Consider the following 1,151,077-nt stretch of genomic DNA (forward strand, 5'->3'; position numbering starts at 1 on the left):
ATGCACTTTGAGCTGGGCATTATACTATGAACCTAACACGTTGTCATTTACTCCTTAAAACCACCCTGTGAGAGAAGTGCTATTGTTGTTCCATTGTATAGTGGAGTACCCTGAGGGATAAAATAACATGCCCACGGTCGAATTTAGGAGACAGAGTAGAAATTCTAACTTGGCACATGACTTCAGAAACTGAACTCTTAACCACGGCCTCCACCATGTCTCAAATATGAAAGTTCTGGAAGTCCAGAGGAACAAGAAGCTTAGTGAGTGGATGGGAGTTTGGGCTGGTCTCATAAGGCAAGATGGCTTTGGCCAGAGAGGTAATTAGGAGGGTAGGTGCATAGGAACATTGCTAACATAAAGGCACCTCTCAGTGAGGCCCCCCTTCTGGATAGGTGATTAAAAAACAACAGCCCATCGTCCTGCAGATGCAGCCCCAAACCAGGACACGCAGGTTGATGAGCCAAGTACTGACTCAATTTCAGGTCCCATTTTCCTCCTCACCTGGGCACATTTTGAAGTGCACAAACCACACAGCCATACCCAGCACCCTGCAGGAATGAGGGTTTAAACTTCAAGCAGGGGTGGTGAACGTCCGGCTCAAGGGCAATGTCCGGCCCGCGGAGTCATTTGGTCTGGCTCTGCCATGGCATTAGGGGTGAGTTAATGAAATGTTTGACCAAATAGAGCAGGCTAATTTTTAAGTTGGTAATTTTGTATGTCCCACGAATGATGTTACAAATATCCAGATGGCCCTTGGCAGAAGAAAGGTTCCCCATCCTTGCTTTAAAGGCACGAAAGCAAGAGGTGAAAAGATCCATTTGGCTAGAGTGGATGCCTTTTGAGGGGCATGCAGAACTCTAACACTTGCTTTGTCTAATATAAAAGCCAATAGCCACATGTGACTATTTAAATTAAAATGAATTAAAATTAAATAAAATTTAAAATTCTGTTTCTTAGTCACAGTACCACTTTTCAAGTGTTCAAAGGCTACCTGTAGCCAATGGCTGCCATACTGGGCAGCGCAGACAGAGACCACTCCCTTACTGCAGAGAGTTCTACTGCACAGAACTGGTCCACAAGCAAGCTGGAGCCATGGGTTGTGAAAAGGAGCTCGGCCTTTATACCAGAGGCATGGGGGCCATGAAAGGGCTGTACGTGGGGCAGTGATGAGACTAGGAAAAGTAATAACTACTTATTGAAGGATTCTGATGTGTCAGGTGGTATACCAAGTACGTCTCAAGCATGCTCTCATTTAAACTTTATAAGAGCCCTACAAGGCACATATTATTATTATCCTCATTTAATAGGTGATAAAATTGAGGCCCAGTGAGGTAAATAACTCTTAGAGCTCCAGGTCTCTCTGACTCCACAAAGCTCCACTTTATATCATGGTCCTGGTCTGTATCCAAATTAGCCTGATGTTGGGAGTAGATAATTCAGCAAAGCAGATACTGAGGTCAAAAGGCCCGATCAGCGACCCCATAGAAGTATTCTAGGCATGAGCTGGTAATGGCTTCAATGGGTGGTCACGAGCTGCCTTTGTAGAAAGTGTCAGATGTTTCTTGATCTGTTTCCAGCCTAGAGTTTGCTGAGGTCTTCCTCTCTTCCTCCCTAATCATCCATCGCAACAGGCAAATGCTCATTGGAATCATCTTTGCTTATCCTTTTGCTCCTGGTGATGGTGTTTCCAGAGAAAGCTGTGTTTTCATTAGGTTTTAACCCAATAAATTTTTATCCCTGGGAGGACATCTCTTGCCTCCTCCTGCTGTTTGGCCTCCCCCCTAGAGATCCCAGGACACAGCTGGAGAGCTTGTGTGGGCCCCACCAATGAGCCAAGCCAAGATCCCATCTGCCAGTGTATGTGGCAGAAGGCTTCCCTGTTCCCTGGTAAATAGAAACGCATCAATGGATCCTACTTCCTGCTGGAATGTGGGGTCTTTTTGCCTCTTTGGCCTGCTGGCGTTAAAGGTAAGCTTTCCCATGGAGTGGTTCTCTCTGCATTGTAGCTCCAGCAGTCCCGTGAAGGTTTCAGCTTTAGGTGAGGCCTGTCGAGCAGTGGAAATGGATTGGCCCTCCTTCAGTCTTATAAAGAGAACTCGTTTCTAGTATTTGGTTTCATGAATTATGGGCAAGCCCACTTTGGAAATCTGTGAGAGAAACCGTTAAATACTGACCTATGTGTGACAGCTGGGGAAACAGAGGCACCGGAGGACAGAGTGAATTTCACGTGTGTCAGAATTAAAGAGCTAGAAAGAAAGCCATGACATCCAGGTTGCCTGGTTTTGCTTTAACCGCAACCCACACTTGCCTATTTAGTTACAACAAACACAAAAGAGATAAACATAGATGTAAGTTAGTCTAAACACCAAATTTCAGAAGTTTTTCCTCTGATGTCTACTCAGCCATCCTGACCTTTATTGGAGGATAAACCAACTCACAACAGCTGCGAACAATTATTTACTGTAAGTCAGAGACTAAAGAGCTAGGGTAATGAAGCGAATTCAGCATCAGGAGGAGAGCCATTTGCTTGGTGCCAGAAAGTTACCTTTTAAGTCTATTTTTTAATTCCAAAGACTGAGGTAGCAAATTCATGACCGAAGAGGTGCTAGCAAAGGCCAGGATGTGTGGGGCAGTGGGCTTTGCTCCTATGTGAGGGGTGTTATAAAAACACCCAGCCACACCTGGACCTTCCTCAGCTGGAGTTGTCCAGGAAGATACTCCAGGCAGATGCGACTGAGAAGACATGTCCCTCGCTGTCCATAAAAGTGATCTACAGTTGGTCAGGTGGAGTTACCCTGCCGCTGTGACTATGCAATAAAAAACAGATTTGGATTCCCTCACTCTGGCTGTCAGATTTTACAGCTGCCCAATGGTCTCAGGCAGTGTGGCCACTCAGTAAGAAGCTGCTGAAGGGGCCCCAGGAACATTTGGCAGTGAAGAGAGGGACAAAAGCTTTGCATAATTCAGGGGAGAGTTGAAAGCCAATAACATTCACACTCCATGCCAAGAAAGCATTGTAAAGCCAGTGAGGTGCCTCTAAGCCAATAAGGTGTTATTACCTTCCATCATATCCTTTTTGCCCTTTGATAATAAGCACTGCTTAAAGTATATGAAATTTCCATCCACAATTTAAAACAGGATATGTCACCTCTGCACTTTGAACTTCCAAGAGAAAAGGAAGCCTTGCTTTAAGTTGATGCCCATCATTACAGGCAGATGATCACACACACACACACACACACACACAAACACACACACACACACACACACACTCACTCACTCACTCATACACACATGCACACACACTCAACCTCACCAGTGCTGTAAAGTAATGGAATCTGGCCACCCTGACTGTGGCAAAAGGAGTGACGAGGCTAATAAATTTCCTCCCCAGAGCCTCTTGCTTAGAGGCCAGCCCACAGTCCAGGAAAAAATTTGCTGTAAACACTCCCATCTTTTGAGTGGGGTTTAGCCCCATGATGCCATTCATAGCCATCACTTGGCCTGAAGGAAAAGAAGCTCAGGACTTCATGTTCTAGACTTTTAATTAAACAGACCACAAAACCCACTTGCTCCCAAATTGAATTCTAAGTCTGAATTTGAGAACAATTGAAGTCCTTAAATTACAAATGACAACAGACAGAGAATGTCTTCATTGTCCTGGGCAAGATAATTGAATATAATAGTAGAGAGCCAGAGAGTATAAGGTAAATCAAAAAACAAAACAACCAAAAAAAAAACAACTAAGAGCAGAGTCTAGATCTAAATGACTTCGATTCAAATGCTGGCTCTGCAATTTGCTAACTGTGAACTTGGGTCTATTTATTACTTAATTAAGGTGGTTGGTGAACCCTTGTAACTTGGAATCTTGATTCAGAACTGGGAAGTAACCTTGGAGGTCATCTTGTTTAACCATTATCCCATTAGGCTTACCCATAATGGTTTAAGAAGGAGACTGCAGTTTCCTAGTTCTAAGCTCTTCATTACTTCTATCAGAGAAGACCATGATAGGAGGGCTTCTGAATCTTTTGCTAAACACATTAGCCTAAACTAGAAAATATCTGAGAGTCTCTGATATTGTGAGGGTAGACAACAAAGCTTAAAGCTTTGGACCTTAGGAAGCTAATTGACAACTAAGAAACTGCTGCTTATCCTTCTCCCTCCTTCCAGATTCAGTCTCCTTGTTTCTGGATTAAATAGGATCATTCTACAATCCATTGTTCACTATATAAAGCATGATATTTACTGTGGAATACAATGTCCTTTTCCAAATGTCCCATCCTATTTGTCCAGTCACAAATTTCACCACACATAAACTCTCTGTCTGATCACACTGACCATCTTCTGGCACCTAACATGTCACATACATTAATTACTCCATGGTATTTCCCCTACTTGAAATGTTCTGTCCCCTTTTCAACCTGGCAAATTCCTACTCATTATTCAAGATCAAAGCCAATGTTAACTATTCTGTAAGATTTTCCCAAACATTATCACTAATTCTAATAATAGAAAGGTTCAATACCTACTAAGTATTGAACACTGCGTTGATGCTTTTCATGATTATTTCATTTTATTCACAAATCTTTGCTACAAGTCTATGAAGTATTATGATCCCCATTTTGAGACAAGGAAAACAAGTCTTAGCAGAGTTAAATAACGTGCCAAGGTCACAGAGCTAGTTAGTGGTAGAGTTAGTCTCAAATCCAGATCTGTCTGACTCTGTAAGTGTGTTGTTCCCCATCTGTTCATACAGACTCTCCCAATGAACTTTATTCATGCTTTGGTTACATCATCTTCCCGGTTTAACTTTACATCTTTTCTTCCCTTCTAGATCAAAAGTCAGGTTATGTTTTATTCTGTTTTATATCTCTAATACTTAGCTCACTGCTTGGCCCACAATAGATGCTTAACATAAATATGTATAAATATGTTGAATGAAGAAATGAATAGATGGTTGGATGAATAGATGGAAGGAAGGAAGGAATCAAGGAAAAAATATTAGGCTTCCTCAAGGTGCATATTCTAAACAAGCTAACAACTTCCAAGTACACCAGAAAATTATGTTCCATAAAGGAGAATGCTAATGCCTAGAACATATTCAATGCCTTTTTATATTGACTCTGAGCCTTATTAATGGCAGGAAATTTGTAATGAAAGTCAAGTATACATTGTGTACACCTATGGCCACAGAACAGGAGCTTAAAAATGTTGGGACAGCCCAGCCAGCATGGCTCAGTGGTTGAGCGTGGACCTATGAACCAGGAGGTCACAGTTCTATTCCTGGTCAGGGCACATGCTCAGGTTGTGCTCAATCCCCAGTAGGGGATGTGCAGGAGGCAGCCAATCAATGATTATCTCTCATCATTGGTGTTCTCTCTCTACCTCTCTCTCTCTCACCCCCCTCCCTCTCCCCTCCCTCTCCCCTCCCTCCTCTCTCCCTCCCCCTCCCTTCCCTTCTCTCCCCCTCCCTCTCTGAAATCAATAAAAATATATTTTAAAAAATGTTGGACAAAGTAGAAAACATCTGGACCAGGTCATAATCTTGAAGAATAAAGATACATGCTCTCTGAGCTTAGTCTTTTTGCTTAAAAATGTTTTTATGTACTTTTCATGACTTGAGTACCTTGCCTTTTGATATGTCCTCCAAGGAAGAATTTTCATCCACAGATGTCAAATAGGTAAGCTTACAGCTGCTACAAATTCAAATGTTTAGACTACACCAACTTGCTTTTATTAGAGATGCATAAAACGATCTAGAGAAAATGATAACAGATTTTAGCCTTGGGCATAAATATATAAGGCACCAAGCAGACACATTAGGGGAGGTTTAGAAGTAAGTCCCTGTGACTCAGTGTTCAAATTAGCCAGGCCAGAATGCAAGCCTCTCCTCAAAGCATCTGAGCCAGCGTGGTTATCATTCAGTGTTTTCCAAGCTACATGAAAGGCAAACCTGTGAATTTCCAGGTAGAGATAGAGGTAGAATCAAAATTCTGAGCATCATATTAAAATACAGTCTCATGTTCTGAAAGACCTACTGTGTGAAGTAGCATCCATTTGGAACCTCTGTGGGGTGGTCATGTCAGGTATGAAATCACTGCAGGTCAGTCTGTGATGGGACACTGCCTTGGTGTACTCTTAATATGGGGAGGATGAATGGTCATCTGAGTGGAGGCAGATGGGAGGTTTGGAAGCTGAATTAAGTAGAAGCTTTCTGCCATCTGTCTTTGACCCCAAAGGGATAAGTTCAGACCACGTCTTACAAAGATGCGAGTATTTAAGCTTGGTAACCCTCATAGATACTAGTATCTCAGCAAAGACTTTGCTTTAGCATAAGCCATATGCCCTTGCTTTGGGTGGATGCCTGAAGCTGCTTTCTACCTTGATTTTTGTCCAGTTTCATTTTGAAAGAAGAGGCTTTTATAAATTAGTCTAATGTCCTGTGCATACTTCCACATCCTAAATATGACAAGTAATAATTGCTTCCAGTTTGGGGGTAGTAGTTAAGTGTGAGACACTCTGCAAATTGCTTGATAGATCATTCTCTCATTTAATCCCCCAAGCAACCCTGCGAGAGAGGTGCACATCCCACTATTTTATGGATGAGGATACTGGGATTTGTCGAATAATTCCACAGCAGATACATGACTCACGTGTAAGCTTGCTTCAGCACCAACTCCACACTCGCTTTTACCATAATGTAATACTACCCAACTTTTCACATATTGATTCACAACTCCCCCAGGTTCTTGATGACTTGGACTGTCTTTCTCCCTCTTGTGAGCATCATACAGCACAGTGTATATATAATTCGGACAGCTAAATAAGTTGATGGAACACGTTTTTAATGAAAAAGACAGAAATTGAATTTTTCAGAAGATGAATGTGACCTGTGTACTGAGTCCAACAGTAATGAAGTAAGAGAGGAGTTATGTCAGCTCGAGAGTGGAGGAATCCTGGGTGGGGCTGAGGTTGAAGGCACCAGCTTATATCAAGATACAGTGAACCTGGAGGACAAACAAAGGGTATTTGTTGCTGGTGTGTAAATGTTCTGTTCACTCAGGAACCAAGACCACTTCAAAGACCAGGCGCTGGCTTGGTGAGAAGCTGCTGCCACGGTGAAGAGTCCCTGTGTCCCAACTGCCCATAAACCTGTCTTCAAACAGCAGGAAGGAGCAGCCAGAGCGGGGAGTGGAGGCTCAGGAAGTGGATGTGTCTCCCTGAGTAGCACCGACTGAGCCAGGAAGGTTTCCATGTGCCGGCTGGCCAAGACAAACACAGCCCAACGCTGATGGGGAGGCAGCCATCGGGGAACAGCTGAACCACTACACTCATGCAGCCTCTCTAAAGATTGTCACCGCAAGAGCGAAAGCAGGGCCTGTGGTTTCCTGTCATCCTCTCTGGTACATAGCTCCGGCTCTCAGTGACTCATGGCCAATACTGTGCCAAGACTTCACGTCCCGTCTCCCATGGAGCCCGACCTGCACTGAGCCAGGGCCATCCCCCCTGCTCCCTCCTCCCGAGGCACTTGAGGAGGGGATTAATGATGACCAGGATGTGAGTGGACATCTTCACAGGAGCGGCCTGGCTGGCTGTAAACTGGCCGTGCACAGGCACGCAAGGACAAAGCGGGGGGTCAAGGCTGCTGTGACTGAGCTCTGCTGGCTGTGTGGGGAGGAGGAAAAGAAACTAACATTTATTAAGTCAGGCCTCTGGAGAGGTGGTGTGGTTCCGTGGTTAAGCGTGTGGGCGTCAGATTGCATCTGGCTTGCAGCTTACTAGCTGAGTGATCCTGGGAAGTCGCTTAGCCCTCTGAACCTCAATAGTCTCTTCCAGCAAAAAGGAATCATAGTAGTATCTACTCCATCTGATGGTTCTGAAAACCAAATGGAGATTTCAACTGTGAAGTTTGATAAATAATAGCATTTGTCGCCATTATTACTGCCACTGACAACCGCGTTTGGTTGGGGGTGGAGCTGAAGAACAGAAGGAATTAATATACATTATTGAATAAAATGCTTTATGGACATTGAACACTAAACTCCAGTTATAGGTTAGAAGAGAGCCTTGACCTACCAGTTCAGGGTATGTTCTATGGACAATTAGTCTGGAGACCCTTTGGGATCTGTGTAACTCAGAAGTAGATGGTCCAGAGTTATCATCTCACTCACCTAGTACCATCATTACTGACCCAAATCCCAATCACATACAAGCCTGCTATTCAATTCTACCAAAACATATTGAAGGCTTGTCATATGCCCGCACTGCACTAGGCACTGGTTTGGGGGCTCAGGAATATATCAGAGAGGAGTGTAACATTACTGTTTTTGAAACACTAATGGAAGGGATGGACCTATGTACTGTACACTCAACTAACACTAAGCAGGAAAATCATTGCTCCATTGATGAGACTAACTATATGCAGGATGCATGGGGGAGAGATTGATTTTGAGTGGAGATACCTGTGAAATCTTGAAAGGTGTATACTTTGAGAAGGGTCTCAAAGGTCAATACGAGAGGGATGAAAGCTGTGAAAATAAAGGGATCATCTTTTGCAAAGCAGTAGCCTAGAGTAGAAGAAAAGGACCACATTTTGTCAAGTTTTTAACTATCAGGTTGAACGACTTTGGTTCTGTTGTTAATGCTAGGAAGCAATATGCTTTGGGAATAAAAGCTCAGGCATTGACGCTGAAATAAAGTTGAATCATGAGCATGGTGTGACCATGGGAGAATACTTCCCCTCTGGACTTCAGTCTACCCACTATAAAGCAGGAATCACAGCAGTGGCTAGCTCACAGGGTTGAGGATGTCCAGAGGACGCTCAGCACAGTGCCTCAACATAGTAAACTCCTATTTAAAAAGGATCTGTTGGCTATAACTGTTAGCAATCAAGAAGCTATTACAACACTATTTATTGAAGAAACTGTCTTTACCCAGCTGTATATTCTTGCCTCCTTTGTCATAGATTAATTGATCATATATGAGTAGGTTTATTTATGAGCTCTCTATTCTATTCTATTGATCTATGTGTCTTTTTTATGCCAGTACCATGCTGTTCTGATTACTATAGCTGGATAGTATAGTTTTGTTATCAGAGAATTGCATGGATTGCCTTTTCTCCATTCCTAGTGGAAGTGGGGTTCTTAGGGCACCACTGGAATAAGAATTTCTGAAGGTACCCATGGGAGGATAAGATGTGATAGGAAGCTTTATTTGAGTGAAATTATACCCCTCAGGTTATAAAGTTCCAATTCCCTTAAGTCAATCCTGGAAGAGGTTCAGCTGGGGATTCAACAGAACTAAAAGCAAAGCCAGTGTCAAGAGTTTCTAGTCCATGATGGAACTGAGTCTGGTAGAGCATCAGGCTAGTTGTAATCCATTAGTCCATTATATGTGAGAGCACACCCCCTGCAACAGGAGTCCCAAGAGAGCAAGAGAAGGGATTCCCTTGTTCTGGAGCTCATGTATTTCAGATTTCATGCACTTGCAGAGGCCACATCCATTTGGCCAATGACCTGCTCCCAGGTGTAACCTATAGGCAAGTATCTTTATGTTATCCATACTTCACTGGCCATGTCTATAATATCCAGCCTTTCCTTTGTTCCTTTCCAGTTAATTAATAACTGGATGAAATACAATGATATCAGTTTGATATCAGGTAATTTGATACCTCCAACTTTGTTCTTTCTCAAGATTGCTTTGGCTACTGAGGACTCAGGGTCTTTTGTGGTTTCATATACATTTTAGGATTATTTGTTCTAGTTCTGTGAAGAATGCCATTGGTATTTTGATAGAAATTCCATTGACTCTATAGACTTGTTTGAAACTAATATAATATTAAATGTCAACTATAATTTAAACATCAAACAATTAAAGATGCTATAAAAGGAAGGAATGTATGCACCTTTCAGAGGCAGAATGGAAAAGTTAACAGCTTGGGTGTGAGAAATGAGCAAGGAGGAGTTAATAATGTCTCAAGGATTCAAGCCCAAGAGACAAGGAGTTTGAAATGATGTTACCAAGGTGGGGTCATGGACAATAATCTCAGTTTTAGGTGTAGTGAATCAAAAGTGCCTGCCAAGGCCTGGCTGGTGTGTCTCAGTGGTTGAGTGTCAACCCATAAACCAGGAAGTCATGGTTCGATTCCAGTCAGGGCACATGCCCAGATTGTAGGCTCAATTTCCAGGGGGCAGGCAATTCATGATTCTCTCTCATCGTTGATGTTTCTCTCTCTCTCCCTATCCCTTCCTCTCTCTGAAATCATTAAAAATTTTTTTTTAAAAAAAAGTGGCTGGCAAATCTTTTTGTGTGTCTTTTCTATAGGAATTTCAAATGCAAAGGTCTGAATTTCAGTAGAAGTGTTAGCATAAAATGCCTTGATTTAGGGGAACATGCAAGTAGCAGTAAAAGTCAAGTCCTGGGAATTATAAGATGGTCCTTTAAACGGCTTTAAGATCAGTAAACTTGCTGGGAAATAGACATTCTAAAATGTGTCTTTATAAGAGAGGATAAAATTAGGGAAACAGAAGATGAACCAGGCAATTACTGTGTTCCAGAAACCAAATGACAGGGGTTTCAAAAAGGCGTGGTGGTCATCTCTGCAGATGGAGATGAGGTCACACATACCTTCCATGAGCATCTAAAGAGAGTATACGGGGAAAGCTAGTCTGTAGGCCTTATGGAGAAAATAAAGGTATATGTGCGGGAGGGACATGGTGTGTGATTAATTTGTAAAGAAGTTCAGAAATTAAAGAAATGTGAGAGGCAGGAGTGAGTTTTGGGTGGTAGCTACTTGAAGAGGTTTTAGGTAGAGGGAACATTCACTAGAGAAAACTTGAGGGTGCACAAATGGAAAGAGGTCATTGATGACCAAAGGTGAGGTAGAAAAGCATGAATTCAGGACTCAGGAGGGATGTTAATTTTGGAGCAAACCAGGACCACATCTTTTATGGATTCCAGAGCAAGGCAAAAAGACTGTTTTATTATTGTTTTTTAATAAAATTTTAATTGATTTTTTTTTCAGAGAGAGAGAGAGGAAGGAAGAGGAAGAGAAAGAAACATTGATTTGAAAGTGAAGTATTGATCAGGTGCCTCCCACATGCCCCCCACTAGGAATTGAGCAGGCAACATAGCATTGACTGGGAATTGAACCGCGACCTTTAGGTGCACAGGAGATACCCACCCAACTGAAACAAGCTGACCAGGGCAAGACTGTGTTTTAAGGCAAAAAAGTTTTTATTTTTATTTGGGTAGTTGTCTGATATCAGTTTGGTATACCTTTATCTTCTAGTAAACTGTCGATTTTCCATTAATAATTTGACCACCTTCCATAAGATATTAAAAAAAAAAACAAACACAATGAGAAGTGGGATTTTGTTCTCTTAATTCTCTTGAGAGGCAGAGTACGGGATCAGGAATCAATAAGAATTAATTTGAAAGTCTAAAGTCCAGACGAGTCATAACCTGTCACACCTTGTAATCTGGTGTATGAAAGGAGAAAGGCCACCCAGAAGACAGACTGGGATTTGAATGGGGTAATATATGTGTCTGACTTTGTAAACTTGATCTGCACTTAACTAGAGTTGGTTATTTTTCTTTATCATATTTGTCACATTTTGTTCCTGAAGCTGTTTGGGGAACTTTGTCCATTACTTGTAGAGAAAATGACAGCTGGGACATGAGCAAAATGGAAAGTTTGCCCGGTGCTTTATTCGTAGTGTGTGATGCAGAGGAAAACAAAGCAGCATCCCTGTCAAGGACTCTGAAAAATGTGCCACTAACATTAGGGGGACTTCATAGACTTTCCACTAAGGAAGGCCGCTCTCCCCCAACTTTTTTCCAGCGATGTCTCCAACGCGGTTCTGAGTGACTCAAGCTTTGGGACTTCTACCACTTCCTTGTTATGCACATTTGCCATTTCCCAGATTTCATCATTAGGGCATTTCCTGAAATTCAGCCGATGTCTTCCTTTTTTTTTCTGATTTCAAAAAGGATTCTGTTTCCAGCCTCAGCTGTCAAATGGGGACCCCAGCTGTGAACAGTAGCAAATTTGACTGTGACATCAGAGTTTCCAATGGGAACCCGACTTTCCACCCTGATATCCAATTCCCCCCCTTGACTCAGAATTTAAGAATAACGCGCAGGCTTCCAGACCTCACCGAGGTGCCACTGTGGCAGCCAAGAGCAGCAAGACCCCAAGTTGCCTTTGCAGTTGGCAGCCTGCAAGGACTGTCTGCCAAGAACCCCTTAGAACCTGCTCACCTTTCCAAGACCCTGTTTTTTAAGCAGATTAAAGTACTTTCCTCATGCTGGTGGAAGCCAGAGGTCCAGGTCAAGGTGAATGAGTGTGGCATTCTGAAAGAAGCTGGCAGAACATCAAAGGATTGGGTGGGACCTGAGTCCTTTCTTTGAAAACTCTTTTCTATTGTTTCCCAGGATTTTTCATCCTGACAAACTATTGAACTTGCCTCTCTGTTCCCACCCTGGTCTCTGTAACCCCTATTCAGCTGTTCATTACTTCAGTCAGCTGATGCTTAGATCCTTAGGTTTCTACATGTTCCAAAAGCCAATGAACATACCTATGTACTGATCTGTACATGTGAATAAATGCCCATGCTCACCCATACCTACCAACCACCTTATCTTAAGCCCTGGACACATGATTAAACGTTCTTTCTCTTTATTCTGAAATTACTTTGCTTGATCCCCCATAGCATTTAATACACAGTTCTGGGCCTCCTCCACCGGCTTACACACACGCTGAGGACAGCAACTGTGTCCTTCTAGTCACCTATGTACCCTTCCTCAGGCCTAGCACAGGCTACACTTCAAACATGTGTTCAATGGTTAGTGATCACTGCAGGCAGTCTTAACCTTCCTCCTAATTTAAACAAGTGTCCTTCTGTACCACAACAAGAACTTTTGGGGCACTGGATTCTCACTATTGAAGGGCAGGAAAAAATATATCTGAGTCATCACTTTGTAACTTAGATCAATACAGAAATAATCAGGTGCAATGGATACAATAAATATAATAAAAAGTATAGCCATTATGGGTAACATTCATCAAACATGTACTACGTGTCACACATGTGTAATGTGTGCTCTGCTATGTGTGACCTCATTTGGCTCTTAACGTTGGACTGTCCTAGGCTCAGGCTTTGGTCTTCACCTCGTCTCTGTTTGTACTCCCCTTGGTGATCCCACATATCAGCTGTCTGCCACCAACTCCCAACTTCTCCAAATCTGACTTTTCTCACAACTCCAAAGCCAGGGTCTCCTCTTGGATGTCTAATAGACATCATAAATTCCATATGTCCAAAACTCCTCTTCTCTGCAGAAACTGCTCTACCTTCTGCCTTCCTCAGTTGATGGTAACTGCTACCTTCTAGCTGTTCAGGTCCAAATCCTTGGCACCGTCTAAATGCTACCCTGTCTCTTGCATCCCACATCCAATGCTCTGGAAAGGAAATCCTGCTATCTCTATCTTCAAGATACATTCAGCCACTTCTATCACTTTCCTTCTACTGCTGCAGACCACGCCACGACCACCTCGTTTTTATTTAGAGCTCTAGTCTCCCACACTTTGCCCTATCATATGGCACCAACAAAACTACCAAATTATACATTTTCTCAGATCTTGACCATCCAATGTTTCCAAGTTTGACTCAGAAAAAGCCAGAGTCTTCCCAAGGTCTGTGATGATTTGGGGTCCATTTGCTCTTTGACCTCATGTCTTAACACACGCACCCCCATTGTTCTCCTGGGTCCTGCTACGTTGTGCTCCTTGCTCTTCCACTAATGGGCCAGGCAGGCTCCTGCCTCTGCGTCTTTGCTCCAGCACTCCCTCCGTCTGCAGAGGGCTCCCTGCAGGTACCGCTGGGCTAATTCTCCACCTTTTCAAGTCTCAGTGAGGTTTGCCCAAACCACTCTCTGAAGGCCATCACTTGCTCACCGCCCCCCCCCCGCCCCTTCCTCAACACTCTCAATTCTCCTCACCTTGCTCAACTTTTTCTTTTTTCCCCTAGTGTTTCTCACCTTTTAACACACCATCTAAAGTTGTGTGTATATTATATTATTTGGTTACCTTTCTTTCCCTTGTATAATGCAAGATATGTGATGGTACAATTTTAATCTCTTTTGTTTGCCAAACTCTGAATCATTGAAGTAGGCACTCAGTGTTGAATGAATGGGTGAGAAATAATGGATGTCCTTGAAATCAGGATACTTAGGCTCCCAGCTTCACAGCTCCAAGTGGCTTTAATGCCCCAAGTACAACACATTCTTTCACCCCCTCATGCTCCATCTCAGACTCCAGAGCCCTCCCTACCACCCCTAGTCCTCTAATTCCCCTTTCTACAGCCAGAATCTCTGCCTTGAGAAACCACTTCTGTCTGCAGAAAGTGTCAAGGCACCAGTTCATTTGCTTGAAACCAAATCCAATTAAGGATGGGAGACTTCTTTGTCACAAATAGCTGCTTGGTGAGTGGAAGCTAATAAAATGCGACCAACATGGGCAGCTCTCCTGGCAAACTATTTTTTGAAGAGAGAATTACAGCCTGTCACAGTTTCTGGCGTGTGATTATCCTCTTCTGCTTCTGAAGCCCACTGAGGAGGATGCTGGGAGTGTGCTTTCAAACATCCAAGGGCAATAATGGGAACAGGGTACTTATTGGGGGGAAACAAAAAAGTGTTCTTTCCACTTGAGAGGGGGTACTATCTCCTGTTTTAGTGACTACAGTTCTATGTATTGGCTATAGTCTTTTATAGGGATCTAGATTAAGTAGTAGCAACTCAACTCTCAAGTCAAAGACTAAATTCATTCAAGATGAGAGTCTTCTTGTAAGCTCCCCCTTAGCATCACAGACACTCAGCAGTCAAGTGTCAAAATGAGGAAGTGCCAAGCCTCAGATGGAAAACTTCCATGTCATCTTCTTTTTCTTCTTCTGCTCCTCCTCCTCCGCCTCCTTCCCGCCCCCCTTTTTTTTAATATACCTGAACATTGGGTGTTATCATACCAATATCTTTTCTGAGTTTTGATCAAAGAGAATTGCTTAGGCTCAGTTTAGCATTCATAGGGAGAAATAACATAGAATCTCTGATTTATAACATTTCTATCAGAAACCCCAGAGAAGAAGTAAAGTGAATTTATGGAGCAACAGGACCCTAAGCTGAGCCCCATTTCCCATATAAACACACCCAATGTTCATCTTTTCTTCATATTCACTAATTATGTGCTCTACCCAGCAGGCCCACTCTATAAAACATAGGCTAAGAATTGCTTCGATTAAATTATTAAATTATTTCTACCAAAAATTGTTCATTGCAATCCTGTTATTATTTTGTATGTCCCCCTTATGTGCCATGCATAGAGTGCCAGCAATAGATTCAGGTCTATTTTGTAAAAAATTTTGTCTCTTCCTTGACTTTCTTCTCTTTATTATCATCTCATTTTTATTATTTTTGGAGGATGGGAAGTGTTTGGGAGAGGGGCAGCTTTCTCTCTGTATTTATGGAACCCCTGAATTTCAGGTGCTTGCAATCTGCACACATCCCTTACATCTGTTCTCCACACAATAACCAGAGTGATATTTTAAAAGCTCAGATATGCTCATGTGACTACCAGTGATAAAACCTTTCAGAGATCCCCACTACTTTGACCTTCAAGATCTCCATCTCTGAAGAGGCCTCTGGGATCCTAGGCATTCTGGTCTCATCTTAGACTTCTTTGACACATATTCTCACTACTCTAACCACCTTCGCGTTTCAATTCATGAATTACCAAGTCTCTGTGGCACCAAAAGGTTTTTACCAGGCTATCTCCCTGGCTAGGATGTCCTCTGTCTCCACCCTTCATGCTTGCCTCATTTCCTAGTTAACTCATTTTAAGATTTCAGCTGGAACAGTATTTTCTCGGGGAACTCTACCCACTCAAATCCTCTCTTCCCATCCCTGGCTACGTAAGTGCCCTGCTTTGGTACTGTCATACCATTAGGTGCCACTACTTCATAGCACTGTTTTCCTTGTCTATGTCTATTGTCTACTTTTCACAATAGACACTGAGCTCCAACGAAAGTGCTTTTCCCAGTATTGTATTCTCCACACCCAACATGTTCCTGAGAATAGCGTGTGCCTAGCAAATAGCTATTGAATAAAGGAATTAGTAAATGAATACTTGAATAAAATAAATATCTCATTGTCACCTCTTAGTACATAATTGAGGGTAAATTTGATTCCATGATGACCTTGCAAATGAGAAAATAATTTACTTATATATTAATCAGGGTAGGTTAGACTACAATAACAAATAACCCCAAAATTTCATGGCTCAAACAATAAATGTTTTGTTGGGAATATTAAATGGTATTTCAAGGCCATTTCTTACAACACTGAACAGGTGCTTACTATGTGACACAGTAACTTTACTCTTGAGCATTTATCCAGAGAAATGAAAATTTATTCACACAAAAGTGTATACACAAATGTTTCACCTTTAATCCTAATAGTGAAAATCAGAAACCACTCTAATGTCTGTCAGTGGGTGAATGGGTGAACAAAGAGTGGTGCATTTATATCATGAAATAAAAAGGAATGAACTGTTGATATACACAACAGCTTGAATAGAACCTCAGGGGATCATGACGAAGGAGGAAAAAAGCCAGTCTCAAAAGGTTATGTAGTTGGTTGCACGACATTGTGAATGTAATTACTGCCACTGATTTGTAGACTTAAAAATGGTTAACATGTCAAATTTTAGGTTATATATATTTTACCACAATAAAAAGTTTTAAAGGTTATGTATTGTTTGATTGCATTTATATAGTCTTGAAATGTCAAATTTGTAGATAAGGAGAACAGATTAGTGGTTACCAGGGCTTAGGAAGAGGGAAGAAGGGAGGGAGGTGCTGTGGCAATAAAAGGGCAGCACCAGGGAGCCTTAGGCCAGGAGCTGTCCTGCATCTTACTGGGGTGATGGCCCTACAAACCACACAGGTGATAAAGTTTCACAGAACTAAATACAGACAAGCATACACTCATGAGTGAGTGTAAATCTGATAGAATTTTAATCAAACCAGTGGGTTTTATCAACATCTATTTCCTGGCTGTGGTCTTGCATTATAGTTATGCAAGATTTACCACTGGAGGCAACTGAATGGAAAGTATTTGGGATCTCTTTGTATTGTCTCTTACAACTTCATGTGCATATACAATTATTTCACAATAAAAAGTTAAATGACAACAACAAAGGGTTATTTCCCACTCATGCCACATGTCTTACTTGGCATGGCTGGGGATTCTAGTCCATGTGGGTGGCAAGGCTATTAGCGCCTCCACCATCTGGAACATCACTAGTCACCTCATCAAGGGAAGGAAACAGAGCAAGTTACTCCCTGGGTCTTAAAGGCTTCCACCTGGAAGTGACACACTCATGTTTCATTGGCCGAAGCAAGTTCCTTTGGTTCTCCTAACTTCCAGGAAACAGGGACATTCAGTCTTGCCATATGTCTGGCAAGAAGAGAATCAAAGAATTGGTGACAACGCTAATGATCACAGCTGTTGTTTCAGATTATATAAATGGCTAAAATATTCATAAAGCATTTGGCATTTACCTCATCATCAGGTGGCCAATAGAATAAGTGACTTCCACTTAACGATAACTCAGATAATGGGGAAACACAAATATGAAGAGTACACTGGTCACTGAGGACAAAACTTTGCATTGGGCCCGAGTTTTACCTTTAAGGAAAAGTGAAAACTTTCGGAAAAAGATAATGAAAATGCTAAAATAGAATGGTAAATGCACCCATGTAACCAACAGCATTTCCCCTCGTCTTCTGCTCTTACTTCCAAATGTATGTGGAAAAAAAATGACCAGTAAATGTTCATGAAATTGGTGCTTACAAATGACCTTCAGCTTTTCAATCTGAAGGCACATAGGGCCAATTTAAAATATAATTCAGGTGTGCATGAAAGTTTCTACATGTTCAGGGAGGCTATGTGGAGGGCATCAGGGAGAGTGGGCATCAGGGAGGGTGGGCATGGGTCATACTGATATATTTCAAGAGCCACAGTGAAGGACAAATAACAATAAGGCCAGGAATTTGCTAAGAAAAGAAACATAATATCATTAATTGACAAATATCCAGATTGCTCCGGAAATGATTGACTAAATGTTGTGGTTATTAAAAATTAAATAAAATATGTTTCTACTTGGAAATATATGTAAGATATGGTCTTTAACTTGTACTTTGTCAAAAGACAATTATATTGGTCAGCATTGCTCAGGAGTAGGGACAAAGGGAAAGCTGCCTTTTTTGAGCATGTATTACATGTTGGTCATTGTCTATGCCAGCCACGTTTAACTTGCACTGTGCTCTTGCACCATCGTTACCACCCTATTCCACAAATGCATGAAGAGCGAGAAAATGGAAGTCATGTGTGCAGAGCTGCCTTTGCACCCAGGACTGCCTGACTGCAGAAGCTTGTACTTTCTGGGGGACTATACTGTACCCCTTATTCATCTCCAATCCCCTGGGGGCAGGACTATGAACAAGAGCCTCACGACTGTACTGAGGCTCCTTTTTTAGATTCTGTTCAACTGCTTCTTTCCATGACCCCTAAGCTCCAGCCAGAGGACACCTCCCTCACCTCCCCAAACCCAGCCTTCAAAGTCCAGCCTTTGTACCTTTACTAATACTATCCTCTGCCCTTTCTTCCTTCTGTACCCCATATCTTACCTGTGCTACAGGTCCTAGCTCATGCATTATATCCTTCAAGTTTTCCTACATCATTGTCATAAGATTTTTCAGATAGAAGACAGGAAAGGAATAAATGAGTGACTGAATGGACAAATGGTACTTTCCCCTAAAAGAAATGCTTCATCCCTTCTTTCTTTCCATTGCATTTGTTGTTGTTAGAGTCTACTGGAGGTTAGTAGCTATTTCAGTTCACTTCAGAAAACATTAATTGGCTTCTTCCTATTACAAAGCTCAGTGCCAAGTAGGGTGGGGAATACAACAGTAAGACCCAGCCCAGGCCCTGCCCTTTAGGTGTTCAGTCACACAAGTAACAGGAACCTTTTGTGAAATGAACTTGGATGCACTTGATTGCTCCTGCCTGACACTCAGCTCCTTGAAGGAGGAAGTACATGTTCAGAGTGGGAGACACAGTTTCATGCCTTTTCTAAGAGAAGTCTGACTCACATCAACATCCTTCATCAAGAGCAAAGCCCGGTGCAGAATGACCCCATTCCCAGCCAAGTCAAGACCGGCCAGGCCCCATGATAGATGGCCTCATCGCCCAGGACTGCAAATAGCCCCTTGTGGCTTCAGCTGGTCTGAAATGATAAGGTTAGAAAACCAAACAATATCATCCCAAGTGTTCATAAAAATAAGCAGAATTTAGAGAAGCCTTAACATGCTTAAGAGTTATCATTTATTATTATAACTTTGCTCATTTCAAGAGTAATCCCAGAACCTTTTTTAAAAATTATAATAAAGTAAGATGGCAACGTAATACTACTATTTAAAGTAAAATCACAGATTAATACCAGAAAACTTCAGACTATTCCATTTAACTTCATGTAGGGGAGACTTTGAAATTAGGTTAAGTGACTCCAGCCTTTTTATTTATAGAAACTACTTGGATATTGGTCTGAGAAGTGAGATATCTAAGTTTTCAAATAAACTCAAGTCACAGAGAATTGTAAATAATGAAGAACCATGTAGATGAAAATAATTATTTTAAATACCCTGTCTAATTGATAGGAAAAGCATTCCATATTAGATAAAATCCAATAAAATTAGTTAAAGATAAGATGTAAAAATTATATATATATACACAAAATCGTAAAACCTGCACCAGCAGTCTGTATCCCGAGGGAACCATGAAAAGAAGCAGAAGGCCCAGCCTGGCCTAGAGCCCAGCTAGCCAGTAGCCGTCCTTTGTTTGAGTTAGCAAAAGGCGCCCCCTCTGGGTGGATACAGAACTTTGAACACAAGGCTTGGCATCCAAAGAGCCATTATGCTAATAAAAGGTGCCTTGGCCTCCCAGGGAAGACAATCTCACCCGGGTACTGGGTACTGGACCTCAGCCTCTGGCCCCCTTGTAGTACATCAATTTCATCATCGACCCTACCTGCCGGGCAGCAGGGCAGCATTCTCCATAAAAGGTCTGAAGAAAGGGCATTGGGTTGTAGTCCCCATTCTAGTTTAGGGACTAATCTTTAGGGTTCTGAGCTCAGTGTCTTCTGCCAGTGAGAAGGCAATGCCCACTCAGACCTACTGTGTGGTGATCAAGTAAGCTTACTCCTGGGAAAAGGTGGGGTTAGTTGCCAGTCATCACGCTGGAGCTGTGTGCCATCTCCCTCTCAGGGAATGAAATGTCTTTCTCCTTTACCTCCTAATGCATTGTTAATGTATTCTTACCTGACATTGTAAAATGTATTCATTTTTATATTTGCCTTCATATATGCTTGTTGCTTCAAGTAAAAATCCTATATAATAAAAGCCTAATATGCTAAGTGTCTGGTCATCTGTTCAACCAATCAAAGCATAATATGCTAATGATATGCTAAGGTCGTTCAATGCTCGCTATGACGTGCACAGACCACCAGGGGGCAGATGCTCAGCACAGGAGCCAGAAGCCAGGCTCACAGCTGGCCCAGTGCAGCGGAGGTGGTGGAAGACTCACCCGCCTCTGTGGCAGCACTAAGGATGTCCGACTGAAGGCTTAGGCCCGCCCCCCAGGGAGCAGGCCTAAGCCTTCAGTCAGACATCCCCCAAGGGCTCCTTGACTGCGAGAGGGCGCAGGCCAGGCTAAGTGACCGCCCCCCTCAAGTGCACGAATTTCGTGCACTGGGCCTCTAGTTAATAATAATAGTAAACCAAAACATGATAATGATTATCATCCACTGACCATTTCCCATGTGCCTGGCATTGTTCCAAGCACTCCCTATATCTTTATGGTCTCATCTAATTCTCACAGCACGCGGGTGCCATTTCCTTCATTGTACAGATGCAAAAACTGAGACCCACAGGGTATGTAACAAAAATAAGCACAGCCAGTGTTTAAATCCACATCTTTGTCAGCCAGCGTTTCAGCTGCAGATCTGTTTATTGTAGATCATCTGAAAAAAGATAAACAAGGAAATAGTAATGACCCTTACTATCACCTCACTGCTAACGCTGAATGCTGTTCATCCTCGAGGTGTTGCTCTGACATTGGAGGATGATCCCTTCAATTACAGGCAGTAGAACAGAGAGGGGATTTTTTAAACAGGTAAGGAAGCAGCTATCATTAGCTAGCCTCCACCACCAGTTTAGGAAGAAGGGAGAAAGACTAACATTGTCTGTATTGTAATTGCCTTCTCTAAGCCTTTGCAAGTGCCATCATTATAATGCCTAACATCATTCCTAGAGTCATTTATTCTTGTTAATAATTGCAGCAATAACCATTTGCAGCTTTGGCAGAGGCAGTCAAGGAAATACACATTGTATTTAATTAAGTCTCTATTGAGAGTAAGTGGAAGGTGCTTAATCATATTCATGAGCCTGTAACTACTCTCTCTTATCAGAGACCCCACTTGGGAGGCCGTGCAGCTTCTTAGTTCTGACAGGCTGCAGATCATGCCTGGCACTGCACGGCGCCTGCCTCGGAGAAACAGCACCAGCAGCGTGTGCACACCAGGCCTCCACATGCTGAACTCTGTTCACAGAACCCGTCAGGTACAGTTCCTCCTGATTTCAGAAAATCTTCTCAGTGTCAGACCATGAGCACCCACCTAGGGTTTAAAACATCTGATTCAGACAGGTGTGAACAATGCAAAGAGTTGCTCCTTCAAAAGCCCATTTGTTTTTCCAGTGTTTTGGTCTGGTAATGACCAAGAAAAGTTTTGAGAAATTACTATGTGGAAGGTAATGGATTGAGCAGTTAGGAGTTATCTCTTTTAATGCTGAGAACAATTCTGTGAGGTAGTTAATGCCTTAATTTTATAAATAGAAAATCAATCTTAGAATGATTAAGTATTTTTCCAAGGTTCTATTTCTCCTAATCAAGCATTCTAGTTGGCTTGACTCTGGCAATTTTTTAACTACTAAATATACCACCTCCCAAGGTAAGCATCAGCCTCAAAGGGAATAGGATGGCCCCTCTATCAAGCTCCTCTCTCTGGTGAGCCCTCTGGCTCCAATAATTAAGCAGCACTTTCCAATAGCATTTTTCAAAGAAAAAAATAAACAATCGTAAAATTTGTATGGGGGCAAAAAAAAAGAACCTGGAAAGCCAAAGCAGTCAGGAGAAAAAAAAACAAAAAAACGAGTTATTTCACTTCCTGGTTTGAAACTATACTACAAAGCTATAGTAATGAAAACAGTATGGTATTGACATGAAAACAGACACATAGATCAAAGGAACAGAATAAAAAGCCACAAAATATAGGCAGTCCTTGGGTTATGTCAGACTAAACTTAACGTCATTTCGTGGTTATATCGCCATCTCCCATTTATTTATAAAAAAAATAAAAGTTCCGTCATTTTGATGTATGTATGTATGTGCTTTATGTTTTTTATTATTTATTTACCACAAGTAAAGATCAGGAATTGTTATCTTTCTTTTAATTTTTTTTTTTACTGTTTCACGTCATTACTGCTGTGTATGTGCTCCATGTGAGTGACGTAGGTGGGTTCCAAATTACGGCGAAAATCGCATTATGTAGCGCCGTAGGAATGGATCTCCAACGTAACCCGAGCACTGCCTGTAAACCCACGCATATATGGTCAATTAATTTGCAACTAAGGAGCCAAGAATATGTAATGGGGGAAGGATAGTCTCTTTAATAAATGGTTCTGGCGAAACTGGAGAGCCACATGCAAAAGAATGAAACTGGACCCTATCTAAAACAATATACAAAAGTCAACTCAAAAGGTATTAGACTTTAATGTAAGGCAAGAAATCACAAAACTTCTCGAAGAAAACATAAGGGTAAGCTTCTTGACATTTGTATTGGCAATGATTTTTTGGATTTGACACCAAAAGCAAAAATAAACAAGTGAAACTGCATCAAACTAAAAAGCCTCTGTACAGCAAAGGAAACCATCAACAAAATGAAAAGACAACCCACAAAATGGAAAAATATTTGAAAACTAGAGGCCCGGTGCACAACATTCATGCACTGGGGGAGAGTGTGTAGGGGGGATCCCTCAGCCCAGCCTGTGCCCTCTGTAGTCTGGGACCCCTTGTGGGATGTCCGCCTGCCACGGAGGCAGGAGAGGCTCCCGCCACCACCGCTGGGCGCACCAGCCATGAGCCCAGCTTCTGGCTGAGTGTTGCTCCCACTGTGGGAGCGCACTGACCACCAGGGGGCAGCTCCTGTGTTGAGTGTCTGCCCCTGGTGGTCAGTGAGCATCATAGCGACTGGTCATTTTGCTGTTCAGTCAATTTGTATATTAGGCTTTTATTATATAGGATTATATCTGATTGATAAGGGATTAATATCCAAAATATAGAACTTATACAACCTAATAGTAAAAAAAAAAATTATTAAAAAATGGGCAGGGGAGCTAAAAAGACATTTTTCCAAAGAAGACATACAAATGACCAACATCACAGATACTCAACATCACCAATCATTGGGGAATTGCAAACCAAAACCACAATAAGATATCACTTCACACCTGTTAAAATGACTGTTTTAAAAAAGACGAGGAATAATAGGTATTGGTAAGGATGTGGAGAAAAGGTTACTCTTGGTAGGAATATAAATTAGTGTAGCCACTATGGAAAACAGGTTTCTCAAAAAATTAAAAATAGGATTACCACATGACCCAGCAATTCCACTTCTGTGTATTTATTCAAAGGAACAGGAATCAGTAACTCAAGAAAATATCTGCACTCCCATGTTTATTGTATCATTATAATTTTACAATAGCCAAGACATGGAAACAACATAGGTGTCCATGGATAAATTAATTAATAAAATGTTATATCTGCCCTAACCAGCTTGGCTCAGTAGAGTGTTAGCCCACAGACTGAAGGGTCCCGGGTTCTATTCCAGTCAAGGGCACATACCTTGGCTGTAGGCTCGATACCTGGCCCTGATTGGAGTGTATGTGGGAGGCAACCAATCAATGTGACTCTCTCACATTGATATTTTTCTCTCTGCCTCTTCCTTCGACTCTCTAAAAATCAATGGAAAAATGTCCTCGGGTGAGCATTAACAACAAAAAAAGAGAAAATGTGGTTTCTATACAATGGCATATTATTCATCCCTAAAATAGAAGGAAATTCTGTCATTTGTGATAACATGGATGAAATTTGGTGGTATTATGCTAGGTGAAATAAGGCACACAGAGAAAGACAAATTCTGTATAATATCACATACATGGAATCTAAAACAAAACAAAAATAACATAGATACAGAGAACAGATTGGTGGTTCCCAAAGGCTGAGTATGGGGGTTGGGCAAAATGGGTGAAGGTGGTCAAAAGGTACAAACTTCCAGTTATATAAGGTAAATAAATCCCGGTGATTAATGTACACTGTGTGGTGACTATAGTATATTTAAAAGTTGCTGAGAGAGTGGGTCTCAAAAGTTCTCATCACACACAAATTTTTTTTCTTGATGGATGTTAACAAAACAATTTGGTAATCATTTTGCAATGTACATATATAAAAAATCATTATGTCATGGACCAAAAACTAATACAATGTTATATGTCAAGTATATCTCAATGAAAAAAAAAATCTCTCTCTTTAGTAGAACCAGAATTAATCTAGTGGTTGAGTTCATTTTCTTGATATTTCACCATTCCAGATCTGAGCCATAATGACTCCTCTGCGATGCTCTGGGGGAATTTCAAGAAATAAGAGAGGATTCACAGAGCAATTACAATAAACTCAACAAGGCTGGCTGAACAATTGAAGGACCTGGAAATTATAGTTGATTTGCTTCCCCTCTTCTACAGTTATGTGCTATTCAGGAACAACACCAGAGATGAGGTATGACTGCGAGGGGAAAGTGGACCCCACACCATTTTCACTCACACATCAGGGTAAGTTTCTTTGCATCCTCACTTGAGCTAATCTCAAAGGGGGCAATTGGGAAGGGGCTGGGGTTGATCATGCGTGCCTAGTGTCACAGCTCTCCCAGAGGCAAGCAACACGTGGGTCCTTGTGGGAAATTCTAGTGCTTGCAATTCCAGCTGTGCAATGGATGTCATTCTCACTTTGTCTCTCACTGGTGTGGGATAGCTGAGAAAATGCTACACTTGTCATCCTAACTTTCAAGGGGAAAAAAATGTCTCTATTACAAGGCACTCCATAGTTTTTCAATGTTTTCTCAAGGAAGGAAAAAGAGGACGTGTTGAAAGACATGGCTGCCCGTGGACATTGCTGAGTAAATTTTGGCCAGCTTAGCATTGTCATAAAGCTCCAAAAATACATTTTTCCCTGATTCAAGGGAGAAGGAAACAGTTCTACCGCTCTCCTAAAGATATGCTGGACTTGACAGACAAATAAGAAACCTACTCTTGCTGCTTTGCTCTAAAGTGTTTCCATAAGTCTAAACTTCTGGGTGGTTACAAGGAACTTGCTTCAACTTAATTTCTTTCATTCAAATTTATGGAAATAATGCCTGCCATAGGCAATGGAAAATAATTAAGTCACTAGCCTCGTGTTGGATAGTCAGACAGCAAAAACCCATTAGCTTACATATCAATGTTGAGTTGCAGTATTATTGAACTTACATGAACAACAGAAATTCTAGGCATGAGATGACCAAATGAGCCCCTGTCATATTCCACTCTTTAAGCTCCTTGCCTTTCTGCTCTGATCTTCAGCTTCTCCAGGACTCTGCTTCTATCTCTTGAATGAATTGATTTTGCCAACTTTGAGGATCCTCCTTAGTAATCTGTTCAATATGTTGCATTCCCTTTGGAAGAAATACAGTAGTCTTGTATGCATTTCCTATCTGCTCCTAATTTCCTATTCTGTGAATTATGTCATCTAGTTTTTGTGCGGTTGCCAGTGGGAAAAGGCTGTCTAGATCCATTTGGTCAGACCGCCCCATCCCCCCAGAAATACCAATTAGATCACCACGAAGTTGACTCACACCCAGGAAGACCAACCCCAATTTCCTGTGCTGTTTCTTATTGCTAAAATATTTAGCCTTAGGATGGCTCTTGGATAAGTCATTTGACCCACAATGCTTTGCCCAGGATCTAATACCGTGGTGAGTCAGATTTGTACATATCTTGCAAACATAACAGAAATGTGCTGAGACACTAAATCTAGGAAGAGATCTATTCTGGTTATGGAGCGTGGGTTTTGATCCAGGAGGTAAAGTGTTTTGGTTCCCAAACTTATGAATTTCATCAGAGCAGCTCCAGATGACATAGGAAACTTGTGATTTACAGACTTATTAGGTTAGAGAGTAAGGGGTCATATAATGCCCACATCCTCACAAGCAGTGAAGAGTAAAACAAAAAACCTTCATGTCAAATTATCTGGATAATTGCCTCTAGTATTCCATTTTATGTCCATAATTTGAAGAATTGGAAAAGTATTTTCATTCAACCCTGTCCTCTTGGCAGAATTCAGTTGAGAGGACAGAAAATTAATTTCTAAGGCTCCCTCTGAACCTAAGATCTTAGGAAGTCATACCTGTAATCTGGACACACCTTCATGAATGCACATTAAATGTTCAAACACACTTTGTAGATGATGGCGTTTTCTCCTCTTTATCTACCCTACTCAGTATTAATCATTTGATTAATGGACACAGGTCCAATAAAAATCGGACTTGTATTTAGAATTTGTTGAAGGGGATGGAGGAGACATTTTTTTGGCTGTCCAGCAGGACTTCTTGGGAGATTGTGCCTGTCACTCCAGCCTGGGAAGGGGAGGCAGGAACAGGGCCTCTGTGTAGAACATGGATTTTCAGCATTCCTTATGCTTCTGGCTCCCAGTACCCCAAGACTGAAAACCTATAATTTCTGTGCCTGGACACTGATCACAGAAGCTCTTGCCAGTGTTCTGGCTTCTGAAACCAAATCTAACTAGTGATGAGCAAGGATGGCCCGATTAATTCAAGGATAGAATCTGCTTTCATCTAGACCAATCAGAGAGAATTTTAGTTGCACCCGTGAGAAGAGAGGAATTTGCTCCTAGACTCTATTCTTGCGCTATGGTGAATGAGGCCAAAGGATGTTGTTATTTTACCTGATTGTCCCAAATACCTAACTCTATATATCCCTGCTCTGGCTTTCATAGTCTCTTGCTACCATCAGAACTGAAGATACTCACTGGTTAAAATAGAATTAATTCCAGACCAATCAGAGACAGCTACCTTCATACTCCCGATGCCCCAGTGCTCCTGGGCTGGGAGGTGCCCTCGTTCAGACATGCCATTGTCACAGTTCTGTTTGTCCCATTTACATAAATGAGAAGCTGATTTTTTCAGTTCTCTCCACCAAACTTAATATCCACATGGAAACATTTTTACAGATCAGAGAAGTAATAATTGTCTAGAAGCCCCTAAGTTGGTATAACATTCTTTTTAGAGCAGGACATGATATGATATTATTTTACTATAATGATACTACATGAATATATTACTTTTTCAAGTGATATAGGCATATAAAAATATATTAGAAAAATGTATTGTTCCTCATATATACAAACATGCCCCCCCCCAGCCCCCCACTCCCAACCTTCTCATGAAGTGATGGCTGGTAACAGTTTGGATATATCCTTCCAGAATGTTTAAAGCTATACTAAATATTTGTTTTTATTTTTATGTTTTGTATAGTTTTAACTTAGATATGTCAGGTTAACTTTTTAAAAAATTAGTAAGTCTTTGAGCTTTTTCCCCATCAGCACATATACATTTTACCTCCTTCATTTTAATAAAAAAATCTATCTCCCTCTCTTCCAATATCAGGGGAAATGTTTCCAGTTTCTCACTATTTACTATGATGCTTACAATAAGCTTTTTTTAGATTTTATAATCCAATTAAGGAAATTTCTTCTAATGTTGACTTGCAAAAAGTTTTTAGCATGATAGTTGTTAAACTTTATCAAAATTTTTTTCATGCTTCTACTGAAATGATTTAATTAGTTCTTTGTTTTCTGTTTATGTGCAGAATTACATTGATTTATTTTTCAAATGTAAAAACACTCTCATATATGTGGAAAAACTCTTCTTGGATATATGATGCTATCCTTTTAATGCACTAGTGGATTTTTAAAAATAGTTTACTGATTTTTTTTTTAGAGAGAGAGGAAGGAAAAGGGAGCTAGAAACATCTATGTAAGAGCACAACATTGATCAGCTGGCTTCTACATGTCCCTACCAGAGATCAAGCCTAAAACCAGGCATGTGCCCTTGACAGGGAATGGAACCAACAGCCTCCTGGTGCATGGGACAACACCCAATCAACTGAGCCATAGGGGTTGGGGCCCAAATAATGGATTTTATTTGCTAACATTTTGTAACATTTTTGTTAATGAGTTTGTTCTGTAATTATCGTTTTAAATACTTAGGTTCTGGGATCAGTTTATGCTGACCTAATAAACAGAATTAGACAGGATTTTTTTTTCTATTTTCTAGAAGCATCTGTATAAGATTGGTTTACCTTTTGCTGAAATTTTTGGAAACATTCCCCAGTGAAATCAACTGCGCCTGAAGTTTTGTTAGTGAGAAAGTTTAAATAATGAATTCCATTTCTTTAATAAATATCAAGCCATTCAGATTTCTCTCCCTTCTTTCATCAGCTTCCATAATTTGTATACATTATAGCATTTGTTCATTTTATCTAAGTTTTCAAATCTATTATTGGTCTAAAGCAGTTTGCTATATTATACTCTTTGATTTTCAATGTCTGTAGAATTTGTTGTGATACTGCCTCTTTCCTATCAGTTTCTCTTTTCTTTCTTCTTTCCTTTATTTTAAAAAAACCACTATTCTTAGTACAGGTTTATCAACTTTATTAATTTTCTCTAGGAATTATTGCAAGGTTTACTTATTTCTTCTATTACACTTACATTTTGTATTTTGTGGATTTATCATATAGTTTGTAAGATAGAATTTTTATCAATTTTTTAAAGACAAAGATAAGGTAAAATTAAATAATTTAATAAAAGAATATATGAAATCTCTATACTGAAATGGACCTTGACCAATTTTACGATAAAGTGATATATGCAGTCTTTCCCAAGCAGTACAGAAAGATACACACTGAAATGCGAGAGCCTCTTTCCCAACCCCACCCAAATGCTTCTCCCCACATGCAACCATATTTTTTCAGCTTCTTGTAATTACACTTAGAAATATAACAATGTTCAGCATAAGAAATATAACAATGTTCAGCATATATCTGTTTAACCACATATGGATATGTGTTATATATATTTTTAACTAACAGGATTGTACTCAACACAACATTTTTACTTTTTTTGTTCTCTTAACATAGAGATATTTTTAAAAGAGTATATATATTTATTAATTTTTTTAATCATTGTCAAAGTATTGCACGCACGTGGCTAACGTGTACAAAATTATGGAAAAGCTCATAAGGAAAATTATGCCTCCCCTATTTCATATCTCCCCTATTTCAATCCTCAGATCAAACACTTTTAATCCTTTTAGCCATTTCTTCTCTACAATTCTAAATTATATAACAACATAACTACTCCTTCATGTTTGAACTTTAGATATTTTTCTCTAGAATTCCTGGGAACTCAGCTTGCTTTTGAATCCCAACCTTATACCATTCATGGATTTACCCCTTTCTTTGGTGGTCTCTAATAACTCTCTCCTGAATGTCACCTGCATTTCCATCTTACCTCATAGTGTGAGATGGAATAAGATCTGACAATATTAGTAGAGATCTGCCAAAAAATAAAACAAAAAAGACAAATAATGAAAGCACCTGAACTTAACTTGCTGGATCATAATAACAGTAATGCAGAATAATAACAATAGTATCAAAAGCATTTCATACCATAAACAAGAAAATCTTGGTTTCTGCCTGTGGTAAGCAGAATAATGGCCCTCAAAGATGTCTACCTTCCTAATCCCTGAAACGTGTATGTTACCTTGCATGGCAAAATGTATTACCTGTGGTTAAGGTTATGGACCTTCAGATAGGGAAACTACCCTGAGTTCTTCAGGGGAGTCAACCTAATCTCATGGGTCCTTAAAAGTGGAGAACCTTTCCCAGCTTCAGACAAAGAGATGAGGCATGAGAAGGACTCAACCTACTGCCATTGGCATTTAAATGGAGGAAGAAGGCCACTAGCCAAGGAATTTGAACATCTCTAGAAGCTGAGAATGGCCCTCAATTTATAGCTACCAACTAGTCATGCAATCTCCAGGAGAAAACTCTTCCCTGGAGCCTCCAGAGAGTGAGGCAGCCCTGCCTCTACCTTGATGTTAGACTGGTGAGACCCATACCACACTTCTGACCTACAGACCTGTAAGACAGTAAGATGTATGTTGTTTTAAGCCACTGAGTTTGTGGTAATTTGTTACAACAGCAATAGAAAACTAACATACCACCCTCATGTAGCTTACAGACCAAAGTGGGGACAAGAAAATAGGTTGGCGGTGACAGTACAGCAGGGTATGTCTTATGGGTGTCGATGACTTTGTTGTCAAATGATGATGCATATACAGCAAGCCCTCACATAATGTCATAGATAGGTTCTGCAACTTTAAGTGAAATGACGTATAAAAGAAACAATTTTACTATAGGCAAATTTACATAGACAAAAGCTAAGTTCCTAGGGTATCTCATCAACTTTATAACAAAACAGTGTTGAATAAACAACATTGTTTGAGGACCTGCTGTAGCGTGAGTACGTATGTGTGCATTAAATAAACTAATTTGTTAAGTGTAAACATTTAAAGAATACAATTTCGTTACCCTTTTGAAGCACTTCTTCATGTTCTGATATTCTGCAGATCTCAGAAGAATTGGTCTGTGTCTCTCACCTGCCTGTGCTGAAGTGAACAGGGATGAGGCACGTGCAAGGAGCCAGGGTTGAGCAGAGCTGGTGGAGGTGCGAGTTGTGCTCTACAAGGAAAGAAGGACATGTGCAAAGGCTAGTGGTAAAGACAGAAATCCTAGGCCCAGAGGACCTGAGAGGAGACCACAGTGTCTGGGCCAGTGACAGGGTAAGGGAGGCACCGGTGATGCTGGGGAAGCAGGTAAGCAGGTAGGGCCTGTTGGTGTAGGTCCCTGAAGGCTGTTCTGGAGTTTGGATTTTACCCTAAGGGCAGTGGGAAGCCATGAAAGTTTCATGCAGTGAAGGGAGGGGAGAGGAAGGTTGTGTCATGAGAGCCACATGGTTCATTGTTTCCTCTGGCGTTCCTTCCCCAGTTGTAATAGGATGTCCCTATTAGCTGCCCTCTCTACATCTTGACTGTCTTTAGGGAAATTCTCTTGTTTCCTTTCCCCACTTTCCTTTTTTTTTTTTTTTTTTTTTTTTGCTTTTGATTATAAAATTTTTCAGACAAACAGAAAAAAAAGTAGAGTATGATATAATTAACGTCTACAAACTCATATCCTATATTTAGCAATGTTAACATTTTGCCATTTTGAGTCATCTATTTTTTTTCTGATGTTGAAGTAAATTATAGGCATTGAGATATTTTATCCTAAAATAGTTCAGTATGAATCCCAAAGAAAGACATTATTCTACATAACTTCATATCAGTATCATTCCTAACAGTATTAACAATTGCCTCATATCATCTGAGCCCAGTCTACGATCCTATTTCCCACATTGTCCCCAAATGTCTTTACAACTGTTTTGTTCATTCTAAGAGTCCATCAAAGCCATGTATTTTATTTGATTGTTAATTCTCTTAAGTTTCTTTTAATCAGACCAGACCTTACCACTACCCTTTCTTTATTTTCCCCAAGACATTTAAACTTGTTAAAGAGATCAAGCCACTTGTCCTATAGAATGTTCCACTTTCTGGATTTAATTGGTTCAAAGTGTTGATAAACTTGTTCCTCTATCTCCTCTTTCCTGGTTCTAGACTCCTTTAGCACTTTTGGAATGAATACTTTGTTAGAGATTCTAGGGGCACCTCATGTCTGGCGCCCCCACCATGATATAGGTCAAGATCAACCTCTACTTACAGCAATGGCAGTGAGAGGTTTCACAGTTATGAGCTGCAAGTATCTGTAGGATAATATGTTGACACCATGTGTATACCTAGTTCTCCATAATGGTTTGCCTAAAGATTTTATTTGAATAGGGTTATTCCATAAGGGTTGCAAAATGTTCATATGCTTTTTGATCCAGTGATAGGCTAAACCATGAAGTGATCAAATTATTTTGTTTGGAAGGACCAAATAATTTTAATTTGGAAAATCTCTAGTGCCCCACTTATTTTATTTTATTTTATTTTATTTTATTTTATTTTATTTTATTTTATTTTATTTTTTTACAGTTCTGACTGTCTGGGTGTTGTCTGAAGGGGCATGTTGAAGGTTGTCAGCCCTGATGTCCCTCCTTGTGGCCCCTGCATGCATACACACATACCTAGCCAGCAACTGAGGTTGTCTTTCAATTATTGACAGAATGGCCCCCTTCCAAGAGCAGAAGGTGTCCGAGGCAGCAGGAAGCATGGGGCCCTCACGGGGCCTCCTCCTGCAAGCATGGCTCTATCACGAGGGCAGTCAATTGCCCATCTACTGTTTGTTTTATGAGGTCACCCAGCCGAGGAGGAACAGTGGGGTAGGAGATTCATTCAGCCCTAAGGTTACAACAAGGAAGGAGGCCCTCATGTGTGATTCTAGAGATTTCTCATGACCATTAGAAATATTTCCAGCAAAAGGCACAGAAAGCTAAACTCACAGATGGGTTGTCTTCTTAGTGGACTCCTGGTCCAGTCAGTGTCCCCGCCTTCTCCTCCATGACACAGGCACTTGGCAGAGCCGCCCAGTACTTTGCTTGTGAATGGGGATTCTGTTAATTAAATACCCCTGGGCTTCCGGGAGACGTTTTCTAGGCAATTATTGATTCCAATTCAACCCAGTGGAAAAGTTCTCCACATTCTTGGGAGACCTCCCTGAGACAGCGACCTTTTCCCCCCCGATCTTTTTTTTTTTTTTTTTTTTTTTTTTGCTTTTACTATTTTGTTAACCTTCCTTGTACATTTGGAAATTATACAATCCTCCAATAAAACCTGAAATGAAAATAACCGGGTTCCTCGGCAGATTCAAGTATTTGTTCTTTTCCAAAAGTGGAGGTGTTGTATCTTTGGGTCGCTTTTATCTCCTTTGTAAATTTAGAGTGTCTACCTATTGGCTGTTATTTTTCTCCAGTCTCCTGACCACTAAACAGTGACAAATACAGGGACGCAGCTCGGGGGGGCTTTCATGTGGCTCCTGTCTCTGGAAAACCACCAGCTTGGCATCCATGGGCTCAGCATGTTGGTCTAATATTCTGTCTGCTAAGGTAACATTGTGGTTTAGCAAGGGGAAGGAAAGAAAATACAGGGGAAGTGGAATGCCGCACTATGGTGTAAAAGTCTCGTTTGGAAAATCATTAAGAAATACCCAGGTTCAGAAGGTTTTTGATTTCAGATCCAGGAACGGGGGTCAGATGGCTGGTAACCCTTAGACATCATCAGCACCATTTCGTGGGTTTTTGCACTTGAGTATGTTCCCCGGGGAGAAGGGTCATGACTTTCACCAGATCCTCAGGGGGGTGGTTCATGCTCCAACAAACGAATGTGATTTTCTGTGCTCAGGAAGGCAGAAAAACACACCCCATGGAAAGAAACCAAAGAACAAGATAAACAGCCCCATATGACCCCCTTAGACAACAGCCCTGGTTGAGCCTGCTCTCCTGGTGTCATGAATAATTACCACGTTTCAGTTTCGGAAGGGTCCTCCCTTGGATGATCTCCCTGGTTATATCCCTGGTCCCCACTCTGTTGGCCTGAGGTTCCTACTCCCCTTGGCAAATCGCTGACACCGTGCTTTTCCCAGTACATCTGTTTAATGGAACTTTCAACCAAACCCAGATCATATCTGTTTGGCTAAAACTATCCTATAAATGGTGATAGTGCTCTAGACTCTCCTAATCAAATCCTGCAGGGTAAGTTGGGCTCAGGACCTGGGGCACAGAGAGGGCTGTGGGACCATTGCTCAATAATGTTGTCCTGCCCGGAAACCCCCTTGGGTGGGTGCAAGTCAGGCCTGTGATGGGCAGGTAAGGTGCAGGGGAGAACACAGGGAAATGAGGACTCGGGTGAGACCTACTACTCATGCAGGTAGCACATTTAGATCTTCGCGTCTGCATCCAAATACAGGGAGGGGGACGCAGGAGACTACATAGAAAGTTCTTAGGTATTATGGCACATTTTTCAACATTTTCAATATACAAGGAATCAAAAAAAAATTTAAATAGCCCTGGTCACTCTCAAACTCTGGGAAGCCCTAGGCTCAAGGTATTTATTCACTCAATCTTTCAACAAATATTATTGCACACCTATGATGTGCTAGACACTGGAAAAACATTGAGGGCACAGTAGGTACGGTCCTGCCCTCCCAGAACTCCAGCTTGTGCTTGTGTGGAGTGGAGAGAGGGGACTCAGAAGTGCGGCCAGATGCCGAGCTCCCAGCCCATGGTAGGCATTCAATAACTCATATTTGTTTCTGAATTTAGCACTGACTGGGTCTTTACTTTGAATACACAGGGTAATATGGTGTCTTTTTTATGACCAGTAAGTAATTGATATTTAATTGCTGATGCCCTACTTATAAAATGAGAATCATCTGAGAATTACAAGGAATTGGTTTTGTTGTTGCCACAATGACACATTTAACAGGCTAATTTCAATTACTATGAATATTTAGACAAAGAAATTAGGAATTAAATACTTTACTTGAAATACATAAATGTGCATTTTAATATATACATACATACATACATTTATATGTCTTTCCAAAATGTTAACTACAAATGTGTGCACATGCACGTGCGCACACGCGCGCGCGCGCACACACACACACACACACACAGAAAAGAAGGAAAGACGGACACCTACACATCTATTTCAAAATATTGACCACGGGTTGGTTTCTCTTAGAGAACATTACAGTTCCTTAAAGAACTTGACAATTATCACCATCAAAGTCATTCAATGATTTTCATTTGATTTTGTTGGTAGTAACTGAGGCTGCTTCATTAACCCTTACCTGTGAAACCTGAAGTGTCATTCTGGAAAATGGGTGGAAGAGGTTTTTGTGAGGGTTACTCTGCAGTTTATCTTTCCCTTTGGAAACAGTCACTTCAGTAATAAACCCGACCTGAAATGCATTGTCCGCCCTCGGTGAAGGCACTTCGGGAGGTCAGGGATTTCACAACTCTCGAATCTCTACAAACTGCAAGATCTTTCCCAGCCCCGTGTGATAAATCAAATTAATGTCTTCAATTACAGCCCGGGAAAACGAGAGACAATTGGTTCAGAATGAGCTGGCCCCCTCGCCAATTATGACCTTTTTATTTATCGTACATATCACGCTTGCCTCCTAGGCGTTTTTATTGGAAGTGTCTGTAATTAATGACATGGTTCATTAGTTAGAGGACGGCTCAGGCAGCTCGGCAACACAGTAGTTCCCAGCGCTGTGGGGCTTAACTAATTCCACATGGCCCCAAACATTTCCCTGAGAGGGCTTTCACGGGAATATTTTGATGTGTACATAGCAAATGACATATTTCCAACCGAGAGAACACAGTGGAGGTGTGGTGTGCTGGGCCGTGTTATTTTTGGCTGAGACATAATTATTATCACAAGCTGCTTCTATTACTTAGGCTCTCCCCACCCTTGATGTCCATCAAACTCAGGTGACAGCATTGAGGCGTTTGACCAGCATGTTACTGTGCTTGACTTACTGAGAGTAAAGGGAACACCTGCATCAGGTGAGAGGTCTAAGCTCATTGGTTTCCTCTGTATTAAATGCAGCCCAGCCAGGAGGGAGAGCAGTCTCACCAGGTCCCATCCCACGCGGTGCACTTTCCTCAATTGGACCCCAGCTCCGGCTACACGGGCCTCACCTGCAGTGCCCTCAGACACGCTGACCCTATCACAGACCTCGACTCGGGTGGTAGAGTCCAGACATCAGCAATTTAAAAAACCTCCCCAGGGTTAAGAGTCTCTGATATACTTTGACCCATGAGCCATCCTTTTAAATCAGTAGTTGGATTCAGCCTTGGTGGCTTCCCACTGTATTCACACATCACATAAGCCTCTTGTGCCCTGGAGACCCTGAGTGACCCAGCCCCTGACCTCATCTTCTGCCACACCCTGCCCCCACGACCCTGGCTGTGCCATGAATGTTCCTTCTACTCTGGCCTCTGCTCATGCTAGCCCCTCTGCCTCGTGTGCTCTTCCTCCCTCCTTGTGCCCAACTCAGTCTTGCTCATTGTTCAGGTTCCAGCCTGAATATCACTTGGCAAGGACAAGCTCTCCTCCCAGTTTAAAGTACTTCCCGGTGATTTTGGCAGCCTGTGACCTTCCTCCTCAATTCAGCGTCACTTGTGCTCAGTAACTCTTTGTATAGCATCCTCTCTTTTTCAGGAATGTAGTCCCCAGGGCTGGGGCAGCCTGCCGGGCTCAGGGCTGGACACTCGCTAATCAGTCCTTCATGTGACAAAGAGGGGGATCCTAAGTATTGACACATTGATGATGAAAGAATGCCTAGATAAATGGCCATGAAACCTCATAAAATGACACAGGATTCAAAGAAATTGAACCCACATGAACAAAACCTACAAAACCACGGACAGTGAGCATATGGGTGAGATGGTGACTCATTTATAAGCAATCTGCTTTCTGCTTTTGTAGAATAAAATTCGCTCTCAGAAAGCTGAATGGAAAGAAAATACTAGCAGTTTAGAAACTTTGGTTGACTTCTAACAAATGTTTGAATTTTAAGAAATTTTAATACAGTTTTTAGTGCCTCCACATTTCAAATATGGAAATAGAAAAACAAAAGTTTTGAGAAACTTTGTTTTCACTGTATCATCTCTTAGAAACCTCATGTCATAAACATGTAATATTAATTTCAAACATCTATATGAGCAGTTATTTGTCCCTCGCAGTGACACTTCTGAGCACTTTAATTTCACGTCTAACAGCCTTCTGTTCTCCACTGGGAATATAATGATAAAGCACCAATAAGAAGAATGAAGAATTAATTTAATACAAAAATAAGATATCTCTAACTCTGAGGTTTGGCACTTCCTGAGAATATATTCTTTACAAAAGAATGGATGCTTGCATTTGTTACAGTAAGATATGATGGCTGTACCCTTCATCTGAATATTGGAGAAGATTGCCTAATTTTGCAGAAGTGCCATGGATCAGGAGCGGGGGAAGCTCTATTCTAACCTTGAATCTTCCCAAGCTCTGTGACCTCAGACGTGTGCTGTTTGTCCCACAGCAGAGTGTAGGGGGTGAACATAGTGATTATCAAACCCACACCTGCATCCTATCTTTTGTGTTAATCTTTGAGATACTGGGTCCATCAGGAGGAAAGAGGAAATCTCAGCAATTCTGTTTCTAGTAAACATCAAGCATGGGTTAGGAATGGGGTGAGCAGAGGGAGGCAATTGCCCTAGAATGTGGAACCCTTCAAGTGTTAGGTTTAGCCCTTGGTTGGGATGAACTGAATCTTCCATCTGCTGAGAGTACTTGGGGACAAGCCTTCAAGGAAAAGCCCTATGTCACTTGGTGGCAAATGATTTCAAGAGCTAGTCCTACCTTTTTCCTCGGCCTCAGAGAATCCAAAGGAAGCTCTGGAATTAGTTTGTTGAAGTCCAAAGCAAACATTTCCCACATGATGGGAACGTTTGCATGTCATGCTTTACCCACATGTCTGGATGGATTGAATAGACCTTCTAACATTTTGGAAAAATAAAATGATATCAGCTATTCCAGTGATTTCAAACTTGATTCCTTATTATTATTGCAACTATTTAGGTAATTTTCTTGATCTCCACAAAGAAGTGTAAGAAGCGATAGATGTCATTTCTCTTCTAATTTAGACTTGGGAAAACAGATTTCAGCAGTCACTGTGTCAGGAAGGCCAGCTCCTCCACAGCACTTCTCTTCATGCTCAACAATGTTCTCCTTCCCAGACCTTTGCTTTCCGTGAGTGGCACCAATCACTCTGTGTAATTATTGTATGCGTTAGTTTCCTTCCTCTTTGCTCCATATCCTGCCTAGACTTATGTGGTCCAATATGACAGCAATCAGACACATGTGGCCATTGAGCACTTGAAATGCAGCTGATCCAAATTGGGATGTGCTGTTAGTGTGAAACACCCACTGGATTTCAGAGTTGGTAGCAAAATATGCCTAATTAAAATTTTCTTATATTGATTACATATTGAAATAAGATTGTAGTATATCAGGTAAATAAAAGATACTGTTACAATAATTTTTTTCTATTTCTTTTTAAATGTGGCTATTAGAACATTTAAAAATTAGATACATTTTAATTGCATATGTGGCTAGCATGAATGGCCTGCCAGACAGTGCTGGTCTAGCAGGCACATGCTTTGGGCTCAGGGACAATTCTGTCTTGTTTACACCAGCCCTTGGACATCAGTTCTTGCACACTTGTGCAAGCACAGGGCCTGATACACATCTGATACCCCTACAAACCCCAAATGGAAGCACTGTTGATTAAATGAAGCAAAACTTTATAGAAATTCCTATACAAATCCAAATCTAAAAGATGCAAGCTATTAATTTTAAAGCTTGAAACTATTTATTTTTAGAGTTGGGGCTGCATCTGTCAGATCACCACTTCCTTGAGGCCTCTTCCATGGCATCGCAGAGCATCCATGGTGATGTTCAAGCAACACATCCAGGAAACCAGCAGTTTCCCGGCTCCCTGTGTACTTCCCTGTGTTTCTGAGAGTAGCCAAAGCAGACTGAGAAAGGTAAAGTCCTTACTGTAAACTGACTATATTTTTGGAACCTTGATAGGTCATTACCTGGTCAGTATCATAAGCTACTCGCCAGGAGATCTAATTCTTTTACAAATTGTTCATTCCTCTGGCTTGAGACTTTGGCAAGCCACTGACCCTTGCTATGCCCCCATTTCCTCCTCCCTAAAGGACACGTAGCAGTATACAAGATGGGTCCTTTACTGGGTTGTTGTAAAGCTCTAGTGAAATGATGACCAGTATAAGGGTGCTTGGAATAAACACCATTTCTTGTATAGCAATGAAAAAGCCAAGAAAATAAAAGTCCCTCATTTTGTCACTAGTAAATTGAAACCTGTTTGCAAACACAGAGGATATGCAGAAACTCCTTTTCAGGGATAAAAACAAAATTTGTTTCTTTAAGGGAATCACACTTGCTGCAATTTCTTTCCCTATATTTCTGAGAAAATGTCTCTGAAGTTAATAAAGAAAATGTCAACAATACTCACCAGACAATGGATGGACACTAGCTGGGAAAGGAGTTGGTGTTGATGTAGAAGAGACTGTGGAAGAACTATCCATATCAGCCCCTTCACCAACCCAGCGAGTTGAACTGTGAGTTATTATATATATTTTAGCCAATTTTATATGTATATATGCATTATATATGTAATATATATAATATTTGTATTATATATATGTTATATCCAGCAATGTTTAACAAATAAGGAGGTTCATTGCCTTGAAGTTTATTCTTTACAATTCATTTTAGACATGTCAATAAGAATTCATGACATAATACTGGGTATAAATTTAAGTGCCCAACTTTTCAAATGGAATTGCAAACAAAGGCTGGTGTGCTTTGCCTATGTCCACATGTTAAATCTGGCAATAGATGCTGTTTCCCAAATCTTCAACATGTGTGGCAAATTTTTAGGACCAAAGCCAAATAAAAAACCAGGGAGAGGTGATAGATGAATATATATAAATTCCTTCCATCATGTAGATACTTTGTGGTGCAAATTATTGCTTGTTAATGAAGATCTAATTTTCCCAGCTCTTCCATGAGAGAAAATGCTTAATTTGTATCTCTATAGCTTTGGGGAATTTTTGCCCCCTGCCCCCAGGTAGCTGTGCAGTCTTAAGTTTACCTCAATAGTTCAGTGAGAGTAAAAATTATTTTTCCTAAGAATCTATGGCTCAATTAGGAACGTAATCTAGACACTTGTCCTTTGAGGATGTCAGATGTTTTGGGTTGATTTGTTTGTCCCGGTAGAATTTCACCTGAAGTCCTTGAGCAACTAACAAAGTTATCTTTGTCAACTGATCATGTGGGGGCAGCATGGATATTATGTTCATGCATCTCAGGCTTCAGCTGAGGCAACTAAAACATCCAACAATGACTGTTCCAAAGATTCAGCCTGGACCCTTTCTTTGGCAAAGGTTCTTACGAGAATATAACTGATTCTAAAATAATTTAGATGACTCAAATGGTGCCTTTCAAATCAGATGAGCAAGCATCTGGATTAGAGCTGGGATTCTCCAAGTCTCGGTGGCAAAGAGATGGTAACTAAATGTTTTATAATCCAAACATTATTTTTTCCCTTTTTCTTATTTATTTTATATATATAATTGATTTCAGAGAGGAAGGGAGAGGGAGAGAGAGAGAGAAACATCAATGAGAGAGAATCATGATCGGCTGCCTCCTACACACTGCACACTGGGGATCAAGCCCACAACCCAGGCATGTGCCCTGACCAGGAATCGAATCATTACCTCCTGGTTCATAGGTCGATGCTTACGCACTGAGCCACACTGACTGGGCTGATCCAAACATTATTGCTTACCAAGTGATATAGCAATAATGTACACTAGGCAAATACATATAATGGGAATGAATGGGGTGATATAAAGCTCAAATAAAACTGCCTTCAGATTTTTGGTCCTTTATTTCTACATTTGCCTCGTTTTCTATATAAATGCATGCTATGGCTTAGTAAATATTTATTCCATGGATGAATATAAATGCATCCTCCTTCCTCAGAGCTGGTACCCAGACCCCAGTACAACAACTGGCCTCACAGTGGATATTCACTGTTTTCTAGTCATATCTTGAACAAGTGATGAGTAAAGGTTGGTCTTCTCCATCTGGGAAGAAATCAGTGCCCCTGAACCCAGTCTTTTCTCCCAGGCAGCTGGTTCGACCATTAGTTCTCATGGAGTATTTACTTTTCAGACTGAAATCTAGTTGCCTCAGACCCTTGTCCTTACACAGTAAATAAAGCTATTTTCTCACACCCCCAGTTTTTGTGCTGTCCCCAAACCTGGACCTGAGCAGTGTTCTCTATTCCAGGTCTCCTCTCTGCTTGTCTCCCATCATCCCAGGGCTGCTTCTCCAGGCATGTGAATAGCAATGAACCGCCACAACCTCCTGTGTCATTTTTGACCCGTTGGCCCAAGCTGAGTGTCTCATTAATTCTGGGCCCTCTATTTTCAGAGGACAGTGTTGCCCTCATTGTCCTTCTGGGCATGGCTTTATAAACCTGTGAGAAAGCTAGTTTTCTCCCAACCTTTATTTTGGAGGCTTTTTCTCTGGGTGACGGTAATTCTATGATGAATATCTTTCTCATGCTGGCTTCTGAGCATGTAGCATTCATCTCTGTTTCGAGGTTTCACACCCCTTTGCAGTGGTCTTTTCCAACTGAATTGGCAACGCTCTTATCGTCAATGAAAATAATAAAGATTAATCATCGGTGGCTGCATGGTCTTTGGTAGATCATTAATCACCGAGCTTCTGCATTGTGCAGCATTATTGGACCCACCCTGCCTATTTCCACGGCACAGATCCATCATCGCTGCCTGGTGAGGACACTCACTCTCCCCAGCAACGTGGCTGCTCGCAGCGTCTGCTCTGGGCCTGCCTCTCATCCGAACCATTTCTCTCATACGAACTTTTACTTGCTACTTGATACAGAAAGAGCCTGCTTTAGGGGTGTGTGAATGAGACACCGTCAGTCATGTCTGGCACATGCTGATCTAATCTTGAGCTGATTAGGGTGTGTGTTACCTAGGCTTTCAGCCTTCTTAAATTTTAGACCATTTTTTTATTATTTCCAATAAGCAGTGTAAAAAAAAGCTCCCATTAAGTGGAATTGCCCTTCCTATGTGTATGCGTGTTACGTTCAGCTTTCTGTCTCTAGTTCACAGCAGGCCCATGAGGTGTGTGTACTACTGTGGTGACTATTTTGCATATTAGGAAGTGAAAGTGATGAAGAAGTAAAGAAAGTGATGTGATTCAAGGTCACAGAACCAGTAGTGTTGTAGTTAGGTGTTATTGAAACAATAGGAATTCGCAAGGCATTGCAACTGAACCCAGGCCCTCCGCGGATTAACCTATATGAAAAAGGCAATCATGTTGTTCTCATATATTCCCTCCTTTCTCTCTGAAACTCATAAAAATGGCTCCTTATTCTCCCATTAGTCTTGCTGGCTCTCACCCTTCTCAGCTAGAAATACTAAGCCAACTGACTCTGAGCCATTGGCTCACAAAATTGTGTGTTGTGTTGGGCAGAGAACTTTCACACAACCGTTTCTCAGCACTCTGAATTTCATAGACTGGAATGAGCTCTGAGGCCCCTTTAGAGCAGCGTGGATCCAATCATTCACATACAATTAACATTCGAAATGGGCACCGGCCAGTGAGTGCCGAAAAGTTACCAAGATGCCTGTGTTGGTTTCTTTAACCCTTTTCCACTAATGAAAGTTTTCATCTGTGATCAGTTTAACATTGTATTTCTTCAAAGTAAAAGTGGTAATGAAAAGCTGAAATGTCATCCGGACAATAAACTCTTTGGCCAGTGTTCACAATCACCCAATAAGTTAAGGAAACAGTTAATGAATTAAACAGAGTGTAGGAAGTGGACATAAATTAACTAAGCTTCTGTATATTGTTTTAACTTTAAGCGATATTATGAAGGCTGTAAGCACCCAGGAAAGAAAACAGCCCAGCCAGGTCCATTCCTCTTCGCCGACTCCCAGACGCCCCCATCCCAGGAGAACTTAATTAAAGTCTCTTGTGTTACTCTCACCTTTGCTGCCTCCACACTGACTCTATTGAAAGGAGTTCTGCCCCAACGATGGGTCAAGGTGTGAGCGAGCATACATTAACTGGTGAGCCAGCAGCTCCAGGTCAGAATGGGGGACCTCAGCTCAGGCATGCCTTTCACCCCTGGGAATCCCAGGGGCACCCTAAGCCTCTCCTCCTCTGGTCCAGGAACTGAAGCCCAGCTCTGAAAGAAGAGCATGACAAGTGATGTGCAAAGTTGGGAGCCTGTGGCTCAGGTGGTCACGTCCAGTAGGGGACTTAGGACACACGCGGGAGAAGAGAGATGTCCTTCCTGGTGAACCCCTCTACAAAAACTGGCTGCAAGCTACCACTGAGGCTGGCTTTTTTTCATTTACTATTTTCTCTATTTCACAAATAATACATGTTCCTTGTTGAAACATTAGAAAATTTAAATGAGCAAAAATTAAGTACTTAGCATCACTGAAATCCTGCCACCCTCCCATTCCACCTGTCAGCATCGTGCTGAATGCCTTACATGTCTTTTGGCTTTTAAAAGAGTGTACAGATGTTCACTCTTACACCCCTCTTCACACACAAATCGAATCAAATGTTTGAGACCCTGTCCTCTTAGTACAGCTTAAAACATCTTTCCATGTCAATTAGTATGACTTGCTTCTAGTTTCTATGTCAAAATGAGACTGAAATGGGCAGCCTCCCCTTAACACTTGTGCATCTGCAGTCTGGTCCATCCAAGAGAATCATGAAGGCTGACACAGTGTGTGGCTAAATGTTTTAAAGTTGTGAAGCCAGCCTATAAGGTGCTCAATAAAAAAGATGTTTTATCCTCCAATCTAGATAAATATGACTTTGTAAGAACCTGGAGGGTCAGGTTCAAATTTAGACTCCTTGGACCTTTTTGGGTTCCATGCTGGAACACAGTGAAGCAAGGTGAGGTCCTGTACCCTTGGACCCCTTCCCAAACACAGCTAATCTTATACAAGAAGAGGCCTCCTGGGTCCACGTGTTCAAATTCTGTCTACACTGCCTGCAAACAGCCACCCCTTAAGCCTAGGGGAGAGCACACGGGTGGCCCGGGTGGCCCTTGGGAGATGGACCTGGGAGCTCAGGGCCTTTCCCAGGTCCTGAGCATCTGGGGTGTGGCCTAGAGGGAGGAGCACAGGATAGGCATGACCCCTTAGTTCAAGGCTCCCTCATTCTGAAAGGAAGGGCAGGGCTGGCTGGAGGTGGGCCAGAGGAGTTCACTCACAGTAGGACTCAATTCAGGGTAGAACTGGTGGTCAGCATCCTTGTGCACTCATGTTTGTACACTTCTCCAATTCTTTCCACAGGTTAGAAGTACATTAGTTGAATCAAAATATGACCATTTTAAGGCATTTGTAATGGATGACATTTCTGAAAGCTGGTTCCACTTCACAATCCTAGTGATTGAATAGGAAAGTGCCTGTAAGTACATGCCATGAGCACATCAACCTGGAGTAACAATTCTTTTCCACTGTTACAAGTTTGATAGGTCAACATGGCATATTACTGACTTAGTTCACCTTTCGTTACTTAATGTGTGATCGATCCTTTTTCACATCAGTATTTCATTTTCTGTAAATTAATAAATCACATCTTTTAGCTTTGTTTTGGGTGGTTTAATTTGTTCTATTTGGGTTCTTGATACATTAAAGATATTAGTCCTTTGGCATATCCATGAACAAAATTTATTCTTGAACAAGATACATTATGTTTGTTCTTACTACCCCTTTTCTGATTCCATGTTCTCTCAAGGTTGAGTTCCAAAAATGAGCCATTTTGAAATATCAATAATGCCAGACTCAATGACCTGGTTATGTAAGTCAATTCAACTTAACAAATACTTGTTCATCATCACCTGTATGTGCTTGGCAGAGTGACAGATAGGATTAGACAATTACATTAAAAATTATTGCAGCTCATTATTGAAACAGAATGGAGTCAATGTTATAGGAACATGAGAACATTTTTGAATTCTCCACTATTCTCTACTTACTACTAGGGTTGAATGCCTAGATATACAGACATGTGAATTACAAAATAATTATAGTTTTTGTTTGATATCCGAATTCATGCGTGCTGTACTTTCTTGTGGCTCTATAACATTTTCAAGGATTATTTCAATTACCTACAATTTTCACCTTATACAATGAGGTTAGCCCTGTAATGATGAGACACCTCTGTACACAAATTATTTTGAGAAAATAAATAATAATAATAATAATAATAATGTCAACATCAACACATTGATGGACATGGAAGAGGAAAATACTGAATCTTCTTAACAGGGAAATATTAAGCCCCCATGAGAAACTCTATCTTGAGAGAAAGGTATTTGGTGAGTTAGAAAATATTGAATGTCTATTTATTTATTTTTAATATGTCTTTTTTCATTGGTTTCAGAGAGAGGAAGAGAGAGGGAGAGATAGAAACAGATCAGCAGAAACACTGATCGGCTGCCTCCTGCATGCTCCCTACTGGGGAGAGAGCCTGCAACCTGGGCATGTGCCCTGACAGAAATCAAATGGTGACCTCCTGGTTCATGGGTTGACACTCAACCACTGAGCCACACTGGCCGGGCATGAATGTTTACTACGTATAGCTGGGATGGCATTCACTGTGCTAAGTGAATTGCATTGTCTCACTTAATCATCAAGAAACTCCTTCTATGAGATGGGTCCCCTAAAATGATTTTGCATTCCCCTTTCTGCACGTGAGGAAACAGGCAGTGAGAGATTGAATAAACTGTAAGAGGTGGCACAGGTAGCAAGAGGCCAACAGTGGATTGTTCTGCTGGACTCTGGAACCTGTATTCTTCTCTCTTTCTCTGAAATCTCTACTGCCCTCTGTGACATTCAGGGCAAATTCTGGAAGGAAGATGTAGAGAAGCGGGGTGGGGGGGGGGGATAAAAATATATGTTTGTGAAATGGAGCTGTAAACCTAGAAGACAATGGCAAATACCTGGTATTGGGCTGCCACAACCCCCTCCAGGGCACATGGTTTTCTTCCTTCCAAAAGTGCATTAACCTTAGACTCCCTTTCAGAACTTCCCTCCAGGTAGTCAGTGCCAATCAGGAGAAGTTATGCTATTTCAGGACTACCACAGAAGTGCTTTACCTGAGGCTTAAGGATTTTCTGGGTCCATGTTTAGAGAATATAATAAAAGTGTATATTTGTACAAATGTGTTTATTCTCTGGAGAGGCAATCCATAGCTTTTAGAAGATTTTAGCAGTAGGATCCCTGACCCAAGAAAGATTAAAAACTACTAATTAGGACTGAAGAAAATTCTGGGGTATATTAAGAGATAGCTGCAACCAAAATAGGGGAACAAACTCTGAGGATCTTTAGTTCAACAAATATTTATTGAGCTTATGACATGTGATGATCTCTACCCTTTTTTATTTGTAAATTGAAGGGAGCTGGTGGTACAGAGATTTGGAAGCCACTTAAGTGGATGAGAAACTAGAGGGTGTTAAGAATTTCGGCTTTATTCATATGCAAAGAAAAGGAATGGTTTTATTCTATGGGTTTCATATATTACATGATGTTATAAGTTTATGTTGTATGGTCTTTATCTATATATGCCCATAGAATGGAACTAGCAATGGCCCATTCCCAGAAAGACATTACCCAGAAGTTCAGGATGTAGTTTTGATTCATACTTGGGACAGGGCAGTGATTTCTTCAAATAGGAACTACACCACCCAGAACCAGTCAGGATTTCGGAGACAGAGAGCTTCTGCCTTCTGAGCCAGAATAATCTTATACTTATCTTCATTGAAGCATTAGAACACATGTTCATTCAGGCTTATGAAAAAAATAAAGTCAAAAGTATATGAAAATAAACCAATTGTTGTCTAACTACCTCATTATAAACATTGCAAAACTGAGGGGAAAAGGGCAAGAGAAGGGCCATATAGCATCAACATTAGAGCTGGGCAACATCCTATATAATAAAGAGGTAATATACAAATTAACCCTCATGCCATCACAAGATGGCTGTGCCCACAGCAGAGGCAAGGTTCCCATAACACAAGATGACTGCGCCCACAGCGGAAGCAGGGTTCCTGTAATGAGTGATCAGCAGGGACCTGAGGCTGCATGGTGCTGGGCCAGGGTGGGGGAACTGAGGCTGTGCCCCCCGCCCAGTGGGGCTTGATGGGGGTGGGGCCAGCCAGGTCTGGATCTCACCTAATGGGGGCGGGGCCAGCCGGGTCTGGGTCTCGCACAATTTTGAGGCGTGCATGGGTGTGCAGGGACTTGACTCTGGGTCCCGTGGTGCACCCCATACTCTGACAGGAGGAAGATTTTCATATACATTTTACTAATTTTCTTTAATCTCTGACACTTCTATTATAGAGAAAGGGCAAATAGCAATATTAAAATGTTTCCTCTAATTAATTCCCTTTTAGTGTGCACAAATTTTGTGCACTGGGCCACTAGTTAGACTATAATCTAGACCCCAGGATTCCCATTCCAGTGTCTAAATAAGAATCCTCTTTACAATTTATGAAGTATGTTCATATCCTCAGTGTCCATTAATCCTGATGCTGTCTTCTTACAAAGGCTTATGATCAGTCCCTCCAAAGCACAAGAGAATGAAATTGCCTACTTACCTAAAGCCACGACTCTCTGTGGCTTCCAACATGGCTCTGTGCACCCCTAAGGTACACGAGTGCATCCCAAGGGGTATGTATGCACGGGGAGTTTTAGAAGAATATGTTCCCACACCCTCTACTATAACCTCTGCTAAAATTGAGTTAATTGAGGATACACCAGGAGTTGAGGCAGGTTTAGTCTGAGTTATTCCAGCAGCGGGCACAGTAACAAATCGTTAGTTTGGAAGGCGATCCCAGGAAACACCTGTGGGAGAGTGGGGGCAGGAGACGGGGAAGGAAAGGCAGCCTATGAAACGTGTGTTTGTCAAGCCTCAATCCTGCAGGGGGAACTCTGAGAGCCACGGTAGGACGTGCGCTGGGAAGGGATGGAGATGTGGGCTGTGTGGACTGAGCAGGCTCCGGGTTCCCGGTAAAGACATGGAGGGCATGGACATGTGTGGAGCATTGGCAGCTCTCAGGAAAGGCATCGTGCAGGTCTCTTTCCCACCTGCCCTTTTACAGTCACTCTTCTGCTCCATTACAGAAGAAGAGCCGGCCTCTCACACACCCTGTTCCTAGCAGGGTGTGCTGCCGAGGTGTACTGTGTCTCAGGGTGCCAAACAAAGGGACAACTTAGCGTGCTCAGACTTCACTCATGAATGCACCATAAGCCTACCGCTACTCGGTTTATTAAGAGATGCATTACCAATAAAAGCGTACATTTTATCTGTCTAATAATATTTTATAAAAATTTATAATATACTTATCTTTTAATCAATTATGTATTAGTACTACATAATGAAAATTTCACCCAGATGATTTTTTTTATTTATAAATTGAAGGTCACAGGAAATTCTAAATTCTAGGTTTTATACATATTTGTGTCACCGGGTAGTGTGATAGGTAATCAGTAAGAGACTTGTAAACATAAAAACAACATTGCATTAGTATTAAATTCCATAGAAAAGAGAAGGGAAAAACATTTCAAGAAAAATACAAAATTTCTTGGTCAGAAACCTTGTTCATTTATATTTTAAATGGTGGGTTTCAAATCACCAATGTATTTATATTTCATTGGATATATTTTAGAATAGTAAAACATTTCTATTATAAAATTTTAATAGTTTCAATATGCTGTAACTATTTAAACATGTTGAGAAATGTTAGTTGTTGGATTAAAAAGGCAAAAGATCATATATAAGTTTTTAAAGTTTTTTTAGGGAGGGGTATAGGAGCAAGAAAGTTTAGAAATGTCCTGATCTCGAATACTTTTTGCCTTCTTTGTCTCCATGAGGCTAATCAGTGGTTCTCACCCATCCTATTATTGCTGGCATATTTGTAACATTTGCATGGCAGAATGTAGTACATAAGGAACAGTGTAGCCCAGCCAGTGTCACTCAGTGGTTGAGCATTGGCCCATGAACCAAGAGGTCACACTTCCATTCCTGTCAGGGCACATGCCTGGGTTGCAGGATCCATCCCCAGGAGGGGGCAGGCACGAGGCAACCTATTGATTATTCTCTCTCATCATTGATGTTTCTCTCTCTATCCCTCTCCCTTCCTCTCTCTGAAATCAGTAACAATAATAAAAAAGACATTGTGTACTTTGGAAATGTACAGATCAGTGATTTATCACTAAGTGAAACCTCAGGTAATGATCATCATATCAACAGAACATTCCAAGCCCCCAGAGGCCCAGCTTGTGCCTGATCCGTTCTCCCCACCCCAGGAGAGAGACCCTGATCTGATCTTTGTGGAACTCATTTCCTTGCCTTCCTTTATGGTTCTATCAGCTAAGCATGCATTCTTAAACCTTCTAGTTTTGCCTGCCCCCCTCCCCCCGCCCCGCTTCTCCCTGTGTTTTATATAAGAAGATCCATACCACATAGACTCGACGTCATTCAGCAGTTTGGGCTATCCATCCAGGTTGATTCATTGTCCTTGCTATAGTAAGGACATTATCGTGGTTCTAAGCCAGATATTCCATTTTATAAATATAACACCACTTATTTATTCATCTTGATGCTGATAGACTTCTATCTCTGGGCTTATATGGGTAACAGGTATATGAGCATTCCTGTGCATGTCTCTGGTGCATACTTGCTCATGCTTCTGTTGACGATATGTCTAGGGCTGCAATTATTGGGTCATATAATAAGTATAAGTTCAGGTTCAGTAATCAGTGCCAAGAAGCTTTTTTTAAATTGCTGCATTAATTTTTACTCCAATTGGCAGCATCTGAATGTCCTCATTAGTTCTCATTCATTCTCACACTTGCTATTATAAAACTCCTTAATTTAAGCCATTCTGATTGATGTGCCCCAGTACCTTATTGTGGTTATAACTTATAGTTTCTTGTTTATGAAAAACGTTGAGCATCTTTTTGTATGCTTATTAACCTTTTGGATATCCTCTTTGATGAAGTAGAGCCTCTTGCCCATTTTTTCTGTTGGGTGATCTTATTTATATATTAATGTATACTAGTATATATTTATTTATAGGATTGGCAGACTTTGTCAATTATATGTTGTCAATATCTTCTCCCAGTCTTTATGCTACATTTTCATTCTTGTAAGGATGTCTTTTGATGGAGGGCAGTCTATCACTCTTTGTAGGGTTGTGCTTTTTTGCACCCATCTAAATACCCTTTCCCTACTCCAAGGTCATGAAGAGACTCCTATATGGGTTCCAGAAGCTTTATTGTCTTATTATCACTTTTACTTCTCCAATCCACCTAAAATTGATTTTTCTGTGTGCATGATATAGAGGTAAAGGTCTTTATTAATATAAAGAGCAAATGGATGCAGCCCAGCTTATTGAAACTGTCCTTTCTGTTCCTATTTGTGTTGCAAGTTTGGCCTCAACCAAGTGTCTACAGATGGTGGAGGTCTGTTTCTGGGCTCTTTTCTTTCTGCGCCATTGTTCTATTGGATGATTCTTGTGTCATTACTACCCTGTCTTATTAACCATACAATGAATGTTGTTGTTGAACTATTCTTTCCACTTTTTTTCCCATCATCATTGCATTAGACTAATTTTGCCCTTGGTATTTTCATAGACATTTTAGACTCAGCTTGTCAATTCCTACAAAGATGGCTGGGATTTTGAGAGCATTCCATTAACTATATAGATTAGAACTAACCTCTGTAAAGACTGAGGCTTCTGATCTGTAAACATGTGTATTCCTCAAGTTATTTAGACCTTCTTTAACTTCAGTAACATTGTATGATTTTCTGTGTGGGTATCTTACACATTGTTTGGCAGCCCCCATCCCCAGGTATTGGATGTTTCTCAATGCCATTATAAACCATAAAGTTCTAAATTATTTTTGCAATTTTAAGAATTATTTTTGTAAAACTTTAAATTATTTTGTAAGCTTTTTTAAAGTTTTTAAGTTTTTTGTGTTTCAATAAATTTAGATAGAAAAACAACATATTTCTTTCATATTGTCCTTATATCTAGCAATCTTAATAAATTTGTTCTAATAGTTTGTAGATTCTTTTAGATTCTATAACTGTTATAATTATTTTATCTGGAAATAATAGTAGCTTTGTTCTTTCATTCATTATGCATCTTGATTATTTGTCTTGCCTCTTTGCACTACCAGGATGTGTGACAATTAGAGCAGAACCGTGCTAATGGGCATCACTGTCTCCTTCCCCAGCCCAGAAAAAAAGTTCTTAACATCTCACTATTGATGGGAATATATGTATATGTCTTTTGTAGATATTTTTATTAGATGACAGAATTCCCATCTTATTTAAAGCTTGCTATGAGTTCTGAATCGTAAGTGGGTGTTGAATTTTATTAAACACATTTCTACATGTATTGAGACACTCATTTTCCCCCATTTATTCTATTAATATAATGGCTTACATTGCCTGATTTTCAAATGGTAAAGCAACCTTGAATTCCTGGAACAAACCCAAGTTGGCTGTGATGTGTTATCCTTTCCATAATTAGTAGGTCAGTCTTGTTAATATTTTGCTTAGGATTTTTGCCTCTATGTTCATGAGAGAGACCGGCCTGTAATTTTCCTTTCTGTAATGTCCTTGCTAGGTGTTGCTATCAGGTTACTCTTGCCTCATAAAAGGGGTTAGGAAGCATTCCCTCTTTCTATTCTGCCAAAGAGCTTGCATTTCATTTTTCTGTCTCTCCGGGCGTCCCTCTGGTTTTCTCACGGGTCCTGTTTTCCACTTCACTTTTCAGTTGTGTTTAATATGCTGTTAAACTGTTCATTTCAGTGACTCTACAGTTCAATTTTGTTCCTATTTATTTTATTCCATAATTTCCTGTTGCCTGCTGTCATTTTAACTATTATCTTTTTGAACAAAGCTCATCTTTGAGAACCTCGTTATCTAACGCTCTCTCTCTCTCTTTTTTTTTTTTTTGCAAAAAACTTTATTGTTTTATTTGGTGCAATGCATGGGAGAGGGCTTCAGGGTGGTTAAAAGGATGGCTAGTAGTTTTGGGGAGAGGCTCAGGTAAAAGCCAGACACCAGGGGGATGCAGAGGGGCCTCTCAAAGGCCTCTGGGCTCCAAAGGCTCCTAGCGGTGCTTGAGGGTGAACCTTTCAAAGAGATACTCAGCCAGCCCAGCATGGGAGTGGGCCAGCCTTCGGAGCTGAGCCAGATATAGCCCATCTTCTTGATGAGTATCACCTCTTCACCCCGGAAGTGGTTCTCCAGGAAGTTACATAGCTGAGGGTCTTGGTCAGTAGAACCCGGGCCTGCAGCTCCAAAAGGGCCTGGTTCAGGTTCCTCTCCAAGGCCAGGGCGGCTTCCATGGCATCCTATGTTTTGCCCCACTCCTCTTGGGAAGGCTTCAGCGCCTCCTACAAGAGAATGCGGCCACCGAGCTTGTTTTGCAACTTTAAGAGCCACGCAGTGCCCTGCCACTTCTTCTCAGCCAACTCGCTGAAGTGCCCCGCCCCCTTCTCGAGAGCCACATCATCCAGAGAGAGGTAGGTGTGGGAGGCCCACAGATGCAGGTTGGCCAGGTGGTTGACCACAACCTCCACCTTGGGGGAATAATTCTGACAAATTTGGGAGCTTATGGTTTTTGGACAATTAGGAGTTAAGGTAGAAAAGAAACCGGTGTGTTGGCTGGTCTCAGAGGTGGTTCTGAAGGTGGTGAGTGAATAAGAGCAGGAGAGTGGTAGGAGGCTGGAAGAAGGGGCGTCCCTGGTTCTGTTCCTTCCAAACACTGTTGAAGCAAGATATAGATCCAGGGCCGCAGAGGGCACTCCCTCTCTTGGTTTTTTATTCCATTGCCCTGTCTCCTTGCCTAGAAAGGAGAATCAGACCAAGTCGCAAGACCAGCCCAGATTCCTGATGTGGAAAAACAGACTCCCGGCTTGATGGGACAAGCAGCAGGCACACTGCAAAGGGCAAGGGCCAGGAAAGGCACAATCCATCTGCATTTCGATGGATTAATTCCTGGTTCCTACAGTGAGTGGGGATTCATCTTCTTGGCAATTCCCACTCATCTTAGAACTGAGTCACATTTCCTAATTACCCATTTTCATGTCACCACTCATATCTCATTTGTAACACATCATAGTAAATTTCAGATTTATAGGGGAGTTTCATTGGTTAATATGAATTTTCAGTACCACCTTTATGCTTAACAGCATCTTATTTTTGTTATTTTTAAATTCCTTATTGTTTAAAGTATTACATATGTCTCCTTTTTCCCCCATTGACCTTTCCCGGCCATTCCCACACCCCCTCCAGCACATGCCCTCACCCCCTAGTGTCTGTGTCCATTGGTTATGCGTATATGCATGCATATAAGTCCTTTGGTTAATCTCTTACCACCCACCCTCCCCTGCCTTCCCTCTGAGGTTTGATGGTCTGTTCAATGTTTCTCTGTCTCTGGATCTATTTTTGTTTATCAGTTTATGTTGTTGATTATATTCCACAAATGAGTGAGATCATGTGATATTTATCTTTCTCTGACTGGCTTACAGGTGTACCAGTTAATAATGTGGATTTTGTAATCAAAGAAAACAAGATAATTTCAAGAGAAACATCAAAAGTGCTTTATTCAAAGTAATGTCCATCGCTAGCTACATATTTCCCCCCTCTTTCAGGTAATTTGTGGATACCGTCCCAATAGAACTTTTCCTGTTTTGAGACAAACCATTCAGAGACCCAATTTTCCACTTCTTCGTATGTTTTGAAGTGCTGCTCAGAAAGTGCGTGTGCCATCGATGGGAACAAGTGGTAATCTGAAGGAGCAAGGTCTGGTGAATACAGTGGGTGGGTTAATACTTCCCAGGCAAGATCTTTTAACGTGTCTTTAATTTGTTTTGAAGTGTGTGATGGTGCGTTATCATGAAGCAAAATTACTTTGCCATGTCTTCTGGCCCATTCTGGTTGTTTTACGATCAAAGCGTGGTTCAAATTGATTATTTGTGTCGGTAACGATCAGTATTAACTGTTTCACCTGGTTTTAGAAGCTTATAATACACCACACCTTCCTGATCCCACCAAGTGCAGAGCATTGTCTTCTTTCCAAAGCAATTTGGCCTTGCAGTCGATGTTGATGGTTGACCTGGATCAACCCATGGTTTTGTGCATTTGGGATTCTCAAAATAAATCCACTTTTCATTGCCAGTCACAATTAGATGCAAAAAAGACTTTCTTTCATGCCGGTGAAGCAACATTTTACTGATGACTTTTCGGTTTTCCATCTGTCTTTCGTTCAGTTGATGTGGCACCCATTTTCCTTCCTTTAAAATCTTTCCCATTGCTTGTAAATGATCGGAAATTGTTTGCTGAGCAACATTCAACATTTTATCTTTTTTCAAGTTGTTTTTGAGTTTGACACTTTTTCGGTTGATCTGGACATTCTTTGTCTCTCACATTGAAATCATCACTTTCAAAGCATTTAAACCAGTGTTCACAAGTATCTTGAGATGGAACATGTTCACCATAAGCTTCCCAAAGTATATGATAACTTTCAGCAGCACTTTTCTTCAAAATAAAGTAATGAATTAAAACTTCCCGCAAATGCTCTTTTTTTGGCACAAAATTCGACATTTTTAAGTGTAAAAATATCTATGATGTTAATACCTTTAGAAAATTTGACATATGAAGTTTTGAAGCTTGTTGTTAATACAACAAAATAGCATACATATCAAATCACATATATATGAACATATGTGTAACACCATCTATTAAAAAAATCCATATTATTAACCGGTACCCCTGGTTTTTCACTTAGCATAATGCTCTCCATGTCCATCCATGCTGTTGTGAATGGTAAGAGTTCCTTCTTTTTTTACAGCAGTGTAGTATTCCATTGTGTAGATGTACCACAGTTTTTAAATCTACTTATCTGCTGACTGGCACTTAGGCTGTTTCCAAATCTTTGCTATGGTAAATTGTGCTGCTATGAACATAGGGGTGCATATATCCTTTCTGATTGGTGTTTCTGATTTTTTGAGATATATTCCTTGAAGTGGGATTACTGGGTCAAATGGGAGTTGATTTTTAATTTTTTGAGGAAACTCCACACTGTTCTCCACAGTGGCTGAACCAGTCTGCATTCCCACTAGCAGTGCATGAGGGTTCCTTTTTCTCCACATCCTCGCCAGCATTTGTCATTTGTTGAGTTGTTGATGATAGCCATTCTGACAGGTGTGAGATGGTACCTCATTGTTATTTTGATTTGCATCTCTTGGATGATTAGTGACTTTGAGCATGTTTTCATATGTCTCTTGGCCTTCTGTATGTCTACTTTAGAAAGGTGTCTATTTAGGTCCTTTGCCCATTTTTTTGATTGGATTGTTTATCTTCCTTTTGTTAAGATGTATGAGTTCCTATAAATTTTGGAGATTAAACCCTTATGGGAGCTGTATCAATAAAGATATTGTTTCGGCATATGTCTGATATTTTGCTGACTATGGATTCTTCTAAGATTTTTATGGTTTCCTGTCTTACATTTAAGTCCTTTATCCATTTTGAGTTTATTTTTGTGTATGGTGTAATACTAACAGCATTTTAAATAAGCCACACCTGTAAAAAGGCAGCAACTAAACTATGTTACCTACTCTGTATCCCCTCCTAAGTCAGTACATGACATGCGTTGGGTGCATAATAAGTATCAATAGAGTGAAAAAAAAAATGTGGTTGTACAGCCAACCATGTGAGAAAGATACCACTACATAGTCCCATTTTTCAGATGACAACATTTAGGTCCAGGGAGATTACAGAGCTGGTCAGTGGTAGCTCTGCAGCCTGTCTGTAAACTCTGCTGTTGGCAACTGCACCCTGAGACCATAACAGCACCTCACAGCTTGTGTCCTTGGCAAAAGAAGGCCCCACAGTCCAGGGCAGTATTTTCATATTAGGTTTGCTTGTGTATTAGAATTGGATCCTTAGGAAAGATAAGAGATTTGACCTGTTGTGGGCCTAACAACCACTACACATTGAAATGTGTCATTGAAATGCTTTATTTTTTTATTAGGCAATATCAACAGAGAGGTAAACCAGATTTATTACCTTTGTGGCACAGGGGGCAGAAAATGGCCAATTTGTCATCTTCCTTCTTTTTGATTCACGGATGATTGCATGTGGCAGAAGGCAGTTTACATTCAGAAATTTTCCTTTCACACCTGTCAGGTCAGTTTCTCAGGGTCATTAATCCCTACTGACCCATGTAAGGCAACAGAGCTGCCCGCTCTTTCAATCTGTTCTCAGGATAAAGCCAGTGGGGACGAGGTGAAGATGGCCATGGGTGGCCCGGTCAGCCGATCAAAAGTCAACGGAGAGCTGCCTGGCCCAGGCTGGATCCTAAAACGTCCTTTTGTGGAATGAAGCCTTGACTGAAATATTCTCTCACGGAGGCTTGGCTTTGGTATCAAAAGCACAAGTGTGAGTTTTAGTTGTGTTTCTTACTAGCTGGGAGACTTTGTGGAAAGTTACTGAATCCCTCTGAACTTCTATTGTCACCTGTAATATGGGATGGATGATACCTAATCCATCAACCACTGAAGATTAATCTGTAGTATCATAAAATATTCTTGATCCAAAGGAGTGTTGTTTTAGCCTGGCCAGCAAAGATGCCCCCTTCCCCAGGGAGCAGTGCACCTCACTTCCTCTGGGGAAACATGCTCCATGACCGTTGGGCTCTGGGTTTCTGGTTGGAGGTTGGCTTCCACTCCTGGCTCCAAGGATAGAGCACCTAATTCAGGCCTGGCCAATCAGGAAATTCTATCACTCTGACCACACTCAAAAGTGATTGCTTCATAGCTAGGCATGTGACCCATTGTAATCAGAGTGAATCCTGGACTTGAACCCAACAGGATGTGGGTGGGGAGCTGTGTCTGTCATCCTGCCATCATGTGGAGCCTGGACACGAAGCCAGCAGAGATGACAGAGAACCTGAAGATGGATAGTATCAGGTCCTATTGACATCATTTAAGTTCCTGGATTAAGTCACACCTGAAGGCTGTAAACATATACTCTCCTATTACTTAAGTCCTACTTGGATTTTTTAAAAGTGAATTCTTCATATTGTTCCCCATTTCACAGGTGAGGAAACCTAGGTTCAGAGATGAGAAAGAGTAACATGTATCCAAGCACATGGTGAAATATGAGCCACCAGCAAATGAAATGGACTTTGTCATTGCCAGGCCCTCTTCTCTTCACCTTTCCTAACTGGTCCCCTGCCTTGCTTTCCTTCTCCCTCAGTTCTATCTGGTTCACTCCACCCAATCTTCCAAGTGCAGCTCAAGTCCTCTTCTCTCAGGATGTCCTCACTAGGTTGCCGCAGGTGTCTCAGGCAGGTCAGTGTATTCCACAAATGCACCGCTTTCTCTCTGACCTGCTCCTCTTTTGACGTCTGAGTGTCTTGAGAAGATTGCCTAAATTGCTCAGATGGATGAAAGGGGCCTAAACACTGTAATTCTTAGCTCCTCATGTTCACATTGGACACCTTTTCTTGCTGATAGATTAAAATGTATCAGTCACCAATGTTAAAGTGGTTTTTGTCAAAAAGAGTTGATTAAAAGTTAATTATGAAGAGCACAAAATCTTAGTACTGGAGGAAGCCATAGTCAGTCTGGTCTTTTCCCCATTTTCATCATGCCGTTTTCTTTTTCTGCTGCCAAAGAAAGAGATGGTAGGACTCTGTCTTGACTTTTTGACGAATACTTCTATGGAATTTCAAGGTATGTTGCCATTTTTCACTTAAAAAATATGAATGAACTATAAAAGGAAACTATAAAAAAATAGAAGCAATAAGGATGACCCTCTTACTTTGGGGTGGAGAAGGCTTTCCTCGGCAGAGGGACAAATACAGAAACCATAAAGAAATATAGTTATAAAAAGATATGCATGTATACTTGACACATAAAAATCCACTATTAGCAGAAGTAAATGATGACAAACATATGTGAAAGATGAAGATTACAACTTGACAAATTCTTTAACCAATAAAGAAAATTTGCAATAAAAAGGGGGCGGGGGGCTATTCACAGTCAATTCACAGAGTCAAAACAGGTTCATCGTTATTTAAGCCATTTAGAAAGAAACAAGATATAGTCCTCTATTGCCTCTAAAATTGATGAAAAATGTGTTAAAATGATATGTTGTATGGATCAGAATACAAAGGATGAGCACCCAAACATATTCCCTTTTCAAACTGTGACGCGGTGATTTAATAATAGTAAATGTCAAATCTGAAATGTGCACTGCCTTGGCCCCTGTAATCCTGCAGGAATTTATACTGAGAAAATCATCAGAAAAGATTCCTGCACAGAGAGTTTAGTTTTTATTTCTCCCTTTATAATACTGAAAAGTTGAAAATAACTTAAAAGTCCACCAACTTCACAATGCTTAAATGATGATAAATGGTACATCTATGTAATAGGTACAATTATCAATGGTGATGAAATAGGTGTATATTTGTTAATTTAGAACGATGTTCACAATATCTGAAGTGAAAAAAAGAAAACCATGAAATCTGTAGGATCTCAATTTTTTTTTAAGTGCTTCTATTAAATAACGATGAGAATAATGGGAACATACAACAAGGAGATAGTAGTGTTGATTTCTGGGTTGCAAGATCATGGATGATTTTTCTTGTTCTTGCTTTTCTGAACTTTCCAAATTTCTATAACTGAGCACGTTACTATTAAAAATTAGAAATATTTTAAAAACTAAGGAGCATGCCTTTATACTTATTTTTACCAATGCATCCGATGTCTGTATCTGATGGCATTCAAAAAGGTTTATATATTATCAGGCTTGCATCATATGCCAGCATATGGACCACTTGGGCCTCTTCTTTTACTGCAACTGGTATTTTGGGTCACAGTGATCTGCTTAATACCTGCTCCATCCGTCGACCAATTGGGCACAGGCACCATAAACATTGTCATTTCCCAAATGGAAGAAGGTGTGGCTTTGAAGAGCGGATGGAACCTTTAATCAGACAAACATCTCACTTTGCCTGAGTCATTAAACTGACTTCAGAAACAATGGCCCAAGGCCCTCCATCTGCTCAGTCTGTATAAAGACAGTCAAGTGATGCTGAACACAGGGAATACCGAGTGTTTATATTAGAAGTAATGAACTGAAAGCAGGGCATCTAATCCCTTCCCTCGCCAGGAGGTACTTCCAACATTTTAAAAGTCTTTTTTAAAGAGTAATAGAACTTTATAAGCATATTGGTCCTTTCATCTCCCAAAAAGTATACGCAAGGCATAATTCAGACCTTTGCATTAGATCATATTAAGCCTAATTTGGTTCTTCAGCTCAACAAAGAGCCTGGGGGTCTTTAGGAAGTTGTAAGACTTATAGAAGCTAAAGAACCTGACTTTTTAAACAAACAGGCATCTTTCCCTTATGATAATGAATGTGTTGAGTGTACTGCCTGGGGGGTCTTGCCAACATATTGAAGGGTAGGTAATTCCATGAACAAAGGAATGTCTGGGGAAGAAAACACCCAGCCAGTATCTCCCCCTGGGACTTCCAGTTTACTGAAAGAGCTCCTCCTTTTCAGTTTCTAGGCCATGGCCATGCTGAGGCTGCTTTTTGGTGAGCCAAGAGTATATTGGCCCTGAAATTCCCATCTGGCTTGCCCCAGGGACCTGCCATTTGACTCTTAAACCACGATGACTTTCATCATTTTTTTTCCAGCCACATCTGAGATCTCAGACAATAGTCATTTGATTCTTTAAAAAATATTTGAAGCTGGCCGGTGTTGCTCAGTGGTTGAACATCGACCTGTGGACCAGGAGGCCATGGTTCATTCCCTGGCAAGGGCACATACCTGGGTTGCAGGTTCAATCCCTGTCTGGGGTCAGGGTGGTGAGTGTGGGAGGCAACCAATTGACTGATGTGTCTCTCTTACATCAATATTTCTCTCTGTCTCTCTCTCTGTGTGTCTCTGTCTGTCTCCCTCCTTGTACTGTCTCTAAAAATCAATGGAAAAAATATCCTCGGGTGAGGATTAAATAAATAAATAAATAAATACAGTGATGAGCAAAAGTAGGTTTATTATTGTTAGTATGGAAAACAATACAATAATTAATAAATAATACAAGAATAAATTTGTGTACACAAAACTGTAAGCCTACTTGTGCCAGCCCTGTATATTGATAGCATAAACCTCACCAACAGGTGTATCACTCCTGGATTAGCAGAGAGGGCATGGGCTCTGGTCATAGGCCTGGGTTCCAATCGCAGCACTCCCATCACCTTGCTGTGGTCCTAGGACAAGTCGCTTAGCCTCTCTGAGCCTCAATTTCCTAATCTCTGAGGGGAGAGGTGATGGTAATACTTTCTCAGCCTACCTCACAGAGTGGGAACAAATGAGATCATGAATGTGGAAACACTTTGCGAACTGTAAAAAACTACATATTCCGACTATCTTGCCAAGTGTTGTTGTTTTGCCAGCTCCTTGTGCAGTCAGTATCAAGTATCAGAGATGGGAAGAGTGGCCATGAATCAGGCACAGAGGTGCTCAGCGCTGAGACTGGGGGCCCTCAACTCAGAGTCGATTGTAAACCTAAATCCCACCTGCTGTTTGGAGTCATCAGTCACTTTCTTGGACAGCAACTCCTAGGACGATGTGCCTTGTGTGATAACTGAGAGTTTTGTTGCAAAGACTATTGCTCAAGTTCACAAAAGCTGAATGATCTGCTGGGACAGGAAAATCTTTACAGAGAGATTCCCTTGGCTAATGGGATCTTCTGAAGGGGAACTGGCCAGCAGCCACCCTCATCCGCCTCCCCTCCCCACGCAGTGACTCTGCATCTATTAGCATGAAAAATGGGGGATTGATTGGGTTTATATCATCCGTAAGTTAGCTTAGCTGAATGGAGATCATTTGTCTAGCACACATATTCTCGAATCCTAGGGAGGCCCGCCATTCTCTTTTCCAGTGAGGTCATCCTCCCTGTCTGCAGCTTTGACATCCAGCTACCCAGGGCTCTCACCACGGGCTGCATGCTAACAGATAGAATGGCCTTTCATCCCGAGTGACAGCCCAGCTTGGGCTTTCTTTCCCTTTCTCTGTTCTGTTCTCCTGTGCAATGATCTCTGCCTTGGCCGGGTCGCTAAGACCCTGAAACCTCAAACAGAGATACCTCTCTTAGCCCTGAAATGTACTTCATGAGGACCAGGGAACACGGATTCCTTTGTAACTCATTTTGAAGCTTTCTTTTTCATGCGGTGTGGCTCATAGAGAGCTTTTCTTTCGTTGATGGGGCTGCTGGTGACTCGCAGATGAAAACACAGCATAAGATCAAAAGGGATAGTCAGCCATGGGACCTCTGGGGGCACTGGGTTCAGAAACCCAAATGTGCCTGAACTAAGACGGTAAAGTTCAGGATGCCAGGACCTGCAAAGCCCCGTGCTGATCTCACTGTTCCAGGCCCCTTGGTGGAGAAGAGATTTATTGCCTTTCTACTATGTGTCAAGCTATGCTGATGCTCAGTCCCACTTTTGAGTGAAGGAACCTAAAGCCCAGAAAAGTTAAGCAAGTTGCCTAAGGACACACAGCCAGGCAATCAAAGCCAGTGCGCAGTGCCTCACTGCCCACTCTCCTTGCACTGCTCTCATATGTTGTTGGGTTGTTCATGCAGTCACTTAATTCACACCTTTCAGGGGATAATCCAGATTCCTGCAGGAATGAATAAGAAAATGACACACAGAAACAATTTCAGCTGTTGGTAAGGACTTCAAAGCCCCCACAACGAAGTGATTCAATTGAAAGAATGGTGGGGTGGATCAGTTCCTTCAGCCAAGATCAAAGTCACCTAGGAGAGGGAATGTAGATTGGCAACTGAAAAGTGAGAAGTCAGCTTTGCCAACGTCTGCAGACAAAAGCAGCAAGCACAGAGGCTCTGAGGATGGGATGGGACAGAAAGGTCTGCAGGCTGGCCATGAGGAGCAGGGCCTGTGGGAAGAGTTGGACTTGGAAAGGCAAACAGGGGCCTGGCCACGGTCTTGCGGTCTGCAATCTGGTGCCTGCATTTTATTCTGAGAGGATGGGACACCATCACCAGGTTCTCAGTGGGGGACTTCCTCCTTTTCTAAAGAGATCGCCCTAATCTCTAGGCAGACAAGAGGGGATTAGGAAGGCCAGTAAGGGATTTGGCAAACACCGGTGACCAGAGATTTTATACCTAATTTATAATGTTGCATCTGTAAAATGTGTTCCTTCAAACATATAGATATTCTCTACTTTGGCTTAGTATTTGAAATTGATATCAATTACTTCATTTAACACACAAGGAAAATGCATTCCCTCACTGCAAACATTCTCCTGGACATGCAGAGGCAGCGTCAGAGCTGGGTGGTGTCCCTCTGCTGGGGCTTCCCCCAGAGAAATGCCAGCGTGACAGTCCATAGAGGAGGGCATTCACATGGAGGCTGGCATGGTGTGATGGCAGAGACCACACAGAGTGAGGGGGCATTCTCGTGGGTCAGCCTGGTGCAGGGTGTCAGAGCCCAGGTGGAGAGGGAGGCCTGAATGATAGGAGGCAGTGGCTATAGTGAGAGGTTGGTTACATATGAGAATAGATTAAATAAGGAAATCTATTATGATAATCTCTGTCAAAGGGAGTTACAAATATAAAAGGGGAGAAAATTAGTTTTCTGGAGACATAAAGCCTGAGATGGTGGGTTGAAACTGCAGATACTGGATGTGTGAACGCATAGATTTCAATACATATAGATATGAAAGTATATATAGATGTGTTCACATGCATGTGCATGTTCATACTTATGTATATATTGCACATGTATACATGTGTGTTCATGTGTGTGTACATATTAGACAAGTGCATGTTCCCACATATGTGGGTGTATTATATGTGTATGTGCATGTGTCTACATAAATACATTCATGTACATTTATATACTGCACATACATTTATTCCCTAGCTCGGTCCACTGACAGGACTTGGTCACAACAACATCCCAGTGAGCACACCGTGCTCTCGGATCTTTGCTTTTATATATTCTACTCCTCTAAGAGAAATAAGGCTCCTTGAGAAAGGACTGATTCCTGCGATGGGGCCAAGAAAGGGCAAGGTGAACCTGGAGCACCTCATGCCTAAAATTAAGTGCTTGAAGAATGATGGGAGCCCTAGCTGGTTTGGCTCAGTGGATAGAGCTTCAGCCTGCGGACTGAAAGGTCCCGGGTTCGATTCCAGTCAAAGGCACATGCCCAGGTTGTGGGCTTGGTCCCCAGTAGGGGGCATGCAGGAGGCAGCTGATCAATGATTCTCATCATTAATGTTTCTATTTCTCTCCCTCCCTTCCTCTCTGAAATGAATAAAAAATACCTTTTTTTAAAAAAAAGAATGATGGGAAAGGCCAGATGGACACTGGCAATAAGTGGCACTGACCAATTTGAGGGCGATTTGAATATTAAAATAAATAACAATAACTTACTATAAACCCTTTGTATTAAATAAGAGACTATTCATTCATACTGATGAAAATAAATAAATAAATTGAAAGGTTAATGAGAAATAAGCTGCTTACACAGTTTCAACATACCTCCTTAGAAAGTGTTTATTAATTACAAACGGAAACTTATTATTTTCAGTGGATAAGATACTACCTTAATCAAGTAATCAAAATAAACAGTATTGATAGTAGGACAAATTGAAAGTGTGTGCTCCCTGAAGGAAGATAATGAGGATGCAGTATCACTTCCATACTCCTGCCAAAGATGCATGACCCGAATCTGAGGAAACACCAGATAAACCCAAACTGAGGTCATTCTCCAGCACAACTGGCCAGCAAGCTGCAAAAGTACCAGGTGCAGGGAAGTCAAGGAAAGATCAAGCCACTTTTCCAGACTAAAGAACCAGCTAAATCCAATGTGTGGTTCTGAAGTGGATGTTTGCCATGAATGATATTACTACAACATTGGAGACACTCACATGAGGCCTGAGGCTGAGGTGATGGTGGTGTGTCTTTGTTAATGTCCTGATTTGGGTGGTTTTACTGTGGTTATATAGAGAACATCCTGCATCCTAGGAAAGCCACTACTGAGTCATGGGACATCAGGTTGACAATTTACTCTCAAATGGTTCAGGGAAATGTTCTTTGTATCCTACATCCAATTCTTCTGGAAATTGTGATTGTTTCAACTTTTTTTTTTTTAAGTTAAGGAAAAACATACATTTTAAAAATGTAAGTTTTCTTTTCTTAGATCCAGAATCAAGCTGAATCTTTAACTCTGATAGATTGGAGAGTTTCAAATGCCTTTTCTCTTGTAGGCTCTTGTAGTTTTTTTGTTTTTGTTTTGTTTTATGGAAAAATGTCACTGTAAGAGTAATTTTTTTAATCTTTAATCTTTCTAAGATTTTTGCCTTATCCCATCAAATGAAATTCACTTAACCTCCAAAGTAAGCTGAAACTTAAAAAGAAATGAAGTCAGGATGAGGATTACATGCCATGGATAAAGGCTGAGAAACATGGCAAATCTTAACATCCGGACAATCATCTCATGAAAACAAAAAGAGACTTAAATTTTCTAGACCAATTATAACTCACTCCAGGACTGGGAATGAAGTCCCTGGAGAAATAGGTTTTGATTTTGTAGACATGTAGAGGATTTCCTCTGTGAAGAAAAATAGTCAAATAAAAACCATCCATAAATGCATGTTTCTCTAACATTTTCATCTTCAGCATCCTGATAATTATTGTTAACTTTAAGCATTTTAGAAATACTTGAATCATGTTCAATTATTTAAATTTGTTGAGTACATATTTTTGTAAAATAGGAAACTTGTTGAATGTGTATAGGTTTTTCCTTAAAAGATTATTGGTGTAGTAATCTCCATATTTGAGGATTTCATAGGTAAAAAATTATAACAATTTAAATTGGAAACACTACTCTCAAAGACTGTATTGCATTAAAAATGCTTTTATGCAAAAAGTCACAGACTGTATGCAGCTTATTAATACCTGTATCTCTGGCACCTAGAGTGGTATAGCACATGGAAGGACTTCAATGAAAATTATGAAAAAATAGAAAACTACGAAAGTACAAAAAAATTTTATATAAAAAAATGTGTTCATAATCTCATAGTCCAAAAAATATTGGGCTAATTCCTTCTTTTTTCTCCCTATGCATATAGTTAGTCATACTTGTAAAATAATGTTTAATTTTACCTTGTTTTTATTTTTCCACTTAATATTGTACCAAGTACATATTCAAAGTCATGAAAAATCACTTAAAAACACAATTTTAACAACTGTGTAACTTTCAATCATAAGGATGTAGTAGAATTTATTTAAATAATCCTTGATTAAGAGATACTTTGTTTCTAAATTTTTACTAGAAATAATGCTACAAAGAACATATACATACTCAATCTTTATATTTTTAAGAATTGATGAGCGACGAGAATGGATTTTTTGTGAGCATTCACAGCCTTTACCCCTTGCATTCTAAAAGTTTTACTGCTTGATTTATTGTGCTAATGAGGATAATTGACAGAGAAAAGAATTGGAAGAAGAAAATGAGCTAAGTCAATTTTTTAAATTTAACTTTTCAAAAATTAACTTTTTAAAAAGTGACAAGTAATTACTCAAGAGAGAAAACCAGGGAAAGTTTGGAGGAGGTTGCTGAAGAATGGAGGTGAAGGACTTATAGGCATGCATATAAGTGTAACCAATGGATGCAAAACATTGGGGGGTGAGGGCATGTATGGGAGTGGGGTGGGGGGGCAATAGTAAGATATGTACACATATAATACCTTAATTAAAAGAAGAAGAAGAAGAAGGAGAAGGAGAAGAAACAGAAACAAAATAGCTGTAGATCTGAGTTTTATTCTCACCTTCCCCATTCGCCAGCCCAAACCCATGGCCATTACACTCGGCGCATCTGAGCCTCGGTTTACTAATCTATGTGCTGGGTGTAGGTAACACGCTTGCCAAGCTCAGAAGGACCTTGAACAACAAATAAAACAATGAAGCCTTAAAAAAAAAAAAAAAGAAAGAATGGAGGTGCTTCTGGAGAGGGAGAGTTGGGTGTAATCACCTAACGCAGTGGTGGGCAAACTGCGGTTCGCGAACCACATGTGACTCGCCAGCAGCGGTTTGCCGCTCTGTTGACTAATGAGTTTGCCGACCACTGGGATAGGGGCTTAATCACAAGGAACAACAACAGCCTGTAATTATTGGAATCGAGAGTCTAGGTCAGTGGTCGGCAAACTCATTAGTCAACAGAGCGGCAAACCGCGGCTCGCGAGCTGCAGTTTGCCGACCACTGACCTAACGTGATGCATGTTACCAGAGGTGGATGCCTAAAGAGGATTCATCTTTTTGCTGCCCATTGCACAGTACAGTTCCCCCCTTCCTATTGCTCCTGGAATCTTCACAAAAGCACCAAGCTATATTACAGTTTTTTTCGGAGTTGCATTTATTTTTCTTCTGGAGTCTGAATTTGACAGAAGATGAGAAAAAGATTAGAAAATCACCGTCTCTGGCCCCACCATTTTTGTTGTTGTTGTTATAACCTTAGGAAGAGCTGTAGGAAGTAGAATTAACTGAATCAAAAAAGCATGCATTTTAATAGGCTGCGGTGATACCCAGAACAGTGCAGAAATGTACACTCCCAGCAGCAGAGAACGAAAGCGTGTCGTGTGTGCGCTCTCAACAGGCGCTCTCAACATTTTGGGAAAGCAACTGTTTCGTGTGAATTTGTTTCCAGGCATTTTGGTATGGAGGAGGGCTTTTATGGACAGATGGCAAATTCTAAAATGGGGCATCATATGTTTCTTGTAGGTCTCGCCCATCCTGGTTTGGGCCAAGATCCAGAAGGAATGTAGAGAACATATTATGTCCTCCATAGTTGAACTAAGCCTGGACTACATTTCCTTATATACTTGGTCTCTGCTATTTTTATTCCCTGGGGACATTTTGGGTGATTTTCCTGAGAAGAACCACATCAAAACAGACTGGGGAGGTTTTCCCAAGAATACGGTATGGCTATGTCATACCAACTGTTCCCACAGGAAGAGCAGAGGAGAGGGCTTTGGGGAAAGGGACCACCTGCTCCTCCAAGAGCTCAGCTCTCCTGAATGTGCCAGGACTCAGAAATACAGCAAAGCCTCTGAAGCAGAGGGGAGCCACAAAGGCATGCTGAAAAAGCCCACCTTGATGTAGTGTTTTTTTTGTTTTGTTTTTTTTTTTTTAAATCATTTCATCACCTGATCTTTGAGAAATCCGGACACATCCCAACAAGTCAACGAGACCCAGGTATTCTCCTGTTTTTGGAAAAGGCCAAGCAAGACAATATGTTTCATGTTGCTGCGTTGGACATCTGAGTCATTAAACCTTTTTCTAAAGAAAAACCCCAACCAGGAATGCATGCCCCCTTTTAATCTGAAACAGCTTCGCCTCGAGGCTTCCATCTTGAGACAAAATGCTCTGGTGCTCCTGGAGTTCTTAGCCAGGTCTGTTCTTCCCGAGACTGCTTCTGAGTCTCACTCAGTGCTAAGTGCTTCTTGTAAAATATGGTAAATGGAGGGCCTCAGAAACGCTTTCCTTGGGGGAGGGAAGAAGAAAGCTTTGTGCAAGATAGACAGCTGAGCACACATAATGATTGCCATATGTCAAAGGATTTCGAGCCTTTAAAATGGACTTGGGCAATACTTCGCTAAGTGTTCCCATAAAACAACTGCTTTTATAGGTTTCTGAGGTCTTAGCAATGGAAAGCGTGGATTCCTGATCTTTCTGTATCTTGTTTAGTTTTATCATTCCTTTGTTCCAAGGACTTGGGGACTGTCTCCCTTTGGCACCAACCAGAATCTGGATCATCCAGTTATGGCCCATGAGTTACAATGAAACATTTTTCTCATGATATTCCCAATTTTATTCAGCCTTTAAAATTTTGGGAAAATTGCCCTTTAAGTAAACCTGAGAACCCTTGGAAAAGAAGTTTATGAAAATCATGTCCAAATGAACCGTTTACCTGGCTTCCCAAGTCCCTCTTCCTCTTCAGTGGGAAAATGAGTGATTAATTTGATAATGAGGCAAAAGCCTTAGGTGGGCGGAGTGTATATAAATTAATAACTTCCTTTGTATATAATCCCTAGCCCTGAGAAATTTCCTGTGAAGTCCTCCCTACAATCTAAAATATTTCAGTTGGCTTCGGCATCTCAGGAAAAAAAAAAAAAAAAAAAAAAAGCAAAGATCCTTTCAATGGACCCAAGGGAGAGCTTTGATTAAATTTTTCAAATCAGAGAAATTGAGTGATCTCACTTCAAGCTCTCCCCATGTACCAATTTCGAAGTGCAGCTTTCCACCCAACAAAGACTAAGACAGGCTCTGTGCGTGTTAAAGAGAATTCAGCAAAAGTCCTGTTCTCCCGGAACTTACGTCCTGGCTTCAGAGACAGAAATAAAAGAGGAAACAAATAAGATTGCTATTTAATTTACTAAGTGCTACCAAGGAGAGAAACAGGAGGGTTGCAAAAGGGCGGTTGAAGAGAAAGCTTTCTCTGGAGGTGGAGTGGTCAGTGGAGGTCTCTTCAAGAAGCTGACATGGAACTGACATCTGAAGCACAAGTTGGCCATGGGAAGGTCATTCGAGATTGAATGAACAAAAGGCTTGGCAAAGAATAAAGAGGGCTAATGTGGCTGGAGCAGAGTGAGCAAGGGGGGAAAGCATGACCTGAGGATAAAGATGTAGAATGGTGGGGCTGCTACTGAGACTCTGCTGGGCCACAGGGGCCATGAAAAGGAGTCTGGATTTTAGCAAACTCTAGGTAATATTAACTCCTCCAAGTCCAGAGTGAATCTTGTGCCTGGTATTTGGAAAGCCATATGCCAATAGGGAAATCAGTATCGGAGAGGTGCCAAAATTATGAATTTGCATAAGGAAACAAAGGCATAGCACATAAATACCACTAAAATCTTCCCCTCTCCGTTTAGCATCAGCTGCTGGACCAAGCCATCCAGTCACCATCTTTGTTGGTCTGTCTCATGTTGACTGGGCAATGTAAATACCAGACAACACAAAGCAAATGCAAGGCAAATGACTGAAAAAATGAAATTGCAAATTTTCCAAAGGATGCAAAATTTCTTGGAGTCCCTGAAAATTGAAGAACCAAATTAGCCATACTCAAAGCCATGGACCAAGGAGGACTAGGCAGACTTAAAAGAGGAAATCAACCACATTGAGGTTATAATTGGAACTTTGAAAGAGAATGATTTGAAAAACAAAAATTAAGAAAGATACTCACACCCTGGCCTGTGTGGCTCAGTTGGTTGAAGTGTGTGTCCCATTCACCAAAAGGCCGCGGGTTCGATTCCAGGTCAGAGCACATACCTAGGTTGCAGGTTCAATCCCCGGGAGGGAGGCAGCTGCTCAATGTTTCTTCTCTCTCTCTCTCTCCCCCCCTCCCTCCCTCCTTCTTTTCCTTCCTCTCCCTCTCTTCCTTCCCATCCCCCTCTCTAAAATCAATGAACATATTCTTGGGTGAGGATTAAAAAGAAGACATTCAGGAAATGTGAAGTCCTTAAATAATTTTGAAAAAGAGTTTATGATAATGCAAAGTTCAAGGCAAGTTGAATTTTTCTGTTATACAACTTTGTCAGAACAACTGGAAAAAACATACACACTCAATTCATATTGTATATTTTCTAAGAGGGCAGAATTTTAATTTATCCCTCTATTATGATCTGTTTTGTTAAACATTAAATCAATTAAGCTTGTTTTCATTATTGCTAGCTTTGTTTTTATATTAAAGTCTCAAGTAACTTTTTTACAGTTTATTTTGAAAATTTAGTTCCTATTTTTTGATGGATTCATTTTAAGTAGCATTTTTCCAGAACTAATTATCCTCGGATAATGAAGACCTCCTGTGCATGCAGTTAGGAATGCGCTGCCTCTGCTTATTACGATGACAGCCGGAGGCACTCGCCAATGCCCAAGTACCTTGAGTTACTTCTTGGAGAGGAGGAGGATTCTCCTGAGTACTCATACTCTCCTTGATCCTTCTCCATGTGTGAGGAGCAGTCTGGGAAAGGAGAAAGCTGGGTCTAAGACCCGCTTGCTTCCACCAAATGAGTTAATCAGCAATAGTCCAGCCAGCAAAGGAAGATACTTAGCCCCCAAGGAGAAATACTTCTGTTTAGCAAGAGCTTTCAGAAACTACATTTAAAATTTCTTTGTCTCAGGAATTTTCAGATGTCTGGATAACAGTGTATAGACTTCCCAGCTGGAAGATGTGCTCTATTCAAAAATTACAAATATGAAATAAGTACTTGAAATTCCTTCGCACACTGCCTTTGAGAATGTCTGTCTAAGGACATCCCTTCAGAAACTCTGAGGCGGAGCCAGGAGTTTAGGATGTGGTGTCCAAGAGACTTGGGACTGTATCCAGGTTTTTCAACTTTCTAATTGTGTGATCTTGGACAATAGACTTACCCCTTCATTTATCTCTGCTATGAAGTTGGGCATAGCAATACTAACTGCCTTATAAGGCAGTTGTGAGAATTAAGGCATATAGTGTATAGTGCATAGAAAGTGCTAAGCATTCTGCCAGGTCAGGAGTAAGCTCTTTGTACATGTTCTGCAGTAGTAGCAAAGCAACAACACCTGGAAAGAAGTTACACCTGATAATTCTAAATTCCATAGCACATTTTGAAAAACAAAGATATAAAACCGCTGCAAGGATTTTGTGGTCATAGTACTTTTTTCTCAGCTCACATTGCAGATCATGGAGTGTCTCATGTACTAAAGCAACACATTTCAACTTTATTCCATAGGTTAGCAAAGCCTTGGGAAATATTTAATTGCAAAAGAGGAACTAATTCTAATAACAACATTAGCTAACATTTACTGAATGCTTGTTATATACCAGGCACTTTTTATAGCACTTTTTATTTTATTTATTTATTTAGCATTTTATTTTTTTCCTTTTTTTTAATTGTTTGAAGTATTACATATGTCTCCTTTTTCCCTCATTGACCTCTCCAAATCTTAGCTATTGTAAATTGTGCTGCTATGAACATAGGGGTGCATATGTCCTTTCAGATTGGTGTTTCTGATTTCTTGGGATATATTACTAGAAGTGGGATTACTGGGTCAAATGGGAGTTCTTTTTTTTTTTTTTTTTGAGGAAACTTCATACTTTTTTCCACAGTGGTTGAACCAGTCTGTATTCCCACCAGCAGTGTACGCGGGATCCCTTTTCTCCACATCCTCACCAGCACTTGTCATTTGTTGAGTTGTTGATGATAGCCATTCTGACAGGTGTGAGATGGTACCGCATTGTTGTTTTGATTTGCATCTCTCAGATGATTAGTGACTTTGAGCATATTTTCATATGTCTCTTGGCCTGTATGTCCACTTTCGAAAGGTGTCTATTTAGCCTTTGCCCATTTTTTTGATTGGATTGTTTATCTTCCTTTTGTTAAGATGTATGAGTTCCCTATAAATTTTGGAGATTAAACCCTTATTGGAGATAAGATTGGCAAATATGTTCTCCTATGCAGTGGGCTTTCTTGTTGTTTTGTTGATGGTTTCTTTTGCTATGCAAAAGCTTTTTATTTTGATGTAGTCCCATTTGTTTGTTTTATTTTCCACTAGAGGCCCGGTGCACGAAATTTGTGCACGGGGATGGGGTATGTCCCTTAGCCCAGCCTGCACCCTCTCCAATCTGGGACCCCTCCAGCAACCCGGGCATTCAGACATCCCTCTCACAATCCAGGACTGCTTGCTCCCAACTGCTTGCCTGCCTGCCTGCCTTCCTGATTGTCCCTAACTGCTTCTGCCTGCCAGCCTGATCACCCCCTAACCACTCCCCTGCCAGCCTGATTGATGCCTAACTGCCCTCCCCTGCAGGCCTGGTCACCCCTAACTGCCCTCCCCTGCAGGCCTGGTCCCCCCCAACTGCTCTCCCCTGCAGGCCTGGGTCCTCCCAACTGCCCTTCCCTGCAGGCCCAGTCGCCTCCAACTTCCTTCCTCTGCCGGCCTGGTCACCCCTACTGCCCTCCCTTGCAGGCTGATCGCCCCCAACTGAACTCCCTTGCAGGCCTGGTCCCTACCAACTGCCTTCCCCTGCAGGCCTGATCCCTCTCAACTGCCCTTCCCTGCTAGCCGTCTTGTGGTGGCCATCTTGTGTCCACATGGGGGCAGCCATCTTTGACCACATGGTGGCAGCCATCTTGTGTGTTGGAGTGATGGTCAATTTGCATATTACTCTTTTATTAGATAGGATAGAGGCCTGGTGCACGGGTGGGGGCCAGCTGGTTTGCCCTGAAGGGTGTCCCGGATCAGGGTGGGGGTTCCCTTGGGGCGTGGGGTGGCCTCGGCGAGGAGCCTGTGGTGGTTTGCAGGCTGGCCACGGCCCCCCATGAACCAACTATTCTGTTCCATTGGTCTATATGTCTGTTCTTGTGCTAGCACCAGGCAGTTTTGAGAACAGTGGCTTTGTAATATAGCTTGATATCTGGTATTATGATCCCTCCAACTTTGTTGTTCTTCCACAGGATTGGTACAACTACTCAAGGTCTCTTTATTCCAAATAAATTTTTGGAGAGTTGGTTCTAGGTTTGTGAAATATGCCATTGGTATTTTAATGGTGATTGCACTGAATCTATAGATTGCTTTGGGTAGTATGGACATTTTAATGATGTTGATTCTACCAATCCATGAACATGGTATGTTCTTCCATTTGTTTATATCTTCCTCTATCTCTTTTTTCAATGTCCTGTAGTTTTCCAAGTACAGGACTTTTACCTCCTTAGTTAAGTTTATTCCTAGGTATCTTAATTTTTTGTTGCAATGGTAAATGGGATTTATTTATTTTTTTTAGTTTCTCTTTCTCTGAGTTTGTTATTAGTGTATAAAAAAGCCATAGATTTCTAGGTGTTAATTATGTATCTTGCTACATTGCCAAATTCATTTATTAAGTCTAGTAGACTCCTAGATGGAGTCTTTAGGGTTTTCTATGTACAATATCCTTTCATCTGTGAATAATGACAGTTTTACTTCTTCTTTTCCAATTTGGATGCCTTTTATTTCTTCTTCTTGTCTGATCGCTATGGCTAGCACTTCCAGTACTATGTTGAACAGGATTAGTGAAAGTGGGCATCCCTGTCTTGTTCCTGTTCTTATGGGAAATGATTTTAGTTTTTGGGATATTGGCCTGTAATTCTCTTTCTTTGTAGTGTCTTTATCTGGTTTTGGGATTAGGGTAATGCTGGCTTCATAGAAAGATCTTGGAAGTGTCCCTTCATCTTGAACTTTTTGGAATAGTATGAGGAAGGTATGTTTTAGTGCTTCTTTGAATGTTTGGTAAACTACCATTCAAAGCCATCCAGCCCATGACTTTTGTTTGCTGGAAGTTTTTTGATTACTGCTTCAATTTCCTCCATAGTTATTGGCCTATTTAGATTTTTTATTCTTCATGATTCAGTTTTGGAAGATTATATTTTTCTAGAAATATGTCCATTTCTCTTCTAGGTTGTCCAGTATGTTGGAATAGAGTTGGTATAGTATTTTTTTTTTACAATCCTTTGTATTTCTGTGGGGTCGGTTGTTACTTTGCCTCTTTCATTTCTGATTTTGATTGTTTGGGTCTTCTCTCTTTGCTTCATGGTGACCTGGCTTGAGGTTCATCAATCTTGTTTATCCTTTCTAAGAACCAGCTCTTGGTTTTATTGGTCTTTTGTATTGATTTTTTGGTCTCCATGTCATTTATTTCTGCTCTGATCTTTATTATTTCCTTCCTTCTGATCACTTTGGGCTTTTCATGTTGCTCTCTTCCTAATTCTTTAAGTTGTAGGGTTTTATAATTTATTACCAGTTTTTCTTGGTTTGTTTGTTCGTTTGTTTTTTGAGGTAAGCCTGTAAGGCTATGTACTTCCCTCTCAGGACTGTTTCCACTGTGTCCCGTAGATTTTGGATTGTTGTGTTTTCATTGTCATTTGTTTCCAGGATGTTTTTTATTTCTTCTTTGATCTCTTTGGTAACCCAATCATTGTTTAATAACATGCTATTTATCCTCCAAGTGTTTGAATTTTTTATTGTTTTTATTGTAGTTAATTTCTAATATCATGCCATTGTGATCTGAAAAAGATGCTTGATATTATTTCAGTCTTCTTGAATTTGTAGAGACTTAGACTGTGTCCTAATATGTGATCTATCTTTGAAAATGTCCCATATGCACTTGAGAAGAATATATATCCTGTAGCTTTGGGGTGAAATGTTCTTTTTTTAAAAAATATATATATATTATTGATATTTCACAGAGAGGAAGGGAGAGGGATAGAGAGCTAGAAACATCGATGAGAGAGAAACATCAATCAGCTGCCTCCTGCACACCTCCCACTGAGGATGTGCCCGCAACCAAGGTACATGCCCTTGACCGGAATCGAACCCGGGGCCTTTCAGTCCGCAGGCCGACGCTCTATCCACTGAGCCAAACCGGTTTTGGCGAGGGGTGAAATGTTCTGATGATGTCAATTAAGTCCATCTGATCTAGTGAGTTATTTAGAATTGCTGTTTCTTTGTTGACTTTTTTGTTGACGATTTATCCAGTGATGTCAATGGGGTATTAAAGTCCCCTACTAAAATTGTGTTGCTGTTTGTCTCTCCCTTGATCTTCCAGAAGTTTTTTTTTTTTTTTTTTTTTTTTTATGTATTTGGGTGCTCCTACATTGGGTACATATATGTTTACCAGAGTTATACCTCTTGTTTTATTGATTCTTTTAGTATTATGAAGTGGCCTTCTTATCTCTTATTATGGCCTTCTCTTTGAGGTCTATTTTGTCAGATATAAGTATTGCTATCCCAGCTTTTTTCATTTCTGTTTGCCTGAAAAATATTTTTCCATCCCTTCACTTTTAGTTTGTATGATTCCCTTGTTCTGAGGTGTGTCTCTTGTAGACATCATATATATGGGTCATGTTTTCTTATCCATTTAGCCACCTGATGTCTTTTGATTTGAGCATTTAACACATTTACATTTAAAGTTATTATTGATAAGTACTTGCTTGTAGTCATTTTTATTCTTTATGCCTGTGTTCCTTCTTCCCTTACTAATTCTTCTTTTTGCAACAGTCCCTTTAGTTTTTCTTGCATTGCTGGCATGGTAATGATAAACTCCCTTAGCCTTTTTTTGTCTGTGAAGCTCCTGATTTCCCCTTCAATTTTGAATGATAGCCTTGCTGGATAGAATATTCTTGGATTCAGTCCCTTGTGTTGCATCACTTTGTGTACTTCATTCCATTCCCTTCTGGCCTGATCTGTTTCTGCTGAGAAATCATTTGATAATCTAATGGGATATCCCTTGTAGATAACTCTCTGTCTCTTTCTTGCAGCCCTTAAGATTCTGTCTTTATCATTAACGTTTGCTATTATGACATGTCTTGGTGGGTTCATCTTGTTTGGGACTCTGTGCTTGTGTGACTTTTTTCTTCCCCAAATCAGGGAATTTTCTGCCATTATTTCTTCAAATAGGTTTTCTAATCCTTGCTCCTCTTCTTGTCCTTCTGGCACCCCTATTATATGGATTTTACTTCATTACATGTTGTCCCAAAATTCCCTTAAGCTCTCCTCCTACTTTCTAAATTTTTTCTCCAATTGCTGTTCAGATTGGGTGTGTTTTCTATCCTGTCTTCTAACTCACTAATTCTGTCCTCTGCTTCTTCTAGTCTATTGTTGAAACCTTCTATTGTTTTTATTATTTTAGCTATATCATTCTTCATTTCCTCTTAATTCTGATACACGTTGGTAATTTTCTGAACTAACCAGTTTAGGAACTCTATGACCCTTACTCTGAATTCTTTCTCCGACATATTGCTTGCCTCCATGTCATTTAGTTTCTTTTCTGGTGATTCTTCCTTTTCTTTCTTTTGAGGGTTGTTTCTTTGTCTCCCTATTGTTTCCTGTCTCTTTCTGGCCCTGGGCTCCCTGCTTGGGGTCCGAGGGGTTGAAGCCCCTAGCAGTTCAATGACCTGGGAATTGCTAGATGGGAGGTTGGGTCTGCCTTTAGTTTCACACCTTTATTGTCGCTGCTCTGAGTTGTACTCCCTTCTACCCTTGGTTCTGGTCCCTCCATTGTCCACTTCAGATTCTCAGGATCAGTGGGAGTGCATGCAGTTTCTCTTGTGTGCAATTCCCTCTGAGGGCCCAGAACCCTCTGGCATCCAATTCACTGTGTGGCCCTGGAACCCAAGGAAGTGCACATTCAGCATGGTTCTGTGACCTGTGACTGTGCACACCAGGTTGCACCAGCAGCTCTGACCTGGGCCAAGGGTAGGGCATGCACCAGCTTGAAGACTCTGACTGTGTGGGCGGGTGAGAGCCCATGCTGGCCTGAAGGCTCTTTCCATACCAGGGGGCAGAGCCTCTGCCAGCTGAAGGCTATGTCTGTGCCTGGGGCAGAGCGAGCACTGGTCTGTGGCTCTGTACTGGGACAGGGGATTGGGCAGGAGTGGGGTATAGTGCTTTTTATATAACAATTTAATCCTCACATAGCTCTATGAAATAGGGACTATTATCATTCCTCATTTTACAGATGCAAAATTTAGGAACAGAGCTTAAATGGAAGAGCCAGGATTTAAACTAGGAAAGTTGGGTTCAGAACTAGCACTTGTTACCATTAGTCTGTAGTGTCTCATGGGAGTGCCATCATTCTGTTAGCATTTTGAAAGGCTGGACTGGAGGCAAGGGTATGAATTATGCTGTTGAAAGAGTCCAAAAGATTCAGGATTAAAACATGACCTAGGCTTTGATAGTGGATGGGTCAGGATTTCAAAGATCTGGATGCAGGCAGAAATGAAACATTGCTTAGTTTTTTACAGAACCTGAGGTGGATGATGAGAAGAGATAAGATTTTAGAAGAGTTGGTGTCTGCCTTGGTTGACCACTTGGCTGACTTGACAATACTATAAAGTGAATCTGGTATAGAGTAAAAGTGGATACAAAATTCAGTTTTGGACCTAAGAGGTTTAAAATTCTTGGAAACATCCACAGAGAAATGTGAAAAAATTTTGTTAGCTAGATAGATGCCAGGAATTCTAGGGAGGAAACAACATAGTTTACCATTTAACAAACAAACAAAATAGACAACCCACAGAATGTGCAAAAATATTTGCAAATTATGTATCTGAGAAGGCACTTATAACTATATAAAGTACTGCTACAATCCTATCTAATAAAGAGGGAATATGCTAATTAACCATCACAAAGATGGCTGCACCCACAGCTGAGGCCAAGTTCCCATAAGGAGCCTTAACAAGCAATCAGCAGGGACCTGAGGCTATGCCCTCCCCCACCCCAGTGCTAGGCCAGGGGACCTCAGGCCACGCCCCCCCCCACCAGGTGGGGCTTGACAGGGGACTTCAGGCCACACCCCACACCCAGCAGGACTTGACGGGGGACCTCAAGGTTAACTTCCTGTCCTGGTGCTGGGCTAGGGGACCTCGGGCTGCTCCCCCTGCCGCAGTGCCAGGCTGGGGGACCTCAGGCCGCTCTCCCCACCCCAGCACCGAGCCAGGGGACCTGAGGCTGCACCCCCCTGCCTGGCGGGGCTTGACAGGGGACCTCAAGGTGCACCCCCAGTGCTGGGTTGGGGGAACTCAGGCCGTGCCCCCCGCCCAGGGGGACCTGAGGCTGCACCCCCCTGCTGATGGGGCTTGACGGGGGACCTCAGGCCATGCCCCCTACCCAGCGGGGCTTGACAGGGGATCTCAGGCCATGTCCCACACCTGGCGGGGCTTGACGGGGGACCTCAAGGCATGCCCCCCCCATCCTGGTCTGGGCTGGGGGACCTCAGGCCATGCCCCCCATCCTGGTGCCGGGCCAGGGGACCTGAGGCTATGTTCCCTGCCCGGCAGGGCTTGACAAGGGTGGGACTAGCCAGGTCTGGATCTATCCCAATGAGGGGTGGGGGGGCGGCCAGGTCTGGGTCTCACACGATTTTGAGGTGCATGTGGGTGGGCGGGGACTTGATTCTGGGTCCCATGGTGTGCCCCAGACTCTGACAGGGGGAAGGTTTTCATATACATTTTACTAATTTTCTTTTATCTCTGACACTTCTATTGTAGAGAAAGGGCAAATAGCAATATTAAATTATTTCCTCTAATTAATCCCCTTTTAATGTGCATGAATTTCGTGCACTGGGCCACTAGTCCAACAATAAAAAGACAAGTAGCCCAATTTTTAAAAATTGGCAAAGGATCCAAATAGACATTTCTCCAAAGAAAATATACCAACAGCCAATAAGCACATGAAAAGATGCTCAACATTATTAGCCATCAGGGAAATGCTAATCAAAGCCACAATGAGATCCTACTTCACACCCACTAGGATGGCTATAATAAAAAGAGCATAATAATAAGTATTCGCAAGGCATTGGAGAAATGGAAATACTCATAACAATGGAGACACCAAGTTCCACCCTATGATTTTTCCAAATGAATTGTTTAAAAAACTCATGAATGATATCTAGAATTACAGAAAAAGCTCCAACTCTCATAAATTGCTGGCAACCAGCAAGCAAATGAGTCAAATTAATTTTAAACTGGCAATTTCAAATATTTACAAAGTCTGTCTAATTCCCATCGTGTTTGAAAGTGGTATGCTGAAGGACTTACTGAGTCATGATTGCATAATGGATTCAAGTGGTAGGTTAATGGTAACTGGAAAGGACTCAACTCAAATTAATCTAAACCCATAATTGTAGGAGTTTACAAACAAAGGTTGCACTGTAATTCTGGCGGGTTTAAACGTTTTATTCCAAAGACCTGTCCTTTCATGAATAACAGCATCTTCCCCTTCCCCACACCAACCTAATTTTCTACCATCAGCTCTTAGAATAATTTCCTTCTTTCTGAAACCAAAAAAACAGTCTCATGTCCAAACTGCAATTCATTAGGAGAGGTTTCGTGGTGTTTGTCAGGCCTCCTGCCACGTGCTTTCACTGAAATGGGTTTCATAAGCTTCCAAGGGGTAATGGTCTGCATTCACTTAAGATGCCCACCATGTGGCTAGGAATTTTTATTTGAGATTTGGAAAGGGAGAAATGTGAGGTTCAGACAAGGACCTCTGTGCTCATACTGTGTCTGTGGGCAGCATGGATGGAATGCCCAAGAGCTGGTTCTCGTGTGAATCCTGGGAAGATATGGTGAGTCAGAGCATGATCACAAGCTAAGGTCTTTGAGTTGTTTTTTTTTTGTGGACATGAGGGAGCCCCCTGAGACTTTTAAACAGAAAAATGGAATAATCCAAGATGACTGTTATTTTGATTGTATAAAATCTATACCACGAATTTGAATAATGGATTATTTTAGTGAGCACTTCCAGGCACCACCTTTACACTTGACCTACATGACATTTTCTCACTATACTTGTCCTATAAGGATGCCTTTTATTATACCTGTTTCCAGGTGAGAAGTCCACATTTCAGATAGGTTAAGAAAATAACCTAAAACTATGGAGTTTACTCAGTAAACAGCAAAGCCAGGACTCAAATTCACACCAATATAACTCAAAGATTTACTTTGCACATCCTTGCTCCTCCAGAGATGGAACTGAGGCAGCTTGGCTGGGAGGCTGTCCCTTCAGTGAGGAGTGAAGCAGATGGTAAGGGAGAGACCAGGTATGTAGGACATAAAGAGAGGAGGATGTGATTATGTGATTAACTGAAGGGATCTTGCAGTCTTTCACTCTGCCCCCAGCCACTGTGTGAGCAATGGGACATAGAACCACGGGTCTCTCCTCCCCTCAAGGGACTTCCTCTCTAGTCCTGGGATGGGACCCACACAGTCAGACCTCAGGGCTGGCTTGCTGCAATGGTGGGCACAAATGCCTAAGAGAGATGGCAAAAGCTGGAAGGAAGGTCAGGGTTCCTCCTGTCAAGTTGGTGTCAAAGGTGGGTAGGTTGGAGGGTTTTGAAACCAGATCAAGTACTTCTACCCTACACTTGCCACTACATCAGCCGTTGTGAACCAAGTGCTAGTGACATGCTGAGGACATTATAAGCACATAACAAATGTTGCTTCCTATTTTCTTCTTATTGCTCCCATCACTATTATCACTCCTTGGTCTGGGCAGGTTGACTTCTGGTTGGCTTTAACTGAGAGCTGTCCTTCAAATCTTCTGGATTCACTGAATACTGAACCCTACTAAGAAAGAACTTTCGTTTAAGACAAAACCTTGGAGAGTTGGGCATCCCACATCTTCTTTATCCATTCATAAGTAGACTTATACTTAGGTTATTTCCTTGTTGTGACTATTGTAGAAATGTTGCAATAAAGATGAAGTACAGATAGCTCTTTGAGGTAGTGATTTCAAAAAAGCTATTTTGAATGCGAGCCCTGGAATTGCTCAACAATGATGTAGGTATTGATATACCTGCTTTAGAAATAAGGTGACGGAGTCCTTGGAAGTTAAGCTCCATGTGTATAATGAGGATATGTTTCTATCTACTTCACAGTGGTTGTTGTAACAATTAATCACAAGCAGACATTTAATGAGTACTGGGGCATGAGAGTTGAGACATCAAATTCCTGTTTTTATTTTATTTTATTTTATTTTATTTTATTTTATTATTTATTTTATTTTATTTTATTTTATTTTATTATTTATTTTATTTTATTTTATTTTATTTTATTTATTTATTTTATTTTTATTTTATTTATTATTTTATTTTATTATTTTATTTTATTTTATTTTATTTTATTTTATTTTACTTATTGTTAATCTTCACCCGAGGATATTTTTCCATTGATTTTTAGGGAGAGTGGAAGAGAGAGGGAAAGACAGAGAGAAACATCGATGTTTGCCTCCTACATGCACCCTGACCAGGGCCCGGGCTGGGAGGAGCCTGCAACCAAGGTGCGTGCTCTTGACCAGAATCAAACCCAGGACCCTTTGGTCTGCAGGCCGACGCTCTATCCACTGAGCCAAATTGGCCAGGGCCAAATTCCTGTTTTTAATAGAACGTGTTTTGATCAGTGAAGATAGACAATGAAGGAAACAGAACAGTGTAGGTGATGATAAGGGCTCCAATGAAAATAAAATAGAGTTACATGATAGGCACTTACTGGATGAATATTTGGTTTCAATGGCCAAGAAAGGCCTCCCTTAGGAGGTAACACATCAACTAAGACCTGAATGATAAAAAAGGTGCCAGCTACAAGAAGACCCTAGGGAAGAGCATTCCAGGCAGAAGAACAGCCAGTGCCAAGGCCCTGAGGCAGAAACAAGGCTGGTGTTGAAAGTTAATGAAGGAGGAAGGAAAGAAGCATTTTTAAAGTAGAAGCAAGGGTGGCTGGGCGGTTGGATCGGAATGCAGGCAAAAAGCTTATAGAATTTCAGAGCTTGGATTTTTTGCCCTTGAATACATATAAGACTTATTTTAAACTTTGTTTTCCCAGAATTTTATTATAAAATTTTTAAATACACAAAACAGTTGAAAGAATTTTACATTTGAACTCCCATCTATCATCTAAATTCATAATGAATATTTTACTGTATTTTTAAAATCAGATCTAGCTATAGCCATATTTCTATTCACCCATCAAGCCATCTTATATTTTTATGCATTTTGAAATAACTTGGGGACATAACTGAGTCTCCGATGAAAGATAAGCAAAGTTACACAACTTGATGTGTCTTCTATGAGGAAAATAAATCCAGAGGTAGGCGGTGCGGAACAGCACACACAGAGACGGCTGAGTAGGCTACTTCTGTTGCTCTGTGGTGAGATTCTCATGGCTTGTACTAAGGTTAGTGGTAGAGATGGAACATAGTGGGAAAATTTGAATGTTTTGTGGCAGGGGGGCAGGTAGTCAGCGGGACTTTCTGGGGGATTGGGTGTGGGGTGAGGAAGATAGAAGAAAGGGGCATTCAAGCATTTGAGTTATGCCACTGGGTAGTGGGGCTGGGGCTGGTGAGTCTGTGTATTGAGATGAGAAAATGGGAAGTTGCAGGGTTGAAGGGGAAAGCACAGAAATCTATCTGGGACACATCAAAATTGAGATGCCTCTAACACATCCAGTGGGTAGGTGAAGTGGCAGGTGGATATATGAGTCTGGAGCTTTGTGGAGGAGTCATGGCTGGAGAGGTGAACCTGGGAGCCATCTGCTCTAAAACTGGGGGACTTAATGAGATGACCTAGGGAGGGAGGGAGATGGAGAAGAGAAGGGGCCCCTGGACCAAGAGCTAGAGCTAAGACATGCCAACATGAAAGGTAGAGAGAGGAGGAACAGCAAAGAGAGAAGGAGCACCTGAGGAGGAAGGAGGAAAACCCAGAGAGGAGGGTGCCAAGGGCCACAAGAAGAAAGGGCTTCAAGAACTGGGGGCTGAGAGGACAGTTATGATCAGGACAGGAATGTAAACACTGGACTTAGTGTGCAATACCTGACAATCTAAGGGAAAAACTATGCATGATTCTCTCCAAATTGAATAGCAATATTATTACTGTTAGATTATTTTATGCTGTAGCACATCTTACTATGTTCCTTCTTCTATATCATCCAGTACTATCTACATTTTGCCATTAACAGCACATATGACATCATTTTCAATGCTAACAATAATACTAATTAGAATACTGGTATTTTATATTCTGCCATTAGCTGCTAGTTTAGTAATTGTAGATTCTGCCCTATATTCTTCTACCAATGGATGCAATCTATGTTAGTAACAATATTTCCCGCAGTACCACTGAATACTATATATAATGCTTCCTAAAATTACAGTGACATTCAGAGAACCTTTCTTTTATCATTGAAATATGTATCAGGAGGGCAGCCAGGATGGTCTAAGTTTTAAGCAGAGTGAAGAAAGTTTGAAACATTTGTTGGGGGTTGTGCGATAGAGGCTGACTCAGGGAAGAATATGTTTCTGGATTGGGCTGAAGACCAATGGCTGACATTTTTATGGGTCTCCCACTGGTCTACCCAATTGGGCTCAGCAGTGGAGGTAACCATAATACTGCAGTTGTGGATTTCGGGCTGTTAGCTAGGTTAAGGGAGAAGTGAAGACGGAGCAGTGCAATGGACAGCAGAGTGGCCTGAGGGTGGGAGGACAGGAATAGTAGCAGGGAGGTGAGCTGACACGCTTGAATGTCCGTGGATGGGACATGCTGAGGTGTAGCAATACAAGATTGTTGCTCATTCTTCATTCATTCGATTGGCTGAGTACCCAGACTTTGAAGCCAAATAGCCTGGGCTCAAATTCCAGTTCTGCCATTTTGACCTTGGGAAAGTGACTTTCTCTCCTTATGCCTTTGTTGCCCTTGTTTCTTCACCCGCAATCACAGGGGTTAACCAGACAAGCACATATTCTATCTATCTATCTATCTATCTATCTATCTATCTATCTATCTATCTATCTATCTATCTTAATGGAAGACAAATGTGTTTATCTTTACAATTTCATTGTTATCCATTTAAATGAGAATTGTGAGCATGAAGAACATTTTGAGAGCACTTTCCACTCAGTTTTGTTGTGTTCCTAAACTGCTCTAAAAAATAAAGCTTGTTAATTAAAGAAACGAAGAAACAAAATATAGTTAAACCAATATTAGCCTAAGCCCCTTGAGAAATAATTACATTATTAGGTAAAATAATTCGTTGTAATCTATATTTAAGTTAAGGCTATCCATGCAACATAAAAGGCAATATAGCCTGGCCATCTTTTTTTTTTCCCCAATAATTCTTTATTGTTGGAAGTATTACATATGTCCCCCTTTTTCCCCCATTCCCATGCCGCCTCCCCACCCCAGGCTTTCAGCAACCTATTGTCTGTGTCCATGGGTTATGCATTCAAAGTGTTTGGTTGATTTATCTCCTACCCACCCACCCTCCCCGCCTTCCCTCTGAGATTCTGCACTCTGTTCCATGCTTCCATGTCTCTGGGTCCATTCCATTCATCAATTTATTTTGTTACTTAGATTCCACATATGACTGTGATCATGTAATACTTGTCATTCTCTGACTGATTTATTTCACTTAGCATGATACTCTACAGGTGCTTCCATGCTGTCTCAAAGGCTAAGAGATTCTTCTTTTTTACTGCTGCATAGTATTCCATGGTATAATGTACACAGCTTTTTTTATCCCCACATCTACTGATGGGCACTTGGGCTGTTTCCAGATCTTAGCTATTGTAAATTGTGCTGCTATGAACATAGGGGTGCATATATTTTTTCTGATTGGAGCTTTGGGTTTCTTAGGATATATTCCTAGAAGTGGGATCTCTGGGTCAAATGGCAGATTCATATTTAATATTTTGAGGAAACTCCATACTGTTTTCCATAATAGTTGCACCAGTCTGCATTCCCACCAGCAGTGTACTAGGGTTCCCTTTTCTCCAGATCCAGCACTTGTCATTTGGTGATTTATTGATGGTAGCCATTCTGACAGGTGTGAGATGATACCTAATTGTTTTGATTTGCATCTCTCAGATGATTATTGACTCTGAGCATTTTTTCATCTGTCTCTTGGTCATCTGTATGTCCTCTTTGGAGAAGTGTCTATTTAGATTCTTTTCCCATTTTAAAATTGGATTGTCTTCCTTTTAAGTTGTATAACTTCCTTATATATTTTGGATATTAACCTTTTATCAGATGTATCATTGCCAAATATGTTCTCCCATACAGTGGGCTCTCTTTTTGTTTTGTTGATGGTTTCTTTTGCTGTGCAGAAACTTTTTATTTGGATGTAGTCCCATTTGTTTATTTTCTCCTTAGTTTCCTTTGCCTTAGGAGATGTATCTGTAAACATATTGCTATAAGAGATGTCTTAGATTTTGCTGCCTTTGGTTTCTTCCAGGATTTTTATGGGTTCACGACTAACATTTAAGTCTTTTATCCATTTTGAGTTTATTCTTATGTATGGTGTAAGTTGGTGGTCTGGTTTCATTTTTTTGCAAGTATCTGTCCAATTTTTTCAACACGATTTATTGAAGAGACTCTCTTGACTTCATTGTATGCTCTTGCCTCTTTTGTCAAATATTAATTGAGCATAATGGCTTGGGTCAATTTCTGGGTTCTCTGTTCTATTCCATTGATCTATATGCCTATTCTTGTGCCAGTACCAGGCTGTTTTGATTTCCGTGGCTTTGTAGTATAACTTGAAATCTGGTATTTTTATTCCTCCAACTTTTTCTCCTCAAAATTGCTGCAGCAATTCGAGGTCTTTTTTGATTACATATAAATTTTTGGACTATTTGTTCTAGCTCTGTGAAATATGCCATTGGTATTTTAATAGGGATTGCATTGAATCTGTAGATTTCCTTTGGTAGTATGGACATTTTAATGATTTGATTCTACCAAGCTATGAACACAGTATATTCTTCCACTTGTTTATATCTTCTTCTATCACTTTTTTCCAGGTCCTGTAGTTTTCTGAGTACAGGTCTTTTGCCTCCTTGGTTAAGTTTATTCCTAAGTATCTTATTTTTTTTGTTGTTGTTGCAATGGTAAATGGGATTGTTTGTTTAGTGTCTCTTTCTGAGAATTCATTATTGGTGTATAATAAAGCCATCAATTTTTGAGTGTTGATTTTGTATCCTGCTACATTTCCAAATTCATTTATTAAATCTGGTAGTTTTTTGGTGGAGTCTTTAGGGTTTTCTATGTACAATACCATGTCATCTGTGAATAATTATACTTTTACTTCCTCCTTTCCAACTTGGATGCCTTTTATTTCTTCTTGTCTGATCGCTGTGGCTAGGACTTCCAGTACTATGTTGAATAAGAGTGGTGAAAACGGACATCCCTGTCTTGTTCCTGTTCTTAGGGGAAATGCTTTTAGTTTTTGCCCATTGAGTATGATGTTGGCTATAGGTTTGTCATATATGGCCTTTATCATGTTGAGATATGCTCCCTCTATTCCCACTTTGCTGAGAGTTTTTATCAAAAATTGGCATGGGATTTTGTCAAATGCTTTTTCTGTATCGATATGATCATGTGATTTTTGTCTTTTAATTTATGTGATGTATCATGTTTATTGATTTGTGAATATTGTACCAGCCTTGCATCCTTGGAATAAATTCCACTTGGTCATGGTGTATGATCTTTTTAATATATTGCTGGATGTGATTTGCTAACATTTCTTGAGGATTTTAGCATCTCTGTTCATCAGAGATATTGGCCTGTAATTATCTTTCTTTGTAGTGTCTTTATCTGATTTAGGAATTAGGATAATGCTGGCCTCATAAAAAGAGTTTGGAAGTGTTCCTTCCTCTTGGATTTTCTGAAATAGTTTGAGGAGTATAGGTGTTAGTTCTTTTTTGAATGTTTGGTAAAACTCCCCTGTGAAGCCATCTGGACCTGGGCTTTTGTTTTCTGGGAGTTTTTTTTTTTTTTTTGATTACTGCTTCTATTTCATCAGTTGTTATTTGGCCTATTCAGGTTTTATGATTTCTCCTGATTCAGTTTTGGGAGATTATATTTCTCTAGGAATTTGTCCATTTCATCCACATTGTCCAGCTTGTTGGCATATAATTGTTCATAGTATTTTCTTACTATCCTTTGTATTTCTGGTGGTGGTGGTTACTTCTCCACTTTCATTTCTGATTTTATTTATTTGGGTCCTCTTTCTTTGTTTCTTGATGAGTCTAGCTAATGGTTTATCAATTTTGTTTCTCCTTTCAAAGAATCAGCTCTTGGTTTCATTTAATTTTTTGTGTTATTTCTTTAGTCTCTATGTTTTTATTTCTGCTCTAGTTTTTATTATTTCCTTCCTTCTACTTAGGGCTTTTCTTGTTCTCTTTGTAGTTCTTTAAGTTGTAGGGTTAAATAGTTTATTGCTGATTTTTCTTGTTTTCTGAGATATATCTGTAGTGCTATGAGCTTCCCTCTTGGGACTGCTTTTGCTATGTCCAAGAGATTTTGGGTTATTTTGTGTGCATTTTCATTCATTTCCAGGAAGTTTTTGATTTCTTTCTTGATCTCATTGGTAACCCATTTATTGTTTAATAACATTATTTAGCCTCCATATGTTTGAATGTTTTGGGGTGGTTTTACTGTAGTTGATTTCTGTCATCTGAAAAGATGCTTGATATGATTTCAATCTTCTTGAACTTGTAGAGACTTGTTTTGTGTCCTAACATGTGGTCTATCTTTGTGAATGATCCATGTGCACTTGAGAAGAATGTATATTCTGCTACTTTGGGGTCAAATGTACTATAAATGTCAGTTAAATCCACCTGATCCAGTGTGTCCTTTAAGAGTTTCTGTTTCCTTGTTAAGTTTTTGTTTGAAAGATCTATCCAGTGAAGTCAGTGAGGTGTTAAAGTCCCCTAGAAGATTTTTGTATATATTTAGGTGTTCTATATTGGGTGCATATATGTTTACCAGGGTTATATCCTCTTGTTGGATCGATCCCTTTAGTATTATGTAGTGACCTTTGTTGTCTCTTGTGATGGCCTTCATTTTAAAGTCTATTTTTTCAGACACGAATATTGTTACTCCAGCTTTTTTTTCTTTTCCATTTGCATGGAAAATATTTTTCCACCCTTTCTCTTTCATCCTGTGTGTATCTCTTGTTCTGAGGCGGGTCTCTTGTAAACAGCATATAGTTGGGTCATGTTTTTATATTCATTCAGCTCATAAGACTGCCTGTACAGTGGGCTGAGGGGAAAACTCAGAGGAGGGCAGCTTCAGGGTTTTGGTTTGAGGAGCTGAGTCAGTCAGAAGAAAAGAGTATGGTAGAGAGGGATCAAGGTTTCTGCTTTTGACACAATTCATTGGAGAAAAGTATTAGCTATTTAAGTAGATCAATAGAGTGGCCAGTTGTTTGAAGTCATTGAGGAAACATTGAGGTACTGGGCAGGGGAGTTACTTGCATGATGGTAATGCTTGACAATGTCCTGGTCAATAGCATGGCTCAACTATGCTGTCTTTATGTCACAAACATTGTACTCAAAATGATGCCATTCCACTCTTTAGAATGTGATAGGGAGTGAAATTATAAATATTCATGTTGCACATATTTTACATCATTAACATGAAATTATGGGCATTATAATGTAATATACTTGACTTATTGTTGCCAGTCCTTTGGAATTTTAATGGAGAATGATTGGTCATGAAATGTTATTTTTGTAAAAACATTACATTATAATTGGTTAGTGGTGTAGTGGTCAGCAAACTCATTAGTCAATAGAGCCAAATATCAACAGTACAACGATTGAAATTTCTTTTGAGAGCCAAATTTTTTAAACTTAAACTTCTAATGACACTTCTTCAAAATAGACTCGCCCAAGCTGTGGTATTTTGTGGAAGAGCCACACTCAAAGGGGCCAAAGAGCTGCATGTGGCTCGCGAGCCAGTTTGCCAACCACGGGGTTAGTGCAAATATTGTGCATTTTAAAATTTTGTGAGCAACATGAATTCATTCATTTATTTAGTGCACAGAAGTGAACAGTATCAATGACCATAGTGGTCACAATATCAGGACCCCATTGTTAAATTTTGGCAGCTTGGCAAGTTATAGCATTGTCATATTGTTAATTTAAAGAAGTACCACAATGTAGTATTGGTATTCCTATAAATATTGGAATCATTTTAGTATAAAGTAGTATGATCACATCAATTTTTCTAAAATATCAAAGGCATAATGTGTTTTTTAAAAAGGGGTTAAGGGGTGTTTTCCACATGGCTTTTAGATGTCTGTCCTACAAAGCAAGGCATCTCGATCCTACCTAGGCACGGAAATTATTTCACTTTATTTGGTAACCGTGATACAATGGAATCTGTTTTCTTTGGTCCAGGATGCAGGGTTTTAGGAATGCTTACAGGTCTGGGTAGTTTCACATCTTGTAATATTTGAGATCTAATTTCATCTCTTGTTTATGGGAAAAGCCAGAAGCCAAATGCTCAAGCAATAAGCTTGGGAGTCATTTGTAGTCATTGTTCCTTTCCTTCTTCAAGCCTTCTCACAATGAATTCCTAGGATTTATGACTTCTTTATTCCCAATGCCAAATAGTTCAAAACTTGCATATTATGAGAGCATGTGTTCTCATCCATATTATGATTTCTATTGAAGTTCAGTTCAATAAAATTCAGGATTCTTTGTCATAAATTTTCCCGTGTAGATGATATTTTTATTTCCTTCTGTAAATATTTTTATAACCGAGATTGGAGCATCAAAACAATTGTTAAATATTTGCCTAGAATCTGCTTTAGAGCAAAATCTCTGCCAACAACCACCCTTTCCTGGTGTCTGGAATGGGTAACTTTTTCACGCACCATGTCTGTATCCTCGGCGATAGAGTGCTGATAAAACCCAAGCAAGGAGGTTATGATTTTAATATACTTTATTTAAAAAGTACACAGTTTTAAATTGGTTTCAATGGGTCTCAAGCAGAAGGGATACTGCCTACTGGCAGCCCCGTTTCTGATGAAGGGTGGTTATCATGTAGCAAACTCACATTTACATGACTGGCAAAGTAAAAAGATAACATTTTTGTCAACATGTCTTTAAGAGTTTATATCACGCACAGTTTAAAATCATGAGATGCTGATGGTTGGACTATATTTCATGTCTCCTATGTCGCACCATATTTTGGTTCACAGTTTATCCATTATTTAGCATGCCAGGAGAACATCTCTGTCAGTGTCACCTTAAGAAGAGCAGCAGAAGCAGAGGGGACAGGATAAGGACCATCTTGGCCTGGAGGCTGGGTGCACCCCCACATTCCCTCGCATTTTCCTGCAGGGAAAGGCAGGGTTGGTCAGAGCAGAGACAGAGTCCAAGATGCCTTAAATTGGGCAAGCTATTTTGAGTCCCCAGCCTTCTCCCCACTCTTCAATTGTTTGAACAAAGTCTCTTGGGACCTAAATAATTCAGGGAAATTCACTTGTCTAAATTTCATCAAGTTAGCAATGGGAATCTCTGATTATAGCTGTAAATGTGTAACATATTCAAAATTACTCTTTGCATACTATTATGTAGAATATTCGAGTGGTAAAGGACTATTTATTGGTACAGATGTCCGTTGGGATCATATTATTAAGGCAAAATATTGGCTTTCTAATTCCGCCCCCCCCCCACCAGAATGTAAGTTAAAAAAAAAAAATCACATCTAAGGGGGCTGATCATCTTTGGCTATGAAAGGTTTTGTTTCTTCTTTTTATTTGGGGGAAGGAAGGCTCCGTTTTACAAAAATGAAATAATATTACTTTCTGCAGCGTGCTTTTTATCCAGTGACTGATGGAAGTTTCTTCATCTCCGTTATGCTAACTCTATTTCATTCAGCTATTTTCTTATTGATGGGCACTCATTTTCTCGTCTGTTCTTACTGCTACAAAGAATGCTGAATGTAGGTCCTCAACAGACAGTGATATTTGCCCCTGCCTGTGGTAGAGATGCCCAATCTTGGAACTGCAGACCTAACAGGTATTTTTGCCTTTCATGGCTATAGCTAGATATTTCATTGTTACCTGTATATTCAAATCACCCACTGACTTGTATCTTTCATGTTCATGGTTTATTTTTATATGTAGTTGTTTGACTTATCAATTTAAAAGTTCTCTTTATAATTTGCTTTCTAAGTATATTTTTCAAGTTCTATAAATTGGCTACTGACTTTAAGTAATCTTTTTCCATAGAAAAGTTATAATTGTTACATAGTTAAATAAATCTGATTTTCTTCCATTGCTTTCTTATCTCAGATAGGAAGTTCTCTGCAATCCCTAGGATTTCTTGTGAGACTGTTATTTCACTACTTAAGTCTAATTTATATTCTTCCTTTTGAATTGAACCTTTGTCATATATAAGAGTTTCTATCCTGTTCTATTGACCTCATCTTACTACATCCAGAAACTTACAGAAAAAATACTGATTTTTTTAAATGTCTTGTATCAAGTAACCAAAGCAAATTATCTTATTAACTCTAGAAGATTTTACTCTCACGACTCTAATTGTCTAAGTATAAAGTTCTGGTTTTGACTGAAGTTATTTTAGTGTTTGGGGAACTATTGTTTGTGTTTGCATTTTACATAGAGCTTTTATCATGAGTGATCACTGAATTTTATCAAAGGCCTTTCCAGCATATGTATGTATAATATGTTGCTATTGAACTTGAACTCCCATTTGAATATAGAAGCAAACATTCTCAATAAATCCCAAGTTCTTAGTGGTGCTATACTTAAAATCTATGCCACATGTTAAAATCTTTTCTAGGCTTTAGATAGTTTAATAACATTAAAATCACTTGCTATTTAAAGTTGAGATTAACACTCAGCTGGCTCTGGTGGCATTTAAAAAAACTAGTTTCCCAGTTTCCATATACTAATTTGTCTAGGCACGCTTTTCATTTTTTTCAGGGGGTGTGTGAACTTAATTTAAAAAAAATTTTTTGTTCAAGTTTTTGCTCACAGTATTGCAGGAGGTATTCTCTTACAATTTGCCTAATTGATTGGAAGCCCCCCTTTCTCAGCACTAAGCTTAGTTTTGCTCTGATCATGGCTTTCAGTGTAAAAGGAGCGCCTTTATAGTCGTGCCTCCACATGGCTAGGGGTTTAGAGGCTTGTCATCCCCCTCCATACACTGGGACCCTCTGTCTGGTATAAACATTGCCACTTTTGCTTTGCGTAAAGTTTTTATAAATAAATGTAAGCAGGGGGAATAATTCTCACCACAATTTGAAATAAGTGAACTAAGATGACCAGAGCCACTTCGTGTGTAATAACAGGTGATAAAATGACAGCCCTTCCATGGCAGAAAAGATGGGAAGGAGGCTTCTGAAGTATATCATAGACATGAGAACAGGCTATTAGCCCAGACTGAGAAGGCACCGAGGGCTGGGAGCCAGCAGCCTTCCTGTAGATGCTTCTTTGATTCACCTGAAAGGGATGGTTTTCTCACGGGTAAACTTTTTAGCTATAATGAAATTCTCGTGGCAAATCTGAGGGGGAAAGAGAACAGGAAGGGTTATCAGACCGACCTCAGGATGGAAGCCATGGCAAGATTCCGGACGCCTTCTGATCTTCTGGGCCTTTAAACGCTCACACTTAAGAGATTCGTTATGTTGACTGTAGTTAAGGCAAATTTCCAAAATGGTACTTCCCCCTACTCTGTGTCAGCACTGCACATTGGCACTAAAATCCCTTGACAATTTCTTTCTCTCCAACAGTGGGAAGATATCATTTACTCCTCCCCCAGGTTTCCCGACTATTGATCCCCTTACCAGCGTCAGCAGCAGTAGCTGGGCCAACACACGGAAGGATATACCTGATTTCGATGGGCGCCATGGTGATGGGGGCCACGGACTCGCAGAGGCAGCTGCTGTCCACCACCACCATGAACAGGTTGCTGCTTGGGATTTGCTGGATGACAAAGGACCTGGGGGAACAAGAGGCACAGACATGGTGGGGTCACTTACCTTTCCTCTTGTAAAGAGCCACGAGGAAAACTTTTCCTGGGGGTAACTACTATATTTTAGAAAACAAGTTTCCTAAAGTTGCCTTTTCCATTGGCTCTTCACTTTCAAACACCAAGTTTCACTAAGAAGACAATAGCCTATTCCAGTGGTCGGCAAACTCATTAGTCAACAGAGCTGCAATTGGCCGACCACTGGCCTATTCTATAGCCGTACACAGCTCATAAGACTCACCTTGGGAAGACTGAATTTTATGTATACAAAACATTAGGGTCAGAGTTGGCTAATTTACCTCAATTTCCAAGGTCTAAGAGGTTAGGCTTTTCCAAGCCTGCTTTCCTTCCTAAACATTATCAAAAGTTGCATTTGATGTTCTTCTAAGTTGTTTTTCTCTCCTTTCCTCAGAGACAGACTGAAGCTGTGTCACATGGATGACAAAAGATGAAGTGAACTTCCTAAACCCTTTGAGATACAGCTCTGCATGATGTTTGCCCATAACAGAGGCATGGTGTTTGGAGGAAATGAATGCTGCCCCCCAGTGCCTAAGCCACCTTTAACAAGTCCCACTCTTCTCAAGTCCACACTGTGCTGGCCCCCACAGCAGCCTTGACATTCTGGGTCCATCAGTACAGCTTACTGACACCTGCTTCTTCATTGCCCCACGCAGTGGAATGACAAAGCAACACCGCCGTAAAAACACTCCTTTCACAAGAAATACTGATTCTTTGGAGGAACAACTTAGAGACCCAAATCCCACATTCTTTCAGAGCCAACAGAGTAGGTAAGTATTTAACCCCAGGCCTAGAATCCTGATCACTTAACTATTCATGATATTTCATCCAATTCAATTTAGCAGGATGAAAGAGACTATAACCTAACAAAATGTTCAATTCCTCTGTAAGTTTTACTTTTGTTCTGTTTTCTAGAGCAGCAGTCACCAACCGGTGGTCCGCTGAGGGTCTGTGAGGTCCGAAAGGTTGGCGACCGCTGTTCTAGAGTGTATCACGATGCTTTACAAAAATCATCCAATGAAGAAGCATCCTGCTGTTTTGTGGGAAATTAGAAAGAAGGGGATGGATCCCTGTTACCATCTCATATGTTGTAATATCCCAAATGCCTCTGAGATTACAACACAACCGGCTTCCTTTCTACAAATGCCCAGTGCCTGTTCAGTGAACATGACACAGTTGTTTATTTTTTCCCACCCATGGCAGGGAACAGGGCATGCCACTGTTCAGCAATGTTACCCCAATACCTAACCACCATCCACTCTCTGGGATAATTGCTCTCTGCCCTTCCTGCCCTTCTCCACCTGGCTTGAGCAAAAAAATTAAACCTTGCTAACTATCTCAATAAAACTTTAAAAATATCTGTTTTACATCCCCTGTTTAGCACTAGGTGTCTTCTCACCTATGCAAAGACATCGCTTTAGCAGCTGGCCTCTGTAATGGACTGTGCCTATCAGAATTAAACTAGCCTACCTGAGGTGACTCCCATCAGAGAACCAATGATTTCCATGTTGGAGGAAAGTTAACAGAGTCTCAGAATAATGCAAAACCAAGATCACACAATTCTTTAAAGGACAAATGGTTGACTTAAAAATTAAGCCAAATGAATCGACCAGATGTGCAATAAAGGAGAAAGAGATATAAACATGAAATAGAAGTTCCAAAGGGAGAGAATGTTTTCCAGTTGATGAAAAAAAAAATTTTTTTTCATAGAAAGGGCCCATTCTATCATGAATGAAACTTCAAATCATTAAAGCTATAGACCAATCCTAATATCTTCTCTAGAAACAAATTACTCAAAGAGGAATGAGGATGACAGCAACTTCTCCCTGGGAATACTTAAGATGAAGAAAACAGAGTAACATGAAGTAAAATGTATGTCAGGTCCAGGGGAAAATTGATTCTAGGTAACTGTAGATAATGATAGAAAATTATATTTTAGAATTTAGGGATAATAGCTAAAAATAGCATGGTAAGTAATATACATATATAAGAAAAATTTGACATATTAGTCTAAAATTATTACCAATCAACAAATGTGAGGTGATTAGATTCACAAAGTGAAAGGCAGAAACTCTTTAAATTGCAATGACAAAATACCAGCATTATGATGTTTGCAACAGACACTCCTAAAATAGAATGACGTGGAAAAGACGTCAAATGACAGGAAAAGTTTTACCAGAAACATGCTAACAACACAAGAGAGGAACAGGTTAATATTATGCAAACATTCAAAGGCAAATGATTAAAATGCAATAAATAGTTTATACAATCTGAGTAATTTTTCATATTAAAATAGTGAAATAGTATAGCAAGGAATGACATGAACTTTTATGATCATAGTGCTCAAACTGATTAGAAATACCAAAGTGATCGATGAATGCATGATTTATTAAAATGTGGAACAAAACCTCTTGAGATCTAAATGTAGAATTTTTGTTATTTTCTTTTTATTTATTGGGGTGACATTGGTTAATATTATTTGGGTTTCAAGTGTACGGTTTCTATGATGCATGATCTGTATATTGCATTGTGTGCTGATCACCCAAAGTCAAATCATCTTCCGTCGCCATATTGGGCCCCCTAAGTTATTTTCAAACATTGGAAACCTCAACACATTCCAACGAGCAGAACGCATCACTTGCATATCCTTCTTCATGGTTTGGTAAAATTAGAATGAATAGCAAAAAGATATAAGGAGTGGAAATTAAGGTTAAAAAACACATTCAATTAATGCTTGAGAATTTGAGAGCAACCCAGACTGAAATCTGTGCAGTATAATCTTAAATTCTATGGGAAAAATAAATTTACAAATAAATGAACTCCATTTTTCAATTGAGAAGCTGGCAAAATAAAGACCCAAGCTGGTCTTCCCTCTGTAACCTGGGCTAAGTATTGATGCCCTTCTCCAAGGTTGGTCCCCGGATACGCAAGGAGGTGACTGATAGGAGGCGATAAAGGCGATAATTGTACAGATAGTCCCCCTTTGTCTACTAGCCATGCCCTTCAGTTACAAACATGCCGTCATATCTTCCGTCTCAGGAAAAACAAAACTTCCTCTTAACCTTACCTCTAGCTACTGCCCTGTCCCCCTTTGTTGTAAAACTCCTAAAAAGAATAATCCACCATCTCCCTCTCTCTAATAAGACTGGAGTCCTTACCACGCCACTGAGTCAGTTTTCAACCTCTTTTCCCTCTGCCTGCTCCTTCCTTGCTGACTGCCCCTCACAACAGACTGGTTTCCGGAGGTGGAAGGCTGCAGCTGTCTGCCCGTGGTTATCCATTATCCCCAGCACCTACAGTTGTGCCTGGGACACGGAGACTCTCAGTAAATACTTACAGAGTTAAAGACAGAATAAACTTATAAAGATAAAAGCAGGAGAATAAAATGCATATTAAAATGTGAAGATAGCTGAAAGAACTAGACTCTGGTTTAAAAGAACATCGACATAAACCAACTTTTGGTGTTCCTGACCAAGAAGTCACAACGTCATATTAAAACTCGGAAGATAGACATTTAAAACATTTTAAGTGACTATTATGTATATTATTGCAAACAATTTGAAAACTAGAGCAAACACACTTTTGGGGGTAAAATATAAACTGTCAACATTTGGCCAAGCTGTAAAAAACACAAGCAGACCCATAGCCATAAAAAAAAATGAAATGCTCATTGAAAATCTGCCCACAAGTGAATCCTACCAAATCAACCAAATAACAGACATTACCATGTTCAAAGAAAACCCCTGTGAACTCAATGACCAACTGTTAGAACTAATAACTCAGCAAGCTGACCAGTTACATAATCAGAGTATAGAACCACAGCCTTTCCCTGACACTGGCAATGCCCAATGAAAAAATATGAGATAAAGAACCAATGACAATATCAATAATCACTAGGAAATGCACAAAATTAATTCTAGTAAAAGACATCTCTTTTTTGAAGAAAATGACCAAACTTTACTGCTTTACTGAACATAAAAAACGAACTAATAATTGGAGGGAAGTACAATGGTTGTGAAAATACACAAATATATATATAAAATCACTAAAAATTAGATAAATATAAAATAAAATGCACTTTTCACAAGCAGATTGGCTAAATTTTAAGTCTGTCCTATTATTACATGGAGGAGAGTCTGAAGAAGTGATTATTCGACACTGCTGGTGGGTATGTGACTTTTCACAGCCATTTGTATTATTATAATGGAAATTATTTAGATCTTATTTTTTCAGTAGTTTTATGTCTAAGAGAAACTCTTGCTCATGACCCCAAAAAGCCATGTGGAAAGATGGTCTTGATAGCATTGTTCATTGAAAGGAGAAAAAATACAAAACCCGCCTGCAAGTCCATCAATAGGGGAATGATTGAATAAGCAACACTGTGTGGCTCTGGTCTACTTAGCACCAGATAAAGGGTCAAGGGTAAAGCAGATTGCTACTTACTATCAAGAAGGATATCCGAAACACAGTAAATAGAAAAAAGTATGTTGTAAAATTAATAAGGTATGGCTATCTAAGCATATGTAATTCTGTTCCAGAGAAGGAGAAAAAGAAACGGGATGGGTAAGACTTGTCAGATGTTTTGGGACTAGAAAACAAACCAGTAAGCATTCCATGACCTATGTTACACATAGAATAAATGGACTAAAAAATAGGAGTGAGTTGAACACAAATATAAAGGAACATAAGAAGCATCTTCCAAAAGGTAAGAAGGAATTGAAGTACTGAGTGACACTAAATATTTATAAAGCACAGACCATGTCATCTCCAGACTGATAGATCTCACCTACGTCATCCTTAAATCCAGCACTGGCAACCACCCTTCTCTGCCCGAGACACACAGATGAAAGTCATGGCTGCTCGGAGGGCGAGAGGCAAGCTACAAACTGGCCCCAGCATCTTTCAGCAAAGCCAGCCCGCATGGGCTCCAGACACCTTCTGCCTCCTGAGCCCCATTCCCACCCTCAAGTCTGATCCTTCCACAACATCATCAGTGGAAGAGCAAGGGAGAGGGGTGGGGTAGAGGAGAGGGGGGCAGTGGAGGGGAGAGAAGCAGGCAGAATAATTGTCAAGGGACACTTGAACTGAATCTGTAATGCTGAGGTTCTTTATACGGAGAACTAGAGGCCCGATGCACAAAATTTGGGCAAGGGGCTCACTCCCCCCTCCCACGGCTTCATCGGGGAGGATATCTTGTCTAATTATCATATTACGCTTTCATTATTATAGATATGTTCATGTATTCTTAGAACACTTAGAAATGGAACATTATGCTAAAGGCAAAAAGTATCAATGTTCTCATGTTACTAACGAGAACACTGGGGCTCCCAGAGGATAAGTGCTCCTAACAGAAGCTATATGAATAAGACATGGTTGTGCCCATTGTAGAGATGGGGAAAAGAGAGGCTGAGTAACTTCCTAGAGTAACAGGGGCAGAGCTCAAGCCCCCGGCACCCAGGTCTGTTGTGGGTCCACATCATGGGCAGCAGACCTCTGTCTGTCCTGGAGGGCAGATCCAAGGAGATGCTGAGCCACAGGGGTGCTCGATAACCACCGTTTTGCAGCACATGCACCCTCTGGGTGGAAGGTTCCCCAAGTGTTGTCAGTGAAGCCCCACAGCAAACTTCTCTTTATTTCCCTAAATCCTCAGAGATGAAAAGCCCTGCCTGCAGCGATACTGAAGCAAAGGAAAACAACCCCCTACAAAGGATTTGCCAGCGGAAAGATTAACTGCTTTTCCATATTTTAAAGACTTACTGTCTGCTTATTAACATGGTGCTGCGGAGGGGTCTGGGCAATGTTAGCTGTACATTTATGTGCACAACGTGTATTTATGGCCCAGGGTGCAGGGTTGAACTTCATAAAACACACCTCCATCCAGCTGGGCCCCGCAGCCAGGCTGACGTCACCTGGGGAAGAACCGTGGCCTGGAGGGTTTGCCTGGGGGGCCAGAACTGGCCAGAGGGAAATGCTTCCAGGCAGCACCTCAGTGGTCACTGCTAAGCAGCAATGGGTCAAAATGCGTGAAATAAATTAGGCCCTCCAGGGAAAGAGGAGGGGCGAGGGAAGCAATTGTGATGAGTCCATTGCCAGAACTGAAATAACCCAGTCCTCCTTTCCCCATTCACTGCAGACTGAGAAAGACTGCAGGGGAAATGATGGGATTTCAAGACAGCCTCCCTGGCGAGAGAGAGTAGTTGCCTCCTGCTATCTACCGAGAGGGACTTGGCAGTCCAGAAGAGGAAAGCAACCATGCCGCTCCCCTAATGCTTCCCCAGAAAAGCACGTGCGACGGGAGAGACCCACAGACAAGATTCCCAGAGGACCCCAGGACACACATTTGGGGGACTCGGTTGGCTGGCTTTTCATTGATTGGGTACAAAACTGTGGCTTGAAAACATTGTCAGGGCAGGACAGAACCTTAAAACATTTGGAAATCTTTGGCCCTTTATAGATTTTCACCATTTATAAATTGTCCAGGTGTTACCCCAAGATAAAATAAAGGACAATGAGGAAGCCGTGGGGGCTTATTTAAATTTGGCACTGATCCTGTTCTAGGTGCTACTGGATTCTAGGGTGGGCAGGACGGGTACCTCACCATCACTTATGATCTCCAACAGGATCTGATTCTCTTTGAAGGTGGGGAGAGCCTGTCCTCCCCCAACATGCCCCGAAATGCACTTCACTGACCCAGGCCCCAAAGTTGTAAAGAGCAAACATTTGGTGACGGGATGTTTAAATTCAAACTAGAAATTAAATATTGAGGATGTCTCCTAGCACAATTCTATAGCCATGCCATGGACCAGCATGAGGGAGCGAGGGGGAACAGCAGCTCAGACCAAACCAGGTGAAGGATGCAGAGCAGGGCCTCACCTGCTCACCATGAAGGTTGGCAGGCCCAGGGATTTCACAGGTGAATCACGTTAGCATGTAGTTCTAAAACATTGAAACTGTTTCAGAGCACAGGGAAAGAAGAAAATATTTCAAATGTCTTTTATGAAGGACCCTGATCGAAAACCAAGATTATATATATATATATATAAAAGCTATGGAATAATATTTTTATGAATATTGAAGCACAGATATGGAATAATCCCTTTTTTATGAATATTGGCGCATAGATCTTAAATGAAAGGCAATAAATAGACTTCACCAGGATATTACAATAGTAACACAACGGGCCCCAGTGAGGAATGACCTAGGAATTCAAATGAACAAGCTTACTGAGCTGTCTCAGCTTAATAGAAATAGAAATACGAAACAATTCTCCTTTTTTCAAGTCTCTGTTTTCCACTCTCCTGTGTTGAATCCTGCTTTCTCATCTCTAAATGGTATCTCTTTAGAGATTCCATAACTTTCTGACAACTTTAGGTTAATAAAACCTGTCAGGTCTAGTTTAATACTCTAATCTCATATCTACTTCAAAGCTCTGTGCTCACTCTTCTTCCTTTTGGCTCCCGGGTTCTCGCTTCTTCAGTAGTTTGGGAAGTGGAGCAGCAAAGAGGCAGGTTTTCTGTGTACCAGGCCACAGTAGTATTCTTGGCCACGTTTTCTATGTATGGGGGGGGGGGACAGTGGAATTCTTAGCCACATTTCCCATGTATGGGGGGAGGGCCACAGTGGAATTCTTGGCCATGCTTGTTTCCTTACAACACAGATTGGCCTGTGGTAACCTGCATGTGGCCCAGCATCCCTGAGGTTTCCTTGTGAGGTTATCACGGATTCTTCAGAGGACATAATACTCCTCAACACGGCCCCGCCTCCACGACCCACGCAGCTCCCGCCCTCAGCAGTCACCCTCCACAGCCCCTTGCCCTCGGGGTGGACCTCCCCTGGAGAGCCGCCCTCTTGTCAGGGTTACGCAAGATGACCACCATCTTCCCTTTTGTCCACCTGACCCTGAGAAACATGCACGTTTGCTGGCCCAGCCACAGGCCACTTGAGTGCGGCCCCTTCTCCAAACCCTGACCTCTCCTTCCAGGTCCCTTTGTCCCACTGAGAGAGGCCAGGAATAGACTGCTGCCTAGCAGATTTTCCACCAGAGCTGGGCTTCCCTTCTTTCAAAAAGGATTTTTATCAGTTCTGTTCTTTATAGGAAAGAATCTCTAGGAGCATCCTCCACCGCCCAGCAGGCTCCCAGCAGGAAACACCACCCCTGGAGGGATGAACCTCTTTCCATAAACCCCCATCTCTTCTTGGTTAGGCCCCTCACCAGTCTTCACATGGCAGACTAAAGGTGGGCCAGCTGTCTACCCTGAAATAAGCTTGGGGCGGGGGGAAGGGGGGTGTTGCAGGGAGGGTTTCCAACTCTAAATTGGTGCCTGCTAAAAGGCTGTTCTCTTTAGAACCTGTGGTGCCTAGTGTCACTTTGTCCTCGCCTATATCTGGGACTACACGGGAACCCCCACTTGACAACTGTTCTGTCCTCCCAGTAAATGGATTCATGTAAGATGCCTTATAGCTGGCTGGGATCTGTTCAATAGGGGCCTAAATGACAAAAAATCCCATCCCTGAAAACAGTCCTGAAGAGAAGAGAAATGGGCTCTTGATTCTGAACCCAGTTTAGCATCAGGCTTCAGAATGAGACACAGAGTTAGAGTCAGAAGTGGAGGCTCACGCCCCCTCTATTATTCCTCATTGTTCAGAAAGTGCCAGCCTGTGCAATTAAACCAGAGAAAAGAGGGGTGATTAAGTATTGGAACAAAGGAAGTATTCACAGGTACCTAAACTGTGCCCTGCCCCCACTCCCAGTAATCATTTCCTCTTTCCCTGTACCTCTTAGCGGTGCCACCATCTATTGAGTGACACAAGTAGAGAGCTTGAAGTCATTATCGACACTCCTCTTTGACATCACCGTGTGCTGATGTTACCATCTCCTCAACCCCTCTCCCGTCCATCCCTCCATCTCCCTTTCATTGGGGCAGCTGTGTGGGCCAGGCACTAATGCAGTCACAGGGGACCTACGCTCAAAAGGCTTGTACTTGGCATTTACAGCTCTGCAGGCTGGATCGGCTTGAAATTTTTAATTTTATCTTTGATTTTGTGTTTTTAAGTGAAGTCCAAGGGATAATAGAGCATGTGTGGGGGAAGGTGGAGGGAAGAGGTTCTGAACTGCATGGCTCCTGCCCCAGCCCAGAAAACCCATGACCCTCCATCCCTGGCAGAGGCCTGGCTGCAGGCATGGGATGGGCTGAGGCATAGCAGCAGTGAATCCGAGGGTCCTATGACTTTGATTAAATTTAGTTTTAAACCCTAGCTCTAGAAATCATCTCACTCTTTATATATCTCTATCTATATCTGTCTGTCTATCTATCTATCTATCTATCTATCTATCTATCTATCTATCTATGTCTATATCTTTATGTCTCTATCTCTGTGTCTAGATCTCTATTTATGTCTATATCTCTATGTCTGTATATCTCTATGTCTATCTCCCTCTCCATTTCCCTATCTCCCCTTCTATCTCCACTTCTATCTCCACCTCTATCCCTCAGATATCCAGCCTTTCCCCTGGATAACCAGATACCCCCAAGGCAGCAGAAGACAGTAGCCCAGACCTGGCTAATGGTCACAGGCTAGGACCTCTGGCACAATAAAGATGACATCCTGACCTAAGCTCTGGTTCACCTCCTGAGTCCTAAGGTGGAATGACCTCTGGCTACTTTCCCCTGGGATCAGACAGAGGGACAAGAGGACAGACCTCAGAACTGTCCTCAACACCCTAAGAAATGTTTCATCACCCTCACCTGCAACCAATCTGCTCCCAGCACCACCTGAACCCCTAACCCATGATGCCTTGTGATTCTGCCCTCTACAATCTGTAACCCACACACATCGGGAGTCGGGTCTTTAGAGCCTACACTCCCATCTCCATATTGGCCAATTCAAAATTAAACTATTTTCCTCTATCCTGCTAACTCCTGTTCGGGCACTTCTTTGGGCCAGTGCACCCAGGCAAGTGAACTCAGAAAAAACATCAGGGTTCAAGTAACAGCAGCTGGAAGCACCCCAACACATGCAGCCTGTGACCCAGCAGGTACCGAGTGTGTCCTGGTGCTAAGATGGAAATTCTTTGTCGAGTGGCTGTCCACCATGAGCTGGGGTGGTGAGCCTGTGGGAAGGGGAGATTGAGTCCACCCCTCTAAGCAGGACATGGCACCTCAGCACCGTGGTAGAAGAAGCTGCACAGCCCACTGAGTAATGGGGGCAGGACCCAGGGGTGTCTGTGAGGGTCTGTATTGACCCAGTGAGTGTCCCTGCAGTGGAGGAGCACAGTGTTAAATAGCAAAAGTATATAGACATAGATTAATACATGTACAGCGGGTCAGGAGACACCACGGAGGCCATCTTGAAGGGGAGAGAGGCTGTTATTGGAAGCCTAAAAATCCCAGGAATCTATAATAACAACACCCAGTGAACAGCTGTGAACCCAGGAACACCGGTCCCCAAGCAGCATGAACACGCGAATTCGATGGAGTTCTGCACCTTCTCTCGGAAAAGTCAGATTTCGCCTAGGATAAGGTGAGGTCTGTGATCCAGGCAGGAGAGAGAAACGCGCACAACAGGAGCTAGAGGATCCGGGGAAGTCTGTGCACCACAAAACCTGCAGCCGTTGCCCAAACCGGTTTGGCTCAGTGGATAGAGCATTGGCCTGCGGACTGAAAGGTCCCAGGTTCGATTCTGGTCAAGGGCATGTACCTTGGTTGCAGGCACATCCCCAGTAGGGGGTGTGCAGGAGGCAGCTGATCGGTGTTTCTCTCTCATTGATGTTTCTAACTCTCTATCCTCTCCCTTCCTCTCTGTAAAAAATAAATAAATAAAATATATTAAAAACAAAAAAAATAAAAACAAAAAAACCCACAGCCGTTGGGGCTAGCAAGATCTGCGAATGTGGAAGGGGATCCTCAGGGCTGCTAACAGAAGGGAACTCTAAAAAGCAACCCATAGCTGAACTGGGCACAAAAGGGCAGCCTAAAAATTTTAACAGTGTGTCAGCTGATTAGAGCCAAGGGGAAAAAAGACTGCACAGACTTGCGAGCAGCGCTGGACTTCGCGCACTTACTCTGGCTTCTTTTTTTTTTTTGTCTCTTTAAATCCTTGCTTTTGATTACTAAGCCCAATACATAGGATCATCCAATTGGGGACACTCTAAGAGACTGCAGGGGAAAGTTGTTTTTGTGGAACCTGGGGATCAGAGCGGGAATAATGATCAGAGAACCAGCTCTGGGGCAGCCCATTCCCCCAAACCAATATTAAGTGCCACAGGGAAAAGAAAATCTAAGCACTAGCTAGAGAGGACCTATAGACCCAGAGGTCAATCCAGAAACACTGCCACCCCGGGGTTGAATCACAAATTGACTCTTGTGTAAACACAAATAAAGGAGTATAAGAAGCAAAGAAGTACTGCCTGCTTGAAAATCAGGATTGTGGCTTACAACACTGAGGAGCAGTGGAACAGAGGGAACTTCAATATTGTCCTAACTAGGAAACAGGTGTGCCAAACAGAACAGTAGAGAAAGTGAATGACCTTCACTACTGCACATTTTAATTTATTTTTTTCATCTTTTCCTTAAGAAACTAAATTTTTTTCTTTTTACCTCACTTGATTTTTTCTTTTTAATTATTACATTTTTATTTTTAATCAGTATTATTACTACTATTTTACCTTTTTAAAAAAAGTGTCATTTTATTTTCTCTTTATTTTGGGATTACTGTTCTACATTCTATTTTCATCTTCCTTTAGCATCATTTTACTATCTCAACTTTACCTTTATGCCAACACTCTCTTCCTCACTTTTCCCCTTTTGTTGTCCTGTTTCTCTTACCCTATTCCTGCTTTAGATTTTCCCTATTCCTTCTTTTTACCCTGTTAAAATTTCACCCTACTTATATATCTAATTTCCAATCCTCTGCTCTAAGTCCATATACACCTCTCTCTTCTCCTTCTTCACCATCCAAATTTTTTTCTATCTGTCCTTTTGTTGTTATTTTCTTGATTCTTGATTATATTGTTTTTTTTATGCTTTGTGAGATTGTTTTGCTTTTTCTTTTTGTCTTTTTATTTTGTTTTTGTTTTTTGCTTCTATTTTCCCTCGCCTTGTTTGATATTAGTTGTTGTTTGTAGTTTGCATTCATCTCTAGGTATTTATTGCTTGCATTTGTTGAGATTAGTGGCTGTTCTATTGGAGTTTTCTCCCCATATAGTTTTTTCCCCCTCTTCTTTTTTATTCTCTTTCTTTTCTCTATTACTTTTTTTTTCCTTTTCCCAATTTTATTTTTGCACTCATTTTTTTTCTTCTTCTTTCATTCTTATCCCCTAATTCTCTTTTCCCTGGTGGTCACCTTTAGTTGGTGTTATTAGTATCACGAATACATTTGTGTTCAGTGCCTTGTGCGTTGTGCCTTGTTGTGTTGTATTTTGTGCCTTTAAATCAACGCAGGAGAGAGAGAACTACATAACCAGACACCCGGAGAAGAGAGATCATGGTAGACAAAGAAATAGCCCACATCTGAAAGAAAAGGAGGCATCACCAGAAAAGGAAGTAAATGAAATGGAGGCAAGCAACCTGTCAGAGAAAGAATTCAGAGAAATGGTCATAAGGTGGCTGGAAAGAATGGAAGCAAATTCAACAATATGTGTAAGAACCAACAGGAAATGAAGAAGAACCAAGGATAAATGAAAAATGACATCACTACTATAAAGAACTCAATAGAAAGCATCAACAGTAGACTAGAAGAAGCAGAGGACCACATCAGTGAGCTAGAAGACAAGGTAGGGAAAAATACCCAAGCAGGGCAGCTTCTAGAAAAAAAAAAAATTAAAAAGCAGGAGGAGAGCCTAAGGGAACTTTGGGACAACACGAAACAAAACAACAACCGCATAATAGGGGTGCCCGAAGGAGAGGAAATTGAGTAAGGAATAGAAAACCTGTTTGAAGAAATAATGACAGAAAACTTCCCTGATATAGGGAAGAAAAAACCCACACAAATCCAAGAAGCTCACAGAGTCCCAAGCAAAATGAACCACAAAAGACCGACACCAAGGTACATTATAATTAAATTGGCAAACACCAACGACAAAGTAAGAATCTTAAAAGTGGCCAGAGAGACAGAAAGTTACCTACAAAAGATCCCCCATAAGAATAGCGACTGATTTTTCAACAGAAACACATCAGGCCAGAAGGGAATGGAATGAAATATACAAAGTCATGCAAAGGAAGAGTCTGAATCCAAGAATACTTTACCCAGCAAGGCTATCAATCAAAATTGAAGGTGAAATCAGTAGCTTCACAGACAAAAAAGGACTTAGGGAATTTATTACAACCAAACCAGCAATGCAAGAAATGCTAAAGGGTCTGCTGAAAAAGAAGAAATAGGAAGTGAAGAAGGAACACAGGGGTAAAGAATAAAAATGGCGACAAACAAGTAACTATCAATAATAACTTTAAATGTAAATGGATTAAATGCCCCAATCAAAAGACGTGCAGTAACTGATTGGATAAGAAAACATGACCCATATATCTGCTGTCTACAGAAAACCCACCTCAGAAAAAAAGACCCACACAGACTGAGGGTGAAGGGATGGAAAAAGGTTTTGCAGGCGAATGGAAATGAAAAAAAAAAGCTTGGGTAGCAATACTTATATCTGACAAATTAGATCTCAAAGTGAAGGACATAAAGAGAGATAAGGAAGGCCACTTCGTAATACTAAAGGGAGCAATCCAACAAGAAGAAATAACTCTGGTAAACATATAGGCACCCACTACAGGAGCACCCAAATACATAAAAAACTTCTGGAGGATATCAAGGGAAAGATTGACAGCAATACAATCATACTAGGAGACTTTAATACTCCACTATCACCATTGGACAAATCCTCTAAACAAAAAATCAGCAAAGAAACATCAATCCTAAATAACTTACTAGATCAGATGGAATTAATTGACATCGTCAGAACATTTCACCCCAAAGCCACAGAATATACATTCTTCTCACGTGCACATGGGTCATTTTCAAAGATAGACCATATATTGAGACACAGGCAAAGTCTCTTCAAATTCAAGAAGAGAGAAATCATATCAAGCATCTTCTCAGATCACAGTGGCATAAAACTGGAAATCTACTACAATAAAAACAATCCAAAAAATCAAACACACTGAGACTAAATAGCATGCTATTAAACAATGACTGGGTTACCAGAGAGATCAAAGAAGCAGTAAAAAACATCATGGCAACAAATGACAATGAAAACACAACAATCCAAAATCAATGGGACACAGCGAAAGCAGTCTTGAGAGGGAAGTTCATAGCTCTACAAGCCTACTGCAAAAAAAAAAAAAAAAAAAAAACAACAAAAACAAAACAAAACAAAAAAAAAAAACAAGAAACAATAGTAATAAATTACCTAAGCCTACAACTCAAAGAGTTAGAAAAAGAGCAACAAGAAAGGCCCAGTGTAAGCAGAAGGAAGGAAGTAATAAAGATCAGAGGGGAGATAAATGACAGAGACAAAAAAAATTTCAAAAGATCAACAAAACCAAGAGCTGGTTCTTTGAAAGGATAAACAAGATTGATGACCCCTTAGCCAGGCTCACCAAGAAGCAAAGAGAGAGGACCCAAATAAACAAAATCAGAAATGAAAGAGGAGAAATAACAACAGACCCCACAGAAATACAAATTATTGTTAAAAAATACTATGAACAAACTCTATTCCAACAAACTGGACAACCTGGGAGAAATGGACATATTCCTCGAAAACTACAACCTTTCAAAACTCAATTAGGAAGAATCTAAACATATCAGTAGGCCAATAACTATGGAAGAAATTGAAGCAGTCATCAAAAAGCCTCCAGCAAACAAAAGCCCATGGCCAGACAGCTGCACAGGGGAGTTTAACTAAACATTCAAAAAAGAACTAAAACCTATCCTCCTCAGACTATTCCAAAAAATTCAAGAGGAAGGAACACTTCCAAGCTCCATCTATGAAGCCAGCATCACCCTAATACCAAAACCAGATATAGACAACACAATGAAAGAGAATTACAGGCCAATTTCCCTCATGAACATAGATGCCAAAATCCTCAACAAAATTTTAGCAAATCAGATCCAGCAGTACATCAGAAAGATGGTACACCATGAACAAGTAGGATTTATCCCAGGAATGCAAGTATGGTACAATATCCGCAAATCAATAAATGTGATACATCACATAAACAAATTGAGAGATAAAAATCACATAGTCATATCAATTGATGCAGAAAAAGCATTCGACAAAATCCAACACCCTTTCTTGATAAAAACTCTCAACAAGGTGGGAATAGAAGGATCATACCTCAACATCATAAAAGCTATATATGATAAACCCACAGCTAACATCATACTCAATGGGCAAAAACTAAAATGATTTCCCCTAAGAACAGGAACAAGACAGGGATGCCCACTCTCACCACTCCTGTGTGACATAGTACTGGAAGTATTAGCCATTGCAATTAGACAAGAAGAAGAAATAAAAGGCATCCAAATTGGAAAAGAAGAAGTAAAGCTGTCCTTATTTGCAGATGACATGATATTGTACATAAAAAACCCGAAAGACTCCATCAAAAAACTAACAGACTTAATAAATGAATTCGGCAATGTAGCAGGATACAAAATTAATGCCAAGTAATCTATGGCATTTCTATACACCAACAGTGAACTTACAGAAAGAGAGACTAAAAAAGCAATCCCATTTTCCATCACACAAAAAAAATTAAGATACTCAGGAATAAACCTAACCAAGGAGGTAAAAGACCTATACGCAGAAAACTACAGGACACTGAAAAAAGAGATAGAGGAAGATGTAAACAGATGGAAGAACATACCATGTTCATGGATTGGTAGAATCAACATCATTAAAATGTCCATACTACCCAAAGCAATCTATAGATTCAATGAACTCCCCATTAAAATACATATGGCATATTTCACAGACCTAGAAAGAACTCTCCAAAAATTCATCTGGAATAAAAAAAGACCCCGAATAGCCACAGCAATCCTGAGAAAGAAGAATATAGTAGGAGGGATCTCAATACCAGATTTCAAGCTGTATTACAAAGCCACTGTCCTCAAAACAGCCTGGTACTGGCACAAGAACAGACATATAGATCAATGGAATAGAATAGAGAATCCAGATATCAACCCAAACCAATATGCGCAATTAATATTTGACAAAGGAGGCATAAGCATACAGTGGAGTCAAGACAGTCTCTTCAATAAATGGTGTTGGGAATATTGGACAGATACATTAAAAAAAATGAAACTAGATCACCAACTTACACCATACACAAAAATAAACTCAAAATGGATACAGGACTTAAATATAAGATGAGAAACCATAAAAATACTAGAGGAATCCACAGGCAGCAAAATCTCAGACATATGCCAAAAGAACTTCTTCACTGATACTGCCCCTAGGGCAATGGAAGCCAAAGAGAAAATAAACAAATGGGACTACATCAAAATAAAAAGCTTTTGCACAACAAAAGAAACCATCAACAAAACAACAAGAAACCCCACTGTATGGGAGAACATATTTGCAAATGTTATCACTAATAAAGGTTTAATCTCCAACATCTACAGGCAGCTTATACAACTTAATAAAAGGAAGATAAATGATCCAATAAAAAAATGGGCAACGGACCTAAATAGAATCTTTTCAAAAGAAGACAGAAGGAAGGCCAAGAGACACGTGAAAACATGCTCAAAGTCACTAATTATCCGAGAGATGCAAATCAAAACGACAATGCGATACCATCTCACACCTGTCAGAATGGCTATCATCAACAAATCAACAAACGACAAGTGTTGGCGAGGATGCGGAGAAAAAGGAACCCTCGTGCACTGCTGGTGGGAATGCAGACTGGTGCAGCCACTGTGGAGAACAGTATGGAGTTTCCTCAAAAAACTGAAAATGGAACTCCCATTTGACCCAGTAATCCCACTCCTAGGAATATATCCTAAGAAACTAGAAACACCAATCAGAAAGGATACATGCACCCCTATGTTCATAGCAGCACAATTTACAATAGGTAAGATTTGGAAACAGCCTAGGTGCCCGTCAGCAGATGACTGGATCAGAAAACTATGGTACAGCTACACAATGGAATACTATGCTGCCATAAAAAAGAAGGAATTACTACCATTTGTAGGCACCTGGATGGAATTAGAGAACATTATGCTAAGTGAAATAAGCCAGTCAATGAAAGAAAAATACCACATGATCTCACTCATTTGGGGTTAATGAAAAACATTATAAACTGATGAACAAAAAGATAGATACAGAGGCAGTAAAGCATCAAACAGACTGTCAAATTACAGCGGTAAGGTTAGGGAGAGGTGGGGGAAATAAGAGATCAACTGAAGGACTTATATGCATGCATATAAGTGTAACCAACGGATGCAAAACATTGGGGGGTGAGGGCATATATGGGAGTGGGGTGGGGGGGCAATGGTAAGATATGTACACATATAATACCTTAATAAAAAAAATGGAAAAAAAAACAGGCCTAAATAGATACTTTTTTAAAGAAGACAGAAGGCCAAGAGACATATGAAAACATGCTCAAAATCACTAATTATCCAAGAGATGCAAATCAAAATGACAATGCAGTATCATCTCACAGCTGTCAGAATGGCAATCATCAACAAATCAACAAACGACAAGTGCTGGCCAGATGCGGAGAAAAAGGAACCCTCGTGCACTGCTGGTGGGAATGCAGACTGGTGCAGCCACTGTGGAGAACAGTATGGAGTTTCCTCAAAAAACTAAAAATGGAACTCCCATTTGACCCAGTAATCCCACTCCTAGGAATATATCCCAAGAAACTAGAAACACAAATCAGAAATGATATATGCACCCCTATGTTCATAGCAGCACAATTCACCATAGCTAAGATTTGGAAACAGTGTATTAGAAAACTATGGTTTATCTACACAATGGAATACTACACTGCTATAAAAAAGAAGGAATTCTTACCATTTGCAGCAGCATGGATGGAACTGGAGAGCATTATGCTAAGTCAGTGGTCAGCAAACTGCGGCTTGCGAGCTGTCGAGGTTTGCCGCTCTGTTGCCTAATGAGTTTGCTGACCACTGGGATAGGGGCTTAATCACAAGGAACAACACCAGCCTATAATTATTGGAATCGAGATTTGTGAAATAAGCCAGGCAATGAAAGAAAAATACCACATGATCTCACTCATTTATGGAAAATAAAGAACATTATAACCTGATGAACAAAAAGATAGATACAGAGGCAGTAAAGCATCGAACAGACTGTCAAATTATAGCAGGAAAGCTGGGGAGAGTAGGGGAGGGTGGGAAAGAGATCCACCTAAGGACTTGTATGCATGCATATAAGCACAACCAATGGACATGACACTGGGGGTGGGGTGGGATGAGGGCATGCGACGGGGTAGGGAAGGCTGGGGGAAGGTCTATGGGAGAAAAAGATATATGTACTACTATTTGTAATGCTTTAAACAATAAAATTAAAAAAAAAAGAGGCACGGAAAGGAAAAGAGTGTTTTACCTATCATTACCCTTAATGACACTTTTCCCTGCTTTTTAAATCAGCAGCCCACATGTTCATTTTGCACTGGGCCCGCAAATTGCTTAGCTGGCCGTGCCATCCTGCTTCATGTCTGGCATATCTTCCAACTGGTTTCCCTACCGTGGCCCAATCTCTATTCCCGAGGTGGTCTAGTTCTTCCCAAGTTCAAGGTTGATCATTCCAGCTTCCTCTTCACACATTTAGACGACCTCCTTAGCCTCTATCAGGGGCTGCACCTGAGGGCGCATACCAGGCCCTGTGTGACCAGCCGGCTCTCTTCCCCGCCGATGCCTTCACCCGTCCACACACTAAGCCACCTTCCTCCCTGAGGACCAGGCATACGGGCCTACCTTGGGCTCCTGAATGCTTCATGCTGCTTCTCCTTCCATGCCGAGACCCAGACTGAGCTCCGTTTCTTAGCCTGGACTGCTCATTGGAATCACCTGGGGAGCTTTTTTGTTATTTTATTCACCTGTGTGCTTGGGCCACACCTAAAACCCATCATTAGAATCCCTGGAGGTAGGGCCAAGGCTTCTGCAGTTAGTGCTTTGTGATGGATTCCAACGTGCTGCCAAGGTGGAGACCTACTGGTCCAGGGAGCGTTCCTCAAATGTAAGGCACTTACAAATGACCGAGGGTCTTGTTGGCATGTACTTCTGTTCAGGGGGTCTAGAGTGGGGCCAGTGAGTCTGCCTTTCTCACCTGCTCCCAGGTAATTCTCATGCTGCTGGTGCCAAGATCACCTCTTCCCCAACCCTTTGAGAGTCCCAATTCGATTCTAAAAGGCTTGTTGAATGTTCCTTTCTCCAGGAAGCACACTCTCACTAAGGAAGAGTGTGGCATGTTGCAGGTAACTATGTAACCCACTTAAAACACGTTCACTTCTAAAGGTGTGTGGCTAAAATGCTGATAGCTGTTCCTGCCCTGGTACTATCTACTGCAGTGGTTCTCAACCTTTCTAATGCCGTGAACCTTTAATACAGTTCCTCATGTTGTGGTGACCCCCAACCATAAAATTATTTTCGTTGCTACTTCATAACTGTAATTTTGCTACTGTTAATGAATCATAATGTAAATATCTGTGTTTTCCGATGGTCTTAGGCTCTACAGCAGTGGCTCCCCACAGGCTGAGAACAGGTAGCAGGGTTGCCTAAGACCATGCGGGTCACCACAACATGAGGAGCTGTATTAAAGGGTCACGGCATTAGAAAGGTTGAGAACCACTGATCTACTGGCTAAGGACTGAAGAATAGTCACCCACACTCCAGGCCTCACGTGGAATGGTCTGAGAATTGTGAGCTATGCAGCCTGTAGAAGTTCCCCATGGCCCCCCAGGGGAGCACCTGCAACAGTTATCCTCTAAAGCAGTAAACACGAGGCTCAACAAGTGACCCCTTTGGATGTCAGCGAGGAGGCGCAGGTCACACATGAAGAGACCATGAACAGAACAAAGAAAACAAATCTTGAGCTCAACACAGAAGTCAAGAGGGCAGATGCTTCACATTTCAGTTGATTGGACACTAAGCTGCTGTTCTCACAGGAGGCGCTTGTTCTAAGGTTGGTGGTGATAGAGGCTGTTTACTCAACAAAACAGTACAATACAGTGAGTAAGCTAGCTAGTGTCTTCTCTCCTCTTCCTCCCTTCTTTCCTCCTTTGCTTTCACCATACCCCCACCCTTCTCTAGATAACCAGACAGAGAGCTATTTTGTTTTTAAATTTGAGTAATTTTGTCTCCTACCAGGCTTCTGAGAGCAAGGCACAGGCCTTTCATATATATCAGCTCAGAACTTAAGCTTCTTGAATAACAGTGGGAAAGGAGTGAAAGATAAAATTATAATTCAGAGAAGCAGAAGCTCCCTGGCAAATAAATTGTACAGAATATAGTACAAAGTTGAAGCAGCCCAGAACCGTTTACCCTGACAACTCTTCAAGATCTAAACCTCTTTGCTGCTGGTTGAATTCAGAAAAAAGAGGGCCCTGCCCTCTACATCGGTTTCCTTTGATAACCCATCTCCCTTCTCTTGCTCCCAATAACCTACTCTTTGTTCAGGAATCCACCCTTCCTCCAGGCAGCCCAGGTGCTTCTAAAGGCCTGGCCCTGCACAGGCATGTCACCTGGGCTTAAGTGATTGGTATAATTCCTTCCACCAAAGAAAGCAACTGTTTCAGAGATGGGCATTGGACCTGTTATTCCAATCAGACTGAAACCCAGAACTCTTTTTCCTACTGCCAACATATAAAATCAAGGACACTTTCAGCCTTTCAAGCCACTGGAAGCTTTTCTGTGCTCATGCATGGAAATGCTGTTGAAAAGTGCAAGTAGGCTCCCCCACCCCCCGCCGCCCCCGTCTTGGTCCTAATCTTTGGGACACGAGACTAAGCCTTCCCTGAGACCTGCATTTTGCCTTTTCTCTTTATTGCTCACACTTGCTTGAGATGAGCCTTCTGTTTACTGCTTTAGAGGATAACTGTTGCAGGTGCTCCCCTGGGGGGCCATGGGGAACTTCTACAGGTTGCATAGCTCACAATTCTCAGACCATTCCACGTGAGGCCTGGAGTGTGGGTGATGCGCTCCTAGATTCCTTATGCCAGCCACCACATTACCTGATCAAAGTGCAGCAGGAAAATGTAGGCTCTCGGGAGCTGAGCCCTAGAAGCCAGCAGCACTGTGCCTACTGGGTACACCTCGGCAGGACTGCCAGGCACCAGGCGGGTGCGGGCCTCTCCTGCCCTACTTCTCCAGCGTGGGAAATGTGCCATGTTTTCACAGTTAAGAGCTGAGATTAAATGGGATGAGCATGTTTTCTTTGTTATACTTACTTATTCAAAAATGTATACAATGGACACATTATGGTGTTCCATTTGTGGCTCCATTTGTGCCTTGCTGATGGGGAGAGGACACAAAAAGCTCAAACGATGCTTTGTCTGCGGGGCCCAGTGTCCCGCAGTGGAATTTATTATACTGCAGACAGAGAGTGGAAATGAGCCATAATAATGACTTCCACTCATCCTCAGCCCCACCAAGGATTTGCTGAGATTGATGGTGTGAACCCAGAGCTTGAAAACAACTTGGGCAGGAAGTTCTTTGGCATATTAGCCCAAGGCAGGTGGCAACAAATGTTATGTTATTTTGTGTTTGAAATATGGGGCCGGGGCGGCGGGGAGGTGTGGGGGAGCCCTATAGAATGAAAAGCAAGAGGGACCTAGTTTTCTTTCTCATCTCAGAAAAAAAAAATCTCCAAAGAGCTGAGAACAAAAGATATTTTCAAAACTTGGCTATTATTTTAGCTTTTCAAAGTTGTTGGTTTTTTTTTTTTTTTTTGTACTAGGGTTTTCAATAAATCCTCTTAATTATGACATGAACCATTTTCTTCTAAGCCCTTAAGAAAAGTAAGGAATTTGTTAAATAGTTTCACTGGAACTATTAGTATCTTTTCTTATAAATAATGAGAAGAAGAGCTAACATTTATGGAGTGTTTACTCAGCGCCAAGCACTTTTCTAAGCAGTTCCCCTTTAATCTTCACACCAACTCAGAGAATTATCATCTTCATTGTACAGATGAAAACATTCAAGTTTTGAGAAGTTAAACAAGTTTTCCAAATCCTAACACCCATCAAGTATCAAAACTCTATAAAACCAGGCATATTTCATCCTAAGCTTTTCTTTTTAACCATTATGTTATAACTAATCACCATCATCATCATCACCACCCTCATCATCCGCATCATCACAGTCATTTACCTGAGCACTTACCACATGCAGTCATTGTATGAGGTCTTTTTCCTAAAACTTGACTCATTTCACAATTCTAGAAGTAGATAGCATCATTCCTAAATTATAGAAGAAACACCTGAGGCTTAGAGAACTTGAGTTATTTGGTCCCATCTTGATTTGAGATAGCACAGGTGATAGATATCAGAACCACGGTCTGGATTTCAGCTGTCAGACTTTACAGCCTGCCATCTTATCCATTAAACAATAAAATTCCATGTGGAAAAGTGTTTGGGCAGTAGTAATGCAACAATTCACTGATAAACTGAGACCAGAGAATTTGTTCCTGGATTGAAGGGGGGAAATTGACATAGCCTTGGACTTAGTTGCAATCTCCCTCTTTCTAGTGTTACACTTTCTTCCACAATCCCCTTGTGAATTGTTAGGTTTATTCAGCAAAATAGAACAGCATTGTAACAAACCATCAGGCGTCCTGAACAGACATCAACATATAAAGAATTCACTGTGGAATTAAAAATCTTATTTTAGCCCTGGCCTGGGTGGCTCAATTGGATGAGTGTCATTCCATGCATCAAAGGTCACTAGTTCAGGGCACATGCCTAGGTTCTGGGCTTGATCCCCAGTAGGGGTCCTGCAGGACGAAGCCCATCAATGTTTCTCTCTCACATCGATGTTTCTCTCTCTCTCTCCTCCCTTCCTCTCTTTCTACAATCAATAAAAACATATTTTTAAAAATTTTATTTAAATGACCTGGACAAGTCAGATTCTGACCATCAATAATTGCTTTCTGAAAGGTTGCACATCTTTCATTACATGAAAAAAATATTTTATCCACCCTACTATGCTAAGGGGAAGAAAACAGGCTAAGCCTGAGGCCAGTTTTGCATAGAAAAAAAAAAAAAAGGACTGAAAGGAAATAGTCATTTAAATACTTCTACTTATCACCCATTTTGCAGATGAGGAAACTATATAACTTGCAGGAAGTTATTAAGCTAATGAGACCTGGAGCTGGGCTTCAAACACAGGCCACCTGGCTCATGCATGCAAACTCCCTGCCTCAGTCCCGAGACTGCATGTGATTTTCACTTCTTTCTTTGTACATTTTTCTATTAAATTTTCTACAATGACTAGGAATTAAATTTTAGTAAGGGCCAAAAACCATGGAATAACTTTCTATTCTTAGACTATAGGCATACATTATTTGTAAAACTAAATCTAAGCGACCATATTTTAAAAAAATAAACTTTTATTGATTTTAGAGACATAATACTATAGAAAACCCTAAAGACTCCACCAAAATACTATTAGAACTGACTAAAATTGCAGGATTTAAAATTAATATACAGAAATAAATTATGGCATTTCTATATATTAATAATAAAGTATTAGGTCAAGATATCATTAACCTCAACTACAGTTACATCAAAAAGAATAAAATACCCAGGAATAAATGCCATCCTTATGGATTGGAAGAATTAAATTTTTTAAAATGTACATATTACTCAAATAGACCTACAGATTCAACGCAATCCCTATCAAAATACCAATGGCATTTTTTCACAGAACTAGAACAAATAATCCTAAAACTTACATAGAACCACAAAAGTCCCAATTGCCAAAGCAATCTTGCAAAAGAAGAACAAAGCTGGTGTTGGGAAAACTGGACAGACATACCCCCCAAAAAAAAGAAAGAAAGAAAGAAACTGGACTACTTTATTATATCATATACAGAAATAAACTCAAATGGATGCAAGACTTAAATGTAAAGCCTGAAATCACTAAACTTCTTGAAGAAAACATAGGCAATAAACTTTTGGATATTTCTTAGCAATATTTTTCTGAATATGTCTCCTCAGGCAAGGGCAACAAAAGCAAAATAAACAAATGGGACTACAACAAGCTAAAAAGCCTTTGCACAGTGAAGAAAAGCATCAACCAAAATGAAAAGAAAACCTCCTAATGGAAAAAGATATTTGCAAATGATATATTCCATAAGTAGTTAATATCCAAAGTGGTTAATATATAAAAAACTTGTACAACTCAACAACAAAATAACAACCCAATGCAAAATATCATCTCACATTGTTCAGAATGGCTATCCTACCTAATAAAAGAGTAATATGCAAATTGACCATCACTCCAAGACACAAGATGGCTGTCCCATGTGGTCAAAGATGGCTGCCCCCATGTGGACACAGGATGGCCGCCACAAGATGGCCTGCAGGGGAGGGCAGTTAGGGGTGACCAGGCCAGCAGGGGAAGGCAGTTAGGGGCAATCAGGCCGGCCGGGGAGCAGTTAGGCAACGATCAGGCTGGCAGGGGAGTGGTTAGGGGGTGATCAGGCTGGCAGGCAGAAGTGGTTAGGGGCAATCAGGCAGAGGCAGGTGAGCGGTTGTGAGCCAGCAGTCCTGGATTGTGAGAGGGATGTTCAACCGCCCATTTAGGCCCAATCACGGTGGGATCCAGCCTAAACGGGCGGTTGAACATCCCTCTAGGGGTCCCAGATTGGAGAGTGTGCAGGCTGGGCTGAGGGACAACCCCCCGACCCCGTGCATGAATTTCATGCACCGGGCCTCTAGTTATAAAAGAAGTCAACAAATAACAAGTGTTCAGGAGGATATGGAGAAATGGGAACTCTTGTTGGGATTGCAAATTGGTTCAGCCACTATGAAAACCAGTATAAGATTCCTCAAAAAAATAAAAATGGAACTACCATACAACCAAGCAATTCCACTTCTGTATATTTATCAAAAGAATACAAAATCACTAATTTGCAAAGATATATGCACCCCTATGTTCATTGCAGCATTATGTACAATAGTCAAGACATGGAAGTAACCTAGGTGTCCATCGGTAGATGAATGGGTAAAGAACATGTGGTAGCTATATAATGGAATATTGCTTAGCCATAAAAAGAATAAAATATTGCCATTTGAGACAACATGGATGGACCTGGAGGGTGTTATCCTAAGTGAAATAAATCAGAGAAAGGCAAATAGTGTGATTTCATTTATATATAGAACATGTAAAAAGAAAACAGACTCATAGATACGGAGAACTAACTGATGGATACCAGCGGGGAGGGAAGTTGGAAGATGTGTGAAAAAAGTGAAGGAAATTAAAAGGTACAAACCTCCAGTTATAAAAATAACAGTAAATCATGGATTTGTGATGCAAATCACAGGAAAATAGTCAATGTTATCATATTAACTTTGTATGGTGACAGATGGTTACTAGACTTATTGTGGTAATCACATAATAAAGAATATAGCCCTGGATGGTTTGGCTAAGTAGATAGTCTGTGGACTGAAGAGTCCTGGGTTCAATTCCAGTCAAGGGCACGTACCAGGGTTGTGGGCTCGATCCCCAGTAGGGGGTGTGCAGGAGGCAGCCGATCAATGATTCTTTCTCATCATTGATGTTTCTAACTCTCTCTCCCTCTTCTTTCCTCTCTTAAATCAATAAGTGTATTTTGAAAAAAAAAAAGAATATAAATACCTCTATATTTAGTGACCCTGAAACTATATTGTATGTCAACTACACTTTATTTTTAAAATTCCTAATGTTAAATTAACCTAGGTTGACACCTGTATACCCCTTCCAACTAGTGCATAGAAATTCTATACATAATTAGTGTAAACATTTTTTAGGTATAAATACTATATCCCTGGTCTAGAGGCAGAAGTGAAGCACTCATCTACTAAAGCCTAAAACCAAGCCACCAAATGAGCAAGAAAATTTACTTGTAATTTAAATGCATGGTACAATAAAACTTAATATTCCTCAGGGGAAGATAACATTCCGGGCATCTACACTGTACCATTCACAACAAAATATATACAAAAATTACTATGTGTGTGAAGAAATAGTAAAATGTGATAGTCAGAATAAAAATGTCACCAAAAACAGACCAATATGTGACCCAGATAATAGATTCTGTAAGTGGTTAATAGATGCTATTTTGAATTGGGTTGTTATTTTATTGTTGAGTTGTACCAATTTTTTATATATTAACCACTTTGGGTATTAGAATTATTAGATGAGATTTATTTATGTGTGTGTGTGTGTCTGTGGGTGTTATTAATAAGCCTAATAAGCCTAACCCATGTATATATTGAACAAACAGATGTAGTAATTTCAGCAGAAATATGAAAACTAAATAAAAGAAGCAAATGCAAATCCTAAAAAGAGAAAGTATAAAATACCTGAAATCTAAAATTCATTGAATGGTATTAAAAGCAGATTATATACAATAGAAGAAATGACCAATAAACTTGAAGCCAAATCAATAGCTACCATCCAAACTGAACAGAAAAATAGAAAAAAAAAAGATTGAAATGAAAATAAACAAAACTCCAATAAGCAATGACACAGTATCAAGCAGTCAAACATGTATTTGGAATCTCAGAGTTGAGTAAAGAGAGACTGGGCCAGAAAACAACAGAAGAAATACTGATTGCCCTAAAATGGAAGAGGAATTGGGACCATATAATCATAAGATATGCAAACTACACATGAAATAATACAATATTATTTTAAAGTAAACCATGAGAAAATAAAGATGTATGTTGTAAACCTTATTATAACCATTTACAAAATCTTTTTAAAAAAGTATTAAAAATATACCTGTAGCAGAAAAAAATGGAATTGCAAAACACTCAATATACAAGAAGGTAGTAGAAAAAGAGGGAAAAATAAACAAAGAAGCAACAGAAAACAACCACACAAAAAAATGGTTGACTTTAAGCCAAATATAGCAATGACTATTTTAAAATATATGGCCTAAACATGCCAATTATAAGATAGAGATTGACATCCTGGATAAGACGAAGTCTGCTCCAACTCCATCCTGCCTAGGAGGAACCCTATAATTATGAACACAGAGATAAGCTCAAGGTAAAAAGACTGAAAGAAAATATACCATAAAAATATAATTCAAAAGGAAGCTTGGGTGAGCAAAAATAGGTTTACAGTTGTGCGTACACAGAACACAGTTTATTCTTGTATTACTATTTATTAATTATTATTGTATTTTTTCCATACAAACAACTATAAGCCTACTTTGCCTATCCCTGTATTAATATCAGACAAAGTACACTTCAGAACAAAGAATATTACAAGTATAAAGAGGGATGTCACAAAACTTTAAGGAGTCAATTCACCAAAAAGTCTTAACAATACTAAATATGTATGTACCTAACAACCAAATATCTAAATAATGAAGCAAAAACTAATACACAATTAAAGAAAAAAATAGGCAAATCAACAATTGTACCCCACACCATATATAAATTATAGTTGAAAACTGCAACAGTCTATTTTTGGTCATCAATAAACAGAACAAGTAGAAAATTGTTAAGGATTTAGAAACAAGTTTGCTTAATTGATATGTATAGAACACTCTAATCAACAACAGCACAATAGACATTTTCTTCAAGTGCATGTGAAACATTCATCAAATTAGATCTTGTTAAAGGACCTAAAGCAAATCTTTGTAAATTAAAAAAAAAAAATTATACAAAGAATGTTCCCAAACAATAATGAAATTAAACCTAAAATCAATGACAGAAAGATTTCTGGAAACTCCCCAAATATTTTGAAATTGAACAACATGCTTCTAAATAACCCTAAAGTCAAAGAGGAAATTGTGAGGAAAATGAGAAAATATTTTGAAAATACTATTTATTAAAAAAAATAAAACACACAATTCAGATCAAAATTTATGGGATGCAGTTAAAGAGTGCTTCAAGAAAGATTTCTTTTTTTTTTCTTTTCTCTCTTTTTTTATTTCTTTATTGATTAAGGTATTACATATGTGTCCTTATTCCCCCAATACCCCCCACCTCCCATTCATGCCCCCACCCCACTGTGGTCTGTGTCCATTGATTAGGCTTACATGCATGCATATAAGTCCTTTGGTTGATCTCTCCCCTTTACCCCCACCCTCCCCTACCTTCCCTGAGGTTTGACGTTCTGACTGATGTTTCTCTGTCTCTAGATTTATTTTTGTTCATCAGTTTATGTTGTTCATTATATTCCACAAATGAGTGAGATCATGTGATATTTATCTTTCTCTGCTTGGCTTATTTCACTTAGCATAATGCTCTCCATCTCCATCCATGTTGTTGCAAATGGTAAGAACTCCTTCTTTTTACGGCAGCGTAGTATTCCATTGTGTAGATGTACCACTGTTTTTTAATCCACTCATCTGCTGATGGGCACTTAGGCTGTTTCCAAATCTTAGCTATGGTGAATTGTGCTGCTATGAACATAGGGGTGCATATATCCTTTCTGATTCGTGTTTCTAGTTTCTTGGGATATAGTCCTAGTAGTGGGATCACTGGGTCAAATGGGAGTTCCATTTTTAGTTTTTTGAGGAAACTCCATACTGTTGTCCACAGTGGCTGCACCAGTCTGCATTCCCACCAGCAGTGCAATAGAGTTCCTTTTTCTCCGCATCCTCGCCAGCACTTGTCATTTGTTGATTTGTTGATAATAGCCATTCTGACAGGTGTGAGATGGTACCACATTGTTGTTTTGATTTGCATCTCTCTGATGATTAGTGACTTTGAGCAGGTTTTCATATGTCTCTTGGCCTTCCTTTTGTCTTCTTTTGAAAAGTGTCTATTTAGATCAGTTGCCCATTTTTTGATTGGGTTGTTTATCTTCTTTTTGTTAAGCTGCATGAGTTCCCTGTAAATGTTGGAGATTAAACCCTTATTGTTGATATCATTGGCAAATATGTTCTCCCATGCAGTGGGCTTTCTTGTTGTTTTATTGATGGTCTCCTTTGCTGTGCAAAAGCTTTTTATTTTGATGTAGTCCCATTTGTTTATTTTCTCTTTAGTTTCCCTTGCCCTAGGAGCAGTATCATTGAAGAAATTGCTTCGGCATATGTCTGAGATTTTTCTGCCTGTGGATTCCTCTAGTATTTTTATGGTTTCTCATCGTATGTTTAAGTCCTTGGTCCATTTTGAGTTTATTTTTGTGTATGGTGTAAGTTGGTGGTCTAGTTTCATTTTTTTTGCATGTATCTGTCCAATTTCCCCAACACCATTTATTGAAGAGACTGTCTTGACTCCATTGTATGTTCATGCCTCCTTTGTCAAATATTAATTGTGCATAGTGATTTGGGTCGATTTCTGGGTTCTCTATTCTATTCCATTGATCTATATGTCTGTTCTTGTGCCAGTACCAGGCAGTTTTGAGAACAGTGGCTTTGTAATACAGCTTGAAATCTGGTATTGAGATCCCACTTACTTTGTTCTTCTTTCTCAGGATTGCTGTGGCTATTTGGGGTCTTTTTTTATTCCAGATGAATTTTTGGAGAGTTCTTTCTAGGTCTGTGAAATATACCATTGGTATTTTAATGGGGAGTGCATTGAATCTATAGATTGCTTTGGGTAGTATGGACATTTTAATGATGTTGATTCTACCAATCCATGAACATGGTATGTTCTTCCATCTGTTTACGTCTTCCTCTATCTCTTTTTTTCAGTGTCCTGTATTTTCCGCGTATAGGTCTTTTACCTCCTTAGTTAAGTTTATTCCTAGGTATCTTAATTTTTTTGGTGCGATGGTAAATGGGATGGATTTTTTAGTCTCTCTTTCTGTAAGTTCACTATTGGTGTATAGAAATGCCATAGATTACTTGGCGTTAATTTTGTATCCTGCTACATTGCCGAATTCATTTATTAAGTCTGTTAGTTTTTTGATGGAGTCTTTCGGGTTTTTTATGTACAATATCATGTCATCTGCAAATAAGGACAGCTTTAATTCTTCTTTTCCAATTTGGATGCCTTTTATTTCTTCTTCTTGTCTAATTGCAATGGCTAATACTTCCAGTACTATGTCTGCACCTAGAAAAATCTGTGGCTGTTGGGGCTGGCGTGATAGTACAAGGAAGATTTCTAGTATTAAATTCTTAGATTACAAAAGAAAAAAATGTTGCAAATCAACAATATAAGTTTTCACCATTAAAAAAAAAAACTAGAAAAAGAAGAGGAAAATTCAAACAAGGATAACAAAGGAAGTAATAAAGCTAAGAGAAAAACAATAAACTTGAGAATAAAAATCAATAGAGAAGTCAATAAAAGTTGGCTCTTTAAAATGATCAACAAAACCAATAAACTTCTAGTCTGTTTTTCCTATTACCAAGTATAAAAGATAGATGACTCAAACTATTGCTCATAGATATGAAAATGATAATGGGGAATAAAAAACAAAAACCAGTATGTCTATAAATGTGACAACTCAGATGAACTGGACAAATTCCTTGAGAGAGGCAATCTACCAAAGCTTACCCAAGAAGAACTAGGTTAACCTCAATAGTCTTATATCGATTAAGGACCTTAAATTAGTAGTTAAAATTTTTTCCACAAAGAAATCTCCTAGCCCAGAAGTCTCCACTGGGGAATTCTACTAACAGATTTAAGGAAGAAATAATAGTTTCTACACAAAAGCTTCTAGAATATAAGAGAAAAGATTTCGTATATCTTTTTAGAAGGCCAGATTATCTTGATACCCAAATGAGACAACAATACTACAAGAAAAGAACATATTACATATCATATAGACCATGTTAACACAGAGCAAAAATGCCACAACATAATATTAGCAATCTGAATACAGCAATATATGACAACTCCAGGAATGCAAGGGAGTTCAACTTTTAAAAACCAATGTAATACACTATGTCAAGAGTAGTGTAAGAAAACCATATGATTAACAAAAAGATTAAAAAAAATGTTTGACAAACTTTTGTATCCTTCCATGAGAAATACATATATAAATAAATAACTAGAGCTCAATAAGTTAGGAAAAATAAGAAAAGTCCTTAACCGAATAAAGGACATGTAAAAAAACTTAATAGCTAACACTAGACATAATAATAATTCCAAGTGCTTTCTCTCTATGATTGAGAACATGACAAAGCTGTCTGCTCAAGCTCTCCTAGTAAACATCTCCCTGGAGATACCAGTAAGTGCAATAAGGCCAGAAAAGAAATAAAGATTGTTTAATAGAAAGAAAGAAGTATAATAACTGTCTCTGTGCACATATGACATTATTTGTCTATGTGGAACATCTTTGAGTAGCTACAGGAAAAAATAAGTAAGATTAATAAGTCAGAGTCATAGGTGACAGACTGTAAGATCAATATGGAAAAAGTCAATCACATTTCTATATACTAGCAATGAACAGTTGGAAATCAAAATGAAAAAGTATCATTTAAAGTAGGAGCAAAGAAATAACAAATAGTTAGGAATAACTCTACTGAAACATTTGAAAAACCTGTAAGCTGAAAACTATGAAACACTGATGAAAGAAATCAAAGAAGACCAAAATAACTGGAAAGACATAGCTTGTCTACACATTGAAAGACTCAGTAGTCTTACGATGTTTATTCTCCAAAGTGAGCTATACAGTCATTCCCATTTCAAGCAAAATCCCAGCACAAATTTTTATAGAAATTTACAAGCTTATTCCAAAATTTACATGGAAAGTTAAATTTACTAGGATAGACAAAGTAATTTTGAAGAATAAAAAAGTTACAGATTTTTAATGCCCAATTTCCAAACATAATATAATGCTACAATAATAAAGATGGCATGATATTAGAGAAAAGATACATAAATCCACTGAATAATATAGGGTCTTCTAGACACAGATAGACACACATATGGTCATGTGATTGTCAACAAAGGTACAAAGGCAACTCAGTGGAGAAAGACTAGTCTTTACAACAAATGATAGTAAAATAACGAAATATCTGTATGCCAAAAAAATCAATTTGCACTCCACATCATATACGAAAAATAATTCAAAATGAATCATAAATGTTAATATAAAAGTGAAAAGTAAAGATTTTTTAACACAAAGTATAGAAAAATCTTTGCCTTGGGATAGGCAAAGATTTCTTAGAAATTAAGCAAAAGCATGTTCCATTAAAAAAAAAATCAATGAATGGGATTTCAACAAAATTAACTGATTTCTGCTCTGTGAAAGATACTGCTAAGAGAATAAAAAGACAAGCCACAAGCTTGAAGAATATATTTTCAAATCACAAATACTTATAAAAGACATGTACCTAGATATGCAAAAAATATTAACCCTCAAAATACTCAATTAAAAAACAATTTTTATAAAATGGGCAAAACAGCACAAAACTAAACAACCTGTTTTTACAAAAATAGGCAAAGGAACTAAATACACACTTTTTGAAAGAATACATACAGATATATGGCTAATAGGTACATGAAAAGGCACTCGATATCACTAATCATCAGGGAAATGTAGAAAATAGGGCATTCTATAGAACAAATAACCTCCTAGTTAAAGGTAATGTGTATAATTCATTTTGTTCTGCTTCAAACAAACCACAAATGAAAACACTTGGAGACATTTGGGGAATTTTGAATATACTAGTAGATAGGGTATAAGAGAATATGCAGAAATTTCTGTTAATCTTGCAGGGTGTGATGATGGTGATTAAAATTTTTTTTAAGTCCTTATCAGTTAGAGATGGACTCTAAACTATTTACAGATTGAAAAATATGGCCCAGCCGGTGTGGCTCAGCGGTTGAGCATTGACCCATGACATGAACCAGGAGGGCAGGGTTTGATTCCTGGTCAGCACACATGCCCAGGTTTCATGTTCAATCCTCAGTGGCGGGTGGTGGAGGGGTGGGTGAGGGGGTGCAGGTGGCAGCTGATAATGATTCTTATCATTGATGTTTCTATCTCTCTCCCTCTCCTTTGCTCTCTCTAAAATCAATCAATCAATCAGTCAAAATATATGCTGTCAGGGATCTGCATTAAAATGCTCTAGGAAAATAATAATAGTACTACTACTAATGATTTCATAATTATAAGAAGAATGTAGATGGGGTTAATATGAGACAAGTTTGGTAAAATGTTGACAATTGTGGAAGATGTGTCATAGGCACATGAGTCCATTATACTATTTGTTCTTCATTTTGTATGTTTATTGCATTACCATAAAAAATGAATCTTTTACAGTGTCTATTAAAAGATCGAAAAGAAATTTATGTGTCAAGTTTTTCTCTGAATTCTGACCCTTTTTATATATTTTCCCTTCAGTCGATTTCCAAATGATCACCTGTGATAGATAAAAGAATACCACAGTAGAGCAGGCTCAGGCGTGTTCTGAGAACAAACATTATTGCAAAGGTCTGACCACTGTTCTTTGGATCCTAATGAAGAAGAAATGAGCCCTTATACTTCTTTTAAGTTTCTCTGTGGTTCTATTTTTAAGAAATGTATTGGGAAGGTGCTAGAACAATCTTCTGTATAGCCAATATGTCCTTCCTGTTTGTTTGTTTTTAAATGAACAGATTAGGGTAGCAACTCTACTTCACATACCCAGTCAGACAGTTGATGACTCCCTTCTCTACAGCACAAGGCTCTAGTCTAGTCTGTCCAACTAAACTTCCTAGCTAAATAAATGCACCTATAGATTAATATTTACATACTTAGAATATCTATGCCTATGCAGATAGACATAGGTATAGGTATAGATATAGGTATAGATATAGATATAGATGTAGTATAGATATAGATATAGAGATAGGTATAGAGATATAGATATATAGATGATTATGGATATACCCAGCATCCTGGCTCCTTCATTTATCTTAGCATTATGTCCAAGGCATTTAATAGCTTATAAATATCTCAAGAGTCATGACTGACTTCTCATTCAATCTGTAATTGAAATTATTAGCCTAACAGAGTGATTCTCAAGACGGGTATTAGGAAACTATTCTGCCAAATATTGATAAATGTTTGGTGAATTTCTGGTTAAAATGAGCTCAACAGGCTTGTTTATCACAGGACTTCCCAGAAACTAACAGGTTAAAATGAATTCTAACTTTCTAGGAGGAATGAGGAATAAAAGCCTTTTCTATTTGTGAATTCATATTAGTCTATTCATATACCACATTTCATATCTGTGAATATTCTCAAACACAAGCAGCACTTAATTTTATGCCTATAGATGTATATTCATATATCCACACATAACATTTTATTGAATTCTTGTTGATGGATATTCACATGTGCATATATAGCATCTTATGCCATACCTGTGACTACATCTTCATGCGGCACTTCTCAAACTCATTGGACAGACATGGCCTCAAGAAACCCAAGCTATGTCTCCAGCATGAAAATTTTATGATGAAAAGTGGTAACTGGTATGTTCACCTTAATAACTTAAGGGGGACAAAAATAAAAGTTTTAAAATAAAATGAACACACTCAAGGACCTTCCCATGCATTTTACTCTGTTTCTTCTAGGTAGCATGACCAAATTTTCCAACCTGAACGGCATTGGGTTGCTTGAGGTTTTCATGTCTATTTGGACAAAACAGCCTGACTTTGAGAAGCAACTACCTCATTATGAATGTTAGTGAGAGGGAAGGAGAGTCTTCGAAATTAGGCAAAACAGGTTGTTATGGGGATGCAATGACTCCTCAGGAAATTCATACAACTAGATTACAAGCTTAAAGGCAAGAGCCCAATTTATATGATTTTTAATGCCTGGTGCTTACCACTGTGTCTGTCACCACGTGTGTGTACAGGGAACACATTATTTCATAAATAAATGCATTCAATAAAATATATTTACTTTTTAAAAAATATGTTTTTATTGATTTCAGAGAGAGAAAGTGAGAGGGAGAGAGAAACAGAAACATCAATGATGAGAATCATCAATCGGCTGCCTCCTGCACGTCCCTACAGGGGATCAAGCCTGAAACCCAGGCATGTGCGCTGACTGGTATCAAACAGTGATCTCCTGGTTCATGGGTCAAAGCTCAACCACTGAGCCATACCAGGTGGGCAAAATATATTTACTTTGATTGAAAAACAGTACGGTGGTAACTTATAGTGGTTTTTTTTTTAATGTTTAATGCTAGAATAAAAAAGACTACTTCAGAGGGGGAAAGTGACATTGCAAAGGACAATTTATAAAAAGAAAGGAAGCACACTGAACTGAGAGGGGAAATGTCTCCCAGAATGCACTGAGCAGTTCATTTGTCTCCTCCTTCAAAAATCAAGGTAGGTAACCTGGAGAAATCCCCTGTTTACTTTCTCCCTTTCTAAATTAAAGGTGATGACTGACTTCCTGCATCCTGGCTTTGGTTTGTAGTGGGCACATCCTCCTGCAGGGAGGTATTACCTGTTTTCTCCAAGATCCTAGGACACCAGTTCTGAAATGCTTCCTCCCCAAAGAGCCACTAACAGATTCTGTCCAGGTCTTCCCGAAGCCCTGCGTCACAGCTCATTTAAGATTACTCATCCCTTTTTAACTGTCACTCATTTTCCATAAACTCAACTTTAAACACGAGGTTGGCCATCTTTCTCCGAGCCGGGTGCATTTATAACAACACCTTCAACACACTATGGTGGGACATCATTACAATCATCTTCAGAACCTTTGGGGAGGCTGAGTTGCCGATGAAACTTTTGGCATTACTTTACCCTTGGTTAGTTTTAATTTTTTTCCCCTTAGTTATTTCTGGCTTCTTCCTAGTTTATGCCAATAAGAAAAAAAATGAGAGAATCAAGCTTTTGGCAATGAAGTCCAGGAAAGTAATGTCACTTCCTATTGTATTATATCCTTGGAGATCCTGCATAAGTCTCCCAGCCTGGCTGTTCATCAGAAACACCTGGGGAACTTGGCCAAAATACAGATTCCCAGACCAACCCCTGGAGACCAGGAATCAGTTGGTCCAGGGCGAGGCCCAGGAACATACATTTCTATAAGGACCCCAGATGATGCTGATGAGTGTCCTCCTGTGTTTGAGAACTACTGATAAATATTCTAAAAGAGAAAAAAAATGTAGAAAATGACATCACTTTAAAAAGTGAAAAGTAAAATCCCTTTGCTCCTGGTGACCATCTTAAAAATAAATCACAAGGGGATATTCTAATAATATCAAGATAGGAGATAATCACAGGATGGCTAAGTGGCTTATTATGTGCTTAATAGTCTAAACAAATGGTCTCATGAAACTTCCCACAGGTACAGATGCCCCCAGAAGAACAGCCATCATTTTGATCTTGTCCAATTCTACTTTTTAAAGCAACTTGAGAGCACTGTTGAGGAAACAGCTGATGGAATTGTTGTATTTACAACAGCCAAGTTAAATGGAGAATTGGAGCTAATGTACATTCAATGCCTTTCCCTTGACTCATCTCCATCACTGGGGTCAGTATATTTTAATCTCTACTCTAGCCCATGGATTATTAGGTGCTTATCTGAATTTATCTATTCACATAACATGCAGAGACAAAGTTTAAAAGCATTTCTAGAATTATCCTAAATACTAACCATTCAACTCTTCTTTTCTAGTCTGCAATTTCCAAACACAGAAAACAAGGTTGCATATTATGTGTTTTGCCTCCTTTCCCAAAAACCAATTCTGTTTTTAAAGCGTGATAGGCATGCATTTGAAGCCAGAGCTTTTTATAATGGAGCAATGACATAAGAATAGATGAATAGGCCAGTCAGGAAATGGCTGGAATCAATAGCATTAGCATAATTCATTTGAGAGATTTACTGTAGACTTGAAGTAAGCATTCTGGAACCCACAGGCCTGCTCTGAGAACTGTGTGACTTTTTATATATGCTGAGCACTTCATCCTGTTTTAATCAGGGTTCATTAATCCCAACAATTTTTCATGTTGCTTTAATTTTCCTGATTAGTTGTACTTAGAGCCATGCTCACACATTCAAAAACTGTTTCTGAAGCTCATTTTTCTGTGACCCCTCAACACGCCTGTGTAATGTCATTTTAATGTTGCTTATTATTAACTTGAAATAATTAACTTGGCACCCTGCTAGAAGTCAATACCTTTTCTTAAAACTGGACTTAAGAACAATAATGTAAGGAGGTTTATAAATAATTACTAACAAAAGCATTAAATGTATAAACCTGTCTATCACTGCTGAATTTCCTATTTTTCTTACATCATAGGCTAAATTACAAACAGGCATCTCCCATCACCTTAACATGAGAAATAGCAGCTCACACCACTTGCACTTCCACTCAGTCGGCACTGTATTTTCCTGGGGAAGCTGTTCAGGAAAACAACTTCTACCTACTCTCTTCTGTACCTGTAAGTCATTTCTTATGCCCACAAATGAGCAACATAGAAAGGAATCAAAAGAAAAATCAATATTTAATATCTATCTATTCTGTGTAACTAACCCTTATCGAGATTCATCTTAATAAAGAATAGTTCCCAACTATTTTACTTATCAGAACAGATACTAAAAATATCATTGCATGGATACACAGCTTTAGGAGTATGACGGCATTACTTATATAGCAAATATTACAAACAGCTTAATTGAGGTTAAAGAAACAAGAAAATATGCATACTGTGTGGTTATTTTTTTTTTAATTTTTATTTGTTGATTAGAGAGAGAGAGAAACATTGATGTGAGAGAGAATAGAAAACACTGATTGGTCACCTTCTATACATGCCTGACTAGGGATTGAACCTGCCACCTTTGGGTGTATAGGACAGCACTCCAACCAACTGAGCCACGCTGGCCAGCGCTATTGTTCCAGTTATTTATGCATCCACTTGTCGATTCTGAGCTACCTGGCCAGGGCCCTGTGTGGTTATTTTTAAAAATTATGTTGTGGAAATATTTAAGGGCAATGAAATATGACATTTCAAGTTAAAAGAGGGCATATTATAAAACAACATTTATAATATTGTGCCAAATTTGAAAAACAAAACAGAAAACAAGAATGGAAGCAAATACACTGAATTTCATCAGTTTTACTTCCAGATATAAATGGTAGAGACTGTAGATAATCATCTACCATTTTCATAATAACCATTTATTATCTTTATAATGAAAAAACTAGTTATAATAAACTATGCTTCTAATGCAGTAAATAGGAAAATAGTTTTCTTATTACATTAGGTCAATATAAAAGTCTAAATCCTTAAAAAAGAGACTAACAACAGAAGAGAAAAATGGACAAAGCTATAATTAGAGAGTACACCAAAAGAGAAATAAATATCAAACATAATATATTTAACCTCAGTCATGAAAAGAAAAGTTAAGACAACAATGATTTTCCATTTTTCATCTACCAGATTGGCGAAGGGCAAAACATTCTGGTAAGACATTGTATTTGTAAGAGTAGAACTATCATATATTCTCATAAATTTGTAGAAGATCAAATCAATTTAATATCTCCAGAACGTATATTGGTAGCCTCTGTCAATATTAAAAACATGCATACCTTTTGGCCCATCAATTCTTCCAGCAATTTATCATATGCATAAATTACACATTACACAAGGATATTAACTTCTATTTTGTTTCAAGTAGCCAACATTTTGGAACAACAAAAGTCCAATTTGTGTTAAATGAAAACATCCTCCAAAAATGGGATTGCAGGTAAAATAAATAAATAAATAAGTAAATAAAGGCAAACCTATATAATGATGTGAAGATAGTTTCAGATATATCAAGTGTGTATAGTATGCTATCATTTCTGTAAAAAAAAAAGTGGTGAGACATTCAATGGACCTGTGTGTTTATATTTGCATAAGGCATCCCTGGGGACTCGACTAGGACTGGATACAAGCTCTGTCCCTTGGAGAAGTTGCAAGATCATGGATGGGGGGAGAATAAATTCTCATTATATATTCTTATGTACTATGCATTCAAATTATTAACCATGTTTGTGTATCAGTATATAATACAGGGTGGGGCAAAAGTAGGTTTACAGCTGTTCCTAGGAAAATAATACAATAATTAATAGATAATAATCTAAGACTAAGCTCTGTGTTTCGTGTACTCACAACTGTAAGTCTCTTTTTGTCCCATCCTGTATTTATTTATGTATTGCTTTCCTTAGCTGATAGTTATTTAAAAATTATCGGCTATGCCGGAGAAGCAGTGATGCAGAGACAGATTCCTGAATGGCAGGCTGCCTGCTGGGCCTGGAGTCTGGCATCAGTGGCTCCTTCCCTCTGGGGCCTCAGACAAGTCCCCCACTTCCCAGGACCACCTTCTCTTTTCCTAAGGAAAATCACAAAGTTCTCTTTTGGCTCTTGTGAATCGGAGCTTCTAGTTGTTTTCAAAACAGATACTTGTTTTCAAATATCACACTAAATAGCAGGTGTCTCAGCTACTAGAATTACACACACACACCCTCCCCTGTGGCTCACACTTTACAAGGTTATGATTCTCTTGGGAAACTTTGCCTCAATCAACAATTTCCTGACCACTATTTTATATACAAGGCCCTATGTTAAGCGCTAGGAATATAGGAATTAAACATGACATGTCTCCATCTACAAAGAATCCAATATCTGACTCTGACTCCCCCCACCCCCCACCCCGCCCCCAGTTATTGAGTAACAGCTAAATGCGAGATGTTGGAAGAAGCCTTTTTTTATAATTGTACCTTGTGATGTGCACATCAACCCAACCCCCTGCAGGTACTATTAGCATCTTGTTTTTACAGTCAAGCAGTTGACAACCAGGAGGAGTAAGTCACTTGCAGGCAAAGATGGCCCAATGAGGAAGTGATGGCATTGAGAACGCAAACCCAGGTTTATATGACACCAGAGCCAGAACTGCTTTTAGCCACTGTTCCAGCCTATTTCACCTGTTTCAGTGAGGGAAGAAGACAAATAAACAGATGCTTAATCTGAGGAGGTAAGTGCTGCCAGAGAACCCCCTAGCAGGTCTGATAGACATTTGCACGAAACTGACAATCAGGAAGTGCATGGCTCTTGCCAAACTGGATGTTTGTAGATTTCTTCCCATAGGTCAAGTGAATGGCGGAATTGTCAGTTTCCAAAGCAAACCCTGATGGTGAGATGAACCCAGTCTGATGTGTAGCTACATAGGTGACTTGGTATCATGACAGAGAATCATTTAACTGATGCCACAGGAATTCGACCAGGTTTCAGTGTCAGGCAGACTTTGACCCAATTCAGATCATGCACTTAGTAGCTCTGCTCAAGGGACTGAACTCCTTCGAGCCTCAGGTTCCTACGTGGTGAATGCAGATGAAATGAAAAACATGGAAAGAAAAATAAATGTGGAGATAGACATGAAGTTCTTGGTAAAAAGTAGGCATTCAATAAATGGATATCACAGATGAATTCTCACATAAGCTTGGAGCCACCAAAATAACCCAAGGTTGCAAGGGCAAGCTACTTCAATAGAAATGGAATCACTCATGAAATATATAATTTGTTTTCTAAAAGTCAGTGTGGCCTCTGATACGATGATTCGAGCCTGAGAATTTCTCCCACATCCTTCTCACTTTGATCATGCACACCTCTAATTACTGTGGATCATGGGTGACTCTGATCCTCATTTCCTACCCTCTCCACCCATTTTTCTTCCAAATGCACAAAGACCTTGGTCATTAGCCAGTAGCTGATGTGTTTGTTAAGGTTCCTGGGCTACGTCTTCCTAGGCATGAAAACTATATTGAGATTTAATGCCTGCCTCTACCCTAGGTTGCCAAGGGGATTCTTGTCAAGATCATGAGTTATCCTAAAAAGGTGGGAGTGGAGGTCACCTGAAGAAAAAGAGAAACTCCAGATCCCAAAGAAATGCTGATCATTAAAAAATGAATTTCCTTCTTGAGTATACAAAATGCCCCATGAAAAAGTGGTCTGTGCCTAGAGATTTTATGTCTATATTCAATATGCTGCATTTTAAGCAGCATTCTGCTTTGATCCTTTGAGCTCCTTTAATACATCAGATGGGTTTTTAATACCCATAGGAATACAGGAACTCTTTCCAAGCTAAACAAATGGAGGGCAAGCTGGAGAGTTAATAAACACACATCTATAGGGTTTTGGCAACTTGCTAAGCCACTTCAGGTGCAGCCCAGGGCAACCCAAGGGAGGAACACAGACTGCTCTTTGAGGTAGGGATGGTGGGCGTTGCAGCACAAACAGCCATTGGGATGAAGACAATACACTGCAGAAATGCAGCTAGCAAACGTCAATAGTGTGGGTACAGCTCTGCACCCCTTCACTCCACATGCAAATAAACATTCTAAAAATAGTCTTGGGCTCTGCTGGTCCCTTACCCTCCAGCATGGAAGAGGAAAGCCTCCCTGGGTTGTGAACCCAGCCAAACTCACTTGTGCTCCCACCCCACTTTCCCACACATTAAGAAATGTACAAATGGGAAATTGTTTGTGAGACTAATTCATGGCAGGTAGAGACCTGCCTAGTCATTATAGACATGCGCCCCTCTCATTTTGCATCATGGACTTGTGAGGGAAAACAGTAATTTACAACATTTCCTGTACTAAAACCTCTCCAAACACTGCTTATCAAAGGGCCCATAAAGATAGCAACACTCACACAACAACGGCCATTCTATGTGGAACCTCAAAGTGGTAATCATCCTTGCGTCTAGAAATAAGGGCACTGTTTCCCCCTGAGCATCTAAAAAAGAGAATCAGGGAAGTCCCATCTCCCGTAAAGCGCTCCATTGATCCACTGGATTGAGATTGAGAATTGGTCCAAAAGTCAAAAGGTTTTAATCCCAATTATTCTCACACTTTCGGACTATATTTTCGCCTCTGACACTATTTCAACAGCTCAAAATAAATTCCTAAGATAAGTGTTTACCTTTCCTTGCCCTTTTTAGCCACCACAAGCATACAGTCCTAACTAGGTTGTTCACTGTTAAGAGCATAGAATTATTCAAACCTGGTTCCAGATCCATAATATAAAAAGGATGTAACCTGGATGAGTGGCATGTCCTGAATGTTACAGGACACAGTAGTTGAAAAACTTTTAAATTTGATAGTCCTATTTTAAACGTTTTGTTATGGAAAGAAATCACTTTTAGCATCCAGTTGTTATTCCTACCACCTTCCGAGATGCAGGACAGGAAGCAACAACATAGAGGAAGAAGGAGGCTGTTTCTCCCACTGCATGGGCATGACACAGTGTAATTTGATTTGGGTGATCCACTGCTCTGCCATCACCAGCCACCATCACAAGGTGCAAGTGAGTGAACGACACCAATGGGAACTCCGGAGGAGAATAAATGCACAGCCCTCAATCTCCAAAAGGAAGAATTTGAACCTTGGTGTTAATCTTATCGGAGAGTGGAAAGTCCAGTTGTTTAAAAGTGAACTAAGCCCATTTGAAAGGGCCAATGATTATTTCATGGGAAATTGAATCATATTTATTTACATTTTTTAAACAAGATTGAGTACAGTAGTTTGGCAAGAATCTATGGAGCAGGAGATACAAAAATATTTCAACAAATTAGCGTATACTTGCAAATTAAGTGGTTAAAAACTGTTACATTTTAACGCCTACAAATTATATTATTCATGACATGAATGTACACCCACTGGCAAACTCTGTATGTAATTTGCGTAATGAAGTATCTGATCACTGTTAAATGTGCAGTCCCTAATTTAGAATTCCATTTTTTTTTTTTTATGAACCAAGAGCTCAAGTAGATCCATGAAGTGGTAAAAATCGAGATCTACTTTATCTAGGACAGTTTCCTTGGAGCAGAAAACCTCACCAACTACTTTTCCTGATTGAAACCATTAGTTTTACCTTCCAGGCTAAGAAATCTTGCAGAGGGGACTGAATGGAGTCCTGTGGTTTTCTTACATCCCAGTCAACATAGATGGGCTTGTGAATTGTGCTCTATAAAAATAACTCCCATTTCTCAAGCATTTACTCTGTGCTGGGCACTGTGCTAAGTACGAGAATTATACTTTTTTTTTTTAACCCACATATAGATCTTATGAGACAGGTATTATGTCCCTTACAGAGATCAGACTCAAACCCAAAATGTTGGAATAGCTGGTTAAAATCTTTGCACTGTCACACTAGCCAGTTTGGCTCAGTGGATAGAGCCTCGGCCTGTGGACCGAAGGGTCCCAGGTTCTATTCCGGTCAAGGGCATGTAACTCGGTTATAGGCTCCTCCCCAGTTTGGGGCTCAGTGGATAGAGCCTCGGCCTGTGGACTGAAGGGTCCCAGGTTCGATTCCGGTCAAGGGCATGCAATTCAGTTACAGGCTTCTCCCCGGTTTGTGCCCTGGTCTGGGCACATGTGTGAGGCAACCAATGGATGTGTTTCTCTCACATCAATATTACTCTCTTTCTCTCTGTCTTTGCCTCTCTCTTCCACTCTCCCTAAAACAACCAATGGAAAAATATCCTCAGGTGAGGATTTAAAAAAAAAAAAAAATCTTTGCACTGTCAAGTGTGGTAATCCAGAGCCAACCCTCTCAGCCTTTACTCAAGGAAGACACCGTGTCCCCACTGCTCAGTGGGTCCATTTTCCAGGTCGTTTCCAGAAGGCCCTCTTGGTAAGAACACCTGCAGGGCATTGCCGAGAACAGTCTGAAGACTTGTGGTAAATGGCCCACCCAGCGTGAGACCTCAACAGGAAACTGGAGTAGTTTGTAGGAAAATGGAATCCCTGAACTATGGTTCTCTGAACTGGAGCCCACGAAATATGTCAACACAGCTTCGAGACCAATTACTTTCTTTCCGCTTAGCGGGTAAATGAAAGGCGCGTGGGGAGAAGTGATGAGAGAAGAGAAGTGGAGCCACAGCTTTGGGGGCTTCCAGAAAGATGAGCAAAACTTGTGTTCAGATCCCAAAGTGAAACTGATGGCAACATAATTCATATGAAAAGTGTTGAGTGATACTACCAAAAAAAGAGACACACTAAAAAACCCCACAGATTTGTCTTAGAAATTAATATCTTGTCAGCATTGAAATGTGACAAGATTTTTAAAGCTCTGGCATTGCACATGTTATACATTTGATTGATTGGTTAAAATATTTTTTCTTAATTGGCTATAAGTATTTAAATCAGTAATTGATTTTCATTCCAAAGAAACGTTTGTAGCCCCTTTTCTCAGCCAAGGTTGAAGGGGTATCAAGAAGAAGAGTAATGTACTGGAAAATAGTAAAACATTAAATTACATTCTTTTTAGATATCCAGTTTTGGTAACTTGTTGACAGTCACAAATGCCCAGAAAATATGGGCTGAGTTGTTTTCGATTGCTGTTTGAGTAACAGATTAATTTAATAATCAGTGGGATATTGAATGACGAAAATGATTGGTTAAAGCAGCCAAGCCACCAACCCTAATGACATTCTTATGTAAATTCTTATTTTCTTTTAGGCTCCTGCATTCTTAATGAACCCTATATTTTTGAAAATCCTTTTTTAAACATTGCATACTGTCCCTCTGTTATAATATATCTTTCCATAATATAAACAGATAAATGTCCACTTTTGGAGTTGCCAATTTGAAGGTTTCTATTTAGAGCCCCTGAGTCACCTCTTGATGTATTTTCCACAGAAAACCATCAAGGAATTCTGGGAATAGGACACAGAAATGGATTTGGGAGCAGATAGTCTTCAAAGATCATTGGAGACCAAGACGACTTTGACTATACGCTAGAACCATATGACATGGTTTCCTGAATTCTAGCCAGGTGTTCAGGCACCCAGGCCATCAGACTCCTCTAGGAGATGGGAAGACTGTTAAAGGCTGTCCAAGAGCACAGAGACTGTTCCCATGGAAAGCAGTTCTTTGGGACAGTTGCTCTCTGGTTGGCTATCGCTTGTGGAGGAAAGTAATCGCTGCCTTGACGATGGTTTGTAATGGCCATCGCTTTGTATGTTCCATTGCGGGAGGCGAGATGTTTTTCTTTGAAAGAGATCTTAGTGCATAATTTCTGAAATACTATAATTTTCACCAAAATCAGTTTCCAACTCACTCCTAGCCAAATGCTGTAGAACTGTGTTATTTTTGAATGTCACTGCCCCTGGCCTGAAGTTACCTACAAAGTTAGTCAGAAATTAGTAATTGTCTTAGAGAACTAGTTCTGCAATGGTTGACAAATTTCTACCAGATTCAGATGTAAAGGATGCAAATTTGGATTTCTGGTTTCTATCAAACATAATGGCTGTTATATTGAAAAATCAACTGGCCGTTGAGAAGAGAGAGATGACAAAGTCAGTTTTTTCTCCTTACTATATTATGTTCTAAGAATACAAAGATCACACAGAATGCAAAATGTTATCTTCATAAATACTTTGCCAAATAGTCAGATATATTTTCTAATAAATTTATTTCATAAAATGGAGCAAAGAAAAAACAGAAAGGGATATGCAAATGACAAGAAGCAGAGGGCTCCATCCTTCTCAAACCTCCAAAGAGACTATTTGTTATATACTAGTGTCCAGTATCTGATAGGCAATCGAGAAATATTCACTGAAGGCTTCCAATCAAGATGTTGGAGTAGGTATATACTGTGCTTTCCTCCTCTCAAGACCACAACAAACTTACAACTAAACTACTGAACAAGCATCATTGAAAATCACCTGAAGTCTAGCTGAACAGAAGTCCTATAATTAAGAATATACAGAAGAAACCATATTAAGATTGGTAGGAAGGGCAGAGATATGGAACAAGCTAGTCCCAAACCCACATATGGTGATTAAAAATCAGGAGGGAGCCTAACAGCAGTGGTTTAGTGGTTAAGCAGTGAGCTATGAACCAGGAGGTAGAGGTTAAATTCCCAGTCAGGACATATGCCTGGGTTGGGAGCTCGATCCCCAGTGTGGGGTGTGCAGGAGGCAGCCGATCAATGATTCTCTCTCATCATTGGTGTTTCTATCTCTGTCTCCCTCTTCTTTCCTCTCTAACATCAATAAAAATATATATTTTTTAAAAATAAAGTGGGATATCTCAGCTCTAGAGGTCCCCCTTGAGGAGTTCGGGGTCCCAGCCCCACACCAGCTACTCCAGCATAGGGGTCCAGTGTTGGGAAGAGAAGTCTTCATAACTTCTGGCCATGAAAACCAGTGGGGATTGTGACTGAGATGTAGAACTGCTGGAGTCAAAAGCATTCCTTTTAAAGGGCCAGTGACAAACTTACTTGGACTCACTTGCTCTGAGTTCCAGCACTGGGACAGCAGGTCTAAAAATGCCAAGGACAACCAGGAGAAACTGAATTGTCTGACATCAGGGAAAGGACTGGAGAGGCAGCTTTCTCCCAGACAGAAGTACAGATAGCTGCCATTGCTCCTTTGCTGAGCCCTCTCTCCACCCAGCCTGCACAGGTGTGCACCATATCTGAGTCTCTATCAACCTGGCTAACACCATTCACCCCACCCTACTGATTCCCTGAGGCCCTCCCCCACCCAACTTGCAGATGAACCCAAGCCACTGCCAGTAACTTTGCCATACAAATGGCTTATCTGGCTCATGCTTCAGAATTTCCTAAACTCTCTCAAAGGCTCACAAACCCCAAACAAGCAGCATCTTGCCTTGGGGTGCCCTGTACCTCTTGCAAAGCAGTCCCAAACCCAGCACAAGTAGAAAAATCTGCAGGTCACTTTGAAGCTCAAAGTGGCTGCAGGTGGGGAACAGGCAGTGGCTGACCTTAACCTGCACCAGTGCTCCTCCCAAGAGGCCCCAGAACCAACATATCCAGTGGCCAGCTACAGACCACACCAGAACACCACCCAACCTCCTCCACAAACGATACACCCAAACGGCAGACTTGGTTGGTACAGAGCCCCACCAAAGTGAATCCTGCTCCATAGAGTGAGCTCTATATAACAACTTCTCCACTACAGTCACAGCTAGTCCTTACACCCAATCAGCCTGAGGGTCAGTCCCTCCCATTGACATACCAAGAGAAATCAAGGCTCTTACAATAGGAAGGCACACACAACTCATACAAGAGACACACCTGGAGTACCTGGCTCATGTGACCATGGAGACTATATCACTGGGTCCCACATAACACCTACTATATAAGGCCACTTTAACAAGAGCAGGAGATGTAGTAGCTCTACTTAATACATAGAAACAAATACAAGGAGGCAGTTAAAATGAGGAAACAAAGATACATTTCCCAAATAAAAGAACAGAATTAAACTTCAGAAAAAGAACTAAACACCATGGAGACAATCTACCAGATTCATAGTTCAAAACACTGGTTATAAGGATGCTCAGTGAACTCAGTGAGAACCTCATGAGAGATAGGAAACATAAAAATGAACATATAAAACATAAAAAAGAACCAGTTAAAAATGTAGAATAATTAAAATGAAGATACATTAGAAGGAATCATCAATAGATTAGATAAAGCAGAGAATCAAATCAGCACTCAGAAAACAAGGTAGCAGAAAACATCCAGTCCCAACAGTAAAAAGAGAAGAAAAAAAAATGGCATCGGAATAGACAGACGTGTTCTGAGTCTTGTCCCGGAGCAGAAAGAAAGAACAGCAGAGGGTCACACGAGTAGTGTTTATTGGCAAGTTAAGGGACAGATAAACTCCAGGAGAAGGTGGGGGACTGCTAGATGGGGTACCCCTGACTGGGCAGCCCCCACTGCGGCTGGGTCCCCTCCCGGAGCTACGGGCTTGGACGTGGAGACTGTGCCATCTTGAAAGGGAAAGTGGAGCTTATCGGAAGCCTGAAAATCCACAACTGCGGCATGCACCGAACAGCTGCGAGCCCCAGAACACCGATCCCCAATTGGCACAAACACGTGGATTCAGAGGAGCTCTACACTCCACCATGGAAAGGTCAGATTTTGCCTGGGATAAGGAGAGAGAGAACTACATAACCAGACATCCAGAGAAGAGAGACCATGGGGAGAAAAAGAAACAGCCCGCATATGAAAGAAAAGCAGGCATCACCAGAAAAGGAAGTAAACGAAATGGAGGCAAGCAACCTTCTGGAGAAAGAATTCAGAGAAATGGTCATAAGGTGGCTGAAAAGAATAGAAGACAAATTTGACAATATGAGTAAGAACCAAGAGGAAATGAAGAAGAACCAAGAAGAAATGAAAAATGACATCGCTGCTGTAAAGAACTCAATAGAAAGCATCAAGAGTAGACTAGAAGAAGCAGAGGACCGCATCAGTGAGCTAGAAGACAAGATGGGGAAAAATACCCAAGTAGAGCAGCTTCTAGAAAAAAAAAAATTAAAAAGCAGGAGGAGAGCCTAAGGGAACTTTGGGACAACACGAAACAAAACAACATCTGCATAACAGGGGTTCCAGAAGGAAAGGAAACTGAGCAAGGAATAGAAAACCTGTTTGAAGAAATAATGACAGAAAACTTCCCTGATATAGGGAAGAAAAAACCCACACAAATCCAAGAAGCTCACAGAGTCCCAAGCAAAATGAACCCCAAAAGACCGACGCCAAGGCACATTATAATTACATTGGCAAACACCAACGACAAAGTAAGAATCTGAAAAGTGGCCAGAGAGACAGAAAGTTACATACAAAGGAACCCCCATCAGACTAGCAACTGATTTCTCAACAGAAACTCATCAGGCCAGAAGGGAATGGAATGAAATATACAAAGACATGCAAAGGAAGGGTCTGAATCCAAGAATACTGTACCCAGTAAGGCTATCAATCAAAATTGAAGGTGAAATCAGGAGCTTCACAGACAAAAAAGGACTAAGGGAATTTATTACCACCAAAACAGAAATGCAAGAAATGCTAAAGGGTCTGCTGTAAAAAAAAAAAAAAAAAAGAAATAGGAAGCGAAGAAGGAACACAGGGGTAAAGAATAAAAATGGTGACAAATAAGTACCTATCAATAATAACTTGAAATGTAAATGGATTAAATGCCCCAATCAAAAGACATAGGGTAACGGATTGGATAAGAAAACAAGACCCTGCCGAAACCGGTTTGGCTCAGTGGATAGAGCGTCGGCCTACGGACTGAAGGGTCCCGGGTTCGATTCCGGTCAAGGGCATGTACCTTGGTTGTGGGCACATCCCCAGTGGGGGGTGTGCAGGAGGCAGCTGATCGATGTTTCTCTCTCATCGATGTTTCTAGCTCTCTATCCCTCTCCCTTCCTCTCTGTAAAATGTCAATAAAATATATTTATAAAAAAAAAAAGAAAAAAAAAGAAAACAAGACCCATATATCTGCTGTCTACAAGAAACCCACTTTAGAAAAAAAGACGCACACAGACTGAGGGTGAAGGGATGGAAAAAGGTCTTCCAGGAGAATGGAAATGGAAAAAAAGCTGGGGTAGCAATACTTATATCTGACAAATTAGATCTCAAAGTGAAGGACATAACAAGAGATAAGGAAGGCCACTTCATAATACTAAAGGGAGCAATCCAACAAGAAGAAATAACTCTGGTAAACATATACGCACCCACTACAGGAACACCCAAATACATAAAAAATCTCCTGGAGGATATCAAGGGAGAGATTGACAGCAATACAATCATAGTAGGAGACTTTAATACCCCACTATCACCACTGGACAAATCCTCTAAACAAAAAATCAGCAAAGAAACATCAATCCTAAATGACTCACTAGATCAGATGGAATTAATTGACATCTTCAGAACATTTCACCCCAAAGCCACAGAATATACATTCTTCTCAAGTGCACATGGGTCATTTTCAAAGATAGACCATATGTTGAGACATAGGCAAAGTCTCTTCAAATTCAAGAAGATAGAAATCATATCAAGCATCTTCTCAGACCACAGTGGCATAAAACTGGAAATCAATTACAATAAAAACAATCCAAAGAAATCAAACACACTGAGACTAAACAGCATGCTGTTAAACAATGACTGGGTTACCAGAGAGATCAAGAAAGAAATAAAAAACATCATGGCAACAAATGACAATGAAAACACAACAATGAAAAATCAATGGGACACAGCGAAAGCAGTCTTGAGAGGGAAGTTCATAGCTCTACAAGCATACTGCAAAAAAACAAGAAACAATGGTAATAAATTACCTAACCCTACAACTCAAAGAGTTAGAAAAAGAGCAACAAGAAAAACCCAGTGTAAGCAGAAGGAAGGAAAAAATAAAGATTAGAGCAAAGATAAACGACATAGAGACCAAAGAAACAATACAAAAGATAAACAAAACCAAGAGCTGGTTCTTTTAAAGGATAAACAATTGATGAACCTCTAGCCAGGCTCACCAAGAAGCAAAGTGAGAGGACCCAAATAAACAAAATCAGAAATGAAAGAGGTGAAATAACAACAGATCCCGCCGAAATACCAAGGTTTGTTAAAAAAAAAAAAAATACTACAAACATCTCTATTCCGACAAACTGGACAACCTGGAAGAAATGGACATATTCTAGAAAAATATAACCTACCAAAACTCAATCAGGAAAAATCTAAACAGCTCAATATGCCAGTAACTATGGAAGAAATTGAAGCAGTCATCCAAAAGCTTCTGGCAAACAAAAGCCTGGGGACAGACGGCTTCACAGGAGAGTTTTTCCAAACATTCAAGGAAGAACTAAAACCTATCGTCCTCAGACTATTCCCAAAAATTCAAGAGGAAGGAACACTTCCAAGCTCCTTCTATGAAGCCAGCATCACCCTAATACCAAAACCAGAGAAAGACAACACAATGAAAGAGAATTACAGGCCAATATCCCTCATGAACATAGATGCCAAAATCCTCAACAAAATTCTAGCAAATCGGATCCAGCACTACATCAGGAAGATCATACACCATGACCAAGTAGGATTTGTCCCAGGAATGCAAGGACGGTACAATACCTGCAAATCAATAAACGTGATACATCACATAAACAAATTGAGAGATAAAAATCACATAGTCATATCAATAAATGCAGAAACAGCATTCGACAAAACCCAACACCCTTTCTTGATAAAAACTCTCAACAAGGTGGGAATAGAAGGATCATACCTCAACATCATAAAAGTTATATATGATAAATCCACAGTTAACATCATACTCAGTGGACAAAAACTAAAACCATTTCCCCTAAGAACAGGAACAAGACAGGGATGCCCACTCTCACCACTCCTGTTTGACATAGTACTGGAAGTATTAGCCATTGCAATTAGACAAGAAGAAGAAATAAAAGGCATCCAAATTGGAAAAGAAGAAGTAAAGCTGTCCTTATTTGCAGATGACATGATATTGTACATAAAAAAACCCAAAAGACCCCATCAAAAAACTAACAGACTTAATGAATTTGGCAATGTAGCAGGATACAAAATTAACGCCAAGGAATCTATGGCACTGCTATACACACATAGTGAACTTACAGAAAGAGAAACTAAAAGAGCAATCCCATTTACCATCACACCAAAAAAATTAAGATACTTAGGAATAAACTTAACTAAGGAGGTAAAAGACCTATACACGGAAAACTACAGGACCCTGAAAAAAGAGATAGAGGAAGATGTAAACAGATGGAAGAACATACCATGTTCATGGATTGGTAGAATCAACATCGTTAAAATGTCCACACTACCCAAAGCAATCTATAGATTCAATGCACTCCCCATTAAAATACCTATGGCATATTTCACAGACCTAGAAAAACTCTCCAAAAATTCATCTGGAATAAAAAAAGACCCCGAAGAGCCACAGCAATCCTGAGAAAGAAGAATAAAGTAGGAGGGATCTCAATACCAGATTTCAAGCTATATTACATAGCCACTGTTCTCAAAACAGCCTGGTACTGGCACAAGAACAGACACATAGATCAATGGAATAGAATAGAGAATCCAGATATCGACCCAAACCAATATGCGCAATTAATATTTGACAAAGGAGGCATGAACATACAATGGAGTCAAGACAGTCTCTTCAGTAAATGGTGTTGGGAAAATTGGACAGATACATGCAAAAAAATGAAACTAGATCACCAACTTACACCATACACAAAAATAAACTCAAAATGGATACAGGACTTAAACATAAGACGGGAAACCATAAAAATACTAGAGGAATCCACAGGCAGCAAAATCTCAGACATATGCCGAAAGAATTTCTTCACTGATACTGCCCCTAGGGCAATCAGAGCCAAAGAGAAACTAAACAAATGGGACTACATCAAAATAAAAAGCTTTTTCACAGCAAAAGAAACCATCAACAAAACAACAAGAAACCCCACTGTATGGGAGAACATATTTGCAAATGTTATCACTGATAAAGGTTTAATCTCCAACATCTACAGGCAGCCTATACAACTTAATAAAAGGAAGATAAATGATCCAATAAAAAAATGGGCAACGGACCTAAATAGAATCTTTTCAAAAGAAGACAGAAGGAAGGCCAAGAGACACATGAAAACATGCTCAAAGTCACTAATTATCCGAGAGATGCAAATCAAAACGACAATGCGATACCATCTCACACCTGTCAGAATGGCTATCATCAACAAATCAACAAACGACAAGTGTTGGCGAGGATGCGGAGAAAAAGGAACCCTCGTGCACTGCTGGTGGGAATGCAGACTGGTGCAGCCACTGTGGAGAACAGTATGGAGTTTCCTCAAAAAAACTGAAAATGGAACTCCCATTTGACCCAGTAATCCCACTCCTAGGAATATATCCTAAGAAACTGGAAACACCAATCAGAAAGGATATATGCACCCCTATGTTCATAGCAGCACAATTTACAATAGGTAAGATTTGGAAACAGCCTAGGTGCCCGTCAGCAGATGACTGGATCAGAAAACTATGGTACATCTACACAATGGAATACTATGCTGCCATAAAAAAGAAGGAATTCTTACCACTTGTAGCAACCTGGATGGAATTGGAGAACATTATGCTAAATGAAATAATCCAGTCAATTAAAGAAAAATACCACATGATCTCACTCATTTGTGGATAATAAAAAACATTATAAACTTATGAACAAAAAGATAGATACAGAGGCAGTAAAGCATCAAACAGACTGTCAAATTACAGCGGGAAGTTTGCGGGGGGAGGGGGGAATAAGAGATCAACCGAAGGACTTATATGCATGCATATAAGAATAACCAATGGATGCAAAACATTGGGGGGTGAGGGCATGTATGGGAGTGGGGTGGGGAGGGGCAATGGTAAGATATGTACACATATAACACCTTAATAAAAAAAAAGAATACAAAAAAATGAGAATAGTTTAAGGGGTCTCTGGGGCAACTTCAAATATAACAACATTCACATCATAGGGTACCAGAAGGAGAAAAAAGACAGCAAGAAATGACAAATTTTTTGAAGAAGTAATGATGGAAAACTTCCCTAACCTGATGAAGAATATAGCCATATAAATCCAGGAAGCACAGAAAGTCCCCAACAAATGAACCCAAAGAGGCCCACACCAGTACATGGTTAAAATGCAAAGGGCTAAAGACAGAGAATCTTAAAAGCAGCAAGAGTAAAGCAGTTAGTTATCTACAAGGGAGCGCCCATAAGACTGTCAGCTGATTGCTCAGCATAAACTTTCCAGGCCAGAGGGAGTGGCCAGAAATACTCAAAGTGATAAAAAGCAAAGCTGTCATTCAGAATTAAAGGTCAGATAAAGAGCTTCCAGACAGCAAAAAGCTAAAGGATTTCATCACCACCCAACCAGCATTATGAGAAATGTTAAACGGACTTCTTTAAGAAAAAGAAAAAGAAAGATTCAAAAAAAACCCATGAATAATTGCCTGGCCATATAGCTCAGGCAGTTAAAGCGGTGTCCAGATACACCATAGTTGTGGGTTTAATCTCTGGTCAGGTCACATACAGGAAGAAACTAATGTATGCATGGGTTAATGGTACAATAAATCAATGTTTCTCACTCCCTTCCTCTCTCTAAAATCAATAAATGAAAATTAAAAAAAAATATGTGGGTAAATGGGGATAACTATATATCTATCAATAACTACTTTAAATGTAAGTGCTTTAAATGCTCCAATCAAAAGACACAAGGAGGCTGAATGGATAAGGAAATAAAACCCTTACATATCTGTCTACAAGAGACTCACTGTAGATAGAAAGACACACACAGACTGAAAGGGACAAAAAAGATAATTCATGAAAATGAAACAAAAAAAAATAAGCTAGGGTAGCAATACTTATATCAGACAAAATAGACTTTAACACAAAAGCTATAAGAAGATATAAGAGGACTCAGTAATACCCCTTCTGGGCATTTATCTTATTAAACCCAAAACACTAATTCAAACAGACATATGAATCCACATGTTCCTTGCAGCATTATTTACAATAGCCAAGATGTGGAAGCAACCTGAGTGTCCATCAACAGATGAATTTGTGCATATATACAATGGAATATTACTCAGCCATAAAAAAATCTTTCCATCTGCAATAGCATGGGTGGATCCTTGCTAAGTGAAATAAGTCAGACGGACAAAGACAAATACCACATGTTTCACTTATATATAGAATCTCTAACACAAAATAAATAAAACAGAATCAAACTCATAGACACAGAGAACATTTTGATGGTTGCCAGATGGGAGGGAATTGGAGGATTGGTGAAAAGGGGGAAGGGATCAAAAAATACAAACTGAGAGTTACAAAATAGTCACGGGGATGTAAAGTATAGCATTGAATATAGTCAATGATATTGTAATAACTATGTGAAGTGCCAGGTGGGTGTTAAACTTATTGAGGTGATCACTTTGTAAGCTATATAACTATCTAATTATATGTTGTACACCTGAAGCTAATATTATATTGTATGTCAACTGTAAATGAAAAATAAAAAATCATTAAAAAAAACCCAGTAATGTTCACCGAAGTCCTAAAGCATGTTTAATTTTTTTCCTACGGCCCTATCTTGTTTTCCAAGTGAACATCTTAGAAACCTCCCTCAGTCAATCATATATCAGCTCTCATATCTTATTAACTAAATTGCCATCTCACAAGTTGACATTAGAAACAGATAAAACCAACTGTGATGTAAGAAATCAAGAGAGTGGTTATCTTATGGCAGGTGGGGCTATACCTAGAAGGGGACAGGTCGGGGGGGGGGTTCAGAGGGGCTTGACTGTTCTTTCAGTTCTTAACCTGAGTGAGTGTACGTTATATAGACGTGTCCACCTTGTGAAAGTTCATCAAGCTGCAAACATATGGTTTATACACTTTTCTGTATGTGCTAAATGTCAATAAAGAGCTTATTTAAAAAGAAAGAGAAAGCATAGTCCCTCTCCTCTCCCCACTCAGACCCCTGAGCCTTTGTTGTTTTGCTTCTGTAGTGTCTGACTGAGCTGCTGGGTGGTGGTCTGGAGATAAAGCTTGGAAAGGACAATCCTTCAAAGCCTGCAGTGCCTTTTCCCTGGGGCCAGCAGCATGCGATAGCAGGCCTCACTCAACTCCCCAGCCTCCTGGAAGTCTTCAAGCCAGCATGGAATTCAAGGTCTGAAACAGGCTGGTCATGGTGGTGCAAACACCTTCAACATCACCTTTCTATCATGGTCATCCTTGCATTGCCCAAGGCTCCAGCGGTTTCTGGCCACAGCAGTTAATGCAGCAACCTCCCACTGAATGACAGGTAGTCTTCTCATTAGTATGAAATCATTAGGTCACTTCTTTTAATTAAACTGCACCCATGTCAGTTTCTAATTACAAGTCAACAAGGAAACCTGTGACTTGCCCTAATAGTTATCTATCTCGGTTTATTTGTTTTCTCATTTAGAATGGAAATAAGAAACCTAACATTCCACTCAATATGATCACCTATCATTCACTAAGAGATACTGGCCACATGATGGAGTTTGTAGCTGTGATGACTGGGGATATAATATCCATCTTACAACAAGCCTATTCTATGCTTACTATTATTATGGCCCAAGTTTCCCAGGAGAAGCTGAGATTCAGAGCAGTTAGATTCTTGCTGGAGGTCACACAGTCAGCAAGGCTAGAGTTGGATTCACACTCTGATCCCACCGCTCCTGCACTAAAAAACTCTACCTCGGTGCTTGCTGTGGCTGCTCTCGGAAGTCCATGATCAGAAGTAAACTGTGACATGGCGGTTTGGCAAGTGTGGAAGCCATTCTGCTCTAAACACTTCGACATGCAGGATGAAATAATAAAACTAAAAATGCATGTTTAAATACAAAAAAAAAATGCTTATAAGAGAAGATACTAAAAGCCAACTTGTACATTTATAGCTAAGTGGTGTTGTCTGGGGCTCTGATATTAGCATGAGAAATCAAACGTTATGCCTAAAGTACATGCTGCCTAGGAAAAATATTTACTGTAATTATATGATGCACAAACTCCTAAATACAGAAGCTTACATAACAATGATTCCCAGGCGCAGTCAATACCAATAGGATACATGATTGAAGCCCAGATATAAACCTCTCATGAAGAGAAACTCAAGCTCTATTACAACAATAATAATTAATAGTAAAGATCAGTTTACAGTAAAAAATGACAAAACACATGGACAAAAATCTGCCATTAAAGAAAGCAGACACAAGAAGCAAGAGACTGGTGCCCTAAAAGTTTAAACTGCTAAAATAACCTTAAAAGTTCTTTATAATTAAGTATAGGAAATTTAATAATAAGACTCTAGATAAAAGAATACACAGATTTTTAAAAGAAGCAAATAAACCCTCTAGAATAAAAGGAAAGACATCTATATTAAAAACTCAATGCATTCTCTAAGCAGCAGACTAGACACAATCAAAAAGAAATTAATGAACTCTAATATAAGTTGAAGGACATTATCCAGGATAAAGTACACAAAAGACAGAAATGAATTTATATCTAGGCATACTTCAATGTAACTTTAGAACATTAAAAGCCAATAAAAACTTTAAAAGCCATCAGAGAGCGGAAAACCAGCCTATTTATAAAGGTGCAAAACTAAAAGTCAGAAGACAATGGAATAGTATCTTTAAAAATTTCAATTTAGATAATATGAAGTTAAATTATTTCTGCAGAGTATTTATGAAATAAGGTGTTTTAGACAAAGAATGAGAGAATGTATCACTCCCAGAAGATTCCTGGAAAAACTTCCAAAATACTGTAAAACAAAAAAAGCAATGGAAAAAAAAAAAAAAAGCAATGGTGAGTAAACAAATTGGTCAACATTCTATTGGAAGAAGAAAGAGGAGGAGGAGGAGGGGAGCAAAGATAAAGAATGAAGAATAGAGAGCATATAAAATGGAAATAAATACAGACTTAAATCTACCAACAATAGACAGGTATTTGAAATCCAGCTATATTCTATTTATAAGACAAAGCCAAATGCAAAATGACAAAAAAAATAATAATTGAAAATGGAGGGAAGGGGGTGGGAAATATGCCTAGGAAATGTTACCAAAAGAAAAACTACTATGCCTATGCTATTAGCAAATGAAATAGACATTAAAGCATAAAGCACTTTCATATAGAAGGTTTTACATAATGATAAAAGGAATGATTTATTAGAAAGCTGTACCAATCCTGAACAGAGATGTCCATGGTAACACTGCTTCAAAATATAGAAAGCAAAATGAATTGAATGACAAGAATGAGTTGAAAAATCCCTAAGTCTGACAAGAGATTGCCATCTAAAACAGACACTCCCTAAATATTGAATGTAAACTCTAATTGAAAACAATTAAAATATAAAATAAAATAGACACCATTTAAAAAACTTTGAAATAAAGTAATACATTTGAGCCAATAGTTAGTTATTAATATATTAATCCCTGTACCCAGCTATTAGAGAATGAAACTTACTTTCAAAAATACATGGATAAGTACTAGAATACAAAGCAAGTCTCCACACATACTAAAAAACATGTGTTATACAGATCACAATGCCATTTAATTAGACATCAATAATGATAAAAAGCCTCAAATCCCACATATTAGGAAATCTTAAAAACTATTTAAAAATTTATAGATAAAAAATTGTGAAAATTAAACCAAGATGGCGGCATAGGTAAACACCTAAACTGCTGCCTCGCACAACAATTTCAAAACTACAACTAAAAGACAGAACGGACACCATCCAGAACCGCAGGAAAGCTGACTGAGTGAAAATTCTACAACTAGAAGGAAGGAGAAAAGCTCACAGAGAATTGGAGGTACGGCAAAGGGTCTTTGTGCGCGCAGAGAGGAAGGGCGGCGGAGTGCCTGGCTGGCTTTCTCTGGCGGAAGGGGGAAGGGAGCCCCCGACCGCATTGAACCCCAGTTCTGACTGCACTGAACCCCAGTTCCGGGCGAACCCCTGGGGACCCACGCTCTTGTGGGGGGAGTCTGGACTCTCGGGCGGAGACTCGGGAGCCGGGGAAGGCGGAAGACTGAAAGTCCGCTCGCGCCAGTGCGCACAAAGACTGCGGGGGCTGCCACAGGCTTTCCCTAGCAGAAGGGAGTCAGAGGCTCCTGACGGCACTGAACACCAGTTCTGACTGAAGTGAGCCCCAGTTCTGACTGCAGTGAACCCCAGTTCCAGGCGAGCCCCCGGAGACCCACGCTCTTGTGGGGGGAGTCTGGACTCTCGGGCGGAGAATCGGGAGCCGGGAAGGCAGAGGACTGAAGGCACACACGTGCTAGCAAGGGCAAGGCTGACGGGAAGCCAAGACTGAGACTCCACCCCATCCAAGCTGAGCACAGAGGCTATTGCAATTTGGCAAGTCTAATCCTATAAGGCTGTCTCCAGCACCGAACTTCTCCCAGCATAGACACAGCTGATCCTTACAGCCAACTGGCCTGGAGGTCAATTCTTCCCAGTGATACCAACAACAATCAAGACTTAATTACAACAAGGCTGTACACACAGTCCACAAAGGTGTGCACCAAGAGTGTCCACCTCAAGTTAACTGGGGAGGCAGACCCACTGGGCCAAATTGGAAACCTAGCACACAAATCTACCAACTCAGGGAAGCAGTGAAAATGCGGCATCTAAGAATCAGATCACAAACGAAAGAAATGGAGGAAAACAAACGACTGGATATAGAATTCAAAACCACGGTTATAAGGCTTTTTAAGAATATCCTAGAAAAGGCCGATAAATATAACGAGACCCTCGAAGAGATGAAAAAGGACCAACTAGAAATTAAACATACACTGACTGAAATAAAAAATATTATACAGAGACCCAAAAACAGACAAGAGGAACACAAAAATCAAGTCAAAGAATTGAATTACAAAGAAGCAAAAAACACTCAACCGAAAAAGCAAAAAGCAAAAAAAAAAATCCAAAAAGTTGAAGATAATGTAAGAAGACTCTGGGACAACTTCAAGCGTACCAACATCAGAATTATGGGGGTGCCAGAAGAAGAGAGAGAGCAAAATACTGAAAACCTATTTGAAGAAATAATGACCGAAAACTTCCCCCACCTGGTGAAAGAAATAGACTTACAAGTCCAGGAAGCCCACAGAACCCCAAACAAAAGGAATCCAAAGAGGACTACACCAAGACACATCATAATTAAAATGCCAAGAGCAAAAGACAAAGAGAGAATATTAAAAGCAGCAAGAGAAAAACAGTTAGTTACCTACAAGGGAGCACCCATACGACTGTCAGCTGACTTTTCAACAGAAACTATGCAGGCCAGACGGGAGTGGCAAGAAATTTTCAATGTGATGAATAGCAAGAACCTACAACCAAGATTACTCTACCCAGCAAAGCTATCATTCAGAATTGAAGGGCAGATAAAGAGTTTCACAGACAAGAAAAAGCTAAAGGAGTTCATCACCACCAAACCAGTATTATATGAAATGCTGAAAGGTATTCTTAAAGAAGAGGAAGAAGAAAAAAGGAAAGATAAAAATTATGAACAACAAATACATATCTATCAACAAGTGAACCTAAAAATCAAGTGAATTAAAAACCTGAGGAACAGAATAATCTAGTGAATACAATAGAATCAGGGGCATAGAAAGGGAGTGGACTGATAATTCTCAGGGGGAAAGGGGTATGGGGGGGTTCATAAAGAGACTGGACAAAAATCATACACCTATGGATGAGGACAGTGGGGGGTAGATAAGGGCAGAAGGTGGGGTGGGAAATGGCTGGAGGGGAGCTATGGGGGAAAAAAGGAGAAATAATTGTAATAATCTGAATAAAGATTTATTTAAAAAAAAATTGTGAAAATTATAACATTGCTAGAGTTAAATAATAATGAAAGCCTTATATTAAATTTATGGAGATAAACTGGAATGCAGAAAGAAATTATATATATTTGGATGAAGCTGATAAAGGTAGGCAGGAAACACAAAATGTCAGAAGAAAGAAAAAACAGAGTAAACTCCCAAAATACAGAAGAAAGGTAATAATACAGATAAGAAGCAAAATAAATAAAATAAAAATTCAAAGAAACAACAGAAAGAATCAAACAATCTAAATGATTGTTCTTTGAAAAGAGAAACAAAACAAACATGAAACATGGGGGGCAGATTTTAGCAAGAGAGAGAGAGAGAGAGGAGAAGAGGAGAAAAGTGGGAAGGGGAGAGAGAAGAAAGAGAAGGAGGGAGAGAGAAAGAGATTGATTTAAAAGGGGTCAAAATCAGCAATAATATAGCATTTTTAATCAAACAATAATACTATGACCAAATGCATGCATTAACCTTGGAAAGTGAGATGAAATAGGCAATTTTCTAAGAAATATAATCACCAAAGTCATTTAAAAAAGAAACAGAAATTCCAGAGATAGCTAACCACTAAAGAAACGAATGCAGTTGAAAATGTACTCACACAAAACCAGACGAACAAACAAAAACCCATCAGTCACTGATAGTTTCATGAGTTTTACTAAACTTACCAGAAAATAACTTGGTCTTACACAAAATGTTAAGATATTCGAGAGGTAAAATTCTCCAAGTAATTTTGTGACGATAAAATGAAGGTAAGAGCAAAGCCAAATGACAGTACAAGGAAGGAAAAGTGTAGCCTGCTCTCCTTTTCGAGCACAGATGCAAAAGCTCACCATCTAATATGAGCAGATGAATCTTAAAATATGGTGTTGGTTTTTGTAATCCTGACAATGAAAGTCCATCATGGGAAAGCAAGTACATTTTCACATTTGACAACCCATCTACTATTAAAGATATTTATGGTATATATGTGTCATGATTGAAAAAATTTTAATTATATCCATGTAACTCAACATATTAAAAATTAAAATTATTTTAGTAATGTATGTAGAATTTTTTAAAATAAAATTCAACATCCATTCAAGTTTCAAGTAATAATACCAGCAGCACCAAACACTCTTGAAGAGGTCTTTTTTAACTTAATAAGTTGTTAACTACCAAAAATCTACAGTAATTTGGGGATAACAGATGTGGGTGCACAACATTGTGAGTTACTTATGCACGTGAATTGTACACTTAAAAATAGCTACAATGGTAAACTTTATATTTATATTTTACTACAACTTTAAAAACCCTATAGCAAACATTATACTTAACATGGATTATTAGGAGCAATTCCTTTAAATTAGGAATAAGACATGGTCACCTACTCGCATTGCTTCTATGTATCAGAATTCCACTGTAATAAAACAAATAATTAAGTATGATGATTAGGAAGAAAAATTTTCACAAGTGATATCTATGCAGAGAGCCCAAGAAAATCTATACACAAACAGTCAGATCTTAAACAGCATCTAGTAATTTGTGGGATATAAGATACTTAATGTGCAGAAATCAGTGATATCCTCATATGCTAGCAATTATTAATTAGAAAATGTAGTTTCAAATATGTACTATTTATGTTAGCAAGAAAAACTATATGCTCTCTAAGTATAAATCTAACATAAAATTATAAAACTGTATTGGAAAGGCATAAAAAGAGACATATAAATTAGTAGATATATTTAGTTTATAAGGGGAAAGGAAGCTCCAATATAAAAGACAGCAATTATCTTCAAATTAACATATAACATAGCAAATTTAGTTGAAAGCCCAGCATAAGTCATGGAAATTAACGAGCTGGTTCAAAAATTAATATGAAAAAGAGGGAAGAATAGCCAAGTCGACTATGAAGAAGAAGAATAAAATGATATTTGTTCTAAATAACAAGTCATATTATAAAGCCATAATAATTAAAGAGACAGGGTGCTGACAGAAGTATTGACAAACCATAAAACCTGGACCAGATCTGCATATAGATGGGAACTCAGCCCATGGCACAGGTGTTATAATAAATCTAATGGAAAATAAAGACTATTCAATATAAAGTGCTGGTTACAAAGCCAAGTACATAGAACAGACCAAGAACAGACCAAACTAGACTCTACCTCATGCTCATATTCATATTCTCTCTCTCTCTCTCTCTCTCTCTCTCTCTCTCTCTCTCTCTCTCTCTCTCTCTCTCTCTCTCTCTCAGGATTAAAGTCCTAAATGTGAAAGGCAGCCCTTTACAAGCATGCAGAATAAAAATACGTGAGAACAGCATTATAACATTAGGGTAGAGACTAATTTTTGAAACAAGGTACAAAATAGAGAAATCATAGAAGAAAGAATAAATTAGACTACAATAAAATAAAAGTGAAAGAAAATTTCTGTTCATCTAAGGGCATCCATAAATGTGAAGAGCCAGACCCAGGAATAGGAAGACATATACAAACCATATTACTGCAAAAAAAAAAAAAAAAGGGTGTCCAAAACATAGAAAGAAAACCCAAATCAGTATGAATACATTCACCACCCAACAGAGAACTGCCAGTAGAAATACAGGAATGAAGAGGTAAGGAACCCCCAAATGACCAATAAAGCTGTTTCAAGAACAAGCCCACCGTATTAGTAATCAGAAAAACCCGTAGTAAACCACCAAGTATCACTTTCAATCCATCAGACTTCAGTGAATCTGAAGACTCTGTGCTTTCAGTAAAGACACCTGAAACAGGTCGCCGAAATTGCCAGCTGTCAATTGGGGAAACACCAGTTAGGACTTCTTCCAACCATCAACAAACAGAACTAAAACCTCCCATATTCCAGGATGCATTCTGAATGCTTTCAAACTCTCAGCGATCTTTCTAATAAAACCAACGATGTTTCTCCCAAGCTGATGAAAATACTTCCTCACACAAGGGGGCAGCCATGTTTCCCTCTCTCTCTGGGGAATCCTGGGCATGCCCCTCGCATCAGCCCATCTGGGGAAGTTCTCACTGAGCAGAGGTGGGGGGGGGGGGGGCTTACTTGGAGCAGTCTTCACAAGCAATGTTCCCTGAGGTCTCCTTGATGGTGCGCTCAGAGACAAATGCTGGGTACTCAGTATCACAAGGCTCCAGGGTCTGTTTCAATTTCTGTGCTGCAGGGATAAGGAAAAAAAGGGGGGGAAAAGATAAGGAACACAAGGCACAGGCTTTATTGTGACTGGCATCCCATAGGAACTCAGAGTGCTGCTCTGCTCCCACTGCTCTGCGAGTTTTCTAGGCACAGCATAATGCATTATTTTCTAATTAGTCCAGTGATTTCATCTGCCAAGCAACTCTATAAGCTATAATTCTTCAAGCAGTTGCATTGGCCTGATCAGCTATCATTTATGCATCATAAGAATTCTACTTTCTGGGACAACATCAGTCAACTGAACTCAGCCTTACTTGAACTTAGCAACAAACACATATGCATATCTAAATAAAGGTCTAAAATATAAGTTACACCATATTATTTGGGGTGAGACCAAGGTCATGATACAATTGCATGGTTTTATTACAGAAACAAAATTGAAATATGGACTAGTAAAATACGTAATGCCTTTGAACCAAAGCCATGAGCCTAATCCTACTATTATGAAGTTCCTTGTCCAGTAATACAGCACTAAATAACCCTGTACGTAAATGAGTACATAGTAGGCACTTGATGAAGGCCTTGTGGTTGATGAAATTATCTAAGAAAGTTATGTCCAGTGGGCAAGTGCCCAAACCTCTCTAAGTCTCAATTTTTTAAATATGTTAGTTGGGGATAATATAGGTTTCTATCAGAGGTTAATGTGAGAAGTGAATAAATAATATGTGTGGAATATTTAGTGCAGTACCTGGAACATCATGAATGCTAGGTAAGTATCAGTTAATTATAATAGTAGTAACAGTGAATAATAATAACAAAACAATGCTAGCATTCAAGTAAGGCCATTGTGATATTAAGGATGACAGCCAAGATATGGAAGCAACTAGCAACTGAAGTGTCCATCAATATATGAATGGATAAAGAAGTGGTGCATATATACAATGGAATATGATTCAGCTATAAAAAAGAATGAAATCTTGCCATCTGCAACAACAGGGATAGACCTCGAGGGTATTATGCTGAGTGAAATAAGTCAGACAGACAAATGCCAGATGACTTCACTTAGGTGGAATCCACAAAACAAAATAAACGAATAAGCAGAACAGAAACAGACTCCTAGATACAGAGAACATTTTGACACTTGCCAGAGAGGGGAAGAGATTTGGGAGGATGGCAAAAATGGTGAAGGAATTTGGAAGTACAAATTGATAGCTACAGAATAATCATGGGATGTAGAATATGGCATAAGGAATCCTATCTAATAAAAGAGAAACATGCAAATTGACCATACCTCTGCTACGGCCCACAAGCCACGACCACCACCAGCCAATCAGGAGCAAATATGCAAATTAACCCATCCAAGATGGCGGTTAATTTGCATATCCAGGCGCAGAGAGAAGACTGAAGACAGCATAGAAGGAAGCCAAGCACTACAGAAGGGACCGAAGCTGCAGAGAAGCAAGTGGGGTGGCGGAGACTGGAGGGAAGCAGGCGGGGCAATGGAGACTAGGGAAGCATGCAGGGCAGGGGAGAAGGGAAGGAAGTAGGTGGGGCGGGGAAGAAGGGAGGAAAGCAGGTGGGGCGGCAGAGAAGGGAGGGGAGCAGGCGGGGCAGGGGAAAAGGGAGGGAAGCAGGCGGGGCAGCGGAGACCACCACAGGAAGCCCTATTGCAGGAATCTTCCTGCAACAGGCCTCTAGTATAGTCAATAATATTGTAATGACTATGTATGGTGTCCAATGGGTACTAGATTTATCAGGGTGATGACTTCATCTATATATATAAAACCCTAATATGCAAATAGACCAAACGGTGGAACAACTGAACAACTGGTCGCCATGACGTGCACTGACCACCTGACGGTGTGTGCAGAACATGGAGGGTGTCAGCAGCAGAGCACGGAACATGGCGGGCATCGGCTGCTGCAGGATGGTGGAGTAGGTGCATGGGGGTACCAAACCAAGGCGGGGCTCCAGAGCCACTGCTTGCACCTGCTGCTAGTGCTGGCCCCACTCACACCCGCAGCCAGTGCCAGAGCTGCCACTTGTACCTGTTGCCAGTGCCCGTGCCGGTCCCGATTTCTTGGCACCATCAGTGGGTGTGAGCAGCAGCTGCTGGCCCCGATCACCCCTGAGGGCTTCTCCACCTCCCCCTGCTCCTGAGGGGTGATGGGGGCAGCAGTTGCCACTCACACCTATTGATGGTGCCGGCCCTGCTCGCACCCGCTGCTGGCGCCAGCCCCAATCACTTGGTGCCATCAGCAGGTGTGAGTGGGGTGACGCCATCAGTGCATGGGAGCAGATGCAGCGGGAGCAGGGCTGCTGACAGAGAGGGGATCAGAGGCCACAGCGGGAGGGGTGGGCAGGGGCGCAGAAGATGGGCCGAGACCCACCCCTGTGCCCACCACAGGCTCATGGCCCACGATTCCTTTTGCGGTGCATGAATTCGTGCACTGGGCCCCTAGTAAATTATATAAATGTCTAATCATGGGTTGTACACCTGAAGCTAATATAATATTGTATATCAACTGTAATTGAAAAGTTAAGTTATCTATATATTTAAAAGCCTAAGCGATAGGCTGACCGGCCAGTAGCTATGATGCGCACTGACCACCAGGGGGCAGACGCTCAACGTAGGAGTGGAAACCACAGGCATGGAAACATAGAACAGACTGATGAATCTCAGAGGGAACAGGGAGGAGGGAGGAAGAGATTAACCAAAGATCTTATATGCATACTAGAGGCCCAGTGCATGGATTCATGCACCAGTGGGGTCCCTTGGCCTGGCCTGTGGGGATTGGGCTGAAACTGGCTCTCTGACATCCCCTGAGGGGTCCCAGATTGCAAGAGGGTGCAGGCCATGCCGAGGGACCCTACTGGTGCACGAATTCATGCACCGGGCCTCTAGTATATATATATATATATATATATATATATATATATATATACATATATATATATGTATATATCATTTATATTTACAATTGCAAAACTCAGTAGGATTTAAAAAAAATGAAGTGTGAACATAGTCTCATGTTATATTTGAAACACAACAAATTGGTTGGCTGTCAGAGCCACGGGGAGATGTTCTGTGGAATGCCATCTGGGAGGCTCTGGCACAAGTGAGCCATCATGGGGTTACTGAATGCAGAACAATTGCTTGGTAGCAATAAGATAACTGTTGGGTGATCAGGAAGCCATGCTCTAAGCATTTATATCCTGATGTGATGGTGTTTTATAATATAGCCTTTTCACTGAGCTTTAATTATTCTGAGGAAATAAATTTGGTGTTTGTGATTGAAGTGCTGTGCACTGTAATTGTTTCCTATTGAAAACAAAAGGAAGTAGAATCCTAATCAGCTTTTTTTTGTTATTAATCCTCATCTGAGGATATTTTTTTTCCATCGATTTTTAGAGAGAATGGAAGGGAGGGTGGGAGAGAGATATATGTTGACTGCCTCCCACACGTGTCCGACCGGCTGGGGATCGAACCTGCAACCATGTACATGCCCTTCACTGGGAATCGAACCCATGACCCTTTGGTGCATAGGTCTACTCTACACTATAACCACTGAACAACACCGGCCAGAGCCATAATCAGCATTTTAAAATACAGAGCATGTGATTTGCAGGAACTGGTCACTGACATACAGAGGAGATGCCCAGGCTAACTCGCAGGGTCGTTCTGAGGAATACATAAACTATAGTTCTCAGCAGGGAGACATACATGCACACTTCACATACTTGCGTGGGCACACACATAACCGTTATGAAATGCTAGCCTGTATAGAGTGTTATATCCACGTGCCAGGTGTTGGGCTAACTGCGTAGTAGCTAAGAACACAAACTCTGGGGTTGTGTATTCTGCCACTGCTGAGTGATCTCAGATGAGTTTTTAATCTCTCTACACATTTCATCTGAAAAATGGGTATAACAGTATCAACCTCACATGGTTGTTTGAGGATCAAATGAATTAATAATGGAAAGTGGCTGGCACACTGGGAATGCTATTTAAATGCCCATGCTTACTGCCACCGTGACTTCTGCGCCTGTTGTTTTGTTGAATCCTTTGGTGAGAAAAGGCAAGCAGCTGGCTACCTCCCTGAGTCCTGACTCCACTAAAGGTACAGTGCTGGTAGCTGTCATGGTCCCGAAGGGCCAGGACCCCGACAGCTGCCCCCCTGTGCCCTCAGTGCCAGCTCACAGAGACTGTCATGGCATGCTTCCTGAATAGTGAATACTTCTTCTGAGTAAAATTGACAAAAGAAAAGTGAGAATCTCAATCCCGATGGCAAATTGTCTGCTTCCAGGTAGAAGGCCTGGTGAGTTTAGGTGGCCCATGCCCCACAGACACACACAGAGGGGCCCTCCATGGGGAGGTCGTTCCCTCCCCGTTCTGTTCCAATGCCTCTGGTCTGGTCAGGAGGGCCTCCTTGTTTGATGCTCAGGAGCTTTTATCATCTTTCTCTCATTTGCTTTTTTCTCTTTTGACCCTGGGAGGTCAAACATAAGGCTCAGAGTATCTGGCTACAATTTGGTGACACCTCTTTTATTTCCATGGTTCTCATTTTCACAATTATTTTCTCTGTATGGCAAGTGATACTGACTTTCTATTTTAATAATCACATTATCTAAATGTAAAAATAATGAGTCCAATAAAATGAAATAAGATTAAGTGAACAATAGCACAGATGATAAGTGGAGTTGGTACAAGCAGGCAGATGGCATATAATAACCTATTGATGGTAATGGCTAAGTTTATTAAGAAATTACTATGTGCCAGGTGATGTTCTGCTTTACATGGATTAACTTATTTAACAGTAAGACAAGACAAACAACAACAATACAACAACTATGAGGTAGACGCAATTGTCATCTCTGTTTTGCAGATTAGTGAATAGAGGAGAGGACTGAGAAAACTGCCCAAATTTACCCAGTGCAGTGTGTAGCTGAGCCAAACTTTGAACTTGGCATTCTGGTTCCAGCATGTATATACTTAACTGCTCTATGAAGTTTGAAAGGGAGAAAGGTCTTTGGGGCAGGCTGAGATAGGCAGCGCATGTGATTGAAATATGCCCAATAATTGCACCATCTCTAATTCTTACTGTCTGGGCCCAGTTATAGTGGAGTGAGTCCAGCAAGTTAAGTGGCGAGACTCAGTGGGCTCTGGTCCTTTCTGGGGATGAAATGTTTGTTCCTTTGACAACTGTAGGGCACCCAAACTGATGTGGTGATAAACCGTTGAGTCTATTTGCAACATGGCTATGGATTGGCAGAGGCTACTTGATGTGCTTTTGGGAAACACACGAATCCTATGTAATAAAAGGCTAATATGCAAATCAACCGAAGGGCGGAACCACCGGTCGCTATGATGCGTGCTAACCACCAGGGGGCAGATGCTCAACACAGGAGCAGGCCTAAGCCATCAGTCCGACATCCCCAGAGGGCTCCTGAATTGTGAGAGGGTGCAGGCCAGGCTGAGGGACCACCCCGAGTGCACGGATTTTGTGCACTGGGCCTCTAGTTACCATATAAAACCACAGCCACATTTAATCTAAATAGCGTGGCTTGTTGTAGAGACCTTTGTCTGGAATACTTTGGAAAACACCACATGTATTTGCCAGTCTTTCCTATTTATCTATGAAATTGCAAAGCAACAACTTGGGCCTCCAGCAACCTAGTGAGTACTATTTTAACTATCAGGCATTTAAACTCCTTATCTTACACAGGTGTAGGCACACAAGGACCATGGAGCTAAGCCAGGCTGATTCTTTTTCCAGAAGGGAAAACTGGGGTTCAGAAAGCAAACATAGCCTGCCTTGATCCCACAGAGAGTGACTGCTCACCTTGATCATTATATACTTAAACAGCAAAATCACTGCCACCTTCACAGCCAACACTCATTAGGTGCTCACTACATGCCGAACACCACACTGGGCCCTGAGCCTGGACGGGACCCTCACCATCACGCAGTGAGCAATGCTTGCTGCTCTCCTGTTTACAGACCAAGAACCTGGAGCTCAGAGAAATGCGGACGCTTGCCCCAGTCACACTGCTGGAAGCGGTGGTGCCCAGATACCCACTCTGCCACATCCTGGAGCCTGCTACACTCTTTGCCATCACACCACTCTCCCTCCTACCCCACTTACACTGGACGTCTATAGCCGAGGCCGCCATGACCCATCACTCGCTCACAATGAAGCCCCCACACAATTGAATATCTTTAATTTCCCCTTAGCAACAAGTGTCACTGATGAGAATAACCGACTCAAGTTCACAGTAATTACGTGCAGACAATTGGGAATGAATAGAGTTGCCATTTGAAAAGCTTTCCTCTCCCTTTGTCTCTGCGGGTGCACCCCCATTCATAACCGGGTACTGGCAAGCCCCTTCTCTTTGTGCAACTTTGCCCAAATGATACCTTTGTGATACTCAGCAGAAATGGCTTCCACAGCCCCCTCATTAAGGAAACGAAGCAGATGAACAGTGTAATTATGGATTCCATTTTTAGCGGAACAAAGAGGTACGTCTCTCAGCTCAGGGTCTTTAGCTAAGGAGGGAATGGTACATTCCGAACGAAGAGACCTTGCCAGTCAATGTAGTATGTGCTCGACACTTTTTTCTCCTTACACTGAGTCTAAAAATTACATTTAACAAAGATATCCATATGATAGCAGTTCCACAGAGGAGTTTATTCACCCTCATTTGATTCTGTTTCTTCAACTCTAAAATGGAAGTCACAGCCATGCCCAGCAGAGGGCTTTAGGCCTGAATGAAACAGTTCATGAGCTGCAGCTGAGGTGGCCAGGGGGCTCGTTCCGCTGTCTGGAAGAGGTGGCAGGTCTTGGGTGAGGTCTGAACCCATTCTCTCTTAGCTGTCTGACTTGGGTGCCTCAGAAAGGCTCAGTGACAGATCTAGCAGCCCCCACCTCTCAGGTATGTTGAAGGGTCTGAAGATAATCCGATGCCAGCATTCTGCAAATGAAGCAGCACTATACATGAGCCCAACATGCATCCACAATGTGATTACTGGACAAGGTCTTTATCTCGAGTTTGTGGGGAAAGGTCTCATGGTGTGGCAATGGAGTGAGGTAACTTGGAATTATTTATTAAGGACCTTTTTTATAAAGCTTCCTGAAACAGAAGCAGAGAGCTGAAGCATCGCTGTATTCCTCTGAGCGGAAATGCTGCCCACTGTTGGTCCTGGTACACAGGGAAGCAGGGGAGCGGGGAGGTGAAATTTCACACAGGGAACGTGCACACATTTCTGTAAGCATCATGAGTGCAACACCCGCCATCCCCTACCCTACACCCCTTGTTCTACACTAGGGTTTCTCAACAGTGACAGCATAGTGATCCCCCCTTATCTGCAATTTCAGTTACCCACGGTCAACCACAGTCCGAAAATATTAAATGAAAATTCCAGAAATAAACAATTCGTGAGTTTTAACTTGCACAGCATTCTGCACAGTGTGATGGAATCGCACACCGCCCATTTCATCTCACCTGAGACACGAATCACCCCTTTGTCAGGTGTGTCCATGCTGTATATGCTACAGCCCATCAGCCATTTAGTAGCCATTTTGGTTATCAGGGAGAGAGACCACATTCACATAACTTTTGTTATAGTATATTGTTATAATTATTCTCTCGTATTTGTTAGCTATTGTTAATCTCTTGATGTGCCTAATTTATGAATTAAACTTTATCATAGGTACGTATGTATAGGAAAAACATAGTATTATATAGGGTTTGGAACTCTCCATGGTTTCAGGAATCCATTGCGGGGCGGGGGTGTCTCAGAATATATCCCTTACAGATAAGGGGGGACTGCTGTATTGACATGTTCAGCAGTTGTGTGTTGTAGGAGAATGCTTAGCGGCATCCCTGACCTCTACCCACTAGATGTCAGTAGCACCCCCATCCCCAGTTGCCACAACCAAAAATGTCTCCAGATGTTGCAATGACCCGTGGGAGGAGAAATCCCTCCCAAATGACTGGTACTCAACAGAGACTCAAAAACTAATTGTCAGATTTAAAGGACCAGACCGGAGCCTGGGCTGGTGCCTGTGCTGGCAGGTGTGGGGCAGGAAATCGGGCCAGGGGAGGATGGGGAAGTGGGAATGGAGACTAGCATGAGGAAGGAGCACATCATCCTCCTCACCTTGAAGCCCCACAGCCGGGGAGAAGGCAGGCACACGGTGTGAGGAGGCACGCCAAAAATAAATCACAGAAGACAACAGCCCATTGCCCTCAGCACTGAGCACACTCCTTAGCCAGGCCCCTTGGCCAAAACGCTCACCACCCCCCAAAACATGAGCACCACCCATCGCCCACGCCCACCTGCCATTCTTGCACACACCACCGTTTCATTCATCTCCCACAACCACGTTATGTCTCCTGTTGTCTGTTGGCCAACGGGGAAATCAAAGCCTAAAGAGACCAAGTGATTCACCCAGAACCTGGCAGCCAGCGAGTGGCAGAGGAAGGTGCCTGACTCGGAAGCCACAGCACCTGCACTCAGGGGAAGCAGCTTCCAGAGCATGGTCTGGTGGGGAGGGCTGGTGTCTGTCTCCGGGCTCCGGTGCTCCAGAGACTGCAGCCCTTCAACTAACTTGCGCCTGTTCTCTGAGCCACCATTGATCTTCCTTTTCTCTCTTTTAATCTCATTTAACTTTATTTTTACCACAAGTAGTAAAATTGTGGAAAAGCTAGTCAAATGCGAAAATAAAATTTAAAAAAAGATAACAAGCACCCATTTAGTAGGTTTCTTCTCATCTCTCTTTCCCGAATCATATGCCATAGTCTTTAAGAAAAATGTAGGTACATTTTTCTTTGGGCGTGCAAGAGTCTCCTCCTTTTAATTCATATCTTGGTCTCTGCTCATTGGCTCGCCATTGGCATACTGATTGTTGGTCCTATTTAACACTACATTCTCCTCTCCCACCACTGAATGCTTTGGGGGGTATGAACAGTTTTTGTATATTATTTTTGTTATATTAATTAATTTCATGAGCATTTTCAAACCTGGTAAACATTTTCAGGAGCAGGATCTTTTAAAAAGTTTTTTATACCTTCCTGTGAACGAGTTGTAATTTAGCTTAAAATGTCCCATAGCTCTAGCCGGTTTGGCTCAGTGGATAGTGTCCACCCTAGGATTGAAGAATCCCGGGTACGATTCCAGTCAAAGGCACATGACTTGGTTTCAGGCTCAATCCCTGACCTTGGTCAGGGCCTGTGCAGGAGGCAACCAATTGATATGTCTCTCTCCATCCCTTTCATTCTCTCTAAAAACCAATGGAAAAATAGCCTCGGGTGAGGATTAACAACAACAAAAAAATGTCCCTATTGTTCATCATTTAAAGAGTTGCTGGTATTTGCAGTCCAAATTCCCTGCTGATGATCATCCTACATAGAATCCTTTGTTCCCATCTCAGTTTATTTCCTTAAGGCTAGGTTTGTAGAAATGGGACTATGGGCACTCGCTGTCATTCGAAGATGGTACCAACCCAGCAGGAAGGGGCAAGGACCAAGCCCATGCCCAAAGTGTCATCAGACGGTGTGTGTGGATGAAGGCAGAGCATCTGGGCCTGGTCCATGGGCTGTCAGCTTCCCAGGACAGAGCCGACCCGAACACACTTGGGTCACGTTCACTGTTATCCATGCTGGTATATCCATGCATCAAACTCTGCATATATTGCTGCATCTCATACTCTAACAAGAACTTGGTGAGTTTCTGAATTTAGGAAAAATGGGCTAAGTGTAATGTACAAAGCTATGATGACAGTGACTATAATGGTCATACCTGGCCAAAAAAATAAAATAAAATAAATAGGGTATGTAGTAAGCAAAGATTGAGCACCAACTATTTTTCTTACTGTGAGGAAACTGAGCCTTACCCAGATCAGCCAGCTTGTCAAATGCCAACCTTGGAGCCAGGACTCAAGTGTATACTGACCTAACTCCACAACTCATGCCTGTAAGAGCTTCTACTAATTACCACTCAAATCATTAAAGGTTTGGAGACAGGGGAAGTAATATGATTAGATTTATATTTTATGAAGGTAATTAAAACAAAACAGAGCAGTTATCTCTCCATTCAGCCTGAGAAGGCACTGTGTCTGTCTCCCTCAGATTTCAGCACTGCCCAGCAGCTTCTTGATGATGTCACCTGTGCAATGTATGGCCTCTAAGCCTTAGTAAAGGACACGGGTCAAAGTGCATATTCAACATGGGCTGAATGAGGGCTGAGGAATTTTTGTCAGACTGGATGGCGCTGCACTTAGCACAAAGGGTGCCTTTGCTGCCAGAGCCGAAAACTTGTCACTTTGTCCTGAGCAGTTTCATGCGAGCGCATCCCTGATGAGAAGCAGCCAGTGAACCCAGGGTTCACCACTCTGAGCTGGGAAGCAGACGCCAGTGGCTGCTTACCTTTAGCTGTCAGATCCGAGTGCCACCAGCTGCAGAGGTTAAACTCCACCAGGAACCTAAAAGTGACAGAGAAGCCCAATGTTACTTGGCCATCCACACCCTGAATGGAGAGTGACATGTGTTTCCCAGCACTGCTCACCTGCTTGGAAAGAAGGCATCGCAATCTGGAGATAGCGACATGGCTGGTTCCGTGACCGCCCCACTTTCACCGACTTTACCTCGTATGTGAAAGACTATTTTATCACCAATGCCAACCAGACCCTGGGATCAGGTTTTCCTAGACTCGAGGACTCTGCTGAGAAATACTCTGCTTTCTAGGTGAAATAGTTTCTGGTTGTAGTCTGAGTCCATAGTAAAAAGTCAACTTCTAAAGGGCTCCCCCTGCCCAGGTTCAGAAATACAAATAAAATATTCTATAACAGACTATGATCTGCAGCAATAAAGGAAGCTTTCAAAATTTATACTGCAATGCAAGCTTGTTCAGCCACGTGTGTTTGTGTGTGTGTGTGTGTGTGTGCACGCACGTGTGTGTGTGTGTGTGTAGGGACAGATGAGACAAATTTCTCTTTATGAAATTAGACCACAATGCAAATTTTAAAAAATGGAAATTTCTCAAATGTTCATAAAGAATGCAAAAGTAATATAAATCCTCCTCCGAAATGAATGGACACAGACCATTTCTTTTTCAGGCACATAGCTAGTATCTCCAGCAACTTACTCTCAATAAAAATCCCACTGTTACCTGTTATGGCATTTTCTGTCTCCTATGTACATGCAGAGCTTACTCCCCACTTGAATTTATAAATTGTTAAATTAATGTAGGTTACATGAAAGCAATAGAGAAGAGAATGTCTGTTCACCAAATGGCAAGAAGTTTCCCTAAACTGACAGAACTGGAACCTTAATGAGGAAAATAAGAATGAGAGAGTTTGGTGCAGCTTTGAGGATCTGGCCTCCATGCCATCCATGGAATTCCTCTTCTTGTGAGAGGCAGTGTTTCTGTAATGTATCCATCATCTCATCTGGAAGTCAAGCCTTTCACCCCTGTGCCATTTCACTCTGACCTGGGTCACGGAAGCATCCTCCAAACAGGATGGCAATTTGACAGGGTCAACAATTAAATCACACCTGAGAAAAGCCCCCAGCCCGTGGCCCCTGACGGCTCTGGCCCCACCCCTATACATGGCTATCCATGGCAAGACATCCGAGTAGCACAGTGGACAGCCCTGGCAATTTATTCTTCAGACCACAGCCCACCCAGGCTGCGTTAACAGCAGCCAGACATCTATGTTAAATTTAACAGTGACCACAATAAATAAATTTGGTTTGTGCATTGCAAGCTGTTAGTCTGCTAAACAATGATATAAGGGCATAAGCAGTGACCATGAATAACTTAATAAAAGATAATTTTTGGTCTCAGCTTTCGGTTTTGGTACTTTGAGGTTTTCAATGAGATTATCTCAAAGTATTATGAATCTAATGGTTATTGAAAGCATGAAGTGGAGTCTCCCAATTCACTTAATAATACACAAGAAAAGCAGTCATATTCTTTTAAATGTAGCAATTGTACTTACAAGACAAGTTCTGTCATTATCCATTTTACTGCAGCAAGGAAAGCATTATAAGGCTAAAGAGAAGAATTCAGGTCATTCCAAAAAAAAAAAAAAGTGTATCACACATAAAATTTGTAGTTTAACCTAAGGCTTTACATCAAGACAATGCTATTCTTTGAGCGAGATTGATATTGATATCAGGTGAAGAACCAGTGGTGCTCTAGCTAAAAAAAGAAAATAGTATCCCAAAACTAACATGTTAAAACTTTGAACTCCCCTGTAGTGAGAGGTGATTTACAAGTAAAATAAACATGATCTAATACAGGGGTTATCTCTGGGAGGAAGAAGGAAGTTCAGCAAAGGATGCTTCAATCTTTACCCTCTAGGGACTAATATTGCATAGCCTAATGCTGAGGCGCTGGAATCACAGGACTAATTTCAAATTTACACGGCTGCTTCTCAGAAAGGTGATTCCTCGCTCACCATCACTGTATCTCATTCATGGAAACAAGCAAAAATTGCATATACTTGACTTTAATGCTGCCCATGAATTATGTAGGATTTAAGCTGCCTTTTCTCACACTTACATATTTGGACTTGGAAAAAAAAAAGATAACCATATAAACATGTGATTTTATCCTTGCAGAAAATCCCTTTCACTCTATAAAAGAAGGCATTGACAGCCTAATCTTTATTTCAGAATATTTTAATTAAAAAAAAAGCAGTTGGGTTGTTTACTCTGTGAAATTTCCTATGTGGATAATTCAATTTCCTGGATTCTGGAAAGTACCACATCTCCCCGTCAGTCAGTTCTTTGTACCCAGGTATGTCAGATATGTGAGTGGTGGGCAGATTTGAAAGACAGGCAAAGACACTGGCAAAGCCTGGGCTCCAGATGGCAGGTCCGGAAAAATCTCAGAATCCTTTGTGGTTGCATTTAGATATCAGCAAATTGAAATTCCAAATCCTGCTTTCCTAAGTGAGGTCTGTTTAATCCTACCTTCTGAGCATTTTGATGATAAAAACTAGAACTAGGCATGGGGGATTATCTGGTTTTACATAAAGCAAGAACCAATTTATATACCCGAACCATTCTCAAAACTGCCCTATTTCAAACCAACCAGGAAATAAACAGAACAAGGAAAACCTACTGGGGTCGCCTCCCAGCCCACTCAGATTTCAGACAGCATCTCTGGCTCTGATTTGACAGTGTCTCACCATCATTTCCTGAATCACAGGGCCCTCAGGATAAGGGTCAGATAAGGATAAGAACTATTAACTAGTTCCTAAAACCAAATGCAACCCTGCAGTCCTGTGGTATTGCCATTACAATTCTTCGAGCTTGAAAAAATAATCATCTTTCTTTCAAAAGACCCAGGTTACCTGACCATGGGTCAGTTCTGTCTTTGTACATGCTGGGATGGATAGTGACCTTTCAGTGGTACTTGGTAGTTTGGCCCAGGAGGAGAGAAGGAAGAAAAGGATTAAGGAGGCTTTGGAGGAGGGGAGGGGCAGGCACAGGGGCAGCTCACCCTGAGGCCAGGGGGAGGAACACTCAAGCATTTCCTGCCAGACACTGGTTCAATGTAGGGGGAAAGGGATGGATTATGTAAATACGGGATTAAAACATTAAAATGCACATTATCATTCAGAAGGGTAAAGCCATTGAGCTTTTAAGCCTAATGATGAAAACATATCTTGGGAACTTTCTAAGTCTGGAAATAGTCATGCCAAGGTTAGGAAAGTTGAGTTTGGAAAGAAAGGTTGATTCTCACTGAAAAGCAGTGTTTTCAAAATGTCCAAAGCTTAGTTCCTAGTGGCCTCTTGAAAACTTTCTAGCTTCGAATCATTTCCTGTGCCCTCAGTGTTTGAGAACCATGTTAAATATTTAGTTTTTAAATAATCCCCTGGCAAGATTGTACATCTGCAAATGAGAAGGCGTGTATTTATATTTTAAAACCAAAATGACTCTTAAATTTTGTGCTTCAAACAAAATTTTAGGTTAATTTCTGGAATTTACAAAATAATAACATACAAGGGTTATGTTTATATACATATGCTAGACTATATTGAAGTATCTATATCTGGGTGTTGGGGTTTTTTTGTATGTGTGTTTTCAAGTTATTGGTGGCCAAACTTACATTGCTTGCACATTATAAATTATATTTTAAAACTGGGAGTAGCCCTGGCCTGGGTGGCTCGGTTGGTTGGAGTGTCGTCCTGTGCACCAAAAGGTCACAGGTTCGATTCCTGGTCAGAACACATGCCTGGGTTTAGAGTTTGATCTCTGGTGGGAGTGTATATGGGAAGCAACTGATCGATGTTCCTCTCTCACACTGATGTTTCTCTCTCTCTCTCTCTCTCTCTCCCCCTTCCCTCTTCCTCTCTCTCTAAAGTCAATAAAAACATATTCTCTGGTGAGGATTAAAAAAAAAATGAAAAAAAACAACAACTGGGAGTAAATTATAGCGGTTAATTTCCGACAGTCAGAAAGCCATTTTCTAACGCTACAATAGCTATGGTGATTGATCCTCAACATTAGCCATGGAAACAGCACCAGGGAAATGATGGTGAAGGTCAGTGGCAGCATGATTAGGGGTGAGGATCTATTTTCAAAATGTGAATTTGGCCCTGGCTACAGTGGCTCAGTGGTCAGAGTATTAGTCTACAGTTCGATTCCCAGTCAAGGGCACTTACCTGGGTTCGATCCTCACCCCCCCACCCCCACCCCCAAGTTGGGGTGCCTGTGGAAGGCAACTGATCTATGTGTCTCTCCCACATTGATGTTTTTTTCTCTCTCTCTCCCTCCCTTCTACTCTTTCTAAAAATCAATGGAAAAAAATGTCTTCTGGTGAGGATTAAAAGGGACAAAAAGTGAATTTGTTCGTAGGCTAATAGCTCTATTACAAACCAAAAGAAAGATTTCCATTGAACCAAACCAAATTCTCTTTTATATCATAATAAGAAAATCCTCCAAACTTCTTCCCTTTCCTACCCATCAAAAGGGGGCTGCTGCAGTCATCCATCAAAGCCTTTAGATGTGTTTGTCATTCGTATAATCACTGAATTTGGCTTTAAAAAGAAGTGACTTTGCTCAACCAGGAAAACCAGCAAATACTTTCAAATATTGCTGGTTTGGAAAAGATGGCTTGATTACCCCAACGGAAAAGGTATGCTCGGAGGGAGGCAGCCGGGTGCAGATGCTTGCTGGGTGACTGGCTGTACTTACATCCAGGAGGCCCCGGGCGGCGTCGCTGCTCTCCTTGTTGGCCCTGCACATGGCCTGGTAGTCATAGAGGGTAATTCTGCAGGAGAGAATGGAAAGGAACTTCAGGAAGTGGGAAAACACAGGAACCACGTGATGCTGTGCTCGGCAAGGTGAACTGTCACTCACACTACATCAGGGTAGCAGTGACGAACACCAATCAGTGCAGGCCTAGCAAGGACGACAGGCCAGCGAAGGGGACCCGAGTTTTGCCACCCCACCATGTGCTTTTGGGGATATTGATTTTAAGCTGTTTCTTAAGGAACAAAAGACTCAGAAAGAACCTTTGACCTTCCTTTTTCCTGCCCAAGGGAATTCAGATGGAAAGGCTGGCTTCAGGAAGGGCATCAGCATTCTCGCCTTAGCCTGTGTGCATTGAGTAACAAAGACGGGAAGGATCCGGGCAACAGCCATTCTGCAGGGGAGACCTCTGTCCCCTTGTTTCTGGGTTGCCTAGCAGGAATTTGTTTGCCCTGTGTCCTCCCTTTCCCCTCTTCCTGTCCATTACCCACCTCCCCTTGGAATTCACAGACCCCTGCCCCCTTCTTCACTGTCAAGAATGGCACATAAACCTCAACTGTCCAATGCGCTTCGGGTCACATTCTTATAGACCTCCGAATGTCCATGTGTAGAATAAACTTTGGACATTTCTCCTGTGAATCTTCTTCTGTTCATTGGATTATTAGCCCAGCTAGAAGAACTTAGCAGGTGGAAGAACATTTTATTTTTCAGCCCTCACACCAGAAACGTGGCAACTTCTAAGACTGGAGACACAGGTGTGTTGCTCTTGTATAACCACAGAACCAGCTCAAGATGCTCCTCTCCTATTTAATGAGATGCTGAGTTGCTTTTCAGAGAAAACAGACCAAAAAAAGCACATCATGCAGCCGAAGCAAGCATAGAGGAGAGAACATTGGCCTCCAGCTGCACTGGAACCAAAGCCCCACCCCCTCTACCCCAGCCCCCAACTCCCAAAAAACCAAAGGGCCAGGACATAACCACAACTTGCACACCAGAACTCTTTCAGAAGCAGAGGGTCCATTGTCTAGGAACGTCCCCTACTGATGCCCCTCACTAGAAGTGGCCAAGCTTCAAGGTCCTCCAATTGAAACTTGCCCTCATACCATTAAAAACCCACTCCGAACCCTGGAGTTTGTGCTTCTGTTTTCTTGGGTGGCACCATTCATAATAAAACCGCCCATATTTCTCCACTGCAATTCTCAGTGTTTAGTGTTTGCCCCTCCTAGAGCTGGGTGGACAAACTCATTTTGGTCTGTGACACTTGGAAATTGAAGAACACAGGGAATAAAGGTATTAGGGTGGTGAGGGGATAGGAGAACCCCCATACTGATGGGATAGTCATTCTGGTTTGTCAAAGATGCTGTGTGTAAACCAGGATACCCCCCAGGAAATAGGCTGCTCTGAACTGCATTCTGAGCCCCGGACGGAATCCCCTTTGGCCATGTCGCCAAGTGGAGTGGAGCTGGGAAGGGCCAGCTTGGATTAAGGAACATTGGGATTCTCTGTTGCTCTCAATCACTAGGAGACATGCCTGGACCAACACCAGCCCAGCACTTTGACAATATGTTGGGAACCATCTGGCTCATTGGTTGTAATTCCCACCCCCTACCAGCACCATAACAGTGAGGATATTCTTACTTTTGAAATCAGTGCTGTTTATGACATAAGAAAATGGACATTTTTTTTTCTCCGTTGATGATAAAAGTATAGCTTTTGTCCCAATTATGACCTGTACTCAGAAGTTCTACTTTATAATTGTCTCAGATATTTTAATTTCCCACCAACAATTCTACAAAGTATAGGATAATGACAGTTCCTAGTAGCAAGTTAACTGCTATTAGATGGAGCAAATTACCCTCTCCCCAAGGAGACATGCAGCCCATCCTCCCCGCAGGTCCCCTCCCCCATGCTGGGCACCTCTCAGGAGCGACACTTGAAGTCCAGCGTGGGTTACGCAGCAGCTGCCTGATGACACATTAGCACCACAATGCTACATGAACCTCTACATGACTGCAAGGAATGTGGCCCACAGGAATCCCCTTCCAAAATAATGCAATGCTTTACGTGGAGCATAGTCAGTGCTGTGCTGGCAGCGAGCCACCAGCCTAGTCTCTGGCTTGGGGAAGTCCCCAGACAAACTTCTCACAGCCATCACCAGCAGCCCTGAGGGTAACCCAGCCACAGAATTGACTGTAGACCACAGTGGACTACTCTAATTGGTCCCTGCCTGGCCTACCGTGCCACAGTCAGCAGACTCGCCCATGGGATTCCTACAGGATTTCACAAGAATTACCACTGGCTTCATCCTTCTCCTTGGCCCAACTCTGTCTGTAAGACGGAGACTTGGGCCGGAGCTGGGGTGAGAGGCAGCAGAGGTTGAGTGGAGCGTGCGAGGGCCTGGGCCTTGGTTTTAGAGGTTGCTTCTGCCATTTTTCCAGGGTGGGATCTTGAGCAGGTTGCTTACCCTCTTCTGGGGCTTCATTTTCTTTTATGAAATGACTCGTGGAGATATTCCAGGATTTAAATGCTCAGGCATGAGGAAGTATACTGAAATGTGGTGACCTGGGACTGTGATGATCCTTGTGACAGAAGGCCTTTTATTTTTCTTTGTTAGCATTTGGACTCTTAAAACTCGTTTTAGATGGAGCAAACAACTTTTAATTTCCAAAGTCCCAAGTGACAGCAGTGTGGCCTAATTGTTAAAATGCCAGCTTTGAAGTCAGTGACACCAGCGTTTGAATCCTAACTCATCTACTTATCACAATGTTTTGTGTGTGTGTGATTTTTATAGCTTTTTGGTGCCTCAATTTCCTCATCTGTAAAGGCTGAGAATCACGGCTGCCTTCAGGGTGCTCGCGATGATTCACTGAGGTTACACGTGATGCAGAGGAATCGCCTGGCAGAAGGCAGGGCTGCTGTCATGTACGTGTATGGTGTTCACTGCCATTATTAATTATGGAGGCTGGTGTTTAATGCGATGGGAATTGACTCAGACTTTTTCCAGTTGGTGGGAGGATGGACAGTCCTCATTTTCTTAGCTCAGTGGTCGGCAAACTGCGGCTACATGTGGCTCGCGAGCCACGGTTTGCCGCTCTGTTGACTAATGAGTTTGCCGACCACTGTCTTAGCTCATTGGCACACATGACAGCGTAAAATTCACACGTCACTGCAGTGCCAGGCACCCCAAGAAGCTGTGTGGGGTCATTAAGAGGTGACACAGGAACTTCTGCTCCTGGGCTTCTTAGTTGAGGGCTAGGAGAACAACAGCCAGTATCTTTTGAGCCTCTTTTGAGCAACCACGAGCGAGGTACTCTTCTAAACCCTGCAAGATAGATTCCTAACGAGCCCATTTCTCAGAGGTGCAAGCCAAACCTCAGCCAGCCTAGCACATACCTCACCTGTGGCAGGGCCAGGATCAGATGGGGGCCAAGTGTACCCATCTTGCTCTGCTCAGCAGCAGGTTCTGACAGGTTCCAGGAAATGCTTGGAATTCGGTCCTGTGCCCCATCCCAGAGTCTCTTTGGAATGTCACAGGAAGTGCTGCCCAAGATAAGGTCTCCTTATCAATGTCCAGAGTCAACTTTCAAAGCCCAGCTGAGGGGCTGTGGTAGGGTCACTGGGCCAGGCCAGACCAGCTGGCCTGCCGGTGAGAGCCCTTGCCATGGCAACCGCCCTGACAGCCAGATGGCAGGAAGCTCAGGGTTCTCCAGGGATCACTTTCAAAGGCCGTAGTTTACATGTCAGGGCCAAGAGCAATTGCTCTGGGGCAGCCTCCCGGCCAGGGTTCCCGCCTTTCATTTCTCCAGGCAGCTCTCCGGATCCCAGACCCTGTGGCCATCGAGGAGGTCACAAAACCAGCCTCCCCTGCCTTCTCCACACTTAGCCAGCTTTAACTAGATGTTACAGAAAGAGAGACTTCCAGATTATTACCCTTTTTGAAGTGATTTTGTTACTGTTTTAAATAACTCCATTTTGTGGCTACCTGTATCCTGTTCGGCTGATTATAGTTAAAGAACATGATAATTGCCTGCTTTCATTTGGCTCTAAAATAAGCCTGGAGCATTGGGCCCAGCCCAAGCTTGGTGCTGCTTTGCTGCCCTCAGCAGGGGGAGTTTATCCTCAGACAGATAACATGCCTGAATCCCCATGACCTCACCGGCAGCCCCTGCAGCCTTAGCCTGCAGCCCCAGACCTTATCACCAGCATTGCTGGGCTCCCCAGCCGGGTTGCTTTGAAACTTTGACGGAAGGCAGATATGGGCTGTGAAGAAGCCAGGCAAACAGCCTGGGCACCCAGTGCTCCGGAACCAGGTGAGTCTCAGATGACGGTCCACGGCCTTAGGACTTGTTTTAAACTCCTTTGCTGATTCTGCTCTTTTCCAACTAGACAAACACCACGACCAAGAAAAATATTTCTTCTAAGAATTAGAAGGTTGAGTTCCAAAGGCATGAGCTGAGCTACTGTAGGCTTGATAGTAACTGTGGGAACTGGCATTTATGAAACACCTACTATGTGCCCAGGAGGCCAGGTACTTTACCTGTAATGACTCAGGGAGTTAGCTTACTTTGGCTAACTGGTTACCTAAACACCAATCTGGAATTAGCTTAATGTTTGCAAATACAGCCCTAAAAGCAGGACAGGGAGGCATTTGACATAGAGAACCGCCGTGGGGCGAATTTAAGCCATTCGGAATCTAAAGTTATGAGAAGCAAAGTGACTCACTAGGGTAGCATGTGAAACTACGTATTCTTTGTTGAGCTGTGAAATGTGTTCTCTGGGGCTGCTTTCGACTTACCAGTGGTGGGCATGGAGCAGGAACAGGGCGTTGTTAACGAAGGGGCTGGGGCCACGGAAGCCTTCTTGCTCTTGACCTCTCTGAAAGCCAGGGGACTGGGAAGCCCAGTCTTGTGATTCGAGGGCCAAACAGGTGCTCTCCCTGCTCCCCTTCTGGCAGCAGTCACCACGTCCTCAGAGCTCGCCCTGTCCTTGAGGACCAGCAGAGCACGGCTGACAGCAGAGGTGCTGAGTGTGCACAGCCGGCCCCGCTGCCGTGAACGCTGAGACTGGAAATCACTAAAACAAATCTGGTGTGAGCACCTGTCATTAGCAGCGAATTAGTGTCACGTGGCTGCATGGCCAGGTGCCCACGCACAGGGTGCTGGGGTCACTCAGGGTCCAGTGCAGAACCCCTGAGAGGGGGGCCCTGAGAAAAACCTCACTTGTTCTACAGATTAAGCAGAGGGTCTATCAGCACCACGTGTTTTTCATCGGCAGGTGCTGATAATATTAAAAAAAAATAGTTGCAGATACTGATCACGTCAGCGACTCACTCAGGGAATAAAAGCAGCAACACTAAGATATGAGCAATTACTTTCTGCATTCGCTCTGATGTCAGGGGCATGGTTATGTTTCATAGGCGAGGACGCGAGGCTCAGGAGGTGAGGTCACTGCTCCAAGGTTATTACAGCACTGCTAAGTGGGGCGGCTGGGATTTCGCTGTAGGTCTCTTGTTCTTTAAAGCTGTGCATTTAAACTGCTTCTCAAGCAAGGATCCTCACAGGATAACCTAAAAGTCTCATGTGAACAGGTCTCAGCTGAAGTGTCTAGAAAATGGGATGTACACTTACTCCCCATTTCCAAGGCCACTTGTAAACCTACTGGTTGCCATTTGTTTACAATAGCAACTCTCAACCCTGCCTGCCCTTTAGAATCACCTGGAAAGGTATTAAAAAAAAAAAAAGTATATACATGCTGATGCCCAGGCATCAGCCTTCCCCCAAGATTTCATTGGTCAGGGTTAGGGACCTGGTATCAATTTTTTGTTTGTTTGTTCGTTTGTTTTTTAAATTTCCCAAAGAGTTTTGATATTGTACAGCCAGGGTTGACAGCTGTAACTTTTAGAATGGGATGCACCCACTTGCTAATTATTTCTCCTGGGTTTGTTTTTTCTCTTCTTACAGGCAGGAACTGGAACTCATACAAACCGGCAACTCCTCCCAGGGCCAGGTACCAGTCTGGACATAGTTAGGGGTGTGTTATGAGCTGAACTGTGTCCCTCAGAAAGTATAAGTTGAAGTTCTAACCCCCACTACCTGAGAATGAGGCTGCATTTGGAGACAAGGTCTTAATAGATGTGATTACATTAAAAGGAGGCCTTTAGGGTAGATTCTACTCTGATTTGACTGGAATCCTTCTAAGAAGAGGACATTTCGATATAAAGACCATCTTGTCCCGGACAGAGGCCTCAGGGGAAACCAGACCTGTTGACAAATTAATATTGGACTTCCAGCCTCTGGAACTGTGAGAAAATAAATAGGCCACCCAATATTTTGTTATGGCAGCCCTAGCAGACTAATACAGGTACATGCTTCACTCACCAACTAGATAGGTGCCACCTGCAGACCTCAAGGGTGAACAGAATTTCTAATCACCCTTGAGGGCAGCAGTGATTTGATAAACAAATGTGAGTCCCCCAGAGCCAAGACCAGAGTGTCCTCTGAAGTAACATGGCCCTGGAGAGCCCACGAAGCCTCCAGAACCCTGGGTCAAAGGACAACATGCATGGGGGCCCTGGAGGTGCACCCAGCCAGCAGCTCATTTGCCCATTCACCTGCCTCTTCCATGACAATTAGCTTTGCTTGTGAAAGAGAGGGGAAAATGGAATCATGATTAATCCCACAAAGAAAAGATTAAATTTCTTTTGCTTCTTTGTTTAAGAAATAGAAAGAAACAGCTGAAGTCTGCTTGGGGAATGAGTTAATGCAAAGCCCATTTGAGGCTATAAACTTGGGTGCTGGGGGAGCTTCCTTGGGCTCTTCCAAGTTCATGAAGCCATGTCTACATTTCACAGCAACTACACCACAGTAATGCCTGCACTGCACTTAGCACAGTGTATTGCTCATACCTGAGGCTCAGTATCTCAGTACCTAGGAGTGTTGGTGTTGCCATTAATATTATGAGTGAAACCCAATAGGCATTATTGAATGATTCTGCTTTCATTGTCTGGGATCGAGCATCATGGACAGAAGAGCTAGATGGTGGCTATGACCATTTGTGTTCAGGACTATGCTGGGCATGTGGGGTGTGGGGGAAACTAGAAGTTGTGAACACAGCCTCAACTCTGGAAGCTTTTCAGAGTGGATATCACACGAGGCCAGATGCAATATGTAAAGGACTTGTGTGGTCTGGAGCAAATTGGGGCAGGCTGACTATGGCAGAGATGATCATAGTTTGTCAATATCCATTCATTTCTCTGTCAAGCTGAACTCTGACTTTTTGATATGCACATGTTCCAGGTTCCTGTGTAGCTAGGTGAGGCCATGAGATCAAGCAGATATATTGTATGGGAGTAAATATTTTAATAAATACACCTTTAATTAATAAACAAAATATATTTATTAAAATCGATTTTAATAACAAATTTTACTTGGCCTTTTGGACCTCCCTAAATCCTCCTTCTGCCAACCTAGAGTGCAGATGTGATGGCTGGTTCTCAGCAGCTATCTTGGACCATGAAGTAATCTTGAAATGAAAAGCCAACTTGGAGGAAAGTAGAGAAAAAAGATGTAATCATACATCCATGATGACTACATGAGGCCCCCAAATTAGTATTTTCAGACTATCTATCTATCTATCTATCTATCTATCTATCTATCTATATAAAAGGCTAATATGCTAAGTGTCCATGGGTAATCACATCACATAGCAACGCCTGGCTTCCTCTCCCTAGCGACTAGCCTCCTTGGAGTTTCTTCAGCCCAGGAACATGACTTGCTTTATAGCCAGGTGGAAACATTTTACACTGTAACCAAATGTCTGTGTAGCGTTTTCCCATGCCTCATCTCATTTGGCCCTCACAGAAGTCCTGGAGTAGGTAGATAGGAGACTCGGTGGGAATCCTATTTTCTTTTCATTAGCCAGAAAACAGATTTAGAAAGCTTAGAAACTTGACTCGACTGAAAAGAAGTAAGAAATGGCCTTGAAAATGACTTCAGGTTTTCTCACTTCGCAGAATATAGTCAAACACTGCTTCAGTTAAATATTTTACCCTTTGTTCTCCCTGTGTGATCTACAATAATAATCTGCTTCATGTTGATATTTACTGCTGTGCTGCTGACAATTACCTCTAAGAGAAGTTGGGGTGCTTTACTGGGCTGGAAAAAGTTTAGCTAAATTAGAAAGCAGGTCTAAGTAAGCAAGTTTATTCTATATCTATAAAAGGCTAAGTTGACTCGTGCATGCATTATACATATAAAGCTCTCACTGGTGCTAATCGCATGTGTGTTTCCACCTGTCATTATCGATCATGAATTTGGTTGACACTTCTATTATAGAGAAAGGGAGAATAGTGATATTAAAATATTCTAATTAATTTCCTTTCAATGTACACAAATCCGTGCACCAGGCCACTAGTCTTCAGATAAAAGAGAAAAAGACTCCTATGTTTTTTAACTCCTTGGTATTTTGTAATTTCCTATCATTTCTAGTAGAACCAGCTACTAATTGATCCATTGGACTCCACGTTTTGTTGAGAAACTTTCTTTCACTATCTCTTGAAGCCAAACAAGCCTGAATGTGAATAACTATCTCTGCAGAAGATACTTAGTCTGCTCCAATGATGGAAAGGATAAGTAGTGATGAACCAACCATGGTCTAGAATCTGGAATCCAAGAGACACGAGTTCAAACTCCATCTCCCTCCCTCACTGCTGTACGTGAACTTGGACAAGTTACTAAAATGCTTGGAGCCTCTACCAGTTCCTCTTTTGTCAAGTGGATATAATGGTAGCAGCTATTTCATGGAGTTGTTATGGGATTAATTGAGGCAATGCTTGGAAATGCTGGAATACTGCTTTGCCTGTAGATAGTATTCAATGCATCAGACATGCTGTCATTATGAGGAAGATGAGGGCAGCTATTGTTTTGCTGTAATCGGGCATCCTCAAGCAGCAGCGTTAGGATGTTAAAGAGCGGTGCATGGAAATCTCAGAGTCTCTGCACTCCAGAAGGCTTGGCCCAGAAAAATAGTTGTCCAAGCCAATCTGTCTTCTTGTCCCTTCGACACCACCTTTGACAGAGCATACTTCTGTGGCCACGGTCAGGTCAACAGGAAGCCAAAAAGCCATTACATTCATTACATGAGTTGTTGAGTATTAGACATCAGCAGGGCAGTCGGCATTAAAGGAAAGCAGACATCCAAACATAACAGACTTTTCTTTTAACACTCTCTAGACTCCAAGGCCAGGGCATTTGCTGAATTGTAATGTAATTACCAAGGACAGGGAAAGCTCCCAAGTCACCATCTGTCACTGAGCCGGGGCAGCTCCATCATATAGAGACAGGGTAGACATGGTCCAAACTTTGAATTCTACCTGATGGGTCACCTTTCTAGAAAGGCAATGGAAATAGCAGAAGGAGCCACCCCAGGGAATTCTATACAAGCCAACTCCATTAATGAAAGTGTGGAGGGCAAGGTGAGAAGGACATTCCCCAGACCCACAGGGAACGTATGAATGTCTCATGAGGGTGAAAGCCTAGGCATGATGCACCAAGGACATAAAACAAAATAGAAAGACACAGCCGAGAGAGAGATAGGAACCACCAGTAGATCCCAAGGCAAAAACAAAGTATTAGCAAGCAGTTCGTTTCTCCTCAAGCCAAAGACCAGGTGTGCCCAATTGGCCTTTCCTTCCTCAAGCTCAATTAGATACACAAAGAACAAGGGAAGACCCCTTGGCAGAAACCATAAGAATGTTTGTTAAATGCATGCATTATTACATTTCAGTTCCATGTTGCTACAGAGAACACTGAAATGTAGTGAGTTAAAGTTGCCCAAATTCAGGCAGCACTGAACTGGCCAGCATCTAATAACCAGGTATCTTCAACTTAGTATTTCTTGACCATGCCTGCACATGGGAATCACGTGGGTGCTTTTAAAAAGCATCGACACCTGGGCTTTATCCCCTGAACTGAACATGAATTTCCTGGGTGCAGCCCGGCATAGGTGTGTTTGAAAACCTTCTAGAAGAGCTTGGCAGAGGCCAGGGCCATACGCCCACCCTGAATGCTGTGCTGTGGAGGAAACTGTTGTGCAGTAACCACCTTTGGGGGGTCATTAGTGACTAAAATAAAGAGAAAAAAAGAAGTTCTCAGATTTTGGGAACTCTTACCCAGGAGCTGATCTTACCTCCTGTTTGCAAAGCTTTCTAATTTGCACGGCATTTTCAGGTCTTGTTTTGGTTGACAAAACCACCCACCCCCAGGTCCATATGTTGGTGACAAAAAAACCAGAGGCTCAAAGAGACTGAGGAGTCTGTTCTAGGCCACATGGTGGTGATTCTGGTGCTCAACCCGAGTCTTATTTCAAGTCCAGGTATCACCAAGGCCCGGTCAGGAGCCTTGGATACTCTCCTGCGACTGGCTCTGTCCATTTCCCCACTTTTCCTGCATATCTCACATTGAATTTGCATCACTCGGAGCAAGGAAACGAGGAGGGGTAAATGAATTACAATAATAATATTTTGAAGCGTGATAACTAGATTTTCTCTCAGCAGTTGTCAGAGGGGAGATGTCACTGCCAATGACATGAAGGGAACCACAGAGTGTGGATTCTGAGAAACATAAACGTAAGGCACTCGCTAGACATGAACATGTGTGAAAAAACAAAACAGCTAAAATGAAAAGCCCTAAATGAGTCACCTCTCAGGGAGTTCACTTACTTTCTGTGATAAGGAGGAAGGAGTATTTGAAGCTCTCTGTTTGAAATACAAAAAGCTGACCAGGCATATGGTATCTTATGAGAAAATGCGTGAAGCCTGGGAACATGGCTTGGGTCAATGGTTTGTCAGCTTCATCTAGAAGAAATCTGGGGGATCATATCACTCAGCGGGCCCCCCATCCTGAGAGCCCTGCTTGCCCAGATAAGACACTGCTGAAACAGCATTCTCCTAGGCCAGTGGTCGGCAAACCGCGGCTCATGAGCCACATGCGGCTCGCGAGCCGCGGTTTGCTGCTCTGTTGACTAATGAGTTTGCCGACCACTGTCATATACTACCCTTTACCTCTTTGCACACAATATGCCACAAATGCCTAATCCTCACAGCTTCCAACTACACGGTAACTTTTAGTCTAGTCCAGTGGTCGGCAAACTCATTAGTCAACAGAGCCGCAAACCATGGCTTGCAAGCCGCATGTGGCTCGCGAGCCGCGGTTTGCCAACCACTGTGCTAGACCATCCTCCACTTCCCAGAGGAACTCAAGGAAGCTACAGGTGCTAATTTTACGTAGTTCCAGGACAAGGACGGAAGCTAGAAAATTCTCTCTGTGCTCAGACCACAGAATGTTTGAATCCAGCTCTGATAAACAGAGACTTGGACCAGTTCTTAACCTGTCCAAACCTCATTATTTCCATCTATAAAATGGGTATATTTATACCCAGGGCTGGCTAAATGGGCACACTGGCCTGTGTCACTGCATAGAACCCTCACTTAGAAGGGCCCTGTGCTTGGTTCAATGCTCTGCTGTCACTGTCTTGAAATTCTTAACACTTTAGGAACAAAGGGCCCCACGTGGTCATTTTGCATTGTGTCCCTTTGATTGTGCAGCCGGTCCTATCTAGACTGGTCCCACAGGGTTATTGGAAAGGACTGCAAGTGGTAAGATCTCTCAGGTGCCACCCAGGCCTGGTGTGTGGAAGGTGCTCAGGGAAGGTCACCGTGGTGGTCATTATTGTCACACTGCTGAAGCGCCTGGCATATTATTTGGCCCTTGGATGCTATGTCATATGCCAGCTGGGGGCAGCCAGAGTCATGTCAGAGACTCAGCTAAATGACCAAGAGTGACCATTCTGTCTCCTAGATTGTTTGCACACACTTCCTCAAGTTGATCATTTGCTCATACAAGTCAGTGGGCTTCCCTTCCTTCTACACGGTCCTGCAGACACAGAAGTGGGTGCCCTCCCCCGCCAATGGCACTGCTAGACAGAATGGCCACCAGGTCACCAGGCAAGTGGCCAAACATTCCAGGAAAGAGTCCACTGCCACACGGGCAAGCATCAGGGAGAGGCAGCACATAGGGGCCAGAGGAGGTCACAGATGGCAGGTTGGTAAAGGGAAAGGGTGCTCTTCTCTTTGAGCACTCTTTCTGAAAAAGATGGTTTGTAGGGTTCTTGTATATGGAACTCATTTGTTTAGGACTGGGCATGAGCAGATCAAAGAAAAAACTTAGTGCTATCCAGGCACTGCTCATGATGCTAAGATCAAAGGTCATCTCAGAGACCTATTCCTGAGCTTTATCTGGGCCCAGCCACATCGCCAGAGCAACCCGGCCTCCATGTGTCCTAGTTTGGGGTGGGGGTGGGTCTCAGATTAACATGTGCACGACCTCTGTCCCAGACCACTGACGGTTACTTGCAGCTACATCCTGTAAGTTGGTTTGTTGGTGTTGCTTCTGAAACACAGGTCTCCGAATGCAGGGGCTGTCCACCTGTGCTGTGTGTAAGCACTGAGTGCTGCAAAAGGCCAGGGCAGGGATGTCTGATTTCAAGAACTGCAGGGCACTGACACTGGAGACGCCATCCCAGGTGTGGTGGGAAGCCTGTTGTGAGACGTGTGGATGCAGAGGAAGCATCACCTGGGGCCAAGGCTGAGCCAAGATCCATAGTGACCAAGGTCACAGCAGCAGCCAGCAATTACAGAGCCCTGATATATGCCAGGCACCGTGTCAGAACCTTATGCTTATCATTATCTTATTAACTCGGACAGCAACCCATGGAAGTAATTAGCATTATCATCTCCATTTTCCCCGTAAGGAAACCAAAGCTTGGAGGGGTAACATGTTCTAAGTCATGCAGCTAGTCAAAGCCTGGATTCAAACCCAATCCATCGACTCCGAATCCCAAACTCTCCTGGTCCCAGGGAGGGGCCCCTTCCAATAGGCTCAGGAGGTCTGTCAGCTAACTCCCAGATGATAGCAGTTGCTGTTAACATTGAAAAAAAAGTCCACAGCCCTTCCCTTTTCACAAATACATTAGGTACTCTCTCATAGTGAGAGAATGTTCTAGCTTCATGTCAACCACACCTCACCCACATTAAGGAGAAGACTAGGAATTTAGAATTCCACTCTACAACCGTTCTTTCTCCCACCAAACTGTGTGAAAGAAATATCCAAGAGGGAAAAGAAAAAAATAGATTTTGTTGAAGAAGTTGAAAAAAATCTGCTTTCAGATGAGAAACAGGTGTGTGATTACTCTTCCTCTTTGGTCTCCCCGAACTCCCAAGCTGAAAACATGCTGACACGATACAAATGTACACACCCACATAAAGATAGCAACACCAGCGGTGCCCTGGGCAGCAAACACTCCAGGAGGGCCCTGGACGCTTTAAGACATCCAGAGAAACTCCATAGCAACCCCAGCCCGGCTCCCAGCAGTTTTCACGCATGTGCACCATGACTCCTGGCACCCAAGTTAAAGCCTGTTCTTGAATTCCAGAGAAAGCATGAGCAGGAGTGAGCAGTCTGCTCCAGGCAGGCCTGGGAACAAGTGTGTCAGAGATTGCAGAAGGGCTGGACTTTGGCCAATTTCTGTATCATTTCTTTTTTCCCTCCTTCTGGCACAAACAAGCTATGGAATCTCAAAAACTGGGTCATCATTTTTGAATTCCCTGCTTTCAGCACAGTGCTCAGATGGTCCTATTGACTGGCTTCAAAGTCTGATTTCCTGAGCTAACACTTCCTGGCCATTCAGCTGCAGGAGAGTGATCCACGGGGAGACTGCCCTCTCCACCAGCAGTCACTGGTGCATTGAGGCCCATCCTGTATTTCCTGCAATTATATATTCAACAGCATCAAATATGCCCATGAAAGCATCCCTCCAGAGGCCTGGGAGGCCAAGGGAAGGGAGACAGGTTGACTCCTGGGGGACATTCCTGGCACCCTGATCTCTTGGGGGTGATGGCTTTTCCCATAGGCTTTGGTGCCCCAAGAGCAGGGCTGGCCATCCCGGGACGGACTGTGAGGAAGCTTCACTCAGGGTCCGTGAGAGCTCTCCGGACCCAGTGGAGTAGTATATGCCACCAGTGGAGTAGTATATGCCGCCAGTGGAATGTGGCACCATCTGGGTTTGCTTCTAGCAGCAGATTTAAACTTACCTCCAGCTGGGAGCAAGTGTTGAGACCTTTCACTTGATTTCATAATATTATATCATCAAGTCTCTAAATATCACTTTCCATCCCTGAGGTCCAGATCTCTCTGGCTTGTCAATTGGAGACAAAATGCACCCCTTTTTGACCAGGTGAAAACGTTTCCTACTTTTTTTTTTTTTTTTTTTTTTGCAACTGCTTGTTTGAGACTGATATACTTGTGTCCCAGTGCAGGCTCCAACTTCAATACTGGCCTCCAATAAACTCTGGGCTGGGTGAACAGGAAACTCATTGTGAGCTGAGTTTCTAAGACTCTTAACACTCGCGAAGAGGCATCGGGTTTCAGCGAGATCTTCTGGAGCATGAACACAAGTGCAAACCAGCCACGGGGTCAAGTCCAGGCTTGCTTTATTTGACCTTGGTTTGTTTTATTTTATTTAGGCAAACTTTCTCCGGGGGGCGCAAGGGGCCATAAAAATCTTACCTTTTAAAGGAGCCCATTGTTAACAATTTGTGCATCACAGCTCCCTCGATCTCACCAAAAAAGTCCCCAGTCTGCGAGGAAGAAAAGAAGACCTGTGAGGAAGTGTAGAGAAATAATGGGCCCACGCACCAGAGAAGAAAGAAAAATGGACACAGTCTGTGTCCTGGAGTTGGCAGGAGCAAAAGGCAGGTTTTCAGGGTTTTACATAAAAGTGGGAAAGGTCTTCATAGTCACTAGATGGTGTGAGCAAACTAGTAAAGCAGATGTGAATGGTCTGCAATGCGTGGCAGGGGTGGGGTGGGGTGTGTTGCATTGCATAGCACATGATGAGTGCTGGAATTACACACAATACACGCACACACACACCAACTACCCTGGATAGAGGAAGCATTAATCTGCACTCAATCCCTTGTGATTAAAACACTACTTCATACAGATAGAAACAGGCTGTGAAAGGGCTTCCTAAGCATTAATAAAAGAATTGTTTATAATTCCTGGATGACCTGTTTAGGGAAATATAGCAGCTCTCTTCATCGGCCCTCTACCATTTCCTATAGCTGAGAGCATGCCCTTTCTCAAAATAACTTTCTGAGAAACTCTCTTTCTGTCCGTGGGCAGGCAGTGCATATGTCGATGAAATAGGACAGTCAGCCCCTTGAGGAGACAGCTTGACAGTCAGATTCCAATGGCCTACCCTTCCCCTACCTGGGGCTGTCTTCAGGGCCTCTGAGGCCTAGCAGTCCTTCCCACCCCAAGTTGACGCTTTCAAAAATCTAGTTGTTGGTCGAGATTTGCCAACTCTGAATGAAAGGTCAATGTCCTCCTGCAGCCCTCATCCTTCCAGCGTCCCACAGGGGAGGGGCATGCAGTATGGCAGACCAGCCTTTCCCAGCCAAAGCCCTGGCACCAGCCAGTGTCCACCAGGAGAGAACCCTTCTCTTTACTGTGGCTGCTCCGAGGATTTATAGCTTATGTGTGGTTAGGTGGAGGGCATTACTCTAGGAGCCTGAATTAATACGGTCCATAGGCTTTGTGTTAACTTAATCCCGATTCCATTCGCAACTGAGTGACCTCAATCATACTCCTCGGAGTTTTCAGACAGAAAAGCCTACATGCACTTTGCCAAAAAGTCAGGAGAGGAGGAGACAGAAATAGGAAACATTTCTCTGACTGAATATTGAGCACTGCCTTTTCACTAAGGGACACTGGAGCGAGAGGACATTGGTATGACATGTGTGTAAGTGGGCCAGTGCCAATGGGACTGGTTCCTAGATGAAGAAGAATTATCCTAATTGGGGTGCAGGAAACCAGACAACATCCAACAAGCCTGGGCAGAGGCAGGCTCCCAGGACAGGGCTGCGGGCCTCCTCCCCAGAGAGGTCCAGCTGGGAGCAGAGCCCATGTATAAGGCCATGGCTTTGCTAGTCACTATTTCATGGTTCACATTGTTGACTGGTCCAGGACTCACACTGGAAGACACCCCACACCCTCCATCCCCCAGGATCAGGCTCCTGTCCTGGCCCTTCGTGATTCTGGCAGAAGGACAGAGCTCCTCCTCACTGGTTATTAATTTGGGTTCTTGTTCCACCAATGATTCTTCTTTTTTTTAAAAAAAAATGTGCTAACATTGGTTCATAACATGTAAGTTTCAGGTGTACACCTGTTGGTGAGCACAGAGACTTGGTTGGAAAGTTGTAAGGAGGACATTCTGAGAAAAGGGAAGTGTGTGGAAGGCCGCCTGCCCTGTTTATCAGAATTCCGACTTAGGGGAGACTTAGGGGAGTGTCGAAGGCTGCACCCCTAATTATTCCTTGACCTTTTCAAACAAGTCTGTGCTTGTGCAGACCCCCAGGTGTCTACTGGAATCCTTCATCTTCATCTTTGGGTGCCCTTGCTTAAAGGACACTGCAAACACATGTGTCCTCCCAAGATTATTTCCCCTACTGATTGTATCTTAAAGATAAACTTTATCTCAAACTGCTGTTACAATAAAAGGCAGGCAATCAAGGCTGCTTGGATCCTTGAGCCAGGCAACCCCTTAGCCGTCTCTTTCACAGTGAAACTGTGAGGGGGTAATCTGTTCATCTGTTATTCAGGGGCTGCTGGTCAGCCCTGGCATACACCATTATAATTTAGTATCTGTAACTAGAGGCCTGGTGCACGAAATTTGTGCATGGGGGGGGGGTTGTCCCTCAGCCCAGCCTGCACCCTCTCCAATCTGGGACCCCTCGAGGGATGTCCGACTGCCCGTTTAGGCCTGATCCCGGTAGGACATCCTTCTCACAATCCAGGACTGCTGGCTCTTAACTGCTCGCCTGTCTGCCTTCCTGATTGCCCCTAACCGCTTCTGCCTGCCAGCCTGATCACCCCCTAACCACTCCCCTGCCAGCCTGATTGATGCCTAACTGTTCCCCTGCCAGCCTGTTTTCCCCTAACTGCCCTCCCCTGCAGGCCTTGTCATCCCTAACTGCTCTCCCCTGCAGGCCTCGGTCCCTCCCAACTGCCTTTCCCTGCAGGCCTGGTTGCCCCCAACTTCCCTCCTCTGCCGGCTTGGTCACCCCTAACTGCCCTCCTGCAGGCTTGATCGCCCCCAACTGCCCTCCCTTGAGGCCTGGTCCCTCCCAACTGCCCTCCCCTGCTGGCCTGATCACCCACAACTGCCCTCCCTTGCAGGCCTGGTCCCTCCCAACTGCCCTCCCTTACTGGCCATCTTGTGGTGGCCATCTTGTGTCCACATGGGGGCAGGATCTTTGACCACATGAGGGTAGCCATCTTGTGTGTTGGAGTGATAGTCAATCTGCATATTACTCTTTTATTAGATAGGATAGAGGCCTGGTGCATGGGTGGGGGCCAGCTGGTTTGCCCTGAAGGGTGTCCTGGATCAGGGTGGGGGTTCCCTTGGGGTGTGGGGTGGCCTGGGCAAGGGGCCTGTGGTGATTTGCAGGCCAGCCACGCCCCCTGGCGACACAAGCGGAGGCCCTGGTATCTGGGGTTTATTTATCTTCTACAATTGAAACTTTATAGCCTGGAGCGGAGCCAAGCCTTCTGCTTGCTCCGTGGCAGCAGCCATTTCTGTTGGGATTTATTTATCTTCTATAATTGAAACTTTGTAGCCTTAAGTGGAGGCCTGGGCTGGCCAGGGTGTGTGGAAAGCTTGGCTTCCTCCATCACCAGGGGCAACCCTAGCCTCCTGCTCTTTCTAGCTCCGTGGCTGCCACCATTTCTGTTTGGATTTATGTATCTTCTATCATTGAAACTTTGTAGCCTTGAGTGGAGGCCTAGGCCTGCAAGGGCAGGCGGAAAGCTTGGCTTTCCTCCATTGCCCCACCCGTGCCCAAGCCTCCCTCCTGCTCTCTGTGGCTGTAACCATCTTGGTTGGGTTTATTTGCATATTTTCTCCTGATTGGCTGGTGGGTGTGGCTGGTGGGCATGGCTTGTGGGTATAGCAGAGTGATGGTTAATTTGCATATTATTCTTTTATTAGATAGGATAGATGCCTGGTGCATGGGTGGGGACCAGCTGGTTTGTCCTAAAGGATGTCCCAGATTAGGGTGGGGGTTCCTTTGGGGTGTGGGGCGGCCTGGGCGAGGGGCCTGTGGTGGTTTGCAGGCTGGCCATGTCCCCCGGCGACCCAAGTGGAGGCCCTGGTATCTGGGATTTATTTATCTTCTATAATTGATACTTTGTAGCCTTGAGTGGAGACCAAGGCAGTCCAGGGCTGCAGAAGCTTGGCTTCCTCCATTGCTGGGAGCAACTCAAGCCTCCTGCTCTCTCCAGCTCTGTGGCTGCCGCCATTTTTGTTGGGATTTATTTATCTTCTATAATTGAAACTTTGTTGCCTTGAATGGAGGCCTCGGCCTGCCAGGGTGTGCAGAAAGCTTTGCTTCCTCCATTGCCTGGGAAACCCAAGCCTCCTGCTCTCTCCATGGCTGTAGCCATCTTGGTTGGGTTAATTTGCATACTTGCTCCTGATTGGCTGGTGGGCGTGGCTTGTGGGTATAGTGGAGTGATGGTTAATTTGCATATTACTCTTTTATTAGATAGGATACTATAGCATGCTTACCACCAAAAGTCTAGTTTCTGTGCATGACCATACCTTGAATATCTTACTGTTTCTCCTCCCAGCATAACGGGTGTATTACCACAGGCCTATGGACTTCCTGGCTCTGAGACTGGCCTTGTTTTGTGGGCTTATTCCTCTTATCTAATAGCCATTAACTAGCCAATGTCCAATGATGTTCAGCCTCTGAGGAGATGGGGTGTGGGCAGTTTGAGTGTCAACAGTATGAGTTTTCACCCATCAAAGGTGCATTTAAAAATCCCACAGCAATCTCATGGATGGAAAAGAAGCAAGCACAATTCTACACACTACCTCCGGCCTGTATTTATACATTAATAAGCATTAAGCTCGGACCTTACGAAGCCACACTTAAGGACAATTAATTAATTTATTAAGCAATAATGGCTCTTCTGTATTGTTGGCTACTAAAGAATTTCAAATTATTTAAATGGGACTTCATTATAAAATGTCAGTATCCTCAAATATTAGAGTTAAAAGAAACCAGATGTAGTCAACCATTCTCCTTTCACAGAGCCCGCCAGGAGGCCGAGGCAGATTCGGTGATGTGCACAAGTTCCCAAAACCAGTTAAGAAAGAGAGGTCTCACCAGGTCCTTTACCTGTACATTGCACAGCACTGCTACCCCTGCCTGCATTGTACCTTCTTTTAATATGTTAATTTGACTTCTAATTGCAAAAAAAAAAAAAAATTAATGCACAAAGTTTTAATGCCATGAATTTTAACTCTTATTTTGATTTCTGAATACACTGGAGACTTCTGTGCTCAGCCCCATAGCTTGTTTGTTTGTTTTTTCTATCTCTTTCCCTCCTGCCCCTGCACTGCACACGGCTCCCTCAAATGAAGAACATTCTTTGTCTATCTCTGGATCCTTGTCCCTCAGTGTTGAGAGTCCAAGTTAATCCTTGAACTCAGATTACTGATTTTTAAAAAGCAAAAACCAGAAAGAAAGCTATAAAGAATAATTATGTTGGAATGTGTGTGTGTGTGTGTGTGTGTGTGTGTGTGTGTGTATGTGTATGTGTATATATATATATATATATATATATATATATATATATATACATATATATATATATATCAGTGTCTGTGTATATATATATAAATTATATATATATATGAAGATAAAATATCAAAAGGAGGAAACCTCCTTAAAATTGCCCAAACTCTTTAATGCACCTCTACCCTTGAGGCATAGAGTTCTATAAATTGAACATTTTATGAGTGAGTGAGCAGACCTTGGGCTCTGTACCGTGCCTCCCCCGCCCACCACCCCCAGACCCCCACTGGGAGGTAAAAACTCTTTGGGGCCTGCTGAGAAGTGGGCTGTGACATTCTTAGAGGGATGGAAATAGGGTTTATAATCTCCTGCTATTACCTCTTAAATATAGATCATTGTCTCAAAGTTTTAACACCATAATTTGCATTCCCTTACTCAAGCACATCCGAGCTCCTTACTCTCAGCTGATAGGAATTTCTCACCTGTGTGTAGTCTTCAGACACAAGAATAAATCCATTATTGTCTATGAGGTAACAGTTCACAGTCTAGAAAATAAAAATACCACAGTTTCAACTCTGTATCCTTGGACTGCGTTCGCACAAAAGGACGCACTTCCAATGGGAGAGAAACCTGTTTTGGGTTGTGGTGGGCAAGTTGGAAAGGCCTGCTGACTCTAGGAGTTAAGGCCATGGTTCATCTAACCCCGGTGTTTACTTTGCAAAACCAACAAACAAAAATTAAACACCAAGCAAGCCTGAACATCCCAGATTAGGAGAAAAAGAAGACGCATTAAAAATTTATGAATTACAGCTTGTCTTCCTTTTTTTTTTCTTTATGTGGATAATACTTCCCAGGAACAAAGTGTGCAGAGGCCCCGAGCCTGTACTCATAGTGGTTGAAGTACAGGCTGGTTTGAAAGCAAAACACCAGCACAATGTCATTACTCTAATGATGTATTAATGAAAACACCGTGTCAGCTCAGAAGAGCATCAGGGGACCAGGCAATATTTTTTAATTTGTTCATAGACTTGGGCAGGGGTGGGGGAAGGGGCAGACTTCTGTTAAAGGGGCCCCTCAGGCCTCCTAAAGGTTTTCAAACTGTGTTTTTAATTGGGAGCTGGATTTGGGGGTAGGGTTGTTAGCTTTTGGTAGCTCAGACTTATAAATTGTGGAAAGCAAGGTAAGCCCAAACCTCTGCTTCCCCCACACTACTTTAATCTCAAGTGAATGATTTGCTACAGGCTAAGTTTTAATTACAGTGCTGTGGAGTTTAAACTTAAGGTTTAATTCCGTCCTTGATGTAACTCAGTTTCTATTTATTGCAGCTTTACATACCAACTGCAGCATTTAATTTGTAACATGTCTTTACCCTGAGCTGAGCTCCCCCTCACTGCAGGCCACCGCAGGGCTGGTGTTTTCAGGGACATTTACCTATCCATGGAGTTGGTTTTTATCAGGCACAAAAGGTGCAGCACTGAGCTGCTCAGAGAGACTCATCCCTGATGACTAGGCAGTAGTGGGGAATTAGCAGAAAATGAGAAGCTTGTGAGCACCTTCTATGAAAGAATGGTGGCTCTGGTGAGCAGTGGGGTTTCTCTCCGTTACTCAGAGGGGCCAGATGAATGGCTTGGGTAACCTGGTCACACTCCTGATATTTGAAGAAGCTCTTAGCTGCATGGATATTACTCTCGCCCTGGTGGGAAGCTTGACCAACTTAGTCCATTTTTTTTTGGAGACAACATTATGGAAGTAACCTCATAGAGCTGTGCTGTCCAATATGGCAGCCATGAGCTACATGCAGATTTAAATCTAATTGTAAGTTAATGAATTAAAATGAAAAATAGAGTTCCTCGGTTGCACTGGTCACATTTTAAATGTTTCATACCAGCTGTAGCTAATGAGCCTACTTTTGGACATTTCCATCACTGTAGAAAGTTTTTTAGACAGCAATGTGTTTTTTTAGATTACACTAGTACTCCAATGAGTTTTAATCCAGTTTACATTGGGTCATATTAGACAACTCCAAATCTTTGCTGATTTGAATGTCATGGCCCTCATTTTGCAGATCTAGACACTGAGTCAAAGAGAGGTTAACTTCCATCCAATCAGTAAATATACACTGTGTATAGGCGCATTCTCCATATTCAGATATTGACTCTCCAAATCGTTCCAGATGTGTAAAGAATTAAAAGTCATCATGAACCATCCCCCATCCCTAATTATAAAATTAGTTCCTCCTCAAACATCCCTAGCCAATTAGTGTTCTTGCTATTAGACCTATACCTTTGGTCAATATCTCTCTGTTTGTCTAATGTTGTAAATATTGGACAACACAAGGCAGGTACAAGGAAAATAGAGTATAAAGTCAATTAAAAATCCTGAGAAAAAGCCAAGATTTTGTGAAGTCCATGAAAGGTCAGTTGGAGATCAGCTCCTATCACACAGGAAGCCATCGGCCCATTAGGATCTGTCAGAGGTAACATATGCAGAAAGAAAAAGTCACCACAGATAATACGAAAGATGCTTCCAAAGAGAATGATTTCAATAGCAAGGGATAAAGAGAAGCTCCTGGGAAAATTGATCAAACTCTACCTCTTTGAGCCTCCTTGTGATCATCCTCAGAAATTCAAATGTAAATGGAAGGATTCTATATTGTGATATTTTATAATTTCATCAGAAACATTATACAGTTGCTTCTTGAACAACATGGGTTGCATAGTGCCAGTGCACTTTTATGTAGATTTTTTTCAATAAATAAATGTATTTTCTTTTTTAAATATTTTTATTAATTTCAGAGAGGAGGGGAGAGGAGAGAGAGATAGAAACATCAATGATGAGATAGAATCATCGATTGGCTGCCTTCTACACACTCCATCCTGGGGATTGAGCCTGCAACCAGGGCATATGCCCTGACCAGGGATTAAATTGTGACCTCCTGGTTCAGTGATCAACACTCAACCACTGAACCACACTGGGCGTGTGTGTTCATCAATGGTTTATGTTATTGGGAAGGCTTCTGGTCAACAGTAGGTTGGGGATCGAACCCGAAATCCAGGCATATGCCCTGACCTAGAATCGAACTGGTGATTCCTTGGTTCATGGGTTGTTGCTCAACCACTGAACCACACCGTCCAGGCAACACACGCTTTTTTAGTTAATATCTGAAATCAAGAGACTTTTTCCAAACAGAGCTGAGGGGGATTTTCTGTATGTCTCTACCACTTGCTAAGGAACAATCTAGGAGAGAAAAAGAGCCCATTATAGGCTAGAGTTTAAAAATACACTTGATGATTCACCCAATTTGGTTCAATTGGTATGCATCCTACTAGTTGGTGATGGTAAGAGGAACAAGAGGAGGGCTGGCTCCGGAGGATGATATGCCTAAGCTTCCCCGTGCTCCAAAGGACCTCACGCTTGGCTCCAGCATAGCAGGCACGCTCTCCTTGGTAAGGGCTGGGGCATCGCATTAGCTCTACACTGACTACCAATTGGCACTTACTTCTTGGACCATACTTCCATTTAACATTATTTTTAAATTCATATACACCCTCCTTAAATTAGGGTTCCATGACAGGAAGTAATGGCAGGGAAGAAACCATACTGTTTATGAGTAAGTTTGTATTTCAAGGTTATACCAATTATTAATAGACTTGGCCACACTATTAACCAAGAAACAGATACTGCCAATGTTTCAATTTACAAATCACTCAGAAAATCACAGGTCAAAAGTAAGGATGCTGTGTCATTGATGCAGACCTGGGTCGCTGACCTTGACAGGTGCTATTACATTTCATAAGCAACACTTTCATGTTAGGTAAATTGAGTCACCACGATGACTTCCTGAACAGATCTCCCTGCCAACAACCACTTGGATTAAATTGTTATTGGGAAGTGCGGTGGAGTGAAATAAGCTCACTGGAATCAGGGGAGCAGGATGCTGGGTTATGGAATAGTTGGTACAGAATCAGCCAGATTCCAGTCTGACCAATTGCTTCCTCTATGTCTCTTTACAATAAATAATATTCAATGGACTTTTCCATGTCCCTCCCCAACAAAAGGAATTAGAGGAGACATTTTCTTAGCTTTCCCTCACTAGGCTACTTTCCCCCCAGATTAAGCCAAATATCTTGGAAGGTGTCTGCCAATCTCCCTGTCCAAGCTGAAATTGGAGAAATTTAGCTCTAAGTTTTGACAGATATTGTGAGCACCTACTCCAGGGGTGAGGTTGTTTGGAAAATGCAAAGATAAAGAGAGAGAGGGAGAGAGGCAAAGAGAAGTTTTTTATTCTTTGTGGTTTTTTTTTTAAGGACATCTTTCTTCAATTATTTGGTGACTCAGTATTGCTCAGAGAAATCCGATTCCAGGGCACAAAGGCAGATGAGTCAGAACCTGAGGATAAAGCCCAGAACCAGGTCATGTTCATTGGGTAAAATCACAGACAGCGAGGAAAGCTGGTGAGGAAGGGGGCCTGGGCTGAGAAGCAGCACTGAGCTTGTGTTAACAGAAAGGTGGGATTAGCCCCAGGAGTCTGCGGTACTAGCTCGAGAATCAGAGACTCTGACATTTGGTTATCAGTGTGACCTTGAGCAAAATCTGTTAACACTGAGTCTTAGTTTTCTTATCTGAAAGATGGAGATAGCAACACCTATTTCCTGGGGTTGTTGAGAAGATTAAGTGGGAGGGGAGTGCCCAGTGCTGTGAAGTACAGAGTGGATAGGAAGCCCTCAAAGAACTTGTGCCCACATTCATTCAGCAAATGATGTTTATTGGTCACCTACTATGAGCCATCAAGTATCTTAATGCTATACATTTAGAAAGGGAATTTGCTCCATAGTTCATAGCAAGATGCTGTGGAGGCTGGTTGGTTGAGCTTGGTTGCTTTTTGTTCTGTCTTTTGTTTGGGGGGTGGGTTAGGGGGTTGACTTCTGTTTGCTTTGATTGGTGCAGGCTGAGCAATGATTGCTTAGAAGCCCAGCATTATACCAGCTGTTGTTTTCATTTGTGAAGAGAGAGAAGGAGGGGAGAGGGAAGGGAAGGGGAAGAGAGGGGAGGGGAGGGGAGGGGAGAAAAAAGGAAAAGGGAAAGGGAAAGAGAGCGGGTTGGGCTCTTACATCTGAGGGTGGGACCTGAGTCTTTGCATCTCAGACACCTAAGGTGACACTTCTTACTACCTTTTCTCCAGGTCTCACAACCTGACCGCTAATATATTGAGTATGGAACAGACTGACCCTTACTTCATATCACTTGAGGTATCTTTTCATCATAGGTCAACTATCATATCAAAATACTGTCTTTTAAAAATAATTAAAAATGTTTTTCAATTACAGTTGACATACAATATTATATCTGTTCCAGGTGTACAGTATACTGGTTAGACATTTATATAATTTATGAAGTGATCAACCCGATAAGTCTAGTACCCATCTGACACCATGCATAGTTATCACAACATTATTGACTATATTCCCTATGCTGTACTTTACATCCCTGTGACTATTATGTAACTACCAATTTGTACTTCTTCATCCCTTCACCTCTTTCACCCAGCCCTCCAACTCCCCTCCCATCTGGCAACCATGAATTAGTTCTCTGTATCCATGAGTTTCTTTTTTGTTTGTTCACTTATCAAAATACTGTCTTTTGAAAAATTTATTGCAAAGGGGTCCCTTTGAACAGAAGTGCCTGGCAGGAGTTACTGGTGCCCTTGCCCTCAATAGCTATTCCACTGGCTGGGCTGGGTGGGTGCAGAGATGTAGGCACCTGGCTACTTGATTTAGCTCTTCCCCCAGCTTGTCATACATCAAGGAGGTCTTTCAGATTTCAGAGGAAATGTCTAAAAGGCCTTACAAAGTCTAGTCATGACTATTCATCTCTATTCCTTTGGAACAAGAGAAGGTGGCAGCTGATTTTTAATATGAAATCTTCTACCTTCTTGCTGCCCTCACACCTTCTTCAAATGCCTCAGTAGGAAAGAAACTTCTCATCTTCCAATGTCTTTGCAAAATACTGTGCCTTCATCAGGAGATAGTGGAAAGGAGTGGGAGAAGAGAATGAGAAGAGTGAGGAGACAATGGTTTCCATGAATGAAACACACAGGTGGGCATGGCCCTCCTTCTTCCCTTCTGTCTGAATGCCAACCTTATTTCCACAGACCGCACTAACCTTTGCTCCCTCAGCGCCCTGCATGTGGTGATCTCTGCCTGTAAATGGCTTCTCATGCTTTGAGATGTAATCTCTGCCTTCATCTTCAGGTGACTTAAATGTTGCTTCTCAGAGAAGTCTTCCCTGACCACCCACATTAGTTGAATTCCCAGCACTTGACACAGTTGATAACCACACATGCTGTCTCCCTGCTAACCAGTGAGCTTCCATGGGGATGAGGTTCCATTTCTGATTCTGCTTTCCATTGACTCCGAGGGGTTAGAGGTAGCAGGCACATATGCAGGCTCAGTAAACAAGTCTTGAAGGAATGAGTGTGTATATGAATATTGCTTCTGTGCTCTCTCTGAAGCTAATGTTCACCCTCAGTGGAATGGAGCTCCTTAAAAGTCTCCAGTCAGGCTCAGAGGCAGTCCCTCCAAGGCACATGGCTCAAGCACTGCCTGGACCAACCAAAGATGTATTTCTACAAGACATGGTGACATCTGGCCATCCCGACCCCACCCACCAGCCCAGGGCACTCAGCGAAGGCCCATGGAATGCACTGATGGGTGAGACAGAGGGGCAGGAGTGGGTCCAAGGCAAAGCATAGCTATAAGTCCAGGGGTTGGGCCAGATCTTCAGTGCAGAGAAGAAGCCATAAGCATGTGAACTTAATGGGCCCCCACAGCTGATTTTATGGGACCTGATCACTTGAGGGCAGGTGAGAGAGAAGAGGGACACAGTCTTGAAGGCTTAATCAAAAGTTATGAAAGGAGAAGGACACATGGGAAGAGTCATCAGAAAGGTTGGAAAGGGGCCTCACTGGCTTTTCCATTTAAAACTAAGTCAACTGGTCTCCTGAAGCCAAAAATCAGAGTCAAAATGGGAAATGGATGATAGTTTCAAAGCCAAATGAGGACATTTGAGCATCAGACCAAGTTCAGAAATCAGAGAAAATGCAATGCTTAATTTTCAAGCTATGTGAAACTTTAAATGACATTTGAATGGGCGTTTATCCTGATGCCTGCTAAAGATGATCATCAGTGAGGAGGGCATCTTACCTGTGTTTACTGTGCCCAGGAGAAACGTTCAGTTGCCTAAAGTGCATGTGCCACTGCTGCCTGAGGTTTTAGAATCAGGTGACCGGTACTCCCGGGTAAGAAGGAAATCGTGGACATTTTTGGTTTATAGTTTACATTTACGGAGTGCTTAGAATTTTGCCAGGAGCTGTACCATGCATTTTTTATATATCATCTCATTCACTCCTCACCATTACTCTGTGAGGTAGCTATTTCTATCCCCAATGCAGAGCTGAGGCAACTGTGGCACAGAGGTTCAAAAATGTGCCCAAGTTCTTGTAGCTTATTACTGTTAAGAGTCACAGTTTGAATCTATCCGAACTTCATAGCCTGCTCCTTTAACTGCCACACTGTGCCACCTGTGAAATCAGTCATTGGACAACAAACATATATTGGATGTTTCTAAGTGGAAATCCATTTCCACTTTTTAAAAAATATGCTATTTTGCCTGCCCGGTGTGGCTCACTGATTGAGCATTGACACATGGACCAGGAGGTTACAGTTTGATTCCTGTCAGGGCACATGCCCAGGTTACAGGCTCATACCCCAGTGGGAGGCATTCAGGAGGCAGACAATTGATGATTCTCTCTCATCATTGATGTTTCTATCTCTCTCTTCCTCTCCCTTCCTCTCTTTGAAATCAATAAAAGCATTTAAAAAATAAAAAATATGCTATTTTAATTGTGGATTTGATGACTATTCTAGTTGTTATTTCCACTTGTTTTCATATGTGAGGCTGCACAGAGGCAAAGTGGGTTGTAAGAAAATTACTGTCTTAGGCTTTATTATTCAAATTGTTTAACCAACTTTCCATGTACCATCAAAACAACCAACTAGTAACCAACTAATCAACCAACCAACCAGCAACCCACCCAATGAGCTAATGAACCAATCAATGAACCAAACAACTATGGCCAACCAACCATCCATACAGTCACCCAACTAACCAACCAACTGTCCTCAGTTTTCTTTCAGCAAACTGAAATTAGTAATTGTACCTACTGTACAAGTTAACAGTTTAATTAATATGATTATTTAGCTGTGTTATTTTGAGCTGAGAACTCCAATATGGCACTAAATGTTCCAAAGGAGGGAAGAGGTTTGAGGCCACGTGTTTATCCTATGACTGGGAGTCCCAAACGTACTGAAAGGGTATTGGTCATAAAACATCATGGGAAGCTCTTTGCTATCTGCTATGGGAAAATTATATTTTTATCTGACAGAAAAAGTTGGGCTTCTTCTGAAAAGCTGATTGTTTGGCTTTTAGTCTTTGAATATTGACTCACTCAGACAATTATGATTCTTTTTTTTAAACTGGCAGCCAGATCTCTGGGGACTGAGCATTGTATGTTTTAACTTCCTCCCTTCTACAGTTCTATACTTGTTTTTCCTTTGCCTACGTTTTTTGAAATATACTTCTATGTTTTCTGTTTGAAATTATGTTTGGCTAGGATTTCTTTAATCCTTGTGGTAACCGGCAGGAATATAAATATATGATTATTTATAAGTCCCAGTTTATGTATTGACTAATGTTTAGCTAACACAGGAGACAAAGGCTACCAGAGCCAAAGGGAGAGGCCACTACACATCTGCTTGCTCTAAAGCATGAGGCAGAGGGTGTGTGGGGTTGAATGCTGTAAAAACATAAGTATGACAGCAGACTTATGGCAGTGATATACTTTTTTCTTCTATTGCTCATGCGTGGGATTTAAATTCCTCTTAGAGAGAGAGAGAGAGAGAGAGAGAGAGAGAGAGAGAGAGAGAGAGAGAAGGGGGCAGGGGGAAGAGTTATAGGAGGGAAGCACTATGCTAGAGTAAAAACTTTGAATTTTCACTTCCTAGGTTTTCAGCTCATTTAGTACATGAAATTAAGCAAATCATTTAATTTCTCTGCTCCTCAGTTTCTCCCTCTGCAAAACAGGATAACCATTCCTACCCCTTTCACTGGGTTGTTAGGAAGATAAAAAGAGATGGCACATAGGGGAAAAGGTTTGAGAATTGTAACGTGAGTTTCAAATGGCAGTAATTTGTAGTTTTTCCTATAAAATGCCAGAATTCCAATAGTGCTGCCATGAGACATTTAAAGCACATTTCTCAGGCTCTCATAAATTATCTGATTGGGGGAAGAAAGAAAAAAAAGGAACAAAGCAAGTATCCCTGGGTGTTTTAGAGACTAGCTCAGATCAACCTGTCAGTCAGGCTGTTTGAGCATCATTTCCTCTGTGAGAAGGGACCCTCCATCACCTCCCTAGGAGGCCTTCTTACCTCATCATCACAGCTTATGGAGCATTTGCCATCCAGAGAGGCGCACTGTGGGAGGGGAAAGCAAGGGAAATGTGTTACTGAGACATCGCAGGTCTGTTATGGCCACTTCGTTACTTAAGGACAAGCCACCAAAGTCCTTGCCTATTATACAAATTCCAAATTCCATCTAAACAGAATTCTCCGCACTGAGTCTTACCTGCCCTCTCTTGGATCAATACCAACATACCAACTCCAAATGGTAATATAAAAGATAATTGCGGGGAGAGGGGGCTGGCTCTTTTTCATTTTAATCTATGTTGTTATTTAACATGGGTATCATCTTAAGAATTCAAACATCTTTGAGTAACAAGAAATATAATTATGTAATTATTTATTTTTCAATGAATGAATCACCAGTGACTTCTTTACAAACTCCCATCTGTGTTCTTAGTCTATAGTTTTCTAAAGTGTCTTCATCTAAGAAAGGACCTATCATCCAACATTTAGCACGGAGGCCACTTATGTGTTGCTATTTCTGCCAGATGACTGGACAAATACCACTGAAGTTAGTACCTAGAGCATAGGCCCAGGAGAGAACACCCCTAGATTCTCCAAGATGGAGAAGCCCTCTGACGCAAGAGGGTAGATGGGTGCCTCACCAAACCCAGCTATACAGAGTCCTTCCAAAGTGCAATAAGGAGTTCACAGGTAAACAGCCAGGTGTGACAAGATTCGAAGAGAGACACTGACACTGACAATTCACCAAAGTCCCTGATAGTAAAAGAAAACATGTATCCTCTTGAAGGTCACTGTCCTGCTCTCAGGATCATAACTGTCTATAGGAGCTAAGTCCCTGCTTCCCAGCACGGGGCGTCTGACATGCGGACAGCCTTTGCTCCGCAGTGAAATGAACAGTAATCTGAGCAGCTGGCGGTTCATTTTACAAATATTCATCGGAAACCTGGCACCGTTCGGCTCCAGGGACCAAGTGTGAGCACCTGTATCATAGCAGCGCCCCCGAGGCTTCCGTGCCAACCGTAACTCACCTGTCTGCTGGCGGTCCAGAACTTCCTCTGGAAAAAATCGAGTTTCATCTGAATGCCGACAGCTGGGAGCAATTAGAAAGAAAACAGGGCATTAGAGATCCCTTTCCACAACTCTGCAACATTATCACTGAGGGTTACCTGTGAGGGAAGAAGCTGATAAAGCACACCAGATAAAACCGAGCACAGACTAGATTTACACTATTTCTCTCCACGAAGCCAAGACCAAGTACCTACTGAACCATTCCAGAAAGTGCTCAAGTCAGGGCAAAAAGTCTCTTCGGCTGGTGAGAAAGCTTCAGAGGAGTTTGAAAAGAAAGATGTGCACAGCAATGGCATGTCATCTTTCAGGTAAGGGATTCCCAAGGGGACCTGCACTCACAGAACTCCTGATGCAGAGCAAACTGATCAGGGGCAGGTGGTTCTTTAGAGGCAGGTGACTTGAGTATTTCTAAAATTCATCATTTCTTGGTTACCTCTTCCCCAACACAAGCTAAATACAGAAACGGGGGAAAAATGATATTCAGAAGATCACTGTTTCTCCAAGAGTTCCCGTTTTAGAAACTGGCATTTCTAAAATGTGCACTATCCGTGTGTTAGTGAGATATGAAGCTTAAAAGCCTTTGTCATAAGGCTGGTCTCCGGAAGTGAGTCACTGCTACGTGACTTAGTTTAACTGCCCGCCCCCCCACTCCCTCCCCACTCCCATTCACATCTCAATGATCTCTCCCCAGGAACTCTGAGGGAGTCACACATTCTGTTTGTCTGTGCAAAGCTCCCTAAAGCAACAGGGATTGCCAAGCCTAGGGAGAGGAACAGAAAGGGAAGAAGTGATATGAAAGTTTGGGAAGTAGAATTGGGTAGAACCTCAGAACTATGAAAGAAGCAAGCTCACACTATTTCTCTCCACGAAGCCAAGACCAAGTACCTACTGAACCGTTCCAGAAAGTGCTCAAGTCAGAGCAAAAAGTCTCTTCGGGTGGTGAGAAAGCTTCAGAGGAGTTTGAAAAGAAAGAATGAGACTCGCTGGGAATACTGGACTCCCTGTGGGACACCATTTATTCCAGGGCAGTTTTGCAAACTTCAGTCCATTGCAAACAATCCCACCCTCTCCCCTCACCAACACTTTTTGCCATGTCTAAATACTACCAGTATTGTTATCTTTCCATGCTTTTTCCTTTTATTTAAATATATGAAGTAACCTCAACCTAAGTAATAATATCTATCTAAAGAAATACGCAATTACCAAAAAAAAAAAGAAAGAAAGAAAAAGAAAAGAAAAAAAAGAGTTCATTTGATACTTCTAAAACCTGTTGGACTCCCCACTTGGGTAATCAGGGCTGTGTTGGCTGTGGGAACTGGAAGATTCATGGAGGTCTTGGGCTGTTACCCTTATAACTATCAAGTACATTGCTATTTTCTAAAGACATCGTTGAAGGAAGCCCTGAGAGTCAAGGATGGGAGAGACTCGTCCTCTATCTTTGCACCCAGAATGTCAGGGCTGGGAATGAGAGGTGAACCCTAGGATCACACCCACGCATGGCTGCAGCATGCAGAATGAAAAGTCTCTGAGAGGAGCCATTTCAGACTCTGGCTCCATCCTGCTTTGCCCTAGGTGGCATCTGCCCTCTGGACCAGAAGCTCCCTGAGGTCCTGCAGGGTCTCAGGCCTGCCTTGGGGCTGACCTCGGCCCTGGGAGGCGGCCTCAGAAGTACCCGCCTGCCAGGCTGGGAGGGCACCAAAGCAGGCCTGAGACCCTGCAGGTAGTTTAAGAAAAGCACCCCAGGTGATCCGAATGTCACCCAGCGTCCAGCACGCCTCTCTACTACAGGCCTTGGTGAACTGGTTATTAACAGCCTACGGTGATGTCAGACGACACCAGCTGCTCTGCCCAGCCCTGGAGAAAATGCCAGAGAATACCCGAGGGCAGCTGATGCTGGAGCCCGGGGGCTGTTTAATGCTGTTTCAAGTAAATCTTGCCTCCCAAAATGTCTGCCAGGCCCATCCCTGTTGGGAGGAGCCCTCTGAGGAAGCTGTGGGCCAGGGTGCCGGCTGGGCTTGCTGCAGGCAGAGGGGAGGGTGGCCCTGTGCTCTCAGGAGGGGGTTTGGAATGAGTGTCTGGGGTTCAACCCAAAACTGGGAGGGCAGAAGCAACCTGGCTTCGGAGCAAAGGGCCTCCACACTGCCCTGGCATCCACTCACTGGTATCTAAGAAGAGGGAGGGACATGGGTCTGTCTCTCTCTGTCTGTCCCAGAGGCACCGCTCCCTGTAGCTGCCCTCCTGCACCCTCTCCAGTCAGTCCTCCCAGCCTGGCAGGCGGGCACTTCTGAGGCTGCCTCCCAGGGCTAAGGGCAGCACCAAGGCAGACCTGAGACCCTGCAGGATGAGAGTAGAGGGTTCTCTGAAAGAGTCACCCCATGGTACTTCCAGCTCCAGCAGCCCCACTGCCCCCGGCCCACCCCACATCTGAGTTCCTCCATGGCCAGGAGTTCCTCCTTCTGGGATGGAGCCCTGTTTTCACCTCCCTAATGAAGCCAGTGGCTCCCTCCTGGGTGTTTATCCATCTCATACTTGCAGCCTGCTATCATCTGCCCCTTTCAGTCTGTACCCTAGCTCCGAGGAGCGCTTTAATCTTTCCTCATGAGTCAGTCCCTCCGTCCCATTAATCATGCGGGCTGCTTCCTCTGATCTCACTCCAGCAGGCTGCATCCTCTCCCTGGTCCCGATGCCCTAAACTAGACACGGCTTCCCTCGCTCCTGAACTCCCTTGTCTGGGCTGTGAGGTGGATGCCAGCGGGCTCCCAGACGGTCCTGGTGCAACGGGTCCTCTAGGTTCTGACCTGGCTCTGTTTTCGCTCCCTGATCCTCATACCCCCTCAGCCATGCTGGCCCATGGCTTCCCACCACCTGGCTGGGTTTGCAAATTCTCACCTGCATGTCACTATACTTCCCTATGGTTCTGAGACTCATGACCATTTGTTCAGGGGCCTCTCCAAGCCAAACTCCAGGCTGGGTACTAGGGGGATGAAAGCACACGCTCCCTCAGCATCTCACTGGGAAGTAGCCACATGGGAAAGGGGACATCAGAGGCCTAGACAGAGAATGTGGAGCACAGAGGGGGGCGGCCTTGACCTTGGGCAGTGGGTGAGAGCTTTCTGCAAGGTAATGCACCGAGATCCAACCCATATGAAAAGTAAGAACAGAGAAAAGATGGTAATTCATGTGCAGAAGCAGCACAGGCAAAAGGGTGAAACCTTTTAAAAGACCCCGTGTCTTCTGAGGTTTTAAAGGGTGAAGTGAGGGGTCGGGGGTGAGGCCATGGTTGTGCAGACTGAGGTCAAATGGCAAGAGGTCTAGAATGCCAGGCCAAGGCATCTGAAGGGATCCCGGAGGCCAGGGGTCAGCTCCAGGGCCACCCTAGCCTCTTTCTGCAATTGGACTTCTATGGGAACCCAGTGACTCTCACCGGGTCACACTGTCTGCGACAAGGCAGAGACCCAATGGCCACAAAGCCTAACACCCTTGCTCTGTGGCCCTTTACAGAAAAGGGTGCTGCCTGCTGCGGTGGGGTCTGAGGAGCCACTCGGGCCCTTTAAATGGAGAAGTGGCAGGACCTCAGACTCTGTTTCAGAAAGTCCACGAGGGAAGCCTGGGAAGGATGCACTTGAGACATGGCCCAGATGGCAGGGGACCAGGAGAATGCGATGAGTTTTCGGCAGCCACAGCCACTTGGGCATTTGGTTAATTATATCAGCATGCAAACGATGTAAAGTAAAAATCAACAACAACAGAAAAACACACACTAAAAAAGCCGGAATAAAAATACCCCCCTCCCAAACAAACATCCTGGGCTCTATTCCAAAAAATATAGGTGAACTTCAAGAAACAGACATGTATCTTCCTTTCACTGCTTTCCTCCATGTTTTTTTCTTGTCTCGTTTTTTTATTGGGCAAACAATCATTATGATTCCGGTAAGTCCCACTCTCTTCCTCCTCCCCACTCCAAATGGAACCTGAGGTATTCGTCATGTCCGTCCATTTTGTTCTTTCAACAACATTTCAAGCCATAACAGTACATTCTGGTTCAAGTCAATCTTGCTAATTGAATAAAGAAAACAAAGACAGAAAATGCTTTAGTGAAACCCAAGTCCCAAAGAGAAAGAAGAAAATAAAAACACCATCCCTGGGTCTGAAATGTCTCAGACAGTCCAGCAAATCATCACCATATTACCCCTGGAGTTGGTGGCACGCCCCACTTCCGTCTCATTGGGACCCTCCCAGGCTCCCTGCTGGGGACCCTCCACAGGAGGGCAGGGGCAGAGCCCCATTCCCACAACAGCGCCTGGTGGTACCTCACTCACCTCCCAGGAGCAGAATAGACCCTGGAGATCTTTGCCCATGTGCCAATACATTTGGGTGATTCTCTTAGGACAGTGACCCCGAAACACAGCGATGGTCTTTGAACCCAGCGAAACAGCAGGATCAATGTTAGGAGAACTGCCTTCCCCAAAACCCCAGAGCCTTGCACATGGAATACTCAGGCACCTGGAGCACCAATGTCTCGTCTGGTTATTCACGTGCCTGTTCCTGTGACTCACCGCAATACTCTAAGATTTTCATCTCTGCAGTACAGACCACAGCAACCCCTGCCCCCGCCGCCCTGCCGCATGAGGTATCTAACTCCCAGACTTCATCTTTCTCCAACTTCCTAACTTCCTTCCTACCTACTTTGATTCTCCTTCTCCTTCCTCCCAAGTTTATCAGAAGCCCAATATGTGCGGGGTGGTGAGGACATGAGATGAAGACACAAGGGATGCAGCAGCCAGGATGGGGGCTGGGGAGGGCAGTCCGATGACCGAGGAGAGGGTTGCACTCCAGCTCTCAGAGCTGATGGGGGGGAGCACAGAGCATCACCCAGGCACCAAAGCAGAGAGGCCAGTCCATTAGCAGAATGTACTGATCACTGCGCTGGAACTGGTACAGACAGCTGGCCTCAATCACATGCTCTGGTCCTGCGCGGCCCAAACTGGTAGCCACTAGCTGCATGTGACTACTTAAATGAACAGGAAATAACATGAATAATTTAGTTCCTGGGTTGCAGGAGTGACATTTTAAGTGCTCAGTAGCCACAGGGGGCTAGTGGCTACTGCACTGGGCCACACAGATCTAGAACATTTGTACTGCAGCAGGGAGTTGTCCTGGACAGTGAGCCCTGGTAACAAGAGGGATGAGAGAGAAGGCCTGGCGCTTTTCAAGGATGGAAGGTAACGTCTGCATGTTACCCACTCCCCGAAGGTGAGAAAAAGGAGGATGACTTAGGTCTGAGGACATAGGCCAGTTAGAACTGCCCATGTGAGAAGACCTGGATTTGCAAGGGGAAGTGAGTGATTAGCTTGAGAGAAACCCAAAGAAATCAATGCAATATGCTCAATGTGGCTACCACCCCCAAGATTTATTTATTTTGCCTTAGAAAATTTAAGAATACAAATTACATTTCCAGTGCTATTATATTCAAATGCATTCAAGATGAAATCATGCATGCATCTCATATCAGGTTAATAGACATGCATTCGAGTGTAATCCGAGACTCACCAAAGAACAATGTTACATGCAAAATTAGAAATAAAATAACTTTTTCATATTGTATTCATTTAGAAATAATTTTCTGTGAGCTTGGTCCCCAGTTGCAACATACCCCCAGGAGCACAAATCCGGTTTATAAAATAGCACTTACCATGCCTGGTACCCAAGCTCACACAAACACCCCCACTTCCATTCGCCCAGCCCCCCAGCCATCCCAGGTATTCACATGCCTGTGGAACGCTCAGGTCGGAGACTGCCACCATCCACAGGTTATAACCAGGAACGTGTTGCTACCAGGAGAACTGGTTCCAAACCCTTTTTCTAAGGCTCCTGCTCTGTGCTCTTGGATATGTCAACTCACCTATCTGTCTGTACAAAGAGAGTCACGCTGGCTTTCCTTTTAAACAGAACTTTTGTGGGATGTGGATAATTGATACAGAATAAAATGATGTGTATTAGGACACTCTAAAGACTTGATAGGGCTGTCAACATCCAAGTTATGATTTGTTCCTAGAATGTGTATCCTTTTTTTCTCGTATTTCATCACCAAGTCAACCTTTCATGCCAATGTATGGAGACCGAACAGTAATTCATCCATGAAAAAGCCATACCGTCGGCTGTTGGCCACATCCCTCAGGGGGTAACATCGGTGGGTAAACACTCCACAAAATTATGATAATGAAGAAAGGGAAAGGATGACATGAACGCCGGCAAAATGAGGCAGAAAATGGAAGATGGTTATTGTCCCAGTGCGGGCACCATCAGCTCTGCGTGCTCAGCAGCCAGGCTGCCTGGCCACAAAGCTTCTCACCCAGCTGGCTAGTGCTCGCAGCATGTGTACAATTATTTCACTCCATGCACAGGCAGAGAAACAGGTCCCAGAGCTGCCCTGGGCTGGTGGCCCATAAGCAGGAGAGTTTTCTTCCAATAGAGTCCAATCCATGGGTAGGGATATGGTAGAGACAATAATACTATAATAAGGTAATAAATAAAATACCTGCTAAGGATTTCGCATATAATTCATCACTTAGGCGTGGAGTCAGTTTTCCTAAAACCCCAATTCTATAAGTAAATGCTGGCCATACATGATCTCATGCAGAAAATGAGCTCAAGCAGGGTAGGGGCTATTTTCTAGGACGGGGTTAATACCTCCTACCCTGTCCTCAGGCCCCCTTTGACAGAGCCCCCAGATTTTCCTTCCTTCGTGTACCATGGCAAGGCCCGCTAGCGGTGATAGTAACAAGGCCTGGCATATTTAGATTCCAACTTGCCTTAATTAACGGTCAACTGCAATAGCTGTTAGCCAAGCCACATTTGTTTAAATGTTTCTTCTGTTTGTTTTCAAAACAGTTAATTGCGAGTAGAACTAACAATGCATCTGAATGTCACTCTTTTGGGATATTTCACGATTAGCTGGGGGTTTGGAAGAAGGCCACCGTTCTGGAGCCTTGAGGAAAAGAACTCTAACCGTCCTTACATCAAATGGGATGCCATTCCAGAGGTCTGCTAATGTCCAGGATAAATGACTTACCACATGAATAACCATTTAAAACTGTAATGTGAATTATGACATAGCTCATCTGTTAAATATTTCATGTGAAGATTTTAATGAATTGCATGATGGAATGTTGGACAAAAAAAGACAACTGAAATCCTGGGACTAATTTGAGCAAAATTGAGAACAGAGCATCCTCGCAAAGATGAGGGGGAAGCAAAGGCAGCTGGGCCCATGTCCTCCTGGGTGTCAGACTGGCGAGGCCAGAGGCTTTCTTAAAAGATTATAGGGGAGGGAGAATGATCACCAACCACCTTTTGAAAAATATTTAGATCAAAGCAATATCCGTTTGTTATAATCTTGGTATCTTGGTAAAGCCTGAAGATTAATCTCCAAGGTATGGTATTATTTCAAAAATTAGGTGCGGGTGGGGGGGGGGGCAGCACAGAGAAACATTCTCACAGCAGCAGACTCACCTCATATGTTTGCCTCTGCTGGGTGAAGAAATACAATTACAAGAGGGGAGGAGGTATTTTAAATATAACCCCCTAACCAATTGCATAGTTCACTTCTGAAGTATTCCCTGTGGTATGGGGGGTGGTAATCTTTCTTTTACATGCTTTTAAGTCACAAAAAGCTACATGATCTATGTCTGTGCTGAGAGGAGGGAGGGGAAACAGGGCTCATTATCACTTGATTGACAATGCGATAGCAGAAGATTTTCTTTGAAGAGTCACAGCTTCGGAGGCCCATTTTAATCTGAAACCATCCCACCCTCTGTCTGGCTTGGGCTTCTGGGAACGTGTGGAGGAAGGCCTGGTCCCGCTGCCTACACATTTCTTTCATAATCACTTTGTTTTTGCCCTGCCAGAGCTCTCGGGAGCAGCCATCTTCGGTAAAGTATCATAAATGACAATTATGAATGCTTCCTCTGTTTGGGTTCTAATTATTTGACAGAATCAACGTTGAAAAGAATTACCAGGGCCGTGGGATGGAATAATAATTTTCTTTTCACCCCTGAGGTAATCTGGAAGCATTTTCCAGGCTTCTCATCTGCAGAAACCTATATTCCCTCCGCTTTCCGAGGCCCGTGGAGCTGGCATTGAAACGTTTTTGTCAGATCATTTTATGCTCACAAAACTCTTCAAATAATATTATTTTAATAGGGTTTTCAGAGCCAATACATTTTTAGAGTCAACTCCCTCGTCCTTTCAGCCTTTCAGAGTAAAACATGTAAGCCTCAGGCTTTATTGTATTTTAATCAGGGTTACACCAATCAATGTCCATTAAGAAAATTATAAGCTTCCAAATTATAGCTCCCCAGTTAACAATTTCTTATTAGGTCGCCACCTAATAACAATTACCGAAGAGATTATAACCAAATCAAGGTTCAGGTTTCCAAACATTTCAAAACCCATAATGGAATGGTCACATGTATTTGCCAACACCTCCATGCTGGATGTGACAGTCCTGAAGGCCAAGCAGCACTAAAACACCCACGTGGGTGGCTCCCGGAGCTGGAGGCACGTGTCCAGCACCTCTGACTCTACAGCTCATTATGTCCCAGGGCACAGAGAAGGAAAGGGACGCATCCACGCAAACTCAGCTCACCCGAGGGAGCCGGGCTCCCAGACGCAGGTCCTCCAGTGGCGAATGAGAAACTGCTCTGGGCTGCTGTGAAGGGAGCAGCTCAGCTCAGCTCAGCTGATGCTTCGAGGGAACGTGATCTGGATATTGTGAGATATTTTGACACCTCAGGAAAGGCTGAAAATGTTGATTTAATATATAGACAAGTTATTGTAAAATCCAAAGCACTCCGAGAGGGTCGCCAGATAAAAATGTTCTAATTTGCTAAATCTGGCAACCCTACATGGAGGGCTACACAGCACACCCCAGGCAATGACCTGGGGTGACCTCTGTTGCACACTTAACCCTGAGAGCATGGAGATAATTTGGGTCTGCAGCTCCATGTCAGGACTGGTAACCAAGGCTGCCTCTATCAATATGACTGTACTATTTGTTCCAGAAAACTCTTACCTAGAAAGATAAGACTATAAAGTAAAAATACTTCATGATTTACTTGAGCAACATCCCCCAAACATATTTATTTGAACAACAGACTACTTAGGACAACTGATGGCTCAACTAGGAAAATTGGCCACTTAACCAAGCAACTGCTGATTTATTAAGACTTGAGAGCTCCACTATTCTTAAAGTAGCCAGATGTCCATCAGATTCCCACACCGGGGAGAGCGACCCAGACCCCAGGACCCTTTCCGTATCTGTCTGACCTTTCCTTTCTGGGACACTCCTTAGACCCTGACAAGGTAGAGTTCTCCCTCACAGCAGTAGGGAATAAACATGATTTTGCTAGGGCTACAGAATATTCTGATGACCTTTTTTTTTTTTTTTTTAAGTGTCTTTTAAAAAAAAAATATATATATATTAATATATTTTAAATATATTTTAAAATATATTTTTATTGATTTCAGAGAGGAAGGGAGAGGGAGAGATAGAAACATCAATGGTGAGAGAGAATCATTGATTGGCTGCCTCCTGCATGCCCCCTACTGGGGATCGAGCCCACAACCCAGACATGTGCCCTTGACCAGAATTGAACTGGGGACCCTTCAGTCTGCAGGCCTACGCTCTATCCACTGAGCAAAACTGGCTAGGGGTGATGACCTTCTTGTCATTAGTCAAACCTGCTTTATTTTTCTTCAAAGCATTTGTTGATATTAGGCATTAAATTATATTATGGATTATTCATCGTGTTTCATTCCCACCTGACTAGAGGTAAGTTCCTTGATGTCAGAGGCTTTTCAGGTACCTGTATACCTGTACCTAGAAAAGTGCCCAGCTCAGGCAGGTCCTTGTGAACACATGTGGAATGAATGATGGGATGGTTGGGTACTGGGCTGATGGGGATGTCAGCTGTTCTCAAACAGTTTTCTCTCTCAGGAGACCTATCTTTGCTATGCAGGTGGCGTGGGCTCAGTCCGGTGCAAAATGGAAAGCCACAAAAAGGTTCTCAGCAAGGAACAGATGTGAGACGTGAACAGATCTGCAGGGAAAGGTGGGGGTCTGCATGCTTCCCATGAGGGGTACTAGTTAGGAATTGGGGGTGTTCATACAATCAGACTTTTCACTGAACAAGGGGAGGGGGGATGGCATGGAGAGGTGTGGTCTTACTTCTAATCCCTCCTACGTGAAGCCTGGACCCTGAGTTTTGCCATCAGCACATCAATCCCGTCTACACCATGCCAGGTACTGCCCATCCCCAACCTCAGGGCTCTGTCATTTTAGCTTGGTCAATTTCAACATTTTGATGTTGCTTGCAAATGAATTGTTTCATGAAACAGGTTTGTCTACTCACTAGACACATATCAGAATTACATAAGATGTATTCCATGAAGAAAATTGTTTTATAAATAGGTTTATAGGAATTATCCTATATAATAAAGAGGTAATATGCAAATTGACCATCACACCCTCATAATATGGCTGCCTACAACCAGGCTGGCAGGGGGGTTAGTGAGGGACGACTGAACAAGCAGGCTGCTTGGGGATACCAGGCTGGCAGGGGGGACAGTTGGAGGCAACCAGGTCAGCCGGGGGTGGTTGGGGGGGCAGTAAGAGGCAACCAGGCTGGCAGGGGGAGCAGTTAGGGGCGACCAAACTGGTGGGGGGTGCGGTGCAGTTGGGGGCAACCAGGCCAGCAGGGGGAGAAGTTGGGGGCAATTAGGCTGGCGGGGGGGTGGGGGGCAGTGAGGGGCAACTAGGCTGGTGGGGGGCAGTTGGGGGCGACCAGGCCAGCAGGGGGGGCAGTAAGGGGTAACCAGGCCCACGGGGGGGGGGGGGATAGTTAGGAGTGACCAGGCCAGCAAGAAGGGGGCAGTTGGGGGCGACCTGGGCGGCAGTGGGGGGGCAGTTAGGAGCAACCAGGATGGCAGGGGGGCAGTTAGGGGCGATCAGGCTGGTGGGGGGGCAGTTAGAAGCGAACAAGCAGGCAGGCAGGTGAGCGATTAGGAGCCAGCGGTCCAGGATTGTGAGAGGGATGTCTGACTGCCAGGGATTGGGCCTAAACCAGCAGTCAGACATCCCCAAGGGGTCCCAGATTGGAGAGGGTGCAGGCTAGGCTGAGGGGACCCCCCCTCCCCCGTGCATGAATTTCGTGCACTGGGCCTCTAGTATCACTTAATAACAATGGTAGTATTGATAATTACATTTGTTAATACCATTTATTAAGCCCCCTACTATGTGCCAGGCATCTGCTAGAAGCTTTAGATACTTTATAGCCAACCTTTACAACCCTGTGCAAAGTGGGCAGTAATCCCAGCCACACTGTATATAAGAAGACCAAGGATGAGAGAAGTTAGTGACAGGCCTAAACTCTCCCTACTAGGCAGTGATCTTCACCCTTGCTTTTACCTCACAGAGTGAAGCTGAGGAGGTTTCCACAGCCGTGAGTTCTAGCAAGCTCTCTGTGGGGTTTTTTTTTCTTCTGTCAGACAAAAATGCAGACTGAAGGCTCCAGGATAAGTCATACCTCGTTCTCTATTTAAAGGATCCAGAATATTTGCACCACTTATAAGAATATTCAAATTGCTGCTGTCTTTTCCTGATTCTGATGACTGATCTGTTTAGGTGATTGGACCATCACCTTAAGGTGACTCTGAGGACACATTGCTTTTCCTACAGGTAGAGTTAGGGACTTATTCAATAAAGAGTCAGGACCTGTAGGATGAGAAAGAACTCATGAGGAGCTAGGGACCAGGTGAACAGGGAGCGTGAGGAGAATTTTAGGTCACATGCAAAACCCCCAGCTGGGAATGAACTTGGTGAGAGTGAGAACTCTCAGGCTGATAAAAGTGAAGCAGCTGCCCCTGCCTAGTCTTTACAGACAATGGCCAGGACCTAACAAGGAGGTGCAAACAGACACTGCTGACTATTTGGGGAATAGCTCATCACAAGCAGAACTGCCCTTCTGATGGTGAGTCAACAAGACCACCAGTCCCAACCTCCATCCAGTGTCCCATTTCAGATGCCCGTAGAAAGGACAGCAGAAGCCAGAGCCGGCGAGGGCGACCACGTGCTGAATGCACTGAGGTAGCAAGGCAGACTGCTAGGGCCAGTCCAACATGCCCCGGGCCTGGTCCCCTCTGGCCACCTAGAGACCCGTCTCTAAGTCAAACACCTTGGGGGCAGACGTGGCCCAAGGCAGATCCTCCTTGAACAGCTGCGCACAAGGCGATTGTCAGTGGGGACCCGGGAGAGGGGAGTGGGGGAGCATTAATGAGAGGGGCAGACAGCATTTTGGAGTAATCAAGCACTTTTTTTTTCTCTACCTCTTGGAATTTCAGGAGCTTAGAATATTTGGGAATCAGTTTTGGAGTGAAGGATACCAGTTTTGTCCCATAAATTAATCAGGCAGATGTCAAGGATGGGAAAGCCATCTTCTGTCATTAAATGATTGCTCCCAAACACGTGCTTGGCAACACCGGACCTCTCATCTGGGCTCCTGAACAGGCTTTCAAACAGGCTGCACTGGTCAGGTTCCCGTGCGTGTGGAGGGTGGGCTGTCAGGGTGGGGCAGGAGCTTCCTTGGCTAATTTGGAAGGGAAGTCCAAATCCTTCTCTCAAGGCCCACCCCCAGGAGACCTCTCTGTCGACAGAGGCCTCTGTGGTGAGCCAGGCTGCCTGGCCTCAATGTCTCTCACTTCAGACCCTTATCCTTTACAAAGGCTCTTGGGTGCCCAGCAGGCTTTTAAACAAAACTGAATGAATGAATGAATGAATGAATGAGCAAATGCACTGCACTCCAGTCATTAGGCAGTTAATCAGTTGCCTCTCATGCTTTCTGAGAGATAACAATTTGAAACGCAATTGTTACCAACATCCCTGCCAGACTTCACTGGCACCCCCTGGCTCTTCTCCATTCCCTCAGCTAAAGCATTCCATGCTTAGGGCCTCAGGGAAGGGAGGCACACAGGAACTCGGAGAACAAAGGAGTCAGTGCTGGATTTTGGAGTCTCAAAAGCTGAGGCCCCTGGGAATCTCAGGACTGGAGGGAGGACTGGGGAACTGCCTGGGTCAGTTCTTACCCTCTTCACCTGACCGCCAGCCCCCGAAGGAGACTGCCTAGGAAAGAAGGCCTGGTTGGAAAAACAGGGAGCCCAGGGAAGCCAAAGTGATGGGGGCTGCCGGAGAGACTCCCGTGCCCATCTTCCTGCTCCTACCCGGGCTCTAAACCCCAGATCAGGTGGGTGGGGGGGGGAGAGGGGACACCCAGAGCAGAGGGGAGTACCCCCCAATACACCACTCTCGCCAGCAGGCCTGGGAAGCTGCAGGGCCCTGGAGCTTGGCTCCTAATAGCCCTGCCAGTGCTGGGAATAGACAGCCTGGTGGAGGCCACAGTCAGACACAGTGAAGCTCCCTGCAGGCTTGTCAGAGTGAGGCCCAGGGATTGGCCAAGAGACCGTGGACTGATGACAGAGAGCTAGATAGGGCTGCATAACTCAGGGACTGCCACGTCATTGGACTGAATGCCTCCTCCCATCCTTTGGCCTCAGGTGGGCCCTGGGGGAGAAGAGAGACACTAGATTCAGGGAACGCTTCCACCAGGACCATGGAGGCTCATGAGAGGAATTCATTGTAGTTCAAATAAAGCTTCGTTGATTGCCCACTTTGAGATGTGAGGACTGAGGTTTGTAGCCCTTTCTCATTTGTGACCCCCCTAACAAAGGTGGGCGACCTCGGGAGTCCAATCCAATGCCTGCTTTAGGCCTCTCCCACATCCACTCAGGGCCAGTCCTGGCACAGAACCTGGGCACTGGGCTCCATCACCTCCTCTCCCGTGATGCAAACAGCCTTGGGAGCCCTCTCAGAACATGCTGTGGCTCCGGGGTGTCCCAGCAGCTTTCTCCATAGGCCAAGGGGAGCTGTGAACTCATCAGCTTTAATTCCGCCCCTGCTCGGGGAATCGGGCCTTCAGCATGCACCAAAGTCTCCAAATGGAAAAGATGGAGGGCTCCTCTGAGGCCCCCACTGTAATGACCAGTCTCTCTTCTCTACCCATGTCATGAGCCATCTGCCCACCTGTGAGGGGCCTCCATGGTGCCCATGACCTTGGCCCGATCCTGTCTGGACCAGGGGTAGGGGATTTCAGGAGTCCCACCTCTATAGGGGAGGGCTCAGCAATTTTATGAGGCCCCACTATGTTAGCAGTTTCTTAGTCGCCATCTGTGTCTGTTTCCTTATACCTAGGTCCCGATTGAAAAAAATGTCCAGTGAACTTGGGTCTGGGTCCTGCCTGTCTCAATACAGGCCGTGTGCATCCCAGTCAGTGTCCTCATCTGTGCAACAGGGAAGGGGTCACATACACCGTAGAGGACCATAGTGCAACTTAAATGAGCTCATGCGTGTTCTGGGCCTAGTGTAGTGTCAGGCATGTACTGAAGAGTCAAGAAATGTCACATGTGCACACACACGGGAACAGCAATGTACATTACAGACATGCTTTGAGTAAACTATATGTCCTGTAGCTGAGTCTCCACCCAGTTTTTCTGAGACTGAGACACTGTGTCACCCACCCATCTGTCTGCTAGGATGCTGAGGTCCCTCTGCAGAGGCCTTCAAACCGCCATGGAAGGCTTCATCATCTTTTTTTTTTTTTTACTAAAAGGTAAGGAAGCTAGACCTGATATAATCCCAACTGCCCAGAATATTCCCAACTCTGTGGGGAGTTTCTGAATTGGGACATTGGCAAAATCCTCCCAGGTGGAGATTGTCACTGCCACCTCTGTCTCATAGCCGAGGACACGAAGGTTTCTGAGTGGCCAAGCTGGAAGACTCGTGACAGAAATTTCCGATTTGGAAGCCAGGAGGGACGCTGCGGGAACCAGACCTTTCTGACTTCAAAGTACAAGCTAAAAAACAAATGCCTAAAATGAATGGACAAAGGGAGGTCACCTGAAAATTACTAAAAAAAAAAAAAAGACTCTTGTATTTAATGAGACCATCCCTGTAGAAAAGGCTAATATCTGCTTAATATGAGATGAATAAGCCCACATACTGTTTCTCACACATTTTGCTTTATGTTAAATTTTTTCTTTCCAACTTTTGTGAACTGATCAGTTTCCTGGAGGCCAAAAGGAGTGCCAAGGGCGGACTGGCACCTCACAAAGCCTCCAGGCCGTGCTTGCTGCCTCTCTCTGAAGGAAGGAGCCAGAAGAGGGTCCTTGGAAACAAGGTGGCAGAGCAAAGGAAGCGGGTGCCCCAGCAGGCGCTGCAGAGCAGAGGCCACACCTTTGTCTCTATGGAGGCAGGTGACACCCAGGAGACATGGCCCTAGGCACACAGGGCTGCAGGCGCTGGTCCTAATCACAGGCGGCCCACGGGGGCACAGTGGGCCAGGCACTGCTTATATATCTCCCACCGAAGCTGTCAGCAATCTCTGGAAGAAAGAAGTTCTCTCCATTTTCAAGATAACATGCAGGTAGTTAAGTAACTTAACTGGGGCCACACAGCTGCTAGGACTTGGTGGAACTGGGATTTGAGCCCACAGCCTGACTCAGAAGTTTGCTGCCCATTTCCCGTTGTTCTCAGTGGGGCTGCATCACCCCCTAGGGGGCTGTTTGGGAAGTCTGTAGTTTGTCACAGTAACTGGAAGGTCTCCGACTCAGGAGATGGACTCAGGAGATGGAGATGGCCCCCAGCGAAGAGTGGCCCCTTGCCCTCTGTGCTTCAAGGGCTCTGCCTTGGAAAGCATGCGCCCCGTCTAGGCCTCTGTTTACATCTCAATACGAAGTACGTCTTGCCCATGGGATTTTCGAGAAATGTAACCACAGGCCTGTGAAAGAGAGATGAGCACATTTTGTTTTGCCTGCAACTCGACTATTTCAGAGAATCCCCTCAGCCAGGAGGCCTGGTGTGTGGCTGAGATGTCCAAACAGCATCTGGCTACTGCCTTCTGTCTCTCTCGTGGTTGTGCCCAAGCGCTCACACACTAAAATATATATTATCCTGTTATAAACGACTCTCCTTTGATTTCTTGCTATTTTAGTTGGAGCAGTCTATAGATCTTTCTTTCGTTTTGTGTTTGGCAGCCTGTAGAGAAATAGGTTATATTTTCCACGGATTTCATTTTGGGATAGTAAAGGGGATATTACACACTATTATAAAGAGGGGCCTGGAGTGGGATGGGGACGAGAACTGTCCCGGCTCCAGTTTCTCTTCTGCCCCTGAGTCTGGTGATTGTTCCCCCTTTTCTCCAACACCCCCCGCCCCCGACTTTGTCTGTGGCTGCCCTGCTCTCATCTTGCCTTGAAAGCATAGATTTGGCTGGGCCAAGCCTCACATGTGGCCATGGCTTCCTCTGTGCTTCCTTTCCCGTTTATTTTGGCTTCAATCAAGGTGCAAGATATTGGTATCTGAGGCTCAGCCCCACTGATGGATTTCCCATCTCGGAGGTGAACAATCCCTGAGCAGCACCCTCCGCACCCAGAGCACCGAGGTCCTCGATCAGGAGCTGTGCCCCTTAGGGCTGCTCTGCTGAGCCAGGCGCTGGGCGAGTTAGTTTCCTGTTGGTGCCTTTTCTTTTATCAAGCCATACGGTTCTGAATTCCAGGGAAAGGGAAGGGACCCTTGCAAACTGCTTTTCCCTGCACAAAGCGTCTTAATTTTAATTATTGTCAGCACTCCTGTCACTGCCCTGGGAGACGGAGAGGGAAGGGGGATACTCTACAATGTCACAGCGTACACCAGCTCCCCAGACTGAGGAGGGGGCTTGTAGAGACTCAAAGAGCCAGGAACAGAGCCCCCAGTCGACTAAAAGGGCCTTTGTAGTGGCTGCATCTGTACATTAAAATAAATCTCTCCTAGCACTAAAATAACATCTACATTCATTTGGGCCAGTGCCATGTTCAGCATTTAAGAAATCTGACAAAACGCTGCTTGAGCATGTTGAGGTTTGCCAGCTCACAGCAAAACAAGAAAGCTGCCTCGGCCGCATGGAAACACTTCTCCCGCTCCCTTCACTCCCATGTTCCGGCTGCACTTAAAAGAGAAAGGCTGCCCTTTTTTCAGGTGCCAACCACTTAACGTGGCCCTGGAATGGGCAGCAATTGCCCCTGGAGGTGGTAAACTTCAAGAGGAATCTTTTTCGTTTCCCCTAAAGGAAACTGCTCGAGACGCTGCGTGCCTGATAAAGCCTTTAATAGCTAGAGAAGCATTATTTGGGGTGGCCCTCAGGTAGACTAGACATGAATAATGCCTCATAAAAATAATTACTTCTGCCCAGAGCGCGGTATACCAGATGAGTTAGGCGGGGCCCTGTTTCCAAAAGAATTTTAGGCAAAAGCAGCCTTCCGTCTGGGCTCCCGCAGGCTCTGCCTGTCTGTGGCAGAGACCATGGTCACTTCTGGGGAGTGTGTCTCTTCAAAACCAGTTTTGAATATTTCTGAGTCCTTAACCGACAATGTTGGGAGATTTTTCAGGCTGTTTTTATTTGTTTGTTTTGTTTTGTGTTGTGTTGCTGCTTTCTGACACAACTTGGCCTGAAATAACTAACTGATCTACCCCCGTTTGGCTGTGGTGTAGACAAGTCAATGTGCACAAGTGTAGAGGTGGAAAGGTGGAGTGGATCTAAAACCCACCCTATTTATTATACAAATGAGCGACTGGAAGTCCAAAAAGGTGGGCAATTTGACTGGGTTGATGCAGAGATGGCCTGCACTTATTCTAACTCCGGCTGTGCTAGCGTAACGGACAGCTTTTGCTTTAGCCAGCTGGGCATGCATGCTTTTTTGGGGGGAGGGGGGATAGCAGAGCCTTGCCCTCCCTTACCCATACCTACTAGTACACCCTTTCCTTTAGGGGGCTGTCCTGCCTTCAATTTCTCTCCATGTGGTTTGTGTGGAGTTTGCCCCCTACGCAGCAGGCACAGGAATGCGTCCCTTCCTCTGCCATATGGGCACCTACCGAGCTTTGCCAATGAGAGCCAGGCCCAGGACTTTGAACTGAGACTTTCAGGAAGTAAGAGGATTCTTTCCACTGAGTTTACCAAGCTGGTGGGTGAGAGCTGGGGACACTGCCGGGAACAGCCAGCCTGAGAACAGGGCTGACACAGACAAGTGAAGCAAGAGACTAAGAACCTGGTGACCTCAGCTGAGCCCTGATTCCAACTGTACCTGCAGCTTTGGACTTTTTAGTTACAAAACAGTGAATTTCCACCCACCCCAACCATTTTGATCATGAGACTTCATTTAATTTGCCTGTTTTGCTTAAGCCACATTAAGTTTGGTTTTTGTTGCTTGCAATGGATGGCGTCCTGATAAATGCAACTGATGGCTCCTTCCAATAGGGGCTGGGCAACTTAGCTGCATGCCCAGAGACCCATCCTTTAAGCAACTCCTCACACGCAGTCCAACACAATAGCTGAGGCCAGCACTGCATGGAGAAATCTGGGGTGTGCGTGGCCACCTTCCTGACTTCATGTCAAGCATCACTAAGGAAGCCTGGTGCTCCTTCCTGGGGAGCCTCGTCATGGCCCAGGGCAGCTCCCCAGGCGACCATGGCCACCGTCCAGGGGCAGGTTAGCAGGACCATGCTGCTGCTCATGGTAGGAGATTACAGGGAGCATGGTACCTTTTCCCAGACCGGTTGAACACACAGAGGCCCTTTAACTGCTCTCAGAAACCACAATGTGGATAATGAAGAAGGCCAGCACAGGCATACACAGGAAGGTTCAGGAGTATTTTCATTTCTTGCCATTAACCATTATCAAGAAGTTTTCAGTGTTTACTGCAGCAGCATGTGAGTGGATACAGTGAGAGAACTACTCGGCTTGGTGGGCTCTTGGGCGGTCACCTGGAGTGGACCTGAGGCTCACACCATACCTAAACTTTCCCAGGTAAAAAGCTTCTGTCTCCCCTCTCACCAAGACAAGCAGGGGAAATGGGGTGGCAGTGGGGCAAACAGAAGGCCATGGTAACTGGAGGTCACAGGAAGTTCCAGGGTATTTCTGAGTGATATTCGAGTGGACATCACCACCTCCTCCTTAGGAGGCCTGTCTTGCCTTAGGGAAGAGAAGCTAGGACTGTATTTCCCAGAGTCCCCCACCCATGGATGGTTCTAGATTAGAATTTGCCAAATGAGAGAGCTAGTGCTGGATTGAGACAGAGGTCATGCTAGTCTGGAGGCAGTTACAGGCAGATGTGCTGGCAGATGTGAAGTCTGGAGAGCTTTCAAGCAAGTTCTTGAGAACCATCTGCATTCATGCTTCCCAGCCCACATTCTCCACCCGTCAGTAATTATAAAAGCTTTTGCTTCCCTGTATTCAGGGTCTTACTACTTGGAATACCTAGAGTAGCTTCTGTTCCTAGGTCAAGTTCTGGTCCATAGAGGGTCCTCACATGGTGGAAGGAGCTAGGGATCTTTCTCTCTCTATCTATCTCTCTCTCCCCCGCCCCTTCTGGTTAATCCTCACCTGAGGATATTTTTCTATTGATTTTTAGAGAGAGTGGAAGGGAAGGGGAGAGACAGAGGAGAGAAATATCTGTGTGAGAGAGAGACACATTGATTGTTTGCCTCGTACACACATCCTGACCAGGGCCAGGGATTGAGCCTGCAACCTAGGTACATACTCTTGACTGGAATCGAACCCAGGACCCTTCAGTCTGCAGGCCAACACTCTATCCACTGAGACAAACTGGCTAAGCCCCTAGGTCAAGTTCTGATTGATGGGGCAGGATCCCCTGTTTCATTGGGTACAGCCAGAGCAAAACCCCCCTCTGCACAATGCTAGGTCTCCACCATCTCCATACTGTACATGGGTCCTTCCCCAGGGCACCTGGCACCTTGGGGACACCTGGCACTCAGGATGCTGTGGATCCATGCTGCTACCCCATGGACATGATAGTCTCCTGTAGATCTTTGACAAAATGGTCCAGTGATTCCTGCAGAGTCCTACCCTGCATTGGGAGCCCAGACTGGCTCCAAGACTACATTCCTTTCTCCCTGTCCAGCAGGTCCTAGCTACAGCCTTTTGTATTCCTTGTTTTCTGTGTTTCTTTTAGGTTTGTCCTAGCACTTCTTGAAAGATTGCTCCACCCTTTTTCTGTTCCTTAGTCTACTGAAAAAACCCAAGTGGTAGCATGGAGTAATGATGGACTCAGAATTAGAATTCAGGCTTAACCTCCCTCTGCTTGTTTGTAAAAGCTTGATGATAAAGTTAGATCTAGCACAACGCCTGGCATATAGTAAGAGTTCAATAATTGATAACTTTGGTATAATAATATTCTTCTAGGATGGACAATCACTCTCCTTATGGAGTTCCAGAAAGGATTAATGGTGACCCTTCTGTTGACCAGATCCACCAAGTACTCTTGGAGAGCGCCTCTCTGCCTCTCTCTCTCTCTCTCTCTCTCTCTCTCTCTCTCTTTCTCCATCACCCCACCTGCTCCTATAGCAAAACATCAAAATCCTCCTTGAATGGTTGTTGCTATGAGCAGGCAAAAGCAAAGAGCTGCTGATTTCCTCATCTTAAGTGCACTATGGTACAGGGAGATTAATGTCTCACAATGCTTAACTATTTTTATCAACAGAGTATTGCAACTACAGCTCAAGATCATCCACACTTGAGTTCATGCCTTAAGAGTAATCTCAGTTGGGGACTAAATGGTCCCAGGGATTTTTAAAATAAACTGTTTCTCCTCTCAAAGTTGCATTTCTTACTCTTCCTTTTATCTCTTCTTTATTTCAAGTGTTTAATAAAGGACTGGATTATTTTCATTCAAGGGAGGAGAGAGCAAAGCAGCCTATTTATCCAGTGTTGGGCAGAATACTCACTCCTCCTGGGTTTGGAGCCAACTCTTTAAGCTCCATGGCCACTGTTGGTGTTTGGTATTCTGGAACAAGGCATGGAGCAGGTGAGCTTGCTTTTCTTCTTTGTTAAATCAAACATTTCATTTTTCTTATCCACTGAAGGGTTATTTCTAGGAGGCTTCGTCTTCTCTCCTGCTGTTAATGCATCCTCACGTTGCCTCTACCCTTCACGGATTTCCCTTATCTGTGCTTCTCTTCATTCAGCAGATGCCAACTGAGCATCTTCTGTGCTAGGACATGTGAGGAGTACAGCCCATGTGCTCTCATGCTTAAAATCTCTTCAGGTGCACAGATATCACACAACCAATGGCCACTGTGAGCGCTTTGAAAGACATGTATGTGCAGGATGACATGGGAGTTTAAAAGGGGGGCCCACCCAAGCCCAGGGACTCCTGGGTAAAATGATATTTGAGGCTAATACTCTGAGGTGGAAGTCTGAAGAACTGGGGGCCTTTCAGTGCGTGCACATCAATGCGGATTACTTTTTATTTGAGTAGAAGTGTCTACTTGTGGCCCTTTAGAATCAAGGGAATGAGATAATGAGGCAGGTACAAATCTCCCTGCTATTGAAAAACAGCTGGGAGGATGGAGTGGTAAAGGACTTCTGTGTGGAGAAGGAGCTGGAACAGTGGATAAAGCCCCTCCATCACTCCAGCAAGGAGGACTACCCACCACCAAAGAGCACCCTTGCCCTCCCCCAGCTCGGTTGCCTTGCCCATTGAAGGCTCAGAGGGAGTAACTTCTCTATACGTGGCAAACCTTGCCTCATCCTGTCTGATTCCCCACAATCCTCATCACACACCAGGAGGCCTATAATATTGAGAAAGGGTAGGGTGGCTGTAGACATTAATACAGTTGTGAGAGGGAAGCATTTCACACTTACACTTGTTGGGGAGGGAGTGACAGACTGGACAAGCTTGAGACTCCCTTGGGCTTGGCTAAGAGTTAGTGATAGGACAGTTTGGAGATGTTAACTAACTGGCCCAGGTCACAGAGCTGATGGATGGGAAAGCCCGGAGTAGACTCCAGGCCTCTTCAGAGACTCTCTCTATCCCTTACTCCTATGAGGCACTGTCCATGCTCTGTTGCCATTCACAGGCTCCTCAGAGAGAGATACATGCCTGGACTGAGGTCAAATGAAAGATGTTTTCTGGGGACAGGGAATACTGGCCCACATAGCTACTTTCAAGACCAACACACTGTAAAATAATGCTTAAACGGACAAATCCCCTAGCAATTCTAATCACTGCCATGGTTGGCTGGAAAGCACAGATTAGCAGTTCCCCACAAATGTATTCTGCTGCATATGCCACAACTATCATCTATATATATAAAAGCCTAAGTGACCGTTACTATAGAATGGCAGAATGACGAGAATGACCAGTCAACCAGTTGACCAGTCGCTATGATGCGCACTGACCACCAGGGGGTGGACGCTCAATGCAGCAGCTGCCCACTTGTGGTCAGTGCACTCCCACAGCCAACCTCATGTGGCCCCTCCCCTCAGCCAGCCAGGCCCCCCTTCCCCATGGATGGCCAACCTCCCGTGGTCCTTCCCCCACGCCATGGGCCTTGATAACCGGCCAGGCTGAGGGACCCCACCCATGCACCGGGCCTCTAGTCTTATATATTCCTGAAAAATGCTGATGTCCAGATGAAGTAGGGATGAGGGGATGAACTGAGAAAATGAAAACCTGCATACTCTCTGATGAGACTGCCTGGTCTCCATTCCCCTGTCCAGATCCCAGATCCTGAGATCTGGGATTATATCCCCCAAGTAAGCTTTAGAGCTATTAACATTTTATAGGCCATGCCTTTAAATTGACTGGGTTGCATTGATTTACCAATAGTAAGGTCCATTTGTAGAGAAATCTTTAATCAGCATTTTAGTGCCTCAGTCTTAAATAAGAACTAAGGCTATACATATTTGTAGAGATCCTTCAACATGACAAAGAAGGGCAAAACTCACACACACACAAAAATGATCTAGAGTTATCAGCACAGACAAGAAGAAAAAACAGTCAATATATTCAGAGAGATCAAAGAAGGTATTGTGTCCTCCGAACAAGAACAAGCTGCTCTAAAAAAGGACTCTTGGGAACTTAAAAGACTAGAGTCATCATAAACAAATAAATTTAAGAGTAGAAACAGTTGGAAAAAGAAAATTCCCCCAGAAAATAAAACAAAAATATTCTGGAAAATGACATAAGGAAATTTCCTGTAACTGAAGGACATACATTTGCAAATCAAAGGAGCTTATAAAATGCCCAACAAAATAAACAAGGGGACCCTTGGCATCAGAAAATTTCAGGACACTAGGAATAAGGAGTCCATTCTAAAAGCTTCTGAGATGGAGGTTGGGAAAACCTGGTCATATCAAAAAATGTGCTATCAGATTGTTTAACAATAACACTGGAATTCCAAAGACAATAGAATAATGCCTTCACGATTCTGAGAGACAATATCTCCAGCCTAGAATTCTATACCCAGCCACATGATTTCATGTGTAAGAGTGGAATTAAGACATTGTCAGAGCTACAAGGACAAAAAAGATTTTACCTCCCTTTTTTAGAAATCCAAAATGAGGAATTAGGCAGGAAAAGGAAGATAGGGTCTAGGGCAGTGGTTCTCAACCTTCCTAATGCCGCGACCCTTTAATACAGTTCCTCATGTTGTGGTGAGCCCCAACCATAAAATTATTATTTTTTAAAATTTATTTATTTTTTAATTGTTTGAAGTATTACAAATAGTAGTACATATGTCTCTTTTGTTTTTTTTTCCCCATTGACCTCTCCCCGGCATAAAATTATTTTTGTTGCTACTTCATAACTGTAATTTTGCTACTGTTATGAATCGTAATGTAAATATCTGTGTTTTCCGATGGTCTTAGGCTCTACAGCAGCGGTTCTCAACCTGTGGGTCACGACCCACAGGTTGAGAACCGCTAGCAGGGTTGCGACCCACAGGTTGAGAACCGATAGCAGGGTCATCTAAGACCATCGGAAAACACAGATATTTACATTACGATTCATAACAGTAGCAAAATTACAGTTATGAAGTAGCAACGAAAATAATTTTATGGTTGGGGGTCACCACAACATGAGGAACTGTATTAAAGGGTCGCGGCGTTAGAAAGGTTGAGAACCACTGGTCTGGGGGAAAGAGGGTTATGACCATGGAAAGAGGGAGTGAAGGGGAGTCTCAGGAACTCAGCTGCCCAGCAGGCCTGGAGAGCAATTGTCCAGATGGATAGGATGAGAGAGGGAGCAGGGAGCAAGGTCTCGCCAAGAAATGATGAAATAGGCAGAAATACTGAATATTTAGAAAATAATAGTAACAGGCATTTTAGATATTTGATGAAACATATAGAGAAAAGTAGTGGTGAGTAGAAGGGAAACTGAACAAATAAAAGGACATGGGGAATTTTCACTGCAGGAGAAAATATAAAAAACATACACACACAATAGCACTCTATGTAACATAGTAGAGAATATACATAGATGGTCTGAATAATATAGTCATTGTCTAATTAATCAAAAACTATAACATAGGTATATAGCTATGTTGGTGAAATAGAGAGAGAGTGAGAAGGGCTGGTGTAAAAAGTCTAAAGCACTCAGGTCTTAAAGAAAGTAAATAAGTAATATCTGAAAACAAATAAAACCCGGTAACCTCAACTTGCTCGTGAAAAAGAGATGCTAAGAATGGTATAAGTGGTTGCCTTTAGGTTGCCTATAGGAAGCTTTGTAAGCTTTGTAAGTGCTATTTAATTTTGAAAAACCATATTCATGTTACTTTGCTATAAAATTGAGTTAATTAGAAAAAAAACGAATCATTAAGGGGAGCAAATTATCAGCAGATTCAAGCTTCTGATACCAGATTCTGGCCTGAACCTATTTCTCTCCTTGTCTTTTTCTCTCTGTACCCAAATCAGAAGGTGTGCACACCTGGAAGATGCAGCCACTCTGGGAGGAGGATGAGAGAGCTCAGGGAGGAGTCAGTTTCTGCTCCTTGGGGCAGGGTCTGAATCGTTGAGCTCTGTCTTACTCTATTCAGCATGTCTCTGTCCAGAAGGTGAACCTCAGACATGCTGTGACCTTAGGACCCATGCCCCAAGCACCAGGGCACCTGGGTGATATGAGATATGCAGACACACCTGTGCAGGGGGGCATTCACTGCCAGCTGTCACACAAGTCTTTCTGCACATGCTCTGGGACGCCATGGCTAAGGCACCAATGATTGCCAAGCTCTTGCTAACAATCATGCAGTAACCATTCTATTTTAAGTTCTTAGGTGACCAAGGACATATTTTTGTGATACCGAAACTGGTCCCACAAATGCCACCTGTGATCTTTTCAAGGTGGATCAGAATTTCAAATAAATCAAGTTGGTTTACCAAAAGACAGCGGCCTTTGCCATTCCACAGGCTGAGGTTTATCACATGGTGAGCAGTTTCCATTTTTACTGCACTCAAACAGGTGCAAACAGCCACCGACCTGGGTGGCGGGGAAGCCAGGGCACGGCCTTGAGCCTCTGCTCGGGGTTCCAGGGACACTCACCCCAGCTCCTGTTCAGTATCCTTCCCTCCAGGGGGCAAAGGAATCCACTTGAAACTGCATAGTTAGAATTCTACCAAGATCCCATTAGCAGGGAGAAATTATTATATTCATAAAACTTAATCTTGTAACGTCCCACAAGCCGTTAAATATTATGGGTTATCTTCTCTTGTCACAAAAGACAATGAAAACAATGTGGGTGTTTAGGGGGAGCAATGATACACACTGAAAACTCCAAATGCCATCAAGACTTTATTTACTGCTCACCCACATATTCCCAGCATTATAAAGACGATGAACAATGAAGGGAAGGGGGGAAAACAACACACAGAAACTGGAATCTTAAAGCTCCATCCCCACACCAGTAAGCAGTTTGAAAAGAGTGCCCATCAGGACCCATATGTTTTCTGCATGTGTAAGAAAACTCTTACACAGGGGGCTTACTTCATAACCAAGATTCTTTTTCATTTAATTCAGTCATATTAGATTATAGGGCTGATTATGATCATATCCACAAATCAGTATTTTAACAGAGTTTCCATGGAAACACTATATGCCCCTGTTTTTTAACTTTTTGGACAAGGCTTTGCCTGTTTAACAACTTGAACAAGTTTGACGAGGACAACATGTTTTGTTTAAGTTACATTAACTGGGGCCAATATTTCCTAATTGCATTACCAGGAGAAACATTCACAGCATTACTTGTACCATGGAAAACCTCCCCTAGCCCAGCCCTCACTTTGCTTTAATCACCAGAGAACAGGAAACATACCAGGATTGCCTTGTCTTATCAGGTTTTAAATGTGTTAACTGGTTTTAAATCTATGAAATAATCTCCCTTATTAAATGACAAAGTTAGTCTTGTTAAGAGGATCGGCGTTTATGGCTACATCCATTTCTTTCTTAAAATGCAAACATACCTTTGGCTCCCTGCTACAGGGGTGAACTCATTGTGCATAAAGGCATATCCTTTTTTTGCATATGGATTTCAAAAATAAATATTCTACTCCCTTAAGTCCCCACCCCCCAAAAATGGCGGAAAATGTATCAAGCACAATACTATCAAGCACAGAATAAATGCAAAAGTGATATTCGGGAAACATTCTTGTGTATCATTCTTTGCATAAAACCACTTTTTTGGATTCACACCCACACAACCAGAGAGGTTTACTTCCAACAGTCCACAATGTGGGAGCAGCCTGTAGCAAAGTTTTTGAAAATGCTGTGCTTAAAAAAAAAATGTGGGGGTGGGGCTTTAGGGACCGAAGTCAGAGTTCACCCCGACAGCATATAAAACATATGGCCTGAAGCTCTGTAAGATGTCTGCGTCTGAAACCCTGGTGGAGCTTCATAAAACATCAGCGAGGAATAGTTTAATTTTACAGCATCAGGCACCGAGGCGGTAATTGGAGGGGGCAAACTATTTTAATACATCAAAGTATACTGCACAACAGGGAAGCTGACTATATTTTTAAAAGCCAAGCACCCCCTATTCAGAATTACTTGATGCAGAAACTTTCCTTTCTGAAGGAGGATCAGTAGAAAAGTCAGTCTCCCAAGAGCTCCCTGTCTTACTTACTAAACTGTGACTGTATCTCAAAAGCTGGCTGATTTGTTTCTGGGCCGATGTCTTTTATTCAGGTGTACAGTTGTGGACGGAGACTGAAAACCCACATGGTGACTGTGTGGTTCTTTTGTTTTTTGTGTGTTTTTTTAAATCCTCACTTGAGGATATTTTTTCCAAAGGGAGAGGGAGAGATATAGAGAAACACTGAAGTAAGAGAGACACACTGATTGGTTGCCTCCCATATGCCCCCAACCAGGGCCGGGAGCCTGCAACCTAGGTACGTGCCCTTGACCAGATTCGAACCTGGGACCCTTCAGTCCTCAGGCCAACACTCTATCCACTGAGCTAAACTGGCCAGGGCCTGTGTGGTTCTTTCCTGCACAGAAGTCCAGCTGTCCGGTGGGATGGCCGTCAGGTGGGCTCAGCCTGTCCACCTCCTGCCCTCTCTTTGAGTGGCTTATCATCTGCTGAGACCTGAGTCCTGGCATCCTCTTCGCACTGAGAATTCTTCAGTGTGAAGGGGCTGCCCTTCTACATGGATTCCTTCCAGGGCTTGCTGTCCTGAGCCAGGAGATTCTAAAGCAAAGGTGGCCAAGGGGCTTTGTTCGTGTGGCTGTCCAAACACTCACCCGGCTGCAGGGCAGGAGCAGGGCCACAAAACGCCATGCTTCTCTTGCTACCAGCCCTGAGATCAAAGGGAGCTCCGCCCTTCCTGCCCAGCTAGGAGGAGAGGGTGGGCCTGCGGGGGCAGCTTCTGAACAGGGGAGCAGCCATGACAAATATGTCCCAGATCTGACTGATAGCGCGTTCCAGGGATGGACCAGATTAGTGCTAGCTCCATGCACAAAGTGCCCGCTTCCCTCACCTCCGCCCAGAACCCTTTCCACCTGTAGGCACAGCAGCCAGGCCCCAGGCCCTCCTCTTCTCTAGGTGGCCCTTGGCATGGAGATGCACTGAGCACGAAGACCTAAGGTCAGCAGTTGCATGGGTAGGGGTGGTAAGGTCATTTCTATCAAGTCTGTTTGTCTGGGCTAAGTCTCTTTTAGGCCCTTCCTTTGTTTTCCCCTGATGAAGGGGAAGGGGCTGGGAAGAATAAGATGAAATGAAAGAACATAGGAGTTAAAAGGCTTCAAGATCAGACAGATGCAGGGTCAAGTTCCCATCCTATTACTTACAAACTGATCTCTGGTTAGTGACTCACTCTCACCCCAAATCAGGTTTTTTTTTTTTTTTTTTCTTCTGTAAGATGTAAGAAGTTATAGTTCCCCTCCTGGAATGGCGGAGGACTTCCTGATTGCCTCCGGGTAAAGCACCTGTGTCTGAGATTTTCTGAGTGTTCCATGAGTTTGAGATGTTTTGATTCACCTTGAGAATTTAGGGACTCTGTCAGTCAGAGCAATCTTATTTCTAGACAGAGAAACTAAACAGAACAAGCTGCTAATTCGCAGTGCCAGGTCACTTCAATGTGACAGATGCATAGAGAAATTAATGGGGAGCTAGAACAAGCTGCTAATTCAGTGCCAGGTCACCCCAAATGTGACAGATGGGTGGAGAAATCAATGGGGAGCTAGTTCACAGTTTCCTCTTGGTCCTAGTTTGCCGTCCAACATTTATTACCCTTTCAGACACTTCCGGTTCTTAAGCCCATGACCATGCTCTGCTGGGCGAGTTTCAGGGAGAAATTACATGAGGCTCAGGGCTAACCCACCCAACCAGCAAACCCTGGCGATCATGGGAGCTCTGCCTGGTGTGGCCAATTTCAAAAACAAGAGATGCCTGTGCCACCCTCCGGCCTTTCTGGAACCACATCTCTAGTGGGAGCCATGGGCATCCTGTGCAAGTGCACAGGCCACAACTTAACCCCTTTCAACATGTCCTGCAATTTTGTTTCTTGTTTTGGAAGACCATTTTTAGAAATAAAGAATTAACTTATTTTATAACAGGAGGAAAACGACTGTCTTCACGAGGACAAGGAGAAACACCAAGTTTACATCAAGATGTAGATGTTGGGGGGTGGGGTGCGGGGCTCGGTAGTAGCTTCCTAGCACATCATTTCAATTCTCCCAAGATGGTCCAGACTTCTCAGATAAATTTACAAATGACGAGGATCTACTTCAGGAACAGCAACTAGGATTATGCTAGCAGGAGGCCAGCAGTTGTCTGCTATTGTCTGCCTGGTGCAACGGGCTGGAAAGGATTCCGAGGCCATACTGGGCTCCCTGGGGCTATTGGGTGGGGCCACTAGGCCCCCCGCAAAGCAGGTAACTGCAGCACCCAAGCACTTATTTGCTACCCTTGGCCTGCTGGCTGTGGTATCCACACTAACACACACCTGAACACTCAAGAGGGAACGTTCTGTCCTAGCAACAGAGCCTCTGGGCCCAGCAGGGCTGGCTCTTCCTGCATGGCACTGGACCACTCACTGTGGGGAGGACAACTCCCTCCTGCCGCTCCCCAGGCATGTGCGGAGTGGACTCGCTCACAACCGCAAACTGTAGGAAGAGCTCAGGATTTGATACACATGTACTGAGATTTTGTAATGCTTGCTACATTGCAATCCTCTCTACACCATTATGGAGGGCAGCAAGATGCATCTCCCCAGTTATGGAGAGATGGTGGAGCCGCCAAAGGACACTGTAATATTAATGATACAGTTACAGTGGGAGGTGGGGTGGGAGGCTCAACAACCGGCTTCCTCACCTCTTCTCCAGCATCTTCTCACCGAGCTCTCATCACTTTCTGTGTTAGCCACACTGGACTCCCTGTGGCTCCCAGGGCACTGTGCCATCCCTCTGCCCTCTCAGCCTTACACATGCCATGTCTTTACCTAGATAGCCCTTGTCCCTCCCTCTCCCTGCAGTAAATTCTTGCCCATTTTTCCACTGCAGCCAGGTGATAACATCCACCGGACGGCTGCCCCAGGCTCCCAAGTCAGATTCCCTGCTTGTCTTCTCTCATGGCACCAGGGGCCTCCTCTTCCCAGCACTCCCACAGCTTGAGTTTTTCTTACTTGTGAGCGGCCACATCATAAATGTCGGTCTCCTTGCTAGATTGTAGGGGCCATTTGGATTGTAGGTCCATTTATTTTGCTGTCTTATTTTCATGCCTATAATACCCTCAAACACAGAGCTTAACAGTTAAGGAACATTCAGTAGGTGCCTTCTTTTTTTTTTTAAATATATTCTATTGATTTTTTACAGAGAGGAAGGGAGAGGGATAGAGAGTTAGAAACATCGATGAGAGAGAAACATCGACCAGCTGCCTCCTGCACACCCCCTACTGGGGATATGCCCGCAACCAAGGTACATGCCCTTGACCGGAATCAAACCCGGGACCTCTCAGTCCGCAGGCTGACGCTCTATCCACTGAGCCAAACCAGTCAGGGCAGTAGGTGCCTTCTTAATAAAGAAACACACAGTGGAATCTCTGGTAGACTTTCAGAGGAGGCCAGATGAGATAGGGGTCAGGAATGGGAGTCCCTCTAATATACCCTATTTTTATATAAGGGTGTTTCCACCTTCAGGGGACATTTAAGACACCAACAAGTACACATCGGCACCTACATTGCCCATTCTTGGGGATGCCTCGGTAGATCTAACCATCCTGGCTCCTGATCACACAGCAGCAGCGCACAGCTGCCTTCCCAAATGTCTTCATGGGAAGCTCATCGGAGCCATGGATCGGAACTTATAAACATCAGCTGTGGCCGTGGAGAGCCGTGCACTGAGTTTATTTTCTCCTCGGCTCTCATTAGAATCACAAATGAAATGTTGACAACACATGAAGGAGCCTGCTTGTTGAACACAAATGTTTCCACTCCTATCAACCTCGAAACCCTGATAGTCATGCTTCATGATGAAAGCTAAACAGCCCTGGGGAGATGACTACATGCTTTCTCTAATTAGGCGAGGATGGGGAAAGGGCCTCCTACCAGGGAGGGACTGCCGTGGAAAGATCGGTAGGTAAACCTTTAAAATGAACAGTACAAGCACACAGAAGACAGCCAAAGATGGGATTCTTGGATTAAATGAAATGATGAGAATGTTCCCAATTGCACCAAAATGGGAGGCTGCCCTTCTAAACTGGGGTGGAGGCTGCATGGAAGTCAACGCAGGGCCTTTATTTTGCTAACAAAAGTCCCTCATGAAGGTTCAGTCACATGACACCAAAGGCAAACTTTCTTTTGTTTGTGGAACTGTTTTGATGACAAGCAGAGATATGTAGAGCACAAATTCACTTAGATTGCAGCTGATGCTAGGAAAATACACATTCCCATGCATGTTTTATAACCCAAAAACCTGGTGAACTCTGTTACACAAGCAAAATGCTCCTTTGCATTTAACTAGCTTGTTTTTCTTCCAAACAGATCAGTGCAAATAGATACAGCCTAAGTGCCTAGTTGATATATGTCATACAGACACAATAATAGAAATAGACCAGCTAATGTATATTGCTATGTGCAGGGGCATTTTTTTTTTTTTTTGCTAAGGTTTTTGCATAAAAATATTTTTTAACCCTCCCTACAAATCTGACAGTTTTGCCAGGGTTCCTTTGTACAGATGATTAATTGAAGATCAGAGGGGTTAAGTAACTTATTCAAGGTCACAGAGCCAGTAAAAATTGGATGCAGCATTGAACCTAGATTGTTTCACTTCATATTCCATGCTTTCATATCAGGGACACTGTTCTAACATGAAACAGTGGGTCAGATGAAGGCTGGAATAACAAAAAGGATTCCTAAAGTTCAGGGTTGGTACTTGGTGGGACAGAATGTAAGTCCTGCTTGAGATAATTGTGTTGTCCAGAACATTTTTAAGCTAGACATATCAAAGAGCTAACATAGAGCAAACTTTAAAGAGAAAAAGGCAAAACCCAGATTTATTATTGCACCACAATATACATTCTCTAAGTTATAATTTGAAAATATGAAAAACACATTGTCATTTATTTCAGAAACTGAACTATCATGTTATAATAAAAGTACAAAAGCAAATAAAGATTCACCAAGAAGAACTGCACAAAACATTCATTTTATGTATAACATGAGTAAACAATCAAACATGAATTTGATTCCAATTTATATTTTGGGGCAGGGACAAAAGTAGTCAATCAAAAGATCTAAGTAAAATGAGTCAGGGTAAGGCCTTGGCCAGGCTTCCTAAGCTGCCATGTTTCTTGATCCTTTTGTTTCTTTCATTAGCTTAATATCAACCAGCATCTGTCTATGTTTATTCCACCAGCTGCATGAGCTCACTAATTACCTTTAATCATACTTATCTGAATGCATCTTTATCTTCACATGCATCCTGTATGCACACAAGCTAAGTGCTGGAAGGCTGAGGTTGGGGAGAACTTGGAATAGGAAGTCTGTACTTCCTCTAACCTGAACCAAAACAACCAAAAAAAAGAAAAAACAAAACAAAAACAAAAACAAAAAAACCCCCACAAATCTGCCTCTAAGTCTGCCTCTGCTACCAGCCAAAAGACTTCCGAGACTTAGTTCCAGAGAGTTGGACAGTGTCAGTGTCCAACAAAGTCATATGCAGTCTTTCAGGTTCAAGGTGATGAGATGATCATCATAGAATCTGATACAATAAATAAGAATTGCTAAATAGCACTCTACAAACTGGTAAGTTCTTTGAAGACCAAGAGCCAGCATGCTGTGTCTTTACTAGTTCCCAAAGCACCACGCTCAGCCCTGGGCTCCATGGACAAGTATCATACATTTTGGCCACTGTCTTCCTTAGTTTTAAGGAGGTTGAAGGCACACATTTCATAACTACTACTCCACTAATTTTATTTTAAATCCACTGCTCTGATAAGTTTTTCAGACACCTTGAAGCCAGGTAAAGAGAGTTTAAACTCTACAGATAGTCATGTAAAGTAAATTTAATGACCACAGGTAGCCCTTGAACTTGAATTTTTACCTTAGCAACAAGGATAGAAAGAATAGAGAGATGCACATACCCTTCCCACCTTCTCTCTAGAGACTTGATTCTCCACTGAACTTCTCAAAAGAAAATGGTGTTCTTCTCAGTTAGCTAGAGCTTCCGGATAATTAAATTTGCATCTTACTGTCAAAAAGAATGTATTGTATATAAAAAGAAGAACTCAAGACATCAAATTTATTAAACTATAAGTTCCCTGAATATTGTACCTAACATGGATACTCACAATCCATGTGTTTGTAATAAATACGCTGGAGACTTTGGGTAAGTTACTTAAATTTTTTGTGTCTCAGTTTTGTCATTCAAACATTCAGCATTTGTTTTATGAACCTACTACAATGGGAAGAAATATAAGAAATCACCCTAAGCTTTGAGCCTACTGAGCTGCTGTCACCTTTGAGTGAGGTAACACTAATAAAATGTGGAGGCAGAGACTGCTAATGCTTTGCAACAAGTATGACTCCTCTTCTTCCAAGGCACACAGCTAGACTACATTTCCCAGACTCCCTAGCTGTTAGATATGGTCACGTGATTTCATTTTGGCCAATGAAATATAAGCAAAAGTAATAAGTACCATTACTAGGATTGGCCCCAACAGCCAGCTGATGGAGAGAAATCTGAGAACTAAGAGGAAGACATAGTGACAAGATGGAAAGAGTCTGGGTTCATGAATGATGGCATGGAGTCTGGCCCCTGTCCATCTGAAGTACACTGTATTAAGGGCAATGAATAAGCTGTTGTTAAGTTAAGCCACTGATATTTGGGGTTTGTTACAGCAGTTACATTACTTTAATACAAATCCTTAGCAATATTGACACACTGCAAGCACTAAATCAATGATATGTTTATGTTTTAAAATAAATTCTTAGTTCTCTTGCTATATGTTTTATAAAACCAAAGAGGGAGGGAGGGAGGGAGGGAGGGAGAGAGGGAGGGAGGAAGGGCTCTTCTTGTAAATAGCTCTTTATAAATTTTATACCTGGTGCCATTTGATCATCCACAATTCCTAGGAAAATATTTTCCAAATTCCCTATTTCCACAACCAAATGAAATTTCTGTGTGGATTTGTGGTGCCAGGGCCTCTTTCCTACTATCCCGGGCTGCAGCTGTCCCTCAGCTTGACAACCTCCCTCGCATCAGATCCTCACAGCACCTGCTTTGGATGGGGGCCCAGTGACAGGGATGGGGAAGCACTTTGCCATGATTTCACCAAAGCAGATGACAACACAGGATGACATGCTCGTGTGCACTATATGGTCTGCTCGCAGGCCGAGATCACTGGGCAGAGAAAGACACACCATCAAGCTCTGGGTATGCTCTATTTACACATATAACTCAGCCAGTCCCTGGAAAATAAGCGATCTCAAATATTCTAGTAAACAAAATGCACCTTTACTTGCTACTTAACAAAAGTCAGCTTTTCTTTTTTATGCTTTTAAGATTATAGATATAATACATGTTTGTTGTAGCAAGTTGAATATGCTGAGGTAGAAAGAGAACATTTTCCTTTTCCTTTCTTCTTCTAAATTATCCCTGCCTCCTGGGTAATCAGGGTATTTCATCTTCAGACAAACCAATGCACATTTTTTAGGGTTAACCCCTCCACTCTGACATGTTTTTCCCAACATAAATGGGATTATACAATATGCATTTCCATTCAAATTGCTTTATTTAAGCTAACAATTTATTATGAGTATCCTCCCAGGTGAGTATAGTTAACTCCAATATATTCTTTGAAGATAACTGAATAACATTACCTGGAAGAAAAAACTATTTGCTGAATTTTAAGACATCAACAATTTTAAGAGTTAATAATTGTTGCTTTTGTGTGTGTGTGTGTGTGTGTGTGTGTGTGTGTGTGAAGTGAAGTGAAATGTTAAATAGACCGATTTATAGTAGGAAACATTCTGACTTAACATGGGCAAAAGTGTACAGGAAATATATGTCTCTATATTATACACATATTGGAAATATACAGAAGCTATGAAATTGTTGCAATCTCAGTGTCTTGGTAACCACAATCTCTGAGGGTATGTCTGAAGCAAGTTTCTGTGTGGGAAACAAGGTTCTTGACTAAGTCTTGGTACCAGGAGCACCTCACCCCTCACCGTGGCATCCTCCCTCTGGGGAATGGCTTGGCCTGACCTGACATTTGGCATTTCTCCTACTTTTTTGCATGCAGAGTTGACTTGATACTTCTGGGATCTGGCTGATGGAGGGAAGTAGGGAGGAAGGGAGGGAGAGGAGGAGAGAGAGAGAGAAGATGCTGCAGGCATTAACATGCATATCACAACCCTCCCTTTGTTCTCTGGGCTGAGGTCAGATGGAATTAATCACTCAGCCTCTGCATGCAAAGTTCTTCTCTGTCCAAGTGTGCACTGCCCACTTCAAAATCAACAGTTAGAGTCAGCAGGAGCAAAAGAGAACCAAAGGACCCCTTTGAGCATTAAGTCACTGCTCCAAAGAACCTGTAGCTGTGGGGGTTCTCTGCGTGTTCTCAAGGTATTCACATTTTATGTGGGAGCAGCCAGTCTAGAGTTCCAAGAATACAACCTGCTACTAGAAATTGCCACTTTTGATCATCTGCTGCATAGGTCTCTTCCAGACCTAAGTGCATGACCTAAGCTGTGCACTTAATATATATCTCTCCATCCTTCCTGGATCCATTATTATTACTATTATTATTATTATTATTATTATTATTATTATTATTGATTTCAGAGAGGAAGGGAGAGGGGTGAGAGATTTAAAAACATCAATGATGAGAGAGAATCATTGATTGGCTGCCTCCTGCACGCCCCCTACTGGGGATCGAGCCCGCAACCCAGGCATGTGCCCCTGACTGGAATTGAACCTGGGACCTTTCAGTACAACGCTCTGTCTACTGAGCCAAACCAGCTAGGGCCTTCCTGGATCCTTTGAGGAAGGTATTATCTGCATGCTACAGATGAGGAAGCCAAGGCTCAGAGAGATTCTGTGGTTTGTCTAAGACCACACAGTTTTAGGGTATAAGCAGCATGGAAGTGTGCTTCCTCATTTAGCCACCAGCCAGGCATTAACTGCAGGTGTTTCCAGATGTCTGAAGTTACCCTGCAGGTGCCTTGGCCTCCTGCACCAGCTGTACCATCCATGTATTCATCTTTCAAGATGTGGACCCTAGTTGGGCCCTGCAGAACACAGCTAAATAACTCTGCTATAATCCAAAGAGACACTCAAAGTCTTTGTTTGTTCAAACTCCCTCAAGTCTGTAAATACAGGGCCTTTCAAGTCCACTCAGGCATTCTGACCATAATGAGAAGCTTTTACACATAACAGAACCCTAAAGATCATCCTACTCAGACCCTCATTCTATAGATGAGGAGACAGGGAGACACATCCAGCTGGTGGTAGAAGTTGGGGTGGGTGACAGGTGATGATGGTGGAGCAGACAGCAGGGGCTACATAAAGGACTAGAGCAGGGTTCCCAAATCATGGCCTGTGAGGTGACCAAGCCCTCCACCTGACTTGGTAAATATGGTTTTATGGGAACTGAGACATGCTCTTTTTTATGGATTGTCTATCGTTGGCTTCTCCCTATTTCAGAGTGAAGTAGTTGCCACAAAGACCATAATGTACTCTAAATATTTAACATCTAAATATTTATTATTTGGCCCTTTAAAAATATGTTTGCTAACCCCTGGAAAAGACAGCAACACACAGGCTGATTTGAGTTATTGGTAACTTTCTAGTTCTTAGAGTGAGTGTTAGGTTCACAGGTGTTTGTTATGTTGTGATGAATTAATGACCGAAGGCTATATATGGACCGTCGATAGTCATGTAATACCAAGGAATGATGATTATCAAATTCTCTGCCCCTGAAAATAGACCAGATGGTGGGAAAGAAGGGAGGAAGGATGGGGTCATTTATCCCGTATTAAGATTTTAATGGCTCCTTGTCGCCTACGCCTGACTTTCCCCCATTGTATCTCCCATGCTCCAAGGTGTAGGAGGACAAAAGGTGGCGGATGAGTAAAGCAGGTTTTTCAGGAAGGGTCACAGTGAGCACGTTGGGTTCTCTGAGACAGGAGGGGGATTGGCTGAAGACGAGGCTATTAAGGACAGTCACAGTCCAATTTTTCCACTTCATTCACAAGGGACCTCTTCCCTGGGTACCACAGGAGTGGCCTGAGGGGGCAGGGCTTCGGGTCTGTTGTCAGGACCTCCCTCTACCTGTCAAGTCAAGGTTGGCCTTTGAAAGGCAGCAGCATGACGGTCCTGGCAGACATCCTCTTGGGTAATTGTGAACATGTATGAAGGCACTCTGGGCCATGACACGTATTGCTTTAACTCTGAAACAATCTTGTGAAGCGAGGACCACTGCTCTCCCCATGTTACAGATGAGGCTACAGGGATCCTGGTGCACAAGTCACTTGCCCAGAGACAGAGCTGATGAATGATGAAACCAAATTCAAATCCAGACTCATCTGACTCCAAATCCCACACTTGGCAGCCCCATGACACCGGCTGAGGCCAGGGAGTCCATGCCACCTCAAGAAGAGCACGTTTTCACCATTCCAACTAGTCGCCGTGCCTCACGGAGCATTTCAGCATGTTGAAGGGCAGCTTGGGCCATCCCCACCCCAGCAAATGTCAGGGGATTTGCACATTCAAAGAAATGTTCCGGTTCCCGGTGGGAAAGTTCCCAACAGCTTCCATTAGACAACAGTCACAGTTCATTGACCCCCCTGAAGCTCACAGGGGCAGTTTTATTGTTTTATAGGTGAAAAATCAGGGAAACGTTGAAAGATTGAGAAGTATTTCCAAAGTCATGTGAACCAAAAGGTCAATTGAATAGGGGTGGAGGCGGTAGGAGGGGGAGGTGGGGAGCAGGCAGAGAAGCAGCTGAGAAGTATTTGTGGCACCAGGGAGAATAGACTGTGATGTGCACGAAAGGAAACCGTGGCTATGAATTTCAGGGCATCAAGGCCCTGTCAACACAGCTAATCCCCACGGATGTTGGCTGAATAAGCCTCCGATGACCAAACAAGTGCACTGTGGAAACCGTGTCAGCCTCCAGCAGGCCAATTTGTCCTCATATTACACACTCTGCTGGCTCCGTTGCCAGACCCCCAGCTCGAGGATCCACGGTGAGCGTCCCCCAACCCGCCAAAGGTTGACACAGCACAGTTACTAAGTCAACAGAATTCAGAAACCACGACCGGATTAAGCAGGCGGTTTTATTTTGGTGCCCTGGACTTCAAGCAGATTAACTAATCAAAAAGCCCCAGCCATTGGGGTCATGTTTGAATGCTACAGCTGTTCACCGAGTTGACAAATGTTCTTTCTGTGGCTTGTCATTTGAATGGGACAGGCAGGGATGATCCTGGGGAGGTTGACACTTTCAGAAAGAAGAGGGGCACAGTCAAAAGACCCTGTAATGGAAAACAATCCCATCCAGATGGAGACAGGCAGAGGACTGCTTGAATAAGGATCTCCTGAAAGCCACAACTGTCTCTGCATTGAAGAAAGCACAAGCAGGCAGCAGGAAAAGCGAATGAAAAGCTGGACTGCGAGTTGGCCATGCTCTCAGCATGTTGATCTGCTAATTAATAGAAGGGCTGCAGGTTCAACATGGACGCTGAAGTCATGAAAGGTGAGCCACGCTGTGTCCATCCTCTCGCCCCTTAGAGAAGTCCCCTAGGGAGGAATGGGATCCCCTCCCAAAGGCGACTGTGGGAAACCTAGTTTCACGTTGTCTGTCTCTAAAGACCAAACAGATCAAACAAATGTCTCTGAGGGAGAATGTATGTGTGCCACGTTGGGTCAGAGGCAGGCATGGGTACGAATGTGCCTAGCCATGATCAGACGTGCAGTTGCCATGTCATTGGCCATTTCATACAAAACACCATGCTTCAAGCTGGAGTCCATAGGTCATCCCCTTTGGAGGAGGGTAGAGTGGGACAAAAGAAAGAATGAACTAACTGGCTGCAATCTTGGAAATATAAGCCTTTCATTAATAGATTAGTGGATTCTGGGGAAAACGTGTTCTCTTGCTGAAGATTTGGTTTCCTACAACCAATTAATGCCTGAGACCCACAGCTAACATGCAGATTGTTGACTAATCTCGGATGGAAAGATGTTTGGCTTTGAAAGGAATCATTTAGATTATTTGCAAAATTTAGAAAGGAAAATGAGGATTTTTCTCTTTTCTATTTTTGGAAGAGGGAAGGGGCTGTGATGTCCTGCATCCCCTGAGCTCAACTACACTGAGCAGAACCTCCCCAGATACCTTTCCTTTGCCCCAAAGCACTGCTCACATCCGAAGAGAAGGGACAGGCTGCAGCACATTTGACAGCCAGGCTTTATTTTCCATAGTTAAGGCCCAAAACAAACAAACAAACCTCCTTCAAGATCACTTTTTATGAGTAAGTTATTATTTTGAGTTTTCAATATTATTGTGTGGCCTTGTGAATTCCTGTACCAATGGAACAAAATGTCCTTGTCAGATATTTACCCTATTTTGAAATTCAAATCTCAGCAGAAAAGAAGGAATGATACAGCTACTCTGGAGAAGAGTCCAGCAGTACTTAGAAAACTCCCATCCTCTGAACCTTCCAGTTGATTCCAGAGACCCTCTTCCACATTTCTTCAAGGCCACATTCCTCACAGCCAGGGAGCTCTGTGCATAAATGCTCTTTGCAGCATCATTTCTAATGAGGAAAAACTTCAATGTCTCAAATGCTCATCAGTAAGGGAGGAGCTAAATGGTAAATGACATGGCCCCACTATGGAATATTGTACAGCAGTTAAAAGAAATGAATTAGCGCTCTGTGTATCCATATGAATAGATAAGTTTTGAGTGATTAGAGTAAAATGCAGAATGAAACATGCTGCTGATTATATTTATGTAGGTTATTATAAAGCACTATAAAAAACAGTAGCATGCATGTGCTTGTTCGGGTGCTTGTGTGTAAAAGTATTTGACAGGCAGCAAAGCACAGCAGGTAAGAACCCTGACAGGCTCTGGGTTCAAATCATGACTCTACTACTTATATGTGTGACCTTCGGCAGTGATTCAAAGCTATTCTTGAAGCTATTGTCTGTGCCTCAGGTGCCTCACCTTCAAAATGGGGATAACAGTAGAACCAGATTTACAAGGCTAAGAGAAATATATATATATATTCTGGCTGGGTGGGGTCCAGCCAGCCCACCCCGATTGGGGCCAATTGGGGCCAGGCTGGCTGGTGGGAGGGGCTGTAGGAGATTGGGCTGTGGGGGGCGATCAGGGCCGCAGTTCCAGTCAAAGCAACCCATCATTTCGGTTGTTCTGTCGTTATGGTAGCTTGTCTTTTATATATATAGATGCTATGGCTATTATTATTTTTTCAATTTTTTTTTTTTTTTTTTTTTTTACCTTAGAGAGGAAAGGAGAGGGAGAGAGAAATAGAAACATCAATGATGGAGAGAATCATTGATCAGCTGCCTCCTGCACACCTGCTACTGGAAATCAAATCATAACCTCCTGGTTCCTAGGTCGCCACTCGATCACTGAGCCACACCAGCCAGTCTGTAGGAACGTGTTAGACCCGTCCTATCCGATGTGCTACCCACTGACACCATGTGGCTAGTTACATTTAGATTAATTAAAATTAAATGCAAATAAGAATTCAGTTCCTGGGCTACCGTTGTCACCTTTCAGAGCTCAGTAGCCACACACAGCCAGTGGCTACAGATGTAGGGTGTTTCCATCCCCACAGAAAGTTCTCACAGCTCACACTGATGTGGCACACTTTTTTAGAAATGTGACTACCTGAACTTCCTATCACCTGTCATACTCTGGCCCGGGTGATTGTGCTGTTCCCTACCAGGGCACGAGCCTCAGAAAGATGTTTTCACCTTTCTATTCAACATCTTAAAAAAGTCTCCCATGTTCTGATTTCTGAGCCACTGAGAAAGTGTCTTTTCCAAGGCTTCTGACAATGTTAACACAGAAGGTGCAGAAGGTATTGGCACTGGGGATGCACCAAGTCTATGAAAAGGGGTGCAAGGTGTTAGCTGGCTCAGAATCACATTGCCTGTGTTCCACAGGGGAGGAAATGATGGCACCACTGACAAGCTGGTTCCTATCCCATTTCCTTTCTGTTTGTCCTAGGTGAGCTGCTCCTGCTCTCGAGTGTGGTTTTCCTGCTCCCGGTGGCTGGTGGCTGCCCTGTGGAGTGCCGTTGTCAAGCGTTCTTGAATTCTGTAGACTGCAGCCGCCAGGGTCTGGCTGAAATCCCTCCCAATTTGCCTCCTCAGACTCTAACACTGCATTTACAAGATAACCAGATACACCAGCTTTCTGCTTCTGCATTTAGGTCAGTGCCACAGCTCACGACCTTGAACTTGGGCAACAATTCGCTTTCCATTCTGGACCCCGGAGCTTTCCATGGACTTCAGCACTTACGGGTCTTAAACCTGACCCAGAACTCCCTACATTCCTTGGAAAGCAGACTTTTCCATTCCCTCCCTCAGCTGAGGGAGCTTGATGTGTCATCCAACAACATCAGCCACCTTCCAACCTCCTTGGGTGAGCGCTGGGAGAACCTAACCCTATTTGCGGTCCAACAAAACCAGCTTCAGCAGCTGGATCGGGTGCTCCTAGAATCCATGTCCAGCGTGAAGCTTCTTTTTCTCAAGGACAACCTCTGGAAATGCAATTGCCACTTGCTGGGTCTCAAACTCTGGCTGGAGAAATTTATCTATAAAGGTGAGTAACGTCTGTTTGGAAAGCCTGTCTGTGTGTTACTTGCCTGTGATAAACCTCATCTGTTCTCTGTATTAGAGAGGACCTTGAGGGGTGCACGAGAGGCTATAGAAGCTTTCTCCTCATTGGTGTCATGTCACAGTGTGGCAGAGACATGAGTCATTAAAAGATATTTACATTCAGGTTCTTAAAGCCATTTTACAAATCCAGTTCATGGAGATAACTTTTCACTTTTTAAGTGACAACAGTATTAAATTATTTATCAGGAAACTGTGGACCCTTAAAAGGAGGAAAATTTGGTCTCCATCTGAATAACTGCTGAACTCCAAACTGGAATCATATTCAATTTTCAAATGTGATCCACCAGTGGCCTGGTATCTGTCCCTGGGACATTCCCCTCTGTGTCTGCCTCCACCCACCGACAGCTACACATCCTCCCTAAGGGGATCCCTCTGAGTTAGCAAATACCAGCTACTGAAGTTGGGTGCAACAGGGCCCCCTCTCTAAAGTGACTATTTCTTTAACCAGATGTCAAAATCAAAGCAAGAGATCCTAGAATATTAAAGACTAGAGGCCCGGTGCACAAAATTCATGCATGGGGGTGTGTGTCCCACAGCCCAGCCTGCACCCTCTCCAATCTGGGACCCCTTGAGGGATGTCCGACTGCCTGTTTAGGCCTGATCCCACCAGGATTGGGCCTAAACAGGCAGTCGGACATCCCTCCCACAATCCAGGGCTGCTGGCTACCAACCACTCACCTGCCTGCCTGATTGCCCCTAACCTCTTCTGCCTGCCAGTCTGATCACCCCCTAACCACTCCCCTGCCAGCCTGATCAACACCTAACTGCCCTCCCCTACCAGCCCAATTGCCCCTAACTGCCCTCTCCTGCCAGCCTGGTCGCCCCTAACTGTCCTCCCCTGCATGCCTGATTGCCCCAACTGCCCTCCCCTGCTGGCCCGGTCACCCCTAACTGACCTCCCCTGCCAGCCTGGTCACCCCCAACTACCCTCCCCTGCAGGCCTGATCCCCCCCCCAACTGCCCTCCCCTGCAGGCCTGGTCCCCCCCAACTGCCCTCCCCTGCAGGCCTGGTCCCCCCCAACTGCCCTCCTCTGCAGGCCTGGTCCCTCCCAACTGCCCTCCCCTGCTGGCCATCTTGTGGAGGCCATCTTGTGTCCACATGGGGCGGCCATCTTGTATGTTGGAGTGATGGTCAATTTGCATATTATCTCTTTATTATATAGGATTATATAGGATTATATAGGATGAGGGGATCTGGAAATCCCCCAGGGGTCAGCAAGCAACAGCCCGAGGGCCAAATCCAGCCCACCCCCATTTTGGTAAAGAAAGACTTAATAGAACACACCCATGCCCATTTGTTATTTATTCTTTGTGGCTGTTTTGTACTCTAAGGGTAAACTTGAATAGTTTTGACAGGATATATACAGCAAAGCTTACCATATTTGCTATTGGCCCTTTATAGAAAAGTTTGTCAATACTAGCTTGTAACCAATGAGAAACAGAGGCCCAGAGAGGATCAGCAACTTGCCCAAGATGAAAGACTGGAAGCTCAGAAGAGAATAGAGTGAATGGCATTGAGTCTTGGCCCTAGGTCCTCCCTCTACATCCCAGCGGTTCATTTATTCATCCCTATATTTGAGTGCCTCTTATATGCCAGGCACTTTTCTAGGCACCAAGAAAAGGCAATTGAACAAGAAAATCCCTATCATCACGGAGTTTATGACCTGGTGGTAGGAACAGACGGTAAATAAGATAACAAATATCCATGTTCAGAAAGCAGTTAGTGCTAGGGAAACTGAGGCAGGAGAAGGGGAGGGAGGGATGGGATGGGGGTCTACTTTAGATAGGAAGGCCAGGGAAGGCCTCTCCAAGGAGGAGACAAGGGCCAGCAGAACCTGCTCAAAAGGCACAAGCCGTGAGCTAAGTGGAGCTGAGGAAGCAGTGCAGAGGGCCTGACCGGGAGTGAGCGTGGTTTGACTAAGGACAAAAGAGTGCCTGGAGCAGAGGAAGGGAGTGAGAGAGACGACAGAGATAAGATAACACAAGTACTCTGGGCCCCATCACATAGGAACCAGAAGAGCAGGCGGAGGCCTTTGGATTTTATTTTAGGTGAGATAAAAATCTCCTGAATTTTACTTAGAGGAACAATGTGATCTGATTACAGTTTAAAAGGTCACTCTGTGGACTCTAGGGAGAGCTGACCGAAGGCTACCCGAGAAGAAGCAGGGGAATGAGGGAGAAGTAATTAGTCATCCAGGAAAGAGGTGGAGGTGGCCCAGACCAGGCTGGTGAGAAGTAATCAACATCGGGAGATATTTGAAATACTGAACTGATAGAAATTGCTAACAGGTTGGACTGGAAGATGAAGGAGAGTAATCATGGAAAATTCAAATTTTTGTCCTGCAGGAATAACCAGATAAAGGATGCCAATAGCTGATAAGGGGCACACTGGGGAATGGGGAAGGAGGAAGTGGGTGAGTGTGTGTGAGAGAGAATAAATAACACCTCAGTTGGGGGAAGATCAAGTTTGAGATGCACATTTCATATCCAGGGAAGCTGTTGCATTGGTGGATGTATGTTTGAGCCTCTCTGATACAGGGAGACAGCAGAGCTACAGATGTGAATTAGGGAGTCAGCAGAGTTGGATGGTATAGCAGCTTAGAGCACAGAAGGAAGCAGGTTAGAGCTCACCCTGAGTTCAAGTACACAATGTCGAGTTGAGAATCCCTCTCAACAATGTAGAAGCAAACAGCTTATCACTAAGCAGCTAATCTTAGATTTGACCTACAACAGGGACTACATATGGTGGTAAAAATCTTTCTTACATCAAGAGGTGAAGTGGCTTCAGCTATTGTGTTTTAGACTAAATGGTAAACATGAGCCAAACCTCCATAAAAAGATAGTTTTTATCAAAGAAGAATATTTCTTGACAAAGAAAGAAGATACTTCCTAGGTTCAGGACACTAGAAGGAACATGGGAGGGAGTGATGCTCTGCCACAAACTTGCTGGTGATCGTTGGACAGCCGTGCCCCTCACCAGCTCAGGGTCACCAGGTGGAAACTGACAGTGCTGAGACAGGAGCTCCTGAGACCTATTCTGGTCCTCTGATTCCATGACTCAGATCAACACCCCCTCACGGCAGAGCTGCCTGGCATAGACAACAGCCCTTCTGTAGAAGGTGAAATGGATTTGGGGGTCACAAGGTCTGGGGGACCCAAAATAACTAGGAAACTGCCTCCCCACTCCAAATAGATGCTAGATGTAGAAGACAATCTGACTATTGATTTATTGAATAAAGGTAAAACGAAGGGCTAGGTACACTGGTCAAGACCTCCTTTACAAAAGAAGCAGAAATAGATACAAACCCTAGCAGTGTTAGTTAGGACAGGCTGATTGACAGCCATCTCAGTGATGCACACAATAGAAGGCACTCCTGTCAGAGTCCAAGGGAGTTGGGGGAGGGGCTGGGATTGGTGCAGTCCTTCAGGGACTTAAGCCCCTTCCAGCTTTTGACATTGCCAACTTGACCACGCAGCCGCTAAGGTTAACACCAAATGGGAACAAAGTGCTTGGAGGATTAAGCAGGGGTTTTTGGGCCTAGAAGTGACATTCGCTGGTTCCAGTGGCCAGAACTCAGTCACACGGCCCCAACCTGACCACAGATGGTGGGGAAACTTCATCTTCCTGTGGGCCCCAGCCAAAATACATGCTGTGATGAATACTTAATAATGTCTTCCCCACAAAAACATGTGCATAGATTTTGTCATTAGTATTCCTCCCTCTCCATTCATAAGTAACAAATCACTTTTATGCTAACAGCTGTCTGTATTAAACATTTATTCTGGGCTAGGTATTGTGCTAAACACTTGATATATGTTATCCAACTTGATATATGTTAGTCCTCAGAGCAGTCTTATGGGGTGAATTTCATTATTTCCCCCTCCCACTTCCCAGATGAGCAGGCAGAGCACAGAATGGTCAAATAATTTTCTTAGAATTGCACAGCTAAAGGATGGTCAGACTCAAGATTTAAATCAAATTTCTTCCACGACAGTGGTTAAGAGCTACCAGTGGCCAGATGGGGAATAATGAGTGCTTGGAAAGCTGGAGCTTCTTGCCTTGTCAGCTTCCATGAGTCTAGAGCAGTGGTTCTCAACCTTCCTAATGCCGCGACCCTTTAATACAGTTCCGCATGTTGTGGTGACCCCCAACCATAAAATTATTTTCGTTGCTACTTCATAACTGTAATTTTGCTACTGTTATGAATCGTAATGTAAATATCTGTGTTTTCCGATGGTCTCAGGCTCTACAGCAGTGGCTCTCAACCTGTGGGTCTACCCACAGGTTGAGAACTGCTAGCAGACTCTAGAGCAGGGGTCCTCAAACTTTTTAAACAGGGGGCCAGTTCACTGTCCCTCAGACCGTTGGAGGGCCAGACTATAGTTAAAAAAAAAAACTATGAACAAATTCCTATGCGCACTGTGGGCCCAGGACGAGTTGGCTGCTAAGCAGGACAGGCAGTGGCACCCGGCGGGCCGGATAAATGTCCTCGGCGGGCCGCATGTGGCCTGCGGGCCGAAGTTTGAGGACGCCTGCTCTAGAGGGTGTGGGACCCTTAAGCTGTCAGCAGACATGCCTCCTGGGTGGAAGGGCTGGGACATGAATCTGGGCTGAGGACAAAGGTGCACAGGAGGCCATGGAGCTCTTGGTGGCCACAACCCCTGCCTTCCAGCCACGTCCTGGGCTCTAGTGTGTGTATTTCCTCGCCCCCATTCCCAAGCCCATGCCCCACACTCTAATATTGAGCAGCAGGAAGCCTGGAACCAGGGAAAGACAGAGCTTAAGCCTGGAGTGACTGGGTGACCATCTGGGTCTCGGAGAAGCCAGCTGCTGGGCTGCTGGTCCCATGGCAGGCAGGCCTTTGTCCCCTGGTGGAAGTCTCAGTGCTCTTTGGCCAGGTTACATGTCATTATTTCTTCTCAAAGCCCCACACCCCATTTCTCTCTCTCTGGCCTTCTGCCTTACAACAAACCCCAGGGCACGGCATAAAATGGTGTATGAGGCAGGGATCCTTAATCGCAGCGTAGCCTGGCTGCACCCTGGGCTCCTCTGGAGCAGCCACCCTGCACCCCTGGCCACCTGCACATCCGTCAGAAAGGAGGACATTCCTCTGACACCTGTTTACTTTAGAGTTGGGGCTCTTGGCTCAGGGGGTTACTGATGAAGCCAGGGAGGCCCAGGGGGCTAGCAGTTTCAGATTCAGTTTCAAGCAGCGGTAGCAAAAGAGGTGTGGGGTGAATTTTGTCAAAGCCTCTAACCCCGATGTGACCTGGGCTAGATAACCCTTGCATTTCAGAATGGCCCCATCTACTAACGGGGCCATGTAGGACTCGGCTTATAAGGCTCAGGTAGAATGGATATTGAGAGAAGGCGTTCCCCAATCACTGCAGTGGCATGAAAAGGAGGGTTCGACTCCTACTGAAGTGACCGCCTCCCTCGTGTGACTTTCCCGAGTTATTTCACAGTTCACCTGTGGTATGCACAAAGAACCTGCCGTCTCCCTTGGCTGAGAGTGGTGTCCGGCTTCACAGGCATCCTTGGGGGTGGAGCAGGAGAGTTCAGGGCAGCCAGGGGGAACCGAGCCACTGGTCATGGGGGTGGGTCTAGGCCCCGGCAAAGAAAGGCTTTACTGAGGGTCACTGTGTAACTCTGCTGACCTTGGGACATGCCAGGAAGGAGGAAATAGAGAGAGGGGAGGAAGCAGAAACAGACACCAAGTACAGTGCGGAAATCTGGGATCAAGGGAGTGAACTGGGTTTGTATGTTCTGTCCTTTTGGACAAGAATGACCATTGTAGCAGAGTTGTGAGGACTAATCTAACAGTGCTTCATAAACTATCAAGTTGGATACAAATAGATATTTTCATGGCAAAAGTTGCAGTCAGAGAAGTTTATTCGCCTGAGGTCACATAGTAAATTGGTGGTCAAGCTTGGCTGGAAGGAACCTGCTAGCCCATTGCTCTTTCTAGAAAAGAATTACTAGGCACGTGGTCTACATATCTCAGGAAATCAGTCACCTTACAGAGAATAGAAACTGAGTCTAAAAGCCACTGGAAAGTTCATACTCCAAGTTCTAAATGTTTCAAAGCTCGAAGAGACATGTTAATTACACTTAATCCCATGATTACATTTAACTAATGTAACTACCATATCTTCAGATATGCAAAACACTCAAAGACCACGACTTCCCATTTGGCAACAATGAAGAGTGTTGCCAGACACATAGGGTCTTTGTAATTAACACATAGCATCACAACAAAGGAGGTTTGTTTTATTTTTATTGTTTGTTTTTTTCTAAGATGTCCAATGGGAGCTTGCACAATAGGTTTGTTTGTGTAGAGGGGTCATTAGGGGCGTGAGTGCCCTCAGGTTGGCCTCCAGTGCCCCTTCTTGTCAGCTTCTGCATTGCTTTGCCCTTGGCGTTTTATAAGGCAAAGGTGGCCAGGCTTCTAATGAATTCGTGGTCAGACATAATTGCCAATTTAGTGTGGCGTTTTCAGCATTTGGCCAATTTAGAAATCCTAAAATCGTAAAATGTAGTTGTTAAGTTCTTTGACTTCAGGGTGGGAGAAAAGGTGCTTTATAAATTCCATCTGCCTAACTTTTCGCAGGTTGAGGCTTTGAAATTCAATTGTGTCAGGCTCTGTTATCATCCTTTGCTTTTTTTTTTTTTTTTTTTTTTTATAAGGGGGAGTCATGGACAGTGTCATCTGTGCGTCACCGGACACCTGGAAGGGAAAGGACCTCCTTAAAATCCCTCATGAGCTGTACCAGCCCTGCCTTTCACCCTCTCCAGATCTGGAGTCCTGGCAAGGGCAGCTGCTGGGTCCTGCCCAGCAGGCTATCCTGAGGCCTCCTAAGAGCCACAGTGTGGAGGAGCAAGACCAGTCAGAGTGTGAGCTCAAACCCAAGCCCAGGCCCGCCAATCTGCGTCGCGCCTTGGTCACGGTCATCATCGCCGGGGTTTTGTGCGGGATCCTGTGTCTCATGATGCTGGTGGCCACCATCTATGGCTGCACCTATGCAGCTATTGCAGCCCATTACCGGGAGGCACCCTTGGCTCAAACCATTGAGCCTGCGAAGACAGAAGGAAAAGAGCTGCTTGACAGCCCACCAGCTTGAGTGCTTTCGTCTCAAATAGGAATAGTCACTTTAGGCCAGAAGATAGTCTCTGAGGAGAGCTGATATGTCCACTGTTCCTGCCTCATTTTGCTTTTTCCAAAAGAAAACAAAAAGGATGTTTCTTTAAAAAATATTTCGGAAAAGAAATTTATGTTGAGATTTTTTTTTTTTTAATACTGTAGATGAACTAGAGATGATACCTGTGTTCTGTGCCTGAGACGTTTATTAGACTTATTCTATGTGGGAGAAGGCCGTGCACAGAGGAAGGGGGGCTACCATCTCTTTAAGGTCCTCTTCCCTGCATGAAGTTGCTTTTACAGAGCACAGAAAGGCAAACACGTGTGCCAGTCAGCATTCCTAGGAGCTTTACGGTCCATTGGAAAACTGCCCAATTGTGAGCGCCTGGGAAGAGGCTGGTGATCTTACCCAAGGGGCACCGAATGCCTCTATAATTCAAGTTCATGCTAGATTGGTGATACTTTTAGATGTTGTGTATGTTACATATTTAATGGGAGCGTCTGTTGGTCCGGAATTTTGTAGCCTGCCACAAGAGTCAGATTATATTTAATTTTCTAAATTAGAAAACCATTTGGGGCTTTCTAGGCCACAGAGGAAGAAGAGGGTTTCATGTCTGCATAATGGGACTCGGGCCCAGGGCCTGGGGAAGGTTTTAGATGCGAGGGTAAATAACATATAAACAAACACAAAGTAGATGGGGAGCTGGAATCCGGGGCACATCTCATTGAAAGGCCATATCCACCAGGCGAGTGGAACCTTGCATTTGTAACTCACAGCAGGAATGAATTTAGGGTGGGCTGAGAGCGAGGGAAGGGCTTGTGTGTATCTGCATCCACACCAGAGTGCACGAGTGCGCAGACTTGGACTGCCACACCCACGCGTAAACACACGCGGAGCAATCAGTTTACCCACTAATGAAACACAGCCGCGGTGGGGTGGGAGCCAGCAGCTATTGACCACCACCCAGACTGTCTACTCAACACTCTGGAAGAGGAAGGAAAAAGGAAGTCTGAAGAGAGTGGGAATTATCAGGAGACTGGAGATATGTGGCAGCAGCCACCCTGAAAAGCATGTAGGCCGTGGTTTAAAACAATCAGGTGGGGCTTGCTTTACTGCACAGACATGGTCCTGAAGAGTTGCATGCAAAGTGAATTTCTGTAAATTGAATCATCATTTTAATGCAGTAGGGGAGCTCGCTATTTAAAGGAACCTTTCATGGAATCTTTCTGTAATGACAATAATGAGCTCCAGATTTATGCATTTTGTAAATTTGCATTTTCTCATGCCAGGTTTTCTTAAAGTGGAATCTACCTGCTCTCTCTCATGATGGCCCGTCTCATACTTAATCACCTGTTAGTATTAAAAAATCACTTTACACAGAAGAGTGAAAGACACATCAAAAGCACACAATGGCAACTAGAGAGCAAGTTATCCCTCCAGAGACCTTGACAGACATTGCTAATCAATCCCAGCACTCTTCCCAGCTGAGCCTCTATGCACCACAGATGCCTTCTTAAGACAGCACTGTAGGCAACCAGAACTAATCAATTGACGTTGGTTCAAAGGATAAAATACATTTGCCATTCAGGATACTGGCTCTACATTCACTCCTTCAGGCCATGGAAAAATTGGTTCGAGTCCTAAATCAGTAGTCCACTCCCTGACCTGAAATGTGAATGGGAGGTTGGAACATGCAGGCGTGGTGACTTGTCTGATGTGGCCAGAGCTCTACCCAGCAGTATAAGGAGCTGAGGAAAGCAGACGATGAACCTACCACAGCCTACCCTGCAGGACACACACCAACCTGCCCCTAATCATCACAGAGGCCATCTACCTACCCTGGCCCACAGTGCTTCACAGCTAGTGTGGGCTTCATGCACACCCACAAGCTAATGATGGACCATCTTTTCGAAGCAGCAATTTTGCTAAATGATTTTTCTGGGGGGAAAGTATAAACTTTGATGTTAATTTTCCTGAATATTAAAATAAACCTGGATATGTTAAAGAGTGGATTGAAAAATTAGCATGGATTTTAAGGTCAAAAAGAGACCCCAGAGAAAGCCAGCTGTTCCACCCCAGTCCTGGTGCCTCCTTCCGGCTCAGCTGGCAAGGCTGAACATCCGGTTGAAGGATGCAGTGAAAAAAAATCTTCCTTTCTCTTGCCCTGGACTTTGAGTCCTTGGACAAGAAAGCAATATGAGAAAGGAAATTTAGATGATCCTTTTTCATGTCATCCCCATTTCACCAAATGTTTCCAGAGCTTGCACTATGTACCAGGCATAGTGTGAGGCGTTCTCGTGAGCATCTGTCATGTAATCCTGGCAACCACCCTGGGAGATACTTGAACAGATATTACATAAGCTGGGATCTACTGAGGCCAATAATCCATTTCCTCTCATGCTGTGATTTCAGACTGTCAGCGCCCAGGGCTCTGCCAGAGGTTTGGTGACACTGCAGGCAGCCCTGTCCCCTGTCCACAGCGATCACATGGAGAGCATCCAATACACCACCGAAAACCCTGAACGTGGCTAGAACCCTCACTCATCAACACCCGTGTCCTATTAGATTTCTAAGTACAGATGATAACTCAGGCAAACAGATCCCTGCTTTATAAACAGTCTTTAAGAAAAATGATTAAAATGGTGCATACGTACATTCCGATTTCTATCTTTTGCCTACAATCACCACAAACGGCAGTTGGCAATGAAAATAATTACTTACCCTGAAATGTCAACAGCTTCTCAGCACAGAAAAATATAAATCAAATTGTTTAGATTAACAAATGCAGAGTTATCATTTGTTAATATGAGAAATGAAACGTTTTAACCGTAAAAAACATCGCAGATGAAAGACCCAATTTGCAGGGTATTCTGCGAGAACCACAAATTATCTTTTGCAACCACTACAGCGCATGAGGGGTAATTTGCAAACGCCTCACAGATTACTTTCAGCTGTTTATTGCCGTGTCTTGTCATATTCATAGATTCCCCTATAACAGCGGTAGGCAAACTGCGGCTCTCTTTGGCTCCTTGAGGGTGGCTCTTCCACAAAATACCACGGCCTGGGAGAGTCTATTTTGAAGAGGTGGCGTTAGAAGAAGTTTAAGTTTAAAAAATTTGGCTCTCAAAAGAAATTTCAATCATTGTACCGTTGATATTTGGCTCTGTTGACTAATGAGTTTGCCGACCATTGCCCTATAAAAATGGCCTTCCATCAAGAGTCTTGCTGAGGGTACACTGTGAACAAAAAGCATGTTGAGTGTTGACTGTTTCTGAGAAAACCATCTACAATAGAATTTTTTCACCATATTTCGTGGAACAGTGTGATTATAGACTGGCGATTTTTGCTTTGCCAGAAATCACAGATTCATAAGAGCAGGACCCAAGGATGCTTGTAGCTCTCTGAAGTGAGGCCAACAGGAGGGAGTATGAAGAATGCACCCTGCCATGGAGATTGTGGAGAAAGGAGACCAAGTATCAAATCTATATTGAAAAAGCTTTCAAAATTAAGGCAAAGGTCCCTGTCCCTGCAGGCAGAATCTTGTGCTTACAATGATAAAATGCCAATGGACAAATGGAGGTTTTCTCTTTCCTTACAAAAATGGAAGACTGAAAAGTGATTCACAGCATCTTCTAAAGATTCATGAAGATCAAATCTCATTACTTGAGTTAACCAAGTTACCCCAGAAATGACACTCTTGTCTTAACTCCTAAATATCAAAGAAAGTGGCTAAATCCACATAAAAGAATTGATCTGGAGCACACATTAATACAATTATACAACAGTTAGAAAGCTATAACATTCTGTTGCAGATCAGGAAATAAATATTTCCAATCTGGTCAAACCCACCAGTGTGTCCATTGCTTAATGCTATCAGACAGAAACCTACCAGCAAATGATATTTCAACCCCACATGGCATGACTGGGTTGTGATGTGCAACTTCAGGGAACTAGCCTGTTTTCCCTTCTAATGAAATGCTTTATTTTTTTAATGCTCAAATTGCAATGAGGTCTCAAAGAAACCTCCATCCCATTCAAAGAAGCAGCTTCATAATCCACCAGTCTCCTTCAGTGTCCATACCTATTCTTCACTCTGACAACACTGAATATTCTTTTCGATGAATAAGATGTCACCCAATTACAAAGGCCCATAAATCAGACCCAGAAAAAAGACCAGAGGATTGGGAATTAGGAAGGTCTGTTGAAAGCATTTAGTCTACATCTGGCAAATTTCGGGATAGCTGTGACTAACCTCCCTACCCATTTCAGACATTGCTAGTAGATGATAAAATGTGTATCTACTGAGCCCAGCCAAGGCCTCAGATTCCTTTTAAAACTGTTTTATAGGTACCCTCTACTGATTAATTGAAGTTGACATATCAGATTAAACTTACTTGCTACCCCCCATGTTCTTATTTTATAAACTAGAGGCCTGGTGCACAAAATTTGTGCACGAGTAGGGTCCCTAGGCCTGGCCAGCAATCAGGGTCGATCTGTGAGGAGACTGGAAGGGCAATCGGGGTCCCCGCTGGCACCCGCCTTGGCCAGCCTGGTGCTGCCTACTTGCTGGCCCCGTCCCCTGCCGCTGCTGCCGGTAGCCTCCCTCTGCGGGCAACCAGCGGGGTGGTCCAGGGGGAGGGAGGGCCTCCACTGGCACCTGTCTTGGCTGGCCTGGGGCCTGCTGGCTGGGGGCAGCTCCTGCATTGAGCGTCTGCCCCCTGGTGGTCAGTGTGCGTCACAGTGACTGGTCGTTCCACCATTTGGTTGATTTGCATATTAGGCTTTTATTATATAGGATGGGAAATAGAAGCATGGAAAAGGAAAGGAACTTTCCCCAAGTCACACAGATAATTAATCACAGGCCTGGTAAATGCAGTTGCAGGAGCATGGCGTTAGTATGGATGGTTCAACTCAGTCCCCACCATTTTTTATTCATTCTGTGTGAACCACAATGTCAAGACTATGACGTTATTATATTAATTGTTTAGATGAAGACAATTATAGTACCACCATAAAAATTGACTGAGCACACAATTTTGTGCTGGTTGGTTTCCAAGTGTATTACTGTTATTTTTTCTAACCCTCATATTGACCAGAACATGCGGGCACTTTGCTGCCACATAATAGATGAAGAAACACAACCACTGGGTTTGGGTCACTTGTTCAAGGCACTAGTAAGTAATAAGTAGTGGAGTAGGCATTCAGATGCAGATCTTCCTAAGGCCAAACTCTGGGCACTTTGTGGAATGTAACAAGTTTGAGGAAGTCAGAGCTGGACTCCTTCCCTGGCACTGCCAGCTCTTAAAACATGGAAGAGAAAATAAACCCAACCGCCAACCAGCATGTCCCTGCCAGAGCTCTGGTCCCACCAACACCCAGAAAGCCAGCCTAAGAAGCCAAGGCAAAATGGGAAAATGAGGGTTTTCCTAGCACATAGACTCTGCTGGGCTGGAAAAGATGTTCTGGGATGGAAGGGGAAGAAACTTAGCTGCACCATCTTGTATTATTTGAGAAAATAATAAAATAGACACTGGCTGATAAGTAGTGTTTCCCATTGAAATCTTCATGAACATACAGAAGAAAAGTTGTGGGGTTACTAGAAATTAGAAATACTGGTCAATGATATCCAAGTCTCCAGGAGAAATGCCCGCTATGCAAAGCAAAGATGTGACCTTCCGACAGATAAGTGGGATATAAAGGAAGAGAGGAATAGTCTAAAGTCCTCATTCTTATGCTGCTATTCCTTCCTCTAAGACATGGCTTCAAAACCAGAGGGAGACCATTCCTTCTACATGTAGAGCATGCAAGGACATTTAACTGCCACCACACCTGCCACCAAGACCTTACTGTCTTCATCCACTAGAGATTCATGTCTCTACAATGTAGCATGTAATAATATGAAAAAAAGAAGGGAGGACAATAAGATATGTACAAACTAGGGACTGTAGTTTTTATCTACTGTTGCTTACAAGGAATGAAAACTATAGACTACTTTGGTTTATCTAGGTTAAGTAGTCAGACCACCAAGGGGTGGCATCCCTTACCAATCCTGCAATTCCACACTAAATGGAAGACTTGTAGACACTGGGCATTTGTATAGGGGCTGTGTATATCAATTAGCCTTCCATCTGAGTCTCCAAGGAGGACTCTAAAGCCAACAAGAAGGACTCTTGAGGGAAAGCCGTTTACCCTGTTCATTGGAAAACACCCATATTTTAATGATGGTTAAAATTAGGATACTTAAGGTACTTAAGTATACTAAAAGATACTTAAGAAAAAATACAGGAAGAAAGGCAACATTGCCCTTAACATGCAGAAGAAACATGAAAGATCTATTTTAAAATATATTCCAATGCAAATTTTAAAGTGTCTGGTTGGATTTGGTGTACATTATACTTACTCACATTCCATTGACAAAATCATGTCATATGGCTAAGTTCAGAGGTGATGAGGCACAGAGCATACAGCTCCAGTAAGAAGGTACTGCAAGGGATGGGGCAATGGGGCAAGTATATGCAACCCCCTATAGGGAATGAAGGAGTAAATAATTTCAAACAACCATAAAATAATAATAAATAATAAAATAATGATAACTAATGACAGTAAATAATGCACAAATACAAATATAAAAATAAATAAGTGATAAATCAATAACATGTACCACAGTCATCATCAGAGGTATGAAAGAAACCCTGCAACATATTGAATCAGTGACGCAGAATACATACTGTGGAATACCCACTCCCAGAATACAGAAAAAAAGAAAGAGATGAAAACAATAGATGATAGAAACAAAGGGGCAATCATAAAGAACCAATATATGAATAACTGGTTTTATGAATAAACAGATTAGAACATGTGTAACAGAAGGAAAAGAAATCTGTGAAGGTATTTTCATGAGCTAAAGAAAAACTCAAGTTACAGAGATCAATGAAAGCTTCACATAAGAAAGACTAATGAAAAAATATTAAAAGTTAGTCTAGGTTAGTGTGTGGTGCTCATAAGTCTCAATCAGAGAAAAAAGAAATAAATGAACCAAATAGATTCTGGTAAAACTTTCAAATTTAAAGAACAAAATAAAAACTCTAAAGTCTAGGAACTAAACTAATAAAAATGAAACAGGCACCAAACTGAGATTGCAATTCTCAGATATGCAAGGGCTCAGGAAGCACAATATCTACACATTGCTTTTGAAGAAAAATAAATCAAGATATACTTTAATTAATCAAGAAATGAATTATAGAAATTAAGAGGAAATGGTAGAGGAGGAAGAGAATGAGAAGATCTTAAAAAGGTGGAAGTCATGCCATTAACATGCCAGTGATGATCACAAAAAACCAGTTAAAGTCAGAGTGAAGTCTCAATGGCTTTTGGCTACCAAACAATGCAAAGTTGATACTTTAACAAATTTCAGAGCACCTGTTGCATGCCAGGCCATTTTCTAGTACCAATGATGAAGAAGAGAACAAGAAATATAAAGTATATTCCCCATGGAACTTAGCATCTTGCAGAGGAAGAACTTTAATAAATTAAAAATATATCAGGTGCTGAAAAAACAGGTGTGAAGGGTAGCGAGTTCTGGAGATATGTGAAAGGAAATGTTTCCACTTTATTTATGGAGAAAAATATTAGAGCAGATACCTGGGGAAAATGATGAAGCCAGTAAGGAAGATATCTGGAGGAAAATTGTCCCAGGGAGAAGGCATAGCAGGTGCAAAGGCCCTGAGATAGAAGCAAGCTTAGTGTTTGAAAAGCTATGGCTGTGGTTGAATGGACAAGGGCAGAAGTGGAAGGAGCTGAGGTTAGAGATGACATTCAATGATTCCCATTTCCTGGTATCCATGTCCTGGTTTAATCACCTCTTCTTTTTTTCTTTTGCCAAAGAAATATAAATGAAGTGATTTGTGTCATTTCAGGGTAGAAGCATTTAATTGCTAGAATAAGGAGCCTAGAATATAGAGTTAACATCTGTAGGTATAGGCTAACTACCTATGAGAGTCACATATACCTGTAAGTGTGCTTTTTGAAAGCAAGAGATAAGTTTTCATTGTATTAAGCTCCAGATTTTAGGAATCTTTGTTACTGCATGCTAATGTTTTCCATCCTGATTAATACACCATCTAGTGAACTTGAGGGAAAAATGCCTCTACTAATAAAATTTTGTTCATGGTCCATTTCATCAGTAAGTATTTTGTTATCAAAATTAAAGTAAAAGACCTTTATTGAAAGTGAATCTATAATTGATCCAGTATATTATAATCTTTGAATTATCTGTGATTCCTCAATCTTGATATTCACATTTAAAGATTTTCTAAGTTCTATTGATGTAAGAAATGGATAGCGGAAAAATTGGAAAACAAAAGTTTATGGTTCTAATTCTTGTTCTTTAAGTTGCTAATAGATATTTTGGGGCAAGAGACTTATCATCTATGTGTCTCTGTTTCTTTCTTTTTTTTTTAATGAAGTTAAGCTATGATATCTTAAAACAGAATATAGCAAACATGATAGGATATTACTTTCAAGATTATATTACAAAATATTCTGGCTTCCATCTTGCTCACACTCTCTTGTTTGCTCTTATGGAAGTCAACTAACACACTGTGAACTTCCCTGTGGAGACATCCATGTGGCAGAGCAGTAAGGAAGGCCTCTGGTCAACAACAGCAAGGAAATAAGACCCTCAGTTTAACAACCCAGGAGGAACTGAATCCTGCTGATGATCTCATAAGTGAATGTGGAAGCATTTTCTCTGCTTGTTAAGCCTTCAGATGAGACCACAGTCTCCAGCAACACTTCTATTGCAGCCTTTGTGAGAGACCCTGAGCTGTAGGATACAGCTTCCCTGACCTCATGCTTCACCTAGATTCCTGACTCACAATAACTGTAAGACAGCAAGTGTTTGTAGTTGTAAGGTTCTAAAGTGTTGAAATAATTTGTTTGACAGCAACAATTAACTAATACAGTGGTTGGCAAACTGCGGCTCGCGAGCCACATGCTGCTCGCGAGCCGTGGTTTGCCGCTCTGTTGACTAATGAGTTTGCCAACCACTGAACTAATACATGGACCATTGTGAGAATTTTGGCTTTTAACTCTGGGTAAATTGGGAAGTCAATAGAGTTTTGAACAGAGGAATAACATATTATTTATCTTGTAATACAATAGCCACAGCAATTATATTAAAAGATAAGTAATGAAGAATAGACTGAGGGGGCAGAGGTGGGATAAGGAAGGGGAACAAGTTGGAAGGACACTGAAACAATTCAGGGGAGAGTTAAGGATGAACTAGCCCAGCAGGGTAGTATGAGATGTACCGAGAAATGGTCAGATTCTGCACAAAATTTGAAGAAAGGAACAACGGGATTTATAGATTGGTTGTGGGTAGGAGCAAAAGGGAAGAGTCAAGAATGACTTTAAGATACTTATGTAAACAAAGAGTAAAACACTGAAAATGAGATTTTTGGGACAATTATAAATTTAAACACTGACTAAATAATAGGTAATTAGAAATTATTATTTTAGGTGTGGTAATGGTATTGCTATATTAAAACACAAAGAAGTTCTTATTCTTTAAATATGTATACTGGGATGTTTATGGATGAATGATTTAATGACCAAGATTTGATTTAAACTAATATGGGGGATGTGGAAGTATACTGGGGTTTGAAGGGCACAATGGCCATAAGGTTGATAGCTCCTGGAACTGGGTAAAGACACATGGAGTTTCTTTTTACATTTCTGTCTACTTTTGAGCATATTCAATGTTACCCAAATAAATGTTAAAAAATGACTCCAAGGTCTGTGGACTTATGAATGACTAGATAACTAGAATTACCTAGACCAGCAAGACTGCAGAGGAAGAGCAGAGGTGAGGGTACAAGTGGAACTGGGACTTCAGCTTGGACTCTATTGCATTTGATAGGCCTATCTGAGAAGGAGTGAAGCTGTTGAGTAGTCAAAAAAGAGTCATGATCTCACTCATCTAGGGGAAATAATGAACAACATAAACTGATGAATAAAAACAGACCCGGAGACAGGGAAGCATCGATCAGACTGTCAAACCTCAGAGGAAAGGTAGGGGAGGGTGGGGGTAAGGGGGAGAGATCAACCAAAGGACTTGTATGCATGCATATAAGCCTAACCAGTGATCACGGACAACAGGGGGGTGGGGGCATGCGTGGGGAAGGGTTTGGGATGGGAATGGGGGGATGAGGACAAATATGTGATACCTTAATCAATAAAGAAATTAATAAAAATAAAAAAAGAGTCAAGTGAGAGAGCTCTGGCTTGTCATTTAAATGCCACGAATGGGCCCTCAAGCATTAACAATTAGGGAGATGAGGAACCAGCAAAGGAGACGTAGGAGAGGTAAGCAGCCAGGTAGGCAATACCTCAAAGAGAACATGGCCAACATGGCCAAGAGCTGCTGGCAGGCCAAGAAAAACAAACATATGAAGTTCAATTTTGGATTCGGTTATGTGGAAGCTATTGTTACCCTTGATGAGAAACGTTTCACTGTGGATGAAACCTGATTGGAGCGGGTTCCAGAGAGAATGGGAGACAGGATGGGGAAAAGGCATTTAGCATAAACGAGTGACAAATACATAATACAAATAAACTAACATGATAAAAAATAATTCTGGCTTAAAAACCTGGATATATCTGCAAAACATCTAGAAGATGGAGGAAGAAGGCTAATAAAGTAAAAGCATATAAAATGACCATGCACTACATTTTCATTCTGAAATTTCTTTTAATTTTCAAAGACAACTGTACACTCCAATCTGCCTGAGCCTGGTCACATTTAATTTGACCTTGAAGTAGGAATGACATGCAGACACTAATCCTGACCTCATGCAGATCATTTCACCCAGAGGAGAACCCAGGGGTTCTCGGTGAATGCAAACTTTGGGAGGCCATGGAAATAGAAAGCCTTTGATCAGCTGTCCCTCTCCCAGCACAGACTGGCCAGAGCATTTCTGTGAGCAAGCGAATCTACGCACAGACTGTCGACGCGTTTATGTTCCTGGTGCAGACTCTGCTCATGCTGTCCCTCCTTCCCAGGAGGGAAATGCACGCCAGCTCACTTATCCTTTATGGCCTTTCACTTAGCATGAGCCACATATACTCCAATCATAACTGAGATCAAAATCCCAACAAGGTCACTAGGAGATTTGCTTAGATAGAGGCTGCTAAATCAGCCCCCAAATCTCTCATGAGCCATGTTAGAAAAAAAAAAAAAAAAGGAAAATCTCAGAAGCTGTTTTCCACTAAAGCATGTGAGGGCATTTCCAATGTTCTACCAAGCATTATGCTGATTACACTGTTCAAAGGTTTATAAACTGGAGCGAAGATTAAGTAAATCACTGTCTTGACTGACAATGAGAGCATGTATTTTTAGAAAGCTCAGGATCTTAGGTTGGGATTTCTGTGTAACCACATATACAAAAACAGTAGGCACCACTGATGGACAGCATCTGATACATGAAGCTCTGTCTTCAACATCTACTTATACGGCCTCTGATTAAAACATCCACTTCACTTTGTAAGAGAAAAAGATGGTGAAAGAAGCGAACACGTCGGTGTTTTATATTTTTATGGACTGTTATGTATTTTCATCTAAAGCAGGATTGGCAAACTCTTTGCTGTAAAGGGCCGGGTACTAAATACTTTTGGCTTTGGAGTCCACACAGTCTCTATCCAACTACCTAGCTCTGCCATTTCAGCAGGAAGGTGTCTATAGAAAATGCAGGCATGACTTTCTTTCAATAAAATGTTATTTACAAAATCAACTAACCATTACTGAGCACTCAACTAAGAGCATTTACCAAGTACTTCATATGTACAAAAATTTTATTTATATAATGATCATTTATATCTCTCAACAGGAACCGCAGGGGCTCCCTAAATCCAGACCAAATCTGAGTGTAAGAAATATCCCATTATTGGTTAATCATGAAACAAATATCCATCTTTAATACCAGGCTGTTAGAAATCCAAACAAAGCACAATCAACCTCATTTTTCAAACTTGAACTCAGGCCCAGAACAAGAGGGAGCAATGGCCCTGTGGTCACTTCTAAATCCTTGGTTCCCAGTGGTTTTAATGTTCAAATATCACCATGACCTCAATAAGAGGCGTCTTCACTTGCCCATACAGAACATACAAGGCAGGTATGAGGAACTGTTACCCTAAAATTCTGCTGCTGATTTTTCAGGGAAGGGCTTGTTGGGGCTTTGACTCACGATTATAAAAGGATGGTGACTCTTGGGAGTGAGTGCCCTGGAGAGGGTGCATGGAGGATCCAGTTTCTCAGCACTCTGGACTATTTCTATTCCTGGAGCAGTAATCCTCACCGTGCTCCTGTCACTGGCTACAGTGGTGTGCAGAGCAGCAGATCTACATGGTCAACTCGAACTCAAATTCTAGCTAGACTTGTAATACAGCATAATTGGGAGCTGCATCACTCATCCAGGTCTATGAAGATTGCTGTGTCAGTCCTACTGGCTTAGAACTCCTTCTGTCCCTGCATTGCACCCATTTGTTAGCTTAATAAAACAAATGCCAAGTACATAAAAACCCATCTCATAGTGGACATTTAGAGCAAAGATTTGCCTTGTGTTCCCCACCTACCCAGGTCACCTGCCATCTGCCCATCAGTCCTGCTTTTAGATCCTAGTAAGTAGCCCCCAAACCTGAGAGACTCATTTGTGTCTCAGAGTACCCACCTGGAACACAGACACGACATGTATGAAGAATCTTGTTCAAGATTCTTAGAGAAGTCTGTTCCCTTTGCCTGGAATGCTCTTCCCACAGATCTTTGCATAAAGGCTGCATCTCATCATTTCAGGTCTCTGTTCATGTCACCTCCTTACGGATGCCTTCCCTGAGCCCCTACCCATAATCTGGAGGGACATTGTCTCTGCCACACACCCAGACACGGGTATGCATAAATGTGAGCTTGCATCCTGCCTTTGCCACTGCCGACCACACTTCATCTCTTTACCTTGATCTGTTTTATATAGAGGTTTTACCATTATCAGGAATTCCCTTTCTCTCTCTTCCTCCATTCATGCAATATTTATCCATATCCCACACAAATGGAAGCTCTCCATTGGCAGCCCTGGGTCTCCCTCAGTGTTGCAGCATTTGGGTGGCATAGTTCTTGGGACATCTGTCACCCCAGCCTCTGGAAATGGGATGGCAATAGTGCCCTCTCATTGTGTAACCAACAGTCCCCCCACAGTCCACAGTGTTCCCTGGGGTGCTTGTTCATAGGTGTATCCCCAACACTAGGTTCACAGTAGGTGCTAGATGTGTATTCACTGAATGATTGAATTACAAAATGAAGAAATGAAACAAGATCTTTCTGTAAATGAGCCTATAAAGGAAACCACTGAATATGAAGGCAAGAATTGGAGTTTGCCTGTCCATCTCTACAGCATTCCTCAATCTTGCACCTCCTGACACTTTGGATGAGATACTTCTGTGTTGTGGGTGGCTGTCCTGTGCCTTGTAGGATGCTCAGCAGCACTCATGACCTCTACCCACTAGATGCCAGTAGCATCCTTCCTAACCAGTTGGAACAATCAAAAATGTGTCTAGATGTTGTCAAATGTCTCCCACAGGGCAAAATTGCTCCTGGTTAAGAACTACTGGTTTCATCAGTAAGTATTAAATTCTGCCAAGACAAAAGACTCCCTTTGCTCAGATCTAACAAAGTACTAAAAGAGGTTTATCCATGCAGACTGGATACATGATCCTAACGTACTAATTAACTTGTATATACCAAATATGTAAAACCCCACCAAAGAAATGGTGTCAAGCTGAATGTTTGCCTATACCAGTGGTTGGCAAACTCATTAGTCAACAGAGCCAAATATTAAGAGTACAACGATTGAAATTTCTTTTGAGAGCCAAATTTTTTAAACTTAAACTTCTCCTAACGCCACTTCTTCAAAATAGACTTGCCCAGGCCGCGGTATTTTGTGGAAGAGCCACACTCAAGGGGCCAAAGAGCCACATGTGGCTCGTGAGCCGCAGTTTGCCGACCACTGGCCTATACCATTTTGCCAGTATTATTCATCCAGTTCTAAATAAGGGTCCATATTAGTACAGTCAATTTAAATAAGTCATAGCTGACAATAGCTAATTGTCAGTGATATTAATCAATCTCTTTCCTATTTAGCTGGTTAAAATGGAATCTTTTGTCCTATCACCAAGCATTTCTCTTTATCACACTGCCTAGAATTATGCAAATGAGACCACATAACTCACTTTTTCAAATTTCCCCCAATAAATGAATTAGTATATCTAATGTTGTCTGCATTCCTTGCAAAGGAACAGACTGGCAGGTCAGAAACATTACCCTCACTCCATTGAATTTTATACTTAAAACAGGTAAAGCAGTGCCATGCAAATTACATCTCAATAAATCTGTTTTTAAAATTTTCAGTATAAAACGAATGCCTCTAATACTATGATATCTTTCTGATGCTAATGAGATAAGCTGTTTTAAGCATCATGTTTTATGCTTGTACCTCAGAAAAGACATCTGCTAATGCAGAGGTAACTACTGGGTTAACACAATTGCCATTAATAATAAACAGTTTTGTGTTTTTTTAGTCCTTAAAATACCCAGGTTGGTCTGTATCATATCACCATGATGAGGATTGGTGTTTGAATGCTGAGTGCCTTTCTTAGTTATTATGACTTGAGTTCCATAAATTACCCAGATAATGGTATTAATTCTCCATTCTCAATGGAAAGACTGGGCCCCAGTGATTAATAGTCCTGGGCTCTGCTCCATTGGCTGGAGAGTAAATGTCACAAGCTTATGTGCCTACATACAGCAGGTAAAAATGAGTCCGCTCTTCCAGAGTCATTTTTTCAGCCAATGTTTCTGACAAATCCACCACACATGAGTCCTTGTACTTAGCACTGTGAGTTACAAGTTGATGGGGTCAGTCCTTACCTTTGGAGAGTTTACAATTTGTTTAAGAAATCAAACTGGAACATTTTTAGAAGAGATTTGAGGTTTTGATATGTTAAAATTTACATTGTAAAGCAACTGCGAATAATTAGACATTTATTATCTATTATTTTAAAAATCCAGCAATTTGATAACAAAGACTAAGATTGGGTATGTTGCATTTGTCAGAAGGAAGGTCTAGAAGGAGAATAGCGAGGTCAGACAAGCACTTCAGGAAGGAGAGGCGGTTCCCTGCACAGTCAGACCTCCAACCTGGCTCAGTTCCCCCCCACACACACATTTCCTTTTTTCTCCAGGTCATTTCCATCTGAGCATGGAGGAAGCAGAGCCTAGACTATTAGTCACTAGGGCCCAGTCTCTCCATTGAGAGTGAAGTGGAGAATTAACGCCATTATCTAGGTAATTTATGGAACTCAAGTCGTAATAACTAAGTAAGAGCAGAACACATGCTACAGGCTCAATTCAGTTTATAGACTTCCTACCAACGATTGGTCTGCTATGCTTCAGATACCATTGGGTTATGCAGCGAGGGCCACATGATGAAAAGAACAAAGTCTTTGACCTCTACGACCTTCTAGGTCATTGGTTAGCTTTTCAATTCATTTGCCGTGTGTAGACATGGCTTAAAAAGATAACGTATTTTAGTCTCTGAGGCAAAGAAGGGTATATCATTTACAGGGCCTGGTTATTATTTATTTATATCAAGAGTGCCTGGTAAAAGCAAGAATTCCAAAAATATTTATTGAATAAATCAATGAATCAATAGATATGCTAGAGAGTGGGAATTTTTGAGCATGCTTACTACTACCATTTCAGAGAGGTCATGGACTATGCCCCAGATAAAATTGTCAGTGCTGACACCAGGCCAGGTCTTGAGATACGGTCTCATGGCCCCTTCCCAGCACGTAGGCCTTCTTTCATAGAACACTGTCAGCTTTCTGAAGAACAGGATGACCCTGTGAATAACATGGTCGTCAATGGCATGATCCTGACGTTGCTTGGGAAAAACTGTTTTGTCTTAAATTGCCTGCTCTGCAAAAACAGGATGTGGTTAATGTGCTTAAAAGTGGTCCTGCACAAAGGGTCAGGGCTGCTCTCTGGACTCCCTGCGTGGAGAAAGGCAGAGCAGTCGCCAGCTGGCTGGCCGGCCGGCCGGCCGGCTAATAAAGGCTTCCTAAATTTTAATTTGGTCTGGACTCCAGTGGTCGTTCACTCGTGTTCGCTCCACAACAGATATGCTGTGGATGTATAGATAAAAATGGGTTACCCCAAATCCTTACATTTGTATACATCTTCATAGTCAGGTATTTTCTTGTTCAGTTTCTCATTTTATCCCCAAGTCAACCCAGAGTAAGGTGAGCAAGGTAATGATCTCAATCTTATTTTAGATTGAACTTCAGAGACCCAAGACCACACATTTATTAAGTTATAGAGTGAATAACAAATCCATGTGGACCTTATAGGAATTATAAGCTCTATCCAGCTTATAATCATTCAGGAACAATAGAAAAATGGGTTAGGGGCCTGACACACACCAAAGGTTCCCGGGCCAGAGAGACTTGATAGGTCAAAGCAAAAGTCCGACCACATCTCCCTTTGCAGTGGGAAAGTAATTAAGAGAATTCAACATACTAGTGGCAGCTGGGGAGCTGGCAGATTCCTCAAGAGAAGGACTGTAAGCAATGTCATAGGCCAAGAAGATGGATGGAGCCCATTTATGCACCGGGGCTGACATAGAAATGGAATCCTGCCCGGTTTGACTGCCTTTTCTTCAAAGATGTCATTGACAGATGAGTATCTAAATGTTTTTGTTTAAAAATGAAAACAAGAAAAAAAGAAAAAAGAGAATAAAACAAAACAAAACAAGAATCTCTTTCTACTCCAAATAGACACACGTAGCCGGCGTGCATGAGAATGCCCAATGGGGCATGGGAGCTATGCAGGCCTTTCAAAGGAGTCCTTGATAATTATTTGCAAAATTGTTCACCTTTCTTTTCAGATAAATTTCAATTTAACACAAGGGTTTCATGGAAACCCCAGATTACTGCCAGTTGGCTGTATCCCATCTGCTGGTGGGGGACAAGCCTGCTCACAGATGCCACGCTCACCTGCCAAAACAAGGCTTCTTCCCCAATTAAAATGGCCCTTTTTATTTTTAGAGTTGTAAACAATGTCTACTTAATTTGAGGAAAACACGCAGAAGAAAGTTACGGAACCTAATCACACAGTGACATGATGGGTGAGTCAGAGTCCGTGAAACTTGGGGGAGTGCTGGAGGGGCCACTCTGCCTGTGGAGACGGAAGGGTCCTCCTGAGGTCATTGCCTTCATGGTGCTGCATCCGTGGCAGCCTTCAAGATCAAACCGAGCAAATCTGTTTTATCTTATGTTTACCAAACACACTATAAGAAGGAAGATTAATAATCACCAGTTTTAAAAGTTAAGAACTAAACAGAGTTCCTCAGATAACCTTGTGTCTTTATCTTGTTCTGGAATTATCTTTTGAAAATGGGGACACTTATCTTTTGCTCAGTTGACACTTACTGCGTAGCAATAAGCAGGTGGATGTCTTTTCCACCCACTCAAGGTGGGCCAACCCTGCCTGTGGCCTCTAGCCAGGTGTGTATCTCAACAGCATATCAGCAAACCCTCTGGAGAAGTCACATACTTCTCCAGACTGGAGGTGAAATGCCCAGGCTGAGTCCATGTTTCATCCTTACTCAGCCAAACAGACATTTAGAAAATGCAAGATATTTAGAAACTTTTGGGCATAGTTTATGAATTTGGACAGAAGTGTCTTGGATGGGTATAGTCACCTTAGCGTCAACACAGAGCATTCTTTGTGATGACTGAGTGAGAAACCCAAGGAAATGATTTTTAAAAGAAATTTCAGACAGATAGACAGACAACCTAGGTTAGACCATGTCACCGACAGGTGTTGTATGTGGCACCGGCTGTGGGAGATAATGCACCTTAGCTGGATGGGTCGGCCTGGAGGGTGGCAAGTCTGACCTCCTTTAAGCACAAATAAATCTTGCTGAGTTAAAATAATGATCCTGTCTCCTACTTTCCTCAAGGAACATGAGACACTAAGTGACAAATTTTGAAGACAGCAGCCGTGAATCCTCAGAGTCCTTATCTTCTGGCTGATTAGTTACAGGTCTGCCTTGTTTGAGATGAGCTACAGGTCAGATACATAAGACTGTCTTCCTTGCTATGCCCAACAACCCATAAACATCCAGGGCAACTGTCCCCAAATCTTTCAATGCCTGCTAATATAATCATGATGCATAGGCTAAGTCGGAAATACAGTGCGGGGAGAAAACCCAGTGTTTCCCAGCCAAAGAACAACCACTTCAAACATGCCTGCTCTATTTGCAGTCCTTCCCACAACCCTTTGGGAAGACACAGAAGTTGATGTTCAAAGTCACCCTCCATACAAACTATTGACTCCCTTTGGTATATCTAGACAATGTCAGGATGATGCTTGGAAGGTCTCACCCATCCATCAACCGATGGATTCAACAATGATTTATCAAAAATAGATGACGTGCCATTTTTCTCAGCAGCTGTCCTCCAAGGAGGGCTTGTGGAAAGCCCCCAGCCAGCCACAGATACCTACTGACACTCCTGAGAGTGAGAGAGATGGGAAAAGCCAGAGATAGGCTTTTTCTTTTTCTTTCCTTTCTTTCCTTCCTTCCTTCCTTCCTTCCTTCCTTTTCCTTCCTTCCTTCCTTTCTTCTTTCCTCCCTCCCCCCACACCTCTCTCTCTCTCTCTCTTTCTTTCTCTCTCTTTTTTTTTTTTTTTTTTTGACAATTTAAGACTCTCAATCATAAAATGTTTGGCTTTTTCAAACCTGGCACCTGCAGACACATTTAACTCTAATTCCTCCAGGGGATTAGGATGATGAAATCTCAGGCTTACTGGAGAAGGGCACATTTTGGCTTGTATTTGCCAAAAACAAATCCACAATCTCCTCGTATGCCCACTGTGATACTAAGGATGTGGAAGTGCGCTTACTTTAAATGCACATGCGACCTACTGCCGGGAAAGCCTCCGCACAGCCAACAATGTCTTGGGGTTTATGATTACAAGTCCTGTGTTCACATCAAATATAACCAGCTTTCAGAACCCTGGGTTGGAAGAGATGACACCAGGCTGAAAGCAGAGTGATTTAAAATTGTTTTTCCTTTGAAAACCAACTTTCTGTCACACAGAAGTAGTTGAGTGGCCAGGTAAGTGGATGCTTCACTTGCTTTATATTCATTCATTAAAATCCACTGCTTACCTGCCACCACAGGGGACTTCCGCTCATCCAGGAGCTGGATGGAGGTACTCGCTGTCACCACATTACTTTTGTTAACTGTTCCTGCAAGAAGAAAAACCAGAAATGGAGGGAGTTATAGTGCACATGTTAAGCAAGTCATCGTACTGGCTCACAGTCACCGATTCTACCGATGGTGCTGGGGGGGTGTCCCAGAGCCCAGAGCTGGCCTGCTCCCTGCACAGTTGCTGGGCAGCCAGTCTGCCCCATAGGAGGCATCAACGCCAAGTGAGTCCTGACCACCTGCACTGGGATGACTGACCACCGTGGAGGGGCCACATTTTCTCTAATTTGTGGTTACTAATTGCAGTGTTTCCTTGCATCGGTAATCATATTTATACTGTGTTTCTGAATATAGCCACGGAGAGCTGCATGAGATGAAGTTTTAAAATTATTTTTCGAGTTGAGGACTTTAAGTCTGATTTATTGGTTGCAACCTGACTGACTTATAACATTCTAACTTTAAGTCCAACTTTTTCTGAGCAAAACCATTCTACACAGGGATAGAGCTGGAATACAATCCTGACTCCAAAGTCTTCTGACTGTGGTAACAGTAAGGCATCGGTATGAAGAGATTTTCAGTCACTCACAACGGTTCAAGCCCATGGAGTAAAAGATGCTGAACCCACATTCCTCACCAGTTCCTGCCGTATAAAAGGTGTTCAATGAATGTCAGCTAAATGGAATCAACTGACTCAGGAAACAGGGAGAAGGCAGACCTGAATTTGAACACCCCTGTGACCAAAGCAATGGAGAATTTCTCCTGGCCCAAGTCTCAGCTGTAATGAGATCCAGCTTCCTCCCCAGTGTCCGCAGGTCTTCAGCACACAGTCAGAACACGAGAGGAGCTCCACTGCAACGCTGGTCATGCTAAACATTTTCCCGGATCTAAAGGGGCCGCGACATCTCCGCGGATATTATGTCATCCAGAACTTCACCAGGAGAAAGGTAAACCCCTTTCCATTTATGAATTCACTGAAGTTCAGTGAAAACCCCACTTGCCAAAAGCCAACTAAGCAACAGCCTTCATTAATCAGAATTCTTTGTAGGAATAATAACCAAGCAAACTGAAATGAGAGGCTCTCTCTCTCTCTCTCTCTCTCTCTCTCTCTCTCTCTCTCTCTCAATCTCTCACACATACATACACACTCTCGGGGGATGCTCACATCTCCCACAGCTCCTCTCTGTCCAGCTTTGGGCAAAAGCTACTTTGTCACAAAGAATAACTTTGAGATTCCAGTCCAGATTATCTAGGAAGCTAAATTCTGTGTTTGTTTTTTTTCTTGATAGGACCATAAAAAAGAAAGTTTTATGAGACTGCATGATAAAAGGAGACATTATTGGTAGGTGTGCAGCAGAATGAGAGCATCCACGGTCTTAGTTGATATTTTCAGCAATAAAGTGTGATGCTGATAACAAAAAGAGAGAGCTCTAGTCATCTGGAAGCATATGTTTGAGAACACACATGTGCATGGGTGTGGCTAACACAGGCCTGTCAGCAAAGGAGCCCAGACTCCAAGAATCTCAGTTCAGATGGAACCTAATGGATAGTCTTGTTGCGTATCCCACACAACAAGGGAGTTTCTGTAATAAAATGTCACCTTTTCTTAAATATCTTCATTAATGAGGGACCCTCTTTTTACTGAGTCCATTCAACTAATTATTAGACAACTCCTGTCAACATGTCTTATGCAGGCTTTGAGAGAACTTTTCCTGAGGTGTTTTCAATTGGGGAAATGAGGGGCTTTGACACTAAGCATTACAGAGCCTCCATTGGGGCTGACTTAGGCACACTTGTATGAGGTTCATACAGAGGCCCTGATATAAAACATAAGTACCGACTGAATGTTCAGAAACGTCCAAGTTCATGGAGCTGGCTCATATTCATCTCTGACGTTTCTACGATGCACAGAGCCTCACACTCACACTACTGCACGCATGAGACAAGAACACGCCAAGGACAATTGAAGAGATTTCTAGATTGGCTTGCTTCTAAGCTGGTTGAAATAAGACAGTGTGCAGTCCTTTTTGGGTGACCTTATCTTTTTTTTTATCGCATCATTAAATCTCAGGACTGGAAAAATCATTGGCTATATGCCCGCAATGGCCACTGCAGCCTCTGTCAGGAGGGTTGAGGCTGTGCTAAGTCTGCATCCTTACTCCTGCACGTCCACTTAAATCAGGGCCCTTCTCTTGGGGAACATGGGCCTCCAGAGTGATGTGATTTGCTGAAGGTTTTGACAAAGGATGCTATGCCTGCCTGAACTTCTCGAAGTAGGGCCATGACTGCATTAAACAAAATCTACTGAGAAGTTTGCATTCAAATTCCACATGGTACAAAATAATAACCCTGCTTTTGAAACCTGGTTAAGCAAAAAAAAAAAAAAAAAAAAAAAAAGCTTCATTTTTATTTTATTTTATTTGGGGCTGTTGCACATATAGAATAGGTCACTGCTTCAGCACTGGTCTGACAGCGTTGGCTCCCAAGGCTGACCTTGGCTCTGCTCAGCATGCAGGCTGATCCCCCATACTCTGCAGGCAATGCCCAGGCCTCCCATGAGGACACCCACCTGTGCTGAAGGGGATGGAGTAGACGAAGCTCCCCGGAATCTGCTCGGCAGCTCTTCGGTACCAGAGAGGGAAATGGTCTGCATTAAAGATGTTCTCCTTGTCTCCAGCTTTCAGGAAGTCCCTTGAAATGGAAAGGAGTAAGAAGAGCATGACCACTCAGCAAGGAGAAGCCAGACACGGGTGCATCCCAACAGCCTTTGTTGGATAAGAACAGCGCTGGTCACTGAGAACAGAACTCATAATTGTAGGTATTTCTAGCTTCCCAAAGCAGCTTAAATCTATAACTTTTTGGCCCTCATGATAACTCAGGGATATCATTACCCCCATTTTTCAGATACACAAAGTGAAGGGAATGAGTGAGACAGCCAGCTGCTCATCCCAGCAGGTCCTGAACTCACGTGGTCGTCTTTCAACTGTCGTGATAGCAGAGGTAACAGACTGGTAAGGTGCCACATTTGGTGGTTGTTATTTTCTTGTTTGTTTGTTTTCATCTCAAAACAAACATCAGCCTTCCTCTTTGAGCATTAGACAATCTACCCTATGTCTCTCTGGGTCCTAAAGGGTGTACATCTGGACACTCATATTTCTTCCTAAGAACTTGCCCTCTGCAAAAATACTGTTCAAGGGTAAAGGGCGAAAGAGGGTTTGGAAAAAATCAAGTCACAACTATAGTCAACTTCCTAAGTGACAAACTTGAGATGCTGGGGATGAGTCCTTGAACAGGAATGAGAAGCAGGTCCAAAAAACGTCTACAAATCGATGGACCTGCCACACAGCAGACTTGGTTTCACGAGGTCATCAGCGGTGTGAGGTTCTCCGGGAACCTCTGAACTCCCACACATGCACTTTGCAAACTTTCTGAATCACAGGCTCTGTTTGTCTCTGGCCTAATAAGGTCTCTTGCTTCAGAGAAAAGAAATGGAGCAAACGTATTAATGGGCTCAGGAATACCATCTCAGGTCCACACCAGCTCTGGACAAACACTAGTTTGAAGAGTTAAGGGCCCATGGCTCTCTGGAGACACAGGACTGAGCAGCGATGTTAGGGAATCTGGGTCCTGGGTTCGGCAAGCCCTACACACTGTCCATCTGGGTCTCTTTGGAAGAGCAAGGAAACATGGTACAACCAAGTGACACCAGGCTGCCTACTCCTGGCATGGGGCTCAGTGCAGACACACAGAGGTCTCTCAAAATGCACACAAACAAATGGGCACTGATTCCCGGACAGACAGGGACGGACAGGTATTCCTCTTCAGAGCTGCGTGCGGAATAGCTGAACTCCCCAAAGCCTCTTGTCAGGGACGAGCAGTCCTCCTCTGGCTGCCCCCCAGCAGCCCCACCACGTCCAGAGTTCCTAAATGACTCACCAGGGTGGGAGAGGGCGCTAGGATGGTGGACAGAAGCCAAGAAGCCTGAGGAACAAAGGGTTATGGAAGGGCCAACGGGCAGGTGAACACACACGCTGGGGCCTCCGGGTGGAACAGAGAGGCAAGTATCAATAGGCTTGGGATGGCCTGAATTTCACTTCAACCAGTGGTGCGATCAAGAAATTAAATAAGCTTCCCTTTGAATTTAGTGCCTCAGTTTCTCTCTGGGCTCCACAGAGGACCACCCCCCTCACACTTACTGATTGGTGAGCTGCTCAGCCCCAACAAACAGGTTGATCCTCGAGAGGCCAGTGCGAGTACCAAGGAAGGCGACCTCCACGCCCTTGTCAGAATTCCTGAAAAAGAGCAGCAGGGGTCAGGGGTCCTTCTGGATTGTAAACAGATAATCGCCTTTGCATTTTAAGACTCATGGAACCTTTTATGAAATAGCACTTTCGCAACCTGAAATTGGAAAAGAAATTATAGAAACGCACATACCAGCACAGGATGCAAACTCTAATCACTTATAAAAGTTTTCATCCTAATTCTTGCAAGAAATCTAGGAACTCCATGAAAACAAAAGTGTCATTAGAAAAGGCATCCCCAAAGCTAAATCAGCACACCTTTACCTCAAGTTCCTAGTTGCAAGTTCAGAGACAGCGGGCTCAGAATGGGAGCAACTCTAAGGAGAGGAAGGCAAGTCCTGAATGCAAGCTTTCTGCATTGATGCTACAAAGTCTGTTTTTGGTCCTGAGACCATTAGTGGGATCTGTCATTGGCAAAAATAAGCAAGTGAGGCACTGAACCAAATCTGCAGCATCCCACAGCCTGGAAATGTCTAGGACTTGAATTCAACACCATCTGGGGGCACCAGCTTGTAACTTCTACCAGAGCAGGGGGCCTTATCCTCACCTCCAGCACCAGAGAGATGAGTAAAGAAATGGCTTCTTCAAACAGCCCTGCAGATGCCATTCATAGGAACCCGAAGAATGGCCTTAGCAAGAGAAGTCATTTGAAAAGTCACTGAACATTTATTTTTCAACTTTCAAGTTTATTTTTATGTTTGAACAAGTTCTTTAGGGTATTTGCAATGCATACTCCTTTTAAAAAAATCAAATGGTTTTCTCAGCGAAGGCATACATTTATTTTCAATAAAAGTAAAAGTAGAATACTGATTATTGGTTTTATTTCCCTGCCCTAGATGCTAGTAACAATTGGATTGGAAGCCTTACCCATGTCATCTGCAGTATATGATCATTTGGTTACTTGATCTTCGATGGTAGCCAAAGTGATCAATACTACTTTTAAGTATTTAAGGGGTGAATAAAAACCAACACAATGCATTTGTTTCTGCTTGTAGCCAATACGGAATTGGAGAGCCAGGCTGCCCAATCAGTTACAGATGTGGACTGCAAAGCAAACTACCATTTTGGAAATCTTTAGCATGTGTTAGGAGTGAATCAGCAGTCTCTGCACAGGATTTTGAGTTTCAGGAAAGCCTAAAGAAACATTTCCACATCCACTAGAGAATGCAATCCCAGGAGGGGCTTTGACTGTCTCCCGACGTTTCTGGGAACAACCCATGTAGCTAATCATTCCAAAAATGCCCCAAATCTAATGAGAATGGCCATCTTTCTTTGTGCCTTCAGGCTCATGTAAAACACCTCCACTCAAGAGACTTCTAGTCAGTGCAATCTTAAAATGTCTAGAAATGAACTCTGGCCAATCCAGTCCCAAACCTGCTCTGAATTGTTTCCTGTCCTAGGAAGTGGCACTGAGTTACTTATGTCATAAACCTTGACAGTTCAGCTACCCTCCCCTCAAGTGCTGGGGGTCTTAGCTCTGAAGCATGCCACCTGGATACTTCTTCTCCCTGTGCCCTCTGCCACTGTCTTGTCTGAGGGGCAAATCCCTGGGAATACTGTGGAATCTCTATTGTTCTTATTCCATTACCATCTGTTCTCCACACAGCAGTAAAGGGATATTTAAAAATATAAATCTAGCCCTAACTGGTTTGGCTCAGTGGATAGAGCGTCAGCCTGCAGACTCAAGGGTCCCAGGTTCAATTCCAGTCAAGGGCATGTACCCAGTAGAGGGTGTGCAGAAGGCAGCTGATCGATGTTTCTCTCTCATAGATGTTTCTAACTCTCTATCCTTCTCCCTTCCTCTCTGTAAAAAAATCAATAAAATATATTAAAAAAAAACTCTCCAGCCTCTAATAATGACCAATTATTTTAAAAAATACAAATCTAATCATGCCCTTATTAAAACCCTTCAATGATTTTCCAGTACTCTGAGGATAAAATCCAAAACCTTTAACTTGACTCCCAAGGTCCTGAACCACCTGAACCCTCTGCAGCCTCATCTCCAGGTATGTTCCAACTGACCTTCTATTGGCCTTCTTTAAATCCCTCAAATGCATCAAGTGCTTTCTTACCTCAGGGCCTGTGCACATACTGTTCTAATTCCCTCGAATGCTCCCCAACCCTTGAGCTAGTACCTGCTCAGAAAAGCCTTTCCTGTCTTCCATCTCTACTCTAGGTCTTATTACAATCTACATGTCTTTATTTTTTCTTCAACAGTTATCACAATTCTTAATAATATAGCACACTATATACCACAGGTATCATGATGGCAAGGACCGTGTTTAATGGAGTAACCTCCATTCACCAGCAACTGGCCTCATCCCTGACATATAACAAACATAGTCATCAATATTTGATGAATGAATGAATGACTGGAAATGAGAGCAGAATGAATAATGGACACAATAGAAGAGAATATATAGAAAAAAAGACAAAAGAAAGGAAGAAAAAAAAAAGGAAGAGCAGAAAAGGAGAACTGAATAATGTCTGATGTGAAGATATCAGAAAAAAAATTATTTTCTTATTATTTTTAATCTTTAAATACCTACTTAAAATAGTAGCAATAATAATAATAAGAAGAAGAAGAAGAAGAAGAAGCTGCTGAGGCAGTTCTCACCATAGTCTTTGATAACAATTCCCCTTGCCGGCTCCCGTCCCCTGACATCCTCCACTTCAGGAGTAGAGCCACAGGGTTACATCTGACACCCTAATGAAGCAGAGCTCCTACTTCCTATCCTGCTCACCAGCAAACCTGGCCTGAATCCCAACTTCCCAGCCTGCGAAGTAGAGGCAGCCACAGCAGGGCAGGAAGCACAATGCTCCTTCTGCCCCCCACCCCCTCGGAAGTGTCACCCTACCTCCGCATACTGAATTTCATGTAATGTTAAAACTCAAACAAATTACATGTCAAACCCAGTAGCTTGCCATCCAAGCCCCAGCCGCTAATCTGCTCTAGCTCTTGTGGTTTGGAGCTTTGGGGAAAATTAAAGAACTTTAACACCAAGCTCCTCAAACAGTTTAGTTCTTAAACTATAACCATATTTCGGACTGTTTGTGGGGAAATGGCCATGAAAGGGGGACACGTGCAACCACTTACTCAGATTTGTTGAGGGCAAGGCTGGTCCAATAGGCTTCAATGGGAGCGCTCACCACAGCATCGAAAAGGACCTCCTGGATCAGTTCTTTATCACCTGTCGGGAGGGGCAGGCCTGAGAAGATGGCTCTGGCTGGGCCCCAAATTGGGGCGCGAGAAGGACCCAGGAGCTCATTTTGCAGTATCTGCAGGCCACTTTCTCACACAGTGTGTTGCTTTATATACTAACCTCCCATCAGCTGAAAATATGAAACAGTCTGACACCTGACTTGCCAGCAATCCAGGAGCCCCCTAAGTGTTTGGGTGAGACAATAGTAAATGGAGAGTCTTGGGAACCTCACACTTCTGTGTTCTGCTCTCTCTCTCTCCTCCCATCTAGTAGTTCATGCCATAGACCCCAGGCCAACCATGGGGTGTGGAGACCAGAAGCCAGCAGTCCTTGGAGAGTTTATTCTTTTCATCCCATTTCTGTCCCCTGTCAAACCTGTGGGTCTTCATGGCCATGATTTCAGTCAGTTGCAAGAAGGGAGAGGGATATGACTCTATTTTGTGATTCCTTTCATTAACCCCCCCCCCCCCGCTTCATTTTAGAGAGGGAGATAAGTCCCTATGAAAAGGGACTCTTGGCAGAGTTCCAGGGAAGAGGCTAAGGAATCAGGGGATATCCCAAGTCCAGCAGAGGCATCCTAGAGCCCTCCAATCACCTCACAACAGGGACAACTCATTATCGCATAAAGCAGGTGAGTCTCATGTAGGCTGGGGGAAGAACAAGGTGGAGCTTGGGGCGTGGTCTGGCTAGAAGGGGTCAATGGGGGCAGGGGAAGGGGACATATATACTACTTTCAACAATAAAGATTTTAAAAAATTTAAAAAGTAAAATAAATAAATAAATAAATAACCCATCACCAAAGAAGGATAGAAAAAAAAAAACAAAAAAACCCCCAAAAAACAGATAAACTGAAAAATTGTCATGCAGTGGAATATTATATAGTAATTCAAACAAATCAATCAGAGCTAAATAAGCAACACAAATGCATCTCAAAATTGCAATGAGTGACAACTCAAGTTGTAGAATAATGCATATAATATTATACAATGTATAATATGTATAGTATACCATCTACATAAATTTTATAGAAAAGAAACATGGAAAAATATATAGGGTGTCCCAAAAATGTATATGAAAACTTTGAATAATTATAAAGCCAGTGTTTATTAAAATATTAGAGGCCCGGTGCATGAAATTCATGCATGGGGACGGGGGGGGGGGGGCGGTCCTTCAGCCCTGCTTGCACCCTCTCACAATCCGGGAAGCTTCCTGATTGCCCCTAACCACCTCTGCCTCGGCCCCGCCACCACAGCTTTGTCTGGAAGGATGTCTGGAATGATGTCCGGAAGGTCGTTTGGCTATCTGGCCTAATTAGCATATTATACTTTTATTATTATAGATATTTCATTTTCAAAATTGAGCTATCAGCTGTTAAAGTGTGTACACAGTTTTGCAGACATCTTATATTTTAATATAGAAAATAATGTTACATATTTTTAATGGATACCTATATACTGGGTGGGCAAAGGTGGGTTTACAGTTCGGAGTACTTGAAACAATTTATTTTTGTATTATTATTTATTAGTTATTGCATTATTTTCCATTCAAACAACTGTAAACCTAGTCCTGCCCCACCCTGTATATAGTTATGGCATAAAATGTATGGGAATGATGAACAAATACAGGATGGCAATTCTCTCTGGGAAAGAAATAGGACAGGACAAGGGTACTCAGGCTTCAACATTATCTGTTATGTTTTATTCCTTAAAAATGTTCAGGAAGCAAGTATGGCAAAATATTAAGACTTGATGGTAAATGTAAGTGGTTTTAAAATCTAATTTCTATACTTTTAAAAATATGTCCTACAAAAAGTCAAAGTAAAAAAAAAAAAATGGGCTCCTAGGATGTCCATCTGACCCTTTCTCTATCAGAGCATATCTAGAAAAGTTAATCCATTCCATGAAGATGTGGTTTAGGTTCTGGATAATCTCCTTACACCTCCCAGGGCTGTGTGCTTATTCTATAAGACAACACATATAAGGAACATTTCACATCACTGAGTAAGTGATATCTGTAAGTGTCAGGGCAGGGGCCATGCTCAACTTGGATGAGTCTCCCTCTGCCCAGTCTGTAGCCACTGCAACTAACAGTCCAAGAAACATTGATCAGATGGTCAAATCTCAGAGGGAAGGTAGGGGAGGGTAGGGGTAAGGGAAAGAGATAAACCAAAGGACTTGTATGCATGCATATAGGCCTAACCAATGGATACAGACAACAGGGGGCTGAGGGCCTGAGTTGGGGGGATGAGAGGGTAATGGGGGGATAAGGACACATATGTAATAACTTAATCAATAAAGAAATTTTAAAAAAGGATCTGATCTTGTACTTGGTGAGCGCCAGGCCTGCTGCTGCTCTCCCTGCCCTCCCTCTGCACACGTTGTCTGCCATTTCTGACTCACTGAACTCCCTTTGAGGGCACTTGGTGGGAGGAGAGGAGCAGCGTGTACCCCATAAGAGGCGACATGTCAGTGTGGCAATCCCACCTTGGAGAGAATCAGGAGACCTAGATTATGACCTTGAATAAGACAAGTCCTATTTCCAGCCCTGCTTTACCATTTATAAAATAAAAGAGCTGGATGAGCAGATATATACAGTCCCTTCCCAGTTGTAACATTTTCCTCCTATTCAGTTATTTGACTAAATGGTTATTTGACTAAATGTTTTGGTATGGGGATAAATCCGGTGTAAGGGTTAATCTGGGATTGGGAATTCTACATGACTTTCCATAACCCACATTCTTTCTCTTGTTTCTACAGGAAGCAGACATTTGGCTGGATTTAATGTGACTGATAGTCTCTGCCAAAGCAAAGTTCCCCTGGAAAACTGAAGCGACCGACGGTTTTGCGTTCATTCCCCACCACCACCACATGCACACACCGCATTTGGAAGCACACTCACATTGGAGCAGAGGTTCTTTGCCTTTGAGGTAGAGCTTAATCGCTTCTAACTGAGACAGATGGCGGTGCTCTGGGTGCAGGTCCGTGTTGCAGTAGGACCTACGAACATGACATGGCCCAGACAAGAGCATGTAAATAGTCACAGCATCACCGTCCTTTGCCTTTGAAACAGGAGAACTGAGTACGAGAGTATAAAAAACTTGAGAACAAAGCAGGCACCAAATACCAGTACTGATGAAGGATTTTAATTCTTACCATTCATCTGCCAAGGACACATCGGGGTGTTCTAAGTCATGCAGGCCTGGAGGTCAAGGAGAAGACGTTAATGAGTAAATGCTATCTGTGTGGGGCACTGATCCTCCTCATCCTCTCATGTGCTTCAAATGTCCTTGGGCAGGACCCTGGGGTGATTAAGGGTAGACATCAACCCCAAAGATATCTGCCTCGGAAAAGGGACTCTCATCAAAGGAAACAAGTTATTTTCCAGGCAGAACTTCTTCCTCACTCAGTCACCACCTTGCATGGCTGTGTATCCCAGGAAAGCCTCAACTCCTTGCAGAGAAATGATGCACCAGTGAGTCGTGGGAGAGGAGCTTAGCGTGATGGTGGAAACACTGCCTTTGGATCCCCATGCAGCCTGAGCTGGGGACTGAGGTAGGCCACCTAACACCTGTGCGACATTAGCAGGTTACCTTTTCTAAATGTTGTCTCTTCATGTGCAAAACAGGACGAATGATAACAGTCTCTAACTGATGGGTGGTTGTGAGGGTGAAATTACAAGTTGAATGATATGAAATTGCCAATACTCAACTGACCAACAAACATGGCTAGTTGTTACAGAATCCTAAGTAAAAATGAGTCATCGATCTGGAAAGGTAGCTAAGAGAAGAGGGGCTAACAGAGAATTTGGGAGTTTTCACAGAATGGTCCAGAACACCCCAACTCTGGGAAATCAGTCTCTTTCCTTGTGCGTTCATGAGACTTCAGTGGGTTATCAGCAGCCATACTTCTGAGTGATAACCTCAAGGACTCCAATGGTGCTGATAGCCTGTTTTAGGATGTCAGAGTTTCCCAAATGACCAGCACTGTCTCACTGCACCCAGGATTCCAATTTTCTCCTCTAACACAAATGTGTAAAATACAGAAAAATACTAGACCAATCAACACACACTCCTGCTTGATTTTACAGGAAGTAGGGGATACATTTGATAGAATATCATCATATATATTATCCAAGTGACCAAATCCTGGCTCCAGCACCTATTGGTTGAATGATCTTGGGAATGTCACTTCAACTCTGAGTTTTATCAGCCAGAAGACACAGGTGAACATGCCTAACAGATAGACTCCAAGAGAGGATTAAATGGGATAGTAATTGGTCCCTAGGCCAATTCTTCCCTTCATTTCATATGTTCACCGAGTGAAGTGCTATTCCAGGCCCTAAGAATATAGCAGTGAACAAAACAAAAATCACTACTCTCCTGATATTTACCTTCCAGTGGCAGGAAAGAGATAAGTAAATAAAATTAAAATACATAGAGTATCAGTTAGTGGTGAGGTCTATGAAGAAAAAGAGAATGTAACAAGGGTAGGGAGAGACAAGAGCTAGTAAGGGTTGAGAAAGTTTCAGTTTTGGCCATGGACTGTCAGGGAAGTCTTCACTGAGAAAATGACTTTTAAGCAAAATCCTGAAGGAGGTGAGGGAAAGCCATGTAGATACCTAGAGAGAGTGCTCCTGGCAGAAGGAATTATGAGTGTGAAGGACCTCATGTGGGAACTTGCCTTCCTGGAATATGGGGTTAATGATGCCAATTCTATCTATTTTTTCTAGTATTTTTTTTTTAATCATCGGCTTTGATCCACAAAGCCCTCTCTGGCTATATTTCATAGGACCTATACATGAGACCCTGAAAGAAAGATCTTTTTTTACTGCTTCCTCTCGGAGTTCCTAGGGCACCAAATAAATTGAACCATTTTCTAATTCTTCCACCTCTTATTTTGGTCCTTCAGACAAAATTATGCCTACTGGTGATTGTTAATGCTGACAATAATGAGATAGTCTCTAATTTACTGAACAATCATTATGTACAATAAATATTAAAGATGCAGAGAAAGTGTCATGGAGATTCAGAAGAGGAGCAATTTCAGCAGGTAGTACTACAGTCCATGACTTCAACCTCAGTAGCGACTCCTTACATTTGGAGCAAATTCTATGTGTTCACCATCTTTTTAATATCTGGCATTTGCAAAGCACATTAAAAATGCCTACATTCTCTGGGGCAGCATTCCTTATGGAGGATCCTACAGAAGTGAGGTTGTCCGTCCCAGGGTTCTCCTTCCTTCTTTGAGAACGGAACAGCACACCAATCATGCCTTGGCCCTTAGTAATGACAAGAGCCTCTCCTAGTTAGCCCGAGGGGAAGCAGCTTTCTCAGGCTCTGTGACTCAGCACAGGTGGTAGGACTGCAAGCCCTCTTATTCATAGAGGACCAACAGAGAGAGAGGAAGATCTGACCTCATTTTTGTGGATAACCAGACACTCTCCCCCTTGCTGAGGATTCAAACTAATTTCTTGCATGGTGGTTACAGTTAGCTCTGAAATTATCTCTACCTGACTCTCAGCCTAACAGCTGTGGGACATACAGGGAGAAGATAGTGACTAAAAAAATGATCCAAAAGACCATGCAAAACAACTTGCAGACCACGTATTGAGGATTGACTAAGGGAATGGATACATGAGAGGCCAATAATCTATTCATAATCTTCGATTTTTCTGACCATGGGCTATTTCCTCAGCTTGACTTCAGATGGCTTAGACATATATTTTCTGGCTTCATAGGCAGTGATATCCACAGAGCTACACATGGCTCCTGGAGCCAGAAATTTATAGAATTAAAAAATAATAATTTTGGAGAATACATCCTATTGAGTATTTTGTCCATGTCACAAAGTAGCCTGTTTTCTCTTGCATGTCTCTGGGAAGAGGCCACATAATTGATTGGCTCTTCAATGGGCACGCTCTGAGTTCTGACCAGGCCACTATGATCTCCCTTCCCTCTCCTTCTTATTCCTTGAGATGACACCATTGCTTGGGAGACAAAAACCAGCACCTGTGAAACAGCATGGAGAATCAGCGGTAAACCAGAAGACTGTCTATAACTGGCATCTCAGGGACAACCGATCTCATGCTTCATTCTCAGCTACATCTGAGCCACAAGGTGGTCCAGCTGCTGGAAGTTCTTCTCATTCATTAGTAACCAGCTTTAATTAAAATCTGACTTGAAACAGACCTTCTGCCCTTGGCCATACCCCCTGGGGACACCCAGACAGAGCACTGATCTAGCCCAACTCCTTCTTTGTGGAGACACAAAGCTGAACACCCAGGTTGGGCAAGGGATGCACTCAAGGCCGCCACTTTGGGAGTGAAGCCCTTCAGAGGCCACCCCTCCCTGTGAGCTGCTGAAACAGAAAGATAACTTTCCTGAGCTACCAGGTTGTGGGGAGATGAAAAGGACAGTAAGGGTGTGACAACTATTATAGTCTTAAAGAACTATAACAACTGCTACCCGTTACTAGGAGTTTACAGTGCTTTCTGAAGACCAGAGGGTCTGGGAATCTGAAGGGGCCACTTACACCTTCTGACCTATGGAAATCATTGAAATGAGCACAGTTCCCTTTGGACCCTTTGGACCCGGGCTGCCATGAAACTCAAGTGAAATTTGTGGCTCAAATGTGTAGGAGACCAAGGCTTGCATATTTTTGTTTTCATTTTTTTTCCTTGGCTTGAGTTTTTACACTAATTTATATTTTTCTTGGGACTGATTTTTATGGGTGAGAAGCATATAGAGGATGATTCCTCTGAGTGGCCTCCACCACTCTGTGGATTAAAGTAGAATATAAATAAATGAAATCATAAAGAAGGCCCCACTGGTTGGGGTTCCCACCATTCGGAATCAGTGTAGGAAAGCAGGTGACATCAAGTGACAATTAGTTGAGTCAAATGTCCAGGGATTGGCCAGAGTGTTGGACAGACGCCCAAGTTCTTCAGTGAACCCACGGTAGGTGCCCGGGCTTCCTTCCCACAGTAAGGATAAGACTGAGCATGGCGGCATCTTACCTTCTTCAATGGTTACATTCCCTCGGAAGAAATACTTCCCATGGCCCCTGGAGAGCGCCACACCTAGACTGTGCAGAGAAACAAAGCAGACCTTGAGACCCATGGCATCGACTGGAATAGACTTGTGGGCTAACTTCTTATTTTCCATTTTCACATTGCCATTTCATGTTCTGTAAACAATTTTTCCAACAGTTTATTTTCAAAACCCCACTGATTATAGTTGGTGTTGGTTTTTCTTAGGTTCAATCAGCTGCTTCAAAGTACATTTTTTGATTGGAAGTGCCCGCAGCAATTGGCGGCTCTCGCGTGTTTACAAAGAGGTGTGGCAAGCTGTGCAGCCCCCTCGCAAGCCCTTTTCTTGGACTCCCTCAAAAGGGTCACTTGCCTTGCTCTTCGCTACCACCTTACGCACCCCTGCACCGCTGCCCTACATTCAGCCAGAGGCGGGTCTTAGAGTTTGGGACTAGGACAAATTAACCCCTTCCCAAGGGCAAAAAGGAAAACTTCTACCATCGCTTGAGTGTCATCACATGACTGTTCTGTGGGCTTCTTTGCTCCACTTTCTCCCTAGCCTAACAGCGTTCTCACACCCTCACGGGCCTGATGTAAGCCACTTTCTCTATTTGTCTAAAGTAAGAGACCATGCTTTGAAAACACCGTCTCTTCATTTGGCAAATACCCTTAGCAGTCTAGTGTTCCCTGCGTTGCTCTGGTTCCAATGGAACCTACTCATGATGCCTGGCCATATGTGACAGCAATCCATCACTTAGTTTTCAGATTAATCTAAAGCCAGTAAATTCTTTCTCTCCTTAGCTCTGTGAGGCAACCGTTTGGGAACAGGAAGCAGCCCCACTGAAATCACTTTTGACCACAGGTGTCCCAACGCTGCGGGAACAGCAGCGGGAGACGTCAGAATGCCACGTACGCATCTGTAAGCAGGCAGGAGGCAAAGCCATTTTCCAGGACTGTTACAAAGAGAAATAACAGGATTCAAAGGTGGACAAGCACAGAGGACAATTCAGAGAAATTAAAATGGAAGTACAGCATGTGGTGATGGGTATGCTCCCTCCAGGTTTGAAGGATTCTTTTTTTTTTTTTTTTAATTTTGGGTCATGGAAATAAAAGGTGAAATGAAACTCACTAGGCAGCAAGTTAGATGGTTAAGGACCCTGGTAACCCTCTGAAATTGTCTCTCCCCAACTTTGTTGGAACCCCCAAAACTTATTTGCTGGATAATGAGATGCAAAAGCCAAGACACTTGAGTGAGTTGCCCTGCATGAGCCTGAACCATCTTCCCCCTCCTGGAAACCAAAAACCAAAGCAGCCTGGGCAGAGGCCCTTCCTCACTCGCTCCAGCCTTTGGGCAGGGTGCCTGGTTATCTTCAGATGATGAGCTCTGAGAGTGTCAGCAGGTTTTGTACAAACACAACTGATGGGTCTGATGGAATGTCCATGTATATGGTCAGCTCTACCTGAAAGGAGTACCCTTGATGTCTGTATAATAGTAGTCATTTGTCATCACCAAAACCCGTTTCTAGATTGAAAAAAAAAAAGGTCGTAGAGAAAAGAAAACATGGTTAGTCTGCTAGGTGACGTTTTCAGAAATAAATAAAAATAAATGGACACACTATGATCAGGTTAACAGTACTACATGAATCTTGTTTGAGATAAGTAAAGACAAGAGAAAAATGATCTCAGCGAAAGATATTTATTCCAGATAGAGCTTTCAAAAGCTAATTTTTCACAGTGGTTTGTTTTAAATTAAGCGGCAAGAATGTTTGAGAAAAATGTACCCCTTTGTCCACTGTCTTCTTCACCTCCATGGAAAACTTCCCTGTCTTTCGATTCACCATGGCATTTCGTAACTAAAATGATAAAAGAGAACAGTGTTAGCTCTCCCCTGGGTTACCAAACCATAGGGACACCTTGCACCCTCCGGCTCGGTGGCACAATGGAGGCCTGTGCAATGCAGAGGTAAGACGGATCTGGGCTGCTTCCTGCCGCATCGTGGCTGCTTTCATGGTGAGTCTGCATGTGGCACTCAGACCTCGGAAACAGGGCTTCTGCACAATCAGCACCCAATGGCTGTTGGACAAGGGGAGAGAGGCTAACTGCAATAAATAAATAAATGACTCTCAACTTCAATTTGGGGTGCTGGGGTAAACCTCAGGCAACACCGGCAGAAAAGCCTATGCAATGTTGAGGAGTCCAAGGACAAACCCCCAACATACTCAAGCAGTAAGAATATCTCCGGGGATAAGTTACATTCCCAAAAAGGGCAATGGTTTGTTATGGAGAAATAAATTTTCCAAATGTGGGTTAAAGGCGTTTTCCTACACAGTAGTTTCAAACACCCGTCCCCCCCCTCCCACCCACCCCCCTCCACACACACACACACACGAGACCAACAACTTGGAAGCCAGGGATTAGCTTTTCATAGCATGAATCATCACCAAATGCTCTCAGAGAAATCAGGGCCAATTAATGGCTTCGCTGACACTGACAGGCAGGGAACAGGGTGACCTTCTATCTGATTTCTGGAGGTCCCCTCGGAGCAGGGAGCCTGGCTCCCTCCCCCACCCCTGGCTGACCTCTCCTAATTATGTGTGGCCCTTCCATGAGTTCAGAGAAGGACAGCAGACACAGTGATGAAAGATGTGCCGTCATGGGCACCAATGGGAGACGACAGGGAAGGCCATTTAATGGAACAGGAGCAGATGCTGACGTGCCACAGCCTGTCAGGAAAGGCTCCTTCCCAGCCCTGTGCTGGGTTTTCTTTCTTTTTTGCTTTTTTCATCCTTGCCCCTCTTTTCTTCGTTGAGGAGCTTGAATAAGATCTAGGTGATAGAAAACTGCAACGCTTGCAGGCAACCTCAGTTTGATTCAGGGTGTCTAGAACTGGGTTCGCATTCCCATCCTCTGTGAGACAGGGTAAAAGCATAATTTTTATCTGGAGGCATGCATAAAATAAAACATATTTTTTTTTACTCTAGATATTTTTGAACAATATATAATGGGCATTTCTGGAAATATTTTCCCATTTTAACTTTTGTGGTTTTGGATGGGGAGGGCTGGTCCTAATTAAGTCTACTTTCTAACTTTTAAGAACGGCTCCATTTATCTTTAACATGGTTTTCATTTTTCCTCTTTCTGGTGCCTGCCTAAAGCCATTTGGGACCTTCCCCTCTCACATTCCCCAGGCAAGACAGAGATTAGGTAAGCCTCCCCACCCTCTGTGCCTCCCCACCCCACCTCCCTGTAGCACAGAGCAGTCAGCAGGGGTCTGGGAATATCCTGGGTTAGGGTCATGGACGCTTTCTGGAGGCAAATGCTTAGACGATCAGTCTGGTCTTCCCCTTTTCTTCAATATGAATGAAAGTAGGTTACACTTACTGAACACTGACCTGTGGGGCAGGATAGCACTGTAGTGAAGGGATGGACCCTGGAACTGGCTTTGTGATCCTAGACCCATCAATTAACCCCTCTGTGCCTCAGTTTCCTTTCTGCAAAATGGAATTAATGACAGTACCCATCTCACAGAGACTTAGGGAGGATTAGAGGAGCTAATATTCACGAGAGTACTTGGTACCCCCTTGGCACTCAGTCAACGTTGGCTGCCCTCCATCGACATCAGCAGCAGCAGCAGCATCTTCCTTATCACCCCCCTCACTTTCTTTACCGTCAGACCCCTCTCAGTCGCATCATAAATTAGGATTCAAACTCTAGTGTGCTTGGCACCGATGCCCGTGCTGTGAACCAGTGTTTTTCAGACTTTCTTGATGGTGAGCCACGTGAGAACTACAGCTTCTCTGATGCAGCCTGGTGTCTCCTGGTCTTACAGATCCCCCATAGCCTTTCCCTGCTGCTCAGGAACAACTGAATGAATTTGGGGACTACCCCCTCATTCCTCAGGTTGAGAACTGCTGTTCATAGCCACCTCCAGGTTGGCACCGACCGAAAAGAGCCAGCCACGGGACAGAGAGGTAACGCAGGACATCACGGCTCACGCGCCAGGCTTTACCATGACACACACCACTGTCCCCTGACCTCACTGTGGCTCAGTTTCCTCGACTTCATTCATCCCGCCGGAAGTGTTCATGAGTGAGGACTTCCATACCCCGGGGTTCCGCCAGGTGCTATCTAAACTGTGTAGCAGGCTTAGGAGGCTTGGGTAATATGACAGACACTGAGCTCTTACTATGTGCCAGGCCCAGGTTTTAAGAGTCTCAGAACCAACTCTTAAGGGATCATTATTATCCCTGCTTTCCAGGAAGGGAAACTGAGGCACAGTGTTACGACACTCACCCATGGCCACACAGGCTCTCTGCCCCCTGAATCCACCCTGTTACTTCTGCTTTTCAAATCAGGAGAGAAAGCATTTGGACAAATTTAAAGCATTAATAGAAAAGTTGTGTAGTATTAATAGAAAAATAATTTACTGCTATTTCTGGCCATTTTTTTTTTAAATCAAAGGAAATGTTTTACACATTGACCACGCAGTAGACTTAGGTCTGACATCCCAGCAGGCTCTCCCACAGGCTGAAGCCCTGTGGCCTGGGGCTGGCGGGAAGCTGGTTTTCCGTCTTCACTGCCAGAGGACGGAGGAGGTTGGTGATTTTTCAATAGGCTGAACAGTGACGGTACAGCCCTGTGGGGCTGGAGCACAGCAATGTCACTTTTCCATCCTAGGGGAGTGAGGCTGCAGAAGGGGACAGCTCGCCCGAGTGCTATGGTAAGTCAGGGGTACCACCAGCCCCAGGGTCTGGGTTCCGTGGCGGTACCCAGAGAGGAGGCGAAAGAGGAGGGGAGTGACAATGCTATCAGCCCCCACCCAGCAGGAAGGGTGTCGTCAGCGGTGCTGCCCGAGTGTCTGATTTCCCTGGACCCACCGCCACCTGGATTACAGCAGGAGCAACTGGAGCAACGAAGATGGCCTGGCGAGGGAAGCCTCCAAAGGAGTTGGGGTGTGCTCGTGTCAGAGTGTTATGTAGCCGTCAAAAAGTAATCTGTGCAGCCCTGCCAGCATGGCTCAGTGGTTAAGCATTGACCTCTGAACCAGGAGATCATGGTTCGATTCTTGGTCAGGGCACATGCTCGGGTTGCAGGCTCGATCCTCAGTGGGAGGCAGCCTACCAATGATTCTCTCTCACCATTGATGTTCTATCTCTCTCTTCCTTTCCCTTCCTCTCTGAAATCAGTAAAAATATATTTTAAAAAGTCACATGTGCAGATGTTCAACTTGACATACAGTCAAAGAAAGGCAAATGAAAACGTCAATGATATTCCTTTATGTTTCCCTATCAGAGAGCCAGCATTTGCTAGTGAGCCCATGCAGTGGGCATTAGAGCAGCTCTCACCCCAGTGTGGTCCATAAGATACAGGACAAACCTCTGCAGGCTGAAAACAAGAATCTGAAACCACCCCCTTCCCTGGCCCTGCCTTATCCAGATCAGATGTGCTTCCGGAACCCCAGAGGGTCTGTCTCTCACCTGCACCCCGAAGCTGAGGCAACTTTGCTGACCACTCAAAGCACCCACTTGACTAACAATGACTGGTGGCCATACTTCCAGTTCCACTGTGGGCCTGCAGCTCTCCTCTCGTGTCAGAGCTCATTAAGGAAGCTTCCCCCAGAGTCCCTGATCACCTTAGGTTTTGTGTATAATTCTAAAAAAGAGAACTTATTCTCCTAATCGGAGGTTCATCATCCGCATCAGAACAGGAGCCTCACCTTTGCGGGTGCACAGGCGGCATACGCTTCTGGCCCCAATGGGTGTGACCCTGGCCAAGCCAACAGCTTCAAGGGGAAGGGAGGTCAGTGGATAAACAGGTCTGTTATTCCTGAGCCAGCCTTCAACCGGAAGGTGAATACAGACTCAGACACAGAGCACGTATACAACAAAATCCTCTCTCTCTCCCTGCTTCAGCCTGGGCTCTCAGGCATGCTGTGCTGGTTTGGGTTCCCAAGGCTCAATCATAAGCTGAAGAGGTACAGGAACGGGTGTAAAGAACAAACTAAACAGCCAAAGGTCTCAGAAATACATTGCAGGAGAAGAGGTCGCTAGGGCTTTGGAAAGAAAGGACTCAGAGGAATCTTTCTATCAGCGTCATCCCAAGTAAGAAGAAGTGAGTTGCGGGGGTGGGGGATGAGGGTAGGGCTTACACTGCAACACAAGGGATTTCAGCTGGACTCAAGGCAGAACCAGATGGGGCCATACTCACACCACGACCACAGCATTTGTTCAGCAGCTATGTGCCAGGTACACCCCGTTTTTTCTGCACCCCTTAGGGGAGGATGACACATATAAGGCACTGATACAGGGTGTCTCCATGGACTCTTGGATTCAGGGGCTCCTTCTAAGTCATACCAACATGGTCAAGAGCATTGGGGCCAGATGCCTGGCGTGGAATCCACACTCAGTGCTCTTGGGCCATTACAGCAACTCTGCCTCAGTTTCTTTAGCTGTAAAATGAGGACAGCAATCACATCAACATCTCAGGATTGTTATGGGGAATAAACAAGTTGGTCCACACACAGCACTTAGCACAGCACTGGCCTGTAGGGAGAATTCAGTGTGTGGGAGTTCCTACTGATATCAGCTTTCTTCTGTTTATAGAAATAATCCTGCTCATGGTGGAAAGTTTGGGAACGACTAAAAGATAATAAGAATAAGACAAAAATCACCCTCAATTCCTTTCAGCATCCCTGGGGATTTAAAGATGCCTCTTCCTCTAAGAGGTGATCAGGACCGGGATTTAGTCTGAGCTGCATGTGTCAGGCTCACTTCCTGGCTCACTGTGCCCACCAGAGCTGTCCTACTCATCGTATTGTTGACATGAGGCCTGGCTAACCCTGGAGCCAGAAGGCTCACTCATTCTCCTGTAAATGATTTCTGATCTTAAAAATTTTAAAAATTTTATCCAGTCCTATTTTGCATGTGTTTTAATAATATATGTGAACAATAAAGAAGTATAATAATAATAATAATAATAATAATAAATAGTATATGTGACCTCACACCTGCTTTGGAAGTACATAGGATCTGTGTTATAAACATGGTCATTACATTCAACGAAAGCCTAGTTGCCCAGAGAAGGAGGGTGCCTCTTCCAAGAAGTTCTCTGCAGCCAGGCAGCCTTGCACTGCTTCTTCCTAAATGGCGTCTGATTGCCTGGTCTTTCCCAGGTCTTAACCTAAAGCCCGCCTTTTGCTACTTCATGCAAACACCGATGGTAGGCACATGGGCATATGGGACTTTGTGTAGATTTCACAAAGATGCTTGGTGCAGATTCCAGAATTCTCCAATCAGTGGAGTGCAATTCCCTGGGGGAGAAATGGCGACTTGGACTTTTCCACTTGAGCATGTTGATAGTGAAGAAACTCACATTTCAAATGTACTGTCTCCCAAGGTGACAAGACAAGACAGGAGACCCAAACCCAAGAGACAACCAAAGACCCATCTGTGCAGAGCAAGAGCATTGGACTTGCTGGGGATGCAGGACCTCTTCGGGTGAACGCCCAGACCCAGCTGTGAGTCGGGTAAAGGTGAAGGACACACACAGGGATGGGAACCCGACACTCTGCAGCTCCCGTGAGAAAGGAGGATGAGGCAAGGAAATAAGAGCATATTCCAAACCATCCTTAGTAAAAGGAGATAGCACCTCACTGAAAACTAACTGGGGCACAGGTGATGACTAGGGTTTGCCATGTAATAAATGTCCTCAAGTCACAGACCCAGGAGAAGTGAGTGTCAGCCGAGCGGTGACTAGTGACCAGCAGAGGGATGCTTCCTGGACATGGGGCTCTGGAGGAAGAATCAGCATTATTAATTCCACCCTCCACATTCATTAAAGTGGGAATGAGGAAGGGATGGGGAAGCATGTTGACAAGTTCATGCCTTCTGGGAGAGAAAACGTAAAGGTCCAGTGAAGGCACAATAAACAACAGATAAAGTGAAGGTGGAAGAGAAAGGAAACAATGGGAGGCACCCTTTGGAGATTCCTGAGACAGTTTAGCAACTGTCAGTCCACAGGACAATGGCTGATGAGAAGGTCTCCTGAGGACCGATGATGATGACAATAACAGTGGCTGCCACTCATAGCGCTCCCCATGCCCACACCTGGGCACTTTCATTTATATTGTTCAACATATCAACACATTTAATATTCAAAACAGCTCTATGAAGTAGTTACTATTATCATTAGACTCATTTAATGGGACAAAACTAAAGAACAAGAAACAAAATTGAGGTGCAGACAGGATCATAGCTGACCCGGGGCCAGCAGCCAGCAAGCAGCAGATCTGAACCCAGGCTGCGCTCCTCAGGGCTGGGCTAGTCTGATTCTTGGGATCGCAGGTTGAAAAGAAATGACATGTACATTAGGTGCAGCACAATCCAAAGAACCTGACATGAATCCTGATGACAATGTGTAAGAACGAGAAAATGTAAAACTCTACCAGGCCACTGACCCCCTGCGTGTGTGCTAAAGAGTGCAGATGAGGAAGTTGCTTCTTATCAAACAGCAAAATCATTTTGTCTGAACCTGGGTTTACAAAGACTTAGGACAAATGTAGAAGAAAATAGGTTACATTATGAAACAGAAATGGTTCTGGCATTTTGTAAGCAAGAAAGAAAATCAGCGATTTATGCTGGATGAGAGTCCAGGGAGCGAGGATGAGAGAAGAAAGCTACAGCGAGAGAACTACCAGGCCGGCCACATTTCTGGAAGCATGAGAACCCAGCCTGGGAACTTCAATGGCTCCCCTAATACCTCTCTCGAGAGCAGGACAGAGTGAGGGATGGGCACAATGCCGACCCAGTGGTGACACTTAAGTGAGGACACCGACAAATCGGGGAGGATGAGGGCAGAAGAACACAGCCTTGGTAGAGAGGCAATAGGAGACAATGGGAAGAAGGTGAAGGGCAAGTATGTGGACAGAAACACCTGGGTACTTATGATTTAAATAAGGAGCATCCGCCTGCATTCACACAAAGGCAGCCATGTCTAACAAGTCTGACTTAATGAGGACGTATCACAAAGGCTGACGGGGTTAAGCTGTGGGCCTAGGGAAGTTCTGGATGCAGTACCAGCGTCTGAATCGGTGTGGGAAATGGGCATGTGGCTTTGGTAATGGCCTGCAAAGGAGGAAAGGCTGTTCCTGCCTAGGAAAGGGGGTGGCCCACCAAGCAGAAACATGAAATCCTGACAGGTGAACTCTGACCCTGACTTTGCCCAGGGCAGAGTCCCCCACCCAGGCTCCCTGACAGGGATGGTCCCACCAAGTGCACTGAAGAGGCGTATGTATTCATCAGCTGCAGAAGGGACCAGAGCCCACCAGGGGGTGGTTTTGCAGATTGTGCAAAGCAGGCTGGTGGCTGGCCTGTCAGCACCAGTCTGACCAGCGGGAGAGTTATAAACTCCAAACTCAGTACAAGGGCCCATTGTGTCCGCGTCCCTCTGGTGGCCAGGTGTCCCCCTGGTAGGCCTCTTGCTGGCTCCTGGGGCAGCCTTCAAGTACAGAAGTGGGTACAATGGAGCTCCCTCCTCACCAGACTTGAAAACAAATCACTTACCACATCGTCTCTGTCTTCCCACTCGACCTCGGAGAGGTCCACGCTACTGTAGTTAGGTTTCCTTCGCTTTTTCCCTTCTTCGTACTAGCAAGGGGAAGAGACAGAAAGAGAAAACACTTCCATGAGATGACCAGCAGGGCAACCTTTATCCTCCTGAGTCCTGTTCTGAGGATGGGGACCATGAATGGAGGGACATCAATGAGAGGCCCAGCCGGGTACCAGGCCTAGAGGTTTGAAAGGCAGGAAAGCTGAGGCCAGATGTCTACAAACATTGGCTGGGAGAATATACAAGTCCATTCTTTGCTTGCTATGAATTTACCTAGTGAACCTCATGGCTCTAAATCACCAGATGCAAATGAGAGTTTCCCCTCCTCAGAGGGCTTGTACGTGAGATGTGGGGAGCCTTTCCTCCACAACAAAGCTCTAAAACCACCCGTTTAAAACACAGGAAAGGGCGTCTTACATATGGTACCAAACACCGAGTGGCATCCTTCTATGTTTTATGCTTCTCCACTCTACCGCCTATCTCAATGTACTCCACACCCTTGGCTAGGCTACAAAAGCACCACTCTCCACAGGTGGGTTCAACATCCTAGTAACATTGTGCAGACACACAGAAACGTCTTCCTGCCACCCCAGTGGCCCCGGCAGTCCTGAGCTCAGCACGCTGCCTCCCCCGGGCTGGATGTGGGTGTTGGGAATCGCTGCCAGATCTAAAGGCCATTTGGGCATTTCTCTGGAAAAGTGGGTGAGTGCATTCATAACTGGGCATGTGGTTTCAGGATTTCCTCCCTAAATCACTGGCATTAGTCACTTGCAAGCCCACCCTTTTATCAACCGGATGTTCCTGGTCTGGACACTCCTGTCTCTGGTCTTCATTGTTGGCTGGTGGGCGCTTATAATGTGGGAAAGTCTGCCCTCTACTGCAGGCTGAGGAGAAGCGACCCCTATACAGTAAGATATGGCTAACGTCAGACTGGGGAAAATATATGTATGTAGTCTGTTGTTGTTTGCTTTTCTCTCTAAATTGGCCGTCTTTGGATTTAATTGGTAAGATTCTAAGATTCTGAAACCACAAGTTACCATTTTGAACACTGGCTACTATGGAGACTGGTGCTGAGGGCACATAAGACATGATGGAGAAAATCACTGTCCACAGGTGAAACCAGACAGGTCCAACCTGGTCCCAGTGATGTCTAAGGGAGAGAGACCAGACCGAGAGCCCCTGTGGGGCCAAGCAGGGTCAGGTGGTCCCCTATCCTCTTGCCTTCTTCATTTTGACTGCATTTCTGGAACCCCAAGACATCTCTGGAGACTGCCCACCCCCAACATCCAGGAAGGCCATCTCGCCTCCAAGGGGCAGGGCCCTGAGGAGCCCTGCTCCCGGCCTTCCCTTCCTGCCCCCAGGTTTCCGATTAACAGCGTTCACAGTGAGTGCTATGACATCAGACCCGCTCCAGATGAAGAGGAGGGGCAGTGGTTCCCTCAGAAGCCGCTGTAAATGATAGCAGACTCTCGGTTGGATCCTGTTATGGAAAGTCCGTGTATGCAGGGCAGCTCTGTGCTCAGGAGAGCCAGGCCAGCTGAGTGGGAGGAAGAGGACAAGGTCAGGGGGCTGTTGCCTGAGTCTCAGTGAGGAGGTGTGATGGGGGATTCAGACATTCTTGGACCATTGTAACCTGTGCTAATGGTCCAAGTCCCATTTTAGTAAGAGCCATCACAGAGCCACCAGGCACTGCAGAAGTTCATGCAGCCCAGATTCCGACTGTTAAAGGGGGACCTTCACAATTTCTTGGGTAGCCTAATGCTAGGTCTAAACTATCTTTTTGGTGGAAGTACTTCCATTGGTTGCTTCAAAATGCCCCTTTAATCATTTATTCAACCTCCATTTATTGGACATTCTTCCCCAAGGACTTGCTGACAGTTTATCACCTTCTGCCTCTGGAAGGTCAAGTCCTTGCCCATCATGCATATAGGAAAATGGGCTCTAACACGTTAAATAACACATCAAATAACAAGATAGATTAGATCATATAGCCAGTATGGGGGAGGATACCCCCACCTACCACAGCCCCTGACCAAAATGTCATGGCTAAACCTCCTGTTATTTCAACCACTGTTAAAGAAACTTAAAAAAAATCCCACGGTCCAGAGCACCAAATGCCCCCCTCAGCCTCAGAAAAAGTATCCACCTGTCTTCGTTAGAAGAGGGGAGCACAATGGTCCTGCCCCTTATCAGGCATGTGACTGAGCAAGGTGTCCAGCTGCTCCAAGCTCCCTTTTTCTCAGTTGCCAATGGGAAACATACGAGCACCTCCACAGCCAAGGGAGGTTGAGAGGATTAAATAGATGCTACATGTGAAGTGGGGAACACATTTCCAGGCACAAAATAAACCCTTAATATGTAGCTAGCATGATTCCTGAGAGCCCTGGCCTTCTTGGTGAAGACATAGGCTCACTGTATGCAACTGGCTAATATTTCATTTCCATGAAATGAAGGGGACCCATGCAATAATTTTGCAGGTCACCGTTCTGCAAACCATAGACAGGTTCGAAAGATTTGTTGAAAAGGATAATGTCAGACAATCACACACATATGTCTTCACCTGGTGTGTATCTTTTAAAAAATATAATTTATTGATTTTTTTTTCACAGAGAGGAAGGGGGAGGGATAGAGAATCAGAAACATTGATGAGAGAGAAACATCAATCAGCTGCCTCCTGCACACCCCCTACTGGGGATGTGCCCACAACCAAGGTATATGCCCTTGACTGGAATCGAACCTAGGACACTTCAGTCTGCAGGCTAACGCTCTATCCACTGAGCCAAACCGCTTAGGGCCTGGTGTGTATGTTATACACCAAGTGTTGTATACTCAACACCAAGTTGGGACTCAAACACTCCTGGTAGAAAAATGTGTACTTGTGCTAAAGAACCCAAGTCCTTTTAGATGGCACCTGGCACAAGTGGAACTGCAGCGAACCCTGGATTTCTGACCATTCCTAACATGGCTTTTCTTCATTGTTTAAATAATCACTCAAGAAATGAAGTACATTATATTCCTGGCATTCATGAAACTTGAAGAGGTTAGAGAGTCAGGGGAAGTAAGACTTCCCAGCATATAGATCAATGAGCCACCATAGTCCAGCAAATCTCTGTAATTGAATTTCACTGAGAAACAGACAGGGCTGGGGTCTTTCCTCCGGAACCCCATTGTAGGAATGGCCCTCTGCAATGTGTCCTTAACCCGGCACGTGTAACAGGTCTGAACCACTTTCCATGTGGGTCTTTAGTAATGCGTGAGCTCCTTAGAATATAGTATGTAACCAGATGATTAATATGGGTGAGAAAAGGAAAAGCCAGTGGTCTGATGCATATATGAAACAGGTTGGGAATGATGAGTAAGCGCTAGCATAATTTGTCATGTCCCCCATTAAAAAACATATTAAATGGCCAGAGATTGGACCTTCTTTAGGAATACACCTGTCCTATAGATTGTCACCATCCATTCCCCTCTCCCCCACTTACGTGGTAATCTTTCATTTTTTCCTATAGGGAACTCCTTGACCCTACTCTCAATAAATGTAGTTCTAGTGGAGGTAAGACCTCCTTGGTTCAGAGGTAGGCAAGTGACCTGAGCATGGGAGGAAGACCCAGATCCCTCCAGGACACAGAGATTGGTTCAGAGGCCAACCCAACTGAGACTCTATCTGGGATGCTTTCCTGGATTTGCCCAGAAAAAGAGGCTCTCCATCCATCAGCATCACTAAGGTGGGAGGATGTGAACTTGAGCTCCTCGTGGCCACCGCGGCCACTACTTCCTGGGAATGATGTTGGGGCAGAGAAAGCAGAGAATAGATATGAAGCAAGTCCTGAAACCAGGTATGCACACCAGAATCAAGCTGTGCCTGGAATCCGTATTCTTTCAGATGTTTCATTCTCTCCACATGACCCTTTTTACCTTTTTAAAGATTTGTAAAAGCTGGCTTGAATTTCAAGCACAGGTAGTCAACAGGGTTCCAACTTGTATAGAGTATTTCTTTATTTTTTTCTTCTAAAATGAACTACTTTAAAAGTATGCTTTAACTGAACTGTTCACAAACTTTGGTACTTTAATGACAATTTAGGAACATGTGATTTGGTGTTCCTATAGGGAATCCCTCGATTACATTAATGCTAATCGAGACAAATTACATGTTGAGACAGGCTGATCCTCTGTATCTATTTTCCCCTTGAGAGGACATATGTGTGTGGCTACAGACAGAGACAGAAAAAGAACCAAATTCTCAAATCTCCCAGGCCAGCTCTCCCCTCTCCCATGGGACTGGGCCTGGGACAAACCCCAGGTCCACCAGCCCCTCTCCCTTTTCCCTGCGTGAGGATCTTGTTACTGGGGCTGAGGCACCGTATGTGGCATTTGTTAGTGTATCTGTAATCTGTAACTTCCTTTGAAAATGTGATTAACGAATTGCAAACGGTTTCCAAAGGTTTATAAACAGATACTTTGAGAGCCACAGGTAGGTTTGTAGTTTTTGGTGCCTGTTTTATGAAAAAAATATGTGAGGGAGAATTTAATAAGGAAAGATATTCTGTGCTATGAAATACTTTGAGGTGGAGTTTTAAATAAAGGCCAGATGTGGTGAACACACAAGCCAGCCTGTGGCCTAGGAGGATGGGACCAGAGGGGCACCCATCTGAGGAGGAAGCTGGAACCATCTGGGGGTGTGTGACGGGCCAGACCTTCCTGCAGTGGTGACTGTCTGGATATGAGTGCCTGTGTTACCTGCAGACCCACTTTGTAATCATAATGGGATGGGCTACAGTGGTGGCCATGTTCATGTTGGTTTGAAAAACCCGAAAATGCCTTTGGTTTTTCTGTGTTCTTTTGGGAAGGGCCAGAGGAAATCAGCCACACACATCCATGCAGCCTCTGTGAAACAAATATTGTGTGTGTTAATAATTGATACACGGTACGTGCTGCTCCGTGCTGCCAACAGGAAGGAAGGAGATGGGGTGGGAGGCCCACAACTGGAGAGGAAGAAGCTTTGCCCAAAGCTAATGCCATCTGCAGAAAGGGTATGGCCGTGGGCTGGGAGCCAGCCATTGTCTGGGCAGATGTTTCTCCTCCAGGGCAGCCACGGTCGTCAGCTGGTGAACACCTTGGCCACATCGCCTGAGGTCCTGGCCTCCTCTCATCTCAGAGGCCTAACAGCCACTTCAGAGAAGGAAAGAAGGCATGGCCTCTCCCCTCCATGAAAAGAGAGTGGGGTCTGATGGTCACTGGGCACTTCATTCCTTCATCCCTTCATGCCCTCACTTGCTCATTTGTTCACCCATATACCCCAAGGTACTGTTGGACACTGAATATTTATCAGGCACTGAGCTAGGCCCAGGTGAGCCTTGGGAAGGCATGGAGAAGCTGTCAGAGAAGGATAATCTCACGCCCTCGAGTAGCACATCATGATTCACCACAGTGAATCAGGCCAGTTAAGAGAGCAGTTAAAAACCAGGGCCCAGAGTGAGAGTCCCATTTCCATCAGGTTTTCATCTACAGGCATGTACTCTTCGGGCCAGTGAGCAGTTGTCTGAGCTCCTCTGGGCTGGTGTGCACTTATCTGAGCTCCTCTGGGCTAGTGTGCACGTGTCTGAGCTCCTCTGGGCTAGTGTGCATGTGTCTGAGCTCCTCTGGGCTAGTGAGCACGTGTCCAAGCTCCTCTGGGCTGGTGTGCACTTGTCTGAGCTCCTCTGGGCTAGTGTGCAGTTGTTTGAGCTCCTCTGGGCTGGTGTGCACTTGTCTGAGCTCCTCTGGGTTAGTGTGCAGTTGTTTGAGCTCCTCTGGGCTAGTGTGCAGTTGTCTGAACTCCCCTGGGGCTAGTGTACAATTGCCTGGGCTCCTCTGGGCTGGTGTGCACTTGTCTGAGCTCCCCGGGGGCTAGTGCGCACCTGCTAGCCTCTTAGATGAAGGTAACAGCATCCAGCTCACAGGGCTGTGGAGAAGCAAATGGGTACAAGCATGGCTGAGCACACAGTATGTCCTAGCACATAGGGCTTGAGAACATGCCCGCTGGGCCAGCACTCTTAACTGCTAATGTCATTGCTGAGATATGGCAGCCCCTACATCACTGAGCTCATCCAAAGAGAGTGCATTCACAGAATAAAATAGGTCTTAACAGTACAGTTGTTTATTACTATTTTTATTCCTTTAAAGAGACAGTTCAGCCTGGCAAGGTGGCCAATTCTTCTCAAGGTCAAAGGGAAAGTTCTCATATAAGGACATGGTGTCCTGACCAGGTGGCCAGACAGGCCTTGTCTCCTACAGTCTGCAAATCAAGGTTTGTGTCTGTCACAGTATGTCCAGCTTCAGTGGAGGGGACCCCAGAAAGGGGGCTCCCAGTAGCTGGTATCAGTCACTATTCTCCTGGCTACAATTTAAGCAGTTTGCGTATTGCTGTGTGTTTTTTTTATCTTCTGGAAAAAAAAAATGAAAATATTTTTTCAAGAAAATTTGAAAAAAAATAAAAAGTGCAAGTAATGAAAAAAAAAATTTGCCCTCACTCCCGCAATGCAGGGATCATCACTCGATATTCTGCTCTCTTTCCCAAGGATAAGTCACTGTTTTTAGTTTTCTAAATTAATTGTTTCTCTAACAAGAAATTTATAAAATGTAGCAACAATCTGACACTCTGTTCTGCTTTCTAAGTCACTGCCTTTAGCAACAAACAAACAAACAAACAAAAGCAACCATTTTTGCTGGCCAGATTTCCCCTCGTAACCTCTCATTGTCATGAAGAGTGACTGTTTCTTGTGCCAGGCACTGAGCTTGGACATACCTCATCTCATTCTCCAGCTCCAATGGAGGGACCATTGCTTCCCAGCTGGGAAAATGCTGAGCCCAGGGATGTAGGTCCCTTGGTGACAGGCTAATAGGCAGTGGGACTCGGATTCAAAACCGACTGCCTGGTTTCTGAGCCTCCGGTCTTCACCTCCCTCCGCACTGCCACCTGGATGTGGTCTCCTTGCCAACGCATGTCCTCAGCCCCGATGGCAGCTACTGATGGATGGACTGCGCTTAGCAGGCACACGGATGGTTGCAGAACCACTCTGGACGCCAACTCTCACCAGCCAGTCCTGTCTCTGTTAACAGCGGACTCATTCAGGCTGCCCTGAAACCGGCCTTGATGGCCACGGATGCAAGCATCCATTTTATTTATGTCAAGAAGAATTACAACATACTGAGTGAGTGCAGTGAGCTAAGTATTATGCGAGTCACACGCCCAATGTACGATGTCTTATTTTTATGACACCCAATGACCAAAACCCAACACTTGGCTCAGAGAAGCCGTGCAGGGCCCGGTGACACCACTGCGGCTCGGGTGTCCATGAAAGTCGTGCTGCCCCTCGTGCGTGACCCCCCAATGGGCTCCACTGGAGAATATGCGTGCCTGGGTGACACAGATGCTAGGCCAGGAGAGAAATGCTGACGATTCTGAGTTTGCAGATGAAGTCCTTCCTGCTCAAGGGGAGATGAGAAGCCTAGATACGTCGGAGGGAAAGCTGGCCACGAGGGTGTGTCCGGAAGCACCCGGAAGGTGGGGGAGAGGCAATGGGGCATGTCGAGACAAGGAGCCTTTTCCTTTTTCTAAAAGGTACCACACTCTTATTAATTAGTGTTTTTAAGTGTCTCAAAGATGAAACGTCCTTCGTGCTCTTACTGTGATTACAAAACTCTTTTGATCGCTGTAAATCTAAAACAGCTTTGGTATTTTTTAAAGAAACAACAATTAACAGGCCGCTTTGAAAACCCAAATGACCTTTATCTTAAATCAGTGTCCTCTGAGTCTCCGTGAGTCATAGGCACTGTGTGTGGGGAGGAGGTGGCCAGCCCCGCCACCACTTTTGTCGGTCAGACTGGGCTTACTGCTCGGCGGCTGGGTTTCAATCCCCCTTCTCCAAAAGCCAGTCTGTCCTAGGAGAGCAAGTGAGCCATAAAAATAAAAATCATGCTGAAGGGCCAGGTGGGAGGGACTTGTTGTGCCAGCAAAGGGACGGGACAGGGGACCCTGACGCAGGGAGGAGAGGGGCCTCTGCTGACTGGGGCGAAGGGGCGATGAGCTCTCAGCAGAGAAGGGAAAAGCACGTGGATGCTACATACAAAGTAAAGGTGTCTGCGGGCACCTGGGAGCCAGCTCATCCGATACGTTAGAACACTTTGAGACAAAACCCGCTCTAAAGTTTCCTGAGCAAAAGTGGATGCAAGAAAGACAGCCTTCAGAGGAATGTCAAAGTTTCAAACAGACTTGCACCCAGTCCTTGAGCACAGACATGTGCCATGTGCCAATTACATTCCTTGTTTCATATAAAGATTTCAAATACCACTGCCCTTAGGAGATTACATCTAGGATTTGAGAGTTTGTCTCTGACATTTGACAAGCAACTTTTTGTGTGCATTTATAGAACTTTATTTGGCACGATTCCTTTGAGAAACTATGTATCAAAAAACAAACAAAAAAAAACCAACCTTGAGTATGTGGAAACCGTCAGACAAGTTCTAGTTTAGAAACTGTGAAGACAATGGATTTCCTTTTCGCGTAAGTGAAATCAGAAAATATTATCAACCAACACTGAAGCGCCATGTGTCAGCCTTGGAACTTGCTGTAGAGGGAGCCCTCCTGTGGGTGGCTTTCCCCAGCAGTAACCTTCCTCGTGCGCCTCCCCAGCCCATCGCTGGGGAAATGACTCCAGTCTCGCCATCCCAGCTTGTAGGGATGGTGGTCAGAAGAGAGCGGGAAGATCTCTCAACTTCAAGGGTTTTTTTTTTTTAAATATATTTTATTGATTTTTTACAGAGAGGAAGGGAGACGGATAGTGAGTTAGAAACATCGATGAGAGAGAAACATTGATCAGCTGCCTCCTGCATACCTCCTACTGGGGATGTGCCCGCAACCAAGGTACATGCCCTTGACCGGAATTGAACCTAGGACCTTTCAGTCCGCAGGCCAACGCTCTATCCACTGAGCCAAACCGGTTAGGGCAACTTCAAGGTTTTTGTGCTAAATGACAGGAAGGGCAGGAAGCTGGCAATGAATTTGCAAGTGAAGTAAGAAGAGAGATGCAGAAAAGAGGGAAAGGGATCCTTCTTTCCAATCCTTGATGGGTGGATGCCTATGACAATATCACCCTATGTCCGACTGCTATGCCTTCATCAAATGTGCACGTGGGAGGGAGTGTGTGCAGCTTTTTAGGGAGCTGCTTGGCACAATAGCTTTATTTTGTTCCTCCATTTTCTGCTATTTTTTTCCTAGTACTTGTGAAGAAGAGAAGACAGGCAGTGATCCATCGTTGTGGCCAGGTCCTCCGTGACAGTTTCTCTGATTCTTCCAACTAGAGTCTCTCTCCCTTCCTCCTGGGGTGGCCCTCACTCTGCACCTCCCCCAGGACACAGGGCTTTGCAGCATACACACGCATGTGACATCCCTTCAAGCCTCCTGCTCTCTGCCCTACCCATTCCTGACCACCAAACTCAGTAGGCTCTCATCCATCCTGGGTCCATCCAGACCTCTGGACTGGTGACCAAGCAAAATGTTTCCTTTTGATATTTTTTAATGTGATCCTCAGTTCTACTGATATATCTTAAAATACATACATACACACACACATACACACACACACACACAAACATTTCTAGATGCATGCTAGTCTGACTAAGCCCAAGAGACCTCTGGCATCACTCATGACTCAGAGGAAAACCAAAGGCCCCTGGTAAGGCTGACTGAGTCCTCTGGGTCTTATATTTGTCTGTGATCACAGATATGTGGGCAGAGGCTGGAACAGGCCAGTATAATCAGAGATAAAGGCCAGTAGGCCTGGCAAAGCAGACGGGACGCAGCAAACTGCCACATCTATTGCTTCTAAGTAAGTGTCTCTTGAAAGTGAATCACATCTCTCCATCCCTCTAGCCACCAGGTAGTGTCAGCCCCCATGATACCTCTCTCCTTGATGGGGGAGTGCTTGCTGCTCTGGCCTCTCTCCCACCACTTCCTTCCTCTCACCATGCTCCCTAGCTACACTGAGCCAGCTGCAAAAAGGTCATTACCATTCTTGCCTTCAGGCCTCTGCACACACTGCTCCATCTATTTCCAACCTCTTCATCTAAACTCAGAAGTCAAGTGGCCCCTCAGGACTCAGCGGAGACATCAGCTCCCCGAGGAAGCCCGCACTGGCCTGTCCTCCATCAGTTCAGGTCCCCCTGCATCCTCCTTCGCCTCCACACCCACCACACTGCCCTGCTAATTAGGTGCTGACTCACAGTGCCCAGGAGCGTGCTGGCAAAGAGTAGGTTCTCCACAATATCTGATGGATGAGCGAACAGAGTAAATGAACAAATGAGGGTGTGTATTCCCCTAACAAACACAGGTATGACACTTACTCTGTGCCTGGCCTGTTCTAGGCATTTTGTGAACATGAACTGATTTAATCCTTATAACAACCCCATGTAGTTCATACTATTTTTGTCCCCATTTTTTCAGTGAAGGAAATTGAGTCCAGGGAGGTTAATGTGTCCAAGGTCACACAGCTGACAGTGGTAGAGCTGATGTAGACCCCAGACACCTATCCTCAGAGATGCTCTGCTCTGTGGAGACCCTGGTACCTGTGTACCTGAGGTTGCCCCTGGCGCCTGCCTGAGATGTCTCTTGCCAGGGCACGAGAAGGGGGTGACGGCAAGCTGACCTGTGGTGTCATCAACAGGTGTCCTATAATTCCACACTGAGCAGAGCTGAGTTTCAAATTACCTCTCAAAGGAATCTTTCCATTAAAAATTATATATATATATATATATATATATATATATATATATATATATACATATATATATATATACACACACACACACACACACATACACACACACACATACACACACACACACACACACACACACACACACACTAGAGGCCTGGTGCATGAAATTCATGCATGGGGGGGGAGGGTCCCCTCAGCCCAGCCTGCACCCTCTCCAATCTGGGACCCTTTGGTGACATCCCTCTCACAATCCTGGACCACTGGCTCCTAATCGCTCACCTGCCTACCTGCCTGGTCACCCCTAACTGCCCCCCACCTCTGCCAGCCTGATCACCCCCAACTCCCCCCGCCCCCCGCCGGGCTGTTTGCTCCTAACTGCCCCCCCCACCAGCCTGGTCACCCCTTACTGCCCCCTCTGCCGGCTTGGTAGCCCCCAACTGCCCCCCTCTGCTGGCCTGCTTGCCTCAAATGCCCTCCCTGCTGGCCTGCTTGCCCCCAACTGCCCCCCCGCTGGCCTGGTCACCCCACGCAGCCTGCTTGTTCTGTCATTTGGTCATCCCTCACTAATCCCCCTGCCAGCCTGGTCGCCCCATGCAGCCTGCTTGTTCAGTCAGTCGTTCGGTCATCCCTCAATAACTCCCCTCCTGGCCTGGTCATAGGCAGCCATCTTGTGGGGGTGTGAGGGTCAATTTGCATATTACCTCTTTATTATATAGGATATGTGTGTATATATATACACACACACATACATAAAGGAGGGAAAAAAGTAGGTTTACAGTTCATATGGAAAATAATACAATAATTAATAAATAATAACATAATAATAAACTGTCTTTCCCATACTCACCACTGTAACCCTACTTTTGTCCTTCCCTGTGTGTGTGTGTGTGTGTGTGTGTGTGTGTGTGTAGACTTTGGTTTCATAGTCTCTGGCCCCAAAGGGAGAAGTCGTGTGCCTATGGCCAATGCCCTCTTGACTCATTCCTCAGGAGATCTCCACCCATCCAGGGAGCGACAGGTACAAAAAGCATTGAATTTCAGACTTGACCCCAGAGCTACCTGGGTGGGGCTGGCAGGGCAGCCTGTCCTTTGAGATTTCTGACCCTGGCCAGCTGGTGCACAAAAGCATTCAGTCCTGTGAAATCCGCTGCCCCAGGCCAAAGGAATGCCAGCTACGAAATGACCTATCATGCGATCTATTGTGTGTATGTGTGTGTAGGGGGGAGGGTGTCATTAGGTCAAGGGCAGGGGTAGAGCCCCTCCCAAGGAGAAAGAGGCAAGTGAGATCCAGAACTTCCAGCTAAAAACCTGACTGGCTTAGCCAAACTACTTTCTTGTGTCAATATTCCAAATGTGTGAGTGCCTCCTTTACCCTAAGGATGCCACCGAGGATGTGGAAGTGGCACCTGGGAGGGTGTTCCCAAGCACACGTGCCTGTGGCAGCTGCTGAAGAGCTCATGGCCAGGCACCTCCTCAGTGAAGTGCAGTGGTCAGTTCAGGGTGTAGCAGGCATTCAATTATTGGGCCAAAAAGCCATGGTCTCAACCTTTTTATTTGCATTCTTTGGGTCTTATCATTTAGGATTATGTAAAAAATGACAGCTGCTTATAATTATTTGGAGGTTTGAGCTGCAATAATTAAAAACAGCTGCCTTTATCTTCCCACTACCAGACTTAACCCCGCGAGGTTGGGTCTACTGAACTTCAAAGGAGGAAGCAAGAAATAAAAGAAAACTCCACACATTACTAACAAATTTCTAGTGATTCATTTAAATGTATAACTAGTTATTCCAACAGCCTTCAAACCTTTAATTATCTTTTAAATATATATAATTTGGGGCTGCTAATTAGATAGCAATTTAATGCTCTCATGGGGATTCAGATGCACTGTCTTTCTGAAATGTAAACTCCCCGAGGAACACACATTGGCATTCAAATGATTGAATTCTTCAGATATTCAAATGAGCTTGGGCATTCACGGTTGGGATCATTGAGATATTCGCAGTCAGCCCAGCTGTAGGTTTTACAGGACTCCCCCTGATAGACTGAGGGTAAAGCTAGCCTTTCTCCCAGTCCTAGTCCAACCCTCTGGAGAGAACCAAGTCAGGGCCGGGAGGCCTAACCTCACGCTACAGCTCCGTGGAGCCTCCTCTTAGGTGCAGGTGGCTCTGTTTTCTGGTTTTAAGGAGGAACCCTCTTTCCTGGAGTTTAAAGTTAAGGAAGCTTTAAAGCTCCCATCCCAGGAGTCCTCCATACTGCTACCCTCTGGGCAGTTACCATTTTAATTAATAACTCTCTGTCCCCACAGGCTGCTGCAGATGGAGGAGGTGAGGGCTTCACTCTGCCTTGAGCTTCCATTTCCTGCTTATTCCTGCCTGTTGAGATGGTCCTTTAAATTATATAAAGATGTGTATTGTATCACATGGAAAAAAAGTAATTGATCAATTAGATGACATTGGGCAATGACAGAAGCCAGCTCTCCAGTCTCAGTCCAGTGGCATGGCGAGGGTCTGCATTCCTGAGCCTGGGGGTGGGGGCAGGAGCTAGCAGCTGAGCCTCATTTCCCCCACCAGGGGAAGGAGGTGCAGACAAATCTATAGGAATTTTTAAGAGATCATTATTCAACACATTGCATGTAATTACATTTTGATGAGCTTTTTATTGCTAATTCATCATCCAAGATGGGGCACTCTAGATATGAAATTAATCTAGTGAAACAAAGGTCAGAGTGTGTCCAGTGCAAAGAGGAGTTTTGTCCTCATCAAATTCCTTTGCCAAACAACAAAATAGCAGAAAATCCTATCTCTAAACTAAATTTCCTTAAAGTGCCTTCTCAGTGATGAATGGCATAAAGATGTGCATTCTCCAAGCAGGCTGGGATGAGGTGGAAACCTGTGCAGGGGCCTGGAACAGAGTGGAACATGTGCCTAATGCCACCAGGTTAATGAGAAGGTCCGAGTGGGTGCACGGAGGCCTGGAGTCGAGGCTCTAGGCCAGAGCAAATCAATTTCTGCAGAGAAATATGGACACACTAGTGTCTTAGCTTGACTTCTCTCTGAAGTAGACCCTAACCCAAGAATTCAACAGCAAGGACTTTACCTGAGATGGGATCCCAGGAAATGCCTGCAGGCACATGGCAAAGTGACTCAGAGACAGAGAAGGGCAGGCACCCAACACAAGAAGCAGCCCGAGCACCTTAGCACTGGGGGCTCTGGCAGCCAGTGTGGAGCAGGCACCTGGAGCTATCCCACCTGTGTGGTGCCAGTGCTCACCAGTCTTGATGGAGGGAAGCTGATCCCAGCACATATGGCCTGCTGCACGCCTGAGAGAAGCGGGCCCCAGGAGCCAGAGAATGTCTTCGCCCAGGTGCTGGCAGCTGCAGGCAGGCTGGCATGGATGGAAATGGTCAGGACTGAGGGCAGACAGGCAGGCATGGGGCAGGCAGCAGCAGCAGCTGCTTCACTAAGCATGTTTCCAAATAGAAACTTATCAATAAAACCTCAAGCCGCTCTCCCTCGTGCTTTGGAAGTCTGTTCTAAGTCTACCAGCAGATTCCAGATAGGACACATTGAGCATCCCCATGCCTCGGGGTTTGCAGACACGGTTCCCTCCGCCCGGACCAGTCTCACAGCCTTGGCACAGCATATTCTCTTTCTTCCCTCGGGATTTTAGGGGTCAGCTTAATATGTCTCCTAAAGAAGGGTTCTCCCTCACTATCCGACTAAGGGGGTACCTCTTCCTACTTTTTAGTTTTCTCAGATCCTGTTTCCTCTGAAGAATTTATCCAAAATGTATACAACTATTTGTTTACTGATCAGCTGTAAAAAAACAAACAAACAAAAAATGAACCAAAACAACCCACATATCTTCTCTAAGAGATTGCAAACATCAAATACAGGGGGAATTATGCCTGTCTTGTTTTATCATGAGATCCTCAGCATCTAATAGAATGCCTGGTATATGAGAGGTGTTCAATAAATACATGCCAGATGAGGAAAGGAAGTGAGGTGGGAGGGGGTTGAGGGAGGACAGTAAAGGAAAGAGGGAGGGAGCCAGGAGGCAGGAGGAGGGAGGGCTCCAGAGGCACATTCTGGTGCATCCTGGTGTCTGCAGGGCCCTTTGCAGCTCCTGGTTGTGCTGGACTGCGACACCCACTGTGACCTCCAGCTTACAGGCTGCAAACCAGCTCCCTGCAGCCTTCTCAGCCACCCCTTCCACAGCCAGACACCATGTCCTTTTATAAATGCTACATTTCTACCCTAGTGCTTAATAACATACTGTCATTATGTGATCAGTCTCCTATATGCGGGTGTTCTCTCCCCATTTATTTGTTATTCCACTTCCTCTGCTAGGCACCTTACCAGGCCTGTGTGCACAGGGTGAACAGACTAACCTGCCCGGTGTCTTCAGATTGCTTGCCATGAGTGATGGAATGCCTGTGTCAAGATATTTCTATGAGGTAGCGGAGCTCAAACTCTAAGGCCTGGGCAAGAGGCCTGGTGGGAGGAAGAGAGACCTCTGGGGGTATTGGGGTGGGTGAGATAGAGAGGAAAGTTTTGTGGGGAGGGAGAGGGAAGAGGTGCAGACTGTGAGCTCCTTTGGAGCAGGGGTCAGAGCCACACCCAGCAGTGGTTTCCAGACCTGCGGATCCTGAAGGTATATCAGCTGGCTGCTCTGGTTGTAAGCAACAGAGACCAATTCTTTATCTCTTGAACAAATGGGGATCCTATATAATAAAGTGTCCTATATAATAAAAGGCTAATATGCAAATAGACCAAACAGCAGAATGACCGTTTGCTATGATGTGTAGGGAGCCTCTCCCGTGTCTGTGGCAGCGTTAAGGATGTCTGACTGCCAGCTTAGGCCTGCTCCCCATGGGCTTAAGCTGCCAGTCAGACATCCCCTGAGGGCTCCCGGACTGTGAGAGGGCACAGGCCGGGCTGAGGGACCCTCCCGAGTGCACGTATTCCATGCACCAGGCTTTTAGTAAATAAATAAAGGAACTGATAGAGGGTCTTTTCCTCTTGCCTTTTCTCTTCCTCCTTCTCTTTCTTCCTCCTTCCCTTCCCCCCTCTCTCTCTCATTTCCTCTCTTACTACCCTTGCCTTTCCATTCTTTCTCTTTCCTCCCATTCATCCTGTTTTCCCTCCTTCTCTCTGGACGGAGTAAAGATTTAAGAAAAACCAGCCTTCCATCTACTCATACCTTTGTATCAGCCAGGGCCCAGCAGGAAGCACATGGCATAGTCAAGCTGGCTAATTAAGGAAAGTTTAATAAAGGAGCTATTGTAATGGTGTAGGTAGGGCGTGGAAAACTACAAGAAAATGGGGCAGTAACCTGGAACTAGAAGCATGGGGACCTTTTTCTCCCATCTGCACGAAGGGACAAAGGAAGGAGCAGTCCCAGGAGTCCACAGAGAGCAAGGGAGGCTTTGTGGCTTTAGATTGTGTGCAGCCAGTCTCAGGGGAAACAGGGCTGAATAGACAGAGACCCTACCTCTCCCCTTTCCACTTCTTTTGGGTGGCCCCCAGGAGCAGGCCCTACCCACAGCCCAAGGCCAAGGATCCACTGCTGTGCTCCACACAGGTCTGCGTGTGGGTGGGCCAGAGCAAGGGGAGAACTGTGGGCTGCAGCCAGGAGGCTCTCCAGACCAGCTTTCCTCTTATAAAAGAGCCTCGCACATCCCAGCTTCCGAACTGAGGGAAGTTCTCCCAATTGCATAGGTTTAATCTTATGGAGAATGACAGTGCCCACAGTCATCTTTTTCCCCCCTGATGATTGACCCCATTGTACTTTCTAACTGACACCATCTTGGGCTCAGCATCAGTTACCATCTCTGAGATAAAACACTAACACTCAGGATGTTGTCAGGACGTAGGAGGCAAAGCACACAGGGTGTTCAGCATCGCATCTGGCCCCTAACACCCGTAGGCATTACTGCTAGCCCCTTACTTGCTAACCCCATCTTTGCCCTGAGTGCCTAAGTACACACCCAGCCACAGAATTTGGGGACTAAGAGGCTGTTGAGGTTCACAGCCTGGAAAGAAATCCAGGCGCCCACTCCTCTGCTTAATCCCCAAACGCAGGAGGGGTAAGCGTCCCCAGCTCCAGGCAGCAATGCTTCCACTCAAGTGTCCAGACCCGGGCAGTGCAAACAGTGCCCTCAACAATGTCATCAAGAGGAAGGCATGTGAGGCTCTGTGTTCTCTTTTGCCAAATGATGTATTTCAAAAGGAACAGGCTCGCTATGTGGGGGTCACGCAGTCTTGTTTATTTTCTCTCCGGGAACACGCTCCTCTGAGCAGATACATTTACTAAGCATCCGTTAATTCTTTCTTTTAAACTAAATGGGGTGGATTCAGACCAGGCCTGTTCAGAGAATGTGTGCTGGCAGGCACCGCAGCCTCCGCAGGAGCACATGGCGGTGCCCGGGCGCCACCTACTGGGCATCCTCCTTCAGTTCAGCAGCCTGAGTGAAGGGCCTGGAGTCTGGGAAGGGATTCCAGCATTTAGAGCCCCTGAAAGGTTTGTAAAGCATACCATCCCCACCCCACACACCCTGACAGGCTGGGGCCAGCAGAATGCCTGGTTCTGAGACCAGAGGCAGAAATCATGTCCGGTCTGGTTGGAGGACAGCCGCCCTGGGGACAGTGTGGAGCCCCTGCTGGGTGGGAAGAAGTGTCTACCAGAGTGGAAAAAGGATGCAGTTGGTGTGCTTGCCACCTCCTCTGGGAAGTCCTCCTGTATCACAGGGTGTCCTTCCTTGAGCAAAGTAGACAATTCCTTCCCCTGTGAGCCCCAGACCTTCCTGGCCCCTCTGACTGTCGGGGTCTCTGGCTTAGTGCAGTAAGCTTCTTATGGGCAAACATCCTTCCACCTGTTTCTATGTCTCCATTGGCCAGCACAGTGCTCGACCCTAGGAACAGCTGATGAATACTTTCAGGCCAGCAGGGCAGAGGGAGAAGCCGAAAGAAAGGTGCACTGTCCATGTAGTATTGACTGAACAAATGCCTTGTTTCTGCACCTGATGTAGCAAGGACTCAAGAAATGTTTCCTGGGCAAACATGTGGCACCTGCACTTCTAATTTACAGTAGGGAATTGGTACCCAGACATCTAGTCATCAGCATCCTTCAAACATCATCAGGATCATGCCACAGATATTTACTGAGTATCTCTTCTGTGCAGAGCCAACTCCCAGGAATCCACAGGGGACAGCAGGGGGTAGTTGAGCATATAGACCTTTCCCAGGAGAGATAAGTGAACCAAGGAAACTAAAGCAGGGACATGACGGGGAATGATAGAGGAGGAGTGTGGTTCCTCTGGTCAGGGAGCAAGGACACCTCTGTAGAGGGGTGACCTCTGAGATGAGACGTGGGGGTGAGAACAAGCCAGTCACGGTATATCTGGGATGAGATTATAGGCAGAGGGAAGAGCAGGCACAAGGATTCCATTGGGGAATGGAAAAGGGCCAGAGCTGGCTGGAGCATAGGGGAGCATGGGGGACAGCCACACAGGCCCGGCAGATCAGGTCATGGAGCCAGATCTAGTGCGGAGCTGGGGTCATGCCAGGAGTTTGTGTTTTACTCTAAATACCAAGGGAAGCACAGCATCGGAGTGATGTCGGCGAAGACCCCTCTGACTGCTGAGTATGTGGTGCTGGGGTGGGGTGGGGCAGGTGCCCAGAGAGGACCTGAAAGGGGACTGAAGTCATCTAGGAGAGATGGCAGGTGGCCTTGAGCAGGGGGTAGTGACAGAGAGAGAAAAGTGGGCTTGGAGCACTTGGGAGCCAGATTCCAAGTGGACATGAGGGTGGAGGACTTGGGGGAGAGGTCCAGGAAAGCCACTGGTGGGGCCACACACACACACCTGTTGAACTCAAAAGAACCCTTAGCCTTTGCATTGAGAGCTGTGGACGGGCAGAAGAAATGAAGGAAGGTTAATTGAAGCATTGTGGGTTCAAGAATTATACAGCAAAAGAAAACTATTAGGTGTGGGATGGAAGAAGCCCCTTACATAATTGAGGATCTGCATGATGATACAAAAATCACATTTAACCTCACCTGGCCCATTGCTTGAGCCAAGTCAGTGGGTTTTGACAAGGATTTTAATAGTGCCCCTATCTTTTAAGCTTCTATTTAAACTGGTGTTTGATATGCACTGTCCATGTAGCATTTAACATACATTTACATGTGTCCATAGGAATATCCACTTAATCCATATGAGAGGACAGTGGTGTAGGAATGTTTATTAGCATGTCCACATGTCATTTGTGTAGTGGACCTTGTGCCAGGGTCCATCTGTAACCCAGTGCAGTTACAAGAGGACATGAAAACACAACTGCCTGGTGTTTGAAAGGACCAAGCAGTGGGATCAGCGTCCCGAGTGGGGCAGGGACAGTCAGGGAGCAACACAAGCGAAAGGCAGTGACCCTAGACCAGTGGTCGGCAAACTCATTAGTCAACAGAGCCAAATATCAACAGTACAACGACAGAAATTTCTTTTGAGAGCCAAATTTTTTAAACTTAAACTTCTTCTAACGCCACTTCTTCAAAATAGACTCGCCCAGGCCATGGTATTTTGTGGAAGAGCCACACTCAAGGGGCCAAAGAGCCGTATGTGGCTCGCGAGCCGCAGTTTGCCGACCACGGCCCTAGACAAAGCTCAGGCTGTGGAGCGCCCAGGGCTAGACTGCCAACAATGCTGACTTCAGGGAAAGAGGAAGGCTCTGGAATAGGTAAGGAAGACAGATGACCCAGTTATCTGCGGAATGTGAGCTCCTTAAAGAGCTAACCTGAGTTTTACAGAACAAGAGAAGTGGTGTGTGTCTCAACATTCCGACTGGACAACCTGAAGGCCCAGGCTCACCCCCGTGGCTGGGGCTTCCTGGCCCTGGCCTGTGTAGCACAGTTTGGTTAAGGAGGCTGACACGGCTTAGGACTGAAACAGTCAGAGAAGCACGGCCACCCCCGGAGAGCACCTCCCATCTGCCCTGGCACTGACTCGATACCCTAAGTTCTGGACTACTCTCTGCTTTCACTCCCAGGAGGCCACAGCCGGGAGCAAGGGGGGGGGGGGGGCGGGATTGTGGCGGGTGAGGTCACAGTGGAGGAGGCTAAGAAGCCACCAACGTTTTGCACAGACTCCCCAGATGAAACAGTGACGGGTGGCAGTGCTAACGTTTGTTCTCATTCACTTTCAGGAAAGAGGAGCGCCTATAATCCAGCATCTTATTCAGAAGGGTCCAAAATAGCTGGCCACACCCTAGATCTGTGCTGTCACCTGTGGCTTCCAAGCACCTGACATGAGGCTGGTCAGAACTGAGACGTGGCGTGGGTGTAAAATACATACCGGAGCTCAAAGATTAGTATGAAAAAAGGATGTAAACGATCTCATCAATCATTTTCATATTCATTGTATGTTGAAACAACGTGATTTTGAATTTATTGGGTTAAATAAAATATATTCTTCATTTCACCTATTTTTTTTCTTTTACTTTTAGCTGTGGCTACTAGAAAATTTTAAAATACCCAGCAGCTCAGCAGCTCATGTTTGTGTTTCCCATTATATTCTCACCAACAGCGCCAGTGTAGACAGATTTTAACTATAATAATCTAGTGATTACCCTGTTGTTCATCCACATGGCTGCAGAGACCAGGCCTCTCCATCACTCCCACCCTCCAGCCACTGTGCCTCCCGTCTCCTGAAGCACCAACCCACATAGTGGGTGAATGGAGCACATCCTAACTGAGCGTGTTCAGGGCTCTGGGTCCCGGCACTTTCTAGTCACCTGACCATCTTCTCGTTTATTTAGTGCCTTGCTTCCTGCAGGGAGCCTGGGGTACCTGCCTTTCGCACAGAGAAGCCCAGCTCCTCAGCCCGGCCCTCACAGGTGTCTACAGTCTGACTCCAGGTGCCTCCTAGACCCATCTTCCTCCCAGGCCTGACTCACACACACCCTTCCCAGGAGCCCTGGGCCTTTCCACCCACCCCCATCCTAAGCTTGCTATGAAATGAATCATTGATAAAAAGCTTTAACACATGCAAGACACTTCAAGCAGTGTCTGTCACATAACAAGGAATCAATACATGTTAAAAAGAAAATACTAAGATCAACAATACAAACATACCAAAAATGTTGGTAGTGTCTATAGTTACTCATTCTCCCCAAGTCTTAAATCTTATCTGTCTGTTAGATTTGGGTTCTTTGAGGCAGGGCACATCTCTGTAGCCACTCTGAGCAGCTTGCTCAGGCCTGGACCTCCAGCAAATGTTGAAGGAATGAATGAAGATTTCTCTCCCCAATTCCCACCTCCCATGTCGTCCACCAGCACACCCAGTGGTCCATGCGGTTGGCAAATTTTCAACCAGAACAGAAACCTGCCAGCATCCTTCCCCACCTCCCAGGCTTGCAGACACACAACATCCTTTGGCAGATGTCCACGTGGGCCTCCTGGAAGCAGGTCTTAGGTTGTGCCCGCTCCAGGCTCCTCTGTGGGCCCTGCCGGTCCTGGGGCCCCTTTTGTTCTCTCTGGGTGGTGTGACCAGGCCCACATCCCAGGCCTCCTTGAGGAAGGAAATCAACTCGAATGTCCTTTCTTCTAAAGGGGGAAGGAAGAGCGGGAGGGGGAATCACCAAAATCTCAAAACAAAACAACAGGTCATGCTAAAGGTGGCACCTTCTTGGTCTTATCTCCCTCGATGCCCTGTTGGGCAAAAGAAAGACATATTCAGGGTTCCACATTTAAAAAAAAATCTATTAAGCTCTCAAAGACATGAGAAAAAGGAAGTGCACAGCAAATCAACCTAGACAGTAACTATATGTAACTATACTTTGAAATATTTTTAATCTGAATGTTAGAGTGGTTGAGACCAAGAAAAAATTTTCAGATGCTTAATAACTACTCAAAACACTCCCTAAGTTCTAACTTGAATCTCTCTTGCTATGCTGTTGTCCTGTTCCCCACCCAGAGAATAGGTAGGGCCCCCACCCGTGGAACGGCCCCCAGCCCACCCGATGCCACATCAGCCCCTAGTCCAACAGGACCCCGCACCCCAGGCACCAGGCAAACGTCTGTGGAATCCATGTCAGTCAGCTTACCAGCAGTGACAAGCTGGTGGCAGGACAGAGTGGCTGAGAAATAACTGAGGACAGACTAAGGGTGGCCCAGTTATCAACGGGAAAGTGTTACTTTAGCAGTTTTGCCAATTAAACCAAAGCGAGTCGGCTGAGTAAGGCCCCTACATCTAAGCTGTTTTTGGAGATACTTCATGATTCACACCCAAATCATACAAGATTAAAGCAAACACTGGATAAAATCAAGCCAAACATTAAGTTCAGGGGAAAAATCTTATTGGACAAATTAGAAAAATATTGGTATTGTGCTTCAGAGAAACCCACTTCTTTCCTCCAGCTGCAGGGGTGGAAACAGCCTCAGTGGCAGAGGGAGAGAGAATATGAGTTGTTTTAAGTGCGTTTGCTCCACCCTCTCACTCTGGCCACAGCTCCACACTCACAGCCAATGTGCTAATCGGTGGCCTAGACCAGAACTGAGGGGAACATGCATCTATAATAAGGATTCTATTATATGGCTGGGCTCTGGAGAAGGCGCATTAGGTTGGAATGAGGCTTTCTTGCCTGAATCCTCAGCTACTCAAGGGAGCTGCTGGCCACTGGTTGTCCCCAGCCATGTGTGAGGATTCTGACCAGGGTGGATCACGTCTGGTGCAGACCCCAGTTTCCAGGGAAAGCTCACAAATTACATCATCTGGACGACCAAAAGTGAGAAACAGTGAAAACAGTGGGTTTGAAGGATGCTTCATTTATTCACTTCCTGAGACCCTACTGTGTGCTGGGAGGGAGAGAGCAAGGAAACACTTCCAGCTTTTGTTGTTCAGATGAACAAAAAACAGAGATGAACCAATGACTTGTACATGCCAAAGCCGGGAGTAGTCCATCCTTGTAGCTTGACTCTTACCATCATCTCCTCTTACTGTAGCCTCTAGTACTATCCTTATTGCTACTTTAAAAACAAACCATAGCAACCCACACTTTCACTTCCTCACAAGATAGGGCTCAAATAGAACCTTATACTAGTGGTATAGTTGTTGTCTGTCTTCAAGACAAGAGTTGGCCAAGAAAACTGAGAATGTGTGTGTGTGTGTGTGTGCATGTGTGTGTACCTATGTGAGAGAGAGACACAAAAGACAGAGAGCGACTGAGAGGGGATCGACGGACAGACAGGCACAGACAGGCTTAGCTGAGGTTTCCCAGAGTTGATGGCAGGCAGAAATGAGGATTGAATCATTGCATGATTCCAGGACTCTGTATCTGTCTGGGTGTGTGTGTATCTGTGTCCACAATCCCTCACCAATCTATAATAATAAAAGCACAATATGCAAATTGACCAAACGGCTGAACAGCAGAATGACTGCCCAGACAACCGTCCAGAAGACTACGCTATGACACGCACTGGCGCCAGGCCAGCCAAGGCAGATGGGATGCAATTGGTCAGGGGGGCCCTGCCATCGCTCTGGCAGAGGGAGGCCCAGGCTACCTAGCCCACAGCACTGCAGCGGGTGGGCGGGGCCTCCATCTGGGGGGCAATCAGTTGCAGGGCTCCGGACTGTGAGAGGGCACAGGCCGGGCTGAGTGGACCCCCCCATTACTGAGTGCACAAATTTTGTGCACCGGGACTCTAGTGTTTATCATAATAATCTGAACCAAATGAATAATCAAAAAGTTTTCTTTAGATCCCCCTTAAGCATCCACCACCACCATGTCCTCCCAAACTATTTTATAGCACCTGAGCTCAGATCCATAGAGCCAATAAAACACACACAGTTGCCAGGTTAACCACCACTGTCCCCACAATGTCCTGGGTCTGCTTTGTCACACAGAGCTCTTGGCCACCATTATCTCATTTACTCTGACAACCAAGCTGAGATACATACACTATGGTCATGGCAGGAGTGTAAGAGAAATGAATGCTGCCCTAACTGGTTTGGCTCAGTAGCTAGAGTGTCGGCCTGTGGACTAAAGGGTCCCAGGTTTGATTCTGGTTAAGGACATGTACCTTGGTTGCGGGCACATCCCCAGTAGGGGGTGTACATGAGGCAGCTGATTGATGTTTCTCTCTTATTGATGTTTCTAACTCTCTATCCCTCTCCCTTCCTCTCTGTAAAAAATCAATAAAATACAATAAAAAAAATTTAAAAAAGTTCCAACATCAAGAATCAAAGGTATCCCTTTAAGAGAGAGAGAGAGAGAGAGAGAGAGAGAGAGAGAGAGAGAGAGAGAGAGAGAAATGGATGCTTAGAGAGGCGTGTGACTTGCCCAAAGTCGCACAGCTGGGATGTGGCAGGACTAGGAGTCAAGGGCAAGGTCTGTGTTGCTGAAGTTGAGTTCCTTCCACTTCCCTTCTCTCTCCTTCCCGGAGGAAGATGCAAACCTTGAGGCACTGTCAACATTCACGTATCAATCCCATTCAGATGAGCATGCTCATGTAATCCTCTAAACCTCCTCTAAAGAGCTCATGGCCTCGGGGTCAGAGGCAGATAAGCTGCCTGGCCATTCCTTAGGTCCTTATCACAGGTCAACTGCAATATGGCTCATCGGGTTTAGATGTTCACACGTGAGATTGGGGCATTTGGGTGGGCCACCCCATCGATGGAAACTTGACCCTGGTTACCACTTTTGGTAAAACCATTCAGTACACTGTTTCAACAGCAAGGAGAACAGAAATAGTCTGTATTTGCACTGTTAGGATGAGATTGGCCCTGGCTGGTTGGCCTGATTTCTGAGAGCCCTTCTACTAACCTCTCAGAGGCCACAGCTCTCAAAAGAGCATCACTGGACTGTTTGCAAACAGACCCTACGCTGCACGACCAGAGGATGTAAACCAGCAGAAAGACCTGTGGCTGACTGTGCAGATGGGAGCCGCTCATCCCTGTTGCCGCAAAGAGCGCGAAAGTGCCTCAGTGACTTCTGACATCTGGTTCCATTCCGTCCCTTCTTTAAAAGCTGATAAATAGGAAGCTAATTCACTCACTGGCAGAAGATCCAGGTTTGATTGTTTCATTTACTCGGTTCCACTCCCACTTGGAATAAATAAGCACTAGGAGCCAGACTGATCAGCACCAAACACACAACTCATCCTGCTCCCCACAGACAATCCCAACTGGGCGGCTCGGAAATGGGAAACGTGCTAAGCTTTTAGGCCTAAATGTTTCCAGACTTAAATATACTTAGAAAATTAGTATCTTTTTCAATCAAACTTTTCAATAATTCGGAGTTACATTTGGAACTAGCTAACCAGTTAGCCCAATCTTTTTCTGATAAAAAGATTGTGGAAATCAACTGTTACTGTAATTCCCGTCTTAACACATGCATATGGGGTCCACATGATGTGGCCATGACTCCATTAATACCGGGGCGATTAGAGCGAAGCCAGATGATAATGGAGCTCAAACGTGAACTTTTCTAAACAACGAGTCAAGCGAGGAGCAGACTGGTCCCCACAAGGCTTCGCCAACAAACATTTGCGTAGCAGGCACTGCCACTCTTTGCTGATTTTGATGAAAGAGAATGAGAAGTCTGGGGAGAATGAGAAGTCCAGGTACGTGTGAATATGTGGGTGTGTATGCGTGGATTGCTACAGGAAACAACCTACACTTTCTTAACTTCCAAAAGCAGCATTTACTGTTTTACTCTTTATACCTTTATAACTTCTGTAAAACGAACTAAACACACAAACCAAAAGGGCTGCCCTTTTTTCAACACATTACAACTAGTCCAGAGATGGCAAAGACATGGCCCCCTCGCTATCTTCGCCGCTGTGGCACCCACAGGAGATGCCGCCAGGAGACCAGGGCCTCCTATCTAGCAGTCTGGCTGCCCTTCAGAATCCTCCTCAACACGGAGCTCCAGGCAGCCTCCCCCCAGGATCACGTGAACCCGTGATCTGTCCTGGATTTGGCCTAACCCCACTCACTGCAGAGAAAGTGAAAATGTTGCTGAAAGAAAATGGTCTACAGGTTGGGTCACCAACAGTGCTACCATATATGGCTTCGGCAGGAAATGGAGAAAATCTCAACTGTTTTATGGAAATGAAAAAGGTGTTGTTGAATCCCTTCAACACAGGAGGCACTGGGCTTAGGCAATGTAATTTGGGGGCAAGTCTTATGGTAATGAATTTCCAGGGATCCTGGGTCTACTTTGTTGTAGCAAATGCAACTTGCAATAAGTCAGTCTCGGGTTGGAGAGTCAGACCATTTGTTGTATAAAGGTACCCATTGTGATGTGTTTCAAACAGTCCAGAGTTTTAAAAATCTCCATATATTCACAGCAGTGAAATAAATAAATAAATGCACATAGATGTGTATGGATCCTATATAATAAAAGGCTACTATACAAATGGACCGAACCATGGAACAACCAGTCACTATGACACATGCTGACCACCAGGGGGCAGATGCTCAGCGCAGGAGCTGCCCCCGGTGGTCAGTGCACTCCCACAGGGGGAGCGCTGCTCAGCCAGAAGCCAGGCTCATGGCTGGCAAGCACAGCGACGGTGGGAGCCTCTCCCACCTCTGCTGCAGGCGGGCGGTAAGAAGCAAGGGGTCCTGGACTGCAAGAGGGCACAGGCCAGGCTGAGGGACCCTTCCCCTCCCCCCACCAATGTATGATTTTCATGCACCGGGCCTCTAGTTTATATATACAAGCATGATAGTAACTGTATCTACCCAACATTATTTATTTACTAACTGTGAAAACCACCTTTAGGAGATAATATTATCAATTGAACTTTTAATGTGAACACCGCTGCCAAGGGTCAACCCTGCAACACTGAAGAAAACCTTTTAAAATCATAAAAGGAGAAACAAAGAAAGAAGCCTTTCTCTTACCAGTGGTCTGAGTTCTGGATGCGTCAGGATATATCCATTATTTGTGATTGCAAAGGCATAACCGTGAATCCCTAACTGTAAAAGGAAGCGAGAGAGAGAAACCTTCATTAGCTTGCTCCCCGGTGCATTCACAAAGCATAAAGCAGCCTGGCGTTCAGTAATTTACAGCTTAAACTTGGCATTCATAACCCTTATCAGCACAATATTTCATTAAAATGAATGCGAGGCGCTGATCCTTGACATTTTGTGGAAATGAGGACCTGTCACAGGAGAAGCTCAGCAAATAGCACAATTTAAAATGTCACACCCCCACGTTGGCATCAAAGGCTTTACTTTGATTTATTTAAAACAAAAACAATTACATTTTTTTAAAAAAGTGGCTAATGTTGGTGGAAAGACCTTTTGTCCAAGTGCATGAAATTTTATCACCCTGGGTGTCTTCTCTCTTCTGTGATAAGGAAAGAGGTGACCTCATTCTGATGCACATGTAGGCTGCCTGCAATTCCACACCCACAGGGGCCACCTCAAGCACGCACTCTCTGAGGCAGTCATTTTTTATAATTCTTCAAGGATAAAAGTGTCCCCCCACCCCCAGCCTGTAGAGGAGCCTGCCAACCCCTTTTATGTCCCTTTGTCTTTAAATTGTGAGGCTGCCAAGCTTTTCCATGCATTCTTCAATCGACACAAAGCCTGGGTAATTTTCTATGCAGAGCCTCACTTAATTTATGTTTTCTGACTAAATGGGACTATGGGAAATAGTTTGAGAGCAATGAAATGTTTTATTAGCTTTAAAAAGTATGTAATCAAATTTAACACTGCACTTATTTAAATAATAATCCTGGCTTTTTGACAATATTTCTATTACACAGTTGACTGCACCCATTGGCTACAATAAATTTACCTACAAATCATTCATGTATTAAAATGGCCTCTGGCATAAAACCCATACTGATCTCTCTCTCTCTCTCTCTCTCTCTCTCTCTCTCTCTCTCTCTCTCTATCTCTCTCTCTCTCTCTCTCTGTCTCTCTCTCGCAAAGAAAATGTAACCCACTTTTGCCAGAGCAGTAAAAGGGGAAAAGAAAAAAATCGTACATTTTTTTTCCGACAAGTTATTTCATAGTTCTGAGCTCTATTACTTTTCTTTAAAATCCTCTGCTGATCACATTATTGAATATGATACTATTAAACGATCCAGACAACAGAGTTTACAAACCAAGAATGATCCAGTCTGCTTCTTAGCTTATTGTCAAGGTAATGTGAAATTGACTTCGGAGAATTTAACACTGGCAATTAAAAGTTTCCTTTGCATTAATTACATAAAGCAAATATGCATGTGGTAGTCAAGGGCAACAGGCATTTTTCTCCTGGAGTTACCTTGCACAGCAAGTTTTAATTAGATTCTACTTGAGTCTAATGATAAAAGTATACTTCATTATGCTGAGAAAGATAAACCAGAGATTTCCTATCCTTTGAGATGTATATTGTCTCTTTCATCTTGTCTCTTGGAAAAATGTCAGATACAGTCAACACTGCATTAATTACCATTATTATGCCCCAGTTTAATACGGACCGGAGGGGTCAAAAAGGACTAGGGGAATCTGACTTTTCCCATTAAAAGCAAAAGTGGTATTTCGTTGGAAATTCAAACTCCAAATTAGGCCCAACAAATGATATTTTATAGTCAGCTAATATAGTTAGTGCCTTCTAATGTACATTCCTTCAGGTCTTGGCTTGCTTGTCGGAACTAATACTAAAAAGAAGATAGAACTCTTTGCATATGCTCCCTTAATGCCCTCTACTTTTCCTGTATTGCACTTACCAAAATGACAAAAATCAATTATTGGTGAGTTTGATTATACGTTATCAAGGCATCAGTCAGGGGCTTTGATGATTAATACCTGTCTCCCTATGGGTTCTATAATGGACAAGGTCATGCCATGTGGGTCAAAATATGTGGAGGGGTGGTTGGGACGGAGGGAAATGGAGCAGGGACACCAGGAAGAGTAAAAGGAGGAAGTGGGAGAACAATAAAACATTGAATTGAGCACAGATCCTACAAAGCTACCCTAAACTCCCTGCTCTCTCCCCTGGGATGAGGGGCTGAGCTGACCTCCCCACCCAACATACTACACTCACTGTGCCATGGCCACCTCTTCCTTGTTGCCCATTTATGCCCTGGCCGACTAGGATCTGCCTCACCCACCAAGATGCCACCAGAACGCCTTTCCCCACAGTTGCCAATGGTGTCCTAATTACCAAACCTAGAGACAGCTCTCTCTTGAATCTTTCTGGTTGTGTTAGCTGAATGCCCCCTCTTCCTTCACACTATTCCCTCAGCTCCCAGGGCCCAGGCTCCCGGGTTTCCTCCTTCTCATCCTCCACCCACTGTTCAAGCACTCATTTTCCCTAGTTTCTCTCCCAGTGTCCTGGTCTGCCGTTAGCTCTCCCTTCCCAATCAGCTCCAGAAACCACCTGGATGCTGTTATCTCCAGATCTGTGCTCCAGCCTCAGCCCCTCCCCTCAGTGGCAGATCCACGTACCCAACTGTGTGTCGGTCATTTCTACCTGGATATCCCTCAGGCACTGCATAGATACCACACCCAGAGCATCTCAGCGCTCTCCCACTTTGTGTGGCTCTTCCTGCCCTTCTCTCTCCGATGGTGGCACCACCACCCACCCCGATGCCCACATTAGACATTAGAGCATCATCCTTAGGTTTGTTTCTCTCTTGCATCCCCAACTTCTTGATCCAAGTAATCACTAATTTTTATTCCAGAAACTACCCACATTCAACTCTGCTTCCCCACCCTTCCATCCATGTAGATTTAATGTAACAGATTTCCACACTTGTCCTAACTGTTCTCCTGCCTCAAAGCTTGGCCTCAACCAAGTCCCCTCAAGACTGATCAAAGGTAACTCTGGCCCTGTTGCTCCCCTTTGTAAAACCCACTAAAGACCTCTTCTTATGTAAGATGAAACCCATGGGAGTGTCCATCAGGTCTCCCTGGGGTCTGGTCCCTAACTACCCACCCAGCCCTGCCTCCTTCTTCATTGCCTCTCAGGGCACATGGCAGTGACAACAACCCCCTGTGGTTTTCTCTCCCTCCCAGACCTTTACTCACACATTGCTAGCGGCCTCGAGCACCACTCCACCCCATCTCCCGCAGCTAATTCTCATCCATGCTGTAAACTCAGCCTCAGGATCATCATGGCCTATTAAAAGTCTCTCCTTCCCAGCCAGTATAGCTCAGTGGTTGAACATCAACCCATGGACCAGGAGGTCACCGGTTCGATTCCCGGTCAGGGCACATGCCCGGGTTGCAGGCTCCATCCCCAGTGGGGGGGGCATACAGGAGGCAGCCAATAGGTTCTTTCTCATCATTGATGTTTCTGTCTCTCTCCTTCTCCCTTCCTCTCTGAAATCAATGATAAATAAATAATAATAAAATAAAAGTCTCTCCTGACCTTCCCCATTGTTCCCTCCTTCCCATACCATGTTTCCATAAAACTCTGAGAATTTCTCTATTGCTACCTTCACCCTTATGCATGAAACTACACCCTTAATGCCCTCTACTTTTCCTATATTGCACTTATCAAAATGACAATAATCAATTATTTGTGAGTTTAATTATATATTACCAAGGCATCAGTCAAGGGCTTTGATGACTTAATACCTGTCTCCCAATGCTAGCAGGTTCCCTTTCCTTTATCTGCCCTATTCCAGATAAGACAGCACCTCCCCATCAGAATGGGATCTTGTTGGGGAAGGAGCCATCCCACTCATCTTTGACTTCTGCAACCCCTGACATTATGTCCTGCATATAGCAGGTACTCCGGTTAAGGTCTGTGTGTACTTAAGATGTTCTTCACTTTTTACGCAAATATTATCTAATTCATCCTCAAAGTCTAAACAAAAGTTAATGTTAGAAATGAGCTGAAAAGGTGAGGCTGATTTGCGACGGCAGGTGTATACTCCGCCCTTCTCAAGGCTGTTCCTGAGAAGGTCTTCCTGACATTCAGAAACGATCTGGTGAAAATCCTTCCCAGGAGTACAGCCTGGGAAAATAACATCAGAATGCTTTGCTGGTTGGTGGGTGACACATGGATATAACCTAATGTAGATGTACAAAGACAAACTCGGAGCCAAAACCCAAAGACATTCTGCGGGTGAATCTCTCAAAAAACTGAAAGCTTATAATGTCACAATGTCCAACATTTGTTTTTGGCCACAAATCAATATCCTGATGAAATATCTCATTTTTATTTCATCTGAAATAGAACCAGTGTTCCTGTGCAGTCCCGCGGAGTAACAGAACACAGATAGGACACAGGCGGCCCAGCACTCGGGGCTGCTCAGGGGGCCTAGGTCCTGAAGCTGCTCTCCTGAAGGCCAGGAGCCTCTGTCCCGCAGTGGGGATGGAGGTGCCTCCCTCCACGTGCAGGGCTTTGGGCTAATGAAGTGAACCCGATTATAAAATGGCTCGTTACCTTAACAGAGGCTGTGGTGTCTGGAAACTTTTGCCGGGGGGTCTGGAATTCTTAATAAAAATTACAGGAAGTCTGATTGCCTTGTGGGAAAATCTATGCAGCGAAGGGAAAAGAAAGAATTCTATCTTCGGGGAAAACCCCACAAGCCAAGCGCTGACTCATCTTTACTAGTACAAGGTGTGGATCAGGACAGAGGGTGTGATCCGCATTCTGCTCCCCAGAGAGGCCTGTTCCACCCTGGCTGGGCCTGGCTGACATGCACAGTCTCCCAAGGTGTTTTGTGGGAATCAGAGGAGGAATGACTTAGGTTTAAATATGTCCTACCCGTGCCTCCTGTTCCCAGCCTACCCCTTGGGAAAGCTAAAAACAGAAGTGCCTGTATGTCAGGCACCACTGGTTAATTCCTGGAGCTGACCTTCCTCTATTGTCCTGCTACACTTTGCTTCATTCATCGTTTACTAGATGAGTTATGTTGAGAAAGTTATTTCAAGTTTCCTCAACTAAAAATGGGGCCAAGGTGTACCCACTCCATGGGAGCCTAATAAGGATTCAGTGGGAATCATGCATGTAAAGAATTTTTACCATGCCACACAGTCGTAAGTTCAATAAACCTTACATTGTTTTATTTTATTTTAGCCATTCTTGTTAATATTATCAACTATTATTTAAACTATGATTACTATTATTGTCATTTATTGTTCTTAATGGCTTTAGGGTACTAAATAGTGGGTTACACCATGGCTCACTAGCCCTGAAACTTGGCGAGATATTTCCATTTTCTGTGCCTCAAATTTCTTGAGTTGTAACATGAGGGTAACAGCAGTGTCTGCCTCTTATTAAATGAGAACTTGTGACAAAGAGTGTAGCACCTTCCCCGGTAGAGGAAGCTTTGAGAAATAAACTCACAGGGTAATTGTTATCAGTTTCATATTATGTTCATAGTTTCTTGATTTGTTGGGCATGTATCAAGTCGTGGCCCTGAACTTGGGTTTCTACATCTTGTCATCCTATATAATAAAAGCTTAATATGCTAAGTGCCTGGTTGTCCAGTTGGCTGTTCAAGCAATCAAAGTGTAGTATGCTAATGACATGCTAAGGCCACTCAACTGTTGGTTATGACATGTACTGACCACCAGGTGTATACAGTCGACCAGTAGGTTAGCTTGCTGCTAACAGCTGTTAGCAGGCTGATTGGGACTGATAGAGATGGGCCGGACACGCCCTGGAGCCCTCCCGCATCCATCCCTGGCCCCTATCGTGCACCGGTGGGGTCCCTCGGCCTGGCCTGCGCCCTCTCGCAATCTGGGACCCCTTGGGTGATACCAGAGAGTCAGTTTCAGCCCAATGGTGGAATGACTGGTTGCTATGATGTGCACTGAGCACCAGGGGGCAGACGCTCAATGCAGGAGCTGCCCCCTGGTGGTCAGTGTGCTCTCACAGGGAGAGTACCGCTCATCCAGAAGCTGGGCTTACGGCTGGTGAGCACAGTGGCGATGGCGGGAATGGGCCTAAGCCATCAGTTGGACATCTTCTGAGGGCTCCTGGACTGCGAGAGGGTGCAGGCCTGGCTGAGGGACCCCCCTTCCAGTGCACAAATTTCGTGCACTGGGCCTCTAGTATGAAATACGAGGCTTGAGAATTGCTTGGAAACATTCTCTCAGGGTGGGATGCCCTTCCTTAAACAGTGAGCCAGAGATTCTGGGCATCTTTAGGGAAGTCAAATTTCTCCCTCATCCTTTAGCTTTCAGTCTCTGGGGAGCTCCACAGTTTCCAACACTTGATGTGGGTTTGGATCACCCAGATCCCCTAACCCAGTGGTCGGCAAACTCATTAGTCAACAGAGCCAAATATCAACAGTACAACGACTGAAATTTCTTTTGAGAGCCAAATTTTTTAAACTTAAACTTCTTCTAATGCCACTTCTTCAAAATAGACTGGCCCAGGCCGTGGTATTTTGTGGAAGATCTGCACTCAAGGGGCCAAAGAGCCACATGTGGCTTGCGAGCCACAGTTTGCCGACCACTGCCCTAACCCCAACTGTAAGAGCTTTGATGGGGGTGAGGCTGGTTGTCAGGAACCCCGGAGGCAGTAGGAAGAAGGCCTCTGTCATCTCAGTAAGCCCAAGCAGGAGAATTCTTTGGCTAAGGAGGCCACGTTTTGTGAGCCTGGACCCCTGATTCTAGCTTAGAGTTTATTTCCTCTTTCCTGTGCAGGTGGCTCTCTAATTTGATAATCGAAATGGCATCAGCATATGGGAACAGAGCTGCCTTGTTTGTTCAAAGGAGCTTCCTTTTCTTGGGGTGGAGCAGGTGCTAAGGGCCCACCAGGAAGTGCTGAGAGAGCCAAACCCTCTGGGTACTCTGGGAAGCCCTGGCTGATAGGTGGGGGTGCAGCATGGGCTTCTGGATGGTGGTGATGGCACCGATGCCCAGAGCTGAGGGAAGCCTCAGGGGTGGGGATACCCACCAATCCAGGATGAACAACCCCCTTGGATCTCACTTCTCAGCCCTCCATCATGTTCTCATGGACTGTTTTGCTTTCTTAGGAAAAACAGAATGTAAGCAAGATAATTTAGGTGGCATATGGGCCCAGGATTAAACTTACTAGCCAGAACCACTTAGTGAGTGTGAGCCCTTTTCCAATTCCTCTCTTCCTTTCAAAGATAGAAAAAAAAAGTTTCATTTAGTACAGCTTTAGCACTTGCCTTGACTACTACCTTAAAAAAGGAGAGATCAGACCTCAAGTTCAGAACCTTGGATTACCAAGCAATCACTTAATACTATTATTTTGTTTTCATGATTTTTTTTTACAATTGTCCTCTATAATTGGCTTTACTTTTTAAAGCGATTTCCCTATTAAAACTGAGTTAAGTGAAGAAAGTTCTGAGTTGATTTACAAGTGATGGTTAAGTAAAGAATGGTACAGATGGTCATCTATGAGAGTGGCAACACATCACGAAGTGGTATGTGAATGGTAGCGATCTCCTTTCAGCACCGCGGTTGAGGTCACACAGACCTGGCTAAGATCACACCTACCACTTCCTGGCTCTGCACTCTGTGAACATTCCCCCTGTGAACCTGGGTCTCTTATGAGTAGAATGCATCCAGGAGCACAGCCCTTATCTGAGGAGGATTTGCTAAGGTGATGTGGGGAATGCATTTTGCACAGCATCGAGTTCTCAGCCACTGTTACCTGCTAATACTGTACCACTAGAGGCCCAGTGCACGAAATTCATGCACGAGGATGTGTGTCCCTCAGCCCAGCCTGCACCCTCTTCAATCTGGGACCCCTTGAGGGATGTCCGACTGCCTAAACGGGCAATCGGACATCCCTCTCACAATCCAGGACTGCTGGCTCCCAACTGCTCGCCTGCCTGCCTTCCTGATTGCCCCTAACCACTTCTGCCTGCCAGCCTGATCACCTCCTAACCACTCCCCTGCCAGCCTGATTGATGCCTAACTGCTCCCCTGTCAGCCTGTTTGCCCCTAACTGCCCTCCCCTGCAGGCCTGGTCCCCCCCAACTGCTCTCCACTGCAGGCCTAGGTCTCCCGCAACTGCCCTTCCCTACAGGCCTGGTCGCGCCCAACTTCCCTCCTCTGCTGGCCTGGTCACCCCTAACTGCCCTCCCCTGCAGGCTTGATCACCTCCAACTGCCCTCCCTTGCAGACCTGGTCCCTCCCAACTGCCCTCCCTTGCTGGCAATCTTGTGGTGGCCATCTTGTGTCCACATGGGGGCAGTCATCTTTGACCACAAGGGGGCAGCCATCTTGTGTGTTGAAGTGATGGTCAATTTGCATATTATTCTTTTATTAGATAGGATAGAGGCCTGGTGCATGGGTGGGGGCCAGCTGGTTTGCCCTGAAGGGTGTCCCAGATCCAGGTGGGTGTTCCCTTGGGGCATGGGGCAGCCTGGGTGAGGGGCCTGTGGTGGTTTGCAGGCCGGCCATGCCCCCTGGCAACCCAAGCGGAGGCCCTGGTATCTGGGATTTATTTATCTTCTATAATTGAAACTTTTTAGCCTTGAGCGGAGCCAAGCCTCCTGCTGGCTCTGTGGCCACAGCCATTTTTGTTGGGATTTATTTATCTTCTATAATTGAAACTTTGTAGCCTTAAGCAGAGGCCAAGGCAGGCCAGGGCTGGGGAAACTTGGCTTACTCCATTGCTGGGGGCAACTCAAGCCTCCTGCTCTCTCCAGCTCTGTGGCCGCAGCCATTTTTGTTGGGATTTATTTATCTTCTATAATTGAAACTTTGTAGCCTTAAGTGGAGGCCAAGGCAGGCCAGGCTGTGCAGAAAGCTTGGCTTCCTCCATTGCCGGGAAAACCCAAGCCTCCTGCTCTCTCCATGGCCACAGCCATCTTGGTTGGGTTAATTTGCATACTCGCTCCTGATTGGCTGGCGGGCATGGCTTGTGGGTGTAGTGGAGGTATGGTCAATTTGCATATTACTCTTTTATTAGATAGGATGAGGCACCCTGTCTTGGACCACAAAACAATGATTTTTTTAACAGCCATTTTCTGCACTGCTCATTTTATATCCAATGCTCTGAAATGTGACCTGATCATTCTGGCTGCATCCATCCATGCAGTTGACTTGTTTAAACAAGAGTTTGCTGTGATGCCTAGTAACTGGCTGATCCATTCTCTTGCTCTTACCCCAACCCTCTGTCAAAAGCTGGGGCTGTGCTTGTCATCAGACTTAAGAATCCTGCCTGACACACATGACCTTGGATCAAAGCCTTTCCCATGCCTTTCAAAATTCTCAGAAAAACTCATTTTTAAAGGTGGCCAAGGATCCCAGACTGTGGTTGGGCTTTCTCTAGGGCATTCTAAGTTAGCAAAGGTTCAGTGGACACGAATCCCACAGGTACCTGAATCTGGGGTGGGAAAGCTGTGAGCAGCTCCATGCAGGCAGCATCCCATGTGGAGAGGGCTGTGTGTACCAGGAGGCTGCCTGTCACAACGGTCCCCATGACCAGTGTGCTAGTGGTCAATGCTTCACGCAAGTCTACGAACAGGTTCTATTGTTATCACATTGGACAGAGAGGAGTTGAAGACCTTTCTACACGCAGCTCCGCAGCAATGGAGGCAGGGCCCTGTGTGTGGCTACTCCAGAGCTCTACGCTGAGCACATGGAAGGCCCAGGGGCCCCTCACAGCTGTGATGAATTAGGTTCAGCAGGAAAGAGGTAGTAAGGAAAGGGGCCCTGCCAGCCAGCCAACTAGCCAACATTCCTGGCTAAGAAAGCTTGCCTCTGTCCACACGGGGGGCACAGGAGCCCCTGTCAGTCTATGAGAGGGCCTGAAATGAAGACGGGGGAGTCAGTCTGCTGGGTGCTGGGGAAGAGGACGCAGGTATGGTCTCAACCCTGTGTAGTCAGGGAACCATGTCAGCTCAGTGAACACCCCTCGTAGGACCAGGAGCAGGTTCCTGTCTGCCCCGCCCCACCCTCCATGCTTACATGTAGTCCTGAATGGCTATGAAGGGGCTGAGGACCTTGCCTCTTCCCACCCTTTGCCTTGCTTTTCTGAGGAGCCCCCACTAGGCACTAGGTGAGAGTTTTCTGTGTGGGGCTCAAGGATCTGGGCCATCTTTTCAAAGATGAGCCCAGCCATGTCACTCCCCTGGCTAACCTGTGTTTCAGAGACTAGAATGAGCACATCTCCACTTGTGCTTCACATGTGATTGCCAGGCGGAGGTTAGAAGAGATAAGCAAGAGAAACAGTGAGTCTGTTTACATTTAAAAGGACCTGCCCAATGGCTGTGCGGGCAGCATGAAGACAGGCAGAGTGTATGGTGGTGAGTGCAGGGCTGCAGTCTGGACAGCACTGCTCTAAAGAAAGGGGGGAAACCAGGCTCCTGGTGTGGCCATTGCTCTGATTTCATTAGCGTGTTTATTTCACCACGGCAGCAGACCTCACATAGCAGAGAACATAAATACCAATTAAAGTTATCCCCATGGACCCCAGCATGACTACTGGCACCACATCACCTCCATAGGAACTGGATGCCCTCTGAAGCCAGCCCCGGAGGCAGTGCAGTTTGTCAGCTTCGGGTGGGTTCCTGTGTTGGGCCTACCTGACCCAGACAGAGCAGACACCAATCCACAGACCACTGGGGAGTCGTGTGGAAGTCAGGATGCTTGTTCTCATGGGAACTGGAGTAGGTCTGGCTGAGGGTGGCACTGGGACTCATGAGAACCCTGCTTCTCCCCAAATGTAGTGATGGGAACAGGACGCTGGGCATGCAGTATGGCCAGGTAAGGGGAAAGCATGACTCCTCTCCCTGATGAAGGCTGGCCTCACACACAAAGCTAGGTTCCAGCCTTTCCACCTCCCCTCTCGGAGTCCCTTCCATCTAGTGCCCCTTCTCCATGGCCCCTGCCTTTCAATGCCCCTCATATTGTTCTAAACTCCCAAAGCAGTGGGCTACCAAGGCCTGTTCAATCTCTGTTTCAAAATTACCTATGTCACCCTCCCCAGTTATGTACACCCTCCCCAGTTAGTTACAAAGTTAAAGAAAGCCTTACAATTCTTTGGGGCACGTATTTTAATTTAGCATTAGGAGATGAATATTAATGTATATCCCATTGCCTTCTGAGACAGAGGAAATACTCATTCAATATGGTCAGTGACCATTTTTCCCTGTGCCTCACTGGGTTTCTATTAAGAAGTAACAGATCTTAGAGGGTCCTCAGACTGGGTGAGTCAGGACTGGCTTAGGAGATGCCCAGAGAAGTTAGATCTGCAGAGACCTGCATAGAGTTGTGTAGATTTCTAAGGCCCACACAAGTCTGGGTGGGCATGCATAGACCTCCTCAGATCTTCCCCTGCAAAACAGAGCCTTCCAGAAAGAGAAAAGAAGGGCCTCTTTACTTTGTGTTTTAATAGTTACTATGTGAAACTGTCTTGAACATTTGGCCCTTGACTCTTAAATAAGTGACGTGTTACCTTGTATTTGGGGATGGTCTTCAGCAGTTCTTTCACTGGGACATCTGTGCCAACCACGCCTAGAAGAATGCCCTTCGATCTCTGTTGAAAAAACATTAAACAATAACAACAGTAGGTTAATTTGGCAGAAGAACTAGAACCTTCTGAGAAGCCACATGCCATAGGTCACTGTCTGATGCCTTCTCCAAAATGATAGAAATTGAGGATTAACCCAGGGGTCCAAGTGGAACCCTCTTCTATTCCCCATCCCCCACCCAAAATGTTACTAGATAAGCCTGGTAGCTTCTCAGGCCAAACATTAACAGCTATAACTCTCAACACACACTCATACCAAGACAACCTCATTCTCTTCTCTCTCCTAAAAATGAAGAATTGATGTGCAGAAGCACTAAAGTTTCAGCAGCTAAGGCCTGTGATCATTAATCAGTTTCTCTTATGGAAGCTTTCTACAGGAAAGACTTATAGTGTGTTAACTGCTTTCTCAATTTACACTACCATCTGGTGCCCAGGAGAGAGAGACTCAATAGCCAGAGAAAGAAGAAATAACCCAAAGATTGTTAAGCAGCCAGTTGAAATCAAGAACTAAAGTGAAGAAAGAGGCCTTTGGGGTCCCAGTTTCCAAGGTCACTGTGATGTGCTGAAACTTTCCAGTGTCAGAAATGCTTTCCGGAAGAAGATACAAATGGCTACTGCCTGTTGTTTTTCCTTGAATCCAAATCCACGCAGAACCTCACACTGTGATCACATTTGGAAACAGGGTCTTAGCAGGTATAATCAGTTCAGGATCTCGAGGTGAAATCATCCTGGATTTAGGATGGGCCCTATATCCAATGACTGGTGTCTTTATAAGAAGAGGAAAGGACATGAGAGAAGAAGGCCATGTGAAGACTGAGGCAAAGGTTGGACTTGTGCTACTGCAAAGCAAGGAAAGTCTGGGCTCAAGGAAGGATTCTTCCCTAGAGCCTTCGGAAAAAGCCTGGCCCTGCTGACACCTTGATTTTGGACTTCTAGCCTCCTAAATTGTAAGAATAAACTTCTTTGCTTTGAGCCACCCAATTTGTGGGACTTTGTTATTTCAGGCCTAGGAAGCTAATACGAGTTTGGCAACTTCAAATTGGAGACTAGCCATCCACCATAATCAAGGAGTCTCTCTGGGGTTTTCCTTCCTCTGGTCATTTAACACTTAAATGTTGTAAAAGTGCTGCACCTTGTAACATGTGTCCTGCTTGAATTCCTCCTATCTCTGCTTGATTTCATGATTGTAACAGCAGGATTAAATGTGAGGGAAAATGATAAAGCCTCTGTCCTTAAAATAAATCAATAAATGAAGACCACCAGAGCTCGAGCCAGAGAGGTCTCAGAAACCAACCCTCCTGGCATCAAGCAGCTGTACTCACGGTTTCATTCTGCTTACTAAACACGGGCATGGCGACTGTGGTCATCAGGACAAGGCCCTGATCATCGGCAAGCTGGATGGAGAGAGAAAAGCCAGTTACCTGAGACTGACCTGGAAGCGCAGGGCCGGAGCCATCTCCGTGGCTGACCCTCCTTCACAGGCCAGGGGCGTTGGAAATGGACCTGCACCCACTCAAGCCCTCAGCCCTGGAGGAAATGCAGAGCCAGGATTTGGATGAGGATCTGGGCCCCTGGCTAAGGAAACAAAGTTAGTCATTCCAGCTGATCAGTTCACTGCATTAGGCCATTTGGGTTCAAATAAAGCCTTGTTGAGTCTTAGTGATTCATTTTATTGTATTAACGCAGATTGATTTTACAATTTTACTTGGTAGACATTTATGTTCAATATGTGCAATGTTAATGCTTCTTGTATTCTGGAAATTGAGGATCAGATAGCATGAAGGTAAAAGGTTCTATACTTGGCCCTGTTGAAAAAAGTGGAATCTGGAAGCATTTACTCTCCCCAAGGTAGTTGAGTCAAGACCTTTTTGGACTTCTACAGATCTTTGCATGCCAGTTGAAAAGCACACACAAAAAACAAACAAAAACATAGCCCTCGCTGGTTTGCCTCAGTGAATAGAGCGTCGGCCTGCAGACTGAAGGGTCCCAGGTTCGATTCTGGTCAAGGGCACATGCCTGGGTTGTGGGCTCCATTCCCAGTGTGGCGCATGCAGGAGGCAGCCAACCAATGATTCTCTCTCATCATTGATGTTTCTTTCTCTCTCTCCCTTTCCCTTCCTCTCTGAAATCAATAAAAATATATTTTAACCCCCCCCCAAAAAAAACACACACATAACTTGATCATCTGATCCCTGAAATCACTGCTAAGAAGCTAAGCATTTCTGCTGAAAGAACAACCTTTGAAATGTGGCACAGAACACGCTCTGTGACCCTCTGACTTGCACACAAATGCAGAGACACAACGCACATCTGCTTCTCACACAGCTGGGAAATAGGCCGGACCACAACACAAATGGAGAAACAGAGTCCTGGACCATAGGAGGCTTTGGTTCAAGACAGACCTGTTCTAATTCTCAACTTGAGTCTTTATTAACTGCATTAGCCAAGCCTCCATGTCCTCAGATAAAATAATGCCAATTATGCCCCAGTATTGTTGCCATGAAGATAAAATGTGAAACAGCCCAGCATGGTACCTGGCATATGAAGGGGCTCGAAGGATGCCAGTTCCTTCCCCTGCCTTCTAGGCCACATGGCTAGTAAGTAGCAGAGTCCAAAATGAGATCGGGGCATGTGGCACTGCTGATAGGAAGCAAAACTGGCATGGCAAGTCTGATAGGAGAATGATGTTTTCTGGTTTTATAGCCCATTCAAGCCTCAAGTCAGGCAATTTGTGAAGGAGACTCCACTATTTTCATTCTAGAGAATTTTCTGATATTTGGGCACCTCTCCATAGCTTTAATTCCATAGCAAAATCAGGTACGGCTTCCTCAGTCTTCTCGGGAAGAAGTGTTATAAAGAGAATATCCTAAAATCTAGAGGCTCCCATGGACTGATGTCCCCATAGACTGGCTGTTCTCTTGAGAAAGGGTCATTGAACCCAGTCCATCTTCCATCAGCCCTGTTCTTCCAGTAGATTCTTTGAGCTACAAGACCCCACAACACCTACTGTGACACAAAGACTAGCAGTGTCTGAGTGGTTAGAAATGCAAAGCACCACTTCAGACCTGCTGAATCTGAACCTTTATTTTAGTAATTAGTATGCATATTATCATTCAAGAAGCACTATGATACAGCAATCCTTTCCATCATCAATAATCATGATGCCAAAGAGACACTTGTGTCATTGGGACAAACTCCTAATAGGAATCGAGGGGGCCATGTTTTTATTACGTTTACATCCATATTAAAGTGGGCCTTTATTCCCCCATAATAAGCAAGATGAGACAAAAGTCTCATGGTCCCTCAAAGACTGGAGATTCATGGTGTGATGGATAATTTTATGTGTCAACTTGGCTAGGCCACAGTGCCGAGTTGTTTGATCAAACACCAGTCTAGAGGTGGCTGTGAACAATCTTTTAGACGTGATTAACATTTAAATCAGTAGACTTTAAGAAAGCAGATTACCCTTCATAATATGGGGATGTTTTCTTCAATCAGTTCAGAGTCTTAAGAGAAAAAACAGATCCTTCAAGGAAGAAGGAATCCTGCTTCCAGACTGGCTTCGGACTTTGCAATACAAACCCTTCCTGGACTCCCAGCCTGAGAACCTGCCCTGCAGGCTTCAGAAGTGTCAGCCCACAGTTGTGTGAGGCAGTTCCTTAAAAGAAATCTCTCTCTCTAAATACATACAGAAAAAAAATATATAGAACAATATACATACAGAGTATCCCAAAAATGTATACACGCTTTTTTCTGATACGCAATAGATGTTTCTTTCTTTTCAGATGTGACCCATTAAAATGCATTTTTGGGACACCCTATATGTATCTGCTATGCTTCTGTTTCTCTGGAGAACCCTTACTAATACACACGGTAATCATGTAGTCTATTATTTGGGGCAGCCTAATTTGGTTGTTAGAATAAATAAATAAAACATTATAATAATTAATAACTAAATCGAATGAACTATAAGATGATGTTGACAGTTATTATTGCCAGGAACCAGGTCAAACAGTTTGTGAAAACTGGGTTCCAACCTCTTGCTAAAAGTAGGGTATAATATTGCTGTCATTGAGGACACGCAAGGCCATTTTCAAAGGCAGAACCAACCCACAGTAAACATCTCTCTCAGAATCAGAAATCTTCCCATATTTCGACTCCTTAAGTAATTCTTAATGCTGTTAAAAATTGACTTGAGTTGATTCATAATCCTGGGGAACTTCCACTTTGCAACTCAAATAAAAATTTCAAGCAATGCTAACATATACCATGAATGAAATAAAAACATAACATTGGCAATAATGAGAAATGAAGCTTTTCCCCCCTGCAACCAGTAAAAATCAACTCTAAATTACTGGTCACTGTTCTGTTACAAACACAAGATCATGAGAACCTAACTTCCCAATATGAAGCCGGAAAACAGTGTGAACTTCACTCAGGGGTTAATTCCCAAGGTAATGACTGAATCATCATTACCTAGAAAGAAATGCCCATATTTTATCTGTACTGAAACCACTCATTTGTAACCAGCCCCAGGTAAACAGAGGAAATGCAGTGAGCTCAGTCTAGCCACTCTGCTATGAGCTCACCTACTCCTCTCCTAGGGGCAGCTCTGGCCCAGGCTGGGACGGGGTTGGCAAGAGCCCTAACTTGGACCTCCCTAGTTTGTAAGCTCATCAGTATGGCCACGACGGCTGGCTGGGCCCTGGAAATATCACTTGCATGCTCTTCATGTTATTCTGAACCCACCAGCTCCTTCCTCCCCAGCCTCTACAGGTCTGGATTTTATGAATCTTAAACATTTCATAGAGCAGGAACATCAATTTGAAAATTAATTTGCACTGTAAATATTTTATGATCGAAAGGCATTCAGTACTCATGCCATAGGAAATAGAAGCCAGTGGCAAAAGTTTTTTTACAGACCACCAAGCAGAAGTTATGCAGCCAACCACAGCCAGACACCCTCTGTCCCCCAACGCTAGGGGGTCCCTGCTTTTCTCTGGCCCCTTAACCTGTAGCAGCTGCTGAGGCAAGAGCTGCTTATGATTCATACGCGTGGCTTCCAAGAAAAACGCAGACGTAGAGTCAACATTCATTTTCCAAAGTGTAGGAATGGGAGAGGGGGGTCACCATGGTCCATCTCGGCAAAATCCCATTAACTCAAGTCCAAGTGGGAACCCTAAAATGAACTACCATTCAATTACACTTGCCCAGGCTTTGAACAGGCCTCCAGAATGCTTGGTTGTGGGGCTCCGTTGTATAATACGTGTATATTATTCCATAGCCTTCATTTCCTGTGCTGCATAATGGGGACTGTTCTAATATCAAAGGAAATGATGAATAATAATACCGAACACCTGGTTTATAAAACACAAGCTTGCTCAACAGATTGACTGCTTCCTGCTAGCTTCCCAAGTTAATCATGCATGTGGCCCATATGAATATGCATTTGGATTCATGTGCGAGGTACAGGCAGCAATGCCAGGCCTCTACTCCTCATGATTTGCTTTCCATGGATGACACTGCAGACAACTTTGGGTGTGGCCCCAGATAAAACAATGGCACCACAGTTGTCTGTCAGTTTTGCTGCTGGCCCAATTATTATTATTCATTGATTCCCTTGAGAAACATTCCCTGAGCATCAGCTATGTGCCAAGTTCCATGCCTGTGCTAGAAGTCAGCTAGGAATGAGACATAGGTCTTATCTTCAAGGAACCCAAGTCTGCCAGGGGAGACAAAGGCTAAGGAGACAGAGGGCGAGGAGCTGGCCGGGGCAGGCACACAGGCTCTCACTGCATGAGCAGGGGAGCGAAAGTAAAATTGTCTGGCCTTTAGTGATACCTGTCAGGGAGTAAGTGACAGATTCATCCAGTTGTTTTATACTTAAGATTATTTATGAATGAAAGAATATATGAAGACATTTTTTAAAAACCATCCAGCCCCTTTTTTCTCATCTTTTGTAAATATCACCCCCTTCCTTTAGAGAACTCCTCTTCACCCCTTCCACCCACAAGTTTCTCTTGGCAGCTAAGCTCTCCCATCATGCTCGTGACCGGGCATCAGACCCAGGCTGAGCCAACCAGAGCACTACACACACACACACAAGCACACACACGTATGCACACATATGCACACACATGCACATCCTCTCTAGGCCACATTGATTGGTTTATTATTAGGCAATGATTCAAGGCGGGCTACCTGGGCTTTTTTCTTTTTTCCTACCTGGACTAATAGGAAAAAATCTCTACTTCTCTTTGTGGACAGTTATAAGGATGTGAGACTGACAGCCATGCCACCTCCCTCCCCCACAGAGCAGCCACTGAGAACACAAAGTCATCCCAGAGAGAGGAGGAGAGATGAGAGGGGTGTGTGTGTGTGTGTGTGTGTGTGTGTGTGTGTTATGGGGAAAAAGGAAAGGGACAGAGAATAAGATAGGAGAGAGAGTCCCAGTCCCTGGATGCCCTCCTTCCTAAGGTCAGCTCCCCCCATGCTTTTTGCCATGATTGGATCATTTGAAGCAGTACGTTTTTTTGTTTTGTTTTGTTTTGCCCAAATGAGCATGGATTGGATTTGTGACTCATGACAGAAGAGCCCTGAGTTGTGCAAGTGCCATTATTGGCCATAAATGACCCAGATAGCTCTAGCTACCCATGGAAGTGGTCCTTCCCATGAGGCCGAAATGTAAGCATCCAGGGGACCCAGACACTGAATGGCAATAGATAGTCATTTGGAGAAATAATGAATTTCTATGATGGTATGCAAAACTATTGTCATTAGGGTTTTGTGTAAAACAATCATAATTAATGGAATTGTGCCTGTTTTGAGAAAAAGCCTTAGCGAGAGGTTGCAGAACTGGTCTGCTTCGGGCTGCACCAGGACAGAGATGCGAGAACACGCGGCGAAAGGACAGACGGAGACGGGCGCAGCATCACCGGTGCCCAGCAGGCGCTTTAGATCAGGGCATCTGCTGTGGTGCCCTCCTCACCTCTCCCCTCAGAGAAAGCTTGCCAGGGTCAGTGGCACAGCCCTCGGTTTGTCCTGCAGCTAGAGCCTCCTGAGGGTGAGTGCCAAGTCACAGAGAAAGAGGGCGAGCTGGGTGCCAGGCCCTGAGAAGGCATTTGAGCGAGTTAAGAGCTGCCAGGTGGTTTTCAGCAGAGCCTTCTGCCAGGTCTGCTCAGCCCTGGAGGCCTGGGCTCAAAGAGAAGGTTGTGCACAAATGGGGAAGCAGCTCAGGAAGGGGTGGGCGCTAAGCCAAGAACAAAGGCCAACTCAGTCACTCTCCTCAAATATCACATTCCTCCTGTACTTTGCTCCTCTTATGTTTCTATGTTTTCCTTTTCTTATTAAAATTGATCAATGTATTGACCATTTTAAGAGTACATCATGTAAGAGTGTAACATAATACATACATATTTTATAGACGTATGCATGTAGCTGTATTTCTGCAGTGCCTTCCTTCCAACACCTGAGAGGAACACCAACTTGCACTCCAGGAAAAGACACCGCCTCCGTCTAGTGGCAGGTGGGGGGAATTGCAGGCACAAGGGCCTGAGAGATAAACCCTTTTCAGAGTATGGCCTTCCCAATAAAAATGTATTTAAATGGCAGCCAATGTCACTTAGTTCCTCTCCAGCAGAAGAAAAGATAGACTGTATCAACTCTTAGTTCTGCCAATAACCTTTGTCTTGATAGGAAAATAAGAGTACTAGGAGCTGGAAAAACACAGCTGTGTACATCTTTCATTAGCAAATGAAACGTTTAGAAAGGAGTAGCACTGATTCTTCAGGTAAGCAGGACCTAAGAAGGTGACATGGGAGTACTGGAAAGGGGAGATTCTTTTTTTTTTTTTTTCACTTTCTCAAATGCAGCTTGAATGGAAGGAAGCCAGTTCCTTGGCATTCTCTCCTCTCCTCTCTCCATGAGCTTAAGTCTACCAATGACCTGGGAATCCCCAAGGGCCATTCTCTGGGCATCACATGCCAAAGGAGGGGCAGTGGGACAGGATGGAAACAGATGGCACCTGTGTCCTCCAGTTTTCACACTCCAGGGCAACTAAGTAGAAAGTCATGGGAATGACAGTCTGTGCAGATTAGTTGGTGGGAGCATCTGGGAGAAGAGCAGGGACACATGAACAGAAGATGTGGCTATGAAGAAACCCTCTACACACGCAACATTTCCCTGGGCCTTCCCTCCTATTCCTGGACCAAAAAAGTCCCCTGTACCTATCCCTTCAATGCCTGCCTACGTCTCCTCCCCCAAATCTCCCACCCCTGCCTTCATCACAGTAGCCCTGATCCTCAATACTGGGAAGAGATGTCAGGGGGGAATCTAATAAGAACCATATTCAATGACCTGTCCTAACTTGTACTTCCTGTTTTTGGGTATATGCAGAAGTGCCTTGGCTCCGGAGACACCCCCTGGTGGGGAAACAGGCAAGCTCCAGAGAAGAACATAGGTGAAACCCACTGAAACCTAGAAACAAAATCCGATCGGCACATCTTACGTGTGAAAAGGGAGCTCAGGGTAATTAATATCACCTGCTTGGCTAATGGTAACATTTTCTGACTCTGAATGTTACTCTCCTTTAGATTTCCCCAGCTGATCATGAAACCTGCTGGTCTGTTTTAAAGGAGAGGCTTTATACATGTCTGCAAATGTCAAAATTAGTTTACTCAGTAGCCTAAGAAACCATTTTAAAATGAGAAGGGTAAGAAATAATAGGTTTTTTTTTCTATAATAAGACCAAAAGACTTCTAAATTGTGTGTATCTCTGATTAAGTGTTTTATACTTATCTGTTTTCTGTATGATTGAAGTTTTTAATAAGAAGAAAATCCCCATAAATTCTTATCTACAGAAAGCATTTTATAAATAAAACCACCCAATAGCATATGCTTGCAATGAATATTAATGCCAAAAATAAATAATGATGATAATAGTTCTTTTTTAAAAAACTCCCTTTTGCATAAAGATCAAAATAGCCCTTTAAAAGAACAACTGTAACATTTTCACATGAAAAAGCTATCAGAATAAAGTTTTGTATTCTTGGTTCAACATATTACATATGACTATCAGTATTTTGGATGTTCTTTATAGCAAGAGGTTTAGAAAAAGCAGGCATTATTATTTTTAATTGAAGAGCTGGTTCTTTCCATGTAAGCAGTATGAAGCGTCTGTCTTTTCTAACACTACTCAGATGAACTGTTTCTCTTTTAAAATCTAGATAAATTATGGACAACAGACATTATTTAGATTCTCAGTTTGCACTGGCATTTTTCATCATTTTTGCAAAATGCCTGAATCCTCAATAGCAGTGGAGCATAAGCATGAACTTGGAATAAGTAAACCTTCAAGTGACATGCTCCCTGCTCTGCGTGTGATTGTCTTGGTAAAGTGTAGTCACTGGGTCCCAGAGAGTGTACATAAATGTCATCTTTTTAAAAAATATATTTTATTAATTTTTTACAGAGAGAAAGGGAGAGGGATAGAGAGTTAGAAACATCGGTCAGCTGCCTCCTGCACACTCCCTACTGGGTATGTGCCCACAACCAAGGTACATGCCCTTGACCAGAATCGAACCTGGGACCCTTAAGTCCGCAGGCCAACGCTCTATCCACTGAGCCAAACTGGTGAGGGCCATAAATGTCATCTTGCTTCAGCCAAGGCATCTCCTTGTCTTACTGAGTCACTGTTACTTGCACCTGAGATCTGGAGAGCCTGCATTCTTTTTAAGTCTTGAAATTTTTAATAGATTTAATCACTGAAGCTTCAAAACAGTTATATCATTCTTAAACCTACATCCTCATCAAAAGCCTCAATTCCCTTTTCTTAAACACTTTTTGGGGAAAGGTCTTTAGAAGCAGATTTTTATATGGTCTCTTCATTTCTAATCCAGTTCCTTCTAATCTATTTTTAATTCATCAGACAGAATATATATTTTTTAATTTATCTTTATTGTTGAAAGTATTACAAATGTCCCCTTTGTTTTTGTTTCCCCCCCCATTGTTGCCCTCCACCCAGCACCCGCCCCTTCCAGGCCTTCACCACGCTATTGTCTGTGTCCATGGGCTATGCATATATGTACCTAAGTTCTCCAGTGGTTACTCTCTACCCATCTCCCACCCCCACATTCCCTCTGAAATCCGTCAGTCTGTTCCATGCTCTTATCTCTCCATGGAGATCCTTAATTCTTATGAGATTCACTATATTTTAAGTTGTCTAAATACAAAAATAAACAGATTTCCCTTTTTGAACTTTACCTGCATCTTGCATGAACTAAGTCGCTGAATTTGTCTGTTCTCTCATTCCCATTTTAACAACCTGAAGATAACATGGTGGATGATAATGCTGATGTTGGAACATCTGTATGAGAATCTCCAAATAACTGTCTTCTAATAAAGTTGTTATTGTTCGGGAAAATGTTTCCTCCCCCCGCTCCCCCCACAGTTTCTAAGATGTAAGTCATTAGGCAGGAAATGTGCTTATGAGTAAACATCTACATAGAGGAGGATGCTGCCTTTGACACATATAAGTAAAGCCCTGGCAGGAGGATATGACAGATGAGCATATCTGAAAGCTTGTCTTGGGAAACGGCTGTGTTTGTTTATTAGGGTAGAACATGCTTATTTCAAGAATTCCCCAAAATAATGAACATGAGAATTATCGTGGGACATTAGGCTTTGGCCAGTGTTCATGATGAGCTAGGACACATAACTGACCCCCACCCCCATAGCAGACGAACATTTATATGTTCACAAACGTGGTTTAGCCACCTCTCCACAATAGATGCCTGAAAACCCAGCCAAGTGTGGAGCTTCAGGGCTGAGACAAAGCCTTCCCCTTGTTTAAAGACCCCCTGAAATGCCGCTTCCTCCATAAACCTTCCCTAACGAAGTGGAAATGGGAACCAGATGTTCTCCAACCTCACTACAAAGATAATCACATTTACTCTACAGCCTAAGATACCATCTAGGACCAGGTCTGTGCAAACTGTTAATGCAGCAAAGTCACTGAACATGCAGCTGGAAGGAAAGCTGGGATTCGGTGGAGCCTAAGGACCCCAGGGGCAGAAGCTGGGATGCTTTCTCTTTTCACCCATAGCATTCAGCGTGGAGTTGTTACATAAGAAGCGCTCAGGAGATACTCTTGGAAGGAATTTACTCCAATCCCATCCTTTTATTTAGCTTAAAAATGAGGCCAGGAGAGGATGAGGAGTCACAGAGGATTGGAACCAGCATTCTGAGACTCTAAGGCTACTGCTGCAGCTTTCATGGTGGGCGGCCTCTGTTCTCTCCTTCACCTTGTATCTTTGCTTAGTAGGTTCTGGGAAGCTGATGCCCACAGGCAGCTGCCACCCATAGGGCAGAAGGCTCATGATGTCCCGCTGATGTCACAGAGATTTTTTTCAAACAGCTTAGTTAAACACTGTGACCTCCTTGGAGAGTAGTACAAAAGGAGAAATGATCTACCATAGCACATAGACTGTATAACATCCCAGAGCAGGCTGTTCAAACTGGGGTCATTTTCATCTCTCCATCCTTTTATTCACCCATTCTTCCTTCCATCTATCTATCCTTCCTTCCTTCCTTCCTTCCTTCCTTCCTTCCTTCCTTCCTTCCTTCCTTCCTTCCTTCCCTCCTTCCTTCCTTCCTTCCTTCCATCCATCCTTCCATCCATCCATCCACGCACCTATCCATATCTATTGCTAAGCACAGCTTGCTATAACCAAACATTGCTTCAAATGTCTTATATTTACATAGCCTTATTTAACCCTGACACAGACCTTGCAAAGGCCTTTCAGGTGAAGATTTTGAAGATAAAAGGGCAAAGTACCTTGCTCCTGGTCACAGAAGTTGGCCGGGTCAGGATTTGAGCCTTGGGCCACCTGATTCTAGAGCCCCTGTCCTAATCACACTGTCCTCAGCTTCCTGAGTTGGGGGGAATGACAAATGTCATGTTGTGACAAATGTCATGTGATGAAAAAGGCAACCAAGCAAATCATCCTAAAACAGAAAAGACTCCCCAGAGTTCTTGGGAGGATAAAGTAGAATTATAGATATGAAATGCCCTAGTACAGTGCCTGGCACATCTGTCAAGTGCAATTAATCTCACAAGGAACATTCTAGGCTTGGGGAGAGAAGTTCACCTCTCCACTCATATTACATACACAATATAGAATAATATTCTCCTTTATCCCATGATAGAACATCATGGCTTTAGAAAGCAGCTGGGGAGGTGAGAGTTGTAATTGCCAAGAGTAAAGGTGGTGGGAAGAATGCACATTGGGAAGGACATTGCTGGGGAGGGAGAGGGTCACGGAAGAAGGGACAGATGCTTCAGAAGCAGCAGCTCCGAATTATCTCCTGTGTCCCAGGTCTGGGAAAATGTGTATGGGTCCCATCCACACACAAAGGGCTCGTGATTCAGCAAGTGGTTCGATTTAGTGAGTCATTTCTGGAAAAAGAAAATCCATACCATGGCATTAATCCCTTGCCTGACATTTTTCTACCTTGTGAAACTAGGGTTGGGTTTTTTTTCAAAATTCTTCTAGTTAATTTGAAGGGATAAACATTGAACTCTCTGTTTTTGAACTTCTTAGTAGTGTTGCTATGCATGATTGCTCAACTGCTTCAATTTACCCAGAGGGTCATTTCAGTTGAATCCTTTGGCATGAGATGTCTGGAGGCTCACACAGAGCCATCCCTCCAATCCTCATGGCACTCGGCTACATTTGTGTTTGTAATGAAGATATATCCATTAATTAGGGGTCTGACCAACAAATAATGTGACTGGAAAAAGGATCAGGCACTGAACCAGACGAAGAAATATGTGGATGAGTTTAGGAAGAAAAACTGAAAAGGCAATTGCTTCATTAAAATGACCAATTTCCCAGTTAAAATGTGCAGAGACGATACAGGTAGACAAATTCTGCTGATGAAAATAAAAATTGTTCCTATCCAAAAAATTATGTCAAAAAAAGTGAAGAAATGAGAAGCTGCACCTGAGTCACTAGTACTATTTACCTACTCCATCTGCCACACAGAAAATCCCCTCCTGTGAGGACCTATACATTCTGACGAAAATTACTGGTAGTGATTTGACATTGATTTGATACAGACTTGAGTTAGATTTCCATTTTGACATCGATTTGATTGTCAAGCTAGTCTTGGACTTGTATTGACTCTGATTGGTGGTAATGCTATTCTGTTTCTTCGGAACTAATGCAAAAATAGTAATGAAGTCAGAAAAAAATGCATTCTTGACTCAGGATCACATGTTCTGGGTTGCATAGCTCTTTACTTCATTGAGGTATTCCATGCAGTTGTCCTTTAAATGATGTTTTCCTCCAGTGTCTTGACCAATAAAGTGTAGATGCGTATACTATTTTTTTCTGGAAGTGTATCTAGGATGTCATGTGATGGATACTGGTGCTCTAAATCTATCAGTAAATACAGAGGAGACCCCAAAATGGCAACACAAGTTTGAGTTCAAGGTCACCTTGGGGTCAATAAGAATGACCTATAGGACTACATCCAGAAGCAAGGGAATCAAAATGTGGCCTGTCCTGGGCTATCTTCCTCAAGATTTCCCCAAAACTTAACATGGGTTATGCTGACATTTGATGTCACACAAGTCATCTGGACTTCTTTGAAATATCTTCTTTCAATCCTCTGTCTTCCTTCCCTTATAAAAGGAAGAAGGATGTATATATTTATTTTGAGATGTAAGAACAATTGTAAATAAACATTTTTTAAAAAAATTTCACTGCTTTTATTCAGATATTTCTTTGACTTTCTAAAGAAAAGGCAGTTTCATTTTAGCAATGTTATGAGTAGCTTCAATTGCTTTAACTTCTGAAGAGAGTCATATTTCTTGGTTTTGCTTGATTTAAAGAAATAGTAGAAAACATTCACATATTTTTAACCAATGAGAATTTTTGAAAAAAGACTTTGAATTCCTAAGACACTAAAAATTAAGCCTGGGACTACAAAGCGCTGGCTTTTTTGTCTTTACAAATAACTAGTTATTTTTTTTAAGAACACCAGGCTATATCAGTGTTTTCAAACAATTTCTGCTTGATTTTTATCCATTTCTCTCTAGTAAGCAAGGCATAAGCCTATTAGCATCACTGCCTGCCACAGCCAGCACAGCCTCGAGCTGAACATTGGGTGTGGATGGCCCTGGCTGCCTGCTCACGTGCTTCCCTCTCAGGAGAGGCCTGGAAGAGGGATGTTTTCACCCCATTATGAACATGAGAACACCAGGGCTAATCGTGATAGCATCTGGGCCAGGCTACCAGGGACAGCTGGCAGGGCTGGGCCTCTCCTCCACCTCCAGCCGACCCTGGCGTTGGCCTCAGACTGCTGGGCTCTCCTGACTACGCCACAAGGGTGGACTAGCCCATTTTGTCATGTAAGCACAGCACAGAGGGCTATACCATGCAGTATACCATGCAGTGACCACACTCCCCAAATAGCATTGTGGGCAATGCTGTTCTCACAGGCTCCATTTTCCTCAGTTTTAAGCCCAAGGTTGCCTTTACTTCCAGCCAGCTCTCCAATGAGGTGTGAGTGGGACAGGCATATTATTAAATCTCCTCTAGGCCCATAATTTTGTAGTCGCTTCCTAATATACTATCTCTCGGAACTGCGGTAACTTTTGCCACCACTTTCCTACTGCTGGGTATGTTGGCTCTTCTTTTCCTCATAATAAATAAATTTGTAAATCACTGACCAATTTAGGTAAGATTCTCCAAAAGAGAATCATTGGGTCAAAGCATGTAAGTATGAACATTCTTCATATGTACTAGCAATGTTTTCTTAAAGACTTTTTAAAAACTAATTTTCATTCTTAAGAGTGTAAAACCTAAAAAAAATATATTTTTTTCATATTGAAATTGAATCTCTGTTATTTCCTTGCTATTTTCCCTATTACAAAATAGTATATAAGTGTAACAAAAGGTCAAATATATATAAAAATAGGGTAAAACTTGGATATTTTTCATACATACAAGTAGACATACATTATGAGGTTGTTTAAAATTAACAAATTCTTTCTTTTAAATAAGGAATGCAAACAGCACCCCACCTCCACAGAGAGCTCATGTTCCCTTCGGCCCACGGGCTTCAGCTGGCCTCTGCGTACTGTCTGCCGGCCATCCCACCATCAGGAAGCCATGCATCTGAGCCAGAGGGTCTTGCATTCATTTATTTATGGTCTCAGACACAGAGCTGGACAGGGCTATGTGGCCCACACTCACATGGGTAAGAAACTTGCAAAGCTCGCTTACTACCTCAAGAGCAGAGCAGCTTGTCTGGACTATCACAGACACACTCATACAGAACCATAGCTGAGGACAAAGTACTTGGCTCTGTGATCATCGTATGGTTGAGCACTGTGCTGTAACTCCAACTTCCAGCGTCCATCCCACTGGCCATGGGAAGAGCTGAGGACTGGACTTGCCCTGGTTTCCAGTTCCCATGCCCATCCACAGAATGGATCTTCTAAATTAAGCTGCAGCCCACCGCTGCCTATGTATTTGGTGAAAACATTTAACATTGATCAGGTGTGTCAATATTTGGGTTATATAAAGGGTTGAAATTCATAGTCCATAAATGATCTTAGACATGCTTAAGAATCACAGGAAAAAGCATCTTCCAGACTCGGAGTCTCGTCAAGCTTAGCAGCCCCAGCTTGAGACCGCGTATAAAACATGCCTATATGTGTTCCTATAAAATGGTGCATGATAAGGGGAAAACAGTGTTCTCACAACAAGATGTAATAGTTTACACATAAGTGAAGGTTAAAAACAAATGAATCCTAAAGCAGAACCAAATGTAAACAGTTATCACCTTAGTCTTGCACTTCATTTAGATCGACTTTGCTGGGTCTCTAACTGCAGGGAAATGCTAACATCACTAGACCTTCAGTTCTATGAAAACAACAGTGTTGCACTTTCAATGTCCTATTTTCAATGATGGTTAATTCAACATTTCAAAGTACAGAAGTTAAATGAGGCCAAGAATGATAAATAACGCCCCACAATTGCTAAAATCTGATTACACTGAGATAAGGGCAGGCCAAATTCTGCTCATACAAGTTTACACCTAAAGAACAAGGGAAGGAGAGGGAGAGAGAGAGAATAAAAAGGGAAGAAAACTTTAGATTAATGAATGCTTCCAGTTACTCCTCTAGATTTAATATAAACAAGGAAACAAAGAAATGGATTCAGGATCCCATTTGCACTGAGGGGTGGAAATTAATAAAACAGTTCCATCCTGAAAGAAAAACTAAAAATTGACTTCCATTTAGGAAGCTAATTTATGCACTCCGGAGTCCTCCTACAAGCTAAGCAGCACAGACTATCCCAGCAGGCGCAGAACAACAGATCTTGAACCCTGCTGTGTTTGTTCAAGAAGCAAGTTAAGCTATTCCTAACAGGAAACAAAACAGGCAGCTGGGCTATTAAGCAGGATCCTTGGCCACACTGTGAGGCCCTGGATGCATCAATTGCTTTTCCGAACAGGATTAGAGGTGTGGTTGTCTTTAACTCTGGTTTTGAGAAGACTGCTGTGCCTGCCCGGAATTCTCAGGCTGATATTAACTAATACCAGGCCAGCAACACATAAAGCACCTTCAAAACCTCCAAGAAACTGTCTTTGACAAACTCCAAAAGCATGGGAAAGCAGCACAAAATGAAGGCAAGGGATACCAGTGTGTACAAAAATTAACCCACATAAACAGCCAATGAGTATTTTTGCCTTTCAGTATGCAAGGCCCCACTGGACAGTGATTAAGTTCACCACTGAGCGAATAGCTGTTGTTTAGTTACTACAGACAGAATCTACTCGAATGAATAGGCAGCTTGAAAAATGGGCCTCCCTGCCCCCCATCCAGCTATGACTATTGAATGTGCATTTGCAATGGCACTGGGTAATTCTGCTATATTATTATAATAAAATGGCATCGCCCAGATACTTTTGTTGATGTCAAGAAGTACCATGTAAAGAAAAAAGGGCAAATCTTTCTCACATATGGATGTTTTTTCATTATTGAATTCAAGGGCAATCAATACACTGGAGAAAGCTGTTCGATTTCCACCAAAAAGGAGGGATCTGTGATGGCCTGAAGGCATTGGGTCTGCACACTACATGATTTTTAACCAACATTTCAGGATGCTGCCTATGTATTTAGTGAAAACATTTAACATTGATCAGGTGTGTCAACATTTGGGTTATAGAAAGGGTTGAAATTCATGGTCCATAAATGATCTTAGAGGTGCTTAGGAAAAAGCAAAACAAAACCATTTGTTTGCAAACTATTGTTCCAGAAAATAGTCATAAAGGGCTAGGAGATAAGTTTTGAAAATATTAGACTCATAAAAACCATAACTTATAGACAATATTCATTAGTGGCTGCTACATGAAAGAAGGACACCCAAATAGGACATTTTTAGTTGTAGATCAGCAAAGAGATGAAAATAAGCAAGTTTATAGCGACATAACAATTTAAAATATTTATAAACAGTTGCAGATGATATAAGATGGCACAAATACAGACACCATATGGTCCAATGTACGCACTCATGACCTCGTGTGAGAAGTAGGCCAAAGACGAAGCAGCTGGCCTCCCTCTTATCCCAGAACAACAAACTCCTGAGTTTGGAAGGGGCTCATTATAATCATGTCCACGGATGGGTTAAATCTACAGGTAATGTCAAAAAAGTTAGGAAGAAATCTCTCAAAAACAATTGTCTCTTGAAGCATTTGCTTTGTGGAGTGTCAAACCCAATCAGAATGTCTTTCTGACTCATGTAAAGGGAGCAGTCAGGTAATACAGAGTTTCTAATGAACTAGGAGGAGTCCAACATATCTTCTGGACTCTTTTCTCATCTCCTGATTATCATCAGGCTTGAGTCAGAACCACAGAACACTGCAGAGGTCCCAGACTCCTTCATCATATAACACTGTTCTCTTGACCTGCTCTAGAGCATCCTTTGACAAGCAAATAGTCACAGGAACTCTGAATTTTGCGAATGTCCAGCATATGTCAAGCTCTGTGCTGGGCAAAAGTGAGAGAAATAACTCTCAAAACCGAACAGCAAAGTTAGTCCCTCATTCATGTTAAATAAACAAGAATCCTAAGGCTTAGAGAGCTTAAGTTACTTGCTCATGGTCACAAGTGAATAAAGGTGGGACTGGAGCCCACCATAGTTCTTTGCTGGGTAAGTGCAAGACAACCTATTTGAGGGGAATTAATGCTTGTAAGAACCTCACATTTCTAGTAAAGGACTCTGCAAGTGTCACTGTGGTAACCCTGGGGAGGGCAAGGAAGGGTGTGAAGGGCAAGGATGCTCAAACATGACCAATGGATACTGGTGGTCCTGAAGGAGGATGTCTTCCATCCGCAGTGGGCCTCCAATCAAGAGCCCTCTCCTTCCAGCCCAGATACCCAGAGGTTTATATTCAATCTCCTCCAAAGAGCTGAATTGCTCAGAAACTACCCCCAAAGAGTTCTGAAACCATTTCATGCAGGGTTCTTAATAATTTCTAATATTATTTGAACAGAGAAGACAGTTTATAGGTGAGGAATGGGAGGAAAAGCTATTTCATGTTATACAGGGCTGCAGAACAAGGCCCTTGCGTGGCCCAGCATGTTTTGGAGGCAGGGAAGCCAGTGGGAATCTTCCTTGATTCTGAACTTTCTATGATCACAATAACGTGCTTCCCTTCAGAGGGCATTGGATGTGAGTCAACACATGACGACAGAAGAAAGAGTTCAGTGGACTAAGTGCTGTTGAAGAATCAGATGTCCCAGCAACAATTGTTCTTACCATATCCTGCATTGGTTTGTTTTACACTTTGTTTAAACTTCCATGGCTGATGGCAATTCAAATTCACGAGGAATCTTCTACAATAGAATCCTTTTGTATATGGATCAGTGGAAAGTTGATGAACAAATGCCAGTAAGTTGGGGCCAGTCCATTTTTAGGCACTGAATTTATTAAATCTCTTTACAAAGAAATTTCAAATGTGGGCAATTAGGAAAGCGTGACCTATCAAAGATGCTAAGCCTTCCAGATACTCTGGAATTCTGACCATATATTTATCCTGGAAGTGGTTGCTCTACTCAAATACTTTTAACTTTTAATGAAGTGTTCAGTCCTTTTGTGATGGCACTGGAGTGTAATCAAACATCACCACAAGCCAAGTCACACACTAGCATGTCTCGCCTTGTTTAAATACTCAAATACATTGGAGCAATTGTGTAATGATTTCTAGGCCTCTGGTTGTCCATATGGTCTGAACAGACTGTCTTTTGTAGAGCAGTTGTGCCATCTCTCTCAACGAGAAGAAAGCAAATTATCTCTGCTCCAAACTGGAGAGTCGGGGAGGTTCTGCTGAAATTTCGGACTGGCACCCTTCCTCAACTCCTGAAATAAAACCATCCTTCATTTGACCCCCAGAAATCACTGTGTCTCCTGGAAATCTTTCTCAGGTTTGTGAAATAGACAAGAACAAGGCAGCAGGCATCACGTGATATGTTTTCTGCCATAACTGTCCTTAGGATACAATGACATGCCATGGGGACAACACAGCAAAGCCAGCACTGCAACCACATGGAGTCTTTCTGGACAGAGAACATTCTAGATGGTGGATCCAGGTCATCTCAGACAGACAATGAGGACCAGTGAAAGGGTCTGTCCATTGGTAAGAACTCTGTTCTAATGTTCTCTGGGTGGCATGGGTGACAAGACAAGAGAAGGAGCTGTTGGTTTTGCAGCTAGCAAAACCCAAGGGGAGTTAGCAGAGATTTGGCTTCATAGCCCAGAATCTAAACTTGGTCACTGGGCCTTACTAATTATTCACATAATCTGTCTCTCTAGGAAAGTACCCCAGGGAAGATCTGGAATGCGATGTTTGAAGGAATGTGCCAAACTTTACCCTTGACCTATTATTTGAGAATTCATAGCAAAATGGTTGGGCAGAGATTTGCCCCCAAACCACTGTCCACTATAGGGTTCTTTGGTGGGACTAACTTGGCAGGGTCACAGGGGACAGCTGACTCAGTTGGCCTTTTTGCTCCTGTCCAACTCCAGGCTGCTGAAGTTGTAAGAGGAAAACCATTTCACTGGTCACGAACAGTGCTGAGCGCACAAGACCATGGAGGCATGCACAGCTCGTGAGCTCTGGGGATGACTGGAATGTGATGGAAAAGAGTTTACCTTTTGTGCCTGAGGGAGCTGAAAAATAAGGGGAAAACAAAACAAGAAGAAAAAAGCAATCATTATATAAGAAGTGAAGATTAACTGTAAAACTTTGTTCAGCTGCATTGGCAAATGAAAGACCATAATTGGGAGAAAAAGAGGAAAATAAAACTAAAGCCAAGTCATTTCCCAAAATAAAGCTTCGGTGCTGATTACTGCATCTGCTGTCTGAATCTGTAGTGTCAACAGATCGTTGTGAGCAGGCATCTTGGGAATCTCCATGCCCAGGCAGTTTGGTAACCTCCCTGCAAAGCTGGACATGAGGTTCTGTCCAGTAGCCCAAAACACACACACTTCCAAGACCCAATCCCTTCTTCCTGTAGCCATCAGTTCCCACTGGAGGAGGGCTCACCAGACACATTGGTGGTTGGGAGAGGGGAGGAAGCAAGAGTTATTGGTCTCTAGTGGTTACAGATCAGGGCTTAGAATTATCTGGGACACATGTTGATTGTACCAAAGTTGAGAAACCCTGTTGTACATAAAGGTAAGACCATTAGAAGTAGGTTATGCTTTTAAAGCCCATTTCCTTGCTTTGTGGCACATTAACCGTTCCCTTTATTGGTGGTTAAGGAAGCATGCACAAGAATTTGTGCTTTTGAAGTAAAGCTGATATTCTTAGAACAACAAAAAGGCAGTCAGTCAATGCACAATATCTGGCATAATCGCTTTCCCAGTGGCATAGGCAAGGAACTGAAGTCATAGACGTGCAAAAAGATGAACATTTATAAGACGTATTTGTCTATTTTTCTACATTGAGACTATCAGGCTTAATGCCACAGTATTTGTGACATTATAGTACACAGTGTTTTAGAAAGCATTTTTCTAATCTGGAGTGGAATTAGTGTTATCTGCATATAAATACCAAATCTAAGAATTCATTTTTAAGACAAACTTCTTTCTTAGAGATTAACATTTATTAACTGTGAACTCGTCATCAGGCACTGTATTAAACCCTTTCTTTGTATCATCAAATAAAATCACAGCAACCCAATACTAGGTACTCATATTATCCCCATTTTACAAATGACAAATAAAATGAAAATTAGAAGTTATGTAATTGTACCATGTCCCATAGATAATAAATTACAAAGCTAGATTGCCTGTCTTTAAAACACACAAATTCAACGCAACTCACACATTAACAAAGGCCACAAACACTTGAAAATTGTGACTACAGACTTCCTGTCTCTAGAGTTCAATATGTTTGTGTTTTTTTTTATTATTATTGATTTTGAGAGAGAGAGGAAGGGAGAGGAATAGAAAGATAGAAACATTAATGATGAGAGAGAATCATTGATCAGCTGCCTCCTGCACGCCTCCTTTTGGGGATCCAGCCTGAAACCTAGGCATGTGCCCTTACCAGAAATTGAACCATGATCTCTTGGTTCCTGGGTCAACAGCCAATTACTGAGCCACACCAGTAGGGCCTCTAATGTTTATAACATCAGAAATACTAGAAGATGCAAGACAACTAAACCAGACATCCTAGGGCCCCCATTTGGATCTTCTTTCCCCCATTCTTTTTACCTTTGGAAGAATGCTCTCTCTTCCCATGCACCAAGATCAGGGCTTTCTTGAACCCACCCTATACCCCTGACCCTGTATAGGAGCCCAGCAAAGGGCAGAAGGATAAATCCAGACCAACAAGATGTCTCAGGTCTCAGAGACTTCTCCAGGATGCGGAAGAATGTCCATGAAGGGCAGACCTCAACCTCTCCAACACATATTTTTCAAGCAACTTTATCCTGAAAGGTCTTCCAATTTAAGAAGACGGGAATACAAGCATGCTTTTTGGATTCTTTCCTCCCAGTTATGGCTGTGACTATGCAAAAGGAAGTTCATGAGTTCTTCCAGTGCTTCTCAAGAGGTCGGGAAAAAAAATGTATGGAGAGGTGAGAAATCGAGTTTAAAATGAGGAATCATTTAAAGAAAAGTCTCTTAAATATTAAACATCTTTTCACACAACGGAAAAGAAACCTTGGAGACGCGAACATTAGGGGAATGATGAATGTGTGTTTCCTTAGGAAAGCATTTGCGCTGAATCACAGCTATGTCATATGAAATGCACGGGGGGCCATGAGAATTACAAATGTTTGACTAACTATAAAATAAATACCAAAGTTAAGCCCTGTACAAACCGCTGGACTTGACAGGCCTCTCTGGAAGAAGACTTCCCTCTCTCTCTCTTGCTCTCTTTCTGGAAGTTTGATCTTCATGGAGCAGAAAACACTACTTTTTGCCTCACCCGGTTGAGCATATGGGAAGAAATCCTGGGAAGGAAAATGAGAGACCAGGCCTCTGTGTTGATGTCCTCTGCTACATCTGCCCTCAAACTTTCCACAAAACATATATTTTCCTCAAGAAATAGCTCATGAGAACAAAGAGCAGCTTTCCTATCGGAGCTTTTAAATAACATAAATTACAGTTTGCAATGCCCTAAACAGGTTAGACCACTGAGAAGGAGCCTTGGAATAGAACATAACAAATTCACATCAGATCACTGGCAGCCACAGATGCTACTGCTTAGGAGTCAGCCCTGGAGGACATACCATTCACTCAACATGCGCAAGCAGTATGCAGGGCCCCCAGCTGGGAGCCAGGCCCCGACACTGGGACTGCCTTTGCCTCTGGCTGGAGTCTTGTGGCCCATGCCTTCCAGCCATTGACCAAGGTGCTGTTCTGTAAAAAGGAATGGTGGAGGGAGGGCTGGGGAATGGGCCAGATCTTGGATGGCCCCTAGGTATTGCCTTGAGGACCAAGTCTGACTGATTAGTAATGGCTGTCTGGAGGAGATCAACCTTCTCACATGTTGAGAAGGATTCTGAAGTTATGTCTGAGTTTTGTTAGAAAGAATGTAACAACCAATTAGCAATGTCTGTTGTGGGCTAAAAAATGAGGAAGAGCAAAACATATTCCTGGACATGATGATTTCGGAACGTCTGAGCACATCTATAACTTTTATGTAATTATTTGTTTCATGTCTCTCTCCCACGAGGTCACGAGCTCCATGAGGGCATGAGGAGGATATCTGCCTTATATGTAAGTCTCCATGAAGTTCTCTAATCTGTGCCTGTGACTGGTGTTCACCTGTTAAAGAAGGCGCCTTATTACTAGGGTATACCCAGGGTGGATGCCAGAGAAAGATAACTGAGGTAACTGCCTGGATGCCACAGCCCACTGCACCCCCACACACCATGTTGATAACCCAAGTAGATGGCTTTCAAGAAGAAAACAAATATCTCTGCCACAAGAATAGGTACGAAACGCTTGGACTCCCATATGCCTGGCACAGGCTTCTGTATATGTTCAGATTGTCTCACCAACCCATGGATGTGCATAAAACCAACATGGGAAATTCCCCATCACCATGGGGTCTGAGGGAAGGCAACTTCTCTTCCACAAAGACCTCTCCTTCTTCAAGGCCACCTTGTCAGGCACTGCCTACCCAAGTTTCACCTCTCTGGGTCTGTTTCCTCACTACAAAACAGTCTGCACAGGTAACTTCAGGTTCCTTCCAAGTCAAATGTCCCCAGATGGGATGATTCCATACCCAACTGTGTACACCCTCTAGTCACTTTTTCAAAGGAAGGGTGAGGAAAGAAAGAAGTCGTGGTGTGCTGCCAGCTTGCACATCCCTAGAGGAAAGCTGGGTGCAGGATGCATTCATGTGGCACTTCATGTTTGAACACAGAAAGACTTATAATGTGTCATTCAAGAGAGAATGAAGGAGAGGAAAGTGATGAAGATGAAGATGATAGGAATAATAGAAACAGCCACTCTTCAGTGAATATTCTCAATGGACCAGGCACTTGGCTAAGTGCTTTACTATTTTGAGCAATGCTCGTACTCACAGCGGACCTCTGGGTTAAATATTAGCATCATCCTCAGTTTATAAATGATGAAATGGATAATACATTTGACCTTTGAACAACATGGGTTTGAACTGCATGGGTCCACTTATTCGTGCTTTTTAATAAACACAGAAAATGTTACTTTTTCTTCTTTATGATTTATTAATAACATTTTTCTCACTTACTTCATTGTAAAAATACAATATGTAATAATATAACATATACAAAATAAAATGTGTGTTACTTGAAATTTTATGTTATCAGTAAGGCTCTGGTTGACAGGAGGCTAATAGGAGAATCAAAAGTTATATGCAGATTGTTGACTATGCAGGGGTGGGCACTTTGGGGTTAACACTCAGGGCCCCTGCCTTGTTCAATGGTCAAATGTATTTAGAATGGCTAAGTCCAAGTTCACCCAGCCAGGAGATGCTTGTGCTAAGGGGCCAAAGTCAAGTCTGTCTGCAGTCTACCTCTGCTTTAACCGTCAGGATCAAGATGCTGCTTCTCATGTAGACTAAAGGTGCTAGCAGCAGGCTATGCCCCTGAAGCCTTGGGGAACCTCTCAGGCCATTGCATCTGGGCACCTCCCATGTGAGCAAGGTGCAACAAGTAATCCTGGCACCACCTCTTATGGGACAGTCTGGATGGAGGACAGAGAATCCAGCTTATCAGTTCTCTCAGCATGTAGCATAGGATGTACGGTGTAGCCTAAATATTCACCATGCCCTCTCCTGTCACAGACAGGGACACATGCTCTCTTCTCCTCCTGGGACCCTCCCTCCCCCATCTCCCTTGCCTAGCAAACACCTCAACTTCTCTGGTCAGTTGTCATTGTCACAGAGAAGCCTTGTCTGACCCCACATATCATATGCCCTCATCCTATGCCCTATAATACCATGCTCATCCTGTTCACAGTTACTGCCAATTGCAATAACTGCCATTCTGTCCCCCCCCCCTTTTTTTTTTGTAACAGAAACCCAACTTTTAGCCAGGCTCAGCTAAATGACTCTATTAGAGCTTGGTATGGCTAAGTGATTCAGACATGGCCAATGAGATATCCATGGATATGGCTTTTCCAAATGGTATAAATAAAAGGATTTCTTCCAGCCTAGTGCCAGGAAGGGAGTTATGATGGCTGGCATCCTAGTAGCCACTCTGAACTATAAGGTTATGTTGAGGATGGAAACCACACACTAGGATGTTGCGTATAGTAGAAATGACAGCCAATTATAATAGCCATCACATGCTATGCAACATCCTAAGTCCTTTACCTATATTAATTTATTGAAAACCCAAAGAAACCTTATTAGGCAAGTTCTATTATTACCACAGTTTTGCAGAAGTTAAAAATGTAAGGTCACAGAGCCAGAGAGCAGCAAAGACAGGATTTGAGAAGGCAGAATAGTGAAAAGGCTATTAAATAATCTAGATGAGTGATAATGGACCAAGGTGCTGGTGGTGGAAGTGGCAGGCAGTGGTTTCTATCTATTTGAGCATAGAGAAGATGGACTGGATGATAACTGAGAGAAGGAGAGACATCAAGGATGTGTCCAAGGTATGTGGGCCAGGTAAATGCAGAAATGAAACAGCCATTTACTGAGAAGAGAAAAACTATGGGACAAGCATATTTGAGGAAAAATATACAAAGTTCAGTTCTGTATAAAATTGGCAATTTTAAGATGTTTCTGAGATTTGCAGGCAGAGGTGTATGGTAGGCAGTGTAAGCCCTGTCAGTGAAAGGGCGGGGAGAGACGACTCCATGTTCCCTTTGTTCCATATCTTCCACCTCGTGGAGTCAGGTTCCCCGCCCTAGAACCTCTCCAAGAGCCCAACCCACACTTTTGAATTAGCCAATAGAAATGCAAGGGGAAGGTAAGCCGCGCCCTGCCCCCATGTGCAACCTGATCCCGACCAATCAGCGGAGGCCACACTACCTCACCCCTCCTACCTCTCCCAGGCCCCCTATAAATCAGCGCGTTTGGGGGCTGACTCTCTCTCTCTCTCCACCTCGCCGCTGCGCTGGTGTGTGTGTGTGTTGTGTGTGTGTGTGTGTGTGTGTGTGTGTGTGTGTGTGTGTGTGTGTGTGTCTGAGCTCGAGCTAGCTAGATTAAAGGCTCTTTGCTTTTGCATCGGACTCGGCTCCCTGGTGGTCTTTGGGGATCACGAAATCTGGGCATAACAGTCAGGAGGCAGACAAGGCCACCAAGGGCGGGCAGTGAGAGCCCACATCCAGGAACCGCATTGTGGGGGACTCTTCCAGCTCCAGGTCTGTATGCTGAGGCGGCCAGAAAGGAGCTGTGGGGGGCTGCAGGTGAGTAGAAGGAGATTGGAGCACTCTCTGAGTCCCCGAAACTATACAAAGGTGTCTCAAAAAGAGAGCGCTTCCACGAGGGAAGGGCGTGCTTTTTTTAACTTTCCTCATATACTTCATTTCTATCTCAGAGTTGTACCCAGAGCCATGGGGACAACTGAGAGGATACACATTGCTCTTTTGCTCAACCAAGTTGTGGAACTGAGTGGACTCCTTTTTAAAAACAAACTCCAATTAAAGATCTATTGATCAAAACAACACATTTCACTATAAAATATGTAAAGACCAAATGGGAAACAAAGTATTTTCCTGCCAACTATGTAAAACAAAAAAAGCCTGGCCTACATATGTTTATCCTATTTGTAAAGCTGGCCCTTTGCCTCAGGCCTTATGAATGAGCAAAACATCCCTGCTTGCTGCAAAGGTTCTTTGTGTTCATTTTTTTCTTGTACATGTTTGCATTTATAATCTTCCATTCTTCTTCATTAAGCAATGTGGATAAAATCCCTACTTCTCTATATATCAGAGGAAGTTCTATTAATTGGCTCCAACTCCAAAAACTACGCCAAGCAGGGGAAAGTCTCCAATGAGCTGAGATTTGGCAGCGTAGGTTCTGTCCCACATCCATCCACTCCCACCATCGCACAGCAAGCCACCATTGTTGCCCACCTGCCTCCTCACTTTTATTCCTCCCTCCAGTCCTTTCTCTTTATTGCATCCAGAATGATCTGACAGTATAAGCCTGTTACTTTCCCAGCCCTGTTGCCCAAGCCTCCTTTGCTTGCCTCAAAGCCTTTGTGTGGCTTTCTGTGATTGGCTGATGCTCTGTCCCCTGGCCATGTCAATTCCCTGACGCCCCTTCCCCCCACAACCCCACCTCACTGATTCCTACCTATCTATCAGATTTTAGCTCTGATGGCACCTCCTCTAACAGGAGCCCCTATATCAACACCAAGTATTTTTCTATGACATTGTCTTGTTTATTCCTGTCTTAGCATTTATTATATTCTGTAATCTTATTTGTTACTTCCCCACCTGAAAACTTAAGATCCATCCAAGGGCCATATCTGTCTTATTCATAGTTTTATCACCAGGGGCTAGACATGTGCTGTATCTGGCCCTTGGTAAGAATTTAGTACAAAGGAAAGAGGAAAAAAAAGAAAAGGAAAGGAAATGTGGATGAAGGAAGAATGGATGGGGAGAGAAAGAAAGGAAACTAAAAAAAGAGAGAAGACCAAAAAAAAAAAAAAAAAGGAGGTAGGAAGAAAAGAAGGAAGGAAAAGGAAGGGAGGAAAAAAGGAAAGGAAGCAGGAAGGAAGGGATGAAAGAGGGAAGGCCTTGAAGTTTGGTAGGCTAGGTTTCAAATCCCACCCTACCACTTCCCAGCTGTGAGGACTTGGGCAGCAACATATCTCTGAGCTCTGAATGTCTCACCTGTAGGATAACAGTAACAACACCATTTCATGGGATTGTGAGGACTAAATGAGATAAATACATGCCCAAGTCTCCTGACTTCCATTAATCCCTTGTCATGGTGCTGCCAATGACTGAGGGAAGAATGGAAGCAGTGGCAGAGACAGACAACTTTCAGAGTGCAAGATGAGAACAAAACAGGGTCAATAAAAGAAAATAAATTTAACTGACTTTTCTATTTTAAAATTATTCAATTCCCCATTTAAATTTTTGTTCCATACTCCCTAAGTCCTTCAAGCCTTGTTAGAAAAACTCGGGAGAGAATGATATCTATGCATTCCAAATTGTCTTGCTTTTGTCAGTTTGGGTGTTATCTTACCTGACCATAGACCAGTGATTTTCAACCGGTGTGCTACAAGAATATTTAACGCATGCAATACTTGACTATTTAGTCAGGGGCACTGACCTCTTTTCACTTAGATTGCCAAATAAAAAAAATGACAATAGCCAACATAACAATAGCCATCCAGTGTGAATGAATCAAAATTACACTTTTTTTGTCAGATGGGCAGAAAATATAATTTTTGGTGTGCCACAGAATTTTTGTAATTAGTTTATGTGTGCCATGAGATGAAAAAGTTTGAAAAACACTTCTGCAGACAATTTATTAGTGATTTATCAACATCTAGTTTGGGGTATAGATGAAACTTTAACTCATTTTCCAACAATATGTTTAAAAAACAATATATATCTTTGCAACACACAGATATTTTAAAGTGTTCCTTTAAAAAAAAATCTCATAAGCAATGCATGTTCCTTGTAGAAAATTATATATAAAAGACAGGCAAAGAAGACATTTAATGCCACCTATAATGCTAATATCCATTGTTGACCTCAGGTAACATCATGTTAAATGACTGTACAGTATTCAATTATTTAAATATATAATAAATTACTTATTGAATTCCTTGTTATTAGCTATCTGAATTGTATTCACCTTGTCACTAACATGAATGACACTGCAATAAACATTCTTGCAAAAAATGTCCTTATAGTGAAACTAGAGGCCCGGTGCATGAAAATTCATGCACTGGAAGGGGGCGTCCCTCAGTCCGGCTTGCCCCTTCTCACAGTCTGGGAGCCCTCAGGGGTGGGAGGTGACCCAGCAATCAGGAGAAGGCAACGCCCCATCACATCTCTGCTGCTGCCATTGTCAGCAGTGCAAGCCTTGGCCGGCCCTGGTTACCTGAGCCTCAGGCAGCCCTGGGCGGCTGGGCAGCCACCATTCGAGGCTTGCCTGTGCCTCGGGCTGGCCCTGGAGGGCTGGGGGGTTGAGGGGACTGGGGGACTCTGGAGGCAGGTGCACAGAGTGGCTGGGCCCGCTCAGGTGGGCCCAGCCTTGCCGCACGCCTGCTGCCCTGGTGGGGCTGAGAGGACTGGGCGCTGCCATCTTGTGGCTGTGGGTGCCACCATTTTTGAGGGCGTGGCAGTCAATTACCATATTCCCTCCTTATTGGCTGCAGGTGCCACCATCTTTGTGATGGCATGAGGGTCAATTAGCATATTCCCACTTTATTAGATAAGATTGTTGTATATATTCTCAACTTTTCAAGAAGTTGAATTACTAGTTAAAGGACTTCTATATTTTAGTCAAATGCCTCAAGAAAAGCTTTCTTAATTTACACTCTGACCAGGATTCTGTCTTTCTAATACTGATCTCCCCACCCCTAAGTCAACACTATGCATTATTATTTTAAAAATTCTTCCAGTAATTTTAAAAAATAGATTATATGGATAGGCCTTTTCCATGGTCCAAATAAGTTACAGACAGAGAGAATACTCAAATTCAAAATTCCTGAACAGCTAGTTCTACTGCTTGGCCCACTGCAGAGTAGCTACCTCGTGTCATTTAGTAGAAAAGAAGTGGACTGATAACTAAAGGTCAGATTTGTCAAACTTAACTTTGGATGAAAAAAATCTGTTTTTGGGGTGTTTTTTGTTTTTGTTTTTTGCAGCAGGAGAGCCATGCCTGGATGAAAGGCAAGGCTGCATAAATTACTCACTTGATGGCAGACATTTTTGGGGACGCTGGAAAATGTGGATTATTAATGGGCAGACCATTAGCTATATGTAACAATTCTCACATTACATATAGTTAAGCCAATCGGCTGGAGGAAAACCCCAGACATTTTGCTCACTATAATATTCTGAATATTCTCACAATAAGAAGTCATTTCTCATCAGACTTGAACTCTGCATTGTATTGGAAAAGTAAGTTTCCAATTAAAATTGTCATTCTTCACCCTTACTTTGGGTGGTCATCTTGCAGAAAAATTATCTGGAGTTGGGGAGCCCATGGTCCTGCTTGTTCCCTGTGAGAACACAGGTTGGTAGAATCAAAGGAAATTTGGCAAAGTCCAGATAAAACCCCGGCGATGCATTTGTATTTCCTGCTTGGAAATCACATTGGTTCACTTGGCAGTCCAGGGATCAGTTTACATTAAGGAGAATCTGATAGGGAAGGAAGTTCTTTGCTGCAGGATTCATTTTGGAAATATCTGAACAGGATACAAAACCATTCAGACCTTCTCCTGAACTCCCACCCTACCAGTGTCACTTTTCAACATTGTGACTACTTCCAGTTGGATGCTCTAAGCTTCTGGTTTTAATTAAAACTTAATTTGCAAAAATGTTTCATAATTTATGCATGTCATGTAATTCCTCTGAGACTATGAACTTGGAGCCAACACGGGGACATATAAGGAGACATTTTACTGAGAAGGTTGGGGGAGGAAAGGAAGGTAGTAAGAGAAGTACCAATAGGGGTGCAACAAAGGAAGGTACTAGTACTTTCTTTCAGCCTCCCACTACCTGGATCTGAAGCCACTTGGGAGAGAAATGGGCCTTGATGTCTAAAAGCAGAGAGCACATATGGCATGTCATAGTCTCAGAGAAACAGAAAATTCAGGAATGACCAGAAGGCCCTCCAAGGAAGACCTACCATGGGATATGGTAAGCCAAAGAATTTGAAACCCTTCAAAATAGATGAATGAGTTCCCTCTCCCACAAAAGAGGCATAAAAAAATCTCAGAGGAGGTACAGGGATCAGCGGAAACTCTCTCTGTAGACAGAAGTATTAGCTGGCACCATTATTTCTTTTGTTGTGATCTCCTTCTACTTGGCTGGCCCAGTGTGGGCAGGCACCAAATCTGTCCTTCTCCATTAACCTGGGTAACACCATTCACCTTGCCCTGCCATTTCTCTGAGATCCAGCCCCACCCAACCCACTTGCACTGGTCATAGCCTCTTTCAAGTGACTCCAGACCCACCACACATAGCGGCTGGCCTTGATTCCCACCACAGGCTTTCTCAAGTAGTACCAAGCTCAGCATGAGCATCATATAGTCTCAGCTCACACTACAGCTTTTTCCAAGCTCAGCATAAGTAGGAGTCTTCCTTAGTTTACAATGTAGCCTTTCTAAAGCTGCTCCAAGCCCAGAACAAGTGGCAGCCAGCACTGGCCCATACTGGAGCCCCTCCCAAGAAGCTCCAGACCAGAAACACCTCCCAGCTAGCTTTGACTCACACCAGAACCCCACCTAAGAAGCTCCACAACCAACATACCTGATAGGGGACCTGAATGGCACCAAAACAGCTCCCTCTCTGTAAAGCCAACCCTACACACCAGATCATCTAGGGTCAGCCCCACCCACTGGAATACTAATAGTGATTGCAGTTCTACTATAATAGGAGGACACACACAATCCACAAAAGGGACATGCCTGGGGCACCTGGCTCTAGGGAGCCTGGGGCATTGTGCTACTGAGACGCACAAGATGCCTCCTACAAAAGGCCATTTTTTTCAAGACTGAGAGATATAGCAGATCTACCTAATACATAGAAACAAACACAGAGTGACAGCCAAAATGAAGAGACAAAGGAATAAGGACAGGACAAAACTCCCGAGAAATAACTAAACAAAAATGAATATAAGTAATCTACCAGAAAATAATACAAAGAAATGGTTATAGAAATGCTCAATGAATTCAGAAGAATACATGAATTTAGTGAGAACTTCAACAGAGATAGAAAATGTAAAAAAGAAACAATCAGAACTAAAGAACAAAATAACTGGAAAAAATGATTATAGGAAATCAGCAGCATATGAGATGATGCAGAAGAATGAATGGATCAGCAATCTTTAAGACAATGTAGTAGTAATCACCCAATCAGAACAGCAAAAATAAAAAGAATAAAAATAAATGAGGATAGTCTAATGGAACTCTGTAACAACATCAAATGTAACAAAATTCACATTATAAAGGTACCAGAGGATATTGTACCATCCTTGCATTCCTGGGATAAATCCTACTTGGTCATGGTGTATGATCTTTCTGATGTAGTGCTGGATCCGATTTGCTGGATCAAGGACTTAAACATACAACGAAAAACCATAAAAATACTAGAGGAATCCACAACTAGAAAAATATCTGACATATGCCGAAGCAATTTCTTCACTGATACTGCTCCTAGGGCAATGGAAACTAAAGAGAAAATAAACAAATGGGACTACATCAAAATAAAAAGCTTTTGCACAGCAAAGGAGACCATCAATAAAACAACAAGAAAGCCCAATGCATGGGAGAACATATTTGCCAATGATATCAATGATAAGGGTTTAATCTCCAACATTTACAGGGAACTCAGGCAGCTCAACAAAAAGAAGATAAACAACCCAATCAAAAAATGGGCAACTGATCTAAATAGACACTTTTCGAAAGAAGACAGAAGGAAGGCCAAGAGACATATGAAAACCTGCTCAAAGTCACTAATCATCAGAGAGATGCAAATCAAAACAACAATGCGGTACCATCTCACACCTGTCAGAATGGCTATTATCAACAAGTCAACAAATGATAAGTGCTGGTGAGGATGCAGAGAAAAAGGAACCCTTGTGCACTGCTGGTGGGAATGCAGACTGGTGCAGCCACTGTGGACAACAGTATGGAGTTTCCTCAAAAAACTAAAAATGAAACTCCCATTTGACCCAGTAATCCCACTTCTAGGAATATATCCCAGGAAACTAGAAACACCAATCAGAAAGGATATATGCACCACTATGTTCATAGCAGCACAATTCACCATAGCTAAGATTTGGAAACAGCCTAAGTGCCCATCAGCAGATGAGTAGATTAAAAAACAGTGGTACATCTACACAATGGAATACTACACTGCAGTAAAAAAAGGAGTTCTTACCATTTGCAACAACATGGATGGAGATGGAGAGCATTATGCTAAGTGAAATAAGCCAGGCAGAGAAAGAAAAATATCACATGATCTTACTCATTTGTGGAATATAATGAACAACATAAACTGATGAACAAAAATAGATCCAGAGACAGAGAAACATCAATCAGAACGTGAAACCTCAGGGAAGGTAGGGGAGGGTGGGGGACAGGGGGAGAGATCAACCAAACGACTTATACGCATGCATATAAACCTAATCAATGGACACAGACAACAGGGGGGTGGGGGCATGAATGGGAGGTAGGGGGTAATGGGGGAATAAGGACACATATGTAATACCTTAATCAATAAAGAAATTAAAAAAAAAGGTACCAGAGGAAAAGAAAGAGAGAAAGGGACAAAAATCCTATTTGAAAAATTCCCTAACTTGGTGAAGAAAACAGCCATCCAAATCCAGGAAGCACAGAGAGTCTAAACAGAGCAAATCCAAAGAGTTCCATACCAAGACACATCATAATTAAAATGCCAAAAGTTGAAGACAAAAGGAGAAACTTAAAAGCAGCAAGAGAAAAAGCAGCTAGTTTAAAATAAGGGAACCCCTTCCCCCCATAAGACCATCAGGTGATAAAAGAATAAAATCTACAGCCAAGAATGCTCTAACCAGAAGGGCTATAATTCAGAATTGAGGGAAGGATAAAGAATTTCTCAGTTCTAGCTGGTTTGGCTCAGTGGATAGAGCATTGGTCAAGGACACATGCTGGGGTTGTGGGCTTGAAACTTAGTAGGGGGGTGTACAGGAGGCAGCTAATCAATGATTCTCTCTCATCATTGGTGTTTCTATCTATCTCCCTTCCTCTGAAATCAATAAAAATATATTAAAAAGAGAAAAGAAATTTCTCAGAGAAGTAAAAGCTAAAAGAGTTCATTACCACCAAACTAGTATTATAATAAATGTTAAAGGGACTCCTTTTTAAGCATAAAAAAAGGCCACCACTAAAAATAATAAAATATAGAGAAAAAAAAACAATCCCATTAGTAAAGGCAAACTTTATTAAAAATAGTAGATCAATCAATTAAAAAGCTAGCATGAAGGTTAAAATAGTAGGTTCATGTGTGTAACTACAATAATAAAGAATACACACACACAAGCTGTAAAATACATTGTCAAAAACATCCAACATGGTGTGGGGGTGTGAGTAAAAATATGTATTGCTTTTGGAATACATTCAAACATAAGCAACCATCAACTTAAAAATAGACTACTATAAACATAGGTTATAATATATGATTCTCATGGTAACCACAAACCTATAACCTATAATAGATACACACACAAAAAAATAGAGAGAAAGAAATCCAGGCATATCACTAAAGAGTCATCAATGTACAAGAGAATAGAGCAAGAGAAAAAGAAAGGCACAGAAGAGACCAAGAGAATAAAAGAACAGAGAAAACCTATAAAATCCACCAGAAAACAATTAATAAAATGGCAAAGTATATACCTATCAATAATTACTTTAGCTGTAAATTGACTAAATGTTCCCATCAAAAGATATAGGGGGAATTGATGCATAAAAAAACATGATTGGTGCATATGCTGTCTAAAAGAGACTCACTTTTAACTGAAAGACACACAGACTGAAAAGGAAGAGATGGGAAAAGATATTTCATACAAATGGAAACAAAAAGAAAGCTGGGGTAGAAATACTTATATCAGACAAAATAGACTTTAAAACAAAGACTATAATAAGAGACAAAAAAGGGTATTACATAATGATTAAAAGATAAATTCTATAAGAGGGTATAACATTTGTAAACATCTACATACCCAACATAGGAGTATTTAAATACATAAAGTAAATATTAACAGACATAAAGGGAGAAATTTATAGTACAAATATTAATGGTACTTACATAGATGGATAGATCACCCAGGTAGAAAATCAATAAGGAAATATTGTCCTTAAATGATACATTAGATCAGATTAACTTAATCCATGTCTATAGAACACTCCAACTAAAAAAAACCCAGAAAACACATTCTTATTAAGTGCACAAGGAATATTCTCCAGGGTAGACACACGTAGGCCACAAAACAAATCTCAATAAATTTAATAAGATTCAAATAATATCAAACATCTTTTCTGATCACAACAGTATGATGCTAGAAATCAATTACAAGAAAAGTGGGGGAAAAAAAGAAACACCCACAAACATGCAGAAAGCTAATCATGATGCTAAACAACCTATGGGCTAACTATGAAATCAAGGAGGATATAGAAATATCTTAAGACAAATGAAAATGGAAACACAATGATCCAAAAATCAATAGTTGAATGGACACATACACGCACTAAAATATTACTTAGCCATAAAATAGAATGAAATCTTGCCATATGCAACCACATAGATCACTGGTTCTCAACCTTTCTAATGCCGCGACCCTTTAATACAGTTCCTCATGTTGTGGTGATCTCCAACCATAAAATTATTTTCACTGCTACTTCATAACTGTAATTTTGCTACTGTTATGAATCATAATGTAAATATCTGTGTTTTCCGATGATCTTAGGTGACCCTGCTAGCAGTTCTCAACCTAAGACCATCGGAAAACACAGATATTTACATTACAATTCATTAACAGTAGCAAAATTACAGTTATGAAGTAGCAACGAAAATAATTTTATGGTTGGGGGTCACCACAACAGAGGAACTGTATTAAAGGGTCGCGGCATTAGAAAGGTTGAGAACCACTGACATAGATGAACTTAGAGGGTATTGTGCTAAGTGAAATAAGTCAGACAGAGAAATACAAATACCATATGATATCACTTATAATATGAAACCTAAATAAAACAAACAGAGGCAGACTCATAGATACAGAGAACAAAGTAATGGTTGCCAGACAGAAGGGAGGAGAAGGGATGGGTGAAAAAGGTGAAGGGAAATAAGAGGTAGAGACCTCCAGTTTAAGAAAAATAGGTCATGGGTATGTAATGTACAGCTAAGGAAGAATAGTATTATCATAATAACTTTGTATGGTGACAGATGGTACTAGACTTACTGTGGTGATCACATGGTAGGGAATATAAATGTCAGATCACTGTGTTGTACACCTGAAACTAATATAATATTGTATGTCAACTTTACTTTAATAAAAAAAAAACCCTCAGAGGAAAATTATAATGAAAACTCAAGAGTCTGCAATGAAACCATTACTTCACTCAACAGATGTCTTCAAGAGAAAATTTTCAGATCTGCCAAACTGTTGAGACACAAAGAAATCTGTATAGCAACTTAACTAGAAATATTTGATCCCCAAGAAAGATGACCAGAAAGACCCTCCCCTCAACACACATCTTTTGTTAATTGTAAAATGAATGAATCTCAAGTCACCCTGTAAATCTGCAATGGAAAGAGTATATACATAGACACCATATAACATGGGAAAAATTTGGAGGGGCCAGAAATGAAGGCAAAACACACTCCACACACTCATGATGTCAGAGCTATATTTTTTAGTGGCCAACCTGGTAAATTAGATATTTCAGTGTAGATAATCTCTATCTTTACTTTATCTCTGTTTCTATAACTCAGAGTCAATTTGGTCCTTTCATTTTTCTGTCTCCTACAACAGACTTAATAAGCTATGAAATAAAAGCAGAAGGCTACATAGTTCTTTCATTCATTACACCTGTATCTCACAGGAGTGAACACATCATATAGATAGTCAAGGGTAAAGGTGTGGGCTGTAACATACAATCCTCTGTTAGTGTTTTCAATTAGGGGATCCTTCAGGAAACTTCCAGTTCTGTGATTCTAGTCTTAGAGGAATTCTTTTCTATGAAAAACTCTATGAACATTTCCTTCTCTTACATATTGTTTCACCTTGGCCCATCAGCAAATCTACTTTATGTTCACCTGAACAGAGAAAAAAATGCCAAAGCCATGTGTTGAATATTAGTTCTCTTTTTTGCATCTAAGAACTGTTCAAGTCAAGACAGGAGCCTATTTACTAACAATGAGAGCTTTCACACGTTGAGTGTTCACTGTAAGCCAGGCCAGGATCTAAGGGATCTAATGCATCCTTATGAGAAATTCTTATGACAATCAAGGGGTCAAATGCAATCACCTGCATATACTATAAAAATGGAAAAACTGAGACTGACTCCAAACCTTGTCTTCTGACCCAACAGTATAAACAACTCAAATAATCCAATTGGTCCTTTACTAAAAACATAGAATAATCTATTCATGGATAATGAAGAGAACACAGAGTAAAAATAAAGTTGCCAGCAGAGGAGGAGAGGACTTTATCCTCCTCTTAAGCCTGCTGACACAGTGATTTCCCTACTACTTCAGACTTGTTTTGGTCATGTCTAGAGAAGAGAAGGTCTATTAATATGCTGGGACTGCTGATCTCTCAAACTACATTTTGCACCCCAACCCCCAAATCTGGGGTTTGGCAATCCTTAAAGCACATTTTGCCAAACACATGTTCCTATAATTTTGAAGTCCATGTGTATTTCCATTGGAATTTTTCTTATGGTCTTGATTAATTTACAATTAAGTCATAAAACAGAGTAACTTTTTTTTCTCTTTGTTAAGAAAGTCAGGTCTTAACAGTGACACTTGCGTCCAAATCTCAAAGAGGTCAATATGCTTCTGCAGTTCTCACTTAAAAACTAGAGGAATCCAAATGCCAAGACTTGAGTATAAAAGTATAAGACCACTTAATAATGAATACATAAGTTAGGTATCATGGTTAAACATTTTTTTAAAGAGCATAAGAAGAGGGCTATCTCACAGTAAAATTTGACTTAATATAGTATCATATTTAAGTAAAAATTATCTCAATGTCATATCCAATAAATTGTCACTGTCTTTAAAAGTTTATTTTTTAAGATAAGCATACTTACCTGGTAAAATTAATTCAAACCCAATGTATTTTTAAATGTTGAATATAAATAAACAAATAGAACAATTTCATTAGATAATCTTGAAGATAAACAAACTAATCATCATCATCATTATTTTATATTTTAAATTTTCAACTATGGTCACAGTGGAATAACTAGTATTGGAATAGCCCTTCTGACACAAACAACTTGATATCTGGACACAAAAAAAAAAATCCTTTGATATTGGTCAACAATTAGCACAGATTTTGCTTTATAAAAGAAGGCAAAAAGTGAGGTTAGACTCAAGATCATTGCAATGCTCTCTCTGGAGTTGTTTATAAGACCCTAGAGAAGGGCTGGTGAGCCCAAGCAGAGCCTGGTGGTTGTGCTGAACTGAAAAGGAATGAATCAAAGTTGAAGCCTGAGGTGGTTTTAATTGGCAAGGTGGAACACCAGAGAGGAAAAGCTATACAGATAAAGAGATCCATAAATCTACTGAGAGGTCCTCTTGAATCTTTAATTTAATATTAAAATGAGCATATACAGGGTGAGACTCCATGAGGCTGGGCAAAGCGCAATTATAGGAGGGAGGAGAGAACTGTTGTAAAGCTGTAAGTGAAAAATAAATATCTATTGGGCCTCAAACATGGCTGGGAACTTACAAGTTTCAACCAGCCAGTATAGATCACTTTGTTAAACACCTGGGGCATTCAACAGAAACCCCTAAAAGTTCATGTCTAGGATTAGAACTAAACTTGCCCTCAAGTAAAAGATATACCATAAATGTTTAACAAAGCCTAAAAACAAGTATTGCAAGGGTTAATCAGATACATAAGTTAATTGACAGTAAGACTCAACACTTTTTAAAGAAAAACAATAAAATCCATACACAAAACAACATAATGCCCACTATCACTATAGAAAGAGAAAACTATAACTCATAAAAAGAAAAACAGTCAGTAGAAATATATCCAAGAATAATATAATTGGAAAACCTGGACTATAACTCAGCTATTAGAAATGTAATCAATAATATACATGAAAACTGAACATTATAAAGAGAGAAATAAAAACTAAAATCAATGTAAAAATCAAAACCAAATAGGACTCTTAGAATTGAAAAGTATATATTTAAAATGTCACTGGATGATGCTTAACAGCAAGTTAGACATTTGAGAGGAAAATATCAGTGAACCTGAAGACAGCAATAAAAGTTATTGAAACTGAAATGTAGAGAGGAAAAAGAAAGGTGAAGAATTTCAGTAACCATTAGGAAAATATCAAGGAGATAAATATATGTGCAATTAAAAGTCCAGAACTGTGTGGTATTGGGAAAGGAAAGAAGAATAATTGAAGAAATAATGGCTACATATCTTAAATATGATAAAATTTACAAACATGCCAATCTGATAAGTTTAATGAATCTCAAGCAAGATAAACACACACAAAAACAATATCTATTATTTTTTATAATACATTATAAAATGTTAGGTACATTATAATAAAATTGCTGAAAACCACCATAATAACAAAATCTTAAGGACAAGCAATAAAATAACAGCAGATAGATATAGGGAATGAAAGTTAATTATCACTGATTTCTCATCAGAAACAATGCAAGAAATATGATAATAGAGCAATTGTTTTTAAGTACTATAATAAAAATATAAATGTAGAATTCTGTATCCAGTGAAAGTATCCCACCAAAACAAAGTAAAATAAAATGTTTTCAGATAAAACAAAATTCTGAGAAAGTATTTTGAACCACATATAGAGTAGCACTTTAGAAAAGATTAAAAAAAAAAAGTTCTTCAGGCCAAAGGAAAATGATTCCAGATGGAAACTTGAATCTATACAAAAGAATAAATAACACCAGAAATGAAAAAAAAAATTGGAGTAAATATGATATTTCTTCTCACTTTTTAATTGTTTTAAGCAAAATGAAAAAAGTACATTGTGTTGGGATGATAATATATATGAAGTAAAAAGTATAATAACAGCACAGACGATGGAAGGAGGCATGGCATATATTATTGTGAATTGCTTCCATTATAAAGAAGGTAGACTGTGAGAAATTGTAGATACAAATTGTTACATCAGAGCCACAACTTAAAAGTCACAACTAAGAAGTATAGCTAATAGGCCAATAGTGAATACAAATCACAAGCAATATTAGAAAATATTTTGAACCAAATGAAAATGAAAACACAACATATCAAAAGATGTGAGATGTGGCTAAAAAAGTTGTTAGGAAGCAACATATACCTTTGAATGCTTACATGGAAAAAGAGAAAAGTTTACTATCAATGGTAAAAGCTTCACCTTAAGAAGTTAGGGGAAAAAGGTAAAATTAAACACAATATAATCAGAGGGGGTAAAATACTAAAAAAAAATAAGAGCAAAATTAATGCAACAGAAAAACAAACAAACAGAAGAGTAAAAACTAAAGGCTGGTTCTTTAAAAATATTTTCTAAAAAATACCTGATGCTGGCCAGCGTGTCTCAGTGGTTGAGCATCAACCTATGAACCAGGAGATCATGGTTCAATTCCTGGTCAGGGCACATGCCTGGGTTCCAGGCTAGATCCCCAGTGTGGGGCATGCAGGAGGCAGCCAACCAATGATTCTCTCTCATCATTGATGTTTCTCTCTCTCTCTCCATCCCTCTCCCTTCCCTATCTGAAATGAATAAAAATATTTAAAAAAAAAACACCTGAAAAAGTGTACATCTAGACTGATAACAAATTGCCAATATCATCAATAAAACAGGAGATATCACCATATATCCTAAATACATTAAAAGAATAAGAGAGGATTATGAACATCCTTATACCAATAAATTCAACAACTTAGATAAAATAGACAAATTCCTTAAAAGACAAATGAGAAAAAGTGATATAAGAAGAATAAAATCTAAAAAGCCCCATATCTACAAAAGAAAAATAATTTGGAATTAAAATCTACTCCCTCAAGAAAGCTCCAGGCCCAATGTTTTCATTAATAAATTATAACAATATTCAAGGATAAAATCAGCAACCTTACAGAAACTTTGTCATAAGATAAAGATGGAAATACTTAACACATTTTATTAGATTAGTATTATCAAACTGACAAATTAAAAGAAAAACAGAAAAACCACTACACTCTGAAATTCCTTGTGAATATAGAAACAAAAATCCTTAACAAAATGTTAGCAAACTGAATTTAGCAATATATAAAAAGAAAAACAACATGATCAAATAGTGTTTATCATAAGAATGTAAGATTATAATTTATATATATAAAAGCCTAAGCAACCAAATGACCAAATGACCAAATGACCAGTCGACCAGTTGCTATGATGCACCCTGACCACCAGCGGGCAGACGCTCAACACAGGAGCTGCCCCCGGGTGGTCAGTGCACTCCCACAGCCAGCCTCCCAGGGCCAGCCAACCTCCTGCTGTCCCTCCCCCCCTGGCTGGCCAACCTCCAACAGTCCCTCCTCTCAGCCAGCCAGCCCCCCCCAAATCAGCCCTGATCACCAGTCAGGCTGAGGGACCCCACCTGTGCACGAATTCATGCACCAGGCCTCTGGTATTCTTATAATTGATATTAATTGGCATAATTTACCAGATATGGAAGATTGCATATTCCAGGGTGAGCCATAGCAATATCTCCCAGGCCATGCTCTATTTTCAATGTAATGTTGTCACTCCTATGAAGTACCAGGATCTGTGCCCCTACCTCTTGAAATTGGTAAGAACTTTGTGATTGCCTCAATCTAGAGAGTGTGGAGGAAATGGCACCATGTAACTTCTAGAGATAGATTATAAACATGTTATGCACTTCTGCCTTGCTCTGGAGACCCAGCCACCATGCTGTGAGGAAGCTTGAATCAGCCCATGCAAAGCAACCACATAGAAAGATGATGTAGGTGTGGTGGGTGTAAGTATACAGCTGATAGCTCACCTGATGCCCTAGCCATCAGCCAGTATTAACCACCTGATGTGTGCATAAAGGTGCCTCTGGGTGATACTAGTACCCAGCGATCAATGCACCCTGAGCTTTGAGTCTTCTCAGCTAGGACCCCAGATGTCTTGGAGTGGAGCTTAGTTAACCTTAATGTCCCCTGTCCAGATTCCTGCCACAGCATTTGTGAATGTCTGAAAGTGGTTGTTTCACACCACTCTGTTTTGAGGTGTTCATTAAGCAGCAATAGTAATAGAAAGTAAATGCCATGATTTCCATTTTATAAAGGAAACTGTACCTAAGTTAGTGTGGGGGGCAAGTATCAGAGCCAAGGTTTCAACTTAGCTTTCTTTGCAAGGTCACCACACTCTACAGGCCTAGACAATAGGCTCCTGAGTGTGATACCAAGTCATTTATTCAGTTCTATCTCAGGGCTCATAGACACTTAGTCCTATCATTACCAAGATTATGATCTAGCCCCCTAATAACCCTGCTTTTCTCAGGAAGACACTTGAAATCATGGTCTTGTATATATGGGTCACACAGCGAAAACCACCTCACTATTAAACCTTAGCAAAGACATATCATCAATGTCTACATTTGCAAAGCTCAAGTAGCTCAATCAGCCATGAATTCTGGGCATTTATACAAAAGTTGGTTGAAACATGAGCTTAGGGAACTCTTGCCAAACAGCTGCAAAGAGCATAGGAAGCAGAGGAATAAAACCTGTTACAGTCTTGGCTCCCACTTCAGTGCTGCTCAGGAGATATCAGAGGGGGACCAGCAAGTTTTTATGGTAACAGGACAAAAATAATTGATTCATTTCCTTCCTAGAAAGATGACTGCATTCAGAAGAGATGAAATGGGTCAGCATTTACTATTTCCTATCGTTTTTTCCTCTGTCCGCCCCCGCCCCCCCCCCCCCCCCCCCCGACCTCACATGTCCTTTTTCCCTTTATATAAGCATCAGTTTATTCTCCACAGAGGAACAAGTCCTCTACCACCAAACTTGAACAAAATCTCCACAGATGCGGAAGGAAAGTAGTAGGATGTGATTAGACTCTGAGGTTGTCAGATGTGAAAGGAAACTAGAGGGAACAGCTGCTTTTTGCCTGAACAGAACCTGCCCCTTCTTTCGGTAGGAGCACTTTGATTCACATGTGAGTCAAAACCTAGCACCTACTCTCAGGTCTTGTGGTGGGACTGGGGCTGACTCCATTCTCCCCCAAACCCAAGGGTGACATGTGACCTGCCCATGGCCAATCAGAACCCTCCATCCTGCAGATCACTGTGATTAGTTCAGGCAGAGATAAGCTTGTAGCCGAAGCCATGAGAGTCAGCACCAGGGCCTTAGCTAGTACCATAAGGAGAGAGATTTCTTCTTCTGGGGCAAAGAGCTCCACTAGTAGGAAATGAGCCTGGAGCTGTTGGGCAGCCTTGACCTAGCAAAGGGAGAAGAGTTTTACTTGAGAATAAGTCCACACAGAGGAAAATAGAGCTGAGAGATGGCAAGAAGCAGGCTCCTGACAACATCTGGGCACCTGGATCTAGTCATGCCTACACAAAGGGATATGCACTCTGACACTTCAGTTTTAGATTCAATAGGTTCTCCTTAAGCACACAAGTCTGGCTGAGCTGGATTTCCTGCACAACCAAAGAGATCTGATTCACTAAGACCGTGGTCGGCAAACTGCGGCTCGCGAGCCACATGCGGCTCTTTGGCCCCTTGAGTGTGGCTCTTCCACAAAATACCACAGCCTGGGTGAGTCTATTTTGAAGAAGTAGTGTTAGAAGAAGTTTAAGTTTAAAAAATTTGGCTCTCAAAAGAAATTTCAATCGTTGTACTGTTGATATTTGGCTCTGTTGACTAATGAGTTTGCCGACCACTGCACTAAGACAACAGGTTGTCACCTATCTGTACCAGTGGTCCAGGAAATTTGCTTCATGAGCCCCAAATTCTGTGAACCCGAGAGACTGAGCAACATGGGCCCAATTTAATCAGAGCTGCTCTTTATTTTACATATGATGACTGTTAGGATTTCATTTAATAAAAGAGCTTTGTTAATTAAGAAGGGGAAAAAAAGGCAGCTATTCAGTTTAGCCACGTTATTTTAGAGGTCCAGGAAAACTGAGCAGCTTTTACAAAGCAAGCTCTGGACAGGAGTATGCCTGGTCTCTCCTGATCCATCCATCACCCCTTGCCCCCCGGCCCCCACCCCCAGCCCCCGCCAGCTTATCTTCTGGTGCCAAGCTACCCAGGCTGCTCAGGTCAGCTTCAGGTCCTGCTTCTGGGATGGAATCAGGTCTGTGACTTCCAGGCACTTCACCCCAGCATGTAGGAGGGCCCAACATGGACCTTGGCATTGGTTACCTACACACCCATGAATGCATGCTCTGGGAAAATATCACAGGTGCATTCTTCCCAGAGAGTGTCATGTATCGAAGACACCCAGGGAACCAGCCAGTAAGTAGAAGACAGTGACATCCATGATCATGGTAGGCTTCAGTGGGAGAGCCCAATTGCAGTGAATGGTGAAACCTTCAAAGCACCAAGGAGATGCAGTTTTTGTCTTTGACTCATGCTGGCAGGGAGCAAACATTCTCTGTACCCACTGCCTGTCAGAGGAAAGGGTAGGACTCCTCTTCAGTATTTTCAAATACTGGTTTGGCTTTTGAAAGGCTATTGGAATCTACCATCTTTAAATTTTTAAGGAAAGCAAAATCTGGTCAGTTTTTGAGACAAGTTAATTAAGTTCCATCTGTCTCGATGTGGCTGCCCTCTATTTTGAAGTGGGGAAAAAAGAGAGAGAATCCAAACATGCAATAATGTCCTTGTAATTGAATAAACCAACAGTTTTCTCATCCTAATGAGCATAAACTGTTTGCAGAAAAGATTTTAAATTACCCAGAGTGATTACTTTAAATGCACAGTTTGGTTAAAAGCTACAGTCATAAATAATTAATTTTTCTTTTTAAAAGAATTATGCAAATTTAAGCCATGAGGCTAAAAATGGAAAATGTCTAATCACATGTGAATTGAGCTTGCATTTCTCTTCCTCGCTACTTCATCTCCATTTTTCTGTCCTTGCAACTGTTCTGAATACAATTAATAGCTGTCCTCCATCACCTGGTCCAGGATGATTCCTATGCCTTCTGACAATTCTTTATATTCCTATTGAAAACTGAGTGAGACCAAGAGATGGGCCTGAACAGCTTTGTGTCCTGCCCCAAATAATGCCATTAGCAATGTCTTATTGTTGGAGGGAAGGCAGCATCAATTGATCAGGACCTGTTTCCTCATCATCTACACTGCACAGCCTTTCTGCTGAGGGAGCAGACCTCAGAGGAACACACTCCTCTCTTTGGTTTTGTTATGTTAATCCTCACCTGAGTATATTTTTTCCACTGATTTTTAGAGCGGGGGGGAGAGAAAAAGAAACATTGATGTAAAAGAGACACATCGATTGGTTGCCTCCCACATGTGCCCTGACTGGGGCTGGTGATTGAACCTGCAACCCATGTATGTGCACTTGACTGGGAATTGAACCCTGAGACCCTGTGGTGCATGGGCCAATGCTCTAACCACTGTGCACACCAGCCAGAGCAGAACAAACTTCTCTTTAAGGAACTTCATAGACTATCCATAATAGAAAGGTTGATAAAAACATAAGAATAAAGATTAGACAGTGAAATCTCCAAGTCCCTGGAGGTAGTGGCTGGTTAACAGTACACAGTGGGAGACACCATAGAATCCAGGGTTCTGAGTTTGGGGTCAGACAACCAGAGATGCCACAATCCCTCTCATTCTGCATGGCACTGCCTTGCAAGAGACACCCCTGAGCATAGCCAAGAAGCAGAAGCCCTTTCTAGATGGGACTGCTGCCACAGGACCACAGGACACACGGCAGGGCCAACTCCACGTGGAGCTCTGTACAGTGGTAGCAAGACCAGGCCCCAGCGGTAGGAGCGCTGACAGAGGGGTGAGCTCGAAGTGCAGAGATGCTGAGATTTGTCCCACTGCTATTCTAGCTGCCAGAGACCTTGTGTACAGGAAGGGAGGTACGAGGGATTCAATCACTGAGGAAGACAGAGGTGGACACTCAAAGCAGAAGGAGAAGGGGTCAAAGGAAAAGGTGTGAATGATAGAGTCAGACATAAGGAGCTTCCAGCCCCAGCAGATTATGTCTGTGGTTTCATTTGGCCATCAGCTGTTTTTAAAGGAAAATGAATACCTTTAAATGGTGTGTGCGTGCTGTAGGTCACCACAGCCCCCCAACCTCAGGCCCTATTTTCTTATACTCAGTTCTCCATGTACTCATTTGGGAACATTCACATTTGCAACCCTGAAATGGATGATAAACAACACGTGGATGCGAACATGTTGACTTGCAGCAGCAGCAGGCAGCCCTGCTACAAGGGCTGCCACAAAACCTGCCAGTGACAGGGGCAAAGGCAGGTCCCTGGGAGAGGACAGGACATCAGTTTTCCCTACAATGTCCCAGCAGGGCGAGTCTATCATCACCCCCTTTTATATGTGATGAAACTGTGAGGGCTGAGCCAACAATTCCAGGGGGACATCTGCTAAGTGGCAGAGCTTTGGAACCCAGGCCCTCCGGCTCCAGGGCTGTTTCCTTAACCAGCATGGCATACCCCTCCCCCCCGCCCCATCAGGGACACAAATGCCTTATTAGAAAGGAAAGTGAAAACATTCCTCATTATATGAGAAGTTTATTTGACTCTCCCAAAACTCCATCATGCAATCCTTTGGGAGAAGAGAGGAGTGGATCTCAAAACAGAGGAATGGTGCTGGTGCCCGCCAGGTCTGCCTGCCTTCACTCACTCAGCCTGACCTGCAGGGCCCTCTGGCCCCAGCTCGGGTTCGCTTAGATGTGACTCAAATTGGCCTCACTGAATGTGTCCATAATTCACTTTGGTTTAGGGGAGCTTTAGAGAAAGCTCTGGCAGCTCATATAGCTAGAACTAAATAGCAGTTTAATGAGTAAATGAATCAGAGGCTCAGATTAAATTTCCATCCAAATAACCATAGGTTTCCCAATTAAGGGCCGGGGCGGGGGTGGGGGGGGGGGGGCGGGAGCCTGCTTGGCAAAACAGTGTGATTTGGCCATTGCCACGTGGAGTTCCCAGCCTGCTGACTGAACACGCAGGGCACACAGATCTGGGAGGTCTCGGTCACGGATGTGCTCGCAGCCTGATTCGGACCCAAGCCCGCAATGACGATCCAGTGTCAGTGTTTCCACTTGGTTATCACAGGGGGTTTAGCATCCTCACTCAGTGTTTGTCTGAGAGCCACCCGGGGTGTTCAGCAACCGATGAGTGCCCTAACACTCATACCTGGCTGGTTTTATGTTAAAAAACATTTACATTCTACTGCGGAGAGGACAGTTGTTTTAAAGACCAAATGAGAATGGAATGGATACTTGGGAAAGTTGCTCAGCCTTTCATGCCTCAGTTTCATCACCTGCAAATGGAGATAACAATAGCACCTATTTGAAGGCTGTTGTATATTTACAGTTAATGCTGTATTTAATTTTATATTTAACTATATTAATGTTACATTATTTAGAGATAGTTTGACCTATAGTTATGTGTCAAGCTCTTTGAACTGTGCCTGGCCAATAGTGAGTATTCAATAAATGTGGGTGGTATTATTATTATTATTATTATCATTATTATTATTGATTGCTTAATCAGTTATTCCATGCACCTAGGGAATGATATGTATTTTTTCACTCAACAAAAGCTTATTAAATGTCTCCTACATACCAGACACTGAGAACTGATGGAGAAACCTTTTAGAACTAAGCATCTGGGAATACTTGCTGGGGGCAAATTCAGTCCCCTATTCCTTACTGTAATGGCTACCATAATGTTAATGTTTAAAAAAATCCACAGTGTCACCACCTCAACTTTGTGTTACACATTACAGTTCATGGGGCATCTGACTCTATGGGTAGGAAACTGATGCCCAGAAAAAGGAAGTGATTTATGTTGGGGTACATGGCCATGAGGAGCAGAGCAGACTTGAACCTCTGTTTTCAAACTCCAGTGACTCTCTTCCCAATGTCCATTCAGTTGTCGAGAGCTCAGAAATCTGGGGCGGTCGGGGGGGGTAGTCACAGATAGTACAGAGAGACAATGGTCAGTGCCTCAGTATCCCCAGGCTTCCCCCTCCTCAAGATTGAGGGAATTTCAAAAGTGACTTTTTGGAGACACCTCTGACTGATCCCCCCGCAATGGCTACTAAGAGGGAGGCAGTCACTACAGAGACACAGGGAGCCTTGAGGGCACTGAGGTGCCAGTGTAGCCTGCAGGTCTTGCCCACACTTAGACACAGTTGTACTTTGGTGGTAGTGGGACTTTCCTGAACAATCAGAAAAGAGATGTCCGGGCAAAGCTCATAGTGGGGATCAGCCCAGACTGAGGCATGGTAGACGGTGATTCACCATTGAGGTGATTGAACAACCTTCCTTAGATCATGAATGCCCAACACTGGCACAAAGATAAAAAGGACTTTCAAAGCCCATATGCCACAGCTATGTCATGATTGACACAAGAGATCAGATGTCTAAAAAATTACAGAAGACTTGGAGTCACAGAAGGCAGCAGGATGCCAGTGAATAAGGAAACTTACGGCAACTGCAGCAACTGTGCTGGGGACAGGACAGTCGGCGATCAGAGCCAACAATGAGGCATAGGACTTGCTAAAGAAAAAGAGGACTGTTAATAGCTACCTTCCAGTTTCATAGATAGAAACTATTTGTATTTCTGATCTATTTTTTAAGAGAAAATGAAAATTCGTGGTGATTTAATTAAAAAAAAAAAATCCTAATGGTGCCCTAAGTCAATTAATGATAGGTCCTAGAAAGATTTTATGAGGCAATGGATTTGGGCTGATGAGTGGTGTAACCCAAGAGATTCAGGTCATATTGTTACTTTGATAGCTCATTACCCATAACTAACTCAAATGAGCTATTCCAGGATCCAATTCCTCTGAAACTCAAGGCAATTGTCATTAATGTGTTGTGAGTTTTGTAAACTCATTCAAATATGTGTGCATGAAACACCCACAAGAAGAGACAGGCTCTGAAACAAGTATGTGGCAATGGTAAGTTGGGTTGTTTTCATCTTCCTTTTTGTTAATGGAAATTAAAACCACAGAGTGTCTTCAAATAACAATGCTTCCACATCTCCAAATGGGAAAATCTAATATAATCTAATATAATAAAAGATAAGTTTAAGTCATAGATTCATCAATGCATTCACTCAGTCACACAATGAGCATTCATATGAGTATTGGGGATGCCGGCCACATGCAAAGATAAATAAGATACATGCTCTTTGAGGTGTCACTGTATGTGTCCCCAGTTTAATATTCCATATGTAAAATTAGTCGTGTTTCTTTTTGAACACGAATGGATGAGATGGATGTGAAATTGCTAAGTGTTTATCCACTGGGTTATAATTGAGTGACAAACATCACATTCATACCTTTTTTTTTTTTTTTTTTTTTAGTTTTGAACATATCATAACTCAGAGGTCGGCAACCCGTGGCTCACGAGCCACATGCGGCTCACGAGCTGTGGTTTGCTGCTCTGTTGACTAATGAGTTTGCCGACCACTGGACTAGACTAAATGTTACCATGTAGTTGGAAGCAGTGAGGATTAGGCAATTGTGGCATATTGTGTGCAAAGAGGTAAAGGGTAGTATATGACAGTGGTCAGCAAACTCATTAGTCAACAGAGCAGCAAACCACCGAGCCACGGTTTGCCGACCACTGTTATAACTAATAATATAGTTCTTTGCTAATTACTTACCCACTAAATATCTATTAAGCATCAGCCCCGGGGCCAGAGAAAATCAGTGGACATAAGCCTTAAGGTACTACTCTGTGCTTTAGTGCTACAAACTGGGAAGACCAAGGGGTAAACTAAAGATAACCACAGTGTATAACTGGGCAATGAAACCAGAGCAGGGAAGGGATGCAGAGACTTGAAGAATGAATGTGCTAGGCAAGTAGATTCAACTACAGTAAGAATTAAATCAGGTTCCCCCAAGGGGAGGCTATTTTACCAGGAGGGGGTCAGAGTATGCGGCTGTAAAATATGCCACTTTGGCATAGGATTGTTTTGACCCTGAAAATAATTGAGAAACAGTAGACTGGGGAAAAGCTCTCTACCCCCCTCCCTTAATGCCTAAAGACTGGGTATAAATTTCCCTTTTGGAAGGTGCCCCCTTCCTCTCCCATCACAGGAATAGGAAAATGAGTCCTAATTGTGGGAAATATACTTATCACCCTGGATTCTGCATGAAGTTGAGTCTGCATAACAAACCTTACTAAAATAACCCTCATCTTCCATTAGTGGTCCCCATATATTTACCTTCATTCTGTCTGGGAACTACATCTTTCCCCCCTACATGCACACCTCTGTTGACCTTCCTAAGGGGGTAGAGATACAGAAAATTGGAACTTTTCACCCCCAAACCCCTTCTCTGATGCCTTGGAGAAAATGTGATGGACTTTTATAAGGTGTAGGGGGTTACACTGCAGCTGAAAAAATAACATAAAATCCCTAGTAAATAAGAGTTACTCCTGCCCTTAAGAAGACCAAGTCACCTTGCCCATCTGGAGTCAGTCCCTTCCGCCCCTCCCCCCCGCCCACCTTGCTGAGCCTGCTGTGCCCTCTCTTATCTCAGAAGGCAAAACTGTTTTTCTCACTTGTCCTCTTTTCTTATACAGGCAATTGTGTTATCCCCCTCTTTCATTCTAGGCACTGCCATGGGGCCTCTCTTTCATACTTTAATGGCCCCAAATCTCTCTGGAGGAATTCTGATTTGGAAGTGAACATTGGCAGTGATTGGGCATGGAGGGAAGAAGGTAAATTTGACCATCTCTTCTTAAAAAAGAAAACCACATCCAATGGAACACTACTCAGCCACAAGAAAAGATGAAACTGCCATTTGCAACAACATGGATATATCTTGAGAATATCATGCTAAGTGAAATAAGTCAGAAGGAAAAAGTCAAGAATCATGTGATCTCGCTTATATGTGGGCTATAAAACTGAAAATAACAAATGAACGAACAAGACAAGCAAACACTCACAGACACATCAGTATGGTGGTTACCATAGGGATGGGGCAGGGGGTAGAAATGGGTAAAGAGGGTCAAATATATGGTGACAGGAGGAGATTTGACTTTGGGTGGCAAACACACAATGCAATATACAGAAACCTATATAATTTTATCAACCAATGTCACCCCAATAAATTTAATTAAAGACAAGAAAAACAACTAAAAGTTGATTATTGGGGGTTGGGGAGGGCAGTAAAATTCGTTTATAAAACTCCTGATGACATCACTGCTCCCCTCCTGGTCCTTCCACAGCAGTCTTGGAGCAGAGGCTCTGAGGAGAGGCAGAGTTTCTGAGACATGTCAACTCTTAGCCCTAAGGTTAGTTGGACAGCCTCTTGGAAGGATTGAGCATGAGCACAATCCTGCAATGTGAGGGTTCACCTTCCTTTCCTAAGTTCAAACACCTTGTTGTGGTTGCCTTCAGAACACCTTGGCTTGTTTGATTGCGCATCTGAAGTTTTGATCTACCTTTTAACCTACTGCCTCACTCACCTGATTACCCTTGAAGGTGGCCAGACTTTCTAAGTCATTCCCAGTGTCCCCAGGAGTTTGATTCAGGACATTCAATTTCCCCCAGGAGAAAAGCTCTGTGTACAGCATATCATGATTCTGACAGAGTGACAGCAGTTGGAGCTACATAAATGATAGGATGTGATTACAGTGTGAGCTGGGATACCACCAACAAAATCCTGTTTGTGATGTATAACACATTCAAAATGCAAATTCCAGGCTTTTTAAAAGCCCATTAAATAGAATTGTTTTGCCTCCAGATTTAAACCCAGGAATGCTGCGGCTTCTTTTACAAGTACGATGAGCTGCGTTTTCCTTCTGTCATTTAATACAGCACAGAGAACTCTCCATGGGAGAGGTACATGCTGCAAAATTTAAAGTTTCCTATCTTGGGTTGCCAACACCATGGGAAACATAATTTGGGACAAGTCAAGCTCCAGTGTCTTCACAACTCAAAGCAGGCACCATGGTCTTTTCAGAATTCAGTGGAAGCAACAGAACTCAGGCTTGTGGGAATGGCAAGGACATTTCTAATCGCATACCAGGCATTTTAAAGGCTTTGGCCCTCCATCATGCAGTCTGGTGGGCTTGCTCCTCATCAGAGCACAGACATATGTGTCGGGAGACCTTCCCAAGAGCAGCATCGCATCAGAGAGCACAGACCGCACACCAGGCAGGCAACCTAGGACTGAATCCTATTTGTTCTACTAATTATCCCATCTCCTTGGGCAAACTCCTCTATAACCCTGGGCCTCGGCTTCTGTGTCTGGAAAATGGAGATAAGAGAAGCTACTTGACAGGGATACAGACACACCTGGCACAAGATCTGGGTGCATTCTAGTGCCTGGCCTACTGCCCTGGTGGGAAGGATGCTTCTGAAGATCACGGTTAGTTTTCCTAGCTCAGCCTTTCCCCACAAGCTTCTTGGTTCACATCAGCTGGTCATCAAGATTAGGAAGGCGGCGGAGTCCAGCACAGTGATGACTCCTTACTCTAGTTGTTTCTATAGGATGCAGCCATAAAGACTTCTGAGATAATGGGAGGCAATGACATTGGTAGCTTTTTTTCTTTTTCTTTTTCACTCCTAAGCATGGAATGGAGATTCCAGGTAGGACACACCATGCATTGTAGGGAGCACAGCTGCAAAGAGTGAAGGCGACTCAGGGATGCCTCTCTGCTGGGAAGGAAAATACACACATGGCCCTCTCTATCCCCCTACTGAGGGTGTCAGTAATAAAAGAGAAAGATGCAAATTGACTGTACCTTCACGACAACCACCAGCCAATCGGGAGTATGCAAATTAATCCAACAAAGATGGCGGGTTAATTTGCATACACAGGTGCCCAGCGGCCGGGGGGCGGGACACTTGCTTTGTCGCCATGGCAGCAACACAGGTGTTCGGTACCGCCCCAGCCGCCCCGGGCCACTGGGCAGCATGGGAAGGCGGAAAGGCGGCTCAAGGCCGGAGCAAAGGCAGAAAGGCCCCTCTGGCCCGGGCCAAGGTGGTGCAGACAGCCAAGGGAAGGAAGGCCCATTCTTGCAAGAATCCTCATGCATCGGGCCTCTAGTATGTAATAATGTTATTTTGAATTTCTAGGTAATAAGGATTAGCCTTTATGGAGGACCATGTGCCTGGCATGGTGCTAAGCAATAGTGTTTTTTTAAATCTTCACAACTCTATGAGATCAGCAATATTATTATTTCCACTTTACAAAGAAGATGCCTTCATTGTAAACAGTTTAATGCTGTTATGTGGCATGTGGTTTACTGTAGACTTCAACATAAATGTGTGATATACATAATTTTAATCTGTATCTCAGAAGTGGTTAATTGCCCTGATTGGGAATATACCTTTCAACTAGTATTCAAGCAAAAGGTAACATACCGTATACTATTTACCTGTGACCAACAAAGAGGTTTTGTCAGTTACCCTATTGGACATAAGACATGATTTTTTATCGGTAAATTGGAGGTTCCCACTCTGTGTGGATTGATTGAATAGATTGCAGAGTCCCTGCCTTTCTCTGTTTGAACCCACATAAGGACTTTGGACTTTGGGAGCTCACTGGCCTTTATCCTTAGAAACAGTGCCCTAGACCAGTGGTCGGCAAACTCATTAGTCAACAGAGCCAAATATCAACAGCACAACGATTGAAATTTCTTTTGAGAGCCAAATTTTTTAAACTTAAACTTCTTCTAATGCCACTTCTTCAAAATAGACTCGCCCAGGCCGTGGTATTTTGTGGAAGAGCCGCACTCAAGGGGCCAAAGAGTCGCATGTGGCTCGCGAGCTGCAGTTTGCCGACCACTGCCCTAGACCTAAACAGTCTTAAGCTGCTGACTCAGGCTTCCCAGTCACCTGACTCCAAATAGAAGGTAAACTGACTCCTGCAAATAATGCATTTGTTCTGATGCAAGACAAAGAGCTTGGGCTTCCTTAAGCTCGCACAACACTTGGCTGGCCTTTGTGAATGCTACTAATAAATGTTTGCATGAATGGCAGGATTTGTTTGAGACTTCTTTCTACCACATCCTGGTAATAAGACTGTGAGGAAGAGGACATGTAGTTTTCACCACACAATGTTGAAGGCCACTGATATCTACCAAAAATAATATAATTTAAAATTATATGATTGGCTTGGATTGTTCACTACAAATTTCCTGAAATTGGAAGCTATGACACCTTAGTGCCCAATGTAAGGACTGGCCCTCAGCTTAGTAGGTGTCTGGCCAATAAACTCAGTGACTATACATCTGGTTCCACATGTGTTCCTAGAACAATGACGGCCAACGAGTCAACCCTCATGTTTGCTGACAACTAGAGAAGAAGCAATCCAGATGGACAGGAGGGCCTTGAAGTCCATACACTCTGAGTGCTCTCATTCAGCCTTAGGCTGGATTGTCATAGCAAGAGAAATGGAAGATTGACAAACCTGATCTAGATTTCATGAAGTCTGGGGAAATCAACAGACCTTACAAAAATGTGTGGCTCTGCCAATACAGCGAGAGGCTGCTGTGAAGCTTTGTACTGTGGCCAAGACAGCCCTCACGGCCTTTCGGCATTCCCAGGCACTGATTCGCTTTTCCAAGTTTGTTCCTGTTTGCATTCAGTTGTACTGGCTTGCAAATCTGTTCTTAATAATATTAATAGTTAAAATTAAGATTATTTTAACCTCTAAATAACTTATGTTTAAGAAAACCACATTATTTTCTAAGTAAAATGACCCACACATTTCAATAACAAAATCGAGAGTCAGTAATCTCACTTTTTCAAATCGAGAGTCAGTAATCTCACTTTTTCAACACAATACAGTTTCGTTACATGTGTATTGTCATGCAGTGATCAATATTTCTTAACTTGAGAATTCCATGCTTTTACATAACAGAAAACTAAATAAGAAGCAGATTGTCAAGAGTTCTGATGGAGAACAGCTGCCAAAAAATCTCTTGTTCCCCCCCCTCACCCCCTTATTCCCTTAGTATTCTGTTGCAAAAGTTATCCTGAAACACTAACTCATTAAGGACTTCTCAGTATCTTCTTCAGAAAACACACTCCCATTCTATCATATCAGACTTTCTGGGAATATTCCTTTCCAGTCTGGTTCAGAGTAATTAACTTGGCTTGAATAAGGATGGTAATTAAAAGCAGAAAGCATCTATATTTTGATGGAGAATTGAGTGCTAATTCTAAAGAAGCTCCATGGACCTGAATATTTTCCCTGGCCTCTCCCAATATCAAGTTTCTCTGGAGTCCACCTAAATTATGCTGATGCTCTACCAAAAAAAATTACATTCCACTCTTCATCCATAAACCATATCTTTAGCAAGAAAACCACTGTTAGGAACTTTTCCATCAGACCTAAGTAATGTAGCATAAACAATGTGCCTTAAGCAATAAACCCTTTCCCAAACATATTGCTTTTAACAACATGCATAGAAAGGGAACATTGCAAAAATCTGGTTCACCCCTGAAAGTTCCCTGTTCTTCCATCTAACATCAGTGACTGCCACTGAGTAGATGAGGTTGGCATTCAAGAAAACCAGTTGCTTCAGACCTGAACTTGACCATTCAGCTGGATTTAAAAAAGGAAAGACAGATGAGACAGTTGCATTTCAGGGAAAATATTTCATACTCTATCTTGGTGCCACCATCTAATTTGTAGCCAATATTCTTTATTATTTCTTCCCTAATTCTTGGTGTCTTATTGTACCTTTTTCAGAGAAGTATAGTTTAGAGTGGGGAAAACAAACTCTAGTGAGTAGTAAAAAGAAATTGCTGGTGTCACTAAGAACAAGCCACTTAGCCTCCCTATGTTAATAATGAATGTGTGGTTCTAGGGACCCAATACAGACTTTGCCTCAGTCCTTACATTATTGTTGGGGAGGCAGACAATAAAGAATTTTTAAAGAGAAAAAATCAAAGTGCTTAATTGAAATAATTATAAACGACTCATAGGGATCTGAGATGGAAAGTCATTGGCACATGAGGGTGACACTTTAGCTGAGAAATGGAAAATGGGAAGGATTCTCTTCCTTGGTAGGGAAGAGTGGGAGAGCCATGTTTCCAGTTCAGAAGGAGAAGCATCTTCAAAAGCCTAGAGAAGGGAGAAATGTTGGGGTGTTAAAGCAACAGGATGCTGACCAGCATGGCTGAGAGGTAAATAGGAGTCAGGTTATCAAGTGATTCAAATGCTTAGAATTTAGGTTCCCCTGGAGGGTTCTGAGCCAGTGGGGATCACACTCACACTTTAGATCCTCTAACTTATTGGTTGATAGTTAAAATAGCTCGATCATTTGTGAAGCCCTTTCAAACTGGGCCTTAGAATGTTTTTCAGAAGCAGACAGAAAAGTCATCTAATTTGGTCTAGTGATGGCCCTGCCCCTGTAAGGTGGGACTGCAGTCCTGCCCATGGGTCCCTTCTATTGGGATACCATGGGGAGATCAATAGATGAACAAACAGTGCGTGTAAATCCTGTCTTCTCTAAGGAAGGACTCTCCACATGGAAACAAATGCTCCTTAACAGTGGGCTGAGTAAAGGAGAAACAGAGAGAGGAAGTGAGAGGGGAAGAGATAGAAACATCAGTGATGAGAGAGAACCACTGATAGGCTGGATGGGTACTCAGCTCTTGCTTCATCTCAGCCATCTTTAATTTGATCTCCTCAGATGGTACCATAATGAATACCATCTCAGAAGAGAGATAAAATACAAGAGTGTTTAATAGTTGTTTCCATCAATTGGCAAAGATGATGATGTTCCACATTTTTTGATAAAACATAATGTAAATTGATTTGAAAACCTGTTCCCTTTGCCTGAATAAATGATTGTCTTTGCTTTTCCTTTCATTGTTCAGAACAAGAGAGAATTTCCCCCCTGAGGAACTGGTATTGGGCATCTTCAGCAGAATAAGGCTGAAGGAGATTTTGATTGCCTATCTCTGATACACAGGTGTGAAAGGCCTTCAAGGAATAATCTTTCCATGTAAGACAGGCAGAGAGTGCTCCTTGCTATTTTCTTTTTATTTTTTAAATATATTTTTATTGATTTCAGAGAGGAAGGGAGAGGGAGAGAAAGATAGGGAGAGAGAGATAGAAACATCAATGATGGGAATCATTAATTGGCTGTCTCCTGCACACCCACCACTGGGAATTGAGCCCACAACCCTGGCACTTGCCTTTGACCGAAATCGAATCAGGGGCCCTTTAGTCTCTAGGCCTATGCTCTATCCACTGAGCCAAACTATCCAGGGCACTATTTTCAAATAGAAGCAGTTTAAGAGCACAAATCAGATGAAATGTTCTTATCTATGGTATCTTTGAACCATGGCCCTATGGACAATACATTTATAATTGCCACAGTAATCCTTATGGAATAAGAGTAAAATAATTAACTCTTCTACGTGGAAGAAATTCTTTATACAGCAAGAGAAGAGAAACTGGCAGCTGATATCAAACCACAGCTTGATTCTCTGGGATTATTTTAATTATTCTCCATGCTGGTAGTAAGAGGAATGTGTTCATTTTAGTTTAAACCATGTCAAAGCATGAGAATCAGCTCTAAGAATCTAAGTTGCCCAAATATCTGGGCTTTGAAGGGGGAACAGCAGTACAGCTTTGGCTTTGATGGTCAAAATACCTCCCTTTGTTCTCAGAAGACACAAGAGAAGGATTCCCACCACCCATGTAGCAGGAAGGTGGATGGAGGTCAAAGATGTGGGAGGCAGGGCTAAAAAGAAGCCATGAGCCTAGGTCTCAAAGAAGAGGAAAGAAGACATGCTCCTAAGAGTTATTAGTATTAGAGTCCACTTGGAATATAACTTAGAGAAGCCATAGGTGGAAAGACAGAGGTCTAAAAATGCCAACTCCTACAAACTCCAATTTACCCATTTCCTTCTACCATACCTCTTTCTTACAGATTCTACTATCCACAACCCTGGCTGAGCTGCTTCTATCATATGACCTATGTCACATAACCTTTCCCTAGCCACAGCTGATTGGTTGAGTGGCAGGCATCTGACCTCAATGGAACCATGGGCTAGGAGTAAGTTATGTAATTTGCTGGTAAATGAGCTCAGATACCAAAACACTGAGTTCATCTCTACTGGGTTTGAACTAGGACATCATGTAAAGTAAACTTGGGGGAGAACATGTGTTCCCCATGACAAGAGAACTGGGCTACAGAGAATTAAAAAAAAATACAGCTGCCTGCCTGATATGGCATCAATAAACCAGGTAGTCACGGTTTCATTCCCAGTCAGGGCACATGCCCAGGTTGTGGGCTTGATTCCTAATAGGGGGCATGCAAGAGGCAGCCAATCAATGATTCTCTCTCATCATTTATATTGCTATGTCTCTCTCCCTCTCACTCACTCGCTCTGAAATCAATAAAAATGTATTTAAAGAAATACAACTGACATGTTAGAGGACAGGCAGGAGGCTGTGTGGCTCCAGAAAGAAAGAATAGAGAGCAGTTATTTGCTCATGATGGTTTCCTACTCTCTTGATGATTCTTGTCCCTGCTGAGGCTGTTCCTATATCCATCTAATAAATTTCTCCTAAAAATAAATTCTCCTAGTTTAAGTGTGTTCTCTCCCTACAGCCAGTGTGTCCTAAGAGGTGATATAAGTATGGTGATAATAAACTTTTGATTATCTTCAGTAATGAAGATAAATAAGGCAGAAATATTTTAAAATATTATTCTTATAATAACTTTTTCAATTTGGTTTTCTACTATAACCAAGGACACATCCTACCAATCCTTCTACCATCTTTCCTAATTGGACCCAGACCAGTACCTTGCTGTAAACTTAGGGGCACAGAAGGTAACCTACACCAGAGAATACCACCCTGAGATTCAACAATTACCCAGAATACTACCTAGACTCCGCTGTGCCAGGAAAAAGCAATACAAGTGCTTCAGAGCCTCCCTCAGTACTCCATACTCCCTTTCCAATGCCTACCAGAGCAGCTCTGCCTCTATAGGTTTTATACATGAAGGGGCCATGGAAACATTTGACTAGATAAAGGGCTCTGCTGGTTGAAAACATGGTATCATAATGACTACCATACTGATGGGATACATGATCTTTGGCTTGGATTAGTTTTGAGTTCTACAAACAAGTTCTATGCAGGATTCTGTTGCCTCTCAGTCCTCCCAGGATCAATTTTCTTTGGGACTGGTTTCTTCCCCACTCTGAGATTTGGGCCATCAATTAGTAGCTCCATCTAACATCTCAGTATGTTTTTTTGACCCAAACAGGTCTATCATAGGCTTGATATAGATGCTATAAGAGTAAGGTGACTATAAAGATAATGAAAGTTAGTGGATGGTAGAGGCCTTCATTGCCACCCTTTAGGGAGAACATGCCTAAGAAGCTAGTAATAGTCAAAGGAGAAGTCTAAATAACATGGGATTGAACCCTAAATCTAGCCATACCTCAAGACAAAACTACATATGTGTCTTGGTTCTAAGAGTCAACAAATTCCCTTTTTGACCTTGGCTACTTTGAGTAGGGTGCTGTCGCTTATAAAAAAAGAGTGATAAATGATCTATCATACTAAATTATTATTTAGACTTAATGGTCTTATCCATTTCTATAAGGTCTTAAGTCTATCTCTAGAAGCTGTCCTTTCATTATAGACAACTGCAAATTATTATACCATAACTAGGGGTCCAGTGCACGAAGATTCATGCACGGGGGGTGGGTCCCTCAGCCCGACCTGCACCTTCTCCAATCCGGGAGTTTCTGTCTGTCTTTGCAATCATATGAGTGAATTGTCTGAGACCCCAACCCAGTTTGGTTTGTTGCTCACATAATAATAGAGGCATTTTTTTTCCTTTGCTTCATTGTTGGAGATTTCCTGGAATTTTTAGGATATCTTCCCTTTAATTTTTCCTAGACACTCTGATTTATGTCTCTCACCTTTGTTTTCCCTCCATCCCCCACCGCAACAATAACTTGCTCCAGGCTCACTTTGCTCTAGTGTCTAGGAGATCCCTCTGCCACCAGAACTACAATTCTCAGAATTCCTGGTGCTCCCTGTGCTCTTGGTTTTCCCTTCCTGCTCTGTCTCTGTCCCATGGCCTTCCACTCTGCCAAGTCCCCCAAGCCGCCAGCTCTCCCTCTCTGCTCTCTGTCTGGCGACTTGGGGAGCCAAGCTCCACTCTCTGCCGGCTCTCCTGCTCTGCTCTCCTCTGGCGCCTGTGTATGCAAATTAACCCTCCATATTTGTCAGGTTAATTTGCATACTCACTCCTGATTGGCTGGTGAGTGTAGCGGAGGTGTGGTCAATTTACATGTTTCTCTTTTATTATATAGGATAGCAAAGACAACAATAAATCTAAAAATCTGAGGGGAAAAAAACCCACCCACTTGAAATATATTCTTTTTCATTTTCAGCTCGAAGTTTTTGGATTAGTTGACTGTCATCTATACAGGGTGTTAGGACATCTTCCCTGAAGTTAATAATTTTATGCTTTCGATGCATGTTTTATAACACTAACTCATAGAAAAAAAGGATAATCTTAGAAAAAAAAACTAATATAAAAATATAGAACCAAATGGAAGAGGAAAATAATTAGATGAATATAAATGGTACCAGAAAACAGGGATGCACTTATTTTTAACATCATCATCTCCTGGCAAAAAAATAAAATAAAATTATAATAGTAATCTGTTTCAATGGAAATAAAGTACTGTAATATTTATAGTCTGTGCCAGTTATAATGACTGCAGGGCCAGAAGTGAAGTGTCACAGCATGCTCCACATGTTTTTAACACGGTTTCTAAAGGCTCTGGAGGCTATTAAATTTAATGAACCCATCTGCTATGAAATAGAGGTCCCAGCGTAATCAGCTTCCTCCATGCCATGTGATGCAGATGGCACTCTCTGTTCCACAGCCCAGCAGGACGGTTTATGTTTCTCTTTACGTGTGTCTTTTTATTTTGACAATTTGAACTTCTTTGATATGCAGCGGTGTCTTGGGAAAATACTGTAAATTCAGTTTCCAAGCCCCAACAACTTATTTATGATGCCTTTGACCCCCTGAGTAATTGCTTCTAGGCAGTAAGATGTAGCTTAAAGCAATCACCCAAATGGCCTAGGTGCTGCTCTTCCTAGATGGGAAACCCGAAACAAATGTGCAATTTATAAAATGCAAAGCATTTTCTCCAACTTGGACTTAGTGGGGGGTGAGGAGGAGGGACACAGGTCCAATTTGCAAATGCAACTCAATTGGTTTGAAAGTTCCTACAAATTGCAGACTGAATTGCATTACCAGCAACGGGGAGGGGCAGGAGGGCTCAGTAATGAATTCTCATTATTTTAAATGGTCACATTCCCACTGTTTCTAAAAGATTTCTTTGCTCCTCTTCTGTGTGTCACTGTGGTCTATGCAAACTCCCTGGAAGGGTTGATTGGGATATGACACGTCCTCAGTTTAACGCAGGCTCTGCCCTGCACAGCAAGGTGCGAGGTGTTCCCAAGGTGATTAGGACCAAGCTGGAAAGTACAAGCCATTTGCCTGCAAAATGGAACAAATTCCTTTGTTAGCGATTGTTTTGCTCTGCACCTAAGAGATGATGACTGTGTGTGACTTGTATTCAGATAAGAAGCCCATGAATTTCAGAATTCCAGTGTTTGCTGTTTTGTCAATGAATACATGAGCTTTGATGAGATGAAACATAATTAATGTTGTGAACATTAATTCATTTATTTGGGCTTCACCAGGAAAGCAAATTGAATAGAGCAGCCAGGCAGGAAACAGGATATCTAATCAGACTGGTAGTAGCAGGGAGGGCAGAGAGAGGGGTGCTGAAGGAAGTCTCCATTCTAGGTCAGGCTTGGGTAAACGCAGCCCCTGACTCTTCATATGCAAGAGTCCAAACTCAGCTTCTGTTCACAAACGTTTATCTTGAGCTTGTTCAGACCCAGAACTGTTTGAATCAATGCATAATTAATAAAAAGGGAAAGCTCTGTACTGGTAGGTCGTCTTAAGCTATTCATTTAAGCATTAAATCACTTACATAATTATATTTGTTGCTGCTGGGGTTTAAGCCATAATCACTGATGAGTCAAGCAAACAGAATTCTTTTTGCCTTAACCACCAAACAAGGAGAAAGAAGACTTGTAAGACCATATTAAGCAAACTTGAGGGATCAAGTGTCCAAATTCATTAGATAGTCAATGAAGACCCATTTTCTTAGAATTTGGTAGGAATTACATAAATCAGAGGTCTTCTGGTTCCTGGAGGAATCAAAGCCAATTTCAGATGACACTGCCCCTGAGAGCCAGGCCCCTGAGACCAATGGTGAGCAGAGATGTTCTGACGGAGAGCGCCATGGCCACCCACGTTCCCAGGAGGAGGCGGTGATGACATTTCCTTCTGGATTTTCTTTCCCTCTCAGACCACAGCACAGAACAGAGGCTATTGCAGTAGGCAGAACTCTAAAACGCTCCCTGGATTTCTGCCTCTATGTCTCTTAAATCCCCTCCCTTGGGATGTCTGATGGGATATCACTCCCATGATCAGGTTACTATCATTGGCCTCTGAGTTAATTAAAAGAGAGTTTATCCTGGGTCAGCCCGACCTAGTCAGTGATGCCTTTAAAGGAAGGGGAAGGTTCAATGAGGTGGGTTCTTGGTGGCCTGGAAGAAAGTCAACAGCATTGTGTGAACTGTATGGTGGCCACGTGGCCAGGAACTGTGGGTTATAGGAGCTGAGAACACACCCCAGGGGACAGTAACAGGAAAAAGGGAACCATGGTCCTGTGACTGAAGGGGCTGAATCCTGCCAGCAATCCGAAGGGGCCCTGAGGGCAGATGAGATCTGCAGTGCAGCCAACACTTAATGGCAGCCTGTGAGATCCGGAGCTGAGGGCCCAGCTAGCTTGTGCCCAGATTCCCGACCCATGGGAACCATGAGATAATACGCTTGTGTTGTTTTAAGCAGATAAGTTTGTGGTAATCCGTTTTTGCAACAGAAAACTAACATAGCTGTCCCTCGATGCTGACCCACATGCAGTGTGTTGGCAGTTCCAGCTGGGAGTCCCAGCTGCTCTCACACCAGGTGGTGGTCCTCCTCTCGGCGTCTGGGAGTCTCTCTCCTTCACGGAGCACAGAGCCTCTGTGGGCTACCAACGGCAACAAGACACTGAGCAGAGGCTTCCTTAGCCACCAGGTCTACCCTAGCAACCTAGGATGAAACAGACTAAGCAAGGTAAACTACTCTATAGGAAGAAAGAGAGAAAGGAAGAAACAGAGGAAGGGAGGGAAGGAGGCAGGGAGGAAGGAAGGAAGGAAGGAAGGAAGGAAGGAAGGAAGGAAGGAAGGAAGGAAGGAAGGAAGGTTAAGTGTCAGTATCCTTGAGTGCAGGGAAGACTTTTTCTCCCATCTTTCATGATTGCTTTGTCCATACTTAGCACCACCGGTAATTTTTCTCTTAAAGTCTTTCCAAGGCATTCATGTACACAGCACAGAAGTAACAACTTCCTTTTTACAGCAGTAATTACAGGGTAATGAGCAGAATTCAATGGTTTAAGTAACACTTAGCTGATGTATACAGCTATGGCAAAATGACATCTGCCATCAATAGGTCAGGGATGAAGAGGATTGGCTTCCCCTGAGCATGCAGCTCGGCTGGGGGCACAGCTGTGTAGGCATCTGTGCAAGCGTGGCTTCCAGACCGAATGCCCGTGTGCTGTGGGCCACAGACTGCTCCAGAGCAGAGAGGGCACTGAACCGGTTGAGGGGCGGCCAGTTAAGAGGGCTCTTGCCATGTTTCCCTTTCCTTGGGCAAGGCAGCCAGCTTTCACCTCTCTAAGGCTTAGGGACTCTCCTAGGCTGGTGCAGCACAACAAGCAGCCTCCCTTAGGGACACTGACCCTGGGCACCAACGCCACACATTCATGCCTGACCACAACATGTAATGGCAGCAACAGGAACTCCAGAGGATTCAAGTTTATCTCTAGAAGAACAGTGCTTTCAAGGTGCTCATCATACGTAAGTCCCAAATTCTATTATCTAAACCAAGCATGTCAAACTCAATGGGCCAAACAAACAAGGTTAAGTTTATGTGGCTGCAAAAAAAACAAATGCTTCAATTTTCATAGAAACGTAGGTTTATTTAGAGTGAGACATGCGGAATACAAAGGGCTGAAATAAATGAGTAATCGTTAACATAAAATAATAGAACACTTTAAAAAAATTTAGTATTTTTTCTTGAACATTAACTTACCAGACGCTGAATAACTGCACAAATTAATAAGCATAACGCAAATAAACTTATTTTCTTTGTTCTCCAAAACTGAAATATTTCCTGTTGCGCACACCAAACAAGTCAGTACAAGACTAATGACGTGACATCGGCTGCTAAAATATTCGCTGCTAGTATCAGTGGAGAGAAATGGTGCGCCTGCAAGTAAGGTGAGTAAGGGAAATAAATGCAACACGATTATTGTAATCAGTCATTAGCGAACATTGTAGTTCGTTATTAATAATTATGTATAGCAGAATATTGTAAAAATTAAGTTATGAAATTTTTATTAAAACGTTTCTTACATACCGTTTTATTGCCTGGGCCCCACAAATATTCATTGTGGGCCGTATGCAGCCCGTGGGCCTCGAGTTTGACATGTTTGATCTAAACGGTAGAAGCCATATTGTAACTACCCTGAAGTTTCTTTGAAAGAAGAAAGAAGAGTATTTTTTTAATAACTTCCCACAACCAAGGAGAAACATTCCCACTGGATTTCCTGAGATTGGGAATGATGATAGGCAGTATTTATTGCATTTTCTCCATACACAGACATTTAATCCTTAGTCAACCCTAAGGCAGGTTTTAGGGTTGCAAATGAGGAAAGCAATACACAACAAAGCTAAGCCACTTCCTTACAGTCACAAGGCTGGTATGGCATGGAATTCAAACTGAGGTGTAGACTTCAAACTGAGGCGATTCTTACTCTAAATGCATGCCTTTAGCTACGATACTAAGGTAGATTTTAACTATGTTGAAATATAAAAAAATCCATAGGTGCCGATCCCACCAGGACATCAAATATTAAAATGGGGTCTCCAGTGCCAATGCTGAGTGCTCCTGCACCTGGTCTCGTGATTGCAAGCTGGCTGGACTGTCCTGGCTATGACAGGGCAGGCAGGATCTTGCAATTGCTGACCTCCACATCCCACCCCCATAGTTTTCTGAGTGGTTCCAAAGTTGGTGGGTTCATCTTAGAATTTAGACTTTGCAGACAAGTTCAGCATACAAATCCTATTTTGAACCCACATCAATGACAAAGGGCGTTTGCCCTCGTCCTGGAAGAATCCAGGCTCAGATGAGGTTAAAGAGATTGTTGCCTCCCAGCCCAGAAGCATCTGTGGGAGCAGCAGCTGCCTCTGTTCACTGAGCAGGCTTATGAAAGAGGGAGGCTGACTCCCCATGTCCTCACCGACCCAACAGGCTTCTCAAGACCACCAGGCTCAGAAGGAGCCCTCAAAGCACTCTACAAGGGAGGTATTTATCAGGCTGTCTGCAAAGGTACACAGAAGCTTGGAAAGCACGGAGGTGATGCCGATTTGTCATTTCAGGGACAAGCATGGTCTGGGGGTTAGTTTTATATATGGCAAAGGGTCTGGAAGAGGTGAAATAATGAGCTTTGTAACCCTGACTTTCCATTTTACTCAATAATGAGCCACTTAAACCATTATTTTATCTTAAAGTAAGTAAAGGTGATTATGGCACAGAAAGCAAATTTCATGTAAATGTTTAAGATAAAGGACAGGCCTTCAAAAACATTGCCATTGCAGCTGCGCATTTAGAGCTGCTTCCCATTTCCTTTGCCTCTGCTGTCAGAGTTCATACATGAACATATGTATGTTTGTACGTATGTAATTAATAAATCTAAAACAATTGATTTAAGTGATTATCATTAACTATAGCAAGACATCATATTAAAACAAAGCCCACCACAGTGGATCAGTGGTTGAGCATTGACCTATGAACCAGGAAGTCAGGGTTGATTCCTGGTCAGGGGACATGCCCGGATTGTGGGCTTGATCCTCAGTAAGGGGTGTGCAGGAGGCAGCTGATCAATGATTCTCTCTCATCATTGATGTTTCTATCTCTCTCTCCCTCACCCTTCCTTTCTGAAATCAATTATATATATAAAATAAAGTGTATTAAAATAAAAAACACAACAACAAAACATAGCTTAATCCGCTTCCTCCAGGAGCTCCAGGTGACACATCCCCAGCCAGAATAATCTAAGTGATGTGTCCTTTTCCGAAAGCATGCTCCTCATGGGTGACACTAATTTTGATGACCCACTCAAGATTTTGTTGATATTTGCCGATACTATTTTGCCCCCTCACAACTTGTCAAAAACCTATGGGAAGGCTCTTTGAGACAACAAAAAGATTCTGTCCAAAATTTTCCCCTAGATTTAGCATCTACTGATGACCTTTGCCCTAACTACTCTTTACAAAAATGGTTGCAAAGTGGTACTTCAATGCTGATACCTTCAATCCAGTCTCATCCCACAGGTCTGCCTTGTCTCCCCCCATTTACACATGTGCTCAATCAACCACACTCACAAAATAAATTCAGAATGGCTATACCTACATTACTACAAATGACACCAAAAGTTTAAAATTTACTTGCAGTTCTTTTTTCCCCCTTAGCCTGAAGGTAGTCAAAGTACTGTTCAAAATTTAATAAAGTGTGCAACTACTATATTCAAAAGGTTGCTTCTTTCCCCTACTTTTTGGGATATATATATATTTTTTCTCATTTGAAATGTAGTTAAATTCATTTGCTTTTGTTTTCATTCACTATTGGTTTTGCCCCATTTTGTTTACTTTTCAATTTTTGGAAACAGGCTTTGTCAAAACTATACAAGAAGATAACTCAGAGATGTCTGTCCCCCTCCACTGTCCCTTCTTCTCGGCACTCCTCCCACTTCTTGAGGTAAACAGTTCTATTGGTTTCTGATTTTTCTTTCTGTGTTGTTGTTTTTTTAATAAGCAGATACACATGTCTTCTTATTCCCTCTTCTTTCTTATGTAAAAGATAGCACCTTATTCATACTCTTGCATTTTGCTCATTCTGCTTAGCAATATATCCTAGAAGTCATTCCATATCAACCAATAGAAACTGTCCTCATTCTTGTTTCTAGCATGAAGACTCCATTGTGTGGAAGTACCACAGTTTATCCATCCATCTCTTATGTTTAGGTATTTAGGTAACTTACAGTGTTTTGCAATTATGAGCAATTCTGCAATGAACAGAATGTATGTGTTTTTATGTTTCTGGGGTTCATCTTCAGGTTTAATTTCTATAATTGGGATTGCTGGGTCATAGTGGGATTGCCCATTCTGTCTTCCCATAGCAATGTGTGAATGTCCCTTCGCCTCAACCTCGCCAACACAGTGTACATACAGTTACGCTTTTAGGTTTTGCCTGAGAGCTGAGAAATGGCATCTCACTACATCTCAATGTGCATTTTTCTTATTATGAGTGAAGTTATACATCTTCCATATGTTTAAAAGTCATATTTATTATTTTTTATTAATTTCATTACGCGCATGTCTTTTGCTCATTTTTTCTATTGGAATTTTGGGATTTTCCCTTCCATTTAAAAAAGTTCTTTACATATTACGCTTATTAGTTCTGTGTGTGTCCTGTATGCTGCAAATATTCCCTCCTATTTTTATCATTTGCCTTTTGACTTCGCTTATAATAGTTTTCAACTTACTAAAAGTTGGTTTTTGCTTTATTTTTATTTTAAGTAGTCAAACTTACTTATCTTTCTTTTTATTGCATCTGGATTTTGGAGTCATTGTTAGAAAGCCTTTCTCTGAACTCAGGTCACAGAGGAAGCAACCCATGTTTTGTTCTACTGCTTGTATGATTTTATTTTTTACACGTTAAGTCTCTGATCCTTTGGCATTATTTTTTTTTTTGGGGGGGGGTATGATGTTTAGAATAGAACTACTTTTTTTCTAAATGGCTATCTAGTTTTCTCAAAGGCATTCAGTGCAAAGCCTATTCTAGCCCCACTGATCTGCAATGCCACATTTATCACACACTATATTTCTATATGTAGGTGCGGCTACTTTTGGATCTTCTATTCCACTGCTGTCTGTCTATCCAGGTGCTGGTACTGTAATGTTTTAATTATAGAGACTTTGTTTTATATTTTTTAAATTGGTGAACAAATAATGTGACCGATCAAACTGGCTGTTTAGGGTTTATACACAAAACCACTGGGTGACTTGATGGCTTCGATCCCGGCTAGCCACACTCCTCTTCATGCTCTTTTCCCGCCTTCCTCAGCCACATGGAAGAAGAAGGGATGAAACTATTACTGTTGTTGCTATTGTTATTTTTATTGTTACTATGGTGCCAACATAAATGAGCGGCTTAGTTATGTCATCCAGGATTCTAAATCAAGCTGGTGTCGGACCCTGACAGTGATTCAGGCCCAAGATCAACTTGTCAACCAGAGAGGGTTTTCACCTTAACACCCTCCTCTGCTCAGCGTGATTCTCCTCCGGAAGGGACACCCCTTCAGCACCAGTTCATATTTCCATGGTCCCACTGTGACGTGGAGACCGAGGTGGGACAGGCTGCTGCAGTGCCCCCCAAGCTGGGTTCCCACGTGCCGTCCCCTGCCTGCATCTGCCTGTTGCTGCCAGAAACGCCACAGGAATGAGACTCCTGGAGAGAAGAGCCGGCCCACAGCAGCCATTGAGACCACTCTGGAGAACAGCTATGTCTGGGTTACAGTGATTAATGTGATGTTAATCCCAACAAAAGCGATGGGAGAGAAGCCCTGTGCGAACATTTACAATCAATTAATGAAAAACGCCACTCCCATCAGACCCATTATCACTATGAAAAATCACCCTGAAAATACACAAGCAACCAGGCCACAGAGCCATTGTTTGGTGATTGGCAAAGTTCCTCCTTTTAAACTAATTCAGCATCAGAATCCTGTGCTTAGAATTCAGCGTTAGAATGAGCCTTGGCTAGAGTTCCAAAAGCAATCCCTGGCCTATATCACCGCCACCGAAGCAGATTCTCACTCATCTACAGGAAGAAAACACAGCTGTGGCCTCTGCTGTGGCTCCGATTCACTGTGAGAGCCAAACTCAGCCACCTTCCCAAGTTCAGACCCAAAGATTGATCCCCAGGACTGGGCCTCTCAGATGGGGGACTGAATCTAACACGCCCATCGTCACTGCTCCAATGACAGCATTTGTACACATGTGGGAGGAAACAAGTAGCTAGAGAAGACACTAAAAAAGAGATTTCTGTGCTGATCAGATACCTTCCAGAATGCTGGTTACATTTTCACCAATTTTGTTTGCAAACTGTACAACGAAGGAAAATGTCACTGAACCCCATTATAGAAGATGAGTGACCCAATTGCTGTCTTCTGAAATGAACACAGGGATGAACCCTCAGGCTCCCTGGGGCCTGTGACTCACAGTGCTGTCGATGTAAGCTTCAGTCCACACCACGTCGTGCTCCTGGTCGATCACCTTGGGCCGGCTCAGCACGTGGAGGTATTCCATGACATTTTCCTGCACATCTGCCAACGTGGAGATCTGGGTAAAGAATCCTGCCAAGGGAGAACCAGGTCAGGAACAGACAGGAAGACCGGCAACTGGGGAGCCCACACCTGCCACGCCTTCTCGGCCTCTTAGCTAATTTCTTCCTCTTCTTTCCTTTGTAAACCTTAGATCTCCCCTCTGCCATCACCCACTTCATTAGTCATATGTTCATACTAGAAAATATCAGCAAACAAAGGAATACAATTAAGATCAACTATAAACCCACCCCCCAGAGGAAGCCCCTGTTGGCCCTATAGAGCAGCAATCACCAACCAGTGGTCCGTGAGGGTCAAAAGGTTGGCGACCGCTGCTTGAGAGCATGTCTCCCCAGACTTTTTTCTATGCATGCACATGCAGACCTTCCCTGGCAGGAATGCAGAAGGGTCCTTTTACATGCCATTTTGTAACCTTTTGTCTTTTACTTTGGTGGATTTATTTCCAATGGGAAAATTATACACCTCAAAATTGAAAGGCTATCCATTTTTATCACTATAACAATAATAGTTATAATTAATTTTTGAGTGCTTACTAAAGGACACAACGTTTGCTACTAAACACTTGAAAGACTTTGTCCCATTTATTCTTAACAACACGATGAGGTGGGGAAAACTGTGCTCACTGTAAAGAGAAGACCGAGGCAGACCGTGGGTATGTGTCTCCCCCACGTTACCACAGGTTTCCAGCAGCAAATACAGGAGGTGAGCCAAGGACTGGGAGTCTCTTCATCTGTGCCTTTTGCTTTTACAGAATTTTGCCCTTTATGAGTTTGAGGCTGACATGCCAGCTCATACCCCCGTGTGGTTACCAGACCTGCCTTTTAAATATGCTGGGTGGACCTGGATTCTAAGCAACAGATAAGTTCTAACCATGCGATTGTCTCCGGATGGGGATGCCGTTTCGATCTCGAGTTCAGGGCATTGCTATGTTCCTCTTCAGTGTGGGCTCCTGTTGGCCTTGCTGTGGGTGGGTTGGGAGATGTTGGAAGGGAAGGGGTGAACTGGGGCCCTTCATCCAAACCTTTATGGAAGGCTTTCTTGGTACTTAGCCCTGGAGAAGCAGAGATTAACAGAATGGGCAGGACCCCTGCCTCCTGGGCCTTCGGAGTCTGAGTAGAACAACCACAGAATAGCACAATCAGTGTTGCCCTAAAGCAGCGGTCACGAACCTTTCGGACCTCACGGACCACCGGTTGGCGACTGCTGCCCTAAAGCAAAGCAGGGACAGCCAGGCACTTGGCAGCCCCAAGGAAGGGTCAGCACCACTAATCCTGAAGGATGAGGACCAGTAGCTGGAGGAAGAGGGGTTAAAGAGTGTACAATAAAGCAAGGAGTGTAAATAATGGCGAAGGGCAGACTCAGGCTCCTGCTGGGAACTGAAAATAGCTGGAGTGACTGGGGTAAGGAGCTGGGCGGGAGGGCACTGTGGGTGGTATAAGATCAGAGGAATGTACAGGGCACCCTCACACAGGACCTTGGGAAGAGCTTAGGCTTCATCCCACAGGCAGGTTGTCATGGAGGATCTTAAGCAGGGACACTGGATGGACATGCCATGTTTCCTCCCCGTCCTTTAAATGAGGACCCTTATAATGAGGCTCATGCCAGCTCCTGGTGCCAACACATCAGAGAGGGTGTGTGTGCCTCTGGAGCCAGGTCTGTCGCAGCACTGGCTACAGTGTTTACAGAACCTCCCAGTGCCTAACAGGGCTCGGATAAGGAAATGCCAGCCCTTCTGTTGTCCAGAGAGGGCCAGACCCTTCCAGGGCATTTCCAAACAAAGCCCAGCTGGTTTGAATTTGGTGTGCCAACCCCAAAGCAGGTCGGGACCATGTGGCTTCTGGCTTCCTGGTGACAGCTCTGCACAGTGTAATTAACATGCATTGTCACTCCTGTTCACCCCTACCCTCCCTGCCAGAGCCAGAGCCTCACCCATCCCAGGGGAAACAGGGCCCTGAAGGAGCAGGCACTGAGCTCCTGTTTTAGGGTGCAGCCCAAAAGTGGGGCCCATAAGCACCTTCACCTCCATCAGAGGTCAGGCACCAAAGTCAGGGGATCCACTGGGACACTCCCAGGCAGCCCCTCTTGCAGAATTGGTGGGAAAGACAAGTTTTAAAGAGGGTCGCTGGATGAAAGGGGACATCCAAAGTTACCTCTCCAGGCACAGTGGCTGCAATCAGTGTTTGAATAAGAAAGAAAATATTTCATCTTTACTTTAGTGGACAAACGGTGGTTCTGAGGGAAAGGTCTTAGACAATCAAGGCAAAGAGGACAGTTAAGGGAGGGGTTGCCATGGTGTTAAGAGGAGGGAGAGCTCCACGATTCTGGACTATTAGGGAACATGGGTGCATGATTCTCAGAGAAGAATAATTCCTATTTGGGGGTTCCTGTGCAAAATGTGCATAAAGACAGCAACTCTCAGGAGGAGTTCTTTTTAGTTGTCTGTATTTTCTTGATCCTCAAAACCAACAGTAAAAATCCTTGATTTGGATTTTCCAAAATAGGGCCAAGAGAAGAAGGGGAATGAATATGAGGAGAAGGATGGGAGAGACAGGTCATTAGCATAGAGGGAGTGGAAAGGAAAAACCACCACACACTTGGACGGGGATGGAGCTGAGATCATCCTCACTTGGCACTGCTGGTCACAGTCAACATTCTAAGAAGCTACAAAAAGCTGGCTGCTCCCCAGAGCTCCAGACCCACAGCCAATGGTATACCTGACACTTCCACAGGATGACTAACAGGATTCTCAGACTGAACTCGTCCCAAGCCAACTCCCGGTTCCCTCACCAAACGCGTTCCTCCCCCAACTGCCTCTTCCCCATATCAGCAAATGGCGCCACTCCCCAGATTAGGCCAAAAACATAAGTGCTATCCTTGACAGTCACCCCTTGCTCACCCCAGCCCATGGCTAATCCACGAGCAAGATCTTCTGGCCCTATCTCTATAACATATCGGAAACCCACTTCCCCCTCTCCTCTGTCCCAGCCCACTCCCGACTCCAGAGTTTCTCCCCCAGAGTATGGCAACTGCCTCCCCACAGACCCCTCCTCGTTATCCTGCAGCCGGAGGGATCATCTGAAAGTATAAAGCAGATCCTCATCTCTCTGCTAAAGATCCTAAAACTGGTTCTATTTAGAGTTAGAATAAAATCAAAATGTCTTAGCCACAATGCCAAGACTCCTTCAGCTGCCTGCCCCCCACCTGGATGACCTCACTCCCTTTGTTTCCTCACCATTGCTCATTGTTTGGGCTCCCTGGCCTTCCTCCTCCTCTGACAGGCCAACTTCATTCCCCTCTCAGGCTTTGGCTCCTGCTGTCCCCTCTGCCTGGCACAACTTTCATCCAGTTTCTCCATGGCTGGGTCTTGTTTATCATGCAGGGTTCAGCTGTCTAAACGCACTTCCTCTCACTTCGCCCTGCCTTCACTTTCTTCAGAAGATTAATCTGGTGCTGAACTCTGACTTGCTTGTTTACAATGTTCTCTTTCACTGGAATATTAGCTCCATGAAATATTACAAAAAACGGGCGCCCGTCTTGTCAGGAGCAGAATTCCCAGAGCCTGCATAAGGTTAGCAATGCAGGACACCCACTGGGGTCTTAGTGGCATCCACCTTGTCCCTGTGTGCCTGGGCAACTCATGGACTCACTGTATCAGGAGGAACCAGAGTAGAGAACTCAGTGATTTGTCCCAGATCAATTCCAACCCAGGTTCATCTGATTCCAGAACCTTTGCCCTTAACCACTGAGGACACTGCTTCTTCCTGTTTCAGAAAAGAACAGACACACGTGACTGCTCAAAGGTCCTCCCCAGAAGGTCGCCCCTAATGGGCTGTCTGCATCTCTGTGGCCAGGACAAGTTGAGGATGGGGTGGGGAAATGCATGGTTCTCCTTGAGTTTCCTGGGAAATGCTCAATAATTAGCACCAAAGGTCTACTCAAAACCCAGGCCATAGTTCTAATTTATATTTCAAAATATAGACCAGGCATGCAGATGTATAGAAGGTAAGAAAAGCTGAGATTATAAAAATAATATTAATAACATGTACTGCAAAGCTTCATGCAAATTTAATCATCTAACTCCAACCCATTAAAATCCCCAACCTTTCTGAAAGACTCTTTCTTGCTTTCAAATGTTTTCATCTAAGTTTTAGTTAACAAATGTACTTTTGATGGATAACAGGAAGTCGCTGAGGGCTGGACGCTTTGGCTGTAACCATAGACGCTTCCCTTGTTTTCCCTCTGCATTCTCTGAACTGGCTCCTTTCCCTCCTCCCCGCTCCCCCCTTTTTTCTTTTAAATTCTAGCTCTTGAATGTTTATTCTCTTCTTTAATGAGCCCTTTTGGACGTCATATATCATGTAGGAAAACAGAATCAGCAATCATTCGGTAATTACCAAGGAGTAATTAATGCTGTAATTAGCCACCTATTACAAATGGTCTTCTCATTTTTCTACGTAACATCTATTTATGTACTTTATTCCCTCGCAGAGCCTCCTGTGAACTCCAGGTTACAACTACTCCCTGTGATCAACCACACGCAGCCTGGTGCTTTGTATTTCTGAGATTCTACCACCCTCACCTCTAGATTTCTTAGGAGTCCCTTGTCTAAAAGGTGCCTTTAGATGAGATGCTTCATCATTCATTACTCCGCTTTGCAATGACGTCAGAGCTGAGGGCCCCAGTTGGCTCCTCAGTGGGAGACCCTGGCCATCTATCTCCCACGCCAAGTTCCCGTTCACCTTTGCTGTGAGGCACCACTCCCTTTACAACACTCCCCTCTGAATGCGACAAAGCTCAGATTTCAGTCTCCTCAGGACAGTGGAGTGGGCAGTGAAGTCGATGGTGTGACTTCATCTTCCTTCTCCCCATCAACATCACATGCTACTGACAAAGCACTTATTTCTGTAAAAAGATATGCAATTTATAAACAACTTCCTACCTCCACCTCCCCTCAGACCTTCACAGACATCCAGCAAGAGGTCTGGTGGGCCCTGTAGCCAAAGGGCACATGTCCAATGAGTTGGAAAAAACTGACCAGGAGGGAATGACCATGAGGCCAGGGCCCTACCCACTGCCTCAGTGGGCACGTGCCCACCAGAGAGTGGGGGTCTCCAGTGTGATGCCATCAGAATCAGCCAGACTCTCAAATTCAGAAACAAGCCTTTTCCTTTGTGAATAATGTTACATTTTAAATTTCATGTTAGAAAAAATCATTTAAAGGATCACATGACGGAGCTAGGAATGCTGGCCCGCCTATAGCTCTGTTGCAGCACCCACACCCCAAACTGCCTCATCTCCTCTCAGAGCCTTCATGTCCCGCTTTGTAAAACGTCAGAAACTGAACCACATGCCCACACAAGTGGATGCAGGGCCGTTTCTGGAACACACACGCTGGGTAGAAATCCCACTTGGTCTTTATTAGCTGACAAAGTCTTTCCTCCACCTCTACATTCCTTTTTCTAGAGTCTCAAACTCTGCAAGAGATGCAGGAGTCCTCCATGAAACATCACTGACTTCTCCCCAAAAAGAGGTAACCTCACAACCTGGTGAAGTGAGGCTCAGGCTTCGGATCCACTGGACCAGCCAGCTTCCTGGCTCTGCCACCTGCTAGCTGGTAACCTGGGGCAAGGAAACTAGATCTTGCGCAGCCGGTATGGCTCAGTGTTTGAGCATCCACCTATGAATTAGGAGGTCATGGTTCGAGTCCCTGTCAGGGCATGTATGGGAGGTGCAGGAGACAGCCAATCAATTATTCTCTCTCATCATTGATGTTTCTATCTCTCTCTCCCCCTCCCTTCTTCTCTGAAATCAATAAAAATATTTTTTTAGGCCAAAACTGGTTTGGCTCAGTGGAAGAGCGTCGGCCTGCGGACTGAAAGGTCCCAGGTTCGATTCCGGTCAAGGGCATGTAACTTGGTTGCGGGCACATCCCCAGTGGGAGGTGTGCAAGAGGCAGCTGATCGATGTTTCTCTCTCATCGATGTTTCTGACTATCTATCACTCTTCCTTCCTCTCTGTAAAAAATCAATAAAATATATTTAAAAAAAAATATTTTTTTAGGAAAAGAAAACTAGATCTCAGTTTTCCTCCCAAGCACCTAATAGAGCTTTAGTGAGGGTCAAGAGAGATAAGTCACAAAAATACTGTTGCACTCTACCTGTACAGTTCATCCTTATTACCACTAAGGATGACACTTAGTTGGTCATCCTTAGTTGTTATAAACAACAGGGGCAGCATCTTCATGTTCTATGGCATGTACACAACTTAAGTGTCCGTCATACACACACACACAGTGGCGTATCATTCAGCTATGAGAAAGAAGGAAAGCGTACCATTTGAGACAACATGGATGGATCTGCAGGGTATTATGCTATGTGAGGTTAGGCAGACACAGACTAATGCTGAATTATATCCCTTATATGTGGAATCCAAATGGAACCTAAAATAGCTGAGCTTGTAGACACAGAGAATGAAATGGTAGTTACCAGGGGCTGAGGGTTAGGGGAATTGGGGAGATATTGGTCAAAGGGTACACAAAATATTACACAAACTTATCTGAATAACCGCCATTCGTGTCTTCTTCCACTTGTTCCAAAATAGTGAAAGTTTGATTGCCACTTTCTCCTACCCTCACCTGCCACCATATTCTGGCCTCATAAATGTGAAGCTATCGTTTAGGAGCCCTTGGAAACAAATGTAGCGTGAGGGTAAGAAATTTTTCATGGAAAAAGGGCTGTGGGTCTGAACTTCTGAGGAGGGCTCAGGCCACTAGCTCATTTTCAAATAAGGACAGAATGACCATTAACCTATCAGAAAGGGACAAGCGGAGCAGGCAACCAAGAGAGAATCCTGTGGCATTTCCATTCGTCCTAACGATGACTGATGGGTTGAGAGCCCAAACAGTGAGGCCCCCTCTGTTTGCACAGCTGGAAAGCACTCCCTTCGCTGATTTCCGAAGGAGACGTGGGCGGTGCTTGTTTAAAATCCTGGCACACTGAGCATTAGAGAAGGTCATCATGGCTTTATGGCATATCAGGGCGCGTCGGCCCCTCTCTTCAGTTTTCCCAGTTCACTTATTTACCCAATAGTATGAACTCAGAACTGCGTATTCCACCAGCCACTGTACAGTGGCAATGATCACTTTAATGGATTTTAAATGGTTTGCTGCTTTGCCTCATTAGGGCCATTTCCCTCAAGATAGGACCTAGTTGTGCATAAAATGAGACAAACCAATGAACTCCAGGCCTCTGGTTTTGCTAGTAGATCGGAGGAGGCAGCGAACTCCTGCAAAGGGCATACACGTCCCCAGATACCCATTTCCAGGGGACATGTCTGAGGTCCAATGGCTGAGAACAGTCTCCATGGCTACCAGACTTGCAAGCAAGAAATTCTGTAAGGAGAGTGGCTCCTCGCCCCCTGACTGGGGAAGGTGTGTGGGCCCAGCTCCCGCTCCTCCCCAGGGCCACCATGGCCAGGCCCGGCCCGGCCGCCGACAAGCTTCTCCCTGGGCTCTCCCCGAGTCTGCTCTGGCCCCTGAATGTTAATGACTCATTTTACTGAAGCACTTGTCTGAGTCAGGATGAAAATATGTAAGGGGGCCCCTCTGGACCTCATGTCACTTGAGATGAAAAATGTTATGCTGCCTCCATACTATAACAATCTGAGACTATAAACAATGATTTAATTAATGACCATAGAAGAATACTTGCTCACTGATGTTACGTGGTCTAAAACCCCATAACTGAGGCAATGCGAAGCCACTGTTTATATGGGCACAGATGACTGGAACCTAACGTTTTGATGGCAGCTGCTACTTTGAAGAGTGGTAAACAATGACATTTTATTCCCGAGGCCCTTCAGGAGAGAAGCTGAGTAAGGGGGTGAAACTTCTGAGAGGGCCTGGCCCTGGAAGGGAAGGAAATGACTGGATTTAGACAGGAAGGGAAGGAGAATCACTGTGGAATCCAAGGCCCGGCCAGCTCAGCGGCTACTATTACCTCCTTGGATTTTCCAAGTGTCTGTACTCAGAACTTTTAAATCTAAAGGGCTGTATGCTATAGCCAGGCCCTGAAATACTCCAAGTTGACTAAACTATCTTCAAAAGGATGCTTCAGAGATTCTTATAAACAATGACTAAAACTAAATTATGGTGTAATATTAGTTGATTAAGACAAGACTTCAATTCGAGTAATTTTCATCAGCTGGACACAGACAGTGGTAAAAACAATAACCCATGACTAACTGCATCCTAGCCGATGGGAGAACTGCAATTCAACGTGGCAAGAATAACAGCAACATTTAAAAAAAAAAAAAATGGAAAAGAACTTTTTTTTTTTCAAGACCGCAGAATAAAGGGGAAAAGAAAAACAGGAAAAGTGGAGCTCACTCAAGATTTGCAAATGTCAACAAAGGTCCAAAAATTGTTTCAAGAATGGACCCTTTCCCCAGAGGAAACAGGATGCATCAGCTTCCACCCGCTCATGCCCACGGTCCTCCCATGTGCCCCTGAAATGGAGCCAAATGCATTAGCTCTGAGATAATCATATTACTGATACCTATAGTGAGGGGAGCCAGCCAATAAACTAAAATAATCATAGAATATGTTATTAATAGCTTCAAGGAAATGTTGACTTCCATGCAGGTCTCCACTTGTTCAATGAGGAAAATGAGACTTGCTTAAAATATTGTTGCAAGTAGAAGCAGATAATTGAAGACAATGCCAAGCTATGGGAAATATAGGTTGAGGTTTATTTGCCTGGCCATGCCCCTATTCTCTGGGAACTTCCCACCCCCACCCAGTGCTGGGCCCCTCAGAGTGCATATGTTTTTCTCTGTGGGCTTATCTCTGCCCATACCCAAATCAGCAGGCGGTGAGGGTCCTGGACCAAGCTGGGGTCATAATACTTTTTGGTGGAAAGGTAGGGGACTTAAAAATCAGAACTTAAGTTGTGGACCATTCTGAGATGAAGAAGATATATTCCTAATATCATATCCTGCTGTGTGGATAGATGGGTGTACATGGCATGGGATGGGAATTTCTGAATATGCCAATGCCATAGCAGAGAAGGTCTACCATAGCAGAGAAGGTCTACCATAGCAGAGAAGGTCTACCTACAGAGAGGAAGAATGCACAGACTATAGAAGGAAACCAAGAAGGAGAAAAAAACACAAAAAACAAAACACAGCTCCCTGGTCCTCCTGGGACACAAGCTTCCCTCCCCTGTCTAGATTCTGAGTCACTCCCCTCTCTCTCCAAAACACTCCTCTTTTTAATTTCAGGGAACAACTTTGGTTGCTTGCAACTAAAATAACTTTGTTTTAACTCAAACTAGACTTAATTGGTTGTGTAGGCTAAGTCACGCTATGGGAACACTGGAAACCGGAAACCCCAGTGGCTTAACACTGAGGTTCATCACACACACTATGTATGCAGTGTGGGTTGGCCTATGGCAGGGGACAAGGGGAGTGGAAAGGCATTCGCTCCATGTGGTGACTCAGGGCCCCACGCTGATGAAGGTTGTTCATTTCATGACTATTCCATTATGTAGTTTCAGAGTTCACATGAGCCAGAGCATAGACACCAACGCACCAGCTCTTAAACGCATTATCCCAAAAATGACCAGGCTGGTTTTGCTTACAGACTATTGGCCAGAACCAGTGTTGAGGCCCCACTGGGGCTCAAGGGACCAGGAATGCTAAGCAAGCACGTGGATATTTGGTGCACAGTAAACGGCTCTTCCATAGTAACTCTCCCAAGGCCCCTCAGCTACTGAGCAGTAAAGTGGAGAGGCTCAGCCACTCCGCTTGACTATGTCCTCAAACTTTATAAGCATATTTTGGGAAGAAGCTGTTACAAGTTTATAAAAAATAATTTAGAAACACCCAGACCTTATCTTAGGATTCACAGCCTTCTCCTGGAATTCTCCACTTCCTCGTGACTATCTTGATTTCTGTGCATCCAAGGAGAAGGCATTGGGAGCCGGGCCCATCAAAGGGACCTACCTTTGTTGGCACAGGCCATCCACTTGAGATTGTCTGCAAAAGCCGCCTCCCGTCCAATGAGGTACGTGAAGATGCGGACCTGAGGGGAAGGCAAACACACGGATCAGCGATGTTCCCTTTTCACTGTCCTGCACAGACCACATCCCGGCTCACGCACATGTGGTTTACCTCGTTAATGCCCCATGCTTCCCATCTGGAGGAACATGTTTAAAACATTTGAAGTACAGTTAGCTTGAAATATATTCAGAACTGGGGCCTTTGATCTTTGAAACCATGTGGCACTGGCGGTGGTTGTTTTTCAGTGTGGAGCTCGCGACAGAGGAGAACAATGTGAAATGGGAGACTGGCAACATTACCGGCCGGGTTTGCTGCACACATATGGACAAGGAGTATCCAGGTCTGGCCCAGATCCGCACAGGAAACACAGAGTGTGCTCTTCCTGGGAATAAAAATGCCACTGAAAGACCCTCAACATTTCCCTTCCAGCGGCGAGGACAGGCTGCAGACACTCTCTTGCCATCTGTGGTCCCTGGCTTGATTTAGGAGGCAAATAACTGGGTACAGCCTGCAGCCAGGAGACCAATGGGGACCCTCTCAAGCCTTCCTAAGGTTTTGGCTCCAATGCATGTAAAACCCCTGCTCTATTCTTTTCTATTGTTTTCCTAACTCTCATGAGGGCAAAATACTTTGTTTTTATTATAGTTTGCATACATTATATATTAGTTTCAGGTGTACAACAGTGACTCAACACTATATTTCTCATGATGTGATCATCACAATACTAGTGACCATCGGTCACCATGCAAAGTTTATTACAATAATATTGACTATTTTGCCTAAGCTGTACATGTCATCTCCATGACGTTTATCTTTAAACTGGAGCTTTGTACCTCTCATTCCCTCTCACCCTTCTCACCCATTCTCCCGTTCTCCTCCCCTCTGGCAACCATCAGTTTGTTCTATGTATCTAAGAGTCTGTTTCTATTTTGTTTTGTTTGTTTTTTTGTTTTGTGTTTTAGATTTGACACATAAGGAAATCATATAGTATTTGGAGAAGATGGAGAGAAAAGGGAACCCTTTGGCATTATTGGTGGGATTGTAAATTGGTGCAGCCACTATGGAAAACAGTATGGAGGTCCCTCAAAAAATTAAGAATACAACTACTATACAATCCAGAAATTCCACATCTGGGTATCTATCTGAAATAAACAAAAACATTAATTTGAAAAGATATACAGGGTGGGGCAAAAGTAGGTTTACAGTTGTGAGTACTCAAAACACAGAGTTTATTCTAGTATTTTATGTATTAAGTATTGTATTATTTTCCAGATGAACAATTGTTAATCTACTTTTGTCCCACCCTTTATGTACCCATATATCACTGCAGCATTATTTACAATAGCCAAGACGTAGAAGCAACCTAGGTGTCCATCGATAAGTGAATAGATAAAGAAGATATGATATGAACAAAGAGAGATAAGATATAGAGAGGAAGGGGGAGAGAGAGAGAGAGAGAGAGAGAAGGGAATATTACTCATCCATAAAAAGAATGAAATCTTGCCATTTGCACATAGATGCACTTAGAGAATACTGTGCTAAGTGAAATAATCAGAGAGAATTATTTTAAATAAACCACAACCCACCTCCCAAAGTGGTACTTGAGGGTTAGATAGAAGAAAGATAAAGAATTAAAAGTGTTAAAGCCCTTTCATTCAAATTGAAAGTGAGATGTGGGTCAACACTACACAGTCCAAATAAAACTCCTGGCAGGCCAAGTTCAGTCTTTCAGTCACAACCAGACCAGGTTAGGCATGCGCGCTGCTCCTTCAGAGTCTTTTTTCCACTGTGGTTGACTAATAGCTGTGTGGTTACCTCTGTGAGATTGATCTCCACTAGACTATCCACTTGATGAGGGAAAAAAGGGGCTAGGTCTCTTGCCCCTGGCCATGGCCCCATGGAGCACAGTGCTCGTACATCACAGATCAAGACATGAGTGAATAAAAATATATGAGTGCCAAAAATGAAGATATTATTGTAATTAGGAGTATGTGCTTAACTGGAAATTACAACTTGAAGACTAGTTTTTAAGTGATGGTTTATTTCCAACAAAAAAAAGGTGTTTAAAAATATACATTATTGTTATGTAGCCATAGTCTATCCTCATTTTCCTTTGGTGAGGCAGTCATTTCACCCAGCACAGCTCCTTCGAGGGGGCTTCCTGGTGGAGGCCGGGAAGCGTGGCCTCTCTTCACTCCCCTCCCTCCTTCCCCACTATTCCCACTGGGGATCTGTGTAGCCAAGGTGGTTACCACTGACCCTCCAACACAGAGCTGTCCCCTGTTCACTTTGCCTGTCTGCCCACTGCTGGCATTTAGCTGATGTCTGATTTAGTGGAAACCGAGGCCCAGTGAAATAAAGGGATTTGATTAGTTTCAAGTCCTGATCTAATCAGAGTTATCTCTGAGTCCCGAGACCTCAAGTAACACTGGGGTCTCCTCTCATCCCCCTGTAGAAATCCCCACCCAGCTCCGAGGTCCAGAGCCAGCTCCCACAGGAGACCAACTGGACTCCAGGGCCTTAAGACCCGACCCAGCCTGCTTTCATAACACTTTGCCATCCATTTCCCACTTAAGCTATTTAAAGGGGAAACTCTAGATTGATAAAAACTTGCATGCCCACTGGCTCTTAATCAAGCAGCAAGTATAATAGATTGCTCTTAGGAAATGCAGCTATGAGTCTGTCTTGTAGGCAAAGCGGAAAAGACCCGACACAAAGCAACCCATTTGGTCTTGGGTAAAGGTGCCTGTATGTGCCAAACCTCCTCTGCTCTCCAGTTGAAGAGCCACAGGATAAACTGAGTTCTCTCAGAGGCATAATTAAAACTCCAGAACAATGCCGTGAATCATTCCATAATTCCTGATTTTAAAAGATGGCAACCCATTTGGAAAACTAGTAGGATTGTGCCAAACTTCAGACCAGACATGATTGCATTGCTCAAGAGTAATTGTGCTAACAATCATCACAATAATGAAAACCAGCCCCCAACCCCCACCACCACCACCATTGTGGCTTCTCCTGTCAGCACCGTCCCCTGGGTCAGGTATGTGCTAAGGGATTTATGGCAGTATATTTGTTTTGTTGGTTTGTGAAAGAAAATCAGAATCATTTTTAATATTTCCATTGATGTGTGTTCCTTGGCTCCCAGGGGACTGGTCTCCTTATCTGAGTAGAAATGGCGTGGAAACGACTTGTTGCATCTCTGCCTATAAAATAAACATAATCAAATGATCCTGGGCTCACACCCTGGACTTCTCACAATTCTGCCTTTCAACTGGCAACAAAAAGAAAAGAGATTTCATCCAAAATAAATATTTTGAAGAGCAATTTAACAATAGCAATCGCATTTTATAGCTGTAATTTTTTAAAACCAGTAATTCTACCTCTAGGCATTTATCTGATAGCCTGGATAACAAATACAATGCCTCTGGGGGCCAAGGTGGTAACAAAGATGACAGGAAGGGGTAGGAGAACTGTAGAGTGCATGACCTCTTAAAGCCCTGTAACTCCGTTTTATACATTTTCACAAATATACTAAAATGACAAAACACAAGAATGTTCAGTGTCATTATTTGTAATGGTCAAAAACTGTTAAATCTTAAGTGTCTCATGATAGCTGATTGGCTAAAAACATATAGTCTATTCATGCAGGGGAACACCATGCAGCTATGTATTCATGTAGAAAGACATCCATCAGAAATTGGTAAGGGAAAAAAGCAGGTTGTGGCATATTGTGTAACATGGAATCCTATTTTTTCTAAAAAGAGACTTACACTTATTACTTCAGAAATTTCAATTGCATTTGAATGTTTTCACAAATGAATAAGTATTGCTTTAATAATTAGAGATCCCGCCTGACTGGTGTGGCTTAGTGGTTGAGAGTCAACACATGAACCAGGGGTCGAATTTCAACTCCTGGTCAGGGCACATGTCCAGGATTTGTGCTCAATCCCAAGTAGGGGGCATGCAGGTGGCAGCTGATCAATGATTGTCTGTCATCATTAATGTTTCTATCGCTCTCTCCCTCTCTCTCTTCCTCTCTCTAAAATCAACAAAAACATATTAAAAAATAATTGGAAACCCCTTAAAATAAAAAGAAAGTAAGGACACCCCTGTTTCAGGAACCATTCTGTAAGGACATAGGAAGCATAAACGTGGCAGCGAACATCAAACACAGAAGAGATGATACGTGGAAATTAAACGTGACCTCGCACCTTCCCAGGTGGGCCGCTTTATTCCACTGCTCAATTAACTGAGTGTGAAACCTCTGTGTAACAGACTTAAATTGTTCCTCATTTCCATCACTGACCGATCCTGTTGCCTGATGGATTTTATTTCCAAGGGTTGGAGACTTTTTCCCTAGGAAGTACCATCAAACAAACTTTCACAAGTCTGCCTTGAGTCCAACCACTTTTCTTATGTGGCAAGTTGCCTGCTTAGCAGATTGAGGGTGGTCCTGAGGGCCAGGTGCGTACCATGAAAAGGCATCACGGCACAGTTCAGCCAGGGCCGTTGTCAGGACACACCAGAGTTCCCCGTAGAGTCAGGCCTCTGTGCTCATCGTCCGCAGGCAAGAAGGCACCACTTTCATTAACCAGCACAAAGGCAGGGTGGAAAAATGTCTGCATCAACCTATTAGTTCATTTTGATCTTCCATTTAAGTTTGGATGTCTTTAAATGTTCTTTAAACCCAGTTAGGCTTCATAAAATGTTAAGATGTGGACATTTCAAAGTCACTTAACTTAACCTACTTAGTATAAAAGTTCCCAAATGAAACAAACAAAAAACAACCCAGTTTTTCCAAAAAATAGATTTATGCTTCTTTCTCATATAGATGCAATTTCCAGCAAAAACTTGAGGGGGCGTCATTCCTTTCAACTTTTGGTGAACAGAGGTAGTCTTATTAGCAGGGGTCATGGGTCAAATTCTCTCCTTTCTACAACCATTAAAATAGGGGAGGGGAAGCAGCTGACAGTAAAGCTATCGGGGCATTGCACAGCCAGAACACAGGCTGCTGCCACTCACAGGTCCCAAGTAACGAGTGGCAGTTCAGCAACGCCCATGTTTTTGAGACAGTCTAAGAGCAGCAATTCACTACCCATCACAAGTAACTTCAAGCGCCTACTATGTGTTGGGGATCCGATGAATAAATAAAACAAACTCTATGTCCTCAGGGAGTTTAGATTTTTGTGAGAGTGAAACAGATAATAAATGGCAAATTCACATAGAATGTTTATTTGTTGGATTAAATGCTTATGAAGAAAATAAAACAAGGTAAGGCAATGGAGAGCAATGGGGGTGGCTGTTTTAGGAAGGAAGGGAGGGAAGGCTTCCCTGATAAGGTGATATTTGAGCAGGAATCCAGACCAAATGGGATGGCAGAGCAAGACATATGGCTACTGGGGAAGAATGTTCCAGGCGAAGGGACCAGATGGTACAAAGTCCTTGAGATAGCGATGCTCAAGGATATGGAAGAGACCAGCAGGGATGTCTGGAGTCAGCTAGAAGAGGCCATTGGGGATGAACTTAGACAGACAACAGAGGCCAAATCATGTGAGTCTTTGTGGTAACTGTTAGACAGTGGGGCTTTTTTTTTTTTTTTCCCAGCAAAAACAGAAACCACAGGGGGATTAGGCAGAAGCCTGACATGAGCAACATATAAAATTGTAAAAGGCCCTTCTGTCTGCACGTGGAGAATAGCCATGGACCATTGTGATCATCCTGGCTGCCCTGATTTTCCTGTGATGATATAACTCTGAATGCTCAGGTCCTATCTCAGATCAATTAAATCAGGCAGGGCCCGACATTTAATCTCCTTATGGAGTTGCAATGTGCAGCCTAGTTTGAGAACCACAGCCACAGGGAGATAAGGGTAGAAACAGAGACACTAAGTAGGAAGCCACTGGAATGTTTCACGTGAGAGGTGAATGTGGCTCTCGCCAGGGTGGAGAGAGCTGTCAGACTTCTCTGGGCATCAGAATCACTAGGAGCTTTCAATCAAATGTGAAAGGTGGTGCCCCCAGCACCCACCCTCCAGAGATTCAGATTAAGCCCAGGCATCGAGATTTTTCAAAAGTGCTCATGGTGGGTCTGACACAGGTGGTCTAAGTCCAACACCTAAGAAAAAATAGCACAAAGAAAAGGAGGCCTGAGCAAAGGAAAGTGGAACTGGGAATTAGAAATCACTGAAATGTTGACCAATGTCATGTAATTGATTTAATCAATCAATCAACCAATCAATCAATAAGAAAATAAAGGAAACACTGGAGCCATTCCCAATAAAGACGCTTCTATTGAGTGTCAGGGTCGAGGCTGAACAGTACAGTGGGTGGTTAAAAACAAAAAGAGAGGCACTGGCTCAGGATGGCATTTTGAAAGAAGCTTGTGTCAATCCAACAAGGCAGGACTATCAGACATTGACCAGCCTGAGCAAGCAGGAAAGGGCAGACCTGTGCCCGATGCCTGTGGCTGCTGAGCTGGTGTTCACATGCAAGATGCAAAGCACTGCTTCTTAGGATTACAATAAGCCCACTCTTCCCCTCAGATGCTGGGGAAAGGGCCTGGGCCGGGGCACTTAGCAGCCTCTGGAATTACAATCTTTCCTGTTATAGAAGAGAGAAAGCAAGCTTCTATTTTAAAATAATGTTTAACTATAGACCCAGTATTTCTACCTTTAAAAACCTACAAGTTATATGGGTTATAGATATAAAGATATAAATGAAATTTGCTAAAAAGAGTCCTCCAGTATCTACAGGTGCCCACACCCATGGGTTCTGAGTTTTAATTCAGTTAAGTGGCAGCTCTGCCAGTGAGCCGGAGGACTCACCTGCACGTCTTCGCACTGGCTCCTGACCCTTCCAACTCACTGCCCAACTCAATAATTTCCTAAAATACCTCCAGGATTTCTCAAAAATGGTGCATGACTTCAGCTTTAGGGAGATGTCTCCTGATGTCGTTAGCTTTTAAAGTCAATTTGATGTTGCTCAATACATTCTTCATCTGTATCTTCATAAAAGATATTCCTAACCCACTTCTAGTATTATTTGCTCATTTCTATGATTGCTGGTGCAGGGAAACATTTCTGAATATGATCTTTAATCTCTAAGCAGAAGATGGGGGTCAGGCCTTGATTATTCTCCAAAATGCTTGATAAATCACCAGGTGTCTTCCTGAAAATGCTGCACAAGCAGAGGTGGGCTCAGGGAAGGTTGACACCATTGGAAACAGTTCTATTGAGCAGGCGGATTTAATCTGGATGCCATCGTGCTCATAATAAAAGGAGAAACATCCTCAGCTGGAGAATGAGAGAGGCAAATAAGATAACGCTGCCCCGAGCAGCAATGAAATGGGGAAAATTGAATTAAATTACAAAAGTAATAAAATTTCAACAAATGAATATCATAGATCATTATGAAAAATGAACTGTCATTTGTGGATGCTCTGAGAATCTGTATAATCTCTGCCCTCTCGAGCACAGTCCCTGATACCTCGTGTGTGGTATTGAAAAGACCCCAAATCAGAAAAAAAATCCCAGCGAGGGGATGGGAGTTCAGTTTCATGGTCACGTGTTTGGTCAAAGTGAAGGAGATGGGGGTCCCTGGGTCACAGAGACTGTGGCCTGGTTTAGCATAGGGAAACAGAGGAGATTACACACCACGTAGTGGATCAGTAAGAAGTCAAGCAGCAATGCCCTCAAAGGGGGGGTGATTAAATTCATCCAGGGGACAGATCAGTGAGTGCACTGACCATGTCTTTTTATTTTGGTATCTCTGATGGTCTACTCTCTGAAGCCATGCTACTGTGGAGGGACCGCCCCTCCCAGGCTCGGCTAATCCCTGGGGATAGTATATAACTTGCCTGCAACTGCACCTGGATATACAAACCAACCAATCCAGGGCCAAAGCCTCCGGCCACCTCCTTTACTCAGGTGCTCACAGCCTGGGCCATTATTCACTTGTCCTAATCACCCTAGCAGTGGTCGGCAAACTGCGGCTTGCGAGCCACATGCAGCTCGCGAGCCACGGTTTGCCGCTCTGTTGACTAATGATTTTGCCGACCACTGACCTAGACTCTCTATTCCAATAATTAAAGGCTGTTGTTGTTCCTTGTGATTAAGCCCCTATCCCAGTGGTCGGCAAACTCCTTGGTCAACAGAGCAGCAAACTGCGGCAAGCCGCATGTGGCTCGCAGGCCGCAGTTTGCTGACCATTGCCCTAGGGCCTGGCACCAGGCAACTAGGGGCAGCCCCTACTCCCCAGAGCCTGCTATAATATTCAATCCTAAACCTGCCTACTCTGCTTTGCCTCTATCTTCTCAGGGGAACCACAATAAAGTCTTCAGCCCACCAATCCCCCCTCTCTCTGTCCATATCTGGCCTTGGTACTGCCATGTGGCTTTTTGTGGTATGGCATGACCCTGGCTTCTAGGGCCCTATGTATAATAAACTTCTTTCCTCATGACAGTCATCCCCAAGTCTGTGTGCCTTACCATATCAGATTAAAACAAATCCTGAGTTACCTTCAAAACAGCCAGGAATTAGGAGACCTGGGTTCCAGGTAGCTCCAAGTCCACACTTAGTACTAGGGCAGGGATCTGAGTAAGTTAGTTAAACCCTGTGAGCTGTGCTTTATACCTATAGCAGGTGGATCACCCCCACCCCCCCCCCATCCCACTCACTGTAATTAATACTAAGTGAGATAACGGATAAAAAGACAGGTCAGAAGCAATGAATTCCAGTAAGCTAGGGTTGCATTCCACTTGTGTTTCAGATTAATTTTTCTTCAATAGCACCACACAAAGTGGGCTGAAGAAAGTTGAATCTCCTGTCCACAGATGCTCCCTCACACTGCTCAGAGGGTTTATTGAAGAGGAAATTGATTTTTGTGGGTGAAGAATAGGATTTTCCCAAGGGGAGAGTTTTGACAAGTCATCCCTGGTATTTCTCTTTAACAGGGACAATGGGATTGCCAGTTCCTAATACAATCAGAGGTGTAACAATGACAACTTCTATTAACCTTTGGGGAATCATTAAGATCTACTGAGAACTTGGCCAGGGCTATCTAGGTTCATTATAAGAGGGAACTTCCAATGGTCCTTTTTGCCTGGACCCTAAAGAGAAAATGTATGGGAAAAGAACAAAGGGTGCGAAGTTTGAAGGCATGACTAGGCCTGCCTTTCTCTGGACCTGAGAGAAAAGTTCCTTTTTCCTAGTGTTCCTCACCCCTGAATCTGTATTTGCCTTCTTCTGCCGCCTACTCAAGGGTGTGGATCAGGCAACAGAACCGATTTGCCCTTGGGCACAGATGTGGCTCTTGTGAGTTGTCACTGGGATTTGGGTCAAAGCCCCACAGTAAGAAGCAGCCTGTATTGGAGAAAGCACTCACTCCCTGCCCGACCTGCTGCATCATCAGCACAGCAGAAGGTCATAGGTCAAGGATTGGGATTTTGGAATTCTGTCCAAATCATTCTCAAATTCATTAAAACCAATAGCTGTTGTGAATTCTAAGCTAGCACATTTTTTTTCTTCCAAGGTTCTTGTCACTTCTATTTTCCCAACCAATCCTCCCTGTCACTAAGAATTAGCTGAAAATAGCAGTTTCTGCTGTCACCTGACCTACCACCTTCCGGGGTTCACTGTCAATAAGACATTCAAGGACTCATCAGACAACACTGTTAATTCCATTTACCTGTGATTCTCCAAGAGGCAGACAGGTAGGGACATGGCCCTGGGGTGTGGGGGAGGGGCTTGTGTATCAGAATAATTTGTGGGGTTTTGTAATCTATAGATTCTTATTTCCTGGACACCAACTTCTGCCCCTTCCAGGGTTCCAGTGTGTTCCCAAGACCTGGAACACCCACTATGGGAGCATGCCCCCTGGGTGAGGGCCACTATTTTGGCATCTATGAGCCTCAGATGATGGGGCAGGAAGGCATGTGAAAGCTCTGGAGGAACTGGGGAGACCATTATCTTCTTTCAGAGGAATTCCAGGGGGAATTTATATCTAGTCTTCAATCAGGAAGAGTTATAATTTATCCTAAGCAACTGTCATGTTTTAATCCTACAGACTAGAAATCTTATGGATGTCCAGGGCTCCTTCTTTGCATTGGCTATCCTCAAGCAGCAGGCTCAAACACCTCAGAGATTGGGTGTTTTGAGCTCTATGTTTATATCCCTGCCTTGGTATCTTTTTTTCCTCCCAACTGACTTCTCATTTGTGTTACCTTTTCGCTTTAATGTTTTCCATCCACCGCCCTCCTACCTACTCTTCCATCCATTGAGTATTAACTGGGTACCCACTAGATTCTAAACCTGCTTCTCAATGCTGGAGACACATGGGGAGAAAAGCCCTACATGGTCTCTACATTCATGGAACTTGTAAATTTTCTAAATCCTTTTTATAGAATAAAGAAGGCAATGATACATGAAGAAATGAAAGAACATAGGGTGAAGGATTTGTTGTTCTGTTATTCACTACTCCAGATTTCTCAAAGGATACTGGTTGAGATCCCTCCTCAATTTTTTATACTATCTCTGTCCTAACTATGTGAACCACACTGAGGCCATAGCTTGCTTTCTCTCTTTGAGTAAGGGGTCTGTCATAGAACCCTAAAGAGTAATCATCTTCCAGAACTGCTTCATTCGTACACTCATCCCACCAAACAGCCTGGCTTTCTTGAATAGGACACACGCCACCTTGAGCTCTGGCTCAAACACCAGTTGACAAGGAGAAACTTGGTGCGTTTTTTGTCTTTAATCTATAACTTACTAAAGGCCCAGTGCACAAAATTTGTGCATAGGTAGGGTCCCTCGGCCCAGCCGACGATCAGGGTTGGCCAGGGCCTTCTTATACCCGGCTGCCGGCTGCCAGCTGGAGCATTCCTTCATTCCACACCACCCCCTGGTGGTCAGTGCACATCATAGCAAGTGGTCGAACTCCCGGTCGGTTGAACTCCCAAGGGGACAATTTGCATATTAGCCTTTTATTATATAAGATTGCTTTATGGTGCATTATACAAAGAAAGGTACATTTATTTATTATTTCAATAGATAATTAAGCCTTTTTTATAAACATTAAATTTTTCTTTCAACTGTATCCTATATAATAAAAGGCTAATATGCAAATTGTCCCCTTGGGAGTTCAACCAACCGGGAGTTCGACCACTCGCTATGATGTGCACTGACCACCAGGGGGCTGACACTCAACACAGGAGCTGCCCTCTGGTGGTCAGTGTGCTCCCACAGGGGGAGCGCCACTCAGCCAGAAGCCTTGAGCCGGGCTCATGGCTGGCGAGTGTAATGGTGGTGGCAGGAGCCTCTCTTGACTCTGTGGCAGCACTAAGGATGTCCGACTGACAGCTTAGGCCTGCTGCCCCTAAGCTGGCAGTTGGACATCTCCCAAGGGCTCCAGGACTGTGAGAGGGTGCAGGCTGGGCTGAGGGAACCCCCTGAGTGCAAGAATTTCGTGCACCAGGCCTCTAGTTGAGATGCAATAAACATACATTATGTAAGTTTAAGGTCAATGTGATGGTTTGATACACAGATATATTGCAAAATGATTTCCACAATAAGGTGAGTTAATAGCTCCATCACCTCATGTAACTACAATTTATTTTTTGTAAGAGCATTTAAGATTTATTCTTAGCAACTTTCAAGTCTACAATACAGTATTGTTAACTATAGTCACCAAACTATAAACAGGGTGGGGCAAAAGTAGGTTTTCAGTTGTGAGTACACAAAATAGAGTTTATTCTTGTATTATTATTTATCATATTATTTTCCATATGAACAATGGTAAACAACTTTTTCCCCACCCTGTATTACTTACAGAATCTTTTCCCTAGTGTTGAGAACTTCTAATATCTAATTTCTGAGCAAATTTCAAATATGCAATTAATATTAACTACTAGAGGCCCGTTGCATGAAGATTCATGCAAGAATAGGCCTTCCTTCCCCTGGCTTCACTCCTGGTCGCCTGGGAGCCTGCAAGTCCTCACTCCTGGTGGAGCGCCACTCCTGTAGCTCCCTCTGCCCCCTGCCCTTCCCCTCATAGTAGGCATCCCGCCTGGCTGCTCCACGTCTGCAAATTAACCCACCATCTTTGTTGGGTTAATTTGCATACTCACTCCTGATAGGCTGATGAGCGTTGTGGAGGTATGGTCAATTTGCATATTTCTCTTTTATTAGTGTAGATAGTTGCCATGCTATACATCAGATCCCCATGACTTATATATCTTATAATGAAATTTGTATCTTTGGACTCTCTTTATCCATTTTGTCAACCCCATCCCCTACCACTGGCAACCTATGTCTATGAGCATCAAACTATATATCAGACCCCCGGAACTTACTAATATTTTATATATCCTATCTAATAAAAGAGTAATATGCAAATTGACCATACGTCCATGCCAACCAGGCAATCAGAAGGGAATATGCAAATAAACCCAACCAAGATGGCTGCAGCCACAGAGAGCAGGAGGGAGGCTTGGGTTTCCCTGGCAATGGAGGCAGCCAAGCCCTCCACTCAATGCTACAAAGTTTCAATGATAGAAGATAAATAAATCCCAACAGAAATGGCGGCAGCCATGGAGCTGGAGAGAGCAGGAGGCTAGGGTTGCCCGCGGCGATGGAGGAAGCCAAGCTTCTGCAGCCCTGGCCTGCTTTGGCCTCTGCTTAAGGCTACAAAGTTTCAATTACAGAAGATACATAAATCCCAACAGAAATGGCTGCCACCACGGAGCGAGCAGAAGGCTTGGCTCTATTCCAGGCTACAAAGTTTCAGTTGTAGGAGATAAATAAATCCCAGATCCCAGGGCCTCTGCTTGGGTCGCTGGGGGGCATGGCCGGCCTGCAAACCACCACAGGCCCCTCGCCCAGGCCGCCCCACACCCCAAGGGAACCCCCACCCTGATCCGGGACACCCTTCAGGGCAAACCAGCTGGCCCCCACCTGTGCACCAGGCCTCTATCCTATCTAATAAAACAGTAATATGCAGATTGACCATCACTCCAACACACAAGATGGCTGCCCCCATGTGGTCAAAGATCCTGCCCCCATGTGGACACAAGATGGCCACCACAAGATGGCCAGCAGGGGAGTGCAGTTGGGAGGAACCAGGCCTGCAAGGGAGGGCAGTTGGGGGCAATCAAGCCTGCTGGCGAGGGCAGTTAGGGGTGACCAGGCCATCAGAGGAGGCTAGTTGGGGGTGACTGGGTCTGCAGGGAAGGGCAGTTGGGGGGTACCAGGCCTGCAGGGGAGGGCAGTTAGGGGCAAACAGGCTGGCAGGGAAACAGTTAGACATCAATCAGGCTGGCAGGGGAATGGTTAGGGGGTGATCAGGCTGGCAGGCAGAAGCAGTTAGGGGCAATCAGGAAGGCAAGCAGGCGAGCAGTTGGGAGTCAGCAGTCCTGGATTGTGAGAGGGATGTCCGACTGCCCATTTAGGCCCCATCCCACTGGGATCAGGCCTAAACGGGCAGTCAGACATCCCTCAAGGGGTCCCAGATTGGAGAGGGTGCAGGCTGGGCTGAGGGACACCCCCCTCACCCCCGTGCACGAATTTTGTGCACCGGGCCTCAAGTATATATATAAAATCCATATTTTCTTTTAATTTTACAGTTTTGGGTCTTACATTTAATAATTTACTAGTAATCCAATTCAAGGCAATTTTTGTGAGTGGCTTAAGGAAAAGTTCCAATTTCATTATTTTATATACTAGTATGTTTATCCTGTTTTATTGAAAAGACATTCCTTTCTCCATTGAATGGTCTTGGCTCCCTTTTCAAATATTAGTTGATGGTACATGTGTGAGATTTCTTTTCTGGGCTCTTGATTCTGTTCCACTGGTCAGTCTATCTGTTTTTATGGCAGCACCGTACTGTTTTGATTATTCTAGCTTTGTAATGTAATTTGAAATCAGTAAGTGTGATACCTCCAGCTTTGCTCAACTTATTGAGAGCTTTTCCATGAATTGCTTTGGCTATCGGGGTCGTTCATGGTTCATAAGTTTTAGAATAATTTTTTTCTATTTCTGTAAAAAATGCCATTATAATTTTGATATTTTATTAAATATGTAGATTTATTACAGTAATATGGGCATTTCAATAATATTAATTCACCCAATTCACGGAAACACAACATACCTTCCCACTTATTTGTGTTTGCAATTTCTTTTGTCCATGTCATAGTTTTCAGTATACAGATTTCTCACCTTCTTAGTGAAATTTATTCCTAAGTATTTTACTGTTTTTATGATATTGTAGATACAATTGTTGTTTTTTTCTTTTTCAGATACTTTGTTGTTAGTATATAAAAATGCAACTGGTTTTGCATGTTGATTGGATATCCTGCAACTTTACTGAATTCATTCTATTAGTTGTAATAGTTTTTCAGTGTATCTTTAGGGTTTTCTTTATATCATATCATCTCATCTGCAAACACACAATTTTAGTTCTTCCTTTCCTATTGGCATGCCTTTATTTCTTTTGCTTGCCTTTGTTTCTTTGCTGACTGCTCTGGCTGGGGCTTCCAGTACTATGCTGAAGAGGAGTGGCGAGAGCAGACACCCTGTATTGTTTCTCATCCTAGGGGAAAAGCTTTCTCCTGTGTCCCCAGTGTTAGCTGTGGGTTTTCATATGTGGCCTTTATGATGTTCCGGCATGTTCCCTCAATTTACTGAGAACTTTTACCATGAAAGGGTGTTGGATTTTGTCAGACCCTTATATTGTAAAGTCATCATATCCCTTCTCTTAGCTTTGGGCAAGAGCATACTCGAGGCCAAAGGACTCATTCTTAGAAAGGATCCCTTATTCCTTTTTCTTTTACCCCCTACATCCCACAGGTAAGAGAAAACAACTGAAATTTAAGTAGTATTTGTCATGCAAATAAGTTGGTGAAAAAGGCATTTGACAGATGAGCAGTGAGGAAGGTGTGGTGGCACAGGAAAACAGATCATGGCTGTCCCCAAGGTGCTTTCATGCCATGAAGAGAAGCTGTAAATCCTGAGAAGATTTATACAGAATGTTCAGGGTAAATGGGAAAGGGTGCTCTGGGAGGCAGCAGACAGATCAGTGACATATAAACCAAGAGGAGCATGGATTTGAACAGAAAAGCATATGCGAACTGAAATAAGGTTGGCAGTCTGAGAGCTAGAATCTGTTTTGTTTCCTCGTCCTCACAGATTTATTGTTTGTTGTTCGTTGGTCTTCTGAGGTCAGGACTTTTCATGCGGATCAAGGGAAGAGCCATTTAGACACTGTGCTGAAACTGAGGTGGCTTTTTCAAACTCTGTGTCTCCCCATGGGGAGCCTCAAGACTGGCCAAAGCTGACAGACCTATGGCTGCAGGAAGTTCCACAATCTCGCATCATAAACAGCCCTCCCTGGGCGATTGCAGCTCTTCCTGGAGAAGTACGTTTGTCTTGAGGGCATAACACTCCACTGGATAAAGGAGCCAGAGCATCTGCCGTGGGCCTGGAAACACACTCTTTCAGAGCACTGGGTGACTTATAATGACAGCCAGTGTTAAAGGTGATCCTGATTTATAACATGGAATGCAGACATACATAACTTATTTTGCAGCTCATTGCTCAATGCAATTCTTCTGATTTTCATCTCTTCTAGTAATACCTTGTCTAACACCTGTCACCTGTATAACCAATGAGGCCTCTTTTGTGAGCTCTTCTATTGCTATCCAGTCCTAGAAAGAGTGTTTTACAATAGGAATCAGATATGTCCCTCCTTTGCTCAAAGTTATGCAGGGCCTTCCTTTTAATTTAGAATAAGAATCATCTCCCTCCACCCCCATGCTCTGGCCCCTCCCCTGTTCTACCTCCCACCTCTGGTTGACCCCCATGCCATTGCCAAATTCCCACCCCACCCCATTCCTCCAGGCTGGTCTTTTTCCAATTTCTTGAACACATGGAGTTCTTTCCTGTCACAGGGCCTTTGCATATGCCACCCTTTCTGCACTGAAACATTTTAGCATGGTTATCTCCTTCCCATCCTGTAGGTCGCATCATAAAACTTTCTACCTCCAAAAGTCCCTCCCTCCTCATGTTATCTAAAGTAAGTCCCCCTTTTATTTTCTGTCTGAGACCCTAGTGATTTCCTACATAGTATTTGGTGCAACTTAAAGTTTTATTTGTCTGTCACATGGCTATGTTCTGTTTGCTACACACACACACTCACACACTCTCTTACAACACATAGAGAAGTGTAAGGGTCATGGTAGAGATACAATAGCAATCGTGTTCACTGCTGTTTCCCAAACTCCTAATCCAGTACTTGACCCATAGGAGCTGCCCCCAAATATTTGTCAGGTAAATGAATTAATATGGACATCACTCATTCATAGGGTCACCAGGAGATGCAGCTGACTCAATGGCACATGACATACATGGTTATTGCAGGAAATTAAAAGGTATAAGTGCAGGCTAAATGGGGACAACCCATCACAATATGGGTAGGAACATGCTAAAAGAAATAGAGAGGTTAAATGAGTACTCAAACATTAAAATTAAGGAGGTTGAGCATTGGCCCATTGCCAGGACCTGCACATGATTGCAATGAGGGGGACATTATCATTATTCTCATTTAACAGATGAGAAAACTGAGACCTAGAAAGGGTAGTAACCTGCCTCAGATCACACAGCAAGTAAGTAGCAGCTATTGAACCCTTTTTTGTTAAGGCACGTAGGGACTCCAAAGATCATTTTCTTTAACTGCAACACTGTGACATGATAACATGATAATAGACCAAAGGACATGAACCAGTAGGTCACAGAAAAGGAAATACTCCTATCAACAAAAGCAAACAAACAAAAGAATAAAACATTGAATCTCATTTTTAAGCACAAAGACAAATACAAAGTTAAATAAAAATAAGAGTTTGGGGTATTTTTGTTTGATTTTTGCTATCTACATGAAAATGACTTGTTAATGACAATGAGAGTATTGGGAAATAGCCCTTCTGCTGGTAGGAACATATATTGGCATAAGCTTTCTGAAGATAACTTGGCCATAACCTTTGATATGGAAATTCCACTTATAGGAAATCATGTCTAGGGAACTGGTTTTATCACCAAGTTGAAATTTTTTATTTTGCTAAGATGTATAAATAGAACTAATATAACAGTCCATAGTCCATTCTATGGCTTCTAAACATTTACCCATTGATGATTTTCATAAGATGCTATTATCATTCACAGTTCAAGGAAAGTACAGATGCCTGCTAGTCTGTGAAAGCCCAATTTGCCTTGTTTCTAACCACCAGATTAATTTGTCTTCTCAGAAGTTTTGCCAGATGTTTTCTTGTTTGCCTCTCCGTGTTACCCAAGGAAATTATCATACAGTGAAACAAAGATTTAATATAAAGAATATATGTTGCAGCACTGTTCATATGAGAGAGAAATGCAACCACTTAAATGCGCCCACAGAAGCAAATTATAGTACATTCATTCAATGAACATTTATGAAGCCATTGCAAAAATGGTAAAGTTGATCACTTAATGACTTGGAAAGACATCACTAAATGAACAAAATAGATTCCAAAAGGCTATGTATAGTCTTATCCAAGCTATAAAAAATGAAAATACACATGCAGAGAAAAATAATGGAAAGATGTATGCAAAATATATCTAATGCCATACTGTTTGGCAGTTGGATAATAGATGATATATATTTCTTTCCTGTTATCTGCTTTTTTATCAATTTTCTACAGTTAACATATATTTTTGTTACAAGAAAATATTATTTTGCCCTGACTGGTTTGGCTCAGTGGATAGAGTGCCAGCCTGCGGACTCAAGGGTCCCAGGTTCGATTCCGGTCAAGGGCATGTACCTTGGTTGTGGGCACATTCCGAGTAGTGGGTGTGTAGCAGGCAGCTGATTGATGTTTCTCTCTCATCTATGTTTCTAACTCTCTCTCCCTCTCCCTTCCTCTCTGTAAAAAATCAATAAAATATATTTTAAAAAAGAAAAGATTATTTTCAGAAAAAAATGTAAAGAAATTTCCATTCATTTCCATTCAGCAAATACTTACAGAGCATCTACTATGTGTCAGGCTCTGTATAAGGAACTAGGGTTACAGTGTTGATGCAAATAGCTAATTCCACCCATATATCACTCAGGTAGGAAAATATTGTTTAGAACTTAAGCATCACAGAGGTAATATGCTATTAAACAGATCTCACAAGATGTTCCACTGAAAATTAGGATCAGTATCATTCCATAGGAAATAAAAAATGGACTCTACATAGCTACATGAAGGATTGCCCAGAACTGGTGAAAATAGGCAAGCCCTGATTCTTCTGCATGTTTGTAGCTGAAAGCTTACTTCTGTTGGTATTCAGCCATTATTTGGTGTCACGCTTCTCCTCTTTGAACAAATTCTGACCTGAAAGATGTCTCGAGCACAAGGAGACATGTCAACACTAAGAGTGAACGTGCGTGCCTGAGACCTGCAGCAGAGCCTCCCAGAGGCCATACATCTGAAGGCCCACTGTCCACACTTATTGTCCTAAAGGAATGAGAACAAAATCCAGACTCCACCCTGTTCTATGACCATAGAAGACTTTCCAGGCGATAGGTCTGCTGATAAGAAACCAGAAAATGAATGAAGCCACTCTCATTTCAGCTCTGCAGTGACTATGGTTAATGCAGTGTACTTTGATTTTCTTCAGAAGTGAAAGAGCAGAAGAGAAATGCTAGTGTGCTTCTTGTCTGTCTCCATGCTAGCGCAGAGAAGGACCAGAGGTAGTGGCTTACTAGTTCCAACCCGAGCCTTGCATCCCCAGGCCGGAGGCCAGCCTCTGCCTCAGCAGATAATGAGTTTGGCAACCTCTGATAGTCTTTTCTGAAAGCTAATCCTCATCACAGAACTTCTATAGTGCATGATCTAATTTAATACACCTGGCAGCCTCACCAGCAGTTCATTCTCTTGTTATGTAATAGCCCAAAGTGAAGTCGAGGGTGGTTAATGCTCTGACAACCAGCTATTATCCCCAATAACAGGCGATTTTCAAAGGATTATTGCCGTCAGAAACCATTTTGTAATAACTGGCAAATGGAAGCCAATGTAGCAAAGTAAGATGGTCTTTGGGAGTTGCCATTTATTTTGCACAGATCTGCAAAGATGCTTCAAGCACCCCCAAATGAACCAACTGGAATAGTGGTAGGGTTTCACAGGCTAAGCTAAATCTCCTCACTAGAAAAGTGCCAGGGATGCATGCCTCAAAGTCACTTTTTGGAATCTTTCTAATTTTATAAAGCTTTTCATCTTCCCACTCATCTTTGCACTTTTATAGTATTCTGGATTCCTAAGAGCCTGCTTCCGGGTAAGGTACAGAAGTCCTGGGAGCTTTCCATGAACTGATTTCCCCTTGAAGATGTTTTCCCTGTGTCAGGCCCCAAGAGAAGACCAGTCATGGCACTGATTCTGAAGGACTGGTTGCTGACATACACATCCTGACTTAACTGAATCTCACTTTGGGAAGATAATTTGGGTTGGGTTATGACAAGAGAAGAGTAACTTATCATCCTCACCAAGCAGGAGTTTGGCTATCAGTCTATGGCAAAGTTAGACTTCATTCCACACAATACTACCCAGTTCCTGATGAGTCCTCTCCTAGGAGAAAGACCTATGATGATGCATCTCCTTAGGATAGTCCAACACATTCATATCCCACAAACTCAAAACCCAAATTCTGAAACATCAAGAAGTTGGTTTTTTTTTTAATGTCACTGCTATGATAAAAATCGAGTTCTTTGTACTTGATGCAGATGCATAAATCCCAGCTGTTTGAACTTGGGAAATGTGTGCAGTGATAAAGTTAAATCGACATCATCTTGCTTTGTCTTGACAGTTCAGATGACTGGAGGCAATTGCCTCTCTGGCCATTGGGTTGAGATAGTCAGGACTAAAATCATTATTCTGCCTAAAGTTTACCTTTGATTAAAAATTAAACTTAACTTCCCTTTATCATTTTGCATCCCCCAACAACACGCATGTGTTCTTCAAGTTCCATCAAGATGGGGGACTAAATATTTAATAACCTGTTCTAATTAGCTACAACATTACCTGATTTCTCTCTGTAAATGAATGTGAAAGGGCCCGGGAGGCCTAACGTTAACCTTCATCCACTCTCGTTATAGGAGAGAAATTACAGGCTCTAATTAGATGCTTCGAATTGCAAAGAAATAGAATTTTCATAACCAGCTTATTAAATTCTAAGGCCCCTTTGGGATAGGGCAAATTGCTTCTCCTCTGATCTGCTTATCCTTGTACAACACCATACAGAAGACGCGTGTTGTCTGCCTCACACAGCTCATATTTCTCCCAAATTAATGAGTACTCAAATTATTCCAGCTGCCCTCTTGGCACAAGGAAAAATTGAAAATCTATGGCTGCCAAGTGACGTGGATAACTCAGCTGCTAAATAAAATATGCTTAAGGGGACGCAGCTGCTGTGGTGCCTATTTACATTAAAATTACTAAATCCATGAACACAGAACAAATGTCCCAAGACAGCTAAACAGTGTTCAACACTCAGGTTAACCCTTTTATTAGTCCAGGTCCTCGTGGTACAAGTATCCCACATAGAGGGGCAAAAACATGATGTTTTTACCCAAAGATTTATATTTCTTCCAAACAGATCACCAAGTGTTACAGAGGGAGGAGCAGTGGGAATGGTCCCAGGGAGTCCCCACTCACTTGACTGGCTTTATTTCTGTTGATGTCTTTGAACAAGCCAATTAAAGCTCTCATTTCCCCTAAAATTAAGCATAGATTTTAGATTTGCTAAATTTTGACATTTCATACATCTTTAATGAGATTCTCTCTTCTATGTTCTGTCCTCTTAATTGCTTAAAGGGTCCAATAAAGCTCAGATGACTAAGATATGAAAGTCTTAGAAAATGATGCCCCGAAGGTCAGCAGGCAGTGAATGGTATCTCAAATAGAAGTACTCAGCCATTCGCTGGGACTTCTTAAGGATGCTCTGACTAAGCAATTCAGATAGAAAGAACAAGACAGCATAGCCAATAATAAAGAACAAGAGCAAAGCATGGGGGCGGGGGGGAGTCCAAGTATATATTTATTCATTAGGCTCTCATTGGTATGAAATTAATGACCTTCCATTGTTATCTTAAAATTCCAGACACTAAGGGATTTTGTTCAAGTGTTTCCAAAATCCCTATCTTTAATAATATCAGCTCCTCCATATAAAAATTCTTAACCCAGAGTTCAAAGGCTAAAGCCCCTTTCAGACTCATGTCTCAACCACACACAAAAATTCAAGAAACCAAATACCCTCAAAGTCATCTTGGGCCATCAAATAATAGATCAGCAAGGACCACCTTCTCTCGTTAGATTTGTAGTACATTTTTTAAAAAAAGAATCACAAGTTATAGCCTGGATTCTCTGGCTAATTACAAAAATATGTTCTATTTGCCGTCCTGAACATTCTGCCCTGAACACTTTGCATTGTCCAAATCATGTAAAATTATAGAGTGATGTCATCCAATAGATCAGGCTCAGGGAGACAGATGAAGATTCTGTAAACATGTTTCACCCTTAAACACGTAGCCTAAACAGAACACTTCCTCTCTCTGTAAGAGAGAGATGGCAACTAAGGAGATTTAAAAAACAGAATGGGGACATGTGAACATCAACCCACAAACATTTAAAGATGATTAAGGAAGCACAGACATAAATGAAGATAAGAAGGACAATGCTGCTCTCAGAATGGAAGACAAAAGAGCCTGAAGGAACCCAATACAAGTCAGTTTCAATTACACGGCGGCAACTTTGATCCACGCCATTGCCATACATGCTTTTGCTTGTACTGAAGTGTTTGCCTAAACACCCGAGTGACTCCATGGACGGCATATCTGCTCTTGGACATTCCTGACTCAGCTAGACTCTGAGAACGCAGGCACTTCAACTCACGGTCTCAGAGTCCCTGGTCCTGCTGAAAACCAAAACTTTTGGAGATGTGGGTTTTCAGCTATTACCCTAGGATGGGTATCACACTATCCCCCATCCCCAGTCCCCCCCCCCAAAAAAAAACAAACAAACAGGATTCTTCCAGATCCTTCACTGTCATATTTACCAGGACACTTCTGACTCTTCTGGGACCACTACAACTCCAGGGCATGTTCTGGATCAAATGCAAAATCAGAACACCCACTGTGACCTCAAAGAAAGAGCAGATGTGAATGACTGTGACCTGGAAAAGCATTTTTAGTTTATCTTCCTTTGACACCTTACAGTATCAACACAACATGGTCTTCAACAACTTTTGGGGTTACATAGAGCCTTAAAAAATAGCTCTGATATAGAGGCTCAGGCAATCCTGTGACACAAGAGTGAGAGAATCCAGTGGCAATAATCCATGCCGATAGCAGCAACAGTGCCATGGGTCAGATAAAACATCATAGGTTCTCAGTGTCTGTTTCATGGTTAGAGATGTATATGCAGTCATGTAGATATAGAATTATATACAATCACAAGACACACTGACATGCAGTCACTGACTAACTCTTCAGATTCTTTTATCTTACTTTTTGCCAAGTTGGTTCTTGCAGGATAATAGCCAACCTAGTTCTGTAAGAGATCAAATGGACCCAGCGTCTTTAAAGCACATTTCCCTATCGTTCTGTGTGATGACACTGCTAGTTGATCTTTTGACAGTTTCAATTTAGGAAATCAAACCCAAAGATGTATTTAAAGAGAATTTAAATTAATTTTGTTTCTGTAAGGCAGCGATACTTGCTGAAAAGTGTGACAATGTACAGCCAAGAGCCAGACCTCACTGTGGTAAGTTAAATATTCTGTTTCAATCTGATATATTCCCCTGAGGAGGCAAAACACTCAACAATGACCATTTCCATTAGATACTCTTTCATCTACAAGCTCTAGCTAGAAAATAGAGTCAATGACCACTGGAAGCAAGAATAAGGCCCAGCAGTTGTCCACAGAGACAAATCTAACTCAGTGTTTCACAAACATGTCATAATAAAAATTCTAAAAACCAAAGAAAAAACCTTGATGTCAGCTAAAGGAAAAAAGGACAGTACACTCTAAGGAGCAATAATAAGACTGACAACTGTATTCTCAACAGAAAAAATAAAAGGCAGAGAGAACAGAATACTTTGGATTCTGGGCTGAAAAATCTGACAAAGGGTCAAAAGAACCTGTGTCAAATTAGAATTTTATACTTAGTAAAAATATCCTTTAAAATGAGAGCAATATTGAAAGTTTTAGACAATTTTTTTTTTTAATCAGCAGAATTCAAAGAAATACTTTAGGAAGAAGATCCCACCTTTTTAACTTTGAAACCTTGTAAGTATAATGTAACTGTAAATAACATTACTTATCTTTTAATAAATAAGTGAAAGGGTTGATTCAAAAGGAAAACATAGCAACCCTAAATCTGTATACTGATAACAAAGACACAATATATAAAACAAAAACTGACTGAACTAAAAGAAGAAATAGAGAAATACAACATCATAGTTTGGGATTTTTTGTTGTTAATCCTCACCCAAGGATATTTTTTCCATTGACTTTTAGAGAGAGTGGAAGGGAGGGAAGGAGGGAGGGAGCAGGAGAGGGAGAGAGGGGAAAAGAGAGAGAGAGAGAGAGAGAGAGAGAGAGAGAGAGAGACATCCATGTGACAGAGACACATAGATTGGTTACCTCCGCACACATCCTTATAGGGACTGGGGATTGAACCTACAGCGTAGGTATGTGCCCTTGACTGGGAATGGAAACCATGACCCTTTGGTGTGCAGGCTGACACTCTAACCACCAAGCAACACTGGCCAGGGCATAGTGGGGTATTTTTTAACACACCTCTTCGTAATGGATAAAATAAGCAAACAAAGCAATCAGAAGATCTGAATATTACAATTAGTTTGGCCTACTTATATATAGAACAGTGTAATCATCAACTTTAGAATACATTTTGTTTACAAGTACTCAAGGATCATTAACCAAAACACATCAATGCTTGTCTACAAAGCAAGTCTAACTGTATTTGAGAGAATGAAAACCACACAGAAGCTGTTTAATATCTCATTTGCAATAACTTAAAAATCATAAAATATTAAATGGAAAATTTGGAACCCAAATTGCTTTAAAATTATATAATACACTTTAAATAATCCATGGGATGAAGAAAGCTCAAAATGAAAATTAGAAAATAGTTTGAATTCAATGATAATGAAAATATGGTATCTAAAAGCATGTGGGATATCACTAAAGCACTCAAAAGAAATTAACAGCTCTACATGCATATAATAAAAAAGAAGGCTGAAAATCAATGATTTAAGGCTCCACTATAATAAGCTCTTAAAATGTCAAATTTAACCCAAAGAAAGTATAAAGAAGGAAATAAAAAGTAAGAATAGAAATCAATGACACAGAAAACAGATGTATGCCAAGAGTTGCTTCTTGAAAGTCCAATAAAATTGATAAATTCTTTAAAAGAAGGATTAATGAAAAATGAGTGAAAACACAAGTTAACCACATTAGAAATGGAAAACAGAAAGTCCTACAGATCTTTTACATATTAAAAAGAAAATGAGGGGAAATCACATATAACTTTAGCCCAATAAATAGGAGAATCTGAAATAAATGAAGACATTCCTCAAAAAGCACAATTTATCAAAACCGATTCAAGAAGAGATTTAAATATCAGACTAGCCTACATCTATTAAAGTGATTGAATCTGTAAGGAAAACCTCCAAGTAGCCCTGGCTTCTGTGACTCAGTTGGTTGGAGCATCATCCTATACACTGAAAGGTCTCTGGTTTGATTCCCAGTCAGGGCACATACCCAGGTTTCAAGTTCAATCTCAGGCCGGGTCGGGGGCAACTAATTGATATTTCTCTCTCACATCCAAAAAACATGAAAAGATGAATAATATTAGTCATAAAGGAAATGCAAATTAAAATGACACTTAGATACTAACACACACACACACACACACACACACACACACACACACACACTAAAATGCCTAAAACTTAAAACGTTGAGAATATCAAGTGTTGACAGAAGTACAAAAACTCCCTTTGTTTCAATCACTGTGGAAAACTTTGGCATACTCATGCCTTCCATATGCATAACTTATGAGGCCCTGATTTGACTTCTAGGTATATTCCCCACAGAAATGTATACACAAGTGTGCAATAAAAGGCACATGGAATAATTTTATAGCAGCATAATTTGAAGTAGCCAAAATTGGAAATAACCTATGTGTCCATCTATAGAAGAAAAAATAAATAAATGATGATCTATCCCTTCTACTGGATACAACACAGCGATGATAAGAACAAACCACTGCAACACACAACAGCCCAAATGAATCTCACAGATATAACACTGGGCAAAAAGAAGCCAAGCATGAAGAGTATATACTGGATGGTTCCATTTATATAAGGGTCAGTAACAGGTAAAACTAATCCATGGTGATAGAAGTCAGAAGAGTAATTGTGTTTGGGGGACATAGTGACTGGAAGAGGCATTTTGAAGGAGAGGTTCTGCAGGTGCTGGGGGCACAGTGTTCGTTCACGTTGGAGTGATCCTTGTTTAAAAACATCATAGAGCCCCACACTTAAGTTGTTTTGTACCATATCCCATGTTATAACTGAAACCCCACTATATAAGGTCTTTAAAAAGTTAACTGACTATACCCATGGTCGGCAAACTGCTGCTCACGAGCCACATGCGGCTCTTTGGCCCCTTGAGTGTGGCTCTTCCACAAAATACCACGGCCTGGGCGAGTCTATTTTGAAGAAGTGGCATTAGAAGAAGTTTAAGTTTAAAAAATTTGGCTCTCAAAAGAAATTTCAATCATTGTACTGTTGATATTTGGCTCTGTTGACTAATGAGTTTGCCGACCACTGGACTATATCTATTTAAGATTGTATCAGTAGGAGAAAGGGTACAAAGGAACACTCTACACTTCATGTTTTTCTTGTGAGTCTAAAATTATTTCAAAATAAAAAGGTTGTTTTTAAGTTAACAGTCTTTATGATAACCCAGTGCTACCATCAGCCTCATGAATATAAGTTTAAATGAGCCATAGCTAATGAACTGGCCTGGTGAGGAAAGGAATCTAGGTTTGTGATATACTTGTCAGAAGTGTGAATATATCAGGGAACCTGGAAGAGGGGACTGAATCACAGTAGCCCTACCTGAAACCCACTGACTTTACCAATTTCTATTTTCCATTGCTTTCACCATTAGAAATCTAAAGAATAGCCCTGGCCCAGGTGGCTCAGTTGGTTGGAGCATAGTCCCATACACCAAAAGGTTACAGGTTCAGTTCCCAGCCAGGGCACATACCTAGATTGAGGATTCGATCCCTGGTCTGGGCACATACTGGAGGTAACCGATCAATGTTTTTCTCACACATCAATCTTCTCTCTCTCTCTCTCAAAGCAATAAAAACATATCCTCAGGTGAGTTTTTTTTTTTTTTTTAAGAAAGAAATCTAAAGAATACAAGCCTATGTTGGAATCCTGAATGTGGCTAAGAGGTAGATAAAGGTGATTCTGAGGCTTGTCTAATGGGTCAGCCATCCTGACATGGCAGCTCGCTCAGAGGATGCCTCAGCCGCAGAGCACAGCATCCCAGAGTCAGTGCACGTGCTGGATAAAAGAAAGAGCTCAGCTTCGATGACTCCTTCAGAACTTAATCTTGAATAAATTAATGCCATTGCTAATCTCGCGCAGATGAACAAAGGCTGTCTGCAAACAATAGCACTCTTGTTTCCAGGCCCGGTGACATTAAAATATCATCTTGTCTTTCATCATCTTTGTCTTTATCTTCAGTTAGTCCCCCTATGGGATGAAAACAGCCCAAGACAAGATATTACTCCTGCAATATATTTCTTTCCAACCAAAAAATTGGGGCTCTCTGCTGTCTGTCCCTTGGCCCAATTGTCATAATCCACCTCAACCAACAAAGCCAGCCTCCTCCCTACAAGGAAGATTCAAAAACCATCATCACGTATGTAAAACTTGAACAATGGCTGTGTTCATTCTCCAGACCACATTTTCATCTCGTAATTACATATGATGCAATCTGGGGAGGAAAGTTTAATGGAATAAACATTTACTTAGTTTTAACTACATGAGAATAAAATTTTGAAGATAACACTCATAATCCTTCTAGCTTGGCCTCAGACTAGCAGGAGAATGGCTCTCTCAACTCTAATTATTTCCAGCAAGGCCCTTAGTGCATGGGAAAGATTCCAGAGCATCCCCACCTGGCAACCACGGTGAAGCCCTCCCTGTGCCAAGCTCTGGGCTGTGTCTGCTCATCTAGTCTTCATCTCATGTTAAGGTGAGTGCTGTTTTTATCCACATCTGACAAATGAGGAAACTAAGGCTTGCGGTCACCCAACTACTGGGAAGAAAAGGAAGTCCAACTCCTGAGTCTATTATCTTAACTGCATCCTGGACTCCAGTTCCTTCACCAGATAATACAACGTGATCCAGGGCAGGGTGGCTCTGTACCTCCTACCAGCCACTTTTCTGTGAGGATAATGTTCTGCTTGGATCTTGTCCCGTTTGTTTCATTCTTGTTATTCATAAAATTGGCTTTGCATCAGCCACATGTTTTCTCTGAAGAATCACATAATTCCAAAGGGATCTCAGACCCTGAGCTTTGGTTTTGAAAAGCAAAGGGCAAGCCCCAAGGAGGAATTGACTTTTATTCTTATCTATGTCATTTTATCATCACTTCTAGCATGGAGCAAGGTAGCAATCAGATTCTTCCTCAAGACAGAGAGGACAGCAGCCTGTCCCTCTGCAAAACAACTTCATTACTGGCATGGCATAATGGGGTCATGTCTGACATTTATCGAGCATTTGCTTATGTGACTGGCACTATTCTAAGCCACCAGAGGAGTCACCTTACTTAATAATCACAACATCCCTGTGGGTTGTGTGGTAGGCAGCATAATGCTGTCCTCCTCTCCCGACAGGATGTCTACATTCTAATCCCTGGAACTTGTGATTATATTATGTTACGTGACAAAGGGTATTAAAGCTGCAGATGGAATTAAGATGGCTAATCTGCCGACCTTGAACTAGAGAGGTTATTCTGAATTATCCCACTGGGCCAGTGCAATCACAGGGGCCCTTTAGAGTGGCAGAGGGTGTCAGGATCAGAGCTGTGATGTGAGAAAGACTCCACGGGCCATTGCTGGCTTTGCAGAAGGAAAGAGACCAGGAGCCAAGAAACGGGGTGGCCTCTAGAAATCTGAAACAAGAAAACAAATGATCTCCTTGGGTCTCCAGAAAGGAATACAGCCCTGCTGACACTTTGAATTTAACCCAGTGAGCCCAGTGTCAGATTTCTAACCTATGAACTGCAAGTTAATAAATTTGAGTTGTTCTAAGCCACTACATTTGTGGTAATTTGTTAGAACAGAAAAAGGAAACTAATCCAGGTGGGTTTCATTATGATGGAGATCTCTATATTACAGATGAAGAAACCAGCACTGAGAGTTTTAGGATGTTGCATGTGGTCATAAGTCATTGCAGCAGAATTTGACTTTACTGTCCAGAGTTCTCACCATAATATTATGCCTTCTCCCCAAGGCAGCTTCTCCTGCTGTCAAAATTGTCCCTATTATTTCTTTCATTAAAACAAAGGCTTTGTTTAACAAGTTTAATATTCCTTGTGTAGCATTTGAAAGGGAAGGGAGAAGAGGAAAACAATCTCTAGTTTTCAATGCATAAGTCTTTCACCTCCTTAGTTAAGTTTATTCCTAAGTATTTTATTCTCTCTCTCTCTCTCTTTCTCTCTCTCTCTCTCTCTATATATATATATATGTGTGCGTGTGTGTGTGTGTGTGTGTGTGTGTGTTTTAATTGATTTCAGAGAGGAAGGGAAAGGGAGAGAGAGGTAGAAACATCAATGATGAGAGAGAATATCATTGATCTGCTGCCTCCTGCGTGCCCCCTACTGGGGATCGAGCTGGAAACCCAGGCCCTTGACTAGAATAGGACCCGGGACCCTTCACTTGGCAGATGTGGCTAAGAGGCAGAAAAAGAGTAGCATCAAAATGAGATGGCTCTATGCACCGAGCCATCTCATTTTGATGCTACTATAATGATATTGTTTTTCTAATTTTCTTTTTAGATAGTTCATTGCTAGTGCATAGAAACACAACTGATTTTTGTATATTGATTCTGTATCCTGCAACTTTAATTTATTATTTTTTTAATCCTCACTCAAAGAATATTTTTTTATTGATTTATAGAGAGAGGGAATGGAAAAGAGAGAGAGAGAGAGAGAGAGAGAGAGAGAGAGAGAGAGAGAGAGAGAGAGAGAGAGAGAGAGAAACGTTGATGTGAGTGCCCTGACCAGGATCAAACTTGCAACTTTTTGTTGGTGGTGGTGTATAGGACGATGCTCCAACCAACTGAGCACACGGCCAGGGCAGTATACTTCAACTTTATTAAATTTGTTTATTTGTTCTAACAGTTTGTGTGTGTATGTGTGTGTATGTGTTGGAGTCTTTAGGGTTTTTTACACATAAGATTGTATCATCTGCCAAGAGAAATAATTTTATTTCTGCTTTTCTGATTTGAATGCCTTTTATTTCTTTTCTTGCCTAATTGGTTTAGATAAGACTTCTAGTACTATGTTGAACAGAATTGGTGAGAGTGAACATTATTGCCCTGTTCCTGATCTTAAAAGCAAAGCTTTCAGTCTTTCCACCATTGTGTATGATGTTAGTTGTGAGTTTGTCATATATGTCCTCTATTATGTTCTGTTCCTTCTGTACCCAATTTGTTAACAGTTTTTATCATGACAGGGTATTTAATTTTGACAATGTCTTTTCTGTATCTATTGATATGATTGTATGTGTTTTATCCTTCATTCTGTTAATGTGGTATATCACACTGAATTGTATATATTGAACCATCCTTGCATACCAGGGATAGATCTTACTTGATCATAGTGCATGATTGCTTTAAAGTGCTATTGGATTCAGTTTGCTAGGCCTTTGTTGAGGCTTTTTCATATATTCATCAGAGCGAGAGGCCTATAGTTTTCTTTCCTGTGGAGTCCTTGTCTAGTTTTGGTATCAGGGTAATGCTGGCCTCACAAAACAAGTTTGGAAGTGTATCCTCCTCTTCAATTTTTTTGGAAGAGTTTAAGAAGAACTGACATTAATTCTTTAAATATTTAATAGAATTCGCTAGTGAAGCCATTTGGTCCTGGGTTAAGAGGCTTTTGATTACTGATTCAATCTACTTACTAGTTACTGCTCTGTTCAGACATTTTATTATGACTCAGTCTTGATAGGTTATATGTTTCTAGGAATCTGTACATTTCTTCTAGGCTACCCAGTTTGATGGTATATAATTGTTCATAGTACTCTTTTATAATCCTTTTTATTTCTGTGGCATCAGTTGTAATGTCTCCTCTTTCATTTCTGATTTCATTTATTTGTCTTCTTTCTTAGTCTAACTAAAAGTCAACTTCATTTATCTTTTCCAAAAACCAACTCTCAGTTTCATTGATTTACTCTATTTTCTATTTCTTTTATTTATGTTCTAATCTTTATTATTTCCTTCCTCCTACTAAATTTGGGATTCCTTTGTTCTTTTTTTCTAGTTCCTTGAGATATAAAGTTAGGTTATTTATTTGAGATTTTCTTTTTAATATAGGTGTTTATCATTATAAACTTCTCTCTTAGTACTGCTTTTGCTACCCCATAGGTTTCGGCATGTTGTATTTTCATTTGTCTCTAAATATTTTCTAATTTTCCTTTGATTGTTTTATTTGACCCATTGGTTGTTCAAAAATGTGTAGTTTAGTTTCCACATATTTGTGAATTTTCCAATGTTCCTTCTGCTATTGATTTCTAGTTTCCTTCCATTTTGGTTGGAAAAGATACTTGGTATACTTTCAATCTTCTTAATCTTTTAAGACTTGTGACTAAGCATTTGCTCTATCCTGAAGAATGTTCCATATGCTCTTGAGAAGAATGTACATTCTGCTAATGTGGCTACATTTACTATTCTAATTACTGTACTTCTACAGAGATATACTACCAGAGCCTCTGCTCTAAATGAGGTCTTCCACTTAAATCAAGATGCTCACCAATCCATTCCTCCTTTCTGGGCCCTCAGGAGAACTGCATTTCCCAGTCTCACTTGCAGTAAAGTTGGGCCCATGTGGCTAGGTTCTGGCCAATGAAATATGAGCAGAAATGATATACCTACTTTCTAGCTGGCCAAAAATATGCCTGTGTAATATTCCTTAATCTTTCTCTCCCTTCTGTCACAGTTATGGAGACCACATTTTGAAGTTGGTACCCAATAATTTAAGGAGGGTGGACAGTCATCTCCCAATAGAACTAGTCAACTATTGGAATGTAAGTGGAAATAAACCTTTGCTTTCATGAAGCCATGGACATTTATTATTGTTATTGCAACATAGTCCAGCCTAACCTTATTAATACAAATCTCTCATAGAGACATTTACTTTTCCTCCATTATGTTTACTACAATTTGCTCTAAAATTTGTAATTTGGAGTTTTCTTATTTACTTCCTGACTTCTTACTAACCACAGTTCATCTGTGTTATCCACTGGCTGAGTGTTAGTTCAATGTTTGGTACATAATAGTTGCTCAACAAATACTTATTCAATGCATGAATAAATGCATGTTTAGCAAACAAATCAATCCACTCTGTGATTTTTGTCTAGCACATCTCTGCCCATTTTTGTTGTTGTTAAAATCAAAGGCACATTTTCTTTTTGGAAGACAACATCTCTACCATATGCTAGGCACTAAACTTCTTTTAAAAAAATTAAAAAGCCGTCTGCAACTGTAGTTTAAAATTGAGGACAGGTGTGAAGTCAGATTTTAGGGTGATAAATAGATGTAAACAATACTTATTTAAAATCAGTCTCATCTCTTCATACCGGAATCAGTGGAAAACTAAAAGAAAACAACATATATTTTCAACTGATGGAGTCATAGAAAAGGAGGGAATCTTAAGACCCAGCACTAAGAAACCAAACTGGGCTTGTGAAAAGTGAACGAGTAACTAAAAGTCTATGTAAGCTTGTTAGGACCTCACTCCTTCACCATGAACTCAGGTGTTGGAGGAAATTCTAGGGTCTCCAGAGATTTTGGCATTGAAATTATGGCTTAACTTACAAATGTGCATTTGAAAGCATTCTTCTCTAAAAGATTTAGTTATCTGTCTCTTTTCCAAATAGCCCTAGCCCTCTACCTCTCGCATACTTGGGCGAAGGCTGGGGGATATTCAGCTTTCATGAGTCTCTGCTCAATCAACACGTACCTACTATAAACAACCCCAAATCCAGTTTGGCAGTAATCCCAAAGTCTCCAATCAAAAGGATCTTATTCAATTCCATCCTTTGCAAAAAGTGTTTATTTGGGTTATTTTCTGTCACTTTGTCTTTGGTAGCTCTACAGGGTAAGCCAGCTATTAATCTAAACCTTAAAATTTATCTCACTGAATTAAAGTTTCCATTTTTTATTATAATATGCAGGCAAAACAGAGGTGGCCCGATATCAAATTAGATAACACCTTTGTATATATAATGTGATACCATCCAGCTACTTCTCATTCTCAGAGATTACATATTAATGAATTTGAATGGATGATTCAGTTTCAAACCCAGAAAAGTTTCACTTGATTGTTTTATATGTTCTTCAATGAGTTGAGGTAAGGAATATAAGGCCCCCAGGCTCCTTAAACTATGTCTCCCACATCTCTGACTTTTAGCTTCAAATAAACAATTACCCTTTTCAGGCCATAACCCTTGTCTACTGTTCAACATGGGCAGTACTTCAAAGCTTTAAATAATGTGTATCTACAGTCTCTCTGTGGATACAGGTGGACCTGAAGTTACCCACCCAAGCCTTGATTATTATAGCTGAGATCCGACTCCAACAGGAAAAAGGGAATGAAAACAGGATTCGGAAGAGCCTTTCCATCAGATGAGTGATCCCTCTGATAGACAAATACAATGTGCTACGTTCCATGCTCACTACCCTGCTGAAGTCAGACAAGCAAATGTAAACCCGGGCAGCAGTGTGCTTCAGAAGCCCCCTCACTCCAACCATCCCACACAGTAAAACTCTGGCATGCGCAGACCATGGGAATGCAACAGGTCAGCAAGAATCCTCGGGAGAGCTGCCCTTACTCAAAGGCTTTTTCATAACATTGCCTCCAGGTAAGCCTTGGAGGCATTAGCCACACCCTGGTACTAGGACTGCAAAGAAAGCACCACAGATGAAAGACAGGCAAGGTTCTTTTCTAGTCAGTCCCAATCCCATTCACACCGTAGGCTGCTCTGTGAATCCCTCTTATACACCTGAACAAGGAGTAGATAGCTTCTGCATTGAGGCTTTGGATTGATGGCATGATGAGCCAGGGTTGGCAAACGTACCCGATTTTTGTCTAGAAATTAAAAGGCAATGGGCACATCCAATGAATGTAATAAACTTAAACATAACATATGGGAAACACACATGACAAACTTCAAATCAAATCTCTCCTCTGGCCTCCAAAATGCCAAGAATGTCACCCTTAAAACTGGACTGGATCATGGCCAATTAGGTCTGAATGCATTACATATGTTGGGGGGAATGGGACTTCTGCCTGGACTCAGCCTAATGAATTGCTGGGCCTTCATGGAAATGCTCTAATGACAACATTTTTCAGAAAGTTGCTGGCTCTTGGCTTCTTTCACTTGTTCCCCATTAGACACCGTCTATGCATTGCTTACATGAAGGGCTTTGAAAGGAGGCCTTTGTAAGGGAAGAGCTGGGGCAGCAGAGCAGCAGAGCATGAAATCCCCATCTGGATGGTTGGCTACTTCACAAAATGGGACCAAGAATGGAGAAGCCAAAAACGGAGGTAGGGACCAGAGTGATGGAGCTCACAGTAGCTGATGGAAAGTTTCCCAACCATATCATGATGCTTGGCCTGTGCAGGGCTCTGAACAAAATCCATTATATAGCCCACAGAGCATGGGATTCTGGCACAGTCCACACAAAAATGTTCCCCTCTGTGAGCTTTAAGTTTTCCAGCCTCCCACTGCTCTCACCCTCGGAGTGGGGGGCCAAAGTTGAAAAGCATCCGTTCCCACAGTGCCGCCGACCAGCAGTCACAAGATGAATTCTAAGGGAACCAAACACAGAGCTTCGGGAAAAGGCACAGTCTCCCGAGGCCTGTCACTCATGGGCAGCTGGGCTCAAGGGCATCAGGCTCTGGGTCATGAGGTGATTAGTATCTAACAAAAGTCCAAGCACCAAAATCTGAAAACAGGTAACATTTTTAATAAATACAGACAGATTTTAATCAAACTGCTAATATCACCCGGTCCACTTGCATTCTAAAGGGTGTTCCTGAAATGAAGGGAAAGAGGTGAAAGAAGCATAACTCTAGGCAAGCATTGGCACATGCCAGGAGTGGTAGCATCACTCATTACTTTTTTCATGATAAAAAATATTGAGAATTGCCAGTCGTTCAAGAAAAAAACTGTCCTCTTTGGGGATGAAGCACCCTGTGCCCACCTTCTCCTGAAATGTCAACCCCAGGAACAGAGCCAGTATGTGGCCTTACCCAGACTCTATTTTAGCTGAAGAAAATGAAGAACGCTATCTCCTTGTGTTGAAAAATAGCTTTACTTGGATACAATAAAATAATGCATCGTTAGGTCCTGATGGGCAAGCTACTAGTCAGAGAAACACTGGGCATGTGGAAGAGCTGGACTTAAATGCGGAAATGAGGCTCCACAGTGTGTGAAAAGGACGTTGCTTAACACATGTGAGTGAGCTAGTGATGCTCTCAAAGGAGGCAGAGAAACCAGAAGAGATCATGATGGGAAAGGGCGCCGTGGTCTTCATCTAGTCACCCTCCATTAAAGACGACCTTCAGTATCACTGAAGTGCTTGTCTATTTTCAGGTTTGAGCAAGACAGTGGACTTCAGTCACAAATCCTCACAGCAAATTGCAAGCTCATTGAGCTGGGAACAGTGCATTATGTGAAGCAACTTACATACTTCTAAGGAGGAAGATGCCCTGCTATTTTATAGCTATGTCAGATAATCCAAACAGAGTCAATTTGAAAGTATTAGTTATAGAAATATTATTTGGAAGGCTCAGACTATTGAATTAAATAATCACGATCATGTTAGAAAACACTCATGGAAAAAACATTGGTCATCAATGGCAAGAGAAACTTGATATTTGAGAGTGTCTGAAATGCTTGAGTAAATGGAATTTTCAAATATGGAGTCATCCACTCATTCCAAACAAACAAACAAACAAACAATGACAATAAACTTGTACGGACCCACTGCAGCACTCACCATGTCACCAGAAGCTAGGAAACAACAAGCTGGAAGAGGCCAAGTTTTTGTTCTCAAATGTGGAGTCTGCAGGGAGCTACAAGGAAGTTACCGTGTAACTGTCATTCAGTAACATACTTTCTAAGACTCTGGCACAAACAAATATAATTGGGCAACGCCAAGAGCTAACTCTGCCTGGAAAAGGAAATAATGTGACACCCGGAGAAGGAGAAAGGAAGTGAGGACGTAAACTATGGCTGAACGATTGAAATAAATATGGCAAAATGTGGATATTTGCTGATTCCAGATAGCGGGTATTTGGTACATTTGAAATATTTTGCAAATTAAAAACAACGGCTGAATCTTTTGGAGACTGAGCCACTTTTAGAAATAAACAGGTGGGAAGACCTATGCAAGTGACAGTGCAGAGGCTGTGTCAGCTACAACTCCAGGGTCTCGGTAGCCCTGTGCCCAGCCGGCATGAGAATACTGGGAGCCACAGGAAGTGTGTGTCACCTTGACTTTAATTCACTCTCCACTGTCCGCAGAGATATTTCCCCTTGAAAATATCTCCCACTTGGTTCAAGGAAATAAAGTTTCTGGAGTGAGGGTTGAGGGGCCTGTTATGCACATCGATGAGAACTGGCTTGGTGTCACTTCTTTCTAAAGGTAGTGAAATAAGAGATTTTAAACAATGGGAAGGGAGACCCACAGTGGATCCATTTCCACACATTAGGTAAGTTATGCCCATGTCTCGGCCTAAAACACATCTTGATGAAGGGATTCCACCGCAGTAAACTGTGTGCTATTTCTGATCCCCAACATCTGCGAGATCAGGAACTGCTCTCTGTGACATCAAAAAGGAAAATTACTAGCTCACAAAAATTTTATCAAGGCACGTAGCCTATAGAGATCCCTGAGGCTGCAGCAAGCAACATGGGGGAAAGGCAAAACCCATCTGCCAGGTATCAAAAATCCGAAAAGAAATTTAAGAAATGGAAACTACTTCTGGAACTGGAGACCCAGCATTGCCCCTGGTGGAAGATTTCAGCCATCCTCCCAAGTCGGTTACAAATGCTCAAGGAACATGCTTGGACTGCAGCATTTCTAATGCGGCTGTCACACACAGTTAATGCAGAAAAGATGTATTTTTAAATGATCCGGTTACTCTGAGGGCTTTGGCTTCTAACAGCCTTTTTTATTGAGATTCTAAATTCCAGTCTGAATAACCTTTCAATTTGTTCCAGTAATTTCCCCCCCTCTGCATTTGCATTGGCAATACAGCTGGAGCCATTTCAAAGCTGGCCCTGAGCACAGAGCCTTTGTACCCAGTCTCCCCCTTCAGCAGAGACGGCGGGTGCCAGATTTGACATTTCTATGAAGCTGTTTGCACAAGCAAAACCACTTGCCTTTCAAAGAGCAAGATTAAAGTGAGCTTAGGAGAAGAAAGAGTGCATGTAGGGTTTCTCATCACTCTTGTGATTACCTGGGGCTGGAGGTAGGGGTTTGGACTGCACATCCAGTCACTGGGAGATTCCTTGAGTAGTTAAAGTGCTGCAAACAAACACGCTCTCTCTGACTCAAGTGTTTCTGAACCTGGAGCATGAGTGACACACATCCTGAAACTTCGACTGGGAGACATGAGCAGTGTGTAAACTCTACCGCTTTTCATGTGACATCTATCTCCTAAGTATTGAGGAGAAAAAAACAGTCCCTTGCGGAGATGGGAGTCATGCAGGAGATAGAAAATTCCAATCAGAACCAGGTAGGAGGATAGAAAATGTTGATAAATCCCATGCAATCCACCCAGCACTGAGCTACATACTTTCAGGAATATTTCGGTCCTAAAGAAAACATCTGAGTAACAGGCCACCGCTCTCATTGTGGAGACACTATTTTGAAATGCAATACCACCCAAGATCTTGAAACTACTTTGACATTTAATTTGTTAGAGTAAGATTAGACCTATAAAATTCTCAAAGGTAAATTGTATCACGTGGTTAAAATGAATCGTGGGCAGGTTACTTCAAATAACACAAACTTCATGGCACCTTGTCTAACCTAAAACTTTTCAATGACCATTTACAGTGAGTGAAAGTTTACTACAGGTATTCACATCTTTAAAGCACAGCCTGAGCAGGAGTTAGCTATACTGGGTACAGAGAGAATGGGGAGCGAAGTCCAGTAGAATTCCTACCACTTGTTGCAAACAGTTGTTAGGTGTCTTTCACATAGTAGGGCTCATTTTATTTTCCTTAAGATCATCAAGGTTTCAAAACCTTGACGACACAACCAGTTTCTCATATAATTGGTTTCTGATCCACTTTCAAACACAAAATGATCGTTTTTTGGTGGGCGGCACACATTTTTGATTGTAGAGATAAAGAACCAGAGATGATTTCTAAAGCCTAGAAGGACATTCCAGTTTGGTTGCCAAGCTGGTTTCTTTCAAGAATCAGAGGCACATTAGCACAATGAAAAGAACCCAACTTCTTTCATTAGCTATGGCCAGTTCCACTGAAAGTTAGAACAGAGAACTCTGCTGCCCCTGCCGTTAGGTCAGACAGCGCATGCTTTCTGAGACCAGGTCAGACAGCGCATGCTTTCTGTGACCAGGTCAGACAGCGCATGCTTTCTGAGACCAGGTCAGACAGCGCATGCTTTCTGAGACCAGGTCAGACAGCGCATGCTTTCTGAGACCAGGTCAGACAGCGCATGCTTTCTGTGACCAGGTCAGACAGCGCATGCTTTCTGAGACCAGGTCAGACAGCGCATGCTTTCTGAGACCAGGTCAGACAGCGCATGCTTTCTGAGACCAGGTCAGACAGCGCGTGCTTTCTGAGACCAGGCTGTGACTTTCGGGAAGGCAGTGCAATGGTTCAAGGCCACCGCTCTGGAGTCCAGAAGATTGGTGTTGGGTCCACATTCCACCACTGAACAGCTCCGAGTGCTTGTGCACGTGGCTTTCCTACCCTCTGAAACAGCAGACAAAGCATTTGCCCCTGGGACTGCTATAAGAATGATATGAAAAAATTCATGGAAAGCACTTTGCATGGAGCCCAACACATAGTAAGTCAATGATTTCAAACTATAAGCTTTTTATAGTATAACTATCATTCTTCTACCAACTGGTTATCCGATGTCTCATCCGTTACAAAGCACCAAGAATATAACCATGTATGTCAGGAAAAAGAAAACAGCATCCTGACTGTTATTTATTTGAGGCTTTCTGTGGAGCAGTGCTGGCCAATAGAGCTTCCCACAATGATGAAAATATCACAAATCTGTGCTAATATGGCTGCCAGGCACTAAATGTAACTACTGAACACTTGAAATGTGGCCAATGTGATTTAAAAACTAAATTTTAAACTTAAGTTTAACTAACTGCAATGTCAATTTAAATAGTCCTGTGTGGCTCATGGCCACCACATTGGACAGCACAGTCAGCCTGGAGTGAGAGAAAATCAACTGAAGAGCATAAATGGACAGATAAATAAATAGCCGTGGGAAAAGACTCACTTGAATGTTAATGATCACTTAGCACTCACCGAGGGAACACCTGAGGTATTGCAGGGGGTTAGGCAGGTGAGGTTGAGTTGGGAGTCAGGCTGTCCTGAGTTTGAATTCTAGATCTACTGCATATGAGTTGAGTGAGTCTGGGCAAATCTGTTAGCTTCACTAAGCCTCGGTTGTCCCCAGCCGTGATGAGGTGATGTGGGTAGATAATTAAGGCCAGGAATGGGCTGTTACCTAAGGAAACCCGTTGGTGACACCTTGTGTGTGTCTGAGTCACACACAGGTTACCCACACAAACACTCAATTTCACATCATGGTTACTATGAAGGTTTGGTTGGCATATTTGTTTGGTCATTCATTCAACAAGAAAATAAATCATCTAATAAGCACTGTTGCTATGTGGTGTGACCACAGGAATAGAGGAAAAACTAAGCTAACGTTGCTTAACACATGCTAAGTATTCTCCATACAGCCCCTCGCTTCATCTCACAGCAGCTCAGGATGGAGTCAATACTGTGATCTTCATTCCATGTAGGCTATAAACTGAGGCGCAGAGTGGTCCAATAGCTCACCCAAAGGCACTGAACAGAGTAGGAATTAAAATCCAAGTTCATAAAATCTCAATTCAAAAGAACCACTGCTGAGAACTAAAACAATAAAAGGAGCAATCCCTGATAATAAATTGTTACTAATAGGGAAGGCGAGACAAACACGAGACAAAGTAGAAAGGGATACACACACTGTCACAGGGGAGAAGAGAAGAGGCCACAAGGAAATGCTGTTTACTGGGCAGTTTGGAAGTGGAACAAGTGGCTGAAGGAACAAGCAAGTTGTTTTCCAAAGGAGGGGAAGACTTCGGTTCATAACGACAAGGAAGAGCTCCCATCTCGGCTCCTGTCTCTCTCACTCCTCCAACACCTGCCCAGTCTACCCGCTCCCGCTCCTCTCCTGCCGCTGCCTCTCCCAAGCATCTATCACCCACTCTCTGGCATGCGGTCAAAAGGAAGGAACAAAACTTTGTAAACTGGAAACAGATGCCACCAGTTCCCTAAGACTTGAATTTCTTTTTCAGACCCTTGGGTTTGGCCCCGCATTGATGCCTTTGTCTAAGTTTCATCTTAAGTCCTTTGGTCAAGTTCAGGGTCTTCTATGTTTCTAATGAAGCACAGGGTGGACAGTCAAGAATCTTAAATAACAACAGTAATTGCAGCCTTCTTATCCAAATGCCTCCTATGATTTCAATAATCTCTGATTCCAGACTAACACCCGGGCTGAGCTGTCTGCATTTGCGTGGTTCTGAGTGATCTGTACAAGCTCTCATGCTCTCCTTGTACTTGCACAAACTGTTTTGTTTGGAAGAAAACACAGGCTGAGAGAATTCATGCAGGCCATTGTCCATGTGTCAATTTATAAAATGCATCATAAGAGATGAAAAGTGTAAGGCAGATGTACTTATCATTTCGATGCAGTTAACATTTTCCCTAGTCACATTGCATCTCCTTCCCTGAATGTTCTAATTATGTTTTATTCCGACTATAAGGATTCTGCTTACTCGGCGTTTTCAGCTCTCCTCCAAGGTGACTGCCAGCAGGAGGCAGAGCTTCTGCGGAATTCTTGGCTCGCCCTCCCCAGTGCCAACTGTTTGTGTTCAGCATTTCAAAATCAACAGGGACCATAAATATATCAAAATGAGTATCGGATCGTCCATGGCAGAATATTAAACATGTCTTCTGTTTGTCTAAGGCAACTTTGAAAAACAGGACTGGCAACAAAGCGAGTTGAAAGTTTATGAAAACAGACAACTCTCGCTGTATTCTATTTCCCTTTGTCTGGGAGCCAGTTCTTTTGAAAGAGTTCAAAGGAAGACAGAATTGTGACTCATCTTCTAAACAAACAACATTATCCCTGTGTGTCAATAAGTTGACCTCCCCCAAGATTCTGATGTCCAAACTTATTCCCCCTAATTTGCTATTCACATTCCTGAGACTACGCCTTGGTTACAAATCTGCTATGGTTGCTATTAACTCCACATCCACAGGCAGTTTCCTGGGAAGCACCCTGAGCAAGCAATCGTCCTGGGATCTGACAAGTTTGAAGATGTTGTTGGGTTGCAGTTGATGGTTTTAAATGAAGGTAAGCAGAGAGCAACAACAATGACAGCAGAGAGCTCCAAGGGGGCAATAAACATGAGTTTCTGTTTGTGGAAAGTGTTAAGATAACATATTGTGCATAATTTAAAAAAATACCAATGAATGATAGGCCAAGAATGCAGATCACCATGCCCACCCGTGAAATGAGACTCTAGAAGAAAAAATGTTAAGTCTGGCTAGGGGAAAAATGAATTCACTGCTAAATACCTTAGAGATATATAGCAAATATTCTTTTTTCTTCTCTCCCAACCCCCTTCCCAGCAGTGACTTTGGCATCTATTAACGGAATGATTTGAATTCATGGAGGGTAGTCAGGAAAGGACTAGAAGTCTCCTGCCTGCAGCGCTCTTGCTCCAACTCCCTCTCTCTGGAATGCATGAAAAATGAGTTAAGTGTGCACTCTGCTCCATTCTTTCCAGCCCTCGGAGTGGGGTACCCTGTAGCCAGGGCCAGGGACATTGCAGGAAAGGGGAAAGCGGTTACAGGAGAGGGGAAAACGGTTACAAGAAAGGGTCATGAGCATGGATAAACGTGAGCAGGATTACCACACAATCCGATGGAGGGATTTTCCTCCACAAACTCGGAATCTCTACTTGTCCCTTGAAACTGGTGGGATTAGGAAGAGCTGATGCTTACAGCTCCCGAGAGTCCACCTTCAAAGAGAAGACTGTTCAGCTCCACCTGCTTTGAGGAAATGCAGCTGCGGATGCTAAGAGCCTTGCTGGAAGCACAAAGACTTGTTTTTCCTCTCTGAGTCTCAGGCGGGAATTCACAGAAGATGCCAAGGGATTCCCCTCTCGCAGGAGGTGCCTCCATCACTTGTTAAAAACAGAGTCACTGTCTCCTGTGAGGCCATTTCTTTCCCAGAGTGGTCTAAGCCCAGCCCAGGTGCAGAGTGGTCTACGTCCAGCCCAGGGACAGCGCCTGCACTGGCCAGTACAGCTTGGTCACGTACCTCTAAATGTGGAAGGGAAGCAGGCAAGAAGAGCCACGTGACCTCACCGGAGCCATGGCTATTCTCCCACAGGGTCCTCTTATTTCCCCAGACCCTCGGCACCCATCCATTGTCCCAGGAGGCCTTGGTGAAGAGGAAAGCAGTCGTGTCACCCACAAACTTCAGAGTGAGACAGAGCTGACTCTGAGGCTGGTGGGGTGGCCCCCGAGGAGGGGTGTGAGCCTGTTCTTACCTACATTCTCCTCGGGTGTGAAATGAGGACAGATGAGGAAGAGAGAGGGAGAGAGAGATAGAAACATCAGTGATGAGACAGAATCATTGACTGGCTGCCTACTGCACGCCCACACTGGGGATCAAGCCGCCCTGGGCATGTGCCCTGACCAGGAATCACACCGTGACCTCCTAGTTCATAGGTCAACACTCAACCACTGAGCCATGCTGGCCGGGCAAAGGATGGCTTTTAACATGATATTGTTGGCTAACTTAAGAGATTGCATCCTTTAAAACAATCTGCAGAGTTTAGTGGGCAGAGTGGGTCTTTCATGAAGTGGAACCACAGAAAAATGGTATTTCCAAGTGATGTGGTAAAGGTGGGTGCATGTAAATCACAGGCTAAATAAAATCACCAGAGAAACAAAACCTCTCAGAAGGAAACACCCTAGGATCAAGAAAAGCAAACACAGGAAGTAGACAATGAGCTGATGGATGAAGGTAAACACATTTCTGTGCTTTGCAGATAGCATTGTGCCTCAAAGGCATTTGAAAACAGTTTTTTAAGTCATTGTGGCAGGAAGTAGGTGCGCTCCCTGCCAGCAGAATGCCAGTGCTCCTGGGAAGGAAACCTTCTCACCAACCATCGCAAGATGAGCTGTGAAGGCCACAGGAGTCCACCCCAATCTGGGGAGACGATGGCCCAATACATAGATAGCACCAGTAATTATTTGTAAAGTTATAGCCGTCAGCAGCTACAATTGAAGCTACTAAGAAGATTTTTATCTGCTTATAATGACAGAGTTACTAGAAGTCAAAAGCACAGAGAGGTGAGGAAAAGCAAATATCAGAGCAGTAGACAAGTCAAACCAGAGAAAAAAAATACCAAAAAGAAGCACACCCACTCCTTACCCTGGGCCAGGCTACCCTCCTCTCTCCCAGCCCGTGGACCACAGTGGGGAGAGAAGCAAAGAAAGAAAAGAGAAAGAGAGGCAGGAAAGAGAGGGAATAAGAAAGCAAAATCCTTTGCAGGAACATTAGCCAAAGCAGAACCTGAAAGGCAATAACTGATCATCTGAATTCACAACATTTAAAAATTTTGACATGGCAATAGCCACCATAAAAATCAGAAGGCAAAGAGAAAAAGAGAAAAATGTTTGTGGATGATGACAAAGGGTAGTGTCCTTATCTATAATAATAAAAGTGTAATATGCTAATTAGACCAGACATCTTTCCAGAGGACCTTCCCAACGAAGCCGGGGCTGTGAGGGAAGCCCGGGTCCCGGGTGCCAGAGGGAAGCCGGTGCCGGCAGCCCGGGGGAAGGAAGGCCTACTCTTGCACAAATGTCGTGCATTGGGCCTCTAGTATAAAAATAAATCAGTAAGGATTGATACCAATTAACAAGGAAAAAGATAAATTCCTTCTTGATTTAAAACAATGGGAGGCAAAGGGCTTCATAAGTCACTCACAGAGAGGAAAATACAAATAACTATATAAAATCATACTAGTAATGAAAGAATTTCTACAATCGGATTGGCCAAGGTATTTATATTTATTAGGTATAATTTAGAAAAAACTACATGCCTTTAATGTGTACAAGTTGATGAGTTCGGACATAGGCAAACCCCATGATACCATCATCACAATCAAGGTGATAAACAAATCCAACAGCTAAGTTGTTTTCAAAGTTCCTTTCTAGCTACAGCTAGTGGGCAGTGGGCAGGTGCCACAGCCTGCTGCACAGGGACATGTGCACTTGGAGGACCGTCCCCGAGGCCAATGGGAAACAGGTTGCCTTCACTTTCAAAGGCTCCTCTTCAGAACCAGTTTATGTATCCTAGAAACAATGGGTGCTATGCACAAGATTGTAATTTTGTTTAAAAAGCAAAGAGAAAAAGAAAACCTAAACTTGAATGCTGCTCCCCATTGAAATTATGTTTTTAAAAAGCATTCCATAGCATGTCAAAGTGGCACTGATGTAACAGAAAGGAAGAAGTAATCAAAATATAAAAGTATATAGTAGGATCCTCATTTTGTGAGAAACAGGCATAGAAAAAAGGCTACCAAACAACATTGGATTTTAGCTCTGTGTTCTCTCGGAGATACATTATGGGAATATTTTATTTTTCCCCTTAGATTTTTCCCATCATTTCCTAAAACAAACAAAAAAATATAACAAAGATGTAAAAATATACCAAGAAAGAAAAGAGAGCGGAATCAATAGGGAAGCAGGCAGGAGGAGCGGAATCAATAGGGAAGCAGGCAGGAGGAGGGACAGGCAGGAATGGTCCTCTGGAAGGGAAGGGAGGAACATCCTACAAGTCTTTCTCAAAGCAGCTTCTGGTCTTCGGAGTGTGCTGACCAGATAGCATCCCCAGCTGTCTTGTCAAGGGAGCTGAGAGGCAGTCCCCGGGACCCTGCCATTAGCTGGGTCACCAATACCGTCAGGCAGAGCAGCAGGACTATGAGAACATGTCCTCACCAGTCCCAGGAAAATGAGAAAAATAACAGGCGTGTGCAGACTTTCCCATAAAGTCAAATGGGTTTATTTCAAGGACTATCTTTTATTCTGAGATAATATCCTGCCTAAATTTTATTTTTTTAAATATTTTTATTAATATCAGAGAGGAAGGGAGAGGGGGAGAGAGAGAGAGAGAGAGATCAATGATAAGAGAGAATCATCAATCGGCTGCCTCCTGCATGGCCCCCACTGGGGATTGAGCCTGCACCCGGCATGTGCCCTGACTGGGAATCGAACTGTGACCTCCTGGTTCATAGGTTGAGGCTCAACCACTGAGCCACGCGTCTGGGCCTGCCTAAATTTTAGTGTTCAAATGTCCAATATTCTCTAAGATGTTAGATAATAACAGTTGTTCTGTTTTGCTTACCTTAACATCCTGACCAATCAAAATAAAAATCTGCAACCCTAGGCCACCACACAATTCTTTTTTCTCTTGATATTTTACTAGTCCATGAAATGCAGCAGCCACATCTCCCATCTACATGCCCTCATTCAGAAAGTGTTGGCAGTTTCATTTGTAGGAACCGGCCCTCAGTGACTTTTTACTTCAGGCCGTGGCTGGGTAAATTCTCAGCAGAGGTAGACAGATAACCGGGTTAGAGTTGGACAGGTTTGGCCAGGCACAGACATCTGTGAAATAAGAGTAACTCTTTCCAAAAAGGCTGCGAGAGACACGGAACCTGCCTGCAGAATGAAAGGAGCCGGTACCTGGGCTGCAGCCCATCCCGGCTGCTGGTGAGTTAAAGCAGGGACCTGGGCTGGAGTCCATCTTGCTTGCTGATGTGTTGCATGCAGGGAGCTGCTAGGAAATGTCAGGAGAACCCAGAGCTGAAATGGAAACTCAGCTTGAACGACTATCTGGAGAGTCATCTGACTCTGACCCGAGAAGAAAGGAAGCCGGGAGCCTGTGTGAGCCACAGCCCGGCACGCAGGCCGCCCCGGCACAGCTGTGCAGCTCCCTCTCCCTCTGCAGACACAGTGACCAGCAGCAGGTGGGACAAAGGAAAGGGGACGTGTGTGCTGGCGTTCTCCTGAAATGCTCTCCTCCCTGGATGAGCTAGGTTTAAAGGGAATTCTTAGAAGGGCAGAGAGAAAAACAAACCTGAGCACAGGATCAGTGCAAATTAATATTATTAACTAGTGGCCAGGTGCACGAAATTCATGCACATTAAAAGGGGATTAATTAGAGGAAATAATTTAATATTGCTATTTGCCCTTTCTCTATAATAGAAGTGTCAGAAATGAAAGAAAATTAGTAAAATGTATATGAAAACCTTCCTCCTGTCAGAGTCTGGGGTGCACCATGGGACCCAGGGTCAAGTCCCCGCCCACCCACATGCACCTCAGAATCGCATGAGATCCAGACCTGGTCGGCCCCCAACCCCATTGGGCTAGATCCAGACCTGGCCAGTCCCACCCTTGTCAAGCCCCGCCGGGCAGGGGACATAGTCTCAGGTCCCCTGGCCTGGCGCCAGGACAGGGGGCATGGCCTGAGGTCCCCCAGCCCAGACCAGGGCAGGGGGCATGCCTTGAGGTCCCCCGTCAAGCCGCCAGGTGGGAGACATGGCCTGAGGTCCCCCGTCAAGCCTTGCCAGGTTGGGGGGAGCAAAGCCTCAGGTCCCCTGGCCCTGCACCGGAAGGGGGACACAGCCTCAGGTCCCCCGTCAAGCCCCGCTGGGCGGGGGTGCGGCCTGAGGTCCCCTGTCAAGCCCCACCAGGTGAGGGGTGTGGCTTGAGGTCCCCTGGCCTGGTGCCAAGGCAGGAGGCCTGGCCTGAGGTCCCCTGTCAAGCCCCGCTGGGTGGGGGGCATGGCCTGAGGTCCACCATCAAGCCTCGCCAGGCAGGGGGCGGGGGGCACAGCCTCAGGTCCCTTGGCCCGGCATCGGAAGGGGGGCACAGCATCAGGTCCCCCATCAAGCCCTGCTGGGCGGGGGGTGCGGCCTGAGTTCCCCTGACACAGCACTGGGGGTGCACCTTGAGGTCTCCTGTCAAGCCCCGCTGGGTGGGGAGCATGGCCTGAGGTCCCCTGTCAAGCCCCACCAGGCAGGGGGGTGCAGCCTCAGGTCCCCTGGCCTGGTGCTGGGGTGGGGGGGCACAGCCTGAAGTCCCCTGTCAAGCCCCACCTGGTGAGGGGCATGGCCTGAGGTCCCCTGGCTTGGCGCTGGGGCAGGGGGAGCAGCCTGAGGTCCCCTAGCCCAGCACCAGGATGGGAAGCGCACCTTGAGGTCCCCCGTCAAGCCCCACTGGGCAGAGGGCATGGCCTCAGGTCCCCTGGCCTGGCACTGGGGCGGGGGGCGTGGCCTGAGGTCCCCTGTCAAACCCCACAGGGGTGAGGGAGGGTGCAGCCCAGCCATGGGCAAACTATGGCCCGCGGGCCGGATCCGGCTGTTCTATCCAGCTCTCTTGCTCTCCCCTCCGCTCCTTTACTTTGAATTTATATTAGTTCACACAAACACTCCATCCATGCTTTTGTTCCGGCACTCCGGTCTAGTTTAAGAACCCATTGTGGCCCTCGAGTCAAAAAGTTTGCCCACCCCTGGTAGCCTCGGGTCCCTGCTGATTGCTCCTTAAGGCTCCTTATGGGAACTTGGCCTCAGCTGTGGGTGCAGCCATCTTTGTGATGGAGTGATGGTCAATTAGCATATTCCCTCTTTATTAGATAGGATTTGACTGGTTATCAGCTGTTTGTGATGAAGGACACCATGGCAACTGGTAGGGTATTCACAAAGTCAAAAATAAAAGATAAAGGAAGATGGATGGAGCCCTCCACTGCATTCTCACCCAAGAATCAGCTCTCGAGGCTTAAAAACAACCCTGCTAACGTGAACACCTTATGAATAAAATAAAAAGTATTCATGCAGGCAAAGACAGAATGCCAACCTCTCACAGGCCCGAGAGAGCCAGCCCCTAGTCATGCCACTGGGATCTGAAGAAATTCAGCTTTTGCTCAGTTTCATGTTGATAAACTAGGGCCTCTGAGCTAAAGATTACTATAACTACTTTTCTTCCTAAGCTGTGTGCTGGGAATATACTTCCGGCACTTTCCTTTGGCGTTCTGATAACCTCTTCCCGGCAAGGCAAGCCAAGTATGGCCAGGCTTCCATCATACACCTCTCTTCCCCTTCTCGCTGAACTGACCGTCTCAGCCACATGTGACTGGAAGCTACCCTAGTGTATCCAAGGACTGTCCCTCTGCAGGTCATCCAGGCCGCAGGATTGCTATGGCATCCCAGAGGATCCAGATGTCGCAGCCCATGAGGACAGAGGGCTAAAATATTTGTAATGCCGTCTTTAAACACATCGAAAAACAGAGGAAAGCTACACTGACAAGCTTCAGATTTCCTGCTGTTTATAAGCCACTCAATACCATAAAATAGAATTGCTCACAGGGTGAGACAACAGAACAAACCCAGTTGAGTGGGGCTTTGCTGCATTACCTCCTGAAAGGTATCTTTCTCCAGAAGACTAACCTAAGTCCTTGCAGGGCCAGCTTAGCGTTCTTCCTTCTTATTTGAGGCACAGTGGAAATGAAAAAGCAACACGAAACCCTCAAATGACACAAAATCTATTCATCCTGCCCTGATAAATTACACCTATGAAGTCACACTTTTCTAATTTCCCATATGATTTCAAATGATTCATATTTCTGTCTCAATCAGATACAATTCTTCTATCAAATCACAGGCTGCATTAAAAAAGGATACTTGGTCCAATTAATCATCTATATAACAATGAAGATTCAATACTCATACAACTAGCCAGATAATCAAATTGTAATGATAATGATTTAACAAATATGTATTGAACATTTATTATGAATGGGGCCCTGTTCTGAACACCTAGGATTGATTCATCAGTCAAAAAACTAGAAAGATCTCCATCCCTGTGCTACCAACATTCTATTGGACAGGAATAAACAACAAACCTTACAAATAAGTTGTTAAATTGTGTAGTATGTGAAAAGGTGATAATACTATGGAGGAGAAAAGCTAAAGCAAATTAAAAGGCACCTGGAGTCATCAAACCAGAGTCAGTGGGGAGATGCAATTTAAATAGGGTGGTCACAGGAGGCTGTATGGAGAAAGGGAGATCTGGGAAAAGACTTAAAGGAGGTGAGAAAGTCAGCCTTGCAGACATCTGGAGGAAAAGTGTCCCAGGCAGAGGGAAGAGGCAGTGCAAAGGTCCTGAGGCAGGAAAGTACTGGCTTATCTCAAAGGAGTGAGGAGGCCAGCCAGGCTGGAGACACAGAAATGAGAGGAGAATGGGAAAAGAAGTCAGGGATGCAGGTGGACAGGTGCAGCAGGGCAAGTAGGAATGCAGCTTTTTTATAAGAACTTGGCTTCTTCTCTGAGAGAATGGGAACCTGCAGAGGACCATGCGCAGAGGAAACTGACATACGGTTTCCATGGATTACTTTGGCTACTGTGGGGTGTCAAGGAGGCAGAGAGACCAGGTAGGTGGCTAACATAGTAATCAGGTGAGTGGACCAAGGTGCTGGCAGTGGGGGAGGGTGTGTGTGTCAGAGTCCAGGAATATCTGAAGTGGAGCCTCCAGGATTTTCTGATTGACTGGATGGGGCAGGGGTGAGAGAGGGCACCAGGGACAAGACTCTGAGCTTCTGGCTGTGCAACTAGAACAGTGTTGCCATCAAACACAAGTGAGGTGGCTGAGAGGAGAGCAGGCTGGGAGGCAGATGAGGAGCTGAGCTTTGGATAGAAACCTGAGATGCTAATTCGACAACCAGGGAGACATGTGGGACACAGGTTGGATGTACAGGTCTGAGCATCAGAAGAGATGTATACCCTGGGAATATACAGGGTGGGACAAAAGTGGGTCTACAGTTGTACACATGGAAAATAATACAATAATTAATAAATAATAATAAACTATGTGCCCGGTCAGTGAGGCTCAGTGGTTGAGCATCAACTGTCAACATGTGAACCAGGAGGTCACAGTTGGATTCGCAGTCAGGATCTCCAGTAGGGGTGTGTGGGAGGCAGCCAATCAATAATTCTCTCTCATCATTGATGTTTCTATCTCTTTCTCCCTCTCTGAAATCAATAAAAACATATATTTTTAAAAAGAATAAACTCTGTGCTTTGTATACTCACAATCGTAAGCCTACCTTTGCCCCACCCTGTACGTTCGGGAGTGGTCAACAGGTACATGACCTTGAGGCAAATGAGCCCAGATAAGATCACCTTCCAAGGGAGTGAGCGTAGATAGAGAAGAAAGCACCAAGCACTGGCCCTGGAGCACTGAAGGTCAAGGAAAGGAGAGGGAACTGGCAAAAGAGACTGAGAGGGAAAGGCTGGGGAGAGGAGGCAAACCAAGAAACCGGCGCATCCTGGCAGCCGAGTGAAGAGAGGAAACCTCCAGGAGGGGACGAGAACAACTGTGCCAAACACTGCTGCTCAAAAAGCCGGGGAAAGACTGTAAGTCGACTGCAAGATTTAACAACTGTCACTGTAATTATTTGCATCAGTGAGGGCACATATGACTTTGGAGCTCTCTGTGTCAGGAACTATATCAATGGCTTTACGGACATTACATCATTCAATCTTTCTATCCGCCCTTCGAGCCCATTTTACTGTCACCATAATGCAGGCTGGAGACTGAGGGCTGGCCAAGTGTAGGCAGCTACACAGGGGAAATAGGAACAAACATAAACCTCACCGAGTCCAATGCCCGTGCTCCTAACAGCTGTGCGACTGGGCCTTGTCCTTCCTCCCTCCTTCCTGAACTGCCTGGGCATTCATGGGAGGAATGGGGGATGGAGAAAGACAGAAGGGAAGAAAGGAAGACAAAAAGGAGCAAGTGAAAAAGGTAACAAATTAAAACAATGACTATGGAGAAGAGGGAGGAGAGAAGGAAACAAATGAAAGTCTCTTTATGGATACAAATGGCTTCTATTTGGCGAACATCAGCAGGTAATTTAGAAGACATAGGATATTTATAACGGGGGTCCAACCAGTTAATGGAAAGAAAGGAAAAAGAGCCCCATGCTCTTGGGAACAAAAGAGCCATTAATTAAGGATTTATCTGCTAATCCCTTTCTTCCGTTTTTAAAGGCCAGTGTGATTCTTATAAACAGTAAGAAAATATGAAATCTAAGAAGTTGCTCATACAACATGGGAGAAAATAAAACAGAGAGGGGTATCAGTGCATATCACTGACTAAGAACATTCTGGTCAAAGGCAAAAAATTACAGAGTGTTTCTCATGGGTTGGAAAAATCCCTCCCTGGGCAAGGGGTTGAGACAAAGGATGCTGTCAGGGGTCTGTATAGGGAAGGATCATTCTCTGGAGGAGAGTTTCCAGGGATCCTGTGCATCTCATGCCAGGGTGACTGCTCTGCAGGAGCAGCTAAAGATCCCCTTTGACAATCAATGCAACCTGCGGGGTGTAGGAGAGATGCACAGCCTTTAGAACGCCAGGCTGCTTCCTCAAAGTGACTCCTACAATGACTCCCGGAAGTGCATGTCTTTCTGCTCAGTGGCAGGGCTCCAACATAGAATAAGCATTAAATTATTATTGATTGATGGAGCCGAATCCAAGTGACTCCTTTTGGTTTAGATACCCATTCGAAAACGTTGGGACATCTTAACCAACTAGTTATGAGTAGATCGATTTCCTGTTTTCCCTTCTATATACCAGAATTTTCATTTCCTTTAAAGAAGACTTGGAAATGGTTTATGCAAGAAAAAGAAAAGTCCCACTTGACTATCAGAACATACTGAGCGCTTCTTCCTGGCACTCAGATGCGCTGCCATAAAGAGCACAGACCAGAGGTGCCACACATTTCCAGGTTCTCAACAACCCCAGGCCAAAAAACCCAGCCGTCCTGTTCATTAAGTAAGTAGTTACATCTTAACTTAATAGGCGTTTGAAAAAATAATATTTTACATCATCCTTAAACAACCATATTTACACCCCATGGACCAGGCTGGATAGTAACACCCCCATTTCCTGTCCCACACTGATTTTCACATGGTACTTGCCTTTTCCATCCCAGCCACTGCCCCAAACGCATCCTCATCACTGGAAAAAAAGCAGCATGATCCACCAGAACTCAGTTTCATGCGAGGTCAGTGTTGAGTGTCACTGTGCTTCCCTTGGACATTTAAAATGTCCTACAGAGCTGCTGGGATTTTGCTGCCATGCCCTAGGGTGCCTGGGTACCCAATTTGGGAACTGCAGCCATGTCCCAAGCTTAAATTTTAGTGGGTCTGAAACCCACAGTGAGAACTGGTGAGACATTTAACTTGAGCCTAGTAATGGAAACTCTCTTGGATCCCCTGTTGGCCTGTAGATTCCATCTGGACATTACTCTAATGCTTGACTACAGACCTTAACGGGGAAGACACTTTCTGTCTCTGTGCACAGTCGGAGTCATTGTCTGAACCCTCTGCAGTTTAGTAAGTGTTAGTCTGGGTACTGAGGAAGAGTTATCCCGGGTCTACCAACTTCTTCTGTAAATATTTCAGGCTTTGTGGGCCATATGGTCTCTGCTGCAAGAACTCGACTCAGCTGCGTAGTGAAAAAGCAGCCACACAGAATGTAAATGAACGTGCATGGCTGTGTTCCAATAAAACTTTATTTACAAGAACAGGTGGCAGGCCAGATTTGGCCCATAGGGTCTACCTTGGAAACCCTGGTCTGCTAAACAGTGAGTTTGCTCTATTCCTGACTTGAATTAATATAGTGCTGCTATGAGAAATAGGACAATTCAAAACACCACAGGAAAAAGCATTTCTAACCTAGCCAGGTAATTCAGCAAATGCTTGCTGGTCACTATTTGGGGGGTAGGGGGGTGATGGGGTGGGACACAGAGAAGTGAGGGCACTCCTTGCCCTGCAGCATCCCACAGACTACAAGGACAAACAGGTATATGTTAATACTTACAGGATGAATGCACAGAAGAATGTGATGACTTTCACCTAACAAGGTGGAGAAGGGAATCAAGCAACAGTAACTGAAAACAACTCCACAAAACACAAAATATCCATCCGGAGGTGGCATCTATGAACAGTCTTTCTGCCATTGTTTGTAGTGCTAGCCAGGTGCCAACAGTTCTCATGGAGATATTATGAGTCAGCCACCATGCTAAGCACTTTATATGTACTACATTATTTTCCCAGAGGAAAAGAGAGGTTAGGCTTACATTGCACCTCAACAACAACAGGACTTAAACCCAGGTGTTTCTTCTCTAGAAGCTGGCTCTTACACACTGTACTATATATTGTCTAAAAAAGAGAAAGGAGTGAGATTCTAGAATATAGAAGGAAATGTAGAAATAGCTTCTAGACACCAGAAGGAAAAAAATCAGATTGACTCATTCCAGGGGTTGGCAAACTATAGCCCCTGAGCCAAATCTGGCCCATTGCCTGTTTCTACAAATAAAGCTTTATTGGAACCTAGCCATACCCAATTGTGCACATATCGTCTATGGCTGCTTTCATGCTATAATAGTAGAGTAGGCACACTGCAGAAAAACTTGGAGAACCCCTGATTCATTCATTCCAGGTGTTTCTGTTTGTTGGTTTGCTAACTTATTTGCTTTGGTTGTTTTTGTTCTTTGGCGTGTTTCGGAGCCAGGCCATAGCACTCTGCACTCTCAGAGGCTGAGCAGTCCTGACACAGGCCATGAGCCTTTGCTCTGGAAGGTTGTCGCTTTCCATATTTAGCCCAGATGCTAAGACACACATGCAGGAGTTGACAGAACGTTTAGGTGACATTTTATCAAAGTCATGGCTTTCTGTCTTCTGGATTTGAAGGTAAGCAGATGTCTCTGCAGATTCCAATACTCCACGCAGGCTGGACACATGCAGCCAGCAAACAGAGGGGCGTGAAGGATAAGGCAGCTTTGCAGACCCTCCTCCTAACTGGCTGAGTCTCACCATCCAGCCAGGACCCTTCATCAACCTGACCCCACTGGGCTGCTTCCCCGTGTCTGTGATCAGCTGAGAGCTTCTCCACACAGAGGAGAAATTTACGAACATGTTAAACATTTAATAATAGTTTTCAATTTTGTATGCTGTCTCCTGAGCCTCACAGCAAATGAGGAAGGTATGAGTATCTCCTGCCTTTTTATCAGGTATCTACAAAATTTACTCAACCACAAAACACATCAAGGGAACACAGGACAGAACAGATACCATGAAGAAGTTGCTAAACCAATGTTAAGTTATCGGCAGGATCCACTCACAGATGACAAGGACAAGATATGCAGCTGGCAAAGCAGGTGACTGTAGAAAATGCACCTGACCTGGGATGTAGGCAAGGCTCCCTGGGGCCTAAGATAAAGATGGTGTTTGTTTGTTGTGGGTTGGATTCTGCAAAGCCCTGATCCCTGTGATTTTGGCCTTAGTTGGAAAAAGGGTGTTTGCACATGTAATCAAGTTAAGATGAGGTCATACTGGATTAAGGCCGCCACTAATGCAATGGCTGCTGTCCTTGTAAGAAGAGGAAAAAATGGGCACAGACACAGAGAAGGAAGCGGGCCACGTAAAGACAGGTGGAGATTGGAGTTATGCTGCCACAAGCCAGAGAACATCAAGGATTGTGGGCAACCACCAGATGTAAGAAAGAGACCCTCTCCTGGAGCCTGCAGAGGGAGCGTGGCCCTGCTGACAGTTGACTTCAGACTAAGAGGATGAATTTCTGTTCGTTTAGACCACCCCATTCGTGGTATTTCATTACAGTAGCCTAAGAAACTAACAGTGGTGGTGGACGCAGAATTGGGAGAAGAGGGAGAACAGTTGGTAGCAAGCAGTGAGGAAAAGCTTCCATGCCCAAGCCCTGTGCTAGATGTGCTGTGTGCACTAATTTAACCCCCACCATCTTATTTCCTCATGGAAGATGAAGAAACCACCCCCCGCACCCCCCAGAGAGCTTGTCCATGGTCTCAGAGCTCCCAAGTAGCAAAGTTTGGATTCGAATGCTGGTCACTGGACCCCAAATCCATGCTGTGACCACTGCTTCGCACTGTTACCCACGTCCACTTGGAAGGGTTTAGTCTGTGTGTGTCTTTGTGTTTTTATTTCAGGACCTAGCCAGCAGATCCACACAGAGAGGCTGGCTCCCAGGGCCCTTACCCAGGGAGCAGAGGGTTCAAGGCCCACACGTTATCTCCCAGCAATTCTAGGCTGCTGGCATCTCTGAAATTCATGTAGAAATCTGATGCGAGTGTTCAGAAATGAACTTCCACCCCAGCCAGTATGGCTCAGGTGTTGAGTGTCAAGCTGTGAACCAAGAGGTCACCAGTTCAATTCCTGGTCAGGGCACATGCCGGGGTTGCTGGCTTGTTCCCAGTGTGGGGCATGCAGGAGGCAGCTGACCGATGATTCTCATCATTGATGTTTCTATCTTTCATGCTTCCTCTCTCTCTAAAATAAATAATAACATGCTTTTAAAAATTACTTTAAAAAATGAACTTCCAGTTCTCTTTCCTTTTTATTCCCGTCAGCGAGAAACTCTCTAGAGAGAGTGCAAATGGAGAGAATACAATCTATATTGGTTTGTTTATAAGGACCTTTATCTAGTTGCCTTTGCCAGATAACCGGGATTCAGTTTTCACTTTTCATATTTCTCTTTTCATGTTCATATTTCACTGCACTGTCATACAATTTAAGCAAATCTGAAACTAAAGTTCATAGCTCAGCTTCAAAGCCGTCATCTGGGCTGGCCTACTGTGCACAGGGCGGTGGTTACTGGTGGGAGCACAGCTAGTCCCCACGTGGTCTACAGGCCTGCTGCTTTGGAATCGCTGTTGATGGCCTTGTGAGAGAAAACAAATCTGCATTTTCAGGTTTCCAGACATTTTTATGAAAAAGGGTATATTTAAATACCATTCTGAGAGCATTAATGTTTCCTTCCTGAACTTAAAATTCTTTGATTCTACTCCGTATTGATCTCATTGGCAGTTTCTAACTACATAAAACATAGAACTCTTGGTCCACACGCACACACTAATTCTGCTTCTCCATTTTCTTCTCATCTCTTTAGTGAACTACTTTTCTTCGTTATCATTACATTACTGGGGTTTGGGTGTGGACACAGCCAAACACACAAACCTTTGCAATTATGCCAATGTTAATTAAAATTCTGAGTCCCAGTTTATTAGTTCTGTAGCTTTGGGCAAGTCACCTATTTTCTCTGAGACTCAGCTGGTCACAGATGAAAAGCTTGGAGCATATAGACATTTAAGTGTTAATTCACTTTTTCCTGCCTGTCCAACCTTCCTCCTTCTTCACCCTTTGCCTCTGTTTTCTATTTTCACTGTCCTGTGTCTGCACACATAGTGACCTGGTGTCCTAGACGAAACACCTGAGAAGCAGTCAGGACCTCGCCTGGTGTTCCCTCTCACCCCTGGGTTGTCTCATATACTGGAATAGAAAAGGAAAATTCCAGATAAGAATTTCCTGTGGCCCTAGCTAGTTTGGCTCAGTGGACAGAGCGTCAGCTTGCAGACTGAAGGGTCCCAGGTTCCATTCCGGTCAAGGGCACATGCCCAGGTTGTGGGTTCAATCCCCAGTTGGGGGCATGCAGGAGGCAGCCGATCAATGATTCTCTCTCATCATTGATGTTTCTATCTCTCTCTCCCTCTCCCTTCCTCTCTGAAATCAATAAAAAAAAATATATTTATTTATTTATTTATTTATTTTTAAACAGGAAAGACTTTTCCCCCCTTTTTTTTTTTAAATATATTTTATTGATTTTTTACAGAGAGGAAAGGAGAGGGATAGAGAGTTAGAAACATCGATGAGAGAGAAACATCGATCAGCTGCCTCCTGCACACCTCCTACTGGGGATGTGCCCGCAACCAAGTTACATGCCCTTGACCGGAATTGAACCCGGGACCTTTCAGTCCGCAGGCCAACGCTCTATCCACTGAGCCAAACCGGTTTTGGCTAAAAAAAATATATTTAAAAAAAAAAAAGAATTTCTGAACGCTGTAAAGTTTTGTATAGAAAATGCCATTTGTTAATCAAACAAACAAAAAGCTCTCCCAGTTAGGCCAGGGCATCTCCCCCATCCCCTGGGCCATTGTCCACCCCACTCCCCACACTCCCCTCGTGGCCAGCACAGCACCTGGAACACAGGGAGTAAGTGCTCACAACACACCTGGGGAGTAACTGAGCCAGAGGAAGGGCTCCCTCACCTCTACCCCCTGTTGATCATAATTCCATTTAAGAAATTTAACAAAATGGCTATAAATCCCTCAAACCTCCCAAGCATCCCATTCAAAGGTCCCTACTTTCATTGGAAGTAAATGTTCTTCTCTGCAGAAGATGATGTAATGGGATGCTCATTGAGGACCACCTTGCTGGGCCAATCCTTGCCATCCAAGGGAAACCCATCGAGAGTGAATCCAGCCTCTTGTGGTCCTGCCATTAACTTCACAAAAGCCAGTTCCCCACTTCAGTATATTAATTACAGTAGCATGTGCAGGCACCGATCAGGGAAACCCTGAGGATACTAAGACAGTAGAGTATGTTTCCTCAGACGAGACCCAGGCTGGGGGTCAGGGTAAGCTGAAGAAGCTTAAGCACATTTTTACTATCTGAAAGCTACATATAAATTCAGTAAAAATGCCATTCATCAGCACAGCCTCAGAAACTTGCAAAGATATAAACACACCCGGAAAAATTAGAAACATCTGTGCAGCCAACAGAACAAAACCTTAAAGTAAAAAGGAAACGTTGTTGAGCTGAGCAAGATTATCAGCTTCTCCTTTTCCTCAATTATATGAAGACATCTTTGGAAGTATCTACACATTTGATCCAGGGACATAGTTGGTGATCCCCGCCCTCCCCCCACTAGTAAACAGTTTTTTCACCTCTAAATGAATTTGCAAGCTGTTCTACAATTCCTGCCTCACCCAATCATGTCCTATGAACCCCCGCTTACAAAAGTGATTTGTCTGAGAAAATTATCTTTATTCCCACACGAAAGATGAAGAACTGAAATATTTCTTTCTATTGTTAACAGTGTTCATTAAGTGTAGGTTTTAGAATTTAAATTAACATCAGTGAAAAAATTTCACTCAGATTTCCCACACTGGTTCAGACAGGCACATAATCTTAAAGCATAAGATATTTCTACTCTTGCCATAGCTAGGCCACTTCACTCTTGGAATCCCCTCCAGCCAAACTGGAAAGGCCAATTGATCCTAGGATTCCCTCTGGCCCCTCCAGTCCCCTGATGTAAGTCCCTAGAACTTTTTTCTGATCCCTCAGTTCAGATAATTATATTCAACAGAAATCTTCAAAAACAGAGTCCATCTATAGCTACCTACTTCTATTCCCACATCTTAAAAAAAATGAGCATTTCTGTCCTAAGAATCTTTCACCTCTTGCTTCATTTCTCTCTCAGTCACAAAGTTATCACTCTATATTTTAAAGGTAACTCAACTTTCCCTTCTAAATACTGTGGTCCTTTACCTTTCTCTGTCTCTGATGAACATTTATTTTTAAGACTAAATTTATTCTGTCCTCTCCTCCTCCTTCCATGGCTTAAACAATCAAACTTCACTCCTATGGCCACAACATGATTTTAATATTCTCTTTGGTTCAGAGATTTGAATTTTTTCTACCCAAATAATGAATCTACTGGGATAAAAAATTAATATTTCATAATAATAAAACATGATTTATAACATGTTCCTGGGACAGGAGAATAAAAGAGAAAGCATTTTGGCTACAAAAGACAATTTTTCAAATCCATCAAATTGTTTCAAACCATTACTAATGGAATTTTCATCTATTCACTCTACACCATTCATAATTCACGCCATGTTTTTGAAGGTATGTTACATTTTGATGCTTATTTGAAGAGAATTTAAATCTATTTGTCTTGCAATAGAGGCCAATTCTTTTTATTGAAGATTACCATTTATAAGCTCAGGTGATGAGAGCAAAATTTTTTGTTAGTTCAAATATCAAATCAATCTTGCCATTTACAGCTCTTGGCCTTGAGAAAAGAAAACTTGGAAGAGATCACATATGTTCAAGTCTGCCTTTTTTTTTTTTTTCACCATCCTATAGAACTACCAAAATTAGGCTTCCTTGTACAAAATAAGCCATTCTAACCTTCTAGTAAGTGGCTATGAGGCTCATGGTACCAAATACTGTTACTACTTCCTCTTCAAGAACATTCAATATTATAATGATTTTAACTTTAATAAGTAAAGTTGCATATTTTGGGATACAAAACCAAAACAACACAAGCTTTTAAAGTAAATTGGATAAATTTTATTCCTGAGACAACATTTATTTATTTAACTGAGGTGGGGGGGGGGGGAATCTATGCTCAAGGGCACATATATATCAACTCCTTTCTGACTCTCAAATACCTCACATCATTTGAGTTTAAAAAGTAAAAAAAAAAAAAAAAATGTCATAACTACCTTCCTAAATATGCAGGACCAGAACTAATGCAGTGTGGATGTCAGACAAACTACCTGGTACCAAAAATAATTCTTCTGCTTTAGCCATTTTGGGGGTCAAAGCTAAATGCAAGGGAGATGGCCACAAAAGTCTTAGCTCTGGCCAATCTATTTTCCCTCTACTTACAAAAGTAATTCCAGTTGAGATCTATTTTTAGTTTTAATTAATCCATTCTGCCCTGTCTTTGGCAGGCAGCTGCCAGTGCTCCTCTGACCTTCTTTGGATAACAGAATGTCAGGAGTATTCCTTTGAGAAAGTAAGCTTGGTCTCTGCTCCGCGCAAGAACAATCCTGATGACCTAGATATCAAGATGAAGCAGAAGGTTGTTTTCCCAGATTCTGTCCACATGGCTCATTTATCTGAACCCTTCCGTCCTGCCAACAGCCCAGCATGTAGGGCCCATGACAACCCCTGTTTACCACCCCACCACATGCACCCTGGTGCACGAGGGGCTGAGCAACTCAACTGTGCCCAGGTACAGAGTCAGAATCCAACAAGGTCCTACCAAGACTCAGACACAAGCTGGCAATGATACCAATGCATCTATTCCAACCTCCATTAGCCATTGCTTTGATTGGCTCTGTTATGTGTAAAGAGCATGATTTCTTTAAAAGAAGGAGTTTGTGATTTAAGTCCAATGTCAAGCTGCTGGTAAGAGGTGAGGAAAGGGACTAACATTTACTGAGGAGTAGCTATAAGCCAAGCATTGAGTCAGGGTTTTTACATGTGTCAGTGCACAGTTCCCACAACCACTCTGCATGATCCATTTATCAAATGGAAGCCTGGGGAAGTAATGGATGGGAAGCTGGCAGTCACACTGGGATTCAAACCCAGCACTTCCAGGAACATGTTCCAGAGAAGACTACCTCTGCAGGGTTCTATGAAAGATAAAAAAGCTGTGGAAAATCTATACCATGGAATACTCTGCAGATGTAAAAAACAAGGATCTCTTACCCTTTGAGACATCATGGAAGGACCTGGAGAGTATTATGCTTAGCAAAATAAGCAAGTCAGAGAAAAGTAAGTATCATATGATCTCATTCATACATGGAATCTAATGAACAAAATAAACTGATGAACAAAATAGATCCATATATATAGAAGCATGGAACACACTGATTAATCTCAGAAGGAAGGCAGGGGTGAGGGGTGGGTGGGGAGAGATTAACCTGGGAACTTATATGCATACATGCATAACCCATGGACACAGACAATAATGTGGTGAAGGCCTAGAAGGGTCGTGTACAGGGTGGAGGGGATCAATGGGGAAAAAAAGGGGGGCATCTGGAATACTTTTAAAAATAAAGTTACATTTTTTTCAATAAATAAAAAGTGATCCATGCCCTAACCAGTTTGGCTCAGTGGATAGAGCGTCAGCCTGCGGACTCAAGGGTCCCGGGTTCGATTCCGGTCAAGGGCATGTACCTTGGTTGCGGGCACATCCCCATGTACCTTGGTTGCGGGCACATCCCCGGGGGTGTGCAGGAGGCAGCTGATTGATGTTTCTCTCTCATCGATGTTTCTAGCTCTCTATTCCTCTCCCTTCCTCTCTGTAAAAAATAAAATATATTTTTTCAAAAAAGTGATCCAAAATCTAGGATATAACCATGGGAGCAGATGGTTGAGGTGGACAGAGGACATCACCTTCAGGAGGGATCATATTAAGGAATTAAGCTAGGATGTTGAATGATCCATCTGTGTGAATGTTAATGTCACCAAGAATGACGATGGAAAGATGGTAGATGGAGAGGCAGTGAGCCCAATCATAAAGGCAGTGGTCAGGAGGTCAGAAGATGGCAGCAACAGGAGGGCACGTGAATGGTCTAGCCTGATAAAAAGTCATTGTCACTGTCAATACTTTATTATTGTCAATACTGTGTTAGCTCCAAAACCTCGATTTTTTGCACTCAATTTTCAGACAACCAGCCTATCACCTGCCTCTTATCCTCATTTCCTTCCTTACCCACCTTCAATTCCAAGGCTCATTTCCTGAACCTACTCTCAGTTCCATTAATTCTCCTTCCATATGACTTGTACTCCACCCCTAATTAGATACAACCTTCCACCTCCTCTGTGCTGGTATCCAAGCAGCTAGTACAGCTGTGGAAAAACACACTTCTGTGTTGACCAGTCCACTTTAAATTATAATTTAAAATCTCAAGTGCCCCCTCCCATTGCTGAACATACTCTACTTTTCCCTGGATCTATTCTCTGCCCCACTCTCTGGAAACAATAATTGGCACTCATTTCTTTCCTCAAATCTCCATCCTCCTTCCCATTTTTACTCTTAACTTCCAACATTCCTCTCCCTCCTTTCATGAATGAATGAATGAATGAATGAATGGCAGGGGCCTGCACTCCATGGGACCAGTTTGGGAAACTAATGTTCTATGTCATCCAGTAGAAGAAAGGAACATTGGGGGCCATATCTATGTTTCAAGCACAAAGCATGTTCTAAGTGTTTGCTTGCTAAAAGAGACCAATTACCCAAAGTTACTGTACAGCATATATACAAAAATTGACCAAAAATATAGTTTCAATGACCTTCAGGGATAACACAAAAGAGAAAGTTATTTATTAACTAGTGGCTCAGTGCATGGAATTTGTGCAAGGAGGATGGAGTTCCCTCAATCCAGCCTGCACCCTCTCCAATCCCGGACCCTTTAGGGGATGTCCGACTGTCAGTTTAGGCCCAATCCCTGTGGGATAGGCAGTCAGACATCCCTCTCGCAATCTGGGACCACTGGCTCCTAACCACTCACCTCCCTGCCTGCCTGATCACCCCTAACTGCCTCTGCCTGCCTGCCTGATTGTTCCTAACACCTCTGCCTGCCTGCCTGATTGCCCCTAACCTCTATGCCTGCCTGCCTGATTGCCCCTAACCCCTCTGCCTGCCTGCTTGATTGCCCCTAACCTCTCTGCCTGCCTGCCTGATTGTCCCCAACTGCCTCTGCCTGCCTGATCACCCCTAACTGCCCTCTCCTGCCAGCCTGATCTCTCCCCCAATGGCTCTCCTTTTCCGGCCTGATCTAGCCCCCAACTACCCTTCCCTGCCAGCCTGGTTGCCCCCAACTGCCCTCCTCTGTCGGCCTGATCTTTTCCCCAATGGCCCTCCTTTGCCGGCCTGATGTTGCCCCCAACTGCCTTCCCCTGCTGGCCTGATCTCACCCCCAACTTCCCTCCCCTGCCGGCCTGGTTGCCCCCAACTGCCCTTCCCTGCTGGCCTGATCTCACCCCCAACTGCCCTCCCCTGCTGGCCAATTTGGTTCTGATTGGTTGGTTTCTATGCCAGTCAGCGTCAAAAACTCCACCTCCTAGGCAGCCATCAGCTCCTCACAGTTCACTCAGATTTGGTTCTGATTGATCGGTTTCTATGCCTGTCAGCATCAAAAGCTCTGCCTCCTAGGCAGCCATTGGCTCCTTACAGTTCACCCAGATTTGGTTCCGGGTTTCTAAGCCAGTCAGTGTTTCCGGGCCTGATCAGAGAGGCAGGGCTGATCAGCAGCCCCCACGGAGGCTTGGAGAGAAACAAAAGCACAGCTGCTGGCGAGGCCTGGAGAGAAAGAGAGAGGCAATGGCTGATCAACAGCTGCCACGGAGGCTGCGGATCAGACCCTGCCTCTCTCTTCAGGCCTCTCTCCGGGCCTGATCAGCCCCCTCAGCAGTCAGTGCTGGGTCGCCGCACCCACACTGGTGGCAGTCAGTTCTGGGTCGCCACGGCAACCTAGCACTGACTGCAGGACTAACTTTTGGTGTTTGGTCGAGCCTTCAGTTGGTCGTTACTGACCCTGGATATTTATATATTAGGATGACCAATGATAAATCAAACCTTCAGATTTCAAGTACCATCAGGCTGCTTCCCTTGCTAACCTCACCTGCATGGAAGACACAGAAGCTGGCCGGGCAAGTGTGAGACATACTGGGGCTTTCCCTTGCCTCTCAGGCAGCCTAGACAGGATGACAGGCAACTGGAGTCTAAGGTAGAGAGGGGAGAGTGTCTCTCATCCCACAGGTCCTTGGTTCAGACCAGCCCCCAAAGGGAGGTTAAATATTGAGGAAAAAAAAGTGTTTTAGCCAAAGAGTGAGCCAAGTGTATCAGAATGACTTGCAACTAAACCTGGGATTCAGAATGAAGGGGTTCTAAACATTAAGGATTACTGTTCTACCAAATATAACATTTGGTATTTTTCAAAGTTGTTCCAAACAATGAAGAATCATCATTTAAATGTGGCTTTTAAGTGTGTATTTTTTGATAAGATGTGAAAAGTTCATGGTGTGGAGAGGCAGTCATTAAATTATCTGAGTTTTCAAGACTTACAGATTTCAAGGCTTTGGAGAGAAAAAAAAAAATTGGCCCATGGGGATAATCTAGTTTCTCAAAGTCCATTCTGTACAACACTAGTCTCACAAGTTGCTATTGTTATAAAAACAAATGTGTTCATGATCAGGTATGTTTGGGAAGAATGTCCCCATTTGGAATTTTCAAGTACATTAAAGGTTCTGACAAGTCCTGTGATAAGGAAATCTGTCTTAGCTTGTTAAATTAGACAAAGCATTTCCAAAATCTACTCAAAGATCATTTTCCCTACCCCCAACCCCTTCTAACAGCCAGCTTAACACCTCCAAGAGAGTGATGTGGTCCAACCTTCCCATGTTTCAGGTTAAAAAAATAACAGTCTCAGAGAGGTAGATTTAACCCAGATTACACAGCTATTTGGAGCAGCAGCGTACTGTTAAGGAGATAGCAAATTCATGGTGTGTCATCCTCCTTGATTCTATCTCCAAAGGCAAATATCCTTAACTGACTTCAGTGTTCTTCACTGAGGCCATATGCATTCTCAGAATCTTGCTTAACACAGTCTCCCATTGATAGAACTTGGCATATGAAATTAAACCTATTTGTCATCTGTAAACTATCATCCTGGTCTTTGGATTCTTCGTTCCCCAAGTAACAATGTCCTTGTCATTATCATCATGGTCATGACAGCTGTCATCTATTGAGTATGGACTTAGTGCCAGCCACAGTGCTATGTTACAGGCATTCTTTACTTTAATCCTAGAAACAACACTAAGAGAGAATTAGCAAGACAATCCCTATTCGCACACAGTAGAGCCAGGGCACAGATGACTTATGCATCTTGTACAAGGTCATTTAGTTTGAAAGTGGCTTAGCTGGCATATTGGCGATGCCAAGCATGCAGCCCAGGACAGACCCTCAGTCCTGACCAAGCCATAAATGTGCTGCTGAGTTAAGCCTGGGAGAGCACAGACAATTCCCAACAAACCCTTTTTATCTTTCATTTTTCTTCTGCAAAACGACCCCCTAAGGTGAGGCTAGAAAGTGTCCATCGGCAGATTTTAGGGAAGAGAACTGGGGTACATGAACAAGTTTTGGGGTCGGTCCAAGATCTCAGAGGAAGGGAAAGGCCTAAGTGGGGTTAGAACATGGCGCTGGGGCAGGGCACTAAATCAAGTGAGACCCCCTGGCTGCTTCCTCCTCTTGGCCTCATCCCCTGGGACACACAGCACCCCAGCTTGCTCTCTCTCTAGATCCTCTTACCTAGAACTTCAAAGTGGTCAACCTGATTAAGAAACTCTAGCCAGTAACAGCACTACTTGCTCTAACAGCAAAGGTGCCAATTACCTTCCAGGGCTCAGCCACCTTCAAATGGAAACCTTAAAAACAAACAAACAAAAATAACTAAAAACATGCCGCTGTGTATTCAACATTCAGAACCAAATGAGCTCTCCGGACACACTCAGCCCCGAGTGAAGTCTGACAGGGCAGGTGCCTCAATGGGTGCTGGGACCCTGATAAAGCAGGATGATAGGACAACTTTCCAGATACCTGGAGAATCCCTCTGAAGGGCCAATTTTCTTTTCCCTTGGCAGAGCACAATCACTTCAGTCAAGACATTACTGTCCTTTTGTGACCTTATCAGGTCTCACTAACCTTCCCATCACAGCCGGGGAGACGGGGAAACCCACCTGTGGCCAATTACTAACTCCTCCAGGATTCCACTTTCTCCCTGAGTCTTGGGGTGCTGGGCCTTGGCAACCCCTAATCTGCAAGCAGCACTTGGCTTTGAGTCTACATTTCCAGGGCTTTTTCAGCTAGGGAGTGACTTTGCCTCCTCCCTCATTCCCTCTCTCCGCGGACTTTTCCATAATTCTGCTGGGAGAGAGGCCAAAACCTCCCTGGTGCCTGCCCAGCGCAGCTGTATTTCCATGCAGAGTCTCTGACCCTCACCTGGCCATTGGCTGGGGAAACTGGAAGGGAGGTGTCCTATAAACCTGAGAGGAGCCCCGAGGGAGGAGCTCTGCCCTCCCTGTCACTCTGGATAAATCACGAACTCCCTTCTCCTCTGCCTTCCCGGCAGCAAAGAGATGACTGAAGAAGCACCAGGAAAGCCTTTGAGGAATGGAATAGGCCCAGCGGGTACATTCCTCTCTGCAAAGGCTCCCACAGCCTCTATGTAGACGCAAACGTGCAGCCAGGGCACCTCCCGGCTTTCACAGCCCTAGAAAGGGCTGGAGCACAGACCAGCTGCAATGGAGAACAGGGAAAGGCAAGATGGTTCCTTGGCTTAATTAGATGTACGTTTTCCTTAGGTGAGAACCCAGTTATCTGGTCCAAAGGAAATGATCAATATTTGTTGACTTCTAAAATGGGTGATGGGTTCCCTTGTGAAAATGCATAAACATCCAAAACAAAGTTCTCACTTATTTCTAGGCACTGGTTTTTATATTATCCCCCTCCCCCCACAACACATGCGCGCGCGCGCGCACACACACACACACACACACACACACGCACATTCCTACTTATTTTTAACATCTGGTAAACCTCCACTAGAGACAAGTTGATTTCCTAGCCAGAATAATACATTTCTGTCCATCACAACATAATTAATAATAATTTCCATATTTACTTGGCTTTCATCACACATCTCTTTGCACTGGTGAGGGAAGGCAGAGAAAGAAAGTGATCCTTCCCTGCCCCCCCCTTCTTCCCCTCCACACACTCTGCTTGGCAACCATTCCCAGTGAGTGGAGAGTGCACCTTATTAAGATAATGGAACGTAAATCAAAGTGAATAGGCCCACAGGCCACGCTGAGGGTGTGTGTACACTTGCAGTGCCTGCCAGACAGCAAACAGGTCTGGAAATTAAATGTGAAAAATCAGTGAAGACCCAGGGCCCATCACAGGAGGGAGAACAGGGCCCTGACAGCTCATCTAATGCCTGTAATCACAGTGATAAAGGCTCCTAAATGGCTTCATTCCACCTTGTCACTCACAGCCCTGGCTGCCACCCCTCACTCCTGCTACCTGCAGTGACCTTTGTCATGCTCGAGAAAACAGCTCCCGCTACAGTGTTCTCTCTTACAGAGTGGCCAGATGGGGCGGTTTTGCTCCATTATTTGCACCTGTAAAGGGAAAACGCCAACAGAAAGATTCATTAGGGCCCAACCCATCTCCACAAAGCTTCTCTGATTTATTAGGGCATAAACTGCTGTACGGCTGTAATGAGACATAAATGTTCTGGAAGGCCTGTGAACTCCGGGAGGAAGCGCCTTGCCATCACACTTCTGTGCACCTAATTTATTAACAGCTTGTGCCGGCATGGCCTGGAAAACCCTGCCAACTCAGCCATCTGTGGCAGTCACCTTTGGGGTGGGCAAGGGAAAAGGGGAAAAATGTGTCCAACTCAGAAAGTGACAGAAAACTTATGGGCACGCTGGACAAAATGGTGAAGTCTTGCATTTTCCCAGAACCCCTCGGCAGACATTCGGCTAAGGTTCTGTGTGAGCAAGTGATAGAAGTTCCAACTGGCCTAGCTGTTAGCTCGGTGTTTCCTTGGCCCTGAAGGAGCACAGGGCAAAGCGCTTATACTAGTATTTACCTCAAGGAGCCCCAGCCTCTGCTTCTACTGCCTCTGCCATTTGGAGAATATTTTCCCCAAGGCAGTGTTCGCCCCAGCTTATTACAGCACGCTTTGCAAGATGATTAGCATTTTTGCTCTCTAAACTTCACCCTTTTGGTTCTAAAAATAGGACAAAAATTAACAACAGACCAGCCCATTTTTATACTTCCTTTTATACAACCAACTTTTTTTCTTAGATCATAATATGCACGTCTCTTAAATTCAATGTTGGTTGCACGTGCCAAGCTTTCTGAAAAGAATCAGATTAAGTAGTAAGCTGCCAAGAAAATATATAGCATCCTGACTTGATATTGGATATTAGGCCCTGTATCCTTCATGTCCTAATGACGGGAGATCATCTTTTGTCTCCGAAATGCTCGTTTACAGAAGGCTTCTTGAGCCCAGACCAAGTCCTCCAGATCCAACAGGATCAGACATGGCCCCAGACCGACTACATGATTTGTGGGGCCCAGTGCAACATAAAATTGGTGGGGGACATTGTTCAAAAAGTACTAAGGATTTCAAGACCTAACAGCAGAGCATTAGGCCAGCATGGGACCTTCTGGACATGGAGCCCCGAGCACAGCGTGGTAGCGTGCCTGTGGAGGAGGCCGGACTCTGCCATGTGGAACACGTATTTAGCAAAGGAGCCAAACAATAAGATGAAACCACTGAAGAGAAGGTAAGAAACAGACATTAATGCTCAGAGAAGGGGGGTGTTGTCCCATGGGAACGCGTGACAAAAGAATATGACCCCGCTGGGGCACAGGGGACAGGACGGCAGGCCTGAGCTGAAATCTGAAAGGTGTGTTTATTGTTGAGTGAGGAACAGGAGCATCATGAGGGAGAAAGCAGCATATGCCGTGGCCCCTGGGAAGGGAGAGTGGGACCCTAGCACAGGAAAGCCCAGGTGCGAGGTGAGGCCTGAGGGAGACTGGCGGCCAGACCTCAGCAGGGCCTTGTGCGCCACAGGAGGGTGGTCACCTCAGGCACACAGGTGGACTCGCTCCGCATCAATTGTGTGGGTCCTTCTCCAGCGTCCAGCATCCTTGTCCCCAATATCCAGTGAAGGATAGCATGCCCTTGGGGCACAGAGAGTGGTGCTTGGCCCAGAAAAAGCCCAGGATGAGGAGAAGCTGGAGAGGCACTGGATGCAGTCAAAATACTCATTTTGTAACTCCAGAAGCAGCAGAATGATTTTGTTTTTCATTTAAAAGACAAAGAATTCCCCCTGCTGCCAAGCAAACACTGAGAGTATGCTCACAGTGCATTTCTACACCTGAGGATAAGCCTGGTAAACAGTGACTGAGCCTTTGTCACTGTAATTACACAGCAGAAGCCCAAGAGTGCTTCCCGAACAACACAGAGCCTACCCACACATTAACTTCCTGGTTCTGTGCCCAGCGCGCTGGACCAGTCATCCTAGCAGCACCCCTGCTGGCAGATCCCAGCCTGCGGACCTGCCAGGCTGTTTGCACTTGATGAAGTTTTATTGTGTGAAGGAGGAAGGCAGGCCAGGGTCTTTCCTCTCTCAGCCACATGCTAATGACTCAGCATGGAACAAAGTGGGAACTCAAGGCATTATATGTTTGATTGACTTACTTATTTTTTTTTTCATTGAACCTAATTCGATATACGTTTTTAAAGCATTCCTTCCACACTCAGGGAGTTTGCTTTTTTGGGCTTGAATCTTGAGGCCTACTGATGCTATTTGTTCTTAAAATAGAAGTTTTCCTTAAACACAGAATAATAGAGAGCTATAAGTAGCCCTTGGATTTTTGGAAAAAAAAAATACCTTTTTTTATGTCAATTCTGCTATTGACTCTTTCAATACATGGCCCAAATATTTTTCACAAAAATTCCGCAAACTAGACTGTCTCTTCTTGTAACTCAACAGGGAGTGGTCTGTTGATAACGGACAGTACATCAGCTTTCAGGGTTCAACACTGTGTCATTGAGTGAAAGTAGGAATGCTGTTTTTTGAAAGAACAGAAATAAAATAAAAACATGCTCATCTAATCATTGCAAGCACATGTTCCCTACCAATGGTGTTTGGACTTACTCTTGCCGCTTCCTCCCAGCCTCTGCCTTAGAAGGCGGTTACTGATTATGCATCGATTAGCACGAAACAAAACAAAACTGACCTGCAGGTGTCATATTTAGTCTTAAAAACAGATTCATGTCTTTCACTCTTTTAAGGTATCTTCAAATCCTTGGGATCTAGGATTCCAACATTATGTTTGAAAACATAGTTCACTGAAGCCTCGTTTTCATGTGTGCATCTTATGAACGGATCCAATTCAGGGGTTTTTGGAACAATGTTCATGCAGCAATTCTGTGCCGGCCAGAATGTAGATAAACGACCAACACAAGGGGACCTGCTCTTCAGGAACTGAAGCCACAGTGATTCTGCTAAAAACAGGAACACACTAACCCTTTGGTCAGCAGAGTTCATAAAGGCTCTTTTCATGTGAGAAAAATCCAAACCTAGCGCCAAAGAACTGCCCACAGCTGTCTCGCTGGAATTCGGCCACTAACCACGTGGATACGTACTTATAAAGATTCTGCTGCCCCATGTTCTTGGCCAGACAGAAGGTGTTTGATGGCACAAAGTATTTTCAACTGGGCTAGGGATAATGCAGGTCCAGGCTCCCGCACACTGCCAGGTAACCCCCCAGTCTCCCTGCATCATGGGTCATAAAACAAGACTTATCTTTTGTCTTAAAAAAATTTTGTTTAACTTCTTTTCAGGCCTTTCTTTCTATATGTATTTCAAGGGACAACGATGGAGATGACATAGCTTCACAGCAATCAGCAAAAATGCCTTTGGTGCCTTTGGCCCTCGGAGGAGAGTCATGATGGCTTCGAGTCAGGGAGAAAAGCCAGGAGGCAGCTCTGCATCTTCCCTGTGGCTAAGTCAGCAACCAGATGGGAAGTGTCCTCTTGCCACTGGGCAACCTCATTACTAAATGCAGAAACTGAGGCAGAAACACTCCATAAACTTCACTCCGACTGGCCCCTTCTTAGCGTGAGTTCCATTCACTGTTGTGCTATGGAGCAATCTACATTTCAGGGAAATTTAAGCAGAGCTTTGTCCTAACTCTGTTTAGTTACCAATGACTTATTTATACTTTTATCTTATTATTTATAAAGAATGAATTTTTATTCTGTGGTTTATGCAGTTGGAATGTAAGGATATCTCTTACCTAGTCTGTCTCAGAGATATTTCTTCTATTTTCCTCCATGTCTACTTTCCCTACGTTGTTACTGTTATCTCTCAAAGCTGTCTATTGAAAAATTTAAAGAACCTTCTCTTTTATAAGTAAAGAATTATTATAAAAAAGAGCCCCTCTTTTTCCTCATAATTGTCTCTAACAATCAAATACAGAATAACACATTCAAAAGGAGACTTTCCTGTGTTAGTTCTCTTTCATCTACATCCCTTCCCAATTAGTCATCCATCCATTTAAGTACACATCTGCCCTCTTATCCAACTGTCCACTCACTTACCCATCCATCCGTCCATCCATCCATCCATCCATCCATCCATCCATCCATCCATCAATCCATCCATCTACTTACCCACTGCTTATCTATCCAATGTTTACTACGAATGAATGTTGCAGATAATGAAATTCAGAATTAAAGAACTCATTCTCTTTGTCCTTGTCATTATTCTCTTCCTATCTCTGGCATTTTTTTGGTACCATGAGCTTTCATAATGCATTTGTGGGGGAATCTTTATGCTTTGGGATTAATATAGCTCCTTTATACATGGCCATTTACCAGTAGATAAAGCTAAGGAAAACTGATTTTGTTAGAAAAAGTAAAGAAGTACATTGTAAAAATAACTTTGTATTTCATTTCCAATTTCTGTGGCTGTAAATAAAGCTTCATGCTTTGAGCTTGAAGGTGAACCCCAGAGGAGTGACTAGGAGCTCGGTGCTAAACGACAGACGGCTGGCCAGTGAGATGGATGCATTTCATTATCTGGAGCCTATTCCATAGGCATAATTAGAACTCCTTTGAGAAGTCGCCTAATTATGTAACATCCAACAAAATATGTGAGGGCTTCATCCTGGCCTTATGCGGAATCTATCAAGCTTGTGTTAATTTATGATTTCCTATTAGAAGAGGAGCAAACAGGACAAGTCATTTCCACAGCCATGGTTTCTGATTAGCACCACCAGATAATATGAATTTGGAACATCCATCTTCCCCTTGGGACATCGCTGGAGAAAAGGCAGCTTAGATCAGCCCAATATATTATTAGACGTCCCCATTGTCCTACGGAAACACAGCTGCAGGTATATTATTTCTGGCTGGGACAATGGCAATGTAAGGAATCAGAAGCGACATCAAATGAGAAACCTTTTCCTTTCTATACAATAGTCTGCAGGGAGCAGGGAGATATGGTCCCAGCATCAGGGGTTTCAGAAGAAGCCTCCTATGCCCCAGCCCGTGGCCAGCATCTCCATCTCAGCCACCTCTCCTTGCTGAGCTTTTGCTCTGACAGGAGTTTCAGCAACCTCGCTGGCCTCACAGAGAAAGTGCCAGCCTCTACCCGCCTGTGCTTCCGTGTCCATCCTGAGGGGTTGCATCGTCCAGACCAGGCCCAGGCAATGGCTTTGATGCTTTTTTCAGAAGGCAAGGTAAAAAGAATGACATTGCCTAACTCTTTAAACTGCATCCTGAGAGTTTCTCAAGTCTGTTGTAAAGAAAGGCAAAAATGGAGCAACAAAGACATTTTCAACAAGAGGAAAATAAGAGGCACAACCAGGCAGTTTCATTTGCAGATAACTTGTAAAATGAATATGACTCCCCCGCCCCGCCCCCTCCTCCCCAGCAAAGCCCACGTTACTTCAGATGATGCTTTAACAGAATGGTGGGGAAGGAAGCTGCTCTGGGACTGCCAAGCAGCCAAAAATGGTTCAATAGATCCTTGAAAATGTCTAATGACAGAGTATTTTGGAAGATGTAGATACAGCTTCCCAGGTTCAGAAAGGCAAGGTTGGGCCTTTGAGATACAAAGAAACCACAGAGAAAAGAGATGGCAGACACGTGGCATGAGGGCCACTACCGGCTTCTTGCGCAAGGCAGACACTCCTCACCGGCCATACACAGCCTGTCCCTCTTCCAGACAGATGAGCCGTCACAGCCCTTCCCACGCCAGTGCTCCAAGTCACCACCAAAGGCCTGAGCTAGCCCTGGAGACGAAACCTCCTTGCCATCTTGAACTGGGCACAGACAGCTGGAGTTAATGAAAGAGTTAATGTGATTTTCCACTCTCCCCACTTGCTTTGAGGGACTCTGGCCTGATCAAATCACCTTTAGGGAATGGAAAATTCTCCCTCACCACACATGAAGGCAAGCCCAGAGGGGAATGCTGGAGATGAACCAAGGCAGGCCGAGCAGAACCGTACCATCAGGCCGCAGAAAGGAAAACCCGGGCTCCCGGGGGAAAGGTGGCAGTGAGCAGCCATCTTCCTGACTGTGTGGGATGGCCCCATCTCTCTCATGTCCAAATCCCCATCCCAGGGGTGTGGGTTCAAGGCCTGGTGTGCACATGGCGAGGAGGGGCTCGGCCCCCGTTCCCCTGAGCATCTCACAGATGTGTCAGCTGGTATGAGTTACCAGGCAGTGACCACATTTTGGGGAGAAATCATCCATTGATTTATCACAGGGGCATAAATCATAAATGCATTTAGTTGTCTTCATCGCCTTTCTTGTCATCCTGCCCCTCTGAAGTGCAGTGAAGAGGCAGATGTATTATCTGGGATCAATTCCAGATCTCTTTTGTGTTTTAAAAGAAGAAATCCAGGAAGGGATGCACACAGCCCTCTGCCATAGTTTGATCAAAGTCTCGGCGCCTTGAAGGCCCCGTCACCACAGAGATATAACTCCGAGAGGCCTGGTGACGAGCGGGTGGACATCTCGCTCACACCAGCCCCTCATCCCAGATGGCATTGAGGATGACAGGCGTCCCTGCACTGTCCCTAAAACACGCCATAGTCACCGAGGCCGCAGCACTTCCCGCAATGGCCTGGGCAGGTCATCCAGACAACGGGAAAACAGACAGTGACATTTAAAATTAAGTCAATGAGAAATCTGGTCTCAGCCAGGGCAGAGAGGGATGCTTCCAGAAAGGCCTGGAGGATTCCTCTCAAATGCTCGTCATTCTCAGCTCCCACTTTTCTTCTAGGCCTCTGCAGAGATCCTGCCTCAGACACTCCCTTCTCCTTCCTCAAGAATGTTGTCCCATTTCCCTCACTGGTTCCGTGGACCACAGGTACTGCCATGTACCTTTTCTCGTGGTTCTTGCAAGAAAACTAGGAGGGAGTTACTATTACTAGGGCTATTTTACAAATTAGAAGCTCGGGGGAAACTGTGTGGCTTGTTTGAGATCAGAGCTCAAGACCAAGCTGATATCACACTGTGCTTCTCTGTCCTTCACACCAAGACTGTCCGACGCTGGGATACCTCCACTGCTTCTCCTGTCCTACATCAGCATGGAAAAGCAGTTTCCTTTCCTGCATCATCTACGTACTTGGACACATTCCACCAAGCACACCTACCACGTGAGCCTGCACAGCACTGGCTTCAGGAGAGAAGCAAGTGCAGCAGCTCCTCCCCTGGAGGCTAAAGGAGCAGCAGGGGTCAGACCTGGAGGAGTGAGGGAGGCAGGGGGATGAGGAACAGAGAAGGCCACCAATAGCACCTAATGGAACAACTGACTGTCCCATCCAAGAGGACTTCCTAAACCCTCAGGTCTTCAAAGACTCAGGAACTTTGAAAGCTCTGCAGGGTGCCATGCACAGTATTTAGTCTACCAGGATGGGGGGAGACTCACTTTATACTCATCTTTGTTTTGGTCAACACTCCTCACCTCCCAGGGATCACAGATAAGCTCTCAGAGGGAAAACTCAAGTCCCATACCTGAAAGTCATTCCAGCCCTGCTAGCACATGGTCTGTGTTCAGTCTGCAGTCACATGCACAGGTGCACACACACACACTCTCATTCATGCGATTTCTGTGCTAATACAAAGAGTATTGGGCATATATTGGTGACCAAGGAAGACATGGCATCCACATTATGGAACTGACAATGTGTAAAGAGTTAATAATCAAGTTAAACCCAATATGAATATCTCATTTTAAACTATAATTGATGGTGTCAGTATTTCTGAAGAAGTATATATAGCCCAGCTGGTGTGGCTCAGTGGTTGAGCATTGACCCATGAACCAAGAGTTCCCAGGTTTGATTCCTGGTCAGGGCACATGCCAGGGCTGTTGGACTCAATCCCCAGTAGGGGGTGTGCAGGAGGCAGCCGATCTATGTTTCCCTTTTATCGATGTCTCTCACTCTCTTTCCTCTCTCTCTCTCTAAAAATCAATAAAAACATATTTAAATATATAAGCTCAAGTCAGAACTTTAAACTGTGAGATGTTTGTGTGAGCCCTATGCCTGTTCCTCTAAGAATTTCTTGAGGCCTGGAGAAACCTCGATGTCAGATTTCTAACACCCCCCTGTGAATGGCAGCAACAAGGGAATTCTTAAGTGTTCTGCCTGGAAGAGACAGAATCAGAGAGGCCCATACCTAAGAACCGTACCTTTCTCCTGATGTCAGAGCTCCAGTTGTCAATCCCTGGCCTAAGGCAACTCTTGCTGTATTTTTTTTAAGGGGGGCCTAGAAATTTATTAATCAGAAGAGCTCCTAACAGGCCATTTCCTAAGTCCAGAGGAAGGGAAAGCATCAGTATTCTTAAGAGGGTTAAGATAATTATTCTGTGAGGAGAAAGCACATTGCGGCAAGTCTCTCTCTGGCTCATATAGACATGCTTCCATCCTGAGTCTAAACCGGAACAGTCTTTGAAATTCTAAAACCATCATTTTTTATCTCTGTCCCATTGAGGCACAGAAGAAAATCACGTGAGCAAAATAAAAATGATCCAAATATTAATAGCCTGAAAGTGTCCATGAGTTCTGAGGGTCAGATTTATAGAACCAGGGGTGGGGAGTACCAAATATTCAGGTTTCTGACCCAAAAGGAACCAGATGCTGCCCCAGCCAGATTAACCCTCTCCAAACTAAAGGGCACCTTGGAAATTCCTTCCAGGGTCTGATGTGGACCCAGGAGGTGTGTGGCCATCCCCACCCATCTCACTTTCAGTGTGTGTCCAACACAGACTTCCACGTGGGCCTCTTTGCTTCCCAGTGAGGCTCTCCAGGCAGCCACTTCCTGCTGGACAGTCAACATGCAGCTTATATGTGTCTCCTCAAAGAGGCCCCATTAGTCACCACCATCAGCTGTTTCGTTTGCACGATAGGAATCCCAGAGGAGTGAAGGGGACAGGACAAGATCTTTATTACACGATGGAATTTGGGAGTGGGCAGAAGGCTTTTGTGGGAGGCTCTGTGCTGAGAGAAGGGCCCAAGGTGCTGGGCTGAAGAAATGGATCATGTTCACTAAGCCCTGTAAATCTCCTCCCTTCAATTTTATATGGAAATGACTAAGGTAAAGGTAGTTGGGTGGATAACAGGTCAATGGCCAACAGCATTTGGCATTGGAAGACTCAGGTTTTATCCCAAGTGTTGGGAGAGGCAATTCAAGAGTCAGCCTTTGAAGAACATTTGATTTCCCAAAATCTGCTAGAAGAAGGAGCTTCATTTATGAGGCATAAAGGTGATTTCTCCCACAACAAAGTTAGCTAAAAAAGAAATGGCTCCTCTGTGATGAAGACCTAGTGTTATGAAACAAACACAAAGTGCCAGAAGTGCAAGGCTCAGGGTCAGGTTTGGGGCTGGGGATCCTTCCTGTTGGGCTATTGGGGTCAAGTTCAAAGGGTAATTAAGTTCCTCTGTGCATATAGCACAGACAACACAAGGCTGCAGGGATGTGCAAGGGTGTGTGGAAAGCTTGCCTTGACCTAAATCCACTTATTCCTTCCTCCTTCCACAACGTTTCCTGAGCAACTGCTATGCATCCAGCACTGTGTCAAGAACTAAGCTTTGGGGAGAACCAAACCGGAAATGATCTCGGGTCTACTGGAGAAGATAAGCATTGCAGAGATAATGACACCTCTGCTGTCTAGATAGTTAGGGTGCTGGAAATTGCACTACCTGGAAGACTTTCCCCTGGGCACTCTCTGTCTTCCCAAGGAAGCTCCATGGGAGAGGCCTGGGCAGGCTCTTGCCACCCCAGGCCTCAGGCCAGGATGGGGTTTTGGGGGGCAGTATAAAGCTAGGGCTTTGGAGTAGAGTTACTTAATCTGCTCTCAAAACCTGCTCCTCACCTATAAAAGAGACATACTATGAATACCTATACTGTAAAAGTGCTGGAAGAATCAAATAAGATTCTTGGCAAAGTGCTGGGTGGCATTCACTCCTTCCTTCCAGAAGGCTCCCTGAGCATGCGCGTGTGACAGGCACTTGGGGTACATCAATGGGCAAGACAGATCCAACACCCTGTTCTCATACCATCATGCTTCTGATGGATGAGACAACAAACAATTTACTTCCTTGTGATGTTTATCTAATATGTTACAAGAGAAAAACTCTACCACTAAAAGGAAAGCAGTAGCTAAGATTGCTGGCAGTCAGGGTCAGGAGTAACTTTAAATCTGATGGTCACAGTAGGTGTCACTGAAAAGTGGTGTCTGAGCAAGGACATGAAGGAGGGGTAAAGTGAGCCAATGTGGAAATCTGGGTTAAAGTGTCCAGGCAGAGGGGGCAGAAACAGTAGACCTCATCAGAGAGCAGCGGGCTATCAGAGGGCACGAAGGCGGGCAGTGGAGAACAGTCCCAATGAGCAGGCACCATCAGGTCAGATCTGTGCGCCTCTCTAGGGACCTGGGCCTAACCTCAGCATAAAGTGGGGAGATGGTGGAGGTTTAGGGATTCATTGGCACAATTTGCCTGTAGTTTCCAAAGTGCCCCACTGCTGTGTGGAGTGCCTACTTCTGATAAACAAATCTGAGAATTGGGAAGAAATCTGATTTGATCACAATTTACATGTAGGTGGAAAAGTGGCAAGGGCCAAGGAAACAGTTGGCTGGCAGATTCCCTGCACAGTAGGCGCCTTTCTGGATGGCATGTGTTTTCTGCCCTCCTCTGTACCCTGCTAAGTCCCCTCCTTGGCCCATCCGGCAGGGTGTTACAGGGAAGTGGGCACAGCTTAGCGGATGAGATGGTGAACTTCAGGGACATTTTCTGGCTGCCAGAGGCGCCGAGCCCCTCTTAGAAGAAACAAACCTGCATTTACTTGGCCAGACCAGTTCCCCATCCAGGGTGCTTCACAGACAGGCTGCTGGGAGCTTCCCATCAAATCATCTGTGGGGGAGGTTAATGAAGGGAGCACGTGAGGTAAGGAAATAATGTGAGGCTGCTTAAGAGAAAAACGAGCTCACAGATACACACAACAAACTGCTGGGCACCAGGAGGAAAGAGGGATGGGGAGGGTTAAACCAGTAAATGGGGTCAAATGTATGGGGTCAAACGGATGGTGACAGACAGAAACTAGACTTCTGGTGGTTAGCACACAGTCCTGTATACAGACATCCTATATAATAAAAGCCTAATATGCTAAGTGTCCGGTTGTCCAGTCAACTGTTCAACCAATCAAAGCATAATATGCTAATGATATGCTAAGGCTGCTCAACTGCTCGCTGTGACTTGCACTAACCACCAGGGGGAAGATGCTCCAACTGGTAAGTGAGCTTGCTGCTGGGGTCTGGCGATTGGGACTGAGTGAGATGGGCCAACATACCCTGGAGCCCTCCCTTGGTCCCTCCTTGGTTGGCCAACCTCCTGCGTTCCTCCCTGGCCCCAATCATGCACTGGTGGGGTCCCTCAGCCTGGCCTGCACCCTCTGCAACCCAGGACCCTCAGGGGATGTTGGAGAGCCCATTTTGGTCCGATTCCGCAGGCCAGACCAAGGGACCCCACTGGTGCACAAAGTCATGCACCGGGCCTCTAGTAGAATTATAATGTTGTACACCTGAAACTTACACAATGTTGTTAACCAATGTTACCTCAATAAAAAAAATAAATAAAGCTAACCAACATAATAAATAAATAAATACACAAACAAACAAACAAACAAATAAATAAATATATTCTCAGGGAAATAAAAAGGATTGAGCACTTCCAAACCCACTCAACCAGCCACCTGTGTTCCCAAACCCACCATGCCCGGTCCCATGCTCTTGTTTCACAGCAGGGCAGGCTGCCTGAGGAGGATGCGCAGGTGCATCCACCAAGCCTGGCCCAGAATCCACAGATCACAGTCTCTTCCCCATCACTGACATTGACTGAGCACTTGCTGTCCCCAAGGACCTGCTAGACTCTTCTAGGCACTACTCATTTGCCCCCCACAACAACCCTGAGAGGGCAGCACAGCTCTTGTCCCCACCCCCACCTCATTTCCGAGAGGAGGAAAGGAAGCACAAAGTCACACAGCTCAGAAACAGTCAGGTCTGGACCCGGTCCAGGCAGTCAGAGCCTTGGCCGCCACTCCAGGTAAGGGATGCTAATATAAAAGCAACACTACTTTTCAATCTCCGTTTTGCATTTCACTGATACAGATAGGCTGCTCCTCTGAATTGAGAAACACTAGCTCTTATGTATCATTAATTAACGATATTGAATGGGCAAACAGATCTCAGCACATTTTGATAGGTGCTACAAGTGTAGGTATAAAGGACACTGCATACGTATTTATTCATTAAACAGGTAAAGGCAAGACCTAGAAATGATTCAAAATGCAGCTGAATAATCTTCTTAGAAGTCAACCAAGACACCACATAAGAGGAATCCAGATTCAGGGATAAGAAAAGTACTTTCTAATTTCTGCATCTGAAAATATATTGCTATACCGTCTTGAATTCAGCCCATACAACTACATTTTAACTGTAACGTTAAATAAAAGTTCTAGCTATGCCAGTGGTTGGCCATCATGGCGACAATGTTGATGGCACAGCATTGCGTGCTCCCCCCACTTTGGGCCCAGCACTGAGCATGGTAGCACATCCTCTTTCATTCTGAACACACTGCAAGGTGTGTGTAATTAGCTCCCGTCACAAGCAGGGGGACAGATTTGTCAGCATCCAGACACCACCCTCTTCCCAGTAGGCAACATGCCTCCCTGCCCTGCCCACTGCCCAAGAGCCCTACTCCTAGTCCAGGAGAAAACCCAGGAAATAGGAACCAGACATGGCATTAGCCTTCAAATAGTGCTGAACTCACTCAGCAAGCTTCCAGCTATGACCAGGCCTCAGCCCCAGGTCCCCTGTCTCTGTGAGGCTGGGCTGGACTATGTAACCTACTTCTGCCTTGCCCAGTGCTCTGGCCAGGCTCTGCCCACAGGGTAATGAGGAGGAGGCTGCAGGGATGGAGGAGGGAGAAGGGACTTGCTCCTTCCACCTCACTGCCTGCTGGCCTCTTGTTCCCAGCCCATCAGCCCAGTCAGGCTGCTTGTCCCAGCAGGGACAGTTTATCCCAACAGAACGGAATGAATCCACTTTGCAGTTTTTCCAACACTCATCCCTTTTAGAGCATCCTCTCCTCAAAAGCCTGGGTCCCAGCCCCACAGCACTGTGCCCTGGGCTCAGAGACCCCAGCGCCTTCCAATCAGGGTGCCCTCCTCAAAGGTTTGGGTCCCTCTGAACTTTAACAACCTCTTCCCCTCTCTGCCCCCTCTCCTGCCCTCTTCCCGGACCAGCCACAGGGGTGGTGGCTATTTCCTGAAGTCACTTCTTCCATGTCACTCTAGACTTCTCTTTTTGCCCTTTCTGGTTAACATTAAGTTCTCTCCTTAAAATAACTGGTGGGGCCCTGCGGGCATGGTTCAGTGTTAGAGCGTCAAGCTATGAACAATGAGGTCATGGTTCAATTCCTGGTCAGGGCACATGCCCAATTGCAGGGTCAATCCCTAGTGTGGGGCATACAGAAGGCAGCTTATCAATGATTTCCTCTCATCATTGATGTTTCTATCTCTCTCTCCCTCTCCCATCCTCTCTGAAATCAATAAAAATATTTAAAAAAAAACAAACTGGTAGGTTTTTGCCCTGCCTGCTCCAGTGGTGACATCACTGTCCCCAGTGGCATTTCCCAGAGCACCTCAGCTGAGACGAATAGTCGTCACCCACAAGTCCATGGAGGGGCATGAAAACCCTCATGATTCACAAAGTGTGGTCCTGAGCCTCCTATCACAATGCCGATTCCAGGGCACATCTGCAGAGAAGGGAACTCAGGAAACACTATTTACAAGCCTCCCGCCCGCCCCGGCCGCCACCGCCCCAGACCGTCAGCCCCTCAGTTTGAGACCACAGGTGTGGAGTCCGATGTGGCTAAGGAGCAAAGCCCCCAGCTCAGAGCTGTGGGATCAAGTGACAATGTCCCTGAGCTGGAGTTCTGTGCCCTGCAAGAGAATGGTGACAGGAGTATCCCCCTGGATAGGGCTAAGGATGAAACGAGAGAAAGTGTTTGGCTCTGCACCTGCCTAGCATGGGGCTGGGTTTGGGGGGACTTCCCTGCAGAGTGGCCTTTGATATCCATCTACTGAGGGCAGTGGGGGGCACGTGGGAATGTGCACAGTCCCCGCGTGCTTTCTGGGTGTGGGGAAGAGACCTGCGCTGCTGTGGCGGGAGTGCTCACGGCCATCGGGAGCCCAACAGGAGCTGATTTCTCCGTGGCTGGCAGCAGCCACGCACCAGTGGACCCTGCTCCTGACTTGTCTCGTCATGTTCTCGCCTGAGTCACAGGATGTCTTATCCCTGCAGAAGTAATTAAAGATATGCTGGGAGACAGCGAACCATTGCGACTCTCCCTTCGGCGGTGAGGGGGGCCCGGATGAGCTCTCACTGCTGTGACAGAAATGCCTTTTCCTGTCACATTGTTGACTGAACACAAGAGATGAATGTTCTTGCCATTTTCCTAAGACAGCTTTAGGATTTCTCACCCTGGAAAAAATACAGCCATGACACAAACTCACCCCAAACTTTCAGACCCAAACGGAACTTCAGTCAGGGAGCAAGAGACAGAGAAGTGTCACCACCCAACTGAGCTGGGAAGGAAATCAGCAAGAAGAACCAGGACCACCTGGAAGCAGTCACAGGAAGTAAAAGAAACCCGCCCCCTAGTCCCCACCCACTGAAATCAATTATGATGAAGAATGTCAATACCCAAACTGCAGACACAGCTCAGGCCCACGCCTGGTAGCCTGACCCCCATGCAGCAGTCAGAGAACTTCTGAAAACAATCAGCTCAGGCCTCTCCCTGAAAAAGAACCTCCCATGGCTCCCCACTACCCTTGGATCACAATCCCAGCCTCTTACTGTGCCCATTAAAGGCCAGAGGAGCTGGCCCCTGGCTGTCCTGCCAACCTCTCCCATGACACTCCCATCCAGCCACCTGCTCTTCCTCCAGCTCCTCACACACCCACCTTCTCCTTGAAAGTGCTGTTCCCTCTGCCCCTCCGCCCAACTCTTTCACTTACTGCTCTCCCCTCAGAGGAGCTTCCCTGGTGCCCCATTCTCCACCTCTGGCCCTTGCTGTCTCCTTCAGGAGGTTTACCATGATTCCTAATTCATTGGTCCTTTCACTTATCTGCTTTCTGCTCTCTGGAGCTCCTTCCTCTCACAGGTCAGCCCCCTACTCCTGGGCTCTGGTACAGTGATGGGGACACAGGGACCCTCAATAAAAAGTCTGTTAACTGAATGAATTACCCCCCATATAGCTGCTCCCTTCCCTCTACTTCCTCTGCCAACAGCCTCTGCCACCCTCAAGCCCCCATGTTAACCTCCTTCTATGGGCTGAGAAACAGACAGAGCCAGAGTGGAGGTGGGGTCGGGGGTGGGAGGAGAGAATGTTTGGAGACCCCTTATCTCCAAGCAGTATGGTGTTACCTCCTCCCCCAGGGGCCTGCAGTAAGGTAAATCCTTTCTCCTCTCACCTGGCTCAAAGGAGGCAAAGGAAATGCTTTGTACAACCACTTGAAAATCTGACTTATTTCACTTAGCATAATACCCTCTAGGTCCATCCATGCTCTCACAGATAGTAAGATTTCATTCTTCTTCCATTGTGGAAATGTGCCACAGCTTTTTTATCCACTCATCTACTGATGGGCACCTGGGGTGCTTCTGTATCTTGGCTATTATAAATAACACTGCAATGAACATAAGGGTGCATATATTCTTTCGAATTAATGTTTTGGGTTTCTTTGAATATATACTCAGAAGTGAAATCACTAGGTCATAAGACAGTGCTATGTTTAATTTTTTGAGAAACCTCCATACTGTTTTTTATAGTGGCTGCACCAGTTTGCATTCCTGAAACCAACAGTACAAAAGGATTCCCTTTTCTCCACATCTTCACCAGCACTTGTTGTTTATTGATTTATTGATGACAGCCAGTCTAGCAGGTGTGTGGTGACAGAGAAAGACAAATACTGTATGATTTCACTTATATGTGGAATCTAAAAAACACACAAGATAAACTAATAAACAAAATAGAAACAGACTCATAGTTACAGAGAACAGACTGATAGCTGTCAGGGGGAAGTGGGTTGGGGAACTGGGTGAAAAAGGTGAAGGGATTAAGAAGTCCGAATTGGCAATTACAAAATAGTCATGGGATGTAAAGTTCAGCAAAGGAAATATAGTGTTGCCCATGTCTCTCATCACAGACCCACATGGAGGAGGATAGCACAGGGCCATCTAATAGGCACAGAAGTGTCGTTGTGTAACACAAAGCAAAATAAGAGTCATGAACCGATGAGTAGACCCATTCTGGCCCCACCGTGATGGGGGTTCCAAGGGTTCCATTTTATTTGTATTCAGGGGGGCTCTGCTTTCCTGGGTCTGAGAAAAGAAGAAGTTGGATTCTCTCCAGGGTGTCCCCTGTTGGTCCAGTGACCTGAAAGCTGTGACACTCTGCCATGTGCCATGTCACCATAAACAATGTTCCAGGGGCAGTTACAGATAGCATTTATGAAGATGCCACCTTCCAGGCACTGGGGGCAGCCCCAGGCTGGGTGCCACAGCTCGCTTTCCTTCGAGGGCAGTGCGGAAGGAGAAGGAGGGGGACAGAAAGGACTCAAAAAAGCTGAAAGAATGGCTCCAAAGATGGAGGAGACATACCTATAGCATAAATAGAAGTATCTGCCATCAAGTCTCCATCCCTCCACCATTTAATATGTGGCCAGTATTGTTATTCAAGTAGAGAAAAACTACGGGAACATAGGGAGAAACTGCCCCCACCATTTTGAATTCAGCCAATGCATTCAATTCTGAGGGCATCTCAGTGACTTCCAACAACACCCTGTTGATGCCTTTAGATCAGGGGTTGGCCAACATGTTCTTAAAGGGCCAGATAGTAAATATTTCAGGCTTTGTGGGCCACAGGGTCTCGGTCACAAATCTTTAACAGTAGACAATGTGTAAACAAATGCAGATGGCTGTGTTACAAGAATACTTTATTTATGGACAGTAAACTTTGTATTTTATATACTTCTCACCTTAATATTGAAATAATATTTTCCTTGAAGTTCTTCTTATTCACCATTTAAAAGTGTGAAAAACCATTGACTCATAGCTCATTGGCCATGCAAAGTAGGCAATGGATCAGATTTGGCCTAGTTTGCAATCCTTTCTTTAAATCACTTACCATTTCATAATGATTTTGAGAGAGAAGGAGGAAGGGGGAGGGAGAGAGAGAGAAACATGGACCAGCTGCCTCCAGCGTGCCCCCTACTGAGGATCAAGCCCACAACCCAGGCTGTGGCCTAAAATCGAGCCAGCAACCTTTGGTGCACAGGATGATGCCCAGCCAACCGAGCCACATCAGCTAGGGCCTTCCTCACCATTTCTTACTATCCATTCTACCTTGCACATCAGGGGAAGTGATGATAAATAACTGCGTGAGCTTTTTATTATTATTATTATAGTTCACTTGGAAGAACAACTACATAGGTGGCAGGTATAACTGTTTTTCTAATTTAAATGTAGGCAGCTTTATTTCTTGAGCAGATCCTGGAATGAGTTCCTTTCATGTTGAGAATTGCATATTTTATTCCAAGTGTACAAGAGGTGCTATTAAGCCCCAAACCAATGGATATCAGGCAAAGGTAAATGGCACCCAATAAATGAATAAATAGCTCCTCATTTCTGCACCCAGAAATACAATGCTGGCAAAGGACACATTGCATCAGCAATTGCTACCTTCATGGATTCATAGTTAAATTACCAGCAATGCATTCCTTCTTCCCACTCATTCTAAAATGATTTACTAATCAGTTGCCTTACCCAAAGCCCTGGTTAGGTTGTAGATAGCCCCAAGAGCTCCTCTGGCCTGCTCCCAACGTCCTCCCCCCTCTCCCTTTGTGGGAACCCAGCTACCATACTGTAAGGAAGTCCAGGCTACTATATTGAGGAGAAAAAGTTCACAGGTAGCCCTGGAGAGTTAGGCACCATGTTGTGAACAGAATGGAGGCAGCCCAGCCACGGTCCCAGATTAACTAGAGACCACACCTGGCACCACGCGGAGCCGACTCGCCACGCAGTTAATGCACATAATTGCAAGAAATAATAAAATTGCTACTTTAAGCCATTAGGTTTTGGATGTTTATAATATTGTATATAAGTAATTGTCTTTCCTTTTCCTTGCTTCTTTTGCTGCATAACAAGTTACCAAAAAAGTAACGGCTTAAATGAACATACATTTGATATCTCAGCGTCTTTGGGTCCGGAGTCTGGACACAGCTTAGCTGGGCCCTCTGGTCCTGCCTCACAAAGTTGCAGTCCAGATACTAACTGGGCTGTTTCCATCTGGAGGGCCGATGCTGCCTGCAAGCTCATTCGTTGTCTGCAGGAGACATCTCCTTGTGGCTGTAAGAGTGAGGGCCCAGCTCTTTGTGACTGTCGCCTGGAGGATGCCCCAGGTCCCAGAGGCTGCCCTTGGGTCCTCATCACAGGGTTTCTCCAAATAGCCACCCACTTCATTAAACTGGCGAAAAGAGTGTCTCTGCCCATCAGGGAGTGTCCAGGCCCTCTTTAAGGGTTTTCAATTAAATAAGGCCCACCCTCAATAGAACTCCTCTGATTACATCAAAATCTACTGACTTGAGGCCTGATTACATCTGCGACACTCTCACCTTTACCATATTTTATTGGTTAGAAGCAAATCACAGGTGTTGCCCACAATCAAGGTGAGGAGATTATACAGGGTGTAAATACCAGGGGACAGAATCTCAGCACTATGCTAGGGTGGCCAGTCCACGCTTCTCAGCAGGGCTGGGATACTAGGATATGGTACATGGTGGTAGGACTGTTCAGAGATACAAAACCTGTCCTAAAGGACTCACCAAGCCAGTGAGGATGAAAAACAGGCCCGAAACAACAGTAGTCCTGGCCACGAGGCTACGCTCCCTTAGGACAATTCTGAGTGAGTCGGAAGTTTAGGGTTCAGGCAATAGAAGATGGCCTCCAGTTGGAGCAGAAAGGGGAGGAGCTCAGGGCAGGCCCAAGAGAAAGAACAAGTCCTCCAAGGCTAGCGATACAAGCCCCACCTGGGAACAGCAAGTACCTGCTGACCAGCACTGCATCCCTACGGGCATGGAAAGCATATGGATGAAGTGGACTCAGAGGAATTGATGGAGTGGTGAGGGTCTTGGCCAAACAGAGTGTGCATTTGCCGTCTAAGGAAGCAGCCACTTCTCAGCTCCAGCCAGTTGTTTCTTTGTGTGTGTGTGTGTGTGTGTGTGTGTGTGTGTGTGTGTGTGTTTTGTCATAGAAGAATGTTGGCTCCCAAGTGCCAAGTGTATCCATTTACAAGAAAAACTAAAACTTAAAAATTGTATATACTACAGTCAAATTTTTAAATGATGATCAGTAACTGGCAATATTTTAAGCAAAGTATGGGCCAAGAAACGTATACCTGGGCACTGGCTCTGACTGAGGGCACAGGTCCTTGTAAAGGTTGACAGAGGGGAGCAAAAGTGGCAGAGCCCACGGAGTAACCACACCCACTCTCTGGACTCTATGGCAGCAGTTCCCCACAAGTGCTACTCCACCCACAGCAAAGGCATCCCCGGGGAACTCGTTAGGAATGCTCACTCTCGGGCCCCACAGGGCCCCACGGAATCAGCATCACTGGAGATGGGTAAGCAGGGGTTGTGGGAAGGAGCCCCCAGGAGGTTCTGCTACTCACTTTCTCAAGTTTGAGAAAGACTCTCTCATGGGAATCAGGCTCTAGTCTTCAGGTCATTTTTCCTCTTCCTGAACCCATTTCCTGTTTCTGTCATCTGGAAGCTTACCAACCACCTCATGACACAACCCTCTGCTAATGTTCAAAATAACAGAGAAAAATGACTGTGTAGACATTGCCCATCCTCTCACTTTAACACAGGGTGCAACCACATAAGGTGTTATATACATTTATTACCTGCATCTTCACGGAGAAGTCATGGAGAAGAGACTGTATGTGTATATGCATGTGTATGTGTGTATGTGTGTGTATATATGTGTGTACATGTATGTGTATATGTATGTTTTGGAACTCTCCAGAATAGAGCAGAAAGGAAAGGTCTCCTGCTATGAATTTTTAATCATAGAAAAAGACCCTATTGCTACAGAAAGAAATCTGCTTCTGCTTGATAGTACTTTCTAAGTAGATGAAACTGTCTTTGTGCAACGCTGAAATTTCCAGGACCATGGTTCCAATCAATCCTAGGAAGCAACTGGCCTAAAGTCAATATTATTCCTTTGGAAAGATATGTTAAAATTTGTGTTTTGTCTGAAGAATTATGACTGTGCAGCCCTCATCCTCTGCCTCTCTCTGCAAGCAATGCCATGATGTTACATAGAATATTCTGGCAACTGCTTTCCATCAAGTGATTCTGCGCATGAGACTCATATGACCACACATTTGGTGTTGATGGAGCTGCTTATTAAAATGCCCCTTCACTTTCTTCTCTTATTTAAGATGGTCCTACATTAGTCAAAATACCCTTCAACCTGCTGTGAGATGTCATGGCATCCATGAACCTCCCATTTGACTGCACCCCCATTCACTGGTGCTGTGGCCTCCCTCCCGGCCCTGTCACTTAGCTGCTGCCCTCAGGGTTGAGCATTAGGTACCAGCCACATGCCTAGCACTGTGCCGGGGGCTGCAGGTGAACACATCCACCCAGCCTGTTCCTCCTTTCATGTCACATACACTTATCGGGAATGAACTCTGGCTTCCACCTGTCCCTGGAAATCGTCACCAGAAATACAGCATCTGAGTCACCTTGTCCAACACTGAACATCATTTGATTCAGGATTGGATTCTAAAGTCAGTGCTTATTGAGGAAGTTGTGTTCAGCCAAATGTATTCCGGGCTAAGTTAGGCAGGTGCCGTGTCATAGCCCTCTGTTCTCTTAGTACGCCCAGCACCGCTAGCTTTTCGTCCAGCCTCAGAAGTGATGGCTGTTTCTAAGGGTAAGCCCCAGGGAAGGAGGTGGTATCCATTTGGGAACCAGGTTGTACAAAGGTGTGTACGTTTAAAAACCAGACTCACACCTGGTGAGGTAAGATGCCAATGTTATCATAGACGCATGGGGACTGAGAGTCAGCGAGGGAACATGGACCGAATCTCATGCTCCCTCCAGGGTCCCTGCTTCCAAGATACAACTGAGCACAGTTGTCATTTGCCTTCTGTTTATTTTTTGCCACATGTGCATGGTTAGTTCAATTCCCAGAAATTAAACATACAAAGCAGAACAAGCAGGATGGACTTGTTCTGGATGGTCTCACGCACCTATAGAGGATGCCAGAGCGAGGCTGTCGGCACAGGGGGTAGGAGAACACTTTGTGATGCCCCCAGGTTAGCGCCCTGTCCCAGTGACTTCATTTCCCTGCTGAAATGCCATCCTTTAGGTAAGGCAGTGATCCCTTGCTGCCCATCTGCTGATTGGTGCCCACTTGAGGAACTGATTAAAAACACAGATTCCTGGGCCATAACCTTAGAGATTTTGATTCAGTAGCTGTAGAGGGGGGTTTGCATATTCATAACTTAAGAGCTGTCGCCAGCAAATTCAAAATAGCTAATAGCTTGAGGAACCTCTGGGTTAAGGCACTCAAAAGGCGCCAAAAATATTAATATCCAATCCTAGCACATGGGTTCAACAGATAAATAAATGTCAACCTGGAGAGCAAAGAAGTAATTAGAATAGAGAACATACTCGGACATGTGTGGGGAACAGCACTGGGGGAGGGAGGGATGGCGAGAAGCTTCTGGGTGGTCACAAGGGCTCAACAAGGAGCTGCAGCAAAACAGAATCATAAAGGAGATGCCACAGGGCTGCCGGGGCTGACCTCACCATCCATGAATGCTGGCCCACCAAGCAACTCTGGCTCATGGAGAACAAGGAGAAGCACGGCTCCAAGTGGACAAAGCATACGTCACAGCGGATCTTTTCACTGAACATGTCTTTACGGGGCTCTTCTCTCCTCCAAACGCATTTCATTTTGAGAACAAGGAAAGCCATAGTTCCGTTGTGGTGAACCAACAAACACAAGGCTGAGAAACCAGAGGCCATTATGAGATTAAACCTACATGCGACACTTATCTGTGGATGATCCGGAGGTTTCCACACAACAGAGATTCTGCATGGACTGCACTTCGTGGCCGGCTCAGTATTCACTTACCTTCCGCTCGGGCCAGTTGTATTTGGCAAAGATCGTGTCGTAGGTGTCCACCGCCCCATCGGTGATGAGCATGATGGCCTGGCTGCAGATGCTGCCTTGTCCCGTGTGGTTGAACTGTGGAAAGAAATAAGTGCAGAATATAACAACTCATCAGAGAGCTCTGTGTATCTGCGAGACTTCAGAAGCAAGAGGCCATGGGCTTAGGGAGCCTCTCGGAAGGAGAGCGCATGGGCACCACCAATGCAGAACCTGCTTAAGAAGGCCTTTCCCACGCGGGGGTCATGCTCTGACAACTTGGAATGATATACAGACCACAGAAGGGATTTCTGAAAACCAGGTATAAGGTGGGAAGTGAGATTCGAACACATCTAACCACTCTCACCTCCCAGTGCGGCAGCCTTCAGAACACAAGCCCAGAGGAGTTGGCACGGCCTGTCAGGGACACGTTCTATGGGAGGCAGACTGTGTGCCAGGCAACATCTCTTTCAAAATCTGAGTCTGGTTTGAATGGGTCTAATGGGTACAAGCTGTTCTATACAATAAAATCAAGAAGGTTTTGGACACATAGAGAATAAAGTCAGGATCATAACATTTCCGATTAGAAGCTTAAGCACCCTTGGTTTAGGGTTTGTCTTAAATATATAGCTGAAAGCTTGTAACATTTGGTACTAGTTTATGCATGTGAGTATGTGTAGCATGCTGAAATTCCAAGATTGTGCCCACTTGTGTGCAAAGCCCTACATGTCCTCAGCTTTCAGCTTTACATAACATTGAAGAGTCCCAGCTTTGGTGAGAGGTAGGCTGGCGGCGGAGGTGGGGGGAGGCAGACTGGGCTTGCCAGAGTTTCATGTCCTTCCCCGAGTCAGGAATGAAGACTTCCTTCAATGAATGTCATTCATGCTGCAATTCCAAGCAACACCATGTCCTTTAAAAACCCTACAATGATGTGACAACGCCAGGGCATGGGAACCACAAAAAAGTCTCTAGCCTTCAGACATCAAACTCCATCCACTATAATCTATAAAATTTTTTCACATATTCAAAAATTATTTACTAAAAGCCCACACAGTGCTGGCAATATAACATACAAAAATCCCTTCCCTCGTGTAGTTTATATTCTATTTGGAGAGACATAGAAAAACAAAGTAAATAAGTAAATTATGTTATATGTTTGATAATGTGATGCTAAGAGGTGGGATAAGAAAACAGAGAAAAGGGATAGGATATGAGAAAGGGATACCTTTAGAAAAAGTAGTCAGGGAAGACCTCACTGAGAAGGTGAAACTTGAGTAACTTCTGAAGGAAGTGAGTGTCTGGGGTAGGGCATTCCAGAGAGGGCAAAAAAATTAAAAAAACAAACAAACAAACAAAAAAAACAGTGCATACAGCCCGGCTGGTGTGGCTCAGTGGTTGAGTATTGGTCTATGAACCAGGAGATCACAGTCTGATTCCTGGTGAGGGCACATGCCCAGGTTGCCGTCTTAATCCCCAGTAGGGGGTGTACAGGAGGCAGTCAACCAATGATCCTCTCTCATCATTTCTATCTCTCTCCCTCTCCCTTTCTCTTTCTGAAATCAATAAAAACGTATTAAAAAACAGTACATACAATGGCACTCAGTGGGACTGTGCCCAGCATGTTCAAACTGTTGACCATGAAACTAGGAAGGGCTAGAAGCTTCTTTTGGATTGGCTGCTGACTCCTGGTGAACCAAAGAGCTAATAAAACATTCAAGTTGAAGTTTAATGCCCAGTCTTCATGCACTTAGAATTCTGATGTAGAGTTAGAAGTTGTAATAACTTAAAGGAGACTATAATTGATGGATGGATGGGTGGATGGAAGAAAGGAATGACTTGCCTTGTGACCACATTGGGACAGAGCAAAGCCAACTGGAAACATGCATGGTGTATCATAAGATAGCGGAAAGTGCTTAACCCTATCCCAGCACCACAAGCTATGTACCTGGGGTGAGTTCTCACTTCAGAGTGTCCTTTTCTTCATTTATACGATGGGAATACCATGCTTACATGCTTGCTACAACACAGGTTAAATTTCATTATATGCTGGGCTATAAGTATATACTTAACCTTTACTAAGGCCTCTGAGGTAGGTAATATCATTATCCCCATTTTACAAGGCAGGGAAACTGGAGCACAGAGAGATTAGCTAACAAGGTCACACAGCTACTACCTGCCATAGCTGAGATTTGGACCCAGGTAGTCCAGCTCCAGAATCCACTCCCAGATTCAGCATACTCTACGGCCTCCCAATAAGATACTTGAGCAGATAGGGGTACATGGTAGGACTCCACAAATGTCCATTTCCTTCTCCTTCCTTCTCCTGTCTCCATCCTGTCCAGGGTTCCAGGGTCACTTGGCTTTACCAGGGCAACCACCCTGAGAGTGAGTGAGTGCTCCTTATATTTTGTGCCCTAGACACTGACCTCATTTAAGTCCTGGCCCTGGCAGCCACTCCTGCATCTCAGACTGGACAGGTGTCCTTGAATTAATGAGAAGACATGGCCCTTGACACAAATGAGTAAGTAGAAATCCTGACAACTAAAGCCATCACACCACAAAGCTTCACATAACTACTATTCTACCGTCTTTATTGACATAACAATATTCCAGAAAATTCTTGCTGAGAGAGATAAAAATTGCAAATAACATTATCTATCGCTTCTTCCAGGAACTTCCTGAAAGACCCATGAACTCTTCAATAGAAAGCATCAAAGGACAATTCATACCTAAGACTCTTTGAACTCCCATCTCAAAATCCTCCCCTTGCTGCATCTACCAATCCTACTAGTACACTATAATATTAGGATTCTTACCAGGTCTTAACCAAGCCTCTTCCTTCTTCTCCACCCTAAAGGACACACCTTCAATCAGACTTCAATCAGTCTCATAAAGGACTTTGTCTTTCCCCTAAGAGACACCGCTAAGATCTTATGGTCAGACTGCACTTGGTTCCTTCCTGCAGGAAGGAAAACAGCCTTGTAGCCTTGTTTTATCAACAGGTTGTTCTGGAGGTATTTTGGGTAGCTTGCATCCAACACAGCCTTGAAGCCACTGAATAAACCCAGTAGTAGGCCACTGAATAAAGGTGATCTATGCTTCAAGTCACAGAGGCTGCAGAAAGGGAAAAAACAGGATAGCTTGGGGATGTTGTTCATGCACCTCATTTGAAAACATCCTGGAAAAACTCTCCCAAATACAAGGCAAGAAAGAGGGGGGAAATGAAGATATCTGAATAACGCAGACTAGAAGAAGGAATGCCCAGAGCTGTTTATTTAACAACATCATTTTCCTCTCTGGCTGCATCCTTGGTATTCTCTGCAGCAATCTGCAGTTGGAGAATTTGGAGAATGCAATTAAATTCAAATTCTTTGATGAGTACTATCTCTTCTCTTCATATTTGTCTAGAACTTTTTTTTTTTGTTGTTGAATAGCAAGAGTGATGAAAGTGTTTTCCATAATAATAACAGTGACAAGGGCCTGATGATGAACTACAATTAGCTCAGTGATTCATCAGTTAGCAGAGAAAATTTCAATGCATCCTGACATTTAAAACATTTGGTTGTGATTAACAGTCTTTAAAATGTCACCGAATTTTACTTAATTGGCTAAGAAAAAATTTTTTAAAGGTAATCACTGCAAAGATCATATTCATTGCCAAAAAGATAATTGCAGTTGTCACATGACAAGGTAGATGTCTAACTACTGTAGCAAACTGGCTCTGTGTTCTTATAGAATCTAACAAAGGCAGCAGATATCAACAGCCAGGAGGGTCTTACAAGGGTATCTGAATGCTCCTTTCAAAGCTCTTTGTACAGTAACTGCAAGCCTTTAAGTCATCTGAGCAAATACTGAAACTGAAATGCAGGTAAATGCAAAACAGAATTAACTGCATTTGGTTATAGTTACCTCTGAGCTATTCCAAGTTCCAGGCACAGTCATAATTTCAGGTGTGTATATGTGTGTGTGTGTGTGTGTGTGTGTGTGTGTGTGTGTGTGTGTGAGAGAGAGAGAGAGAGAGAGAGAGAGAGAAACAGAGAGACAGAGAGACAGAGAGACAGAGAGAAAGAAAGATGTGTGTTTGTGTGTTTGAGAAATAACTTTTTATTTCATATTTGCTTATAAAGGCAGGCATAATACACAGGAAGAGAAATAAATCACGTAAAGATCATATCGGTGAAGGGGAAAATAGCTAGAGTTTCATTTTCATGAGAGATTAACCACCTCTGTGTTTTTCAAAGTGTTTGTCTATTTAAAAGCCCAATGGCAAGAGATAAAATGGAAATGTCTTTCTCTATGGGATAAATGTGCATTAAAAAAATATGGTGCCAATTGTCAACAATCTCAAGTAGGGACATTTTGTAACATTTTTTGTACCTTCTGTTTCTTACTTTCCAGATTTACATTTGGCCCATAACTTTCTCTGATTGGCCAGGCCCTAGAGGATTTTTCCAGGTGAGTCAGAGCAGGTAGATATGGGGAAGGTTTCCCCGGTTCAAAAATACTTCTCTCACCAGGATTCAAGGGGGGAAATCTGCCATGTGTTGGTGAAGTCTCTGGATTGTAAAAGTGTTAGGAGGGTAATCTACCCCCCTGGAGTACACAAAGATCCCATGCCTGAAAGTGTGCTCCTCGGACTGTGACTTGTGCAAGATTCTAATCCTATGGGTATGACATGATATAAAGGGTTCCTGGGTCACTACGTTTGAATACTGGTATAAACATATTTGAAAAGGTTGGTTCATTGCAGGACTTCCAGGCCTTTAACATGTCCAAGTGCACTGCCTATCTCCCCACCTTGATCACAGCACCTATGTGGGAGTATCTTGGAAGGTCAGCATTCAGTTGGGCATGCAATGAGAAACACTAGCTTAGAGGTGTCTGAGAACAAAATTGGTAAGTGGAAGGGAAGGGAAAAGGAACCGGACAAGGAAAAGAAGAGAGGGGAAGATGAAAGTGATACCATTGTAATTAGTTATTAAAAATAGGAAAGGAGCAAAGGGGATGCCAGATATTAGAGGCATGTCATTTGGGCAGCTTCACCAGGAAGCTGCAATTTCATACTCCCCAGGGAACCACTGGCCCATTCCCTGCAGATTGCTGGGGAAGGGGACGAGACAAAGTGGAGGGTAGGTGCATGCACAGTGAGTCGGGCTGACATCAGGAAGGTGCTTGCTATCAGTCAATCCTGGGAACAGTGATCATTGACCAGAATGGACAGGGCCATTGAAGCCCATGAAAATCTGGGGATACATAATCCTGCAGACAAAAGAGCTCATGCTCTTGACTTGCTCTTGGCTCTCTGGTCCCTTTGGCTTTGCTTCTGCCTATGTTCCCTCTATAGACGCATGGCCCATGGCCATGTGGACCCCACAGGCAATGGACTGATGAATGGCAGTGAAAAACACAAACTAAACTAGCCTGGATTGGACTATACCCTGACATGAAACAGAAACTCTGGATACTGGCTTTGATTTTAGCTCTGCTGAAAGCAAAATGGGACTTCTTTTATGGCATGACTGAGGGAAATGGGACCTTGGAAACTCAGGGGTTTGAATTCCCAGAAATATATATATATATATATTTGGAATATATTGTGAATATATATTTACAATCTTTCATTCTTGCATGCAAGTCTCAGAAAATGCCTTTTCTCAGGATATTGCAAGAAGCCTACTCCACTAGCAACCAGTAGAGATGAGGACCTCTCCCCACCAATAACAAAGGGATATTCCTGAGGCCTTGGGCAGAGAATAGGACCAAAGCATCAGGAGTGGGAGCTACTCCAAGAAACCACAGGCAGCCTGGCAGAGTTGAGGCAGCCTAGTGTCCCTAGTCACGGAGATGGCACTGCTCACTGAGCCCAGCACCACTGAGAGGGTACCAGGCACTGCTTCCCCATGCTGACTTCTCAACCGCCTACCAGGACCAACTTCATAGGCCTGTGATGTGCACAGCTGTTCAAGGCCATACACTTGGCTTAACACTGCTGTCACGCTCTTAAAATTCTTAATGACTTTCCAATAAGAGGCCTGCCTTTCATTTGGCATTGGACCTCACAAATCATGAGGCCAATGCTGGGTCTATGCCTGTCCCCATTTCACAGGTAAGGAAAGTAAGGGGAAACTGAGCACAGCTTTCTCAAGGCCACAGAATCAGGCTTCTCAACCCAGCCTGCCTGACTCCAGAGGCCACAAATGTAACCACAGGACAAGCGTCTTCTAACTCTCTCTCCTGCACCACCTCTGCCAAAGAGCAAAAGAACAGAAGTTCACTGCAGGCAGGTTTCCAAACATGGACTCCCTGGCTCAAAGTAGCCTCCCCCTGCTGCAGATATGAGGCTTTTGAGATAAAAAGGGAGCCTATTTTCTGATCATGCCAAGTCCTTTCAATATTAGCTCCTAGAAAGAGCCTGCTGAGAGGCAGAGCTCCACATCTCCAAGCCCAGAGAAGGCATCTATCCAGGATTCAAGCCAGAACTTAAAGGTGCAGCTTGGCCCTTTGCTCAGGCCAGGTATGCTTCCAAGTTATTAATAAGGTATTAACAGAAATGCACTGTCCTAAACAATGAGGCTTGCATAAATGTTAATTATCCCTAGCTGATAGCCCCTTGGGGTGACTGAGAGGGGATGGCCTTGGGTTTACATTGAAGAAGCTGGTGTGGCACCTTCCCTTCTTATTTTTTTCTCCTCTTCAGTTGTGGCATTGGCTCACTGCTGAGACCAAATGGCCTTCTGGGTGTCAACAGCTGTATTGGTAAAAGGGAGTCTAGAATCAGGCCCTATCCTTGGCTTGAGAGGTCAGTGTAGCTGAGTGGGAACAAGTCAAGTTTGGGAATTGGGCATACCTGATCACCACAAAGGACTTGTGCAGTGTTGGCTGGATGCTGCAACCTGGCCCAGCCGGCCCCACACAGCTGCCTGGAGGCTCAGTGCAGTGAGGCCCTGAACCTCTGCAGGTCTCACAGCTCCTGCAACACCTCAACACAGTGGCCACCCCATTTAGTGCCTGTTTGCTCTCAGCTTCACCCCATGCCTTTTTCCTGAAAACCCCATTTCCCAGTCTCCCCAGTAGTCTTGACAAAGTTCATATGCAGGAGAATACTGGAGGACACCAGGGAAAAGCCAGGTTTCTGAGCGATTTCTCCCTTCTCTCTACTGTAAGGGCGTGGCGTTTTCTGGCAATGGCTGTGTCTCCTCCCAGCACTAGCTTCCCCATGTCAGGCTTTTCCCTCCGTGGTTCTGCTCCCTCTGGATGGCCACAATGAGGAGGCTCTGATGTAGTCCCACCCTCCTGTGTCCCTCCTACCCTAGAGAGGAGCACCTCCTGCTGGCATTCATCTGTGGATTGTGTCTTCCCTGCTTGGTCTCAGCTTTTCCATCCCCAGTGCAACCAATCCTCAGAATTAAACTCCTGCTGTTTGAAATACCAAGAGTGCTTTCTATTTTTCTGCTTTTTAACATCTCAACTGCTGCCTCCCTGATCCAAGCCATTATTATCTGTCACCCAGATGATTTAATGGCCTTCCTGCTATTGTCTCTGCCCACTACAGTTGCTTCTAAACACAGCAGCCAGCCAAATGCTGCTGAAACCCAATGTGCCATTCTCTGCTCAGACCCCAATGACTCCATCCCAACCAGAGCGAGAGCCAAAATCCTTGCCAGGGTCTGCAACGCTCCACATGATCCAGCTCCTGCTACCCCGTGATCCCATTCCCTAGCACGATCTCTCTTCCTCACTTTGTTCTTGTCTCCTCACTGTATTGTAAAAATACCAAACATACCAAACATCCCTGCCTCAGGGCCTTTGCATTTGCTGTTCCTCTTGCTAGAAGCTTCTTGCCGGAAGTATGCACATGGCTACTCCCTCACTTCCTTCAGGTCTCTCCTACATCACCGCATCAGAGAGACCTTCCCTGGCCTCACTGTATAAAGCAGCAACTGCCATCATGCTGACACAATGGTGCTATCCTTCTTCATAGGAAACATACCTCATCTGTCTTTGCTCACTAGAACTGGGATCAGCAAGCATCTTCTGTAAAGGCCAATATAGTAAGTATTTTAGGTTTTATAGGCCATGCAGTCCCTAGTGCAACTAACCAGCTCTACCGATGTAGTGCATGAGGAGGCACAGACTATACACAAGCAGGTGGGCATAGCTGCATTTCAATCACACACACAGGCTGGATATGGCTCATGAGCCTAAATGTGCTGACCTTTGCACTAACATGCAAGGTAAATTAAGGCAAACAGTTGCCAATTCTGTTCCCTACTATCTTGTCTGACATTATAAAGCATACAATACATATTATCTAAATAAATGATCCAGGAACTGCATTGATGAAGACAGTCATCATTTTCCCCACCACCCTCCCAGAGCAATGGAAACACAAAAGTCGCATGTGGTTCTAGCTTCACACAGGTGGATTCAAGGAAAAGAATCACCTGCCCAACACCAACACATTGCCTGGGATGCTAGCAGGTGCTACTTGAAAAAAACACTCTTTGTTCAAAGTGTGAGACACAGCTGATTACACAGAATTCTTTCCTGCAGTACTTACGGGAGCCTTGGCTATGGTACTATTTATTGGGGCTCTCCAAGGGGCTAGAAGAGAGGGGAGGAGAGGTATAGCACACCCTAAACCTTGGAATATCGTCACATTCACGGGTCTACTCAATGAAGATATGGAGTTTCTCAGGTGAAAAGAAATCTGCATTATAAGGTGTCCGGATATTTCTGCGTCCAAAAGCATGGCTGGTGGGTCCGACCAGACTGCACCACCAACTCTGCCCAGCAGGGGGCTGGTTTGGCCTCCCTGCTGGACCTGGTTCCCCAGACCTCACACATGGCTGGCCACCTCACCCTCCCACCCTGTGCCGTGGACACTGCTCAGTGACAGCCAGGCCTAATCATAATGCTGGTCCACAACCAAAATGAATCCCATCTAGTCTGTTGGACGAGAGAAAGGCAAATCCGAGAGGAGCTTACGTCACTGAGAATGCTGAAGGCCTCATTCAGAGCGATATCCAGCATCCCGATTCCTTTGGCAAAAAGTTTGTCCAGGTGCTCCCTGAAGTGCTGAAACAAAAATCAGAAAACCCATTAGTGTCTGCCCTATTATGAGAAATGCCCCCATGTTGCTGTTACCAACAAATCGGCAAGAGGGAGCCCACCACATGCCCAGGGACATGTCGAGTGTGTGTGATGTCCACTGAACCAAAGCCTCTGTCCACAGAGACTAGGTGCCTGGCATTATTTTTTAGCGGACCCATTCTGAAACCATTTATTTTCTATTGAAGGGAATTCTTCTCTTCCCAAAGGCATCCACTCCTATCTGTTGGGAAAACGGGTCAGAGAAGTCACCAGGAGGCAGGAAGGGTGGGCTCATGGAAAACCTTTGCTGGCGATTTCCTGGTCTAGGATTATTATTTTTTCCTTTTTTTCTCTTGCTATGCCCTGGTACCCAACAATGCCCCAAGAATGCCATCAGCATTGAGATGGTGACACCCACTCATGGCACATCTGCCATGGGACCCTGAAACTGATCACAGAATCTGAACAGGTCATAGAGATGGGTCCTGGATCATGGCTAATGGTTCTAAGACACTGTTCTGTCTGTGCCCCCTCAGGAAACACCAGGCCACTGCTCACGGGGATGGACTGCAGGCTTGCTGGCCAATGGGACTAGGGCTTCAGTGGGCTCCTCAAGGCCATTCAGCTTTAATGACATCCAGCCTGAACACGAATCAAGGCTGGATTCAAAGTGGATCGTTCACCCTGGGGCTATTCATATACCCGCAAGACCTTCCCCGGCCCACCTGGCCCTCACAGCAACCACACCCTCATGTTCAGAGCAGCTCTGGTTATCAAAGCCTGCTCCATGTTAGATTCTTAAATACCAGGTCACTGGGTCCTCAGAACAATCCTGTGAGGTTCCTCACCCCACCTGTCAAATGGGGAGACCGAGGCTCAGTACCATGCCCAAATCTGCTCACCTCCTAGCTGCCAGGCCCAGGTTCTTTCCCATGTCAGTTTCACCCACTTTAATGCCCTCCTTCTTTCTGATATACACCTACTGCTTTGCTTTTTTTTTTTTTTTTTTAGTATTTTTTATGTCAGGTACTGGCCATGAGCTTGGCATACACCTGGCTAGTCTGGCTCCAGAATGCTCTTTCTTCATCCCTGTGTCTGAGCTGTGGCCAAGTCTATAGGAGATAGTCAAGTGCTTGTATGATGGGGGAGAGAAATGCTAAAGGCCATGGAACCAGAAAAACCACACTGCCAGGAACCAAGCTCTGGGCTTCTCTGTTCTTCCTACCTGGTGCTCACGGCCCAACAGGACACTGAGCACCTGGCACGCCCTACATGAACACCTCATGAACAAATCTGGGCAGTACGTGGGTCTAAGGAAGCCCAGGCGTCCTGGCCACAGAACAGTCAGGACGATCAGATCGGTCCACATTCACCAAGCATAACCACCTGGAACCTACTTGTGGGGGTGGCCACCGAGAGGACTCAGGATTGGCGAGTGTCACACATGCACGCCCAGCATACCGCTTGCAGAGGCTGCTCTTTAACCAGCCCCATGCTCCCGCAACAGTGACCAGAGTCTGCCTTGACAAGTTCATTCTGTTCACTGATGTCATTTCTGTCAACTGCATTTCATTGTGCTCAGTTGCACAGTTTACGCAGTATTGTGTTTTTTTAATAAGACAGCAGCCCTGCTTAGTTTTCCTTTTAATCCATGTGTATCTGTGTGTCCTGTGGAGAAAGCACTCCAGGCAATGGTTGCTTTCATTACTGGATACTTCGGGGTAAAATGCAACAACATGTCATGAAATTTGCTTTTGTAACGAGGTCAGTTGTGATCTTGTTTTTTCCTGGTACAAATCTGGTCCGTATATTAGACAGAAAAACATTTCCTCAGGTTAAGGGTTTCCAAATGGTATCACAGATGAAGAACTTTCTTTTTGTTTCTTTCTCTCCCACGTCCCTGGCATCCAAGCTGCCTTTGCTCCTCCTCCATACCCTGAGCCCAATTAGCTTCATTCCCCTGGCCCTCCAGGCTGCATTAAACCCTCGGCCCAACTCTCCTTTTACACAAAAACCCATATTGCCTTTCAGGAAAACATCTCCCCTGATGGGCTTCCATCAGGAGCTGTTCTGTCCACCAAGGTAGCCATGAGCTACATGGAGCTATTTACATTAAATTCAATTAAAATTACCTAGCATTAAAAACTCAGCTCCTCATTCTCCCTAGCCATATTTCAAGTGCTTGATAGCCCCATGTGGCTAGTAGCTGCTGCATGGGACAGTGAGGAAGAAGGAGCATGCCCACCATTGCATAGTTAGTTCTTTCAGACATTGCTGGCCTGGACACAACACCTCCTCCTCACCAAGCCATTGACGTACTATCAGTCAGAGGAAACCCTAAGGCTTGTAGCCAGTGGATACGTGTGATTTCTGCTTGTCCAGCATCCATTCCCCTTCTTCTGATTTTCCTTCTCCCCCACCGCTCATAATTTATATGGTATAGGTATGGTTAACACCTTTCTCCCTCCTTCCCAGATCAAGGGGTGGGCCCATGTATCAGACCCGTCCAATCTGTGAATTCCACTTCATCGGCCGAGGTCAGGCATGAGCACATGATACAATCCCTGGGCTTCCACTGATATGTGAGGAAGAAGATGCTCCACTGAGATGACAGGTCAGGGAGGGAGGCTGGTGCTGCCTGCAGCCATCTAGCCACTGCCCAGGAAGAGCTCACCTGAGTAAGGTAATAGCCAAGCACAGCAGAGCCCACGATGGAGGGAGCAAGATGGCATCAGGAGAACATAGCTGAGCCCCTCTACACCCAGCTATGCTTAGCATTTTCAGGTATGTGAGCCAACAGATTTGCTTTTTGCCCGGCCAGATCTAGCAGGATTTGGGCCACTTAATGAACAGGACCTTGATGACCATGACCGTCACATAAACTTGGCTGAGAAGTACCTCCCTGAAACTCACCCTGCATTACAATGACCCTCCTCATCTCATCTATGCCACTCCCTCTGCCCCCTCTTAACCACTATCATTGCATCTTATGGTTTTTACACAGGGAGCAAGGCACTGCATACCCAGCATGCCCTGGGTGCGCTTTCACTACCATGGCATGGAGAGATTGCTGGAGAGTCCTAACCACATGCCTCCAAGGGTCGTGTCTGAAAGGGAACGAAGAAGCCTGCTGACTGCCCTGCAGCCTCCTCATCAGTACGGATTTCCTTTTCTCTACTCCCAGTTGTGGCTACTCTAGATTAAAAAATTGTTATATTTAATGTGATCATATTATAATCACTGCATGGAAGCAGTTGGTACATAGACCCTATGGACCCCCCAGAAAAATAAAACAACTGCTGAACTAGGATTCAGGAGACTTCCTAGTTCTGGTTACACCATTTACCAGCTATGAGACCCCGAGGCAAGTAGCTTTGGCTCTCAGGCTTTAGTATTGTCCCCTGTGAAATGGGGATGGGACAGCTCCTCCAGGGGAGTGGGAGAGTGGGAGCAGCAGTGCCTCAGAGCAGCAGGTAGGAGCCGTGGCCTGAATTCCAGCTCCTGACTGGCCACTTGCCCTTTCTATCAGCCTGTGTAAGATACTTCCTTCCTGGGAGCCTTCATTCTCCCCTAATGCAAGGGGGCTAGACTAACATCTCATGGATATTACAGGAAAAGAGAAGTCATCTGAAAGACCACGATGGCAGACAAATGGGAGACTTTGAATTTCATATTCACTAAAAGCAATACTTAAAAAAAATCCTACAAAACTTCCTCTCTGCCATCTTCCTGGTTTGCAACTTTACAATCTAATACACCTTGAAAAATGACTCATCTTGCCTTCCAGGTCCAGGTTTTATTAGATGGGGAGAGGCACGTGGTTGATGTCAGGGACACCGAGAACTGCGTGTCTCCCAGAGCCGGCTCCAGAGAACAGAGGACTTAGGACGGCCCGAGCCAGGCAGACGCTCCTCAGCAACTGTGTGCCAGAAGGTGGCCAGTTTTCATTATTTTTCTAAATTAAAATAAACAATTTATTGGAAGTGGTGACAGTTCCATTTTATTATTAAACTTCAATAAAGGAGGAGGACGGTGGCTCTTTATCTTTGCTTCAGGCACGAATGCAGCATATGCTGCTGCCCGGGACAAGGCCTGGCTTCCAAAGCAATTAAGGCGGCTTACTGCCTGGGGAGGTGAAGCAACGCGAGCGCCACGGCTCTGTGTGCCCGAGTGCCAACCGCACAGCCAGGCCGCTTATCTCTGTGAAGCATGCACAACATCCAGGCCGTCGGGGTCCTGCTGGAATAACCCTCTCCCTCACCAGCATTTGATTTCCTTGAATCAACAGTGATAACGCTCTCGGCGTTAATAGCAACCATGTATTTTCCTGTCTCTATAATTACAGGGAATGCTTGAATCCTGCCAATTAAGAGCAGCGGATTAACATGAAAGTGGACAGAACCGTCCCCCATCCAAGACCCCTTGAGTAGCGGCGGTCCTTCCTGGGGAGACGTGGGGGAGGCTGACAGCCCCTGTCAGTGATGCCCATCAGGTGACTCCCGCCCAGAACACCTGAGTTTTGTACCCATCAGGTGTGGACGAGGGCACTGTGGCACCTCAGCCTTGGGAGGGCTCTCGGACATTGCCACCCAAGTCCTCCAGTGGCAGCAAGGTTGGCCCACTGACAGCTGCATGCCAGGCACTGCTTTTCCTGCATTGCCTCACAGATCCTAACTCCCCAAATTATTATTATGTTCCCATTTTACATACATAAGCAAATGGAGACTCAGAATAGTGAAATTTTTGCCCATAATGGCAGAACAAGCATGAGGAAGGTGGGTTTCCAAGTGCTGAGCCCCATATCTGAACCCCTAAGCAGCAATGCCCCCCAGCACCCGGGGCACAGCCTTCAAGGTTCCTATAAAGCCCAGCATGCAGGACACAGAGCCTGTCTGGTCCTATGCAAAGCCACCATCCCATGCTCAGAAGGTCCCGTGCTTGGCTTAACTCTTTGTTGTCACCGTCATGAAATCCTTAATCATTTTATTTTTGAGTTTGTGATGTGTACATGAAGCCCAGTGGAACAAGAGCACGTGTAAGCACAGGAGCTCTGTCCGGGAGTCCGCCGTTCCTCCTGGGGTTCATCAGTACGCCGGTGCATCAGAAGCGCTCAACTGTATGAGGTGACTTTGCACCAAACTAAAATGAGGGAGCTAAGAATAAGCATGCCCTGTTGAGGCTCTTGTTTTCAGCTCTGTCAGGAACACACATGGCATCACTTGCCTTCTCCTATAATGGGGATATAGCTTACATCAGTTAATTCAGTATCCCGATGGTCACAACCATCTCATTCTGATGTCAAATTCCTCACTGAAATGTCTAAGTAAGCCTATGATCTGTCCCATTGCCACTGAGCAGCAAACCCAAACAGCAGAAATCCATTTGTCAGAGAACTTGGAGGGTGTGTGCCCCTGTCTTCTGGCCTGACTAGGATACTAGACCACAGATGATTTAATATAAATATGGACTCGGGGTTCTCATATCATTCCTCCTGGCAACACCTTCCCAGCCCCAAACCTGGGATGACTCCCTAGGCTCCAGTCTAGTCTGAGCAATCCCCTGGCTGGATTTTACTGCCTATTTCGTGCACACGCAACAGCGACCGAAGGCAATGCCCAGTTAATAGAGTTTCCAGGACAGGCACCCATCTAGCGATGTTGCTACCTCAAAGCCTGGGCTCCGGTGAATCTGCTTCTCATTTGATTCCAGTGGGGAAAGCAGACAGTGACACGGTGTTTCTCAAACATGAAAACAGAATGGCCCAAGAAAGCTGGTGCTCAAGAGGCAGCCCAGATGTTTGCAATTTAGGGGAGAAAGTGCAGACACGGGTGGGGCCTCGTCTGCGCCGGTCCCCGTCTCTCCTTCATGTCGTCTAGAACAAATTGAAGTGTCTGAGGGTAGCAGCTGTTTAATGCAAATGCCAAATTAGGGAGGAGATCGATCTCCTGGATGTGAACAATGAGTGTTATTTCATACCAGGTAGTCAGATTAGCTACAAGCTCATTTCCACGGCAAGAACACTAATTGGGCCATGTGTGATGGTGACTGAGCCCGGGATTGGCGATTCTCTCCAATCGGGAAATATCAACAGCGGAACAGATGACTCCACCAAAGCGGTCTGTTCATTCCTCGCTCCTCAGGGGGCAAGGATGGGTCCCAGGGACTCGCTGCCACTTCGCATTAACTGTGTCCTCCCTGTCCGGTGTCTGAGGGAGCAGCTCGATGAATCTCTGAGAGACTGATGCTACGGAAGCATCTGCTTTGTGTCCAGGCTGGGCGAGAGGGCGTGTGTGCAAACAGCAGGCCTCACCCTTCACGTCTTTCTGACAATTTCCAATGTCCAAGTTCATCTTTTATAAACTTCATGAAAACCTTCATTGGATTCAAATGTGTTTCTTGGAAGAAGAATGCTTTTCTCGGCTGCAGTGTGCGAGAGCAGACAGAAGTCACAGTGCCAGTCCTTTCCCAATGAGGCTCCGAGCTCCATGGAAGCCTGGACTCACAAGCAATGTGACCTTAGAGTGAGTGTCCAGGGAGAGTGCTGTGTAGGCTCATCTTCATCAAACCATCCTCTGACAGTCAGGGTGACGGCCTTCACACCAAACACAGAGCTACAGCCCAGTGAGGAAGGTGTGGGTTGCTGAGGACACACATTCGGAGTCTGTCCAGGGGGTTGATGGATGTGCTCTGATCCACCCTACAGTGGCCCATTCAGGGGAGGCCACATTTATTTCCATGACGTCTTGGCAAAGGTGTGTCCCAAAACAACAAAAGTACAACTTCTTCTGTATGATCATTTGTAAGATTCATATAGATTTATAAATCTTGTATTTACTTAAAATGTATTTATTTTAGTGATCTCTGTATTTTGCCAAATTATATGAGTATTAGCCTTAATTGCCTAAATTTCTTCCAATCTCATTCAAGTCTGTGAATAAGCAAATACCCTATAGAATGCTGTGACATTTTTAGACATATATCAACATTTATTTAACCAGTCCCCCACTGACGAAAATTTAGGTTTTCAGAGTCTTATTTTTTCAAGCATTCCTACAATAAACATCTTTGTACACACATCGGAGGGTTGTAGTGCATATGTATACTAATATCAATATAACAGCTTCATAGAAGGGAAGCTATTGGGTCAATATTTCTGTATTTATACCACGTAGAGTTACTCTGACAATTTAATGACATTCAGACATAGTCCAGCATATAGTAAGAAATCAGTAAAGGGTAGGTCTTAGTAACAGGGCAGCAATAGCACTGTTTTTTGTTGGGTTTTTTTTTTTAGCCTATTAAAGTATCCAAATCAAAATTTTAAAAGCAAAAGCAGCCTCCCCCCCGCCCCCCCACCACACACACACCCCTCTATATATAGCAAAAGGAAAGTCATGTGAAAGACTGGAAAGGCAGGCAGGGACCAGGGATTCCAAGGTGCTCACAGGCTGGGTCCTCTGTGTTGAGATCCTGGTTCTGTGTGTCCTGCATTCCATCAGGAGACTCCTGACCACACAGCTGCCCATGTCACAGGTCTTATATGTTCCTGGACTCATATGCCTGCTGGTCAGAGCTGGAGTCACCAGACAAAATATAGGATACCCAATTGAGTTTGAATTTCAGATAAACAACACATAGTCTACTAAAATTGTATTTATTGTTTATCTGAAATTCAAAGTTAATTGGGTATGCTGTTTGTTTATTATTTTGTTTTTCTAAATCTGTCAACTCTATACCAGACCAATTTCGGCAAAATTTTTATCAAAAAAGTTCTGAGAGACTCTGATCAGCAGAGCTTGTATTTTATGTCTGGGTCTAAATCGGCCAGGTGGCCAGAGAGGAGATCCTTGGCTGACTCAGGCCTGGGCTATATGCACATTTCTGAACTTGAGGTTGATGGCAAGAACCAGGCTAAGTGTTACATGACCTTCACCAAGTGAATTTTTTTGGACAGAGGAGGGAGGGGAAGCTGGACAGACAAGAACTATGGCTCAGTCAACTTATACAGAGCTTGTGAGAGAGGTGCCGCCTTCCACGGGCTTAGTCCAGATTCTCAGAGAGCTGTGCTGACAGCCTGGGCAGCAAAGACATCACAAAGACATGTCACACACACAGACACACACACACACACACACACACACACACACACACACACACACACACATACACTGAGCACGTGCTTTACTCTGCAGCATGTTGAGCGGGGAACATGCATGGTAAAGAGACAAATAAACGGTGCCTTTCTCAAGGAACATCATAATATGCATCTAAAAAGTTAAAGAAAAGTGTTTCCAAAAAATTGGTGGTCCTGGGATGGTTTGAGGCTTAGCAAAAAGAGAGAGACAGGGCAAAAGAGAAGATAACACTGCTGACAACTAATATATATTGGGTGTCTTCTACATCCCACTTTGGCTTGAGACTCCTGACTGGTGTCTCCTTCAAGCCTTACAACTATCTGGAGGCATGGCGCCCTCACTACCCTCATGTTATAAATGAGGAAACAGGTTTGGAGGGTTTGCCTCACTGACCGGTGCTCACCGCTAATGAATGGTAGAGTGGGGGCTTAAATCTAAGCATTGGATCTCTAAAATATTTATTTTGTGGTTTTCCCCGAAAAAAAACACATTTTGTTATAGAAAATTTCTATGATCAGTTCATGGCGAATCTTGTCTTAGTGATATCCCACCACTACCTATTTCCATCTCCCTTGTGGTAGCCATCTCCAAGCTGGCCTCCCTGACCCTCACCACCTGCCATCCACACCCACACTGCGCCAGGGCTGGCTCTGTGACCAAGAGAACACAGCTGAAGTGACGGCATGCCACGTGCAAGATTAGGTGGTAAATGACTCTAGTTTTCCATCGTGGCTGCTCTGCTGATCTCTGCTGGATAATTCGCTCTATGGGAAGCCAACTGCTTTGTCAGGAGGTGCCCATGTGGAGAAGCCTAAGCTTCCAACCAACTGCTATCAGGGAACTGAGATTTCTTGCCAGCAGCCACATGAATGAGCCCAGAAGCAGCTCTTCCATCCTAGGCCAGCCTGCAGATGACTACAGCTCTTGGCCAATGTCCTCAGTGAAACCTGTGTGTGACCCTAAGCCAGAACCACCCAGCTAAGGCACTCCTCACCATTCTCTCCCTCGGAAACTGCGAGATGATAGATGTTGTGTAATAAGCTATTAAACTGGGAGGTTGGGAGTGGCGGGGAGGGGTAATTTGTCACACACAATAGGTAATTAATACACCTCAATCCAGATTATCTTGAAGCACATCCCAGGCACCATCTTATTTAATTTGTGACTATGACAATATAATATGTCTCTGAAATAGAAAGAGTTTTAACAAACAAATGCACAGTACAAGCTTCACCTGTGTCAGTCACAGTCATACCGTCTGAATCAGGATTCAAATAAGGTCCATGCACTGTGATTGGCTGAAGGTTCACTTAAGTATCTCATTCTAGAATTCCTTCACCATTATTTTACTTACAATTTTTTGTTGAAGCAACAAAGTTGTTTTTCATGAAGAATGCCCCAGAATCTGAGTTTGGCTCATTGCATTCTTTGGATGACATTTAACATGTCCCTCTGGCCCCTATATTTTAGTAAATTGATCAGATTTGGTTTTGACTATGTATGCATGCCTGTCCACAGGTAGGCAGAAAGGCAAGCAGGTATCCATTTGACATGCACTTCATTGATAATGCTCTTACTCCCTTCAGACTAATGTCTGGTAGTCTCCTTGTGGTTCTGGCAGCCACTGGTCCTCAATGCCTAGGTTCATTAACTCATTGGGAATGACATATTATTCTATCACCCCTATTTATTAGATAAACAATGCCCAGACATTTCTAGAAATAGGAGCTTCTCCTCTTACACTATTTAGTTATCTGAGGAAACATTTGCAGAGGCAAGTTGGATAAATGTTTGCTGCTCTTGGTTTGTTTACTGGTTTTAAATATAAAACTTGGTCCAAAAGAGGAAGGGGCTTCCTCTCTCTCTTTTTTTTTTTTTTTTTTTTTAGCATCATCATGAACTTCTCATTTTCCCTGCTTCATTGTTTTAGTGTCAGCATGAACTGTAGCACATATTTTGTGTTTCAATTTGTTGCTCATTTGTGGCCGGTGGGAGCCTGTTCTCAGGTTGGCATCCATATCCTTTTACAGTCAGTGGTCAGCAGCTTCCTGCAGTCACAACGGGCATGATGTTGTCAGCTCATCTTGTTCCTTTTCCATCCCTGACCTAGAATTGGCCATTTTCCTAAGAGCCCAATACAAGCCCTTCTTAACCACTCACGCTCTGCAGCCTCTGTGTTTCCCTTGGGTACACACCTGGGAAACAAGTGGGAAGGACAGAAGAAAGAGCAAAGAGGGGCCGATGGAGGGGCAGAGGAGTAAAGAACAGTCTGAGAAACTCATGAAGGGCATACAATGTGGTGGGAATTCTATTCCGATTACGTGATGGGCGAAAGGACAAGGAAATAAGGTGAGGAAGTACTTTCCAGACACAGCTCAGGAATTTACTCCAAGGACGGGAAGGGAAAGAAAGGTTGGAGTTAGAATAATTTGATGAAAGAGGCCAGAGGGGTGTGTTCTACTAAGGCAGAATCTGTGCTAGGCCAGGGCCATAACAAGAATTCAAATTCCCTGGCTCAGGAGAGGAAGGGGCCTCCAAGGGCATCCATTCGCTCCAACCCCATCTGTGCTGAATGAACCAAAGTCTGACTGTATTTACCCCACAGCTTCACTACCAAGGTCTCTCCTTCCCTTTCTGATGGTGCACCTTTATCCCACTATCCTAAGCCTGCTGGCTTGTATTCATTCATTAAGAATCAATCTGATGTCACATACTGTACTTAATCAATGGAGCAAAAGCAGATCTGGTCTCTGCCCACAGAGTTCCCATACCAGCCGGGGGAGACAGACCACAATGGACCAGCACACGGATACACAAGAGTAACAAGTGCCATCCAGGATGGCTCGTGGTACTTTGGTGGTACACAATAGGAGCACTAAGGGAGGGCCCAGGAATTACAAAGTCAAGAGGGCTAGGGCATGGGAATTGTGGAGAAACAGCATTGCCACGGCCCTGTGGCAGGAGGAAACAGAGCACACATAAATGAGTTTACTAGGGTCCCTGGGGCCAGAGCACGGAAAGGGAAAAGGAACATGGTGTACCATGGATCCGGAGAGCCAGGAAGAAACCAGAGGAGGCAGGAACTTGTAGGCCACATTGAGGGCTTGTGTTCAACAAAATTATTAGCTAGCATGATTGTTTAAGGATGACAAAGACTCATAGCTGAGATGGAATGGCAGGTTGTTGGGTTCATAACATGGACTTCCAGGTCAGGAGCAGGTAGGCCATGGAACTCACAGAACAGAGGGACAGAAGCCTAGGGCCATTCACACGCTACAAAGCAAAACAGCAACAATCCACAGGAAATTAACAGGTGGGTTTTCAATCACGGGACATGAAATAAACAGCGAGCCTTAGAGACAACATGCACGCTCCCAGTCAAAGAAAATCAGGCTTCACTGGCAAGGTGAACAGAACAGCAGCACTCTCTCAAGGAGGAACTTTATGACCCTTGAACAAAGGAAAAATTTTAAATGAACTATCATTGCAAGAATAAAGATAAACTTCTGTGGAATACCCAAGTTGTTTTGCTGAGGAAAATGCCTCCTTATAAATAAATGTGCAGTATGCCCGGCAGGTGAAACTGCAAATTAATAAACAGCATGGATGCTGTGAAAGGTCTTAATGATGCAAAGTCACAGATCAGCTAAATATCAACCGTGCTAAGGTCTGCTCCTTTGATCCCTTACTGTGGGCAATAGTCTATGATGTTTCTTATCCATATCCACCTGCAGATTCCCTGTGCTGCTCTTGTTCAAGTCCGGCCACAGAGGCGGTCTACCGTCACAGTGCTTCACTGAGACCCTCTCTTTGTTCCCAGCCCCTTGGGACTAAGGAGCTGTTCCTCAGCACACAGATCGCTGGTCTGAGGAGGGCAAGAACTACTGTCCAGTTATACCTGCTACAGTGATCCCAGTCATTCCAGCTCACTCAGAAACCAGGTTCCCGTGCGGTGATCAGCCACCAGGCATCCTCCAACTAATTAGCTGGCCTTTTCCTTCCCACAGCTGGCTGTCTTCCCCAATTGTTAGAGAATGTTCCCAGGGCCAGGGTGGGGGCGGGCGCGGGGAGGGGAGATGGGATCTGCTGCTCAGCCTGGTAGGCAGGACGTTTCATGAGTTTAATTAGCACATCTCTACTCACCTCTAATTGAAATTAAAGGAACTTTACAAAGAAAATCATTAGTTTCATCATGCAGAGAAAAACAGCAAAATGTGCTAATTATCTGACATCTGGATAATGTTCCTTATAAAGCTAACAAGGGAAGGAGCTGGAGTAGGTCCACTGTGTGGGGTTCAGACCCTCCCTGAGCCCCCTTCCTCCACCCCGCCAACTTCACCTTCACAAAGTCTACTTGGCATTTTCCTTTGTTGCTCAGGGTCTTCAGGCTACTTCTGGTTCCGGTGGGCTACGATTATGAGTCACCAGAACAATGATTCATGTGATGGGCTAGAAGCGTCCTGGAGTTTCCTGAATCAATCTGGAGGCAAAGGGCCTTGCAGCCTACCTAGAGCAAAGGTCCCCTGACGGGGAAATACCTGGCCAGTGTAGAAGAAGAAATTCTCCTTTACCTGGAAGCCACTTGGTCAGTCCCCTGTCCCACTCTGAGCCCCACGTCCCTCCCTCTGGGGCTCTAAGAAGAGTATAGGGAGGGGACGACGGAGGTCAAGCCTGGGATGAGACAATAAAGGCCCAGTTTCTTTAAATCTCATCCTTTAAATGTAGTCCTTCCTGAATTCATTTATCAAAGAAAATGCCACATGATTTACATAGGAAGTCTGTAATAGGCACCACATTTCTTTTTTCCAGTCTTCTCCCTCTGCATCCTGCCAAGATCTGAATGTCACTTTCAAGGGAGCCCCAGGTATGAAATACTGCCTTTCCTGAGCTGGTAATTCTTGTCCAAATGTGCAGACATTCCTTGGTACCAAGTTAGAGAGGAGACTGAATACCCATGTGCCCCAGGCCTCATCATTCCATGTTCCTAATTTGATGGGAACGTCTCATTTGAGCACAAGAGCAGACATACTAAATTAATAAAATGGCTCTGCTGGTCAGCCCTTTAGAAGAAAGATGACTTCACTGCTGAATGATTAGAGTCTAAGTGGCATCCTGAGGATCTTGAGGACAAAGACAAAAAGATCCCTGGCTAAGAAGATGCTGTCCGTGAAGGAAGTCATTGCAGAAGTGGGACATACAATGAAAGGCAGAGAATTTAGGGAGTCATTTAAATGCTGCTTATCGAAGATCTTTCAAGCAACTTCCTGGGAAAAAAATACAATCTTAGAAATGTTCAACAATTAGAAATGTTATATAACCCACAACCCCAGCTCAACTCTACAAAATCCCCACTCTTGGAATGCCATGCCCACCCAGCTCAACTCTAAGCAATCCCTGCTCACGGACACCCTACCCACAGTACAATTTTAAAACAGATTTCAGTCCAGCATGGCTGTGTTCACACTTTGCTCAGGTCTGCAGATTGAGCTCATTCACCAGTGGTCAACTCTGAGGGAAAACTCTCAAAGGTTATTAATGAAGCAGACTTGTTTAATCTGTCATTTCTCACCCTCCCTGCTCCCACCAGGACATCTATTAACATCTTGTCATGGAGCTACTGTTTCCTCAAATATGTATTTGAGCAACACCCGTGTGGCCAATAGAAAAAGAGAGGCACTTGCTTTTTCTAAGGAATGTGATTGGATGCTAGATTGCCACCAACACTCTTGTCACTTGATATGCAAGCAGCATTTCCTACTTTTCTAATATGTTCAGATCCTGTATATGTTTGCTAGGGCTGTGTGATATTGTAATTTATGATAAGAAATATATATTTGGTCTTCGTCCATCCTCATTTCTGGCAGAGATCTAAAACTCTTGGGATGTCCTAAATGATAAGAGCTACAAAGTGAAGGAATGTCTTTTTGTTATTTATATAACAAGCCCCTTTCCACCACACCTGAGTTTATGTTAATGAGGTGAATAATGGAAAGGACCAAAGGATGCGGGGGCTGGTTGCCAGGGAAACCAACCAAGAGCAGGGGGTTGAAACTTTCAGCAGCTGCCCCCTCCCAAGACCTCCAGGGAAGGGAGAGGGCCTAGAGATTGAGCTCAGTCACCAGTGATGCCTACTTAACGAATCCTCAATAAAAACACAAACGGACAGGGTTTGGAGAGTTTCTAAGTTGGTGAACTGGTGGAGATGGACATGTGAACACGTGGAGGGTGCAAACCCAGAGAACTGTTTCTGTGAGTTCTGGAAGCCCCTCAGGCAAAGTAATCAGATCTGAGGAGGGGGCCATGGGAGCCTCCCCTGTATATCCAATCCATGAGAAGCACAGATGACAACCTAGACTTGAATTGGTGTCTGAAGGGGTTGGGAGTACAATCTTGTGGGACTGAGCCCTTAACCTGTGGGATCTGACACTATTGTAGGTAGACAGTATCAGAAGGGAGTTGGGGAGACAGCTGAGAATTGGAGAATTGCTTGGTGATGGGAAAAGGACACATGTGGGAGGCTGCCACAACAAAATCCTACCCTCTTGGTGGCTTCAATAACAAAACTGTATTTTCTCACAGGCTTGGAGGTTGCAAGTCCAAAGAGCAATGGGTGATCAGGGTTGGTTTCTTCTAAGGCCCCTCTGCTTAGCTTGCAGATGGGAGTTAAGGCTTCAACATATGGATCTGGGGGGCGGGTGGGGGGGGGGCACGATTCAGTCCATAACACCCTTTCAATTGCTCAGTCAGGGGACAAAAGTCCCTGTTTTGTTGATAAGAAAAATAGATCAAAAAGGTTAAGTAAATTGCCCAAAGTCATCAGAAAGTATCAGAGTCCAGATCACAACTCAATAGCCTCAAAGTCAACAGTTCCTTGCACCTCCCCACAGTGTTTCACCCCCTACTCCAAGCAATCCACATCCATTGCCAGGGAGTCTCTGATAACACATGTCTATACGAGATTATGCATTCTTTTTATTCATTCTTGTTACTTTATTGTGTAAAGAAATTTGAGCCATGACACCTTTAAACTTTCAAGAGCCATGTTCACTGTAAGTAAGCAGCAAAGACGGAAGCCACATCTTTCAGCAACACCACTGAGATCCCCAGCAGGGGTGGTCTACACTGGTGTCTGTATTAGAGAGCTTGGTATGGGAGAAAGGACCTCATAGTAGTTAAATGCACAGATTCTGGAGCCTGGCCAGTGGTGTTGAAATCCTAGCCCTATTACTCTTTATCACATTTATGATATTGGGGTTCTCCTCACCAATAAAAAGGGGAACACAGAACACATCAGACATGATGGTTGGGAAGGTCAAAAGAGATTATAGATGTACAGTACTGAGAAAACAGACACTAGTGAATAGCCAGAAATTATTTGCTGCTATTAAGGGAATTGTTAAACCATTTTTATTTTTAAGTAATTGTAGACTCACAGAGAAGTTACGAAATTAGTAACAGAGAGTTTTGATACCCTTTATCCAGCTTCCTCCAATGACTCTCTCTCTCTCTCTCTCTCTCTCTCTCTCTCTCTCTCTCTTTCTATATATATATATATATATATATATATATATATGTATTATAGTATAGTATAATTATCAAAACCAGGAAATTCAGAGTGGAATAATACTATCAATTAAACTACAGAACTTATTTGGATTTCACAGTTTTCATACACATTATTTTATTGATGTATGGTTTCATGGAATTTTATCACATGAATATTTTTGTGTAACCACCACCATAATCAGAAATCCCCTGTACTACCTTCCCATTTATATTCACCTCCTCACCATCTCCTACCCCTAGAACCATTGATCATTCTCTATTGCTGTGATTTTATTTTGAGACTGTCATATAAATGGAACTATACAGTACGCAGCCTTTTAAGATTTCTTTCCACCAACATAATGGCCTTACATCTATCCAAGTTGCCCCATACATCAATAGGTCTTTTTCTGTTAACACCACTGAATGGATATACCACCATCTATTTATTCATTCACCAGCTGAAGGATATGTGGGTTGTTTCCAGTTTGGGCAATTACAATGAAAACTCTTATGAGCATGCTCAGACAGGTTATTTTATGGGCATGTTTTCATTTTTCTGGGCTACATATCCACACATAGGATTGCTGAGTCATGTAGTAAGTGTAGTTTCAACTTACAAACGATTGTCAAACTGTTTTCCAGAATTGCCGCACCATTTCATGTTCCCACCAACAACCTATGAGAGATCCAGTTGCTCTGCATCCTCGCCAGCATTTAATACTAGCAGAATTTTGGGGGGCATTCTGATAGGCATGCAGGGGTATTATGGAAATTCTAAACCATTTGGGGGGTGTGGCTGGGGGACCTGAGGGGACTACTATGATGCAGGGAGCCCAAATGAAAACAGCTGCATGCCGGGAGCCATTCCACAATAAGAGCCTGCCATGCTGTGCTCCTGGAGCAGCTGTTGAGTGCACTGATGAATTTGGGGCCCTCAGCAGGCGCCAGGGAGAAAGAAATCCATGGGGAGGTGAGCATGCCCACTGCACAGCCCCACATTACTCTGCCCTGGAACTTCTCCAATGTTTAATCTCAATGGAAATAATAAATATTATTTTAGTGACAACCTTAAAATTGGGGTTTTGTCCACTTTGCTCCTCTGGTTCCAAGGACTAAAATGGGAAATATTTTTTAAATGTATTTTTATTGATTTCAGAGAGGAAGGGAGAGGGAAAGAGAGATGAAACATCAATGATGAGACAGAATCATTGATTGGCTGCCTCCTGCACACCCCAAACTGTGACTTTCTGGTTCATAGGGCAATGCTCAACCACTGAATCATACCGGTTGGGCCCACATGGGAAAGAATTTTAAGTTCACTTCGAAGGCAAACTAAACATACTCTTTCCCAAAACCCATGCCAGGGAGTTAAGGTTTGAATGGTATTATAGCAAAGCACACGCAAGCATGAAGCAGAGGTCCATGGAGGAACTGGGAGGCAGGTCCCTTTTGTTTTAAAGGATTTAGAGACCAAGCAATTGTGTTCACTTTAGCCTTTTATGCTCAGAGTTGATGCCAAGAAGAGTTGGAAGGGGGTGAAGCGAAGGGTCCAGGCTGTGTCTTCTCAGTTTCAGGTCCCAGGGATCAAGTCTCCTATTTGCGCTGTGCGGGGCTGTGTCTGCAGGAGCACAATGCAGGCAGCACGGGGCAGAGGAGGCCTCTGTGAATGCGACTCTCTTCATGTGCCTCAGAGTCCTGGGCTGAGTGAGGCTTTCTCTGTGGACTACTGCACCTCCCTGTACCAGACTGACTCCTGCAGCCCAGAAATGCTGCTCTCCAGCACTCCTCCCCAAGTGTAAAAGGAGCTCATAAGGAGAATGCACTGGTCGCTGTTATGTGACCAGTGAATGGAAACTATATAAGGAGAGGGGGGTCTGTATGACATGACCAAGTGAGAAGAGCAACTGATTCTAGACACCATGGTAAGCCCCCTTTTCCTAGTTTTATGCTATTGTTCTGCCTTGAAAATCAAGACAAGGAGGACTGTTCCAAGGCTGGAGAAATTGACCGGACTCGGTTCTCATTTCAGAATTAAAGTGCACTTTTATCTACTATCAAAGGACCATCAGTTTCAAAGTAAAGGCACCTTGGAAAACAAAGTCATTTAAGTGATCTGGGATAAAATTTCACATATTCAACAACAAAGTAAATTTCTCCTTTACTTTGTTGTTGGTACTTGATACACGACTGCCAATCAGTTCTTACTCCATAGCAATTCACTTAGCTGACTCCAACAGACAATAAAATTCACGTTGTTCAAATAAAGGGCTAGCACACACTTCCTTGGGATCTTTACATATGTTTATTGAGCATCTATTATAGATGTGGGAGAATTAGATAAGGCTTCTGGCCTCGTGGAACTTGGGCCCTATTTGGTGGGGGCAAGAGAGGAACGCAATTTAAAATTTAAAAATAAAATAACTTGTGATGAAAGTTCTGTAAAATGGGTCTGGTGGGAAGCGTGAACTAGGGAACATGGGCTACCTTGAGTTGAGTGATCAAGGATGTCTCCCTAAGGAAGAGAAGGAGTACTCCAGGCAGAGAAGAGCTGAAAAGACCATAGTGTGTCCGAAAGGCAGCCTATGCCCCTCTAGTATGAATGACAGTGGCTGATACTGAATAAGCTTAGAAGGTGAGTCCACACTGGTACAAGGTACATGGGGAGGGCCTTAAAACTTCTTATCATTGCCACAGAAGTATAGGTTTCAGCCTCCTATTTGATTTATGACTTGAATAAATTTATGGCTTGAATTGTGAATCAAAAAGATATGTTGACATTCTAATCGCTGGTATCTCAGAATGTGACTTTATTTGCAAGGTCCCTGCAGATCTAATTAGTTAGATTATGATGAGGTCATACTGGAGTAAGGCAGCCCCCTAATCCAATATGACTGGTATTTCTTAGGCTAAAGACTGAATGTTCGCGTCTCCTCAAAATTCATATGTTGAAACTTAATTCCCAGTGTGATGATATTGGAGGTGGGGCCTTTGGGAAATGTTCAGGTTATGAGGGCAGAGCCTTAGAGAAGAGACCGCAGAAAGCTCCCTCATGCCTTCCCCACAGATGGCCATCGATTACTCAAGGAAGTGGGCTCTGACCAGACACCACTGCTGGCACCTTGATCTTGAACTTCCCAGCCTCCAGACCTGTGAGAATAAATGTCTGCTGTTTAAGCCCTCTGGTCTATGGTCTTTTTGTTATAGTAGCCTGAATGGACTAAGACACCTTAGAAGAAGATGCCATGTGAAGAAAGACAGAAACACAGGGAGAGCAGCATGCAAAGACAAATGGAAGTGATGTAGCTACAAGCTAAGGAATGCTGAAGGTTGCCAGCAAACTATCAAAGACTAGGAAGAGGCAAGGACAGATTCCCCTACAGGTTTCACGGGGAGCATGACGCTGCGGACACTGATTTTCAGACTTCTAGCCTCTGTCACTTTAGGCAATAAATTCCTGCTGTTTTAGGCCACCCAGTTTGTGGTACTTTGTTAGACAGCCCTAGCAAATTACTATAGCAGCATGGCTCACACTGTATGATTTTTAAGATCTCAGAGAAATTCAAGTCCGTGAACTCTGCCAACAAACCCCCTGGCGTGAATTTCTCTGAGATCTTAAAGAGCATACAGCGTGAGGCATTGATACATTCCATATTCCTTAGCAGCGGCCTTCTAGATTTAGCCTGTGAGAGGCCCAAGTCTCACATTATTCAGGAGCCACACTTGTGTGCACACACTAAGGTTTAGAAGCAGGAAGCTGGAACTCATCTCCCTCCCTTCAGAGAAGCTATGCAAAGGGCAGCAACATACTTAAGTGGAAATAGTGCATACAGTTCCAACTTCCTAAAAAGTTCATTTGCCAGCGCATTCGCATTCTTTGGTTGCAAGCAACAGAAACTAATTTGGTGCCGCTGGCCATCAGGCAGCTTTTAGAATCAATGGGGAGAAGCAGGTGCCAGGTGCACTCAGGTACCACACTTACAATGAACGTGCCTCCAAGAACTCTTCCCTGCTCCGAATTCTCAGAGTGCTGGACACAAAGTCTCATCAACCTCTTTTATGAAGGAGAAAAAGAGACCTTGACTTCTCAGAGTATGGTCCTGACAAGATTTCAAACTAAGGGTTCTACAAAAGGGGACAATGGATGTAAGGTGGCCCAATACCCACAGATGACAAGGATGCAACTTGTAAGGGAGCTCAGGCCACGGGAAAGAGTGTCCTGTGGCTGGTGGCTCTTCAATCAACAGAACTTGATGACACTCCTCAAGGTGAAAATTCAACTAAGTAAAGCATGGGGACAACAAGGGGCCACACGCTAACCTGACTAACTCGGGTAAGTCATGCATATTGGCCTTGTAAACTCAAGAGACCTAAAGTAACCAAGAAGGATGGTCTGAAAAGAAAACCTTTTCATTAAAAAAGCAGCTTATAGTGGGTAGTCATGTTTGAGGCCAGTATCTTCCCTGACAAAGATCAACTTTGATCTTTACTGAGCCTACTGTCTTTTTGCATCTAAGATATCATAACTGTGGAATGTCAGGGTAACTTTTAACTTCCCTTTTTCTGGAAACCTCAGGGTATACTAAACGGCCCCAGGGCACAGACCACAAATTCCCTCATTGTTAATTATCTCATTAATTGTTGACTGTTAACCATCCTGTATCCACCAATGTAAAAGAAGTGTGTGTCTATCATTTTACTTTTTATCTACTCCCCTGCCCACCCCCTTTGCTTTCTCCCACCTCCCTACTTTATCACCAATGGATTTTATGTAACCTACTTACGTCTCCTCCTTTGATTGTATAAAACAAGGTGAAAAAAACCACCATTCTCCGGAACATTACCTTAACACCTTGAGATTCTGCTACTAGGCAATCCTCGACAGTTTGGCTTAAATAAACTCACAACAATTTTTTACAGGTTTGAATATTTTTACATTAATAAGCGCATGCTTACTATTTCCCTCTCCTGAACAACCATCATGACTCCATCACAGACTTTCAACATCACAATTCTTCAGTTCTTCATACAAATAATATGAGTCCTCCTTTTCTCAAACATCCCTTATTTTCAAAAATGGACCTTTGGATCTGTTTTCAAGCTGGTAATTTCCTGACGTTTATTTACTTGTGAATATAAGGCCCCTCTTTCCCTGCAGATCCTGAGTAATTCCCCGAGGGTGTGTGTGTGTGTGTGTGGGGGGGGGGGGGATCTTGGCTCATATTCCTGTAAAAGGAGAGCCTGTAAAATGATATGTGAAGATCTGAGGGGGGGTCCTGGCCTCCAGCAGGTGGTCCTCTCCTTTCTTCCTGCACATGAATCTTGAGTAAATGTCTAAAGTCATTTTTCAAAACTTCAAGGCAGTGACCTTTTCCCCACAACACTGGCAATAGCTTTTCTATAAACCTTCAGAGATTTTCAAAATTGTTACTAGGTCATTGCAAACGAATGCAGTCTTCCTAATTAACAGTACTGCGGTTCACACCTAAAACAGATTAAGAGCTTTTTTTGTAATTGTTTCAGTAGATTAAATGAGCCTTATTCTGATGTAGCAGGATAAAATGTAAATGTTGTTTAATGCATCCTACCTGTTTCTGAAATTGCTTTTATGAACCCAAATTTAGTTATAACCATGGCAACAGATACTTTGTTAGAAGTGATCTGTCCTATTGACCCATGAATATGCAAGTCACCCACTAGTGAAATCAGCACCATCATGTATTCATTTATTACTAGCTATACCAGAGAAAGTTTGCGTCAGTCATTTGCACCAGTCCAGTTCTTTACAGTTCTTTACATACTTTCACATATCTGGTCCCTTCAGGTCCCTCAGTGTCCCTTTCTGTCACTCAAAGAATTGCATTCGCATCTTTATTCACATGTTGCCATAGTCCTCTCTTTCCACATTTTCCTGCCTATTTAATTTATTATTTGCACAGAGAAAGAGTCATATTCCTTGCTGAACCCTAGCTCTCATCTTTCCTTTTCCCAGGAGAAGTTTGGGGGTGATAGAACCTGTCCTGGTTGATCCTCTTCTCCCTGGGATTACCTATGCTCCTAATGTGGACAATTAGAAACTCTACCTGTCGGATCCTCCTGGAAGGAAAGAGGAGGATCCGTCCCCTCACTCCATCAAAGGTAACCAGGCTAATCCCCTTTGACACTCATCTGCATATAGTCACATAGTGTATGGTACATATAATGCAGTGTATATTCATAGAGTGCCTGGATACTCTGTGGTATGTATTCACAGAGCACATATGAAAAGTCAACCTCACCAGGGCATGGGCATCGCACCCATGACCATTAAAGCAACTCTCTCTGTCACTTTCCACAATAAATCCACTGGAAGTCTATCTTCAAACCCACTCACTATTCACCACCTCCACTAGCATCATCTTGGTTCAAGGCACCACTCTCACACACCTAGACTCAGAGAAGGACTCTCCTGGGATCACCTGCTTCTATTCTGACCTGACATGACCCTTCTCCTCACAGCACTCAAAGGGATTCTTTAAAAACAGACTCCCCTATATTGAAGCATCTATCTTATATAAAAACTGCTGTTTGAAATTTTAACACTGCTATTGTGGCTTCTGTAAATGCTTGCTTGCTTAAATAATAAGGAAATAAGACTACTACCCATTCCAGAGAGGCCATAAACCTTCCCCAGACGAAGTTATCAGTGCTGGTGCCAGGCCAAGCTTTTGGTTGAGGTCTCAAAGCCCCAGCACATAGGGCTCTTTAAGAAGTTGCAAAGGGGACTGGAAACACCCCATATTTGGGAGACAAAGAAGGTAAAAACATATAAATAGGAAAAGTTCCTCCATGTTGGGGCCTAGAATTTGAAGTACAGTTTTTCTCTCAGCCCGCGCGTAATAATAATAAAGTGTAACTCCATCTCTCTAAGCATTGCTTGGTTCTTCTCCAGTCTTCTGTAACAATTTAACATCCCAGTGGCTTAATCAGAATGGCCAAGGCCAGACCTCAGCCCGCCTGACAAGGCCCCTGGGATGTGGCCTTTTCTCACCCAGGTTTCCTCTCAACACCTTGGAGAAGGTCCCTGACCACCACTTCATCCCCCCTAAGTCACTCTCTGCCCCCTTATCCTGTTGTATTTTTACAGCTCTTGGCTTTTTATTTCCCTTTTTGCTTGATTCACTCCATAGTAGTTATCAGTACCTGCCATGAGCCAGGCCCTCGTGGAGTTGCATTCCAGTGTGTGAAGGAGACACTATGACTGAGAAGGGCTCTGAATGAGTGTAATCCAGAGCAAGAGGGTAATGTGGCTGCAGTTTCAACAGTGAGGTCAGGGAGGTGGCTCTGAGGGAAGCCTGAGAGCAGGGATCTGAGGGGGTGATGGAACGCATCACATGGCCATCGGGAAGATCCCCCCAAGCACCAGAAACACAAGTGCCAAGACCTTGGGGGTGCAGCAAGGCCTGTGGGTCCAAGAAACAGCGTGGAACAGAAGTTGAAGCTGGGTGAGTGGAGGTCACAGAATGATGGGCACTGAGAGATGAGGGGTGAGCAGGACCTCGAGCCCTCACTGGCTTTATTCCACCTGGAGCCACTGCAGGAGGTTGAACACAAGATGGGGTGGCCTGGTTTTTACTTTAAAAGCTAAAGCATCATTCTGCCCAGAGTGGAGAACAGACTAGATGCCGGGGGGAGTGAGGGGTGGAGAAGGGCGAAGGCAGCGAGGCCAGTTAGGAGGCTGTCGGCCACAGCTGAGGGAACAGGATGTGGCTCAGCCCCTGGTGGGAATGGCGGAGGGCCTGAGTGTGGTCAGATTCCAGTTGTTTAGAAGATTGAGGTGGCAGAACTTGCTGGCAATTGGGTGCCCATCCTCTAGGGAAGGAGAAGAAACGAGGAGAATGCAGTTTGGGCTTGAATCTTACTCTGGAACTGCCACTTACTTGCTAAATTGAGGACAACTTGCAGGGGGGCGGGGGGAGCAGTTTGGGGAATTAAAGCGAAGAGTCTGGTTTTGGGTGCAAGAAATTTGAGGCTGCTGGTTGACACCCCACAGACCCCCTGAGTAGGCAGGGCTGTGATCAGGGCTGGAGGCGTGAGTATTGGCATCACCAGGGTCTAAGGTGGGGGCCTAACAATGGCTTTGGTATGATCTGTCTCACCAGAACTTAGCATCTCTATGGGAGAAGGGACTTCGTCAGTCTTGTTCACATTATACCCCCAACAGCAATGGTGCCTGGCACACAAATATTTGTTGAATCAATGAACAAACTAACATACAAAAAGCCTTATATGTGTGCAAAAGTTAAATATTATTTGACCCTATTTCAATTCTTTAAATGTATTCTAAAGAATTAATCAAGCAAATATTCAAATATTTATGTACAGATGCTCATCACAGCACTGTTTATAATAACAAAATACACAACCCACCTTATTTTTTAAAGCATATATATCTGATATGATAGTCTTCAGGATAAACACAAAAATTATATAGTTGGAGCGTTTTGATAATAGGGCTACAATGTGACTTTTAAAATGTTCTTTCTATTGCTTAACCATATTCTTATTTCATATATTAAAACATAATTTTAAAATCTTTTAAAAAATGTGAAAACATCATTACACAAATAAGCCTCGCTGCTATGGATGAGCCCCTCTTCTTGGCAGGTCTGTATTTGGGGAAAAAATCCATATTTTTTGATCTTAGCCTCAAAGCCACCCTCCAACCTGCCAGCAATACAGTTTGCTCCATAGGACAGACAGACAGACATGCTCTCAAGTGCACATTGGATGCCTGACCCTGGGCCTGGAGCAGTGGGGACAGTGGAAACAAAGAGGGTCCATGCCTTCAAGGGAGACAGAAAGACCTCCAATGACACTTCGGAGGGGCAGGCCCTTGAAAGAAAGGAAGAGATTAGATAGATGGAGTGAAGAGAGCCTGGAAGGTCAGAGGAATTCTTGTAAATAAGAGAAATGAAAGCAATGGGGGTAACTCAGCAGTCCTAGAGCCTTGCCAGGGCCGTGCTGGCGGCAGGGCAGGGCCAGCGTTGTCTGGGTCTCGGAGCCCAGCTCCTAATTGATTCTGCCTGTGCTACAAATGCAACGGACTCGCCAATTAAGGCAGAGCTCACTGAAGCTTGCCGGCATCTCCGGTTACTTCTTCTTTCCACACGTTTGTTGATAGTGACACCGAACAGAGGGGGACCACCCACAAACACCTTCAACTTCAGACAGCGGGAATGTCTAAACAACGCAGCCCCTGCTCTGCTTCAACTCCAGTTTGAAATCCCAGGTTATGGGGCTGGGGTTTGTTAAAGGGTTCCCACCAGGTCCCCTCTGCTCTGGGTGTGAGTAAGGAAGAGATGCCTCCCCTAGTGGTCAGATAAGCTTTCACATCATAAGTGAAGTGCAAACCAGTTTAGTACAAGTTAAAATAATAAGAAGAAAGATGGAATCCTAAAACTCAGTCTACCTACCTCAAAATCTCTACAATAATTCAGGACAGTTTTCTCCTTATTACTTAAATATTCTCTTGACAGCATCTTATAAACAGGTAGGAAAAGAGGATATATTTATTCTCAGAGCTAATAAATTTGGGACATATTCCAAAGTTGGCCTCACACAGGAACGTGTGTTTAGAAGGATTCAACCTTCGGTTCAATGCTCTTCTGTTGCCATCTTGAAATTCTTAAGTTTTGAACCAAGGGCCTGAATTTTCATTTTGCACCAGGCCCTGCAAATCTGTAGCCAGTCCCGATGGAGGCCTTGGCTTGGAATCTGGCATTGTTAGAAGACTGTCTCCACTAGGAGACTTTTTTTCATCTCTATCTAAATGTCTACTCATGTTCACCAATGCCTGGTTTTACTTCCCAGTGCCCTGAATGACTAAAATAAGAACACAGAAATTCTCCCTTACTGGGAACTGCATATAGAGTCCTTCACAACTATTAGTTTGATTAACTGATGTCAAATATCGGGGGGGGAGGGGGGGGAAGAAAGGATTTAGAAAGCACCTCCTAACTGTGAAAACACTTACTATTTGAACTCCCACAATGAGTCATACCATTAACTCAGGCTCCTAAGACTTGGATTGTCAGCAATAATGAGAGCTCAGAGGTTCATATTCATGAACCTCTACATTCAAACAAGTCCAAGCAGGATGGCTAGCTTCTGTAGGTGACTGGAGCACAAGATTTTGGGATATAGTAGACTCCAACAGTGTCTAAAGGTAGGTTCCTGGGCTGACTGCAACAGAATTCCCTGGAAACTTGCTAAAACATCCTAGCTCCAGGAGGAGAGGTTCTGATCCAGTCTATTTTAGGTGGAATTGGGAATCTACACATTATTTTAATGTTACCCATGGATTCTTAGGCCCAGCTGCCCAGTCTTGATCATGCTCCACCTCCATGACCAGAATGGGAATTTAGAAAATATTTAAGTCAAAATGCTTGTAGTCAAATGTGATGAATCTCATCCAGCATGGCGTGCCTATGATGAAGATGAGGTGAGAGTGGCTCCTGGCTAGCTACTCTGGATCACACAATTCCAAGTGAAAGACATTGGGCACATGATCTGGGAATCACCGAAAAGAATACAAATAACATTTAATTATCAGTGAAAATGAATCAGAAGTGAAGAAACCTACAAGCAGGGAGAGCAAGCACAGCACCCATCCCGGGAGTGCGATGACAGGGAAGGCTCCAGAGGTTGGGTGCAGGCTGCACTGGGTGGCCTGCTCGCTCTAAGACCCGCAGCTTCCACACAAGGCTCATTAGATGTACACTCAGCAAAGCCACGGTGTAGGAGGCTCCAGCCAGTGCAGGAGGGTAGCCCAAAACAAATACAGCAGAGACTCCATGATGACCATCTCCCTCGGTGCCTCACAAGACAGTGTATTACCTGAAGTTTCCAAAACCCATCCGAGGAAGAGCCCGGCAGGCAGCCTCTGGCCCCCCAGGGAAGGATCAGGAGAAATCAACTCCAAGCCAGGGCTCCCTGACTTGTGCTGGGTGCTCCCTCGGAGGACCCAGCGAACTGCTGAGTGAAGTCAATCAAACTCGATCCAGCACAAGCTCGCTGCAACTACCCAAGAACGCTGCTAGACTTAAGGCAGATCCTTGAACTATTACCAATATAAGAACATCTTCTCTCTAATGATAAGAAAGAGGCAGTGACACAGGGAAAATGCCTTCTGCTTTGTGCAGGGAAGGTATTTAATGAAGAAGAGATGGCTTCCAGGTTAAATGTAAGTGAACCAAGAAATCAGAAACCAGTTAACTGACAAATCTCTGCAAGGTTGAAAGTCAGCCCAAGGTAGTGATCCAGCCTCATTTACCAACAGAGTGAACATGAGAAGAGTGAAGAAGTATTAGCTCATCTACTCTATCTCTCAACCACCGATTTCCAGGCCCTTCCAGAAAGATTTTACCGGAGCCCAATGTAAGTTCTTTTTTTGATACAGACTTCTCCTCTAATCTTGTCCACAGTCCACACTAGGGGTCAGCACCACACAGGCCTGTACCAATTTTTATAAATAAAGTTTTATTGGCACACAGCCACATACCCACATGTTTCTGTATTGCCCATAGCTGCTTTCATGCCACAATGGCAAAGCTGAGGAGTTAGAGCAGAGACCATATGGCCCACAAAGCCTAAAATATTTACTATCTGGTTCTAGACCCCTAATCTATACTCATACAGGGGTTCACAAAGCACACTATACTAAAGTGAAGACAACAGAAATTTTTAAACTATATTAATGGTTTTAACCCAGATTGTGCATTGATAAATATTCACTAATCTAGATAGTTCCCCAGCAGTTGCTTGACTGTTTTCAAACAAGCAAATTTAATCAAATTAATATAAATACATAATAGAATATAAAGGGAAACATAATTGAGGATAGTTTCTGGAACACATCTCCCATGGCACAGTCTCTGGTCATCATTTTGGTAACTTCCTCTCTACAAAGCTACTGCACAGGAATTAGGAGACATTTGCTTTATGAATCATTGGAGTCACTGTAAAGCAGCAGTATTCACATAAGCCAATAGGGTGACATGGATTTAAAATATCGCTGTAACTCTTACCCTCAATAAGCAGAAATCAGGAAGGAAGCTTTCTGGAAATTAGCAGGAGGGACATCCTCATCTCATGGGTTAGGGTTTACAGACCCACACTAATTGTTTTGTAAAAAACATTTGTATTAATTCTAAGAATAGAAAATTGATATTAAAGTATTATATTTCTGGCTGCAAAAGTACTTTGGGCTCAGTGTATAGACATTTGCTATTCAGCAGGTATAAAGTTTCAGCTCTGCATGATGAGTAAGTTCCGGAGACCTGCTGTAGTTACCAGTACTGCATGGGACACACAACAATTTGTGAAATGCTATCTCATGTACAATGTTTTTAGCATAATTTTTTAAAAAAGAAAAGTATCAAATAAACTTCCTAAATCCTTCCCCTTTCTCCCTCCCTCCCCCTTCCTTCCATTCTCCCTTCCTCCTTCCAACCCTCCCTCTTTCCTTCCTTTGGTTCTTTTCCTCCTGTTATTCTCTCTTGGTAATATACATAAGCCTACCTAGTTTCTGCTTCAAGCTGCATTGTGCTAAGTTATACCGAATCTAGAAGAATTTGTTTACATTTAAGTTGTTCCCAATTTTTTTCTCTGTCAGTTACTTTTAATGTACTCACGACATTTTAAAAGCAATGCAATTCTAACTACCTCTTATTAGTTTTGAATTGAATACGAGTAGGTTAATGTTCTGCAAACTTTGTCTCCCTTGGTGGTTCATTCACTGGTGTGCAGAAGGGCTACTTTTTTTTTTGGTCTAAATATGTTTTTATTAATTTTAGAGAGGGAGGAAGGAAGAGGGAGAGAGAGATAGGAACATGGATGCATCAATGATCTGCTGCCTCCTGAAAACTCCGTACTGGGGATCAAGCCCCAAATCAGGAATTAAACCAAGGACTTCTTGGTCCATGAGATAATGCTCAACCACCAAGCCACACCAGCCGGGCAAGAAGCACTACTTTCTGCCTACAGTTCACAACATGCCCCGCACTCCCCTATCACTGGCACACTGTGCACTGGAGGCCCATGAAGCCAAGAAAGATGGGGAGTTGTAGAAACCGAGGCTGTCTCCGTAACAAAGCTCAAGCTGGAAGAAGCAGTACTAGGGCAAATCCCACAACTCAGATGTGCACTTTTGTTAATTCATGGACGTTCAGGAATCCCATGGGAAATGATCAAAACTGCCAGGAAGATGAGAGTTACATGGGTTTCTAAATGAATCCTAAACAGAGCCATGCCATTCGGTGGATTGTGGAACAGCTCCATTATAATCCAGAGGGAAAGCACATGGCTCTCCTTCCTCCCTGGCCCCAGAGAGACCACAGGAGGTTCACTTGGAGGGCTGATGAATGGTTCAGAAGGTCTGAAGTAGATTAGGATGCCAGTTTACTGGTTTGAAGTCTATATTTGAGCTCCAGGCTCACCCAATTTGTCATGGTTTCTTTTTACTTAAAGAAAAATAACAAAAGTGAGTTATTTGGTACATAAAGCAGCAAAACAAAATTTTCTCCAGACTGTAAACAATACTTTTAAAAGCCAAAAAGAAAAACTCAGAGCCTTAAACTCACTTGGCAGGGATGATGCATCATGGGCTATTTCAAGCAAAGTCACAGGAAATCTTCAAACCAGGACAAGTTAGTTTGAATGAGGCCAGCAATTTTACCCTGATCTTTTCTTCTACCCCAATGCTCACTGAGATTTTTCTCACTCCTCTTTCAAATTTTTAAATGATCTTAATTACTATTTTTCATAGTTGTTTATTAAATACATATTTTTATTGATTTCAGAGCAGAAAGGAGAGGGAGAGATAGAAACATCAATGAGGAAAGAGAATCATTGATTGGCTACCTCCTGCACACACACATACACCCCTACTGGGGATCAAGCCCGCAACCTGGGCATGTGCCCTTGACAGGAATTAAACCTGGGACCCTTCCGTCCACAGGCTGATGCTCTATCCACTGAGCCAAACCAGTTAGAGCTTAAATACTATTTTAATTAAAATTATCTAGTTGTGATTTTTTAGGCAGTCACCTGCATGTTGTAAAGCCAGAGTTAGCTATCATAGGACTAAAGGTGCATGACATAATCATCCCAGATGTCACCTTCTCATGCCCTCTCAAGCCCTTTCATTAACTGGAGGTAACATCACTGTGGTCACCAGGGAAATAGTCATAAGTTGAAAAAGTATAGAAAAGAAAGTCTCTCACCTATTTGGCCATCATAAAAACTTGTCATGATACAACATGGATATTTTAAATGAAAGATGAATGTCCCAAAGGATTTGGCACAGTGTAGTCAGAATTCTTGAATTTGGAGGGTGGAAGGCTGGCATCAGTGTGCACTGTGCCATTTCTACACAGGTTCATACAGAAGTCATCATCCTCTGTCCCCAGTTCACAAGGAACATGAGAAGGCTCCAAAGCTACCATTTAGGGGATTTGGCCTGAACTAGACAGACTATTGAGGATTGCCAAGCCTGGAATCAGATCATTTCACCCACACACAGTCTGATTCAGATTGTCTCAATTATATTAACACTAGAGGCCCAGTCGGCCTGGCCAGTGATTGGGGCTGGCTGGGGGAAGGGACAGCGGGCTGTTTGCTGGCTGCAGGAGGTTGGCTGTGGCAGCGCACTGACCACCAGGGGGCAGCTCCTGCGTTAAGTGTCTGCCCCCTGGTGGTCTGTGCATGTCATAGCGACTGGTAGACCTGTCATTTGGTCAACTGCTCTTGTAATGGTCGCTTAGGCTTTTATATATATACCAGAGGCCCGGTGCACCCTCTCTAACCCGGGACCCCATCCCGGGGATTAGGCCTAAACCAGCAGTCAGACATCCCTCTCACAATCCTAGACTGCTGGCTCCTAATCGCTTACCTGCCTGCCTGCCTGGTCGTCCCTAACTGCCTCCCCCCAGCCGGCCTGATCGCCCCTCACTGCCTCTGCGTGCTGGTCTGATTGCCCCCAACTGCCCCCCCGGTCACCCCTAACTTCCCCCCTTGCCGGCCTGGTCGCCCCCAACTGCTGCACCAGACTAGCATGGTTGCCCCCGAGTGCCCCCCCCCGCTGGCCTGGTCGCCCCCAACTTCCCCCTCGCCGGCCTGATCACACCCAATTGCCCCCCCCGACAGTCTTGTCACCCCTCACTGCCCCCCCCCCCCTGCCAGCCTGGTCACCCCCAACTTCCCCCTGCCAACCTGGTTGCCCCATGCAGCCTGTTGTTCAGTCATTTGGCTGTTCCTCACTAACTCCACTGCTGGCCTGGTTGCCCCACACAGCCTGCTGTTTGGTTGTTACTGTGACAGCATCCTGGACAATTTGCACATTCCTCTATTATTATTATAGATGGATAATGAGTGAGCTTCATGCTTTTGTTTTCAATGTTTTTTGGATCATCTATTGAAACAAACAAACAAAAGTTTTCAAAGAGAATCCTCTCCCCAGGTGGCTCATCTATTCATTCATTCATGCTCCTACTGAGCACCTACCTTCTAGGCAGTGGCCCAGATGCCCAGTTTTTTCCTGCTAGAACACTGAGCAGGTCTGTTCACACAGGTGTGCCTGCTTGCTAACCACAGTTGCAGACACCTTGACCAGGCTGCTGCTGAGCTGCTTCACTTTCTACAGATGCAACTATGGATCCAGAACGGACAGGCTCAATCCAGTCCACAGAAGACACATGGGGAAGGTGGCTGGAGAGAGGAGGCATGATTCCTGACATTGCATTTAAGACTTTGGGTGCAGTCTTTTCCACCCCAGGACTTTGCAGTTAGGTGGGCTGATATATACTCCCATTTTGCTTTTCCGATTTTCCTATTTTATTTCCCATGCCATAGAGTGAGTCCTGAATCTATATGACCTAACATCCATCTGATGATAAAAATGAAAATGGTTCAAATTAGCCAAAGAAGCTCACTTTTGTTTTAAAATATCCCAAGATTTCAATGAAAATTAAATAAATGCCTTGCCTTCTGAGATTTTCTCCAAATAAAATGAGCCATAAGTAAGAACATTGTAACTTCAATCACTATTTTTTTTACATACAGTTAAAGCAACCTAACACACACTATTCAACTGTTCACACTGAGTTAATAAAGCCCCCATTTAAGAGTTCCTCATATATGTCAGATTATTTTTATTTATTTTATTTTATTTTTTTTATTTTTTGTATCTTTTTTTATTTTTTTTAATTATTTTTTTATTAAGGTATTATATGTGTACATATCTTACCATTGCCCTTCCCCCAACCCACTCCCATACATGCCCTCACCCCCCAATGTTTTGCATCCGTTGGTTACTCTTATATGCATGCCTATAAGTCCTTCAGTTGATCTCTTAATTCCGCCACCTCTCCCTAACCTTACCGCTGTAATTTGACAATCTGTTTGATGCTTTACTGCCTCTGTATCTATCTTTTTGTTCATCAGTTTATAATGTTTTTCATTATCCCCAAATGAGTGAGATCATGTGGTATTTTTCTTTCATTGACTGGCTTATTTCACTTAGCATAATGTTCTCTAATTCCATCCAGGTGCCTATAAATGGTAGTAACTCCTTCTTTATTATGGCAGCATAGTATTCCATTGTGTAGATGTACCATAGTTTTCTGATCCAGTCATCTGCTGAAGGGCACTTAGGCTGTTTCCAAATCTTCGCTATTGTAAATTGTGCTGCTATGAACATAGGGGTGCATATATCCTTTCTGATTGGTGTTTCTAGTTTCTTAGGATATATTCATAGGAGTGGGATTACTGGGTCAAATGGGAGTTCCATTTTCAGTTTTTTGAGGAAACTCCATACTGTTCTCCACAGTGGCTGCACCAGTCTGCATTCCCACCAGCAGTGCACAAGGGTTCCTTTTTCTCCGCATCCTCGCCAACACTTGTCCTTTGTTGATTTGTTGATGATAGCCATTCTGACAGGTGTGAGATGGTATCGCATTGTTGTTTTGATTTGCATCTCTCGGATAATTAGTGACTTTGAGCATGTTTTCATGTGTCTCTTGGCCTTCCTTCTGTCTTCTTTCGAAAAGATTCTATTTAGGTCCGTTGCCCATTTTTTTATTGGATCATTTGTCTTCCTTTTATTAAGTTGTATAATCTGCCTGTAGATGTTGGAGATTAAACCTTTATCAGTGATAACATTTGCAAATATGTTCTCCCATACAGTGGGGTTTCTTGTTGTTTTGTTGATGGTTTCTTTTGCTGTGCAAAAGCTTTTTATTTTGATGTAGTCCCATTTGTTTATTTTCTCTTTGGCTTCCATTGCCTTAGGGGCAGTATCAGTGAAAAAGTTCTTTTGGCATATGTCTGAGATTTTGCTGCCTGTGGATTCCTCTAGTATTTTTATGGTTTCCCGTCTTATATTTAAGTCCTGTAACCATTCTGAGTTTATTTTTGTGTATGGTGTAAGTTGGTGATCTAGTTTCACTTCTTTGCATGTATCTGTCCAATTTTCCCAACACCATTTATTGAAGAGACTGTCTTGACTCCATTGTATGCTCATGCCTCCTTTGTCAAATATTAATTGCGCATATTGGTTTGGGTCGATATCTGGATTCTCTATTCTATTCCATTGATCTATATGTCTGTTCTTGTGCCAGTACCAGGCTGTTTTGAGGACAGTGGCTTTGTAATATAACTTGAAATCTGGTATTGAGATCCCTCCTACTTTATTCTTCTTTCTCAGGATTGCTGTGGCTATTCGGGGTCTTTTTTTATTCCAGATGAATTTTTGGAGAGTTCTTTCTAGGTCTGTGAAATATGCCATTGGTATTTTAATGGGGAGTGCATTGAATCTATAGATTGCTTTGGGTAGTATGGACATTTTAATGATGTTGATTCTACCAATCCATGAACATGGTATGTTCTTCCATCTGTTTACATCTTCCTCTATCTCTTTTTTCAGTGTCCTGTAGTTTTCCGCATATAGGTCTTTTACCTCCTTGGTTAGGTTTATTCCTGAGTATCTTAATTTTTTTGGTGCGATGGAAAATGGGATTGCTTTTTTAGTCTCTCTTTCTGTAAGTTCACTGTTGGTGTATAGAAATGCCATAGATTTCTTGGCATTAATTTTGTATCCTGCTACATTGCCGAATTCATTTATTAAGTCTGTTAGTTTTTTGATGGAGTCTTTTGGGTTTTTTATGTACAATATCATGTCATCTGCAAATAAGGACAGCTTTACTTCTTCTTTTCCAATTTGGATGCCTTTTATTTCTTCTTCTTGTCTAATTGCACTGGCTAATACTTCCAGTACTATGTCAAACAGGAGTGGTGTGAGTGGGCATCCCTGTCTTGTTCCTGTTCTTAGGGGAAATGGTTTTAGTTTTTGCCCATTGAGTATGATGTTAGCTGTGGGTTTATCATATATAGCTTTTATGATGTTGAGGTACGATCCTTCTATTTCCACCTTGTTGAGAGTTTTTATCAAGAAAGGGTGTTGGATTTTGTCAAATGCTTTTTCTGCATCAATTGATATGACTATGTGATTTTTATCTCTCAATTTGTTTATGTGATGTATCACATTTATTGATTTGCGGATATTGTACCATCCTTGCATTCCTGGGATAAACCCTACTTGGCCATGGCGTATGATCTTTCTGATGTACTGCTGGATCCAATTTGCTAGAATTTTGTTGAGGATTTTGGCATCTATATCCATGAGGGATATTGGCCTGTAATTCTCCTTCATTGTGTTGTCTTTATCTGGTTTTGGTATTAGGGTGATGCTGGCTTCATAGAAGGAGCTTGGAAGTGTTCCTTCCTCTTGAATTTTTTGGAATAGTCTGAGGATGATAGGTTTTAGTTCTTCCTTGAATGTTTGGTAAAACTCTCCTGTGAAGCCATCTGGCCCCGGGCTTTTGTTTGCCGGAAGCTCTTTGATGACTGCTTCAATCTCTTCCATAGTTACTGGCATGTTGAGCTGTTTAGATTCTTCCTGATTAAGTTTTGGAAGGTTATATTTTTCTAGGAATATGTCCATTTCCTCCAGGTTGTCCAGTTTGTTGGAATAGAGTTGTTCGTAGTATTTTTTAACAATCCTTTGTATTTCGGCGGGATCTGTTGTTATTTCACCTCTTTCATTTCTGATTTTGTTTATTTGGGTCCTCTCTTTTTGCTTCTTGGTGAGTCTGGCTAGAGGTTCATCAATCTTGTTTATCCTTTCAAAGAACCAGCTCTTGGTTTTGTTGATCTTTTCTATTGTTTCTTTGGTCTCTATGTCATTTATCTCTGCTCTGATCTTTATTATTTCCTTCCTTCTGCTTACACTGGGCTTTTTTTGTTGCTCTTTTTCTAACTCTTTGAGTTGTTGGGTTAGGTAATTTATTACCATTGTTTCTTGTTTTTTGCAGTAGGCTTGTAGAGCTATGAACTTCCCTCTCAAGACTGCTTTCGCTGTGTCCCATAGATTTTGGATTGTAGTGTTTTCATTGTCATTTGTTGCCATGATGTTTTTTATTTCTTCTTTGATCTCTCTGGTAACCCAGTCATGGTTTAATAGCATGCTGTTTAGTCTCCATGTGTTTGATTTCTTTGGGTTGTTTTTATTGTAGTTGATTTCCAGTTTTATGCCACTGTGGTCTGAGAAGATGCTTGATATGACTTCTATCTTCTTGAATTTGAAGAGACTTTGCCTATGTCCCAACATATGGTCTATCTTTGAAAATGACCCATGTGCACTTGAGAAGAATGTATATTCTGTGGCTTTGGGGTGAAATGTTCTGAAGATGTCAATTAATTCCATCTGGTCTAGTGAGTCATTTAGGATTGATGTTTCTTTGCTGATTTTTTGTTTAGAGGATTTGTCCAATGGTGATAGTGGGGTATTAAAGTCTCCTACTATGATTGTATTGATGTCAATCTCTCCCTTGATATCTTCCAGGAGTTTTTTTATGTATTTGGGAGCTCCTGTATTGGGTACATATATGTTTACCAGAGTTATTTCTTCTTGTTGGATTGCTCCCTTTAGTATTATGAAGTGGCCTTCCTTATCTCTTGTTATGTCCTTCACTTTGAGATCTAATTTGTCAGATATAAGTATTGCTACCCCAGCTTTTTTTTCAGTTCCATTTGCCTGGAAAACCTTTTTCCATCCCTTCACCCTCAGTCTGTGTGCGTCTTTTTTCTGAGGTGGGTTTCTTGTAGACAGCAGATATATGGGTCGTGTTTTCTTATCCAAGCCGTTACCCTGTGTCTTTTGATTGGGGCATTTAATCCATTTACATTTAAAGTTATTTTTGATAGGTGCTTCTTTGTTGCCATTCCTATTCTTTACCCTTGTGTTCCTTCTTCGCTTCCTATTTCTTTTTTTTTTTTTTACAGCAGACCCTTTAGCATTTCTTGCATTGTTGGTTTGGTGGTAATAAATTCCCTTAGTCCTTTTTTGTCTGTGAAGCTCCTGATTTCACCTTCAATTTTGATTGAGAGCCTTGCTGGGTACAGTATTCTTGGATTCAGACCCTTCCTTTGCATGACTTTGTATATTTCATTCCATTCCCTTCTGGCCTGATGAGTTTCTGTTGAGAAATCAGTTGCTAGTCTGATGGGGGTTCCTTTGTATGTAACTTTGTCTCTCTCTTGCCGCTTTTAAGATTCTTACTTTGTCGTTGGTGTTTGCTAATTTAATTATAATGTGCCTTCGCGTCGGTCTTTTGGGGTTCATTTTGCTTGGGACTCTGTGAGCTTCTTGGATTTGTGTGGGTTTTTTCTTCCCTATATCAGGGAAATTTTCTGTCATTATTTCTTCAAAGAGGTTTTCTATTCCTTGCTCAGCTTCCTTTCCTTCTGGAACCCCTATTATGTGGATGTTGTTTTGTTTCGTGTTGTTCCAAAGTTCCCTTAGGCTCTCCTCCTGCCTTTTAATTTTTTTTTCTAGAAGTTGCTCTACTTGGGTATTTTTCCCCATCTTGTCTTCTAGCTCACTGATGCGGTCCTCTGCTTCTTCTAGTCTACTCTTGATGCTTTCTATTGAGTTCTTTACAGCAGCGATGTCATTTTTCATTTCTTCTTGGTTCTTCATTTCCTCTTGGTTCTTGCTCATATTGTTGAATTTGTCTTCCATTCTTTTCAGCCACCTTATGACCATTTCTCTGAATTCTTTCTCTGGAAGGTTGCTTGCCTCCATTTCGTTTACTTCCTTTTCTGGTGATGCCTGCTTTTCTTTCATATGTGGGCTGTTTCGTTGTCTCCCCATGGTCTCTCTTCTCTGGGTGTCTGGTTATGTAGTTCTCTCTCTCATTATCCCAGGCGAAATCTGACCTTTCTGTGGTGGAGTGTAGAGCCCCTCTGAACCTGTGTGTTTGCGCCAATGGGGGACCAGTGTTCTGGGGCTTGCAGCTGTTCCATGGGTGCCACAGTTGTGGATTCTCAGGCTTCCGATAAGCTCCACTTTCTGGTTCAAGATGGCGCAGGCTCCGCGTCTAAGCCCGCAGCTCCGGGAGGGGACCCAGCCGCAGTGGGGGCTGCCCGGTCCGGGGAACCCGTCTAGCAGTCCCCCACCTTCTTCTGGAGTTCAGCTGTCCCCCAACTTGCCAACAAACACTCCTCGTGTGACCCTCAGCTGTTCTTTCTTTCTGCTCTGGGACAAGGCTCGGAACACGTCTGTCTATTCCGCCACCATTATTCCCTCCTCCTGTCAGATTATTTTTAATCAAACTTTTATTTTGAGGTAATTACTATAGAGTCCCATGCAGTTGTCAGAAATAACACAGAATGGTGTAATATGTCCTTTAACCAGTATTTGCTAATAATATTTTGCAAAACTATGGTACAGTATCACAGCCAGGGTGTTGACATTGATTCTGTTGGATACTAAATGGTCTCATCACCGTGGGATCCCTCATGCTGCCCTTTTACAGCCACTGACCTCTCCCCACTCTCACCTCTAACCCCTGAAAACCACTAATCTGTTCTACATTTCTATAATTTTGTCATTTTAAGAATGTTATATGTAGTATATTTTATTTTGGGATTGATGTTTTCATTACTCAGAATAATTCTCTAAAGATTTAAAGATTCATCTAAGTTATTGGGTGTAGCAATCAACAGCTTTTTAAAAATTGCTAAGTACTGTTTTTATATATACAAGGTCGGGAAAAAGTTGGTTAAATTATCAACTACCATTACCTCGAATATAAATAATAAGTAAGAATATGGAATAATAACTATAAGACAAATAATACAAATAAATAAATAATACAAGAATAAACTCTGTTTCATGTACTCACAACTTAAATGCTTTTGTGAATTTAAATCTACTTTTGTTCCCCACCCCCTAAAATGCATGCATGTGTGTGTGTGTGTGTGTGTGTGTGTGTGTGTGTGTACACACTGAGTGGCCAGATTATTATGATCTCTGAACGCATAATAATCTGGCCACTCAATGTATATTCTATATAATAAAAGGCTAATATTCAAATTGTCCCCTCGACCAAGAGTTCGACCAGCAGGCAGGCCGGCCAACCGCCCATGTCACCTCCCCCTGTACCCCACCCATACACAAATTCATGCACCAGGCCTTTAATATATATATATATATCTCACAGTTTAACTATTTACCCACTGAATCCAGTTTGGGGCTATTATGAATAAAGCTGCTACGAATATTTGTATACAGGTATTTGTGTTCACATAAATTTTCATTTCTCAGATAAATGCCCAATAGTGCAAATGCTGGGTCATATACTAATTGTATGTTTAGTTTTATAAGAAACTGCCAAATGTTTTCTAGAGTAGCTGCATTGTTTTACATGCCCATCAGCAATGTATGGTATGAGTGAGCCAATTTCTCTACATGTCACCAGCATTTATTGTTTTTCATTCTTTTATTCTAGTCATTCTAATAGGTGTGTAATGATATCTCATTGTGGTTTTAATTTTTATTTCTCTAGCGGCTACTGATATTGAATATCTTTCCATGTACTTGCTTATTATCTCTGTGTCTTTTTTCAGTAAAATAGCTCTTCATGTCTTTTGTCCATTTTCTAATTGGATCATTTGTTTTTTGGGAGTCATTTATATGTTCTCTATGTACTTGTTCTTTATCAAATATGTGGTTTGGGAGAAGATATTTGCAAATCATATACCTTTTCATCCTTTTAAACAGGGTCTTTCACAATGTGTAATTTTCTTCTAATGTTGATGAGATTCATTATGTCAAATTTTCCTTTCATGAATTATGCGTTTGGTGTCAAGCCTAAGAACTCTTTGTCTAGCTGTAGAGCCCAAAGATTGTCTCCCACATATTTTTCTCAGACAGTTTCATGGTTTTATATTTCACATTTAAGTCTTTGACCTGTTTGAATTATATTTTGTTTAAATTGTGAGGTGTGAGTCAAGATTAAGGTTGTTTTGTTTTGTTTTCTTTAGTGTGTGTGTGTGTGTGTGTGTGTGTGTGTGTGTGTGTGTGTGTGTTCCCACACTTATGAATGGTCAACTGCCTGGCACCATTTGTTGAAAAGAATATCCTTCCTTCACTGAATTGTTTTTATACCTTTGTCAAAAATCAGTTGGGCATATTTATATGGGTATATTTCTAAGTTCTCTCCTCTATTCCATTGATCTATATTCTACTCATCCAACAATACCACAGTTTTCATTACTAGGCCTTAACATTGGGTAGATTGATTCCTCTATTTTGTTCTTCTTTTTCAAGATCGTTTTACTATTCTAGGCCCTGTGCCTTTCTATGTAAATCTTGGAATGCCCTTGTCTTTGTCTACAAAAGCCTTGCTGGGATTAATAGGAATTTATAGATCAATTTGAAGAGAATTGACATCATTACTATGTTGAGTCTTCCCATGCCTGAACATGGTAAGTCTCTCCATTTATTTAGGGTTTCTTTGATTTCTTTCATCAGCATTTTATAATCTGTAGCATGTAGAACCTGTACACATTTTATTGTTTATTTCTTTGGAGCAATTGTAAATGGTATTATTTTTACTTATTTATTTTTCTTTATTCTTACATTAATATTGTTAAAAATATATTTTATTTTTTCCATTGCCATTTATCCCCTCTATGCCTTCTTCCACCTCCACCCCTCAACCCCACAATCACCACACTGTTTTCCATTTAGATTTCCATATATTCATTGTTAGTATCTAGAAATGTGATTGGTTTTTGTGTGTTTATCTTGTATATGTGACTTTTCTGATTTCATTTATTAGTTCTAGGAGTTTTTGTTTGTTTGTTTGTTTTTTGTTTTTTCCTTTTTAGTACATTCACTGGAATTTTCTACATGTACAATCATGCCATCTGAAAATAAAGATAGTTTAATTTCTTCTGTTCTGACCTTTATGTCTTTATTTTTTTCCTAATTTTATCACAGTGCTAGAATTTACAACACTATGTTAAATAAGAATTGTGAATATGGACATCATTGCCTGTTCTGACCTTAAGAGGAATATTAGCTGTAGGATTTTGTAGATGGACATTATCAACTTAAGGAAGACACTTCTGTACCTGTTTTACTGAAAGTTTTTTTTTAATTTTTTTAAATTGTAAGTGTGTTGGATTTTTAAAAATGCCTTTATTGAGTTAATGGATGTCACCATATGATTTTTCATCTTTAGCCTGTTGATATGGTGAAGTACATGAATTGTTTGGATACTGATGGTGAACCAGCCTTATATACCTGGACTAAAACCTTCTTGATGATGGTGTATAATTCCTTATATACATTACTAGAGGCCTGGTGCATGAAATTCATGCACAGGGTGGAGGGTCCCTTAGCCCGGCCTGCACCCTCTCCAATCCAGGACCCCTTGGGGGATGTCCAACTGCAGTTTAGGCCTGATCCCTAACCGTGACTGCTGGCTCCTAACCGCTCACCTGGCTGCCTGTCTGATCACCTCTAACCCCTCTGCCTGCCTGCCTGATTGCCCCTAACCACCTCTGCCTCGGCCCCGCCACCGTGGCTTTGTCTGGAAGGATATCTGGAAGACATCTGGTCTATCCGGTCTAATTAGCATATTACCCTTTTATTAGTATAGATTGGATGTGATGTGCTAACATTTTGTGGAGGACTCTTGCTGTACATTCATGAGGAATACTGGTCAGTAGTTTTCTTTTGTACTTTGGTTTATCAGGGAACTACTAGCCTTATAAAATAAGTTGGGGAGATTTCCCTCCTCTTCTTTTTTTTCTGGAAGAGATTCTGTAAAATTGGTGTTATTTCTTTAAATGCTTGGTAGAATTACCCAGCAAAACAATCTGGAACTCACTTTTTTTTTCATTTTTTGGAACTTTAAATTATGAACTCAATTTCTTAAATATTTATAGGACTATTCAGGTTCTCTGTTTCATCTGATTGGATTTTCATAGCTTGTAGTTTTTGAGTATTTGGCCCATTTCTTCTAAGTTCTCAAATTCATGAGTATAAAGATGTTTGTAATGTCCTTGTATTGTTTTTAATAATTGCAGTATCTGTAGTGATATTCCCTGTTTCACTTTTGATATTGGTAATGCGTAACCTCTCTCCTTTTATCTTCACCAGTCTTGCTAGAGGTTTATCAGTTTTACTGATTTATTTTTGAAGAACCAGGTTTTGTTGCCATTGATTTTTCTCTGTTAACCTGGTTCAATTTAGTTGATTCTGCTTTTTATTATTTTTTTCTTCCTGTTTGCTTTGGGTTTATTGTTTTTTCTTTTTCTAGTGTATTGTGTTAGACAGATTATTAATTTGAGGCTGTCCTCTTCCTTATGTAGGCCTTTAGTGCTACAAATTTTCCTCTAAAATCTGTAACAGCTTTGTCCCACACATTTTGATATGTTGTCTTTTCATTTTCATATATTTATATATGAAATATATAAATACCTCCTCCTTGACCCATGGATTATTTAGAAGCATGCTCCATTTATAAGTGTTTGAATATTTTTCTGTCATCACTCTGTTATAGATTTCTAGTTTGATTCCATTGTTATCAGAAAAGATACTCAGTATGATGTCAACTCTTTTATAGTTGTTAAGATTTGTATTATGACCCAGGATATGTTTTATCTTGGCTAATGTTCCATGGGTACTTGAAAAGAATATGCATGCTGCTATTGGCAAATAAAGTATTCTATAAATGTTATTCAGATCTTATTAATTGTTTAGTTCTTCTCTATCCTTGCTGATTTCAGTTTAGTAATCTACCAATTAAAGACTGTGAAGTATACAAGTCCCTACTGTAATTGTATGTTTTTCTTTTTTTAAATTTCTATTTATTAATTTTAGAGAGCTAGAGAAGAACATTGGTTTGTTTTTCCACTTATTTATGTATTCATTGGCTGATTCTTATATGTGCCCTGAACTGGGATTGAACCTGCAACTTTGGCATATTGGGATGATGCTCTAACCAATTGAGCTACCTGACCAGGGCTAACTGTTGGTTTTTCTATTTCTACCCCAAGCAGTATTACTTTTTAAAAAATTATTTTTCAATTACAGTTGACATACAACATTATATAAGTTTTGAGTATGTAGCATAGTGATTGGACATTTACTGGTTAGGTTACAAAGTAATTATCCCAATAAGTCTAGTACCCATCTGACAGCATACATAGTTATTACAATATTATTGACTATATTCCCTATGCTATACTTTATATTTCTGTGACTATTTTTATAACTGGCAGTTTGTACTTCTTATTCCCTTTCACCTTTTTCATGCATTCCCTAACCCCTCTCCAATTTGGTGACCATCAGTTTGTTCTCTCTATGAATCTAATATTTTGTTTTTTTTAATTGTTTTGTTTTTTAGCTTTCACAGATAAGCAAAAGCATGTGGCAACTGCTTTATCTGTCTAACATATCACTTAGCATAATATCCTCTAGGTCCGTGGTCGGCAAACTGAGGCTCGCGAGCCACATGCGGCTCTTTGGCCCCTTGAGTGTGCCTCTTCCACAAAATACCATGGCCTGGGCGAGTCTATTTTGAAGAAGCGGCGTTAGAAGAAGTTTAAGTTTAAAAAATTTGGCTCTCAAAAGAAATTTCAATCGTTGTACTGTTGATATTTGGCTCTGTTGTCTAATGAGTTTGCCTACCACTGCTCTAGGTCCATCCATATTGCCACAGATTACAAGATTACATTCTTTTTATGGCTGAATTATAATATTCCCTTGTATAGATGTACCACATCTTGTTTTCCATTCATCTATCAATGGACACTTAGCCAATGATACATGTATGAGGGGTTAAAATCCAAAATATATAATAAACTTATAAACCTAACAACAACAAAAACAGTCTGGTTAAAATATGGGCAAATGAACTGAGTAAACATTTCTTCAAAGAGGTCATACAGACGGCCAATAGACATATAAAAAGATGCTCAGTATCACTAATCAACAGCTCTGTTAATTTTTGCTTCATGTGTTTTAAAGCCCTGTAGTTTAGTCCAAACACCTTTAGAATAGTTATGTCCGCCTGGTGGGTTAATCCTTTTATCATTCTGTATTTTCCCTCACTGTCTCTAATAATTTTTTTTGTTCTGAAGATGATGTTATCTGAAGTTAATATAGTCACCCTTATTAATGTTTGCATTGTATACCTTCTCCCATCCTTTTACTTTCAACATACCCATGTCCTTGTGTTTCAAGTGATTGGTTGGATCATTTTTTTATCCACTTGGCCAGTCTCTATCCTTTAAATGCTGTGTTTATGTGAAAGATAATTAATTAAGGCTTAAGTTTGCCATTTATGTCTTTTTCCTCTTCATTTCCTCTGAATCTCATCTTCGTTTCTCTTTTCTAAATTCTATGAGTTGCTTTATAAGAATACCCATCTTTATTGTTTTCTTTATAGTTGCTCTTGTTATTAAAAATATGTAACTTGTCCCAGCCTACTGGTATCAGCATGTATTAATCCCATTAAAATGTAGAAATTAGATTCCTTTAACCTCCATACTTTAAAAATATAATTGTCTTAAGTATTTTCTCAATAAACATTGGGCACCACATTGGATGACACTATAATTTTTGCTTCAATTATCAAATATGATTTAAGAATCTCTTGAGAATTATGAAGACTATTATACTTACTCCTATTTTTACCCATTCCAATATTCTTTCCTTTCTGCGGTTTCAATTCTTTTTCTATTATTTCCTTTATGCTTGGAGAACTTCTCTAGCCATTCTTTAAGTGCTGATTTGCTGATAACAAATTCTCATAGCTTTCAGTCAGCTGAGAATGTCTTCATTTCCCCTTCATTCATAATATATATTTTCACTGAATACAGAATCCCGAGTTGACAGTTCTTTTCTTTTAGTACTTGAAGAATACTATGCCACTTCCTTCTGGTCTCCATGATTTCACGTGAGAAATTTACTGTTATTCAAATGAGTAATTTGAGTAACACGTCTTTTCTCTCTGGCTGTTATCAAGTTCCTTCCCTTTGTCTAATTGTATTTAATTATTATGTGTCTTGCCATTGATTTACTTGGGTTTAACCTATTTGGAATTTGCTTAGCCTCTTGAATGTATATGTTTATGCCTTTTATTAATTTGGAGAAATTTTCAGCCAATACATCTTAAAACATCTATCGAGTTCTATTGGCTCTTCTGGGACTTTCATGACATGACTGCTTGCCCTTTTGTTTTGTCCACACTAGAGGCCCGGTGCATGAAATTTGTGCACGAGGATGTGTGTGTCCCTTAGCCTAGCCTGCACCCTCTCCAATCTGGGACCCTTCGAGGGATGTCCGACTGCCCGTTTAGGCCCGATTCCACACTGGGATCAGGCCTAAACTGGTAGTTGGACATCCCTCTCACAATCCAGGACTGCTGGCTCCCAACTGCTTGCCTGCCTGCCTGCCTGATTGCCCCTACCTGCTTCTGCCTGCCAGCTGGATCACTCCCTAACCACTACCCTGCCAGCCTGATTGATGCCTAACTGCTCCCCTGCCAGCCCAATTGCCCCTAACTGCCCTCCCCTGCCAGCCTGGTGACCTCTAACTGCCCTCCCCTGCTGGCCCAGTAACCCCTAACTGCCCTCCCTTGCCAGCCTGGTCGCCCCTAACTGCCCTCCCCTGCTGGCCTGGTCTCCCCCAACTGCCCTCCCCTGCAGGCCTGGGTCCTCCCCCAACTGCCCTCCCCTGCTGACCCAGTCACCCCTAACTGCCCTCCTCTACAGGCCTGATCGCCCCCAACTGCCCTCCCCTGCTGGCCTGGTCTCCCCCAACTGCCCTCCCCTGCAGGCCTGGGTCCTCTCCCAACTGCCCTCCCCTGCTGGCCCAGTCACCCCTAACTGCCCTCCTCTACAGGCATGATCACCCACAACTGCCCTCCCCTGCTGGCCATCTTGTGGCAGCCATCTTGTGTCCACATGGGGGCAGCCATCTTTGATCACATGGGGCGGCCATCTTGTGTGTTGGAGTGATGATCAATTTGCATATTACTCTTTTATTAGATAGGATGTCCCTGGGACTCAGTTCATTCTGGTCCATTTTCTCTCTGCTGTTCAGATTGGGTGATTTCTGTTGATCTATCCTAATGATTTTACCTGCTGTCATCTCCACTCTACTGGTGAGCTGATCCAGTTAGCTTTTTATTTTGGTAACTGTATATTTCAGTTCTATAGTTTCCATTTAGTGCTTTTTTATCATTTCTATTTCTTTGCTGAGATTTTTTATTTTTTATTTTGCTTGCTTCAAGAGAATTCCTAATTGCTCATTGAAGCAATTTGATAATTTCAACATCTGATTCATGTCAATATTAGCTTGTGTTTATTGTCTTTTCTCACTCATATTGTGATTTTCCTAGTTCTTGGATGACCAGAAATGTTTTATTGCATTCTGAGCATTTTGGACTATATTTTATGACACTCAGTCTTATTTTACCATTTTTCTTAGCATTTTGTCTCTCTGTTAAGTTGTAGCACAAAAACCATGTGGGTATCAGTGGGATAGAAAGTTAACTCTCTGTTCAGCCCCACTGAAGCTATGGAGAGTTGTCTAGAGTTGTACCATTGGTGTTTGGTTGAAATAGGAAAGGTGTTGTCTCAAAGGTTTTCTTGAATACGCCACCCTTCTTCTGGTCATTTAGCATTTCTTGAAACTTTTATATGCATGTGTGTGTTTGTGTGTGTGTGTGTTTGTGTGTGTGTCTATTGCTGGTTCAGGTGGGAGTCATCTGGATTGCTCTATTCGGGTCATATGGGAATCAATATGGAAATCCAGGGAGCTCACCTCCATGTCTTTAGATTAGGTTATGTACAGGGATTTCTATTTGTAAGGGGAAGAGTCTAACTGAAATGTGGCTACTCCATACTGGAGTCTGGATTAACTTTTATATTCAAAACTATTCCCATCTTTAATACCCATACAATCAAAGTGAATTTTAAATACATTTTAGCCCACCTTCTCTAACAAGTTTTTCAATCATAAAACTTTGTATCTCCAAATATCAAACTGGCTCTGTTCATTGGGAAGTTACCTAAAGGAAGGCCTTAATCATTTGAAGCATCTTTTTTTTAAATATATTTTTATTGGTTTCAGAAAGGAAGAGAGAGATAGAAACATCAATGATGAGAGAGAATCATTGATCAGCTGCCTCCTGTATGCTCCACTCTGGGAATTGAGTCTGCAACCTGGGCATGTCCCCTGACCGGGAATCAAACAATGACCTCCCGGTTCATAGGTCGATGCTCAATAACTGACCATGCCGGCCAGGCTAAAGCATCTTTTCTATTTAATGTCATAAGCACTATCACTGGACATCTTTCTGAGGTTTGGAAATATTTGAATGCTGCTATATTGGGGAAGGGATGCGATCCAGATTCAGGCAAAGACCAAACAAAGGGAAAGTCCCTAGGAAAAATCGCTTGTAGGTTTATGTCGTTTTTCCCTACCATAGTCTAAAAAAAGGCCATAAACCAACATTTGCTAGATACACTTGTTCTTGGATCTACAATGTACCTGTTCCTCTCTCCTAAGAACAAAGCTTGCTATGGTATTTCTTCCCCTTCAAATTGAAGCTTGGATGTCAATTCTGGTATAATGTTTTCTTTCTCACCTGTGTTCTAAATCCTCTGTCCTTTGCTACCACAGAGATGCCCAAACAAGGTGCTTCTACCACCTGCATCTAAGCACCAGTGTCTCTCCCATTTGGGCCAGGAGGTCTCCCAGTGCATGCACAGTGCCTCATAGAGGCCTACCTTGGCCACTATCCTTGGCCACCTCATGGGTCTGCTCTCCAGGGCAGGTGCATCATTTTATTGTATCTATCTGGCAGTTACAACAAAACAAATGTGAGCAACAGCAGCTATGAATCCCAGGATGTATGACATTGTTGTTGTCGCAGCTACACCTTCAGCTTAAATTGTCACCTTGCCCTTTAGGCATAGTATTGGTAGCGGTGGTGGTTGTACTGACTAATTTAAAGATGGCCAAAAAGAAACAACGTTTATTTTTATAAAAATCTATTCTGGCTGTTTTCCTAGAATGCACCAACTGGAAGGTAACTTCTACCTCATTTCTCAAGGTCCTCCTTTAACCTGTCTCCCTTTGTTCCATAATATTTAGGGAGCAGACAATACTTGAAACATTAAAGATACAGCAGAGAGCAGACATCATCTCTATCCTTGTAAAGTTTACCTTCTAATCTTGGAGACAAGTTACCTCAATAGCCACCTCAACAATTATTTAATCAATTATAAAAAGCAATAATAATATACCAAGTGACTTAAATTTTCTTTAAAATTTCAGCAACAATCATATTTTTTCAATGGTGTCAACCCAGGTGCCAAGCATAACAGAAGATGTGCTTAGAGCAAAAGAAAGAGAAAACCGACGTAATTGTTTTGGCATTAGCAAGCACCTGAAATCAATGCAATCATTGTACTGCCATGATTTCATCCTGCCTTTTCCTAAATGTTCACACACAAGGGTTCTGAGGCCCGCAATGAAAGAGCAGTGCATTTGATGAGTTTCTAAAGGTTAAGACATAATTATTGTAAGTGATCACCATGGGCAGACCGGTGTGACAGGCCCCCTGATGCGCCCGCCCAGCAGCAGGCCTCACCTCCTTGTTTGTCCTGTCGGCTTGCACCAACGTTCCATTCAGGCAAGGTTCCACGTAGTGAAGCTCCTCGTTATACTGCAGAGGGAAGAAACAGCCAAGAGGAAACAAGTAAGCATTTAAAGGGTCCAGTGTAATAATTTAAGGCCACACACACACACAACCAGAAAAGCAGCATGATCATAGGCTCAATTCATTCACCTAAGGTGGCTTTTCCAATTGGTGCCCCTGGAGAAATCATGCTTATGTGCCAAAGATGGCCTTGATTCTTTTCTAGTTTGAAGAAGAAACTTCTAGAGCATGTGTTGTCTGGCAGTGTTCAGGGTGTACACAGTTAAATGATGATCCTTCAGGGGTAGCTCCAAACACCGGGGCTCCATGGGCATGGCTGACAGCACACGGCCCATGTGGTATCTAAAAGGCATCCCAGACTGGGCGAATAGACCTCCAGCTCCTGCCTTTGGCTTCATGGAGCCAGGGAAGCATGTGTGGGTCACAGGTGTATGAGGCCAGAATAGAGAGGCCTTGATGTTCCCTGGGCACTCTGGGGGGCTGCGCAGGTGTTGGTCACAGCATTACTCATGCACAGTGACACCAGCTTCCACACAGGCCAGTGCCAGCCTTCCAATCATGCTTGATCCCAGAATACACAGAATAAGACCATTTGATTTTGTCCAAAGCTCACAACTAGGAAGTTGAAATTTGAGTGTTCTTCTCTTCATTTCTCTTATCAAGCATGATTCTCTGCACTGTAGCTAGACTGGTCCTTACAAACTATAAATCTGACTATGTCATCTCCCATCAACCCCATTAACAGCTCCCACTGCTCTTCAGATGAACCTGCCCAGGCCTTGGCAAGGCTCTGGACACTGGCATCTGTTGACCTTTCTAGCACCTTAACTCAGTAGTCCTCCCTTACGAACTTAACACATTCAGCCCTAATTCCCTCACTCTGGCATCTGCTGGCTGACTCTTGCTCATCCTCCAACTCAGCTCATTCCTGCCTCCTCTGGGAAGCAGCCTGGAGGACAGATGTGGCCCCTCCCCTGAATCCTCCCAAATCCTAGTTACCTGGTGCCTGGTTCCCTCACCATAAGGTGGGGCCACATTGCAAGAATCCACATCTGATTCTGTGTGTTCCCTGTGACAGCACGGGGCTGAGCCCACAGCAGGTGCCCAGGAACAATTTGTTCAATGAGAGTGTCAGGGCACTGCTACATGGACCAAAGGCCTAGCCTGGAGTCCCTGAGGGAAGGAACCAGAACCATCTCACAGGCCCAGATCTCATGCAAAGTCTGGCTAAGGAGTTTGGACTTTAAACTTGAGGGCACAGAGGACCATGGAGGACTGTGAGCAGGGGTGTGAGGGAAATAAAGCGATGAGCTTGGGACAACTGCTCTGGACACACTGCAGAGATGACTCAAGAGGACCAGACCTGCAGTCCCTGCTACAGCTATGGAGACTCATTGGGTTCCATGTGCTGAGGTGCTTACAAGCAAGTCGGAGTAGAGATACTACTAACACCTACTTCATCTACACACAAGCTAGACTTCATCCACACGACATTTCAGCCTCATGTGGTAAGCACTTCCAATTACTTTCCCTTCACAGATAGGGAAACTGGGGCAGAACAAGGATGATCAACTTGTCCAAAGTCATACATCAGGGGTGGAGTCCAAATTCAATGCCAGATAGTCTAACTTCACTGCCCCTGACCTCAGGACGACCACGCCCCCAGTGCCTCCTCTCTGATCCCCAACCCTCTATGTTTATCATCAGTCTGGCTTTTGCTCTTTCTTTAACCTTTGTTCTTAGTCTAGACATACAAAAGCATTTGAAAAAGTATAGCTCCATGGTCTTAGAGCAGCCGTGGGCAAACTACGGCCCGCGGGCCGGATCTGGCCCGTTCGGCTGTTCTATCCGGCCCGCGGAGCCGAAAGAGTGGAGGGTTCTCTTGCTCTCCCCTCCGCTCCTTTACTTTGAATTTATATTAGTTCACACAAACACTCCATCCATGCTTTTGTTCCGGCCCTCCGGTCCAGTTTAAGAACCCATTGTGGCCCTCGAGTAAAAAAGTTTGCCCACCACTGTCTTAGAGCTTAGATCTCTTCTGATGAAGTATGGAGAGAAAAATACATTCATGCAGTCCTGAAATGCGCCACTGACAAATGGGAGTGTAACTTTTCATGACCAAACAGAACATCATCTCAGGATCCATAAAGAGAGGGCACAGTCCAACCTGAAGAAGAGCTTCCCCAAAGTTTTCAGTTCATATTGGACTGAAGAAAATAAAACAGCCCTCCCCTCTGCCTCTACCTCTGCTGTTGACTGATTTGGTTCAGGATGACAATATGTCTATTCCTAAAGCCTAACGCATAACAGTCTGAACCAATCACAGTTATCCGGTCCCCTCTGCTGGATGCACGCCTTCATAGCCTGTCTTGCCATGAGGGTAGGTCACGTGACTCATGTTCAGCCAATGAAACTTGAAGGGGTAGTTTTCTGGGCAGTTTCAATGAATTATTTTCTCCTTAGGAAAGGAAAACTCATCTATATCCATGCCTTCTTTCTCACTTGGGATGCTCTTATGCAGTTGCAAGTCATTTTGTAACCATGAGGAGACAAGATGAAAAGTGGAGAGCGAAGTTCAAGGGAGACAGAGTGGGAAGAGGGAGCCAGTGTGGGTCCCTAAGGACACTGCTGAGCCACTGCCACTGCTGGCCCTCAGGCTCTCCCCTGAGAATAGGAGGTACCTAGATGCTGCAGCAGTCTTCATGCAGCCAAAAACTTTCCAAAATGATTTCCCAGATAAATTTAAACACTTCATCTGTGTTCTGCCTAATACACACTCTCACAGTTGATTCTTGTGGTATACACTCTGAACCGGGAGTCAGGACACACATCGAGTTCCCACCTCTGCTGTGTACTCACTGTGTGGTCTTGGGAAACTCACTAAACCTCTCTGATCCCGGATTCTTATGCGTAAGAAGGTGCTAATTCATCTTCTGTTTATCCTCCAGGGGCCCCTGTGAGGATCCAATGAGGCAACAGACCTGAAACTGCTTTGCTAATGCAAAGGCCTGTGTCTGTGGGGGGCTGCGGAGAGGACTTAAAAGTAAAGAAGACCAAGAAGTTCTCGCCCTCATCAGGGAGGAACATGTGCAGTAATCAAAACCATGCTCTCCATCGCTGTGTGAGCAGGGCCACAGTGGAGGAATCTGCTCTTCTGAACCCCCGCCAGCTTGTTAGTGGCATCATCCAAGCTTGCAGTTGACTAATTTCCCTTGACTGCATCAGGATAAAGCTACGTTGAGCAATCTGGTCTGTAGCACCAAAGGGAGCTGGCTCAGCCGTGTGTAGAAACGGTGCACCCCAGGCAGCTGCACCAGGGGGTCGGCTGGCTGTGCAAGCTCACCACGCTACCCCAGAGCTCCTCCTACCCCAGAGCTCCTCCAGGGACACCAAGGGTGTCCTGCCTGTGGAGCTGCTTCCAAGTGCCTAGCTGCTCTCTTTCACTTCTGCATTTGTATGGATGTTCCCTATATTTCTACTCTCTGAAACAGTGATGTGGGATGGCCATATTAATTCACTATTGCAGAACTGGGCACCTCAGCTCTATGAATGGTTCTCCTGCATCCTTACTTAAACAGCCAGAGAGCAGTAGTCTAAGGAAGTAACGATGCAGTGCATATTGTAACTGGCAATACAGAGTCTGCTTCTGTCATTTGCTTTTTTGCCTTTCCACTGCCAGGATTGAAACTAAAGAGAAACTCGAACAGTCCCCTTCCCCACAAAGCTGTAAGTTGTTCCTCAAATTTCTGGAACATGGGTAGAGTCTCTTAGCAGAACAGGAGGGGGACCAAGCAGCACTGGAGATGGTCCAGCCAGCCCACCAACCACACCATGAAGAGATGGACAAAGCACTTTCTCCCCCTTAAAGAGCTCAGAAACAGCCATATAGACACAGGGCCTCAGGCACTGTTGGTTTCCTTCTCCCCTTCTCTCATCTGGTTGGATCCCTTCCTCTCATCTGGTTGGATCCCCTCCTCTCATCTGGTTGGATCCCCTCCTTTTGTCTGGTTGGATCCCCTCCTCTCATCTGGTTGGATCCCCTCCTCTCATCTGGTTGGATCCCCTCCTCTCATCTGGTTGGATCCCCTCCTCTCATCTGGTTGGATCCCCTCCTCTCATCTGGTTGGATCCCCTCCTCTCATCTGGTTGGATCCCCTCCTCTTGTCTGGTTGGATCCCCTCCTCTTGTCTGATTGGATCCCCTCCTCTCATCTGATTGGATCCCCTCCTCTCGTCTGATTGGATCCCCTCCTCTTGTCTGGTTGGATCCCCTCCTCTTGTCTGATTGGATCCCCTCCTCTTGTCTGGTTGGATCCCCTCCTCTTGTCTGATTGGATCCCCTCCTCTTGTCTGATTGGATCCCCTCCTCTGATTCACAAAGGCTAGGGCAATAGGAACTAATGCAACTGAGGCAGACAGGTTGGGTTCAAATCCTGGCTCTGCCACACACTAACTGAGAGCCTTCATGTTTGTGTTGGAGAAATTGGGGATTGAACTGAACCTCCCCATGATCTCGCGGTGAAGATGAAATGAGATGACTCAGTAAAGACTCAACATAGAAGCTGGCATATAAGAAACAGAAAGAAAGCGTCTGGCACACATGCACAGAAAGACAGAAACTACAGTTCTGAGTGTGATGTATGTTCCATGGACACAAAGACCATCATCGTGTACCCTCCACCCCCTGCTGGCACTTGCTAAGCAGAAAGCGATGTGGGGGGTGATGGCAGTGACCCATTCTGGGGAACATCTCACATGCCTGACCTCCTCTGGAGAGCACAGACTCCACTATTGGAGAGAAGTGCTTCACCAGTAGGCACATGTGACTGTCTAAATACCCGAGACAGAAATCACCAGGTGTGTGGCCACACACTATCCCTCTCTGTGACACCCTCTGAACCCTCTCGGTGACTCGGGTCTCTGACAGACTGGGAGCCAATACACTGCAACCAGCTCATTGCCCAGTCCCCTTCCAGGAAGGCATTTGCTAGGAACCAACCATTTGTTCCTGCGTTTGCTCAACGAATGTTAACTAAACACCTGCTATGTGCCAGGGACATAAAATACTGGCTAAATTTCCCCATGATCATCACTGTGGAATGATCACGAACCACTTTATTTCCTGCTTTCATCAGTAAAAGAATATGCTCATTACATCTGAAGATAATGTCTGCCTTCCTTTTCAAAATAAAATGTGCTTATCTGTGATGCTGCAGTGATCCATCCAAAAACAAAAGCAGGCTTGAGGCAAATCCCCAATCTCCTTCAGTCTTGGACTACATCCCACCAGTCTCTTCTCGCAACAACTGTGCCTCCCTCTCCTCTGTGCAACCACCACACTCTACGCTCTGACACATCACCATCCTTTACCTTTCTGCTGCCCAATCTCTGTAAGCATTCCCAACATCTCCTGTTTTAAAGATACAGCCAACTCCTCAATGGGAATTTTAATGATGATCTCAAATAGGAAGGGCAAGTTTTAAGTTGCATTAAATGAATGGCCAGAACGTTTTGGAGACAAAGAACCAATGAACTGGACTCGCCCACCAAGATTCACGCAGCTCCAGCACCGGTGTGGTATCATGTCCCATGCTGATTTGTGTGGGTCACAGCTCAGAGGACAGAGAGTGGAGGACAGCTGACTGGGTTCTGGATGATACTGAGGATGGTGAACCCTGTTTCATTTTAGAAGCTGGACTTGATCAATGAAAGCAATGGAGCTTTCAGGCCTAACAGGTCATCCGTTGCCTAAAAAGGAGAATGAGTGAAGACCTGGGAAGGTGGAGACTTTAAGGGACACTTTCAATACCTTCCTATGCAGCTGAGACCACTTCCGTGTCCATTGTCTCCAGATGACATCCCAGTTCCGCGCTGTGGCTGATGACACTTGCTGGATCTGGGCTGACCCTCTCACTCTAGGCCCCTTCTTTCCATCATTGCTCCCACCCATCTACTCCACCTCCTACAGTCACCCCGACCAAGCCTGCACCTCCTGGGATGGAAGAGGAGTTTCTATAACCTGCAGACAGAGCTTTCCTCCTCAGTGCTCCTTCCTCCTGCCCTGCCTCATTGCATATGCCTGGCTAATGTCTAACTCCTGTTCACTTAGTCATCACTTCGGCCAAGAAGCCATCACTGAGTCCACAGTTGGTTGCGTGCCCCAGCTCTGCCCTCCTGGCCTCCCTTGCTGCCCCTCTCAAGACTGCACTGACCAGGCTACTGTGAGCACCTGCCCCCTGGTGGCTCCCACAAAACATCAATGCCCACTATTTAACTGTTAGCACTCAACAGTATTTGTAGAATGAATAAATAATCAGAACAAAGAAACAAGAGGCAAAGTTGTAGAGAAGTTTACTGACAGAAAAGAAGAACAAAGCCTATGAAAAAAGAGTTGACATTGAGACAAGAAAAGAAAAAGAGAGGAGAATCTCTACCTTAAAAAAACAAAACAGATAAGTAAACAAGAAGTAAAGAAAGTATATGGGGATGTTTTGGAGAATCAAAAATTCCACAAAAACCCCACAGAATTAAAATGCTGGCATGCTCATATGACACAAGAAAACTGATGTGGAATTGCTGGAATGCCATTAAATATTTTTATGGTTTTATTGGTGCACTTTTGATTAAATAGCCTTCAGAATGGAAATGTGTAGGGCTTATGTAAAGAAGCAGATGAACCCACAGTATTTTCACCAACACAAGGAATCCCAGGGAGCTTTTGCATTACAAAAGCTTCTTGTATAATTTGAAACACGCCTGGACATAATTAGTAGGATAGAACAAATGAGCACTGAAAGAAAATACCATCCTCATACTTTTAATACGGAATCGATTACTTTAAAAAGCAAATCCACAGCAGGCAAAGCACTGGAGAGATGGTTTGAAAGAAAATTCTGCAAATTAAAACCAGGGCACAGAAAGTTCTGGGGTGAACTAACAAACGATGCTTTTCTCATAAACATGGGCTGTAAGAGGCATTTAAGCTGATTTAACAATATCAGCCGGTTAATGCTGTATTCATTTAATGCATGGCTTTAGAATCCTATAAAATCATTTTTCAAATTTTAGCATTGGACAAAACAGAATTATCACCCTCATTTCTATGATAATATTGTTCATTTAATGCATGGCTTGGAGTTCAACTTCAAAGTGAATCAGTAAAAGATGCCTTTTCTCTTGTCGGAAACATCTCTTCATGCACCAGTGGCTGGACCTTACATTTTAGCTTGGAATGCACAAAATCCCTCTCACATTTCAACTGTCCTTTTATAATTCAATCATTTAGTTCGTCAGTCTTAGGTAGATTCTGTAATACCCTGGCCATGAAAGCTAAAACCATTTTTAACATCATCTTTTCATGTGTATTCTCTGGCAAGACCTGGATTGAAAGCTTTTCCATATAATACAGAAGATGCACTTAGCAATGAATTTAATGCAAACATGCAAAGATGCCCGGAATGGCCAAGGAAAGCCATTTCTACCCTTTCAACCTCACTCCTCCTGTCTCCACAATGGCGCTGAAAATCAAAGCGTGAGGATGAGTTAGGTTTGTACAGATGCCCACAATGCAGAACATAAAGACTGTTTTCTGTACTTTCTCTCTAAAACACTGACATTCCTCCTCAGTGCAATGAAGGGTGAAATGATGTCCTCTCCCATAAATGAAATCCAGCCCACAGAACAAGGGACTCAGACAGATTGTCAGGGTGTTCTCGAATTCTCAATGGAGTTTCAAACATTCACCCCCTTGCACATACAAGAGCCCACAGTGGGGGTCCCCTCTAGACAGAGGTAAGTGACTGTTTTAGACATAGGGAAGAAAAGCTTGCACCATATTACCGCAGAAATCTTGCTATGATGGAAACAGGAGAAGGTGATTGAAAAAACACAACCCAACAAAACAAACCACCACCACAATTCGGCAAGGCCAAATTGGTAAAATACACTTATGGTTGGGAGAAACAATTCAAGAGAATGAAAATAAAGATTTTCCAATTAGTACCAATCAAATATTAAAAACCCTCGAAATGTTGGTGTTACCAACTGAATGTTTGTGTCCCCGCTTAAATTCCTATGTTGAAGCCCTAACCCTGATGCGATGGCTTTTGGAGATGGGGCCTTTGGGAAGTAACAGTTAGTTGAGGTCATGGGGGTGGTCCCTCATGAAGGAATCATGCCCTTATAAGAAAAGACATGAGAGCTCTCTCTCTCTCTCCCTTTCCACCGCTGCTGAGAACCAATTCCAGCATGTTAATAATTGCAGGAGTTTTACCAATAGGTTGGTGAAACTTGGGGAGCTCAACAGGGTTGAGTCACATGTAGTTTACCTGTTAGAAACGGCTACAAAGCATTTCCCCCAAACCTGAATAGGATGATTGTTAACTGCCAGACAGCTCAGGGCATTTTATTGCCTCCTGTTGGCCAAACACCTGAACAGCTGTAGGCTAGTCCCCAAACTGACAATGTTTCTGTATACCCTTTGATACTGTACCCTTTGAAGTGTATATTTCCACCTTGCCTTGGGACAAATTGTACTAATAAAAGCAGGTTCCTTGGTCAAGGTGAGAGCCTTCTAGCTCCTTCAGCTGGAAGCTCCTCTGACCCCCAATGCCTTTCAAAAATATCTTTCGTCCACGGACTCCTTCTTAATCATCTACGCGCAGCCCTTTCTCCAGAATGCTGAACCCTTTGTAAGGTTGGGAAAAGAACACCGGCACACCCCCCTTCCTCCCTGAGCACATACAGAGAAAAAGCCATGTGAGTACACAGAGAGAAGGTGGCTGTCCACAAACCAGAAAGGTAATCCTCACCAGAAACCACACCCTGCCGGACCTTGATCTTGGACTTCCTAGCCTTTCGAACTGTGAGTAAATAAATTTCTGTTGTTTAAGCCACTCAGTCATATTTTGTTACGGAAGCTGGAGCTAACTAATACAGTTTCTAAACATTACACCCTACTTAGTGTATTCCAGTAATACCTAGCTTTGGGCATGTCCTTTGGAATAGGCATTTCACATCTAGATTTTACTTAACAGAAGCACAACCAACCCTGCAAAAACACATGCAGGAGTCCATTCACTGTAGAACAGAGATCAGTAACAGCACACACCCAGCAAAGGGGATGGATTAAAAAGTTAATGTCAACTACAGGTGATAGAATGCCCTGCTTTGCAAATACACGTAATTACAATATGAGTTATAAAGGCAAGTTGCTGAATATTCTGTAAAATGTGATTTTATTTTTGTAGAAAAGTTATGTATGTATGTTCATGTATGCAGAAAAATTTGAAAGAATATGTGCCAAATGAAAAGGGAATGGGAAAGTTTCTGAATTGTTTAAAAAATTTACACATGTTGTCTATATTAAAATAAATCAATATGGTTATTTTTAAGTAAGGTTATTGTTAAGTTGTGATTCATTTTGTGATCTCAGGCTTTTGATATAAATCCACGAACATATTTGGTACATTCCTTTATCTTTTAGGGAAGCAGAGTTCACAATTTTACTGTAGAGACTTCATGTAAAAATGTTCAGAGTATCTTTCTAGTTACTGAAATAATTATGTATATAGTCCTAATGCTGATCATTTACGTTGAAAACAAAGAGATGTGTAGAGAGGGTTAATGGGATTTCTAATAGATTTCTTTACATAAAGGGACAATTTGGGGTAAAAAATAATTTTTTTTCTTAAGTGTTCTATAATAACTGGCATGTCTACTTTTAATTATCTTAATCACCCTCTCTTCATTATTGAGTTGACACTGTGTGTATATCTTAATGAATTTACAGAGATTATTTCAATCGATTGGTTTTGTTAACAGAACAATAAATTCTGACTGATAAGAATTCAGGATGTAATTAGTTAGCTCTTCTTATTATGCAAATTTCTGATACTTCTGTAATGAGTAATTAAAGATTAATAAGAAAGATAGTCCCAAATTAGCTGCTTCTTATCTGTAAATGCTTCAGGATGTGTGGGGATCAGGCTTCATTTGCATATTCTCAATGACTGGTAGCTAGACAACTACTATCTGAAAGTCTCCTGGGGAAAAACCCTGCCCCTGGCCATGGAGTTTCACAGGAAGGTGGCTGAACCCTCAACTCCATCCTCTTCTCTTCTGCTCAGGAGGTGGGCGGTAAAGCCAGACTGTTTCTGAGTCCTCACTGTGCCCCTTTCTCTGGCTACGTGATCTTAAGCCAGTCATTTCTATCTCTTGGTGCCTTTGTCTCCATGCCACCTAGCACAGAGCTGGGAGAGGATCCAATGAGGTAGCCCACATAGGACACTTAGCAGGGGCTTGCACACAGTGGGCACTCTGTGGAATGCAGCTGCTGGTATTATTCATTCCATAAATATTTAAACTCCTGCTATTTGCCAGGCACTATTCTAGGCACCAATGACAGTTTAATGAATGAACAAGACTAACCCCTACTTTCATGGAATCTATGATTCTCTTTCTTTTCCCTTTCTTCTTCGGGGCTTTGTAAAATCTGAACTCTAAATCATGAGGCCCTGTGGTTGTGTCTTTTGCTCAGAGTCCCATCACAAGCACACTCAGTCAAGCAATCATCTTCACAAGCCCAAGGCCACTTAAACACCATGCCCTCTGCCTAGCAAATCAAAGTGGGTGTTACGCAGGAGGCTGCCAGAAGTAGGGCCCCTTGATGACACATCTGCTCAGGGGCTCAGGGGCGCCCAGCAGACAACAGCAACAGCATTCTCACAGCATGATACACTACTCTTCAAATAGCACCCTTCCACTGACCGTGGCCTCCTGTGCACTGGCCCAAGGAATCCAGGAGCACCCTGTGGGCCATGTGATTATATCAGCTTCACAGCTGGCGGGCAGTTTGCCCCCAGATGCACAAATGTATGTGGCAGAACCGATTCAAAACTAAGTGCCAACTCCAAAGCCCAAGCTCTGTCCCCCTCACCATGCTGCCTCCCTGCCTGCCCTCCATTTCCCAGATAGAAGTGATGAGGCACAGCCCAGGTGGCCCCACACAGGAGCACCTGGTTAAGCTCTCCGGAAGAAGGACCAGGCTCCCTGTGGCTATCCTCTTTGGGAAAAGAGTGACAGGGACATAAGGGAGCTAACGAGAATCACACCAGAAAACTGGGGAGGAGAGGAAGCACCTGGAGATGGAGATGTGCAGCTGAATTGGTTCTTGCCAGAGGGGATGGCCCTGCCAGGCTTGGCTCCTGCATCTCCCACTTCCCAGCACTGTACCCTCAGCCCATTTACTGACACGCTCTCAATCCAAGCAGCTTTGTCTGAGAAAATGCCCAAACCACCCGGACCACCTAGAGTTGCTGTGAGCAACAAAGAGAATGCAAATATGAAGAGTAGAGTAAATGGCACATAGTATGCACTTAATACATGCCACTTTGGTTTCTGAAGATGAGATAAAGTGTTCTGTGAGTGAGTCTACGACGGCTCTTCACTTTTTCCTCATTTTATCATCACGATTGTTATCACTATTGCTGTCATCAGACGAATCCAGCTTAAAGTAAATTTCCACAGGAGAAAATCTAGCAGTTTAAGGAAAAGCTTGCCAGGTCTAATTCTGCAGAGGCTGGCAACCCAGGAAAACCAAACCTGGTGCTGCCCTTCCAGATGGCAGAAGCTGTCTGCATGGTTAGGAGAGAAACTGCTCACCAGCATCCCAGTCTCCCTGAGCCCCTCCAACCTCACCACTCACTGAGCTCACAGGGGACTAACCGGTCCTCATCCTGGGCATCTAACACTCTCCACACAAAAGCAATAAGGCTGTGAACCGTTGCTACTAAAACATCAAAGGGACCCGAAGTGCACAGAAAGCACAAAGCAGCCGCACTCACAGCAATGATGTTGAAGAAGTCATCATCCCCCAGCGTGTCCAGAATAGATGAGACTGTCTGCTTGGCGATGGTCAGGCGGAGACCCTTCATGCTGCCGCTGACGTCAACTAAGATGACCACGTCCTTCGGAGAAGTCGCTGCCTGGATGTACCTAGGTCAGGGGAACAGACAGGAAAACTGAATCTTGACCCTCTCTGCAAGTTTTCCTTTGAAAAACTAACTGAGAGGTTTGACCATTTCCTACCATTTTCGGTTCCTGCAGTCAAAGGCAATGACTCCATTCTCATCTGGTTCCCATTTAATCCCTAGAAGAAAAATGGAGTTATAAGAAACCCAGAAACTTCAAATATTTATTCATAGCACTTCAAGGCCGCTCTGCTTTGCTGACTGAGTGGACAGGGTGAAAAATCACATGCGAAGACCAACCCTGGAGCTCATCACGTGCTCCGTCGCCCACTCTGGGAGGGTGCTGCAGGGCTGCCACAGGACAGCAAACAGCCTGAGTGCACTCGCACCAAGGCCCGCTGGAGGTTGGCGATGCCTTGAGTAAAGCGCTGTCCATCGAGGAAGGACGGGGCTGCAGCCCCTTCATGGCTAATGATAAAGTTAGCCAAGGTCGTTTCTCACTGTCCCTCAAATTGCTGGACCTGGGGAATCATTCACAGGTCTCTGAGCAGAGGTGGGCGCATCCCTGGACCTGGGTAAGTTATGTCTATAGTATAGGGAGGTAGCAAGCATTTGATATGTTTCTATCTCAGAATATACACAGGTCCGTTCTTTCCTGACTCCTGTTTTTAAAATCAGGAATTTTGGCCTGGCCTTAAAATAAAATAAAATGGCCCTAATTGTGCTGTACAATGAAGTGTGAATTTCAAGCTTGGAGGCCTGGAGAGCTTTTCTCAGGTGTAAAATGGGATCCAACACCTTTCACTTCATGGCTTGCAGACAGTTGACATTCTCTGTTTACAACTTAGTTTTTAAGAATAAAACTTTTAAAAAAAGTTTTTGCTGCCTAAAAATAAGATAGAAAATCATTGTTTTCAACTCTCAGTGGTGCTCAGAGATGGAGGATTTGAAACACAGACTTTGGAGTTAAGAACACTAGAAAAATTATTTTCTATGAGAAAATTGTGACTCGGATTGTAGCATTGAGAGTCTCCTTTCCAATTAATAATGGCCAGCCTTCCGGACCACACTGGGCTCATAGGCATGTGCTTAAGATAACGCCCCCAAGTGATTACACAGATAACTCTGAGAAGGCAGTTTGTAATCCAATGAGTCATTTTGTTCTGTCTTCCTTGTACCTACATTTCCCATCTGCAAATGTGCCAAATTTAATGAGTTCCCTGAACGAAATCAGAAAAAAGTATGAGAAGCCATTGCCAATGGAAGGCCATTAGGTAATGAAGATAAAATGAAGCTGACATGCTATTGTACACTAAAGGACAAGAATGCAATTTGTTTTAAAAACATCTGACACACTGCTTTGTACAGAGCCAAGTGCAGCTAGATTCATACAGTCTTGACACATAGGCAATTACATCCTTGGTGAGGCTAGGTAATGTTCCACACAGCATTGGTCTGAGTCCAATATAAAGAGAATTTATCTTTCAGTGTGTTGACTCATGGTAGGCGGTCAGTGGGTGTTTCTGGAGTTGAATTGTGTGTAGTGTTCTTCGATGGTGAGCATGTCTGCCATCCACCCTCCCCATCACTGTGCTCTACCAGAATGAAAACATGGTCAGTTCTCTCCTCCTGCCCAGCATTTAGGCCTGGGCCTGGGGGATGGGAATTGATGCCACTGCATGCTCTCCTTTGGACTGAGATCATTTCTCTGCAGGTGGGATTGTCACTCCTCCCAGTCACTTTGACGAGTGAAGGGCAGACAGCAGTGACTAAGAAAGATGGGCCCAGCCCCTCCTGCCCTCGGGAAGCCTCACATCTGGCAGAAAAGCAGACACTAGGTGTGAAATCACAAGAACCAGAGATGTCAGGAAGGACAGTACCTGAGGCTATGCCAGTATATAAAGGTAGCTCTAATAGGAAGAAGAACCTGAGGCTGTGTTAGTGAATAATGGTGGCTCTATACCTGAGGATATGTCAGTGTATAAAGGTTGGCTCTAATCCTGAAGATGAAGAAGACTCTACAAGCTGAGAACAGAAGGTTGGCACATTAGGGCTGTTGTAACAAAGGCCTACCAACTGGGCGGCTTGACAGAAGTGTGTGCTCTTGCAGAGATGGAAGACAGATACGCAACATCGAGGGCCGTGCTTCCTCTGAAGGCTCTAGGGAAGAGTTCTTCCTTGCCCCTTACTTCTGGTGGCCTCAGTGGTCCTTGGTATTCCCTGACTTAGAGCTGCATCTCTTTCTCATTTTCCCATGGCTGACTCCCCCTGTGTCCCTGTGTCTTCTCCTCTTATAAGGACACCAGTCACCTTGTCCTGGGGCTCCAAGTGGGCATGCATTTGTGGTAGAGACACTATTGTGGGCATGCATTTGTGGTAGAGACACTATTAAACCCACTAATGGGTAAGACTCATAAAACCTAAGTAAGGAGTGGCCACAGGGTGAAGAGAATACCCCAGGTAGAGAGAGCAATGTTTGCAAAGGTCCTGAGGCTGAGAAGAGCACGTCAAGTTCAAGGACCTGAAGGAACACTGGTGTGGCCGTGCCCAGTGCACAGACGTTTATGCAGAGTAAAGAGCCTGGTAGCAGGAAGAACCTGAGGCCCAGGCTCTCCGAGTCAGGACATCAGTGCACACTGAGTGAGGATGCAGGCAGTCCTAGGCACCACTGCCCTGGGTATAACAACAAAAGTCAACCTGATCTCCAAGTCCAGACTGGATGGGCTCTGGGGGGTCAACTTGCTCAAAACTGACCTTTGGATCAAAACCATTTCACAGCAGGGAATCCAAGGCTCTCAGAGTTCAATAGCTTTCCCTGAGATTTCTAGTTAGGATGAGAACTTGATGTCCAGGCATTTTCATATGGTGTCCCATGGAAAGTTCTCCAGGATGTTAGCATGAGTTAAGTGAATAAAAATAAACCTGGTTTCCATGCCACAGAGGGACATCTGAGGGCTTTTAACCTGCTTCCGCACATCCTGAATCTCTGGGACTGGAACAGCAGGGGCAGCATTCACCAAACTAATTTGACCACTGAGCCCCTTCTCCCCCAAACAGTCTCACAACAAAATGTTTTAGGAGATAAACTTCAAGAAACTCTATTCCAGATGGTACCATCTCCCCAAGGACATATCAACTTTTTAGTATATAAGTTTTTGCACAGGTAGATATTTTGAAAATATTCAAGTAACTTCAAATCCCGGAGATAATAATAGTTGGCTCATTTGACATGCAGGGAATTTTGTGATGCAAGGAATTGTCTGTTAATCAAGAACTACCCCCATGAGCCACATAACTTTTGGAAGTGCCACATGCCTTTGGGGACCCACCCAGGCTGGATGGGGCATGAATCTCCAGACAGGAGGAAGGATGCAGTTCAGCAGACTTAGCTGCTTCTCCCTGGGCCTCGCAACTTCATTAGCAGCACCAGTGATTGCCAAGCTGCCTTCCTCAGCTTTCTGAGGACAGTCTCCAGAACATTCAGCACATCCCTGAGGTGAGACTCAAAAGAATGTCAAAATCTCTACTGCAGACTCCAATGCTCAAATCTGACTGAATTTAAAATATTGTACAACATTCATATACCCCATAGTTGGTCCCTGGGAGTCATTAAAACTAATATTAGAGTGAAATTAATTTCATCTAAAACAACATATGACTTCATGTTCTACTTCAGCACATGCTAACGAATAGCAGGGCCAAGAGAGCAGGGCTTCATCCAGCCTCGTCTGAAAGCCGAGCCACATGCTGCCAATATAATTTCATGTGACAGAAAGGCTTAAGACAGTCCAACAGCACTAAGAACTACAACAAAGAGCACAGTCCAAATATCTTTTTGGCCTCTCGATTTATTTCTGCCCTTTACCTCAACAAAGGGTATCTTTGCCCATTGTTTTTCTTCTCTCCTTAGTGCCAAGCCCTTTCCCCAAAATTTCCCTGGAGCCGCTAATGACATCCAAGTCATCTCCACAACCCACCACCTGACAAACACTATCACATTGCAACCTGGGATTTCTCTTCTCTATTTGAGAATAAAAGCCCAGAAAGATGAGGCAAGAAAGGAAGGAAAAACAAGAGGTAGCAGATGTTGGTTTATCCCTTACTGGGTAAGTTCTGCCCAATTCCTTCCTTGATATTTTTTACTCAACCCCAAATCTTAAGTTTAAATAAATACCTCTCAATGTAACTTTAGATCTAAGATAGCTGGTCTACAATGAAATGGTAGCTTAACATGACTGAGTTGTAATCGAATTTGGAATGTCTTCTAAGACAATCCTCCAATATCAACCACACTTCACCTACTGCTAACCCTTGGTGAGGAAGACGGGCGAGAGAATAAACACAAAGTAACGCTGTGCAGGGAACATACTCTTGATGTGTTACTAGCCAACAGCTTTCAGAGAGCTCTTCAGTTATCCAAACTTGTAGAGAGCTCCTTAGTTAGCCATCTGTCCCCCTCCTCGCAGCTGTACTGTGAACCAGCTTTCACCTTTGTGTGGCCCAGAAATCATGACAAAGACCAGAAAATCAGTTCCCTTTGTGATCATCGAGCCTCCTACTGGAACAAGCTCCTGAGATGAGGCTCTGAGATGAGGAGAGTCTGATACTGGGGAAGGAACTGGACTTCTTATCATCATGCATACATTTAATTGTTGTCTGTGTTTGATTAGCTACTGATCTGTCTATGACAGATAATTTTCTCCCTATATATATCTATATTTAAGGACAGCTACAAATGACTGTCAGGTAGCCATATCATTGTGGATAAAGGGAAGAATTGGCCAGAACACGAAGGATGGATCAGCACTGGAGGCCCCACCCAGGTAGAAACTGGGACACACACAGGATTGTAAAAGCATAAACTGACAAGGCTCTCAGAGAGACTCACTGTGCAGGTACGACTCTACCTCCTGGGAGGTGATGAGCTTGGAGCACCCTTTTAACCATAACATGGTGGTCATGAGGCATCATGAGGTAAACTACCAACAGAAGGGGGCACCCAGTGTCTCAGACTTGGTGCATATTGGGATAGAAAGGACAGAGGCTTAGGAGGACTTAGAGAAGAGGGAGCAATGGGGGGTGGGGGGTGAGGCAGAAGGGGGTCATGGCTCTACACTGTATTTATGCCCATTCCCTCCTCGGTCACTCAGTTTCTTAGACAGAAGCCAGTGACCAGCTTCCCAGAGAGGGAGTAGCTCTATTGTTCCTGGGGAAGGAAGGCTGCTAATACCAGCGTGATGGGGGATGGTAGATGTGCTGGACTTTGATCCACTGAGTGATATATCCATTTAACAAATACATGCTGAATACCTACAAGGTGATATTCTTGGTGCTGGTGACAAGTGATGGATGAAACAAATGGCTCTGTCCTCCTGGGGCAGGTATCCCAGTAAAGGAGACAGGGATTGAAAGCCTGATGCCTCAGGACTGTAGGCCAGAGTTTATATTTTATAGGGTAGCAACCACCATGAGAGCAAACAAAAAAAGAGGTGGTTGAAGCATTAACACCATTGCCAACTCCCTTTGACCCTGTTGGTATGTCCTGGATTAGTCAGTTCATCTCTAGGCCTCTGTTTTACAGTGGGCATTGCAGGAGCTCCAGCTCAGAGGATCGTGTGAGGGTTAAAGCAAGCAATGCGTGTATGAGCAGCCAGCAGAGAGCTCAACAAACAGGGGCCACCATCACTATCATCAGCATGAGTGTTACATTCACAGCACTCCCAACTGGTTCTCAGGGATGAAACTGAAGTAAACAGAGCTTCAGGAGCCCTGAGTAAACAATCCTGCAGAGCCCAGAGGCCCTTTAACAGCAATTTTGTTGTTGTTGTTTAGAAGAGCTTATCTGAAGTTCAGTGAGACCCATCTGTAATGTAGACACTAAAAGGCAATGCCAGTAGTACCTTGAAAACTGGGCATCAGATTATACAAGTCTTTGTCTACAGAGTTATACTGTTCAACACAGTAGCTACTAGTCCCATTCGACTATTTCATTTTACACTTAATTAAAAGTATAAAATTCAAATCTTAGTTCCTCAGTCTCACTAGGCACATTTCAAGTTCTCAGCAGCCACCTGTGGTCAGTGGCTACCACATTAGACACTAGATACAGAGCATCTGGGTCGTCACAGACAGTTCTTTCAGACAGCAGGACAGAACTGTTGCCACCTGCCCATACACATAAGGGGAACTTGTGGAGACCTATGTGAAGTCATGCAGAAGTGGACAACATCATCACAGGTATGCTGCTAGGCTAATGCTGACTGAAATTCTCCTCCCAGAAAGAATTTCCTTCCACCTACAGAGATGGGATTGGTGCTCCTTTTCTGTGATTCCCCAGAGCTTTCAATTTCCCCTACCTTAGCATGAAACACACTGTACCACGACAACCTGTTCATCTCTCTCCCCATGGTGGTCACTGTGCCCACTCCAGGCAAGGCTACAGTATCCTCACCAATCCCCATGGTTTCACTTGACTGGCCCTACCCACTGTCCAGTGTCCCTGGCTTCCCTGTGGGCGCATGACCCAGACCACGCTAATCCTTGGACTTTCATCCAAGCTATTGAGATAGATGCTGTCTCTTCCTGGGACCATAACTGAAGAATGACCCTGCAAGCCCTCAACCATGTTCCCCATTGAGAGAATATCATCTGCCAGGGAAAGAAGATCAGAACAGAGGAAGGTAGAGGTGAAGAATGAAAGCAAATAGTCAAAATCCAAATGGCATTGCTGACTTCTGGAATCCGGCTGCGCCTCAAAACTGCACAACCCTTGGGTTTTGAGTTACATGAGCCAATAAATGTGCCCCTTGTTGGAGCTAGTCGTAATTGGGTTTCTGTCCCTTTCAATCAAAATCTCTAATGAATGCATGTCCCAACAAGAGGGGCCTGCACAAGGGCAGAGGCCTTTTCTGTCCAGATCCCCATTTTATCCTCAGGGCCTCCCACAGAGCTCAGAATAAAGCAAGAACTCAAGATATACTTTTGCAAGAATACAGAAACATCCCTTCTGCTTAAGAACATGCATGCTGATAACTGGTTTGTAGTATTATACTGCTCTACACATGGAAAGATGCATCCTGAAAAGAAAAACATCCTAGCAAAAAAATGCCCCTGGATCCCTTTTCCAATAATCATGTTACGTGCTCTCTGTTCAGAACTCAGCACTGAGTGACCTTGTGACATTTATCAGGCAATGAAATTCCTTTGGGGGACTGTGACCTATGTCTACATTAACATAGAAAAGATGCAGAAATTTTACAAAGTCAAAATTCTGCTACAAATGTCATAAAATAACTATTTCTGAGTCAACTGCTCTGACTAATGAAAATCTTGTATGTTATCAATCTCACTTATTATATAAACTCTCTATTAGAATTCCCTTTTATTGTAGACTGAATGTTTGAGTCACACACACCCCCACCCATTCATATGTTGAAGCCCTACCCTCTGTGTATGTGATGGTATTGAGAGGTAGAGCCTTTGGAAAGTAATTAGGTTTAAATGAAGCTATGTGGGTGGGGCCCCATGATGGGAAGAGTAGGAAACACCAGAGCCTCTTCTCTCTACCATGGGAGGACTCAGGGAGAAGGTGGCCATCTGCAAGCCAGAAAGAGGGCTCTCACCAAGAACTGAGTGTGCTGGTACCCTGATCTTGGTTTTCCCAGCCTCCATACCTATAAAGGATAAGTGTCTCTGTTTCAACCTTTCAGTCTGTGATATTTTGCTATGGCAGCCCAAGATTATTCATACACCTTTATTTTCAAATTTCCTCATGACCATAGTTTGAGGACTTCCTGCTGGTGGAGACAACAGATGACCTCTGGTTTCTTCTTATCTGCTCCACTTCAGCCAAATGCCACTTGGCAAGATGATGAGATGTCCTTGTGGCTTCCTCAGCGGATCAGCCACCCACCATGCTCTCATTTCAGAGACATCTGTGTGAAATTTACTCTCTGTTGAGTGTTTCAAAGCAGACTGCAACTTGGTGATACTGGAACTTTAACAGACCACTGTTTATTATAGCGTTATCTTTAATAAGATACTTATTGTTTAAATTCCTATGAGCTGCAGGAGCAACATGCATGCCCTGCTGAACACAGCTCTTGGGAAATGGTGAATAATATGGCAAAGCAGACATTGGCAGGCAAGTCTCAGGGGACATATGCTGTGTGCAAGGCAAACAGCTCCTCAGGGCGGAGGCTGGCAGTCTCTGTGCCTCGGAGCGGGAAGACATCAGGTGCCTAGTCTTACTTAATGAAAACATAAAAGACTCCACTTAATTGCTCCAAGATTATGCAGGGTGTTTTTTTTTCCCTTCTTTTAGGTTGAGCTTGTTAATTTGTACAGCTGTGTTGCTGGCACAATTGCAGCCTCGAGTCCTGTTTTCACAACTTGTAAGCAAAATTAAAACTTCCCTTTTTAATTAAAATTCAAACCAAGCCAGAGTTAAATTCCTATTGCAAAGTAGAGGCCTGGGAAGGCTCCCAAATGAACACCTGCTTCATGGCAAGATGGCCAGACTCTGACAAACGTACTCATTGGAAGGTGCTGCTGGTGGCCCCTAAGGATAGGTTCCCAGCATCCGTGGCGCTTTGGCCATATCGGCCCCTTCTTCCAAGGGCATCTGGCTCCAGAGGGGGAAAACTCAAGTTCAAATTTTCCATTTCCTACATCTTTCAGTCAGAACTTATCTCCTCCAATGATGACTTCTTCCTTTCCCCAATTATAACAATAGTAATAATAATAATAATAATAATAATAATAATAATAAAAGCAAACTCTTGTGAGTAAGTTTAAATACGGTATGTCTCACACCACCATTCCCCACTTGGGGCAGCTCTATGAATGACTGTATTGAGAAAGATGCCTGGTGCATGTGCACGAGTGGGTGCAGATGCCACATGGCCATTCCTGTCCTGCACGTGACAATAGATTTAATAGCTTTTTAATTGGCATATAGTTGACATGCAATATTATATTAGTTTCAGGTGTGCAACACAGTGATTCGACATTTGAATACCTTACAAATGATCACCATGGCAAGTAATAAACAAATGTCACCAAATAGTTATTACACCACTACTGACAGTATTCCCTGTGCCGTACAGTACATCCCATGACTTATTTATTTTGTAACTGGAATTCTGTTCCTCTTAATCCCCTTCACTTATTTTTCCTATGCCCCCACCTCCCTCGCCTCCGACAACCATCAGTTTGTTCTCTGTATCCATGAGTCAGTTTCTGTTTTGTTTTGTCTGTACCTCTGTTTTGCTTTTTAGAACATTTCATTTTCTCCGAAAGGAAGGGGGAACTGTTTTAACCGCGAACCCTAAAGGAACATATCACGTGTCCCTTTGTCTGAATCATAACCCTCCATGCAGGATACTCACCTGGATACTGCCGGAAAAAGCCCTTTGCACTTCCAAAGTACTGCCATATGAGAGACGGGTCACGGTCAAAGTTATCCACAAAAACTTTGTTTAGGGATTCAGACCAATAAACACCATTGACAATTGCTGGGTCTGTGGGGGAAAAAAGACAGACAGACAGAGAGAGAGAGAGGGGTTACAAACCAAAGTGAGATAGAACCTGGCTGGCATTGCATAGCTGGCGGTGACCAGCATGAGGCCACCTTGCAGAAAGCCGAGAAGACAGTTACAGCCCCTGGAAACTCCATACATCAGGGTGTCCCCATCTGCCCAAGCCCTCCCAGAGCCTTCTCGGATGGCTCCTTACCTGAAAGGCACATCCCTTTATTTGTAACTTTCAATCTCACATAGCCCACAGTTCTCAAGGGAGCAAAGAGAGACCTTCTTAGCATTTTTTACACTTTCCCCTTTCCTGGTCCCGAACTCAGCTTAACAATAGGAAAAACCTGTGTGTGTTTTTTTCTCACTGCAGTTACCTCAGCCAACACAGTCTCGTTCAAAGTCTCTCCACCTCAGCCTTAGAAGTTTGCTTTTTTAAAAAAAATAGTTACGTAAACTGGAACTGTGCAAGTAAATCTCTCCACTTCTTTTGCTCAGCAGCGTGAGCGCAGGAGGGAAGGCACCACCTCACTGGGCTCTTCTGCTGGACTCCCTTGAGCAGCACGTGGCAGAAACTCCAAAGAGGTATGAAGTGGTGAAGAGATGGCTGGTTGGCTGGATGGGTGATTAAAATGAAGATTACAGACAGCTGTCTACTCTCTGACCAGCTATCCCAGGAGCAAATCCCTCTTCCTCACTCTGCACCGCCCAAAGATAACCCCTTGCCCTCTGTCCACAGATAAGAATTAAGGGCAAGGACACCAAGGGAGAATGGGCAAGATTTCTCGAAAACCGGTGGAAGAAAGTGGAGCAGCAAGGCTGTAATGACTGTCCACTTTTTGTTTTTTTAATCTCTGAAGCTCCTGTTTCAAAATGATACCACATTAAGCAACACTCCGTTCTAACTGGGGAAATAATTGTCCAGTCCCAGTATGATGAGGGTAAGACTAACAATAGGATGAGCATATTAATAAATAGGGAGAGGAGGAGGAGAAGAAACCTTTGAGTCCTTCCTGTGGAACAGGCACGGTGCTATTTTATCTCCTACCACCTGACCTCAGTCCTCCAAGACAGGCTTCCTCGCTACCCTGCAGGCTACACAAGTAGAAACGGAGCGAAGAAGGTTAGGTTCCTCCTGTAGGTACCCCGCTAGGAAGTGACAAAACCTCTGATCAGTGTTTTCCTTATTTGTAAAATGAGGGTAATAGTGCCTATCATCAAAGGCTGCTTGGAAGGTTAAAATAATTGACAGAAAAGGACTAGTGGCCAAGGGCATTCCCAAAGCCATCAATGGAGGTATTCACTGGCCTGGAGTCCCACACCCTCCCCAGAGCTCCCTGTGGGACTCCAAGCCACAGCAATCCCACCGTGGCATCCTTATTCCAAATACTCGTCCTCACACACAGCTGAGGGGATGAGGAGAGATTGGGTCACTCTAGTCCTCAACCTCATGGTAAGACAATGAGATAAATCATGTCGGAAATGTTCATATAAATTAGGTACACTGACTTGCTCACTATAGTGCACCCCATACCCCCCACCCTCCTCCACACAGTCTTCCCTCTGCCAGCTGGCTGCCCCCAAGATGTTCATCTGGAGAGGTCCCAGCAGAGCCCAAGATGGCTCCTGACCCAGTGGGCATGCATGGCATCTTGTCTTATTGTCTTACCTCTGGCTGCTTTATTTTTTCAGATCCCTTACTAAGACTCAATAGGCAATTGGGATTCTGACTCTCATTCTAACTCTAGTGAACAATAATAACCACATCACAGGCTAGGAGAGTGAAAATGACCAATTCAACCTTTAACCGCAAGTAATTTTAAGAAAGACTTGATCTTTACAATCTTGGAAAATGGAGCCCTTTATTGTTCCTGTCCAAGCTTGACAAAAATTATTCTGACTCACTCTCTGCTACAAAAGCCCCTTAAATTAATCCTCAAAGATGCAAAGACAATAATGACACGGAAAAAAAAAATCTATGGTTCTTGCCTCCTCCATCAATGGCCTCAATTATGTCAGTGTCATATAAAAACCTTTCACAATTAGAAGCAAAAATTCCAATTCACCAACTAACTGTCTAAACATGTTAAGGAGTCAAACAGTTTCCAGAGGATTCTTTTTTCTTGGGAGTGGTTTCTTTAGGGGTGGGAAGAATCGGTCCTTGCCTCCAGGCGGTCGTGGAAACCTAAAATTACCACTTGGGGAAGAGTGAGTACATGCGGAAATGGTGGTGGTCTGAGGATCGCTTTGCCCACTTCATTTGACCTCAGATCTTGCTATGAAATTATGCCTCCTCAAGAAAAGGGGGCCTCAATTTTCCTAGGGTGTGGTGAACTGGAGAAGCAGAACCACTAAAAGATATGATCCAGTTAAAATGGAGACTGTTGCACACACCTATTTCATCAAATATCTCAAATAACACTTCCTCTGGCCTGTAAAATAATAAGTGTATTGATTTCACAAGCTTGCTTAGCAAGCAAATTAATAGAAGAAAAAAAAAAATTGAATTGCTGTCCATTGTTACCATCACCTAAGACAGTGGTCGGCAAACTGTGGCTCGCGAGCCGCGGTTTGCTGCTCTGTTGACTAATGAGTTTGCCGACCACTGGGATACGGGCTTAATCACAAGGAACAACAACAGCCTGTAATTATTGGAATTGAGAGTCTAGGTCAGTGGTCGGCAAACTCATTAGTCAACAGAGCAGCAAACCGTGGCTCGCGAGCCACAGTTTGCCGACCACGGACCTAAGAGATAGAAGAGAAAAACAGGAAAATGTTGTCACTATTAAGTGGGGCATTCATAAATATTTGGAATTTAAAAAGTCTTCAGTTAAAAATGGTTTTCCCAGCTCATTGCCAGAAAGCAGAACTGAAGGAGCCCAAAGGGTCATGCACCCCTGTACCCAGGACCCCAGCCTTTTCAGCATTGACTGAGGAGGAGGTAGACATTACACCGAGGTGCGGACAACTCCCCAGCCTGATGTTCCCTCCATGCTTGCTGAGCAGATTTGCTTTCTTAAGGTCACTTGTAAAAATGACAGCATCTGCCTTAGTGGCAGGCTTACTGTGTTGTGTTTCAAAATTTGTTTAAAAGCCCCCTTTGCTTCATTTGGGATTTTCCAAGAGTCTTATATTAATTTGAGCTTTAGTTTTCGCCTCCACCCTTAATCTTCTTAGGGGTTTAATGTACTGTATTAGCTTCCAGTGGCTGCTGTAACAAAATACCACTGACTAAGTGGTTCAAAACAGAAATTTATCCCGGAGGCCAGAACGCCAAAATCACAGTGTTGGCAGGATTGGATCCTCCCAGGGTCCTGAGGAAGAGTGTGTCCCATGCCGCTCTCCTAGCTCCTGGTGCCCCCAGCTACCCTTGATGCTTCCTGCCTTGTAGATGCAGCACTCCAACTCCTGCCTCCATCTCTATATGGCCTGTCCCCTCTATATGCCTTTGTCCGATCGCCTCTCCTTTTCTTTGAAAAAACCAGCCATTGGATTCAGGGTCCACCCTCAATTCAAGATGATCTCATCTCAAAATCTTTAACTTAATTACATCTGCAAAGATTCTATTTCCAAAATAGCTCACATCTGCAGGACATACAGGAGGCCGCTGCTCAACCCAGTACAGGTACTCTCTTACTTATTCTACAATACACCCATATTCCATAGTTTGTGTGTATTCCTTTTTAAATCTAGCTTAATAAATGCAGGCTTTTTACCTACAAAGGATGTTTAAAGGCCTTCTTCTTTTTCTTCTTTATGGGGACAATTCAGATTTTATGTCTGTATTATAATTTTATGAGCTTCCTGACTTATGTAAATGGGTCCAACCTGTAATGTACAAAGTTGGGTTAAAATTTTTTCCTTAATGTCTAGTGTATGTGTCAATGCTCAGCCTTCTGTGCTCAATATAGTGAATGCCACATAACACAGTCATTTTATCCAATGTTCCTGCCCATTCCACATCAACTTATTATTCATGTTGGTCAATACAAAGTCTAGGAATAGTGGTTCTGCTATCTCCTGATAGATTAAATCCCTTCCGATGCCAGTCAAACATTTATCAGATGTTCAGCTTTTAGTAAAATAGATGACTAGCAGATGTTTAGAGAGTGAGAGTCCCACACCACCTCTGTGATCAATTTGCAATTGGTATCTGAAAAGCATCTCACACATCTCTGATCTGTCTTTGTAATGTATCATATAACCCATCAAAAATCACCTTTGCAGCCCTAGCTGGTTTGGCTTAGTGGATGGAGTGTCAGCCTGTGGACTGAAGGATTCCAGGTTTGATTCTGGTCAAGGGCACATGCCTGGGTTACAGGCTCGATCGTGCCCGTAAGGTCGTGCAGGAGGCAGCCAATCGATGATTCTCTCTCATCATTGATGTTTGTATTTCTCTCTCCCTTCCTTTCTGAAATCAATAAAAATATATTTTTTAAAAATCACCTTTGCAGTTTTCTTCTTTTATTTGCCCCCAAATAACTGCTCTCCCCCATGGTTGGCAGTTGGTACAGGGGGGTCACCTGATGTTACACATGGCTAACATTCTCTCCACACACTCCCTCCTACACGCAGTCACACAACTTTCCATTTCAGTTCTTTATCTTTGAAGGAATAGCCCCTCTGGTCATCATCTTTCAGTCACCAGTCCCATCCTCCTGGGTCCTACAGGAGATGGTCAGCCCTTTGGGTCAAGCAAATCAATGGATGTAAGCACTTAGCACAGCCACTGGCACATACAAAATGCTCCCTAAAGGGTGGCTGTTATTTACTCTGTGCATTAGTAAATGAATAGATAAGAAGAACTCCCAACTTTTGTCCCTATTCGCTACAGAGGGTGTCCCCAGGCAGCACCCTCCCAACAGTGGGTGTCCCTATTCCCTACACCAGGTATCCCTGGGCAGCACCCTCCCTACAGCGGCGGATTCTGGGCAGCAGCCTCACAGAGCTGCGAACCAGTCTGGAACTCGGGCTTTGGAACTGGAGTTTAGGGTTTGAGTCCTCACTGAACACTTGTTAGCTAACAGCTCTGCACTGTGACAACTTCCCTGAGCTGGCATCCTCATCTGTAGAAGGAGATAGAACTGGCCCTCCCTCAAAGCCATGTAAGGTGGGAGGCCTCCTAACCCTCAGAGGGTACTTCATTGGTCTAATGCAATTCTATGATGAGCCCCAACCCTGGGGCAGCTCAGTGGTTCTAAGACTATCCAGGTGGGGTTCTCCTAATCTCATCCATCCTTCCTCAAATTACCAGGGCAAGGCCCTGTCCATGAATCTTTCATTCATTTGATCCATCAAGGAACATGGAGCATCTACTCTAGCAGGCATTCAGCCCTGAGCCAACACACTGTGAAGCTGACATTTCAGTCTGAGGAGGGGAGACAATGGACAAATAAAGGAGAATTCCAAGTAGAAATGGATGTCACAAAGGCAACAGAAAGGAATGGTAAGCTACTTGTATGGAAAGAAGGAAGGGGAGTGACTCAAAATGGATGGTCAAAGATGACCACTTTGAGGAGAGACTGGAATGCTAGGTAGGCATCAGCCCCAAAATGCAGTGGCCAACAAGAGCTTTCTAGGCAGAGGGAGCAGCACTTCCAAAAGCCCTGAGCTGGGAAGAAACCGGTGTTTTGAGAAACAGCAAATCAGAGCATGTCGCTGGGGCTAAGGGAGAGGTGCAAGATGGGCTGGAGGGCGGACAGGCCACAGCGAGCATGCGTTTTCTGCCAAGCATATGTTCCTAAGAGACCTGACCTATGCTCCACTAGCGCCAAGGCCCCTCACAGTTTTACTCACAGTCCTCAATTCAAGTCCCTTTTCTTCTGAACTCTACAGTGAGCATAGCCTTCTTCCTCTTTCCCGGACTCCCCTTCAAGCAACCAGGATCTTCATGGAGTTTCCTCTCCAGACCTCAAAGTCATTGATATACACTCCATCTTTTCCCTCAATATTATTTACTCTCCAGTGAATTAATAGTACTGGGTTGATTTAAACTTGCCATTTTCTGCTGCAAAAGGTGGGTCCATTTCTAGAGATTCTGAGTATATTTGAGAGATTATAGGCTAATATAGAACTACTATTGCCCTAGTTAGCCGTGGGCAAACTACGGCCCGCGGGCCGGATCCGGCTGTTCTATCCGGTTCTCTTGCTCTCCCCATCCGCTCCTTTACTTTGAATTTATATTAGTTCACACAAACACTCCATCCATGCTTTTGTTCCGGCCCTCCAGTCCAGTTTAAGAACCCATTGTGGCCCTCGAGTCAAAAAGTTTGCCCACCCCTGTGGCCTAGCTGGTTTGGCTCAGTGGATAGAGCGTCGGCCTGCGGACTGAAGGGTCCCGGGTTCGATTCTGGTCAAGAGCATATGCAACGGTTGCCGGCTCGATCCCCAGTGGGGGGCGTGCAAGAGGCAGCCGATCAACGATTCTCTCTCATTGTTGATGTTTCCATCTCTCTCTCCATCTCCCTTCCTCTCTGAAATTAATAAAAATATTAAAAAAAAAGAACTACTATTACCCAGAAACCACTGTTTAAAGGGAAAGGACAGAGTTCAGGTTCAACTAGGGTTTGAAGTGTAGCCTTTGTTAAAAAAAAAAAAAAAAAAAAAAAAGGCATTTTCTGCCTTGAACAAGGCTGGAGAAAGGACCTTGGGCTTTTCTAAGGTCTTTGAAAGTGTGTGTCTCCTGATATGAACTCGCACCCAGCCAGGGAGAGGGCTTGAGCCACGCGGGAGTTGTCCTCAACACTGCATGTTGGATCAGATTCAAGAGGAGAATGGCTGGATAGTTTTCATGTCTCCCATTTCAGCAAGTAAATGACATCTCTCCTATTCATTCTAAATAGATCATAGATTAAATAATGAGTAGTTTCTACGCTAATTATCAAGTACTTATATGTATTGGAAAATAGCCCTTAATGTGTGTTGAATTATAAAGTAGGTTTATTTGCCAAACATTTACCGTTCCTCTAAACTCAGTGATGTGCTAGATATTAAATGCAGGTTTCACATTTAATGCACAAAGCTGGAGCCAATTTCTGGCAGCTCTGGGACAGGAGGGACGAGGAGAACTCATGGCCCAATGCTGAGCCTCTCTAGATGAAGTTGGGAAGCAAAATGAATAGTAAACAGGCACCCCTACCAGCCTGGCAAATGAGTGCTCTGGACTCTCAGTGTGCTAGGCTTCAGGGGTCATTCCCAGGTCACATCAATGACTAAAGTCTTCTGTTTGTTTGCTTTTTGCCTTAAATATATGAACTTTAAAGAGTCCTCCTCCCTTAACATACTATAAATCTTCTTCCTGGTCACTCTTTATTCTCCCAAAATAAACCATTCCCCAGTCTTAAGAAGAAGAAAAGTATATAACAGAAATGAAAACAATGATGACGATAATGATAGCAGCAGAGATTGTCATTTTTGGAACTTTTACCATGTGCCACACAATATGCAGGACCTTTTCCAGGTAGATACAAACAACTCTCACTAGCCCCACTTTACAGATGAGAAACTGATCCTTGGAGCACTGAAATCCATTGCCTGAGAAAATCAGCTTTCTGAGGTAGAGATGAGCTAAGTTCCTTGTCCAAACTATTAGATGGAAGAAGACTTGAGGGGAGGCCTCCCAGAGAGAAGTGGGGGAAGAGGAATGCGGTGGCTAGAAACGTACAGTCTGGACACCAGGGAACAGGTGGCTCATAGCAGGCTGAATGCCCCCAGCTGTCAACAAATAAAGTGGGAGGTCGCTGGAGAGGGGGACTGGGATTAGGCAGTGTTAGGGCCCTGACATGTGCAGCTCTGCATCTGATGCTGGGGACAGTGAGTTGAAGGGGACATGGTGGGTGAAGACAAAGCAATGCTGGGGATGAGAGCCCTTCTGCAAGGGCCCCTTACGCATCCACCTCAGGATCTCTGTACAAAGCTGCCAGTGAGGCTATTCTGTCACCACAGGCATTTAGACTTGGGGTCTAAGATGAGCACTATCAAGGGGATTCTGACTCTAAAATGGCATTTGATAAATTGCAGTTAAGCTGGTACTCACTATTGTAAAACACCCCCTGTGACATGTGATATTGTGGCACTCACTGAATCTCCCTGGAGGCCCACAACATAAAGCTGAAGTGGCAGAGCCTACCCCCTTCCTGAGGGTTTGCTCTGGTTGGAAAGGGAATAAACTCCTCTGGGACAGGTTTGGAGATGGGGTGAGCACAGTTACCCTCTTCCCACCAGCATAGATTATAGCAACAACCTTGCCTGGCCCTCACAGAGGCTCCATGGAACTCGGTGTCCTTCTCTTAAATCTGCTCTAAATGCCATGGCCAGACCACCCACCCTGCCCCAGAAATAGCGGTACTTCCTGCCATCCCATCATGCAGACTACCCATCATTGCCTGGTGCTCCAGGCCACTGGGATCCAGCCCAGGATCCCTTTCAAATCTGCTTGCCCTCCAACACCCAACTATATACACTCAGGTCAGTACATTGGCCAGTCTCACTGAGGCTTTTCCCTTTTTGTCTTCTAATGATTATATTTATTGTAGCTGTTACTACTACCATTGGACAACCTGCTGAGGGATATAAATCATGGCCTGGCCATTGTGGTTCAGTAGTTGAGTGTCGACCTAAGAACCAAGAGGTCATGGTTTGATTCTGGGTCAGAGCACATGCTTGGGTGGTTGATCCTCAGTAGGGGGTGTGCAGGAAGCAGCCAATCAATGATTCTCTCTCATCATTTATGTGTTTTTTTTTATCTCTCTCTCCCTCTTCCTTCCTCTCTGAAATCAATAAAAATATATTTTATAAAACTCAACACCAAACAAACAAACAACCCAATCAAAAAGTGAGCAGAGGACCTGAAAACACACCTCTCCCAAGAAGGCATATGAAAAGGCAATAGATATATGAAAAGATGTTCAACCTCACTGGTAATTAGGGAAATGCAAATCAAAACTACAATAAGATATCACTTACACCTGTTAGAATGGCCATCATCAACAAGACAAGCAATCACAAGTGTTGGAGAGGTTGTGGAAAAAAAGAGAACCCAAATTTACTGCTGGTAGGAATGTAGACTGGTACAGCCACTATGGAAGCATTCTGGCGATTCCTCAAAAAAATTAATAGAGCTACCATATGACCCAGCAATCCCTCTCTTGGTTATATACCTGAAAAACTCGAAATCATGTATTTGCAAAGGTATATGCAACCCTATGTTCACTGAAGCTTTATTCATGGTAGCCAAGACATGGAAATAACCAAAGTGCCCTGTGATAGAAAAATGGATAAAGAAGATGTGGTACATACTTGTATACACAATGGAACACTAATCAGCCATAAGAAAGGACGAAATAGTGCCATTTGCAACAATGTGGATGGACCCTGAGAACATTATGCTAAGTGAAATAAGTCAGTCAGAAAGAGATAAGAACCATATTATTTCACTCATATGTGGGATATAAAGTTGAAATTAATGAACACAAATAGCACTATGGTGATTGCCAGAGGGAAGAGGGCGGGGGGAGAAGAGGGCCCCAATATATGGTGACAGGAGAAGATTTGACTTTGGGTGGTGGGCACACTGTGCAACATGCAGATCTTGTGACATAGAAATTCACACCTGAAACCTATATTTTCATGTTGACTAATGTCACCCCAACCAATTTAATAAATAAATATTTTCAAATAAATATTTTATATGTATATGTGACACAATGTATATATACACTGAGTGGCCAGATTATTATGATCTCTGAACGCATAATAATCTGGCCACTCAGTGTATATCCTATATAATAAAAGGCTAATATGCAAATTGTCCCCTCAACCAGGAGTTCCACCAGCAGGCAGGCCGGCCAACCGCCCATGTCACCTCCCCCTGGCCAGGCTAGCCGGACCCCACCCATGCATGAATTCATGCACCAGGCCTCTAATACACACACACACACACACACACACACACACACACACACACACACATATATATATCATGCTCACCGCTACTGGGAAGGCCCACACTGTCTCAGGGGTGAGGGAACCAAGGTCCAGTGAGGGAAGGCCACACAGCCCGTGAAAAACTAGGGTATCCTTTCACCTAAGATGCTGGTCGGAGGAGACCTGGGCACTTTCCCTCAAAGTACAGCCAAATGCACTCCTACCTATTCAGTCAACAGCACCTAAAAATGTCTAGGGCCCTGTCGTCCATAGGGGGCCCCACAAAGAAGCAATTCTGGAGAAAACAGATGTTATGACAAGTCACACATAATCAAGGACAACACCCAGTCAGAGAACACAGAGCTGCCAGCATTCAGTGAGAAGCCATTCCCGATACTCAGACAGTCTCCTCTCATTTCAACCTTTCAGAAGAGAGAAAGAAATTTAAACAGCCTTTCCTTCCATCTTCTGGACAGGCCTGGCTCCCAGGAAAATATGATTTTGCGAGCCTGCCATCTGTGCCGATGCTATCAGCTTTTTATTGATATTTAATATAAACACAGCCCCGAGGCCAGCAGGTACCTTGACAGGGTCTGAAATATAATTGCCAGTGAACTGAACAAATGTGTGTAGCAATTAAGGAGCTGTCAAGGATATTGCTAGTCGGAAGACACAGAGCTGTGGGTTGGACAAGGCAGCAGGCACCGGGTGAGGGAGCCAGGGCTGCAAAGAGGGACCAGACAGCAGGCCTGGACATCACTGCTGCTGCGGGCCCAAACATAGCACACAAGGAGGAGATACATGGATTATGGACACTCAGAAAGGGAACTGGACCAAGTTTAACTGCTGTTTGCTTTCAACACCCACAGGCCAAGAGAGAGCCAACTCTCCTACCTGCTGTGACATTTATATTGCAGAGACCGCATACCGCCTATAGCCTGGGTCTACAGAGAGGCCCAGGTGGGGTGACATGAGGGCCAGATGGGATGGGAAGGGGGCCCCGTTTTTGAGAGCTGTCACAAAATTGAATTGTGGGTGAGAAAGACAGGGTGGATGGGAAAGAAAGGGGAGTTCTGAGCAGGGAAGAAGGAAAGATGTGCCCAATGAAGGCAAAGATCCCACAGAAAGGAGATTGGGGTTGAGCCTTGAGTAGGAAGCAAGAATGCTGTAGTGCCACGTGCCAGTGCAGGTCCTACCCACACCTACGCTGTGATTGGCTTCACAGGCAACACTGGTGGTGGGGACGGAGTCCTCACAGTGCTGGGAGTAGAGACACACTCTCCCCTCTTCTCTTCCTCTGAGATGTCCTGGAGCCTTGGTTTTTGTGCCTAGAAGAGGTGGGATGAGGAAGGGAGTGATGCCTTAATGAATGGCCTAGCTGTGCCTTCACTGGTCAAATGGAATTCTGCTACCTGGGCTACAAATAGCTGCTAGTAGGGTAGTAGAATAGAGAAATCTTGGTTTCTTCTTTACTAAAAAGGAAGGAATGGGTGGAAAGAGACTTATGCCCCACCCTCACCACTTCCAAAGACATACACACCCCACACCTCAGTGTAGGTAAGTGCTTCCAGGTAGCACACAAAGAAACTTTTAAGTCTTTAGGAATTATGTAGTTCATTATGTTAGAGAAATTTTAACCAACACATTGAACCTATGGGCATTCAGATTATTGTGAAGAATGAGGCTACATTAATTTAGATAAAAATAAAGAGGGAATTAATTTAAAGAAAAGCATTAAGTAATTATACAGGTGTTGAGCAGAAAGAGATGAAGTCATACGTGTGGCCCATGAGTGACAGGCTGGGGATGCAGCTCCAATGGCTCAAAGCAGCAGCTCATGGTCTCCTCCCAGGCTCCCTCCCAGGGAACTCACACGTAAACATTAGCATTGTTTAGGCCTGTGTGGGGGGTGGCAGGTGACACATGAACACAGTCCTTGTATAAAGACAATCCCCTGTTTTCCTGCTCAGAAGCTGACAAAACCCTGAAGCCATTCAGCCCCAAGGATATGAAAATGTGGATGTGGTCACAGACTAAAGGCATCGAGCTCTACACCCCTAGTTAGGCCTGTGAGCAGAAGTCAGGAGTAGGACTGAGAGAGTGCAGAAAGGTGCTCTAAGAAGCAGGCATGTTCTCTGCAAGTAATGGCAGGAAAGACCCGCCCTCTCACAGGCCTCCAGGGAGCAAACCAAACTCCTGCCTAGGTGGCTTTGATGGATATGGCTCATGGGGACAGGGCTCACATGGCTAGAACACTAGAAGAATTTGCTTTTGATGCCCAATTTCATGTGAATATCTACAGGTCATAATCCCCCCTGGATTTTATCACTGGAAATTCAAATTCCCAAAGAGCATGATGCACACTAGGAATAATGCCAACTTCCAATAATATTGGCCAAGAATTATTAATAAGGTGGCTCCAGACATCTTTCCACCAGACTTCATTCAACCTACAAATTCTTTTGTCAACTCTTTCTTTGGCTTGTTAAACAATAGTAGTTGGAACAAATTAATTGAGACCAAATGATTGAGTTTATGGACCTTCAGTAGCTGGTGCACCCTAATTCCTGAGTGGCAGGGACCCATGATTAAAGATACCCCCTCTTGTCCCAAAATAGCTCATGAAAAATCGAAGTGCATAGGTTCAATTCTATTAAGTGATTTATAAGTAGATGCCCATATAATTTATCAACCAAACTGGGGACAGAGGGGGCTTTTCATTACTATATATATGGACTACCACTGTAAAGTGGGTCTGTCTTTGGCAAACCAAAATGGATGGGCACCCCATTGAGAGCTCACCCCATTTCATAAGGCATAGAATTGATTGTATGCATATGTGTATCTCTGATGTGATCATGTAGTTGGTTGATTAACAAAAATGAAGTAGATAGAGCAAAAACTAATTTTTAAAATAATACATCAAATGCCTTCTTTTAACACTTAGCCAATCATTGCCTGTAATACCATGGCCTTTTGAGTATTGTATGCCGTCAACTACCTATGGGCATTCAACATGCCCTAGACACCAGCCTAAGTGTTTCACCGATGGAGAAGAAATGAAGAACATTAATTAATCCACTATATTGCTTAACTTCAGGTTACTTAAGAGTTTCTACTGTAATTATGTCAGTGCAGCCTCTACTTCTTCAAGTTGGGCGTCTGTCCACTTCAAGGAAACAAACCCCCTACTCAAAATTCTTTAAGAAATACTGGGCCACAGAACTCAGAAGATGAGTAGGAATGGCTTAAAGGGAAGGCTGATCCAGAGATTAGCAATGGTTCCACCAAGGACCTGGCTTCCAACTTTCTTTCTACTTTGCATCCTCCTGAATTGGCTCCATCCTGAGACCCTTCCTCTCACACACCCTTGCCTTTCAACCTATAGCCCTTGCCCCAGCATCTGCAGCCTATCCCTGTATAGCACCAGGAAATTGCTGCAGCACTCACAGCCAGCCATCTTTCCTCCACGCTTCTCCCGAGTAGGATGTGAAATCTTCCAATGTTTCCATACTTTCCATGGGCTCTGACCATTGTAGACCTGTCTCTGAACTAGTCCACACAGAAGTGGGATGAGGCATGCTGAGCAATTGCTTAAACTTGTTAAGCCTGGGGTCTGAATGCAAGCCCACTAGCCATGAAAGATGGTGTCCTAAAAGAAATTCAGGGTACCACGAGGGAAGAAGAGGAGGTATGGACACCAAACCATAAACATCTCCCAGTTTCCAATATGGTCACAGACACCCAAAGAGTCATCTCAGAGGCCACAAAGCCCATGTGACTCGACTTCCCAAGCACTAATTCCGTTAAAGAATTTAAATCTGGCAGAACCATACCCCAAGTGAAGCATTTCATAGCATACTATGGTACAAGAAATATGATGAGCATTCTAAAATTGCATGACAGATAGAAGGAACTTTATTAAGGAAAGTTTAATGCAAAAGACAGATTACTGGGGATGAAAGGAAAAATCGAAGAGAAAAAGAAGTGCTTCATGGGAAATAATGCTTCAAGACCTGCTGATAATGCTACCAATAACAAGGAAGAATAATAAAATGCCATTTCTACTAAAGTAAAACCAAACAGGCCATACATATTTAATAGGAACTGCACCAAGAGAGAAGCTGACTGCTACAAAAATGATGTGTGACAAGGACAGGCCTTCAGAGATGGAAGTTGATCTCCAAAAACCTTCAAGGACAGAGCTCCTTCCAAATTTTAGCTGGCATTGTTTAAATAAGAGAATGCTTTTAAGTCAAGGTTTGAGAAATCTTTGCTTAAAAAATTTTGTAGTCCAAATGCTATTTTCATATTTTAGAAATAAATTTATTTAGAAAGAGCTAGCAATAAAGATGGTAAAAATTTTATATTATGATGGTGGTCTGATTTGTTTGGAACATATTTTAAACTGCCAGAGGTATAGAATAAATTAAACCTCCAGTAACATTTTAGAGTCCTAACACATTTGATGACTAATTTTATTACAGTGGCTAACTAGAAATAAGACAAGCCATCTCTGCAGCTCGTATCCAATTAAGCTTTTTTATTTAATCTGCCATGATTTCACTCTTTGGTCTGCTTGATTATTATTAAATAGCTTGGTTCTATTTTGTATGTGAATTAAAGGACATATAAATTTAAAGTTGCTGATATTTTGATAGTATTTACATGATTAGAATATAATGAGATGTTTGTAAGAACTGAAAGCTATATTACTCATGGAATGTCCCAAAGCTAGGACCATCCATGATGCCAGGCCAAGCATACAAGGTCAAAATAAAGAAGGCTGGCATGGTCACTGAGAAGTCAGGAGATAGGAAGACTCAACAAAAAATACAAAGTATGTGAAGAGAAGATAATAAGCGCATTTAAAAACAACAGCCCATAATAAAGGGCAGAAATATTTAACAGAGAACTTACTACTTAAAACAGAAATTTGATTTAATTTTTAGTTGTTCAATATTTGTTTTCAAAGACATATTATGTATTTGGCATGTATTTATGGAGATCTCATCTCTTACAATTGAATTAGGCATGAGCACAGTTCATTACATATGGGATCAGTATAAATTCATACCAGCAAGGCCAATACAATCCTCTTGATTAATGAAAATTCTATTTCAGAAGAAAAAGCAAGGGTGGGGGGGAAAGGACAAGAAAAACTGGGCCCTTTCGTCTTGAAAGTAGCTGACTATGGTGCAATGAGGGGTACAAAAAAGTTAGTAACTTTCCGGGTTCTTAACTTTCTCCAGACATCATCTTTAAAGCAAGGGGGGAAAAGTTCAAATGCTTAAAAATCTCCCCAAAACTATTAGCAACAACAATATGGAAATATATAACAGATGCACAAAGTCACCTTGGGATGAATATATTAAGGATCCACAACTGCAAATTCTAAAATCTATTTAATTGTGCCAAAGAAGAAACACAAGAAAGACTGTTTAATAAACAAAATGCAGACAGTATTTTTTTTTAAATATCTTATGTTTTAAGCCAAGAACAAATTCTCAGTTGGACGCTTCAGACACTGACTAGACCACCAGACAGGTCTGCTGTCACACTGGCCACCTCTGAAAGAGCGACAGGGCTCCAGCCTGGGCCTACGTGGTAAGAGAGTGGAATAACAGAGGTATTCTGTGTGAGTTTCCACTTGGGGCTTTTTATCTTAAACCAAGCATAGAGCCCTGTTTGGGGGGAAGAGAGTGGAAATCACGCTCTAAAAATAGTTTTATTCTTTACCTTAAAAAATAACTTCTCATTTAATTAACAAAGATATCCTCAATATTTGAAAAAAATTAAACGCTCAGAAAGAAAATGAAAGTCCCCCTCATCCTATCAATAACTGTGTTAACATCTTGATGTGAAACTCTCCCCCCTTGTCTGTTTGTGGTAAGACATTTTGTTTTTATTAAAATGAAGTTGTGCTGTGTGCACTCCTTTACACCTAGACCCTCACTTTATATCCCATTTGTCAATTTCCCAGGCATGCGCACCTCCCTCACCTGTAACAGCGGTGAAGCATGCATTTCCAGTGCGGAGAAGCAAGAAGCCTGTTTTCATGGGTGGAATTTTTAGTACCTGGAGTACTTGGAAAGATTTGTTTGAAAATAAATTTAACTTCTTCACAAGTGTAAAGAGAGAAATGTTGGTGAACTGAGAAATGATGCCTGTGTCGTTACTATAGAAATGTATGCAAGGCAGCTCGCCATTCTTATTATGTCCAAAATAATGTCTCTGACCTCTTTCCCACCCATCTTTCTCATGTAAAACCAACAGTATCACTGTTTTAAATTTCCATTATGAAATATTCCCAAACTTCAAAACAGTTGCAAAATTTGTCAGAAAAAAAATTCCCATATACCCTTCACCTAGCTTCCCCAAATGTTAACCTGCTACTGAACCATCACAGTCCAATAGTCAAAACCACACTGACACTGATAACTAGCACCTAATCTACAGGTCTCATTTAAGTTTCATTAACTATCCCACCAATGTCCTTAATCTGGGCCTCATCCAGGGTCACACATTTCATTAGCTGTGCTGTCTCTTCCTTCTCCTTGAATTCAGGACAGCTCCTCAGTCTTTCTCTGTCTCTCAGGACCCTGGTGCCCCCTTCCCAGGTAGTCCTGGGAGGGTGACTTGAGACACTTCTCTGACAGGGCCCAGAAGAACCCTGGCTCATGTGTAGATTCCTGTTGCTGCTATAACAAACTGCAACTAACTGGGTGGCTTTAAGCAACAGAATTCTCTTCTCCCACAGTTCCTGAGCCAGGAGTCTGAAATCAGTGTGTCCGTAGGGCTGGCTCTGTCTGGAGGTTCTGAAGGAAAAACTGGCCCATGTCCTTCTTCTACCTCCTGGTGGTTGCTGGCAATCCTTGGCGTTCCTGGGCTCCTCTATGCATAACTGCAACTCTACCGCTGTGTGCAGGACCTTCCTCTCTCTGTGTCTCTGTGTGACTTTCTCTCTCTCTCTGTGTGTCTCTGTGTGACTTTCTCTCTCTCTCTGTGTGACTTTCTCTCTCTCTCTCTCTCTCTCTCTCTCTCTCTCTCTCTCTCTCTCTCTCTCTCTCTCTCTTTCCATTCAATGATAAGAATAAATTATGGATTTCAGACTCCTGGCTCAGGAACTGTGGGAGAAGAGAATTCTGTTGCTTAAAGCCACCCAGTTAGTTGCAGTTTGTTATAGCAGCAACAGGAATCTACACATGAGCCAGAGCTCTTCTGGGCCCTGTCAGACAAGTATCTCAAGTCACCCTCCCAGGACTACCTGGGAAGGGGGCACCAGGGTCCTGAGAGACAGAGAAAGACTGAGGAGCTGTCCTGAATTCAAGGAGAAGGAAGAGACAGCACAGCTAATGAAATGTGTGACCCTGGATGAGGCCCAGATTAAGGACATTGGTGGGGTAGTTAATGAAACTTAAATGAGACCTGTAGATTAGGTGCTAGTTATCAGTGTCAGTGTGGTTTTGACTATTGGACTGTGGTGGTTCAGTAGCAGGTTAACATTTGGGGAAGCTAGGTGAAGGGTATATGGGAATTTTTTTTCTGACAAATTTTGCAACTGTTTTGAAGTTTGGGAATATTTCATAATGGAAATTTAAAACAGTGATACTGTTGGTTTTACATGAGAAAGATGGGTGGGAAAGAGGTCAGAGGCATTATTTTGGACATAATAAGAATGATGAGAATAAACATCAATGATGAGAATAAATCATTGATTGGTTGCCTCCTGCATGCCCCCTACTAGGAATTGAGCCTGCAACCTGGGCATGTGCCCTGACTAGGAATCAAACCATGACCTACTGGTTCATAGATCGATGCTCAACCAATAAGTCACCGCAGCTGGGCCTTCCTCTCTTCTTCTAAGGCCACTTGTCATTGGATTTAGGGCCCTACCCTAAAATCTAGTATAATCTCATCTTGCGGTCTTTAATGAATTACATCAGCAAAAACTCTATTTCCAAATAAGGCCACCATCTGAGATTCTGAATGAACATGAATTTTTGAGGGAAACATTATTCAACCACTACAATGTCCTTCCATTTATTTCTTTAAATGGATATTTTTGGCCAATAATATAGATTATTGTTATGAGTCCTGATACACAATTTCTCACATTAACTTAATATGAAACAGCAGGGGCAGGTAAAAAGGACCATTTTATGTCTTAGAATGGCATCGAACAAACTCAAAACACCCATTGTAGGGGGAGATGATGGCAAATTAAACTGAGTTTTACATTTGGTATTTCAATTATAGATACGACTCAGCAGCAGCTCCAAAGTTCCCTGCTGTTTCTCACTCTGGGTGAAAACGTACCATCATCAGTCTGCTACGAGGAAAGAAACGTAAATACTTTGGTCCAGGAAGGCATCAGGGGTTTGATGCTGCTTCTGAATTAGATGCTCTTATAAGAGATCATTATTTCCAAGAACTGCCAAGATGCTCGCTCTGCCTCGCAGGCCCAGGGAAAAGGACAACTGCCACTTGTTCAATAGCCCGCTGCCACCTGATTAGAGAATGAGGTTAGCTTTGCAGGATTAGTTATCTGCAGAAATCCCCAGTGGGGAGACAGCAGCTCATCTGCAAACTGGGCCAGTGGTGACTTCACTATGACCCCCAGATTTCCAAGCTGAGTAACGTGAACAGTGGTCCATCCCTCCAGCACAGCCCCTGAGCCTGCTCCGCACTCACTGGTTTGCACATCTGGTCCTGAGATGCCTGGCCACAGACTGGACAACTCTTAGATTGCTCCCCAACACATCTCATCGGTCTCCAAGGTTAAACATTTTTCTTTCTTAGCAATTTCCTTAACCAGGTGGAGGAGACCCCTCCTGGTCACAATTTCTGAGATGCCTGCCCCACCCTCCAGGCTACCAACTTTGAAAAGATAAAGCTTTGGAAAGCGAGACAAATATTTAAAGCAAGCACACACTTAACCTCGCACCATCATACATGTGTTAATTTGGATTGAGATTTCTGGTCTGAGAAGTCAAAGCAGAGAAAGGCAAAGAGACTCAAGTGTCCAGATGGAAAGAGGTGAACACCGTACAAATGCCCTGGGAGCAAAGGAAAGCATTTAACATGCACTCGTATCGCACACACACACTTTCACACACTCAAACTACAAGAGACAGTCCACAATATTGATGGTCCTGGAAAAGGTCCATACACTGTTGACCAGGTTTTAGTGGAATAAGAATTAACACAGGAAAAGAGAAAAGTTGGCTCAATTTTAAAAACACACCTCCCTAAACATAAGGAGACTGGCCACATGTGCAGCACTCTCTGTTTGCCTGGCTAAGCACGCTCCGTGTTTGGGCTCACTTACTCCTCTGTAACATAGGTTCTCTGTGCACATTTACAAATGTGGACACTGGGGCACTAGAGAGCATAATTGGCACAAGGAGACACCTTTGCAGGGAGTGGAATCTGAACAGTCAACAGGCATTGAGCACTCAGGATGTGCCAGGACATCCATGGATAGTAACACATTTGATTCTCAAAACAACTCGAGGGGAAGTACGGACATAATCCCCATTTTATAGATGGGGAAGCTGAGCTTATGCTTCTGAGTAGCATGCTCAGGGTCTCCCGATAGCTCTTCTTGACCACATCTATGGACAAAAACCAAGGCAAAAAGAGAATAAACAAACACCGGGGTCACATTTCCAAAAGTTCTAAATAAAAACAAATTCCCAGATACAGCATGTTGAACCCTTTGGGTCCCAGTGAGCAAATGCAGCGACAGCCTTGATAGGTGGCTTCAGATCTCCCACACACGGGTGCTCCTGGAACAGCCAGATGGAGGATGCTGGGAACCCTGAACATCTTGGTGTGATGCTCAGGGGAACGGAAACAGAGCAGCGCGGGATGACAGCACATCTCTCAGACACAGGCCTCGTCTGTTAGGAGGAGACAGTCTTCCCTGGAGGGAGCAGCGAGGAACAGCAGAAACTTGGCCTCCTCTCTCCCTGCTCCCCTGGACCCTCAGGTCCCTTTTGCAATGTCAAAGGGGGGTCATAGCTCCGCTCTGGAGGCTGCCATCACCACCAGCGTGCTCTCTTTCCTTACCTGGGAGGGGACTCGTTTACTGATGACTGAGGGCGCCTTAAAGGGAAACTGAGGAAGGGGAAGAAAGCAAGGGAGAAAAAAGAAACCTGCCGAGGGTCCTGGGAGTGTATACGTAGTGTGGTGGTATTTGATTCACAGATGGGTGAGTTGAGATGAGTGTCCACCACACCACCTAACTTGGCAAATACAACTCTAAGTCAAGCATCGTGGCTGCCGGAGGGCAGCCCACAGTGAGGACCGCGGCACTGCAGCCAGACCTTCGATCATCTGGAAGGCCAGGGAGGCGAAGCGACCTGTCCAATGCCAGTTCTCAGCAGGTCTAAGACCAGAGCCCGGGTCACCCCCAGATTCTACTTCCCAGGTGGACAAAGGGTGGTCACATAGCTTGCGGGGAGGGGGCATGCCTGGCTGGGATTACAGTACATGAGGAGGGCACGGCCCAGTCCTGGGCTTGGTCATAGAGAAGGTGTGGGTGCCCTTCACCACAGACCTCTGCACCAACAGGGACGTCACTGCAGGTACTGACCCAGGCCAGAAAAAGAGTCCGAGGTGCTGCCTCCCAGCTCAGCTTCCTCACCCCTGCCATCAGCAGCTGCCATGCCTGCCATGTGCTCCCCGTCACAGTCTGCTCCAGCGCTGCCTCACTGCGGGAAGCAGGGGCCTCGCATCAAACTGCCCAAGTTCAAATGCCCACTTGACTGGCAAGTGCCCTAGAAGCTGTTCCTACCTGTGTGAACCCGCCTGAATCCCTGCAACACAGGGATACTGGGTCCTCTTCCCACGGCGACCACGAGGACCCGGGTGACCTCAGGAAGGGTGCTCAGCAGAGGCCTGCCTCCCCACACATGCCTGCTACTCTACTCTCCCACCTCTGAGCTGGGCTGCAGGAATGACCTACACTCCCTGTGGGAATGACTGCCACACGTTTATCCTCCTAGTGGGAGAGGCCGCTGAGGGCGGAGCTGGTTGCCTGGGACAGGGCTGCAGAGGAGACACAGGGAAAGCGGAGTGGAGATGGGTCAAGTTTGGCTGCGTTGCACAGGCTAGCATCTTCCCCAGGAAGAGTCAGTCAAGGCTTGCTCCCCGGGCAGCCCTTGTCCGGCTGTGGGGAAGCAGTGGGCGGGCAGAGCATGTCCTTGGGAGCTTGTTGTTATCACTGCCCGATGTGCTGCCCCATCAGAGCTGAGACTCAGCCCAGGAGCCAGGCCTCCCTGTCCATGTGCTCAGGACACCGGCAGATTCTCCAGAAGCCTCTTCACTTCTCGTGACCGTGCACTCTGGACGGTGCTCTGAGATTCCAGAACCCAGGCTGCAAAGGCTGGAGGGGGCGGGGAGGGAGCCCACGGACCCCTTGGCTGAGTGCTTACAACCAATCACCAAGAAGCCCCTGTCTCATTGTGAGTTAGGCATTCCTGTGTGTTTACTTGTTTATTTCCCTTTTCCCTACGAGGCTGGCAACTCCATGAGTCAGAGAGCCACGGTGATGAGACTTTCCAGTGCACACAGACTGCAGCTCCGCACTGTCCGACTCAGGCACACAGACAAAGGAGGGCGGAGCCGGGGCCTGGCTCGCTCAAGGAGCCACTTTTAGATGTGGCAAGTGTGTTGCTTACCTAGACACAGACAAAGGCCACAGTGCCAGTCAGCTCCCTGTGGTTCTTGGCCCAAACAACCGAAGGAATGACAGCAAACAAAAGGGGCCGGGTGTGACCCCTGTTGCGGAGCCAAAACTAGATGGCAGCTAAGCAGTTTTCTAGCCTGCAGCTCTACTCAGAGGGGCAGGTAGAGCCCCCCTCCTCGTCCTCGTCGGAATCCAAGGAGGAGCTGGGAGCTGCCTCAGGATGGTCTGACAATAAGGGGCCACCCACCCTCTCCTTCCAGGAAGATCCCCAGGCATCTGGCCAGGACTCAGCTTCGCTGCGGCTCAAGTCTTTGCCTAAGCCATCAATTTGGATACAGGGCAAAGTGCCCAGAGCTCCCTGGCAGGATGGTCCCCGCAAGTGAATGGCACATGGTAAGTATTCAATAAATGGTTGTTAAATAAGTGACTCCTATGCGGTGGTTCCATTGACTCCCTCGTTTTACAGAGGGCAGGGTGGAGGGCAAAGTGATCCCCCAAGGTCACACAGCGTGGCAATGAGGGAGTGAAGATTTAACCACACCCTCAAGTACCAGAGCCACTTCTTTCCCACCACGTGCTGGGCCTCTGCGCTGGAGCCAGAGCACGAGGTTCCAGGAGAGGGAACCCTGATCTCTCACATGGCCAGTTCATGACCTCTTCACAGGTGCTCGTCCACACACAGCATCTGTCTCTCCAGGTCGCTGTGCTGTCTGCCCCTCCCTCGCTCCATCTCTCTCTGCCTCAGTTTGTCCATAAGATGAGGATAACAATACTTAACTGCAAGAAGATGATTGCTATTATCAAGTCATGCCATTTATTGGGCATTTATTAATACATGCCAGGCTCTTCGGGGGCTAGTACTACGTCTCCCTCACCAAGGCACGGTGGTGACGGCCCCACTGCACAGGTGAGTGAGGTTAAGTGGCATCGCCAGAGTTACAGGTGCTGGGCACCTGTGAGCACTCAATGCAGAGCTCCAACCACCTACCCTCAGCTGGCACACAGAGCAGCAGCCGCGTGAGCAAGGAGACAGGAGCGACAGGGCGACACACTGCTCATCACTGGTCTGCTGACAGGCTAGGGTCTGGAGGAGTTTGAATAAGCAGAGTTTGGATGATCCCTAGTGGGTGACTCCAAACTGTCCTGGAGATTATACTGAACGCTCTCTGGACATCTCAGTTCATACACACATGGAGAGTGGCCCAGCCCAACCAAATTCACTTCCAAATACTCCCACACGGTCTTTAAAAAGAAGTGTGCACTGCAGAAATCCAGAAAGCACAGAAAGGGACAGAGAGGACACTTAAAGCCACCCTAATCTGATGAGCAGGCTAACACTGGGAAACGCCCAAGCCCGCTGCCTGCAATGGTGCCCTCAGTGCACACAACTGCCCACATCAGCTCGGTGACCTTTACTAGGATTAGAGGGAGGGGCTGAAAACTAGGTGTTTTAATGACTTTTTTCTGCTCGAGGGCCTTCAGGTGGAAAGCCCACATTATGAGATGGAATACATACAGCTCAGCTGCAGACGCTCCCGTGTAAATAGCTCTGAGCAGTGACATCTCCAAGAGATTCTCTGGAAGTTGGAACTTCTAATTTTCCAACAAATAACCTTTTAGTCCCTTTCATTTGGCCATTCTACCTGCTGGCCACTTCATCTGTTCTCTAGACAAGAATGCGTTCAGAGCTGACACTGACAAATTGGCCTGGTCTGTGAGCAAAGGTCTGCTCACACCAGGCATTACTCAGCATCCTGACAGGTGACCTGTCTACCCACTTCTATTCTTAGCAGGTCAGTGAGGCCTGACATGAATCCTGGCTGAGCCAGTTCACCAGCTCACACATCCTATATTCTCTCCACAAACACTCAGCAGCACAAAATGGCATCTCTAAATTATTCATAACTAGAGGCCCTCGGCCTGGCCTGCAGGGATCAGGCCAAAACTGGCTCTCTGACATCCCCCGAGGGGTCCCAGATTGCAAGAGGGTGGTTCTCAGGTGATGCATCCAGGAATTGGGCTCCCTTTTCTCTGGTTCCGGGTGCGACACCCATCACCTGAGAACCACAGCTGCCAGAGTCACCGCAGCTTGGCTGCTTCTGCATTGGGAGTCTGCCCCCTGGTGGTCAGTGCACGTCATAGCTACCGGTCAGAGTGTCTGCCCCCTGGTGGTCATTGTGCATCATAGCTACTGGCTGAACGGTCAGACAGTCGCTTAGGCTTTTATATATATAGATATGGAGCTGCTAATACTATTTCCCCAACAACAGCCATGATCAGAAATGTCAAGCAAGGAAGGCAGCAGCAGCCTACAACAAAGGAGGCACCAGGGCCAGCGAATAAAACAGAAGTTACATCTTAACTTTTAATCCTCAGAAAGCCCAAACTTGAAACATTCACACTGTTATAATGAAAAAAAAAATTACGTTTTTGTGGAATAGAATTTTAAAGTTCTGAATCAAGAAGGCAACAGAAAGTGAGCATTATAACACAGGCAGGCAACTAAATATTTGTTTGTTCACTTAAGCCTTTCTTAGAACTTAACTCAATCACTATTTGAAAGCAGCAATTCTCAAATTTTAAATTGCACCTGAGTCAATTGGAAGAGTTGTAAATCACAGATTCTCTGCCCCCCGCCCCCGGCCCCACACCCTCCCCTCCCTCCAGGAGCCCAGAATACCTGATTCAATAGATCAGAAAAGGACTGAGAAACTTTCATTTCTAACATGTTCCCAGATGAGGCTGATGGCTGCCTTTCTGAGACCACAGCCTGAGAAACTGTTCCAGGCTATGGAAACACAGCAGAGACAAACCACAGCCCCGCCCCCTGGGGCATACCTTCTATCAGAGTGATAACAATTAAGCATAAGATAATTTCTTTAGTGGCAAAATGATCATTCCTACCGTGAAAAAATGAAGTAAAAAAAGAATTGGGGATAAGGGAGGAAGAAGGGGTCATTTTTTTAAAAAAGATGGTCAGACAAAGCATTTCTGAGGAGGTGACCTTCAAACAGTGAATAAAACAGAAGTCACATCTTAATGATGTATGAATAGAGGGGAAAACACGCAAAATCAGAGGGAAAGGCATTCCAGGCAAAAGGGGCACCTCACGGGAAGAACCCTATGAGCTTGGAGTGCCCCAGCACAGCAAGACCAGCCTCAACAGAGCAGAAGGAGATGGGAGGGGATGAGGTCTGAGTCGGCGGGAAGGCAGGTCAGATTGAGAAAAACATTATCAATGGGGAAGTGATGTGAGCTGATTCATGTTATAAAAGGAACCCCTTGACTATTACCAGGTGTGGAGACTACAATGGAAGCAAGAAGACCAGTCAGTGAGGAGGCAAGTAGAGATGGCAGCCTGGACCACCAGCTTCAGTGGACACCAGCAGACCTGGCAGGGAGGGTGGAGATGGAAGGCGTCCTGCAGGGGGGCCAACACACTCCCTGTGTGGTGTGTGTGCAAGAGTGTGTGTGTGGGGGTGGGGGAATCTCCAGGATGACCATTGTTTTGTCTTGATTTTATTGGGGGTTGGGGACAACAGCTGGAGATAAAATATTTTTTGGTAACATTCTCAAGCCTACAGAAAAACTGCAAGACTAAAAACAACATGAAGACCACCTATCCACCTTTCTAGATTCTCCCACTTTCAACACTTTATCCCATTTGTTTCAACTTTTGCGCACTCTACACACACACACACACACACACACACACACACACACACACTCACACATATGCACACAATTTTCTGTTCCCAGCCACTTGAGAACAAGCCATCCACACCATAGACCTTCCTCCCAAAATTCCTCAGAACCAAAGTGTCTCAAGTTGTACGTCCAATTGTACCTGTGCAGCTTCTCTTTCCAGTAGTCATGACACTGAGCTCAACAGAAAGCACACCAGCCCATGCTACGCCCTAGCTCGGAGCCAGCACACCCGGGCCTTGCAAGAGAGGCAGGAGCCCTGCGTGCATAACCCCAGCGAGCTGTGTGAGAGCTGGAAGAGGGCTGGCAGGATCCAGGAGGCTTTCAGGAATCTGGCAGAGCCCCCAATGAGGCTTGGTGGCTTTGAAAGTGGACAGGATTTAGTCTGACATGACCAGATTAGGGGCAGGCAGTCTGCACAGACCATGATGAGAAAATGGGTCTGGAATACACAGTGACAGACAGAAGGCCACCCTGTGCTGGCAGGAACTGGATGGCAGGTGTAGAAATGAGGTCAGCGAGGCAGGTGGGCACATCAGAGAGAAAGGCAATGACAGCCACCCAAGGACAAGCTGCAACAGGGGGCAGCTCTGGGTCTGCTGGTCTCAGGCCTGACCACCTGCGGAGGGGTTTTAGCTTTTGAACAGGAAACTTGACCTGACTCTTTCAGTGACAAATTGACTAAATTTCCTTTTCTTGCCAATGTTGCAAATGTCTAATATTATCTCCTCTGCCTCAGAGTTCTCTTGTCAGGGTCCCACCCAAGCAATTCAAGTTCCTCGGTGACCAATCCTTCTGCCTTCTGCCCTTGAGAGATGAGATCTGGCGCTCCCCACTTGGACTTCACAGAAATGCCTCCACTTGGCTTCTCTTGAACTCCGTAGGCTGTTCTCCTCTGAATGTCATTGCCAGAGCCCACCTCACTGCCAGGCCCAGAGATGAGCTTCCTCACTGCAGTGGGTCAATGCAGACATGATCGGAAGTTCTGCTTGCACAGAGTGGGGAGTGGGGGAGTCTTCTGAGGGTGTAGAGAAAGCCCAAAACAAGACTGAAATGAAAGGAACCCCTGCCATTTTTTGGATTAAGTAGGGCTTTTTAATTTGTCACTTAAAGGGAGTTATGACACCCTTCCATCATACACCCCTAGCCAAGAAGCAATTGGGCCAAGAGTACCTGTAACTAGGAAGCCCTGAAACTCCCAGCCTGAGTGTATCCCCCATGGGTGTCAGAGGTGGCAATCTATAGCCAGCAGGTCTGTAAGCATCCTGTTCTGGAAGGTACAGGATGCAGGAATCAGAATCAGAGCGTGTCATCTGTTCCCACAGCCAACACAGCACAATCTTTCAGGTGTCCATTTCCTACAGAGGATTTCACAATCAGGCAATACTGAATATGGTTGAGTACATAAAAAAGCTGTGGGACCCTGGGCAAGTTACTCGATGTCTCTGAACACCATCCTTCATCTATAAAATTATGATCTAAAAAACAGAGTTGAACTTTATAGAATTGCTGTCAAGATTAAAGATATACATTTAAAACACTTAGCTTAGAGCATCATATGTTCTTCAAAAACATTACTATTACACCAGTTAAGTTCAACTTTCCTATCCTACTTTGAAGACATAGTAAGATACTCAACTACAAGAATACGGTCCTTTTTTCCCTTTAAGCTCAAAATTTACCAATCCAAACAATAATTAGAGTTTTATTATTACACTAGAGGCCTGGTGCATGAAATTCGTGCACAGGTAAGGTCCCTAGGCCTGGCCGGCAATCAGGGTCGATCTGTGGGGTGACTGGCGGGGTGATTGGGGGACCCCTGCTGGCACCTGCCATGGCTGGCCTAGTGCCGCCCGCTTGCCGCCCCACCCCCAACCACCACCACTGGTTGGGGTCTGTGGGCTCGGTGCAGCTCCTGTGTTGAGCGTCTGTCCCCTGGTGGTCAGTGTGCATCATAGTGACCGATAGTTCTGCCGTTCGGTCTATTTGCATATTAGGCTTTTATTATATAGGATTATATAGGATGATATGTTGTTATATTATGTGTTATAATATTTATATGCTTTACTGTCTACTCATTTAACCCTCACTACAATCTTCTGGTGTAGGAATCATTCTCATCCCATTTTATAAATCAAGAAACTAATCCAGCCATAGCCAGTTTGGCTTGGTGGATAGAGCGTTGGCCCATGAAGGGTCCCGGGTTCAATTCCGGTCAAGGGCACATACCTTGGTTGCAGGTTTCCTGGCCCCGGTTGGGGTGCATGCAGGAGGCAACCAATCATTGTGTCTTTCTCAAATAGATGTTTCTCTCTGTCTCTCCCTCTCCCTTCCACTCTCTCTAAAAACGGAAAAAGATCCTTGGGTGAGGATTAACAACAACAAAAGAAACTAACAGGTAAGTGACACTGGGCCCAAGGGCTATGATGCACATCCAAATCCATGCTCCCACTCATTTGCACTGATAGCCTTCATCCCGCTGCACACCACAACCTCCTGGGGTTTTCCAAGCCCTACCCATGCCTCAGACTCTGCCTTCCCAGGGGGTGTTCAGGCAGCACCCCAAAAGCTTCCACTTTTACCACCAGAGATGAGGAGCTCCTCAGACTTGCTCCGCAGTGCAACTGGCAAAGCAATTTCTAAAACAATCACTTGAAGTTTCTAGAAATGGTCCTAAGGACACACTGCAAGTAAAGAAACATTTATTCAATCGATTTTACTAAATGTCAGTCAGAAAAGCAGGAGTCTATTGTATTTGAACCAAAACCAGCTTCCTCCCTCTCCCTTTCCAGCTCAACCAGACAGAAACTTCGCTCTGGACTGGTACAGCCAAGAACTCAGGCTCTCTCCCCACACTGGCAGCTGCGGGGCATCCGTCCCAGAGAACTAAGACACCGGCGTTTTTCATCCTGCCACCAGCTACCTGTCACATGAAAACATTAGTCACCATGGACATGTACATCAAAACCACAATGAAATATTATTTCCCACCTGGCTGGTGTGGCTCAGTGGTTGAGTGTTGACCTAGGAACCAGGAGGTGATGGTTCGATTCCCCGCCAGGGCACATGCCCGGGTTGCAGGCTCCATCCCCAGTGTGGGGCATGCAAGAGGCAGCCGATTAATGATTCTCTCTCACCATTGATGTTTCTATCTCTCCCTCTCCCTCTCTGAAATCAATAAAAGTATATTTTAAAAAAGAAATAAATATTATTTCTCACAAACAAGGGTGACTATGGTAAAAGAAAGAAAGAAAGGAAGAAAGAAAGAAAGAAAGAAAGAAAGAAAGAAAGAAACAACTGTTAGCAAGAATGTAAATAAATCAGAACTTTCACACATTTCTGGTGTGAATCGAGAATGGTACAACCAGTTTGGAAAAAATCTGGCCACTCCTCAAATGGTTAAACATAGAGTTGCCATATGATCCAACAGTTTCACTTCTAGGTACATACCCAATAAAAATAAAAGTATATGACCACGCAAAAACTGGTACATGAATATTTATAGCAATAATAATAGTCAAAAGGTAAAAACAGACTAAATGTCCATTAACTGATGAATGGATAAGCAATCTGTAGTGTATGCCTACAATGAAATATTACTCAACCATAAAAGGAATAAATACTGATGTATGCTACAATGTTAATGAAACTTTAAAAAATTAAGCTAAGTAAAATAAGCCAATTATGGAAAAGCACATATTATATGGTTACATTTATATGAAATGTCCAGAAAAGACAATTCTATAGAGACAGAAAGTAAACTCATGGCTGCTTAGGGCTGGGAGGGATGGGGGCATAGGTGGGTAATCCCTAAAGGCTGCAGGGTTTCTTTCTGGGATGATGAAGATGTTCTAACATTGACCATGATGATGCTTGCACATATCTGTGAATATATGAAAAACCACGAAATGGTACATTTAGCAGAAACTGTATGTGAATTATACCCCCATAAAGCTGTTTTCTTTTTTAAAAAGAAGCTTGAAGTGATTTTGATCATTAAGTGGACGGAGATAAGAACCATCGCCCCACTCTCTGGTCCCTGGAGTCTCCCCAGGTTCTCTCTGGACAGCATTTCTGGTTCCTGCATCTTCATGATGCCGGCTGGGGACTGAATCAGTGCTGGCTTTTGTGAACTGCTGTGCTCGGGCCAAACACACTGACAAATGAGCTGTGTGAAGTCCCTGCCTCCGCTGCTTCTAGGACCAAACCCTGAGGCCAGTCCTCTGGCTTCTGGGCCCAGACACCAACCTCTCAGCTCTCGGGATGAAGAAGTGCCTCTGACGAACAGCCACCTCTTCTCCAGAGCCTCGCGTGATCCATGTGAACTATCAGCTGCTGCACGGGTAATGGACTTCAGCCCTCCCGAACATGTATGCGGAGAGTGACTGAACCATCGGGAATTTTACCTGTTACTTTCATGAAACCAGCCTCCTCACAAGTCGCCATTTCAACATCCACAGTATGGCATCCCCCCACCAAGAGTTTTCATTGTTAACAAAGACACACCAAACCAGAGCAGATGTGCACACGCTCCTCGCTTCTCTTCTGGAATGGCAATACCCTGGCCCCAGGTGTCCTCCCACCGACCGCCCGAGGCTGGACACACCTGAGGCCTTGCCTTAAGCCATTCAGTGCCAGCAGATTGTTGTACTTCTCACCAACCAAGTCAGCACTCACTTCCCGTTTAAACTCAGGTCTTGGCATGTTTGACTTAGATTTCTGTCAGTTGAGCTAATGTGAACCACATCCCTCCAGAGACAACATTCTCTGCAACAGTTTCTCTGTACTTGGCCATCCTTTGGACCGACATGCAGGCCACAGGCCTGCGAATGGAGGATAAAGCCCTTCTGGCACAACCTGAAAGTGGATTTTGTGTCTCCCATGACTAAGCTATTGATTGAGAAGAGGGGCGGCTCACAATGGGAAGAACAGATGAGCTTTGCTGTCATACAGTCTGAAAAGGGGGGAAGCTCAGAGCAGACTCCCCACCATACTGTTCAAATGTCTGACTGCACCGTGAATTCACCCTGGTGTGGGTCTGCTCGTCTCTAGATTCTGATTCTATGAACAGGGCCACCCATGCCTTCGGAAGGCTGGGAAGTAGGAGGGAAAGCAGGGTGAGATCCTAAGGATGGAAGGGAGTGCCCACAGGATGGCATCTGGGCAGAAGGCTGGCTCTTCTTGGGCAAAGTTACTATCAACAACACCAGGAGGCAGACCTCTACCTCACGGGTTACTGAGGAGCAGCTTCTTTAGGGTAAACCCTGGGTGTGGAAGAGCTGACCTTCATATAGACGAGCTGCAGAGGTGCCCGCATTCCACTTCTCACACCTGTCAGCCTGCTGGCCCCCACACCCAGGAAGGCTCCTTAGTTCTCTACCCTCATCCCCTAAGTCTATTTTTAGCTCCAGGTGACAGTGTATTTGTTAAGGCCTCACATTAGCTGGTAAATGTCAATTTAAAATATGTTATGTGACTCTGAATCTGAAGGATGAGGATGGCTTTTCCTGTATAAGTAAAAGAGTAACCACCAACCCTGCCTCCTTTTTATCAACTCCAGTGAGACTTGGGAGGGAAAATAGGGTGAAAGAGTGACAAAGGGATTTCATATCTCAACAGTTGAAACAACTTTCTAGTCATATTTTCTTCTGTGGACTCCTTAGAATGAGCTACGGGGGAAAGAAATCTGAAATTCTCGACTGAAATGTGTCGGGATAAGAAGAGAGCATTTCTGCTGTCAGATTATCAATAATACCAGCCACAAAAATAACCCATCAGGTGACGGAGGCTGAGGGAGCCTGGCGCAAACCCTCTCCCTCCCCTCCCCCTCTTCCCTTCCTTTCCCTCTCCTCTTTTCCCTCTTTCCCTTCTTCTCACTCTGCGCCCCTCCCCCACCACCACCACTCTTCTCCATGCTCCCAGATGCTCTCTGGCCCCACACCATGGGGACGAAGGCCTTGTAGAAGTGCAGTGATTGGCAGAGGCTCAGGAACTCATGAGGTCAACATCCAGCACATGGAGGGGCAGGACTGGACCCCAGGACCACGCTCAGAACCACCAGACACACAGCAGCCCTGCACTGGCTCTGCACTTGCCCGGGAGAGAGTCCCCGCCCCGTCCACCCAGTTTCTAACAAAGAAGTCCCAGAGACCAGGCCACTCCCTGAAGAGGATCCACCCAGCACAGCTCTGGGAGCCCCCTGCCCTTCATTAGGAGGACCCCAGAAGATCCACTCCACAATGGGGTCTCCAGGGATACAGAGCACTTCTAACCTGGGTGCAGGTGGCTGTCCTGGTCCTCTCTGCTAAGATTCTCAGGGCCACTCTAGGCTCCGCCCTCAACTGAGTGGGGTCCTGGCCCAGTAGTTCTGGGAAAGCCCAGAAGCCCCTGAGGTCTCGCCCCGAGGGTATGGGTGGAGCAGGGGGTCAAGACAGCAGGAACACTGGGCCAAGACCAGGCAGCCACAGAGAGCATTCAGAGAGACAAGGTGGAGGGCTTGGCCCCACTATGAGGCTCTCGGGATGCCCCTAAGAGAAGTTAGAGATCTCGGGGGTGCAGAGGAGATGGACATTTACTCACTGGGGAGGTCGCTGCCAATGAGCCAGTCAGACTGGCGCCAAGGGAGCACAGTGCCTTTAGCCCTGGGCAGCAACACTCAGGGTCTTCAAGCCATATGGCAGGTGCCAATTCACCACAATGGGCAGAAATGGCAGCTCTGCAGCAGGCTCCCCTGGGACGCCAGCCCTTCAGCTGCAGGGAGAGACTGGGTGGACAAGGGGCACTGCGAGGGGCCTGGGCACAGCGGCTAGCCACCAACCGCACACACTGCTCCAACAATAAGCCACACCCAGCTACACTGAGGCTTCCTGGCTGGAGGCCAGACTGGCTGCAGGACGGTGGTAAGAACTAGCCATGGCAACACTGAGAGGGCTGTGAGCAGGCTGACCATGAAATCCTTTCCTCAGTGTCAGTGAGGAGCAGCGGGCGCTGCTCCCAGACCCTCTCTTGGGAGGCTCGCCTTGCACAAGACAGCTGACTTTTCAGAGGGCTGGACCTGGATTCACGCTTGGACAGGTAACTTAACCTCCCTGAGACTCAGTCTTCCCATCTGTGAGTGGGTGAGCAACAGCAATGACAGTGCCTGATGCTTTCTTTCTGGGTCTATTAATATGTCAGAGTCTGTCTGTGTATCTCCCTCTGTCTCTGTCTCTGTGTCTCTCTGTCTTTCTCTCTGTGTCTCCCTTTGTCTCTCTCCTTTTCTCTCTCCTCTCTCTCTCTTTCATCCAGTCCTTAAAAAATGCCCTGCGCTGAGGTGGGTAGTTATTCTCCCTGAGGCTGAGTGGTTCTGTTTTTTGTCTGAAATCACACCAAGGGAATAGTGGAGCCTGGATGCTAACCCAGGCCGATTGGCTAGGGAGCCCATCCACGGCCCCACCGACCAGCAGACGGCACTACTTCCTGCCCCTGTGGGTGCTGCAGGCATCCAGGGAGACCGTGGAGCCGGGCCACCTGGCAGCACCTGCCTGTCGGGCACAGCATGGCGGCGTCCCAGTGGCCCTCCTGTTATCCTGGGGAGACAGGTGTGTCTTAGACCTTATACCTGCTGGTGTTGTCGCAGAAAAAGAATGAGCAGAAGGAAGCTTCTACCTGAGCTAAAACAGCGTTTCTTACACATAAAACTGAGAGCTCTAGACATTAGTGCTCTACCTTTTATTCAATACTGTAGCCCCAAATTGTACTTAAAAAGCCAGTGCCTTTGGGCACAAAGGAATGGTCCCTCAGTCATTGGCTAGCTAGACTCTGCTCACAAAACGGAGGGAGGAGCAAGGAGGACAAAAGGAGTAAAGATCTTTTGACCCTTCAATATACCTGCCTCAGGTCCTCTTTGAAAGAAGGGAGTAAACTGGCAAATAAGAAAAGAATACAAGGCTATAAATCAATCCCTTTGAGACAAGCAGATACTCTGGCAGGAGATAATGGGAGAAGGGATGGGGAAGGAGCCTGAGGCCCATGCTGCCAATGGACTGGAGAAAACCAAGGAGATCAGAACAGACACTATGAGAACCTGTTTTTGAAATCCAAGAGGACCTTCTGGAAAGGCTGTAAAAGCTGACAGGGCACTGAGCCCCGGACAGTCTTTAAAGTCTGCTTTGTGCAGAAGCAAACCAGCCCCACCCGCTTCTGGGCGCATGTCCAAAGGCCTTGACCTGGTCTGCTCTTTTCTTGGGGCTCCTCTGCTACCTGGGAAACCTCCCTATGCTCTCCCTAATGCTAATCCATTGCCAGCACCCCAACTGGTCCTGCACCCCAACAGAGAGCCCCTCACCACCACTTCAATCTGGGTTACTGAAAGACTTGGTCCTGCAACTTCCCTCCTCCACTCTGCCTTTAACAGCAGGGAAACCGCACAGGCAAGCCCACCCCAGAAAGTCAGTGAAGGACAAGAATGGTCTGCCTCCCTGCACCCAGCACTGGGCCTTGAGTCAAGCAGACCCCAGTGAGAATGCGCCCTCGCGGACTCCACTGCGAGGCTCTGCTTCCAAGCTCCAGTGAGAAACCACAGATTTGGAGCTGGAAGACTTTTCCCTCTGAGTCCCTCCATGTAGACTTCGATGCCTTCAGTTTCTCTAAGATGTGGGTTAATCCACCTGCCAGAAGATGAAGTCACAGTGTGTTGCCTCTACCTGCCTGGAGATATGACCCACATGTGACCCAGCAGCAGTTGTTGAGGTAGAGGCCACCCAAGAATTGTTCTACCCCCTGAAGGGAGAGGGAAAAAGGAATCCAATCAGAAATGTAGAAAATCACTCTCCCACTTCCGAACGGTGGAGAAATGCCCGATGGTGGCCCTTGGAGATTATAAGATGGAGCTGCCATGCTGCTCAGAGAAGGATGTCTTGAAAGATAAATAATGAAACCACAGCCATTTTTACTAGAAACCCACCCGAAGTAAGGGAGGCATGGGCCTTAGGCTGTCACAGCATTCACAAGCAGGCATTTGAGGAACTGGGGGCATTGAGCAGAGAATACAGCTGAGAGTGGGTGTCCCAAGATCTACCTGTGCACCCTTCGGGTGGTGAAGATGCAACCTCTGGCCCCCACCCCCGTGACTCGTATCACCAATGTAGGCCAGGCTTGAAGAGGGGCCTGCGAGAGGCAGTCAAGCCACAGGGACTGACTGGGGCACATCCTCATCGCTCAGCCCTGGGCCTCTGTCAAGCACCTCCCTCCCCTCTAGAGGGTCCCTGAGGCCCAGGAACAGCTGCTTCAAAAAGCCATCATGCACGGACCCTGAGGCAATGCCAATGAGAACACAAGCAAGACGCACGGCCACCTGCCTTTGGCTTGAGACCAGCAAACCTCGCTTCTAATCCCATTTCCAGTCTGACCCCTGGAAGCACTGATCTATATTATTCCAAGTGTAGAAGATTCCTCATATTTGAGGAAGGGCATACCCATATCTGTGACACCTGCCCACAGGTGACTGGAGTATTATGGAATCATTTTAGAGGGATTCCATTTCTCCTTCCCCAGGCCACATCACTTGGATGAAAATTACTGCCACCTAAGGGCACAGTAGGACACTAAAGGCAATCTTCAGCAGAGTGAGTGTCAGCACATAAACAACTTACTCCATGGTCCTTTGCCTCAAACAAGAGTGTGTCAGCCATGCCCACCACAAGCTGAGAGGACCGTCAACTGGAAAGCCATTAGCAACCGACACACAGCTGTGTTGCCTTTTATCGGATAGCGGTGTACCTGAAGAATACTTGTAGATGAACAGCTTTTGTAAATCAAGTGCTTTTGTTCTTTGGTTTTTAACCCATGAAAAAAGCAACACTTGTCCATGGGAAAACACACTGAACCGAGGGTGGAACGTAAAATGTAAGTACTTTAATTTCCTGTATATTCCTAGAGCAGTGGTCTGCAAACTGCGGCTCGCGAGCCACATGCGGCTCGCGAGCTGCGGTTTGCCGCTCTGTTGACTAATGAGTTTGCCGACCACTGTCCTAGAGAAACGTTCTGCATATACACCACTTATGAATACCCTTCAAACACGCGCAATGTCCTATGTGCTTTCCTCGGCATCTTGGCCCCTTATTGGTGAACATCTGAACCTCTCCACCTAAACACATGGAGCTCCATCTCACTCAGGTCTCCCAGGAAATGCCTTGTCCTCCGAGATGCTCATGCTGTTCCTTGAAAGAGCACGCCATAATCAGGCAAGTTTGGGCAAACTGACTCATACAATGCAATGGCTTTCTCTGGGGTACAGACTTGTATTCCTTGAATAGCCTATAGTACACAGTGGATCTAGAGTGGCAGATTTCGCATAGCATCTCCCTCCCTTATTTCACCCCAAAACATTCTTTCAAGGATGCTTAGCAACATCCGTTCACTGTGATCTCTCTGCCTGCAATAGCCCCCTCCTACCACCCCACTCCAGTCCTTGGTTATTATTTCCCACCCACCCTTCTGATGGCAGCCAAGCTCATCTTCCTCAAGAATGTGTCCTCTGGCCATGGCCACCCCCACCCTAGTTCGCCCCTGGCCCAGACTGAGCTGGTCTGGGACAGAGCCTGGCAGGACCGCAGCCCCCTCCTCCATGGCCTTTCCTCTGGGTGCACCGAGTGCTCACTGTGTGTTCACTTCCCCTCTGCCTCCCGACTGGCCTGTGAGCTCCAGGAGCGCATGGCGGTGTCTTCCCATTCATCACACCTTCCTATGTTAGCGTCTAATGTCGGCACATGTGAGATGTTTTGTGAAAATCTATTAAATCAATATATGATGGTGGTGTCGAACCCAGGTCAGTCAGTGCCTGTCACCCCAGTCACTATGGTGGAGGAATTCACTTCTAAACGCACGGACACCAGGGAGGCAGAGAGCCGTTTTGCACTGCAAATCATTATTCCCTTGCCTGGTACGCATTCCTGTCTGGCAGGTTTGTAGGATTAAATGTGGAAGCGTCTCACCTCCGACAGAAATATCCCCAACGTGTGAGCATCCGGTACCCACTGACATTCTGATGCAGTTTGCTTTACATTTTTAAAAAGATTTTCTGCTAAAGCATTTATTTTGCTCAGGGGAAGAGATTGGGAGTGTTTATTTATTTATTTATTTATTTATTTATTTATTTAAAAGACTAGTTTTCATTTATGATGGATTTTTACATGCTGAGAAGAAAACAGCACAATTTGACAAAAACAGGGCCTTCCATTTGCCACACGAGCAAAGCGTGTGTGTAAATAGGCATGACACAGCTACGTGAACACTTGGGCACAACCACAGGGTGGTGGATATGGGGGCACATAGGACACAGTAGAAAGAGGCAGTATGTCCTGGTGATTCTGAAATCAAAGTGTGGGGGGGGGGGTCATATGCTGACTCGCCCATTTCACTAGCTGAGTCATCCTGAGCAAGTCTCTAAGCCTCGGTCTCCTCATCTGCAAAATGGGAATAACAATTGCTCCTACTTCACTCACTTGTGGGTAGGATTATACTGTCTCAGATCATGCTTGTGCCTGCACCTAATAAACACCGCATCCATATTCCAAAGGAAGAACATTGACGAGGAAGACATCCGTGGGCTCATGCACAGGGGAGAGCTTCTAAAATGAGGACTCCACGGTTCTCAGCAGCCATGCGGCCCAGCAGTAGGACCTGAACACAAGGAGGCTCCCAGGTCTGAACATGAGGAGCAAAGGGAAGGCGGGTGAACATCCGCATCCGGCTGCTGCAGAAGGCGCCCATCGGCTTCTGACACCCGCAAGCAACTCTGGCTCCACACTGTTTTCTGTGCATTGAATGTCCAGTGGTAAAATGATTTCCAACGTACAGGAGGAAAAATAATGTTACCTGGTTCAGGGTCACACACACTCCCAGGCATAGGTCAGCCACTGTGGGGTATTCACTATCATCACTAAGAGAAGTGCCGTTTAGTAGGCATTTAACACATACAAGCCACAGTGCTAAAGGCTGAACAGAGTGTGCTGTTTCATTTAATCCTCACAAACTTCCATGAGGTAGGTGCTCTCATAATGTCTGCTTTACAGATGAGCAGGCAGCAGAACCTTTGTGGCGGCAAAGGTCAGCATTGAGGCAACGCATATATCATTGGACCTCACACCCTTGAACGAGCCCCATGGCTGACTTGGTGTAGCCCAGGGAGGGGGCAGAGCAGGCCTGGGGCCACCTTCAGGATAATCTGTTCACCTCCCTGGAGGGCCAGCTCCCATATTCTCAGAAAAGCTGCCCCTTTCTCATTCTCAGGGCTCTGTGGCATCTCATGGCAGGCGGAGTCAGTCTGGGCACAGAGGTTCTAGTCCAATTTTCCCCACTGCCTGCCCAGGCTGCCCACACACTGCTGTGATTTCCAGGTGCGGAAGATGGCCCCATCCTTCACCTTCCCTATCATAGCATAGATCCAAAGCAAGTGCTACCTGGACTGCTTTCTAAGTCATTATGTACATACTGTAAACCACCTACACATTCTGGTTCTCTACTATTAATGTGACAAATGTACATTTCACAAATGTAGACACACCAGGAAAACCAACAACACACACAAACCCCTGTTAGCAATGGTTCCAGCTCTCACATTGCCCCTCACTGTCCTGGCCCCTCCTTGTAGAATTCCCTGGCCTACATTCAGCTCCTATCCAATTGCAAGCCTCCATAATGATTTCTATTATTCTGGAAAAATAGGAAGATATTAAAATACAAACAAATTAAGAGAACTTGAAGGCAGTATAACCTCATTAAGAATACATCTAAAACTATTGTCTTCAAGAGCAAGCACACACACACACAAAAAAAGTCAAATTCAAATAGAAGTAGAATTGACAGACCAAAAAACAGAAATAAATAATGATCCATTTGTGATGACCTGTGGCAATATGGGAATCAGATAGTAATGTAACAATGTAGGATTCTGGTCCTGATGTAGGATTAATGTGGTGATGCAGTAATGGAGGAGCCAGGTAGTGATGCAGTGATGTAGGATCCAGATAGTGATGCAGTGATGTGGGATTCAGGTGGTGATGCAGTGATGTAGGCTTCAGGTGGTGATGCAGTGATGTAGGATCCAGGTAGTGATGCAGTGAAGTGGGATTTGGGTAGTGATGCAGTGATGTGGGATTTGAGTGGTGATGCAGTGATGTGGGATTCAGGTGGTGATGCAGTGATGTGGGATTCAGGTGGTGATGCAGTGATGTGAGACTGAGGCGGTGATGCAGTGATGTGGGATTCAGGTGGTGATGCAGTGATGTGGGACTGAGGTGGAGATGCAGTGATGTGGGATTCAGGTGGTGATGCAGTGATGTGGGATTCGGGTGGTGATGCAGAGATGTGAGACTGAGGCAGTGATGCAGTGATGTGGGATTCAGGTGGTGATGCAGTGATATGGGATTCAGGCGGTGATGCAGTGATGTGGGATTGAGGTGGAGATGCAGTGATGTGGGATCCAGGTAGTGATGCAGTGAAGTGGGATTTGGGTGGTGATGCAGTGATGTGGGATTGAGGCGGTGATGCAGTGATGTGAGACTGAGGCGGTGATGCAGTGATGTGGGATTCAGGTGGTGATGCAGTGATATGGGATTGAGGTGGAGATGCAGTGATGTGGGATTCAGGTGGTGATGCAGTGATGTGGGATTCGGGTGGTGATGCAGAGATGTGAGACTGAGGCAGTGATGCAGTGATGTGGGATTCAGGTGGTGATGCAGTGATGTGGGATTCAGGCGGTGATGCAGTGATGTGGGATTGAGGTGGAGATGCAGTGATGTGGGATCCAGGTAGTGATGCAGTGAAGTGGGATTTGGGTGGTGATGCAGTGATGTGAGACTGAGGCGGTGATGCAGTGATGTGGGATTCAGGTGGTGATGCAGTGATGTGGGATTGAGGTGGAAATGCAGTGATGTGGGATTGAGGTGGAGATGCAGTGATGTGTGATTCAGGTGGTGAGGCAGTGATGTGGGATTCAGGTGGTGATGCAGTGATGTGGGATTGAGGTGGAGATGCAGTGATGTGGGATTGAGGTGGAGATGCAGTGATGTGGGATTCAGGTGGTATTATAGTAGTGCAGCTTCAAGGTAGAAATGTAGTAATATGAAATTCAGTTCAACAAACATTGGTGGAAGCACTTTTCTATTCCAGCCTTCTGCTAGGTTCCCAAGGGGATGAGAAAATCACAGCCTCTGTCTCCAAGGAAAACAATCTCAGTTCATTCCAGGGAAAGTGAGGCAACTGCACTGTGTGGACATCCATGAGGGGGCAGGTGGCTGTTCTGGAGAGGAGGGCTGAGACCACAGCGAGGGACAAGGTATCCGTGGTGGAGCTGGGCTCTCAAGAAAGGGGAAGTCTGATTAGGGCAGCAGGGAGAGCAGGCTGGGGTGGAGGGAGGAGCCCAAGGGAAGGCCATGGAGAGTTGGAGTCCTGGGGGAGGAGATGGCTGTATGAAGCGGGAGGAGATGGCTGGCCAGTGAAAGAGGGCGGTGAACTGGCATCGTTTGTGAGAGTGTTTACACCTCACCCTACAAACAATGCTTTTGGGAGGGTGAGTCTTGGGCAGGGCCAGGTCAGGAACCCACCTGGAGAGTCGAGAGATGGAAATTGGTTTGGCTTGAGGAGATGATGTGTGTCAATCAAGTGCCTCCATGTGCCAGGCACTGTGCTGGGTGCTCAAAATAACACTTCACACCTTACAGATGGGGAAATTGAGGCTCAGAGAGTGGGAAGTTTTTCTCTGGTCTACCAGGCTGGTACTCATAGAGCTGTGACCCATGTCCAGGCCAGCTACACTCCAAGGACTCGCTGATGCTTCTGGAAAACCAGGAAACAGACCCAATGGAGATGATGGGCACTGCAGGGGTCAGGCCTGAGTGATTGGGCCAGGACAGCCGACCACTGACCTAGACTCTCGATTCCAATAATTACAGGCTGTTGTTGTTCCTTGTGATTAAGCCCCTATCCCAGTGGCCGGCAAACTCATTAGTCAACAGAGCAGCAAAACGCGGCTCGCGAGCCTCAGTTTGTTGACCACTGGGCCAGGGCAACACCTCAGTGCGTCCCAGAGGCTCAGGGGGAGCAACTTCTTCCCACTCAACTGCTAGGGAACCATTCACTGAAGTCATGCATTTGAGGTTTACCCCACTTTATGTCCGGACCCAAATCTAGACCACCAGCTGTGCAAGGTTTGTCTTGGAATTCTTTCACAGCAGCTGGAGAAGATGGTGTCCCTGCTGCTGCCTATAACACATGGGGCAGTGGTAAATCAGACACTGCAGCTAAGGGGCTAAGTACAGAGCATGGCTCTTGGTAAGCAATCGACTCTTTGATTCATTGATTCATCCATCCATCCATTCATCCATTAACTCATTCATTCATTCATTCATTCATTCATTCAACAAATGCACCCTCTGGGTTAAACACAAGCCCAAGCATAGGGCTAAGGGGCCACATAGCATCCCCCTTCCACCACCACTCCTGAGGAAGTATGGACACAAACCTGTGCAAGGACACATACACCTCTATGCAGACCTGTGCTGGGCTCCTGTGCATGCACATGCAACACAAGTGTGAAGGACTGCAAAGGAGCTTGAACTCAGCTGCTCAAACTGTGACTTTTTAAGCAGAGATAGTTATTCTGTGACACAAAAATATAATTTTCAAACTGCAAGGGAAAAATGATGACTACTTTGGGATGACAACTGTGGAGTCCCCTCAGGGGCATTACCTTGTGTGTGTCTCACCTGGTCCTGCTGTCCTTACACTGGTGGACCGGGCTGGGAAAGTTCCGCTGGCTCAGGTGAGGCCTGCAAGTGCTGGAGGGCCCTGTGCTGGCAGGGTCCCTAGCATCTTCCTCTAGGGCCAGAGCAGGGTGTCAGGCCTACTCCCCATTTATGGCCATAGCACCATCAGGTTCAGTGAGTGAAGGGAGACAGACGTGAAAGCATGATTCGAGCCACCTCTAAATGGTCCAGTTCAGCATTCCAGGAGAAACAAACCATTCAGAGCCCAAATCTCTCTCTCTCTCTCTCTCTCTCTCTCTCTCTCTCTCTCTCTCTCTCTCTCACACACACACACACACACACACACACACACACACACACAGGGAAGGGGAAGAAAAAGAAACTTAAACACAGCATTTTTAAAGGTCCATGAGCCTTCTTACACGTCAAACAACTCTTAGAAAACATTGTAATGATTTCCGTGTAAACGAATCAGAAACATATGGATTAAATTCCCCTTAAAATATACACATGTAATTAAGGAGAAAAGTGCTTGGCCAAATGCACTTTGCATTTTATCAAACCCAACATTTGAAAAATAGGTTGAGACATATGACAAATCCACAAAGAGCGATCCTGCCCATCCCCACGGGAGCGCGCTCTACTCCCACAGGGCCCAAGTCCCCCTCTCTCCAGCTAGCTCTGCTCCCACAGGGCCCAAGTCCCCCTCACTCCAGCTAGCTCTGCTCCCACAGGGCCCAAGTCCCCCTCTCTCCAGCTGGCTCTGCTCCCACAGGGCCCAAGTCCCCTTCACTCCAGCTAGCTCTGCTCCCACAGGGCCCAATTCTACCTCACTCCAGCTAGCTCTGCTCCCACAGGGCCCAAGTCCCCTTCACTCCAGCTAGCTCTGCTCCCACAGGGCCCAAGTCCCCCTCTCTCCAGCTAGCTCTGCTCCCACAGGGCCCAAGTCCCCCTCACTCCAGCTAGCTCTGCTCCCACAGGGCTCAAGTCCCCCTCACTTCAGCTAGCTCTGCTCCCACAGGGCCCAAGTCCCCCTCACTCCAGCTAGCTCTGCTCCCACAGGGCTCAAGTCCCCCTCTCTCCAGCTAGCTCTGCTCCCACAGGGCCCAAGTCCCCCTCACTCCAGCTAGCTCTGCTCCCACAAGGCCCAAGTCCACTGCACTGCAGCGCACTCTGCTCCCACAGGGCCCAAGTCCACTGCACTGCAGTGCACTCTGCTCCCACAGGGCCCAATTCTACCTCACTCCAGCTAGCTCTGCTCCCACAGGGCCCAAGTCCCCTTCACTCCAGCTAGCTCTGCTCCCACAGGGCCCAAGTCCCCCTCTCTCCAGCTAGCTCTGCTCCCACAGGGCCCAAGTTTCCCTCACTCCAGCTAGCTCTGCTCCCACAGGGCTCAAGTCCACCTCACTCCAGCTAGCTCTGCTCCCACAGGGCCCAAGTCCCCCTCACTCCAGCTAGCTCTGCTCCCACAGGGCTCAAGTCCCCCTCTCTCCAGCTAGCTCTGCTCCCACAGGGCCCAAGTCCCCTTCACTCCAGCTAGCTCTGCTCCCACAAGGCCCAAGTCCACTGCACTGCAGCGCACTCTGCTCCCACAGGGCCCAAGTCCACTGCACTGCAGCGCACTCTGCTCCCACAGGGCCCAAGTCCACTGCACTGCAGCGCACTCTGCTCCCAGAGGGCCCAAGTCCACCTCCCAGCAGCGCACTCTGCTCCCACAGGGCCCGAGTCCACCTCATGGACCGCTGCCCTTGCCTGGGCTTTCAGAAGAACCTATTGGACTGTAATAGACAGGCCAATCCTCACTCTGTGATGGTGGTGATGAGTGACCCTTTCCCTAACCCTGTTTTCATTTTCAGGGGCTGGGCCTCCACACACAGCCCAGTCTTGTCTGACTAAAGGGTTGGCCTAGGCTGTGTCCTGCAATTCACACCTCCCCTATGCCTGCAGGGCAGGCCACCTGTCCCCATGCCCTCCTTTACTGCTGGAGGAGGGGGAATCAAGACAGAGAGTTATTTCAGGTGTCTTTTCTTCATACATACAAAAACAAAGTGTTTTAATCTGCACTCTTCTTTCCTTCGCTCACCTTGCAATAAATATTTATTGAGCCCCTACTATGTGCTAAGTACCATGCTGGGGCTGAGAAATCATGAGAAAACAAAATAGATAAGATCCCTGCCCTCACGAAGCCAATATTCTTGATGGAGGTTGCTCTCTGGGGCCCAAGCCTGAGAACCCTCACCTTGGTCATCTAACGGGCCAGGCACCATTCTTCTCCACTGGGTTTTCTCATTCTGTGTCCTGGATTCCTTCCCTCCCTTCTGTCCTCTCCTTCAGTGTGTGTGGGACCAGCACACAACTGTTCCAGCATGCACCTGTTGCCAATCAGATTGTACCAGTCCCCAATGCTTCCATGATCTTCTGATGGCTCTCACCTGGCACATGGCCAGCCCTCCCGGGCCCCATAGTTACCTTTCTGACTCACATAGAGGGGTGGCCAATCCTGCTGCTTGCCAGCCCTCCGGGCCCCATAGTTACCTTTCTGACTCCCATAGAGGGGCGGCCGCTCCTGCTGCTGTCACTGGGGGCCAGCCAACCCTTACCCCCTCCCCAGCCTCCTGGACACTCCACTTCCTCACTCTCAGAGTCCCTGCCCCACACACTCCCACCTGGATACCGGCTCATAGTTTAGTCTTTCTATTGGACACACTTCACTACCAATGACTCCCTGCCTGCCTAACTCCTTCTTTCTTCATCTCAGGGAGGCCTATCATTAAGTCCCAGGACCAGGTCAGCGCCGCACTCTGCCTTTGCAACTCCTGTCACGCTGATCATACCTTGCTCGGTACCTGTCTTCCCCACTGCTCGGGGCAGGGCCCATGTCTGTCCTAGTCATGAATGGATCTCTAGAGCTTGGCACAGACAATGTTTGATGAATGAATGAAGGATGGAAGGCACGAACGAAGGAACAGATGAGATATTGTACTGAGACAACATTTAGTTTGTTCTCCCTGCTCTCTCCGCCCTTTCTCTCCCAGGCAGGTAGTCAGAGCCTCTGTAGTTCTTGTTCCCAGGATGTTTGCAGGGTTGACATGTGCGAGCTACATAAATCAGAAGCTCTCCCCAGCGAGTGTGGGAATCTTAACTCAGTGCAATTACTGGGCGGGGAGCCATGGTGTGCAAAAGGGAGGAGGCAGAGGGCAGCCAGAAGGACATGACGCTGGAGATGGATCTGCGGTCTCACTAGAGCGGAGCCTGTCCCCACCCCCTAGCAGTGCCCGGGAAAGTTTATGCTTCAGAAGGAAGGCGGGCAATGGACCTGCAGTGGTGAAACCCAAGGCCTGAGGTCTCAGCCTGTGCAAAAACTCCCAGCCCCCAAGGTGACCTGAGAGTAGCCAAGGGGATCCTGAGGGACCAGGTTCCTATTCTCTCGGACCTCATGCCCAGAGAGGCAGCCGAGTAAGTGGGACTTGTTACCAGAAAATCGAGGTCCAGCTTTGCACAGTGCTTCCCACACACAGCAGCTCCCAAGCAAGTCTCAAACCACTGTGCCGTGCACCCCCGGGGTCCAAGCTGCCCCATGGGAGAGCATGACCCGGCACTGGTTTCCTTTGTGGAGAGTAAGATTCCTAACCCAGGAGCATCACAGCCAGGGAACAAGTGCTGAGCATGTGTGTTGAGTACATGTCATCAATAACTGGATCGGAGCTGGAGGATCCTTTAAACATAAAATACATCTCTGCAGCTTGAAAAGAAAAAAGACGGTTTGGGGCTGGTTTGAATTAGGTAGAAGGGAGACAGGAATTTGCCTGAAGCCCCTCCCCTGGGCAGCTCCTTGCTGCCTAGCAGACTAGACAAGGGATAGAGCCTGACTGACCCCACTGCCTGGGACCAGTGAGTCTGGGTGGGGGCAGTAGGCAGACCCCTCAGGGCTGCTGAGAATGACTTTAAACATCATCACCTACCTCCACAGCTCAAGTGAACTGCCTATTTTTTAGATTCGCCTGGTGAGGCTCAGAGCCACCACCACAGTCCCTGTGATCAGTGGCGGTGCTGGTCCCTCATGTGCTGTTGCCACCGAAAGGTACAATTATGCCTTTAAAGCTTACGGTGCAATTAAATCTCTCTCCATAATGGTGCTAATGGCTCCAGCAACCTTGAAGCAGCTGTCATATTTTAAAAGATCGTTCTGAATGGTTTTATGTCTGAAATGGCTCTGTAAAATCTTGTTAATTTTTCATCTTCAGCTGAGTGTGTATTTAATGCTGAGAGGATGGCTTTCTTCCAGCCACAATGCACAAAAGGGGCCTTCCTTCCTCACTGACAAGACCACCCTAGAGAACTCAACCCTACCAGAGACGTGAGCTCAGCCCCTAAGGCTGCGGTGCTCAGGAATCTGCCTTCTAAGGAAGAGTCCAAACTGAAGATTAGGTCACGTGGCCCAGTCCAGAGCCCAGTAGAGGTGGTTCAGACTGACATCACTTTCTCCAGGAGGGAGAGAGAAAATGGCAAATGTGTGGCTGCCACATGACCAAGTGACAGGGCCCCTCCTTGGCACTCCCATGGCCCCTGACTTTCCATAAAGGTGACCACTAACTAATGATCTCATTACCTGCTTGCTCCCCAAGTAAAGTGCGAACCCCTCAGGAGAGGGGCTGTGTCTACTTCACCATGTGGTTCCCCAAAACCATGGGAATAATTCATGAATGGAGTCCTGCCTCCACTGAGGATTAAGGATGGGTAACAGGTAAACAAGGAAAGGAAGACATCAGGTATCCAGCCACAAAGCACAGGCACAAGAAGCATGCTGCAGAGACAGTGAGGAGGAGGTTCTTTAATCACTGACCAGCCTTTATAAACAGGCACCTAGAACTATTTAGAAATGCAGCTCAGGGTCATGTTATTTCCCAATAATAGCGATGGCAGCTAAGATGACTGAGCACTTTCATGAGCCGCTGTTGCGCGAAGGCTGCACCCACATCATTTTTAAATGGCCCTCTGAGGGAGCTGGCATCCTCATCCCGGGGGGAAACTGAGGCTCAGGATCCAGCGAGGGGAGGAGCAGGAATCAAACCCACAGCCTTCTCTGGACCACTGCACACTTGTAGGTGACACGGAGCTGGGTGGGTGATGGCCCCTGGCCCCTGATACTTTTGAAACCTCAATGGTAGGCAACAGGACAGAATTTTACTTTGAAGATGCCATCACTTTCTGAAGTGTTTTTCTGAGGGAATGGCTCTTTGTTTAGGAGCCTCCCAGGGGTGACAAAGCAGAGCAAAATCCAACTCAGTGATGGTGATGATGACAAGGGCAACGTCGTTAACGTAAACTTTTATTCACACCCTCTGTCAAGTCCTCACAGGCACCCCATGAGGTAGACACAGTTATTATCCGCATTCTATGGAAGAGGAAACTCAGGTGGTGCCCTCAAGGTCTCAGCCATTCAGAGGTGAAACTCAGGGTCTAACCAGAGTCCATCTGCTGCCAGAGCCCAGTCCTTGGCCAGGATAATCCCAACTCCAATGGGCATATGGGAATTTGGGGAAAATAACCCTAGACCCTATGGGAATGCTGGATTTGAGGGCCACAAGCCTGAAAACAGGGAGCCCCGTGAGATCCCTGCTGCTTTGTACTCTAAGAAAGGCCACAACTGATTCTATTGCAACCCCTGGTATTGCTGAACACTTAACTACCATTACAAGGAATAGAGGAAGGAGAGAGACAGACTACACCACAGGTCAGGGAATGACCCCCTACAGGTCAAATCCGTCCATTGTTTTTTGTAGGTGAATGTTTTACTGAAACACAGCCATATCAGCCGACTTACCTTTCGCCTGTGGCTGTGTTTGTGCCAGAACAGCAGAGTTGAGTAGCTGTGAGCAGGCTAGATGGCCCTCAAGGCCAGAGATATTTACTATCGGGCCCTTTACAGAAGCAAGTTTGCAAACCCTGGACTGGCTGTCAGAGAGCTCCTGCAAACAGCATGGGGAAGTAGCAAGCCAGAGTCTCCAGGCAGATCAAGCACACACGGCACCTATCCAGGCTGACATACCCAGGGTATAATTGTGGTTTTCAAAATAACATAATGTCCCAAATTGGCCAGCCCTGTAACCCTCACCACCTCCTCTCCACCCCCTGAAAGGAGCACCCTGAGGCTTACCTTTGTTGTACATGTTCGTTGGCACCTGGACGTCACTGAGACTGATGTTCACAGGCAGATTATTGAAATGGTCATTTGGGGCCAAGATGAATTCCTTCCCCAGCTCCAAAAAGTTCCCGTCTTTGTCCCTTTCATTGATCAGCACGGCATTGAAGTATTCATACTGAAAGAGAAGGCCAGGAAACGTTACATGTGGCTCAGGCAGGGGGCTGTGGTCTCATGCAGACCTGGGCTTAAGCTGTGGGCCATCCTCACACTGTGGATCCTACCCTGGTCATGTGGTCCCTTTTAGTCCTCCGTATCCTCTATGGCAGCTTTCACAGGGGTGTGATAGTGGTATGTAAATGTTTCTCAATGTCATACAATATTCTTGGGAAAAAATGGAAGGAGCTGCACAGTACTTCCTTTTGCGTATATAGAGAAAACTGCCCTAAAACCATTTTCATTTTTGAAAATTTGAAGGCAGACCCTGTCCTTATACAGCCTACGTTTCAGTTGAAAGAGCCTGGAGAGAATAAAAAAATAACAAGTAAACAGGTAATATGTCAGATCGTCATACTTGCTAAAGAAAAATAATAAAGCGGGGCAAGGGGAACACAGCAGGGAAGGGCAGTGATTTTATATACAAGGCTCAGAGGAGGTCTCACTGCTCCAGGGGCTCGCACACAAGCTGAATGAAGGGAGGAAGGGAGCTGTGTGGGCAACAGCGCAGACAGAGGGGACAGCAGAGCAAAGGCCCTCAATATGTGAGTGTGCAGACACATTTTAAAAATGGCTGCATCATCATATCATCATCGTCATCATCATCATCATGGAATCTATGTATATAAAAAGCTAATATGCAAAGTGTCCACTTGGGAGTTCGACCAGAAGACCAGGAGTTCTATCACTTGCTATGACGTGAGCTGACCACCGGGGGCGGCACAGAATGAAGGAAGGCCCTGGCTGGCAGCCAGCAGCAGGGAAGAGAGGCCCCAGCCAGCAGCCGGAAGGAAAGCCATGGCCGGCAGCCAGAAGGCCCCAATTGGCCCTGATCACCAGCTAGGCCTAGGGACCCTACCTGTGCATAAATTTCATGCACCGGGCATATAGTATATACACTGAGTGGCCAGATTATTATGATCTCTGAACGTATAATAATCTGGCCACTCAGGGTATATCCTATAAAGGCTAATATGCAAATTGTTCCCTCAACCAGGAGTTTGACCAGCAGGCAGGCCAGCCAACCACCTATATTCTCTCCCCCTGGCCAGGCTGGCCAGACCCCACCCATGCACAAATTCATGCACTGGGCATATATATATATATATATATATATATATATATATATATACACACACACACACACACACACACACACTGAGTGGCCAGATTATTATGCGTTCAGCGATCATAATAATCTGGCCACTCAGTGTATATAGAATGCTTACATTATTCTAAGTGCTTTTTATGGGTTAATTCTCCTTTCATGTGTTGATGTTCCTAACAACTCAATGAAAAAGATCATATGAGCATTCCCACTTCACAGATGAGGAAACTGAGGTACAGAGAATTCAGGTGCCCAGTCAAAGATTAATGTGCAGCTGATAAGCAGAGTCAGGGTTCACACACAGGCAGTCTATTTCCACAGCATGTGCTCTTATCTTACAAGATTGCAAGATGGCAGATGGCAGTGTGGTCGGAATGATCATATTGGGGATTTAAAACAACTGTGATTAATATGCTCAGGACACTAATGGAAAAAAATAAAAAACCAGTAAGAACAAGTGGGTAATGTAAGCAGAGAGATGAATATTCTAAGGAAGAATCAAAAGGAAACCCTAGTAACCAAAAACTCTGTAACAGAATGAAGAATGCCTCTGCTGGCTCATCAGCAGACCGAACACAGCGAGGATATAATCAATGAACCTAAAAATAGCTCAATAGAAACTTCCCAAACTGAAAAGCAAAGAGTAAAAAATGGAGAGAAAGAAAAGAAACAGAACATTCAAGAACTGTGGGACAATTACAAAAGGTGGAACATGTGTAATAGGAATACCAGAAGGAAGAGAGAGTAAGAAACAGAAGAAATTTTTGACATAATAATGGCTGAAAATTTTCTAAAATTATGATGAACACCAAACCACAGATCCAAGAAACTTAGAGAGCACCAAGCATCTGACTTAAAAAAATAAAAATTAAAAAAAAATCTACATCTAGTCATATCATATTCAAACATCAAAAAAGTCAAAGAAAATCTTAAAAGAAGCCAGGAAGTGAGGTTTTAAATATGTGTTCATTGATTTTTAGAGAGAAGGGAAGGGAGAGAGAGATAAAAACTTCCATGAGAGAGAAACATCAACATCTATAGGCTGTCTCCTCCTGCACACCCCCTGCTGGAGATCAAACCCCCAACAGGAGCATGTGCCCTGACCAGGAATTGAACCAGTGACCTCTTGGTGCATGGGTCTATGCTCAACCACTGAGGCACACCAACAGGGCACAATAAGTTTTAAATGACTGAAATCCGCATAGTATTGTCTCTGGTAACAATAGGCTAATTTTAGAAATTAATATATGATAATGATATAAAACTATCAATGATATCTAAGAAAAGTTTATGCCTAGAAAAACCCTAAAGATTTGGAAATTAAACAGCACAGTACTTAACAATACATGTGAAAAGAAAGAAAATTACATGGAAAATATTTTTAAATGAATGATAATGAAAATTGTCAATATGTGTGAGATGTAGCTAAAAGAGACTTTACAAAAAACTATAGATTTAAAAGCTTATGAAAAAGAAGCACATTTTAAGATAAATAGTTTTAGATAAAAAAGATCAAATGCAACCCATGCACCAAGAGGTCACTGGTTCAATTCCTGGTCAGGGCACATGCTCCTGTTGGGGGTTTGATCTCCAGCAGGGGGCGTGCAGGAGGAGACAGCCGATAGATGTTGATGTTTCTCTCTCATGGAAGTTTTTCTCTCTCTCTCCCTTCCCTTCTCTCTAAAAATCAATGAACACATATTTAAAACCTCAAATGAAACTCAATGTTAAAAGAAGAAATAAAATAATAGAGATAAAAGCAAAAAGCAATAAAACAAAAAGCAAATAACAGAAGGAGGAAAATCAATAATATTAAAAGTTGGTTCTTTAAAATAGTTAATAAGCCCCAGCCAGTTTTGCTCAGTGTTGGCCTGCGGACTGAAAGGTCCCAGGTTTGATTCCAGTCAAGGGCACATGTTCAGGTTATGGGCTTGATTCCCTAGTAGGGGGCATGTGGGAGGCAGCCAATCAATTATTCTTTCTCATCATTGATGTTTCTATCTCTCTCTCCCTCTCCCTCTCTGAAATCAATAAAAATATTTTTTTAAAATGGTATTTTAAAAAATAAAAAATGAAATAAAAGTTAATAAAATTATAAAGTCCTAGCTAGATGGATGAATAAAAAAAAGAAAGCACAGAATACTAATATCAGGAATGAAGAAGGAAACATTATTATATATCTTAGAGACAATGAAAAGATAAGGAATTATTACAAACAACTTTATGCCAATATTTGATAACTTAAGTTAAATGTCAAATTTCTTTTAAAAATAGAAATTACCAAAATTGTCAAAAGAAGATATGCCTGGCCCTATACACACAAAGAACTGGAGTTCACGAATAGCCATGCTAAAACAAATGACTCCAGGTTGCAATGCCTTAAATTATGAATTACATCAAATATATAAGAAAAAAACACAAACTCTCTTATAAAATTAGAGGAGGGAATATGTCTCAACTTATTTAATGAAGGCAGCATAACCCTGATGCCAAAATCAAACGATAAAATGTTTTTTTAAATTATACAGCAATATCCCTCATTAACCTAGATGTAAAAATCTTAACAAATTATTGAATCAAATTCACCTGTACTTAAAAAGATGATCAACTTGTGTTTATCCCAAGAATTCAAGGTTAGTTTCACATTTGAAAATACCAGCACAGTTCACCACATTAACAGAATTAAAAAAAAAAAAAAATCACATGACCAAATAAATGCAGAAAAATCATTTGAAAGAATTCAACTTTTGTTTATCAAAAAACTCTCAGGAAATTAGAAATAGAATAAAGTGTCCTCAATCCGATAAAGAGCATTTATGAAAAACCTACAGCTAAAATTATATACATGATGAAGCACTCAATATGTCCTCTAAGATCAGGAGCATGGCAAAGATGTCGGATCACTTCTATTCAACATCATACTAGTGGTCCTGGCAAATTCAGTAAAACAAACAAATAAGTGGTCATAGAGATTGAAAAGGGAATACTCTGTTTATATATAGCATGATTACCTATGTTGCAAAACCTGAGGAATCCACTATAACTAGTGAATTTAGCAAAATCATGGGATACAAGATCAATATATAAAAATCAGTTAGTAAATACACTAACAAAGGACAATTGAAATTAAAATTGAAAGAAGTAACATTTACAGTAGCATAAAAAAGATGAAATACTTAGGTATTCCTTTTATAAAACGTATATATAATGCCTGTATACTGAAAACTACAATACAGGGTGGGGCAAAAGTAGATTCACAGATGTGAGTACATGAAACACAGAGTTTATTCTTGTATTATTATTTATTAACTAGAAGCCCAGTATACGGATTCTTGCACCAGTGGGGTCCCTCGGCCTGGCCTGTGCCCTCTCCCAATCCAGGACCCCTCAGGGGATGTTGGACTGACGGTTTCGGCCTGATCCCCACAAGGCAGGCTGACGGACCCTACTGGTGCAAGAATCTCTGCACCAGGCCTCTAGTATACATATAAGATCTTTGGTGAATCTCTTCCTGCCCTCCCCTCTCCCCGCTGTCCCTCTGAGATCCATCACTCTGTTCCATGTTTCCATGCCTGTGCATTGAGCATATGCCCCCTGGTGGTCAGTGCACATCATAGCTACTGGTCAAATGGTCGAATGGTCAAATGGTTGAACAGTCGCTTAGGCTTTTATATATAGAGAGTGTGGTATTATTTTCCATTCAAACATCTGTAAACCTGTGTTTTCCCCATTCTATTTATTGCTGTGAGAAATTTTAAAAGGTTTAAATAAATACAGAGAGATAGCTTGCTTAAGGATTAGAAAATTCAGTATTAAGGTGCTAATTCTTCTGAAATTGATCTATAAATTCAACAAAATCCCAATCAAATCTCAACAGGCTTTTTCTAGGAATTGCCAAGTGTATTTTAAGTTTTACATAGAAGTAAAAGGGATCTATAATATTGAAAACAATTTTGAAAAGAAGAACCAAGTCCAAGGAGTCACATTTCCTGATTTTAAGTTTTACTATAAACCTAATTAAGCAAAAACAGTAGGGTATTGGCCTTAGAAGAGATAAACAGATCAATGGAACAGAGAGTCCAGAAATAAAGCCACAAATATAGTCAATCGATTTTCTTTGTTTTTCTTGTTTTTAATATTAAACAATGGTTTACGTCTTTATTTTCAGAAGATAATTGTAAACATTACTGTTGTCTGGGAAGAGTCATTGTCAGGCTTTCTTTTTCCTCTTATCATCACGAAGCAACCTTTTGTATAATATCTGTTTTAACTCGTCAATTGTGATGACTGATTTTGCCTTTCCTGCTTTGTAACTCAGAAACCTATTTTTTTATTGAGCTTATTGGGGTGACATTAGTGATAAAATTACATAGGTTTCAGGTGTACAATTCTATAACACATCATCTGTATATTGCATTGTGTGCTCACCACCCCAAGTCAAGTGTCCTTCCATCATCATCTATGGCCCTCTTTACCCTCTTCTTCCTCTCCAAAACACCCTTTCCTTCTGGCAATCACAATACTGTTGTCTGTGTCTATGATTTTGCTCCCTTTTGCTTAATAACGTTTTCACCCAGCTTCCCAACTCTTCTCCCCGCGACACTTATCAGTCTGTTAGTCTGTTTTCTGTATCCATGAGTCTGTTTCTATTTTGTTTATGAGTTTATTTTGTTCATTAGATTCCACATGTAAGTGAAATCATATGGTACTTGTCTTTCTTTGACTGGCTTATTTCACTTAGTGTAATACTCTCCAGGTCAATCCACGCTGTCATAAAGGGTAAGATTTCCTTCTTTTTTACAGCCAAGTAATGTTCCATTGTGTAAATGTACCACAGCTTTTTTACTTGGGCTGTTTCCAGATCTTGGCTATTGAAAAAACACTGCGATCATCACAGAGGTGCATATATTCTTTCAAATCAATGTTTCAGGTTTCTCCAGATATAGTCCCAGAAGTGGAATCGCTCGGTCATAAGGCAGTTTCATTTTTAGATTTTTTGAGGTAACTCAATACTGCTTTCCACAGAGGCTGAACCAATCTACATTCCCACCATGAGGGTTCCCTTTTCTCCACATCCTTGCCAATACTTTTTGTTTGTTGATTTATTGATGATAGATATTCTGACAGGTGTGAGGTGATATCTCATTATGGTTTTGATTTGCATTTCCCTGATGATTAGTGATGGGCATTTTTTCATGGTCTATTGGCCATCTGTATGTTCTCTTTGGAGAAGTGTCTATTCAGGTATAAATTTTTCATACTAACTCCTTGTCAGATGTATCCCATTCAGTGTGTTGTCTTTTCACTTTGTTGATGGTTCCCTTTGCTGTCAAAAATACTTTAGTTTGATGTAGTTCCATTTGTTTAATTTTTCTTTTGTTTCCCTTGCCCAAGGTGATATATCAGGAAAGGAAAATTTCTACAAGAGATGTATGAGATTTTATTGCCTATGTCTTTTTCTAGGACTTTTATGATTTTGAGTCTTACAGTAAAGTCTTTGATCCATTTTGAGTTTATTCTTGTGAATAGTGTAAGAAGGTGGTCTAGTTTCATTTTTTGTACATTTCTGTCCAATTTTCCCAGCACCATTTATTGAATATACTATCTTTACCCTGTTGTAGGTTCCTGCCTCTTTTGTCAAATATTAATTGACCAAAAAAGCATGGGTTTATTTCTGGGCTCTCTATTCTGTTCCATTATTCTGTATGTCTGTTTTCATGCCAGTACCATTCTATTTTTATTCCTATGGCCTTGTAGTATTTAATATCCAGTATTTGATAACAGTGATTCCTCCAGCTTTGTTCTGTCTTGTGATTGCTGTGGCTATTCGGGGTCTTTAGTTGTTCCATATAAATTTTTGGAATATTGGTTCTAGTTCTGTTAAACATACCATTAGTATCTTGATAGAAATTGCATTGAATCTATACATTGATTTGGGTAGTATGAACATTATAATGATACTAGAGGCCTAGTGCACGAAATTCTTGCACTCGGGGTGGGTGGGGGTGGGGGTCCCGGATTGCGGGATGGCGCAGGCCAGGCCAAGGGACCCCACCAGTGCACAATCAGGGCCAGAGAGATGCAGGAGATTAGCCAGTTGGGGAGAGACTGTGGGAGGGCTCCAGGGCATGTACAGCCCATCTCGCTCAGTCCCAATCAGCCTGACCCCAGCAGCAAAGTTACCTACCAGTCAGAGCATCTGGCCCCTGGTGGTCAGTGCAAGTTATAGAGAGCACTTGAGTGGCCTTAGCATATCATTAGCATATTACACTTTGATTGGTTGAACGGATGACTGGACACTTAGCATTTTAGGCTTTTATTATATAGGACTAGAGACCCAGTGCACGAAATTCATGCACGGGGGGTATGTGTCCCTCAGCCCAGCCTGCACCCTCTCCAATCTGGGACTGCTGGCTCCCAACTGCTCACCTGCCTGCCTTCCTGATTGCCCCTAACCACTTCTGCCTGCCAGCCTGATCACCCCCTATCCACTCCCCTGTCAGCCTGATTGATGCCTAACTGCTCCCCTGCCAGCCTGTTTGCCCCTAACTGCCCTCCCCTGCAGGCCTGGTCCCCCCCAACTGCTCTCCCCTGCAGGCCTGAGTCCCCCCCAACTGCCCTTCCCTGCAGGCTCAGTCACCCCCAACTTCTCTCCTCTGCCAGCCTGATCACCCCTAACTGCCCTCCCCTTCAGGCTTGATTGCCCCCAACTGCCCTCCCTTGCAGGCCTGGTCCCTCCCAACTGCCCTCCCCTGCTAGCCTGATCACCCACAACTGCCCTCCCTTGCAGACCTGGTCCCTCCCAACTGCCCTCCCCTGCTGGCCATCTTGTCGCGGCCATCTTGTGTCCACATGGGGGCAGTCATCTTTGACTACATGGGGGCAGCCATCTTGTCTGTTAGAGTGACAGTCAATTTGCATATTATTCTTTTATTAGATAGGATTAGATAGAATAGAAGCCTGGTGCACAGGTCGGGGCCAGTTGGTTTGCCCTGAAGGGTGTCCCAGATCAGAGTGGGGGTTCCCTTGGGGTGTGGGGTGGCCTGGGTGAGGGGCCTGTGGTGGTTTGCAGGCCAGCCACGCCCCCTGGTGACCCAAGTGGAGGCCCTGGTATCTGGGATTTATTTATCTTCTATAATTGAAACTTTGTAGCCTTAAGTGGAGGCCAAGGCAGACCAGGGCAGGCGGAACACTTGGCTTCCTCCATTGACGGGGAAACCCAAGCCTCCTGCTTGCTTGGTGGCTGCAGCCATCTTGGTTGGGTTAATTTGCATACTCGCTCCTGATTGGCTGGTGGGCGTGGCTTGTGGTGTAGTGGAGGTATGGTCAATTTGCATATTACTCTTTTATTAGATAGAATTAGTTATATCTGTCCATGAACATGATATATGATTCCACTTATTTGTACCTTCTTCTGTTTCTTTCTTCAGTTCTTATAATTATCTGAGTACAGGTATTTTACATCCATGGTTAAGTTTATTCCTAGGTATTTTTTGATGCAATTGTAAATGGAATTGTTTTCTTAGTTTCCCTTTCTGATAGTTCATTATTGCTGTATAAAAATGCAACTGACTTCTGAATATTTGTTTTGTACCCTGCTACTTTACTGAATTAATTTTTCATTTTTTTTTCTTGTATTTGATTTCTAGTTTGATACAATTGTGGTCAGAAAAGATGCATGATATGATTTCAATCTTCTTGAATTTATTGAGACTTGTTTTGTGTCCTAACATGTGGTCTATCTTAGAAAATGTTCCATGTGTACCTGAAAAGAATGTTTATTCTGCTTATTTGGGATAAAATACTCTGAAGATATAAGTTAAAGCCATCTAAACTAGTGTGCCATTTAAGGCCATTATTTCCTGGTGATTTTCTGTCTGGAAGATCTATCCATTGATGTCAAAATATGCATGAATCTCAAAAACTTTGTAAGTGAATGAAGCCAGAATCACAAGCATACATGTGTGCAATCCCATTTTTATATAAAGTTATAGAAAGGGCAATAGTGGCAGCACTCAGGGACTGCTTCTGGGAGGGGATCTACTGGAATGGAAGACAAGAGAACGTTCTGGGATGCTGGATACGTTCTATGTCTTCATGGGGTGTGGGCTACTCAATAGTATTCATTTGTCAGTACTCACTGACTTGTATGCAAAAGAACTTGCATTTTATTATATAGAAATGTATGTCTCAATAAGAAAATTAATCACAAAAGACCTTTCACTTTTTGAACAATTCTTAATTCAAAAACTGTACAGAAACAAAACTCAGTTTATCAAATTCCACTCCCAGCCATATTATGATTTACTGTAATATGACACCCAGAAACAAAAGAAACCATAACTTCCTGCTGAAACACCAACCAGGGAGCACCTGACCAGGCAGAAACACCTTGACTGGCCCTTGAACTGCCCACACAAAGGGGGAGGCCCTCCTCCTAACGGGATGCTTTTGAGGTAACATGTCAGCAGGGTTTCCTCCCACAGCTTCATGCTGGGTAAGGTCTTAATCTTCCACAGACCCAAGTGCTTCCCAAATATTACCAACACTTTTTAAAACTCAAACCTTCAATGCTATTGTTTCTTTATAACTGGATGATAAATTAACAAAACAAAGCCTCGGCCTGCATGGTAAAGGCCAATGCAATCATGGTTCATGCACAGGCCCTCCAGAGGCCAGGCCGTTGGATGGAACAATCTGCACAGCCCAGAATGCAAATGAAGGATGGAAAGGCAAGCAGGCTTTTGTTCAGTGGCGCTCATCATTTCCAACGCGCAACTGTGTACTAGTATTCTGCTTCTCCTCTCAAATCCATTTGTCCTTATTGATTTGGAAAAGGCTGACTTGGTGCAAACAAGAAGAATCATTCCTCAGCTCTTGGAATTCATTGCTATCATTATAAGGCTCAGGGTCTTTGTCCACATGATCGAGAAAAGATATGCTTAGTTCAAGTCACCTCAGTATTTCTGAATCTCATGGAGTAGGAACAAATCAATTATATTGTGAGTAAATCTGATAACCTACTAAGTGTGATGGGGTACAGAGGAAACTAATCCAGGGCACAGATTGTGGCATACAAAAGTGCTGGGTGTGCTGGGCACCAAAGCCCGGCCCAGCACGGGCTCAGAATGAGGTGGTCCAGTGAGTGCCTAAAACAGACTCATCCAGGCAGGCGCAGACACAGTTCTTCTGTAAACGTCAGATAGTAAGTATTTTAGAATTTGTAAGCTATAGGGAAGTGGCTGCGACACCTCGACTTCCCTTACAGCACGGCAGTGGCACAGTGTCCAATGCACAGGGCTATGTGTCAGTCAAACTTAATGTAACAAAAACGTGCAAAACTACAAAAGGGATTTGACCAGCAGGCTATAGTTTGCCATCCCTTTTAGTAGGGTGTTGTGAGATTTTCAAGAGATAGAAATAAAAAACCTCGAGCTGGAAGGAATTAAGCATTTCTTTTGCTAAAAAGTTTTTGAGTACAATATTGAAGGAAAAGAATAATGTTGGAGGACCGATGCTACCCGACTTCAAGACTTACTATAAAACTACAGCAATAGAAACATTGTGGTATTGGTGGAAGAATGGATAAATAGATCAGTGAAGCAAAATGGAGAGCCCAGAAATGGACTCCCATAAATACAGTCAACTGATTTTTGACAAAAGAGCAAAGATAGTCTCTTCAACAAATGGTGCTGGAAAATCTGAACATCCACATGCAAAAAAAAAAAAAAAATAAGAAGGAGAAGGAGAAGGAGGGGAAGGAAGAGGAGGAGGAGGAGGAGAATCTAAACATAGAGCTTAAACACAATAAAAATAACTCAAAATGAATCATAGACCTAAATGTAAAATGAAAACTATAAATCTCCTAGAAAATAACAAGAGAAGTCTAGATGACCTTGGGTGTGGTGATGTTTTTCAGTACAACACCAAAGACAAAATCCATGAAAGAATTATAAACTAGACTTCAATGGAATGAAAAACCTCTGCTTTGTGAAAGACAGTGTCAAGAGAATTAGAAAACAAGGCACAGACTGGAAAAAACACATGTGATAAAGCACTGTTATCCAAAATATATGAAGAACATTTAAACCCAACAATAAGAAAACAAACTCAATTAAAACAATGGGCCAAATACTTTAAAAGATGCTTCACTAAATAAGATATACAGATGGCAAATGAGCATATGAAAGATGCTCCACATCATATGCCATCAGGGAAATGTGAATTAAAACAACAAAGAGATACCATTACATGCCTATTAAAATGGCCAAAATCCCAAACACTGACAATACCAAAAGCCGGTGAGAATGTGGAGCAACAAAAACTCTCTTATACTGCTGGTGGGAATCAAAAACAATACAGCCACTTTCGAAGACAGTTTGGTGGTTTCTTACAGAATTAAACATACTTTTAACATGTGATCCAGCAACCATGCTATTTGGCATTTACCCAAAAGAGCTGAAAACTTATGTCCTCACATAAACTTGCACATAGATGTCTATAGAATCTTTATTTAAACTTGGAACAAACCAAGATGTCCTTCAGAGGGTGAATGTACAAATAAATTATGTCCCTCCAGACAATTGAATATTACTTAGAACTAATAAGAAATGAGCCCGGCTGGCATGGCTTGGTGGTTGAGTGTCAACCTATGAAACAGGAGATCATGGTTTGATTCCAGGTTGGAGCTCATGCCTGGGTTGCAGGCTCAATCCCCAGTATGGGGTTTGTAGGATGCAGCCAATCAATGATTTTCTCTCTCATCATTGATGTTTCTATCTCTCTCTCCCTCTCCCTTCTTCTCTGAAATCAATAAAAATATATATAAAAAAAAATGTGCCATCAAGCCATGAAAAGACATGAGGAATCTGCATACATATTACTAACTGAAAGAATCCAATGTAAGAAGGCTATATACTGTATGATCCCAACTCTGTGACATTCTGGAAAAGCTGTAGAGACAATACAAGATCAGTGGTTTCCAGGGGTGTGGTGGGGGAGCGGAATGAATAGGCAGAACATAGGATTTTCAGGGCAGTGAAAATAGTTATGTATGATATAATGATAAATATGTGTCATTATACACTTCTCCAAACCCAGAGAATATAAAATACTAAGAGTACATCCTAAAGTAAACGATGGACTTGTGTGGTGATGTGTCAATGTAGGTTCACCCTTGGTGTGTGATGTGTGGGAGCAGAGGGCAGCTCTCTCTGTACTGGCCTCTCAATTGGACTGTGAGCCTAAACCTGCGCTAAATAAACAATCTTTGAAAAAAATGTTTTTGAGCAACATCTCCTAGATACATGTTTATTTATAACATATGAACTGCTTACCAACCATTATACTAACATGAACATTGTAAAACAAATTACAAAATATACAGTAAAATTAAAAGGGTACCAGTGACATGTTCTCTTTGGGGCGTCCCCTGGCTGGTTCTGTGCACCCCTGGGTGCAGCACTTCTGGGCAGTGTCCCAAAGCAGCATTTCCAAAACATGATGTGTGCAACAGAGAGCCACGCCACAGAACACTTGCAAGAAGTGATTTTAAAAATGTGTGCCGTGGCGAACAAAGGTTGGGAAATGCATGGAGAGCTGAAGTTTAAGGAAAGGCAAAGAGGTTTCTCCATTTCAGGACTTCTCAGGGCCTTGAACTCCTAGAGAATATACTGTTAAGTTTGAAGGTCGGGGGCAGAGATGCGGAATGCAGCATTGCGCAGACACAGCTGATCATGCTGGTGTCCTCCCAAGCACTTGCCAAGGGGTCACTGTACAAGTACCTGTGTGAATGTTTTATCAATGGTGTCTCCCCCAAGACTAGTTCAGCAACTCAGGAATCACATCTGTGTTAGGCACTGCTGTCTAGCCAGGCCCTTGTTGGTTGACTGACCAACCAAAGGACCAATGTCAGGATCCACTGGGTTACCAGGTCTCTCTCGCAGACCTGTCTTCACAGTCAGCTCTCCAGGCCATGTGGTACCCAGGAGCATTCTCAGCAGGGAGGGAAGATCATGCAGTAGACAGCGTCTCCCATGGCCCAGGGAAAGGGAAGCTGGAGGAGGCCAAGGTCACACCGCTGCACTGCCAGTCACATTCAGGGAGAAGGGTATACAGAGTAATGGGTGAACGTGACTCCAGAAGTGACCCAAATTGCTGATCGGTGCAAATCACCATAAGATGAGGGACAAGGCGGGAGCCTTGTGATACCTCCAGGAACCGCAGCTTCCCCAAGGGCTGGCAGGGCATCCCCCCGCGGGCAGAGGCCCTCTCCTGCAATGCCATTGTCACAGAACATGGCAGTTTTCAGATCTGATAGGGGTGCACCAGTGAAAATAATTCATTGCTCCACCTCTCTACCAACTAGAATCCAATAGGTAAGGCCTTCTCATTGGCCCAGCTGCACACCTGCCGCCATGCAGAAGCAAACCCCCCAGAGCCCTGAGCACTCCTCAGCCCTAGTTTAGAGGTTGGCACACCATTTCTAGAAAGAGCCAGATAGTAACTATTTTACATTTTGCAGGGCAAACAGTCTCTGTCCCAACATTTCATTCTGTTGTTTTAGCAAGAATAGCCAAATGCAATACATAAACAAATGGGTGTGGCTGAGTCCGAATAAAACTTTATCTATAAAACACAGACACCTGACCTCTCACCTGCTCCCTCTTCACTCTTACAGGTGAGAGGCAGCTGACCTCAAAAATCCAGATGTCCTAGGGCAGTGGTCGGCAAACCGCAGCTCGCGAGCCACATTTGGCTCTTGAGCCGCGGTTTGCCGCTTTGTTGACTAATGAGTTTGCCGACCACTGTCATATACTACCCTTTACCTCTTTGCACACAATATGCCATAATTGCCTAATCCTCACAGCTTCCAACTACACGGTAACATTTAGTCTAGTCCAGTGGTCGGCAAACTCATTAGTCAACAGAGTGGCAAACCGTGGCTTGCAAGCCGCATGTGGCTCGCGAGCCGCAGTTTGCCGACCACTGCCGACCCCAGGGCAGTAGTTGGCAAACTGCGGCTCGCGAGCCACATGCGGCTCTTTGGCCCCTTGAGTTTTTAGCAAAGGCCAGCTTAGGAGTACCCTAATTAAGTTAGTAATAATGTACCTACCTATATAGTTTAAGTTTAAAAAATTTGGCTCTCAAAAGAAATTTCAATCCTTGTACTGTTGATATTTGGCTCTTTTGACTAATGAGTTTGCCGACCACTGTAGGGCAATACTTTTCAACCCCAGCCTGGGAGCTTTCACATCATCTGGCCAAATCTCAGAGCAATTCTATTTAAATATCAAGGGCGTGTTTCTCCAGCTTCAGCCAGGTGATTCCAGGGTACAGCCCAGGCAGAGAAGCAGAGTTTCTGGGGTGACTTCCGTTTCCCTTCCTGCAAGGTGAATTGCATAACAGAACTACAGGGCCTACTGCAGCCGGCCTGCCTCAGGGGCGGAGGTACGTGCTCCACACATTTAATTAAATCCCTCCTGGAAAGCTCGCTAATTGTTTCCTCTGTGTGTGTGCTGTGGAGCCACCCAGCTGTAAACTCCGCAGCAGGTGGGCCTGTGCTTCTCTGCTCACCTACTGGCCACTGAACCCCAGTCTCTCTCCAAGTCATAAAATTCAGCCTGAGGGTGGAACCCAGAACACGAGCCATTAGCAAAGCCAGCACCCACTCAATAAATGCCCAGATTGGTCAGAAAGTTCCTGAGAAATAGACCAATGGGGTGGGGGAGAGGGAGACAGAGGGAGAGGTTGAGCTTTATTGAGTTGGCTCATTTGATTGTGGCACTGGCAAGTCCAGATTCTATAGGGCGAGCTGGCAGGCTGGGTATTTCGGTAAGAGTTGGTGTTGCAGCCTTGAATCCAGATTCCACAGGGCAGACCGGGCAGCTGGAACAGGCAGGGTCTTCAAGTTGCCCTCACCCTTGCCAGGCAGAATTGCTTCTTCCTCAGTGAACCTGTCTTTGCTGTTAAGGCCTTCAGCTGACCGGAGGAGGCACCCCCTCATTACAGATGAGGGGACCTGCTTCCCTCAGAGTCTACTGATCGTAAATGTTAGTCACACCTAAAAATGCCTTCACAGCAACATCAAAACTGGTGCTTGACCAAACAACTGGGTACCACAGCCTCGCCAAGTTGACACATGAAATGAACCGTCACAACTGTCCTTCTCAACGGACTGTGGCAGCAATTTGTCAGCTGGACTCCCAGCTGTGTCCTCGTCCCCTGCCACCCATCCAGGCAGCAGCCAGAGTGATGGCTTAGACAAGTGAATTGGACAGTGTCACTCTCCAGAGGTTCCCTGCCACCCTCCGAATAAACCCTTCCCCAAGCTTTGAAAGGCCCTGTGGTCCAGCTGCTCCCCACCTTGTCCACTGGGTCTCCTCCAGTGACCAGCCTGTCATCCCACTCCAGACTCCCTGCTCTTTTGCTAGGGTTCAAACAGGTTTGTCTCCACTTAGGGCAATACAGGCAGGCTGAGCCAGCGCCTGGGGCTGCCTGAGGCAACCACTCCCTGCAGTCTTTACATTAAGCTCTGCCTTTTCCTTCATTGGATTTGCTGTTGGCTAAGTGGAGTGGGCTTCTGTTACTTGCAAGCAGAGTCCTAACTAGCACATGCATCACACCCTGCTGCTGAAGGCCCTCCAGGACCCCATCAAGAAGATTGCTCTCAGCATTGCCAGGCTTCATGTGGAAGTGTCCCTCTGGCCTTGGGTTCTTGTCCTGTGTGCATTCCTCACCCGGCCCTGTTACTGGCTTCAGTCTCTACCTACCCAGTCCTGATGGCCCAATCATCACCTACCTTTTTCTACTTGATCTTTATGTGCCTCTATTTCCTCACCTATAAAGCGAAGCAACTATGAACTCCTTCAAGCATCCAGCACAGGAAGAACTCAGTAAAGGGCACCATGGTTAAGGGCTCAATCCCATCTGCAGGCCCAGGGCTCTCTCTCCCAGTCCCCCAAAGCCTTCTCCTTCCCAGTTATCCTACCTCCTCTGATCTCCTCTCCTGACTCAGGAAATCAGTGGGTCCTTGGGCCTTTCTTCATGGGATTTGCTTCCCTGGAAACCCGTAGAGGGTTAGCTTTGGGTGGTGAGTCACCAAAGGGCAGGCAGGCACCCATGCATCCCTGGATTTCAGGAGTATCTTACCATCCCAGAGACACCACACCTTTCTCACTTCTACATCCCTGGCACCAAGCACAGTGCCTGGATCCTCAGTCAGGTGGCAGGGCGAATAAACAAATACAGTAACCAGGTCTGCACCACTCAGGGAAACATCTTCATGTTCCACCACCAGTTGGGAGGAGCTTTCCCTCTCCCAGCCCAGAAGTTAGTGCCAAGTGGGGGCAGAAACCTGCATGGGCCTCCTGATTCCCATCTCTCTCCCTGCTTGGATTTCACCATATTCCACTCATGAAGCAACAAGCCAGCCAGGGATGGCAAGGATAGGAAGGGATGGCTTTGGAGCCTGATGCCCAGGGTTGAAAGCATACTTGCTTCCAAAGGGCACTCTAACTTTCTATGGGCCGGTTTCTTGCTCTGTACAGAGGGAATGGCGACACTTCCTCTTCAGATCTTTCTGAGGATTGAGTGGGATAAAATGTACAAAAGCAATGGGCACAGTGCCCAGAGCAGGCTCTTAATATGTTTTGGTTCTCTCCTATTTTCCTTATTATTTTCCCCTTCCGTGCTCTGGGATGGTGGCCAACTTTTTACAACTTAGATTAAAAAATAAAAATTAGTAAGAATATTAGCTCCAAATGAGGCCAGCAAATACCAAGTTCTCAGTGCACAGGCATCCTATGGGGACATGACATATACCCCGCTCCTCCGTGGCCCTCTCCGGTGCTATCTGTTACTACTCAATAATCCCATTTTCTCCTCATATGTGAAAATTGACTTTTTAATGATCTGTTCCAGAATATTTCTAGGTATTAATGTTACATTAACTCATTTATAATTCCCCAAGCACCACCGTTCCTTTAAAAAGCAGATAATGAATATCCTTCTCCCAGCCATCTGGAGTCTCTGGCCTCTGAGAATGCTCAAATATGAGTATTAATAGCCTACTTAACAAGCTACTTATGCAGTCCTGGACCGCAGCAGTCTGCAGGTCTAGCTGGCCACTTGGCATTTAACTTTAAAAGCCTTGGAATGGAGTATATAACTCAGTCATGCTGGGTTCAAATCCCAGCTCTGCTGCTTAACCACAATCTCCCAGTTACCTTGTCCATATGATGGGATTACAACCACCCACATTATAGTGGAATCGTGTTGAGTAACAAACACATAAAGGATAAAAAGCACTCAGTTCACTGCCTTACTCACAGTATTAGTTTGAACTGTATAATAATGGTTATATATTGGTAATTTCATATGCTTTGCCTAACAAGGTTTTAACAAATAATAGCAGTTACTACTGTGGTGGAGCTGACTGGCAGACCAAGGGCGGAGGGAAACCTATGGAAAGACAAAGCAGGAACACCATTATCTCCCACTCACTGGGGATGGTTTCCCAGGTGCTCCCTCAACACCTACTTTGCCCATCCCCCACTCTCATATTCTCAGTGTGAGCTTCCTGACTGGCCACTGACCAAGAAATCCTCCAGGGATTTCCCAAAGTTCTTAAGACAAAGGACAAGTTCCTTACCATGGCAGGCAAGGACTCCTAGCTCTGGCTCCTACCCACACCTAGAACTGCCTACCTCACTGAACTGCTCACCTCATTGGTCCCCATTAGTGGCTCCATCGCTCCATGATCCTAGGTCCATGTGGTCACTGGCCATACTGTTCCCTCCTGTCCAGAAGATTTTCTCCAGTTGACACTTTCATAATCCCCGTTCCCTCTTAGATCCAGTTCAGTTATCACATCCTTTGAGCAGCCACCTTTGACTTCCCTGAGTGGGGACATTCCTGTTGAGTGCCCTTGAAGTCTCATGGGCCTCTCATGCACAGCACTTATCCCAGAGGTCACAGCACACTTATCTGAGCAATTATTTAATTTAAATGGCCTCCACTCTACATTGTGAGATATATGTTTGCATAAACCACTGCTGCTTCTTCTTGTGCCACTGTAACCCCAGCATCTAATTCAGTAACAGGTACTCATTGGGATTGTTGAAGGAAGATGTAGGGAGTTGATAAAGTACCAAAGCAGAGCCCTGCCATGGTCCTCAAGACACAGCAGCAGCTCAGAGTAGCTGAGGGCAGCCAAGAGTGACCCAGGCTCTGCCCCTGAGAGATGGGGACAATGCAGGGAGGACATAGGGTCTGAGGGCTCCGGCTCCTCTGGGGTTTGTCTGGTTGACTGCTCAGTCTAACACTGTGACAGGGAACTTCTTGAGGCAGCTGGGAACCCCTCTTTGGGCCCTGAACCCTAGCAAACTAACATCAAGCTAAAGGACACCCTGGCCTGGCTGGGCCTTCCATCAGTTTTTATTTTCGTCCAACCATTTTGGAGGTCTTCTATGTGCTCCTCTACCATTGATACCCTCTTCCCCCAGCAGCCAGAATGATTCTTTAAAAATTAAGTAAAACTGTCACTATCTCGCTCAAGCAATGGTTTCCCACTGTGTAGAATACAACCAAAGGTCATATTGATCTAGCTCTTTCAGCCTCTCCAAATCAATCAGAGACACTGGCCATCTTTGGATCTTCAAATAGGCCAAGCCCATTCCCATCTCAGGTCTTTGCATCTACTGTTTGCTCTTCCTGGAATGCTATTCCTTAAGACCTTTGCATGGCAGGCTTTAGGTCTTAGTATAAATGTCAGCCTCACAGCAAGGCCTTCCCTGAATAACCTTAACTGCCTCTTTCCAATGTGACAGAACTTAGTGCAATGATGGACATGTTCTATACATGCACTGATGCAGTAGCTAACAGCCCATTGTGGTGACTGAGCACATGAAATGTCACTGGTGTGACTGAGGAACTGACTTTTTAATTTGATTTCATTTATATATGTTTTAATTTAACTTTAAGTAGCCACACACAGCTAGCGGCTACCAAATTAGACAACAATAGGCCCACTCCCCTGTTTTATGTTCTTAATTGCACTCAATATCTTAAGTTCTTTTTATTTTTTCATAAGTTTATGTCCATCTCCCCCATTAGAAACCTGAGATCCATATGAAGACTGAGACTTTCTCTGTTTTGTTCATAGCTGGAACCGCAGTGCCTACAACTTTGCCTGGCTATTGGGAGGCACGCAAATGTGCTTTACTAGTACATAGTTAGGCATGTGTCAAAAAAGGTGTTGGTACAATTATTCTCATAACATCCATCCAAGAGCAGGAATCTTCATCCAGTATTTGTGCCTCAACAATTGTGAAATGTGTCACACTTGTTCTCACTAATGGTGGGAGTACTCACATTTGCAATGGACTGACTTTTCTAATTAGTTAGAGTAGATTTAAGGTTATCTGAATAATAAGCTCACACCCAATCATCTATATCCGGATTGATTTTCTTGAGTGAGAGGGAGATTACCAACTGGTGGATAAAAGTTGCACATGGAGTGTCACACATGAGTATCATCTGTCACTTCTACTCAGGTAGATAAATAAAAGTAAACGAGATGAATAAGGTTGCTTTGCTTGGCTCTGCTCAGCATCTCTTCTCCCTTGTTTTAGTAAGGGAACCCCAAATCTCTGACATGGGGGGAGATGCCAATCAAGGAACCCTATCAGTCACTCTCCAGCATGTGACCCAGGCTGGCCAATCAGAGTCCTCCTTTTTAAAAAAATATATATTTTATTGGAGAGGACGAGAGATATAGAAATATCAATGATGAGAGAAAATCATTGATTGGCTGCCTCTTGCACAACCCCTACTGGGGATTGAGCCCACAACCTGGGCATGTGCCCTTGACCAGAATCAAACCTGGGACCCTTCAGTCCACAGGCCAATGCTCTATCCACTGAGCCAAACTGGCTAGGGCTAGAGTCCTTATTTTTCAGGCAATGTTATGAATGCTGGGAGACTGAGCTCTCCAAGCCCTTTATCAATAGTCACAAGTTACAATGTTGCTGCTTTGGGCTGCTAGTGGCCACTTGCTCCACCCACATCCAGAGATCACTCCTCTGAGAACGAATCAACACAAAGGAACAGAGCCTAGAGTTGGCAGAAAAGAGTGGACTTGATGAAATGATTCTGGTACAATTCTTGACTGCAATCACGTTTAAAGACTAACCTTGGAATGCCCAGGTAAGTAAGTAAAAAAATGTGCTTTTTTGTTTTGTTTTGTTTTTAATTTGACTTGGGTTGCTAGAGTCCTGCTTGAGTTCAGAAACACTACCATCAACACTTGCAATAAGATTGGCTTCCCTGAACCTGTTTCCTTCACACACAAAATAGGGACAAAAACAACTACTGATGTTAGTTATTTTGGAAGTGATAAAAGGTATCCTAAGATATGAGAGTGCTTGATGGAATTCAAAGAACTGAACACAGCCGGGTCCAAGGAAAGACCTGGAACTACAATCAAGAAAGCCATCAGGGCCCTGAGTCAAGTTCCCTCACTTCTCCTTTCTACTTCTCTCCACTGATTCACAGGACAAAGAGAAATACCTAAAGCTTCTCCCTGTTTACACCTTTCTATTCAGAGGTTAGCTCAGGATAAACAAAACTGCGATCTAATTTCCAGATCCTGGGAGAGGAAATCTAATTGGTCCACCATATGTCAAAAAACCACCCATGGTCCAATCAACTGGGTCATGGAAGGTGGGAGGGTGAGGGAGTCAAGTTGTATAAACATGGTTGTATAAACATTGTATAAACTTGGGCCCATCCTCATGAATAAGGGATTTTTTGGGGGGAGTCATTGTTGGCCTGGCAGAGACTTCAAACGATGTCTATACTTCACTATCGAGGGTTTTTATAAAAACTTACTGGGCTAACATACACTATATGAAGTCATCAGTAAGATTAAGTCAATTGTTACATGGACGACACTCAAGAACTATAAATGGAATATGAACATATGTCCTTTAGGTCCAAAACAGAACACCAGTTTACAAGACTAACTATCCAATAATGAGCTCCTGTACTGTCCAATAACTGGACTTCCTTGGTTCAAGAAAAAAAAATCACCTATGAATTTGAATCTGAGTAGCAAAATGTGAAAGAACAAGACTTAATTAGGGTACTTGGGCTTTAGAGTGTAATGCTTTACGCATGACTCTAAGACAAATCCATATTTTATGCTGTATATTAGTAGTATTAAACTATATTTAAAATTATCTACCTAAGTTGTTCTTCAAAGGAACTCACAATTCTCATTAGACTAGAAAAAGTTTCTTCACAAAGCCCAACTGAAGTAAGAAATAAATTATCTCCCCTCATTTCCACATCATAATAACGTTGCCATTCCCACTTAAAAGAGTTAAGAAGCAATTAAAAGACAGACAGAGAATATGTGGCCTCATTATCATGATTATTACTACAATTTAGAATGTTCTAGCATTTAATATCACAGTGGCTCGGTTGCTCTGGTGATTTACTTCTGCGTTTCTCACAGGAAGTTAATTAGGGGAAGAGGTATCCAAGGCCACAGCATACACATCTCAAAAAGAGGTGGCATCCATCTCTGGTTTCCAAGGTAATATATTATACTGTCTTTTCCATGACTCCTAGCATCTTAAACACAACTGCTTCTCTGATAAAATATATATATATATATATATATATATATATATATATATATATATATATGGTAACTCAACAAGTGTAGATACCACCAGTGTGCCTAATGTGTGTGTGTCCCACGTGCAGTGCTGGACTTTCCAAAGATGATTAACTCTATCCTTGGGGTGGGGAGGGGACAGGGTGGAGAATGAAACAGAAAATATAAACTTTCCTAGACATATCTAGAATTTTTCAAAATCTAGAAAAAATGTTATTTCATTTTCAGTATACCCAGGGCTATCTGGTTATTGAGGGTGATATGCCCAAATACAATAGTGTTACCTTGTTATACCTCTTACAGTCTTCCTCAAACTCGCCTACCCATCTCCCCCTCTGAGGAAACTGAAGCTCATCATGACTGAGCAATTGTCTGAAGGTCCCACAGTTAGAAGGTGGCAGAATTACACTGGAAACCTCCTGTGACCAACTCTAACACCTACGCCATTTTTGATGACCTGGAGTTGCTTTCCAAAATTGTAACTTACCAAGATATCATGGAAAAGCAGTCATCTATTTTGACGTATCTATGTCATACTGTCATACATTGGATTGCATGTAGTGAATGTTCGGAATATGTTTCAGCAAATTGAACTATTATCTGAATTATAATAAGTTGTGGGAATGAGATGTCAAGAGTCAAGAAAGCAAAAACTAGAAATGAACACAATGGCATTCCTTAAGGATTCTGCAAACACTACTCAGGAACAAGATAAAAAATTGTGAGGCTGTCATCTTTTTCTCATTCAGCCTTCCCTGTTTTTTGTTATTGTTTTAACCTCCCATGACAATAAACAAGTGGGATAAAAATTAAACATCAAAATAAGAAATAATACAAGATGGTAAATCCATTTAGTGCCCTGACACCTCGTTTGAGATAATGCCCTGGAGAAAATGGATAAGCTCCTCTGTGCTGACAATACAGATTGGGGACTGCTCTGCAGAGAGAGAAAACAGCTTCAATTTTGTCTTGTCAACGGAGGTTAACCTTCTCTGTAACCTTAACAAGCTCCGTTCCCACCATGCACACCGTGAGGGCTCTGACACACCTCCATCTAATTGACTACAAGGTTCTGTTTGCTTTAGAGGCCTTTAGGATCTGAAAATGAAAATTTTCAGGCCCCCTGTGTCAGTAACTCAAAAAAAAAAAAATCATTGTGCATAGCAGAGATATCTAGACTTAAACCAGCAACGAGCTGCTGTAGCTGTCAATGATGGAAATGTACACAGAACACCCTTTAAAGTTCATATTCCTCCAGCCATTTTTAGTCCCTCCTCTGTCAATTTAGAATGGCAATTTAAAATGACTGCCAAGTTGTTACTAGGATTCATTATTCATTCATTTGTTCTCTCAGTTAACATTTGCTAGGCACCTGTGTTGTGTTGGGAATCCCTGGAGAGGAAAACAGGAGAGCCTCATGTCATCTCGATATTCCCTAGTTGCTCCTGTAGTTGGTGTGGGGCATGGCTAGTGTGGCCAATGGGCAGTGAGCAGATGTGCTATGTGTCGCTTTCTACCTACACTATCAGGGATGAGTAGCCCACACTGTATTCCCCTTGGAGCAATTCCAGAAGCCACATGTTCCAGATGACAAAATGGAGGGTGCCTGGGTCCCTGAGTCACCCACTGGAAGAGAAGGTCCCAGGAAAACTCCTGGACCCACAGGGGCTTTTCCATAAGCAAAAAATAAATTTCCATGTATTAATCCCCTGAGGTTTCAGGTTGTTATACTGACTAATGCAGCTGGGAACTGAAAAGAAGAAAAATGATATAAATCCCTGCCCTAATTTATTCAAGTCAAAGAAAACTGAAAATAAACATATAAATTATGGGTATTAGTCTTTTTATAAAAATGTTTTCTCAGATTAGTTGAAACCACCTCAAGTCACATTCAGATCTCCCTGCCTGGGAGTAATGAAGGCATTCTATTTGGTTGAAAGCCTTCCATTAGTTTAAAAGCTCCAATTGTTGAACCATCAATGTCTATAGGAGTGTAATAAAGGACAGAACACCAAAGTGTTATGTAAGCAGAAGCTATAGCCATATTAACATTCATGAGTTTACCCACCACAGTTCCATTCATACTCATTTAGAAATACAAATACAGTAATAAAATTTCCACTTACAAAGAAGCCAAATGCTTCCCACTTCCCCTCCCCACTTTCCTGAAATGACAACTAAGTCAGGAGTGTTGGTTTCTTTCCTGACATCCCAATTCTGCTCTAATTATTATGGGAAGGAATACTATTAGAGAGTTACCCAATACAGCAAACACAATTTGAGGGGAACTCTAATTATAACTTACATACTTATTGATGCATATTTCTCCCAAATGTTACCTTTAAAAGGGAAAACATATTTATCTGCCAACACAACCCAAAGAAACATAAATATCTGGCTGTTCAAAAGGAAAAACTCATTTTAGAAATCCCCAAGTGTTTATTTTAGCGTCCCTTAATGAAAACGTTGTATAAACTAATAGAGCCGATATGGTATCATGGTGCTGAGTACGTTTACACCCCTAAAGACCCACTTCTATAAATGAACACAAACATCGCTTACCCCCTCAAAGTATAACTTCCCTCTCCTCACACAACTACACATTAATTCAAATGTATTCAATTCATAAGGTCTAAGCAAATGGAATTCAGATAAACTCATCTAGCAACAGAGTCGCCTGTAGATGCGGATGGAACAAAATGAGAATGTCTATTAGCTCTTCAACCGCTCCGGAGAATGACTGCCATGGGCAATTTTTGGAAAAAGATGTAAAGGCTGGGATTGCAAAAGCAAATAGCTGTGGAAGAACAGAGCACAGTTACCAATCGCTTCCCAGGCTTGGGCTGTTTTGAGAAGAAGTCTTTGATCTCGCCCAAAGAAGCCGTGGAGGCCAGGTCGCTTAGAAGCCACCCCGGATTCCAGGGCCATTGTGGAATATTAGCCACAGGCTTTCCAGAGGGTAGGAATGAAGATCACATAACTTATCCATCTGCTTGAGGTTTTCGAGAAACCCTGCGGGCTTCCTAGAAACACTTTGAAGGAACAACTCCACTTTGGTTGTGCAGATGAAACACCAGAGTGCAGTGAAGGTGTGGGGGAATCTGGGGATTGTCCCAAAGCTTTGGAAGATAAAACATGTGTTTGGCTTCTCATCTGATGTCTTTCCTATTTCATCACCTCAAGGCAGCCTCGCCAGAGGCCAGGTTTCATGTCTGACCTCTATCTTCCCTTCCTGGAAGCAAGAGCAGAAGTGCTGTCCATCTCCAGGGATTCCCAGAGGCCACCAAGGAATAAGAATTCCCAGACCTTGCTGCCTCCCCTCAACAGAGGCCGAGCCACACACAGGATCAGAAAATGTCCCAGGACCGGGGATTCCTGTGGTCATCACAGGAAGAGTGATCTCAGGCCTGAGTCAGAAGGCTGGGATTTTCTGTCTGGATTGTTTTTTCACCTGGGATGAGTCTTTAACTTTCTGAGCCTCTGTCTCCCCATTTGTCAAGGAGGCCTTTCCACCAGATGACCCAAGGGGTTCCCTCCCAGTTCCCTTCACTTCAGATTCTGGAGTTTGTTACAAAGAAGCCAAATGCTTCCCACTTCCCCTCTTTCTTGTACCAAACTCCAGTCTTTCTTGTACCAAGCCTTCCAGGCATTTAACACCATCTATCCCCCTGGCATATGGAGACATAGTCCAGGTTTCCTACCAAAACTGCCCCACATGGAAAAGAAACTAAAGTGTCCCTGGAAATCAGGAAGCAGCCCCAGTTGACAATTTAATTAAATTCCTGAAAGTTGCATGTTTAAATTTAAAATTTTCATGCACATTTTAAATTCTATAACTTGTTTGTGGCCCAACTTATATGATTTTTCTTTTATTATAAGTCCCTGTTTCAGTTCATACTGGCCAGGAACTGAAAGCAATGCTGGTGGTGGAGCAGGTCAGTAAAAGAAGAAGAGAAAGCATAATGCGGTGGTCCCAAATGGAGAAACTTTTGCATGTGGATGCAGGCTCAGTGGCTGCAAATCCACAGGCCTCTGCCAAGCAGCAACAATATCAGCAAAAGCATTCTGTCTTCAAAACCCCAAAAGAGAGTGACATGGGGGATGTATAGAGGAAGGACCAAGTGAGGACACAGGGAGAAGATGGCTATCTGCAAAATAAGAGAGGTGCCAGAAGAAAACAGCCCTGCTGACATTTTGATCGTAGACTTCTAGCTTCCAGAACTATGGAAAATAAATGTTGTTTAAGCCCCTCTCCCTGCCCCATATGAAAACACAAGAAGATGAGAAGTCAAAGAATGCATTCTCAGGGTCAACACTCTGAGTGCAATTGTTTTGGGAGGAGCACTTATATTGGAAATTGGGGGTTAGGAGAACATTTTAAACCCCATTATGGACTCTGCTTCTGGGAGCCTGTGCAAGGGAAGTTTGGGAGGAGCAGGTTCCTGTGACTTTCATATTCTGACAAACAGTTGAGAGGAGAGAAAACGCCCCTAGGGTTTTATAAAAGTATCCCCCAAAGATAAGACAGCCTGCTAAGCGGAGATGGATTTCCAGCTTCTGAAAGTGGTAAGATGTTCGATTGAATAAATTACTGTAAAAAGCTTGACAAACAGTTGCCCGGTGAGCAAGTATTACTGTAAGATCTTAAAATACACAACTCAATCATTTGCTTGTCCACATATTTAACAACACCGTTCAAACAATTTCTTCTTCTAATGACACTATTTAGTAAATAATGCCTATCAGTGACTAATCCGTGCTTCCAGGACACATGGACTAATACAAAGCCTCCTCTCCTATTGAGTTCTGATGTCTCCAAGAAGGGAGAGAGAGGAAGGTGGGCCCCACTGCACAGTTCAGGACACCATCAGTTTCAAGAAATAATCCAAAATGGAATAAGTATGGGAGAATTGAGGCTGGCAACACAGGAAGGGAGCAGGTTCCAGAAAGCTCTCTAATTAAGGTTTTCCAAACTCCAGTCTTTCTTGTACCATGATCAGTTTTTGCTGTACTATGTCTCCTATGTTTTTCATTAATTAATAATTGTATTATACTTTTACTTTAATATTTAAATACTAGAGGCCCAGTGCACAATATTTGTGCATGGGTAGGGTCCCTAGGCCTTGCTTCCTTCCCCTGGCTGCCAGCTGCCAACTGGGGCCTTCCTTCATTCCACACCACTCCCTGGTGGTCAGCGCACATCACAGCGAGTGGTCGAACTCCAGAGGGGACAATTTGCATATTAGCCTTTTATTATATAAGATAGTCCTTTTGAAAGGTAACTTGGTTATTACTACTATACTAGGGAAAACTTGTATCATAAGTCATAAAGTAGAAGAAAAACATAAAAACACAATAGGAATAAGCAGTAGTATTAAATTTTAGCTAACTACAGCCACTTACTCTCTCTTGGTTAAAAATGGAGATAATCAAGAATTAGAATATAAACACTAACTTGAGACTTTCTTCCTGAGGTTGTCAGAGGGATTAATTGAAGCAGAATAATTCAATCACTGCCGGTCACGTGTCCCTTCCTGTGAAAGTTGCACACATTAAGTGACCATGTACAGGGGTGTACACTGTGGGGAAGGCAGCTCTTCGTCATGAGATGGAGGATCCACTGAAGAGACTTACCCTCCAAAAGGATCAGACTTGAAGTACAGAGATCTCCCTGGACCATGGAGATGAGATTGGAAGAGAGACAACTAGAAGACAAGTAAGGAGAGGGAGGCAGAAATCCAGGCAAGAGACAAGGTGACTTAAACAAGTTAGTGGCCACGGCGTGGAGAGAAACAGGCAGGTGAGAGAGTGCCGGGATGTGAGGTTGAACAGAAGTTGGTGACGGATTCATGGGGTGGGCACAGGAGGTGGCAAGTCAAGGATGATTCTCTGATTTCTGGTTTGTGAAAGTGAATGGGTGTGAAAGTGAATGGGCTGTCCTCGGAGACAGGAAACACAAGAAGAGAAGAAGGTTGGTATGGGGGAAAGGATGACTGTTAAGTTTTCCACATTCTGGAATGGGGACAGTCTGGCATGGTGGGTAACCTAAAGCAGGGCTGCAGGGCTTTAAATCCCTGCTCTGCCACTAACTAGGTGTTATTGCAATGACCTTGGTCAAGCTACTAATCCATTTTAGGCCTCAGAATCCCAATCTCAAATAACTGAGGATAGTTATTTCCTCACAGGCAAGGAGGTACTATAGCAGGTTCCTATCTAATCACTTTACATATGAGTATTAGCTGTTATCATTCCTGATAACCCAATGTACCCTGAGAATATTTTTGTGGTCAACAGATTTGAAGTACAGAGATCTCCCTGAACCACAGAGTTTAGATTGGAAGAGATCATCCCACAATGAACAATATGAACCCTGAGCTGGTCTCCACTGACCTTCCCAGCAGGCCCAGCCTCCCCTCTGTGCTCCCTGATGAGGGCATCCAGCCACTCACCTGCCCTTGAGGCAAAGCAGAGCTTGCCACTGTAAAATATGCCTTTGGGGATATTGATTATTTTAAGCTGGTTATTTTTAAGAAAAGAAAAAACTCAAGAAAAACTTTGATCTTTGTCCTCAATGCCTAAAATAATTTAGATAGAGGACCTGCTCCAGGAAGGGAGTTAGCATCATAGATAAGAATATTTTAATATGGACTAGTGTGATAGACAGGGAGGAACCTAGCAAGGCCCATTTGCTCCAAGTCCTCTCTGTGCCCCATGGTTAAAGATGGCCCAGCAAACATTCATTTACCGAACATTTTCTTTCCTATCTCCATGTGAATTACCTTTTTGCCTTTTGAAGTCCCAAACCACAGCCCCCTTCTCTTTAGCTCAAGATGGCATAGAAGCTGTAAACGGCCCATCTGTCCTTGGGTCCCGTATTTTCACATGTAATAAATTAGGTCATTTTTCTCCTGTTAATCTGTCTCATGTTAATTTTATTATCAAGCCACTTGGAAGAATTCAGAAGGATAGAAGGAAAATTACTCTTTTATCCCCCAAACCATCCCATCTACTGCTTTCTATACAGCCAGACTTGAGAGAGGTGTCCACATTCTCATGTATCATGATGTACATCTTGAAGAGTGAAAAAGAAAAGAAGTTATTGAATTTTTAAAAATTTATGAAACTGCCTTCAAATCTAGGCAAAGGGTTTAGTTATAAACTAAAAACTTTGTTTTTCTTTGGTTTGCAGATAGAGAATAATAGTCGATCTTGGTGGTATGAAGGCTCCTACAGCTCCCCCATGACCCACAGAAAGCAATGAGAACTCTCAAGCATGTTGGCCAACTTTCTTAAAAGGATATGTCTTCATTTGTTCTAAATGAATGTATTTCTGTACCAAAATCTCAAAGCAAAACAAAGAGGAAAAAAAAAAGCATTTATTCTCATTTTGTCCCCTTGCTGTGAGAGACTTTACACACCATTTGCCATTTTGCTGAGGGAGGTAATTCAATTATTCTCCAAAAATCAGAATCACAGGAAACCTTGAAGGTATTCCACCCCAGATTAAACCAAAACTCTGCTGCTCGTAGAGTGTGTTCTTTCCTTTGCAACTCACAATGGGGACAGACCCAGGGGCAATGACTCTGGGAGGGAAGCTCAGTGCTGGGGAGGAGCACAAGCCAACCCCTCAGTCCCAGGCTCCCCCAGGCAATCTCTATCCCCTGAGTCATTTCATTCATTTCCAGGGAGACCCACTATTCAAAGTAGCATTTCACTGAGATTTCTCTTTAATCAGTCCTCCTGAGAGTCTGTGCTCAGCGTTGGAGTGAAAAGTTTGATGCTAACATCTTTAGTGTAGAGTAAGTTGGCAAATAAATTGACTGGTGGTTATAAAATATTTTCCAGGCTACACTAATATCACCACTAGATTACAGGGGCATCCTGTGGGTTGCATTGGTCAGTCCCTTAAAGCTTCACTTAAAAGGTAGAGAAACTCAACATCCAAAGGGTTTAAAGCAGTAGACAGTGTTCATCCTAGAACTCAACCATTCTCGGGCAATAAAATGTCAATTTGAACTTAAATTCTTCTTCTAAGTGCATTGAATCCTGATAAACTAGACCACCTCCTTCTTCTGTTTGCCTCCAACAGTATCATTTTCCCCTATTCCATTTCTTCCTTCTCTTTTTTTTTCCGCTCTTAATCACTCCTGCTTCTTTCTTATATGAATTCCCTTCAATTATAGCCAACATTTGCTAAGTACTTGCATGCCAGGTGCTCTGTTAAATGCTTTTATGCATCACTTAATGTAGTAGAGAAGAGGTATTGTTTTAGTCCATGTGAGTATCTATAACAAAATATATTTTATAAGTCTGGGTAACTTTTAAACAATAGGAACTTATTTCTCAGAGATCTGGAGCTGGGAAGTGCAAGGTCAGGCACTGGCAGATTCTGAGTCTCATGAGAACCTGCTTCCTAGGTGACTGTCTTTTATGCTATGTCCTAACATGGTGGAAGGGGTGAGGAAGATCTCTGGAGTCTCTTTTGTAAGGGCACTAATTCCATTCATGAGGGTTCCACTCTCATGACCTAATCACCTCCTAAAATCCTCCCAAATACTATCTCATTGAGGATTATATTTCAACATATAAATTTTGATGGGGGGACACAAATATTCAGTCCACATCAAGTATTATTATTACTATTATTATTATCTCTATTTTCCAGATAAGGATGCCACAGTTTGAGAGATCAAGCAACTTGCCCAAATCTCATTCAAGCTAAGATTTGAAGCCCAGTATTGCTCATCCCATTAATACCACTCCTCATAAACTGAGCTTCTCTCTCCTTCACTTCCTCCTTCTCCCTTTCACAAGTCCAAACGGGTTCAGGAAGCATTGGTGTATTTCCAAGACTCTTCCCAAGTTTACAGTTCACAGCACAGAAAGGATCCCACGTGTGTTCTCAAGGGCACCCACAGAATCGGTGCCTCTTGCCAGTTCCAATTGGTTAGACCCTCATTCGGATGCCATTTGGTACTCTGCTTTGAACTTATTTTCCTGGAGACAGATCAACTGAGGCAGACAACTCTTGCCAGCCAGAACTCCTATTGTTGTTTATTTGATACAGGGGAAATCCCGCCTGGGACCTCTCACTCTAAAACAACACATGAAAAATAGTTGCTTTTAAATTTAAAAGTTAATTAAAGCTGATTTTCAGTACTGAACACTTCATGGTGCTTCCAGCAAATAGGCTGCAAGCCACAGCATGGCAAAATCTACCAGGACTCTCTAAATGTTTCTTTTTGGAAGATTCCTGTTTCTCAACCCAAAGATAACACCACAAAATGATGAAGCAAACCTTTCAACACTGGATGGCCTACAAAATTCCAACCAACCATCCCAAACTTTTGAAGGGCACCCATGTTTCTAGCTACACTTATAATTACAATGTTGGGCAACTAATGAAACTCAATACGGTTCAGAAATCACAACATTATAATGAGGTGGTTCACTTTTTACAACTATTTTATATCGGTCATACTAACCTTCTTCTTTTAAACTTTTCCACATGTTTACATCCATTTTCTTTTTTTAAAGTAACTTTCTTTACCCAAGACCCCCAAAGAAATAAACACTATATATGAAGAACACTTGCAATGTTACTGAGCAGTGCCAGCCATTGAGGGGAAAAAGTTGGCCCAGATCAGCAGATTTCTTTTCCTTCCAAAAATAAAAAAGGCAACAACATCAGCATACTTTACTGGTTTCTTTGTTTTGTTTTGTTTTTCTCTGTTAGTTTGTGGTTTTCTTAGTCACAATAGGCAGTATAACCAGAGTCACACTGATATCATATTGAAAAGGGCCTGAAATTAGCAGAGGTAAAATTCAATTAATTTGATACTTTATTTTTTTAAATATTCTACTCTCTCCTTGATTCAGTACAAAAAATAAATGAATAAATAAATAAATAAGCAAACAAATAAGTTTATATAACACCTACTATGGTGGTCAGGAATCTAAATATGGCCCATCCAAAATTCCTGTCCCCTGATTATTCAATCAAACACTAATCTGGGGGTATTTTGCTGGTGAAAATGAAATCTCAAGTCAGGTGACCTTTAATTAGGAGATTTGGGCCTGACCCAGTCAGGCAAGCTCTTTAAAAGCAGAGAGTTTTGAGAATCACCATGGTTGTGTAGGCAAATGCCTGTACTTGCCACCTCCCACAACCACATCAAAATTACAACTAAAATACAGAACCACCATCATCCAGAACTGCCGAAAGCTGGCTGAATAGAAGTCCTACAAAAAAGAGAAGTAAAAAAGAAAGAACACTGAGACTGGTAGGAGGTGCAGAGGTGTAGATCAGGCTGGTCTGATATCCAGGTGTGCCTCTTTTTAAATTGGGAGGGAGATCCTCTCTGAGGAGACTGCCCAGAGGTGCAAGGGGTCCCAGCCCCACACCAGATGTCCAGCCCAGGATCCCAGAGCTGGGAAAAGAAGTCCCTGTGACTACCAGCTGTAAAAAACAGTGTGGGCTGGGGCTCAGTGACACAGAGGCTGCTGGAGACCCAGCTATTCCTCTTAAAAGGCTGGCCCACTAACTGAACTTATAAGGTCCTGCTTCCTCTGAGCTCCAGTGCCAGGGCCAGGCTCTGGAGGACACAGACACATAGAAGGAGGAAATAGATTGTCTGGCATCTGGGCAAGAACTAGGGGGTGGATTTCTCCTAGAAGAAGGTTCTCCCAGGAGTCATTGTTCCTATGCAGATTGCCAGGCTGACTGGCAGCCATTTCTGTTTGCTCTGCCCTGGCGATTTCCTGAGACCCCACCTCATCCAATTTACAACCCCACCCAGCTGTGTGCAGTGGCTTTTGCATATGAATGGCCTGTCCTTGTTCAGGCTAAAATCTCAAACAAGCTATAGCTGGGTCAGGGAGCCCCAAACCTATCAATAAAAGGCCCAAGACCTGGCACCAGCACCAGCCTGTCTTGCTTCATAGCTGGACCTCATAAGGGCACTTCCAAACCCAATACAAAGAGGAGGACCTTCAAATCTCTCTGTAACTCCTGTTGGGTGGCCCCAGGCAGTGGCTGACTTTACACCATCCTGGAGACCCAAGAGCCAGTGTAACCAGTGGTCAGTGTCAGATCATACCAGATTACAACTCTACACATCCATAAGTGACACACTCAAGGGGCAGACTCAATGAGCACCCAAGCCCCACTGAAGCAAGTCCTGCTCCATAGGGGTGTCTCCTGCACAGCAGCTCTCCCACTGTAGTCACAGCTGGTCCTCACAGCTAATTGGCCTGGAGGTCAATTCTTTCCAGTAACACCAACAGCAATCTAGTCTTAACTACAATAAGACTGTGCACACAGCACACAAAGGGGTGTATCTATAGTGCCCAGCTGAGATGACTGAGGACACTGAGCCACTGGGCCCTCCAGGACACCTAATACACAAGGCCACTCTACCAACTCAAGGAGGCATAGCAGCTCTACCCAATACACAGAAGCAAACACAGGGAAGCAGCCAAAATGTGGAGAAAAAGAAACATGTCACAAATGAAAGAAATGGAAGAAAGCCTTGAATATAGGGTTCAAAATCACCATTATAAGGTTATTCAAGAATCTTCTAGAAACCTCTAAGGAACTTAATGAGACTTACAAGGATTTTCATGAGAATGCAAAAAAAAAAAAAAAAAAAAAAAAAAAAAAAAGGAAAAGGACCAGTCAGATATTAAGCATACGCTGACTGAAATAAAGAATAATATACAGGGGTTCAACAGTAGAGTTCCAAGAATCAAATCAAGGATTTGAAATATGAAGAAGCAAAAAACACTCAAGCAGAAGAGCAAAAAGAAAAAAGAATAAAAAACTACGAAGATAGCCAAAACCGGTTTGGCTCAGTGGATAGAGCATCAGCCTGTGGACTGAAAGGTCCCAGGTTTGATTCCGGTCAAGGGCACGTAACTTGGTTGCGGGCACATCCCCAGTAGGGGGTGTGCAAGAGGCAGCTGATCGATGTTTCTCTCTCATCGATGTTTCTAACTCTCTATCCCTCTTCCTTCCTCTCTGTAAAAAATCAATAAAAATATATTTTAAAAAAAAACACACACAAAAAAAACTACGAAGATAGTGTAAAGAGCCTCTGGGACAACTTCAAGCGTACCAACATCTGGATTATGGAGGTACCAGAAGAGGAGAGAGAGCAAGATATTGAAAACCTACTTGAAGAAATAATGACCGAAAACTTCCCCTACCTGTTGAAAGAAATAGACTTACAAGTCCAGAAAGCACAGAGAGTCCCAAACAAGAGGAACCCAAAGAGGACCATACCAAAACACATCATAATTAAAATGCTAAGGGCTCAAGACAAAGAGAGAATCTTAAAAGCAGCAACAGAAAATAAGTTAGTTATCTACAAGGGAGCACCCATACAACTGTCAGCTGATTTCTCAAAAGAAACTATGCAGGCCAGAAAGGAGTGGCAAGAAATATTCAAAGTGATGAATAGCAAGGACCTACAACCAAGATTATTTTACCCAGAAAAGCTATCATTTAGAATTGAAGGTCAGATAAAGAGCTTCACAGACAAGGAAAAGCTAAAGGAGTTCATCACCACCAAACCAGTATTATGTGAAATGTTGAAGTGTATTATTTAAGAAGAGGAAGAAGAAAAAAAAAAAAGATCAATAATCCTATCTAATAAAAGAGTAATATGCAAATTGACCTCTGCTACAGCTACAAGCCACGCCCACCAGCCAATCAGGAGTGATTATGCAAATTAACCCAATCAAGATGGCTGCGGCCACGGAGAGAGCAGGAGGCTTGGGTTTCCATGGAAATGGAGGAAGCCAAGCTTTCCGCCTGCCCTGGCCTGCTTTGGCCTCCGCTTAAGGCTACGAAGTTTCAATTATAGAAGATAAATAAATCCCAACAAAAATGGCTGCAGCCACGGAGCGAGTAGGAGGCTTGGCTCCACTCAAGGCTACAAAGTTTCAATTATAGAAGATAAATAAATCCCAGATACCGGGGCCTCCGCTTGGGTCACCAGGGGGTGTGCCTGGCCTGCAAACCACCACAGACGCCTCATCCAGGCCCCCCCACACCCCAAGGGAACCCCCACCCTGATCTGGGACACCCTTCAGGGCAAACCAACCGGCCCCCACCCATGCACTAGGCTTCTATCCTATCTAATCCTATCTAATAAAAGAATAATATGCAAATTGACCATCACTCCAACACACAAGATGGCTGCCCCCATGTGTTCAAAGATGGCTGCCCCCATGTGGTCAAAGATGGTTGCCCCCATGTGGACACAAGATGGCCACAACAAGATGGCCAGCAGGGGAGGGCAGTTGGGAGGGATCAGGCCTGCAAGGGAGGGCAGTTGGGGGCAATCAAGCCTGCAGAGGAGGGCAGTTAGGGGTGACCAGGCCAGCAGAGGAGGGGAGTTGGGGGCAACCGGGCCTGCAGGGGAGAACAGTTGAGGGCGACCAGGCCTGCAGGGGAGGGCAGTTAGCGGTGACCAGGCCTTCAGGGGAGGGCAGTTAGGGGTGACCAGGCCTGCAGGGGAGGGCACTTAGGGGAAAACAAGGTGGCAGAGGAGCAGTTAGGCATCAATCAGGCTGTCAGGGGAGTGGTTAGGGGGTGATCAGGCTGGCAGGCAGAAGCGGTTAGGGGCAATCAGGAAGGCAGGCAGGTGAGCAGTTGGGAGCCAGCAGTCCTGGATTGTGAGAGGGATGTCCAACTGCCCATTTAGGTAAGATCGGGCCTAAATGGGCAGTTGGAAATCCCTCGAGGGGTCCCAGGTTGGAGAGGGTGCAGGCTGGGCTGAGGAACACACACCCCCTTGAACGAATTTCATGCACTGGGCCTCTAGTATAAAAAATAAAAGGGCAACAAATACATACCTATCAACAACTGAATCTAAAAATCAAAATAAACAAATAAGAAATCTAATGAAGAGAATAAACTGGTGAATAAAATAGAATCAGAGGCATGGAAATGGAACAGACTGATGATTCTCAGAGGGAAGAGGAAATTTAACTGAGAAACCTTCAAAGCAATATGTGCAAGGTGTGGCCTGGTTTCTCCTTGCTGCCTACAGTAAAATTCAAAAACCAAACAGATAAATCAAGGATGAAATTATTAAACAAATGGAACCAGCTCTTGGTGATTTGGAAAATTGTTGGCCTGTCCAGATTAGAAAGAGGAGGGAGATTAGGCATGTGACTCATGGATCCAATTGCCCATCTTAGCAGACCAAGAAATGGAGACAGGGTTACCCAGGAAGAATGTGTGGAGAATGCTCCTGGGTATTGGCATGGATCCCCTTGACATTCAAGGAAGGCTACAAGGTTTTAGGACAATTACATTGGCAAAAACACTGTCAGCCTGGCCTAAAGGAGACAGAGATAGAAACTAACTCAGGTAAAGACTTGAGCAGCTCCCCAGAGCCAAGCAGTGGCACAACTATGAACTGTGAACCTGTGTTATAGATTGATTTAGCTTATGAAAGAAAAAAAAGACACAAGTTACATAAGTAAGTATTTTAATAACTATTTCTTCTACAAACAATTGGTTGTTCAAATTATTGCATTTATAGACAAAATGCCAGAGAGAGGAGACCAATAGCAGAGTTTATGTACAGTATATCTATGTAGAAACAGAGCATCATAAAATTGGCACTGAGGTTACTACTTTCCTTCATAAAGAAAAGCAAATTTGAAACAAAACTTAAACACTAAACTAGCACATCTTTTTCACTGAAAACATGAACACACCGTGTTCTTTAAATGGAGTGAATTTGACTCACCCTATATAGAGACTAATTCCTATACTTAACTAATTGCTTTGTATGAGCCAACAGGAACAATTCTTTTCCTTTTATACTGCTTACTAGAGGCCCAGTGCACGAAATTCATGCATGGGGGTGTGTGTGTCCCTCAGCCCAGCCTGCACCTCTCCAATCTGGGACCCCTCAAGGGATGCCCGACTGCCTGTTTAGGCCCAATCCCGGCAGGATCAGGGAAACCCAAGCCTGGTAGGATCGGACCTAAACAGGCAGTCAGACATCCCTCTCACAATCCAGGACTGCTGGCTCCCAACTGCTTGCCTGCTTGCCTTCCTGATTGCTCCTAACTACTTCTGCCTGCCAGTCTGATCACCCCCTAACCACTCCCCTGACAGCCTGACTGATGCCTAACTGCTCCCCTGCCAGCCTGTTTGCCCCTAACTGCCGTTCACTGCAGGCCCAGTTGCCCCCAACTTCCCTCCTCTGCTGACCTGATCACCCCTAACTGCCCTCCCCTGCAGGCTTGATCGCCCCCAACTGCCCTCCCTTGCAGGCCTGGTCCCTCCCAACTGCCCTCCCCTGCTGGCCTGATCGCCCACAACTTCCCTCCCTTGCAGACCTGGTCCCTCCCAACTGCCCTCCCCTGCTGGCCATCTTGTCATGGCCATCTTGTGTCCACATGGGGGCAGCCATCTTTGACCACATGGGGGCAGCCATCTTGTGTATTGGAGTGATGGTCAATTTGCATATTACTCTTTTATTAGATAGGATAGAGGCCTGGTGCACGGGTGGGGGCCAGCTGGTTTGCCCTGAAGGGTATCCTGGATCAGAGTGGGGGTTCCCTTGGGGTATGGGGTGGCCTGGGTGAGGGGCCTGTGGTGGTTTGAAGGCCGGCCACACTCCCCAGTGACCCAAGTGGAGGCCCTGGTACCTGGGATTTATTTATCTTCTATAATTGAAACTTTGTAGCCTTGAGTGGAGCCAAGCTTCCTGCTCACTCCCTCGCCACAGCCATTTTTGTTGGGATTTATTTATCTTCTATAATTGAAACTTTGTAGCAGAGGCCAAGGCAGGCCAGGGCTGCGGGAGCTTGGCTTCCTCCATCACTGAGGGCAACTCAAGCCTCCTGCTCTCTCCAGCTCCGTGGCTGCCACTATTTTTGTTGGGATTTATTTATCTTGTATATTTAACTTTGTAGCCTTGAGTGTAGGCCTGGGATGGCCAGGGTGGTAGGGAAGCTTGGCTTCCTCCATTGCCAGGGAAACCCAAGCCTCCTGCTTGCTGCAACTCCGTGGCCACAGCCATCTTGGTTGGGTTAATTTGCATACTCGCTCCTGATTGGATGGTGGGCATGGCTTGTGGGTGTAGTGGAGGCACAGTCAATTTGCATACTACTCTTTTATTAATAGGATATCACAAGAAGCCAGAACTCTCTTTGCTGTGTTTTGTACAGTCCACTCTATAGAGGTATTAACTTTGATTAATCACATTCTGGAATCCAGCTCCCCATCTCCATGATAGTCTAACACAGCATGCAGGACTGAAGGATTTAAAAATACAGTTCAACTATGACATTAAAAAGTAGTTTGTGTTTTCCTGTTTTTCACTGACGGGTTGATGAGTGATACTGACCACTCTAAAATAAATACATACGAGATAAAGAGACTCATATAGTTGCAAAGTACTCATTACTAAATTCATCTTGAGTTAAATGGAGATGTGAACAGACACAAAATAACTGAAGATGAACCAATCTATGCAGAGATGATGTATGGCTCCCCTGACAAATAGAAGAACACAGCTCACCCTGCAGTTAGAAAACTAAGACACGCTAATGAGAAAAGAATGCAACAGTGAGGACCTGAGTTCTGGACAATAGAAACAGCTGGGACCACCTGGTTCCCAAACACACTGGAGGTCTTGGGTGGCTTGATACAAGGTTCAGTGATGACCAAAGAGGTGAAGATGGATCATACTGGAGGGAACATGAGCACTGCTCACTCATTTCTCCACTTGTTAGTTCATTGGCACTTTTCTGTAAAGAACATCGGTAGGTGTGGGCCTTTTTCAGAGCCCTTGTCCTACCTTTTGTTTCAATCTCCAGTTTTCTGGAGGTCAGCTGGGGACCTGAGCATAAAGACAACATACAGGAAGAAGAAATGGAGAGACAGCAAAGGTCCTGTGACTCAATTCAAAACCCTGGATGAAACAGGGTCTGGCCTAAGGATCTGGAGGAAATGGCTCCTCCTCTCCCAGGGGAGCAGCTCCTGATCCAGACCTCAGCAAACAGTGCCCAGTGGTCCTCTCAGAGCTGGGCACGTGACTTAGGCTACATTTGCTGTGTCAGTCGGAGGCAGCCATCCTCAGTTCTGAGTCCTGTGTGTTGAGCTTTCAGATGTAAATTCTTCTCTTCCACCTTAGTTGTCTGGGAAGATGTGGGGCTGGTGCCCAGCCTGCTTAAGAATGGACTAACCCAGGCAGATGGGACTGAAGCATGAAGACATGCAAGCAGGATGCAGGTGTTCTTACAACATCATCCGTACCCACTTTGCTTGAAGCCACATCTCCCTTGAACTTTTTTATAAATGTTCTTGTTGTTATGCTACTTTGGGCTGAGTTTTCTGCCACTGCCAAAACAAATATAATCAATAAACAAGGCCTTTTCTATTGTTAAATTCAGCAGGAGCTGGTTCTTTCTGAAACCCTCTCCCAGAAGTATTTATGAAGGACCTGAATCCATTAGCAAGTACTCCAAGGCCACGATTAGAATTATTTATCCTGAAATGATCAGAAATGTTATCTAAAATAGCTCAAAGGTTGGTTCACAGTAATATGTGTCATTATAAGAAAGATTAACCCTCACAGCTTCCTTTCACAAATGTCAAAGCATCATTTTCAAAAGAATAGACAAGTCGGGCTCTCTGGCCCACGTTTGCCCTGATGTATAACTGTGACTTAACAGGAACCTAGTAGTGTCTTGCCAGAGTGTCAGCAGGAGCCACAGATGGGTGCCCCCTGTTATCGTTCAAGGCCAATGAGAATCTAAACAAACAAAAGCTCTGTACAGCTCTCGGCCACAGAGGCCCCACCATACCACATGAGATGTGGAGTCTTCACTTCCGTGGTCTGGCTTACAAGCCCTGTGTATACTCCGTTTGACTGACATGAAAACAAAACACTGGAAATAGTTCATTTTCTGGAAACTTCCTCTCTCAGCCATTTGAGGTTCTTAGACTTGAACCAACACCCTCCCTGAAATAGCCTTTGTAACTGCTGATGTTCTTTTCAGACAACTTCCTTTTCCAGGATTTATCCTTTGTTTTCTTTTTCATATTTTCCCAATTTTAATCATCTTGGCGAAGAATCCATCACTGATATTTCCCCTGGCATAATACAATTTCTCAGATATCCCCCCTTCAGATAGATAATTTTTAAGAAAAACAAAAACCTGCAGCTGCCATTCAAGTGGTGGTTTTCATCTATTGTGAATTGGAGCAGATTCGCCTTCAGACACGTTGTGGAACATTGATCAAAGAAAAATGAATTTGGGACATCTGGTTCACAAAAATCAAAAACAAGGACAGTCTCACTGGCTGAAAAAAGTGCCTCTTGTGTAATTTTTTAAGATGTCAGAGCTGGGCTAAAAAAATGTTCCTCCCAGATCCCACCTTGGAGAATCTGCAATGTGGAAGAAATCTCATCTGTGTCTCAGACAGTTCAGAGTCTCCTTTCCAGGAGGCTCCACTCCAGTGATGCAGAGAAACCTCGTAGGGGCTGGGAGGGAATGTTAGGGCAGACACATCACAACCCACACACTGTAGGCGCCCAGCATTGTTGGAGACATGAAGAAGTCACCCTCAGTGGATTCTGAGATGGCTCAGACATCACTATCATGATGCTTCCTTAAATATCATTGTTCAGGAATCTCATTATTAGGACTACACCTCAAATGAGATTTTGGGGCGGGGGGAAGCAGTACTCCTTAAGGAAAGTTAAAAAAAAAAAAAAGACACCCAGAAAAGTGAAAAGGACAAAAGGTAAAACATCCATTTATTCTGGATGGTAATCTTGGTGTTTATTATATTACTCATTGTCCTTTTCTCAACGTTTTTAAAAAAAACAGCATGGTGTGGAAGAGTCCTGACTTATGATGGGCCCAGACACCTGGCCTCTCCCTTTATGGTCTCCCTCAACCACCTGCGATGCTTCCCTAAGTCACGTCCTTGTCCAGGCCTCACTGCGTCCATTTGTGCAACCAGAGGTCTATCTTCTCTCCATGATCTATGGATTTTTCCCACCCATTATTGTTCTTGATCAAATTGGACAAAGTTTTGGAACTGAGAACTGGAACAGGTAAGGGCATGTATTCTGATCATGTGTGTATGTCCAAAGAAGAAAGATAGCAGATAAATTAGGAGGCACAGAAAGCATCAAACTTGCTGCATCTTATAAAATGGCAGATCGGCCTGGCTGGCATGGCTCAGTGGTTGAGCATCAACCTATGAACCAGGAGGTCAGGGAACATGCCCAGGTTGTGGGCTCGATCCCCAGTATGGGGCATGCAAGAGGCAGCTGATCAATGATTCTCTCTCATCATTAATGTTTCTATCTCTCTCTCCTCTCCCTTCCTCTCTGAAATATATAAAGATATATTTAAAACAAAACAAAACAAAACCTGCAGATCGGCAGACATCTTTCAGCAAAACATGCAATTATCTCTTCTTATGAACACAGGTGGGTGAAACCCAATGTTGAGACAATTATGCCATCAATGCAGGCAGTCCAAGTCTGCTCTTGGATTCTTCATTGCCAGAGCTGCTTCTATCAACCTGCCTCCGTCATGCATCAGTCCCCTCAGAGCACACTGATGGTCACCTATGTACAGGGGAAGTTCTATGACAGGTACCTATGTACAGGTACCAGAGACATAACCAAAATAAGGAGCTCTACAATAAGCAGGCCTTGTAAACACCTTCCCTATAAAATGGGGGAGCGGCTAAAGGTAATACAGCATTATCAGGCCCCTGCTCTCCTCCCATTTTCATTGTATCCTTTTGTTTTTCCTGAATAGCAAAGGAAGACATGCTTCTAACTAAAAACATACACATTACAGAAATAATATATGAAAATTATAAGTATCCCAACATGTCCCCACCTTCTCCCCTCTGGCGATAACGATGTGGATTCTCCACTTTCTCCCCATTCATAGATAAATGTGTGTGCATGTGCATGCATGTTTATGTGTATAGATACAGTCCATGCATGCATGTCTACAGGTAGATAAAGAGACATATATAGGCATGGATAGACATGCATTCTATGCATGTTCTTCTGCAAGTTGCTTTTTTTCTGTTAATTACTATAGTTCCTAAGTAGTACAGAGGTCAGAATTCTTGAGATCCCAGTCTATGTCAGTCTGCAGGCATGTTTTGTTTGGCTTAAGTTGTGAGGTCTGCACAATGTTTTAAATTTCAATTTGTTTAGTAATGGTATCATTCATTTCAAATATGGATGTTCAATTCTGACAACAGCAGAACTACCTGTGCATGTGGCCATAATGGCTGGAGCACAGCAGTCTGAGATCACAGTCCCTTTCCCTGCCACTGTACCCCTCACCTGAGGCTCAGAATTGCTATTATTTGTCATTGGACACCTGGCCTACTGGACTCCTACCTGCCCCATGCCTAGCCTAGGTGGGTTCTGGAGTCTGCGTCCTCTTGCACATTTGGTTCAGGCTCATTCATGGTAGGCAGACGCTCACTCTGTGTGGGTGGAGGGGAGAGATGACAAGAGGATTATTTCATGGAGGACATGGAATTTGGGCTTCCCTGGGAGAGGTAGAGTCTCCCCTAAGAAAGAATCTTTATCTCTAAATCAACAATAAAAGGAATTCAGTTATTTCTAATAAGGAAAACCTAAAAGAAGTACTGACTGAACAATGAGTTAAGTTCTTGGTAAGGACTCATTAGCCATGTTACTCAGAAATATAGAGCTCTGAGTGCCTCAAAATTCAGGCCAACCATTCACTTAAAACGAGCAAAAGCAAGAGCTACATGCTGTTGGCAGCTCTGAGAGGCTCCTGGAGAGAAGAGGTTCAGCTCACTAGGGCCCTAATCACTGTCACTTGGTCTCCATGAGGTGTTTATCGTCTCAGGAGGGAGTGTCCACAGACAAAATGAGACAGAAATTGCAACAAGAGGAATAGGCTAGTTTATGAAAAAGCCAACTGCATTAGCCAGGATTCTTTGGTTTCAAAAAGTACTCGCTGCGGCAATTTAAACCAAGAGGGAATGTTTTGGAAGCATACTGGGACCTCACAGAATCAACAAGAAGACTGGAGAACACACCTTGAGAAAGAAGGAACAAAGGCCACTGTGGATTTCCAAGTGGCAAGAATTATTCATCGTCATGGTCAGGAAAACACCAGAGAAAGTGTCTAGGACTTTCTGCTCAAATTTAAGTCTTGGGAGAGGCTGACAGCTTTGGGCGAGGAGTTTCCCTCTAGCTGAGGAGGGGCAGGGGGGGAAGCTGGGAACCTTGATTAATAGTTTCAACCAACAACATGCACTGAGGAAGCAGCCAAAGGAAGATGGGAACAGATGGAAAGGGGAAAACCGTGTGTCGTGCTCATTGTTTTGTTACATTAATGGTGGCCAGGTCTCCACGCTTTCCTTGCCTTTCGGGGATAAGTCACACGCTACCTGTAGCTTCAAGTCTACTGCCAATGTCGAACAACATGATAAGGACGTCCAGAAGGAAAGAGAACTGGAGGATACACATCCAAATCTTCAGCCTGTTCTCCCCAACAAAACAAAACTGAACAAAACAAAACAGCATGTTTTGCAATAGAATTCTATAAAGCATAGATGACTTTGTGGCCACTTTGATCTGTGACCCATGATTCAGATGAAAGGAGGAAAACCGTGAAAGTCATTTTCCTTCCCAATCTCTTCTATCTGCCTGTGTTAAAGGCAAGACGTGGCAAGAGACAAACATTAAGGCTGAATACACTGTGACCAACCCTGGGAGGAAAGGACGCCAAGTCCCTGCAGGCCAGTTGCAGATGGAGGGCAGGGTGCATGCCAGGCAGTTTGTCTGCAGATCTGCCTCTGCTCCTCCTGATAAACACTGGGCGGGCTGACAGGTAGGTGTGGGGAAGAAAGCATCCCTAATGAAGGTGGTCCTTCCCCTCCCGGCTTCCAAATTCTTCAAGCAAAGAAACCTTGAAGAATCAGCAGTCCTAGACAGGGCTACCTTATATAGTGATCAGTATACAAAAAATGGAGCCTTCCAGTCAAGAATTTTGCAACACATTTCCCACAATCTAAGACAGTGCCTAAAGGGAACTGTTCTCATTGCCATGCCTGCCTACCCACCTCACCACCACACACAGACAGGCCCTGAGACCGTAAAACTAAACAACCCGGGGAAAGGCAGACGGCTGGTGGTATGGAAGAATTCCTGGTCTAGCCTGATTCCCTAGAGACTGGTTCTGGCACAGAAAGCTGTCCCTGTCCCCTGACTCATGTAGTCTCTTTAACCAAAAAAATGAGGTGTTTCTCTTCATCAACAGTTTCCCTTAGCTTCCTTCCCTGCTGACTTTCATTCAGCACCTCTGTGTCCAGAACATATCTTTACTGTAGGGAGCGGTTATAGGGTTAAGCCTCGGACTGACCTGCTGGCAAAGTCGAAAACAAGTCCCAGCTTGGAGGGCACAGCCCTCTAAGCATAATTAAGCTTGATCTTGTGACTGCTCCCTAGATCTTTCCTGGGTAGCTAATGGGCTGTGGGAGGGGCAGCAAGTGCTGCCAAAACAAGTGAAACTTACAAGAACATTGTAAATTACCTTATTTTCCCCTGACTATAAATAAAGCATCAGCTTTGCAGTCTGGATCTGTTCTGTGGCCTCAGCAAGGCTCAGAAGATCCACCTAGTCCTAGACCCAGCTTATTCTCTTTGTCTGTCTTTTCTTCATCCTTCACCGGCCCTCCCTCAGGCTCGCCGAACCCTTGGCTGTGCTGGCGTGGCTCACTTTACATGTTCCATATAGCCCTTCATGATAGGTAGGTATTGATCTACTGACAAGGCAGCTCAGGGAGATGTGGCTCATGTTCAAGTTCCCAAGCAGCTAGCAAATAGTGGGATGGCTTCATGATCCACCAAAAGCCCAGGTTCTTCCCCTAGTGGGTCTCTGACCTTCGTCTCAGCAGCAACTGATGAAGTGGCTGGCCACAAGTAAGATGGGAACCTTGGGAACCTTTTTCTCAGACTGCTGGGCCCAGTGCTGCACATACATAGGCCTTGCCCTGCTCATATAGATTGAATGGACATACAGATGGTTGATTGGATTAATGAAGGACGGATTAATGGATGAGGAAGTACTGACTTAGGGAGCAACTGAATTAACTACATCATCCAAGCAGTCTGATTTTTATCACTCTTCAGCTAATGATTTGATGCTGCTGTGTCAATGTCAGTCCTCTGACAGTGCATTCAACTGCAAGGAAGGGAAAAAACCAATGAACCTTGGCTTAAACAATTATTATTTGTTTTTCTCATGAATAATGGTATCCAGAAGGAGGTACTTAAGGACAGGGGCAGTTGTTCAAGAACATCACTGAGGTACCAGCTTTCCCCATCTTCCTAGTCCACCGTCCTTAGCTTATGGCTTTCAATCTCATGGTAACAGAATGGCTGCTGCATCTCCAAGCACAGCATCTGCCTTCCAGGTAGGAAAAAGGCAGAAGGAGAAAACCCTCTTTACAAATCTTTGTGTGTTTTTTTAAAAAAGTATATAACCTTCTGTATTGATTTAGAGAGAGGAAGAAAGAGAGAGAGAAACATCAATGTGAGAGAGAAATCAATCCGCTGCCTCTCCTGTGCCCAACTGGGGATCAAACCCACAACCTTTTGATCTATGGGGTTATGCTCCAACCAACTGAATCACAGCAGCCAGGGCAAATCTTTATGTTTTTAACTGATAAGAGAAACGATCTCTTGGAGCATCTGCCTATTCCCCTTTATCAGAACAAGGTCACATGGGCATCCACAGACACAAGGGAGGCTGAGGGATCATGGAGAAGAAAAGAAGAAGGACTTGAAATAGCCTCTGTAAGTCACCCTATAAAGTCTACCATGATGGGTTCATTACTTAAGTCCATGTCAATAATTTAGGTAGATTCAAACAAAGGGAAAAGTTCTTTGTGGGTTTCTTTGTTCAAGAGCCAGTATAAAACCATGCATTGCATAATTAGAGACTTGGAAGTAAAAGATTTTGTGTCATTACAAGGCCAATCAAATATATCATCCTTCACAATTTATTCACTCCATGGGCCTTTGTTGGGTCAAGGATACTTTTTTCAATGAATGATATATGACACATAAAAAGGAACTTAGAAATGTTTATTGAATGGAACTAGATCACATTTGTCTAACAATGAAGAAAAGCATTTACTTAGTGCTAAGCACAATGGATAAAAAAAATCGGAAACACCATTCCTACCCTTAAGGAGTTTGCAGTCCAGCCAGGGGACTCAGGAACAGCAGTGTGTACTATGAAGCAGTTACTTGCTAGACTGTGTTAAGGAGACAGAGGCAGCCTGAAGATAGCAAGGGTGAGTGTGGTTCAGGTGGGCTTCCTGGGAAAGGCGGGGCTTTACGTGGGCCTTTAACAAAAGCACCTGCTGCTGCTGCAATCATTCCTAAAAGAACTGTCAGGCCCAGGAGAGAAGCTCAGAGCTGGCTCCTTCCCACAGCAATCCTTCAAGCTAGGCATGACTCTTCCCACTCCAGATGCTTAAACCCAGGTCTGCCTGGACTGAGCCAGATCTCTGTAACTGGAGAGGAGAGAGGTTAGGACACAGGTGGGGGAAGAAAGGAGTGGACAGCCAGCCAGCCCTGCTGGGTGCTGGAATGGCCCACAGTGTAATGAAGATGAGGCTGGCCAGATAAGGTCAGAGAGCCTTAGGATGCAAGAGAAGGCCTGGACTGTGTGGGAATCAAAAAGACCCTAGCTTACTAGATGTGACAGTGACGTGATGTAAATGTTATACTGGATAAGCATATCAGACAGCTGTGTGGCCGGGAAGAGGGGAAGGGGCAGCTGAAGGGGAGGAAAACAGTGAGAGCCAGTTCCAGCCTTCAGGTTCCAGAGAAGAACCTGGTCTTCCTTGGTGAGGGAAGTGTATGTGCCATAGGTCAAGGGCAGCCACCAGCCTTCTCTGCAACTGCCTCCCCTGAGGCATGCTTTATGACATGCACCTGTCCTCTGGCCATGGCGGATTGAAACAGGGGTGGGTGCATGATCAAAACACAGCCACACTTTCTCCCTTCTAGGAATCTGGAGTTGGGACACAAACTCCCTAGTCCATTAGTGGGCAGCACTGGCCTGAGAAAAGCACGTAAGTTCAGGGCTGGGGCCCACATTCCTGGCAAAGCAGAGAAGCCAGTTCTGCAAAGAGGTTAAAAGAAAAGCAGCAGATGCCAGTGGGTGGGAGAGAGACAGCCTAGGTTGCTAGGAACTCCCCTCTGTTCTATCCCAGGCCCTCAGGAGGCCTAGTTATTCTGCTACCATTGGGTTCCACAAGCTTTCTATCCTGGTTCAAAAAAAAAAGTCTCCTTTATACAGGCTACCTTGAGTGGGTCTCTTTCATTTGCAAGCACACTAACCCTATTGGAGACAAAGATATTTTGAAATAAGACACAAGATGGCTGGACAAGGTGAATCCAGGCTCCTAGCTGTGATGTACAGAAGATGAAAGATAAGCATTCCCAACTGTCATAGGATCAGTTGTGCGGGGCACTGGGGAGAATGATGAGGCTGTTTCTATAACTGTTGAACTTGAGACACTGCAAGGTTTCTTATCATGGCAGGTGAGTATATGGATCCATCAACAATTTGATACTGGTATTCCCATGTACCTTATGCAAAGTTATGGAATAAGCACAATATGTATGCTTGCTCATTCATTCCAACATTTAATTCTTAACAGAAGCTACCAGAAAACTAATGTGTGTGTGTGTGTGTGTGTGTGTGTGTGTGTGTGTGTGTGTGTACCTATATATATAAAAGCCCAGCAATCAGAATGGCGGAATGACCAGAATGACTGGTGGCTATGACATGTACTGCAGCAGCCAACCAGCCTGATCTGGGCCCCAATCAGCCCCCACCCCCAGCGGGCCTGGCCCCTGATCAGCCCCCAACACCCCAATGGGGGGCAGGCCAGCTGGCCAACCACCCACAGCCCCTCCCCCACCCCGCCGACCTAGCCCAATGGGCCCCCATTGGGGCGGGCCAGCCAGATCCCACCCGTGCACAAATTCCTACACTGGGCCTCTAGTGTGTGTGTGTGTGTGTGTGTGTGTGTGTGTGTGTGTCCTACATAATAAAAGCCTAATATGCAAATCGACTGAACGGCAGAACAACTGATGGCTATGACACGCACTGACCACCAGGGGCAGACGCTCAACACAGGAGCTGCCCCCAGCCTGCAGGCCCCAGGCCAGCCAAGGTGGGTGCCAGTGAAGGCCCCCCGATTGCCCTGCCAGTTGCCCTGCAGAGGGAGGCGACCAGTGGCAGGGGGCAGGGCTGGTGAGCAGGCAGCACCAGGCTGGCCAAGGCACATGCCAGTGGGGGCCCCTGACCACCCCACTAGTCGCCCCACAGTTTGGCCCTGATGGCTGGCCAGGCCTAGGGACCCTACCCATGGGCGAATTTCATGCACCTGGCCTCTAGTATATATATAGATTTTTTACCAAAGTAAAAATGGCAGAGTAATCTTTTTGGTGTTATATAAAGTTTAGATCAAGCACATCATTTGTAAAGATGATCACCAATCTATTAGTGCCTCCCTTAATGATTGTTAAATTGCCCCTTTAATGGGTAATTAATGCATTTAATGTCTCTCACTATTATGATTATTTTATGCAAATTTAGAATGATAAGAGCTGACAAATACAATACTCCCTTTATCATAATTTAGCCATCTAAATGCCCTTGATACAAAACACAGGTCACCTTAAATGCTTTTAATAATATTCAATTCAGTCTCTCCTCTAAACAAAGAACTATGCATTAATTATACTTTGATTTCTCAAAGAGCTTTCCCTCTCACAGGGAGTTGCTCTGAAAATCGTCAACAAGAGGTCATCCTGATTTCCCAAAGCAACATTTTTTTCCAGGAAGGATTACAGGACTGAAAATTATTTGTAAAAGTCCTCATGTCCCTTATTTGGTGGCTGATAAAGATAAATCACCCACCTAAGGCATATCATGAAACACAATTTAGTAGCTGAACCCTCTACATTCCAGATTCCAAATTATTTTACAATCATATTTAAAAAGTAAGACACAAGGAAGTTAAAATAATTTACTTAGAAACCTACCGATTTTCCTCATGCAGACAGCATTATAGTAAAAAAGGAATGATTCTGCCCCCTTCTTTAACCCTTCCCATGGAGTTAACAGAACCTTTCTTGTCTTCAGAAAAATTTCAGTTAGCCATTAAATCATCACTAATTTATTATAATTCTACTTGTCTCCAATATTTTCCTTAATAAGACCCCTACAGAATTTATACACACACACACACACACACACACACACACACACTGAGTGGCCAGATTATTATGATCTCTGAATGCATAATAATCTGGCCACTCAGTGTATATCCTATATAATAAAAGGCTAATATGCAAATTGTCCCCTCGACCAGGAGTTCCACCAGCAGGCAGGCTGGCCAACCTCCCATGTCCCCTACCCCTGGCCAGGCTGGCCGGACCCCACCCATGCACAAATTCATGCACCGGGCCTCTAATACACACACACGCACACACTGAGTGGCCAGATTATTAGATTATTATGCGTTCAGAGATCATAATAATCTGGCCACTCAGTGTATATACTGTGTATATATCTATGTCTGTGTATTCTCTCATGACCCCACGAATGAGCTGTCCAGCATCCATACTTTCTGTCCATCCTGACCAATGAATGATGGCGTACCAACCTGCAAACACTCTCAATCACAAAGCATTTGTCTCCCATGCTACCTGAGGCAGTGTTGGCACCCCTGGCCACCATTCCCTTGTTTTCCTGACTGGCTGTGTTTAACTATCTTGACTGGTGCAAGGGATCATGTCCATCCATGCTGTAAGTAATCAGGAAAACAAAGAAAGGAGCATGTTTTCTAGTGACCCCAGGAATCCTCAAGGAAACAGCTGTAGGCAATCATTTATCCTAGGATATAAGGAAATTTTTCTTTTTTTTAGAAAAAAAATAAATAAAAAATTTTAAACTAAAAAGAAGTTCACCCACACACTTCTTGAACACCCTTGAACACCACTGGTCTAGGTGGAGTGACCAGCAATGTCTATCTAAACTCCTTGGTGACAACCTATTATGATCCAGGAGCACATCTAATCCTCAAGCAGCTTGCATTTCCAGGAAAGCTTTCCCTGCTAAATGGGATCTATGAGAATCTGACTTCGCATATAGGCCAGAATGAGCCAAGGAAACAAAACAGGGGTAGACATCCAAGGGGTTTTATTTCAATTACAAAAATTCAAAAACAGAAACGTACATGTGTACTCCAGGGGCTTCCAACAAGTATGTCCATTATGAATTGTTTGTAGTAGCTAAACTGGAAAAAACTCTTGAAAAAAATCTCTCAGTAAAGCAACAGAAAAATAAAGTGGTGCATTCATATCTAACACAGTAATTATGAGGAATTACAATAAAAACATATTGAATAAAAAAAGCACATTGCAGAATGCCATGTAGAATATGGAAGCATTTATGTGAAAGTCTCATAAACCAACTCTACATTTTGTAAGGTACATAGACAGGTGTGTAACCATGTTTTGAAAAAGTATCAAGGGGGAGACTTGCCAATTTGAAATAGTGGTTGTTTAATATGGATGTATAATGTATCACAGTCTACTAGTAGAGATATTTCTAGTGAAGTATAGAAAATGTAATGCACTCAGTTCTCTAACCACCCCATTTTTTAATTATAATTGTCTTAACTGTTTCCTCTACATACATTAAGCAACACAATAGGTTTTATCATTTTTGTTTCATCCATAAAAGACAATTTAAGAAATTCATGAAAAGGACAGTATATTATACTCACCCCTATTTTGACCCAACCTAATATTCTTCTTTCCTTTCTGAAGTTCATTTCTGTTTAGACAGCTTCCTTTAGACATTATTTAAAGGTAGATATGATAGCAACAGATTCTCTTAGTATTCTTTAATCAGCACTTCTTTATTTCCTTTTTTTTTAAAAAAAATATATTTTATTGATTTTTTTACATAGAGGGAGGGAGAGGGATAGAGAGTTAGAAACATTGATGAAGAGAAACATCAATCAGCTGCCTCCTGCACACCCCCCACTGGGGATGTGCCCTCAACCAAGGTACATGCCCTTGACCAGAATCGAACCTGGGACCCTTCAGTCTGCAGGCCGACACTCTATCCCCTGAGCCAAACTGGTTAGGGCTTTATTTCCTTTTATTCCTGAGGGATAGTCTTGCTACAACTGAGAGGTTTTTTTCTTTCAGTAATGAAAAAAATATACCACTTCCTCTGGCCTCAGGTTTCAGATGATAAATCTGCAGTGATTCAAATAGGTGTTCCCCTATAAATAATAAATTAATTTTTTCTTTACCTTTAGTTTTCAGAAGTTTGATGCTGATGTATCTTCATGTAAATTGTTTTGGGTTATATAATGTGGAGTTTACTCAGCTTCAGCTTCTTGGTTCTGCAGATTTATGTCTTTCACCAAATTTATGAAGCTTTCGGGCATTATTTCTTTGAATACATTTTCAATCTCATTTTCTTTTCTCCTTCTGTCTCTGATGATATAAATATTAGTTCTTATTCTTTATTTCCCACAGATGCACCCCCACCCCAGTATCTGTTCTTGCCACCCCCAATCTATTTTTCTGTTTTTCAGCCTGGATAATTTAATTTTCATCTGTGCCCAAGTTCCAAGTTCACTGATTCTGTTATCTGTCATCTCCACTCCACCACTGAGCCCATCCAGTAAGTCTTTATTTGGATGGCAGGAGAGGCGGGGCAGGTGATGTATTTTTCAATTCTACAACTTCCATTTCATTCTTTTTTAATAACTTCTATTTTTTTCTATTTTCATTCATTTCAGAAAAAGATTATAATTGCTTGTTCAAGTATTTTTATGATGGCTTCTTTAAAATCCTTGTAAGATAATTCCAATAATCAATTAATTTTCTATTTGTGTCGATTGTCTTTTCTCATTCAAGTTGTGATTTTTCTTGGCTCTTGGTTTTCAATGGTATCCTGAACAACTGGATATTATGGAACTGTCGATCCTATTCAATCTCCTCATTTTGCAGCCTTTCCTCTTGTGGAGGTGGAGCAAAAGGCTGGATGAGTATATATCGACACTATCTCAGCAAAAGTGGTGCACTGAGTCACGTAATGTATTGCATTCAGGTGGGATGGCAGTGCAGCTTGCCCTTCAGCCTTGCTGACATCTTTCCAGTCAAAGTGGGGCTCCAACTACATCACCCTGTTGGCCCTGGGAAGACTTGTAAGCTCAACTTGCTGTTAGACTGCCACTGGAAGAGTGGGGGAGGAGAGAGGTGACACACCTTTTTGTTGCTGAAATGGACACAGAAGCCCAGTTCCCTACTGGGTATTACTAACCCCAAGGGAAAGGGGAGCAGAGTACAGCCTGCCTCTCACCACCTCACACCATTTCTTTGATGCCAGGTAGAGGTGAAGGCTCAGCTCCTCACTGGGTCCCACTCACAGGGGCTGGGGACACTGCAGTACTAATAGGCTCACCTCACACCACCTTGTTCAGTCTCACTGATGTCACATGGGACCTCAGCAGCACTGGTGGGTGAAAGGGATGGGCCAAAACCAGAGAACCAATCAGTCTCATTGCTGCTGCTTACTTGGGCAGTGTGGAGGTTAAGCTTCCTACTGGAGTGAAAGAAAGGAGAATGCTGATCAACCTCAATTTGCTCATTCAGTCATGTTGATGCTGGGCACTCGGGGCACCCCACTGACGGAGCCCAGGCAAGGGAATAGGAACACTGCTGTCCACCAAGCAGGGAATGGAATATCAGGTCCCCACTCAGCCACACAAATACCACCCAGGAGGGAAGCTGACACTCTCTGCCTGCTTCAGCCAGGCAGGGGTGGGAGGGCAGTCCCTGGCTCAGCTCTGTGGGGGAATTGGAGCACCATTGCTTGATTCTGCTGGTTGGGACCATGGGGTGGGAGATCAGCACTCTGCCTGGCCCTGCTAAAAACATAGGGGAGTGGGGGGTGATTTTTTCCATTGGTATTTGGCTGGTAGAAAGTGAATATTGCCAGAAAGGTTTCTGCTGTGAGGCCATCCTTTTCCCAGTCCTGAGGTAACGGGCTTTTCTTACCATCTGTGCTTGTTAGCCATCCAGGTGGGAGGCTTCTGGAGTGTTCTGTCCATGATGTATGAGAAGTAATAGGAAACCCAGGGGAGCCACAACCAGGTGGTCCCTCAGGTCTGAAGGTCCTCCGGCAGTCCATCTTCTTCCTTCTACCTTTCAAGTTCTTCCTATGCTCATTTTTTATATGATGTCTAGACCTTTCTAGTTGCAAGAGGGAGGACCTGGGTGTAATGAGGCTATTCCATCTTGGCTGTAACTGGATGTATCAGTTTTGTTTTAATGTTTCTTAAGGAGAATGGATTCAGACATCACTTTTCATAGTTCAAATTTTAATTTTATGAAAGCTTAAGACTCTTTGTTCAAAGGAAAACTAACTCCTGGCAGACATATTAGAAGATGACAAGACTATTATTTCCAGAATATATTCATTCAGTTGATATTTATTCATTGAGCATCTACTAGTTGTAGGAACTGGCTAGTACCTGGAGTTACAGCAATAAAGAGGATAACACATGCTGTCTCCATTCTCATAGAGCTTACAACTAAAAAGAGAGACAGACATTGAATAAGTACATAAATACCCAGCTACTCACAACTTTGATAAGCAACAGTCATTGTTCCATGACCTTTATTTGTTGCTCCTCTTCCAACATTAAATTAAGCTCAACACAAAATCATTTTATCATCCATTTCACAAGTGGATTTGTGTTCATTTCTTGCTCTGTATGAAAACATCAGTTCATAATATACTGATTAAAATGTGCCTACTTACCCAAATCAAAACCTTTTGATTTTCTTTAATTAAAAAAATTTCACCACTTAATTATTTTGGCCCAAGAAAATGGCATGGTGAAAAAGGCTATGGCATCAAGCAAGACCCAGTAATCGTTGGCCTTCATCTGCAATTGGAAACCAGAAGATACAATGCAGACATGTTAGGGGAACTTCCCCAAATGTCAACCTTTACTCCATTCTCATTTTATATTTTAATTAAAATAAATTGAATCCAGGCAGACTTTCTTAAAATTAATGCCTGAGGTAATTTAGAAAAAAAAAATCCATAATAAACAGCAGCAGCAATATGTGTATGCTGAAAGCCTCACATTCCTAATATATTTGTAATGTTCTGATAAAACCTTAACAGAATCTTAACGGAGCCTGGGTGGAAAGAATCGAGAAATGGGTCTACTGGCACTGAAAACTTTGAGAAGGTGATGTCAGTGCTTTTGTTTTCAGGGGGAAACTCACAGCTAGTTAGGAAAGAGCCTGTTTTACTTCTTCCTTCTTTAAAATGAATTACAATATTTTGGAGAATGATGTATTCTAGAATTTATTTGGTTCCAGAAATGCATATGCATATTTTGCTCACGTTATATTTTGATAGCAGCATCTGGAAGCACCAAGTAAATTGAGAAATCTTCCCCAACAGGAAAGAGCTTCCTTATTTATTTTCTGATAATAAAATATATCTTCATCATAAAAATAAGCTCCTGAAGGACCAAAACATTCTAAATAGCTATAATTCTACTATTCTGGCAATACAGAGTTTTTAGATGTATATCTATGAACACACATTTATAAAAATGGGACCCCAGCAGTAAACAGCATTTTGCAATTCCTATTTTAATTATGGTTTTGCCTGAAAATGCAGCGTGGCCATCTTCCATATTAGTAACATAAGCCCTGATCATGGTTTTTATGGCTAGAGTTGATCTAAAGAGTCCCCTACAGGACATGAGGTTTGAAGAAACAGCCTTTTCAATCAATACATTTTATAAGTACATATATGTTGATAAACTACAAGGTTAGGTTTCTTTAAATATATATGTGTTATTTCATGAAAGAATTATTTCTCAAGCAAATTCCCACAATAATCAAATACATGTAGAGAACCCTCAACTGACAGTGTCTTCAGAGATTTAAAGCACTCTAGTCCAAAAGAGCTGGTCTTGCTGCAGTCATTATGGGTCTGGGGGAAACTCAAGGGTCCAACTGGTTTTAGAACTTACTACAGGGTAGACCCTGGGCATATCTGAGGGACCTAGGACACCCAGGGCCCAACAAGAAACCAAACCAGGTCTAGGATCAGGCCAACTTCCAAGTATGTGGACTTGGAAGAGGAGCTTCAATCAAAGATATTTTTAAAAATGATTACTGGGTGGTGTGAATTCCAAACGTTGGCTCTGGGGACAAAAAGTTATAAATTACAGAAGTCAAACAATTCACTGGGGCTCTTACTAACATATGCACAAATAATTCTGAAGGAGCCTAACAACTCTATCAAAACTGTATTGTTGACCCAATCCCAATACTTTGAACACTTTGATTGAAGGGGAGGGAACAATAACAGAATTTTTTCTGAAAGTGAAAAATTAGCAATACTGCACCTTGGTAAATCTTCAGAGAATAATCTGTATTGTAAGAGACACCTAGCAAATAACAAATTCCCATATATAAGCTCAATGTAAAACTGGCGTTGGGCTTGGAAATGTTCTCACGGTTTCCCACAATTTACACAGGAAGTTGTTGTATAGCAAGGACATAATTAGTATCAAATATGATTAATTCATACTGTGGGGAAACTCAGGAAGTGTTTTGTGTTTAGATACTGCATTGTGGCTTCTTTCCCCCATCTCCATCCACAGCACAGTCAACTAGACATTTTTAGGATATTCATTCCCTGAAATTCTAAACAGAATGTCAGATTTTAATTGGGAAACTTTAAAAAGGCCTGCCTTTTTCTTCCAATGACTGGGAAATCTAAACCTCTTAAGATTACATTATTCTTATTTCATGGATGTTAAATGTTCTGCAATATAATGAAATCCATAAAAGACTATTTAAAAATTAACTCAAGCAAATGCTTCATCCACCATCCTAGAAAAGTCCCTGGCAAAAAAACAGCTACTTTACATTTTAGGGGGCTTCATATTGCTGGATGCCAAGGTAGGCATGGGAGCTGAACAGTAGAGTTTGCCCTTCACCATACAGTTTCCACCATGGCATAACCCCCAGGAAATCTGTTAGTCTCATTCCACTCTTACTGAAATGTCAGCTACAGCTGAGAAGCCTTGAGCCCACTCTTAGAGAAGGCCCTCCACCAGCAGGGCTCTCCTGTGAAGGCAGGATCTACAGCCAATTCCTAGTCTAATGCAGGGCTCTAACACTCCCCTCCACCCGGGTGGTTTGCTATTTCAAAAGTAGGAACTTCTCTTAAAAAAAAAAAAAAAGAAAGAAAGAAAGAAAAAGAATGGCTTGCCATTATAATACTTACAAGAGAACTTTCCATGGGTCTCAAGCTTTTCTAAAAATTAGTTTTATGATTTTTTTTTTTGGTTGATTAAAGCTAACCTTACTCCCTTTAAACATTCCTTCTTTTTTTAAATTTGAGGATCCCATCCCATATTAGCCATGCTCTGGAGGAAAAAATGTAGCTCATTAGGAGTGGAAATCTATAGCAGCTGCCAGTCTTTCGGCTTTTGAAATTGTTGCCCAGCCTCGAACTAACCTCCACGTCCAGCCTTCCCACCTTCCTTCAGGAACATCCCTCCAGCGGCAGCTTCTAAGCCAGAATGGCTGACCAAGGATTCACCCTCCTGGGACCACAACAGGCATCTGATTACCTCCTATTGTCAGGGGCAAATCCCAGTGCTAAAGATGTCCTCCCTTTTCAAAGCAAATAAAGCATAGATCTGTAAGAGGGAAATCAACTTCACTGGATGTAGGAAATCTACAGTAACTTAGATAAGTTGAGTTAGTACACACTAACCAAATTCATCAAGGAAATGAAGTCTGATGAGTTTCACGAAAATTTGAAAAAAGCAACATACACAAAGAGTGAGATGGTTTAAATATGACAGCCTTTCTTATCCTCTTCAACTTCTTCTTTGACAACTTTAGAAAGGTAGAAAAAAGATCATGGATGGGAGAAAGAAGGCCCATTTGGATGAACACAAAGAAGATGTGAAAGAGTAAAAAGGTAGAAAAAACAAATACTTGGAAGACCCAGATTTTTAACTCTGGGTTGACAGTGTCAAGGACTGAAGTGGGCGTGCAGTGGCACTGATGTGAATCATCAGCGACATCTAGTGGCTGACAATGTTATGGTGTCTGGCTGCAGCTTACATTCAAATCAGATCTGGGACCTCAGTGCCTCACCCTATCTTAACATTTTTTGTTGGGGGAAGGAGGGGGGAGAAATAGGTGGCCTTCATTTACTTTAATTCAATACGTCTGTCTGAGTTTAGTCTGAAGATAAGAACCTGGAAGAAGCTGTTACGTTGCTTCATCAACCTGGCTTGGATCATGCCTATGAAGAACCTGAGAAAATCTCACTTGTCCGCGCTGAGACCTGGGTTGTATAAAGCTGCGTCGTTGCTCAGATTGATTTAATTCGAGTGAAGAAGAAAGGGCTGTATGGTAAACAAACACTGAGGTAGTAATTACGTGACTATGGCCAATGCTGTTTCACCCCTGTCAAGCACATTATGCTTCAGACATTTTTCAAAATGACTTGACATTTTTTCTGCGTGACATGTTTTGGGTTCGATACAGTGAAAACAGCTGGTTGCCTCCTGCTGCCTGGAAAATCCAGCCATGGAGAAAAAATACTGAATACTTCACTTCCCGGCAGCATCTCTTTAAAAACCTGCAAAAGGAGCTCCTTGCTGGCACATGAAGGTCAGAAGGCAGGAGGGTCGGGTGAGCACGGGGAAGCCTTCTCAGGGAGCAGGGTGGGAGCTGAGATCCTGGTCCTGACTCCCCACTCCCTACCCCAGCCTCCAGGCCCTCCCTGTCTGACCTTGGGGATGGGATTACTTGTTAGTCCTCCTTGTGAAGTGGGAAAGCACCACCCCCTCCCAGGGTTGCTGGGCCATGTTAAGTAATCAGTGTAACACCTGACTGAGGTCAATAACCTGCAGTTAGGATGGCTAGACTACAAGCTCCATACTGCACGGAGCACGTCTCATGTGTTTATGACTACAGATAGGGTTGCCAGGATAACAATGAGAAACACAGGACTAACAGCCAAATTTAAATTTCAAATGTAACTGGGTGTCCTATATTTTATCTGCCAATCTTACCATTGGCCTAGGGCAGTGGTCGGCAAACTGCGGCTCTCAAGCCACATGCGGCTCGCGAGCCGCGGTTTGCCACTCTGTTGACTAATGAGTTTGCCGACCACTGGTTTAACCACTTCAACCCTTGGACCTCTGCTTCCTCTTAAAAAAATCAATAAAGAAACATCCTCAGGGGAGGATTAAAACACACCAAACACAATGTCAGGCATGTAAGAGGATCTTAACAATGCACATCTTAAACAACCAAATGAACAGTTCCTTTCTGGATGGGTGGCCAAGGGAAGCAAACATGTCCTGGATGTTTGCTAATGTAAAGACTGTTCTCTGCTACACACTTTGAAAAATCTGTTTTATAAAAAATCTATTAGTCAACAAATATGTCTTGATAATCCACAAGTGCAGGACTTTCTGGCACTTGCAAGGTCAATGATGGGCCAGAAACCATTCCCAGTCCCTCCTGGCTGAGCACAGCAGGCGTATAAGTAAACACTCCCAGTTATGACTCCCCATGACACTTTCCAAAGCAAAGAAAGGGGACAAAGACATAAAGAAAGGAATGGAAAGGAGGGAGGGGAGGACAGAGGAAAGAAGGGAAAGAAAGAATGAAAAGGGAAAGAGAGACAAAAGAAAAGGAAAAAATCAAGAGTAAATGAAGACACAAAAGTAGAGATGGTGCAAGTGAGCATGTTAACAGAGAGCTATAAGGCATACTATCCTTGAATCAAGAAAGGGTCTTATAATTTAACTGAATGAAAAGAAATCAAAGGGTAAGATTTTGCAAGCAGACATCATTGCCAACTGTGGTTACAAATTACTGTATAAAAAGGAAAAAAATGCCAAAGTGCATTTATACACAAATGGAACTATTAGGCATTCAGCTATGACAGGTGACACTCAGCTGTTGCTCAGGGAAGGAAGGACCCAGCATCCACCGCTGTTTGCTGTGCTCACACGTCACTCCTCAGCTGGTTTCACGTCTGCACACTAATTGGGGCTGGTGTCTATGATGGGTTAGTGACAGAGCCAGTGGGAAAGCCGAAACACTATCATTCACATCGCCAGGGAAGACTAGCTCAGCGGGCTACATCGTAATTTATGTCACCTAAGAAATTATTTCCAATATTTAAAATATTTAAGGGAAGAATTGGTGGTGCATTTAATGTGAAAAAACAAAAGCACTGAGTAACTGATTCCAAAATATCTGAACCCATTAAAAGGAGTGGGAAGGCAAATATTATGACATGCACATTAAATACAGTTTATAGCAAAGATGAAAAGCTGAAAAGGATCAAAATACTTGGAGCTATAAAAACCACTACTAGCTTATGACACTCTTGAAAATCAGTATGCTTTAAATAAGAGTTTGGTACCTGAGGTAAACTTTGCAAATATCCTATATCTTTAGATTACAAATAAAAATGTGTCTACCAACGAGCAAGTCTGTGGTAGTCATGCCCCTGGCCTCTCCTCTTGGCCCTGTGAGCCAGAGACAGACATCTGTGTGCAGAGTTACCCAGGACACACACCTGGGCTCTGGTCCTCAACTGAACTGTCTGACCAGGAGCAACAGCTCAACTCCCATGCAAACCAACCACCCTCCCATGCACCCTGAGTGGTGATATCTCCAAGGCTAGGAACACGCTGATCTGAACTGCTCTGATGAAACCTGGGCTACCAATGAGCCCATGTGTCAATCTCCAACCTCAGCCTCAGCTAAGTCAGTGAGGTCACTCATGGAATCAGCTCTTCCCCAGGCTTTGCTCTGATGGTGGAGGCTCTAATCTTGGGCTTCCCTCCCTCGGTGGCTACTGTAAGGCAAGTGGCAGACCCTAATGGGTATTAACCCAATAATCAATTCTTCATTTTCTTTCAAAAAACATTTTAAAATTCAACTTTTATTATCCTAGATAATTTCCTTGTAAAAATCGAATAAGCATCCCAAATAAGATTTCCCTTTGGTCAAAGGTGGCAGAGCTGCCTCAGGGCCGAGGCTGGTCCCTCTCCCACCCTCAGTGCCTGACCTGGGACCTGGGGCCCCAGATTTGCTCACACCTCAATGCTTGTTCATGGAAACCACAGCAATACTGGGGTTCCTCCATGAATGATAATGTGCCTGGATTTACCTACATTTCAGAGGAAAACCCAAAGCCACTTCGCCTTGGCCATTCCTGGTATCCCTAGTGCTGTCCCACTAGTGCAGAGCTGGGGGTGGGAGAGGAGACGACAAGGATGCTAGTGGACAATTCCAGAAAAAGAGAAGAGCAGCAGAGGAGAAGGTGCTAAAACAACTCTGAGCCTGATGCCTTGGAGCCCTCTCTCCTATAATCCTCAACCTGAGGCTCAGAGTTAAGTAACTTACCTAAGAACTCGTCCACCTGTTAAAAGGCCACACTGAGTGTCGAATTTAGAACTTTCAGACTTCTAAATCCATGTCCCTTCATTAGCTGAGGCTGCTTCAGGCAGGGGAAGGAACAGCTATGGGAACGTCTCATCTCCTACTCCTCCAACCAGGATCCAGGGTTCTCATTAGCTCTCCTCACCACCTAGCCAAGGGTGGGCCCCGTAAGTGACTCTAACCATAATTTGTAGGGCCCAGTGCAAAAGGCAATGCTGGGCCCCTTGTTCAAAACTATTAATAATTTCAAGATGGCAACAGCAGAGCGTTAAACCACACATGGCCCCTTCTGAGTGTGGGCCTTGTGCGCCCACACAGGCTACAGGACCACAAAGGTCAGAGCAAAGCCTCAGCCTGGGCGTGCTGGCTGAGGCTACAGGGTCTTCTGCTCAGGACGACTGGCCTAGCAGAGCCTATGTGAACCTAAGGCCTATACACTGGGCCCTCCGGATCTGAAGCTGGGGCACCTCTGACTCAAGGCAGAGGGCAATCGTCTATCGCCAGATACATGGACACACTAAGACCTCCAAGTTCAGGTCCACGGGCCGGCACTGTGCTGGGGCTGAGGAAGCAGGGGAGCAAGACACACACAGATCCGCCTGATCTTCACCAGAACCCCTCGGGGAAATGGGGTCCTAAGCCCGAGAGAATGAAAACGGGGTGCTAGCACTCCATATTGGAGGCCTAACCTCTAGCTTTCCTCTGTGGCTACTGTAAGGCAAGAAGCAGACACTAATGATATTAACCCACTAACCAATTCTTCATTTTCCCTTTAAAAGGCATTTTAAAATTCAATTTTGGTTATCCCAAATAATTTCCTTGTAAAAATCAAATAAGCATCCCAAATAAGACTCCCTTTGACCACCCTGCTAATCTCAGGCCCTTCTTAAGAGATGCTATGCACAGACCTTTCCCCTGTAATAACAAAAATATATAGATTCTCAATATATGAGGATCACTTTCCTGTTTAACATCAATTATATCACATTGTAAAAATAACTCTAAACCCTGCCTTGGATTTGCAAAGTTAACAATACATGTTCTGGGCATTACCTGTAGGTCTGCCTCATTCCTATAGCTATTCCCTAGAGTCCCATTCCATGGATCGGCCATAGTCTCACCAGCCTTTCCGGTACCAGTAAACCTTTAGGCAGCCTGTGGATTTTTGCTAAATCAAGCGATGCTGGCTTCTGGTGCACATGAGCCAGTATTCCTGTAAGTAGAGGTGAGGTGTGCAGCTGAATGTCCACGGGGTCTGTGCACTCCAGTTTACAGGCTCCTGCCAGGTGGCTGCACCATGGAATCTTGTCTCCCCAGGCCCTACCCGCATTGGATACTATCATCATCATCATGATTATTTTTCCAGCTGATTGCTAAGAATGGTTGGTATTCCACTGCTTTAATTACTGTTCCATGAATAGCAGTGAGATTGAGCATTTTGTCTTTGTAATCCACTCCTGTCAGTGGGCTGCCATCTCTTCGGCCTGTTCTGCCGCTGCTGCTTTGTGGTAGATCGATCTGGAGGAGGTTTTATTGTGGCAGTTTTGTGACTGATGTGGAGGAGTCCTATGTCAGTCCTAGGGTCTGGCCCTGTGTCTGCTGTCTGTATTGCAAACATGTTCTTAAACATTTCAGAATTCAATCACTGCCCTCTGAAGTCTTGAGGATCAGAAACGGGTACAAACCCAGGAAAGGTTACTAACGCCCGCAGTTGGGGTCTGCAGGACACAAACCCCAATGTGCTGTTTCCCTCCAGAAAACCTCCAGTGTCCTGGCACACTGGGCGCCGAAAAACACCCTGAAGGAGGACACAGGAGGACCAGCACAGCCCCGGGGTGTCTGACAGTAATCGTTACTGGGTTCAATTAACTGCTTTACAAAAGCAAGGCTCATTCTCTCCATCCAGTGAACCCTGACATTCAGACACCACGATTAGAAGCAAAGAATAAATCAAAAGCATGTCCTCACTGCCACGTGGAATAATGTGCAGAGGGCAGGGCTAATCATCGTTTTTAAAGCTGTAAGTGAATTATACAAACAAAGACAATGGACAACACTGAGCGGTGATTCCTCAGGCTCTCAGTGAGATGGCCCACCCACCTGCTGTCAGAAGCACAGGTAAGGCATATCTCTCTCCCCACGCCTCTCGGACATCTTTCCTTCCATGATCCTCTGAGATTTACTTCCCCAAATATCTCACATCCTGAAATGGGAAGGGCCCAGGGCAATGCAAGGCTCAGTGGCTAGAATCTCCTCTTCTCAGATGTATTCATTAAATCCTTATCTCCAGTGCGCCCGGGCCCAACCCTCCCAGGATAGGGAACAGTTACCTCTCCCAGAAAAGCAAACACAGCAACAGCCCCCACCCCAACCCCCTGGAGTCCAGGCGAACGTCTCAAACCCAGGGCTGGGCTGTGCCATGTTAGAAAAATGTACATCAATAATGTGAATCCCGCCCTGGACAGTTGCTTAGTGGTTAGAGCATCAGCCATTGGACCAAAGGGTTACGGGTTCAATTCCCAGTCAAGGCATGTACCTTGGTTGCAGGTTCCCCAACCCCGGTAGGGACAAATGTGGGAGGCAACCAATCAATGTGTTTCTCTCATGTGGATGTTTCTCTCTCTCCCACTCCTCCCTCCTTCCCACTCTCTCTAGAAATCAATTGAAAAAATATCCTCGGGTGAGGATTAAAACAATAACGTGAATCCCATCAGCAGACACCCCCAACGGACCCCAGGGCCCTCCTTGCTCAAGAGCAGTGTCACCTGCTCTGTCCTTTTCCTGTCTTTAGTCCATTAAACTGAAAGGCAATAGAACAAAAGGCAGAGCAAGGAAGCAAAGAGAGCTCGACGTGTCTGACTGGCTATGCCAGGCTCCTCCAGTTGTTACCGGCTCCCTGCCTGCTGCCGCCAGTCTCATCAGAACATTCTAGAATCTTTTTCTCTGCAGCTAGATTCAAGAAAATAATGAACCAATTAATCAATAAATCAATCAGGGTCCTTGGTATAAAAGTGCTTCAGATTACAGATGTTCCCACACGCCACCAGCAAGCTCACTGCACGGTCATCTCACCAAAGGTGCCTCTTGCTTCATCTGGGAGCAGAGCACCCACCTCCTGGCGGAATATTATGTGGATTGTAAAGGGTGACCTCAGGAGACACAGGGACAGCATCATAGTGCAGGAGACGTTGTGTAGCCCCATGTGCAAGAAAAGAACAACACCAACCTGGCTCATCTGATAGTCTCTCTGCTTTTCAAATTCATTACAACTTCCAATCACCCATCAATACCAGGTCAAAGAAAGACCTGGGAAATAAACATTCACAAACAAAGTCTGCCTTCTGGAAAGTGTAATATTTAAGTGCTGTTCATGGAATTAAAACCAGTTAATTTCTCATCATAGGTCTGCCACATCCTCCCATGTGACTTGGGATATTTTATTTAACTTATATGAATGTCAGTTTCATCACTCCTGAAGTGAGAACAATAACATAGTACATACCCCTCCTGCCCCACCACCACCACCCTCAGATTGATGCCAGGATTAAATGAGATAGTCATAGCCTTCAAAATCCTACCTCACCTGACAGCCTCAAGTTTAAGGCACACCTTGTAATGCTGAGTCAAGATCCTGCAACTCCTCTCAAATCATGACCTGAGACAGGGTGTGGACCTGGTTGGGATGTGACAGATTCAAGGTCAAACCCTGCCCTTGGGGTTGGGGCATATGAAACCTGTAAAGTACAACTGAGATGGCCCCAAACCAAAGAGGACTTTGATGATTTTAATGGCTAATGATGCCTTTGAAAATTGAATGAATAGAAACCCAGACTCCAAACATCCACCTTGCTAAGACATTTCTAAGAGTGTGGTGGTGTTTCTGGACATTTACACAGGAGGTCGTGCCTCTCAAACCATCTGCCATACAGTTCAGTGTCCCTGTAAATCAGAAAGTCCCAGAAAAAAATGGCACACAAAGCCAAAAAAAGTGTAGAATATAATAAATGGCTGGCATTTAATAATGAAGACAGAATGCTTAAGGCATTTACAAGAGATTTCCTTGAAAGCCATTAATGAAACTGGAAGAGGAACGTAAACTATGTCCTAGCAGCAGCCTCTTGTCCATGCTCCTTCTCCGACACAGTTTAAAACAACAAGGAAACCAAACAGAACAATTAGCTGGCCTAGCATTCCCCAACTGGCTGACAGTTCCAAAAGGAAGTTGCTCCAAGTCTTCTGTTCTCTCTGCCATCTTAGATAGGAGCCTCTCCCAAGGTCACCTTCCCCGTCCCCCTCGCCCCGCACCCCACCTCACCCAGGAGAGGCAGGTTCTGCCACAGTTGGTTAGAGTTCAGCCCCTCTGTGGACAAGAACATCCACTCCTGTGCCCCCTCAGATTCCCAGCCTGGACACCTACCTGCTGCGAAGTTACCATTGATTATGCTAGCAGCATTGTGTTATTTTTCTCTTTGGCCACAACTGCTTTTAACCTCCTTCCTAATGGGTATCTAAATCTTGAGATGATCCCTCATTTCTTTCCTTCAGTCATTCAGTCCTTCCTCAAATACATATTGAGTGCCAGCTGTGTGCCTAAGTGCCAGTCACAACACCAAAAAGCAGATGTGGCCCCTGCCTCACGGAGCTCACAGTCTCAAAGGAGGCAGAGGCTAAGTATGCAATTATAAATGGAATCAATCACTCTGTGTTTGCAAGAGTGTTGGCCAAAATAATGATAAGGCCCAACTGGGGTCACCTTCTCCAACAGTGTGAAATACTTCATGGAGATAAAGAAGCCCGGGGAGGCCTGACACCCTTACAGGAACAGCATCATCATCTTAATAATACAAAGAGGAACCGGAGACTCCAATGAGTGAAGAAATTTGTAAGAAAAAAAGAGCAGTATTTAAATCTGTGTTTTTCTGTCTTCAGAAGATGTTCTTTCAACAGCTAATATCTACCTCATCCAGAATGTTAATCAGCAAGATAATTAGACATAAGAAATCCTCTTTTATTTCCTTGTAATCAAAGGGCCATTATGACCAGACAAAAGCTGTCTGTGGCCCACTCTTCTCTTGACCTGGGTTTCAGAAAATATTACTATGAACCTGTAATTCTCCTCCTCTACCTCTCCAGTCTTGCTCCTTTTTAATCAGATCAACCTCAACGTGTCAGCCAGTCTCATGTAAAACAAAGTGACAAAAGGCTTTAAAACCCAGGAAAAAAAAACTTTCATGGTGGCTGTATGTCCTGTTACTTGAAACCTTTTAGGAAAAAAGATAAATTAAGAATACACTTATAGGCATGACATAATCACTTCCAAATAAGTCAAAGCAAAGGTTTAATTTGGTTCTGAATTTCTTTAACTATACAGCAAACTAAGTTTGGAGTAAAACAAGTCATTTCAGTTCCAGTTATGTCCTTAACATCACATACACACACATGCACACACACACACACAAATGTCCTTTATTATTCATAAGAATACCTTTCTATCTAAACTGATAAAATTATTTACCGGGAGGAGAGTCTATGAATGATCCAATCAATCAATCTTTCCTTGAAGTTTCCCCTTTTCAGTATTAAAGTAGGAAGTTTATATCTATCTTAAGGGAGAAAAGAATAGAAAAAGAATTTCACTCTCAGAGATGTTTCCCTTAGGACAATGCTATGTCTGTAGAAGTTGCTGGATTTCCTAAAAAAATGAGTGCAACCCCTCTGGGAAAAGAACTGCTCTCTCTCCACGAAAACAAATCACCAAGTCAGAGACTTTGTTCTGGGTCAGGGAGGAACATCACTCAGTCCCACCCTCACTTACCTGAGGGAACATGAAGTCTAAAAGGAACATGACTTTCCCAAGGTCAGATAGAGGGCTAGCAAAACTTCAAGGCACCTGGCTACTAATGTGATACCCCAAGGAGGAAAATCATTTTTTATTTCCTTCTGTTAATGACTACCAGCAAGAGAAAGGACTTTTTTTTTCAAGGTTGTTTGTTTATTTTGATGTTGTTTTGTTTCTCTATGAGCAAGTGAAATGTAAATTCTAGGATTTTCCATGAGAGGGTGACAGGATGGCATTTAAAGATATTCTAAGGAGATGATCATGAAAGAAGTTCACTTTCTGCTAGATACAAAATTCAGATAGGACCCCAACGCACATCCGTTTTTGCTGTCAAATACTCATTTTCAGAGCCTGATTATATCTCCCTCCAAACTCCCACTTGTATCAAAGAGGCTCCCCCTGCCACAGACACACCGAATCCCTAGCTCTGGTAATGAAGGCTGGTAAGTGAGTGGGAACCTGCTCAAGAGGGGAATCCAAGTTGCAAGAGCTGTTTCCCATCTAATTTTTCTCCTTTCTAATTTTAAAGATGTTTTCTCTATAAACATGTCTCTTTCAATAAAAATAATTAAACAGCTATTTATTTAATATCGTATTAAGTAAACATCATTATCTTGTTCATAATTGGTATATTCATATATTTGTAACTACATATTAAAGGGCAAGAACATATCATTTGGATGAGAAAAATTAGCAATTTTTTTAATTTACTGCAAGTAACAGCAAAAGCCAACTGTTCCACTAAAAGGCTGCCATTAGTCTATGAAAATGCCTTTGATTATTACTGCAAAAACTGCATCACTTCTGGTAAAGCGTAAATATTTATTTTAAGGAAGAATCAGTTTCCTGAGTTACTGACAATGCAATCAACTCTGGTGATCGGCTCTGGGTCTTAGTATTGTATCACCATCACACATTTCGATTAAGTTTAACAAACATCTGTGGACATCTGACTAGTTGTTATGTGCCTACTCTTGTGGAGCTTATGTTTTGCTGGAGAAGACAGAAAAATAAATAAATAAATCTTATGGGGGTGAGGGAGTGAGGAGCACAGGCAGGAAGGAAAGCGTTGAAGGAGCTATTCATCCACACGTAATGCTGGGCAGGTTACACAGCGCTCCATAAGGTACATGGGGAGTTCAGATCTTATTCTTAAACCTAGTTGTGTTACTGTATTTAGAGGATGGATACAGTTGCCAAATGAGGGAGTGTTTCCCTTATATACACGTTTCTAATAGTATCAGTAAACTGATGTGTAATCATTTCCGCTGAATCATTGTATTTTATTGAGCTTTTTTAATTTCATAGATATCTGGGTCAGAATTTATGATTCTGGAAAATTTCATTTTGAAGTATTTGATAGACCTTTTAAATAAGCCTATGATAACTTAAATTTATATCCCTATAAGATTTTGTCCAATGCAAATTAAGATTAATGTTGTAAACTGCAGTTCCATGAGCCAACGTAACTTATTGGTCTTTGGAGCCAGATAAACCCAGTTGTAAATTCTGACTCATTCCACCCACTGTTGTATGACCCTGGACCCAGCATGTGGCCTCTCAATCTTCAGTTTCTCCATATGTAAAACGGAGATAATAGCAATACACATCTCACAGGATTGTGAGGAGAAGAAAAAATGAAATAGTGCCTGTGGAGCACTTAAGGCACTGCCTGCACTTAATACATTTTTTATAATGCCACCTATGATTCTTATCATTGTTACCAAATCTATTAGTGCTCATTAGCCAACAAAGAGAAATGTCCTAAAATTGTTACTCGTGAAAGAATTTTTAAATGAAAGAATTAGGATTATCATATCAAAGGTGTGTGCTTGGAGCTCTGTATATATTATGAAAAACCTGTATCACAAACAAACCTCAAAGTAGAAAAAGTAAGAATTAATTCATCTGTGTACGTATCAGGTACTTTAATAATAAGCTTAAATCGAGGTTAGGGAATTTCTTATTGAGTTGTGTCCTTTCTGGATTGCCATCAGATTCAAGTTTAAAGGATTCAATAGCAGTTGGCAAATCCCTAGATCACAAGATCCTCAGTTGAAAAATCAGCAACTGAAAGGCATTTCCATTGCTTTCAAATGTTGCTGCAGAAAGATCCTGATGCAATTTCTGGGGCTGCCTGTGACCTCTGTGGTCAGCCATCTTAATGAAAGACACTACGGTTTCTGTAAATGTACCATGAGACTCTGAATATTATGATTAATGGAACCACTAACTGTTTACTTAATTAATGTAGATATGCAAACATTGTCTGGTGTCCTAAAATGCCCCATTCCAACCTGGCTGAGGTCTGAAACACCAGAATCACAATGTGCATATGAAAACAATAAAACTGAACATAAAAAGTATTTCTTAATTGGAATATTTAATAAATTTTGAATTTGTGGTTTTTATTGTGTTTAAAATATATTATTTAAAACAAATGTGTTTTAAACAAATATTTATTTAAAATAAATATTCCCAGCTTTGAGAAAACCCAATTAAGAAATCCAAGAATCTCATAAGAACCAATGACTTTTTGGTAGGAAAGGAAGTGCTTTCTAAAGCAATCTTTCAGAATTCTTTAACAAGTGTTGCCTTCAAATTGAGTATGCATGTTCACGATAAAGAAAAGAATGCTGTAACAGGAAATTTGAGAACAATGAGGAAAACACTAGGTTATTCATTATTGATGAAATTAGAGATAAATGACCCAGAGTTTCTAAACTCACACCTGTATGTAAAAATGGTCTTTTTAAAGAGCCTCTAAAAAGAGAGTTGCTAATGTGGGAATGTTGTACAGGTGCATAAAAGGTAACTTTGGAAGAGTAAGTAATGCCATTATTTCTTTCTGAACTATAAAGTAAGATGAATATGCAAACAAAGCCACATCAATTATCATTGCTATAAAATTGTACTTTTGTCTTTATTTTTATTTTGTTAAATCTTTATTGTTGGAAGTATTATATATGACCCCTTTTTCCCCCCATTGACCTCTTCTAGCCCGCCCCTGTCCCCGCTCCCCGGGCCTTCACCACCCTATCATCTGTGTCTATGGATTATACATCTATGCATACAAGTTTTTTGGTTGAGCTCTTGCACTTTTGTTTTTAAATTTGTTAATATTGATACCTTTATCTGGATGGTACTAATACAATTAATCTGTAGAAATTATAAACTTTTGAGAAACAATGTTTATATTTCAAGATTTTAATTTTTAAAATTCATTTTTCTCTTTCTTTCAGTGGGAGATGGCCTTGTATGGTTCTTTTGGAACAAAGAAGACAATATTGTACTCACAGCTTATGTGATGCAGAAGATTAAATCACTGTGAGCTGCCCTGTTATGTGTGGTTTATCATTATTTTCTTTTCATCTCTTTAATAATGGTTTCTTAATACCAATTTAATTGGATTCAATAAATTTGGTATACTTAGAATACCTACTACATGGATCAACCAATACTAAGTTACAATAGGGAAATTTATAAAAATCAGTCAGAATAACCACAATGTCCATTATACAATAAAAAATAAGTAGGTATGTGAAGAAGCAAAAAAGTAAATTTAAAGAAGTTACTTCAAAAGATGAAAGCAGTTAACAATACAAACATGACCCAGGTGCTAGAATTAGCAAAGAAGGAATTAAAAAAAAAAACTACTGTAGATATATATGTTCAAGGACATAAAATAAAACATGAATATAACTGGTGCACATAAGAGGAATTTCAGCAGGAAATGGAGAGTATAAAAGTTGAATAAAAATTGTAGAACTAAAAGTATAATATATAAAATAAAATATTGACTGGATGTGTTTAACAGCAGATTGGAGATTACAGAAGAAAGGGTTAGTAAACTTGGAGACCAATTAATAGAACATAGACCTGTGGGATAATATTAAGCAATCTAACATAGATGCGACTTAAGATTCAGAAGAAAATATAAAGAGAAATAGGTAAGATTTTGAGAAAATAATTATTAAAAATTTTCAAATATGGTGAGAATATTCAAGAATCTTGGCAAACTCAACGCAGAATAAGTGTTTAGAGAAAGAAAATCACATATGGAGTATCTTTAACTTATCATACTTTATATTATACTGAAAATCAAAGATAAGGAGAAAAATCTCAAAAGCAGCAGAGAAAAATGATACACTGCATTCAGAGAAACAAAGAAAAGAATGATAGTTGACATTTCATCAGAAGCATTAAAGCATAGAAGAGAATGGGATTATATTTTCAAAGTGCTAAAAGAAAAAATAAAACTGTCAAGTAAAAATTCTATATCCATCAAAATTATCCTTCAAAAATGAGGGTGAAATAAAGATATATTTAAATAAACAGAAGCTGAAAAAAGTTATTGCTACTGAACCTGTAATGTTAAAATGCTAAAAGAGGTTCTTCAGGCTGAAGAGAAATTTTAACAGAGGGAATTTCTTATCTACAGGAAGGAAGAGTACCAGCAATGATAAATGTCTGGGTAAATATATTACTATCTTATTTCACAATTAATGTTTTGTGATATGGACGTTTAAAGAAAAAATAAAACAAAATAAAAATAACATTTTACTATAGTGTTTATAACATATAAATTAAAATAATTTGACAATACCACAAAGGATGGTGGTAGATAGAATTACACTGTTATAAAGTTCTTATTTCAGGTAAAATGGTACTTGACACATTAAGTTAAGTCTAGATACACTGTACACTTAAGTTATAGATGCTTATTTTAATCCTTAAAGCACCAACTGAAACAACATATTTTTAAAAAGTAGATTAGCACCAAAAGGCAGACTGGCACCAAAAGCAAACGATCCAGATAGTAAATACATGAGGCTTTATAGGCCTTATGGTGCCAGTCACAACTACTCAATTTCCCCATTGCAGCTCAAAAGCAGCCAGGACAAGATATAAATAAATGGGCATGGTGTTATTCCAATGAAACTTCATTTACAAAATCAGGCACTGGGCTGGATTTGACCCAAGGGCCATGGTTTGCAAACTCCTCTTCTAGATCAAGACTGAATTCAAGTGTACTATCCATATAGTTATTTGAGGTGATTCCTTGCCCCTAGACTACAACATCCACTATGTGTTGTATAAATATTGAATAAATATGTCTGTGTTGTATCTGAAAAAATAAAATTAAACTGAAAAGGCAAATTAGTATTTTCCTGAAGGATAAGGGTCACTTTTCAGTTTGTGGATGTCCCACAACCTAAAAGAGGTCCTAACATGTACTGAGTTCTGAATAATGTTAAATTTTTATAAAAGGACACTTACAGGAATAAAATTAACAGGATAGGAAGTAATTAGCATCATAAAAGGCAAAAATAAAGTATCTTTAGAGATTAAGATTATTATGTAGATAAAATCATTTTAATTTTTCACTTAGGGAAAATAAAGATAATATGGATTTCCTGTGTCTGGGGAGATTTCTTCTAACTGTGGTAGAGGTGAGCCTAGAATCTCCCTTAATCAAGGCAGCTCTTCAGGGATTTGCTCCAATGTACATTGGAATCCCAGACTGGGAGAGGTCTCCTGTGATAATATCCTGTGCTCCTCTTTCCTGTCATTTACCATTGTCAAAATCTAATAATTATTTATGTTGCCATGTCTTTATCATCTCTCTCTCCCATTCAATGGTGAGCTCTGTGAGAAGAAAGACAGCACCTGCTGAGCTCATGGTCATATCCACAGCATAGTGCTGACTATAGGAGGCCACTGATAACTCTTTGTTGAATGAATTACAGGACATGAGATGGATGAGGTCTTAGAAATCATCTAGATTCTACAAGCATGTCATTTTACAGCTGAGCAAAGAGACCATAGCAACAGATCTTTTTGTATGTAATGACCCAGTTGGGACTGGCACTACTAGAACCTAAATTTCCAGGTCACCAGGCCAAAGCTCTCTCTGTTGGATCAAGCTACTGAGCAATAGTCAGTGTGCATAACATGTGATCACCAAACAAGTGAATAACACAAACCTCAAAGGCACGACATTGGCCTTATGAAAAGTGATAATGTTCTAGCTAAATGAACAAAAACAATAGTGTGTGTGTCTATGGTTTGTAACAATTGAAAAATGACTTTTATTTTAAAATGCTTACATGCAGAGTTTCCTCAGAAACTATTCACACATCAGTGTTGTGAATAAATGACAAGTGGCAAGTCCTAACTAAGAACACCTAATGTAAGATCTTAAAATGTAGAGAAATGTGACCGCCCCTGCCAAGCTGATAAAAAGAGAGGGGGAAAAAAGCAATAGGCATGCTCCATAGTTAGATCAGAAAAAAAAACAACAACTGATTTTAATACAAAAAGTGTGAAAATTTCCTTCTCTTCTCATTTATTTCTCCTATAGGTGTGGCCCCCATCTTTCTTCTTTACTGCACAAAGTCAATCAGCTGTCTCCATACAGTCACCACATAGGGAACAGAGTCAATAACTATGTATGGAGCCAGGTGGACACTGGGAGTATCAGGGGGAACACTTTGTAAAGTATATGATTGTGTAACCACTATGCTGTTCACCTGAAACCAATACAAAATAATATTGAAACTAAACTGCAAAAATAAAAAATAATAACAATACATTAAAAAAAACAAACACCTCCATTTCTAATTCCAGAGCCTTCTGTGTCCACTCACACTTCATTATCCCTTGGACTATCACCAAGCTTTTTTTTCCTATCACTTACAAACAACAAAGAAAAATCCTATCTAATAAATCCTATATAATAAAGAGGGAATATACAAATTGACCGTCACACCATCACAAAGATGGCAGCGCCCATAGCCACAAGATGGTGGTGCCCAGTCCCCTCAGCCTTGCTGGAGTCCTCCAGTCCTTTCAGCCCCACCGGGAGGAGTGGCAGGCACATGGTGAAGCTGTATCCGCCCTCAGCCCCCCAGCCACCCAGGGCCAGCCCGAGGCGCAGGCAAGCCTCGGATGGTGGCTGCCCAGCTGCCCAGGGACGCCCGAGGCTCAGGTAACCAGGGCCGGCTGAGGCTTGTGCTGCTGGCAGTGGCAGCAGCAGAGGTGTGGATGGGGGCATAGCCTTCCCCTGATCACCAGGTCGCCTCCCACCCCTGAGGGCTCCGGGACTGTGAGAGGAGGCAGACTGGGCTGAGGGACCAACCCCCTCCAGTGCATGAATTTTCATGCACCAGGCCTCTAGTATACTATAGAAAACGCTGTAATGATAAAGGCTTCTGCAGGATACACAATTCAAAACCACAATTTTCCCCACTGTGCACCAGTGCTGTGCAATTGGCACTTATTTGAGACAGTTTTCAAAGTAAATATGTTTTCCATTCAAAGATAAGCAAGTTTTTAGCAAACCATCAAAAAAAACCTTTTGTCTTCTTCATTGCTGGTGGAAAAACCCAAAAAGGAAAGGTAAGAGGGGGAAGACAGTCTCTCTGAATTATACTGCACGTGTAGACCTAGTTTTCTGAAAATCCATCAGTAGCTAGGATAATCAGGGCTAGGATCCACCCCACCACCTTGCCCCCGGCCCAAGGTAGATTTTGCCATCAAAATAATGAGGGTGAAACACTAAAATAATCATGCATGATAATTAAGACAGTGTCTAAAGCTCTGTTTTTATCACCATCATTAACCTCACATGTGCTTTACATTAAAAACCTATGTTCATTCAAAGCAAACTAAAAAAGGGAAGATGCTACTTTAACAAGGCCTCTGTTGACATCAATTATAACTGAAAGTTGCCCTAATGGAGGTATCAGGGAATAAAGAACAAAACCCACAGAAGGCCCATCGAGAATCCATGGAGGGCATCTTAAAGGGGGACACCCAGGGGCTGGGATGACACCAGCATCCACACAAGCTTTGCAGCCAGTGACAACCAGGCAGCCCTGCTTCCTACGGAGGATGCTGCACTGTGGTTGCTCACACGCGCTGCCCTTCAAAGGCTGCGTTTTGCTTTTGCCCAATACAGTTTTTGTTAGGAACTAACAACCTAATGCCAGACTTAGGGACCTTACAGAAGGGACTGCCAACTTCAAGGCCATAAACCCCTGGGGAAAATGTTAAACCTCTGGAGAGACAAATGAAAAATAAAATGCTGGCAATAGAGGAAACATAACTTTCTAGTGATAACTTTTGAAGATTCTACCAAGAAAAACAAAATTTCCACTTTTAAAATACATGAAGGTACAGTGGTGTAAAATCTCCAAGCTGACGTAAAAGAACGGGCAGATGCATCATCCCTTTGGTTTTTGGAGAGCAGAGGGGCTAAGACTATATAACGTGAAACTACACAGTTTAGGAAGTTCCACAAAAACATTATTTTCTAAAGGAAAAAAAAAAAAAACCTCCCAGCTCCCTTTGCTCTTACTGAGCTAATAGTGCGGGGACCTTCTTAGCATTATTTCACGGTGAGCAGATGGTAGTCTGAAATTTTTTTTATATAAACAATCCACTGCCAGGGGTTGCCAAGAGGTCAGCAGAACCCAGATTAACAATTGATCAGCTCTAATGGACCGTCATAGCAATAAACTCAGAGCCTGTACACAGACCTGCTATCCCAATAATAGCAACGGGGCTGACACCCAAGCTGTTAACAGACTAGTGCTCAATAGCATCGCCACTTTGCAGCTTCAAAACCTTCATGGAAGCCGACAGGCATTCTTCAGTGCACATCCATTCTCTGGAAGGCCTCTTTCAGGTTTCCACGAAAGCGTACGCAATTTACTCTGACCCAGAGATTTCACGGAGGTCTGAGGTCTGGGTAGTGAATGACACTCTGCAATATTGACTGGTTATTTCAACATCTACTCTTGTGTTCAGACCACAACTGAACCTCTGATATTTCTTGTGTACTCATACAAAACAGACGACAGGGCTCCCCATCCTTGTTCCCAAGAAAACGAAAGCTGTAACACTCCAGAGACTCATATTCTCGTGCTCTATTTTTTTCTCCAGAGAGCTCCAATGCTGCATTCGTGTTTACAGCACCGCATTTGACAAGGCACTGCTTGTGCTACAACAGGGTTTTATTGTGACGCTTCAATAATGGGAAGGAAGTCAGAACACTCTGGGAAGATAACAATAGCTCCAGATAGACAAAAAAGAGCGGATCAAGGTTAGTTGCGCTAAACCACAGAACATGTTTCCTCAGCTGAAGAATAGAAATCCCCTAAAGTCAATTAAAGCATTCCCTCCCTTGCCCATCTGCCTTGACTAGACAACTGGTTTCGGCATAAAATTGACTATGAGACACAAACACCAGATTTTACGAAACAGTCCTGACTTCCAAGAATTCTTTCTTGCCCTCCTGCAAACTCATTCTTTCCAGTTGGACCAATGGATCCAATTTAGTCCAGAGAAACCCAAGAACAAGGACATTCTCTTACATAAACACAATACAAGGCTCAAAATCAGGAAAGTCAACATTGATGCAATATTATTATTGAATACATAGTCAATATTCAAATCTTTGCTTCTGGTTCAGAATCCAGTTTAGGATCTCACGTCGCATTTAGTTGTCATGTGTCTTTAAGGTCCTTCAGTCAGGAACAGGTCCTCAATGTTTTTTTGTCTTTCTTGACCTTGACTTTTTTGAACTGTCCAGCCAGTTACTTTGTGAAATATGCCTTAGTCCAGATTCTGCTGACATTTTATCATGATTAGATTAAGGCTACACCTTTGGGACACACTGTGAAAGAATTCTACATGATCGGTGTTGCATCCATCCTGGTCATCACATCTGGAGGCTCCTGATGTCATTTGGTCTCATCACTGATGACGTTAACTTTGGTTACCTATTCAAGATAGTGTCTGCCAGCTTTTCCCCTAAAAAGCTGATATTTTCTCCTTTGTGATTAATGAGTAATTTGTGGGTGGATGCTTTAAGACTGTCAATGTCCTATTCTACATCAAACTTTTATCTGCTAAATTTAGTATCAATTGAAGATTCTTGTCTCAATCAATCAATACCATAATTTTCTAACTCCATCATTTCTTCCATAGTTATTAATTGTCATGAGACCGTAAGAGCTTCCCTTCTCATTTATTTATGCATTTACCTTTTATCTATCTGTTTATTTATTATCAGAGTGGACTCATGGATTCTTAATTTATTCAATGTTATAGTCTAAGTTGATATGAGATGAGTTTCTGTCATTTAGTACCAGAATATTCCAGAAAAGGTTTCAGGAACTCCTGAGGAGAGGAAGACAATTTCCCTTGGCAACACATACAAGAGATCCTTACAATCGTCACACTTACAAAGGTGCTTCCTGGTGCTTTCATTAAACCCTCCATGGCCACTCTAGAAAGTCCAGACCCTCTGAAGAGCAGGCACATGGAAGTCAGTGTGGCCAGTAAATGGCCCTGGATCTTCCTGGAGCCTCCTATAGCTATAACATGGTTATAGCTATAGGAAGCACGATGTTTCTTGCTATATTCAGCTGATTTCTCTGTTCTTTCTCTTGCAGCTCTGCTCAGAAACCTGGGCTGGCTTCCCCACCCTTCTCCAATGTTACCAACAGTGACTAGAACAGCTCCACCTCCCCCTGCAACTTTTTGTGCTTGGCTATATTCCAGACTCTATTTGTTTCATATGTTGGGGATTATGCCTAAAAATGAACCCCAGATAGTAGGTGTGACATTTTCTGCTTCCCCTCCAGACCTATTCTTCACCCTTCTCCACCCAGTGCAATGCCTCAGAAGGCTGAATCAAGTCAACTATACTGACAATTGGATTCAGCCAATGGTGGGTACCAGCAAGAGATCAGAAGGCTAGAGATTGTTGTTGGGGTATCTTCTCCAAAAACTGCCAGATCATCATGGCTGCACCCCTCTATCAAGTACCCTTTCCATATAGCTATTCTCCCTGGCTATTAGAAACCTCTCTGTCCCCTGGCTCCTTCAGGCCAGAAGCGTGGCTTGACCTGGGGTGCAACACTATAGCTTGTTGGTTTGATTTACCACACATTTGTAAATATTCCCTTTATTAAACTTTCCTCAATTACCACATTTGAGTGTTCATGCTTTTACCCACAAGGCAAAAAGAAAATCAACATAGACAGTAATGATGACAAGAGGTAGACCCATAGGACAGAGATACAGCCAAAGCCTATCTCAGGTATCACTATCTTTTCTTTCTTCTGTCTTTATCTTTTTCATATACCACTATTTCCCAATTGTGACCACTAAAACAGTTATGTTCTATCAAAACACAGACTTAAGGATTCAGGCTTACTCCCTCTGTTTTTTCTAGAAATAAGGAGAGGCTACACAAATCAAGAATGACAATACAGATAAAATTTCCTCCAGGAGAGGAACCTCCACATATTATTCAATTCACTGTCCCCTTCTACTATGTTTTCTCTCTACAAGACAACATCAAAAGTTTTCTCAACCAGACACAGGTTGAGATTAGATATGCGATTACTACAAGAATTTTATTAAGTGGATGTTCAAATCCCACATCTGTGAATGATTGAATTTTTAAATATAGTTAAAAGTCAATTTAACATTAGATCCATCACAACATTCCTTTCAATCACTTAAGCCAAGGAAGTGTCTATATTTTGCTATCTATATCATCAATTTACCATTAAGAGCCCTGGTGATTATTGTCAGTTGGCTGATTAACTTCCCCGGATTTGGGGAGGAATCCATCAAAATCTGGTTATATGCATGAGCTTGTGTTATCCCACTGCAATTATCATGGTGGACAATGGTTGAGGTTCCCTATCCTGCCTTATCAAAAAATAGGCACATTTATTCCAACCCAGTGTCATCCTCTCAAAGCCTTTCTTTCCCAGCCACTGAACCCTGGCATTCCTGGTACATTGAGTGCTCCTCCTTTGGCAGAAAACAATTAATCTGAACTATAACCACATACCTGCAAGTCTGCATCGAATTCATGTTTCAGGTGTGCTTCTTCCGCAGCCTCCACCAGGCGCTGAAAAGATAGAAAGCAACAGGAAGGATTACAAGTATGGCCTGGACCCCATTCCCACAATGTGAAAAGACCAAGCTTTCTCCGTTGCCCCCAAATGACAGAGTATATCATGTTCTTTGTGGCTGGTACCTTTACACCCATGACACTGAAAATAGTAACATCAGTGTCAAAATCCAGCTTTTGCCTTCATTATTCAACCATAATTCTTCCAACAGGTATTTATTGTTATGTGTGTATAAAGACACACATGTTCTACATTCATCTACACTAATAAAAGAGAATCATGCAAATTAACCATCACTTGGCTACGCCCACCAGCCAATCAGAGCAAGTATGCAAATTAACCCAAGAAAGATGGCAGTTAATTTGCATATGCAGACTGAGTGAAGACTGAAGACAGCATAGAAGGAAGAGGGAGGGAAAGTGGAAAGCGAGGCAGTGGTGATGGCAGGAAGGAAAGGGGGGGTTGGCGGGAGGGAAAGCGCAGGTGGGCGGGGGGCAGCAGCAGGAGGGAAGGGAAAGCACAGGGTGGTGGCGGGAGAGAAAGCGCGGCGGGGCGGGCAGGAGGGGTGGCAGTGGCGGGAGGGAAGCCCGCTGGAAGGCCTGTTCTTGCAGGAATCTTCCTGCAACGGGCCTCTAGTTTTTGTATAAAAGACACTGGCCCTTGAGGCAGATATGGACTCCAAAACCTACCTAGAAAGTACATTCCTTAGGCAGAGAGGGCCCTTAGTCAAGATTTGTTGAACTGAATTGACTTCAACTCTAAATGGACTAACATCCCCAATGCTTTGGAAAACACTACTTACTTTAATTGCCTGCCTCATTCAAGGTCAATTTTTTTCTGCACCCAGTTCCAGTATGTAATTATCAGGTGACAGTTATTTGAATTTTATGGGACATCAATGCCATTTTGACAATCTTCATCCCAATAATAAAATCACTGAAATTAAATACACAATTATTCTTCTTGGCCAACTACTTCATATTCTTATGAAAACAACTTAATGAAATTCCATTTAACAATTATTCAACAACCAAAATCATTTTACTTTCATTTGAATTTGCCAGTAAGTTATTTCCCACCATGAAAATGCAAACGAGAAGATATTGCAGAAAACTCATTTAGTTAAATAATATTTCACTGAAATTTAATTGAACTAAGAGCAAAATCTTTCAATCCAAATAAAAATGGAACCATTTCTGTTTTTCCCATGGTTAATCTTGTAGCCTATGCTACCTTTAACTTGCTTTCACTTGACATAATACAGACCAGAATTTAAAAGGCCATGTTTCAAAAAAAAATGATGACATTGGTATTAATCTCTAAATGATCACAAATCCACAGACAAATGTTCCATGAATGATTATTAAATTGGACATAGAAATGAAGAGGCTGAATATGGCTGGGTAACTTTGGGCTCCAGTATAGAGCACTAAAGTCTTCTCTCTTCATAGGGGCATACAAGGAAAGAGATAAGCCAGCCAAAGACCTTGCTGTCGCAGATAGGAATCTGGGAGAGCTGGATAATCTGGCACCTCACACTCCCTGCAGATGGTCAGGAAGGGGCTTCTCCATCTCTGGTCAGTCGAAGAACAGCCCCCAGGAAGCAGGACAGGGCTGGCGACTGAAGAATGAGTTCTAACTCCAGCCGCAATGCAACACACCACAATTGTGAGATTTGCGGCAAGACCCTTCCCTTCTCTGGGTCGTTTCTTCACCTTATGACATGAAAAGGTGACCCCGGAGCAGTGGTTCTCAAAGTGTAGTCCCCCATTGGCAGCATCAGTTTCACCTGAGAGCTTGTTAGAAATACACCTTCTCAGGCCCCCTCCAGTACTGCAGAATTGAGAGCTCTGGGGGTGGGCCTGGCGATCTGTGTTAACAAGCTCTCCCGGTGACTGATCCACTGGCTAAAAACACCACTTAGTCCAGATCGTACCTCACCACTGATGCCTTGCTGAATGAGCTCCACCAGTCCTCCAAGGTGCCTCAACTCCCATTTATCTTTTCAAAACCTGGGTACATATGTATTTTCACCATAAAACGTAAAGTACTTTATAGAAGAGAGGCATAAAATGGAGAGGATGAGAAACAGAGGAAAAGAAAATTAAGAGACAGAGTCTAAAGGATTGGATATGTTGGCCCAAAGCTTACATTGGGTCAGCTTTCAATGGGTTGCGGTTTTCTTGGAATTGTCCCAGTCGATGAAGCTTGTCAGCCTCCTGGGATCACAAGACACAATTTGCAAATGGATCAATGTGGACCCGGACAGATGAGTGACTGGCAGTGATATATCAAATCAATGTTTTCTTGAGAATTTATTCTTTTAATCTTTGTAATAGATTTAAAATTTGTATGCATGTATCATAAAAATCAGTCACATATTGAATGTATATAAATATTATGCATGTCTGAACATTTACATGATCTAAAAATCATGCATTTTTATTATGTATTTACTTAAACACATAGAAGTTGTTTTTATCATGGTGCTTAAGCATTCTGAGAATCCAGAAATGTCCAAGAAATGTACAAATGATCAAAAGATAGGAACAAATTAATTTCACAATGACCGAGATAGATAATGTAGAAAAAAAAGTGAAGAATTGGAAATGTAGAAAAACACAAAAGTAGTATAGGACCAACATATAAGAGAACAAGATGGAAATGATAGGCAAATAGAAATTATGACAGAGCATAGCATAAAATGCATTTCTTATATAATATCTTACTTATATTTGTGTGTTTGTATGTATATGTATATCATTCATACCATATAAAATGACCAAATGTAACATATCATGAAATGTATTTCAACCACAAATACTACAATGCAAGACATGGGGTATAAACAGGTAACACACTGGAAACAATTCAATGAAATTGTACTAATCACTGAGATTAGCCAGAATACCACTCTCTGTGTGGAGCAGTGAGTACAGGAGAATCTGAACCCTTCTGGCCAGTTTAATGTCCATTTTCAAGTTAGGTTGCTGCATGCCTTCTTCATTTATCACAATCATATTTCTGATCACACTCACTGCAAAGCTTAGGAAATAAGATTCAGGAAAAGATAGTCAACTATAGATATCGTTGTCCCATGTGAAACAAATAAGTACTTTGGAACAGAGCTATTTGAAAGGATATACCCTTCCTGCAATCAACCGTGGGGTTATCCCAACTGCACCCTGATGCCGGTGGGAGACAGGCTTATATTTTATGAGAGAATTCCAGGGGAAACCCCAAGAATAGGATCAGCTTTTGTGCACAATAATAATGACAAGCAGGACATCAAGAACTGTGTACCTTTTGAAAGGAACAAAGGATTGTTTATCTTTCCTCTGAAACACTCGTATAAAAATAAAGGAGTTAAAAAATTATATCTAAAAAGAAAATCATGTGTCATAAACTTGCCTAAAACAGACATCTGGGGATAGAGGTTCCCCTGTTAATAAAATAAAAATAAATTGAATTATCATTTTTAAAAATCAAGACACCCTGGTCAGGTAGCTCAGTCAGTCAGAGCATTTTCCCAATATGCCAAGGTTGAAGGTTCAATCCCTAGTCAGGGCACATACAAGAATCAACCAATGAATGCATAAATGAGCAGAACATTTCCTCTTTCTATAAAATCAATAATTTTTAAAAAAATCAAGATAACTCAACTTCAACTCTGATGCTTGCCAGTAAATAAATAGCATAAAATGTATTTTTCCTGCACAAATATCTTTATCATCTAATTCAAATTAAGTATGTTTTAAAAATAAGTTTAATTATCACCTGCAGGTACGAAAAATCAATTTAAATGTGCTAATATTTTAGTTATTATATAAAAAGCTGCCACTGAGCCTGAGGAAAACTGTTATTCTATTATATCTATTAGAAAGGTGGTGTGCTTTTAATAATAATAAGTTAATTTTCTCTTGCATGAATTCCCCTTTTGGTTGTGCAGATGGGCTATAGAATTGTGACTGTGGTTTTTAATTAAAACTGAACACTGGAAATAAAAATGGCTTTAAAGACTAGTATTCAAAAGTGTGCTGCGAGGGAAGAAAAAACAAAAGTTTTGTCCACAGCCCCTTTAATGCCAAATTCTCCCCTCTCCTTTTAATGCTGAAAATTTTCCTTATTCAATATAAATATAATACACTGGAATATACACTCTGGAATTAGAACAAAGCACCTAAATGCACAATGTTGTAATTCACAAGTTGATGTACTTTTCATTGACATATATTTCTAAATCACTCTTCCTTTTCAGTGAAATAAATATAAACAAAAGCTACCTTTATAAATAACAAATGCTAGAAGTCATGGACCATGGACAGTATTTATAGCTATGGTGAAGTCACCACTGCCTAGGGGAATAACAGGGATATTAAAGCATTTCATTTTAAATCGCATCTTATCTCTTGTTCCAACAACCCCACATTATCCCTACAACACTACAGAATGCTGTCTTCCATCTCCTCTCCCAAAACACTGGAATAAAGACTAGAGTTAAAGACATCATAGAGGTCAAACTTCCTGTCGTGGTCCAGCAGGGGGAAATAGGACACCAGGTCAAAGTGAAAACTGAATCAGAAGAAAATGATCTTTTGTTCTGTTTGTATTTCATCTTTTTGCTCCTGGTCATTCTGGCTTTCTAGGAGGAACGACAGGAAGATGCCATGAGCGTGGGAGGGGATGGAAAATGTAATCACACAGCCTCAGTGACCTACTGCTGGACTCCTACTGGTTCCATCAGGATGAGCAAATTGTGTACAAATGAGAACAGTTTCAATAAATATTCCTAAAATCGGGGGGTTCATTATGGACAAAACTCTTAAAGCAAAACAAATATTAAAACATAACAAAAAAGACGTTTTTCTTTCTCATGCTAAAGCTAAAACGTGTTGCTTTGTAAATGCTGTTATAATGGAATATTGGAAAATGCCAAAGCACTTAATATGTTTAATGGTTTTCATTGAATGTTTTGCAACAATACATTTAATACTCACACCAGGGTTTTTATTGCCATTTTTTTCTAGAATGAATACATAATTCTTTCTTAAATACTGTTTAAACTCCACTAAGGGGATAACCGGGAAAATCTATATTCATTAACATGGATTTAAGCTGCATGATGATTAACTTGGAGACAGTTTTGAACTGTCATTAATACCAAATCAATAAGAGCTAAGTGTGAAGGAAAATAACCCAAAGGAGTGATCAAAGAGAAGTAACAATTTCCACCACATGCATACGCAGTGTGGCACGTCATCTTTCCCTCATACTGGATTTATTGGCTTTTGTCATAACGGCTAGCATTTAATGGAATGAGAGTTACAACACTGTGTACATGGGATTGATGCTCTCCTAGCGCCAAGGTTCCTGGCAGGCTTGACCTCTGCATGCTGACCATCTACAGAGGTGAGGACAGAGAACACCCATATCGTCTCTATAGTCACAGATTTCAAACTCAGTGGATCTTTAAAACAAAATGAAAAATCTCCATCCTCATTAAAATAAATATAAGCACAGCACATCAGCACATCAAAAGATGTGTCCAGGAATCTGGGCAAAATGAAACTAATGTGTGCCCAGGACTAATTTCAAACACTCTTCTCTCTTATGAAGGTCAGGAAACAATAGTTTAAGAACCATTAAGCTCAAAAAACAAAGTAAAATGTTAAAATTTACATTATCATTTCTTCTGTCACTGAGGATAGAGTTTGTATCACTCTGTAACAGTGTAGATCAATCCTTTCTGCTTTTGTTGCTAGAGTTATTGCATGATGATTTCAATAATGTGGAACCTACCACCATGAGTCATGAAACAACAGGAGGCAGTTTCCAGAAGGGTGAGGGACAGGCACAAGGCAAGTAGCTATTTCATGTGAAGGGATGAATGACAAAGAACATCGGCAGTAGGTCAGGAAGCTCCCCAGAAGTGACATTTAGGCTGAGCCCTACAGGAGAATGGAGGTTCTTCCAGAAGGAAAGATGCTGATACTGTTCCAGTCCATGGAAAAATTGTAAACAAAGCTTTGGAGGCAAGAAAAGTTCTGGAAACAGCTGAACCTCAGAGACCTACACGGAGGCCACAGCCTTGGCTGGGTGACCATCAGGCAAGACCAGGGCAAAGGAATAACTTGGAGAGATGGACACAATTAGACAAGAAGAAATCCAATTCATTTTCCCCTCCCGCTCTGAAATGCTGAAACTGCCGGTAGAGTCCTATCTGAGAGCTTAATGATATTTAGTAATCCTTCCTGATACAAGTGTTTTTACTTTGCAATTCCAATCGAAATGACCCATATAATTCACCAACTATCAAGATGATCCTTCCTTTAGAGAAAAACAACTTTTAAGGAGCCTCCATTATTTCTTTGTTCCTTCGGAAGAAATAAGCTTTGCTGCACACGAATGAACATTTTGTATAAAATGACCTTCTGCCTGAAAGCCACAAAGATTGCTTTGGCTTTAGAAATAGCAAACATTTCAAAGTGGATTAGAAAAGCTAATCTATGAAGTTTCCAGAGAAAGCAGGTAACAGAGCAATAGAGCAAACACATTTCTGTGTGGGTGGGAACTCTCTTCCTCCCCTTCCTGTCTCTTTCAGATTACATGAGACTACATCAGCCTTTGACAAGACAAACTAAGCCTGGAGTTGACATCAGAAGACACAATCACAATCAATACCAAATTATCTTTGTTTCCACCAGAGATACCAGTTATGAATTTGAGGTTGCTTAAATTAATACCTGTTATCAACTTGAATGGCCTGTTTCCAAACCAAAGCCATCTGGCTCTACATCTGAGGCTATATTGGCCAAAAGTGCAGCATTTGCAAAGCTTCTGGAGATAGAAAGAGCCGAACTTTGCTGAAAAGGCTGCCCAAGGGCCAAGGCAGCTGGTGAGGAGACAGGAAAAGAAGTCAACCTTGTCTTTCAGCCCAAGTAATTTTTCCCAGTGATGCAGCGTTATAAAGAATGGTCTTCTGCTTAGGTAACCCTCTGGGAATGGTTTAGTGTTGATTATCAAATCAAGGCTATTTAACCATAAACCTTAGAAAGTCCGCTCAGGGACCTTCAGTTCTGAGACAGCTGACCTAGTTCTTTTGTGGACAATGGAACTGTCATTCATTTCCCAAGGGGACAGCTCAGGATGAACCGGACTATGACATTATATCAGTTTGAGGATAAACATTTGTTTACACACTGGAAACCATCTATCCCTGAGGGCTCTGACCATGGTGAACACAATTCTGTTCCAGCCCTTAATTAGATCCTTTCCAGCACCTCCTCAGGAGTTTGGACCAGAACCCGCAATGGCGGAGCTTTGAAGGTATGGAAGATGGGGACATCTGCCTACAGTAAAACAGGCTGGACAAGAAAAGGCACAACCACGGTAAGAGGATGATAGTCTGGGTGGGAAAGTCTGTCCTATGACAGTTTCCATTCCTGGTGGTAGTGAAACATGTCCATCACTTCCGTTCAATTTAGTTTAACAAGTACTTGTTGAGAACCTATGAAGTAATCAGAACAGCAACAAGAACTGAGTGGGACACCGGAGATCAATGACTTCATCTTGGCCCTCAAGAAGCGTTTGGTCTTTTAAGCATTATGGCCCAGTAGGACCAGACCCGTCTACGAGCCCAAGGACAGGGTCTGAATCCTGGTCATCCAGCTCACTAGCTGCTCAACTCAGAAACTGTTCTCCTCTCTGAGCCTTGATGTTCTTATCTGATGAACTAAAAAAAGATCCTCTTTATTTGATCTTCCACGTGTGAATTTGATGAGAGCACACACAAAAAAACATTTCCTCCAGTTCCGCACGAGTGTGAGATATTGTTGTGATGGGGCTGGGGGAGAGGCAAGGTTTTCAGGCACAGCACAGCTTGCCTGGAACAAGGAAACGTCAGAGTCTGTGCCTCCCACACTTGGCTCTCAGATGGGAAACTTGGAAGAACTCCTCAAGTTCACAGTTACACGGAGGTTATGTGAAAGTTAATTCCACTGCCAAGGAAAGGACTCCAAGCCTGTGTTCTCAAATGTGAGGCTGAGCACCTGTTCCTTAAGGACTGGTTTTCAGAATCCAGCACTCTCTTTCTCAGCCTCAGCAACAAAATCTGTGATCAGTGAGGCTGAAAATGAACTGAGGCAAGGGCCTGTATCGAAAGGCTTGACTGATGTCCTCAGAATGGTACAGGCACAATGAGTAAGCTGTTTGCCAACACAAGCTCCTTTGATGGATGGCATTGTGAGACTTAGAGTGTAACAGGATGGTGAGTGTGGCAGAACCAGCCAGTGTAGCAGGCAGCTCCCAGCCCCTGGACCCCTATCATAGCCAGGAAAGGAAAAATATATCCTTCTCCTTGATCATGGAAAAATGAGGAACAATTTCCATCTCTATTCAGACTTTACCTACTCAAGATGGGTTTTTGTTTAAATCTGATGCAGGGAAAATGCTATTTTAATTTCATTTTTATTACTTCCTTCTATCTATGCCTCCAGATACTTGCTAGGCAACTTCAGTTTGGGAGGGAACATATCATATTGGTCCAGAGAGCAGGCCCTGGGTCATACAACTTGACTAAATCTTGGCTCCAGCTACTTAATGAAAATAGTCTGGGCAAAAGTCCTTAATACATAGTAAATGTCCATTAATGTTAAGTTCTTATTATTGTGGATGGTGATGACATTGGTGATGATGATGATTAAGTATGTGAGAAGAATTATGCTAGAGGCTTGGGCCAGGAAGACGACCAACACATCCATAGTTTAGCTGGAAGGAGATGAAATTAGACAATGTGACACGGGCTATCCTAGAAGGTGACATAAGGTGATAATAGCACGCAATTACTGGGGTTCACACTTCCTATCCTAGTGCCAACTGTTTTAGTGATTCAGTCAATTAACCCAGTTAATCTTCACAAGTGTCTTATGAAGGAAAGCACAGATATCATCCCAACTTTACACATGGGGAAACCAAGGGGCAGAGAAGTTCAAGTGTTATGAAAACTCAAAGCAGAGAGCAGACAACTCTGCCAGGGCATGGGGCACCAGTGTGGGGAAGGTTTCATACATGATGCGACAGTGAGCCTGAGGTACAGGATGAGTGGAAGTCAGCCAAGTGGCCCAGGAAAACTCTGGGAGAATGAGTAGCAAAGGCTCCAAGGTAAGAGGAGCCTCATGTGTCTACAGAGTGGCAGGTGGTTTGAAAGGGGGAAGGTCAGTGGTGTTGAAGAAAAGGGTGCAAAAAGGCAGGCAAATGAAGTTCAGGTGAGCAAGGGCAATGAGCAAGGCTAAGGAATACTATTTCTGTGCACAATGGGGGTGAGGAGCTGAAGTGGTCTGATTGGGCATAAAAGCAACCTGATCAGTTCTGAAATTTAAGTCATCTTTAAGTTAATCTGGTAGCAGGGAAGGAGATAAACCTGAAACATAGAGACTGTAGCAGGGAAACCATTTGCTTTAATGCCACTAATTCCACAAATATCTCCAGCCATCAGTGAGTCCTATAGACCCTCTCTACAAAATATGCCCCATGTTTTACACCTTTTAGCATGACCTCCCCTGGAACAACCCCAATCAAAGCCATAGCTATCTCCCCCTGGAAACTCCAGCCTCCTAACAGGTCTTCAGTTTCTTCTTCAGGCCCTACAATCAATTCTTTACACAGTTGCCAGGCAGACCCTTTTAGGAATAATTCTGATATCATTGTTCCCCCGTTGAAACTCCTCAATCAATTCCCATTAATCATGACCATGACCCACAAGCCCTTCACAATCTGGCCCTGCATCTCAGCTTCTCCTACTCCCAGCCATCTTTCTGAACCCAGACCACCACATTCTTGTCTCTGTTACTATTGCTGTTCTCTTGGCCTAGAATGTTCCTTTCCTAGATCCTCAGATGTTTGCCCACTCCCCATCATTCATTCTGCCACGCAAATGACTCCTTCTTAGAGATACAGTCAAGTCTCCATTCTCAAATATCTCCCATTTCGAACAATTTGGTTCTCAACCAAGTTGTTCAAGAAAAAAAGGGCTTGGTTGTTGAAGGAAACTTCAGTTCTTGACCTGACAACCCTTTTATGCTGATGTATCAGCATGACAAAAAGCATCCCTCAGGCCACAAACAAAGGAGAGAAATCTCATGTGGTTAATATCTGAGGAAACTGTGTTGTGAATATTTTTGTGGGTATTTTTTTTTGTATGTGTGTGGGGTTTTTTTTTGCTTTTGCTTTTGTTGCTGGCAAAATGGATGATTAGCACAATTTTAAAACATAGAGAGGCCATCAAGAATGCTAATGTTGCTAAGGGTGTGAAAGAAACAATGATCACAGGCAACTGAAAAGGTATAAAAATTGTTATTGATTTGTATAAACAAAAAGCAGTTAGCTGGTGACAGCATTTCAGAGGCAATGACATGTGAAAAAGCAAAGATGCTGCACACTGACCTCCTGAAAGACACCCCTGGAATGAGTGCTGAAAATAATTCATTTAAGTAGGGGTTGGTTTGATAAATGTAAGGAAAGAAGTGTTTGTTTATAGATTGAACAGTATATTAGACATGCACTGTATATAAGAAAGGTTAAAACAAGGAATCATTTGAAGGTCTGGAATGAATAAATTCAATTTACATTATTTCTAATGGGAAAAAATGATTTGGTTTTCAGGCAAATCACTTCTCAAACAGCCTTCCAGAACAAATTAAGTTTGAGAACCATGGCTCCACTGTGCAATCCCCACCCCAACTCCAATGAAATGGTGACTTGATTCGTGCTAAAATGTTATACAGAACAGGGCCAATGCTCAAAATACAGCTGCGGAAAAATTAAATATCTATGAATCCTATTGAGTGAGTTCCAGGAACTGTGTTTGACTGGGAATATAAAATTTATAAGAGTTCCAGGAACTGTGTTTAACTGGGAATATAGAGTTTATAAGATGCAGCTCCTTCCTTTGAGGATGCTATAGTAGGGTGAGAAAGAGACAAACACCACCACTCAATGTGAAAAAGGTTCCAAGAGGAGGAAGCAAGGGATACTGTGGACATCCGCTGAGAGGTCAACTAGACCAGGGGTACAAGGAGGCTTCTCATCTATGTTGAGACCTGAAGGCAAGAGTTAGCCCAGAAAACAAAGGAAAGACATTCCAGGATGCCAGTAGCAGGCCCTAAGGCAAAAGAGAACATGATGTATCCAGGCAATTATAGGCAGTTCAGTGTATGGAGGTATTTAAAGGATGGATTGACTGCATGGGGATGGAGGGTAGCAAGAAAGAAGGCCAGAATGTTTTAAGTGGCTGAATATTATTGAAGTTATCTAGACTTTTAAAACTATCAAATGGTGATCCAAGGCAATAAAGAGAAAGACTGTAGAGAAGGCTTGCTAAAGCTATTTAGGAAAGAGAATTTACAAGACTCAGAGGCGAACAGGACCTAGAGAATGAGGGAGAAGGCAGAGTAATAGTCATTAGCTCTGGTGCTATTAGCCACTGCCCAGTACTGTGCCAGGAGATATCCAGGAATGGCCAGAGAGGGAGCTGGAGCTCAAAGAACATTAGAGAAAAGAAGGGTGGGCAGGAGCTGCAAAATATCACAGTAGGACTGAGTAACACAATGATAGAAAGCTTGGTGATTAAGGGTATGTTTGGGTGGAGGCTGCTGATCCTCACCACCATCTACAACGTCCCTTCTATGGCAGGGATGACACCAATATTCTCCAGTCAAAGCGGTGGTCAAGTATGTGGGCATCTGCAGATGGCAGGTATCTTTTGCCAGTGACATCCAGGTGCCCTCTTGGGAATTACCCACTGGGCCTGCTGACAGCTGAGGCCATTAGTGGTGGCTCCCTGTGTCTGGGGCACTTCCCCAGTCTATGAACTTGGGCAGCAGCTTCCCTGACCCTCATGCCTCCAGTTCTTCTAATGATGAAGAAAGCTTTTAATTCAGTAGATTAAATCCCTGCCTACTTGGAATACCTAAAGGGTTTTTGTTTTGTTTTGTTTTTCTGATCAAACATGACTGAGTGAGCCAGGGGATGACTGTGTAAGATCATTTCAGAGCAGAGGTCAAAATGCAGGGAGCAGAGAAATTGGAATGAGGAAAGTTTGGGGAAATAAATCTAGACCCCTATTAAAAAAAAAAAAAAACTTAGAAAAAAGGAGGGAGAGGAGGAAAGTTAAGGAAGGCTTTAAGATGAAAACATGCCACTTAACAAAAGCAGTGATAACTCTCCTTGGAAGCTGCCTGCAGACACAGCTCGGATAGCTCTAGGACCCTTCCTGGGAGCCAGAAAGCCAATGGGCCCAGGCCTCCAATTCACAGGGCCTGCGAGTTAGACTCTCCACATTGTCTCCTAAAGAGGTTATAGGTATAATCACAGATAAACCATGGCACTGGAAGGAGGCCTTGTTTAAAGTTGCATCCCTTTCCTGGACCACACGGCCCATGCCACATGATCATTTTTCTTTACTGTATCCTTAATTTTCCTGGAAAGAGCCCAATTATATTGTTTAGGCACTCTTTACTAAAAGGCAGCAATTTGTGAGTGTAAATATTTACTTATGTATTCATTTTTTTTTTTAATCCTCACCCAAGGATATAATTCTAGAAAGGGGTAGGGAGAGAGAGAGGGGGGGGGAAGGGAAGAGAAGAGAAGAGAAGAGAAGAGAAGAGAAGAGAAGAGAAGAGAAGAGAAGAGAAGAGAAGAGAAGAGAAGAGAAGAGAAGACCCATCGGTGGCCTTCCTTATATTCCCGCAAGTTAGGTATGTGTCCTGACCCAGAATCGAATCTGCAACCTTTTGGTGCACCAGATGATGCTCCAACCAACTGAGCCACTGGCCAGGGCTATTAATGTAAATATTTAAAATATACAACAATTTTTAACTGTGTTTGTCATTTCTTCATTTTAGAACATACTGAGAGCCTTGAAAAACAAAAAATCCAAATGGCCTGGGTCACATATACCTTTTGAAGGACTCTGGTAAATAGGACCAAACTGGCTTTTACTCCTCTAAGGCAGCAATTTCCAACCTTTTTCATCTCACAGAACCGCAAACTAATTACTAAATTTCTGTGGCACACCAAAAATTACATATTTTGTAGATCTGACAAAAACAAAATAGGAATAATTTTGGCTCATTCACACCAGACAGCTATTGTTGTGTTGGCTGTTGTCATTTTTTTCATTTGACAATCTAAGGGACAAGAGTGAGTGCATGTTTTAAAATTTCTTGCAGCACACCATTGTGCTGTGGCCTACTGATTGAAAATCACTGCTCTAAGATAAAGTCAAACACATGTACTTGGTGTGAAGCTTATTTCCAATGAAACCAATAATAATCTATATATATAAAAGCCTAAGCAACCTTTCAACCATTTGACCGGTAGCTATGATGTGCAATGACCACCAGGGGGCAGACACTCAACACACAGGCATGGAAACATGGAACAGACTGATGAATCTCAGAGGGAATGGGAAAGGGGGGAGGGCGAGAAGAGATTAACCAAAGATTTTATATGCATACTAGAGGCCTGGTGCATGGATTCGTGCACTGGTGGGGTCCCTCGGCCTGGCCTGTGGGGATCGGGCCAAAACCAGCAGTCTGACATCCCCCAAGGGGTCCTGGATTGCAAGAGGGCACAGGCCAGACTAAGGGACCCCACCAGTGCATGAATCCATGCACCAGGCATCTAGTAATAATAATAAGACTGTTCCCAGAATCTTGGTCCCCACACAGTTTACACAAGTTCCTTGTTCAATGTCCTCAGAACAGGCCTTCTTCCCACAACATAGAAATAAATTCCTGAAGCTAGCTATCTGAATCTTGCTGACACTTTCAAGAAAAATGACAGCTTCAACTCAAAACATGGGCAGTAAGGGGACCAGCCCTCCTGACATAATATTTTGTTCATGAGCTCTTGAGTCCACAGGTTGCTGAGTTAACCAAGGGGCTGGTTCTGAAGGAAGAGTGTGTGCCTTAAACTCATCTTTTTGTTATTTTCCTATTTCTCATACATGCCTTCCTCTTGCATTCAAGAAATGACATTTTTATCCTCTGGAACCAGACTTAACATTTTTAAATTTCCAAGGATGAGAAGCTAGCTTAAAGGATAAACTGCCTGTCCCTTTTTTAATGCCCAGGTAATGAACTAAATTACATAGAAGGTTTGAATTTTGATGGAAAGTTATTCATAGACTTTATTCTCTCAACTCTTTCTCCTCTGTCAACTCTTAATTATAACTTTATTTCAAAATGACAATGTAATAAGCAGATATATGAACACATGCTAGTGGTAAAAGACTTACGGATTTTTTTTTTTTTAACAAAGCAAAGGCAGAGCTAATGAAAGACTAAATCCATTTTGCTTAAAAGTAAACCAAGAGCAAAAACGTAACTTTTCTCTGGCCTCTATGCAGTGTCTCATTTGTGTGCCTGCTCTGTACCTTCAATCCCGCTTTGTTCTCACACCCTCCTCACTGCAGGGTGGAGTCCTGTACCTTCCCGATGCTCTTACAGGACCAAACAAAACCGAGTCCTCATTTCAGCACAATGCACCAACATTCCTCGTTCCCCCTTCTGTGAACACCCACACCCTTCTTTTACTGTGAAATAGATTCGGAGAAGTGGTAAATTTCCACTTTGTGAATCAAAAGCAGTTGAATATCAGCAATACTACATATGCGCAAACTCATAAAATTTATTTGGACTTTAATGGTGTTTAAGTTCCCTTTAATATTCCAAAGTCGCTAAAAGATTTTGAGCCAATTAAGAGTCCTAGGAAGGCCCAGGCCAGTTTGGCTCAGTGGTTGGAGCATCGGCCCATGGACCAAAGGGTCACGGGTTCTATACCAGGTCAAGGGCACATACATTGGTTGCAGGTTCAATCCCTGGCCCTGGTTGGGGCACGCGCAAGAGGCAACCAGTCAATGTGTCTTACATCAATGTTTCTCTCCCTCTCTTTCTTCTCCCCTCTTCCCTTCCACTCTCTCTCTCTCTAAAGATCAATGGAAAAAATATCCTCTGGTGAGGATTAAAAAAAAAAAAAGAGTCCTAGGAAAATGCAGAAGATGGGAACAGACATGGTCAAGGCCCTTCCCTGTGTATGGTGCTTTACAAATGTTTGCCCATTTAAGCGATAATAAGCCCTTGCAAAGCCCCACGACCTCTCTGCACACGTGAGACTCTTGAAGTGAACCAGTGACTGAGTTATGGGGATGAGAATGGAACTCAGGGCACTGCCATTTGGTTAAACTGTTATGAAGACCACAGATGCCAACGTGGATATGCTCTGGAGTGACACAGGCCCTTGAAACCACAGCCACTGGCAGCTCTCAAGTGGTCCTTAAGAGAAGATACTTAATCCAACACACAAATAAACTGAGGCTGTGATGTCTTGACTGAAGCCTGCCTGTCATGTTATGCTTTAAAACCAGGTGTAAAATGAGGGGCAAAGGGACTAGACTGGAGGTAGTTATGCATTCTCAGATCTTTTGCATTGTGTCGGAAAGTATGCCTGCCACCTATTCATCTATAGACTGAGGAGAAAAGTGAAAAGGAGACAGGTGTTCAACTTTCTTCCTGTCCCAAAAACAGGGATGAAAATCTACCTTTGAAGAAAAAACAACAACAATCTGAAGGCTGATGACTGCCTAACTGCCAATCTGTCCTCCCTTCCGGCCAGGAGACACATAGAGAACTCCCTGTCTCCATCTCCATGGTGACAGGAGGTGGGACAAGAATCAAGACCAAACATTTACTTTGGATGTGCTGGGAGAGGCAGCAGCCTTACGTGTCTGACAGCAGCTCCTCAGCAGCATCTTTTAGGTCAAGTCCCACTCTACCCCCAGGAGGAACCAAGCACAATCAACTCCGTAGCAACAGAACACGCTAGCAGGGACATAGGCAGCAATCAAGGGAAGAAATGTGTTAGATCACATCAGGTAAGCATGAATTATAAAACAAGGTGACACGGTAGAGAGTGAGGGGACATGCATGTTTGGGTGGTCAGGAAAGGAATCCCTGCCTCTAAAAACAAGCAGGAGGTCAGAGGCGTTCTAGAAGAAGAGTTTTCTGAGAAAATACTTAATCCAACACACAAATGCAAAGGCCCTGAGGCGTTGGCTCCTGAAAGCAAACACAGGTCTCCCGACGGCATCTGGTGCCCTTGGTCTAGGTTTGCTATGACAGTTCCAGATTATTTAGACTTTAGAAAGATAAAATGAAACATGTATCACATATTTATTACAGAGCATCTCTAGTGAGGGCTAGGGCAGCACTCCATAATCAAATACTCTATTTCTGTAGTAAGACGTGACTATTCATGCTAATTAAAATAAATGTTATACATATTATACATATGTCAGTTTAGGTCAGGCTTTTTTATCAAGTGATTTATGAAAAATTTTTCAATTTTTGGAGCTTTCTAGGTTTCAAAATTATGGAATGGGCTTGTGAACCTACTGGGGCTTGAAAAAAATGAAACTGAAAGAAGTTTCTCAATTTTATGTTTATTAGTCACAGTTTTCTCAGCCCTTTGGCTCAGCTACTGCCTGGGCCAGCAAGTCACAAAGTGAAGTGAGTGAGGATAGATCGAATACCTGGCAACGGGAGGCGTCTTCCTGAAGTGATGAGGATGCACACACTGCGATGTGCACCAGTCACCACATTGCAGTGATACATGCGCAACCCAGAATTCTACTAAAGTTGCTGAATTCTACACTGAAAATGGTGACTTGTATTGACGTTAAATGTCAATAAAGTTGTTAGAAAAAATATCAATGGGAGAAACTCAGGGATGTGAATTAATGGATCCATTTTTCAAATGCAGAAACCCACATATGGGTAATGTGATCCTATTTAATCACAGTAAACGTATTCCAAGTGCTGTAAAATGACACAGCTACTTTGGAAAACTGTCTGGCAATTCCTCCAAAGGTTAAACATGTGAACTAGTATTTTCACTCGTAGGTAGGTATACACATAAGAAAAAGAAAAATCTATGTCCACACAAAAACTTACACACAAATGTTCATAGCTGTGTTAGTCATACTAGCTAAAAGTGGAAACAACCCAAATGCTTGTTCACATGAATGGATAAACAAATTGTGGTATATCCATGCAATGGGGCATTATTAGGCAATCAAAAGGAATGAAGTGCTGATACACACTACACCACGGGTGAAACTTGAGAACATTATATTAAATGAAAGGAATCAGTCACAAAAGACCAACCTTACACAATTTTGTGTACATGAAACATCCAAAAGAGGCAAATCCATAGAAACAGAAAGATTAGTGAATGTCTAGGAATGGGGACCGTGATGAAATTGAGGGTTAATGGCTAAAGGTATTGGGTTTCTTGTGGGAGTGATGAAAATATTCTGAAGTCAATTGTTATGATGATTGTACAATTGTAAATATACTAAAAACCACTGATTTTTATTCTTTACGTGGGTAAATTATATATATAAATTATATTTTGATAAAACTGTTATCCCGCAAAAAGTGTCTTTGTTAATTAGGGTGAAATTAAATATATATCGTTGTCTCCTGTTTCTCAAAGCATGCAGTGACTCAGCGGTACCAACTCGCATGTGCATCCTGCCTTCCCAACGTAACCTGGACCACCAATCACCAACAACAGAGGGAAGTCCTATCTCCCACCGGTGAGACCAGGAAAGTCTGTGCCAAGATTTAAATCTGCTTTACAGAATTACTTACTTGGTTCTTAATTAAGATCTTTTATGCACCTTTAGCACAACAACTCATTTCAGATTCACTAGCAAAATTACTGGCATTTGCAATAGCTATGATTAAAAACACTGAATAAATATTATTGAGCTAATGTAAGTTAAATATATTAACCTGATCCTGAGAAGTGCGTTGTATTGTCAACATTCAACTACTAGAGTCTAAGAATTAGGACTCGGAGGGCATCTAGGAGAATCTGAGGTCAATCCAGAGCTAATAAAAGAGTGCTAATTAAAATCTTTCTCACTCCTTAGGAAAGGAACCACCACATGGAGGAAAAGATCATGGATTTGCCATATTTTGAAAGGCTTATTACAGTGTATTACTATTCATTTTTACCCTACCACATTCCAAAAAGATTTTCCCATTGTTTGTGTGCTACATCAAGAAAAAAAAATACCCTCAATTATTAAACTAATTAAGAACATCAGATCTTTATTTTTTATTTTTTTAATATTTATCCTTGAACATATTACATATGACCCCTTGTTTCCACCATTGACTTCTTCTAGCATGCCTCCACCCCCACCCCAGGCCTTCACCACCCTATTGTCTATGTCCATGGGTTATGCATATATGCATACAAGTTCTTTGGTTGATCTCTTCCCAACCACCTACCCACCTTCCCTTGCCTTCCCTCTGAGATTCAAAAGTCTGTTCTATGCTTCTATGTCTCTGGATATATTTTGTTCATCAAATTATTTTGTTCATTCTACATGTGAGTGAGATCAAGAACATCTGATCTTAAGGGGCATTACACCAATTAGTTAACAAATATTTATTAAGCGTCCACTATATACAAAGAATGTGGCCTGGCACTGAAGAGAGGTACAAAATACTTAAGACAGTCTCTGCCCCCTAGGAATGTGTAGTGACCTCCAGCAATAATAATGAATTACTACCCCTGATGCTGTTTGCCATTTTTAATTGAGGCATCCAGTTATAGAAGGGTTAAGAGTTGATGAAGGATGACTTCCCACTACTGAGGCCAGGAAGAGAGGAGAGGCAGAATTTGAACTAACCTTAAAAGGTGCCTAAGACTTAGCCCCGACTTGTCCCACCACCAGCTGCTTGGAGCAGAGGGTACCTCAAGGAATGCCATGCAGAAGGCTTCCCAGCACAGCCATGGCTCCTCATCACTGTCAAGTCTAATCACGTAGTCCTATTCTGTACTGCTATTTAAAAATGTTTTGTGTCATTACATTATTTTACAAGTTTCTAAAAAGAACGATGTTCCTTAAGCCTTAGGGGAGGGAGGGAAGACAACCCTTTCAATGACCTGGCATAGCCCTGAGATATTGATGTTATATGTATACATATGTCTAATTATTTCTATGATGTTAATTAAGCTTTCACTATTAGGGAAAGAAAGTAAGCAGGGTAATTAACACAGAAAGAAAAGGGGAAAGATTGCAAGATGGTGACCAGCAGGAAGGTAGGGAGGGAGAGAGTGTGAGAGAGTGAGGGAACCATAGAGGAGAGTGTAGATGTGTGGTGTGTGTGTTTGTATGGGCTAGGGACAGTTAGATTCTGCAGGTCCTCCAAGGGGCTGCCAAACCGGGCAGTCTTAGACGGCGGAGCCCCGCGCACAAAGCGGACACTTCTGGGCAGCCAGTGTGGGCACAGAGACCACGCCATCTTGAGAAACAGAGCTGCTTGAGACTAGGATCCTGGCCTCAGCACCACCTAGTCACGTCTCAGACGCAAACCAGGACCTTGCAGCCATTGGGGACAGAGAACTGCAGCCACAGCTTCAGGCCAACAGACAACAAGAATGCAGACTTCCCGGCTGGCGGCAGATTTCTGTGAGTCAAAGAGCCTATCCCCGTCCCTGCAGGATAGGGGATAGTGCCACAGTAACGGATAGACCTGCCCCTCCCTCAGGCCGCAGCGCCCCTACGGGAATTTGAGCTTGGGAGTGCGTGCACAGCGCTGTTATGGGAATTTGAGCACAGAGACTGGAATCTGCTCCCTGCAACGCAATTGGGCAACCAAACCCAAAGCCCACGCAGGGCGGCAGTGCCACCTGACTTTGATTTTGTGCAAGCGCACACGGAAGTCTGTTTTCCACAGCGCAGGCACACCACAGTGCTACTGTGCAACCCAGTCCCCCATGGTGACCGGGACCCAGATTCTCCCGGCAAGAGGCAGCACTGAGCACCACTGACTTGACTCTGTTTCTTACCTTGTGTGCCTGGGATCCCTGACTCACAGCGCATTCACACTAAGAGCCAGTGACTCCAATTCTTGGTGCATGTGCACACGGGGACCCTGATTCTCAGTGAGAAGCTGCACGAGGCAACAGAGACTCTAATACTCGATTCTTGGTGCAGACATAGGGAAACTCTGACTCCTGGCACACGCTAGGGGACTCATTTTTGGCACACGCCAATAGCACAGTGCAGGCGGTGTCCATGATTCTAGATGCGCACACGAGACCACACTGAACACTGGTAACACTGACCCTGGGCAAGCCTGGTTCTCACCAACCCACAGCAGCCACATGTCTTAGTGTCAGAGCACTTCAGTGACATGTGGGTGGTGCAAAGCTCCCACGACACATGGCCCAGGTCCATGCAACTCGAAGTTTGAACCTTCTGGTGATAGTCAGAATGGGGAGTGACACAATCCCCAGAGGAAAGAAAATGAGGAGTCGCCAAGAAAGGAAATTAGTGAAATTGAAGCATGCAACATGACCAAAAAAGAATTCAGAATAATGGTCGTGGAATTCATACATCAGATGGATGAGAAAATCAACAACCTATGCAAGAATCAGGAAGAAGTGTAAAGTGATATAGCTACAATCAAAAACACCATGGAAAGTTTCAACAGTAGACTAGAAGAAGCAGAGGACCGAATTAGTGAGATAGAAAATCAGGTACAGAAACAAGCCCAATCTGAACAGCAACTGGAGAAAAAAATTAAAAAGCAGGAGAAAAGCCTAAGGGAGCTTTGTGAAAACATGAAACAAAGTAACATACGTATACTAGGGCTGCCAGAAGGACAAGAAGAGCAGCAAGGATTAGAAAATCTATTTGAAGAAATAATGACAGAAAACTTCCCTAATATGGGGAAGAAAAAAGTTACACAAGTACAGAGAGTCCCAAGCAGGATCAATCCCAAAAGACCCACACCAAGACATGTCATAATTTCAATGGCAAATATTAACGACAAAGAGAGAATATTAAAGGCAGCAAGAGAGAGACAGAGGGTTACCTACAAAGGATCCCCCATCCGATTATCAAATGATTTCTCAACAGAAACACATCAAGCTAGAAGGGAATGGAAGGAGGTATACAAAGTGTTGCAAAGCAAAGGACTGAATCCAAGAATACTCTATCCAGCAAGACTATCAATCAAAATTAAAAGGGAAATCAGGAGCTTCACAGACAAAAAAAAGGCTAAGGGAGTTTATCACCACCAAACCAGCAATGCAAGAAATGCTAAAGGGAATACTGTAAAAAGAAGAAATAAAAAGGTAAGAAGGAACACAGACACAAAAATAGATATGACTACAAACAAGTACCTTTCAGTAATAACTTTAAAAGTAAATGGACAGCCGAAACCGGTTTGGCTCAGTGGATAGAGCGTCGGCCTGTGGACTGAAGGGTCCCGGGTTCGATTCCGGTCAAGGGCATGTACCTTGGTTGCAGGCACATCCTCAGTGGGAGGTGTGCAGGAGGCAGCTGATCGATGTTTCTCTCTCATCGATGTTTCTAGCTCACTATCCCTATCCCTTCCTCTCTGTGAATATCAATAAAATATATTTAAAAAAAAAAAAAAGTAAATGGACAAAATGCTCCAATCAAAAGACATTGAGTGGCTGAATGGATAAAAAAACACGACCCATATATATGCTGTCTACAAGAGACCCACCTCAGAAAAAGGGACTCAGACAGATTGAAAGTGAAGGGATGGAAAAATATCTTTAAGGCAAATGGAAATGAAAAAAAAGCTGGGGTAGCAATACTTATATCTGGCAAAATAGACCTCAAAGTGAAGGCCATAACAAGAGATAAGGAAGGCCACTTCATAATACTAAAGGAATCGATACAACAACAGGATATAACCCTGATAAACATATATGCACCCAACGCAGGAGTACCCAAATACATAAGAAAACTCCTGGAAGATATCAAGGGAGAGATCAACAACAATACAATCATAGTAGGGAACTTTAATAACACCACTGACATCAATGGATAAATCCTCTAGACAAAAAAATCAGCAAAGACACAGCAATCCTAAATGACTCACCAGATCAGATGTACTTAACTGACATCTTCAGAACATTGCATCCCAAAGCCACAGAATATACGTTCTTCTCAAGTGCACATGGGACATTTTCAAAAATAGACCACATATTGGGTCACAAGCAAAGTCTCCCCAAATTCAAGAAGATTGAAATCATACCAAGCATCTTCTCAAACCACAATGCCATAAAATTAGAAATAAACTACAATAAAAACAATCCAAAAATCTCCAACACTTGGAAGCTGAATAGCATGCTATTAAACAATGACTGGGTTACCAATTAGATCAAAGAAGAAATTAAAAGCATTCTGGAAACTAATGACAACAAAAACACAACAATCCAAAATCTATGGGACACAATGAAAGCAGTCCTGAGAGGGAAGTTCATAGTTCTACAGGCCTACCTCAAAAAGCAAGAAAAAATGGTAGTAAATCAAATAACTCTATAACTCAAAGAATTAGAAAGAGAGCAACAAGAAATGCCCAGAGTCAGCAGAAGGAAGGAGATAATAAAGATCAGAGCAGAAATAAATGACATAGAGACAAAAAAAATATATATATATATATATATATAAAAGATCAATGAAACCAAGAGCTGGTTCTTTGAAAGGATAAACAAGATTGATGAACCTCTAGCCAGGCTCACCAAGAAGCAAAGAGAGAGGACTCAAATAAACAAAATCAGAAATGAGAGAGGCGAAATAACAACAGACCCCACAGAAATACAAAGGATCATTAAAAAATACTATGAACAACTCTACTCCAACAAACTAGACAACCTGGAGTAAATGGACATATTCCTAGAAAAATATAACCTTCCAAAACTCAATCAGGAAGATTCTAAAAATCTCAATAGGCCGATAACTATGGATGAAATTGAAGCAGGCATCAAAAAGCTCCCAGCAAACAAGAGCCGGGGTCAGATGGCTTCACAGGTGAGTTATACCAAACATTCAAGGAAGAACTAAAACCTATCCTTCCTCAGACTATTCCAAAAAATTCAAGAGGAAAGAACACTTCCAAGCTCATTCTATGAAGCCAGCATCACCCTAATACCAAAACCAGATAAAGACAACACAATGAAACAGAATTATAGGCCAATATCCCTCATGAACATAGATGCCAAAATCCTCAACAAAATTCTAGCAAATCAGATCCAGCAATACATCAGAAAGATCATACACCATGACCAAGTAGGATTTATCCCAGGGATGCAAGGATGGTACAATATCCACAAATCAATAAACGTGATACATCACATAAACAAATTGAGAGATAAAAATCACATAATCATTTCAATTGACACAGAAAAAGCATTTGATAAAATCCAACACCCCTTCTTGATAAAAACTCTCAGCATGGTGGGAATAGAAGGATCATACTTCAACATAATAAAAGCCATATATGACAAACCCACAGCCAACATCATACTCAATGGACAAACACTAAAACCATTTCCCCTAAGAAGAGGAACAAGACAGAGATGCCCACTCTCACCACTCCTATTCAACATAGTACTGGAAGTACTAGCCATTGCGATTAGACAAGAAAAAGAAATAAAAGGCATCCAAATTGGAAAAGAAGAAGTAAAACTGTCCTTATTCACAGATGACATGATATTGTACATAGAAAACCCTAAAGACTCCATCAAAATATTATTAGACTTAATAAATGAATTAGGCAATGTAGCATGATACAAAATTAATGCCAAGAAATATATGGCATTTCTTTACACCAATAGTGAACTTATGGAATGAGAGACTAAAAAAGCAATCCCATTTACCATCGCACCAAAAAAATTAAGATACCTAGGAATAAACTTAACTAAGGAGGTAAAAGACCTATCTGTGAAAAACTACAGGACACTGAAAAAAGAGATAGAGGAAGACGTAAACAGATGGAAGAACATACCATGTTCATGGATTGATAGAATCAACATCAAAAAAATGTCCATACTACCCAAAGCAATCTACAGATTCAATGCAATCCTCATTAAAATACCAACGGCATATTTCACAGACCTACAACAAACTTTCCAAAAATTCATCTGGAATAAAAAAAAGACCCCAAATACCTGCAGCAATCCTTAGAAAGAAGAACAAAGTAGGTGGGATCTCAATACCAGATATCAAGCTGTATTACAAAGCCACTGTTCTTGCCCTGGCCGGTTTGGCTCAGTGGATAGAGTGTTGGCCTGCGGACTGAAGGGTCCCAGGTTCGATTCCAGTCAAGGGCATGTACCTTGGTTGCGGGCACATCACCAGTGGGGGGTGTGCAGGAGGCAGCTGATCGATGTTTCTCTCTCATCGATGTTTCTAACTCTCTATCCCTTTCCCTTCCTCTCGGTAAAAACAAAACAAAACAAAACAAAAAAACAAAGTCACTGTTCTTAAAACAGCCTGGTACTGGCACAAGATAAGACATATAGATCAATGGATTAGAATAGAGAACCCAGAAATCGACCCAAATCACTATGCCCAATTAATATTTGACAAAGGAGGCATGAACATAAAATGGAGTCCAGACAGTCTCTTCAACAAATGATGTTGGGAAAATTGGACAGATACATGCAAAAAAATGAAACTAGACCACCAACTTACACCATACACAAAAATAAACTCAAAATGGATAAGGACTTAAACATAAGACGGGAAACGATGAAAATACTAGAGAGGAATCCACAGGCAGCGAAATTTCAGACATGTGCCCAAGGAATTTCTTCACCGTTACTGCTCCTAGGGCAATGGAAACTAAAGAGAAAATAAACAAATGGGACTACATCAAAATAAAAAGCTTTTGCACAGCAAAAAAAAACCATCAAACAAAACAACAAGAAAGCCCACTGCATGGGAGAACATATTTGCCAATGTCATCACCGATAAGGGTTTAATCTCCAACATTTACAGGAAACTCATACAACTTAACAAAAGGAAGATAAACAATCCAATCAAAAAATGGGCAAAGGACCTAAATAGACACTTTTCGAAGGAGGACAGAAGGAAGGCCAAGAGACATATGAAAACATGCTCAAAGTCACTAATTATCCAAGAGATGCAAATTAAAACAACAATGCGGTATCATCTCACACCTGTCAGAATGGCTATCATCAACAAATCAGCAAACAACAACTGTTGGCGAGGATGCGGAGAAAAAGGAACTCTTTTGCACTGCTGGTGGGAATGCAGACTGGTGCAGCCACTGTGGAGAACAGTATGGAGTTTCCTCAAAGAACTAAAAATGGAACTCCCATTTGACCCAGTGATCCCACTTCTAGGACTATATCCCAAGAAACTAGAAACACCAATCATAAAGGATATATGCACCCCTATGTTCATAGCAGCAAAATTTACCATAGCTAAGATTTGGAAGTAGCCTAAGTGCCCATCAGCAGATGAGTGGATTAAAAAACTGTGGTACATCTACACAATGGAATACTATGCTGCAGTAAAAAAGGAGCTGTTACCATTTGCAGTAGCATGGATGGAACTGGAGAGCATTATGCTAAGTGAAATAAGCCAGTCAGAGAAAGATAAATACCACATGATCTCAAACATTTGTGGAATATAATGAAAAACATAAACTGATGAACAGTGACAGATCCAGAGACAGAGAAGCATCGATCAGACTGCCAAACCTCAGGGAAGGTAGGGGAGGGTGGGGGAAAGGAGGAGAGATCAACCAAAGGACTTGTATGCATGAATATAAGCCTAACCAAGGGACATGAACACCAGGGGGGCGAGGGCATGAGTTGAGTGGGGGGAGGGTTTGGGGGGTTAATGGAGGGATGAGGACACATATGTAATGCCTTAATCAATGAAGAAATTTAAAAAAAAATAAAGTAATTACATGAAAACCCAGAACATAGTGAGTACTAAATAAATGTTAGGTATTTTCATTAACATGACTATGATTGCTACTATTATTATTATTACATTCATTTTACTTTTGTTCTTTAAGGATAAAAAAAGTGTTTTAAAATTAAAATAAAAGAGCAGAAATGAGAGGGTGCTTTTAGGCATAGTTCTTTAAACTCCACAGTGGGTGCTATATATTGGACTCTAAGTTTGAATCTATTGAATAAAAAAAGAGTTTCGATGAATTCAAAGCTAAAATCTATCAAATCTGAATTCTTACTATTCAAAATAAAAGAGGAGTCAAAATTCTCATTCTGCTGAAAATATATGATTATTCTTAATTTCAAATTATATTAATTTAGCATGTGACTCAAGTAAGCTCCCGTTGGATAGGGAAAAAGTGATATTCCTCAGAGAAATAAAACAGAGTTCTCTGTCTAGTGCAACACTAACTGACTATAGGGAAGTGACAGGAACGGAGGTGACTAGTAATGGAGGCTAATTTTAAAACTCAGAGAGAAATAGATAAGAAGACCTGCTAGCCCAGTGAACAAAAGTTATTTTTGTGAAAAACGATTAATGCTCATGTAAAAGAAAGCTTTAATGTAATTCTTAGCTTGTTAATTTTGATACTCTATAACTCTGCAAAAATATTTTTTACAACTTAGTGTAGAGAAGGTTCTTTATAAAGAGAGAAAATGTTCCAAATTTCATTCCTCATCCTTCTTGTGTGCACTCCTCATCATAGACAAAGGTGTTCTCACTCTGAGATCTTTCTGTTTAAGAAAAAAAAAATAGGTCTCTCAAAAGACCCATTCTAGGAATTGTATCATCTAGACTTAAGTCATTATATGTGACTTTGTAAGTATTTTAAAAGGCAAGTTGGATTGCTCCCCATTCTACTGAAAGGAAGAGGAGGAAGGAGCCCTACTTTTTCTGGAGGTCTTGGAATCTGAAACCAAAAGTATCAATTTGAAGTATTTCAAATTTTAAATTAAAACAAAAAAAAAACAGAAAAAAAAAGAAAAAAAAAGAAAAAAAAGGGAACCAGGTCCCCAAATATTAGCTTGCTTCAGAACACACATGATGATTAATAAACTTATTATGTCATATATGCCGGTTATATTCTAAAAATTAAAATGTATGTGCACCAAAAGAGATCAGTGACTTACCTGGGCTTTCTTTCCCTCTCTGGATTTCTCAGAAGTTAAGTTCAACCATTATTTATTAAGCAAAGATTAATAATGCGTAGTTCTTCCTCTTGAAGATTGCACAAAATAGTAAAAGAGGCAAATATGCAATCAAACAACCACTGTTTGATGTGATGAATGTTATAGGTAACTCAGATGTGGTTACTTCAAGTAAGTATTAAAATGATAACTGTTAATAAGTCAAAACAAGAGTATCAACTTTTGCCTATGTATTCTGTTTAACAAAATCTTGCTCCTTGTACAATTTCCCTCATTTACCAATACATCTTTAAGACAAACCACTTAATTGATGCTCTTTAATAAATCATAGTTTTTAACTTACAGGTACTCAATGAGAACCATCAATAGTACATCCCACTTTGCTGATAACTAATATTATAAGCAACAGCCAGGCAGTGGATGCTGAATCACCCGACAGACCAATACCAGAGGTCAAGGTGGGCAGGCATCTCAACCATGCAAATGGCAGGGAACATTTTACAAGCTCAAGGACAAAAGCGTGTTGCAAAGTCCAAAAGGGCCAATAGGAACCTGACCCAGGACATTGGGAAAACCATGATGATGAGGCAAGACCCTGGCCCAGTTAAGGCAAGTGTAATGTGGGGAGATCGGCTGGCAAGGTTCATCTAAAAAGGAACTACTGCAAAACTCAGTTGAGCTCTTGTAGGCACCGAGTTAAGGAATAGAGTTGTGGTCAGGGCTCTTGCCCTAACCCCCTGGGTCAGTGTTTTGACCCTTCTTGAATGGGTTGCGTTCCCCAGGAACCTTTACTCTGAACTTGAACTAGGGACTTTTGACAGCTGCTTCTTGTGATCCAGTGATAGGTGGTCAGAACCAGACTCTTCAGCTTCCCTTGCAGGGGTCCTCAAACTTTTTAAACAGGGGGCCAGTTCACTGTCCCTCAGACCGTTGGAGGGCCTGACTATAGTTTTAAAAAAAAAAAAACTATGAACAAATTCCTATGCGCACTGCGGGCCCGGGACGAGTCGGCTGCTAAGCAGGACAGGCAGTGGCACCCGGCAGGCCGGATAAATGTCCTCGGCGGGCCGCATGTGGCCTGCGGGCCGTAGTTTGAGGACCCCTGCGCTGGCTCTCAGCAAGGCCACTTGGGTCTGGAAACAATGTCCCCAGGGACAATATGGTGAGACGACCTCAAACAAGGTATAGGCCCTTGAGTACTGATGGCTAGAGAACCCAGTGCCCACAGCGGGTTGGGAGCAGAGCTGACATTCATAGAAGTTGTCTGCCCTTTGGTAATTTAATTGTTTTCAAAGAAATGTCTTCCTTGGTGGAGAATCAAGTAAGTGAATGCACTGAACAACATTTAATAGGGGTAAAAAAATCTACCAACTCTAAGCAATCTGAGTGGACAGCTGTTGGAGAAAATTATTAGAAAAGGTAAGTTGGTACTGAGAGAATTAGACTTGGCAGTTTATCAAATGTAAACAGGAGAGGAGGGATGAATTGAAAGTGAATAACCATTTTATCATTCTTAACAACTCCCACCTGGCAGGTGCCTGGAACCCAGCCACATTTACATGCAAAATGCTTTTGCTTTGTCTCCATTTTCTTTGCTCTTGGCTTTGTGTTTGCAGCACACTTCCGTTTTTGAGGTCGGTTTTCTCTTTACCAGCATTGTAGCCTCTTGTAAGACTCTTAACCATAATTGTTAGATCATTTGAGATAATACAAATGTGTATGGAGTTAAACAAGCAGCTGCCTTTTTCTCATCAAGAGACATCTGGATAAAAGAAGGAAAGTTAAGAAAAGCTGAGTCCAAAATCCAGGGACCATATCTATTGAATATTTCAGCTAGTGGTTGCCAAGGTGAAATGCATAGGCCCTTCTCAAAGATTTCTCCCCCAGTTTTTCAGTTGTATCAAAAGCCTTACTCTAGTTTATGGGCAAAGTGCCTAAATCATTTAAAAAAAAATAAACTAGCACATATGTGGAGCTGGCATACCTCCTGTGAATCCAATTGAAGCCCCTAATCTTTGCATCCTAATGGATTTAAACATTTTCTGACAAGGGGAAAAATGTATTTTACATTTGCTTTCCAAGTTTCAGAGAAAACTATTTTCTAGCCCTAGGGTTACTAATCCTCAAAAGGGAAGCCTAACTCCTCTTTCATTTCGAGAGGTTATCTAGATAAAGTGCAGATAGTGAAAGAAGTCAGGCCCACGCCATAATCATTGCACACTGCGTGGCATCCAGGCCAGCAACAAGCAGGTGGTCTCCTCCGCATGGTGTGCCTCTGCCTGGACTCATCTCATTCCTGCTCAGCATCCCCCATTCCCCCTCCAACACCCTCATCCAACATCCCCTGCTCTGTGAAATCTTTACTGAACCCTCCTAAGCAGAGTAAATGGCTCCTTACTCTGGGGTCCCAGATGTCTTTCACTGGAATATTTGACAAATCTGTACTCACCTGAGAGAGATGCTTTGCCTGTACTGCATTGTAAGCATCAGCCACAGAGCTGATCCTTCCCCCCTTCTATGCCTGGATACCTTGGACTTGTCCACAGCTGCATTCAGGGCATAGGGGAGAATCCTTGTCTGGGGGTGCTCCATCAGTGGCTGCTCAACAGTGAATGACCCTTCCCATCTTTGCCTGGCCCACCCCTCTTTCATTAGGCTGAACTCTGGGGTAGCAGACTGTCTATCTAACCTCTGGCACATAGTAATTACCCACTAAATATGGGCTAAATGTATGAGTGAATGAGTGAACGAATGACTGCAGAAATATAAAAGCAGCAGTGTCCAGTCTCCATTTGACACATTCGTTGAGTTAATGGTTATCTCCTCAGAACATCTTTATCTGCTTATCCCTCCTGTCATCCCACATTTTCTACCTTGTATTTTAGAGGTTTATAGACACATCCTAAATAGATGCAGAATAGAAACCCCCGAAGGTCCAGAACTGGTGTGACTATTCAGGACCCAGAGTGGAGTGTACTGAGCCCAGAAGTCCTTCAATGCCTGTTGACTAAATATTCAGCCAAGATTACATGAGATTACAGGGTATTTGAGGTGGCCCCACTTTACTCAAAGTCTAACTTCTGAGCCATGTCAAAGGTTCAACAACATACGTTGGTGAATTGAGTTCAGACTGCAGAAACAAATTTCACTCTAATTCCAGACAAATCTCAGTGCTTGCTGCCAGCCACTTCATTTCCCCATTTCTCTCCTATCAGACAGAAATGACACAAAGTTGTTCTCAAGCCACTGTACAAATAAATGGGAAATGCCTGAGGTGGTATATATTAAGAAATCCGAGCTTCTCTGACAAGAGGAGGTCAATATGTTATTAGTCAAATACAATGCTTAGAAAAGCCAAATATGATTATTTACTCGATGGTTATTCATTGATGTCAAAATTCGACTTTTCATTCACCTCCTTCCTCATTCCACTTCCTTGCACTTCCTTTTAGTTGAGAACAAATGTATTCTATGAATTAAGATCTATATTGTAATAAAAGCTGGAGAGAGTCACTGTAATCAAGCGAAAAATAATCAATATTGTAAAATGTGATGATCTTCAAAAGTCTAAAATTGTTGTATAATTGGCTTTCATCCATTTGCCATTCTTTTTTATTCACAGAATTATGTTTTAGATCTGAAGGACTAACTTGACCTACATGTATTCAGAGGAAAAGAAGTCATTTAAGTAGAGCAAATGAGATATTATTATCACAATTCAATATAAAATCGCCATCCATCTTTTAAACACCTTGATCTGTGTCAGGGACAGGAAATTTCCATAGACATTTTTAAAAGACTACAAACATTCCTCAAGCCATCAAATTAAGAGGCACATAAACAATTAGACGTTGCCCAAGGTCTTTCTATTCTGAAGGGAGAGCTTTTCCAGGAAGATAAAATTGTGTCCCTGTTGTTTTGATATTTGGTTTTAATAAAAACAGGGCCATGTTTCAGACAATGATTGAGCTACAAAATATCAAAAAGGTCTTCACTAATTATTTTTTTCGGTAGCTAATCAACATTTCCTACATGGAGAGAATGTTAATGTGTCCTCCTGAGGTCTAGACATGGGCGGGTGTAAAAGGCATTCTGCAGTATCTGCCCAGCCAGCCTCCCTGCTCTGAGCCAAAATCCCCACTGAGGGGCCCAGCTGCCACACTGTGCTAATCAATCTTGTCTCAAGAATGGATGTGGGACCAAATGGGGCTCCTCAAGAATTTGGAATTAGAGGCTTGAGACTTTGGTCAGCTTCTGCGGGACATTAGAAGTAAGAGACGTGAACTTGGAAAAGGAGCTACCACTACCACCAATCGCAATGTACCCAGAGACCCAGAGAAAGCCAGGTGCTGAGAGAAGACGGGAGCAGGAGGAAGAGCAGCAGAGGTGAGAGTGAGGGCGGCTCCCACAGTTCCTGCTCATGGCCTGGCCCCATGTCTCCCTGTCAGGCTCCACCACACACCTCTGCTGCTGTACCATCAAATCTTCATTTCACCAGTGCTGTTTCCTGTGGGGTTTGGTGACTTGTCACCAAAAGAACCTTGGGACAACCTTGACAATCCACCTTGACCGCTTGGTAGACCAGCAGGACAGCTTCTCTATAACCTCTAAAACAATGACATAGTCATGACCAGCAGGGCTTCTGAATATTCTGATTCAAAAGGCACCCCGAATCCTCGGAAATTCAGTGGCATTATTAGGCTTGGCTGAGCAAGTGGCGATGTGCAAGAGCAAAGGCCAGAAAGAGCTGTCCAAGGTCTCAGTTACTTCTGTAACCCAGGTGGTCTTCTTCCAGTGGATTGGTTCTCAGCTCTGGAGCGAGGAGAGAGGCACTGGGGCCTCATTGATGCCAGCAGGACCCTCACACTGCAAGTGGTGAAGGGTCCGAATTTGGGGTTTATTGGTTTTGGTTTTTTTCTGTTGTGTGTTTTCCAATCCACCAGAGTCCAATACTTTCATAAAACACAAAAGTAGAGCATACTTGATATCACAGCAATGTCATATTGTGATAACTATTTCCGAACACTTGCTCTCAATTTCTGTTCTTATCTCATTGCGATAACAAACAGTTCCTTGAGCCAACACCAGCCCATAGCCCACGCTCTGAGGAGCTTTGGTCCACACTGCAGTTGTCCCCACCCAGGACTTTCTTGAAGACATGTGACATCTCCCCTGGGAGGTTGGTGGTAATCAAATCCTGCTTTGCCCTTATTGGCTCTGTGACTCAGAGCTAGGAATGTAACTTCTTTGAGAATCTTCTCCCATTTGCAAAATGGGGATGTAAGGTAGGCAGACTTCAAAGATGGCACCCCAAGATCCCCATCCCCTGGTCAACAATCCCTGCATAATCCCTCTTCATTGAGTGTGAGCAGGGCTTGTGAATATGGTGGGGTAGCCACTCCCTCAGTTAGGTTACATTATATAAGAAGTTATAAAAGCAGAAATTGGAGAGATGGGTTCCCTGCTCACTTTGAAGAAGTAAGCTGCCTCTCTGAGAAGGCCATGTGGCTAGGACCCGAGAAGCTGAGAACAACCCCTGGCCAACAGCCAGCAAGAAAACGGGGACCTCGGTCCTAGCACCTTATGGGACTGAATTCCGTCAACAACCTGAATGAAACTGGAATAGAACCCTCAAATGAGATTGTGGCCTCACCAGCCCTTTGGTTTCAGCCTAGTCAGACCCTGAGCAGAGAACCCAGCCAGCTACACTATGTCACGACTTCTGACCTACAGACAATAATAATAAACGGGTGCTGTGTTGTTTTTATGCATCAATAGAAAAATAATACAGAGTGGCATGCCTTTAGCTGTGGGATTGCTGCAAGGACTGGGGATATCTTATGGGAAATTCGGAGCACATCATAATTATTTAGCCCACAGGAGCTGTTATGCCTATGTTTCTGATTAGTTTTCATAACCCATGTAGGCCCATTTACGGTGAGTAAAGTATGTGTATGTACAAACACACACATTCACGTACATAAAATTCCCACAGAGGACAATCTGCCTATCGTTTTCAAAACCTTTACTTACATCTCTTAGATCCCTCTCATGCGTCTCTCTTTTGGTCACTGTCAGTAGCCTGGGAGGCAAATACTACCATTTCCATTGTATGAGGAAAGACCTGAGGCTCTGGCTCTGCCCAGGGTCACATAGCCAGTTGGCTCATAGCAGAACCAGACCGCAGCCTAGTCTTTTTAATATCCACAGCAGCCTTACTTTTACATGTAAATATTTCTGCAATCAGCTGCTTCAAACACTTTCAAAAAATGAATTTTTCAAACATCAGAGATGTCAGTAATTATAATCTAGGTCTCTGTCTTCCTGAAATCACAAGGTAAACTGTACTTACTGGTTTTCAAATGAAAAATAATGAAGTGGATAGTCCCGTAAGCAAAATCCTAGAAGTTGAATTGGACCTAAAATTCATCATTCTCAGATGAGCATTAAACACCAGAGCGGCCGCCCTGGGGATGTGAAGACAGGCAGTCGCAGTGCACTGGCCAGAACTGCTCTGCGGACCCACGGATGGTCTCAGGTCTCTGGTCTCCGGAGCTGCCAGCCAGCCAGGTAGGCTGTTTCCAGTTCACCTCACGGGCCCCCAGCAACCTTCGCACTTCATTTACAACCACCCACTTTATAAGCTGTGGAACTCACTGCTGGTGCTTAACTTCCCGTAAAAACAAATATTCAAATCATGATTGGATGTGAACATTTTCCCTGGCATGTTTCACAGCTAAGAAACATTACCTCTTTATGTTTTCTGTGCAGCTCTCTGAAAATTCTCTTAAACACTTGCTAACACCATAAGGTGACAAATACTAGCAATTCTTAGAGATTTTGTTACAACTAACTTTCCTAAAGTCTCCAACATATCAACACCACTGAAACAATACAGTTTCAAATTTTTAGATCGCTTACGCATGAGAAAAAATAAAATAAAATAAAGCATGTACTAGGTGTTGGGTAGCCAGGCGTTGAATGGACCACATAAATTTGTTTCGTGGGAGAGATGGAATTGAATGCCTCCACTCTAACTTTTGGGGTAACCACATACTTTATCATTACAAGACTATACATTATACATGCTATATAAATATATGTGCCCCAAGAAATATGTGTAGAAAGTTGTTCTCCAAGGGAGAGAGCAGACAACGTCTGCCAGTATCAACAGTGTGTTGGGGAAACTGGGCTCAGAGGAACCAGAAACTGCAGCTGGATTCCTAAGGGTTGTGACAGCTTGAGGTCGTGCCAAGGGAAATGATTGATAGCTTAAGGCCTCAACATCTGAGGACAGAAGTGGCCTCTTGGTCCCCTGCAGCTGGGTCCCACCAAGGGAGGGATACACAGCCCACCAGAGATGAAAGCAGGTCTTCAGTTTTCTTGGACCTTCAAAGCCAAAAAGGATGATGCCCGTGTCTGCCCCTTTCATGATGCTTTCAAGTTAGGGCTGACTCCTAGAATCTGGCATTTGGAATGTTGTTTGTATATATTTGTTTGCATTCATCTGTTTGAAGAACCTGGAACTGAAAATCCCTGATAATTCTCTTCCATTTGCATAACTAAAACTAATCCAATCAACCGCTCAATCAGGGGTCAACAAAAGTTTCTATAAGGAACCAGATGGCAAATATTTTTCGTTTTGTAGGCCACACGGTCTCTACCTCAGCTAGTCAACTCTGTTGTTATAGTGAAAAGACAACATGGGAAGGAATGGGTGTGGCTGTGTTCCAATAAAACTTTATTTATAAAAACAGGTGGTGGACCCACCAGATCTGGCCCTTGGGCTGCAGTTGGCTGATTCTTGACCTTGGTGTCTGAAAAAACACCTAGGACCCACATAATGCTGGTGATGGCACAGCCTTGGGTTCTCGCAGTGGTGCTCTAACAGATGTCCTTCCTCCCCTCCATCCTCCACCTGCTACTGCAAAGGACCAAGCATATCCCTCCCTGTCAAACCTTCTGTGCCCCAGGGCCTGCAGCAGCACCCAGCATCTGCACCAGGGATTCTCTGGTATTAGCCCAGGTAACAAGGGGTGAGTTTCACACACAGTGGTACTGTCTGCAATGCCCCATGTTTGAGAAAAGCCAGCTTCAGCTTTACCGCGGAACCTGTGAGGACCACACACCACTGAGCATCACACAGCTATAAAGGCTCAAGAACCATTTCTCACACGTTTGCCCATGAAGCCCTTCATTTTCACAGACTATCCCTCAGAACTGGTGTTTGGGGAAGATGCCTTGGGAAATACTCCCACATTCCTTAGCATGACATGAATTACCCTTTATAATCTAGCCCCGAGCTATAGTGTTTCCATTTTGCATCTGCCCGGACCCCCCAGCGTATCCTCTACCCCACTCACTTGAGCTGTGCATCACACGCCAGGGTGTTTTATATCTCTACGCCGCAACACACGCCACAACGCCACCCACACCTGAGGAATTCTACACTGCAGGGACCAGCTCCGTGCTTAAGCAGCCTCTCCCATAAAGTTCAACTCCCAGGCCTTGGGCCCAGAGAATATTTAAAATAATAACTCAATAATCCCATACATTCTGATTTATTCCTAACCTGATGTTAAACACCATAATTCTGGAAGAAGTGATACTTTCCATTTGACCTTAAATACCTAATTTGAAGAGAGACCCTGAATCCTTTTCTATTAGTTTCTCTAATCTGGTGCAATACATTCAGTTTACTAAAAGGTCATTTCTTCCATAATGCACATGTTATGAAATATCCTCCTTCCTCTCTCCCTCCAACCTATGTTGTTTCCGGGGGCCTCCTCAGAAAATATAAAGGGATGGCTGAGTAGAGAAATACAGGAAATATTTTTGGAAGGAAAAAATGAGGTCATGAGAAGGAAATTATCCTAAAACATGTCCAGCAAATACCAAGTATAAACTATTAAAATTAATTATCTTATTTGTTTCCCAGACTTTTCCCATTACCTCTTGCCTTTTAATAACTGAATATTGGCCTTCTAGCTTGCTTCCGGTTGATACCCAATTTGCCGTGTTGTTGATTCATTGGTAATTTCACACACTAAGTACCAGAATAGGAATTACTGAACACCAGGGCTGGAGGTAACAACATGATCGTTTTTCCGATAAGGAAGCCACGGGCCAGCGGGGAGGCGCCTGGCCCAGCAGCCCTCCCATGGATGCCTCACATTTCAGGAGATTGCTCAAGGGCCATGCGATGCCCCTTTTCCCCTTCCACAGGCCTCTGATTTTAAGTATCCTCAGGCATTATCATCCTAATTTTACAGATGATGAAACCAGGGCAGGGAGAAGATGATTGGCCCACCCGAGCGACTCACTTGAACACTGAACGTTAATGCCAAAATGTTACAATCAGTCCTTCTTGCAGCTTTGGCCTCAAATGTAGAACATTTCCTTTACTGAAATGAAACCGCATATTCTTCTTTACAAAGAAACTAATGAATTCTGGATTCAGATATACATAAGGCTTTAATTTCTTTTTTGGTAAATCCAATGGCAAAAAAAGACATGATCAGCCCTCTCCTTGCAATGTCTTATCTTTCCACAGCATTTTACTTTTTAAAAAATATATTTTATTTTTTAGAGCCGTTTTAGGTTTACAGGAAAAAATGACAGACAAATAAAGAGAACCCCCAAATACCACCTCATGCAATTTTCCCTATTACTCCCTCTTGCATTAGTATGATGGACATATCACATCAGATGAGCCAATGCGTATTATTAACTAAAGTTCATAGTTTACATTAGGGTTCATTCTTTGTGTTGTACATTCCATGGGTTTTGACAAATGTAAAATGACATGCATCCATCATTACAGTATCACACAAAATAGTTTAAGTGTTCTAAAAATTCCCTGTACTCCACTGAATCACCCCGCTCTCTCTCTAAACCTCTAGTAACCAGGATCATTTCACTGTCCTATAGTTTTGCTTTTGCCAGAGTGTTATAGAGCTGGAATCAGGCAATATGCAGCCTTTCACACTGGCTTCTTCCTCTTAGCAATATGCATTTAAAGTGCCTCCAAGCCTTTTCATACTTGACAGCTCTTGTTTTAAATCACCAAATAATATTCTGTTGTCTGGATATACCATTTATCCATTCACCTATGGAAATATATCTTGGTTATTTCCCAGTTTTGGCAATTATGAATAAAGCTTCTATAAACATTCATGTGCAGGTTTTTGTGTAGAGTTTAGTTTTGAGTGCTTAGTTGAGCACATACCAAGAAGCACAATTGAATTGCTATTTAGTTTAGTAAGGAAAGTCCAAACCATCTTCCAAAGTGGCTGCACCCTTTTGCATTCTCACCAGCAATGAATCAGAGTTCTTGTGGCTCCACATCCTCACCATCATTTGGTGCTGTACATGTTACATTTTTATAAAAGATGTGAGTGGGATCACCTCAATTTATAACAGCCATTTGTAGATTATATCTGTTACATGCCAAGGTCAAGATTTGATATTCAATATACCTAAATCCATATAATAATGATGTGTTTATTCCAGGGTCCTAAAGGGCGAACCATACCCACTGACCACATCTCATTCACTGAGCTACCTCCCCCTCCCCCAAGCCAGTGCACTGAGCAGCACCATGGCCCTGAGAGCAGAGTGATTAACAAGATGTGGTCTTGCACTTGGAGTTCCTGGCCTGGCAGACACCGCAGTCAGTACTCCTGGGCACATCACATCAGGAGCAACCAACGGGAGGCAGGAGCCGGGAGTGGTCACCTCTCCTGGTGAGCTCTCCATCCTGGCATCCCACAAGGAGGGGCCCTCTAGGATGACAAAACAAATGTCCTAAACCTCTGCACCTGTGCTTTTGCCAATTTGCTCTGCCAGAAAACCCAGGGAGAAAAGTGACATGAGCTCAGATAAGAAGTGCTGTAGATTTCTGAGTCAAGAGTGCAAGCCACCCCTGAAAGGCCGCAGGAATGCAACTATTTTTTATTAATACCACTCTTGTGGACTTTATAGATTCATATGGTCCATTTGCACTAACAAAAATTTTTCAGTATATTTTTTGGGGTGGGGGAGCATTCATTAGCATTAAACACTGAACACTCCCTTATTTTAAGGCCACCATCCCATCTGCCATCTATTCTTTAAAGCCACTCACAGACCTGCTGTGCTGAACATCTCCGAGCCAGCCACATTATTTATATAGGGTTTCACAGGAACGCGGTGCCTGAGCGTGGCTGCCAACGCATACCTCACCTCACTGTGTCAAGGTTAGACCTCAATGCCAATTGATTCATTAGGTACAAAAAACTGAATCAGCAGTGTCTTTGCAGTGACCTGAGCCCTCAAGTTGGTGCAGAGCTCTGGATGTTCTCAGCAAAGAAGAAAAGTGAGACTGAAAGATAGCTTTTTAATTCACATACAATATGACAGCAATAGAGAATAGCAGCCCACCCCAACAGGGATGACCAGGAAGGAAAACTAAATGACTTTAAGAAACGCCACCCCACTAGCTCACCTCAGGTTCCCTCCACCAGCTCTGTGGGGAATGAAAACCCGCCTACACTGTATTGACCCTGGTCCTGGACAGAGCTGTCCAGGTTTCATTCTGGGAGTGGCCTCCCGATCTGGATATTGGAGGAAGTCACACCCAGAGCACTTCAGAAGGTGCCTCTGCAATTTGTAAGGAAATCACACCCAGATGTGGCTGATCCAGCCAGTCCTTGTGAGTCTCTGAATATCTGACTGACCAAGAACTGAGCAACTCCACAGTGACCTGCCAGCCTTCAGAGCAGCCGACCAGAGCAGAGCAGTGAGTGCCAGGACAATATATGCACGTGTACAGTGAGGTTTCCAGTATGACCAGCGTGTGTGAGGTGAAGGGGTAGCAGTCCAACCAGGATCTTTTCCTTTCTCCCATATCTGTAGACGCCCCCTAACATGACTTACTGTATCACCTATACGCCAATCCTCCCATGCTTCCATCTTCAGCCTGGACTCTTGCCCTTATAGAGCCAGTGGCATTTTTTTACGTCTCCACTTACATGTCTAAAAGACATCTCAAACGTAGGTGGCCAGAGCTGAACTGAAGGCTGTAAAGCAAAGTCTGGGAGGTATGTGTTACTCTCCTTTCCTCAGCACCTCCTGCACATGCTGCCCTACGGCCAACCAATGAGCAATTCCTGATGACTGACTTCCAACGTCTCCTGACCACACCTCTCTCCATCTCTACCAATACAACCCTATTCCCTGATCTCTCCCCTGGTGAATGCAAGAGCCCCCTACCTGGCCTGTTTCTACCCTCACCCCCTATGCATTGGTCTCCACACAGCATCTGGGGTAACCTGGACATAAATCAGATCATATCTCTTACTGTCTGAAACCCTTCAATGGCCTCCAGTCGTACTTCAAGTAAAATCCATACTCCCAGCCCTAGCCTGCAAAACTCTATACAACCCGACCCCTGCCCATCTCCTCAGTCTAATCTTTCTGGCCATGCAGACCCCAATGTCACACTGTCAAATACACAGAAAGACTGGACCTGATCCCCAATATAAAGAGACCACCACCCAATCAGTCTCTCGTATCTGGTTATTTTCATCCTCTGAAGTGTACTTACCACTATTTTTCACACACACACACACACACACACACACACACAACTGTAAAGTTTGTTTCCAACAGGATCTCCACTTCCCAGAAGTATACTCAGGACAGAAGAGGTCCTCAGTAAATATTTTGTTGGAGAAAGAGACACTGATATGCCATCGCTCAGTAAGTCTAGTATAGTCATTTTCCTCTCTGGTGTTGCAAATGATTTTTCGGTTGTTATTGCTGTTGAGTAAAAGAGACGGTAACTGGCTTACATTTATGAACCATGTTGGACAAAAGATATTATCATCAAATACTGGAGTCCCATTCAAAGGCAAGGAGAGGCATGTGAGAACCAAGCAGCCTGAGGGGTCCAGCAGACAGGCCTTAGATCTCACAGTCCAGCCACTGAGTAGAATGACAAGTAGAATTAAATTTAATATTTAAATAGTTGTGTCTTTTTTCCCTTTTATCTGATTTTGCATGAGTTAAACTGGCTTTGCTGAGAAGTAAAAGCATTTACAGAAAACCCTGTATGCACAATAAAGAAACTCAATGCACAATAAAGAGACTCAGATACTCAGGAGGGTCCCAGGGATGGAAAGAACTGGAACCCTTGTTAAACTGGCAGCTCGTCACAGCACTGTATGTCATTTTTTATTATACTTGCATTGTTTTTCTTTTTTGGTTTTAGGCCTTATAAAAACTTCCATACTTTGTAAGATGGAAAGTAATGGAAACACTAGTCATTGCTGACTTTTGCCCATGCCTCAAATTCAATTTAAAGAGATATCATCAGGGGGCTAAGAGGCCCTGTGCTGCACTTAGAACAATAGCAAACCGGATTCTGTCTCCGTAATTCCCTCTGTGAGTGTGTTTGTGGCCGACTTATAAAGTGCACATCAATGCCAGTAATTCCAAGGAGGAAAATTCCTCCACTTCCAAGACGCAATCCAAAGCAAACAGTGCACAGCATGTATGGGTAGGTGTTGAGGGGCTGGAAGGCTAAGATTTATGTGCAAAAATGAAAAGACCCTGCATGTGTATAGCTTGGCGAAAGAGACATGATAACAGCCCTTAAGTGTCTGACAGAGTAAACACCAAAAGGGAAGGAAAATAATGGCTAAAGCTACACAAAGGAGGCGATTAGGGGTAATGGGAATCCTGGGCAAACATGATAAAACGCCATCCTGGCAGAAAGACTTTCTAGATGGAAGAGTAGTTCTCTTTCTTCCAGGACCAAATACTACCCAAGGGGCCTCTGCAGCCCCCCCTTCCCCACCCCCCCACCCCTCGCCCCGCTTTTGCTGCGAGGCTGGCTGGCTAACTTTCAGGCTGGGACAGGATGGCCAAGAGTCCAAGTCTGTAGGGAGGTGGCTTGGCCAGTTGCTCTGGCATCTCATCACCCCACTCCCCTGCCCTCCTGAAGCCAGCCAGGGGAGAGGGGAAGGTTTCTGAGGGGCCAATTCAGGCTCCAAAGTTGAGACTGGTGTTTTCATACATTACTCTGGTCCACTGCATTGCTGGTTCTAGCATACTCACCAAAAAGTCCTGCCTCTTGTGCCAACTTTGCTCAGAGCTATGGTTCCCAAACTTGGCTGACCAGCAAAACTACTGTGAAGGGGGAGTAGGATGGTGACTTTGTAAAAATACCATTTAGGACCTTCCCACACCCGCACCTGCTGAACCAGGCCATCACACCACTGGGACAGGGCAGAGGTGGGACTCAGTCGACGTCAGTCTGGCTCCAAGACTGCACTCAGCTGCTGGTGATGGGCCTTGAGGGGCAGCTCCCTTTCCTAGCAACTTCAGATTTGATCTCTGTTTCTTTCAGAACTAGTAGGAATTCTGCTGCCCTAACTGTCCTGCCATGTCTGACTTTTGAGGAAGCGGCTATATCAGTAAGTTAACTGCATGTGATGACTTCACTGTGATGACTAGAAACCACCAGACTTATTGGCCAGAATGTACCAGGATTAACTACCACAGCTGTATCCCAAGCTTCCACACATGACTATTTCTAACTTTTGTGCATATTTCCTTAGAATTAAGTACCAGCACCTTCGTACCCATTCACATTTAAATGTGATATATTTGGCCCTGACTGGTATGGCTCAGTTGCTTGAGTGCACCAAAAGGTCACCTGTTCGATTCCTGGTCAGGGCACATGCCTAGGTTTCGGGCTTGATCCCCAGTAGGGTTCATGCAGGAGGCAGCAAATCTGTGTTTTTCACATCGATGTTTCTCTCTCTCTCTCTCTCTCTCCAAAAATCAATAAGAATACATTAAAAGTCACACATTATACATGTATGATAATTTCTGCAGTAACCCTAAATTGCTAGAGCTGGGTGCCATCCACAGTCGGCTCCACTGTTGCCCCTGTGACCAGGAGATGCCTGGTCTGGGTGGGTGGAGCCTTTAATAACCTACTGGTCACTGCTTTCTTGTTTGTGATCTTTCCACATGTTGATTTAAGTGTTGGTGACCCTGTAAGTTACAATCGACTTTCCCCAGGTTTATGGCTATGATTGGCACACACCAAGTTTTTCAGATTCAAATCATGTTAACATATATTGAATAACTTGTAAGAGTAATAGTAATATTTTTACTAAGAGTAGTAATAATAATACAACCACTATCTTTAATTGTACTGGACCCTGGGGCTCTATCCTCACAAGGATCCTAGGAGTTGGGTGCTACTATCACCTCTATTTTGTAAGTGACTCAATAGTGCATTGTGCATATGAAACAGTTTGCACCATGACGGGGCAAGAGGCAGAGCCAGAGGAGAAATCAGGTGCACCTGCTATGCTCTCACCCTCATGCTGTATGACCTTCCACTATGCCAAGTGCAAGGGTATTATAAGAACAAAGAAGAACGCTCTAGCTCACAAAGGGCCTGCCATGACTGGGGCAATAACAACACTACATATATCCATGTAATGATGTGCTACAAGCATCAAAAGTAAAGCACACAGAGCCATGAGGGCCGGTGGGCGGGGGGGCGGGGAAGGGGAAGAGAGACCTGCTTTGGGCTCCAGCAGAAGCACAGTAAAGGGGATCAGATTCTAAAGCAAGCATGTCAAACTCAAAGGCTAACATGGGCCAAATAAATGAGGCATGCAGCCCATGGATCACGAGTTTGACATGCTTGCTCTAAAGAGAGGGGTCTGACATGAGTTAAGGTGAATTAGGTGAGTAGCATGGGACCATTCTGTGGGAAGCTAGAAGGGAGTTGAGAGGAATGATATAACTGGACTGTGCTTTAGAAAAGTTCTCAGCAGCGGACAGAGCCGTGAGCATGGGGTGAGACATGAGCCATTGCTCAATTTCCAAGAACTCTTACTTAACAAAGTTTATATGCTTGGCCATGATAGTGAGTCTAAAAAGGAGGCTACCAATCAGCTTGTTGAAAGAATATCTCACCTTGTTACAGGTGAAAGCACACACTGTAGAGATTAATCATTCTTTAAAGTGATACATCCCAACTACCCTTTGTTACCAAGAATATTCAAACATGAAGATAAAACTGAGAACTAAAGAGTTGCATAGCCCAGCCAGCATGGCTCAGTGGTTGAGCACTGACCTATGAACCAGGAGGTCATGGTTCGATTCCACGGTCAGGGTATATGCTTGGGTTGTGGGTTCAAACCCCAGTGTGGGATGTACATGAGGCAGCTGATCAGTGATTCTCTCTCATCACTGATGTTTCTATCTCTCCCTTCCTCTCTGAAATCAATAAAAATATTTTTTTAAAAAAAGAATTGCACAAAGCAGGGAACAGAAACATTTAAAGGTCTTTTGGATTCTTAGTTTGAAAATTATTCTAACAAAATAGAAAATAGCAGCCAACAGCAGCAAGAATCACCCATGGCTATGTGACAAGAAAAAAGGAGACATACTATTTAGAAATCAAACTCAAGAACTCCAAATCTATAGCAATCTGGAAACATTTGACCCTGAGGCAAACGACCTCTGTATACCTTACCAAATGATTGTGCCACAACTAAAGGATGTTAAAAGTCATTAATAAGTCCACAAGGAGAATATTAATATAATACCATTCAGGTAGGCAGACAGGGAGAGAATACATTCAAGACATAGATTCCACAGAATTCATGACATTTTACAAGGCTTGATGCTTCGAGTATCTCTCCTGCAGAACATTTACCTGGGATATGAGCAAGAGGATGCAATATAACTAGGTTGATAATAGACATGTTGAGCCAGTCATCCTGAAACTTCTAGATGTTTCTGACTGTGCTCCAATAAAGTATGTATAAAATGTGAAAGTGCGAATTAGTTTGCAGTTAGTAGGATCTAATACACTCTACCACTGTGCCATAGAGCCTCTGTGTTCAATTACATTAACTCCTCCAACACACAGGCCTTAAGCTGAAAGAGGGAAAGACCTTGCTTATCTTGTTCACTTCTCTATTTCCGGGCCTGGCACAGAACCTGAAGTGTCATCGATGCTTAATGAAGGTTGGATTATTAAAAAGTAAATAGAAAACTGACTAGTATCAATCAGGAAAATCCTACACTTATCTGAAATATCCATTTAAACAAATAAAATAACTAACATGACACTGAGCAACTGAAAACCCATTTGGAATTTCTAGAGTACAGTTATTTGAACACCTCAAATTTTATTTTTTTAAAGGGAGGAGGGAAGGTGGTCTACTTCCCATCCAAAGGTCTTCCTCTTTCTTTATCCCCTCACAATACCAGTTGTGAAGAGATAGAGACTGTAATCAGCTAAGTCTACCCTGGTGAGCAGACAGGCCTGAAGATATAACTGAAGTCAGTTACTTTGGTCATAAAATGTCAAAGACCCACCCACAGCCAAAACACAGCACAGCTGTATGTGCAACATCTGAACCAAAGGGCCCTATGTTCAAGGCAGGTGTTAAAGGGAATTCACACCATGGCAGCCAGCTCGTACCCATGCAGAATGCAAGCAACTGTCCTGAACAGGGGGTGAAGAACAGAGGTATCTGATGCTCAGGTACAGGGAGGAATTCTGAAGAAAACTGAGGTAAGAATTTTAAGAGTCATGATTGGACAGAGCAGGACATCCATCCTAACAAAGAAGAGATGCTGGGCCTGGGTGGACCATCAAGGGAAGCTATGGGCTGCCATGATGAATGCCTGAGTGCTGTGATTTTTCAGGAAGCTTTGTGGACAAAGGGGGCTTAGAACTAATTAAAAAGAAGGAAAGCAACTCACTGGTGATTTTACAGATAAGAAAGCGAATAATGAAAAGTTAGACAGGCAAAAATTAAAGGAGCAGAGCGAAATAAAGATAAACAGAGCAATGCTCTGAAAAGATAAGGAGCCAACAGCTTGGTTCAGCCAGGGGAGCCATTAGGAGCTGCTGGGAGGAGGAGTGACAGATGGGGCTGGTGCTGATGATGGGCTCCATGAAGTCTGTGCCTCGGAATTCCTGAAAGGAGCTTCCTCTTAAGAATGTCTCCTAATGAGAGATTCCTAATGAGAAAGTGCAATGTTCAGAACGAATGGTTGCAGGAGGCTGGGCCTGGACAGATTCAATCCACAGGCTCAGTGTGTTCTGGGTAGGTGGGCGCTCCCTGCCTTCTTCATCCATCCTCCAAGGCCCCTTTCTTGGGGCCTGCAGTGTGATTGTGGAGTTGAGAGCTGCAAGGGGGAAAACAGCTCAGAAACTCAGCACAACACTCCCTGAAAAGCCTATTCTTTTTTGTTGTCGCTCCCCAACCCCCCCCCCAGCCCCCCAACACCATCCTCATCACCACCCCAGCCCCATTTTCTCTCTCCTTCCCTGTGACAGTTCAGGCAGCCTCTTACTTCCTACTGCAGGATGCTAATCGAAAAAGCCACAGTTAGAATTAGGTGTGTTTCTAATACAAGGATCTCTCTTCTTGACAGAAAAGAAAGATGAGCAAATAATTTTAATGTTATTTGCAATAATCCACATAATGAGAAAAACGTGTTACGGGTAAAGAAATAGCAGCATTTCTCCGACGAACAAGAGGCTCCTGATCATGTGCCTCGAATTTCCATTTAAAAGGAAATAGATGTCTCTGCAAGTTCATAGAATCAAGCATTTTATAACTGAAACATAACATTGCACTGGCAATAGCATTACTAGAAAATTACCCATTTTGACTTTAATATAGAGATTCTGTAAATTAAAAAATATTTTATCTTGCAGTTAAAATGTTTCAATGAATCATGGGTCACAGTTCTTTTGGTCACAATGCCAGCCAATGAAATAAAAAATAAAAGCCCTGGCCAGTGTGGCTCAGTTGGTTGGGCATCGTCCCATGCACCAGGAGGATGCTGGTTTGATTTCTGGTCAAGGGCACAAGCTTGGGTTGTGGGCTAGATCCCTAGTTGGGGTTGTGCAAGGAGGCAGGCGATCAATGTTGAGCTCTCACATTGATGTTTCTCTCTCTCTCCTTCTCCCTTCTTTTCTCTTTGAAAATCAATTTTAAAAAAACTATTAAAAATAAAAAAAAATAAAAAAACCTCACCAAAATGATTAATATGTACTCAGGCTGAGAACAAAGAGCCAAATTCCAAAAAGAACAATAATTGGCTATGTTGAACCCATTAACAGGGCAACAGAGGGTCTATGGTAGGGAACTGGAGTACAGTGAAAATTTGGAGTTTTTTCCTGGCTAACACTCTGGGTGTTCTTGATGAAGCATTGTGCTGCAATCAACTCATCATTCCAACAAACCCAAAAGCAGAATAGTCTAGGAATTTTCTTTCAAGAAACACTAACTTTTTTGCATTGACATATGGGAGTTGAATTAATGTAAGAGATGAGTTTTTGTACCTGTGCCTGCTTTGAAAAGCATATAGCTCTCTACAGTGAAATTTAATTGAATAAAAAGTTATTAAGTGCCTAAGGTGTACCAGGCCCCATGAGAAGTTCCTACTTTCTAGGGGTCACAGCCTAGGAGAGGAAGGTGGGCGCATAGACCAGTCAGCACAGGGAAGGGCCCAGAGGCTGCGTGCGTGTGCAGTTCTATCTGGGATGCGGCAGAAGGAGCCTTGTGTCATCTAGCCAGGTCCATGGAGTCACCTGACAAATGTCTCTGAATAAATAATTCAGCAACAACAACAAAAAAATTCAGCCAAAACAAGTTATTTCTGATCCCGACACAGCATAATTTCATTCATTCCTCTGTGTCCCCCAAACTTCTAGCGTTTAACATAGAAATAAGCGTGTTCTGTATATATTACAGGTGTCTATCAAATCTGATGGAAACACAAGTAACGGATAAAAAGAAGCATCACCTGCAGTTATCACTTAAAGGACCTACTAATAAGGCAGCATAAAGGTCTCCATTTCAGCTGGTCTCCAGAATATAAGGGCGTGAGCATCACACCCTCAGGAGAGCATTGCCATCATGGCTTCATCAGGTGCCACAGCAGCAGGGAAGTGCACGGGTGCAGAGGCTGAGATGTGGAGTTGGGCCACAGGGGTTTCATCCCAGCTTTGCCATTTCCGGGTTTAGCGTCCAGTCTCCCTCTCCTTCCTCATGTCGTAACAGCATCTGCCTGTTAGTACTCACATGAGAAGTCAATGCGTTCTGCATGTGAAAAGTGTGGCCCAGGCTCTATGCAGTCAAGGCTCCGTGGGCATCCGGCATGACCGCAGGCATGAGCCATGTGTCTGGCTTTGTCATTTTCCTCATCATCTTTGTGGCTTCAAAGTCAGCCACCTGCCTGAATCTAAACAAGCCGTGGGCAAACTACGGCCCGCGGGCCGGATCCGGCTGTTCTATCCGGTTCTCTTGCTCTCCCCTCCGCTCCTTTACTTTGAATTTATATTAGTTCACACAAACACTCCATCCATGCTTTTGTTCCGGCCCTCCGGTCCAGTTTAAGAACCCATTGTGGCCCTCGAGTCAAAAAGTTTGCCCACCCCTGAAAACCCTATTAAACATGCATGTGAAGAAATTGTGCCCTTCAAAATGGTTAAAATAGTAAATTTTATGTATATTTAACCATAATTTTAAAAAATATACAGAAATAGAGAAAACTATGGAGACAGCAAAAAGATCACTCGTCACCAGAAGCACAGCAGATTTTTAGGCCATGAAGTTGTTCTGTATGACACTGCAATGCTGGATCCATGACATTACACGTTTATCAAAACCCATAGAGCTGTCTGCTCTAGAATGCACATTTGTGTAGACTGCAAAATTATATGTTGAAACCTAATCCCCAATGTGATGGTATTTGGAGGTGAGGAGCGATTAGGTCATGGGGGTGGAGACCTCATGAATGGGATAAGTGCCCTTATAAGAAGAGGCCCTGGAGAGCTGACTCACTCTCTTCCCACCACATGAGGACACTGCGCAAAGTCAAAGATAAACCTGGCATGGGAGGACAGATGCCATAGTACAAGTGCAGTCCTTCTGGCCCCTTATATTTATTTAACCTAAAAACAGCTATAATAGACACCTGGTTGTGATTCAAACACTAAGCTGTGATTCAAACACTAAACATGCAATTTTGAAGGAAAAATAAGCAACAAGAGATGCCCAGTAACAAATCATGTTCTATCTAAGGTAGAAAAGGCCTGGCATCTTCCATGGCCAGAGTGAGAGGCCTGTGGGGATGATATTGGCTTCAGGTGCTTTGGGGAGTGACAGTAGGTGGCCACTAAACACCCTATTAAATAACACTGAACCTCAGAGAGAGAGAAGAGTTTTCTTCCAGTGCTCCCTCAAGCCTCGTGATCGAAGATGAGGAGTAGGAAAGTCTCAGCCCAGCATTTGGATCTCTAACCCCTTTCCAATCAGGACCCATCTCACCACAGGCCTCGGGCTCAACCCTGCAGGCTATAGCAATGAATGAGCACTGAGCTAGCTGTTTGGGGTTCACTCTACTTACTTAAGTCTCTTCTTCATGGCTTTCCTTCAGCACTGGTGAGTTAAAGGCTTCTTTTAAAATAATTATAAGAAAAAGAGAAGTCAATGTAAAGAGAACATCCTGTTTATCATTTCTATAGGTGCTATTCAGATTAGGCAAGAATTATGAAGGCAAAGCTGGAGTTTGGGTCACTCCAACTCCCTCATTCACTGTTTGGGAAATGAGACCCCAGAGGAGGGGCATACAGAAAGGCCACGGAGATAACCAGCAGGCGAGCTGGAACCCAAACCAGGTCTAGTGAGTCTGGGTCTCCATCCCGAGAGAGGTTCCCTGAGGAAGGAAAACCTTCTGATCAGGGGGCATATTAGCCAGAAAAGAATGGGATAGGGATAAATGGTTTATTGTTGCCAAAACACAATTTGCTCTTGTTTTATGGTCTCCAGCATGCCAAGGGCAATGATAGAAAGCAATAGATAGAGCCCTTCCCTCCCACCTTCATTCAATCACCCAACACATGGAGAGGCAGGCGCTGATAGGGGTGGGGACACAAGGCTGAATGAAGAGGTTCTGACTTGAAGCAGCATATATGTAATCAGGGGTCCAGATCCCAGGGAATGAAGTGCTCCCCGCTGCACCTACAGGAAGATGAGCCCAGGGTGCTCCTGGAAACAGGGAGGCGAGAGGGAGGGAACCTGCAGTGCACCTTAGTAACAACACTTGTTATTCACACGTTACACATGAAGTATGCTGCTCCATTACCATTTCCTCCTCTAATTATCTGTGACACGGCACGCCTGGCCTGCTTCAGCAAGATGAATCCTAAAAACTTCCTTTAAACTCACTGCCTGAATTTAAAAAAAGGATATTCTTATCAGCAAAACAGGAAACAGTGAGCATATGCTTGCAAATAGGTACATTTATATACACATTATATAAATATCACTATTATGTACATTATCGTAATGTACTATTGCTCTGCTATGTACATCATAAAACACACACAACAATGGGTATTTGAAAAGAGACATTCTAATACTTTCTGCCTACACGGCAAAGAAGCATCTAACCCGCCCTCCTTCAGAAGTTATCATCTGGCTCCAGGCTTCTCAGAAGGAGACCCCTAGACCTCGGGGCTGGAGTCTGCCTGGGGCGTGAGGGTGGGTAGTGGCAGTTCCACAGTCCTTCTCTAAGCTTACTGAATGCACCCTCCAAGCAGGGCCCATCAATCTGCATTTAACAAACTTCAGGGGGGGTCTTAAATTCAGTGAAGGTCTAGAAGCACTATTCTGGATTGAATACATTTTTCCCAAGAAGAAACTTCTTTAATGCATTAAATATATTTCAGGTGTTTTCTATCCAAAAACCATCACCCTGAATAGCAGGGACAAATAGCAAATTGTTTTGATGTGTGGTGATGTTGGTCCACACAGCTGCACAGGGGGGCTGCTTGGACCCGGAGCTCCTCAAGCCCTAGACCACTAGAGAGTCACAGCCTGGAGGCTCCCCACTGGGTGGTTCCAGCCCAAGTGAGGCTTCAGTAGGCACCTCTTTACCTTTACTGGTAGCCATTATCCACCTTGTCAACTTCAAAGTGGTCCTAGCCAACCACCTCAGACACGCTCTTTATTGATGTCAGTTTAATCTCCTGGGATTCAACATTTTCAAAGTTCAAACTGGTCAGTAATTTAAAATCTAATCAACTGGTTTGGAGGGAACACAAGGTCCAAGTACTGAAGCATCAGTTCCACACAGGGAGAGGTCCTGCTCCTAAGTCACTGACACCTGCTCCCCCCGCCCTCCAGGCAGCCCACAGGGCACCTGGTCTCAGAGCCTCTCCTGCCTCACAGACCAGCATCAATCACATCTCCTATATGTCTCAACAGGATTTGATGTCTTTATTATAACAGTCAGTACCATGGCCTCATAGGACAGCTTTGTGCATAGATTCCTATCACTTCCTCCAGTCTGTAAGCTAAGCTTCTTGGATCTTAACACTGCCTTTCTCATCTTTAAATCTGATCACTTGCACATGGTTCAAGAACCATTCAGTGGATAAGCAGCCTATGCTACTCTGTTATGAACATTCTTGATATATGTTTAGGTGACACAGTAACATTATATGACGTTTATATTATTTTATTATTAATAAAGCAAATATTATATAGATTTGATGGGCTCAAGTCCAAGCTCATCCACTTGCTAGCTCAGTGATCCCTGGCAAGTAGCTCACAGCTTTGTGAGTCAGTTCCCTCATCTACAAGACAGGAAAATAGTTCTACCTACCCCCTTATTATTATTGTTGTGATGCTTAAATAAGTTTATATATAACTAGTGGCCTGGTGCATGAAATTTGTGCACATTAAAAGGGTATTAATTAGAGGAAATAATTTAATATTGCTATTTGACCTTTCTCTATAATAGAAGTGTCAGAGATGAAAGAAAATTAGTAAAATGTATATGAAAATCTTCCTCCTGTCAGAGTCTGGGGCACACCACGGGACCCAGTCAAGACCCCGCCCACCCACATGCACCTCAAAATCGCGTGAGACCCAGACCCGGCCGCCCCCCACCCCCATTGCTCTAGATCCAGACCCGGCCAGTCCCACCCTTGTCAAGCCCCACTTTGCAGGGGGCGTAGCCTCAGGTCCCCTGGCCCGGTGCCAGGACAGGGGGCATGCCTTGAGGTCCCCCATCAAGCCCTGCTGGGTGGGGGGCATGGCCTGAGGTCCTCCATCAAGCCCTGCCAGGCGGGGTAGCACAGCCTCAGGTGCCCCGGCTCAGCACCGAGAGGGGGGCGCAGCCTCAGGTCCCCCGTCAAGCCCCGCTGGGCGGGGGCACTGTCTGAGTTTTCCCAACCCAGCACTGGGGGTGCACCTTAAGGTCCCCTATCAAGCCCCGCTGGGTGGGGGGCACGGTCTGAGGTCCCCTGTCAAGCCCTGCTGGATGGGGGGCATGGCCTGAGGTCCCCTGTCAAACCCAGCCAGGTGGGGGGCACAGCCTCAGGTCCCCTGGCCCAGTGCTGGGGCAGGGGGCACGGTCTGAGGTTCCCTGGCCTGGCGCTGGGGTGGGGGGAGCAGCCTGAGGTCCCCTAGTCCAGCACCAGGACAGGAAGTGCACCTTGAGGTTCCCCCGTCAAGCCCTGCTGGGCGGGGAGCATGGCCTCAGGTCCCCAAGCCTGGCGCCAGGGCAGGGGGTCCAGCTGGATGGGGGGCGCAGCCTGAGGTCCCCTGCCAAGCCCCATGGGGGCAGGGGAGGGTGTAACCTCAGGTCCCTGCTGATTGCTCGTTAAGGCTCCTTATGGGAACTTGGCCTCATCTGTGGGTGCAGCCATCTTTGTGATGGAGTGATGATCAATTAGCATATTCCCTCTTTATTAGATAGGATGGGATTAGAACCATGCCTGGCCATTGCAAACACTCAATAACCGTTACTTATTATTTTGTTAATTTAACAATTATTGACTATTATTATTGACTCAGGCACTATTCTGAGTATTTAGACTACAAAAAAATTTAACAAAGACCTCACTCTAGCTTGAAGAGAGAAGGAATGTAGTTAATTACATACACATTGCAATTGCCATGCCAGGAGCTAAGCCGATGTACAGACTTGGAATCTCCCATAAGGATCAGTAGGTGAAGGGAGAGAGTTCTCAGTACCTCGTGCTTATCAATTGCTGGAGGTGCTCCGAACAGCTCCCGCCTCCCAGGGCTTTGACCTCCTAGGGAAGGGGATGCAGCCGAGCTCCCTTTCCCAGGCTTCCCTTTGTTATGCCATCTCATCTGCATGTACCAGATGTTCAGTGAACCAACTTTCCTGGTCCCTCCAGGTCAGAGGAATCAGTGGGTGCCTCCACCCTGAATTTATCTCTACATTACACCTTCAGATCCCATCCTCTCTCCATAAAGCCTCCCACAAATCTCCATCAAGTACCCAGCTGGGAGCCCATGAACACTAGCTCTGCTCAGGCAGTAGCTCGGCTCTCTGCCCGGGGCTCCACTCTGGGGAGGCTGGATCAGCCACCATGGAGTCTGAGTGCTGGGAAGCGTGGTGGAAGCGAGAACACACATGGAAGGAGCCTGATCAGAGGTAGCAGCCTCTCCTGGACCCCTTTAGCAGTGAGGAACAAACTTCTAACTCCAAGGTGCTACACAACATAGGGAATGTGTTAGCTCAAATGACAAAAAAGGCCAGAGATGCTATCTTAGTGAGGATGACCAGGAAAGGTCTCTCTGAGAACTGACATTTGAACAGAGACCAGAATGAAGTGCAGGGCAAGCCACATGGCTGTCTGTGGAAGAGCAGACCCGGTGAAGAGACAGCAGACAAGGTGGGAGATGAAGCACAGTGAATAAAATGGCAAGAAGTGAGGTCAGGGAGTGATGAGGCAGAGCTTGTACCCGTGGTAAGAATAACGACCTACTGACTAGAGTAGACCATTACTTCCTCTGTATATGAGCAACACTAGCCTTCTGCTCACACCTGGGGTCTGCTCCATGTAAACCGTATGGACTGTGGGAAAGGGCAGGTTCCCACAGAAAATCAGGAAGGCGAGTACCAGGAAGTAGAGTAATGGATGTTGTACAGGAAAAAAAAGTGGGGAGGAGGGAAAGTGCAGCATCTGTTACCAGAAAAACAGAAATCCAAAAGTCAACTTCAGTTGGAACAAGCACGACTTTCCCAATGGCATTACATTTCATAATAATCACACAGCCTAGCGATGATTTGAGTCGCAGCACTAACACAGACCTCTCTCTATATCATGCAATTCTGAAACAAGGCCAATGCCCAAAATGGAACACACACACACAGTCTGATAAAGCAACTTGGTGAAACAGGCATGAATAAAACAACAGTGATTATTTCACAGCTTTGTTCTTGCAGACTTCTAGTTACGTTGCTTATCCCTTACAAAGGGCTGGAAGCAACACATAGTCATGTCTGTTTCAATTTGGGCACTGTTTAGTAGATGATCTGGGTTTTACACTAGCACTTGGAAATAAAAATATGATTTTGTGTGTGTGATCTCAGCCAGAGGCATCAAACAAGAGAAGGTCAGTTGAGTCCCGTTAGCTTGATGTTCACAATGTAGCCAGGATGCACACATGCAAACCTTAAAGAAATTTTGAGGCCAAGGTGGCCTGTGCAGAGGACCCTCATGCAGGTGAGGTTCAGTGGGACCCCTAACTTTCACAGACCTTCAAGCAGTCACAGCCCAGTGGTAAATCCTGAAAGTAGAGGGAGTAACTATTCATTCACTCAAAGTAGACTCAACTCCAGTGAGGTTGAGCTTACAATTCTGTGAGGTGTTAAAGAGAAAGGCACCAAGCTGGCTCTGGGGGGATAGCCCAGAAGGACACCAAAGAGGGAGGTCTCAATGCAGAAACATCTGTCCATGTCGAGAAGAGGTGTCCCATGGTAAAAGCTTGGATGGTTTCCGGCTTTTGTGTTGTTGTTTTTTTTAAATGAGTGGTATATAGGACAAATTTAGGTACAAATGACAGATACTGCAAATGGACTCAATTTGTAAGAGGGGCGAGAGGAGTAATGGGCTCATAAAAGTAAAACATCCAGGCTAAAGCTAGCTGCATCCACAGCTGAATTCAGTGTCAAGTCCTGTCACCACGTGACTCCAGGTCTGCATGAGAGAGCCTGCACGCATGGCCTGCATCAGGGTGGGCTTTTGCAGGCAGGCGCTCTCCCTATGGGGCTGAGGAAGCACGGCTGAGGCACCTCCACACCCTATCCTAGCAGCTCAGCCAGCGTGGTGCAAAGAGAGTGCCTCTCTTCTCATCTTCCCAAACAAGGCCCTTACGGGAGTTTCTTTGGGCTGACCCAGGTCCAGTGCCCATCCTGAGACAAATGACTAAGAGAGATGAACTATGCAAACTGTCCAGACCTGGCTCATGTGTCCATCACCCCCACTCCCACCCATGGCCTAGAATAAGAAAAGAAAATAGGGTACAGCTGCCTGAGCAAGAGGGACAGATACTTGGAAGACAGAACGTAGCAGACAGCAATGCCAGAAGGATCAGGTGTACTTTGAGCTCAAATGTGTCCAAAATGTGCATTAACCTGACTGTGCAGCTCTAACATGGAATCCCAGGGAACCCTGAGGGACAGGGGTAGAGATATAAATAATTTCCCGGGGCTCCAAGCCAGACATTCCTGCCCAGTTAACACAACCCCATGTCTGTCAGTCTATCATTTCCACTTCATTCCTTTGCATTTTGGAAGGATCCCCAGTCCTAGACCCTTAAGATGCCATTTGAAAACACATGCTTTTGGGAGGCATCATTATATAAGCTCTTTTTTCACCAGTTATTTATCCATCCATCCAATCACATTTGTTTTGATCAGTGTAAATTTATTAAAATTCAAAATGACAGAGTACAAGTCATGAATTTTAATTCTGAACATCTGTAATAGCAAAATACTATTATCTGTACCTCCAAATAACACTAGAATACTACACACATTCCATGAAAAACCATTAAAGTGACTGACTGTTAAATAATTCCTGTTAAACAATTGCAAAGGACTACTTTCTCAACATTTTAGATATACTATTCTAGGTGTAAAATTTTCCCATGGGCTTCTGATATAATATTTGTTAAACATCCTGGTGCTGATTGCTGGTAATGTGTTTGGCCCTGTATCTCAGGGGCTGGTAGCCCCAGAACTACATTTCCCAGAATCATTCAGTCAGGGTCCAAGGTTAGATTCAGTCAGTGAGAGGCTCTCCTAAAAGATAGGCAAGAGCTTGAGGAACAGGGAGCAGTGCCTTCCTGGGGCAGTGAGTCACAAACAGGTACTTGGGCCTCAACTGAGAGCAGCTCTAGGCTTTGCCAGTGGCTTCCAGCAAATTCCCCACCCCAGTGCTGCAGGCAGCTGAAATCATGGTGGGGTGTTAGCCTGGGATCTCTGCACTTCCCAGTTTCCTAAAAACTAAAGTTGATGATCTCCAATGTTTGTTTCCTCAGTCTTTCCAACTGTTTTCTAAGCCTTAAATTCTCTGTGTTAAAGCTCTTCCTGTCTGAAATACCAGGAGGGATTTCTGTGTCTTTCCTCATACTTTAAAATTCTTCAAGAGTGTATCTGTCTAAGATAGTGCACGTGATAATAGCAGGTCACATCAAACACAAGGTTAGAGCCCAAGAAGACATTGGGTGCTGTCTAATAAGGCTGAATAATTTACTAACACCATTTCGAATTTTGGCACTAAATATATTAGACATATATCAGCCCAACTTCTACAAAACATGTTTCATTTTCAATGACAAATGGATTATTGAAAATATCATCAACAAGTCTGCAATTTCCTTTAAAATGCACTAAAAACAAGTATATTAGTGAGTGAATAAAGGGATGGCTTTAGAGAGAATGCTTAATGTCAATGGTAGAAAATGGGTGATGGGTATATGGATTTTATGGTAAAACTATTTCAATTTTGCTGCATATTTGAACATTTTCATAATAAAGTGTTGAGAGTGGGGAACACTATCAGCCCAAACCTAAAAAATAACATTGGTGAGAAATTTTCTAAGTGTTTTTTTTTCAATCTATAGGATTAATTTGTTTATAATCTAAGTTTTCTAAAATCATTTATTTCTCAATGTTGTCACTTTTCTCTGTCTTTTGTCACCCTCAACAGTGAAATAACCACTGTGACTCATCACCTTTAGAGAAATATTTCCCTTAAAAATAACTCTACAGTATTATTAAATAAATACATCTAAAATTCATAATTAATTTTCAATAAGTATTTACAAGTCATTGCAAATTATACTCTTTAAAGCCATGAGAAAATTAAAGTTTGACTATTAAAGTTCATATTACTTTCCACCCTGTAATTCCCCAAAGCTGGTGGTATCATCCGTAATTTTAATTCTACCCATTAGAGTGTATCTTACAACTCACAAAGAACAGTATTAATGCCTAATACTTTAAAAGGCCACTAATTAATAAGGATTTATTTAAATTGCTTGAGTTTCTAATGCTTTTGCAGGTAAAATATTCTGATCTGATCTGCACAGCAAAAAAAAACATGCATTTCTCATTCTACAGATACTTTTTGGGTATCTGTGCTATAGAAGGCTCTGTCCCAGATGAATGGGTCACAGTCCTCCTCCAGGGCCTTAAATTCTAGCAGGGGAGGAAATTAAAGCCAGATACATGAAAAGGTAATTTCAGATACTGATGAGTTCCACGAGACAAAGCATAAACAAGGCTATGTGAAAGAAAATGACAGGGCAGTGGGAGGGAGGGCAAGGAGGGAGCAAGGTGTTTTGTGTAGGGTGGGAGAGAACCCTCTCTTGGGCAAGGTGGCCAAAAAGGTTGCCTTAAAAAGAATCTGAGCTGAATCTTGAATAATAAGAAGGGACCAAATTCTGGCAAAGAAAATGTCACTCAGAGAGAACACAAGGGCACTGCAGAGAGAACAGGCTGGGAATGCTCAAGGGACAAGTGGGAGGTAGATGTGAGAACTCAGCAGGAGAGGGGCTGAAAGAGGCAGGCAGGGTCAAGATCATGCAATGGCCTTGCCAATGGGTGTCAATTTCATTGTCAATGAAGTGAGAAATAATGGAGGGCAATAAGCTCTCTGCAATAACAACATCAACTTCCAGCATTAACATGGTTGCTTTTATGTATAAACTAGTGACCTGGTGCACGAAATTCGTGCACATTAAAAGGGGATTAGAAGAAATAATTTAATATTGCTATTTGCCCTTTCTCTATAATAGAAGTGTCAGAGATGAAAGAAAATTAGTAAAATGTATATGAAAACCTTCCTCCTGTCAGAGTCTGGGGCACACCACAGGACCCAGAGTCAAGTCCACGCCCACCCACATGCACCTCAAAATCGCGTGAGACCCAGACCCGGCCGGCCCCCCCGCATTGGGCTAGATCCAGACCCGGCCAGTCCCACCCTTGTCAAGCCCTGCTGGGCAGGGGGCGTAGCCTCAGGTCTCCTGGCCCAGCGCCAAGACGGGGGACATAGCCTGAGGTCCCCCAGCCCAGACCAGGGCAGGGGGCGTGCCTTGAGGTCATCCATCAATCCCCGCCAGGTGGGGGACACAGCCTGAGGTCCCCCGTCAAGCCCCGCCAGGCAGGGGGGCACAGCTTCAGGTTCCCCGGCCCAGCACCAGGAGGGGGGCGCAGCCTCAGGTCCCCCGTCAAGCCCCACTGGGTGGGGTATGGCCTGAGTTCCCTCAACTCAGCACTGGGAGTGCACCTTGAGGTCCCCCATCAAGCCCCGCTGGGTGGGGGGCATGGTCTGAGGTCCCCTGTCAAGCCCCACCTGGTGGGGGGTGCGGCCTGAGGTCCCCTAGCCCAGCACCAGGACAGGAAGCACACCCTGAGGTCCCCCATCAAGCCCCACGGGGATGGGGGAGGGCATAGCCTCAGGTCCCTGCTGATTGCTCATTAAGGCTCCTTATGGGAACTTGGTCTGAGCTGTGGGTGCAGCCATCTTTGTAATGGAGTGATGGTCAATTTGCATATTCCCACTTTATTATATAGGACTAGAGGCCCGGTGCATGCATTCGTGCATGGGTGGGGTCTGGCTGGCCCCACTCGATGGGAGCGGATCAGGCTGGGCCAGCAGGAGGGAGGGGACATGGGAGGTTGGCCGGTGGGCCCCACCCCCAATCGGGGTGGGGGGAGGCGATCAGAGGTGGGGTCGGCCAGGAGGAGGGGCCAACTGGGGGGAGGGTCCACAGGAGGTTGGCTGGCCAGCAAGGCCCCCAATCTGACCAGGGCCGGCCAGAGGGAGGGGCTGCTCTCCTATCGTGCCGGTCGGCTGGCCACAGTGCACATCATAGTGACCAGTCATTCAGTGTTCTGGTCATTTGGCTTTTATATATACAGATTCTAAAGGCTGCAAAATAATTCTATGGTTAGAGATAATAATGAAGCTTTGGGAATGCCAGAATATCTGTGGTGATGCTACCAATTGCTGCTTCTGCCACACAATAATGATGAGCAGGGACAATTATTAGGCACTGTGTGACTAGTATGGGGTCACATTTTATGGGCTCACACCAGTGAGGCAAGTCACTGCTCCCATTTACAGTTGATAATCTTGAGGATCAGATAGAAATGACCTTCCCCTAAGTCACACAGCTATCAAGAGGTAGAGAGTCAGGATTTAAACCAGAATTTGGACAGCTCCAAAGCCCATCTTTTCACCACTAAATCAAGTGGCTATGAAATATATAAGGCCTTGGGATAGCATTCTGGGGAACTTCAGAAAGACTGCATCTGTAAGCTGTTAATCACTGGGGTGGGCATCATTCCCTGGTTAATTTTATCCTAACCCATCCCAGCCCCTGTAGACAGACAGACACACACACACACACACACACACACACACACACATGCACACGTGTGTGGAGAGGAGACAGAGAGAGAGGAAAAACGTAGCTAGAAGTTGTATTTGGTCAAGTTTATCATCTTTTCCTGTGGGAACAGCAACTTGCTTACAACCTGCTTGGTTCATAAAAGATAAAGAGAGTGCACTCCTCGCAGTGGGCTATAGTTCATATTTTTCTTTCTGGTCCACAGTAAACAATTCACTGTGTTTTATTCCTACACACCCATCACCCAAGCCATAGGAGAAAAACATTGTTCCCAAATGTTTTCTTACTGCAGAGCCTTTGTGCATTGGTGATTGCTGTAATTTAACCTCCATAATAAAACAGAATCATCACTGGATGACAATTTATAGCATGGTTTCAGAACTGTTTACTTCTTCCATCGGTGCTCCATTGTGATTGCGATTTACTGGCGTTGTCTGTCCTTGGGGAGTGCCCGCACAGCCCTGCCAACAGCCATCAGGCCAGACAAGTGCTCAATTAAGGCACTCAAAAGCTCTGAATGCAAGAGCTGGACTACATCTTAATGACCAGGACGGACTCCGCGGCTTGATCTACTCCTGTGGACAGTGAAATAAACTATAAAGCATTCTGAGTGATTCAGCTGTCCACCGTAGAATCATGCATCTCCCTGCTAAATCGTGTTGGAAATACTCACATGGAAGCCCAGTGTTATGTAATCGCCTGCTATAAGCAGGAAGCATGAAGATGCTGTCTGAAATCAAGTCATTTGCCTGCCTGGCTCAGGGCAAGGAGGGCGATACTGCAATACTCCCTAGGCCTAGGAGATACATCAGCAAAAATATTGCTAAGAGAGATGTCTGCGATTTTACTGCCTATGTTTTCTTCTAGGATTTTATGGTTTTGTGACTTACATTTAAGTCTTTTATCCATTTTGAGTTTATTCTTACATATGGTGTAAGTTGGTGGTCTAGTTTCAGTTTTTTGCATGTACCTGTCCAATTTCCCCAACACCGTTTATTGAAGGGACTGTCTTTACTCCATTGTATGCTCTTGTCTCCTTTGTCAAATATTAACTGAGGATAAAGATGTGAGTTGGTTTATGGGCTCTATTGATCTATATGCCTGTTCTTATGCCAGTATCAGGCTGTTTTGATTACAATGGCCTTGTAGTATAGTTTGATATCTGGTATTGTAATACCTCCAACTTTGTTCTTTTTTTCTCAAAATTGCTGAGGCTTATCAAGGTCTTTTGGGGTTCCTTAATTTTTTTTTAATATTTGTTCTCAATTTGTGAAATATGCCATTGGTATTTTAATAGAAATTGCATTGAATTTATAGATTGTTTTGGGTGGTATGGACATTTTAATTGTGTTAATCTTTCTAATATATGCTTCTACTTATTACATTTACACAATGTAATACATGCGGCCAAAAAAAAAAAAAAAAGGAGAGGGGGAGCTCTTATCTTTTGGGACAGCATAGATGCACCTGGATATTATTATGCTAAGTGAAATAAGTCAGTCAGAGAAAGACAAGTATCAAACGACCTCACTGGCCAAAACCGGTTTGGCTCAGTGGATAGAGCGTCGGCCTGCGGACTGAAAGGTCCCAGGTTCGATTCCGGTCAAGGGCACATACCTTGGTTGTGGGCACATCCCCAGTAGGAGGTGTGCAGGAGGCAGCTGATCGATGTTTCTCTCTCATCGATGTTTCTAGCTCTCTATCCCTCTCCTCTCTCTTCCTCTCTGTAAAAAATTAATAAAATATATTTAAAAAAAAAAAAACAAAAAAAAAAACAACCTCACTGATATGTGCAATCTAATGAACAAAATAAATCGACAAACAACATAGAACCAGAGGCATGGATACATGAAACAGACAGACAGCTGTCAGAGGGGAGGACGGTAGGGGGCGGGGAGGACTAAAAGAAGGTGAAGAGATTAGCCAAAGAACATATATGCATAGCCCATAGACACAGACCACAGTGTGGTGATGGCCAGAGGGAAGGGGGGCAGGGGCTGTTTGGAGGTGGGCAAAGGAGGGGGTGGGAAATGGAGACATTTCTAATAGTGTCAACCATAAAAGAAAGTTTAAACAAAAGAGCGTAGGGAAAAAAACACATTATGCCGAGTGAAGGAAATCAGTCACAAAAGACCACACATACACTGCATGACTCCATTTACATGAAATGTCCAGAATAGGTAAATCTTTGGCAACACAAAGTGGAATAGGGTTTGCCTAATCTTGGAGGAAGGAAATTTTGGAGGGAATGCGATGTGGCTGCTAATGAGTCCAGGGTTTTCTCCTTGGTTCGGTGAAAATCTTCTACAGTTGGCTGGGGGTGATGGCTGTACAATTCTGTGGATGCACTAAAAAACACTTAATTGTACACTGGAAATGAGTGAATTGTATCATAGGTGAATTATATCTCATTAAAACTGTTAAATAATTGCAAAGGTAAGTGGGTTAGGCTGTTGATTAGATAACTATTTTTTTAAATGCGAACAACTCAGTTATTAAGACAAGTTATACACATGACAAACATCAGAGAGGAGATGTGAGAATCTAATTTAAAATCATCGACTATGCAAATGTGAAATTTCAAAATATGTAAATGCACCACACTGTGATAAAAAGGAAGGATATACGAGGCTAATTTCTTCCTGTTAATTCTGCTAAAATAACTCCTTTATTGTCCTGTTCCTGCCATGGTGAGTGTTTGATGTTGTTGATGAAAGCTCTTTTTTCTTGAGCGAAGTTTGATGCATTATTTTTCTGTGAGGGGCCTGCACGGAGAGATAAGTGCCACATATTCAAATGTAACCACTTTGAGCATTTTTCATCCCCTTCTCATGGTGAGAGATATTGTCTCAGTCATCATTCTAGCAGGAAAGTGTGTTCTGGGGGAGGGGGCTGTGAGAGAGGGTACCACTGTGATTTTTGCTTCCTGATTCTGTGAATGAGACCAGATTAGTAATTACTTACATAGATCAGGTCTTCTCGGAAATGGGGGGGGGGGATACAACAAAACAAATAGGACTTCTTATTGGTAAGAGCCTAAAACAAGGGCTACAACGCTAAAATGCTAAAGGTTAAGAAAATCTCAGAAACAGCCTCATGTGGTGGTTCTCAAAATGAGAGAGAGAGAGGAAGAGAGAGAGAGGGAGAGATGCTGCTCTATCCTTTCTTATCCTGTGTCCTGTGAATGACCTTTCTTCTCCTCCCTCCCCCAGCCAAGAACTTCACAAGGTTGTAACACTTAAAGGAGATAATATACTATATGTAATGCACCACATAGTGTCAAATGAGAAGCACTTGTTAATGTGCTGAGGATGACAATAATGACAAAGACTCCAGCTTACTGTCCCTAGAGTAAAAGCTCTGAGGATCCCCCCATGAGATTTCAAAGTTCAAACACTCAGACTCTGTCTCTGTCCCTGAAGAGACTGTGGCCCTAGTCTGACTAATCCAGGGGTTGTAAACTCAACACTTTTTGGGGTAAAATAAATGACTGGGGAACAGCATGGAAATCAGCAAACTGGACAGTTCATGTGGTAATTGTCCTGTGGGAATGGGGACCCAGGATGGTTACCCCTCTCAATTTTTCAAGCTTTAAATCTGGGTATATTTATATGTGATTTCATCCTTGTCAAAACCCACGTGGGTCCAGTGAAGCCTCTCTGTGGCCAGGACTGGCCTGGGGGCCATGTGCTTCTAGCTGTGACTCAGATGCTTGCTTCTGACTCCCCATAACCCCTGAAACAAGTCCTGTGAGTGTGAATGGCCACACTCCACTCTGTGCTCACATTCGCCAAGGGAAGAGGGTTGAACACGCTTCCCAGGGGTAAACCTTCTCCACCATGTCCGGACTCAGAGGACACCTGATTTCCTGATGAGAACAACACTGTTCCCAGACCATGGCCTCAGGGACTGCAACAGCAGGCTCCCAGCACAACCAGGGAGGGGTGCACCGAGCAGGTGGGGGGAGTCCTCATGGAGACAGCCTACGTGACTCAACAAACCCTCGACAGAGACCACTGCAGAGCGGGCCCAAGAGCTGCAAGCTTGGCCGTGCTGGAGCTGCCTCTATGGCCTTTTGCAGCTGGCACCGTCTGCTCACCTCTTGGTGGAAGTGTTGAGACCAGTACCTCTGCCCAACCTGAGGTTCTTCCAGAGACCTTTTCTTGAGAAAAGGAGACTCCCCCTTGCCGCGGGGGTTGGGTATTTATAAGCAACTCCCCATCATGACTGAGATAAGGGTGTGCTCTCTGATAGCCACCACAGGCTCCTCGGCCCCTGGACAAAGTCCTCTCTACAAAGTCCATCCGACAGTAATGGGCAGCTCGGGGATCACGGGCTGCACAGTGAGGGAGGCTTTCTAAGTCTATTCCCGATGGCTTTCCGCCCCGGCTCACATGCAAAAATTCAATTAAAAATCACACAAGAAAAAAACAGTCCACCTTTGCCCCAATGGTACAAAGCCTTGTGTGGTGTCTGCTCAAGCAGCTAGCACAGCCTGGGATATGCAATCAACAATATCTCGGCTGATTGTTAACAAAGACTCTGATTACCGAAAAGGCCTCCATCCCTCCCCTGCATGCAGTGCAAACGAAATGCCAATGAATCCCTAATTGAGAAAACGTAAATAACCTCCCTGCCTGCGCAGGGCCAGCTGTTCCTTACCTCCACGTAGAAAACTGAGCAAATGCCAAAAAGAGATGACTCACACCACCAACACATCCTTGGTTAAACATACTAACTATGCATTCAGAATATTTCTGAAAACCTTTCATTTGTTTCCAGTAATTAATTCAATTATAGCCAGTGGCCGATGATGATGATGATGATGGCTTCATTCTGTCATTTGGACCTATTGAGGGTGACACTTGGGTGATGCACCAATTTCCTCCCACCCATAAACCTTTTAAGATTGCCTTTACCTTGCCGAGTGTAACTCCTGTGGCATTGTTTTCTACCTGGCCTGCTGAGCTGAAATGACCATGCGATACTCCGAAAAGCCAGCACCTTGTTACAATATTGCTGTTGAGCTTCCCCATCCCCACCCCCATCCCTGACGCGTCCACTCTGGTTCAGACAGTGCTGCGTAACTTCCCCCTGCAGAAGACACCTTGGTCTTCCAGTCCCAGCAGGTGAGGCCGCACCTCCTCATGGGCTCTGATGGGGCGTAATTGTTACTTGGACCAAAGGCAGGGACCTGCACTATAATTTCATACATGGTCTTGTGGCCACTGCCTCTCTTCCCTAGGCTGCTTGGTCCATGCGGTTTTAACCAAAGTGACAGGAAATCTTTCAAAATGGATTTTTTAAATGGAAAAGAAGAACAGGCAATGAAAATGGGAAATATGATTTTAAATGACATTTTACTTTGGATGCAAAAGTAATCCTTTCATTTTCTTTATCATGGTGCAGCACAATCCAAATTCCACGTGTGAGGCAGAGGACAAATGGATGGTTTCATGGGGAATGGTGAGCAGGGCAGGAACAGACACACGGGAAGTGCTTGGGACCTTCCCCAGCCCTGTGTCCTGGTGAACAGATGGCCATCCCAAGCATGGGACGCTCATCCGCTGACATCACCATAACCTGTGTGACAGGTTCATTCATGGACACTCACCAAGCATACCACCTGAGCCCTGGGGCCATGAGGTGAAACATGACCATCATGGTCCCTGCCCTCATGATACTGGGATTCAAGGCGGAGCCTGGCAAGCTGCCAGTCAGCAATGAGATAAACAGAGGAAGCACAACGTGTATAAAGGGAGCCAGCAGGATGCTGTGATGGACAATCTGGTGGGGTGGGGTGGCTCTAGGTGAGTGTCCCGGCCCGGCCATGGCCCAGCTTGGACAGTGCCATGCCGCCAGCATCTACTACTCTCAGCATCGCTCCAAAACTCTCCTGCATGACATCACTCTCAGATTTATGGCAAGCCTCTCAAACCTGCTCATAGCATCGATTTGTGCCATCTCTTGGGGGTAGTAGGCTGCCTGTTTACCACCTGCCACATGAGGAGAAACATCTGCCCAGCCCAGAGGCACACATCCTAGCTCTAGAGTTCAGCTGTGCATTGTGACCAAAAGGTCACTTAGTCAGGCACAGAGAACACCAGGGTGCTCAAAGCTACTTTGCTAAGTCACCGCCTCACAACACTGACTTTTCCTCCCTCACCTGCCCAGGAATCAAGTCTTCCTTTATCAGTTCCAACCAAATAGAAAGGATGGAGGGAAGGAAAGAGGAGGAAGGAAGGAAGGGAGGAAGGATTGATTTCAATCTATGGAAATCATTAACCTTTAATTTTCACTCTGAGCAGCTGGCTGTTTTCTGCCCTTTTCAGCTCCTCCATTCACCCAGTTCCAGGAGCAGGTCCACGTGGGGAGGACTGAGCTGAAGCCCACAGCCAGAGTCCAAGCAGGCTGCAGCACACAGAAGCCTCGTTTAAATGGACAGACAGTGAGGGGTCTAGAAAGCCCATGAGCCCCCACAGTTTCTCTGCAGTGAAGCTCGAATCCTTTTCTTTCCCCTTCATCATTCGGGAGTTCTCTGTAATATGTGATCACTCTGACATCCAGGTACCCTGACTCCAAGATGAAGGTCTATGAGTCAGTCAACAAATGTTTCATGAGCATTTCACTGGAGGTTCAGACCGTGTGATAGGTACTAGGGCTAGAGTGGGGACAAGTAAGAGAAAGAGTACAGTGTAAATGGTGGGGAAGTGTATATTAACAGGCAGTTTATTAAAAGGAGAAGGAGGACGGCAGGTGGGGGTTGGGGGGTGGTGGAGGCGAGGAGAGGAAGAAGACATGACCCATGAACCTATACAAAATGGTCAATTCTCCTACATGGTCCCACAGGAGAAGTGAACCAAAGTGACTCAGGCCCTCAGTCTGATGTCCCCTCAATGAGCCACCTGGGAATAGGTCCTTTCCCAGTGAGAGGGGGTGCCCCAGCTCGCGTTTTCTTGGGACTGGTGACTTTCTCTGATGGTGGGGGGTCTAAGACACCTGAGTACCACAACCCTCAGGTGCTGAGCCACTGACAACTCCTCCAAACAACTGGCACCCCAAATCCAGGCAGCTTGGTGCTGGTCAGTGTGTCCACAGCCCCTCACACACCCACCAGGCTATGCTATGACACGCTCCAGGAAGGGAGAGGGTAGGGTGTCCAACTGTGTCCGAGCTTATGCCTGGCTCACTCGCCTCTCTGTGGGATAGCAGATGGCCAGCACCAGGCCCTCTCTATGTCACGGCACCCAGGCCCACACTCTGTGACACTGTGTGGTTTACTTCAAACCCTGGTGCAGGGCCGGAGAGCCATCATGACACACAGTGAGTATTTACTGAAACAACGTAAAGTGAGCTGCTACTTTTTGCCTGTAAGATGGACAAGGACTGAAAGACTAACGACAGTCAGATGCCAGAGCAAAAAGTGAAGAAACGGTAGCTTTGCAACCACACAGGTGGGAGCATGAGTGAGCGGATGCTGCCTGGGGGACAAGCCGGCAAGGTACCAAAAGCCTTGATCTTACTCCTAGAAACACATCCCAATAAATGCATCGAAGAAATGGACAGAAGTTTCTCTGCAGGAGAGTGTATCATATGATTGCTTATAATGGTGAAACACTGTCAGTGACATCAATGTTCACCAAGAGACAACTGCTTGACTGGGACACCCCGAGAGAAGACGCTTACGCAGTCATGCAAAAGAATAGAAATATGTCTTCCTTAGCATGGATGGATGTCCACAACATGTACAATTTAAAAAGAAAAGCTGGTTACAGGAAACTATAATCCAACATTTTAGAAGTTTATATAATCACAACACATGTATGCATATGCACATGACCAAATAGAAAAACATCTAGAAGAATAGAAATTAAGATGGCTAAAAGCAAAAGGTACTGAAAGATGTTGTATTGTTATTTCTATTTTCTCCTTGATCATCTTTTCACATTTCTTTTCTATTATAATAACCATGTATTGTATAACCAGTAAAAACACAACAAAAAGTTTAAGAAAAAAAGAAAAACATGGTTGAGGTGTGTTACATAGAAAACCCCAAACTAAGTCTTCTATATGACTCTGAACATGGAAAACTTTGAGTCAAATATTTGGGAATGGGACAAAAAATCCATGAATTTGGGGCAGGTTTGGCACAGCGGTACTACCCACAAGAAGAACTCTTTCTATGGGTCAGCATCCCAGAACTGCAGGACCACTCAATACTGTTCACCAAGCCAGCCAACTTCCAGTACTCGAGGTGGTGCGAGAGGGAGGTCTCAAAGAGCTAGGAGACAAATGGCACAGACACGGCCCAGCGGTTCTCCCTGCCTCCCTTGGCAGAAGCTTGTCCCCCTCAGGAGGCAGGGAGCTGCTCACATCAGTGTGGGTGGGACAGCAGCCTCGCGGGCCTCCCTGTGAGGCTCCGGAGTACACCAGCGGAAACCCCAGCCCCATCTATTTGGGGCGAAGTCCAGGAAGACCACGCGGTTCCATGTGGTCTTACCCTCAACCATTAGCCAAGAATGGCTTGCTGACCTCATTAGAACTGGTGTGGCCAGACCCCTGCTATTTTTTGTGTCTTCTGGTTTGAGGTTTCTGCTCTAGATTCTCTTACATATATGTATGGAATTTTGCAATTCAGTTTGCACAAAGAGAGGGAGAGAAGGCGATGGGGAGGGAGAAAAAAAAACAAATAGGCCACAAGACTATAAAGAATAGTCTTTTCCTTCTTCACTTGTGACTTAAAACATTTGGTTTTCTCAGAAACAAATTTACTCCCCTTTCAAAGAGCAAGTTTTGAACATTTAAGGTAAGATCACACATGAACACAAGGCGGGAATGTTTTTATGTATGTACAGCACCTCCACTGAGGCCACCCTAGTAATGCTTGATAGATTCAACTCTTAAGACCTCTGCAGCTCATTTTGGACTTAATATCCAAAGAGTCCTCACAATCTAAGAGTCCCTTTATACAGGGAGGATCAGTTCTGTCTTAAGAACCTTTACTTAATGTAAAAATTTATAAACAAAAGGGTTGATTTCATTTCCAACTTAATGGGGGTCCTTTTGAAAGCGTCTGCACCAACAATTTCACCTTGCCTGCAGAGATAGATGGGGTTTTTTGGTTAATCCTCACCCAAGGATATTTTTCCATTTATTTTTAGACAGTGGAAGGAAGGGGAAGAGACAGAGAGAAAAACATCAATGTGAGAGAGACACATTGACTGGTTGCCTCCCACACACAGCCTAACCTGGGCCAGGGATAAAGCCTACAACCCAGGTACGTGCCCTTGACAGTATCAACCTGGGAAGTTTCTGTCCGCAGACTGGCACTCTATCCACTGAGCCAAACCAGCTAGGGCGATATAGATGGTTTTTAAACCAGAAATGTTCATATAGCCCTATAGATAGCATACATTTAATCCCTTCCATAGCATATACTTTTGGTACAGAGCATGCTTTCCCTGGGCACACCCTGCTTGTCATGCCTCGGTGTATATATATTTACATAAAAACAAAGATGTGTTTTATAGTAATACATATGTAGACACACACTCATCAAAAAACATCTAGAGAAAGTCGCTTTAATAGTACCCTCTAGCTTTTTGGAAGACTGGTGTAAATCTCTTCTGCAAGGGGAAATATCCATCTTTGGGGGAAGGTAAATGTTTATTAAATGCAAATGCTGGTATTCGCTACTCAGGAAAAACGTTGTGCTGCATGTGGCATTTCTCGATAAAAAGCCTTCAAGTCCCAGGTCCCTCCAGATAAACCCCTATCGGTGAAGCGATGCGTGAATGCCCTGAAATTGAATTACTGTACAACAGCAATTACTTTCCACAGTACAGCTGTAATGGGAAACAGCTCTGCAGTGCACAGCAGGCGGCTACAGGAAGGGGGACTTCACATGCGATCTAGTCTCTCCAGCCTTTCCCCAGGAGCAAGCGCTTTATTTTTAAGCAAAACACTCTTTCTTCGAGTGCCAGATTTATCACTGTATCAATATAAATAAAAAAATAAGTGAAACAGGATGAAGTTTATGTCCAGGTATGAGCTTCTGAGTGCCTCCACAATTTACTCAATAGCTTATCCAGGGTTTGAAAACAACAGACTCCTCCTCACTTTGTGAGTTTAGCTACAACCTGCTTTGTACGTCTCCTCACTGTCCCCATTGCATTTGAACAACAAATAAAGTACTTAACGTTTTAGCGGATATGTGGCCGGAATAGATACCATCCTATAATCCCCTCTCTCTGGAGGGAGGCCTGGACTCTGCCCCGCCCATTTGTGAAAGCCACATGGGTCAGTGCCTTCCCAGGGAACCAGGAACTCCTGAGACCAAGACCAAAGGAAGTTACAAGTCTGACCCAAATCAGTGTGACGAAGGGAGTGCTGCCCCAGAGCTGCTCCAACAATCCAAGGCAACAACCGCTCTGGAGAATCCACCCTTTGAACACCATTCTGGAGAACCCTAGTCACATTTATATATTCTCCGAAGTCCTTCTTGTTGTCATTTCCTGGTCATGCTTTGTGGGCTATGCTGCTCATCTTGAGCCTGTGGGCCATTTCGGAGTCACAAGACCATCACCTCCCCTGGCAGTGCTGGAATCTGTCCCTAAAGTGGGTCCCTATAAGCAAAGATGCCTGCAGTGGCCTGGTCACTTCCTACAGTCTCCTCCAGCTACACACTTCACTGTGCCCGCTTGGAGGTACCTGGGGCTCAGATGGCCCTTCCAGCAGGATGATGGTTTGTGCTCCTCCTCGTGGAGGCTGGGATATCAAAGACAAAGGAAAGGCTGGGCAGCCTGCCCACAGAGCCAAGGCCATGGGATGCACATGGCCTTCTCCCTCTTCTCAAATCAGAGAGAGGAATTGGTCACCATCAGCAAGACAGAAGAAAGGCGAGCTGTGTCAACTGTGCCTCTGTCAGTATTTCACAGGAGCTCTGACCTATGACAAGCTGAGCATTTCCAGATGTCACGTGGGAAGGCCCATGGGAGTCGTCAGGCGGCAGAGGACTGCCGACCACCACTTCCTCCCTGTCCAGCATGTGAAATATCTCCTTGAAATGGTAACGAACTGAAAGCAAATTGATTCCATTCCTTGTCCATTTATAGGACTTAAAACTTGATAAACCGCTCAGCAGCATTAAATGAGGACTTGGTTGCATGAACACGTTTGAACAAAGAAGTTGGAAGATAAGGCTTAAGGCACAAGTGTTATCCGAGAGAGCAAGGAGCAGCATGGCTGCATCAAACTCGATTTGGTTCTAAGTCAAAACAACCTATTGCCAGCCTCCAAGAGGATTTGGAAAAATGATTTAAACTGCCGATGGCATTAAAACATGCTAGACAGTATTAGTTAAGAAGTGATGCCATCATGATGCCACCATTATGTTAATGGCAATTATTAAAGCTAAGGTTATTTGTAATTTGCTGGCCTGGAGGAAAAAAAAAGTTACATATAGTCCATTACCAACCAGATGACAGAGGTTATGTAATGGGCAGGCCACTTTAGGTTTCCCATTTGCTTCAGACATCTGACGGGGAGAAAATGGGACTTTCTGTGATAGGATAATTGCATAGTGGAAAGTAATTCAAATAGGGGATGAGTATGATAAAATCACTCTGATTCAACTAATCACTGGGGAAAGTGATGGGGTAAAATGCTGAAATCAAGCCAGAAGCGACAGAAAGGATCAACACTGCTTAACAGCCAAGGGACGGCAGGCCTGTGGAGAACAGGGTCTCCTTTTTTCCCCAGAACTAACTTAACTGCCTTCGCAGACTAAAGGTGTTAGTTCAGTTTTCTAAATTGCTATTTCCAGTCTCATAAATATTTTATGTACATCCATGGAAATGTCAGTAACCAGTGCTGTTTATGAGCCAGTTTTCTCACTTAGATCCCTGTGTCCTCCCAGCCGCCCACCATTGATGAGCACTTGGCGCTGCATCAGTTATTGGTAGGAAGACACTCCGGAGGTGCTAGAACCTCCGACCCTGCTCAGGTTGCTGAGGGTGTAGATGGGCGCTTGGAAATGGGAGACCGTGAGGTGAGGGGCCTCGCAGTGATTGAGTGAATTCTAAAATGTTTTTTCTCCTGGACCCTTTGAGAAGAAGGCTGCTGCTTGGTGGGTTGGCACGGGGAAGGAAGGACCCCGGGGCACCGAGTGTCTTCTAGGGCAATGCTGCAGATAATGCTCGACTGCAAACCACAGGCACATCGGGATTGGAGGTGTCGTCCCTCCAGATGCTCACAAGTCCCACAGGTAAATATTAACCGTTCCTATTCAAGAAGTGGGGTGTCATTATAGTATGTGAAAGTCACACCCTCTGCTCCCCTGGCCTCAACACGAACCCACATCCAGGAGGTCTCTCAGTGGCCACCTCATCTCATTCCAAATGCCATGTGGTTCACGACTGTGGCCAACAGAGCTGCACAGCTGACAATGAGACCAGGTCAGTCACAATGATGAAGCCGTCTCCAAACCAAACCCCAGCCTGACACACAAGCCCTCGCTCCTGTTAAGACTGGGAGGAGGAGCCACTCTCACAGGACCAGACAGCCTAGACTTTGTGGCATCAAGTGTGCTTGCAAAGGGCCCTGTACATCTATTTTAAAATACATGACATACACATTTCAGAGCACTGTGTATATGCCTGGGTCTGTGCTAAGTGGCTCTAAAGCATAACTTTGATTAAACTTCACACCTCTTGTTGTTTCCCCACTCACAAATGAGGAAAGCTGTTTCTCCAAAAGCCAAAGCTTAGGAAGTGACAAAGGCAGGCACTGAACCCAGGTCAGACTCATGCTCTTACCTACTAATCTGCAATCCTTCCTGCTGAATCAAAATAGTACAGAAATGCCTAGATGGAGTGGCTCAGCAGTTGAGCATTGCCCTGGGAACCAGGAGGTCACAAGGTTCGATTCCTGGGCGGGGCACATGCCCAGGTTGTGGGCTTGATCCCCAGTGGGGGACGTGGAGGAGGCAGCTGATCAATGGTTCTCTCTCATCACTGATGTTTTTATCTCTCTCTCCCTCTCCCTTCTTCTCTGAAATCAATCAATAAATAAAAAGTTTCAGGGTCAAGCAAATGTGTGGGGTCATCAGGTTTAAAGCAGAAATAACTTGTGGAAATTTCTGTGGCCAATTAAGTGTGAGAGAAGCTAAAGTCTGAAGTGTCCCTTTATAACAAAGTGATTCTGGAGATGATTATTAAAACTGAGTCAACTTTGGTCTCTGAGAGTTGGGTTCACCAGAGCCAGTTCCCTGCAGCTGCCTTGTGTCTACGGACCATAAAGAGCTGAAGCCGAGGCACTTACCCGCACTGCTTCAGACTTCTTGTGAAACATCTCTTCCATGTTCTTTGCCAGCTTTTTCACCAGCTGGAGGCCATCGATTTCTTCTATGGCAACGTCTTTCTCATACTCTTTGTATTTCTGTAAGAAGGGAGGGAAACAATGAAGGCTCAAGATACTGCAAAACACCTCGCCCGTGCCTTCCTAGCATCTCTACCTACAAGGAGTCAGTAAAAGTAAAGTTACAATATGACTGTCTCTGTTGGATTTGGGGAGATGGGACTGTATTTCATAATTATTGAACCAACTAAGGAGAAATGTAAAAATTGGCTCTGACTCTCCAAAAGCTTAACTAGCACCCAGGAAAAGAATAAACCGTGAAGCAAGTAAACTCTATCATCCATCCTCTTTAGTTCCTGGAATCAACACTCTATTTCCAATCAGCCCACAGTCAATGGTTCCTCAGAGGGACTGCCTGCAGCCAACACCACTAGAAGCTGACTATTCCAGATGTGTCATAAAGTAAAAAAGAAGAAATTCAACCTTTTTTTTGTTTTATTTTTCCTTGAATATCACTAAATTCTTCATGGCTGAAGACTGAGGACTTAGGGCAAAATAGACTGCAGGCTAAGACTCTAATGTATAAATATATCGCAGGAGCCAACAAATTAGAACCCTTGACCCAAATCCAGGCCATCACCTGTTTTTATAAATAAAGTTTTGTTGGGACAAAGCCATGCCTATTTATTTACATATTCTATCAAGGTAAGTAAGTAGTCACACAGAAACCAGAGGACTCACAAAATCTAAAATAGTTACTCTGATCCTTTATGGAGAACGCATGTCATCTCCTGAACTGGAGTAGAAGTTAAAGAAAGTAATGGCAGAGCATCTTAAAAACACTTATAACAATGGAGCCCTTGCTATGGATTTCAGCAATTCAAGTCAATTACTGAGGACGTCATATGTACCCTCCCTGAGCTCACAGAAGGAGCATGTGCAACAAAACCATAAAAACAACACTTTATATAAGATTTCTTAATCTGTTTCTCTGTTCCCTAAGAGACTGATTTGACCCACAGTTCACCCAAATTCTCACAAACAATGTTTCATTTAAAACCCATCTCATGCCCTGGTAACTGGTCTGCCTAAGCAGTTCTCAAAGTGGTCCAAGCACCCCTGTAGGGTCTCTGAGATCCTTGCATGGACCCAGGCAGTGCCCCTTTTTCAACAGCATATCTATGTGAAGCCAGATTTTCTTCATAGATTTCAACAAATCACAACAGACTGAAACCAGAAGTAGAGGAAAATCACCTCTCCTCTTACACCAAACATGAGAGACATTTGCAAAAATGAAAAAAAGGCCAATCCTCTAAATTTTCTGTTTTAGAAAATACATTTGTTTTTCATAAAATGTATTATGTATGTTAACATGTAAGAAGTTCTTACGTTTTAAATAATTTTTAAATTTCTTAGTTTTAATTTCTAATATGGCAAATATCAATAAACATAATCTATATAAGCAAAAGGTCTTAGTGATCTCTTCAATATTTTGTAAATTGAGTTCCAAATACTTTTAGTGTGAACAGGAATCACTTCCATTTATGCAGCTATAAAGGCTGGAAACTGAAAATACTGGGGGCTTCACATTGACTTTTATTTGTGGGGAGAACTAAATCAGTTAATAAACCTCTCACCACAAGATCCTAAGGGCTCTGCATCTTACCTTGACTCTAGTAACCTTGACAGTCATTCTTGAAGTGAAAAATATAATGACTTTTTTTAAAAATGAGATCATTTTTAAGATATAAACTTATAGAGAGAAAATATAAATTCATCTTCAAAAATGTAAATTAGATGGAGGTTCAGTTTTTCCTCACCCCAAGGAAGGGGGAGTGAGAGTGTGTGTGTGTGTGTGTGTGTGTGTGTACGCACACACGGGTGAGAAAACACTTCTCTTCCTAGAGCACATTCCCACGTCCTTTGAGGCAAGAATACTTGTGTCTTTAAAAAAATTAGAGTTTAAAGACAGAGAGAGTGACTCTAAGGAAATGAATGTAGAGAGAATTCCTCTGATCCTTAACACTAAAATGAAATTCCTAGAGTCTGGGGGCTTCTGGCCACACAGAATCCCCAGGGCTCACCACTGGACTCTGGAACAGGCAGAAAGGGACCCGCAGCCTGGGCATTGGGCCTCTCAACTGAACATCAGGCCCTAGAGGTGGCATTTCTCAGAATTAAGGCAACGCTAACAAAATAAAGTGCTATTTTGGACCACCTGAGTCTGGACCAAGACAGACACCTGCTACATTGTTTATAAGATGCTCTGAGCTGCTCTGTGTGGTCCCATAATGGACCTTGAGTTGTAAGTGACATGTTTCTCCCTGCTCCCTGGAAACATCCATAAAAATCTTATGTGTTTGTATCGAGAGTCTCTCTTATATCTCACCTATAAAAGTCATATTCCTTCTTCTAACTTTCCCCTCCACCTCACCAAGGGGGTCCTGGCTCCCCAAGACAAGGAGGATGCGCCCTCCCTCTGAGGCCCATAGCACCCAGTGCTCTCTCTTCTCTGCAGGTTTTGTAACGTCTGTGGTCCAGTGGGTGAGGACAGGTCCCCGTGGCCACCTACCAGCCCACAACAGACACTCACAGGACCTCTCTGGATGAAGCTTGTTGAAGAACAATTGTGGTGTTACAAGACAAGCAACAAGCCAGCAATGCAGCTGCGCTGGCCTATGATTCTGTAAGGGTGACCTCCCAACCTCCTGGGAGGTTGACTGGATCGGCCTGGGATGTGGGACTCCAGCCAGCCCACGCCTGGCTCAAGCTAACAGCGTCCTCTGCTGTATGAAGAAAACTTCAATGGCAATAACTGGAAACTTTCCCTGAGTTCAAATGCAAGCCAACATCTTTAGAGCCAAAAATCCTGGGGGTTCTCTGCTGCCCGCCAGATGTGTTCCAAAAGCCAGCAGCGGAGACCAACTCCTAGCCAAGGCTGATTCACTACCAAAAACACAAAGTTCAAGAAGTGAGTGAAACAAAACAAAACTAATGTCCGTCTAGTATTTACAGAGGCAGTGAAATCAATCTCTGTCTTAAGTAATTCTGAAACTAACGTTGATCTAGAGATTTAAGATCAAGAAAAATAAAATGGATTTTACAATTAGCCTTCACCTCAGTGGTTCTCAACCTTTCTAATGCCTCGACCCTTTAATACAGTTCCTCATGTTGTGGTGACCCCCAACAATAAAATTATTTTCATTGCTACTTCATAACTGTAATTTTGCTACTGTTATGAATTGTAATGTAAATATCTGTGTTTTCCGATGGTCTATTAAAGGATCGCGGCATTAGAAAGGTTGAGAACCACTGCTTTACCTGAATCTTTTGATTTTTATATAGGAGGGTCATTATCCTGGCCATATCTGTTCCTTGCATGTGTTTCTCTCCCAATAGACTTCTAAAAGGGAATCAATTCATTTCTCACCATCCCCCCAAGATCTTCCTGAGTCCTCTCTCCTTCTGAATCTGTTCTGTGAAAGGAGCCACTGACTTTTGGGGGAGTTGTCAGCCTTCCAGGACTATTGGGTGCCGGGTGACCTAGCTAACCAATCTCAGCAATGAAGGTCTTGCCAAGCCAAGGACTCAGATGTGGGACAAGCGTAGCCATTCATTGGATCCATTCCTCTGCCAGCCGGTCTCCTCCTCTCCTCCCTTCAGGACACATGACAATGGGTCCTCTCTGCTATGAGTCAAGCTCATGCTACTTTCTCATCACCCTGGGGAAGTTAGTCCATAAGGAAAAAAAAACAACACCCTGCTTTTCAAGATGTGTTGATGCCTGTTGGATTCAAGTCAGAACAACGTAATGCCTTACTCTTACCAGGAAACATTACACTTTGCAGCAATCAAAGGATTTTCAAGAACAGAGAGATTAACCCAGGATAGTCATTAATCAACCGCAAGCCCTTAGCAGTTTAGAATGCAACATCAAAACCTTTAAAAGCGTGCCTCAGTGTGAAACCAAGCGATTTGACCTCCAGCAACTGGAGGGAGTACGCTCAACAGTACAAGAGAATTCCACATGGCCATCCCAAAAGTATATGGAAGAAGGTAGGAATTGTGCATGCATTGTGATACGATATGGTACAGACAGTAATCGGTGCTTTTTATTTTCCGTTACTAACCTGCATACACACAAGCATGCACACACACACACACACACACACACACACACACACACACACCCTGCTAGAAGGAGGTGCTAAGTGTTCACAGCTGGCTGTACAATTACAAATGGGTTTCTTCCTTTCTTTTCTTGCTTACCTGCATGTTCTCATTTTTACAATGAACACACATTGGAAATTAGAAAATATAAAAGTTGTAGTTGTATGTGGAGTAGCATATGGGCACCTCATAAACAGATTCCTGCAGGGGAACGTGGTCCCAATTAGAAACTGTGTAATTAAGCAGCACGTCTTCATTAGCAGAGCCTGAGGAAGTCGGTACAATGAGTCAGTCCTCCGTCTATCCCAGGCCCAGCACGGCGCCGGAAGCTCTTCACAAATTAATTCGTCTCATCCTCACAGCCACCCTGGGAGGTTGGCATTATCCCCATGTTGCAGATGGGGAACTGAGGCACTGAGAGGTTTAGTCATGTTGAAAGGCAAATGGTTAGAGTGCGTTTTAAACCTAGCAAGGGCTAACTTCTAGTCCCTTGGTCATTTGAACTTGGAAGTAAAGGGGAAGGATTGACAGCCTAAATATTTGCAAGCTTGTTTCTGAGGCTGCATTTCACTGCCATAAAACTCCCGTTTCATTGATTTTTGTAGCCAATGGTGGCTTGGACTTGCCAAGAGAGTCAAGTGGCAAAAACTAGAGACATGGTCAGTTCAAAGGAACTGCAACTGCTCCCAGGCTGCTCCAAGTGAGCCAGAGCAACGTGGCCAGGGCCCACTGGGTGTCCCCAAAGTGGGCAATATTCCACCACAGGGCCACTGAGGGGTGAGGTTGAAGCTGGCTTTAAAGGAGCAGATGCAGCTCTTGACAATAAAAATACCCTGAGGGAAATGAGCAAGCACCCTCAGAAGGCCCTGGAGCCTTTATTATAAGTGACACCATGGCTGTGTTTGGGCTACAAATCCTCTTTTGTTCTCTAAGGTACCAAGACTGTGCTGGAGGCAAAACACCTCAAGCTCCTTTCCCTCCAGGTGGGCCTCTCACACAGCTGTACACGCAATGGCTTTGTTTCCTACAGCTTCAAGAGCTGCCTTAGCAATTACTTGTTTCATGTAAAAGCAGTTCTCTTTCCACTGGGAAAAGGAGTTAGGAAAGTATCAGCAGGCCCCTGAAAACACAAAGGAAGCCAGAAGGGAAAATGAACATGGAAGAGATCATTGTGCCACCCAATTAAAGGTTCAGACCAGCCTGGATTTGAATACTGTCTCCAGTGCCCCCATTTACTTGTTCTGCAAACATCTTTTTTGTGTCTCTGGTATGCTGGGTGGGGTACTAGACACCAGTGCAATGATAAGTAAAGCAGAACTGAATAAGGCTGGCATTCTAATGGTCAGGAATGTTCTGATGAGTAAAGAGGCAAAGAAGGTACAACATAGTGGTAGGTTGAACCAGTGGGGTGGGCAACATAGTGACTCCCATATTGCTGGGCCTTTAAAGGACAACTAGGCTGGGAAGGTGGGAGAGACAATAGGGGATGAGGCTGCCTGGCAGAGCAAGAGGCAGGTATGGAGGTCCAGGGACAAGAAGCTGCTTGGGGCTCAAGAAACTACCCAGTTTCACTTCGTTGGCACATGGATGGTCTGGGTGGGGGACTCTAATGAGAGATGAGGTCAGAGTAGTGAGCAGAATCAGGCCATCAAGGGTAGTGTTCTAGGATGTAAGGGTTTGGACCTCATCCTGATTAGGGTAGGAGGTTGGGGTGTGGAGACAGGCAACAGCCAGAGCCATTGAAGGGTTTCTGGGTAGTATTGGGACTCAATGATCAGATGTGTCCTTTTGAAAAATCTTAGGGTGCACAATGGGTAGGAGGGAGTAAAGCTGGATGGAGACAAGGAGTTAGAAGGTGGACGCGGCCAGAACTTGGGACTCAGCCATGGCAAGAGGCCAGAGAGTCACAGGAATGACAGATGGGCTCCCAGGAAACATACAGAAGTTTGATAGTCAGACACAGCAGCAGTGTGGGAGTTTGGCCATGTCACTTCAAGGAAATCACTTAACCTCCTGGGCCTCAGGGTCCTCATTCAGAATGCTGAGAGGGTTACTAGGAGGATGTCTGTGAAGGCCACCAGCACAGTGCTGGCACATAATAGGCCCTTCCAATTCTCACAGGCCCTGGTTTTCCCTCCTGGCATTTCTGCTGCAGATGATTCTAGTAAGTGTTGTGTTTTCGTACTGATGCCTTCCTGAACTGAAGCTCTTAATATAAGAGACAAATCCAACAGGGTGCTGATGATGTCGATGCTCTTCACTCTGCCACCCTTGTCCTCTGGGCCTCCCCCTTCCCTACCCCAGGGCTTGGGTCCATAGCCTGGGACACCAGAGAAACCCAGCCTGTGGCTTTAGCCAAGACCAGAGAGAAGGCAGAACACAGCCCTTTACAAGAGCACCTCTCAGTATGCATGACACAGAAGGCAGGCGAGCCTGAGGAACGTTTTATTCCCTCTGTCTCAGGAGAGCCTCTGAAGCCCCCACTCCTTCTGTTAGCAGAATCAGCATTTGGCAAGAAATCTCGTGATGAGCCAAGAACATTCATCATTGGCGAAGGGAGGCACAGAAATGCATTATTTCTGCAGCATCTACTTTGCCAGATCATTTCACACAAACACCAGGAAGAGAAAAGCACTACTTCACTGTCAGAACACTTAATGCTGTTCATACATTTGGGTCATTTTTCTCCTACGTGATGACTGTGTATCTAGAAGTGAGTCACCTGGAACAGCCTCAGAGAGGGGCTCCAGCCAGGAGGCTTCTGACCAATCACAGTTAATTGGTATAAACGCCAAACATGAAAGGGGGGCTCTGAGGACACTCAGCACAGTGAAACATGCCCTCCACAGGGAACGGATGAAGGGGGATCATTAGCCAAAGAGCCGGTGCATCTGAACATGGTCTCTTGGCCAAATTTTTCATCAAAAACTGCAATTTCATCTCCAAAGTGGGAAGAATTAAATCACTAGATAAGGGCTGACAGCATATCCAGGAAGAGCAATAGCAAAGCAAGGACTTGCTCAGCCTCTAATGAGAATCTGGGGGGGCTTGCCTCAAAGTCTGGATTTGAGAGAATGGCCTGCTTCTCCATCCCTCCCCTAAGCCTGTGGCACTTCAGTTGAAATCCCTGACCCAGATCACCAATAAACCCTGTTCCTGGGAAAGCACCTGGAGACTGGCTACGCCCAGGCCCTCAACATGAGCAGAAGAGGCTTCGTGTTCCTACCTTAAGGTTCAATTGTCAGTCTTACTCTCTAAAATAGCCACAGTGCAGAGATAAGTTCATTAAACCAACCATTTAAGTAAGAATCACACCAACACAAAAAAGAAACCTAAACTGAAATCACTTTTATTTTCATTCATTCAATGTGCCAGGTGGGTGGGGGGTGTTAGCAAATACATATGTTCCCCTTGGGGTATAAAGAAGCTAAATTTTGGTTCATTTTATTAAAAATAAGTAATAGTTTTGGCTGGGTGGCTCAGCTGGTTGGAGGGTCCTCCAATACACCAAAAGGTTGTGGGTGTGATTCCAGCTCAGGGCAGTTAGCTAGGTTGTGGGTTCAATCCCCAGTTGGGGTGTGTAAGAGAGGCAATTGATTGATGTTTCTCTCTCACATCAATGTTTCTCTCCCTCTCTCTCTCTCACTCCCTGTCTCTGTCTGTCTTTATCTCTCTCTAAAATCAATAAAAAACAACATATTCTCAGATGAGGGTTTTTAAAAAGTAATAAATAAATTGGAGCAGAGCTGCATGAATCATTTCAATCTAAACTTGAACCCTGATATTCCATCGAGCAGTCCTGTATGTCTCCCCTGATGTCACTCCTGTTTTCAGTGCAGGTAAATCACTTATGCCAAAGGCAAGAGAGTGTTGTCTGTTCTACTGAATGTATAACAGTCTATAAAGCACAGACCTATTTCTCCCTAAGTAGGGAGGGGTCAGTCTCAGGTACTGTGAGCAACCCAACAGTTCTGTCAACAGTGAAAACTTGGCTAGGAACAGGAAGGATGTCACAGTCATTGAGTAAGACAAGGGTCCCAGGGAGGCATGTAAAACAATAAATGAGCCAAGGCCCCTGGAAAAGGGAATGACTGTGAAGTACATACAATTCCCTGCCTCCTGGGAGACGAGGTTGATGGAGTACCCCGTTACTTTAATGAGACAGTCTTGAGCCAACACAAGGTGCCTGGACTCTGAACAAGCTTGATGGGAGAGTGAGGACCACAGGAGCAGGGGCAGCCTTTCCAGGTTGCATGTAATCCCCTTCCTTGTACATGTACATGTAAGCATGTATGTCCCTCCATCAGGGAGAATGAAAGGCAGTTTTTGTTTTGTCTTCTCTGTCTTATTTCTAGCAAAGAGGGCTGACCATGATGGGATGGGTGGAAAAGGACCCACATGAATTTTGCTGGAATACTATTGATTTGGAGCCCGGTAGCATCCTCCTCCTTGGTTTAGAATCACCCGCCAGAGCTCAAGTCAGAGGAAGATCATCAATGTGCATCCCACTCTCGAGGAAATTTGACATGGTACTAAGACCAGGGACTCTCTAGCCAGAGATGCTAAATTCAAGTCCTAATGTCCTCACTAGCTATGTGACAAGTTGTCTGGCCTCCATCAGCCTCCTTTCCTTCATCAGTGAAGTGGATGATACTAGACCTCAGACTGTTGTTGGGATGATCAAATGAGGACAAGTGGGTCAAGTACCCAACAGAATGCTGGACACAAAGTGCTCAAAATTGTGATGGTAGAGAGAAACCAAGATGGCGGCATAGGTAAGCAACTAAACTGCTGCCTCGCACAACAATTTCAAAACTACAACTAAAAGACAGAATGGACACCATCCAGAACCACAGGAAAGCTGGCTGAGTGAAAATTCTACAACTAGAAGGAAAGAGAAAAGCTCACAGAGAATTGGAGGTACGGCAAAGGGTCTTTGTGCGCGCAGAGAGGAAGGGCGGCTGAGAGCCTGGCTGACTTTCTCTGGCGGAAGGGGGAAGGAAGCCCCCGACCGCACTGAACCTCAGTTCTGACTGCACTGAACCCCAGTTCCGGGCGAGCCTCTGGGGACCCATGCTCTTACAGGGGGAGTCTGGACTCTCGGGCGAAGACTCGGGAGCCGGGGAAGGCAGAGGTCTGAAGGCGCGCGCGTGCCAGTGCACACAAAGGCAGCGGAGGTTGCCACAGGCTTTCCCTAGTGGAAGGGAGTCGGAGGCTCCTGACTGCACTGGGCCCCAGTTCTGACTGCACTGAACCCCGGTTCCAGGCAAGCCCCTGGGGATCCACGCTCTTGTGGGGGGAGTCTGGACCCTCGGGCGGAGACTCAGGAGCCAGGGAAGGCAGAGGTCTGAAGGCGCGCGCGTGCCAGTGCGCACAAAGGCAGCGGAGGTTGCCACAGGCTTTCCCTAGTGGAAGGGAGTCAGAGGCTCCTGACTGCACTGAGCCCCAGTTCTGACTGCACTGAACCCCAGTTCCAGGCGAGCCCCTGGGGACCCACGCTCTTGTGGGGGGAGTCTGGACTCTCGGGCAGAGACTCGGAAGCTGGGGAAGGCAGAGGTCTGAAGGTGCGCGCAAGGGCAAGGCTGACGGGAAGCCAAGACTGTCTGCTCCGCCCTGAGACTCCACCCCATCCAAGCTGAGCACAGAGGCTATTGCAATTTGGCAAGTCTAATCCTATAAGGCTGTCTCCAGCACCGAACTTCTCCCAGCATAGACACAGCTGATCCTTACAGCCAACTGGCCTGGAGGTCAATTCCTCCCAGTGATACCAACAACAATCAAGACTTAATTACAACAAGGCTGTACACACAGTCCACAAAGGGGTGCACCAAGAGTGTCCACCTCAGGTTAACTGGGGAGGCCGACCCACTGGGCCATATAGGAAACCTAGCACACAAATTGATCCTACCAACTCAGGGAAGCAGTGAAAATGCGGCGTCATAGAAACAGATCACAAACGAAAGAAATGGAGGAAAACAAACGACTGGATATAGAATTCAAAACCACGGTTATAAGGCTTTTCAAGAATATCCTAGAAAAGGCCGATAAATATAACGAGACCCTCGAAGATATGTAAAAGGACCAACTAGAAATTAAACATACACTGACTGAAATAAAAAAATATTATACAGAGACCCAAAAACAGACTAGAGAAACACAAGAATCAAGTCAAAGAATTGAAATACAAAGAAGCAAAAAACACTCAATCGAAAAAGCAAAAAGAAAAAAAAAATCCAAAAAGTTGAAGATAGTGTAAGAAGACTCTGGGACAACTTCAAGCGTACCAACATCAGAATTATGGGGGTGCCAGAAGAAGAGAGAGAGCAAGATACTGAAAACCTATTTGAAGAAATAATGACCGAAAACTTCCCCCACCTAGTGAAAGAAATAGACTTACAAGTCCAGGAAGCACACAGAACCCCAAACAAAAGGAATCCAAAGAGGACCACACCAAGACACATCATAATTAAAATGCCAAGAGCAAAAGACAAAGAGAGAATATTAAAAGCAGCAAGAGAAAAACAGTTAATTACCTACAAGGGAGCACCCATACGACTGTCAGCTGATTTCTCAACAGAAACTATGCAGGCCAGACGGGAGTGGCAAGAAATTTTCAATGTGATGAATAGCAAGAACCTACAACCAAGATTACTCTACCCAGCAAAGTTATCATTCAGAATTGAAGGGCAGATAAAGAGCTTCACAGATAAGAAAAAGCTAAAGGAGTTCATCACCACCAAACCAGTATTATTTAAAATGCTGAAAGGTATTCTTAAAGAAGAGGAAGAAGAAAAAAGTAAAGATAAAAATTATGAACAACAAATACATATCTATCAACAAGTGAACCTAAAAATCAAGTGAATTAAAAACCTGAGGAACAGAATAATCTGGTGAATATAATAGAATCAGGGGCATAGAAAGGGAGTGGACTGATAATTCTCAGGGGGAAAGGGGTATGGGGGGTTCAGGAAGAGAGTGGACAAAAATCATACACCTATGGATGAGGACAGTGGGGGGGGAGGTAAGGGCAGAAGGTGGGGTGGGAACCGGGTGGAGGGAAGCTATGGGGGGGAAAAGGAGAAACAATTGTAATAATCTGAATAAAGATTTATTTTTTAAAAAAATGTGATGGTGATGGCGGAGGTTAGTAATAAATTCTGGCCTTTGGTCTATAACTCCTGAAAAATGTCATTCTCTTGCCTCAACAATAAGAAGAAAGTCTCAATCAACATTCACAGCCTAACAGGTGAACTAGCTCTCAATGCTGCCCTGGGATTGGCAGTTTCCAAATACGTTCACAAGGTCCTGAGGGGTCTTCAACAGTAACTCTGAGGATGGCTCCTTCTGCAGAAATTGGATGATAGGAGCCTACATTTGTGTGTGTGTATAGGGCTGGAGATGGTGGTTTTTAGATATGTTACTAAAGATGTTGCCACACAAACGAATCATCTGCAATTCTTAGAGTCTCACCTTATAGGCAGTGTCATTTTTCTTATTGTGACGTAAATGTACTCAGTATTCCTCTCGACTCAATCATCGCATACAGTGTCACTTCAAATACAACACTCCAAAGCAATTATGCTTCCAAGTAAATATATTTCTAAATCCTTTAAGCTGATGTTAAGAACGCTCCTTTTTAACCATAACAACAACACACCTAACTAGACTCATGGAACTCTAGGTCACAGAAGGCTATTCTAATATTTGAAAATGAGAAGAGCCATTTTGTACAAACAATTCTGTGTCACACAGGTGTTCTGATCAAGTGTCTCTAAGGTCAAAATTAAAACAAAAACATCCATTAGTGATTCTGTGCTCTCTCAGACCTAGTTAAGTATGAAAAAAAATCCTTGAAGAATGCTGTTTTTCACTGTCAAAACCATCAGGACAAGAGACAGTTTGCATAAGAAGAAGAGACCTTGGTTTAGAAATGACAGTAGAGGAAGGAGGACAGGGTATTAAATTACAACCCAAAGAACAGAGGAGGCAGGGAGAGGTGGGCCCCACCTTCTGCAGGGCTGTGGCACTCAAGGAATTTGGAATCAGTTTCTTACTCCATGGGGTGAGAAGCATGGACATGGGCTGCCACCGAGGGCAGAGTGATAAAGAACTTCTAGCTGGGAGTGGTGGGGAGAGTAGTGTGGTTTAAATTACTTATCAAGGTACCTTCTGGTACTCTATGAATTATGGGGTCCCCGGCACCAGTGTCTCTGGGGCCCTTGTTCCGAGCTCACTGTGTGGAGTGCCCTCCTCTGGAGTCCCAGGGAGACTGCTCTCAGAGCAGCGGGCTCCGCAGGGGGTGCCCCCTGAGAGATTCTACTACTTCCAGATTGTCAGGTGCTGATGTAACAGATGAATATCCCTCCTCTCCTGGTTTACTGTCTATACTTTTTTTAAAAACTCTTGATGAGTCTCATAAGCTTTTACTGTTCAACAGAGTCAACTGAACAAATACCACTGATAAATCGTAGCTCTATGGTGATAAAACTGACTGTGAGTGCTGCATCGCACTCCCTATTCCATAAAGAAAATTAAGTCAGAGACAGGCTACTCAACCAGCTGTTGATACAGCCACACTTGCCTAGTGTGGCGGCAGAGCACATTGCTTTAAAATTGGGAGATCCATCTGTCTACTGAACAAAATCAAATGGTCTCAGTGATTATTAAAAAATCCCATTCCCGGGTATTTTCTGGATTACTGTATGGGGGGATCTGAGGCTCTGAATATAACTATTTATGGGGCACATACATCCTCACAACACTAAACCCCAAAGGAATGATTACAGGCCCATATGTGTTAGAGAAAAAGAATCTCATTGTACACATCATTTATGGGTGTGTTTTATGTACACCGACCAATTTAACTACAGCCAAACTGCAAATAAAAAAACATTACTTGACAAAGCCTGTACTACTTGGTATAGATTATTTTCTGCAGGCCACTTTTTTCAAACACATTTTTCTGATGTTCCCATTTAAAGTAATTAATCCTTCCTGCTCCCCCAAAATCAGAAGGGATAACAACGATGATGACAATAATAATAATGAACTGTTATTAATAAGAGCAACCAGCATTTATTGAACACTTACTTTGGGTGAGATAGATACTATTTCCCCCCATTTTACAGGTTAGAGAACTGAGGCCTGTGAGGAGAACAGAGACACACAGGAGGATCCAAGGTTATACCACCAGTGAGTGGTTATATTCATTAGGGGGACAGAAGCTGGTATAATAAAAATATCCCCAAATCTCAGTGGCTTCACCCAATATAGATTTATTTCTTGTAACCATCCCTCATGGTGGATCCTTGTCATCAGAGGCTTTCCACATAGTGACTCAGGGACCCAGGATCCTCCCATGAGCCCTGCTCTCCTCGAAGGCCTTGAGCCTTCTGCAGTCAGCCAGCAAATGGGGGTATAAAGAGTGGATAAGGCACACCCGCTTGCTGAACTCCATGGCCTGGAAGGGACAGGCATCAGCTCTGTTCACTTTCCACAGGCAGGAACTGACCCAGTGTTAGGGAGCCCAGAAAATGGGACTGGCAGCTGGAGAGCCATATCCAGGCTCTAAGTCAACACTATGGAAGTAGATGCTTAAGTCACCCTGGGTCTGTTAGCTGCCTGTCCTGCTGTCACAGAACCAGGATTCAAACCCAGGCAGCGCGGCCCCAGAGTCCACACTCTTTACCACCACACTTGAGTATAAAAAGCTTGAGAAACTGTAGAGAGATGAAACCTCCGATTAAAACTTGGCTTGGAATCATTGGCAAGATGGATACTTCAGAGCTGGTACAATCAAGCTGCAGGCTACAGGAAGGGTAATATCACCTGAGTACTTGTGGATGTAATTATGGTCAGGCCCAGGTGTTAAAGGGCAAGTTAGTGCAACACAGAAAGAAATACATTATAAACAATTCTGAGACCTTTTGTACGATTTCCTTAATCCCAGCTCAAATAAAAGTGCTATTTGATTAACATCAATGACCTTCTCCAGCATACGATATTAGTCGCCCAGGCCCCAGGAAAGTTAATTGGCTTAACTAAAATCTTTTTAATTCTATAGCCAAGATGTCCTGAAAATCAAAGGCAATCAATGAATGAGTCTGCAAGATCTGTAACAAGCTTAGAGCTAATGCCATTTGCAGCTGCTCAAGTGGTTCCTGTACTTACAGAGCCAAAAGCTGGAATGAGTGTTAAGACCCTGCGTAAGAATGGATCTTTAACTCCATCAATTCCAAACTAAAAAGAGAGACACCAATTTATGGCACTGCTGGCCCCCAGCTTTTTGTTGGGGAATATAGAGAACCATGGTCATGTTATTGGAGAAAAACATGCCTCGTCTTTCCCAGTTGCTAGTGGGAGTGGGGTTCATAGGGTACCACTGGAATAAGACTTCCCAGAGCCCTCCCCGCCCCCCAGGAGGATGAGACATGGTAAAAAGCTCTATTTCCATGGAATTACATCCCTGTGTTTCCAAAGTCCCATTTCCCTTAGTCCAGTCATAAAAGAAGTGGAGCTGGGGGTTCAGTGAGGCTAAAAGCAAAGCCAGTGTCCAGGGTTTCTTTTCCATGTTGGAGCTGGGTCCAATTCAGCATCAGGCTAGTTACCCCGCACTGTATGTGGGGTCCACATGGCTATGGGCTATGTGGGCAAATGCAGGGGAGCAGGAGCAAAAGAGCCCCAAAAGCCCAGAGTCATACAAGTCCCAAGAGAGCAAACTCCTTTGTTTGTGGGGTTAAGTGTCCCAAATCTTCTGCTGCTGGAAGTGGCCATGCCCATTCTGGCCAATGACCTCTGTTCCCAGGTGTGACTGACAGACATACCTTACCTATGTCATCCCAGCTTTACTGGGCATGTTTCTCTTTCCCCTTTGTCCAGTCTCCTTCCTCTGACATTTTGCAGGGAACATGCCTATAATGTCTGGCCTTCCCTTTGCTCCTTTCCTGTGATTAATAACTAATTAATTACAGGGGTATCAGTCAGATCATGCCTAATAGTAATGAACCTGCCCTCCCTTCTGTGGGAAGGAAAAGCTGAAGACTGGTCTCCCTTCTCCTGTTGGGAAACCTTTGTAAAAATGTTGGGAAGATTCTGTTCCCTCCTACTGATATCAGAGCAGAGAAAAATAACCCATGGCATCAACATTTTCACGGAAACATCCTCTTGCCTCACCTTGCCACAGCTACTCTTGGAGTTAGCGGCAGGTGACCCCTCCCACTTATCTGCCATAACAGTACCAAAAAGTGAAGGTGCTATAGCACAGCCCTCCCTATGCTGAGATGCAAAACATAATCTGAGCTTCCCAAGAATTTAAATGTCACCAACTTCAGAACTAAATAATTTTCTTGACCTACTTCACTGAACCCAGCACACAGGACTTCTCCCAATATCTTTAAAATCACAGTGTTAGAATCTGAAAGAAATTTGGAAATAATCCATTTCAGAAGCAACAAACTCAAACCCCTCCAGAGGCCAGACAGGTCTTTTCAGGTTAGGGGGATCAAGTTAGGCCAGGGCATGTGGCGAACAGCAGACCTTCGTCTCATCCTAAAACAATAGTCACTTTTTGGCTGATCTTTGTGGGTGGGGGGCACGCTGTGGTTATCCAGTCTTCCTTTTTAAAAAAGAAGCCAGAAATATATGTTTTTATGTGAAATCACCCACTGAGTCCCTTTCTTTGGACCCTCTGGCACCCAGATACAAAATGTCAGTAAAAATCTTCCTCCTCGTTCCTCTTCAAATAAGGAGACTGAGACAATAACATGGTCTCCCTCAAGGCAGTGACCTTTCCAGGGCAGTGTGGGGACTACTTTCGGGAAGGCTATCACTAACCCTCGAACCAGGTGCTGCTGTGATCTCCGCCGTGAAATGAAACACTGGGAGAGGGCAGCAGCCAGCTCAGGACCAGAAGGGACCGATGCTCCCCTGGCTCACCAGCGTCCCAGGCATCCGCGTCCACTGGCCTCGCAGGGGCTCAGAACCTTAGGCTGCATTCCCTAAAGACCCACATGTCAGACCAAAAGCACTGCATTCCTCATGCGCTTGGGGTTGGGAGGCATAGAATCAAGAACCTGAAGATGGGGACGCCAAGCAGATTGAGAGAAGCCCACAAATTATTCTTGAAAAGGGTTTCTTTCCTATGCTGTTTGAAAAATACTAGAGTCCTAGGAAATGTTAATAATCTCTCTCTCTCTCTCTCTCACACACACACACACACACACACACACAATCACACTATGCTACCAGTATTTGTCTCCTGAATGTATTTAGGAAAATATAAGGAAATTAATCAATATAACCACCCTATTCTTATTATTATGCATAATATGCTTTTAAGATGGAAATTTTGGGGGATTTGGGAGAGTGGCTGCTCTGGCATTTGGTGAAGCCCACAGACCCTTTTCATAATGATTGATTTTTTTTTTTAGAGAGAGTGGAAGGGAGGGAGGAGGGAGAGAGAGAGAGAGAAAGAGTGAGAAATATCAGTGTGAAAGAGGCACATCGATTAGTTGCCTCCCTCATGCACCCTGACTGGGACTGGGGATGGGATCTGCAGCCCAGCTCCATGCCCTTGACCAGGAATCAAACCTGTGACCCTTTAGTGGGTGGGCCCATGCTCTAACCACTGAACAACCGCGGCCAGGGTCAGAATGATATTTTAAATGCGAAAAGCAAACACATAGGCATAAAACCAATTACACTGAAATTCAGTTTAAAATGTTCAAAGCATAAATTTGTAATGTATGTGTTTTTTCATCAGTGCATTAAATAACAAGACTTCGTGGTAAGTATTAACCGCCATCACCATAGGTGTCAAGGATGAGCAGCAACAGCAAGGAGATGCCTGCCTCAACTATGACATGATATGAAAATACCTGCGGGTTCTGCTGGTGACAAAGTCACAGGCACTGCTGTGGCTTATTACCATGTGTAAGATAAAGGAATACATTTTGGTTAAAAGTCAGTGCAAACACTGATGTCGTTTTTCCCCCACTAGGTTCATGCCCCCTAAATTGTCCCCAAGGCTGCGGACCCAGGTTAAGCCCCCCTGTGCACTACCCAAGAACAGCAAGAGGTCCCAGGAAAGGTCACGTGATGTGTGAACAGTGACAGGGCATCTGCCCCGATTCACGTACAGCAGCAGGATGTTCTGCACCTGTTGACAATTGCTGTTCTGTGTCACATGTTCTGTCTGATCATTAGCATATATTTACAATCCAGTGGAAGCTTTCTGTATATTAAACACATACATCAAATTATGGACATTTTCTGCGATAATTTTGGCAGATGGTTTTGCTATGTTAAGTATAGATTACAGCTTATGAGGTTCTCTGGGGCCTCTGTCAATAACAATTTCTCAAATGGATCAGGGAAGGGTAAACAACTAAACTGGAAACAGTGTTTATCTGGAGCCAGGGTCTTAAGACACAATAAAGGGGGACTGTGATGTTTCCCTATATAATACTAGCTTATTAGAATTCTTCACAAAGAGCATACACTCGTGTTTTATGCAAGTGATTAAAAATATATAAAGTGTCAAGTTCAAAGAAATTTAGAATGTCTGATAACATGCAAACCACAAATGTGACTGACTCAGGAGGTTCACACCGGAGACATGAATTAAGCAGCCCATTCAAAAAGCCTGGCCATTGTCCACAGCTACTAGATGACTGCGTCAAAAAATAGTTTCATCCAACATACATGTAACTGTGTACGAGCACGGAAATCTGTTCATGAAAGAATGCTAAGTGAAGTGCATTACGTTTATAATTAAAGCCATGTAAAAACACAAATCAAAATTCTGACCATGGCTGGGTTATGGTGGCAGAATTTTGCATAAATTTTCCAGTTTTCTAAAAGAAACTTTTGTAATAGTGCTTTTCAAATGGGGAAAGTAAAGTCTAATATGGAGAAAAATAGAAAGAGAAGAGTGGGATTCAAATCCAGGCAAGCTGGTTCCATAACCCATGTTCCAACCTATCCTTATAGTTCTCCTAAAATAGTTGATGGTAAATGAGAGTTTTTACTTAATATAAAAGCAAAATATTATCACTTCAGGAAGAATAATCAGATGTAGACATAAGCAAAGAGATAAAAAAAAAACCAAAAAACAAAAAAACATTAATCCCAATTCCTCAAAACACCAAGGAATACCTTTTGGTTCATACCTTACAGATTTTTTTTTTTTAAGTAAGACTTTAAGTGTAATTGTGTCTTTACAATCAACATGAGATCATCCATATGTATTCTATACATTACAATGGGATATATTTTCAAATTATTTCCCAAGGAGCTTAAGTACCAAAAAAAAAAAAAAAAGGAAGAACTTATCCTTCAGACCACCAGAATAAGGAAGGGGAGTGTTCAGGGGTCCAGTCACCGAAGCCCTCACACCAATGCCCTGGGGCCCTTGGGATGGGCTTCTCCTGGAAAAGAAAGGCAATGCATTCAGAGATTGTAGGTTCTCACCAGGGACCATTTTGTCCCCCAGGGACATTTGGCAGTATCTGAAGAGATCTTTGGTTTTCACAATGGAAGTAGGGGAGGAGGAGAGAGTACTGCTCATATGTAGTAGGTACAGGCCAGGGAAGCTGCTATACACCCTATGAAGCACAGGGCACTCTCCACAACAAAGAATTACCCAACCAAATATGTCAAAGTATAGGGGTTGCAAAAGCCTGGGAGGAATAATCATTTTCAACACTGAATGCACATGACACAAATCTTAATGACCATCTCCCTGAAATCTTGGGGACCCAAATTTAATGCAGAGAAAAGCCCTCTCTGAGGAATTGCTGTTACAGCAGATACTGAAAGGATGAGCTGAGATGAGAGGGGGAGACTGGAGGGAAATGACTAGTAGGCAAAGGGAATGGCATGGGCCCACACCCAAATTTGGGAGGATTATAGAATAAAGAGAACACTGCACATGACTGAGATCACTCACAATAACAGAGAACAGAGGCAAAAGAAGGAGATGAGAGCAGGAGAGGAGGAAAAACGAGTCTAGAACCAAGCCCAAGCAAAGGACCCTAAGTGCAATTGGGTGGAGGAGAATAGAGAAATGGATGAAGGAGGAGTGATTAGAGAGGAGAGGGTGAGGTCATGGAGATCTGACACCAGAGGCCAATCCAGCCCGTAGCTCATGGGACAACAGCAGGGTCTCCTCCTGTGTAATTGGACTTTGGGGAAGACTGCCTCATTTTGAATACTGAGAATTATTAAAAGGTCCTGGTGGTGGTGGGGTGTGGATGTGGATGAAAGTGTATGCTCAGCTGCAGGGGTGCTTTTGGTGAACAGCCTGAACAACTACACTCAGGATGGAGAATTAGGAGATCCACCAAGTGCTGTTTCCATTCTGCACTTGGGGCCCTTCGGAATTCTTCCATGGAAGCTCCGTAATGTTCTGAGAAACACATTCTGCTGGGGGGAAAACACCTTCCAAATGCCCGAAAGATGGTAGAGAATCCTCTCCATGAACCAAAGACATGTTTAGAACAGACTCCTGAGCTATCCCAGCCTCTTCCAGGTCTCCATTCCTTAGCTCTCACAGAGAGACTTGACTCTCCCAGGTGCACATCAGTGTTACTGCGCCTGAGAGAGGCTGGGATTGTTCTCAACAGAGAAGTGGTAAGGCCAGCAGCCTTGACTGAAAGATCATGCTGGGAGAGGAGACTGTGCTGCTCTCCACAGCTTTGACATAAAACTGAATACAATGCGCAGGGTTTCCAGAAAACTGAGTTTGGTGTAGATGGACCCGGAACCAAAATAGGGACAAAGTGAGACAAGAAAGGTTCAAGTTGCCTGTTAATTTGTTTCACATGCTCTTGTAGTTCAATTTTAGGAAAGTATTTTCTTTTCTTCCATATTCTGTAATCTACATAAGGAATCTTAAACAATGGTCAGGTGGGAGACATACGGCTGCCTGCTTGAGTCACATGACTCATCTTTTCCAAACATGGGTTGATCCAAAAGCAACATAGTTCCAAGGGAACATTGCTCTCTACTTCCTCCCAGAAAGGTGTGTGTCCATGTGCACATGCCATATTTCATGAGGTACAGGGGGATAAATTAGCAGAACAAAGAAAACCAGAACAAGTACAGGAAATGAAGGACTATTTCAATTGGTAAAATAACCAAGTTTTGTTTGGAAAAGCCTAAGTAATAAATGCAGTACCTTTGCAATTTTAATAACATTAAATAATTCCTATTAAAATTATTATATATGTAAAAAACCTGTATAATATTAGATCTGTAATTATAATCTGTCTATTTGTTAAATATGTTTCATTTCCCTTTTTCTACCTTTGAACATAAATAATCACAACTTCATATAAAGAGACCCATTCACCCAATGGGCCATCAGATATAAGAACTGATGACGATGACATTATTGGTAACATTTGTACCCAGAAAGCAGCAGAGTCAAAAGCCAAATACATATCAGACACCCATTTCCTATATGAATAGGAAGAAAGAGCAAGAAAAGGACATGAATGAAAAAATAGTAGAGGACTGAAATTAAGTCAGGGGGAAGGGGTAAACACATGGTCACTTTTGTCTTCTAACAACCTCCACGCACTCCCTGCTCTGTAGCACAGCCTATGTCCCAAAGGAAAAGAAGCTATAGATCATCGGAAAATCAAAACCCTTTGTGAATTGATGAGTCAAACAATACAACCCAGCATTCTCTGGAAGGGTCAGATATGGGAATCCAGGCAAGGGCCATTTCTGAGAATGGGCCACGTGGCACAGATTGCCGGTGGCATTTTCTTCATCAAGTTTATCACCTGCTGACAGGACATCACATCCCATAAAACCTTCATCAGGTAAACTGCCATGTTCTGCTGTCAACAGATAGGATGAGTCCCAGGACACTGCTCTGAAACCAACGGAAACATGTTCATAGAATTCAGGTGGAATGCTGGGAGGTAAATGTGAAATGAACAAAAATCCAATACCAGTTCTTATTAAAAGAACTTGCCCTGATTTTAAAAAAAAATGATTTTAGCTTTTATTCCAAATTATTTTCATTAAGTTTTAAACTAATTCCTTTGATTAGAGGGGAAATCCTTTACATTTCTAAAGTAGAAAAAAAATGCATCTGAGACATACAGAGACAAACACCAAGGGAAGTAGATAAAAAAATGCATCTGAGACATACAGAGACAAACACCAAGGGAGAAATCGATCTGGCAGCCTTTTTATAGGATCCACACCAGTCCGTGTTCATCAGCCATAAGATTTTCATGGGGCATAGCTCCACTGGGGAAAAACCACAACAAAACACTGACAGCTTTCAATTACCAAATGTTTATCTCCCAAATAAATCTTGTGTCTTCTAACCCTTAACAGAAAATCAATTTGTTAATTCACTTCTATTTCATTCTATAATGTCTTCTTTTGTTAATCCTCTTTCCTCGAGGGACCCTTTTCAAATCTTATCACTTATCCTTTACCAAAAAAGTTCCCTTTTCTGAATTCAAGGTGAATTGTAGTTAATAAATGAGCCCTGAATTTATCTGCCTTTTCTTGCATTCATTTTGTGTTCCAGGGTCTCTCTCATGAACTGAATGTTTTTTGAGATGTTCCTTTTCCATGTTATTACCAGGCTTCTTTAATTCATTCATCTTTCATTAAACACAGCGGGGGAGGAGGGAAGGGGTTACATAAGGTTAACCAAAAAAAAAAAAAAAAAAAAAAAAAGAAGTAAAATGCAACCTCAAATAAACCTAACCTTTAAAGCATGATGTACACATTACTGAAGAAGCTCTCTAGTGTAAGGCACTTGTGCAAACACTCTCCTTGCTAACAGAATTGAGGATAGCTACCCCATCGCCCCAGAGCAGGAGTGTGGCCTGTGGCCCTGTCCCCTGCTCCCCACCTTCATTACATTTCAATGAGGCTATAAGGCACTGACTTAAAAAAAAAAAGATGGAGCCCTAGCCAGTTTGGCTCAGTGAATAGAGCACTGGCCCTCGGACTGAAGGGTCCTGGGTTTGATTCCAGTCAAGGGCATGTACTTTGGTTGTAGGCTCAATCCCCGGCTCTGGTGGGGGCCCGTGTGGGAGGCAACCAGTCGATGTGTCTCTCTCACATTAATGTTTCTGTCTTTCCTCCTCCCTTCCACTCTCTCTAAAAATCAATGGAAAAATATCCTGAGGTGAGGATTAACAACAACAAAAATTATGGAGCCACATATAGCTCAGGTAGGTAGGTAGCATGCATTTCATGACTCCCATTACAAACCAAGTTTTCCCAACAAGGAAGGGAAATTTCCAAAGCTACATGTCACAGATTAGGAATCAGAGGCTTCTAATTGGCCCAACTTTCCTCCCACAAATGGCAGAGTGTAGGTCCAGACCCAGATGGAGGAATTCAAAAGCCACCCATAGTCTTGCCTTCTTATTCCCAAGGAATCCATCTGAAAATTGAATCCATTTATTGAAAAGTGGTAATAACTCTCCATCTGTTTATGAGTCCATATTTCATATATTAGAGTTTTGGGGAGCAAGGTACTTCTGCATTGTTCAGAAATTATTTCATATGACCCAAGCTCATGCCCTGTGTAAATGCTAAAAGAATTCAGGAAACGATAAATATGAAAAGTGAAGACAGGTCAAATGATCTTGCCATCACTGTCTCTGTGCATCTGGTATTCTTTCTTGGGAAAATCCCTCCCTCCCTTTATTTGCCCACACTCCTCCTCCTCCTGGCAACTCCCACTCCTCAGTTAATACCCTGGTCAGGGGTCACTGCCTGAAGGAAGCTCCTCCGTCCCCCAGGGCACAGCTTTGGTACGCCTCACTGGGACTCACTCTTTGGCTCAGTGGGAGAATGGACCAGTGAGTGGGAGATATCACAGCACCTGACATTTTAATATGCACATAAATCTGATGGGGAGTTTTATTAAAATGAGGATTCTGATTCAGATCTGGATGGGAATAGAGATTCTGTATTTCTAGCAAGCCCCAGATAATGCCAATGCTATTTGTCCATAGACCACAATCCGAGTTCTAAATGACAGTGATTCTGGTTTTTATCTCTATATCCAATGCTTGGGCAGCAGGAGGGCAGGTGAGGAGGAGGCTTGCTGAGGGAATAAGGAATAGTTCTCGCCTAGGTAGGTCAGGAAAGCTGTTTTGTGGTCCTGCCTTTTGTCCAGCTTTTAAATTTCTTTTAGCATTCAACATTAATTTTTTAAAAATCCTCATTTGAGAACATGGAATGTATGCACCACGGCCCCAGTCTAACTCAAAGTGATTCCTACCATAGTCAGTAGGTTCAAAGGGTGCCACCAACTTCAGCAACTTAGGGAGCTCAGAAGTTAAAAACAACAGGTGAGAAAACAGGATATTCTGGGGGAAAATAAATGAGGTGCCAATGTTCTCTGTAATCTATGGCTCCAACATGTGGCCTCCCTTCCCCTCACTATGGACTGGGTTATAAAACAACAATTCCCCACCTGTCCTAAGTCCTCTGCCAGGACTCTCCCTCAGGGGCTAATCATTTATAATAAAGAGGTAATATGCAAATTGACCATCATTCCAACACACAAGATGGCCACCCCCTGTGGTCAAAGATGGCCGCCCCCATGTGGACACAAGATGGCCGCCACAAGATGGCCTGCAGGGGAGGGCAGTTGGGGGCAACCAGGCCAGCAGGGGAGGGCAGTTTGGGGTGACCAGGCTGGCAGGAAAGGGCAACTGGGGGGCAACCAGGCCTGCAGGGGAGAGCAGTTGGGGGTTACTGGGCCTGCAGGGGAGGGCAGTTAGGGGTGATCAGGCTGGCAGGGGAGCAGTTAGGCATCGATCAGGCTGGCAGGGGAGTGGTTAGAGGGTGATCAGGCTGGCAGGCAGAAGTGGTTAGGGGCAATCAGGCAGGCAGGCAGGTGAGCGGTTGGGAGCCAGCAGTCCTGGATTGTGAGAGGGTTGTCCTTCGAGGGGTCCCAGATTGGAGAGGGTGCAGGCTGGGCTGAGGGACACACACCACAAACCCCCCACCCCCGTGCATGAATTTCATGTACCGGGCTTCTAGTCATCTATAATAATCTATAATAATAAAAGCATAATATGCTAATTAGACCGGACAGCTGAATGACCTTCCGGACGTCCTTCCGGATGACCTTCCGGAGGAAGCCGGGGCTGTGAGGGCTGAGCCCCTTGCATGAATTTCATGCATCAAGCCTCTAGTAATAACAATAATGACCACAGCAGCTTAACTGAACACCCCTGTGTCCCATGCAGGGCTCTCAGTGTTTCACATAAAAGGTAAGCAGTTTAATTCCACAGCCACCCTGCAAAGTTGGCTACTATTATCACCTCCATTTTTCCAAAGAACACCCTGGGACTATGAGGATGCCTCAGTTTTCCCAGGGTCTCAGAGCTGGTGCTCAGCAGGGCAGGATTCACACCCAGGCTATCTGACCCCTAAGTGTATGTGTTGAAGAGGCACTCTTCACAAGGTAGAGTGAAGGAAAAGGTGACCTGAGAGACAAATTATGGATCACAACTCTAAACAGGAAGTGGGGGGTATTCCCTGGGGTGGGCACAGAGGACCCTCAGGCCTCAAAAGATGCTGGATTCAGCCCAAACACCCGCCCAGCTCTGCCCAAGTCAGCGTGACCATCGAGGAGTCCGCTGATCTCGTTTCACTCATTTGCCCCTTACTTTGCATGGAACACATTCCTCTCCTTTTTTTCCACAATACAATTTGTCTCTTTCTCACTTGGCTTTTTAGTTAAAAACAAGAGAGATGAAGCTTGAAACCTAATTAAGGAAATGGCCCGTGTACAAAGAAAACAGCCAGGGATCATTATTCAAACAGCAGCCTCTCTTTTTATTTTTGAGGGAAAGCTAATGACTGCTCTGCAGCGCAGTGGCCTCTATATCATATCGAGTACACATCCCGTTATTAGAGAATAATGCCAGCAATTGGAAAACACGCTGGATAAAAGCATGCCTGGATCCCTGTTCTCGCCTAAATGCTGTTTCAATGATTTAAAATAAAGACAAATGTTATCCTGGGAAATGCAGAGTTCCCTTGGCCAAGCCCATCCATCTTACGTTAGTAAGGTTCCTTTCCCACAGGCCTTGGTCTGTGTGGTGAAGGCCAGGGCAAGGAACAAGAAAGCAACAAGACCCACTGCCTCTTCTGGCCTGGAGTGGCTAGGGTGGGAGAGAAAGAAGGGAAGGAGGAAGATAAAGCAAAAAAACCCTCTGGAAAAGGTCTGGTTGCATCTCCCCACTGGATTTTGCTGAATCTGTTCACTTCTAACCATTCCAACCACCAACTCCAATTCATGCCCATGTCTCTACTTAGTGGCTAGGCACCTTCCCAATGTACCTCCCAGTCTTACCCCTGAGTTCATCCTCTCTCTGCCTCCTGCAATGTGCATCCTAGAACACACGCCCTTCCGAGGCTTGACAAAGGCAGACACAGCCCATGGGATCTCCTCCACCCGAACTCCAGCAACCTCCCCCTCATCCATCATCACACCCATCTTACACCTGTGCTCCAGCCACACTGAACCCCTTCCTCTCTGTCAAAGCCCAGTAATTCCTGGGATGTGGGGAGGGAGGTGCTGCAGAGCTCACTACATCTGGATGTTCTCTGTGCTCCACACTCCCCATCACCTACCTGTCTCCTACAAGGCAGGTCTGCCCTGGGGCACCACTGCCTTCACAAAGGCCTCCTTGCACCCCCAAGCAGCTGAAGCCTCCATCAGAACCACAGAACCTTGGAAAGCCCAACTCTTCCCATCACTGACCTCACCACCCTTCCATGGTTTGGGGCTGTTATGAATAAATCTGCTATGACCATTCAGATACTGGTATTTGTGTGAACACAAGTTTCCATTTCTCTTCAGTATATGCCTGTGAGTGGAATGGGTAGGTGATATGGTGGATACATGCTTAACTTATAAGAAACTGTCAAATTGTTTTCCAAAGTGGTTGCACCATTTCACAGTCCTACCAGCAGCTTATGATAGTCTCATTTGCTCCTCATCCTCACCAATATTGGGTATTGTAAGATTTTGTTGTTTTGGTTTTTTGAAGGAGGGAGAGAATATGAGCCATTCTCACAGGTGTGTAGTAATATCTCACTGTATTATTAACAGACATTTCTCTAATGTCTAATAATGTTAAGTACATTTTCATGTGCTTATTTGTCATCCATATATCTTCTCTAGCAAAATGTCTGTTTGAATCTTGTTCAATTTAATTGGGTTGTTCATTTTCTCATTCTTGAATTTTGAGCATTCTTTATATATTCTAGATACAAGGCTTCTATATGCTGGAATTGCAAATATTTTCTCACAGGCTGTGATTTGTCTTTTCACTTTTTAAATAGTATCTTTCTCATAGAAAAATTTTTAAATTTGGATAAATTTCAATTTGTTCTTGTTTTTAGTGGATAGTGTTTTGGGTGTTAGGTCTAAGACCTTCATGACTAATCCACAGTCATAAAAATGTTTTCCTATATTTTCTTTTGGAAGTTTTATAGTTTTATAATTTACACTAGAGGCCTGTTGCACGTAGATTCATGCAATAGGCCTTCCTTCCCCTGGCTGCCGGCACCAGTTTTCCTCCGGGACCCAGGACCCAGGCCTTCGCTCCGGCCACAGCGGAGAAGCCAAGCCTCAAGGCTAGGCTTCTCTGCTCCGGCTGCCACCTTTGTTGGGTTAATTTGCATACTCACTCCTGATTGGCTGGTGGGCATCACGGAGGTATAGTCAATTTACATATTTCTTTTTTATTAGTGTAGATTGAGGTCTATGACCCATTTTTATTTAATTTTTCTAAAAAGAAGTGAAGGTCAATGTTCATTTATTTTACATATGGATATCCAATTATTCCAAGCCTCGTTTGTTACAAACTCATAGTTTTGCGGGTTCAGGGATGTAAAAGGAGGTTTTAAAAATTTTAATGTTAACACATTAATAACTCTTTTTTTGTTAAAAAAGAATAACAAAGTTCTTGTAATTGCCAATAAATTAAACATATTAAGTAAAGCAAGAGAATTTGGAATGAAAATTTAACTTGGAAAAACTCAAGGTTACTCTCATACTCATCTTGCTTAAGAGAGGAATGTATAACTTATTTTTGTGTGTGTGGTAAAACATACATAACATAAAATTTGTCATTTTAACCATTAAATGCACCATTCAGTGGCATTGAGTACTTTCACCCACATTGCAACCATCAGCACTCGTAGAACTTTTTGTCATCCCAAACTGAAACTCTCTACCCATTAAACAATAAAGTTCCACTCTCACCTTCCCTGTCCCTAATAACCTCTATTCTACTTTCTGTCTCTATGAATTTGCTTACTCTAGGTACATTGTATAAGTGGAATCATGCAATATTTCTCCTTCTGTGTCTCACTTATTTCACTTAGCATAATATTTTCAAGGTTTATCCATGCTGTAGCATTATCAGAATTTTGTTCCTTTATAAGGTGGAATAATATTCCATTGTATGTATTTACCACACTTGGTTTATCCAGTTATCTGCTGATGAATAGCTGAGTTGCTTCCATCTTTTGGCTATTGTGAATAATGCTTCTATGCGCATTGGTGTACAAATATCTGAGCCCCTTCTTTCAATTCTTTTCATTATACAACTAGGAGTGAAATCACTGGGTCATATGGTAATGCTATGTTTACGTTTTAACTTTTTGAGAAACTGCCTGTTTCCCACAGCAATTATACCATTTTACATTCCCACCAGCAATGTATAAAGGTTCTGATTTCTCTATATCCTTGCCAACACTTAGTATCTGACATTTTGGTTACTGTCATCCTAGTGGGTATGAAGTAGTATCTCTCTCTGTTTTTGATTTATGCTTCACTCATGACTAATAATTTCAAGCATCTTTTCATGTAATACTTTCATGTGTTTATTGGCCATTGGTATATCTTCTTTCAAGAAATGTCTATTCAGGTACTTTGTACTTTTTAATGGGGTTAATTATCTATATTATTGAGTTAGTTGTGCTGGGCAGATTTGTAAAACTGTCTAGGGAAGGAGCATCTACATTCATTCACTTATTCTTCCATTAATAAATTCATTTATTTACTCAACGAATACATTGCCAACTCTGAGGTTACAAAGATTTAGCACTATGTTTTTTTCTAAAGGTGTTATAGTTTTAGCCCCTACCTTTAAGTCTTGAATGCATTTTGAGTTAGTGTCTATATTTGGTGTGCCATAAGGGTCCAATTTCTTTCTTATGCATGTGGCTACCCAGGTGTCCCAGCACTGTTTATTGAAAAGACTATTATTTCCCCATTGAATGACTTTGGCACCCTTGTTGAAGTCAATTGACCATACATGTGAAAGGTTTATTTTCTGGCCTCTTTATTAAATGAACTAGAGGCCCGGTGCACGAAATTCATGCACAGGGGCAGGGGTGTCCCTCAGCCCAGCCTGCACCCTCTCCAATCTGGGACCCCTTGAGGGATGTCTGACTGCTGGTTTAGGCCCGATCCTATAAGGATCAGTTGGACATCCCTCTCACAATCCAGGACTGCTGGCTCCCAACTGCTCACCTGCCTGCCTTCCTGAATGCCCCTAACCGCTTCTGCCTGCCAGCCTGATCACCTGCTAACTGCTCCCCTGCCAGCCTGATTGCCCCTAACTGCCCTCCCCTGAAGGCCTGGTCACCCCTAACTGTCCTACCCTGCAGGTCTGGTCCCCCCCAACTGCTCTCCCTGCGGGCCTGGGTCTCCCCCAACTGCCCTTCCCTGCAGGGCCGGTCGCCCCCAACTTCCCTCCTCTGCTGACCTGGTCACCTCTAACTGCCCTCCCTTGTAGGCCTGGTCTCCCCAACTGTTCTCTCCTCCTGACCTGATCACCCACAACTGCCCTTCCTTGCAGGCCTGGTCCCTCCCAACTGCCCTCCCCTGCTGGCCATCTTGTGGTGGCCATCTTGTGTCCACATAGGAGCAGCCATCTTTGACCACGTGGGGGCAGCCATCTTGTGTGTTGGAGTGATGGTCAATTTGCATATTACTCTTTTATTAGATAGGATAGAGGCCTGGTGCACAGGTGGGGGCCGGCTGGTTTGCCCTGAAGGGTGTCCCGATCAGGGTGGGGGTTCCTTGGGGTGTGGGGCGGCCTGGGCGAGGGGCCTGTGGTGGTTTTCAGGCCAGCCACGCCCCTCGGTGACCCAAGCAGAGGCCCTGGTATCTGGGATTTATTTATCTTCTATAATTGAAACTTTGTAGCCTTGAGCAGAGGCCAGGGCCAGCCAGGGTGGGAAGCTTGGCTTCCTCCATTGCCAGGGGCAACCCAAGCCTCCAGCTGGCTCCAGCTCTATGGCTGCTACCATTTTTGTTGGGATTTATTTATTTTCTATAATTGAAACTTTGTAGCCTTGAGTGGAGGTCAGGGTAGGCCAGAGTGGGCAGAAAGCTTGGCTTCCTCCATTGCCGGGGCAACCCAATCCTCCTGTTTTCTCTAGCTCTGTGGCCGCTACCATATTTGTTGGGTTAATTTACATACTCACTCCTGATTGGCTGGTGGGTGTGGCTTGTGGGTGTAGGGGAGGTACGGTCAATTTGCATGTTTCTCTTTTATTAGATAGGATTTTTTTTTAAGTTTATTTTTGGGGTCAATAATCACTCTACTAATTATCTGCATCCTTATCTCCCTTCCTCGATTGTGTTTTATGTTCCGCAACTTCCAACACAGTGCCCTTAACATAACATGAACACACTTAATAGTTGAATAAATAAATGAATATATTAATGGAGGAATAAATGAATGAATGTAGATGCTCCTTCCCTAGACAGTTTTACAGATCTGTCCAGCACACTCCTTCCCTGGTGTGACTTTCTCCCCCAATCATCCCTGGCTCCAGGAACTGATGAGAATTTGGGTTTTAGGAAATGTCAGAAACATGTCACTAAGCCATAGCAAGTAAAAAGCACAGCCCATGAATAAAAGTTACAAAAAAACAATTGCGCCAGGCAGGTTCTGTTCTGTGCCAATGGGGAGAGACACAGTTTTTTCTAGTCCATGATAATTAATGTTTACGTTTCTTTTAAAAAATTACAGATTCAGATCATTTATGACAGACATCAATGGCTAAAATGACAGGAGATTCTGATGAACTGTTTAAGCTTTTAGCAGTAAGAATGAAAGTCAAAGGAAAAAAAATAGTGTGTTTCAAGAAAAAGGAAGCTTAAGATTTATTATTTTCAAATATATTTTTATTGATTTCAGAGAGAGGAAGAAGAGGCAGAGATAGAAACATCAATGATGAGAGAGAATCATTGTTCTGCTGCCTCCTGCACACCCCCTACTGGGGATTGAGCCCACAACTTGGGCATGTGCCCTTGACTAAAATCAAACCTGGGACCCTTCAGTCTGCAGGCCAACGCTCTATTCACTGAGCCAAACCAGTTAGGGCAAGGTTTATTTTTAAGAAACCAAATTCAGACAGTGTTTTCATATGGACATGTCACTTTTATTGCCTAAGATAAAAGATAGTCATCTATCTTGTAAGATTATTTTTAAATTTGTGCTTATGAGGGGGGCAATGACTTTTTTTTCTTTTAAACATGTAATACATGTTCATGGCAGTAACATAGGAAATAAACATAAGCAAAATATAAATAAGGATCATACATAACCCACAAGCTACTTAAAAACGCAATTTGTATTTTGGTACACAACCTGCCAGGCTGTTTTCTACCTTCCTGCATATGTAGGTATATATTTTATTCACATTCTCCTTTATGACCTACTTTTACCACATGTGAATAACATTATTAATATCAAATATATTAGACACTATCATGTTATTGCTGATAGTACTCCAGGATGTTGAAGGGCCTTTATTCATTTAACGTCTCTGATTTGGGAACATCTTTTACTTGTATCAATAATGCTGCAAAGAACATCTTCTTGTGATTCTGGGTTTAGAAGAATTACTGGGGAAGCAACCTGATGACTTTCTGTTAAGAAGCTCTAGTATTGAAGGAGCTTTCTTCCAACTAAATTGATTTTTTTAGAATTTATTCTGACCCTGAAAGTGTTTAAGAGAAGTTACTGCTCAGAATGTATTCGATATCCATATAATGAAGACATTGTAATAAAAAAAATTTTCCTTAGTAGATTTATGTTGAAATAATTTTAGATTTATAGCAAAGTTACAAAGGAAGTAGAGTTCTCATCTACACTTCACTCATCTTCCCATAATGTAACATTACACCTAACTGTGGCACATATGTAAGAACTAAAAAATTAACACCAGCACAAAATCCTATATAATAAAGAGGAAATATGCAAATTGATCCTCACACCCTTGCACAAGATGGCCACGCCCATGTGGTCAAAGATGGCCAGCAGGGGAGGATAGTTGGGAGCAACTGGGCCGGCAGGGGAGGGCAGTTGGGGGTGATCGGGCCGGCAGGGGAGCAGTTAGGTGTCTATCGGGCTGGCAGGGGAGTGGTTAGGGGGTGATCAGACTGGCAGGCAGAAGCGGTTAAGGGCAATCAGGCAGGCAGGCAGGCAGGTGAGCAGTTGGGAGCCAGCAGTCCCAGATTGTGAGAGGGATGTCCAACTGCTGGTTTAGGCCCAATTCTTGTGGGATCATGCCTAAACCGGCAGTCGGATATCTCCCGAAGGGTCCCAGATTGGAGAGGGTGCAGGCTGGGCTGAGGGACACCCCCCTCCGGTGCACAAATTTCGTGCACCCTGCCTCTAGTTTAATATAAAAGGAAAAAAGAGGAAAAAGATTTTATGCTACAGATATCTATGTAAATACATACCTCCGAACAGTAGTAATGAAATCAGCATCTCTTCCCTGGGGATATGTCTACACATAGAAACCTCTCTGATGTTAGAAAATCAAGAATAACACAGTCATTATCAGCTTTCAAATTGTACAGTGGGAGTGTGATACACCCGAGATTTATCCCAACTCTCAGAACTGCTCAAAGACACAACACTTGCTTTCTGATAAGGCCGATTAAATCATATCCCCAGAACCTTACTCGTGCGATGAAAGCCAGGTACACAGAGTGAGCCATAAAGCAATTTCTTTCCCTTGCTAGGAACACTTTCTAAATAGTTTATCTGCTCTTACTGTGAAGTATCTAAACTCAAGACATTTACCCATTAAGAATCTTGTTCTCGCGTTTAATGTACAGATAAAATAACCCAGAAACCCAAACTTCACATTATATTCTGTGACCGAAAACACTGGCTAGCATCATTGTAAGGTACCAGTGAAGGAAAGACCCTGAAAGTCTATCTCTTCCTGCACTGACGGACTCTCACCCTGTAACAAGGAGGGACCTACTCCAGGGAGGTCAACAGCAGGTCAAGGAATAGAGCCCAGAATTTGGGAAAGTTAGACTGGCCTCTTCTCCACTACACAGCTCGGCCTTCCCTATTCATTCTCTTTGGACAAGACTTCTTCTCACAGAACTTTTGCAATTTATATCCTAAAACTAGAATCACATTTCTAAGTCCTGCTAACCCAAATCAATCCCTTTTTAAAGATAAGAATGATTTTAGTGTCATGTAAAGTCACATCCTTCCATACAAAACTGCTACATCACAAGGTAAATTTGCCCCAGAAATAAAGTCCTATTTCTCCCTGTTTGATAACAGACTTTAATCTACAAGCACAGCCAATGCTAACTACCATGATGTAGTTTGTGATCCAGCAAATAATGACCATATTTGACTGAAAAAAAGCCAAAACTGAGAGTTTGTGCTCATCTGAGATGGCTAATTGCTAGAGAAAGGGATGTCTCTTGTTCTCTCACCTTGAACTGTCTTCTTTTTCATAACACTTACCACAATTTGTAATGTCTAAATATTTATTTGTTTAATAGCTTATGAATCATTACAGTGTAAGCTCGTGAAGATCTAAGTGACCGCTGTGTCCTCGAGCCCAGCACACAGACTGGAGACTTGGGAATCGAGGACAGTGCATCCCTGGGCACAATCACTTCTTCTCCTGGATCGCTTTAGATGTTGAGAAATGTATATGTCTTTAACAGGAAGATGCCTCTGCTCCCATTCCTTAGTGCACAAGCACATACTACCACTCACTGAGGGTGTCAGAGCCCCAGAATGACCTGCACCCTAGCCCGTGTCTCAGTGTTAACACATCTGTTCTTCCCATCTCATGGTTGTCACTAACCAATGGCTACTATCCAGAGGGGCTATTAGCATGTCAATCTAGTCTTATAAGGTAGCATAAAGAGCTTGTCCTTACTCAACTCACAAAGCTATTTCACTATACCTTTGTTAGCTTATTAAAATACTAGTAAGTTCTTATTGAAAAAAAAAAAGAAAGGTAATAGAACTAGAAAACCTAGTAATAATTCCACTAACCTGCCACCCCCCACACACACCAAAACAATTTAAACATACAGGGTGGAGCAAAAGTAGGTTTACAGTTATGAGTATGCAAAACACAGAGTTCATTCCTGTATTATTATTTATTAATTATTGTGTTAGTTTCCATACAAATAACTGTAAAACCTCACCCTGTATATATGCCATTTTGTGAGGTATTTTTTACATATGTGATGAAAAGCTTTCTGTATCAGTAATTTTGTGGTCACAATTGCTTCTGTTAGTCATACATTGATTTCCTGTTATCAACTACAGAATAAAGCCTTTCTGTTTAATATTTCAAATGTTGAGAGAGAGAAAAGCAGGGGAAGTGCTAGTTTACTCTCTGACACAGGGCAGCAAGCCTTCATGCTGTGCTATCTGGTGCAGTGTGAACAGGACAGGACAACATGGTAGAAACCCCTGTCACACGGTCACATGAGACCCACTGGGACCACACATCTCCAGAGGCACGTATCCATTCCTAACTGCCGGGGACTTCTACAGACCCGGTTCTCCTCGCCTCCTAACACACTGCAATCACACAGAGCTTCAGCCCCTCACTGGGAGCTTTATTCTACACAACAAAATATAATCCACTTCCCCAGCCAGAGTCTGCAGAGGAGGGAGGCCATCGATAAAACAACCACACAACTGGACATTCTGTGGGTGTCTCCACATGACGGCCACCGGCACACAGCGGCGTGTGCAGTTCTCAGCAATTTAGGGAATGAAGAATCACCTCATTACAGAGCTGCCATGTTTGAGTGAGCTCTGGGGTCTGGGGTCTCCCCTCCCTCCCCAGAGGCTGGCCGTCCCCTCCCATCAGGGCCCATCATGACGGGGAAGGGGGAGGTTTGTCACGCCTCCCTGCACACCGCCTGCTTGGTCTGACACAGATAGTCGTGTGCTTTTGGGCCACCTGGATGCACAAGGGAAAAGATTAGGAGTCGCAAAAATGTGTGAGACTCTACATAAAATAGTGACACCTTCCTATTTCAAAAACCATGAAACATTCCTGTGAGCACAAAGCCGGGGCAGGGGCACTGCTCTGGAGGCTGTTTTAATCTACATGGCTTTCCCACACCTGAGATGGGTGAATTATCCGCATGCACGGTCAGGCTGCCTGCAGTCCCCGGGGGACTACCTGCCCCCTCTCAGCTCCAAGTTTTCTAGGAGCCAAAGTCCCATCCAGCACTCACTGGCTCACGTCTAAGTGTGCCAGCCACTCTTAGAGTGGACGCCGGAGATAGAGGCATGAATAAGATGTCCACACTCCCTGCCCCCGGGGAGCTCACAGCCTCATCAAGGAGGAAACCAAGAAAGCTCCACCCATGACAAGGGAAGTGTGGGATGTGCAGACCATGTCTGGGAGCGGAACCCAGTCCAGACCTGAGGTCACAAGGGATGTCCAGAAGAAGGGTGCCTAAGCTGAGACCTGAAGGATGCGTAGCAGCTGGTTAAGAAAGATGAGGATGAGAGGGAATGACAGAACCATGCAGAGGGAACAGCAATGAGAAGGCTAACAGGCAAGCGACTAAGGTTAGAAGAGAAAAGGTAGTTTGGGAGGAGTGTCACCTCCAAGCTCAAGGGGGAAACTGTCAGTGTGACCTCCTGAGTGACAGGCATAGCCAAGACAGTGACATAATCAGATCTCGGCTTCCATGTCACCTCTCTGAGGCCTGCCCTGACTTCCCCCACCTCCAGCTTCTCTCTCTCTCTGCACAGTGCTCATGAACTCCACAGCGCCTCACACTTTGTAGTTACCGTTTACTTGGGTCCCCTCCACTGGACTAGAGCTGTGTGTTTCTCCTCACTGCACGCCAGTGCCAAGCCTGAGACACAAGAGGCATAGCGCTCAACAATGAGTGTTAAACAAACAAGTCATCTTTCTTATTTTCATTTAGGTATATTGATGCATCAAAGGAATAACTATTAAAATTACTCTATGGGTGGAGTTGATCCTGGATTGCCTCTACTACTGAAAACTCAAGGTATAAAATGCCAATTGGGGAACCTTTGCTTCAGGCACCCCAAAACCAAAGCTATGACTCCGGTTATACCCTGACCACGGCCCCCTGACCACACTAACTGAGGCAACTCCTCAAAGCACAAGCCCAAGCCAGGTCCTCAATCCTGGGTGTGAGGGCAGAGACAGCTCCATGTGCTGGGGCTCAAAGACTTTCCATTCTTAGGACTAATCTGGAGTTCTGCTTAGACCAGTGGTCGGCAAACCGCAGCTCGCGAGCCACGGTTTGCCGCTCTGTTGACTAATGAGTTTGCCGACCACTGTCATATACTACCCTTTACCTCTTTGCACACAATATGCCACAATTGCCTAATCCTCACAGCTTCCAACTACATGGTAAGCCTAGTCCAGTGGTTGGCAAACTCATTAGTCAACAGAGTGGCAAACCGCGGCTCGCGAGCCGCATGTGGCTCTCGAGCCGCGGTTTGCCGACCACTGGCTTAGACGATCCAGCCTGGATGTGTAGTGTTACTCACACTACATAATGCTTTCTAATATTAAAGACAGCATGATGGAGAAGGAAAGTTCTAGAAAATCAAACATCCTCTTGCAGACAAGGCCTCTCTTTGAAAGCCCCCACTTGCCAGGCACAAGTTATGTGCATTCTGGGCATAGTCAAGGTCATCTCCAGGCAAGGCATGCTACCAGGGAAAGAGAGAGACAGAGCTTGTCAGCATTCCAATATTTAATAAATCCACCATCCCTTGGGAAATTACTCAGCTCTACTTAGATATGCATCATAGTTGGGCCATGCTGTTTGGTCCACCCTCAGCCAAGGTCATAACTACCTGCCCGTAGCCATGGCCTAGAGGTGCTGCTGAAATTGCTTGTGATGTTTCAATTCCTGAGTCAGAATCTGCATCTCACCCTTACCTTGCACTTGTGCATTCCCCTTGTGTAACTGGAAATTAAATGAGTCATCAAAGTGACACAGCCAATCTCTTCATCACTGGAGCCTCGCAGGGGAGGAGCGAAGCTTTGTGGAGTAGGAAATAAGTTCATTTAGAACAGCAAATTAGATATCTTTACAGGATCCATGTACACTGAAGAATGGTAATTTGACTCTGTTGGCTCTGTAGCTGGGCTGGCGATACTTGCCTGGTTTAAAGAAACAAGAAGAGTGCAGAAGTTTTAAATGGCAGTGGCATATTCCTGCAGGCTGGTTTTGATCTGAAGGACAGAAGGGAATGGTGCAGGACATTTCTCAAGGAGACCCATGGGCCTTTGTCTGTAAGCACGTCCTCCAAGCCATGGGGCAGAGCCTAAGGACTATAACATCTGGAAAAGCATGGTGCCCAGAACTTGAAACTGGAGCTGTAAAAAAAACAGGTGGGCAGCCAGACTTGGCCTGAGAGCCTTGGTATGTCAATCCTGGTCTACATACATAATCACAGTACATGGTCATTAGTGAGCAACCAGGCCAGAACACCTCCTCCATGATCAGCTCTAGCAGAGAGACAGTTTTAAAGACACAACAGTTGACAGCTAGAAATCACAAGATTTGAATTTTTACCTCAGTCTCATAGATAAACACAGAAGAATATCTTCCATACCCCCCTTCCCAGGTTAAAAGCTCTCGCATTTTCTCTCTCCCACACACCCTGTAGTCTTGTTTCTACCTCTCACCCCACCCTGGTCTCTCCATGTCCAGCTGCAGAACACAAAACTCCCAGCCATGCAATCAACACAGACAACCTTATCCATCATGTCTTCTTTCATTTTCTTATCAAACTGCTCTTGATTTTCTCTCAGATCATCCTCATATTTCCAGTGGAAACCCTGCTGCCCCTTCCACTCTCCAGCAAGAGGTCAGGCAAGGACTCCTTAATCTGGGGGCGATGCGAGGTAGAGCATGTGGGAAGAAAAGAAGATGAAGGGTGTGGGGAGGCAGGTGGGGTTCTCAATCAGCATTCAGAATGTCTAAAAAGAATCATATCTGGATTTTCACTGCTATCTTACTTGATTTTTGAATAATGAACAGAAGTTATATTAGAAGAAGCTAACTTTATCACTAATAGAAATCAGATATTTTCTAAACACAGTTAAGTTGTTGTCCCTATCTTAAAATGGCATTTACTTTCATCACTATTTTGAAATTAAACCTGATACTGGATCTTGATATTTAAGGTGTTAATAAATAAGCACATATATTACACATATGAAGGGTCATTTTGATAACTGTATTTCATTATAATTGGGTCTCCCTATCATTCCATGCATTTCATGTTATGCACTTGAAAGTAATTTTTTTCTAAGAAAGAGTAAGTGGTTGATGGAATAAAAGAGGTTAAGCATGCCTCCCTGGTAGGTGGTCCATCAGCTGAGACTGGAAGGACTGAGAAGAATTATCCAGCAAAGGCATAGAGGTGGGGTGGGGTAGAGGTCACATGCTACGAAAGCCCAAATGGTCACAGCAAGATAGGTTTCCAAGTGTGTGCCTCAGGTGCACGATGCATTATCTGTCTAAGCTGTGGAGAGAAGAACTATGAAGATGATTGAGCAGGGCTCTGCTCAAGATGAAACACAGTCCAGTGCAGGAGAGACAGCAGGCTCATAAATAAGCCTGTCTGTGTAAGCAGCTTCTGGGATGGCCTCCAATGGTCCATCCTGCTTCCTGGGATTGGTGCCTTTGTGTAACCCCCTTCCCCTGAGTGTGGCTGGAACTGGTGACTTCTTTCTAATGAATAGAATATGACAAAAGTAATGTGGTGCCACTTCCCAAATTAGATTATAAAAGAATCTGGCTCTTCTCTTGCCTGCCTCCCTGGCTCTTTCACGTGCTCACTATGAGGGAGGCCAGCTGCCATGTAATGAGCTGCTCTACAGAAAGGCTCACGTGGTGAACACCTAAAGAAAGGCTCCGCCCAACAGCCAGCGAGGAACTGAGATCCTCCATCCAACAAGCATGCCAGTCCCAGGCAAGCCTTCAGATGAGACTGCAGCCCAGCCGATACTTCAATTGTAGCCTGTAGCAGATCCTGGGGCAGAGGACCCAGTTAAGCTGTGCTCACATCCCTGACCCACAGAAACTCTGAGGTAGTGACCATTTGTTGTTGTAAATCACTGTTTTTGATGATCTGTTAATATGATGACCCAGAGTATACAATGAAGAGCAGGGGAACCAACATTCGAAGGATGCTAGGTCATGTCTTTTAGTCAGGAGTGACTATACAGAAAAGTGTCTGAGGATTCTTGTGCTTGAAGTTGGCCTCAAAAAATAGGTTAACACACAGACAAATTCATCAGAGGATTTTTTAAAAAGAAAAAAAATAAGGTCAAAAGAAAATAAATAGAAATGTTATAGTCAGGTGATAAAGTTATGGGTTTTTATACTTTTCTGCCTTATACTTTCTATATTTCCTGGATGGTTCTATATAGATAGAAATGATTCTATGAATATAGAAATACATATTTGTTTTCCATATTTTTACACTTTATACAAGATGATTTTTTTAAATGGGAAAGATTTAGATTTCATAAGAGAAGTTCGCTTCCAGTAAACTAAATGACAGAAAGACAAAGGAACAGATAAGGCACAGAGAATGATTTAATTCATCTGGATATTTGTTAGGTCAAAGAAAGGACTGGGATATCAATCAGGGAAGCGGGAATAGGATCAGAGGATGCAGGAGGGCATGAGAGTAAGAGAGAGACAGAGAGAGGTAGAGAGACCGAGAAAGAGAGAGGGAAGAGAAACCTCCCTTTTTCAACTTACGAACAGTTGAGAAAGGAAGAAGAGCCCAGCAGCCAAGAGTAACGAGACGGAGCCAACCCTTCTTTCCAGCCAATAAGCACAGCTGGATGAGAGGAAAGAACAAACCTAAGACCTTCACAAATTCCACAGTTTTCCTCACCAAAAGATGTCCTTGTGTTGGGCATATGGAGCCACAAAAATCTGCTTTCCCTTCTCAAGTGACATGTTTACAATGACCACAGCAGGATAATGACTGAAAATGTGAGGTGATGAAGCAGAGTAATACTTTCATGTGCTAATCAGGAGAGGCTGACTCACAGCAGGACCCACAACAAGCCAGTCCAATGCTTGGCTTGGAACTTTCTGGGACATAGAACTCGGGATAAACTAAGCCTGGGAAGGATGGAGTCAGAGGCAGTCAGAGCCACTTCTGCCCACTCACCTGCTCACCAGGGCCCAGACTGGAAAGGCTGGCAAGCTCTCAGGGAAGGACAAGCAGTGTCCCTGGCAAGGAGCCCTGAGTCCTCACCATCTGGTATTGGCCAAGTCAGACACGGATGATGGGAACAAGAGATAAGCTTAAGGAAACTGAAAACAAGGGAACCTGTACCTCCTATTCCCACCGCAGTGTAGGAGCCAGCAGGATTCCACAGGGCTTCTATAACCAGTACTGTTTTCTTTAAAAAGAACAAGAAAGTTATTTTTCCCACTCAATTCTGGGGGCTTTGATGTCAAATCATACATAATTTGAGAAATACCAGAAACCTTCCTAATCTCTGTGACCATCTTTACCGCCACCTCTACAGGGATCTCACTGCCAGGCATTGCTGGTATACCAGTCATGAAATCCCTAGTAAGATATGTTCAAATAACCACAGATCTCCAGCATAAAGGCTGCTTCTGAGTGGGTCTCAATCACATGCAGTGGTGTCAAAATCACCAGCATCTGTCTGATTTTCCAAGCATACACTGATCCTCAGAGAATGAATGGCCTCAAATATCAGCTTGGTGTAAATACTGCATGCCCCTGCTGTCAAGAAAGTGGGCAAAAGATACACATGTGTGGTCCAGGTGTGCTAAAGAGCACAGACAGGCCCAGCATTTGTCCAAGCCCGGACACATGGAGGAAGAACAGAAAGCCTCCATCATTGGCTGAAAGCAGTGTGAGCAGAGCACAGAGCTGGCAAGAACTACACGGAGGATTGGAAAATGCAGAATCAACTAAAAATGAACCAACAACTGTGGTAGCTACTGGCAATGCCCACCTAACGTCTCTCCCTCTCTCTCTCTCTCTCTCTCTCTCTCTCTCTCTCTCTCTCTCTCTCTCTCTCTCTCTTTCTCTCTCTCTCTCTCTCTCCACACACACACACACACACACACACACACACACACACACACACATCTCCCTCTGGATGGGTGGGTCCCTGTACCCAGCTTTGGCCAGTACATATGGGAAGGAATTGGTCACATCCAGACCAACACATTTAAGAGTCACCCAGTGACCTTCTAGCTCAGTCTTCTCGCCTGAGAAACTAGAGGCCTTATGCTGAAACAATACAGCAATAGCTAGTTCCTTGATCAATGCCTGGGTGAAGGATGCCTTGGGTAACTGCCCAAGTCATGGAGGACTTTGGGCAAGAAAATGACTTAAGTTACTGAATTCTTGGGGTTAATTCATTAACGTAGCCTCTGCTGGACAAAACCAACAACTGGGAGCCAGGATGTCTCCACAGATGCCATCACAGACAGGTGACAGCAAAGGACCAGCAGCCCTTCCATCCCAGGCCTGGGCTCCACATGACCCGTGGAACTTGGAACAACCCCAAGGAGAGCCAGAGGGAGTACCATGACTTGACTGGGATTTCATTTCAACAACTTGGCAGAACAGGGACTTAAACTAAAAATGAAGTTCAATTAGAGAGAAAGAAAGTGATTTTTTTCTGCACACCTCAATTTTGTGGCTTGGAAACTGAACCTGCTCCCCAGATGTCTGTATGACAAGCAAAGCAAAAGCCAACTGGCTCTTCTCTGGCTGGCTGAAGTTTGACCAAGGGAGCTGATATTTCCTCATTTCAGAGAATCACCACATTTCAGGATGACATGAGACCTCCAAGTGCTGGGATGACACATGGGTTTCAGCTCCAAGGCCAACTCCAGTGGATTGCTGGTGACTTTCTGGAGGGCCGTGTCAAAAGGATTCTAGGACTGCATCCAGGCTCAGTGGGGAAGAGGAGGACAGTTGATTTACAGAGATCTGCCAGAGAAGACAATAAGAGTGGGAGAGTCGAGGGGAAGAGAGACAAAGAAAACAAGCTGACCCTAAAAAACAGGCTATCTCATTCTACAGATGGCGAAATCAAGTCCCAGAAAATGTGCTCAGGCTCTCCAGACACATGGTCCCAGAACCAAGACTTGGAGCCCCATCTCTCAAGTCCCATCCATTGTGGTGCTATTAGCACCAGCTGTGGTTTACAAATAATTACTTCAAAAAATGCAAATCAGATGCAGCCCTCCTGCTTTTCTCCAGGGTTTCTTGGTAGCTCGCTGTTCTGATTTTATATAAAAACAATACATGAAACTAAATCAACTCTCAAAAGCAGAAAACTTTCTCTGACTGGAGACAGAAGGGAAAGCCAGGGAGATGGGAAGCTCAAGAGGCCCGATGTACTGTTGCTGCCTTTGAAGAGGAAGGAGCAGGAGCGACATGAAGTATTGAGGGCAGCCGCCTTAAGGAGATGAGAGACATCCTCCACTGAGAGCCAAGGAAATAGAGACCTCAGTCCCACGCTTGTGAGGATCAGATTCCCGCTGACAGCCTGAGTGAGCATGGAAGAGTGTCCTTCCCTGAGCCTCGAGATCGAGGCCCAACCAGGGCAGCACCTGGATTTTGGCCTGTCCAGATGCCAAACACTGAGAGCAGATCTCACCAGATGCAGCCCTCCTGGGCCGCTGAGCGATAGGACTGTGAGGTAATAAATGGAAGTTGTTTTAAGCTGCTAAGTTTCTGGTAAATTGTCATGCAGGAATAGAAAGCTGACATGGTTGGCAGCTGACATGTGCCTCCTGTGGATGCTGGCAAAGCCATGTTTGAGGAATGAGGACTGTCAACATCTTGTTAAGTGGTGGCAATGCGGAAAAGCGACTTATGTGGTCAATTCAAGAAAGGTGCCACAATAATGGCTGGACTAGGCCAATTAATTAATATTATACTCATTACATAGTATTTTTATATCTTAGATTTAAATAAAGTAAGGTTTGCATGATAACAACACAAAAACAAAATAATCCAAAGTGGAGGCTAAGTAAAGCAGAGGAAAGAGACTCTTTTTCTCATTCATATTTGCAAATTCAGCACATAGGTAATTTTGCTAAAGGCTGCTTCAACCATTAAATCTGCAGGGCACCTGAGGAGGATGCTAAATGCAGGGAGAATTTCCAAACCACTTTTAAGCTTAAGCATCACCAGATCTGAATGAAATTGTATCCACATATGACTTTGTCCAGCCTCAAACTCAGACCAACTGCTGCTGGTTCTGGTATAACAAGCTGACAAAAGCTTTTATTTGTCAAAATCGGATCAATACTAATGTTATTATTACTAAACAACAACAACACAGCAGTTACCATGTATTTTGAAGTATTTCCTCAGGGGCCAGGCACTTTTCTAAGTGTCTGACATACTTTTAAGTACCTTTCATCAATCAAATCCATGAAACAAAACACAAAGGGTTTCCGAACCACTGCCTCCAAAGTGCTTTGTTTCCGAGTGTGTTGATTCCTGTGTCCTATCACATAATGGTTAGAATACAGACAAAGGTCCAGGTTCAAGTCCCAGCTTTGCCACTCACCAACTGAGTGACCTCGGGCCAGTTCCTTTCCCCTCTCCAAACCTGTTTTCTCATCTCTAAAATGGTGAAAAGAACTGTCCCTCATTCCCAGGGTTATTGTGAAGGCAAAGTGAGATCAGTCACAGGTCAGCTTACTGGCCACCAGGTGGTTGCAGCTCAGGGAGGGCAGCCACATGCCATGATACCAGCAGCGGTGGAGTGACCCCTGAATGGCCATCATATAAAGGTTGTCCCACCCAGGAGAGACAAGCAGCATTTCTTATACACAGGCAGCAGCCTCTTTCTTATTAAAAATTTGTCATATAAGCCTTTTCTTTAAACCTCTTTTCCAAATTCCCATACCACAGTGCAGAATATTAATATTTCCCAATTGCCAAAGCTAGCACACTGTTCTGTTCTGAGTATAAACACATACCAACCCTAGGTTTCAGACCATTAACTTCTTTCCTTTTTCTTCTTTTTATTTCATCATTTTTAACTTGGAGCAACCAAAGAGATTTATGTTTTAAACATTATTTTTAAAATACCCCAAAACATTTCTTGCTTCCAGGCTGAAACCTTTCTGTGCCATTAGATTAAGCCAAAAAAATTGGTATATGAATGAACTGCAAACCCCTGAAAATCACCCATGTTTAGGATGGAAAAAATTACTCAGGGAAGTGGGGTCTAGAATAATCACTTAGAAAACCTTGCCCCATTGCCATCAAACATTGCAAGTATCATCCAGGTATATTCCATTTAGGATATGCTTTGTAACATTTAAGTAAAACTTAAAACAGCCAGGGATTGGCTGTTCCTTTCCCTGATCACCAGCCATCACATGATTTCAGACTCATATCCAACTTTGGGCTCCCAAAAAACAGTGACTAAATTCTATTCCATTCTGGAAGGATACCTTTAATTTGTTCTTTTAAAAAAATAAAGTAGTGTGTTTCTACTATGGCTGACCACATTTCTGAAACTTGCAAAGCTCTCATCCCAGTGGCGGGAGGGGAGGGTCCAAGAGCACCTCCAATAGAGACTATGAACTCCCTAGAAATATCTATTTAAAGTGAACTGAGTACCCAGAACAGGAGCTTCTGGGTGCCATAGCCTCCTCTGCCACTCCAACAAGTCACTGTCATTAAAGAGGATTTGGGAAGGGTTAGTAAGGAATACACATTCCATACTGGCAATATCACTTTACAACACTCAAGCCTTAAAAAGTGAAAATACCCACCTGATATGAGTGAGTACGCCAAGGTGTGCATGCAAACTTCCATCATTGAGTCACAATGTCATACTTAGAATGGCTGAACACACCTGCAATTTTTGTTTGCTTAATAAAGTCACATTTTCTTCTTACTGCCTACGTTAGCCTCATCCTTAAGCCCAAATGACAATGACATCACGATTGTGCTAGTTATATCCTCCACCCCGCCACACTAAGTAAATGCAAACTATTGAAATGTAAACCATGATCAGGTCAAAGCTAAGATGAGGTGTGTACAGGATGAAACCATTTACATGTGCTCAAGTTTCTGCTGATTGGGTCAGTTGGTACCGCAGAAATGACAATGAAGTGAACCAGTCACATATCCATGGTACCTGAGAGCTAGCAGGAGGCCTGATCAGGCCGGATGTCATCCATTCCATCACCTTGCCCTTCCCAGTAGTGGCCCTTCCCTTAAACTGGAATTTAAGGTAAGAACGGGCAGGCACTGACTGCCCACTTCACTCCCTCCAGCCTGGAATTCTGTGTCTTCCACATGGATGAGGCAGCTCCTGCTGTCATTCATTCAGACACCACTCGCCCACTCAGCACATGTCAATTTACATGAAGACCCTAATGGCAAATGACCTGGACAAAATGCCTGTGACGTGCATGAGCAAGACGTTTACCAGGCCCTCTCGCTGTTATTGCTCCTATAGAGAATGCCCACTGCGCGCCGGCCATGCACCTCAGAGCCCTCTGTTCTCCACAACTGTAATCCAATACCTTTAGTCAAAAAGCAGAGTTAACCTCAGGCAACATTAAACTCCAAAATCCAAAACAAGCTAATTCAGGAAATCAGTGCTCTTAGGAAAGTTTAGAGAATTCCTTGATGTCTTATCTCATCTCTCTCAACCTTATTTTCCATTTCAGTTATCTGGAATGATAGCCATAGAAACCCAGTAAATATTATTGACAGCAGCTGGCAGACTATTCAATTCCAATTATAAGAACTATTACCAAGATGACATGTTCCAACATTTTACATGCTAATTTCATTTGTCATAGAACTGGCTAAAGGAGTTTTCACTTCTATGAAGCTCAGGCTGAACTGGTCCATTTTCTGTGTTTGGCAACAACCAAAATTTTCCAAGAGCCACTGATTTAAGTCCCAATTCTCTAGACCTAAGAACTTTTCCTCCGCTTTTAAATATGATTATATATAAAGAAAAATTGGCCCATATTTTTCTAATTCCTGTATCCTTCATTCATCAAATGCTTTCTCTGAGAGCTATTTGATATCCAAGAAGCCTTCTGAGTATTTTAAAAGTCTTTAAATGTCCCACCTCTTTGAACTAGGAAGCTGCCTTTTTTTTTTTTTTTTTTTTTTTTTTTTTGCTAAGAGCAAACTAAACTTGAACCTCAAAAGGCATTAGGTCAGTCTGAAATTTAAACCTCCTCAAAGTACAAGTGGGATCTATCCCAAGAGAAAAAATATGCTTTTTTCTTTTAAATATATGTATTTTTTCATTTCCCCCTTATATGCATAGCAAAATGAGAAAGAAGTTACTTAGAAGGACAATGTGTCTCTTAAAAATGTGGTCTTTGCCCTAGCTGGTTAGGCCCAGTAGATAGAGTGCTGGCCTGCAGACTGAAAGGTCTTAGGTTCAATTGCAGTCAAGGGCACATACCTAGGTTGCAGGCTTGATCCCAGGCCCTGGTCAGGCTATATGCAGAAGGCAACCAATTGATGTGTCTCTCTCACATCAATGTTTCTCTTTCTCTCTCTCTCCCCTCCTTTCCACTCTCTCTAAAAATCAATGGAAAAAATATTCTCAGGTAGGGATTAACCAACAATAAAACAAAATAAAAATGTGGTCTTTAAGCAATGAAAGAGAGCCTGATAGTTTTTGGTTCAACAAACTAAACAGTAGAAAGTCATAATTTAATTTACCTAAGTGTTCCCAAAATAGATAGAAAGATAGATAGATAGATAGATAGATAGATAGATAGATAGATAGATAATCTGGCCAACATTTCCTGTAAGCTCCACTTCATTGTTGATAGAAAAAAAAATGACCCATTAAACCTTTTTACTCCTAAACTAAACGATTATTCTAGGTCCAAGTAAAGACAGAAGAATAAGCACACTCCCTTCATCTAAGCCTTCAGGACAATTAATGTATCCTTGAATTCAAAGCCAAGTGGTTTATACTTCCTTCTGTCCTTAAATGTTCTCCTGATTGTCAAAGAAAAAAATCACAGGCACTGATTATCCTTCATCATTATACAAGACACACTGAACATTTCCTTACTTTGTTTTTCAACACAAGAGCAGAAACATCAACCCACAGAAGTGATATGAGGACAGGAAGTAAGAGCAGTTTCCCGAAATGCCTGGCAAGCAATCTTTGTAATCAGTGGAGGACACTACCCACCACATCTGGGTGGGCACCAGAGGCAATTATGCTAATTATGATTGAGCTGGATGAATAGCAAATCTGTCATATTATGACTGGGCAACAACTGGGGATAAAACGCCAGAGTCCAGGACATGCTGCCGGACAGAAGGAAAGCAGAAGGCAATAATGCCACCACAGAAAGGCTAGACTCCTCCAAATGTGCCAATGGACCCACATTAAAAATGCAGTTTAACAAATGCTACTAATGTGCAAGAAAATGAAACAAAACAAAATACATAACCCCAGAGGGGATAAGATGCACACTTGACCAGGTGCAGACATCACGCATGGCTTCCGTAGGTGGTCACAGCATTATCCTAGCTCACTGGGAGCTTCCTGAGGTGCAGCTGTGTCTCTTTGCTGTGTTGCTGGGGACTCACACAGAACCCAGCACGCTGAAGGTGCTCAACAGGTGTTCCCTGAATAAATGGGTTGACAAACATGCAAACCACCCACCGCCCCCTCAGTGATCCCGTACCATCCTGTCACACACGGCTTCATTAGTAGCATTCGGCATCTAAAGTCCCAGAAACCACAGATGCTCAAAAGAACCAAGAAATCTCTGCCTCTGGAATTGCACTACCTGGCTTCAAATCTTGACATCATTGTCTAGCTGTGTATCCTTTGGAAAATTACCTTATTTCTCCATGCCTCAACTTCCCTCTTATAAAATGATGATAAAAACAGTACTTAGCCCACAAAGGTGCTCTCATGATTAAATGAGATGATCCATGTGAGACTTAGAACCATCAGGCAAATCTTGAGCACTCAACACACCCAAACTCTTTCTATCTATTACTTTTACTCTTCTGGGTCAGTAGGCCGTCACCAATATACAAGGTTCTAAGGAGGAGGATGTGAATAAGCATAGCTTTCAGTAATTAAAATTAATCCATTTCATTTCCAGATATCAACGTGAACTAATGTAAAAATATACTATGGAATAAAAGACACAAGTTGCACAATGATGTCTACATAGCATGTGCTGCACTTGGGTTAGAATAATAGTAGTCACTTTCCACACACAATGGAAGCACAGCAAAAATCCTCTGCAAAGCCAGACTATATATAAATCTATCACAGTGGGTATCTGGGGTGGGGGAAGACTAATGGAGCTTGTGTTTTATCTGTAATGTTCTAATTACAAAGCAAGTGGATTCCTGAGTTTGTTTCTTAAATTATCATCAAAAATTGAAAACAGACTTTAAAAATGTAGACCTGAAAGAAAAACAAAAATGAGAAAAAGAAAAGAGAATCGTCTCCATTGACAGGACTGACAGGGAGAAAGGGTGCTCTCCATATGGCTGCAGAGGAGGGAACTGGAATTACTGGGATAATGGCTCCTTCTTGGCTGATCACAGGTTCTTCCTGGCAAGGAACCCATCTGCCTCATCATATTCTTGTGTCTCCAGCACCTATCACAGCGCTAGGCACACAGTGGGTGCTCAGCATATGTCTAAAGGCCAAACGAATGCATTTAAAAAACAAAGTTCAAAATCCTTTAAGCAATTTGATAAGGTCTTTCATTTTTTTCCCCAATATCTGTTTTGAAAGCCTAAGCACATTTAATTATTTAACTTTCAAACTCTGAGGAAAGACTTCTGGTCAGGGTTTTAACTGGCGCATTTAAATCACAGATATTCGGGGACCTCTCTCTGCCAAATAATGCTCCTTGTATTGTGACTCCCCTGCCCCAACCCCCACAATCTCACATCATGACCTTGAAGGCACAATAAATAGCTTTCCTTCCCTGTCCCACTGAGGCCTGAGATTGTGATATGATATGCAGACGTGGTCTGCCGAGTCTTGCAGCCTGGAGCAAGCACGTCAGCAAAACTACCCATCGTTGCTATAGATTTATGTCGGTCCAGCAATTATACAGGCTGTCACGGGTTCTGGGAACACACTAAAGTGAAATATAGAAGAATTCCTTAGAGAGCAGCAGCAAAAAATCAAAACTCGTGCTCCCTTCCCCCAAACCCCTCTCCACCTCCACTGAGGTCACAGCCCCCAAAGAGACAGACCCTTGTGGGGCTGCAAAAAGCCACCTGGCCTATTAGGGTGGGCCAGATTCAAGCACCATGGAGGTATTTGTGCCTCCTAAGGGGGCAAGTACAGGATGCTTCCAACATTTCAGCATGTTGCCCCTTAAAGCACATTTGTATATTTTGGACCATGTCCCTGACTACCAATTTCCATAAATTGCGGGTAGGGTGAGAGAGAATCTAAGACTCCATATCACTAAATACACAAGACTTTACATTTCTTTCAACCCCTGCAAAAGAATAAGTGAACAAAGAACTTCTAAATGTTCTCAAGCCATGAGAAAACACAAATTTGTTCAGAGGGAATTCTGTGGTCACAAAATCATGTATCCAGACCAGGCAGAGTAAGGGATTCAGCCAGGAACCCCCTCTGCCTACCTTCATCATTGGCCCTAAGGCCCCTGGTCTGAGTCATGGCCCTTTTTGTGCTAAGCCCTCTACAAGGCTCAAAGGGTTCAGAAGTCCTACAACCATGCTCAAAGGGGAAGAAGGCAGCACACATATACAACTGACACTTGAACACAGGGTTTTCAACTGTGCAGGTCCACTTAGACGTGTTGCATCTGCTGATTCAACCAACCACAGATCAAACCCGTATTTTTAATCCACAGTTGAGAATCCACAGATGTGAAGGGCCAACTGCATGCATTGTTCTATGCCATTCTGTATAAGTGACTTGCATTCCACGGATTTTAGCATTCATAGGGGATACTGCAACCAATCCCCTGTGTAGATTGAGAGTGAACAGTAGTTAGTGTTTAGGGAGTCAAAAGTTATACATGGATTTTCGATTGCATGGGGCTCAGTGCCCCTAATCCCTGTGTTATTCAAGAGTCAACTGTAATCACAAAATCAATTGATCCTCTCATGGTATCCAGAGCCAGGAAGAAATTCAGGTGCCAACAAGTGAAGCCAGACTCCAGATGTGGAAAGAAGATGGGCTTTAGTACTGTTGGCTCCTCGGGCCTCTGTAAGGATTAAATGAGAACACTGAGCATCCAGCTTAATGTGGAGTTCCAAACTTCAATATTGCATCCCCCCTCCCCCTCTATATCAGAGAAGTGGGGAGAAGAAGAGAACAAGCTGAAAATGAGTTCATATTTCAGACAAAGATATTACGGAGAGAAGGAGCAGACCACATGCTATGGAGTCAGTTACTGGGCAAAGGATGTTGGATCACCTGCTCAATGCAAGCCGCTCTGTGGAGATAACATGTGAGCTGAGACCTGCCTGGTGAGCCAGGAGAGCAAAGGCTGGGGGAAGTGTAGTCAAGGCAGAGGGAATGTGAACAACAAGGTCCTCAGCATTAAGAGGTTCGTTTCCTTAAGGAGGAAAATGAAGGCCAGTGAGGACAAAGCCTTGCTGAACACTCAGGGAAGGAGTAGGAGACATAACAGGAAAAGAGACAAACCCCGGGGGCTTTGTAAGGCAAGGTAGAAATTTGAGGCACTCAATTCTAGGGGCCTGGTCTGCAGAGAAAGAAGAGTTGAATATGAAAGATTCCAAAGAGTGACATCTGAGCATGAACACAATAAATAAATAGTTTCTGTTAGAAAACAAATTTGTCACATGCCAATTCCATATGAGAAATGGCTCAAGTAACTAAATAAATAGCTGACTCATCTTTTTATAAACATCAAACATTACTGGGTTCAATTCTTCTTGGAAGAAGCAAGGGCTAAAGATCCCAGCTCCCAAGGAGAAGGAGGATATGTATTTATTCAAGACTCCCCTGCCCATATATCACTGCCTCTCAGCAGAGCAGCTGGTCCATCAAATTCCTGAGCATCGCAAAAGCTGAGTAGCTAGAAGGCAGTGCTTGGCTTAAGCAGCTGCAAATTTTGTCTCTCTTCTCAGAAGTCCCTATTTTGCAGCTACATAAATGTATTGGCAGGCTTCTGTTTTAACTATATGGACTCTAATTTTGTGTGTTTCCTTCACAGGTGGCCTTTATGATATATATTTATGATGCAGTCATCATAAAAGTCATCAAAGAGAACTTGCATTCACAGGAAGTGCTTCTCGAGAGCAAGCTGCCGGGTTCCAGCTCCACATCCCTCCTGGGAGAAGTCTTTCAAGCCCACTGCACAGTGAGAGCACTGCCACCTGCTCTCCAGACAACAGAGACGAAATCTCACCAACATGGCTTAATGAAGTGGAAGCATATTTCAATTTTTTTTGTTTTTAGAAGATTTCCCCCCATTAGATTTGTATACTAGATTAAACAAGGCAATCTAAAGAATCAAGAGCCCACAACTGTGGATTGTCTCAACACCTGCTGTGTTTATTTTCCTCTCCAGCACAGCTCTTAGCTCTGCCTGACTTCCTTCTAAGCAGGCCATTCCAGTGGCCTGCTCATCCATGTCACCATGCCAGCCTCTCATCCTATGGGAAGAGCACTGTTCTCACTGGCTCCTGGAGAGAAGTCCAGGAAAGCTCTGGTTGGCCTACCTCAGTGGTCGGCAAACTGCGGCTTGCAAGCCACATGCGGCTCGCGAGCTGTGGTTTGCCGTTCTGTTGACTAATGAGTTTGCCGACTACTGATCTAGACTCTCGATTCCAATAATTACAGGCTGTTGTTGTTCCTTGTGATTAAGCCCCTATCCCAGTGGTCAACAAACTCATTAGTCAACAGAGTGGCAAACCGCGGCTCACGAGCCGCATTTGGCTCACGAGCTGCAGTTTGCCGACCACTGGCCTACCTAGTCTGAGTCACAAGCCCTTTTTGAGGCAATTCCTGTGTCCAGATTGGCTTGTGACCTTGGTGGGCTGAGCTTGGGCATCCTTACCACCTTGTGGCTAGAGCTTATAGGGCTCTAGCCTCAAAAGGAAGGAGGAGATGATCCCCCAAAATGGGAGCTAGGAAAGCATGATGAGCAGGTTAATACTACAGCCACCTTGTCCCCTATGGTGGAGATATGAGTTAACAAGGTTACATGCAACTGGATGATATGGAATCCTCCTCCCTAAGTAGTATTGTCTGGAGCTTTACAATTCTCTAAGTTTTGCTTTTGTAGGTTATTTATTATTCATCACTCCTGGTTCCTTCAGGTGTTTTGAAAGTGTTCAATCAATACTTTCAAATACTTACATGACTGAGCAGAAATAGAATCACGTAAAGCCATCTCCAACATCTCAATTGGGTATTTTATACTTCTTTCCCCTGTACTGAATGCTGATAGCATGAGCTCTCCTCCTTCCAAAGTGTAGAAGGAAACTCAGCTAGCAGCACATCTCAAAGACAAAACAGGTTTAATGGTGAAGCTGGCTTTAAGCCGCTGAGCTGGGTTGGATTCAAACCCACTTTACTTACTCTTCCTTGGTCTTAATTCTCCAACATCAGACAGAGTTGCCACCATCTGTAAAGTGTCATCCCTAATAGCATCTGAATCACCTTATATATTTGAGTATACAGTTATTATCTGCTTTCTTAAGTTTCCCCCAAGAATGTAAGCTTCAAAGGTGCAGGATGTCATTTACTTAGCTAGCCCCAGGGCCTAAATAATGCTTACACATAGCAGGTGCTCAGTATACATTGGTTGGCTATAGGATCAGTTGTCCATAGAATCCCTTTTCAGCAATCCATTCCCATCAGATCTAACTTGGAAATGCTGTCATAGACAACTATTAAATCAAAAGGCATTGCCACACTTAGAAGTCCTAGCTTCTGACTAATCCTAGAATCTAAGAGTCCCACCTCCAGCAGGACATCCATCCACCCCTGGAGGCCATGAAGGGTTCTGTGCTCTGATGCTCCTCCATTTCCACAGTCTTTTCCCTTCCTGCACCTGCTGTGAGTTTGTGTACTTGATATTCTTATAAAAACATTTTACAACACTTTTCTCAAGTCCTACTGAGATCCTGATTTCATCCAATGGTCAGCTGGCTGATGAGGACTAAATGATCAGCCCCTACTGGGACTGTCTCCATTTTCCAATTTATTCAGTTGTCATTGATTTCACATGAGGTGGCCTAGTTGTCCCTCCATCCACAGGTCTCTGAAGGCCAAGTCTATTCAGAAGATTCTCAGCAAAAGGAGCACTTCTTGAATTAGCCTATCACAACTCCTGCTATTTGCCTAATTTTCTTATATTCATGGAAGTGCTTTTGAGGTCTTCTTGCTTTTGTGTCAGCCAACAAACCCTCTCTTTTTATGAACAAGCTTTTCAGAAAAAAACATGTACTCTAGCTGCAGTCACCCTTTCTAGAAGAAAACCATTCTCTCTGACATGACAAGACCCACTAACAAACAGCAGCAGGAAGAGCAGCTGTACAACATGCTGACACCAAAAGAGTAGGAAAAATAGCTGCGGGGGGGCGGGGGGGGGGGAAAGGGAGGACTAAGTCCATAAACATTGCAGAGGCAAGGCTCCCCCAGCTCTCATGCTACATGCAGCAAACAATTACTCTCTCCAAAGAAGAATGCAGGTCTTACATGGAGTGGAACAATTAATTTCACGCTTGTCATCCTGGCCTCAATAGTGAGTTGATTTGAATCAGATATTTGCGGTACATTACAGCTTGCAGGGGACAGTCCGGGTGCCTCCGGAGCTGACGGACTGCCTTGATGGCTACCATTGTACAACAATCCATCAATAAGAGTAATTATGGTATTGATCAAAGCGCTTGGCTGCTTCAGATTGGAATCAATTCTCAGGAGTTGCTGGGAACAGAAACGTCTAATGGACTATTCCATCACCAGTCACTGCAGGGACTGAAACGGCTAATATTCTGGAAAGTTCTTAATAATTACTCATTGAATCTGCATTTCTGCTTTGTTGGACATAACGAGATCCTGCTTACTGTAGCCTAAAAGTCAGTCCAAGTGGATGAAGGAAGGGCCAAATGCAGACTTTTAAAGGGTCAGCATTGGCCAAAAATATAGAACATGAAACATGGAAAACTACCTTCAATGGTTTCATGGTGTTCTAACCTGAGAAGCTCGTTTCTTTTTTCTTTATTCCACAGTTTCTGAGTGAGAAATGTGGTGGGGGAGGGGAAGAGGGGGAAAGAAGCTTATTTTCCAGTTGCTGCTCTTAAGGTGGTCCCTGGCAGAGAAGACAATTCTGCATGTCCTGCTGATGGCACAGAGCATAATGTCACTAGTGTAAGATTCTCATGTATGTGTCACCCACCATATTCCAGCTCCTGAGGGGAAATGTGTACTCTCTAGGAAACAGCATAAACCTGGGGATACCCACAATAGTCCACAAGCTTAAGAAACCTACTTTCTTTTTCCTCCCTCAGATGCCTATCGATGTATAAGCAGGGTCTGCCACAGCCAGGGAGCCCCTACATAGAATAAGAAGACCCCAGCAGCTGCCACACTCCTTGTCAGATAGCCCCTTGCTCAGCACAGTGAGAGAAAGGGTGGCTGTCTAGTCTGGAGGACTTCTTCCCATCACGGCCAGACTTGGCACAGCACTTCCCAGCACCAGGGCAGAGAATGGGCACCTCCATAATGACTAGATGGCAGGTCCGGCAGAAAAGGTGCTATTGACCTCAGGCTTGGGGTCCTCCCTTTGCAGGACTCAGCACAGATAGCCTTCCTCCAGGCTGCATTCCAACGGTAAGTCCTCCCAAAGCCTACATTTCACGTGGGCATCCTGTTTGCAACTACGCTTTTGCATGTCCATTAAGTGTTTCCTTGCTCAGCCCAGCTATGACGCTGAACAAATGTGCAACCTGGGTAAGTTCCTAACTTCTCTGTGCCTCTGTACATCCATGCAACCCAGTCAAGACGAGTGGGATGATTACATCTGAGGGCAGAGCGTTCAGAAAAGGCTCCTCTGAAAGGCACTGGAGATAGGCTGAGGGATCCCACAATACCAGCGCACCTGGCCGTGGAGGTGGGGAAGGGGCTGTTGGGCAGAGTAAACAATGTGAGCAAAGCTTAGAGGGGCCAATGGGCCGACCAGAGTTGACTCTAGCACAGGAGTGCTGGGGGCAGGGGAAGCAGACACAGAAGGGCCTGGAATACAGAGAACTGTGGATTATGCTTCTGTCAGAAGCAGTGGGGTGCCACAGGGGCTTGGGAGCAAGGGAGCGAGCTGATGGGAACGCTGTTTTAGAAAAGGTAACCCAGAATTGTGCAAGATGGATTGAGGTAAAAAGGGGAGAGGAGCATGAAGACCAGTCAGGAGGCGGCCGCAATCATTCAGAGGAGAGATGATGATAAGACACCAAATTCCTCGAAAATAAATCTTGTGCAATCAGAAGAGCAAGCTGATTAATACTCGCGTGGACATCTGCCAAAGCATACCCCTGCGCTGGGTTTCGTTTTGTTATGTTTAAGCTGCAAGCCGGGCCGCGATGTTGTTAGGCATTTACAGGATCATTAGTTGTCCACCTCTTACATTTCAGAGCTCTGTAAGACGCCTGAGTGAATTCCAAGTTCAGTTTGGAAAGTTTCAAGATAACAACAATATATTTACTTTAAGGCTTAGAAGGTTTTAACACCAGGATGACTCTTAACTCTCCTTCGCTCTAAGAGCATTACCATTAAATCAAACAGGATTCCATTTTTAAAGCGGGGGGCAGGGGGGGATCAGGTTTAGACAGCTGTGACCTGAGAGAAAAATGTGTGCAAGAGAAACCAAACAGCCATTCCACAAGGGGAAAATTACAGATGTTTGTCTTCCCTCACACCCAAATATTAATTTCACTGATGGCCAGATTAAGGAGGCAGACAATAGTCAACTGAGATTACTCCAGCGCTTTTATCTGGAATTGGCAGCACCTCTGAGCCAGGGCTGGAGGACAGGAAAATGTCCTATTAACACTCTGCACAGCAGATTGCTTGATAAAGGCTCCCTACTGCAGATAAGGGCTATGCTCGTCCCAGAAATTGCACCGACTCCTTCAGAGTGTGCAAGCCGCTGTGTAGAGGGTTCTCCCATCTTTCTTCTTGATTCCTATACATTTCTGACAAAGATTTTTACTTTAACTCAATAATTTAGCAACAATAATAATATCAATAATACTACTGGCAAATAACCCTCCCATAGCACTTATTACATGTGAGGCTCTATTCTTAATGTTTAGCATTTAATCTTTATAACATTAGGTACACTTATCATCTTCATTTTCATACTGAGGAGCTGAAGCTCAGACAGGTTAAGTAATTGGCCCAGGGCCTTATCTTCTCCATTAAAGCACACAGGCACACACATGTAACCACCCAGAAGCCAACAGAAGATTGCATTTGGTGGATACATCATTGCACGCCTACTGAGTAAGTACATCCTATTGTTCCAAAAAGCAACAATAGGTTATTAGAAGCTCCTTGGCAGTTCTCACTGGTCCCTCGGACAGCTCCTGGAAGGGGAAATGGAGTGAAGCAGTGAATTGTGAGATAAAGAACCATCACTTAACCCCCATTTCTATCTGGAAATGGAAAATGACCTTCGGCAGATCAGACACATTCCTGGCAAACCCAAACCTGCCAACTGATGGGTGTCAGCCCTCCTCAGAGAAGTGCTTCTCAAGTGTCTCTAACAGTGCTAGCCAACGTCGGCCAAGAAAATGGAAAACTCCACACGTTGAGCCCAGCCCAGGCGAGCCCAGTGACTCTCCAAGGAAACACGGGAAACTGTCTTTTTTAAAAATATATATATTTTTATTGATTTCAGAGAGGAAAGGAGAGGGAGAGAGAGAGAGAGAGACATCAATGAGGAGAGGGAATCATTGATTGGCTGCCTCCTGCACGCCCCCACTGGGGATCGAGCCCGCAACCCAGGCATGTGCCCTTAACTGGAATCAAACCCGGGATCCTTTAGTCCGCAGGCCAAGACTGGGAAACAAGATCCCTGCATGGCTGTCTGAAGATTCCTGGATTAGAAATTGAAGTTATCCTGATCTTGCTACCCAAGGAATCCTCCAAAAGGCAAATACACATAAAAACACACGAATCCTCTGAATCAAAATGGGTAACAGGAATGAAGAGACCCACTCACAACCCCTCATTCACAAATTAATACCAGGCTCCTGGCGCTGAGCTAAGACATCCCTTAAAAATGCAGCATCGATACAGTATTTCAAAATGCCATCCGACATGAAGACGCTCTGAGCAATCATACTTGAGAGAGCTGGTCAAACTCGGTTTTGAATCTTCAATATTGAAGGTCCAATTTCAGAGATGTGTGTATACAAGACAGGCACAGAATAATTCAGTGAGAATATTCAGTTAAATCCTCACAGCCAAAACCGCAGGGTCACAGGAAAGGCAAAAGTTATGTGAGTCTAATGGCCTGCAAAGCCTCAGAAAATGCAGACAGGTTGCTGCGGCCTGGAAATGATTGAAGGTAAGACCCATGAAGCCTGGAAGCTAAGATCCACTGCTGGCTCTGCTCTGCCTGCTACCCTCACACCTCTCTTCTCTCCCCCACCCCAGCCCCCCCATGCCCTCATGGGCCCTCAGCCAACAGCAGGCTCTAGGACAGTCAGAACATAATAGTGTCACTCAGATAGCAGCACAAAGGAGCAGGGGGGTGGGCAGCACAGACAGACAGTGGAGGACAGATGACAGATGCCTGGCCCTGGGTGAAAACACAACAGAGAGCAGAGAAAGGCAGTTCTGTGTCCCGGTGGGGGCAGGAGGGGGAGGGCAGCCTGCACAGAAGACACCAGGAAAAGGTGAGGGAAACTGCTAGAGACGAAAAGATCTAATGCTAAGAAAGTCCTAGTGACATAGTCACTGGCCAGGTAAGTCTTTACAGAAGCCTCTAAAATGCTTAAAATAAGTAACAAAAATAAAACCTAGTGGACATGAGAGAGCCAAGGCCCACAGCACCTGACCACCGAAATGGGACAATGCCCTGCTCACAACTGATTCCAGGCTCCCATCACATTTCCGTGACAGGTAGGGCTGACATCTTCTACCAGTAAGTCCATGTATATCTAGAGCATGCTCAGTTACTCCCAAGTAAAATTCAGGGTGAAATCCACTACAAGAAGCTCAACCTACATCCAGGCCTTGTTTTCCAATCTATTCATCAGGCCATCCTGCAAGAAGGCAGAGGTTTTTCCCGTAGGGATCTGCTTGTCCACTAGCAAAACTGTACAAAGAAGAAAAAAATTTTATACGATATTATTGTACCAAAAAAAGGCAGCTTTGCAAAAAACAGAAATTGGTGTCACTGGGATCCAGGCACTTTACATAAATACAATACATTTTGGGATCCCAATTAAGAAGGATTCCTGGAGAGCTTACTGCATGGAGAGACTATTTCCAAAGCTGTTAATAGATAGGGCATAGACACTGGGAGTGAGCAGACTTCAACAGGAGAGCTGGAACAGTAAAACACGGGGCTTCCCTGTAACCCAGTGGATCCTCAAATTTCACATTGTTGTCCTACCTTAGAAGTGAAACCACTTTATGACAATATCATTTTGATATTTCTCTAACTAGTCCCTTGGAGCCAGGTCACTTAATATCATTTGTGCTCCATATCAGTGTCATAGTCACGTTCCAAAGGAAAAACACTGTGAAGTGCCATTGTCATCTCAAGGGTGGGAGTGGGAGGCAATGCAAAATACGGGGCTCCGGATAAAAGATGGGAGGGCACCCCTGGCCTAAGGTCAAAGGCCCTAGCCCTCAAGTATGAGCCAAGCTCAGAGCCAGGACTCTACTTTCTCTGTTTGGCACAAGGTACGTTTGGATGGTTCCAGCCAGAGAGTCCCCAAAGAAATGATCACTTATATACAAATACACATACATTCACACTCACTCATTCAGAACCATTACCAAAACAACAACAACAACAACAAAAAACAACAACCCTGCATTCTTCGACAAGCCTGCTACTTGTAGGCTATGACCATATATGTAATTTATTATTCAAATGAAGGCACTGTTGAACATGAAAGGGACTGGCAATAATTATGCAAGAAACTGGTATAAACTGGCACAGTCTTGGGTGAATCAGGACAAAAGATTACCCTAGGTATGGCCCACCTAACACATTTTAAATGGCTCAAATGTCAATGTAGATGGGTACTTTTGAAAATTACTGAGTTATTCAATAGATGCATCTTTTTTTTTCCTTCAACCAATCCATGAACAAATCTTTGCTGAGCCCCCACTATGAACAGGGCATTCCTCCAGATTCTGAGGCCACAGTGGTGACTTTGGTCCCTGCTCAGGGAAGTCACCAGCCAATGAGTCTTTGGCACAAATGATGTTATTTTTAAAGCTAATGAAGCGTTTGATAGTTTGATTTAATAACAATGAATATATACTGTGTTTCATAGTTGACAAAGTTTGAACATAATCTTATTCGACTAATAGCTTTCAGTTCATTTTAAAGTCAAAGAGAAAACACCTTTCTTCAAGATCAGCTCCAATGCCATCTGCTCTAGTTCCCAGCCATCTCCCAGGTCACAGGTGCGGGCATTTTCCAACCCCTGCCCCGATGGGTGCTGCTCATCTGTAGCCACTGGGGCTACTTCTCTCAGCAGCTGAGTGCTAACTGCAGCCCTGCTTGGATTCCATGACTTCTCCAGTTCCTCCCCACAGCGCACTCAGTTGAGAAGGATTGAGGGGCACTATTATCGACTCTGGGAGAAGGTGCTGGAATGAATTGTCAGGTCATTCTCCAGCAGGGGATAGGGGAGTACTGTCACCTGAACCTGTTATCCCTTGCAGAGGGGAAGCAGACACTCAGAGGTTTCCCCACATGGTGTATTGCAGACACACGTGCCACACGTTAAAAGCGCCTTTTCCACATATTATTTCCAACTGACAGTATGTTACAGGCACACACGCTCTACATCATGAATGTGCTAAGCTCTGTGACCTGGGGGTGGAGGTGGAGAAGTATGAATCAAAACTTGTAATGTACAATTTGGAAAGAGACTCCGATACATTCTGATTTGTCTCTGTGAGTCCAGTGAGGAAGAAGGGTAGATGTCGTTGTCCACAGAGCGAAGGGAAGTAGAAGCTGGAGGGATTAGGACTTGTCCAAGGTTGTGCTGGTAGGCAGGCACAAAGCTGAGTCAGAGCTCAAGATCTTCTCTCCAGTTTCAAGCTGGGATCTGGAACCCAGAATCAGAAGGACTTGGAGCCACCACCTCCTGAGGTGTGCTGCAGGTGGGGTGGTGGGGGGGAGGGAGAACTGCTTTGCTTTGTTTTTATTTATTTTTCCCCTTTTGATCCTAATTAACTGATCATTTTTAGTCAGAGCTATCAAATGCTTCATTGGCCTTAAGAATGCAGGTAAGGAAGACAACACCGTTATTTGCACTGAAATGTGAAAGACGCAGTTAGATCCTCCTGGAGCTGAGCCATCAGCAAGGCTCCAGTTTTCATCCTCATCCCCTATGCTCTCCATTGCTGGAGATGGCTCCACAATCGTCTTCAAGAACAGGAAAGTAATGAAAAGCTAAGGGCAAGAGGAAAGAGGGCTAAAAATAATTTGGAACCATGTGAACGCACAATAGAACACTGTAATCAAGAGCACCCACTCCATTTCTGACCAGACTTACCTGGCATTGCCTAGGATTTGCCAAGCATCTAAGGGCCCCTCAGTCTCAAGTCTTTCCACACACCCCAATTCCATACCTGCCTGGCAGTGAATCGAGCACCCAGCAGCCTGGGGTTCCCAGGGCTCCACAGAACACGAGGGAAGGAAAAGCACTGCTGAGCTGGAGAATAAAAGAACCGGAGGCAGATGGCACAATCTCAGATGAGATCTGGACTCGGGCACCTGGCTTAGGATCGGAAACTGGTGTTCAGGCTGTGTTGAAGTTGCCTGCAATTCGCCTGCAACCAATCTCCTTCGGTCTCTCTGTTGTTAGAAAGTGTATTGTCTAAGAGCACTTCCATATTTTGACAACGGGTAGACGATGCTTTACTGTCAATTATTTTCGCAACCACCTCTCAGCCCCAGTGGCAACCAAACAAAATCAACCATCCCTGTCAGTCTGCTCACTTCACATGTTCCAGGCCTTGTGTTCAAGCTTCTACATGTTTTCCTTCACTTAATCCTCTCAGCAACCTTATTTCACAGATGGTCTTATCATCATATTTTAGGTGGTGAAAACAAGGCTTAGAAACTTGAGATCACTTGTCCAAGGTCACACGCAGAGAAAGCAAGTGCTGGAACAACTAACCAGCTACCACTACCAGTACACTCAAAGTTGGCACACGTGTCCCCAGAGCCCAGGGTCCAAATGACTGCCCCACCATGGTGCCCTCTGCCATAGAAGCTTCCTAGATATTGCCAGCCCACCATCCACTCCACCTGCCGACCACCTCCCAAACAGCCATCTGGGCAGCATGCAGTTGGCACACCAGCCTACAGTATCTTGGGTGCAGTGGGAGTTGGGCATGCCCAACGTGGTCTCCATGAGGCCCAGTTTGCTTAGACTCTGTTCTGCAGGCCTTTTTTCATCTCAAAGTTGTCCCCAAAGCCCCTTTGTCATTAATATGCTTTCTTTGTGGACTCTGGAGCCAGATGGCTGGGGTTGAAACCCTGGTAGCCCCACTAAGAGACCATGTGGCCTTGGGCAACACACTTAGCCTCACTGGGCTACTTTCTCGCAATCTAACATAGGCTTATGATAGTATAGAACCCCCCACTCAGAATGCTATGAGGATTGTGTGAAGTTTTGCTCTGATGTACTTACAACGGTGCCTAAGAGGAAGGCAGCCCTCAGTCATGGTCACCTCTATAACAGCACTGAGATTTTCTAGACAAATGTTTAGATTTCTCTCAGAGACAATGTTTGACAGCAAATAAAAAATATGGCATGATCCCAAGTGCAGCTCTTAGCTCCATGTCCAAGGGGGCCCATTTGCCTTTGGATTCAAGTTCCATTTTGCCGTCACCAGAAGAAATCAGAATCGGGCAAAAGAATAAAGACTCCAACCTTTATTTCTAGAGAGCTTTCCCAAGGAGGTGGAAGATAACAATTGGCCTAGATCCTAAGTGATTTCTTTCTTTGTACCAAGATGTTTCCAAGAACGACAGCACCTGCAAAGTTTCCGAGCGAAAGGGCAGCCTCCCCTCTGCTGTGGCTGCTCCAAGCATCTCTCTCCAAAACCAACAGAAGGAAAGAATTAGGAGCCTGAAATCAATGTAGAGAACCACATCATAAGCCATAACACAGGTAAGTCGAATTCTTCTCCCTACTACTTCCCTTCTCAGCTTCACTTACCATAGGGAAATGCATCTCCCAGTGGCTGATCCCTATTCCTTCGCCTTCACCTAATTAGCATTCTGAGTGGATACCTCTCAGAATGGAAAATCACCCTACAACTTCTGTCATTCTGATTATGCTGAAGCAGCAGAGGGTTTTCAGTAACCACCTTTGACAGGCATTACTATGTCTGGTAATTACTGTTCTCTTGGGTAGGGTGGAACCAAACAGATTTGCTTATCATCACTGATCTTTCAACCTAACTTGCTGGGCTTTTGACCTGCAACAACCTACCAATAGGACCCGTCAGTCGCCGCCCCCACATTCTACTTTGTGACCCCCTATCTGGATTGGTTTTCATGTCAACCAAAAAATAAATAATAAAAGTCCACCTAATATGACTGTCACCAGTCAATTCTTTTCTCATATCTTGGTGGGTTGAATATTACAAATTCCCTCTTACTCAAAGAGCCCCATTAAAATCTTGAACCACTCTAAATAATCGTGGATAGTTTGTCACAAATGCCAAAAGGATAGTTTATATTTTGAAATTAGATATTAAGTTCTTTAACTATATGATCCTATTCTCTAGTTGGTAAGCTTTATTTCTGGCCCCAAATAAAATTCTACACATGTTGTTTACAGTGATTCTTATAGCAGCTAATGTTTAGTGAAACATTTATGCTATGTCTAGCTAGCGTAAAGTGGATTGATTTTAAAAGTGTCATCTGATTTTATTCTCACAGAAACAAGGTTGGTAGTTATTATAGTTGTATGTATTTTCATTATCCCTATTTTAATAATGAATAACGTAAGAATTAGACACTCAAATAACCTGCCCCAAAGTCCACTATGTTTTCCTTGAAGTCCTGATGTTTATCCATTATATCCTACTAGAGGCCTGGTGCACAAAATTCATGCACGGGGGCAGGGGGGACTGTCCCTCAGTCCGCCCTGCATCCTCTCCAATTTCACCCTCTCCAATCTAGGACCCCTCAGGGGGTGTCCGACTGTGGTTTAGGCCCAATCTGGATAGGTCCTAAACTGACAGTCGGACATTCCTCTCACAATCCAGGACCTCTGACTCCTAACCGCTCATCTGCCTGATCGCTCCTAACCACTCTGCCTGCTGGCCTGCTCGCCCTCAACTGCCCCCCTTGCTGGCCTGCTCGCCCCCAATTGCCCCCCCACCAGCCTGCTCGCCCCTAACTGCCCCCCTGCCAGCCTGATCACCCCCAACTGCCCTCCCCTCCAGGCCTGATCACCCCTAACCACCTCTGCCTCAGCCCCGCCATCATGGCTTTGTCCGGAAGGACATCCGGAAGGTCTCCCAGAAGGTCTCCCGGTCTAATTAGCATATTATCCTTTTGTTAGTATAGATTACGTCCTATGCCATTATTTAGATCAAGGCTCAGATTATCTGATTTTTCAGGAAGTAGAGTTATGATTCTGAGCCATGACAGCTGGAAGAACCACATTTGTCTTTCCCACGCCTACTCAGCACACCACAACCTTCCTTCTTCTCATCCAGACCTTTTGACTTGGACATATTTGGCAACTGGGATCATACAAAAGACATAATAATGCTCTTCAAATGTAGTTACTGAAAATGTGGAGCTGCTTCAGCATCCTTTGATTCTTGCATAGGCAATGAACTTTGTCCATGCGTTTATGTCCCATCTCTCCACATGAATTATAAAATTGTAAAAGGCTAGAAGAGTTAGGCTCATTGCTCTCCACCCTTCCTTTGACATAATGGTTACTCTGTAAATACCTACTGATTTATTTCCACATTTAATTAATGTAATAAAGGCATTTTTGCTTATAGTTTGAAAGCAATGTTTCTCAAAAAATTTAATCCCACCCTAGCTGGTTTGGCTCAGTGAATAGAGTGTTGGCCTGTGGACTGAAGGGTCCTGGGTTTGATTCCAGTCAAGGGCACATGTGTGGGGGGGGTGTGAATGAGGCAGCTGATCAATGATTCTCTCTCATCATTGAAGTTTCTATCTCCCTCTCCCTCTCCCTTCCTCTCTAAAATCAATAAAAATATATTTTAAAAAATTCAATCCCCATTTTTTCCTGTTCTTCAAGAGCCTTGGAAAGGCCTTGACCACATTCCAAGCCAAGCCTTTCCCCAGAGGTAGGACTTAGCTGATTCAATAATTGCTGCCCAGTATTGCCTGTGTCCTGTAGTTTAGCCACAGGGCCAGATTCCCATCCCATTTTACATGTCAGATAAATATTTGACAAGCGTTAGGAAGAATGACTGATAATGAATTTATGAGCATCACATCCCCAATATTTTTCCATTTGACATCAATAAACACAATGGTTGATTTCTCTGTTGCTAATAAATAAAATATTCAAAACAATCTAAAGACCTCAAATGAGTTTATTAGTGCTGTGGCTTACATTTTGGGTAAACAACACTTTGGTGGGCATAAGAAAATTAATTTCTTTGAACCACAGGAAGAAAAGAGTTGAACTGAACCACTGTACCACGTTCCAGCTGGCCCATCACCAGCAGTTCAGACTGCATTAGGGAGGTCTTCACATTCCGGGGTCTCCTCAGCAGCTCTTGCAAACCTTTTTTCTTTTAGACTTAAAATGGGAATGTACTTTAGCACTTTTCCTTTTCAGAAAAAGCAGGGCATATTTGCTTAATTATATCAACATCTCTCCCAGGTACTCTCACATATAAAAACTGATACCATAAAAACTAGATCACTTTGAGATTTACTAGTAAGAAGCTCTATGCCAAAGGAAAGAAAATATCTTAGCAAGTGCATTAATCTTTTGAGTTTTTTTTCTCTATTAAAATAAGTCCACATAGTGGGATGGCCATAAGAAAGCAATTATAAGACCCAACTGGATTTTTTTTGCATAACCATTTGAGGTGATTTGCTGTACCTCTGGGCCCAGCAGCAATTTGCTTCTGCCCCCTTATTATTCACAGGTGACTGACAACCCACAAATGCCAATGCAGGCAATTATGTGACAAAAATAAAACCCAAGTTCTACAGAGGTTCAACTATACTACTTTTTTAATTACAATAATGTATATTGAGGAAAAGATATGCAGGAAAATTTAATAACGTGTAAATTATGCTAAAGATGGTTTGTAGACATAAGAAAGACAAGTCTAATGAGTACAAAGAAATTGAAAAAATAGTATGAAACAGTGTTTTTTTAAAAAGCAGTATGGAGCAGTGTTTTTGAAGTTTGTACTTTCAAACACCGACCCCTCAGTGTCAGGCTGCAGACACTCTGCAGAAGGCAGATTTCACAGGATTTTGGAGATGAGCCATTCCACGCACTCTCAGAGAATCACAATGCACATCAGGGAAATCAAGGCTCTGGAAAGTCCTGTATTACAGAAATCTGCTTCTTAACTTGGCTTAACTCTGTATTTCCATATCCTATTGATGCATGAAGCCATTTTTTTTCTACTTCACACTCATGAAGCTTTGGGGAGATCCTGAAATGAAAAGAGGAAAACACTGGGAGATGTAGCCAAGGGAAACTGAGGCGAAGCTGGGATGCTTTGCTCTGTGCAACACGTGCTGACAGCACAAACACTTGGGCTTTCAATTAAGGTAAAATATTCATGATTAATAATTCCTGAGAAGCAGAAAAAAAAGGCAATTAAAAAGTTGAGTCTATTAAATAAAGTCTCGGTGGGTTAGCTAGAATCCCTCTTTATAGAAGTCAAGTTCCAGAGGCAGCTGCTACCATGATAATCTGTAAAAATGTGTTTCACCTCCATTCCAATGGTACAATTTAGATAAATCCAACTACATGGATACTTAGATTAGCAGGGAATATGAAATACGAACTTCTTAGAGAAATAGCAATAGGGTCATCCCTTGGTGGATGTGGGTGGATTTGGGAGGTAAACTGGGTGCCTTTGCCCTCCTCTCTGAACCCTCTTCTCCTCCCAAACCTCTGTCCCAAGTGACATGCATCACTTCCCCTGCACAGCAAACCTTGTAAACCCTTCCACACCAGATGTGTTCTTCCTCCCGGGGACATGAGCAGCTTGCAAGAGGTATGGCAATGTCTAACACACATTATTTAACACAATTAATTCTTCCAAGGGGAAACAGAGGTGTTGATACCATATTTTGTAAGAGAAGACCTTCCTCCTAGGCTTGCAATCAGATCAAAGTAGCCACTGGCATCATCTATTGTCATTAAGCAGAATCATTAGACCTGAGTCAATGGAATATTTTTTTTTACAAGTTAAAAAAATAAATAAAAAGAAGTTATCAGCAACCATGGCAGCTGCCATCTAAGAAATAGTGAATGTGTCCCAAGTACTGTGCTAAGTGCTTTGTACATACATTAGACTTGCCTTCATTTTATCCTGGAAATCATCAATGATGCAGTGTTACTGTAATATTTGTTTTATTGAAGAGGAAACTGAGGTTCAGAGTGTAAAAACGCTTGTGTAAAAATCTGTTGGCTAGTGTGCCACATGGCTGGATTCGAACCCAGGACAGTGTGGCTTTGTTGCTATGTTGTAGAGCCTGCTTGGTTTGGCCTGCTTGGAAGAATGGTTGTTTCAAATGAACTTTGCATTAGTTTAAGAGTTGCCCAATTGGCCCTGGCAAGAAGTTTCCACATCCCTGAAGACTTCCATGCACACGGTCTGTATTAGAGCTAAGATTTTTAAGCCATCCCTCAACTTTCACACACAGAACACACATGGGCATGCTGACTTGGCATCTTGCTATTCAGTCAAAAGTGACAATAACCTGGAGTTTAGCTCAGTGGGTATTTTTACATAAACTTTTTGTCTTAGAATAGTTTTATGTTTATAGAACAATTGCAAAGATAATACAGATTTTGTACCTATCCCCTGCCCAGTTTCTCCTATTGTTATACATTCACATGAGATATCTGTCAACACTAAGAAACCAACATTGATACATTATTATTAGCTAAAATCCATGCTCTATTTAGACTTCCTTGGTTTTTACCTAATGTCATTTTTCTTTTCCAGGACTTCATTTAGGATATCATGTCACACTTAGTCATCCTGTCCCCCTAATTTCCTATTGATTGTGATACTTTCTCTTAGATGTTCCCTGTCTTGATGATCTTGGCAGTTTGGAGGAGCACTAGTCAGGTATTTTGTACAATGTTCTTCAAATGAATTTCTCTGATGTTTTTCTCATGGTTAAACTGGAGTTTATGGGTTCTGAGGAGGTATCACATCACGTGACTCATCACTGTTGACATTAACCTTCATCACCTGGTTGACATGGTGGTTGGCAACCTGCTACACTGTAAATTTATTCTTTTTTCTTCCTTTCCATCCTGTACTCTTTGGAAGTAAGTCAACAGGTGAGGAGTGGAGTTCTGCTCCACCTCCCTGAGACAGAGCAGCTGCACACATCACATGGAATTCTTCTGCCTGGAAGATTTGTCTACTCCCCATTTCTACAGACTGTGGATGCTCATACTTTGGGTTACAATCTAACACTACTTTATTTATTTTGTTACTGAAATTATTCTATTTCAGCCACTGGGGGCTCTTTCAAGTGACTCCTGTATCTCTGGCATACACTCTCCACTGTGTGTTTATTATTTGTTTCATGAGAACGTGCTTATTACTTTCTGACAATACAAATGCTCCAGGCTCATCTTATAAATTCCATGCCCCGGTCCTAGAATCTGCTCTTTCTCCAGGGAGCCCTGGTTCCTTTTACTGGGAAATAGTATTAGAAACCAAGATCTGGGAGAATAGGTATTTTCCTAAATGTTCATGAAAACCTGCTTAGTTTTATTTATATTAATAGTCAACACACCTTTAATCTTCCAAATAGAATCAGTTCCTATATAACTCAGGCATACAAGACAAGTGAAAACCAACTGTGATAATCAAATAGAAAATTTAAATCCTCCATACTAATGATTTCCAGCATCCCTTTGAGCTGAGAAAGCGTCCAGATCTCTTGCTTGCAGACACTCCTCCTTAGATTAAATTGTTAGGCAGTCCACTATGTCCAGACTGCTCATTTTCCTAAAGTTATAAGAATTCTGTCCCAAAGAATGAACGCCGCTATACTCTATCAGAAAGTGGGACTCAAAGAGCCACTGTCCTGTATTAACCAGGGCTGTGTTACTAGATGTGTTTCCAAAGAAACAGAAGGTCACAGAGGCCGAAAAGGCAAGGCAGCCCCTTATAAAGTATTCACTCAGGATATGTCCGTCTATGGTGTCTGGAGGCTCTGTGCCTTTGGGTAAGCTGTTCCTGGGCCGTTTTCCCTGCCCTGTGCGTGCGGCTCACCCTTGCCTCCCTGGTAACCTCTTATATACTCTCCATAGTCTGTGGCTTCCAGTTCCCGGGCCCATCTGTCACTCATTCATTCCACACTGTGGCCAGCTAGTCCAGGCCCTAGAACCTTGGATACAAGCGTGAATGCTAACAGACTAAGACGCTGTTCTCAGAGTTAAGTTCCAAGGGGCTGGGGGCGGGGGCAGAAAAAGATCAGGTAGTGGTAAGTGCTAAAACAAAAGGAGAGTGAACTGGAAGGGGATACCTGGTCTCTAGTCAATAGCCACCTTAGAGGGCCCTTCCTGAACCCGTGTCCACCACTTCCCCTCTCCTCAGTCCACTCTATTTGTCTTCCTAGGACTAGCAGATCATTCACCATTTCGAGACGTATAACTATGCATCAGTCTGTGTGTCTCCCCCAGTAGACTGACAACCCTTGGGAGCAGGAATGGGTCAGGTTCATCTTAGTACAATATTTTGCAGAGAGCCAGCACTCAGTGAGGACCATTCCAAGGGAATGATGGGCATGAGATTCTGCAAACAATAGGGGCATGGATGGCAATGTGGTTTTGTACTCTAATTACATAATTTGAAGCATGGTCCTTGTATTATCATAGACCAAAATGTCCACATGCTCTATATCTGCAGTTCAAGGAATAAGCCATTCAATATTAGGAAAAGGCCTATGAAGAGCCACACCGGAAAACCCAAACAAATGATGTGAAAGAATGGACTTCAAAAGCATGGTGGGGTAGGGGAATGTGTTCAGTGTGGGGTGGGGTCGGGGATTGTCTGAGTATGATATATCTAAAAGGAAGTTGTTTGTGTCAAAACAAAGCAAAACAGTTCTTATGCAATTCACCACTTGTGACATGTTTCCTTTTGGGCTTAAAAACCCACCTCAAAAATAGTATGTGCCTAAGAGTCTCAGCCTAGGACCCAGCTCCTAGTAATCCTATAATAAGTGGAATTGATGTGAGAACACGGACAACTAAACACTCTCTCACACAGACTACCACTCAACTCACTAACCCCGTGTGGGCACTGACTCATTTAATGCTCCCAGTAACGCCATGGAGTAGGGGCTCTCATCACCTCCCTGTAGCTAAAACCCAAGCTCCAAGAGATTCAGTGACTTCTAAGAGCAGGAAGCCAGCTGATGGCTAACCTAAGAATGGACCCCGCAACAGTTTGACTCTGTAGCTGAGCTCTTCAGGTCAGACAGACACTCCCAATGCATCATATATATGGAATATACACACACAAACATGTGTTTACACAGCTGAGGCCACCATGGCACATAAGCAGTCATTCCCATGAAACGTGTATGTTCCTGGATAACGAGGCAGTGGACCATGTCACATGGGAACAAGCAACTCCAGGTGTGCCATGGGGAAGGGGTCACATCCAAAGCAACAGTTTGGGTATTGCTACCCAAGTTCTTGTGAACTTTGCTCCCACCTCACCCCAGGACCACCCTTTCCGTTCATTATGCAGCTGCTTGACATTTGGCAGCTGCCCGTCTCCATGCAATGGAATAAAATAAATGTGTCTCTACAACCTTGCAGCCTATAACCTTGGCCTTGACAAAGTTATGTACTACTAATGATAACGCCTGTGCAAACCATTCCTTCTTACATTCGACAAATGTATGGGACCACTAGTACATGCCAGGGACTTTTATTACACACTGAAAATATACATGTGAAACTGAACAAAAATCCCTTTCAGTTTCAAGAAAACATTATAGCAGCATCTGAAAACATACTTACAACACATCTGCACATTAGTTATACATATGTGTGATCCTCTTACTCACAGGCTGTCCTGCTTTGCTAGCAGATGCTCATGAGTATTTGACAAATCAACCAACAAATGAAGAAATATATTGCTTTCAATTTTTTCAAGGAGCTCTGACTATCACAGTCCCTTCCACGGGCTCCTTACCTTTGCCTTGAAAGGTAGAAACATGTAATATTGCCCCCACCTTACAGATGGTGGGCTGTTGGTCCCATGGGGTTAGCTGTCAAAGGAAGGACCAGAAGGTAGGCTTTCTAATTCCTGCTTAAGAACTTCTTTTACCACGCAAGGTACAGCATTTTGGATTTCAATAAACAGAAACCCTTATAAACACCCAGATATTTGGCAGCTATGACATTTGAGCCACCCATTCCCTAAAAACCCATACCCCCAACCACTGAGCTTCCCCTTGTCACCTCAATGTGACGGCACCCTAAAGACGTCACATGAAACCATTGACCAATGAGCCCTGGCTTACATGCTGGCAGAGTGGATATTTTCTGTAAACCTCACACTGGCCAGCACACTCAGGCAGAAACTAGAAATGGAGTCCATCCAAGTCACCATGTGTACCCATCACCATCTATCATGTTTTCTAGAGCTGGATCTCTCTTGACAACAGGTTCAATTTACACAATTAAAAAGAAGCTTGGAAATTTTAGATCATTTAATTAATCTTTATGTATTTTGCCTTATTAAGCAGCAGAGAAAATGTTTACAGCTCAATTGAATGAATTAGCATTTATAATTCTTCCTTTTGCAAAGAGACTTATCCACATCTATCTATATAAAATATTGAAATAAAAATGTCAAATCTAGATTCTTTGGCAAGATAAGAGGAATTTTATAAGACTGAGGAGGTGACATGTGGCTGGAATAATCTCTCATGCAGATTTATGGCATTTCTTGAGCTGTAAGTATAACATGTTTAATGAAGCTAAACATTTGCAACCTGTCTCCCACAGAGTCTGTCGGAGTTTGCCTTTAGAATCTCCTGGGTCTAACTGTGGCTCAGAAACTATTTACATGCTAAGATGAGCTTTTCATTTATAGATCATAGGATACTCTTCAAAATTATCTACAAAAATTATTATGCCTTTTCAGAAATTAATGACCCTTACAATTTACCAATTTAAATATGTATTGGCTTAGGTAATTCTTATGTGATTTGGGAAACACTTTGGTGAATGTTAGTAAGGTAAATCGGTGTCTCAGTCAGTGTGGGCTGCTATAACAAAATCCACCATAAACTGGGTGGCTTAAACAAGAGATGTTTCTTACAATTCTGGGGGCTAGGGAGTCCAAGATCAAAGTACCAGTACATTCAGTGTCTGGTGAGGGTTCTCTTCCTAATTTGAGGATGGTCACCTTCTTGCTATATGCTTTTGGCAAGGTGAGTGGGGAGGTAGAGAGAGCAGGCCACTCTGGTCTCTTTATAAGGGCACTAATCCCATCATGAGGACTAGAGCCTTATGACTGAATCTAAACCTAATTACTTCCCAAAGGCCACATCTTCAAATACCATCACGTGGGGAGAAGGATGGGGGAAAAGACTCTGACATGAATTGGGGTGGAGGGGGGGTGGACACAAACATTCAGCCCATAGAGGTCAGGAAAAAGAATTTCACAGGTTCTTGGAGCTTCATCTTTCGGGGAAGCCTAAAGAAGAGGCCAGAAAATACTCCACTGGCAATAAAGGAGGAAAAATAAAATCTGGCATAATTTCCTACAATAAAACTATGCTACCTTTTAAATTCACGTCTGTTTTTAGGACCAGAAATTGGGAACACTAATAAGATAAAAATACTTTAAACCACAGGGCAAAAAAAAACCCCAAGCCTTTCTATAGTCAGTCCCATAGTAAATAGGTGTGTTTTTTCATTTATTATTTATTTTTTTAATGTTTTTGCTCATAATTAAACTTAGCTTTGGACAAGTTTTCAGCTTGCATAATACTTTCCCATTATTGCAATGTTCCCTTTGCCCTGGGCTATTCAGAGGCATCCTGTTGAAGTGACAAAGAACAGACACAAAGTTTTATCAAGATGAGAAAGGAAGGGGGGGCGGTCTCTCTAATCTGCAGCCAGCCAAATGATTAACATTTCCCTCTCTATCGAAACGAGTGCTCTGAACAAGATATAATAAAATGGATTCCAGTTTAAACTATATAAAAAGCTTGCCAAGACAAATGATATTCAGGGGTAATGCTGGGGGTTTTATAATTGGGTAACTGCCATGTGAATAAAACAGCACAAGAAAGAAGGAAAAAGCAGAAAGGGATCCAGCAAACTCCATAAAGGCTCCAAATTTCCTTAATTTACCCATAACTTTCAAATCTGGCCTAGAAATCGCTAGCCCTTTAGGCCTTCCGAAGATCAGGTAACATCGAATCCTGTGGCATGAGACAAAAGGTCCAAATGAGAAAGAGAATCCAGGCTCTCCAGACTGGACCCAGCAGCATTGGTCATCTAATTCAGCCCTGTTGCTTCTGCAAGTACAGGAATCTCTGCCACGGGAGCCACACAGGGCCCTGCCTTTCTAAAACACTCGAATCGGCAGGTGCAACTGGCCTCCTCACAGACCTCAGGGTCTTCTGTGAAAACAGATGTGAGCCCCTCAAGGAGAGAAAAGCAACAGAGCACCAGGTCACTGTTATCAACACACTCTGGCATGTGCAAAGCCCATATGTGAAAACCCAAACTAAAAACCCAACTCCACTCTTGACAATACAGGCAATAATGTCTGTGAAAGTGATTCTGTCATTTCTCATTTCAGACTGTGAAGGTATTATCTGGTCACCACAGCAAACATCTTAGTAAAGATCCATAGGGACCTACTAAGAGCAAGAATTGGGAAGAGAGTAAAGTTGCAGGTAAGTAAATCACAGGTCTTTGGTCTCAGGTTTCTGACTTCAAGGTCTGAATGTCATGAATGAAATAAAGGACTTGAAATAAAAGACCAGAATTTCTATAAACTTGCTAAAGAAATCACTGCTAGACTCTGGCCACCTCCTCAAATACAGAGCCCATGTTCCCACCAAGGAGTCTGCCAGAGTCAATAAATATTTGTTCAAAACTTAGCTACCAAGGAAAATAGAGTCAGAGTCATAGAGAGCAGGTAGATAGCTAGGGGTGGAGGGTGAGGCAGAATGGGTGGAGGTGGTAGAGGGCATAGAGTGGATAAAAGATGATGGGAAAAGTTAAGTTAAATTAAAGAGGAAAAAAAGAAATATTTGTTCAATCTTTTTTAGCGCCACTTAGTGGTGTCCTGGGATAGGTAATTTACATACCATATGTCTAACTCTCAGTGCAAGCCAAGTATTATCCTCATTGTACAGGTGATGAAATAAAAACTCAAAGTGATCAGATCTCTCCATAAGATCACGCCCAGGTAAGTGACAGAGCTAGGTTCTGAACTCAGTTTCTGCCACCCCATCCCGCTATGGAAACGAAAGTGGAGATCTATTAAGGCTCAAGATTTAGATTTTTCAACATGTCTCCATCTTCTAATCTATAAAACCAGGAGAATGGACCAAATCTCTTTGCATCCTGGAAGTTCTGAAAGGTCAGATGACATCCTGTAATCACACACATTTTACATTGAAATAAAAGTGAAGCCACAGAGAGTCCCTGGAACAAGCTGGACCAAGAGCATGCAAGTAAGTTCCACTTCATCCAAGCTTCGCTGGCTCAGAGAAATGACTTCTCTCCAGATTGGTGAAAGGGTGTAGGGAAGGTGACCGGAAGAGTCCCAGGCAATAGATGAATAGTTTGTCTTTTCTTTGTCCTCTTGCAAAACTCCAGCCTGAATAATGAATGTATGGGATAGACTCAAACCCATGTAGCAAAGGCTTATAGAACTTAGCTGAGATTTGAATAACCCAGAGAAGCTTCAGAATGATCCATAAACTATGCATGCAAAGGACAGATACAAACCAGCATTCTATAGCTTAGAAGGCTGGCTAAGATGGGAACCACCATTCAATGAATGAAAATGGAGTTTATGGTTTGAATCTAATTAGATTCATTTCCTGATTAAAAAAAAAAATTCAACATTTTTAGAAGATTCTAACTAGACCCAGAGTTTACAGAAGATAACTTTCAGAATGTTCAGGATATAATCCAAAATTACTTGAGAAAAAAATCCAGTCAACAGATGCTAATTCCTATCAAACAGAGACTTTAAAAAGCACTATTAAAACTGTAGTTCACACCAAACAAATAAACAAACAAAACACAAACAGATTGACTAAAACAGAGATCAAACTGATGGTTACGAGAAGGAAGATGGTGGAGGAGTGGCTGAAAAAAGGGAAGGGGACTATAGTCAATAATATTGTGGTAAGTTTGCACAGTGACAGGTGATCACATTGTAAGATACATAAATGTTGTGTCACTATATTGTACACCTGAAACTAATATAATATTGTATATCAACTATACTGAAATTTAAAAATAGAGATAAAGGAAAACACAATTGAAATAAATGAAAATATAAGAACACTAAGCAGAGAAATATAAACCACAATAAAGGACCAAATGAAAATTTTAAAACTTAAAAACACAATATCCTATATAATAAAAGGCTAATATGCAAATAGACTGAATGGCAGAACAACCAACCAAACAACCAGTCGCTATGTCATGCGCTGTCCACCAGGTGGCGTGTGTGGGACATGGCAGGCGTTGGCCGTGGCAGGATGGTGGAGCAGGTGAGCGGGGGCGCCAGACCAAGGTGGGGTGCTGGTCGCTGTCATCGGGGCGAGCCTCTAGTGGTTACTGAAAATTCTTTGCTCACCCACTACAGTCCGGCCCAGCGCTCATACCTGCTGCCAGCGCCAGCCCCACTTGCACCCGCAGCCAGCGCCAGAGCTGCCACTTGCACCCACTGCTGGTGCCCGGTGCCGGTCCCAGTCACTCAGTGCCATCAGTGGGTGCAAGCGGCGGCTGCCAGACCTGATCACCCCTGAGGGCCTCTCCACCTCCCCCTGCTCCTGAGGGGTGATCGGGGCAGCAGCTAACTCTTGCTCCCACTGACGGCGCCGGTTCTGCTCACCCGCCCCCCTGCTGGCACTAGCCCCAATCACTCCGTGCCTTCAGCGGGTGCAAGTAGGGCCAATGGCGGCAGCAGGAGCAAGGCTACCAGCAGACAGGAGACCAGGGATGCGGCGGGAGGGGCCGGGTGGGGGCGCAGAGGATGGGCTGAGACCTGCTCCTGTGCCTACCACAGCCTCACGGCCTACAGTTCCTTTCAAGGTGCACAAATTCGTGCACTGGGCCCCTAGTCTTAAATAAAAACACATTAGAAGGACTCAAGAACAAAATGAAGATGACAGAAGAAAGAATAAGTGAACTTGAAAGAGAGATCAATAGACCCAGCTGGTGTGGCTAAGTGGTTAAGCATCAACCCATGAACCAGGAGGTCATAGTTCAATTCCCTGTCTGGGAATTGGGCTGTGGGCTCAATCCCCATTAAGGGGTATGCATGAGACAGTCAATCAATGATTCTCTCTCATCATTAATATTTCTATCTTTCCCCTCTTTCTTTGTCTCTCTGAAATCAATAAAAACATATTTTAAAAAGAAAGAAAGGTCAGTAGAAATTTCCTACTCTGAAATACAGAGAGGAAAGAGATTGGGGGGAAATGAGCAGAGCCTCATGACCTTTGGGACAATATCAAAAGGTCACTAGAGTCCTGACAAGATAGCAGAAAGAGATTTGGGAAGAAAAATATATTGAAAAAAATAATTGACAAATTTGTCCAAATACTTAAATTCACAGATGTAAGAAGCTAAGAGCTTTGGAAACAGGATAAACTCAAAGAAAACCACATCTAGACACAGCATAGTCAAATGGCTAAAAACAAAATACAAAGAGAAAAATCTCAAAAGCAGCTGTGAAAAAATGATCCTATCTAATAAAAGAGTAATATATAAATTAACCATCACTCTGCTACACCCACAAGCCATGCCCACCAGCCAATCAGGAGCGGGTATGCAAATTAACCCAACCAAGATGGCTGCGGCCACAGAGAGAGCAGGAGGCTTGGGTTTCCCTGGCAATGGAGAAAGCCAAGCTTTCCGTACACCCTGGCTGCCACAGGCCTCCACTCAAGGCTACAAAGTTTCAATTATAGAAAATAAATAAATCCCAACAAAAATGGTGGCAGCCATGTAGCTGGAGCCAGCTGGAGGTTTGAGTTGCCCCCAGCGATGGAGGAAGCCAAGCTTTCTGCAGCCCTGGCCTGCCTTGGTCTCTGCTCAAGGCTAAAATGTTTCAATTATGGAATATGAATAAATCCCAGATACTAGGGCCTCCGCTTGGTCACCAGGGGGCGTGGATGGCCTGCAAACCACCACAGGCTCCTCGCCCAGGCCACCCCATTCCCCAAGGGAACCCCCACCCTGATCTGGGACACTTTTCAGGGCAAACCAGCCAGCCCCCACCCGTGCACCAGGCCTCTATCCTAGCTAATAAAAGAGTAATATGCAAATTGACCATCACTCCAACACACAAGATGGCTGCCCCCATGTGGACACAAGATGGCCACCACAAGATGGCTAACAGGAGAGGGCAGTTGGGAGGGACCAGGCCTGGAAGGGAGGGAAGTTGGAGGTGACCAGGCCAGCAGGGAAGGGCAGTTGGGGGGGACCAGGCCTGCAGGGGAGGGCACTTAGGGGTGACCAGGCCTGCAGGGGAGAGCAGTTAGGGATGACCAGGCCTACAGGGAAAGGCAGTTAGGGGCAAACAGGCTGTCAGGGGAGCAGTTAGGCATCAATCAGGCTGGCAGGGGAGTGGTTAGGGGGTGATCAGGCTGGCAGGCAGAAGCGGTTAGGGGCAATCAGGAAGGCAGGCAGGCGAGCAGTTGGGAGCCAGCAGTCCTGGATTGTGAGAGGGATGTCTGACTGCCCGTTTAGGCCCGGTCCTACCTGGATTGGGCCTAAACGAGCAGTCAGACATCCCTCGAGGGGTCCCAAATTGGAGAGGGTGCAGGCTGGGCTGAGGGACACACACTCCAGTGCATGAGTTTCATGCACCAGGCCTCTAGTATCTTTATAAAAATCTTGCTAGGAAAAACTCAAAAATACAAGAAATGAATCTATAATATGTTCATTTAATAATTAATGTATTTCAGTGGATTTCAGTTTAGATGGACTCTCATTTAGGTATAAGTTTTCATATCTCAAACAATTTAAATAATGCTCATTAAAACTTAAACTACCAATTAGAAGCTCAAAGTTACAACTGTACCTCGGAAGAATACTCAATTGTGAAAGAGGCTGAATTAATCAGCTTTAAATACATACAGGCGAGTCAACTATTGCCATAAAGAATGCTGCTTATCCAAAATAGAAATAAAATAATCAATGGAATTTTTGGTCATGGCCGTACCATTCTCAAGATACCACCCTCTCATAGCTAACATTTTGATAGTCTAGACTGCGTGGTGTATGGAGGCAGGTTTCACTGATTTTGATCTCTATATCTCCAGCACCCAGTAAAATGCCTGCCACATGGTAGCTACTAATACCTACTGGATGAATTGAAGACTGCATCCCAGACTGTGAACAAAATGAGAACGTGCACTTTAAAGCGCTTCATCTGGTGCCTGGCATGGAGCAGACAGGATAGATGTTGGCTGGTTGAATGGCAGATGTCCTCACCTCAACCTCTCACTGTCTCCACACCCACCTAAGGCCTCGCTCATGCAAGGCCAGCACTGCGGTGTTGCTGAGCCTCCAAGCCGCTCAGCCTGGAAGAGGCTACAGGCCCGGTGGGAAAACACCGAAGTAGAAGACCACCCTGGGCCTTGTCTCCCAACAAAACAGCCCTTTTGGAGCCACTTGTCACATGTGAGGGTGGCTTGATTTTCTAAGCTAATCACCTGTCACTCTAGGCTACCTGAGTATCAGAGCTTTTGTAAATTTAGCACAATTTTGGTCAATCCTCACTTTTAAATAACTTACTGAAAATCCTCCGCTGTGAAGGGAATATTAGCTAATAATTACTTGTCTAATTAATGAGGCTTTACTGCAAACCTAACTGATAGGAGCAATTATGTTCCAAACATGCTTGCAATGCATGTAATGAAAATACTATTCCTATCACAGCAGACTGGCTGTAAACAAAGCTGGAGGAAACGGTCAGAGCAGTCACCAAGAAACAATTAACTAGGTATTCACATAAAAAGGGGAAAACCATAGCTTTTTAATATCTAAATAGCCCATTGTTTAGAAGTTCTTAATCAAAAAGTTGCTTGAAATTCCATTAGAAGAGAGGAATAGGAGACACAACTTTAGAGATTCAAAGGCACGGTTAGCATGATGAAATGCCAAGTGCAAAAACAGGGCTGAGGTTCTGTGAGAATATTTACTCTACGATAATGTTTCGGTCAGTAAGGAAAGATGGTTCTATTAAGCAGAATCCTTAATGAGTTGCCACCCCTTGTCAGCATGCTTCCTTGTAGATGAGCCCTGTTCCACCAGCGCCGGGGGTCACTGGGGAGTGTGGTTGCCCAGCTCTCGCAAAAATGCATACGTCTGTCAGAGTCGAAGCACTGGAGGGACACTGCGGCTCCCTTACAATGGAACACACAGGCAATTAGCCCCAAATGCTTATGAAGAAGGAGGTTGTTAGGTTAAAGCCAGCAAATATGTAATGTTTGCCTTATGCCAGGAAAGGAGGAATGCAATGCCAACCAGGAACGAGTGAAACCCCTGATTCCTTTGAAGGAAGAAAATGCCAAAGGACACATGGTTTATTATCCGAACTACAGCGTTCAGTCAATAATGGTTTCCATACCAAGATATCCATAACATGTCTGGACAGCCATATCCATCCTCCCCACCCCACCCCCGGAGTGTGAGATGACAACCCACAGAAAAATGGGCAGGGTCCCCCAGAAAACAGGAATCTCAGCCTGAATGGAACAGGTGAGGTCAAAGGCGCACAGGTGAGCGTCTAGCATCCAGCATCCAGCTCTCCAGCACAAAGAGCGGGGGGGAGGGGAAGTGGCAGTGGTGGGGAGGGTGCGGGTGCTGGAAAGACCTGCTCATGTAGCATTTGCTGACTTCCATGGTGTGAATCCTCTACCCTGGCCCAGGTCAAGCTACCAATATGAAGTCACTGACATTAAATTGGGAAGCGATAGGCACAATTGGCTCTTTTTTAATTTTATTTTTTAATTACAGTTTACATTCAATGTTCTTTTGTATCAATTTCAGGTGTACAGCATACTGGTTAAATAATCAGATACTTTACAGTCAGCTCTTGAGAGCTGGTACTGACCAGCTCCAGCACAAACTGGAATGGGTAAGAGGGAGACGAGGCAACCATGAGGGTTTCCCTTGGAGATCTACAGGTTAACACTGGTTACTGATTGACGACGGAAGGGGTTGTGATGGCCCCTCAAACATGTCCATGTCCTAATCCCCGCCACCTATGAATATGTGACCTTACATGGAAGCAGAGACTTTGCACATGTGATTAAGATAAGGGTCCTGAGACAGAGAGATTGCCCTGGGTTATCTGGGTGGGCCCAGTGTGGTCACAAGCGTCCTCAGGGGAGAGAGGGAGGTGACAGTCTGAGAATCAGATGTGAAGAGAGAGGCAGAGGTCAGAGTGGGCCATGAAGTGGGCCATGAGCCACAAACAGCCTCTGGACTCAGGGAAAGGCAAGACCCAAACTCTCCCCAAGAGCCGCCAGCAGGAACACAGCCCTGTGAACACCTTGGTGGTAGCCCTGTAAAATCTGTTCTGCACTTCTGACCCCTAGAACGGTAAACTGGTACATTTCTACTGTGTTAAACAACTAATTTGTGGTCATTTGTCACAGCAGCACGAGAAACTAATATACTGACTAAAATCCCAATAAGACTCTTAAAAACAAGGGTGGAGATTACTATGCTAACCTCTGGGACAAATCAAAACTAGAAGACAGAAGGTTACAAAAGAGAGCCCTTTGCCTCACCCTCGGGCCAAATCAGACCTGCAGACTAAACACTTGAGCCAGCTTTCTACACCAAAGTTCATGTTTAAAAATCAGATTTTCAGGCTTGCCTGGCCCCACATCCCATGGGAAACATCAGCTGAGGGGAGGTACAGCCGCTGGGGCATGCACCAGTCCAGGCTGCCAAGTGCCCCTGCCCACCACCCTCATCCACAAGCTACGACCAGCCTGGAGAGGGCATAGTCATCACCCTCAACCCTCTCCCTCCCCCTTCCATCAACACCCACCATGCTGGGGGTTGGGAGCTCGAAAGAAGAGAGGAGATGACACACCCCTCCCTTTCTCCATAGGGCTTGAAGTAGTTTCCTGTGGTGTCTGTAACAAATTGCCACAAACCAGTGGCTTTAAACAACAGAAATTTATTCTCTCCTAATCTAGAGGCCAAAAGTCTAAAATCAAGATGTTAGGGCCATACTCCCTCCAAAGACTGTTGGGGAAGAGCTGTCCCTTGCCTCATCCAGCTTCCGGTGGCTGTTGGCATCCCTTGGCATTCCTTGTCTCTGTCCTCACCTCCTCTTCTCCTCCGGTGTCTGTTAACTCCCTTGGCCTCTCCTTTATACAGATGCTTATGATGGCATTTAAGACCCATCCAAAAAATCCAGGGCAATCTCATTTCAAAATCCTAGCCTATACCAGCAAAGACCCTTTTCCCAAATAAGGTAGCATTTACAAATTCCTGGGATGAGGAGTTGGTATTTGGGGGTGGCTATTATTCAGTTTACTTCAGTGTCCATCAGCTCCCCAGCCCAGGGCAGGTGTGGGGCGGGCAGACAGAAGCAGGGAAAGGAACGCTGCCACTGGCTGAGGCTGCCCGACAATGTGGTGGGGTGCTCAGAAGCCAGGCTCTCTCTGCCTGAGACCCTGAGACCCCAACTGCCCTCTTAGTCACTGCCCTGCTGAGCAATCCTCTAGTTCAGTGGTTCTCAACCTTTCTAATGTCACGACCCACAGGTTGAGAACCGCTGCTGTAGAGCCTAAGACCATCAGAAAACACAGATATTTGCATTACGATTCATTAACAGTAGCAAAATTACAGTTATGAAGTAGCAACGAAAATAATTTTATGCTTGGGGGTCACCACAACATGAGGAACTGTATTAAAGGGTCGCGGCATTAGAAAGGTTGAGAACCACTGCTCTAGTTGCTTCCCCATCACACCGGAAAGAAGCCCTGCCTCCCTCTCGAACCTCAGGGCGACCTCTCACCTCACCTCCCCATCTCCCCCAGATGCCTCCCTTCACTCCCCCAGAGGTGGGCCCTCCTCGCAGCCCAGATGGGACCCCTCTCCTCAAGACCTTCCCCACTTCCGACCCAAGGTCCTCACTGTCTTCTCTTCACTCTTCCAGGCACTTGTCACTACCTGGGGTGACGCACCTTGCTCTCCTCTGCCTCCCTCTGGAACATCTCTGGCCTTGTCCTCACAGCACCCGCCAAGCCGCCAGGGTAGGTGCTCCAAACAATCCTGGCTCAGTGAGCAGGTTCCCCATCCCGGGCCACCGTGATCACTCCCATCCTGGCTGGGACTGCTGTCTTCCACATGGCCTTAGTTTTGACAAACACAAAATAGTTAAAGTATTTTTCCTGGGTTTCCTTCAAATATGCTCAGTTAAATCACTGATGTTAAAAAGCTTTTCTAACCAGACAATTATGCTGGTGCTGCCTTCCAGCGGGAGTGCAAGGAGCCATTATGCTTTCTTTGAAATGCTTTCTCCTCACCTAATTAGTTTAAAATGTTGACATTAATCCAGAGTTCAACTGTAGCCCCGGCACTCTGGGGCTCATAGCCCACCCCCACACACTCAGGGAACAACTGCTTAACCTGTCTGTGCAAACCTTAAAGATAAGCAGAATATTTTAATAATAATTATGCAACTATTAGCTTTTGTTTATTAGTACATACATATTTGGAATATTTAAACATCATCAAAATATGAATTTTTTTAAATCGTTGAAATGTGAAAAAATGTACCATTGCAAGAAAATGGACATTAAAAAGGCTGTTGGTTTGGAATATAAAAATCCCAACTTTAAAAGCCTTTGCTTCTGTAATTGTAAAACATCTTATGCAAAGGGTGGGTGCCGGGCTTCTTAAACCGCACCACGCCCCATCTCCCAGAAACTAAACGTAGGAAAGTGAACAGGGGTGGCCACACAAGAATGCACAGCTCTTAGAGGGTCCATAACCCAAAAAAAGGGGAGGACTACCTAAGTTGGGGAACCAGCATGGGACTGTCAAGTTTTTATTTAACAAAGTAAGGACGTTGAAGAGGAAATACACACACACACACACACACACACACACAAACACACAAACACACACACACACACACACACTCTCTCTATCTTCTATTATGGTCATTTCATCAAGGATATTTTAAATCAAAAAGAAGAGCCAGCTCAGAATAAAAAAGCTCGGCCCTTGCATGGAATATATTTACATGTATGAACGCCTCCCTGCATTATCCTTATTTCTCTTTGGTCAACTGAGACCAGAGGAAATCAATTTCACACCCACGGGCACTGGGCTGTGGACCTGAGTTTGGCAATTACATGGGAAAGGCTGTGAGAGATGAAAAAGTAAAGAATGTGATGCCCCACCTCCCACCCTCAGCAGCCTTGCTCACTTGGAAGGAGGGTGGTCTCAGGCAAGGCATGGCACACCCAGCAAACAAAGACAAGTCTTGGCTTCACAAATCCAAATGCCACGTCCACACGTATAAGAATATTTGAAGGGTGATGGTGGGGGGAGGGAGCAGAAACCTCCAGCAACTCTGGGCTCCAGAGCTGCTCTGAGGAGCTGACTTCAGCTCAGAGGGAGAACAGGGAGCACACACAGTGCAGGGGAGGGGCTGGTAGAGGCCCCAGCCGCCTTTCAGCTAATGGCTAGATTCTTGGCATAGGTCACACCTGAGGCTCCCTCCTGGAGGGCACTGTATTGTATGGACTATCCCATCAGGCTTGTTGGAGAAACTCCAGCCAAAGGACAGAAGGTCTGCCTTGCTCTGGCATCCTAGCCCTTGTTGGCATCAGCATCTGAGCACCAAATGACAAGACAAAAGCACCAAAATGACAAGACAAAAGCACCTCAATGAAATGACCAAAGAGGCAAAAGTTCTTTGGTCTGGTATTGTCACCTCTGGACACTGGCATGGGACCGGAGCATAACAGAGCTGCTTCCTTCTGACTGGGCTGGGCAGCCTTGTCACACTCTGGGAGGTTGCATGACTAGATAACTGTAAGCTGCTCAGAACAGTAGAGCGAACCCCACACACTTTTCAGCTCTAATTCAGGGGCCTGTGTAGTTCCAAGGACGACCTGAAATAGAAAATACTGGCTGGTCCAGGGCCACAGATGCAGCGGATAAAATCCACTCGCTTCGCCAACTCAGTTAGTGACAGCCCACTGCGTACTATCCAGGTCCTGCCCTCTGGCTCCAGACTGCGTCCTTTAGAGACAAGTGAGGATGGGCCTCCTGTTTGTCTCTCTTGGTGGCTGTGATGTAAAGATGGATTTTACAGCTCTGTGTGATTACCAATCAAAAGAAAGGCACTTGGAAACACGTGCAATAGACAAAATGTTAATGCCGGATGCTCGAGGCATGTTACGTGACAGGTTTAACGAATTGATGAACTCGGTCAGAGTCATCTGGAATATGGGAATTTCCCCACGAGAATCTTTAAATGCCAGATTCACTCTTGCCAGAGGCATCTCTAGACTTACAAACACCAACAAAGCTTAACCCTTGGGAGCGAAGGAAGCTCAGCAAATGCCTTCATCCCAGTATTTCCATTGGCAATGGCAAGGCTCAGACAGTCCCCAGCAGGGCAGGGTTGATCTGGTGCTGATGGTTCCACATCCGATCTGTGCATTCAGCAGGCCACCCCTTACATTTAGCAACAGGGTCACTAGGACTTCTATATTCAGCCTACATCCTCTGTGTACTACAGGGAAAGGAACCATCCTCCAAGGGAGGGCCACAGAGTAGAGAAAATGCTCTTATCCTCCACCAGCAGTCAGATGGAGGCATCCATTAAAGAACAATGAACTGTGACCCAGGCACACCACCAGGGAGCAATTGTTCCTGTATTACCAATGTTCCCCAGGGGTTGGGGCAGGAGGGGGTGCCTTTAATGGCCCAAACCCATGCTGGTAAATAGCCACATTAACATTATAGAAATATACTAATTAATACAGCCAGAAAGGACCTGAAGAAAAGAGGCTTTATTATTTCTACTTAAACTATCCCATTAACAACCTTTCAAAAGAGTGAAAAATAAGGTTTTTCAGGAAGCAAATGACCTGAGCATTTTCCTAAAGAAAGGAAATGTGACCCAGTTTCCGTGGCCAAAAGCCATTTGTGGAAGCATTTGTTCACTCTGGGCCCTCTTTCCAGGCCCTGACACGGGTCATCTGAAGGCTTCACAAGGAAAACTGATGGTAGATATTCTGACTTGGATGATCAATGCAGGAGCCCACAGTAGAGGCACAAGTTAAAGGCCATTCGTGAGGAACCATCCTATCTAATAAAGAGGGAATATGCTAATTGACCGCCACGCCCTCACAAAGATGGTGGCACCTACAGCCAATAAGGAGGGAATATGCTAATTGACTGTCACACACTCAAAGATGGCGGCACCCACAGCCACAAGATGGAGGCGCCCAGTCCCCTCAGCCCCACTAGGGCAGCAGGCACGTGGCACTGCCAGGCCCGCCTCCAGGCGAGTCCAGCCGCTCTGCACACCTGCCTCCAGAGTCCTCCAGTCCCCTCAGCTCCCCAGCTGCCCAGCTGCCCAGGGCCAGCCCGAGGTGCAGGCAAGCCTCGGATGGCGGCTGCCCAGGAGCCCAGGGCTGCTCGGGGCTCAGGTAACCAGGGCCAGCCAGGGCTTGCGCTGCGGGCAGTGGCAGCAGCAGAGATGTGATGGGGGCATCGCCTTCCCCTGATCGCCGGGTTGCCTCCCACCCCTGAGGGCTCCCACCCCCGGACTGTGAGAGGGGGCAGGCCTGGCTGAGGGACACCCCCTCCAGTGCATGAATTTTCATGCACCGGGCCTCTAGTGAAAATATAAGAGCAAACCTATAGGGAGGGGTATTGAGGAGCCCTGGAGGCCTTCTGATCCCAGGCACTGCACTAACTGCATCGCATACCATCTCTTTAACCCCAGTGGAATATCCATGTGCAGGGTTATCAGCAGCCCCATTTCACAGATGAGGAGACTGAAGCCTAGAGCCCGAGACTGAGCCCTCCCTGCCTGCCACATCTGTCTAAGGACAAAATAGAAGCTCTTAAATCTGAGTTAGCTGATCTCATGACTGTGGCTGAGGATATTTTTCCATTCCTTGAGCCTTCAACATCTGGGGGATGCCTTCCTGAGACAGAGGTGGGTGGAGTCAAGATTTCTATAGTGCTCCCTACAGTCTCCTACTGTAGGGATCATAAGGAACCAGCCCAGGATGTGGCTCAGGTATGTGGATTATTTTGAGCTAAAGACAGTCAAGATCCTGTGGGATCAAGAGAAACTTTTGCCTTTCCCTTTAAGAATTTAAATTTAGGGCTCTGCCCAGAATAAGAGTTATCATCAGGAATAATTTTTTTATGACCTAGCTATAGGGCAGGGCAGACTTCTAATTACTGAACATCTGCTCTTCTTATCGTCCTGCAAATTACCGTTCTCCCCTCTGAAACTTCAGGCCTCTCACCTAATTCTTTAGTTGGGATTCCACATACACTTCATTTCACCTTTCTGTCCCTGACTCTCACATGTATGTGGGGTTCCTATATGTACATCTGTAATTAAATTCAGTCATTTTTTCTTATTCTGTTTTATGTTTATTTAATTAAACCAGCTGAAAGAACCTGGAAGGTAGAGTAAAATTGTTTCCTCCCCAATATAAGCCAAGTAAATTCATCTGGCTTCTATGGTGCCTTTGCTTCATTGTGTACCTCAGCCATCATTTCTTTAAAAAAAAATAACCCCTAAATACCTAAATTTAAAAAAATTGAAAATTAATAAAATAATATATATCTTATAAATATATGTTTACAAAGAAATTTGTAAGTGTCTTTAAATAACAGGCTCCCTTTCATTAATTGTGCATTAATTCATAGATGACAGAGAAAATTAAAACTAGCGAATTGAGTCACTGTCAACTAAGCCAGCAATTAAAAATGCCTAGACAGTCAGAGGGGAGTATGCAGTTTGTAAAAAATAAATGGGTCTGAGTTTTGCATCCAAAGATAAGGTAAACATATAGCACCAAGCAGATTACAGTGTCTCCTAGGAGTAAGGCTCCCAGATGCTAGTCACCTGCTCTCGTGGGAACATGCAGAATAGAGAGGAGTTGACAGTCTAGAGGACACAAGGGGGATTCAGGAAATCCCTCTTTCTCAAAACTGCATCCCTGCTTACCTATCCAGTGGAAAAATGTTCACATGTTCACTCACACAACCTTAGCAAGACTGTGGAGAAGCATCTCATTCATGGCTGGTGAGGGGGTATAAATTAGTGCAACCCCTCTAAGGGTTAAGTTAGCAAAATACATCAACACTAGAGGCCCAGTGCATGAATTCGTGCACAGGTGGGGTCCCTCTGGGTGGCCTGCAGGGATCGGGCCGAAACCTGTAGTCCAATGCCACCTGCAGCTCCCACCTGCTGCTCCCACTCATCCAGGCCCCATTGTGGCTGCCTCGGGTTTGTGCCCAATCAGTCCTGATCAGGAGAGGCTTGTGCTGCTGCAATAGCACTCACCAGCCATGAGCCCTGCATCTGGCACCCTCCCAAGGAGAGAGGCCTGTGAGGGGTCACGGATTGTAAGAGGGCACAGGCCATGCTGAGGAACCCCAACGGTGCACAATTGGGCCAGGGAGGGACCAGGGGAGGGCTCCAGGGTGTGTCCGGCCCATCTCGCTGGGTCCCAATTGGCCGGACCCCAGCAGTAATCTAACCTACCAGTCGGAGCATCTGCCCCCTGGTGGTCAGTGCATGTCATAGCGACTGGTCAACCGGTCGACTGGTCGACTGGTCGACTATCTGCTCCCTGGTGATCAGTGCACATCATAGCAAGCGGTTGAGCAGCCTTAGCATATCATTAGCATATTACACTTTGATTGGTTGTTCGGTTGTTCTGCCATTTGGTCTATTTGCATATTACCCTTTTATTATATAGGATTACCAGTGCAATCAGCCTTTACCTCTACATTTCCACCTGTAGGGATTTATCCTGAAACAAAGGTATCCACAGGTGAAACGATGTCTGGGAAGGTATTCAGGGTAGCATGAAAACAGCAAAAGACAGATCTCTCAAAGGGTGTGGTTAAAATTATGTTGACCCATTCATAAATGCCCTACTGCACAGCTGGGAAAAAAAGCACATAAAAGTATTTGTGCTCTGATATGAGGAGACTTGCAAAATGGATAGAAGCAGGGTTTTAGCAATATATATAATGTGCTATCACATAAAATAGAGGACACAAGAATATATATATTGGGAGTGACTGCATGTGCATAAAAATATATAGAGAAGGATGAATAAACTAGTATCAGTTATTTCCTGTTTGGGTGGGATTCAGAACCAAGGAAATGGAAAATAGAGGTAAGATAAAAACTTTTCCTGTACTTCTTTTCTGTTTTTTTCTTTTCTCTGTGCCCCTTTTCATACTCTTTTGATGCCCGAGTCAAGTGCATTATCTATTTTAAACATTGAATAATATTCAATGGTCCCCCTATCATTATATATCTAGTTCTATTAACATACCCCTCCATTAAATCATCCGTACCCAGTCAGTCCCCTTTCTCAGGACGCAGCCTATCAGTCATTTACTATCAAGAATGACTGGAGTTCACACCCACTCTCTTCCACCTACTCAAAGCCTCAGCACAGGCTGGAAGGCTGGAGGGTGAACCTGGGTGGACGACACTTCAGGGGACAGGCAGGCCTGGGAGGAAGACACATAATGGAAGGCAGAAGCCCCTGGATACAGAAGCCTATGTGTTTACTAAATCCTCCCAAGAGGCTTGTGTGGATTACTGGGAATCCCACAAGGCCTTACTCCAGGACACAATGAGCTGCATTTCATAGTCTTTTCATGTCCAACACTCAGTCTTTCTCTGACAGATGAAAAAACTGGGTCACAGCCCTAGCCGGTTTGGCTCAGCAGATAAAGCATTGGCCTGTGGACCAAAGGGTTTCGGGTTCGATTCCAGTCAAGGGCACGTACCTTGGATGCAGGCTCCTCTCTGGCCCAGGCCCTGGTCAGGGCTCATGCAGGAGGCAACCAATTGGTGTGTTTCTCTCACATCGATGTTTCTGTCTTTCCCCCTCTCTTCAACTCTCCCTAAAAATCAATGGAAAAATATCCTTGGGTGAGAATTAACAAAAAGGAAAAGAAAAAGAAAAAGGAAAAGAAAAAGAAAAAGAAAAAGAAAAAGAAAAAGAAAAAGAAAAAGAAAAAGAAAAAGAAAAAGAAAAAGAAAGGAAAGAAAAGAAAAGGAAAAGAAAGAAAAGGAAAATAAAGAAAAGGAAAGAAAAGGAAAAGACACAGAAGTCCAATGTCTGACCAAGTTGACATTAACCCCAGATTAAAAACACAAACGTTTCTTCTTAGATCAATATGAGCTATCCGACATCATGAGATATATATTTTTGCACACTGTGTAGATTTTTTTTACTATGTTTGTTAATTCTCCTACTAAGAAATAAACTAGACAGTCTTATACCTACCTAAGAAACAACAGCTGTTTAGTTAAGTTTTAATGATAACTCACTGTTCAAAAAATTTAGAAGTCATTTCCCTGCATCCTAATTTTATGTGATGGAAAGTCAAGGGCTGACCAGCAGAGTCACAGGTGCCACCTCTGGATAATGCATTCCTATCCCCACCACCCTACATCCCCAGGTTCTCCTAATCTTCCTTACCTCGCCACTCTTTTTTCCCATGTTACTTAACACATGCTACAAATTTTGTGTGTTTCTTAACTATTACACTTATCTTTATTATCTGTCTTCTCCACACTAGAATATAGGTCCCACCAAGGCATGGATCTTCTTCTCTCCTGTTCACTGATGGAGTCTAGAGGCCTAGAACAGCGCATGGTGCTTAGTAGATGCTCAATAAACACATGCTAAATACATCTCAAATTCAATGATCAAAAATCCACATAGGCAAAAGGGATACGCCTGCAGCATTCACCTCTAAAGGAATTTTTATTTTTTTAAACAAACTCCTTAGATATTTGATAAGTGACAAAGGCAAAAAGGCAGAGAAAATTTACACAGTAAAATAATAAAAAGTTTAAGATCAAAGAGGTTTGGGGAGAGCTAATATATCTTTAGCTTTTCCTCTGGAGGAGTCTATTAAGGTTGTGTTCCATTAATATAATCCAAGAGATTGCCTGCATCCAGGTTTTAAAAACATCTTTGTTCTTAGAACAGATGATGAGATGAGAGATTCTACCATAAATGACTAAGGCTCCTGCCTTTGTTTCATCAGATTTAAAAGCCTTTCACATTAAGCTTTCTTTAAATAAAGCTTCAAAGGGACATACACTGGAACAGAACACTGAAATGTAATTTAATGGGTGAACTCCTCTCAGCCTCACTTGGTACAGAATGGAGACCAGAATAATTACTTTTGACCTGTATTTTCATTAGTTACAAATTCTATAGAAAGTTCTCTCATGTCCCTTGATACACAACTCCAACCGGAGCTTTAGTCTGCAGCAGATCACCAGGTGCAAACAAAGGGGCAGGAGGGTAAGGCATGATGGACAACTGACCTTATTAAAGGGCTTCTCTAAGAGCGAAAATTACCTCCCACTCTTACTGACATCCTCAGGGGTCTCCAATCGTTTCAATGCATAACTTGAAATCCTCTGAAAATTGTGTAAGCCCTTGGTTCAATATGGTCAGTCAAACGTTCACCAAATATATCAGTATAATTGGAAAAAAATGTATTACCACCCACACAGTAATGTTCTAAAACAAGGAAAGGAGACCTGTATAGACCAGAAGTGGATATATCTGTTCAAAATGAAAGTAGCTTAACCAAAGGGCTTGTATGCATGCATTTAAGCATAATCAATGGACACAGACACTAGGGGAGGGTGAGGGCATGTGCTGGGGGAGTGGAGGTGGCAGGGGAGAGCTCAATGGGGGAAAAAGGAAACATATGTAATACTATATGTAATACTTTAAACAATAAAGAATTTTTTAAATAATGAAAGAAGCAGAGAAAAGCCCACTGTAGGGCCTCAGATTGCCACTCACTGCCAAGAGCAGACACTGGTGAGTAATAGAAGCCTGGCATCAGCAAGACCACTCTGAAACTAGGACCAGAAATGTCCTACCTGGTGAAAGTGGAGGATGGGTGGTGGAGGTGCCACCCAAGTCCCTGGTCAGGGCTGTAGGCTATCCAGGGCCAAAGCAGAGGCCACTGAGACCAAAGCCTCCCACACAATGGGAGCCTTCCCAAGCCAGTCAGTGGTCCTGCTGGGGACCCAGCTCTCCCCAGAAGGCCCCTGAGGAACACCAACATTTTAAAGGGCAGTTGGCAAACAAGATTAGCCAAGTAGAGAAGTTACAGAACACACTCACCACTCAGGCGTTTTAGAAAATAGTAGAGGAAATGCATCATCACCAAATTGAGTCAATAACACCAAGTTACCTCAACTTCAAAAGGGGCTCTGAATCACTGGACTCAACTGACAGGGGAAGAGAAGCAGAATTCACACCTAGGCAGTCACTCAGCCAGCTGGGCTGTAGATCACTTTTCAGGCAAGTGGATAAGTGTCGTGAGAACAGACACACCCAGGAAGGTAACCTAAAGTAATCTTGTGGAAATGCTTTCCGTCAAGTGTCTCCATCTCATGGCTCCCGTGATGAAGTTACAGAGCGGAGTGATTTGTCAATTTCTCCTCGTGCCATCAGCTCTCTCCTCACTAGTGACCATGCTCCGTGGCCCACTCTCCATATGGTGCAATGGTGCATGGAGCCTTGTCTCTGTCATTTCCCAGGTAACGCAGACAAATGCAAGTTTCTCCTCACTGCTGGCCCGGAAGACTGCCACCAGGAATCTTACACCAACTTCCATTCATCCAGGAAGGTTAGCAGTGGGTTTGGGCAAGGAATAGAAATACACTGCTTAAAACCTCAGACACAGTATGGAAAAGAACGTAAGAATGGGTCCAAAAGAGATTTTAAACATGGTTATAAATTTTCTCACAACTCTCTTTTTTAAAAAATAAATGATAATAAATGATTAAAATTCAAGTAAAGGACCATTCAGGATACAGTGGTACCAGATCATGAACAAGCCCAGATCTCCCAGTGGCTAGCTGAGCTGTGTGAACTTGGCAAATGGACATGTCTCTGAGCCTCACTTCCTGGTGAGGAAGCTAGAGACCTTAGAACACATCTCCCAGAACTAGTGAGACAGTGTATGTAAATTGCTTAATATGTTGACACACAGTGAGAGCTTTGCACACAATAGCTCTTGTGTTAGACACTGCCCAGAGGCTCACCTAAGCCCATTCCTCTTCCTAGGCACTCAAAAAGACTACATTTCCCAGCCACTCTTGCAGTGAAGTTGAGGCCATGTGACCAAATTCTGGGAACAGAGGTGATGTACATCCTGTTCTGGCCTGGTCCCTGTGTCTGGTCACTGTTTGTCCATGGCTTGCTGGCAGAGCAAGTCCTGCCAAGGGCTCTAGCAGTCCCTAGGAAGCAGTGGAGCCTCCAGATGAGAGGAGCCCAATGTTGACCATTAAACAAAAGAAGACAACCTTTACCCCAATCCTCCTTTCCTCCCTTTCTGTCCTCTTTCCCACTCTCTGCCCCATTTCAGGCCCAGAGGCAACCACTTTCAACCACTTTTTACTCATGTAGCTCCTTACATTGGCATTTGCCTCCATGTAGCTAAATATCAAGAAGTAGCAATATAGGCATGTTATTAATTATAGACAGTATCAGCTGACGTCCTGTTGTAAATGAAGATTTTGCTCACAACACAATCCCCTGATTTCCCTCCCTCAATCTTCCCAATAGAGTTACTATAACTTTTCAATCAATGATGCAAACCCTGACCACGAACAATCCTCCCACATCCTACCTGGTGAGCTCACTCCCTGCACTGAACACTCACCCTCCCCAAGGCCCAACTTGACCATATAATCTCCTATTCAACCAGAGACCCCTTGGTGAGCAAAGTTTGGGGCTGTCTACTAGAAACTGAGGAATCAACAGAATTCTTTCTTTGTATATATTGTTTTTCTTTCAACAAAAATGAATCCATGTATTAATGAAATAATTGAAATATGTGTTCTGATTAAGGTTTCCTTTCTACTAATCATAGTAGCTAAACCACATGAACTTTTCTCCTCTTCATGAAACCACGTTAAAAAACAGTAAAAAAATAAAGTGGGTATAGAAACTCACAGGATAAGGGATAGGGAGGGGGACTACAGCAAACAACATTCATTCATTTTAGAAAATAGAATGAAGAAGGCATGGTAACTAGGAGTTAGGGCTGGATTCCTTTGTTCTATTAACTGCCTGCAGCATGAGGGGTCCAGCTGTATCCTGGACAATAAGTACCCCATATTCCAGGAGCCAGAAATGAGGTGCAGGGCACAAAGGGAGCAATTGTTTGAAAGCCTATCTGCAGGGCAGTTAAGCCCCTGGTCCCTTCTCCACTATATTCAGACATGTGACTACTGAACTCCTACCCCTTCCGTCTCCTTCTGCATAGTGGGTTTGCCATTCCCAGGCCTCATGTTGCCAAATAAAACACAGAATGCCCAATTAAACTTGAATTTCAGATAAACGACATTTTTTAGTAAAAGTAAGTCCCAGCTATTGCAAGATTATACTAAAAACTATTTGTTGTTTATCTGAAATTTAACGGGGTATCGCATATTTTCATTTATTAAATCTGACTGGCAAGGACAAGGCCAGATGACTTCAGAGTGTTCTGATGTCCATTAAATGTGGTCTTCTGAGCCTTGTAGCTTCAGGGAGTCATCAGAAGCTGAGAAGAGTTTCCTGTTCTCATATCTTCATAATTTTTTTTCTACTGATTTTATTCTGAAATCAAATATGCATTTGACTAGATAATGTTCTAGTTCTTTTTAGTAGTGTCTTACATTTATTTTCTTAATCTATCTGAAATTTATCTTAGGGTGTATTATAACATCAGGTTCAAACTCAAATCTTTTACCAAATAGTTAACCACTTTGGTTGTTTATTAAATAATCTTGCATTAACCTAGTGACTTGAGGCCACCTTTACATTGACTGAACACAAACGCCAGAGTTGGTTTCTAGACTAGATGTTTCAGTCCTATGATTCTTGAGCCTATGCTCACTCCTTTTGTTACTATTGCTTCAAACATTATAACAATATTCTTCAGTGTCAAATAAGTCAAGCTTCCCTATCATTGTTCTAATTGCTCAAAATTTCCTTAATTATTCTCATCTTACTCTTCAGTGCTTTCCAAAATAAATATATGATAATTACATGTGTAATTTAAATTTTCTGGTAAATACATTAAAAAGTAAAAAGAAACAGATAAAAAATTAATTTCAATAATATATTTGACTTACTCCAAAGTACTATCATTTCAGCATGTAATCACTGTTTTTAAATTATGACATATTTTACATTCTTTTTCTTGTACTTTGTTTTCAAAATTCAATGTCTATTTCATATTAGCATGGCATCTCAGTTGATACCAGTCACATTTCAAGTACTCAATAGCTATCTATAGCCCAATGGCTATCAAATTAGTGTAATTCTAAATAATCCACAAAAGCATTTTAGCAAGTTGCCTGTACCACATAATATAACTTGGAATTATACGTAAAAACAAAACAAAACAGTATTTTCACCTCAAAAATCTTAAAATCTCAACCAAGAGAAATCTTATTTTCTTAAGCATTGCCTAAAATATGAAAAAAAAAGGGGGGAAACATCAGAAAAATCTATGGGTCAGTATAATTTCATGACTATTCAACCCTAAGTAATCAAATGGTATGAATACCCTACAACAGTTTTCCCTGTAGCCTTGCTCCTACGCTGATAATTGGCAGGAATAGATACTGAAATGAGAAAACCACAAGTATATGCTAGAGATCTCTTATGTTTTGTTTTCTCTTGATGCTTTCCTCCAGGCTGGATATCTGCCAAAAAGCTAGAGATCAAGTTGATATCTCTGAGTAAAATCATCTCAGCATTTTATGTGAGGAGACCCTCCGTGTATTTTCTTTGGTGGTAAATTATCCACCTGCACAAATATGGTTCTTATGTCTTTGCAATTACTTTTCTCCTAGTTGGTGTAATAATTTGAGGGGCTACAGCAACAGAAACTTAATACAAAGAATTTTGTTCTAAATTATTGAAAACTAGAAATTATTTCTGCTCTGGAATCAACAACTGCCCAATATAAGACTTAGACCCAATCTGAAATGCTTAAAGATAGTAACACAAGGCCTGGGGCAGTGCCTTAGGGTGGGAAAAGTCCTCAGATGGGAGAAAGAGGCTGCAGAATGGATTGCCACCCCCAGGCATGTGACCCAGGACAAACCTTCCCTCCCTGGGTCTTTGCTACGTCAGCCACAAAGCAAAAGATTGCATCTGAATGACATTTCCCAAAACATATTCTTAGGTGAGGATTTTTTAAAAAACAGGAAAAAGGAAGGACAGGAAAAGTAGGGGGCAGGAATAAAAGAAATGGATACATTTCATAAAGGCTTCCATTCCACAGCAAAGGTAAGGAGCCAGGCACTTCGGAGCTCTTGGCAGTTGCCATCACACAGTAAGGGAAAGTCAGCTGAAGAATAAAGGCATTGACCTGCACCAGCCAGACTATGCCCTGCAGGGGCCTCACTAAGCCTGGGGCTGAGGATGATGTCACCAACCACGCCTGACAGCAAAACCAGGGCCTTGAAAGGACAGATACCAACCCTTGAATTCCTCTGTGCTCCCAGCCAAGTCTTCCTTTTAAATAATCCCATGTGAGGCTCCGTGCCAGAGCAGGAGAACAAAGCCAATTAATGTGCTAGAAATGGGCCAATTTAATTTCATTGTCCAAACGTACTGGAACTGAAGCATAAAAAAGTGAGCAAATGGTGTAAGTCAGCAAATAGAGCCCCACAGAGTGGCAGGCCCATCAAATACTCCAGCTGGTTAACAGAAGTGCCCTGGGCCACGGGAAGCCAGAGGCTCTGGCCTCACACCAGGCTGAGTGGGTTCACATGAAGAGGGTTCCAGACACAGTAAAATGCCATTGGAAAGGCTAAGCCAGCAAACAGGAGTCGGGCCTTTCAGGTGTGGTGGGTTCATTGCCTCAGACCTCTTGTGGTCTTGGTTGCAGGGCAGAGCCACACGGAGCCTATTAGGAGAGGGCTCTTGGAGGCATTACAAAGGCAGAGACACACACAAGCCGCGGCTCACCCCTTCCTTGTTATGCACAGGTAAAAGACAGAACCAGCCTTTTAGATTAAAAAAAGAAAAGTCTGACAAGAAAGAGGCATCAATTTAGCTTCTGAAATCTCTCTTTCCTTGGAACTTCACACATGCTGTTTGACTTTCATTGCAAATATATCCAAAGATACATACAATGTCACTGTACTAATCAAAGCCAGTCCCTAAGTGAGTCTCTAACACCAAAGGTAGAGAAACCTTTAACTTCAAGGTGGAGATGGTGAGGAAATGGGGTAGGAGAAATAATAACCTGTGAAAGAATGTGCAGAAAGCTAAGAAATGGAGGTGTGAATGTGGAAAGAATGGGCTCAGCGACCCACCCCTGTTCAGCCCTGCTCCCCCAGAGCCCATATCCACGTGTAGGACAGCAGCCTGCAGGTTAAAGATAGACCCTCATATGTAGAAGCAGTTCTAAAACTAAGAGTCTAAACAAGTGTAAGATGTTATCATGCTGACTTGCCACAAAAAAATTGACACACACAGCTCAAGGAAAACATTTCATCCGTGAGCTCATCCTGCTTGCTTCCCTCCAGAGATCAGTACAAGGCCAGAGGGAAATAGCGGTACCAGGGAAAAAACAAAACACTTCTGGTAAGTTTTTATATGGAAAAAATTATGAAGGTGGATCCATACTGGAGTGAGGCATTACATATTTCCCTAGAAACTGAGAAGGGATGAGGACATGCTGTAGATATCAACACTTTCCTACAGATACACAAATAACCATGGCCTGGACCAGACGACGTGGGGCCAAAATGAAGACCTTGCCTGCCATCCCCACGTTCAGCTTCTCCAGGACTCGGGCCACCCAAGACATGTCCAGTAGTAGCATTTGTAACAGGTCCCTTTTCTGCCTGAAGAATTCATGGGTGGGGATGAGGAAACCTGGGCTAGAATTGACTTTAAAACATAAACAATTTATTTGTGTAATAAATTTTTAAATTGTTACAAGTCCTACAACGGCTTTTACACAAACATTAGTGGGGGAAAGGGAAACACGTTTTACATTGGATCTCATAAATAATGCAAAAGGTCTAATTTACCATAATCAGGACTGGCATTTATGTTCAGTCAATACTGTATCGGGCACATACGTTATTTTATATAAAAACAAGTGCAGCAGCAGGACGGCATCCACGTGCAATTCAGTAAATCCCAGTGACCTTTCAGCCTCTGAGCAAAAATTGCCATCTCTGAAGACATTCACCTAGTCCTAGGCAAAGGCTGGAAATGTCATTATTTTCCATGTGAAATTAAGTGAGAAATTACTGAAAATGCAATTTAAATGAGGAATTTTTTTCTGAGACATACATATTCATAACTTACAAACTGACAAAGCCCTGCAGATACCATAGGAACCACTTTATCAGAAGAGCTGATTCTTCCAGATTCCCTTTGTCAGTGACAAGATAATTTTCATAGCAACAAATTAACATCTCAAAGAGAACCAGGAAGGCTGTGATGTGTGGGCAGAAGGCAAGCTGAGGTCTAGCAAAGGCATGCCACACTCTAGTTTTGTTTTAACCACTTTCCTACGAGGATCCATCCATTCGATGACCTCCTGAGAACTCACTGCCCTCCCACCTGACTTTTAGAGAAGTGGATTTTAATCTGATGAGACCAAACACCTCGTTTTTCAATAATCATTTGGTGATGTCTCCTTTACTATCCTGAAAACTCAGATAATATCATATTCTTGACCTATAATATAAGAGAGAATCAAAGGCCACCAGTTTATAATAAAATAATATATATTTCCGTAGGGAAACACTAAGGCACAACTACACTAAAAACATAAACAGTCGAATCTCTGTGGAATCGCCAGAAGTTCAACAGCTACAAACATGGGCAGACACAGGTGTGCCTTTTTACTTTTCAATTACCGTTGACATAAAATATTATACTAGTTTCAGGTGCACAACAGTAATTAGACATTTATAACTTACGAAGTGATCACCCTGATAAATCTACTACCCATCTGACACTGACTGTATTCCCTATGCTGTACTTTGCATCCCCGTGACATGAGTCTCAATGGCTATTAATGTGTCTGTCAATGATGGGACTACTCCAAAAACAATGAATAACTCTTGGTGATTTATGGTAGCCATGCTCTAGAAAAATTCATTGTTTATTAAAACCATGAAATAAAACAATGTGTGTTTAACTTAGATTCTAAGCTCAAACCATTATGATCAGGGTTTTCACCTGCATGAATGAATGTCCAGCAGAATTCCCTGCTGGGTGTGAGGGATGTGGGATGCTGTTCCCATAAACAGGGCTGTTGTACACACTTCAGGATGCCAATCATCCCTGAGCTCTGCACTCTGAATGTCAGCAGTGTCCTCCAATCACTGTGATGTGACAACCCAAGCCAGTGCTGAAAATCCAAAACACGGCACTCTCACCACCCACCCCACCGAGACCTGGCCTACCTGGGCTCCTCCCTGAGGTAAGCAGCTCAAGCTTCAACACCTGGCTTTCCACATCCATAAAAGTGGAGACCATAACTGCATTGGCCTCCCGGGGCTATGGGAGTAAATGGGTGAAGACCTGAAAAAGCTTGCACCAACATATGATAAGCCTTTGATGAATACTAGATATTATGGTGCTTCACACTGTCATTGCATCTTCATGTCAATCTCTCTTAGAGCTGAGTCTTCAAACACGAAGCCAGGTGAAAGGGGAAGCAGAGGCCGGGGATAGAGGGATGGCCTCACAAAGACACAGAGGCAGAAATAAGCCAGGCTCAGAGGCTGTTAAGGAACCTGAACAACATCCTCATGGGTCAGTGTTCCAGCACAGATCTCACACATCAGAATCACCTGGGGCAACGGCCAGGCAGCAGATTTCTGGGCTGACCCAGGCCCAGGACTAGATCTCTGGATAGGGGACCCCATATGTGCATGTTAGGCCCCCAATGATTCCAATACCTTCTAAGGTTCAGTAAGTTACCAGGTGCCATTTGGGGCTTTTTAGCAAGATGACTAGGTCAGACGTGCTTTGCTCGCAGGGTAATCTGGTGGCCACGTGGGAAGTGAATCAGAGGCTATACAACGGAAGGCAGGCAGGAGATTCATGGATGAGGGTCTCATCCATGTGTAATCAGGTAGAGAGAAAGGGATAGCCAGGAGGAATGTTCCAGAGAAAATGATGCAAAGATGGGGACGTGGAAGAGAGGCAGGAGAGGAACCGCTGTGGGTTTCTGGCTTTGGCCATTGGGCGATAGTTCCACTATTATGCCCCTGCTCCTCGATCTTGAATGTAACGATAGCTCCCACACGTTGTGGGCTGACAGAGGGTCAGACACTGAGCTCTCAAGAGGAAACCAAGGCACAGAAAAACAATCACTTGCCCATGGCCACATAGTCTGTAAGTGGGGAAACCAAATTTGAACCCAGGTTTCATGTGGTCCTCAGGCCATGGAGCAGATGTTCCCAGCAACACACTCTAAATCAGCCATGCAACAGCTCAGAACATCCTTCCTGCAACAGCCGTTCCAGGTTGGGGGTCCTTCCCGAGTGCGCACAGACTGGTGGTCATGGGTGGGAGGTCTAGGGACAGGATGTCCAGGTAGCTGGTCCCAAGATCTAAGGTAAGTAACTCTGTTTCCTCATCTGGAAATGGGAATAGCCACACTACCTATCTAACAGGGCTGTTATCAAGACCCAAGAGATAATGTTTGCAAAAATCCTTATGATAGTGCCTAGAAATTAGGGTTCTAATGTTTATTATCATTATGTTTTGATGTCACTATCAGGAACAGGGTAGAAACCCTAGTTAGTTAGTTCCAGAAAAACTGGCCCCTGGAAAAGCTGCTGGCTGCAATATTCAATTTGCAAGGAGGTGTACAAATACACTCTTGCCTGCTTCCTCCCACTGTGTACTTGGGCCTGACCTCTACCCAGAGCAGCCTCACCCATCCCATAGCCACAGCCACAGCCGCTGAATTCAAGGGTCACAAAGTCCCGCCACCTGGGCTGAAACCAGCCTCCCCAATTTACTATGTGGCCAGGGAGCTCACTTCATCCCTCTGAGCCCCATGCCCTCATCCAAAAAAAATGGGTTCAATCATATCACTCCTTCCTCAGAGGGTTGTTGTAGAGATTAAATGTGAATCATTTAACACAAAGCCTGCCAAGGTTACGTGCTAAGTAAATGTTTACTATAACCATGAATAGCCTCCTCATCAGTCACAGGAGGAAGGATATTGGAAGGAGAGTCCAAATGGGCTGCAACTAACTAACACTATTTCACTGCCCATAATTCTTAGATTCCTCTGCCCCTTCTCTAGTGACAACTCCCCTTAGGGGTAAGCAGCTCTGCTGGGTCCATAATATCTGCTCAACGAGAGGTGGCTTTCCCTCACACCAGCTGCAGACATCGGGGTGCACCTCTCACACCCCTACTCCCACCTGAGTTACCTGGAGGTCCCCAGAGAACAGCCATAACCGGCATGGTGTGCGCACTCACAGACCTTGGATGTGGGGGAAGCTGGTGAGGAGCTAAGGCAGCCTCCTGCCTCCTGTGCTCATTCCACACTTTACTTAGTGTGGGAAGAAACACACTAAACAGTGGTTCTCAACCTTTCTAATGCCACGACCCTTTAATACAGTTCCTCATGTTGTGGCGACCCCCAACCATAAAATTATTTTCGTTGCTACTTCATAACTGTAATTTTGCTACTGTTAATGAATCATCTTTTTGTAATACGAGATCACATCAGATTAATGTCACAACCCACATGTTGAGAACCGCTGCTGTAGAGCCTAAGACCATCGGAAAACACAGATATTTACATTACGATTCATTAACAGTAGCAAAATTAGTTATGAAGTAGCAACGAAAATAATTTTATGGTTGGGGGTCACCACAACATGAGGAAGTGTATTAAAGGGTCGCGGCATTAGAAAGGTTAAGAACCACTGCTCTAAGAGAAGTCATTTGCCCAAGATCCCAAAGTGGTGGCAGTGCTGGGACCTGACTGAGGTTCCGACACTCAAAACCATGTGCTCACCGTGTCCTCCGTGATTTTTTAAATACCCCAAGAGTCTGTTTGGGCATTGATGTGGTTTCCATGTTGTTACCGAAGATTCATGTGCATATGGCACGAGCCCCATCTCAGTCAAAAGTTGTCACCCACGTGGGGCATGGAGAAACGTAAGTATCAATGCCTGTTTGCAGAAAGAAAAATAAGCACTGTTTGTAACAGCAAGCATTTCCCTTAGCATAAACTCATCACGGTGATATATTTTTTCAAAACACATCCTTTGTGATTTAAAAAAAAAAAAAAAAGTAAGTTAAAGTCTTCCCCTCCACCCCCAAGCAGTCTTTAAAGAACTTTCTGGAAGTGGGAGGATGAACGACCACCTACTCTTGAATCACTCAGCACTGCTGACTGACAGGGAATTTAAAAAAAAACCAAACACAGCTTCCCAGGTTTTATGATTCTGGATGGCATAAGACGGTCTAAAGAAAACTTACAGGGAGAGCATGAATGCACTAGAAGGCAGTGGGCAGCTGCCAAATTAATCCAAACCCCCTCAAGCAAACCCCCTCCATGTAGCTGTATCCAAGGACCCTCCACTTCAATATTCAGAGTAGAAACAGCAGGTTAGGTATATTGCATAGTAACATAAGAAACAGAAGGCAGGTATCAAAATCCAACATTATCCCTAAATATCAGGAAACAGAGGCCTAGAGAAATTATATAACTTCCCCCAATTGCTAAATCCTGACACCCAAACCCAGCTCTCCAAAGTCACACTGTCCACAGAGGAGGCTGGATCCCCAACAGCACACAACACACACCAATGAACAGAGAGCGTGTCTCCAAGTCCCACGTACTCGGTCAACTCAATGTGGAAACAGACCGAAAACAGCACATCTTCCAAGGAGCTCCCTGGATACCCGATTACGACGCCCATTTAACGGTTTGGCTGGCTCAGCGTGAGTATAAAACCTAAATTACTAAACTGAGTAGTATTATGATGATGTGGCTGTCGATGATGTTAAAAAAGGAAAAAGATAAAAGATGTTAGAACATTAAATATGGCCAGAAGGCAGAAAAATACTCATTTTAAAATCATTAATCTGATGTGATCTCGCATTACAAAAAGACAGTGAAGATGGCACATTTGTCCCAGAACACTGTCCCTGCTCACTGAAGCTGCGCAAGTTCTGCTTCTGTTTCAGAGGACGGAGATGGCTGCGTCCACGCTCCAGTGCTACCCTCCACCCCCCAGAGCAGGCTGTGCTATGACTCCATATGAGTTCTGCACAACTGTCCTTGAGTGGGGTTACCATAATTAATTAAAACAAATCCAACACAATAAAGGGAATGTTTTCTTCAGCTTCCACCAACTTCAGTCAAGAAGCAAACCACACCATGCCCTAGCTCAGTGATCGGCAAACTCATTAGTCAACAGAGCCAAATATCAACAGTACAAAGATTGAAATTTCTTTTGAGAGCCAAATTTTTTAAACTTAAACTTCTTCTAACGCCACTTCTTCAAAATAGACTCGCCCAGGCTATGGTATTTTGTGGAAGAGCCACACTCAAGGGGCCAAAGAGCCGCATGTGGCTCGCGAGCCGCAGTTTGCCGACCACGGGACTAGCTGGTTTGGCTCAGTGGATAGAGCATCGGCTAGTGGACTGAAGGGTCTCAGGTTCGATTCCAGTCAAGGGCACATGCCTAGGTAGCGGGCTTGATCCTCAACAGGGGGCATGCAAGAGGCAGCCCGATCAATGATTCTCTCTCATCATTGATATTTCTTTCTCTCTCTACCTCTCCTTTCCTCTCTGAAATCAATGAAAATACATTTAAAAAAGAAGAAGAAGTAATCTACACCAAATTCTGACACTGCCCCCCACGGTCCTAAGAACAGTCATGGAGGGTTTTCTGTTCTTTTATTTTGAACTGAGATCCCCATTTTATAGACGAGAAAACTGAGGCCCAAGGAGGTTAAATGTTTTGCCCAAGATCAGATGAACATCAAGTGGCAGGTTCAGGATCCAAACCCACCTCTACAGATGCCAGCCCTGTGTTCTGTCCACTGGACCTTAACACCTCTGCCATTACAACGAAGGGCCCTAAAATGTTTCCAGATTAGTCCCATATCATCTAACAAGGGAAGTCAGATGAAAGATTTGCTTTTCCTGAGAGCAGAATGGTGTATTGCCGATGGCATCATTGTGCAAGAGAAGATGAGAAAGCACACTGGGAGGACCACTTTGAAGCTCACATTCAAAGGTTTCTAAAGACAGAAACTCGGATAGTGACATGCTTAGAGATTTAAGCTGAAGCTAAAAACCAAAGGTGACAGTGACGGGAGGTTTTAAATCTCTAGATTTCAGAAGGAACAAAGTGGTGTGTGTGCTGGTGGCAGGGCAGGGAGAGGTGTCACTTATCTTGAACATAACCTTGTAACCATGGGCAGGAGGCCCTAAACCTTGTATTTGCCTATTGCCTTTCTGCCTTCTGTACAGGGATGAGGTTTTAAGAAACATTTCCCTTTTCTTTATGGGTACCTCACCTTAACTGCTGCTAATAATTTGTAATAACTCCACCTCCAGTTAGGAATACTGCAGAAAGCATTTATGAGGATAGATTATTGTATGTAACAATTAAAAGGTAGAAAATTGTGTGTATTCATCAATATTATAAGAATAAACAATTACCTTTGTAAAGCATCTAAGGTGAAGGTGCAGAGGACCTGAACTCAGCAGACAGTAAGCAGCTGGCTATGAAGTCCAGCTGCTAGGATCAGGCCTCTGGCTAACTCGGCCTTTCCTTCATGCCCAGTGGAGTGGGAAAGGGCTTCCAGCAGGTCTCCAAACTCTCACAGCTCCAGACAACTCCCTCCTGAAGCTGAACAAGAAGCATCCCTCACCCCAGTAACTTGCCAACCCTATGCCCAGAGATGCCCAGCTTGCCAGCCTGCTCAGCATCATGTGGGACACTCACCTGCTGCCACCCAACAGGACTGTGATTCCTGCTAGTTGCCTCCTGGGCTCTAGATCTCAAAGGATGGGATAGGGGCATGGGCTACCCTCCACCTCCCAGAGCAGGATGTGCTATGGCTCCATATGAGTTCTGCACAACTGTCCTTGAGTGGGGTCCACAGAGACCTTGAGTGGGGGGGTGAGAAATAGACTGGTTTAAGAGTCACAAGACCACTTGCTGCCTTTGTGTTTAACTTTCATTCTTTCTGTCCTGGCCTTATGCTAAAACGATGTACTGTGGAGGACAGTTATACAACCTATATTAATGGATAGGACACCTATTAAAATCCATTGTACCCTCTATGGATCCTACAACGTCCCTGTACTCCAATTGTTATTCTCTTTCCACACTAGATTATGTCAGGACTAGCTACATAATTTACAGAACTGAGTGCAAACTATAAATGTGAGGCCCCTTGTTCAAAAATTAAGAACTTCAAAAGGTTGGCAGCAGAACATTAAACCAAACAGGGGCCCTTCTGAGCACAGGGTCTGGTGTGATTGCACAGGTGGCACACTCATAAAGCATGCCCTCATTATGCCAACCCCAGCAGTGACCCACAAAGGTCCATGAGCACAATTAACTCTAGGGAGTTTCTTTTCAAATATCACGTGTAGGTTTTTTTTTTAAGGAACAAGCCCATTCAGACCAGAGGCACCACACACAGAATCACTGGGCTCATTTCACGGAGAGCCTCTTTCTAGCTATGACTATACAAGCAAATGTGAACATCCATTCAGTCTCTTTGTGGAATCAACTCCACACACAAAAGCTTTCCAGTCAATAGCCTGGCTAAGTTGGAATGAAAAAATTAGGGTTTACAGTCACAAAAATCCAAAAAAAAAATCCTTGAATACATTTGAGCCCTCATTTCCAAAGTAAATGTAAAGGGGTTGCTTTAGCTAATGCTTCCAATAAAATATAAAGTCTGGCTGGAGGCTCAGACACCTCAGCTTCACTTCTGACTGAGGCTGGACACATTAAGGGAAGGTGGAGAAAATTCTACAGACTTGTCAAAGTCAGTCAAAGGCCAAATCCATCATCCTAAGTTTCTGGAGGACAAACACCACAAATGACACGGAGTGGCCTGCCAAGTACTAAATGAGTGACGCTCTATATCCTACAGAACTTGGCAATGAATTTACTAGTCTCAATCCACTAGTAAACAGAAAAAAATAGCAATTTTGGAAATTTGGGATCTGCGGGTCTCTTAGAGAAGGGGACCTGTGATCATTACCTATGACCCGGAAAAAGCACAGAAATTCCTCATATGTAAAGGAACTGCAAGTAACACAATAACCTTGAGCCAACTGTCTGGCAGAAAACACAGCGAGCATGGCCTTCCATCTGCCTCAAGAGAACCCTTGTGGTCTGATCCCAATGCCAAGGAGGTCTATATCAAGAGAATGTGACCCTGAGGCACTTGGCCTCCAGTACAGGGGTATCAGAGTCCAACGTATGGTGGCCTGACCAAGCTTGGGTGCAGTCCTGAAGGCATGATGAAACAGACTCTGCAAACAATGCCATTCCTTACCACATTCTACACCTATGAATCATCAGCAGAGGACATTCCAGGTCCAGGAGTTAGAAAATGCTGTGTGTCGCTGTCCTCAGTGCTGAAACATCACTGCTCTCAGCAGGGTTGTCGCTTCCTGATGGTTCCTACACAGCCTCTCCCGCTACTCAGTTGTTTGGTTGGCTGTTAAGTTCATCTTTATACTTAATAGAAGTTAGTGGAACAATGGAAAGATGGGAGAATCGCAACCATGACTTACATTTAGGAATCTATATGATGAGCTCAATGTGCATGAAACTACTACACTAAATGTTCTTCTGAGTGTCTGGTTGGGGAAGCACACCTCTTATTACTCCCCTAATTCTGTATCTGCAAACCTAGCCATTATTGGGGAACTCTACTTTCTTTGTGAGGAATTCCTGGCATCCTGCCCTTCAATTTGGTGAATACCAGGTCATCCTTAAATACTCCCAGTTAATCATGACCTCACCTGGGAACCTGTTCCTGACTGTCTAGTCCAGGGGTGGGCAAACTTTTTGACTCGAGGGCCACAATGGGTTCTTAAACTGGACCGGAGGGCCAGAACAAAAGCATGGAAGGAGTGTTTGTGTGAACTAATATAAATTCAAAATAAAGGAGCGGAGGGGAGAGCAAGAGAACCGGATAGAACAGCCGGATCCGGCCCGGGGGCCGTAGTTTGCCCACGGCTGGCTAGTCCCTATTCCAGACAGACAGACAGACAGACAGATGGACAGTGATGCTTCCTCCAAATCCCCACAGTGCATTATACATGCCATTATCCCCCAGTCCCACAGTCCTGGGTTTGTTTGTCCACGTCCTTTAGTCATATATGACCTCCTTGAAGAAAGGGCCTGTGTTTAATGAATAACACGATTGTGCTATTCACTTATTTCCATTGTCAAGACTTTTAAATCTCTGCAATTTCCTTTATGCAGTCCCTAAGATCAGAGTGAGAGATAGGCACGGTGGTATTTAATAGTCAACTGTGTACATGGAGTTTTGTTTGCTAATATTGAAGATAACCCAGGAGGTCAATCAATCACTCCAGACAGATGGAGTCATCCAGAGGCTGAAGGCCAAGATGTCAAGTAACCCCATTCATCAGCAGTGGCGTTGAGATAAGCCCTGCTCTGCCTGCTAGGACTCTCAAAGTCACTGAACCCTGCAGGGCTCCTGGGGACAGCAGCAGAAGGGGGTCAAATTTCTGAGAGATATGGGACTCTCAGCATTGGACTCTGGGAAAGTCATGGTGTCTCTTCTAGGGGAATGCAATTCAAACCTTATGGGACATCAAGCCAGCCTTTCCCTTCCTTTCCTCCCTCACCAGGCCAGCTCAGGGTCATGGGCACACCTGGAGGTCAATGGGGCTTCCCAGCAGGAAGGCAGGTGAGAGCAAGTCTATGTTGGCCTCAGAGAAGGAGAAACCAGCCTTTGAGTGAGCATTTGGGTTGGATCTGAGATTTTAAAGGCTCATTCCCTTTTAATTCACCTACTTTATTTTAATATTAACTCAGTTAAAATTTTTTAGAAGGCGTAAGAAAGAAGACACATCATAAATCAAGATACTGTAGAGAGTACATTAAAAATGCAGTTCTATTATCTTAAAACTAGAGATGTAATTAGAGCAGTCATGTAATATGAAGAGAAATTGCCAGAAAAAAATATTTTAAAGGCCTGGGTGAAAAGAGAAAAAGGTCTATATCATTTAATCTGCAATACATGGAGAAAGGAGAAAAAATACGCCTTCAGATCTTTCAAATGGATCCCCATTGCCCCCTACATTATCATTTTCACTCAGCTTTTCTGTTCCTCATGCATAATTTACCACAGTGCACAGGAGTCTCATTTCTTACTTCCTTCACCAGAGAATCACAGATCCTGGGGGGATGTGGAATTCATCCTCAGATTTATCCAAATGATCCGTGTCTTAGGGGGATACTTGAAATTTTTATTTGGAAAGAGTGTTTCCTCCTGCTGTACTTACTATTAACTCTAAGAGTTCACCCAAACAAAACAAAAACAAAATGCTGTATCAAGTTATCACATCATATTCATCCCACAAGCTCACAGTGAGTGTCTGCATCAGAGCTGAACCTACACACTAGCAATAAGGCCTCTTCCCTAAGGGCTCCCAGTGGGGTGGGGCAGGGAAGGAAATGAGTGATGACAGCTTAGTTGCTTAGGGCTATGGTACAGGAGGCCACTGAGACTATGGGGAGACATGGGGCTGTCCTGGGAGTCCAAGGAGGCTTCTGGGGGAAGGGTGACTGAGCCAAGTTTTGGAGATTGAGTAGCAGTTATTGAATCAAGAGTGCTTTACGCCAGAAGGAATGGCACAGAAGAGCAGCAGGGTGATCCGGAGACCAAGGGTCTGACACAAGATGGACAAACTATGACCCACAGACTACATCTAGTCTGCCTGTTTCTATAAATAAAGTTTTATTGGAACACAACCATGTCCATCTGTTCATGTGTTATCTGTGTCTGCTTTCATGCTGTAAGGGCAGGGTCCAGTGTTGCAACAGGCCTCATGGCCCACAGAGCCCAAAATATTTACAATCTGGCCCATGAGAGAAAAAGTTTGTTGATCCCTAGTCTAAAGGATTTGGCTAATATGCTCATAAATAAATATAATTCAACCCTTAGATGTTATGTGACTGACCTCTAAGTATCTAAAACCCCTTCAGGCAAATTAAAATCCAATAAATAAGGTTGGGAAATACCAGGGTAAAATGAAATAGGGTTTCTTTTTTAGGATTTCTCAGTTCCTTAAATACACTGAGTGGCCAGATTATTATGATCTCTGAACTCATAATAATCTGGCCACTCAGCGTATATCCTATATAATAAAAGGCTAATATGCAAATTGTCCCCTCGACCAAGAGTTCAACCAGCAGGCAGGCCGGCCAACCACCCATGTCCCCTCCCCCTGACCAGGCTGGCCGGACCCCACCCATGCATGAATTCATGCACCGGGTCTCTAATATATATATTATTGTGATGGTCTTCACAATAATATATATATCTAATATATACATGTATATTATTGTGATGGTCTTCTTAGATGAGACTAAGAAGACCATCACAATATATATATTAGAGGCCCGGTGCATGAATTCATGCATGGGTGGGGTCCGGCCAGCCTGGTCAGGGGGAGGGGACATGGGCAGTTGGCCGGCCTGCCTGCTGGTTGAACTCTTGGTCGAGGGGACAATTTGCATATTAGCCTTTTATTATATAGGATATACTCTGAGTGGCCAGATTATTATGCGTTCAGAGATCGCATGTGTATATTAGTGCACAATCACCAAGGAAAAAAAATTGAGAAAGTAGAATTTCCCAAAGTTATTTGTTCAAAAAAACTTTTTGTGAAGTTCTCTTCTACAGGAAAGTCATTTAATTCTAACACAAGTGTTTCTTTGTGGATCCTCTAGAGCTTATGTCAGGACAAAGCAGAGCGTGGAAACCGCTGGACTCTGTGAAGCCTTTGGAAGAACTACAGTCTAACAAGCACAAGAATTGCAACGTTGTGATACTGACATAGCACCTGCTGGGCTGGTAAAATAGGCTTCCCATTACCTCACCTTCCAAACTAGTGGGTTCATTATTGCCTTGTCAACAGAAAATCCCAACGTTTATGAATAGAACCTACGGGAAGTATATGCAAACCCTTCCTGCTCTGGCACGGCGGGCTCTGTCTTGGGACCATGCAAAAGAATTCTCTCCATTTAGGCTCTACTGCCTAAGTCACTGGCCCTTAGAAGCCATTCTCCTCACCGGAACTGCCAGCACCTGTGATTCTCGCCTCTGAATGTTGCTGACAGACAGAAAGACTATAGCATTCTGCTATTAGCTCCGGAAAACTTGGAATCCGGTTCCAGAGAAAACCTCCCTCCATTTTCACCCACATTCACAACTCTGAATCAAAGGAAAAATAAAACTGTGAGCCAGGAAAGGAGGGGAACAGGCATCATGGTTAGGAGAGGAGCTCATCTCCCAAAATGGGTTCAATTCCACCAGGTTTAATAATAACCCGTGTGAAGCATAACGTACTATACATGTGATGGCTCTTTTCACGTAGGAATCAGACATATGAGCAAAGGGAAGATGAGGTGGGCAAAGGAGGCAGCCCCAGGGCACACATGTCCCTGTTCCCATATTGCGGGTGCTGGGCAGAGCCTGGGTTCATAGCAGACTGAGGGTCTCTGGGCAGGTGATCTTGGACAAGAGACTCAGACCTCATTCTGTGCTCTTCAACTAGAGAGAAAGGGTCCTAGAGCTTCGCACAGAGCCTGGTACACAGTGAACAATCACAGAAGTGGGTGGTAATTTCTCAAATAGGGGATAAATGCCCGTATTCTGGGAGGCAGCAAAGACCCAGGCAGCACCTGTCCTCAGAGGTTTGTCAGGTGGGTGGCAAATGTCCAGACGCAACCTTTTAGGGCTCTGGCTTTCCCCAACCACCCTGAATCTCTGACCACTCCACCTCCCCAGCTCTGTGAGAGCATCTGTTTCCTGAACTCAGAGACTGACGACATGTTCTTGTGTTCATGAAGCCGATGCCACCGTGAACTTGACCTCTGATAACTGAGTCTCATCTAAGAAGGACCATCACAAATGCACAGGGACAGGTGCCCTGGGAAAGGCGCCCTGGGAAAGGCCGGTGTCTCTGTCGTATAGGCAATTCACTTTCCCTAAATTGAAAAGACGCAAGTTCAAGATGAGAGAACTGTCCCCATCAGTCACTGCTGAAGTCCCCGCTAAAGATCATTTATTTTGCAGCTCCTCTTAGACTCAAGCGAATGTGAAACTAGACACTGAAAGAACACAATACACTGTGGTATTAAAAAAAAAAAAAAAAAAAAAAAAAAAAAAAAAAAAAGATGGGCTTCCCAAAAGAAAAGTTTTAGAGAGTCAAAAGCAAAGTCACCAAGTATATAGACCAGGATGCAAACCCAGCCCTGCCCTGGCAGCCATTTGACTCTCAGCACGTGACCTCTCCCCTCTGGGCTCCAGGCTCCTCAGCCAAAGGAGGGTGTGGGCCAAACATAAACTCCACAACTGCCCATCACTCTCAACTGACACTCTGTACTGCAAACCAGAAATGGGTGCAAATACTTTGGAATTAGGGGTCTGCCTGCATCTCCTTCAGCATATTTATTTTTGAATAGCAAAATAAATGAATTTCTTAGCCCTGATTCTCCTAAACTGTCACTTTCTTATTCACTGATAACAATGATGGCTTTTATTCCAATTTTGTTCGGGTCCAATAAATTATATTTCACAGTGTGAAAAATGTCCTTAGCTGGGTGTGGGGGGTGAGCGGGGGACACACAAGGTCAGCTTCAGGGGGGAAAAATTGCAAAGCTTTGTCTCTGAGTATTTCCCATGAGTATATGTAGATTATATCTTTTAAATGGAGATGAATCGTGATTTTAAAAAACGTTGTCATAATGTGCTGTGAAATAAACTCAGAAATAGGCTTTCCATCCAATGCCTGACAGATTAGTTCCTCTGTTTGTTAAGTGAATCTGGGCCTCAGCTTCTATGCACTGCTCCGACTGTTATTTTCAAATTGTCACTTGAGCTGTATGGCGCCTTCAGGATTTATTTTCTGTCCTGGGCATGATAAGCAGTTTCTGCCATCCCAAAGGAAACCCACAATAAGGAAGTGATCACCAAGGGACCCCTTCCCCTTAATCCTCCACAGCGTGCATAGGGCACTCAGCCACAGCAAAGTGAAACCCAACCAGAATTAATGGTGAAAGTCATCCCAATTTTAACCACTCCACATCAAATAAGGTGGCAACATTCACTTCTAACTTCAGTCTCTGGATTTTCAAAAGTAGCATCAAATTTCCCCAAAGTGACCATCAACATCCTCTTCCTGTCCAAGAAGAAGAAATGCCTTTGTTTGTGCCAATGACAAACAGGTTCCTAGCATCGGATTTCGTTGCACTAGCTCAGTGGTTGGCAAACTCATTAGTCAACAGAGCAGCAAATCGCGGCTCGCGAGCTGCATCCAGCCGCAGTTTGCCGACCACTGCACTAGCTCACTGCACAAAGCTGTTACCTCTCCTTTACACTTACAATAAAGGGTGACAATATTTATCAAAAAACTCATTATTAGGTGAGACAAAAAGCTAAAATTGGATTTTCAAAATAAAAATAGCAATCAAGCAAAATCTCATTTAAAGTAAATAGACTTTTCACTCTGGCAGGGCTACTGAATGCTGATGAGTTCTCAGGGGGTGCTGGGAGAGGCCTGTGCTGCTAAGTGACTCACCCAAAACCCCTCATTGTTCATCAGTCCTGGGTAGAAAACATAAGTATTGGCATTAAAATTATAACTTCAGCTTTGGGGCAAAATAAAGGCTAACTTTGATAAATATTATTGCCTGTAAACACATTCCCAGGCCCACCAGATTATTCAAGGTATCAAAACCATTTCCAAATTTAGGTATTTGCTTAAAGCCACTGAAATATCATTTTAAAAATTATATTTCACCTGTCCTGCCCGGTTTGTCTCAGTGGATAGAGCATCAGCCCTCGAACTGAAGGGTCTGGGGTTTGATTCCCGGTCAAGGGCATGTACCTTGGTTGATTGCAGGTTCGATCCGCAACCCTGGGTGTGTGCAGGAGGCAAACCAGTGCATATGTCTCTCTCTCTCTCTCCTCTCTCTCTCTCTCTCTCTCTCTCTCTCTCTCTCTCTCCTCTTTTCCTCCCTCCCTCCCTCCCTCCCTCCCTCCCTCCCACTCTTTCTCTAAAGATCAATGGAAAATATGTCCTTGGGTAAGGATTAAAAATAAATAAATAGTTCACCCGTTCAGACAGCTTACTATGGCCAGGACAGCCATCCATTCCCCTGAAAGCATGCCATGAGGGACCCCATCACAACATCACTGGGACAGAAGAGGGAATCAACTCCAACGCCTGTGTCAATAACATACATATGGGACTTGGGTCAGTCCACAAAATTGTTTAAAGTGTAAGTGAGACAGTTTATGGTGAAGCACCTGAAAAACATTTTCAAGTACAAGGTGATGAGTTCAAATCCTAACCCTGCCCCATCAGCTGTGGCATTGGAACAAATCACATGATTCTCCAAGCTCATGAAACAGATTAGGACATATTTAATAGGAGAATACATTTTATACCCAATAATTTATTCATAATTAATTTAAAGTATAGCAATGTCTCTTTCTGTTGGTATGCTCAATCGTAACGGTTGTTTAAATACAGATTTGTTTCTAACTTTTGTAAAAAGTCTAATTGTAAACAGCCAGTGTACCTAATGGAAAGTTAATCATCAAATGGTATAATTCATCCTTGGGGAAGTTATTCACTTTACAATCCCTCATGGTCGCTGTTACCCTCTGAATATGAATATCTTGATCGATAGCGGCAACATCATTGGTGCCCAATACCTATTCATTACCACAGCTCAATTTCTTATAAAATACCTTCTTATATAATAAATAAGGACCTTCATGTTCCACCTGACAGCTTGATTAACGACCCTACAATCAAACCCTTTACACAGTAAGTGAACGGTGAATATTGTAAATGTCAGCTGTTCTGCTGTTTCCACTCAGGCTAGAACCATCCACTTGTCACAGAGAAGGAGGATGAGTCCAGCCAAATCTGGTTGCGGGGGGGTGGATAGGGACCCTTAGAAGCTTTTGTTATTCATCACTATTGGGTCAACCAGATGGTCCACTAGCTCACAGACTCTGTTCAGAGCTAATATCCACTGGGTATCCTCCTTCTGCGTACTTAGCACCTGCTGAATATTAGGGCGGAAGATGCAGCCCTTCCCCTCAGGGGCCTCCTAAGCCAGGAGGTCAAGCAGGCAAGTACAGACTTAGTGCTTACAATACACCCAGCTCTAGGGTCACAGACCAAGCACACCCCTGCACATCAACTGGCAGGGGAGCAATCAGGCCTGCTGAGGAAGGAGGCAGACATGGTTCTTGGAAGATTCCAAAGAGGAAGGACACATGACCTGGGCCTTGAAGGAAGAGAAGATAGTAACCACATAGAGAGCTCCTAACAAAAGTGCGAGTGGGAGCAGCTGGCGGTTGGGAGGCTCTGTGGCCAGGTCTCCTTGGACTGAGGGAAGCCTCCAGTGTCAGCAGCAAGGTCATGAATGTCACTGGCTGTGGGTGTAGGCCTTGCGGTTCACAGAACTGGGCTGATTCCAGTCAGGAGCCTCAGTTTCCCTATATGTAAAATGCAGATGGTAACATATTCACTCCCAAGACAGACCTTAGTGGTGTGCCCACTCAGAATCTTGAGCACTAAGTGAGTTCACACACTTGGTGTCCCATCTGGCACAAAGCAAGTGTGCAGCCAACTAGCCTGTGTGCGGTCCCACCTGGTAAACTGAGCCTCGCTCACTCCACCCACCTCCTGGCACTTTTGAGTGAGGTCTCAGATATGTAGAGTTACTACGTCAAGGTAAGGTTTTTCTTCATGTTACATCCACGTTTCTAGGAGATTTTCCTTTCCTGATTAAGGTGTAACCAAAAAAAAAGCAAGGGGGGGGGAAAAAAAGAACATAAGTTAAAACACAGAACAGAGGGGAAAAAAGGAAGAAAAAAAATCTCAGAAACTAAAGCTAAGAAAACCCAGAACACAGAGGGAGATGGCCCTGACCATAAGATGGGTCCAATCTGCAGACCCAGAGGAAGAATTTGGAGGATCTCAGAGAATTCCACCAGGTGTGGCTCCTCCACCATCGGGCAGGAGGGTGCAGGTGCAGATGGCTCAACCAAGCACCCTGGAGAGTCAAGGTCAGCCTGGGTCAGAGCTGGGTAGCAGCAGGATTCCCATAGAAGGGGAGCAAGAAAAGAGCAAGGATGCCTGAATCCCAGCTTTCCAGATCTTTCTGCACGTCAACAATCCACATACAATTCCTGAGGTGCCGACAGAGACACACGAGGTCCCCTCCTTCAGTCACTGTTTAATCCTCTGTGTTTCATGGCTGTTTCGCATCCGCATTTTTTCTTCTTTCAAAATCATAAAGGGGCTTACCCTCTGATGAAAAGCAAATGACCTTCCCAGGATGAGCTATGTATGTGCAGCCTCTCTTGGGGGAGCTTCAAGCCACTACTCTCTCCTCTCCCCAAAGAACTGGCAGTGCAGGCAGAGATGGTACAGGCACCACAGGCCACCAACTCCAATCAGCATGCGTGTTAAAGTTCCAGCTATGCAAAGGAACCTTCAAGACTGTCACCTAATTTTCTTCCCATCAGAGGAATCTAGAGATTCTGGAAAGCAACCCCTCACAGGATAGCCCAACCCTTCTAGACCCAGACTCTGCGGTCCTGTAGCCCAGAACATAACACCCTGGATCCAAAGGAGCGGACACCCACGCAAACATCCTATTTCATCCTTATTCATTTTAAAGCTGCTTTCTTCAAAGGACACCATTTTTTATTTTGACACATTATTTCCGTGAATGGTATCAATCGGTTCCCAACTAACTGCTCTGTGAAAAGTCCAGGCTGATTGGACTTCAGTGAAAGCATAAAGCCAATTTCATCATTTCCAGGCAAACAACCAAGACAGCCCTCAGAAAAAGCAAAGCGCAGTTCGTGACAACGCCATGCAACCTTGCCCTTTCTGTTCCTGTGTCTGCCTGTGAAAGCAGACAGAAAATGCGAAAGCGCCTGCCAGTGTGTGGACTCAGGGAGGCCGGGCTCCTGGCACACAAAAGCCGGTGTCTCTCTCTGCCTGTCCTGTCCACCTTGGGAGACCAGAGATACCAAAATTGCCAGGCAATCAACGCCTGATTGTCTCTACTGCTTTAGAGCCCATTCTAAAAAGGAGACAGGGGTCAGGATCCATGGGGCTGGGGCTGGCTCTGACGCCAATTCTAGAAGACAAAGAGAAGTGTGGAAAACAGCGGAGCCTCTCAGCTTAGGACGAAGGCCATTTTTTGAGTAATAACCACTGGTTTTCCAGCAAGTACCAGTGTCACAGAGGGTTCATGACCAAACTGAACATGCAGCAACCGCCAGAATAGGTCTGGACCACAATCCACATGGCAGCTCACTTTTATAATCTTTTTAACCTTGTCTTCACCAGTGTTGTTTCCATCTCTATGGAAACTGGAGTGGGAATCAGGAGCCAGCCCTGAAAATGATCGTCAGACACTATCTCCTAATTCTATTTCCATGGAAACAGATGACAGATCAGTGGAAATAAGGTAACATTTTTAAAGAAGGTAATCATTTTAAAAAGTTCTCCTTCCCTAGTTTTCCACCAATTTCATTAAGCTGAAATTTTAGAATATACATTGCTCATGAGCTACAAAAGCAGCAACATTCTCTTAAAGTTAAAGATAAAGGTAGGGGACAGATAAGCAAGAATCCAACCACCCGGGAAACCAGTGAAATTAAGAAAACATCGTCTCTTCAGCAATTACAGGAGCCTGGAGTAGGATATTCCACACCTGTCACGTGGCTTTGTCTCAGGCCCTCTGTCAACTTCAGTAATAGCATCATCACCAGGTTATGATGGTTTTCACTAAAGAAAGTAAAAATGTTTCCTAAAAACTTATCATGGAAGCTTTACAATAAGAAGGAGCAAGTGTGGGGACATGATTCTTCTCTGTGGTCAAGAATTCTCCAAAGCTAACTATCCCATCAAAAAGTCCAAGGAGCCCCCACCGCACAGCAAGATTGAAAGACCCTTCCTGGACAGGCAGCAACCTGGCCCTGCAATGTCCCACCTACCATTTCTGTCACCGAGAAAACTGCCAACATCCTGCCAAATCCTTCCTGTGAAATCACTCTGGGTCCAATACCCAAAATAGCGAGCCACAGATAAAGAACCTGAGTTTGCAGGCTGAAAATGTAACCAATCTCAGCATTTCAGGTTGGAAATGGGCAGGGCTCATGGGAACTGGCATATTCAGATAGATGGTATTTGTCCTTAAGTAGATGGGAAGGGATTCATCCACCTTCTCGTTATCATGGTAACAGCTCACACTTATGGGCACTCTGCCAGGCATATACTGTACTAGACAGCTGGCATGCAGTGATACCTTCCAGAGAGGTATTGCAGAGAAGGGACCTTAGGCTCAGGGTCACCCAGACAGGGAGTTAGGGACACCAAAACTCAAGCTCTTCTGATTCCTGACTCCATGATCCCCAAGCCCTCACTAGGCTGCATAAAATTGTTCACCTCCAACCAAAGGAAAAGCATAGCCTCTAGGGAGCAGGCTTTGCACAAGCCCATGCAGATGATGAGGAATATTTGTTGCACGCAGAAAGCACTGAGTACATGTTTTTTGTTTGAAAAGTAAAAATATATTTAGAAAAAAAGGAATAAAAAAATCAAGGGGAAAATGGTACATAAGAGAAGCAAAGCATAAATGCTCATATTTCAAAATATATATAAAGCCAAGGTTGTTAAAAAATAAACAACAATGAACAAGAGAAGGCTTAAAATCACCTTGTGATAAATGTAAAGCACATAAATTAATACAAAGTAGTTTGGGAACTGGATATAAATATGTCAAAAGAAAATGCTCTTGTATTTGATAACAGAGAGCTGACAGTGACATCGCAATGCTACACAAGCTAATGATCCCACAATATACAGACTCAAACCATGTGGGAAACAGATTTTAAGGCTGAATCAAAGAGAACAACTCAGGTGTGTGTGCCATTATGTTTCCAGCATAAGCTTCAGTATGAGAAGAACTGAATTAAAACATTATAAAATGCACAAATTGGCCACCATCATTATCCCTTCAAAAGAAATCAGAAAATAAGATAATAGCAAGGAATTGCTGTGACACAAAGAAGAAAAGCCTGAGGATGTGAACAGAAACATGTTCTGAAAGCAGCATTAGTCGGTGCATTCATATCTGTTGTCCAGAGGAACTATTTCCTCCTTAAACACATTTAAAAAAAATTGAAACTAAGCAAACCATTTGGAAAAATAGAATATTCAAACAAGGGAAGCGGAAAAGCTGATAATCTGGTTGGATGTATGCAGTTGGGACAATTGAAACCCAAACCCAAAGTAACACAACCAAGTATGTAAGAGTGTTCTCTAATGCTCAGTTCTAAACCATAAAGAACAAGGCCCACCAAAAAAACTGGAGTAGCAATACTTATATCTGACAAAATGGACCTCAAAGTGAAGGCCATAACAAGAAATAAGGAAGTCCACTTCATAATACTAAAGGGATCGATACAACAACAGGATATAACCCTGATAAACATATATGCACCCAACGCAGGAGCACCCAAATACATAACAAAACTCCTGGAAGATATCAAGGGAGAGATCGACAACAATACAATCATAGTAGGGGACTTTGATACACCACTGACATCACTGGATAAATCCTCTAGACCAGTGGTCGGCAAACTATGGCTCGCGAGCCACATGTGGCTCTTTGGCTCCTTGAGTGTGGCTCTTCCACAAAATACCATGGCCTGGGCGAGTCTATTTTGAAGAAGTGGTGTTAGAAGAAGTTTAAGTTTAAAAAATTTGGCTCTCAAAAGAAATTTCAATCGTTGTACTGTTGATATTTGGCTCTACTGACGAATGAGTTTGCCGACCACTGCTCTAGACAAAAAAAAAACAGTAAAGAAACAGCAATCCTAAATGATTCACTAGATTAGATGGACTTAATTGACATCTTCAGAACATTTCACCCCAAAGCCATGGAATATATGTTCTTCGCAAGTGCACATGGGACATTTTCAAAAATAGACCACATATTGGGTAACAGACAAAGTCTCTCCAAATTCAAGAAGATTGAAATCATATCAAGCATCTTCTCAGACCACAATGGCATAATATTAGAAATAAACTACAATAAAAACAAATAAAAAAATCAAGCACTTGGAAGCTGAATAGCATGCTATTAAACAATGATTGGGTTACCAAAGAGATCAAAGAAGAAATTAAAAACATCCTGGAAACAAATGACAATGAAAACACAACAATCCAAAATCTATGGAACACAGTGAAAGCAGTCCTAAGAGGGAAGTTTATAGCTCTACAGGCCTACCTCAAAAAAAAAAAAAAAATGGCAATAAATCATTTAACTCTACAACTTAAAGAATTAGAAAGAGAGCAACAAGAAAAGCCCAGAGTGGGCAGAAGGAAGGAGATAATAAAGATCAGAGCAAAAATAAATGACATAGAGACAAAAAAAAAAAAAAAAAAAAAAAAAAAAAACCACACAAAAAAAACAATACAAAATATCAATGAAACCAAGAGCTGGTTCTTTGAAAGGATAAATAGGATTGATGAACCTCTAGCCAGGCTCACCAAGAAACAAAGAGAGAGGACCCAAATAAACAAAATCAGAAATGAACGAGGCGAAATAACAATCGACCCCACAGAAATACAAAGGATTGTTTAAAAATACTATGAACAACTCTATTCCAACAAACTAGACAACCTAGAGGAAATGGACATATTCCTAGAAAAATACAATCTTCCAAAATTCAATCAGGAAGAATCTAAAAATCTCAATAGACCAATAACTATGGAGGAAATTGAAGCAGTCATCAAAAAGCTTCCAGCAAACAAAAGCCCAAGGGCCAGACGGCTTCACAGGGGGATTTTACCAAACATTCAGAGAACTAAAACTTATCCTCCTCAGATTATTCCAAAAAAATTTAAGAGGAAGAAACACTTCCAAGCTCATTCTATGAAGCCAGTATTACCCTAATCCCAAAACCAGATAAAGACAACACAATGTAAGAGAATTACAGCCAATATCCCTCATGAACATAGATGCCAAAATCCTCAACAAAATTCTAGCAAATCAGATCCAGCAGTACATCAGAAAGATCATACACCATGACCAAGTAGGATTATCCCAGGGTGCAAACCACAAATGAATAAATGTGATACATCACATAAACAAATTGAGAGATAAAAATCACAGTTATATCAATTGATGCAGAAAAAGCATTTGACAAAATCTAACACCCTTTCTTGATAAAACCCCTCAACAAAATGGGAATAGAGGGATCATACCTCAACATAACAAAAGCCTTATATGACAAACCTACAGCCAACATCATACTCAATGGGCAAAAACTAAAATCATTTCACCTAAGAACAGGAACGAGACAGGGATGCCCCACTTTCACCACTCCTGTTTGACATAGTCCTGGAAGTGCTAGCCATAGCAGTTAGACAAGAAAGAGAAATAAAAGGTATCCAAATTGGAAAAAAAAGACATAAAACTGTCATTATTTGAAGATGACATGATACTGTACATGGAAAACCCTAAAGACCCCATCAAAAAATTATTAGACTTAATAAATGAATTCAGCAATGTAGCAGGATACAAAATTAATGCCAAGAAATCTATGACATTTTAATACACCAACAGTGAACAGAAAGATTTTTTTTAAAAAAAATCCCATTTACCATCGCAGCAAAAAAATTAAGATACCTAGGAATAAACTTAACTGAGGAGGTAAAAGGCCTGTACTCAGAAAACTACAAGACACTGAAAAAAGAGATAGAGGAAGACATAAACAGATGGAAGAACATACCTTGTTCATGGATTGGTAGAATCAACATCATTAAAATGTCCATAATGCCCAAAGCAATCTATAGATTCAATGCACACCCCATTAAAATACCAATGGCATATTTCACAGACCTAGAATGAACTCTCCAAAAATTCATCTGGAATAAAAAAAGACCCCCGAATAGCTGCAGCAATCCTGAGAAAGAAGAACAAAGTAGGAGAGATCTTAATACCAGATATCAAGCTGTATTACAAAGCCACTGTTCTCAAAACTTCCTGGTACTGGCACAATAACAGACATATAGACCAATGGAATAGAACAGATAATCCAGAAATGGACCCAAACCATTATGCTTAATTAATATTTGACAAAGGAGGCATGAACATACAATCGAGTCAAGACAGTCTCTTCAACAAATGGTGTTGGGAAAATTGGACAAATACATGCAAAAAAAAAATGAAACTAGATCACCAACTTACACCATACACAAAAATAAACTCGAAATGGATAAAGGACTTAAACATAAGATGGGAAACCATAAAAATATTAGAGAAATCCACAGACAGCAAAATCTCAGACATATGCGGAAGCAATATCTTTAACAATACAGCTCCTAGGGCAATGGAGACTAAGGAGGAAATAAACAAGTGGGACTACATCAAAATAAAAAACTTCTGTACAGCAAAAGAAACCATCAACAAAACAACAAGTAAGCCCACTGCATGTGGGAGAACATATTTGCCAATGTTATCACCAATAAGGGTTTAATCTCCAACATTTACAGGGAACTCATGCAACTTAACAAAAGAAAAACAACCCAATCAAAAAATGGGCAAAGGACCTAAATAGATACTTTTCGAAAGGAGACATAAGGAAGGCCAAGAGACACATGAAAACATGCTCAAAGTCACTAATCATCTGAGAGATGCAAATCAAAACAACAATGAGGTACCATCTCACACCTGTCAGAATGGCTATCATCAACAAATCAATAAATGACAAGTGCTGGTGAGGATGTGGAGAAAAAGGAACCCTCGTGCACTGCTGGTGGGAATGCAGACTGGTGCAGCCACTGTAGAGAACAGTATGGAGTTTCCTCATAAAACTAAAAATGGAACTCCCATTTGACCCAGTGATCCCACTTCTAGGACTATATCCCAAGAAACTAGAAACACCAATCAGAAAGGATATATGCACCTCTATCTTCATAGCAGCACAATTTACCATAGCTAAGATTTGGAAACAGCCTAAGTGCCTATCAGCAGATAAGTAGATTAAAAAACTGTGGTACATCTACACAATACTACACTGTGGTAAAAAAAGAAGGAATTCTTAGCATTTGCAACAGCGTGGATGGAACTGGAGAGCATTATGCTAAGTGAAATAAGCCAGTCAGAGAAAGATCTCACTCATTTGTGAAATATAATGAAAAACATAAAGTGATGAACAAAATCAGATCCAGAGACAGAGAAGCATCGATCAGACCATCAAACCTCAGAGGAAAAGTAGGGGAGGGCAGGGGTAACGGGAAGAGATCAAACAAAGGACTTGTATACATGCATATAAGCATAACCAATGGACACAGACACGGTGGGGTGGGGTGTGAGGGCATGAGTGGGGGGGGGGGGGAGGCAATAGGGGAGACAAGGACACATATGTAATACCTTAATCAATAAAGAAAAAAAAAAGATCAGGAACAAGATAAGGATGTCCACTGTTACCACTTTTATTTAATAGCATTGGAAGTCCTAATCACAGTAATTAGACAAGAAAAATAAATTAAAGGCATTCAAATTGGAAAGAAAAAAAAAAGAACAAGGCCCCCTTTCACTCCAAAAGCCTTTTAAAAGCTATTAACAATTAGCTACCATAACTGTAACACAGAACGTACCATGGCAGCATTTGAAAATGGCAAGAAAATCTCAAGTTGCTGAACTTATTTGCACTCCCAGAGAGGAGTCCAATGTTCTATGAATACAAGGCATAGATACTAATCCAACTCTGACTCCAAAGGCCAAGCCTGAGAGACAGAGCAGGAATTTGTGTGTGTGGCGGGGGCAGGGGGGGGTGGATGAGGAAGGGGAAAAAAGCCATATGGAGCAAGTTGGGCAGAGAAAAAGAAGGGAAACAGTACCTTTCAAATCAACCCCTCTCCCATCACTACCAAACTTCCATCTCCTCCTTCAACAAAAACCTGAGATTTTTCTTCAGAACAGATTCAAGTTCACCAATTCACTTCTGTTCTAGCCCCCAAACCAGGAAATCATCTCATCCACAATTACTAGGGTGGTAAGGAGGTCCAACCCACTTTAAAACTCATAACCACAGAAGAATAGTTTTCCATCTGATCACTCCAAACTCCCTCCCTCCTCTTCCCCAGCAGAGGTTTCTTCTCCTTTTGTCTGTATTTAGGTGAGAAGAGAAGGTATCTAAAAGGGTGGTTGACTTTTTGCACAAATGCCTTTGAAAGTAGCAGTCCCATTACATGGGCAGTATTTGGCAGATCATACAACAGGGTCAGCAAACTACAGCCAAGGGCCAAGTCCAGCCACTGCTGTCTTTGTAATAAAGTTATATGGGAACACAGCCATGCCACTTTCTTCGGGCATTGTTTATGGCTAGTGTCACACTACAATAGAGTTGCAAAGCCCAACCTATTTGCTATCTGGCTCTTTGAAGTTTCCCGATTCCTAGAGCAAAGCTAACTTCAGGGTGCAAGCATCAAATTCAGCAGAGAGTTGGTTACAGAATCAAATCCCAAGACCCTGCCCAAGATATTCGAGATATTCGGACTCAATGGAACTGGAGAGAGGCCCAGAAATCTGCATTTTAACAAGCTCATAAAGGGTTGCAAACCACAGTCTGAGAAATTCTATAGGCTTAAGAGATGTCCTTTAAAAATATAAAGCCAGTAACCATAATATTTGGGATGACTTTCCTTTTTAAAGTAAGGAAAGACTCAAAACCTGAGCTTGCTCAGCTCTTTCCAAATTAAAATTTTCTAGGGATGAAAAGTGCAAAGGCCAAAAAACACCTGTTCAATCTTCTAGGCTTACCTGTACTTTGCAAAGATTAATCATTTCCACTAAAGTTTGCTCAGCCGTGCTCTCTAATTATTAGCAAGGCATTGCTCTCAGACGGGGAGACTGTTTCCGTTTCCATAACAACTTGGCTCAGACTTTGGTGCAAAAAAACACACTTGTAGAAAGAGGTGAGCAGCCAGCCTGACTGCCTGTCAGCCAGGAAAAATAGCCTTGCGGTAACTCACAGACCTCCACAACACATTAGCAACCCTTCTGAAAAACCTTTTAATCCCAATATTGCATTATTGCTAAATTTCCTTGTGATGGGCTATTTTAATACTAATTGTTGTATGAATCATGGATCAGACTAATATAAGGTAATAATGTGCACTTTAGGATAGAGAATGATGCAATTTTTCCCCAAAGCACAAAGAGAGGAGAACCCAAAGCTATTCAAAGGATGTTAAATACAAAAGGAGCTCCAAGGTCAAATAAATTAGAGAAATCCTGTTTAAACAAATTTAATAGCTTCCTCCACTGAGACTTCACAGAGCTTTTCCTTTGCTAATGTGCTTTGTTGCCTCTTCCAGGTTGGAGGGGTGGCTTTATTTCCAGGCATAAACTCGTTAACAGAGCTGTTATCTTTGTATGGAGCCACAACTGCAGGATGCCCACATAATCCGGTCCCAGTTTGCCCAGGACTTTCTGTGTTATCATTGGGACAGTCCCAAGCAAACCAGAACTTCACGGTCAGTTATCCCTCAGGGCCCTGACACATCGACAGACTTTCCTTAGAACACTTGACACTTGCACTCAAATTGGTTGAGTGTCTTCCTGGCTAGAGGGCAGGGAACAGACTTGATTTCTCTTTGTAACCCCAACCAACACTTACCCAAAATGCTAAGCATAGGGAACATACTCTATAGATGTGTCTTGAATAAATGAATTAATGAAATAGGGCAGCAAGTCCTTTTAAACCAAGCCCTCTCCTCCTATTCAATACTACTAAGTTGAGCCATATGAAATTGCCATTTTTGCAGGTCAAAAAATGGTCAAATATCAGGAATTTCATGTTCCAACTGAACTTATACACTTTTATTATAGAACTGAAGTTTTAATGTGCAAAATATGTTATATAGAGTTGGTAGCCACCTTCTTTATGTAGTCAATATTAGGTACGAGGGCCAGGGGTGGGGAACGTCTGGCCCACAGGCCATATAAGGCCCAAGAAATCATTTGGTCTGGCCCTGCCAAGGCATTAGGGGTGAGTTAATTAAATGTTTGACCAAATATGGCAGGCTAATTTTTAAGTTGATAATTTTGTATGGCCTGCGAATGATGTTATAAATATCCAAATGGCCCTTGGCAGAAGAAAGGTTCCCCACCCCTTAATAAGCCCACAGTAGGTGCCAAAAACATTGCCCAACTGGATCTACATCACCCCAACGTACATTAAAGGGCCATTCAGACAGTGAAACCACCTTTTAATGTACAAAGTATGGAGCGGGAGCTCTATATTTAGAAGCCAAAGAGAAAAACCCCACAATTCTGCCATGTCCAACTAGCATGTAGCAGTGCTGTGTGCAGGGCCAGAGCTTGCCAAGGAGTACAAGTCAAAGGCTCAGCAGAACACAAACATACAGGCCTGACAGAAATAACATGTTTCCTGCCAAATCAAATGAACACCTTTCAACATAGGTTTACACTGGCAGCCCAGGCAGAGTAAACAGCATCGCGGGTTTGGAAGGGAGGAGGGGAGGTGTTGGATGCCTAATGACAGGCACTGGAGGGCAGAACCGCAGGGCAAATATCACTAAGGATCCCTCAGCTATGCAAAGGCCTGTGTGCACTGGGCATGTCTCATGGACTGTGGTGCTTTCTCCGAAGAGAGGCCATTTATGGAAGCCAGGGAGCTTTATCACTGGCCATTTAGCAGCCACAGGTTAGGAGAAGAGGAAGGACAGAGCATAATCTTCGCTGGACTCTGGCTGAGGAAGGAAAGACTCTCAAGGACAGGACAGAAATGAACGTCAGAGAGGCAAATAGACCGGAAGAAGAGAAGAGAAGGAGATGGATAGAACAAGAGAAAAAGGCATAGAAGGACAGATGCATAGGGAAAGACACCAGCGACCCAGGATTTCAGCCTAGAACAGTGGTCGGCAAACTCATTAGTCAACAGAGCGGCAAACCGCAGCTCGCGAGCCGCGTGTGGCCGAGCCGCCGTTTGCCGACCACAGGCCTAGAATAATGCAAAGTTCATGGAAAAACACCCCACAGGAGTAACCTGCATTTCTTTAACAGCTACCAGTCCTTGACCGTCCCACTAAGCATTCTACATGGAAGAGAAAGAGCTCTGTTGCTCAGACTCTGGCTGGAGATCCGCGTGTTTTAAACCTTTAAGCTACTTGTGAGTCCCACCTTACTGCATCATCTGTACTTCTTTAACCTTCATTTTTGGATGATCATTTCTTAAACACTTTTGGACATAAAATGCTTCATAAGTGGAATACAGAGATTTGTAAGCAACCTGCCATTCTGATACAGTTGTGATTAACCTAGATTAACAAGAACGGAGCAAAGGGAAGGCCAAATATTATGTCACTTGGGCCACTTTGTCAGGAAGCTACAGCTTTTTCCCCAGGGAGCTACCAGTCTATTCCCTGCAGATCACTGGAGGAAGGGATTGGACAGGGGAGAAACAGACGCATGCCCAATAAAGTTGGGGGGACTAGCAAAGGTGCTTGCTGTCAGTCACACCTGGGAAGAGGTCACTGGCCAGAGTAAGTGTGGCCACTGCAAGTGTGGGAAGATTTGGGATACTTAATCCTCTGAATAGAGAAGTTTGCTCTTGGTTCCTCTTTGTTCCTCTTGCTTGACTCCTGGCTTGTGGGGCTCTCACGCTCCTGTTCCCCTACATTTGCCCAAATGGCTCCACACACAATGGACTAATTGACTACAATGAGCCTGATGCTCAACTGGACTGGCTGCAACATGGATGGAAACTCTGGACACTGGCTTTGCTTTTAGCTCCACTGAACCCCCAGCTGCACTTCTCCCAGGACTGGACTAAGGGAAATGGACTTTAGAAACACAGAGATGTGATTCCATGCAAATAAAAGTCACTCATCCTCCCACGAGAGTCTCAGAAAATTATTTTTCTCAAGATATGGTAAGAACTCCACCCCCAGTACTCAGTGGGGAAGATGATACCCCAACTTCCCCGGGTAACACTTCCTCTCTGATAGTAATTTTGCTGTATGTCAGAATGGCCTCTGACAGGTCAGAATGCATCCCAGCATGAACCATCCCACCGCCAGGGATAAGCCCTGCCTCCAAGAAACTGCAACCACAAAGTGCCAGGCCTGCCAGGATGTACCTAGAGCCTCGTCAGATCATTCCTTGAAGAAGTCACCAAAGCTCCTGCTTGGGCTCCTCTCACAGTACCTCCTCAAGATCGCTTTGGCACAGCAAACTAATTGATCTCTCATGACAAGAATCAATATGTCAGTTACAATGCAGTTACAGAATTCAGAAAAGCCCTCATCAATAACTTCACTGTTCATTTAATTATTCCTAAGAAATGCTTACAATCTTTGAAAAGGAAACAAAGGGCTCAAAAACAGTTCCACAAACATGCCTAAAATAGATAATCCTCAAAGCTCTAGACTGCAAGGTCCTTTAAGGAATTTCTGATCCACATGCCCTCCCCCTCCCCCGCAATCATAGTCAGATGGCCTGGCCAGTCTTTCCATCAATACATAAGGTCTCGCCGAAACCGGTTTGGCTCAGTGGATAGAGCGTCAGCCTGCGGACTGAGGGGTCCCGGGTTCGATTCCGGTCAAGGGCATGTACCTTGGTTGTGGGCACATCCCCAGTAGGGGGTGTGCAGGAGGCAGCTGATCGATGTTTCTCTCTCATCGATGTTTCTAACTCTCTGTCCCTCTCCCTTCCTCTCTGTAAAAAATCAATAAAATATATTTAAAAAAAAATACATAAGGTCTCCAATCATTCAGTAAAAGGTTTTTTATTAAAATGACTCCATCTATATTTTTAGTTTAAAATATCTGACAAAGTCTAGAGAAAGACAAATCTATTGATGTGGCAAAAATAATAAAATCTACTGATCTTTCCAGCTGAGTCCAGGTTTGACAAAATTTGGTTTCTTAAATAGAATAGGAGCTTTAAAATGAACACTTGCTGGCCTTCATATAAAAAGCTTTTACTGAGCAAAATTGATGCCAATAGAAGAAAAGTTTACTCACTTATCTGCTCTTAGGTGATATCGCTGAAGAGGGGGAGGGAGGGAGGAATGGAGGGAGGAAAGGGATATTTCTTGACTCTCCGAGGACAAAATTATCAATACCGAAGAGGTCCACAGCAGCAATATTTTGAAATTCCAAACTGTGTCTCAGATGCCCAGAATTTTAACCAGTTGATATTTTTGTCATGTACATTAATTTTTAATTGTGCTTTGAATTTTTATAACCTATTTTGTACTAGGAACAGGCGAACTGTGCTCCTAATGGATCTGATGTGGAAAACTACCTGAAGGGCAAATTGTCTTGGTCCCCTTCTCAGTGGGTCTCTTGGCCAAGCCTGTTATTGTAATAGCCCATTCCCAGGCCACTTTCTCCTTCCACTCTTTACCTGGATAACTCAATCTCACCATTCAGATCTTGGCTAAAATGCCAACTCCTTATGTTATAGTAGGCAGTTAGACAGACATGAGCAGAGTATCACTAGTCATGTGTAGACCCCCTTAGAGGAGGAACAAGGGGACCTGAGAATAGCCTCACAGGACACTTATGCAAGCCCTTGCACGACCACTCCCTTGAACATTAAGTCCTCAGGATAATGAGGTTCTCGCTGCATCAAATAATCTTAGGAATAAAGCCTCAGGTCTGTTGACCACAGAGACAGAGTTTTGGTCAAACCAGAGATAACATCGAGATCTTGGTTGTATTTCAGCTCCAGGCCCAGAAAAGCAGCAAGGCCAGGTGGGATGATGGCATGATTGACATCAGCACTGGCCAATTACTAGAGACCACAATCCTGAAAGGACATACCTGATGAATATTCTATTGAGATCCTCCTGAGACCTCCCCTAAAATCCCTTCCTTTAGAGAAGTGATAAAAACCCTTAAGAGGAAATACCCAGTGTGAGAGCGTGCTTTTCTCTCTCCTAAGCTCCAAGGGCCCTTCTTTTGCCTCTGTAACTTGTTTCCTGAGTCCATGCAGTCCAGCGGGCTCAATTCTCCCACAGCTCACTTCTACCCCTGTGACTTCCTAAATAACTTCTGCTTATATTTGAGTTCCTTGGCTCTGAATTATTTTCTTAGCCAAACTCACAATTTTACTTATTTTTATATTTTTGTTATTATTTTCTGCTTCTCCCAGTAGATGGTAAACTCGATGGGGACAAGTGTCCAGCTCACGGAATTGCAACAATAAACTGTATAATAAATTCATGAAGGAGAATCAGAAATGATGGCCCAGTGAACAAAATGTAATCGGGTCCTTTCCAAGGACCACGGGGCATTATTTTCAGTCTTTGGAGTCTATGAAAAAGCTCTATATCCCCCAAATAAACCCCCTTTGCTTGAGTTGGGTCTGTCTCTTGCCATCCAGAGAGCAAGGCCAGCTCCTTGGTCGGGCTGCTATTCAATTTACTGGTTCAGGCACTATTTTTCAGCCTTGATTCTTTTGCTGAAATTTGAATTACTGTGTTTTTGTTTGTGTTGTTTTTTAGCTTTTCAGTTTTGTGTTTTTAAGACCAATGGTGCTCTGGGGTTCTCTTTCCACAACACACTAACAGCTCACAAGTCTCCCACAATAAGCAACATCCCATCTGTCTGTTCAGATTCCTGATCATATTCCTGACCATCCTGAACTGTCCACTTCAATATCATCTTGGGTGCGAGGCAGTGCATACAAAAACTGGGAGAAAAATTCATGCCAGCGTCCAGAACTTCCTGCCAGGACAGTGAGGGTTCAGAATACAGCCCTCGGGATGAAGCACTTACATCAGATTCCCTGGCACTGAAATTAAAGAAGGTTAAGGCCCCAAAGTCTGCTCTGCTGAGCCTTTGGGAGTCCAGGAGCATTGGCCCAGGCCGCCTGAAGGGGCCTTCCTTTCTTCTCTAATTTGCATCAGTTTGTGAATTCATTTGCATAAGCAAACTCTAGTGAGTGCACAATCCTGCTCTGAAAGTAGAGCCCTGGCCAGGTGCTCCTGGGCCAACCACAGGGACATTGGCAGGAGCGCTGAGAAGGCTGCGGACTTTGGCAAACATGCCTGGAGTCTCGTTTGGGTTGTAAATAGAACTGAGCCAGGCTTCATGAAGCAGCTCCCGGGCATCCAAGGCATCGTGGGAGGACAGCATCCTTGCATTCCAAATCTGGGATTTCCATTTAAAAACTGCAAACAACTCCCATCCTGAAATCACCCTGACTTATGCAACATTACTTCTAGATTATTCACATTTTAAAAGACAAGCACCCCAATCAGACGAGAGAAAATTCAAAGAATATTTTTGCATGGATAAACAAAACAGAACCTACTCGCCATTATGTAAATGTGAAATAATGTCAGCACAAATGAATGAAAGTTACAAACCCATTCATTCCACAAACATTTATGGAGAACCTACAGTGTCCCAGATTCTGCACAGGAGCCTCCCACTGACCTCATTTTCATTGTTCGCCTTAACTTTTCCCCCTCTCAAGATCTATTCCTTCTGTCATAAGGAGTCAAACATAACAGTCCTGTGTTGGCTCTATTGAAGGGTTCACTAAAAAGGACAATATAGGAAAGAAGAGAAAGGATTAGAAATGAAGATGAAAAAAGGAGTGAAGGAAATTAGCACAAAATGAAAAGATGGACTGAAGTCCAGCCTCTGGCTAGCTTAGCTTGTGTTCCCAGATACAGTCCATTGCATTTGGGGTCTGCATGGCCATGGGCCATGCAGCTGCTTAAGGCCACGTGGTGGCGGGGGAGGGGAGCGAGTGTGGGTCATGGAACAAGAAAGTGAGAGGGCACAAGAAGAGCTCAAGAGAGAAGGAACTCTGTGTCTGGGGATTTTACCCTTCCAAGATTTCACACGCTTGCAGTGGCTTCACCCTCCTAGTCAATGATCCTTTTCCCATGCTAGACTGACAGGCAAGCACCTTCCCCCCAACTTCACTGCACATATGCTCATCTCCCCCTTTGTTTGTTTCCTTCCCCCAGTGACCTGTAGGGAATGAACCAGTGGTTCCCTAGGGAGTATAAAGCTGTAGCGTCCTAGTGAAGTTGCCCAGATGACCATGCTTATAATGTCTAGCCTTCCCTTTGCTCTTTTCCTATTCACTAACTAGCTAACAACGGTAACAAAAGAACCTCACTCTGGGCATCTCCACCACCACCAAATGAAGGTGATGAACAGCATGAGCTCAAGGCCCCATCCCCTGCCTCCCATGCTCTCTGATTCTAAAAATTGGCTCCATACTTAATCAATAACCCACAGATCTGAGCATGGTCCTCCCACCAAGACACCATTGGAGCCCACCACCATCTTGAATGCACTCTTTCCCAAGCTTGAGCTGTCATTGTATGTCTCCTCAGACTGTGTTATGTATGATGACAACTGGCAAAGGGGGTGTAGGGAGGCCACAGAAATACCACATCTCAATGAGAGGAAGGCAGAAAGCTGGGGGTGAAATCATCAGAGTTGAAGGCTATCAGGTCCAATATGACTCTGGTGCATACCAATGCCTTTGTAGGGCTAAGGAAATCACACATTTTCCCATTTGGCAAATCTTTACTGAAAACATTCTACTGTGGGCCAACTATGTGCCTGACTTGGGGACATCTAAACACTATTGGAGAGTTTACAATTTAGTGGGGAACACAGGTGTCTCAACTCAAAGAGATGATGGAAGAACTCAGTAAGAAAACAAGGTAGAGAGAATGAAGTGCAAAACAGGAACCAGCACACACTGTGTAAGTAGAAATTCTAATTCTATATAGAGGTTGAGGGAAACTTCAAAGACTGAATCAATTCTTTTTCCAAAACTATCTTACTAGACTTTTTATAATTTAAGAAAAAACCTGTAACCCAGGTAATATTATAACTCAAAAAGTCTCCCCCAAAATGTTAACTTTCACCAGGATATCTCTGATAGGAGAAATTACCTAAAATATATCATTCAAATATAAATAAAGATGTCAGGATTCTTCAGACTATTAAGTCGGCAATCTTCATCTCTCCACACTAAAGAGATACACAAACTATCTCAGAAAAACTCATTAGCAATGTTTCCAAAGGTTCAGAAAATTATCTGATAAATGCAACAAACTCTTGAAAATTCATCTTCTATAAATTAAGCACCACGGAGGCAGAGGCATCACTAACAGCTTCTTAACTAAAATGCTTGGGATTAAATGTATTGAGGAAGAAAGGAAAACCCTCCCCAAAATTACTAAATTTGAGTAATTTAATTAGAAGAACATCCAAGGATAAAATAAAAAAATAAAAGGGGGCAACAAACTCCCCTATCTTGAAGTTAATGGCACTCTCTGTATTCTTCCAGCACATATTCAATTAATAAGGGGCTCTGGACAGAAGGGTAATTTTCTTTGCTATTCACAGAATTTCAAGGTGAGCAGCTAATAACTTGCAGTAAGTTGCTTGCTTAAGATTAATGGTATTCGGCAAGCAGCATTATAATTTAGGGCTGTCAACCTCAGGAGAACAAATGGGCAAAGGGACATGATGGACTCGGGCTGCCAATGGCTCTCAGGACCGCAAAGCACCAGCTGGAAAAGAAAAGTCCACCAAGGTCAAATTTCCAGCCTTGACCTTCCTTTCTGAAATGCTGAGACAGGCTAAAAGGAAACACGGCCAGCTCCACATGGATCCACACTGCGAGTTTGAACAAAGCCCCTGCCCATCTCAACGGTTCTTGGCAAACAAGGCAACGAGGACTGCAGGTGCTCAGCTGCGGTCATTGCACGCCCAGCTCCTCTCTCAGAAGAACACTCGAAGCACCTCTATTTGTGGATCCTTTTTTAGGTCACACACTTCAAGTTACATCACTGGAGGTCAAATGTATTTTCAGTGATCACATGGCTGCCTCTCCACCTTCCCAAGAGGGTACCATATATCAATTGCCAAGAATGTGACCAGGGGACAAAGAGGGATCCTTAGGACAAAATCAGGTTGGTGTTTTTATTTGTTGGAAACCCCTTGCTTCCTCCATTTGTGGGGGCCAAGAAGCTTCTGAGTCAGAGGAAATGAAGCTGTCTCAGGATCACAGGAGCAGAGGCCCCAGGGAACTGCCCTATCTGCCCTGCTGGATCCTCACTCTGCCACTGGTACAGGACGTCAGACAGCATGGAGTTCAGGATGAGCTGGTTCAGGGGTTCTCAACCAGGGGCAGTACTATCACCAACTCCCAGGAACAGCCAGAAATAATTGGGGGGGTGCTGTTTTGGTTTGTAACAATGTGGGGGAGGCTACTGGCTTTTAGTGTGGGCACATAATGAGGAATCATGCCACACAACCAGGAACTGTGCCTCCCCAAAAGCCATTGAAGTTTCTGGTCAAGAAGACTGATCTCATTCATCCATCTTGTTTGACAGAAGAGAAAAATGAGGTTCAGAAAAGAAGAGCATCTTGCCCTAGGTCACCCAGCTACTTAAGAGCTGGAGCTGAGACTAAAAACCAGGTTTTCTGGCTCCTTGCTCTACTCGACTTCAAGGAAAGGTGAAAGCAGTGGTAACAGGTGATGGGTATTGTTTACCCAGGCCCTGGTTCAGTGCTTTGCATGCTTTATTTCACTAAATCCGCACAAGAACCCTAAGAGCAACCTAACTCACAGTGAGGGTCTGTGGCTTGTCTGAGGCCTCACAGCCTGGAACTGGCAGGGCTGGGGCTCTCACTGTTCAGGAGATGAACATGCCTCTGTACACCACACAAAGGGCAGAAGGTGAGGATACGCCAAGCCTTGGCACAAAGTACCCACCTCTGGGAAATGCACCAAGGACTAGAAGATTGCCATACCTTCCCTTCCTGACCTTTTAAATAACCTAAAAAGTGACCCCGGAGGACAAAAGCTTAGAAACTGTCTGAACAAAGGCCAGATACATGAATCTGAAAGGAAACTGCGAAGTTGAGAGAGCAAAATGACAAAGATAATTCCAATTGAATACCCAGGAGGAGGAGAATGTGAGCAGAAGTCCCATCTCAGGGGGAGCTCTGACTTCTCGCCCAGTGTGTTAATCCCTGGTCATGACAGGGAACTGTTTGTTCCATACTTCTGTAGAGTAGGCAGTTTCCTTAGTTTGAAACTTGCAGATATAATGCATATGGAATCAATATGCCTACCAGATAAACTTGTGGAGCTCCTAGAAGGACAAAAAGAAATGGGAGGGCAGGGTATAAAGTCCCACAGAAAAGGCAGGGGACACCTTGGCCTCAAATGATTCCCCTAACACACAGAAAAGGTGACATGAAGCATCCTTCTCACCTGAGAGCCTTTGCTGATGCTAGTCCCTCTACCAGGCGTATCCTATTCCTGTCTCCCCAGCGTCTCCTCCTGACCCAGATAACTCCTACTTGATGCTGAGTCTCCACCAAGAAATCTCCTCTTTCCTTGACCTCCTGATTGGGTTAGGCACTCTCGTCGGTATTACCACAGCCCTCTGGGCTGACCTCTATCTAGAAACCAACCATACTATACTGAAACTGACTGTTCACTAGTCTTTTCTCCAACCAGAACTCGTGGTCTGTGTAGGAAGGGGCTGAGCACCTCCTGGAACACCTGACATCATGCCCGAAGGCTGGGTGTGTAGTTGCATTGACACCTCCTCAGCGTGTAGGTCTCTGGGGACCACAGCACCACAGCACTCTCCTGCCTATCTCTCGGTTCAGTAGCTGTATTACATTTGTTTCTCCAGGGGATTTATGAAAAGGCAAATTAGATGTCATTACCACTCAAAAACCTTCCATGGGTCTCAGAGGCAGAGTGTGCTTGTTTATAACTGTTTCCTACCCCTCCTTCTGGAAGGGTTGGCACTCCCACCCCACTGATATCAGGCTCAGCCATGTGACAGACTTTGGCCAATGAAATGTGAGGAGTGGCATGCTCACTTCAAAGAAATAGCTGTATGTGCTATCATGGATTCTACCATCGCTCTTTCCTTCCACCACTAGGACAACACTCTCCCAGAGAAAGGTGACTCCCTCCGCTTAGATCCTGGGATAAAGGGGATGTGCAGCAAAGCTATAGTCAGCTTTTGAAGGTCAAGTAACCATGTGGGTCTTGACTGAAAGTTTGAAAGGTGGACTGCAGCCACTCCTTAAGGGTTCCCCTGAGATTTTACTTCACAGTACTTATCATCAATAGTTGCATTTGTAGGTCACTGAGATTTGGTTGTTACTGCAGCAAAACCCAGCAAAAGCTGACAAGCTCCCATTGCACTCAGTATCAAATCCAAAGTCATCACCACAGCCTGGCCCTACAAAATCTGACCCTTAAGACTTCAACCTCATTTTCAACCACTCTTCTCACTTGTTCTGCTCCAGCCATACTGGCCTCCTGGCCACTTCTCAATCATGCCAACAATATTCTGCCTCTGGACCTTGTACTTGCTCTCCCCTGCCTATACTGTACCTAATCAATGTGGCATTCTCTAACAGCCCTATCTAAAACAGCGCCTCCCATTGTTCCCTATCCCTTTACCTGATTTAGTTTTCTTTCTACTACTTACCACCACTTGGCATTACATTTTATATTCATTTTAACTATTTCTTGTCAGTTTTTGCCACCAGCAGGGAAGCTCCATGGTCAGAGAGCATGTCCATCTTATTTATCTCTGAATCCCCGTAGCTTAGGACAGAACCTGGGACATTGAAGGTGCTCAACAGATATTTGTTGAGTAATTCAATGCCTGACGGCCTTGCCCACAGGTTATATGTTTCAGGAGAGCAGCACCTGGGACCCCCTGAGTCACACTGTGTTTTCCAAAGATGGCGACATTTCCCATCCTACATGTTCTTTTTAAAACCTTATCACTCCCTCACCTTGAACTTGGGTGGACCTTTACTGACTGAAACTTTACAACATGGCAGAGTAATGCCAACTGACTTTGCAGTCCTAAAGTAACACACTTCCTTGTTCAACTGTCACATTAAAGTCTAAGCCATCCTACACAGAGAGACTAAACAGGAAGCCACATGTAGGGTTCCAGCTGACAGCCCAGCCAAGGTCCCAGGATGTATATATAACTGAAGCTGCCTCTAGACAATTCCAACTCCCAGCCACCAAGTCATCCCCAGGCTTCAAGTTTTCCCAGATGAGGTCCCAGCAGAAACAAGTCACTCAGCCGTGTTCAAATCCCCGACCCCAGGATCCATGAGTGTGAAAAATGCTTATTTTCACCACCAAGTTCTGGTGGGTGTTGTTACTTAGCAACAGTAACTGAAACATCTCTATGCCACATAGATGAACCCACTCAGTAAACACCCCTGAGTGACAGATTAGCTCTGGCCCCACATCCTCACATGCAGATTAAAACTCATTCCATCTTTTGCCTTGACCTGAACCCCTCCAGGATTCCTGGGGCTCCATACATCTTGGAAATGACCATGACCATGAATGTGCACCCAAATTATGAGCCCATGAACCTCTGAACCCCTGGCTGGGATGGTATAAAAACACACAGTGGCTACTCCCTGAGGAGCAATCATCGCTGTCTTAATGTCAGGGACTGATGAGACTCAGATATCCTAAGGAGGCTGGCTCTGGTTCAGCTTTTGCTAATTTCCTAAAGGAGCCTCCTGGCGGGGAACTCACTGGAAATAGGATGGCAACCCAAGAATGATGCTTTTCAATATCATGATATTGCATAGGCTGTGAGGCTGCAGTCTCAAAAAGCTACAATCATTTGTCATACAATGAAATTGAAGGAAAGGCACAAAAGTTTGAACTGTTTCTTAAGGTCCTAGGGCTGAAACTTTGCCATCAGTAGCTCTTATTTATTCCTTTTTAAGCCTCAATTTGACCAGCACATGTAACATTCAGTTATTAATTTATGTACAAAAGCAGAGATAGATTAGCCATGAAGTATGCTTTTGTCAACTTAACAAACATTATTGTAACCTCAAATGCTCCCTCTTGTCTTCTGTCACACTCCTCTTCCCAGCAGGTGGCACAGGTGTGGCCAGGGGCTTGTTGGGATGCAGTGAAGAGGAAGTTGAGATGGAGATCTATTGAGGTTGGGCATAGAGGGCCATATGCATGTCTTATTTCCATTAGAGGCATTGCTGGTTAGTAATACTGACAGAACTAGGGGCCTCTAAAGTGAATACTCTTAACACTGCATGGTATTGTCTTTCATATGCTTATCAATCCCTGAACTTAAAAGCAGGCTGTCCATTCCCCAGTGCTTGCCAGCATGTAGCATTTTCCTACTTGCACCCCAGACTTCTTTTCCTACTGGCATTGCCCACAGCTGCTCCACTCACCCACTGTCCTCATTTCACACAAGACTTGCCTCTTGGACCTCACTTTGCTCACACTCTCCCTTCAGTGGAAATGGTCCCATCCAATCACAGTTCTTTAGGCCTTCAATTTCTTACTCTTTTGGCACAAATACTGACCTCAATTAAAAATAGCATAAAACTTGTAAAAGGCCTGGAGAATGATAGCACCAATGACAAACTGATGAGTGTCCTCATTTGCAAGAACATTTAAGATTAGTCACTGCACAGAAAAATTTAAATGGCCTAAAATCTCACAAATCGTGTATGAAAGAAACTGGTAGGGTTTTTCCCAAATATGACAAGACTAAAAATATATATGACAATACCAGTAACGAGTAGTCAAGCTGAAAGAAACTTTTCTGAACCATCAGTAATAAAAGTCTAATTTCTATCATCCATCCTTAACTATGGTTCTCACCCCATGCTTTTACAAAAGACTAATGCCTGGGTTAATTCAGCAATTCTGAATTAAGTAGTTTATGGAACATCCTGGGCTTCGGGATTCTTAATAGTTTCCAAATTATTCTATTGGGCATACCATGTGAAGAACTGCCAAAAACAAAGAATGAATCATCTTTCTATTCTCTCCATATAAAATGGATGAAAAGCAGATCAATGAACATTCTGCCAAAAACTGTAGGAAAAAATAAATCTCTTTTTTATTATAATTATAAAACATGTCAGCAGTTAATTAAAATAAAATAGTAAAAATAATGTTATGTTATGTTCTGGATTTTGTAATGTTTATGGTATGTTTGTTACATAAGTGACACTTTCAACTGTTAAATTAAATAATGTGCTGTTCTTTGTTTTGCATTCAAAATTTTGTGTGTTTTTTTTATAAAGTGCACTCCCCAAAATGTACAAGCTTGAGTCCTCCTCATAGAGAAGAGAAATTTTTGTGAGTGTTATTTTTTAAAACAGGGAGGTTCCAATGAGCTAAATAAGACAAAGAACTTAGTGGTAACAAAACCAAACTAGTCCCAAGAAGATTAGATACAGAATAAACATTTATTTATCAGCAGCAGGCCCATAAGAATATGATGACTCGTCGTATTTGCCTTTGCATCCAGTGCAAGCCTGGTCCTGTACATGGGAGGCACAAGTGAGAAATTTGTTAATTTTTTTTTAACGTACCCCCTTCTCTACTAGTGGATATATTGCAACTACAAGAAAGATAATTTTTTCTGATTCTATCGCTTAAGTATTTTCATTTAAACTGTACCCCTATTACATAGTCATTAAAAGGGAACTCTTCTGAAGAGTGTGTAATAACACTGTAGATGATATAACAACCATGAGAAAGGACATAAAATTATACATACCAAATGACTATAATCAAGTTTAAAAAATGTGCACTGAGCAAGAAAGAAGTCTGAAAAAAATGTTTATATTAATAGCAGTGGTGTTTGGGTATAAAATTAAGATTTTTTTCTTCTTTCTATATTCCTCCATTTTCCAAATGTTCATGAGTGATCATGTACTCATTTAATGATGGCTGGATCCACCAGGAAATAATGAAGAAGGAAAATTAGGATGACCTGAAGAGGATTTGGTTCAGAGGGATGATTTAAAACAAAGGGCTAGACAGAGCTTCTACCGTCTAAAAACACTGCCATTGCAATGCAGGGTGATCAGACACAGGACTCGGGGACTTCTCCCAGAAGTGACACACATCATGTCCACTTACATCCCACTGACCAATGGAAAGTGACATGCCACACTTAACAGCATGGCAAGTGAGAATTAACACATGCCCAGAGGGAGGGCAAATGCAGTATTTGTGACCATCACTAGTGACCATCACAGATAGCCTATTCTTTTTGCATTGATGCAAATGGTGAGACTGACATAAGCTCCAGCACCAAAGTTTTAGGAGTGCTTGGGGGGTGATCAAATGAAACCCATTCCCCAAGACAAAGTGTCCGCTCTCCACCACCTCACACAGCACAGAAGCAAGCCCAGCAGAGATACGTGTGGGGCCTCGATCAAACCTCAAAAACAGCAACAGGAAAAACACGGCCAAGCCTGGGAGACTGAGTGCAGCCATCTGATTCCGAGAAGCCAGTTCTGCATCTGCACTCTTGTTATTCAAGAGATTAGATTTTATGTAAAGAGGACGAGGTGGTTTATACTGGACAGAAGATACACCACAGGATTCTGCCAGGGATGGGCTGGTACAGGAAGCCCACTGCACACTGTTCTGAACGTTCGAGATGAGTCCTTTTTTCCTGGCAAGCAGTGAACTCCAGTATATTGTTCAAAGATGGAATCGATACTGAAAACACTTTCCAGCCGGCCTGGAACAAAATTTCCACAAAAGGCATCTGCAATAAAACAACTCACAAAAGGACCTGAATTAACAGGTACGGAAAATACACCCCCTCAAGAGGACAAATAAAAGGACACAGAAGTAGCCAGCCAGGGGGCTTCTAATGCCATCCCAGCCCCTGCTAAAGAATCGCAAAGCTCTAAGCAGCCAGACTGCAGGAGCCAAAGATCACGGACAACACAGCATGGGGACGATCTTTGGCACTTCCAGGGCCCAGAGCTGCTCTGTTTCCCACCCTGGGTGGCAATTTCCTTCTGAAATAGGCATCTCACTTCAAAATTATATGTTGCTTCTCCCCCTTCCCAAAGAACTTCTGAATGCAATGATTCTAAGGAAATTGCTAACTGGAAAGAGCCCTTGCAAGAGAATGTCTCCTCTGTCTTCTTTCTGCTCCCACCCAAGTCACCATCTTTGATAAAACATGTCCAGCATCCATCACTTGAAGAGTGGATCCCTCCAGCACAGGGCAAGGGACCTCTGCTGACTTGCAAATCACTCCATGACTTTGGTGAGTATGTTACTTGCCTATTGCTACATAGCAAGTCACCCCAAAGCCTAGTGGGTGGAAACAGTCACGATCATTTCTTATCTCTTGTGGCTTCTGTGGGTCAGGAATTGGGGAGAGGCTCAGCTGAGCAGAGCTCACGTGTGGGTCTCTCAAGTGGTTGCCATGAGATCTCAGCTGGGGATGCTTCACTTCAAGGCTGCACGAGGTTAGAGCAACAACTTTAACCGGTCTGCTGCAAGGATTTTTAAAACGTGCAATACCTGATTATTTAGTCAGGGGCACTGACCTCTTTTCCCTTAGATTGTCAAATTAAAAAATGACAACAGTCAACACAACAATAGCTGTCTTATATAAATGAATCAAAATTATACCTATTTTTTGTCAGATATTACAGTTTTTGGTGAACTGCAGAATTTTGGTAATTAGTTTATGGGCGCCATGAGATGAAAAGGGTTGAGAATCGCTGGGTTAGAGGACTCATTTTCAAAGTGGCTCACTCATCTGGCCAGCAAGTCAATGTTAGCTCTGAGCCAGTTGCCTCACCTCCTCTCCACATGGGCCCCTGATAGCACAGTGATGGGCTACCCCCGAGCAAGGAATCCTAGAGACAAAGTCAAAGCCCACGCCTTAGAGATCACACATCGTCACTTCTGCCAGGAAGGGCCAGCCCTGATTCAGTGAAGGAGATGCTATAAGAACACAAAGACCTAGAGGCAATGAGGGCCATCTTGGAGTCTGGCTCCCTGGGAGTCAAAGAGGCTGACCATTAGACACTGTGGGTGTAGCAGAGGCAAGATGCCCCACGTACGTCCACCCAACTGCCAACTGGGCAGGCAGTGCTGAGGACTGACCGCTCCCAGGAGCAGCTCTCAAACACAGGCTAACAGGCACCCCTGTGTAAATGCCCAGCTCCTTACCCTTGATCATTCCATAGAGTGTGTCCTGCACTGTCTCCCAGAGCCCCCAGCATATTACACTGCAGTTGCCCACACGGTGACTGGCTTGATAAAGCACCTTTTATTGTCTACTTTTTCATGTCCTCACTCCCCTACTGGAGTTCCTGGGTTCATCATATAGATAAGCTATTTGTACTCGGATCACTAACTCAGATTGTGCCAGTGTGACTTAACCCAACGCAATGAGGGGACTAAAAAGTTCCCTGTATTCACGGAGCTTTCACTCAGCTGGGGGGATAGAACATATGCACATAAGTCAGGCTGCATATCTTCAAAAAGCAAACTATAAACAAATATTGGTAATTATGTTCCTAAAGAGAATACTGTGTTTGGCAAAACCTTAGTAAGATCACATGAAAAGTAGATTAGTGGGACAATAAAGTGACACTGTATTTTTAAATTACAGTAAATAAAAGTTCTGGAAGATAACTATTTGTAAAACAAAATTTGTTCAGGTTTGAATATTAGCTCCAGGAAGCGGCCCTGCTCCTGAATGACCTTCCTCAATTGTCCCACAGTCCTGGCTCTGGTCCCACAGGACCTGCTCACCCAGGTTTCCCTGCAGACTGACTGACAGATAACCCAACATTAAATAACATCCACCCATGCCACAAAGGAGGTTTCCTCCTTACAACTTGCCTTTAGTTCTTTTGCCCATGTTAAGAAAGAAACCTCAATATTATGCAAGGTTACCTCTAACAAATTACCCGTGTGTCCCTTTTTATTCCCCAACGTCCCCTGCTGCTAGCCTGAGGCCAACTAGTTCAGCAATGGATCTGAGCAGAAGTTATGTGTGTCCGCCTCTCCTCCTTCTCTTCCCCTTTCTGCAGCAACCAGATAGGACATGGTGTGCTGGGAGAGCCAGACAGGAAGTGACCTGCAGCCCTGAGTGGGGACTGAGGATAGACACTGTCCTGGTGTATTGTCCACCGCCAGCCGGCTCTGTGAGATTCCAAGGTGTACTTATTATTGCAGCATAGCCCAGCATAGCCTGACCAATAAAACCACCTTTCCTAAGTCCCTCTCTAAGAGAGAACAGGACTCAAGCAAAGAGCCTTCCACAAGCAAAAATATCCAGCTGGATTCCAATCCCATTGTTTTGTTTTCATAGCGGTTGCTTCCATTATGGCAGGTGATAATGGTTTGATATTTATCTGTAGTGCTTCTACGTTTCTATTTAAACTATTTTATTGAAGTTAGAAAAAAGTAAGTCAATTTATAGGAAAACAGTAAATAGTAGATAAACCCATGAAGGTAAAACCAAATGATTGAAATGGAGGAGACATAACATCAACCTCACAGAGAAAGAAAAATATCACAGCAGCAGGTTCTTTTGTTGACACGATAGAACTGCACACCTATGACGAGATCCTGGGCGTTTAAACTAAGAGCTCTGGGCTCGAACCTCACTCCATCACCTTGATCTTAATCTCGTTACTTAATCTGTGCTTGGTTCTCATTTGTAAAACAGGTACCTCTCTAATCAGGTTACGAAGAGTAGTCAATGAGCTATGGCATATAAGTGTTTAGATTAGCGCCTGTACATAACAAATGCTACAGAAGTATTAGATATATTTTTCTGCTTTTTAAAACCTGGTACATAGTAGGACCTTAGTAAAATTGTTTGAATTTGAAGTAAGAACATAATGATTTGGAGGGAAATAGCATTCAAATTAGGTATGTGGATTAAAAGAACCACTTTGTTCATTTATTCTAGAGATTGAAATATATATGTGATCTGCAGTCCTATAGTGAAACAAATCCCCATATTTGGCAGCTGCAAAGCTAGGCTGGGTCTAGAACTCAGTATTGGTTGTAGTCTACCACATTACTTAGCCTCTACTTCTTCACTGGCTGAATGCCCATGCTGCCAAAACAGAGTCTCTGAACGAGTTCAGATTGCATCACACTTTAGCATGAGGAGTGTACCAGCCAAACCCAGCAGGCAAGGTTAAGTGGTGTTCTACAAAAGCTTTTCAGGCAACAAGTAACCCAATAATAAATAATAAAATCAACTTAGTGAGTTAGAACTACTTTTTTTAAATTGACTTAGAGAGAAAGGACGGGGGAGAGAGAAAGAGAAAAAAAACACATGATCAACCCCTGAGAAACATTTATTTACGCTTCAAAAAAAATTGGAGGCACCTACTATGTGCTAGGCTGTATGAGACTGCGAGAGAGAAACACTGATTGATTGCCTACTTTATGCACCCTGACCAGGGATCAAACCCACAACCCGGGTATGTGCCTGACTGGGAATAGAACCTGCAACCCTTTGGTGGACAGGAGGACACTCCAACCAACTAAGCCACACAGACCAGGGCAGCAGAACTACCATTTTTAAAAAAATAAATAAAATAAAACAATACAATGTGCATATAAGAAAAAGTAATTGCTACACACACACACACACACACACACACACAATCAGTTTGTGGGTCATATTATAAAGTTCAAAAAATGCACTTCAGACCCTTTAAGTTTTCCCTTCATTAATCATTATATATTTATTCCTTTATTTAGCATCTACCCAATCAACTCCTCAGCCCCTCCCCAACTAAATTCAGTTCGGCCACATTTGTCATCTTTATCATTCATAAACAACAGCACGATCACAGTGCCTGACACACTGCAGGTACTCTATAATATTTATTGAATAAATGAGATTTAAGTTATTCCACAAGCCCCTCAAACCTGGAGTCCTCCAATTTCTCGGTTAGGATATTTATTTTTACTCAAAATACACATGTGTGCGTTTCTCCTTTCCTATCTCCTGTCACTGTCTTGAGCTAAGGGATTCGGGTAGGCTGCTGGCATTGATATGTTTCTGTATGAAACGTAGTGCTTACCTATGTGATCCTAACCTTCCCCAGAAGAACACTGACCTTCTTTTACAGTTGTGGACACTGAGGCCCAGAGGAGAGACTTAACCTGCCCAAAGTCACAGACTTATCATGTGTCTCTACAACCCAATCCCCTGGGCCCTGAACAGCCTGTGGGTACTGAATACAGAAGAACCGGCCTGCATTCTCTCCCAAAAGGAGTGGGGTCTCGGTGGACCTACGGCCTATTTACACAATATAACGAGCACTTGAGGAAACGGAGGGTGATGAAGCTCTCCTAAGACCTTGGATTCCTGGCTACATCGCTTGCACCACCTATGTGAGTCCATTGTACATTAAGCTCCTTCCCAAGGGACCTCTTTGCTTCTCCGACAGTTTGTGCAATGAGGGTCGGCCTTGGCAATCTGCTCCCAGGAAGTAAGCACCGAGGCAAATAACCACACATTTTTTCCCTCATACTTAGATAAAAATTCTTCTAGTATTAAAAAGATCAATCACAGGCTGCACTTAAAAATATCTATTAATGTCTCTTTAAAATAGTTTCCCCATGTGTTTTTGTTCTATAAACACTATTAAAAATTAAACAGAGAAGACAGGACAATTACATTCCGAGGTTTTATTTTGCCTCAGCCTCTCTCTCTCTCTCTCTCTGCAGCCTTGGGTGATTCACCTCTTTCTCAGTTTGTCCACTCTCCCCTCCCCCGCCCAGTTCCCTGGGACACAATGTGGACACATGATCAACCTCTGAGAAACATTTATTTACGCTTCAAAAAAAATTGGAGGCACCTACTATGTGCTAGGCTGTATGAGACTGGGGTTCACGTGCATTTAATCAGAGAAGGTTTTGAAAAGAAGCCAAACACTAATGGATTTTTTTAAGTGAGCACCATTTTAAAGTCCTACCAAGTAAGAGGATCTGCTGATAGAAATGCAGTTTTTAAAGAAACAGATACAAGCTCAATGGCCACAACATTCCAGGTGTGGCATTTGGCATAAACTCAGCCACAGGACAATGTCCCTCTCCTGAGATGAGAATGTTTCGTTTAATGTCATTTCCTGCAAGAATAATATTAACCATTACATGTTGTTTCCAGGCCGCATGGAGGACAGAGGTGAAGTAGGGGGTCCCTGACCTCCAGGAGCTCAGTGTCCTAAGACAAATATCAAGGGCATAAGTAACCAAACCCAAGGCAAACTTGACTCAATGCTCTAAAGAGCCTGTTAGAATGGTGTAGACAAATCTTGCAAAAACACAGTATGAGCAATCCATTCACTCATCCATTCATACATCTACTAGTATCCTTCCAAACATCCATTCATTTGCCCATCCATCCACCTAAAGACCAACCATTCACCCTTCCCTCCATCCAACTACCTACCCAATTACCCATCTACCCATCCATCTATTTAGTCCTTCACCCAACCATCCAACTATCTATCCCTCTTCCATCCATCTCTCCTTCCACCCTCACATTTACCCATCCTTCCATCCATATAACTCTCCCATCCATCTAATTCATTCATTCATTCATTCATGCATGCATGCATGCATGCATTCACCCATCCCTTTTACTCTCCCTTCCTCCATCCACTTATCCATTAATCCATCATATATGAAGCACCAATTCTATAGCTACTTCAACAGCTATTTCTGCTTAGAATATTCCCCAATCCTAAATGAATTATAATCATCACTTTGTTTATTCCTCTGTAATGTTTTTGTTTTAATATATGACTTGTGCCTCTCCCTGGAAAATGTGACCTTAGCTCTACCATATAAGGGAATTGAGTTATAATAATTACAATAATAAATAATAATAATAATGTTACCATTTATTGAGAATTTACTATGTCCCAGATTATTTGGTGAACCCTCATAACATCTCTAAACTATATCAGAATCACCCCAGCTTAGGCACCATGGGCACCTTGTGTTGAAGAAGCAAGACCAGAATGAGGTACCCAGGCCTGTTCAGCCCCTGCCCATGCCTGGGTTTCATTCATTCCCATTCTCCTCTTGCCCCAGAATAAAACTATCCCATCTGCCTTTAATTTCCATTATATTTTTCCTTAAAAATCCTCAGAGCATTTTCCAAAAGCTTAAACCTTTAACCCTTAAAGTAAGAACTAAAAGGGAGAAACTAGAAAATGACAAATTCCGAGTTTTAGAGGATTTTCATATTTTTGTTTTATTTTTTCTCCCCAGGGACTACCAACATTCTTTTTTCTTTCTACATAGGGAAGCGGACCCTGAAAACTGAACTTTCCCAGAGAAAGTCAAATCTGCTTCTATTCTTTGTATGTTTGTATGTGTCTCCGCATATACATGAGAAGGAGAAAGAGAGGGCGGGATAAAAGAGGGGGGAGGGAAAATTTGATTTCTTTAAGAGAGTTCCGCCAGTCAGAGAAAAACAAGTACCATATGACTTCACTTATAAGTGGAATCTAATGAACAAAATAAACTAACAAACAAAATAGAAACAGAATCATAGATACAGAGAACAGACTGACAGCTGTCAGAGGGGAGGGGGTCTGAGTGAAAATAGTGAAGGGATTAAGAAAAAAAATAACATCTCATAGATAGAAAACAGTATGCTGATTACCAGAGGGAAAAGAGGTTGGGGGGAGGTCGGAGAGGGGAAAAGAGGAATGAAAGGTGATGGAAGGAGACTTGGCTGGGGGTGGTGAACACACAATATAATATACAGAAGATGGTATATTATAGAATTGTACCCCTGAAACCTATATAATTTTATTAACCAATGTCACCCCAATAAATTCAATTTAACTAAAAGAAAATAATAAATAAAAACATTATAAATAAGAGAGAGTCCCTATGTTACTTAAATAATATAAAGTGCATTTTCTCAAGAGTCAAGCACCAAATTAATCTTCCCCTTAACCGGACTTCTGGTAAACCACAGAGCACCAGCGGGTACACTGGGATGTCCTGTGGGCACCTGAAACTGAACATGTCTGGAACCAAGCTTGTCATCCTCGCCCTACAAAATGCTCCTCTCCTTGTGTTCCTTGTTTGGCTCCCAGTCACTGAAGGCCCTGCCCTCATAACCCTGAAGCTATCGATTTTCCCATTTTACAGATGAAGAGCGAAGCCACGTGCCTTAGTGGCAGAGCCAGTAAATAATGCAGGGGACTCACAGCTGTACCCTCAAGCCAGCTTTCTCCCTAAATTGATTTTGTATCTTTGTTGGTAGCTGTGCACTGGTTCTCTTGGAACAGTATGGGTTTGGGATACAGAAAGGACTAATTAGAAATCAAAGTATATGATTAGCATTATTCACTAAAAGGGGGAATTTTCATTCTTCCCTGAACCTGCAATGCAGGCAAGAAAAGGCCATGAGAGATGCTGAGCCCGGGCCTGGGTCCTGTCTGGGAAGAGGCAGGAGGAGCCACAGAGGCCAGAGGCTCTGTCCTGGCTACAAGGGAGCCCAGTGCAGCCTCCGCATCTGACTCTTGCTGCCACCCTGTGACGAACTGCAGCAATCGCAGGCAGGGAAAGGGGGGCCAACCAGGCGACTGGAGGACAGAGGGGCCCACAACATGGATCCCCATGGGGAATCCTTTGGGGTCTCCCCAATTGACTCAGAGGCTCAAGTGGCTCACAAAGACCCATGGGTGGGACGTTCCCTGATCCCCAGGGAAGCAGATCCCAGCCGTGGGCGGGAAAGCCATGGGTCCAGCTGTGTGTGGGCACCAAAGAAGTCAGGGGACAGGGAAGCCTTCGCCTCCTTGCTGGGCATCCAGGGTCAAGTCCCCTCCAAGGGGTGATGTCCCAAAGCTCCAGGGCAGGATCTTGGGTGCCTAGCCAGATGCCATCACAGAGACCTTAGAGACCCTGTGACCTGCTGCCCTGTCCTGTGAGGGAGTGAGGAGGCCCCATTGCCCTAGCTGGGGGGAAGAGGTCACAGAGGATACCTCTCCTGCTTGCGCCATACCTTTCTGGAAGAATTCTCCTGCCACACCTCTCCCTAAACATACTCTGCGATATGAACTATTATCACAGCAAGATGAATCAAGACTTTATTACTCTGTTTACTTCCTTTACTCTGTATTTACCAGAGGGGGGAGCCCAGAGCCCTCAAGGACTATGAAAGCACTTGGGTGTAGCCCAGTGCAAAATAGCAAGGGGCTGAAGTCAGACCTTTGCAGCTGGACAGACCCGAGTACAAACCCACCCTCCGGACTGTTCCCTGTGTGACCTGGGCCTGCCAGCTGCCCTCTCCAAGCACAGCTCCTGGCCTGGGTCATGGGGACGACCACACCTGCTCCTTGGGTCCTCAGGAGGAATAAGTGAGTGAGTTTGATGCTTTCATGCAGTGGAGAGCAATTAATTACAGGTTCCAACATCATTTGCTGTTATTATAATTCCTGTGTCTCCTCAAATTCCTCAGGCTCCAGATCAAGCTATTTAAGTCACCCTGTTGCCTCTGCCTCTCCAGGTTCAAGCTTACTAACTGTGGGACCCTGAGCCAGTGACTTGGCTTCTGGGGCCTCGGTTACCCCACCTGCAAGACAGTCCAAATAGGAGCAGAGACACCTCAGAAGGATGTGGGTAGAATTATATTAAACAGTGTAAGTTCAGGGAAGATCACACCGCTTTGCCCAGAGGAAACTCTATCAATGAAAGTCACTTCTGATGAAGAAATGCCGCAGCTTCTGAAATGCAGGGTACAGGGGGGCTATGGAGGGGGATGGGGGTACAAGCTACAGCCCCAGCCACTGGCAGGAGGAGAGCCTGGGGCCAGGTCTCCTCAAAGACCCCTGTCAGAATTCCTCTACAGAGAAAATGGGGCTACAGCCTCCTGTCTGCTCCAAGGGGCTCCCACTGCGTTAACAACAGGGTTCTGGGCTTGTCTTCAGCAGGACAAAGTAGCGATGTCTCCCCACCAGGCTAGAAACTGTCTCAGCTGGATTTGCTTCCACAAGAGAAAAGAGATTTGCATAACATCAAAGAACAACAGAGCATCAGTGGGAAGAGAAACTACTGGAAAGCCAGCTGATCGCAGCAGCAAAGGGCATCGGTCACCTGGAGGGGACTCGAGGGTGGGAATCACAGGGCCCGGTCTGGCTTTGTGCAGTCAGTTTCTCTCTCGCTGGATTTCAGCTGCTTAACCCATAGCAGCGGTGTGACAACGACCCAAGTGCTCTGAATGGTGGGCTTGCTGGTCCAGCTTACAGGTAAGGCAAGGGCACTGAGCATATTCTAGGCTAGGGAGTCTGGGCCACCTCCAAACCTCTCCACGCAGCGAAGTGGCCACACAGGTCCCTGGCAGGGCTGCAGAGCTGATGACCAACATCAAGGTCTCAGCCCCCACAAGGCAATGTACAAAGGGCCACCTGGAGTCACTTCATCCCCAAAGCAACCCCCCTTCCAAGCAGCTGCAACCAGCATCTTACTTCTTGAGAAGTCGCAGAGATTCCCTGGAGCCCTGCTGTACACAAGGAGGGCACAGTGTGGCATGGAAAAGGGACCATCACTCACATAAAGGGACCAGGTGAAGGGACGCTATCATCACCTGGCCACACCAGGCCGCTCTCGATCTCCCCACAGCCACGTGGCAGCCCACGAACAGGAAGGTGCACTAACCATCGAATCCTCCAGCCTCACCCTCCGACTCACAGAGAAGTCTAGTCTCTCCCCCTACTGGTCTGTTGGTGTTTTTCCTATCCCTTCCCCGGAGAGCCCCTGCACATGGCGGTATTCAATGGCAGACTGGGCTCTGCTATTTCCCACTACCTAGCATTCAGAAAGCACCTAGAATTGTTCCTCTCCTTTCTTATAAATTTTAGTGATATTAAATTGATAAGGGAACACTTCCCTGAAAGAAAAAAAAGATGTATGTTTTTCTTTACAACGTGAAGAACCCATATTTTTTTGTTTTTCTTTTTATTTATTTTTAATTGAATTTATTGGGGTAATACTAGTTAACAAAATTATATAGGTTTCAGGTGCACAATTCTACAAAAGCCCTTAAGGTGTTTTTTTCTTTATATGTCTTTATTGATATTTTAGAGAGAGAGGAAGAGAGAAATGTGAGACAGAAACATTGATTGGTTGCCTCCCATATGCACCCCAACCGGGAACGAAGCCAAAGCCTGGGCAATGTGCTCAGACTGGGAATGGAACCGGCTACCTCTCAGTGCACGGTCAGTGCACGGCCATGACGACGCTCCAGCCAACTGAGCCACACTGGCTAGGCCACAGCCCATCATGTTTTTCAAGCTAGTGGTGAACAGTTCTAGTTTGGCATCCAGGTTCCAGAAGTCCAGACATAAGCATTGTGGATGTTTTTATTATCAAAAGTCAACCCCCTGGGCCTCTTGACATTGTGCACAGCACAAGTCATGTTTGCAAATATCTCCGTTTACTCTGGGGTTTAGATACCGCTACAAACTTGGCAACGTACCTCATTTTATAATTAGTCATTGTTAATTCTAATTTATTTGATTGCTGAAACAACTGCATTTGGGAGATTAAGGAGGCAGCTTGCACTCCCAGCCAACACTTAGATCATGGTCTATCTTTTTAAAGCCAGTTTTTTTTAGGCTAGAAGCCAATCCAAAATCCCAAACTCTTTTGGGGACCCTGTAAACTGATACAGGATGCCCGACACCCTAAATGACACTCAATACCCTAAGACCTCTCTCTAAACCACACAGACAGTAATAAAACACACAACTGATCTCTACATTATTTTAAAGTTCTATTAATATGAATAGTAGTTTTGTTAAATGAAGCAAATTCCTACGGTCCTAAAAGCTAAAAAGTGAAGTAGAATAAATGGTACAAATGAACATTTGCCATTATTGAGACTTCGCTATGTGTTCAGTGCTAAGCACTTGGCACATACTACTTCACTTAATCCCCGCAATCTATACTAATAAAAGAATAATATGCTAATTAGACCGGGAGACCTTCTGGACGTCCGTCCAGACAAAGCCATGATGGCAGGGCCAAGGCAGAGGCAGTTAGGGGCAATCAGGCCAGGAGGGGAGGGCAGTTGGGGGCGAGCAGGCTGGCAAGAGAGGGCAGTTGGAGGCAATCAGGCTGGCAAGGGGGGCAGTTGTGGGCGAGAAGGCCGGTGGGGGGCAGTTGGGGGTGAGCAGGCCAGCAGGAAGAGTGTTATGGGTGATCAGGCAGGCAGGCAGGCAGGTGAGCAGTTAGGAGCCAGCAGTCCCAGATTGTGAGAGGGATGTCCCAGATTGGAGAGGGTGCAGGCTGGGCTGAGGGACACCCCCCTGTGCACGAATTTTGTGCACCGGGCCACTAGTAACTTCATAAGTAGATGTAATTTTTCTCTCAGCAAACTAAGTTCAGGGCAGATGAATAACTTGCTCAAGTCCACACATCCAGTAAGCAGCAGAACCAGGATTTGAACCCAGGTACGCCTGACCCCAAAGTCTTGCTTTGAGGCCTGTGTCAATTGTCTAGCACATGTAAGAAAAAATAAGTTCAGCCCAACCAATGCTATCAGATAAGCTTAAGCCATGGACCATGGAACAGAGCTGGATGCTACGGGAGAGAAACAAAGAGGAAAATGAGCATGTGCATACACATAGACACACACACATACACACATACACACACACACACACACACACACACAGCAGCAGCAAGAACAGAGAATGCTACTAAAACTCAGACCCTTTAGCAGTGATGTCCCCTGCAAGGATGGCTCTGAGTGACATGATCAGAATTTTTGAACCAGGCAGAGACGAAGGGATGTTCAGTAAAGCACTGTTTACACATTATGTGTATGTGTGTGGGGCAGGGGGGGAGGGGGGACGATCTGGCATCAATCTTTGTGCCCAACATTGAGGAAAGGTGACATAAGTTACACCATATCCATGTGGTGAAATGTTTTATAGCCAGAAAGCACATCATTTTGAAGAATAATAAATGAAATGGGGGCATGTCCATGCCAGAAAGTTAGAGGGAGAGAGGACAAAATAATGTCATATCTATAGTTCGATTCTAATTTTAAGCAGCCTAGAAGAAATGCTGCAGAACATTAAAGCAGTTATTTTTGCACTGTAAGGTGAGAAATAATTTTTTCTTATTGTATTATTCAGTACTTTCCAATTTTTCAAAGAATAGGACGAATTTTATTTTGTAGGAAAAAGAATTATTTTAAGTGGTCCCTACACTGCCCAAATCCACTCCAAATGTCTTGCCATTATAAAATAGTTGGTACAGCATGATCCCATTTATGTAAAGTAAATATGTATGTATATATATATATATATATATATATATATATATATATATATATATGTAAACATATTCAAAGGGGAAAATGTCTGGAAGAAATACACCAAAATATTAACAATGATCAGGCCAGAATAGCAGTTGTTTTTATTTGTATTTCCAAGAATGTCCACAATAAATAGACAACACTTGGCAATTTAAAATGCTATAGTTTATCACTGTTTTATTTCATCCAGCATTTATGGTTGAACACTACAGTGAAAGGAAATTCCTGTCTCTGCCAGCTTTTGAAGCCCTGTGGTCACACAAAGAATGTGCACCTATAGTGATGACCCTGGCATTTCTATGACCTACACAATTGGGCCTGGTCTAGGGCCTTCTTCAGTCCTGGAAAGAAAACCAACCAGGGAAAAATAATCTGGTCAGAGCCCAGCAGGGCTGCTGGTGTGACCAATGCATCAACCTTGCCCCCTACCTCGAGGAATAGAAAGAAATTCCAGAGCACAGGAATCTAGTCAGGACCCTACCTTTTGCGGCACCTGGAGGGCCAGTGTTAGCGAGTTACTCCTTTACCACTCAGGGTTGCTGTACTTGTGCGCACTCTGCCAGAGGGTTGCGTTGTATGTCACTAACCAGCACAATCATTTCACATGTACAACCTGACAGGTGCAGGCCATGCTAGAAAGAAGGTGAGGTGTGGTGGTTAAGACACTGGAATCAAAGTGGGAGACCTGGCTCTATCACCTTCTAGCCAAGTGACTTTGGCAAAGTTAATTAACAGTCTCTATGCCTCAGTTTACTTCTTCAGTTAACTCTGTATAATCACAGAGGAGCTTGCTCACAGGGCTGTTGTGAAGATTAAATAAGCTCATATGTATTAGGTGTTTTAAATGCCATCTGGCTTGTGGTAAATGTTCAACAAGCATCAGGGTGTTGTTATCATCATCATCATCATCATCATCATCATCATCATCGTCATCACAAGGCTTTGTCCTAGGAAGCTTTGAGGAAAACAAAAATGAAAGGGATAGGAGGGCCTCAAAGAGCTTGTGGAGCTGAGGAGAAGAGTCAATGGTGGTACCAGAGTGATTAGAAGCCAAGGTCATCTATGATGAGCACAGAGAGGTGCAAAAGGCAGAGGAAGACAGAGACCGGGAAAGGCTTCCTGAAGGCCGCAGCAGCTGCGGGCCCAGCACTGAGCACCCGCCAAGCAGGAGCTCAAAACCGTTTGATGAGTTAGAGAACCAGGCACAAGGACTGAGAAGTCTACAGGCAGCTCTGGGGGTGAGAGGGGACATTAGGGCAGTAGGAACAAGAGAAGCAAAGGCTGAGAAGAAAGTATGGGATGAGCTTTGAGACCTAGATTCAGGCAAGGAGCTGAAGCACAGGCTCAGGTGAGGGTGGAGCTGGGCTAGAATAGGTGAGGAAGCATCACAAAGGATCCAGGGTCCCTTCTGCTACCTCTATATCATATAATTCCTGCTTTCCCCCCCAGTCTCAGCTAAAACTCACCCCCTCTGCAAAGCCTCCTCTGACCCTGCACCAGAGCAGGTTACCACAGGGAGACTTGCATGCATTAGTCTAATTCTCTGAGAAATGCCTGATTCTTGCAGGAGGCGGTAATCTCCATGGGAGTGTGGACTGCATCTTATTCTGCCTGCTTGTCTGTAAGCCCCCAGAGCCTAACATTACACCTGGAATGGAATAGCAAGACGCAAAAATGTTTGTTGAATGAGAAATGAATGAATGATGAGTAAATGAAAGACATCGTCAAGTGCACACTGTTTTCTTGTGCTCCTGCCTGGGCCCAACACAGTCTGAGGCAGCGATATTCCCACTGGAAATGCCCTCCCCTGCCCCTTCATGTGAAGTGGAGAAATGGAAAAAGAAACATGCTATTGATGTATTTTGACATCCTGGACTAATACCTGCTACACAAGAAGCAAAGTAATAATAGCCATCATCTCTCCGATCTATACTGCACTATTCAAGGGCTTAATTCAAGGACTTTTTTAAAAGAACAGAAAGTGCTCCTCTTCACACTCCAGCCCTTCTGCTGCTCCCTCTCGTCCTCACTTAACCCCGTAGTCTTGCCTGCAAAACAGACCTGAGAAAGACGAGACGCAGTGACACTCCATAGTCCATTGCACTCGGAGTCGGAGGGATTCTGCAGTGAGCAGGGAGGTTTAAATCTCCATTGCAATATGCAGGAGAAAGATGGCATACACACGAGGGTCAATGGGAAAGTTCTCCTCTACCAAGTCCCAGAAAAGGCACCTTGAGCCCTGGCTGGTTTGGCTCAGTGGATAGAGCGTCAGCCTGTGGACTGAAGGGTCCTGGATTTGATTCCAGTCAAGGGCACATGCCCAGGTGTGGGCTCGATCCCCAGTAGTAGGGGGGCATGCAGGAGAAAGCCAATCAATGATTCTCATCATTGATGTTTCTATCTCTCCTCTCTCTGAAATCAATAAAAATATTTTTTTTTTTTAAAAAAAAAAAAGGGCACCTCGAATGCGGCCTTGATGGGAACGGGCTATTTCAGCATCCTGGTGGGACTCTGTGATTCAGAACACAGGAGCTTTTCAGAGCTTTTCTCCAAGAGAGAAAGCTGCCCTAGCCAGTTTGGCTCAGTGGATAGAGCTTCGGCCTGCAGACTGAAAAGTCCCGAGTTCAATTCTGGTCAAGAGCACATACCTCGGTTGCAGGCTCAATTCCTGGCCCTGGTCGGGGTGGGTGCAGGAGGCAACCAATTGGTGTGTCTCTCTCACATTGGTATTTCTCTCTCTGTGTCTCTCCCCCTCTCTTCCACTCTCTCCAAAAATCAGTGGGAAAATATCCTTGGGTGAGAATTAACAGAAAGAATTTAAAAAAAGCTAAAGCTTACCAGAATGAAAACTGACCAAATAATTAGTTTCTAAATAATCATAAAGCTACATCTAACATGACCCACCTTCTCCCAATGTCATCCTGGAAAATGTGCATGCACAGTGTGCACGTTCACACACACACACACACTTAACCCTCAGATCACAGGGACAGATGGTATTCCTCCTAGGAATTTTGGTAGCATTAGCATTAAAGAGGGGAGCCAACAAGCCCCCACTAGTTGATGGCCATGGCTGAGGACCAAGCAGACCTGGCATGAATCTCTGTTCTGTCCTTTATAATCTGGCCGACCTCTCTGGGCCTCAGTTTTCTCAGCCTCTGAAGTTCCTTCATTTGCTGCGCTCATTCACTCATTCCACAAATATTTACTGACAGGGATTATTATGGAAGCCAAAAATAAAGCAATGAGCAAGCAAAGGTCTTGCTCTAGGGGGGCTGACATCCTCTGGATAGGGCAATACCTCAGAGGGCAGGTGCATAACGTAATGGTAAGAATTAAAACAATGATGCTGCCATTCCCTGAATTCCTATGACGGCCAGACACTGAGCTAAATGTTATATTCATGTTCTAACGTCACCTTCACAACAATCCAGTGAGATGGGGATCACTTACAAAAGAGTAAAATGTGAAATAAGAATTTAAGCAGCTGTTCAAGGCTATATACCATCCACAGGATTCGAACCTACAGCCAGGTGCCAGCAGCTTAACCCTCGGCTCCACTGCTTAGGTCTGACTCCATCAGCTCGTGGTCTCGGGAGATACAGGCCCCCTTTCCTGAGCTGCTCTGGTTCCGTATCAGCCTTCCCTCCCCCGAGATTTCAGCTCCTCCCCGGCTCCAGCAGGAAAGAACACGGCACACTTGTTGAACAAATGCTGGCTTTTTTTTTTTTTTTCACTTTGGCAGTTTAAAGCAATTAACGTGATTTAGTCATGCATGTTATTAAGTCAACATTCAAGGGAGGGTGGATCAGGGGAAATGAATATATCAGGTTATATAAATACCAATTTACTCACTGTCTAAAATATCACAGAACTTCATCATATGTCAAATATTTTAGTCCCTTTTATTTTTGCCTTTTATATTCAGAGATGATTCCATTCCCCGACACAACTCTAAAAACAGGGCTTTTGGTACAACAGTCCCTGGGAAACAACATCAGCAAAAATGTAAAGGAGAATGTACGGAGAGGGGATGTCATCTCTGCCCCCTCCAACAATGGTGCGGCCCTGTTTTCTCTTGGCCATTCAGCTGCATCTGTCTTGTCTTCCCCAGAGTTGGTTCTGCTGTGAGTCACTGCCCCCACTACATTCCTGAGGTAGGGCCAGTAGTATCCCACCTCCCTCTACTCGAGCAGGAGCTGGTGCAGACACAGGCGAGGGCAGCAGATGTTGGCAGGACAGATGGCTACTGGCACTGAATGAAAAGAGTGCCAGCCATCTCCCTGTGGAGCAGACTGGGAACTGAGGCAGGGCCTGCCGCTCCCCTGGCTACGCTGAGGCAGCACTGAGGGCCCTTGGAGTTTGGTGAAGAGCAGGCTCAGGGAGAAGCCATGTCACAGCCAGAGCTGGAACCTAGACCCAGACTCCCAGGCAGGGCCTTGACCTCTCTAGCCCTGTGACCTCTGGTCCAGCCACATCACACCTAAATAACCAAAAAACACCTAGGACACCAAGCTCAGCAAACCCAGATCCAGATGTAAGAAAGTACATTCTTGGGAGGTGGGATAACCAAATTAATTTTCAGAAAACAAATGAATAGGAACATAATAGTCATATCTGCACCCAGGGGTGGTGTTCCTCCATCACTAGCTTCATAATCTCGGGCCCAGTTCCTCAAATGCAATGCTAGCATAGAATACTACTCATGGGCTAGTTGTAAGGATTAAATCAAAGGACCTCTTCATGCACTCGCACATTCACCAAACGCTCATAAGGCCTCTCCTTGGGCCCAGGTCCTGGGCATGCCAAGATGACCCTGGTCAGAGAAAGAGATGAGAAAACAAACTGCCCAGCAGGTACAATAACAAATGCCAGATGCAGTGGACACAGTAATAGGAAGTGGCCAATAGAACACAGATGTAAAAACTCTCTGTAAATTCTGTAACTGCTAAGTATAATATCAGAAGTTTTGAAGACCACAGCTCACCTTGTACTTCCCAACCTTCCCTCTTCCACTCTCCTCCCTTTCTCTCACACTTCCTCCCATAGCTCCCCATTGTGCCATCCCCATATTGTCCACATAGGAGCCCAGTGGTAACATTTAGGACCAACTAAGGTAGCTGCTGGCAGCAGGAAGAGAGAAGTAAATGCAAACACAGGTTAAGCAAAGAGGCTCACAGCCACATAGCTCTGAGTTCAAGAACCAACGTATTAGCTATGTGACCTTGAGTTAGCGTCCTCCCTGAACCTAAGTGTTCTCATCTACAAAATGGGGCATCAGAGCACCTCTCTCTTGGGATTGTTGAGAAGGTGAAATACAATTTATATAGAGAACCTACATTGTGACTGGCTGGTAAATGTTAGCTATTACCACCTAGCATTATAATCGGGGGAAACACAGCGTTAGTCTCAAAGAGCAATGCTGTAGTTCCCAGAATAAAATTGAACCAACCTATAATCTACCCTAGTAACATTTACAGCACTTTTTTTCTTAGCACATTTATTAGTTTGTGAGATCAATTTACTGTTCACAGTTAGCCTTCTAAAATGAATAGAACAGAACAGAACAACACAACAGAATAGTAAAAAGGAGTATAATCATATAGAACAGACCAGACTACACTACAGAGAGTAAGGCTAAGTAATGTTCCATAAAACTTGTGTTTCACATGTGAAGTTGTGTGCAGTGGGTTGCAATGAACCACATATTTCTTACTGTGAGCCATGGTCAAAAAAGTTTAAAAGCCACTGACGTGGGGGGAAAAATGCAGTTTTGTGCCCAACAGACCCCTGGGAGAGCAATTCTTGTACTAGGCAGATCAGGAGCAGCCTTCTATGGGAAGCAGATGACGTCTGTCATACTAACCCTTTTTTGTTAAAGGGTTAGTAACCACAGGTCCCTCTCACCTGTTTGGTGAGAAGAAAAACCATCGGTGACAGGTCAACAAATTCCTCTCCATCTCACAAATTGGAGAATGGCCACTTCAAGTCTGCTCAGTGATTTCTAAATAAACTGCTTCAACAATCAGACATGCTCCTGGGTACCTTCTGACTTAGACACAAAATGCCTGACTTGTTCCAAAGCTCCATTCACTCCAGGTACACCGAGGAAGGCTGCATCCAGGGCCAGCATCAGGCTGGGGTCAGAGGCCGAACAGCCACAGCCTCTGGCCCAGAACAACACAGACTTCACACACAGATACTTAAGCAAACCATGATGGGAAGGTGTGTGCTCACTTCCCCCCAGCAGAAAAGACAGGGAATGAGTGGGTCTCCTTAGGGCAAGCCAGCAGCCTTCCCAACAATCAGAAATAAGCAACATTTCTAAGCCTGGTCCATGGACCACCAGCATCAGAATCACCTAGTTTGTTAGAATGCAGGTTCCTGGGCCCTGGGCCAAGCTTACTGAGTCTGAATCTCCTGGGGTAGGACCCTGGAATAATGCATTTTAGCCAGCTCCCTGCGTGATATTTCTGATGCTAAAGTCTGACATCCTCCAGAGTCAGGCTCAAGCCCCCGACAAGGGCAATAGGGAGGGTAGTGTAGACCGCAAGAACAGCACGGCCAAGGCATGGAGGCGTGGCACGGCCTGGTGTGTTTGGGGACTGTGAGCAGTGTGCTGTCCCCGAGGCATGCCGGGTGAGGATGGGAAAGGTAGCCATAACAGCAAAGGGATTTTGGTACCCAACACGCTCTGCGCGCCTCATTGAGTATTCAATAGGTATCTGGTGAAGCAGGAAGAAAAGGAGGGGAGGAAGGAAGAAAATATTTCCAACATTAGGTTATAGATCTGTGAAGATGGCTAAAGATTTTCCCAAACCATAATATTCTATCCCAAATGAAGCATTTGGTCATTTGAACCTCTATTGTGCAAAAGGAGAAAGTTGAGGACTCAGGTTTCCAGATGGTTATCAGCACTTAATAAACATTTGACTAATTGTTCTGTCTTCTACTTGCTTCCCATATGCAGGTAGTATTAATAAGGAGAATGTTCCCCGATGACACACTGGGACAAATATTTTGGCTGTTAAAAAGAGATACATTGGGGAAACATTTTCTATAGGTAAAAGTCCGGCTTAAAGAGATTTAATCCCAGGAAAGGTTGCAAACCAATTTCTCCTGCAGTCCAGCATGGGAGCTTTGAAAGGTGTGAGACAAGAGCAGAGCGACAGGGGCTGCCTCTCTCTGTCCTCTGACATGGTGCCTTCCTTCCCTCTGTGGGCTCAATGCAGGACCCCGGCTAGCCTTCCCTATTCACTATGACACCTGGGCCAGGCCACCGAGTCTCCCAACCCACAGGGGAGGGGCTGGTTCTCAGGACGATCTTCTTCAGCCCTGAGGTCTCTCATTCCCATTCCCGTCTGAGTGAGTAGCCAGGCGCAGCAGGAAGGCAGACATGAGCATAGGATTCTGGTCACTGCAAGGCCACAGGGCAAATTCCAGTTGTTATATGACCCGAGGTGCTCCGCAGAGCAAAGGTCATCCTGGAAGCCTCCCAGACCCCATAGAATAACGTCCCAGGGAGGAGATGGATGCAGGAACCCTCCAGAAGCCTCCACACCCCATACTCTGTTGGGTCTGACACTGGGAGAAAGGAGGGCTGGAGCTAAACATCTTTTGGCAAAACTGCCCCCCCATTAAATTCATATAATTTAATTCCCATTTTGCAGACAGCTGCTCCCCCTCATCTTGGAGGGGCTGTGCTTGGTGCAGGCTTTAGGCAGCTCCTGGGACTAGGCCTGGGGGAGAGAGCAGGCAATTGCACCTGCAGGACGCAAATGCAAATGCGAATCACACAGCCTGGATTTATGGCCTCTCCCAAGGTCTCCTCCTACACGGAGGTGCCGGGCACAGCCATGTAGGGTGCAGCCAGGATGCGGTCCAGAAGTGGGTAGCGCTGCTCTGTGGATGCTGCAGGTACGTGCAACAGACGAAGAAGCAGCTCTGATTGCCTGCAACGCACACACTCAGAAACCCAGTCCCAGTGATGTGAAAAATAAATAAACAAACAAATATAAAATCAAAGGAAGCCACACTAAGAAGGTGAAATCATGCTCAGCAAACAATGTGCAACATCTTGAAGCAGGCAGGGCCTCAGAGAAGGCCAGGTAACGGCCCTACATGAAGGTGACGGGGACAGAAATAAAATCCACGTTCCTCCGGAATGTCACTGGGAATGTGGCAATGGCGCACTCCATGGAATTAGCTGCAGCAGCTTCCTAATTGCCTGTGCAGAGTTGCCTCCCCCAGGTTGATGGTGGCGGCTGCGCGGCCCCATCAGTCTCGCTTGGTGCTCTGCGTGCACCCGCCCAGCACTGCGGTGCTCCCGTAGCAGCTGCCGGGCTTGGTGCTGCGGAGGCACCGGGACCCCTCAGCCTGGCTGGGAGGCTTCTGGGGGAGACCTGGCCGTGTTTTCAGGGTGCTGACTGAGATGGGCTGGGATGCTCCTGGGACGAGAGGAGGCTGCAGGCCGGGAGAAGTGAGCACCAGCTGGCTAGGCTGTCTAGCAGCCCCTGCTGGCACCCAGGGCTGTGGGTGAGGAACAGGCTCGCAGGGCTTCAAAGCTGGATTGCTGTAGCTGGGAGGCAGTCCCCTACTTCTGGTGGCATCCACGCCTGATGCTAGCGACCCATAAAACCCAACATTGGAGATTAAATGAAGAAAGGGATGTGAAGGACCTTGTTCTTGGCCTGTGCTCAATAGCTTTCTTATTCTCATGACTAGCGTGTGAGCACCGGGAAAAGGCTCCCCTCTGCCCTTCCCTTGTTCATCTGTACATTGACGTATTCACAACAGCCCCTCAAGCCCACCCCGAAGACAGCTCTGTGCCACATGCCAAAAAGGACCCTCTCCTCCCCAAAAGAACAAGCCTGCCCCCCGGGAATTTAAGGTCTCGCTTACCTGCCTCCTTCTCAACACCCCCCACAGAGAGAGATTAAGGGGTCCTCAGGATATCATACATCCCCAGACCTGCCTAGGGTATGGACAGATCTGCCAGACTCATTCCATGCAAAATAAAACTGACCCTGGTGAGTCCAAGGGCTGTGGCCTTCAAGCTAGCTGTCACTCATGCAGAAAAACAGAACTGTAGCATCCCAGAGGGAAATAAAAAAATGAGCATCATTCAACATTCAGGACGGAGAGACAAAGAATGGGAATAACAAGGACCAAGGAATTAAAATTTACGAAGTACTTTCTGAATGTCCAGCTCTGTGCTAAGACTGTTACATGTCAACAAAGCGAATCCTCACCGTGACCCCATTTGACAGATAAGGGACCTGAGGCCTGGTTGAATAGAAGCTAAGCTGGATCTCAAAGCCAGATCAGTCTTGTCCCAAGGTCCCAGAGCCCACGCTGGCTCTTCCACAGAACCATCCATTACCATAATGGGGAATGCACAAAAGGAAATTTAACTAAATTCAATGAGCTTCTCAGAAAGGCTTCTAAGAGTCAGACCTAATGAGCTGAAATCAAAAGATCAGTAGCATCATTTTATTGTAATAAAAGAGAGAACTGTAAAAAGCTAGAGGGCTTACTGGGCCCTCCCCTCGGTCCAGCCGTTGCCCTTTTAATTCTGCATTATGAAAGCAAATGACTATGTACCCAAACATTTAAGAATTCAGTTGGGGAAAGGATTAGAGCAGGAGCAAGCCTCCAACAATGAGCCAACACCAGGCTGTAAGGAAAGCTCAGGGAAAAAGCTGGTCCTGGGAGGTATCCAGGTGCCCTTCCTCAGACCCCGGCCCAGGTGCCCAGGATTCACATGACCCAGGCTCCAAACCTGCCTCTGCCACCAGGAGTGATGTAGCCTGAGGCAAAGTCACGCTGTCTGTCTCCATTTCTGCACTTCTATAATGCAACCTCAGCCGGCTGGTGTGGCTCAGTGGGTTAGAGTGTTGGCCTGCACACAGGAAGGTAGCTGGTTTGATTTCCAGTCAGGGCGTGTCATGAACCTGAGTTGCAGGTTCAATCCCAGCCCCAGTCAGGATGCAAGTGGAGGCCACCAATCAATGTTTCTCTCTCACATGGATGTTTGTTTCTCTCTTTCCCTTTCTCTCTTTCTCCTTCCCTCCCTTTCACTCTCTCTCTCAAATCAATGGAAAAAAATATCCTCGAGTGAGGATAAACAAATAAAAGAAAATGCAACCTCAGAAGTAGTTGTGAGGAATCAAATGAAATAGTACAAATAAAGTACATGGCACAAAATACGAAGTACCTGCATCATTTTTAGGATTACTGCTTAAGGAGCACTGATGGAGCTCTGTGCTGGGCAGTGTTAGTGGAGGTCACAAATGAGGCCTGTGGATGGCCTATTAGCTCTTCCCCACGTGAACAAATTGCTATCTTCAACAGCAACATGCCCTGGTACATGGCAGCAGCTACTGTGGAATAATAATCATAACAACAGTAACCAACAGTAACGATAGCCCACCTTTTCTAAACACTTCCTAGGAGCCACTCCTGGCTAAGCATCCTGTGTGCGGCTCCTCAGTCATACCTCTCCACTCCACCCTAGAAGTTAGCACTACTGTGCCCATTTGACAGGTGGGAACAGAGGTTCAGTAACTGACTTGTCAGGGTCAGATGACTAGTCAGCAGTAGCATCGGATTCAAACCCAGAATAGTCTGACTCTGACCCAGACTCTCACCCCTTCACAGTTCTGCCCTCCAAGACCAACCACCTCTCTTTAAAGACTTTTAAAATCAATAAATTCTAATTTCTAACTTTACATATTTTTCCTGTCATTCATAGGGTATTTGTTTCATGCAAAAAAAAAAAAACCTGAAAATCTTGCTGTTGAAGTAGGAAATCCAGCATGGGTCTGTAATTCTGACATTCCTGTTCTGAGAAATGTGCGCTGCTGGTTGTGTTTTGAAAAGGTTAGTGAGCTATGAGCCCTTTCCTGAGAGGATTACCTCTTATTTCAGGGTGACCAGATGACTCCTGATGTTCTGAAATACTTGAACTTGGACACAGACCCTGGGATTTTCAAGGGGTTACCAGTTTTTATCAACAAAAGGAAACAACCCATGTATATTAAAATACCCACACACATTCGCCCATGCACACACATACCCATGCACCTTTAAAGATTGCCTGACAGTGATCCCCTTGCAGTGTGCCCTCAGCCAGTGTGCAAAAGTGTAACATTCCAAAAGAAGCCCAGACCAGCACTGAGGAAAGAACATTCAAACTTCAGCATGACCATCCCAGAAGCCAGGCGACTACCATTTTTTGGTCAGTGGGGCAAAACCCTCTGCCTACCGAGCTGTTTGTACATGATGCGATTATATTGTGCTAACAGAAGTTTCCCTAATAATGGAAACTGGTAGGAAACTAAGAGCAAAGCTCTATGTTATGACTCGTGGCCAGACTTCCTACTTTCAATGGATTTATTGCCTCCCACACCTATTGTTCCTTCCTACAATATTTTTCCGCCTCTGCCTCAATGCAGCGCAATGGAAAAGGCAGTATGGATGGCGTAGGGACACAGCCAAAAGCCTGCCCAGTGTTTCTGACTCTCACCTTGCTTTGCAAATTACAATACAATGTTATAGCAGGAACAAACTTGAATCCCACAACTGGGCACTTTTACTGAGCGAGGGACAGGATGAGGAAATTTGGCGCGGGGGGGGGGGGGGGGGGCGGGCAGCGAAGAGGGGGGAGGCAAAAAGAATGTTGCCTTCTCAGGGACATAATAAATGTTGTTTGCCATTGTGCCCATCACATTAAGTGTGGGTGACACGTACTGCCTTAATTTTATGAACTCATCATGGGATCAAAGTGACTACAATTCCAGGCATCTCTTGTTCTTCATTAATAATGAAACAAGACTCTATAAATGAGAGAGTAGCTGGTGAGCTACAGCTTCCCATGTGCCACGTATCATTCTAAACTCTTCATGTGTTATATCATTTAATCCTCCCAGAGCCCTCTGACACAGGGGCTTTCATTATTAGCTCTGTTTTGCTGATGAGGAAACCAAGGTAAAAATGGTGCAGCCTCGCTTTCTTTCATTATTGACTTCTGACTTTTGGTGCTCATTAGAATGGCTTGATGCATAAATAACTTTTAAAAGTTAAGCGACTACAATAGCATCCCCTTCATGATTTCAAGATGCTGGTACCTATGTTTACACAAAGAGGGGTGGCAAGTGTCACTCAGTCAAACTCTTTAGGGAGATCAGCAGAGGACTGCAGATGCTCCAAGGCCAAAACACAACAACAGAACATGTCAAGGAAGCTCTGAAGAGGGAGCGGGGGGCAGAGCCAGCGGGAAGAACCAAGGAACATGGATGCCCTTCAGCGCCTCCTGATGACAGATGGTGGCCCGTGTGCAGTGCAGCATCTCCATCCCTGACTGGAGGAAAGACTCCCTGCCCCAGCGAGATGCCTGGTCCCCAGGCTGGCCTCTTCCACTGCTCCCCAGGAGCTAGGCGGGAGAAGTTCAGTGTCCCCCAAGGCCAGCAAGAAGAATTTTCACAGGAGGAAATGCCTGGCCTGCTGTCCTAGAGGATATCTGGATTAATGCATATCTGCAGTGGCTACTGTGTGCACTTTTACAGCAGGAAAAGCTGCTGGGTGCTCCAGGCTGTCCCTCTTGGCAGTGCAGCAGACACAGGCATTCCTCGGCCTGGCCTGCCGCCTACACAGCAGGGTGAGCCAGGGAGGAGTGACAGGAAGACCCTATGTGAAGGGTTTCTCTGGGCAACTCCCCGGCCCTCAGGGAGAAGTGTGCTGACCTCCAGAAGACTTAACATCTGGACAGAGGCTATGTCTGCTGCTGCCTCCTCCTACTCTGAAGTACTTGGTCTCACGGGGTCCTCCCCATCAAGTGCCAGGTGGGCTCACCTGCCTACACCCCAGCACCCAGCACTCACCCATTCATGCCCTTGCTTGCTAACTCAGTCCACATGTATGTGTGGAGCCAAGCCCCGTGAGTGCTCAATGGAGTTATCTGAAGAGCTGGTATTTGTGTCATGCAAACAATCATGACCTCAACAACTTGCTGGCATGAAGCACTTATGTGCCAGGCACTGTGCTAGATGCTCTGAATATTTTATTTTATTGAATCCTCACCACAGCCTGTAAGGTAAAAGGTATTGATCTCCTTTCACATTTGCAAGTACAAGTTCAGAAATGTTAAAATACAAGGTGACCCAGCTAGGAAATGGCAGATCTGGGACTTGTATCCAAGTTCTGACTCCAAGCCACGTCCTCTCAGCTGTTATCCTAGGCTCTAATTGTTTCTAAAGTAATTTCCCAGATGTTATCTCATGTAATCCTCCCAAACACCCAGGAGGTAGAGAAGTGCAGGTACATTCACATTTTTTCAAATGGGAACTGAGGTCAAAGAAGAGCACACAAAGAGGAGAGGCCACAACACTGTGGACTCTGCAAGCTCAGCCTGGTCACCTTGGGGAGGCTGCTTAACTTCTGAAGCCTCAGCTTCTAAATCCGTAAAATGAGGTGACTGGTAGTCCCTGCCTCCTTAGGTTGTTGGGGGAACTGGATGTCATGACATACGTAAAGTACTTATCACAGTACCTGGAATGCAGGGACGCCCAGCGAATGCTATTTTTATTATTTGACTAGAGGCCCGGTGCACGAAATTCATGCAAGGGGCTCGGCCCTCACAGCCCCAGCTTTGTCTAATAGGTCGTCTGGAAGGACGTCCAGAAGAACGTCCAGAAGGTGGTTTGGCTGCCCAGTCTAATTAACATTTATGCTTTTATTATTATAGGTTAAGATAAAATGCCTACAGAAAACATAAAAGGACGGATGCCATTACTCCTAGGCCAGTGACCTTACCTTTAACAACACTGTGTCTCCAAAAGATGTGTATCTCTGAAAATGCTCCATGTTCTCCAACTATTACAACAAAGACGAGCAAAGGATGCCCCCTAAACTGACTACAGCCAGGAACCTTAAATTAGACTGAGAAGACCAGTGACTCAGCAGGGGGGGAAGCAAAACTGTGGAAAGCCTCTCGCACAGAGGGTTTTCCCGGACCCAATGAGTCCTCATCTTGCTTTAATGCTCTATTATTATCTTGAAAGTCTTCATAATTTTTTAACAAAAGGTCTCATGTTTTCCTTTCACACTGGGCCCTGCAAATTATGTAGCTGGTCCTGGTCTAAGAAGATCCTAAGCTTCCAGCTGCTTACAAAATCTCAGATGCTGGACAAATGCACTCCTGGCGGACCGGGTCACTCGGTTCTGTCCTGGCTCCCTGGCGTGCTCCCTCAGGCCCTGCTCTCCAGCAGCACAGAGGACAAGAACAGTCCTCCTGTCAGCAGGCAGCATCTGGCACATTCTGTTATGAGCAGCATCCGTTCTTATTGGCACACACATGCACACACAAACTTAATAAGTATAATGGCAATGACATGTGCAAGCCCCGAATATCGACTGGCAGTGGCTTCACAAGAAATGGATAACCCAAGACCATCCACGGCCCTGCCCAGCTTGCCTGTCCAGGGCATTTACATGAATAGCAGCTCTTTTAACCTTGGGAGGGTACAGTTTTCCAATAGCAAATGCACAACGTGAAGAAATAGCCAACTATTTCTTGTCAGGAGATAATGATCTCCTTTCCAATTTGGCCTTGAAATGCTCACTAATAGTTTGGTTTCTGAGTTATTTTCATAATCTTGATTTGGGGTAACTGGGAAGCTATGCAACATATAAAGTTAATACACCCTATAAATGTAATGCCATAGTTAAACTGCCTTGGAATGAGCACCCAGAGAGTGTTGTTCAAAACAAGTGAAAACTGAAATGTTTGCCATTTACTAGTATTGAAAACATACTAGACCCTTTTCAAAGTTGTATTTGTAAAATAACTTTTTCCTGAAAAGCAGATGTGCTGGCTATGCAGGTAGAAATCCCCTAAAACAGATCAGCTATGCAGATGCCTAGTCTGCCAAGGGTGGGGTGTGGCCCAGGTAGAGGACTGTGTCAAAGAGGGGCGCTTAAGTCTGGCTTTACATTTCAGACACAACCCCCCTCCGTCTGCTGATCTCTAATGACTCAGAAAATCAAGGGACAGCAAGCACCCTCCTCTTCCTCTACCTCATTGTCTTCCCTTGAAGGAGAAGCTGACTTTAGTGGACCAAAGAGAGCTGATGAAGATTCTATGTGTTGCCAGGTATGAGGAACTTCTCTCATTGAATGATGCATAAAAGCATCACTCAAGATGAAACATAGGCCACGTGTCTCTTGTATAAAAATTACATTAAAATGTGGGGGGGGGGATCTCATATGCGAATTCATAGACTGACATTTATAACATCGATTTCATTTTTTTCTCAGTCTCAGCCATAGCAAACCTCTAAGTCACATCATAGTGTCCCAGGAACACACAACCTGTGGCTCCGGAGCCCGTTCCAACAAGCACTGTGAATGCAAAAGATGAGGGCGGTGCCTGAAATAAATGCCTCAGAGGTGCGTACTTGGATAAAGAAAAGGGCCACTAGTGGGCACCTGCAGTGGGAAATCTGGATAAATGACAGGCCTGAAGCAAAGGATCCCTGTGAGAATGCACGCTTCTCTAAGTAAGCCCAACACCGCAAACCATTCATTGACCAGCATAAGTGGGAGCATTAAACACCACATGAGGATCAATCAAAAACTGAAAAAGAAAAAGGCTGAACCCCAAACTTGCATTTATTTGAATACAATGGACCACCGGGTAGGTGCTCAGGGTAATGGTTTTATTCATCCTGATACACAGCTATGTCTTTATCACAGACTGGAAACATTAATTGTGCTCAACTGTGCCTGACAGATTTCATAATTATTAATTAGGTTGTTTGGTATTCATGTGTTTGCCTAACAGCACCCTGGTATTAGAATAAATAAGATAAAATACAATATAAAAGAAAACCAGTTTAATATCACCATAGTAATTGATCACAATTGATTAGCACGTGGAAATAAAAAGTTGAAGTTTGCCTCTGACAAGAGCACCATGCCCGTATTTTCATTTCCCTTATCTGACTAGCATGTGTAAATCTGAGCAAGAGGCTATAGCAGTTCCTAATGAGAGAAAAAGCAGAGCAGAAGTATACCTGACAGAAAAAAAATTTTTTGAGAAAAAAGAAAAAGAAATGAACAAAAGGGGCTCAAACCAAAACTGAGCAAAGCCATAAAAAAAGAACTTTCTCTGAACAGCAAGTGACCATGTACCAGTTTATAGATGCAAGTAGATACATGCATGGGGAAGATGCTCACACTGAATTTTAACTGGTTTACCCTGCCCTGCTAATGTCCTGACAATTGGGCTAATGACACCAATAAACTGCCCTCAAAGTTTGACAACTGTCATTTCCGCCCAGCTGGTGTGGTTAAGTATCGACCTATGAACCAGGAGGACACGGTTAGATTCCAGTTTGGGCACATGCCTGGGTTGTGGGCTCAATCCATAGTAGGGGGCATGCAGGAGGTAGTGGATGGATGTCTCTTTCCTTCTCTCTTCCTCTCTCTAAAAATGAATAAAAACATATATTTTTAAAAAGGAAAAGAAAACTGTCATTTCTGAGATTTCAAGACTTTAAAAAATAATCTGCCAGGGAAAAGTCCAGTAATTGAAGTGGTGCCGTGACTTAAAGCATCGGCAGCATCGGGTGAATGCATTAATCTTGCAGGATGACAAATAACTGTATTTATTCAACAAAAATTCTCAGCTAAGTGGTACCTCCCCCATAAAAGCAATCTGTAGGGCGAGCTTCAGGCTTCCTAAGGGCAGCAAACACTGCTCCCCAATTCCTGACTAGTGTCTACTCCTATTTAATTATTCAAAAGTCCATCGATTCCCACATTGATAAAAAAGTCATAATTATCAAAATGGCTTAAAGAGCTAGGCTTTTACTTTGCTGACTCTGCCCTGTGGAAAGAGACATCAAGTTTGTGTATTAAAGCCGCTCTCTCAATAAATAGTTGATAACACAAAAACCTAGTTGTACATTCCAGGAAGGGCTGCATGAGGCATCCAAGGTAAATGTCAATTCTTTCCCAGCATTAATGCCACAGACACACATTACCTATATTTCTGCTGTGTATTTATCAACACAATTCTGGAAAATGCAATTGGAACCCTTCATTCCCATGAACATGCATTCCCTGAATGCAGGACTAAATAGAATGAAACACCCAGCTCCTACCAAATTGTCCCCAAGGAGGATGAAATGAGAATCATGCCAGTTTAATGCCCTTTCTTGGAATGTTAGGGCTGGGGATCCCGGGAGTTTAACAGCCTAGGTTATCTGACCTACTAGAATGCCTCCCACTGAATCCCGGTATTAGTGGGGTAATGAAGCCATGCCTCTCCCAAAGAACCCAAACAAAGCACATTCTTTGGGGAAAATGAAGCGAGATGGAGGAGCTGAATCCTGGCATGAATATGTCAAATAGAAAAGTTAATTAAAGGGTGAAGTGAATCGAAACCCCTGCAGTATCTGCAGCTCAGGAAGGCAGCATCCAGGCACACAGCCACATACCAGCACCTTCCTTCCAGGGCCCGCTCTCCTAAACCACGGGAAAGCCTCTCAAGATTCACTCCAGCTCCAACATCCAAGCCCCACGTTCCCCCATTCTGTACTGAAAACACACAACTTTGCTAAAACATGGACTACTGCATTTTATAAACTAAAAAATTTCCTCTTTGTAAGGAACTAATAGATTGCTATTCCTGTGCTCAGCAAAGACAAAAAGGAGAAAAAAATGAAAAGTCTGGCAGTCAATACCTAATACATTATCATAAACTAAAGTAGCAAGAACCATGGTATGAAATATAGAAACAATTAATGAAATATTCTCCTTTTTAAAGCCACAACAATGAGGACATTATTAAATATGTGTATTTATGTTGAAGTCAGTGATAATTCTGCTACCTCCCATTAAATTACCTGATAAGAACCTATTACCAAAATGGCAGTTTTCCCTGTCTTCAAACACCTTAAAATAGATGGCCAATTATTACTTAACTTCTGTTCACAATAACTACTTTATAAAGTTTTTGCCTTAGTGCAAAAAGTCCTAAAGTCCCATGCTAAAAAATGAACATACTACATCAATCACAACATGAAGTGTCAATTAGAGAAACTACACAATAGAGTACATAAAATTATACACTGGCCTGCAGTATACCTCACTTAACTGAAATTCAAGTTTCAACGTCCATGCCTTAAACTTGTAATTACAGTCTATTATGCAACACAGCATTGTCACCTTTGAGTCCTCTTAATACAGTGTTAATGCATTTTTCAACCCAGTTTTCTCAGTCATTTTGAGAGTATCTTAACTGTTAAAGATGCAATGCTGCAATGGAAGGATGCATAGAGTTTTGACTTAGAGAAGTAATTTCTCATGCAAACGGCCAGAAACTTGAAAATAAAGAAGAGAAAGGCAACGGACTCCTTGCTTTTCCAAATGATGCTATGCCTCCCACACTCTGAGCACCTCAGGTTTTTTCTCATTCATCCTCTGAACTCTCTAAATCAATGTTCTTTGCTAATTATTAAAATAGTCATAGTTGGGGGCAATGGAATAAGACAGCCAAAAGATAACTGCAAAAATGCTGCCCAATGTGCATTATCTAATGTGCCCTGCCCATCATTCATGGAAGTACTTGCCTAGCAAGCCAAAGCCCTGGGTACCTCAGGACTCCATGGCGGGCGATTGCAATCCAAGAGCCAGAGCAGATACCCATCCTGGAACCTAATGCTAAGCAACACCTCACCTTCCTCGCATCAGATTACCAAATGGCAGGCAACAGCAAGAACTGACAACAAAGCCATAAACAGCTGGAAATAATTATACAATTGTCAAGCTGCAAACATGACAAAAGCAAAGCTGGGCTTGTGAATTCACTATCAGAAAGGATGCTGATGAGAAGGTAAGAGAAGCATTTTAACTGTTTCCAATTTGCTATTATAGAGAAGCCAATAATATGGTTGATGGGGTTTTGTGCAGTGTGTGAATGTGTGTGTGTGTGTGTGTGTGTGTGTGTGTGTTGTTCACTTCAGAGAGAAGAAAAATATATATTGCATGTGCTCCTACAAAATGTGAGAGAGAGGATATGTAAGCACAACCAAGAAAACAGTCACAGGCTCTGAAGTAGTGCTTTCAGAGTTAATACAACTCAACTACAACATGCAGATAAGAACTATTTCTTTAAAGTTATACAAATATTCTCTTATTTAAAAGCATAAGAAAAATACACAAACAATGTGATAGTCCAGAACTCTTCACATAACACATCTGACACATGGGCAAAACGCCAAGGCAGGGTACAGACTGGCCCAGAGTAAAAGAATACGAGCAAAAGAAGCAATTCTTAATAACTGAGAGGAGGTTCACAGGTATGTAAATTACCATCGTCCATAAGGGCACATCAGAGCCTCAAATTTTTATCAACTGCCTTTAATTCAATGAACTCCTTTCCCAAATAATGGAGTTGAGCAAACAATCTGCACAGTTTAAAAGAGTATGGCTATTGGCAATTTTTAAACCAGAATAACATTCTATTATGGGCTGGCATTTTATTACGATATTTAAATTTCATGTGACAAACTGTTTCATATACTGTCCCCAAAAATGCTACTCTCTGAAGCGGTATGCCATAAATAAAATACGTGCTTGGTTACCAGGCAGCATGCATAACACATATGTTACATTGGCCCAAAAAGCACATTTTAAAATGCTTAAAAGTTAACTTAACAATTTAAGCTGTTTGTACCCATTTTCAGAGCATTATCCCCTCAAGGCCAATTTTGTTTTCTATCTTTAAGAGAATACTTGGATTAATCCTGTTGATTTGTTAACTTGAAACTCTTTTAACCCCTCTAATCTCTCATTCCCAGACCTTTTTTTATTCTTTCTTTCTTTTCTTCTTAGAGAGGAGGGCAAAGGACCATATATCTCACAATGTAATTTTAAACATAATGCTGTCTGAATTAAAATTGATGCCGCTCCTGATAAAAGCCTAATAATCAATTCTCCATTCTCATTACTCTCCAGAATTATATGGACGCAGACCAATTTCTTAAGTTTGCGGACCACTCTCCTAGGTTATTACCCGGCAGTGCAGCTGAGTGGAAAGATAACCATATTCATTCTCCTTATCTGTAATGATGTAATGCATCCCAGCCCTGGGTCTGGATGATTGGGGAATAATGGGATTGTACAACTGCAGGGATGACAAACAATAGTACAGCGTCTCTCTCTGATCCACTGAACCCCAGGCTCACAGGCAGGCGAGGTGAAAGGCACCACCATGTAGGCACGGAGTCTGCACCTTGGATGAAGTTAGCATTTTTTGGCCGGAGGAGCATCTGCTCTGGCACTGAAGCAGCAGTACCGACACGGAGAGAAGAGCTGTGCAGAAGCACTGAGTTTCAGAGCCCCAGCCAGGACAGTGCCCGTGAGTATCCTGCTTTTCTTTGTGTTTAGAATCAAGTGTCATCTAAAAATAACCAGCCGGTAGGGAGAAGTCACCGCACAGGGCATTGCCAAGAAACCGGGGATCAGGGACACCTCTGCTAACTGATGCTACCAGGGGTTCACGTTTGTTTGGAAAACTAAAACTGCCTCCATTTTCTGTGCTGGAAAAATCCTCGCTTGCTTCCTGCCACCACAGAAACCTTACCTTTTGCAGAAGCTGGGAGCCGGAGTACTTAGCAGCAATGGATTTTATCTCCCCGCCGAAAGCCGAGGCCCAGAGCTTCACCCTGCAAGGGAAAAGGGCACAGGAACCAATGTAACACCCGTGTCACAGCCAACGCGCACGCACACGCACCCGCGAGCTGTGGCTGAAGAAGCCCGGAGAGAGACACTGGAGCTGGGGGGAATGAAAGAAAAAGCACCAAACTGCAGAGCGCGGCGTGGGAGGGGGCTCAGGGGGTCACACAGTTCAAAATGTGCAAAGTCTCCCAGGCTGTCTAAAAAGATCACCGGGTTTTACTTGAATAATTGCCGAGAACTTCCCCATCCCAAATGGGTATCACCTGGCCAATACTAGTCGGAAGAAGCCCACCCATCCCCCTCCCCAAAAAGAAGTGAAGGTAGCAACGATGGGGGTAAACAAACGGCCCGTGGAAGTTGGGTTCAGTAAACAGGCTTCAAAGTTGGCGCTGTCACTTGAGGTGAGCCTCCTCCAGGTCCCACACGCCAGCCCAGGGGTCGGGGCTGGAGGGTCCCACCCCAACCTCACCGCCCGCTCCGCTCTGCTCCTGGAAGGAGTGCAGGTGCGAGAGGCGAGGCCGACGCCAGCAAGACCTGCCGCCCGCACCTGCCGGCGCCCAAACTTGAGCACAGCGGGTCGCGGGTCCCCTCCCCGGGCGCGGGAGCTCACTTACACGGAGAGCGGGATCTGCTGCTCCGAGCGCACCGCGGCCCCCAGCGCGGCGTAGAGGAGCGCGGCGGCCAGGAGCGCCCGGGGCCCCCGGGAGGCGCGGCGCGGCCAGCCCGGCCCGGCCATACTGGGCTCCCTCCACGCGCGGCGGCGGCGACACGAGCGGCCGCGGGAGCTGCGCGGGGCGGCGGTGGGCTGCGCGCTGGGCTGCCTGCTCCGCGCTGCCCGCCTGCCTCGCGCGCCCAGCTCACTTGAGGAGCAGAAAAAGGAGCGGGCGGGGTGGGGAGAGGGCGGGGAGGAGGAGGGAGAGAGGTGGAGGGGGAGCAGGCGAGAAGGAGAAGGAGGAGGGAAGCGCGCCTCTCGCAGCGGCGGCCGCGGCCCCGCCTCGGCGGCCCCGGGGAGTCCGGCGGCCACGGAGGGCGGGTGGGAGGCGCCGCGCGGGCGGGGACTCGCCAACTCGGGTGTCCTTGGCCGCAGCGAGCGCGCCCTGCCCCGCCCCGCCCGGCCACTGCGGCCGCCGAGTTCCTCCAACTCCGCAGTCCGCCGCCGGGGCGCGCCTCGGGCCGGGCCGTCCACGCCGGGGCGGGTGGGGGCGCCGGAGGGAGGCCGAGGCGGACGCAGCGCCCTGCACTTCGTGGGTGACAGCTCCTAGCCGGCGCGCCGGGTCCGGGGCAGGGGCGGCGGGTCGGGGCCGCCGAGCCTAGCGATAGCGCGACCGCCACCCGGCCGCGCAGTTTTCCTGAAAGAAGGCGTTTGAAGAAGCAAAAGTCTGAGGAAGGAGCCGGGTCGCCCGCGGGCGTTGGTGTGGGGACGGGGACGGGGGTTCAGGGCTCCGGCGGGGGCAAGGCTACGCGGCCGCCCGCAGCGCTCCTGGGCCCGCAGCGCTGGCGGGGAAGGCGCGGAGGGCGGCGCGCGGCCGCGGTGCAGGGAACCGGCGCGGGGACCGGCGGGCCCGCAGCAGAGCCGCCTTGACGCGCCGAACCCGAACCCGGGCGAGGGCTTGCGAACAGCTGGCACTGGGATGGGCCAGGCCGGCGTCCGCAGGGCTGCGGGAGTGACGGGGCCGGGGTGTCGGGAGCGGGCAGGGTGCAAATTGGGCGCCAAGTCCTTCCGGACGGGCGGACTCCTTTGGTTTGGGAATGAAAGATCCCTCTGAGAGCCAGGGGCCCCCTTTCCCCACTTGGACCCCAGCCACCGGCGGAGGCTCACTGGGGCGGTCCGCAGAGGAAAGGCAAGGTGAAAGAAGTCGGGGTACCCCGGCGCCCTGAGAACCAGGCTTTCCCGAGGCCTCGGGACCCGGCTTTGGGGCCCCCTGACCCTCGCGCGAAGTCCGGGGCATGAGTGGGAACTTTGCGGAACCCTCGCGCCGACCCGCAGTCAGGACCGACCCTAGCGAGGCTGAGTGAGTCATCCTGGACCAGCCGCGCTCCAGACCTCGCGGGGTCTCCTGGCGGCCTAGGCACCAGGGCCCTCATTCTCCTGCTCCCGCCTGCCACCTCAGCACCCTCAGCTTTCAGGGAAGGAAGGGTGGGCTGTGGCTTCCGCCCGGTGGTGTCGTCGAGGATCCTGCCCAGCATTCCCTGGAAAAAGTTCCCCCAGCAGATGCTGGGCTTAATCTCAGAGTTGGCAGCGTGGGGACATGGGCCACTGAGCCCCCCCTCCCCCCGCCAGGTTCCCGTGGGCCCTTCCAGCTCCCACCTTGGGGCGCAGCGGGGGGAACAGGCCCCACCCAGGAAGCGCCAGGTGCGCCCTGCCCACGGGCAGTGTCTACAATCTCCACGGATGACTAACCGGTTATAATGAATTCTCCGCTTCTGTGCACACCTCCCATCTCTGGAAGCATGCTAGCAGTTCCAAATGAAGCCAAGTGCGCCTGACCCCAGGGCAAGCGGTAGGGATGGCTTTGCCGCTTAAACTGGGGGCTGGGAGAAAAGTAATTTTCCTGTCAGAACCCAGAAGTCTTTCCCCCGCAAATGAATAAATGAGTGAGTGAAAGACTCCAATCCGTTACCTATATGGTATCTACATAACACCCCTCATGCAATCCCTGATTTATCCAGTGATAAGATGGTAGGATATGCTCAGAGACCTGCCTTTACAGAGTTAATACACTAGAGACAGAGATGGGCTTTGCTCCAAAAACCACTGTGATAAATGCATAATCATAAACTTTGACAAGGGGTCAAACATAGCATATGACAAAATAGTACCTGTAGGAGTCATCCTATCATCCCTGTTCGCTGATGGGAAAATTGAGGCACAACAAAATAATACAGCTTAATCATATTTGAACAACTATTGGATTGCTAGACTATATTGAGAGTCACCTGGGCACCAAGGTCATGAGAACATTTTATAACGAAGTCATTATGGTCCACCAGCCTGACCCAGGCATTAAACTTCACAGGTAACTAGAGAGTAACCAGGAGAGGAGCCCTAACACAGGGCATCACAGTCACAGGAGAGTGGCATCTTGAGCATTTGAAACTTACACACAGACTATCTTCAACAGAGCATTATGCACAATACAGTTAAGATGGATCCCACTAAACATTCCCTACTCTCCCAAGAATAAAAATATTTAAACTATCTAATCATTAAACTCAGAACTCAAAGTGCACAAAAATTGGGGGTTTGTGCCGCCATGTCAGGACAAGCAACCAGGAGCACCTCTAAATATGCCAAGTGCAACACTGGGCACTGGGTTCTACTTGCTATTTTTACCAAAAACAAACAAAAATCCTATATTTCAATACCCAACCCTCAGTTGAAGCATTGAATCCAGCTAATGAACCTGCAGACGCTGTCCCAGCTGAGGATGCTGCATTTATCCTGCAACAATGAGTAGCTACCATAGGGGTCTGAACAGAGTAGACTGAAACATGATGAAACAGAGATGACTTTTTCAGAAACCTTCACTGAATCCTGGTGTATGGAATGGATTCCAGAGGAGACCCCACAGCAGTGGTTCTCAGAGCAGGAGAAGGCAGAGAATAGTTGGGACTTTTCACTTCCTCACAATGGCTGGAGGTCCTGGCATTTAGTGGATGAGGGTAGGGCAGTGCCACACAAGGAAGAATTGTTCTGTGTCCCATGGGACTTCCAAATGTCCCACTGGACATTGGGATAGGAGAAGAGCCTGCTTATAATCACCTGAATCGAGAACTTAAGCCCCTTTTATATATAAACACAAAGGAGTGTTTGCATGGTTTTAATAAACACTGAGTTTTCCAGGAATGCAACTACTGTTGTCTTCTGTTTTGTTCAGAACCTTACCAAGGGGGTTGTTTGTTTGTTTTACCATTTTGGAAAATCACTTCTCCAATGGCAACTGTGCTCACAGGTCCTGAATCACTAGCACATCAGTATCAGTCTTCACTTGAGGTGTGGAATCCAGTAGTCCAAATATAGGCACAAACATCTAATGACTTCTTACATCTTGCAGTGCAGTCTTGCACGAGCATGTCACATAGTGAAGTACCTTTTATTTTATTATAAACTGCTTTTATTTATTTTCTTTTATATTACCAGATAAAGCATCATATTGATTTTTTCTTTAATTCTGACTTTGAGTAGGTTATGCTGTCCTATAATTTCATATCTGGATGGTGAAGGGGGTATTGGGTCTAACTGCGTAAGCTCTAATACTCTGGATTACAAAGACACCAGCTACAGGGCTGTGATGTTGCTGGTAGGGATACAAAATGGTTCAACCCCAAAGAAGCAAAATGACAAGTGCTTTAACCTTTGACTCAGCAATCCTGCCTCTGGGAATGTATCTTACAGTTACTAAATGGCATACATATAGAGTTATTCATTATCACATTATCTCTAAGAGCAGAAGATTGGGAACAACCCATGGTTATCAGTACAGAATTGGTTCAAGAAACTGGTGTATCCTCACAATGGAGTATTAGGCAGCAATTTTAAAAGTGAGGATACTTTCTACATATGGATGTGGAAGATCTTTAGCTTTATTAAATTTTTTAAGTGAGGTACAAAACAGTGTATACTTCATGCTACTTTTGTGTAAGAAGGGGGAAAATGATACATATTTGTTTACAAACAATGGAAGGTACCAAGAAACTACTAATAGTTATTACCTGCGGAGGGACTAGGAAGAACAAACTAGAGGGGATGAGTTTGAGAGTGACACTTCTCAACGTTTATTTGTCACTTTCTGTCATTTTGGATTTTTGAGCCATGTGAATGAGATACTAGTACTTATTCAAAGCAACAGAATACAAATGTTCATAGCTCTGTAACAATTCAGATTCTGGGGCCTGAGCTGGAGCGGAGAGAGGGATAGATCGTTGGGAAGAAATGTGAGAAACACTTGAAGTTCTTGATCCCTACAGAGGTGGTTCTCAAACCCCCAGAGGTTCTGATTCAGTCATTCAAATTGGGGCAAGAAGTGGAGTGGGGATCTGTATCACCACTTTTGCAAGCACAAGGCTTCTCTCACTCAAAGTATAGTATAGAGCTTGGGGGTCAAACAAACCTAAATCCAGGTCATGGATCACCCTCACACTAGCTGGGGAAGTTACTCAAACTCTCTGAGCCACCCTTTCTCAATGGCCAAAGACGGTAACCACAGAGCCATTTCCACGAAGACATGAAGAGAATGAAATGGGCTAGTGCAGCTAAGTATTCCACAAATGTTGGTTCCTACTTTCATTCTGCAAGCATTGCTCTGGCTCTCCCTTTGCCTCAGAGTGCCAAAGCCATGGAGCCCTTGGCTGAAGCCCAGTTCCCGGCTTGACCATCAACACACACACACACACACACACACACACACACACACACTCAAACAGAACCCATCTCTCTGTGCCTATCGCACTGCCTGGCCCAGACTTCCATCATAGCCTCTGTAGAATCCTTTGACTGACTCCTAATGAGGCATTCCTTCTAATACATTCCTTTTTAAAAAACAAAAATCAAATCATAGGCATTCCACTGCTAGAGATCTTCCCATGGTTTCTGTTTTAAATTAAAATTCAGACTCCCTACCAAGGCTCCCAAGGCCCCTGACTGGCCCGCTCCAGCCTCATTCCAATCCTCTCCCCATTGCCCATTGTGCTCCAGCCAGTCTCCTTGGAGTTCCCAAAATGCTGAGCTTGCTCCCACCGGGGCCCTTGCATGTGCTGTGCCCTCTGCCTGGATCACTCTTCCTCCAGATGGCTCCATGGCTTTATCTCACTGTATTCAGGTCTCTGCTGAAATGTCTCCTCTGTGGGGAGAACTTGACCCTGACCACTCCAGGTAAAAGAGAAAAACATACACTGGCTCTCACACACGCCTCTCTGTTCCCTCACCTTGCTGCATCTTCCTCCTAGCAGTTATCACTGCTGATAGAGTGATCGATTTGTTTACACTGCGCCTCCCCATTGGATGGGATGTGCCCATGTTCTTCATCATTCTGACTCTAATGTCTTCAGCAAGGACTTTAATATTATGGGACTCAATAAACATGGGCAGAATGACTAGAAAGGACGTCAGTTTGAAATCCCTTTCTCCTAAGGTCCTGCTTATTTCCTTCCTCCTCGGGCTCTAGTACACCTCACCCCAGACACAGGGCCTATAAGAAGGCACTAGATTTGCCAAGAAGGAACGACTCAGGGAAGCTGTTCCTCTGAGGAGAAATCCTCAGTAACATCTCCGTGGGAGGATTCTGGCTGGAGGAAGACGAGAGGCAGAGACAAGGGAGATTTCTCAAGTTTAAAAACACTATGAAATGCCATGCTGAGTGCTGCTTTTTAAGCTGTCAGGGGGAAGAAACGTACTTGTCCTCTCCAGAATTCTGTTTACTGTGTAACAGTGACATTATTCCTAGCCCCTCAGAGGAGCTCAGGGTGCAGGTATGTGCCAAGGAGACCACTGCGACCACAGAAGAATGTTCTACTCCTGGGAGCAGTTTGGGCGCGTCTGAAATGCAGCCCTGGGGGAACATGGCCCTGAAGTGGTGTGGGGCTCACTGTTCAACGCCTCTTGCAGGGAACAGGCATTAAAGCAACTTCAGCTGAATTCAACCAAACTAGATGGTTCATGCAAACATTTCTAACTCTTCCACTGAATTGAAAAAAAAAAACAGGGTTTTTGAGTTCCAAACACAGAAAATGGCAATGGGTGGGCATGCAGGTGCTTTGTATGAGATGTGCCCCCTCCACCTAAGAGCCCTTCCCGACTCTGAGAAGCTTGTCTTGGGCAGTGGCACAGGCCCAGCCCAGAGGAAGGTCCTTCTAGGAGCAGCTGGCTGTGGAGCAGCTTGCCCAAGCCTAGAACCTGTGGCCACAGAGGTCAGAGGTCAGAGCTGGCTTGTCCACCCCTACTCAGAGGTGGGGACTGAGCTTGCAAGTCTGTTCTCCTCCAGCCCTTCCCTGCCCACGCCTAACCCCCACCCTATGAACCCCACAATGGTTTACTAAATAAAGTAATTCTCTGTGCGTGTATGTACATATATACAATGTATATCACACATATATGTATGTATGTGCAGAATATGACTTGGTGTAGATGTATAATGTATCAGTATAATGTATGAGTATTGTGTGTGAGTCTGTATGTGACTGTGTGTGACTGCTTTATATGTATGATTATAGGTGTGAGTATATATAGGGTGCCCCCCAAAAATGTATACACTTACTTTGAATAATTATAAAGACAGTGTTTATTAAAGTACATTTCATTTTCAAAATTGAGCTATCAGCTGTTAAAGTGTGGACACATATTTGGGGGGACACCCTGTATATGTGATTCTGTGTGCCTGTATGTGGATACATAAGTGTGCATGTGAGTGCAATAATCATAACACTGCAGTCGTCTTGTCTGCAAAAGGCAGTAGGTCCTAGGGTAAGGCAGGCCTAGCATGCAATTGAGGAGATTCCATTAAACCAACTTCTACCCTGAAGAACAGTGGCTTCACACTCACACAGCTACACTCACATGCCTAATGGCACAACTTCTCAGCCACCACTCTCTGGGTAAGAGAAGAATGCTCATGTAAAATGAGGAGCTCTTAAGTGAACAGTTGCAACATATGCTGAGGCTACTATTTTCGTTGTGATTTACATTTAAACCACCCAGCCAAATGGAGAAAAAGAAGCAAGTGTTCATGCATAGCACACCTTCTAATTATCTGCATCCAAAGTTGCCTGTTTTCATAGAGGGCAGGTGTTTTCTGAAGGTCAGGGGTGTAAGAAAATATATTTCCAGGATCAGATTAATTTCTTTGGGAGTCAAGGTTTGAAAGTGCCCACCAAATGGGAAGTGGTTAAGTTAATCACAGTTTATCACATAAGGAAATGTCATAAATCCATTAAAAAGGATAAGGTGACTCCATGGCTGGTGTTTCTCAGGTGGTTGTGGAGTGTCATCCCATACACCAAAAGGTGGCGGGTTCAATGGGTTTGATTCCCAGTCAGAGCACATACCCGGGTGTGCAGGTTTGATCCCTGGTCAGGGCACATTTGGGAGGCAACTGATCCATGTTTTCTCTCTCTCTCTCTCTCTCTCTCTCTCTCTCTCTCTCTCTCTCTCTCTCAAAAAAATAAAAATAAAAATAAAAAAAATAATTTAAAAAAAGAGGATAAAGTGACTTCTATGAACTGAAGTGCCCATATGGCAAGCTGTCGATGATAAGTGCAAGTCCTAAATGGAAAAAACAGGTTGTAGAACAATGTGTAGTATAAACCCATTTATTTAAAAAAAAAACCCCATAGATATAGGCATAGATGCAAGTATAGGGGTATATATCTATATATATAAAAGGCTAAGTGACCGACTGTACGTCCATCCAACCATCCGACCGACTGACTGGTACATATGACGTGCACTGGCAATTTAAAAATAGATGTTGACTCACACATTCGCAATACATATAAAGCTCTCGCTGGCTCCAATCGCACACATGTGTTTTGATCTGTCATTGTCTATCATGAATTTCGTTGTTTTTGTTGACATTCTGAAGCTGAAAGAAAGCATCGTCATCGACAGAATATGTCTGAAGACCAGTCATTGGCACAATGTATCTCTGAAACCAAAAGAAGCTGGCATCCCTGTCTGACACTGGCCTCCCATTTAAATTAATTCAAAGACAGTTTTCCATGATGCCAGCATTTGCAATGACTATTAATAAGTCACAAGGACAAACTCTAGACAGAGTAGGAATATTCCAACCTGAACCTGTTTTCAGATATGGTCAGTTATATGTTGCTTTCTCTCGAGTTCGATGAGCGTGTAACGTTAAAGTTAAAGTTGTAAATCCTTCATCACAAGGGAAATTAGTCAAGCACTCTAAAAGTGTTTTTACTCTTAATGTGGTATACATTAGGGAGATATTAGAATAAGTTTAATCAACTTATCAGTCATTGTTTTTATCAATGTTGTTTTTATATCATGTCTTTGTTGTTGTTATATCATGTTGCTATTGTTTATTAATCAATTTATATATTATTTTCATATACATTTTACTAATTTTCTTTCATCTCTGACACTGCTATTATAGAGAAAGGGAAAATAGTAATATTAAAATATTTCTTCTAATTAATTTCCTTTCAATGTGCACGAATCCATGCACCGGGCCACTAGTATCTTCTAATAATAAAAGTGTAATATGCTAATTAGACCTGATGGCCAAACAGCAGAACAACCCTCCGGATGACCTTCCAGCTGAAACCAGGACTGTGAGGGCCGAGCCCCTTGCACGAATTTCATGCATCAGGACTCTAGTATACTAGTATATGTATACAATTATATCTATCCTGAGTGTGTAAGCGTGGAACAAACTGGAAAGTCACTTGCTAAACTATTAATGCTGGTTACCTCTAGGAAACATGATTGGGAAATAAAAGTAAAACATTTCACTTCTTATTTTCAACATTTCTGTTTGTTTTAATCTTTCCAAAAAGTGTAGAGAGTAGAAGTTAGTATATCTGGAGGTATTAACACAATCAGCATCCGAATATCACAGATGTTCTAGGAAGATGACTTGTATGTGATCATCTGTTTCTTAAATCATGATAAGGCAGGAGACAAAGACCCGTTGGTGCTAATGAATGAGCAGGGGGAGAAAAGGTGGCTCCTCAGAGCTCAGACCTGACAGGAGGAAGTGATACATGTCTTCTAAGTTGAGAAAGATGACCATGCCAGCAGGCCCAGCTGGCGGTGTGGCCCAGGCAGTGCCCCCTAACCTCCTTGCAGTGTGTGCATTTTTGGCTTTTCCCTCTTTCACTGATAACAACAGTTGTTGAAATGATGAATTGCAATTGTGTGAATTTCTATTACACTTTAAAACATTTGTTTAAATAACCATGTTTTGTAGACCTAAGATATTTAAATTCCAGGAATATCAATAATCAAAAAAGTAAATTGTTTACCTTGGTATAAATATAATATTTTAAATTTTGCATAATATAATCAGGTTTGAAATATACATGGTAAACCCTCTATTTGAAGCCAATTTTTTAATGATCCACTCTCAACTTCTCATCCCAGGTCAGCTTCCCCATCCCCAGTGCCATTCAGCAATGCCTCCCACTACTCAATAAGGCAACACTTTGGGAAATAAGTCAATTTTTAAATAATATTTTTTAAATATTTAGTTTGATAAATGATCTATCTATTTAGTCACACCCACATAAACACACACATATTCCAAGGGCAAATATAAATATGAATGAGATTAGCCACTGTTTTAAGTGCTCATTGTCAATAATTCCCTCTCTCTCTCTCAGCATGGACTACGGTTGGCAGTAAGAGCTAAACATAACTTCCTATTGGGAAAAGAGGACCTCTAAATCCTCAGCTCATTTATATAATATATATTCAATAATAATCCAATGCTTTAATATAGTTATTACCAATGAAAACATATAATCAATTAAAAATTCCTCAAATATACTTATTTCAGTAAGATTGCTTTGAGTTTTTTCCCCCTCTTTTTTATTCAATCATTTCTTTTAAATGATAGAAACAATATGTAAACATAATTTTTAAAAGGCTTCAACCAGTACAGAAAATTAAAAAATGAGATGTGAAGTCTTCTTTCTTTCCAAAGAAAATGACTTTAAACAATTTCTGGTTTTAGTTATTTTTGTGATTATCATTGTAACTCTAAATGGCATATTTTATATTTCTACATTTTTATTTGCTTAGTCATCAGCATAGCCATTTTTGTGGTGCCCTTACCACATGCAGCTGTGATTGTAAATGCCGAGGACCTGAGAGTGTGTGAAGCAGGCTGTGCCCTCGTCGAGTTTCCTGTCCACTGGGTTACCGTTACTCTCCAATGCTGTGTTACCCAGCATCCTTAGACATACCACATTGGAAGTTACTTTCCAATCTGTGCATTTACTCTCCCTCTTACGTTCTCTCCACCTCAAATAGAAATATTTGGCAAGTATATAACAATTTTTACATTGTCAAGGTTTATAATGTTTACATTTTATTTTATAAGTCATTCTTCCAGTCCTTAGCTATAGGTTACTTATAAAAATTGAGAGCCAAAAGTCACATTTATAGTAACAGATGGGTTTGTACTTATCATTATTAGTCTCTGTGAAACCATGCAGGCAGTCTGGATCCACAGAGAAAAGAGGGACTTCTGGTATGAACATAATTCTATTAATTCAGCCATTTTCCTTTCTCAGAGAACTCAAAAAATCAACAAAGGTATTTTTTATCCATAAACTCCATTTTCATCAAAACTTGAAGGCAGATGTAGTCTGCAGAGTACAAAATACAAGTAAAGACTGCCCACAGGAGCAGGTGATGTAGAAGCTGAGGATGCGGGGACAGAAGAGCAGAGAGGTGAGGGGTCCCAGCATTAGCAGACACCAGAAATCACAAGTGCCTGAGAGTTAAAAGCACTTCCTAAATGCAGATACTCCATCCATGTGGCAACAATGGATGCAGAACTTAAGTTGAAAAATATTGAAAGCAGAAGCTCTCCAAGACTCACGGTCTTGAAGCAAAAGATATGGTACTGCAAAAGGAATCACGCAGCCATGTTACATTGAATAGTCTATCATTACGGCAGCAGAAAAGGGAAAAGTTTTGGGGTTGTGAAGGAAAGCTAACTCAGTTTATCCCCAGACCTCCTACCCATAAACATATACTTAAAGCTCTTGAAAATAGTTACGAATCTAGAAAATCAACTAACTCAATGACGAATGAAAGAAGAAATAAAGGGAGGAAGGGGAAAAAGATGAAGAGAAGGCGGTAGAACAAGGGAGGGTAGGAAAGGGAGGAGAAGAAACAACTGGCCAACATCAGTACAAAGAGTCTATTCTTTAAAATGTAAAAAAAAAATGTAAAATAGCAGAATTCATCAAAGAACAAAAAACACCATAAAAATGTTGCCATAGAGCAGATGAAAACCGTTACCAAATATTTCACTGTGAACTTTAAAAACATAAGAAGCAATCCCCCTCAACGATGGAAGATCACAACAAGAAATACAAGCATTTGGGGAAAAGATGATGAAGACAACAGGAGGGGATGAAACATAAGCTTGCAGAACTCAGGGAAGAATTAGATGAAAAAGATAAAATCACCAAAGAAATAAATATAAAATTGAAGGGACATGAAGAAGAATATATACTGCAGAAAATAAAGTAAGGAACATAGAGAATAAAACTTACAAAAACTAACAAAATAAAATGGAAATAAATAAATAATTAAATATTAGCTAGAAAATGAGATATTGAAGGCAGGCTAAGATGATCAAACATATGATTGTAGTCTTCAGAGAAGAAACCCAAGACAATGAGAATAGAACAAATATTTAAAGATATAACTCAAGGAAACAATGCAAATGTAAGAAAACTTGAATCTTCATACAGCATTAGTCATGAATCACTAATACAGGCAACAATCAACATGAATGAACCTCAAAAAGATTATGCGTGAATGAAATGAGTGTATATACTATAATGGTTCCAAAATATGTGAAATCCAAAAACAAACAAAAACTAATCTATGATGACAAATCAAAAAAATGCTTGCCTAGTGGGGAGGCATCGTGTCATTGTCTAGAAAGGACACAAAGACCCTTTCGGAGGTGATGCTAATGTTCTATATTTTGTTTTGGATGGTGTTTGCACAGGTGAATACTATTGCCAAAACTCCTAAAACATAAGATCTGTGCATTTTGTTGTATGTAAATTATGCCTCAATTAAAAAAAAACTTATGGTTATGAGATTTCTCTGTACCATATTGTTGCCCAGCAATAAGACTGTTGTTTCTAAGAGATGCTGATGGACCACTTTGCATTGTGATAACTGTCTTTTTGTATTATAATTATTTGTAACTATAAAATCTTCATAAATGTGACCAATTGCAATAATAAAGTTGTGAAACACTGAAAAATGACAACTGGTAGACTGGAGATATTTGCAACTCATCTCTCAGACAAAGGGCTAATTACTCTTACATATTAGAATTCTTTAAAAACTTATTTAAAAATACCATAAGTTACCAAAGTAAAGACAGCTTTATTCTAGGAATGGAGTGCTTTCCTCACAAGTGTATTCCACTCCTGGGTGTGGCCACTGTTCCTGTTTCTGTTCTCATTTCCATTTCAATCCCATGTCTAATGAAAAAGGGAGAAAGAAAATGAGGAAGAGATAAGGAAAAGAGGGAGGGAGAGAAGGAAGATAGAGCTATTCCTATGTTTATAAAAAATGCTGTGTAGAAATATCCTATATTAATAACAGGGAGTAAAATTATGGGACCCTTTTCTTTTTATGGGTTATCTGTGTTTTCTACAATGACCATATATTACTTTCTACTCATTTATAGGAAATGCTATCATGCAAATGAGAACCATTTCTGGTGAACCTATTTTACTTACCAGTACTTTAAATAATTTTCATGGAGTTTAATTTATGAGTTGACATTTTATTCCTTCAACAGGCAATGCTTTTATTATTCATTTATCCCCACCCACCCACAGAACATAGATGAACTAAGAGAGCTTCATGAACTTTTACTTATAAATGCTGCATAATTTTATATTCCAACAGCAGAGGACTTTTTAAAGCAATATTAAATCTACCTAATTTATATTTGTAGTTTGCTTCTAAAATTTCCTTCAGAGATGGTGTCCATATTGGTTTTTAAAAATAGGTATAGAAAAGGAATCCACTAAAAATTTATTTAGCCTTTAAAAAAAAAAGCGCCTTTATATTATACTAGGGGCCCAGTGCACACCTTGAAAGGAACTGTGGGCTGCGAGGCTGCAGTGAGCACAGGGGCGGGTCTCGGCCCATCCTCTGTGCCCCCGCCTGGCCCCTTCTGCCTCAGCCCCCAGTCCCCTATCTGCTGGCAGCCCTGCTCCCACTGCCACCGCTCCCAGTCACACCCGCTGACAGCACGGAGTGATTGGGGCCAGTGCCAGCAGTGGGTGCAAGCGGTGGCTACTGTCCTGATCACCCCTCAGGAGCAGGGGGCGGTGGAGAAGCCCCCAGGTGCGATTGGGACCCATACCAGGCGCCGGCAGCAGGTGCGAGAGGGGCCGTAGTGGGCAGCAGGTGCGAACGCCGGATGGGACCACGGCACGCAGGAGCAAAGAATTTTCAGTAACCACTAGAGGCTCACCCCAATGACAGCAACCAGCGCCCTTCCTTGGTCTGGTGCCCCCGCTCACCTGCTCCACCATCCTGCTGCAGCCAAGGCCTGCCATGTTCCACACGTGCCCCGTGGTCAGCGCATGTCATAGTGACCAGTTGTTCAGTTGTTCGGTTGTTCTGCCGTTTGGTCTATTTGCATATTAGAGTTTTATATATATATAGATTTCAAACACATAAAACAGAGAATTATTTAGTGAAACTTATATAAATATAACCTAGATTTAATACATAGTTTGCTGTATTTGTTTCACCTTTTAAAAAATAAACTAGAGGCCTGGTACATGGATTTGTGCACTGGCGGGGTCCCTTAACCTGGCCTGTACCCTCTCACAATCCAGGATGTCAGATAGCCAGTTTTGGCCCGATCCCCGCATGCCCGATCCAGACAGGAGGGAGCTCAATCACCACAGGCCTGATCAAGAGAGGAGGGAGCCCAGTCCCCGCAGGCCCGATCCCCATAGGCCGGATCCCCACAGGCCCAATCCCAATCCCCACAGGCCCTATCCTTTACATTGAGCGCCAGTCCCCTGGTGGTCAGTGAGCGTCATAGTGACCGATCAACATATTTGAGGTGGTTTGGTTGTTTGGTGTCTTAGGCTTTTATATATATAGATTAGACATTATAACATTCCATCCCAAAATACTTCAGCATGCATTTCTAACATAACCAAAAAAATTTCACCTCTATCAAAATTAACTATACTTTCTTAATATTATCTAATACTTAGATCATATTTAAATTTCTCTGATTTATCCCCAAAAGGTATCTTTGCAGATTTTTATTCCAACTAGGATCCACATAAGGACCAACTGATCATTTCATTTCTAAAAGCTGGTCTTTTTAAAATCTAGAAGAGTTTCCATTATCAGCACCATTTTTCTTCTTTTTCCTTTTTTTTAAAAAATGTTATTGACTTAAAGAAACTTGGTCCATAAAGTGTTTTCTGGCAATATAAAGAGTGATTTGAGAAGAACTCATTACAAAGAACTCATTACAAAAATCACCCTCTCTAAACTCAACATCACACATATTTTAACATCTACATATTGCAAATCTTGATCTCGGACATCAAGAATGTAATGGGCAGGGCATTAAATATTAGAAAAAATGCCTTTAAAATAGCATACAAGTAGACTGATCTAGATCTTCTTATATTTGTTATTAAAGCCCTGATTTTAGGAAGAAAGCTGCCTTGGCTTGAAAATCTCTAAACCCGGAAGAGACATCACAATTTCCCTTCTGGCCTGAAGGAACACGAGCTTAATGTAGCTTGCAGGAAGCCTGATTTCAGCTAGCTCTAACACCCCAGAAGGAGTTAAAATGTGACAGAACAGCACTTTCCCACTTAGGAGGCCCATCTTATCACAGACAACAGGGGTAAGAGAAAGCATTTTAAGTTAATGATGTTTACAGCTAACCAGATCTGGTTGAAGCAATTCATTGGACTCCAGTTTGCAAGTCTCATTTCTTATAAGGTTCATTTATCTTAGAATGCTCAACCACTAAAAGTACCCTGCCTTCACATATCTCTAAATATTAAGTTAGACAATAATTCTTCTCCCAGCTGGTTAACTATCTTTAACCCCCCAGGCTGCTACGCTAGTGTGTGTGTGTGTTAATGCAACTGCATTACAAACTCTCTAATATTGAAAAACAACAACAAAAGAGATGAATATGAAGCATAATAAATGGGGTATTGTTAGAAAGATTTTTATATGATGCAACCAAGAAAGTTCTCCATGTATAGAAGGAAGACTTCTTAAATGACTCAACATACAATAATTGAATATCTGCTGAGTTGCTGATACTCCATCTCTATACTGGACTGGAAGAGGGTGTGGCTTTCCTTGTCAGCCCTGGGTCACCTGCCCACCCTTGAGGTCAGAGATGAAGTCAATTTCATCCAGACCTAAATCTAAGAGTAGTAAACAGATCCTTCCTCAAAGAAGATCAGAGAGCAGCTACTAGCAGAATGAATCCTGGGCAGGCAAAACCAACAGATGGGTATGTATAGAACCAAGAATAATGAAAACCGGGTTCCACAAACATAGAGAAAGGGTCATCACTGGTGTGTGTCGCCTCTTTCCAGGTCCCTAATACTTCTTAGCTCACTACCTTCAGCCCTTCTCCCAGTGGCATCCCAAACTCTTGGGATTCTGAGTTTATCAGGTTTGTTGGCCTATTGTGCAAGCTTCTGAATGTATCTCTTCTCCCAGGCAGACAAACCTTATCTCCAGCTAAATGCATTTTATGAAGTCTTTAATAGAAAGTGTATTGGTCCCAATCCCTGGAAACACATGATAGTTCAGCTATCTGTTAAGTCCAGCCTTAGTGGGAGAAATCATTTCTTGATTTGGTCCTTCTAGATGTTGGAAGGCAACATAAGCAGTCATTTAATTTTATAGTGAAAGATGAAATGAAATGGAGGTTGATTTTTTTAAAGACTTTTTTAGAGCAGTTTTAGTTTTAGAACAAATTTGAGAGGAAGGTACAGAGATTACCCCTGTATCCCCCCCAATACCCACACATGCATAGCCTTCTCCATTACCGACATCAATCACCAAAATGGTACCTTTTTTTTTTTTTACCAAGAATGAATCTACATTGACATATGGTAATTACATAAAGTCCATAGTTAACATAGGATTCACTCCAGACAAAAGTGTAGTGACATATACCCATCATCATAATATCATACAGAGTATTTTCACTGCCCTAAAACTTCTCTCTGCTCTGCCTGTTCTACTCTCCCACCTCTCCTCCCCAGAAGCCCCCATGGCAGAGAGTTTTCAAATCACTACACAGACTTGCCTTTCTAGTAAAACCAATGCCTCTCAGAGCTTTTCTAGCCTAATGAGGTTGCTAGTCCTGCCTTGTGTATTTGGTTTTGGTTTTGGGTTTTTTTCCTTCTCTTCCCCTCCTGCAAGTAGCTCAGAAGCAGAGGGAAAACTCAATAAACATGGCATAGGTTCTCTGGCCCTCCCACAGTCACTGATCCAGCAAGGGCTGCATGTGCTGAGAGAGGTATGGCAAATATTAAAGGATAGCAAGTTAAAAATAAAAAGAAAATGAGTAACGTTTGCAAGTGAATTTATGTTTATACAAAATATTTGTGGAAACATGCCTTTCCACTTTGGAGATTCTGCTAATCCATCACCATGACACTAATGTTGCAAGAAGCAAATCCGTCAGGCAGCGGTGACCATTACTTTTTTTTTTTTTTTTCATTTTAAGCACTTGATTAAAAACTTTTTTTAATTTCTTTATTGATTAAGGTATTACATATGTGTCCTTATTCCCCCATTACCCCCCACCTCCCATTCATACCCCCACCCCCCTGTGGTCTGTGTCCATTGATTAGGCTTATATGCATGCATATAAGTCCTTTGGTTGATCTCTCCCCCTTACCCCCACTGTCCCCTACCTTCCCTGAGGTTTGACATTCTGATTGATGTTTCTCTGTCTCTGGATCTACTTTTGTTTATCAGTTTATGTTGTTCATTATATTCCACAAATGAGTGAGATCATGTGATATTTATCTTTCTCTGCCTGGCTTATTTCACTTAGCATAATGCTCTCCATCTCCATCCATGTTGTTGCAAATGGTAAGAACTCCTTCTTTTTTACCACAGCATAGTATTCCATTGTGTAGATGTACCACAGTTTTTTAATCCACTCATCTGCTGATGGGCACTTAGGCTGTTTCCAAATCTTAGCTATGGTTAATTGTGCTGCTATGAACATAGGGGTACATATGTCCTTTCTGATTCGTGTTTCTAGTTTCTTGGGATATATTCCTAGAAGTGGGATCACTGGGTCAAATGGGAGTTCCATTTTTAGTTTTATGAGGAAACTCCATACTATTCTCCAGAGTGGCTGCACCAGTCTGCATTCCCACCAGCAGTGCACGAGGGTTCCTTTTTTTCTGCATCCTCGCCAGCACTTGTCATTTGTTGACTTGTTGATAATAGCCATTCTGACAGGTGTGAGATGGTACTGCATTGTTGTTTTGATTTGCATCTCTCTGATGATTAGTGACTTTGAGCAGGTTTTCATATGTCTCTTGGCCTTCCTTCTGTCTTCTTTTGAAAAGTGTCTATTTAGATCAGTTGCCCATTTTTTGATTGGGTTGTTTATCTTCTTTTTGTTAAGCTGCATGAGTTCCTTGTAAATGCTGGAGATTAAACCCTTATCATTGATATCATTGGCAAATATGTTCTCCCATGCAGACCATTACTTTTTAATAGACCACTCCATTCTCAGCAATCACACTAACAAAATGAGGACATAGCCTGGTCTGCTTGCAGGAGATGCAGACTTGGAAACGCTTCACAAATGCCCCCCACCCCCACCCCACCCCACTACAGGCACAGAGGGCTTGCTCACAGGCTGTCTAGGAGGGAAATGTCAGGAGAACCTCCAATAGGTAGAGTCTTCCAGAGCCTGGCAAACATCATTGTGGGGCCTGAACACTGGTGTGAGTTTGTCTTTGCTTTTCATAAAGCTGTTCTCATTTTGCCCAGAAAAGATTGACTCCAGGCCTTTATATAATCTGAAAGCAAAGACAATACAGTATTTATAAGATGCTAAAACTCATAATCGGGGTGACATAGGTCAGAGTATGATTTTAAAACCTCTTACCAAAGGGCTCTAAGAGTGCTTTCATTTTTTTTTTTTTCAGTTTCTGTTATACTTGTGACTACACTAGCACACCATTTATTCATTGATTGGATGAGCACTTCTTAAAGGGTGGGAACTGTGCTTGATGTTACGGAATATGAACATTCATAAGTCATGGTCCCTGCTCTCAAACAAGTGGGAAAGGCACAATTGGCCATGCTAAATATCAGAACTAATTAAGTGCGAAGCCAGAAGTACAAGTAAGGATCTATAAAAGCATATAGAAATAAGCAATTTATGAAGCTTCATGTGAATCCAGAAAAACACCAGGGAAGGGATTTTTTTAGACCTATACTTTGAAAGATAGCGAAGAGTTACTATTTTATTATTGCCTTATTTCAAAAGTAATATGTTTGTATTATAGGAAATAGATACATAAGCAATATCCATAATCCTACCACTCAAATATAAATACCAGTGGTATTCCCATTGTTTTTATAGGAATGTGTTTTTCATAAAAAATGTGATCGTGTTTCATAATTTGAGATGTAAACAGCTTAACCAGCCATATGTGCACACATGTGTGTGCTTTGATATTACAACAGAAGTTCCTATCTGACATAATCAGAAGTACTTGATAGTTGTTCAGGAAAAAAAATGAATCAATGGGAGTAATAATCAAATACAACAAAAGTAATGCCTGAAACATTGTATTTTAACTTAAAAAAGGAATCATGTTTCTTCGTTCACTACTCTTCTGAGGTAGGCTGTGGCTGTTCCTTTGGGTGTGACACCACTGAGGGGAGCGCCCTGTCAGCTGTCTTCATCATGCGCTATGTACCACTTCTAGTTTTAAATTCTTTACCACAAGGGAGAATTTAGACATATTTACAGTGCAATCTGAGTGCAGAAGCCTTCTAGAACTTTACAACTCTTTTCTGGTGTTTCAGCTGCCACCCCCAGCTAATTCCATAGCGTTTTTCAGTGGCCACCATTGACCCAGTCATCCCGAAGCGTTCATCTTCGTAGAAAGATGGACCCTCTTCATGTGCACTTTTTACATCCCCAGTTGACATGATACTTAAACACATATAAGTATGTAGTTATATAACCAACACAACTGTGGCCAGCAGGCTGGGGAGCCAACGACTGAGCCAGCAGTAGCAGGAAAGGACAGGAGTACTTTTGAAGGCCCGGCAGCAGAGGCATTCAGGCTGCCATGGGCTTCAGTCAGCAGTTCTTTCACATGGAATCTATTGAGCCCAGCAAGCTGATTAGATGTAATTTCTACCATTTCTGACAACCTTCTTTCTATGTCATTGCGTTCGTTTTCTAGTGTTGTAGTAACCAGTTACCACAAACCTACCATTTGAAAATTTATCTCACACTTCTGTGGGTCAGACGTCCAGGTGAGCCCCACTGGGTTCCCCCCTTAGAGTCTCACAGGCCAACATTAAGGCCAGCTGGGCTCTTACCCACAAGCCCTGGGGAAGAACCCACTTCCCTGCTCCTTTGGGTTGGCCAAATGCAGTTCCTTTGGTTGTAGGCCTGAGGTCCCCATTTCCTGGCTGTCTGCCACCTGGAGACTGCTCTCAGCTCCTAAAGACTATCCACATTTCTTGGCATGTGGCCTCTTCCATCTTCAAACCCACCACGGTGTGTCACATGCTCCTTGTACTTCCAAGTTATTAATCCCCTTCTGCTACCAGAAGAGAAAACTCTCTGCTTTTAATAGGGCCCATGGGATTAGGTCAGGCCCACCCAGATAAACCCACCAAAGTCAACTCTGTCATACAGAAGAGCATCATCTTGGGAGTGATCTCTCACCATATCAATGGCTGCTGGGGATTACAGCAGTGGCCTCTTGGGAGCCATGTTTAGAATTCTGCCTACCACAGTCATTACATTGGGGACAGAAGCACAGCGTTTTCCAGGCTCAGTGAAGAGCATCAACAAAGACACAGGGGAATGACAGGGCCCCAGATGAACAACTTGGAAATGGCAACACTGTAGCCCCCTTCAGTCCCAGCTGTGGCTTCCTCAGCCTCTAATGTCACATATAAAAATGGACAAAAGAACATGAAAGAACATGAGGAATTAACTTATGCTGACATGTCTAAATAGTATTTCCTTGGGTTGCTTCCTAATTATTAGTTTAAGAGATGCGTTAGGACTCTAAGGAAGTATCTTCGCATTCTTCCCCCAAAGAGCGAAGACTAGGAAATAACATGCATTTGTCTACTGATGCAATGACATCCAAATGCACCCACTTTCCAGCCATCCAGGAAGGAAAAAACTTAAATGAGAATTCCCGGTGCTAACAGGTAAAACTGATATGGTGACAATGTGCGGTGCAAATGAGTGCAACTCATTAAGAACACAAATTTGCTAGAAAGGATAAAAATATTCTTGCCCCTTTGACCTCACTTTTGGGACTTTATACCAAGGAAATAATCCAAAAAAATGTTTTAATTATTCCATAAAAATACACTTTGTAGCAATATTTATATACTATATTTCATCTAAATGTTCATAATCATAAATGAAAATGGTCTCACCATTCAAAGGAATATTTGCAGATGTTAGCATTTTAATTGCGAGGACTAAAATGAAGTAATGAAAAATGTGTATGGCACCTTAAGTTTAAAGTAAAATGCAACCCTTATCTATCCTACTTTCACAACTGTGTGAAAAAATACTTTTATGCATAACCAAGATTTGGGAGGCACCTTGAAAGATGAAATAAATTTGAATAGGATTGTGGATGAACTTCTTCTTTCATTTGGATTTATATTACCAGTGCTATATGGTTGTTGGTACAATAAATAATAATAATAGTAAGCTTTTTTAAAAAATCATATATGAACTTTGAAAGACTGACAACTATGAATGTTACTGCACTCTCACTAGTTTTAAATTGATCAGAGACAGCGAATCAAACAAACAAGATATAGGTTAAAAGTCAGAGCCACTGCAAAAAGAGCCCTCACCTCTGAGCTCGATGTCGGGAAACAGCTCAGAGAAACAGAATCTCAAGTACCCTTCCCTTCTGTGCCTTTTTCATTTTATTTCAAGGAAATAAGCACACGTGGTGTTAAAATGTGTCCTCTGCCATGTGAAGCAATGAGGAATGTGAGGAGGTAAAGAGCATCAATACAATCCACAATTTCTGGAGAGAAAAACCTCAGTTTTTTTTTTGGTTTTTTTTAAATATATTTTATTGATATTTCACAGAGAGGAAGGGAGAGGGATAGAGAGCTAGAAACATCGATGAGAGAGAAACATCGATCAGCTGCCTCCTGCACACCTCCCACTGAGGATGTGCTCGCAACCAAGGTACATGCCCTTGACCGGAATCGAACCCGGGACCTTTCAGTCCGCAGGCCGACGCTCTATCCACTGAGCCAAACCGGTTTCGGCAAAACCTCAGTTTTTGAAAGACTTACAACGAACAGGGAGTACAGTCCCCTTTACCAGACCCGTCATCGGGAGAGTGACTGAGAGAGGATCTGTTTTTCACTCATTCGGGAATTCTGGTTGAAAACATCTCTTACATGAATTCACATTCCTAACCTGAGCTGGCAGATGTGACATTCAACTGCTGGAAAGTGATTTAAAAGCAAACAAACCAGCCCTGGCCGGGTGTCTCAGTTGACTGGGGCGTTGTCCTCTACAACAAAGGGTTGTGTGTTGGAATCCTGGTCAGCGTACATACCTAGATACCTAGGTTGCGGGTTTGATCCCCAATCGGGGCCCACATGAGAGGCAACCAATTGATGTTTCTCGCTCGCATCTCTCTCTCTCCCTTTCTCTCTCTCCCTCTCTCTCTCACCTTTCCTCTCTCTCTAAAAATCAATAAAAATATTTTTTCCGGGTGAGGATTAAAATTAAAAAAGCAAACAAACCAAAGTCATACCATTTAGCCATTGGTTGAAACAAACTAACCAGTCTCTCTATTGTATCGAGTCCATTGTTTGCAAATATACAGGAGTGGCTAGCTCTTTCATTCTAGATGAAATTGGTTTTTATTCTGTTTTGCTGGGATTTGGCCCTTTTTTCTAATGGGATTTGCACCACCCTGAATCTCGAGTGCAGACGTTCCCTAGAGGAGAGGACCTGGTGGGGAGAAGATCACAGCCCCCATTAAGGTCAGCGATTGATCAGGAAGCATTGACCTTCCTCGTCTCTGTTGGCTTCTAATTGCCTCTGGTTTTGTTTCCATTGAAGAAGCAAACATTTACCATATTTAAAATTCCTCCACTAGTCAGCAGCACTCAGGAGAAATTCATGTCTCTCCAGTGCTCGGGGATCTATTGCAAATCCTTTAAATTGTCATATTATCCTCTCATTTGCTTCTCTTTTAGCAAAGCGGATGATTAAAAATTAAACTTTCATTTAGGAGCGTAATTGTTTTAAAGGATATCAAGGCTTCATGCTAAACAAATTTACCTCAGCAAAGAGAATGAGGATTTGGAATTCGATTGAAGAGTTAATGAAATAACCATAATTTGGTTAGGTGAATCAACCTACATCATCTTATTTATTTTAAACAGATTCCTCTCCTTATTCAGTTGTCATGTATGTAGTGTGGTTTTTATTCCTTCAATAGATGCCTTGGCTTCACATAGTGAATCAGAGAAACATTTTTATTTTCAATCAGGAGGAGGATTTTCTACACACAAGAAAATGAAGTCATGTGATCTCCCTCCAAGAGAGTGAAAGTGAATAAATTAGGAAAGTAGCAATAATACTAAACTAACTTTCTAATCCTTAAAAATCCCCCATGTAACATGAAATTGTGATCTCAGTAACTGAGATAAACTGCTTCAGTGTTATGAGTGAGAAGGCCAGTGCCCAGTGCCTGAGAAGCTCTAGGTTGACTGAGTGAATGAACAAATGAACTAACTATGATGGACAGCCAACTCAGATTGCTTCCAGTGATCTCTGCCTCCTGTATTCATACTTTTGTGGGATCCCCTCCCCTTTGATACAGGTGATTTGCTCCCCTAAGGTGTAGAATGTGGCAAAGGTGATGGAATGTCACTTATGAAATCAGCTTACAAAAGATGATGACTCCCACCTTGTTCATGCTCCTTCCCTTGTCTTCTCTCTTGCTCTGATAGAACAAGCTAATTTGAGCTGCCTCTGGAGAGGCCCACAGAGCAAGGAACTAAGGATGTCCTCCTGCCAACAGCCAGTGAGCCCAGTAGCCCACCAGAAACAGAACTCTCCCAACCATCATGTGGGTGAACTGGGAAAGTGGATCTTTCTGATATGGAGTCTTGGCATGACTGCAGTTCTGGCCAACACCTGACTGTAGCCTGTGAGAAACCTAAGTTCACACAGATGTTTGAACTATAGAAACTATCCTATCTAATAAAAGGATAATACGCAAATTAACCATCACTCCATCACAAATATGGCGGTGCCCAGTCCTCTCAGCCCTGCCAGAGTCCCCCAGTCCCGGTGGGGGGGGGGGGGGAAGCGGGGGGGGGAAAGGCCGCTGAGAGCAGGCAGTGTGAGCAGCAGAGAGCTACTGGTGCATGGATTCATGCACAGGGCTACTAGTGAGATGATAAATGGGGTTTTTTAAGCCACTAATTTTGGGGTAATTTGTTATAAGCAATATATAACTAATACACTAGCCAATAAATTCATGCCTGACAGAGCATCTCTCCCATGGACACATGCATATTGAAATGCCTGGGTTCTATCTAGTAGCTAATTCAGAATTATTTCAGATGATATGGTCTCCATACTAATTCAGTCAACTGTCTAGGCAGTTGGTGCCATGGTGATGCATCAAGGAGCTGGTGGGGAGGGATGCCAAGGTAGAGATCACAACAGATATACAATAAAAGTGCCACCTCTTTGTGTCTTCTACCTTAAGATTGTAACCCTCTCTCAACAATCCAATAGTTCTACTAGATTTTATTGGGGGCCAGGGTGTAAGCCTGGCCCTAAATTCATGGGAACTGACCAAGAGTACAAATAAAAGCCCACAAACTAAATGTTAACATATTTAAAACTTACAATCAAGCTGTACCCACAGCAAAATGCACGTTCTCACTGAGAGACCCCCCATCTTCACTCACCAGCCCACTTCCCAGGAGGCCAAAGAGGTCTGTTCTGTCTCTAGAGCCAGCCCTTTATCCTGGGAGCCTGAGTGGGGTCACGGATATGCCAGGGCAGGGCAGGCTGGAAACCAGGCTGGACTCTGGAGCTGTGCCTCAACTAGCCCCACTAGGGATGGGAACAACCTGGTCCAGCTCCCCAGGGCGCCAGCTCTGGTTAGGAAGCCAGCAAGGACTCTCAGGCTAAAAGACCAGCCAACCAAAGTAGGGCTGTGCCCCTGCCAGCTCCTGGAAAGAATTCTACTAAACCCTCAGCAGTCCTTAGCTAGAGAGGAGCAGGTCAGATGAGTTCAGTTCATCCTTCACATGGAATCACCACCACATTAGAAGGCTGCAATTCAAAGGAAAGCCTGAGAGAGGTTGTACTAAGCAGCAACCGGTTGCTTCATTATGCAGAGTACAAGACAGCGGTTTACAATCTATGGAGTCCTTCGCACCTATTAGGTAGATGTTCTGAAGAAGCCATGCTTTCAGCCACAAAAGTACAATGCACAAGTCTTCTACTTTTATTCAAGAGAAAATAAATTTTATAAAAGAATAACAGTGAAAGCTAATATCCACTGTCACTTACCCCAAGCCAGGTACTATGTTGCCTGCTTGCCCTGGATAACATCATCCAGTCCTGGGGACAACTCGTTGGATGGGGACAAGTACTGTAAGAGGAGGAAGCAGAGATCATGAGGGGTTTATTCCTTGCCCTGGCAAGTGGCAGAGCAGGGAAGTCAACATTATTCAAGACTGTGCTCTTAGCCTGGACACATACCCCTCTGGCTGATTGCTTGAATCAAATAACCTAAACCCTAAGAAAGAGGTGATCTACTAGTATCCTAAGCTACACATCTCCCGATCCACCACTCTCTACTCCCTGCTTATCCCTGGCCCAGCCAGGAAAACAGAGCAGAGAGCCCTTGGCAGTGAGACCACCTAAGCTCCCTCTACAGCTAACTTTCTGAGCGAGCCTAGCAAGATTCTTTCCCTTCCTTTTGTCTCTCTTTCCATATCCACCAAATGGGCATGGTGGGGTTATGCGTTCCTTTGTCTAAAAAGCAAGTACAATTAGACACTCCCTTTCTATTCTGTACACTTTTGAGCACCAAGAATGTATAAATCCTATACAAGATAGGGGTCCAAACAAAGTTTCCCCATAAAGCCCAATGTTTGGCATAGTTTGCTTGTCCATTATTAATAGTATACAGAAGAGGAATATGTGACAAAAGGGCTGAATCACTTTCCTAGAATAAAAGTTAACAGGACTATAGTTCTGCCTTACATCTAGTAGGCATTCAATAAGCATTTAATAAATGAAAAGCAATTTTAAAGCTTAGCTTATATACTAAGATCTAATTAGACTGTATATTATACAGTCAATATGTTCATTTTTATTTTATTTTTTCAAAGTTGACATTCAATATTATATTAATGGTTAGACATTATATAATTTATGAAGTGATCTCCCCAATAAGTCTAGTACCACCTGACACCATACATAGTCATTACAATATTATTGACTATATTCCCTATGCTGTACTTTACATCACCATGACTATTTTTTATCAATTTTTAATATATTTTTATTGATTTCAGAGATAAAGGGAGAGAAAGAAAGAGATCTGTGATGAGAGAGAATCATTGATCAGCTGCCACACTGGGAATCAAGCCAGCAACCCAGGCATGTGCCCTGACTAGGAATTGAACTGTGACCTCTTGATTCATAAGTCTGTTCCTGCTTCTATGCTAGCTCTGTGGCCTTGGACAAATCATTTAACTTTATCATAGGCAACATCATTTAATAATACTTCCTATTTCATAAAGATGCTGTGGGGGCAAAATAATATGATTACTCATTTATTATGCTAATGTCTGAAATAGAACGTAAGTGTCATGAGGGCAGGGATTCTTGTCTGTTTTGTTCACTGAGGAATCCAAAGCTCCTAGAAAAGAGCTCCGCTAATACTTCACAAGCATTATGCTAATACTTGCTAAATTAATAAAGTGTACACCAAAGGTGGTGAAAATGGGCTCCTGAGTCACAGCCACCAGCTGTAGAGTGCGGCCTTGGCTGGCTACTCCAAAATGGCCAGATCTTTCTAAGAACCTACCATATTTCATGTATTTCTATCATCTTGACTAAGTACAGATGCTTTGCCTCACCTGTGGAACACACACCTCAGGCAGCCTGTGAGATGGTTCTAGTGGAAGGTGGGTGGCAATCTTAAATAAACTTTCTTTCAATTCTTGATATCACTCAAGGAGAAAGCCTTGTTTGGGGTCGTCTTTGAGTTCTCCCTAATAAATTGCTAGAATCTGATTTTAAGAAAAAGAGAATAAGTCTTAGGCTCAACAACTATAGCTAGGAACAGAATCAAACCATAATTTAATAATATGAATTTGTTTTTAATATACTCATTTATGGCAAGCAATACTATTTTGCCATTTATGATAAGGATCTAAATTTTCCTTCCATTTAAAAAAGTGGGTAGCTTTAAATAAAATGATTAAACGCTGGGTCAGCCACTGGAGGCCGGCTTTCTCCCCACTTCCCTTCGCCTCCACGCTCAATATCTCTTCTTAATGTCTCCCACTTGGGTCAAAGAAAGCTTCTCTCCTCCAATTGAGGGATCAGATCATTGTCCTGGATGTGGTGCTGATTGGCCCAGGCTGGTCATACTCCAATCCCCTAGGCCAGGGCTAAAATGTATTGATGGATTTAGGTCCAGCGAGCCCCTCCCCCACCTCATCAAAATGAAGTCACTGTTATGCAAACCTTCTGGGAGTAAAGGAATTAGATTCCCCAAGAAAAATCCCAGGAATAGTCGCTGTGGGAGCCAAAGCTACTCCTCACCTCCCTGGTCCCTGCCACTTCACTGACTTTGGGGTAAGATGCGCGTACCCTGGAGAAGATTCCTGCGAGTCACACTTTCATGGCTGGTCCAGTGAGAACTCAGCAACACGGAGCTGGTCAGAGCCCAGCGCACAGCAGATTCTCAGGAAGAATATGTTCATCAGAGAACCCATGCAAATAGTCCAAGGCTGGCGGAAGTCGCCTTGCTGTCTTGTCCAGTCTCTGTATTTTATTGGATGTCGACAGCTCTGCCTCCTTCATTTATTAAAAGCAGGAATGGTGCTTCCTAATCTCTTAGGACTGGGAGACTTCTCTCACACTGGCTCAGGCAGCCCTGGACCTGGGGGCGAGGGGCAGGCAACTTCCCAGGAAGACTTGCTGCTGCCATCCAGGGGCGCTCTGCGCACCCGGTCAGGGCACATCCTACTGAAGGCCGCCTCTCCCTCCCTGTGCTCCAGTGAGGGACAGCAGGCTGAAGAGGCAGACAGAGAGTTGGGAGGTTCCCTGCTGGGAGCGGGAAGGATGCTCCTCCCAGGGTCCCAGATGGAGCGGGAAAGAAAAGCTATTAACAAGGAAATAAAGAAAGGGAGAGATCAACCAAAGGACTTGTATGCATGCATATAAGCCTAACCAGTGGTCACAGACAACAGGGGGGTGGGGGCATGCATGGGGAAGGGTTTGGGATGGGAATGGGGGGATGAGGACAAATATGTGATACCTTAATCAATAAAGAAATTAATAAAAAAAAGAAATGTAATATGTTCTGACTTACATAGGATGTAGAATTATCTTTTCTAATCCATGAGACTGTGAGAGAAACAACTTTCCAATAAAACAAAATGAACCAAAAAAGAAAACTGCCGGTCAATTAGCGATGGGCTTGAGACGCAGGAGAATTAGCCACCCCGTGCAGCCCCGGGGGATCACCCTAGGGGACGCCTGGAGGGTGGGCAAGGCCACCCCTCAGCGGGAACCACGAGATCCTAGACCTCAACACCCCTAAGTGGAGCTGCAGGTGTGGACTCTGAGTCTCCTGATCTTGGCGGGTAAAGCAGCTTTCCTCTCTCTCTCTCTCTCTCTCTCTCTCTCTCTCTCTCTCTCTCTCTCTCTCTCTCCTCTCTCTCTCTCTCTCCTGGCACAGAGCTTCTCCCCACTTCTTTTCAATGTTTTCCTCATTGTAATCTCCTTTACTCCTGCCCCCAATGCTCTTAAGTGCATTTAGTTGGAGGAAATTTTGACCCGCAGAAATCTCTTTGCATTGTACCCAAGACATTATGTATTTAACTTCCTAATGGCCCTCAAAATCCCCTTAGGCCCCTGCATCTAATAAACCAAACCTCAAAAGTGAAAGAAAATGGTTTTTTGACCCTGTCAATCCTCTGAAAATTGGGACTTAACTAGAGGGCCCCTGTTGGACTGTCTAGTGTGGGACCTGTGGTCCTGACCCACCCTGAGCAGCGGGAACAAACAGCAAACCAGCTTCTCCTGTGGGGCATGTACACAGCAATCCTAGGGGCTGACATCAAACCCATTTTACAGGAAAGTGAGGCTTGAGGATGAGGGACCTGCCCAAGTTTCCCTCCTTTGTAAGCTGCAGAGTTAGGTCGGCAATCCTGGCCTGTAGGCCTTTAAATGCCCGTGAACCTCTTTTCATGCTCCTAAGAGTCTCACTGGGTTAGTCTCAGTGGTATTAGCAACCACTCAGTTTAATGAAATCACCCACAAAGAGAGTGACTATCATTTTAGGGATGTTGCACCCTTTGCAGGCCACTAGCCAGCAGTTTCAGTTTCTGGAACACATTAAATCAGATCTTTTTTCATTTTGTTGACTCTCTGTGGTGGAGGCTATGGCAGTGGTCAGTTTTCCTGTGACCAGTAAATCTAAGTGCAACATGGCACTCACATGTGTGCACTTTACATAGAAACTCATCTGCCTGCAGTGATAGCAACACCACAGGAATTTAGCATCATGAAAGCATATTTACTTGCTTACATTTTCTCTTATTCAGTGTCCTTGGGCTTAAAGCCTTCAGAAAGCATTGTAATCTAAAGGTAATACTATTGAGTTTAAAATGGAGTGTCTCTCCAAGTCTAAGATTTAGAGCACCATCTTTACCAATGCTCCACTTTTCCCCTTAAAGAAAATTTTCCATTCTCTTAAGACCTGTTCATTGTGTCAGAAGAAAATTCGCCTATTTCTTTAGCAGAATTTCTCTTTTATTTTGCCTTAGTCCTGGGGTAAGTCTAAATGCACCAATAAATACCTATATGTCACAGAAGCAGGGAAAAAAGGTCGGACAATCTAAGACTAAAAATTAAATTAAGACCCGTAACTGCTGGGCTGTAAGGAAAAAATATTTCACCGCCCCGTGTTTATTGAGTATCTATCATGTGCCAGCCCAGGTCTAAGCACTAGAGAATAAAACAGACTCCGTCCCAGCCTTTATGGGCTCACAGAGTGATGGGGGAGACAGACCTGAGACCAGTGGTCACTAATGATTAATTAAACCACACAGGGAAATATGGTAATACTAGAGGCCCAGTGCACGAAATTCCTGCACTTGGTGGAGTCCCTCAGCCCAGCCTGAACCCTCTTGCTGTCCAGGAGCCCGCAGGTGATGTCCGACTGCTGCAGAGGCTCCTCCTGTGGGAGTTCACTGACCACCAGGGGGAAGCTCCTGCGTTGAGCATCTGGCCCCTGGTGGTCAATACGTGCCATAGCAACTAGTCCCAGATTGCACTAGGGTGCAGGCCAGGCCTAGGGACCCCACTGGTGCATGATCAGGGGCCAGGGAGGGATGCAGGAGGTTGGCCAGCTGGGGAGGGACCTCAGGAGGGCTCCAGGGCGTGTCCGGCCCATCTTGCTCAGTCCTAATCGTCCAGACCCCAGCAGCAAGCTAACCTACCCCGGTTGGAGCATCTATCCCCTGGTGGTCAGTGCACGTCATAGCAACTGGTTGACTGGTCGACTGTCTGCCCCCTGGTGGTCACTGCATGTCATAGCAAGCAGTTGAGCAGCCTTAGCATATCATTAGCATGTTATGCTTTGATTGGTTGAATGGCCAACCAGATGACCAGACACTTAGCATATTAGGCTTTTATCATATAGGACCGTGGTCGGCAAACTCATTAGTCAACAGAGCCACATATCAACAGTACAACGATTGAAATTTCTTTTGAGAGCCAAATTTTTTAAACTTAAACTTCTTCTAACGCCACTTCTTCAAAATAGACTCGCCCAGGCCGTGGTATTTTGTGGAAGAGCCACACTCAAGGGGCCAAAGAGCCGCATGTGGCTCGCGAGCCGCAGTTTGCCGATCACGGATATAGGATATAACAAGAGGGTTGAATCTAATCTGGGGCCAGGGAAGAAGCATTTCAGCTGAGTTGAAAAGGAGATAGCCAGACAAAGAGCAATCCCAGCCATGGAGAGTATGTGCGAAGACAAGAGGCAGAAGGAGAGTCTGGTGGGATGGAAGAATGGAGAAGATTCCAGAATGACTGATGGGGAAAGATTGGGAAGAGTGGTACCATCCTATTAGTAAACATGACTTTGCCATGGGAATGTACCCCACTGGTGTAGACCACAGAGGTAGATATACTCCATGAGAACGGAGACCAGGCCTGCTTTTGCTTGCCATACTTGGCATACTTCCTAACCCAGCACTAGCACATAGTAGGTTCTCACAGAATAGCAGCTATTTCTACATGATTGTCACACATTCTCATGCATCATAATTCCTCCTTCTATTTCCTTTCCCTCCTTCAAATTAAATGTTGCTTCTGTTTCTCCCATCTTCCTTTTCCTAATTTGAAGGTCATAGATTCATAAGTCTTCTCTCTACCTTCCATATTCTTCCCTCTTCTTTCTCCCCATATTGCTGAATATTGTATTTAACAATTCCATGCAGTGCCAAATGGGGGAAATCAACCAGCCAGATTACTGAGGGGGGAAATCCAGGACATTTTTGTCTCTTAAACAAATATCCATTTGCTCCAAAGTGGCTCATATCTGGACAGGGCTGGTGGATATTTACATAACCAACTGGCAAAATAAGGAGGACTTTCCAGTTTGTGCTTTAAGTGATAGGTAATTTATATCCCAAGATTGTGCTGCAATTCATCATGAAGCTCCCCTTCATTGATTACAGTGCCAAAGCCTGAGGTGGCACAGAAAATGTTGTGTGCCCTAAGTGCCAAATTGGTCCCTCTGGGACTGGAAAGGCATTTTGGAACCACATTCAAGGCTGGTGTACACACAATTTTGAGTCGTCAAAGCTCATCTCTCTACTGTGGCAGAAATCACCAATAGCCTTGGCTTCTCAAAAAGAATTGGCACCGTGTACTCTCCAGATACTCATACATATGTTGCATTTTGTTTTGTTTGGTTTTCAAGTACTTTGGATTCCAGGAGATCTTCCTAGAAACCTACTTAATAAGTAAATCTTCCTGAGGTTTATCTGAGTTCCTCCGCCTTCAGGGACAATCATCCTTTGCTTTAATATCCAACTAAGATAACTCACACTGTCATCCCACTGTTGGTGACAGGTCCAAAGGTTTCCCCTGAGAACTCAAAGACACAGGCTCCAGTCCCTCCTTCTCAGAGTTCCTGCTCAGAGCTCATATCTGCAGCCTCTTCCCTCAAGCATAAGCAAGGCCACCTCACCTCCCTTTTATTTCCTAAGTGCTCTGTGTATAACAGACCTGTATAATATATGGAGACAGCAGAAGGGAAGTACATCACGGGGTCAGGGTGGCAGGTCGACCTCAAACTGAATGCTAGGCATAGACAGGTACTGAAAATCCATCCACTGCCCCCTGACCAAGACTGTCCCTTACTGGTTGAAGTCTCTTTGGGCCCTTGGTCAGGGGCCCCTTTTCTCACATCTCCCAAAGCTTTTTGTCCTCTCTTTTTCTCCAGATGAATTCTACCACTACCCCGTCATTCAAAAAGCAACTATAGACATTTCATGTTCTTAAATAGCCATTATTTCCTCCCTGTTGCACGTTTACTGGAGACTCTTCGAGAAGAGGAGCCTGCCTTTGAAAGTCAAAACCTGCAGCCCTAACCAGTTTGGCTCAGTGGATGGAGCATTAGCCCGTAGACTGAAGGACCCCAGGTTCAATTCCAGTCAAGGACATGTACCTTGGTTGCAGGCTTGATCCCTGTGAGTGGGAGGCAACCAGTTGTGTCTCTCACATCTCACATCGATGTTTCTCTCTGTGTGTGTCTGTCCCCCTTCCTTCCACTCTCTCTAAAAGTCAATGGAAAAATACCCTCAGGTGAGGATTAACAACAACCAGAAGTCAAAACCTGCAATTTTAGTTTTAAAAATTCAATAGCTCCCTTAGAGCTGAGTCTTCCTGGCCCTCCATGTCTCTCACCCCTTGAGAGTCACAGTTCTAACATGAAGAAAGGGCCCTACCGTTGACATTTTATGAGAACTTTCTAGGTACCAGGTGCTTAACAAACCTCGTTTCATTTCATCTTTATAATGGCTCTATATGATTGGCATTATTCTCTCCACTTTGCAGATTATAATCATAACATAGCTAAGATTTATTGAGTACCCTGTGCACCAAGCTCTGTGCTAAGCACTTTGCATGCACCACTTTGCTGAATCCTCACAATTCTACGAAGTTTGGGATCATTACCATTCCCATTTCACAGATGAGGAAACTGGGGCTCAGAGAGGAGAAATGATGGGTGTTGGCAACATTCAAACAAAAATGGAGCCCAGGTCCCCATGACTCCAAGGCCTGGGACTTTTCACTACATCACTTTGCCTTAGTATGACTGAGCTCTAGGAATTTGGGGAAAATGCCTTTAGAGGACCAAGAGCAGTGATCTTCCTGCACTATCTATGAGCTAGCCCAGGGGGTGCCTCAGAGCAGGCCTTCAGAATTAGTTGTCAGATGGACGAGGGGTTCTGGTTCTGGGTTCAATCAGCAGAGACTCCCAGGAGCACCCCTGCTGGAGAAGGGAGCTTATTCATCACACTGGGTCTGTTCTTGGTTATCTTTTGGCATCCCCGGAGATGGTTCAGTTGGCAATTAAGAAGCAGCCTCCTTGAGTGCAGCATTAAATTTTCATGGGGACAAAGAGGGGGGAAACAGTAATTGTGCGAGAATACACTAGCCCAGTGGTTGGCAAACTCATTAGTCAACAGAGCCAACTATCAACAGTACAACGATTGAAATTTCTTTTGAGAGCCAAATTTTTTAAACTTAAACTATATAGGTAGGTACAATGTTAACTTAATTGGGGTACTCCTAAGCTGGCCTTTGCTAAAAACTCAAGGGGCCAAAGAGCCGCATGTGGCTCGCGAGCCGCAGTTTGCCTACCACTGCACTAGCCTGTGTTCTAACAAAACTGCTGCCACAACCATCCCTGATTTCCTTGGGTGTCTTCGAAGTGGTTGGAGTGTGGCATGACGTAAGATCCTGCTGGCCCTGAGAGGCTGATAATCCCAGTGCTCCCCCGTCAGCTAACAGGACCTGCGCTTTCCCAGTCCTGTTTCCACACTGGGTCAGGAACCTGGCATCCTAAGCACCCAGAGGAGCATTGGCCTGGTACTAATGGGAACAGGGGGTAATTCTCTGGGAACCTGAGATTGAGAAAATGACATTCCTGGACTCTCCAAACCTAGGGGCTGGGTTCAGAAGGCAGTGGAGTGTGTGGGCTGGAGGGGCAGCTGCTGTCTGGTCAGACCCACGTTTGGGAGAAAGGTTTCCTTGCCAGGGAGCTTTAGGGAAGGGACAGGAGAGACCTACATGACCCCTTGCCCAATGCTGCTGGCTAAGCTGTACACCTCCCTGTCCTTCAGATGGACAAAAGTGAAAGAATCCTGGTAACACCCAGGATTGGGGAGAGGATAGAGGACTGGGCTCTTTTGAGAGTAAATACCAAAAGTCAGACTGGCGATGGGTGTCACAGAGCTTTACAAGCCTGCCTTTGACCCAGCCATTCCACCTCTAGGAATTTATGCAAAGGGAATGATTTAGAATGTGCAGTGTTTTCACTATAAGAATGCTCATGCACTCAGCATTTTTATAATAATGTAAAACTGGAATCAACCTAAGTGTCCAACAACAGAAAATTGGTTCAATTAATTTTGGTTCCTCCTTACAAACACTCAGCAGCCATTACAACAATCACCTGAAGTTCTGTTTGTTGACAAGGAAAGATATGACATAATGTTAAAGTGGATTAAGTCAGTCTGCTTCCGTGTGTGTGTGTGTGTGTGTGTGTGTGTGCGCGCGCACGCGCGCACGAACAGTGGTTATTCCTTAGTGGTAGGATGATGAGAGTTTGTTTCTTCTTTACACTTTTAGATAGTCCATGAAAATTTTGTAAGCATGAAAAAATTATAATCAGGAAAAGAATCATTAATGATACTTCTATTTTTTTAAAAAAGGACTATCAAGAAACCCAAGGACAAAGACCCCTCCTGGGAGGTTCCCGTATAAGCTAAAGGAATCAGTTGGTACTGGACATGCACCTGGAACTGAGTTCATGCCTCTGCTCTTGAACAGTAAAGCATCCCCTTTGCCACCAGACCACCCAGTCAGCATGACTATGGGCAGGGGTCAGTCTGTGATCTCTCAGCTTTCTGCCTTGAGGCCTGGTTCAAGGTTTCAACTATCCTACTCCTTGGTGTTATGCCCTTACAAAGCTGCTCATCCTTTAAGGATTTACTGAGTGCTCACCCTGTGCCAGGCCCTTCGCTGAGCATCTGGGGTCCAGCAGGCAGGACGATATAGTCCTGTTTAGAAGAGAAGCCGCCCCTGGGTGTGAGCATTCCCCACTGGGTGCCCCTAGCATATGATCTACATTTTGGGGGGCATCTTCCCTTCCCAGCTTGTTTTACCTTTGTCTTCTGCTTCTTTCAATCAGGCCATCTGTCCCTTGAGAGCTGCTTCTGAACCTCCTAGGAGAGTGAATGGCACATAGCTGCAGCTCAATAAATATTTATGGGATGAATGGCTAGATATAATTACTACCAGAAAGACATATTTCCTTTATTTAAACTTATGTGAGTCTGATGTTGGACATCCTGGGCCAGTTAGAACTCTTTTTAGATGTGACAAAACAAACAAACACAACCCAAACCCTCTTAAGCAAAAACGAGGCTTTATTATCTCCCATACCCGAAATAGATAAGCATAGCTTCAGCTGGGCTTAAGGCTCAAACAATGCAGGGCTTGGTCTCCCTTTATCGTTCAGCCCTGTCTTATTGATGTTGGCTCCATTCTCAGATAATCTCTTTCCTTGTGAAACCAAGAGGGCTCCCAACAGGTCCAGGCTCCTGCAGACCCAAGTCTAACAGGAAAAAAAGAAAGAGTGCATCTCTTTTGAAATGGAAGCAAAAAATCTTCAGATTGCCTGATTGGATGTGACTGGCTGGCGTGGATCATGTGCCCATCCTGAACCAATCACTGAGCTGGAAGATACCACATCCTGACTGGCCAGGCCTGGGTCATGTGCCCATGTCTGCAGCACCTCAAGTACTCATAGTGAGGCAGGGGTGACTGGCTCCCCAAACACAATCGGTGTGCCACTACCAGAAGAAGGGAGAGGAGATTTGGGGACTAAAACTAATAATGTCTATTAAGCTTTTCTTCCTGACAGAAAGCACATCTTGCCTAAGTTTCTTGGGTCCAAACTCCAAGCTATTTACGTTTTCTCTCCCTGCCTAAGCAGCATAATTACACTCAAGTCCACATGGGTAGATATAACTGTTTCAAACTACACCTCCTCACTTTGGCCAAGGGCTGCCATGGACTTAGGTACCCATCTCCCAGGGTAGTCTTTCTCCACCAACCCGGGCTGCACATGGGATCATGGGAGATGATGAGGGCTTCTAAAAGTAGATGCCTGGGTGCACCCTCCTCGATTCTAATTCAGGTGGCCTGGGTGGGACTTTTAAAAATGTTTTTAGTGATTTTTTATAGAAAGAGGAAGGGAAAGGGAGAAAGAGATAGAAACATCATTGTGTGAGAGAGAAACATTGATTAGCTGCCTCCTGCACGCCTCTCCATTCCCACCCCAAGGGATGTAGCCTGAAACATGGGCATGTGCCCTGACCAGGAACCAAACAGGTGACCCCTTGGTGCATGGGACGATGCTCCATCTACTGAACCACACTGGCTGGGCTGGGTGGGACTTTTCATGTCACCCAATCACCATCTCCACTGTGAATTATAGAGTAACAAAGGGGAGACAGCCTTGGTTGTGCATTCAGACAGTGCTGAGAGCAGGACCCTGCCCTGCCATTTACTAACCCAAGGACAGTGAACTGATATCTCTGAGCCTCACTTTCCTCATCTGTAAAATGGGAATGATAGCCCCTGGTTTTCAGGAATGCTATGAGGATTAAATGAGATAAGGCAGACAACATTCTGGCACTAGTAGGTTCTTAAAAATTCTTAGATGTAGGTTCCAAACAAGATTGCCAAGGGGTATTTATTACTCTTCCATGCAGAAGTGAATCTTGCTTTTTTCCTGACTAACTTGTTTTTCAAATGCCAGCCACTCATTCCATGCTTCACCCAGGAAGAGCAGTTTGTCAAGATGCTTAATTTAAGAAATCCCTCTTAATCCCATCACAATGGGAAAGGGTTTTTTAGAGTGTGTGCCATGCTCAGATAGCATGAAGTACAAAAGAGGCATGCACTTGCAAATTAACCTTATAAAAAGGTACTCCAAAGACACTTTCTGAATAATAAATGCAAATAATGGCAAGAATGTTGGTTACTCAAGCACCAAAATCTGTCTTGGAAACTTCAAACATTTTTTTTATATATTGTTGACATTCTATGAAAGGAAAGGTCACAGGTGAAATGTAAAAAGATTTTACTATTTGAGACTGTGTTGCAAGAACAGCGTCCCTCTAGCATTGGAATATCTAGGAGGGATTAAATGTCACGACCAGGCTCAAATTATTGCAGTGGATTTGCAGGAAAAGAGACCTAAAGGGTCTTTTTCATTAAAAATGTTCTTTGATTCTCAGTTGGTGTTATTGGCCAGGAAGTGATTGTAGGGAGATGTTTCTCAAATGGTGTGGGGTGGAGGAGCGGTGAGGAGACACAAATGGGGAAGGTATTTGGGGCAGTTTACATATCAAAGGAATTTCTGCTCAAAGAGAAAGTGCAGACAGCCAGCTGAGCTCACATGTAGTCATTTCCTTAATTTCTAGGAAAAAATAATATTGAAAATACTTTGGAGCACCCCCCAAGGAAACCAGCCTAAAAACACTGGGGGGCCACCACATCAGGGTTACAGACTGCACCTGCTTGCTCGTCCCACAGACACTGATGGAGATGCTGTGCAGGCCTGGGGATTACAGCAGAGATGAGGCAGGGCCTCCAAGGAGCTCAAAGTCTAGCGGGGTCTATGGAGCTGAAGCAATTCAACCCATAACCGGACCCTGCTTCTATAGCCTAGAAGAGAAAGACAAAGAAATATAAGCAGGATGAGTAAGACTAAAAACTGTTCTCCAAAGAGGACATACAGACGGCCAATAGACATGAAAAAATACTCAACCTTACTGAGCCCTGGACAGTGTGCTCAGTGGTTAGAGTGTTGGCCCAAGCACCAAAGGGTTGCAGATTCAATCCCCAGTCCTGGTCAGGGCACCTATGGGAGGTAGCCAATCAATGTGTCTCTCTGACCTCTGACATCTCTCTCTCTCTCTTTCTCTCTCTCTCTCTCTCTCTCTCTCTCACTCTCCCCTGTTCCCCCTCCCTTCCTGTCACTCTCTCTAAAATTCAATGGAAAAAATATCCTCAGGTGAGGATTAACAAAAATAAATAAAAAAACAAATACCACAATGTGATATCACTTCATACCTGACAAAATGGTTATCATCAATAAATCAACAAACGTGTTGGCAAGGATGTGGAGAAAGGAACCCTCATTCACTGTTTGGATTGTAAATAGGTGCAGCTACTATGGAAAACAGTATGGAAATTCTTCAAAAAAAAAATAGAATTATCTGATGACCCAGCAATTCTACTTCTCATTATTTATCCAAAGGAACCCAAAACACTAATTCAAAAAAATATATGCACCCCTATGTCCATTACAGCATTATTTATGATAGCCAAGATATGGAAGCAGCCCAAGTGCCCATCAATACATGAGTGGATAAAGCAGATGTGGTTCATATATACAATGGAATATAAAAAATAAAAGTTTACCATTTGCAACAACATGGATGGACCTAGAGAATATTACGCTAAGTGAAATAAGTCAGGCAGAGAAAGACAAATACCACATGACTTCATTGGTATATGGAATCTAAAAAACAAAATAAACAAACAAACAAAACAGAAAAAAAACCTCATAGCTATAGAGAAAAAACAAATGGTTGCCAGATGACAGGGGGGTTGGGGAACTGGGTGGAAAAGGTGAAGGGATTAAGAAGTACAAATTGGTAGTTATAAATTAGTCATGGAGATATAAACTACAGCAGAAGGAATCTATATAATCTACCTAATAAAAGAGTAACATGCTAACCTTCGTGACGCCCACCAGCCAATCAGGAGTGAGTACGCAAATTAACCCAACAAAGATAGTGGGTTAATTTGCATACACAGGCGCTGAGCGGCTGGCGGCAGGATGGGGATGCTCCAGGCCTCTGGGCAGCGTGGGAAGGCAGAAAGGTGGCTCCGGCCAGAGTGAAGGCGCTGCTGGCAGCCAGGGCAAGGAAGGCCCATTCTTGCACGAATCTTCATGCATCGGGCCTCTAGTCTATATAATAAAAGCCTAAGTGACCTTTATGGTAGAACAACCAGAACAACCAGTCGTTATGATTCGCACTGACCACCAGGGAGCAGATGCTCAACACAGGAGCTGCTCCCTGATGGTCAGTGCACTCCCATAGCCAGAAGTGGCAGTGTAAGGGGTCCCAGACTGTGCGAGGGTGCAGGCTGGGCTGAGGCACCCCCACCCCAGTGCAAGAATTTCATGCACCGGGCCTCTAGTACAATTAATAATACTGTAAAACTATGTATAGTGCCACATGGATACTATACTTATCAGGGGGGTCACTTCATAAGTTATATAAACATCTACTCACTATGTACACTTGAATCTAATATAATATTGAATGTCAAATGTAAGTAAAAAAAAATTTTTTTTAATTAAAAAAAAAAGAATTGTTCTCCACCCCCACTGAGGACAGGCTAAGAGGAAAGGGAAAGATTTTGGTTAGCAGTACAGAATAACTAACTCCCTTTCTACCAGGACTGAGAAACAAGGGAACATAATAACAAAAGAGTTGGCATCACCATCTCTAAAGACCCTCAAATAGGATTCTTTATGTAAAAGCATCTGACCCAGTGAGGTGTCTAATGAAGGTGCTCGATAAATCCTGGCCAGGTCGGTCCGAATGTTACTCAAACACTGATGTAAAGATCACATTATTCTCCTCAGTCAAATCAAATCTAACTCCCAGTTCCCACTCACCAGGATGGTGAGAAATATCGTAAATTCCATCTCGTGTGTACGGGAGGCTTCCTCCTAGCACTCCTCTCCTTCCACCAGAGCCCTTTGAGGGTTCAGATCATCTCTGGACTGGAACGCATAAGGAGGATCCCTCACCACTGGTCACTGCTGCTACTCAGGGCCAGGCCAGCAGAGTCTATGAAAGCAGAGGTTTTATTGCTTCTCTGCCCAGTCTGGGCACAGGGATCCTGGCTGAGGAGGGAGGTCACAGAGCCTGGGGGTAGAGTCCACCCTCCAGGACCACTGTGCAGCCATTTTCCTTGGCATTGTGTCCCCCAGAGAACCGGTCATGAGCCCCACTGACACATGAGGAAGGAGAGTGAAGATGTCATTCCTGGGAGGCTAGGAGAGTGAGGTCCCTGGCTACCTTGGCAGAGTGGAGGGTGGTGCTATGACCTGAGGCCAACCCTGAAGCCAGCAGACAGACCAAAGCCCCAGGATCAAAGAGCCCAGCAGATGGACAGTCCACCATGAACACCTGACTCTGGGCTGGCCCGTGTGGTGGACACTGCTGGGTTTCCACCTCTTTATCCCTCTCCAGCTAACGGTGCCTCCGTTTCCCTCTGGTGAACTCTCTCCCCTCCCACTGTAGCCCAAGAGTTTTAGGTGGAATTTAATTGCTCTCAGATCAGATTCCTCTGGCAGGAATGACTGGTTCAGGAACTGGCTTGGGACCTAATAAGTCAGAGATGTGGTAAGACTTCTGTGGTGATGCCTGAGAAAGAAGTGAACCCTTCTTTCGCACTGGGCTTGAACCTGCCAGGTGTGCAGACCAGTCGTCTTGCCTGAGAAGAAGACACAGAGAACACAGATCAGAAATGGTAACATTTTTTTGAGCTCCTGGATCCAATGGAGCCTGAAACTAACAAGCCCTTGGATTTTTCAGTTCCCTCAGGTGGGTTGTAGTAGGTTTGCTGTGACTTCCAATGTAAAGCTTTCCAACTGTCCAAGTCTTCCCTCCCACATTTAGTCTGTGCCTCCTACCTTTCCTGCCAGACCTCTCCTCCCTGCCACACAAAAAGATCCCGGAGCTCCCTTAATCCTCCTGAATCTCATATCCTTGCCTGCAGGTAATCAGAGTCAGGAGAAGCCAGCAGCACCTGCCTGGTGACCACCTTCCAGGAACTGGTAACACTGGAGACTTTAGCCATCCTGCCAATGAGGCTCAGACTCAGCCTTGAGCCCTGAGGTTCCTGCCAGGACCAGCTGCAGGCGTTCCCCTGCTGAGGATTGGCCTCCCTCCTCAGGGATCCACCTGATGTGAGGAAGGCAGACCCAGGGCTAGACAAACAGGCCGTATGTGGGTCTCAGGTCATGCATCTTTCACTCACGAGGGCAAGCATAGTCCAGAGCAGCCGTGGGCAAACTACGGCCCGCAGGCCGGATCCGGCCCGTTCGGCTGTTCTATCCGGCCCGCAGAGCCGAAAGAGCAGAGGGTTCTCTTGCTCTCCCCTCCGCTCCTTTACTTTGAATTTATATTAGTTCACACAAACACTCCATCCATGCTTTTGTTCCGGCCCTCCAGTCCAGTTTAAGAACCCATTGTGGCCCTCGAGTCAAAAAGTTTGCCCACCCCTGGTCCAGAGCAACGGCCACAAGCCAGGCTCTGGGCTGAACCCCCATCCTCACAAACATCCCTGGTGTTGGTGCTATTATTGCCCCATTTCACAGATGAGGTAAAATGATACTTAGAGAAGAGGGAGATTTGTGGACCTTTCTCAGCCTTTTCCCAATCCATTAAAACTCTGCTTGTGTAGCATTATTTTTTTCTCACCTTAAAAAATAGGTACTATAAACACATACTCTAAAAAACTCAACCAGTACAAAAAAAAAAAAAAGTTCAGTGCGAAGTGTCCTTCTTCCATCCCTGTCCCCCAACCCCAATATTTTCTTGAGTACTTGCAAGGTTCCAGGCCCTCTGCTAAGCATTTTACATTCCCACTTAATTCTCAAAACAACCCTATATGGCAAGAATTACTATTCTTATCCCTGTGTGCGATGATGAAATTGAGGCTTGGTAAGATGGTAAGGACAGAGCCAGGATGCCGACCCTGACTGTTGCTCCAATGCCCATCGCCTCGACCTCACCTGCACACGGAGGCCCCTCCCACTTGGGCCAGGACTTTTGCACTGCAGAATCTGTTTGCAACAGGTACTGCCAAGCCTCAAGGTCACTTGGCATCTGTGAATTTATTTCAGAAATAAAAGCAAATTGCTTTCCACTGCACCAGAAAGATCTCTGTGTATCTCCCACTATTCCCAGCTCCATACCTGGGCTATGTCTGTGCCCTTCCTTGGCTCTGGCAGCAGCTCAGGATGACTGGACGCAGCATTCTCAGCCTCCCTGTTCATTGCTCAGGGACATTACTGCTCTGCAATAACCAGGGTCTTATTTCAAAGCTGCTGGCACTTTGCTATCTCCACCCACTCTAGCAGCCCAGGTGTGGATATGGAGTTCGGAATAGTCCAGTTAATTACATTCTCCAGGACATTGCAAGTAATGTCATCCTATTCCTCTGGGTAGAGGGAGCCAGCAGGTGGAACGCCCGCATCCCTCTGGTTCATAGTTGGCAGGGCAGAGAAGGTGTCTCGTGAAGTCTTCTCGGTAGGGGTGAGAGGAAGCGTGGAATTGTTTCCCCACGAAGCTGGTTGGTCCTCATGCCATCTGCACTTAGCTGCAAGTGGCCCAAGCACTGAGGACTTGTCTGGGTTCTGCTTAGACAGTGCTTCAGGGGAGAGAGGGAGCGAGAGGGAGGGGGAGGGGGAGAAGAGGTAAGGGGGAGGGGGACGGAGAGGGGAGGGGGAAGGAGAGGGAATGGTATCCTGGCTGCTCCAGATTAATTAAGCTGTAAAGAGTCAAATGGAAACACAGTAATGATGATAGGCCACAGTAATGTGGGTGAATCAAGTGTCTCTGCCTGGTAGAAACAGGCTGAGAACCTTTGCTGGAGGACTGTTATTAGTAAGTGGGTGAGAATGCTCACCAGCTTCCAGTCTGCAGGCTGCTGAATTGCTGGTGGAACTGAGGTGCCTTCTGTGTTCTCCATTGCACCTCCCTAGGAAGCCACCTTATCCAGCGCCTGAGGGCAGCGGTGTGCAATAAATGTTAACAACCAGATCTTAAGGAGGAAAGCCTTGACCTGTCACACCTGCTGAGTTCTGAGGTGCGCTCTGGCCAGGCCTGATTTCAGGCTAACAGTGTGAAGTCACCGGAAAGTGGATCTGGGGAGAGAGGTGCCACAGCGACAATGACACATATCAGACAGATGTAAATGACCCCGAGAGGGAAGCACATGAAAGAACTAGGAAGTGGTGAGTTCTGAACATCTATTGCCTTTGTTTTTAATATAATTTATTTAGTTGCAAGTATATCTAATGTAATGTTTAATAATGGTTGTGCTTAAAAACCACTTGGTAGAATTCTTGAAAATCTAACAACCAGCTCTTGTGAGCTGGTATGAGCCAGTCCAGCATAACACTAACAGGAGAGGAAAGGCAACTGCATTTGAGTCTTTCAGATTTCAAGGAAGAGTCAGACATGGGTTATCCCAGCGATGGGGTGTGGTGCAATGATGCTGCAGGGAGTGAGGACGCTGCACGAACGGCCCCATTGCCGCAGGCTCACTGGGGTTTCTCAGAGCGCGATGGATACTGGGCCTGGTGGGGAACTGGAACCATCAGCTTGACACGATTGTGGGAACAACCTGAGCCCCATGACCCAACTCTGTACCCCTAACATGATGGAATGCCCCTATTGGAGAGTGTCCCATGTCAAAGGTGAGCTGGCCTCCCTGGGACCAGCCCACATCTAGATGGCACAGATCAGCAGTGCTCAATGGTTCGATAGGCAGTGCCTGGAATCACAAGCGTGGCCCCCTGGATGCACACAGCCTGAGTCTCACCTGAAGCATGGCTGTGGGCATGGCAGGCCTGGCACACCACAAATCTCTTATTATACCGAGGCTCAAATCTCTTATTACACCCAGGCTCCTTCATCTCATCTCTCTTGGGGGCCACTTGAAGAGTTCTGGCTTATTTGGTTTCAGAACTAAGTTTTTCTCTATTGCTGAATAAATAGAGAGCCAGCTGTTGCTAGATACCTTACACTCTGAAACTCAGATATGTGGAAGCAGAGGCCTCATTTCCCCTCATTGGTACGCTGTGAGTAAAAAAAGAAATGCCCCAACTTTCAAGTACAAAGCTAGAGTCACTCCCTCCCATGCTGTCCCAGCAGCTCAGAAAGTGGCCCATCCCTTTCCTGTCTTCGCTGTTTACCTTCAAACCAGCTCCTACTCACATTCAGGGTAGTTTGCTAAAATTGAAAAACAAGAAACAACATAGTATGCAAATGCAACCCCAATACTGGATATGGACACACTCACACATACCATGCAGAGGACAGGAAGAACATACATGCACCAAAGCAGGATTTCTTTCTGTGTGCTTTTCTACTTTTTCTATATTTTCTCTACTGAACATGCTATTAGTTTTGTGAACAGGGAAGGGACTCTCCCTCATTATCTCTGTGAAGCCTTCCCCCACCCCCGCAGCAGGTGGGTCTGTCCGTCATCTGTACTGTCTCTGTCTTGTGCATCAGCCATCATTGCCTGCACCACAGTGGATTTCTTTGTATTTCTTCCTATTTTTTCCACTAGACATGAGCCCTTCAAGGCTCAGGGCTTGGCTTGCCTACTGCCACCTTGGTGCCTGACGCTCTGCCTGGCACAAAGAAGCCTGGTTGAATGATTTGTGGATTCCGCTGGCTCAACACAAAGCCCCAGATGAAGACAGCTCCAACCTGCACAGAGGGAGGAATTCACTCTTTGGGAGAGAATCTCCGCCCGAATATAAATTACACTATCCTGTCAAGAACAGACATCATTCATCTTAACTTTTTTATCTGTGCTCTTTAGAGATAAGAAAACCGAGGCCCAGGGTGGTCTAGAGCAGCGGTCGCCAATCTTTTGGACTTCACAGACCACCAGTGGTCTGAGGACCACAGGATTGGCGACCACTGGTCTAGAGACTTTCCCAAATCACATAACAAGTAAGTGACAGAGCCAAGTAGAAACCCAGATTCTCTAAGTCTTCATAGTTTCTGCCTCACAAGTGAAGAGTATAGAGGGAAAGCATAGGGTGCTAAATAATGGTAACAACAGTTAGCATTCATTGAGGACGTCCCATGTTCCAAGCCCTCTGCAGGGCCTTTCTACCGCATTACCTCATTTAAGCTATACAGCAGGCACTACTGCCATTCTTTGCACTGATGAGAAAGCTGAAGTTCAGAGAGGAAGGGTAATTCCCAAGGCTGCAAGGCTGGTCCAGCCTAATGTATCCTGGGCCCAAGTCCCTGTGGTATTAGCAGCTAAAGAAACAGAAAAGCAAGAGCTGAGTGACATGAAACTGCTGCCTTCAAGGAAGGCGCAGGGGGGGCCCCCTGAGGCTGTGGTGGAATTGGGTTCATGACAATCAGATCCAGTCTGGGGAACAAAAATGCTGTTCTGCCAAACCAGACGGGTCAGAATCGTAGTTTTCTCTGACAGAGAAAAGCTGAGAGGAGCCAATTAAAGCTCCACCACCTCTCAAGTGCCTTTCTTCTCGGTGTCTTCCTTCTCTGCTTCATTATTTTGCTTTCCTTTCCTACCCGCTTTCCTCCGTGTCTTCTCCCCTCCCCTCCCCCTGCAGTCTGCTGGGGACTCTACTCATTCTGAGCTGAGATGGTGCCTCTTGCACAGAGCACCTTCTTAGGGGTGCTGGCTCTTTTTCCCCTCTGTCTCCCCCTTCTTTGCTCAGCCCATGACTCCTTTGTTCTTCTGCCTACGACTCCGATCCTAATCTGAGCATACATCGCATCACCCTCCGAATAGCCAAGCTCAGCATCTCTGATGGCAGCTCCCAGGCCGTTCTTTTGCTGAAAGGACTCCCTCTTTTCATCCCTATTATTGGGAGCTCATTCCAACAGCCTTTCTCTCTCATCTTCAAATCCTTACCCCTGAGGACTCTTTCTCATTTAATATGATGGACAAAACAGAATCATGACTAGTTTTGCATATAATAAAGTCGCTCCAGTTTTACTAAAGTTTTTTTTTTCTAGATGTTTCCCACATGGTTTGTCCCTCAGTACACTGTCCACAGGACTCTGAGAAGCTGTAAGAATATGCAGCTGTTACTAAAGTTTTTAAGAGTGAAAAATGCCCCTTGAGATATTCCTTAACACAAAAAAATCACTTTCCTGTACTTAGGAACTTTTCCAGGTCCTTGTGTCCAAGGCAGAGCAGTCACCGTGCAGTACTGACAGTTTAGCAGACCTGATCTGCCACTTCCCAACTGTGTGACTTTAGAAAGGAAACAGCATGTCTGGGCTCTAATTTCCTCATCCACACGATAGAGAGAATCATGTCTGCTCTTCAGGCCTTTGAGAGAATTTGAGATGATGCCTGGCATGCAGTGAGTTCGTAAGAAGAGCTGCTCTTGGGAAATTCTTATTCCCTAGCACCACTGGTTTATGTTGAGCTCACTACTTTATATTAAAGGGCATCTTCACTTCCACTATCTAACTTAGACCTGTACACCCACCAGGATTCAGTTCAGAGTGTAAAACATACTCTATCAAATATAAAAAGAAGGGGTTTATTTCAGGGTATTAGATGGCTTACAGAATCTTTAGATACTTGAAGAAAACAACTCTAAGTTTTCTAGATTAGCAGAATTGGACTGCCCAAAAGATTGCTGGCTATCTCTTTTATGACAAGGAAGCACTGCCTGATCTGGAAATTTCCATTACAACTGCTGATCCCATATCCACACAACCATGATCAGAGGGCCACCATAGTCAGGAAGTCTCCACTACTTCTGCCAATTCCACAACTGCACAGCCAGCTGCAATCAGCATCACCAAACTGTGTGCCCTGTACTCTGCCTCTCAATAGACACAAAACCGGTGAAAACCTCACACCCCCCGCCCCCCCCCACACACACACACTCAAGCCCCTACACACAGCTCTGTCACTACTGCTGTCCGCAGAAGCTGTGGCTTCTGCCTCATTTCTACTTCCTGAATCCCATCTGAGAGCACATGCTTGATGGTAGCTGGGTCACATCTGGAAACCTAGCTACAAGGGAGTCTGGGAAATTCCATCTTCAACTCTCCAGCCTTTGCAGGACAGGAAGGCACACTGGAAGTAGGTCAGAATTGATGCCGAGCACTAATAGTCCATCTTCACAACAGCCCAGCAAATGATCTTCTGATAGAAACCCTCTAACATGGTTTCCTGTTCAATTGCTCTTTCCCCAATGGCAGCACGGTCTGGTAGGGAGTTAAGGGAGTCCACAGAGCACTGCCTGCTTCTGAAAGCTGGCCATCCCCAAGAGCACAGCTTTCCTGCATGTCCCTCTGGTGAGAACTGCTTTATCTTCCAAATGTGGAGTACCTGTCCTCTTTGTTCCCCTCCTTTCTCTCTCAAAAAATCTCAACTTCTGGGAAGCCCATACTATCCTCTCTCTTCATTTTTGAGAGATTTTTAAAGGTTCTTTTGACTTTTTATACTATTTTGACTCTTCATTGTAGATTTTAACACCTTGTTCATCGTCTTCTTCGACACCTTTACTCTTTTCAACATTCTTGTGACTTCAACACCTACACTGTTGATCCTCTAGCACCCTAGCACTGTTCCTTGATCTTTACTTCTGTTGACCTTTCCTCAGATCCACCTCAGCCACATCCCTCAGCCTACCAAGGACCTTGTCATTTCCAATCTGTACCCTCTCAACATCTGAGCTCATCCATCCTACTTGCTAAACATCACTTCCTGAGCTTCCAGTTCACTCACTCAATAACCCACATTCTTGGAACCCACCAGAAGCTCCAGTCCATTAACCTTTTTGCTTTTTTATTATTCATCATGTCATTTCTGTCTTCACTTCTCTGCTTAGGTATGACAGCTCTTCACTACACTAATTCCTTCACTCTACACCCAATTTCCTACCTCCCTATCCCTTTTAGCAAATTACTTAAGCAAAACCCCAAACCTAGTTAAACCCAGCCCACCCCCACTCTGCACCTGGGCAGCTAAGTTTGGCTATAGAGAAAGGCCAAGTTAACAGGTCTCTTTTTAACTACATTAACTCTGTATCTTACCACAGCCTAACAATTTCCCTAATAAATTTGCTTCCCAGCCCTTGAGACTATTTTCAGAACTTCTCCTTTCCCTTTAAATCATCCAGTTTTCCCTCTTGGCTTATTATGCTGGATTTAGAAAACCATTTATATGTGAGGGACCCTATCACCCCCACATCTAGTGCACCAACCTTTAGCTGGGCCCTGTATACTGCCTTCCACTTTCTATGGATGGCCTATCCCCACCTCTATTTTCACTTCCTCCCTTCTTATTATTCTCTATTCAACTCACTCCAGTCAGGGGGAATTGCACTCTTGTCAAAGTCACCAGTGACCTCTATCTTGATAAAGCTGACGATTCATTCTCTGTGCTCATCTGTCCCCACCCCAAATAGGGACTTGCCTCACTTGTGGGAGGCTGTCTTGTTGCCTGGCCTCGGGAATACCATTTTCTTCGAAAGACATTTCAGGTTGAATGGAACACTTCAGCCCATAAGGTCACACACTCAAGCCTCCAGTGGCATCCTGTCTCTTCCAGAGCCCCCTGTGGTCTGAATGGAGAGAGGGGGTGGGGAGGAGTAAGTTCACACTCTCTGAGAGTCGTCCTACCAGGAGCAAACTGCCAAGCCAAATGTCCTTTTTGGGCATAGCCATAGAGCTCTCTACAAACAAATGGATTTTTAGAAAGTGGAATTATTGGCTTTCAGGACTAGAGAGGACCATCCAATCTAGTCCTCTCATCTTGCAGAAAAGGGACATTAGGCCCTGAGATGGAAGGGACTTGCCCAAGGTCACACAACAAGGCAAGGTGATAACTGCTTCAGTGGGAAGGATTCTTTCAGCAAATCAACACACTTCCCGGGAGCGAACTTAACGCAGTGGCTGTGTCAGGTCAGGCTCCCTAGAAGCAGAGCCTGAGAGGCGATTTGTGTAGAAAACATTTATTAGGGGAGCGATTGCAGGAGAACCTTCATGGGAAGGAGGGGAGGAGGAGAGGGCAGGGAAGAAGAAATTAAACAAAAGTGCTTTAGGTCACTCTAGCCATCGCCTGATCCTGCAGAGGGCTCTAGAGAATGAACTGCATAACAGAACTTGAACCACATACAACAAGGTTGCTGAACATGTGTACCTCTCCCTGGCTGGTGATTAGCTTTGGGACATTCCAGGGTAGGGTGGTTACACCCAGGTACTTCCAGGTAAAGTGGCTCCAGTCTCTGAAGCACAACACCCCAGAAAGGCTTCAAGTGTGAACTACTAAGAGCAGTCCCTCTAACACTGGGGACAGGCGCACTGACTGGTAAAAGGGGTCACAGGAAATATAGGCAGGAACCGAGGTGTCTACTGCAGTGGCTAAATGTCAGCTGTGTGACCTTGGGCAAGCCACTTAACTGCTCAAAGCTTCAGTTGCCAAATCTCAAAATCAGGAAAGTAAGCTTCCCTTTTACTTGTGAGCATTCAGTGACTAATGCATGCAAAGTGCTTAGCTCCGAGCCTGCATTTAGTAAGGATTATTGTAATTATTAGAAGTTATTGTTAATAATTATATTACTGTAATTACTTACAATAACAATGATAAAAATTGGCGACCCAGAAAGTGGAGCTATCCGAAGTCACCATCCGTCTCCTACTATCCTAGGGAACTGTCCACATCTCAACAACAAAATCAGAATCACCATTCAAGGACTGGCCTTATTTTTATCCACATGGTGGATGTAAATGTGGGCCTTTGGTGCTCCCAGCTCACCACTGAGATAATTAACCAGAAACAATTACAGTGCACTTGGCAAATTGCAGCTTTGCCCTCTTTGAGAGGGACATGTTTTATTTATACTTCCTCCCTTGTGGCTTGCTGATTGATCATATTCCAAGTCCAATGTTTAAAGGCGAGCTGCTGACATGGACCTCACCTGGGTTTCCCAGGGTTCTCACACACCAGGGTTTCAGCAAGAAATTTCCCCATGTTTTACAAACCCAGCTGACAACTCGTCCCGATGCCACCCCAGGCACTGTGGCAGAGCATCCCCAGAGAATCCATGCCGGGCCCTGCGCTAGACACCTCAGCTCCTCTGCCTGGTCTGATCACATTTCAGAATCGCAGTGAGCCAACACACCGTTAGAATATTGAATTCACAGAGGCTTTCAAAGCCGGACGTTAAAAGTGGAGATCCCAGTCATTCTATTTCTGGAAATCTGCCTGGAGGACATAACCTAGAATGTGGATTTATACCATTATGTGTATAAGAGATGGTCATTTGAGCATTACTTATCATAGGAAGAGATGGGGGAAAAGTGAACATCCTAACAATTTAAGATTAGATCTGCCCAGGTGATGAGCTAGAGGCACACATTAAAATAATACGAAGAGTGTTAAAGGATACAGGAAAATATTAACCAGTGGTTCTTTTCTGTACAGAAGGGATTTCCTCTATATATCCCCCCATGACAATCTGTATTTGTATTATTATAGAAGTTTGAAATTAATTCTTTGAAATCTAGTGAGTTAATAACATTTCAACAAACAATACTCTTCACATATATTAAAGATTCAAAACATATAAACTCTTTAATTCTCTAACATTTCACCTAGCTGGGGGAAGTGGGAACTGAGCTGACATTTGAAGGACGAGTAGCAGTTAACTAAGAAAAAGGAGAGGAGGGAAGAACAGTCCAGGAAGAGGAAACAGCATGTGCAGAGGCCCTGAGGTAGAGAATACAACCACCTCAATAGAAATAGTGTCAACAATAAAAATAAATTTTTAAAAAATAGCAGCTAAAAGGAAGAAAGTAAAAGAAAGACATGGAGAAATGTGGTGCAGTGAGCCTGGAGACATGACTAGAGTAGGCAGGAGTGACATTGTGAGGGCCCATCTGCAGGACAATGTTGGAGGCTTATGCGGCATCCATCCCACCTTTCCCAATAGAATCCCAATTTTGTTTAGGCATTGAGCCTCCTCACCTATAGTCCATGTGATACATGAGCTGATGATACCATCCTCAGCTCCAGGTATGGGTTCCAGTAAATCCTTCCAGATCCCATGTTCAAGCAATGCATGAGACAACTACTAATGGTACCAGGGTAGGAAGATAACAAATTGGACCAGTCAGACCCCCAAGTAATGGAGAGGTCTTTCTCTCTCCCTCTAGGCATAAGGAAGGAAGCCTGTTGCCCAGACGGTGTGGTTCAGTGGTTGAGCATTGGCCTATGAACAAGGAGGCCACGGTTCAATTCCTGGCCAGGGCACATGCCTAGGTTGTGGGCTGGATCCCCATTGTGGGGCATGCAGGAGGCAGCCAATGAATGTCTCTCTCATCACTGATGTTTATATCTCTCTCTCCCTCTCCCTTCCTCTCTCTAAAAATCCATAAAAACATATTTTAAAAAGAAAAAAAAAAAGAAGAAGGAAGCCTGTTGACCTCAATGCTGCTGACAGCCATGGGATGAAGCCAATTGGGTGGACTGTGAAGAAGAGAGATGGGAAGAACTATCGTCCTTACTATATTGTTGTCACTAAATCAAGCAACCGTAAACTCTGAATTACCTCAATACTTCCAATAACGTGAGATAATAAATGTCCTTGTTGTTTTTTTTTTTTTTAAATATATTTTATTGGTATTTTACAGAGAGGAAAGGAGAGGGATAGAAAGCTAGAAACATCGATGAGAGAGAAACATCGATCAGCTGCCTCCTGCACACCTCCCACTGGGGATGTGCCCGCAACCAAGGTACATGCCCTTGACCGGAATCGAACCCGGGACCCTTCAGTCCGCAGGCCGACGCTCTATCCACTGAGCCAAACCGGTTTCAGCTATAAATGTCCTTGTTGTTCAAGCCAAGTGAAGCCAGGTTTTTTGACACTTGCTTCTAAAAGCATCCCACTGTATACATTCTGCGGGTAAGGACTATCGCCTTTATCCCAAGCAGAACAGTGTTCTGGAATTTGGGTGCAGAGCACATAATTATAAGGAAAAAGTTATGGAATGGGACCTGGTACATTTCTCACCACCATCACTCAAAATATTCTAATGCTAAATGAAAAATGTAAAACGTAAAATTCCTTATACATGATCCCAACTTTATGAAGTACACGTGAGGGTTCGCACACACACAAACACCTACACCTAAAAGATTGGTAAGAAAAATACTATGTGAAATGATTGTTCCTACCTAGGAAAATTATTAATAGGTTTTTAATTTGGTTTGGTTTGGTTTGATTCTTAATGTTATTCAGTACTTCCTGAGCTACACTATATACTTTACTTCTATAATTAAAGGCAATAACTGTGTTTTTTATCTAAATTTATACTAAATCATAAAGAGTATATTTTTACTTTTTTAATATAATGGCCAAAGGAATACATTCTCTGTTGGAAAAGAGAAACATAGCTAGTCTTTATCAATTGTATCCAGACAGCAAATGATGTATCATTGGTCATATGATAGAATAAAATATCTTGAGAGTATATCTAATTTTCATTTTATTTTTATAATCTTTATTGTTGAAAGTATTACATAGATCCTCCTTTTCCCCCCCCCATTAACCTCTTCCAGCCCGCTCCTGTCCTCCCCCCGCCCCGCCCTCACCACCCCATTGTCTGTGTCCATGGTTATGCATAAATGCATACAAGTTCATTGGTTGATCTTGCTCATTTTTAAGTCCCATTATATAAAATATAGACACTTGCAAATCTTGAGACCCTCGGGAGATATCATTTAGCATCTTTGGAAAGCATAATATTTAATTATCATAGCATGAGGTACTTTTAATAGCACATTTCAACATCACAACTGAAAACTGATTTCTGAGAGGAAAATTAAGTGATATTTCCTCTCACGTGCCTTATTTAAATACAAACTACATGCATAATTATCCTTAATCCCTACTACTGCTTAAAAATAAAATACTAAATACTCACAGAGGTTTTTTCTCAGTAACTACAGTCACCAAAAAAGTGATTTTACCAAGTACCCCTAAATAGTTTATGTGTGCCTAGAGCAGGGGTGGGCAAACTTTTTGACTCGAGGGCCACAATGGGTTCTTAAACTGGACCAGAGGGCCGGAACAAAAGCATGGATGGAGTGTTTGTGTGAACTAATATAAATTGAAAGTAAAGGAGCGGAGGGGAGAGCAAGAGAACCGGATAGAATAGCCGGATCCGGCCCGCGGGCCGTAGTTTGCCCATGGCTGGAGGCTTTAGGAGCCCTGTTTGCTGGCTAGTATCTACTACAAGATTCAAATGCCAAAGCTCAGAGTCCTGCTATCAGCACCATTTGAGATAAGGTTTATTCCAGGAAGGAAGATGGTATCATTCTTATTAATTACTTTTAAACATAAAATTTGCACTTTTTGTTCAATCTTTGCTCAACTATGCACCTCTTCCCTTTTTTCCTAAAGGTAATACACGGACCTCCCTATGTTGCATTACCCATTTCTCTCTAAGAAGGCAGAGGCATTTTTAGAGAGAGAGCAAAGCCAGACGACCTACTGGATACATCAGAGACAGTATCTCCCCCAGCAGGTCCTGCATCTTTAATGAGTGAGAGATGATCAAGGAAGAACTAGTGGGGCACTGAGGCTGGTCACAAACATTCTGGTTCTCCCCTCTGTGGGCACAAGATAGGACTGCACTTCTTTTAAAATTAGGATGGCTACATAACTTCCCATGGCCAATGGTTTATATATGAAAGTGGTGACTGTCTTCTAGGTTGAAGGTTAGAGAGCCAAGCATGAGTCATAACATCCCCTTCTCTAGTCAGAGAGAGGGTAGAAGCACACATCAAGTTGAAACCTCCATCAGCCTGAGCCCTTAAGTGACCACCATGAGCAGAGGCCCACTCCCAACTAGACCTGGAGAAATGCACCTTTGCTAAATTAAGCCACTGCAATTCTGGGATTTGTTTGTTACTGCCACATAACCAAGCCTATACTGACTGTATAAAACAAAGACAAAAATAAAAGAAAAAGGGATGTTGAATTTCTTCAAGGCCTTTTATGCTACTGTTGAAACACGCATCCCCTATTTGATAAACTATAAATAAGCTCAATGAACTCCTTAAAAAAGTACAAAATCATCCTAAAAAATGCTGAAAGGTCATTGTATTATAATCAAAGCCTTTTTATTATAAGCTTGAACTAAGTGATTTAACCCTAAACTCATATTTACTGGGTTACTGGAATAAATGTATGGGTACTTGTGAAATTTCTAAAGGAGAGTTTTAAATTTGGACTTTCATGTTAATGATAAAAATATTAGTATGAGCATTTTTGTATCACCTGGATGACTAACCTGTACAAGGCAAATCCAAGACCCAAGTTTGCATTTGTCCTTCCATTTGTCTTGCCAACAAATGGCACTACTTTGTCCAGGGCTAGGGAGGAAAGAATGGAGCACCCAAAAGCCAAGGTGGTCAGCAACTTGTTTTGAGCAATGATTTCATTCTAGAAAAACCACATCATCTTTCACCGTAATCTAAATTTTATTGGTTTTACTGTTTGATTTTAATGTAACCTATATATTTGTTCTTTATTTTATAGTTTTATAAGAACTACAAACATAAGAAGTTTTATTTACTTTTCTGCAATCTATGTTTAAGTAATATTGTAATATAAACAGTGAAAGTCCACTTTTTGATAGTGGTAAGAATGTGATTCTAGGATGATTTTTCCTTTAAGGGGCCCCAAACATCATTCATTTCAGACCCAGCTCAAAGCATCTCTCTCCCTTTGAGTAGCTATTGGTTATTTCAATTTATTCACCTGAAGTGCATTCACAAGAGTTATCTCAAAACAAATGAGCTGGCTCCAGGGCTCCATGAATCTCCATTTCATGCTTTTAACAGAGAAAGGCAGAGAGAGAAAGTAGAGAGACAGGAGTTCTTAAAACCAGGAAAGAATCAGAAATAATGCAATAAAGGTATCTGTGGTTCTTTTCAAAGGCAAGACCTGTTGCAGCAAGATAGATCTTTCTTTGCACTGACATTACTGGGCTGCTCTCACCCTCCTTACATGCCGTGTTCTTTGCTATCTTGTTCAGAGCAATGAAGGACTAACGTGAAATTGAAGACTGGGGCCATTCTCCACAGAAAACATTGACCACAACAGGATCAACACAGAGTATTCCAACAAGACTCAATATAACATTTATACCCTCTTTTTATTGGATATTGTTTGAACTAGTCATTTTTGCTAAGTGATTTAACTACTAGACACTAGCTTTTGTTTCCTGAGACATGTTTCCACACTGTACCTTAAGGTGCCCAGGCCTAAAGATGTGCCCAGAAAACCAACAGAACCAGTGGCAGGTGCTAGAGAAGAGGGGCCAACACAGACTCCTCTCAGATAGACAGCACAAATATGCACCTCCAGGGGGGCCTGCTGGGAAAGTACTTAGAAATCAGCACAACCCTATCTTGACATGAAAAGAAATCAATGGCCCTAGCTGATGTTGTTCAGTGATTAGAGTGACAGACCACGCCCAAAGGGTCATGGGTTTGATCCTGGTCAAAGGCCTGGTTGCAGGTTGCCTTCCTGCCCTGGTGGGGCACCTGTGGGAGGCAACCAATCGATGTGGCTCTCTCACATCAATGTCTCTCTCTCTCTTCCTCTCTTCCTCTCTCCCTCCCTCACTCCACTCTCTCTGAAAAAGCAATGGAAAAAATATATATCTTCAGGTGAAGATTAACAAAAAAAGAAATAAATCAATAAAGAAGAAAAAAAGATGATGATGAAGACGATGATGGCCTGGATTTTTTCATGAGTCCAGAATCATTTAGTGTCACATGTCATGCACAGGGGGATAAACCAAGTGAGAAATGCACTTAGTCCTCAGTGAGCTTGTAGGCCAAGAGGAGAAGCAAAGCAGGAAAATATACACTGAGTGGCCAGATTATTATGATCTCTGAACGCATAATAATCTGGCCACTCAGTGTATATCCTATGTAATAAAAGGCTAATATGCAAATTGTCCCCTTGACCAGGACTTTGACCAGCAGGCAGGCCGGCCAACTGCCCATGTCCCCTCCCCCTGGCCAGGCTGGCTGGACCCCACCCATGCGCAAATTCATGCACCAGGCCTCTAATATATATATATATATACTGAGTGGCCAGATTATTATGCGTTCAGAGATCATGATAATCTGGCCACTCAGTATATATCTCATAGAAGACAGGAAAAGACAGGTTACTCATTTTATTTTTTTATTTTTCAATTACAGTTGACATACAATATTATATTAGTTTCAGGTGTATACCCCAGTGATTAGACATTACAGAACTTACTAAGTGATCATTTGGATAAATCTCAGATCCATCTGACACTATAAAGTGGGGTTACTCTTATGCAAAACAAATGTTTTTAGCCTTTTGATTTTCTGGCCTAGTTAGAGGGGGCCTTTTGATAGAGTCTAGTCCAGCCTTGGGCAAACTACGGCCCGCGGGCCAGATCCGGCTGTTCTATCCAGTTCTCTTGCTCTCCCCTCTGCTCCTTTACTTTGAATTTATATTAGTTCACACAAACACTCCATCCATGCTTTTTTTCCGGCCCTCCGGTCCAGTTTAAGAACCCATTGTGGCCCTCGAGTCAAAAAGTTTGCCCACCCCTGGTCTAGTCTCTTGGTAACTGTGATGGTGAATTTTATGTGTCAATTTTATGGAGTGTCCTGATTAAACATTAATTCTGTGCCTGTGAGGGTAGTTCTGGGTGAGATTTGCATTTGAATTGGTAGACTCAGTAATGTAGATGCCCTCTCCAAGGTGAGTGGGCATTATCCAACCTGGTGAGAACCTGAATAGAAAAAAAGGCAGAAGAAGGAGGGAATTATCCCCCTCCCCTGGCTTCACTGCTTGAGCTGGAATATCTCAATTCATCTTCTTTTGCCCTTGGCCTGGGATTTATACCATTAGCTCCCCTGGTTCTCAAGCCTGGGGTCTCAGACTGAATTATGCCATCAGCTTTCCTGGGTCTTCAGTTTACAGAAGGCAGATCGGCCTCCATAATAGCACAAGCCAATTCATCACAATGCCTCCTTCTATAGTAATACTAGAAGCCCAGGTGCACAAATTTATGCACCAGTGGGGTCCCTCGGCCTGGCCTGCAGAATTGGGCTGGAACCAGCTCTCTGACATCACCTGAGGGGTCCTGGATTGCGAGAGGGTGCAGGCCAGGCCAAGGGACCCCACCGGTGCATGATCAGGGCTGGGGAGGGACATGGGAGGTTGGCCAGCCGGGGAGGGGCCATGGGAGGGCTCCATGGTATGTCTGGTCTATCTTGCTCAGTCCTGATCGGCCAGACCCCAGCAGCAAGCTAAGCTACCAGTCAGAGCAACTGCCTCCTGGTGGTCAGTGCACATCATAACAACTGGTTGACCGGTTGACTGTCTGGCCCCTGGAGGTCACTGCATGTCACAGCGAGCGGTTGAGGATCCTTAGCATATCATTAGCATATTACACTTTGATTGGTTGAACATATGACTGCATGAACAGACACTTAGCATATTAGGCTTTTATTATATAGGACTAGAGGCCGGGTGCACAAAATTCATGCATGAGTACGGTCCCTAGGCCTGACTGGCAATCAGGGCCAATCAGGCCCTTCTGGCTGCCATCCAGGGCTTTCCTTCCCCTGGCTGCTGACTGGGGCCTTCCTTCGTTCAGCGCCGCCCTCTGGTGGTTAGCACATGTCATAGCGAGCCGTTGAACTCCTAGTCAAACTCCAGAGGGGACAATTTGCATATTAGCCTTTTATTATATAGGGTGTATCATAATTTTATTTATATATATACACACACACAAACACACCCACACACACATACACACACACACATCTCCTCTTGTTCTGTTTCTCTGACAAATATCAGCACCCTTTATCAATGTGGGACTGATTCATTCATTCTCTTCCATGTCACCGTTTATGATTTGTTGTGCTAGCTCTGTATTAGGCAATGGGCAGGCACCCAGTCCCTTGAGCTTCAGCTTCATGGAAGTCACAGCAGAACGGTTTGACTAGAACTGCTTCCTGCCCTGACCACACTCCTTTATATGCTCATGAAGTAAAAATCTCATACATTCCCCAAATTACACAATCTGTCTTTGCTGCCAATGTACAGTTAAATGGCACCTCTGACCTCCTCCTAGCAGGCAGTAGCTAGCTGTGCCCTCAGTTTTATATTCTGTCTGCTCAGTGTCGCTGTGTTGGGAATTTCCTCACTGTAGAAGAAATTCACACATTCATCAAAATTTGACGGTTTACCTGTAAGGAATGGAGGCCAGACACCCCGGTTGAGAAATGGTGTCCATGCTCTGAGCTTGCTGACTGCCACTCAGAATTCTGGGTTTGAAGAGATGCTTTTGCAATACATTGCCCTCGTCACCTTAAATCTGTTCAACTCTGTATTTTAAAGGGAAACTGTAATTCATTGAATCCTGATTTGTTTGCACTTAATTCATCCCAACGTTGTTGTGAAGAAGCTGATGTGCAAAAAGCCTTTCACCAGCTTTTTGAAGAGATTTCTCTTCAAGGGTAGAAAAGAATCAGACAATGCTCACCAAAGGAAAACAAACCAAAGCCTTCAAAAAAAAATCCCAGTTTATTTCTAAAGCCTGAACTCACCAGAGGTCAAGGGGGTTTGAGAGCCACAGGCCTGCTCCCTCACTTGGAAAGGAGTGTGGCCCAGAACCAACCCTCCGCCTCCCAGGCTGGGACGTGGTTTTGCCGCAGCCAATAAACACTCCTAATGATGCTCTCAACAAAAGCCCATCTTTTGAGCCTTGTTTTCTCTTTTCTTTTCATGTTGTTCTCCCAGTGAAAAGATCAAAGCATAGAGGCTACTTTTTCTCCCCTCAATCAGGCAGGAGTTCTTTGAAGTGAATGTGCTTTTTTTTTTTTTCCTCCATCAGGAAGAATCTTTATAATCAGAGGCTGACTTTGTAAATTTCCCTAACACTAGTCCCTTTGCAGGTGCACGTGGGCCCCAGGAAGCAGAGGCTGTGCTGCATTTTTAGGGGTTCCTTCTCTTGTGTTCCACTTGATGAGAGCCATCGGGTGGGCTCTGCTGTGCCCAGGAGGGTTGAGGACACATCATCCATTCACCAAAAACGTATAAAGAAGAAGACACAGGAGTTCAGCTGAACAGAAAAATAAATCATGGAATTTTGAAAAGGCATTTGTAGTTACAGTTTAAGGCTGTCATGTAAAAAATAAAAAGGTATCAAAATAACTCCATTAATGATCACCTCAGAAGCAAAATGAAGCTGAAAGCTTGTTACTATGGTTCTTGCTTCCACGGGGAATTCAAACATCTCATAAAAAATAATAAGATGGTGAATCAGAAAAAAAAGATGCAGCAGTCAAGTGGAGCATGATTTCTTCAGGAGCCTTTCAGTGGCATGTACTGTACAAAACCAGAGACTTTCCAAGAACGGGTATTTTTCTAATAAATAATTCATAATAGTAGCTAATGCAAATTGAGCGCTTACTATGTGCCAGTCATTGTGCTAAGTGCTTTCATGCATTATCTCTTCTCATCTTCATACTAACCCAGTCAGGTAGGTGCCCTTTTTAGTTCCATTTTGCAAAAGATACCCAAGGTCAACATGAACTGAAAGTAGCAGAGTTAGAACTCAACCCCAGATCTATCTGATAACCAAAGCCCAGGATCAGACAAAAGTGTGTGGTTTATCAGGAGTCTGTTCCTCACATTCATTCTGGAGCCACCTACTCTTGCTACTCAAAGGCTGACGTCACATCTCTCCTGGTTAAGCAAACTGAAGCAATCATCTAATTATTTTGGACAAACTCCTTTTTCACTATTAATTAGCTCAAAGAAAGAATTTGTTTTACAGAAGTTTCCGGACATTCCCTCAACACTCCCCTTTGTATAGTGGTAGCATAGACCTACTTCCCTGCACATTTTCCTCATCAAAAATATAATAGGGTTGTTATATCTCATCAAACTATACACCTAAAATGCCAGCATTTTATCATTTGTAAAATATACCTCAAAGAAAGTTGTCTCAAAAATAAATATCTCAGGACATTCAATGGGAGGTGCTCCCCAATATGTTTTTGGCTTCACCGTTTGCCAGATTCCATGTCAAGTTGTTATTAAGTCAAACTATGTGAAATTTGCCATTCCTACGTGTCAGCTCCATATAGATCAACTTTGTAAAGTTTTGAATTACTATGTTTGTGCTATGTCATCTGCAGCTAATCTCACCCATTGTCTCAGTAACACATTTTAATTTAGATAAAGGTTTTCTTTACCAGCAAATGTACGAAGTGAATGGAATTTATTTCATTGTCTCCCTTTCTTTCCTTCTAGGTCCCCACCCCCTCCACCGCGCGCGTGCACACACACACACACACACACACACGCAAATTCAGTTCACTCAGCTGGATTACATTTCCCAGTCTCCCTTGCAGTTAAGGCATAGCCTTTTGACTGAGTTCTGCCCAGGAGAGTGAGAGCAGAAGTGATGTGTATACAAACCTCCTACATGCTATGCCCCACTCTTTTTCCCATCTACTGTCTTCAAGTGAAGAATTCTAAGGCCTTTGGCTGAGGCACAAGACAGAAGAAACCTGCATCTCTTAATCAGACTGAAAAATCACCTGCCAATCCAGCACCTGTAGAGAAGCCAGAACTAACTTCTGCTGTGGGGACAAAAATATGGGGACTTACTATCACAGCAAGTGCTACTGTTACCAATAGCCTCTCTCTCTCTCTTTACCTTTCTTTCTTTCGGTAATATTCATTCTGGATGTTCCACATCCCTCTGAGACCAGTTCATGGTGCCAAAATGAAACAAATGTCTCCTCAAAGAAATGCTACAGAATGCTAAGAGAGGGGGATATTCAGAGTCACTGCAGAAAATGAACTTCCTGTTTATAGACAATATCTGTGAACTGCTACCCGTCACTCATTCACCCTCTTCTTCAGGATAGGCTCCCCCTATTTCCTTTGGGAAACCACCCTCCTCCATTCTCAGCCATGTGATTTTGGTGAGCCTGGAACCCCCATCAGCCTGTGGGCCCACATGGGCTTGGGCAAACCAGAACTCCTGACCCTTGGGCTACAGTAATTGGCCAGTGAAACAAAAGGGGGTGAGGAGGCATCACTGAATCCTTCTGGCAAAGAAAATATTTCTGTTCCTCTGTAAACACCAGTGCAAGAGACCTTCTCTCTCCACCTGCAGAGAGTGCCTTTCAGTAATGCTAAAGCCTGGAGCTACTTTTTTAAAGACTTTGTTTAGAACAGTTTTAGGCTCATAGAAAAATTGAGTGAAAGGTACAGAGATTTTCCATATACTCTCACCCCCATGCATGCATAGCCTCCTCCACTATCAACATCCCACAGCAGAGTCAGATATTTGTTACAATCAATGAACCTAATGACAGATCATTATCACATCAAGTCCATAGTTTACATTATGGTTCACTCTTTGTACATTTGATGGTTTTGGACAAATGTATAATGACATGTATTCACATAGTATCATACAGATTCATTTCACTGTCCTAAAAATCCTCTGTACCCCTCCTAACACCTCTCACTCCCGCGACCTCCCAGCAACCACTCAACTTTTTATTGTCTGCATAGTTTTGTCTTCTCGAGAATGTCATATAGTTAGAATCATATAGTAGGTAGCGTTTTCAGGTTGATTTCTCTCACTTAATCATATGCATTTAAGTTTTCTCCGTTTCTTCTTCATGATTTAATAGTTCATTTTTTTTAGCACTGAATAATATTCCATTGTCTGGAAGTACCAGTTTGTTTATCCATTCACTTACTGAGGGACATCGAGATTACTTCCAAATTTGGGCAATTATGAATAAAGAAGCTATAGACATGTGTGCAAGTTTTTGTGTAGACATAAGTTTTCAACTCCTTTGGGTAGTACCAAGGAGCATGATTGCTGGATTGTATAGTAAGTGTATGCTTAGTTTTGTAAGAAACTGCCAAACTGTCTTCCAAAGTGGCTGTACCATTTTTCATCCCCACCAGCAATGAATGAGAGTTCCTGTTGCTCCACAACCTCTCCAGCATTTGGTGTTGTCAGTGTTCTGGATTTTGGCCATTTTAGTAAGTGTGTAGTGCTATCTCATTGTGGTTTTAATTTGCACTTCCCTGAGGACAGGTATGTGGAGCATCTTCCCATGTCCTTATTGGCCTTCTACGTATCTTCTTTGGTAAAGTGTCCTGTAAACACCTTGCTGCTGCCCAAGAGAAGCTGGCTGCCAGGACTGCTGTGTGAAGCCTGCAAATGACGATGCTGCTCCCTAAAGAAACCCGAGGGTTTGGGAGAAATGGATCTTGGAGGACGTCATTTTACTATCTGGATCAATAGTGACCTGACATCTGGTCTTCTGGATTTCTCTGTATTATGGACTCTTTCTCTCTTAAAGTTTAACCAATTTGCATTGAGTTTTAAGTCCCAAATTATGTGACTTTGGTATTCAATCATTCAGTCATTCAGTCATTCATTCATTCTGGATTTGGCTGAGAATGGAACAATGAAAATTCATATGAATTTAAAAATGGGCCAAGGAAAACTCAATACTTAAAATGCTTATTGAAATGTGCATATAATTTTCTACCTTTTGAAGGCCACTTTTCTTCTCTGACAATTACAAACACTTCCAAACTGAGCCTAACTCTAATGGCACAATCACTCCTGCAATGATAATTGCACCTCAGCATTCAGGAAGAATTCACACTATAGACCACTGCTGATTGTCAAAGAAACCATCACATAATTTACAGGTATTGCATTTATTTGTACATCCTATATTGCAATACATATTCATTATGTAAGTTAAAATTACAATCATTTGTTCTAATACAACACATTTTCAGAAGTCATATAAAAAACAGGTAGTATTGTAACTCTGAGACCTTTCTCTAACTGCTCCAGTGTTTTGGCTGAATCATAGTTCACTCTCTCCATGGCTCCAATCTCCATGGGCATTCATTCATTCACTTGTTCTGAAATTGAGTGGATAAGGCTTGATGACTTAGAAAATTGATTGCAAAATGAACCTATGATATTGAGCAAGCCACTGAATCCAGAGCAGCTTTTGTTTTATTTTCATCCAGTCCTTCTTTGCTGCCTATGTAAGTCAAAATTCTTTTGGTGACAAGTGACAAAACAAAAACAAACAAACAAACAAAAAAAACCTACCCCAAATGACTTAATGAAAAGAGGGAGAGAATTTATTGGTCCAGGCAACTGGAATATCCTGGGCAAATCCAGTGTGACTGAACCCTGGGACAGATCATCCCAATCTTTCTCTCCCTGTCACTTGGCTCTGCCTTCTTCTTTGGCCATTCTCTCCTCATGTGGTAGACCTCGCCAGCTTGCACTCTAATCACAGCTCCAAATCTAGCATAAAAGATCCTTCCCCAAAGGCTCTGCTTGGCTCAAATGCCCATTTCTAAACTAGTCTCTGTGGCTGGGGGGATGCAAAGCTCTGAATGGCCAGGTCTGTATTACTTATATATCCTCTGGAGTATATGGAGAGAGAATGATGCTGTTTCCATGGGAAAAATGAATGGACACTGGGTGGCTGCATTAGTTGGAGTAATTAGCATTAGCTGCTATAACAAGCAATCCCAAATACCTGTGGCTTAACAATAAGTTGTATATTTTACTCATGCAAAGTCTAATGCAGAGATGTTCTGGTTGGGCAGCTCCCTTGGCAGCTCTCCCCCAAGCACTGACTCAGAAATGCAGGCTTTTCCATCTCGGAATGCTGCTGTCCCTGTCATACAGTCTCCAAGTTTGCTGTGGAAGGAACAGAGTGAGCTGGACAAGGCATAACTGCTCTCAGCTGCCTTGGCCTCAAAATGATACATCAATCTGCCCTTGCATTCACGGGAGAGAACTTAGTCACATGGCCCCACACAGATGCAAGGGGGCTGGGAAATACAATTCAGCTGCACGCCTAGAAAGAGATTTGGTGGCCACCTGGCCAGTCTGTGATACAAAGGCAAACCCAACCCATATCTAACACACAGCCAGAACTGCCCATTGGCTGCCCTCTGCTCAGATATACATTAAGCCAGGGCCAGCAGGGTCTTGAGAAGTTATCTGGTTGTACCGTCTACTTGGACAGATGGGGGAAGCAAGAAACAAAGGGCTTTTTCCCACTGATGTAGTGAACACGGATGTTACTAAATGTCTCAAAAAGGAATGAAGAGGAATACCTCCCTCCCCAGATGCCAGAAGCACCTTCCTGTCCTGCCCCTCCTCCCCCCACCCGTAGGTGCCAACTTACTGAAGTTTGTTCTTGTCAAGCATAGGACAGTAGAAATGTGGCTGGTGTTAGAGTCAGATAGACCTGACTTCAAACCCTAGTTCCATTTGTTTCTAGTTTGGGGAAGCAGTTAAGTTCTCTGAACTGCAGTTTACTCGTCGGTCCAGTTTACTCACCAGTCTAGTCTAGAGATAACGTCTAACAAAAATTAGATTCCTGTTTTCTTCTCATTATCTTTTACTATAACACCAACGATACCTAGAGTTGTCTAGGAGTCACTGATATTAGTCATCTGAGGATCCCTAGAGTATAATATATTTTCCCAACATTCTGTGGCTAGGGCACTAAAACTAACCATACATCCAGTGAAAACTGTACAAGCTCTGAGAACAAGAGAAACTATCCCTTCTTAGAGGTAAGTTCACTTTCCTGTAGTGAATATTTTACTCCCAAAATGTACTTTGCTGATTCAGTCATCACAGTTCTACAACTTGGCTAGCTAAGCTGGAAATGGAGAAATGGAGATGGACTAGCTCCTCTCCAGGACCTGAATGAGGATAACAATCTCTTCCTGGGAGGAAGGGTCTCTTTGGAAGTGACTGAATTCTAAATGCTTCGCAAGCCCATGCCCGGGAGACTGCCACCTAGCAGCAGACCCCAGCTTCTCCATTTGAACATGTAAGACCCCAACCCACACTCCTGGATTGTAAACACCATGCCCAAAGCTTTAAACAAACTGTCGAACTCCGAGCGTCCACGTCCTTTTAAAGGAAACTAAGCAATATACAAAAACAACGCTTTGACCAGTCCAACTATGGCCAGATCAAGACACTAGCTTGGTTTCCTATGCCCCAAATAGCCACCCCAGTGCTCCTCATTACAGAAGGTTCCCCATTCTCAGACTGCCCCCCAACCTCAAGATTTTTTTGCCTTCCTTAAGTCTTCAAAACTTATCTATTGAATGGCTCATTCTTTCAGATCTTTGCCAAACACTCAGTCAGCCAACCAACCTGATAATGTAATTCATGGTTGCATCAACATATATTCCTTTAAGCAGAGGTCTCTTTGAGACAAACTTACCTGCCTCAACACACACAAAAGAAGTACATCTAAAAATTCTGGTGGATTAAGATTGGTTGAGAAGACATTTCTCTGTCCTAGAAATTCTACCAGCTTAGATTTGGCTAAAAGTACACCATTTCATGAAAGTCAGCCTCAGCTCTTGAGGCAGGTATGATTCTGCAAGGAATGTAGCTATAGATACCAACTAAGTTTCCATTCCATTACATTAAGCTTCTGGGTCGGGGGCATCATCACTGTAATAATGTCATCATTTTGTGCCTTTGCTTGCCAGGATATAGGAAAGGTCATTATAAAGTTTCTTTGATTTCATTAGAAAATTTCCAGAAGGAAATCTCCACTTTTTTCAATCCACACTTTTAGATACAGTATGGTTTTGTCTTCCTAATACAAGCTTTTTTTAGGAATTTCTTTTTTCTCTTCTGTTTCCTTTCGCTGACCTTCAGAGACTGGCCCATAAAAGTGTGCCTGAAGCGCAGCAAGCCAAAACTGAAAAGATACACATATTCATTTCACCTTTGGTTACTCTAATACTTTTAACTCTTGCTTTTAAAAGTTACATAGCGGTATTACCACAATAGAGATTTCTGTTCAAGATCCTGTCTGACAGACTATAATTCAGGGCTTACTGAGAAAACAATTATGCAACACACCCCAGAGGAGTTTACCACCTTCCCAAAGCCCCAAATCCTAGTGATTTGCACCCCAAAATAGATCAGCACACATACCTCACTGCTGCCTAATTTGAGTTCCAGTCACACCTGGATCTTACTTGCATTTCATAGACACTTGAGTATTGGGGACATTTCTTAGAAGCAGATCTGCTTAAACTTCTGTTGGGCTGGACAGAGATGGCAACAACATGGCTGGAGCTGAGGCTGCCAATTTTGAGAACTGATCTCTAAATAGCAAAGGCCCTCGTTTTGTCCAGGTTAGGAGGCATGGACTCAGTCTTTGTTCAAACCTCTGCTGCTGCCTCTGCCATGAGACAGCTCACACACTGGAGAGTCCTGGTGGAGGTATCAGGAGACCCTGGACTCTGCCAAGAACCAGACGTGCTTGCAAAATGTGGTGGGAAGGGAGGTTTTCCCTTCCAAGAAACAGGGAAGAGGTATGAATCCTCTCCCTAGAAAAATAAACAGAGAACAAAATGTTGCCTAGAATTGATGGCCCAGGAGTATCAGCCTACAAACTCCCCAGCTAGACACCCTCAAAACTTCTTTGTCCTAGTGAAATAACAACAAAATTAATAGTTGATTCTCCTTTGCAAAACCCAGATGGTCATGCTTAAGTCTTCTCTTCCTCTCACCTTCACCTCCACCCCACCCCCACATTTCATCCACCATGATTTCCTATATTGCTAACAATACAAGATAGACCCCACGGGTCCACTTCTCTCCATCTCTCCCACCTCCACCCTATCAATCCAAGCGTCTCTCTACCAGACACCTCTCACTCGGGCCTCCTACGACCCACCCTCATGGACCGCTGGGGAGGGCTCCTTCACACCTGGGGCTTCTCTGCCCATCAGTTCCCCGAGGCCTTGAGCAATGAAGCTCCAGCTGGATCTCCGATGGACCCACCCCCCACTCCTCTGCCCCTCGCCGCACCCTCCTGCTTTCTGTTCCTGTATTTGCCAAACTTGTCCCTATTTGTATGTCTCCTCTACCTGCACATTCTCTCCCAGAGCTTCACGTGACGTTAAGGTCTCAGCTCAGATGTCCCTCCTCACAGAAACCCATCCTCAGAGACGTGCTTCCCTGCCCTCCTGTCCTGGCGTTTTCATGGCATGTGTCATGGAATGGAATGTCTGTGTATGGCTTCCTATCTGTGTATGATTTTCCTGTTCACTATTGGTCTCTCTTTCCTCCCTTCCCACCTCTGTCACCAAAATACAGTCTTGCCAGAGGAAGCTCCTTGCCTGTCTTGTTTACTCTAAATCTCTACCACGGTGGTTGCTTACTAACTATTTGTTGAATTCATTAACTAAAATAATAGTTAAGTCATTCTTTTGACATTGTGTTATAAACTAGCAGACTGGCTCCTGTTTTTAAAATATTTTCATTGATACTCATGAAGACATCATGGAATGCCATTAATTTAGCCCCTGGAATGTATTTCTCCAGATTAAATTACTCTCCTCCTCTGAGCCTTCTCAGCAGTCTTACTCTCGGGCTCTTGATCGCTCTGCAGGACCTTCCCTGGAGGCTCTCCAATTTCTCCTCATCTTCCCGAGAAGCCCATAACCTTGTTCTAAGCAGGATCCACTGTGAACCTGCGGAGGAGGTAGGGCAGGAATTCCATGAGGCAGAGGACTCAAGAGCCTGGGTTTTCTAAGCAGGACTGGCTTCAGATCCAACCCCTTTCTGGCTAGGTGACCTTGAGGGAGGCCCTCTCTCAGCCGTGGTTTCCTTCTCTGTAAAAGGAGATGACAAAAATATCCCACGGGGTTGTCTGTGGTGATGCTTCAAGGAGCTTCCTTCTTCCTACAAAGCACTCAGCACAGGTCCTGGTGTACACACTGAAACCTCCGTAAATAAAGTCAAGTACTACCAATAATGAAGTCAAAACTATGGCCACTTGAAATAAGCAGGAGAGCCGTGAAAGGGAACTGAGCTGCATGCAGAAGTCACATTATATGATTTGGGATTTTGTAGGGAAAAAAGACACATGAGGGTAAAGGTTATTTATTAAAACTGAATAAAGCAAAGGGGAAATGAAAGAATGCCTATCTCCTGTGCCTGGAGTGGCACGAATGACACAGACAACAGCAATCATAGGGTGCACAGTAAAAGACCAAGCCAAACATGAAATGGAAGCAAGTGTAGGGGGCAGAAGGTGAAGCTGCTAGGAAGGAAAGAACACCTGATTTCATTGGTGGAAGATGAGCTAATGCAGGGCTGTCCACCAAGGTTTCACACACCTGCCTTTTCACACGCAGGGAGCTCTTCAGTGGTGGGAGGAATGGCAGGGGCCTGGCTGCGTTCCCTTCAGTGGCCCCAGGACCTCCATGGAGACTCTCAGGAGCCATCCTTGTTAATGGAAGGCCTATTTTACTGTGGGAGTCCTTGGGGATACACAAGCACCAAGCTCAGAAAGACTGTTTGGAAGAGGCTTATATTTAGAGTGCATACTTCCACGGTGACAGATGACATGACACAACTGGGCCCACCGTGGAGTCCTCGAGAAAAGATGCACTTCAAACGAAGGTGGGCATGCCTCCAAAGCCCTAGAGATCAAGTTCCATCAGTCCACCCACCCAATGAAATACTAAGCAGCCATGAAAAAAGATGACTCAGATCCCTACACCAAGTTGTCTAAATGTGAGGTCTAGTGACCAAAGCAAAATGTAAAACTCTCTACCTCTCCTCCTCCTCTCCACTCTGCACACAAATGGAGGAGATCTGCAGCTAACACCTCCCATCTCTCACTCCATCCCCCAGAGAGCTAGTCACCATGTGCACCATGTTTCCTAGAGGGCAGAGAAGTGGGGAAAATGCTCCAGGCCTCCTAGATCTTGAACTGCCTGCTGCCAGGTGTGGCAGGTACTCGTGCCACCTCTCAGGCCCTTTTCTGGACTTCCGTCCCAGGTGGGAAACCAGCAGAATGGGGCAAAGAAAGGTGAGCAGATCCATGCTCCCCTCTCTCAGGTCCAGAGCCTCTTCCTGCATCTGGGAGTGGGGATCAGACAAGCCCTGCCCTGAGCTGTGAGCCTGGCTGTCGCCATTTCAGCGTGCCATTTTGGCCTTACCCTAAGCCAACCGCTCCAATTCAGGCATTACCAGAAAGCTGTAAAAAAAATATGTTAAAGTAATGTGGCAGAAAGATTATAGGAATGACCCTCAACGATCCCTGGCTCCTGGCATTTGAGCACATGTGTAATTTTCTCCCATTGAATGTAGGGCAAGATTGCATGGCCAGACACAGCCAAGCCTCAGCCTCTCTGCGCCTTTGGCCACGTGGTCTCTCTGCACCTCTGCTTTAGGTTCCTCTGAGCCCCTGGTAGGAGGTGGTGACCATGCTGTTTGCATACTAAACATCCAACAGAAAGTGATTAGCTACTCTGTGTCCCAATTCTAAATTTCCTGAGGAAAGAATCTGAGTGGTCAGATGAACATTCATGTTCTCCTGGGGAGAGGGAAGCAGTGTCCCCTAAGATAAACTGAACCATTGGGACTACACCAGAAAGGGGCAGGACAGGTTGCAAAGATGAGAGGGGATGGGCATGCCCCAAAGGTGTCTATTCCAAGTCCATTCCTTCTTTTTATTAAGAGATAGCAAGGAGACCTAGCCGGTTTGGCTCAGTGGATAGAGCGTCAGCCTGCGGACTGAAAGGTCTCAGGTTCGATTCTGGTCAAGGGCATGTACCCTGGTTGCAGGCACATCCCCAGTGGGGGGTGTGCAGGAGGCAGCTGATCGATGTTTCTCTCTCATCGATGTTTCTAACTCTCTATCCCTCTCCCTTCCTCTCTGTAAAAAATCAATAAAATATATTTTTTTAAAAAAGAGATAGCAAGGAAATCTACAACAATGTCCAAGAAACTTTTAGAGACTTTAGACAAGAGATTGTGTTTGCCACAAACCCTGGAAATCACTAGAAATCTCTCATTTGGAGAGAAATTTAGTAAGTTATTTTAGTTAGATGTACTCATCTTTTCTCCTTGATACCCTGATCCACATGGGGTTGCTGCTGCCATATTGGGCATAAAATAAAAGGTAAAAGGGTGGTTTTGCCCAATTGATACTCTGCCTCAATCTAACAAGATTCATGGACCCATGGGATTTGGTATTTACCATGCCAGTCAGTGGATGACGGTGCACGATAGCCATAACCTAACTCAGGGAAGAGAATGTGTCCTCCCTGCTCAAAGTAATGGCTACAAAGTACAGGCCCAAGTCCAAGGCAAACTCTATATCGCATACATTGATGTTAATGAAACAGACCATTCAACTTCAATTATACCTTGCTTAATAGAAACATTATCTCCAATTAGCATAATTATCTAATGAGCATTCAAAGGGGAAAAACTAATTAGTAGAATCATAGGCTCTCTGGGTTGGAAGGAACTCATGGGTCAGTATAAATGCCTGCCCCCTCCCCACCAGCTAACCCCTAAGGGTTTTAGGATCCCCTTTACCATGTCCCTCCCAGGTAGATGCCAATTCTGCTTCACATCTCCATTGAAGAGCAGTTTCCATTTCTGGAAAACTACAGTTATCAGGAAATCTTGACTTGAATAAGACTAAAAATTGGCCTCTTCATAACTTCTACCAATTGGTACACATTTGCCCAAATTTTACATCTGGGTTTCAAAAAAAAAAAATAACCTCTTTGGCATACCAAGAAGAAATATCTTCTTATATTGAAAAGTAAGCTATGCCCAGTGGCAGGTACATGGAGTTGCCCACTCAACAGCCATTCCTCACACCTCCTCCTTCTGGACCAAGAGATCACCGATTTTGCTTCATTATGATTTGGATAGCAATATGCTCAAGGAACGACATCCCTTCCCCAGCCACAGAGATGAGGTCTAGTCAGTTTTTGAAACTGAAGGACCAAAGGGATGGCCACATGACACAACCTGGCCAATGAGATATAAGGGAAGCCTGCTAGAAAACTTCTGGAAAATTTTTTTGCTTCGTGACAGAAGTGTGTAATGTGTTTGAAAAGAGCTCCCTGGCTCTACCCTGCCCACTTCTCCCTGCCTTGAATGTGCTTGTGTGAAGTGTGGTACTTGGAGCAATGGCAATCATTTTAGTACCATGAGGTGACAAACTTAAGGATGAGAAGCCAATTTGCCAACGATGCAGAACTTAAATCTAGAAGGAGCCTGGGCCTTGGATGATATCACTAAGCTCCTGCTGCTCACCCCAGAGTGGCCTACCTCCACACATCTGGTTTTATGAGATAATCACATTTTTATCACCAACCACTGCTAGTTAAGCTTTCTGTAACTTATAATGGAATATGTTTTAACCAACAACAGCTCACCAGAGCTTCAGACCTCTAGGATCCCTCAGCTGAGATTCATATAATATTTCATATCCCCACCTCAGCCCCACCGTCCTAACCTCTCTCCTTACTACAATCCCTATTTGTAAAGTGTGGTGAAGAAAACTCAACCCAAGCCCTCACTGAAGGCTACTCAGAACAGAGCTGTTTCCTCTTCACTCTACCACCCCTACCCCAATTTCACTTTCTTGGCAGCTTTATCTCACCTTAGGATTACTGGGACAACTCATGAATCTTTCCCAGATCCTTGGCCTGAGTCTCTTACCTGCCATCCTTGAGCAATGTGTCATTCGTACCCAAGCGCTGGACTTTGCATTGGTCTCTGTCATGGGCCAGGTTGCTTCCTAGTCTGTCAACATTGCTTTGGCTCATTATTCTTTCATCCAGTCTATTAGCTCCCTCACAGCCCCATGGCAGCCTGGAAATGTGACCAGCATGCTATCAATGTACTCACTCTGAAAACAACAACAAAAAACACAACAAGACAGCAACCAGAGACTAAATGCAAACACAATGCTAACTGTCGGTCTTGACAATGATAACAGCCCTATCAGTGTCTCCAAAAATACACCAACTTGATACCCATTTGGATTGAACCTTTTCTAGTATTAGTGCCAACAGGAGAAAAAGGCAGGATTCATCCCCCAGGAGCTAAAATTGCTGAAGAAGGAATGGTGACAGGAGGTCAGCATATCCCGTGGGTCATTATTACGGCAGTTGTCAGTCTCCCCATTTGGGGTGTCCTACAATTGCAGCTTGTTAGGTCATGTGCAGCACAACACAAGTTGAAAAGAAGTCCTGGAGAGTTAAGAGCCTTGCTCTGAAAAGACTGTGTTTTATAGGATGCAGGCATCTGCTTCATAACAATAGAACATAGTCCTGATTTATAAAGCAAAGCAAAGATATATTATCTGCCATCCTAATAATATATGTTTTTATTCTAGACATAATAAGCAGATCTGAAGTAAGGAAGTATCTGTAATACCAGAATTAGGAGGGGATAATGAAAGAGAGAAAAATAACAGGGAAAAGACAAATAAATTCTGGAAAAGCAACCAGAATAACTGCCTTTGCATTTCCCAAGATCTGATTTTTCATCTTGCCTACCACATTCAAGTTCATGTCTAACACCCGCACTGCCTCTGTCACTGCCATCACCACCAACCCCATCACTGCCACTACTACCACCAACAACACTGTTATGGGCACTACCATCATCAACACCATCACTTCCTTACCACCATCCCCAGGAATGAAATGTATGGTCTTCCCTGAGCACTGCCCTGGGTTCTTTAAAGGATAAGGAGAATTCTAATGTTAACTTTTAACACCACTTGGGCCTAATATCAAAATAAAATTTTATTATTCTTAGATACAACTGCAAAGTTAAATAATAAAATTGAGTGTAGCTGTGGGCATAACAAGGCAGGCGTTTTGGTGAACTGACTGCCATTACTAAATGTGTTTCCAGCACTAGGGACACAAGTGTGCGAGGCCAGGTGCTGAGGTACTTCCAGCCGCTCCTCTCAGGCTAAGGCTCCTACTACACAGGTAGGCTTGTTCACCTGCTGTCATTCTTTCACCTGTAAGATTGGGAAGCTGGACTTGGTGGGAAGAGGACTAGCTTGATGTCTGAGGACCTGGGAACGAGTGCCCCCTCTGCCCCAAACCAGCTGAACACCCTTGGACCAGCCACTGCTCTGTGGTCTCAATGTCCTGCTCCACTAATGGACAGGAATGAGGTCTCTGGATCCCCTTCAGCTCCAACACCCCTACCTCAGTGAAAGTCCAAACTCCTCTTTCCTTCCTCCTCTGGGCATCGATGCAAGAGTCTAACCCAATTGTTTTGGTCAGAAAGCCCTCTACTGCTTAAATTATGGAAACCAAATGAAAAACAAACAAACAAAAAAACCCCACCTAATTTTGCTTTAAGTGGTGACCTTCCTTACTCATGTTCATAGGGGGAGAATTTTTTCTAAGCAAGGCTGGTGAGATCTTCAGTGCCTTTCACATGGGATACCATGACTTCACAAAGCCTTTACCTGAAGAACTAGTTCTACATGAAGTTGACTATCAATGGGCTCAAGTTCCTGGAAGTCCTGAGTCACCATGTACTATTGGAGAGACATGGCCTTCCCACCCCCAGCTCCCGGCAGAGTGGAATTAAGCCAGGATGGAGAACAAGCTGGGACTTAGTGTCCAAGGCTGCAGAAATGAAAATCCCCTTGGAGATGTTCTCCTGCGTTCAGCAATTTATTCCTGCTGGGTGTTCAAAGGACAGTGCAATTTAAATGCAGTATCTGGCATCGTCCGTTTTCTTGGATCTGTGCATGTTAAACCTGATATTTTTACACTAGAGGCCTGGTGCACAAATTCGTGCATGGGTGGGGTCCCTTGGCCTTGCCAGCAATTGAGGCCTATGGGGGATGGGGGCCAGTCAGCCATGGGGAGGGACCCCAGGAGGTTAGCCGGCCAGTCAGGGGGAGAGGTGAGGGGAGGGGATTCAGGAGGTTGGCCAGCCAGGGGGAGGGGCCACGAGAGGTTAACCGGCTGGGCAGAGGGGCCTCGGGAGGTTGGCTGTGAGTGCACCCTGACCACCAGGGGCCAGCTCCTACGTTGAGCATCTTCCCCCTGGTGGTCAGTGCATGTCATAGCAACTGGTTGACCGGTCATAACAGTCACTTAGGCTTTTATATATAGAGATTATTTTAAAGAGAGAGAGAGAGAGAGATGTCCTCTTTCCTTTCTCTCCATTAACCTGACTTTCTACCAAGTTATTCTCAGGATCTGGGGAGACTGCAAAAGTGATCCTTATTCATTGTCCATTGAACATTTACAGACACTGTTCTGAGCACTTTCCATGTATTAAAGTCACAAAGCACAGGTACGTAGGGATTGTTATTGTCCCTATCTGTGTTTGGGGATACTGAGGCTCAGCAAGGTCAGGGAGTCAAAGTCTGAGCTCCACAAACACAGTGGTCCACAGCCCTGGCTGGTCCCTACGCTTGAGAAGCCGATGTCTCAAGTGTGGGGCCAGAAAATGAACAAGAGAACAAATGAGATATTTTCTGCAACAAATAAAAGCAGCGAAAAGAAGAAAGGGAGGAGATCAGTCCCCCTTGTCCAAGGTCACACAGCGCCCAATAGGTGTGAGGCTGGGCCTGGAACCCAACTCTCTGATTCTGGGCCGACCTCTGGGCACCCATGTTGTTCTTCTCAAAGAGGCTTATCTGTCACTCCAACATGGCTCTTTGGGGGAGTTAACATGAATTATCACTTTAATTCACTTTATATAATTACTATACACTTTATGTATTACTATATGTAATAACTGGATGAATGAGAATCCTCTTAGCTACATACATGCTTAAGCTCTGCAGACAAAGGGATGGGATTTCTGGTTCAAAGGTTCCACAGAAATCACCCTCAAAAGAAAAAAAAATATATCCAAAATACAGATTCTTGTTCCTATGAAATTATTCCCAGAAAGATAAAACCTATGTAAACTTCTACCAGTGTTGTGACCATCCAGTGCTAATCATGGATATAAATCTTTGACAATTCGGGGGCAGGAAGATGGCATGTTGTTGACCTCCTATGCATTTTTTTAAATTATTAATATAGTTTTTCTGAATCCTTATCTTAAACTTGTCTCTGACTTTAAGAGAAAATTTGTAAACTCAGCTTGTAGAGCATTCATAAAAGGGATAAACACCACATATTTCTAACTTAATTACTACACCATTAAAATGAGCTCTGCACAATGCCTCCGGAAATGGGCTTTTGTCTGAGAGACAGAGAAAAGTGAGTGTGGTTTCCTTTCCAAATCAGACAGCTGAACACTCGGCCAAGTTGTGTCCCAGAGCACAGACTATCCCGTGTGCCACCCACCCTGGGTAAAGACCTCCCAGGAGTGCCCATGCCCATGCTTCAGGGCACTGTAAGGCTTTTGAGAAGAAAGAAACAAGGAACAGGTCTCCAGTTTGTATAATGGCTAATTTAAGATGTAGTAGCACAATAATACTTTTCACTTGAATAGCCTTTAAGCTTCATTTTGAAAACAGCAGTAGCCATCTTGAGACATATTTATGGTGAGTTCTCAGCACTCCACCAGTGGGGGTACAAAGCAAAATTCTAAAATAACTACTTATAAAGCTTAAATGAATTTAATTAGGCTGCTAAAAATGAAAAAATGCTAAATTATAAACCACCATAGACATGATTAATTACATTTGCATTATGCACAAAGCACCGGAATGAAACCACCCCCCAGCTTACTCCTCCCAGAGGTATGTGTTGTTGCCAAGAACACAGCTCCCAGTGGAGGCTAACCTAGAGCCAGTGTCTGCAATCAAAGCAGGGAGGGTTTGATCAGAAAGGTCCCCTGTGGCCTCTGTGGCCTTGTGACCACTGAGTGGATCCTCCTTCCTGGACCAGTCCCTGAAATCCCTCCCTGCAGGCTTCCCGGGTCAGATTCCAAGATTTCCCAGACACCAGGACCAGCCCTTCATCATTACTTCCCAGCCCTTCTGGACCCACACACACACCGCTGTTTTTGATCTGTGCTGCCCAGCAGTCATTGCATTAGGTGCTCACTAAATAAGTGCTGAATGAGTGAACAGACAGTGGCAAAGTGAGCTCTCCCCCCGGGGATGAGATTGACAGACAAGAAGTCCATGACCCATGACGTGGGAAAGAGCAGATTATCAAATGGTGTGGAGAGAGGATAATCCTATTTCAAACTTTATAAAAAGGTAATGAAAAAGAACAAATTCTAAAAAGATACTCTCACCTCTCAGCATTCAACGGTGATAAACAGAGGGCAGATGCAGACCAGGCCTCTTTCCTTTTATTGGGGAATAAACATTTCACTAGAAATTCCCTGGCAGCCTTCTCCTGAGTTAGTGCTTTGGACGCCCACAACTGAAAACAAACTGGGACAGTGAGGGCAGGGCTTGTTCAGCCTCTATCAGTGGAAGTGGGCAAGGAAGAAGGGAGTTGGGAATAGTCAACAATGTTGGCCCTGTATCTTCTCAGTCATTTGTTCAGCAGGTATTTTTTGAGTACCTGCCATGTCCTAGGCATTGTCTGGGTGATGAGCTATAGCAGTGACTGACAGACAAAATTCTAGACTTCATGGAGCTTATGTTCTAACAGAGGTCCAAACAAATATAATAAAATAATAAATTGTATAGGAGGTTAAATAAAATAATGAAGGGGAAGCATGGTGAGGAGGGCCAGTGGGTGGGATTGTGAACCTACACAGAGAGGGAAGCCTCCAGGACAAGGTGATGCAGACTAAGGGGCTCGCCAGGAGGGCACCTGGGAAGAGCTTTGCCAGCAAAGAGACAACAGGGCAACGGGCCTGGGGCAGGAACATGCTGGCACACCTTGGGCACAGCGAGGAGGCCAGCGTGACTGTGCAGGTGAGGACACTGGAGGCCAGGTCGCCTGGGGCCCTGTAGGGTGATATGAGTCATCAGGATGTGGGTCCGAGGAAATTGGGGCTCTTTGGGAGGATTTGTGGCAAAAGAGTGAGAGAATCCAAGTTACACTTTTTAAATGATTTGATTGAGATATATAATTTACATACAATACAATTAACCCATTTAATGTATGCAACTCAATGACTTTTGGTATATTAAGAGGGTAGTGCAACCATCGTCACTATCTAACTTGAAAACATTTTCATGCCTCCCCCGAAAGTGCATACCCATTAGCAGTCACTCCCTCCCACTCCCTCCAGCCCTAATCTCCTTCCTGTCTCTACGGGTTTGCCTCTTCTGGACATTTTATGTAATTGCAATCATACGACCTGTGGCCTTTTGCGACTGGCTTCTTTCATTTAGCATAGTTTCAAGGTTCATCTATGTTTTATCAGTTCTACATTTCTGTTTATTGTCAAAAAATATTCCATTGTATGAACGTACCACATTTTCTCTATCTGCTCATAATGAGGAAGCCAGTTGATAGAGACTTAGGTTGTTTCCACTTTTTGGCTATAATAAATAATGCTACTATAAGCATGTGTGTACAAGATTTTGTGTAGACATATGTTTTCGGTTCGTTCTGAGGAACTGCCAAACTGTTTTCCAGGGTGGCTACACCATTTCCACGGCAGTGTATGAGGGTCCCATTTTCTCCACATACTCACCAATGCTTGCTACTGCCTTTTTTTTTTTTTTTTAATTATAGTCATCTTAGTGGGTGTAAAATGGTATCTCATTGTAGTTTCGATTTGCATTTCTCTAATTATTAATAATGCTAAGCATCTTTTCATGTGCTTATTAGCCATTTGTATATCTTCTTTGAAGAAAAGTCTATTCAAGTCCTTGCCCATTTAAAAAATTGGGTTATTTGTTTTTTTATGACTTGCGTTTTAAAAGGCTTATTCTAACTGCTGTGTTGAGATAGTGTGTACAAAAAGGATGCATTCATTTTGAAAAAGAAAAATTTGTTAAATATCTAAAAAATACTGGAATCAAAGGAGCTGCATCCAAGTTTTGGTCCTCACAGTCCATCCTCGACCAGGTGTGGGTTCTTGACCAGATGTAAGGCCCAGAAAACTACATCCTCTCTGAGTCTCAGTCCTAATCTATAAAATAGGAATACTGGGCCCTCATTAGGACTTAACACTGAAGGCAAGCTCATAATGAGGAAACCAGGAGGCCGGGCCTTGCACATCATAGCACATGGTTTCAGTCTTGCACATAGCAGAGAGAGATGGCTGCATTGTCCTGAAGTCCTGAGAGCCTCAGACACAGCTGATGATACTGTGGGAACTGCATTCTGCCCACGGAGTGCCTGAGACCAAATCAAAGAAGAGGCATGGAAATGGGTGGTATGCGGTTTGACCATTTCTAGTTAATATTGTTCTGGAATTGATGGTGAGTCTGGGCTCACCATTCCCAACAAAGGATCATAAAATATGAGGAAATGAACTAAGGGGGTCAGTGCATGAAAAATGACTGTATAAATATTCATAAGGAAGGAAATCAGAAGGAAATACACTGTAACAGTCAGGGAAAGCTGCTGTAACCAAGGGCGCAACAATTCCGTGGCCTATAAAAGAAAGAATTTTACTTCTCTCACACATGACAGGGCCAAGATGCCTAGTGCAGGAGGTGGGCACCTCTCCTTCCATTCACACTCCCACCTCCGACAGTCACCGCAGCATGACTGATGCTGGGTAGACGGACAGACATGCAGGTTCCAGCCAGCAGGAAGGTTAGAGTGTGGAGGGCTCACTTCCGCTGCCGCCCATGGCTGGTCTACATCGCTCCACTCAGGTTCCATGGCCAACAACCAGGTCACCTGTTCACATCTAACTGCAGGTAGGACAGCCAAGGCCTGGCTGTGACTCCACTTCTATGGAAAGAGAGAGAATGGCTTCTGCCTCTGCCACATACAACACACCGTTCAGGTGGTTATGACTGTGAAGAGGGCTTTCCTTCTTTGCGTAGGTATCTGGATTTTTCTAAAATCTTCATATTGCCCCCAGGTAATGTACAAAATAAGGATTATGGTTCTAATCTTGGATTCTGGAGTCAGACTGTCAGGATGCAAGTCAGCCTTACAAACTGGGTAACCTTGGACCAGTGACTTCCCCTCCATTTCCGTCAGCCGTATCCTGGGAACAGTAGAGAACCCACCTCGTGGCACTTGTGAAAATTGAAAGACTGAAGATCTAGCTACAATGTGCTCAGCCACAGTCACCGTGGGTGGATAGTGTTGGTTATCACTAGCATTGCCATGATTACCATGGTAATTATTAGCACAGACCACCTCATACCAGCCCCTGGTTGTGTTTGGAGCATCACTCCCCATGAGCTGCTGTCTTCTTTTTCTTCTCTCTCCTTCCTCCTCCTCAGCCCCTTCAACAAATTCACGTACTTATTATATACCCATGGCTCCTCTCTCTCATCTCTTCCACTGCCCTAATGGTCATTCTCTAACTCCGCCTTCTCCTTCACCTCCCTTCAGTTGTCCAACTCAGGGGTCCTCCTTGGAGGTAGAAGTGGTGACTAACTCTTATGTCCCTGAGTTATTTAGACCTGATAGCAAGAGTGAAACAGTGCTCCCATTAGCATCCTTGGGACATCCTAGAGAGATGCTAACCTGAGCTGGTCCCCTTCCTGAGCCCAAGTTCCCAGGGCTGACCCCACATCTTCTATCTACTCCACATCCTCTATCTATCTTCCTTTCATTTCCTCCCTACTCCCAAATGTGGGCAAGCTTGGATGCACACAAGTTGAGGAGCCTCTTAAATAGCTCATTAAAACTATTAAAAGCTGAAAATTGACCTTGGGAAATGACTGTGCAATAGCTTTATTAGATTGCTTGGGGGAAGGGGGGTGGTTAGAAAGCTGGCTGTCTTACTACTGATTTCTCAGGGCTCTCCATACAAACTTCTAAATTTGGATCTTAAGAATTATTGAGCCCTAGCCAATTTGGCTCAGTGGATAGAGTGTCAGTGCTCGGACTGAAGGGTCCTGGGTTCGATTCTGATCAAGAGGACATACCACAGTTGCAAGCTCAATCCCTGGGCCTGGTCAAGGCACGTGTGGGAGGCAACCAATCAATGTGCCTCTCTCTGTGTCTCTCCCACTTCTCTTCCACTCTTTCTAAAAAAAAAAAAAATTAATGGGAAAACATCTTTGGGTGAGGATTAACAACAACAAAAAGAATTATTGAGCTTCTACTGGAGGAAAACAAAAAGGAAGGAAAGAAGGAAAGGAAAAAAAAAAAAAAAAGAACGAAAGAATCTGAACTCCTGCCAGACCCCAGAGAAATTCTCTAGCTCTTTCTCCCAGAATCCTGGGAGAAGGCAGAGGCCAGGATTTTAGATTTGGTGGAGGAAGGGTCATTGTTGTTTATCTTTTTGTGAGGACTGGAGGTACATAGAGGGGTAGAGGAATCTCTACTAAACTGGCCTCTCTCTTTACAATCCTGAAATATGTTTTTCCAGACATTCGTGGTCGATAGGACATGGGAGGTGGACAAAACACCTAAAACCCACCTATTAAAGAAAGGCAAAGGACTGAAAACATATTTCATAGACAAAGGCACAGAGGCAGTTCTTTGCTCCGTTTCTAAAGGATTTGTGTGTTAGGCACTTGCAGAAAGGAAATGGGCATGAGCTGAGAAGATACAAGAACAAACGCCCATGTGTGCGTGAAGGGTCCAGGGCTGGCCTGGTTCAGTGAAATGGGGGTCACAAGCTGGGTTCTAGGCACCTAATCAGAGCGAGATAGGGCAGAGAGCTCCTCCCCACCCAAACCTCCCATTTTTAATGAGAAGAATGAATGCTGGACCTCCACGATACCCTCACTTCTAGCAGTCCCTGAGGCTTACTCGTTCAATATTATCAGCATTTCCTGAGCACCGACTATGTGCCCCAGCACTGCCCTAACAAATCACTTGGCCCTTCTGTACCATGCCATTTTTGTCTCCACAGTGACAGAAGTATCATGGGCCCCGTCTTCCAGATAAGGAGACTGAGACTTAAAGAGGACAGGCGACTTGCCCCAAATCACAGAGCCATAAAGGAACAGTACCATATTCAAATCCACCTCCTCCGAGGCTCAGCTCAACGTTTTTGCACTGTGTCGGGTGGGTGCGTGTGTGGACACATGCGTGCTAACAGGAGAAACTTGGCTTGTGACTTCCTTTCAGTTTAGTCACCCAATCGTATGTCTCCCTCTCCCCCTTCCTGTGTCCATCTCTGTGTATTCCCAGTACCTAGTCCAATGCTGAGAAGTGAGGAAGGAAGATGAAGGACCTTTTCCCTCTACTAGTCAAACTCTGCGCCAATTCCATTTTGTGGAGGATCCTGGCTACCACTCCCCGAAGGCACTGCATCCTACCCAGGCTTCTTCCGCACCTGGGGAACCCTAAGGGACCTGCCACTCAGGCTCCTCCTCTGAGGAGTGGCTGGACTGAGAGTTGCCACACTCATGCGCTGGAATAATGTGATGCCAAAACTAGATACTTTGTGTGGGTAGCAAAGTGTGCCAATCAAAGGTGGGACAGGACACTCATTCAGAAGTCTGGATTTGATGGGTGCATGTTTCTGAGTTAGTTCCTCTTTGCTAAAATCCATTCTTGTTTTATTTTCATCTCCTCACTCCCCACCCCCCAAAAAACCACCATTGCCAACACCACACACACACACACACACACACACACACACACACACACACACACGGAGAAGGAAAAGCATGATTTTCTAATATCCTAAGAACAGGGGTTCCAAACCAGCACTGGCACAGTTTGCACGCGTGGCTCCTCAAAACTCAAGTTCCCATTGCCCAGGTCGCATCCTACTCAGCCTGAGCCCTCGTGGCCACCAGCAGCCATGAAACCAGCTGCTGGTGGTCAAGGAACAGCCTGCAAGGTCCTTCTCCTGACCCTCCAAGCCCCCAGGACAGATGATTGCCATTGCCAGAAGCCCTGTAAGTTGTCCCCAAACAAGAAAGCAGGAGTGGGTCACAGGGATGCTCACGTTCTGAGGTTGCGCTGTCCTCAGGTGAGCAGAACAGCCCCCAAGCAGGAGACTGTGGCTCAAATCTGGTCTCCACTTCCTGGCCATGGGGCCCTAGATATGCGTACTCACCCCTTGCATGCCTCAGTTTCCTCCCTTTAAAAAGCAATATGACTTCACATTTCTTGTTAATGGTTTGAGGATTCAGTAAAATAAAATAACATACATGCTGCATGGTTGTGGGTGATATTATTATTTCTATGCAAATTGCTTCTTTCCTCTACAGACTCAGAATTCTCCCTAAGCCCATTTCTTTTGAAATTTAATTTAAAGAAATGAAAACTACAATGAAATACCACTTCTCATCTATCAAGTTGGCAAAATCCAAAAGTTTGACAATAGAGTCTGCTGTGGAGGCTCTGGGAAATGGGCCGGCTCTCTCGTTGCCAGGGGGCACACTGCTCCAGCTCTGTGGAGGGGAATTTGGTAACATCTAGCAAAATCACACATGCCCTTATCCTCTGACCCGACAAAGTCACTCCTAGCAGTCTATCCCAGAGATATATTGCAAAAATTCACCAAAAGACATGAGAGACATATCAACTAATTGCAACATCTGGACCTTATTTGGATCCGGATATGAACAAACAACTTGCAATTACAAGGCAGGGAAATGTGGACACTGACTGGGCATTTGATAATTCTGTGAAATTATTATTAACTAGAGGCCTGATGCACAAAATTCGTGCAAGGGGCTCGGCCCTCGCAGCTGTGGCGGCTTGCCTCAGCCCTCGCAGCCCCGGCTTCATCCGGAAGGTTGTCCGGATGATGTCCAGAAGGTCATTCAGCTGTCCGGTCTAATTAGCATATTACGCTTTTATTATTATAAATACTTTTAGGTGTGATCATGGTATTATGGTTATGTTTTTCTTAAAGTGTCCTTATCTGTTAGAGATACTTTCTGAAATACTTATGAATGGAATACAATGTCTGGGATGAGCTTTAAAATAATCCATGAAGTAGGAATGTGTGGATGACAGGTACTTGAGGGTCTATTACAGTGTCCTATTTTTATGTTTAAACTAGAGGCCTGATGCACGAAGATTTGTGCAAGAATTGGACTTCCTTCCCCTGGCTGCCAGCACCGCCTTCGCTCCGGCCAGAGCCATCTTTTCGCTCCGGCCCGGAGCCGCTTTTCTGCCTTCCCACGCTGCCCAGAGGCCCGGAGTGGCCGGGGGGCAGGGTGGGACATATGCAAATTAACCCACCATCTTTATTGGGTTAATTTGCATACTCACTCCTGATTGGCTAGTGGGCGTCATGAAGGTACAGTCAATTTGCATGTTATTCTTTTATTAGTGTAGAAGTTTCCATAATAAACTAAGACATGATAGATAAAGCTGAAATCCCCTTAATGCTATTTAATCCTAGGACCCTCCCCTTCTCCAGGTAACTGCTGTTTTAGGTTTGCTCTGAAGTCTTCCAATTTTCTGGGCATGTAAGTACTATACATATACTCACAAGGGATAAAAGATAGTATTTTTTAAGAACTGCACTTTTTTTCCATTTATATCAGGGGTATCATCCTGACGCATTGTCCTGCCTCATGCCTCCTTCCAGTCATACGTCTTAGAGACAATCCATGTAGCCCAGAGACCTGATCCTTTCTCCCACTGTTGCACAGCCTAGCATGGTGAGGGTGTACTCCAAGTTACTTACCCATCCCCATAGTGATGGACATTTATGTTGTTTCTGATTGTTTTTTAACTACAAGCATTGCTTCAATACATATCCTTGGGTGTGTCTCCTCATACAAGAGAGAGTGTTTCCATAGGACAGACAGTAAGAAATGGAATCAAGTCCTAGGTTATTTTCAGCTCTGTGTTCATAGACAATAACCCTGCCTTCCCTGTACCCTGCTTTCTATCACGAAGATCTCAGGGCCTGTTTTCTCGTCAAAGGACCACTGAACAAAGGGGAGATGCTATTTTTATTATTGCCAGCATTCCTATTATTTCATCATTTTGTCCCACCTTCTTCATCTTTAGAGTTATCCAAAATAAATTTATGGTTGGGGTCACCACAACATGAGGAACTGTATTAAAGGATCGCGGCATTAGAAAGGTTGAGAACCACTGGCCTAAGCTCACACCTCTACCCCTTGCCTTGTGATGTGATCAGCTCAGCTCTTCCCCATCCCATCCCTCTCTCCTCCCTTCCTCTGCAGGACCCCTGGCCATACACCTGCACCCTCTGGGCTCTCATCATGGCCCCTTGCTCTCTGCCCTTCAGCCACATGGGCCTCTCTTCAGATGTTCTCTGAGCCCTCCAGGCTTTTCACACACTGTTCCCTCTGCCTGGAATGCTCCTCTCCTGCCCCATCTAGTGACCCAGCTTAACTGTCACCTCCTGAAGGCAGCCAGGCCTGGCCTCCTGCTCTGGAAGTGCTCGGTACCTTCCATGATGGCACTTAGAAAAATTGTTTATTATCTCATTAAGGTCTGTCTTTCCCATTAGATCTCAAGCACTATGCGGACAGAAACTGAGTGCATTTTTGCTCACCACTGTACACCCAGCATCTAGCACAGTGCCAAGAACATAATAGGCCTCAAACAATAGTTGTTAAATAAACGAATCAATAAGTGAAGGAACTAAGGAATACTTACTCACCCATGGACAACTCCCTTCATTTGCACATTTTCTCTTGACCTCCCTCGTCTATCAAATGACAGTTCACCCACAAGGTCCAAACCACAAGGTCCCCTGTCATTTGGACATCGTGGGTGAACTATCATTTGATAGCAGAGGGTAGGAGAAATCCCAGCCCTTAATGGGGCCTCTGGCCAGGACTCCTCTCACAGCCCCTTTGCAGATCTGAACTTCCCTGTTTTAACAAAATAGCAAGCGCCTTCCTGACACACTCCCCCGGCTGGAAGAGAAGTCTTGCAGCTGCCCCTCGACTCCTGCAGCACCTCTCAGAGCATGGTTAGTGTTAAACCCGGGATCCTACCATTCGGGGTCAGGCCTCGGGGACTATTGGACCCGGTGATCAGAGTCTGGATCTTAGGTGTCTCTGCCTCCCCTGGGCCTGATGGCTTCACATCTCCTAGTAAATATTCAACAGCACATCACTGAGCGAGACAGTGAATGAGCAAAGGAGTGATTGCAGGGCCCTTAAAGACCACTTCTCTTCTAACTGTGGATCCCGCTGAGTGCTGATCCAAAAGCTAGGACATACCCCAAAGTACTTAAAACACACACACACACACACACACACACACAGAAATCCTGGCACCGCTGCTTCCTCTCTGCAGCTCATTCCACATCTGCCTGAATGGACTGCCATCCCGAAAGGCTCTTTATTCCCACAGTGCAATGCGCACCAGCCTGCCTTTGCAGAGTCCCTGGAGGTGTTTTGTGAGCAGCATCTTCTCTCCATGCAGTTCCTTCTGTAATTTAGCTGCCAGGATGTTGAGTGCCAAGTTTTTCCGGGCAAACCCAGCAACTTTTGTGGCTGGCATCATTCCTTTCTTCTTCTTATTCACCTTCCGCCCCACCACCACTTTGAAATCCTTATTTCATAAATTTTATTGTAGGAATTTTTTGGTAAGTTGCTTCAAATTCAACCAAGAGAGAACAAGCCAGGTAAGTATCCTGAATAAAATTTTACATCCAGTCTCCACTGGGTCGACCACACCAATCTGAAAAGAATCTGAAGATCAAAATGACTTCAGGCAACACGTGCACCTTCAGAGATGTGCAGCCTTCTTTGGAGAAATGAAGGACACCAGGGCAGGTACAAGATGACCTTGGAACATTGATGGCAGAAAGTAAGGAAGTGCTCAAAGAATGAGGAGGAACATGTTGAAACATGGCCCAGCTTGAGGGGTCAAATCTGAGACAATGTTGACATCACAATCAGGAATGGTAATTAAAAGAGTATAACCCATTGAATAAAATAAGAATGAATAAGCCCACACTCAATTAATTTATTAATTAGTTGGGGGAAAACTGTCTTCCTTACAGCAGAAAGACAAGAAATGTAAAAGAAATTATGGAATTGGAAAATCACCATTTGGCAACCCCCATATTAATAACTTTCCAGCAAGATTCACCCATGAATAAGAACGCTGGTGGGGAAAGTCTGGGGAGTAGCACAGTCTCCAATAGCATCATCAGTAAAGGAGGGATCGACACCATGTGCTTCCTGGAGTGATGCGCTGAGAAAAAGCAGCATCCCTCCCGTGGCATTTCTGCTAAAGAATCATAGTCTGAATCTAGCCCTGGGGAAACAGACACATCCATGGGGAGGGCCATTCTATAAGATAACTGGCTTGGGAACTGTGCGTATAAAAAGGGTGAATCTTACTGCATAAAGATAACACCTCAATACACCTGATTTTTTTAAAAAGCACTGACCGGTAATCTCGAAAATGCCACTGTCAGGGAAAACAAAGAAAGACTAAGAACTAATCTATACTGAAAGAGACTGAATAGACAAGCCAAGGAAATCCAACATGTGATACAGGGTTTTCTTTTTCTATAAAGAATATTGTTGTGATAATAGGCACAACCTGAATAAGATTTGTACATAGGCAGTAATGTTGCATAAATGTTATTTCCTGGTTTTGATAACAGTATTATGGATATATAAGAGTACTCTTGTTTTTAGGAAATAGACACTTTAGTATTTAGCAGCAAAGGGGCATTATATCACATCTACAACTTACGATTAAAAAGTATGGAGAGAGACAGATTAAATGGATGGATGGATGGATGGATGGATGGATGGATGGATGATGTCAAGATAAAATAAAATGGAGACCAGGTTTGAAGATCCTCCTAGCAGAAAAAAATGCAGGTTAAGTCCCATAAGCAAACCTTATCTAGCTTATTTCATGATTGTAAGCAAAACTTAACTTAGGCTGTTTCTTGTAAATGCCTCTAATAATCATAAACAAAACTTAAGTCACCTTCCTAAAATGATATAAGAATCACTGTTAACAACCCCTTTCATCTGGAAAACTCTAATGAAATAACCAATCACTGTAAAGGTTAAACAGCTTCCTCATTTTCACATTAAAAGCCATCCTGTAATGTCATGCCTCTGAGCTTTGTGCCACTTTCGAGTTTGTTCATCTTCATGAACGTTTTGTTTCTTGCTCAATAAAATATTCATGTCTAGTAAAGCTCTCTGAGTTTCCTTTTGACAATGGATGGATGGATGATAGATAAGCAGACAGACAGATAACGTGGTAAAATGTAACATCTGAATGACCTGGGTGAAGGGTATATGGGGACACTTTATACTATTCTTTCAATTTTTCTGTAAGTCTGAAATTATGTCAAAGTAAAAATTAAAAGAAAAGCTATTAGAAAGAGGGAGAGAGAAGTTTTGCATGCAAAGCACCTGGACTGACAAGTGGACATCCCCTAATCTTTATAACCCTGAGGGGGAAATTGCCCTCCTCCCAGAAGCCTACATTAGTCTCCCACAGCACTCTCACTTTCGGTAACACAAACTTAAATCCTTTCGACTATCATTTAAACCGTCTCTATTCTGAACATAGTCCAGTAAAACCATATAGCTGTAAAATGATCCTCTCTCCTGGCATCACATTCCTGTCCCTCGTGGCTCAGTTCCCGGTTGTAATTCTACATGGATTTGTGTCATCTTTGGGTCCATGTTTGTCTCTCCGGCTGTATCACATGCTTCTGAAAGGCAGGGATTGTGTCTGGTTCTGTCGAACATTGTACCCTCAGTGTGGGGCCCAATACAAAATGAAAATGGAAAGCCCAGGTTCAAAAATGATTAAGAATTTCAAGATGGCAACAATAGTGCATTAAACCAAGCTCAAGTCCTTCCAACCACAGTGCCCTTTTCGGATGCACAGACTGCACACCCACGGAGCTGGGCTGCCAGCACAGCACCGGTGCAGAGAAGAGACCCAGTAGACATTTGCCACACAAACGGATGGATCAGTAAAAGCTCCTTGAACACAGTTCCAGCCGGTATAGAAAGATCAGGTCTCCTGCAGTCAACACTTTTATATTGATACTTGATGTGGGCCTTCATAAACCAACCCTGAATGGAGCCTGGACTGCAGGGGGCACCCACTCCGGCCAGGCAGCAGTTCTTTGTTTTCGTTTTTTTTTTTTAATTTTTTTTATTGTTTAAAGTATTACACATAGTAGTACATATATCTCCTTTTTTTCCCCCATAGACCTTCCCCCAGCCTCCCCTACCCCCTGTCACATGCCCTCATCCCACCCCACCCCACCCCCAGTGTCTTGTATCCATTGGTTGCGCTTATATGCATGCAAACAAGTCCTTCGGTTGATCTCTTTCCCCCCCTCCCCAACCCTCCCCAGCCTTACCGCTGTAATTTGACAGTCTGTTCGATGCTTTACTGCCTCTGTATCTATCTTTTTGTTCATCAGGTTATAATGTTCTTTATTTTCCATAAATGAGTGAGATCATGTGGTATTTTTCTTTCATTGCCTGGCTTATTTCACTTAGCATAATGCTACATATCCTCCTCCCTCAGCAGCAACCTGGGACCTCATCCTGGGCCCTCCAACCTCCTTGCGGGAGCACAGCTCCTGCCTGCTTCCCCTGTTTCTGCGCCTCCTGTTTCCCGCCCCCTCCTCTTCCAACTCAGTCCTAGCACAGAACATTCTGAGGAATGCCAGCCCCTCTGGATACCACCCCCCATTAACAATCCCCGGCTATGCCAAACTGGGCACTGAGGGAAAGCCACCAAACCCCTTTCCACTTGTGACCTACATTGCCACTGGTTCCATGGACTGTGCATTCTGCAAGTGGAGGGGGAAACGTTACTATGACAACAGCTCCTGGAGCTGCAGGGATGCAAAACACCTACTTAAAAAAAGTTCACTTACCCATATGGCAAACGGACTTCATTAGTTGTTTCTAAATCAAATATTCCAAGAAGGTGGGCTGAAAGGAGAATATTTTTAAAGGGCTAATCCAGATTGTGGCACCTGGGGCTACCTGCTGAGAAATCGAAAATAGAGTACCATCGGTTTTTTGTTTTTGTTTTTTTTAAAGACAAATATTTTTGAAAATTAGCAGTGTGCTCACTGGCTCACGTGAACTTGCCCATAAGATGAGAAAACAGACATCTACTCTCTCTTCTGAAAATCCCAGCCTTTGGTGGTTCCTATCAAGTTGTCTGGGTCTTCTAGCTCCTTCCACTCCACCCCCCAGCAAACGCTGTGTGTGATAGAAAGAGAATGAGGTTCTTAGGTCTGAATTCCAGCTTCGCTATTTATGAGCTGTGTGATCTCAGACAAGTTATTTCTTCCATGAGGCCCAGTTTCTTCACAGGAGACATTCCATTATCCATTCATCCAAATGTTCACAAATGTTTCTTGAGCAATTATTATGTGCCTGAAGTAATAACACCTCCCTTGGGGGTTGTGTGGCTTGAGACTACTGTGAGGTGTTAAAATCAATGAAGAAACAACCACTCATTACTGTCACTTCTTTTCCGGAGCCCATGTCCCAACCCAAGTTAGTAACAGCTCCTCTGACTTCCACACACCAGGTCAGGTGGGGGTGGGGGTGGGTCACCACCTGATTGGATTGGCTTACATTATTGACTAAGTATCTGTGTCATCCACTTAGACTCTCACACAGTTCCAACCCAGCTCTGTGCCCCCAGGACCTGGCACCAAAGCTTCATAAGTCAGAGCCTATATAATTAAAGTAGCCACTCGAACCAGTGTCAGGAAGTAGTTTCACATTTTTTTCTTGGTTGATCAATGAATTTAAATCACCTTCCAGGATTGGTTCCAGAATTCCTATTGAGAGGGGTGTTAAGGAGAGGCACCTGGTTGGGGGCTAGCGCGGCACTCTTGTTTTAAGTGGCTGCACTGGGGAGGGACTATTTGGGGAGCTTGAAGTGGCATTAGCATGGGAAGTAGTCTGTTTGGGGCTTGAATTATTTGGGGGTGACGTGGGCAGGGTGTTCAGAGGGATTATAAAGGACCTTGAACCCCAACCACTGTGGAGTCCCCAGTTCTCATCACCTTCCAGCTGAGTGTTCTGTTATGCGAGTCTGTGCATGCCACAAAGTGATCTGTGACAGACCTCACCACCTTCCTCCAAAAGAACATCTTTCTTTCATTTCCTTTCCAAGCTGAAAGCCTTCCCCCAGAGGAGCTCTACAGAGACGAGAAAATCAACATAAAACAGGGCATCCAAACTCTAGGGACTCGAACCTGAAGCCATGTCACCCTTCCTTAATTTCAGAGCCTCCCTCCCTGGCGGGCCAGGAGGGAAATGTGGAACATCACTCCCCTAATCGCTTCCGGACACGATTATGTTCTGGTAACTGCCTACAAAGACCTACTTGGTATTTCTCATCTCACTCTGATTGCATTCAAAACTTGATTAAATTCTATTGATTCTGTCATAAAAAGTAAAATTGGCCTGTTTTTCCCCCTGAAGTCTTTCGCTTGCTTAATATAAAAATCCCACCTGTGCCTCATGGGCTTAAACCTACATTTCTTTGCTCCGCTCCACTTCTAGTCCTTTCTCCCTTCTCGAAACTGACATCTCCCCTCAGTCTTGTGCATGGGCTTTGATTTTTATTGCAGTTATTTGCTGGGCTCTGTGAGGGCTATTTCCTGCCCCAAATACCAGAGAAGAAAGGAGAAATATTTCTCCAATTCCCAGATAGTTTCCTTGGCCAAACTGCTTTTCAATGAATTCTTCTGTATTTATTGGCTGCAAGTGCTATTGCTTCCCATTAGAAGCAATTTCCCTTCTGATGATGGAAAGGTTGACTGTGACCTGTGCAGGGGGTCAGCCACCCTGAGGGTCTCTGTACCCTCTCTCTATTAAGTGGAAAATGTGTTCACTTACTTTTAAGACCCAAACACATGTCCCTACTGTCTGAAGTCTCCCTTCGTTCCCCAGACAGTTGAAAGCAGATGAGAAAGAAGCAAGAAAACCAGACTTTGGACCCAGACATGGATCCATGAATGATCATCATAAAGAGGCAGTTGTAAAGAGCTCACTCTGGCCAGTGATCATGAGACCTGGGTTAACTCACTTTCCCCCCAAACCTCATGTCATGGTGTTTTTGGCCATATCAGAGTATCACTTATACTCGTAATCCTATATAATAAAAGGCTAATATGCAAATTGACCGAATGCCGGAATGACCGGTCGCTATCATGCGCACTGACCACCAAGGGGCATACGCTCAATGCAGGAGCTGCCCCCTAGTGGCCAGTCACTCCCACAGCCAGGCTCATGGCTGGCGAGCGCAGTGGCGGTGGTGGGAGCCTCTCCCGCCACTGCAGCAGCGCTAAGGATGTCTGACTGACGGCCTAAGCCGTCAGTCAGACATCCCCTGGGGGCTCCTGGACTGCGAGAAGGGCGCAGGCTGGGCTGAGGGACCACCCCACCCTGGGTGCACGAATTTCATGCACTGGGCCTCTAGTTATTTATAATTTTTCTTAATATCTACTTGCTTTTTCCATTTTCTTACATTTATTTTTAAAGAAACCTTATCAGGATCTCTTGCCTCTTATCAGAAGGTAACTAGATAAATTTTAAAGATAAGTACAGTGAAAACAAAACAATGGCACTGAATTTTAGCCTGCATGGACTCTGACCCTGAGGGCTGCTCTCTCCTTGTCAAAAAGAGAAGTCAATGTTAGGTACTGAGGCTATCCCAGTACCAAACTGAGACTGGCTCTTTTAAAAAAAAGGAAGACTGAACAAGAATTGAAAAGAGAATGACTTTCCTGGCTCCCATTGCTCAGTGGTTAGAATGTCAGCCTGTGCACCAAAGGCTCGAAGCTTCGATTCTGATCAAGGGCACATACCTGGGTTACAGGTTCAATCCCTAGCCCCAGTCTTGGTGTCTGCGTGAGGCAACCAGTTGATGTGTTTATGTCACATCTGTCTCTTTCCTCCTCCTCCTCCGCCGCCTCCTCCTCCTCCTCCTCCTCCTCCTCCTCCTCCTCCACCCCCTTTCCAATCTCTCTGAAAATCAATGGAAAAAATATCCTCAGGTGAGAATTTAAAAAGAGAAAAGAAAAGGGAATGATTTTCTCATCTTGTGATCCATTCCCATGAAAAGCGACCTTAAAAATCACCTCCGGTACCACCTGGAACTCCTCCAAACCAGTGGGGCTTACCCTGCACTTTAAGAATGAGGAACAATCAAAAAGGATATATGCACCCCTATGTTCATAGCAGCACAATTTACCATAGTTAAGATTTGGAAACAGCCTAAGTGACCATCAGCAGATGAGTGGATTAAAAAACTGGTACATCTACACAATGGAATACTATGCTCCTGTAAAAAGGAAGGAGTTCTTACCATTTGCAACAGTATAGATGGACCTAGAGAGCATTATGCTAAGAGAAATAAGTCAGTCAGAGAGATAAATATCACATGATCTCACTCATTTGTGGAATATAATGAACAACATACGGTAAACTGATTAACGAAAACAGATCCAGAGACAGAGAAGCATTGATCAGACCGTCAAACCTCAGAGGGAAGGTAGGGAAAGGTGGGGGTAAGGGGAAGAGATCAACCAAAGGACTTGTATGCATGCATATAAGCCTAACCAATGGACACAGACAACAGGGGGGTGAGGGCATGAGCGGGGGAGGTGGTGGGGGGTGGGGAGGCAAAGGAGGGATAAGGACACATATGTAATACCTTAATCAATAAAGAAATTTTTTTAAGAATGAGGAACATGCTCATAGAAAGGTTGACTCCACGCTCCTCACAAATTGCTCCCACATTCCATGAGCTTCCTAACCCTTACTTGAGGTTCCAGATGTACAAACCCTAGAAACCTAAGCTCAGCAGTCCCAGAACATCTGGCCCTTCCTGGAGTGGCCAGAAGCTAGGCCAGAATTATGGGCACAGACACACAAGATTTTTAAAAAAAATTTAATTGTAAAAAATCCAATTCAGCAACAAAGCCATCCCTTCTCTCTACCCTTACTATTTATTCTTTTTTTTCTCTTTCCAGAGTGTCCCACTATCACGTTCCTTAAACTAGAGGTTAAAAAGAAAACAACCACTCATGAGAATCTGTGCAGGTACTACTCCACAAGTAAACAAAGCTTCATGTGATGGGATAGCAATAGACAACAATAAAGTTCATTCTGAGAGTCAAAATGGGAAAGATGTAAACTTCCAGTAATGGTGCATTGATTCTACAGGCCATGGTACATCCATACAATAGAATGCTATGCAGTCATTAAAAATTGTGTGTTAGGAGAATGTAACTCACATGGAGAGACATTTACACCCTAGAATCAATTCAGACAGTCTCTCTAGTATAACTATATAGGCTAAATATGATTTGGACTTAAGAGCAAGTATTTCTCAATTTCCTTGGCTTCCGTGAAACACTACATTAGTTCCCTGAGTTAAGAAAATAAGAATTCCTTGCTCAAGTACATTGGAAAAAACTCTAAATAAATCACAGTGAAATGAACTTCTTTATTACTAAATTTTTCAAATCTTTGAATATGCTAATGCACATCATGAATCTCCAAGAGGAGGTGTTAGGGTGACCCATTTTCTAAATGTATTTAATCATGAGATGTGTCCTGGGGACCACTCTCTGGAAAAAAATAGCTAGATGGATGATTGAATGCATGCATTGGTAGATCAATACAGAAGTCTAGAAGGTACACACAAAAAGTTAACAGTGATTCTACCTGGCTATTGGAAATATGGGTGACTTTATGGGTGTATTACTACTATTATCTTGTGATTTTCCCACACTGAATGTTTCTGCTTATATAGTTTTAAAATAACAAACTGTTCTGTTATTGTTTTATTTTTTAAGATGTCCAGATAAGGAATGGAGTTAGGGAAGAGCGTTCACCCTCTCAAAGCCAGCGGGGCCACTGCCTTTACAGGTGCCAATGATAATCATTGTTCTCCTAAAGCAACGAGGCAGATTCCCTGGATGACTTTCCCATGGTTCCCACTGGCCATCCTGGAAAACAATCTGTGTTCAACTGGAACCATCATCAGCATCAGCATCTTCAAAGTCAGTTGTTCACCCATATGCTTTTCTTTTTCAATTTTTTATTGAGGTAAAATTCACCTAACATAAAAGTAACCATTTTAAAGTGTACCATTCAGTGGCATTTACTTCATTCACAATGTTGTGCAACCATCACCTTTTTCTAGTATGAACTGATAGGCATTCGAGGAGGATATCTAGTATTGTGCCTTGAATTAATACCCCCCTCACCATTTTTTTAAAAGAATTGAGGTGGGGTATTAAAGGAACAGATACATACAAAGGTTAATACAGCAGAAAATAGGGGCCATAAAAAGGAGAAAGGGCTGAATATACCAATCATGAAGTTTGTATAATGTTTGTGATTAAGATCAAAGGCATCTCTGAACTTTCTGGCAGCCAGAGAAAAATGGGAAACACAACAATAAATGGCTATTATCAGACAGGAGAAAGCTTGGTATAACTCAAGTAAGCTAAGGTGTTTTTCTGGAACTTAATTCTAAAATAAACTTTTCACATGGATTTCATACATAGACATTAATATACATAGCAAGCAGTGTCCTTGACTATAATTTTATAACAAATGCACAAGGAGGGATTTTCCAATGGTCACTTTTCAATAAATATTTACTAGATGAATTAGATAAATGAATAAATGAATGAATAAAAGATAACTATTGGCTCAGTAGCATTCTCATCACACAAACTCATCATAAATTTGTCAGTATAAGAGAACTAAATGCCCAGTGAATATTGTAGTTGTTGCTAAACTAATAAAGAAATTCTTTTTAAATAAATCTAAACTGTATGGAATATATTAATTATTTTAATCAAATGAAAATATTAGTAAAGTCTGATTATCTCCTGATAGCAGCAATAATATAGGGAAACCATGAGTCTCTGAGTACTAACTAGTTGCTTTATACTTTTATAGAGTTTTTAGGATGAAGTGGTCTCCATTCTTCATGCCAGATATGCATATGTTGTTTAAAGCTCAATTTTTAGTTAAAATGATTTTCAAGTGTTCCTGGAAGATATCTACTCCCTAGACCATGGAAATACGAGAGCTAGAACAGCCACGCGAGCATAATGTTGCCCTTGACACTGCCTAATTCTGCTGGTGGAGTTAGCTCATTCCATCCGAAACTGCAATTCCTCAGTCATTCTTATCTTAGGTGTCGAGAGAGGAAATTCTGCCACCCACCAGTAGTTTTATGATTTTCTAAGCTCTAGTCTCAAGACTAAGGCTTAAGAACAAAGTATTTCTCCTTCCTCTCCACTTACCAGATAAGAAAAACACCCTACACGTTCCTTGAGAAGGATTCGCCAGAGAACCACAGCCCTGAGAGGAGTTACTGGCCCTGGAAAATATGTCCAAAAGGTCAACTATGGGTTTCCAGGAGTTCACACAGCAGACTATTTTTTATCTTAGTGTTTTGTCCTTTTCAGTATTCTCTGGTCATTCTATAATAAGCTTTATTACTGATTCATGAAAAGTATTTTGGTTTGGCTTTACTAAGAAAGAAGCAGTGGTACAGAGGACAGGTTGAAAGTGAGAGGGGCCTGGTGCAGACTGCTTGTCTGTCCCCCCAGAGGCTGTGACATTCAGGGAGACTCCTTTACTCCCTCACCCCATTTACCAGGGATTATACATCCTGCCTTACAGATGTACGGGGAGGATTAAATGAGATGATGCAGAGCTCTGGGGCTCAAATTGGTCATGAACTGATTATTATATCTATATATCGATATATATAAAAAGCCAGGGGCTGTCACGACCGAAACAACCAGACAGCCTACTGAACAGGCTGCATGGGGTGACCAGGCTGGCAGGGGGATTAGTGAGGGATGACCAAATGACTGGACAGCAGGCTACGTGGGGCAACCAGGCCGACAGGCAGAGGCAGTTAGGGGTGATCAGGCTGGTGGGGGGGGGGGGCATTAGGGGTGATCAGACAGGCAGCTGAGCGATTAGGAGCCAGCAGTCCAGGATTGTGAGAGGATGTCCGACTGCCGGTTTAGGATCGGGTCTAAACCGGCAGTCGGACATCCCCCGAGGGTTCCTGATTGGAGAGGGTGCAGGCTGGCTGAAGGGAACCTTTTCCCTGCCCCCGGGCATGAATTTCATGCTCCAGGCCTCTAGTATATATATAAAAGACTAAGTGACCGTCCAACCGTCCAACAGGCTGGGAGGTATGAAGTGCACTGACCAACAGGGACAGACGCTCAACGCAGGAGCTGCTGAGCTGTGGTGACTTGGCAATGGTGGTTCTTGGGTGATGCACCCCGAAACCAGAGAGGAGGGAGCCCGATTCCAGGGTGCATCACCCAAGAACCACCCTCTCGCAATCTGGAACCCCTCAGGGGTCGGGTAGGGACTGTGGGAGGTTGGCTCCAGGGCGTGTCCAGCCCGTCTCACCCAGTCCCGCCCCGCCGGCCACCTTCTAATTAATTTCCTTTTAATGTGCACGAATCCATGGACCGGGGCACTAGTTATTAATATAATATCCCAATGATATTTTAATTTTGCATGATAGTAGAAACATTAACACAATTGTAAAAAGAAGAAAAAGTTGTCTCTAATCCCACGTCCCCAACAAACCAAGCCATTGTCACTTCCCCACAGCCTCTTCTTGTCCTAACCCAGTGGTCGGCAAACTCATTAGTCAACAGAGCCAAATATCAACAGTACAACAATTGAAATTTCTTTTGAGAGCCAAATTTTTTAAACTTAAACTTCTTCTAATGCCACTTCTTCAAAATAGACTCACCCAGGCCGTGGTATTTTGTGGAAGAGCCACACTCAAGGGGCCAAAGAGCCGCATGTGTCTCACGAGCAATAGTTTGACAACCACTGTCCTAAACCATGAGATTCATACATAGTTATAATCATATTGTTAATACGACTTTGCATTCTGACTTCTTTCAGCTAACATTATATGATAAGTATTTTCTGCTACATCTGAATTATTAAATGGTGACTTTAAAAGCAATATATATTCAGGGACAATAAGATTCAGTGACACACACACCCCCTATAGCATAAGCAGTCTCCTTCATATTTTCTAAATGAAAATCCCTCAAGATGACCCCTGCTGGCCCTTGCAGTAACCAAATTCCATGTAATGAAACCAGCTTCACAAGGAGTCAAGCAAATCAGGACACTTTGGGCGATGAGGGGACATTAACCTTTTATAAGCTTGAAAGCTGATGGGTTTCACTTTCCTACAAGTGAAATACGGAATACGATCCAAGGATGCACTGCCTTTCTGAAAGCCAGTGCAGTCTGACCTCCAGAACCAAGCCAAGAGTATGTGAAGCCTGCAGATCAAGGAAGGCCAGCCTGGCCTGCAGGCTGCTGCTCCCCACCCCACCCCCATGCACAGAAGTCTGGGCAGGCAGAGATGGGGGAAGGACAGAAGGACAGGCCTGGAGGTGGGGGAAGGACAGAAGGACAGGTCTGCCGGAACAAGAAGTGAGAGGGCCCAGAACTTGCTTAGGAACAGAGAGCACATTTAGGCAGGAAGATGAGGTGGCACAGGAAGTGTGGGGAAAACATGCTGTCAAAATTGATTGGCCTAGAAAATGGAAAGCCTTGAATTCTGCTATGGGGTTTTGAATGCATTTAGGTGGGTACTGAGGAGCCCCTGAGAGCTCTTGAGTAAGGAAGTAGGCCAGCCAAGGCGATAAGTTGGAAAGAGACAAAACAAAGTAGTGTGAGGTGACAAAAGAGAAAACAGCTCTAGGGTACAGAAGAGAAGGAACCATAGAGAGATGGTGGTTAACAGGCACGTAGTGATGTATACTTTATGTGTGCTCAGTAATCTAATTTTATAACAATCCTCTGATTTGTGTACTATTTTCTGTTTTCCAGATGAAAAATGGAGGTCCAGAATTATTAGGTGACTTGGGCAACTTGCCAAAGTCACAAGTAGCCCCAGTGTGGGAATCCAAGCAGGCTGGTTCTGGAGCCTGAGGGCCCCCTCCACCTGAGTACCATATAGAAGCAGGGGACCTGGGATTGGAGGCCACAGGTGGGTGGGGGAGACTTTCCAGGCAGAGGTGACAATACGCAGGCAAAAGCAGAGATGAGAAACAACGAGCTACTCACAGGTGAAGGCACAGTTCCAAGGATGCAGATGGACAAGCCAGAGAAGGAAACTTGTACTTCAGTTTTCTATGACTGGCAGCAGGGAGGGACCAGTGACAAAAGCCATAAAGTTCTGTGACCCTCCTTGTTCCCTGAGATAGTTGTCCCCAGGAACTTGAGTCACACGCTGTATCGTGGACAGTTGGTAAGGACTATTTTGATTGAGGCTGCCTCCATTCTGGCTGGTCTAAATATGGCCATTCATCCATCTATCAAACATGTAATTTATTGTGTGCCTTTCAGTGCAGTGCACTGACTGTGCAGAGATGAACAAAATTGGCAAAGTGCCTACAAAAACCCATATCCAAGGTGAATACCCATACCCATACTTCCTTCCTCTTGGCACATAACTAGTTCCAACCTCCTTGTTCTTTCTTGGGAAAATCTCATCCTACAGAGCAGCGAGCTCACATAACCTGCTTCCTGCTGGAGAAGACCAGGTTTCACTTGCTTATCACTGATAAACAGCCAGCGTAAGTAATTCACCTTGATTACGGTTGCACAGGAAATACATGATCCACGCCGGTGTTTTCCTTGTTACACTCAGAATGCTTCAGCCTGAAGCATATCCAGGAGGCCAGCCTCTCCTCCCTTTAGGTCCCTGAGCTACGGGCCATGAAAGAGGGTTCTCTCAATGGTGGACTCTAACAAGGCCAAGATACAAAGCTCAATGGTTCCAGAAGCTGGACCATCCATGGGCACACCTTGAAAACTGCTGCTCTGAGCTGGCTTTGTTCAGTCTCCCCATTGCCCCATGCTGTGAACATCCACCTGTCCATTCTCTAAACCACTGCTCCAGTTTCCACCTGGATCAAGACCCTTCGGGTGGCATCATCAGAACCGGGGGTGGGGGGGTGGGGAGTGAACTTGCACTGAGTGGAGCCTCTGTATAAGCAATAAATGGCCCAGATGCAGCTCAACACTCCGATGAGCAATTATCATGGAAATAATGGGGCATTTAGAAACGCAGCAGTGGCAGCAACAAAGATTTTTCTAGCACAGGTTTACAAAAGAACCTACATCTCTACTCAAGAAAGACTGCTTCTTACATAAAATAAATCTTCCATCTGTCTAACAACCACTTATATAAAGTGCCCCCTTCCCCCCGCGCAACATCCACAGGGTCTTCATCTGTGGGCCAGGTCAGGCTTTTGGCCAGCATACCCCAGGCCAAGGATTCATGGGTGCATAGCCACGTGTGGCCCAGAGCTAACTGCTAGGGAGAGAAGTCCCTTAGCAGATAGCTTACTCTAAACATGCATAGTGCAATCCTTATGTGGGGAGCTTGCTTCGTCACACCCATTAGCATATAGCTCCATCTGCACCCCATGCTGTGAGCAGTTTGGAAGTAGATAAAATCTGAAAATATTACATGTATATGTCTGTACATACCCGGAGCATGTCACTGAGCGAAGTGGATGAAAGGTGGCTTTCCTGCAAAGGGCTCACATCTTCCCTCTCTCTACCTACATACACACTCGTTTGTCCCTTTATAAGATGACGGTGCTGAGGTGGACTTGCAGGATGGACCTGCAGACTCCAGGATAACGCTGGTGGCCTGTTTGCGCTTATATCCCAGAGGCTCAGGAACTGGCCGCATATACCAGCCAGCAGGGGCAAGTGGACAGGGGCAAGTGGGCAGAGAGCAGCAGAGCTCTCCCAAATTTCCCCTGATGTCACCTTCTAGGCTGACCTCAGGCTCACTCTGTCCTGCTCCTCCTCCACGCTCCTGTCTGGGAGAAGCCATGGTACAAGGAACGAGTGAAAGGTGAAGCCACCAGCAGCCTGGGCTTGGCATCAGGCAGAATTCGATTTAGACCCTGCATTTACCTTATTAACAGCTCACTTGATCTCTGCAAACCTCATCTTCCTCATCTGTACAACAGGGACAAAAATGCTTGCCTATCAGGTTTTTGTGGGGATTGAATGAAATAATACATGCAAAAAGTTCTTTCAAGGCAGGGCTAATTGTTTATTACTGCTATATTCCAATGGATAAGTATAGTTCCAGGCACATAGTAAACAGTCGTTAAATATTCATTGAATATGTTAAAATGCACAATTAATTATAGACCCACATCTTTAGTACCTGTGATGATTAATTTTGTATGTCACCTTGGCTAGGTCATGGTGCCCAGATATTTGGTCAAACATTATGCGGAATGTTTCTTTGAGAGCGTTTTTGGATGAGATTAACATTTAAATCAGTGAACTGAGTAAAGCAGATTGCCCTCCATAATGTGGGTGGGCCTCAACCAAATGGCTGAAGACCTTAAAAGAACCAAGACTCCACTGAGCAAGATGGACTTCTGCCAACTGACTACCTTTGAACTTGAACTGCAACTCTCTCCTGAGTCTCCAGCCCGCCAGCCTCCCCATCAGATTTTGGGCCCACAAAACCTCTAAAATCAATTCCTAAAAATAAATATCTCTGTATAGATAGATATGGATATGGATATGGATATAAATATGGATATGGATATGGATATATGTATATATCTATGTCTGTATATCCATACACACACACACACACACACACATATATATATATGTATATATATATATATATATATATATATATATATATATAGAGAGAGAGAGAGAGAGAGAGAGAGAGAGATACATCCTATTGATTCTATTTCTCTAAAGAACCCTGACTAATGCAATAGCTAATCTGCTAATGAAGAAACTAGCCACAGGAATGTGTATTTACCCTCCTTAGCCTGGAAAACTGGTTAATATCAGTTTCAAGTTTCATAGCACTTTTGTAAGCTTAAATAGCCATTAATCACACCTATTCAACCCAGTTCTTTCATTTGATCCTCACACAAGCTTCATGGCTAGGGATCATGAGCTCTATTTCAAAAGAAAGGGAAAATTGGGCTCAGAGAGGTCAGTTAATTTTCCCATGGTCACTCAGTGTAGTATATTATAAAAATAACCCAATTCTTCGCCTCTTCCTGTTTCTAAGCCCTTTGCCATGTAAATATGTATGTCCATCTACTCCAACTCTGGGTTCAGCCATTTGACTTTCTTTGGCCAATGAGATGTTAGCAAATATGATGCACTATCCAAGGCTTTAAAAGTACTTGTGTGACTAGGCCTATTCTCACTCTTGATCTGCCAAGCCAAGGGAGTATGCCCAGACCAGCCTGCTAGAGGATAGGAGCTGTGTGGCACAGGGTCAAGACACCCCATTACCCCAGCCTAGGCCATCCTGGATCAGTGGTCAGCTAGTGTTGAATAAGCTTGTTTAAGATCAACAGAGCTGCTCAGCTGACCACCCCTGAAGCATGAGCAATAAATGCTTTGTATGCCACGGAGGTTTTGGTAGGTTTTGTTCCACGGCATTACCTTCACAATAGATAACTGATACACAGATCTAACAGGTCACCTGACCAAGGTTGTCTAAGTCCACAGTCTGTGTTCTCCCCAGTGTACTAGACAATGTTGAATGTCACCTGAAAGCAGGTCTTCCAGGTGAGACAAAACTTTTAAAAAGTTGAGAAGAGGTTCCTCTGCAGTTTAGCCATAAGAAAACAGCATGCTACCAGGCATCGGGCTTCCCAACAGGCAGGTGCCAGGCACAGCCGAGAAAAGCAAGGGCAACAGCACAAAAATAAGAAACTTGTTTTAAGAACTTGATATTTCAAAAAATAGGCACTGAAGTAGTCATCATAACTTTTTCAGAATTCCTTCTGCTTTTTTATGGTTTAGATTTTTTTCATGAGCATTCCATCTTGCGAGGTGGGTGTGTCCCCAAAATCTGTTTCAGGTTGAGTCTGTAAAGGGTCAGTGTGCCTCCTGCTCCATAGGGGTTTGAGGGTGAGGTGGGGGGAGGCAAGGACTGCATGTACTGAGTAGCACTGCAGGGCATACAAGAAGCAGCATATGAAGTAGCTTGAGGGGCGGAGGGTGGGGGACACCCCAGTAAAGGAGCTGGGTTCTGCAATCTGTTTCCAACTGCTTGTGCCTATGAATCATCTACATCCACACTCCCTCACAACCCGCATGTTACATAAATAATGTACAAAATGAGCAAAACCGAGCCATCACCACGAATGAGCTTGACCTTGGATTGTCATGGAGGAGCCAGGAGAAAGGGCTGCTTGAGTGTGTGTGGGTTCTCCATTAGGGTGAGTTTTGCTCAGCTTTTCAAAGTCACGAATAGATTTTAAAAAGTCAGTCACCTTCAAGGCCCAAGCCCTTAGGAAACTGTCTTCAATGTCAATTTCTCACCTAGTAAAATCTCTGAAGAGGAAAATAAAAGTAGGCTTGCATTCCAAGGAGAACAAGAAGCACAGAGCAATCCCAGAGGGCTTGAAATGCTGGTGAAATCCAACCTGGGGGCATGAGGGTGTGGGAAAGGAATGGCCACTCATTAAATGAGCAAAATTGTAAGTGCTGGACCCGTGTGTGAAACGTAGGGATATAAATCTTTATGTGTTTCCTCTTCGACTATCCAAAGGTTATGCAAAAATGTTATTGTCAGGTAGGGCTGAACAGTGACCTCCAGAAAGTTGCCCAGACTCTAACTTACTTCTGGGGAAGATCAACTGAGGAAGTGAGCAGGAGAAAACACCAAGGCCCAGGTCATTTAGCAGGGAAGAAAAGAGGGAGGAGGGGGGATGGGGAGAAATTTTTATTCAGCACTTACTCTGTACCAAGCATTATCTAATTCAATCTTCCCAACAACCCTATGAAGTCATTATTATTATTCCCATTATAGGAATGAGAAAATTCAGAGAGCTTAGGTAATTTAGGCAAGACCACAAGCCTATACATGTCAGAACTGGGTTTAGAGGCCAGACTCTCTGTCTTATAAATCCCATGGGCTGAATTATGGGCCTCTACTGACTTCTACCAAACATCTCAATGACCTTGACATGTATTTACATGTTTCTCATTTGGAGAAATGCACCTCGAGCTGCAAAGCACTTTATTCTATATCAACATGCGAACTGGTTTACTCTCAAAACACATTTATTTTTGAAATAAACTTCGTTTAACGGAGTCTTCCATAGTATGCCTTAAATAAATACCATACAAACTTATTTGATAGAGAGGCCTCCTTCTCCATCTTGAAAATGCTGTTGACTTAGATGGTCCTTCATTCATTCACCATTCATTCATTCACTTGAGAAATATTTACTGGGCACCTACTAAGTACTAGGCACACTGCTGCTTCTAGGACTTGCCCTGAAGGTTCTTGCCCTGAAGGAGCCCAGAGTCTGTGTCTGGGTTTGTTCAAGAGGAAGCCCCCAGAACTGACAGTCTGTCGGTGAGATGTTAGAAACAGATTCACAGCACAAGAAGAGATTCTGGGAAAGATTTTCAGACTTCTGACGAAGTCATCTATATTCAAAAAAAAAAAACAAAAAACAAAAAAACAAAAAAAAAAGCATTGTGCTCACAACTCACTGCTTCCTCATTTGATTCCACCAGTAGAGCACAGTCTTAAAATAAAACAAAAAGAGTCAAACATTTCAGCTTTCAAAAGCTGGACCAAAGCCAGGACACTGGGCTTCTGCTGTAGAATAACCAAGACCCTTTCTGTAAACCTATAAATAAATTTCAGCAGATGCTTGGACTCAAAGAATCCAAGTGGAAAACCAACGCTCTGGTCCTCAGAATCGTGGAAGCTGCCTCCTTTCTTGACCCCTCGCCAGCTTTAGAAAGCTGTGCTTTGGGAGGCTATTAGTGCAGAAAACCCTGCACTAATCTGACCAAAAAAAAATTGGTATAATGTTGATTTATTTACTAAACAAAATAAATAATAATGAGCTACCTACCCCTTTTGCTCCAAAGTTACATTTTAAAAACTCAAGTGTCTATATTTGTATATAAGAAATTCTGGTACCAAGAATTAACCAATCAGATGCAACATTGTTATGTGACATGACCAATAAGATGCAGCTCTATTGTATGACCTATATATTTATGGTTCAAGACAGAGCATTCACACCTGATGGCTATTGTTGTGCTGGCTGTTGTCATTTTTTAATTTGATAATCTAAGAAAAAAGAGGTCAGTGTCCCTAACTAAATAGTCAGGTATTACATGTTTTAAAAATTCTTGGCAGCACATGGTTGAAAACCACTGACTTAGAATGAGGAAAGAAATTGCCACAAATTACAAATGTAAAAGTATTACAAATATCATAAAATTGGAAAAATCACAGGAAATTTTGTCATCTGCCTGATATACCGCTACCATATTTTTTCTTGCATTTTTTGGCTATATATTTTATATAAAGAGAACAAAAGATAATTTATCTTTTCTGTATTGTGGTTGATCAAAACTTGCTTTTATTATTGACTGGGGGCTCAGTGCATGAATTCCTGCACCTTGAAAGGAACTATGGGCTAAGAGGCTGCGGTGGGCACAGGGCAGGTCTCAGCCCATCCTCTGAGCCCCAACCCAGCCCCTCCCGCCACAGCCCCCATCCCCCATCTGCCAGCAGCCCCGCTCCCGCCACCACTCCCATGTGCTGACAGCTCCAGCCCCACTCGCACCCACTGACAGCACAGAGCAATTGGGGCCAGCGCCAGCAGCCCATGAGAGTGGGCCAGCGCTGTCAGCGGGTGGAAGCGGTGGCTGCTGCCCCAATCGCCTCTCAGGATCAGGGGGAGGTAGAGAAGCCCTAAGGGGCGATTGGGATGGCAGCCGCTGCTCACACCCACTGATGGCGCCAAATGATTGGGGCCTGCACCAGACTCTGGCAGCGGATGTGAACGATGGCTCCGGCACTGGCAGCAGGTGTGAGTGCCTGGCGGGATCACGGCACGTGGGAGCAAAGAATTTTCAGTAACCACCAGAGGCTCTCCCCAATGACAGAGACCGGCACCCCGCCTTGGTCTGGCATCCCACTCACGTGCTCCACCATCCCACCATGACCAATGCCTGCCATGTTCCGCGCTCTGCAGCCTGCTGGCGATGCCCACCATGTTCTGAGTGCGCCCCCTGGTGGTCAGTGCACATCATAGCAACCAGTTGTTCAGTTGTTCCACCATTCGGTCTATTTGCGTATTAGGGCTTTATATATATAGTTAGGGAAATATCTTCCAGCTTCACAATTCATTACAGATGCTACAGGTAAATCCTTAGGATTGTCAAATTCAGATAAAAGCTCTATCAAGTTTCTTTCATATCAGAGCCATAAGATTTTAGAGTATTTTAACTTTTCTTGTCAATGACTAATCTTGAATCAACATCACTGAGTTGACAACACTCACAAACCTGTTTGCCTCACTATAGTGACTTAGGAATTTCATGTGATCTTTGATCTGTGTCATATAAGCAAATAGCTTAAATCTTTTCCCAATATGCTCATATTCACTCCTCTTCATTAATTGCATTATCAAAACATGTGCTGTTCATTATTTCTAGTCAATATTTCTTTCTAAATGAGTGAATAAAATTACTCTTTCTGCTAATTAATGAGTTTAAGTGATCTGAAAATTTTTGTTATAATTTGCTTCTCAGTGTCTATTGATTTTATTGTTCATCTTTGTCACTTCTATTTCACATTTCTATCTTTCTTTGAATTTTCTTTCAGTTCTTTAATTAAGTTTAAAGATGACCAAACAAAATAAAAGGACAATCCACCTTTGTTCAAATCAGAAGACAATAATTTCTCACTTGTTTTATTGACACATTTCAAAATGACTTTTCAAATTGCAGTTAAAATGGCATATTCTTTTTTTTTTAATTCTCACCTGAGGATCTGTTTTTATTAATTTGAGAGAGAGAGAGAGAGAGAGAGAGAGAGAGAGAGAGAGAGAGAAACATCGATGCAAGAGAAACATTGATTAGTTGCCTTCCACCTGGGCCCCAAAGGGGGAGCAAACCCACAACCTAGATATGTGCCCTGACTGGGAATTGAACCCACAACCTTTTGATGTATGGGATGATGCTCCAACCAACTGAGCCACCCGGCCAGGGCAAAATGGCATATTCTTTACTGAGCTTGCCCTTAGCCAGATCCTGAAAATACCCTGGGCCGTTCCAGAGCCATCCACACAAAGTAAGGGGAGGCCAATAGGTAGTCAGACTGGCAAAGACAATCGTCTTCACTAATTAACTATTAGCTGGGGCCCCTCTGGGAAGGAAGACACCCTAAAACTGAATAGTTACCAGTTTCATGGTAAATTGGCCTCTAGACAGCAAGTGTGTGGTGGAGCCTAATCCAAAGTTGATCTGGCTACAGGCCCTGAGCACCTGCCTCTGCTCTACCTACTGTCTATCTAAGAAATAACAAAACAGAAAAGAATCCTTGAGTTCAAAAGAGCTAAGCTAAAAACCAGGTGAAGAATCATCAGACAGATTCAGATTCATCCAACACCAAAAAAGTAGAGAAAGAGATAGGACCATTTCTGTATTCCCTTGTGCTCTCATTTGGACAAGTACAGCTGGGAGGGCTTGCTGGTCAACCAGGGCCACATCCAGATCTCCCTTCTCCCAGGAAGTCCCTGCCTTTAAGCACCAAGAGGCCTCTGGTCACCAAATTCATCCCTTGAGAATTGTGATTCCCAGCCCTCTGGGAACAACAAACCTTTCTATTCAATGCTAGAATTGGGGACACATCTGTTCCCCTCTCATAGGGAACAGTGGGATCCCCACTCCTTTCAATTGTGTGTGTGTGTGTGTGTGTGTGTGTAAATTTAACATATTCCCTAAGAACCATAAACAAATACAAGTAACTAAGAAAAAAAGCTGGTTTACAGTGGAAAGATCCATGTTTTTCTTCTAAAAATTATTAAAGATATAAATGGAGTATGTATTCTTTATCTCAGAGTCACCAAGATATGCATTCCACATGAAAATTTCTCATTATAAAATTACTTTATAATTCCATTTTAAAAATCATATTCTTAAAATAAGAACTCCACCTACTCATGCCACTAAGGAATTCACTGTTGATAAAGCACAGAGAGTATGTGTCTACTCTGAATAAATTCACAATTCAGCAAAGGAGTAAAGACATGAACACAACAAATACCTATAACATCATGCCGACCGACAGTGAAAAATAGCCAAAGAGTGGACCTGACACAGAGCTATGGGGGCTCAGAAGAAATATATTTCCAAAGAAGGAAGGCCGGAGCATGTAAAGCAATATCAATCATCTCAATCAGAATTGTATTTTTTCAAAAAAACTAATACAGTTCAGAGAACTTGAAAATATCTTGAAAAATAGAAATGAAAGGGGAAAGATGACAAAGCACCCTCCTTTCTTCCCCTTCTGTGGGTGATGTTTACACAAAATCGATACCATATTTATTCCGTGTAATTGTGCTTCACTAATCAGAGATCCTGTTCTATCATCCTCTCGATTATCTTGTTTTCCTGCCTCATTTGCTTTCTGCTTCCAAACTCTGGCAATATTATCCTACAACATTACTGCAAAGTAAATTTTAACTGAATTTGCAATTTGAAATCATTGATTTTTCTAAGTTTAAACAAACAGAAGCTACTGCTTCTGTTTCATAAGGAAAACCTGAGATTATTGGATTGTTTCATGGAATTCCAGTCTGGAAGAAATGCTAAAGAGTTAAGAATGTGAAATATTTAAATGAATGTGAAAAATGAGCCATAAGCAAAGGGGTATGGAATAGAGAATTCTCCAATAGCAAAGGAATTAGAGATGAGAACCTCTTTTACTCTTTCATGAGGCGCTTTGCAAAACTGTTCACATGTCCTGTTACTATGCTTGGCAGTAGTCTGTTCTTAAGTGCATTGAATGGGGAAGCTGTAAGAAGATTAGGGAGCAAAAGTATGAGGAGCTTAATACTCGAATAGAGAGGGCTCACTACCTTGGCAGGGATGGGTTTGGCATCAAGACCTACAATGGTGAGATCTGGATCTGTGCGGGGCCAGGACACAAAGCATCCTGAAATCCACCTTCAACACGTTTCCATTACTGGGGCGTGAACATGCAGCTAGCCCAGCCCTGGTGCTAGGGGTGGCCCTGTGCCTGGGGAGTGGCCAGCCCCTGCTGCAGGCCCCTGGACACTCCCTCTCCATGCTGTAGAATGTACCTTCAGCATACAGTAGGGGCCCACTTTGGCATGCACCTGCCACTACAGGCCCTGGGCATCACAGCCAACCATGGCCAGAGTTCCCATGGCCAGAACATCACCATCTTCTACAAGAACCAGCTCGACCTCTATCCCTAACTTGGGCCCAGAGGCAGAGCTCACAATGGGGTGTCCCTCAGGCTGTTCCTTGGCCGCCACCTGGCACAGGCTGCCTACCAGATCCACCGCAGACTGGGAGCTGGCAGTGCTGGACTGGGAAGAGTAGTGTCCACTCTGGGTTGGGAACTGAGGCCGCCACCACCCCACCCTCCCCCGGGCCTATCAGGCAGCCTCATGGGCTTGAGCACAACTGGTATTCCCCAACCAGATCCTCAGGAGCAGCTCCACAGGTCTGTACTGGCTTTGAACAGTAGCCCGTGCACTGGTAGAGGGCACACTGTGGCTGGGCCAGACACTGCAGCCCCGTGGGCTCTGGGGCTTCTATCGTTTCCTGGCCTGTGGCAATGGCTGGCACAGTATGGCTTCCAATTACATGGGCCACTGCCACCCAGCTACCCTTGCCCACAAAACTCAACTGCTTTGGCTCTCAGCCACCTCCAGAGCCCTGTTCCCCAGCATCCACCTCCCACCCAGGCTGCTGCCTGCTCACCACCAGGCATCTGTCCAGTGCCACCTGGAGGAGGCCCTCCGTGTGGCAGGCGCTGAGCACCCACATCCTTGCCTGTCCTGGCCCATGCCTGCCTCACACACCAGAGTTCTGGGAGGTTCCTGTTCCAGGAGAAGTGCTGCCATCTTCATGACTACCTGGTGGACACCCTGGGCCCCTATGTGATCAATGTGACCAGGGTGGCCACAGCCTGCAGTCAGCACGGTGCCACCGCTATGGGTGCTGTGCCCGGCGAGACCCAGGACTGCTGGAAGCCTTTCTGCATCTGCAGCCAGGTGGCAGCCTTGGAGCTTGGGAGGCCTAGTGGCAGGAGCAGACCCCACCTGCTGGGAGCCTAGACCTGAACTTGGGCCTGAAAACAGTACAAAGCCAGAAGTCACCTGCTGTGACCTTCTTGTCCCCACTGCCATTTCTCAGTCCTGGAGGATTCTGTCCCACTCTTGTTGTATTTAGCTTAGCCAGTCCTCCCAGGCACACACCCTACTTTTCATGGGATCCCTGGGGGAGTGAAAGGGGCCAGAAAAAGACATTTACACTATTTCAAAACCAGAGGCCCTATGAGATTAGCTGATCCCTCCTAACAAGGAAGCAGCCCCAGAGAGAGACAGGGTTCCCAAGGGTCAGGGTTGCCAGCCCCAGGCTCTGTTCCTACACACCACTGAATCCATGGAGACGTGGCAGGAGACCTGTCCAAGAGCAGGTGGGCCCCAAGATCTTGGCCAAGGTCTATATGTGCTATACTGTTATCTGTCCTTTGCTTTCATCAGAAAGCCACTTTTTCTTTCACACACACACACACACACACAAAAGATCCACAATGATGAAGAAGCACCAGCGTGGATGTGAGAAACTGAGTCAGCGCGAAGGGAAAGAACAGTTAGGAGAACCGTCAACAGCAACATCAAAGGGCCAGTGCAGAAGGAAGGGGAGGAGCAGTGAAAAAGAGGGAGCAGCCATGAAAGGGGCAGGCAACTTCAAAGACAGCTTGAGGAGAATTCCAGAGCCCCGTCACCACTGCCCATGTCTCTCACACTACTTGGTGGCTCTTGTTTTGGAGGAAGGAAGAGAATGCAGACGAGCCTGAGCTTCCCCAAGCTCTGAGCAAGTCTCACTAACAGGGCCCCAAATTCCCTGGCCCCTGTCCACACAAAGTCCTGTCTAGTTACTTCTGAGAGATCCTGAGGTGTCTTGCCTGAGTCACAAAGAGCCCTTTGGTTCTATTTGAGCCCCTAGTTGATGTCAACTCTCCACAACACCAAGAAAGGGCCAGACTCATTCTGACCATTGCTGCTGGCTGCCCTCCACGGGAACACTGTTGTCCATGCCAGGGTGCTAGCTGAAGAGAGCCCAGAGTGATTCCCTCTGGGTGCCAACACAGAGCCAGGTTCCCTGGAGTTCTCACTATGTCAAAGAAGCTCCTTGTGGCACTCCCTGTCCCGGTCCGTGCTGTCCTCTGTCCCTGGGCCCTGAAGTGGCACTGCTGGTGCTGCCACAGGCCTCAGTCCTAATGAAAACGACTGCTTGGCTAGTGTCTGCTGCCCTCTCCACGGGGCTCAGATGAGGTCCAGGGGCCTGCTGGGAGGACTCGTGCTTGAAGCATACAACATGCTGTTCTCCTGTCCTCCCTTGTCCCCATCTCTTCTCTGAGCAAGTCTCTTTTGCGATGCACATTAACTATTTTTTAAAAATATATGTTTTTTGTTGATTTTAGACAGGAGGGGAGAGGGAGAGAGAGATAGAAACATCAATGAAAGAGAAACATTGATTGGTTGCCTCCTGCATGCCCCCTACTGGAGATCGAGCCCACAACTGGGCATGTACCCTGACAGGGAATTGAACCAATACCTCTTGGTGCCTGGGATGATGCTCAATCCACTGAGCACATTGGCCAGCCTACAGTCACTCTTTCAGAGAAACACAGATTGGTCACCTGTTCCAGTAACTCATCGGACACACCCTGAAATGTTAGAATTCCAGCCACAGGACCTAGGACTCAGGCTCCTCGGTTAACATCCATCGTTGTGAAGACAGGCACTTCGATAAGACACAGGGGACAGGAATGCACAGGGAGAGTGGGTCAGAGGCCCCTCTCTCTAATACAGCGAATGTGAACTTTGGATTGTGTCCAAGAGCGTTTTACCCACTAAACTGCTTGGGCATTCCAAAAGGATGAAAAAGCCAGAGGAAATTGTCTAGCGCCAGAATAATTTTTTCAATTCTAAATTTACTAATAAATTTTTGGATCAAACCAATTTTCCCAAATGCACCTCAGCCCACCCACTTATCACCCAAATGCACATTACAAGAGCTTCCTGGGATTAAACTAAAACTCCAGGTGAGTGAATTCCACTGATGAAATTATTAAAGCTATTTTGCTTGGACACTCATAGAACCTGCCAGGCCTAGATGGATAAGTGGTAATTGATATTTATGAACAATGCTCTCCACAGCTGGGAGACCCTGGCTGGCACGTGGCAGGTCACCCACATCTAGCAGGCCTCACGTCCATGCTCCCTCCACACCCACCTCACCAGCAAGATCCCTGCACATGATTTCCCGGAGTCCTTTGTTTGGCTGTTGATCAGTCCAGTGATGGAAGCCGACGTGGACTTTGGGGCCTGAACACGTGCTCCCATTCCCCTCCATATCGCCCAGATACTGTGGATGCTTGTCAAAATCTTAATTCACAGGAACACCCTGCACCAGATTCTGTGGCATTCTCAGAGATCTGGGATGGAGAGTCAGCTCTTCTGCCAAGACCTCCGAAATAGCACAGAATGAAATCTGCCAGCTTGTGGCTTTAAAAAGTCCGCTTACCTTTCTCAAGAGAAATTAGTGCGCAGCAAATGAAAATCACTAATGTTCCTATTCATCTGGCATATTATTCCCCCTGGATACGAAACGGCTCTTCTCAAGGCTACAACTAATGGATGTCTTGACCTCTGATGCCAAAGCTTGGGAGCAACTCACCATGTCAGGTCGTCAGCACAGAAGGACGTGGAGGACGGGATGTGGAGGGCAGAAGGGGCACCTGAACTTGCAGCCCTGGTTTCAGCCCCGCCATTAACTGCAAATTCTACACAAGCCCTTTCTTCCTTTGGGCTTCAGTTTCTCCAGGTCTAGCCAGAGCATAAACAAAAACTCTTGGCCCTCCCCTCCTGGAGGATGTGTAAGATCCTATTCAGTCTAAGAGATCTGAACAATTTTAATTCTTACAAGTCAAGAGAAGGAATCAATGGCTTGCTGGCTGCCTGGCCTTGGGTAATGTGTATCAACCCATCTGCCCCACCCCACCCTCACCTCCCATTAACTGGAATTGATTTTGGGGGTGGAGAGAGGAGAGAGGATGTTCTGGGAATATAAGACTGACCCCACGACAGAAAGAAAGGAGCAGGGAAAGCCAGGGAGGTCCTGTTATATTCTGGCCACTTTAATATTTGAAAATGTGAACCACACACACACACACACAAAAAAAAAAAAAAAAAACACCACAATGTGATTCTTAGTACCAAAGATAATACCAATTACCAATACACTTAAATGCTTTCATTTCTGGGCAGATTAGGGAAACATCTGTTGATGGTCACCATCACTATGAGCTAATTGTGGTGTCAGGTGTTTTAACTGCCCAGATAAACTGAGGCCCATCCAGGTCATATAACCTGCCTAGAGCTCCAAAAGCAATAAATGCTGGTAGGAGTTTAACTCAGGCTGTTTGGCTTCTAGGCTCATGTCCTTCCCACAATTCCGCACTGCTTCTCAGGCACTGGGAGGCTCAATTTGAATTAATAAATGTTTAGGTGTCTAGTTTGTGAAATATTTTCCTAAAATTAGGCATAATGTAAGTTAAAGAAAAAATAGAATTCTAGTAAAACCAATACGTTGTTTACATATCAGTCCTCTGAAACCTAACCACTGAGGAAGGGGAGGCTCCCCCGTACTGCTTTATTGATGGAACACACTCGGGTTGTCTTAGGTAATGGGCACAGGCCTTGTGCTCGGAGAGAGGGAGGGAGACCACCACCTCACCGACTGCCCACTTAACATGGCTGGCTTTCAACACTTGGACTTTAATTCCAATCCAACACAGAACTTTTTCATGTTCCCCGAGAAAATACAAAGTATTTGTTTCTTGTAAGTGGCAGCACTTACACCAGAGAGAAGCCCTCTAGAAAAAGATAGATTTGAGTGTTTACAATGTTTTCATGTTACATGACAATAATACTGTAAATAACGTTAAAGGCAAGTGACAACTTGAAAAAATATTAGAACACATGATAATCACCAAGCAAATATTCAATCTATAAAGGAACCTTTTAAAGTTACCTTTCAGCCCTAACCGGTTTGGCTCAGTGGCTAGAGCGTCGGCCTGCGGACTGAAGGGTCCCGGGTTCGATTCCAGTCAAGGGCATGTACCCTGGTTTCGGGCACATCCCCAGTAGGGGGTGTGCAAGAGGCAGCTGATTAATGTTTCTCTCTCATCGATGTTTCTAACTCTCTATCCCTCTCCCTTCCTCTCTGTAAAAAACCAATAAAATATATTTAAAAAATAAAAATAAAAAAAATAAATAAATAAAGTTATCTTTCAAATGAGCACTCAGAAAACTAGGCAAAGGATCTCAGCAGGTAATTGGTGAGAAATCAAATAAGTACAAATTAACATGTTTTTCACTTATCAGATTTGTTGATAAGACAACAGGGCAAAAGAGAACGGGTAAGAATAGAGGGAACTGCCCCCTCTGAGCACTGCTAATGAATGTGGATTGGCACCACATTTCGGAGTGGCACTATGTATTAAAATAGCATATGTTTATACCACATTTGGATTGTTTTTCAAGAACCATACATTGCTTTTGTGATAACAACAACAACAAAAAATAGATAACATTTTGAAATGAGCTTACCCTTGACCTGACACAATTATTTTCTCAACATAAATTCTAAGGAAATAATCATGGATGTGTAAAAATATTTAGCTAGAAGAGATAGATGACAGCATTGATTTTAAGGGCAAAAATTGGTGTGGCAGAAACGAGTCGCTACTCCAGATCCTTTCTTTCCCTTTTCCCTTAGCAGTAGAACTCTCTGACTCCCCTTCACAGCCACCCTGCAGCTGAGTCTGCCCAGCTACAGGAAAGTGGGGGTGTTGCATGGGACTTGAGGGAGGCTATTTAAAGGCAGCTGACTTATCTGGAGAGGAGCCCTTTGGACCCTTCCTTCCTTTCTCCTCTGCACTATCTAGAACTTGGACCTGATGTTCAGAGCTCCTGGAGTCATTTGGAGCCAAGAAGTTACCCTGAGGATGGAAGCTCTCCAGGAAAATGACAGAGCGGAAAGGTAGAAGAAGCCGAGTCTCTGGGTGCCCGCCAGCCATACCCGCCCTGCTCTGGACTGCCTTAGTACATTAGGAGAAAGAATAGCATCGTGTTTAAGCCACTACCCTTTGGAGTGTTCTGTAAACAAAGCTGAACCTAATCCCAGCTCATACCTGGGATTAAAAGTCCAGCAGAAGAAAACTACTTAAATAAAATATATGAAATTCACATAATAAAACCTAAGTAGCCCTTTATAAGGATACAATATGGATAGAAGTCCACAATATATTAGTATTTGATAAAGGCAGGTTTAAAAACAGTGTGTATGGTATAATCTCACTTTTGTAAAAGATGAAACTTGATACTCATGTACTGAAAAAAGTCTAGAGAGTTATTTATACTCCAAGATAGTTACCTATGAGTAGCTGGACTACAGTGATTAATTAGTCTGTTTTTTTATACCAAATGGCTAATTAGTTTCATATCAGGAACAGGTATTATGTAACTGACCCATGAGAGACACTACCTACCACCTGAAACCCTATTCGCTTTTAGTTAAACACACACAGAGAGGAATATTTAGCCATACCTTAAGGCGGTACTGCTGAATGCCTCATGGGGGACTTGGAGGGAGCTATGGGTAACTTTCAGGAGGTGTATTCACTCTTAGAGATTGTTGGGGAACCTTTAGATACATTAAAGCTCAACTCCACTAAATAGTTCCTTTGAAGGCCCAAAGGGTTAAACACAAAGGCACATTATTTTTCAGTGGCCAGATGTGTCTCAAGCAAAGGAAGGAGGCTGCAGAGTTGCTTCCAAATGTTCAAAGACTAAGTTTCCAGGTCTACAGCTGGGCTTTATTAGGGAGCTGCAGGCAATATCCATAAGAATTTGGCATAAACTTATTTGAAAATATGTTAACGTGCATTGGAAGTGGATTTAATATGTATGGGGGAGGGGGCTGATCATATGCCGTATGGAACGCAGAAGCCAAACAGCTTCATAGATGTATTCAAATGCTTTCTGCGGGTCTTTCCCAACTTGGTTGGCACCTTCCACTTCTCTCCCCATGGAACTCAATTTCCCGACACATGAGGCACGATGACTGTACTCAGCTGAAGGGACCGTCCGAGAACCCTGTAATTAGTATGTCCCCTCAGCAATGCCATCATGAAAGGCCTCCTCCGAGGCTTCTATCACAAGCTGCCTATTTTTAAGGGTTATGAGTGTTTGCTCAAGCATCTCTCCTTTTCCTAAACAGCAGCAATGGAGTTGGCGACAGGAACGCATGGGCAGCCCCTCTGTGCTGTGGTCAAATCATTTGTCAGTCATGTGAAAACCAATAAGGAAAGACTGTTGGGGTTTCCAACAGCTTCATGTTCCCATCTGGCATCCAAAAAAGGCTCATTTAACTCAACGTGGCCACCTTTCTCAAACACCTGGTTCTTCGTTGGCATTCTGCTGAAAAAAACTTCTTCCAGAACAAGAACGAATTCTCAGTTATCATTTAACCATTCATCAATGTGTGAAGTGAGTGATGCTCACTGTCCGTGTGTGTAAGTGCTTGGTGTGGAACTTCGGAGCTAACAATAACTCTAACACTGCACTACTGTCACCTCCCCATGTACTGAGTGCTCACACTGTGTGCTTAGTCCTGGGTAGATATTTTACATCCTACCTAGTGAGTTAGCCATTGTCATTTCCGTTTTTAAAATGAGAAACCAGAGGTTCGGAGATGTTAGTCACCTGTCTAATTCATACAGATAGGTGACACATTGGGAATTCACACCTGTGTCTGTCTGACTCTTCAATGTGCCAGACCTTTTAAAATTTTTGTGGTAAAATACACAAAACATGAAGTTCACCATTTCAACCACTTTCAAGTGTACAATTCAGTGTCATTAAGCATATTCACAACTTGTGTGACCATCACCACTATCTATTTCCAGATATTTTTCATTATTCAAAACAGAAATTGTGTAACCCAATAATTGCCTATTCCTCCTTCCCTGGCCCCTGGTAACTTCTATTCTGTTTTCTATCTCTATGAATTTGCCAATTCTAGGTACCTCATATCAGTGGAAGCAACCAATATTGGTCATTTTGTGACTTGTTTCTTTCACTTAGCATAATGTCTTTAAGGTTCATCTACATAGCATGTGCAGTATCAGAATTTCATTCCTTTTTATGGCTGAATGATATTCCATTGCATACATTCCACATTTTGTTTATCCATCCATCCTTCAATGGATATTTGGGTTGTTTCTACATTTTCACCCCTGTGAATAATGCTGCAATAAACATTGATATTGAAGAATCTAAGTTACTGTTTTTCATTCTTTGGGGTATATACCTAGGAGTGGAGTGTTGAGTCATCTAGTAATGCTGTGTTTAACTTTTGATCCAGACTTTCTCCATGTATAGTCCCAATTTTATACAGATGCTAGAGGCCGGTGCACGAATTCGTGCATGGGTGGGGTCCCTCGGCCTGGCTGGCGATTGGGGCCAATCGGGGCCAATAAGGGTCGTCTCACCCAGTCCAGGAGGGAGGGACCGTGGGAGGTTGGCCGGCTGCAAAAAGTTGGCTATGTCATAAGCAGACCACCCACATCCAAGGAGCAGCAGCCCTGTGCAGTACGCACTGGTCTGAGGAGCAGCACCTACACGCAGCCTGCACCTGTCTGACAAGAAGGAGCCGGGTGAGCGGCCCGTCCCTGTCTGAGGAGCATCAACAGCACGAGCAGCTCACTCCCACATGAGGAGCAGCAGCCACATGAGCAGACCGCCCCCGTCTGAAGAGAAGCAGCTGCATGAGCAACCCGCACCCGTACAAGGAGCAGCAGCCCTGCAAGCAACCTGCCCCTGTCCAAGGAGCGGTGGCATCACGAGTAGCCCATCCCATCTGAGGAACAGCAGCAGCACACAGCCAGCCCCCATCTAAAGAACAGCAGCCATGGGAGCAGTCCGCCCCTGTCCAAGGAGCAGCAGCCACCTGAGCAGCTGGCCCCCATCCAAGGAGCAGCGGACATGAGCAACCCATCCCATCCGAGGAGCAGCAACCTCATAATCAGCCCACCACCATCCAAGGAATAGAAGCTATACAAGCAGCCTCCCCCACCAGCCAAAGGAGGCACGACTACTGCAAACAGCACCCACCAGAGGAGCCGCTGCCAACTGAGAAGCACCTGCTACCGTAACCGCCTGAGGAGCAACTGCAGCCAGAGAAGCCACTGCCACCCAAGGAGCAGCCCCTGCACAGCTCAACATCTAGATCAGTCAGTGAGACCAAAAATGGGTAGACAAAGATACCCCCCCAAAAAAGAAAAGGAGGAATCACCAGAAAAGCAGCTAAGTAAAACAGAGGCATGCAATATGTCAGCAAAAGAATTCAGAATAAGGGTCATAGAGTTCATAAACCGGATGGAAGAAAAAAATCAAAACCTTATGTAAGAATCAAGAAGAAATGGATGAAAAAATCAACAACTTATGAAAGAATCAAGAAGAAATGAAGAGTGATATAGCTGCAATAAAAAACACCATGGAAAGTTTCAACAGTAGACTAGGAGAAGCAGAGGACCGAATTAGTGAACTAGAAGACAGGGAAGCAAAACACAGCCAAACTGAATTGCAACTGGAGAAAAAAATTGAAAGACAGGAGGAGAGCCTAAGGGAGCTATGGGACAACATGAAACAAAGCAACATATGAATAACAGGGGTGCCAGAACAACAGGAAGAGGAACAAGGGTTAGAAGAACTATTTGAAGAAATAATGTCAGAAAACTTCCCTGATGTGGCAAAGAAAAAAATCACACAAGCACAGAGGTCCCAAGCAGGATGAACCCAAAAAGACCCACACCAAGACACATCATAATTACGATGGCAAATATTCAGGACAAAGAGAGAATCTTAAAGGCTGCAAGAGAGGGACAGGAAGTTACATACAAGGGAGCTCCCATTAGATTATTAAATGATTTCTCAACAGAAACACATCAGGCCAGAAAAGAATGGAAGGAAATATACAAAGTGATGCAAACCAAGGTACAGAATCCAAGAATACTCTATCCAGCAAGGTTATCATTCAAAATTGAAGGGGAAATAAGGAGCTTCACAGACAAAAAAAATGCTAAGGGGGTTTATCACTACCAAGCCAGCAATGCAAGAAATGCTAAAGGGACTGGTATAACAAGAAGAAATAAAAAAGGTAAGAAGGAACACAGACACAAAAAATAAAATGGCTACAAATAAGTTCCTTTCAATAATAACTTTAAATGTAAATGGACTAAATGCTCCAATCAAAAGACATCAAGTAGCTGAATGAATAAAAAAACATGACCCATATATATATGCTGTCTACAAGAGACCCACCTCAGAAAAAGGGACTCATACAGACTGAAAGTGAAGGGATGGAAAAACATCTTTCAGGAAAATGGAAATGAAAAAAAAATAAAGCTGGGGTAGCAGTACTTATTTCTGACAAAATAGACCACCAAGTAAAGGCCATAACAAGAGATAAGGAAGGCCACTTCATAATAATAAAGGGATCGATACAACAAGAGGATATAACCCAGATAAACATATATGCACCCAATGCAGGAGCACCCAAATACATAAAAAAAACTCCTGGAAGATATCAAGGGAGAGATCGACAACAATACAATCATAGTAGGAGACTTTAATACACCACTGACATCACTGGATAAATCCTCTAGACAAAAAATCAGCAAAGAAACAGCAATTCTAAATGACTCACTAGATCAGATGGACCTAATTGACATCTTCAGAGCATTTCACCCCAAACCACGGAATATACATTCTTCTCAAGTGCACATGGGACATTTTCAAAAATAGACCACATATTGGATCACAAACAAAGTCTCCCCAAATTCAAAAAGATTGAAATCATATAAAGCATTTTCTCAGACCACAATGGCATAATATTAGAAATAAACTATAATAAAACCATTCCAAAAAATTCAAACATTTGGAAGCTGAAGAGCATGCTATTAAACAATGATTGGGTTATCAATGAGATCAAAGAAGAAATTAAAAACATCCTGGAGACTAATGACAATAAAAACACAATAATGCAAATACTATGGGACACAATGAAAGCAGTCCTGAGAGGGAAGTTTATAGCTCTACAGGCCTACCTCAAAAAAACAAGAAAAAATGGTAATAAATCATCTAACTCAACAACTCAAAGAATTAGAAAGAGAGCAACAAGAAAAGCCCACAGTGAGCAGAAGGAAGGAAATATTAAGATCAGGGAAGAAATGAATGACATAGAGACCAAAAAAACACAAAAAAGATCAATGAAACCAAGAGCGGGTTCTTTGAAAGGATAAACAAGATTGATGAACCTCTAGCCAAGCTCACCAAGAAGCAAAGAGAGAGGACCCAAATAAACAAAATCAGAAATGAAAGAGGAGAAATAACAACAGACTCCACAGAAATACAAAGGATTATTAAAAAATACTATGAACAACTCTATTCTAACAAACTAGACAACCTGGAGGAAATGGGACACATTCCTAGAAAAATACAATCTTCCAAAACTTACTCAGGAAGATACTAAAAATCTCAATAGGCTGATAACTATGAAAGAAATTAAAGCAGTCATCAAAAAGCTTCCACAAACAAAAGCCCGGGGCCAGGTGGCTTCACAGGGGAGTTTTACCGAACATTCAAGGAAGAACTAAAACCTATCCTCCTCAGACTATTCCAGAAAACTCAAGAAAAAGGAACACTTCCAAGCTCCTTCTATGAAGCCAGCATCACCCTAATACCAAAACCAGATAAAGATAACACAATGAAAGAGAATTACAGACCAATATCCCTCATGAACATAGATGCCAAAATCCTCAACAAAATTCTAGGAAATTGGATCCAGCAGTACATCAGAAAGATCATACACCATGACCAAGTAGGATTTATCCTGGGGATGCAAGGATGGTACAATATTCGCAAATCAATAAATGTGATACATCACATAAACAAACTGAGAGATAAAAATCACATAGTCATATCAATTGATGCAGAAAAAGCATTTGACAAAATCCAACACCCTTTCTTGATAAAAACTCACAGCAAGGTGGGAATAGAAGGATCATACCTCAACATAATAAAAGCCATATATGACAAACCCACAGCCAACATCATACTCAATGAGCAAAAACTAAAACCATTTCTCCTAAGAACAGGAATAAGACAGGGATGTCCACTCTCACCACTCCTGTTCAACATAGTGCTGGAAGTACTAGCCATTGCAATCAGACAAGAAGAAGAAATAAAAGGCATCCAAATTGGAAAAGAAGAAGTAAAACTGTCCTTATTTGCAGATGACATGATACTGTACATAGAAAACCCTAAAGACTCCATCAAAAAATTATTAGACTTAATAATGAATTCGGCAATGTAGCAGGATACAAAATTAATGCCAAGAAATCTATGGCATTTCTATACACCAATAATGAATTTACAGAAAGAGAGACTTAAAAAGCAATCCCATTTACCACCAAAAAAATTAAGATGCCTAGGAGTAAACTTAACTAAGGAGGTAAAAGACCTATACGCGGAAAACTACACAACACTGAAAAAAAGAAATAGAGGAAGACATAAACAGATGGAAGAACATACCATGTTCATGGATGAGTAGAATCAACATCATCAAAATGTCCATACCTACCCAAAGCAATCTACAGATTTAATGCAATCCCCATTAAAATAACAATAGCATATTTCACAGACCTAGAACAAACTTTCCAAAAATTCATCTGGAATAAAAAAAGACCCCGAATAGCTACAGCAATCCTGAGAAAGAAGAACAAAGTAGGTGGGATCTCAATACCAGATATCAAGCTGTATTACAAAGCCACTGTTCTCAAAACTGCCTGGTATTGGCACAAGAACAGACATATAGATCAATGGAATAGACTAGAGAACCCAGAAATCAACCCAAATCACTATGCTCAATTAATATTTGACAAAGGAGGCATGAACATACAATGGAGTCAAGACAGCCTCTTCAATAAATGGTGTTGGGAAAATTGGACAGATACATGCAAAAAAATGAAACTAGACCACCAACTTACACCATACACAAAAATAAACTCAAAATGGATCAAGGACTTAAAAATACGACGGGAAACCATAAAAACTCTAGAGGAATCCATAGGCAGAAAAATCTCAGACATATGCCAAAGCAATTTCTTCACTGATACTGCTCCTAGGGCAAGGGAAACTAAAGAGAAAAATAAACAAATGTGACTACATCAAAATAAAAAGCTTTTGCACAGCAAAGGAAACCATCAATAAAACAACAAGAAAGCCCACTGCATGGGAGAACATATTTGCCAATGTCATCACCGATAAGGGTTTACTCTCCAACATTTACAGGGAACTCATGCAGCTTAACAAAAAGAAGATAAAGAACCCAATCAAAAAAATGGGCAACTGATCTAAATAGACACTTTTCAAAAGAAGACAGAAGGACATGAGGCATATGAAAACATGCTTAAAGTCACTAATCATCAGAGAGATGCAAATCAAAACAACAATGCAGTACCATCTCACACCTGTCAGAATGGCTATTATCAACAAGTCAACAAATGACAAGTGCTGGCGAGGATGCGGAGAAAAAGGAACCCTTGTGCACTGCTGGTGGGAATGCAGACTGGTGCAGCCACTGTGGAGAATAGTATGGAATTTCCTCAAAAAACTAAAAATGGAACTCCCATTTGACCCAGTGATCCCACTTCTAGGAATATATCCCAAGAAACTAGAAACACGAATCAGAAAGGATATATGCACCCCTATGTTCACAACAGCACAATTCACCATAGCTAAGATTTGGAAACAGCCTAAGTGCCCATCAGCAGATGAGTGGATTAAAAAACTGTGGTACATCTACACAATGGAATACTATGCTGCAGTAAAAAAGAAGGAGTTCTTACCATTTGCAACAACATGGATGGAGATGGAGAGCATTATGCTAAGTGAAATAAGCCAAGCAGAGAAAGATAAATAACACATTATCTCACTCATTTGTGGAATATAATGAACAACATAAACTGATGAACAAAAATAGATCCAGAGACAGAGAAACATCAATCAGAACGTCAAACCTCAGGGAAGGTAAGGGTAAGGGGGAGAGATCAACCAAAGGACTTATATGCATGCATATAAGCCTAATCAATGGACACAGACCACAGGGGGGTGGGGGCATGAATGTAGGTGGGGGGTAATGGGTGAATAAGGACACATATGTAATACCTTAATCAATAAAGAAATTAAAAAAAGAAAAAAGAAAGAAAAAATAAAATAAAAAAGAAGTTGGCTGTGGGAGTACACTGACCACCAGGGGGCAGCTCCTGTGCTGAGCATCTGCCCCCTGGTGGTCAGTGCGCATCATGGCGACGAGTCGACTGGTCGTTTGGTCAACCAGTTGTAGTCACTTAGGCATATACACACACACACACACACACACACACACTCTCACACACACACACACACACCTATCACACACATTCAAACAGAATCTTGTTGATTCAGAGTGGAAAGAGAATGCCTTTTGAATCAGACAGACCTGCGTTTAAATCCTAGCTGCACCACCTGCTAGATCTTGGGCAAGTCATCTGTAAAATGGGAATAATAAAATATGTCTTGAGCCCTGACCGGTTTGGCTCAGTGGATAGAGCGTAGGCCTGTGGACTGAAAGGTCCCAGGTTCGATTCTGGTCAAGGGCATGTATCTTGGTTGCGGGCACATCCCCAGTGGGAGGTGTGCAGGAGGCAGCTGATTGGTGTTTCTCTCTCATTGATGTTTCTAACTCTCTATTCCTCTCTGTAAAAAATCAATAAAATATATTAAATATATATATGTCTTGAGGATATGGCAATTCGATTTCCATTGGGCAAAATGACTATTATGTACCTGGACAGAATGGGCAGTGGATAAATTGTAATTATTTTCCTCAGTTTCGTGAAACAGAAGAAGTCACTATTTTTAATGTGTAAAACATAATGCCTTTTTAGGTCCAGTTTACAGATGATGAACGAAAGTAAGCCACATCACGACAAATCTGGGAACGTTGGATGCCTCAGGGAGCGTGAGATCCATAGTTTACTGGTTCCTGCCTGGGGCAGCGATGAAGGGATAGACATACTTGGCTGGCCATCATTAGCTCTCCCTTGTGCCTTTCCCACAGCTAAGGGATCATGAATCAATCAATACAGTTATTCAATAAAGCTCTCTGCATGTGGCACAAAGCGCTAAACAACTAAATCCAATTTACCTGGAATACATACACTTGTTACATCTCTCCGGATGAGAAAGAAAGCCCTTTAAATACAGAGATTATTTTTTAATAGATTTGTGGGTCCAAATTGATTGGAGTCCATGCAAGCACTGATGTCTTGAGCAATATAAATGGAATCTATGTGGTCAAGGATCCTGTCCTCTATCCTCCTCCCCCTCCACTCCAACCAAAGACCAGGGCTGCACCCAGCTCCAAGTCTGCTGCCCTTGAAGAAATGAACCCGTGTTCAAGAGCAGTGATAATGTGCACCCAGGGTCCACTTCCAGAAATGTGACTTGAGGAGGGTGATTAACTCTTCTGCTCAATTTTGCTTTGGGTTCATATGCATTTAATGACTTTTTATTCCATTTAATGATGATAAGGCTGCTTAACACCATCACTTGTTCCTCAATGTCGACTCTGCAATTTTGATCTTGCTTTGTCAGTTTCTTCTGACTTTCCTGAAAGACTGCTATGGATGGGTCTTTTGCTTCCTTTTGGTAAAACATGAACTCACATTAGGAAATGAAAAATATTCTCAGGATATTAAATTGACAGCAATTCAAGAATGTCCAGGGAGAAACCAAGATGGCGGCATAGGTAAACACCTAAACTGCTGCCTCGCACAACAATTTCAAAACTACAACTAAAAGACAGAACGGACACCATCCAGAACCGCAGGAAAGCTGACTGAGTGAAAATTCTACAACTAGAAGGAAGGAGAAAAGCTCACAGAGAATTGGAGGTACGGCAAAGGGTCTTTGTGCGCGCAGAGAGGAAGGGTGGCGGAGTGCCTGGCTGGCTTTCTCTGGCGGAAGGGGGAAGGGAGCCCCCGACCACATTGAACCCCAGTTCTGACTGCACTGAACACCTATTCCGGGCGAGCCCCTGGGGACCCACGCTCTTGTGGGGGGAGTCTGGACTCTCGGGCGGAGACTCGGGAGCCGGGGAAGGCGGAAGACTGAAAGTCCGCTCGCGCCAGTGCGCACAAAGGCTGCGGGAGGCTGCCACAGGCTTTCCCTAGCGGAAGGGAGTGAGAGGCTCCTGACGGCACAAAACCCCAGTTCTGACTGAAGTGAGCCCAAGTTCTGACTGCAGTGAACCCCAGTTCCAGGCGAGCCCCCGGGGACCCACGCTCTTGTGGGGGGAGTCTGGACTCTCGGGCGGAGACTCGGGAGCCGGGGAAGGCGGAAGACTGAAAGTCCGCTCGCGCCAGTGCGCACAAAGGCTGCGGGAGGCTGCCACAGGCTTTCCCTAGCGGAAGGGAGTGAGAGGCTCCTGACGGCACCGAACACCAGTTCTGACTGAAGTGAGCCCCAGTTCTGACTGCAGTGAACCCCAGTTCCAGGCGAGCCCCTGGAGACCCACGCTCTTGTGGGGGGAGTCTGGACTCTCGGGCAGAGACTCGGGAGCCGGGGAAGGCGGAAGACTGAAAGTCCGCTCGCGCCAGTGCGCACAAAGGCTGCGGGAGGCTGCCACAGGCTTTCCCTAGCAGAAGGGAGTGAGAGGCTCCTGACGGCACCGAACACCAGTTCTGACTGAAGTGAGCCCCAGTTCTGACTGCAGTGAACCCCAGTTCCAGGCGAGCCCCCGGAGACCCACGCTCTTGTGGGGGGAGTCTGGACTCTCGGGCGGAGAATCGGGAGCCGGGAAGGCAGAGGACTGAAGGCACACACGTGCTAGCAAGGGCAAGGCTGATGGGAAGCCAAGACTGAGACTCCACCCCATCCAAGCAGAGCACAGAGGCTATTGCAATTTGGCAAGTCTAATCCTATAAGGCTGTCTCCAGCACCGGACTTCTCCCAGCATAGACACAGCTGATCCTTACAGCCAACTGGCCTGGAGGTCAATTCTTCCCAGTGATACCAACTACAATAAAGACTTAATTACAACAAGGCTGTACACACAGTCCACAAAGGGGTGCACCAAGAGTGTCCACCCCAGGTTAACTGGGGAGGCAGACCCACTGGGCCAAATTGGAAACCTAGCACACAAATCTACCAACTCAGGGAAGCAGTGAAAATGCGGCGTCTAAGAATCAGATCACAAACGAAAGAAATGGAGGAAAACAAACGACTGGATATAGAATTCAAAACCACGGTTATAAGGCTTTTTAAGAATATCCTAGAAAAGGCCGATAAATATAACGAGACCCTCGAAGAGATGAAAAAGGACCAACTAGAAATTAAACATACACTGACTGAAATAAAAAATATTATACAGAGACCCAAAAACAGACAAGAGGAACACAAAAATCAAGTCAAAGAATTGAAATACAAAGAAGCAAAAAACACTCAACCGAAAAAGCAAAAAGCAAAAAAAAAAATCCAAAAAGTTGAAGATAATGTAAGAAGACTCTGGGACAACTTCAAGCGTACCAACATCAGAATTATGGGGGTGCCAGAAGAAGAGAGAGAGCAAAATACTGAAAACCTATTTGAAGAAATAATGACCGAAAACTTTCCCCACCTGGTGAAAGAAATAGACCTACAAGTCCAGGAAGCCCACAGAACCCCAAACAAAAGGAATCCAAAGAGGACTACACCAAGACACATCATAATTAAAATGCCAAGAGCAAAAGACAAAGAGAGAATATTAAAAGCAGCAAGAGAAAAACAGTTAGTTACCTACAGGGGAGCACCCATACGACTGTCAGCTGACTTTTCAACGGAAACTATGCAGGCCAGACGGGAGTGGCAAGAAATTTTCAATGTGATGAATAGCAAGAACCTACAACCAAGATTACTCTACCCAGCAAAGCTATCATTCAGAATTGAAGGGCAGATAAAGAGTTTCACAGACAAGAAAAAGCTAAAGGAGTTCATCACCACCAAACCAGTATTATATGAAATGCTGAAAGGTATTCTTAAAGAAGAGGAAGAAGAAAAAAGGAAAGATAAAAATTATGAACAACAAATACATATCTATCAACAAGTGAACCTAAAAATCAAGTGAATTAAAAACCTGAGGAACAGAATAATCTGGTGAATACAATAGAATCAGGGGCATAGAAAGGGAGTGGACTGATAATTCTCAGGGGGAAAGGGGTATGGGGGGGTTCATAAAGAGACTGGACAAAAATCATACACCTATGGATGAGGACAGTGGGGGGTAGGTAAGGGCAGAAGGTGGGGTGGGAAATGGCTGGAGGGGAACTATGGGGGAAAAAAGGAGAAATAATTGTAATAATCTGAATAAAGATTTATTTAAAAAAAATAATAATAAAAAAAAAATAAAAAATAAATGTGGCTCAAAAAAAAAAAAAAAAAAAAGAATGTCCAATCAATTCACTAAGTACAGCAACAGATAGAAACTACTTTGAAGAGTTCAATTCTCACCTTAAATCTAAAAGGTTGCTTGTTACTGTTTACATTTAAAATTACAGCACTACAGTAGTACTCCCTTAGCTATAGGGTATAAGTTCCAAGACCCCCCATGGATGTCTGAAATCTGGGACAGTACCCCACATATATTATGTTTTTCCTATACATACTTGTGATAAAGCTTAATTTGTAAATTAGGCATGGTAAGAGATTAACAACAATAACTAATAATAAAATAGAACAATTATAACAATATACTGTAATAGAAGTTATGCAATTATGGTCTCTCTGTCCCTCTCCTTCAAAATATCTTATTGAACTGTACTCACCCTTCTTATGATGATGTGAGATGATAAAACACCAAGTCTATTCCTGAATCTGGGTAGCCATCCCTTACTTGCAGTCAATGGCTTGATGTCACTCATTTCAGGGGATCTCTTGCTAAAGTCTTCATGAAGACTCAATGCTTTCTGGCACAACACGTTTTCACCCACAAATTTAATGCTTTTCCATCTTTACTAAGTACTTATCACACACTGTGGCTGTAACCTTAGCAGTCTAAGGTGCAACAGCAAAACTAGTATGAATTTTTTTTTCCCTTCTTCACAATTTCAGATAGAATATTCATTCTTACCATAGATCTTAGCAACCTCAACATATAATTTTTTTTTCTTTCCTTATTATATCAAGAACTTTCACCTTTTCCCTTAGAGGAAGCACTTCACAGCTCCTCTTTATCATATCTGAGTTGCCAGCATCACCACTCTTGTGCTTCGGAGCCATTAAGTAAAATAAAGGCGACTTGAACACAAGCACTGCAATACCGCCACAGTCGATCTGATAACTGAAATGGCTAAGTGACTAACAGGTAGCGTATACAGTGTGGATACACTGGACAAAGGGATGAGTCATGTCCCAGGCAGGACAGAGCTAAGAGCGTGAGATTTCATGCTCCTTAGTACAGCATGCAATTTAAAACTCATGAGTTGTTTATTTCTGGAATTTTCCATTTAATATTTTCAGATCACAGTTGACCTCGGTATTTGAAACCTTGGAAAACAAAACTGAGGATAAGGGGGAACTACTGTAATCAGACACTGTGGTTGGTGAATTGCTTTAGTAACTTCCTCCGTACGCGGATTCCCTGACTTGGCTATTCCTCCATCAATGAGGCCAAGAAAGGGGTGGAGGTAGGCTACCAGAGCTGAATGCCCATGTTTGGGATAACATAAGAAGGTTCAACGCATGTTGTTTTGTCATTTCTCCCTGCCTCTAAGTCTAAAGATGCAGGCTGACATTTAAAGCATGTGACTACAACTTCAACCTCCATCTGTAAGCAGAAAACAGTTCATTAAACTAAAGTCTGTCAGTAGTACAGCTTGAACATCAAGTCTGGTGTTTTATTCAGCCCTGAAGTTTTCTAAAATAATAATGAGCTTGTTCATAAGCAGCCTCATTATGTTAATCCAGATTCCTTCAGGAGCCACCTGGATAAAGGCTGGTGGATGAACAGGAGGCCCTGCCCTCGTACTGGTATGTCTACAGTGCATGTTGGTGGGACCGAATGCTTTGTTCCTAATCTTTTGAGCTGTTCCTTCATTAGACATGTAAAGCTCGCCCTGTCTTCATTTGGCTGGAAAGAGCATGCAGATAGTTTGTATTTTAGGAAGGGCAATGAGCACCCAGGAATGTGACTGGAATATCATTGCTGGGCTGATCAGAGGAATTACAAAGCTGCCTGTGTTTGCTCTGGACAATTCTAGTATGGTGACTGCTCTCATGCTGGAAGCCCTGGGCAGCTAGTTAGCATGAAGAAGAGGATCAAAGCATTTAGAACACCTCAATCATAAGTTCCCAACCCAAACAGGTGGTCAAAGGTAATACCAAGTAAATACTATTAGTTGGGGGGAAGTTTTGAACTCTAAGATTTGTAAAGAGAATTACATTTTTTAATTTCCTTGATTCAAAGATTTCATTCTTTAACTATGTGCAAGCCAAACTATTATTTGAAATCCTTTTATTCATTTATTCACTTGACAAATATTATTTTACTTCAAAAATTGTACACAAAAAATGTACACACGATATTTTCCACAAAAAATTGTACTAAAGATGCACCAAGCACCACACTGGGTGCTAAGAATATGATAATAAGAAGGCCATGTGCTCTATCCACAGAGAAGTTAAAATTCTGTGGATGAGAAAGATAAGTAACCAGTTTAGTAGAGAGTCATGCTGTGATAGAGGTGTGTACCTTAAAGATATGATGTGGCATATAAGACATACCACCCCAAGGTGAAGTCTAAAAGAAACAGATGAGGGAGTAGGAGGGCAAGAAAAAACTTCCAGAAAAGGGTGAAAGCTGAAGTGAGCCCTGTAGGAGAGCAAGATTGGCTCTGGGCTCTGGCAAAGTAGAACTTGAGGGACAAGAGCTTGGGGCCTGTGAGCCACAAGTGAGTGGGGGCAAGTGGCTGCAGGTGCATGCAAAGACTTGGTCTGCATTGTGAAGGCTCAGGAGATTCAGTGATAAGATCTGCATTTTGGAGCGAGGACCTGGCTGCTCTATCTGAGTCTATCAATTCCATGAAATAACCCATTACACCTGCATCCCCCACCCCCGCCCTGGAGTCTTACTTCAGTCTAATATGCATGGCAATTCAAACTTCAAGTCCATAGTCTATTTGTGACAGGGAGGTGGAAGGGGCAATGGTCAAGCCTTAACAGTAGTAGCAGTAACAACTGCATTTATGGAACAATTTTGTACTGAGTGCTACCTCCTTCGGTTCTCTCCACAATCACATGGGTACATATTATTATTATCCCCATCAGATAGATGAAGAAACAGAATTTCTGAGAGCTAAAGAGATTTGTCCAAGGTCACACAGCTGATAAGTGATGTTAGTGGGGCTGGCACCAAAGCCTTTGGAAACCAACAGCTACATCCTCAACTTGGCTGATGGGAAGGGACAGCAGAGCACCACAGAAAGCAGAAACCAGTATTTAGACACCAGGTACTTGGTAAAGATGACAGATTGAACACACCTACCCTGTTTCCCCGAAAATAAGACAGTGTCTTATATTAATTTTTGCTCCCAAAGATGCGCTAGGTCTTATTTTCAGGGGATGTCTTATTTTTCCATGAAGAAGAATACGGTACACATTTATTGTTAAATGAAAATAAAGGAAATTTATTACCTGTATACGGTACGGTAGTACGATAGTTGTCAACACAAACCAGACAAACTGTGAATCCTACAGTATCAAGAATTTACTCATTTATTCAATGACAATCATGTCATCATCTTCTGGAACATCATCATAACAATCCAATTCCTGAATTTCCTGGTGAATTTCTTGTGACTCCATTTCTTTCAGAATCAGTGGACCAGATCTCTCATGTTTAGCAATAGCACTGTCTTTAAATGAGTACTTCTTGTCAAGGTAGCCTGCTCACAGTGCATTTGCAATGCAACTGTCAGTGATTTTCTCCCATAAATTCTTCACCCAAGTCACAACTTCTTGCAGTTTAGGTTTCACAAAGTTTCCACGCTGATTTCTCTCCATTCTATTTTCAATGTAGTCATTAATTTCCATGCCCAAATTGTCTTTGAATGGCTTGTTTATTGCAATATCAAGAGTCTGGAGATAGGCCGTCTTTCCTCTGGGAATCATTATCTGATCTATTTTTCTTTCATGAAGAAATGTCTTCATGTCTTTAGCGCAGTGACAGAGCCTGGGGGCCTTATTTTCGGGGGGGTGCCTTATATTCACTCAGAAGGAAACATGTAAGTAGGTCTTATTTTCAGAGGATGTTTTATTTTCGGGGAAGCACGGTATCTGTTTTAGTTCTCTTTTAAGACCTCACTAAAATCCCTATAAAACGGATTTTGGAAGCTAGAAGAGCAGGCCATTTAGCAGTCTAGAGAATACAGATTCCTTGGTCAGCAGAGGGGAAAGCAGAAAACCAAGTTCATTTTCTTGAAAAATCCTCATATGAGAGACCTATCCAGCAGATCCAACATCCAAATTACAGTATTTATGACTACAGGAAAAGAAAATGAAGGAAGGATAGTAAAATAAACCACTCAAGAACACTTCTTAGAACTAAAAGGGCTCATTAAGTGCCCATATGAAAGAAAATAAATCCACATCATGTGAAATATCAGACTATTGGGATCAAAGGGAAAAGTTTATAAGCTTCAAAAAAATAAATAAATAAGCAGGTCATACAAAAAGGTTCTGGAACCAGAATGGTCTTAGACATGTCAACAACAGCACTGGAAGCTGGAAGACAAGAAAGCTACCTGAAGAAAAATGAGTTCCAACCAAGAATTCTATACTCAGCCAAATAAGCAGTCAAGAGAATAAAATGAGGACATTTCCATTTTTTACATTTGGGGTTTCAAAAGACTTTTTTTCCACACATCCTTTTCCAGGAAGCTATTAGAGGATATTCTCCATAAAAACAAGGGAGTAAATAAAATAAAAAATGAGATGGCATGGAAACCAGAATAAGAGGGAGGCAAAATCACAACAACAACAAAAAAAACCTGAGGTTGAAGAAGGAGAACCCAGGCCCATGAAACAGCTCTATACCTGGTATACAGAAAGCAACCAACCCATAGTGACATGTCAGAAGGCTCCAGACACAGGCTTCTCCAAGAAGACAAAACTAACAGGATACTCAATGTATTTAGGTGTATTAACAGGAGTTCTGACAGTGCTACCCAAAGTATGGTCGGTCCACTGCTGCTACCCATGAACTGTTCTAGAAATGTATTTTTATTATATTTGGTAAAAGTATCTATCTGCAGCAGATTAGAAAATTTTTTTAAAAGCTGGTTATCACAAGTACTTTGAGAAGCACTAATTTAGACAATGGGTTGAATCAGAAATAAATACACAGAAAACCGAAGAAAATTATTTAAAAAGACAATTATTAACTTGAGAGAAAACAAAATTGTGCAGGAAAGAAAAAGTAATTATCATTTTCTACATGGTTAAGCTCTGAATAGCATAGAGAGTCATAAACACTAAATATTGATGTAACTAAAATTATGATAAATTATCCTGGGAGGTGGGAAGTATGTGTGGTAAGGATGGGGAAAGGTAAAAGTCAAATCCTTGTCTTCCATAGTGGGAAGTCAATAGGTAAAGCTGAAAAGAGAAAAATGAACAAGTAGCAACACAGCCATGCTTTTATTGGTATGAAAGGTAATTTTTTAAGCCTGCTTAAAAATGTGAAAGTGATTCTCTGTAGGGAAGGAGAAATAGGAGCAAGGGGACTACTGTTTTTCTTAACAAACCTCGAAGAACGTGTTGTCTCTTTGAAATACGTGCCTGTATAGCTCTAACAAAACTAAAATTCTGTTGTCCAGGGCCAAACCATTCTGCAGATACCCCAATAGGCAATAAGATTGCCTATGCCTAAAGAGTGGTAAAGACTATCATATAATACAATATAATAGTTAATGCTCATAGTGGGCTATGTTTCAGATAATCTGTGTAAGAAGGCAGTAAGTGTATAGCATGTTTCAGAAAGATATCTCTCCAAAATCGCTAAAGAAAAAGAAAAGATTTAATGCTTCAAGAAGTAAATCCTCAGCCAACTAGAAAACATTACTATCTAAGCCAAAACTTTCCATCAGGGTTCCAGGTAGTACATAGAAAGCTAACCTTGAATATCAAGCTACTATTTTGAATAAAGGTAGGTCTAGTGATCGATCAAATAATTTCTGAATATATAGAGTACATTATATTTCTATATAATTCTTGAATATATATGTGTGTGTGTGTGTGTATGTATGTATGTGTGTATATATTTATATATTAAGGCCCAATGCATGAAATTCGTGCACGGGGGGGAGAGGGTGTCCTTCAGCCCAGTCTGCACCCTCTCCAATCTGGGACCCCTTGAGGGATGTCCGACTTCCCATTTAGGCCCATCCTGGTGGGATCAGGCCTAAACGGGCAGTCGGACATCCCTCTCACAATCCAGGACTGCTGCCTCCCAACTGCTCGCCTGCCTGCCTTCCTGATTGCCCCTAACCACTTCTGCCTGCCAGCCTGATTACCCCCTAAATACTCCCCTGCCAGCCTGTTTGCCCCTAACTGCCCTCCCCTGAAGGCTTGATCGCCCCCAACTGCCCTCCCTTGCAGGCCTGTCCCTCCCAACTGCCCTCCCCTGCTGCCTGATCACCCACAACTGCCCTCCCTTGCAGGCCTGGTCCCTCCCTACTGCCCTCCCCTGCTGGCCATCTTGTGGTGGCCATCTTGTGTCCACATGGGGGCAGGATCTTTGACCACATGGGGGCAGCCATCTTGTGTGTTGGTCAATATGCATATTACTCTTTTATTAGATAGGATAGAGGCCTGGTGCATGGGTGGGGGCCAGCTGGTTTGCCCTGAAGGGTGTCCCTTGGGGCATGGGGTGGCCTGGGTGAGGGGCCTGTGGTGGTTTGCAGGCCGGCCACGCCCCCCGGCGACCCAAGCGGAGGCCCTGGTATCTGGGATTTATTTATCTTCTACAATTGAAACTTTGTAGCCTGAAGCAGAGCCAAGCCTTCTGCTCGCTCCCTGGTGGCAGCCATTTCTGTTGGGACTTATTTATCTTCCATAATTGAAACTTTGTAGCGGAGGCCAAGGCAGGCCAGGGCTTCAGAAACTTGGCTTCCTCCATCACCGGAGGCAACCCTAGCCTCCTGCTCTCTCCAGCTCCCTGGCTGCACCATTTTTGTTGGGATTTATTTACCTTCTATAATTGAAACTTTGTAGCCTGGAGTGGGCTGGCCAGGGTGTGCGGAAAGCTTGTCTTCCTCCATCGCTGGGAAACCCAAGCCTCCTGCTCTCTCCGTGGCTGCAGCCAACTTGGTTGGGTTAATTTGCATACTCACTCCTGATTGGCTGGTGGGCATGGCTGGTGGGTGTAGCAGAGTGATGGTTAATTTGCATATTACTCTTATTAGATAGGAGATATATATGTGTGTGTGTGTGTGTGTGTGTGTAGTCTGATATTCTGTGAGACATGGATTCTTAGAGATAAATTCCTGAGGATGTTTAATTAACTCTGTATTATAACATGAAAGTTCAAGTTCATTGTATATTCCCTTAAATGTTATCCATCCATTTTGTACAAGTTTTTTAAATATTATAACTCTGTCCTAAGCTTCTCGAGGTTTACAGATGGCATTATACCATAATCCATATTATTATAATTAGGCATTATAAGGCATCCAACTGCATTGTAACCACTGGAACAAATACCAAGACAGAAACAGCCTCTGCCCCAGGGGCTCCACTCTCAATAGATGGCCAGGGTAATTCAAAGGGAAAAGAAGAATAGCACCATTTTTATCCTTGTTTCTTTGGGAGAGATAAGGTGATTTAAACTGCTGAAAAGGGCACATCTTTGTTTGCAGAATCATAAAATCAGAGCATTTAAGAGCATGAAAGAGCTTTGGAGACCTTCTAATCCATGAGTGCTGAGGGTGGGAGGAATAACTGCACACAAACCCCATGGAAGGGTATGTAATGGCTTCATGCATTTTCTGAGGGAGAAAGTCCTGGGTGTTTATCAAATTATCAAAAAAGTTTATGAATCTTTGCCTAATCCAACTTTCTCATTTGGCAGATTTATGCATTTTAGAGCTAATAGGACTCAGATTTTCAGTGTGAGTTTTCTTTACCAGAGGAGAAGGAAGGCCCAGGGAGGAGACAGGATCTGTCCAGCCTAGGCAACTAGAAGGTCAAAGGCAAAGCTGGGAAAGGAGCCTGGTTTCCTGACCATGGTCCTGGGTCTCTCTGCCCCACCTTGTTGCCTCTAGCATGCTGCACCTGCCTGCTTACAAATTACCACAAGTTTAGCTAATTAAATCAGTCATACATAAGGAGTTAATGTTGAATCGGTGGTCAGTGATTTTTACATAAAACATATCTCTATCCACTTGTCCAAGCCAGAAACCTGGACAGCCTCTCTTCTCCTTCCATCCTCTCCCCCGCATCTAATCAGTCACTAAATCTCCCCTATAACTCTGCCCTAAGTAGTTCTGATATGGTCTCCATTCACACATCCAGGCCTCTGACCTTGGCAGCCTCCCTAACTTGAGAGGTTGGCAAGCAAAATATATAAGGAATTCAGAATCCATGAGAAAGTAAAGATATTAATTTAATCCAATCAAGTGGTGACAAATTAGCCACTGCACAGGTGGTCAGAGTTGAAGGAAGTTAAGAAAAGTCCTGAGCAATGGTGAAAGACGCCCAAGAGAAATGGAAGGCACTGAGTTGCAATAAATCCCAGTGAAAGGTATGGGCTTGGAAGTCATCCACCCACAATAAAAGACAGAACCTGCCTCAGACAAAGTGCTCAGCATATTCCCTGGTGGCATGGGTAGAATCATCCAGGAGGTATGTAGTACCAGGACCCAGGTCTCAGTCTCAAATATAATTGGTAAGTAAAATACTGTGGTCCTAAATTTTTCACCAAGTGCCTGAGGTGGCAAAACTGCTCCTCTTTCTTGGGTAACTGAGATGGTTAAAAAAAAATACCTTACACCTGTAATGTAATACTGCTAACTAGAGGACTAAGTTTTGCAATCTTTAGGATACCCTGTGTATCATTATAATGTAAAACGCAGTGGTTAATATGGCATATTGATGAACCTGTGGTTTATTTCAGATTTGGTAGTTTTTAAAAGTTTTTAAAAGTGTATTAAAATTTGATCAGGTTGATAAAGGTTTGGGGAATGTTCAAAAGAATATGCTTTGCAATGTATACAAATATCAAATTATGTTGTACATCTGAAATTAATATAATGTTATACATCAATTATACCTCAATTTAAAAAAAAAGAATATGGTTTACAACATTTAACATTTTATTATATTTGCAAAAAAAAATGCTTCAATATCTAGGAAGTTGTTGCCTGTTAGGGTTATAAGTCTTCCCAACCAAGCATTTGAAGTGCTTGGGAAAAAGTCAGATATAGTAAATAAATCTCTAAATGTGGTATGACGTGTCTAAGATCACTTAATTGTCTAATTGTATAATTAGGGATCATTGTCAAGGGGAATTTAATACACATTAATGAAAGTGATTGCTCTTATCTTCAACTCTGATTTAAATACCAACCACTGTAACTAGTTCTCCCTGATGATCATGCGAGACTCACGGTACAAGTAGTGGCCAGACCACATATAAAAATAGAGCTCTGACCCACCACTTGCAGCTGCCTGCCCAGGAACCAGCCCTTATCTACAGTAACCAGCCCAGGAAGCCAGCCTGCTGCATGTCAGACCGACAGGAGGCCTGGCTGCTATCTCTAGTAATAGCCCAGCAGGCAACAATAACTTCTGTAACAATGGACCTAAAATGGCCAGGACTTGATGAGCCACTGACAGCTTTCCTAAATCTTGTCCCCACTTCCAAAGTAGGACCAACTAGAACAAGCCAAATACGCTCCTTTAATCAATCACACTGGATGCCCCGCTTCCAGTTAGTCTGAGAACAGCTTCCTCATGCCCACTGCACCACTCAGGGCACACCTGAAGTCTCCTCCTTTCCCACAGTAAAGCCTTCCCACTCCTCCGCCTGCCTGTGAATCTCCGCCAAAACCAAGGGATGATGGCTGACTCCCTTGTACAGCAAGGGCTGAGTAAACAGTCTTTGCTCCTTCACATTTGGTTGATCTTCATTTATTTCCACAATAAAATGCTCCCTTGGATATTAAGAATCCAAACTGACCCTAGTGTTGGTCTCTTCGATTCATCTTCCCTGATGCAGCCAGACCACCTTTCATGTTCCCCTCCCCCTCCTTTGAGTTCACTAGAAACTCCTCCACATGCTATCAGGGTCTCTCCCAACTTTCCCAGGCCAACCTCTGCCACCGCCTCTCCCCATTCTATGCCTTCCTCTCTGAACTCTGGCTCTGCCAAGTTCAGTTCCTTGTCCTAGACCCCTGCCCACTGCATTGCCTGATTAACTCCTCCTTGTCCTTCATGTCTCAGCTCAGACCTCAGTTCTGCTCCTGCCCTGTGCTCCACCCCATCAGCACCTACTCACTGTTATCATTTTTTCTTCTTCTGTTTTGCCCCTTGACTGTAAGCTCCACACGAGGCACAACCCCACCTGCCTTGCTCACAGTATCCCCAGCCACTAGCTCAGTGCCTGGCACCTGATTGGCACCGATAAATGAGCTCATCCGTGGGAAGCCAGCTTCTCCAGATGGCCCTCAGCCAGGAACATGAAGTAATTGTTTTAGTGAACTGTACTAATGCGAGGATTTTTATAAGCACAAAAATCCACAGTTTCCAAAGTGGAAAACATGCATAGCTATTGCAATTCATCGAACATTTTCTGAGTGCCCCCGAATGCCAGTCCCTGAACCAGGTGCCAAGGATGGAAAGGAAATAAGACATGCCTCCAGCTGTCAGTGACTCTGCTGGATGCTGGAGATACACAGATGATAAAGATGTGCTCCCTGCCAGCAATCGGCACGGCAACAATGATAGTAATAGACATGAAAACAAATGATCACAACATACAGAGTAAGACAGCTCAAATCACAGAAATGTGTACAAGGTTTAGGAGCAGCGCACATGGTATGCCCACACAAATCACAGTCATCTACCTTCCTCTCTGCACCTATTTCCCTGAAGTGTTTGTAAACCAAACCATTTGAAATGCCTCCAAGGTACCTTTCTGTTGAAAGAAAGCTGTGATGAGTCTTTTTAAAATCAAGTCCTAATTTAATTCTTTTGTAAATTTGACACATAAATAGTGTAATCCTTTTTCGAAAAGTAGGTCACAATTGTATTACATCTTAAGGAGCCAAAATGACCATGTGTAGGAGAACATGGTAAACTTTAAGAGAAGGAATTTTCGCTTGGAAGCTTCCCTGGCTGCATTTAAAAATACACCATTAGCCTGGCCAGTGTGGCTCAATGGTTGAGCGTCGACCTGTGAACAGAAGGTCACAGTTGGATTCCCAGTCAGGGCACATGCCAGCGTTGCAGGCTCGATCCCCAGTGTGGGGCATGCAGGAGGCAGCTGATCCATGATTCTCTCTCATCATTGAGGTTTCTATCTCTCTCTCCCTCTCCCTTCCTCTCTGAAATCAATAAAAATACATTTTTTAAAAAAATACACCATTAGAAGAGGCTGTAGAAGGAGGGAAGAGGCAAGTTCAGTCTGAAGGCTCAGGGCCTGCCTGCCCTCTTCATGCCAGCTCTGGCCCTGACTGGTTCAGTCACCTAGAGCAAAGCATGTGCCACTCCTGATTGCCTCCATCCCTCCCGGGTGCCTGTGAGAGAGCTGTCAACCACACTGTGTTCCCAGCACAGGGGAGTTCTCCCATTACACCTCCAGAGAACAATTCAAACCCAAAATCTGTTTTCAGAGGCAGCCAGTGACCCTTCCTATGGTCTTAAGGTCCAGTGACCAGGAAGCTAATGGTCTCAGACTCCAGCCTTCTAGCATTGTAGGGTTCCCTGGGACATCTCACGGGGGAAAGAGTACAACTGGAGACAAGTTACCCTTGAGATGTAAGCCCCTGGAGCCAGACACCAGCAAAGAAGCTCTGCCCTCCTCCAGATGGGACTGGGCAAAGTGAGGAGAGCAGTACCTGGCTTGATACAATGCCTTACGGAGCACACGCTTCCTTCCACTGGCATGCAGAGCCCAAGAAATGGTGCAACAGTAACACCCTTCTCGGACGTGCAATAAATGCAGGGACTCGTGGGGAACCTGTGGTTCTGTGTGTGTAACTACATTGCATACACAGTGCCTGCCACAGAAGAGGCCATCTTAGTCTGTTCAGGCTGCTATAACGTACTACAGACTGAGTGGCTTAAGCAACAAACATTTATTTCTCACAGTTCTGGAGGCTGGGAAGCCTGAGATCAAGGCACCAGCTGATTCACTGTCTGGTGGGAACCTGCTTCTGGTTCATAGACAGCTATTTTCTCAGAGTCCTCAAATGGCAAGAGCGGGGAGAAAGCCCACTGGGGTCTCTTTTCTAAGGACGCTCTTTTTTAAGGCTGCACCCTAGTACCTAATGACCTAACCGCCTCCCAAAGGCCCCACCTCCTACAACCATCCCCTTGGAGGTTAGGTTTCGATATATGAATTGGGTGGGTGGGGGGACACAGGCATTCAATCTGTAGCAGAGTTGCTCAATAAATGGTGGCTATTAATACTCCATATTCGTCACCAAATATTCTGGCTCTCCACCTTCTAAGCACACGGTAAGATTATACTTCCTGATCCTCAGCAGTTGGGCAGAAACACATGACCAGTTCTGACCAAGGAGCCAAGAGCAGAAATGCTATGTGTCACTGTTAGGCCAAGCGTTTAGTAGCTGAGAGGAGACCCTCCAGGGCTCCCTCTGCCACAGCCACAGCAAAGTCCCATGGGCCTGGGTCTCAGGGAGAATAATGGTGATACCGAGCAGAGTCCCAGTCCACATACAAGGACGTTTAGGAGAAGGAAGGAAAAGACCTGGTCTTAAGTCACAGATATTTTAGGGTTATTTGCCTGCTCTCTATTTATTCTACTAACATTAGTATAAAGGGAGCAAAAAAGACTCTAATGAAAAATACAAAATCAAATGTCACTTAATATTCTCTCTTCTGCCTTTAAGATGATATTAGCTACTTTGTATACAGATTGCCTACCATGTGCCAGGAGCTGTACTGGTATCTTAACACACTGCGCACCAGTAGTTTTATTGCTAGTTTGACCCAGTGGCCAGGTAAGTTTCTATTGAACGAGTACAAAAAACATTTTACAAAGTATCATACTTTAAAAAGATATTAGCTTGTAAGAACATGCAATAAATAACTTCAAAATGCAATGGGTATTTAATTTTAACATTTATGTAAAACACTGTGTAATATGAAAACACAAGAATGCTCGTGATCCACCCACAATGTGTTAATAAACATAATGTCTGTTTCCTTCCTCCCTGGTGTCCTAGACCCTACCTGTCGCCCCCATCCATGCCCCACGTTGCTCCACCCCAGACTGCTGCTACCCTTTGTCCCCACTGGGGACCAGGGCATGAGTGTGGCGATGATCAGGTTGGCACAGTTATGCTGCACTGTTTCTGGGTGGGGAACAGAGGTGACTGTCCCTATCCCAAATTGGCAGTGCCACAGCTGGTGACTTAGCAGGAGCAAGCTTCTCTCTCAACCCATTCAGGTCCCTAGCACCTCCAAGCCAGAAGCTGCAATACTCTTGGGGGCCACCCACTCACTGTGGGTGATGAGGAGATCTGGGCACAGAAGTTGGAAGAAAGGGAACCTGGAAGTCAGTGAATCTGTTAGCAGTGAAACAGCACCAAATTGTTATCAGTGACTGAACTTTGGTTCAGCAACCTGGGTACCTGTATTCTGGCTAAGAAAGAATTCAAAGCCAAGACTCAAATACAAACAAAAGTTTATTTAGAAAGTCACAGAGGTAGAAGAAGTAGCTGTGGGAGAAGTGAGCCAGCTGGGCTGCGTGGGCTCACGAAACAAGTTACAGAGGCAAAAGAAGGGCCCTTGGAGCTTAGGAGAAAGAAGGCAAAGAGACACACCTAAAGGACTTTTAAGGTCAGGGATTTTAGGGGAGGTCCCAGGGGAAGATCTCAATAGAATATTCATCAGCTTTCCAGGTGTGTCCTTTCAAGGTCATGGTCTCTACACATTGGTCAGTGCCAGGCAAGGGGTCATTAGTCATCAAAGCTGGTCCTAATGCCCTGCTTGGCCTTGTTGCTTTTCTGGGCCTGAGGCTGAAACACAACTGAAGCCTGGGTATTATCTCTAGGGCTTAATGCTTAAGGGAGTGTTCCTGCAAAGGCTTGTATGGGAGTCTTATGAAGCTATTCTTTAGGCCCCTTGTTCCTCCTTCAAGGGGGTCTCATGACCAGCAATATGCTATGGGGGGAAAGGCTACCTTGGGGGCGAGGTCCCACCCTACAATTGTCTGTTGCCAGGCACCTGGGGCTTTCCAACCTGGTGACATTCGGTACCTGGCCCACTGTCCTTGTTCTGCTCATGCTTATCTAACTGCCTACTACAGATCCTGTGAGCAAAGGAGTCACAGAGGAGGACCTCTCATCCCCCATGAGTGCCTATGAGGATTTGCACTCCTCCATATGTGTCCCTGTGGTTGAGCGAGTATGGAATTAAATAAGGCATTTCTAAAATGCTATCACAGGTAAAGGGAGAGACCACAGAAGTAAGGAAAAAGTGTTATGTCTTAGTATCTTTTTTTTTAATGCTTTTATTGATTTTTAGAGAGAGAGGAAGGGAGATGGATAGAGAGAAACATCGGTGAGAGAAACATCATCAATCAACTACCTACTGCACACCCCCTACTGGGGATTGAGCCTACAACCTGGGCATGTGCCTCAACAGGGGTCAAACCAGTGACCTCTTGATTCATGGGTCAATGATCAACCACTGAGTCATATCTGCCGGGCATGCCTTAGTATTTTTAACGACACTTTTCCTGCTGTTTGAGCAAGCAACCATATTTTCATTTTTCACTGAACCCAGCAAATTATGTAGCCCATCCTGCATATCCAAACCACCACAAATTTCACCAGTCAAAAATTACCTCTAGCCCTGGCCGGTGTGGCTCAATGGTAAGAGCGTCAGCCCCATGGGGTCTCAGGTTGGATTCCCAGTCAAGAGCAGGTACCTGGGTTGCAGGTTCGTTTCTGGCCCCAGTGGGCAACCACTTCCTGTGTCTCTCTCACACAAATCTCTCTCTTCCTTCCTCCTTCCCTTCCTTCCTCCCCTCCAGTCTCTAAAAGTCAATGGAAAAAAATTTCTTCGGATGAGAATTAACAAAACAAAAAAATTACATCTGATCTTCCTATGCTTATTAACCAGGCCTAAAGGGTTGATTCAGATTAGGACTCTTCATATGCTAACTAGCCACCCCCAGGTTGTCAAAGGGAATTAATCTGTTGGTACTCACATTCTTTTCAAAACCAAACCAATACAATACAAAGAAGGAAGCACAGAGGGTCTGGAGAGTAAAGATGAGGGGGAAATATTATTTCCTTCTGGGCTGCCAGAAATACCACAGGCTGGGTGGCTTAACAAGATTTATCCCTCATAGTTCTGGAGGCTGGGAAGTTCAAGATCAAAACGCAAGGCTTATTCCACGTCCAGGGAGGACTGGGTTTCTGGTTCATAGACAGCTGTCTTGCACCCACACATAGTGGAAGGGGGTAGAGGTGAGGGACCTCTCGCAGGCCTCTTTTATAATACACTAACCCCATTCCTGAGGGCTCCCCCCTCATGACCTAATCACCTCCCAAAGGCCCCACCTCCTATTACTATCACCTTGCACATTAGGATTTCAACACATAAATTTTGGGGGATCAAAACTTCCAGTCTAAGCAGGGGTGCTACTTTCACTAAGATGGTCAGTGAAAACCTCTCAGAATTATAACACAGCGAGGTGCCCAGGCCAGAGAGATTGAACTTTCTTGCAAAATAATTTTCTGCAGAACACACTGCCCCCTATTTCACTCCTTATTTTGCAGAAATGATTCCGGTTTTGTAGAAGCACATGGGTATGTTTGTAAAGCTGGAAAAAGGTTTGAAAGGACGCACCTCCGATAAGGGATGATTATGTGGGGGGTGGCGGGATTTACTTCGTATATTTTAAACTTTTTCATTGTTTACATTTTTAATAATGACAGCTGTAAAGTCCAGCGGCCTTGGAGCCCACCTGGATTCTGAGAAGACTCGACTCTTGTATAAATGAAGCAGCAAGGAGCAGGCTAAGAGCCAGGCATGGACACTGTATAATTTGGGTCCATTACTTTGTCTATACTTTAATTTCCTCCTACATAAAATGAGGATGATATAAAGGCATACTTTATAGAGTGTATGTGAAGATTAAATGAGCTAATCCATATAAAAGACTTAAAACCATGCCTATACATGGTAAGCACCCATAAATGTCCGTGATTATTATTTGTGGTAAAGCATGTAGGAACCCATGGTTCAGAGGAGGTCCCTGGGAAGGGGTGGGATATCCTGGGTCCTCCTAAAGGAAAAAACCATGAACATCTTTGAGATTCAAAGTCATAGGCACCTATTTAGGCCTGGAGTGCCCATAACCAGAGCTGTGGGCTGGGAGAGACAGTGAGATTACCATCAGCTTGACCCTGAGGTCCACAGAACCAGGCCCAGGGCTGGCTCTTGAACCATAAGCAGCGTGGGTATCAAACAAGGCCGTTCTGCCCTGCCCTGGCTCTCGTGGAGATGGACATTTCACCTCCAGGTGCTCAATAATCTCACTAGAGGACTGTAACCTGACCACCTGCTGCTGGCCTGCAGTGCCCACAGCTGAGTGGACCTCTGGCAAGGGAGAAGGGAGGCTTACTCCTTCCCCCAAACCCCAAGGAAGCCAGCAAGACCAGAGATAGCAACTTGCCCCTCAGCCTGCACCAGGCCCTGCAATTGGCATGGGGCTGCCCAGGACCACAGGACTCCCTGTTTCCTGCCGTGACATCAGGGGCAATGTGTACAGACCCCCTGGGCTCTTGGGCTTATCAGAAGAAAGGGGCCTTGGGGAGAGGAATACAGGCTTCCTCCCAACATAGGACTGTGGGGATGGGACACGAGTGTATTCATTTGTATCATTACCTTGGGTCACTTTGGGGGCCTCAAACTGTAAAGCAGAAGGCCCCAATTTCACAAGTCAAAGCACGACTCTCTTACCTCAGGCTTTTCAGAGCTAGAACACACGGCTTCAGATCATGAATATTTCCCCAGTTTCATAAGTCAATTACACATCATGTCTATTCATTCCTTCTTTTCTACCCAGACAATCTGATCCATGATTGCCTTCTCACTATTATACGCTCACACCAACACACACACACACACACACACACACACACACGCACACACACACATTGACTGTGAAGAGACACTTTAAAGACGTAGCTGGCTTATAAAGAGGGGGAAATGCATTCAACACCCATCTCCTGGGACGCAGAGGCAGGTGCCAGATGTGCTGTGGAGCTGCGGTGCCAGTTCTAACAGGAGCACATCTCTCTGCCCCACAAAGTGCCACACACAAGTCTTTAATCAGGAGGCCTCATCATTCATGAGGAGGTCCGTGCCTTTCTGGGCACCTGTGATTATGGAACCTCTCTGTTCACAATGAATGCCTTTCTGTGGAGGGAAGTGACCCCTTGCAGGGGGCTTGCCTGCCAGCAGCAGTGAGGAAGCCCTGTGTGCTTGCAGGCTGTCTCCTCCCAGCACTCACACGTGGGGGTGGGGCTTCAAGAGGACCACAGTCTAGTGATCCACTCCCTCCCACTGGCCAGCACTGAGGGCTCTGACTCATGGGGCAATCTCTGCACCCCAGTACCAGGCATGGTGCTGGCAAAGGGATGTAACAGTGAGCAATGACATCACCTTCTTTCCCCTCATCAAACTTAGAGTCTAGTTGAATTGCAGACAGTTAAAATAAGGCACTTCAGGAGCTGCCCCTGGACATTAGGCAGCACATGTTCATGCCAGTGGGATGGGAGCAGAAGGGATGCAGGATGCCTCCACATCAGGACAATAAGGGACAGATGTGCCTGTCAGCTACTGTCCCCCTCCTGCCCTGGAGGATGGCAGAGCCACAATATGGAAAGAGCTTGGGGTCTTGGTCACCCTGGAGAGAACAATCTAACAGTCAGAGCAACTGCACTGGATGCTTAGCTGAGGGAGAAGGAAGATTCTGTTGCATTAGCCACTAAAATGCTGGAATTTGTCTCAGCAGCTGGCATTTTCCTAACTAACCCAGTGCTACTATTGGAGACAGCAAAGGGTGCTGTGGAGTCCCCAGCAGAGGCACCTCTAGGACCAGTCCCCGGAGGGATTAATTTCTGGGCTATACCCTGAAATATAGGGTGGACAAAAGTGGGTTTACAGTTGTATGTGAAACATGGAGTTTATTCTTGTTTTATTATTTATTAATTATTGTATTATTTTCTGTATGAACAACTGTAAACCTACTTTTGTCCTGCCCCACATAAGTAGGCATAGGCCAGCCTAATGGATAAAGGGTAAAATAGTTTTCCAAGAAGATGGAAAAGCAGGTGTTGGGCCTGGGGAAGGAAAGAGAATATGGAAGTTCAAGGAACTGAAGTGTGGACCACTGGAGCAGCAGAGGGGAGGGGAGAGGAGGGAAGAAAAAGAAGAAGGGAGGGGAAGGCTGGGAGGGAAGAAGGAGAAGAGGGGAGGGGTGGCTGTAGAGATCAGCTGAGCATCTGGTTAGCCATACTACAAGCCTGCAGCTTTATCCTGAAGGGCCTGGGGAAGCTATGGATGGGTTTTCACCAGGGTGACATAATGAGATTTATGTTTTAGAAAGATCACAGCGACTGTAGTGTGGAGAATGAATTGCAGTATTCTTGGAAAGACACATGTTCATTATTTCCCCTTTCTGCCAAAAGTGTACTAAGAAGATGCTGCTGGGGAAATGTGAGTGGCCCACTGCTGGAGCCTGGAGAGGTTCCCACACCCCACTGAGGCCTCAGGAGTTTTGAGGGGCAGGTGCTGCGCTGCAGGAGGACAGCATTGGCGATCTTTGTTTACAACGGATCAGGAAGCCAGATGAACACCAGGGGCCTCACAAGAGGCCTGCACGTGGGAGGAAGCCTGAATGAAGACATCACTGATGGCTCGGGGCCCCAGCCAACCAGGCTCTTAGGCACCACTCTGGGTCCTCAGCACACAGAGGGGAATTTGCTCTGCCCGCTGACTCACCAGACCTGGCACCCTTGAAGGCAATAGGGTAAAGAGCTAAACTGCATGTGCTGGACTGTCCCCACCCAGGAAAAACCTGAGACCCAACAGCACCACGACTCTGCCCCCCACCCCTTGTAACACATCACACAGGCCACGCACGTTCCTTCCTCCCAGCACCTCTGCTGGGCCTGAAGGGTTCTCCTTCGAGAGCTCCAAACACAAAAAGGGAGCCAGAAGCTCGCTCCCAGGCCCTGAGCTCTCTGAAAATGCCTTCAACTGTTCACCCTTTCACTAAACTCCTGGGAGGACACACACACATTTAACTTCTGCAGGGCTCAGCTGAGAAGAAAGTGATTATAGAGGATTGCTCAATCATCCGTTCCTCTTGTCCCTGGCTGTCTAGCAATAATGATGTGGTCGGCAAACTGCGGCTCGCGAGCCACATGTGGCTCTTTGGCCCCTTGAGTGTGGCTCTTCCACAAAATACCACGGCCTGGGCGAGTCTATTTTGAAAAGTGGCGTTAGAAGAAGTTTAAGTTTAAAACATTTGGCTCTCAAAAGAAATTTCAATCGTTGTACTGTTGATATTTGGCTCTGTTGACTAGTGAGTTTGCTGACCACTGCGACAACCTAAGCCTTGGTCAAACCTGCAATGCATAGAAAACCTAGAATACATCCCTGTGACCATCTGTCAAGGGTTTTTGCTGGATTCTGCTGGTGTTTGGTGTGGCAGGCCCATACTGAAGGATGCAACAAGACTCAGCCCCAAGGAGTCTGTTCTTTTCTTCCAGGAAGGTGCTACTGAGGACTCTGCTCTCCGAATTACAGGGGTCCTCTTTACGGGAGAAATTTCTCTCTGGGAAGTTGCAGGAATTATTGTGCTATTTCTAACCAACTGACCTGTGACTCATGAGACCGATTATTTTCTCCCCTTTGTGCTGATTGCTAGACAGCCAGGGACAAATTTGGGGTCCACTCCTGATAAGGCTCAGAGCCTCAGGGAGCACATTTTGTACTCCCAGTTTCTTATTTTTTCTCACCTTTATTTTCCATTGGCCCTAATTTCCTCACTTTGCTCATCTTTGTTTTACCTTGTTGTATTGCATATGTTTTTGCAACCCACATTCAATCCTTTTTGTGGGAGTGAAAATAAATAAACAGAATTATTACCTAACTTTTGTCATCATTATTGTAAAACAGCTACTAATGATTAAAAAGGAATGCTCTTGAGCAGAATCTGGCTTCTGGTAACTAGGGTAGGGAGAAGGGAGGAGAATAATGACAGGTGGCACAGGTTAACATTAACAGAAAGGAGCTTTGAAAGTCTAATTCTGTTCAATGCAGAATGTTAGCACATAGAAAAGGAGGCTTATCTGTAGAAATTTGATAAAAGATCCATGATTGTTAAAATAAGTCAAGTTGGGTATCTACCATTGGTGATCTTTGGGACTATTCATTGAGCAGTCTTCAACAGTTTTCTATTTTGAGACAAATTCTTGTCTTTTTCTATATGGTTATTCTAAACTAGAGGCCCAGTGCACGGGATTCATGCACTGGTGGGAGGTGTGGCCTATGGGGATCAGCCTGCTGTGGGAGCACCGTTCATCCCGGTCAGCTGAGTGATGCTCCCACTGTGGGAGCACACTGACCACCAGGGGGCAGCTCCTGTGTTGAGCATCTGCCCCCTGGTGGTCAGTGCGCATCATAGCGACTGATCGAGTGGTCGTTCTGATTGTTCCACCATTCAGTTGCTGGGCTTTTATTAAATAGGATAACAACTTTGTTGTATTTTACATTCTTTGAGAATCTTTTCAATTAACTGAAATATATCCTATCTAATAAAAGAGTAATATGCAAATTTACCATCACTCTGCTACACCCACAAGCCACGCCCACTAGCCACGCCCACCAGCCAATCAGGAGCGAGTATGCAAATTAACCCAACCAAGATGGCTGCAGCCACAAAGAGAACAGGAGGGAGGCTTGGGTTTCCCCGGCAATGGAGGAAGCCAAGCTTTCCGCACACCCTGGCTGGCCCAGGCCTGCACTCCAGGCTACAAAGTTTCAATTATAGAAGATAAATAAATCCCAACAAAAATGGCGGCAGCCACAGAGCTGGAGAGAGCAGGAGGCTAGGGTTGCCCCTGGCGATGGAGGAAGCCAAGCTTCTGAAGCCCTGGCCTGCCTTGGCCTCTGCTTAAGGCTACAAAGTTCCAATTATAAAAGATAAACAAATCCCAACAGAAATGGCTGCCGCCAGGGAGTGAGCAGAAGGCTTGGCTCCACTCCAGGCTACAAAGTTTCAATTGTAGAAGATAAATAAATCCCAGATACCAGGGCCTCCACTTGAGTTGCCAGGGGGCATGGCTGGCGTGCAAACCACCACAAGCCCCTTGCCCAGGCCTCCCCACGCCCCAAGGGAACCCCCCTCCTGATCTGGGACACCCTTCAGGGCAAACCAGCTGGCCCCCACCCATGCACCAGGCCTCTATCCTATCTAATAAAAGAGTAATATGCAAATTGACCATCACTCCAACACACAAGATTGATGCCACCATGTGGTCAAAGATGGCTGCCCCCATGTGGACACAAGATGGCCACCACAAGATGGCCAGCAGGGGAGGGCAGTTAGGGGTGACCAGGCCGGCAGAGGAGGGAAGTTGGGGGTGACCAGGCCTGCAGGGGAGGGCAGTTAGGGGCAAACAGGCTGGCAGGGGAGCAGTTAGGCATCAATCAGGCTGGCAGGGGAGTGTTAGAGGGTGATCAGGCTGGCAGGCAGAAGCGGTTAGGAGCAATTAGGAAGGCAGGCAGGCGAGCAGTTGGGAGGCAGCAGTCCTGGATTGTGAGAGGGATGTCCAACTGCCCGTTTAGGCCCGATCCCACCAGGATGGGCCTAAACGGGCAGTTGGACATCCCTCAAAGGGTCCCAGATTGGAGAGGGTGCAGGCTGGGCTGAGGGACCACCCCACCACCCCCGGTGCATGAATTTTGTGCACCGGGCCTCTAGTATGTGTATATTTCTCATTATGTTCTCATCAATTTATATATTTATTTATAGACTTTACAGTCATACATTAATGCAAAGATAGTTTTATAATTCCTAATTTGTAAAGACTATGTATTTTGTAATACATAGTCTTCCTTAGAAACTAGGAACTTTGCTATTCACCTTGGCTACACCCTACCTAGATTCAAGATAGAGAGGTTGCACACAGTATCCACAATCCTAATCTCTTTTTTCCCGACCAAATAAAGCATCACACACAAAAGCCATTTTCTGGCATATCACCCCCAGCCCTCAGCTGTTCCAAAAGCATCCATCAATCACTCCTCTGAATACCTGCTAAATTTTAGCCATAAACTCTTAGTTCTTCCAAGGTCATGTGAATTTCTGATAAAATTGGTGCTTTCTGTTTTCTTCTTCTCCTAATACTCTGCACAAGTTTCTCAACAGATTGACAAACGTATTTATGAATAGAATGGAAAAGATGAATCTTTATATTTTCCCAGAAAATGTACTTTTACAGCTTTCTGTCTTTCCTCCAGGAATGTTTGAGGCTATTTGGGAGGATATTGACAAGAAGATATGTAATTCTATAGTTTCCATGCATAGTCTTCCAGGAAATGCCAACCTCCTGCCTCTATTCTTCTAGAGAAGTCATGGAACATGTATTAATTTCTTACTACTGCTATAACAAATTACCACAAACTTAGTGGTTTAAAACAATACAAGTTTATTACCTTACAGTGCTAGAGATGAGAAGTCTGACATGGGTTTCAATGGGCTGCATTCCTTAGAGGCTCTAGGGGAGAATCCATTTCCTTGCCTTTTGCCAGTCTCTAGAGACCACTCACAATCCTTGGCTTATGGCCGCTTCCTCCATCTTCAAAGCCAGCAAATCAGCCCAAGTCTTGCTAATGCTTCCATCTCTCTGACCTCCTCTTCCACCTCCCTCTCCTACTTTAAAGCACCCATGTAATTATATTGCTCATTTTCCCTGAGCATCTCCCATGTATACATGAGCTATACATGTTAGTTAATAAACATGTTTGTTTTCCTCTTATTAATTTGTCTTTTATTACAGGGGTCCCAGACAAGAACTCAGAAAGGTAGATGGAAAATTAACCCTACAGTTATCCTAACAAAATATTGCCTACCTTGTTTGGTACATGGCCCACGTCTGAACTAGAAGTGTCCTTCTCAATAACACCACCAAAAGAAGGAAAATAATAGCAGTATCATTTAAGGACACTATTGGCAGGACACTCAAGCTGGAGTTTCTCTGACACACTTCCCGGGCTGTCAGATTCTACTCTTAAAATATTTATGAAAGTCCACTGCAATATGGTAAGGAACAAATATTAACCTTCATATTCTTATATTAATAAAAATAAGCTTTGGAACTCCCTACAAAATATTCTTTGCTTATAAACAGAATACTGATGATGAACTTAGTCATAATTGATAATCATAATTGATGATGAACCAAAGATTCAGGGAAAAACCTTTCGGTTAGGTGGCTCACTATAAAGTGCTGACAAATGTCAAGCAACCCGAGAGTTTCAAAACATTGACAGTAGTCTGTGCTTGGGATCTAGAAAACAATTCCATATTAAAGTGGAGTTAAAATTTTTATTTTTATTTTTTTACTGCTTGGCTAACAACCATTAGAATGGTTGGTGCTCTGGGCACAGTGGTATGTACACAATAAGAATCTAAAAAATATTTGTTGAATGATAGAATGATCTTCATGACACCTTATACCGAGAACAAGTCTATCATTGCAAAGGAACCACCCCAAAATAAAAAATTTGCCCTATTGCATGCCTCCAGCACTGGTCATGAGAACACCAAAGTACTGATACTGAGCCAATAGTTCATTCCATTGCAACCCAAACTTCTGCTCAAAGCAACATACCTCTTCCTGCTGGCTTAGGCTTAAATGATCGGACCAACCATATGGAATATTAACTTCACATGCAAATGAGGCACTAGTAATCATTGAATAGTGTGAGCAGTAAGCCATTAATTATTTAGCAAACACAAGATGAAGAGACAGTTTAGATCAAAAGTCCTGGTGTAAGGTATTTTACTTCAATAAAAACTTCTCTAATTTTCTAAATAAAAGAGAATGAATTAGTCGGTTATGACATGACCTTCACTGCCTGAGGAACTGAGCTGTCCTGGAAACTGCAAATCAGGGTACCTGCTTCAAGCCTCAGGCTGCCAGGGCACCTCAGGGGGCAACAAACAAGAGAGAAGGAGCTGGCGGCTCTTGCAGAAGGACACAGACAGCATTGTGAGAACGCTCACACACACCTGCTGGGCCACACCTATACCTGAGCATGTCTCAAGTTCATGAGGAGGCAGGACATCCACATTCACACAAACAGGCCAATCAGAAGCCTGGCCAGGGGTGAGGACTAAGGTGACTACACTAAAGTGGGGCCCCACAGGGACAGGAATAGGACCCTAGAGCTGGTAAGGAAACAAGCATCTAAAAATGGAACCCATATTGCCCTAGTTCATTTTGCTCAGTGGATAGAGCATTGGGTCTGCAGGTTCAATTCTGGTCAAAGGCACATACCTCAGTTGCAGGCTTCATCCCTGGCCTGGGTTGGCGTGCATGCAGGAGGCAACCAATCAGTATGTCTCTCTCATGTCTCACATTGATGTTTTCTCTGTCTCCCTCTCTCCCTTCCACTCTCTCTAAAAATCAATGGAAAAAATATCCTTGGGTGATGATTAACAAAAAAAAAAATTTTTAAATTAGAAATGGAACCCATATTTTACCATCTTCTCTGTGCACTTCATGTGTTGATTTAATACTGTTTTGTTTTTTCATGATTTCCCAGTATGACCAGGAACAGCAGCCTCCACCTGGCCATGCATGATGACCATGTGTCGACTCTGCCTGGCTTTCATCACTTCTGCCCTGACCTGGCTGTTTGTGCAGCTTGACCTTTTCTTCCCACAAGCTGGTGAAGCTAATGCATTAAGGAACTAGCAAAATTCACACGAACACTGCAAGTCAGAGTCATTCTTTTTTTGAGAAGGCAACACATTTCAAAAACATCACTCGTAATTATGAAGCTATTATAAAAACGTTTTACGAATATGGAAGTACATTAAATCTACTCAAGAGAACAGGCACATGACAGGGCCTAATATCATCTCTTGGAATAAACTTAATGTGTCAAAATTTGCTTCATTAAAAAAAATTTAAATGTCCCAAAATGGTGTAAGGCATTTAAAAATTAAATGTCTATATTCAGGAAAAGAGCAGATACCTGTTCAGCGCCACCTTAGTGACGAATACAAAATTTCACATAAATACTTGAGCCTCCATGAGAGAGGAGGAAAAAAAAATGAACAAAATATGCTTTTTCATAGACGCAGCACATAAGCTGTAATGGCCAAGTATGAAATCTTAGGTGATTTTGTCTACCTCCAATTCCATATATCAAATTGCTTTCTATGCTACATGGGTAGGAAGCATATACAAATAAAATGAAGCCTAGAAAAAAATGGGAATTTCATTCTGAATCTCTCTAAAATATTAGTAACAATAGTGACATCTGTTTATGAATCCTGACCAGGTTTTCTATATATTACTACATTTAACACTCTAAATAAGCTTTCAAAGCAAGGATGATTATTATCCCTAAATTATAAATGAGGAAATCTCCTTTCTTTCAGAGGTTCACCCAAAAATCCCACAATTTTAGCAAAAATTGTCTGTTAATATCCACATACAGAATTACCTAGGTCTGGGCTCTGTGGTGTCCACTCAAAATGGTAGACAGAAAGCTGCAGACTTGGCTCAGTCCTAAACTGAATTTGTTTGGGTTCTCCTGGAACTCGGAACAACTCAATCCCAGTTGTGAAATCTCTTCTGTAGGCATTCAGACACATAAATTATTTCATCTTCTCAAAAATGAATAAATATCATTGTAACAATTCAAATTTTCCCATCCAAAACTATCGGCAGTTTAGCATGTATCTATCTAGACTGTTTTGACATACTTTTGTTTTTTACAAAATTAGGTTTCTACTATACATCATGTTGTGAAACATGGTTCTTGCACTTTATCACATATGTGTATAAATAAACCTTATTCTTTTCAGTGATTGCCTAGAATTCCACTGAATGAGTGAACTCTTATCTATTTAACCAGTTTCTTACTGCTCAACATTTAAATTGCCTATAGTTTTTTTGCTGTTATAAATGTGCTGCAGTAAACATCCTTGCATGCTTCCATGAGTAGTTCTGTGTATAGATATACCAAGCAGTGTTACTGCAGAAAACTGCTGCTGGTTTAAAGAGTTAGAAACTTAAACATTTGATAGACATTGTCAAAGTGCTCTCCAAACCAGTGGTCGCCAACTGGTGGTCCCAGGACCACTGGTGATCCGTGAGTCCAAATGACTTTGTTAAGCAGTGTCTTTTTCTCTGCGTGTGTTCCTGTCCCGCTTCGGGGGGATGGTGTTTAGACGATGTCTCCCAGCCTTTGTTTGTCCTTCTTCTCTGTCCTCTTCACTTTTCCTGGTCTACTCTCCACTTCTTTCTACATCTATCTCACCATCCTTTTACTGCCCTGTTTAACTGACTATAACATGACATAAAAGCATATTTTAAATCTTAACATATTATGAAAGAAGTTTTCTGTTTCCTCTTATTAAATAAATAATTGGGTAGTTTTATTTTTTCATATGTCTCCCTAAAAAAATAGTAACAAAGCATAATGAAATTACTTTAATGTGGCCCTTGATCCCAATGACCCATGGCCAGGGAAAATGCCCCTCCTGCACCCCCTACACACAACTCTGGTGTGCAAAATGTCAAAATTCATCCATATAGAAAGTTTCAAATTCAGTTCAGTATCAAATATTATTTCTGGTACATGATGCTGAACATGCAGATAATTGCCCTCCCCTGCAGGCCTGGTCACCCCTTAAGGTTTTAATTAGATATTCAGTTTTAGTAGTTAGAATAAGATACAGACAATCATGATCACAGAAAGCCCTAGCAAGAATTGTTTTTTCCAACAAATCTTTTGAATAGCAGAACAATGGTCAGGGAGAAGCTGCTTGGCTTTCTTTTCTGCATAACCAACCTCTCCAAGGACACCTGTCTCAGATACTTATCTCCCTTTAGGAGTCAGTAAACTGCCCCTGGGCAAACACACAGAAGGAAGGGCAAGGACTTAGAAAACCATGGAAAACAAATCTTGGGGACTTTCAGTTTATGTGTCCAGAAAGAAAAACACAATTTGATTTTCCACTCCTAAGATAAACAATATAAAGAGAAATACAAAGAGTTAACTTTGATGGAGAAACAGAAATAAAATATCTATGTGGTGTGTAAGGCAAACAGCAAAGTGAAAGGATAAATTCTAATAAATAGAAAAGATGAGATTTCCCTTGAAAGACATATACAAGGTGGGGCAAGTATAGGTTTACAATTGTTCATATGGAAAATACTACAATAATTAATACATAATACAAGAATAAACTCTGTGTTTTACATACTCACAACTATAAACCTACTTGTGCCCTCTTCCCTCCCCCCAACTCCTGCTAGAATAAGAGAGGGAGAAATTACATATGCAAGTGTGTTAGGGGAGGGAGGCTGTTTATGTTCATTGAAAAAGTCTAAAAGGATATACATCCAAATGCTAATATTAGTTATCTCTGGAGGTTGGGATTACAGGCAGTTTTTTTCATTCTGTTTGTCTGGACTTCCTAATGTTTATTTAGTAAACACAAATAACGTGTGCAAAGCGAAAAATATAAATGTTTGTAAAAGACTCAAGACATTCAAAAGTTTTGCAAAATATATCTAAGGGCTCTGTCAAACTCCAAATACCTGACATTTGACTTGGTAAATTTTGTTAGACCCCAAATTCCCACACTTGAACAAGTGAAAGACTGTTCACAGAGTTGTCACAATGAAATAGAAAAACCCCAGAAATACTAATTAAAGATAGTTAAACAATTTGGTGGCAGGCATTAAACATATAACAGTTAGTAGGAAATGGCATTTACTATCAAGGACTTGTTTCAAAAATATTTTAGGAGCTTAGAAAAGTAAACACTTTCAAAGGGATTCAAACCAACAGGTAGTCCAAACGGAATTTCTTCACAAACAGTCCTGAATCGGTTACATAAGCCATAGCTACTAGCTTGCCTTGCCAAAGAAAGGACAAACTTATTTAGATGCCAAGGAATGTCCAGAGCTTGCACCTTAAATCTACTGCTACTTCATGGCGACACATTGCAGCATCCTATCTAATGAAAGAGTAAAATGCAAGTTAACAATCACTCCCACAAGCCACGCCCACCAGCCAATCAGAAGTGAGTATGCAAATTAACCCAACCAAGATGGCTATGGCCACAGAGCCAGCAGGAGGCTTGGGTTTCCCCAGCAATGGAGGAAGCCAAGCTTTCCGCACACCCTGGCCGGCCCAGGCCTCCACTCAAGGCTACAAAGTTTCAATTATAGAAGATAAATAAATCCCAACAAAAATGGCGGCAGCCATGGAGCTGGAGAGAGCAGAAGGTTTGGGTTGCCCCTGGCGATGGAGGAAGCCAAGCTCCCGCAGCCCTGGCCTGCTTTGGCCTCGGCTACAAAGTTTCAATTATAGAAGAGAAATAAATCCCAGATACCAGGGCCTCCGCTTGGGTCGCCGGGGGGTGTGGCTGGCCTGCAAACCACCACAGGCCCCTCACCCAGGCCGCCCCACGCCCCAAGGGAACTGCCACCCTGATCTGGAACACCCTTCAAGGCAAACCAGCCGGCCCCCACCCGTGCACCAGGCCTCTATCCTATCTAATAAAAGAGTAATATGCAGATTGACCATCACTCCAATACACAAGATGGCTGCCCCCATGTGGTCAAAGATGGCTGCCCCCATGTAGACACAAGATGGCTGCCACAAGACAGCAAGCAGGGGAGGGCCGTTGGGAGGGACCAGGCCTGCAGGGGAGGGCAGTTAGGGGTGACCAGGACTGCAGGGGAGGGCAGTTAGGGGTGACTAGGCCTGCAGGGGAGGGCAGTTAGGGGCAAACAGGCTGGCAGGGGAGCAGTTAGGCATCAATCAGGCTGGCAGGGGAGTGGTTAGAGGGTGATCAGGCTGGCAGGCAGAAGCGGTTAGGGACAATCAGGAAGGCAGGCAGGCGAGCAGTTGGGAGGCAGCAGTCCTGAATTGTGAGAGGGATGTCCAACTGCCCGTTTAGGCCTGATCCTACCAGGCTGGGCTGAGGGACACCCCCCCCCCATGCACAAATTTCGTGCACCAGGCCTCTAGTTAAGTATAATAGCAAAAGCCTGGAAACAACCCAAATGATCATCATCAAGACACTGGCTTAATAAACTGTGGTGTCTACACAGTGGAGTGAGTGCCATGCCACTGAAACAAAAGAATGGCACAATCAACAGGATGTATTGTTACCTCTTAGTGAGAAAGGGGGAGGGAAGATATAGAAAATATACTTGTTTGCTTATATTAAAAAAAAAAAAGATAATCCAAAAACTAAAAAAAAATGTTTTTAAATGATTACCTATAGAGGGAAGGAGACAAAGTAGAGGGAATGGGGATATCAGATGTGTAGTTTTGACTCTGGAACCCTACAAACCTACTTAAATATTACCTACTTAAATATTAAATTTAAAAAATATATTTATTGCATCTTGATTGAAGTTTAGTTTGACTAACAAAATCTTTCATTTCTGGAGAGAATAATGGCGGCGGAATAGACAGACGTGTTCCGAGCCTTGTCCCGGAGCAGAAAGAAAGAACAGCTGAGGGTCGCGCAAGGAGTGTTTGTTGGCTGGTTGGGAGACAGCTGAATTCCAGAAGGAGGTGGGGGACTGCTGAACGGGGTTCCCCTGACCTGGCAGCAAGAACTGCGGCTGGGTCCCCTCCCGGAGCTGCGGGCTTGGACGCGGAGTCTGCGCCATCTTGATCCGGAAAGTGGAGCTTATCTGAAGCCTGAGAATCCACAACTGCGGCACCCCAGGAACAGCTGCGAGCCCCAGAACAACGCTCCCCAACTGGCGCAAGCACACGGGTTCAGAGAAGCTCTACACTCCACCACGGAAAGGTCAGATTTCGCCTGGGATAAGGAGAGAGAGAACTACATAACCAGACACCCAGAGAAGAGAGACCATGGGGAGACAAAGAAGTAGCCCGCATATGAAAGAAAAGCAGGCATCACCAGAAAAGGAAGTAAACGAAATGGAGGCAAGCAACCTTCCAGAAAAAGAATTCAGAGAAATGGTCATAAGGTGGCTGAAAAGAATGGAAGACAAATTCGACAATATGAGCAAGAACCAAGAGGAAATGAAGAAGAACCAAGAAGAAATGAAAAATGACATCGCTGCTGTAAAGAACTCAATAGAAAGCATCAAGAGTAGACTAGAAGAAGCAGAGGACCGCATCAGTGAGCTAGAAGACAAGATGGAAAAAAATACCCAAGAAAAGCAACTTCTAGAAAAAAAAATTAAAAGGCAGGAGGAGAGTCTAAGGGAACTTTGGGACAACACGAAACAAAACAACATCCGCATAATAGGGGTCCCAGAAGGAAAGGAAGCTGAGCAAGGAATAGAAAACCTGTTTGAAGAAATAATGACAGAAAATTTCCCAGATATAGGGAAGAAAAAACCCACACAAATCCAAGAAGCTCACAGAGTCCCAAGCAAAATGAACCCCAAAAGACCGACGCCAAGGCACATTATAATTAAATTGGCAAACACCAACGACAAAGTAAGAATCTTAAAAGCAGCAAGAGAGAGACAGAAAGTTACATACAAAGGAACCCCCATCAGACTAGCAACTGATTTCTCAACAGAAACTCATCAGGCCAGAAGGGAATGGAATGAAATATACAAAGTCATGCAAAGGAAGGGGCTGAATCCAAGAATACTGTACCCAGCAAGGCTGTCAATCAAAATTGAAGGTGAAATCAGGAGCTTCACAGACAAAAAAGGACTAAGGGAATTTATTACCACCAAACCAGCAATGCAAGAAATGCTAAAGGGTCTACTGTAAAAAAAAAAAAAAAAAGAAAGAAAGAAAGAAACAGGAAGCGAAGAAGTAACACAGGGGTAAAGAATAGGAATGGCGACAAATAAGTACCTATCAATAATAACTTTAAATGTAAATGGATTAAATGCCCCAATCAAAAGACATAGGGTAACAGATTGGATAAGAAAACACGACCCATATATCTGCTGTCTACAAGAAACCCACCTCAGAAAAAAAGACGCACACAGACTGAGGGTGAAGGGATGGAAAAAGGTTTTCCAGGCAAATGGAACTGAAAAAAAAGCTGGGGTAGCAATACTTATTTCTGACAAATTAGATCTCAAACTGAAGGACATAACAAGAGATAAAGAAGGCCATTTCATAATACTAAAGGGAGCAATCCAACAAGAAGAAATAACTCTGGTAAACATATATGCACCCAATACAGGAGCACCCAAATACATAAAAAAACTCCTGGAGGATATCAAGGGAGACATTGACAGCAATACAATCATAGTAGGAGACTTTAATACCCCACTATCACCATTGGACAAATCCTCTAAACAAAACATCAGCAAAGAAACATCAATCCTAAATGACTCACTAGACCAGATGGAATTAATTGACATCTTCAGAACATTTCACCCCAAAGCCACAGAATATACATTCTTCTCAAGCGCACATGGGTCATTTTCAAAGATAGACCATATGTTGGGACATAGGCAAAGTCTCTTCAAATTCAAGAAGATAGAAATCATATCAAGCATCTTCTCAGACCACAGTGGCATAAAACTGGAAATCAACTACAATAAAAACAACCCAAAGAAATCAAACACATGGAGACTAAACAGCATGCTATTAAACCATGACTGGGTTACCAGAGAGATCAAAGAAGAAATAAAAAACATCATGACAACAAATGACAATGAAAACACTACAATCCAAAATCTATGGGACACAGCGAAAGCAGTCTTGAGAGGGAAGTTCATAGCTCTACAAGCCTACTGCAAAAAACAAGAAACAGGGGTAATAAATTACCTAACCCAACAACTCAAAGAGTTAGAAAAAGAGCAACAAGAAAAGCCCAGTGTAAGCAGAAGGAAGGAAATAATAAAGATCAGAGCACAGATAAACGACATAGAGACCAAAGAAACAATACAAAAGATCAACAAAACCAAGAGCTGGTTCTTCGAAAGGATAAACAAGATTGATGAACCTCTAGCCAGGCTCACCAAGAAGCAAAGGGAGAGGACCCAAATAAACAAGATCAGAAATGAAAGAGGTGAAATAACAACAGATCCCGCCGAAATACAAAGGATTGTTAAAAAATACTACGAACAACTCTATTCCAACAAACTGGACAACCTGGAGGAAATGGACATATTCCTAGAAAAATATAACCTTCCAAAACTCAATCAGGAAGAATCTAAACAGCTCAACATGCCAGTAACTATGGAAGAAATTGAAGCAGTCATCAAAGAGCTTCCGGCAAACAAAAGCCCGGGGCCAGATGGCTTCACAGGAGAGTTCTACCAAACATTCAAGGAAGAACTAAAACCTATCCTCCTCAGACTATTCCAAAAAATTCAAGAGGAAGGAACACTTCCAAGCTCCTTCTATGAAGCCAGCATCACCCTAATACCAAAACCAGATAAAGACAACACAATGAAAGAGAATTACAGGCCAATATCCCTCATGAATGTAGATGCCAAAATCCTCAACAAAATTCTAGCAAATAGGATCCAGCAGTACATCAGAAAGATCATACACCATGACCAAGTAGGGTTTATCCCAGGAATGCAAGGATGGTTCAATATCCGCAAATCAATAAATGTGATACATCACATAAACAAATTGAGAGATAAAAATCACATAGTCATATCAATTGATGCAGAAAAAGCATTTGACAAAATCCAACACCCTTTCTTGATAAAAACTCTCAACAAGGTGGGAATAGAAGGATCATACCTCAACATCATAAAAGCTATATATGATAAACCCACAGCTAACATCATACTCAATGGGCAAAAACTAAAACCATTTCCCCTAAGAACAGGAACAAGACAGGGATGCCCACTCTCACCACTCCTGTTTGACATAGTACTGGAAGTATTAGCCACTGCAATTAGACAAGAAGAAGAAATAAAAGGCATCCAAATTGGAAAAGAAGAAGTAAAGCTGTCCTTATTTGCAGATGACATGATATTGTACATAAAAAACCCGAAAGACTCCATCAAAAAACTAACAGACTTAATAAATGAATTCGGCAATGTAGCAGGATACAAAATTAACACCAAGAAATCTATGGCATTTCTATACACCAACAATGAACTTACAGAAAGAGAGACTAAAAAAGCAATCCCATTTTCCATCGCACCAAAAAAATTAAGATACTTAGGAATAAACCTAACCAAGGAGGTAAAAGACCTATATGCGGAAAACTACAGGACACTGAAAAAAGAGATAGAGGAAGATGTAAACAGATGGAAGAACATACCATGTTCATGGATTGGTAGAATCAACATCATTAAAATGTCCATACTACCCAAAGCAATCTATAGATTCAATGCACTCCCCATTAAAATACCAACGGCGTATTTCACAGACCTAGAAAGAACTCTCCAAAAATTCATCTGGAATAAAAAAAGACCCCGAATAGCAACAGCAATCCTGAGAAAGAAGAATAAAGTAGGAGGGATCTCAATACCAGATTTCAAGCTGTATTACAAAGCCACTGTCATCAAAACAGCCTGGTACTGGCACAAGAACAGACATATAGATCAATGGAACAGAATAGAGAATCCAGATATCGACCCAAACCAATATGCGCACTTAATATTTGACAAAGGAGGCATGAGCATACAATGGAGTCAAGACAGTCTCTTTAATAAATGGTGTTGGGAAAATTGGACAGATACATGCAAAAAAATGAAACTAGATCACCAACTTACACCATACACAAAAATAAACTCAAAATGGGTACAGGACTTAAATATAAGACGGGAAACCATAAAAATACTAGAGGAATCCACAGGCAGCAAAATCTCAGACATTTGCCAAAAGAACTTTTTCAGTGATACTGCCCCTAGGTCAATGGAAGCCAAACAGAAAATAAACAAATGGGACTACATCAAAATAAAAAGCTTTTGCACAGCAAAAGAAACCATCAACAAAACAACAAGAAACCCCACTGTATGGGAGAACATATTTGCAAATGGTATCACTGATAAAGGTTTAATTTCCAACATCTACAGGCAGCTTATACAACTTAATAAAAGGAAGATAAATGATCCAATAAAAAAATGGGCAACGGACCTAAATAGAAGCTTTTCGAAAGAAGACAGAAGGAAGGCCAAGAGACACATGAAAACATGCTCAAAGTCACTAATTATCCGAGAGATGCAAATCAAAACAACAATGCGATACCATCTCACACCTGTCAGAATGGCTATCATCAACAAATCAACAAACGACAAGTGTTGGCGAGGATGCGGAGAAAAAGGAACCCTCGTGCACTGCTGGTGGGAATGCAGACTGGTGCAGCCACTGTGGAGAACAGTATGGAGTTTCCTCAAAAAACTGAAAATGGAACTCCCATTTGACCCAGTAATCCCACTCCTAGGAATATATCCTAAGAAACCAGAAACACCAATCAGAAAGGATATATGCACCCCTATGTTCATAGCAGCACAATTTACAATAGCTAAGATTTGGAAACAGCCTAGGTGCCCATCAGCAGATGACTGGATCAGAAAACTATGGTACATCTACACAATGGAATACTATGCTGCCGTAAAAAAGAAGGAATTACTACCATTTGTAGGCACTTGGATGGAATTAGAGAACATTATGCTAAGTGAAATAAGCCAGTCAATGAAAGAAAAATACCACATGATCCCACTCATTTGGGGATAATGAAAAACATTATAAACTGATGAACAAAAAGATAGTTACAGAGGCAGTAAAGCATCAAACAGACTGTCAAATTACAGTGGTAAGGTTAGGGAGAGGTGGGGGAAATAAGAGATCAACTGAAGGACTTATATGCATGTATATAAGAGTAACCAACGGATGCAAAACATTGGGGGGTGAGGGCATGTATGGGAGTGGGGTGGGGGTGGGGGGCAATGGTAAGATATGTACACATATAATACCTTAATAAAAATTTGAAAAAAAAAAAAATCTTTCATTTCTACTGAGTTGGAACTTCATAAATAGAAATAATAAATCTTTCTAGTTTCATTATCCCTTAAAATGAATGTTTGCCTATTCGACCTGGAAAGCCAAATTTTAGGTTTTCCATACATTTTTCTTTTTCTTTTTCTTTCCTACCAGCTGTTCTGTGCTACAGATAGACAATTTCAGGTTGGAAAATAAATAAGTTGGGTTTGGTTTTATTTTTAATTATTATTATAAAAATGACCTTTTCAGAATAGTTTTAGGTTCACAGCAAAATTGGGTGGAAGGTAGGAAGAATTCCCACATAGCCCTCAAATACGCATAGCCTCCCCGATTACCAACATCCTCCATAAGGGATACACTCATATAGGTTGATGAACCTACACAGACACATCATTATTACCCAAAACCCACAGATTCACTCCTGGTGTTGTACATTCTGTGGGTTTGGACTAATTAACAATAACATGGACCTATTTTTATAGTATCATAAATAGTATTTTCACTGCCCTAAAGACGTATTCATCTTAGCCTCCCTGCTCTCCTCACCAGCCCTGACAACCACTGATGGTTTTGCTATCTCCAGAGTTCTGCCTTTCGTAGAAAGTCATATACTTGGAATCATACAGCATGTATGTAGCCTTTTCAGATTGGCTTCTTTTACTTAGTAAAATGCATTTAAGGTTCCCCGTGTCTTTTCAAGAGCTTTTTAATATGTCAGTAAAGAACTTTTCTTATTCTTTCAGACCTTTGTCCTGGTGTTTCAAAACAATCATAGAGGCCAGCGACGTACACGAGGCCGAGACGTCGAAGATGTAGGCAACCTTCGAATGGCAGTTACTACATAAACTAGAGCCACTTGCTGCTGCTTCTCTCCTCGCGGGTCCTGTGTCCTGCTGACACACCAGCCGGAGGCTGCCATCACCTACCAGGCATGGCCCACTCCTGCCCCGCGGCTCAACTGAGGGCTCGCAGGCCTAAGTGCCCATGACGCTAACCACCGCCTGGACGCCGCCTCTGCTGCCAGCTAGCACCGAGGCCCCAACGCAGGTCATGCCCATCCCGAGGTGGGTGCGCTCCTTCCCCGGCCCGCACGCCGCCTGCCCGCACAGCACCAGCCTGCACACCACCTGCCCGCACTCGGCCTGCCGCACATCGCCTGCCTACACGCAGCCTGCGGGCCCCTCTGCACCTCCCGCCTGGCGTGCACCAAGTACAACTTCGAAGTGTACATGCAGGCGCGCTGGCTCTATGGCTTCATCCGCTTCCTGCTCTACTTCAGCTGCAGCCTCCTCATGGCCGGCAGCGCTGGCCTGCAGCACCTACCTGCGCGTCCTGCTGAGTGTCCAGCTCAAGCTGTGGGTGCTGCTGCTGCTGCTGCTGCTGGGCCACAGGTGCGGGGACTTCTGCCTGCTCCACGAGCTGCTGGTCTACGGCATCCACGTGACCCCGCTGCTGGTGGGCGGCCTGGGCTGGCGCTTCATGGTCTTTGTGTGCAAGTGAGTGCCCGGGGCCTGGGCCGGGCTTGGTTACTGTGACCAGTGGGGCCCATGCCTGCGACCATCCTCTTCTTGACGGGGTAGGTCAGGGCCCTGGTCTTTCACGCTCCCTCCGTCCATCCATCCGGTAGCTGGGTCTCTGCCCAGGAGAGGGACAGGCTGCCACTTCTGTGCACAGACGCTGCGCCCTCCACCCGCTGACGCCTCCTGTGCACGGGACGTTCCGCCTCCCGCCCGCTGACCCTCCTGTACGTGCAGTCACCCTTGGCCACTTCCCGTGGTCCCAACTGCACTTTTCCAAGCCGTGCTGCGAGGCTGCCCCATCAGTCTGTACTTGGAGAGCCTCTGTGCCCCTGTCCATTCTCCAGGACACTGGGGTCCCCAGTGGTGTAGGGGGTCACGCCCTCCCCCAAGGGGTGTGCTGCCCAGGAGCAAATCTGGAGGGGTCCGCCTGGCCTGGCCCCCTCCCCCGGCCCAGCCTCTGCCCCTTCCCCAGCCTTAGGGAAGCATTGGGCTCCATTCACCACACTGCCGCGGGGCCGCCCCTGGGGCACAGCCCACAGATCTTCATCCGCCCGGCACCCTGAGAGATATTGGGGTCTTGAGTCCTAGCCAGTCTTCAGGATCACGGTGGAACCCTGCATGCTCAGTCCAGCGGGCAGTCAGGGCCCTGGTAGGTGGTAGACTGGGGTCCGGCCCAGGGCAGATCCGTCTTCCTCCTGAGCAGGTCGGGGAAGGTCAGGCCCCTTCACATGTGGATTTCTGGGGAGGCACCTCAGTTCCTTCCTGGCTCTGGGGGCTGATTTTGGTCTGTTCCTTTGAGAGAACACAGAATTGGGACGTGTCTGGAGCAGATGTCGGAGGTCTCTGTGCGCTCTGAGAGTGCACTACGAAACATGGGCACACCTGTGTTTAAGGCACCACTTAGAGTCGAGAGGTGGCCCAGGGCTGGATCTCTGGGCGAGGGCCAGACCGCCCCTGTGCTCCTGCCCTGGGGGCTGTTAGAGTAGCTGGGGAGTAAAAAACAAAAATGAATGTGGGCAGGGACTGTGGCCAGGAAAGAGCAAAGGGCCCATGGTCCTGAGGGACTTTGGGTCACAGAGAACACACTCCAGAGCCAGCATCCCTTCCTCTGGCCTTCTGCAGTGAGGGGGATGAGGTGTCCACATCACTCAGTGGCCACCGTGGGCCTGCTTGGCAAGTGGGAGGGCACTCTGAATAATTCTGCTGGGACAACCGGCAGAGACGGGGGACAGGACATGGGGCCGATGCTGCTTCACCCCAAGTTGCCCCCTTACCTCCCTGACAGTGGCCCTTTTGACTCTGCCTGAGCAGGCAGGCCAGTGGCCCAGGAGCGCTGTCAGGACAGTTATGTGCCACTGGAAGAAAACCCAAATCAGGCAGAGAAAGCAAAAAGCACTTGGCTATAACCGTGCCCCTCAGTTTGTTGCCAGCTCTGAGGTCAATGGGAAGGCCCCTTGAAGAAGGAGCTTGAGGAGGTGACCCGAGGAGACCCCCTTCTCAGAGCTACGGAGAATCTTCTGCACTAAATCATGCTGCTTCCTAAAAGCTTTGTTTTGAGTTAACTCATGCTACTCAGATCCTTTGAAGTCCCCTGACTGAGGTGGGCATGTGTGCACACCATGGGGATGGTGGGAGGGGTCTGGCCGTGTGCTGCCTCGCGTGTCTGCGTGGGAGTGCTAGGAGTTGACACCCTCAACGTGTAGTTGCTCGGGGTCTCAAGCACCTGTGAAATTCTTTAAGAAACGAACCACCTGCATTAAACTTATTTTTTTTTTAACGTGAAAAAAAATAATTATAGAAGCCAATACTTCTTGGAGTGGTTACTATATGATAGGCACTCTCACTTTAAACACAGGGTACATATGTTCTCACTTGATCTGCTCAGTGACCCTGTGAGATACTTTCACTATCCCCATTTTACAGAGAAAGCTAAAGCATAGAGAAGTTAGTTACCTGCCCAAAGTCACATGCTTTTTCTTTCACCCCTTATTGAGGTATATTTCATATAGCATACATTCTCTCCAGTGTACAATTCAGTAACTTTACCAAGTGGTAAACCACCACCATAAATCAGTTCCAAAACATTTTCATCCTCCAGTAAGATCCCTCGTGCCCACTTACACTTAATCCCTGTTTATACTCTGAGCCCCAAGCAAACACTAATCTACTTTCTGTCTCCATATTTCTGGGCATTTCATATAAATGAGATCAGGCTCTATGTGTTTTTTTTTTGTCTGGCTTCTTTCATTTACCATAATGTTTTTGAGGTTCACTCATTATTAGCATGTTAGTAGTTTGTTGTTGTTTTTTATTGCCGAATAGCGTTCCATTGTGTGAATACCTCATGTTTTGTCTATCCATTTACCAGCTGATGGACATTTAGGCTGTTCGAGTTTGGAGCTATAATGGATAACACGGTCATGAACATTTGTGTGCAAGTTTTCATGCGGGCTTATGTTTTCATTTCTCTCTACGTAGGAGAGGAATCGCACACATGGTATATAGTAGTTTTATGTTTATCTTTTTGAGAACACAGCCAAAATGTTTCCAAAGCACCAAGTGGTTTTTGCATATGGTAAGAGGTCAGAGTCTAAGTCTATCTTTTTGCATTATGGATATCTGATTATCCAAGCACCACTGTTGAATAGAGTACCCATTCCTAAGTAAATTAGCTTGGCATCCTGTAAAATAAAAATAAATCAATTGACTCTAGATACTGTATAAGGATTTATTTCTGGATTCTCAATTCTGTTCCTTTGGTATATATATATATGCCAATACACTCACACTGTATTGGTAAGTGTAACTTAATAGTTATGTTTTTGAAATTGGGAGATGACATTTCATTTTTCACAGCTGTTTGAGTCTCGGTATTTGCATTTCCTTATAGAGTTTAAGATCTGCTTGTCAATTCTGTCCTCAAAAAAGCATGCTGGAATTTTGACAATAATTGCATTGTAGATATAGATCAATTTGAAGATAATTGACATCTTAACAATATTGTGTCTTCCAATCCATGGACATGGAATGTCTCTCCATTTACTTAAATCTTCTTTCTTCGGCAAAGTTTTCTAATTTTCAGTGTGCAAATCCTGAATTTCCTCTTTAAAATGTATTCCTAAGTATTTTAATATTTTTGATACTATTACGAATGTAATTATATTCTTAATTTCATTTTTTAATTTTTAATTGCTTCCATATACAAATACAACTGATTTTGATATATTGATCTTGTATCCTGCAACCTTGCTGTATTCGTGTGCTAGTTCTAACGGTTGTATTAGTGTGTGTGTATTCCTTAGAATATTCTATATGCATATTTTGTTCAGAAGCCCAGCAAGTTATAAAAGTCATTTTTAAGGGGCCTTTGATAAATGTTTGGCTTCATTTACAAACTTGGCTAAACTCCTTTTAAACTGCTTTTATAACTTTAATGTGTTCAATGTCCTTTTGAGTACTGCAATTATCTGGCTTAACAAAACCTTCCTGAATACTTAAATAACTCTTATAAATCTAATACATTAAACTTATAAATATGGTAAATCTTTAGTTCTATTAAATTATTCAATTCTGTAATAAACTTATTAAAATTTAAACTTAAAATCACAAGTCGAAATTAGAATCATAAGGATGAACTCTTGCTCCATTAGGCCAAATTCTCTTAAACACTCTAAGTTGAAATATGCCAAAATATAAAATGCCAAAAATGCACAGATTCCTTAACCTAAAAATATAATACACCACATTTGAGAGTCTTAAACATTACTGTGCTTATTTTTAAATTAAGTAACCATGCCATCCTGAACAACCATCCCTCTCTTTTCTTTTTCTCCTCTGTACATTTGCCCCCCAATCATCCTGACTACATTTCTTTTCTTTTCTCCAATATGTTTTTATTGATTTCAGAAAGGAAGGGAGAGGGAAAGAGAAATAGAAACACCAATGATGAGAATCATTGATCAGCTGCCTCCTGCACTCCCCTCACTGGGAATCGAGCCCACAACCTGGGCATGTGCCTGACCAGGAATCAAACCATAACCTCCTGGTTCATAGGTCAATGCCCAACCACTGAGACACACTGGCCGAGCATCCTGACTATATTTCAATGACCGCCTTTCCATCAACTGCCTGTGTGACCTTGGCTAAAGCTACTACCCTCTTAGGGTTCCTGTCTTCTTTACTTACTTAAAAAAATATATGGATGAGGTTCGGTTAGATGATCTCTAAGGTCTTAACCATAAAATTCTGAAAATCATATTTTTCTGTTTGTTCACAGCTATGATTTTCCATTCAGGCTAGTGGGGATGAGCAAAATTACTAAAAAATAGAGCATCTACTGCACATGAAAAGCTAACATCACAGCGAATGTTCATCATTGCACATACAGTCATGTGCCACATAACAACGTTTCAGTCAACAACAGACTGCATATACTATTGTGGTCCCATGAGATTTTAATAGAGCTGAAAATTTGTATCACCTAGAGACGTTGTAACTATCATAAAGTCCTAGCTCACTGCATTATTCACGTTTGTGGTAATGCTGGTGTAAACAAACCTATTTTGCTGCCGGTTGTACAAAAGTATAGTACATACAATTAGAGTATAGACTAGACCAGTGGCCGGAAAACTGAGGCTCACGAGCCACATGCAGCTCGCGAGCTGCGGTTTGCCGCTCTGTTGACTAATGAGTTTGCCAACCACTGGGCTAGACCATCTAGGTTTGTGTAAGTGAACCCTGTGATGTTCTCATGACAAAATAGCCCAATGACGCATTTCTCAGAAAGTATCCCTATCATGAAGTGTGCATGACTGTAATAAGATTTGTATTCTAAACTTAAAAGCTTAAGAAATTCAAGTTTTGTTTTTTAATTCTAATTTTAATAAATCAAAGACTAATTTAAAAATCAAAGTTACTTATGAATAATCTCTTCTGTGCTCAAAAACTACAAAGGTCCCTAACCGATTTGGCTCAGTGGATAGACCATCGACCTGAAGGGTCCCAGGTTTGATTCCAGTCAAGGGCATGTAAGAGCATGTACCTTGGTTGCAAGCACATCCCCAGTAGGGGGTGTGTAGGAGGCGGCTGATCGATGTTTCTCTCTCATCAATGTTTCTAACTCTCTATCCCTCTCCCTTCCTCTCTGTAAAAAATCAATAAAATATATTTTTTTAAAAACTACCAAGGACCTTAAAAATTTAATTTAACAAGTTAGAGCAGAATATCCCTTGGGTGTAACAGGCATATACAAGGTGCCTCCTGCATACCAGACAGACACTGTACTGGGAGCCAAGGACTGCAGAGCTCACAGGCCCTGGTGGTTGTGCTCACCAAGACTCTAAAACAGTCAAACTGCACAGCTATTAGCCAGGTCACCAAGGGCATTGAGTTGCTTAGCATTCTCCATAAAACAAAGCCATGCATCTATGGCAGGATACTATTTTGAAATAGAACATAACAAATACAGGGATCAATGCTTGGCTTTATGAGTTTCAAAAGCCTCTCCTTAAAGACTTGCAAGAATGCATGGTAGGAGATGGCTTTCCTGTCTGAAGCTCCTCCTCCCCCACGCCAGGCTGGATCAAAATTCCATCAGCTTGGTGGGAATGAGCAAGTGGAGAATAAGAGAAGAAAAAAAAAATCATAGATGCTGACGCATCCCTGAGAAATGCCCCTGTACCCTGTCTCTCTGAGCCAAATTCCTGTTGAAGAGGAAGACAGATCTCCCCCAGATCATTTTGGGCCTTTAAAGAGGGAGAGCTATGTTCTTCTCCCCAGGGAGCCCAGGAGGTAGCAAACCCAGAGTTCCCCAGGCCCTGTGTGCTGAGGTTTGTCGAGGCAGAGAGGTCTGAGGTGGCCTCTTCAAGAGGCTGGGAACATCAACAGGATCCCAGGTGGCCCTGCAGAGCACAGAAGGGGCTGCTATCTTGGCCCTGGGCTGAGCACCTTCCAGGTCAATCTCAACCCACCCTGACAATGGCCCTGGAAGAGAGGCACTCTCCGAATCTGTACTTTACAGATGAGGAAACCAAGGCTCTGAGTTAAATAACATGCTCAAGGACACAGCTCGACAGTGTTGGAGCTGGGACTTGAATGCATTCCTAGCTCATATGCAATATTCTTCCCCATTAAAATACATATAATATCTATCACCTTTCTTGAGAGATGGACGAGATGGAGACCTGTCTTCATGCCTGTGGCATGCAGAGAATGACAGCAAGCCAAAGGCAGGAACCCAAGCAAAGAAAAAGTAAAAGTAATTCAGGCCCTGACTCAGGATTGTTCTTGATGATAGTTAAGCTAATGGAAGTTCCAAAACACAGCCAAGAAAATTCTTTTTCTTTTTCTCCTTTTGCTGAATAGGATTTGGCTGTGTGAGAGGGTCATTTAAAGACCTTGGCATGTATTTTTAACAGTGAGCTTTCTGCTACCTTTGTTCCCTTCTTTGCATCCACCCCTCAGTCTGCTTAGCTGTACAGGGAGAAACCTGCAAGAGGGGAGTGAGGGGTTTAACTTAAAGATGAAGATAAACTTCCAAGTGTATTGTTAGGAAAAAAAATAATTACCAAATAAGACATGCAGTGGGATCCAGTTTTGCCAACTACCCACATGTGAATACATTTGCACAGAGAATGGACTCCCTCTGGGCAGTAAAAGCATGAGTACTATTAGCTTCAGGGCTGTAGTGGTTAAGTGGTTAAGGTTCAAGTTTCCTGAGCCAGGCGGTCTGGGTTTGAATCCCCACTCTACCACTTACTGGCTAAGGGACTTTGGGTGAAGTGATTGAACCTCTCAGAGTCAATGTTTTCATCTGTGAAATAAGGGTACTAGCAGAACCTGCCTCACAGGGCAGTCCCTGACCTGCACTTAGCATATTACTCGGCACATGGCCAGCACTCAGTTATATGTGGAGAATATTTTCATCTGTGGTCAGAGGCCATAATCCAGCGTCCTGATGTCACATCTCCTGTGCAGATCACCTGCCCCAACCTGCTTCTGTAGACGTGGGATCCTAGAGCCAGCAATCCACTCACCATCCCAGCCTCTCTCCACCCCCTCAGGGGCCTCTCTCAGGCACATTTTCTGCATGAGGGTCCCTTACAAGGTTTCCCATTATCACTTGTCAGTCCCCTCAGGTCTGTGCACTCGGGGAAAAATCTAGCTGTAAACAGCTGTGTGAAGGAAATCCAAACAAACCCTGTCAGAAATTCCTAATTTGAAAGGAATTCTTTTCCACCTAATTTAAGGCACTGACAACTCAGACTACAAAGAATTGCAGAAACTATTGCGTTGCTATAAGAATCATGTCACAAATGTATATTGTAAGGAGAAATATTATATGAGATAAAGAGAGGGTAAATGGAATCTAGATGCAGAGACAGAGACTTATCTCAATGTGAAAGTTTGTTTTCTACATTGAGTCCCCTGGGCATTTAACCAGGAGAAAGAACTCCAGGAGACGGTCTCAAGGATCTTACACAGAAACTCCCTTCGAACATGTAGCGCAGCAGGATGTTTGAAGAAAAACAAGACAGGAATGAATATGAATAGAAGCTCTTAAGAACCGTAAGTCTGAGTGCTATGTGAGTAGACAGGCCTTGGTTTGAATGCCTTCTTCTCCACTTGCTGTGCAGTCTTGGACAAGTTACCTAACATCTCTGAGTTCTGCTTTCCTTATCTGAAGAGGATAATCCCTAACTCACAGGATAAATGATAAAAATAAAAGACAATACATATAAGGACCTGAGCACATACTAAAATCAAACAGATGGTATTTACTTAGAAAACTACATCCTTGCCGAAACCAGTTTGGCTCAGTGGATAGAGCGTCGGCCTACAGACTGAAGGGTCCCGGGTTCGATTCCGGTCAAGGGCATGTACCTTGGTTGCGGGCACATCCCCAGCGGGGGGTGTGCAGGAGGCAGCTGATCGATGTTTCTCTCTCATCGATGTTTCTAGCTCTCTATCCCTCTCCCTTCCTCTCTGTAAAATGTCAATAAAATATATTAAAAAAAAAAAAAGAAAACTACATCCTAAAATCAATCAGCAATTTCTGTTTAAGGCTTATCAATTTAGTTTCATGATGATTTCCCTCCTAGGAAAAGGCATACACACAAAATTTAGAAACCAAAATTATTCAGACGTGGGTTTAAATCCTCTCTTTGCCATTTACTACCACATAACCTTGAACAAGCTGCCTCAGTTTCCTCAAGTGCAGTGGTCAGCAAACTCATTAGTCAACAGAGCCAAATATCAACAGTACAACGATTGAAATTTCTTTTGAGAGCCAAATTTTTAAAATTTAAACTTCTTCTAACGCCACTTCTTCAAAACAGACTCGCCCAGGCCATGGTATTTTGTGGACGAGCCACACTCAAGGGGCCAAAGAGCCGCATGTGGCTCTCGAGCCGCAGTTTGCCGACCACGGCTCAAGTGTAAACAGGAGTTGATCACAGTATCTCAAAGGGATTAAGGCTAACGCTTGGAAAGTGTTTGGCACTGACCCCTACTATTCTAAAAATGTTGGCTATTTTTTGTTTTTGTTTCTGTTTTTCTGAAAAATATCCATGTGATCGCCGGGTGCCTTTCCTTCAATGTATGCTTGTGGTCATGGCCACAGACTTTGCATTTCACAGCATGGCCCGGTTCCACTGCACCGATTTAATGCATATAAAACTCGGACAAAAAATATGGAAATGTTTACTTCAATAAGCCCAAGAAACTGACATGGAAATAATGAAGCCATACAGCTTCTTCATTTTAAAAGCATCCTGACCCAGACTAAGACAGCTCAAAGGGTCCATCTGCAGACTAAAACGGAGAGATCGCAAATGCGTCCAGTAGAAAATTACTGCTCAGTCTGCTCAGACAGCGTCCATAAAGCCCCTGCAGCCCATTTAAGTATGAGTGAGGAGAGGATTAATGTTTATTAAGTATCTACACTGTGTCAAGGGCTACACTTATATTCTCTCGCTTATCAGTCATACCATGGCAGCCCTGTACATCACAACTAATACTGGGCACAGTGGGGTTCTTTGCTCTGTTCTCTTCTGTCCTTTTTAAGCATTTCATTGAAAACTAAACATATACTAACTTGTCAAGTCCTCTCAATAACCCTTCCAAGTAGGGTTTGTTATCAGTTATTTAAAAGGGAACTGAGGCCCTAACCGGTTTGGCTCAGTGGATAGAGCGTCAGCCTGCGACTGAAGGGTCCCAGGTTCAATTCCGGTCAAGGGCATGTACCTTTGTTGGGGGCACATCCCCAGTAGGGGGTGTGCAGGGGGCAGCTGATGGATATTTCTCTCTCATCAATGTTTCTAGCTCTCTATCCTTCTCCCTTCCTCTCTGTAAAAAATCAATAAAATATATTTTTTTTAAAAAAGGGAACTGAGGCACAGAGAAGTTACATAGGTCTGTCCTAGGTTGAACACTTCTAAGTACTGGAGGCAGAATTAAACCCTAGCACTAAATTACCCTGCCAGGTTAGTAGTAAGCGGACCCTGCTGTGAAGCTGCACCAGCCGAGTGCATTAGCACAGGGTTGGGCTACATTGTGAGAATATTGTATCTTAGACGGCTACAACGATTATCATGCATTTGGGATGTGGGTTTTTCTTTGTAGTGGGGAGGATCTGGCTTTTATTAATATTCCTGCTACGATGGTTATTTGATTAGTTAATACATTCCCGCAGTTTAAAATTCCGAAGGTACAATAGGTATGTAGTAAGTATCCTCTCTCCCAGCCCTGGAAGCAAACGGTGCTCCTTGGGTATCCTTCCAGACATTTCTTAGGCACATCTAAGCAGATAAATAAATGCACACACACTTAGGGTAACATATTATTCACACTTTTCTGCACCTTCCTCTTTTCCTAGGAACCTACATCTGGAGACCATTTCACACATAGAGAACTTCCTCATTCCTTGCGAGAGCTGCCAACTATTTCATTGCGTGATTTGTCCTCTATTGGATATTGAGGTTGTTTCCCGTCTGTTGCTGTTATCAACAATGCAGCAATTAATAACTCTGCCTATAGATCATTTTTTTATATTTGAAAGTATATCTGATAACATCCTAGAAGTGGTATTGCTGGGTTAAACAGTGTGTGCATTTGATAGATATTCCTTCCTGCCCCTCCACAGAGATTACCCAAATTTCAAAATGTCTGATCCCTGTCACTCTTACATATGAGTGTCTGGATTGGTTTTATTAAAGTGCCCCTAGGATTTCAACTCTTTTTTTCTTTTTTAATATTTTTATTGATTTCAGAGAGGAAGGGAGAGGGAGAGAGAGATAGAAACATCGATATGAAATGAGAGTGAAACATCGATTGGGTGCCTCCTGCACACCCCCTACTGGGGATCAAGCCCACAACCCAGGCATGTGCCCTGACCAGGAATCAAACTGTGACCTCCTGGTTCATAGGTCAATGCTCAACCACTTAGCCACACCGGCCAGGCAAGATTTCAGCTCTTATCTTCATGACCTGAGGTGCAGATGCTGATGAAAGGGCAACTTTGGACCATAACTCACCATTTAAAATTTTCATCTTCATCAAAACGGTTATTTCCCACTCAATGGCTATTAAATAAAGATTCAAAATTGGAATAAATTTTTATATCAATAAAACACTTTTATCTGCTTTATAGGTTGGGGTGCTGCCCAGGCACCACCTGTGGTTACACAGACAGTGATGCAAACAGCACCCCCTAGAGTTGTGCACAACTATATATGGCAAGTTGGACACGGTTACTTAACCAGTGCCACTTGGTGCTAATGATGGTGCCTGAATCTCCCTTCTCCTCCTGAGAGTTTGCAGACTCCCAGGACGTTTTTTACAGCAATCTCAGATGACCTACGTGAAATGAAACTTTAAGCCTTGCACCAAAAGGAAGCTCAGATGTCATTAGCATCTTGTCCTTGTCAAAGAACAGAACACAGAGTAATCACTGACCCCTGGATGTTAAATCATTGTCCCTAAGAAGCAGGATGGAGGCACCCAGGGGGGATCTGTCTTGGAGCTGGAAGGGGTTAGCCTCCTGGAGCTTCATTGGATTTAGATACATTCACAAGTGTTTATCACTCATCCTGTGAGAGACACAGAATTAGCTGTGTTTTATTTCCCACCTACCGTCCCGCTATCCTAAATTAAATTTGAGATCAAGCTGATACTCACCCGGCCTGGGGAGGCTGATGTTCAGGGAATAGGAAGGATCTTATATACCAGCAGCAACCAGCAGCTGGGGTGTTGGAAATGCAATGCTGCAGAGCCTGCCACATTGACTCCTCCCTTACCCCTGGCATCTTATCTTCGACTTCACAGAAGAGTGACCACAAAGAAGGCTCCAGGAGGAGGAAGGATGTTAAAGCTCGGTAGATGGAGCAGGATCATGTCTAATCCCCAGCAGCCCAGAGAGTTCAGCTCTGGTGATAAAGGGATCTAGCAATAATCCAACCTCTCAACAACGAGATACTATCCTGAGCGGTGAGATCCACTCAGCCGTGCGGGGTCATCAGCCGATTTAATCCAGACAGGTTTTTTACAGATAGAGTCAGTGACTATAAGCAACTCCCTGCTTGGGCTTCCAAAACTGATAGCATTTTAAGAGAATGGATGAATGAAGTAACTTACTTTATGGCCTGATTATATGTGATATTCATATCTTAAAGATACAGTTTATTACATCAACTAACTAGACCCAACCTGCTGCTAACCTAAACACAACCATTTCTCTAGGAGCCTCTCACTAGAGGTCATGTGCCTTCATTACTGTGTAGTGTGGTGACACCTAGTGGGAGAAAGAAGGGGAGCACCCAAGCAGGAGCCTGAAAAAAAATTTGTATTTTTGATGACTCCATTTTCATGAAGGTTGTAGAAACTGCACCTTGGGGTAGGCCGGGCCACCAGTTCCAGTTGAAAAGCTCTGTTGTGTTTCCTCCAAAGCTGATAACAGGTGTAGCCTTATCTCCGTTTAAAACCTTGTGGCCTGAATAAGGCAGAGAGGTGAGAAGTGGAACACTGTTCTGTCCAAAACACTTCTCCCGTAGAAATGGCACCTGCTTTACACCTAAGAGAAGCTGAAGGCAGCCACTCAAAGACTGCAGTGACCATGTCACTCAAAGCAACTGGCCCCAGGGCTGGCCTGGGCGGGTTAAGAAAGGGTAGACTGGGAAACAACCTATGTAGTCTAACACTGGGGAAGCGAAAAAGACTCCTCAGCCTCTCAAACTGTTCCTTCCTCACCCAAATCCAAAGGGCTGATTTCCACCCTTTTGTAATTCATTCCTTTGGCACCAGAAAACTCTCTGCAGCCCTCAATAATACATACTAAGTGCAAATGACCTGACGTGGGTAATAGTCTAAACCTTCCTAACATTCTGAGGAGGGAAGGTAAGTTACAGCTGAGACCAATTGACTACTCATTAAAGAAGTTAGAAATGGATGTGTACATATTAGATCAAACTAGATGACCTCCAGAGGTCCTTGTATGGTCATAGCAACTATCTGAGATCTAGGCTCTGGTGGAAAGGAGCAAACACAGTTGTGGAAGAAGGATAGGACTTGGGAAGGGAGAGATGGGAATTGACATGAAAGGGAAAGTAGGAGGAACCCAAGACACTTTTGTCATCCTACCAACTGCTGTTACTCACACTTCTGACACCAAATGCATAGTGTCTTTTCCAAGGCCACTTCTCCAACTCTCCAAAACCAGCGGAGTATCCTATGATTCGATTCAGCTCTAACACTAACACTGGAGTTAACACCAGAGTCCACAAGTTAAGTGCTCAGCCTCTCAAGAGAGCCCCTACTTCATGTGCCTCCCACGAGTCCCAGGGTGGCACTTCTGACTGACAGGTTATACACTCGGGGGGTTCTCACAACTCCCTCAGTCTCAATCATTCACCAGAATGACGTACAGAACTCAGAAAGGCACTTTACTTACTATGACCAGTGTATTACAAAGGCTATTATAAAGAATACAAATGAGCAGTCAGATAAAAAGGCACGTAAGACGAGGTCTGAAAGGGCTCTGGAGTACATAAACGTCTGTCCCATGGAGGTGGGGTGCATCACCCTCCCAGTACATGGATGCATTAACCAATCCAGAGGCTCTCTGAACCCCATCGTGTATAGAGTTTGATGGAGGTCCCATTGCATAGGCATGATTGCTTAAATCAGTGGTCGGCAAACTGCGGCTCTGTTGACTAATGAGTTTGCCAACCACTGTCATATACTACCCTTTACCTCTTTGCACACAATATGCCACAATTGCCTAATCCTCACAGCTTCCAACTACACGGTGACATTTAGTCTAGTCCAGTGGTCAGCAAACTCATTAGTCAATAGAGCGGTAAACCGCGGCTCACGAGCCGCAGTTTGCCGATCACTAGCTTAAATCATTGGCCATCAATGATTAACTCACCCTCCTGCCCCTCTCACTCTCCCAGAGGTCTGGAAGTGGGCTGGAACCTCCAAACCTCTAATCAGGCTTCAGTCTTTCCTGTGTGGTTACCACTTCCTACCCCGAAGCCATCTAGGAGCCCCCAGCCATAAATTCACTCATTAGCAAACAAAAGGCACTCTTATCACTACAGAATTTCCAAGGGTTTTAGGAGCTGTGTGTCAGGAACTAGGGACTAGGGCAGAATGTTTATTTTTTATTGTGTCATACACTCCCATAGTCTTTCTTGCTCGGGTTCTGGCTTTAAGTACTCAGGGTAGCTTTTCTTTTTTAAATCTTTCTCAGTAATTTTTGCCATGTCCACACTATTCAACTGAGCCTTTTAACTTTTTATAAAAACAGAAAAATCACCCTCAAAAGCTGAAGAATAGACTTGTGAATTGTATGAAATATTTGAGTAAGAAAATACGTAAAAGAATAATAGATCATGATAAAGGGTGAGTTATCTCAAGATGCAAGATTCCCTTAACATACAAAAATTAATCAATGTAACTCACAATCTGAAGGCAATAAAGGAGAAAAATCCACAGAACCATTTTAATAAATGCAGGAAAAGCACTTGACAAAATCCAATTTATGATTCTTTTAGAAACTTTCAGAAAACTGGTAATAGAAAGAAACTCTCAATCTAGCCGAAACCGGTTTGGCTCAGTGGATAGAGCGTCGGCCTGCGGACTGGAGGGTCCTGGGTTCGATTCCGGTCAAGGGCATGTACCTTGGTTGCGGGCACATCCCCAGTGGGAGGTGTGCAGGAGGCAGCTGATCGATGTTTCTCTCTCATCGATGTTTCTAGCTCTCTATCCCTCTCCCTTCCTCTCTGTAAAATATCAATAAAATATATATATATATAAAAAAAGGAACTCTCAATCTAATAGAGTATCTATGAAAAACCTGAAGTTGACATCAGACCAAATAGTGAAATATTGAATGCCGAGATTGTGTACCGGTGACTCCTCTCACCAGTGTACCAGAGGCCATAGCCAGTGTTACAAGGCAAGAAAAAATAAATTCAAAGGCATAGATTGAGCTTGAACTCCAGGCTCCTTGTCTGGCTGCCTGACAAATAAACCTTTCTCTGCGGAAAAACCTGTTGCCTCAGGCTTTGGCTTTCTGTGCAGGATGCCAAGGAGCCCACTGGTTCCGTATGGTAACAAGGACTGGGCCTGTACAAAAACCTACTAAAATAACTTTTTTATCTTCCATTAGTTTCCCCCAAATATTCCCTATCACTGTTCCACAATCTACTGCTCCTTGACCAAGCCCCTTTGTCTTGTTACATCCCCACAATTTAATGTTCTTGTTTAAAAGATATATAAGCTTTGGTATCTAATGGCTTCTTCGAGTTTTCATTTTCCTCTGAAGACTCTTGTGGAAATGTAAAAATATACAATAAAGGGTTTATATTTTTCTACTGTTCATCTGTTCTCATCTCAGTTTAATTCTTAGGTTCACCACAGGACCTAAAAGGTAAAAGGAAGTTTTTCTTTCCCTCTATTTACATAGAAAATCCTATAGAATCTACAAAACAATCACTAGAATGAGTAAGTGAATTTAGTAAGACTGCAGGATACAAGGTTAATGTACAAAACTAAATTATATTTTCATGTAGAAGAGCAAACAATTGGAAAATAAAAATTTAAAACAATTCCATTAGCAATACTATGAAAAAGATACTTAGTGATAAATTTAACAAAACACATATAAGACCTCTATACCTAAAACCATGAAATATTCTGAACAAATTTAAAAATAACCTAAATGATTGAAGACACATACCATGTTCGTGAATTGGATGACTCAGTATTATTAGCATGTGAATTCTCTCATCAATCTATACATTTAACACATTTTCAGTTTTAATTCTGGTAGGCTATTTTGTAGAACTTGGCAAGCTGATTAAAACTGCTCCAACCACGAAGACAGAGGAGAAACAGTCCAGAGATGGAAGACGCTGACGACGCCTTGCCACACTAGCAGTCAGCAGCTGTGCGACACAGCAGGTTGCCTAGGACCAAACCAGAGAGGGTCGGACCTGCATTGCCACCATGTGCCCACCATCCAGATATCATTGATGACATGTACACTTAAGGAACTGTTTGACATTGAAACGGGGACTCAGAACTGTTGGACATTGAAATTGAGACTCAAACATTTTTTGTTATTATATGTTTATTTCTAGTCTGCAGAGGCAAGATTTCTTAAAGGAATGAAATGGGGGAAAAAATAGATACAGAGGCAAAGAAGCATTGAACAGACTGTCAAACTACAGCGGGAAGGCAAAGGAGTTGGGGGTGGGGGGGCTATAAGAGATCAACCGAAGGACTTGTACACATGCATATAAGCATAACCAATGGATAAAAGACACTGGGGGCAGGGCAGGTAAAGGAATGTACTGGGGGGAAGGGGAGGCTGGGGGGAGGTCAAATGGGAAAAAAGAAAAAGAAAAAGAAAAAAGAAAAAAAATGTATATAGAAATGCTTTATAAAGTATATGATTGTCTAACCACTATGCTGTATACCTGAAATTAACACAAAATAATATTAAATGTAAACTATAATTGAAACATAAAACTTAATAAGATAAAAAATATATATAGAAATGTAAAGGACCCAGAATATTCAAAGATATTTTGAAAAACAAGAACAAAGTTGGAAGTTTTAAATTAATCCAAAAATTGAACTACTGCTGGGTGGCTATAGGGATGGACTGATAAAGAGATAAAGCAAGTATAATTTAAAAAAAAGACAACAGTTGAAACCAGGAGGTAAGATATGTGTGTTTGCTATAAAGTTCTTCAATTTCTCTGGATATTTGAAAAAAACTTCATCATAAAATGTTAAAAGCTTGTATGAGTCTTTATTGAAGGCCTTTTGGGAGGGATAGCTTATGTCACACAACACCCAGCAAAACCTTCTAAATATTCTCTACTCATCTATTTCTTCAAAGTTCCACACCTAGCTTATCATTATAAATATGAATTATTCTTCTGTTCTACCATGTAAGAATATGTATCTACTTTTTTCAATGAAAGGGGAGATTTCAAATGCAGATATCAAAGGCAAAGGCAAGTGAAAATACAAAGACCTAAAGCAAGTAACAAATTGCATTCCTTCCTCAGTAATCACAGGTTTTCTCTAAGCCCAGATGTTAATTTAGACTTGGGATTTACAAGGTATTCCCAAAAATCAAATTTACCTTCAAAAGAGATCATTCCACCAGTAAGGAAATCTGAAGTAATATGACTAAGGCTAAGTAGAACATTCCTAAGGAAGAGTTCCAAATGTGTTGTACATAGTAACAACATTGTTAGAGTAGTATAAAACCTCACAAGAGAACTGTTTTGAAAAGGATCATATCCAATTAGAGGTATACACTAAAAGAGCCCTCTAAATTAATTGCATTATTTCACATTCTGGCACAGAACAATGTGGATGTTCATAATGATAAGTTTGATTATCAAGATTAAATTACAAGTAGTATACTGCTTACCACAGGCAAGATAAATAATTTTGAAAGACTTCCAATAGAAAGAATAAATCTTTAAAAACTCTGATGCTTGGACATCAGCTATCTGAAGGATTTACTATGTAGAATAGCTCAGTCTCTTTCAGAATATCATATATTACTAATTCACTTCTGGATATATATTGACATTTTGTTTCTTCCAGCTGGAATATAACCTTCAAGCCTTGATTCCACAACATCAACTATCTCTATAGGTGTATTGAGAGACATCACAAGGTGACCACCACAGATTCATTTTCTAGCAGCATCAGGATGACTAAAAGATAAGATAATTATGTTTACTGTGTTTGAACAGTTCATCAAGTTGCTAGTAAATCCAATTAAAAGACAGTATCTCCAAATGATGTTTTGTGGAGTTCCACATTTACAACGTATTCCTAAGAATAATGCTTTTGATGCTGTAGATGGTACCTATGTGGATAACTCTCTAACATTCACCCTTTTTTTGTCCTTTGGATTCTGGTGAGGATTAAAGGTGAAGATATTTGTAATACACTTTACACAGTGCCTGGTACATTAGGTTAATAATGCCCAGTAAATGCAGGCTACCATTATTTTTTATGGATTGTGGGGACGGTATTTTAAAAAGTGTAACATGAGTGGCAGGAAGGAGGAAAGAAAATTATGCTTCTGTTAATCAGCCCACTCCCTCTTACCATTTTCCAAAATAAGCATTCAAAACATTTGGTGTTAATTACCCAAGTATTGTTTTCATTTCAGTTCAAGATTTATATTTTTACCTTCATTTGATTTTAAATGACATAATACAAATATTTCTTACTTGGCAAAAAAAAAAAAAATCAAATGGAAGCATGTAGGATAAAATGTGAAAGTTCCCCTATCTGCCTCCTAATCCTATTCCATGCCCTCTTAGGAGATGACAGCCTGTATCTCTATCCCTCCAGTCACTCAATGTGAAATAGCATTCATATTCCACAGCCTAAATCTAGTTCTAGAGTCACTGCACAAAAACTTCAAGTCCTCCGGCAGGGAAAGTTCCCTCTGCAGCTCTGATCATCTTGGTAACTTGGAAAGAATCTGACAAGCCCACCTACCCCCATCCTCATAAAAGCACATATCTCTGGGTTAATGTAGGAATTCAGAAGACTCAACTATCCCAAAAGATTTTGAAGGCCCAAGTCTATGAAAAAAAACAAACACACTGGAAATAGGAGAGTTGAAAGTTCACTGCCACAGCTAACCAAGTGAGTCATGTGATCAGTTGGAACCAGCTACTTTCTCCTAGGCCGGCTGCACCTGTTCTACTCTGAGGAATATAAAGATGGGCCACAATTTCATAAAAGTCTCATCGAAAGATTCCACAAGGCTGGGAGGCCTCTATCTTTTTTAGTCTATGCAGGTTAGCATACAGACTGTGAAATGTAAAAGAGGCTTTCAAAGTGAAATAATTCCATAGCAAACATGCCATGTAAATGATTAAGATTCAGCAGGTTGCACTGGCTGCCTTTCCTACAGGTGGTTTTCTAGGCAGTCATTATATTTTGTATGCTCTCTGTCCTGTAGCTTTTGATGTTCTGGAAGGAATGATGGCATCCATTTCCTTTCAAATAGGGCAATTTTCAATGTAGCTATATTCAGCAGCTGCAAATCAGTCTGCAAGGCACTGTGAGGATGCTGGCTTCCCTGGCTCTGTTGCAGGCGATTCTGCCAAGAACCATGAAGGAGATGCTCTGAAACCTTTGATGAGTCCTAAGTAGAACAACATCAAACATGAGCATCCCTTTGAGCAAGATACAGCATCACATCACAGGACTCTTTAAATAATGGGAAGAAATGAGGCAAGGGCAATGTTTAGTTCCTCATTGCTTAAAATCAGATCACTGAGAAAAGGTGCATGGCATAGAAATAATCTATAAATTCTTGTGAACTTTAAAAATGGCAAAATTAAAATAGTCCCAAAATATTTCCATTTCTATAATCTTCTATCACTTTGTTAAATAGTTGTTGGCTTCAAAAAATCATACAAGTAATATATCAGTTTGCTACAGCTGCTGTAACAAAGTACCACAAACTGGGCTTGAACAATAGAAATGGATTGTCTCACAGTTCTGGAATGTAAAAGTCCAAAAGTGAGGTGTAAGCGGGGTTGGTTCCTTCTGAGAGCTATGAGAGAAGAATCTGATCCACGTCTGCCTCCTTGACTTGTAGGTGGCTGTCTTCTTCCTATGTCTCTCCACACAAACTTTCTTCTCTGTGCATCTCTGTGCCCAGATGTCCCCTTTTCCTAAGGACACCAGTCATATTGCATTAGGACATGCCCTAATGTTCTCACTTTAATATTACCTCTATAAAGACTCTATGTCCAAAGAAGGTCACATTCTGAGGTAATGGGGATTAGATCTTAAACACATGAATTTGGGGGTGTACACAATTCAGCATATAACAAATAAGTTGTAGGCTATATTCAAAATGTTCAGTGTCGACCCAGAATCCTGTATCTGGCAAAACTGCCCTTCGAAAGTGAGGAAGAAATGAAGGCATTCCTAGATAAACAAAAGCTGAGGGAGTTCACTCCATTGTATAGATATACCACATTTGGTTTACCCATCAGTTGATGGAAATTTGAGTTGTTTTTACTTTGTGGTTATTATGAATAATGCTGCTATAAACATTTGTGTGCAAGTTTTTTCATGGACATATGTTTTCAGTTCTCTTGAGTTCACACCTAGGAGTTGAATTACAAGGTTACATGGTAACTCTGTGTTTAACTGTTTGAGAAATCGCCCAGGTTTTCCAAAGGGGCTGTTCCATTCTACATTCCCATCAGCAATGATAAGTGTTCCAATTTCTCTACACCCTCAACAATTGTTATTATTTCCTCTTGTGTGGTATCACAATGAGTTTGTTCACTGTGGTTTTAGTTTGCATTTCCCTGATTACTCATGATGTTGAGCATCTTTTCCTGTCTTATTAGCCAATTGTATATCTTTGATGAAATGTCTATTCAATCATTTGTCCATTTTTAAATTGGGTTATACCTGTCTATGGGTCATACTTTCTTGTTTCTTTGCATGTCTTACAATTTTTTTTTGTTGAAAACTGGACATTTCAAATCATATAATGTGGCAAATCCACAAATAAATCTTATTCCCTCCAACTATTATTGCTGTTTATTGTTATAGTGACTTTTCTGAACTAATTCTGAAGACTGCGTTGTCATGGGCAGCCACTAAAGTCTCTGCTCAGCTTAGTGGTCAGCTCACAGACTCCTTTAAGTGTTTGGAAACAATAAGCTTCCCACATCTGTTGAAGCACTCTGTATGTTGGGTCATGCCTTCAATGGTCAGTTAGTAATTCTGACGTACCCTTCACTTCCTGCTTGTGCAAAGTCTCGAGAGCATCTAGAGGTGAGAGCTTAGGGCTTCTTAGCTCCTTCCTTCCTTCCTTCCTTCCTTCCTTCCTTCCTTCCTTCCTTCCTTCCTTCCTTCCTTCCTTTCTTTTAGAAAGAAAAAGGGAGAGAGAGAGAATGAAAGAGGGAAACATCAATGTGTTGTTCCACTTACTTATGCATTCATTGGTTGATTCTTGTATGTGTCCTGACCAGAGATCAAACCCACAACCTTGGCTTATTGGGACAATGCTCTAACCAACTGAGCTATCCGGCCAGAGCTCTAAGGTCTTTCTTGAGCATTCGATCTCCTGTAGGCATGTGCACAGCCTTACTCATACAAGTGGCCTTCTAGATTCCCAAGAACATGCCAGAGCCTTTCAAAGTTCCTATGAACATCTCATTACCCATTTTTTAAGTTAAGCTTTTTGGTTAGCGTATTATTTATCCTAACAAAAGTTACTCCCTCCTTCAAGCAGTCACAAAATTAATCAATAGCTTTTCATTGTTTTCAACAAATGCCATAGGAAAAGTCTTCTTCACTCTTTGTAAGTCTGACAGCAATTGATATTCTCTAAGGAATAGCCAAACAGATCAAACAATGACAATTTTCTGTGAATGAGAACTTTAAGATGCTTCAACCCAACTCTGCTCCTCTAATGGCTGCCAGATTGTTGTTTCTCAAGGTTACTGCAGATCTGGGAAGGGGCAATGGGAATAGGGCAAGTTAACATGCCAGAAAGTGCCAGGCATTTTTCCTTGTATAAACGCTCTCCAAGGAGGAAAACCAAGATGGCGGCATAGGTAAACACCTAAACTGCTGCCTCGCACAACAATTTCAAAACTACAACTAAAAGACAGAACGGACACCATCCAGAACCGCAGGAAAGCTGACTGAGTGAAAATTCTACAACTAGAAGGATAGAGAAAAGCTCACAGAGAATTGGAGGTACGGCAAAGGGTCTTTGTGCGCGCAGAGAGGAAGGGCGGCTGAGAGCCTGGCTGACTTTCTCTGGCGGAAGGGGGAAGGGAGCCCCCGACCGAACTGAACCCCGGTTCTGACTGCACTGAAACCCTGTTCCGGGCGAGCCCCTGGGGACCCACGCTCTTGTGGGGGGAGTCTGGACTCTCGGGCGGAGACTCAGGAGCCGGGGAAGGCGGAGGACTGAAAGTCCGCTCGCGCCAGTGCGCACAAAGGCTGCGGAGGCTGCCACAGGCATTCCCTAGCGGAAGGGAGTGAGAGGCTCCTGACGGCACTGAACCTCAGTTCTGACTGAAGTGAGCCCCAGTTCTGACTGCAGTGAACCCCAGTTCCAGGCGAGCCCCTGGGGACCCACGCTCTTGTGGGGGGAGTCTGGACTCTCGGGCGGAGACTCAGGAGCTGGGGAAGGCGGAGGACTGAAAGTCCGCGCGCCCGCGCCAGTGCGCACAAAGGCTGCGGAGGCTGCCACAGGCTTTCCCTAGCGGAAGGGAGTGAGAGGCTCCTGACGGCACTGAACCTCAGTTCTGACTGTAGTGAGCCCCAGTTCTGACTGCAGTGAACCCCAGTTCCAGGCGAGCCCCTGGGGACCCACGCTCTTGTGGGGGGAGTCTGGACTCTCGGGCGGAGAATCGGGAGCCGGGAAGGCAGAGGACTGAAGGCATACACGTGCGCGCAAGGGCAAGGCTGACGGGAAGCCAAGACTGAGACTCCACCCCATCCAAGCTGAGCACAGAGGCTATTGCAATTTGGCAAGTCTAATCCTATAAGGCTGTCTCCAGCACCGGACTTCTCCCAGCATAGACACAGCTGATCCTTACAGCCAACTGGCCTGGAGGTCAATTCTTCCCAGTTACACCAACAACAATCAAGACTTAATTACAACAAGGCTGTACACACAGTCCACAAAGGGGTGCACCAAGAGTGTCCACCTCAGGTTAACTGGGGAGGCAGACCCACTAGGCCAAATTGGAAACCTAGCACAAATATCTACCTTACCAACTCAGGGAATCAGTGAAAATGCGGGGTCAAAGAATCAGATCACAAACGAAAGAAATGGAGGAAAACAAACGACTGGACATAGAATTCAAAACCACAGTTATAAGGCTTTTTAAGAATATCCTAGAAAAGGCCGATAAATATAACGAGACCCTCGAAGAGATGAAAAAGGACCAACTAGAAATTAAACATACACTGACTGAAATAAAAAATATTATACAGAGACCCAAAAACAGACAAGAGGAACACAAAAATCAAGTCAAAGAATTGAAATACAAAGAAGCAAAAAACACTCAACCGAAAAAGCAAAAAGCAAAAAAAAAAATCCAAAAAGTTGAAGATAATGTAAGAAGACTCTGGGACAACTTCAAGCGTACCAACATCAGAATTATGGGGGTGCCAGAAGAAGAGAGAGAGCAAGATACTGAAAACCTATTTGAAGAAATAATGACCGAAAACTTCCCCCACCTGGTGAAAGAAATAGACTTACAAGTCCAGGAAGCCCACAGAACCCCAAACAAAAGGAATCCAAAGAGGACTACACCAAGACACATCATAATTAAAATGCCAAGAGCAAAAGACAAAGAGAGAATATTAAAAGCAGCAAGAGAAAAACAGTTAATTACCTACAAGGGAGCACCCATACGACTGTCAGCTGACTTTTCAACAGAAACTATGCAGGCCAGACGGGAGTGGCAAGAAATTTTCAATGTGATGAGTAGCAAGAACCTACAACCAAGATTACTCTACCCAGCAAAGCTATCATTCAGAATTGAAGGGCAGATAAAGAGTTTCACAGACAAGAAAAAGCTAAAGGAGTTCATCACCACCAAACCAGTATTATATGAAATGCTGAAAGGTATTCTTAAAGAAGAGGAAGAAGAAAAAAGGAAAGATAAAAATTATGAACAACAAATACATATCTGTCAACAAGTGAACCTAAAAATCAAGTAAATTAAAAACCTGAGGAACAGAATAATCTGGTGAATATAATAGAATCAGGGGCATAGAAAGGGAGTGGACTGATAATTCTCAGGGGGAAAGGGGTATGGGGGGGTTCATAAAGAGACTGGACAAAAATCATACACCTATGGATGAGGACAGTGGGGGGTAGGTAAGGGCAGAAGGTGGGGTGGGAAATGGGTGGAGGGGAGCTATGGGGGAAAAAAGGAGAAATAATTGTAATAATCTGAATAAAGATTTATTTAATAAAAAACAAACAAACAAACAAACAAACAAAAACAAAACAAAACAAAAAAAAATAAAATAAACGCTCTCCAAATTGCTGCAAGATTTTGATGGATTTTCATAGTTGATTCTGACCAATTTTGCTAGTTTTCTCCTTTCTTTTGTATTTTTTGGAGGTTTATCCCACTATTTTTGCTGATGTCTTCCTAATAATTACTTTTATGGTGTGTGTGTGTGTGTGTGTGTGTGTGTGTGTGTGTTACTTTACAAAATACTTCTTAGAAGGTCCTTGTTAATAGGTTTTTGGTGAGGGTGCCTAAATCGTATTGATACTTTTTAAGTTCCCAGAAAACTTATCAAATTATTCATCAAATCACAAGAACAATGGATTTTTTTCCCTCTGATGGACACAAGTTTTGTTGTTTTTCTCTTCTTTATGAAAGAATTATATTTTTTAAAATGTTGCATTGAGCTACAAATTAAGAGATTTTATGAAGACATAACCAACAGCAATGTATTTCAATCCTGATTTGAAAAATGAAAACTTAAAAAAAAAGTGACAATTAGGAGGGGATTTTTGAACATTGGATATTTAATGGTATTAAGAAATTATTGTTAATTTTTTGTTAGTGGAAAAATGGAATTCTGGTTATATATTTTTGAGTCCTGGTCCCCAAAAAATTTTACAGATGAAACTATATGATGTCTAGGATTTGCTTCAAAATTATCTTAGGAAGTGTGTGGGAGTGTGGATGAAACAAGACTGGCTATGAGTTACTTGTCTAAACTGGGTAATGTGTACAAAGGGGTCCATTATGCTGTTCTACTTTTCAATGTTTGAAATGTCCCATAATAAAGGCCTTGAGAGGTTTTTGTTTGTTTGTTTTGGTGTTATGTTTCTTCAAACCTCTGCGTAGGAGGAATTTTAGTAATTTCTAGTGGGTGTATCTTAAATCAGAGGTTGCAAACAGATGGCCACTGGACTGTATTTGGCTCAAATGCATGTTTTGTTTGACCAATTAAAAAAATGAATTACCAGCATTTTAAAATAAGAGCATTTCAGGTAATCACCCAGATTTCAAGATTCTCTGAAACCATCAGAAGCTCTGGCTACGGTGGACCCCATCTCACACGGTGACAAATGGCTGGAGCTGAAAAATGTCTGTCCCCTAAATGAAAGGTACTCTCTGTTTGCACAGTTCCCTTGAGCCTGGCCCTTGACTGCACCCAGGTGTGTCACTCCTGCCTTATTGTGCTTCTAAGGCTTGTTGACAACAGGAGACAACAGTGAACAAAATTCAAAAAGTGTACTTGAGTTTCATGAATGTATAGTGAAGATATACATCGAACACGGTATATAGTGCTGCTATACATTTGGGCCTCAAAAATAAAAATGATTTAATGTAACATTTCACCCACCTTTAAAGCATTCAAAAGAGATAGGAAAATATCTTATCCAAGACTTGATTCGAATTAGAACATTTCTAAGGTGACAGTCTACCAGCTAGGATTTAACAGGTAGACAAGAAATCTCAGTCAATGACAAAACAATTGTCTTTCATAAGATAAGCTATGGAAACAGGATGCTTTAAAAGTCAGTCAATTCAAGTGAATCCCATCATATATCTTAATAGATGTGAGATGTGTGATCACCTGGGGATTTGGCTGAAGTGAAAGGATTTCTGAATGACAGATGCAATCCCATCACACATCCTTCATTTCATTTCATTTCTAGCTCTTCACTGCTACTCTCAAAATATTCCTTATCTTACAAGATGCATGTCCACTATCACTTGTAGGGAATCTTTTCCTGCTTCCCTCCAGGTAGCATGCATTCTCCCTCCCCCACATTCATGAGCATTTAGCGTGTGATAATTTTATGGCACTTGAACTTCAGTCTTATGTCATCTGTGCTTTCATCAATCAATCCCCCCTCCACCTTGTGGAGAACAAAAGTTCCTTGATATCAAGGACTCTGCGGCCAGATTGCCTAGGTTTCAATCCCAGCTCTACCACTGTGCGCTGTGAACCAGTTACTAAGTCTCCCTACACCTCAATTTCCTCATCTATAAAATGGAGATGATGCTCAGGCCAACTTCAGAGGGTCATGGGGATTCAGTGGAGTAATACATGTGTGACAGGGTGTTAAAATGGAAGTTTTGACTGAGGCAATTGGATAAAATACATACAACATTTTGAAAGGGAAACTAGAGCAGAATAAATCTTTTCCAAGTAGCCATCTGACATCCAGTTTCGTAACTCTCGGGCCCTTCTCCTCATGGGGATACAAAAGGGTTCAAGAGTAGATAGAGTTAGAAGAACTTTTAAGAAGATTTCTTTGGAGACGGTTATTCTGTATTTCCAACCCTAAGGAGGATGGGTGGGGAGCGTCACTACTTTCATCTCATGAGAGAGAAGCTTTAAGAAACGTTCGAGTGATGAATATGTACGCAGAAGTTTTGGAAGTACTGTAATGTGTGTTTATTGTATTATTTAAGACTACGCAATCTGTTATAGAAGACAACAAATACAAACAGGATGGATGTTAAAAAGACAGTATGTTAGTAACATCTAATACATGTTAAAGATAAAAAGGATACATGAATTAAACGATTTAAAAAAAAAACAAACGGAACAAACAAGGGTCTATCTCATGAATAGAAAAGGAGGGAAAGACCGAGTCATAAGGTAGGTAGTGGATCAGCCACCTCCAGACAGACAACTCTGTTAACCCTAAGTTGTTCATCCACCTGTGATACCTATTATAAACCCACTGAGCATACCCAGAGATTCACATTAAGTCCATTGCTGCTCCACAAGCTCACTGGTGAGCTGTGGCTAATGGCCAGGACCCTGTGCCTCCCTAGTTGGCTGTAAGCACCTTCTATATGCTGACCCACTCTGCTTATGTTTGAATCTGGTTCTCATTTTTTTTTTATTTATTGATTTGAGAGAGAGAGAGAGAGAGAGAAACATTGACTTATTCCACTTATAAATGTACTCATTGGTTGCCTCATGCATGCCCTGACTGGAGATTGAACCCACAACCTTTGAATATTGGGATGACACTTCAGCCAACTGAGTTACCCAGCCGGGGCCTGGATTTGGTTCTTATAACCACACATCAATGGGGAAACTGATGTGGCAGGGGCCCCTGGGGCAAGAAAAGACATATGACCAACGAGTAACAAAGGATTTATTGTATACTGTCCTAAGCTTTGATAAACCTACCCATCTCTTTCCTTTTGCTTTTCAATGTGTTTTAAATTGACAGAATAAATCGTGTCATTGGAGCATCCCGTTTTGATCTGTGAGTGGTTCTATTCTGGGACCTCTGGGATAACTTGCCTGGTGGTGTAGCTCTACCTCAAGGTAATTTCCCATATAACAGAGACACTGTGGGCTGCTGTCTGACTCCTGCCTGGAAAACATAAAAGGTGAGGGTTGGTTTGAATGGTTGCCTTAAAACAGGAGGAAGACATTGTGCTGGATTGGACGTGGCTGGCAGGCCCAGCATTTGTCAGGCAAAAGATGTGAGAGGGAGCTGGCATTGGGTGGACCTGGTCCTGTTTAGATGCTGCCTGGTAGGGCGGAGGGACATCATCAGAAAAGGCTGGAGGTAAACCGTGGATTACCAGGAACAGAGGAAGGAGCTGTGAGCGAGCCGCGGCCAGGAAGAGAGGTGCTTTGGCCTTACCACGGATACTTGTGACAGATGCCCAGTAAGTGAGAGAATTTCCCGATAACCTCAAAATCTTAGTACAGAGACCACCACCCAGACCATGAAGGACCATAGGTAAGATGTCTTCTGGAATCCTTAACTTCCCCTCCCAACCCCAAATGGGTCAGAAACCAGTAAGCCGCTCCAGGAGGTGGAGTAAAAACCCCAGAGTAGGGGTAGGGGGCAAGAAGAGGGAATCATCTAGTCATACACACTTACTGCTACAGCAAGCCTCACATGGGGAAAGGAAAAGCCTTAATTTTCATTGAGACCAGGAGTTTTACTATTACTTAGACTGGACTTTCTTATTATTAAATGGAGACAGAGCGTGTGCCCTATGAGAAATCAGAGAAGTCATGAGGCTTGCCCCAGTCTTCATTTAAGAACATAGAAGAATGAACTTCACTGAAAAAAATGTAAAGGAGGGGTGGAGGCAAAAATAAAATTATTAATCACAATCTATAAGTCTTGCTTATTCAATACAATGTTTACATATGGAAAGTGCTTAGAACAGTACCCCGTACAAAGTGCTAAATAAATATTAGCTATTATTATTATCTGTGCCATTGCCTAGCATGACTCATATACAGTAAGAGCCTAATAAATGTTTGTCAAGTTTAACTGAATTACCAGGAAGGACCTAGAACAAAAGTGCCCCAATCTTTTTTGAAGCTCTCTCCTGAAATCTACAGCTTATTAAAAAGGATAAAAAAGAGAACACCTTGAAGCAACCAGAGGTGCTTTTTTGTATTTTGTGTGTGTGTGTGTGTGTGTGTGTGTGTGTGTGTGTGTGTGTGTGTGTGTTTCTGGCTCATATCATAAAAACTAGGCAAGCTCATAGATAGACCCCATATCACCCAGAGGATCAAAGAAAACCATTTTCTTCCCTAGTCTTAGATTTCAAAAATAATTTCTTTTATCCTTATAGCTGAAATATTGCTTATTTAGGAGTGAGAGCTGAAGAAAACAAACTGCCCATAGAGGATATTCCAGGCCACACTTGGTGGGCATTGTGTGGACATATCTCCCCAAATGAACCTGGGTCTCTGCAGCCCTCTTCTACTGTGTTTTTTTTTTTAATTGATGAGAGGAGGGAGAGAGAACAAGAGAGGGAGAGAGAGAGAGAGAGAGAGAGAGAGAGAGAGAGAGAGAGAGGTGTTGTTCCACTTATTTATGCATTCATCGGTTGATTCTTGTATGTGCCCTGCCTGGTGATCAAACCCACAATCTTGGTGTATCCAGACACACTCCAACGAACGGAGCTACCCTGTCAGTGCTCTATTCTGTTTTCAAAGGCAGTTCATCTCTTGCATTTCGCTGTATCCATTCTTAAAAGAAATTACTTAGTTTCGGCATTGATTCTCTGCATGGTATTTCCAGAGAGGACCTTCCAGCTGGGAGGCAAAAATCAATTAGTTCAACTCTGACTTCATCCCCTGAAAATAAGACTCAGTTGCCACAGTGTATTTTTTATGCCCTCTAAATTCTATTACTGGAAGGCAGATTAGATCAAACGCTCAAACAGCAACCTCTTGGGTTTGTTTTTTGTTCATTTATTTTGAGGATTTGTTTCAAGTTCTTTGCCATCATATCAAATTCCATCAATTTTTCTCGTTCACGGGCTTTTTTTTTTTTTCAGCATGTTCAAAATACTGGTAAGATGATTCCACTGTCTATAGACAGTCAGTCAGCTACCCAAAGGTCTACAAAGGTTCATAGCCCTATTTGAACTCTTTTTTAAAAAAATGTTATTTAGAAGTATGATAAGACTCTTTGCAAAAAGCATGTTTAGAATGAATGTTTTTAATCAGTAACTTTGCCAATAGATTATTCACAATATTTGAACATATAAGTCTTCAATTTGACCAACAGTCAGGATTACTTTGAGCTCACTGGCAAGGACTTTGGAAATATGTTTATGTGGTTCTTACTAGACTCTATTCACACTTAGGGAAAACCAAAACACACTAATGCACTTGGGTGGGTGCTCATGTATATACTTAGGTGTTTAGAAGCAATCAGGAAAAGCAAGAGCAACTTTATTAAATAAAATAGCCTTTAAAATGTACTCCAAAATTTAACAAGTACCTGAGTAAACTCATGTTTTGTGTGTGTGTGTGTGTGTTTGGTTTTTAAATATATTTTATTGATTTTTTTACAGAGGGGAAGGCAGGGGGATAGAGATTAGAAACATCAATGAGAGAAATATCAATCAGCTGCCTCCTGCACACTCCCTCCTCCTGGGGATGTGCCCGCAACTAAGATACATGCCCTTGACCGGAATCAAACCTGGGACCCTTCAGTCCGCAGGCCGACGCTCTATCCACTGAGCCAAACCGGTTAGGGCAACTCATGGGTTTTTAACTCCCTATTACTTCTGCTAGAAAAAAATATATTTTAAAGAATTTACCATGCGGTTAAAATGAAACTAGAGATGAACCCTCAGTTCTAACAAACTTAACTTAAACAATTATTTCTAATTACAAAAAGATTACGTATTTATTGTATAAAATTTGAGAACTATAGAAGAGCACAAAGAAAAAAATTACAGCTCCCATAACCCAATTTTTAGTGTATTCCCATATACATATACACATTTTTTTTGCATTATACTGCACATACTATTTTGTAATCTGCTTTTTTTCTTAATATGTCATGAATTATTTCCCATTATTTTGTTATACAGTATGCTATTATATTCCAAACTTTAGCCAGTCTCCCATTGTTGCAGTTATATGGCTTTTTTTTTTCATTCCAACAATGTGGTAAATATCCTTGCACATAAATCTGTTTGAATGTTTCTCATTGTTTTTTTTTTTTCTTTTAATATTTTTATTGATTTTAGAGAGGAAAGGAGAGGGAGAGAGAGAAACATTGATGTGAGAGGGGAACATCAATTGGCTGCCTCCTGCATGCCCCTACTTCTGCTAGAAACAACAAATACTTTAAAGAAATAAGTGGGAATTCAGCCTGCAACCCGGGCATCGAACCAGCAACCTTTCGGTACATGGGATGATGCCCAACCAACAGAGCCACCTGCCAGGGCCCTCATTGTTTCTTTAGAATAAATTCTAAAAATGGAAATGCTGGGTTAGGGATATGAACATTTTCAAGGTTTATGATGGAAAATGTAATTTAGCAGGGATTCTTTGGGATTTTACATTTCTAAAAATAGTGACTCAGTTGAAATGGTGGGAGCTATATTCTGGGTGGCTTCCTCTTGCAGGAACAGTCCCAAGCTTAGCTCCCAGCCAGCCTGGGAAGTCCCAGTGTGAACGGTGTATGCTGCCGCCACCACTGCAGCAATAAGCCTGGGCAACAGCCTCCTGTTCTGTGTGCCAGCCCTGCTGGCGGCCTCTATCTCTGCTCCCCTCCCTTGCCAGTCTGCTTACTATGGCACAGAAACTGAAGAAACCAATCAGGTCAGCAACCCAAAGTGACTATATCCATTTCCACGGCTTTTCCCCTTTTCTGCACATATGGTCTCCAACACACTTGTGAAATGTCTCGGTCTGAATGTGAAGGACTGGGCACCACCAAGAACTAGCTACATACGTTCAAAATGAAAAGAGAAAATAATATCAAGAACAGTTTTTCAGTTGCCAGGTTCCATTTTCAGTCTCTGTTTCATACTTCCCATCAAAAATTAAGTTCAAGCTTTGGCTGGGTAGAGTTCAGTTGGTTAGCGTGTCATCCCGATATGCCAAAGTTGCAGGTTTGCTCTCTGGTTAGGGCACATACAAGTATACAAGTAGCAACCAATGAATGCATAAATAAATGGAACAACAAATCTCTCTCTCTCACCCTTCCTCTCTCTGTAAAAAAAAAAAAAAAAAAAAAAAGTCAATAAAAAAATAAGTTCAAGTTTTATAGCAAAAAAGATGAATTACTGATAATTATGAAAGAGGATATTTTAAAAATGAGAACTGGCCCTAACTGGTTTGGCTCAGTGGATAGAGCGTCGGCCTGTGGACTGAAGGGTCCCAGGTTCGATTCCAGACAAGGGCATGTACCTTGGTTGCGGGCACATCCCCAGTAGGGGGTGTGCAGGAGGCAGCTGATGGATGTTCCTCTCTCACTGATGTTTCTAACTCTCTATCCCTCTCCCTTCCTCTCTGTAAAAATCAATAAAATATATATTTTTTTTAAAAATGAGAACCGTATTTGACCTTGGGTGATATTAACCAAGCTCCATGAGTTACATAATTAGTAAGAAAAAAATGAAGTGATGTTGAGGCATTAGCAAGAGACAGTCTAACGATGTAGGTGAGGTCACAACAACCTCCCTATCCTTTTGAGTCTAGTTAATCTTCCCACGGAATAGTTATCACTGGTCCATAAGGTTCTTTTCCCTAAGATACCATAAAATAAACCTATTTGCATCAAACCTACCACTGAAAGGACCAAAAATGGCGCAGTTGGTTGTGTGTTGTCCCATGGACCAGGAGATCACTGGTTTGACTCCTGGTCAAGGCACATGCCAGGGGTTACTGGCTCGGTCCCCAGTAGGGGGCCTGGAGGCAGCCAATCGATGTTTCTCACAAATGTTTCTATCTCTCCTTCTCCCTTCCTCTCTTTGAAATAAATAAAAAATATATTTTTAAAAAGACCGAGAATGTCAAACCAAAGTAAGGTTTATTCATCTGTTTGGGATTGTAGAAAGATGAAAAGCAGAATGTTTATTGGCAAGTTAAATAATTTTTAATTAACCACACATTTTAATTTACTACTTATAATGATCCTTTCTGTTTATAAGTAATAATGTGTTTTGACTATATTAGGAAAACAGCAGTTGTTCTAGAAATTTTATTTATACATAAATAACAGAAGTTTTAAAGTCAAAGGCAAAACAGTGCTCAATCTAAGACCTAATGTAAATTGTCATATTTATTTGGTTAAATAAATACATCAACTTGCACTTCTGTTACCAAGGATTAAATAAGTTGTACTAAATCTCCTTTTGAGGACAACTAAAAAATCCGGACAAAATAATGGGGAGGCCCCACCAGTGTGGCTTATGGTTGAGCATTGACCCATGAACTAGGAAATCACAGTTCAATTCCTGGTAAGGGCACATGCCTGGGTTTCAGGCTCGACCCCCAGTAGGGGGAATGCAGGAGGCCACTGAAAGATGATTCTCTCTTACCACTGATGTTTTATCTCTCTCTCCCTTCCTCTCTCTGAAATCAATAAAAACATATTTTAAAAATAAATAAATAAAAGGGAACAAATCTTAAAAAAATAGATAATGGGGAAAATGTTTGAGAAACATTAAAGAGCCCTGGCCGTTTGCTCAGTGGTTAAGAGCATCTGCCTGCTGGCCTAAGGGTTGTGGATTCAATTTCTAGTCAAGGGCACACACCTGGGTTGCAGTTTCAACTCCCAACCCCAGTCATGAAGGAGGCAACCAATTCATGTTTTTCATATTGATGTTTCTCTCTCTTTCTCTCCCCCTCCCTCCTTCCCTTCCACTCTCTCTAAAAATCAATGAAAAAAAAATCCTCGGGTGGTGATTAACATTAAAAAAAAACACACAAAAAAAAAAACATTAAAGGGATAGTAAGAAATTGTTCGGCCAAGATCCAAGAGAAGATATAACTTCAGATAGGTGAGCCTGTCATTGAGGCCACTACTGCCCAAAAGGAATGAGGCTACTATTGCCCAAAAGGAATTTGCCATACAGTGCTTATATCAGCCTTTATAAGCTAGGGGATCAAAATTTAGAATCGCGGGGATCAGGGGAACATAGGAGACTTGCTCTTCATATAATATCCATTTATATCTTTTGATTTTGTATATTATATACAGAAATCACCTTAAAACAAACAAAAATATCTAAGGACTATCGAATACTCTGCTCCAAACCATTTTGTGAATAAGAATGATAAATCACATGTTCCTTAAAATGAATGGACACACATCTATACTCTAATTTTTCAAAATATAAAAATCAATGTTATTTTGAGAATTATAAACACAGTAATAGACTGTACACTTGTTATATTTCTTTACTTCATTTTAGGGATCTAGAGATAATGTGGCTGGACAGTAAGAAGATAGGAAAATCCCTGGGCAAGTGGAATGGGGAAATTGAGACAAGAATATTTAGAAGGTGCCCTAACCGGTTTGGCTCAGTGGATAGCGCATTGGCCTGTGGACTCAAGGGTCCCAGGTTCAATTCCAGTCAAGGGCATGTACCTTGGTTGCAGGCACATCCCCAGTAGGGGGTGTGCAGGAGGCAGCTGATTGATGTTTCTCTCTCATCGATGTTTCTAACTCTCTCTCCCTCTTCCTTCCTCTCTGTAAAAAATCAATAAAATATGTTTTTTAAAAAAGGATATTTAAAAGGCCAAATAGTTTGGGAAGCTTGCAGCCAGCTTGTGACGTCCAAAACCTTATCTTCCCCAACCAAGGACACTTGAGAACGAATGGTTTATACCTCTCCTCCCTAATCAGAAAATACATAGCTTAAATCACCTGGGCCTGGGAAAATAGAGAAAAAAGACCCAATTAATGCCATTTGTGCCAGCTAAACCCAAGGACAGATGAAGTTGGGGAACAAATAACAAAAACCCCATTAAAGCCAGACAGTCCTAAGGTAAAAGTAAAATAATAAAACAGACCAAAGAACAATCCAAAACTCCCGTAGTCACTCATTTTAATACATCAGCATAAATGCACCTGGAAAGCTGATGAGTATTCTACTGAAACTTCCCCTAAGATTCTCGCCTGCAGTAGGAGGCAGCGGATCAACGATTCTCTCTCATCATTGATGTTTCTATCTTTCTCTCCTTCTCACTTCCTCTCTGAAATGAATAAAAATGTTTTTTTTTAAAAAATGCTCGCCTGCAGAGAAAAAAATGGATAAAAAGTCCTCGGGACAAAGAATGTGGACTCGCTCTAGAGCATGTCCATGCCCCTTCCTGGGCATGAGCTTTTTATTTCTAAGGGTCCCTACAAGACTTGCAGCCAGGGGAGCAGTGGGCCATGGCAGCTCAACCGGGGTGCACCCCCTGATCCTGTCTCTAAGGCCCCCTTTTTCTCTGACTTCCCAGTGAGCTAAAGCAGCCCTGCCTTGGCTCACTTCTTTCCCAAATCATTTCTAGAGAACCAAAGCAGAGCACTATCTAGGCTCTCCCCTGTTGTTTCTTCTACCCTACACTGAGTGGCCAGATTATGATGATCTCTGGCCACTCAGTGTATATCCTATATAATAAAAGGCTAATATGCAAATTGTCCCCTCGACCAGGAGTTCGACCAGCAGGCAGGCCAGCCAACTGCCCATGTCTCCTCCCCATGGCCAGGCTGGCCGGACCCCACCCATGCACGAATTCATGCACCGGGCTCTAATATATATATATATATATATATATATATATATATATATATATATATATACACACACACACACACACACACACATACACACACACACACACACACTGAGTGGTCAGATTATTATGCGTTCAGAGATCATAATAATCTGGCCACTCAGTGTAATTTCCTCCTTTGTTTCATTAATAAACATACTCTCAAACCCATCTGGACTTGTGTTATGAAATCTTTCCTACATAAAGTCAAGAACCCACACACTACAGGCCTGCGTGAAGCAGACCTGCTCCAGCCAGCCCCTGTCTTGTAACAATAAGACTTAGAAAGAAATACTTTTTCTATAGGGTACAATTCTAAAAATATTAAATATGTGCTTCAAATGATCAATCAGTGTCTCTGGTATAGAAGGCAACTAATACCTAAATCTCTGATGGCTTTACAAATCTGGACAAGCATTCCCTTCCATTTATCACTGTAACAGTTTCCATTACAGTTACCAAGATTGCTAAAACTGGGATGCATTTAAAAGATTAGAAATTATAATTGGAATAGTGTTTCTTTCTCTGTAACGGAACCACAAAATTGAATCTATATTTTCCTTCATTTAAAAATAAGACTGTTTAAACTTAACCACACAGGCTCACTAATGAAACTGATAATTAACTTACTTCGTGATACACAAACTTTTTAGTCAATCAAATCTCCCAGGAAGATAGCACTGTGAATTTTTATGAAAACTTCCCCATTTTGATGCAGAAAATGAGTTTGATTCAGAAAAAGTAGTTTAAGAAAGTGACTTGTAGAAATATAACCATCAGTTCAGCTGAAGGGCGGCTGCTTATTGGTTCAAAAAAGCCCCTGATTTGCACAGCATGTCCAGTCTGAGGCTGCATAACTTAAAATAAAATAAAAAAATTACTGTGAAAAGCAGCAATAAAGAGTATAAGGTAGAAAAATGAGGCAATTAAAGAGCTAAGATTTCTGAGCCTAGATAAAATTAGGACTACAAAGGCAATAACTATAAGAACAAACACATAAAAGGTTAATAAAAAATATAAGTACTATGTTTTTTATATTCCCTAAATATAAGTACTATCTGTTTTTTATATTCCCAGTATTGAGGGCATCTTGTTGTTTTTATGTAATCACTATTTGTGGTAAACACCACCCCTTCCCTCCACCTCCCAAGCCACGTGACTTGCTTAAGTGAGACTGACTCTGGCTCCAGCTCCAGAAGTAGCTGTTATTCAGAATCACCCATCCCTCTGGCCAAGGGATTGGCCCAGAGATGGGAAGATAATTGATTTTGAGATCATTGATTTTGTGAAAGAACAAAACTCAACAAATTTGAAGACCTGATTGCTTTTATTAAAGGACTTATGAATTGGGCAGCATCCCCTCTAGCAACTAGAAGGGTGCTTGGGGAAGGCAAAGGGTCTTTTCTGGCAGATTACCCCATGAGTGCTGACCAGGAAATTCCAGGCTGAATGGTTTAAAATTCCACTCTTGGGAGAAGCTGAAACTGCAATTAGGTTAGGCATTACGTCTGGGTGGTGCTTAGCAAAAATGACTCAGTTTTTAGGTCTGTTGTTTCTTTTTAACCAGATGCTTAGGGGAATCTTATCCAGGAAAGAAAAAATGTGGGAAGCTATTTTGCAACTTTGAGAAAACTGAGATACATTCCAACAGTATCCAGAAACCACCTCCCCTTCTATACTGTTAAGTTCCACATTGGATTATATCCCCTATTTCAATACCGCTGTTTACGTGTGGAGAGGCAGAAACAGCACAGGAGTTAACAGCACAAACTGTTGAGCCAAACTCTTGGGTCTTAATCTCAGTTCTGCTTACTAGCTATATGACCTTGGGCAAGACACTATAACTCTTTATGACTCAATTTCCTCATCTGTAAAATGAAAATCAGAGAACCTAGTTAATAAGGTTGAGGTTTAAATGAATGAATACATGGAAAGCACTAAGAACATTTCCTGGTACAGGGTAAGTGCTATATAAATATTAACTATTGTTGTTGTAAGGAATAAATAAACTAATAAGTGGAATGTGCTTAGAACAGTGCCTAGGACATAGTGAACCCTATTACCCATTATTGAGAACATTCATTCATTCATCTATTCAACAAATATTTACTGAGTGCCTTTCCTGTGCCAGGCCATTAATGTCTTCATTCTAGATCAGCTGTGTCCAAAAGAAACATAATGTGAACCGTAAATGTGATCCAAATATGGATCATAAATGTGAGCCAAATATGTAATTTAAAATTTTTTGGCAGTCACATTAAAAAAGTAAAAAGATACAAGCAAAATTACTTTTAATAAAATATTTTAATCCAATATCCAAATATTACTTCATTACATAATCAATATAAAAATTGACGTATTTTACTTTTTTTCATTCTAGATTATTGTAATCTAGCATGTATTTTGCGCATACAGCATATCTCAGTCAAACTGGCCACATTTCAGCTGCTCAACGGCCATATGTGGCTAGTAGCTAGGATGCAGTTCTTTACATTAAAGGTTAGGGAAAGAGAAGAAATGTCATCTTTGTCCCTGACCCTGTCTTGCTACTAATTACATAATATTTTTTCAATTTCTAAAGTTCTTTTACATTCATTATTTCACTTGATAGGAACATGCCTCACCTTGAAGGATGGATTATGTTATAGGTGGGGAAAAGTCCCATCAAGAGGAAACAAATGATCAGAAGTAACAAGGAAGGAAAACCAGGGGTCTATTAGGAAATTAGAAGTCGGGAAGAGAAACCTAAGAAAATGTATCAGGGAAGCCCTCAACAGTGTCCAGACCAGGGAGTCTGGGTGTTATTTCTCAGGTAGTGAGGAGAAACAAAGGTTGTCATCAGGAAAGTGGCAAGACCCATCAAATGAGCAGCTAAATATAGCAGGAAAGGAAGTGAGAGAGGCTAGAGGTAGTTCCTTAGGAAATTAAATCTTGGTACCCAGAAGTTCCCTTCCTCTCCCCAACATTGTTTTAAGTGCAAAATATAACTTCCAAAATGTAATTTTCATTTACATTTTAGATAAGGTGATTTAGGGACTTTTCTGAGATGAGACATGATGAGAACTGAAAAAAAGAAAAGAATGCAAGCAGCCATTCGGAGGACTCCACACACAAAAAAAATAGCCAAGTACAAAGGCCTTGAGATAGCAATGAGCTTGCCATACCCAGGGAACAGAAAGTCACCCAGTGGATGGTGCAGTGGTGTAAATGCACAGCAGCACAGTTTGTGGTCCATACTTAATGAAAGACTGAGACATAGTTTATTATTCCTGTCACCTCTGCAATGATGGCATGCAGTAGCTATCGATAAGGAATAAGCAGAGGTCTAGAGTATTTTTCAGTTGCCTTACAATGTTACCGGAAAGGAGACCTGGCCCTTGTTGGGTGTGCCTAGGGCCAGCCGGTAGTGTGTGGGTTCTTGACTTGGTGCAGGAAGAATTTCACATGAGTCCAGATGACTATGAGGGAGCATTTATTAAAGCTGGGGACATAAAACAAGAAAGGGCTTAGCATAGAAGAAGCAACCGGAGAGCCTAGGCTGGGCTGCCCTAGCTCTCTGGGAAGTCAGAAAAGGGGGCCTTGGGAACAGGTCCAGAGGACTAGCCTGCAGAGCTGCTGCTGACCATTATTCCCCAGGTTGCAAGTCTCGTGGGTTCCGGTAGGGTTTAGGAGATGCATGCCTGTGGGGAAAGAAATGGGGGGGAAAGACGAGAAAGGGTGGTGGGGCTGCTCCCCAGAGGGAGAGCACACACTGGGTCCTTTGTCTTGAGGCTTTATTTCCTTCTGGAAGGTGGGAAAGTTAGGGGAGGTCTCAGGAAAGGGTTTTAGCAGAATATTCATCAGTTTTCTAGGTGTGCTCCTCCAGGGCCTTGGTCTTCACTGATTGGTCAGTGTCAGGGCAGGGGGTCATCAATCATCACAGCTGGTCCTGGTGTCGCCCACCTGGTTTTGCTGCTTTTCTGGACCTTAGCCTAGATGTTATTTCTAGGGGCGTGACCTTCTGTGTCTGCTGTAAATTGCTCTGCTAGTTTGTTCAGCTGTCTCAGTTTCCCTATTCCACTTGTCCTGGCTTAAGGGCCTGTCTCAATAAGAGCTGATAAAAAAAACACCAGCTACTTATGGTGACCCAAGAACAGAAACACTGGTTTAAAATGTGTCAACACAAGAATCATTGAAACCTGTAGAAAAATTTTACCAGTTTGAGTCAAACTGATGACAATTGCCAGGATACAAAAATCTCAACAGATTGAGAAAATGCTCTGGAGAATGGCAGCTTTACTGCTTATTTTACACATTACAATCAAAGGAAAGCCATAAGGGGAGTTATATGAAATCCACTGGTGGGTATGGAG

The 1,151,077-nt window shown here is 43.6% G+C and overlaps 2 protein-coding genes and 2 pseudogenes across 7 annotated transcripts; 3 read left to right on the top strand and 1 right to left on the bottom strand.

Moving 5' to 3' along the window:
• Positions 1-89,425: 89,425 nt before the first annotated feature.
• Positions 89,426-949,606, bottom strand: CACNA2D3 (calcium voltage-gated channel auxiliary subunit alpha2delta 3). Of its 4 annotated transcripts, none has more exons than XM_080675067.1 (38): positions 949,142-949,606; positions 948,433-948,514; positions 776,705-776,821; positions 704,492-704,551; positions 626,144-626,306; positions 578,779-578,910; positions 569,508-569,568; positions 569,264-569,414; positions 557,353-557,427; positions 509,508-509,597; positions 500,505-500,618; positions 411,670-411,748; positions 401,546-401,679; positions 352,180-352,197; positions 333,277-333,348; positions 331,880-331,960; positions 320,443-320,517; positions 293,740-293,823; positions 285,961-286,032; positions 285,640-285,701; positions 284,168-284,235; positions 280,306-280,351; positions 280,052-280,149; positions 277,048-277,141; positions 273,846-273,941; positions 272,219-272,340; positions 269,613-269,693; positions 201,360-201,421; positions 200,335-200,379; positions 191,332-191,394; positions 185,772-185,842; positions 171,094-171,169; positions 167,886-167,938; positions 166,312-166,367; positions 155,794-155,905; positions 92,360-92,470; positions 92,073-92,160; positions 89,426-89,836 (listed from the first exon to the last, which is right to left on the bottom strand). In XM_080675067.1, the coding sequence occupies exons 1-38, from the start codon at positions 949,261-949,263 to the stop codon at positions 89,744-89,746; spliced, it is 3,279 nt and encodes a 1,092-aa protein (XP_080531193.1). In that variant the 5' UTR covers positions 949,264-949,606; the 3' UTR covers positions 89,426-89,743. The 4 variants fall into 4 exon arrangements, 3 of the variants coding, with proteins under 3 accessions (XP_080531193.1, XP_080531191.1, XP_080531192.1); XR_013960934.1 differs by having other exon boundaries at positions 89,790-89,836; positions 92,073-92,138; positions 949,142-949,518; XM_080675065.1 differs by lacking the exon at positions 352,180-352,197 and having other exon boundaries at positions 949,142-949,518.
• On the top strand, positions 239,924-250,317 carry LRTM1 (leucine rich repeats and transmembrane domains 1; the record flags this gene model as incomplete). The annotated part of the gene is given in 4 exon segments (XM_080674390.1): positions 239,924-239,999; positions 240,002-240,022; positions 242,522-243,118; positions 249,884-250,317. Coding segments are annotated over 4 exon segments (1,128 nt in total).
• Positions 949,607-1,056,945: 107,339 nt separating the features above from the next.
• Positions 1,056,946-1,058,021, top strand: LOC308251830 (hyaluronidase-3-like; annotated as a pseudogene). Its single transcript has one exon. The product of its transcript is annotated as a hyaluronidase-3-like (transcript).
• A 53,575-nt stretch (positions 1,058,022-1,111,596) lies between these two features.
• LOC308251831 (transmembrane protein 250-like) lies at positions 1,111,597-1,112,112 on the top strand (annotated as a pseudogene). The gene is made up of 2 exons: positions 1,111,597-1,111,720; positions 1,111,762-1,112,112. The product of its transcript is annotated as a transmembrane protein 250-like (transcript).
• The last annotated feature ends 38,965 nt before the right edge of the window (positions 1,112,113-1,151,077 follow it).

Source organism: Plecotus auritus, assembly GCF_963455305.1.
Source record: "Plecotus auritus genome assembly, chromosome: 6".
Taxonomy (NCBI): Eukaryota; Metazoa; Chordata; class Mammalia; order Chiroptera; family Vespertilionidae; genus Plecotus; species Plecotus auritus.

What these genes read in the sequence shown, in the direction of transcription:
- CACNA2D3 (XM_080675067.1), bottom strand. Translation starts at nt 949,263, where the DNA reads ATGGCCGGGCCGGGCTGGCCGCGCCGCGCCTCCCGGGGGCCCCGGGCG. An exon ending in AGACCATCCCCAAATACAAG is followed by an intron (nt 320,518 to 331,879) that starts GTAACACGTCAC and finishes TTCCTTTTACAG; the next exon opens with TTAGGGATTCACGGTTATGC. An exon ending in TCTGGACCGCCAGCAGACAG is followed by an intron (nt 200,380 to 201,359) that starts GTGAGTTACGGT and finishes CCCCTCCCACAG; the next exon opens with TGCGCCTCTCTGGATGGCAA.